This window comes from Dipodomys spectabilis, unplaced genomic scaffold (genome assembly GCF_019054845.1).
Source record: "Dipodomys spectabilis isolate Male_0828 unplaced genomic scaffold, ASM1905484v1 ptg000436l, whole genome shotgun sequence".
In the NCBI taxonomy this organism is placed as follows: Eukaryota; Metazoa; Chordata; class Mammalia; order Rodentia; family Heteromyidae; genus Dipodomys; species Dipodomys spectabilis.
In genome coordinates, this window is record NW_024871113.1 from 2,057,075 (window position 1) to 3,193,893 (window position 1,136,819).

The 1,136,819-nt window shown below is 37.3% G+C and overlaps 2 protein-coding genes, 1 non-coding gene and 2 pseudogenes across 6 annotated transcripts; 1 reads left to right on the forward strand and 4 right to left on the reverse strand.

Moving 5' to 3' along the window:
* Positions 1–79,715: 79,715 nt before the first annotated feature.
* On the reverse strand, positions 79,716–113,430 carry LOC122097809 (annotated as a pseudogene).
* Positions 86,270–86,373, reverse strand: LOC122097884. The gene has a single exon (XR_006145604.1). It is a non-coding gene; the product is annotated as a small nucleolar RNA U13 (small nucleolar RNA).
* Positions 113,431–116,184: 2,754 nt separating the features above from the next.
* Arhgap24 (Rho GTPase activating protein 24) lies at positions 116,185–586,801 on the forward strand. Of its 2 annotated transcripts, XM_042668354.1 has the most exons (10): positions 116,185–116,267; positions 199,642–199,841; positions 335,340–335,427; positions 519,846–519,968; positions 540,996–541,203; positions 561,883–562,015; positions 565,399–565,472; positions 568,101–568,222; positions 577,189–578,263; positions 584,193–586,801. In XM_042668354.1, exons 2-10 carry the CDS (start codon positions 199,662–199,664, stop codon positions 584,434–584,436), a joined length of 2,247 nt encoding a protein of 748 aa, XP_042524288.1. In that variant the 5' UTR covers positions 116,185–116,267; positions 199,642–199,661; the 3' UTR covers positions 584,437–586,801. The 2 variants fall into 2 exon arrangements, with proteins under 2 accessions (XP_042524288.1, XP_042524289.1); XM_042668355.1 differs by lacking the exons at positions 116,185–116,267; positions 199,642–199,841; positions 335,340–335,427; positions 519,846–519,968 and adding an exon at positions 526,946–528,035.
* On the reverse strand, positions 140,634–141,412 carry LOC122097810 (annotated as a pseudogene).
* Positions 586,802–603,650: 16,849 nt separating the features above from the next.
* Mapk10 (mitogen-activated protein kinase 10) lies at positions 603,651–921,516 on the reverse strand. 3 transcript variants are annotated; one of them, XM_042668407.1, is made up of 14 exons: positions 921,125–921,516; positions 915,773–915,886; positions 767,718–767,789; positions 749,167–749,336; positions 692,715–692,844; positions 688,468–688,526; positions 687,180–687,318; positions 686,142–686,307; positions 683,608–683,679; positions 664,024–664,206; positions 660,213–660,337; positions 622,557–622,620; positions 620,580–620,657; positions 603,651–604,577 (listed from the first exon to the last, which is right to left on the reverse strand). In XM_042668407.1, exons 3-14 carry the CDS (start codon positions 767,781–767,783, stop codon positions 604,435–604,437), a joined length of 1,395 nt encoding a protein of 464 aa, XP_042524341.1. In that variant the 5' UTR covers positions 767,784–767,789; positions 915,773–915,886; positions 921,125–921,516; the 3' UTR covers positions 603,651–604,434. The 3 variants fall into 3 exon arrangements, with proteins under 3 accessions (XP_042524341.1, XP_042524343.1, XP_042524342.1); XM_042668409.1 differs by having other exon boundaries at positions 603,651–604,582; XM_042668408.1 differs by lacking the exons at positions 683,608–683,679; positions 915,773–915,886; positions 921,125–921,516 and adding an exon at positions 673,846–673,917 and having other exon boundaries at positions 604,435–604,577; positions 767,718–767,783.
* Between the last annotated feature and the right edge of the window lie 215,303 nt (positions 921,517–1,136,819).

The following is a 1,136,819-nucleotide window of genomic DNA, read 5'->3' on the forward strand; positions in this document are numbered from 1 at the left end:
ATCAGGTTTATGTCATCATGGTTAATTAACTTCCTTTTTTGGGGGGCGGGGTGGTCCATCGTGGGGCTTGAACTCTGGGCCTGAGTGCTGTCCCTCTGTTCTTCAGCTCAAGGCTCACTCTTTACTATATGACTCACAGCACCACTTCTGGTTTTCTGGTGGTTAATTGGAGATAAGAGTCTCACAGTCTTTCCTGCCCTGGCTGGCTTTGAACTGTGATCCTCAGATCTCTCCTGAGTAGCTAGGATTACAGGCATGCATCATAGGCTCCCGGCCTACTTTCCTCTTTATTTCTCTTCATGCCCTAAAGATTTTTGGATCTTGGTGCACTATCATTTTCTTGAACACAATTCCTGCCATAACTATTAATGATTCCTAGCCCTCATCTTCCTTGACCTGTCAATAACCTGGAAGTTATCTTTCTACATCCTATTCAGGACACTACTGATTCCTAGTTTTCATTTTGAAGCAACTTTTCTCAAGGGTTTTGTGATTTCCCCTCATCTGACCAGCTCCTGCGTGGGGTATTTTAGGAAGCAGTCATGGGTTTGCTTTTATTCTGTCTATGATCTCTTTGTTAATAAGCTCATTTAGTCTTTTCATCTTAAATACATTTGGATGTTGCTGTCTTTCTGACTTACAAACAAAACTTGTAAACCTCATAGGAATTCCATATTTATATCTCCAATGCCTGTTTTGCATCACCATTTGGAATTCTGTCAAGTCTTTCTGATGTAATATGTCACAAAATTATCCGGCATCTCTCCAAATTTACTTTACTCATAGCTTTCCCCATCTCAGCAAGTGCCAATCTGAGTGTCCATGATTCCCAGCCAAAGCCATTGCAGCTAATCTTGATTCTCTTCTTTCTTTCCTTCTAAATATTTACCTGATCCAGCAGCAAATTCTAGTATCTCAACCTTGAACACACACACACACACATGCATATATATTTGAACAAATATTTGACTACTTAGCAACAGTTCATTGATATACCACTAAAATCCAGCCTGTTTTATGGATAGCTGCCATAGCTTCCTCCTTGCCCTTCTTTTTTTTTTTTTTTTAAATTTTATTTGAGAACATATTGTACAGAGGGGTTACAATTACTTACATGGGCAGGATAATGCATACATTTCTTACCAAGCATTGCAGCCTCCTCCTTTGTTTACCCTTCTCCTCCCTTCCCAGCCTCCCCCCTCCCCCCACCCAATCCTTCCCCCCTTCCCCCCACCACACCGACATTGTAAAGCTCGTTTTTGACATGACATTTTGTACTTCTCATTGTTGCAACAGGTCCACCTGAATCCTTAAACGACTTGTTTGTCCCCATCTCCTCCACAAGTTATATTGACATCAAATATCGTGAAAGCGGGGCTCCCTGCCCTTCTTATGTCTGAACTTGTCCCACTCCATGTATGTTCAGTAAAATCACAAAAAACATCCTCCAACTTCAGGGTAAAAGGAAAATCATCGCAATGTCTTTAGAATGACCATGACATATTAACATTTTGTCACTTTAGAGAATAAAAGATGAACTAGGAAGAATTATCCTGGATAATGAACACAAACTTAATTTTTCCTAAAAAAAAAGGATATCTACTCACCTTACCTCACCCTATCAAGAAGTCTCTATAACAAAGTGCCCTAATTTTCATCTTTTTTCTATAACCTACTTTTATTGTTTCATTTTAATAATTGGAAATAATCTATTCTCCCCTTTGTCCTTTCTGCTATATCCCATTTTAACTTATTCATCCTTTTGGTTGTTTTTGACTCTAAGTGGAATGTAAGTTCCATAAAGACAACTTTTTGTTTTATTGTTCTACTCATAGTGCCTACAACAGTGTTGAATAACTACTTGAATGCCACTCATTTCTCCTACCCATTCAATTCAACAAATATTCATTGAGTATTTTCAAAGGTACACATTCTACATCAGAATGTTTTTCTCTCCATTTTTCTATATAAAACATTTTCCAAGACCTTTAGAAATTAGAAGCAAAATCTCTTTATTTAAATGATCTTATTGCTTGTCAGGCATGGGGATGTCATAAGATATTAGAAAGTAACAAGGCACACAGAGTTGCCGTTCTTTGTTTTCATATACTTAGAGGGAAAGTGTTTGCATATCTCCACAGTGTACATACTATAGTTCTCTTGAGTGTAATATAGGGGTGTGGTACTCATTGTGCCTATACTAAAGTGGGCAGTATGTTTTCACAACCAGAGAATATTTGTTGAGTCTTTATGGAGCCAAACATTGATCTGTGTGTTTTATGTGAATTAAGTCATGAAATCTCAACAAATATTGGCACTGTTATGATTTCCATTTCATAGGACTGAGGCACAGATAAGTTAACTATGTAGAGCAAGATGATACAATGCTAAAGTGTACAGTTTGAATGTGAGTCCTGGCAGAGCTAAGCTACTTTGAAAGATTTGTATGTGGTATGGAGCTGTACTGGCTTATGGGAAGGCTTCTCTGAGACAACCCCAGTTTATACCTGTGGTCCAGACATACTTACTAGAATCTACTATTAATCTCCAAAATATTTGTTTGATTGTAAACTTATGTGGCTTCCATCATCATATATTGTATTCTGCGCAATTTACCTTTCTACCCGTGTTTTGCCTTTTTAAAAAAGGATCATATCAAGTTAACTATTTATTAAAATATTGATAATTAAGACCAAATATATAATATCTGAATAAAAATAAACTATTTGTGTTTTGTGCATGTGCTTATGGAAGAGCTCATTATGAAAGAGAGGCTGGCAAAAGAAGCAGGAAGAACATCAGACCCAACATCAGGAATGCCCCTGTGAGATCCCATTAGCTGGCAGCCCAGATGAGGGGCTCCGGATTTGTGATTGAATAACAAGTGTGAAATATTTTGAGTATGAGAGCCAAAAGTATTTTAAGTAGTAGATGTATGCTAAAACATTCACACATGGAGAAATTGATATGACTGTAATGAAGCTCAAATATAATTAACTAGTATATGCTACTTTTTATTTGAGATTTATTTCTTGATTTATTTTGCCCTACTGGGATTTGGACTTAGGGTCTTGTACTTGCTAGGCAGCCACTCTGTCACTTAAGAATTAGTACTTTTATAATAAGATCTAGAATCCCCCCCCACCCAAAGAAGGCTGGATCATGATGCTCTTATTTCATTCCTGTAGAATAGTTAGGATGATAGTTGCATGCCACCATGACCAGCTTTATTGGTTGTGATCAGGTATAGCTAGTATTTTACATGGACTGCTCTGGAACTGCAATCTTCTCAACCTTAGTCTCTCAAGTATCTGGAAGTAATAAGCATGAGATACTATGCCCAACTATTTGTGATTTATAAATGGAATCAGAAATGAGAACACTTTCAGTAATATAAAATTAGTTTAGTGTGAGTATATGATCAAATAACTTGTTAGGGTGCTTTTTTTTGTTGCTGTTGTTGTGTTTTGGTCATGGGGCCTGAACTCTGGGCCTAGGTGCTGTCCCTCAGCTCCTCAGCTCAAGGCTAGTGCTCTACCACTTGAGCCACAATGCCATGTCGGTCTTTTTCTGCTTATGTGGTACTGAGGAATCGACCTTAGGGCCTCATGCATGTAAGGCAAGCACTCTACCACTGAGCCAACTTCCCAGCCCTTCTTAGTGGTTTTAACTCTTGGATTATAGTGTTTTATTCAAAGATTTGAAAATCTGGTCCACTTTATTTTGATACTTTATTTTGAAATTTTGTTAAATTTCTGTCATATATTAAAAAGATCCCTCACAAAGACAACCTGATGCAAAGCCAGGCACCTGGTGGCTAATGCCTCAATCTTATTACTCATGTAGATAATAGAAACATTTAAAACAGGCATTAAAATATTTTATCTTCACTTCATATAATTTTTTCCAAGTCTTTCCATTTCCTAACAAATGGAGCGATGTCATTCTTTCTGAAGGAGGCATAGAATTCCATTGTGTGTGTGTGTGTGTCTGTATCACATTTTCTTGATCTATTCATCTACTGAGCTGCATCTAGGTTGGTTCCATATCTTAGCTATGGTAAATAATGATGCAATAAATAAACATAGTTGTGATGGTAGCTTTAGTGTGGTCTTGTTTGTGATCATTCGGGTAAATGCCCAAAAGTGGTATTGCTGGGTCATAGGGGAGCTCTTTGTGGAGTCTTTTGAGGAACTTCCATACTACTTTCCAAAGTGGTTGAACAAGTTTACACTCCCACCAACAATGCAGTAGGGTTCCCTTCTGTTCACATCCCCTCCAGCATCTATTGGCCACCCTTCTTTCCTCTTTAGAGAAGTTTCTCTGTAAGTCTCAGACTCAAAGAAACATAGGTCCTATGGTTTCCTTTTTGCAATAACTAGTATATGTCTGAGACAAGCAGAAACAGTCAGATGAGTGGCTGTTAGGCGAAATGATCCCCAAGATAAGGACTCATTTTTTTCTTTCTTGCTATTGTTTCTAAAATATTTAAAGATGATTTCTTTGTCACTTTGTATGTCCCTCCCCCACGGTATAACCCCTGTTTTCACTGTATTTGATATTGGTATAATTTGTGGAGGGGAAGGGAAAAAACAAATTGTTTAAATAGGGATATAGGTGGACCCATTATAACAATGAGATGTACAAGACGTTATGTCGAAAAAACGAACTTTACAACTTTGGTGTGGGGGGGGGGGGAGGGGATAGGAGGGCGGAAGATGGTAAGGAGGAGGCAACAATGCGTGATAAGAAATGTACTCAGTGCCTTGTAATTACGCATGTAATTGTAACCCCTCTGTACGGTATTTTCACAATAAAAAACATTAATAAAATAACTATTTTATCTTTAAGTAGCTATATAAAGGAGTGGCCCTTCAACAAAGTAGTGTGTGAATATAATGAATCTTACTCAATGACACACCTTTCATCATTTTTATCTTCCCCATTACCTCAAATTTTCTTGCTTTTGTATTCATTGAATTTTATGATATTTCCCCCACTTCCTGTTTTCATTGTTTACCTTTCCCCTTGATCCCACCACACTTTTCAAGTACCCAATTTCTAGTTTCTATTTTGTTGGACTGTGAAATAGTCTTTACCAAAGCCAAGGTATGGAATCAGTCCAGAAGCCCCTCAGTGAACCAATAGATAAAAAAGTGTAGTATATATACAAAATAAAATTTACTCATCCACTGTAAAGAATGATATTGAATCATTTGCAAAGAAATGGAAAAAATCAGGTAAAGTGAAGCGATTCAGGCCCAGGGGAAGAAAAGCATATGTAATATAAATATACACATTGGAGTAGTATCCAAGTGTAAACACCTATATTAACTGAAATATGGTACACAAGGGAGAACTCAAAAACAGTCATCTTGAATACTTCTCATCACTTTAAAATGTAATTTCTTTATCATGCGTTATTAGAACTTCATCTTCACATTAAGTGGAAAGAATCTTTTACCACTAAACCATTTAAAAAAGGAAGACATATTATTTGTACATGCTTATGTGTATATTTTTATGCATAAAGGATTGACAACGTGTACAATGTGTACAATGTGTGATGAACAAATTAGGTCAACAAGCTCCTTCATCTCCTCAAACATTAAACATTCTATGTGTTGTGAACTGTCATATTCTTCTTGTCCAGTTATTTTGGCGTAAGTCATAAATTATTTAAACTCATAGTTGCATGCTATAGAAAACAAGAACTGTTTTCTTCCATCTGTTTCACTGACTCTTATCTAATTGCATTTGTCCCCCCTCCGTCTGCCCTCCCAGTTTCTAGTAACCATTCATCTACTCCTCCCTATGATACTGACTTCTGAGTTTCCGCTGATGAGTGAGAATATGTGCCATCTAGCTTTTTTCATTATTATTGCCTTAATATAATATACTACTGCATGTGACAGGAATACATTCTTCTTTTTACTAGGGCTTGAACTCAGGGCCTAACCACTGTTTCTTAACATTTTTGATCAAAGCTGACCCTCTTCCGCTTGAGCCACACCTGAACTTCCTGATGTTTGTTGATTAATTGGAGATAACAGTCTTATGGACTGTCCTTCCTGGGCTGGCTTTGACTTCAATCCTCAATCTTCACAAATATCAGCTTCGTGAGTAACTAGGATTACAGGTGTGAGCTACTGGCACCCATTTAGGGCTTTATTCTTTTCATGAGTGAAAATATTCTGTTCTGTACACATAGAACATTTTTTATTACCCAACTCATCAGTTTCTGGACACCTTACTTGATTTTATATTTTGGCTTTTGTTTGTGAATAGTCCTATAATTAACATGGGATTGTAGATATAACACGAATTCAATGACTCGATTTCCTTTTGATATATAACAGGTAGTGAGATTGCTGGATCATATAGAAATTCTCTTTAGTTTTTTCAAGAATTTCCTTGGGTTGGAGGGGTGGCTAAATTAGTAGAGTGCCAGCCAATGAGTGAAAGCATCAAGAACCAAGTTTGAGTTCTGGTCTTGGACCAAAAATAATAAATAAATAAAAAGAAAAGTAATCTATATACTGTTTGCCATAAAGGCTATACTAATGTGTATTCCCAGGGACAGTGTAGAAAGAGATCTTTCTATACTCCTACATATAAACCAACAATAGATTCTAACTAGGGCCAGATGATATCTCACTGTGGTTTTGACTTGCTTTTTCATTTTTCCCACATTCCTACATTGATATCTGTGCACTTTTGATTTTTAGAGCATGGGTTCCATAGGAAAAGTATTTTTTCCCTTTAGGTAGGATGGCTTGATGGAGGTATAAATTAGGTAGGTGCTTTCCTTTGATTATGAGTGCATTTAACACTACAGCTGAGGTGAGCAGTGTCTATGAACACTTCAGTAAGTCTTGACTGTAGAAGCACATGAACATGATTGTGGGAGTTAAACCATGGATATTGACTTGCAAAAGTGCATGTCCTCAAACAATGCTACTTAGATTTTGTTGGTAGCAATACTGGATTTAATGCAGAGGGATGTAGAGACTATTCCAATGTCATGTGGTAATGATTCTAGGACATGAGTAGATGATTATGGGATATCCCTTGAGATGAACGTGGTACCATTACTGGAGCTGGAGGACACAGATGGGACCTGTTGTAGGTATTCTAGGATGACTTCTGGGATACTGAATCATGTGTTTTTTCCCCCCCTGTGATGATGTTTTCATTCTCATCTCGGAGTTTGTTTATTTGGGTGTGTTCTCTTCTTTTTCTCATAAAATTTGCTAAGGGTCTGTCAATTTTGTTAATTTTTCCAAAGAACCAACTCTTTGTTTTGTTGCTTCTTTCTGTGACTTTTTTGGATTCTAATACATTTAATTCTGATTTAATTTTAATTATTTCTTTCCATCTACTGGATTGGGGTTTAGCTTGCTGCTCTTTTCAAGGACATTCAGATGTCTCATTGAATAGTGGGTTTAAGATCTCTCCAATTTGTTGATGTAGGAACTTGCCTCTGCATACTGCCTTTACTGTGTCCTAGAGGAGCTGGTACTTTGTTCATTTTTGTTGAATATCATGAACATTTGAATTTCCTTTCTAATCTCTTCCATGACCCACTGGTGCTTCAATAGTGTGTTGTTCAGCCTCCATGTGTTACAGGTCTTTCTTTGGTGGCTTTTGGTGTTGAGTTCTAATTTTATTCCCTTGTAGTCTGAGAGAATGCAGCGCATAACTTCAATGTTTCTGAATTTGGACAAATTTGCTTTGTGACCTAAAATGTGGTCTATTTTGGAAAATGTTCCATGTGCTGCCGAGAAGAATGTGTATTCTGTTGCTGCTGGATGAAATATTCAGTAGATGTCTGTTAAATCTTTTTGATCTATGTAGTTGTTTAGATCTGTGTTATCTCTGTTGAGTTTTTGCCAGGTTGATCTATATAGTTGGGATTAGTGGTGTGTCAAAGTCCCCAACAATTAATGTCTTTGGATCGATGTGAGATTTGGGGGAAAGTAGTGTTTCTTGGATAAATTTGGGTGCTCCATTGTTTTGTGAATAGATATTTAGAATTGTAATATCCTCCTGAAGGAGAGATCCCTTAATTAGTATGTAACAATCTTCTTTATCTCTTCTCACTAATTTTAATTTGAAGTCTATTTTATCTGATATTAGGATTGCAACTCCCACCTATTTATGGGGGGCATTTGCTTGGTATATTTCATTCCAGCCTTTCAATTTTAGAATATGTTTGCTTTTATGGGCAAAGTGTGACTCTTGAAGGCAACAGGTAGAAGGATCTTACTTTTTAATCCAAGTAGACACTCTATGTCGCTTAATTGGAGAGCTAAGTCCATTAATATTGAGAGTTAGGACTGAGAGGTGTTTGGTAGTTCCTGCCATGTTATCCACCTTCTTGGGGGCTGTGACAACTGAGTTCTTCCTATGGTTCTTGGATTCTCAGTTTGGGTGTGGTTTCTTGTTGGTCTTCTATGTGTAGGACATGTTTACTTACCTTTTGTAGGGCTGGTTTGGTGGAGATATATTGCTTCAGTTTTTCTTTGCTATAGAAGGTTTCTACTTGACCTTCCATTATGAAGGAGAGTTTAGCTGGGTACATTATTCTTGGTTCATAGTTGTTTGTCTTTAGGGTGTAACATACATGATTCCATGCTCTTCTTATTTTCTTAATATATTTATTCTAAAAATGTTGTACATAGGGTTACAGTTACATAAGTAGGGCAATGAGTACATTTCATAGAGAGAATTTTTACCTTTTCCTTTTTTATCCCCTACTATCACTTCTCTCCCCACCACCCCAACTCCTCCCTGCCCCCAACATTGTGAAGTTCATTTTCAACATAGTGTCCTGTACATCTCAAAAATGTATATAAGGTGCAGAACACGGCCATCAAATCCAGTGAGACCAGGGGTTCTACTGTGGGGGGAGAACATACAAAAGAAACAAAAGAATCATATAGTGCATTATAAGTACAATAAAAACACTAACAAGAAAGAAAAAAACTTTTATCTCTGTTTGGGGTACATTTTGCTTAACATTATCTCATGTGCACATATGTACGTAGCCTTTGACCTTCTCTGCTTGTCCTAGACATGTACTAGTCTTTGGTAACAAGGGAAACCATGGGACCTATGTTTCTTTGGGCCTGACATACTACACTTAATTTAATTTTTTCAAATTCTTTCCATTTCCTAACAAATGAGGCAATGTCATTCTTTCTGATGGAGGCATAGAATTCATATATATATATATATATATATATATATATATATATATATATATGTATATATATATATCTCACATTTTCTTGATCCATTTATCTACTGAGGGGCATCTGGGCTGGTTCCATATCTTAGTTATGGTAAATAATGCTGCAATAAACACAGTTGTGTGAGTATCTTTGGTATGACCTTCTTTGTGATCATTTGGGTAAATGCCCAAAAGTAGGATTGCTGGGTCATAGGGGAACTCTATGTGGAGTCTTTTGAGGAACCTCCATACTGCTTTCCAAAGTGGTTGAATGAACAAGTTTACACTCCCATCAACAATGCAGTAGTGTTCCCTTCTAGCCAGATCCCCTCCAACATATGTTGTTATTAGATGTCTTGATTAAAGCTATTCTAACTGGGGTGAGGTGGAATCTTAATGTTGTCTTGATTTGCATATCTTTTATGGCTAGAGAAGTTGAGCATTTCTTCATGTATCCATTGGCCATTCTTATTTCCTCCTCAGAGAAGTTTCTTTTTAAGTCTTAGCCCATTTATTTATTGGGCAGTTATTTCTTTGAGGATTTGTTGTTGGGGGATTTAGTTTTTTGAGTTCTATGTATGTTTTAGATATGAGACTCTTGTCTGTTGTATGGCTAGTGAAGATCTTCTCCCAGTCCGTGGGCTTTCTATTGATCTTGCTAGCTATGTTCTTTGCCTTGCAGAAGCGCTGCCGTTTCTTGCAATCCCATTAGCGCAATTTTTCTTTGATTTGTTGTGCTTCTGGGTCTCTATTAAGAAAATTTCAGCCTGTGCCAAAAAGCCCTAGAGTTTCTCTTATTCCTTCCTGTAATGTTTTCATGGAGTCTGCTTGGACTTTGAGGTCTTTGATCCATTTGGAATTGATTCTGGTGCAGTGTGATATATACAAATTTAGCTTTAGTTTTCTACAAGTGTTTAACCAATTTTGCCAGCACTATTTACTGAAAAGGCTGCTTTTCCACCATTCTATTTCTTTAGCTCCCTTGTCAAAGATTAGGTGGCTATAGGCTTGTGGGTTCATTTCTGGGTCTTAAGTTCTATTCTCTTGGTCCTCAGGTCTGCTCTTGTGCCAGTACCAAGCTGTTTTGATTACTACAGCTTTGTAGTAGAGTTTGAAGTTTGGAACTGATGTTCCTCCAGTGCTGTTCTTTCTACTGTTTTCTTTTTTTTGTTTGTTTGTTTTTTTGCTATTTGGGGTTTTTTATTGTTCCATATGAATTTTTGGATTGCTCCTTCTATTTTATTAAAGAATGAGTTTGGGATATTGATAGGCATCACATTGAGTTTGTAGATAGTCTTTGGCAGCATTTCCATTTTCATAATGTTAATCCTCCCAATCCAGGTGCATGGGAGATTTTTCCACTTGCTTAGTTCTGGTTTAATTTCCTTTTTCAGGTTTTTAAAATTTTCTTCATGCAGGTCCTTCACCTCTTTTGTTAAGTTAACTCCTAAGTATTTTGTTTTTTGTTGGGCTATTACAAAAGGGGTTGCTTTCCTAATTTCAGCTGTGCTCTTCTCATTATTGGCATACAGGAAAGCCATTGATTTCTGAGGGTTAATTTTATACCCTGTTACTTTGCCAAAGTCTTGAATCAGCTTGCATAATTTGGTAGTGGAGTCCATGTGATTCTTTTAATACAAGATAATGTCATCTGCAAACAGGAAGAGATTTACTTCATTTTTCTCTATTTGGGAAAGATGTCTGCATCTTGTCTTACTGCTGTAGCTAGGCATTTTAATATTAAATTGAAGAGGAGTGGAAAGAATGGACATCCTTGTCTTGTTCCTGAATTTAGAGGAAATGGCTTTAACTTTTTGGCATTAAGTATAATGGTGGCTGTCAGATTGTCATATACAGCCTTTATTATATTGAGGAATATTCAATGGATTCCTAATTTTCCAGAGCTTTCATCATAAAGGTGTGTTGTATCTTGTCAAATGTTTTTCCTGCATCTATTGTGATAATCATGTGGTTCTTATCCCTTCTCTTGTTGATGTGATGAATTATATTATTTGTTTTTTTGTATATTAAACCAGCTTTGCATCCCTGAAATTAATCCGGTTTGATAGGGTGTATGCAAGAAAAATCTGAAGCAATATATCACTACCAAACCAGCTCTTCAAAAAATCCTCAAAGACATTCTACATATAGAAAACCAACAAGAACAGAATATAGGCAATGAAGCAGTCCACAAACAGAGAAATACATAATCACAACAGGAACAGCCAAGGCACAGCTCCCCGCCCCTCCCCAATATGGATAAAAATGTAGGGACAGACAAAAACTCTCACTCCTAATCCTCAATATGAAGCATCTTACTCTCCAATTAAGTGACATAGACTGTCCAGTTGGATTAAAAAACAAGATCCTTCTATTTGCTGTCTTTTTTCTTCTATTTGCTGACAAAAATAACATTCTGAAAGTAAAAAGCTGGAGTAAAATATATCAAGCAAATGGCCCCCATAAACAGTGGGCGTTGCAATCCTAATATCAGATAAAATAGACTTCATATTTAAATCAATAAGAACTGATAAAGAAGGTCACTACATACTAATTAAGGGATGTCTCTTTCAGCAGGATATTACCATTCTAAATATCTACTCACCAAATAACGGAGCATCCAAATTTATCCAAGAAACACTACTTTCCCTCAAATCTTACATAGATCCAAAGACATTAATTGTTGGGGATTTTAACACACCACTATCCCCACTAGATAGATCAACTCGGTAAAAACTCAACAGAGAAACCTTGTTCCTCAAAATCTGCATAGATCAACTAGACTTAATAGACATTTTCCTAATATTTCACCCAGCAGCATCAGATTACACCTTCTTCTCAGCAGCACATGGAACATTCTACAAAATAGACCACATTCTAGGCCACAAAACAAATCTGTCCAATTTCAAAAATATTGAAATTATGCCCTGCATTCTCTCAGACCACAAGGGAATAAACTTGCAATTCAACACCAAAAGCCACCAAAGGAAATACTGTAACACATAGAGGCTGAACAATATACTGTTGAACCACAAGTGGGTCATGGGAGAGATTAGAAAGGAAATTCAAATGTTCATGCTATTTAACAAAAATGAAAACCCAAACTATCAGCTCTTCTGGGACACAGCAAAGGCAGTACTCAGAGACAAGTTGATAGCTCTTAGCTCTTACATTAACAAATTGGAAAGATCTGAAACAAGTTAATGAGGCACCTAAGGCTTCTTGAAAATAACAACAAGCTAAACCCCAATCCAGTAGATGGAAATAAATAATTAAAATTAAATCCAAATTAAATGAATTAGTGTCCAAAAAAACTATAAAAGGAATGAACAAAACAAAGAGTTGGTTCTTAAAAAAATTAATAAAATTGACAGACCCTTAGCAAATCTTATGAGAAAAAAAGAGAACACACTCAAATAAACAAACTCACAGATGAGAATGGAAACATCACTATAGAAACAGCCAAGATTCAGAATATAATCAGGGGATACTTCTCAAACCTTTATGCTAATTAGTTTGAGAATCTGAAAGATATGGAAAAATTCCTAGCAAATATTGACATGCCCAAACTAAACCAATATGATTTGAGCCAACTTAACAGACCGATATCAAGCATCAAAATAGAAGCAATAAAAGACCTCCCACCCAAGAAAAGTCTAGGATCAGATGGATTTACAGCTGAATTCTACAAGGCCTTCAAAGCAGAACTCACACCAATACTGCTCCATCTCTTCAATGAAATTGAAGGCAAAAATTCACTGCCACAATTTTTATGAAGCCAGGATAACCCTTATCCCCAAACCAAGCAGGGACTCATCAAAGAAGGAGAACTATAGACCCATTTCTTTGATGAATATGATACATAACTTCTCAACAAAATCTTGGCCAACTGATTTCAACAACTCATCAAATATCATACACCACAATCTTCTTGCTTTAACTGGGTTATTCATTAACTATTCTGCCACCTGATTATCATGAGTTGGAGTTGAAATACCTGGTCTTGCCATTTTTCTTCTGTTTGTCCAGCTTGTTTTGCCCATTTGGTATGAAACTAACACCAATTTCATACTAGAACACTATTTTAAGGCAAGCATCAACCAGAGTCCTGTAGTTGCACAGATTGATTGACACAATGAAAATGGATGCAGATACAACCTAGTTCAACAGATGCAATCTAATTCAATATCAAACAACTATAGATTAATGGGCTAAGAATGAGAAAGGGGATTCAGCAGAGCAGAAATTAATAGGTTTAGGGAGAATTGTGGGGAAAAATAGGATTAGAGGAATGTGGAGAGGTAAAAGAAAGGGGAAATTAACCAATCCTTAATTTCAGAGAGGAAATGGATAGAACAGAATGGAAGGAGGAGAGAGATAAAGAAATAGAAAAAATGAAAAAAAATAAAAATTTAAATTTAAAAAATGAAATACTTAAAAATTATATGAGTATGAAGAAATAATACTGATATAAGAATAGGATAGAAGGACAGGAGGAGAGAGATAAAAAAGGAAATATGAAAAAATAAAAATTGAAAAATGGAACACTTATAAATTAGATAAGTATAAATAAGTAATACTACTATTAAGGTAGTTAAGCCTAAGAGGTTGTGAATTGAGTAATAAATTTCTGAATTAAGTATGCACACAATAAAGTCTAATAATCAATGATGGGTATATATCTGGGGATGAGCAGAACAGTAATTAAGTCATGCAAAAAAAAAAAAAAAAGGCCCAAATGGAAACGAGTTTAAACACACACACACACACACACACACACACACACACACCTACCTCTAAAATAAAAATTATGAAAGAAAAAAGTAGAAAACTTTTTTTTCAAACTTAAAAAAATAGGTAGAAAAAAGAGTTCTTTGATATTTTTTGGGGGTTGGGGGAAAGATCTTGTATCTTCCCTGTGTCTCTTGGTAGAATCTCTGGTTTGCTTCTGGTGTTTGGTTTTTCTGTGGCTTGACTGGTTTCTTAAGTCAGTTTGTTTGAGTAGGCAGAAAGACACTCTGCCTTACCCAGGACTTTGTGACCCTCCTCCCAGGCTAGTTCAGTGGGAGGGAGATCTGCTTTGAGTATCACAAAAGAGAGAGATGGCTATTTCCTCTAGTTTGGGTTGCTGTGATGAGGCCAGTTTCTGAGTAGTGTTGAGGCATATCAGCAATCAGTAGCTTTTCCCTGAGGGGCTACCTCCTGAGACACTCACAGAGCCCAGCCTGGAGCCATTCTCAGGATTTGTTTACTAAGTTTCAATTGTTTTTCTTTTACCCCACCTTCTGCTGGGTCTGCTGCCTAGGCTGCAGTGAGGAGTGGCAGTCTCTAGCTCTGTTTATCCAGTGAAGAAAGTCACTCCTCTGGGGGGGAGGAACTTCTCTGCTTGGGAAGGGCAACTTTCCCCTGGGTGGAGCTGAGCTTGGCAGGTCAGGTTCCTGTGACTTGTTGAATGGCTCCTATTATTTTCTTCCAAGGCCTGAGTTGGAGCTAGCTGCTCTGGCCTGGTCTTTGTCAGTATCAAACATGGAGTTCTTCTCCGGTGGTGGGGGAGGGGCTACCTTCCCACTTCTGCTCTGTGAGGAGTGAGGATGTCTTGGGGTACTCACACCAGTCTCTTGGTTTCTGGGCCATCCATGGTCTGTGGTCAGCAGGATGAAGATTTCTTTTCCTTGTCAGATCTTACTGGCGGTGAGTAGAATCCGTTCACATACCGCATCTGGTGCCTTTGGCCTGGGCTCTCTTTGTTGATATGGCGGCTGCAATAGCAGCCACTGCTGCCATCACTGCAGACACTGGCAAGTGCTCAGATTTCTCTCCTTAACCAAGCTGCCTGGATTTCTCCTCTCTGGCCAAACTCTGATGGCACTCTTGGTGATTCTCTAGCCTAGGACTGTTCATTGAAACACTAAAAGTGCTACTATAGGAGAGCTTGTTTAGTGGCCAGCTTCTCCTTGGCCATCTTCCTCTGGACCCCTACTGTGGTATTTTTCACCTGCTTTCCACTGATTCTGTGCCCTCCCCCCCACTTTTCCCCAGATGTAGCACTCACTCTTAATTCAACAGTTCTTTAATATTTGAAACTCTTGCTCACTACTTATATCATTACTGAAGTATTGTAGGTTGCATTTATAATTTAAAGACCTTTTAAAAATGAATTCTATCAAGATTTTGAGAACATTCTGTATGTTTCTAGATTTTTGTTTTATTGCAGTATTTGTAAATTATGAAATGACAGGTTTAAAAATATGGCCCTAGATGCAAAGCTGGTTCAATATACGCAAATCAATTAATATTATTCATCACATCAACAGGAGCAAGAATAAGAACCACATGGTTATCTCAATAGACGCAGAAAAAGCATTCGACAAGATCCAACACCCTTTCCTGATGAAGGTTTTGGAAAAATTAGGAATCCATGGAACATTCCTCAATACAATAAAGGTTGTATATGACAAACATACAGCCAGCATTATACTCAATGGTGAAAAACTAAAGCCATTTCCTCTTAACTCAGGAACAAGACAAGGATGCCCACTCTCTCCACTTCTCTTCAATCTAGTATTAGAATGCCTAGCTACAGCAATAAGACAAGATGCAGACATAAAGGGGATCCAAATAGGGAAAGAAGAAATAAAACTCTCCCTCTTTGCAGATGACATGATCTTGTATTTAAAGAATCCCATAGACTCCACTCCCAAATTACTCAAGCTGATTCAAAACTTTGGCAAAGTAGCAGGTTATAAAATTAACCCCCAAAAATCCATGGCTTTTCTGTATGCCAACAATGAGAAAAGTGTGGCTGAAATTAGGAAAGCAACTCCATTTGTAATAGCCCCACAAAAAATAAAATACCTAGGAATTAACTAAAGAAGTGAAGGACCTCTATGATGAAAACTTTAAAATCTTGAAAAAGGAAATCAACACAGAACTTAAAAAATGGCAAAACCTCCCATGCTCCTGGATTGGAAAGATTAACATTGTGAAAATGGCAATACTTCCCAAGGATATCTACAAATTCAACGCAATACCTATCAAAATTCCACCCTCATTCTTCAAGGAAATAGAAGAGGCAATCCAAAAATTCATATGGAACAATAAAAGACCCTGAATAGCAAAAACGCTCCTCAACGGAAAGAACACTGCTGGAGGAATATCAGTACCAAATTTCAAACTCTACTATAAAGCCATAGTAATCAAAACAGCTTGGTATTGGCATAAGAACAGACCTCAGGACCAATGGAATAGAATTGAAAACCCAGAAATGAACCTACAGACCTATAGCCATCTAATCTTCGATAAGGGAGCTAAAACAATAGAATGGAAGACAGACAGCCTCTTCAGTAAATGGTGCTGGCAAAACTGGTTAACTACATGTAGAAAACTAAAGCTAGATCCTTATATATCACCCTGCACCAGAATCAACTCCAAATGGATCAAAGATCTTGAACTCAAAGCAGACACTCTGAAAACATTACAGGATGGAATAGGAGAAACCCTGGGTCTCCTCGGCTCAGGCCGAAATTTTCTGAATAGAGACCCGGAAACACAACAAATCAAAGAAAGGTTGGACAAATGGGATTGTATAAGGTTGCAGAGCTTCTGCAGGGCAAATGACATAGCTAGAAAGATCAATAGAAAGCCCACGGATTGGGAGAAGATCTTTACTAGCCATACAACGGACAAGGGTCTCATATCTAAAATATACTTGGAACTCAAAAAATTAAACCACCCAACAACAAATCCTCAAAGAAACAACTGCCCAATAAGTAAGTGGGCGAAAGACCTAAAGAGAAGCTTCTCTGAAGAAGAAAGAAGGATGGCCAATAGACACATGAAGAAATGTTCAACATCCCTAGCCATAAAAGAAATGCAAATCAAAACAACATTGAGATATCACCTCACTCCAGTTAGAACAGCAAAAATCAAGAACTCTAACAACAACAGATGCTGGAGGGGATGTGGACAGAAAGGAACCTTACTTCATTGTTGGTGGGAATGTAAACTTGTTCAACCACTTTGGAAAGCAGTATGGAGGTTCCTCAAAAGACTCCACATAGAGCTCCCCAATGACCCAGCAATCCCACTTTTGGGCATTTACCCAAATGATCACAAACAAGGCCACACTAAAGCTACCAGCACAACAATGTTTATTGCAGCATTATTTACCATAGCTAAGACATGGAACCAACCCAGATGCCCCTCAGTAGATGAATGGATCAAGAAAATGTGGTATATATACACAATGGAATTCTATGCCTCCATCAGAAAGAATGACATTGCCCCATTTGTTAGGAAATGGAAAGGCTTGGAAAAAATTATATTAAGTGAAGTAAGCCAGGCCCAAAGAAACATAGGTCCCATGGTTTCCCTTATTTGCAATATCTAGTATAGGTATGAGTCAAGCGGAAAAAGTCAGAGAATGTGATGTTAGGAAAACGAGCCCTCAAATATGTATTTTAATGTTTTTGTTTCTTTCATGCATGTGTTTATAACGTATTTATAAGATTATTTCTTTGTTGCTTTGTATGTCCCTCCCCCACAGTGTAACCCCCGCTTTCACTATATTTGATGTCAGTATAACATGTGGAGGAGACGGGGACAAACAAGTCGTTTAAGGATTCAGGTGGACCTGTTGCAACAATGAGAAGTACAAAATGTCATGTCAAAACCAGCTTTACAATGTCGGTGGGGGGGGGGGGGAGGGGGGGTATGATTGGGTGGGGGGGAGGGGGGAGGCTGGGAAGGGAGGTGAAGGGTAAACAAAGGAGGAGGCTGCAATGCTTGGTAAGAAATGTATGCATTTTCCTGCCCATGTAATTGTAACCCCTCTGTACAGTATGTTCTCAATTAAAATAAAATAAAATTAAAAAAAAAATATGGCCCTAGATCTGTAAATTTAGGATACACCTTTAATTCCATGGTAGACAAATGTCTTTTAGAACATAATATAGTAAGTAGTTTATAGCCTCAGCAAGGCGAATGGTTCACACCTGAAATGCTAACAACTTGAGAAGCTGAGATTAATAGTATTACTTAAGTTTTCAAGCCACAATAAAAGCTGGCATAGTGTTATATACCTGTCATCTTTCATGGGGGAATTACAAATAGGAAGATCATCATTCAGGCCAATCCAAACAAAAAGCAATTGTTTCCTATTAGAAAAACAACAAAAGCTTGCCAGGTTACAGGATTATTCCTATTATCCTAGCTATTCTGGAGACTGACATCTGTGGATTGTGGTTCAAAGCCAGCCTGAGCAGGAAAGGCCACAAGATTCTTATCTACACTTAACTACCAAAAAAAAGTCAGCAGTAGAGCTGTGGCTTAAGTTATAGAGTACAAGTGTTGAGCAAACAACTACAACAATTTAAAAAATGTTCAGGGACAGTGTTCAGGTTCTGAGTTCAAGTCCCATGACCGGCACAAGGCACACACACACACACAATCATAAAAAGAAAAGAAAACAGAAAAATAACAAAAGATGAAGCCAAAAGAGTTGAGGCCATGGCTTATTGGTTGTCTAGCTGCCTCGCAACCATACAGGTGAGTTCAAACCATGTACCCCCAGGGGTTTGTTTAGTCCTTTTAGATGGATACTCTTTTAGGAAGTCTCTCCAGGTCAGATCTGTCCAAGGTGGACAATGTGAACATTTGTTTTCTTCTCCTTAAATTGCAAGCTATGACCAGGGAAATAATCTCCCTCTCTCCCTCCTCCTACCTTCTTTCTTACCTTCTCTTTCCTTTTTCTCCCCTCCTTCTTCTTCCCTCTCCCCTCCTTCTTCTTCCCTCTCCCCTCCCTCTCTCTCTCTCTTTGTCCATCTTCTCTCTCCTTCCCTCTATTTCCTCTCTCCTCTTCCCCTCTATCATCCCTTTCTCACAGACATACTCACTCTGAAGGCTGATCTAATTTCAGTATCTCACACTATGTAATCTTCTCAAAATTCAGAGATACCTTATGACTGATTGCCATAAACACCTCCTCTCTGCCTTAAGAGTAAGGGACAGCTGGGGGAGTCCATGGCTCATGCCTGTAATCCTAGCCACTCAGGAGGCTGAGATCTGAGGATCATGGTTCAAAGCCAGCTCGGGTAGGAAAAGTCTATGAGACTTTTATCTCCAATAAACCACTCAGAAAACTGGAAGTGATGCTGTGGCTCAAGTGTTAGAGCACTAGCCTTGAGTTGAAGAGCTGAGGGACAGAGCCCAGGCCCAGAGCAAGCCCCATGACTGAACAACAAAAAAAAAGTTAGGGACACTTTTTTTTTACTGGTGTGTGTGTGGAGCCTCCACACTATTCTCCAAACTGCATGTGAATCCTAGACTTCTGCAAGAAGAGAAGAGTGAACCCTAATTCTGAAGACTTGGTTTTCCCATCTCTTGGTGTATTATTAGAAATAATTTTACATCTTTTCTAGGGACCTAGATAGAGGTTTCGTTCTGCAGTGGTTCTCAGCCTTAGGAGCTGTCAAAAAAATTTAAGATGATCATGTCATCAACCAAGTAAACCAATAATTAAATTTGAATATGAAAAATATTAATGAAAATTGCAAGCATTTATTTTCATAAATCCAACTGTACAGAGTTTCCTTCTTAGAAAAAGAGATGCATTCAAAAATGCTGAGCTGGGCAGTGATATGAAGAACACTTGGATGTATGAAATCTGAAGGAAGTATATGTGGAGCTGACATTCCAGGTAGAGCTTGAACTTGAGGACTTAAACCAAAGGAGCAAAAATGCCAGTAAAGAGGCAGAGGTGACAAAATGTCCTGCAATTAGAATTGATGAGATGCTTTCAATGGACTGAATTGTCCTTCCCAAAGTCATATAGTAAAGCCTAACTCCAGTACTTCAGAATGTGGTACTCTTTGGAAATAGTGTCATTAGGTTGGAATGATTCCATTCAGGTGTGCCCCTATCCAATCTACAGTATGCTTATGAAACAAAGATAAGAGGGTACAGGAAGACCCCAGGATTGCTTGTGTTCAGAGGAAAGACCACGTGACACAGGAAAGTACATGGTACAAAGGATCAATGTGCAAGTTAAGATGAGAGGCCCCCGGAGAATTCATGCCTGTTCACACCTTGTCCTTGACTTTCAGTCTTTAGAATGGTGAGAAAATAACTTTCTGTTGAATAAGCTACCCTACCTGTGGTATTTTGTTGATGTAGTTTTAGCAAACTAATACAGATATCAAATCTGGGAGAATAGATAGGGTACAATAAAGCCTTGGCTTACCAGGGTAAGGATTCTGGTGGTGTCAGGTGTGTGATCATCTTGGAAGATCTTGCCTTCTCTTCTCCCTGTTTTTCTTCTCTTGTCTGCTATCCACTTAACAATCAAGGATTAACTAAACTAAGTCCTATGCCCAGGGAGGATGAAATCAGAGGAGGCCATTAAAATGTAATAGTTCAAATCCAGAGTATCTAAGTTACAGAAACTCATGTTGGAATCATGTGGGCATATCAACTAACTGGCAATCTTGTGAGTTGACCACTAAACAACTTGATCCCTTGTGATTTTTGTTGTTGTTATTAATGCAAATACCCCACAACATTCTAACTTAGGAAGTCTCTGGTTTGGTTCAGAAACAAAGATAAATGGAAAACTCAGAAGATCAGTTTCTGGATTGCATATCTTGATTATTCTTTCAAAATTCTGAGTAGCTCTGTCTGGTGTGTTTTCTCCATGACATACTTCTGAGGTTACTGACTACTCCAGGGAATATGGTAAAACTAAGAATTAAAGGTATATATTATCCTGCCCATGCTGAAGGGCTGTAAGATAAATGAGGGATAATTTAAAACTGCCTAGGTTCACTCAAATGGAGTAATTTCTTCAAGACTGTGTGTATAATGGAAGGATTAAGGTGAATCGTATTTGTAAAACTTTGAGCTCCATTTCTTATGGCACATAGCAGGAGCTTAATACATATCACCTGGCAGTGAAAATCATTGCCAGGTGATATGAATTAAGAGCTTAACAAAGAAAACAGCCTCAGTTTTGTTGCCAAACCACTTGTCCATCAGTAGTGAGCATGAAGGTCATTTCAATGAGATGGCCATCTAGTATATAATGCATATAATGCTGCTCTTTCCAGCTGTTTGGCCAGAGGTGCAGATGGGGACTTATTCTATTTTTAATCTTCAACTATTTTCTTAACTAAATATCTGCCAAGATTTTAGTTAGAATTCATCATTTTAAATCCAGGGCAGCTATTTCCTTCTAACATTTACAAAAAAAGTTCTTTTTTTAAAAATTAAAACAGAAAGGATAGAGGAATAGTTTTATAGATTCAGTTTCAAATGGTGGACATTGTAAGAAATTCTGTCACTTTTGCTCAGAAAAGATTTTTAAGAGAATATTTGAGATTTGATAAGGTTGTCTGGCCACTGGACCAAGTACCCTACACAAGAACATGAAATTCTGTCTTGCCCCTGAGTGCATATATGATTTAAGCTACAGTTTAAACTCTAAAGACATCTTTTTGACTTGATAAATTGACTTTTTTTCTTCCTTGTTAGCATTTACTGATGACTTTCAGGTACAACTAGTTAGTTATCTCAGAAGAAAATGCAGAATAAGTTAACTTCAGAAAATGTAGGCCTACCAGAAGATCTCAGCTATTTAAATAAATGTAAACTGAGAAAGTCAGTCAAAATAGGATCTGTTGGACTGTGTGATAGTCTTCTCTATGTTTGGAAACATTCTAAATGGACTGAGTTAAAAGCAGGAGACTGATATTATTACAACTCAATTTGTAAACAATGATTGATCTCTCTCTTTTCCAAAACTGTCATTTAAACAGGAAATTGTGTTGCTTTAACCATTACCATACCCTTCAGAAATCACAACAGCTGTTTTGCCAGCAGTGAGGATTCTTTTTCTGTAGTGCGAGTAGCATCAGTTTTTTCATTCTTTTTTTTCCCCCAGATTTCAAAAAGACCAGCTGTCCTGATGTTTGGGAAATATTCCCATATGTTCTGAAGGGAAAAATGAAATGAAGCCAAACTGACTTTTGATTTCAGGAAAGAAACAAAGTTTTTCAAAACTTTCTCAGCCAGTAAGTTTAGAATTAAGAGTATTAATTTTCTGCAGGGCATGTTTGCTTCTTTATGTAACTTAAAGGATATGTTTTTTTTTGTTTATTCTTTTCTAGGGTTTTGCTTTGTATTTGAAATTAATAGTTTGCTGATCCCAATATTTGGGTAAAGGCTAATCTCAGGGTAACTAGAAACATATTAAAACAAAAATTAAAGTTGGGTACCCATGGCTTATGCATGTAACCCTAGCTATTTAATAGGCTGATATCTGAGTATCAAAATTCAAAGCCAGTCCATGCAGGAAAGGCCATGAGACTCTGATTTCTAATTAAGCACCAATAGGCTGGCAAGTAGAGCTGTGGTTCAAATTGTAGAGTACCAGCCTTGAGTGAAAAAGCTTAGAAACAGTGTATAGGCCCTAATTTCAGGCCCCAGAAACAACACCCCACACATATGTACAAACAACAAAAAAACCCCAAATATCCATGAATTAGCCCTCAAAGTCAGAGTGTTGCTGCATATCAGAGGAATCTGTGCATCAGCTTCATTAATGAGTAATTTCATACTTTTGTGTGAGCTCATTGGCCTTGCCTTAAGGATATCTGCTTCATGAGTGCTAAGACTATCTGAGGGAGAACAAACTTCTCTCCCAACAAACCCCCATAGGAACATTAACTGGCCTACAACGTGTGAATCAATTGGAAAGGTATAGTTTACAAGTCAATCTCCAAAATTTGTCACATCTAGGATGATGGTCTTCCACAACTCTATAGGATGTTTGTGATGAAAGAGGAATTGCAACCCTTATGACCAGATATGAGAAATTTAACAAAGTAAGCTGAACCATAGATTGATATGCGGGGATAGTCAGGAGAATTTTCCAGGGGGGGTCTGGCCTGGAGGTGACCTTTCTACCCGGAAAGTATACATGACTTTGGACCCAAGAAATATGCAGGCTTTCTTCATACTTGAGTCGTTAATCTGTCAATCATTTGTGTGAAAGGAGAAAACAATACAGATAAATAGAATGCTTATAGGTCTTAATGAAGACAGTGGAATGAACAATTTCTAATTTGAAGACTTATATGTGTTCTCTGTTTGTTTTTAATCTGCTTTACACTTGCAATGTGGATAACAAATTCCTCCTTTACCTTGTGCAGACTCCCAACCTCCAAAATAATTTCTGTCATACTTTAATGCCCAACCTATTTTTAAATTAATTCAGAGGCATATTGAAGATACTTTTTGCATGCATGCTTCTTTTATCTCTCCCACATTTGTAACCACACAAGAAGAGACTTCCCTAACTGTTGCTTGCTGTTACTTTCTTCTGGCTAAAAATACACATCCAAATGTAAAGAATCTGTTTTTATAGTCAATCGTATCTTAAGCTTGATTTATTTGAGGAAATGGATAACGTACCATAAGAGGCAAGATAGTAATAACAAACAATAATGATGACATCAGCTGATATTTCCAGAATATGATGAATTAAACATCTTATGTTTCCAAATAGTGCATTGTAGTAGATATTTTCAGAAGCTTTCCTTTTCACAAAATAGTTTTATTGTTAGTATTAAGGTGTTGTATGGAAAGGCTACCATTTTCTAAGTCAGGTAATGAGTATATTACTTTGTTTGAACAATGTCAGCCCTTCCTTAATGTTTCCCCAGAACTTTCTCTTTTTTATGGATTAAGAAACTAGATCTTACAGAGATTATCTTGGTTAAGATCACACAACTAAAAAGTGGGGAGGCAAGCTGGGAAGCTTGCTTTTCTAACTCCAAAAAACAACTTAGCTTCTTTGTTTTTATAAATCACATTTTGCTGCTTTCTTGGTTAAGTAATCTTTAAGACCAGTGGGAAGGAATGCACCATGACTTCAATAACTATTAAGTCATTAACTACCTGGTTGGATTTTCTTTATTTGTACACTCACATGTATCATGTTATTAGACTATTTTTCTTCTGGGTTGGAAATATTTATAATAATTTTGTTGAAAGAAGATAGAGAATGTGCATTGTGAACAAAGTGAGCAAAGTGAACTTTGGCTAAGGTTTGGGAGGAAACAGCATCTTGCCTGAAACACTTGACTAACTCTTTTCACACAAAGTTCACTACAAGGGAACAGGCTTGTCTAGAAAGCTGAAATATGGAATCTTTTTATTATACTCACACAACCCACTATTGCAACAGCAAATTGGATACTTGCCAAATCTAGTTGTGCAAAATCCAGAAAGCCATCTTGAATAAAAATTTCTTTAGAGCTCAGAGATTGAATTTCTGTTCCAAAGGCTGCTGAAGTGATGTGAGCCAGAAAAATCACTCCAAGAATGAAATCAAATCCGAGTTTTTACACCTTATGTTTCCTCTTAGAGCGTCTCACAACGAGGGACATTTTGCTGAGAGAAATGTCACATTCACTGCTACTTTTTGGGACTACCGTTTGCTTTCTTTTCTTGCTTCTTTCTTTCTTCTCCCTCCTTCATTTCTTTCTTTATTCCTTTCTCTTTCTCTTTCTCTTTCTCTTTTATAAGGAAATAGAGATTTTTAGTAATGTATAACATGTGAAAGTTCATAAAGAAAGAAGTAAAATTGAAAGAAAATTTGATATGGAGAATTTGGACTTCAAGGGGTGTTGCCTGGTGAAGTGACTAGGAAATATATTGAGAAGGGTAAAGCTTTATTTAGGAATTAGGAATTTATTTATTGTTCATTGTTGTGCTGGGGATTAAACCCAGAGTCTTATGATAACATGCTATACAAGCTCTCACTGAATTATACCACAACCCATGTTTTACCCTCTTTTTTTATACTATCCTATACAGATTGTACAAAGGTTTATCACTGTGCTCTTTCCATATATGTAATACTGTACTTGGATTAAATCTACCCATTCTAGAGGCATTTTAATAGATTGTGTTTCCTGGACAGTTACAAAATATAATGTGCTTTTGTAGATTAGGTGTGTGTGTGTGTGTGTGTGTGTATGTGTGTGTCTTAGGATGGTCTTTCTCTAGAGCTACCAGAAATGGTACAATGGCTAAAGCTGATATGTTAGCTCAGAAATAAAATATCTTCAGATTTTACAAAAGCTTTTAAAACCCTTTAGGTATGGAGGGCTGGGAAGGTGGCTCAGTGGTAGAGTGCTTGCCTTGCATGCATGAGGCCCTGGGTTCAATTCCTCAGCACCACATACACACACACACACAAAAGCCGGAAGTGGCGCTGTGGCTCAAGTAGTAGAGCACTAACCTTGAGCTGAAGAGCTGAGGGACAGCGCCCAGGCCCAGAGTTCAGGCCCCATGACCGGACTCCCCCCCTTTCTTCCCCCCAAAAAACCCCTTTAGGTATGAGGGAGAATGATGACAGTTATAAAATTCATCAAGATGCATTATAAACTGATTTGTTAAATCATAACTACTTTGTACAACTCCTTAATACAATAAAAATCTAAAACCCTTTGGGTAAAATATTTTCTATTAACATTTTTTTTTAATTTGTCAGAGTGGCAACTGACTAAAAACTGGAAACAGCTAACAAAACTTCTCAAAAAAACTCAATGTTCCTTTTTTCATGGCTTAAACACCAGCCACTATCTATAGAAATTTATGTTATTAAACTAAGTCCAAATTCCTGCCAAGAATTATGAGTATGTGGGATTTTTACCTTATTTCTACTCTAATGAGTTAGCCTGCCCTGGCTTCATTGGTGTGTCTTGGTTCTGGCTGCTGTGCATTTCTCAGAGTTTTGAGGACTGGAAGTTCAAGGTAAAGTTTCCAATTGATCTATTTCCTAATAGGAGCCTTCTTCTCAATTGATTTACAGATGGACAAGTCCTTGCTATAATTTTTCTTTTTCTTTTCTTTTTTTTTTTGGTCAGTTATGGGGCTTGACCTCTGGGCCTGGGTGCTGTCCCTGTGTTCTTCAGCTCAAGGTGAGCGCTCTACTGCTTAAACCACAGCACCACTTCCAGTTTTCTAGTGGTTTTATTGGAGATAAGTCTCCTGGACTTTTTTGCTTTGAACTATGATCCTCAGATCTCAGCCTCCTGAGTAGCTAGGATTACAGGCATGAGCCACCGGTGTCCGGCCTTGCTATATTTTTTATATGGTAGAAAGGGAAAGAACTTGGCCTCGTTATCCCCCCATAACACATTTCATATTACTGTAACAGAATGCAACAGACTAGGTAATTCATAAAGTACAGGAACTTATCAGTGTAGGAGTTCAAATAGTAAAAGATGCAATGATACATGTGGTCAAGAAATTAGTTAGTGAAAGAATCCAGGGCTTAGAGGCTATTCCTTACTTTTTTGCTCAAAGCTGGTGCTTTATCATTTGAACCAAAGCTCCACTTTCAGCTTTTGGCAGTTTCTTGAGCATAAGTCTCACAGACTTTTCTACCGGGACTGAGATCCTTAGATCTCAGCCTCTTGAGTAGCTAAGATTACAGGCATGAGCTACCACTATAACCTTTTAGTCAATGTATCTTTTAAAGTTACATTTTTATTATCTTTAATTAGTTGTACAAGTGGATAATAATTCAGCATGTCAGTGTATGAGTACAATGCATTGTAATCAATATCATATCATTCTCCCTTGTCCCTCCCAACCCGAAACATCCTCTCAATTCTCCTGGTTTCATAGGATACACATTGAGTATTATGACTGAATTCTTTCACTACTTACTCTCTTCATTAATCTACCCTTTTCCCCTTTGACCTCAAGTACCAACTTACTGGTATTTATTTTGTTAGACTGTGCTAGTTGTTGTAAGGAGTTACACCATTGGAATTCTCCCCTGCATGTACCATACTTCAGTTAATACATTTCTGTACATGTGGATATATTTATAAATTAGTTCTATCTTCCACAAGTGAGAAAAAACATGGGACCTTTGTCTTTCTGGGCCTTACTTACTTCATTCAACATAATTTATTTTTCAGGTCTACCAATTTCTTTGCAAATAAAGTGATATTATTTATCCTAATAGATGAGCAAAACTATATTTTGTGTGTATACCACATTTTCTTGATCAATTTCTTAACAGAAAGGAAATGATAAGGTGAGAGAGAGAGACAGAGAGAGTGAGAGAGAGAGAGAGAGAGAACAAAAGATGGAATCTATAGCCTCAAAGTCCTTTAATAATCAGAATTAAATCACTCATGAGGATAAAGCATTCATTATCTAAATATCACTCATTAGATCCTACCTCCTGACAAGTTTGCATTGAAGATGAGGTTTTCATCAACTCATGACAGATACTAATACCATACATGGGATATCTCTAGTATGCCCTTATCTTAATCATCTCCCATAGGTTCCATCTAAAAATGCCATCATAAAGCAGTATGGAAGTTCCTCAAAAGACTCTACATAGAGCTCTCCTATGACCCAGAAATCCTACTTTTGGGCATTTACCCAAATGTTTACAAACAAGACCACACTAAAGCTACCAGCACAACTATGTTTATTGCAGCATTATTTACTATAGCTAAGATATGGAACTAACCTAGATGCTCCTCAGTATATGAATGGATCAAGAAAATGTGGTATATATACACAATGGAATTCTATGCCTCCGTCAGAAAGAATGAGATTGCCCCATTTGTTAGGAAATGGAAAAGCTTGGAAAAAATTATATTAAGTGAAGTAAGCCAGGCCTAAAGAAACATAGGTCCCATGGTTTCCCTTATTTGCAATATCTAGTATATGTCTGAGTCAAGCAGAAAAGGTCAGATAAGGTGATGTTAGGGAAATGAACCCTAAGATACATATTCAAATGTTTTTTTCTTTCATGCAATTATTTCTAACACATTTATAAGATTAGTTCTTTGTTGCTTTGTATGTCCCTCCCCCACAGTATAACCCCTGCTTTCACTGTATTTGATGTCGGTATAATTTGTGGAGGGGAAGGGGAAAAACAAATTGTTTAAATAGGGATACAGGTGGACCCATTGCAACAATGAGATGTACAAGTTGTTATGTCGAAAACGAACTTTACAACTTTGGTGCAGGTGGGGGGATTGGGTGGGGGGTGGGGGGAAGGATGAGAAAGGATGGAAAGGGGAAACAAAGGAGGAGGCTACAACGCTTGATAAGAAATATACTCATTATCTTGCCCATGTAATTGTAACCCCTCTGTACAGAATGTTCACAATAAAAAAAAACTGCAAAAAAATAGTAATGAGGAAAAAAAATGAACTTTACAATTTAGGTGGGGAGGCAAGGGGGAGTGTAGTTGTGGAGGTAGGAGGGAAGGGATGATAGGGGAAAAACAAAGGAGGAAGCAACAATGCTTGATAAGAAATGTATTCATTTCCTTGCTCATGTAACTATAATCCCTCTGTACAGTATTTTTACAATGAAGAACTTATTTTAAAAAGTATAGCTATCTTTGCTTTGCTTTAGACATGCAGTACTGTAAGAAACTCAGAATTATCTTTCAAAAGTTTATTTCTCTGTTTTCCATTTTCCCATTCCAGTACCCCTGCTATCTTATCATATTGCACTTATGGACCAACAGAAAGAAAATTGTCTAATTCATTACTTCAATAGGCTTAATGTTCAGTGTGGACCAGCTTTGCTATTAACCTGATCATTTATTAAGAAATTATTCATTAAAGTTGATGAAAACAACCATCCCATGAGGAATAACCTATGAAGAAGTTTGCCCTCAAAACCCAGGTATGAAAGTCGAACAGTGAAGATCAGTTTAGATAAAGCCTGTCCAGAATGGCCAGAACATGGACCTAGGCTGATTTCTGGACAGCTGAGTCCAGAAGGAAGCTGGGCATTGAAAACTATGACAGATGTAATTTAGTTCAAGGAATTGAACTGAAAGAGAATTCCACAAAGACTGTCTTTCTAGTTGTTTTCTGCAATTGAACTGGAAGAGAATTCAACAAGGACTGTCTTCAGGTTGTATCTGCTCTCAGTCTGTCCTATGAACTTCTTTGCCCATAATCCCTTGCCAGGAGGCTTCCATTGAAAGGCATCACTAAGACTTAGATCATGGTAACTGCAATGGTTCTTCCCTCTGTCAGAATAGATCTAGCTCCTATCAGACAGTCCTTTATATCTCCAATTCTCACTGGATTCTAGAATATCAAGGCTGAAGGGAAATTATTAACTGTGATTCTTAGTGTTTAGGTGCCTCTAAGTTCCTTAGTGATTTTCTTAACTCTAATAGTAATTGTAGCAGTTTTTTTTAAATCAAATCTTCTGAAACTTTTTAGTTGTTCTCTGTCTCTTGCTCTGCTGTTGCTTTAAATAATATAAAGAAAGAAGATATTGTATTTTTTTCTTTCTGGAGAAATAAAATACTATCTTAACCTCAAAGACCTAGGATAATAATGTATTCAATTATTCCTATGTAGTATTCTTAATTTTTTTATTTTTAACTTTATTTTTAGTGCCAGTAGTGCCTCATGCTCTTCCTTGACTTTTTCACTCAAGGTTGGTGCTCTAACACTTGAATCATATCTCCACTTCTGGCTTTTTTGTTGGCTAATTGGAGATAGGAGTATTACAGTTTTGTCTACCCAGGCTGTCTTTGAACCTGATCCTCAGATCTCAGACACATGAATAGTTAGAACTGCAAGCATGAGCCACCAGTGCCTACATCCTGTGTGTTATTTTAAGCCTGTCAGCAATTCTATGAGGAGGAAACAATTAGTACTCTGTTTGACAAATAAGCCAACTGTAGCAGGAACATCTAGCAGTGTGGGAAGAGAGGACTTCAAAGTCTTCACTGTTATTGCTTCTTAGGATATGTCTCTAGGATGCTCCTTTACTATACCTGCCTTTGAAAACTGAGGTTTAGCCATTGCAGTATGAGGAAGAGGAAGATATCCTTTCAGAAAGAACAAGGCAAGGGTGAATTTTCCACCATTTTTTGGGTTAGTACAAAATTAGAGGCAAACATCTGATCTCACACATTTTAGTCTAAGACTGGCTCTATTTATAGGCTTTGAAGGAATCATTTTTTTTGTTTAAAGACCGCAAAAAATGAGAATTAAATGTTTGGGACAGAGAATCATTGTTTTGTGTAGGTTTCAAGCTGAAAAATTTGTATGTCCCATGTAAATAGATGTATCCATGGACAAATAGAAATATAAACCACTGCCTGCTGAAAGTGTTTAGTGCTATTCAAAACTAATTAGAGTGTCAACATATTTTGATAGAGAGCTGCATATTAGTGAAATGAACTGAACTGAGTCAAACAGAATAAGGAAAATAAAAATAGCACATACAGCTGGGTGGTGATCTGACTTTCAGATGTCTGGCACTATTCATTTTCCAAACAAATTTGAGCATGAAAATAAGGGGAAAAAAGCCTATTAATCCAAAACAATAAAAATAGTTCATAGCATATTTGAGATCATTTCCTAGCTGAAAGGAAAAACATTGTCTCATTGTCTCAGTTCTCATTGGGTACTAAAGCCCAGAGGCCCTGGAGAAATAAGAGGGTGCAGAGTGAAAAGATCAATGACAGAATATTTTGAAATATCTGTATAGCAGTTCATTTCAGAGAGACAACTGGTTAGTGCCATGCAGCCAAAAGAATAGATGAAAGTAATGAATACATGTGCAGGATTGTGATGAGAAGTGACAGCAGTCAAAGAAATCCCCACTAGGGAGGAGGCAAGAAATATACCAATTAGCAGAATCCAGTGGCCAGCGATCATTACTGTGTTGGCAAGCACAGCTCAGCCTCTAGTGACACCTTCCCAGGTTTTATTTGAGGCATTCCAAATAAGGCATTCTGGTTGCCAGCAGCTTACTCTACTTCCTTCAAACTCTTGCAAAAAAACTCCTTCCCCTTCCCTCTTCTGAAGCCCTGTCTCCTTTCTCTCCTGATAGCTTAAGAAGCTACTTTCGAGAAGAAATAAAATTTAGGAAATGCTTCTCACATTTTTTTCTCTTGGAGATTATTGGTGACTATCTACACCTCCAAAATGTAGGATACTTAAAACTAAGAAATCCACTTAATTTTGCTTAACTCAGTTTGTGAAACTAATTTGATCCTGGAATCTTTTTATTTCTGTCTCAGGATCATCTTCCAGAGCAGACTAGGTGGAGTGATCTATATTACTTAGAGGTAGGTACTATAGAGAGATTTTATTTATTTATATATATATATTTATTGTAAAATACTGTACAGAGGGATTACAATTACATGGGTAAGATAATGAGCACATTTCTTATCAAGCATTGTGGCCTCCTGCTTTGTTTCCCCTTCCCATCCCTTTGTATCCTCCCCCTCCCCTGTCCCCCCCACCTAAGTTGTAAAGTTCGTTTTTCGACATAAAGACTTGTACATCTCATTGTTGCAATGGATCCTCCTGTATCCCTGTTTTGACAATTTGTTTTTTCCCTTCCCCTCCACATATACCAACATCATATATAGTGAAAGCAGGGGTTGTACCATGGGGGAGGGACATACAAGACAACAAAGACATAATCTTATAAATATGTTAGAAACAATCGCAGGAAAGATATCTTATAGAGAGATTTTAATAAAGGGATTATTTGCCAGGGGGATTTGACTGAGATAAAGGGACAGAAGGGAGTGAGATACCTGAGCAGTGATGCCAGAAAATCATTACTACTTCCAGGATACTAAAACTACAGAGATACAGCTGTTTGCAAAGAGGCGGCTTCTGGGAGAAAGATGCAGTCTACATAAGGCAACCAAATACGGACAGAAAGGAATAAGTGACTGGCCCCATGTCCCATGCTAAAGATCTATTCCAAGGCCTCACACACTATATCCCTAGCCCCTCTCCACTCCATTAATCTTAATGTTGCCTCCACCCCATCATTCACTTTCTTTTTGTAAATTTAATTTTATTGTAAAGATGCTGTACAGAGGGGTTACAGTTACATGAGCAAGGTAATGAGTTCATTTCTTGTCAAGCATTGTTACCTCCTTCTTTGTTTTTCTCCTACTCTCCCCTCCCTCCCCTACTTTCTCACTCCTCCCCCACCTTTCTCACTCCTCCCCCCTCCGAATTTATAAAGTTCATTTCCAACATAGTGTCTCATGAATCTCATTGTTGCAATGGGTCACTTTCAAACAGCAGATAATTCCTAGTACTATTCCCAAAGGTCATTAACTCAGGATGGGCAAGAAGAGAGTAACTCTGAGGGGTAAGAGAAAATATCCAGCACAAAAACTAAAATCTCAACTTGAAACTTCCTAACTTAAAGGCAAAGAATCTCTGAAACTTTCATTAAATCTAAAATGAGAAGCCTAGAGATATCACCTGGACCCATTTTGACACATCAGTGCAGTGATCTTTGTCAGTGATGTGTAATATAATTCAGAAAAGACTGCTCCAGGCAGAATTTGAGTCATATGAAGACTTCACCCAACTTTGTTCATGTAAACAGCCAAATCAGTCGCAAGATAGGTTTCATCTGAGTACTGCTCAACAAAAAGCTCAAAGAATATTGCTATGTATTGTTTACTGCTGTTTGAAAAGTATGCAAAAAGTTACTTGACTGGACTTGCAGAAAAATCATAGTGCTTGAAGGCAAAAACACAAGATTAAATTTAAGGCATAGGTAAAATATTTTAATAAAGAATAATTTCCTGTTCTACTTAAAGAAACAATATGTAACTGTTACTCATGTTTGGATCTGTGAAATACATATTTTGCTATTCTAGAAAAGCTGTAATTTAGAGTAAATGCAATAATCTAGAGGCCATAACACTTGGGTTAGTCCTGTCGCCTCACAAAGTAGCCCTAGTATGGGCAGTGCACTAGTCTCTGGAAGTTATGATTTCTTCATATTTTAAAGTAGGTGGTGTGACACTGGTCAAGATGCAATGTATTTATAAACTGCTTTGTTAAATGCATCTCTTTTGTACAACTACTTAAAGATAATAAAAAATGTAAAGTGGGCGGTATTTTGATTAGATCATAACCTAATGATAATAGGGGTTAAAGCTCACTGAATGCTTATATTGTATTGGTACTATGCTAAAGATTTTATGGAAATTACTTCACTAATCTTAACAATAAAGGTAGTGAAGTTGTAGTCATTATTCTAATTTTCAAGTGAAGATGCTGAGTCCCTGCCCATGCCTCACACCCACCCACAAGTTAGCCTGTGGCACATTGCTTGGTAATAAGTACTTGATAAATATTAACTGCTGGACTTACTTATTTTTGCCATTATTGTTAATTTACTTGCCAACCTCTACCCTAGAATTAGTAAACAAATAAATTGCCTCTGGAATAAAGCAAATGTGGCCATGTGGATTTCATAGATGAAATAATATTATAAGAGCCATTAAAATAAAATGTACTGGTGATTGTTCTTTTAAAAAATGTAATTGTCAATTTTTATTTATGGTAATTTTATATAGGTAGAGACAAATTATAAATACATGTATTTTTCCTAATTTTCCCTCTAGATTTCCTAGAGAAAACACTGAATCAAAGCATTGACTTTAGAGTAGCAAGATTTTAATGTTCAGGAAAACATGAAGTATCATTAATTTATTGAGTTTGCCTTGCAAATTACTAAGCTCTTGTTATGTTCCAAGTGGAACAGAGATTATTAAAAAGATTGATAATTAACCTATAATGTAGAAACTATATTTCTAGGCTGGTTCTTCTATTGAACTCTGCATAAAAAGAACCCTTTAAAATAAACACACTCACACACAACCTATTCTAGAAATTCCAGAAGTATGAAAGTGATCTATGAGGAAAGGGAAGGAAGAGAACTTCTGGTGTGATTACATGTTCTGTATGTTGATAGAGGTGTGCATTATACTAAAGACCACTACATAATTTATAGGGTTCACTAAAAAATAAAAATATGAGGCTCCTGATTTAAAAGTGATCGAGACTTTCAAAAGTATTAAAAGCAAATGCAGAGCCTTTGCAAATGCAGCTCCTATGTGCCTCATCTGCAGAAGTTACACAGCCATGAGGTGATCCTGTCATTCAACATATGCTTTTCCAAATTATTGATCGTTTCAGAGCCATATGCAAACTACATTTCAATTTAAAACTAAAAAAAATCAAAATGGAGTAAAAATGAACCACAAAAATTAATAGAGTGGGTATTAAGATCTGTGTTCTCAAGTGAACTATTAGTACAAATCATCCATTCATTGTCAGACATAGATTAAATGGCAGAAGTGTGTGTGTGTGTGTGTGTGTGTGTGTGTGTGTGTGTGTGTGTCCCACAGTCAAGATCTTCCAGTTTGTAGAGTTTTCTTCTAATCTTTCAGCCTATAACAGCCCTCATAGATGGCCTTGGTTTACTCTAGCTCATCTGACTGTGTCAAATATCTTTGCTGTTCCTTAATGTTACTTTTGTCCACAGCTCCCTGCTCAAATCTAAAAGTCATACAATATTTTTAATGTTCACATTTAAAGAAGTATCTATTATGTTAAAATTCAATGTCACATAGTAAAGATGAAATGGAGAGAAACTAGTCTCTCTCTCAGCAGCATTTTTAGCAATGGTGCTGGTATGAATGACCACTTGTCATGAATGAATTGTGTCTCAAATACTGAGTGATACTATGGCACTTCAGTGAAATCTGAGAGAATGGAGAGTGAGAGAGATCCACAGTGGCATTCTGGTTAGCAGAAGCCATACCTTTGGACACGGGATAGAAAAGGGCAATTAGGAATCAGAATTTGCTTGCATCCTTAGACTAGCATACTTGCTATCACAAGGAGATGCACTGCATAGCAACTTTGATTTTTAGATGCAATTCAAACTAGATAACCTAAAATGTTTCTGTAGTCCAAAAATTCTACTCAAACCAATTGTTTTGGAAAAGCTCAGTTTACTTATTAACTCAATAACTGGTTATGCTTTAATACCATGTTTATATTATTCACCAGTTCTCAGTGGATATAAAGACAGCAGAACCTTAAAAGGACATCAGCTTTATTTTAATAAATATTGTCCAATTTTTCATTCTTGAGTATACTGCATTTTTGATGAGGAAACTGTTCTATTTTACATGATGTGAGACCTTCAAAAAAATTGGGCACAGTATTGAACAGGAAGGACAAAAATTAGCAAACATTAATGTATTTGTCTCAAAAGGATTCATCTATCATGGCTACTACTTGGCATGTTTCATGTATATAAAATAATTTTTATGAACACTCATTTGCATTATGGTGTGTGAAATGAAGTGTTTATGATATTATAGAGATCTTCCACAGAAAGGACAAAACAAAGTTCTGATAAATTATAATTAGCTTGTCTTGTTTCATTTTAAATATAATTTGCTTTCTCAGTTGAACTAGATTCTCAAAGAATTGGTCCATGACTTTGAAGCCCACTCCCCTATTTTTATCCATACCAACATTTAGTGTTAGATTTAGAGTGCCTGGGGCAGCAAAGGACTTAGTACTCTCCCATTAAATAAAGGATTAATTCTAAAACTGATAGTTGAAGGGAACTGGTAAATTTAATTAGTCTTGAGGTTCAGTGGCAACTTTGTTAAACTTTCTGAAAGTACTCAGAAAACTGGATTGAGACAATTGATTTTTCCAACTCTCTCAAGTCCAGTTTAGACAAATTTTCAGTTCCTACTGAATTTACTCTCATCATCTTCTGTGCCGAGTAATATCAGAAGAATTTGAGTTAGGTCTGTCAGGAGATATTTAATGAGTCTCTGGTCTAGTGGGTGGATGTCTGATCTTCTTTCTGTAATGACTAGAAAATATCACCCATATGATGGGCCATTCTGTTGTTATTCTTAATTATTGTTTTTCTTGTGAAGAGGGGTGATGTTTCTTGAGAGTTATTCTGTTGGCAAAGTGCAACATGAATATTTACTCTTCTTTACAGAAATGTTTGTTATAGGATTGATTTTCGTTCAGTATTATTTACAGTGAAGTTACTACCCCTTGTCATGCAATATGAAATGTGTTGGCTATACCAGTTTGTGATAATGTTCCAATCATCTGAATAAATTTTTTTACTGGCTAATATCTTACACTATAAACCAAACATTCCACACCAGCAAAGTTCTTTCAAAACATAACTTACATTCTCCAAGGACACCTTTTGATATAATACCAAACTCATTCTCTTTTTCTATTCCTATTTCCTTTTATGTTACTGCTGTTGGAGGTCTGCTGTGGGTTGTCTCTCTACATCTAGAGACACACAACCCATTAATTTTAGATTAAAAAATTACTGCCCTTGCTTCTAGGACCAAGCCTAAGAAACTGTGGCCATTGGAATCATCTAAACAGTAGAACATACCCTTCACTCAGCAAACAAGGCAGAGCCACAATCTTCCTCTCTACTGAACAGCCCTAGCGTACCCCCAAGCCTTCCTGTAATATTTTCAGGTATCTGCTCTTATCTCAAGGTCTTTGATCCATTTGTAGTTGATTCTGGTGCAGAGTGATATATAAGATTCTAACTTAGTTTTCTACATGTGTAAAGCCAATTCTGCCAGCGCCATTTGTTGAAGAGGTTGTATTGCTTCCATCTAATGATTTTGTCTCCCTTGTCAAAGATTAGGTGGCCGTAGGTCTGTAGGATCATTTCTGGGTCTTCAATTCTATTCCATTAGTCCTCGGGCCTGCTCATTTCTACTTCCAAATAGAAGATTTTCTTTTGGAAAGGATACACCCTTTATTTTCAAAATGAGGTAGTATGTGTTTGAAAATGCAAAAGCTGTATTATGAATTTATGCTTTAGTTTTGAAATTCTGATGCATGAAAATTATCCATTCATGAGAAGGCTTCTGGTATAGGATGAAGACATGTTGAAAAAAAATTGACTTTTGCTTAGTTGTTAATTTTTGGAGATTTCAAAAGCAATATATGCATTTGTATGATACTAGATAAATTTAATCTGTTTGACAAGGATAAGTTACAAATGACTTATTTAATAGACCAACTGTGAGCGATGAAGTGCAAATTAAAATTGCTTTTCCAATAATGGCTAAACAGATTTTGGGCACACTCACTGGACCAGTACAGGATCAGATTTATAATACTAACAGAAACAATGATAATCCTTTGTTGTTGTTTTTATTGTGAGGGTATTGCTAGCCTGAAAATGCCTGCTGGGATAGTAGAAAAAGGAGACACTATTCTCCTGCAGCCCAGAGACTCAAAATGCTGCAAAATATAAATTCTCCATTCCAAGGGGTGAGCTGAATTGGAAACAGCAGCAGGGCTGAATCCACTCCCTGTGGAAGTGCCTGGAGAAAGCCAGCTCTGAAGCGTCCTCCTCAGTACCCCTGCCAATCCTGGCTGCTTCTACTAACAGTTATTTGTTTGATCTGTAGTGCGTGGCTAATAATGATACCTAATTTATAGATAAATGAAATAATCCATGTAAGACTAAGCACAGTGACTCAGAATATAAGCCTGCAGTATCTTGAACTTTCACTATTCCCCCTTTTACTTATTAAAGAGAGAAAAATATGAGAAAATGCAATGCCATGTAGTGGAAACAAATTTGGGGAATATTTTCCGCTCTCATTTTTATTTTGGAAAACCTGACCTGGCCAATAACTGAAGCAAGAAAGCAAGCAACCTAGCAACAACAGAAAGACCAATGATTTGAAACCTTCAAGGTTTGGCAGGAGATATCTATCCAGCTATGAAGTGTGTTGGGGTGGGGAGCTTTGCCTACTGCAAGATATCCTGTACTCCTGGGATGCCTGGTCTGGGCTTGTCACTGTATCTGCCTAACTCATTTTTTTCACTCTGCTTCACAACAATCTGGACAGGATTGGTCCTGGTGCCTGGAGAAAAGAATGTCAGAGCTCAGGCACAGTAATGTACAGGAGTCATGGGAAAAAGGCAGTCTCTGGGAATGAATTTTGGTGACATGGTATTATTTGGTTCTGATTTGGAGCTAGTAGAAATATCTCAGGCTCACATCATGCTGAGCAAGATCATCTGCCAACAAATAGGTTCTGTTGTTAGAATAATGGAGAAAACTATTACTTGGTTAGGAGTGGGAGACCCCCAGTCTCTCTGGATGCCAGTTTTCTTATAAAATGAGTGCCTCTGTCTAGAGGATTTCTAGGATTCCTTCACAACCCTAAAGAAAATTCAGTAAAGAAAATCAATTTATAGGCACAAAGAAAATAGAATGGAAGCCTGGTGACTCAAATCTGTAATCCCAGCTACTCAGCAGGCTGAGATCTGAGGATTGCCATTGGAAACCAGCCCAGGCAAGAATGTCCATGGGACTCTTATCTCCAATAAACTACTCAGAAAAAGCTAGCAGTGGCACTGCAGTTCAAGTGGTAGAGCACTAGCCTGGAACAAAAGAAGCATAGGGACAGAATCCAGGCCCAGTGTTCAAATTCCACAACTGGCAAAAAAAAGTAGAATGGAATGAAACAACAATAATTGTGGGAGCAAGAAAGAACTGAAAGGCAGGAGAACAATAATAAGAGTAAAGGAAATGCAAGATAATCCAGGCCAAGAGTGGGGCCCAAGGTGGTGAACAAGTCTTGCTGCTATTTTATAAGACTGTTGTTTTGAGAGGAAAACAAAACCACAAATTACCCTTCCTTCAAGATTACACAAATCTCAGACAGCCAGTCAGATATTTGCTGTTAGAGGGAAAGTAGAAAAACCTGACAATTCTGGTAGGAGAAGTGTAGATTGGTTCGGAAAGGCTGTGGGTCTATGAGTGTGTGATGCCAAATACAAAGAAGATAATCAAATCTCCCACATAGATTAGCTCACTAAAAGGCCTTGCCTTTCTGTTTCTTAGCATTCACTACCTTTCCTCTAGATAGTTCCTCTCCTGTGTATACATGATGAGAAATGTAGTGGTATGTCTGACTCTGTGAATGTGCCAAGTCTTCAGAAATTTTTTCCCAGGACTCTGGAACTCTCAGAAGTTGCTATCCTAGCACTGTATCTTTAAATTCCAACTGCAGTATGCCTAAACTGCATTCAAGTCAGAATTCTCAGGAACAATATCAAACACACATGTTTGGAATTCCCTATTTATGTTTGAATGCACATTATAAAGAAAAAAATCATTCATGAAGTGGCTTTCAATAAAGCAGGATTCTATTGTTCCATAAAGACATTTATAGACTATTCCAGTTAAATCCTCTACCTACAACAATGACAACAATCACAAAGAAATAAGAATGGAAACAAGTTTTCTGAAGGAATGTGATCAATAATAGTTGTTGATACAGGATCAGAAACTGGGTTCCTGAAAAAAATGTGTGATCCAATAACATATATGTACTTTATAATAGAATTTCATGGTTCCATTTGCATTTGTATTCCTCCTGTTAGTGAGGTTGATCACCCAAAAGTACAAACTGCAAGTACTCTACCTCTAATATCATGAGGAGTTTCTGGTATTTTTACTTTTTATTTTACTTTTTAATGTATACTCCTACATTAATTTTAATTAATCAATTGCTAAGAAGCAGCCTATTTCAAAATGAACACATTGAGTAAGCCAGGTGCTGGTGGCTCATACCTGTAATCCTACCTACTCAGGAGGCTGAGATTTGAGGAGTGAGGTTTGAAGTCAGCCTTAGAGACATATCTGTGAGACTCTTGCCACCAGTTAATCATCAAAAAGCCAGGAGGGAAGTACTAATCAAGTGGTAGAGCTGCAGTCTTGACTGAAAAAAACCTAAGGGAAGGCACCAGGCCCTGAATGCAAGCGCCAGGAAAAACCACAAAAAAGTTCAGTATGAAGACTACCAGTGAGAATGAATACTACACATGCTGCAAGGTGGCTTTCACTTGAGTTAACCAGCAGCCAAGCAACTAGCAAGGTGATCGATACTACCAGAGGACAGCCAGGCAAGTGGACAAAATGATCTGATGTTTCCCACCTTTTCACAAAGGTCTCTCCAGATACCAGCAGGTAGTGTTGCTTGCCCTGTGTTGTGGGAAACCCTCTCCTAGAAAAGCTAGGAGCCTGGCATTTATAATAGTGCCAAATCCATGCCAAGTACAAAGGGCATATTCGTACCAAGGGCTTACTGTGACCTTTTATTATTTTTAAAACAATAATAAAATAATAAAATTTTACTAAATTTAAAATTAAAATTTGATTATGTTTAGTCAAATCAAATTTTGTCACTTGCTTTTCTGAATTTAGTGTCCAGTGAGATTTAAGAATTCTCCAATCCTTGGGAGAAGATTTTCACTAGCCATACAACAGACAAAGGTCTCATATCTAAAATATACCTGGAACTCAAAAAATTAAATCCCCCAACAACAAATCTTCAAAGAAACAACTGCCCAATAAATAAGTGGGTTAAAGACTTAAAGAGAAACTTCTCTGAAGAAGAAAGAAGGATGGCCAATAGACACATGAAGAAATGCTCAACCTCTCTAGCCATAAAAGAAATGCAAATCAAAACACCACCTCACCACAGTTAGAATGGCTATAATCAAGCTCTAATAACAACAGATGCTGGAGGGGATGTGGACAGAAGGGAACCTTACTGCATTGTTAGTGGGAGTGTAAACTTATTCAACCACTTTGGAAAGCAGTATGGAGGTTCCTCAAAAGACTCCACATAGAGCTCCCCTATGACCCAGCAATCCCACTTTTGGGCATTTACCCAAATGTTTACAAACAAGACCATACTAAAGCTACCAGCACAACTATGTTTATTGCAGCATTATTTACCATAGCTAAGATCTGGAACCAACCCAGATGCCCCTCAGTAGATGAATGGATCAAGAAAAGGTGGTATATATACACAATGGAATTCTATACCTCCATCAGAAAGAATGACATTGCTCCATTTGTTAGGAAATGGACAGACTTGGAAAAAATTATATGAAGTGAAGTAAGCCACGCCCAAAGAAACATAGGTCCCATGGTTTCCCTTATTTGCAACAACTAGTGTATGTCTGAGTCAAGCAGAAAAGGTCAGATAAGGTGATGTTAGGGAAATGAACCCTAAGATATGTATTCAAATGTTTTTTTCTTTCATGCGATTGTTTCTAACATATTTATAAGATTATTTCTATGTTGCTTTGTATGTCCCTCCCCCACGGTATAACCCCTGCTTTCACTGTATATGATGTTGGTATAATTTGTGGAAGGGAAGGGAAAAAACAAATCATTAAAACAGGGATACAGGTGGACCCATTGCAGCAATGAGATGTACAAGTCGTTATGTAGAAAAACAAACTTTACAACTTTGGTGGGGGGGGGGGGGAGGATGAGAAGGATGGGAAGGGGAAACAAAGGAGGAGCCTACAATGCTTGATAAGAAATGTACTCATTATCTTGCCCATGTAATTATAACCCCTCTATACAGAATTTTCACAAAAATAAAAATCTCAAGAAAAACAAAAAAGAATTCTCCAAACCTGGGGCTGGGAAGGTGGCTCAGTGGTAGAATGCTTGTCTTACATGCATGAAACCCTGAGTTCGATTCCTTAGCAGCACATAAACAGAAAAAGCCAGAAGTGGTGCTGTGGCTGAAGTGGTAGTATGCTAACTTTGAGCTGAAGAGCTCAGGAACAGCACCCAGGCCTAGAATTCATGCCCCATGACTGACAAAACAAAACAAAAAAACCCCCCAAAAACAAACAAAAAACCCACAGAATTTTCCAATCTTTTTCATAATAGACACATCTAAATAGATAGGGTGGGTTACTTTAGCCTCATCTAGAATATGGTAATGGCCCAATACATGTTTTTTTTTGTCAATTTCTGTTATAAAGTTTATTTGGCTGGTAGGTGATATATTAATGGTCAAACCAACCTACATAATTACTTTTATTAACTTAATAAAAACTCTACTAAGAGTCAAAAGAATAATTTTATGTTTGAGTCCAATTACCCAAAAAACAAAAACTTCAAGCATATTCCCTTTGAAGAATTATAGAGCCCATTATAAACACAGAATTTCCTAAGAGGTACAAATCTGTGTTTCTAGTAGTGGTCTTTTGTCATCAATTTTTCTAGAAGACAAGGGCAGCAAGGTAGGCTATTCACTATTTATGTGCAGTAATCTTAATGATCCCTTAACTACAATTACTGACAAACTATTCAATTGGATTGTACTATTTCCAGTTTCAAACTCCTTCCATAATGGTGTTATGCATTTAGAGCCTTTGCATTCCCTCCTGGTATAATAGGTGTGATGTAAATCCCTACCCCTTTGACTTCAGTTTTGTTGATGAGACTTTTAGCTGATAAAATTCCAGCAGATGTTAAATCAACAAAACTCTCCAAAGTAATAACACTGAGAAGATCATGCTCTGAGAATCCAAGAGACATGTGGAAAAGATGTGAACCTGAACTTGACCTGAAGCCTGAAGTAGACCTATCCTGGCCAATCTACAGACTCAGAAGAAAGAACTAAATGTTTCCAGGAACCACTGGGGTTATACATTCATGCGATCATTACAGAATGGTAGTTGAACTATCACACAACATTTTGTTTTCTGAATTTACTATTCCAATGAAGTTTATAAATTATCCAACATTTAATAAGAGACATATAGAAAAGGATGTGTTGATATTAATTCTGCCTCATCTTAATAATTATTAAGGTTTTTTGAAATAAGATTTGTGTTTTAAAGAAGTATCCCTATGCTTAGCCATAGAGTAATCCCAGACAGTTTATTTGAATTTCTCTTTTTCTTTTTCCTTGCACACATTTTTTTCATGGTGTAGTACAAGGTAAAGCTTTGGAATTGGACATAAAGTTGGAGTCCTGTTGCTTAAGATAGTATCATGGATATAAAAGTATGAAATAACATTTGAAAATCCCTTGTTAGGATGTAAAAAGGACAATTTGAACACTAATGAAATTCTTCATCTAGAATCACCTTGTTGTTTCTATACCATGTTTTCATCTTTCCAGTAGACATTGTTACAATCTTATTTAGCAATAGACATTTTTGTGTCCTGGCTCTGACAAGCTCAGCTCAGTCCAGGTCCTGGATGAGCCCTGGCAGGACCAGCCCTGCAGATTAGGTCAGTCACATCTCAGTCTCCCAGCAGGTAGAGGTATAGAGCTAATCATGCCATTAAGGTCAATCCTCACTCCCTGCTTCTCATAGGCAAGTGGAAGTTCTGTGTGTGTGTGTGTGTGTGTGTGTGTGTGTGTGTGTGTGTGTGTGTGTGTGTGTGCATACATGCATTTGATTGGACCCATTATTATTCTAAGATTTTCAAATCCTAACTATTTTTTGGAGCCAGACTTTTTTGTCCGTATGTATAAGTAGATAAGCTCTACTCTATAAGTTTTGAGTCACAAGTAGAGATCTTTCTGCCTAACTCTTAGCATCATCCTATGATTGTGCCTGTGGTTCCCTTTATTTTACACTTGACCCATTCATATCTAAAGTGTGTCTGTTGGCCACACATATTCATCTTCTTTGCCAGAGTACCATGTACCCTTAATGGAAGTTAGCTGCTCACCACTCCAGCATCTCCTCTAAGTCAAGGATTCCTGTTGTTACTTTCTAACTCAAATCTCTGGAATCCTCCCAATGCATGATTCTAAGTTATAATTTTTGTTTTTGTGATCTATTTCTAATAGAAAATCCACACATGCATTCATTTGCATGGATGGAATAAGAAAATATTACAGACTGGGTAGCTTAAACAGTAGAACTTTACTTATAGTTCTGGAGGTTAGTAGTCCAAAGGTATTCTGGCAGGTCTGATGAATTCAGAAGTCTCTTTCAAAAACTCCCAATTGTTTCCTTCTTATCTTCTCATGATCATCTTATTTCCTGTTTTATCATTGTTTTAATACTTTGATCTTCTAAAGAAACCATTAAGGCACTCACTTAATCACATCCATGTTTGCCTAATTACTTCTGTAGAGGCCCAATCTCCAAATATAGTCATATTCTGGAACACTTGGGGTTAGGATATCGACACCTTCATGGAGATAAATCAAAGTACATACATCAGATTTTGTCACATTTATTTTGGTTTTTCTTTCTTTCTTCCTTTTCACATTTATTTTGAAAGGTTTATTAGAATTTCAGATAACACTCATGTAGCATATTATTTCATGTTTGTATGACAGAGTAAAAAGATTGGTGAGTAAAGGAAAACTATCTGGGTCATGCATGCAATGAACCAACTCTTTGTTTTGTTGCTTCTTTCTATGGTTGTCTGGTCTCTAATTCATTGATTTCTGGTTTAATTTTGTTTCTGTCTACTGGTTTGGGGTTTGGCTTGTTCCTCTTTTCTCAAGAAATGTAAGGTACATCATTAAAATGTTGATTTGAGATTTTTCCAATTTATTGATGTTGGCACCCAGAGCTATAAAATTTCCTCTGAGTACTGTCTTTGCTGTGTCCCAGAGGAGCTGATATTTTCTATGTTCATTTTTGTTAAATTCCATAACTGTTGGAATTTCTGTTCTGATCTCTTCAGTGATCCAATGGTCATGTAACAATCATTCATTCAATCTCTGTGTGTTAGAAAATTTTCTGTGATGGATTTTGGTGTTGAGCTCTAATTTTCTTCCATGGTGGTCTGACGAGATGCAGGGAATAATTTTAATTTTTCTGCATTTACGTAGATTTTCTTTGTGACCTAAAAGATGATCTATTTTGGAGAATGTTCTATGTGCTTCTGAGAAGAATGTATATTCTGATGCTGCTGGGTGAAATGTTCTGTAGATATCAACTTTTTTTTTTTTTTTTTTTGTCGGTTGTGGGGCTTGAACTCTGGGGCCTGGGCGCTGTCCCTGTGCTCTTCAGCTCAAGGTGAGCACTCTACCTCTTGAGCCACAGCGCCACTTGTAGATGTCAACTGTTAAGACTAATTGGTCAAGGCAATTATCTTGGTCTGAGGTTTCTCTGCTGAGTTTTTGCCGGGGTATTTTGAAAAACCATGACCAACTGTCAATGTGTTTGGATCCATTTGTATTTTTAGGTTAAGTAGTATTTGTTTGATGAAGTTGGATGCTCCAGTATTTGGAATTACAAGACAGAAGTTCTCTAAAATTTCACTGAAAACCAAACCAAACCCAACAGTTAAGTCTTAAAAGCTGAGTGTGTTCCCAGGGTGTGCTGAGAGTAGGAATGAAGGTACTCCATAACTTGATTCCAGATATGCCTCAGCTCCGCCCACACCCAAGCACTCTGCAGAGCTTAGACTACAGTTAAGAGCCATCTCCTACCTGTGAACTGAAGAGTCACGCCCTACTCCAGCATGGGCGCCTAACCTGAGTTGGGAATTGAGCTGCAGAAACACCAATCATCTGGTCACTCAAACGAACTTATTAGAGAATTCGTCTTTTTGATTTATAAGCTACAGATAGACCTTTAAAACCTAGCTGTTTCCCAGTTGTACTGAGTGGAATTCTAGGTAACAGCCACACCCCCACATGAAGAAGGCTTCAGAATTCAGTTACACCCAAGCCTCCTGTACCAAAGTCGCGTGGATCCCAACTGCCAATATCAGAGACACCTCCTATTGGTGAAATAAGAAACCCCACCCCCTGGTGCAGCCCAGATTGTGGCTACAAAGACAGATGGAGATCTCAGCAACTAAAATGGAGACTCTGCTAAGATACTGCATATTGGACATCAGGAGATACAAGGTGCCCAAACAAATTGGAGAAGTCATTTTTATTGTTTTGGTTTTTCCCCGCTGGGTTTTGGTTCTTTTTATTTTGTTTTGCCTTAGATATATAACATAGATAGATATATAGATAGCAGTATTTTTTTTTTACCAATTTCAAATTTTTTATTTTTTATTATTTTTAGGGGTTCTTTCCTTCTTTTCCTTTTTTTTAATTCTCAAATTCTTTACTTCCTTTATTTTCCCTTATTTTTCTTTCTATTTATTTTAATTTTACTTTTGTTTTCCTTTTTCTGGTCTTTCCCTTTTTTGCTTTTCTTTATTCCTTTGTTTCTTATTGTTTGTCTGTTGGTTTGCTTGCATTTGTTTCGATTTTGATTCTATCTAGTTGTCTCATCCTATTATCTTTTTGGTGTGATTTTGTCTATCCTGACACAACAGACTGGTTCACTGGCTACAAATCTATCTATCTATCTATCTATCTATCTATCTATCTATCTATCTATCTATCTATCTATCTATCTATCTACCTACCTATCTTGATTATAGCCATTCTAACTGGGGTAAGGTGGAATCTCAATGTTGTTTTGATTTGCATTTCTTTTATGGCTAGAGAAGTTGAGCGTTTCTTCATGTGTCTATTGGCTGTTCTTATTTCCTCTTCAGAGAAGTTTCTCTAAGTCTTTAGCCCATTTATTTATTGGGCAGTTGTTTCTTTGAGTATTTGTTCTTGGGGGATTTAATTTTCTGAGTTCCAAGTACATTTTAGATATGAGGCTCTTGTCCATTGTATGGCTAGTGAAAATCATTTCCCAATCCATGGGCTTTCTATGGATATTGCTAGCTATGTCCTTTGCCATGCAGAAGCTCTGCAGTTTCATGCAATCCCATTTGTCCAACCTTTCTTTGATTTGCTGTTTCTGGGTCTCTATTAAGAAAATTTCTGCCTGTGCCAAGGAGACCTAGAGTTTCTCCTATTCCTTCCTGTAATGTTTTCAGGGTGTCTGCTTTGACTTCAAGGTCTTTGGTCCATTTGTAGTTGATTCTGGTGCAGAGTGATATATAAGGATCTAATTTTAGTTTTCTACAGGTGATTAACCAATTTTGCCAGCACCATTTACTGAAGAGGCTGTCTTTCTTCCATTCTATATTTTGGCCCCCTTATCAAAGATTAGGTGGCTATAGGTCTGTGAGTTCATTTCTGGGTCTTCAGTTTTATTCCATTGTTCCTCAGGTCTGTTCTTGTGCCACTACCAAGCTGTTTGATTACAATGGCTTTGAAGTAGAGTTTGAAATTTGGTATTGATATTCATCTAGCACTGTTCTTTCTGTTAAGGATTGTTTTTGCTATTTGGGGCTTTTAATTGTTCCATATGAATTTTTGGATTGCTTCTTCTATTTCATTGAAGAATGATGTTGGAATATTGATAGGTATCGCATTGAATTTGTAGATAGTCTTTGGCAGTATTGCTATTTTTACGATGTTAATCCTCCCAATCTAGGAGAATAGGAGGTTTTTCCACTCCCTTACTCTGCTTTATTTCCCTTTTTCGGGCTTTTAAAGTTTTCATCGTAGAGGTTCTTCATTTCTTTAGTTAACTCTTAGGTATTTTATTTTGTGTGGGGCTATTAGAAAAGGAGTTGCTTTCCTGATTTCAGCTGTGCTCTTCTTGTTATTGGCATACAGGAAAGCCATTGATTTCTGAGGGTTAATTTATTCCCTGCTACTTTGCTTAAGTTTCAGATCAGCTTGAGTTATTTGGGAGTATAGTAGGTAGGGTGCTTTAAATACAAGATCATGTCATCTGAAAAGAGGGAGTGTTTTACTTCATCTTTACCTATTTGGATCCCCTTTATGTTTGCATCTGGTCTTTTTTTATTGTAAAGATACTGTACATAGGGGTTACAGTTACATGGGCAAAGAAATAAGTCCATTTCCTATCAAGTATTGTTACCCCCTCCTTTGTTTTTCCCCTACTATCCCTTCCCTCCCCACCTTACCAACTCCTCTTCCCTCCAAGTTGTAAAGTTCATTTTTAACATAGTGTCTGTACATCTCATTGTTACAATGGGTCAACCTGTATCCTTGTTTCAGCATTTTGTTATTTCCCTTCTCCTCCCCAAATTAGAAAAATGTATATACAAGATGCCGGGCACCAGAATCAAATACAGTGACAATAGGGGTTATACCATGGGGTAAGCACATACAAAAGAAACAAAAAAATCACATAGCACATTAAAAACAACAGAGACAGAGAAGAAACCTCTTGTGTCCCTAACTTGGGGCTCATTTTGCTTAGCATTAACTTATATGTTCATATGTACATAGATAGCTTTTGACCTTTTTATCCTAGGTGTAGACTAGTTATTGCAAATAAGGGAAACCATGGGACCTATGTTTCTTTGGGCCTCGCTTACTTCACTTAATATAATTTTTTCCAAGTCTTTCCATTTCCTAACAAATGGGGCAATGTCATTCTTTCTGATGGAGGCATAGAATTCCATTGTGTGTGTGTGTGTGTGTGTGTGTGTGTGTGTGTGTGTGTGTTTGTGTGTGTATCACATTTTGCCAAGAAACATTTCTTAAAAACATCCTTTACTTTTTTTTTTTTTTTGGTCGGTTGTGGGGCCTGAACTCTGGGCGCTGTCCCTCAGCTCTTCAGCTCAAGGCTATCATTCTACCACTTGAGCCACAGCACCAGTTCTGTTTTTTAATTCTTTGGTGGTCTGGGGAATCGAATCCAGGGACTCATGCATGCAGGGCAAGCACTGTACCACTGAGCCACCTTCCCAACCCCAACATCCTTTACTTTTTATGTATTTTTTTTTTGTCGGTCGTGGGACTTGAACTCTGGGCTTGAGTGCTGTCCCTCAGCTCAAGGCGAGCACTCTACCACTTGAGCTACAGCGCCACTTCCGGTTTTCTGGTGGTTTATTGGAGATAGGAGTCTCATGGTCTTACGTGCCCGGGCTGGCTTTGAACCGCGATCCTCAGATCTCAGCCTCCTGAGTAGCTAGGATTACAGGCGTGAGCCACCAGCACCCGGCCATCCTTTACTTTTTAAGACCAAGAATAATCAAGGATCTTTTTTTGGTTGCCTCCAGCTTACCTCTGACTACCAATAGCATGTTGTTCTTTCTGTGCTTTTGATATGTAAAGTGCATTTTCTGAAAGTAAAACTGGAATTCTCTTTCCTGTCTCATATTGAAATAGTAATATCTTTTTGTATGCTTAATGAAAAGTAATGACTTCCTCCACACAGCAGAGTTAACTGTCCACTACCTTCTTATCCTCACCTGAATGAGCTAGCTTGGGTTATCACACAATTTCCTCTCTTATGTTTTCCGTTCCCATGTTCTGAAAAAATCTAAGCCTATCAGATGATAAATAACCTTTGGGATGCTGCTTCTGAAAGGTGAATGGCACTTACCTGAAGCATTAGATTTTGTCAGATCATTCCATGGATCTTTACTTTAAAAAAATTATTATCTTTAAGTAGTTGTACAAAGAGGTTCCCATTCTACAAAACAGTATATGAGTACAAAGTGTCTGACATTGTCACCCATCTCTCCTAACTTATCCCTTCTCTCACTTTTTTTCTTTGATTGAATTAAGTGATTACATAAATTTCACATATTTCACAGAATAGTGATACTTAGTTAAAGTCACAAACACATTTTAACTTTTACGAGGCAAATTGTCATTATTATGGTCTATACAGTTTGTGAATTCTATGAGCTTGGAGTTATTTTTTTCCACATCAGGTGATGTTTATATTTCTTTTCTGTTCCCACTTATTCGGTTCCTCCTCCTGGCTTCCTCCTTTGAGTACATATATCTACCATATATATGGTCAAGAACATGGAGTCATTTAGCAATGATATGACAAAATGGGTGGCTGTCCTTTGTTTCTTGAGTCCTGTTACTTTGCCATATCTTCTTGTATTTTGGCTCTAGCATCCACATATCAGGGAGACCATGTGCCGTTTGTCTCTTTGTTCTTGGCTTACTTCGCTCAACATAATCTGCTCTAGTTCCATCAATTTCCCTGCAAATGTCATTATTTTGTCCTCTCTAATGGCTGCATAATATTCCATTGTATATAGGTACCTTGGCTATTTGTGAACAGTGCTGCAAAAAACATGGAAGTGTGTGTGTGCTTGTATACTGGTTCCTGTTGTTCAGGGTAGATGCCTAGGAGTGGTATGGCTGGGTCATAGGGGAGGTCTATATTCAGCTTTCTGAGGTACCACCATACGGTTTCCAAAGTGGTTGTATTAGTATACATTCCCACAAACAATGTAGTAGTGTTCCTCTTTCTCTGCATCCCTTCCAGCATTTGTAGTTGACTGACTTTAGGATGTGAGCCGTTCTGACTGGGGTAAGGTAGTATCTCAGTGTTGTTTTTATTTGCATTTCCTTTATAGCCAGGGATGATGAACATTTCCTAGTGTGTTTCTTCGTCATTTTTAGCTCTTCTTCTGTGAAGTCTCTGTTTAGTTCCCTTGCCCATTTATGATTGGTTTGTTGGACAATTTATATTTCTCTAGAAATTCATCCATTTCTGCTAGGTTTTCCTTCTTTTGTGAGTATAGGGTCTGGAAATATTTCTTAATAATTGTTTGGATGTCTTAGATGTTTATTGTAATTTTTCCTGTGGCATCTCTGATCTTATTGATTTGGGTCTCCTCTCTTCTTTTTTTAGTTAATCTTACCAGTGGTCTGTGAATTTTATTGATGTTTTCCCCAAAACTAGCCTTTTGTTTTATTAATTTTATTTATAGATTTTTGTCTCTATCTCATTAATTTCAACTCTTATTTTGGTTATCTCTCTCTGTCTAGCAACATTAGGTTCAACTTTTTCTTGTTTCTCTAGCAGTATTAGTTACATCATGAGATTGTTTATTTGGTCTGTCTGTTTTCTTGACGTGTGCACTGAGAGCAATAAATTTGCCCCTCAGGACTGCTTTTGCTGTGTCCCATAGGTTTCTTTGTGATGTGTCTTCATTTTCATTGAATTGTAGGAACTTTTTAATTTCTTTTTTAATTTCTTCTGTGACCCATGTGTTGCTCAGAAGTGTGCTGTTTAATTTCCACATGCATGGATTTTTTCTACTGTATGCCTTGTTATTGAGAACTAGTTTGATTCCACTGTGGTCAGATAGAATATAGTGGATTATGTCAATCCTCTTGCATTTGCTTAAGCTCTTTGTATGAACTAAGATATTATCTATTTTAGAAAAAGTTCCATGGGCTGCTGAGAAGAATGTGTACTGGGTTGTTGTTGGGTGGAAAACTCAGTATATGTCAGTTAAGTCTGTTTGACATAGGTCATCACTCAATTCCGAGATGTCTTTGCCAATTCTTTGGTTGGTAGACCTGTCCTTTGGTGAGAGTGGAGTATTAAAGTCTCTGAATATTATTGTATTTTGGATCCATCTTTTCCTGTAAATCTGAGTATTTGCTTAACATATTTGGGTGCACTGATGTTTGGAGCATATAGAGCGACAATGGTAATATCCTCTTCTTAGATTGTTCCCTGTATTATTATGTAGTGTCTTTCTTTGTCTTTTCGTAGTGATTTTAGTGTAAAGTTTATTTCATCATAATGGCAACTCCTGCCTTCTTGCTGGGGGCATTGCATGGTAGATCTTCCTCCATCCTTTCACTCAGAGTTTGCTTTTATCTTTGGCTGTGAGGTGGGTCTCTTGAAGATGGAAAATTGATGGATCTTGTTTTCTGATCCAATCTGCAGTTCTTTTTCTTTTGATTGGTGAATTGAATCCATTAATATTTATGGTTATTACTTTGGAAAGTAGTAAGGAGGTTCCTCAAAAGACTCCACATAGAGCTCCCTACGATTCAGCAATCCCACTTTTGGGCATTTACCCAAATGTTTACAAACAAGACCACACTAAAGCTACCAGCACAACTATGTTTATTGCAGCATTATTTACCATAGCTAAGATCTGGAACCAACCCAGATGCCCCTCAGTAGATGAATGGATCAAGAAAAGGTGGTATATATACACAATGGAATTCTATGCCTCCATCAGAAAGAATGACATTGCCCCATTTGTTAGGAAATGGAAAGACTTGGAAAAAATTTTATTAAGTGAAGTAAGCCAAGCCCAAAGAAACATAGGTCCCATGGTTTCCCTTATTTGCAATATCTAGTACATATATGAGTCAAGCAGAAAAGGTCAGATAAAGTGATGTTAGGAAAATGAACCCTAAGATATGTATTTAAATGTTTTTTTCTTTCATGCATTTGTTTCTAACTCATTTATAAGATTATTTCTATGTTGCTTTGTATGTCCCTCCCCCACAGTATAACCCCTGCTTTCACTGTATTTGATGTTGGTATAATTTGTAGAGGGGAAGGGAAAAACAAGTCGTTTAAATAAGGATACAGGTGGACCCGTTGCAGCAATGAGAAGTACAAGTTGTCATGTCGAAAATGAACTTTACAACTTTGGTGAGGGTGGGGGGATTGGGTGGGAGGGCGGAGAGAGGCTGGGAAGGGATGTGAAGGGTAAACAAAGGAGGAGGCTACAATGCTTGATAGGAAATGTACACATTATCTTGCCCATGTAATGGTAACCCCTCTGTACAGTATGTTCACAATAAAAAAAAAGAATAAAAAAACATTCACACACTAACAATCTAAAGTATGGTATAAAAATATTTATGGTTATTATAGAGAGGTGTATTATATTTCCTGTCATTTTCTACTTTCCTAAGTTTTTCTTTTTTCCTTTCCTCCTGTGTTTATTAAGTTGGTCTCCTAACAATATATATCTGGTCTAGATTCCTATTCTTGAATGCTTTCTTCAGATTGTAGTTCCACTCTTAATATTCTTTGTAATACCGGGTTATTATTTATGAAGTCATTTAATTTTTCTTTACTATTAAAAATTTTAGTTTCTCCCTTGAATGTGAATGCTAGCTTTGCTGGTCTGGCAGTTGTTGATTCTCAGGGTTCAGATGGTACTTTCCCAGGCTTTCCTGTGTCTATGTGGAGAGATCTGCAGTGATTCTAATTTTTTCCCATTGTAGTATAGCTCCTTCTTTGCTTTTTCTGTGTGCAAGATTGCCTCTTTATTGCCTAAGCCTAGCATTTTTACTATAATGTGTCTAGCAGTGCTCCTCCTGGGATCTTGCTTGTTAGGTGTTCTGTAGGCTTCTGTTATGTAGGTAAGATTTTCTCTTTTAAGACTGGGGAAATTTTCAGTGATGGTCTTATTGAGTAAGTGTTGCATTCCTTTATTCTGGTATTTCTCCTCTTCGTCCACCCTAATTGTATAAAGGTTAAATTTCTTGGCACTTTCTTCTTGTTCTTGGGTTTTCTTTGGCATGTTTTGAGTGTTTTTTTCCATATCTGTAAGTTCTTGTTCAGTGCCTCCATTTTGTTTTCAGTATCTGATATTCTATTTTCCATTCCATTTATTCTATTAACTGTAGCTTCCATTGTGGTTTGTGTGGAGGAAATTGAATCTTGTATGGAGGAGATTGAGCCATTTATGATTTCTACATCATTCCTTAGAGTATTAATCTCATCTTTTAGCGAGGTGTGTATTGCATCTATTTTTTAGTGTATTTTTTGTTTGAAGGACTGGATCTGTATTGATAACTCATTCCTTTTTGTTTAAATTTCTATTTCTCATTTTAATTCTTGAGTCATTGCCTCTATTATCTCTTGGATGTATCGTTGGTCTTTCGTTTCTTTTTCACTTCCACTGGTGTTCTCCCCTGTGTGGTTGCTGGCCTTTGAGTCTGGTTTACTATCTTGGCCGTTAATGAATTTTGTGATTTTTCACACGTGGATTCAGGGATTATTGGAGACCAATTCTAGGCTCTGATTGTTTTGGCCACTGGATGGCTACTTTTGCTTGGTTCTGGACTTGTTCCTGATTAATTGATGTAGCTTGCTCTCAGCGCTGGGCCTGTTGAGAGTATTTTACCTGGTTGAGGTGCTGTTGTGGGAGGGGCTGCTGTCCAACTGCTGGTCTGACTCAGGTAGGGCCTACTCCTGTTAGTGTGTGGTGGGCAAACACACTCCACTCTCTGTTGGGGTGTGCATTCAGATCCTGACCAGTCAAGGGCAGGTAGTTAAGATAGCTAGGGTTCTGCCTGGGACACAGGTAGGATTCCTTCAACTGCCTACTAGATATCCTAAGCAGTTCCTGCCTTTAGTCAAGGAACAGTCACCTAGACTGCTTGTGTTCCCTCCAGGGGTGCTCTTGGTCAAGCCTGGCTGGCTGGGTGTGCCCACTGGTTGCTGGTGACTTGCACAGCTCCCAGCTTTCTTAGGACCTGTAGTCTAGGTGTGTGTGTGGGACCAAGTCAAGTTCTGTGGAATTACCACCAGTGCTGGTCTCCCGTGGCAAGGGGGGGAGGTGTTAGCTGGGAGTTGTCCCCTGTGGGATACTCACTAATCCTGGTACTGGTTGGCAGCTGTCCATTGGTGCTGTGGCAGATCGCTGTTTGTGTGTGTGTAGGTTGTTGGTCAACACCGTTTTCCACATTCATTGAGATGATTGTGGGCTATGCTTAGTGGGGGTGCAGGCTGGGTCTGTGTTTCACAGCCTTTACCACTGTTGATGCTGTCCTATTTGGTGTGGCAGGTCTGCGGTTCCTCACCATTGCCGCCCTGCTCTGGGCTGGACTGCTTCCAGGGGCCAGAGCAGGGAGGCACAGGGTCGTGCTGCGAGTCTGGGGTCCTTCGATGCTGCTGCTGCCACCTCAGCTGCCGCTGCTGTGCCAGGCTTGGTTGCTTACACGGCTTGTGTAGAAGGCACCACACAGCACTGTGAGTCTGGGGTAGTTTGCTTGTCACCTCTGTAGTCACCAATACCCAGAGCTGTGTTGGGTTGCTTCTGCAGGCTGGGGGGTGGGGGGAAAGAGGTGCCAGGGGCCTAGGGTCATTTGCTGCTGCTGCTGCCACCCCTCTGTGGCTGCCTCCACCACCCTAGACTGGGTTGGGCCACTTTTGCAGGCTGGTGCAGGGAGGCGCTGTGCCCTGCAGCGAGTCTGGGGTTGTCCTGGGCTTATGAGGGCAGGTGCAGAAAGGCGCTGCACCATGCTGTGAGCTTGTGGTTGTTAGCTGCTGCCGCCGCCCTGGGCTGGGCTGGGCTGTTTCCACAGGCCAGTGCAGAGATTGGAGTCGTTCCCTGCCCAGGTCTGGGCTGGGCAATTCCCATGGACTGGTGCAGAGATTGGGCTGGACTGTTCCCGCAGGCTGATGTGTAGCGGCAGTGCATTGCCTGTCTGGGGTGGTTTGTCACTGCCACCACCCCTGCCACAGCCACCACCGCTGCCACCGCCACTGCCAGCTACCACCCTGGGCTGGGCTGGGCTATTTAAGCCAGCTTGGCAGAGGCACTGCGCTGCAGATCTTCATACGGGTTCTGTGTTCCGAGTTTTCTGTTTGTATTCTCTGGGTTGGCACCAGCTCTTGGGAGACTTCTGGGAACCTTGGGACACTCGCGGTTCTGTGGTCCCTGGTGGTCCTGAGCCAGGCCTCTTGAACAGCTTAGCATGGAGCCTCGCAGGCAGCAAGGGGTGAGGAAAGGGTCTTCCTACTTTACTATCTTTGTGTAGGTTTTGGAGTTTTTCCTTTGTCTTTTTTTTTCACTTCCTGTGTTTCTCTGGGTAATTGCCTTTTTGTTGTTGTCGGCCTTTTGAAGAAATGGAGGTTGAAACCCGAACTCTCTATTTGGTTGGAGAGAGCTGTGGTGGTTCCCTATTGTTCCGTGTCCATCTTGGCCTCTCTGCTGCATCTTGTCTTATTGCTGTAGCTAGGCATTCTAATACTAAATTGAAGAGGAGTGGAGAGAGTGGACATCTTTGTTTTGTTCCTGAGTTTAGAGGCTTTAGCTTTTTGCCATTAAGTATAATGCTGGCTATAGGTTTCATACACAGCCATTATTGTATTGAAAAATGTTCCTTGGATTCCTAGTTTTTTCCAGAGCCTTCATCATAAAGGGGTGTTGGATCTTGTCAAATGCTTTTTCTGCATCTATTGAGATAATCATGTGGTTCTTATCCTTGCTCTTGATGTGATGAATTATATTAATTGATTTGTATATAGTGAACCAGCTTTGCATCCCTGAAATGCGTCCTGTTTGATCCTGGTGTGATTTTTTTGATGGGTTATTGAGGTCAATTGGCAAAAGGTTTGTTGAGAAGTTTTGCATGGATGTTCATCAAAGAAATGGGTCTGTAGTTCTCTTTCTTTAATTAGTCCCTGACTGGTTTTGGGATGAGGGTTATGATGGCTTCATAGAAAGAGTTTGGTAGAGAACTTTCTCTTTGAAGAGTTGGAGTAGTATTGATATAAGTTCTGCTTTGAAGGCCTTGTAGAATTCTGCTGTAAATCCATCTGGTCCTGGACTTTTCTTAGATGGGAGGTCTCTTGTTGCTGTTTATATTTCAGTGCTTGATATGGCTCCATTAAGTTGGTTCAACTCATCTTGGTTTAGTTTTGGCATGTCAATATTTGCTAGGAAAAGGTCCATTTCTTCCAGATTCTCAAACTTATTACCATAAAGGTTTGAGAAGTATTCCCTTATAATGTTCTGAATCTTGGTTGTTTCTGTGGTGATGTTTCCATTCTCATCTCTGAATTTATTTGGGTGTGTTCTTTTTCTGATAAGATTTGCTAAGGGTCTGTCAATTTTGTTAATTTTGTTGAAGAACCAACCTCTTTGTTTTGTTGATTCTATGGTTTTTTTTTTACTCTAATTCATTTAATTCTGATTTAATTTTAATTGTTTCTTTCCATCTCCTGGATTGGGGTTTAGCTGTTGCTCTTTTTCATTAAATTGTTGGTATCAGATCTCTTCAATTTGTTGATGTAGGAACTCAGAGCTATAAACTGGTCTCTGAATACTGCCTTTGCTTTGTCCCAGAGGAGCTAGTTTATTTTTGTTAAATATCATGAACATTTGAATTTCCTTTCTAATCTCTTCCATGACCCACTGGTTTTTCAACAGTGTGTTGTTCAGCCTCCATGTGTTACAGGACTTTCTTAGGTGGCTTTTGGTGTTGACCATGGCAACAGCAGCGTCTGAGTTTCTTGATGTCTAAACACCAAGAAACACGTTCCTCAGTAGCCATATGCCAGCCAGGTTCCCCAGAGATCTCTTCTGAAAGCAAAATCTTTCAAAAAATTTCTATATTCCCTAGAGCCTGCTAAAGATGTAGTTTAATCAATTCTTGAGCTGACTTCATGGACTCTCTTACAGTACCCTGTGTATGTGGCTTCTTTTTAGTGACACTGATCTTTTCAGTAGCCACATTTTTCTTGGCTCCAATATTATGTGTCCTAATTACCTCTCTATATTACTATATTACCCCCAACTAGGACCAAGTCTTCAACACGTAATCCTTTTGAGGGTAATACCTCATATTCAAACCATTACATATGTATAAACATGTGTGTGTATCTCTCTCTCTATATATATCATTGATTATTTTTCATATTAATAAAAACAATTTATAGCTTTATCCAGTCAAAGAAACTGGTCTTGTTTTCTCTTTTGATATCAACTCTAGATTCTTATTATGGAAATATATATTAGAAAAATCAGAATACACATTTTAAATACAATGTAATGAAAACTCCACAGACTATCTCTAAATAATAGAAAAAAGGACAAAGATAAAAATAGCAATGGTTAGGTTTTACTATTTTAGATTTCATAACATAATTTTGCTGCTTTGTTCATTATACAATAATAAAATATTAAAAATTAAATTATCCAGACATACAGTATCTTTCTCTTTACAATTGTTTTTATCTTTAAGTAGTTGTAGAAGGGAGTTGCCATTCAATAAAGTGTTATATGAGTACAATGACTCTTGATCAATGTTACCTCTTTTATTAGACATTACAATAGTTTTTACTGCTAAAGATAAGTTTATTTGGTTTTCTCTCAACATACTAATTCATAATTTTGTGTTGCTCTTTCTTTAAAATTCTGCTGAGAATAGAAGGATAAGAAAAACTACTCAGTATCTGAGCAGGTTCCTTTCAGTGTAAATACCTTCCTGTCTTGTTGTATTTTGGTTTATGAATTTGTCATTATAGTCATTGTGGAATGAAAGACATAAGACTAACAACTTTCCTGCGTTCTCCCACCTTTCCAGATTCATTCTTCTACCCCTCTCTCCTTGACACCATCTCTCCTCCCTTGCAAGTACCCATTTCCTGGCACTTGTTTTGTCAGTCTTTGATTTAGTCTTTCTAAAGAATTATACTATTTAGAGTCTATTACTTTTCAGATAATTCATTTGCAACCACTTGCATATCACCCAGTGTGTTTACTTATAGATTTATAGGTACATTCTAGCTACCATAAATGAGGGAAAGCATGCAACTTGTGTTTCTCTGGGTCTGGCTTACTTCATTTAATATAATTCTTTTCAGGTCTTTCCATTTCCTTATTAATAGTACAATATCATTCTTTCTGATGGATGAGTAGAATTCTATTCTTGATCCATTCATCCATTGAGATAAGAATATATACCACACAAATGAGAAACATATGCTAAGGGGTAAATAAAATGGGGATGAAGATGTTGAAGGAATGACATACATCAAGATGCATTGCATACATAAATGGCAAAAAAATTAGTACATATCCTAAAAATTAAGAAAATTGAGGGAAGGAGTAGGAGAGGTGGATGAGATTGTTGAAAGGAGTAATGTTGATCAAGATGCACTATATTCATAAACTGCTTTGTTGACTATCAAGTTGTTTGTACAAAAGTATTTTTTAAATTTTATTTTCTTGTAAAGATGCTATACAGAGACATTACAGTTACATCAGTAAGGTAATGAGTACATTTCTTGTAGAGCATTGTTACTCCTCCCAAATTTTTTTTAAAGAAGACCAATAACTAAAATCATATTGCATTTCAATTCATGAGTTGATGGATTAACTTGCAATTATGGCTATAAATGTCAATAACAAAGATCATAAATATATTTTAGTTTTATATTTTGTGTTCATAGAACAAGGGTTGAAATGTTATATAATCACATGATTAGCTACTAGCTGTCAACTTATGGTTATACATTTGTTAGTGCAAGAAGCATTTATACTGTTTAAGATGAGAAATTTTTACCATCTGAGAATCTTTTCTTTTTTTTTTCTTACTTTGAACTGAACTCCCCAGGAATGGAATCAAATACCTATCTGTCCTATCAATTTTCATGACCTCTGTATATGACAACACACTTACTTCAGTATAAGAACAGAAATAGTACTCATTGAATTGGACTGAATTGGGTTTTCTGGTTAAGGCAAATAAAGGATGATTCAAAGGTCTTTCTTCTCAAGGGGCTGCAATTACTGGTAGAAAGTAAGCAATATAAATAGTGATGCTTTAACTAAGTACTATGTACCGTATGCTTTCACCAAAACAATATTTAGACCTCATAATTACCTCTGTGTGTGTGTGTGTGTGTGTGTGTGTGTGTGTGTGTGTGTATGTGTGTGTGTGTGTATTCAGGGAGTGTTACATGGAGAGAGAAGACAAATACTTGCCGAATGGTACCTAAGTAATCATTGTCATAGTTTGGATTAAAAGTCACACTCTAAGAATTTTGTGCTTAAAAGTTACTACTGGCTTATATAATAAGCTAGATTCTCCTGTTTATATATACTTTATAAAGCTGCTTCCTCTTCTTTGTATACTATCGCAAATAATGCTATTGCTTTTCAATAATTCATCTGAATCACTTCTTTTTAGGAATTCGTTAAAATATTTGCAGTGCCTAATTTGTGAGCACCAGTGATCTTTCAACATTAGGACCAATGACTCAAGATTCCTTCATTAAGTCAGGCACCAGTGGCTCACGCCTCTAATCCTAGCTACTCAGGAGGCTGAGATCTGAGAATCGCAGTTCAAAGCCAGCCCTGGCAAGAAAGTATGTGAGATTCTTAGCTCCAATTAACCATCAGAAAACTGGAAGTGGTGCTGTGGCTCAAGTGGTAGAGCACTAGCCTTAAGCTGAAGAACTGAGGCACAGCACCCAGGCCCAGAGGTCAAGCCCCATGACTTACAAAAAAAAAAAAAAGATTCCTTCATTAGCAACTTCTTCTGTGTGACACCAAATGATTCCATAGGGTCAATGGCATTGCCCTTATTAATGCACCTTTTAGACAACTGAGCCTAAATATTCTATAACTCATTCTCTACAGAATCTCTTGGAATTGAATAACCATCAGCTTCCATATTTTAGTAATCCTTATTAAGAATTATATTCTGAAAATTCAATAAAAAAGAAAAATTGCATAGGAAGACTATAATTTAGTATGCTATATATTCTCTTGTAGAAGCATGTTTATTCAGTAAAATAACAGCATTGTTAGACATGCACTTTCGCAGAGGAAGTTGTGTCTGTGACTCAGTGAGTAGGATCTCTTCCCTCTCCTTGTCCAAGAACTTCATCATTCGCTGATGTGAGCTCCAGCAGGACCCGCTGTCCTGAGTAATCACTCCTTCATTCCCTGCAATCACCACTACTCACTGCTACACCATTTAGCAGTGACAGATTTTTCTTCATAGAGAAGTGTGAAGCTAAATTTATCTCTAAACTATTGCCCCAAAGTGTATTGAGACTCAAGAGCTTCAATGAGGTAAGAGAAAAAATTGGATATCCTTCTTAAAAGTTCACTATTCTAGAAAATAGCTCTAGGCATCAATGTTTCTTAAATGCTATGGACTCAAAGCAATACTAAATAAGCTAGACAAAAGTCATGCTTCTTGAATCTATAATATGAATCTTGGTACCAAGAGATAAGGAGTTACCTGTATTCTTGGCAAATTTATTTCTTTGCATCTTAATTTTTACTTGTTTTGGTTAGGCATTTTGAAATGTGGCAGTTTCTTTTAACCTAACTAGGTATACTGTTGTTAAGTTGTAATGTGAGAACTTAACAGCTGGGATCAATGAGTCTGAAGAAAATTTCAGACTTGATGATTTAATAGCAATTAAATGGCTTAAGTATTTTCTAAGAGATAGAAGATGTGTTACAAGTTGAAGGTGTTTGTGGAACCAGAAGGAGGGGAGATGAAGTTAGAGAAATAGCACACTTACATATAGTAGAAATAAAGTGAGGCAGTTTAATAAAGAAAAATAATATCCTACTAAATACTCAATCTACTTTATAATTATGTTTTTATTATTTTATCCTTTAAAAAAACAGCAAAGTTATAAAGGGTCACAAAAGACTGAGTAGGTCTCCCAAATGCAAAAAACAGTTTCTCATTTGAAAACAGTCTTTCTTGGATGCTTACTCATAAGAAAAGAAATCTACGTTTATCAATATAAAAGTTGTAATCTACCAGAATGTAATTTTATGGATTGACACAACCACAAAGTATATAAAGCAAAAGATTAATTGGTACAGACCAAATTATTCTGGGTGATTTCAATATACCTCTCTTAGATATGACTATCACAAGTGAAAAAAGATATAATTTGAATTTATTCATAAAGATATGGGCACCCAAGAAGTCCACTTTTGATCACGTGTGTGTGTGTGTGTGTGTGTGTGTGTGTGTGTGTGTGTGTGTGTGTGTGTTTTGTATGTGTCCTGGGACTTGAACTTGATCTGGACACTGTCCCTGAACTTTTGTGCTCAAACCTAGTGCTCTACCACTTGAGCCACAGATCCACTCCTGGCTTTTTGATGATTAATTGGAGATAAGAGTTTTATGATTTTGCATGCCCCAGTTAGCTTTGTACTGTAATCCTCAGATCTTAGCCCCCTGAATAACTAGGGTTACAGGCATGAGCCACCAACACCTACATTTTGAATGATTTTTTTTATTGTGAAAATACCGCAAAGAGGGGTTACAATTACATGGGCAAGATAATGAGTACATTTCTTATCAAGCATTGTAGTTTCCCCCCCTCCACCTCCCCCCCACCCCCACCCCCACCAAAGTTGTAAAGTTCATTTTCGACATAATGTCTTGTACATCTCATTGTTGCAATGGGTCCACCTGTATCCCTATTTAAACAATTTGTTTTTCCCTCCCCCTCCACAAAGTATACCAACGGTATATATACACAATGGAATTCTATGCCTCTATTAGAAAAAATGACATTGCCCCATTTGTTAGGAAATGGAAAGACCTGTACAAAAATTATATTAAGTGAAGTAAGCCAGGCCCAAAGAAACATAAGTCCCATGGTTTCCTTTATTTGCAATAACTAGAATATGTCTGAGTCAAGCAGAAAAGGTCAGATAAGTTGATGTTACGCGAAATGAACCCCAAGATAAGGATTCAAATGTTTTTTCTTTCTTGCAATAGTTTCTAACATATTTATAAGATAATTTCTTTGTTGCTTTGTATGTCCCTCCCCCACAGTATAACCCCTGTTTTCACTGTATTTGAATGATTTTTAAAGTTACAGACATTACAAAAAATACTATATCTTAATCTTTTGCTAATGCCTTCTCTATGCTATTGGTTTTGGTCCTCTGCCTACCACCTTTTTTAAAATATATATTTTTTATTGTAAAGATATTGACCAGAGGAGTTAGTTACATTAGTAAGGTAATGAGTACTTTTCCTATCAAGCATTCTTACCCCCTCCTTTGTTTTTCCCCTACCATCCCTTCTTTCCCCACCTCCCCAACTTCTCTCCCCACCCCCACCCCACCTACTACCTTTGATATGACTTTCCCTCAGTCTCATTTGCTACCTACATACCCCTGGGACCACGGTTGAAGTATTTATAGGGCAAATTGAAATCAACTTGGTAGGTAGCCTTTTCATAGATGGCAGGATATAGACCATTTTAAAAAAGAGCTGTGAGGGGCTAGGGGTTTAGCTCAGTGGAAGAACACTTGCCTGGTAAGTGCAAGGCCCTGATTTCAGTCCGCAGCTCTGCAACACAAACAAACAAAGATAAATCAAAAAGAGCTGTGAGTGAATTGTTCAATAAATGCTTTATTCCAATGATCATTTCCATAAATAAAAATAGATCATTACCCCATGTTCTCACCAAGGCTGCATCCAAAACCAAAGATTAGGCACTACTATACAACTATCTACTTTCTTTCCTAGAAAATCTTGTTTAATGCAGCAAGTCAAAGTGTTCATCTGAATAGGGGAAAATTAAGTTTTTAATATGAAACTTCATATTATATATATTCAATATTATATTAAATTACATATATATATATCCATCATTTATTTTGTACTGAACAAAAATGAGGAAGGAAGGAAGCAGGGACAAGGCATACCTCCAATGACACACCTCCTCCAGCCAGGCCCCACCCCCCCCAAAGTTTCCACCAAGGCCAAGCAAGCATTTAACACATTAGCTTATGGAACATAAGTCATATTCAAACTAACAGTGACAGACTCTACATTGCACTTACACAATGATAAACTACACAGACACATGATAGCTCTAAAATAATAAAACAGGATCTCCAGACAATAAACCAAATATTAAAGAACTTATGGAAAACCATCCCCACAAAATTAGGAGGATTATAATGAAGAAACTTAGTGGGAGTCTAATATGTACGCTAAGAGAAAGGGATTTTTGTGTATTTTGTTCAGTGAATATATCTACAAAAACAAGAATAGGCTGTGACATCATGGGAGCTGTTCAATGAAAATTTGATGAATAAGTCTGGCAAATAACAGGAGGGATTCTTTTAGTGAGAAAGGCTCTGTATTTTTAACGAAGCTCAAGGTATCAGTTTATTTTTTGTTATTAAATAGTTGTACAAAGGGGCTATAATTTCATAAGTCAGTTTATGTGTACGACGCTTCTTGGTCAATGTCACCCCTTACTTCATTTTCCTCCAATTCCACCCCCCCTATCCTCAAGTTACATAGCCAGTATTGGTATCTTATTGCTGTTGTAATAAATTCCCATGAACTTCATGACTTCATTGAACACAAAGTTGATAACCTACAGATCTGTAGTTGAGAATTATGAAGTGGGCCTCTAGCAGCTAATAATGAGCTGTAAAGAAGGCTGCAAGCTTTCTAGAGCCTCTAGAAGAAAATCCATTTCCTCACTTTTGAGTTTCACACAAGTGTATTCCTTGTCTCCTCACCCTTTCCCTCCATCTTCAAAATATGCAATCCTTTCTATGCTGTCTCTGGATCACTTGCATAGTCATATCTTTCTCTTCCAATTTCAAAGGCTCTTGTGATTTCCTTGAACACTAGAACATTAAAGTAATCTGATTAGCAATGTAAATGATTACAATTCTCTTTGCCATTTAATCAAATATATTCACAGGTTCAGACATTAGGATGAAGAAATCTTTGGGAAACCATTATTCTGTCTCCCATAAGGTTCTCTAAGTAGTGACATTAAGAAGCAAAGCTTTAAAAATAGGAGAAGTCAGTTTTTTGGAGGGTTACGTATGTGTCTTTGTATGAGAGAGAGAGAGTGTGTGTGTGTGTGTGTGTTATATGTTGGTATTATGTGTTAGTGCTCATATGCATTCATGTGCATAGAATGTAACTGAGAGCCAATGAATGAAGTGATAGAGTCTTATATTGTAAACGAAGTGAGGGAATCTGGATTTTACTCCAGGTCTGCCTGGTAGTAGTTGGTTTTCAACAACAGAAAGGTATTATTTATACCTTAAAAGGTTATGCCTGGGAGAATTTGTAAGAAAAGGGATGGGTCAAGTCTTTCCATTTCCTAACAAATGGGCAATGTTATTCTTTCTGATGGAGGCATAGAATTCCATTGTGTATATATGCCACATTTTCTTGATCCATTCATCTAGTGAGGGGCATCTGAGTTGGTTCCATATCCTAGCTATGGTAAATAATGCTGCAATAAACATAGTTGTGCTGGTAGCTTTAGTATGGTCTTGTTTGTGATCATTTGGGTAAATGCCCAAAAGTGGGATTGCTGGGTCATAGGGGAGCTCTATGTGGAGTCTTTTGAGGATCCTCCATACTACTTTCCAAAGTGGTTGAACAAGTTTACACGCCCACCAACAATGCAGTAAGGTTCCCTTCTGTCCACATCCCCTCCAGCATCTGTTGTTATTAGAGTTCTTTATTCTAGCCATTCTAAATGGGGTGAGGTGGTATCTCAATGTCATTTTGATTTGCATTGGATTAAGTGAAGTAAGCCAGGCCCAAAGAAACATAGGTCCCATGGTTTCCCTTATTTGCAATTACTAGTATATGTCTGAGACAAGCAGAAACGATCAGATAAGTTGATGTTAGGCGAAATGAACCCCAAGATAAAGACTCAAATGTTTTTTTCTTTCTTGTGATTGTTTCTAACATATTTACAAGATGATTTCTTTGTTTGTATAACCCCTGTTTTCACTGTATTTGATGTTGGTATAATTTGTGGAGGGGAAGGGAAAAAACAAATTGTTTAAATAGGGATACAGGTGGACCCATTGCAACTGAGATGTACAAGATGTTATGTCGCAAACAAACTTTACAACTTTGGGGGGGAGGGGGTTGTGGGAAGGGATGGGAAGGGGAAACAAAGGAGGAGGCAACAATGCTTGATAAGAAATGTACTCATTATCTTGCCCATGTAATTGTAACCCCCTGTATGGTATTTTCACAATAAAAATGCACAAAAAAAAGGAGAAAAGGGATGGATCAAATGAAAAGATACATTTTTAACTGAAGAAACCTGGAAGAGTGGTGCTTAAGTTTATGTGGGAGGAGAGCTGGGGGCAGGTGTATGTTTGGGTCCTACCTCCTGGTCAGTTGCAGATCTGGCCAGGGATGGTGAACTGTTAGAGTCAGGAGGTGACAGGGTCTGAGTGTGTGTGTGTGCAGGGGGGGGGGAGTGGGGGAGGGGGACTGTTTCCCTGTGAATATTTTTTTTTTTGCAGCAAGTCTCTTCAGATCTTCAGGAAACTGATACAGAAAATAGAGCTAAGTTCCTATAATCAAATGTTTCATTTAACTTCTAGATTCCAAAGATGTGTCAGAGGAGTCCATGTGCTGGACCAGGACAGCAAAAAATTTTAGGATCTGAGACTCTGACAGAATTGTGGTCATCTAGGAGTAGCTACATTTGACAAGTGCATTAGCACTGGAATCTGCTATGCCAAAGCTGTATGGACTGGGAGCATTTCAATGGGAACACAGACCTGGAAAATTCTACCTGATTTAAGAACTGTTTTGTTGTTGCTTGTTTGTTTTTTATACTGAAAGTCCTTTATTGTAATCTCCCAGAGGCCACAAGCAAAAATGATAGTTTTATTTTATATAGTAATACCATTAGATCCTGGCCTGTGGAAATGGAAGGGAGGTTTGTGTCATCATTTCCTGTTTGTCATGACAATCCTTGTGGAATCAGAGCAATAGGCTTGGTGTGCTCTGAGGAGCTTTGAAGAGCTCCAGGCCAGTGCACCAGTGCTGGAGCTCTGGAGAACTTCTGTATTTGTTTAATAAATTTTAATCATTATAATCTTCACCCTGTAGTATTCATTAAATTGCCTGTAGGTAAAGCAGTTTATCAGTGAGGGAGTGCATTTGTGCTGTGTTGTTGTGCTGTGATTTTAAGGGACTGCTGGTAAGATTGAGGAGAAAGTAAAGCTGCCAATACTTTCTGTTATTAAGATATCTGGACTTATTTGCCATGCCAGGCATAACCTGGAATAGATAGGAGACTTGGCAGAATATCAGCAGCAAACAGATGCTCATTTGGATGCTGATTAAAATTTATAGACCATATCCCATTTTTTTTGGATTTATTCTTTGATAACTTACTTGCTAAATATCTTCCAAGTGTATCCATTCATAACAGATCAAAAGACTATAAAAAGAACTTGCTGCCTTAAGGTATTGTATTGCTTTGTGCATTTCAAAATCAAAGTCACAATAAACTGGGAGAGGTAGGACAAATCTGTAATCCCAGATACTCAGGAGGATGAGATAGGAGGATCACTTTATTCTAGGAGTTTGAGGCCAGCCTGGACAACATGGGAAGGTTTTGTTTAAAAAATTAATAAAAGAATAGAAAACAAGTATGTTAAAATGTTTTTTTGAAATGCTATGTCTAGTCCAGAATTATGAAAAATGAAATAAAATTTCCTGAAGGGGGGACATTTCAAGTATGCAGTATTGAGAGATTAAATAGGTATGTCTTTAAGGACCTAAGGTCCCACCCAGTCTCTGGAAATTTCTGTTCTCAGGTGCCACCAATAGGACTCTGCTGTGTGTGAATGAAAGAGTCATGGGATGCACTCAGCTCTTACTAGCTTCTCTCCAAACAGTGTTCTTGGAAGGTCAGCTGGGGACAGAATGTCAATACTGACTAATGCTGGCAAATTACTCACTACAGTGAGTCAGAAATGCTTCAAAAGCACATGTACAGCATGCAGTGGTACCCCAGGAAGAGGGCCATCCTGGAGGATGACTGGCTGGAGCTTCTTCACACCACACAGGTGGTGGGGTACGATGGAGGACAGGCAACTATGGAATCAAAAGGGCCTGAGAGTGGGGTGTGTATCTGAAAATGGGCTGGGAGTAGCAGTAGATTAACATGTTTTCCTTCTTTCCTTTTTACTCTCTTTGATCCATTTCTCTTTCTGTCAATATTTTTTTCTAATTATGATTTAAAAATAACCAGGGAACTATGATCTCTGTGATTCTTACAGGCATAGATGGGAAATAGACAATTCACTGTGGCAAAAAATAATTCATCTTCATTGAGATTTTCTAATGAGTAAAATAAGGGTAGTAACTGGTTAGTGATGACTGCCAAGGAAGAAAACCTTAGGAATGTTTTGGGATATTAAAAATCCTAAGATCAAGCATTAGAGATCCTGTGCTTATTGTGAATTCTAGCTTGGCAGCATATGTAGATAACTCCATCCTCCTCATTGAATTTCAGGGAGGTAGTTAACACACACCAGTGAGGAGTGACAGGCGGGAAGCCCCACATGAATGGCCTTTCTGAACCCAATATCAAATGGAAGGTGCAACTCTAAACTTCCATCTTAGGCAGTAGACTCCCCCTCCTGATCATCAGCTTGGTCCAGGGTAATGAATTATTCATAGACTCAAACTTATCAATAGAACCGAGAGTGGCCATTGTCCAACCAAAGCTCCCAGTAGAAATGAGGTGAACATCTGTAACTAGAGATCAAACCTTACAAAGCCTTCAGATTATTACACAAAAGGTGTTTGTGTGTGTGTGTGTGTGTGTGTGTGTGTGTGTGCGCGCGCGCGCGCGTGTGTGCACATGCGCTATGAAGAATGTCTGTACTGTTGCATTTTTCACTTGAGAGGTGTTTTTATTTTTAAAGCTTTGGTACAGAGTCCTTTAATAAATTGTACTTTCAGCCAAGTGCTGGTCTGTTATGTCTGTAATCCTAGCTACTCAGGAGTCTGAGATCTGAGGATCATGGTTCAAAGCCAGCCCAGGCAGGAAAGTCTGTGAGACTCATCTCTAATTAGCCACCAAAAAACCAGAAGTGGAGCTATGGCTCAAGGAGATAGAGTGCTAGACTTTTCCACAAAAGCTCAAGAACAGCACTTAGGCCCCAACTTCAAGCCTGGCGATAGAAAAAAAAAGTACTTTCAGATAATGTGATGTTAGGAAAACGAACCCTCAAATATGTATTTTAATGTTTTTGTTTCTTTCATGCATGTGTTTCTAACGCATTTATAAGATTATTTCTTTGTTGCTTTGTATGTCCCTCCCCGACAGTTTAACCCCCGCTTTCACTATATTTGATGTCAGTATAACATGTGGAGGAGATGGGGACAAACAAGTCGTTTAAGGACTCAGGTGGACCTGTTGCAACAATGAGAAGTACAAGTTGTCATGTCGAAAACGAGCTTTACAATGTCGGTGGGGGGGGGGTGGGGGGGTATGATTGGGTGGGGGGGGAGGGGGGAGGCTGGGAAGGGAGGTAAAGGGTAAACAAAGGAGGAGGCTGCAATGCTTGGTAAGAAATGTATGCATTATCCTGCCCATGTAATTGTAACCCCTCTGTACAGTATGTTCTCAAATAAAATAAAATTAAATTAAAAAAAAAGAAAAAAAAAGAACTTTTCCAGAAAAATCATTTTGTTAGCAATTTATTGACTATTAAAACAATAATAATTCATTTTAAATATGTAAGACTACATTAAAGGAACATAGAGTTGCAAGGAGATTTTTGCCTTTTAAAATGATGATATTCATATAAAACTAGTTGGAAAATGTATTATATTATGGTTGCAGTAATATTAAATTATATTCACTAATGCTGACTCACTATGCCTTCTATATGTTAGCACTGACTATGCAGTAGGTAGGTCTAATGAAAAGAATTGGCTTGTACACTCAAGAAGCTCACACACCAATTGAAGACAGATTAATTACAAGGCAATGATTGCTATGTACTATGAGAAAATGCACAATGCAGATTCTGTGTGGTCCTGAAAAAGAAAGTGTGGTCCTGACTGAAAATTTCAGGGAAGGGGTTAGGCAAGGTGGCACATGCTATAATCTCAGTTATTTGGTAGGAAAATACCAGGATGATTAAAATTCTAGGCTATTCAGAGGAAAAATTTAGTGAGATTCCATCTGAACCAGTAAAAGCATGGTGGCACATGCTTTTGATCCCAGCTATGCTGCAAGCACAAATAGGAGGATCATGTCTGAAGCTGGTTTGAGCTAAAACAAGAGACCTTATCTGAAAAATAATCTAAAAGGAAAAAAAAGGCCTGAGAGCATGGCTTAAGTGGTAAATCACCTGCTTAGCTAGCATAAGGCCTCGAGTTCAAACCCCAGTACAACCAAGAGAGGAGAAGACAGAAGAAAAGAAAGAAAGATTTGGGAAAGCTTTATAAGATAGAAAATGATAGCTCTAATACTTTAAAAATAGACAGTTGCCTATTGAATAATAGAGGGGTGATTGGAGGGGGGCCTGGATTCTGGAAAGATGTGGAAAGTTAGGAAGTGGAGGATGGTATGCTGAATGCTCTGTATTACGGGATAGTGGTGATCAAGGAGTGTGGTTAGGCACGTGGAGGCTGAGACTTATGTAACATGACAAGGTTTTGATTTAGTACTGGAGAAAACATTTAAAATGAGGCAAAAGGAAAATCCAATTTGCAAGTTAAAATGATCTTTCTGATGGCTGATTGAATGCATTGGAAAGGCTTAGGGAGTGTGAATTAGTTTCCTATTACTGTTATAATAAATGACTATACAATTTGCTGGTTAAATAAACCACAAATTTATTACCTTGCCATTTTGGAAAACAGACGTCCAAAAAATAAGTCTTCTTAGAACTGTGTTCCATCTGGAGAGACTCCATTCCTGGCCACTTCCAGCTCCCAGACTTAGGGCCCCTTCCTTTGTTTTCCCTGATAGAGTAACACTTTCAATTTTCTCTCTCCCTCCCTCTCTCCCTCCCTCCCTCCCTTCCTCTCCCTCTCCCTCTACCCCTCTCTCTTTCTCTCTCTCTCTCTCTCTCTCTCTCACAAACACACATACACACACACCACTTATAAGTGCCTTTGTGATTAATTTGGGTTCATCTGAATAACCCAAAGTCACTCCTTATGTCAAGATCTAAATTTAATCACATCTTCAAAGATGATCCCCCCCACTTTTTTGTTTTGCCATCTCCAAGTTCTGGAGATTAGGAACGTGAAACTACTTGGTAAATCTTTCTCTAATCCACATTACTAGTTGTGAAGAGTTGCTATAATTGATCTGTGAGATGTTTACTGAAGAGGTGGGCACATGTCCACCAAATCACTGAGAGCAGCTTCGTGTATCACAGACCTGAACCACAACAACAAGAAAAGGCAAGGGTCCATCAGTAGAATGGATAAACAAATTGTGCTCCTTTGTTTAAAATGGAAAAACCATTTTGTGACGTAAAGAATGAATTCTTAATATTAGCAGAAGATGACTGGACCTCAAAAATGTTGCCAAATGAAACACATCAGACACAGAGAAATAAATGCTATGTAGTTCCAATTTTTTTGAGGCAGGTAAAGCTAATTATGATTTTAAAAGTCTGAAGACTGTTGCCCCAAGAAGCCTGAACATGAAATTAGCTGGGTGGGTGGGAGAGAAGCTCGTGGTGTGATGGAAATGTTCAGTATTGTGATTGGGTCTGGAACAGGGCCTTTGATAGATGTAGTTGCATCTACCAAAACTTCCCAAATGTGCAATTAGTACCTGAACTTTTTTTTTCCCTCGTGAATGATACATCAATTTAAAAAGACTACACTGAAAAAAGGAAATAGCAGTAGTGAGGATGAAAAGAAGAAGAAGGATTTAAGTGATTTCTAGACTCTAAAACTGACATTAGCTTGTGTGGGACACTAAATGCCAAGGGAGAATAAAGAGAAAGAACGAGCAGGGAAATAAGTGTCCCAGCTATATTAAGAAAACTAATGCAACAACAATGTTTTCCAGACATATTTCAGTGTAGGATAATGATATACAAAGTAGTTTAGATAATAGGCATACAAGAATTCATTTTTTATTTTTCTTTGTGCTTTGATTCAAAAGACTAACTGGTAGTTATTAACCACATGCTCACATGGGAGCAGGGCTTGAATTTGGATCTCTGATGTGAGAATGAGGCTGATCTAATTCAAGCTTATTTGCTTAATAGAAAAAATATACATAATGAACATTGACTCTGCTATATTCCAGGAACAATCTAAGAGGCAAATAAATTAAGCAATTGGTGTATAAGTTTAGAGCACAAACAGAAGATATTTCTTGATCTTTGCAGGGCTTTTGCCTGCTGTGAATGTTAGCACGGTCATCAATGCATTCTAAATGACTTGAAGAATAGTTACATTCACTTAAACCACAAATTGTTTTGAAATGATGCTGTTACAGTCAATACTGTCATTTAAAACACCAAGTAGGTTACTTTAGAAAATCTGAATGAAATTTAAAGTTTATTTAAAATGAACAGACATCATTGAACTGTCCACCGTGATAATTTCATTGGCTGTCTAACTCCCATTTGCTTTTGTCTTTCTCCTTTTCAAGGTTCATTTCTACCCTATTGTCATTGTACATGGTCTTACTCAGTTCCACATACTACACATATTCTGATAGATCTTAGACAAGCCCAGACCCTTTTATCATTCTTCAAACTGATATGTCACATATTCAGAAATTTTAGCAATACGGTGATAAACAAGTTTGGAACCTAGAGAAGCAGCCATGTATTGGCTACTAAACCCAAGTTTGCCTGTAGATTTCGTCATGGAAATGCTTTTCACTTCTGAGGATGGAATGTTCTTTCATTTCTCCCTTTGTTTTCCTATCTTTCCCCAAACCTTTTCTTTGAGGAGGGTTGGAGTAGAAAAAGTATTTTTTAAAAAATTTTACTTTCCTTCTTAACGAATAGAGTCCTTCTTAGAAGCTTTGAGTTCTGTGTTACCGACATTTTATAATTTATTTAATGACCAGCTCTTTATTTATGACCTAGGTAGCTTACTATTTTAATTAGTGAAGTTTTATGTGTATATGTGCCCTAAGGCAACTTAAAGCAAAGGGCATACTTTCTGAGCCTTGGCAAAATAAATTCATAAACATCAAAGCTGTTTTCACCCAGACTAATAAGCAGACTGACTAATTGACCATGAACTGCAGTTCAAGCTGAATTCCTTCATATCAATCTTGCGCAGTCTCTGGGGAAAATATTTTTAACTAAAAGTCAAACAAAGTTTTATATAATTTTGTGGAACTGAATGACACATGCAAGTTTAGTTCCATTCTATAAGCAAGTTGAAACATGAAAATAGATTTAGGTGGAAAGAGTTAGAGAAATACTCTGGGCTTCTGGAGAGTTTCTTGAAATTTCTATTAAAATGATTTATATGTGAGTGTTTCAAATGAAAACAAAAACAAAAACAAAACCCCCCAAATATGCCTGGAAAGACCATGGTTTCTATGAATTTTTTTCATTATAAACCACAGAAACATCATACACATTACAAATTGGAGAAACATTGCATCCTTGGTACCCTTTAGAGCTTTGTGGAACCAAAAATGAAAATTCTTTCCTGCCATGCTTTGGAATTTTACTCTAATATCTGTTTGAAATTAATGAGACATGGGAGATTCTTTTGTTTTTCACCCCATTTTACTAAAATTGAAGTAACATTAAAATTTTAAGACAGCTAAGTTGCCTGGAAGCAAACATTTATTGTTTTTATATAGAATACTATGTACCTGATGGCCTTATTATACTGAGGAGAAATGAATGAATTACTTAGCAGCTATCTGTAAAGAATAAATTCTTCTTTGAATTTGTGGACAACTTCTGTGGTTCCACTCCAGTCATTTGCTTGCTGTGTAACTGGGCAGGTTTCTTTATCTCTCTTAGTGTTCTTGCTTGTAAAAATGGAATTAACAATGATGATAATAGTGTTTGCTTCATAAATTTGTTGGGAAGAGCAAATGAGGTAAAACTTGTAAAGGAGATGAAACCAAGTATTTAATATGATAACTGCCAAATGAATGTTAATTAGATTTATTCAACTAGATTTATGGATGCATACTTTCTCATATCCTACTTCAAAAGTAAGTTTCCTTAGGAGAGTCTACTGCTAAATGATATTAGCTTAGATATTAATATCATTATTATGTCAGGATTTTTGAAACAGCAGAATATAGAAAATATAATTTAAACTTTCTAAGGTACAAAAACAGAATTATGAGGTGGCAGCCAAAAAACAATCTAAGGATAACTTCCATTATCACTTTATTCTGAGACTCTAATAATGTTATCAAAATATGATTTTTAAACATATGTGGAAATGTAATAATGAGTTCCCTCCCCCATAACTAATATAAACCAACACAAAAATTTTTTTAATGTCAAACTCACAGAAACAAAATAAATGGTAGTTACTCTTCTCTAAGGTTTTGGGGAATTGAGGAGGAGTTGGCCGTGGTATGTAACATTGTAATTAGGAGCAATAATTTCCAACATATGTATTGTTCATCACATTGGAATATAGAGAATGACATGTATTCAAAAATTTATCAAAAACAGATTTTAAATATCTTTATCACAAAAAATAAATATGAGAGGTTAAATATGTTTAAAAGTATATTTTTTCCTAAGAATTTAACTCTGTGGTTTCAGGCTTTTATTCCTGGTCTCAAACATGGAAATATGGTAATGCTCAGCGAATGTACTTTTGCGTCTTTCTGCCCTTTCTCTCTGTAAATTATTCTCTTATACCTGTGGCTTGATCTTTCAATAAATTTCCTCTCAGCCTCTTCTGTTCTACCTATCGCATAATATTCAAACTGTCTTTTTGTTGTTGTTGTTGTTGGTCATGGGGCCAGAACTCTGGGCCTGGGCACTGTCCCTCAGCTCTTCAGCTCAAGGCTAGCACGCTACCACTTGAGTCACAGTGCCACTTCCAGCTTTTTCTACTTATGTGGTGCTGAGGAATCGAACCCAGGGCCTCATGCATGCATGGCAAGCACTCTACCACTGAGCCACCTTCCCAGCCCCCTCAGACTGTCTTTTTATTTTTAATTTTCTAACTTTCATTTTTATTGTTTTGTTGTGGTCAGAGCTTAAGTGCTAGTTTTGTGCTTTAACACTTGGGCTATGCCTCCAGCCAAACATTTTTTCTGGTTAATTGGGAATGGAATCTTGCAGACTTTGAACTGTCATCCTCCAGTCTCGGTTTCTTGAGTTCTAGATTACAGGTATAGCCACAGGTGCACAGCTCTTCTCGAACTACCCAGTGCCTCTTCCCTGACGTAAGTTTTAATTCCATATTCTTATTACGTTCTAGAAAAACCTCTTTCTTCTTCCTGGTGTCTTAGTAGCTTCTGAGACAGCAGCCATATTTTGACCTGGGGTACTCTCTTGAAGAAAAAAGGACACATTAGGAGTCAGTAGGAACTGCATATTTTTCCAGACTCAAGGCTTCATGGTACCAACTTCATGGTACCATTACCATCTTTCCTCTTCACTTTTGTTGTGTGATTCCACTGCAATCCTGACCTACTCCATCACTGTTTGGCCTCATTTTGGTCCTCTTCCCCTTAGAGTAATTTCTGCTTACTTTGTCCCTTAATACTCTCCACCTATTAAATACCATATTATTATAATTGCTGGGTTACCAAGCAGTCTCATTTTAAGATTAGGGTTATAATAATCACAAAAAAGCAACATAGTATTTCTGTGGCTCTAATCCATACCCTCTGAAGTTGTGGCATCTTGAACCCTCTCTAGATGGGCTCATAGAAATCTGGGAGATGGAAGTCCAGCATCCATGCTTTTCATTTTCCTTTGCTTCTTCTGGCTCATCATAGAGATGCCTGCTTGCCCAATGTAGCAAATGTTCCATTGCTGCTGATTGAAGGTCTATTACTCTTGCACAGCTGCCAATACCCAATGTCAAAGGAGCCAACATTTTCTTCTAGTTCCTTATGTTTGATTTTGAGGTTACGGAAGATAGTTCAACACAGCCAAAGCTATTGGCCTTCCCTCCATTGCCAATGACAGCGATGTTCAATGTCCACATGGACTCTGTCTTTTTAACTATCCCTATTTTGTGTATGTAACTCACTCCACCTAAACATGAGTGTTAAATAATCACTGGCATAGTACACATTCATATATATATATATATTAATATATATACTTGTATATGTACATTCATATATATGTTCATTTATTTCAGCCATGCTTGTAACACAGCAAAAAGCCTTAGGAATATAGCAGTTAGCAAAGTAGAGAATGTCTTCATGGAGCTTACCTTCTAATAAGTGAGGAACACAATACAGGTAATAGGTTAAAGTTTGGCATACTTTCAAGCAATACAGTATACACATAAAAATAAGGAAAGTAAGGGAATAAACAGCTATATGGATACCCTACAATTATATTGACCTTCTCTTCTTGTAAACAATAAAACAAGCTTGAGTTCATGGTATCAATTAATAAAATTTCCCCACAGTTGCAATCAGTGAAAGCATTAGGCCTGAAAAACTTTTGAGAGTGTTATTATATCTGAAAAGTTTCAAATTTGCCTCCAGTTGACATTTGCTACAATTCTGACAGACTAAAATTATGGAGAATGTGCAATCATATTCTCTATTCATGCCCATGTGCCACAGACCTAATGTATTAATATATATGTGGAGCTTTTGATCCAATCATCCTACTAACCTTTCTAAAACAATGATAGTGATTTTGGAGAAAATCGGTAAAACTCAAAGCAAAGTTGTTAATCTGGATTTGGAAGGACTTGGGTTGTAAGAAAGTACAGATTAAGTTTGGCTAAGCAGTTTAGAAAGAAAGGCACCATGCATGAATACCATGAACACAAGTCACTTGGAGGCCATCTCTGTCCCTCTGCAAGATCCCACATCAGGCTTTGTGGTCCCCATGGACTGAAATATCTATGCTCTGAACATATAAGGGAAAGAATCACTAGTAGTACAAGGTAAAGACCAGATGGCTAACAAACTTTTTTTTTATTCTCTATGCTTACATATTATGAAAGAGAAATTACACTATAGCAAGGAACATCTTGTATAATTATTAATATTTACTTTCTAAAACTGTCAGAATTCAGCATTGTCAGGCCAAGATTGCTTATTATAACAAATGGGAAATGTCACTCTTGAGTCTCAATTTGGTGACAAGAAAGAAGAATAAGGTTGAAAATTAACTATATTATAGCATAAAAAAGTGAGGTGAAATTAAATGTGTAAAGGCTCATAAATATTTAAGTTAGTTTTTGATGTCTTGAAAAATTTTACAAAGAAATCAATTTGATTCTCTAATATAAGAACTAGGAAAAAAGAATATAGTTTTTCCTCTGGTACAGAATATGTTAATTCTCTACCAGAAAGAAATATTTTAAGACGAGTTCCTTGAATTTTTTGAGGCCCTTTTGTCTTTCTTAAGAAAGACTATTTTATCTCATTATTATGAGCTTATCATGATATGTAGGTGCTTTATTGCAGGATTTGAAATCTTACTTTATGTCTTTCAATAGGAGATAAAAGATCACATTGTTTAATTTCTCTGCACTTCATTTGTTCCATCTGCACAATGGAGATAATAAGAGTAATAATAGATATTAACACTTAGCTAATGATAATAGATATTGTATCAGAACTATTTTAATCTATTTAGAAGAGTGCTAAATAAATGTTATTCCTGTGACTGTTGTATTAATCAGTTTTGTGTCACTATAATGAAATACTTGACATGAGCTACTTATAAAGATGAAAGGTCATATTTAGAATTTCAAATCCAATACTGGATATCTCTATTGGTTTGGGCCTTTGATGATGACAGATGGCAATGGTGGGTATACACCCTGGAATAAGAAGGCCCATTACTTATGACAGGAAGCAGAGAGAAACTGAGAGACCAGATCCGCTGATTATAACTGTAGTGCAAGTATAATTCAACAACAGTTACATTCAAAGAGCATAGACTTTTAGAATCAACCAGTGTCAGCTCATTACTTACTAATTCTATTTCCTTAGCAAATCAGTTACACTTTTTGATCTTTGCTTTTATGTTCTGTTAAATGAGGTAAAGACCAGCTGCATTAAAGGAACGTTAAGAGGATTAAGTGAGATGATGAATAGAAAATGCTTTGGCGTCTGATCTGATTTTACATCCCTATTGTACCACTTAAAAATTTGTACCTAAATGTAATGACACTCGGAATTTCATGAATCATACTTGCTTTACAATAACATGTGGAAAATGTGAGCCAAACTCTAGAATAAAAACACTTCCTAGATCGTGGCAGTTAGTATATTTTTATAATTTAAAACACATTACACATGTGGTCCTGTATAGTTATCAACCATGTCAACATAAGCACATACTGGATTGTGTGTATAGGTAAATCTGGCTAAAATGTGGAATGCAAACACACACATATACAAACATACACATTCACATATATAAGACCATGGTGAAATTCCTTTGAATATTAACATGACTTCTAATCATAAAAAGAGTATTAGGAAGCTGAGACCTGTCTGTGGTATAGGCATTAGTAGGAGGGAGTCAGACAAATGAGAAAGAAGGGAGGATGAGTATAATTAAAATACTTTCTCTACATGTTTAAAAGCAAAACAAGGAGACTTGAGACTGATTTTAAAAGAGGGAAAAGAAAGATCGTTAGAAAGGCGATTATAAAGCCGGTGCTGGTGGCTCACACCTGTAATCCTAGCTACTCAAGAGGCTGAGATCTGAGGATCAGGGTTCAAAGCCAGCCCAGGCAGGAAAGTCCATGAGACTCTTATTTCCAATAAACCACCAGAAAACCGGAAGGGGCACTGTGGCTCAAGTGGTAGAGCACTTGCCTTGAGCTGAAGAGCTGAGGGACAGTGCCCAGGCCCAGAGTTTAAGCCTCACAAAAAAAAAAAAAAAAAAAAAAAGAAAAGAAAAGTGATTATAATCAAGTAGCATTGCATCTATTAATGGCCTGACTGAAATGAAACTAATTGATATCAAATAAATAAACCAACAAACAAAATCAGGATGCTTCTCCCTAAACTTTGTCATAGCAGAAGAGTTTTTTCAACATCTAAACATTTAATACATTATTTGCATGCAATTCTCAGTAAACTTAAACCCAATAAATTAGAAGAGTTATGACAACTTATTGGCAGAATGAGCTACAAGACATGCTCTTGGACTTCTGATAAGGTAGGCCCTATAAACCTGTTGAAGGTGAAAATGTATTTACTACCCCTAAGGTACAAAGCATCAGAGATTTGGACCTCAGAAACTGGGGTATGGATCTTTACCATGAAATGATGTAGCTTGCCGGAAGCTATAGCTCTCTGCCACTAACCGGCACCACAAGGAGGTATTGTATTACTTATCTTTATCCTGGATGAAGATCAAAATCCAAACATTGAGAAGTTGCTACTGAATGTATACACCTTTCAAACCACTGTTAAATCAAAACGAAAAAAAAACAACAAAAATCTTTTCGTCTAACTATAATAAGCAGGGCGCCATCTATATGTCATAAATGCTACTCTGGCATCTTTCTGTAAATTGAAAACAGAATTTCTAAGCAGAAACGCAGATTCAGCGATGGTAAATGAATAGTTGCCTCCTTAAGTCTTTTTTCCTTGCTTGGATCATTAACATCTTAGCTGGATCCCAGCCAGCACATGACAATGTGTCTACCAATGAACTGTGAGCAGGAATGGAGCTCTCTTTCAGGGCAATTCTCTTGCCTTTCCCTCTGGATCCTGTGACATTCAGGACAAACATGGAAGCTATGAGTAAGGATAGCAGAATCATCTCTATTTAACTCATGGAGTTGCTTCATTCCTGGATTGGAGGGACTCATTGAAAAAAACCTAAACAACTTTCTTATTTAAGCTGTGGATTGTCTTTGTTATAGCATTTCAAACTTATTCCATTGTCAAGTCAAATTATGGGTAATAAATTTGGCATGGTTCCCAGGAGAGAAATTACAAAGTATGAGAAACTGTAATAGAAATAAGCCATTGAAGAGAAGTTTCATTTATATTAACACAGGTAAAATGGTTATTTTATTTTTTTAACTGCCTAAAATTTGTTCATGTGAATAAAGGTAATCCCCAAAGCACTATGGGCAAGAAATGATTATTATACAATCCTATGGCCTCATTATACAAAATGTTACTTTTATATTATTTAGTCTAAGGCAGATGTTAACAGCATTATTTTGGTAATTTTGACCTTACATTTCCTGAGGAAAACTTACAGGCAGTTACTAAAAAGGCAAATAATCCAAAGAGATGCTTTCTTTTTTTGGGGGGGGGAGTGTAAGAAATTTTATGTATTGTATATAGAGAGGGTTGTCTGGCCCCCTGTCCTGGACCCCATTAAGACTACACATTTTACAATGGTAGCTCCATTTCTTTTAGATATTCAAAGAGTACCAAAGAACTATGATCCTGTTTATTGAAGAGTCATAAACCCTTCAACTCCAGTTAAATCCTTGGTGTTTCAGTTGTATGGGAGCTGTGGAGGCTGGCTTCCTCGTTTGGGTGGAGGTCCTGTTGCAACAGGACCAGCAGTAGCTGGTTTAGGAGTGTAACGTTGCTGTCTCTGAAAGGCTTAGGTAGGGGTGGAAGGCAGTTCCCTTTGTATTCGATCACTGCCATCTTGGCTCGATCCTGCTTATTCCGATTTGGGATCCAAAGCATTCTTGTCTAGCCTCCATTCTGATCTCGGTACCGAGGAGCCAATACTTGAAAGAGCTTTGGTATCCAGGCCTTCTCTGTGAGCCAGAAGTCAGCCCTGTGCATGGGCCATTCATTGGGGTCTCCCAGCTTTCCATCGTTGATGAGCTTAGTGGCATAGCCCCTCTCATCCCTGCGCGCCCACGGTGTCTCAATGCATTCATGTCGCACCAGTCCCCTAAGCAAGTTACATAGCAGGTGGATTCGAGACTCTGGCCAAGGGCCAGGCGCCATACACTCGGCCATGGAAGATGGCCACAGCGACCGTGAGCTGCGTCTTTCCAGTGCCGCCCACCTCTAAGGGATGCTTTCTTAAGCGTTTTACAGATTAAACTTTTTCTTCTAGATGAATGGTGACTGTAGCAAAAAGTATTTCTCAATGAGTATTTTGATAAATAATTGAGCGAATTATTCAGAAATTATCAGCACAGTAGGTGACTGTTACTTGCTCTGTGAACACCAATTAGAGGGAAAAAAATCATAGTTTCTATCCTCAAAAAAGATATTTATTATTATATTAATAATAGGCAATATCTATTACTAGGTTAGAAAGGAAGATACAATAATATATAAATACATAATTATATATCATATAAAATATACTACATATGATTGCATATAATATAGTATTATATATATTTACTATATATAGTAATTATCATGAAAAACTTTTATTTCTTGTCATTAGTTTCCAAAATGTTCCAGGAAATCTTCTTCATGGTTTCCAAGAATAGTTGGGAAAAGTTTAGGAACAAAAATATATAATAAAAAAGAAAAATGCGCTGTTTTATATAAACCTATGAGTTCCCATAAATATCTAAACCTTGGGGGACCTCACAGTCTAAATCTACAGCCAATGTTGGTTTTTCTGCCTAAGTCACTTGAATTGTGTCTGTGATAGTGATGCAAGTCACTGAAACAATAATGTTCATATCCTAAGGGAAAGGAAACATGAAATGCTAAGTACTGTGTTAAATGGAATGCTATTTATCTAAGAGTCACCCTAGGCTTTCTCTTAAGAATCAATCACATAGCCAGCACTTATTAAAGAAATAAGCCTTTGATATGACCATTCTATTAGAATGCAAATCACAACATACCCCCCCCCCCCCATCCCATGGTGGGGACAGAATTCTCTGGTATCGTAAGGGAAATGGTACTCAAACCTGGATAGGGAATGGTAAATATTTGAGCCAGCAAGGGGTTTCTTTCTTCCTAGGAGGTAATATACAGTAGTTCACGTAATGTGTTTAGAGCATCATAACCCTAAGAAAGAATGTCTAGATTATATTATTGCCAATGCAACGGAAGCCATGGTTATATTTTATGGGGAATTCATAATAAAAGCCATGAGGTACAACTATTTTTTAATATAGTGGTTTCTTGTATAATCCTATAATCTCAGAGGATCTGAAAATATGTCCACAGGCTTAGCCACATTGCCAACATGTCTGCAGCACAAAAATATTTAAGGAACCCTGATCTTGAACCTGGGAGAATAGTAGTATTGGCTGGGGCTCAGCACTCTGTACACTCAGGGACAAGATGAATGATGGATTTACTCTAGCAGGAAACTAGCTCTGAAGGAGGCAAAAAGGATGCTAAAGTTCAAGGTTTTCACAAGCAAGGCATCCAGAGTTCAAAGAAACATCCTTTCATTCTCCATAATCAACATTCCTGGAGGGAAGGCTCCTCTCATCCTTTTAAGGAAGCATGGCAGGGACAAAGTATCAGGATGGGGGAGCAAGGGTTGAGCAGGGTGATATGCTGGAATGAGGAATAGGGGCTAAGGGTGGGAAATATTCTCTTACGTACAAATTCAACTATCATCCAAGAAACAACCAATCATCAAGTTCCATGGTAAAAGGAGACAAACAACCACAAAAAGGAAACAACAACCAATCAATAAACCCCATGATGAAACTAGACAACCAATCAGGAAAATCCAAATTTATCCCATAAAAGCCTTCCCTAACGCCCTATCCACATAACAGCAGTTCTCCTTGGATACTCAACTGCACAGTGCTCTCCTTGAGCAACATCATAACGAAACTTTTACAAACCTCTTCTACTAACTGGACTTGTCAAATTCTTTTACTAACCTTGCCTGCCTGGGAAATTCACAATATGAACATTTTTGTGGCTAAGAGACAACACTCAATCCCACATCTACTATTAAAGCGTCATTTTCTTTTTTTTTAAGGTTTTATTGTAAAGCTACTATACAGTTACATGAGTAAGGTAATGAGTACCCCCTCCATTGTTTTCCCACTACTATCCCTTCCCTCCCTACCTTCCCCCGAGGTTCTTTTTTTTTTTTTAATTGTGATTAAGTGATTACATAATTTCCCAAATTTCACAGTATTGTGGAATAATGTTGCTCATTTAAAGTCACAAGCTCATACTAACTTTCCTGGAGCAAATTGTCTAGCACGGTCTATAACATATATCGGTGTACACATATACACCATACATGTGATTAGCAGCATGGGGATATTTAGTAGTGGTTCGACCAGATGAGTGGAAGTTCTTTGTTTCTTAAGCCCTGTTAATTTTGTCATATCACCTAAAATTTTGGATTTAATATCCACTTATCAGGGAGACCATGTACCATTTGTCTCTTTGCTCTTGGCTTACCTCGCTCAACACGATTTCTTCTAGCTCCATCCATTTCCCTGCAAATGCCATTATTTTGTCATTTCTAATGGCTGCATAATATTCCATTGTGTATAGATACCACAATTTTTGGATCCATTCATCTGTGGTGGGGCATCTGGGTTGTTTCCATGTCCTAGCTATTGTGAACAGTGCTGCAATAAACATGGAGGTGCATGTGTCCTTGTATTTTGGTTCCTGTTGTTCAGGGTAGATGCCTAGAAGTGGTATGACTGGATCGTAAGGGAGGTCAATCTTTAGCTTTCTAAGGACCCTCCAGACTGCTTTTCAAAGTGGTTGTATAAGTGTACATTCCCACCAACAGTGTAATAGGGTTCCTCTTTCTCCACATCCCCTCCAGCATTTGTCGTTGGCTGATTTGTGGATGTGGGACATTCTGACTAGGGTAAGGTGGTATCTCAGGGTTGACTTTATTTGCATTTCCTTCACCACCAGGAATGATGAACATTTCCTCATGTGTTTCTTTGCCATTTTTATTTCTTCATCTGAGAAGTCCCTCTTTAGTTCCCTTGCCCATTTAGTAATTGATTTGTTAGGTTTGGGAGGGATTAGTTTCTTGAGTTCCCTGTATATACTGGATGTTAACCCCTTGTCTGATATATTGCTGGTAAATATTTTTTCCCAATTAGTTGGTTGTCTTTCTAGCTTGGTTACGATAGATTTATTAAAGCATCATTTTCACATTGAGTGTCTCATATAGGATAAAAATGATTCAGGAAAATGTCTCAGTAAACTATGTTTAATATAAACATATTAAGAAAATATTCTAGAAGAAAAAATGTCAACTATCTCTGCTGAGAATTTAATGCTATTCTTAAGGATGTGTTGCTGGGATATATGTTAGGTAATTAAATTCAAGTACTATGCAGAGAACAGCCAGACTTCGTTTTCCTTGTATTTGTTGAGCAGTTTGTCACATATAAACCCATGAATGCTTGAAAAAGAAATTTCACTATGTGTCACTAAATGGTTAACTGTTATGAAAACTCATTCAAAGCCACAGCTGCTTGAATATGTACAATTTTTCCCCGTGTCATTTGCCTTCCTGTAGAACCTGGGGCCAACTTCATATTTTCTCCCCTGGAAACCAGTTTAACTTTAGATGTTTTAGTGGAGTAGAAGCTTGGCTCAGGTGTGGCTGAGGGAATCAGCAGCTGGAGAGATTTGGTCACATTCCTTAATCTGGTGTTTCTCAACCTGGTGACACAGTTTTAAAATATGATTACCCAGGTTCTCTCCTCCCCTACGCTTGAGTTTAAGTAGGCATGGAATTTGGACTTTCACATTTTTAAAAAAACTTCCCTTGATGGTGCTAATAATGGGCGATTAAAGTGGATAGAATTTGGGAAGTTTTAGGTTCCCTACATGAAAAACATCGTTCAGGTTTTTGGTATCTTGGGAATTCTATGAAAGGCAATGGAAATAATAGACTTAACATTTAAACACTACAAATTAAAGATGATGAGAAAATATGACAGAAGACCTCAGCCATTGGTAAGCATTACCTATATTTCAGTTTTAGCATCTAAAAATTTCATATGATCCAAAGAACAAAGATTTAGTTTTGTAATAGCTTTTATTTTGTAAAAGATTTTATTAGCATCCATTTGTTGTACAATGGTTTTCATTGTGATATTGTCATGCTTGCATACAAAGTATCCCATAAAACACACATTCCCTCACTCTTCCTCATATCCCCATCCTTTCTTCAAACAATTTCAACGGGTTTCATTGTTTTGTTTACTATTCACACATATAAAGTAGGTTCATATTCACCCTCATTCATCCTATTGGCTCTCCCTTCTGATATTTCCCATCCCCAAAGCAGAGGCTGTCCTGTCATACATTTTATCATTTTTAACATATATTAATTATACAGAAGGGTTTTACTATGATATTTCACAGGTGCATATTATTATACTTTAGTCAGATTGGCCTCCTCTATTGTTGTCTCTGTATCCTACCTACACCTTAGTATTGTACAACAGCTCTCAATGAGATTCCTTCTGCCATCTACATACATAAACCTATGTTGCAAAAGTTTATTTTGATCATCATTAATGTTTTGTAACTTCATTTTTTGTTAGGTCTGGGCTTTACTATTTCTTATAAGGGATACAAATAATTTTAAAACCTCTAAAATAAGTTCTTTATAAATAAACAACTGACATTTTGATTATATAAATAATTAAAAAATAAATGTCTTGGATCAATTAAATAATATTATTTTATTCAAAGATTATTTGTTTGTTTGTTTGTTTGTTTGCTGTTTTTGTATGAACTCAGGGTGCTGTCCCTGAGCCTCTTTGTGCTCAAGGCTAATGCTCTACCACTTGAGACACAGTGCCACTTTCAGTTTTTGAGTGGTTAATTGGAGATAGGAGTCTCACAGGGACTTTTCTGCCTGGGCTGGCTTCAAACAGTGATCCTCAGATCTCAGCCTCCTGAGTAGCTAGGATTACAGGTGTGAGTCACCAGCATCTGCCTATTTTGTTTATTTTTATTAACTGGTAAGCAAGAAGAGCATACATGTCCTGCAGGCCTGTAGACTTGGGACGCATTACTTTTTGTGTCAGGTTATATGTCTTGAAGGACAAAGAGAGAAGCAGAAGTCATCTTTCAGATCAAGAAGATGAAGCTCAATAAGGCTAGAATCTCAGAGGTACTTGGCTTCAGTCTGATTCCACAGAAAATTTGCAAGTGTAAACAACACAGAATTTGTCCCTCTGAGTGAAAAGGGCTGGGCTTTTGCACCCTGGTTAACAGTCAGGTTTGAGTTGGGGCCATTCCCTGGAAAATAGAGACATCTGGGAGCCATAGCATCTAGACTTACTACAGCTGGGGAAGTGGTTCTCTGGCTGGCACAGGAGGGCTGGGAATAGTACCAATAGTTATTCATTCAGAAGCTGTTGCCTCTTGCTCAAATGATTATTCTCGCCCTTTGCCATTTCATGGTAATAATTTCATTTCTTTGGATAAGATTAAAGAATACCACTGAATGTGTCACACTTTAGGTTCATATCTTAGCTATCAAGGAGATGAAATAAATATTTAATGAGCACCTACTGGTACTCAGTAGTCACAGTGTGAGGTGATGCTATACCATTATCTTTTATCAATATCTCCTCTGGTGACTAAAGGGACACTTTAATATGAAAAAATTGTTAGGTTGAGAGAAAAATCTACCTAATATGGGTAATAGAAGAGAGGAATAATTTCAAAGAAGAAAACATTGACACTTTGAGGACATATAACAAAAGTTACTGTGCTTTGTTTCTCTGTGAAAAATGTCAGGAAATCTACATGGAATACTTGAGTAAATAAATAGCACTAGAAAATGAAATTATGACAATGAAGAACTCTCAACAGAATGGGTCTTTTCTTTCACAATTCTTCCTAAAGTCAAAGCTAAAGAAAATAGAAAAGAAAACCCAAAAGGTCAGGGATTTGATTTAGATTTCAATAAACACCAAAATCCATATTAACAAAAGATGTTGGTACTACATAAGAATAGTGTCCATCCTCTATCTCCCATGATAACCTCTATTTATTTTAACATCAGATGGGTAATATGCCCATGTGGCAACCAGGTTTGAGGGAGGCACGTGTCATCCAAGCGTGTGAGAACTCAGTCATCATGCTTATGAACTGGAAGAAGATCATCTCTATTTTGTTTTTATTGCCACAAAGTCTAATGTTATTTTGAGACATTTACCTTGAAAGATAATTGACTTAATGCAATAGCCTACAAATGGCCAATTGTGATTCAGTGAATTCCTTCTCCTTAACCCAAATTAAAACTTTGCGCATTTGACAATCACAGTGGAAAACATTTGTTTTCCTTCCAATCTTCTCAGGCAGAATGCCCATCAGATTTTCATCAGCCTTGCAACACATTCTTCTGGCATGAACATGTTTTCATTAAAGCATGCTGGAACATTCTGCCAGGGTCACAGGAAATGAACTGCAGGTGTGAGTTGGGGGTCTACACACTTCCCTTCCCTACAGATCCATGGATAGAATCCCATCAGCTGGACCTCATCAAAGTCCTTCCAAAAGTCCACCTTCTTGTTGTCATTGTCCTTTTACCAATCAAGAATGTTGGTCTGCATCTGAGAGTACTAGTATTGCTATAATTTTGTTATCCTTGAACTACAGTTCTAGAAAGATCACAAATTTACAAGAACAGAAATACCCACTTATTTCACCTCCTCCTCCCCACTGTCTTACAGCTGGCTGAAAACAATGATCCCTCCCAAGGCCCACTCAACCATTTGAGTTTTGCCATGTTTCTCATTCACAAAATTAGCACATGTACAGGTCACATGTTTTTAAATTAAAATTTAGTAAGATGCTAGTTAATACAATTTGAATCCAGAAATACAAGCTATATAAGATATGAATATTATGGCTTTCATGTAGGTACTAGTCAGAGTTCCCAAGAATTTAGAGGGCTAAAAGAATTGTTTATACATGTGTTTATCCATGGATACACCTTTCTAAATTTGACTTCAATATCATGAGACTGGATTAAAAAATTTCTGAGATCTAAACTTAATCTTAAAATCACATAGTCTGCCATCTATCACGATGAACTAATTGTAACCCTCTTCTCTCTCATGTAGGCCCAGAAAGGAGAGGTTAGGAAAAGCTACTTGGTGAATGCAGGCTCTTTGTCAGGCACTCAGTCAGGGATTTTGCATAGATTATCTCTAATCCTTTCAATAATAATCTCATTTGCTGACAGACGCCTGTTAAGTGACTTGACTAGGGCCCAACATTGAGTCAGACCGAGAAGCTATGTGGCAAAAGCTCATATTTTCAAGCACATCACACATGGTTTGACACATCAGAACTGGAGCTCAGGTTCTTCTTTTGAGCTCTAAAAAATTTGTGCATAATCCTGCACATCCAAGAAAAGCTACTGGAAATACATTAAGGTATAGTTCCATAATACAATAGTAGCAATTAAGACTGTTGAGAAGCATACTTAATGGAGGAAGGCTCTATTTTTGCTCATGATTTTGGAAGCTTCAGTCCCTGTCACTTGGCTCCTTGTTTCTGAGTATGTGCATGGTGAGGCTGAACATCTGAGTTGGGAGTGTGTAGTAGAGCAAAAAGCTCAACTTATGATGGCTAGGAGACTGAGACAGACATGGTGGAAGACTTCAGGGATAAGATATAGCCTTCAAAACTGGACTGTGGTGGCTGAGATCTGAGGATTGTGATTTAAACCGAGGATTTAATCTGAGGACACTTATCTCCAACTAAACCAAAAAATGGGAAGTGGAGCTATGGCTCAAGTGGTAGAATATGAGCCTTAAGCATACTAAGCTCAGGGACAGTAACCTGAGCCCTAAGTTCAAGCTTCAGTACCAGAACACACATACAGACACCCAGACACATAGACACACAGACACATAGACACACAGACACACACAGACACACACACACACAAACACACACACAAAGATAAACCTTTCAAATGCATGCTATCACAACTTAGTCTGTCTATCCAGGCTGTGCCTCGTAATAGACCATTCAGCTATGAGTTCCTCAATGGATTAATCAGTGGCTAAGATGAAAGCCATTGTGATCTGATCAAATCTCAAAAGCATCCAGCTAGTACCTAAGCTTTTAGCATGCACATTTAAAGAGATACTCCATATTCAAATATAATAGGCAAATAATGTAATAAGTTGAGTTTGTCATTAAAGGCTGAATTTATATATATGCATTGGTCCACAGTGGTTGAGTTTGGAAGTTAAGCTTTGGGGTGAATTCAACTCATCTTCTCTTTCAGAATTTTGACATCTTCTACAATGAACAACGACAACCTGAGGAAAGTTGCTGAGCACATCAAACCTGTTGGTTCATCTTGAATGGGACAATAGTAATAATTAATAAAAAGTCTATAATATAGTGTTATCATGAGGGCTGCATGACAAAATCTTGAAAAATATTCAACCAAGTACCTGGCCTTTGTCATGCATTACATTTGTCACTGGGAGAAAAGGGACCTCTAAGGCGATTGAACTTTCAGTTTAAATGTAATGCAAGATACATTTTCCTACAAGCTAGTTAAATTGAATTTTATGTAGTTCCTACAGGCATCATTTTAAAAGACATCAACAGTCCTTGTTGGCCAGCCCCTTTAAAACTTGGTAATCACTTGTTTCCATTGAGGTCAAGCTTTTAGGTAGCTACACACTTGATGTTACATCATTAATACACAGAAGTTTAAAAGCTCTAGCTGGAGACTGACATCAGTGTTGTCTTCTTAGGGCTGTCAGTATGGCTCAGTGTAGCGAGTGTGGTAAAGGCTGCTTCTGCTGTATCAGTTTTCCTGAGAAATAGGATTTTCTTAGAACAATATCCAGGGAAACACAGTGAAGAACTCATGTTTGAATAAAAAGAACATAACAGGTTTGCTGGAAAGGGCCTATACTGACATTATTGTACTTTGTTGAGTTAAGTAGAGTGTGCTTCTGGCCATGATTCAAGAGGAGATGAGCCAGAGATGGTGTTTGATCAGGACAGGAAGTCACATAAGGACATTAAAGAAAATCATGGACTCTCTCTGGAGTATTAGTTTTCATGAATCCCTGAGTCTATGGACCTGAGTCTGTGGCCAAAGTATTTTAGAAAACAGCTGGATGCTGAAGACTTACATCTACAATACAAACTACTCAGGATTTTGAGATTCTGAAGCTTCTTGTTGAAAGCAAATCTGGGCAGACAAATATGAGACTATTATCTCCAATTAGTCAGTAAAAAACTGGAAACAGATGTGTGGCCAAAGTAGGACACCACTGGTTTTAAGCAAAAATGCCAGGCAAAACCAGAAAGTACTGAGTTCAAGCCCCAATACTGACACAAAAACATAAAATAGAAAATTTGCTTTATTGTTAGATAAAACATAAAACCAGCCAATGTGATCTTTAGAATCAAAAAGATACTATTACAGTTCCCGAGAACCAAATTTGCAGCACCAAATTATTCTACCTCACAAATGTACCTAAAAGCTAGAGTACTGCATAAAATCCTCTGATTGTATCATTTTCCTTGTGTCTTCTCAGGAGGGACTTGGATAGTTGAATGGCTAACCTTTGGACAGTTGAGGCAGACAGTTGAGCTTGGGGGTTCTGAAAAATGAATCCGAGAACATTTTTATAACTTAATTATCTTGAGCTCTCCAACATTTCTTTATCTGTCAGCGTTACCATATTAAAATTGTATCATGCCTGAAATGTCTATTCCTGCAGTCAAAATCACTCAAGGTTGAGATTTTTTTCTCCTTCTCAGATATATTGCTATCTTGCTAGATGGTGGTTTTATTTTATCATCTATCACAGTAAAAGCTGGCTGAAATGTGTGCGATCAATGTATTAGCATTTCTTACGTTGACACCACCATTCCACTGTACAATTCAGTCTCAGCAGGCTGGGAGCTATGATGGCCACATCTAGAAAGGGGAAATAGAAAAGACTAGGATGCTCTAACAGTTTGTCAAGATGACCCTGATCATAGTAGTAGAAGTCTTTAATCCATCACATTGTCCTGGCTCATAGGCAGCCACCGCAGTCTTCCTCTTACACGTTCCTAAAAGGTCCTAGTACCTTCTACATCTGTACACCATCCCATTTCTTATCTACAAAGAGGAGATGGGTTAATAGCAGTATAGACAGAAAATTGTTTTCATAAGGAGTTGGGAATAGAGCTGTAAAACCATAATGTCTTCCAGAGCAACTTTTTGTCATGCAGCAATGATAACAAATGTTCAGGATTAGTCAGAAGGGGCTGCAGTCCCTCTTCTTGAATATCTTTGTAGAGGATAGCTGCTTTAAGGATCTTGTTATAACTGCTTTCCTACAAACAAGCCTATCTCACTAGTGTAAAAATACGATAGTTCTCTCAAGAAATTGCCTTCACTCAGATTTTCTCTTCGTTTTCTTTTCCACTTCTCCTGTTCTCATAGACACCTATCCCCACCACAACTTCTTCATGGGGAAACAATAGGCTGGGTCTCCTCAGTTGTGTAATTTTCCTTTCTCTTCTACTTTCTGGACTGTGTACATACATCAGCTTACTTAAACCTGTTGAAAATTTCCTGGCTTTTGTTTCAATTTCTCTTGCCAAGTAAATTTCTCTATGATACAAGCTCTAATTTTTTATTGACTGCCAAAACACATGCCTTCCATTCAGACTCAACTTGTGTCATTCATGTTTATAAAGTATCCTCATTTCACAAAATTAGTCATAATTTTCTCACCTTGTTGTGCTTCACTGACATTGAGAGCAATTCTTGGGCAATGTTTTCCTGACTGTTTTTAAAGTTTTTTTAAAGTATATTATTTATTTATTTTTTATATTTTTTGCAAGTCTTGGGGCCTTAACTCTGGGTCTGGGCACTATACCACCTCAGCCACAGTGTCATTTTTGGCTTTTTTCAGTAGTTTATTGGAGATCAGAGTCTCATGGACTTTCCTGCCTAGTCTGGCTTTGAACCACGATCCTTAGATCTCAGCCTCCTGAATAGTCAGGATTACAGGCATGAGCCATGAGCATCTGGCTGTTTTATTTTTAAAATATTTTTTATTATCTTTAAGTAGTTGTACAGGGAGTTACCATTCAACAAAGCAGTGTATGAATTCAGTGAGTCTCGATTAATGTCATCCCTTTCAGCATTCCTCCCAATCTTTCCTCACTTTTCTTAATTTTTGTAGGCTATACATTGAATATTGGATTGCATTCTTCCACTCTTTTTTTTTTTTAATTTAATTTTATTTTATTTGAGAACATACTGTACAGAGGGGTTACAATTACATGGGCAGAAAAATGCATACATTTCTTACCAAGCATTGCAGCCTCCTCCTTTGTTTACCCTTCACCTCCCTTCCCAGCCTCCCCCCTCCCCCCCACCCAATCATACCCCCCCTCCCCCCGCCACCGACATTGTAAAGCTGGTTTTGACATGACATTTTGTACTTCTCATTGTTGCAACAGGTCCACCTGAATCCTTAAACGACTTGTTTGTCCCCGTCTCCTCCACATGTTATACTGACATCAAATATAGTGAAAGCAGGGGTTACACTGTGGGGGAGGGACATACAAAGCAACAAAGAAATAATATTATAAATGCGTTAGAAACACATGCATGAAAGAAACAAAAACATTAAAATACATATTTGAGGTTTCGTTTTCCTAACATCACATTCTCTGACTTTTTCCGGTTGACTCATACCTATACTAGATACTTTTCTATCCCCTCCCCTTGATTATATCCCACTCTTTCAAGTACCCATTGCCTGGCGTTTATTTTGTTGGATTATTTTTTGCCTTCCTAAGGAATTACATTGCTTGAGTTTGGCCCTAAATTTACCATATTTCAATTAATAAATTTATATATACTTACATATCACCCAAGGTATTTACTTGCATTCTAGCCTTCTACGTAGCGGCAGATCCCCGTCCTTCATAATAACTGTGTCACTTTGGAGTTTAAAACTTTCTTTAACTTTGGTATTTCTGGATTTGCCACAAAACTGTATTATTGCTATGAATTAGAGAACTAACCATCCCTAGATTCTTTTTTTGGAGGGAGAAAGAGTAGTAGGGCTTGAAATCAGGACTTCACACTCTCTCCTTGTCTTTTTCACTCAAGGCTGGTACTTTACCACTTGATCCATGCCTCCACTTATGGCTTTTTGCAGAACCACACAGAGTTTACTGCTTGGGCTGGCTTTGAACCACAATCTTTACATATCAGCCTCCCAAGGAGATGATATTACAGGCATCAGCCCACAGCTATTCCTGGATTTGTTAGCAGAAAAATCCTTTGTTCCTTGCAGGAAGAGAAGGAATAGTGTCTCAGGAAACAGTTTAAAACCATGACTGTGCCACAGCATATTCATACACCTGCTGTCTTCATCTCTCTTTGGAAATAGCTTTGGCTTTCGAATCTCTCATCCTTTAATACTTTTAGCTTGTATAAAGACTATTTTTTATTTTCCTCTTTCATGGATAATGTTGCATAAGTCTTTGGGGGCTACTTGTAGACAACTATTTAGTGGCAGATAAAGAGCTTTCTGGAAATTTCAGTTGAAAGGCTTTGTCAGAATTCTTGTACAGAGATAGCGCCTTAGATCAGGATGCACAGAAACTTCAGCTGTTCAGCTCAAACTTGCAATGCATTTAGAAATAACTTTACGGTGAAATTGGATAGCAGAAATGAAATTATGCCACTGAAAAATTTTAGTACCAAAGGGCATTTGAGTAGTGTAATTCTATCATTCTAGGATGAAGGTGTCTTTTTCAGGCTTATAGAAAACAAGGTTTAACAATAGAGATTGCTCACTGGTGTTTAATGATGCTTCATTTATTCTGAATTCTTCTGTTTAGTCCATGAACCCATTTTTTTAGAGAAATTTTCTAACTTCTCAAAGGACAACACTATATTTATTTCTGATGTTTGTAATATTAAAAATACTGATTATTACTGGTATAGTACAGTAGTACTATTGCATATACATACATATACATATACATGTGTATATAGATATATGTCTATAAATACATATATAAGCATATATACATATATGTATACATGCATATATACATATGTATAAAATAATACAGATATATACATATATGTGCTTATGTTATTTTAAAAAATTTTAATATATATTTTTGTAAAGATACTATACAGAGGGGTTACAGTTACATGAATAAGGTAATGAGTGCATTTCCTATTGAGCATTGTTACCCCCTCCTTTGATTTTGCCCTTCCATCCCTTCTCTCCCTCCTCCCCAACTCCTTCCTCCCTCCCCAAGTTGTAAATTTTATTTTCAACATAATGTCTTGTACATCTCCTTGTTGCAGTGAGTCAACCTGTATCCTTGTTTCAGCATTTTGTTATTTCCCTTCCCCTCCCCAAATTAGAAAAATGTATATATAATATGCAGGGTACCAGAATCAAATACAGTAACAACAGGGGTTATGCCATGAGGGTATACAAAAGAAACAAAAAAAAATCACATAGTATATTAAAAACAACAGCAAAGATAAAACCTCTTGTGTCTCTTTCTTGGGGTTGATAGTCATAAAACATGGCCCTAAGATGTAGTTTTTCTTTTTTACCTTCTTCAAATAGGCTTTTACAAATCTTCTCTAAGTCACTTCCTCCTTCTCCTCTCTCTTTTCCCTCACACCCTTTAGTTTGCCACCTCTAATCTCCTGCTGATGAAGAAATATTCATGCAAATATTATGTGTTAAGTATATTTGTCAGGGCTCTCAATGGGTGATTAGGAACATGGTGTAAGCTCTTGTGCTGTAGTAGCCTTTTTCTGTTCTTTTGAAATCTGGCAACAATCTCAAACTTCCAAGAAAGCGTAGAGTAGAGCATTTTCCTCACCTGAGTAGATCTGGGCAGGGATAGCAGGGATCACCTGCAGCACGAGGTCTCTTGTCCATGCATTTCTAATGATTCCCCAAATACTAATATTCCAGCATATAAGATATATGTATGTGCTGGGGCAGGGGAAACCTGAAATCCTGTTCTTTAAAACATGCCTTTCTTGATCAATTTGGAATATCTCCTCTCATGTTCTATGGTTTTCCTTAATGCAGTAAATGGCTTCATTTAAAACAGATGGGCTCTACTTGTTTGAGTACTATGGTCTAAAAAGCATTCCCAGGGTCTATGCCCTTGATCACAGAGGAGAAAGAAGTACATTACCAAGGATGTAAGTGGCCTAGGCCTTCTCTTTGTAGAGAAAGTTAATAGAAATATTAGACAATGATTGATAGAGCAGAAGCATCCCTGGGTTGATGATTCTTTGTGAGCAATGGAACATGAATCTTTCTAAATGTCAAGGTTCCTTTCCACACACTGGCTTTTTACCTTAGAAAGGAGCACTTGGTTTGTTTATCTATTTGTTTTTATAGATGGTGTTTTTAAGCAAAGGAAAAGGAGGAAGATGTCAACTACAGGGATCCTATCCTTATTGATTTCCATTAGAAATTCCAAAAGTTCAAAATAGCAACCAGACACTCAGAATTTACAGAGCTATTCTGGCTCTGTGGATCCCAATCAACATGGAGAACCTACTTCAGGACACATATTTCTTTCTTTATTTGTACAAATACTCTCTTCTCTGCTTAGATATCCAGATATTAATTTCCAGGGAGAAGGGTAAATGGGATTTAATATGATTGAAGTATTCCATAGCCATGTATGAAAATAGAATAAATTTGTTTTACAAAAAGAAGCGATCAGCAAAGTAACAGGGGGGATAGATTTGATCAAAGTACATTATATGCATGCATTTCTCAATGAAACACTTTCATACAATTAATATATGCTAATAACAATAGAGAAATGGAGTGTTGCATTGTTTTTGATGTTAGTTTTTCTAAATGACAATCATCCTTTTTCATAATCTTTATTCCTCATGTAGTTACTTTCACTTGTTAACTGGTAAAATATGGCATGAGGATTATGAATTATCTAAAATTTCTCCTTCTTTAGTTTCATGTGAAATTTTTATTTGTTTAATATTTATTTTATCTTGCATATTTTCTTAGGCCTATTTTGTTATTACTATATTTTGTAACTTGGTTGTGTTTTGTTTTATTGTGTTCAATTTTGTATTTAGACAAAAGCTAGACTGAGAGCCTGTATTAGTCACTGCTCCTCACAGGGAACTGAAGACAGTATGGTCCACATCTGCTCATCAATATGATGATGGGAAGGGAGTGAATTCATGTGATATTTTCAACCCATTGGCTTATAAATAAATAATATCTTTTACTTGATTAATTAAAAATGTTATAAAACATGACTCTTCATCATTCTACTTATCGATTTGGTTTGGAGAATGACTTTACCTATATTAAATGCATGCAACATATTCAATAGTCTCCTCTCCTAATTTTACTTCCCATTGTTTTAGTTATGCATAGTCAATCTCAGGCTGAAAATATTAAGTGGAAAATTCCAGAAGCAAACTAGTAAATTTTAAATCAAGCACCTTTCAAGTAGCATGATGAACTCTCATGCCATCTGTTCTATAACCCAGGGACATAAATCATCTCTTTGTCCAGTATATCCATGCTATATGTCAGTCATCTAGTAGCCTTCTCAATGGTCAGATCAGTTGTCATGATGTTGCATTGCTTGTGTTTAGATGGCTTTCATCTTACTTAATAATGGCCCTGAGATGTAAGAGTAGTGACTCTGACAAATTTGTTACAGTATTTTGTTATTTTTTTCTATATAAAAATTAGTTATTATTTTAATCTCTGAGTGTACCTAATATGTACATTATGATTTATTGAAGGTTTATATGTCTAGGACAAAAATAATATATTTAAGGTTTGGTGCCCATCCATTGAGAAGTTTGGAATCTTCCATGGATAAGGAGCGATTACTACACCAAGGAATTATATTTAAAACATGCAGGCTATTTGAATTCCTAGTCATGGAAAAAACTAACAACAAAGCATTTCAGAATCATAACTTTAGGGAAAAATAATCTTAGGATTTATATATTTTTGACATAAAAGATGTTGGACTCACTGAAAATAATGTTGGTGGAGGAAGAACAGATATAATGAAAATAAATAACAGGAAAGTAGGGATTAGAAGATAGACAAAGAACTGTATTTGATGTAGGTATAATTTGCGGAGGGGAAGGGAAAAAACAAATTGTTTAAATAGAGCTACAGGTGGACCCATTGCAACAATGAGATGTACAAGAGGTTATGTCAAAAAACGAACTTTACAACTTTGGCAGGGGAGATGGAGACAGGAAGGGATGGGAAGGGGAAACAAAGGAGGAGACAACAATGCTTGATAAGAAATGTACTCATTACCTTGCCCATGTAATTGTAACTCCTCTGTATGGTATTTTCACAATAAAAAAAATGAAGATAGTCAAAGATTTCCTATTATTAACTGGAAAAGCTCGTAGGCAATTGTCAAAATTAACCTGAAGGTAGCCTCTGGAAAGTACTACCATCTTACAAAATAGAAAAATAACTTCTTTCCCATTTAAAAAATGTAATTCTCTACCAACTTTGTAATCAGATAAGATCTCACAAGGTTATTACCTAACTCTGCCCTGTGACATTGTTTACTCCCATTTGGCTTTTGGCTCCATTCTTGCTTCTCATTACTCAACTTCGGTACTTGGCTTCACCAAATTCCCAACGGTCTGACCTGCTTCAGTGTTACTCAGGCCTGCTGTGGCTGTTCTATCTTGTGGGATTCTGTATTGTTGGCTCACTCACCACTGGCTTTGCCATCATATAACTTCTTGGCTCAGTATTCCTGCACTTTGAGCCTTCCCCTGTTCCAAATTGTTTTTTTCCCAGGAAGAGAAGAAATTCTTAAAATTCCCTGGAAGAGAATAAACATTCATCCCTGGTCCTTTTAAAAGGTCATAAATGAAAACAATAATACTCCAAATGGCATTTCTGAGTCATTCTATTTTAGTCACTACAGCATGCATGAACTTTTTATGTTCAACAGTGTTAACAATTACACTATCTTTTAGTTACAGACTATAGTTATGTGTGACATCAATCAGCAAACAAATTAATATTAGAGAGTCAATGAAAAACATGTAAGTGTGTGTAATCATAATTATGGATTGGGATATAAATCTGAGGATTTACAAGAAAAATATTTAGTGTGGCTGGTTTGAACAAGCCTGTTATATGGCATTGTTGAAACAAAAGATAGGTTTATGTGAGTAAACTGTTCTTGCAAAAAAGTGGAGAAAGAAAAATCTCCCAAAAGAGGTTCCAATGGAAGGTATTGCAATTCATTAAGACTGACATTTTATTATCTGAGATTGTTTCTCGTATATTCCATCTGTCACTTTGTTTTGTGTTAGGTCACCATTTACCTCAGCAATTAGAAATAGACTTTCATCCTCCAAATGTGCTTTTTAATAGTAGGTAAAATAAATCATTAAGATAGCAACAATAAATTCCAACATCTTATTATATAGTTTTCTAATGATGGTGGTGACTATATGAGGAGGAGAAGTTAAAGACTTTTATAGAACAAATTCATGACAAGGCTTGTTAGTCATGAATTACTTACCATTGCTAAAGGACAATTCTTTCTTATGTTCTTCTGAGCCCTCAAAGAAAAAGCAAAAAATTCCAATTCAAACAATATTCGAAAAAGAAGAAAAGACATAATATAAGTTAAAATATCCACATCCCAGAATAATCCTTGCCACAGAAATATTAGTCTGAAATACTTTTGCAGCTGCATGTTTTAAATCTTTTCTTCTTCCCTCCTTCTTTTGGACATACACTTCATTTTAACTTTCAGCCACTCAGAACTCATCAACATAAACAATATTCTGCAAGGAAAGAGGGACAACTAATAAAATCAACTTTTTCCTGGTTTTAAGCTTTCTAAGCATGTCTAGGTACAAGTAGTAATTCACTTTAAATTTCCCTTCAGAAGGTCTTATCCACTTTCGTAACACAGTGAGAATTAAATGATACTTTACCATTTGCTGGAGTCTCAATCTTGTCTCTCCAAAAAAAAGACAAAAAAGGTAAAAATTTTTATTTGGTATAGAACTCACCACAAAAATATGCAATCGGTAGTGTTTATGACTATTGAAATTTTCTTATACAGATAGATAATCATTCAGGATTTAGGAACAGATAATCTAACTTTGATTGGCTATTTACAAGTTGAGTAGCTACTAACCCATTTTTCTTTTTTTTGTGGGGGGGAGGGAGGGTCTGGTCGTGGGGCCTGAACTCTGGGCCTAGGTGCTGTCCCTCAGCTCTTCAGCTCAAGGCTAGCACTCTACCACTTGAGCCACAGCACCACTTCCAGCTTTTTTCTTTTTTCTTATGTGGTGCTGAGGAATCAAACCCAGGGCCTCATGCATGCAAGGCAAGCGCTCTACCACTGAGCCACCTTCCCAGCCCCCTAACCCATTTTTCTATATAGACCATTTTTTCATTGCTCCTACACTAATCAGTAAATATTTTTGCTACAGTTCTTCTCTACCTTAAGGAACTCAAGTCCCAAACCACTGTTCCTAGCTTACTCAGAGTTTCAGAGCAAAGAAGAGTGTGTGTGTTTGTCAGCAATGTGACACAATGCCTAAGAAAATGAACTTACAGGAGCAAAGATTTAATTTACTATTTAAGAGATTTCAGTCCATGGTTATTTGGCTATGTTGTTTCTTGGCTTGTAGTGGGATAGAATTTAATTGTGGAGAGCATGGAGAAGAGCAAAAATGCTCACTTCATCGCAGCCAGGAAGCAGAGAGCATGCAAGAAAGAGGCTATGGCGACATATCTGCAGAGGCATGTGCGTTTGTATTCAACCAGGAATCATCTGCTCATGTTTCTACCACCTCCCATTAATGCTACCAAGTTAGGAATCCATCAGTGCATGAATCCGTTATTGAGGTCAGTAAACTCATAAGCCAATCACCTCCTTCAAAGGCTTGACTTCTAAGCACCACTTCATTGAGGATCAAGACTTTAACACATGATTTTTTTCGTGGGGGGAGGATATTTTATATTATATAACAGAGAACTGTACCTTTCCTGAGACTGTTGCTAGGCATCACTTCCATCTATTTCTCTCTTATAAAATATAACAGAGCCCTTTATGATTGACCATTTCAGAACTACCAAAAGGGCTAATTGCCAATTCTATTCATAAGATCTCATGAGTAATTATTGCTTGCTATAGACTTAAACCTTCTTGTCACTTTCTGATTTTACATATTTGCCTACCTGGGTTTGGACTCACATATGCTCACTTTTCTTGTTCATACACAAACTGCTTCTTAGTCGTAAAGTTCTAGCTCTTGATCTACTTTCTCTTAGAAGTATAGAATGCAAGTTGCTTTTCAAGTGATGATGTCACAATTGTTTGCTTGAAATGAATGTCCTTTAAAAGAATATCCTTACTAGCCTTATTCTTTTCCTGTGGCCATAGCTACTGTGCCTTTCTATTGTGGCTCATTAAATTCTCTCATGTGAACATCAGTCTTCATATGTCTACTTCACAAATAGTGAACAAAAGGTTTTTCATTTTGCTATGAAAACAAAAAGTAATTGCCATTCAAGATTTCATTACTGATTAGGTCATTACATGTAATTAGCATAGTGCTTACAGGATTTCTGTAGGCATTAGTAGCAGTGTGTAATGTAACTGGAGTCCAGACTCTAATTTGGGAAAAGGTTGTAATGTTAATGGCTGTTTGTAAATTAGATTTGGGGAAATTGTGAAGACAATATTGATCAAAAGAAAAAGCACTGTTGTAGGTGTTAGATAGATATAGGTTCTATTGCTTACCCAGTAGGAAACTTTGGACGGACATGTCACTCAACATATGTGAATTTTCTTCTTCCAAACTTCATATTGTTGACAAAATGATTAAATGAGACAGTATATAAGACTAGCATAAGGCAAAGACAAAAGTGGTTGCTTAGTAAATATCAGCAACTATGTCCTCTGTCATCCAACTTTGTATCCTATATTCTGCTGCCTCTGTTTTGCACACCAACTTCATTACTAGTCTCCTCAACAGTTCAGTATGTTAGAATAAAGGAAAAGACTCACAGAATGAGGCTAAACCTCCTTATGAGGCCATGGTATCTGACTTTTTTCCTATTAATGTACCTAAAATATGATGGATATTTCCTCCTACCTACCACACACATTTAGGTTTCTAGAACAACACACTTGCCTTGTCCTGCTACCTTTACCACCAATTTTTAAGCTTACATGTAAAAGGAAGATTTTTCTGTGAGGAAGATATCATGGTCATTCATATAACTCAGTTCTTATGGAACTCAATGTTGAACTATTGGGCAGATGTTTTGTTGGATGGGTAGAAGGCAAAGGGACTGTTGAAAGAAGGTCTCCAATCTTCTCAAAGGGAGAAACTAGAGGAAGCTCATGGAACATACAGGATCCACTGCTTATAAAGGATGCAATTGGGCCTGTGAATGCCTTATTCCCACACAATTCCTGGGCAGGAGTGTCAGGCATGCACCGCATCTGGCTCACTCACCTTAGGACAATCACAGGCCAACTTTGCCCCTCAAGTTCTTTATTTACCCTTTTTCTTTCATATTGAGAAATCCATTCTAGCCGGATACTGGTGGTTCATGCATGTAATCCTAGCTACTCAAGAGGCTGAGATCTGGAGATTACAGTTCAAAGCCAGCTCAAGCAAGAAAGATCATGAGACTCTTGAGACTCTTATCTCCTATTAACCACCAGAAAACTGTAAGTGGCACTGTGGACTGCCACTGTAGAGCACTAGCCTTGAGCCAAAAGACCTCAGGGACAGCCCCCAGGCCCTGAGTTCAAGCCCCATGACGGACAGAAAAAAAATCCATTCTAGAATTGAGTTAAAATATATAAAGATACTGTACAGAGGGGTTATAGTTACATGAATAAGGTAATAAGTACATTTGCTATTGAGCATTGTTACCCCTTCCTTAGTTTTTCCCCTACAATCCTTTCCTCCCCACTTCCCCCACTTCTCCCCTGCCCCAAGTTGTAAAGTTTGTTTTCAACAGTGTCCTATACATCTCATTGTTACAATAGGTGAACCTATATCCTTGTTTCAGCACTTTGTTATTTCCCTTCCCCTCCCCAATTTAGAAAAATGTATATACAAGATACAGGGCATCAGAATCAAATGCAGTGACAACAGGGGTTATACCATAGAGGGAAGAACATACAAAAGAAATCTAAAAATCACATAGTACATTAAAAACAATAAAAACAAAGAGAAACCTCTTGTGTCCCTATTTTGGGGTTCATTACGGGTCATATGTCCATAGCTTTTGACCTTTTCTGCTTGTCTGGTAGGATTATCCTAGTTGTATACTAGTTATTGTAAATAAGGGAAACTATGGGACCTATGTTTCTTTGAGTCTGGAATGATGTATTCCATGCCCTAAAGACAAACAACTATCAACCAAGAATACTGTACCCAGCTAAACTCTCCTTTATAATGGAGGAATAAATAAAAACCTTCCAACAGCAAAGAAAATTTGAAACAATATATCTCCACCAAACCAGCATTATTACAAAAGATACTTAAAGATGTCCTACACATAGAAAACCAAGAGCATGATAAAGGCCAAGAAACGGCCCCCAAACCGAGAATCTGAGAATCATAGGAAGAACCCAGTTGGCACAGCCCCTAAGAAGGTGGATAACGTGACAGGAACTACCAAACACCCCTCAGTCCTAACTCTCAATATTAATGGACTTGACTCTCCAATTAAGCGACATAGACTGTCTAGTTGGATTAAAAAGCAAGATCCTTTCATCTTCTGCCTTCAAGAGACACACCTTGCCCACAAAAACAAACATTCTTCTGTTTCTTTCTACTAGTCTTTCTATTACTCCAAGTCGAAGGAATTTGAACCTATTGCCTTTCTGGTTGCTTCATTGTTGGTCCTGTGCCTCTGGCACAATCCCTGTTTTGCAGCAAATGAAGTCATAGATTGGAGAAATGGAGAAGATAGGAATACCAAGACTCAGAAATTCATTGGGGGCTGGGATGTAGCTAAGTGGCAAAGCACTTGCCTAGCAAATGCAATGTGATAGGTTTGATCCCTAGTACCAAAAAAGAAAAGACAAAAGACAAAACAAAGAAATGCATTGTTTAATATTTCGATGATAATATCATGTCACATAAGTATAATTTCATCACACAGAATTATTCCAGGATCTATTTGCCATGTGATAAAATTTATATGAGGAAATGTACTCTGCATTTCAATTATGTTATCAGGACTGCATTGACTGCTGCTTTACGTTTACCACCAGGGCCATTGCTTTCATCATCCTTTTCCCATGATGACAAGAGACTGGACCACATCTCCTCGTCCTGAACTGGCAGAGGAGCAGATGGGACATCCTGGATAGTGTAAACTGCAGAGATAACTTGCCATTATGGTCTTTCCCACTGTTTCTTACTACTCTTGCGGGAGCTCCTCCTTTCCTTTGTAACCATTACAGGCTTTTCTTTTCCCTTTCAGCAAAGGTTGTATCTTCTCTGTTGACAGTGACAAATTCTCTATAGCCTTGGCCTTTATCCTCTGTCCCTGAAGTTAGTTGATAGTTTTGTTGTTGTTGTTTGAGACATGAGAAATAAGCAAGAGAAAATTACTTTTTAGATCTAATTCTGGTTATGTCATTGATTAGTCTCAGAAGAATTTGTGTTCCAGTCTTAATGAGTGACTCACCTCTAAAATTATACACGTCTGAGTTGCATCCTCTCCCGTCACTCACACTAGGATTTAGGCACATAGCATTAATAGCACTACTGAGATTTACCTCTATCTAAGAAAGAATTACCAGGCTGGGCACCGGTGGCTCACGCCTATATTCCTAGCTACTCAGGAGGCTGAGATCTGAGGATCGCAGTTCAAAGCCAGCCCAGGCAGGAAAAAGTCCGTGAGACTCTTATCTCCAATAAACCACTAGAAAACCAGAAGTGGTGCTGTGGCTCAAGTGGTAGAGCACTTGCCTTGAGCTGAAGAGCACAGGGACAGCGTCCAAGCCCAGAGTTCAAGCCCCATGACCGACCCCCCACCCTCCAAAAAAGAGAGAATTACCATCAGTTTTTATAAGAAACACATCCTGGGCATTCTGTCACAAAGTTAAAAGGGGAGTGTTCACCACAAAGACAATTGACTGAGATGCACGAGGAGTTAAGATAGGACAGGTTTGTGAGGAACAACCACCATTGCTTTCTCTAATTACGCTCAGCAATCCTGCCCTAATTCTGTGAAAATAACCCTGTGACTTTTTGGACTAGTATATAAAAAAGGATGAGTTGAAAACAAAAAATAAATAAGAAAGTAGATGAATTTCAAAGATAGGATAGAAAATTCAGTCATTTGGTTAGGCAGCAATACATTTGGAGAGTTGGGCAGCATTTTTGCTTTCTTAAGTTGCATAGAACTGACACCTAGCTGTATTTGTAGCTTTTCAAAGCACAGCCCTGAATATTGTGTTATAACTCTCTATTTTGTCACAGATGTTTGTATTGACTGCACTTATCCTGAGTATAACCAATGTCATATCTTGGGAACTCATGAAAGTCAAGTTCTTAGTAAACATTTACATAATGAATGAAATGGAGGCTTTCTATGCATTAGGATGATGGAGATTTTATGAAGGATGTCCTAGAGTTTAATGGTAGGAATTATATGGGATACCATTTAAATCTGCTCGGGCTCTGACTTTCTCAATTCACATGTTATTACAAAGTTTATCTTCAAACAATTTATTGAGGTGACACCACGATCCTAATGACTACTCTGATACAATTGTGCCATTAATGGGAGACCAAATCTCCTGTGAAGAACACTGGCTAAGAACGATAAAACAAGATGTGTCCATTATTACATTTGTAAATGATGTCTAGAATGGACTATGTGCAGAATAGAATATATATGCATAAGCATATGTGTATACAGTCATTATTCCTTAACCATGGATATACATCATGAGAAATAAGTCATTAGGTGATCTGGTTCATGACCGAGTATCACAGAGTATACTTATATAATTCTAGTTAGTATCACCTAATACACAGGCTATATGGTATATGTAGTATATATAGGTGGTTGTATATGTGGTTTGCCAAAGCATTGCAATGTTGGACATGATATGTGTGTGTACATGTATACATGTTAACAAATGAAGAATAGACAAAATGCCAAAAACAAACAAAAATGAAAGTCAAAAAACAAATTATCAAGGCTAATCCATGGATTTTAGAATTTGGGGGGGTTGTTCATCATGTTGTGAGAAATGTCAAGGAAGTCATTCTGCACTGATCACATTCTTGCAGTGTTTTATACTCACTTCTTTTTTTTTTAAAATTTAATTTAATTTTATTTGTGAACATACTGTACAGAGGAGTTACAGTTACATGGGCAGGATAGTGCGTACATTTCTTACCAAGCATTGCAGCCTCCTCCTTTGTTTACCCTTCACATCCCTTCCCAGCCTCCCCCCTCCCGCCCTAATCCCAATCCTTCTCCATCCCCCCCCCCCACACCAACGTTGTAAAGCTCGTTTTGGACATGACAACTTGTACTTCTCATTGTTGCAACAGGTCCACCTGTATCCTTAAACAACTGGTTTTTCCCCATCTCCTCCACAAGTTATACTGACATCAAATATAGTGAAAGCAGGGGTTATACTGTGGGGGAGGGACATACAAAGCAACAAAGAGATAATCTTATAAATGCATTAGAAACACATGCATGAAAGAAAAAAAACATGAAAATACACATCTAAGGGTTCATTTTCCTGACATCACATTATCTGACCTTTTCCGCTTGACTCATACATATACTAGATATTACAAATAAGGGAAACCATGGGACCTACATTTCTTTGGGCCTGGCTTACTTCACTTAATATAATTTTTTCCAAGTTTTTCCATTTCCTAACAAATGGGGCAATGTCATTCTTTCTGATGGAGGCATAGAATTCCATTGTGTATATATACCACATTTTCTTGATCCATTCATCTACTGAGGGGCATCTGGGTTGGTTCCATATCTTAGCTATGGTAAATAATGCTGCAATAAACATAGTTGTGCTGGTAGCTTTAGTGTGGTCTTGTTTGTAAACATTAGGGTAAATGCCCAAAAGTGGGATTGCTGGGTCATAGGGGAGCTCTATGTGAAGTCTTTTGAGGAACCTCCATACTGCTTTCCAAAGTGGTTGAACAAGTTTACATTCCCACCAACAATGAAGTAAGGTTCCTTTCTGTCCACATCCCCTCCAGCATCTGTTGTTGTTAGAGTTCTTGATTTTTGCTGTTCTAACTGGAGTGAGGTGATATCTCAATGTTGTTTTGATTTGCATTTCTTTTATGGCTAGGGATGTTGAACATTTCTTCATGTGTCTATTGGCCATCCTTCTTTCTTCTTCAGAGAAGTTTCTCTTTAAGTCTTTCGTCCACTTATTTATTGGGCAGTTGTTTCTTTGAGGATTTGTTGTTGGGGGGTTTAATTTTTTGAGTTCCAAGTATATTTTAGATATGAGACCCTTGTCCGTTGTATGGCTAGTAAAGATCTTCTCCCAATCCGTGGGCTTTCTATTGATCTTGCTAGCTATGTCATTTGCCCTGCAGAAGCTCTGCAACTTTATGCAATCCCATTTGTCCAACCTTTCTTTGATTTGTTGTGTTTCCGGGTCTCTATTCAGAAAATTTCGGCCTGAGCCAAGGAGACCTAGGGTTTCTCCTATTCCATCTTGTAATGTTTTCAGAGTGTCTGCTTTGAGTTCAAGGTCTTTGATCCATTTGGAGTTGATTCTGGTGCAGGGTGATATATAAGGATCTAGCTTAAGTTTTATACTCACTTCTTGCAGTGTTTTATACTCACTTCTTGGCCCTTCCCTTTACCTCAACTGTGTGACTATGTGACTATAAAGATTCTGGTATGGATAGTTTCTGGTCCTCATAATATTTATGATAATATCCTGATTGCATTGAATATTGTACAGTGATATTTGAACACTTTTGATTTAGTATCTCAAATGTTTGACATTTGTGAATACCTAATAAAACATTTGAACCTCTGTATTTATAATATGTAAAAGCCAATGTATATACAGTTCATGCCTTGGTTTGGTAGGAGGTCACTTTTAGACATGCAACTATTGAAGTATGTTTAGCCATATACTGCTTGAGTGCCAGCTAAACAGGCAAGCCAAACAAGCATGAGACCTTGAGTTCAAACTGCAATACCAGCTCTCTCTCTGTCTCTCTCTCTCTCTGTCCCTCTCTCTCTCTGCCTCTCTCTCTCTGTCTCTCCTACACATAAGTATTTCATGAAATCAGGGATTGTTGGATTTAAATACTGTAATTTAATCACTATCACCAAAACAAATTTTATAGCAGAAAATTAAAAGTTTAAATTTCTAAATTCTGTGCTGAATGATGCAAGGTTAGAAATAAGGTTTTAGCAGCATTGTTAAATAGTGACCAAATTAATTAAAATTGAATTATAGTGGAACCATATAAATAGACTCATGACAGCTATGATAATGAGTGCCATTATTGGTCGCAATGATTAAACTATTTTAAAACAAGCTCAATGTTTGTTTTTTTTTTTTTTATTAGGAATCTATTAGGTACCTGTCTCTCATGTTCTGTTGGTAAAAGCATACTATTGAGACAGTAGGCTGTAGAAATTCTGTAGATTCTGATGGCTCTCCAGGGAACTCTGTAATGACTGGTTCTGTGTACATTGTTGGAAAAGAGGAATTACAATTAGCAGATGTCATCAAGGCCACTCTCCACCTTCACAGCCCAATGGTGCCTCTAATGAAAATGTGAAGGTCTAAGACAGACAGAAGTCCACGGTCATTTTTACTATTTTTGACTTCTTTTTTAATATTGGAAATCACTCTTTAGGGGGGCCATTTTTTTTGAGACAGGATTTCCTTATGTAATTTTTATGAAATTACCATTGTTGGACTTGAATATCCACAATACTTTAAAATAATTTAGGGACATGGGTACCATTTAAATGAATGAAAGTATTAGGAGTGCTTTATATGATTTAAAGTCTAAGCTTTAGATGTCAGATTTAAGCTGAAATTCTGTAACTTGTAGGACCTATGGGAGTCCCCACCCCAGAAAGCCTCTTATCAATTCCTCCTATGGTTTTGAACTTACATCCTCTCTTTGGGAATCACTAAAATTTTGCTACCAAAGATCTTAGAGCTATTGTTCATTCACTTGCATATATATATATATATATATATATATATATATATATATATATATATATATATATATTTGCCTGGTGGCTTTGTTTTGCCCCAGAGTTGAATGTAAGAAACAAAGTTGGGCTCCATCTTGCTAGTACTGCTGATCGCTCTTATAGACACTGACACCATCATGGCTCCACCCAAGGTAGGAGACAACTTATTTTCACATTGTCTTAACATGCTCATCTTGTTCTTGTTTGTTTCTACAAGTCCTTTCCTTGATTATCTTTGGAATCATTTTCCATGAGTTTGAGGTGACTTTGATTTGAATAAAATCAACTAATGTCCCATTCAAAAGAATCTTTCCTTTTGAAAATGCCTCAAACTGACATCCTGTTGCCTCAGTTTCCATCCCTTGGGACTAACCTCCATCATTGTCCCTGAGAAGTCTTACAGATCTGTTCATGAATAGAACACACAAGAGAAAAAGTCTTCCTTGGTAGATGTTTAGGACTGGTTGTTTAGCATTTATAAAGGGTGGCATTTGCCAGTTCGATCTGAACCACAGCTGATTTTCATCATACTCGCCAGATTAACCTCTCTATTCTTGCAAAATAAGCCTTTACAAAGCTTGCTTGCTAGAATTTTTTGTTATTGTCTTTTTGTTATGATTGTCTTCATGGAATATCTTCCTAGTTTGTTTTGAAAATCTATCAAAGTTACATTATTTTCCATTGATTTCCCAGAAAGTTTGTGCTGGATAATTTTTTTTGAGAAGCTAATAATTCCCAAGTCTATTCCTTAAATAATCACTATCTGTTTTCTGAGTCTTAAAAAACAAGTTAATGATTACAATCTTTTCCATTAGGTTCACTTGCAAATGTTTGTTATAAGATTTTTGAATGTAACATTTTTTAGAGACTAATTTTCAAGCTTGTGAATTATATAAATCACTCTTCTACTTGCTGGTATTTCCACGTGCTTTTCACTTATTCATTAACACCTATAGCATATGGTAAACACAGAAATAAACCAAGGAGAACAGTTGATTTACTATTTGTGGGACTATTGAATCAAAGCCTAGGAAGAAAGACATTAAAATTAACATCTTAATGGGATTTAGAATTGGTATATATAAAGATGAAAAATGCATCCTTACAAAAGAACCTAAACATTGTTGTCAAACATTTGGACAGCATACGTGATACAGAAAATGGAAATTATATTGTCCTTTGCAGAGAGATATGATATCAGTGACACATTAATAATAAAAGATCCAAGCGTGTATTCTAATAGTTGGGGTTCAATTCTTAGTTCTAACCTTCCACTGGTAGATATAATTGTGATTAAGTTGAACATAATAATTCTCTTTATACTCTTGTAAAATGTAAATTATGCTAGAGTTTTCAGAGTTGCTGCAATCAGAAGACATTATATATGAGAAGGCATTTTAAAAAATAAGAAAGGGTTTGGAGACATGGCTCAGTTGGCAGAGTACTAAACAATGAGCAAAAGTGTCAGGTACTGAGTTTGAGTCCTGGTCTCAGACCTAAAAATAAACAAGAAGAAAGCAAAAAAAAAAAAAAAACATAAGAAAGGGCTGGAATTGTTGGTATATATGTGTAATCCTAGCACTGGAGACTGCTGACACAGAAGAACCATGTGTCAGAGGCCTTGATGAGCTACAGAGTAAGTCAATAGTAAGACCCTGTCTAATTTTTTATTTTATTTTTGTCCATCATGAGGCTTGAAATCTGGGCCTGGGCGTTGTCCCTCAGCTCTTCAGCTCAAGGCCAGAGGTCTACCACTTGAGCCACAGCGCCACTTCTAGTTTTCTGGTGGTTTATTGGAGAGAAGAGTCTCACAGATTTTCCTTGCCCAGGCTGGCTTTGAACCATGATCCTCAGATCTCAGCCTCCTGAGTAGCTAGGATTACAGGCATGAACCAACCACTGGCACTGGCTAAAATTCTTTTTTTATCTATTTGCCTACCTATCTATCTTTATACCTGTCTATCTCTAGTTCTATCCTTATATATCACATATTTTATATAAAACATATATAAGGACTGTTTCTATTATTTTATTATCATTGTTTATGTGTTTAAATGAATTACAGTTTTCATTTATATCTTCTTATTTAGTTTTTGTTGAAAATTTGTTTCCTAAATTTATGGTTATGTATGCGTTCTGTAACATTATCTATCTCCTTAACAGTTGCATTGAGTTTAGAGGACTTTAGGGCCCCAAGTTAGTTAGTACAGCAAATCAAAAAAATAGCATTTGATTCAGTTATGCATAGCATGTGGATCCATTAGCATTGATACGTACCTTCACTCTATGTTATCTACCAGTGGGCTAAGAATTCTGAAGAAGGTACAGCTTTTTTCCTTCTTTCAAGTTCTCTGACAATAAATAAAGCAGGTGATGCAGAAGGCAGAGAACAGCAATGAAGGCAAAAGAAACATCCATTATTTAAAGAACTTGCCATGTGATGGAGATAGAATGACTTCAGCATTAGCTGTGCAGGTGATAAAAATACATACATTCATATATATGTGTGTATATATATATATATATGTAAATATATATATGAACAATACACAGGTACATGGTTTAAGAATAAGAAGAACTAATTGCTAATTTACTTCCTGCCTACTTAGTTAAAGACAATAGAAAACTTTAAAAAGGCACATTACATTTAGGTAGAATATGAGTAAATAATTCTTGGGAGGAAAAAAAAAAGCTTTTGTCACCATGGAAGCATTTATTATTTATAAACCTTAATGAGAAGATTCTAATATGAGAGTAATCTTAAAATCTACAAAATTATTTATTATATTTATAGATATTCATGTGTGAGATGAATGTGTGTGGGGTTTGTGTGTGAGAGTTCTTATCCACGCATTTATTCATGGGAAGGAGAAAAAAGAGAGGATGTGCTAATCTGAAATGTGAATGATTAGGAAATAAAGGCTGTCTTGGATGACAATAGTATAAAATATTTAAAGTATATTGATAATGTCAAGGAGTTGGAGAAAGTGTGTATGGGGTGGTTAAAAAGAAGATAAGGGTCAACCTGTATCCTTCTTTTAGTGTATATTTTTTATTGCAAAGATACAGTTATATGAGTAAGGTAATGAGTACATTTCCTATTGCTCATTGTCAGCTCCTCCTTTGTTTTGCCCCTACCATCCCTTCCCTCCCCTCCTCTCCAATTCCTCCCCCCACTCCCCCACCCCCCACAAAGTTGTAAAGTTCGTTCTCAACATAGTGTCTTATACATCTCGTTGTTACAATGGATCAACCTTTATCCTTATTTCAGCATTTTGTTATTTCCCTTCCCCTCCCCAAATTAGAAAAATGCATATACAAGGTGCGGGGCACCAGAATCAAATACAGTGAAAACAGGGGTTATACCATGGTGGAAGAATATACAAAAGAAACAAAAAAATCACATAGTATATTAGAAACAACAGCAAGAAAGATAAACCTCTTGTGTCCCTAACGTGGGGTTCATTTTGCTTATCATCATCTTATATGGTCATATGAACATAGCTTTTGACCTTTTCTGCTTGTCTTAGACATATACTAGTTATTGCAGATAAGGGAAACCTATATGGGACCTATATTTCTTTGGGCCTGGCTTACTTCACTTAATATAATTTTTTCAAAGTCTTTCCATTTCCTAACAAATGGGGCAGTGTCATATATATATATATATATATATATATATGTATATATATATTTTTTCTTGATACATTCATCTACTGGGGGGCCTCTGGGTTGGTTCCATATCTTAGCTATAGTAAATAATGCTGCGATAAACGGAGTTGTGCTGGTTGCTTTAGTATGGGCTTGTTTGATGTACAAGACACTATGTTGAAAACAAACTTTACAACTTTTGCGGGGGAGAGTTACTCATGTAACTGTAACCCCTCTGTACAGTATCTTTACAATAAAAAAATATATATTTAAAAAAGAAGATAAGGGAGAGTAAATTCAATTAAAGTACTTCTAATGAACACATGGAAATAGAAACATGAAGCCAATTAAAATTATTTTTTAATGGAGAGAGTATCAGGAAGAGTAATAGAGAAGTTGAATTTGATCAAATTACATTATATGCACAATGAATGCACATTGATAAAATAATAGAAATTTGTGAATCTGAACACAGAAGTAAATTCTAGAATAACGAAGGATTTAGAAATGGCATGCAGGTATAAAGCAAAGACTTATTGTGGGACCCCCATCAAGGGAAAGGTGCTCATCTTGGAAGGCACAGGTTTGACTTTTTTTTTGTCAGTCGTGGGGCCTGAACTCTGGGCCTGGGTGCTGTCCCTCAGCTCTTCAGCGCAAGGCTAACATTCTACCACTTGAACCACAGCGCCACTTCAGGCTTTTTCTGCTTATGTGGTGCTGAGGAATTGCAACCAGGGCCTCATGCATGCAAGGCAAGCACTATACCACTGAGCCACCTTCCCAGCACAAAGATCTGATTTTGAATGGAACCCAGGAAGCTCCAAAATTTAGGTTTAGACTGCATCTAACCATTTTCACTGGAAGGGAACCATTTTAATTGGAAGCTGAACATGGAATTTGAGGTCTAAGCAAAAAGGATCTTGCTGCAGCAGACTGTATCATCTGAACTGTTATATAAGATAGGACGCACCCAGAAGTTAGAAAAAATGAAATTACTTGAAATGATGTCAACTTCAGTTATCTATAAGTAGTGAAGTCCTGGGGAACTTTTAATTCCATTTTCCAATGTTAATGGGTTGAGCTAGCTAATTTTGTAACTCCACAAAACTCAACAAACACAATTTTGTACATCAATTTAATAATGAATGTTTTGATTCCATTACTCTGTAGACCTGGGGAATAATGGAGTTTGACTTACTCTGCCACCAAGAATGTCTTAATTCAAAAAACAGTGTGATGATGGCTGATACCATGGCCTTCTCAAGATCTCTGTGGACAATATGCCTGGTATTTAAAGCTATAGTGTAAGAAGGAATCTGAGGTTATATTATGAAGCCAGAAAGGAACCATGGCCACAGGATAATTTTCTACACTCATTTTCTCCTCCTTCTCTTCTTATTGGCTCTCTTACAGGGATTCAGCTACATTAAGTTTTGACCCACCCTTGGTGACCACAGTAGAAAATCCCCTTTCTCTAATCACATGATCCAGTCTAGGAGAAGGGCAAGCACAGAACTCCCTTAATCTTTTCCCACTTTACTGAGCAAAGACAAAGCTGGACTTTGTTGCAAAGGAACTTCCAATGGGAAATAAAAAGAAAAAAACAAAAACAGACATTTAGAAACAGACATTCTTTAAACATAGCCTTCTATCTTAATCCTGAAATCAGATCTTGGCATATTGCAAGACCCACACAAATTCTGCATTGTTGGTGAAAGCCTGTAGGAAATGTTAGGACTTTGGCAATTCCTGACTATTGTGTTTTGTGTGTTTTGCCCTCTTAGGAATTTATGTTTTCTTAAAAGTAAACATAATTCAAGAGTCTCAGTATCTGGTATTAATGAACAATTGGGTGAAGTGACAATGAATACCTTTATGTTGAGGACTTCAAAGAATCTGGAAAGGAATCTACTAGAAAACTTTGCAATTTTTGAATTAGTAAACACATTGAGAGACATTCTTAATCCCTACGGGTTTAATGGTAACATTTGACCCATCTATTTGAAATATTAGACAAAGTGATTATACAATTACATGTTGGGTTTCCCTTCACTAAATTCCAAGTAAAGAACTGCCAGATTAGACACAGAATCCTGGGGACCAAGTGTTTAGAAGGTTGTCCTGTGCGACACTCAAACTTGTCAGGTGGAGTGAAACCATTATCCTCTTTCTTTCCTCCTGTTTCTGTTTCATTTCTGGATCTCTGGAGCATCTCTGGCTCTAAAGACTTGTTCATCCCCATGTGCCCTCAAATTCCACCTTCCACTTACAGCTTTATTTATTTTCTAGGCCTTTCTCTGAAAGTGTCTAGGTGTAGAATAGCTAGAAATCCCTCACCTTTGAGTTGTTACTAGATTTTATAGGGTTTGTGGGAAACATGCCTTCTACTCAGCCTTGAAATTGACTTGGAAACCTCAGTTTCAAATTGTCCCTTGGGCATGCTATCAGCAAAGCCCCTCCCTGGGAGCCGAATGACAGATGCTAGTTCCCTGATGTCTCCTCTGGTGAGAATAAAATGTGAAACTTCTGGGTCCATCTTATTCTCTGCTTTCAAGTTGCTATGATACCTATGAAAGATGTCTCCCTGTCCCAGTGAATGCACTAATTCAAGGTGATATGCTTTTGTCATTGAACTATTGCAGAGCAACTCAGTGGTCCTGCCCTTTCTGTAGAAAAATCTGTGTGTGTGTGTGTGTGTGTGTGTGTGTGTGTGTGTGTGTGTGTGTGTAGGAAATGTGCCTCACACTGATGGATGTATGTATTCTCCACTCTATCTGCTCAATCTCCATGACAACCTTCCTCTCCTGTGTATTTGCTAGCTTAAGAAAACAACCTACCTCACACTCATCTATGAAATGATGCTCAAGTGGGAAAGGTGGAAACACAGCCAGAGGTGTGGAAGGAAAAAGGCTTTGGACATAGGTTTCTTAGAGGTGTGTCTTAATTTTCTAGACCAGAGACTATTCAGGAACCACCGTGAGTTCAATTTCGTATTGCCTGAAATCAAATTGCTATGGTACTATTTGTTAGACCATGAAATAAGTTTAACCTGTCCTCTTTAAATGTCACAATCTTGAATCATTCCTATTGACACATTTTCCTGAGGCTTTCCTGGCCAGCAAGTGTGAGCAGATTTCATTCTGGCAAATTTCATTGTTTCCTTGCTTTCATCAGATTCACCTGCCAGGGTCCCCTTAGAAGATGTGAATAGATGAACACCATTTATTTCCACCAATTACAAAATAGGATATGTTGCTTCTGGCTAGGAGTTCTATGCACATTTTGAAAAAGGAAATACTAAAAGACGTTATTATTTTTAGCCCACAGAACTTAATTTGATTCATTAATGGGCTGAGAATTTTCCTGCCAGAAAATCAGTTTTCAAGTAGGGCCTCAGCCTGGCATGAGAAAGATTTCAAACCTTCCCCCGCCCCCCCAAGAAACCAGAGAAAGAGGAGAAAGAGGAAAAGCATGCTTTAGTTATTGGAACTTCTCAATCTGAACACAGATCTCCTTTCCCGTGCCTGGAAATCCTCATGGAAATGCTCTCATTTGTGTTTGGTTTGTGTCATTTTGTGATGATTTTCAAATAAACAAAAACACAGATCTTTAGAAAATGTTGGAAGCAATTTGATTTGATATGCCAAAATAACCAGAACTGTAAAATCTCAATTTGAAATACGAGTGTTTTTGTATGGTGAAGAGAAATGGGATCTGCATGAGGAAAATGTTTACTGCTCAGTTTCTTACTGTGTTAATTACTTTTAATAATAATAATATTATTATTTTGCATGTGTTTGTGTGTGTGCGCGTGCCAATACTGGGGGCTTGAACTCAGGGCCTGCGTGCTCCCCTTAGGATTTTTGCTCAAGGATGGTGCTCTACCACTTGAGCTACACCTCCACTTCCAGCTTTTTGGGTGGTTAATAGCAGATGAGTCTCACAGACTTTCCTGCCCTGCCTGGCCTGGAACTGCCTTCCTCAGTTCCTGAGGAGCTAGGATTACAGGCACCCAGCTCACTACGTGTGATTCTGAGAACCCTAAACCCACTACGGGGCAGTATTAGACTTAAAATTCCCTCCAAGAATCTAGATAGAGGACATTTACCTAAACATGCATTTCTAGGAGCAAAGGTTTTGATGCTAGAGCTCCGATTTTTTTTACCAGGACCCAGTTGGTGGAAGCAAGTACAACTGGTGTGTGCGTGGCGGGGGGGGGGGGGGGGGGGGGGGAGAGGGGGAGGGGAAAGTTGGGGAAGAAATGCAGAACTCCCTGAAGGGCAATAGGCACAGGTTGCTTTGGCCTGTGACACACACACACACACACACACACACACACAGTCTCTGATCAGTGTCCAGGACGTAGGTACGCTGCACAGGAGCTGAAATGAGGGAGTCCTGTAGGCAGAGAGACCCTGGCAGGTGCTGTGCAGCGGGTCAGGAGCGCGGTGGCCGGTGGCCAGGGTGGGAGATCACCCGGACGCTGGAGGGCGGAGCTCCCCTTAGTGCTGACCGAGTCTTCCGAAGCTGCCAGCTGCCAAGTGAAACGTGAAACCCGAGGCCACGGGAGGGCTGCCGCGCTCAGTTGTTCCAGCTTCTCCTCCTCCTCCTCCTCCTCCTCCGGTCTGTGTACACATTCACACACCATCGCTCCGTCGAACTTCTGAGACTCTTCTTTGCGCAACTGCTTGGATTTCTCAAGTGCATGTGGCAACGCAGCCCAGCTCCGGGGAGCATCGACCCGGCGAGGTTGGGTCTCGGCGGCGCTCGGAGCTGCCTGGGGCTGCCGCGGGCACCGGAGAGGACCCGGGGCACCCGCCGACCCGGGGCACCTGCCCCCCCTGCCCACCCCAACTTTCCACCCACCGCGGTCGCAGCAGCTGGTTCGGCCGCAGCCGCTTTCTTCTGAAGCCAGCGGCCGTGGGGCCGGGGAGTGAATGGGGCTCCACACTTCCCCTCTGGGTGGGAAGTGAAGGAGCAGAGCCGCCCCCTTTTCTCTCTTTCGGGGGGAGTCCTGGGCGCCCAGTCCCTCTGAGCAGTCACCGGTGATCCCGCCTCTGTCCTGCGCTCCAGAGACAGGTAGGTGACGCGGCCCCCCGGGGGGAGTGCGCAGAGGCCCGGCGGGAGGGGGCCCCCCGGGGGTCTCAGCATGTGTGTGCATTCACATGCATGGGTGCGTATGTGGGGATGGGTTGTGGGCACGCTTAGGAAAGGGCACAGGCCGGTGTGTTGTGTTTCTGGCTTACAAAAAATAGTTGGAATGAATCACGACCCTTTGTGAAATTCATCTTCCTCTTACTACTACTCACCCTCTGCCTATTCCTGGCTTTCTGTTTCCACCAGTGTCTTGCCAGTTTCCTAGACATCAGGGCATGCCCATTGGTATAAACACGAACTATTAGGAAATCTCTGGGGACCCTGGAACCCCTCAAAAAAAGCTTTGTCTAGATTTTTTAATAATAGTTTTTAAAGGAAGTATCCATTCTTACGGGTACACATGAACTATGTTCTCAGTAAAAAAAAATACTTCAGATTGCTTCTCTTTCCTAAGTGCTCAACTAGAAGGGAGGTTGTGTGACTCTGAATTCCTTAGAGATATTAGATTTTTAATATCAACTGGTGATAAGAATACCTGTGCCCTTCCTACTTTACGTCTACTTCCTTCAAATTAAATGTCATCTCCAAACAACTCCTATTTCCATTAGATTTTATGTTTATATTTTTTACCCTTCCAAGTTGTCACCATTTTCTCACTCTAAAAAGAAGAAACAAATCACACTATGTGCTTGAGACATAAAAGTGGTAAACCATTTGTTTATCTGTAAGTAACCATTTGTGTTGCTGTGTCTGCTAAATAAGAGAAATTAATTGAAATCCAGGAACAATGGAAGTAGAGTTTAATGACTTTATTCAATTACAGAAAAGACAGATAGAGTCAATACAATCTGTTCTCTAGTGCTAATTAGAACTCAAAACCAGCCCTGGAGGGCAAAAAGAGATGTTGGTATTAACTGGGTATCATAAAATATAAGACACACAGAATGAATGTTAGAAAAAGCCAGAAAGCTAGTGTGAAGCTCCCTTAGGCTTGTTAAGATCTCATTCCCCTTTTCAAATTTCAAAGTATTTCCTCTTCTCTAGGGATAGTTCAACTTCTAGACAACCCAATAAAGAAACTCCCCTTTATCTCTTCTCTGAGTGCCCAACTTTCAGGTACAAGCCAGGAAATCTGTTCTCCCTGGAGCCATTACTGAGTTCTTAGCATTTTCTCCTTTGGTATCTTAGTGGACCAAGGTGAGAAAAAATTCTAAAATAAATACCATCTGCTACCCTACAGTGGGGATGTGTTCTTGGAGGAAGGCTTTTAAGTGGGAAAAAGGGCTGAACTGAGTTTTTCGGCTCTAGGTGTATGGAAAGAGCACATAACTAACTTGATATTAGGAAGGAGAAGCTGTAACTCTTTCTGCATGTGATTCAGAATGTCCTTGACATTCAACTGTATCACTACACTTGTCTTTACTATGAATTGGAGGTGCTAGCATTTTCTTTGTAATGTTCTTTTGAATTCTACATACCTTGAGTCTGAAATACCTTGAAAATATAAATCTAATAGTAAATGTGTGTGTGTGTGGCGGGGAAAGTGAATGCAGTTAAGAAGCAATGCATCTTTCCATAGAACATAGAAACCTTGGCAGAAATCCTCGGTGAAATTTGCTCAGCTCTTGTTCTGGTTAGCAATGGCCAGAGCTCTAATAACTTCCATGACCAAGGCTGTATTTCCTATGTGGTCAAGGGCCCTCCCAGTTGGGGGTGGGGGGAGGAGCAGAGTGAGGAATGTACAGCAGGTGGTAGTGAGCAGTGGAACAGTTTGAGTCTGATTACTTTGCCTTCTTAGCAAAGCCTATGTAATATTTACCAACAGTGTCCCAAAGAATACCACCATGACCTAGAGACCCACTGAAGAGTATTTTCTTTCTGGCTCTGGTCCTGTCTGGGTTGGCTTCCCAGGGCTGAAAGCCCCTGGCACAGTTACTCTAATTTTCAGGCTAGGCATTTGTTTCCTGTTCTTGATGTGAGCAATGCTGACACCATCTTAGTTACCAGTTATTATTCCTTCTGGTATTTTTGCGTTGGTGGTGAAAAACGAATCTCCCATGAATGGAGCTTATGTTGTGCTGATTCTTTCATTCTGACATGCCTTGAGTGTTGATAAAAGGTGTACGCTTTGGAAAACTAAGTGGAGACCCAGCCTAGAGCGCAGTAGGAAGGGGCAGTCATATAATTGGTCATGCGTGGGTGTAGAGGACGGTGATGATAACCAGAACCTCAGGCCTTAATTCTACACTGATCACACTGTACTGCAGAAGAAAGCGGAAGAGATTTTTCAATGAAAAGCTGCCTGTTTATATTTAAAGCCATAGCTAAAGGATTAAGATTTTTCCCAGATGGAGAAGCGTACTTAAAAATAAAATTGTAAATAGTCGATTAGGCTATGAAGTTAATACTCTTCATGCAAAGAGCCAGAAGACACTTCTGTCATTGAATCCCCCAGTCATAACCCATCTGTCTGCTCTTTGAACTTGAACTGTACATAATTCTGCTAGTTGAGGCAGCTAAGTCAAAGCACATTTAGAAAGGGAAGGATTGTGAGGAAGAGTCAGAAAAGATTCAGCTTCTGAAGTTATTGCAAACCTGGGTCCTTTTAAGCAGCATATCTAGCTTCCTCTCTCTTCGCTTGTGGTCTCCTGTTTTTATATTTAGTTTTAATGGAGTCCCTGCTGATCCTTATTGTCCCACTTCAATTGGAACTTCCTTGGGAAAGTTTGCCAATTCCACTCAGCAAGAGTTAATGATTCTTGCCTCACTCCATGTACATTGCTCATACTTTTGAATAATGACAATCATGTATCATTTAACATTGGAGACATATTCTGAGAAATGTTTAATTTTATGATTTCATCATTATGGTAACATTTCAGGGTGAGCTTACACAAAACTAGATGATAGGAACTACTAGGCATATGGGATTATACACTTTTGCACTACTGCTGTAATATGTGTGTCGCTTATGGACAAAAATGTTTCATGGCACATGACATACTCCCAATGATTGTGAGTTCCTCAGTGGGTACATTGGTCATAAGGTAACCACATGTATTCAATTGCCCAATTCAATGTTTGAAATGTAATAGATAATATTTCTTTAATATATGACCATAAATGAAGCGCGTATTATTAGACTCCAATTTATGTCAATAGTTATATCCCAACAGTTCATTTACTCTTTTTTTTTTTTTTTTGGTCGGTCGTGGGGCTTGAACTCTGGGCCTGGGCGCTGTCCCTCAGCTCTTCAGCTCAAGGCGAGCGCTCTACCACTTGAGCTACAGCGCCATTTCCGGTTTTGTGGTGGTTTATTGGAGATAGGAGTCTCATGGTCTCTCATGCCCGGGCTGGCTTTGCACCACGATCCTCAGATCTCAGCCTCCTGAGTAGCTAGGATTACAGGCGTGAGCCACCAGCGCCCGGCTCAACAGTTCATTTAAAATATGGCTATTTGCTCTCTATATATCTATTTGCTCTATTTTCTAAATTAACAACACAAAGGAGGGAGTCTTAGGGGAGGAACACAAGGCTCAGTGCTGTGTGCCTCTGACTATATAAAATAATATTTATTAAAACAAACTCCAGGAAATGGGAATAAGAAGTTTTTTTTCCTTAGTTGTTGCTTTTCTTTTCTTTTTGTCTTGTTTGTTCTTTTATCTGTCTTTAGGAGAGTAATTACAGGGTGGGGGAACAGAAATGGAGGGACAAAGGGTGCACAAATGCAGCAGTGATATTCACTAAATGCTATGTTAAAAATGAATTATACAACTGTGCTTAGGGACAGGAAGAAAAACATGGGAGAGAATGAAGGAAGGGGTGACATTGTCCAAAAACAAATATACTCATTACTGACTTATGAAACTATAGCCCTTCTATACATCACCTTTGGAACAACAATAAATCATCATTCACCATGTTGATCAGCTCACACAAGCTTATGTGATTCCCATAATAGAGGAAATGCAGGGCTTTTGCAAAACAAACACTACTTTAGAATCATCTTTTTTCTTTTCCAAGTCACAAATTCATTTAAGTTTCAAGATAATAAACAGTTTTTTATATTGTGTATATTGTCTGTGATCTATCAAATCCCAGTGGGAGGTTCTGGATTTAGCTATGAATGCTAATAATGAAGCTAAATCTGGGTATACTGCATGGAATAGGCCATACTCATAATGGATCAAACAAAATTAAGTTACTAATTTTTGTCATAATTGCCTTGAGTGCTAGAGGGAAGTAAGATCTAATTAAGTGAGAATGTAGAGTCAGATATAAAGAGATTTAGCTAGACATCTTTCATGCTCCTGATTCTTTGTTATATTGATTTTCATTTTATTGCCTCTGAGTTCTAAGAAAATTCAGTTTCTTCCTGAAATACTTTTTCTTTGTTTAGAATTATTTCTGCTATTATATAATTTCTTAAACTACATAAAAAACAATTCATTTAGCCAATGTCTACTACATGAATATTAATTTAATTTTTCTCTGTTACATCATTATGTGAAAGCTATATAATGTTTAATTTTTCATGTATAAATTAAACTATTACAATTTCAATATTATAAATATCAATAATGGTGTATAATCAAAGATACACATACTTGGTTTAGAAAAAAAAAGCAAAAAATTTTGGAAAGGGAGCTGCATTCTACTTGATCTAAAACACAAATGGGTGAATTTCCTTCTTAAAGCAATGCTACTTTTGTCGCTTACCTATCTACTTTTTAGCATGTGGCTAATATTTCAATCAGGAATGCATAACACTTGTGTTTCAGGTACTAGTGAAGGAAGTGAAGTTCAAATTACTCCTCTGTCTCTGAGAAGCACGGGAGAACAAACATGAATATTTAAGTGTGATAGTCCACCGCTAACTTCTCTAAAATTTCCAGGCTTTCTATCTGTATGAAATTTGTCCAGACGACTCATATTACAAAGCCTTTTTGCTAAAATACCTTCATGGCACTGTATTTTAACATGAGACTGTATCTTTTTAGACTGAGTCAATATAAGAAAAATGAGATACACATAAAACATTTTAGCACTTGTATTACACAGTTTAATATTTTATACTAGGATTTAAACTTAGTACCTTGTGCTCTCTCTCAACTTACTTGCTCAGCCAACATTCTACCACTTGAGTCATGCCGCCAGCCCAGGTTTTTGCTTTATCTTATAGATGGAGTCTTACGGAATATTTTTTTTCCTGCTTCAAACTATGATCCTGCAGATCTCAGACTCTTAGCTAGCTGTGATTTATAAATGTGAGCAAAAATCATTGGGCCTTCATAATCTTTACTTAGGGACTTACCTGATGAATTCATCCTGACCTTTTCTGCAAGGCGTTTTAAAATACATATCTTCTCTGAGTAATTAATGTGTCTTTTGTTAAAAGAAAAGAGGCTACAAAATTATCTTGTTCCTTCTTTTGGTTTATTGTCCAGGAAGATGAAAAATAAATCTGATGCTCACCTGAACCCTAGTGAAGGTCTTCTAATGCACTATGGCATCAATATCATTTAACTAGGTTAACTTTCCACTACACAAATAAGTTAAATTGCATATATGTATATATATATATTTAGTTCTGAGGTATGAACTGAGGGCCTAGGTGCTGTCCATGAGCTTCTTTGTGCTCAAGGCTAGCACTCTACCAATTGAACCACAGCACCACTTCTGGCTTTTTCTGAGTAATTTATTGGAGATAAGAGTCTCACAGACTTTCCTGCTCTGCCTGACTTTGAACTGCAGTACTCAGATCCCAGCCTCCCGAGTAGCTATGACTATAGGCATGAGCCACAGGTGCCTGGCTCACTTTATTATTATTTTTAACTCTTTTATGACATCTAGATAAAGATTCATACATTTCTAATATGTGGCTTTTCATATTTTAAGGTCAGTATTTTTCTAAGTCATTTTATGTGCTTTCTTAAAACATTTTAGGTATGCTTTATAGTCTTTCAATAAAGAAAAATGCTCTACCCCCAAAGTGTTATATTTCTTAAAGATCTTAGAAGGAAAACCAGGTCTTAGGAATGTTGAAAGTAGAGAGATAAGGTTGAACATATGAGTACTTTTAATTCTATATTTAACAAATTCATACAAGAATACCCTTGAAGATGTCTCTGACAAATAGAAGAGAAATATTTTCCCTAAAAATAAAGTACATCAGCCAGAGTGGGTGGCTCACACCTGTAATCCTAGCTACTCAGGAAGCTGAGATCTGTGGATCTTGGCTTGAGGCCATTGGGCAAGACACTCTGTGAGACTATGGCTCAAGTGGTCGAGCACTTTCCTTGATCAAATAGAAGCTTAGGGAAAGAGTCCATCTTTTAGATGTCAGAATTCTTGCAATGCTGAGTTGGGACTCTGGTGTTGGATTGCCACCATTAAATTCTCTTGTGAAAAGTAGGCTTCATTCACCAGACTACTAACCGAATCTATCTGTAGTGATCAAGCTAATTAAATGCCATGTTATGATGAGACTTAAAAATCAAAATTCTGTTTTGTGGGGATTCAATGATTTAAATATGTTACTTAACTCCCACATGTGGAGACAAATGCTTCCAGAAGATCCCAAAGCACCAAAGGGATGTGAGCTAAGAGGCTGCAAGAGCCAAATGCTGTAATGCTAACTACCAGGCCCAGTTGTATGAACCTAGCATCCCTACATGGGAGGCTGAGCCTGGGAGGATCTGGTGCCAGATCTGCCTGGAGAAAAAGACTGTTTAAGACTGTCTCCACATAAGAGGAACTGGATATAATGACATGCATCTGTGATCCTACTGACACTAGGAAGCCTAAAGGTAGACAGATCATAGCTTGGGCCCACACTTGAATGGGAAGCAAGAGCCTATCCTAAAACTAACTAGTGAAAAACAGGGATGGAGGTGTGACTCAATGGTTTCATGCCAGCCTAGCAAGTGAGAAGCCCTGAGTTTAAACCCCAGTTCTGTTTGGGGGTGGGGAGGAAACAGGGGCATATAAGGAGAGGCAGAGAGAGAAAAAAATGTGAAGGAGTGAAGGAGAAGATGATGGAGAAGGAGGAGCAGGAGGAGGAGGAAATGGAGAGGAGGAGAAAAAGGAGGAAGAGGAGGGAGAGGAAGAAGAGAAAGAGAAAAGGGAAGGGGATGGGTAAGAAGAAGTGAGAAGAGACAGAGAGAGACACACACACACACATACACAGAGAAAGATGGAGAAATGTACAAGTGGTCCCCTGATGTATGACTGGAGCTGAAAAGGATGAATTCTTTTGGGATAAGAACTAAGAAAGAAAGGAAAAGGGAGTATGGAGGCAATGTAGGATGTGACAATGAAAAGTTTAGTCACTGTCTATTAATAGATAACAATTATTGAAGCCCTACTATGTTCAAGTTATGCTCAGTATTTGACCTGGTTTATCTCCTTTTTCTCCTCCAGGACTCAGATATTTTTATGTGTTTTATAGGTGAGAAGACTGAGTTTTAGTAATGTCTCACAAATCACACAGCTATCACATAGTAGCTCTGAAACTCATTCCTCATAAGCAACTTTCTTGTTGTGCTGTGGAATTAGGATACTATTCCAACTTGGCTCTCATACAAATATTAATGCCTTTTGACATTAGGCAAGTACTGTTTACTAATTTGAACTGTTGCTTTCTTCTCTGTAAATAGAGACATTTATCAATACCTATTTCATATTGTTATTATAAATCTTTAATTTATGAAGTGAGAAAAGCATGGTGAACAGCAATAAAACTCAATGCAAATTAACTGTCAATTAATTTATTATAAATTAATTGTTGATCAGAGAGAGTCTTAAGTATTTTTCCTCATTATAAGGATCAATTTACCAATAGTCATAAAATCAAATTAGTACTTCATGACCAACATTTCTTTTTGAAAGAAAAGAAATAGAATTAGATGAAATGGAAAAACATAGAAAATAATTAGGATTCATTATATGTAAATAAGAAGGAACACTATTTCATATATTTTAATTTTGGTTATAAATATGTGAGAATGAGTAGGTTCTTAGACAATAAGTAGAGAGGTAAAATGGGGACCATTTATGGGAAATCATACAAAATATAGATAAGCATATGTCTTATGCTTAAGAATGGTATAAAGTACATGTTGACATGATATTGGCTAATGACGGAAAATACAGGATGTGAATAAGTGTTTGTATGATTTTCACTTTACATGCTTTTCAATTTTTCTGTGCTTTATATTTACAGTTCTTGTGGAGAAATGCCACAGAATTGGATTAGTTTGTTTGTAGAAGATTGAGTAGGAAAGCCAGGTGCCAGTAACCCATGCCTGTATTCCTAGCTACTCAGAAGGTGGAGATCTGAAGATCGCAGTTCAAATTTAGCCTGTGTAGAAAGGCTGTGAGACATTTTTTTCTTTCTTTTGTGCTGATCCTGGGGCTTGAAATCAGAACCTGGGCACTATCTCTGGGCTTTTTTGCTCAGGGCTAGCAGTCTTTTTTAGGGGGCATTTTTTCTGGAGGGGGTGGTTGTTGGATAAAGGTGTCTTGTGACTTTCCTCCCAGAGTGACTTCAAACCACAGTTGTCAGATCTCAGCTCCCGAATAGCTAACATTACAGGCATGAGCCATGTGTCCAGCTTGAGCCTCTTTTCTCTAATAAACTAACATAAAACCAATAAGTGAGCTCTGGTTCAAATGTTAGAGTGCTAGCCTTAAACAAAAGAGCTCAGTAACAGCAACCACACCCTAAGTTTAAGCCCTAGGGCCGTTCCCCAACCCCCTAAAAATAAGTAGATTCTGTATTTTCTTCTAGAAGTACAAAATTATAATAACAATCTTTATTTTGAGCCCTGGATATAAAATTATTTTCAATTTGCAACATTTAAATAATAATAATCTAATGTCTGAAGAGCTGTAAAATTAAGAGTTGAATTAAGAACTCATAAAAATTATGCTCAGTATTTTTGAAAAGCCTATATAGACAGGATGTTAGCACTCTAGTTAATGTGATAATATGGATGATAAAATCTTTTTGGCAAAAGTGAAGTGATGTAAATTTTTATATTGAAAGATTTTCCACTCAAAGAAAGTAATGAATGTGTTTAAGCTATTTACTGAGATGTGCTTTTAGTTTAAAGAGGGCATATAACATCTGGGCCTGCTTTGTTGCCTGTTGTGGCCTTTATTGTTTTATTTGGTTTACTGTTGACAGATATGTTTAGCTTAACACTTAAAGTATCCAGTTTGAAGATATAACATCCAGATTGTCTAGAAATAACTTGAAGTTTTATTTTTTTAATTAAAATTACTTTAATTTTTTAAAAACAGAAATTAGGTATGTATTGCTACCTCTAAAAGTTAGTTCTTAGAGATGTATAAACAATTTTTAAGTATAAAGGAATCAGGAGAAACACATTTCAAGTATACACATGTCTATTTTATGGCTCATCAGCAATAAAATTTCATCTTTAATAGTCACTTCAGAGTTGTTCCATAGGTCCTCCTTATTTTGTATTTTGTGGTTGGAGAGGTGAGAAAGGCTCCAGGAAAGAGCATGAAGGATATGCATGCTAATATTCCTTATGGCATTAATTAGCATCTGTAAATTCAGACAAATCACTTGATTGTTCTGGACTTTAGTTTTCTTAGGGAAGGGAGTTGGAATAACTACTTTCTAAGGTGGTTTCACCAGTGAAAACCTCTGTTGCTCAAATGGTAATATGTTCTTGTTGAGTAATTTTGATGAGTGTAACTATGTGTATGCACTTAACAGGGTCCTGAATAAAAAATTATATTTGATTTTTATAAAGGAGTAATGATCTGCAAGTTGTATATGTGAAAGAATAAAATTGAGTGCTACCTTGTATTGACATATCTCATGTGCTCACGGACTGGTGTTCATTAGCTGTAGGATTGGAGGGCTGAATGATGCCACTCACAGGACAGAATCTGAAAAAGTTTGTGTATTTCTGTTCATCACAATGAGTGGGTAACGTCACTGGCATTTCATGCTTAGGGATAAAAAATAGCCTATGTCCTGCAATGGTGGTGTGGTGATCCTGTACTACAAAGAATTTCCCTTCCCCCCCAAACTGGTGAACTAGATTAAAAGATTGAGTTTTAACTTCATAAAACCATCTGAGAATCTGGCAACGAAGGCATATTCTTCCTGCAATTTCCATTACCAAAATGCAAACAATATCTATTCTTAGATGACAACTGGTATTCATGATTCCTGGGAGTGCTGCCTCCAGATCTCTGCACTATATGCTGAGTCTGCAATGAGAAAAGTAGTGGACAAACTTAGCCCTGTTAGTCCAGGGAGCAAGTATAATTTGAAAACATCACAAGAATAATCCCTTGTAAAAGTAACTGGTTTCTTGATGAAAGCAATATTTTTAATGAAATGGATTACAGAAATTTACATCCAATGTAACTAGACTTCCTGTGTGTGCAAATAGATGCTATGATGAAAGCATAAAATACACAGATTCTCTGCTCATCAATAAGAAATGCCATATGTGTAACAGCTCCTTGCAGAATTCTAAGTAATATGAATGCTTCCTATCCCTCCTTGGCCTCCTTCTTCTCTGTACGGCCTTGAGCAGTCTGGGTCAGGCAGGCTTAAGGATAACAACCATTCAGCAAAGAGCTTTTGTAAATCTGAAGTGGACTTTTCTTTAGAATCACTGAAATTATATATTTTTCTTCACATTCTTTTCTCTCACTGTGTGGTTCACTAGTATATGAATTCTTGGACTATTGAATCTATGGAGCTTTCTGACACTGGGAGCATAAAAGGTTTTGTTAAGATAAACCAAGGTCCAGTAAACAGAACCCCAACTGGATGTTTTCCAGGAATGAAAGGGAATCCTTGCAGCATGCATGCACATGTGTGTGCATGTATGTGCACTAGTATTAAGGTTTTATTTTGAGACCAGGAACTCTGGTTTGCTTTTGCTTTTTACTGAAGGCTGGCACTCTACCACTTAAGCCACATCTTGGCTTCTGGGATTTTGCTGGTTAATTTGGCAACAAGAGTCTCATGAATGTCTTCTCTCATATATGTAAGCTAGAACTAATGTACAAACAAACATATACAGGATTATATGCAAGTGTATACAAATGTATTAACCTACAGCTATTAATATAAGTATTCCTTAATAAAACTAATTTACAGTCAATAAAATGAATACTAGAAAAGAGGGACATAAAGGAAAGGTGAGTCAAAGGAGGGGGCTAAAAATGAAGAGAGAAAGGTGTGAGGGAAATGAAGTCATGATATTCAAGGCATATCCTGTGAATCTAAGAAAACTGAGGGATGGCATTGGTTTGGGTTAGGAGAGATGGATTGGGGAGAATAATGAAAGGGAAATGACATTAATATGCATTGTACTTATAAACTCATTTATTGAATGGCAGTTACTTTGTACTACTACTTAAATATCATAAAATTATATTTAAATAAAAAGAGTCTTCCAAAATTTCCTGCCCTGTGGTTGGATTCTAATGATGATCCTCATATCTCAGCTTCTTGAGCAGCTAGTATTACTGGTGTGAGCCACTGGCACTCATTTTTATATGCTTGTTTGGGGGGTTATCTGGGTCTGAAAACCTCTTCAGGCAAGAGAAGTGTGATGGAGATGTCTATTTTTTTCTTATACATTTGGTAAAAATTTAGATCAGATTAGGTTGAAATTATAGAATTAGAAATTGTTCATTGTCCGTCTTAAGCCTAAACAATAGCTCCATGTTAAAGTTGCATGTCATGTTTTCTATGTAGTGACTGTTTGGACTACAGAATCAAAATCTGTTCAGGAAAAAAAAGCTATGGCCATCTCACCACAATCTCAATAAGGAAGATGAGTCCCAGGCAAGGCTTCTGGCTTGTATTTTATAACTTCTCTTGCTTGGAGTCTCCTGAGACAATTAAACTAAATGTTCTCTTATAAGCACATCCTGGTGCTTATTATAAATCAGCTCCTCCAGTGGGAATCTCGAAGGGTACCAATTAATTACTATCTGTGGTAGGATTGAGAAAAGTCACTTATATGTTTTTCTGTGTTCCTTGATATTCTATAATCTACCCTTCTATCCTTAGAAGTTCAACAGAACACTTGCAAAATTGGCTTCAGCTTAACTCTGTCATCTACCCCATATGTTTGGGAATATCACCTTTTCCCTCCTTTCTCTTATTAAATTGATTCCATTTTTTTGGGGGGTCTGTTCATGGGGACTGAACTCTGGGCCTGGGTGCTGTCCCTCAGCTCTTCAGCTCAAGGCTCGCGCTCTACCACTTGAGCCACAGCACCACTTCTGGCTTTTTTTCTTTTTGCTTATGTGGTGCTGGGGAATCGAACCCAGGGCTCATGCATGCAAGGCAAGTGCTCTACCACTGAGCCACCTTCCCAGCCCCCCATTTTTTTCTTAATAAGAAATAGGATACCTGTCATTCTCTGAGGGCAAATAGCCCAATAGCAGCTAACTTTACATTGTTTCTTTGTTTTTTTTTACATTGTTTCTTTTCTTCTTCTTTTTTCTTTTTTTTTTTTATCAGTTATGTGGCCTGGACTCTGGGCCTGGGCACTGTTCCTCAGCTCATCAGCTCAAGGCCAGTGTTCTACCACTTGAGCCACAGTGCGACTTCCGACTTTTTCTGCTTATGTGGTGCTGAGGAATTGAACCCAGGGCCTCATTCATTCAAGGCAAGTACTCTACCACTGAGCTGCCTTCCCCGTCTACATTGTTTCTTTTAAAAAAATATACTGCTGTTTTTACAGTCTTTGAATCTATAGACCATTCATCCTGAGAATCATACTGAATTCAGACTTCTTTCATTTTGATTTTTCAATTAAAGCTAAGATTTTTATCACTAAATAAGGCACTGTGCATTATTTTTCTTAATAATACTCAAGGAGTATACAGGTGTCAACTTTTTATTGTTATGTCAGGACTTATTTAATCTACAAATACATTAGATTAAATCTTTGATTAAATCTTTAAGTCTTTGTGTTACTAAGTTGGTGGAATTTTATTTTTGGTGCCTTTCCTTGTGCTTGAACTCAGGGCCTGGGTGCTATCCCTGAGTTTTCATGCTCAGGGTTAGCACTCTATCACTTGAGCCACAGCTATAGTACTGGCTTTTTGTTGTTAAAGAGTCACAGACTTTTCCTGCCTGCTTGGTCTGGCTTTGAGCTATGATCCTCAGATCTTAGCCTTGTGAATAGTTAGGGTTATAGGCATAAGCCACTGACAAAAGGCAATTTTAAAATATAAATTAGACCTTAAAAATTTGTCACTTCAGCATGTATTTAAATTTGGTAGGGTGGGAAATTGTTTTCCTGCATGTAGTATTACTTTTACAAATAGTTCATGAAAATATATTATCATAAGTATAGATTTTGTACATAGGGAAGACTAAATGCCATCTTCAATTCATAAGTCACACTAATAGAAGTGATTGTTGAGTATGAAATAGTTTTCCAAACAATTTATTTTGTGGGAAGAATATATCTAATTCTAAAGAATTTATTCAAAATCTACTTACTTTATTTTATATTTCTAGAATCATTACTTTTCCAAAACTGTTTTGTTTGGGTATGCTGGTATAGGCCATGAAGTCAGGGCCTGGAAATCTGGCTTTCTTGCTTACAGCTGGTACTCTGCTATTTGAGTCATGCCTGCAGCTCAGATTTTTTCTAGTTAATTGGAGCTATTATCCCATGAACCTTTCTGCCTGAGCTGTCTTTGAACCACTGTACTCCAAGTCTCAGCACCCTGAGTAGCTAGGATTATAGGTGAGAGCCACTAGCCCTGGTCTAAAACTTATTTTTACTGTACATGAAAGAATAAATGAAAGATTATTAGACTTTGCCAGAGAACCATACAGACATCCAGGTACAGAGAACAAAGAAAGGTTTATTGCCAGGAAAGGGGGCCAGCAAGACTCCTTCTCACAGCGGCCTGGTACCGGGACTTTTCACAACTTGTCACAACTCAAAAGAAAGGTGGCACTGGGAGATGGACTGAAAGGACAGATGGTCACCATCGGAGTCTCACGTCCACTTACCCCTTGCAGATGAAGGCCGGTGAATTGGATGTAGGAGAGCGCTCAGGGGCAGAAGGAGGCTTGTGGTGGTTGGGTCCCTTTGGCAAAAGTCCAGGCCACTGGGGTCGTGATTTAGAAATGAGAGAACAACTACTTCAGAGACTGTGGAGAACGAAGCCTCTAAGGAGGGCAGCTAAGAGAGGGGAAGAGCAAGTTCAACAAGAGAGGAACTTGTTTCTGGCCAATGCACCACTGAAAGATTTAAAAAAGATTATTAGGCTTTGCCAGAGAACCACACAGACACCCAGGTACAGAGAACAAAGAAAGGTTTGCAGACATCCAGATACAGAGAACAAAGAAAGGTTTATTGCCAGGAAAGGGGGCCAGTAAGACTATTTCTCACCAGGGAGAAGCAAGAAGAAGAACTGGCTATTGTCTGAGGTGACCTAGGAGGTTTAGGAGATTTAGGAGGAACTAGAAGGGGCTAGGAGGTGGAGACCCTGGTGTGGATGTGTGGGCTAGGGGCTTCATCATGGTGGACTAGGATTTATGGCTGTTGTCCTAATGGTAAATAAGGGGCCCTGCAGCTGCCCAGACCTGAAGGTCACTCTAAGGGGCTCTTGTTGCCTTATATGGTGGTAGGTAGCTGCCCCAGAGAAGTGCCATCCCAAGGGGTTGGAGGCTGATTATTTACTGTCTTTACTACATGGGCCTAGTGTTGCCTAGGAAGGGAGCTTGCTAAGCAATGGAGAGGGGAAAGAGTGGAGTAAGCTATGGGAAGGGAGCTCATTTCGCTAACAGTACACATATAATTGTATTTATAGGATGATATATAACTTTTTATAATACTGAGGATTGAACTCAGCTCCTTGCACATGCTAGATAAGTGACCTATCACTTGATCTACACTACAGCCCCCAAAGTGTAATTTTTAACAAAGCAAGAAAATCTTTTTTTTTTATTGTGAAACTACCATACAGAGGAGTTACAATTACATGGGCAAGATAACGAGTACATTTCTTATCAAGCATTGTTGTCTCCTCTTTGTTTCCCCTTCCCATCCCTTCCCATACTCATCCTCTCTCCCCACATTTCATTGTTGCAATGGGTCCACTTGTATCCCTAGTTAAACGATTTGTTTTTTCCCTTCCCTTGCACAAATTATACCAACATTTGAATAATTATCCTGGGGTTCATTCCCCTAACATCAACTTATCTGACCTTTTCTGCTTGACTCAGACATATACTAGATATTGCAAATAAGGGAAACCATGGGACCTATGTTTCTTTGGGCCTGGCTTATTTCACTTAATATAATTTTTTCCAAGTCTTTCCATTTCTTTACTATCTTCCTATTTAACTTTTGTAAGAAAAACAAAGAAAATTTATCATGTACCTAAAGGAAAGGAAGTAGTAAACTCCATTAATATCCTTAAGTATGCTGTTAATATCAAGCTTCAACTTACATTATTTTATAGTTTGAGTTACTTTTTTAAGCTAACACCTTTGACATTGCTTGCAATAATATGAATGATATTGAATCCATTTAATCTAAATAGTCCCCAATGCACTGTAGATTGTCCTTCAATTCAGTACACAATAATTATACACTGTTCTCTCCAGCTTCTTTTTTAACTCTTCATATTCTGTAAAAATATAGAGAAGTAAGTTTGATATTAACCCTTGAGAAATTTCATGCAAAATGTAAAAGCAAAAAAAAAGAGGAAAATACTCCTTAAACACTGCTTTGATCAGCATATAATCATGAGAAGACAGAGGAGGGAAGAAGAGGATTCTGCTCATGGTGGCCACTGGGTAAATCTGAGGAACAGCGAGAGCTCTTTCTGTGCAGTGCTTTTATTATCTCTCTGTTTGCCATTTCATCCTCAGCTGTTTAATTTAGCAACATTCCAGGGAGTCTCCTTAGTTTCCCTGACATAGGCCTGCAACTGGGGCTTGAAGACTCAGGGGAACTGCTTTTTGACACAGGGCAGGACAAATAAAGTTGGCTGTGCAGCCAATGGTCCAGAGGTGTGGGGAGACAGACTTCCTCCAGAGTAAGGTAAGCCCTTTGTAAATCTGAGCCTGGTTGAGGGCTCCAGAGTTAGAGGTTGCCAAGGGCAGGGTTCCACACATCTGGGATGACAGCTTAGAAAATGTGCGGGAGGAGGTTACAGAAACTTCCTCAGACATTTGCTCATGGCTGAGGGGTGCTGCATCTGGCACCTTGCTCGTGAGGTGGATTTTCAGGTCTGAACAGGACATTGGTGGCTCCTGAGGGTTAGTACTTAAATGTTCAGCAAATAATATTCTGACTAAATCATCAGGGTGGTTTAATTCTTAGTGCTGTTTTCTACTTATTTGATGTACAAGGATTTTCTTACTCTCTTAGAAATAGATACCAGGAAAATAAAATTATATGGCACTGTTTTGTGGAAATACCAAGCAATTAGTATATGATAATATTTATGAGCTGTATTATTAATACAAAGTGTTGAAATAGTCCAGAAAGAGTAAATGACATGTAAAGGTCATAGCACTGTGTACCTGGGGGAGTGGGAGCTAGAGAGAAGGGAGAGCAAGAGAGGAATTATGCATGGGTACGTTCAGGTAGAATGTGATGAAATTATGGGTGATAGTACAAATTAGCCTGGAAGTGCTGAATTACTGTGAGTGATGCTATTTGTCAAGATTGTCAGGATGGAGATTCTGTGACTGCTTGAGAAATTCAAGATTGATTCCTGATACTAATGTTGACTCATAAAATGTAACAGGCTGTTTACAGACTTTCAGCAGATTGGGAAGGTTTCTGAGCAATTGATCCCAAAGGATCAGGTTCTAGGTTCTGATCTGAAATAACAGTCTGTTAGATGCTTTATTCGAGCTGGTGTATCTTTACCTTATTAAATTTCCAGGTCATTCTCTTTAGCATGTGGTCATGTGTGAGCAAATTTGTATTCTTTCCGAGAGATTGGATTTTATGCTATAACTGATTTCAGTATGAATCATGGAATAGAGAGAGGAAGGATGAATGAAGGGAACTGGGAAAATTAAGGGGATGGGTAGGGTTGAGAAAGACTGGGATGAATGAAAGAGTGATATTAATCAAGATATAGTATATATAATCATAAACTTGTATGTTGAATTGAATCACTCTGTACAACTCCTTGAAGACAATAATAGCAATTTAAATACCATATATTTGTATTCTAAAACAAATTATGGAACTACATGAGGCTTTTACATTTAACTGCTGTATGTCAGCAGTCCAACTATAAAATAATGTTTGGGAGCATTAGGGAAGCTGTTGTTAATCTAATAGCCTTGGCTCCATTAGAACAATAAATTTACATGTGGCATTTTTTGTTGTGGTAGATGTCCATTAAAACCGAATACCTTATTTGAAAAAAGTTTTATCTTTTCTTCTCAAAGCAAACAGACTAAAACCCCAGATATTATATTTCATGGCATCATAAAAGTCTTGATAATTTTATCAATCATCAGTGAATTTTTCTCCCTAGTGACCAACCAATACAATTTTTAAAATCTCAGATTTTTAAATCTGCATGTGTATAGACCAACTAAAGTGCTGTCTTCTGAAAGCCCCAATTTATCTTTTGTTAATAGGTGCATTTAGTTTAATACATTCTTCTTATACAAGCAAGTTTCTTCCTGTGACTTGTATTTATACAGGTTAGTAAAAACCTCAATTATTTTAGAATTGTTCTTCATCCTCTTGAAAGCTTTGACCATCAGGCATGATATTAAATGTCATATAATTTATAACATAAAATTAATGTTTTCTTAGACCAACTTTAAAGTAATACGTTTTTCATAATTAATGTCTGGTTTTAAATTATATTTTTGTTTAACTCATTGATAGAAAGCTTGGTAAATTCTTCCATTTAAAATAAGCCCTGAGAAAATAACTTTTGTTCTCTCTCATTTTCTCTGCTAATTTTTGTTTGACTTTAAATATCCATTTCAGAAAGTCTGATTACAAAAATAAGTTATGGAAAGTAGCTTCTTCTGCTATTAATTGCCACTTACTGTTCTGTTTACTCATTTTTCTTAATAAATCAGCTAGATTCTATTTCATAACAAATGTTATCTAGAAATCCAAGACTGTTAGGGGCTACTCAGACCAACATAGCCACGTAGAAATCAAGCTGAAGGGAAAGATGATGCAGAATGTGGTCCTAAGAGAGGTTCAGAGGGGGCTGGATACCTACTGGGGCCTAGAATTGATATTTTTCATCTAGACTTTGGTCCTGAATCTCAACTTGTTCCTTGGCCGAAGGAAGGTTGTCTGGCCAGTACACACTGCCAACCAGAAATCCAAGAACCTTGCCTTTTGATAAGAACCTCTACTGACTCCGGGTTTCAGTGCTGCTGTCTTAAAGTATAGCCTCAAGTTTCCCCAGAAGTTTCAGCTGCTTCATGAATTGTAATGAAGCTCAAGCTGTACTGAGTAGGTAGGTGACAGCTGTGAGCCAGGAACCACATCCACCGCTCACTCACTTCTGCTCTAATGCAAATATTAGGCCTCTTCCTATTTAAAGTTCAGTGTCTGGTTTCTAACCACTTTCTCTAACCACTTTTTTCTTTCCATTTTCCTCCCTGCATTTTACCTTCACTACTGTCTTAGTTTCTTGCTTTATTTTACTCAGAAACATTATCATATTTATTTCCTATAAGTACCAAACTTTCATATAATCTTTTTTGTCCTGTGTTCCTTCTCATTACTATTGGCCATGGTGTTCACATGGTCCCTCCTCTTATCCAGTTACACATTTCCTGGATGTACTTCAAAGACTATTCATTAGTTTTGGTCTGTTAGGATCCTCCGAAGCTGCTAAGTATTCTACTTTAATTGCTTGAACTGTTGGATATTGTTATTACCTCCTCCCTTCTTTTTCTATCCTCATAAAGCTCTTTCAAAAACTGATTTGGAAAATAAACCCATTTGTTTCTACATTTGAGAGTCACTTCTTTTCTGACATCCATTTAAATATTACCACAAATAGAGTTAAACACATTTCATAGTGCAAATGTTAATTATTGTCCCTGAGATTTATTGTTGAGGGTCATCTTTCAGGATGATAAGACATTTTAAGTTTGTATTTTACCTTTTAGCTTTTTAGTACAATAATTTGAATTATAAAAATGTTCACAATGGCATTTATGGGCTTTAAAAAATATTAGCATCTGGGGCTTGGAATGTGGCTTAGTGGTAGAGTGTTTACCTAGCATGTATGAAGCCCTGGGTTTGATTCCTAAGTACCATATAAACAAAAAATAAAGCAAAGAAGTAAAATTAAAAGAGGAAAAAAGAAACATTAAAATATTAGCACCTTAAGATTATTGCAATCAGGATGCTTTATATTTCCTTCAAATTCTGTCATTTCTCCTATCAGTGCTCTTTTCTTCTAGTCTATATGACAAACAAAAATCATAACAAGGGATTTAGTTCTTGTGTCTCTTGCTTTCTCCAGTTTGAGATAGTTCCTCTTTTTTATAAGATCTTGACACTTGTAAAGGGCGATGAGTAGTAACTTCGATGAATGTCTTTCACTGTGGGCTTTCTACTGTCTTCTGACTAAGTTCATCTTGGGCATATCTTGACAAAAGTGCCATAGAGTAATACTATACCCTTCAATGCATTTTATCAGAAAGTATGAGAGTCAAGTTGTGCCATTCCAGTGGTGTTGTCTTCAGTTCCTCAATTGCGGTCTGCCAAATTTCTATAAAATAGCTCATTTCCTTTTGGCAGTTAGTAAGCATCATGTGGAGGGTTACTTAGAGTCTGCATTTAAATGTTCAGTTTCTCATAATACTTTCAGCCACAAGTTTCTGTGCTCCATCCTCCACTCTCCATTGAAACCATTGTCACTTTGGTTTTGTCAAATGGTAAATTTTATTTTTTGTCATTCCATCTACATTTGTTAGTTCTAATTCTTCTCTAAGATATAGTTTTCTTTTCTTTTTTTTCGGTCGGTCGTGGGGCTTGAACTCTGGGCTTGGGTGCTGTCCCTGTGCTCTTCAGCTCAAGGCGAGCGCTCTACCGCTTGAGCCACAGCGCCACTTCCGGTTTTCTAGTGGTTTATTGGAGATAAGAGTCTCAAGGACTTTTTCCTGCCTGGGCTGCTTTGGACTGTGATCCTCAGATCTCAGCCTCCTGAGTAGCAAGGATTACAGGTGTGAGCCACCGGTGCCTGGTTAAAGCCTCATATTTCTAATATATTTGCCGGCTACTGTACAACTTGAGCGAGAATGTTGTGTATAATTTGAAAAATATGAATAGAAACTACATATCATTCTACTAGAAAATTTTAACTGTCCTTAAAAAGATAAATCTGCAAAAATTAGCTTAAGACCTAATATACCTAATAATCTAATTTTGTTTTTTTTTTTTTCAAGCCTCTATTTATCTCTCCTGCTCATTGTTGTTTCTAGTTTCGATTTTCCCATTCATACCCTGGTTTTATCTTTTAAAGTCTAGACTGAAGACTAAAGCAGCCTCAAATTACAAGGACAGAAATTATGTATAATTTTATATGCTCACTTTTGGTTTCTTCCTTTTGTGCCCACACCAGGGCTTGAACTCAGGATTTTGGGCTTCTTGTTCATGGTTAATGTTTTACTATTTAACCCACACATCCAACCTGGCATTTTGGTGATGGAGTATCACCAGCTGTTCTGCCCAAATTTGAACCTTGATCCTCTGGTCTCAGCCTCCTAAATAGATACATTACAGGTGTGAGTCACTGACGCTGGGGTTATGCCACAGTTCTGATGTTACTAACATAATATGATTTTTCTCAACTAATTCTGAATAGGAGATATTCCAAAACAATAAGGAACTTATTTCTATCATAGTATATTTTTCAGTATGTATGTGTGTGTGCTTCATTCATATTTGATAGAAAAAAATAAACTAGACAAACAAGCAAAACATAAGGACAAACATAAAACAAAGCAAGCCAAAAGAACCGACATTCAGGGAACCACATCAATTATTAGTCAGCCAAACCTTCATGGTTGAGGTGCCAGTAACACTTGATATTAGCAACTTCCTCCCCAAGAAGACCCTCCTCTGCCAAGGAGCCCTGGTGTTTCCCATATTCCTTCCTGCAACAATTTCAGGGTGAGGTCTTTGATCCATTTGAAATTGATTTAGGTGCAGGGTGATATAAAAGGATCTGGCTTCAGTTTTCTGCATGTGTATGGCCAGTTCTGCCAGTACCATTTTTTGAAGAGGCTATCTTTCTTCCCTCCTGCATTTTTGGCTCCTTTATCAAATATAAGTCTGAGGGTTCATTTATAGATCTTAAGTCCTATTCCATTGTTCTTCAGGTCTGTTCTTGTGCCAGAACCAAACTGTCTGGTTTTTTTATTATTATTATAGCTTTGTAATAGAGTTATAGAGTTTGAAGTTTGGTATTGATATTCCACCAGCACTGTCTATTTGCTAAGGATCATTTTTGCTATTCTGGGTCCTTTATTATTCCATATGGATTTTTTTTAAGTTCACAAAAAGCTTTACAATATCTGTTTTCCCTGTTGATCATCAAGGCTTTATGGTAAGACAATAAAAGTTTTGTCACATCAGTTGGGCATTACTCAAAAACAACAGACAATCTACAAATAAGAACACTTAGCAAAATACACTGTAGAACACATCTCAATATATCTATCCTAAAATTAGACTTTAAAAGGCATCATAAAGCAAAAACCAAATAAGCTGTTTAACACTGACAAGCCTATCAGAATGCTGCCAATGGCAAGCTATAAGCAGCTTTAAATGCTTGTGCCTGCACTGAAATATATGTTAGTAAACATTTAATAATTTCAATAAAGTGAACAACTCCTCTGCCTATGGTAGTGTCTCAAATTTTACTTTTAAAAATCTTGTAAAAAAATCTTGATTAAAGGAACTGAATTGTGGGAATAGAATAGTTAAGGGAAAGAAAAAACACTGAGAGGATAAAATAAAATCAACATCAGTACCTTCCTGATCTTTCTAAAGTGAGCAACACATCACTATTCACACTGAAGAAATAGCAGAGATAATATATGGGACTTTTATTGGGCTTATACCTTATAAATGTTGGATAAGTCAAGAAGTTAGATCTCAACCAGAAGAAAATTAAGGTGGGCTTAGAAACTTCTATGGCCTTCATGGAAACTTGTAAAATGGTTTAACATATTTTGAAGCACCCATCATAAACTCCATTAAAATTATTTATACTGCTATTTCCACGTTCAATATAATCTTTAGGTACTTTTAGATGAGGGCAACAATAAAGGGCATAGAAATAAGGCCAGAACTGAAGTGAGCATATGGTAGAAATGGAAAAAGGATGGGAGGTTAAGCAATTGGGCTGTAATAACAAACATGATTGTTAAAGTTTCCATACTAACTAATACTACAAATTTTTATTTTGGCTCAACGCACAGGGCTGCTGAAAATGGCCAGGAAATGGGTGGAATATTCTAATGGTCCCAATTAAATTCTTAACTAACTTGTGATTTGGTTGGCTCACTCATGAAGAACTGGGTACACACACAGACTGCTTGCTAGCTTACTAATTCTCCTTTGTTTTTTTAAGAACAGTTTTGACGGTTAAGAGACATTTAAAAGTCAGCAGAACAAATAGAGACTAATAAAAGAATAATTTGCAAATGGTTTAAACATGAATATGTGATCACTTTTTTTAAAGTATGGGCCTATGAAAATGTTAAACTCCAATCTCCTATATATGCTGAGCTTTTCCATAGAAAGTTATTTCAGTAATTACATCTTTAAAATACTCATCTTCCACCTCAAATTGCTTTCTTTTATTCTTACTGGATGATGTTTAAAGTTTGATCAGCTAGAGTACTCCAAACTTCCATGAATATTTTAAGAAAAAACACTAAGTTATTTGAGAAAAAAATTTTAAGGTATGTTTTAGAGGGCTTAAATATGTTTTGTTGCTGAATAAGAACTGTTTTCAAAGCAAACACACACTAAGATATCAGGGTACTTATTAGGATGGTATCCTCGACTTGCTAAAGACCTAACAGAAGAGTCTATAAAAAAAAACAAAATCCACATTTGGGCATTTACCCGAATGATCACAAACAAGACCATACTAAAGCTACCAGCACAACTATGTTTATTGCAGCATTATCTACCATAGCTAAGATATAGAAAACCAACCCAGATGCCCTCAGTAGATGAATGGATCAAGAAAATGTGGTATATATACACAATGGAATTCTATGCCTCCATCAGAAAGAATGGCATTGCCCCATTTGTTAGGAAATGGAAAGACTTGGAAAAAATTATATTAAGTGAAGTAAGCCAGGCCCAAAGAAACATAGGTCCCATGGTTTCCCTTATTTGCAATAACTAGTATATGTCTGAGTCAAGCAGAAAAGGTCAGATAAGTTGATGTTAGGTGAAATGAACCCTAAGATATGTATTCAAATGTTTTAGTTTTCATGCAATTGTTTCTAACATATTTATAAGATGATTTCTTTGTTGCTTTGTATGTCCTTCCCCCACGGTATAACCCCTGCTTTCACTGTATTTGATGTTGATATAATTTGTGGAGGGGAAGCGAAAAAACAAATCATTTAAATAGGGATACAGGTGGACCCATTGCAACAATGAGATGTACAAATCGTTATGTTGAAAAACGAACTTTACAACTTTGGCAGGGGGTGTGGAGGGGAGGGGAGGGGAGGGAATCTGGGGGAGGGCGGAGATAGGAAGGGATGGAAAGGGAAAACAAAGGAGGAGGCAACAATGCTTGATAAGAAATCTACTCGTTATCTTGCCCATGTAACTGTAACTCCTCTGTATGGTATTTTCACAATAAAAAAATAATCACAACTCAGAATGCTAACGGTTTTCACATGATGATCTCTGCTACAAGAATGCAAAAGACTATACTTATTTAAGTGGAATGATCTCTACCTATAAAAAACATTCAAATGACTAAATCACCATATGCCATGGAAGACAGTAGAATAGGAGTAAGTACAAAGAGATGCTCTCCAGGATTGTTTTTCCAAAGCTTAGCAAATTAACCATCATTTTTTTTTTTTTTTTTGCGGGGGGAGTGGCTGGGGGAGTATGGATTAAGTGACTTTATGTTTAGAAAAAATTATAATTAAAGTATCTTTCAAACACTATTTTAGACATTTACCTGAATTGGAATATGGCCAAATAAAGTATTACTCTTCATCAAAAATGTTCCGTACATTAAGGATTTACACAGTTTTAGAGGTGGAGGAGGGAAGGTGGTTATATCTAGAAACATTTTTTTATATATTTATTTTGCCTGAACACTAATTTTTCTAAAAATGCTGTCCAAAATCTTGAGCAGAATTATCATACTCTGAAATGAAAAGCTTCAATTCTTCAACACACCACTCACCTATTTCATGTAAATTCTGCCTCAGTGCAAACTGTATTGACTATTCTAATGAAGGATCTTTTTCAATCAGCATTTTTCACCACCATCCCGAAAGTTTCACAGTCTTGCCAGTAAACCTGTTCAATCTCTTTTGTTTTTTGATGCTATTGCTTTAGAGGGACTGCCTATCTGACTGTCTTCAAATAATTCTATCCCGTCCGTTGTATTCGACTCAGGTTCCTCCGGCTGGTCAATGAATAATGGTGCAGCAGGTACTGTCTCGAACTCAGAAATTTCAGGCAAATTACTCTCATCTGACTTCTCTAACTTTTCTGCAGCCCACTTGCTTGCAGCCTCAGCCAGTTCCTCTTCGGTGAACCTAGTGGGTTTGTCTAACACCTTTGATGAAGGAACTGCTGAAGAGCTTGAAGGTGAAGTGTCTCGTGATATTTTCAGAGACTGAACAGATCTCTCTTTACTTCTATGTTGAGACTGGTGGAATGAATACGTTTTGCTCCGTTCTGGAGAGTAGCCCTTGCTGCTGACACTGGAGCCAGATCTGCTGTGTGCAGAGTCCTTTCGACCTCTAGGTGACTGAAAAATAGAGGCTCCCTTTTATGGGGAGAAAGGTCCCTTGAATAATGGGAAGAGTAGAAACTTTTTCTTCGAAAACCATCTCTGCTGTCCCTCATAGCGGCTGGAGAGTAGACAGGAAAGAAACAAGAACCCATATGGATTTTTTTATTGCTTCCTCTGTATCATTGATTTTGATGGATATTGCATTGAATTTGTAGATAGCTTTGAGAAGGACTGCCATTTTCATGATGTTAATCTTTCCAGTTCAGGAGCATGAAAATATTTTCCATTTCCTTAAATGGGCTTTAATTTTTTTCCAGCTTATTAAGGCTTTTATCAAAAAGGTCCTTCACATCTTTGGTTAAGTTAATTCCTAGAGTTTTTTTAGGCTATTACAAATGGAGCTGCTTTCCTGATTTCAGTCTTGCTCTTCTCATCATTGACATACAGAAAAGCTACTGATTTTGTGGATTTATTTTACTTTATTTTATTTTTTTAAATATTTTTATTGTGAAAAAACTGTACAGAGGGGTTACAATTACATGGGCAAGATAATGAGTACATTTCTTATCAGCATTGTAGCCTCCTCCTTTGTTTCCCCTTCCCATCCTCCCCGCTCCCCTCCCCACCAAAGTTGTAAAGTTCGTTTTCGACCTAACACCTTGTACATCTCATTGTTGCAATGGGTCCACCTGTATCCCTATTTAGACGATTTGTTTTTCCCCTTCCCCTCCGCAAATTATACCGTCATCAAATACAGTGAAAGCAGGGGTTATACCGTGGGGGAGGGACCTACAAAGCAACAAAGAAATAATCTTATAAATATGTTAGAAACAATCGCATGAAAGAAAAAAAAAAGACATTTGAATACATATCTTAGGGTTCATTTCCCTAACGTCACCTTATCTGACCTTTTCTGCTTGACTCAGACATATACTAGTTATTGCAAATAAGGGAAATCATGGGACCTATGTTTCTTGGGGCCTGGCTTACTTTACTTAATATAAAATTTTTCCAAGTCTTTCCCTTTCCTAGCAAATGGGGCAATGTCATTCTTTCTGATGGAGGCATAGAATTCCATTGTGTATATATATGATTTTGTGGATTAATTTTATACCTTGCTATTTTGCCAAAGTTTCAAATCAGCTCAAGTAACTTGGGAGAGGAATCTATAGGGTTCCTTAAATGCAGGATCATATCTTCAAAGGGGGAGAATTTTACTTCTTCTTTTCCTACTTGGATCCCCTTTGTTTGTTTTTTGCCTTACTACTCTAGCTAGGAATTTCGGTACCATATTGAAGAGAAGTGGAGAGAGTGTACGTCCCAGTCTCCTTCATGATTGATTAGACATTTCATCATTAAGTATAAATGCTGGCTTTAAGTTTGTCATATACAACCTTCATTATACTGAGGGATGTTCCATGGATGCCTAGCTTCTCCAGAGCTTTTATTATAAAGGGGTGTTGGATCTTGTCAAATGTTTTTTCTGCATCTATTGAGATGATCATGTCCTTGCTTCTCCTGATGTGTTGAATTACATTAATTGACTTGTGTATATTGAACTAGCTTTGCAACCCTAGATATAGTGTATGGGTTTTTTTTTTGTCAGTTGTTGAATTTGGTTGGCCAGAATTCTATTGAGAAGTTTTGTATCGATGTTCATCAAAGAGATGGGTCTAAGTTCTTTCTTTGATGAGTACCTGTCTGGTTTGGGGATGAGGGTTATTCTGGTTCATAGAATGAGTTTGGTAGTGAACTTTCCCTTCCTAGTTCATTGATGAGTTTGAGGAGTATGGGAGTGAGTTCTCTTCTGAAGGCCTTACAGATTTTGGCTGTAAATCCATCCGGTCCTGGGCTTTTTTTTTAGATGGGAGGTTTTTATTGCTATTTCTGTTTCATAACTTGTTATGGGTCTATGTAATTGGTTTAAATCTGCTTCACTTAGTTTGGGTATATCAATATTCTCTAGGAATTCTTCCATTTCATCCAGATCCTCCAACTTTTTAGTATAAAGGTTTGCAAAGTATTCTCTTACAATTTTCTGAATCTTGATTTTTTTCTGTTGTGATGTTCCCATTTTCATTTCTACTTTTAGTTTTTCAGATGTGTTCTCTTCTTTTTTTGGTCAGGTTTGCTAAGGATCTATCTATTTTGTTAATTTTTCAAAGAACCAACTCTCTATTTTCTTAATGTAAGGCATTTTCAAGTCTTGCTTCCAGTAGAAGCTATGTGCTAAAATCTGTCAGAATATAAAGGTTGTAGATTATTTATTGGAATTTTAATATTTATCATCTATGTGACTTTTGGTCTCACTAATCTCTCTTGATCTCAGTTCCTCCTTCTGCAGATTGAGAACAAAAAAATATTTACATTATTATTGTAGAGTTTAATGAGACAGTAGATAGTGTTTATGGATCCCTGACATGGAGCGAGGACTCCTGAAATACTGTTGTTATTTGTGGTTCCTGCTTTACTTTGGATCTTATCAGGATTCCTGCATTTTCTAAATGACTAAATACACACACATATCCATGATATGGTGGGAATGTTTGTCTACTTTTCATAACTGAGATTAAAAACCTCTTTCCAAGGAAAAGTGTTTTTCTTCTCTGAATTTGAAGACTTTTATCTTTTTTTTTTTTTTTTTTTGGTTGGTCATGAGGCTTGAACTCTGGGCCTGGGTGCTGTCCCTCAGCTCTTCAGCTCAAGATGAGTGCTCTACTGCTTGAGCCACAGTGCCACTTCCAGTTTAGTGGTTTACTGGAGATAAGAATCTCATGGACTTTCTTGCCCAGACTGACTTTGAACCGTGATCCTCAGATCTCAGCCTCTTAAGTACATAGGATTAAAGGCGTGAATCACCCACACCGGCAACTTTTATCTTTTGTACGGTTTACTCATCAACCTTGACCACAAGTATGTACAATGTCATATTGGAAGAAATCTAATAAGTTATGTTAATTAAAATCAGCATGTAAAACTATACAGATTAGAGTATATTCAATCTTAAAAATAAAAAGCAGCCAGGCGCTGGTGGCTCACGCCTGAAATCTTAGCTACTCAGGAGGCTGAGATCTGAGAATCACGGTTCAAAGCCAGCCTGGGCAGGAAAATCCATGAGACTCTTATCTCCAATAAACCACCAGAAAACCAGAAGTGGTGCTGTGGCTTAAGTGGTTAGAATGCTTGCCTTGAGCTGAAGAGCACAGGGACAGCAACAAAGTTCAAGCCCTATGACCGAAAACAAAAATAATAAAATAAATAAAAAGCAAAACCTTGGGTTCTGTATGGCATTTGGTTCAAATCACATTTTCATGTGAGTTTTACAGATGTCAAGATGTGGAAACTAGCACTCATACAGCTCAAAAACCTTTCATGAAGTTAATATTACCCAAATATCTTTCTGTGAAACCTTTCTTTTTAGTGAATGTTTCCTTGTTCTCTCCCACTATAAAACATTAAGAAATGAACTTGGAATTTATGGATGGACTTTGCAAAGTTTACAAGTGAACAGGAAGAGAAGAAATCATTTCAGACAGGAATTGTTTCTTGACACAACTCACGTGTCAAGAAACAGGATTATGAGATATTTGGTAAATGGCCAGGTTATAGTATGAACTTGGACACTGCTGGTGAAGAAAGGGTGGAATGGAGTCAAGAAATGTGGTAGTTAATATGACTCAACTTAGTGACTAATTACAGAAGGATGTAGAAAGAAGACTGGAAAGACCCTAACCAACTGAGTTCATTAGTCAAGTCACAGATGTTGGTGACTAAGTCCCCTCAGGTCCTATCCATGCTGGCTAGCCCAATCAGAACATTAAATGGCACCCTCTGGTGAAGCCTAAAAGAATGGTTTCATGTCTCAATTCTGTCAGAGTCACATGTGGATTTGGCAAAATATCATCTGTAAGGTTTAAGTTCAACATGTGTATAAGAATAGTTATTTCTCAGAGACTTCTGCAAAGATTAATTGTAGGAGAGAAATCACCTTGAAATACTTTATCAATACAAAATTGTTATTTTGCTCCCTAGTGTTACAAATTATCTACATAAAGAATGTTATAAGCTCCTCTAGGCTACAATAATAAATTCAGCATCCCATCCTTAGCTTTTGTATACATCATTTTTTAATTGGCAAGGTGATATACAGAGGTAAAGAGTACGTTTATTGTCAAACTTTAGCCCTTCCCTCAATTTTCTCGTACTTTCCCTCTCCCCCACAAACAATCTTAACTGTCTTTGGGCCCACCGCTATGTTACCTGTTTTGTGTCTCTTTGAGTATCCAAGCACCTTCTCCATCATTTTAATTTCTGATCTAAAGAAATGGGAGCCATTATGATTAGATTCCTTTTTCTCTTAACTTGGATAATGAAGAGTATTGACTTCTACCCAAGTAAACCACAAGGCAGGCTAGTAATTTATTTTCTTTCTTTTGGTACAGAAACAAGGAGATTTGGGGGAGAAAATAAAGCACTTGTTTGCAAAGAATCAGTGTTAATGTGTCAAATGTCACCAACATCTTAATTCTCACCTAGACTCCTACTACAGAGGGTTGAAGGAAACCGTAAATGAATGATTATTGGTATACCTGGGTTGGCACTTAGTTCAGAATCAACATGTGGCTTGTACCCTGGTCACAATTACAACTTGCAGACATCCCATTCTCTTATTCCTTTAATTCAATAATACATAGAAAGTGGCCCGATGGCTTATGTGATTATTGTTTCTGTGACTTGCTTACTTTGATATCAATGTACTTAGTCTTTAAAAAAAATTTAAATTACTTTTAAGTAGCTGTACCATGGGACTTTAATTCAAAATATCAGTCTATGAGTACAACGAATATTAATCACCAGTTTTCAATTATACTAGTGGAAAAAGGTAGTTTCACCTAAACAATTGTACTCTAGGCCGTGATTCTGGGCTTATGTTGAATCTTTCAGAGAGTGAGAGCTCCTGTACCAGAGAGGGGAAATCCACAGTTTTGTTATACCATCTGGAACACAATACAGTGGTGAGAGTAGAAGGTGTTTTTCTTTCTTAAAGTCTAGGGAAGATTTAGAATATTTGGGAACAGGTCCCTAGAATCCACTTTCTAACACATTTACACATTTCTCAAGCGAGTCTTTTATACAGTAAAGCTCAAGAATATTTACCAAATATTTCACAACATTTCTCTAATCCTTTTATTAAAAATGAAAATAGCTCTTAGTAACTAATAAGAACTTAGTCACATCACCAAGAAAATAAAAGGTTGCTCTTGAGTAAAGGAAAAACAATCTTTAGAAGTGTGTTATTTTCAAATATTGCCATATATAGTTTTTGTATTTCACTTAATTCAGACAACTTATACTTTCACTGCATTAGCCACAATTTCCTGCTATTTGTGGGATCAGAGATGAAACCTTGCAGTTAACCCCTCATTGTGGTTTACAGCTTATTATTGATAACCAGCCTGCTGTCGTTGCCTACTTGTTCTTACCAAGATGCTGGTACTTACTTTCTAGAACTTGTTCAGAATGACTGCTAACTTACACCAGATTTATTGTTTTAGAGTAAAAACATGTGCCAATATTTGCAAGTGTGTCAGCAGCAATTTGGTTATGGCAGTACTATAACATGAATGTATACTCTTCTAAGAGTTTAGAAGGGCCATCAATGATAGGTGATAGATAAAAATTTAGCATCCAAACTGAAATGTGCTGTTAAGTATAAAATACTCCCTGTATTTTCTTTAGCAAACTATGAAAAAGAATTGTTAAATACCATCTTAAAGTGTACACACACACACACACACACACACACACACACACACACACACACACACACTCAGAAATATAAAACAACATGTATACTAAAGACTAAATTTGACAGATTCTCATTGTTCAGAAACTTAGGAAAGGTCAAGTAAACATGAACATAGATGGTAGACAAAATCTGTGTAGTAGAGTTGAGATTACAGCTTGGGTAGTTGGATTTCCATGGATTTAGGAAGGACATTCCCTAAGATCTGCACAGATTCCCCGGGCCTTCTGTTGGTCCTTTGATCACTTTTCTGTTTGCTTGTCTCTTTCCTCTCCAGAATGTGGATTCCTTGAAAGTTGTGATGCTACTTATTTCATTTTACCTAACCTGAGCATTTAGTGTCTGACTTGTAGTAGAAAAGCAGTAGCTATTGCAATCAGTGTCTGAATGAATAACTGCAACTTTGTCATTAGAAAATAGAAAATAATCAATGAAATGGTAATAAGCTTGGACTTCGAGTGATGTGACTAGCAGTAGACCTTCTATTCTGCTTTCTAATATAAACTTGAAAATTATTCACCCTTCCTTCCTTCCTTCTTTCTTTCCTTCTTTCTTTCTCTATTTCTTGTCTTCCCTTTCTCTCTCCTTATTTCCTTCCTTCCTTCCTTCTTTCTTTCCTTCTTTCTTTCTTTCTTTCTTTCTTTCTTTCTTTCTTTCTTTCTTTCTTTCTTTCTTTCTTTCTTTCTTCCTTCCTTCCTTCCTTCCTTTCTTTCTTTCTTCCTTCCTTCCTTCCTTCCTTCCTTCCTTTCTTTCCTGTTCCTTAGGTCTGAACTCTGTGTCTGAGTGCTGTCCCATTTTTTTAAATTGAAGGCTAGTGCTCTACCACTTGAACCACAGCTCCACTTTCAGCTTTTTGCTGGTTAATTGGAGATAAGAATCTCATAGACTTTTCTACCTTGGATAGCTTTGGACCACAATCCTCAGATCTCAATCTCCTGAGTATTTAGAATTACACGTGTGAGCCACCAGCACCAAGCCATGAAAATTATTCTTGATGTCTCACAGGCTTGGTGGAGGTGTTTGTATGATAAATGATGGTTGTCTGATAAATGACGGTGGATTTGAGTTTTTGCTTAGGTCTAGGTTCTCATTCATCATTGTAAATGTCGATGTATATAAACTGATATTCAGAATAAATTGTTTCATTTAGCATTCTACTCTTTATAACTTTCTATATTTTTGTTTTATTTTTGTCTTCCTGAAAATACATATAACCATTTTTACTAGAAAAGAGTCTAAAATATGATTAAATTTTGAGAATCTTGAAGCTTATGAATAAAGTTGTGTGTCTATCTGTTTATCATCTTTCCATCTGTCCATCCATTTATCTCTCATCTATCTTATTCTGAGGTAATTAGTATGATTCTGAAATTTGAAATTCAGATATAGCTTCCATATTGAATTTTCCACTGTCTTTCTAGACAGTAAAAATGAAGCATTTCAATTAAAATATACTTTCACATTCATCAGGCAAGTCCTCTAACTTGAAGCAGACCAAAAATAAAATTTAAAATTCTGATTTAAAAATACCCACAGGAAATAATTTGGATGAAAGATAGCAAGATTGCCACTAGAGAAAGCAGCACATTAAAAATGCTAACATTATAAAAGGGAAATACTGCCTTAGGTAAGAAATGTGCAGGAGGGAGTGATTTATTTTGAAGATTAGAAGAGTTCATCTTCCAGTCCTAAATCATACCTTTCATAGTGTTTCTCTATCTGCTGTCTAAACCTTTGACCTCAGCCCAAAGAGAAATGGAGTACAGATCCTAAACATAAAACTTTGGCATCCTGTTTTTAGAGATAGAGAATGTTCCTGTAATATCTTTCCTTCTATTCCTATTGCTCTCACCCTTCTCCAGTCCCTGGCCACTTCATGTATGGATTATTGTAGTTTGGGAATGAGCATAATCTTTGGCCTTTGTGCACTGATATTCCAACTGTCATCTTGGTTCTAGATCAGCCTTTTAGTTTTTTTTTTTCTTTCAAAAATTTTATTGCAAAGGTGATGAAGAGAAAGGTTACAGTTACATAAGTCAGGTCATGAATAACATTTCTTCTTTATTTTTGTCAGTCATGGGTCCTGAACTCTGGGCCTGAGCACTGTCCCTCAACTCTTCAGCTCAAGGCTAGCATTCTACCACTTCAGTCATAGCTCCACTTCTGGCCTTTTCTGCTTATGTGGTGCTGAGGAACTGAACCCAGAGCTTCATACATGCAAGGCAAACATTCTACCACTGAGCCACCTTCCCAGCCTATACATTTCTTTTTGAACAGTGTCAACCCTTCGCTTATTTTTCCCAGTTTTTCCCCTCCTGACATGTGTCCTCCTCAAGTTGTAAATTTCATTTCCAACATAGTGTCTAGTGAGTATCACTGCTGAGTTGATTCACCTTTGTCTCATTGTTTCTGTGCTTCTTCTTCCCCTCCCCAAATCAACTCAGACGACCACCGGTGGATGATTAGATCAAGAAACTGTGGTACACACACACACACACACACACACACACAATGTAATTCTATGCTTCCATCAGAAGGAATGGTATTACCCATTCATAAGGAAATGAGAAGACTTGGAAAAATTATATTAAGCAAAGTAAGCCGGACCCAAAGAAACATAGGCTGTATGGTTTCCAGCATTTGTAATAATTAAAATGTGTCTATCAATCTAAAAGTAAATCCAATGGATAGTAAAAGACAAATAAGTATACTTGGATGTAATTAATTAAACAGTACTCTAAACATTCACACAATGAGAACAAAGGAGGATATTCTTAGGAGAGAATCATAAGGACTCAATAGCTTTGTACATATAATCATATCAAATGGTTATCAAAATGAACTCCAAGAAATGGTAACAAGAGGTTTTTTATTATACTGTTTGCAATTTTTTTCTTTCCTTTGATTTATTCCCATTTGTCACTGTTTTGGATTTCTGTACCCTTTGTCTTGTATATAAACTTATCAGAATCAGTCCTAATAAAGCATTGCTTTCACTCCAAATCCTCCCTTTCCCATGAATCTAAGGTGGTATTCCTATGGCAGGCCCACTGACACATTGAACCTTAGGGGGTCTGGCCTTTCCACTTCCTCCTTCTACATCCCTGTTTCTCCAATCTCTAGGCTGCCCTGCGTGGCCATCTCTCCTCTTTCCTTGTCTGTATTTTCAGGCCTGGCTATGGTCCTAAATGTCCAGGAAGTTTTCCTTTACTTTGCTCTGCAAAAGTCATCACTCCATGTTTAGAGAACATCCTACGCTTTAAAATGGATTCACCATTTCTAAAACTCCACTTTCAAGTACAAATGTGTGTGTGTGTGTATGTGTGTGTGTGTGTGTGCCTGGGCGCCTGCATTGGGACTTGATCTCAAGGCCTGGGCACTGTCCCTTAGCTTTTTTTTCTCTCCAGTCAGTAAACATGACACCAGGTTTGATAAGATGAGTACTTTAAAACACATGAAGAACAAAAGAATTCTTCAAAAAACAACAAAAACAGAGTTCTTTAACAAAAAAAAAAAAGGTGGTTTTTAGGCATCATTCAAATTTTGAAGCCAGGACATATTAATGTAGTTAATATATTGAGCATTACTACTTGAACCCTAGCTCTACTTGCAGCTTTCTTGGAGGGTGGATTGTAGAGAAGAGTCTAGTGGACTTTCCTGCCTGCCTTGGAATTGCTATCCTCAGATCTCAGCCTCCTGACTTGCTAGGAGTACAGGTGAGAGCCACTGGCACCTGGTGTACAAGCCCTCTTTCACTTTGTGTTGAGCTCACCTCCTGACAAACCCACCATAGATTGAAAATATTGTAAGCCAAAAATACATTTAACTTACCGAACATCTCAATTTAGAGCGTGCAGGCTCAAGTGTCATTGGGCTCCCTGAGTGATCTCCTGGCTGATTGCTAGCTGTGCTCACTGCACCTGCTCAGCATCACTAAGCATGGTATCACATATCATGAGCCTAGAAAAATATGAAAACTCAATGAATTTAGTATGTGTGTTGCTTTAACACCATCATAAATCAGAAAAAAATCTTGAATTGAACCATATAAGCAGGAGACTAGTTGTATTAGTTCTTTTCCATATATCCTAACTAGAAATGTCTTAATTGAGCTTAATAAATCTGATTGTTTTATTTTGTGATTCTAAGTTGTTATATTCCTTTTTGTTAAAAGGAATATCTAGATTCTAGAAAGGAGCCCACACGCTAAGGAGATAAACATGTGATATATTACAGAAAGAAAATACTCAATATATTAACAATATTTCCTGGCTTCAAATTTTGAGTGATACCTGATAACCACTTTTACCTCTGAAGAACTTTTTTCTCCCTTGAATTTTGAAGTTCTTATATGATCTAACAATGTGTCATGTTTATTCTCAAATGGAAATCTGATTTGGGGTTTGTTCATTTAGTTCATTTAGACTTTTGTTTTGCTTTTATATGGCACCTGTTTTGGTTGTTTATGTTGAAGGAAGGTTTTACTTGTATGAATCCTGAAGCTTTTTCTGTTGCTTAATTATGTATTTACTTATCATAGTAATACATACTAGAAATTTAGATTATGGTTATATATTAGTCATTTAGAATATTACATGGACTAAGTTTGCTACAAGCTAATATAATTGTATTATTACTGGGAAGCTTTATTCCTAATAAATATGAGTTTTTGGTGGGGGAGTAGACCCCAAACCTTGCCTATTCTGGAAAACTTGACAATTTAGCTACATTTCAAGCTCATAAATTTGATATTCTAACAGCACAAGGACAGTGCCGACAAGTATTACCACCATGTTTATGGCCTTTTATCTTTACTACCCAGAAGAATTTCTCAAAGATCAGACTACAGCATACATGGCTTTGGTATTTGGGCTTTGATGGTGATCATGTATTGCATGTGGTAGTTTAGCTCATAGAAAAGACTTCAAATAAAGTGATTCGAACACACAGGATGAAAAAAAAGAACGTTCTTAAAAACTTCCTGCTTTGTGTTTTGATTTTTTTTGTCTTATTCTCTAAAGATGTTTAATTTTGTTTGGTTTCAAATAATATATTATTTGGCTGGTAAAATAAAAATACTAATAATTATTAGTATATTATTAATATTTGCATTGTGTTTAATATTTTAATTGAGCTCCATCACTGTCATATCATTTATTTCATACAATTTATTCTTTGCATTGTATTTATTGATGCAGATTAGCTGCACAAATTAATGAATTTCACTGTGAAATTTCCATATGTTTACAGTGTTTTGATTGGCTCCTTTGAAGTTCCTTTTTAAAATTAAACCTTTAAGTGGTTGTACAAAGGGATTACAATTTAATATGCTCACTCATGTGTCCAGTGCTTCTAAATCAGAGTCACTCCTGGAATCATTCTCTCCCATCCTGCATGTCCCTTTCCTCAGATTCATCCTATCTCCCTCTTCTGTTGTCATATATGTACATTGAGTATGTTGACTGCCTTTGTCTCTTTTCCCTTTTCCATTCCCCTCTTCCCAGCTTCAACTAACCTCCTTCCCCCATTCAAATCTTATTTTAGGCTTCTGATACTCATTTTTGTTGAACTGTCTGTTAATTGTTTAAAGGGTTCAATCTGTCATTTCACTCCTGCATATATTATAGAGAGTTCTTAATGATTTCTTTTACTATTAGAGATTTTCTTAATTTTTATTTTTTAATTGAAAAGCTGATGAGCTGGAGAGTTACAGTTACATAGGTAAGACAATAAGTATATTTGTTTTTAATCATCATTACCTAATCCCTCTTTATCTCCCACTTACCCCTCCCTGTCCCTCCCAGTTGAAATGTTCATATCCAACAGTGTCAAGTTAGTAGCAATGTTGCTGTGCTTCATCCATTGTTCTGCTGTTTCTGTGATTCTCTTTCCCTTTTACATATTGCATTGTCTATTATGCAAAACACGAACTACAAAAAGCTAAGAGAAATGAAGAAAGAAAAAAGCAATAGAGAAAAAAGAGCAAACGATATACAGGGTCTAATGAGAGCCTCTTATTTCTATAAGTTGGAGTTCATGTTAATATGATTCATTATATATAGTCCTTTGCAATAAGGACTTGGGTTATTGAACTCCCTGTTACAAATATCATATACATATTCTAGTTCTTCAAATGAGGGAGATCATGTGACCTGCTTTTCTTTGGGTCTGGCTTACTTCACTTAATGTAATTATTTCCAGGTCTTTCCATTTACATATGAATGAAACAATTTTATTCTTTCTGTTGGAAGCACAAAATTCCATTCCATTTTTTCTTGATCCATTCATCTACCGACGGCATTTAGATTGGTTCCATATCTTGGCTATGGTAAATAATGCTGGGATGTACATCGTCGTACTGGTGGGTTTAGTGTGTCCTTGTTGGTGATCATTTGGGTAGATTCCCAGAAGTGGGATTGCTGGGTCATAGGGGAGCTCTAAGTGTAGTCTTTTGAAGAGCCTCCATACTACTTTCCAGAGTGGTTGAACAAGTTTGCACTCCCACCAACAGTGTAGTAACATTCTCCTTTGGTCACACTTCTTCCAGCATCTGTTGTTAGATTTCTTGATTATGGACATTCTAACTGGTGTAAGGTGTAGTGTCGTTTCAATTTGCATTTCTTATTTATTTATTTATTTATGTATTATGTATTTATTGTGAAGATACCGTACAGAAAGGTTTCATGTAATATGGGCAAGGTAATGAGTGCATTTCTTTTTTTTTTTACCCACTTTTCATTTTTATTTTATTTTTTAGTAGTGTTAAAGTATTTATTTGTTTTTTTAATTATGAAAATACCGTACAGAGGGGTTACAATTACATGGGCAAGGTAATGAGTACATTTCTTATCAAGCATTGTTGCTTCCTCCTTTGTTTCCCCTTCCCTCTTCCCTTCCCTTCCCATCTTCCCCCTGTTCCCCCGCCCCCCAGCCAAAGTTGTGAAGTTCATTTTCAACATAACATTTGTACATCTCATTGTTTAATAGGGATACAGGTGGACCCATTGCAACAATGAGATGTATTTCTTTTACAGCCAGAGATATTGAGTGATTCTTTATGTCTTTCTTGGCCATTTGTATTTTTTCTTCAGAGAGGTCTCTCTTAGGGTCTTTAGCCCACATTTTAATGGGTTTGTTTGGGGGGAATTTAATTTCTTGAGCTGTTGGTATATTTTAGATATGAGACCTTTGACTGTTGTATGGGTGGTGAAGATCTTCTCCCAGTCTGTGGGGTTTTGATATATTTTGCTAGCTATGTGCTTTGCTGTGCAGAAGCTTTACAGTTTGTTTCCTCTTTCTACTCCTCTTCAATATGGTATTAGAATTCCTAGCTAGAGCAATAAGGCAAGAGGACAGAAAGGGAACACAAATAGGAAAAGAAGTAATACTCTACCTCTTTGCAGATGACATGATCCCATATCTACAGATCCCATAGGCTCCAGTCCCAAGTTACTTGAGCTGATTCAAAACTTTGGCAAAGTAGCAGGGTATAAAATCAATCCACAAACATCAGTAGCTTTTCTCTATGCTAACTATGAGAAGAGAGAGGCTGAAATTAGGAAAGTGACTCCATTTGCAATATCCTCAAAAAATACCTAGGAATCAACTTAACAAAAGAAGTAAAGGACCTCTACAATGAAAATTTCACAAATCTGAAAAAGGAAATTCAAACAGACTTCAGGAAGTGGAATAACCTTCTATGTTCCTGGATTGGGAGGATTAACACAGTAAAAATGGCAATATTAACAAAGGCTATATACAAACTCAATGCAATATCCATCAATATCCCAACTTCTTTCTTAAATGAAATAGAAGAAGCAATCCAAAAATTCATATGGAACAACAAAAGACCCCAAATAGCAAAACAATCTTTAGCAAGAAGAACAGTGCTGGAAGAATTTCAATACTGAACCTTAAACCCTATTATAAAGCCCTAGTACTCAAAACAGCTTGGTATTGGCACAAGAACAGGCCAGAGGACCAATGGAATAGATTCGAAGGTTCAGAAATGAACCTGCAGACCTGTGGCCACCTAATCTTTGACAAGGGAGCCAAAAAAATAGGATGGAAGAAAGCCTCTTCAATAAATAGTGCTGGCAGAATAGAGAAAACTAAACTTAGATCTCTATCTACAACTCTGCACCAGAATCAACTCCAAATGAATCAAAAGACCTCGAGGTGAAGGGAGTTCAGGGAAGATGGCAGAAGCAGACACCTTGAAAATATTACAAAAAGAAATAGGAGAAACACTAGGGCTCCTTGGCATAGGTCAAAACTTTCTTAATAAGGATCCAGATATTATTGGAGTTTGAACTCAGGGCCTTGTGCTTGGTAATCTGGTACTCTACCAGATGAGCCATGTCTACGGCCCTGTTTTTGCTTGTTAATTTGGAGATGGAGTCCAGTAAACTTTTCTGCTTGGGATGATAGAGCAATCTTCCCTATCTAAGCCTTTGGAATAGTTGGAATTACAGGTATGAGCCACAGGTGTACAGCTCCCTTGTTTATTACTAGAAACCTTTCATGAGAAAGTTCCACTTCACTCTGTTTAAGCTGTACTAAGACCATGAAGAATGACAGAATTTCATACCTTTACACAGACTCAGAATATGTTTTCTCTCCTTTTCCTCCCCATTTCTCTCTCTTCTTTTCTCTTTATCTTTTCCCCTCTTTCTTTTCCTCTCTTTTTCTCTCTCTGATTCTCTTACACTTTCTTCTGTCTCTATCTCTCAAGTCTATGTGTATATTCTCTTTTCCCTTCTTCCCGCTCTCCTTTGCCCTGTCTCCATATCACTTACCTTCTCCCTCTCTTCCTTTTCCATTCATTGTCTTCCTACTTCTTCACTAGCTCACCCTCTCTCCAGGTTCACTTTTCTATCACCCTTTTACTCTACCTATGGCTATTTATTTTCAAAAATGGCTTATATGACAGTATATCTTCAATATATCGTTCCTTCTCTCTTCCTACAGAGTGTTGATTCTTTTCCTTGTTTTCTTTGGAAAACATTCACATACCTGTTCTAGTAAAATGCTGGGTGTCTAGGAAGTGGGTTTTATGTATGCTTACCTTACTTGTTGTTCCTACTATTATTTTGTTTTTTTCTAAATGAGATCTTACTGTGTGACAATTTCAATATGACAGTCTCATAGTCATTCATCAATACAAAGAATCGCCTTAGAAGATAAAAAATTACTTCAAGACAAATCTGTCAGCTATTTTATGTTTAAGATAACAAAATTGTTATCACAGCTAAAGCAAAAAATAAGATTTTTTTTATTTTATTAAAAAAAAATCTATCTTGGGGCTGGGAAGGTGGCTCAGTGGTATAGTGCTTACCTTGCATGCATGAGGCCCTGGGTTCGATTCCTCAGCATCACATAAGCAAAAAGAAAAAAGCCGGAAGTGGTGTTGTGGCTCAAGTGGTAGAGCACTAGCCTTGAGCTGAAGAACTGAGGGACAGCACCCAGGCCCAGAGTTCAGGCCCCACAACCGGACCCCCCCCAAAAAAATATCTATCTTATATGGATCTCATATAATTAGAATTTAATAAAATTGAAAAGTTCTCTTTTACATGTATCAAATGTCTGTTTATTCTTTTTCTTTTCTTTTTCCTTTTTAAAATTTTACTTTATTTTTTAAATACGTTTTTATTGTAAAAATACTGTACAGAGGGGTTACAGTTACATGAACAAGGTAACGAGTACATTTTCTATCAAGAATTGTTACCTCCTCTTTTGTTTTTCCTCTACCCTTCCTTCCCTCCCACCTCCACAACTACCCTCTTCCCCTCCCTTCCCCTCCTCTCTGCCTAAATTGTAAAGTTTGTTTTTCAACATAGTGTCTTGTACATCTCATTGTTACAATGGGTCAACCTATATCCCTATTTAAGCATTTTGTTTTTTTCCCTTCCCCTCCCCAAGCTAGAGAAATGTATATACAAGATGTGGAGCTTGAACTCTGGGCCTGGTCACAGTCCCTCAGCTCTTCAGCTCAAGGCTAGCGCTCTACCACTTGAGCCACAGTGCCACTTCCAGTTTTGTGAGTGGTTTATTGGAGATAAGAGTCTCATGGACTTTCCTGCCCTGGCTGGCTCTGAACCTCGATCCTCAGATCTCAGCCTCCTGAATAGTTAGGATTACAGGCATGGATTACTGGCACCCAGCTTTCTTTTCTTTTTCTTTTTTTGGTCGTTCAGTAGTATAAGCCTCACACTAATTTTGTTTGCTAGACTGCGACTCTACCATGTAAGCCACACATCCAGTCCAGGATATGCTAGTTACTTGTAGATAGAATTTTCCAGACTTTTCTGCCTGAGCTGGCTTTGAACTGTGATCCACCAGATATGAGGTTCTTGAGTAGCTGGGATTACAGGTAAGAGCCAGAGGCTACTGGCTATCAAATTTTTCTTTACTCATCTGGGAAAGATTGAAAGCTAACTTGAGGTTAAGACTTCAAGCCTTCCATTCTGTAGGATTTTTTTTTTTGGGGGGGGGGTGGTTCAGTCCTGGGGCCTGAACTCTGGGCCTGGGCGCTGTCCCTCAGCTCATCAGCTCAAGGCTAGCACTCTATCACTTGAGCCACAGCACCACTTCCAGCTTTTCTCTTTTTGCTTATATAGTGCTGAGGAATCAAACCCAGGGCCTCATGAATGCAAGGCAAGCACTCTACCACTGAGCCACCTTCCCAGCCCCCATTCTGTAGGTTTTTGATGTCAGATTCTATATTAGTTTGCTGTAACATGAACTGGGTATCATAGAAAGCAACAGGAATTGATTTTCTCAGGTTTCAGGCTATAAGTCCAAAGTAAAAATGTGAGATAGAGGGGTCATCTTCCTCTTAACCCTGCAGGGGACCTTTCCTGGCCTTTTCCTGGCTGCTGATGGCTACTTGGCCATCTCTAATGTTCCTGGGCTTACAGCTGCATAGGCCATCTAGTACCATTTCTGCCTCTGTTGTTTTGGGGGAATTCTCTCTGGGTATCTTTGTTATCATGTTGCTTTCTTCTTACATCAGTCATACTGGATTAGAGATTATCCTTTTCCATTAGAGACTCATCTTAACTAATTAAAGACAAATGTATTTCCAAATAAGGTCACACTCTGAGGTAGCATGAGTTTAGACTTCTGTGCCTCCTCTCTGAAGGAACACATTTCAACTCATAATGGTATTCTGAATTCAAGTCCTCCATCATGCAGTCATTTGACCATTAGCAAATTACTCAGCTTCTCTGAGCCTCAGCTGAAATGTATTTCTGCCTCATCATGTTGTGAAGATTAAACAAAGTAATGCTTAGCAAAATGACTGGTGTAAAAGAAGTTACAAATACATATTAGATATTAGGTAGTTGTTACTTATATTTTATTTGTAGTGCTTCTGAAGGTAGAGACACTCAGACTTAGTATCTGTCCCATTGTAGTATTGTAGTTTTAGATATGCTAAGGAATTTTGTACTAAGTTGTATGTAAATGGCATTTAATTTGTCAGGCGTTTTGGGATTTTTTTTTGAAATTTAGTGTGGATCCCTACTAGGTTAACTTAGTGCTAAAGGGTCATGGGTAATGAGATGAATTAAAGTTTGGGGGAGCTGATCATTTAGCTCCGTGACTTGCCAGAATTCCATTGTATATATAGATATAGATATAGACATAGATAGATATAGATAGATACAGATAGATGGATGGATAGATAGATAGATAGTGCATTTAAAATCACACAAAATGCTTAAACAGAGATACAGGTTGACCCATTGTAACAATGAGATGTACAAGACACTATGTTGAAAATGAACTTTATAACTGGGGGGGGGGGAGAGGGAGGAGTTAGGAAGGTGGGAAGGGATGGTGGGGGAAAAACAAAGGAGGAGGTAACAATGCTCGACAGGAAATGTACTCATTACCTCACTCATGTAACTGTAACCCCTCTCTACACTATATTTACAATAAAAATGTATTTAAAAAAAGAAAAAAGAAAGAAGTGGATGTCAAGACTTTGAATAGGTGCAGAAATGAAAAGAAGGAATTCAGAATGCCTGGGCAACTTTTCACATTCTATCTGGTAAAAATATTTTCGGGGAGGTGATGATTTTTGCAAATTTTATACTTGTTCTATTTATTCTATTATTGTTCTTCTTCAATTTTTCATGTTGGTGATTACGTAAAAACCTACTTGGTTGGTGAGCTGAAGCTAAGAAATTGTTGCTTCAAAAATGTAATCCCCACGGAAGTGGTGCTGTAGCTCAAGTGGTAGAGCGCTCGCCTTGAGCTGAAGAGCTGAGGGACAGCACCCAGGCCCAGAGTTCAAGTCCCATGACCGACAAAAAAAATGTAATCCCCTGTTCTTTTTCACTGTCAGAAGCTTTGTACCCCCAAATGCATATGAAAAAGATTTGAATTTCCACATCCAGGGTAGGAGAATATACAAGATTTGTGTAGTTTTGAAAGGCAAAGGTGAAAAGATCAACAGGGTCTTCTAAAGAGGTTTATTACTTTGAGTGTTCAAGTGATAGAAAGATACAAATGGAGTTCTCAGGATACAACCCTATTGTTGAATTGAACATTGCAACTGCCCAATCTGAGTTAAATTTTCTCTCTCTCAATGTGGGGGGTGGATAGGCATAGGAAATAGTCCCTATTAAAACTACTGTCACACATCTATCCAAAAATCCCTCATGTAGTGCTAAGAATTCAGCAGGTATTTAGTCAATAATAAACATTTGTGAAATCGACAGCAATGAGAGAGATCTCTCCATCTCCTCATATTCTAACTTCTAGTTTGTGCTACACGTAGACTTTATCTTTCCTTTTACCTAGGATACATTAAACCTTAGCTATTATTTTTTTCAGTTAAAATGAGCATGTCTAATGCATGCTGAAGAAAATTTGAGGTTGCAGACATGATTTAGCATTTATTGGATTTTGATGGCTAAACCACAGAAAGGAAAAAAATCTTAGTAAAAATTAATGGCTTGACCAGTGACTTTAGAGAAAGTGTACGTTGTACTTTGGAAACTCTGAGAGAGATGAGCAGGGAAAGAGATTAGAGAGAGATATAAAGGCAGAGAAGCTCAGAAAAATAGTACTACATTTATAGTTTCAAACTTATTTTATTTGCAGCAAGAAGGTCACTCAACTTTTTAGACAGGTTAGTGACATAAGCACAGCTTTACTGCAACAAAGTAGTTCCTGATAAATTATGCAGATGAGTTTCCAGGAGGGAGCGTGAATGAACCTCATTATAAGTTAATGGTCTTTTTACTATGCTCTTCAACAATGACCTCAATACACCGACTCTCAGAATGACACTTAGCTTGACTCATAAGCAACAGGACTATTATTTAATTTTATGGGCTGATGATCTGCTTATCAATCTAATTCCAATTCTAACCTTTGAAATTTTCTAGTAGTGTTGACAAGAAGCATTGAAAGCTGGGTATCACATATAGGGAGGGGCCAGGTGCTGACAAATGGTCCTAGTGGCACCCACTACCATCTTCTACCTCACATCATCACATGTGCACACTACCATCCTCTACCTCATAGTGCCCATCTCCATTCCCATGGCAAGCTTCCCACCAGAAAATGTGCCCAGCTCCTCCTCATCTCCATTGCACATCCTTCCCAGACCAAATGCTCACCCTTCTTACCGTTCCAAACTGTGCATCACTGCTTTTCTCTTTCAGAATCTCTGCTAGGGTTGGTCCTAGTGGGCTGGATATTCAGTTAATTATGTCTACCATGGATATTCATTTTAAGTAGTTTTCTTCCCCCCTGTTTAGAGCATTACTTCTTGAGTCCCATAAGTATCTTCCTAACATCATCCTTATTAGAGATAGTTCTCTCCATGTCAGGCCAGTGTAGTTATTATTCACTAAAGGCAATCAAGGGCACCAATCAAGTGCTAATGAGATCAAGTTAAGGTATACTTCCCCCTCCTCTCTGCCTATATTTTTCGGTGAGCAAGGGGGGGGGGGGAGTGGGAGGGGGCTTGAACTCAGGGTCTAGGTTAGCTTTTTCATTCAAGGTTAGCGCACTCTATTACTGGAGCACACCTCGCCTTATGGCTTTTTGGTGGATAATTGGAGATAAGACTCACACAGGCCTTCCTGCCAGTGCTTGCTTGGAATTGTAGTCCTCCGATCTCAATCTCCTGAATAGCTAGGGTTACAGCCGTGAGCCACCTGCATTTTTGGCTTCATAGAGTTGGTTTTCAAATGAGCTTCCACTTAAGAAAAGAAAGTAAGAAAAGTAAGCATGATGTGAACTTTGCTGGCAAATATTCACTTGAAACTTCTCAATAGAAAAACACTAGAGCCTCCATTTCACTACCTCCTAAGTGTAGACTAAACCTGCAAAAGAAAATAAAGATGCTCAATTGAACTTTGATTTGTTCATGACCTTTCTGAAGATGTATTATATTTTCAAAAAGCACATTTATACAGATTGAAACTACCAAATATAATAGAACCTAACCACAATCCCAGAGGGTTTTTTTTTTAATTTTTTATATTGTAAAAAGAGCGGTTATAGTTACATGAGTAAGGTAATGAGTACATTTCCTATCGAGCATTGTTACCTCCTCCTATACCTTCCTTCCCACTTCCCAAACACCCCACCCTCCAAGTTGTAAAGTTAATTTTCTACATAGTGTCTTGTACATCTCATTGTTACAATGGGTCAACCTCTATCCTTGCTTCAGCATTTTGTTATTTCCCTTCCCCTCCCCAAATTAGAAAAATGTATATACAAGATGCAGGGCACCGATGTCAAATACAGTGAAAACAGGGGTTATACCATGGGAGAAGAACATACAAGGGAAACAAAAAAAAATCCCAGAGTTTTTATTTTATTTTATTTTATTTTAATTTTACTTTATTGTATTGTAAGGATGATGTACAGAGATGTTACAATTCCATAAGTAACGAGTGCATTTCTTGTCCAACAAGGTTTTCTTGTCCAACAGTGTTACCCCCCCTCATTTTCTCCCACTTTCCCTCCTCCACCACGCTACTGGCACTCTTCCCCACCCCCTGTAAGTTATAAAGTTTGTTTCCTACATTGTGTCTTGTGAGTATTGCTATTGCATTGATTCACCCTTTGTCCTTGGTCTCATCATTTTTTTATTCCCCTCCCTCCTCCAAATCAGATAAACGAATATATAAGACAAAGGGCAACAAATCAAAAATGGTGACAACAGCAGATAACCAAAGGGGGAAAAATGAAAGAAAACAGAAATAACTTCACACAACACATTAAAAAACATAAACAAAAACAATGACAAAAAACCCTCTTGTTCTCAGTTTTATTTTTATTTTCATATTTTTAACTGGGTGACAAAGTTGGCCAATGAAACAGCAAAATAACAACTATATATCTTACTATAAATGATCTTTACAACATACCATCCATATGTTGACCATGGAAATTGGTGTTGTTGGTAGTAGTTGTCTTACTGAAGGTAATTTGTTGTCATTTCTTGTGCTACTCTTCATACTCCCACTGGTTAGTAGCACCTGACCCTCAGATGCTTTTCTGAGTACAACATTAGCATTATCTCTAAGAGCTCTGTAGTCTCACAAGGTTACTAATGGTATCTCAATTTTCCAACATGGAGACATACTCAAAGATCTGATGCCTGATAGTGGAGACAGGATTCAAACTCAGATCTCTGGTTTGACAAGTGTTTCACTTTTCACTAGAGGTCTGGGTGCTGTCTCAGTTTATTCACATGTTTTAAAGTAACTGAATTATATATAATAGCATGATGGATTTCTCCCAACTCCCTTGGGGCCAACTTAGATTTGATAGATCTATAGTCTTTTACTTTGCCATATGTTGATTTGCCCCCTTTATTTAAGCAATTGATTATTTTAATGTCTTTTATGTCTGATATGTGTTTGTAAATAGCTTGCTAGTCACATGCCACATGCCGGATGGGCTGGTCATTGGCCCTGTGGTGGCTGACATACATCCAGGTGGCTCTGCCAGTCTTCCACATGGTAGAATGGTATCTGATGCATTCCGATAATGTTAGCTATTCACTCACAAGAACAAAGGTCCATACAGAAATGGAAACCACATTCTTTTCTCAGAGAGTAAAGAAGAACTCTGCTATTTAAGTAATGCTTACTACACGTCTAGCACTTTATCCTCTGTCATATCATTTCACCATAATAGTAGCAGGAAAAAAAATACATTTTAAAACTTATGCTTGCTTCCCTGGAGAACTGAAGTCCATAATTGGGAATGGTGAGTGTCTTGGATTCACTGTCTCCCAAGGTAAATTGTAGTTATAGCTTGCACCTCCGCAGGCCACAGAACACTTCCACACTGGCATCCAGTGAAAATTCTCCCAGAGTGTTAAGTCAGTTTTAGACATGACTCATTGTGTGATTCAGAGAACAGTTCTAAAAGATTAAAAAAGTAAGTATTCTTAAACAAATAAAAATGTTTATTACTTGCACTATTGCCAGCCTCATCAGCATAAATGAGATTTCTTAATAGTGTTAAGCCTCAACTATTTCTCTTCTACTCTTCACTAACAATGTACCAATTTCTCTGCAGCCATAGTATGAAGTATTAAGGGCTTCCACAGATTATAGGCTGTGTTGGAAACCAGTGATGGGTTCTTGAAGAGCCAATAGTTATATGATATGCTGGGCAGTTGGACTCAGTAAAAATCTTTGTAGGAATCACTGAACTCATACACAATGTGATATTTCTATCATTATGATACAATATAATAAAGCCAAGACAGGAACTAAAGAATGATTGTGATGTGTGTGTGTGTGTGTGTGTGTGTGTGTGTACACGCACATGTGTGCGTGCATGTGCTGGTGCTGTGAGTTGAACTAGGTCCTAATAGTTGTCCCTTAGCCTTTTCATTCAAGGTGATCTAACACTTGTACTCCAGCTCCATTTCTGACTTTTTGGTGGTTAATTGGAGATAAGAGTCTTACCGATTTGTTGCTTAGACTAGCTTTGAACTGAAATTTGTAGGTTTTCAAGCATGAGCCACCATTTCCCAGCAAGAATGACATGTTAGCTTGGTACTTAAATGCTGCTGACATAATTTGTGTTCAAAAATTGTATTCTGCTTATATTTAAGTAGTAGTTGTACAAAGGAATTACCATTTAATAAATCTGTTCATAAATACAGTGAATCTTCATCAATGTCCCCCCTTTCCTCATTACCCCCCATTTCTCCAATCTTAATCCTCACCTCAGTTTTCTTACTTTGGAGGATATGCATTGGATTTTATGACTACATTCCTCCCCTTCTTCTTTTCATTCACTTGGCCCCCTCATGATTTACTTTTTGAAGAGGTGATATTTTCAAACCAAGCTGTAATTATCACTCACTCTCCGCCTCATCTAAGATATCCTACTCTCTTTATCTTTCAAGCCGGCTGGGAACTGGCGGTTCAAGCCTGTAATCCTAGCTACTCAGGAAGCTGGGATGTATGGATTGAGGTTCAAAGACAGTCCTGACAGGAAAATCCATGAAACTCTTCCAATTATCTACCCAAAAAGCCAAAGTGGAACCAGGGCTCAAGTGGTAGGGTGCTAGCCTTGAGCACAAAAACGCTCAGGGACAGCACCTAGGCCCCGAATTCAAGTCCCAAGACCAGAACAACAGCAGAAGCAACAACAACAACAATAAAAAAGATTTCAAAGTAGTTTTAGATAAACAAAACACAATATAATTCAGGAGCCCTTTTTGCCCTCAAGTTAAAGGTAAATGGTGAAAAAAGTTATAATTATTAAAATTTTACACGTTGTCAGTCAAAGGTAATTGTGTAATTTGAAGCAAGTTAAAGGCATGAAGTTGAAAATACTATTGTTGGGTCATTAGTAGGTTTAAAGGAGCATGTTAAATTTCTAAGTGGATTTTCACCTTTAATATATAAAAGTAGTTAGCAGAAGAGCTTATAACTATATAAATGCCTTCCAGATGAATTGGCAAGAAGCAAGGTTATTTTCCCCCAATGTTGCATGGTTAAAAAAATGAGATAAAATATTAAAAGGAATGGTTCCATTAACTTCTTCAGACTAGAACTGAAATTTTATAGGAAGCAGGCCTATCTGCAAAGACATTTGTTTCCAACTTTAAACCTTGAACTTGTGTTCTTGACAATTTCACTGTAGAGTGGTGCTTACATGTGTATATCTGTCACTTTCTACAGAAGTTAGTGTGGACATTTCAAGTCTGTGTCCATGGTTAACATTTGCATATTGAGCCAGTTGTTTGGAGGTTGGATGAGTAATTACAAGCTTATTTGAAGATAGTCATATTCTCTACATAAGCAAGGTTTTGCAATGTGTGATTTACCGTATCAGAGTTACTTGAAGAATTCTACAGCATTCTTCCTTGCTTTCATACTGGAACATTGAATCTGAATTTTAACTGTCATCACATTTTCAAGGTGCTCTTAAGCATCCGATACTTAATAATCTTGTTCTATTATTTTAATACTGTTTCCATTATTAGTCTACAACTGTTAAACATTAAACATTATCTAAGCCAGGCGCTGGTGGCTCATGTCTGTACAGCTACTCAAGAGGCTGAGATCTGAGGACCATGTTTCAAAGCCAGCCTGCACACTAAAATTTGTGAGATTCTTACCTACATTAAACCACTCAGAAAACTGGAAGTGGCACTGTGGCTCAAGTGGTAGAGTGCTAGCCTTGAGCTGAAGAGCTGAGAGACAGCACCCAGGCCCAGAGTTCAAGCCCAGGACCAGCAAAAAGAAAAAAATTATCTACAATTTTTAACCATTTAGTGGATAATAATTTAAAGTTTCTGTCGCATATCTCTGAAGTTAATAATGGTAGTAATACTAATAGCATTCACATACTAAATGTAACATGATAATCTGTGGATATTCATTTTTCACAACAACACTGCTGAGTGATATTATACCTAGCATATACATATATATATATACATATATATATATATATATGGGAGAAAAAAACAGAATAGATAAGTAACTTGGAAAAAACCTCCATTTACAAAAAGAAGATAATTCATATCTCCTTAAATTTAAGGATTTAAATCTTTAAATCATCCTTAATTAGGATTTAAGAAGACTGTACTAGATCATGGTAACAGAGTAACCATTAACGAATGTATGAATCTATAGCAATACACAGGTATCTTGCTAGTCTTTATATATAGTAGAAAAGGGCTCTTCGTCTATGGGAAAGATGCAACCCATGCTGGGGCATGAACAGAGCACTGGGTAGATTTTTTCCTCTCCATTGTTTTTTCATTACATGTCTGTGTGGGCAACTTGTATTACTATAGGAATAGCCTAGATGATGCTTTAGCATATAAGTTCTAAGGCACTGTAATACAGACACAGTCCTACAAAATATAAAACATGTTCAGCAGCAAATTAAATTCCAGTAAATGAAGTAGAGATCGAGTGAGTGGAGAGTTAGGAGACAGCATCTTGATTGCTCAACTCTGCTGATTAATTTGGACTGCCTGTGGGGTTCTTTTGAGATGGAGTGGCTTTACATTCCTCTTCTATGATGAGGAGTAAGAGTGATGGAGGATGCCTAACCTTTTAGCTAGACTCTAGCATAATCTGACTTGGTTTCATCTGTATCTCTGTGGTATTCACTGTTTTATGTTTTATTAATACTCACGCTACATCTTCGATCCAAACTACATTAATGTTTATAAAATATTCAAAACATAATCAGACTTTCCCTGATAGCAACATTTTTGTTAATAGTCTCACATACATATTGGTGGGTATGTTTTTGCCTACAGCCCATATTTGTGCTTCATGTGCATCATTTTCCCACTCTGTATAGCTCATCTATATAAATCTTACTACATCGAATGCAAGCTTCTTTTCTTTTCTGCTTTCTTTCTTTTATCTATCAGGACTAATTTCATAAAACCAAAAGAATTTTAACCATTCTACTTTTTTTTTAAAGTTCAGCCTATATAATTCTGATATATTTTCTTTTAAAAAGTAAATTTGGAAAGCCATCAATTTCTCGGTCATAAAACTATAGTTAAATCTTCAGAACGTCCTGCTGCTTGAGCCAAGGATGTTTATAAACAAGCAATATCACACATCTCCTGTGTGTCAGCTCCCGTCCTCCATGTGTCTAGCTTATTCAATTTAATTAGCACAGTCAGTCTAGGAGAGTGTCTTCAAGGGCTTGGATGATGTAATACGGCTGCTGCAGAACGGAAGTGCCATCTTTGCTAGAAAAGAGAGTCTCACTAAATATTGCAATATTAAGCCATCGGCGAGGTGGTTGCCTGAAAGATGAGGCAGTTTACATTCGTGGAAAGTTGTAGTAGGTATTTGTTTCCTGGGTAGCTCTTTTCTTAGAAGGTCACCCTTTTATTTTGCTCTGTACTTTATATTAGCAAAATAGAATCAGGTTTCTGTAGGGGGCTTTGTTCTTCCCTAGGGGTGTATTCTCAGAGGTGTATGCTTTGCATCCTTTTGTTCCATTTCCTTCTGAAGTAGAGATTGTGGAGTTAATGAATTCAGTTTTTTTTTCACATGCCTGTATTGATGAACACTAACTCGACTGGACAGAGCATGAAATATGTTTTAAAGATTTTGTTTTTACATCTCAATGCAGCTTTCTAAAAATCAGATGGTAAGATAAAAAGTTGTAGCCTCGGGAACTGTAATGATTTAAGTGTGAGATACTAATGTTATGTGGTCGATCTTAGAGTCATCTGTTGAACACTATAGAGATTCTGACAGAGTCAGAGTAAAGGACAATTTATAGGATCATTTTCCCTATTTATAGAATGACAAGTAGCTGTTACTATTTATCTAATAAGCTTTTATCTCATCTCTTTCCTGAGGATAGATTTTACTAGATATTGCTTTGAATAACCACAACTATTTTGAAAGCAAATACCACTTCAATTACTGAACACCAGAATCTCAGTATTAACATTATGAATCTCTTAGGGAGAATAGGTACATAGGAAAATATCTTATCTTAAAGACAACAGTGCTTAAGTATCTATCTATCTATCTATCTATCTATCTATCTATCTATCTATCTATCTATCTATCTATCTATCTATCTATCTATCTATCTATCTATCCACCTATCTATCTATCTGCAACAATTCTAGTACATGTTATCAGTATTTTACATTTAGGATAATCACTCCAGATCTATTTGATTTTTACATACTTTATTTTGGGAAGAGTTTAGACAGTATTTTTTTCCTTGACTTGTAATGAAAGTTTACTTACTGCTTTGCTTTTGTTGAATCAGAAGTATCTTTCACAGCTGGTTCTCCCAGGGGACCATGGCAATGAATGACATATTATAATAATAATGACATTACTGTGGGGAAGGCTAAAGCTAGGAGAGTCCATGGGACAACACTGCCATTTCTGTTCAGAGTTTGTTATGACTTAGTAGCAAGTTTGTGTTTCCTGCATTCAATATAGTGCCAGTGTACTTCACAGGATCTCTTTGTAAGCTTCATTTATGATTTTTACTTGGTTATCAAATCTGTTTTAGACATGAGTGTCTAAAACTGATACTTAACACAGGTTTGCATGTGTCAAGTACAGGAAGAATCCATTGTGTTCTGATAATAGAAATAGTTCCTAGCTAGAAAAGAAAGTATGTGTATTGGCAATTTAGAGGCAAGAGTGAAAGTTGTGAGCCATTGATTTGTTATAGAAGTTCAAGAATAGCATGATCTCTTCCAATTCTTGAAGTCATGAATGTCTCCTCATTGCTTGTCCCTTTTTCTCAGAGCTGTTTCTTTTGTATATACAAAGTGTTTTATATGAGTGTTTTGGACTGTTTCATCTATCTTCTCTGCTTTTATCTTTACCTTTTTTGCTTTTCATGAAAAGGTAAGTTAATGCTCTCTTTTGTACTCTTATTCTCATTTTATTCTCCAGACATAGGAAATGCTGTCTTTTACACCTTCCAAGTATTTACTTTCCTTCTATACTTTAAATGTCTGCTGAGGGGCTGGGAAGGTGGCTCAGTGGTAGAGCACTTGCCTTGCATGCCTGAGGCCCTGGGTTCGATTCTTCAGCCCCACATAAGCAAAAAGAAAAAAAGCCGGAAGTGGCACTGTGGCTCAAGTGGTAGAGTGCTAGCCTTGAGCTGAAGAGCTGAGGGACAGCGCCCAGGCCCAGAGTTCAGGCACCACGACCTGACCCAAGAATAAATAAGTAAATAAATAAATAAAATAAAATAAATTTCATTAAAAAAATATCTGCTGAGACTTTATCTCATGCACAAAGTCTTCTGGTTTGTTCAAAGAAATAGGTCTGGATTTTCTTTCGGTTCAATTTTGACAACAAATACCCAATATCTTCAATCATTTCCTAAGACATATCATCATAAATTTGGCTTAGTTATATGCAAGGAACACAAAAATCTGGAATTTCCTGTATGTTGATAAAGGAGACAAGCATATAAACAATTGATTACAATTTGGTATAGTCAATGCTATGCTAGTGGTGTTATGTTTAAGATAGTTTGTAATGGCAACACACAGAACACCTGTCTCTGAGGCAGATAACAAGTGGAATTGTACTAGAAAGGGAAGAGACAGAAAGTCAGTCAAGACAGTAACTAGTCCATACAAAGACAAGGAAACATGGAAAAAGACATGGATTTGGGCTATATTGTGGCAGGCTCTATAGCCCATACCGTGGTAGCTGGGTATGAACAAGATAACATATATAATACATTTAATGCAGGGCTAATTTATATGTAGAAGTCAACAAAAGTCAATTATTAGTGCTAAAGTATTATTATTTTTAATCACAATCATAAAAATGAAACCATTTTTAGAAGAAATTAATTAATAGTTACTTACGGAAAAAAACTATTCTGGCATTGGTTTAGAATATGGATTGGAATATAGATGGATTTCTATATTGAAATATGGAAAGACTATGTGTGTGATGTGGATGAAAGATCAAATGACAAGTGTAAAATATTGTAGACAAGACACTGTTAGGCCCTGATGTCATGAGTATAAAAAGGATCCGTTTTGCAACTATTTCCTTATCTATATTTCCTTATCAAGGTTACAATACCACCAAACCTATCAGAGTGACAAGAGTATTAAATGTCAACATTTTTCAAAGCTGTTTTAGCAGAACCTTGCATTAGTAAACACTATGAATATGTTAAATAGACTTTAAATATGAATGTTGTTTGTCTATCTTTAGTGTTTGCTTGATTCAAAATTTCTGTAATTTGACACGATCTCAGTGTAACATACTCTGCATAGACATTAATAAAGAACTGTTCTTTTTGATTATTATTACAATACTGCTTATTTGATATTTGTCTTTCTCATAGAATGAGACTTAGTTTCTAAATCAGAAACATCATTCCTTGATTATTCTTCAGCTAATTGTTTTCTGGCAGCAAAATCCTTCCTATGCATGTCATGTCTCTATTGGACAACAGAAGTACAAATAGTTTAAAGGTTATGCACATATAAACCATAATGTTGTTGTTTTATCAAGGATTCTATTAAACCTCAAGTTTCTTTCAATGAAGAGATAATGAATTACACTGTTCTAGACAAACCAGTCATAAATCAAATCACAGCTGTTGGCAGATGGATCAAGATGCATGATTTTGTAAACTGCCACTCCTAAGTCTAGCTTAAGAAAACATCTATTTATAATTGAATTTGTTTCATTTTGGACACAAAGTTACTTGTTCTCACTAGGCCTAATCTCATGTAAAGGGAATTGTTTTGATGATAGAGAATAAAATACTGGTGAAACCTGTCAAATGATCTACTGAAGCTCAGCTGGTCTGGAATTCTTGGGCCAGTTTCCCTTGTTTTTTCATTATCATTTAGGTAGTCTGAATTAGGGTTTCTGAATCTCAGCTATATTTATATTTTTGGTGAAATAATTCTTTGTTGTGAGGGGCTGACTTGGACATTTCACGATGTTTAGTAAAATTTTTGGTCTCTATTTATTAGTTGCCAGTAAAATCTCCCTTCCCAGTGTGGCAACCCAAAATATCTCCTGATACAGCTAATGTTCCCTGGGGGAGGAAAGAGTGTCCAAATCACCCAAATTGAGAATTACTGTTCTTTATTATGTCTAATACACAGTGAAAAGATGGAATTTCCCTGAATCATACATTTAAACATCTTTTTTTTTCATGGTTCATCTCATCAATTTCAGTTCTTTCACTAGCTTCCAGGCAAGAAAGTTATGCTAAATAATTCTGTTGACTTCCTAAAGTTATAGGTGTTTCATTTTTTCCTGTGTTTTCTACTGGTACTAGGGCTTGAGCTCAGGGCTTTGGGTTTTCACTTGGCTGGTTTTCTCACAGCTGATACTCTACTGCATGAACCCTGCTTCCAATCCATACTTTTGATGGCTAACTGGAGATAAAGTCTCATTGACTATACTGACCCACATGGCTTCGAATCAAGAGCCTCGGGCCTCAGCCTACTGCGTTGCTAAGATTATAGGCATGAGCCACCAGCACCTGGCTTACATATTCCATTTGGAAGTTTTCTACAAAATAAAATTGACTGTGCCACCTGATTTTCTCTGAAGCTAATTTTACATTTCTACATTCAATCATATGAATAAATCTCTAGTCTTTTGTTGAGAGTTGGTTAGTTCAAGCCAATTCCTATTATAGTGATAATATCAAGTACCAGGGTGGCACTCAGTGACATGAAGTCACAAAAATAAATGTACCTCAGTCTCTAGCAAATCTACTGTGAAGGAAAAATGCTATTATACTTCTCCAAGCCTATTCAGCAAGTAAACATGCCAGAGTACTTTCACTCTTATCAAAATTAATGAAGGAGCATTAGATATGAAGCCTTTTGTTTTGTCGGTTGTAGGGCCTGAACTCTGAGCCTGGGTGCTCTCCCTCAGCTCTTCAGTTCAAGGCTAGTTCTCTACCACTTGAGCCACAGCCCCATTTCTGGCTTTTTCTGCTCATCTGGTGCTGAGGAATTGAACCCAGGGCCTCATGCATGCAAAACAAGCACTCTACCACTGAGCCACCTTCCCAGCCCCTAGATATGAAGTCTTTTAAGTTTACAAGTACATAATTCATTTTACAATAAAGGGCAGAATCATGACAAACTGTTAATTCACGTTATATCTGTCTAGAGAGTTTAATTGTGATATTTCACACTCATAGGACTGCTTTCTTCACCTCCTTCACTAGTTCAAATGGCTATGATTTTGGAGATCTCAAAGAACACAATATTTTGGTTGTCTCTCTTGTATTCTCTTTTTTGAAATACTAGAAACAGAGGATTTGAACTCAAGTTTTCATGCTTGCTCAGTTTCCTTGGCTATAGCTTTACACGTAAACCATGCCTTGAGTTGCTTTTGCTGGTTAGTTGGAGATGGAGTTTCATGGACTTTTCTTCTCAGAATGGCTTTGAAATACTATTTTTTGGATCTGAGACTCTTATGTAGCCAGGATTACAGTTGTTAGCTACCTACACCTGGCCTCCCCCATATACTTTTGAAATCCTTAGTTTCCAGGACAAAGATACTTTGGACAGAGATTTTCCAATAAAAACCAAAAGTACACTTCATTGAGAAAATACAATGCTGATATATTTAATCCTTGTTTTTAAATCATCTCATAGGTGGTATCTCAGATTCCTAAATAGTTTGTAGGCATTATACAGTCGGAAATTCTGCCTCACATTTTTGGATATTCCATAATTTGAGAAACAAATAAGAAAGGAGTCACTTGGAAAATCTTGTCTCTCTTTCTGGATGATTGTATTTAAGTGAGAAACCACAGAAAAATTATTGTAAAAACTGAGACAGAGTAGGCACTGATCTCATTTTGTCCAAAAATTGAGTGAATTTAAGTCTGTGTAATGTGAAGGAACTATTTTCCATAAATAAAGTCATACAAGGTAAGAATTTCTCTCATGCAGCTTGATTTTATTCAGGACCCACACAGATTTGTGGATACTCCTAGGAAAATATTTTTTTTTTTTTGGGTCCGGTCATGGGGTCTGAACTCTGGGCCTGGGCGCTGTCCCTCAGCTCTTCAGCTCAAGGTTAGCGCTCTACCACTTGAGCCACAGCACCACTTCCGGCTTTTTTTTTTTCTTTTTTGTTTATGTGGTGCTGAGGAATCGAACCCAGGGCCTCACCCATGCAAGGCAAGCACTCTACCACTGAGCCACCTTCCCAGCCCCGGAAAATATTTTTAAAAGAAAAAAAGAGAAAGAAATGATGGGAGAAAGGGGGAAAAACAACTTATTGGCAGAGGCTCCCAGCTTCCATTGAATAAAGTTTCTCTGTTTGGGTCCCCCCCACATGCCCCATTTTAGAGGTAAAATTCCATAATATTTCATTACTATTAGATTCTGTCTGCTTATACTTTGGCTAGAATCCTCACCTAACCTCTGCACAAATCCCATACCCCCTGTTGGCCTGCAGAGGATGAAATGAAGATTATGAAACAAAACAAAACAGAAATACATGTGCACCAAATTGTGGGAGAGAACATTGTTGTTGCTGAAACAAATTGACAATGGATGGATGGATTTTGTTCATACATCTTTCCTCAAAACTTACAACAGTCCATGGAGTATAGGGAACCCAAATGAGTATTTGCTTAGTGAATGAGTAGAAGATTGCCATGGAAGAATGAGAATTCTCTAAGCACAGGACTTCACCATTGTTGAGTGTGTTGGAAGGAAAATGTTTTTTTTTCTTCCTAATTATGAGACTTTTCAGAGATAATCTTCAAATCATCTTGACTTTAAGCTGATCACTGGGTGGGAAAAAGAAACATCTTAGGACCTAGTATCTTGTCATTTTTCTCATTAAATCTATAAAATCAGCATTTCAGCAGTTTGGGCATTAAAGCAGCTAATAGCAGTTATGATTGTATTTTCATAAAATTCTCGTTCCTGGTTTATTTCTATTTTAATAACAGTTCTCTAATTTGGGTTGCCATTGACAAGTGAAGAAGTAAAAGTTAAGTAAGTGGAATTGTCTGTACATATTCAAGATAACACGCACTAGTGCTGGGGCTTCATCTTCAAATTTCTTATTTCAACACATACTTATTTCCCAGGTCTATCCTCACAGTACCTAGTTCCCATGTATATCTTTTGTATTTATCATCTATCAGCTTTCCATATTTATCTTCATAATTAGCATCTATCAACTGTACAGTCCATGTGTCTGAGTCGTTTAGCCTCTATAGTAAAACTGAAGGTTAGGTGGAACTACTGAATAATAACCCTTCTGAACAACTAATGAACAGTTTAACAAAATGAGCACTAGGAAGCTGAACCGTTTTATGGCAGGGGAAAGGAGTAGATGAATAGAGAGAGGAAGGGTTGGAAAATACAATCATTATGTTCAATCTCTATATGTGAAAATGGAACCATAAACTTGAGGGAATAGATGCATTTGTGGAAGATTGGTGAGAACAATAAAAAGAGTGAAACTGATCAAGATGCATTATGCTCATAATCTGACTTGAGTTGAAACCTCTTTGTACAACTACTTTAAATAAATAGATAAATAAATATAGCATTCTATCTATCTATCTATCTATCTATCTATCTATCTATCTATCTATCTATCTCTTTCTATATCTCCAAGCACACAATGTTCTTCAAGGTGTAATAGCAATTCAGTCATGCATGATGGATATGGAAATAAAAACTGCCATTGTTTTGAGGAATTTGTGTTAAAGTCAGAATGTGAAGCAAACATTGTTCTAGTCCAGCACAGCTGCATGGCGGGACTTTTCCTTGGCTCCTCTGCTTTCTCTTTGTGAGTGACAGTATTTCACCTATAGTTCTAGAGGGAAAATAGACTTCACTCTCAATGGCTCAAATGAAGAAATATTCCGGAATGAATTATATATCAGGACAGAGAAAGACAGAGAGTTATCTTACAGAAGTGAGAGCTGTGGATATCAATTGTGTGGATATCAATTGAAGAATAATTAATACACACAAGGACTGCTGCAGATTGTGTAATTAATTTCAGAACATTATCTCTGCCCATGTCTGTAATTATATAAATTCTTTTTGGATAAGGAGAGCGACGTGATATATTAAAGCCATCATTCTTTGTCCACAATTTGGCCCTCCATAATTTAAGCTGATCGTGTAAGACAATATAACATTTCATACCAATGATAGTAAGCTTTGTGATCTCTGAAAATAGGAAATACAAAGCTGTTATCATCCCATGAACATTTGAGCATGAGTTGGCATCTGACATTTATTCCTATCACCCTAGTGTTTTCATGAGCATTCTGCCATTTCATGATCTTGCTGCATGAAAACAAACTGCTATGACCATTCTAACCCTGTCTCCTCCTCATTGTATGAAGCTATTTTTATCCTGCCTACTGCCTTCTGTCAGTGATGGAGAGCCTCTGAGTTCCTGAGCTCATTCTGTTCATTGATCAGTGACAACTCCCAATAGGCAAAGCCAATTCTGTCTACAAACTGTGCTGACTTGGGAGAGAAAATCTCACTGCGAAAATTGTGGGGTGACACATGGAACAATGTCACCTTCGAGGACATGGCTTTTCTGCTTTCAACATCTGAGAGTTGTAAGTGCCTAGAAACAATGTTTGCAGAGCTGTTCTGAAATGAAGAAAATATATGGGAGTGTTTGGGAAGAATTTAAAAAGACAAGAAGCTTACATGGTTTAACTGTGGAGGCTTGTAATGCAAATCTTTGAGGAAATTGCTCCTATTAATCTGCATTGCCATTTAAACTTTGAGAGACTGCCTTAAAGGAAGGCACAGTTTTGTCTTCTTGCTGCTATCATTAGCTTTATCCATTAGGAAATTTCCTACTCAGGCACTGGTGGCTCCTAGCTAGTCAAAAGGCTTAGACTGAAGATCATGGTTTTAAATCAACCTGGGCAGAAGTCTGAAGGACTCTTATATACAGCAAAAAGCCAGAGCTGGAGGCATGTCACAAGTGGCAAAGTACCAGCCTTGAGTGAAATAAATGAGCAAACGTGTGAGGCTGAGTTCAAGCCCAGTATCAGCAAACAAAACAAAACTAAGCTAAGCTAAACTAACGCTTCATTTTCAGTTTAGGTTAAATATATTTTGGTACCATGCATCCAATATTGTCTTCTACATTTTCTTTATAATTATGTTTACTGTGGACCTCAAATTTAGATTATTCTATCTATCAATTTGTATTGTCTTGTCTATTTTATTTAAAATGCATTCAGCAATTGAAGCATGAACAAAAATATTCCCTAAAATGAATGCCTTCATGTTCCACATGTTGAGGAATGTAGCTGTCAGTACTTCATTAATTTCACAGGCTAAAGAATTCTGCATGGGTTATACTATAGTATCAGGAGAATCCTCCTTCACAACTCAATGATTCTAGTGTACTTCTTATGCAATCTCAACTACATCTCTCAAACTCAGTCTCAGTTATCAAATACAATAACAGAGAGATGATACCAGTAACAAATTTTGTTTTATTTGGGATATGATTATAATAAATCTTATAGTATATATAAATAATCAGTACATATTTATGTGAAGTAAAGCCTACTAAACATGATAGAATACATTATATAGTCACAAATTTCAAAACTCTTACTTAATAAGAGTCTTCTAAGAGAAGAGAGGAAGATTATAGAAATATATTTTTTGGGGGTCCGGTCGTGGGGCCTGAACTCTGGGCCTGGGCACTGTCCCTCAGCAATTCAGCTCAAGGCTAGCGCTCTACCACTTGAGCCACAGCGCCACTTCCAGCTTTTTTTCTTTTTGTTTATGTGGTGCTGAGGAATCGAACCCAGGGCCTCATGCATGCAAGGCAAGCGATCTACCACTGAGCCACCTTCCCAGCCAGATTATAGAAATATTATAGACACATTTTTCCTAATACCTTGTCAAGCTTCACAACACCCATACCTTGGATTCAGTGCAGGAAATTAGAAATGTGTTGGAAATTAGAAATGTTTACATTTTGAGTGAAGAAATGATCTAATTCAGATGAAACAAACTAGGATAAAGGTTAAAGCAGAAGAGAGGTTAAAGCAGAAGATATCTATGGCTATAGATATCTATCTATATATTTATAGATAGATATAGATTTTGTATATCCATATCAAATTAGATATAGATAGCTACATGTAGATATTATAGCTATATCTGCATCTATATCTATATAGATTTGATATAGCTATAGCTATATAGATATAGATAGATATAGATTAGATAAAGTATAGATATATCTTTAGATATAGAAATTAAATGTATTGCCAGAAAATAACAATATATTTGTCTGAATAAAGAAACCAGAGGAAAAATAAAAAGCAGGATTATTATTTGCCTTGTATTCATTTGGCACTTGATGCTCTGTTTATGTAAAATGCACAATAATAGACATGGTTTTACTAACTGAAGGATATCATATAATGTCAAAAAGAGTAAGGGAAGAAGTTGGAGATGGATGTGTTGGGATAACCAAAGTTTGTCCTCTGCATACTTTATCTAGAGGAAGAAATGTGCCTGTACATAATGTAGAAGCCCATATGGTAACAGGTTTGTCTGGTTACAGTAGAGGCTGTTAGTCTGTTGGTTGGCAAAAAAAAGGCAATTGGAGAAGACTAAGTGAGGTGGAACTATGTGTGGTTGAAAGTATGATAAGGCAAAATTAGTGAAGAATTTTAGAACCAAGATCAGTTGAGGGAGGAATATGTCAGTTGGCCCCCATATTGTCCCAATTCTTTCTTGTTCTTAAGATTACTGTACAAAGTCTCAGTGTCCCAATTTCAGTTGTATATTTAGTCTCTCGTTATGCTTCTCTAGTGTAATCAAAGTACCTAGCAGTGGCCTCAGAGCATTAGTGAAAGCTACTAACGATGAAAACATGTTTCTGTTCCAGAGCCAACACCCCTGGCTAGGATCTGCTGGCTTTCTCTTGACTACATTTATAAATCAAAGAAAGTAACCCCCTAAAGGTTGTATTTGTTTAACCGTGACTAAATGTCTCCCAAGAAAAAACATTAAAGTATGTAGATCATGTACAATTCAACTCAAACCGCAAATACTTTATTTCCTTACAAATATAATTATGAAATTGCTCTATTTTAGGTGCTAATTAATTTTCCATTGCTTTTTAAAAATATTATTGTAAAGGTGGTGTACAGTGGGGTTACAGTTAGATAGATCAGGTAATGATCAGCGTCATCTCTTCCCTTGTTTTCTATGGTTTCCCTTCCCACAAGTTGTATCGTTCATTTTCAACATAGTGTCTAGTGAGTACCACTGCTGTATTTTTCACCCTTTGTCTCACCATTTCTTTTTTTTAAATTTTTATTTTTTTATTGTGAAAACACTATACAGAGGGGTTACAATTACATGAGCAAGATAATGAGTACATTTCTTATCAAGCATTGTAGCCTCCTCCTTTGTTTCCCCTTCCCATCCCTTCCCAGCCTCCCCCTGCCCCCCCACTCAATCCTCCCTGCTACTCCCCCTCCTCCCCCACCAAAGTTGTAAAGTTCATTTTTTGACATAACGACTTGTTGCAATGGGTCCACGTGTATCCCTATTTAAACGATTTGTTTTTTCCCTTCCCCTCCACAAAATTATACCGACATCAAATACAGTGAAAGCAGGGGTTATACTGTGGGAGAGGGACATACAAAGCAACAAAGAAAGAATCTTATAAATGTGTTAGAAACAATCACATGAAAGAAAAAAAACATTTGAATACATCTTAGGGTTCATTTCCCTAACATCACCTTATCTGACTTTTTCTGGTTGACTCAGACATATACTAGATATTGCAAATAAGGGAAACCATGGGACCTATGTTTCTTTGGGCCTGGCTTACTTCACTTAATATAATTTTTTCCAAGCCTTTCCATTTCCAAACAAATGGGGCAATGTCCTTCTTTCTGATGGAGGCATAGAATTCCATTGTGTATATATACCACATCTTCTTGATCCATTCATCTACTGAGGGGCATCTGGGTTGGTTCCATATCTTAGCTATGGTAAATAATGCTGCAATAAACATAGTTGTGCTGGTAACTTTAGTGTGGTCTTGTTTGTAAACATTTGGGTAAATGCCCAAAAGTGGGATTGCTGGGTCATAGGGGAGCTCTATGTGGAGTGTCTCACCATTTCTGTGCTTCCCCTTACCCCAAACAGATGAACTCATATATAAGACAAAGGGTACTGAAAACAAAAGCAGCAACAAAGGAGAAAAATAAAACAAAACAAACAAATAAAAACCCTATTGTTTTTATTTCTTGGTGTTCATATCAAATGATAAACATTGTTTTATATGATCATATTCCCATAGCTATTGAGCCTTTGTGATCCTCTTCTAACACTATCCTCCTTTGATCTCACTGTGTGAGTGCAGAGTCCTGTATAATTTACTATGTCCAAGAGTATTTTTTTGGCTTTTACCATCCAGTGTGTTTATATGTACTTTTATAGGCACATTCTAGTTACAAGAAATTTAGGAAAACAATGCAACTTATGTTTCTTCGGGTCTGGCTGACTTTGCTTATTTTATTTTTTTCCAAGTTTTTTCATACCCTTATGAATGGTACACTATTATTCTTTCTGATGGAAGTGTAGAATTCCATTGTATATACATACCACATTGCTTTTTAGAAGCACAATGATATATAGAGAGATGAGAGTTCTGTGCATTAATTTGAAAATATTTTTCAATAGATAGCACATAGATAAAGAGACTGAGGTTCCAATGTCCACTTAGGGGAGTATCTCCTAACTTTCTCTCCCTAGGCTCTATCACCTAAAGTCTCTGCTACCTCCCCATAGTGCCAACAGGCTGCTGATCAAACCTTTACTATATGATCGATTAGGGACGTGTAAAATCCAAACTATAACATATTGTAAATATTTAACAATGTTGAAATTGACCATAACTGTGCTCTTGATGGCATAAAAATTTGAGTGTAAGTTAAGAAGGTCTCAGAGGAGAAGTAGAGATAGAAATGAACCATTAGATCACTTAATTTATTAATTCTAGTTATCATTAAGTCTAAGGAACACGTAAAAACCAAAAGAAGCAAAAACTTGTCACCTCTGGAGTGCATAGCCCTTCAAACTTTACATTGCATTCCTCATAATCTCCTTGCCCTGTTATGTCCTCAAAACCAAGGTGAAAGTGGAGGCTGCAGAAAGCTTCTACAATATGGTTTTATTATGCATATGTATGTTTATGATTTAGGACTCATTTTCAAAATCCCAAATTCCTAAGTATTTTCATATGACATGCTTTCTATGGAAGAGTAGACTTGCTACTCTGTATCCACTGGCCCTGTATTTTATACTTCCCAGTCAATTCACTCTGTCAACTCTGATGCTCTTTTTGCGTTCTGTACACCTGGCATTCTTTACAGCCCTTTTCTCCTTGACCCATTACAGTCCTTCCTGCCTTTACTCTGGCTGCTCTGACAACATGTGTCCATCCCTTCCCTGCACGTTCCCACTGTTTTCCTCTTTATGCTGAAACCTGGAGGCTCTGACTTTTTACCATTGGTGACTGCCTCGATCTCATGATGTTACTTGTGATAGGTGTGTCAAGAATTAGTTTACAACCCTAGTAAATATCCTTAGTTCTCCCCTTCCACCTATGTTCCATTCATTCAACAAATTTGACAGCAGTTTTTGCTGTCTATTATGTATTAGGCTCTGTTAATGTTGATGTAACCACATCTCTTATTCCGACACTATAAAAGGGCATGGTAATTACTTTCAAAGAGCTCATGTTATACCTGAGTTGTGCATGATTGGGATTATAAGACATGATTCTTAACCTTGAGAAGTTTTTCAGCTGGTTGATAAGATAAGGCTGAGACCTAAGACAGAATGTGATTTAAAAAACCGCATCAATTATTGATTAAAGTTCTCCCTTTTTTGTGCCCAATCATTCAATCATTTACTCCAACATTCTTTCTTTCTCTTTTAGATAGTGACTCAGATCTTAGGGAAAAGTTCTTTATTTTGAGCAATAGAAATATAGGCTTTTTTATAAAATTATGTGAGATAAAAAACAATTTAACTATAAATATTCATATACAGCTGAGAATCCTGTAAGGGGAAAAAAAAACAAAACCAAAAACAACAAAAAAAAATGTCCTTTTGCCAAATTTATTTATTTATTTATTTTGCCAAAGTATTCCCACTGCCTTCTGACATCTAGAGAAAGTGTTGCTTATTTGGCTTTTTCAAATTCTGTTTTTCCCTCTTGCTCACTGTTGATATATACACTTGCAGAAAGCTCCCTTAAGGACTGTAATTAATGCTTGTCTTCAGTAAGTATGCTTTGCTAAAAACTGCAATCTTAGAAGCCAGTAATAGACAGTATGTCCCTGAGAGAAAATATTTTAATTATTAAAGGTTTTCCCCTGAAGACTGACATAGATTTTAAAAGTTGATATGATTATAGTAGTATTCAAGGAAAGCAGAGAATGGGTGTGTATCAGCCATTTCTTAGATTTATTTGTGTTTTGGTGTCATTGTTTGACCTCTACTAATTCTGATGGAAAAGCACTTCTTTAAAGGCATGAATAAATATACCATGTTTGAAATATGAGTAGATAGTTTAGAGAAGATATATACCTGGGAAATAAATAGAGTAATCATTTATTACTATGTTTTTCTCTAATTAATGCTCTCAAAGATCTTACCTGTTTTTTTTTTTTTTTTTGGTTGGCCGTGGGGCTTGAACTCTGGGCCTGGGCCCTGTCCCTCAGCTCTTCAGCTCAAGGCGAGCGCTCTACTACTTGAGCTACAGCGCCACTTAAGATCTTACCTTTCTAAGACTGAGGTATAAAGCAACTGGGGAAACCTAGGTAATTTAAGCACTCAGGTCTGATGTATTTGCTCAAGCTTTATCAGGGCTCAAGAAAAGAAGTGGAAAATTTCTATCTCTTTGGAATAAATAAACCTGTCAAAAAACTTAGAAGAAGTTGGGCACTGGAGGCTTACACCTGTAATCCTAGCTACTCAGGAGGCTGAGATCTGAGGATCATGGTTCAAAGCCAGCCCTGGCAGGAATGTCCGTAAGACTCATCTCCAATTAACCACCAGAAAATAGGAATAATGCTTGCCTTGATCTGAAGAGCTCAGAGCCAGCGCCCAGGCCCAGAGTTCAAGACCACGACTGCCAGAAAAAGAAAAAAAAGAAAAATGTACCTTAAATACAATGTAGTCTATCTTGATATCGAGATACTATTTTGAGTTTGTATTGGAATAGTGTGATTTTGATTGATTCTATATTGAGTTAAATAATATGTAATTGCTATCTTCAGCATTTGATTTTATATTAGGTGAAATCCTGTGCTATTGCCATTTTCAAGTAAAATCTATCAGATATCTGCAATTTGGTCTAGTTCAGACTAATTAGAAGGCAATTTAGAGGAGTCAATTATCCTATGGTAGATGGTGATCCCTAAAGCAGAGGATAGTAAAGCCCCATGCACGGGCCTGTCTCCTTATCTGGCAAAGTTGTGTCTTGATGTATTCAATTGATTTATAATTGAATTAGCATTGTAAAAATATTTTGAGCTAGTTTATGACTTACGGCCATTAGCAACCCTACTGAAAAAGAGTAAACCTAAATGAACTCTGCAAATTCATTTCTGTTTGTGACTTTAAGTTTGAGAATATAGCTACTATAACTTAATGAAGTATTTAGAAACACGTTCTCAGTACTGAATTATATGTACCAGTATAATTGTGAGACTACCTGGTTCCCACCAATAAAGATTTATATGAGTGTTTGATAGTTTCTTGGCTGATAATGGAAAGATAAGTTTACTGTATAGATAAAGAACCAGGATTGTACATATTAGTGATCCAGTGTGCTTTATGTTATTAAGCACTTTTGAGTCCTAATAGATTTTGGGGAGATTTTGCTTCCACTTTTCACATATCAGTTCTAGTGAATATTTAACTGTTGTAATCATTGAGTTTGTGGGCAATATGGGAAATGGAAAATATCAAAACTTTTTTATTTAAAAAATGAGAACGTGCTTGCCTTTGACTAAAGAGTTTGACACAGTAGAAAGATAAGAATTTTTTTTATCTACACAGTAAAGCAACAAGCACAAGACAAGATTTTTCTTAGGAATGAAAATTAAAATGGTTTCCTATAATTTTCATTTCATGTAAGTTGCACTAATACTTGACTCTTTGGAAATGACTGTTCATTTAATGACTCTTTTATGTTTAAATTATTGAAAGTTTAAAGCTACTCTATGAAAAGTCAATATTGTTAGAGAACTTTGTCAATGCTCTACTAATTTCACTTAATACATTTTTATAACAATGTGAAGCTCTGATAGAATAAATATTCAGCTTCCAATCTCTATTCCATTATTTCTTTCTTGTGGAGAAACCTGTGTAAGTGTAACTATGAAGCAGAGGAATTTAATAGGAAAAAAGGTAATTTTCAGGTTCCAAAGTCAAAAGAACTTTCACAGATACTAGCTAGGTTCATTAACTTGAGCGAGTCACTAGTGTCTTGGATCCTATATACAGCAGTGATGTCAGTCTTACTCTTACAAAGGTTTTGTCAGCACATATAGAATTGGTGAGAAGTCATGATGGGGATGGGGGTAGGGTCGTGAGAGTGATTATTCCTGCCACCCAGTGTCACAAACTTGGAAAAATAGAATTGACTGAAATTCTTGTTATATTTCCCTGTCTTGCTCAGGTAATTCCATTGCACCCTTGATTTTCCTCAGTCCATGAAAGTTGACTTTGGTGTTTGCACCAGTAATTTCCTAGTGTCTAGGGCACCCTACTCAGCTGGAAAGGTGACTGCTGATGTAAGCAAGGAGAGTAAGTGAGCATGTTAGTCACACTGAAATGAAAGTCTTAAGACTTGGGTCTTTGTGCTTTTCCCTCTGAATGACATAGAGCTTTAGGGTCTCTCTCTCTCTCTCTCTCTCTCTCTCTCTCTCTCTCTCTCTCTCTCTCTCTCTCTCTCTATATATATATATATATATATATATATATATATATCCCTTTCCTTCTCCCTCTCTTTCTCCTCCCTTTTTCTTTTTTCTTCTTTACCCTTCCTTCCTTCCTTCCTTCCTTCCTTCCTTCCTTCCTTCCTTCCTTCCTTCCTTCCTTCCTTCCTTCCTTCCTTCCTTCCTTCCTTCCTTCCTTCCTTCCTGCTGCCTTTTCCTCCTTCCTTCTTTTCTTTCCCTCCTTCCTTCCTTTCCCTCCTTCCTTCTTTTTCCTCCTTATTTTGAACTAAAAGTAACTTGTCTTGTTCACTACTAGTTTTCCATCCATAAAGGATAGTTAAGGGAGGCTGGGAAGGTGGCTCAGTGGTAGAGTGCTTGCCTTGCATGCATGAGGCCCTGGGTTCGATTCCTCAGCACCACATAAGCAAAAAAGAAAAAAGTTGGAAGTGGTGTTGTGACTCAAGTGTAGAGCGCTAGCCTTGAGCTGAAGAGCTGAGGGACAGCGCCCAGGCCCAGAGTTTAGGCCCCACGACCAGACCTCCCCCCCAAAAAAAATGGATAGTTAAGGAGCATCATTCTTTTGCTGATGGAATGCAGCATTGGGGGTCTTACACCATGAATGTTTTATTTGCTGGCTTCTGCAAAGGATAGGCAAAAAGCCACATATAGGTGGCTCACATCTTAGCTACTGGGGAGGCTGAGACCCAAAGGATTACAATTCAAAGCTGGACTGGGCATGGAAGTCCATGGGAGTGTATCTATAGTATTCAGTACTGGGAACAAAAAGACAACGTCCCCCCCAAAAACCCAACTCAACAGCTCTGTCACCTGACTGCTTCCATAGAGCAGTCAACGGCAGACTGTTTTACAAGGAAGAGGCTGCTAAGAGGAAATGTAATAGTAAAATATAAAAATTAAATACACATGTGTAAATATCATGACAAATACCAGCGATAGATCCAGAATATGCTGCTCTTCACACAGATATATGTATATGTAAATACAAATCAAAACCTAGGCACTAGATTTCAGTATAGAGTAAATAGTTTATAATTCAGTTTGCCTTTTCTCATGGAACTTTCGAATGTATGGAATTATTCTATACTAGAGTTTACTTTTACACATTATTTGAAAGACAATGGTAGAATATTTGTTAAGAACACAGTCTCTTTATCCTCCTCACCTAGAATCAGATGCCTGGTTTTTGTGAAACAATCGTTATTATCAGTAGGATCATAGGCACATTTCTGTACTAAACTTTCTTCATTAGTAAAATAGAAATATAAGAGCACATATTTCATAGAGTTACTATAAAAGAATGAGTACATATACAAATATGTACGCTCAAGCATACTCAGCCAACCCTTAAATCTGAGGATAGTCAAGTCCTCTATGTAAGATGGTACAATGTGTGGTGTGTGTGTGTGTGTGTGTGTGTGTGTGTGTGTGTGTGTGTAAATTTTCGTTCTATGGGTATAAATCCATTACTGTCATTTCCAGTTGTAAATTTTCTCATGACTCTTGAATATTGTTTTACTGTCTGGAACATTTTCAGGATCATTCTGTGCTTTCCTTACCCAAGCCCTGGAATCAGTTCTCTATCCAGGCATCTCTGACTCCACTTAGAACTAAATGGAATTAGAACTGAATGACATTTAGAAGTCAGTATCTGGACCCTTGTTGCACTCATGGCTAGTAGAGTCTCATATTTCTAGGTCTTCTCAGTGAAAAGCTATGTCTGTCTATTTCTCTATCTTCTAAAAATTTAGTTTATACGGATACCTTCAATTTCCTTCTCAAAAATCAAAGTTATATTTCCGCACTTGCCACTCCAGTTTCCAGCAATGAAAAAAAACTCAGTTCCCATCATATTCAATATATATGATTATTTGCTCAATGTGGAATACAGAGAAGGTATTTTCCAAATTGCTAATCAAAATCAAAGCCAAATAGCCAAGCACCAGTGGCTCTCATGTAACTCTTGCTACTCAGGAGTCTGAGATCTGAGAATCACAGTTCAAAACAACCTTATCTCCAATTAACCACCAGAAAACCAGAAATGGCTCAAAGTGGTAGAGCACTAGCCTTGAACAAAAAAGCTCAGGGACAGAACCCAGGCCCTGAGTTCAATCCCCATGACTGACAAAAAAAAAGCAAAAGAACAACTACTAATTAGAATTCCAGTTTTAAAATAGCCTCATTGAATAACATGTAATAAAATATTTAATAATAATTTGTTTAATTTTATAAAAATAATCCCACATATGTATTTCAGATCCTGTTGTGACACAGACATGTCTAACCAGCTTGGAAAGCACACCTGCTCTACTTCTATCACTGTCCCTCCCTTAAGACTCTTAATGATACACACAGATATAATAAAGCCATATACTCAGCCTCTGTAAAAATAAAATGCCAATGAACAATTTTGAAATATGTTCAAATTATGTGACAATGATACTTGACCAAAGATCAGACCCTGACGTATCAGTCTGCTATAATATGAACAATAGTGAATAAAATGGAGTAACAATAGATCCTTCTTTTCTACTTCAACATTGTCTCTCCAACCTTTTTCAAATTCTAATGAAAAAAAAAGTTGTATTATTAGCACCTCAATATAATGAGTCACTGGAAAATTAAATGTGGTTCAGTGATGAGGTCAAGATTGATATACTTAAGGAACCTAATAATTTTCTCGGGCTTATAAACCAAGCCTGGTGATGTTCATCCCACAGGATTAATTGCCAGGAAGCATTCCTATCAGAAATCATTAAGGACCTGGGAGCTTTTATGTGAAGGAGAAAGTCTGAAAGTTCACTGTAGACTAATAACTATTGGCCAAAAGTTCCTCACTTCTATGTTCTTTGAAGTGTAGTGAAATAAAAGACTGGCCCCACAGAGAGGCTTGAAATGATCATGCAATTGACAACAAGTGATTTCTCTATGTTAGACCCTCTGAAAAAGCCTGATATTAAAGTAGTGTTTCTGCAAAGCTTTTATCCAGCTTAAAATATGAGCAGCAGGGGGACAGAGCTGGGGGCACTCCATGAATGATGGGCACAAAGGTTGTTTCCCTGTTATGAGAGGACTCAGCTGAGGTGATTCTTCCCAGCTGGACCTGACAGTCTGTCTCAGATCCCCCCAGCCTCAGCTTTCCTCTCTCCACTCTTTCCACTATGTGTGAAAAAGCTCTTTGTTCTTGCCGCCCATATTTCCCTTTCTTTAGATAGCATAATTCCATTGCTTTTCAAAGTTAGGTGTTGAAATCCTCTTTTCTCTGAAATAAAAGTTTATTACAAATCAGAAAACCAAGGGGTGTAGGAAAGATTTAAATTACTATGTTTATATAACCAAATTTCTGATATTCTTGAAAGTGTCTTAGTACACAATAACAAATATCAGCTACTTTTTCCTTCTGCTTTGAATTTTTTTTTGTTTCCTTGTGATCATTGAATGTAATGATATTTCTCATCTTTGAATTTGGGTCTTTTTGCTAAAACAAGTTGACTTTCTCTTTCCTCATTTCAAGTGGCATTCCTCTCTGGGGAACATCAGAGTTTCCATTTGGTATATAAATAATTTTTCAGTTCTTCTATAGTTTTCAGATTCAAAACAACTGAGTTCTCTCTCTCTCCTATAATGGTTGGTTATGACTACCTAGAATGAATACTAACAGGACATCTGGGGCTGTGTTCATTACTGATATCTCCCATGAGCATAAAGAACAGCAGTACAATTTCCTGTGCACCTGTCCATTCATTGTGTGTATGCAGGCCACTCCTAGGCCTGGGTACTGTTCCTGTGTTTCTTTGCTCAAGGCTAGCACTACCACTTGAACCACAACTCCACTTCTATTTTGGTACTTAATTGGAGATAAAAGTCTCACTTTCTTGCTTGGGCTGGCTTTGAAATTGTGATCCTCAGATCTCACCTCCTGAGTAGCTAGGATTGCAGGCATGAGCCATTGGTGCCTGATTAGTTTTTTTTTTTTTTCCCCCCACTGGGTAAGCAGCAATGGGAATTCCTATGATTGTTTATTTTTCCATGTTGTGTTGGGCACACATCGGAGAGTGTATTAAAGTACTTCCCTTCTTTGTTGAACCACAGCCTTCTGAAAAGAAAAATGTTTGTTCAGCAAAATATGAGCTATTAAATATAAAACAAGAGCACAGTAAATACATAGGTTTTGTGTGGTTTGTTCTACTAAGTCACTTTTGCTTCTTACTAAATATTTATGGAAATGTTGATGAATAAAACATAAAATACACATTGATGTTACTGATCCACCCTAACATATTTGTAACTGTTTACTATTCTCTATTGTCTGATATTTTGGACAGTGAATCATATAATAGGATTTATAGTATTTCCCCAGGAAAAGAGTTGCATATTTGCAAGATTAATAGAGTTCCCCTGGGCATGTCCTTTGGATGTTTATTTTAAAATTTATATGCATAACTGTTGTACTTTATTCAAGTCTTACTTTCTTCCCAAAAATTACTCATGATTTTTAAAAAGAAATGCTTTATTTATTTATTTAGTTTTAGTTGGTCATGGAGCTTGAACTCTGGGCCTAAGCACTGTCCCTCAGCAATTCAGCTCAAGGCTAGTGCTCTACAATTGAACCATAGCGCCACTTCCAGTTTTCTGGTAGTTTATTGAAGATAAGAGTCTCGGGGCTTTTCCTGCCCAGGCTGGCTTTGAACTGCAATCCTCATATTTCAGCCTCCTGAGTAGCTAGGATTATAAGTGTGAGCCACTGGCACTGGACTAGAAATGCTTTATTTTAAACATATCAGTATGAAAAGAAATACCCAGTGAGACAAACAGCAGTTTTCTTTTCTTCCTTAATAGTTTCTGAAGTTCAGCTTACATGGAGCCACTGAATTTGAATTTGATTCAGTTGGGAGAATCTGATGTGATATTCATGCCTTGGGGCATAGGAAATTCTGCTTTCAGGTTTTTATGCATGTTAGGATCCTTGGAGCCTCTGGAAACAATTCTAGTAGATCATGAAGACTGACTGAAACGTTCATTCATGTATTGAATCATTTGTCATTTAATAAACAAATCTTTGCTTATTTATTGTATACTGATTAATGTATGTTGCAAGGAGTATACCTGCAAGGAATGATGCTATGGAAAATGGAAGAGCAATGAAGAAACACCCCATGTGTGATTGGAGGTCATGCCCAGAAGGGGCCACATGTAGGAGAATTTTGGAAGAAAACCTCTAAACTAGGAGCAGAAAGGGTGAAGAAGCCTTTTTGGAAGTCCTTCAGGAAAACTAGAAATTAACCATAAAGTGCAAGCCCTGTGGAGTCCACATCTGAAATCCAAGGCTCTGTCAAGTTACCAGAAGAAATGCAATTGTAATTGCAAATGCAATTGCAGATTTAGGTGCTTGGAGTTTATCTTAGGGCTAAAACAATCCCAATTGGGTCCTTCACAGTGTTCGATATATAGAGCTGATTCCCTTGTAGACACTACTGTTTACAATTTGTTTCTCATGCAAACAGGTGATGTTATAGAAAATAAGAACCAGAAAACAAGCTATTTTCTGTGTGTAGTTCCCTTTAGTTAGTAGTAATTGTTTTTCTCTTTTTCTACACATTGACTATCTAATATTTAAGTATTTTCTGATCATGTACTTTTTTGATAAATATACATATTGACAATGCCTTCTATGCATGCAAGATTTTATATCATTTTTCAGTCAGGTGAACTGTTTATGTTATTATATAGTTTTAGGCCCATGTTTCAGCATATGCTCATGCATTCAACACATAGCAGTTTATGCAATGGGTACTTTGTGCCACCTCTGCTATACATAGCACTGTGTAGCCACCAGGTGTTCATACCTGAAAGAGAGACACAGATAAACACAAAAACAAGCCACAAGATAAGAAAGAGCTTCTTGTGTTCAGGGAAAAGGGTAAAATAAGACAATATGATAGAGTAAGATGAGGAATGATGGTGGTGCTAGCAAGGACACTCAAATTGATCTTACATGATAAAGTAACATTTAAATGAAGCATAGAGTAAGGAAGAGTTAGCCATTCAAAGATATGAGGACAGAATTTTGGGATATATATATATAGAGAGAGAGAGAGCGCCTTCTATGCCAAAACAAATTAATTCTAGAGACCTTATAACATCATTTTCTAAAGCCTGATTTTCTTCCTGAAGGGAAATTCTGCTCTTATGAGATGAATGTATAATGCCATTGTGGTAAGGATGGACTTAAGGAATACCTAGGAGGCTGGGTGCCCGTCACTCACACCTTAATCCTATCTACTTGGGAGGCTGAGATCTGAGGATCGTGGTTCAAAGCCAGCTTGGACAAGAAAGTCTGTGAGACTCTTATCTCCAATTAACCATCAGAAAACCAGAAGTGGCACTGTGGCCCAAGTAGTAGAGCCCTTGCCTTGAGCTGAAGAGCTGAGGGATAGCACTCAGGCCCAGAGTTCAAACCCCATGACCAACCAAAAAACAAAATACATAGACAGCTAGTATAGTAATCAAGAAAAAAATATGATAAGCCTGGATTTGTATAGTGTCTTGTCCAGAATGTGCACTGCATAAATTCAGAGTATTGCCCTGTCTCATAATACGTATATCTACTTGAATATGTGTGTGTGTGTGAGAGAGAGAGACAGAGACAGAGATAGAGACAGAGAGAGAGTAGGAAAGAGAGAGAGAGGTGATTGTATTTGGCATTGAACTCCATAGCCACATTGTGTGTTAGTTGGTTTTCTGCTTATATAGAAAAACTCCCAAGTCTTAGTATTTAACACAGTGTTGGAGGCAGAAAGTCCAAGATCATACAGCACCATGTATTAGCTTCTGGTGAGGTTCTCATGGCAGAAGCAATACACTGGAGGGAATGTGTGTAGAGGGAATGTGTGTGACCAGGTAGCTGGAGAGATGTCTGGGCCCTGGTTCGCTTTTTAAAATAAAAGCTCTCATGAGAAGTAACTTGGATTTCTGGAGAGATACATTAATTCTTTCTGCAGGCAACACTCCCAATGACTTAACTACATGATATTAGAAACCTGTCTCTTAAAGGTTCTGACATCTCCCAGCATGCATATTGGGGACCAAGTTTTCAGCACATGAACCTCTAGGGGACACACTCATGTCATTCAGAAATTATGGCACACCTAGTTTAATTTATGACACTGCATAGAACATTTTTCACCCATTGTCTCAACCACCACCTTCTACCTTCAAATTGCTTTCCTCCCATTCATACTCAAATTCCTTTGTAGCATCTTCCTCCATACTTAAACTTTTAGTTAACCTTACATAAAGTAATAGATTCTGCTGACAAATGTATTCTCCTATTCCTGACCTCCCCGGATCTGGGAAGCTGAGCATGCAGCTGGCTTGGCTGGGAGACGGAAAGTTGTACAGACAGCTTCAAGGCAACAATGGGCTCTACCAAGGGTGGGCAGAAAGAACACTGTGAAGTTAATGTTGATCTATTGCTATCATAGGTGAGGTTGGGAAAGGAAGTAAGAATGATCAAAGCTGAGGCACCTGCAACTCTGGATCTTTGAGGGCCCAGAGTTCTTGGAAATACTGTAGCACTCTTAAAAGAAGGGAAGTGAAGGGAACATGTAGGACAGGGAAATAACACTCAGTGTGTAAATTACCTTTAACTATTCCAGTGTGGAAACTCTGTGCTTTAAAATGAGTTCTTTATAAGATATATTTCACCCCCTTTCCAGGATGGGAAACATTAGTTATTGACTAAAGATTGGAGAGAAGGGGGTGGGAAGGTGGCTCAGTGGTAGAGCGCTTGCCTTGCATGCATGAGGCCCTGGGTTCGATTCCTCAGCACCACATAAGCAGAAAAAAGAAGCCAGAAGTGGCGCTGTGGCTCAAGTGGCAGAGTGCTAGCCTTGAGCTGAAGAGCTGAGGGACAGCGCCCAGGCCCAGAGTTCAGGCCCCACAACCGGACCCAAAAAAAAAAAAAAAAGATTGGAGAGAAGTGGAAAGAGAAAGAATCTCCCAGAACCCTTCTGTTTTGTGAAGACCCTGTTCCAGGAACAGGAATAGCTGAGTGTGACAATTCATATTTAGACTCTGTGGTAGGGTTAGTAGATAGATAGATAGTAGAAAGATAGTATCTTTTTCTTCTCAAGCTACCATAACGCAATAGCATAGACTGGTTGTTTAAACAGCAAAAATTATTCTGTCTCAGTCTGGAGACATAAACTGACAAGGTAGATTCTCCCTAAAGACTCTTCCCTTAGCTGATCAGCTGCCACCCTCTTAAGATGATCACGTGAGATTTTCTTTATGCAGCACAGAAAGAGACAGAATGAACAAGTTCTCCGATGTCTCTTTTTGCAAGGGCACTCATCCCATCAGACAAGGGCCCACCCTCATGACTTCAGTGAACCCTAATTACCTGGCCCAAAAGTCTTATCCTCCAAATCACACTGGAGATTAAGATGTCAGCTTAATTAACTTCTAGCAGAAACAATCAGTCAGTCACAGCAGGTCAGAGAGTTCCATGTGGAGAACAACTTCTGCTACAAGTAGAGAGAGTTAGAAGAGATAGACTGGACTATGAGAGAGAGAGAAGGGAAAATCCAGATGGAGTGAGAGGATGGAGAAAGTATTCATGCCCAGCTGCAGTAGAAGGCTGAGCATTTTAAATTAAGTGTGATTGACTCTCAGGAAAATATGCTTATATTATTTAGCCTGAAATTATTTAATGCTTAGTGTCTTAAAAGAATGCTAAGTGCTAAATTAGATGTGTGATTAGTTATGAAGAAATGCTCTGAAAAATTATAAAAGTAAATACATAACGTCATAGATTAACTATAATCATAGCAGAGCCAGGTCCTTTAGTGAACTCAGGGTGTGAAACTCCAAGTGTTTCCCCTTAAACCTTCCTGAAATATTTTCATCTCATGGTCTTATCATCTTATCTACAGATGTATATGTATATACACGTCTTCTTGTGGCATGGCACTTAGTATTTTAAAAATTAGAAAAAAGAACAATAAATGTTTTCCCTTAAGGAAGTTTATTTTTCAGAGGAAGACATGGACAATGTGTGTATACCCCTCAACCACTATCAGCACATGTTATGCACACATTTATGAATGTGTATTCACACATTTATGGACATATATGACACATATATGCATGTACATGACACATCATTCTTTATGTGAGGTGTTTCTTTTGGTGTTTCAAAGGTTTGAACTCAGAGTCTGACACTTACTCAGCTTGGTTAAGTTGGCCTGGCACTTTACCACTTGAGCCACACCTCCAGTATGGCTTTTTGCTGGTTCATGGACTTTCTGCCTGGGATGCCTTAGAACTATTATTCTCCAGATCACAGCCTTGTGATTAGCTAGGATTAAAGTTTCAAGACACTGGTGCATAGCTTTTATGTACATTTTTAGACTGTGAACTATTTTGAATAGAAAGTTTTCACGTTAGGATTTAGACATACAGCCAGTCCTACTGCTTGATAAACTAGCATGTCATCAACAGCTACAGAACAAAGCAGGTTTTAAAATATAGAAAATAAAATCTTCCATAAGTATTAGCTATTTTAACTATTTAATGAACATTCGAAGCATATCTTACAAAGAAACTTGCTTCTAATGCCAGCATTGAAAGCATCATAAATCTTTCATAAATGGCAATATGGCCAAGTTTCCTAGCCCTGTAACAGATCACTTTGTTTGGACCACTGGAGCAATTTTTTAGTCTTGAAGATCCATAAGGTATGAATTCATAGGTGCCTAAACTCTGCGATCACATTTACACAGCAAGATATCCATCCCCCAGTGGCAAAAAAACCTAATACACACAGCAGCTGCATGTCTCACAAGCTGTGTGAGCACTCATTACATGGAGGCAGGGTGGTGGAATTTTACTCTCCTCTTTTAGGTCAGTGCTTGATTGGTTTCTGTTCACATGTTTGCTAAACACATATAATTGAATCTATATAAGCAAAGTTCAAATCTATTGCAACTCTATAGCATCCAGAATTCTATTTACTGTGTGTATTTTTTAAGATCAAGTCACTAATCTAAATACCTAAATGTGCAACGTTTGAGTTGAGAAAACTGTTATGAGTATGAATATCACTCTCATCATACTTTACAATATCATGTTGCTAGTTCTGAGTAGAATCACAAGAGGGTGAAACTGGTTCTTCAGCTGAAAAACAATTCAAAGCCCATTGAATAATGGGAACTTCCTGTGCCCTGTATTGTTACAGGATTCAGGTCACAGTGTCAGAATGTTCTTGGTCTCATCAACTGAAGATAGACACAGAAGGACTTTGTAAGAGAAGTTTTTGGTTAATGCAAAGCAAAGTGAAAATTAAATAAAAGTACATATGAGAGGAAAAAGTGGGCAGGTCAAGGAATGAGTAACTTCTTTTAGTTACTCAAACTTAATTTAAAAAATTGGTGGTTCTAAAGTTTGAACTTAGGGTGTCTTGCTTGCTAAGCAAGTAATCTACTACAGGATAGCTCATCTCTAGTTTTGCTCTGGTTATTTTTGAGATAAAGTCTTGATATTTTTTTCTCAGACTGGCTTCAGCTGAAATTCTCCTATTTATTTCCACCATAGCTAGGATGACAGATGTGTGCATGGAGCTGTGATTCATATGGGGTCTCATAAACATTTTGCTTAGACTAGCCTCAAAAACTGCAAATCAATGAGGTCTTCTTGTATATCATAAGTTGGCCATCTAAGATCAGTATGCCATGATGCATTTTTTTTTTAAATCAGCATCCCAGCTACAGTTCTTAGCTGTCAGTTTTCTTTATGTTAGCATGGCATGTTAGCCATCATAAAGGCTTTTTTCCTCAGAGTGGTAGAAAGATACAGGTTACTTTATCAATTCTGTTTTTGTTGCAATATGGAATAGTCATGCATTTACATTATTTTTATATTTTCATTGCTATTGAGGTGATAATGCTATGAATAATTTTACTTTGTAATCTCATGAACAACTCAGCTGGGACTTTCTGATGGTAGAAAATGTATTTTCCAAGTGGACAGTTAGTGAAATCATTCCCTGGGAATTTGAACTGAATGGATTACTTTTCTTGGTGTTCAACCACAATGGGTACACATAGTTACTATAAAGACTAAAAAGTAAACATTTTAAAGGTTATATTTTTCATAAAGAGCAGTTTGGGACTTATTCAGATGTGATAATTTTGTGTTTAAGAACACTTTCCATACCAAGTGAACTTTCCTACATCAGAAGTAAGGAATCCAAGGATTTTTAATTATACAATTTTCTGTAAGACATTAACTGCAATTAAAAAGAGCCCTCCAGCAGGGTGCTGGTAGCTCACACCAGTAATCCTAGTTACTCAGGTGGCTGGGACCTGAGGATCTAGATTCAAAGCCAGCTAACTCAGTTAACCACCAAAAAGTTGAAAGTGGAGCTGTGGCTTAACTGGTAGAGTACTATCCTTAAGTACTAAAGCTCAGAAGCAGTGATTAGGCCCTGAATTAAAGCCCTAGACTTGCCCTCATAGACTCCTCAACATATTATTTATAGGAATTTGATCATAGTTATTAAGTAGCTTCATTTATGGACTTAGTAGTTGCTTACTGAGCATGGAAGAGGCACCTGGAGGTTGTAAGGAGGAAGACTACATTCTTGAGCTTCATGAAGTTTAAAGTCTCTTCATAAGGTAACAGAAAACCAGAAATTAAAACAAAAAGACACAGAGAGAATGAACAATGTAAGCATGACATGGAGAAGGCAGGTTTTAGGTTGAGTCTTTGATGAAAAGGTAAAGGCTATGCAAAGAGACTGAGTCAGGGAAAAGAGATTAGCCAACATTAAAACTCCAAACATAAAGGAGCCTGGGCTTTTCAAGAGCTGAAAGGAGTCTGGTGGGGTGGGGTGAATATGTGTAGGTTGGTGGTTGGAGATGGGCAGGAGGTGGCAGGGAGGTAAGTTAGCACCAGATGATTCAGAGACTATAGGCTTTGGAAGGCTCTGGGTTTTGAAATAAGTACAATGAGTAGCCTATGAAAATTTCAGTGTAGAGTATCATTGTCTGATATGAATTTCTAAAAGTTCACTTTGGTTGCATTTTGGGGAATAAAATATGTGTTTGTACCTGTGTGTTTTCATTTGTGACTAAAAATAGAAGCTACAAACACCCGTTGGAACGCCATCAGAATTCTCTCCTTCAAAAGATGGCCAGAACCACAGGGTTTGGACTCTTTCAGACTTAATAATGGAGAGGAATCCACTTAGACAGATTTTATTACTTTGAATATGTTATCTTTTCAATTGACTGATTTAATATACTGAGTGAGAATAAATAGTAAATTATCTACAAATGAATGTATGATTGTATCATTTATTAATCAAGTTTGGAGCAGAATCAGGTTTTAGAAGTAAACCTATTCACTTGTAGACATTAGTGTGAAACCAATTGCAAAACTGAATAATTAACCAAACACTAATTGACCTTCATCATATACCAGACACTGTATGACACATGGAGGCCATCTGGTGTCCCTACCATTATAGGATTATTAATGAAGGGATTCAGAGTGTTAGAAGAAACCATAGTTCAAAATAATCTAATCCAGAATCCTTATTTTAATGACAAAACCAGCATTTGAAGCATTCCATTTTTCTAAAAATATGAAAACTGCTTAGTATAAAATCATAGTTATTTTTGTAAAACAATTTTAGGCATCTGGCAATAGTTGTGACATTATTTTCTTCAGGGATATGATAAACATACTTGAATTATGTTTTAGTAAATTGTTATAATTAGTATTATTAAAATACTTTTAGGGGCTGGTAATGTGGCTTAGTGGTAGAACGATTGCCTAGGATGCATGAAACCCTGGGTTTGATTCCTCAGTACCACATACACAGAAAAACCAGGAACTGGTGCTGTGGCTCAAGTGGCTCAAGCCTTGAGCAAAGAGAAACTCAGGAACAGTGATCAGGCCCTGAGGTCAAGCCCCAGAACTGCCAAAAAAATACTTTTGGATATGTTATGAAATCTTGAACATAAAAGTAGTTCAGGAGGAGTACAGTAGGCAATGATCTCCTTGGTTTCAGTCAGACATAAGCATAAACAAAAATTATGAACTATTTTCTAATGTTTTCACTAAGTTTTCACTAAGGTATTAATAGTAGAGAAAAGGGGGAGCTGCTCACTTGTATTTCTATATTATTGATGGTTACTAATTACTTTGAATTCCTTTAGAGAAATATTTTTAAACTTAATTAAAAACATGAGCTTGAGAAGAAAGAAAAAATGTCCACAAGAATTGTCTTTCTATAACGTATTCTAATGTGTGTGTGTGTGTGTGTGTGTGCATGCTTGTTTCATGATCCTATTTAACTTTCTAAATTACAATGCTGGTCAAAGGGTAGATAAATATGATAAAATAAATTGAACAAAGGGCTGGGAATGTGGCTTAGCGGTAGAGTGCTTGCCTAGCATGCATGAAGCCCTGGGTTCGATTCCTCAGTACCACATATACAGAAAAAGCCGGAAGTGGTGCTGTGGCTCAAGTGGAATAGTGCTAGTCTTGAGCAAAAGAAACTCAGGGACAGTTCCCAGGCCCTGAGTTCAAGCCCTAGGACTGGCAAAAAAAAAAAAAAAAATGAACAAGGTCAAAAACGGCAAAAAGAGAATATTTTGGGTGGTCTAAGTAAGCATACTTATTATTTAAATTATATTACAATATTTATTGCTTATTTAGAGTGGCTTTTATTTGGCTCTTCATATTAGGTCAAGTTCTATGAAAATAGTTGAATGTTCTTGCCCCAGGGACATAACACTTAAAATACCAGAAATGATCAAATTTGAAGTCTAAAAGTAGTTTCAAGAGAAGATAAAGACATGTCATAAAGAAATTAATATGTATTCCAGGGGAGGAAGAAACTCAGAAAAAAAAGGTTGAAATGATGAGAATACAAAGCAATAAAAACTGAAGTTTGGCTTTATCACTATACCTATAGGTGACAGGATTATATTCGAGGAACTAGACAAGGCTTACTAATGCAGGGTTAGACTTCCAATGAAGAAATGTAGATAAGGGCTCATCATAGAAACTTCAGAGAACTGGGAGCATAGAAATTGGTTAGAAACTTAGTGATGAAAACAAAATCTAGTCAGAAAGATAACTTATCTTCTGGGATTTCCTAGAAAACAATAAAATAGGAGGTTTGTGTATTAATATGTCTAGAGGAAATTTTCTGTTTCACCAGTTAATCTCTGAACCTTCATCAAAGACAGAAAGATAACTGTGCACTTTCACTTCCTCAGTGCAAATACATGTATATTGTATGCACTGAAGATCCATGCACTCTCCCTTAGCTTTTTTGCACAAGGCTGGTACTCTTATCAGTTGAGCTACAGCTTTATTTCTGGCTTTTGGATGGTTACTTGGAGATATGCATCTCACAGAATTTTCTAGACCAGGTGGCTTCAAACTATGATTTTCAGATCTTAGCCTTCTGAATAGCAAGGCTTGTAAGTGTGAGCCACCAGTGAATATCCCCTTTCGTTCTGAATGCATATCTTTAGCTCTCTCAGAAAGCCCACATCCTGTGTTCCTACTGAAACCATTGAGCTTTCCAACTATTGATGACTATTTGCTCTACAATGAACACATGTTCTTATTATGTGTACGGTATGTGGCTTGAACTCCTTCACCTATAACCTGTTCTGGGCTAGGAGCACCAGTTTTACTTAAAGTTTGATGATGGATGTCAGGAGACGGAACCTCAATTAGCCATGTAAGGCTTTTTTTTTCTTTTTGTTTCTCTTATTTTTTTTTCAGCTGTACTGATGAGCCAGAGAAACTTGCAAGGAGATACTGTGAAGGAAGGAGGTAGCTACATCTTGAGAAAATTTCACATATGCAAACCAAATGTCTTCCATTGAGCTTTTAAAAATAGTCCCTTTTAACTTTTAACATGTGTGGGGCTAGTGCTTGCTCTGGCAATCACAGATTTGCCTATGTGCAGCACATGTACATAGGATTTTGTTGGTGGTTTTACTTTCAAAATGTGCTTCTGACACAGGACCTCTGGAACTTCCCTGTTTGTTTGAATTCTATAGAGGATAAAAGGTCTTATCATCCCGTTGCTAAGCTCATTGAAGAAAGTAGGAAAACACAAGCTTTCTCCAAATTTCATCTGGGCATACTGTTGGTGGATCTGTGGTTTGCTTCTAGAAATTTAGCTAATGAGTTGATAAACATTTTCTATCCTTTCCCCTTGCCTTTTCTTTTTTTTTTTTCTTTAAGAATAGAGTTATTGGTGGCTCATGTCTGTAATCTTATCTACTCAGGAGGCTGGGATGTGAGGATCTTAGTTCAAAGCAACCTGGGAAGAAAAGTCTGTGAAACTATCTCCAGTTAGCCAGCAAAAGGCATAAGTGGAGATGTAGCTCAAGTGGTAGAGTGCCAACCTTGAGAGGAAAAAAAGAAACAGGGATGGTATTGGAGAGAAGGAACAATGACAGAGTACTTTATTCTTTCCATTTGCTTTTGTCTTGTAACTAGGAACGTCCATTTGCTTGATAATGGAGGAGAACAATGACTCCATGGAGAACCCCCAACAAGGTCAAGGGCGGCAGAATGCCATGAAGTGTGGGTGGCTGAGAAAGCAAGGAGGCTTTGTCAAGACATGGCATACCCGCTGGTTTGTGCTTAAGGGAGATCAGCTCTATTATTTCAAAGATGAAGATGAAACAAAGCCCTTGGTAAGTAGAGAAAATAAAAAGCATCTTGGGCCCATGAAATGAAAGAAGCAGAGACAGAGTTGCTGGAAACTGATGGAAACTGAGACCAGCTCTATCTCCCTCATTGCTCTCAGTACATGGGTGTTTTCATGCTTTTTCACGAGTGTTTGCTTTGATTTGGGGATGATGCACTGGCTAATTGAGGCCAAGAGACAAATTATATTTGTCTACAGTTCATTTGAATTTTTACTAAGCTGGAACAGAATGTCTGAGTCCCTCAGGCAAACTGACTTCATGAGAAAATATGAATGAGCATCTATGAAGAGAATGTAGCTCATAGACAAAACATCTTTGCCTTTCCTCCAGAATGAGTTGAAAGCATAGATTTGAAGGGAAGCTGTAAACTGAATTTTCAGTAAGTTCTGCAGCATCTTTAGTAGTAGTCTCTGAGGTTTCCCTTCTGCCTTAACCCACATTAAATATGGATATGGTGCTGATACGTTCAACCACCATGCATAATATGCTCTTCTGGGGAAAGTCTGTGATTCTTTGTGGTTCGGTAGCTGTCCTTTATTTTCTTATTTACTTACCATTTTCCTAGCCACAACTCTCAAGACTGTAATGAAAGAGAAGAGACATCTCCACCTGCATTTTCATAGCTGCCACAAGCTTTCCCAGCTGTGATCATTGTTTATTAATTGATGGAAAGATGTGAACTGAGGTGTCTCAGTTCATTTTATATCTCTGGGTTACAGAACTGAGAGAAGAAATAGATTCATTTATCTAAACATCCTGAAATAGTATGTTCCTGAGGCTGTTTATTTCCTGCTGAAGTTCAAGAACTTCATTAGGAATTTGGATTAGGACTGTCCCTTAGTATTTTAAGTTCCTGAGGCATAAAAGCTGTCATTTCTCTAAATGAATTACAACCAATAGCAATAAAAGTACATACTCTAACCTCCTGTCATTTTCGGAAATTGCTACTACTTTTGAGCATTTAACAGGGTAAGAGTGTGTATATATCATCTTATGAAATATTTAAAGTAGTCCTATGAATATAATTAATCTCATTTTTGTTTGAAGAATCTAAGGTTAGGTAGTGTGCAGATCCCCCAAAATGAAATGGATAATGGTACTGTGATTCCACTTTAAATATCTCCAAGTTCATATGTCCTCAGCCAAAAACCACATAGTAAGTTTTTAATTTCTTTAAGTATGTTTAAGTAGTTTACAAAGGGGTGTTAACACAACATGTCAGTTTATGAATACATTGCAGCTTGCTCACCCCTTCATTGTTCTCCCTCAGCTTCCACTGCCAGTAAATTGTTAAGAATATCCTGAGATATCACACTTCTGTGTTTGTTATTCTGTCACATCAAACCTTTGGAAAATATGGGAGGTTACTATACCAGATGAGCAAATTATGGTGGCTTAGAACATGAAACAATGTGACATGATAAATGTCAGAGGTAAAGTAGTGAAGTGTTTTTCTTTCTCACTTATCTTGCTTTCTTTCTTGTTACATTACTTGTTTTATATCACATAATGCTCACATTAAGGAGTCATTTCAAATATAAAATTATTTTATAAAATTCAGTGAAAGGGATCCAGTTAATGAATAGGAAGAGTTGAACATTGGCAATGTAATGTGACTTTGTTATGGAGGAATATATTGAGTATGATTAGTGAACAAGATTCAGTGTTAGAAATCATGGACAATTCCTGTGTAATACTAAGCAAAATGAGTTGGTGACCCACATTGGTATAAATTAATCAGTTTCTAGGCATGATCCAGGACCTAAGTAGGTCATTAAAGGATCAAACAGACAGTTCAGGAGAAACAGATTAAATTAATGTTGAGAGTCTTCTTTGAGCTCACAGTATTTCCAAATAATGAAGGCAAGATGTACTTCACCTACCATAAGGTCAGCATTCTTCAACTATGAGAAATTGTAAGTATTAAAGAAAATGCACTTGAAGCTCAATTTGAGAAACTATTAAGAGAGGATTTAACCGTATGATTTTTAGTACTGTGTGGAATTTTCATAAAGCTTGGAAATATAAATAAGAAAATGCAAAAGTCTTCTCATTAATTTAGTGAAATTTTGCTCCAAAGAAAAATATTCCAATTTATAATAATTCTAAGAAATATATTTTGATATTATTAGTGTTTATAAACTTAACTAAAGTTAACAAAATGAAACTCTATTGACAAAAATGTACTAATTCTTCTATGAATCAAACACACAAAAAAATGGTTTTTATCCATGGAAGTTTTCCTAATCTTAATTTACAGGTAAGTCAGTAAAAATTTTGTAATACATCACTTTGGATTACCATTTTTAATGTCTTTTATAGGAATTCAGTCTCGGGGAATTTTGATATAGTGCTTTTCAATTTCAATATTATGCACAAATATTTAGACCTGTAAAGGGAAGACCAGGTAATAACAGTAATTTCTAAATCATAGGACACTTAGTAATGTTAAAAGACCCTACCTTATCATTTGCAAGAAATGGTATAATTTCTTCTATTACATCACACCATAAGTGAAGGCAGATATCTGGTACATTTCAAGTACCCATCATTCAGTTTTCAATGGGTTAGTGAATGCTCAGTGAAAGGTTTTTCTTTGTTGTTGCTGTTTTTAATGTACTATGTGGTTTCTTGTTTCTTTGGTATGTTGTCCCCCCTCTGGTATATCCCTTGTTGTCTCCAAATTTGATTTTGGCACCTTGGTATTGTATATACGTTTATCTGAATTAGGGAAGGCAAGGGGAGCAACAGAATAGTGAGACAAAGGACAAGGGGGAACCAATGCAACAGTGATACTCACAGGACAATATGTTGGAAATGATCTGTACAACTCAGGGGTTGGAGGGAGGAAAAGTGGGAGAAAAATGAGGGAAGGGGTAACAAGTTTGACAAGACATGTACTTAATACCTTACTTATGTAACTCCTCTGTATATCACCTTGACAATAAATAATAAACAAGGAAAAGAAAAAAATCAATATGATGAAGTATAATCCATGTTGTATAAACTCAACAGTAATCTCAAGTAACTTTTACAGAAGTAACCACCTAAATGAAGAACATCATGAAAAATGGTGAAAGTGGGGGGAAAAAAATCTCCTTTTGTATATCTGTGTGTAGCAGCCAATGTGCTTTTGTTACTGAGTGATCAATGAGGAACTAGATAAGAAAGCTCCTTGCTTTGATTGCAATTAGCTTCAACTTTGCTTCCTGCTCTTCCATGAATCCTCAATTCTTTTTTAGATTTGCTTTCAGGCAGAAACATTTCTTAGTTGCTTATGTTCAATTTGATTCTTTCATCATAAGGATGTCCTTGGACTTCACATATTTTGACTAAGTCCAATTCAATATTACTAGAGGAAATATCACTAATAAGATGAAAAAATGTAATCCTTAAGCTATCCTCCCTGGGTAGAAAATTCAATAAACATATTCTGCTTTTGTTTTCTCTTAGAGGGCTTTTGTAGAATAAGAAGGTAACTCTCCCTCCCTGAAGTTTGTCCATTCTATCACAGAATGCAAGTCTCAATTCATCTTAATAAAAACAAAGAAGTAATTAGTACCAAGGAGTGAGTTATGGTCCACCTAATATTGTAGAGGAAGGTTATACAAAGCAACAGGTGGCCCTTCCCTGAGCTCTAATAAACAAACTGGAGATAAACAAATTAGAGAAAATATAAACAAATTGGAGACAAGAATTCAGAGCAGAGGTAAGACATGGAATTTTTAAATTGTCATGTATGGATAGATCACTGCACACCGTGAAGAAGGAAAAATTGCAAGAAGAGAATTGAGAGAGACAGGTAGAGGCACAGTATATGCAGAAACGAATTCTCTCCTAGACAGTGGAAAGCTATTTTCACACAACTTCCACAACTATACTAATAACTTCATTTATTTATTTAGTGCAGAATGGGGCATTTTCTTAGCCTTTCTGCTCTAGGCTGGTCCTCTACCATGTAAGCCATGTCACTTCCAGCTTTGGGGCAGTTATTTGGAGATAAGAGTCTCATCAACTTTCCTGCCAAGGCTGGCTTTGACTGTGATCCTTAAACCTCAGCCTCCTGAGTAGTGAGGATTACTGGTGAGAGTTTACCAGTTGCCAGTTTATGCTAATCTCTTAGAAAGAAATTGTAGCAGCTGTTTCCTCTTATGTGAAAAACCTAAGTTATAATGAATATATATATTTTTCCATCTTCACTTTCACATTTCATTTCTCCCAACACATGATCTACATCTGATTTAGCGTACTACATATTTAATTTCTTGGACTGGATATTATTTTTCATGTTCTTGTTCAAACTGCAGCTTGCCTTCCCATTATTCAGACACCTGTCCATGTTTGAGGACTGGAAGGCTTCACTACCTTCTCATTTGTATTTTTGTTTTGAGCAAAAGGCATAAGTGCCCCGAGTTCTTTTCTTTTTCAAGATGATACTTGTGATAATGAGTTTCCAGCTCTAACCAAGGTACCCTGATGATATATTCACAGTTATCCTCAAAATATATCTGTTTCAGATTTAAAATAAATCAAACTAAATCTTTTAGTTAACCTGTTATTTAGTTAAACTTAATCTATTAACTATTAATGTTTATACTTATATAGAGACATATTTTATTCCCAACACATTTACATACTAATGTTGACTTTGGTTGTTTCTGAAAAATACAAGTAGAATGTGTTTTTGTGTATAGTCAAATTTTGAAAATGCGTAATTTTTGTCACTCCTAAGTGACTACTGTAGACATTTTGTATAGCTGTATTTTTTTCCATTTCTTGCTTGACATTTTTAATCTTACAGTATAGCCATAACATTTAAAGAAAAGTTAAAAATCAAATTAGGAGCTGTGATCTAGTAGCTCACACTTGTAATCCTAACTACTGATATCTGAGGGTTGTGGTTTGAAGCCAGTCTATACAGGAAAGTTTGTGAGACTCTTGTCTTCAGGTGATCAGCAAAAATCAATGATAGAAGTATAGCTGTGGTTCAGGTGGTAAAGCACTAATAGCCTTGAGCAAAAGCTCAGGGACAACACCCAGGCCCAGCACTAAGATCAATACAAACACATATGAAAAAATTTATAAAATGATCTTAGTCTTTTTCAGTACCACCTATGACTTTGTGACAGCAACTTTATAACAGCTGTTAAAACAGTTTGAAATTCATGAAAATAATACTGATCTTTTATTATTGTTCTGCTGTTCATTTTCACTAATGATTGAAGCCTTACTTTTGGATATTATAGCATGAGGGAAGGCAATATGTCAGGGATAAAGAATGAATATTATAGTTATCTTAAAATAAGTAACACGTGCAGGTTTGGTTAATGAACCCAGTGATCAATTCTGCATTCTTTTTGGACCCATCTGTTTTACTTTTACCACAAAGTGTATGCTTATTTAAGAAAAAGTTACTTTTTGCCTTGGACTGTTCTGGTGAATATCTCTGACACACTCCCAACCTTGAAAGTGACATAGGACACATTGATTTTTAGAAACCAATTCAAGACACCTGATAAAATGGCTAAAATCCAAACACAAACTAATCCAATTAATCTAGTCTAGACTTTTCTACAACAGATATTGATCCAATTGTGTGGGAATGTTTTTTCTGTACATGATGACTATGGCACTCTATTAGATCAAAAATGGGTCTTTCAACTTACAAGACCAAAGAATTTTGAGCAATTATAATGCAAAGGATAGCCTCAAAATATATGAAAACCAATTGCTTGTTAAAGGGCAATGCCTAATTTTGCATACTTAATGAAACTCATGTGTTCATGAACTCTAGAAGTATCTACGTTGATTGCTGTTTTCTGTTATAAAATATGAGCCTGAAGAACCCAAAGTCCCAATTGATGTGCTTAAAACAATATTGAAAATACAGAAATTTGAATTTACCTCAAATCTAAAACAGACTTCTCTGTAGTAGCTAGGTCCTTTGATATTTAAAGAGATACATAAAATAGTATCATTTTGTGTCATCACAATTTTTTAGAAACTCTGGCTTTTCCGAGAAATGATTATGTCAAGAGAGCAAAAATATTATTAATATAAAATATTATTTTATTCCACAGTTGGTTGAATGACTTATGGCAGTTTCTCCATAATAATACAGACATACTATTTTTTCATTTGAGAATAAAGGCTTTTGAGTTAACTTGGATTGAATCTTGGCTCATCTCTATACTAATCATGATCCATTTGGCAAGTGGGCAAGCTGGTTTTAAGTTTTAATGAACTGGTCTGTATAAATACATCAAAGCAGTACAAACCCTATAACATTAGCATGATGATTAAATAGAGAACTTTTGTAGATAGTTTTAGAAAGCAATGGCACTAGTAATCATAAGACAAATATTACCTATTTTTATGTTACCAAATTTATCTTTAAGATATTGTTTATACTACTCATTTATTTGTTTACTTTTAATATTCAATACATATTTTTTAGATTTCTTTTATTTATTTATTTTTATTGTGAAAATACTGTACAGAGGGGTTACAATTACATGGGCAAGATAATGAGTACATTTCTTATCCAGCATTGTAGCCTCCTCCTTTGTTTCCCCTTCCCATACCTTCCCATCCTCCCCCAACCCTCCACCCTGTTTTTTAGATTTCTAATGGAAGTATTTGCTAGATTCTAGGAGTTATAACAGTATCTAGATTCTACCACTTTCTACTGGCCTTGACTAAGGTACTAAACTTCATACCATGTTATTCTCATATAAAAAATTAAAGTAATAATAAACTTACCTCACAGTTAATAGTAGTACATAAATTGGTGCTTACCCAATGACAGAAGACACCCAATGTAGATTAGCCATTAGCCATTCTACCATCATTGACGATAAGGATGCATTAAACTACTCAGTAGTTTGCAGGTTTGGAAATATCACATGCACCTTATTAAATGCATGATGAAGGAAATAATTGATAATCTACCCATGTGGGATTGAGGAGCTTTGCTGTTTTATCTTATTTATTGGTGATACTAACATCAAAGCAGAAGATAACTCGATTGCAGGTGTAAGTTGTGCCATCAAACATTGAAACCATATGGAAAATATCCCTGAAAAAAACAATGTTCACTCCTGCAGTGTCTTTTCCCATCGCTTAAATTACTTTTGGAGCTCTTTCCAGAAGATAAACATGGTTATAATGATGACTAAGGAGACTTAGGGGAATCTTTTTGAAAGATTAGATCACTTCAACTGTTTTTGTTTGTTTGTTTGTTTCCACTATAGCATTTATTTATCAACACTAATTTGGTAGGAAAAGTACTGGAACTGAATCTGTTGAGCTCTTCTCATTTCAATCCCTAGTGATGAAGTCTTTTGTTTGTAATGCAATTCACAGTACTGCATATTTTTACACTCTCATTAGCGGAGACTTGGGCACTTTGTATTATGCCAAGTAGTAAAGAAGAGAAACCAGGGGAAAATGAAAGTAGGTAGAAATATAATTTGAACATTTACATTTTATAGCAATTTCTTAAAGGGGTACATTTCCCTGACAATTGAAATATTTCACAGCCAGTTGTTACCCATTCTTTTTTTTAAGATTGTAATGGATTTATTTATTTTTAATGTTTTGTTATTGTAAAAATACTGTACAGAAGGGTTACAGTTACATGAGCAAGGTAATGAGTACATTTCTTATCAAGCATTGGCATTGCTGCCTCTTCCTTTGTTTTTTCCCCTACCATCCCTGACCTCCCATCTCCTGGACTACACTCTCCCCGCCCCCAAAGTTGTAAAGTTCATTTTTCGACATTGCATCTTGTACATCTCATTGTTGCAATGGGTCCTTCTGTATCCCTATTTAAACAATTTGTTTTTCCCTTCCCCTCTCCAAATTATGCCAACATCAAACACAGTGAAAACAGGAGTTATACCGTGGGAGAGGGACATACAAAGCAAGAAAAACACACGTGGTACCTTATAAATATGTTCGAAACAATAGCAAGGAAGAAAAAAAAACCACTTGTGTCCCTATCTTGGGGTTCATTTCGCTTAACATCATCTTATCTGACCTTTTCTGGTTGTCCCAGACATATACTAGATATTGCAAATAAGGGAAACCATTGGACCTATGTTTCTTTGGGCCTGGCTTACTTCACTTAATGTAATTTTTCCAAGTCTTTCCATATCCTAACAAATGGGCTAATGTCATTCTTTCTGATGGAGGCATAGAATTCCATTGTGTGTGTGTGTGTGTGTGTGTGTGTGTGTGTGTGTGTGTGTGTCTATATATAGAGACACACATACACACACACACATACCTCATTTTCTTGATCCATTCATCTACTGAGGAACATCTGGCTTGGTTCCATATCTTAGCTATGGTAAATAATGCTGCAATAAACATAGTTGTGCTGGGAGCTTTAGTATGGTCTTGTTTGTGATCATTCGGGTAAATGCCCCAAAGTGGGATTGCTGGGCATAGGGGATCTCTATGTGGAGTCTTTTGAGGAACCTCCAGACTACTTTCCAAAGTGATTGAACAAGCTTACATTTCTTTTGAGCAGTTGTCTTTAGCTTTATCCAACCTGGATCCCACTGTTCTCTCTTTCTCTAGAGATATTACCATATGTTCATTCATTCAGTGACTATTAATCATTGCAGACTACATATATTATACTTTCAGAATTTTGGCTTCTTTTCCTTAGTATGCTATTCACAAAGCTCACCAACATAGCATACCACTGTACTTCATTTCTGATTACTGACAAATAATATACCCAAAGAATACATAAATAATAATGCATTAATATATGAGATTTTGCTCATTCATTTTTCAGCTTATATAAATGTGAATTCTTCATAGTGTGACTATTATGTGTAATGCTGCTGTGAACATTCATGGACAAGTTTTTGTGTGGATATGTTTTTATTTCTCTTGAGTACATGGTAGCATATAGAATTGCTGGTTCCTATAGTAACTTGGTTTAATCCGATGAATTGTGCCAGTCAGTATTGTTATTTAATTTCAATCTAATGTTAAACTCAAACCTCATATTCAGTTTACATTTCATCTCTACCCCTTCACACCTACCCTAGCAAGACTTCAGTAGGCTACAGACACCTGTACCTATGCACACACCTTCCTTGCTCTCCAAAACTAGTAGTGTGTGTGTATGTATATGTTTGCACATGAATGCATGTGTATGTGCATATATAAGTGTGAGAGACAGACAGAAATACAGACAGACAGCAACAGATCCAGTGACAGAGAGACAGACACAGAAAGAATGAGTGAGGCAGACAGACAAAGAGAGACAGACACAGACATGACAGGAAGAAACAGAAATGGTGAAAGAAAGAGAGGGAGAAAGGAAGAGACAGAGAGTAGAGAGGGAAAGGGGAAAGGAGAGGGTATCCCAAAGTGCTGGATATGTTTTCTTCTTTTTGAAGTCCCTGCTATTGAGGGCTGTCAGGGAGGAAGTTGACAATAAGAACACTTCCATCTCTGTATAACAGCCCATGGCTATAGGTATGTTTATGTCTATACTGCTTACTCCTGCCTTTCTAGCTGACTTCTAGCCATTGATCACCATCCTGAGCGCCTTGGTTCTGATGACGGAAAGAAGGCCATATGTTGCCCTCTCTTTTTACTTTTTAGTTCTGGAAATGTATAGTACACTCCCAGGCTTCAGCTTCTAGAACCACATCAAGAAGGGGCCCATCATTCAAGTTTTACTTGAACTCATTGGAAATCCAAAGTATATATGATTGCAATGTAACATGTGGAGCTGTAGCTTTCCCACCTTGCCAGAGAACTTTCGGTCTTGCCATTCTTCTATAATTATTATCTGTGTAGGTTTTGGTAGCAGCAACTTAAGCGCATGATTAAGTTGCAAATTTTCCCAGTTGCTAGTGATGCTTTAGAGTTCCTTTTTATTTGACTTGAGGAGTTATGGCTTCTTCTCCAGATATTTGTTTTTGCCCTAGGAAGAAGATAGAACAGTTATGATGCTGATACTGTAACTGCAGTGTTGACATCTGACTGAGCTTGATTCCATTCTCCTATATCTTAGAAGAGGAAGCATTCAGCCCCATTTAATTTCTTTTTTAGACTCCAGAAACAAGTTCAGGACAAAAGGATATAATTCCTACTCAACATTATATTAGAAATTTTTCATGTAAATTTTACATATTTTACATTTTTAAAATTATGACTAAATAAAAGTCCATGAATTTTAGTCTCTTGGATAAATTCTACCCTTAACTAGCCTAGAGATTATCAAAATCTATCATGTGTCTAGTTTAGGATCATTCATTTGAGGTGGCTATCTATTCTATTTATTAGCTAAACAGCTTGCCATATGCACAAATATTATTTTAAATATTTGAAAACATTAAGTACTAAAATATACTATACAGTACATATATTATAATTTATGATAATTTTCTATCTTCTAATTTATTGTTCCTGTTTTTATTATAGTTATTTCAAGAGATCCTCAGAATCAATTCTGTTATTATAATCTTTGGTTCATTTTTAAGGACATATTTCTAATTAATCATATATATGCCTTTTATCACTAAAAAATGAATTCAGCTAGTCACCTACCTCCTACTTGGCTTGGCTTATATCCAGTCTTAGGAAATGAATGTGGATGACAAAATAAGGAATAAAATCTTTAGACATGCACTTACTCAGCTAGATATTGACTCAGCAGGCTATAGACCTGACCTTGCTTTAGGCATGCATTAGGTATTTGAATTAATCAACATAGCTGTAACTTTGGTATTTAAAATTCATAACCTTCTTCAGAGACAGCAGAAAATACCAGCAATAAGATCCTAGTACATTTTTCTGACACTTTTCCATGGCCAAATTTCTACATCTGTAGTGAAATACTTTCCTACTTACTGTTTTCTAATGCCAAGATTTAATACTCTTTAGATTTTAAAGATGTTTATATGTCTCTTGTTTGTTTGATGATTTAGTTAACTTAAAAAATACCTGTTATGCTTGAGTAGCCAAGGGGATTCCTCGGTTATGGACTTTATGCTTTGATTAGAGATATTTATAACCTTGTATTATACACTCTCCTATGCCTTCTCTGTTAATGAAACCACGACACTAGTGGCATTAGAATTTTCAATCCTGGTTTCTAGTGGTTTTGCTTAGCCCCACAGATGTTCTTGCTTTTAAAAAATGAAATTGTTGTGACTCTTTCATTGGGTAATTCCTTTAATTATCTCCCTATCACTGCCTTTACCTCTAAAATTTATACTGCAGTATCCACAGATATTTATGATTGGGACATTTACCTTTAGAGTGTTTGGGGTGGGGAATGAACAGTAATATTGTGTTCAACTCACACTGATATTAGCATACATTTTGTCTATTTTAATAAAAAATCTTTGGTGAAGGCAGTTATAGTCATTAACACAAATAGTATCAGACTTGCTGAGCTGAAACTGTTAACGTTAATGCCCCCCCCCCTTTTTTTTTTGTCAGCCATGGGGCTTGAACTCTGGGCCTGGGTGCTGTCCCTCAGCTCTTCAGCTCAAGGCGAGCGCTCTAACACTTGAGCAGCAGCGTCACTTCCGTTTTTCTGGTGGTTTATTGGAGATAAGAGTCTCATGGACTTTCCTGCCCAGGCTGGCTATGAACCAGGATCCTCATATCTCAGCCTCCTGAGTAGCTAGGATTACAGACGTGAGCCACCAGCGCCCAGTGCCTTCTTTTTAGAGTATCATCCTTTTACATGTAGTTGTGACAGAAATAGTTTTAATCTAAAATATGGCTTCCTTATTCTTTAAATTTGTTTTTGAGTATTTTAAAGGTGGAGAGAATAAGGCTACACCTCTGAACCCCTTTCCATCCAAAATTGTGTGATACTAAATACATAGCTAGAAATCTTAGATGGATTTTCTTTCTTTTTTTTTAAATTTTATTTTATTGTGAAGATGCTGTACAGAGGGGTTACAGTTACATGAGTAAGGCAATGAGTACATTGTTACTCCCTCCCTTCTTGTTCTTCCACTACCCTTTCTCTTACTCCTCTTCCCACCCTTTCCAAAGTTGTAAAGTTCATTTCCAGTATACTGCCTTGTGGGTATCATTGTTGCAACAGGTGTCCTTATTTCAGCTTTTTGTTATTCCCCTTCCCCTCCCTAAATTAGACAAATGTATATACAAGTTTCAGGGTACCAAAATCAAGTACAGTGGCCACAGAGCATTTTCAGAACATTAGAATCTTGTTTATTGCTTGAAACTCAACCAATTAATTCATTTTCAAAGAATTGGGGGTACAAAGGAAGCCCTGAAGAGGTTGTAACATTGTACCTGTCACTATTTGAACATTTTAGTATTAGTTTAAACACAGTATTAATCTTTTATCAATGTGTGAAGGGTGGGGGGTTCCTGTACCTCGTATCTCAGCCTCCTCAGTAGCAAGGAGTACAGACGTGAGCCACTGGCATCCGGCCCTTTCAGCTTTTAGTATTGGTTAGTATGATTGGGACAAAACAATCTTCAAAATATTCATAGATCTTGAGAAATTATTTTAATTTAAAAGTTTTAGTGAATTTTAGGGTCATATAGTTTGATCTCAGAAGTATTAATACGTATAATCAACATGTCTGTCATTTTTTTTTTTTTTTTTTTTTTTTTTTTTTTTTTTTTTTTTTTTTTTTTTTTTAATTTTTTATTTTTATTTTATTTTATTTTTTTATTGTAAAGCTACTATACAGAGGGTCACAGTTACATGAGTGAGGTTATGAGTACACTTCCTCTTGAACATTGTTACCCCCTCCATTGTTTTCCCCCTACCATCCCCTCCCTCCCTCCCTTCCCCGAGGTTCTTTTTTTTTTTTGATTGTGATTAAATGATTACATAATTTCAAAGTCACAAGTTCATTCTAACTTCCCTGGAGCAAATTGTCTACCACAGTCTGTAATATATAACAGTGTTCACATGTTATATACCATATTTGTGATCAGCAGCATGAGGATATTTAGTAGTGGTTCAACCAGATGAGCGGGAGTTCTTTGTTTCTTAAGTCCTGTTAGTTTTGTCGTATCACTAACCTTTTGGATTTAGCATCCACTTATGAGGGAGACCATGTACCGTTTGTCTCTTCGTTCTTGGCTTACCTCGCTCAACATGATTCCTTCTAGCTCCATCCATTTCCCTGCAAATGCCATTATTTTGTCATTTCTAATGGCTGCATAATATTCCATTGTGTATAGATACCACAATTTTTGGATCCATTCATCTGTGGTGGGGCACCTAGGTTGTTTCCATATCCTAGCTATTGCGAACAGTGCTGCAATAAACATGGAGGTGCACGTGTCCTTGTATATTGGTTCCTGTTGTTCAGGGTAGATGCCTAGAAGTGGTATGACTGGGTCGTAAGGGAGGTCAATCTTTAGCTTTCTAAGGACCCTCCAGACTGCTTTCCAAAGTGGTTGTATAAGTGTACATTCCCACCAGCAGTGTAATAGGGTTCCTCTTTCTCCACATCCCCTCCAGCATTTGTCGTTGGCTGATTTGTGGATGTGGGACATTCTGACTGGGGTAAGGTGGTATCTCAGGGTTGTCTTTATTTGCATTTCCTTCACCACCAGGGATGATGAACATTTCCTCATGTGTTTCTTTGCCATTTTTATTTCTTCATTTGAGAAGTCCCTCTTTAGTTCCCTTGCCCATTTAGTAATTGGTTTGTTAGGTTTGGGAGGGATTAGTTTCTTGAGTTCCCTGTATATACAGGATGTTAACCCCTTGTCTGATATATTGCTGGTAAATATTTTTTCCCAATTAGTTGGTTGTCTTTCTAGCTTAGTTGCGATAGATTTAGCTGTGCAGAAGCTTTTTATTTTAAGGTAGTCCCATTTGTCGAGTCTCTCTCCAACTTGTTGTGACCCTGGGACTCTGTTCAGGAAGTTCCTTCCTGTGCCTATTAGTTCAAGTGTCTCTCCTACTCTGTCCTGCAGTAGTTTCAGAGATTCAGGTTTAATGTTAAGGTCTTTAATCCATTTTGAGTTGATGTTGGTGCATGGTGATAGGCTGGGGTCCACTTTTAGTTTTCTGCATGTGGCTGCCCAGTTTTCCCAGCACCAGCGGTTGAAGAGGCTGTGTTTCTTCCATTGTATGTCTTTGGCTCCTTTGTCGAATATCAGCTGGCTGTAGGCCTGTGGATTTATATCTGGATCTTCTATTCTGTTCCATTGGTCTTCGGGTCTGTTTTTGTGCCAGTACCATGCTGTCTTTGTGATTATAGCTCTGTAGTAGAGTTTGAAGTTCGGCATGGATAGCCCTCCCATATTGTCTTTATCCCCTAGAATTGTTTTGGCTATTCTAGGTCTTTTGTTGTTCCATATAAATTTTTGGACTGTTTTCTGTATTTCAGTGATGTACGTCATTGGGATTTTAATAGGAATTGCATTGAATTTGTATATTAATTTTGGAAGTATCACCATCTTTACTATATTAAGTCGTCCTATCCAGGAGCATGGGAGGTCTTTCCATTTCCTAGTGTCTTCTGCAGTTTCTTTCTTTAACTTTTTATAGTTCTCATTAAATAGTTCTTTTACATCTTTGGTTAGGTTAATTCCTAAATATTTTATTTTTTGGGAGGTTATTGTGAATGGGGTTGCTCCCTTTATTTCCCTCTCTTCCTGTGCGTTATCAGTGTATAGGAAGGCAACTGATTTTTGTGGGTTTATTTTGTATCCTGCTATTTTGCCGAAGTGACTTATGATTTCTAAAAGTTTGGGGATGGAGTTTTTGGGATCGTGGAGGTATAGTATCATGTCGTCTGCAAAAAGGGATAGTTTCACTTCTTCTTTCCCTATGCGGATCCCTTTAATGTCTTTTTCTTGCCTTATTGCCCTGGCTAAGGGTTCTAGGACTATGTTGAAGAGGAGTGGAGACAGTGGACATCCTTGCCTTGTTCCTGTTTTTAGGAGGATTGGTTGTAGCTTTTCCCCATTAAGTATAATATTGGCTATTGGTCTGTCATAAATGGCTTTTATTGTTTTTAGAAATGTTCCTTCTATTCCTATTTTCTCCAGAGCTTTTAGCATGAATGAATGTTGAATTTTATCAAAGGCCTTTTCTGCATCTGTGGCGATAATCATGTGATTCTTGACCTTGGCTCTGTTGATATGCTGGATTACATTTATTGACTTACGTATGTTAAACCATCCCTGTGTCTCTGGGATGAAGCCTACCTGATCATAGTGTATTATTTTTTTTATGTGTTTCTGGATTCTGTTAGCTAGAATCTTGTTAAGGATCTTTGCATCTGTGTTCATCAAGGAGATTGGCCTGTAATTCTCCTTTTTGGTTGGGTCTTTGCCTGGTTTGGGGATGAGTGTGATATTGGCTTCGTAGAATGAGTTTGGGATAGCTCCCTCCTTCTCTGTTTCTCTGAAGAGCTTGAGGAGTATGGGTATTAGTTCTTCTTTAAAGGTCTTATAGAATTCTGCTGTGAATCCATCTGGTCCTGGGCTTTTTTTTGTTGGAAGACTTTTGATAGCTTCCTGTATCTCATTATAGGATATTGGCTTATTTAATTGGTTAACTTCTTCTTTGCTCAGTTTGGGTAACTTGTATTTCTCTAAAAATGCATCCATTTCCGCCAGATTTTCTTCCTTTAGAGAGTATAGCTTTTGAAAGTAGTCTGTTAGAATTGTTTGGATATCTTGGGTACGTGTTGTGATGTTTCCCGTGGCATCCCTAATCCTATTAATATGGGTTTCCTCTCTTCTTTTTTTAATTAATCTTGCCAACGGGCCATCAATTTTGTTTATTTTTTCAAAGAACCAGCTTTTTGTTTGGTTTATTTTGGTTATGGTTTTCTGATTTTCTAATTGGTTAATCTCTGCTCTCAATTTGGTTATCTGGCTTCGTCTAGTAGCTTTAGGTCCCATTTTTTCTTGTTTTTCTAGCTGTTTTAGTTGCAACATGAGATTATTTACTTGGTCTGTCTCCATTCTCTTGATGTGGGCACTGAGGGCAATAAATTTGCCCCTCAGGACTGCTTTTGCTGTGTCCCACAAGTTTCTTTGTGAGGTGTTTTCATTTTCATTGAGTTCTAGGAAATGCTTTATTTCTTCTCTGATCTCTTCTGTTACCCAGGCCTTGTTAAGGAGTGTGCTGTTCAATTTCCATGTATTAGAGAAATTTCTGCGGTATGCTTTGTTATTGAGAGCTAGCTTGATTCCACTGTGGTCAGATAGGATACAGGGGATTATGTCGATCCCTTTGTATTTGCTTAAGTTCCTTGAATGAACTATGATATGGTCTATTTTGGAGAAAGTTCCATGAGCTGCTGAGAAGAATGTGTACTGTGTTGTTTTAGGGTGAAATACTCGGTAGATGTCAGTTAATTCCGCTTGAAGTATGGCCTCACTTAATTCGGTAGCTTCTTTGCCAATCCTCTGGTTGGTAGACCTGTCCTTTGGTGAGAGTGGCGTGTTAAAGTCTCCTAGTATTATCGTATTGGGATCTATTTTATTCTGTAAGTTTGAGAGCATTTGTTTAACATATCTGGGTGCACCGATATTTGGGGCATATAAGTTGATGATGGTTATATCCTCCTCTTGGATTGTTCCCTTTATTAATATGTAATGTCCGTCCTTGTCTTTCTGTACTGATTTTAATGAGAAGTTTATTTTGTCAGATATCAGGATAGCTACACCTGCTTTCTTATTGGGGGAATTTGATTGGTAGATCCTTTTCCACCCCTTCACTCTGAGTTTGTTTGTATGTTTGGCTGAGAGGTGGGTCTCCTGAAGGCAACAGATGGATGGGTCTTGTTTTCTGATCCAGTCCTCAGTTCGTTTTCTTTTAATTGGCGAATTCAGCCCATTTATATTAAGAGAAAGTATAGAGAGATGCATTGTTGTCCCTGCCATTCCGTTTTCCTAAGTTTTTCTTCTTTCCTTTCCTCCTGTGCTTGCTCAGTTAGACTTTGAGTAATGCCTGTTTGGGGCAGGTCCCAGTTCCTGGTTGCTTTCTTCAGGTTGTGTCCCCCCTCTTAGAATTCTTTGTAATGCTGGCTTAATGTTTATGTATTCATTTAGTTTTTCTTTGCTATTAAAAGTTTTCAGTTCTCCATCGAATGTGAATGCTAGCTTTGCCGGGTATATCAGTCTGGGTTGGCAGTTATTGGCTCTCAGGGCTCGTATGGTGCTTTCCCAGGCTTTTCTTGCATTCATTGTTTGTGTGGAGAGATCTGCAGTGATTCTAATTTTTTTCCCGTTGTAGTATAGCTCCTTCTTCATTTTTGCTGCATGCAGGATTGTTTCCTTATTATTCAGATCCATCATTGTTACTATTATGTGCCTAGAAGTGTTTCTCCTGGGATCTTGCTTGTTGGGTGTTCGATAAGCTTTTGTGATGTAGTTAAGATGGTCGTTTTTGAGGTGGGGAAAATTTTCATTGACTATCTTGTTAAATAGGTGTTGCATTCCCTTGCTCTGGAATTCCTCACCTTCGTCCACTCCGATTATGCGAAGGTTAAATTTTTTAGCATTATCTGCTTGCTCTTGAATTTCCCTTTGGTTTAATTTGAGTGATTTTTCCATATCTGTCACTTTTTGGTCCAGTTGGTGTATTCTGTCTTCTGTATCTGACACTCTACCTTCCATTTCATTCACTCTGTTGACCGTGGCTTCTATTGTGGTTTGCATGGTGGAAATGGATCCCTTTATGGATTCAATGTTGGTTCTCAGAGTACTGATCTCACCTCTCAATGAGGTGATATCAGTATGCATTACCTCTAATTTGGCGTTTATCTCACTTCTTACTGAGGTTTGTGCAGCTTCTATTTTTGCATCCAATTTTTGTTTGATATCCTGTATATCTTTTGATAGTTCATCCTTGTGCTCTTTCAATTTCTGATCCATTTCTCGCTTTATTTCTTGAGTCATTGCCTCCAGCAACCCTTGGATGTAGTTTTTGTCTTCCATTCCTGCTTTGCTCCCACTGGGGCTCTCCCCTGCGTGGCTGCTGGCTTTTGAGGTGAGCTTGCTGTCCTGGGTAGTGGTAAACCTTGTGATTTTTCTCTGTGATTTTCGCATGGGGGTTCAGGAGACTGCTCTTCAATCTTGTTTTGGTGTGTCTGTCTTTGCTTGGTTGCTGATTCTCTATTGGTAGAGAGAGTCTGTGTCTGATCTGGATTCTGTTGGGAGCCTATTTCCAGCTGCTATTCACTTAGGATTCTCAGCTCTCTGCTGTAGCAATTCCCGCCTTTGGAAGGGTTGAGCAGCCTAGACTGCTTGTGTTTGCTCCTGCGGGTGCTCTTGGGAAGATCAGATGCTCTGGATGCACTCTCCCAAATACTGGAGTCTGCTATGGGCTCCTGATGTGTTTTTGTTTGTTTGTTTTGGGCTGGTTGTGGGCTTGAACTCTAGGTTTGGGTGCTGTCCCTCAGCTCTTCAGCTCAGGGCTGGCACCCTACCATTTGAGCCACAGCCCCACTTCTGACCCTTTTTGCTTTGTTCAGGCGCCGGTCCCCTGGCCTGGTTCCGGCCCCAGCCTGGAGCGCGCTCGTTAGGCCTGTGCTAATGTGTATACCACCTTGGTTATGCAGCCTGGAGGACACAGTTCAAATTTCTTCTACTGTTGGTAGTCTTGACCCAGGGGCACTGTTCCTGGCTTGAGCATTTAAGCTCCCTTCCCGGGGCGCTCTTGCTCTGGCCTGGCCAGCAGAGTGTGCTCCACCGGCTGGTGGGGCTCTCGAACAGTTCCCAGTTTTAGTGGGTCCTGTGGTCCGGGTGTTGGGGTAGGGAGTCTAGGTCAGGGTCTGGGGATTCCCTCCAGCTCTGGTCTCCCTTGATGGATTCCCTGTCCCCTGATGGGTACTCACCCTGTAGGTCGTCAGTTGTTGTTGCAGTCCGTCAGTTGTTGTTGCAGTCCGAGTTCAGTTGGGGTGGTTGCGGGCTGGGTTGGGCGGCCCCCCGCCGGGTCGTTGCGATCGCGATTGGGCGGGTGGTCTGCGGACAGGTCCCTTTGTGGCGCTGCTGGTGCCGGGCGGCTTTGGCGGGATGGAGCCTCTCCGCTCCGGTGGAGAGTGATGGGTGGGGTGGGATCCTCCTGGAGACTCCCGGCTGGTAGGTTTCTCTGTTCCTGGCGATCCGCTGTTCTGCAATCCGGTACCTGGTGATCTGCAAGCAGCCCCCTGTGTCTCTGTGGCTCCGGCAGCCCCTGCCGGGCCGGCTGGCCGGCGGCTTGGCGCACTGCCGCGCGGCCAGTAAAGGTTGGGGGAGGGGTCTTCGCTCTTCTCTGTTCTGAAATTCTTCTTTTCCTCTCTTTCTTTTTTTGTTATTTTCCACCTCTGGTTTTTCTCTGAGTGTTCGTCTTTTTGTTGTTGTCGGTCTCTTGGGGAGATTAAAGGTTGGAACTCGAACTCTCTTTTTGGTTGGAGAGAGCTGTGGCGTTTCCCTACTGCCCCGTCGCCATCTTCCCTTTCCCCCCTCTTGTCTGTCATTTTTTATTAGTAAGTTTTTTATTGCAAAAATACCGTACAGAGGGGTTACAATTACATGAGCAAGGTAATGAGTACATTTCTTATCAAGCATTGTTGCCTCCTCCTTTGTTTCCCCTTACCATTCCTGCCTTCCCCCCCCACCTCCCCGCCAAAGTTGTAAAGTTTGTTTTTCGGCATAACATCTTGTACATCTCATTGTTGCAATGGGTCCACATGTATCCCTATTTAAACAATTTGTTTTTTCCCTTCCCCTCCACAAATTATACCAACATCAAATACAATGGAAACAGGGGTTATACCGTGGGGGAGGGACATACAAAGCAACAAAAAAATCATCTTATAAATATGTTAGAAACAATAGCAAGAAAGAAAAACCATTTGAGTCCTTATCTTGGGGTTTATTTCACCTAACATCAACTTATCTGACCTTTTCTTCTTGTCTCAGACATATACTAGTTGTTGCAAATAAGGGAAAGCACGGGACCTATGTTTCTTTGGGCCTGGCTTACTTCACTTAATATAATTTTTTCCAAGTCTTTCCATTACCTAACAAATAGGGCGATGTCATTCTTTCTGATGGAGGCATAGAATTCCATTATATATATAATATATATTATACATTCATACATATATACATATACATATATAGAGATATATATACACCACATTTTCTTGATCCATTCATCTATGCTGCAACAAACATAGTTGTGCTAGGAGCTTTAGTATAGTCTTGTCATCATTTGGGTAAATTTTCTTAATAGAGACCCAGAAACACAACAAATCAAAGAAAGGTTGAACAAGTGGGATTGCATGAAATTGCAGAGCTTCTGCATGGCAAAGGACATAGCTAACAAGATCAATAGAAAACCCACAGATTGGGAGAAGATCTTCACTAGCCATACAACAGACAAGGGCCTCATATCTAAAATATACTTGGAACTCAAGAAATTAAATCCCTCAAAAACCAATCCTCAAAGAAACAACTGCCCAATAAATAAGTGGGCTAAAGATTTAAAGAGAAACTTCTCTGAAGAGGAAAGAAGGATAGCCAATAGACACATGAAGAAATGCTCAACCTCCCTAGCCATAAAAGAAATGCAAATCAAAACAACATTGAGATACCACCTCACCCCAGTTAGAATGGATAAAATCAAGAACTCTAATAACAACAGATGCTGGAGGGAATGTGGACAGAAGGGAACCATACTGCATTGCTGGTGGGAGTGTAAACTTGTTCAACCACTTTGGAAAGCAGTATGAAGGTTCCTCAAAAGACTCCACATAGAGCTCCCCTATGACCCAGCAATGTCTGTCTTTTAGAATGCTGTTTTGTTTTTTTTTTTTTTTTTGTCGGCTGTGGGGCTTGAACTCTGGATGTGGGTGCTGTCCTCGTATTCTTCAACTCAAGGCGTGCGCTCTACCACTTGAGGCACAGTGCTACTTCAACATGTCTGTCTTTTATGTTAATAACTCTATGATAAGTCACCTTAGTAGAAATTGCATTTTTGCAAGGCCCAGCTTTGCACAAACAACGAATTTTTCTTCCTGACCTGTTCTTTCCTTTCGTATTGTAGATTGAGGAATAGGAGTTGCACAGTGGTACCCCCAGGGCTTTGGTTCTGTGACATTCCACACAGCTTATTCTTTGCTAAATCTTTCTATTTTGATGTTTCTGAAATTTTCATATTTTTCTTTTGTGAAATGTATTAACAATTTTTATGAAAGAATCAGAAACTAAAATAACAGTCTTCTTATTTTGGAGTGCACTGAGACAGTTTTTCAGTTTCAAATATTTTTCTAGAATGATAATTAAAAAGAGTTCTAGCTAATAAACACAGAAAATACATTTTCAGAAGTAATCTCCCACTTTACTGTGGTTTGCAAGGAAAGTAAGAGAGAGTAAAATTTTTTATGGAACTGTAATGTTTTAGTAAAGCATTTTATTTTATTTTTGTGCCAGTCCTAGGGCTTGAACTTAGGGGCAGAACTCTGTCCTTGGGCTTCTGTTTGCTCAAAGTAACACTCTACTACTTGAGCCACACTTCCACTTCTGGCTTTTTTGGTAGTTTGTTAGAGATAAGAGTCTCACATATTTTCCTTCCTGGGATGCCTTTGAAACACAATCATCAGATCTCAGCCTCCTGAGTAGCTATAATTGCAAATGCAAGCCACCAGCCCCAGTTACCTTTTTATTTAATTAATTCTCACAATACTATGTTGTGAATGTAATTTTAATAGACGAAAACACTGAACTTTGGAAGGGATTTTTTAAACCCTATAAAGTTAAGGATAGCAATTGGCAGAATAAGAACATAAAAATACAAGAAAGTCAAGAAGGAGAACCCTAATCTTTAGAGATAGGCAGAATTCATCAGATCTCAAAATGATTCTGAATAGAATTATTCATGAGAAAATGAAGGAAAAAAGGAAACTTGATACATAATTTAATAAATAGGAATATGGTTTAGACAAAGCCCTTTTGAGCAAGCATATATTGTTAAAATAATAAACCAAATTTAGAGACATTTTTAGATTTTGGAAATTATGTGAATAACATAATTTTTGCTGAGAGTTTTCAGGAGAAGGACTATTAACTATCTGAATACTTGACCATCTGGGAAGTGCATGTACAAGATATCATACTGGTACTAATAAGACCCTTCTATTTGCCTTTATTTCTCATTTGTTTTTTTATTATTACTTTTATTTTTTGTGAACATACTGTACAGAGGGGTTACGATTACATGGGCAAGATAATGAGTACATTTCTTATCAAGCATTGCAGTCTCCTCCTTTGTTTACCCTTCACATCCCTTCCCAGACTCCCTTCGCCCCCCCACCCAATTCTTCCCCCCGAACACCCCCCCCTCACCAAAGTTGTAAAGTTCGTTTTCGACATGACAACTTGTACTTCTCATTGTTGCAACAGGTCCACCTGTATCCTTAAATGACTTGTTTTTCCCCATCTCCTCCACAAATTATACCGACATCAAATATAGTGAAAGCATGGGTTATACTGTTGGGGAGAGACATACAAAGCAACAAAGAAATAATCTTATAAATGCATTAGAAACAAATGCATGAAAGAAAAAAACATTTAAATACATATCTAAGGGTTCATTTTCCTAACATCACCTTATCTGACCTTTTCTGCTTGACTCATACATATACTAGATATTGCAAATAAGGGAAACCATGGGACCTATGTTTCTTTGGGCCTGGCTTACTTCACTTAATATAATTTTTTCCAAGCCTTTCCATTTCCTAACAAATGGAGCAATGTCATTCTTTCTGATAGAGGCATAGAATTCCATTGTGTATATATACCATGTTTTCTTGATCCATTCATCTACTGAGGGGCATCTGGGTTGGTTCCATATCTTAGCTATGGTAAATAATGCTGCAATAAACATTGTTGTGCTGGTAGCTTTAGTGTGGTCTTGTTTGTAAACATTTGGGTAAATGCCCAAAAGTGGGATTGCTGGGTCATAGGGGAGTTCTATGTGAAGTCTTTTGAGGAACCTCCATACTGCTTTCCAAAGTGGTTGAACAAGTTTACATTCCCACCAACAATGAAGTAAGGTTCTCTTCTGTCCACATCCCCTCCAGCATCTGTTGTTGTTAGAGTTCTTGATTTTTGCCGTTCTAACTGGGGTGAGGTGGTATCTCAATGTTGTTTTGATTTGCATTTCTTTTATGGCTAGGGAGGTTGAGCATTTCTTCATGTGTCTATTGGCCATCCTTCTTTCCTCTTCAGAGAAGTTTCTCTTTAAGTCTTTAGCCCACTTATTTATTGAGCAGTTGTTTCTTTGAGGATTTGTTGTTGGGGGATTTAATTTTTTGAGTTCCAGGTATATTTTAGATATGAGACCCTTGTCCGTTGTATGGCTAGTGAAGATCTTCTCCCACTCCGTGGGCTTTCTATTGATCTTGCTTGCTATGTCCAACCTTTCTTTGATTTGTTGTGTTTCCAGGTCTCTATTAAGAAAATTTCTGCCTGAGCCAAGGAGACCTAGGGTTTCTCCTATTCCATCCTGTAATGTTTTCAGAGTGTCTGCTTTGACTCCGAGGTCTTTGATCCATTTGGAGTTGATTCTGGTGCAGGATGATAGATAAGGATCTAGCTTTAGTTTTCTACAAGTAGTTAACCAATTTTGCCAACACCATTTACTGAAGAGGCTGTCTTTCCATTATTTTAGCTCCCTTATCAAAGATTAGTTGGTTATAGGTCTGTAGGTTCATTTCTGGGTTTTCAATTCTATTCCATTGGTCCTGAGGTCTGTTCTTATGCAAGTACCAAGCTGTTTTGATTACTATGGCTTTATAGTAGAGTTTGAAATTTGGTATTGATATTTTTATTTCTCATTTGTGGAAGAGCTATTCAGTGAATTCTGGTAGCTCTGTAGACATTTGCAGGTGGTTCTCACATTTAGTTGTTTTACATTACACCACTCGAATTCATCAATACCACCTCATATAAGCCCCAGGCTTGTGTTTGGTTACTTTACAGATTCATGCAATGAAGAGGATCCATGGATAAAAGCAGATGTGATACATCTGTTCCTAATGTAAGACAAAAGCAAAACAGTGGTGATGATTTTGACTAAAGTACTAGGCATGAACTGGACATGGCTAAACAGGAAGAATGTGTCACATATCTTCTTGGGCAAATGGCAGATGAGAGCCTGATTGTTAGCCATCTTCTCTACACACACACACACACACACACACATACACACACACACTTTCATACGCTTTTGTGAAATCTTGTGGAATATACTTCTGGTGTCAAATCCTAGAGAGGAACTTGAACAATTATGGTAAAGGTATTCTTTTAAACTGTTACTTCCATTTCATGTTATGACTAGAAAAGGCTATGAGACTTGAATAATTTCCTTCTAATATAATAATATTGGACAATGACGTATGGCAAGGGGTATAATTATTACACTTTTATGGAATTCAATAGATGAATATTGTATACATTTCTGTTTCCTTTGCTGATGGATTATAAATTATAATCCAATCTAAACAGGAATTTCTCCCCTGTTCCCTTTAGCTCTCCAGAGTCTACTATCATCTCCTCACTGCACAAAAAATAGTGTCAATTTGCACTCTATCTTTTGCATCTAGAATGCTCTAGTCCCAATGTATAAGACTTAGCACTTTTTCTTTACTGGAGTGAAAATTTCTGCCATAATGAATCCCTTTGTGTTTTAGGGATTATTTGGGGGGTATGGTTAGATCTTTTCTGTTTCTATACCATTTTTTATCCTAACAGTAATTGATAAGGAGAATGGCCAAATACAATTTTGAATCTCTCTGTCTTTCTATCTCTGTCTCTGTCTCAGTCTCTCTTTCTGTCTCTCTCTTTCTCTCCTTCTCTCCTTCTTTCTTTCTTTCTTTTTCTTTCTTTCTTTCTTTTTCTTTCTTTCTTTCTTTCTTTCTTTCTTTCTTTCTTTCTTTCTTTCTTTCTTTCTTTCTTTCTCTTTCTTTCTCTCTCTTTCTCTCTCTCTCTCTCTCTCTGTCTCTCTTGCTCTCTCCTGTTCTTACTCCCACTCTCTGAGATTAGTTGTAGACATGAGGAATTATACCCAAATGGAGTAGTAATTATTGAGATATGGATTTAAAAAATCTTTTTATATCATTACTATCTTTACAAACATCTATGCAGGACTTTGGGCCAAAGTCTGAATCAATAATTAAGTGTTGGAGGTTTTGTTTTACTAACTTTGTGTATAGTTTCATGGTGAAAGATGGCTATTTGAATGAGTCAGATATTTTGACAGTCAGCCAAATACTACTAGGGTACTGTCTCAGGAGCAGTTCAATTGCTATAGCTCATAGAGAAGAGCACTTAGTTATCAATACACATCTGTCATTTAGTAAAAGAATGACTGGTAATTATAGAGGACTACAAATTTATATACAGGGATTTTTATATTTAATAAAGTTGAAAATTGCTTAGGTTTTTATAATAGCTATAAGTCACTCATGTTTTTGAGCAAAGTGTCTAATTCATCTATTTTGGAAACACTGTAGCCAGAAAATATTCTATAATCCAGGAAGTTCTTGTTTCCCAGTTTGGGAAATTGATTTCATTACCTATTAGAATCTTTTGAAATGTTCTAAGCAACTTTGTAAAACTACTTTACTATAAATTATTGTAATACAATACAGGACCACTGCATATTTTCAATAGCAATATTTAATTTGCCTTTATAATGGTATTGGCCCCAAGTGGTATTCCTTAATTATCCTTGAGAAGAAAAGAGATTCATTAAATTCAGGAAATATTTCAGCCTCTTAAAGTAAAAGCCCAATGACATCTCCAGTAGTGTGTGAACAAAAGTTTCTAGTATATGGAATAAAGACAAGTGATAGACAAATTGTGGTACCAGATTCTTCTGTGCTACAGAAAAAGAAACTAATTCATACCAAATGATAATTACACCTCATGAATGTTTATGGTTTAATTTTATTAGTTTTTAGTTTGTTCAGCATAGGATCAAAAGTTAGTTTGAATTTTATGTTGGTGTAAAAGAGACTACATAAAAGTTGAGGTTTACCTTAAAGGCCAATGGGACTTTTTTTCTCTTTAGAAGGGCACGTTAGTCAAATTTGACAGTTATCTAATAAAGTGGCATTTTAATAGAAGGCACACAGATGCATCAACACTTGACAAATTCTTCCCTATCCCTTTTCCAGTTTCTTTCCTTGGTGTTTATTCATGAATGGATTTTGGCATGCTGATATTTTCCAGACATTGTGCTTGGTATAAAATAAGTCACTGTTTCTGTGCTTTTGAGAAGCTCGGTTGTAATAAGTAGACAACCTTATAACATAATAATAAAAAATATGAAGAAAATAAACAGATGATGGTGGTGGTTGTAAGGAGAAGCTATTTAGATAAAAGGAATAGAAGGTTACACTTAAACATAGACAGGAGGAAGAAGAAGACATTTTGGTCTGAGAGAATAGTATCCCCAGGGAATGCACCTGTTTGTATGTAAGCCACTATATTACCTAGGGATTTCTCACTCAGATTCCTCATTATCTGAAACACATTGTCAACTCAGCCAAAAGGCACAGTCGCTTTCTTCTATCAGCTAGTCATTTAATGCTAGGCATGCACATGCTTGAAGTCTTCACAAAGGCCTCCTATTGCTTTTGAATCCTATACTGATGATGCTTTCTGCTGGTTAAATGCCTTGTACTATCCTTTCATAGAATGGTTTTTCTTTCTTTAAAAGAAAATATAATCATGTTACATGTTTCTCTGCCCCTCCATGATACTTTCTTTCATTCTATGCCCATCCTGGAGAATGGTGGAAATGAACAGTAACCTTTTGTGAAGAATCTTATAAATGTATTTGATAGCACTTGCCACATAAGATTGCTGTTATCTTTCTTGTCTAATTATGATCTTGATTCAGGACTTCTCACATAATACAGTGTCTGGTCACATATTGTACTCATTCATAGCCATTGACTGAAGAAGTGTAATAAATTCATATAATAAACCTAGAAATAAACCATAAAATAAGTGTAGAAATTCATTTTAGTTAAGTAATCCCTGTTAAAGGTGATGCTTCTACTCAATGCAGTTTTGTTTTTGTTTTTTTGGTGCCAGACCTGGGGCTTGAACTCAGGGTCTGGTGCTGTCCTTGAGTTTCTTTTGCTCAAGGTTAATGCTCTACCACTTGAGCCACAGCACCACTTCGCGCCTTTTTGGTAGTTTAGTGGAAATAAGAGTCTCACAGACTTTCCTGCCCAGGCTGACAACTAACCTTAATTCTCAGATCTCAACCTCCTGAATAGCTAAGGTTATAGGTATGAGCTAGTGACACAGATTTTCAATATATATAGAAAAGAGTATAAATACAATGATTGCTGAAGATCTTGTGCCAATAATAAATAAATAAATAATTATTACAATATTAATATAATAATTATACTATTATATTATTTTAATTATAAACAATATTATCAATATGGTTAATCATTCAAACCAGGATCTTCAAATCTCAGCCTCCTGAGTACCTAGGATTAAAGGCATGAGCCACCATGCCCAGTTTGTACCCACAATCTTTAACTACTCCTTCTGATCTATCAAGTTCTAATATGTTGAAAATGGAGAAGTTGTCTCCTCTAAAGATCATAAGAAGATATTCTTAGAAGTAAATGAGCTACAACATGAAGGGTACAGGGAGAAAGGAGGGAGAAAACTTTATGAAAGAAATTGCAGTGGATTTCAGATACATTGGTTTATATTGAATGGAGATTCTGTAACCGTTCCACTTTTTATATGGGAGTTGGCCCTATGATTTGAACTGTGGGTCTCTCATTTGCTTGGCTGACTTGTTCAGTTGGCATTCTACTACACGAGCCATAGCTTCAATCTGTTTTGCTCGTTAATTGGAAATGAAGTATCATGGTTGTTTTCGTTTGGTTGTTTGTTTTTGTTTTTGTTTTGTTTCTCTTCTTGGACTACCTTTGAAATGCAGTTCTCTAATTCTCAGCTGCTTTGAGCAGCTAGGATTACATGAGTAAGCTACTAAATGCGACCACCTCTTTTGGGGATCATTTGTACCTCGGTGACTCTTGTTGGATGATGAATGAAATTGTGATTGAATAGAGGTCAGAATCCCAGCAGAGGCTTTCACTCCTAATTCTGTCACTTAAAACATGAGCAGGTAATGACCCTGGAGCCTCATTTGGGTGACAGCTCATTTCTTCTAGTGTAAAATTTTGCTAAGTCTTGACATACACCTTTTATTACTATTCTATGCATTCTATTTTAGCCTGTTACTCTAAAAACACAGCCAAGCCAAAACAGAAAATACCTTAGGATAAGCCATAGTGGCACTGGAAAGTTAAACTAGGGAAAGAATTGATTTTAAAAAAAAACCTTTATTATTTAAACAAGTTCTTCATTCTGTGTAATCATGGTAACAATCAGTTAGGGATTACATTTGAAACCTTACTATACAAAGAATCTGGTTTCTTTACTATATCTTGTACATCTAGCCCAAGATATACAAATCTTTAGTTTCCTTAGTTCTTCATATCAAGCTGTTTATTGATCCTCTCTTTGGAGACTAACAATTCTTTTTGGGATACAGCTAGTGAGTTAACTTTGTCTAGAGCCAAAGGCTGGCTGGTTGTGCCTTGGGAAAACCAACACCACAGGTTTTCTTTGTTAAATATATCACAAAGTAACCTTGCCTTTTTCAACACAATGTAAACGACAGAGTATGCTTTTTTTAGTATATATTTTTATTGTAAAGATACTGTACAGAGGGGTTAGAGTTACATGAATATATTTCCTATCGAGCACTATTAACTCCTCCTTTGTTTTCCCCTACCATTCTTTTCTTCCCCACCTCCCCACTTCCTCCCTCCCACCTCCCAGCAGTTGTAAAGTTTGTTGAGGTAAAATTTTGTATTGTACAGTTTTTGTGCCTTTTCTTTTGAGGGTCTTAGTTTGAGATACGTTACCTAAACACTTTGATAAACATGTACAACATATGTCTATATGTTAAAGGTATCTTCAAAGTAAGTGTAAGAGTTAAAAAATACTGTGTTATTTTATTTTCTATATGTTTTTCTTTTAATTGTTTGTGTGCAAATTAGGTGCAAAAGTTTGCAGAGGGATTACTGCCAATTTTCATACCTTACCACATTTTTTTCTTGGCCAATTGCCGTTACTACGTGCCTTTGCATGTGAATTTAATCATCTCTTCTTTTTAGAGGAGAAAGAGAAATTTTACACATTAATTGGAGTTCAATTTGATAAACATCCTTTTATATGATCATATGCTCATAGCTATTGAGTCTTTGTGATCCTCTGCTTGTGTGAATGTCTAGAGTCCTGTATAATTTATCATATCCAAGTGTATTTTTTTGTCTTTTACCACCTGATGTGCTTACTAGTAGATTTTTTAAATAAGTTTTTTATTGTGAAAATACTGTACAGAGGGGTTACAATTACATGAGCAAGGTAGCAAATACATTTCTTATCAAGCATTGTTGCCTCCTTCTTTGTTTTTCCCCTACCATCCCTTCCCTCCTACCACCTCAACTACATTCCCCTCCACCCCACCCCCTGCCCCCGCCCAGTTCGTTTTTCAACATAGCATCTTGTACATCTCATTGTTGCAATAGGTCAACCTGTATCCCTATTTAAACAATTTTTTCCCTTCCCCTCCCCAAATTATAGCAACATCAAATATTTATAGGCACATTCTAGTTATAACAAATGAGGGAAATCATACAACCTATTTTTCTTTGGGTCTGGCTTATTTTGCTTAACATAATTTTTTCAAGTCTTCCCATTTCCTTATGAATGGTACAATATCACTCTATCTGTATGTAAGTTCATCTGTTTGGGGGAAGGTAAGGGGAGCACAGAAATGGTAAGACAAAGTGTGAACTTATTCAGCAGTGATACTCACTAGACACTATGTTGAAAATGAACTATACAACTTTGGTGGGGGATTGGGAGGGAAAACCTGGGTGAAAACAAGGGAAGAGGTGACACTGTTTAAAACAAAATGTACTTATTACCTGACCTATGGAACCGTAACCTCTCTGCACTTCACCTTTACAATAACAATTTCTTGTATATAAATTTATGATTTGGGGAAGGGAATCACGGAAATGATGAGACAAAGGACAAAGGCGAAGCAGTACAACAGGGATACGCACAAGACACTATGCTAGAAATGAGTTTTACAACTTGCAGGGGGGTGTCAAGGAGAAGGAAAGAGGAGAAAGTGAGGGAGAGGATAACACTGTTTGACAAGAAATGTACTAGTTTCCTTAGGTAACTGTAACCTGTACATCATCTTTACAAAAAATAAAATTATAAGAAGATACTTAACATATAATTGCATTAGAGTGGATTGACAGTAGATAAATCATTGATATAAATGAGCTTTTAATTTTTAGCATGAGAAAACTTTTTTCTCCTTCCTTTCTTCCTTCCTTCCTTCCTTCCTTTCCTTACTTTCTCTGTTTAATCTTCCCCTTCCTTCTTCCCATTCTCCTTTCCTTTTTTCTTCTTTCTTTTTTTATTTTTAAATTAAGTATTTTATTGTGAAAATACCGCACAATTACATGAGCAAGGTAATAAGTACATTTCTTATCAAGCATTGTTGCCTTTTCCCTTGTTTTTCTCCTACCATCCCTGCCCTCCCATCTCCACCACTACACGCTCCCACCCCTGCCAAAGTTGTAAAGTTCGTTTTTCAACATAGCATTTTATATATCTCATTGTTGCAATGTGTCCACTTGTATACCTATTTAAACAGTTTGTTTTTTTCCCTTCTCTTCCTCAAATTATGCCAACATCAAATACAGTGAAAACAGGGGTTAAAGTGAGTGTGTGTCTGTCATGTTTGTCCTCTACAAAACAAGGTCAGATCTCTATAACTTTCGATTCTACATACACAGAGTCAACTGACTTCTCTCTAATCTAAAACCTTATGTAGTTGTTCATGTGTACTGCTGTTCATTTTAACTATGGTTCTATTTGGGCTGAACATGTTTCTCATAATTATTCTCTGAACAGTGAAGCATAACTATTATTACATTGTATCTCCATTGCAATTACTGGTATTATTAGTAATCTAGAAGATATTTAAAATATAAGAGAGAAAGTACATAGTTATATGGAAATAAAATGCCATTTTATGAGATTTCAGACACTAATCTCACAAGGTCCTAAGTCATGACTTCAAGCATGAGAACTTGTTTAAATTGTACTTTTCAAAAGTTTCAGTGAAAACAAAGGAGGAGGTAACAATGCTGGATAGGAAATGTACTCAATACCCTACTCATGTAACTGTAACCCCTCTGTACAGTATTTTTACAATAAAATATATATATTAAAAAAGAAAAAAACAGTTTCAGTGTGGCCAAACTTGTCTCTGTAGTACTCACTACACTCTGAAATTTTCTTCATTGGGATGAAAAGGGATAGGATTTCAGATAGAGATGTGAAAACTGGCTACAAATCAAAGTATCACCATGTTAAAGTATTCAGCATTAAATGTCTTATTACAAATAGAACAAACAGTGGTAGAGAGATAATACTCAGTAAATGTGTAGTGTGCTACCATACTACAACCACACCACTACCACTAGCAACAACAACAAACTTTTGTTATGATTAGTTTTACTACCAATTATGTGTGGTATGGCAGAAGAAAAAACAAGTATGAAAGCCACAGATCTAACATAAAATCTTACCCTTGATCTTATATTGGATTTTGCAGATGTGGTTGCTGCTTTCTTTCCCTGAGCATAATTGCTTCTTGCCTCTCAGTTCTCCTTCTCACTATCCAGGAAATGATCAATAAAATGTTTCTCACTGGGCTGGGAAGGTGACTCAGTGGTAGAGTGCTTGTCTTGCATGCATGAGGCCCTGGGTTCGATTCCTCAGCATCACATAAACAGAAAAAGCCAGAAGTGGTGCTGTGGCTCAAGAGTGGAGAACTAGCCTTGAGCTGAAAAACTGAGGTGCAGCACCCAGGCCCAGAGTTCAGGCCCCATCACCGACCAAAAAAAACCAAAAAATGTTTTCCACTATAGCATTCCAGACAGCCACAAAATCAAAAACAAAAAAGGCTGGAATTAGCAGGAAAAGTGATATTCATCATACAGTCTGTTCTTAGATTCACTAATCTTTAAGTTGGTCCTGTAGTAGTCAGTGTATAGGAAAATCTCATTTACTTTGCATCTCTTAATCCAATAATAAGAGCACCAAGAAGACATCAGAAAGCAATAATGCTTCATTTCCTCTGTGTGGTCCTAGTCTTTTGTAAGCCCATAAAAGTCACCCGTGTTCTTTTGCTAGTTCATTCATCAGTATCCTTAAGTTTAGAAACAACGAAACAAAACTAACTCAAATGATCCAGGCATCTGTAGCTCACACCTGTAAATACTAACTACTCTAGAGGTGTGAGGCCAGCAGAGACAGAAAAATCAGCGAGTCTCCACTCCAATTAGCAAAACAAAATGTTAGGCTGGAGGCATGGCTCAAGTGGTAGAGTTGGAAAGCTATAGAAGGGCAAAAGGCTCTGAATTCAAGAACAGTACCAGCACAAGAACAAATTACAACACTTTAAAAATTCCCTTAATAATACATGAGGTTTTAAAAAGGAACTAGATAGAATTCCAAATCCATGACTCGGCTTCATACAAATAAATTGGAAATTGGATTTTGGAGAGTTATTTAGAAAAGCACATTCAAATAGAAGGACACTCTCCTCTAGTCTCTTCTCTACACCACCATCTGCCATCCACATACTGCTCACCCTCCCCCCAACCCCCTTCCCTCCCAAGCTTGGAAAATACTAAAATCTTTGGAGAAGATGGAAACTTCCTCCTAATTAAATATCTCAATATTTATTGAACTAATAGTGGAAACACAAGAGAATAACCCCTTTCTTCTGGTGATGGGGCATCTGAGGCCCTGACAAACTCCTTCCTATTCAGAGATCCACAGATGAAGATTGGACTACAATGGAGCGTCTCTTGGCAGACTATGGGTGCATTCTGTTTGCTTTGTGTCCAGTTCATTTTGTACCTAGAAAGTGATCATAGAAAGCATTCAGCTGTACACAAATCTGGTGGTATTTATAGTCAGTTATCTGGTAGACATGAGGCAAAGTGACACATTTTCTTTAAAAGCTTGCCTAGCTTGGGATCCATGGCTTAATTTTCTTTCTGAATAACGTTTGCTTATAAATGTAAAATATCTCTGCTGAAATAGAGAATCCGTTCTATCTTTTTTCCTCTGTGGATTCAGGAAAGTGCCTTTAGGGAGTATAATAAAAAACTGATGTTAAATAATCAGGATGGATAGAGTAATAAAATGAATGTTTTGAATGAAGAATAAAACAAGAGGGATGGTGTTAGATGAAAACAAGCCTCACAGGTTAGTTCTAGAGAAACTGGAATAATTGGAAAGGGAACATTTCAGAGACAGAAATGTGTGAATGGTCCGAATCATAGAAACTGTATTCCCTTTCCAAGGAGTCTAATAAGTATTGCTAGACATACACATCACAGTATGACTAGCTCAGTTTCATTGGTCATACTAAAATACTTGACTTGGTAATGAAGAAAGGCTATCACAAAAGAAGTCTTTGTCTCACTTATCCTAAGAAAGAACTCTGCCTGAATCTTCAGCAAATTCCTGCAGGCCAGTCCTCACAAGCAGCTAACTACTCTCAGCAAGGAGCTGAAGGCATTGTCCTCTTAACTTAAAAGTCACTATTATTTTGCACATGGAAACTTGCCTTTAAAAGTAAAACTTATCCAATATCACTATTACTGGCCTTGCAAAGCATTTGGTCATAGATGGGGTGGAATATAATAAGTAGGAGCCAAATAATGGCCAGGGATGTGTTTGATTTTCTTTGAAGAGCACTATGTATGGTTAGTTCCATGTATGTCTGTATGTTAGTGTATGGTTAGTTCCAGGATTCTAATTCCTTCACACTCTGTAGTCTTTTGCAAATTGGGGCATAGAGCCAGGATTATGCTAACACTGAAGGTCGCCACTCAAGTGCAGTGTAGGCAGCCAGGGAGATCAGTAGTCAAGATCTGAGCTACATAATATAGCTGTTGTGTGAAAACAGCTGCTTGTGTGGACACTTCCCACATTTTGCTTTGTCTTACACAGAAAATATTTTTGTCCAATGATGTTTAGATAAATGCTGGATGAGGTAAGAGGAGAGAAAAAGAGATGAAGCCTTTTCAGGGATTCGAAAAAATTGTCCTCTGGTTTAGCTAGAAATGCCTGTGCTAAGAAGGAAGGGTGCTAAAATTTTGCATTCATTTTACATCCATAGTCTTACTTGTTCTCTCAAATTTAAAACCAACTTTTCTAAAGTAGACCCAAAGAGAACGAAATACTACATATACTTCTCACACACAAATGGAACGAAATTATTATATAAGATGGTTAAATACAGAATTAAGCATTTGGCCATAGGTATTATAAAGAATAAAAGTTTGTTATCTAGATTATTCTTTGCTACAATCAGGAATAAGGGATATAATTGTATGCTTACCATTTCTATTTTCAAAAAGATCTAAAATATTGATATTTTGTTCTATTTTTAATTTTTTTCAATTGAAGTATCTAGTAAAATACAAATATATTACTTTAAGATATATAAAGTCATCACTTGTTTTTTAAAAAATCCACATGAAGGAACAACAGTTAGGAGACTTATTTATGCCATGTAATATGTTCAGCTTGTGGCAGAAAATATTTTTTAAAGTAAAGATCTCATCTTTTGTCAGCATCTTTACTGTTAGAGCATATGTTTTCTGTGTTACTTTGAAGAATAAATTACACGTGGGAAGTCATGCTTAAGAAATCTTCCTTTACTAAACTAAAGATGCGAGGTTTATTGGTATGAACGTTTGTTCAGAAACATCAAAAATTTATAGATTTTTCTTTTGTTTTGTTTCACTTAAAAGAAATTAGAAAAACATACTTTCTATTAAATATCAACCAACAATTTCCTACTGTTCCCGAAGGTTTATAAGTATCTTCCTAGAGTACTTGAGACTAATAAGCTCTCATTAGTGTGCAAAGAAAAATATTACTGTTCCCCAATCCTGTCTATGTTTTGATTCTTAGTTTGGTTTTATCTTCATCATCCAGGTACCAGAAAGAACTACTCTAAATGGAATCTTTTTGAAAATATGTATTTTGTGCTCCTTAAGTTCATGACTTCTGTCTTTTCCCTGTGCAGGAACTGGCATATGGGGGGTAGTGAATAAATGTTTGCATAATGAGAGTGTAATACCTTTTAAGAGGTGGTAATTTTCTAATAAATAGGATAGGGAATTTTTGGTGATTTTCAGTTGGAATGGCTGCTTTAACAAGTAGGAAAATAGAGATTCTTCAGGAATAACAATGCTCGACAAAAAGAAGTACTCATTACTTTACTCACGTAATTGCAAACCCTCTGTACAGCATCCTTATAATAAAATAAAAAATTTTAAATATTCAATTAATGGAGTCTACAGGAAGTTTAATGTAACAGATGAAATAAAATGAAAAAAACTTCCCAGTTCAGATACTACTGAAGGTAGCTGATGATGCAAATGTAAACCTGAAGAGACAGATGCAAATCTGTAATCATGACAGGCATGGGAACTGACACAGCTCAGATGGTGCTTGGAAGATCAGCATCTGCATCTGTCTTTATTTTAACTTGGAGAATTATTTCTTGCTAACCTAAGGGATGAATATGTCCAATTTTAGTAGATCACAAGAATCCTTACTTATGCAACCATATTATATAGCATAAGTTAGGAAAATTTCATGACTTCTAAAAAGATTAATTTGGTTTATAATTCATCTTTTAACTTTAGAAACTAAATATTTCTTTTTTGAAAATAAGGTACAATTTTTTTATCTGTATTCTATATAATTAGTAAGTTAGTAGAAGTTCTGAAGATATTGAATGAATATAAATACATTAGGTCCAAATTGTGAAGTTTTCACATATTCTACAGTTATATCTTTTCCAATTACTTATATTTGTACATTTAAGATTTATAGCATTTTATATTTAATTATCCCTAAACTTCTCATTTGTAAAAAAGCTATAAAACTAAGAGGATGAATTTCTTGTGCAGAACTGTAGGTGTGTATGTGTATTTTTACTTCCTTGCAAAATTATAATCTTTCTCAGTAGTCATCTTTATACTAATGTATGATGATTTCTTGAGATTTCTGACACTTCAAACTATTATTTATAAAGAATAAGATGAACAGTGCTGTGAAAGCATTGATTAGTAATGCTGGGTCTCTCAGTGTATTAATGATGGCCTTTAATAATAATTTCATTTGGTTGCTTATGGGATTATAGAATTATAGGAACTTGTAGATTAAAATCTGAAAAAAATTCACAGGATTCTTTTAAAGTTTCTAAGAGCTTAATTAAAATGATTAAGTGAACAGGTGAGATGAATCTTTTGAACATTGATCTATGGGCTTTCTGATGATGGGAATACATCTGACAATATTCTTGTGGATAGGCCAATTTATGATTATTCAAATACCATACAGAGCTTGAACAAAGATGTCAAGATGTCACTGGGGAATATAACCTGAGGTACCATGATACATACAGTCTAGTCTGTCATCAACAAAAGTAGTTACATAGCACAGCTCTGAACCCAAAGTGTCCAAATTGTTTTCACTCCTATATGTAGCTAATATAAAATTAAAGGTATTTTATATTTTTCTACTATCTTCAAAATCGATGTTTATTTTACTCTTCAAAGAGTAACATATTACATTTCAAAGAGCTATGTATTAATGTATTGTTTACTGGCCACTTATGTAGAAAACACAGGACTGAATGGTCTGCAGTATCTCCATCTGTGAGGGAGAGGAGGTGATTAGGCACCTCGCTATGAGAAGCTGTGTAGCAGAAGAGGGCATACAGGTCCTTTACCTATATGAGAAGCCAACATCTCACTTTGCAAATGAGAATATTGGGTCCTACCAGTTCTGAGCAACTTGCCTAAGAACTCAGAACTATAAAAGTGGCTGAGATGAAAAAGTTCAATTCATTTTGAATTGACTCTATTTTCCACCATACTTACTGTGTATCTTCTCTGGACACAAAGAAAATAAGTAAATGATACTAAGAGAATTGTCTCGTACCTAAAAGATTCATAAAGCAAAAGGCTTCCTCCCCTGTGGGAGCATGCATAGCTATTGGAAGGAAAGTTCTATTTGTTTACTCAGCTGAACCCCCTTCATGGGTGTGTTGAGTTTAGAGCCACACTTTGGTGACACTGATCTAATAGCATGACACCTGTGATGTTATTGAAAGGAAATGTTTCCTTGTGAGACAAGTGTGAATTGTTATAAAAACTAACTGGTCAAATTTCAGTTTAATTCTACATATAGCACAATTCCTAAATATAAATTCAAGCATCACTAAAAATTACTGTGAATGTATAGTATTTTTAACATGCTCTAAATAAGCCCTGTTATTGTAGAAATAGTCAGTGGTTTGCCTATTGTGGCCTGGAAATGTAACACTGATTTTTATAAACAAGGGTCAGTTGCTAGTGGCTCACATGTGTAGTCCTAGGTACTAAGGAGCTGAAAGCCGAGGATTGTGATTTGAAGCCAGCATGGGCAGGAAAGCTCATGAGACTCTTAACTCTCATTAACTACAAAAATAAACAAACACACTCAGGGATAGCACCCAGGCTATGAGTTCAAGCCCTAGGACCAACATACGCTCACACATCCCCCCTCCCAACACACACCGCATTTTAATGTTCTTTTCAGTTGATGTATTTTTTAACGTTTAATTATTATTTGTAATACTGGAGGTACTGAGTTATACTTAACTTCTAGCTAATTTTTATTAGCTAATTTCTAGCTATTTTCCCTTACGGATTCTGGGCCTCACATTGAGGGTAAGATGTCAGGGTTTCAGAATCAGTGGATTTCTATTTTGGAATCACAGCAATAAATAACTAGAAATAATATTTGGAGTAATAAATCATATTAAGTCTTGAAAAGAGAAAAAGGAAATGCTGAAGTAGAGAACTCAGAGGATGAGGTGATGAGGGAGAGTGATCCAAGGTAGGAGGAAGGTACAGCAGGTGGAAAGGCCCTGCAGTAGAAAAGAGCATAATACCTTGCAGACATTCACAGGATGCCACTTTGGCTAAATCATATGCATTGCATTCAGAAGGGGAAGATTTAGGCAGAGATCAGGTATTACAGGCCTCAGTTAAGGTTTTTATTTGCCTAGAATTCAGGGAAAGAATAAATGTATTGAAGAACTAGAGTGATATGATCTGATTAATGTCTAAATAAGTTCACTATGGGTTCTATGTAAAGAGTGGACTCCAGGAAAGAATGAGAGGGGAAACCTTATTGAGGGGGACCATTGTGTACTGCAGGTGGAATAAAGGATCTAGTCTTTATCACTCTTAGGAAAAATAAATCTATGAGTAACAGACCATTCATATTTTGCTGTAAAATGCTGTAAAAGTGCCTTAAAGAAATCACTTATTTTAAACAATTTGTATAGGGATACAGATTGACCCATTGCAACAATGAGATGTGCAAGAAGTTATGTCGAAAAATGAACTTTACAACTTTGGTGAGGAGGGGTGTTGGGAAGGGATGGGAAGGGGAAACAAAGGAGGAGGCAACAATGCTTGATAAGAAATGTACTCATTACCTTGCCCATGTAATTATAACCCCTCTGTATGGTATTTTCACAATAAAAAAAATCACTTATCTTATCTTACAAATCTGTAAACCTTATTAAACATCATTATTTCAGCTCGTACATGGTTGTAGGTCAAGCATTTCCACGTTCATCTACCTGTTTCCATGTGCAACACTCATTTATGCTGTTTCTCTTTCATAGTGTGGTTCCCATTCAAATGCTTGTGATACATTCAAATTGATGCATGCCTTGGAAACCTATTTTAATTTTCATTCTAGTTGTCTTTTATTAAGTGAATGTAAGAAATGGATGCCCAGATCTGACTTTCTTCCTCAACAAGATCATGGCTAAGTGATGAATCAAATTTGAATGAGGACTCAGGGTAGATTTCCTAGCACAAAAGAATATTCTGTTTGTCTAAAGTGTGCAGCATTATTATGGAATATTGCTCATTTTTATTTATGTTTCAGTATCCATTTTTGATTAATTCTTCCTAACTTTTAAGAGTCTCGTTTTTTTCCTTTGTCCACTGCATTTTTTGTCAGGCTGTATTTTTAGTCCATTGGCTTGTTCCTTATTTTTTAGCTGAAATGTAACTACCGTGGAATTGAAATTATAGCTGTTCTCTGCATGGCTGTATCTCTACTTATAATAATAAATAACTTATTACAATACTTGACACACAATTGGTATTCAATAAATAGTCAAAGTGAATGAAAACTTGGAAATAAACTTTGATATTGCTTTTTTTTGTTTTTGGGTCCGGTTGTGGGGCCTGAACTCTGGGCCTGGGCACTGTCCTTCAGCTCTTCAGCTCAAGGCTAGTGCTCTACCACTTGAGCCACAGCGCCACTTCCGGCTTTTTTCTTTTTGCTTATGTGATGCTGAGGAATTGAACCCAGGGCCTCAGGCATGCTCTACCACTGAGCCACCTTCCCAGCCCAACTTTGATATTCTTAATCATATTTGAACCTACTAATAGAAAACTATCTGCTATTATAAGCAGCAATCTATTTATACTAGTTAAGTCTTCGGTTAGCTTGCTTTATTTTGACCTTAGCATGGTAGGCATTAAGGACTGGGCCAGTGCTTTTTAAATGCGACTCTATGTTATGTAGGACCCTGTGGTGAAAAGCAAACATTGCTCCAGATGCCTCCACTAAGCTATGGAATTGTGCAACTAGCAATGTTGGAAAAAGTAAGTTTTGTGACATTGAATACTGAATTTTGGCATACTTCTTTGGTAGACTTCTCTATTTAAATATTTTAATTAATGAAAATATTTTATAGTATATATAATCAAGAAAGTAAACTGTAAAATAATCTATAAAAAGTTATTTGCAACCATTTATCCATTTGGAAAAGCTACTTTACAAGTATTCTGGTTGCTAATTTGTAGAAATCAACAAAAATGCACACTTTTAATATGATTCTTCTTCCTAGTCAGTAAAATAATTAGTGTATAAATTCAATATCCCAAGATGAGAACATAAAAAGTGTCAGGCATTAGGCAAAACTATTATTTGCATGGGCAAAAGGAGAGAGGACAGTACCGTGGGTTTGTCAGTATTCAGGAAGATAGCTAGAAACATTTTGTGTGATGAAGCTTTTGGTGGAATGTTTGCATTGCTATATCCAGAGTTTTGTCTTTCTTTTGATCAAAGTAAACCGTGGTAGAGATAAAGTTTTGTGTGGAACATGAAAAAGAAAGTAACTCTTGAAAGAAAAAATATATCACATCTCACATAATTTCCCAGGAAAGATGTGATAATCAAAGCAAATGGCCATACCAACAGTTTGTAAAGAAGCTTCTGAAGTAAACAAAAAGATTTTAAGGGAAGATTTGTGTGGCTGTAGAGAGGTGGTAACTTCAAAGCTGTCAGAGTGATTAATCACTCGTGCACCAACAATTTTGCTCTACTTGGACAAGTGTGCTAATTAGGTGAATCAATAAAGCATAGTCCTATTTTAGGAGAAAGCAGTAGATATCTTGCTGGGAATTTTACACAAGAACTTTTTGCTAAATTACCTGCCTGCAACTTCTCACAGTACCAACTTTTTACTCAGGTAGTTCCCAACTCTATGTTCATATGATTTTATTAATCTGTGCCTATGTTCATATTATGATTTTATTAATCTGTGCCTATGTTCATATTATTTTATTAATCTAATCCCAAACTAAGAGATTTAATGTCAAAAGAAACAGATCACTGATGACTAGGGACCCAGAATTATGCAATGTCCTGTCTTCTTAATTCTCCGTGGATTACATTCAGTGGAGTTGAAGAATCAAACATGGCCTTTCTTCCTGTCATAGCACCCTCTGAATGGTTTTTTTCTTGGCCTTTTGTTCTAAATACTTCTGTCTTTCATGAAAGGGATTTTTATCTTAGGAATCAAACTACTAAATTTTAAAGAATATGGAAATGTGCATTTAGTGATGACATTGAGAAAAATACCTTCAGTTAATCATATGACTACACCAACCTGTTCTATGTTATTATCAAATATGTTTGGGTACAATTGTATTCTCAGTTAATAAAAGCTCATCTTTTTAGTAACATTTGTGAGTGAAGACACTGTTCTCATAAATGTACCTGCCCATTTATAAGCTGCTTAATCCTTTTAAGCAAATGAATACTTTCTGTTCTCTAATGAAACTGGGAACAGTTTGTTTTAAAAAGAGCTTTTTGGAAGATCAAAAAGCCACATAATCACTTCTAACAAAAGTTATTTATTTGAAGTGCTGAGTATGAAAAGCATGTGGAGGTAGGTGTGGTTGGCCATCTTGAAAATTATTCAGTGAGGCAACTACTGTCCTTCAGGCTCCCATCTGCTGCTAACAGTGGTGGCTTCGCTGGGACTCATTATTTATCATGCTCTATGCTTTCCCTCATGTCAACCTGATCCTTTACTAAGAGAAGAGGCCACAACATTTCTCACTGTGCTTTTCAAAGCTTCTTATAAAGATAATACAAATGATATAAGAGATAATACATATTATATAGAGATATCTATATATTCAGATTATATATATATATATAAATAGCTATGGATATCTTTATATATAGAGAGGGAGATCTATTATCTATTATCTACCTTTATCTATATATTCACATATACATATATACATATATGTGTATACATACATACATATGTGTATATACATATATATATATATATATATATGTGTATATGTTTTTGGTGTTTGGTATATATATTGGTCCTGGGGCTTGAATTCAGGACCTGAGCATTGTCCTTTAGCTATTTTGCTCAAGGATAGTACTCTATTACTTGAACCACAGCTCCACTTCTAGCTTTTTTCTTTTCAGTCTTTATTTCGAGATAAAAGTGTCATGGACTTTATTGCCTAGGCTGGTATTCAACTACTATCCTCAGATCTCGCCTTTCTGAGTAATTAGGATTATAGATGTGAGCCACCAGCAATTGTCCCTGAATATGTGTGTAATACAGATGGTGTGTATGCTTCTGGACAGAAAAAATAAACTAATAAGCTTTTGAAGAACATCTGAATGCTCTTCATTCATGATCAAATTTAAACCCAAAGGGTCATTTTTAGTGCAGACTAGGTGCTAAATGTTAGAAAGTTTGGGATAAATAAAGACAGGAGAAAATTTATTTATTCTTCGTTTTACTTAATGTTTAGACTTGAATTTCTCCATATGTCTCTGGCATGGTACCAGTGCTGTGATATAATTGTGATATTATGCTAAGGATTCATTAATATTCATATACTAACTGGGTTCATAATTTGATTTCAGACACTAAAATCAGTAAATTCGTGTAAAATTGTGACAAAGCTATGAAAGAGGATTTCCCAGATTTGAGAGAATATTTAATCTGACCTAAACTGAAATGAGAAGGATGTGAGTACTAATGAAATGTGTATGATTTCAGATCTTAATGAATATAACTTTGATGGCTATAACTTGGAGAAGATGGAGTGGCAAGGGGTTGTTGTACTCTTGGTAGTTGACTGTTGTTGAATAGAAAACAGTTCATGAGAAGACTTTATAGGAAGATTGATTGATTGATTGATTGACTGATTGATTGTATGTTTTTTATTGTAAAAATGTTGTATAGAGGGGTTACAGTTACATGAACAAGGTAATGAATACATTTCCTATTGAGCATTGTTGCCTCCTCCTTTGTTTTCCCCCTACCATCCCTTCCCTCCCACCTCCACAACTACCCGCCTCCCCCACACCTAAATTGTAAAGTTCATTTTTCAACATAGTGTCTTGTACATCTCATTGTTACAATGGGTCAACCTGTATCCTTATTTAAGCATTTTGTTTTTTCCCTTTCCTGCCCCAAATTAGAGAAGTGTATATACAAGATGCAGGGTACTGATTTCAAATAAAGTGAAAACAGGGGTTATACCATGAGGGAGGAACATACAAAGGAACAAAAAAATCACATGGTACATTATAAATACGTTAGAAACAATAGCAAGAAAGAAAAAAACCACTTGTGTCCCTATCTTGGGGTTCATTTTGCTTAACATCATCTTATATGGTCATATGTACATAGCTTTTGGCCTTTTCGGCTTGTCCTACACATGTACTAGTTATTGCAAATAAGGGAAACCATGGGACCTATGTTTCTTTGGGCCTGGCTTATTTCACTTAATATAATATTTTCCTTAATATAATATTTTCCAAGTCTTTCCATTTCCTAAAAAATGGAGGCAATGTCATTCTTTCTGATGGAGGCATAGAATTCATATATATATATATATATATATATATATATATGAAAGAGGAATAAAACAATATGGGATAAGTATAGAGGGCTACATACAAAACAAAGAACCCATATAAAAAAAGTTGCTAATTATAGTATCAATGAGAAGTTCTCATGACAAAATCAAGGGTTTGCATACTTAACAGGTCACCTTGTCTGAAGAAGGGCTTATTATGGAGGCTAAGAGAAAATAAAGATGATGTTAAGCAAAATGAATCCCCAGATAGGGACACAAGTGTTTTTTTTTTCTTTCTTACTATTGTTTCTAACGTATTTATAAGGTACCATGTGATATTTTTTTTGTTGTTGTTGCTGTGTATGTCCCCCCCCCCACGGTATAACCCCTGTTTTCACTGTATTTGATGTTGGGGGAAGAGAAAAAAATTGTTTAAATAGTGATACAGGTTGATCCATTATAACAATGAGATGTACAAGACACTGTTGAACAATGAACTTTACAATTTAGTCGGGGTAGGTGGGGAGAGAAGTTGTGGAAATGGGAGGGAAGGGATGGTAAGGGAAAAACAAGGAGGAGGCAACAATGCTTGATAAGAAATGTACTCATTACCTTGCTCAGTGTTTTCACAATAAAAAACTTATATAAAAAACAAGATCTGGGAAGATTTCAGAATCCTATAAATGTGGGAAATGAGTAAAACCAAAGTGGTGCAACGGAAATTAAAAGGAAAAGTGGTTATAGGTTGGGTGATGGTGGTGGTGATAGACAGAAAAAAAAAGAATAAAAGTCAATAGTATCTAAGGATAGTTTCAACACAGGATTACAAATGGGGATTGTTGTAATCCTTGGGGAGTTGTAATCCTTGTTTTCAGATCAAACTACTGGTGGTCCTACATTTTTAGCATTAGAGCATCGCAGAAAGACCACTTTCTCATTTGTTTATTGTTAAATGTCAGCTAATCAGTAAGGTAACTAGATAGACAAGGCTCTCTGAATCAGTGAAGTATCTATATCAGGTTTTATTGTTGCAGTCTAAGTTTTCATTGGGTCAGCAGTATAGCTTGTGGGTAATCTTGTGGGTAATAAGCTGAGCAAAATGCAGTCACTCATCTTTTCCTCTAAAGTGTAGTCTGACATGTACCATTGCACGTATTGGTTAGGGTAGTCAGTAAACATGTCTACTGGAAAGAAGGCAATCTGTAGAACAAGAGGTTGTTCTAGACTACAAAAGCTGATGATGTCAAAACTGGGCTGGAACTTGCTATTTCCTGTTTTCCAGTAACAGACTTACATGACTCATTAGGCCTGAATGAGATGCTTTGAATGAGAGTGACCACAATGATGTCCCTTTGCATGGCGAAGCACGAAGCATGTTCTTGGTCTCTTGTTTATCCTGCCTGCCACAGGCATCTCCTGCTCTCCAGTATTGGAAGTAAACTGTGTTTCTTTAAAAAAAAAAAAAGATCTAGATGAGACAGGACACTAAAAATCACTGAAGAGTTATCTGTGGTGAGTGAGTATATGAAAAAAAAATCCTTTTATTGGCATTGAATAAACTATATGTGATTGAAATTAACCTTCATATCCAGCAATAAGGGATTTGGCAAGAGATATTGTATAATGGAACACTAAGCAGCCATTAAAATGCTTTTGTGAATACATAAGATAGAGAAATATCTTTGGTATATTTAGTTCAAAGTTGTATATATACCCTGACATTAAAATTTTAATTGTGTTTTGATATAGTGTTTTGGGTACTAATACATACACACAACAACCAAGGGTTTAACAGTGCTTGTTTATGTATAGTAGAATATGGTTGGCTTCAATTTTATTCTTTTTTATGTCCACATTTTTCCATGTTTTATATAGTGAACACATATTCCTTTGATAAAAATAAAATTTTAGAAAGTAAGATGTTTTCTACCTACCTCGTTTGGAAACATATTTAATCATACTATATTAGCATATTCAGGGACATATATAGCTAAAGAGAGTTTAATCTAATTGAATTCTTCTAGATGGAATGTCTACTGTAGATGCCTCTATCCTCTCAACAGGGGAGAGTTATTCTAAGCAAATAATGACAGGTTTGTAAATATTTCTTCACATAGCATTTGCATAGTTTCATTATATATAAGGAATTATGAACAATAAAATATGTACAAGCTGGGTACAGGTGGCTCACGCCTGTAATCCTAGCTACTCATGGGGCTGAGATCTGAGGATCGAAGTTCACAGCCAGGCAGGAAAGTCCATGGGACTCTTATCTCCAATTAACCACAAGAAAACCAAAAGTGGCACTGCGGCTCAAGTGGTGGAGCGCTAACCTTGAGCTGAAAAGCTCAGGGACAGCACCCAGGTCCAGAGTTCAAGTCCCATGACTGACAGAAAACAAAACAAACAAAAACATATACAGACATGAGAAACAGCAAAAAGTTACCATGCATTCATGCAAAGGCTATGTTGTCATTCAACCTCATCTTTTAAGAATGTTCAATGAACTGGAAAGTGATTCGATGTCATTGCAAATTTTAAAAACATGTAGTGTACAGTATGCACATTAAAATGTTGACATAAAAATAACATATATGTGTATGATAGAAAGGAAAATTATACAACAGCATATATATATATATATATATATATATGTATGTATATATATATATGCATGGTTTGGGTTTTTGTTTTTGTTTTTGTTTTTGGTCCCTAGGCTTGAACTTGGGGCTCCTTGTTCTCTTGCTCAGTTTTTTCTAATGGCTAGTCCTCTACCACTTGAGACCTGCTTTCAGGCTAGCTGTTTTCTGGTTAATTAGAGATAAGAGTCCCATAGCCTTTTCTGTCTGTCTGGTTTCAAACTCCAGTCCTCCAGATCTCAGCCGCTGGGAGCCATTGGTGCCCAGCCAGAGGCATATGCAGAGTTGACATTTATTCTGCTTATTGAAATTACATATAGGAATTTAAATTTTAGTCCTGCTCCCACAGGTTTTTCTGTGCCTTTCTCTACAAAGAATACACACTGAAATCCATTAACAACCAAATGTTATTTTTGTTCTGTTTCACCCTGTAAAGGTCAGAAGGGAGGGCAGGGTTGTGGGTCTGTGCAGCGATCAAAGTCTTTATAGGGATTGCAATGGATTCTTTAAGACTCAGCCTTTATTCGCAGTAAGTGACCTTTTCTAATTCTTGGAACCTCCTCAGGAGCTGTCTGTATCTCCCTGCTCCTCTGGTGGAAAATCATAACATTTGGCGTGGTGGGTAGTATTATCCTCTACTCATTTCAGTGTGACATCTTTGGTTTCCTAGACTGCATGGAGGCATTCAAGATTACTATAAGAGGATCAGATAAAAAATTCTAAAATAAAGATTGGGGTCTACAATCATCAATTTGTTTTATTAATTGAACAAGTCATATTCTTCTGAGCCCTTAGTTACTTTATTATTTTATTAGTTACTTTTATTAGCTATTTAGTTATTTATTGGTTATTTAGTATTTATTCATTCAACTAACGCTAAATGCAAGCTGGGAACTCATTGAATGGCATCCTTGTCAGCCCTGGGCAAAACCATTAAACAAAACAGTTACTTTCCTCACTCTAGTCAAGTGAGACTGACCCATATGCATATAGTGATGTGTATTATGCTGGGGAAATTTGCGCCTGTGATGGAAACTTACAATTAATGAGAGAGCTTGCCTTCACTTGCTTCTATGGAAGTGTGTTCTCCCTTTGGAGATGGAGTAGACATTATAAATCCAGTGAGAATAATAGAGTATCCCTTGGGGCACAATGGTCAAATGATTTTGTCTGCCTAAATAGAACTCATGAAATATAGATTACAGCATTCCCTATAGAAAGTGACACATTCCACCTCAAAGGTGCTTTAAGTCCCTTCTATTTTAGCTGTAAAGATTCTCCAGAAAACAAAAAATTGGCAAGAATAAAAAAAGGAGACAGTAGTTTATAGTAAATCTGATTACAAAATGTCAGCAATTGTTTCTGAATCCCTTCCTTAATGCATTCAGTTCACTTTTATCTTTCTAGCCCATATCACAATGGGCTTCTTGATGTTCACACCTTCACAAACAACTGGCTGGAGGGTCTTTTGCTCTGTTCAGATAGAAATTGTGAATATGAATTGGTAAGAGGCAACTCCCTTATGGTCAACAGCCCTGACTTCCAGAGGGCTTCAATAATGTGGGCTTCAAATCCAGAGGCCTATAGCTCTAAGCTTTGAGAACTAGAGACTTATGGCTCCAATCTTTCAAATGTAAAGCTGATTACAATTACAATAGGTGCTGAATGCAAAAGCTTATTGCTCTGTGCTTCAGGTGCTAAAGTCTAGTGGCTATAGTTGCAACTCCTGAGTTTGGGGTTTAGGATTTAGAGATCTTCTATCCTTTATCGCTTGGCAAACTGCTTGTACACTAAGAGCCACCAGCATTTGTAGTCCACATAATCTTGGCTTCCTCCTTCAGCTTCCCCACTGCCTTTTACCTTTATAGTATTTCCATTGGCTTTTGTAGTCCTAGATTCTTGCAGATTCTGCTCATGCTCACTCTTGTGGAGCTCTTCAGTACCTCCTGATGGTAACAGTTCAGAGCTTCAGGTACCATGACTTAAGTTCATTGTGCTCTCCGGAATTCCTAGCTGTCTCTTTGTGTCACAACAATGAGTCCCTCAACGCTACATCCAGGTCCTAAAGATGGTCAGAGATTGATTTTGATTCTCACTTAGCCCCAGTGTTGATGTTACAGGTACACTGTGGTTCCTTGGGGGTTCAGTCTTTTTTCCCTCCAGTGTTGGTGGGGCTCAGAATACAGGGAGGAGGGAAAGCTGAAGTGAGCATTTTTAAAGTCTCTAAAGCTTTCTTCTATTTAAGACTGTTTGTCTTTAAAATAGATTGTTCTGTGGTATTGAAGATGAATGACCAGAAAGTATAATATTGTGATAGATGCTCAAAAATATTCGTTGGATTGGAGAAGAAAGCAAAGAAGGAAGGAGAGTGAAAGATGATAATAGAGTAGGGAGGGAAGGAGGCTGTTGTGATTTGTAACAGGTTGGGACATGAATACAACATGTTTTATATGGAATTGTTAAGAAGGCTAATTATTTGCTGCATCTTAATTTTGTCAGTAGAGATAACAGGTTGAATATTGTAATTAGCACTACTGGTCACATTTAGGTGATACCACTCATTCTTTGTGCCCCACAACGATGTCATATACACAGCCTAGCTTAGTGTGCTTATTATTTATAAATAAATGCTGTAAATTATAATGTATATCTCTCTGGCTTTAACTTTAATGTAGAGCCACTATATTGATAGTGCCTAACATGTCCCAGATAATTGTTATCTAATATAAAACAAGCATACTTGCAATTATTGGTGTTGCTGTTTGGTAAGCTGGGAAAAAATATGTAAAGTTTGACAAATCATATCATCCAGGGTATAAGTGAATTATTTGTGTTATAAAACCTTTGCCTTACAGTGAGTATGTAATCAGTTCAATGTAGAGACTTGGTTAAAAGAAAGGTATAGTGGGAGAAAAATGAAGGAGTAGGTAACAATGTTCAGCAAGAAATGTTCTAATTACCTTACTTATGTAACAGTAACCCCTCTGAACAGCAACTTTACAACAAAATAAAATATATTATAAAACAGAAAAAAAGAGAAGAAAGGCTCTGAAATAAAAGGTTGGCAAGTTGGCTGAGCACTGTTGGCTCACATGTGTAATCCTAGTGACTCAGAAGGCTGAGATCCAGAGGATCTTACTTTGAGCCAACGAGGGGAGAAAAGTCCAAAGACGACATCTCTAAATTAATCAGCAAAAAGCCAGATTGGAGTTGTGATTCAACTGATGGGAATCCTGCCTAGTAAGTAAGTTTAGCAAGCTCAAGGAGCACAACCACCACCAACAACAAAAAGTTGCACATATAAACTAACATACATGGGAATGAGTCATATTTGCATAGTGTCGGGTAAATGATAATCACTGAATGATAAGTTGTCAAAAGATAACTAAGACAAAGCTCACACTTGGGAGAGACTCTAAAGGTGATGACTGTGACTAATGCCTCCATTTAATTATGTATCATGTTTCAACACTTAATAAAGTATTAATGAAAAACAAAAAAAAAAATCGTATTTCCACCTGTAGGAAAATGATTGCCTCAAAAGTGTCACTATTTTGAATTAAAAAAAATTGTGTTTAGCTACTCCTCTTTGAAAGATTTCAGAATCACAGAAAAGTCCGTATTTATTAGTCAGTGATACAAATATTAGTAGCTCGTCCCCTGAACTATTCCTTAGCCCTGCCCATTGCCCAAACCTCAGCCTTCATCTGTGACCTGAATTCCTCACACCATCTTGCATCTTCCCAAAAGAACTTGGACACACAATCCTCTCTGAAAACAGAGTGCCATTGCAAACACAGCAGTTTTTTGAGTCAATGGCAAATATCTAATGAAAATATGCACCATTTGTTGAGACTTGATGGGATAAGCAGAAAAAATGTGAGTACAACTTGTTTATTTTCCAACATTTGCTGGGATGTATGTGGTGGACACATTTCTTTCTTCATTCAGGTATTTAATATAGTCCTCTGTTTGACCTGTACTGCCCTCCAGGTTTAGTAGTGGTGCCAGTAGGTGTGTTGAAATTAATGGTATGCACTGGCAAAGAATCCCTTACAAAATAACTGGTGCAAATAATTAAGGTTATTACATTTCTCCTTTGGTGTCCAGTCAGGCAAGTCTATGGATAAATTGGGTTCTCTTTCATTACCTTATAAGTATACACACACACACACACACACACACACACACACACACATCAGACCAACACATTACAAGATGATCTGAGTAGCAAAGTGCATAATTCACAATTTAAATGTTAACTTATTTATCTTTAATATGAATAACTATTCTAGGTTGTATACTGAGACACACATTTAAAAATGTCTTTCTGCTTAATATTTTTCTTTTAACTATGAAATGTTTAAAAACTTGAGAAAAAAATCATTTGAAGAAATGTGTCTACCACCTAATTTAACAGAGTAATATTCTATCATACTTTTTCAGAAAGCATTTTTGCAAAGAAAAATACTGCCAGATCCAGCTAAGTACCCTGTTAGATTTCCTCCTGCTTTTGTGTGAGCATTAACTGCTAACACCTCTTAAAGTATATGCATATATTTATTGTCTCTGTGAATATATAGTCTCATATTTTTACCGATATACTAGCTCTACATGATATTTCCATATACATGTTTCAACTTTTACCCCTAAGCTACAGTTTAATTTGATGATTTTTTTCCATAAAAAAATTTGTTTTCCTACTGTAGAGAACATATCCAAATCAGGAGAAATTTTATTGTGTGTGTGTCATCATACAGAAGCAAACAGAGCTATGTGGAGTATAATGGTTAACATGGCTGCCTTTTTGAAAATAAGAGATTTTCCAATGTCAAGTCTTCTTAAGTTTATGTTGGTTAATGTTGAAAGGTTTCAAGTGTGTATGTGTGTGTGTCTGTGTGTCTGTGTGTCTGTGTGTCTGTGTCTCTTGTTCTTGCTTAGCTTTTTCACTTAAGGCTGGCATTCTACTACTTAAGCTACAACTTCATTCCTGATTTTTGGTTGGTTAATTTGAGGTAAGAGTCTCATAGACTTTTCTGCCTGCCTTGGCTTTAAACCATGATCCTCAGATTTCAGGCTTCTGTTAGCTAGGATTACAGTAGAAAGCCACCTGTGCCTGGCTTTTAATTTTTTTAATAGAATTTTAAACTCCTAAAGGAAGCCATGAGGAAAACACGATTAGCCATGTTTTCTATCACTGATTAGACTGCATCTAGTTAACTAATGAACCCAGCCTAAAGATGCTGGTTCTGTGCCTGGGTGCTGTCCCTGAGCTCTTCAGTTCAAGGCTAGCGTTCTACCACTTGATCCACAGTGCCCCTTCCGGTTTTCTGGTGGTTTATTGGAGATAAGAGTCTCAGAGACTAATGGGCTTTCCTGCCTGGGCTGTCAGGAAATCCTCAGATCTCAGCCTCCTGAGTAGCTAGGATTATCGAAGATATTAGTTCTTATAAGTAATGATCAGTTTGAATTATTTCAGGATAAACACAGATTTTTAACATTTTCACTTGTTCATGAAAAATTCAGTTGTTTTTTAAAAATTAAAAACAAGGTGTTAAGTATGTAAGGGGATAATAAAATCCCTTTGATAAAAGGAATTAAAAATAAGAATTAATGTAAGCCACTATTAAAAAGAATTGATTTCTCATAAAAATTCTCAATAAATGTATGTGGTTCCAGAGAATATGATCACAAATAATGTGATCATAAAACTCATGGAGATCCCCCAACAACAAATCTTCAAAGAAACAACTTTCCAATAAATAAGTGGGCTAAAAACTTAAAGAAAAACTTCTCTGAAGAGGAAAGCAGGATGGCCAATAGACACATGAAGAAATGTTCAACCTCCCTAGCCATAAAAGAAATGCAAATCAAAACAACATTGAGATACCACCCCAGTTAAAATAGCTAAAATCAAGAACTCTAATAACAACAAATGCTGGAGGGGATGTGGACAGAAGGGAACCTTACTTCATTGTTGGTGGGAGTGTAAACTTGTTCAACCACTTTGGAAAGCAGTATGGAGGTTCCTCAAAAGACTCCACATAGAGCTCCCCTATGACCCAGCAATCCCACTTTTGGGCATTTACCCAAATGTTCACAAACAAGACCACACTAAAGCTACCAGCACGACTATGGTTATTGCAGCCTTATTTACCATAGCTAAGATATGGAACCAACCCAGATGCCCCTCAGTAGATGAATGGATCAAGAAAATGTGATATATATACACAATGGAATTCTATGCCTCCATCAGAAAGAATGACATTTCCCCATTTGTTAGGAAATGGAAAGGCTTGGAAAAAATTATATTAAGTGAAGTAAGCCAGGCCCAAAGAAACATAGGTCCCATGGTTTCCCTTATTTGCAATATCTAGTATATGTCTGAGTCAACCAGAAAAGGTCAGATAAATTGATGTTAGGGAAATGAACCCTAAGATATGCAATCAAATGTCTTTTTTTTCTTTCATGCAATTGTTTCTAACACATTTATAAGATTATTTCTTTGTTGCTTTGTATGTCCCTCCTCCATGGTATAACCCCTGCTTTCACTGTATTTGATGTTGTTATAATTTGTGGAGGGGAAGGGAAAAAACCAATCGTTTAAATAGGGATACAGGTGGACCCATTGCAACAATGAGGTGTACAAGTTGTTATGTCGAAAAAGAACTTTACAACTTTGGTGGGGGGAGAGAGGAGGAGGATTGGGGGGAGCGGGGAGGAGTATTGGGTGGGGAGGGGAGGATGGGAAAGGATGTGGAAGGGGAAACAAAGGAGGAGGCTGCAATGCTTGATAAGAAATGTACTCATTATCTTGCCCATGTAATTGTAACCCCTCTGTACAGTATTTTCACAATTAAAAAAATAAAAAAAGACTCATGGAGAAAGAAGAAAATAGAATTTTGATCTGAAAAGCAGTATTTACTCCAGGAGGAGAAAATATATAATTGTTATGATACCATTCTGTTTGTGTGTATGTGCTTGTCTTGGGGCTTGAATTCAGGGTCTAGGTACTGTCCCTGAACTTCTTTGCTCAAGGCTAACACTTTAACACTTGAAACACAGCTCCACTTTTGGAATATGTTGGCAATTAATTGGAGATACGAGTCTCAAAGACTTTTCTGCCTGGATATGCTTTGAACCACGACCCTCAGATCTCAGCCTCCTGAATATCTAGGATTTTAGGCCTGAGTATCTAGGATTTTAGGTGGTAGGCATGGTTTTCTTCTCAAATGCCCCCTCCCCAAAGCCTGTATGCTAAAAGTTCATTCACCAGTCTGGAGTGCTGTGGGAGGTGACAGAACCCTTAGTAAGTGGGGCCCTAGTGAAGGAATAAAGTAATTGTGAGTTGTAATCTTGAGGAAGATTGGGGACCTAGCCTCCTCCCCTGTCTCTCTGCATCCTACCACCATGAAGTGAGCGCCTCTTCTCTGCCATGCACTGCTTGACAAGATGTTATATGAGTGATTATTGATATAAATAATAGTCACTATGAGTCTTCCTTGATATTCATCAAGGATAAAAGTAAATTAAATCCACAGCTTACCTGAGTAGAAATGTTCAGCAGAGTACTATTTGATAATGGTTGCTTGGTCTGCAATATCATATGTCCCAGAATTTTTCCCACATGCCTCACCTGACTTGAGACATGTATCTTGGTTGTTATATATCTTTAAAATTACTATATTTTTTTCAATGCTATGGATTGACCCTATGGATTTGTATGTCAAGAAAATAACACTAAGACCCCTGCGGCGCGGGTGGTGCCTGTAATCCTAGCTACTCAGGATGCTGAGATCTGAGGATCGCGTTTCAAAGCCAGCCCGGGCAGGAAAGTCCTTGAGACTCTTTTTTTTTTTTTAATTTTATTTTATTTTATGTGTGAACATACTGTACAGAGGGGTTACAATTACATGGGCAAGATAATGCGTACATTTCTTACCAAGCATTGCAGCCTCCTCCTTTGGTTTACCCTTCACATCCCTTCCCAGCCTCCCCTCCCTGCCAATCCCAATCCTTCTCCTTCTCCCCCTTCCCCCCCCCCCCCAATAAAAACCACTAGAAAACCGGAAGTGGCGCTGTGGCTCAAATGGTAGAGCACTAGCCTTGAGCTGAAGAGGGCAGGGACAGCCCCCAAGCCCCATGAATGACAGGAAAAGAAAAAAAGAAAAAGAAAATAACACTAAGCTATCGTCCAGTACTATTGGATGTTAATTTGTACAACAAAAATATTAATTGATAATATCTACAACAATGATACAGAATTAACAATACTGTAAATGTGAACTTATATTTAACAAATATAAACTTTTAAACAGTAAGCCAGTGATTACACAGTCTCTAGTATTAATTATTAATCCTTTTCATAAGGAATTAGTGAAAGTCTTAGCTTAAGAATCCTATTTTATGTGTCAATAAGTATATTGAATGTTGGTAAACACTGAAGGCTAGGGATTGAACTTTACCAAGGTATGTGGTGATTGAGGATATTGTTTATATAATTTAGTATGGAAAAACTAATTATTGTCATGTCTGATTGAAGACAGGATCTTTTGATAATTTTAAACAGAGCCTAGCTTGTTTTTATATTTGTTCTCCTCTGATATTGGAAGGATGTATATTTTAATTCTGTGCCTCAAAGCCAGTCTGAAGTAGATTTTAATAACCATGACCTGGTAACTGTATAGCAAGAGAAACCTTTATGCCTTTTCTGTCTTGTTGATTTCTTCATCTCATTTTTTTCAGCCTGAAAACCAGACAAGTAACTATATTAATCCAGCAGCTGAGATGCTTATTTAAAATCAAGTATTAGAAATTATCTTAGCAATAGCTCCCTGAAATTTCCAAGTAATTAATAATATATTTCAAATGGCCAATAGGCAGTCATGTCAAGTTTAATGTAAAGAACTTGTCTAATTTAAATTCACTAAAATTTTTTGCAATGTCTTACCATTGAGAGAAAATATGAATCTTTAGATTTTATAGTAGTTTTTGTGACTTGTTTATTTATAATATTTTACACAATTTCTAGTTAGTCATGATTTTGCATCAATTACATGGCCCAGAAAAATAGATATTGAAGAACATATTATTTACACTTTTCTGTGTATATATTATTCTAAGTTTTGAAAATGTCTGCTTATATTGTGGCTCACTTTCCAAGTGGTGTCTTTTTTCTTCTCTTTTTTAAAAAAAAAATCTGAAGTAGTTACCATTTGAAAGGAGTTACCATCTGAAAGGAGTTACCATTTAGCAAGGCACTTTATGAATGCAATGTGTCTTGATCAATGCCACCTCATTCAACATTCTCATCCACAATACAACTCCCAACCCATTCCTTCACTTTTCTGAATTTTGTAGGATATACATTGAATTGTTACCTACATTCTCTCGCATTCTCTTCTTTTCCTAAATCTCTGATTATGAGAAAAAAAATCATTTATTTACAGAATCAATGAATTGTGAAATAAAAAGGAAAGTAATTTTTCATGTATCTTTTGCAGTTAAATAATTCCAATTATCTAGTTTTGTTTCTGTATTCTTTTGGGGTTAGATCTTTAAAATCTTTATGCATACCAATGCCATAAGGTCTATCTCCTATGCTTTCTTTCAATAGTAATTCTCTTAAAGACAAACTTTGGGTCTTTGATTTTAAAATGTCTAATCTGTCTTGAGATAATTTTTTAAAATTTATGTGCAAATATGTCATAAAAATTTTTGTGCCAATGAAATCTTTAGTAGAGATGGTCTTGAGTATGTGGATTGATTTTGGAATTAAGGAGTTTTTTAACAATATTAATTTTTCCAATTCATAAACATGATTGTATTTACTTTTTCATTTTTTTTTGGTCAGTGTTTATAGTTTTCCAGTATTCAAATCTCTCCTCTTTTTGGTAAAATAGGTTTCTAGGTAATGTTTGATGGTACTATAAATGCTATTTTCTCTTCTTGATTTGTTTATAGTTTTCTAAGTATTTATGAAACACTGCTGATTTTTTAAATGTAGTTGTATCCTGCAATTTTACAAAATTAATTTGTTGTTACATTTCTTTAGTAGAATCTTTAAAGTTTCCTATGTAATAGATTATATGATCTGCAAGTTATAATTCTCACTTGTTTCTTTCTAATTTGCATATTTCTTATATATTTTTGTTGCCTAATTTCTCTTTAGAACTTTCTGTACTATTTTGAATAGGAATGGGAACAATAGTTAACTTTGTCTTGATTTTATTTTTAAAGAAAAAGCTTTTTAGTTTTTTAATTGTCTAATATGATATTACCTGTGGGCTTCACATGTACTGCCTTTATAATGTTATGGTTCACTTTGTAAATCATTTTTTGAGTCTTTATCACACAAAGATTTTTGTCAAATGCTTTTTATATATCTATTGAGATAATCATATGATTTTTATCCTTTAAGTTAGTTTATGTATTATTTGGCATATTTTAAACTATCATTGCAACTCAGGTTAAATTATTTTAATGTGCTGCTGATTTCAGTTGAGATCTTATGGAGAGTTTTATATCTTTATTCAAGGATATGAGTCCATAGTTTTCTCTTCTAACAATGTTTTTGTCTGCCTCTGGTATCAGGGAATGCAGACCATGTAAGACTATGTATTTCCTCTTCCTCATTAACCTTTTGAAGGAATTGTGGAAGATTGGTAGTAATTCTTTCATAAAAATGTTAGTTTCTGAGATTCTATCTCAACTAACAAAAATATGGGCAGAGTGGTATATGTGTATCATTCCAGCTATGTAGAAATTGTAGATAGGAGGATCACTCTCCAGACTGGCTAAATCAGTAAGAGAGAACCTATTAAAAAATAATGACATAGTACATTAAAAACAACAACAACAAAGAAAAACCTCTTGTGTCCATATTTTGGGGTTTATTTCACTTAGCATCATCTTATATAATCATATTTACATAGCTTTTAAGTTTTTCTGCTCATCTGATAAGACTATCCTAGACAGTTACTAATTATTGCAAATAAGAGAAACCATGGGATCTATATTTCTTTGGGTCTGGCTTACTTCACTTAATATGATTTTTTCCAAGTCTCCATTTCCTAACAAATGGAGCGGTATCATTCTTTCTGATGGAAGCATAGAATTCATATACAAATACATATATATATATATATATATATATATTCACGCATACCATGTTTTCTTGATCCATTCATCTCCTGAGGGGCATCTGGGTTGGTTCCATAGTACCAAGTGATTTTTTTTGTTTCTTGTGTATGTTCTTCCCCATTGTATTTGATTTGGGTACCTTGCATCTTGTATATATACTTTTCCAATTTTGGGAGAGGAAGGGGAATAACAAAATGCTGAAACAAGGACACAAGATGACCCATTGCAGCAATGATACTCACAAGACACTGTGTTGGAAATTAACTTTATAACTTTTGGTGAGGGAGTGGGTGAGGTTGGGAGGGAAGGGATAGTAGGAGAAAAACAAAGGAGGGGTGGGCGCTGGTGGGTCATGCCTGTAATCCTAGCTACTCAGGAGGCTAAGATTTGAGGATCCCAGTTCAAAGCCAGCCCCGGCAGGAAAGTCTGTAAGACTCTTACCTCCAATAAACTACTAGAAAACCGAAAGTGGTGCTGTGGTTCAAGTGATAGAGTACTCACCTTGAGCTGAAGAGCTGAGGGACAGCACCCAAGCCCAGAGTTCAAGCCCCACGACCAACAAAAAAAAAAAAAGAGGGGGTAACAATGTTCGACAAGAAATGTAGAAATGTACTCATTATCTTACTCGTGTAACTGTAAACCCTCTGTACAGCATCTTTACAATAAAATAAAATTTAAAAATACAGCTAAAAGGGCTGGAGGAGTGGCTTAAGCTCAAGCCCTTAGCAAGCACACAGCCCTGAGTTCAAACTCCAGCACCGCCAAGTAATAATGATAATACATTATTTTTATTGTAAAATGTAGTTCAATTCATAATGAAAGAGTAAGGCGCCATTACTCAAGAAATAATTTATGGTTAAACACTTCTTGTTTTATTTCTATCATTTTGGGAACAGAGGAAGCCAAACAATTTTTCTATACATGGCCAGAAATTTTAAGCTTTGCCAACCAGATGGTCTTTATCGCTACTATTAAACTGTTGTCATAATATGAAAGCTGCCAGGTACAGTACATAAATGAATAGTCATGGTTGTGTGTTATAAAACCTAACTTACAGCAACAGGTAATAAGCCAATTGGTCAGCAAGCATAACTCTCCAACTATTGTTTCAGGCCTCAGACTTCTCCACTTGATGCTCTCTATCCAGCTAGTGGGTAATAGAAAAAGAGCCAAACTCAGTTGGCGTGATTTTATTAGACTGACTTTGATTTAGCATCCCTCACTTCTGCCTGTGTTTTTACTTGTAGAAATCAATGTTATGGCCTTATTTGTACCCAAGACAAGTAAGAAATACACATGATAATCATCTAGCTAGTTTCTATTTTACTTCTGTTTCATGTAGGAAGTATGAAATAAAAATGACTGCAAATGTATCTTCCTTCGTGTCTAATATTGATACCCCCCCAGGAAATGGTCATTTACTTTGATGATTAGTAAAGACTGAAATAATTTATTCATTGTGAATATGAAATTTTATTCCATGACAAATTTTTACTTTTATCCTTTTTTAAAATATATTTTTATTGTAAAGATACTGTGCAGTTACATGAGCAAGGTAATAAGTCCATTTCCTATCAAGCATTGTTACCCCCTCCTTTGTTTTTCCCCTACCATCCCTTTCCTCCCTAGCTCCCCAACTCATTGTTGCAATGGGTCATCCTGTATCCTTATTCAGCACTTTGTTATTTCCCTTCCCCTCCCCAAATTAGAAAAATGTATATTCAAAATGCAGGACACAGGAAATCAAATACAGTGAAAACAGGGGTTATACCATGGGAGGAAAACATAAAAAGAAACAAAAAAAATCCCAGTACATTATAAATACATTAAAAAGAACAACAAGAAGGATAAAATCTCTTGTGTCCTTATCTTGGGGTTCATTTCAGTTAACATCAGGTTATATGGTCTTATGTACATAGCTTTTTACCTCTTCTGCTTGTCCTAGACATATACTAGGTATTGCAGATAAGGGAAACCATGTGGCCTATGTTCCTTAGAGTTGGCTTACTTTACTTACTATAAATTTTCCAAGTCTTTCCATTTCCTAACAAATGGGGCGGTGTCATTCTTTCTTTAGAGGCATAGAATTCCATTGTGTGTGTGTGTATGTGTGTGTGTATAATTTTGTTGATCCATTCATCTGGGTTGGTTCCATATCTTAGCTATGCTGAAATTTTCTTAATAAAGACCCAGAAACACAACAAATCAAAGAAAGATTGGATTGCATGAAACTGCAGAGCTTCTGCAGGGGAAAGGACATAGCAGGCAAGACTAGTAGAAAGCCCAAGGATTGGGAGAAGATCTTCACTAGCCATATAATGGACAAGGGCCTCATATCTAAAATATACTTAGAACTCAAAAAATTAAATCCCCCAAAAACAAATCCTCAAAGAAACAATTGCCCAATTAGTAAGTGAGCTAAAGACTTAAAGAAAAACCTCTCTGAAGAGGAAATGGCCAATAAACACTGCAGAAATGCTCAACTTCTCTAGCCATAAAAGAAATGCAAATCAAGACAACACTGAGATTCCACCTTACCCCAGTTAGAATGGCTATAATCAAGAACTCTAATAGCAACAGATGCTGGAGGGGATGTGGCCAAAAGGGAATCCTACTGCATTGTTGGTGTGAATATAAACTTGTTCAACCACTCTGGAAAGCAGTATGGAGGTTCCGAGCTCCCCTATGACCCAGCAATCCTACTTTTAGCTATTTAGCCAAATGATCACAAACGAGGCCATACTATAGCTACCAGCACAACTATGTTTATCTCAGCATTATTCTTTTTCTTTAGTATAAAAATTTTTGTTAATGAGGCCCAAAAGCTAATGATGGTTTATGTATTTTTAGATAGTTGTAAATAACCTAGACTATATGTGACCCTTAAACACATCAAGAAGTTGCCCATTTAATTCTTAGAGGTAAAACTTGCTGAGTCTTGCTCAGTCCCACTCACATTATAATCAAGAGACCAGAAAAATCAGTGACATAAGAATTTCAAAATAATTAACATCCTGGGTTTCCTGATTCTTTGTTGTGGGAAGAATGTTTTGTGTGTTGTAGCATCTCACTGACATTGCTGGCCCCTACTCCACTGCCATTACAATAAAAAAATGTCTCCTTACAGTGACAAATTTCTCCTGTTAGCAAAGTAGCTGCTTGTGTGATCCACTTTTCTAGAAACTTGCTTGAAAAACGACTGCATGACTTCATCCTAGACCAACTGAAACAGAATCCCTGAGACTGGGAATGTGTGTTTAACAAGGTCTCTAGTTGATTGTTATTTATACTGAAGTTTGAAAATCATTGATCCACAGTAAAGAACACTGGCACATGTGTTCCCTTAAAGGTTTGGCAGAATTCCTTGGATCACCTATAAGTGCTGTTGTAGATACCATGTGACAGCATGAGAACTATTTTATGTTTTCTATGCATATTGAGTGTTTTGTGGTTTCTATCCTTTATGGTGACATACATTATCTAGATTTTCAATCTATTGTTCAAGGTATGTTCTCATAGTTGTATTAACTAATTCCTGATGAACTTTTAAATTTTGACTTTTGTTGTCTATTAGTTATTATTTCTTTTCTTTTCCCTGTTTTTTTATTGTTGTTGGTCATGGGGCCTGAATTTTGGGCCTGGGTGCTGTCCCTTAGCTCTTCAGCTCAAGTAGTGCCCTATTACTTGAGCCAAAGCGCCACTTCCAGATTTTTCTGTGTATGTGGTGCTGAGGAATTGAACCCAGGACCTTCTGCATGTGAGGCAAGCACTGTACTACTGAGCCAACATCCCAGCCCCAATTATTTCTATTTTTGATAGTAGTTCTAACAGTATATTTAATATAATTTTTTTTCTATTTTTCTGATTTAATCCAATGTGTTTTTTTCTGAATTACTCAATTTTGTTTTCCCTGGGCTTTTTGCTTGTTCTTAATTGTTCTCTAATCTTATCTCAGTTTTGCCTTCATATATGAATAATTCAAATATAAATATTCTTCTGGACCTTGTTGAGTATCTCTCATGAGTTTGTGGCTAGCATTTTCCTACTGTTTTCAATATTTTAATTTTGATTTAGTCTTCAACTCATGTTGTGCAAGTCAATTAGTTAATTAATTAACTTATTTTTGCGGATATAAGAGCTTCAGTTCAGGTCCTCCCCCTTGCCTACCGTTCATGCTCAGTCTTTCATGCTCTACCAGTTGAGACACACCTCCAGGCTATGTTTTGCTGGTCATTTTGGAGTTTGGACTCTCAGGGACTTTTCTGCTGAAGGTAGCTTTGAATCAAGATCCTCTGAATCTCAGCTAGAATTACAGAAGAGAAACACTAGAATCCTGCTTTATTTGTTTTTCATGTCTAGCTTCTTCACTTTTGTATCATGTCTTTATTAGCTTTTAGTTCTATTGCATGGTTATTGGGAAGCATTTTCTATACTAATTCTACACTTTGTTACATATTGAGAGTTTCATGTAGTTGATTTTTGGGGGTTTTAAACATCTATATTTTGGTTCAACATGTTTGTGTTTTCCAATTTTGATCTAATAACCAAGTGTATCCCATTAATAACCTGTTGATATGACTAAGGTGGTAAATCTGTCATGTTATTTTACATTACGTTTTAGGTTTGTATAGGACTTTTTTTTTTCATTTTGGATTTATGTTCCCTTTGGTGTGTTTCTTCTGATCATGAAGAATGTTTTCTTCAATGAAGATGACTCTAAACTAGAAATTTATAAAAATTTTTAGTTTCACTTTTACACATTATGTATACACTCTCTAAAAGGGACTTTGGTGATGAGAGCAGATGGCTCAATAAAGCATAAAAACCTCATTGTCAGGGGATGAGCATATACCTGGAATGTGTCTGTGTGTAGTTGTCCTGTGATAACAATGTCTTTTATACCCATGGACGAATGCTTTCTTTATATCTGGGGCACATGCTTGAACATATTGTCTATACTCACTTTTCCGGTTTCCATATCTACCATATTTTAATCTGTTTTTTCTTTTATTTACTATAAATGCACATATTTAATAATTTTGTTGAGTCTAATTTTGTCTTTATTTCTCTGCAGTTTTTCTTTTTACTCTTCTCCTTTCCTGATCAGTTCTTGACTCATATATTTTGGTTTTCTTAGCAACTGCTCTTTGATCTCTTATCGCCTTATGCACATATAAAGATTTGGCTTATATTTAGAAAAAAGGGAAAATGTATATTTTTAGACAACTAACAAGCAATGTGCCATATAACTGGGGAACTTCAAACCTGTGATACATGAAGTTGGTAAAAGAATAGAGATATGCTTGAGGCAAGAAGCATGTTCTTATTGTAGTAAGGCCTCAGAACTCCATTTTGTTGAATTTTGTATAATATCACCTAGAGTAATATATATTGCTAAAGGACATATAAAAGGAAAATCACCTTGGTACTGCCCTGTGTGTGTATTTCTAAGATTTTATTATTAAGTAGTGGTACAAAGAGATTACAATTCCATAAGTCAAGTTGTGAGTCCAGTGCATCTTGATCAATGTTATATTTTAAGACCTGTAACACACACACACACACACACACACACACACACATATTCACACAAACACTTATGGAGATTTAATTTGATTTTGGTTTATAGGTAGGTAGTTTAGCTGAAAGTCTGCATTAATTAATAGCAAATTAATGTCTAATAGTACTGTCTCATAACACTCTTGCGTCCCCAAGCTCCATTTAACTTTGCGATTGCAATTATGTTGTGCTGTGTGTTCCTTTGTGACACGAGGGTATCACTTGAATGTTTTTAACTGTTTTAGAGTATTAAGAGTCACAATTTAATTCTATTTTCCCTAGTGAAATAACAGATGTTCTTGGAGACTAATCACCCTAGGAACAATATCACTTACCTAAACTGTATAAGGCTCATTAGAACATTTTTCCTTTGGATTTGTTCCAATTGCTAATGCTTTTTTCTCTTTTAAAATTTACAGGGGAAAAATAATAATGAGCTCATGGCTTCCTACTACTTTTAGCATTTAGTGATACCATGCTATGGAAATGCTGAGCATATTAGTCCTATACTATTACTAGCAGCCCAAATGGATGTCTTGGTCCCTGTCTTGTTTCCAGTTCATCTCACTGGCCAGCTATGTTTCCTTTGCTCTTCTCAAAGTTTGCCATTTTCAGACTTCCTAACTCTCATTTCCTCTTAGTGTACAAGCTTTTCTTAGTTATCTGTCAATCAATTATGAATTACACATAGGAAAGGGGTATCCTTCATGTGGCAGTTTTATACTTTCTTGGATTATATTGGAATAGTTAGAAAGTGAACTAGCTGAAGTGATTTTTGACAAGTTAGAATGTTATCTCCTCTATTTACTGTTTTCAATAAATACAAAATAGACTACTATGTATTTAAATTGGGAGATTTCTTATAACTCTATAGGCATCTGAACACTCCTAAAGTTTAATAAAGATCACTCCTTGAACTGACCTCTCTATTTTGTTATATTTTAATTACATGATTTCCTTGTAAGAACTTCTAAGTTGTGCACTGATGGCTCACACCAGTAATCCTAGCTACTCAGGAGACTGAGATCTGAAGATTGAAGTTTAGAACTAGCCTGAGTAGACAAAGCTGAGACTCTATTTCTAATTAATCAGCAATAAGCCAGAAGTAGAAATGTGGCTAAAGTCATAGAGTCTCAGCTTTGAATGGAAAAGCTAAGTAAGAGCACAAGGCCCTGAGTTCAAGCCCCAATACTGGCATAACGATAAAAGAATTTGTAATAGAATGAGATGGGCATTTTATCTTAGTGTCTCATGTTCTTGTTCACTCATTAATTAGATTTAAGCAACCATTAGAATATAGTTTTAATTAACACTTTCAGTTTTTTATTTAGCAATTATAAATGATAACCCGAAACTTCTTTTATACTAGTGTTATTTTTGTGTGCTTTGTATTTTGGGAGTATACTTTCTGCTCTTCACAATGAAGACATGACTTTCAGATTAGTTCTACAACCAGGTACACTGGATATAGATTCCAGTGAATCAACATGCTTTTCTTTACCCATGTAAATATTTCTTCAGTTTTATCAAAGAAAGGGCCTTGTGGTAACCTGTTCCCTTCTGTAGATACTTACAGTGGCTTTTGCTATTTCTTCTAAGTCACCAGACATTGCATTGGAATATAACATACCACTGATGTTTTTCATGTAGCCATTAGGAGTACCATATAACTAAAGGATGAAAACATCTCACAAGTAGTTGGGTCTCCTTTCAATCAATTATATGTTGATAGACATACCATGGGCAGAGCCATTTAAAAGATACCTTATTTCAGTATTAACAGGTTTGTTTCAAGAATTCATTTGCTTTTTATACTAACTATTCCAAAATTCCTCATTTCAATAGGTTGGTTCCACTTCTAATTTTCATTAAGATTCCTTATGTATCACAGTTTTAGTTTCAGCCTGGAGGCCAGTTAAGATTCTGACAGTAGCAAATGTAGAATTTCTCTGGCTCAGCTTTCTCTTGACTTAAAGTATTGTCAGCATTTTCAAATACATCCAGTCGCTGTTGGCCCCTTTCAAAAGCCCTTTCGCTATCAAATATAACCTACTGATTTCTTTTTTTAACATTTACATTTATTCCTTTATCTTTACTGTATCTCCTACATTATTTCCTATGTTCATGTGCATGTGAAGATTGTTATGGTTTGTTCATGATTAAACAAAAATATTACTACTGCCATGCAGAGGTGTTGGATTTGACCTCCAAGTCTGAAATAACATGTTTTGATCCAGCTGCCAGTTCTGCTGGTTCCTTCGAGGCTCTTGAGGATGCCTACGCCATGGGCTCTGCTTGAGGGTCTGGGCTACAAGGTTCTCTAAGAGCAGTGTGAATGCCTCAGTTTTATTACTACCTTTGACTCTTGTTTCCTTAAATGGATGTTCTTTTCTTCCATAATAAGTGCTTATTTATCATTCTTTCTTTAAGTAACAGCCCATATCTTATTAATTTTGAAGGCCTATCTGGACATACCCAAATTCTCAGAAGCATTCACTTTCAGTGAGTGAGAAGAAGCCCATCTGTGCTTAGTTTACAAATACTACGTCATGGGCTGGGAAGGTGGCTCAGTGGTAGAGCACTTGCCTTGCATGCCTGAAGCCCTGGGTTCTATTCCTCAGCACCGCATAACCAAAGAGAAAAAAGCCGGAAGTGGCACTGTGGCTCAAGTGGTAGAGCACTAGCCTTGAGCTGAAGAGCTGAGGGACAGTGCCCAGGCCCAGAATTCAGGCCCCACCAGACTGCCCCCCCCCCAAAAAAAATACTATATCACATCTTCCTTGGTTTTGGCTATTTATTCCTTCCTTTCTTTCATAAAGATTTTTCTTAGAGGGTTCCTAATCTCATCTTTAACCAAAGTCCTTCTAAATGTGTACTTCTTAAATTTCTGCACTCTGGCTTTTAAAACAAATTGAGGAAAATAAGAGAACCATGAAGCTTTGTTCTGCTTAAAAATAATTAGCTGGTCCTATGTACATAAGTTTTGACCTCTTTGGTTTGTTCTAGACCATATAACCTGATACTAAGTGAAATGAACCCCAAGATAGGGACACAAGAAATTTTATCTTTCTTGTTGTTCTTTTTAATGTATTTATAATGTCCTATGGGATTTTTTTTTGTTTCTTTGTATGTTTTTCCCTCATGGTACAACCTCTATTGTAACTATATATGTGAATTTTTTCTAATTTGGGGAGGAGAAGGGAAATAACAAAATGGTGAAATAAGGATACAGGATGACCCATTGTAACAATGAGATGTACAAGACACTATGTTGCGGAGGTGGGGGGCAGTTAGAGAGGTGGGGAAGAAAGTGATGGTAGGGGAAAAACAAAGGAGGGGGTAACAATGCTCGATAGAAAATGGATTCATTACCTTGCTCATGTAACTGTAACCCCTCTGAACAGTATCTTTACAAAAAAATATGTATTTAAAAAACATAATTAGCTGGGTGCTGGTGGCTCATGCCTGTTATCCTACCTACTCAGGAGGCTGAGGTCTGAGGATCTTGATTCAAATCTAGCCTAGACAGCAAAGTCTGTGAGACTCCTCTCTCCAAATAATAGCCCCAAACTGGAGTGGCGCTGTGGCTCAAGTGGTAGATGCTTGCCTTGAGCTAAAGAGCTCAGAAATAGTGCTCAGGCCCAGAATTCAAGCCCGACATCACCAAAAACAAAAACAAAAAACAAAAAAAAGCAACAAAAAAAAGCCCAACTAATTACAAGGCACAGTGGAGGCCCAATGGCCAACGCCTATAATCCTAGCTCCTCAGGAGTCTGAGATCTGGAAGAACCTGGTTCAAAGCCAGTCTCAGAAAATCTGCAAGACTCTCTCTCTGATTAATAATCAAAAGTTGAGCTTGAAATGTGGCTCAAGTGGTAGAGCAACAGCTGTGAGAGAGCAAAGCATGCAAGAGCCTGAGTTGAAGCCTTGGTTCTGGCACCCCCTCCCACAGACTACACACACACACACACACACACACACACACACACACACACACACACACATGCACGCCCATGCACACACACAAGCATAGTGTCAAATTACAACTAAACTTTCATAGTACAGTACAGTTTACAATCATGTCATTCTTTTACAACCCTTCACAAACAACCTTTTGAAGTGTATATCCTTAAAAGAGCCTGAAGTGTCACTTCCATAGGCAAAAAATAATGGTTCTGTTTCATAGTTAGATAGATAAACGATCTAGATGGAGCCAACTAAAATAGGGGCAGTGTGAGAGCTACATTGAGAGAATGCTTGCATTGCCTGGACACCCAATGTTACCTAGAAATTCATGTGCTTTGTGTTTGGTCCTATGGGTATAACAGTAAGAGATGAGTACTAACTAGGTGCCTGACATTTTCTGATTCTCTGCATCATCTTTCTGGAGAGCACGGAGACAGCTTAGATCATATTTCAGAGTCACTAACAAAGAAGCTGATCTGAGCCAAAGATTTTTTTGTACATCACCTTTTTGGTTTCTACAACCCTCCCTTTTGTTATTTGTTTCTTAAGAACAGATTGCAACTGTGGATACATATTGTGATTAACGATACATTATAATTAGTAGCCATACATGGAGTACTGAACACATGAAATGTGAGTAATCTGCATTCAGATAGGTTATGCGTGTAGAATATAATTGGTTTAAAAAATTTTAAAGTCTACTTGGTTTGTATGAAAAAATAACATTGAAATATTGAAGCAAAAATTTCAATATACACGTATTTGTTTAAATGAAAATATAAGGGCTGGGTTATGACTCAAGCACAAGGTCCAGAATTCAAACACCAGTACCATTAAAATAAAAAGAAAGTTAAGAAATGCAAATGTCTTAAAGAAACATGAATTTTAAGATTCATATCACATTTTTATTCTTCATGCGGCTAGTGGACAATGTTAAATTACCGAGCTGGCTCCTATCTATTTTCTTTTGAATAGAACTATTCTAGACCAAAGGGATATTCAAAGTTTTCTTTTAGAAAGAGTGGTACACTCATGTAAGAGATAATGGCTACAAACTAGAACTGTGGTTTTCATTGTTCACCCCAGGTCTCTCTCCTCTGCTTCATCTGCTTTGCAGAGGCTTCTTATAGAGCACACCCCATGTCATCACATCTCCATTCCATTGTCACTTCTGTCATTGAAAGTCATCTCTGACTGAAAGTCATTTTCCTGACAGGCCAAGAATGTGGCATACCTTTGTATATCATCTTTTGTTGCTTCCCGCCTCCCCCCATCATACTGGTCTGTATGTTCATGACTGGCTTATGCTTGATTTAAGGAGAATTTCTATGAAGACTTAGGTAAATAATTTTTACTAGTCTGTTGTTGCTTTATTTTTGAACCAAATTCCACATTTAATGATGGGTATTGGATTGGTACCTGTTATATGATACATCATCTTCTGAATTAGAATCTGCCTGACTTAGTGGTTTTAGTTCAGCTGTTCCAGTGAATTTAGAGAAGAGCCTGCTGCTACTTAGCATTCTTCTTTCTTAACACCTCTTGGCACCACTTGAAAAGCTAAAGGAATGCCTTCTTCAACTGATTGGCCTTCTTCAAACCCTTTAATGGTTATGTGAAAAGAAATTCTATAAACGATAGCAGTTCTATTTTAATCCAGAATGACTCCATGACAGTCAACTGAATAATACTAACGTATCTTATTGCTGTTTTCTGTAGTGTCAACAGCATTGATTCCATGTGTAAGGGTTTGTATGAGTGTGTATGTGTGTACATGTGTGTACAGCCCACAGTGTATGAAGTGTTCTGAACAAGGAGTCATCTGAAGCATTAAACAGTAACAGGTACAACAGCAATGACAAAAACTTAAATTTAATCAGTAGAGTATACTATTGTGGGAAGATATGGGTTATCTTGTGCTCACTTACTAGTTAGTAATGATAATCATATTCTTTAAATAAAATGTCAAAGATAAATATGTAAGTCCCTTAAGGAGAGACTGACCCAAAACTCTGAAAGTCTGAGGCAAGAACTTAATGCTGCTGGTTCGGGAGACATTGACTTCTGTCACTGTCATTATGCCACAGTTTTATTACCAGTGCCTACTCAGCCACCCATGGTTCTGCCTGGACCTGGAGCTGAAGAATAGAGGTAAAAATCTTTCATAATAGTTACTTCTAAAGTATGTTTAATGACAGGGACATCTATTTTGAGACTCAGTCCATGGAGTTTCTATTTCATTTATCATTTCACAGATGCTCCTAGAGTCACCCTGAAAAGAGGAATGTAGCGTGTAGCATTGAGAATCAGCTATCTATCACCATGCCTATTATCCTGTAGACATATCCCATAAAAATAAGATACAACCTATTTCTCACTCAGCAGCATTAGTGGAGACTGACTATTGCTAACTCAGCAATGTTAAGTATTTCCTTAGATTCTAGAATCTTGTCCATGGAGCTAGTATTCCTCTTAGTATCATTTTTTTTTAAATAAATCATCCAGGATCTTTAGAAACAAAGGCACCTAACCTGAATCTCAGAAAAACACAGGAAGAAAAGTCTGATGTACCTTTCCTACCTTGTCCAGTACTCAGGAAACCTAAACAGAAAGAAAATTCTCCAAGTTGACTTCATGTGCCCTCAGAAAAATAACCTTACAATGCCTTTGAGTCAACACCATAAGGATACCTCTAAAAAGACTTCTTATGTTTTTGTATTAATTTTCTATTTTTGCACAAAGCAGTTCTTCATCTAAAAACAAGCCATATTAATTACATGCATCCATTTATTGGAATAAATAATTTCTGGAAAAGGAAAAGCTGGCTGTTGCTTTCATAAAGCAGTTCTCAAATGATAATCCTTGCTAAGATTCCTGCAGGTTGTAGTGCAGATTTGTATCAATGTCAATGGCAGAGATGACCAGAGAGACTGAGTCAGAAATATTATTCAGCTGATTTGCTAGTAGGAAAACTGACTAAATACTAGAAAATGAAATAATTTCTAGGCTTTAACCAAGTCCTTTATTTTCTGAATTTCAATGCTTTGCCTTTTGGTATTAGACAGTTACTAAAGACAAAAAAAAAAATAGATTTACCCAGAAGCAGACTGTTGAATTAAATGCCAACAAACCTACCATAGTCCACATCTTCATCTATCTTCTTCAAGTGCTGATACTCCCAAGCCATCAGGCACCAATTGTATCATCCCTGAGCCATCTACTTATACCCCCAAACCCCCAAACCCACAGAAATTATCCATTCAGCTGTTTCTGTAACTGCTTACACTATCTATTTCTTTCATTTCTATAGAAGTCACAAAAAGAGTTCTTGTCCTCATTTCTACCTATCTCTCTGTCCTACCTATAGCCTCTGCCTGCTGAACAGTGCTGGGACTTCCTTCCTTGTGTGGCCCTTGTGGCATAGTATATCTCTTTCGGGATTTGTAATTATATCACTCTTTGTAATATCATTTATCTCTTGATCACTGGTTCTTTTCAATAATGAGAATAAATACGTTTTAAAACACCCAGTCTTGAGATTGTAATGCTCACTATGAGAATTTTCATGACATACTTTGATGCCTAATACTTACTGAGACTCTACTAGATCTGTACTACTGTTTTCAGATCAATATGTGTAATGGTCCTTCCTGCAGAGAACTGATAATGTCATTAATGACTAATAATGTCTTCAAGTATAATTGCTTAATATTATTACATCCAGAAATTAATTATTACACCCTTTTATAGTCATTGTTTCATAAATGCATTTTTATTTGCATAGTCAGAGTATGATTGCTTGGCACAAAGTGTAGCTGAATGCAGTGGGTTCACACCTTACCCGGTGCTAAATCAAAACAAGCAACTCAAAGATACAAAACAGTGGAGAAAGATGTCTTGCCTGCAACAGGTAGAGATGACACTGTAGCTACTACCAAAGCCATGCCCTCCTCAAACAAAGGAGGCTTAGGGATATTATTTGGGAGACTATATATATTCATAAGAAAGCACTTTAGCAGTGGGCATATTCCTGCTCATGCTTAGTGTAAGGTCATAGTTTATAAAGATGACAGGTCATGCTTAGCACAAGATCATGGAAAATCTGTTGGAAACTGGTAAAATGTTGGGCAGTAATACCTGTGGACATGCATGGCTTGCATTTTAAAGTTTTAGCTGAAAATACAGGACAGAACAATTGGAAGTTTCGTTAAGAGGAGTATGTCCCTACAGGTGCCTGCCTTACTTAGTGACTAACAACAGTGCTGTTGATTGGCTGATATCAAATTCAAAAGTATTTATAATTATTTAAGTTATGAAAACATCCTGCTCCTGTTGTTGAATGTAAAACAAATCAACAATGGACAACTTAAGCAGAGAGAAAAGTCACTTGATAAATCAAAACAGAAAAAAGTTAAACAACTCCCCACATTTCTTGTGTGTTTGGGGAACACTGTATTTGGTACTGCATTCTTCTGCAGAGGCATGCAGTAGATGACATTTGTTTGGTAAGAATTCCATAACGAATTGCCATTGAGTAGGAGAGGTAAAGAACAGAAAATTAATTTTCTCACAGTTCTGGAGTGGGAAAGGCAATGTCAGGCTTGTTCCCTAACTTGCTTCTCCTGATTCTTCATATCATCTTTCTTAGGTGCACCTAAGGGTATGTGGGTGTTTTTCCTGACTGCATCTCTTACTTCTGTCTTCCTTAAACACTGTCTAGCCCAGGACCAAACTCCCAGTCATTTTCAGACCTCATGGCCTAATAGTAGCTCCTTTTTCCCCTTCAAGTGCCTTTCCCCCAAATAACATCACAGCTAACTTTTATTCAGAAGGAAATGTCGTTCCTTACTCAAATGTCACTTTTTCTTCGTTCATTATTCAAATGTCTCTTTTTAAGTAGAGTGACATTTATCTGAATTTCTCTCCTTAACACTGCCAACTGACTGCTACTACACACTTCAAATGCTCCTTAATCAGGTTCTACTTTTCCTTTCTTTTTTTCTTTGCAATGCTTACTACCTTCTATTATACCACAAATTTACTTTTATTGTTTATTCTTCAATGGCTGTCTCAAGTGTTGGAGAGCAGACATCTTAGTCTGATGTACCAGATGGATGCCTGCCTGATAGCAGCTTCTTAGTAGATATCAGTTGAAGTGATCATTAAGTGAGTGACTTAATTAGTACGACCACACAGAATCCCTCTTAAGTACAAAGACTGTCATTAACACTGTGGTTTTGCCTCTCCCAAATTATTCTAGCAAATATTAGCTGGAAGTCCAGAAATAAGTATTTAGAAATCATATTTGGGAGTCATTAGTGTATATACAGAATTAAAACTGTAAGACTTCTTTACCTTAAATATGTTGTATTCATGTGTGTATCTTGTGAAAGTTGGAGGAGAAAGAACTTGGGGGAGAAAGAGTGGAAAACTGCAGCAGAGGAACTCATTGACCATGATGAAATGGAACTATACAACTCCTTGGTAGAGATGGGAGGGAGGGACTGGGATATAATGAGAGAACAGAAGATATTGTACAGAAGGAAATGTACTCATATAATTGTAATCTCTCTATATATCACCCCTGTGATAACAATAAAGTAAATTAATCAAAAAACCTGTGATTCTTTCATATGGAAGCATAGAATTCTATTGTGTATATATACCACATTTTTTGATCCATTCATCTCCTGAAGGGCATCTGGGTTGTTTCCATATCTTAGCTATAGTAAATAATGCTGCAATGAACATAGTTGTGCTGGTAGCTTGAATGTGGCCTTGTTTGTGATCATTTGGGTAAATAAATTCCCAGAACTGGGATTGTTGAATTAGGGAGCTCTATGTGGAGTCTTTTAAGGAATCTCCATACTGCTTTCCCGAGTGGTTGAACAAGTTTACATTCCAACCAACAGTGTAGTAGTGTTCCTTTTTTTGCCAAATCCCTGCCAGCATCTGTTATGTTTTGTTTTCTTGATAATGGCCATTCTGAATAGGATCCTGTGGAATCTCAACATTGCTTTGACTTGCATTTCTTTTTTTTTCTTTTTTTTTTTTTTTACATTTTTTAATTTTTTATTTTATTGTGAAAATACTGTACAGAGGGGTTACAATTACATGGGCAAGATAATGAGTACATTTCTTATCAAGCATTGTAGCCTCCTCCTTTGTTTCCCCTTCCCATCCCATTGATTTGCATTTATTTATAGCCAAAGATACTGAACATTTCTTCATGTGTCTATTGGCCATTCTTATTTCCTTTTCAGAGAAGTCTCTTTTTAATACTTTAGCCCACCTATTAATAGGGTGGTTGGTTTTTGGAGGATTTTGGGGAGGGGGTTAATGTTTTGAGCTTCAGGTATACTTTTGAGATGAGGCTCCGGTCTGTTGAAAAGAAAAATCTTCTCCAGTCTCTGGGCTTTCTATATATCTTGCTAGCTATGTCCTTTGCCATTCAGAAGCTCTGCAATCCCAGTTATCCAGCCTTTCTTCGATTTGTTGTGTTTCTGGATCTTTATTTAGGAAGTTTTGACCTGTGCCAAGGAGCCCTAGTGTTTCCCCTATCCCTTCCTGTAATATTTTCAGGATATCTGCTCTAACCTCAAGGTCTTTGATCCATTGGAAAGAATTACAAAACTCCATTAGTAAGCAAATAGAAAGAGTTGGAAAAAATCATATTAAGTAAGCCAGACCTAAAAATATAGGCTCCATGGTGTCCCTCATTTGTAATAATTAGTATATGCCTACGATAGTCCTAGCAGAGGTTCACAATAGCTCAATAACCATGCATATATTACCATTAAGATGATGCTAACTGAAATGATCACACGCTATGGAAACAAGAGGTTTTGTGTGTATGTGTGTGTGTGTGTATATGTGTTTTGTTGTGTTTTTTCTTTCTTTTTCTTTCGTGTACTGTTTCGGATTTTGGTACCCTTTGTCTTATATATAAGTTTATCTCACTTGGGGAAGGAAAGGGGAAATCACAGAAATGATGGGACAAAGGGTGAACCAAGGCAACCGTGATACTCACTAGACAATATATTGAAAATGAACTTTATAACTTGGGAAGGAGTGGAGTGGTGGGGGGGTAAAGGAAAGCAGGAGAAAATGAGGGAGGGGGTAATACTATACTCATTACCTTACTTATGTAACTGTAACCCCTCTGTACCTCACCTTTACAATAAAATAAACTTTAAAATAGCAAAGCAAAAACTGTGAGACCAAATCACAGAGAATGAAGGGAATAGGTAGAAGTTAGTTTTAAGTTAATGACAATGTCCGTGACCTCACCTTTGGTAAACTTTCTCTTATGGCATGAGGAGAATGGAGAACAGTGTTGGTTTATAAAGCAAAGCTTTCACTGTATTTGATGTGGGTATAATTTGTGGAGGGGAAGGGGAAAAACAAGTCGTTTAAATAAGGATACGAGTGGACCCGTTGCAACAATGAGAAGTACAAGTTGTCACGTCGAAAACGAACTTTACAACTTTGGTGGTGGGGGGGGAGGATAGGGTGGGGGGGGGGCGGGGGGAGGATGGGAAGGGATGGGAAAGGTAAACAAAGGAGGAGGCTACAATGCTTGATAAGAAATGTACTCACTATCTTGTCCATGTAATTGTAACCCCTCTGTACAGTATTTTCACAATAAAAAATAAATAAAAAAAAGAAACAAACAAACAAAAAAAAAAGAATAGTTTAGAACAAATTCTCTGAAGCCCTGGTCCCAGGAACAAAATAACTCCGTGTCTTACACTAGTAAAGTATTAGATCGGTGAAGGTCATGTAATCTAAACTTTGGTGTGTTTGTTTCCTCATCTATAAAATGTCAAAACTGAGAGCACTTACCTGGCATGTTATTGTGAAGAGGTAGTGAGTGAGAGCTTGCCACATAGGAACAGCTTGATAATAAGGAGATATCAGTATGATTAGTACCTTGAGTATTAAGTTTAAACCTCCTGTGAGGTTTAAGACTTAGATGCAAATGTGGCTTCATTGCTAATGAGTTGCTTGGGATTAAGCAAGTTATTTAATGACTCAGCTTATATTTGAGAACAAAAATGTAATACCAAACTACATCTAAGACTTCTTTTCACTCTAAAGCCTGTAATTCCCTGATAATGATGATCATGACATGGTTCCTTAAAGGCCATTTATTAAATGTGTAAGTTCTCTGCAGGAAATATTTTTTGTTTCATTTATACTCTAGATACATTGGAGATGACTACACTGACAGCACTCATACTTACATTAATCCTTATTTGATATTAAAATAATTGTGTGATTACAAGGATAAAGTGGAGCTTGAAAGAATGCTAATTAATGATGATGACATATGTGTATGGCCTCTCGTAAATGACCAATTTAAACTTTTAAATAACAGACAAAAATTCTTGCCTTTTCTGAGTTAACTTTTCTTTGAAGATATACTTCAGGCTTATTTATTCATTTTTAGTTATATGACAATTACATTTGGATGGTGGAAGATCCAATCAAATCTTATTAAATTGTCATAGTTCCAATGGTATATAGGTTAAACTACGGACAAAGCAAGAGGGTAAACAACTCACTTCCTACATATTTTTAAAAGATCAGTTCTCATGAGCATGCTTTGTTACTTTAAAAGAATTGACATCAGAAGTGAAGCACTGTTTGGTTAATAAAATAACATTCAGATAATTTTCTCTTGGCTGCATTGTAGTTATGATTGGAGGATATCTGTTTATTTTTATACTCAGGGTTTATTTTCTTTTGGTTTGAGCTAAAGATAAAAATTCCAAGAAACATAATACTAGAGAGTTAAGGTCATCATTAAAATAAATGTCTGACCAAAGTTTCCAAATAACCTATTATTTAATGCTCTTGTTATCAGCACATTTAATTTAGTTATTTTAATTTAATTGTTAAAATTTCCAGAATAAATGTATCAGGGTAGTTTTGGAAATGGAATTTAATCCTAAATCATTTTTCCCTTCCCTTCCTTATGAACTTATTCATAGCTAAATAGCCATTTGGGCAAAATTACCTACCATTCCTCTCCCCTTTCTTTTGGTGTCCTTCCTTCCACTTTGACACAGAATATGTTCATATCCTGTGGGGACTCACGCTCATTATCATCATGCTATATTAGTTAACCTGAAACTTTGGGAGCCCAGTGACCTGGCCTTAACTTATAACTCTGCCTGTCAGTCAGTGATATTGAAGAAATTATTTAAATTCTTGCATTTCATTGTGTTTACACATAAAACCACAGGAAATTATCCTCATTTCAAAGAACAGAATTCAATAATGGCTGTATCATTGAATTTTCACCCCAATAAGTTTACATAACCTCACAATGAAGACGTTATCTATCATGGCAGGTATACCAGTGATGCACTGAACAACACCCTTGTGAAAAGTGTCAGCCAATATTGCTCAAATGCTGGCTTTACAAGGAATTTTATCAGACCAACTTTTAAAACATTGTAACCCTCTTACTGCAGACATACTCCTTGTCCACAGAAGTTGTCACCATCTATTAAGCTAGACATGTGACTTACTGTGTCTGTAAGAATGTAAGCTTTATGAAGGAAGTTTTTTCTACTTAATTCATTACATGATATCATCAATTCTTAGAAAAGTGAGTGTCATTGACTGAATATTTGTGATTAAAAGAGTACATAAATACTTCTAGGTAAGTTATTTTATGTAGTGAGCTAAATATCCTTAGTCCTGAGTTATTCATAGCTTTTATAGGCAACAGGTGTTCGTTTACAGCTTACTGCCAGAAGCAAAAATCTTACCACAGTTACTAAAAAGGCAGAAATGCATAATCCATGCATGCTGAAAGAGAGCTAGATATTTTCATCTAGTGTGTCTTACAAAAGTCCAAAGAGTTATGAGATGAGATACCTTTGCCTCTTTGCTATTCTGACATCTTACTGAGTGGTGTATACCATTCTTCAGAATTCAGTAATACCTATAAAATTATTTAATGTATTTTGCACTGACTTTAAGAAACAAAGGAATATTAGTTAATTTAAAATCATTTCAGGAAAGGAAGTGGCGCTGTGGCTCAAGTGGTAGAGCGCTCGCCTTGAGCTGAAGAGCTGAGGGACAGCGCCCAGGCTCAGAGTTCAAGCCCCACAACCAAAAAAAAAAAAAATCAGTTCAGGAAAAAGTGAAAAGATTCATGGAGAGAAAAATAATCATGATGTATATTTTTTGATAACACAGATGACTGGGATATTTAGACATGTGTTATACTTTGGGATTTTTTTTTACCAATAAACAGGTCATTCTAAAGTTAAAGATGCAACTTTTCCATTTCTTCTCATAAATAAAACAAAATATACTATATTAGGGAAAACGGTTATTTCGAGTTTCTAAAAGGAAGATTTTTCTGTGTCAAGAGATAACTTATGATTTATGTAGAAGAAAACAGAAAAATATGTCTTAGGTTGTGAAATTTGTACTGCTCTATTATTATTAATTGCTTCAAAATATTTCTTTTATTATTTTTTTTCTGGAAATGTGGTCACCCTTGTCTCTTGGAACATAATTACTATGTCCTTGGGGGAGCTTCCTGATGCCTGCTGTTCAATTATCCATGTAAACAGCAGTGCTCCCAGATAAAAGTCCTAAATTAGAATGCATTATTTTTCTTCTTTTTAAAAACTGCCTATGAGAAGTTAACCTTCCTAAAGAAGTTTAGATCCACTTGTGCTTTAGAACACTGGGCTAAACCTTGTGTGTGTGTTTTGTGTGTGTGTGTGTGTGTGTGTGTGCATGTGTAGGGCCTCTCACTTTCACTGAGCGTGTTTCCTCTTACAAGCACTCAACCTCTTGAGCTATACCTCCAGTTCCTCATTTTATAGGACTTAATTGTATTAACTAGCCATGGTGATTTTACTACACCATCATATTTCATGTTTCTCTTAGTCCTGTGTAGACTGTATATTCAATGCTATTATATCCAGTAGCACCAAGGAAACAATGTCAGGGATGTTCAGTATAAAGGCCAAATTCTCAGCAAATAGCAAAATTGGAACTCCAAGACAGGAATTCTTATTCCATAGCCCTCTACTATAATGACAACAGTATTCTTCCTGAGATTTAACAAGACTGCTTCAATTCACCACTCAGAACCTATTGGCTTAGTCAATATTTTGTCAGTGTCTGACCCAGAGTTGGTTGTTGACATTTATTTAAAAAAAAAATTTTTTTTTGACAGTCGTGGAGCTTGAACTCTGGACCTAGGACTGTCCCTGAGCTTTTATGCTCCTGGCTAGTACATTACCACTTTAGCCATAGCTGCACATCTGGCTTTTTGTGGTTAATTGGAGATAAGCATCTCAGATTTTCTTGCCCAGGCTGGCTTTGAATGGTATCTTCAGATTGCAGCCTTTTGAGTAGCTAGGATTACAAATATAGGCCTCCAGCACCTGGCTCAAAGTTATCTTTTAATTGTGAAACTTTCCTTGTTTGATGATAGTAGCCAAAATTTTATGATGGGCTTTGCTCATTTAATATGGTTATTACTAATGTAATGGAAGTTCTTTCCTAGTAATGATAACATTTGGGTAGCTGTCTTCATTTTTCATTTTTTAAGATATTTATTTTGTTATTGTAAAGGTGATACACAGAGGGGTTACAGTTACATAATTCAGGTAATGAGTACATTTCTTTTTGAACAGTTTCATCTCTTCCCTCACTTTCTCCCAGTTTCTCCCTCATTCTCCCCAACTACAAGTTGTATGGTTCATTTTAAACATAGTGTTTAGTAAGTATCACTGCTGCATTTGTTTACCCTTTTCCCACCATTTCTGTGCTCTCCCTTGCCCTCTCCAGATAAACTTACAAATAGGAAAAAAAGGTACAGAAAACAAGGATAACAACAAGGGGAAAAACAAACTCTTGTTTCCATTTCTTTGAGTTTATTTTGATAATTATCATTGTATATGATACTATGCACATAGATATTCAGCCTTTGTGGTCCTCTCCTCTGACAGTGTTTATGTGTAGAGACCTGTATAATTTATCATGTCCAAGTGTAATTTTTGTCTTTTACTATCCAGTGTGTTTTCTTGTAGATTTAGTCTTTTAATTTATTTTTATTATAAAAGTGATATACAGAAAGGTTACAGTTCCATAAGTCAGATAATGAGTACATTTCTTTTGGAATAGTGTCACCTCTTCCCTCGTTTTTCTCCCATTTTTCCCTCTTGAACCCCCTCCTTTCAAGCTGTATAGTTCACTTTCACCATAGAGTCTAATGAGTATCACTGCTGAATTAGTTTACCCTTTGTTTGATCATTTCTGTGCTTCACCTTACTCTCTTCCAAACATAAACTTACATATAAGACAAAAAGTACAGAACTCAACAAAGATAAAACCTCTTCTGTCCTCTCTTGGAATTCATTTCACATAACATCAGATTATATGGTCATATGTACATAGCTTTTGACCTCTTCTGCTTGTCCTAGACATATACTAGTTATTACAGATAAGGGAAACCATAGGACTTATGTTTCTTTGAGTCTGGCTTACTTCACTTAAAATAATTTTTTCCAAGTCTTTTCCATTTCCTAAGAAATGGGGCGGTGTCATTCTTTCTAATGGAGGCATAGAATTCCATTATATATATATATATATGTATATATATTTCACATTTTCTTGATCCATTCATCTACTGAAGGGCATCTGGAAGCATCTGGCAGCTATGATAAATAATGCTGCGATAACCATAGCTGTTCAGGTAGTTTAGTATGTCCTTGTTTGTGATCGTTCGGGTAAATGCCCAAAGGTGGGATTGCTAGGTCATAGGGAAATTCTGTTTAGTCTTTTGAAGAATCTCTATGCTGCTTTCCAGAGTGGTTGAACAAGTTTATATTCCCACCAAGAGTGTAGTAGAATTCCCTTTTGACCATATCCCTGCTAGCATCTGTTATTGTTAGTTTTCTTGATAATACCCATTCTAATTGTGGTTGGGTGGAATCTCAATGTTGTTTTGAGTTGCATTTATTTCATGTTGGGTATTTTTTCATGTATCTTGGGGAGCTGTTTTCAGACCTGCGTGAGCACCTACACATTCTCTGCTGCGGCACAGAATCCAAACAGAGTTACAGTCACATCTCATAGCTATTGCATTGATCAGGAGCACAGGATAATAAATGCCTTCACAATTCAGTAATTATTTCCCAGGTTTCTGATGTATATTTCCCTGGATGCATTATGCAATCATGTCATATTAATATTGTTATCAAAGAACTTATTACTTACTACAGGAAAGTTTTCATAGAAAATGGCGCGAATAAGAAAGTTTAACTCATTCATTTTAATAACTTATTTGGTTTAGTGGCTGCCAAGCATAATTATCAATCATATATATCAGACTTCAGATGGAGGTTTACTTAACTTGTACCTTTAGAAAGTAAGTGTGTTGTACATTTGAATAAAATGCTTGAAGTTTCTTATCAAACCAAATAGAGTAGTTTTGTCCAGCAGCTGATAAGTTACCCTTCCAAGAGTAAGAATCTTTCTTTTGTAAAAAGCCATCACACAGATTGTTCAAAATGATCACTATAGGCAGACAGGGGTGTGGTAGCCAATAAGAAGCTCTGTTGTATACCAAATGATTTTCGTATTCTTATATAGCCCACCCACCCCTGCATTTATTGTTTCTCCAAACAATATATGCAATACTTCTTTTACTGCCAGATAAATTCATGTTGCACATTTCAGTTGTAAAATTTTGGCTCCAGCTCTAACAAACCTGCATGGCTCACTTTTAATTTTATTTTCTTCTGTGAATTACTTGCTTTAGATGATAACTGTTAACGCTTCACTTCTTAGCACTTATTAGAGGCAATTCTGCAGTAGTTATAAGATAACAGCAAAAGGCAATTTGTGTAGTCCCCATATTTCAAATTGTTTGATAATTTAAATGGCTTCAAGAAACAGAAATTTCTACTTTTTGCCTGAATTATTTTAACTCAAAACTACTTTAACATACAAAGAACAGAGAAATTAAAGTATCTTATGAGTGATTTGGTAAGGCTTTTTTAAACTCAAGGCTAGAGCTTTACCTCTTGATCCATTAATCAATTTTTGGCTTTTTGATGATTATTTGTAGATAAAAATAACTCACAGACTTTCCTGCCAAGGCTGGCTTTGAACTGTGATCCTTAGATTTCAGCCCCCCCCTGAGTAGTTAAGAGTTCAGCTGTTAGCCACAGATACTTGGCTAGTTTGGCTTATTGTTAAGTAATTAGCTTTTTGTAGGGATGATAACATCACTGTCATATGATTTCACACAGTAGTGGCTTTGCTAATGGTACTGGTGTTTAAGACAGCTTGCTCCTATCACTATTCACCAAAAATTTGCCTGAAGTGCTCATTGGTTAAAAATGCAAAACAACATTTGAAAACTTATGTAGAAGATGGCAAATAGAGTGCAAATATCAATAATGTAAGTGCCACATTGCAATAACTTTTCAGAAGAATTTTCTATTGAATATAAGAAGGCAAGATGTTTTTCTTTTATTTTCTATAAGTATATGTACCGAGACGTTTGAATTCAATATTCTTGTTTTTGCTGTATTCTCAGTATTGTTAGACATGAGACTGTTTGAACTTTGCTTTTTTGTTATCCTTTAATCTATCTTTTTCTGGTCTTTGGATAAATATCTCTATTTGCAAAGACTCAACTTACATGGCTATATAACTTGATGAAGAATTTCTTGCCACTAATTCAGTTGTTTCTCAATAAGATGTTGTTGGCACACTAAAAGCTTTGACTGCAAGGTGATGCATTCTGCTCTGTTCTTCCTTTTTAGTTTTGTAAGGTTTGAGAAGGATAATTTTTTTGTCAAGTAAAGGTTAAAAACTTTTACTTTCTTACTCCTTCTCAGAATTTGTGTGCTAAAATTAATAGAAGATCTTAAATATCTACTTGGCAATGAAACTTTTATTGTACTTCTAAAGGAATAATGTAGAGGGAAAATGGTCAATACAGAACAATTTTTTGTTCTTAATGTCAACCTGTTCTCCCAGGAGGGGATACAGCAAATTAATGACTTTATCCTTTAAGCACTTCCACAAGGAATAATATTCTCATTTGGTTTCTAATATACAAATACTTCAGAGGTAGATGATAACTGCAAAATAAAAATTTGTGAAATGCTACAGCTCCAATTATTCTTCATGTACAAGTATTGGACAGTTTGCCAAGAGGTCTCTTTTTTTTCTGTCAAAAGAAGAAAAGCTCTTCTCTCAACTACTCTATGTAAAGTGGGTATAAAATATATTTTCAATAATTAAAAGAACTGAATCACTGTTGGGACTCTGGGACCCACCTCTTCCCTTTTCTTTTTCTCAGAAAGCAAAATGAAGTCATTAGATATAAAGGAACAGGAAGTTGATCTTTCTTTGAAATTCATCAACTGAAGGCTTGAGATAAACCTTTGCGCTCAAAGTGTTCTGGCCAGAGAAACCAAATTAAACAGCTTTTCAGCAACTTGTTTCCAACCCAGTCAAAACCCTGTTGGGATGATTGCTCTGATCAACTTGTTATATGAGGTATACAAACTGCATGGAAAATGTTACTTTAACTGTAAATTCTTCTCGTTCGATTCTTCTCAGGCTACCCAACCAAGTAGACCACATACTCACCAAAAGGACTTGCTTTGCTTTGATCATCTGAGATTAAAAATACCTTATTATATGAGACTGAATGAATCTAGCAACTGTAACATTCACACTAATATTCCCAGGACTGTCTTCAAAGTATTAGCATGTTCTCACACAGTACAGTCATTATGATGTACCATGGTAAATCATTGGAACCATTTTTTCTCCATGGTTGGCCAAGTCTCAGAGCTCCTTTAACAGTCTGTATGGGTGTGATGTTGGCAAGTTTGTATGGGAAAGACAGCTTTAACCTCCCAATGAGGTAAGCAGAGACATTCAAGCCCTGCATCCTCTTAGATTGAACACTTTGCAAAAAGAAAGAAAGAAAGAAATGGACAGCAGAATTAATTAAAAATGTATTCTCTCACAAATAAGCTAAAGGAAAAATAACTGTACTCAAGTGCTTTTGATAGTTAAGTAATGAAAAAAATGTTTTCTTGGTGGTAATTTTGAGTTAAAAAAATAACTATAACCACAGGGGTACAAAGACTTCTAAACATATAAGTTCTAATAGTTGAAGTTATCAAAAAATATGGTGGGTAGAGGAGTTTCTTAGGAAAAAAATAGGATTTTCTCACATTATGATCGATTATTTGAACCAAGCACAACTTTCTGCATATAGTTGGTTTAAAAAGTGATTTAAGCCCGGTGTCCCTGGCTGACACCTGTAATCATAGCTACTTAGGAGCTGAGATCTGAGGTTTGCAATTTGAAGTAGAGGCAGGAAAGTCCTTGAGACTCTTATCTCCAATTAACTACAAAATAAAAAAATCCCCACAGAAATGGAGCTATGGCTTAAAGTGATGGAACACTTGCCTTAAGTACAAAAACTCAAGGACAATTCCAAGTCCCTGAGTTCAAGCCCCAGAACTGGCACTAATTGAAACAAAGTAGGAAATGTTACTTTAAATACAGTTGTTGGAGATGACCTAAGAGGGTGATAGGTGACCCCAGACCCAAGGGAATGACCCCAGACCTAAGGGAATGAGCTTTATGTCTGTTGCTTGGAAGGCTCATTCCCTTAAAGTTTACTCATCTTAAGGAAATGAGAAATAATTCCCTTGGAAATTAACTTCAGACTACCAGCAAGAACTGACAAGGAGCAGAAATCTTCATCCTGCGGATCCCTGATCAAGGACGGCCCAGAAACCAAGAAGTTGGAGAGATTACACCCCCAAGACATCCTCATCCCTGATCAAGGACGGCCCAGAAACCAAGAAGCTGGAGAGATTACACCCCCAAGACATCCTCACTCCTCAAGGAGCAGTGATGGAAAGGTAACCCTTCCCCCATCACCAGAGAAGAACTCCATTTCTGATACTGACAAAGCCCCAGCTGGGCAACTAACTCCAATTCAGGCCTTGGAAGAAAACAATAGGAGCCAGCAGGTCACAGAAACCTGAACTGACCTGGCAGGCTCAGCTCCACTCAGGGGAAAGTCGCCCATCCAAGGTAGAGAACTTCTGCCTCTGGAGGAGTGACTTTCTTCACTAGGTAAACAGAGCCAGAAATTGCCCCTCCCCACTCCAGCCTAGGCAACAGGCCCAGCAGCAGGTGGGGTAAAAGACAAACAATTGAAACTCAATAAACATAAATCCTGAGAATGGCTCCAGGGTGGGCTCTGTGACTCAGGAGCTAACCCCTCAGGGAAAAGCTACTGATTGCTGATAAGCCTCAACCCTACCCAGAACCTGGCCTCATCACAGCAACTCCAAGCTTGAGGAAACAGCCATCTCCCTCCCACTGCACTAAGAGGATCACAAAGTCCTGGGTAAGGCAGAGCATTTTTCTGCCCACTCAAAAAACTGATTTAAGAAAACCAATCAAGCCACAGGAAAACCAAACACCAAAAGCAAACCAGAGACTCCACCAAGAGACTGGTTACTGACACACGGGAGATACAAGATCTCCCCACACACACCAAAAAAAAAAATCAAATAATTCATTTTTCTACTTAATTTTAAAAAAATTCTTTAAAAAATGTTTTCTATTTTTTTTCCACAATTTTTACTTGAGGTGTGTGTGTGTGTGTGTGTGTGTGTGTGTGTGTGTGTGTGTGCTGGGTTTTAAAAAAATCTCTTTTAACCTTTTTGTCCTTTGTGTGTGTGGGAGAGAGACTTAATTGCTGTTCTGTTCATACCCAGATATATACACATTGTCATTTATTAGACCTTATCCTTCATTGTGTACATACTTAATTCAGAAATTGATTACTCAATGCACAACCTCTTAGGCATAACTTTTTTAATTGATTACTCAATGCACAACCTCTTAGGCATAACTTTTTTAATAGTACTATTATTTCTTTATGTCTATATAATTTTTAAGTATTCTATTTTTAAATTTTTTATTTTTTATTTTTTTCACTTTTCCTTTTTATCTCTCTCCTCCTCTCATCCTATGCTTTTCTTCTATCAGTATGATTTCTTTATACTTATATAATTTTTAAGTGCTTCATTTTTTATTTTTGTTTTGGGGTCCGGTCGTGGGGCCTGAACTCTGGGCCTGGGCACTGTCCCTGAGCTCTTCAGCTCAAGGCTAGCACTCTACCACTTGAACCACAGCACCACTTCCGGCTTTTTTCTTTTTTGTTTATGTGGTGCTGAGGAATCGAACCCAGGGCCTCAGGCATGCAAGGCAAGCGCTCTACCACTGAGCCAACTTCCCAGCCCCAGTGCTTCATTTTTTAAATTTAAATTTTTGTTTTTTCATTTTTTTCTGGTTTCTTTATCATTCTCCTTTCATTCAGTTCTATCCATTTCCTCTCTGAGATTAGGACTTGGTTAAATTTACTCTTTCCTTTTACCTCTCCACATCCCTCTAATCCTATTTTTCCCTACAATTCTCCCTAAACCTATTAATTTCTGGTCTGCTGAATGCTTCTTTGATGTTCTTAGCACATTAATCCATAGTTGCTTGATATTGAATAGATTGTATCTGTTGAATTAGATTTTATCTCTAGCCATTTTGACTGTGCAACTTCAGGACTCTGATTGATGCTTGCCTTAAAATAGTGTTCTAGCACAAAATTAATGTTATTTTCATACCAATTGGCAGAACAAAATGGGAAACCCAAGAAAGATGACAAGTCCAGGTATCTCAACTCCCACTCATGATAATCAGGTGACAGAACAGTTAATGAATAATCTAGAGAGTTCCCAAAAAGTTCTACAAACACTGGTAAGTATGGTGAGTGAAAAGATTGAAAACCTGAAAAGAACTCAGCGTGAGTGTGATAGGGAACGAGACAAGGCAAACCAAACTGAAACCAGCTATACTCTCTTTCATAACAGAAGACCAAATAAAAATCTTCTATAGCAAAGATAAACTGAAACAATATATCTCCACCAAACCAGCCTTACAAAAGATACTTAAAGATAGCCTACACATAGAAAACCAACAAGAGCACAATAAAGGCCAAGAAACCTAACCCAAACTGAGAATCCAAAAACCATAGGAAGAACCCAGTTGTTACAGCCCCCAAGAAAGTGGATAACATGGTAGGAACTACCAAAGACCTCTCAGTCATAACTCTCAACATAAACAGAGTTAACTCTCCAGTTAAGCTACATAGACTGTCTAGTTGGATTAAAAAGGAAGATCCTTCTCTCTGCTGCCTTCAAGAGCCACACCTTGCCCATAAAAACAAACATATTCTGAAAGTGAAAGGCTGGAATAAAAATCTACCAAGCAAAAGGCCCCAATAAATAGGTGGGAGTTGCAATCCTAATATCAGATAAAATAGACTTCAAATTAAAATTGGCGAGAAGAGATAAAGAAGGTCACTACATATTAATTAAGGGATCTCTCCTTCACGAGAATATTACAATTCTACATAACTATTTGCCAAACAACGGAGCACCCAAATTTATCCAAGAAACACTACTTTCCCTCACATCTCACATAGATCCAATGACACTAATTGTTGGGGACTTTGACACACCACCAATCCCAACTATATAGATCAACTCCGCAAAAACTAAACAGAGATAACACAGATCTAACAACTACATAGATCAACAAGATTTAACAGACATCTACCTAATATTTCACCCAACAACATCAGAATACACGTTCTTCTCAGCAGCACATGGATAATTTTCCAAAATAGACCACATTTTAGGTCACAAAGCAAATTTGTCTTAGAAAATTCCATCCTCTTATTTTGATAAATGCATTGTATAGCAAGAGGAAAACAAGGATCATCCTTTTTTAAATATACTCCGTCTGAGTTTTATGAAGAGGATCATTTTCATGCTAGAAAAAGAACAGAGTCATTTGATAAAGGAGAAATTATTTTAGAGTCTTCCCCCATTTGAGATTCAGGACTAGTACTTTGTACTATTCCAAACAGTAGTTTTGTTAGCTTAGAATATTCTCATGAAGCCATCCCTGAAAACAACAGCTTTATTTTCAACTATGTGCTTTTTGAAATAACTTTATTTAATTCTGGGATGCTTGCAACTGGACTTACTTCTTCAAGGACTTACTGCTTTTCAACCAAGCTGGTGAATTACGTGAGAAAATGCAGAGCATTTAACCTAAGATTTTTAAGTCTTTTTAATTTTACAGTTTTGAGCCATTCATTGAATTTCTTAATGAAGTTAAGTTGTGACTGTCCCTCTCATTGCCTTCCTGCATGCATTTCCATCTCTAGAGGAAGAAGTGAGCCAGTCCATAATTTAGTCTTTCTCTGTAGCCATGAGGGACTTGATTGAATTGCTTTTTACACGTTTACTAAGTTTGTTCAGTATTTATGATTTCCAAACTTTCACTTGTAAATATAGCTTTGAAGTGCATCTTCTATGTAAATATAACAAAATAGTTGAAGTAATTGATTCACAGCTTCTAGTTTCTATAACCCAGATTTTCAGGGCTGTTGTCAAAAGGGAGACACAAGAAAGGAAGGGAACTTGGATGAATTACTTACAAGAAAATGCACAGATGAGGATTCTTGTGTGTGCGTGCATGTGCGTGCGTGCGTGCGTATGTGTGTGTGCGTATGTGTGTGTGTGTGTGTGTGTGTGTGTGTGTGTGTGTGTGCCTGCTGGTATTGGGGCTTGGATTCAGGGATAAGGCTTTGTTTCTTAACTTTTCCTTTCAAGGCTGGGACTTTACCACTTGAGGCATAGCTCCACTTCCAGCTCTTTGTGGTTAATCAGAGTTAGGAGGTCTCACAAACTCTCCTGCCTGGGCTGGCTTCAAACTACAATCTTCATTCAGAGCAATCTTCTGAGTAACTAAGATTATAGGAGTGAGCCACCAATGCCTATCTTAGATGAAGATTCTTTAAAAAGCTGTTGGCAAACATAAGTTTTTGTTATTTTTATAATTTACATTTCTAGTCCATTTGACATTTTGAGAATTTTCATTCATGTTCTCTTATAACTTTCATACATAGAAAGCCATATTCAAATTATACAATGTCTATGGCCTTTGTTTTCTTATTTCTCAGAAGGAAGCTTAAATTCTGTCATTTGATCATAAATACCATAAATATAATTAGTATACATTAAAACCCTAGAGAATCATTAAGAACACAGTCAGATTATGCTTTAAACTTGATTTATAATAAACTTCATAGGTGAGTACCTTCTTTTGCAATTGGATTTAGTGACAGAAAACTGCCTGAAGTACCAAATATAGAGTGACTTGTTAACAACTAGCAGCACACAGAGAAGATTGCAGAGTTGAGTAAATAGAAAATCAATCTGTCTAAACATCCATGGATGGAGCAGAGCAGCCCAATTTTCAATAATATTGTGGTTTATCTTTTCCCTTGGGTGATGAGAAGGAAATAGATTATAGAAGCCAATCCATCACAGTGTATTTATATTGTTAACTCATCATATGGTTTGACATCATTTTGTTTTTCTACACTTGCAAATTTTCAAAAGCATCAAGGTACATGAAAGTTTGGCTTCATTTACCAAATATATTTATAGATTATATTTAACTTTGTCGTTTCTTCTCTATCTTTTCTGTAATACCTATAAATAATTTCACAGAATTTTATCAGTAAGCTAAAACAATATTTTGTTCTTCTGTATCTAGTATCAAAAAAATCAAAGTTGATCATGAAAGTCAAATAAAACTCCTTTACACCAGAAAGGAATTTCTTAAATACCTATTGGCTTGTCAATTACTTAGTTGTTATTTTTCTTAACTTTAAGAAACAAAGAGAAAACACACTTAGCTTGAGGTTAAGGAGTCTGCTACCACCAAAAAATTACCTACAACAAGGATAAATAAACAAACATAGGTTTTCGTCAGTGACTGAATAATGTAAATCCAAAGACCTTTTATAGATGGAAAAGTTATACATCTCAAAGTTTACTTAAAATCTGTCTAGAATTATCTCTTGAAAATGGCAGAACCTTCATTTTGCATTCTGATAGCCTGAATGCAAAAATAAACACAAGTCAAACTAATACATTTCCTAAACTGTGTTTCTGTCCCTTCCTCTCAATGCACAAGTTGATTTATCCAAATGTTGAATATGTCGACATTCCTATTATTGCTTGTCATTTTCTCTGACATCATATTAGAAGAAAAGACTATGAAAACATATCAGAAAACAATGAGTAAGCTTATTCCAATGTATTCACCAACTAGAATTTGAGAATTTTCCATGAGTAGGTACTGAGATCATGATCACGACAGGAGCTAACTGGAAATTAGAAACTGGAGGGCCTGATAGGAAACATGAACAGGAAGAGGAAGTTGACACACAATTACAGCACATTTTCAAAAGGCTATCAATAAATACATACAAATACAGGTTATTGTAGTAGCACATAGGAGGTGCTAGTGACAACTTCACTGAAGAAATAGCCTCTAATCTGAGATCAGAAGATGAGAGGGAGTTAGCCAGAGTGATGAGGTACAGGCCCTGCAAAGAGTAAGATTTTCAGTATTTTCCTGAGTCTGAGTTTGAGAGAAAAGCTCAGGAGACAAGTTGATAGGTATAAGATTGATGAACCTTGTGATCCAGTACATCTCAAACAACCGGAACTTGGTCTAGGGCAATGGGCAGATCATGGGAAAGTTTTAAACTATAAAGTGTTGGATAATTACTTCAGAGGATTACTATGGCTCCATATTTAGAGACCAAAACAAAAAGGCAAGCTCAAAGTAAAGATCAGCTGTGAGTCAGAACCATGATAAATGCAGAAGCTGGGGAGCTCTGGATTCTAGGCCAAGGTGGCAGAATTTCTGTCATCTCTATTTTATTCCCTTCTTGCAATTTGAATTACTAAGAGACAAGAATTGTTGCAGGATGCTTGGAGGTAAACTGTGGGACAGTTGCTAGTTCAGTAACCATGCTTACTGTTCATGCTTCAGGGGACAGAATTCAGGAATGCTCAACTTTCAGAATGTACCTGCTACATTGGTGTCCAGGGAGAAAGCTGAATCAAAATTAATCTTAGCCTTTGAGGCAAAAGACAACATATCTAGAGAGACCATGTGATTTTATTTAATTGTAAAGATCTAGCACAAATCTGACTTTGCACTACCTTATGTGTCAGGTTAGATTTCAGAGTCACATTTCTAAGATTGTGGCAACACTCTCTAGTTAGAAATTTATAGCATAAATTATATGGAGGGTGGCCATGACAGCAGGTAAATAGACCCATTCCAACCTCTCTGGGCAGATAGTCATAGGTTCCACTTTACTAGACATAGTAAAAGGAAGAGGAAGAGAAAGAAGAATTTAAGAGAAGTTAGGATTAGTTTGACAACTGGAAGTATTTTTTTTAAAGTACTTTTTCTTTTTAGATAGTCAGGAGGCTGAGATCTAAGAATCAAAGTTCAAAAACAACCTGCCAAGACTTTTATCTCCCATTATTCAGAGAAATGTTGAAATTGAAGGCATGGCTCAAGTGGTAAAGCTCCAGTCATGAGTAGAAAAAGGCAAGTAAAAGCACAGAGCCTTGAGTTCATGCCCCAGTAGTAGTACACAAATGAGTAACAAAAAGAGGAGAAGGAGAAGAAGATGGAGGGGGAAGAGGAGGAAGAGGAAGAGAAGGAAGCTAACAATTTAAAAATTATATACAAAGGTAAAAAGGTAGAGTGCATGAGCCCTGGACTTCAAATATATATACAGGCTTTAGTATGAAGCATGAGAAGTTCCTATTAGTAGACTAATCTATCCTCAGGAGATGGTTATATAAAAACAACTTATGCACTTTTATGCATAAGAATGTTACAAAGAAAAATCACAGTACAACTGCAGTATTTACTGAACTTTAGGAAAACAAAAGTATTGTGATGGTGAGCCAAACTCTCCACTAGGAAAATGTGGAGAGGATATGCAGAAAACATGTTAGCACACCAGCTTGGAGTTTTTGGTACAAGTTTCCAGAGTTCTTCCCTGTAGAAGAAGGCCAGGAAAAATGAAGGAGAGAAGTGTGAGCTTTGGAAAGGAATTCATGTGAGGGTTGGGATGAGATGGCTTCATCTTTGAAGCTCTTCCAAGAACAACTTTTCCTCTTGAGTACATTATTATGTAAGCAGCCATTTTTCTATCCATAAACAGCCAAATTTGTTGGGGCTTCATTGCAAAGTTGAACGTGGACCGCAGAGCCTGGCAAGGCCATCAGAGAAGGAAGAAGGTGGGGAAATTCTCTAAGATTGCCTGCTTTGAATCCTCTCAGGGAAGATGAAATTATTCCATTTGCCATTTCCTTCACATACATTGTTAGAATTTGCCCATGATATTTAGAAATGTAAAAGTACTGTATTAGCCAAATCAAATAAAACCACTCCCATATTACCAATGCTACAAAAGAGAAAGCTTTGGGGCATATTAAATGAATACCAGCTCAATCTCCTACAAAATTTATATTCAGAACCTAACCAAGTAAACTGATGAGGACATGAACTCACTTGGTATTCCCAAACCAGAAAAGAAGGCAGGGATCTAGTTTTAAGCCACCAATACTTTGTGAACTATTTGCCATTGTTTCTCAGAATCTCAGTCCCTGTTCTATCCCATACAGTGCCACCAGACTTTGTCTCATCTTGCCTGAAAGTTTGCCACTAATTCTCCTTCCTTCCTTCCTTCCTTCCTTCCTTCCTTCCTTCCTTCCTTCCTTCCTTCCTTCCTTCCTTTCTTCCTTCCTTCCTTCCTTCCTTCCTTCCTTCCTTCCTTCCTTCCTTCCTTCCTTCCTTCCTGTATTTCTTTATTTCTGTTGTGAGGCTTGAACACTGGGCTTGGGAGCCGTCCCTGAGCTCTTTTGCTCAAGGCTAGCTCTCTACAACTTTGAGCCACAGTGTCACTTATGGTTTCTGGTGGTTAATTGCAGATAAGAGTCTCAAAGGCTTACCTGTCCAGGCTGGCTTAGAACCAGGATCCTCAGAGCTCAGGATTACAAGCATGAGCTACCAGCATCTTTCTTTCCACGGAACCAACATTCCTATTTCCATTGTCATAGTCCAAAAATTTCATTCAAAGTAGACAGTGAGATAAGTAATCTTGGAATGGATATATCCATAAAGAATGTGTGAATGAATAGAAGTGATTCATCTAAGCTTTTGGGTAAGAAATCTAGGAACTATATCCAAAAGAGGCTTTGCTGAGCCTTTGTGTTTGAGCTGTGAGAACTATTAATAATTCACATCTTTTTTCCTTTTCAGACTCCAAAAACATTTTATATGCATATTTATGTGGTTGAGAGTAGAGTTTTCTATAGAACTTTTCGTATGTTGAAATTTGAGGTTAGGAAATTATCGTTGAAAGCTGGGGAGTGTGTGTTAAAAGGATAACTATTAATACCTGCACTAAAAGAGAAGTATATCACAAACAGACCACTTAAAAATGCAGATGAGTGTTTAATAACAGGCCCTGAGAAACCTCAAAGGATCCAGGGTCTGAAGTAGGTTGGTGGTTTCCCCTTACCTGAGTAGCTGAATTAACCTTCAATGTGTTCTCTTCTTTTCAGAGAAATTTATGGTCTATAGAGAAGCAGAGCATTTCTGCATGGGCAGGAAATATTAGATGTTGTTGTTGATCAGGATGAGGTTGTGTGGATTAGGGAGAAACACAATCTATTGTTCCATACATATATATAAAGATATATATATCACTATATATATATATACATATATACAGAAAAAGAAAAGTCACTTGGAAAGAGAGAGTGGAAAACTACTGATTCTCATATTTCAAAGACTACCTGTACTTCTTGTACTTAAATATCTTTCCTGCTGACTCCTTTCTTCCTTCATGGTGATTCATTCTGTGTTCTGTAACTCTAATGGCATGATAGCACACTATGCTTGATAATACTCTAACTTATGGCATCCCTTCTCTGACGCTGATGGAATTTTGTGTAGACCTTTGAATTCATCATCCTTTCTGGATTTGGGGAAATGTGACTTCACATTCACAAGCTTGTCCATCATTAGATGTGACACGATTTTTATAGGTCATGATGGAGAAAAATCTATTTTTAACTTATTTTTTAACAGAATAAGCATGATCTTCATGAAGATATTCTGTCAGTCTTTATGGTATCCTCTTCTTCCTGTCATTCAAACTATGCCATCCTATGGTCTGGGCTACAGACTGCCCCATGCAGCTCTGCACCTGTACTGTCTTTATTAGGATAACTCATCTCCATTCATAATGGTACCCAAAGTCCTTGAGACATCTCATCACCTACATGAATACTTTTTTTTAAAGATGAAGACAGGCCAGGTATTTGTGGCATATGACTCTAATCATGGCTAATCAGGAGGCTGATATCTAAGGATCATGGTTCAAAGCCAGGTTGGGTAGAAAAGTCCATGAGAATCTTGTCTCCAATTAACCATCAGAAAGCTGGAAATAGAGATGTGATTGAAGTTGTAGAGTACCAGCCTTAGATATTGAAATTGATCCAGGCCCTGAGTTCAACCCCCAGTACCAGCACACACACACACACACACACACACACACACACACACACACACACACACACGTGCACACACACACACCACACAACACATACATACACACACAAAAGATGGATAAAGGCTATCATATAATTATAATTCTTTGTGGTTGATACTAGTACAGACTCATTTCACAGGTAATTTTGAGTTACTTTTCTGATTTTATTTCCAGTCCTTCATGGTAGAAAATATAACTTCTCTGTGTACTTATTTTCTTCCTCTATTCCTCCATCAGTCCTCTCTGCTTTTTCTATTATGTCTCCTATTCTGTGAATGGGATTTGCAAGAAGAGAATGAGTGAGAGAGAATAATAAAGGAGCCGACTCAGTTCCTGAGAGGAGGAACAGAGATTAGATCCATTCTAGAACAAATGTGTTATCCTATCACGACGTGACACCTAAGCACATAACATCTAAGCACTGGGCTGGAACTCCTGGAGTTCTCTACTGCATTTGTCATTTGAAGCCAGAAGTTTTACCTCTAATCATAGGGTCCATATATACATTTTAAGGCACCTTTTAATCTTTCTTTCCCTTCCTTTCTTTCTTCCTCCCTTTTTTCCCTCCCTCCTTCCTTCCTTCCCTCCGTTTCCCTTCCTTCCTTCCTTCCTTCCTCTCTCTCTCTCTCTCTCTCTCTCTCTCTTTCTTCCTTTCTCTCTCTCCTTCTTTTATTCCTTCCTTCCTTCTTTTCTTGTGCTTGTACTGGTGCTTGAAACAACTCTGTGCTTCATGCCCTCCCTTAGCTTTTTTGCACAAGGCTGGTATGCTACCATTTCAGGCACATCTCCACGGCAGGAATTTTGCCAGTTAATTAGATCTAAGAATCTCATATTCTTTTCTGCCAAGACTGGCATTGAACCTGAATCTTCAGCTCTCAATCTGCTGTGTAGCTAAAAGTATAGGCACATTTTCTGAAACACAAGAATTTATGTTTATGAATAAAGACTACCCAAGTTTACAAACTTATATTCTGTTGCATAGCTCATATTTAATATAAACAATAAGTACACCAAAAACCTGTACTGATGAAGAATCTGTGAAAATGGGTTGTTCAGAAGGCGCAGAATCTCATGATTTTATCCCAGCAGGGCCTCTAGGCTAGTCAACAAGGTACTGAGCTCTGTCTGTGGATCAAACAGTACTTCCCAATCTTGAGCACCTCTCAAAACCACCCGCAGGTGTGAATCCATGATACGTATTCCTAACAACTATTCTAGATTCTTTTGGAATAGCCACACACAACTGAACACGCTTGTAAAAACAATTGGCACAGTGCTTATTTATCTTCCTGTATGCTTAATTCAAAGGAACTGAACAGGCACAGTTGACCTCTCTTAACAGCCTGTCTTACTAATAAATTCAAACTATTCAATCTTCCACTGATTTTAAGGAGATTACATACATTGTGCCATTTTATCATCCATCCCAGAATATGATAACAACAATAATAGCAATATGATAGCAACAATAATAGCAAATTATGCTTTTTACACTTCACTAAATAAGTCATTTGTATGCTCTAATTTGAATATGGCTTGAATGCACCAACATTCTTTCTAGGCCTGTTCTTCAGTACAGAATGCTGAGAGCTGTTGGAGCCTTTCAGAGGTTATTAAGTTATGGAGACACAACTCTCAGATGGGATTAATGCCCTAACCTGGAACTGAATTAGATCTCACAGAAGGGAATTACTTGCTTAGCAATTGAGTCTAGCCCCTCCCCTTGTTCTCACTCCCATGTGATGCCATCTCCCAGAAGGCCTTGCTAGAAGGTAAGCTGGTACCATACTCTTAGATTTTATGGAATTATGGGGAAATTAACCTCTTTTTTATATAAATTTACTCTCTGGGGTATTTGGTTATAGCAACAGAAATGAACAAAGACATATATCTTACCTGAATCAAGCAGTCTTTAGAATTGTCACAGTGTATGTTAATTTATGTTATTTTATACTTTTTTTTTTGGCAAAGACAGTAAACCACTTCTAAGATTACAGGTGGCATGCAATCACACAGCTTGTCAGCAGAGAAACATCAAGAACCAGAACTCAATCTTCCTAGTTGAGCATAGTGACACATGCATATAATTCCAGTGCTTAGGAGGCTGAAGTAGGAGGATCACAACTTCAAAGCAGTCTGGACTACAAGTGAGACCTATCTCGAACAAAAACAAAACAAAACAGGAAAAAAAAAAAACAACTGATCTCTTTGACTCTGTGTTCTTTGGATATAGGATTACCAGCTTCATTATAGTTTCATTGCCTTGTACAGATGGCCCCCTCTACATGATATTGCTAGTTAGGTTGTGTCAGTATTAACCTTTTCAACCTTGAATTAAATATTCACGTTCCATGATACTTCTTCCTATCTTGAATTGACCTGAAGTAGAATTTTTGTTCCTTTTTGAGAATTTCTCAGAAAAAAAACCAGGACAAACACAAAGCGCAAAATAGTCACACCATTGAAGTTGTCCCTGTAAGCGTTATGCCCACCTTTGGTCCTCAGCTCCTCCCTGCCCTGGAGTTCCCATCATGCAGCTGGCCCCTCCCTCTCTCCGCCCAGGCCCACCTGAACTCCCATCCACCTCACTTCCTACCCCCAGACCCTGCTGCTACCTAGGTAGTGGAGGTTGCCAGGTACTCGCTGTCCAGGGAAAATATGGGTCTTCTAATGAACCTTGTAATAATTTTTCTCCTGTGCCTGCCTGCCTCTGCGTGGTCCCCTGGGATGGAGATGATGGATCCTTTCAGTTCCGATCTGTCCATAGTTATTGAGAGGGTAGCTTCATGGAGTTTATTCTTGAACAGTATTTTGGAGAAAAATAAGCGATGTGGTTAACAACACAAGAGGAAAGAGAACATAAGAGGATAACAAGGAAGTAAGACTGGCAAGCCTCCTCCTTAACCGGAGTGAGAAGCAAATGGCTGCAAGGAACTATGACAACAGCGTGGTGTAAGTGAGAATCAAGATACACAAAAACCAGGTGCCTGTATCCCTGGGGTGTTTAGCTAAGACAGTAGTGGATGTAATCAGGGTTTCCCTAGTGGAAATCAGATAAGACTCCAAAATAAGAAACACAAGATGTATCATCTGCCCTTTGTAGTCCTTCCTGTGTGTTTTCTCTAGACAAGTATAAAGATTGTGCATATGTCCTGAACTGTGGGAAGTGGTATTAGCCCTGAATCGGCATGAAAGCAGCTGGCAGAATATTGCACTGCTCAAGGGGTGTTAAACCTCAGGTTCTGCAAAGAAATTAAAATTTAAAAAAATACAGAAAAGTTCTGCAAGAAGCTGGATTATTGGGATAATCCTTACTGGATAGCCTTCTGTAAACTTTTGATGAATCTAAATCAGAAAAAAAAAGCATATTAAATCTTTAATTTCCTTGTCAGAAATTTGGGGCAGCTAGGTTGTGTCTGGCAAGAGAAGAATTCAGGCAAAATGTAAACATGAGTAAAGGTGATTTAAAAAAAGTTTATTTAAAAAGAAATATGGCAAAAAAAAGAGAGCAGATGGTATAGACATGTCACAGGAAGATGGCACATTTCCTCATCTCAGCTGTCTTCTCTGTTATAGAGATTGACTGTGGATTAAAGTTACAATTGAAGTCCTTGAAAATGACTTTCTGATTGGTGGGTCTCCTAGGGTGCCAAAGATTCAGTGCCTGTTCTTATTTTCTCATTCTTTTGTCCTTCTAACTTCCTCATTTTGTGTAGCTTCTGCTGCCATTGGTCATTGTCTGGCAAATTTTGTTTTTCAGCTTATCCTATTATGTGCAAGCTCCGTAAGCTATGATTCCTGCCCTGAATATTTTCCTACTACTTCATAACGCTTCTAGTGAAAGACTTCCCGTCATAGTTTATTAACAGTCATGATATGATAAGACCCACCACTAGAAGATCAGTTGTAGCTCCTACATAGGTGATGACTAGAGTCAATAGCCTTTGCAACTGTGGAAGGACTCAGTGAGTACTGTGCTACTCTTGACATTGTACTGAGCTTCTCTGAGCTTTTAGCTCATCTCAGGAGACAAAGCAGAGCTTTCTCAATATTTGAAACACCTTTACATGTTCACACACTCATCTCTACTGGAAGCCATCCTGAAGCCTGAGGAGAGGAAATGCTATTCACTGCTAATTGTGCTGGCCTTGGTAAGCACATCTGTCTCCTACTCTGAGCCTTCAAAACTGCTATGACATCCTGCCACAGTTCCCATTTTGTTCCACTGTCTTCCAAAGTAACGTCAAAGATGCCTGGAAAACTCCAAGATTAAAATGAAGAAGTAATGAAGAGTTTCCTAAGTTATAAATAATTGATGATGATTGTTGAATTGATGGTAAGTTTTCATTACCTAATTTGATTGATATGGCAGTTATCATAGCAGCCCTGAACAGAATGCTCTTGTGAACAAGATAATTTATCTCACTGAGTCTGTTTCTGCATAAATATTTTAAAATGAGAGGCATAATAAATCTGTCCATAGCCTATACACAATGGGCTGCCAAACCTGCCACCTGTTTAAGGCTTTAATGAACCATTCTGCATTCAACAGAAAGCCACATCAAATTAATGCTGACATTTTGCTTTGCTGTTACCATTTGTGTTGTAGAAACTTTGAGAGATCATTTTGCACAGTCCTCTAAGCAGAAAAGCTCTGATTTTCTCATTAGAACTCTGCAGCAACTTTGCTCCCCCACAGTGCACATTTTTATCTGCAGCTCCATTGGGAGCTTTGGTATGAACAAGAGTTGGGAGTCAGGTGACAGTGGCTTGCTTGTGTTTGTAATCCTAGCTACTTAAAAGGTTGAGATCTGAGCATCACAGTCAGAAGTCATCTGAAGCAGGGAAGTCCATGAGACTCTTACCTCTAATTAACCACCAAAAAGACAGAAGTAGTTGAGTGCCAGCCCTTAAGTGAGAAAGCTCAGGGCCGGTGGTGAGGCCTTGAGTTCAAGCCTCAATAATGGCAAAGAAATTAAAAAGAGACTTAAGAAAGTGAAGCAGAGTAGTGGCAATGGACATGGGGGTCCAGAAACATAAGTGTTTGTCTTGTTTGGTGATCTGGTGGCCCTTTGGTCACCTGAGGATTTGTTGTTGGAATGCACAATGTACACCTAGAAGCTGGAGTCAGGGAGACCGAGGACAGCTATTTGAAGATCAGTGCAGATCCAGAGGGGACCAGGACATGCCTTTTCATCTGAAAAGCCTTACCCAGACAAAGAAACAGTGCATCTCCTAAATGTATTGACCTTTACGTCCATCAAAGGCAGTTGTTTTAAAGTACAGCAATAGCACGTTAAAGCAAGGATTGCTATATTTCCTATTTCAGTGTCATTAAAAGACACAAGTGCCAACAGGACTTGAAAAGTGGTGGCACACAAAAGATTCATAAGGAGCTGCTGCAGGGGAAAGCAGCATTTGTGTGTGTGTGTGTGTTTTCTCTTTTTTCTATCTATAACAAGCAGCCTTACTCTTCAACAGCAAAGGCAGCCCTGACCATGAATTGGAAGATCTGATTAAATAAAGGTCATTAGCAGCAGACACAGGTGCAAGGCAGTGCTTTTCCTTCTGCTCTGGTCTTCTCTTTTTATCCTCCTCTCAACATCTTAATGAGCTTTTAATCCTCCATTCATGTGTTAGCATGTTTGTATACTGAGATTTATCTTGTAGCCATGGGTGACCTTGGCAGATTGTTCACATTTGATATGCACATTCTAAAGGTGGGAAGGATTCAGGTTTACCTTCCATCCCAGTTAGACACACACAGCCTGGCCCTTCTACAGCCCTTCAGAGTGACAGCAAGGGAACAGTGGGCTTAATGAGCCTATTTCGCATGCAGAACACATTTTCAGACAGCCTTTGGACCTGGTGGTCACTTAGTATGCACTCTTCCCTGCTGCTGCTGCTGCTGTTCATAGGGAAGTTGTTTTTAAGCCATAGCTATTAGGAATTCTCTGATAATATTTCAGTGGTAAAATCCCTTTGCTATTTCTGTTTCTTGTAATAGTGATCCCATAAGAGATATAAAGTCCAGCTCTTCTGTCCCAAAGCAAATGATGCCATGGCAGTTTGTTTTCTGATTAAGTCGGGAATGTAGCTAACATTATATGCCAAAAAAATAAACCTGAACTGAGGGTATGTTGGTATTCTGAATTAACTTTCAATTTTGTAGATTTTGCTTTGTTAAACTATTTTCAAGGAGTTATTTCCATGTACAAAGCAATTATCAGCAAGAGTTCTGTGTGTAGTGCCCAAATTCATTTTTATTTATCATACTTTCAAAAGCATATAAAATGAAAGACACATAGAACCCAACAATGAAACAAGGGACAGTAAAGACAGTTGGAGAACAACAATTAATACCAAGAAGCTTGTCAGACTGTCATTCTGGACAGTTAAGATTGAAAGAGAAATAAAGCCAGAATCCATTGCTCAGACTATAAATGCCGTGTGAAGCTAAGTGAAACTGTATTTTATGTTGATCTGAATTTCAAATTCCTGTTCTGACTGACAACTGAAATGTGAGTCAAAGCTGTCCCAGCCATCTCAGTCCATTGGATCTTCTCGTTCTCTCAGTCCCTAGATTGGAGTTACCTTAGGCAGTGCAAGGAACCACAGCATCTGCACAAGTATCCTGTCCATGTGAGCATCCAGTACAGCATCATTCATTCATTCCTTATTCATCTTGGCAGACCTGTACTAGTTGCAATAATGTCCCTGTAGTTATTATCTATAGCCCTCAGTCTATTAATTCTATATCAAACTATCAAACTATCTCTGGGCTTACTCTAGAGATTCTGTTGCACTAGATAAAAGTGTAACTGCTCCTTCTATGTTTCCTAGAATCTCACACTCTCCGAGTTCTGCACCATGCTGAGAAAGGGTGGGACCCTCTACTGCACGGTTTCCTGACAGACTAGCCTGAGGGGGTTGAACAGAGTCTCTAAGAGCCTCAGAAATGTCTAGTTCTTTTGCTTCTCCTCAATTATCCTTCCTCATCACAGTTCAAAGTATATGTTGTTTTCAATCTGATTAGAAGTGGAAATAGGGAATAGATACAAGGAAGTATGTTGGTTCTATTCATTTGGACTGTCATATTCTTGGTCTGAAGCTCTGGGACTTTTGCACAACTGTGAAGTTTGATACCCTGAAGGAGATGAAAGTGATCTTCTAGGGCCGGAATGTGGCATGGTTGTAAAACAATGAAGCAGCTCAGGAAAAGCAGATCAACACCCTTAATACCCACTAACAATTCTCTCCAATGCTGTGTTCCTCGATCTGTTTCAACAGTCCCATCACAAGGTACTACTGAAATCCAGAGCTTTGCCTTTCTGTCTTGAGCAGCTCTCATTTTAAGATGAAAACTCATCTGATTATGAAGCTGAAATGCAAAAGCAGAAAAAAATAGTGTACAAAAATCCCTGACTTCCACCCACATAATCAACCTTTCTCTGAATGTCACAGGGCCAATAGAAACCATAGATCTGGAATTACATTCCATTGAAACCAATTAATAGAGTCGAGAATGTACCGAAGATGTGTCATATATATGCTGTCATTCAAACTTGGTTGATACTTAGCTGTGAACTCATAAGCAGTGGAGCTGTGGCTTCCATATGTAGTTTGCCTTCCTTCTGTTATACTCATAAACTCATCCAAAACCTGTAAGAAAATATTGTGTTCATGTTTCAGAGTAAAATTGAAACTCAGATGGGTTAAGTGATTGTCCAGGGCCGCCTGGGTAATCACATGACAGTGGTGAGCTGAAAACTGAAATGTCCCGAAGACAGTTCATGATTTCTTTGCATGGTTCCTCATTTAACATACCCAGTACCACATGAATCACAAATAAAGGCAGATATTTTGAATTTCACGTGCTTCCCATAGCCCAACAGTTCCCTTAAGGAGAATAACACATGTCAGTAATCAGCCTTGATCTTTATATTTTCCTGACAATTTTCTCAAGATAAAGAAACAAATACTTCTGGGTGCCAGCCTGAGCAGGAAAGTCTGTGAGACTCTTTTCTTCGGCAAACTACTCAGAAAAAGCTGGATGTGGTGCTGTGGCTCAAGTGATAGAGCGCTAGCCTGAAGCACAAAGAGGCTTAGGGATAGCACCCAGGCCCTAAGTTCAAGCCCTAGGACTGGAGAGAGAGAGACAGAGACACAGAGAGAGACAGAGACAGAGGGAGAGAGGGGGGAAGGAGGGAGGGAGGGGAGACAGAGACAGAGACAGAGAGAGAATTTCTGTTAGAGAGGAATGCTTAGAACAAGTCCTGTTTCAAAGATGAGATTGGCATCCTGGAGTATGTCTTTTATGAAGACACAAAGGATTTCATAAAATTACTCAACAGACAGCTTTCAAATATGAAGAAAAAGCCCTAGTATAATCTTAAATCTTGAAACTAAAATAATGTTTTAATTCTTACCAAATCTTGCTTTCTGAGATTGTCTTTCCCCATGATTTTTTTTTCTAATGAAACAGTAAGATTCAATGTGCATATTATGCTCTAAGAGGCCAACCAGCCGAGCTGACTCCAAAATGAGCAATTTAGCAATCCTCTGACTCAAGTCTAATTTGAGGTCCCAGATGAACAGAAATTTCTGGTTTTGTTTCAGATGCCAGTAATTTTTCTCCTTGTTCCTTCCTCTAAGAAGCACCACAAACCTAACCACATAATGAACAGCACTGGATACAATTAAACATGATGTAAGTTCAAGAAAGTCTTTGCTAACTCATGTGACATTCCACTGTGCACTTCCCCCCATGTGAGGTTGAAACCAGGTCTGGCTAGTCAGAAGGGGATAATAGCTGCACTGAACTCTGAATATATCTAGAGAGTTACCAGTCATACTAGACCAGTGTCCAGTTTTTTAAGGAAGTAGGCCAAATAGTCTGAGTGTATGAAAATTGGATTTGTTTTTTTTTTAATTTTAATTTTTTGTGAACATACTGTACAGAGGGGTTACAATTACATGGGCAAGATAATGAGTACATTTCTTATTGCAGCCTCCTCCTTTGTTTACCGTTCACATCCCTTCCCAGCTTCCCCCCCACCCCAGCACCAAAGTTGTAAAGTTCGTTTTCAACATGACAACTTGTACTTCTCATTGTTGCAACAGGTCCACCTGTATTCTTAAACGACTTGTTTTTCCCCATCTCCTCCACAAGTTATACTGACATCAAATATAGTGAAAGCAGGGGTTATACTGTGGGGGGGAGGGACATACAAAGCAACAAAGAGATAATCTTATAAATGCGTTAGAAACAAGTGCATGAAAGAAAAAATATTAAAATACATATCTAAGGGTTCATTTTCCTAACATCACATTATCTGACCTTTTCTGCTTGATTCATACATATACTAGATATTGCAAATAAGGGAAACCATGGGACCTATGTTTCTTTGGGCTTGGCTTACTTCACTTAATATAATTTTTTCCAAGTCTTTCCATTTCCTAACAAATGGGGCAATGGCATTCTTTCTGATGGAGGCATAGAATTCCATTGTGTATATATATCACATTTTCTTGATCCTTTCATCTACTGAGGGGCATCTGGGTTGGTTCCATATCTTAGCTATGGTAAATAATGCTGCAATAAACATAGTTGTGCTGGTAGCTTTAGTGTGGTCTTGTTTGTAAACATTTGGGTAAATGCCCAAAAGTGGGTTGCTGGGTCGTAGGGGAAATCTATGTGAAGTCTTTAGAGGAACCTCCTTACTGCTTTCCAAAGTGGTTGAACAAGTTTACACTCCCACCAACAGTGAAGTAAGGTTCCCTTCTGTCCACATCCCCTCCAGCAACTGTTGTTGTTAGAGTTCTTGATTTTTGCCATTCTAACTGGAGTGAGGTGGTATCTCAATGAAAACTAAAGCTAGATCCTTATATATCACCCTGCACCAGAATCAACTCCAAATGGATCAAAGACCTCGGAGTCAAAGCAGACACTCTGAAAACATTACAGGATGGAATAGGAGAAACCCTAGGTCTCCTTGGCGCAGGCCGAAATTTTCTTAATAGAGACTCAGAAACACAACAAATCAAAGAAAGGTTGGACAAATGGGATTGCATGAAGTTTCAGAGCTTCTGCATGGCAAAGGACATAGCTAGCAAGATCAATAGAAAGTCCACGGATTGGGAGAAGATCTTCACTAGCCATACAACAGACAGGGGTCGCATATCTAAAATATACTTGGAACTCAAAAAATTAAATCCCTCAACAACAAATCCTCAAAGAAACAACTGTCCAATAAATAAGTGGGCTAAAGACTTAAAGAGAAACTTCTCTGAAGAAGAAAGAAGGATGGCCAATAGACACATGAAGAAATGCTCAACCTCCCTAGCCATAAAAGAAATGGAAGTTGGATTTCTGAGGTTCATATGCATACAGATTTTTCTATGCATACAGATTTTATAAGCATAACACCAGCAGGTAATATTCATCAGGATATTGTCCAAGTTGAAGAGCTATAAACCAGCTCTGTGCCTCTAAATCAACTATTCATGCCTTGTATTTCCAACTGCACGATTAACATTTTTAAATTCTTTTTCAAAGGGTGAGATAAAGTATCACAGCTAAGATTTATTGAGTACTAACTGTGTTGGGTGCTCTTTAGGATAATTTATGTCCAATGTATATCTTTTAATCCTTAAAATACTTCTAGAAAATAGGTACTGCCATTAACCTCATTTTTATTCTTGGAGAAACCTTTGCACAGTTCAATGTGTGCCCAAGGTCAGGAATTAATATTAAAATTGGTCAGACCCAAGCCTGAGCTTTTAAACACAGTGTGGTCTAATGCCCTAACAGGGCATGTACTCATAAGACAGTGGTGGTGGATCCCACTTGGACTTGCCCTTTAAGCGCTAGTACCAGGAGTCTAGATATAGCAGCCATATTAAACACAAAAAGTTAGAGAAATCAAAATAGGTCAAGCTAGATAAGCATTACTGATTATTTATATTGTGTGTTCATATAATTATCCCAACAGAGAGCTCTAATTTGAAAATAGCATGCTCGTTTTTATACTGCCAGAAAAAGGCTCTAACTTATATGAAAATGGACCATGTTTTTTCCTGGGACTGTCTCAGATTATGTACTTGAATTAAACAGAGGCAGTAGGGCTTTGTCAAGCAGAACGTAGAATTACCTGTCAGAAATTAAAAGCAGCCATCCTGACTCTTCCAGTTCTGGTGCCCTTCCTCCTATGGCCACAATATAGACCAAACAATAACTGGTAGGTAGCAAGAAGAGAGATGGTATAGACATGTAGAATAACCAGTGTGGCCTCAAAGGCTACCTGAGAGAAAATTCAGAGTTGCAGGAAAAGAGGTGATTCCTTTAACCTTGTTTGCAGGGCATATTTACTTCCTTATAGCAGCATTATTTTTCTTTATTTTGTGTTTTCTGCCTTGATTTTATTCAATTATTTGTTCGTTAGTCTTAGGATTGGAGTTTAGGGTCTTCTACTTCCTACGTAGGCACTATACCACTGAACCATGCCTCTAGCCCAGAATGGGACTTTTGTAAAGCAGATCCCATAGAGAGAACTTCTATGAAATCATTCCTGTCTTTCACCAAGACAGCCCGTATACTTCACACTTATCCAATGTATTGTACACTTCCCAAAACAGGCAAAATATATCTGCTCATGACTCCCATTGCCAAAAATGGTCATTCTCTCTACTTAGCCCAAAACATTCCAGAAATAAGAGGGAATTATAGGTGTTCATATCTGTTGATCCTTAAATTGGGCTTCTTACTTGAACTGAGTCAATTACTTTCCTCTCTACTTGCCTCAGTTTTTACTTCCCTTAATTGTGTGTGTGAAAGAGGGAGAGACACAGAGAGAAACAGAGAATTAGGCCCGGAGAAGATGACTGCTCCTGTGTGGCTCATTGCATGACAATGATACTTAATCTTGATGATGAAATAAAAGAGGCAGTTTTTATAGAAGTGTCTCTGTATTTGAGGAGCATAGCAAGAAAGAGAATGTATTATTTGATTAGAACTTTTCCCAACTGTCAGCATACTTCAAATTCTGTAGAAGGAAATTTTCTTTCTGTGCATGAAGATAAACACAGCTATTGAAAGATGCTTTCAAGATCCCACTTTATAGATATCTAAGAAGACCATGATTTTAATTACTTCATTATTTATTTATGCTAATTCACCTACTTGTTTATAAAGGTATTTAAACCCCTTTGTGATAATATGCCTTCTGTTACAAAAGTCTTTGGATGTTTTCAAAGTATTTATATATAATGAAATTTGAAGTTGTTACCTATTTTATTCAAAACCATACATTATTTGTCTAATTTGATTAAACAACACAAAATCTACCCTCTGAAAAAATTGTTAAAAGCACGCTATATTATTAACTATATGCATGTAGTTGTACATCTGATCTTTAAACATTTCTAACCATGTATACCAATCTGTATACCTCATCTATACCCACTGAACAGCAACTCCTGATTCCTTACACATACCCCACCTATCCCCTATGCCTTATCTTTCTACTGTTTGCTTCCTTGACTACCTTAGGTATCAGAATGTTTATCTCTGGGTCTGGCTCAATTTACTAAGCCACTTCTAAGTCTGTTCATGTTGTATTTATAACAGGATTGCCTTCCAAGGTTAAAAATGTTCCATTATATGTATCTATTACATTTTTTCTATTCACTAAGCTATGGTGGACATTTTGACTTTTGTGGATAGTGCTGCAATAAATAAAGCAATCTCATTTCTATCCATGACTCTGACTTCAGTTGGTAGATAGATAGATAGAGGTATAGATAGATAGATACATACATACATACATATAAACATATATATATATAGAGAGAGAGAGAGAAAGTTCTAAGTATGGTATTTGCCCTGAGACAATGTCTCTCTCTCTCTCTATATATATATATACACACACACACACATATATATGTATATATACACATATATATGTATGTGTGTGTGTGTGTGTGTGTGTGTGTGTGTGTGTGTAGAGAGAGAGAGAGAGAGATGTCTTCTGAATTAGGAACACTGGATCATATGCTAGTTTAGTTGTTTTGTTTGTTTGTTTGTTTTTGTTGGTCGTGGGGCATGAACCTGGGCCCGGGTGCTGTCCCTTCACTCTTCAGCTTAAGGCTAGCCCTCTACCGCTTGAGCCACAGCACCACTTCCAATTTTCTAGTGGTTTATTGGAGATAAAGAGTCTCATGGACTTTCCTGCCCCGATTGGCTTTGAACCAAGATCCTCAGATCTCAGCCTCCTGAGTATCTAGGATTACAGGCGTGAGCCACCAGTGCCCTGTGATAGTTCAGTTTTTAGTTTTATGAGGAACTTCCAGACTCTTTCTGTAGAATCTTCTCCATATTACATTACCATAAACAGTGCACAAGGCTCTAATTCTTTTCTTACCAACACTGTTGCTTGTATTGGGAGCCATTTTCTCTATGTATGTTAAGTTGTGAGGTGATATCCTATTGTGTTTTTGATATACATTTCTTTCCTAATTGAAGCAAACTTCATATTGTTTTACACTATCTTAAATGTTATGCAAAGAACAAATTCCATATGGCCTAGTATCTTCTTACTGCTGGTGAATCATTCACTCTGAAATGAGAAATGGCTGCGCTATCAAACAGCCAGGCCTCTTGTAAGGTAGAGAGTTAAGAATTTCAGATCTCATTGCATTCTGTATCATCACTCTATCTTTCTGATTTAATTTTCCTTAAAACTTAGCGAGTCTTCAGTGTATAATATTACAATGTACTCCCTTAAAAGAATCCCTGTCCACATTTCTCTCTGAGAAATGAGTACCTTTGAAAGCCAGGGTGTTATGGAACAATATCTTTAAGCTACTTGTCTGGTCTAGCTGATTGAATCTACAAAGGAACTCCTGTAGATTTCCTCTCCTAACTGGAAGATAAGCTTCAAGTCATGCATTTAGGATTTTTAGAAACCCTAATAGACATAGTATAAAATCTTTTTGAGGTTTCAGCAACATGTCTTGCAGCCACACTTAGGCAATATTTACTACTTGACATACAAAGTTCTAGGTATGCTAATTGCCCTGAGACAATTTCTTCATATATATGTGTGTGTATATATATATATATATATATATATATATATATACATGTGTTTATGTGTTTATATATATGTATATACATGTATATGTATATATAAACACATGGTAAAAATGTTGTACAGAGGGGTTACAGTTGCATGAGTGGGGTAACGAGTACATTTCGTAGTGAGCGATGTCACCTCCTCCTTTGTTTTCCCCCCACCATTACTTCCCTCTCCATGTCCCCAACTCCTCCAGCCAACCCCCCCCCCACCCCGACATTGTAAAATTCATTTTCAACATAGTGTCCTGTGCATCTTGTCGTCACAAGGGGTCAGCCTACATCCCATTTAAGCATTCCCCAATATCCCTTCCCCTACCCAAATTACAAAAATGTATATAAGGTGCAGAACACCGCCATCAAATCCAGTGAAAACAGGGGTTATACTGTGGGGGAAGAACATACAAAAGAAACAAAAGAATCACATAGTGCATTATAAGTACATTAAAAACATTAGCAAGAAAGAAAAAAAAACACTTGTGCCCCTGTCTTGGAGTACATTTTGCTTAACATTATCTCATGTGGTCATATGTACAAAGCCTTTAACCTTCTCTGCTTGTCTTAGATATGTACTAGTCATTGCAAAAAAGGGAAACCATGGGACTTATGTTTGGTTGGGCCTGGCTTACTTCAGTTAATATATTTTTTTCCAAGTTTTTCCATTTCTTAACAAATGGGGCAATGTCATTCTTTCTGATGGAAGCATAGAATTCATAGATAGATAGATAGATAGATAGATAGATAGATAGATAGATAGATAGATATGGATATAGATATATATCACATTTTCTTGATCCATTCATCTACTGAGGAGCATCTGGCTTGGTTCCATATCTTAGCTATGGTAAATAATGCTGCAGTAAACATAGTTGTGCTGGTAGCTTTAGTATGGTCTTGTTTGTGATCATTCGAGTAAATGCCCAAAAGTGGGATTGCTGGGTCATAGGGGAGCTCTATGTGGAGTCTTTTGAGGAACCTCCATACTACTTTCCAAAGTGGTTGGACAAGTTTACACTCCAACCAACAATGCAGTAGGGTTCCCTTCTGTCCACATCCCCTTCAGCATCTGTTGTTATTAGAGTTCTTGATTATAACCATTCTAACTGGGGTGAGGTGGAATCTCAATGTTGTTTTGATTTGCATTTCTTTTATGGGTAGAGAGGTTGAGCATTTCTTCATGTGTCTATTGGCCACTCTTATTTTGTCTTCAAAGAAGTCTATCTTTAAGTCTTTAGCCCATTTATTTATCGGGCAGTTGTTTCTTTGAGGATTTGTTTTGGGGGGATTTAATTTTTTGAGTTCCAAGTGTATTTTAGATATGAGATCCTTGTCTGTTGTATGGCTAGTGAAGATCTTCTCCCAGTCCGTGTGCTTTCTGTTATCTTGTTAGCTATGTCCTTTGCCATGCAGAAGCTCTGCAATTTCATGCAATCCCATTTGTCCAACCTTTCTTAGATTTGTTGTACTTCTGGGCCTGAGACAATTTCTTACTCTGTGATCCCTTGTTGTCTGGGGGAAAATGGGAGTAAGACAAGAGTTTCTATTAGACTCATCAAGTTTTGCCTCCATTACATTTTCTCTAAGTCTTTCTTTTTTTTAATCAATTCCTTTTTAGCTTCTTTCTTTCTACAAATACATTATCATATGCAGATAAAAATGTCTCATAAAAATAAAAGATAAAAGTGGCTTATGCCTCTACTGTTTGCTACTCAGGAAACTGAGCTCAGAGGATTGTGGTTCAAAGCCAACCCAGGTAGAGAAGTCTGTGAGATTCCTATTTCCAGTTAACCACCAAAAAAGCCAGATGTGAAGATGTGGCTCAAGCAAGAGAGCACTAGCCTTGAGTAGAAAAGCTCAAGGACAGCACCTAGGTCACAAATGAATAAGTGAATAATAAGTGAATGAATAAATTAATGTGTGACCCATTACCACTTTCTGTTGTTCTGAGAGTCTTAGCCAAATCCACCTGTCCATTTGGAGTATTTTCCTGTCTTATCAATGCTGCACACACTCTTCCACTTCATAACTGGAGTTACATTACCTCCAGCCATTCATAGAGCTTTCTGTGATGGTCTCCTTGAGGCCCTTGTGATTTCTGTCTTCCTTTGGTACTTATATTTTTTGCAGACTAAGGAAATCATGATTAAGAGGGATTTATCAGGGAAATTGAGTCCTTGGTGAGTGACTTCTTATTTTAGTGTGACTTCTAATGAAATCTTCCAACCTAAATTCTTGTCAGTACAATACTGAATGGTTATTCAGAGTACTTGTAACAACTCTATGTGATAGAGTTGCATGAAACATCTCTCTCACTTCTCTTCGAGAAGAATGACTATCTACCTACATTAAACAAACTCTTAAGCTTGTTGCTTATTGAACAAGGGCAGAAATTGTGAAATTCAAATATACTTATGAACTGTTATTCACTAACATCAAAAATTTTAAAGGCTTTACTAAAGAAAAAAGTACCTTAAAACTAACATATAAGATTTATGAACACAAGTATTGTACCATATTAGTCAATTTGTCTTCTCTGCTATAACATTTGCCGAACAGATATGGTCACTGGAGTTACTTTCTTGAAAGATTCTTCTACAAAGTAGACGAAAGAGCCTTTCCCTGAGCAAAAATCTTTCCATTAACTTTTTCATTATTTCCTTCATTATATTGTTGTTACTACTCCAAGTGGATCAATGTTAGAACAATTCTGAAACTGTAATAGGATGATAGTTAGACACATAAAAACACATTTAAATACATTTACATTTTGCTTAAAGAAATCAGTAGGAAGTGTTGACATTTTGTAGAAGATATTTAATTTGGACAGATTAGTAGTACTTGATTTATTTTTGTTTATGCATAGCTTTTGGTTTTCTTTGAGCTGGGAGTAACTCTATATTCATTTCTTCCTACCTCAAGATGAGCTTTTCTTAAACATGAGACATTCAAGTTAATATCTTAAATAATAAGACAAATATATTTTTGCTATCAAAGTAAGGAAAAAGTAGATGTATGCTAGAAAAATATGTAGTCATGCTGGGTGCTGGTAGCTCATGCCTGTGATCCTCCTTATTCAAGAGACTTAGATTTGAAGGACGGTAGTTTGAGGCATGCTGCAGAAAAAAAAATCAACATGTAACCAGCAAAAAGCATAGTTGGAGGTATGAGTTAAATGGTAGCATACCAACCAAGCAAGTAAACTACGTGAATATAAATCCCTGAGTTTAAACACCAATATTGTCCAAAAGGCAAACAAATAGAAATGTGCAACCCTATTCGAATCAGTAAATGGATGCCTTGTTTTGTGAATGTATTTCCACTTCCAGTTTTGTATTATTTGGAGTGTTTTTTTTTTCTGATCCTGGGGCTTGAACTCTGGGCTTGTATGTTATTCCTGACATTCTTTTTGTTCAAGGCAAGCACTCTGCCAATTGAGCCACAGTAGCACTTCCAGCTTTTGTTGAGTAGTTTATTGGGGATAAGATTCTGATGGAGTTTCCTTCCCAGGCTGCTTCAACCCACAATCCTTGGCCTCTTGAGTGCTAGGATTACAAGCATGAGCCACCGGTACCTGGCTGGAGTATTGTTTTATATAGCTTCAGGTTGTACATTTAACAGCAACTTAATTTCTTGGTTCAACTGCATCATATATGCAAGCACTTTATTTCTCAAGCAAGTTCATTCAAATTAACTCACAACTCTATCATTTCCATTGTGAATACAAGTGTCCATCAAATCATCTTTGGTATTACCAAAGACCCTGTTGACTTTTAAAATAAGAAGACATGCCAAAAGGATGAGATACGTGATGTATTCTTCATCAGGGAGTTGAAGGTGACCCTGTGCTGCACATAGAGAAAGAGGCATTGAAAGAGATGGGTAATGACTGCAGTCTTTTCAGTACTAAGCACTTGGAGTAGTATGGGCTATACCTAAGGATAATATTAGAAGACAGTGAGTGTGCTGCAAATGAAAATAGAAGCAAAATTCCCCTTCAGTTGTAAGGAATCCTTGGATCAGGAGTCCGAAAGTGAATAAAAGGTCTCAGATTTATGTCACTCTCCAGTTAATGGTATCAGTTGTCATGCTTTTATACTGCCAGCATTTTCCTACACTATTATAGACTGTACTTCCTTCTAAAGAAATTATAGACAATCCTATAATCTGGTTTTTATACTCAAGGAACTCATGTACTTGGGTACAGAACACATGCAAATGTGCAACCAGAGGACACTACCTTGAATAACGACACACCACCATGGCAATAAGTTCAGTTGTATTGATAGATGGTGAAAGAATAATAATAATATGCAAATATGTTCTATTAAAGCATTAGAATAAAAGAAAAAGAAAATGAAAATTAACTAGCTCAATTTCTGAGGAAGGGAATAGTGAAAAAGACAGAGACTGAGCTTTATGAATGTTTGAAGCATAAAATAGTATAGCATGCATTCAGGTGAGGGAAGGGTAGAGGCAAGAACAAAAGGTGAACAGGAAGGGGACACACACAGTGTGCCTTGCCCAGAGGATGTGGGAAGTGTTAGAAAAATAACTAAAATGAACTGAGCCATAGTAGTTCATACTTATAATCCTAGCTACTCAGTAAATTGGAGGATTGTGGTTGGAAACCAGCCTGAAGAGAAGAGTCAATGAGATTCTTCTCTCCAATTAACCAGTAAAAAGCCAGAAGTGGAGCTGTGGCTCAAGTAGTCAAGAACCATTGTTGAGCAAAAAATTAAAAATAAAAAGGCCAAGTGATATTTTGAGTTCAAGGCTTAGTACATATACAGCAGCAACAACAACAATAGAAGTGACAATTGGGGTCATTTTGGGGGGGTGGGATTTTTTTTTTAAGACACAAAAACTTGGTAAAAATGATGAGTTCATTTTTCATGGTTAAATTTTCACCTTTATGTATTTTCTTTTGTATCTGATTTGACTTCTACAACAAGAGGTATATGTTATAGAAGAGTGTTGTGGGACGGGCAAGTGGGCAGCAATAACTACATTTTCAGTTACGCAACAAAGCTGTAACAATGTGAGAGCAAGCTGGATTACTTCAAGTAATTGATATCAGTGTGGAGCTTAGACTCTTGTCAGAGAAATTCATTTTCAGTCATTTGAGCTGATGGGCCATAGAAGATTGTTCAGGTTTCTGAAACTAGCTGACCAAGGAAACAAGGGAAGCAGCTACACAACTAACAACGAGGATATTACAGCAGTATATCTATAAAATCTGGCATATAAAAGTTTAAAAGAACACTAGATCAATTCTGGAACTTTTTCAGAGTGTAGATGAAAAAGATAGAGTGAGATTCATTCAATATTACTATCTTAACATTGGTAAGGCACTATAAATTGTAGTTGAACCTGACACTTCTCCATGGAATAGTTTCCTGGATACACAGCTCATATTTTTAATATTTCAATACTGAAGACTCTAGTGATCTCTGAGTTTACTTCTAAAGTTTTTACAAAATGCCTTACGCTAACGGGCTTAATCAACAAAAATTTATTTCTCAGAGTTTGGACAGCCGAGATCAAGAAGCCAGCCTGGTTAGATTCTGGTGAGAACTCTTATCTTGGCTAGGAGAGGCTTTTTTCCCTACCTTTCCTTTCAAACTACTTTATTTATTTATTTTATTGTAAAGATGATGTTCAGAGGGGTTACAGTTACATGGGCAAGGTAATGAGTTCATTGCTTATTGAACAGTGTTATTCCCCTTCCCTCTTTTTCTCCTACTTTCCTTCCCCCTGACTCCTGTACTCCCTAGTTGTAAAGTTTATTTCCAACAGTGTCTTGTGCATATCCCTATTGCATTGGTTCTCACCATTTTTTAATCCCCCTTCCTTCCCCCAAACCAGATAAACATATATATAAAACAGAGGATACCAGAATAAAAAACAGTGATAACAGGGAGGGAATAAGCCAAAAGAAAGAAAATGAAAGAAAAAAGAAACATCTTCACACAGTACATTTCAAAAACAAAAAAGAAACTTCTTGTTTCTATATCTTGGAGTTGATTTCAGTTACCATTATTTTATATGGTACATAGCTATTGAGCTATTGTGACCCTCTGCTATTACTATCTGAGGCATATACTAATTATTACTAATGAGGGAAACCATGGAGCCTATGTTCTTTGGGTCTGGCTTACTGGACTTAATAGGATTTTTCCAAGTCTTTCCACTAGCTATACAACAGACAAGGGCCTCATATAAAAAAAAAATCTAGAGGGGCTGGGAAGGTGGCTCAGTGGTAGAGCACTTGCCTTGCATGCATAAGGCCCTGAGTTCGACTCCTCAGCACCACATAAGCAAAAAGAAAAAAGCCGGAAGTGGCACTGTGGCTCAAGTGGTAGAGCGCTAGCCTTGAGTTGAAGAGCTCAGGGACAGCGCCCAGGCCCAGAGTTCAGGCCCCACGACTGGACCCCCCCCCAAAAAAATCTAGAGCTCGAAGAATTAAACCTCCCAATATCAAATACTCAAAGCAACAACCACCCCATTAATAAGTGAACTAAAGGATTCAAAAGAGACTTCTCTGGAGAGGAAATAATAATAGCCAATAGACACATGAAGTCAATAGACACTTCTTCAACCACTCTGGAAAGCAGTATGGAAGTTCCTCAGAAAACTAAAAATAGAGCTCCCCTGTGCTCCAGCTATCCCACTCCTGGGCATTCACCCAAATGATCACAAATAAGGCCCCACCAAAGCTATCAGCACAATTATGTTCATTGCAGCACCATTTACCATAGCTAAGATATGGAACCAACCTAGATGCCCTTCAGTAGATGAATAGGAGAGGCTTTTCTTATGCTCCAAAAACTACCACAGCAGTTGCTAGAACTTTAATGTACATATTTGGTAGAAACACACATATTCACTCCATAGCAAGTGAATATGTCTTGGTTGCCTCCTCATCCTACTCATTCCTTGTTTCCTTTCCAACAAGATTCTTTGCGGGGTAGGAGAAAGACTTGAAGCAGAGATGATAGCAAGATATATAATTTCATTCTAGGAAGTACCTTGTTAATCATTTTGCTAGCTGTGCAGAAGAGAATCAAACCAGCAAGTATCTTTTAAACATCTTTTAAAGAGCCACATCTTGACCACCCTATTTAATACTGTTACCTGATATTTTTCACTCCTTTATAATTCCTGTTCTTGCTTACTTATGTTCTCTTTTAGTCCTGATAACCACTACCGTCTTCTAAGATACTACATAACATACTTTGCTTATGTGTGTGTGTGTGTAAGTGTGTGTGTGTGTGTGTGTGTGTGTGTGTGTGTGTGTGGTTTGAATTGAATTTCAGGCCTCCTACTTGAGGAGGTATGCAACAGTCCTTGTTTTGTTGGCTATATTTCATCAAATATGTAAAGTTCATTAGAATGGAGGTTTTCATTTTGTTCAGTGATATATTCCAATTATCTCAATCATTGCCCACATTTAGTATATATTATTCAATAATCAATACACAACAATTAAGTGAGCTTGACAAAAATTATACATTTATCCATGACATTTGATAACTTTAAGTAAATTCCCCACAGTGTACAACAGAAGTAAAAAAAAAAAAATTAAACCTTGGGGAAACTGAAGAAAAGCAAAAAAAGAAATATACTCATTATCTGACTTATGAAATGGTAACCCCTCTCTACAGCATCTTAATAACAACAATAAAATTATATATATTTATTTATTTAAAAACCTGCACCTGAAAAATAAGTTAAACTTCAGACCTAGCAATAACTTGTATTTTCCTCAAGACTTGACATAATAGGAAATAATAAGCATTAGTTAATTGTAGATTTATTTTGAACATGAAGTGATGAACTTGATTATGCACTGAATGCATGAATGATAAAAAAGGGAAGTCAAGGTTAACATCAAGCCTTTTGGATGAATTTTATAAAGGAAAAAGAAATGTCATCTACTGAGATAGAACTACAGGGAGAAGAGAAAATAGTAGTGGAAGGATTGTGTAGAGATCAAATAAGGAGCCTCAGCTCTGCTCATTTTCAGTTAGTCTTGTTTATTAGATGATTTTCAGATGAAATAAGTATATGCGAATGACAACTTAAGGACAGAAATCTGAGCTGAAAATGGGATTTGAATATTGGTTCTATTAACTTCCATTATTATGGATTTGAGATGAATGTACCAGGTTTAAGACACTCCTGATTGTTTTGAGAAGAGCCTGGTATGTATTTTTTTTTCTTTTTATAGCTTTCTCCTAGGAAGAAAAAGATAAATAAAATACTCATATACTATTAAAAACTTTTATGTGTTCAATACAGACATAATTCACATCTATTCTTTGAGTATTTTCCCCTGGAAAATAATCAATTTAATCTGGAAGAGGAATATTTCGTTGCAAGAAATGAATAAAGTGAATTACTTTGGGGTATCTTACTGGTCCATCATTATAAGCACAGAATTTTAAATAAAGCTTTTATAGAAGAAGCTAAAACAGTTATCATCTCCTGTTATCTCTGCCTCTCTCAGGTACTTCTATACATCCTTGCCCCAGCTACACTAGATTGCATACAATCAGTTCTTAGTAGTCATTGTCTAATACACACTACCCACTTTCTGTTGCTTTGGTTGTGTCTTTCCAAAAACATTTATCCTTTGCCTGGTTACATCCTATTATGAAATCAATAACACTAGTAAGTCAAGAATTTGGAACAGCTGTCATAAAAGTAACTTTAGCCTTTCATTTCATAGCTTGTTGGTCAGATTTCTGTTGATTGCAGTTTGCTTTTATAAGATTAAGAACTGTTTGGGTGGTCCTAACAGATGTTTAGGAACTTAGTAAACCCTTAGCATCCAGATACATACATAGACATGTGTGTACTATAGGTATGTATATAATGAAATGAAGTCTTCAGCTGGATAAAAACATATGGTAAATGCATTTAATAAAAAGTCTTGTTTGAACACTGAGCATACAAACCATCTGTTAGGTGTTTGGAACACATTTCCTTTATGTCTTGTCTGAGAAAACAAAATCACCAGAGATTTAGGTACAGTTTTTCAGCCTAAATAAAATCACCCAGAAAGTGCATCAATCCCATGGTACATATTTCTCCTAAAATGTTATTTCATCTCTGCTCCATTCCAGTCAGGCTCTATCTGTGTATGTTAAGCTTTTGTTCTCTTTCTTTGTTTATAACACATCTGTAGACAAATCAATGCATTTAAGTAATAAACTTTCTCTATGACACTGTTGTGTATAAGTGTACAGTTAAAAGGAAGGGAAAGAAACTTAAAGGGGAAGTACCTTCTGATATGTTTTCGTGAAAAAAGCAGAAATGCAGAAGTGAAACAAGTTTTTTTCCTCAACCTTTTTTTCAACTAAAAGAAACAGATGTCTGCTTTATTTGCACAGATACAACTTAAAATTAAAATACTGTACACCTCAAAATAAGGGTTTCAACTTTCTTCTCATCATCATAGCAAACAGATGTCTCTCTCTTACTAATGAATCAGTACTTATTTTTATGAAATATATTTCTTAAATATATTTTAACCAAATTCTTTCAATGTCATTTAAAATAATATCACTGTTTTATAGGCTTTCACTTATAAAAAAAAAAAGCAATAAAAATCAGTCTTTTTTCAATTTGTTTTTTTAATTCAATTTGTCTATGAGTCATTCAATGCAATGTAAAATAATAGAAGTGTTTTGCTTGGGTTTGTGTTGGTTTGGTTTGGTCGCCTGAGGGGATTAAGAGTTTGATTCACTGTAATTAGGATGTTTGCACAGTATATGACTAGACTGAAGACTGAATGTGTGTTTAATTCATAACATCATCTGTGTTTAATTTATGTACCATTTTAACATGGAACCTAGCTTTTTATTGTGAAAATGTAGACAGCTGTTTATTTTTATGTGACTATGGTTTTTATATTTGTATATCAGATCTCTCCTTTTCACAGTTCCATACACTTCCAGCACATTACTGTGAAAGGGTAATGGTAAAAATGTTACCTATTGTGAGTAAAACTTTAGCCCCTTTTAGATCTAAAACATGGCCCATAGACTCCCAACAGGGGTAGAGATTCTTGTTGCTTCTCCAGCAGAATGGCTGTATATTGACAAGTGAACAGAGATGGAGGCCCATTTGAAAGGAAAGGCTGCATGCAGGAAAGAATAGAGAAGAGAAGCTGGCAAGAGGGAAGGCAGAGAAGAAAAATGGGATAAACATCAAACTAAATCCTGTGTCTGAGACAGTGGGCCACTGTTGATAAAAATTGAACTGGGAAATTTTATCTTTCATTTAGATTAAAAACAGTGTCTATCAACGTAGAAGGGATAGGGCAATTAAAATAAAAGCTGCCTGGTCACCAAGAACTGTAGTTGTACAAGAAATTCATTCATATATCTTGAAATTCATTTATTAGGTGCACAATATTCTTGATTTCCTATCATGCAAAAGATCCAAATCTTCCATCTTAATCGATGCTTACAAAAAAATACATAGTAGCTGTAACTCACACAGATGAGAATATCACATAGATGAGAATAAAGGGTAAAACAGGAACTGAGTATTTCAGTTAAGAACAATACATGAAGTAAATATTCAGGTAAAATAGACCAATCCAACTGGTGGGCTGTGGACAGAAGAAAAAAACCATGTGTCCAGATAAAGGGAGTAAGAGAGCAGATGGACTGAACGCCCAAGTTGGAACAAAATGCTATTTCAGGTTGGCTGAGCTGACAGCTGTGGGCAACCCCACTATGATTCCATGAATGTTTGTCCTCCCAACAATCTTGATATCTTAACTCCTAAATAATGATATTAAGAAGGGGAGCTGTTGGGAAATGATTCTGATTATAACTGTAGAACATAGATAAATAGTATGATGACCTTGTAAAAGACCCCCAGAGAGACAGATACCTGGCCCTTCTCACCATGGGAAGTGGGAGAGAAAACTACCACCTAGAAAACTACCATGATCAGATAAAAAAAAAATCTGTAGGAAACTTGTTGTTAGATTCCCAAACTCAAGAACTGTGAAAAAATAATGATCTGTTGTTTATAAGTTTATAGTAGCCTGAATGCACAAAGATACCTTCCTGTGCCCTGAACAGTAACAATACTGCATTTTCAAGAGGTGTAATTTACTATAGTTATAAAATTCCCATCATAACCAAGGAACATAGAAATTACATCACCTAGCTTCCAAATATCCCTGTTCCCTTCTCTGACTTCCAACCTCTGAAACAATAGACATGTTCTCTATTCCTGTACTTCTGCCTATTCCAAGATATCATATGTATGTACACAGATCCTGAATCTTTCATTGAATATCTGAAATGCATACATGTTGCTGCAATATGCTTTCAGGGAGGCCTTCCTATGTATTTAATTGTATAGACATATCACATCACATTCACCTGCTGAGGACCAACTGGATTATCAGTAATTATAAGTAAATCCACAGTGTACTTTTGTATACTAGAACACCTCTTTTCTCCTCTCCCCTCTCCTCCTCTCCTCTCCTCTCCTCTTTTGTGCCATTAATGGTCTTGAACTCAGGACCAGGGTACTGTCCTCAGCTTTTTCACTCAAGACTGGAGTTTTACCATTTGATTTTTTTTGTCAGGCATGGGTCACTCAAGGTCTGGGTGCTGTCCCTGAGCGCTTCAGCTCAAGGCTACCACTTGAGCCACAGCGTCACTCTAGAATTTTACCATTTGAGACACAGCTCTCCTTTTGGTTTCCCTCCCTTTGCCCCAGTTAATTGGAGATGAATCATATGGGCTGAATACAGTCATAATATTTAATATATGTACATGAAAATGGAACTAGGTAAAATGATGAGATGCGTAGGGTTGGGAGAGATGGAAGAGAATGATGAAAAGGATGACACTGATCAAGATGCATTGTTCTTATGGACTTGTTGAATTGAATCCACTTTGTACAACTACTTCAAAATAAGAGAAAAAAAGGAAATGGCACTTTGGCTCAAGTTGTAGAGCACTAGCCTTGAGCACAAAAAGGCTCAGGGACAATGCACAGGCCCTGAGTTCAAGCCCTATAACTGGAAAATAAATAAACAAAAGAATCTCATGGAATTTCCTGCCAAGGCTGTCTTTAAACCATTATCTTTTGATTTCAGCCTTCTGAGTACCTAAGGATTATAGGCAAGAGCCACCAGTGCCTGACTTCATGTAATGTACATATACATATCTATCTATCTATATATATATGTATATATAAGAGTTTGAGTTTCAAAAGTACCTATAAAAATAGGTTGATTTGTTAGTATTAAATCCCTTCTAAGTTAAAATCCATTAATGACCATGATACAATTATTTTTTTAAAGAATCTTTGGAATAGATGCCCTAAGGGAAAATGCTGAGAGAATAAGACAGTCATAGGGAAGCTGGACAATATTAAAAACGTAACTTTTGCCCAATGGAACATCATAAGGTAAGGAGGGTAGTGTCCACTCATTTATAAGGCTGAGAGCTATGACCACTGGAGGAGTTAAAAACTGATATTCAGTTCTTAATCTTCAATTTTTCTTTTTTTTATGGTCATGGGGCTTAAACTCAGAGCCTGGGCACTGTACCTGTGCTTTTCTGCTCAAGGCTAATGCTCTACCACTTTGAGCCACAGCTCCATTTCTGGTTTTCTGGTGGTCAACTGAACTTTCCTGCTGGGGGCGACTTGGAACTGTAATCATCTGATCTCAGCCTCTCAAGTAGCTAGGATTATAGGCATGAGCCACCAGTGTCCAGAAGTCTTTACTTCTTTTAATTAGTACATGAAATTATTTGACATATGTTTGTATATTGCCTAATTTCAGAGAAAACTCTATGGACAAGATCTGTTTTTAGCTTTTGTATCTTTGTGTTTTGTTTTTCATTCTGAAGAACTATACATTCAGATTATAAAATAAATAATGAGTTTGATACCAAATTTAAACAAGTTAGAGTTAGCAATCCTTCATAAATTATAAATATTTTGAAGACATAACATATACTATACTTCACCCTAAAATGGTTATCGTGACTAAAAGAAAAATTTTTTTTTAAATGTCTGTGAGCCAGGTACAAGTGATTCACTCAAAAACTTTGTAGTTACTCACGAAGTTGAGGTCAGAAAATCAAGGTCTTAGCTATGACAGAAAAACCACTTGACATTCTATCTCTAAAATGGTTAGCAAAAATTGGCAGGAAGTGTGGCTCAAGTGGCAGAGTGCCAAACAAGCAAGTAATCCAGGTAAGCAGGAGGCCAAGTTCAAACCCCACTACCTCAAACAAAAAAAGCCAAAATGTACATATACGATAAAAGGGCAATGTAACATATTTATTATTTTATAATTAATCTTTGTAATTAATTTGTAAGTAATTAATTATAAAACCATATGAATATATGTAGATATTCTTGTAAAAAGTGATCACATACTCTCGGTGAGTAAAAACAACATAATCAGCATACTCATTGTGTTTTTCTTGAATTGTGTTATCTAAATACAAAAGATTATAACTCAATTATTGCACAAGTCAGGCTGTTTTTCTTTGTGTCAAGACCTGGATAAGGCATTGTGTTCAGCTATCAGCAGTCCTGTGAGTCTATTTGCAAGCCTTATCTCTTCTTTATAAGGGAAGAGACAGTTGGAAGACTGGAAGCTTGTTCAAAATCATACTCATGAAAGGACAGAACAGAAAAGAGTTTGAGTTCAAAACTTGTAATTTTACCCTCTATACTGTGCATCTCATATGGCTAATTGGATATATTTTACTGACAACAAGATTTATGAAAGTTTCTTATCAAGACCTCTCACCTGAAGTTTCATCTTACATGCTAAAATTCACCTATAGTAGTAAAGAGCCTTAATAGAAATTTAAACTTTTATTTTATCTAATTTTTGCTTGTCCTGAGGCTTGAATTCAGGACTTGGGTACTGTCCCTAGCTTATTTTTGCTTAAGCCTATTGCTCTACCACTTGAGCCACACCCTCACTTCCAGCTTTTTGTGGTTAATTGTAGATAAGCATCTCATGGACTTCCCTGCCTGAACTGGCTTCAAACTGCAATCCTCAGAGCTCAGCCTCTTGAGTAGCTAGGATTACAACATGAGCCACCAGCGTTCAGCTAGTTTTGAACTATTAAAGAAAAATTTCATGGCTAAGAATCACAAATAAGTTTTAAAATATAGTTAGAATAAATTTACACTATATCTAAACTGCATGTTTCAATGAAATACATGCTTTTTAAATGATGTATTTCTGAGATATAGTACATGAATATTTTATTTTTATGCTATTTTAATTCATTTCTTTCTTTATATCACTGCAGGAAAAAAAATTGACCATTGTTTATGGGTAAAGAGAATGTAAAAGACATATGATCAGTTTGTGTCTCTTTTATTTTCTTTATCAGAGGAAAATAGAAATTTTCCACAAGCTTCATAGATTAGCATTTTGGCAATCTAAAATAATAGCTGTTATGTTTAGGTTTCATTTTTCCCACATATGGGGAAAAATCAGTAAAAGTATTTATATACTTTAATAATCATAACTTTCAACTAGATATTAAAGGCAGATTTTTTTGGTCTTTACAAAGTCCTGAATAAACACAATTAATAATGATACTGGTCCACTATAAATATGCTTTTTATTTTTCATTAGACATAGAAATCATCCCTTTATATCCTTTGGACAATCATGAAAGACACAAGCTATTTTCCTTGAAAAAAAAGAAAAAAGAAAGAAACTCTAATGAAGATGATTAAAGTAGGATAATTTTATTATCCCATCCAAAATTGAGGCCTTTGACAATTCTGGCACAAGAATAAAAGTTGATTATCATATCCTGGAATAAACAAATTAGCGTGACTTATACATCCTGAGTTCTGAGTACTCACAAAGCCTGATTTCTTTCATAAATTGTTTGGTAGTGTTATATTTCTTTTGTCAAAGGGAAATGGAGTAATTGACTTCTTTCTTCTTTTTCTCCACCTGCCTGTGGTTAGTGGGTGGCATAATGAGCAGTGTGGGCTGAGAAGACTGCTGTTCTGAACTCAGTCTAGGTCAGAGACATGCTGGTTTTCAATTCCTAATTTTCTAAGGGAAAAGTCCTTGCAAGATGACTGAAAACACAGTCACATCAAACACATCATGCTTGGGCTCATTTATTCTTCAGCATAGGTTACTGTGAGTAATGTTAATTATCTGTATTTGGGATCACTTTCCACTTGGATGGAAATATTAGACTATAAGCAGAAATAATGACAATAATAATGATATATTTGTTTATGGAGAATTAAAAAGTGTGATTTATACTGAATGAATTACCAAACTAGATTTAGAAGAAAACAGTTGTCAATAATTATTGCTACTTACTAATCCCTAATCGTGTCTCAGATGTTTCACCAAATTATTTCATAAATATTATTTTATTTAGATCTAGAGAGCTGGATATATTGCCCACACCTACAAATCTCAGTTACTTGGGTAGCAGAGGTCAGGCGGATTGAGGGTCTAGATCAGCCCATGCAAAAATTATGAAAACCTATCTGAAAAATAACCCAAATTTATGAAATAGGGCTGAGAATCTGACTCAAGCGGTAAAGCAGTTGCCTAGCAAGCATAAGGCCCTTAGTTCATTCTTCTAGGCCTCCCCCCAAAACCATCCTCAAAATAAACCTCTACAGAAGGCTCTTTTTGTTTTGTGATTGAAGAATCTCTCTTACTAATGAGGAATTTGTGGTACGGTATCTATAAACACTTTCCAAAGTCATAGCTAAGAGGTAGAAGTTAGGATTTAAAACCAGTTCATCAGAATTTCCAGCTTATGATCTTGTTCCCTTTACTGTCTCTGCCTACTAAACATACTACTTATATATGCTATTTTACTGACTTTTTTGCTGTTTTGCATCAATTTGCCTTTAAAGTAGAAAGGAAGCTAAAGATAAGGAAGTAAAAGGATATATTGTTGGAATTTCCTTCCTAACAACTTTTCCAAGTGGCTTTCTAGGTATATTTGAACTTATCTTGTAAGCGAGAACTCAATTCATCTAAGAGATCCAACATAAGCTTTCAGTACTATATTGAATAAAGTAATTTTTCTTCAGAGGTTGGAAAATAAAATAAAATAATTTTTCTATCATGTTTTACAGTTTTTGAATCCTGTATCCCTCATTAAATTTCAATATCTAAGTCATCTTTTGTGTCAGTTCAAGTATGCACTGTTTTATAATTACTTCTGTTTTGCAAAAGTAATGAAACTAATGAAACTAATTAGATTAGGTGAATTCATTGATACCATTCCATTACCTTCCATATTTCAGTCACCTTCAAACAATTAAGCATAGACACTTAATTGATTGTTTTTGTGTATAAGGACTATGTATATACAAATATGTATGTATGTATGCATGTATGCATATAGTATGTATTTTATACTCCAAAATATTCCTCCTACATATGCTTGGAAAACATCATAACTTTATGAGAGCCTTAAAATTTTCAGAAAACTACAATATCATGAGTAGGAATTGCGATAGTCCGTGAAGATCCCAAGAATAATAAATATAGTGCCATACTGGTGCCAGAATAGACAAGTAGACCAATAGAACTTAGGAATTAATCTGGCATCATAAAAAGTAAGATAATAGCAAGGCTGATATGGAAAGATCTACTGGAAAAGAATAGACTATTCAGTGAATAATTTGGGGACTATTGTTTCTCTTTTATACTAAATCATTCTCAGCAGCAACAAATATACTCTTTTCCATCATTTCCTACTCAAATTTTGTGATAAATACCTACAGTCACTGTCTCCAATTTTCCCATCCAAGACTGTCTGCTTCAGTCTCCTAGATTGGCTTGGCTTTCAATCGCTGCACTGAAACCATTCTTGCCAAGTTCCCCTATTGCTTCCTTTTGGCCAAACCTGTTTGTGAACTCTCTGGCTTTGCTCTCATTTGACCAAGCAGCATTGACCCAGGTAACCACTTCTTTTAAAGCTGCTATTAATTGGAGCCTTTAGGGTACTGTGCCTACCTGTCCTAATTCTCCTATCCTCACCTTCTTCCTGGATCCCTCTCTGCTATAGTTCCTTTAAAATGTAAGCATGGCCTAGAGATTGTGCTTGGGTCTCTTATTCCTCTGAGACTGTCTCAATCAATTTAATGCCTTTAAACAATTCTTCATTCCCCCCAAATCTTGTTTCTTCCCCTCTGTTTTGTTCATGATGGAATGTGAGAATAGCAGTTGCTTCAGGGCTCAGACACAATTGTAGACTTTGTTCTTGCTTCCTCACACCCAATACTTGTCCAATTCCTGGCTCCTTCAAAACAAGTTCCATATAATTCTGCTTTTCTCCCCCATCTTAAAGGCTACAGATCTTGTTTTTGCTGAATTAGTCTGAGCTCCTGCTTTCTTTCCCATATCTCTTATAAATTATATCCATTTTCTTTTCTTTTTTCTTTTTTCTTTTTTGCTTATGTGGTGCTGAGGAATTGAACCCAGGGCCTCAGGCATGCAAGGCAAGCGCTCTACCACTGAGCCACCTTCCCAGCCCCATTATATCCATTTTCTATTCAACAGTCAGTGTGTTCTTTTAAAATACAAACCATATGATACTGTGAGCAGAATCTGCCATGGCTTCTCAGTACACATAGAAAAAATTCTGAATACTTAACCTTCTCCTACACTTGAAGCTGAAGCCCCAGACTTTCTCTCAGACATTGTTATCATCTTCACCCATTTTTACCTCTGTCCTCCATCTTCATGGACTTATCTCAGCATTTTGGTTTTAGTTAAACTGATACCTGCTCAGAGAGAACTTGCTTGAATAGTAGAAGTAGGATATAATCAATTTGATTGCCTTCTTTGAATTAATTGCATGCTACTTTTCATTATTCAGTTTTTTCCTTCAGTTATGTTTCATTTATGAAGGTTTACATTTCTTCCCTAATTAAAAGGAAGCAGCATGAGGACAGGAACACCTTGTTAACTCTCTCTGCTGCTGCATCACCAACACTTAGCACACTACCTGACTTGGAGAAGGAATGAAATTCATGCGGCCTAATGAGTGTAACATTAGTATAGGAGATCAATGCCTGTGAAAACAGCCATCACAACACAGACAAGAAAGATTTTCTACTCAGCGTATTTGGGAAGTGAGTGGACTATAATATTTATTGTAATAACAGCTAAATTGAAGTAGGCTTTAATTACATTGTCACATTATCTCTGACTGACCTTCATCAGGACGTAGAAGAATTGAATACTTGGAAGTGAAACACTGCTTCTTCATCACCGCAACCAGTACCGTATGTTCAAAATAGAAAGAGAAATCAATAGTATTTGAGTAGCTTGGGGCTGGTGCCAGATACAAACGTATCTGATGATATTGTGTGAGAACAACGCTAAAAATCAATGGTTTTTCTGAGATGAAAGATATTAAAGTACTGCATCGAAAGCTTTCGTTACTGGTATTTTCCCTTAGCATAAAATTTCTCAGCCAAAAGAGTAGTTTTTTCCAAAAGTAAATGAAAAAAATCTCAATAGTCTCAAAAATATATGCATGATTCCCAAGGAAACTTGGATTTGAAATAATTGGATATGAATTAAGCCAAAACTGCTTTTTACAAGGCTACTTTTGTCTTTTTTTTAAAGCAATATTCTTGCTAAGTAGGAATTCTGAAGCAAAGAGTTAAAGAGCATTGAAATAATCCTTTTGGCTATGTAGCCAAAAGTATGAACATTTTATGAATTTTTTTCAGCTGTATTGATGAGTAGATAAGATATAAATATGGTTTCATGGTGAAAATTGTTTTGCAGTCTTGGGGCTTGAACTCTGGGTCTGCATACTCTCCTTGAATTTTTGTGCTTCAGAGTAGTACTCTACTACTTGAGCCATAGCTCCACTTTAGGCTTTTGTGGTTAGTTGAAGATAAGAGTCTCATGGACTTTTCCTATTCCTGCCTGGGCTGGCTTCAAACCACAATCCTCATCTCTCAGCCTCATGAGTAACTAGGCTTACAACCTTGAGCCGCCAGCACTCAGCTCAAGGTGAAAATTTTGCATTGAATTTTTTTTAAGAAGTGTGTGTCAGAAGTAGTTGTGTGATCAAGTCCATTTCTTCCTGCTGAGGAGGTTTTCCCTCCTACTTAAATTTTCCAATTTTAAGATTCAAACATCTGGGAAGTTATTAATCTGACTATGACCTAATTTTACTTAGTTATTTAAAAGCATGCAAGATTACTGAATTGAACATCTTCAGTTATATTGGTCCTCTAGATGTAGCTATTAGTTTCTTCCGAAGTTAATTCTAGAACATTTCTGTTTAATCTAAAAACATACACACACACAGATAGAAAAGGTTTAATTAAAATCAGGGCTGAAATGGGGGCTATTTTATCATAAATTTTCTGGTCCATTGATAATGACCTATTGGATTCTTCACTTTAGGGCCTTAAATTTTCCTCCAGTAATCATTTCACAGCAATGGCTATTTTTGCTCTTTATATTTTGTTTCAGGAGACACATCCTCCAAAACCCTTTTTTTTTCTCCTACTATTATAGACTTTGTTTCAAACTTCTACTACTTATCACACACTGAACACCAACCCTTTCTTTTCTTAGTTGAGAAACAGTAAAAGTTTTTAAATTGCATGGATGGTTGGACATTAAATAAAAGGTCGAGTAATAAGTAGAAAGGTGTTCACAATGGATCCCAGACTTCTTCAGATCTTACCTTATTAAATATTTTCTTCTCTAGGTTCCTAGGATATAAATGTGAAACTGATTAGGCATGTCCTCCTTGTGAGAATAGAGGGTTGCATGAGGATAAGAAGGAAATGGATAAAAAGCAAATGCTTTTTGCACTGTGGATTCTTCTCCAAAATGGTGGACTAATTTAATTAAAATTTTGAACCTCAATTCTTTCTAGGCTTCCACCTTGGGGGTCATTGAAAGGTTCATTTCTAAGACTATGCAGGCTCTATTAGCTTCTCTTGGTTAGTATAACAAATTACAAACTTGATAACTCAAACTAAAGTGAAGGAGTCTGCAATCAAGGTAGGAAGGGCCAGACTCTTCAAAGACCCTAGACTTCTAATTTCTGATGGTTGTCACCTATTTTTGGCTTTGGGGCTATGCTATTCCCATGCCTGTCTCTGTATGCCTATAGCCTTCTCCTCTGTGGATGCAGGTCTCCCTTTCCCTCTATTTGAAGAGCACTTATAATAACATTTAGGGCTCATCCAGATAATCTGGGATAATCTATTAGCCTTTTTAATGTACTCCCATTTTCCCTGATAAAGCAACATTTCCTGGTTCCAGGGGTTTGGGACAGCTATCTTAGTATGACCACGAAACAAAGTATCCCTGTTCTATATAGATATTGCCCATAGTGTTTTCTACAAGGAGGTAAAGCTTCTAAAATTTTCCCTTCTAACTCCTATCTTCTCTCCTGTCACTTTTTAAGAAAATGCATTTCTAAAAAAATAAGAAACATGTATTTGTATATTTTAGCATACTATTAATACATGTTCCCGATTTTTAAAATCTTAAATGAAAAAATTAACAAAATGAAACCATCTATAACCTTTCTATCCAAGTTTAACCAACTATGTCCAAATATATATCCCATTTTCAATTGTTGTAAACATTTTGACATCCTCAGCATATCATAACAGACCAGATACATGTTTGGTAAATACATAAATAAATGAATGAACCAATCATTCACTGAGTAACTGTCTATAGTCTAATTAAGGAAGTGGATCTCAGATTCCTTTGGTCAAATTGTATCTGTGTAGATTACCAGTGGAGCCTTACTCTACTTGGTTTCATCTGAACCAGATAGGGCTGGCACACAACAATCTGTTGATGCTATGAATCACTGAGGAACACAGACTATACTCCAATGGAAACAACTTGAAATTCAAATTATTAAGGAACAGATTTTTGTTTTACCATCAGGGTATTTCCTCTCCCAATTATAATCTTTGAAAAATAACCTGAGAAACTAAGAAAGGTAGTGAAGTGTTTTGGACAAATTCTGTGGAGCTGCAGAAAGATTCACATATTAAGTAAATATTAAGAAAGGGTCTCAGCAGGGAAGCATCTCCTTGCCATGAGGCTGAGATCTAATCTGAAGGTCACAGTTTGAAGCCAGCCTGGGTAGAAAAGCCTGTGAGATTCTTAGCTTCAATTAACTAGCCAAAACTAGAAGTAGAGGTGTAGCTCAAGTGGTAGAGTTCCAACCATGCATAAAAATGGCAAGTGAGAATACAAAGCCCTAAGTTCTAGCCCCAGTACCAGCACACACACACACACACACACACACACACACACACACACACACACACACACACACACACACACACACACACACACACACACACACACAGCAGAATCTCTACTGATTTTGCGTATGTGATTATGAAGTTTTGGGTTTAAAATCATGCTTACTTCCTTTTCCTTCATTTCTTATCTTCTTACCTCTACCTTCATGATCAGGGACTTTCTTCTTTTTCCAGTGAATCCAAACACATTGACAAACAAGTGACTCCCATGTGGCTATGTAAAGATGGTATGTAACCTCTCTAGAAATTTCTCACACAGGATTCCAAGGGGGAAGAAGTTCAAGATTGCCTATTCTGTCCAGAGAGGAGTTTATTTGGGATAAAGGATCCTTATATCTCAAAAGATATAATTAAAAGCTTTTAAATAGTGTCAAAATACTTCATGAGTTTTTCTCCATCACAGAGCTATTGTGTTAGCTTCCTAGGATGTGAGTAGTGGTAATAAGATTATGTAAATACTGTTTTAAAATTAAAATGAACCTAGAATGACAATACTTCTCAAGGGCTAGATCTACAATTCATAATATAAAACAGCAAGCTGAGACAGCTGAATATTAAGAATGTATTTTATGTGTACATGTGAAAGAGTCTCATACTATCAAGCTTGTCATTGTTAAATAATGGGTCTGAAATAGTGTAAATCTTGCTTTGTGTGTTTTATTATTTGAGGACACATTGTATACTCTACAGTATGTAAAGTGTTACTAATATTATGCTGTTCTTTTTCTATAAGGTGATTTGTAACAAAGACTAGATCAGCCAGTGTTCTCCAGAATTTTCACAACAGAATTCTTTGGGTAGAGTCCTGAATGGAACCCATTTATAAGTATTTCCCCTGCTCTTTACTCTTCCGAGTAGCTTCCAGGAATCTACAAAATTGTTTACGAAACATCTTCAAACTGCTTTGATAGCAATTGTTGATTAAAAATAGAAATAAACCCAAATACTAGTAAATCTTTAAAAATCTTGCATTCACTGGGTGCTACTGACTCATGCCTGTAATCCTAGCTACTCAGGAGGCTGAAATCTAAGGATCATGCTTCAAAGCCAGCTTGCATCTGTATGATATTAATCTACAATAAATGACTCAAAAAAATCCAGAAGTGGTGCTGTGGCTCAAGTGGTAGAGCACTTACCTTGAGCGAAAGAAGCTCAGGGGGGCTAGAAGGTGGCTTAGTGATAGAGTGCTTGTCTTGCATGCATGAGGCCCTGGGTTTGATAACTCAGCACCACATAAGCAGAAAAATCCGGCAGTGGCACTGTGGCTCAAGTGATAGAGTGCTAGCCTTGAGCTGAAGAGCTGAAGGACTGCGCTCAGCCCAGAGTTCAGGCTCCATGACTGACAAAAAATAAAGTTCAGGTACAAAGCCCAGACCCAGAGTTCAAGCCTCAGAACTGGCAACAACAACAACAACAACAAAAACCACTTGCATTCATCTTTTCAGCTTTTTTCTTTGTTTTTGTTTAAAAAAATATATACAGATGGCTTTATGAGCCAGTCTTCCTGGTATTTCTGGAATTTTATTTTCTCCTTCTATATAATGAAAAATAGCTGCATCAATATCATAAGGTATATGGATGATATAAATAATACACTGTGTTTAGTGAAGTCATATCAAGATAGGTTAGCAATCATTGTTAACATTAAATGCCATGCTTTTGTTATTATTTTTACTAATTAAAGGTCTACTTGTCTTGATTAGTCTATTCTTGAAAGCATACTAAAATCTTTCAATTTTTCAGTAACCATATCTGCTTATTTAACCAGGAACGAACACTAAGAGATATGGCCTTTACTATAAATTGAACCTTTAAATTAATTATTTGATTATTTGAGGATTCGCAAAAGATGGGTCCAAAATAGATGTTTTTAGAAAAATAAAAGTATATCCTATTAAAAATTCTATGTACCAATTGTTTTACAATCTTCTCACATGATTAGCTCACAGGGTTGTTATGAAATAGGTCCGAAGGACAAAAAATCTAAGGAACAGGAGGGACATGGTTTATTTGTGGCAGAGTGAGATTCAGCCTAGGCAGTCAGGCTCCAGAATAAATTTACTAAACCACAAAGCTCCTTGTTATGAACACATTATTATGCAGCCAGAGCACTTGTAGATAGACGTTCAAATCTTTCATATACTAGTTTTCAACTTTCACTAGAATGCAAAGACCTTTCTGGCTTTTATCATTACATTCTCTGTGTCTAAAATGTGTCCTACTATGCACTAAGTATACTTACTGGATAGATTAATGAAATTAATTGCTCTAAAGAGAAAAATAGATCCAACTTATACTACTCTAATAAAAACTGTCAAATAATATATATTTCACCTTGATTACATTTTACATTTTCAAACCTCTAGTTTCATCAGAAATACAAACATATTCTCTATTCTCAAGAAACAGCTTATTTCCTTGTAATACTCATAATCATTGCTCATGCTGGTACAAATTCCAATCCAAACTCCAAAATAAGATCCCTGTGTGTATTTTCAACAGCATCTAACCTTACCCAAAGCTCCTGTGGCTTTGGCTGAGTGATTTAATAGTAACTAGAGATGAGACTTGTCTTTAATAAAAATTTCAGCTGGAAGCCCGTTACCAGTATAGTTATTAACCATGTTACTTTGGTCAACTCTGAACTGTCATAATATAAAATGTTTTATTTATCATATTATCCCACTTTGACATTTTAAATAGTCCTTACTAGGGATAAAACATAAGTGCACTTCCAATCTGAACCTGTGATGAACTGGTGTCATGCGATTGCTGCCATTGGTGCTGAGCTATAGAGCTACAAAAAAAAATGATCACACCCTTTTTTAAAAATTTGAGCCTCTTCTTTCTGGTCACCAGAATTTATAGCGATGACAGCATCATGGGAAAATGTGCCCTTACTTATGAAACCCATGGAATTTTACTCTGGTTATTTTGTAATTCAAGATCCTAGTAGAAAACTGGTAACTTCATTCCAAAGGGCATAATGAAAAATGAGTGATAACTTAACAATTTCTAAAGTATTGTAAGCTTTCATGAAAACAAATGAACACTGGAACTGGAGGTGTGGTTTAAGTCGTAGACTGTCAGCACTGAGCAAAAAGCTATGCTAAAGCAAGAGGCTATGAGTTTAAGTCTCAATACTGGCACATAAGCAAAACAAAACAATGAATATTGAAAACAACTGAAGGCTAATAACAGAATACTGAAAACTCACTACTACACTTAGCACTACTGGAGACCGAAGAAACCTGTGACTTTGGGAGTAGAGGGCTAAAATGTAGCCCAATGTAGGGAAAAACTTCTGCCTAGCATAGAGGGAGACAGACAAAGGGTTATCTCTACCTGTCTCGTAGTTTTCCTATCTTTAGATGTGATCTCTCAAATCCAACCACAAGCCACAAGTCGTGAAAGCCTGATTGAACTGTGTCAGTCATCTTTTCTCTACGTCAACAAGTACTTGAGATAAGCAACTTACAAAGAGAAAGGGATAATATTGGTACAAAGTTATAGAGGTTAGTAATTTTTAAAAATATTATTTTTAAATGCCTGTGAATAAAATGAGGCCAGAGGAAACTAAATATAATGAGAGATAGTAAAATTACTCCTAGAGGCAAAAAGATAAAGAAGGGGAATTCCTCATCTACGCTTTAGGTTGTAGTTAGAGAGCACTATGCTTTATCATCCTGAACTTGGAAAAAGGGTAATTATCAATGACTATAATTTCTCTGTGCCAAACTAGGATGAGAATGAGTGAAATACTACTTGAGCTAAATATTGTTTCAAGCTGAGAAAAACTTAGTGAATAAGAGCATAAGCTTTTGAGTCCAACACCCTTAGTTTGGAATAATGGTTTATTACACTAACATATCCATTCAACAAAAATATACTAAGCAAAGTGCTAGGCACTGGTGGTAAACTGGGAGTCAATGCAGATATGTTTTAGACTTAGTTAACTTGAATCATGACTCAAATAATCAGAGAAACAATGCTACTTTAACATGGATGGGCATATGATACTATTTATAGAAAGCAATTGCTTGCATGCTAGGAAGCCAGAGAATACAGTAAAAGTTTAACTGCAGGAAAACTAGCTTGATTCAAGACCATGTAGGGACTTTTTTCCTAGAACAGATCAAAGTTTTATTGAAGACTTTTAAGCAGGAAAGTTGCCAGATCAAACTTTTATATGGAGATAGTTTTCCCTGCATTAAAAAACATATAGTTTGAAAAATGTTAGAAGTTTGTGTCAAATCCAATTAAAAGAATATAGGAAACGTTCTATATAAGAGACAATGCTCACAGAAACAAGAGAATGCTGGTAGGAAAGTCAAAGAGACTACAAATTCTACATTGCCAGCTTTGGCAATAAAGACAATGGCATTCACTATGCCAGAGAATACATCATGAGGACATAGCTTTACTTACGTTTTAATTTAACTATCTTAGGTTTAAAATGTCTTCGAGATATATAAGTAGAAATGTCAAATACACTTCTGAATACTAAGGCCAAAACTTTAGAGAGTTCTAGATTAGACACAATAATCCGGTATTCTGTTGACTTTTAACTGGTTATTGGAGTCTGATAACTTGGAGGAATAATAGAAGAGAAAGGACCATTGGATAAATCTTTGTAAAACTCTAATATTTTTAGGCCAGTTACAGTCAGCAAAAGAAACTATACCAACAGAAAGGTAAGAAAAACATCTAGAGAAAAATCAACAAACCAAAAATGAAAAAAAGAAAATGCTCAAAGTAATAGCAGCCAGTATCTATCTGCTTTTAGGGAATTAATGTAGATGGAGGGATGGACACTGTGAAGATTATAGCTTGTGAGGGTCATGTACATGGAATTTTGGACTCACAAGCCAGACAGCATCAGATACGTTTGAAGAAATAGATTCAATGTAGGTAAGTGTTCAAGGGGATATGATAGGATGCTAGGTGGAGGGGTGGAGTCAAAGTAATTTTTTAATAGACTAGAGAAATTTGTGCATCTTTCTCAGCATTAAGGGGAATGATCCACTGAAAAGAAAGAAATAAGACAGAAAAGAGAAGTAATAACCAAAATATCTTAGTCCATTTGGGGATAGTATAACAAGAGGCTGAGGCTGGATAATTCACAAGAACAGAAATTTATTGTCTTATAGACATTGGGAAGTTCAAGTTCTAAGAAACAGCATCTAGCAAGAACCTCCTTACTATGCAATTCCATTATAGAAGGGCGAAGAGAGAGGGACAGAGAAAGCAAGAGACTCTAATTTTTATAGTGGCTATTATTTCACCCTAACCATAATACTTCCCATTGGGTCCCCCTCCCAACACAGTGACATTAAGACTGACTCACCAGCTTGAGAGGAGGGCACAAATAAGCAATCATAGCCCAGGAAAACACTAATTACTCCTTTGTCTAAGATATTTAATGTCTCCTTCTTGGCTTCAAAACTGAAAAATAGGGGAAAAACATAGACCTCATGAAATTAATCCAACAACTAAACTCTAATAAAAATAGACATTGTTAGAATATGAGTAAAATTTCTGGCACATTTAATAAAATAGTACTTCAAATGAACAAAATGTCCTATACAAAATAGTCACCAACACTTACCCTGTATTGAATGCTTTTTTTTATTGTCAAGGTGATGTTCACAGAGGGGTTACAGTTACATAAGTAAGGTAATAAGTTCATTTCTTGTCAAACTTGTTACCCCGTTCCTCATTTTTCTCCTTATTCCTCCCCTGCACTCTTCAAGTTGTACAGATCATTTCCAACATATTGTCTTGTGAATATCACTGTTGCATTGGTTCCCTTCTTGTCCTTTGTCTCACCATTCTGTTGTTCCCCTTCCCCGCTTTAATTCAGATAAAGGTATATACAACACCAGGGTACCAAAATCAAATATAGTGACAACAGGGGATATGTCAGAGGGGGAAGAACATACAGAGCAAACAAAAAAATCACATAGTACATTAAAAACAACAACAAAGAAAAACCTCTTGTGTCCATGTCTTAGAGTTCATTTCACTTAGTGTCATCTTATATAATCATAGCTGTTGAACTATTCTGTTCATCCGCTAGGATTATCCTAGATGCATACTAATTATTGCAAATAATGGAAGCTATGGGACCTGTTTCTTTGGGTCTGGCGTACTTCACTTAATATGATTTTTTCCAAGTCTTAGCATTTCCTTTCAAATGGGGCAGTGTCATTATTTCTGATAGAGGCATAGAATTCCATTACATATGCATATATATGTAGATATACATTATGTAACTAATGCAATAAACATAGTTGTGCTGGTAGCTTTTGTGTGGCCTTCTTTGTGGTCATTTGGGTAAATGCCCAGAAGTGGGATTGCTGGGTCATAGGGGAACTCTATGTGTAGTCTTTTGAGGAACCACCATACTACTTTCCAGGGTACATGAATAAGTTTACACTCCCACCAACTGTGCAGAAGTGCTCTCTTTTGGCCACATCCCCTCCAGCATCTGTTATTAGATTTCTTGATTATATCCATGAAGGAATAAGATTTAATTATTAGGACTATAAAGGAGTCTGACCATCCACCATGTCCTGTGTTGTAGATACACCTTAGATCCCCTGATGCTGAGGATATGCAATGCTTGCTATCATGTTGATGTTTGTTCATTTGTGTTTGCAGGGTACTATTTTTCTACCTGGAAATAAAGTCCTTGAGCATCCTTGCAATGAGGAGAACCCAGGAAAATTCCTTTTTGAAGTAGTTCCAGGTAAGGTATTTTTCTGGTTTGGTAAAATTATTGTGATTCTGTCAGAAAAAGTGATGTTATGTCAGACAGGTTTCAGTCATCTTGAATTGTGACTGACCAAATTAATTTGAGAACGCAAATATCAAAATTTGTTTCTATTTGCACAGTGGTACAAATGAATGTGCATAGACCTACAGACCAATGGCCATGTGACAATTCAACTGCTTCTGTTCACCAGACTCCAGAGTGGATAGACAGGAAATGATGATGTGGCACTTATAAAGGAGTGTTGGAAATAATTCTAAGTTTTACAGTGTTCTTATGATAGAAATTTGACAATGTGTTATGGGTAAATATGATTCCTGTCTGATTCACTGACATGTTTCTTTACTAAATTGCATCTTAAGTGATTCTTTGCTATACAAATAAGAAACAAATCAAGAAAACTTCTCTCGGTGACTGACCAAGTATTACCTCTCCATCTCAACTTTGTTCGCAACCAACCATTTCCACATGTTTGGCTTGGAGAATTGAGGACATCTCTGCCAAGTCATCATATTTTGCTATTAAATTTCTGTAACATCTGTTCATTTTCCCTACTCATCTGCACCCATCCCTCAGAATGTACTTGATCCACACTTAAATCTGTGAATAATACAGCAAAACTTCCTCAAAAGACACAAATGTCTTTAGTCAGTGCTTCAGCCTTTCCTTGATGAAAGAAAAAAGAAGTTGACAGTGTGTCCTGGTTCTGGCTGATCCAGTTTGCCTACTATTGATATTGATCTAATCACAGGTGTATGTAAATTTATTTGGGTGAATAATATCTAACTCCTAGAAATGTTGCTGCAATATAAATGCTAGCAATCTAAAATGGGAAAGAGTATTTCCCTCTCAATGACAACAGCTGTAATACTGAGTTCATCTGGCTCTCAGTGGAATCCATGACTAAATGTTAATTAATGCAGCTGAAGTGTAGAAAGGTTAGTCAGATGCATTGTGTTATTTGTTTTCCTCCAGGGAGAACATATTGTAAGAAACCTGAATCTTGTTTGCCCTATTAAAATCCTTTTATTCTTACTTCTTAGTAGAATACCGTACGGAACCACATTCCAGATGTTGCATAGTCTTTGAAGTATCATTAGAGGAAACTTCTCTCCCACTTTATCCTCAAACATTAGTTCCTGTTGGCTTTTAAATAAGCATAGTATTTAAGTTGATGGCTCTGACATTTTCTCTCCAGTAATACTAGACATCTCCTTCCCCATTTCATCTGCTCTCTGGTCAGAGATTTCATTTTTTAGTGAAAAAGTTCTGTTGTAATAATATGTAGATGGACATTCTCAAATCATTTTAGAGAGACTTTTGTCTTCAAACCCAGGAAACAGGTATATCTTTCTCTCCAACGTTGCTATAATAGGCTGCATGTTCCCCATGCAGTGTATAGGACATAAGGGCTTTTGTGAATCAGGTTTAAGGAGTTTAATACTAGGTAATGTGAATCTGAGAGTTGTCCTTTCATAAACACTTCTGGATAAAATTCAGACTAGATGCTGTAATTACAGAGGCAATATAGCTCATTGGGAAATATGCTTTTTTAATTAATACCATATGTAGTAGTTTCTAACTTGGGTTTTTTGAATTCTGAATCACATTACAGAGTGTGAAGAGGATTGTGCCAAATGCTTCTTAGAAGAAAAGTGTCTGTGTTATTAATCTGTCACTGGAACTTTATTGGTGTGACCTTGACATCAAGTTGTTAATTCCAGGCAAGACCTGGAAAGTACTTGTTTAAGAATATGTGGATCTGTTTTGTGTGCCTTTTACCAGATTTTACAAATAGCAAGATTATTTAGGACTAGCAAGACAGTTGGTTCATTTTTGCAAATGAGAATGGCAGGGTAATATTTTCAAAGTTTTCTAATTGTGTGATGTGTGATGGTTTAATGTGGAAATCTCAGAACTTACAACAGAGTATTTTTGATTCACCAGCACTTATAGAAGGCAGGAAGGATTACACAAATGTGGTTATTTAAAAAAAAAACCCTCTGTGGGTCTATCTATCTAATAGATCCTTATTCAGTATTGACTTTCTCTGTAGAATCTTCTCAATTGACACTTCTAAAATTCTGTTGTAACACTCATGCTTATAGACTCAGCTTGTCTTCTCTTTTTGGACAAATGTATTCAAAGTGTATGAATTAATAGGGAAGGATTAAATCCTTTCATTTCATTATCCATAACAATTTCCAACAAAACTAAAGCATTCAGAAAACTCATTGTTGTTTATTCTAGTGTTGTATGCGTTCATATGCATTTATGTTTAAATGTACTGTTTAATACAAGTGTACTATTTCTAAATAATTTGCCCATAGATGTAGGCATTTTTTGTTTTGATTTGTTTCTTTTTAGTCTAAAACATCCAAAAATTACCATGGATAATTAAGAAAAAAATCAAGTATTTTCAATGAAATTGGGAATTTTGTGTCTTATTTAGTTTTATCTACAAAGGTTTTAGTTGCTTGTAAAAAAAACCTATCTGGAAAAACAATCCATAACAATGCAGAGTTATTTTCTGATAGATTTATTATCCCCTGAAATAATGAATTATCTCTCGGAATAATGCCATGATTTATAGCATTTCACTGCAATATTTTTCTAATTTCCCTCCTTGTCGTTCAAAAAGATGTCAGCCAATTTGGCAAACTTGAAGACTTTGTTGTTAGACATGCCAAAGTTTAGATAAGTGAACTTTTGTGGCCAAATACTAAGCTTTTGGGAAATGCGGTTGAGAAAGGAATGTTGGCATGTATATATATATATATATATATATATATATATATATATTTCCTTGAAAGAAAATGCAGTTGGTCTCTCTTTCATAAAATGCTCTTGGTTGAGTTTTCCTTGTGAAATTTTAATTTTTTTACATATAAAATTAACAATTCAATGATGATGCTTTAAACTTCTTCAGAGAATAATCTCTCAGCCAGAGATAATGAAAATGAACCAGAGATATAGACAAGCATAAAGACAAAGGGATGTATGTACCTCCATCTAGTTAACATGACAGATTTGCTTATTACTGCATCCTTAATATCCAGTACCACATAACATGTGTGGAACAAATACTTAGTGAGGTAAATATAGTTGCTTTGTTTATAGAGAAAATTGCATTTTATAAAACAAAAACTTGAATTTCTTTTCCTACTGTGTAGGATCTTTCCTTCTCTGATGTCCCCAAGTAATCTTTGTGGCTCTCATAGCTGAAGAATTGGGGAGCTCCTCATAGCCTTTGATCTTCTATTTGTCATCCTCTGTGATGAGACTTAAGAGAAGGATGAAGGAAAGTATTGATCTTCCCACACAGTTGTGGCAGTACTTAACACCAACTGGTCCCTAAATTGTCCAGCTACTGCTGACATTTTCATGGAGAATATTTGTAAGTTTCTCTACATCCCTAGGATTGGCAATCTACACCTTGGATATGATCCTGTTAGGTGGAATACAACAGATGGCTTTGAAGCCAGCTGCTTTCTTTGTGCTTATTCAGCTAAGAGAACATTCATGTTCCCTGGCCTGCCACATTTGGGAAACACAAGGTGTCTCCATGGTGTTGCATCCTCCATATTGTCGTTTTTTCTATGGGTCATTAACTACAGTGCTTAGCATGGTCAGAGGCTTGCCAAGATTCAGAGGCTACTAAAAGTCTCTAATTTAAAGAAAGTTGATGGATGCTGTTGCACAACTCATGATCAGTGTGCTTGTGCTCCCCTGACTGTTTTTGGTGGATGGAAGAAATCCTTACCAACCTCTCAAAGGACAGAGCTTATTATAAAGACAGATTTCTCCAAGTAGTATGTCCTGTTTCTTGGTCGTCACCTTAAAATTCTCAGGGCAAGTTCCTACTCTGACATTCTTTCTTTCATTAAGCCAGCAGACAGGTGGCTCAACACAAGTTCCATTTGTCTTTTTTTTTTTTGCCAGTTGTGGGGCCTGAACTCTGGGCCTGGGCACTGTCCCTCAGCTCTTCAGCTCAAGGTTAGCGATCTACCACTTGAGCTACAGCACCACTTCCGGCTTTTTCTGCTTATGTGGTGCTGAGGAATCGAACCCAGGGCCTCATGCATGCAAGGCAAGCACTCTACCACTGAGCCACCTTCCCAGCCCTGGTCCAACTTAGATTGTAGTACTTTTTCCTTTAGGTTTGGGTCTTGCTAACAATTCCAATATCATTCAGAAGAAGCCTTTTATTTATTTCCTACATATAATTTTTATTCTGGGTTCCCAGGAAACTTATTTTGATGGAGTTATGTTAGGACACTTACTAGAGACCATGCTCTGGAGGCAGGCCATATGAATGGAAATGTGGAAAGCAGTTTAGGCAGATGAGGCTGGTTTACCACATTATTAGGGATCTCTGAGGCTAGAATGCCCCATAGTGTTTCTCCAGTCAATAGGGCCTGGTCTGTCCTTCCTGGTATCAGGTGTCCTTGACTGGGAGAAAAGAGAGCTGACAGGCTCAGGCAAAGCAATTCCCTGCTGCAGTGGAGAACAAGTTGCTTAAGAGCCACTTGCCTTTAACAGCTAATATACTAGTGTCTTGCCATCCAGACAAAGCACCTGTGTGTTGAAGTATCTATAGTTGTGTCTGTACCTGGATTTCTGCTCCTCAAGATATGATGTGCTGCTTCATTTAATCCTCACTCTACCTTGAGATATGTTACTTCTCCATTCCACAGAAAAAGAAACATATGAACGAAGTTACTTGATCAAAAGCTTATATTCACAATACTGGTTAGTGAATTTGTAGCTATATAATTATCTATGTGGGCATTTATATACTTTCATGTGTGTTGGTGTGTCTTTTGTGTGTTTATGTGTGTGTGTTTGTTTGTGTGTGCATGTGCATGTATGTAGAGTTAAAGTTTTGGAGCTCAAAATAGACATATACATGTATCATTTTAAGCACTTAAAATGAGTTAACAATATATTACCAACTGGAGCCTATTTTCTGAACTATGAATATGTGAAGTTAGTGTTTTGAACTGAAGTGGATATACTGATATCTCTTCTTAGCTCATCCATTAAGAATGAGAGCTGTGGCACTTGAGGTAAGAATAAGAATTAACTTACTTGTAACTATTTAAGCCCATAACAAAAGCAAATCACTGCACAAAGATTCCCACCTAGAGTTCTTTTGAAAGCATGTTCGGAAGTCACAACTAGTAGGGTGAACAGACACTTGCCAGAAGTATGTTTACATGTTAAAATAAAAAAAAAACCTGCAACAAAGGATACGTGCACGCCTAATGCTTTTCCCACAGAAAATTCTTGAATCTGAAGTCTTCCGCTTGTTATAGAAAAAAATTCATTGCTGAAATTAGAACTTGTTCACAAACTACCTTTATACACTGGCCAAGCCAGTGTAGCCACCAAATGCACCTTGCAGTAATCATATGCTTGGAATAGTCTACCAGCCAAGGAAAGGCCATTACGGGTTTTATGGAATTACCAATATTTCTAATCCTCAAAGCTCCCTCTTGACCCAGTGGCCCAGATCAATATTGACTAGATCTAGGAAGATTTTTGATCATTTTTCCATATCCCAGGAAAGAAAGCAATTATTGAATGAAGAAAACATAGAACGTGGGCTCCTGAAGTAGCTATGGAAGCAAGAATAAAGGAACTGTAAAGGGGTAACCTAAAGTGATTATCAACTTGCTTGGAAACAAAGCTGAACTCTTCAAAGACAAGGGTTATTTTCCAACCTTTCCTCATTGATATGCTGGACAATTACATGTTACTTCTATATATTTTAGTGAAGATATTTGTGTTTTATTTTACAGAAATATTTCCTAAAGTTTAGTGAAATTCCAGAAGACATGGGTGACTCAAGTGTCTGATAAATGTATCATAAGTCCTTTTAATAAAAAAATATAAAATCATACACACTTTTGAGTGCTTTGGATACTTCTTTAAACCTAATTGTAAATAAAGTTGAAAATAAATTTGAATCTGTGGCCAGGTACTTAATTAATCTTTATCTCACATTCTATTTCTATATTTGGACATTTTTATTTAATTTCCTGTGCATGTATTTATTTCACCTATATACATGTACAGAAAAACATGACATGATTTCTCTGTGATTTGTATTTGTCTAGCATACCAATCAGTATTAGCATTGTATCTCTCTGATTCAACTGTTCTTCTAGTTTTATGACTATGTATTATATGACTATATATTGCTTTTAAAAAATTATTTTAATTTTATTGTCCAGGTGATGTATAGATGTAGTGAGTTCATTTCTTGTCAAACTTGTTACCCCTCCCTCATTTTTCTACCACTTTCCCTACCCCTCCTCCTCCCCCTCAATTTGTACAGATCATTTCCAATATATTGTCTTGTGAGTATTGCTGTTTCATTGGTTCTCTCTTTGTCCTTTGTTTCACCATTTTATTGTTCAGATATATTTCTTGTATTTATAAAAGAATGTTCCTTGGATAGAATGATTCATGTGTCTGAAGGCTATAAAAGTTTTAAAGTGCCAAAACATGAACATACTTAGATGGTCAGTACAGCTGTATTATGTAATAAGCCAGCAGCGAAATAAGTAGTTATGACAGATAATCATGGGTGTCTGTGGGAAAGAAAACTTCTTGGCAATTTTCGAGTTTTTGAAATAATTATGCACCATCAGAGAAAAAATTTTGCCATGTATATCTGTAATTATAACTCCCTGGTTCCACAAAGAAGGTCCTTAAATACATTAACTTGTCATGTAAAAATGTAAGTTAGCATTTGGCATCTATTTTATATGAAAATGTAGGGATATTTTTAATAGTGGTTTAGCAAAAAATTGGTCATTTTTCTTTTCACTAGTAAATTATGCTGCTAAGGTATCGATTTTACAATAGTCCCTTTATTTTAAGAATTTCACCCCTACCCCTTTATGTTACTACTGTAAGTTAAAATCCATGCAATTACATTTGTCATCCAAAAGCAACTGTGACAATCTCTTTATTTTCTGCCTAGAACTGTAGGCAGCCCTGGGTTTTTGTGTTATTTTGTTTTGTCTTTGTTTAGTGTTGATGTATGCTGATATTTTGGAGAATGTGAGTAGGAGTTCTTCATGGGATGCAAACATAGTCTATGTCCACAAGTAGTTCTAATCATGAGCTAAATACAGTGGTGGAGATCAGTATGTTTTAAACTATTGTGTATTCCTTTATTTAAAAAATGTTTTGTAGATTTCAATTCCAAGTTGCCTTTCTACTTAAAATACCTTAAAGGATACATTTGAAAGAGGCTATTACCATGGTACAATGAGTATTTTAAAATGTTGTAAACCTTTTGAAATTCTGGGTGTCATTTCAACCAATAAGCATGTAAACAAGGCTTTTATAAATTGGTTGAATGTGTCATCACATGGTTATTTATGATAAATCTGTGTGGTGTGTTCTCTTGTGTGTTAGATAAGGGATCAATGAGCGTTTTCTAGAGAGGACCAGAGAGTAAATATTATAGGCTTTTTTGGTTGTACTGGCTCCATGATAATTACTCAGCTTTGTTCTGGTGACATAAAAAAATAGGTATGGTTGTGTTCCAATAACATTTCATTTGTTAACATTAAAATGTGAGATTTTTATATCAAAATATCAAGAACTATCATTTATCTCTTGATTTTTTTCAGTCTCTTAAAAATGAAGAACATATAGACAGTGGGCCAAGTTTGACTCACTGATTGCTGACCTCTGTTTGAGATTTAAAAAAAAACAACAAATCTATGAAAAGCATCCTGAAGATACTAATAAAAGTCACTAATCCCTACTGGTGCCACCAGTACCAGAATTAGATCTCTGACACAGCCTTGTCTCCCTCGTCCAGGGCGTCACACTGTCTCAAAATCAGGATGCAAAACCTATTTGCCATTTTTGTTTAGAAGAAATATCTCTAAATAATATCTTCTTCTTTTTTTAAACTTTAAAGAAACACAAAATGAATCTAAAATGTAGACTGATGAAACTGAGAGTCTAAGTCTCATCTTACCTTCTTCATGAAGAAGACTAGATTCTGAAAAGAGTTGAAATCTTCTATGTGACTTTTAAATGATGTGTACCATTAATAGAAGACTGAGTGTGCTTACATGAAAAGCATTTTCCATACTTTATTCAGTCCCCATGAGTTCAAGGAGCTATTTGTGGGCATTCTGCGCTGGAAGCATCCCTTGGATAATTAAACAAACTTGAAATATCTTCTAAACTATCATTTCATTTTTACTTACAATGCTAAATATCTTAGAGAAAATGGAAACACTTTGTAGGTAAAGCAAACAGAATTAACAATCTTCTCAGTGAGACAGTTAATTTTTCTACCACTCATTTATTCACATGCCCCCACAAACTCATCAGTTTTCCTTTGGTATTGGTATGATAAACACCTCCTTAATATAATACCTAATGTCTCTTGAGGCATTAATATATGCATATAGGCCTTGTATACACCAGACTTTATATGAAAGAGTTTTCACATGACTAGTGGTAGATACAATTCCACCACAATCAGTGGTATCCATTCATATTCCTAATAAAAGCTAAAACTAGGCTTTGCACACACCTAAGCCCACAAAACATAACACAACTCCCTTACAGTGGTAAGATTACAGATAAGTGTGTCATGGAAATCCCACATAGGCCACATATCGAAGAGATAATAGAAATAAGTATGACCAAAACAACTGAAAGAGGCTACAGGGGCAAAGGTCAGTATATATTGTCTTTCCTTCTGTCCATGATGCTCACATTTCTCATATGGTTTGTATTCTATTTCTTCCTCTTTCTTGGACAATCTTAAAAATAGAAATGACATTTTCTATCCCTAATGCCTAGTCAAGCACCGTCCTATAGTATATGCTTATTGCTAGTTGTTGAATTTATAGTTAATCAAGAATTCTATTTTTTCTCTATGGGGTGGTGGACAACATTGGATAAGTCAAAATTAGAAGAACTTCTGGCTCTGAACTATTTAACTAAATCATCTTTTAACCCAGTGCCTTAAGAGACTGGAGACTGGAGTAGTTCATTAACTTCGTGTGCTATTTCTTCAAAATGGTACCTTCAATCCCTCAACTTTCGATCCTTCATTAATACTAAAACCAGCCCTGTGTTTTACTAACTCAGTGACAGAGGCTATTTATTAACAAGTTATTCGCTGTAACAATTGTGTTTCTACCCTCACTCTTCTTTGTGGCATGGTTTTAATTATGCATTCTCAGGCTGTTCATGTTTACCTGCTCTTTCACCCAATAATTGAAAAAGGCTTTGCAATCAAATCAGGCTAAGGAAATAAGCCAGTAAAATACTAAACAAATGTCAGCTTCTGTAATTGTAAATTGAGTTTATCCAGACGGTTCGTTTTCTGCAGAAGGGGTTCTTGGGGCTATGGCTTAGTGAAAAAAAGTGTGTTTAGGTTGATGGTCAGTGGAGAGCATATCTAATACGTCAGAAATGATGTGGGTATGGAAAAGGAACATTGTAGTGAGGGAGAAGGAAAAGACCAGGCAGATAATGAGAGACAGTGGCCGGCAAAGGCAATACCTCTTCCAATGCCTAAAGACCTTGGACAACCTAGATATGGCTCCAATGAAGCAAAGCTGCTGATGACTCTGGAGCAGACAGGCACAGAGTACAGGTGTTCCTCCTCCTGGGATGAGATGGACAGTGAAACAACCAGCTGCCCAACCAGCTGATATTTGCACAAAGGGATATAAAAAGGAGACCACACAAGCCAACATCAAGCTATCGATTTCTGGGTCCCCTTCTCACTCTCCCATTGCAAGAAGTTTATTCTCATCTTCCTCTTCCTTACTTATCTAGGAAGAAAGTAAACAAGATCTTATATATTATATAAGGTGGTCCTCCCAGCTGGGAGTTTTGGCTGGGGATTTGACAGGGTAAACAGCTTTCCTCAGTATCCCTGGCACTTACTCTCACTTTCCAGTTAAACTATCTCTGCTTCCACATTTCTTGCCTCACAATTCTTTATTTGGAAAGGACCCAAGACCCCTAGGTGGTACCAATACCACCACAGGAAAAGGAATCTATCAAGAAGAAAGAAAATGTATGCACAGTAGAACAGCCATTGATAAGTAAGTGTGAGAAATTAACTTGCATCAAGGATAAACCTGGCACATCCCTCATCTGTGCCAACTCAGAGAACCAAAAGATACTGACTGCTACTATTTCTCTCTCACTTTCTCTCTCTGAAAACTTACATGATGTACTCCTGAATGCTTAAAAGTAAAATTACAAACACTATATACAGCCCTAAAATGAATTCTCAAGCTGGTCAGATTTCCGGGCTTTAAAAAGAATGTTATCCTCATTGGCCAATTAATCTAGGGGTTCCTCTGGTTCTGCCCATGATTCAAATGCTGCTTTCTTGAAAAACGTCATCTTCATAGGTCCATTACCTCTGTCTTGTTAGAACCATATATCTGAAAATTCAAAGGATCAACTATTTCAGTTCATGATTTTAGAAGCTTCAGTACACGATCGGTCAGTTCCATTGCTTTGGGTCTGCAAGAGTTAGACCATCATAGAGGTGAAGCAATGAGGAGGGGAAAGAGAGAGAGTCAGAAATAAAGGTAGAAAGAGACATGGAGAGACAAAGACAGACAGACAAGAGACAGGGGAAAATAGGGAGAATGAACACAGAGAAAAAAGAAAAAAGAAGGAAGAAAGAAGGAAGGAAGGAAAGAAGGGAGGGAGGGAAAGAGGGAGGGAGGAAGGGAGGGAGGGAGAAAGGAAGGGAGGGGGAGAGGGAGGAAGGAAGGATGGAAAAAGAGTCAACCAAAAGAACCCATTCAATAAAAGCCCCAAGGATTCCATCCTACTTTGATTCCTTTTACTACAATCCCTGCACCTAAATAAGAAAACTGGCCAATGAAGGTAAAACCACCTTAAAAAGATGAAATATATTTCAGATACTTGGATAAATATAAAACTGTTTACACTAGTTAAATGGAAGTGGAGAAAGAGCAGAGACTGGGTTGATCTTGGAGGAGTTACCCAGGGAAGACAGCTAGGACTTGGTGGTAAAGGACCATTCAGATATTTATATAATTTCAGGCTATACAAAATTATCAATACAGGTAAACAGCTTCAGGCAACCACTGAGAACTATTATGTGTCTGTCTCTAATTTCTAGGACCCCAGTCCTGGAATGCCTTCCAGGCACCCACAGGGCAGTGTAGGAACAGCAAAGAGGTCTGAGCTTTGTATATTAGGTATAGGATGAAATCCCAGTTCTGCCTCTGGAGTTAGTTGTTTGCAACTGTTTTCTCTTGGTAAATATAAAGTAAAAATGCTTCCCTCAAAAGATTGAACTGAACAGGGAGAAGGTAAGAATTTGTGGAACATCAAGCATTCTACTTAGCTGACTGAAAAGTAACATTTTGAAGCAATTGTCTATGATATGCCTTATATAAATAACTGCTGGCTTGGAGACTGAGTGGTCTTATATGGGATTCTAAATGCAGCAGAAATTTAGGGGAAAGAAAAAAGGTCACTGTGGGCTGGAGCAATCAGAAAGTGTTCCCAGAGGCAGGGAGTATGTATGCATCTGGAATTTAAAGAACTACAGGAGTTGGATTAGATAGCTAAGCTGTTTAGAATTGCAGGCTGAGAAAATATTAGAAAAGGCATATTGTAAGCCCAAATGTGGTACACATGGCCCTTGTCATTGAAAGGGAAGCTACAACAGAAGGGGTGGCACCAAGGACACATGCGTGTGTCCTGAGCTTCAGGAGAAGTGTCTGTTTGGCATTCTTCTTGCAGGGCGAACTTGAGGGGGGAAGGGGCGGATTCCTGATTGTTAGGTAACTTTGCAAACAGTAGGCATCGCTCAGGTAATTTTGTGCAAATGCACAGCTAAATGCTAACAAACAGCTTGTATTTTAGGGACAATAATGTGCAATTCAAATATCTTTCATACACATAAATTGCATCAACCACTTACCAATTCAGTACGCCTCACCAATATTACAGGACAGTCCTCAATCACTAATGGCTTAAGGACCCACAGACCCCAACCAGGTTTCCTTGTGAGTTCCCACTTGGTCAGCACTATTTAAAAATAACATTTTATGTCTATGACAAAAAACAAGTAGTGTGTAGAATGTCTAGAGTGCTGATTATGTTTCTAAAGCTGTCATGATGAAGTACCACAAACTGACACTGAGGACATTTATTTTCTTAGAACTTAGGGGCTGGATGTACACAATCAAGATTTGACACCATTTTCTTTTTTTTTTAAATAAGCTTTTATTGTGAAAATACTGTACAGAGCAAGGTAATGAGTACATTTCTTATCAAGAATTTTCTTTTGAGACCTTCTCTCGAGTCCTGATTTCTTCTTCTTTCTCTAGTGTCTTCACAGTCCCTTTCTCTTGTCCTAATTTCTTCTTCTGAGTACACTAATTATATTGTGTTAGAGCTCACACTAGAAATTTTATTTTAATCTAATAGCTGCTTTATAGACTATATCTCCACAATTAAGAATTCAGAATTACTAAATTCAGCGGTCCTAAGAGGCTCAAACTTCAACATACATATTTTGGAGAGACACAAATCAACCAGTGTCAGAATAGTAAAGGAGGTTAAGGCCTAACTTCTAGAAGCTTTTCATTTGTAAGGGTAAAAGCATCAGACTTGTTATTGGTGCCTTGAGTCCCATCAGAAATTCAGATCTAAGTTTGAAAAGACCAAATAATTCAGCAGAGAAATAGCATGTGAAATAGGAACAGCGCTTCTAGAAGACCACATATTTATGTCTAGTTGGTCCTTCTGCATACTGACTTTAGATTTAAAATTCCCCTTAAATCTATTCATGGGGTTTTATTTAGTTGGTGTTGTTTTTTTTTTAACATTTAGCCTAAAGGAAGTAGACTAGACATCTAGCTTTGACCTATTTTTTTTCTTCAAATTTCTTTCTTTGAAGTCAAGGCTAATTTTATCTGGGAACAAACTCCTTTTTAAAGTGGTACACAGATGCATTAACTACTACTGGTGATCAGTCTAGTCATGAACAAAACAACAAAGAGGAGTCTTGATATGTCTTATCTAGTGTTCCAAGCCTTCTGTGGTAAATTACCAACTTGTCATTCAGGGCATTTATGAGCAAGAAGTATCAAGGCACGCAATTAAAGCTTCTGGAAAATGATTAGTACAGGGGCATGGCATGAGGTAGGGTTCATTTCTTTAGCACCAATCACATTGTCTTTCTCATGACTCATTATTCCTGATGTGTCACTTGTTGGCAGGAGTCATAGCAGAGATAATGACTAAATCGTGCTTGGGACTTATTGACTCTAATCTATGGGCTGTGATTTGTCATAATGGGTTCTTTGATCGAAAGATAAATAACTCATTTCACCATGGATATAACCAACACCAATCAATTATTATTTGACTATTTGTTTTGCATTTTATTTTGGATTATACTTTACTCTGCAGATAACCTTACTGTCAGCTTAATTTTAAAGGTATTTCTCCAATTTCCTGATGGAAAATGTAAAAAATTCATTATATCTTTCAGTGACCTTCTTTCCCACTATTATAGGAGAGGAACTATCATTTTATTTCTTTTAATATATATTTAAATAAGTTTTTATTGTGAAAATACTGTACAGAGGGGTAACAGTTACATGAGTAAGGTAATGAGTACATTTCTTATCAAGCATTGTTGCCTCCTCCTTTGTTTTTCCTCTACCATCCCTTCCCTCCCACCTCCACAACTACACTCCCCCCCTAAATTGTAAAGTTCATTTTTCAACATAGTGTCTTGTACATCTCATTGTTACAATGGGTCAACCTGTATCCCTATTTAAACATTTTGTTTTTTCCCCTTCCCCTCCCCCAATTATACTGACATCAAATACAGTGAAAACGGGTTATACCATGGGGGAGGAACATACAAAGCAACAAAAAAAAAATCACATGGTACCTTATAAATACGTTAGAAGCAATAGCAAAAAAGAAAAAACCACTTGTGTCCCTATCTTGGGGTTCTTTTCGCTTAACATCATCTTATCTGGTCATATGTACTTAGCTTTTGACCTTTTCTACTTGTCCTAGATACATACTAGTTATTGCAAATAAGAGAAACCATGGGACCTATGTTTCTTTGAGCCTGGCTTAATTCACTTATATGCTATTGTTACTATAGAGCTAATGTACAGAGGGATTACAGTTACAGAAGTCACATAGTCAGTACATTTCTTTTTGAACCATGTTGCATCTTCCCTCACTCTCTTCCAGTTTTTCCATGTCCCCTCCTGCAAATTATATAGTTCATTTTCCCCATAGTGGCTAGTGAGTACCATGGCTGCCAATTATTCACCTTTTGTCCCACTTTTTCTGTACCCTTCCTTACCCTCCCAAACACAAATAAACTAACAAACAAAAGGAAAAGACAACAAAAACAGCAACAAAACAATAAAATATCTTGTTTTCATTTTTAGGAGTTCATTTTGACAAATATTATTTTATATGATCATGTGCACATAGCTATTGAGCCTTTGTGATCCACTCCTATGAACATCCTCCTTTGGTTCATTTTCTTCCTTAAATTCAGTCTTGCTGAAGTAAAACCCATAGACTCCACTTCCAGGTTACTTGAGCTGATCCTAAATTTTGGCAAAGTAGCAGGGTATAAAATTAACCCTCAGAAACAATGGCTTAAGGCTCAAAGAAACATCAGGTTTCCCTTATTTGCAATAACTAGTATATGTCTAGGACAAACAGAAAAGCTCAAAAGCTGTGTACATATGACCATATAAGCGAAATGAACCCCATGATAGGGACACAAGTGTGTTGTTCTTTCTTGCTATTGTTTTTAATGTATTTATAATGTATTATGTGATTTTTTTGTTTATTTTGTATGTTCTTCCCCCATGGTATATCCCCTGTTTTCACTGTATTTGATGTCGGTGCACTGCATTTTGTATATACATTTTTTTTCTAATGTGGGGTGGGGAAGGGGAAATAACAAAATGCTGAAATAAGGATACAGGTTGACCCATTGTATCAATGAGATGTACAAGACACTATGTTGAAAATGAACTTTACAACTTTGGGGGAGAGGAAGGAAAGAGTTCGGGAGGTGGGGAGGGAAGGGATGGTAGGGCCAAAACAAAGAAGGGGTAACAATGATCAACATGAAATGTACTCATCCCCTTACTCATGTAACTGTAACCCCTCTGTTCAGTATTTTTACAATAAAAATATACATACAAAAAATTTGAAGCCGGGCGCTGGTGGCTCACGCCTGTAATCCTAGCTACTCAGGAGGCTGAGATCTGAGGATCGTGGTTCAAAGCCAGCCCGGGCAGGAGAGACCGTGAGACTCCTATCTCCAATAAACCACCACAAAACCGGAAGTGGCGCTGTAGCTCAAGTGGTAGAGCGCTCGCCTTGAGCTGAAGAGCTGAAGGACAGCGCCCAGGCCCAGAGTTCAAGCCCCACGACTGACCAAAAAAAAAAAATTGAAACAAAAAAATCAATGGCTTTTCTGTATGCTAAGCATGAGAAGAACACAGCTGAAATCAGGAAAGCAACTCTTTCTGTAATAGCCCCACAAAAAATAAAATACCTAGGAGTTAACTTAACCAAAGAAGTGAAGGATCTCTATGATGAAAACTTTAAAAACCTGAGGAAGGTAATTAAAGGAGAACTAAGGAAGTGGAAAAACCTCCCATGCTCCTGAATTGGGAAGGTTAACATCCTGAAAATGGCAATACTGCCAAAATCTATCTACAAATTCCATGCAATATCCATCAATATCCCAGCCTCGTTCTTTAATGAAATAGAGTAAGCAATCCAAAAATTCATATGGAATAATAAAATACACCAAATAGCAAAAGCAATCCTTAGCAGAAAGAGCAGTGCTGGCGGAATATCAATACCAAACTTCAAACTCTACTACAAAGCCAATCAAAACAGCTTGCTGCTGGCACAAGAACAGACATGAAGACCAATGGAATAGAACTGAAGATCCAGAAATGAAGCCACAGACCTATGTCCATCTAATCTGTGATAATGGAGCAAAAAAATAGGGTAGAAGAAAGATAGCCTCTTCAGTCAATAGTGCTGGCAAAATTGGTTAAACACTTGTGGAAAAATTAATTTAGAGCCTTATATATCACCCTGCACCAGAATCAACTCCAAATGGGTCAAAGACCTTGAGGTAAAACATGGAAACATTAGAGGAAGAAATAGGAGAAACTCTAGGGCTCCTTGGCACATGATCAAATTTTCTTAATAAAGACCCAGAAACACAACAAATCAAAGAAAGGTTGAACAAATGGGATTGCATGAAATTGCAGAGCTTCTGCAAAGGAAATAGCTACCACAATCAGTAGAAAGCCCACAGACTGGGAGATCTTCACTAGCCATACAACAGACAAGGGTCTCATATCTAAAACATACTTAGAACTCAAAAAACTAAATCCCCCAACAACAAATCCTCAAAGATTAATAAGTCAGCTACAGACTTAAAGAGAGACTTCTCTGAAGAGCAAATAAGAATGGCCAATAGGCACATGCAGAAATGCTCAACTTCTCTGGTCATAAAAGAAATGGAAATCAAGACAACACTGAGATTCCACCTCACCACAGTTAGAATGGCTATAATCAAGAAATCTAATAACAACAGATGCTGGAGGGGATGTGGCCAAAAGGGAACCCTACTGCATTGTTGGTGGGAATGTAAACTTGTTGATCCACTCTGGAAAGAAGTATGGAGGTTCCTCAGAAGACCACATAGAGCTCTCCTATGACCCAGCAGTCCCACTTGTGTGCATTTACCCAAATGACCACAAACAAGACCATAGTAAAGCTACCAGCACAACCATGTTTATTACAGCATTATTTACCATAGCTAAGATATGGAACCAACTCAGATGCCCCTCGGTAGATGAATGGATCAAGAAAATGTTGTGTAAATATTCAATGGAATTCTATCCTGCCATCAGAAAGAATGATACCACTCCATTTGTAAGGAAATGGAAGGACTTGGGAAAAATCATATCAAGTGAAATAAACCAGACCCAAAGAAACACAGGTTTCCCCTATTTGTAATAATTAGCATATATCTAGGATAATCTCAACAGATGAGCAGAATAGCTCAATAGCTATGTATGTATGACCATATAAGATGATGCTAAGTGAAATGAACTCCAAGACATGGACACAAGAGATTTTTCTTCATTGTTGTTGTTCTCAATGTACTTACATGGTTTCTTTTTTCTTTTTTCCTCCTTTGGCTTATCCCCTGTTGTCACTGCATTCATTTTTGGTACCCTGGGTATTATATATACACATTTATCTGAATTAGGGAAGGGAAGGGGAACAGCAAAATGGTGAGACAAAGGGGAAACCAATGCAACAGTGCTACGCACAAGACAATACTTTGGAAATGATCTGTAGAATCATGGTGGGGGGGAATGGGAGAGGGAAGGGAAAGAGGGAGAAAAATGAGGGAAGGGGTAGCAAGTTAGACAAGAAATGAAATCATTACCTTACTTATGTAATTGTAACTACCTCTGTATATCACCCTGGTGATAAAATTTAAAAAATATTTCAGTGTTGCTTCTGGTTTTTTGAACTCCATTCACTTCTATTTCCAGGATCTATAATCTCTGGTTTATTCTGTTTTATCTTGATATGTAGCTTTCACGTCCATACTGTTCTGTTCTCATAAGCTTACAGGTGTAGCACAAGAACTGAAATTTTATTGAAAGAGCAAATTTATCTCCTGCATTGTAGCATTCAATCATACTCTTATGTGTAGGCTGAAATGATTAAACAAATGTTCTCTTCTCTTGATCACACTTCTCTTACTGTCCAACACCTCATGTTTTTGTTTTTTATGGTTTTGTTGTTGTTGCTGTTTTCTTTTGGAAATTAAGCTCTTTCAAACTGTTCTTTACTCTTTTTTTTTGGTCCTGGGGCTTGAACTCTGGTCCTGGGCACTGTCTCTCAGTTCTTCAGTTCAAGGCTAGCACTCCACCACTTGAGCTACAGCGCCAATTCCGGTTTTCTGAGTGGTTTATTGGAGATAAGAGTCTCTTGGACTTTCCTGTCCTGGCTGGCTTTGAACCTCAATTCTCATATTTCAGCCTCCTGAGTAGCTAGGATTACAGGTGTGAGCCACCAATGCCCAGCTCTTTACTCTTTTTGATCCATGTCTTTGACAAGGTCTATTATAAAGCCACCATTATTTTTTATTAATATCATCAATGAGAGCTGATCTTTCTGTATCAGTGAGTAAGTTACCATAATAATGGCTCAATTGATCACTCCGTCTTCTTTGGTACACATGCTTTTTGCTGTCCAGGGTGCCATACCTGCTCTTCTTTCTCCTGATCCTCATTGCTCATGTATCTCAGTCAGCACTGCTTATTTCTCTTCTTTCTCCTGACCTCTTCATAGTGTTCCTAATTGTCCTGGAAAACTGCAATATTCTAGTTTGTCTTAACAGTATACTGTTCTCACTTTGTTCTGAGTTACTCATTGGAGCCAGAAGGAAAACCTATTTCTCTGTTTCTGAGACAGAGTATCACTGTGCAGCCAAGGCTAACCTTAAACTCATAATCTCCCTGCATCGACATCCCTAGTACTGATATCATAGGCATGAGCTGCTACATCAGAGAGGGTAACATTAAATGACTTCAACTTGTACAGTAGCTTTAGGTCACAGAACATTCCCATATACACAGTAATATTTTTGATTTTCAGATTTAATCAAGTTGCTTCCTATTTTTTAAAAAAATACCACAGACTGAAGATGTGGTGTGTTTCTTCTCCATAGCTTTCAGAATTCTAACCACACTAAGCCTTTCAGTTTCTCAGAAGTAAAGTGCTCTACTCTAACCACACACCTTTTCATATGCTGTTTCCTTATTTTAGGGTGGCTTTTCCCCATCGTTCTCCATTTCAGAAAATAACTGCAGCCAGTCTCTTATAGAATACCTCACTAGTTACTCCTTTAGGCAGTGCATTTAGGGTCCTTCTTTCCAGTATGTGTCAGTTCACTTTGAAGACCAATGACCTATGGTTCTTACTTTTTTTTCATACAGAAATAATGTAAGTTCTATGACAGCTAAAATGATTGTTTTCCGTATTCTCTTTTTTATCTTGTACAGCAAACTACCTCTCATGTGATGGTTATTTAATACATATTTATCAATAGAAGAAAAGGAGAGAGGGGTAAGGGAAGAAAGAAAGAGAAAAAGGGAGAATAATAAATATGGGATGTCATTATAATATGGAAATTGATAGGTTCTAGAATTGATAAGCAGGAGTCTTGAGTTCTATAGTAATTCAATTCAAAACTCAAAGTTTGACGTAAATCGAACATTTAAGAATTTTCTATGAGTTGAACATTAGGTACCAAATACTTGTCCCTGAGGAGATATTGTTCAACATCCCAATGGACATCACTTAGAAGAAGAATTCCACTGACCATTCTGGGAAATACTAATTAAGTCCATTTTGAAGCAGTCAGGTGACTTACAGGACAAGCAAAAAGAAGCAAGAGGAGTCTTGCTCCTGTTGCATCAATTAGACAAATTAACTCTTGGGCATCTATTTATCAGACATCATCACACACTGAGAAGATCAGATGAAACAGCACATGTAGATATTGGTAAGCTAGTGTCACCAAAATGAGAATGATGATCTGGAAAAATTAATTAATAAGTTACACCAGTCCACCAGCATATATGTGTGGAACTTGTCCTCAACTCACCTCTCTTCTTTAAAGGTCCCCTCATTATCTCTAAGGAGTTGAATTCTAATACAGTTGAATATCCTTCCCCATCATTTCTCCCTGGTTAAGATATGAAAATTAATCCATGGGAAAGCACTCAGTGAAAGAGGAATGAGATGATCTATATGTTGGTGTTTTTAAAAGTGGACATCTCAGCTGGTGTTAGTGGCTCATGTCTATAATCCTAGCTACTCAGGAGACTGAAATTTGAGGATCATGGTTCGAAGCCAGCCTAGGCAGCAAAGTCCATGACACTGTTATCTTCAATTAACAACCAAAAAGCTGAAGTTGAACTGTGGCTTGAGTGGTAGAGTGCTAGTCTTGAGCAAAAAAAAAAAAAAGAAGTCTCTCAGGGACAGGGCATAGGCCCCCAAGATAAGCCCCAAGACAGGCACAAAAAAATAGTTTCTCTAGTGACTGTTTACTCCTTCTATAAATACTGACAATAGAGCCATGAGGCCTAAATAACCGTGGTCACTGTTGTCAGTCAGTATGGACTGACCTCCAGCATTAAATCACCTGTCTTTTTCAGCCCACTGCTAATCAGTGGATCCCAGTGGACTAGCTTGCTGCCTCTTTTGAGATATATGGTTCTTTCTGCACTTTATGGCAGCAGTCAGCAGTGCCATTTCCTTAGTTGTCTGGACCACAAAGCCTCAAGGGTATTTCTGGTACTTCTGAGGAAACTACTACTGATGGAACTAATTATGCCTGGGAAACCATACGCAGCAAACTGATTGTATACTCAATCTAATGGCCAGTGAGTTAATTACACACAAAGAGCCAGGCACAGTATGTTCATTATGGCTGAAAATACTACCCCCCTGGAAATAATTAGGAGCAGCAAGCAGATTATAATATGCATCTTTTCAGAGATTTTACAGGTTCTCACTTTCATAGCATGTGCAGATTCATACATACATTTCTAGGTTACTTACTGAAAATACGGAAGAGCTAAGAATCTTGGCACCCACTGACAATATAACAAAATTGCCCCAAAAGGGTCACTGGAAAGGTTTCCACAGTGAAAGGAAGAAGGATGGCTTACACTCAACAGCTTGGCTCCCATTATGTAAGACTGATCCCTTGTGGATAACCTGTCTGCCAAGCTGGGCTGGAGCTCCAGCAGCCCCAATATATCTCTGAAGCAATTAACTAGGAGAGTCAGACTGCTTGGCAAAGTGAAACTCTAGGATTTCTTGGCTAAATAAATAACAAAAAATACTTTTAAATGGGATTCTAAGATTTACCTAATATAAGTCAGAGTTTATCTTTAACTGAAAACAATTAATTTATCATTTATTAGAAAATAAGTTTTATTTTCAATATAAACAATTTTTTCACTTTTGACAGAGTTCAAAATATGTACCAAATTAGAATTGATTCTTTTTTTAAAAAAAGAAGAAATCTTATAGTATTTACTGACTCTTGTCACATATATTATCTAGAATCAAACATATAGCAGATATGGTAAATATCAACTGCTCAGCAGCTTACTAATGGGGAAATATATGTATTTTTAGATACGGCTAAAACTGTGAGTGGGGGAGATGGGAAGGGATGGGAAGGGGAAACAAAGGAGGAGGCAACAATGCTTGATAAGAAATGTACTCATTACCTTGCTCATGTAATTGTAACCCCTCTGTACTGTATTTTCACAATAAAAAAAACTGATTGGGGGACTTGCATATTGTTTTTATTTTAGAGAAATCTGGAGTCTAGATCAGATAAAATTAGGCAAGCCTTCTTTTCAAGGCTTTACAAGGTTTGTCCATGAAAAGTCTAGACTGTATTGAACTGATTTTTTTTCTTATAACCAAGAGAGAGATAGTTTTCCTCTTTTATTTTGACTAGTTTACAGAATAAAATCTATTAAAAGATTATATTCACTAAAGTTTGTGTTATTTGCTAATGTTGTCTCTACCACTCTATACCAAAAGTGATCTTTCAGGATATCAGTCCGAATATAATATTAAATTAAAATATAGAGACATTATAAACCAAAAATTAATAGGTCCCTCCTTCTTATGATGGGATATTTTAAGATAATTTTGGAAGAATGTGGATAAAAGAAAGATTGCATGATCAACATATAAATTCCCAAACTCTGAATCTAGCAGTATTCCATGCTTTCTTTGATTTTTTATTATCACATTTTCTGGATTTTTCTGGTTGTAGTGCAAGACTACCATTATCATAGTCTACTTGATTTTGGTAGTGTGGTAATAATTGTGTGTTAATGTGTATGTGTGTGTGTGAGAGAGAGACAGACAGACAGGCAGACAGATAGACAGCTACAGAGAGACAGAGAGACAGAAGACAGAGAGAGAGTACTGGAAAGAAGGATGGTTTACACATAACAGGTTGGCTTCCATTATGTAAGAGACTGATCCCTTGTGATCAGAGCTTTGTCTCTGGTCTTTAGCTTTTTCACTCAAGGCTGGTGCTCTACTACTTTAGCCATAGCTCTACTTCTGGCCTTTTGGTAGTTAATTGGAGGTAAAAGTCTCATAGACTTTTTCAGTCTGGGCTGGCTTTGAACCATGATGCTCAGATCTGTCTCCTGTGTAGCTAGGATGATAGATATGAGCCACTGCTTAGTGATAACAATTTAATAATTATAACATATACAACTTCTGTGTTTTATGTAATAAATACAATATTAGGACCTTTATTTGCATCATTTGTTTAATCTTCAGAACTCTTATGAGTTCAAGTTTTCTACATGATGAAGTTAAGTTCAAAGGTTTAAAGACTATTCTAAGATCATGCAGAAAGTAAGTATGTGCATGGAGCTCAGACCCAAGTATCTTTCCTTAGTTAGGAATGAAGTTTTGGATGAGAATTAGAAAATGATCAGAGAAATTAAAGTTTTCTTTTATAGCAAAGATATTGGTGAGATCTTATTATACCTCTAGAACATGCTATCTGTAGTTAACTGTTGATATAATTTAACCATGAACTTTCCTGTTGTTTTTACATATTGTATAATAAGAATCTGTTTTCATATTTGACATAAGAAATGTCTTCTTGATAAATGAATGTTCAATGTTTGGGTCCCAACTTGCAATAGTTCCACTTTACAACTTCACCATGATGCAAAATCCATATGAGTTTAGTAGACGCTGTACATATAATTTTGAGTTTCTGTCAATGTATGCTGTTTAAACAAGTTTTGAACAGAAACAAAAACAGTAGTAATTCAGTTGACTTGTGTATTGTTCTTTTCCTCAACTCATGTGCTGTGGTATATTTGGACCTTGTACTTACACACCTGTTGACTGAGTCATACTGCAGTGATGGTTGCTGTGTCCAAAGGCAGGTAGAAGTTTAGGAAGTTTTTCCTCCCTTATCTATGCTATAAATTCCATAGTGTGATTCATTGTCAATGTGTAGGCAGAATTCATAGTTATAGTCAAAAGATTATGGTATTCCAAGTAGCTTGTTAAGATTACATAAATAAATATAATAATAAGACAGTAAATAACATAATGAAAAACTACTAGAAACGAATAAAAAGAAGTTAAAAATCTCTCATGGAAAGAGGGAAGAAGAGGAGATCATACTTATCCAACAGCATGATGTTGGGTCAACTTCTAACACCAACAATTTACTGTTGGGGAAATATGGTGGAGTTTGATGTTTCTTCAATACTTACATTTAAGATGGGGATACTATGTATAAGGGACAGAGTACACAATTTAAGAGGCAGCACATTATTTTCTATAAACTATTGTCGGGGAAAACATGCCCCAAATTAACTTCTCTTCCCCAGTTGTATCAGAGAATTTTTTTTATTGTGAAAATACTGTACAGAGGGGTTGCAATTACATGGGCAAGATAATGAGTACATTTCTTATCAAGCATTGTATCCTCCCCCCGCCCCCAGCCAATCCTCCCCCCCCCCCCCCCCGCACCAAAGTTGTAAAGTTCGTTTTCATTCAACATAACGACTTGTACATCTCATTGTTGCAATGAGTCCACCTGTATCCCTATTTAAACGATTTGTTTTCCCCCTTCCCCTCCACAAATTATACCGACATTAAATACAGTGAAAGCAGGGGTTATACTGTGGGAGAGGGACATAACAAAGCAACAAAGAAATAATCTTATAAATGTGTTAGAAACAATCACATGAAAGAAAAAAAACATTTGAATACATCTCTTAGGGTTCATTTCTCTAACATCACCTGATCTGACCTTTTCTGCTTGACTCAGACATATACTAGATATTGCAAATAAGGGATACCATGGACCTATGTTTCTTTGGGACTGGCTTACTTCACTTAATGGAAAGGCTTGGAAATTTTGTTTTTATGTTTAACAACTTCATTGATGTTTATGATGTAATATACATTTGATCAATTTGCACTATGGAATTCAGCTTTGTATTGAGAGAGTTATTCAACCATTATCACCATGCTTTTTTCTAAAAGCTTTATGTTTTTGGTCTAACATTTAAGTCTAGGATATATTTTGAATTGTATAGTGTGTGTGTGTGTGTGTGTGTGTGTGTGTGTGAATGTGTTAAAAGGAAGGGGAGTTATTCCTTTCCATGTGATTAGTTATTCCCGCATCCTATGCATTGCAGCAGCATGTCTGCTCCCCTTTGATTCTCTTGTCGCTGTCTTCTTCATTTTGTAAGTTGTGAGGGTGTCCTCCCTCTGGTTAAGTCAGATGCAGATAGCACAAGACAAGGCATGTCTCTCAGAAAGCCACATTCTTTAAGTTTCAACAATTCTCTTGTCTGCCTTTGCTGTCTACATTAGCCCCAGGGAAGACACCCAAGCTATGCTAGGAACACCATGGATTGCCTTTTGATGTTATTAAATAAAAAGAGCATTTGGAGACCATCCCGTACCAACTTGCTTGGTTGATTGATTTACTTAATGTGGCTCCTGCCCTGCATCTTTTGGGCTCGAAGGCCTGTGTGGACCCCACTGATGTTTTCTCTCCTCTTGCCTCTTCTCTCCTCTTTACCTTCCTCTGCCTCTTTATAATTCTCAGCCTAGATAAACTGAGCAATTGAAGTCCTCTTCTAAGTTACTTTCTTTCTGGGTGGTCAATGTGCTTTAATTGACTAAAAAGCTCAGGACTTGTCAGAACACATGCTTTCTCTTCCCCATACTTGACATCCAATCCATCAACAGTGGTGCTGATTCCTCTTTGAAAACATGCCTACTCTCTATCCTCTCTCCATCATGTTTCTCCATTCTCACTGGGGCCACACACCTCTTTCCTGGATTTCTTCACTTGCTCTCTTACAATTCATTTTCCACTAACACTCCAGAATCATCATTCTAAAAATAAGCTAAGTCCCTGGCTGTGTTTAGCCAATTACCTCCCTTCATAACTAGCATGCCCTCCAAGCTCATTGTTGCTATTCTACTCTTTCATAGAGTAGAATAGCACTTGGTTTGTCCCAGAGATCATGAATGCCCCAGTGATGTCAGATGCCTGGAAGGTCTTTGCTCATCTTGAGCCTCCTCCTTCCAATGCTCTCGACCTTCCCTTCTCTACCCATAGCCTTTTCCTATATCCTACTGAAAAAAATATACCTCCAATCTGTTGTTATTTAATAATCATCCTATTCATATCTATCACAGAACTTTGTATCCTAAATTTAACAGCTTGTTTACTTACTTTTAACATTTCATTTACCAATATGTTTCATGTGCTAGTGTATAGTCAATATTCAAGAAAAATGAATAAAAAATGGAAAGTACTTTCTGATATCATCCTTTGTTCTCTCCTAACACCCATCATGTAGGTGAAAGAGAATGCCCTTAGTTGCATATCATTCTAACCTGTGCTTTCACTTAGCCTGATAAAGGGCCTCAGTTCTCCCATCATAATCCTCAATTCATAGAACATTTTAAAATTAAATGCTCCCATATAGATGCCTCTCAGAGGTCCTACACAATCCCATGCACAAACCCTGCATAACTTCTCCAAGTACAAATGAGTAATGTTAACAGCAAATATATGAACATTTATTCTGTCCATTATGCTTCAATTCATTCTGTTAATAATACTATGAGATAGGAGATGCTATTATATTCATTTAAAAATCCCTGATGTTTCCGTAGATGACAACTTGGCCTAATTTACCGCCTAGTCAAATTGGCAAGGGCTGAGTGCCTTTCACAGAGTCATTTGGCTGTTTTTTAGAATGAGCTGAAGAGAATGCCGTCAGGATATTTTCCAGCTTTCAGCATCAGAAAGTTAGATATTAGTGTCTCAATATGCACAAAAGAAAATTTTCAAAAAGGCCACAGAAACCGGTAAGGGGATCATGCTGAAGATGGTACTGCAGCAGCCTTTGTTGTTAGGAAAATGATGCTGTATCTTGGAGAACATCTATGCTGAGTCTTATTGAATGATTCAAAAGTAAAGAGAAAAGCTTTTTATAAAAAAATAAATAAATAAGTAGGATGTTATGATGATGGTGATGATGTGGATGGGGTTGGAATCCAGGGCCTGGTGGACAGAACTCTGTCTCTACTCAGACTTCTGCTTTCATTTTCAGAGAGAACTGGATGCAATTAATTTGAGAGTGATGCCATTAGATGCGTAAACTGTCTTGCTCTCTGGCAGCAGTGACTTTATTCTTTTATTATGTACATTTGGTTCAGTTCAGTGTGCATGTGCCAAGCAAAGATGAGCAAGGCTGTCACGTAGCACGTGCACAGCTGGGAATGGGACAGGGAGACAGCGTGCCTGGTTACCCAGATGTGGCCCTTTTTCTTTGTTTGGAATTAGACAGGGCAACCATGTCAAACCTGGCTTCAAGGTGAGAGGGAAATCGAATGTGTTTCAGTGTCTAGTGATGTGATCGTAGATAATTTTTTTTTACCAAATCACAGCTCAGCGGGTATGGAGAGGAGAAAAGATTCCTGAGGAAATGATTTCTGTGGCAGGCACAAGTTTCCTGTCATGTTTGATATGGTCTGTGCAGTTGCATGGGCAGCTGTACCACCCCATAGACCCCATAGAGTCCGATTCTGCAGCTCAGAGACCAAAACAAATGAATGATCGAGCCTTTAAAAACTATTTTTCCCGATGACACAATCCCGGAAAAAGTGACAATGATTAAAAGTCTATGTTCTGTTTTCCAAACTGGGGGAGGGAATGGAAAGATCTGGTGGGCTGGCATGGACGGGCTCTGAGGAGCCCAGAACATTCACTCATGATAGTCATGTGACTCATGGAGGTCTTTGGGGGAGACACCATCTGTCACCACTTGGCAGGACTTTGTCACTAGGGCACTGAGTGGGCAATTGTCCTCAACCTTGGATGCCGATTCGGACAGCTGACTCAAAACTCGGCTTTCTCCTCAAAGAGATAGCTAACCACTGAGCTGAGATATTGATAATCTCTCTCTGTCTTTCTCTGTCTCTCTCTCTCTCTTTTTCTCTCACTCTCTCATGATGTAACTTGGAAATAGAAAGGAAACAAGAGAGGATAGAAAATTATAGAAGCAGGAGAAAAATAATGAAAAGGAATACTGATCAATTTAGCCTGTTTTTTTTTTTTAGCTAAGCCCATTGAATGAATGAGCTAACTTCTCAACCTGATCTCTGAATTGAATAAGTAGAATAAGCCACTTGACAATTACTGTAAACACACAGAGAATGGAAAGTGTATTTGTGTATACATGCAAATATGTAGATACTGATAAAGTAATATATATACATATTTCATTAACTTGTTGAATATCCACAAGAGGAAAAGAAGTGTTAAATTTTCACAATAATGCTTTGGGGGTACATTTTTTTTTTATCAAATCCAATTTACAGATGTAGAAACTGATATTATGGCCAGACTCAGTCCTTGAATTGTATGACATCAAATGAGGTCATGAGCTATTATTATCTGGTCTTTCTATGGTCTTTTTTTTTTTTTTTAATGTTTTTTATATTCACTAGCTAGCTTGTACATTTCTTAGGTGCAAAACCAATATTTTAATTTTTGCTATATCTCATGGCCATTTTGCACATCATTTATAAACCACAAATAATCACTTTTGTGACCTATGTCATGTTGCTTAAACTTACTAAAATATAACCTTTTGTGGTAAAATGCACTTGATGTTTCTCATGGGATACCTATATTACTTAAGATGTTGTAAATGTCACCATGTACTTGAAAACTAGGGAATCAAAATCTTAAAAATGATTACTCCTCTTATAAATTTCTGTGCATCATCAGGGACCCTGGCCAAGTTCACATGAGATATTCTGAATCTCTATGCAATTATGAATGATCTTGAAATTTGGATTCATTGACAAGCAATTGGAAACAAAAAAAAAAGATGAGATGCATTCTGTCACTTAAAGGACTGCTGGAACCATTACTGTCATTAAGAAGAAAGACTAAGAGTCTTCAATTTAAGTGTTTGAAAAGGTGAAAGAAGACAAAGGAGATGAGAAGCGTTACTGATGCCCTGAAGGGACTCTGCTCCACCTTTTCCCACTTGCCACCAAAGGCACACAGGCCAGCTGGGACTAGCTACAAGTGAGCACAAGAGTAGTGTCTCCCATTTCTCTTCCTGGTCCTCACTCATGGAAATACCCCCAAAACCTGAATAAAGCTAACTTTAAATCAAATTTCATTACAAACAAACAAATGTCTTAGATATGTCATTCGTTTAATTTTTATTAATTAGCAACCACTAAATTGTAACACAGCTAGAAACAGCACTGTACATCATAGTTTGAAAGCTACTTGATTATTTAAATTCTAGGTGCTTTTCCAGCTTTCAGATCTCAAGATTTACTGGTCATTTGTCTTAAGAACTATTAATTTGTGGTTTTGTAGGCAATTTTCATCCACAATGATAAAAAAAAATTCCTCACAACCTATAAGGAATGAATTAATTTGTAGATACATCTTTTTCAATGGCTCTGTTATGGTTTATTACCATATGTGAATTCAGCATTATGCAAATATCCATAGAAAATAAAAGTCACATTTTTCTTGAAAAATGCTTTGTATTTTGTAAGACCCCAGAGTCCTTCACTTGTAACACCACAACTCAAATATATTTGGCAGTAAGCGTCAATTTTAGAGAGTCTTATGTTCCTCAGTATGGTTATTTGTGTTCCGTTGAATCCCTTAGCCCTCAATCTATGAATTCTTACAATCTCATTTTTAATCTCAGTAACATCCTTCTCTATATGTGCAAGAAAAGAGAGAACTGAAAGCTGACAAAATGATGAAGGTGGTAGGTCTAATCAAAGTACATGATACGCATCAGTAGACATATCAAAATGCAATCCCCATATAGAACTAATTGGTGCTAATCACAATATATAAAGGTATAAATGCCAAATCACAAAATATATCACTAGAATTTTCTAAATGAGACAAAAAGTAATACTCTCAGAGCAAAATTCAATGAGAGTATTTCATTACCATAGTGATTGCCATTCTAATATTGAGACCACTTGTAGGTGTGTGTGTGAGAGAGAGAGAAAGAGAGAGCTTGAGGCTGAGAAGCAAACTAGTTGAAACTTCCCATAAGCCTTCCACCCTTCATATATAGTTAAAGTTGCTTACAGCTTTGACACACCTAACTGAAATGACCTTGAAACAACTTGTAAAGCATAGGAGCATACATGAGCTATTGTATTTCAGATTGGTTTGAAAATATTTTCCACCATCATACTGTTGGTTTATGTTTCTTGGATCTTCGTAAAATATATCTTTCCTTAGCTGTGCCATTGTAAGAATTCTTAATAGGTTGTCTAACCATGAGAAGGAATGAGGTAAAGAATACCATATGAATAGTTCCCTTGCACCAGTAGACAAGTTAAAATATGCCTTCCATTTTCAAAAGCCCCTGGTACTTAATCTCTTCTCAACACTCTCCACTAAATGCATTAAAATGTGGATGTGAATTTAAACCAAGATGCTTTTATCTAGTATGTTTACCCTTGTCGGCTGTGGATAGATCATGCCCAGAAAAGAGGAAAAGGGAGGAAATTTTAAAATTCAAGAACTTCTATATACGTACCTGCATACGAGTCATGACTGGGTTCTGATGGCGTGTACCTATAATCCTGTATACTCTAGTGGTTAAAATATGAGAATCACATGTCAAAGCCAGCCCAGTAAGACAAATCGGTCAGACTCTTATCTTCAATTAGACAGGAACATTTTTTAAAAGCAGAAGACATGTGGCTGAAGTAGTAGAGCACCCACCTTGAGCAGAAAAAAAAAAAAAAAAAAAAAAAAAACAGCAAGAGAGCAAACCCAGAAATGGCATGGGGGGGGAGGGGAGGGGAGAGAGAGAGAAAGGAAACTTGGGAGAATGTTCTCCATGCAAAATGAGAAGCCCCTCGGTGAAAGAGTTGCCATTAGTTATACTGGAATATGTATGCTTTCATTTTCCACCAAATACTCTAATGCCTGGCCAGATCCAAGCTATGATGCTGGGTGCCTAAATTCAGTGGTCTCCTTTGGATCTGACTTTCTAAAAGACCAAGAAAGTGCGCATGTCAGAATGGACATGATCTATGTATTAAAGGGACTTTGATGTAAAAGTCAATCAAGTGTTGTTTCCTTACCTATGTTTGTTGTTGTTGTTTCCCTGTAATTATGGATGTGAAGGAGGAGTCAATGAGAGCTATCTCAGGTAACGATTGTTAGTAAGGGTACCTGACCATTTTCTCTGTTTTTCTCAAGTAAAAAACAGAGAATAAGCTAGGGAATTTGGCAGTAAAAACCCTTCCCTTAAGCACTTCCCATTTTCTAGGACTGAAAAGGCTGAGCTGAATGAAAATCTATTACTTTTTTATGAATTGCCAATTTTGTGATCTATGTATTAAATTCACACTCTACAGCCCCCTGGTGGTAAATGATGGGCTTTTAGGGAATTGTTGCACTCCTCATTTTCTACTTCTCCATAGCTTACCTATCCTTTATGCCCAGTTTTCATCTCCTGAACCACCAATTTCAAGAGATGCATTTTCCACCTTGGGATAGCACTTTCATTTGATTATTCTTCATATGTAGAATTTCAATTATTTTTTACTTTCATTATACTCTAACCTCCTAAGTAGATTATGAATTCCTTGGAAACAGGACTATATTTTGTCTTTGTATACCCCAGAATGAGTATTCTAGATGGGGGGGGGGGGAATTGGTTGATTGGCTTGTTTTAATGAGATATCAAGAATATAGGACTTTAAGGTCCTTATTTGTGTGTGACCCAATTAAGGCTACATCTCATCACTGGTTAATACAAATGCATATGAGAGCAGTCACATGTTTCCTTTAGTTAACAGTCTTAAAAATATTTTCTATATTTTCAGAAGTGCCTAGAGCAACATGAGAAGATCTCTTTTCAATATGGTCTCTTATATATTTTTTTGCATTTATTATCTCTTACCATCAATTCAGGTTCAATTATGTTTTAACATGTGAAATATTTAAATGGTCCCATAATGAAAGGATCTAATACAATTTGTAAAAATAATACATATACATATATAGTGAATGAGAGTCAATATTAGCAGATGTGTGTGTGTGTGTGTGTGTGTGTGTGTGTGTGTGTGTGTGTGTGGTTGTATTGAGCAAAAAGAAGTACCAAATGCAAAACAAAAGAAGCAAAAAACTAAACCAATTACAACATAACATTAAAATGGAGAAACTTAAAATCTCTAACTTAATTTTGATGTCTAAAATAGAATAATTTTTAATTTATGAAATGTTTAGGATAAAGTAGTCCATAAGAATATGCTGTGAATAACCAAAGAGAATTATTGAGAGAGGGGGAGAGGATCATGTAAAACTTGTGAGTGACTGTAAATGAAGAGAAACAAACCAAGTATCCTTCAAAAGAACAGCAGCAGCAGTAAAACAATTAGACTTCACTTAGAAGACCTATTTTCTTCTTTTCATGCCTGGGTTGCTTGACTGTGTAGAAAGTTACCTAGTTCCTATGTACAAAATGCACAGCAATACTGCCCTCTACAGGCTCCCTGGGAGGCAGTCGCTTGTCTTCAAGTTGTCAATGGCTATTTTTTGCATGGACATTGAGATGAGATGGAAGACATTGTTTTTAGCTTCGAAATCTGCAATACTATAGGCAACCTGTGCCACCCTGACCTCTATGCATGATGACTTCTGTATATTGCAAAGGAGTTTCACATCCTCTTTGTTCTGTGAATGCATGAGGCTGAGTTCTTAAAAATTTTTTATCCTGTGGTCCAATAAACACACAGCTCCTTTTCTTATGCATGCTAATGCTAGGATTAAGATATCATCTTGATATTCCAGAGAGGTAGTTGGATATATAAAATTCTGATGAATTGTTTACAATTGAAACAAGAGATGTGGCTTTAAAAATCATGCCTTTCTATGTGTCATAAAGAAAAGATAGTAAACTCAGTTACATCCGGTCATAAAAACCAAAAAGTAGATCCTGACTAGAATAATGGACAAATACTTGTGTGTTTACATAAAATGTGTATGTTTTTAAAATTGTGAGTGCATTTGAGAGACAGTAGGAAGCTAATAGTCATATGATATAATGTATATAAATATTGCAAAAATATTTTCATGAAAATAAAAATATTTAGGGGAAAATGTCTATCTTCCAAATATGATGCAGCAAAGTAGCAGTTCTTGTTGCATTGAGCAGAGTCAGAATGAATTCAATGCCTTGTGTATGTGTGTTGACATATAGTAACAATCTGTGTGTCTTCATTGTGAAAACTAAATAGAAACAATATAAATGTCACATAAGCATTTTCTGTTATTATATTACAATTTTAGGAGAGAGGTACTAGTGTAAATTTACCTATGTGCTCATGAAGGTTGTAAGACTATGGTGAGCTCAACTATTAGGGTTATTAGTTACATGTAACAGAATTGCCAGGCTCAATGGCTCATGCCTGTAATCTGAGCCACATTGGAAGCTAACATATAAAGGATTGCAGTTTGATTGCCCAGCCTAGGTAGAAAAAACTCATCTCTCAAATAACCAGTTAAAAGCAGAGCAGGAGGTATGGGCCAAATGGTAGAGTACTGTCAGGATTAAGTGTGAGGGCCTGAGTTCAAGCCCTGGTATCAGAAAAACATGCAATTCTAATACGCATAAATATAAAACAGGAATGATAGTTTTAAGAATTCAAGGGTGATTTCCCAGACTTCAAGGGAAACCTATTATTATTAAGTTTGGGGATAAGCAAGGATTTCACAGTCTCACTAGGTCTTGTCCTTAATTATCTGAGCACAATGCATCATTGCTCTCTCTTGGCAGGCTTTCTATCTGCCCTTCAATGTGTCTAGATATGGCCACAGACATCATTACACCCCCAGTCACACAGAGAAACTGAAGGGATTTTTCTTAGCTTCTAGCTGAAGTTTCTAGAACAGGAATTAATAAACAAATAAAACTCACTAGACTAGGAGATTGCGTGTGGAGCACCCTTTCTCTGGGCAGTGAGATCAGCGTCTCCCAAATACTTCCATAGCTATGGTTCCATAGCCTGGATAAGGATGTCTTTAGGAAGCACAAGGGATCCAGGAGACTTTTGAGGATCAAGATAACATGTCACCTTGCCCTGGGAGACACCTCCCCCTGTGGTTCTTGCTAGTCCTTTTTCTGGAGCCCAGAGCAGATATTGGCCTCATTTTACTCCTTCCTGCCTTTAGTCCACCACACTCACTGATGGAGGGGACATTCACAGTCCTGTTCTCCATCTCCTGAGTTTTGCAAAAGTGTACATTCTTGGGCTGGGAAGGTGGCTCAGTGGTAGAGCGCTTGCCTTGCATGCATGAGGCCCTGGGTTCGATTCCTCAGCACCACATAAGCAGAAAAAAAAAAGCTGGAAGTGGCACTGTGGCTCAAGTGGTAGAGCACTAGCTTTGAGCTGAAGAGCTGAGGGACAGCGCCCAGGCCCAGAGTTCAGGCCCCAGGACCAGACCAAAAAACAAACAAACAAGCAAACAAAAAAAGTGTGCATTCTTGTAAAAGTATTTTGACACACTATCTCAAATATTATATGTGAATGCATGAGTAGTGTTTATACATTAGGATGCCCATATGCAATTCTTGGGTTCATCATCTAAAACAGGACAGTTATGGCTAGTTCTTAACACATAGTCAAATTCCTCTCCAAGCCTCTCAGCCTAATTTTGTTTGTTTTCACATTCTAACAACTGTTGGAATAGACAGGAAATATCATGGATGCTAAGCTTTGTGGAATAAAATGAGAAGACTGTGGAGATGTTTATCACTGAATAATTAAATAGATTCATACTTCCAATTAGGAATGTTCCCAGGAAGTTTCCCTCCCTCCCCGCCCTGCTCCTCCAACACCAACTTATCACAGTAACAATGACATTGGTAAACAGAAAGGAAGAGAAAATAGAGACCCTAACCACGGATTAGCTCTAGAATGATGTGTAGTTAAACTACTAACCTCTTTGGCTTCATTAAAATAATGAGGGCAAATATAGCTGCCTTCAACATAATGAAATCCATTAAGCACTATTTGAGAGGGAGGAGAGAGGGATAAGAGAATTTAATAAAGGGGATGAACTTGTTCAAAGCATGCCTTATACATCTATAGAACTATCTCTTACCATATTAATGTATGCTAATAAAGATAGTCTAAAATGAGATCATCTCTCTGGCCCTGACTGACATAGTATTTGGCACTCCATTCTTGCATGAGTAAGTCAAAGCATTCTTCCTTCCTGCTTTTACTTCCCTCCCTTCTCTTCTCTGTGTCTCTAAACTCTAGAAATATGGCAAGGATGAACATATTATCTGGGCCCAATAGCCTTGTAAGCATCAACTTGCATTTGGAGACCATTTTTCCCCTACAGATAAGCACTGAACTGCCGCTATTATCCAATAGCTACTTACAACCCTGATTCAGGCCCAATTAGTGTATACCATTATTATTGGCCCCATGAGTAATTACAACCTGTCCCAATGCTACTCTATACCATCCACTTACCATTCTCTGCCCATAAGGATCAATCTTCCCTTACAATATCACCATCAGCACATATTACCATAAAGAAGCTTCAACTTTATGAAGTCCTGATTGAGTCAGTGTCATTTGTATATGTTGAAATACTTTGACAGTCATTACTTTGTTAAATTAACACATTCAAATAATCTGTCAGATGCTGACTGAACTCACATTAAATGTTAATCCATTGTCATTAAATAATAAAGTCCAGGGGGAGGAAAGGGATGGTGGGAAAACAACAAGAGAAGGGTATCAATGCTCAACAAGAAATGTCCTCATTGTCTTACTCATGTAAATGTAACCCCTCTTTACAATAAAATAAAATTTAAAAAGAGAATACAAGAAAGAAAGAAATAAAACACACTTCTAGAGATGGGAACAGAGACACATTGTGCTTACATGATTTGGAGTAGTGGAGGGGACACCATGGAAATTGGAAGGACGTGGGCTGAGTGTAGAACCTGATGCTGACACTTAGCCCCTTCATTGCTTCACTCCAGTGGGATTTATTTCCCTCTTTTGTAAGCCAAAGTTGACCCCACTCCTTCAAATTGTTGAGCTGTAAAGCACAGGTGGCTTATGCCTCTAATCCAAGATACCCTCTAATCCAAGCTACCCAAACCACTGAGATTGGAAGGATCATGACTCAAAGCCAGCCCAAGCACAAAGGTCTATGAAATTTCATCTCCAATTAAGTAGCAAAAAGCCTCACTGGAGGAATTCCAGTGGCATAGTGCCATTCTAGCAAGCAAGAGGCCCTAGATCCAAACTCTAGGACTAGGGGGAAAATGCTATGTTGTGTTTCTTGTGTGCTGTAAGAAAATAAGTCTGGAGTATGCTCAGTTGTTTAACTAGCACCAAGGAGGCCCTAGATAAATCCATGCATTGAGTTATCATCTTCGTTTTGATTTGGCACTTCAGATACCAGAATTTCAGGGTGAAAAAACATTTATAAAGCAGTATAAATGTGCCTGTTCTTTTCCAGCATAGGATCTGAACATTTTACACTTCTGTGATTGGTGTTCAATGTAGGAAAAGGTTTTAACTGGATGTAAGAGGATGAGAAGTGAGGATATAAGATATCTTCCTTATTACTCGTGTAGAAGGGGGAAAGAGTATTTATTTATTTATTAATTATTAAGTATTTTATTCTTATTATAAAGGTGATACACAGAAGGGTTTCATAAGTCAGTGATGAATAGTCAGTGATGAATAGGTTAGGTTTTTTTTTTTAACAATGTCAACTCTTTCTTTCCATTCTTCCCATGAGTTGTGTAGTTCATTTTCAATAGTGTCTACTGAGGAAAAATGTGTCTTTTTGAAGCTGTAATAATAATTCCATTTGGAAATCCTGTTACAAAATCCAAACCTTGCTGATTTAAGTTGTACAGAGATGCCCCCATTGTAGAAACTTGTTCTGATAATTGTAGCTTTTCATTTTCTACTTTTCATCTCAAGTCATTAGCACTGTCCCTGCTTTGCATAGGATGTAAACCTAGGAAGGCTTATATATGGACAGTTCTTAGATAGTAAGCTAGTCAAATTAATAAGGCCTGCCTGTGATTCTGTTTCGAACAAATACTTCTTCTATTTCTGGCCTATCATCCTATTCCTTGAATAGACACCTGTTTCAGAATAATGGTTGGAAGCCAACATTTCAATCGAGCAATTTATGAGCCTCACATAGAAGCCTTTTTGCACTGGCTGATGGCTCCTCAAATATTTGTCTGTTAAATTGATCATGAAGAGAGATATGTTCCTCCTCCTGGCTTAGTTTTAGATTAAAAGTCATTCTTCAGTTATAAGCAGTGATTTTTTTCTAGAAATGTTTATTCAACAGTATCATTCTTATTAAGTACTTCTTTTTTATTATTTTCATGATTTTTTTCTTTTAAGTATTTTCATTGTCAAGGTGATGTACAGAGGGGTTTCAGTTACATAAGGAAGGTAATGAGTACATTTCTTATCAATCTTGTTAGCCCTTCCCTCAATTGTCTCCTACTTTCTCTTCCCCCTGCTACCCCCAAGTTGTACAGTTCATTTCCAACATATTGTCTTGTGTTTATCACTGTTGCCTTTATCTCACCATTCTGCTGTTCTCCTTCCCTTCCCTAAAGAAACATAAGTCCCATGGTTTCCCTTAATTGCAATAATTAATGTATATCTAGGATAATCTTAGTAGATGAGCAGAATAGCTCAATAGCTATGTACATATGACTATATAAAATGATGCTAAAGGAAATGAACTCCAAGACATGGACACAAGAGGTTTTTCTTTGTTGTTGTTTTAAATTTACTATGTAATTTTTTGTTTCTTTTATATGTTCTTCCCCCTAGGTTATATCCTCTGTTGTTACTGTTTTCTATTTTGGTACCCTAGTATTGTATATACAGTTATTTAAGTACTTCTTTATTTTTAACTTTTTCAAATTATAACTTTCCTTCACAGTACCCAACAGATTTTCACTTGAATTTTCTTGGTTAAAAAAACTTAAGTTATTTTAGCTCTCAGCATGGTTCCCTCAAAGGTACAGGCTGAAATAGTCCTGATAGGAAAGAAAAAAATATATGGCAGGCAACATAATTTTAAAATTATGTGAGGGCTGAGGTTGTGGCTCAAGTGATAGAATGCCTACGTAGCAAGCAGAAGGCCCTGAGTTCATATCTTAGTACTTAAAAAAAAGGATGAGAACAGTGTGAATTCTCACTGCAAATTATGTGGCTTCATTAAGAAGTCAATAGTTCATGGGTAGAAATGGAATTGTTCATAGGTAGGAATGAGTAAGTGATGTCTAGTTGGACTCTGGATGATTTACAAGTAGAAAGGAAACTAGTAGAAAGATTTACCATGTTCTACAAGCAAATAGCCGCAGACATAGTAAAAGCAAGAATTAGGTTAGAAGAAATGAATTTAGTCGTGGCGGAATGTTGGTTTCATGAGCAAGTCACTGAATGTTTTGCTTCCTGTGTTTACAAGTCTATGAAACTGGGTTGATTGCTTAAGAATTAGAGAGGATAGTGCCTAGTGCAGCCACAAGGTGCTATTCAGGTGTAAGGCCTTGATGTAACCATCCCTCTTTTAAGTTCTATTAGCCTTTGAGGGCAACAGTTGTGTCTTTGAGTCACAAACAGCATCTAGATACTAAACAAGTAAATGAACAGACATGTTGCCTAAATTTGGGCAGTAAAACACAGGGAAGGCAATTATGCTTCTGCAGTTTTCTGTGACATTGCTTCCTTGACGTCTTTCAAAGGGTCATAAAATATGGTTCCTTTAAAAAATAATTTGCCCTCCCAACATATTCATGAGGGAAGTGTTCTCTTTATATGAACTAATTTGACTATCGATTATGAGCTTTCAAACTTAGTCCATGGGGTTGGGGACATGACTCAAATGGTAGAATTCCAGCCAAGCAAGCAAAGCTGAGCATGTGCAAGGCCTCAAATCCCAGTGCTGCCAAAATGAAAATAAAACAGAACATAACAGTGGAGGTCAATGTAGAGGAGACATCCATGCTTCGTCTCAGTGTCTGTGATGACAGACATGGTGATATAGCATCATGTTAACAACCATAGAGAAGCATTACTTCTACAACCTTGAACTCTGCAGCAATCGAGCAGTATCTTCTCTTGCTTCCTTTACAAGTCACCAGCATTTCAGCTGCGGACTTGTATTCCAGAAGTACAAGAGTGTTTGCGATTATATTAGCCAATGGGTGATATCACGTATCCACACCTGTTACACTGTCTTCCAGTAGCTAACAAATATTTGATTGAACTGCAACCCCAAACACATGCAAAGGAACCAGTAGTGTGCAAGCCATTCTGTACAGTTTGTTAAGAAAGACACACTTTTTGCAACTAAATGTCATGATTTATACCTAAATCACGGTGTAAATAATTAGCCCTTTAACAAAATTTCCCATCTTTTTTAGGAAATGAACATTCTCATTTATTGAGAAAAGAACTTTCAGGATCCTGTTCCTCATTTCATGGAATTATAAGATTCTGATTCATTATAAAAACTGAGAGGATTTGAACAACTATACCTTGGTGCTCCTTTTCTTAGGATCTTTTCTTGATGACCTGACAGTGTTCAATGACTTCAGTTTTTGAGTTCACAAGGGCGTCTAAAGTTGGGAAACCTTTACGTCTGGCCATTTAGGCTTTTGTAGTCTTATTCATGGACCATACAAAATTTTTATTACAGGAAGTTGGCCTCAGGCAACTGACATGAAACATATGAGAATTATACGAACCTGTCTTGTCATGTACTAAATGATTCTGTGGGTTTTCTAGGGCCTAAGGGCCAGATGTTCTCATAAATGACACATAAAACATTGCCAACACTTTTGTAACACTGTGTTTGTTCCTTTGCTTGCTCTAACAAGTGAATTTACCTCCAGTCTTGGGTGCAGTTATCTGACCACTTGAGCCCAGGAGCAGTTTTCTAAACAATAATATAATTCCAAAGCCTGCTGTTGACCAAGTGGGTATGGATTATGAGTAAGACAAAGGGAAGTCCTCAGGTGCTAAACTGGTTATAATTCCACACTCATGGTCAAAGAATAAATTAAGAATGATGCTGGGCTCCAAAATAATCTTCACTATATTATAAAGTAACTTTTTATGTCAACTGCTTTTTATTGAACATAAAAGGAGATATAGTGTGGTAATTCAATACCTGTCATGTAATATATAATGATCAAATCAGGATACTTTTCATTTCCATCTCCTTCAATGTCATTTCTTTCTGTTGGTAATCTCCAACTTCTCTGTTATAGTTGTTTTAAATATATAAGAAAGACTTATGAATTACAATTAGCCTTCTGTGCTGTGAGACAATGAAAATCATTCACTCAACCTGAGTGCATTCTGGAACCATTATCCAATTTCCCTGTACCTGCCTCTCCCTTTCCCAGCTTCTAGTGACACACATTCTACATCACTGCAATGAGATTCACCATTTTAGCTTGTACAAATGAGGGACAACTGATGGTATTTGTTGTTCAAAGTTGTGTTTTGTGTTTTGTTTTTATCTGACCAGTGTAGCTTATATGAATCTTCCACTGCTAATTCTTCCAACAGCCTTAAGACTTTCTCCCCAGCTCACTTCATACTGCTTGGAGCCCTAGGGGATATACCAGATGCTCACTAGGGGGCAGCAAGAAGATAGAAGAACAACTTCTGATACTGGACTATACAATACGTGCCTGGACAAGAAAAATTAACAGTTTAAAAGAAGAATATTCACTGTTCCTTCTGTTTAAAATAGTATGACTTCAGTAATCTATGAATGTGTACAATTTAAAAATTCAGTTGGACATCAAGATCAACTTACTACTGAAATGAAGGAAGTTTGTTAATATCAAAGAATCCATGCCTTATACTTCCTACTGATAATTGTGTAATTAAGAAAGGTCAGAGTATCTAAATGGGCTCTCATCAGGTGTACTCTGCTTGAAAGCTCAAGCCTTCTCTGAGTAAATTTTAGGGGAGAAAAGTGAAGGGGGCAGGGAAAGGGCTAAAGAATTAAGACCAAGTCTGTCTGATGACCAGGTGTCGAAAAAGGTGTATGTTGTTGGATGAGAGAGTAACTCACACTGACTTCTAACATGATCTCCTAAGGAAATCTGGGCAAGGTTATACAAGCTTCTTGCTTGCCACTTGATGCTGTGAACATGGATTCCAGCACCTGACTGTCCATAAGAGAAAGTGAGCCAGCCCACAAGAGAGGGATTTTCTGAGACATCTCGATGAGGAATCACTTCATGAACAGTGATGAGAACAAACTGGAACAAAAGAAAAATTGTCACATGCTACATAACACAGTGAGCAACAGAGGCCTAGAAGCCAGAAGAGAAGAAGAAAGAGGAGAGCTGTTTTTGAAGAGCCCTGAATGCTCCTCTAGTAGAGTCTTAGAAGACAGGAGTTACTATTGCTTTGCTGGTGAGACTTGAACATGAAGATTATTTTATTAACTTTTTCCTTATCAGCATACCTCCTTGGATATAAAACATAGGACAGAATAAACTGTGCAACGAAGTAACGAAAAAAATGTAACTTAATCTCCAAATTTCAACATCAGATACTCAAGGAGGATAAATGTGATGTACTTTTGTAGGAATTTTGCTCTTAACACAAATGCTGCTGGGCAAAACATTAATCTTGATCTCAGACTTTGTCTTCAGGTCATCTGATAACCTCTTTTTAGAATCACACAGGGTAAAATTACATACTAATAAGTTTAGAAAGAAAAAGTGAACAAAGATTATAGGAGAATGATAAGGAAATGCTAGGAGATAATTAAGAATGGGTAAATTTATTTTCGGACAGAAGAGTCAGGAAAGATTTAATGGAGAAAATGGAATATAGACTGATTTTCAAACCATAAATAAGATTTTTGCAAGGAAATTTATGGGTATAACATTTCAGAGAAAGGGAACAGAACATTAATCAATAACTCACTCATGTGAAGAAAGACAGATGGCTATACTGTTTGCAAAGAGATTGTTATTATTCCTGGGATAGGGAACCTTTATATTTCCCAGTGCTATTTTAATTATCTTATTATGAGCCACAGTAAATTATCAGTATGGGTAAGGGTGGAGGGCACCTGACGAGAAGCATACATTTCTGTTCCATTAAGTAGCAAATGATTTTGTGGACCTTATGTGGCTACAGGATTGGAAGTTGCTAAAAGTTCATTGTTAAAGGCTCGGTGGCCGGTCCATGGTGAGATTAGAAGGTGTTGCACCGTGGTGTGGAGCTAATGGGAGGTCTTAGGTTATTGTAAAAAGCCCGCAAGGAGAAGATAGGAATCCATTCCCTTCCTAACCTGAATCCTGGCTACCATGAGGTGAGCAGCTTTCCTCCATGTTCTTCTTGCTGTCTCACCACAGACTCCAAAGCAATAGAGCCAATTAAAATCTCCAAAACCGTGAGCCAAAATGAAACTTTTTTCTCTGTAAGTTGATCTTTTCAGGAATTTTGTAACCGTAATTGGAAGCTAACACAGAGGTAGGACCCAGGCTTTCAGAGTCTATGCAAAATGTGAAGGAGTTGAAATGTATTCTGTTGTTAATTTGGCAAGCATCTGAATAGTGCTCTATGATCAGAATTGCACTTAATGACTGAAAGTTGCTCAAAGTTCTCCATCAGTGGGGCTGGGGCTCAGCCTTAAAACAAGCCATGTTAGGAAGCAGGTGAAATTTCCCAGGTCTGAGGAACCATATATTTAAACTCTTCAAGTATATATCATCAAATCTTAGAATGAGGGGAAAGTATTATTTTCAAAATCATTGATTGTATGATTCTAAATCCCTTCGGATGTGGTCAGGCACAATCCATTTATATTTTCAAGGTTCACTTTTGACTCAGAGATAGTTATAATTTAACAAGAATGTGTCTTGCAAGCTGAGAGTCTTAATAGGTTATAGATATAGCTTTGGGGTTTGGGCTTCAAGTAGTAAAATTAAAATAAACCTTTCCTTAAAATAACTATTTGTCCTGAAAAATTTGGATTCACTGAATTACATATTGACATATTTAAGTAAATTTAGTTTTAAATTAAATGTCGCAGTGGTATGCCAGTGAAAAGACATCTGATCTTAATCCCAAATAATAGAAAACAAAACTTAAAATATAAACTGACACGAAGTCAAGTTTTACTGGTTCTAGTTTATAGTATTTTAAAATTATTTTAAAATCTTATTCAAATCTCACTGTATGCTAATGTGTCATGAGATCTCTGTGATGTTACTGTTGTTTAAAAATATATAAAGTTGATAAAATTATGAGTTTTTGCTTTCATATCCCTTGTTGGTAAAACTTTCAACCATCTGAAATACCTTGTTTTTTTTTTTTTCTTTCTGTTTTTAACTGCAATGGAACTTTACATTCCAGGTTTTAAGAATGTTAACTTCTACATGCGTTTTTTTCTTTAGCTGTGGCATTGAAATTTCCACATGCCAACAAAAATGATATTTTATTTCTGCTATTTGAGTAATCTGCTTCTAACAAGAAAGGTAGAGAATGAGACCAAAAAGTCTGTGGTACTTACCTTTGGAGCAAGACTTGAAGCTAATTAAATCATGGCCATATGATAATGTTTGGATTGCTGTCATAATGAGAGGCAGACAGAAGACCCCAGAGCTAAGCAAGACAGAGATTGAAAAGATCAAGTCCCATTCCATTAACCATTCTTACATATTGATTTCACAAGAGATCTGACTTGCCCCATGGAGTTCCCAAACTGAACAGCCCAACTGGGTGTCATGTACTTTGTCTGCTTTCTAATTCTGACAGATGTATATAATTATATTCTAATTGCTCTCTGGAAAAAAATAATTCTTAGCTACCTGTCTGTGTTCAGTCATGGACCAGTCCTCCTAGAGCTTATCAATAATTTAAAATGAAAATATGGAAAGCAACAGTAATGAGACCTCTGCAGGCATTACAATGCCAACAAGAAAAATGAAGACTTGGTAATGAGGAAAACATTCCTCTGGTTGTTATGGGAAGGACAAGTTCTCCTTCTTCTTTGGTGGTAGTGGATAAGCTACAGTTATTTCCCCAAATGATGTTAGGGATCACAAATAGCTTGGAGAAACTGGAGTTCTTCCTAATTTAATTATCTCTTGTTATTGCATGTGATTCAAAATTAAAGAGCTATGAATTCAAATTTTAGCAGCAACAGCCAAGATATTCCTAGAGATATTTTCCTTAAGTCTAGTAATGACTCCTTTTCAGCCCATATATGCGTTGACACCTCTGAGTACCCCCAAATAGTCTCTTCTCCCAATTTCTTATCTCATTTTCCTAAATGAGTCCCACTCTTTTGTTTGTTTGTTTTTGTGTTGATCTTAGTACTTGAACTTTAGGGTCTGACAGTGTCTCTAACATTGTCTTTGCTCAAAGCTGGGTGGGGTTCTACCACTTAAGACCCAGCTCTACTTTTGATTGTTAATTGGAGATAAGAGTCTCAAGGACTTTCCTGTCAGCCTGGCTGCCAATTGTAATCCTCAAATCTCAGCCTCCTGAGTAGCTAGTATTACAGGGCGTGAGCCACCAGTGCTGGGAGCATGTGGTCTTTTTACACCAGTGAGCACTTCTCTTGTTCCTCCAAGCTGGAAGCTGCAATCCAGAGAAGAGGGAAGATAAAACTGAGACACAGGGATTGAAGAGAAAGCAATGGAAAACACACTTAAAAATATAAATAGACCGTTTTGGGGGGATTTTTTGCTTTGCATTATTTTTGGCAAAAAAAATGATTGTCCTTATCCATCATGCTATAGCATGATGTTTTGATACATGTCGAGGTAGTATAATAATCAAGTCTAGATTATTTGTATATGGATCATCCTGAACATTTCTTGTTTCCTTGTTGTAAGAGTATGCAAAATCCTCTTACGGTTATTTTAAAATATCCAATACACTATTGTTAATTATAATCACCCTGAACATTAAAAAGGGACTTTTTTAATATCAGATTGCTGAAGTTTTGACTTTCTGGAACTAGCTATTCTTTTCCTGGAGAGCACATAGTTTTGTTATTCCAAAAGTTGGTTTTAAGGTGTTTGCAGAGAGAAGGAAGACAGAGTGCATAGTTACGCCTGTATTATGATCAACAAGTACTATTTTGTTTCTTCCCCAAAGTTCCTGTTTATGTCTCACAGCCTTTATATTGTCTTTTCAAGAACAGAGCCAGTTGGCTAGTGGCCACAGTACAATTGCACAGCCAGTAAGTATAAACATGTCCTGCCAGTGGACACATCTTTTGGTATTCTGCTTAATCTCAGCTTTCCTTTTGAAGTGTCATATGCTTATGTGTGAATAGAGAACACTTTAACAAAAGTCAAATGCTATAAATAGGGTCCAAATGTTTGGCTATAATACAGAATGATTATTGAAATCATTAAGAAATTCATTGCACTTTTATAAAAACATTATAGTAGTCTCATTGTTTAACAGTGTTTGAGTATTTATTTCATATTCAAAAAACATACAGTATTTTTGCTGTGATAATACAAAAGAAGATCAAAAGAAGTGTCTAAATGAGAAGAAATGTATAAGCAACTTCCAACTTTTTAAATTTCTCAGTTTCCTCCATTTGAAAACTAATTAACACAAATTAGCAAATATTATTAATAGAACTATGACAATGATAAAGATATATTATACTGACATGCTAAATTGAAATCCCTTTGTACAACTACTTAAAGATAATACTTTTAAAAAGAAACTATATCTTCTTAAAAGGAGGGAAACAATTTTCTATTACAACTATGTAAGGCTTCTTTATGGGTCTAAAACCAAGAGAAGCAACCAGTACTATTCATTCAACTGGTACAATTGTGAAAAGAAACAAATTCACAAAGGCTTTTTTTCCCCTTTATGGTGGCACTGGGTTTGAACACAGAGCCTGGAACTTACTAAGCTGCTGCAATACCACAGAGCCTTACCTCTGACATTGATTTCACTGGTTATTTTTAGGATAGGGTGTGTCCTCCTGCCTGAGTACACACATGAGCCAGGATCCACCTACTTTAGATTTCCTGTCATTGCTGGGATTACAGGCATATGCCACCACATCTAGCTTCCTCTAGTAAAGATGAGATCTTGAAGATTTTTCTTCCTCAAACTGGCATAATACTATGATCTTCCCATTGTCCCAGGTAGATAGGGATGACAGGCATGTACCACAAGACCAAAGTATGGATTGAAAAGGGTCGTTTAAACTTTTGGTCTCAAAGCATGATTCTCTCATGTTGACCTCCTAAGTAGGAAAAAAAACTTGAGTCATTGGTATCTGGAACAAACTATCCAAGATGACTGGTTACAAAACTTCAAGTATCTTTATTTCCTTTTTTGAATTATGGTTAAAATTTAAGGTCCAAAGCTATATACATATTGTTAGGTTTTTAAAAAGAGGTAGCCGAGTAAGAACAGCAGCACACACGTGGTATTCAAGTAAGGGGTAGGTTTATTCATCATTCGGGCTGGCACCAGGCCATCTTGGTCCTCCACGCGGTGGGGAAAGGCCTGGGAAAGAGAGCTGGGAGAGCTGGGAAAGAGAGAGAGAGCTGGGAAAGAGAGAGAAAAGAGCTAGAAAAGAGAGAAAAGAGCTAGAAAAGAGAGCATCTGGGAAAGAGGTGGGAAAGAGAGAGCTAGGAAAGAGAAGAGAGCTGGGAAAGAGAAGAGAAGGAAAGAGCTGAGAAAGAGCTAGAAAAGAGCAGAGAGAGAGAGCATCTGGGCCTGGGCTAGGCCTTATCTAGCGTATGGGCCGAGAAAGGTGTGGCCACATCAAATTCAGATGTGACCTCAGCAGATGCAGATGTGACCTCTTCCAGGTGTCCCAGTTGCCTAGGTAATGCAGGTACTGGGTGGAGATTTTGCTGCCAGGAGGGTGGAGTCTGCTAGCCATCTAGGAGCGAACCTTACACATATGACCAGATAAGATGAAGTTAAGTGAAATGAACTCCAAGATAGGGACACAAGTGTTTTTTTTTTTCTTTCTTGCTATTGTTTCTAACATATTTATAAGGTACCATGTGATCTTTTTTTTGCTTTGTATGTCCCTCCCCCATGGTATAACCCCTGTTTTCACTGTATTTGATGTTGGTATAATTTGGGGAGGGGAAGGGAAAAAACAAATTGTTTAAATAGGAATACAGGTGGAGCCATTGCAAAAATGAGATGTATAAGAAGTTATGTCAAAAAACGAACTTTACAACTTTGGTGGGGGGTGGAGTGTAGTTGAGGAGATGTGAGGGAAGGGATGGTAGGAGGAAAACAAAAGAGGAAGCAACAATGCTTGATAAGAAATGTACTATTACCTTGCTCATGTAACTGTAACCCCTCTGTGCAGTATTTGCACAATAAAAAACTTATTAAAATTAATAGCCTAGGTTTTCTTTTGGACCACTGACTTGCCTATGAATACCGCAAAACATTTTTAAAGTACCAGTTTTGCATCTTCCAAATATGGTATCAATATTTTCAATGCATACTCACTGCCAAATTCTTGTGTTTTATAGATGCAGGACATTAATGTTTCAAGTGGAATGAGGGACTCATTATTGAACTGAAAAAAAAAAAACACGCAGAGTAGCATGCATCTGTGATAAATCACTGCTATTTGCTAGTATCCAAACCATATTGTCTTATATTAGGCAAAGAATTGAAGGCAGCAAACCAGCATTTTATCCCACTTAATATTATTTGCAAGAATGATTAACTAGAGAGCCTGGGGCTCATACAAAAACAGCTGTTTTATGCATTTTCCAGGTGATAAAACCTGTTAGTTTGGCAACTCACAGAGAAGACATTAGATCCACTCCATTGCCACTAGGGTAGCTGTGGTCCCTTGAGCAGGGAGCTCCTCCCACCCACACAGACATCCACACAGACATCTACAGGACAGGTAGTTAAGAGACAGGAGAGAGTGTGGAGGTCCAAGAAAAGGCTTGGTGGAGAAACTCATCCTGTAAGCACCTTCTCTTTATTTTTGAAGAGAGAGTATGTTTTACATACCTCTTTTTCATCTCCCTGATATACTGCTAGTGTCGGAGAGACCATTTTTAAATTTTTCCATAAATCTGTGATGTATTTAATAAAGTACTGTCTGAGCAGTCACAAATTTAAGCTTTCTTACCAAGCATTAGAGAACTATAGTCTGCCACATTAAACATCTTTACAAGATGCAAATGAAGCAATGAATAAGATTAATATTTGCATGAAATTCCAAAGTCATATTACACTTGATTTTTTTTAACATTAAATTTCTGTCTTCTCTTATCATATTTAACTCTAGGAGGAAACATTTTAAGTTAGCTGATTCGCTAACCGAAAGAACTTTAAAAATTCAGCATCCAGCCATTATAAATTCCAAGGAATTTATTAACATTGTTGAGGATTCCTTAAAGAATTTATCATTTCTTACCATCAAGATGAAATCCATTTCTTCATTTTTTCCTTTAATTTTAGATTTAATTTTAATTTTAGATTTATTTTTTCTTTCAATTTTTCTTTAATTTTTAGAAAAAAAAATTGTTTCTTAATTTTCCCTTTAATCCTCATCTCATTATTTTGAGGTCATTATCAGAAGATGTAAAATCTACTTCTCTAAATACCATGGAGCAGTGTTTCTGGGTGGCAATATTTCCTTGCCAGTCTTCCATGATCCTTAATGCACTGAAAGGAGGACAGTCTACCAGGAAAATTGTGGCCATCAATGAACACATTTACAAGTGATAATAATGTGGTGGAGTCACTAACATTTGATTAGTTAGTGACCTTGACATTCTTTGTAGCAATAATCTTTATTCGTGTCATTGAGAAGCAAAGTCTGAGATATGTTATTGTTGAACTGTTTATAGAAATAGGGGGCATGTTCCTCTCATTTCCTCGATTTACAGTTTTCTTTTTTTACCTTGTCTGGCTTCCTTCCTTCCTTCCTTCCTTCCTTCCTTCCTTCCTTCCTTCCTTCCTCTTTCCCTCCTTCCTTCCCTCCCTTCCTCTTTCAATTCCTTCCTCCCTTCCTTCCCTTATCCTCCAACTGTCTTTCTCTCCACTCTACTCCCTCCTCTCCCTCTCCTTTCCTTCTTCTCTCTTCTCTTACTCTTCTCCCTTTTCTTTTCTCTTTCTATTTTAACAATCAATGAACTCAGAGGAGAAAGCAAGAAAGGATTTTTGATTTGTCTCAGAGATAGAGGCATTTTTTATTAGCAATTTTGGTGTGGCTTAAGTACATCTCTTTTTCTGTTGTAGTTGTCAAAGATCTCTCATTATACAACTCATTATTAATGTCTTCCAAATCAGAAAGCTTGTAATATATCTGTGTATACTTATATTTAAACAAGCCAGTACACTTATCTGTTGCCCTGAGAAAGGATTATATTATCAAAAAGAAGACCCAAAATTTTTCTCTGTTGGCCCAAATATCTTATCACTTTTTAGATGGTTTATCTCTGTCTGCTGACATACAATAGAAACCAAACATTCATTTAACTTTTAAAATAAATTACATGACATGAGAATTGTCCTGGATAGGAAATTAAAATTTAATTTTTGAAAGGTAATGTTTAAATGAAAGTTAATTTTCAAGTTGAATATATGTTATATTCTAGAAAAACAAGAGTTAGTGAAAGGTTTAATACTGTGCTTTTTATCTTAACTTGGTGAACCTGACGAGAATAATTCAGTTTGAGTATATGATATGTGATCCAGATGGAGAATGAAGAGAATTATGGTCTTTGTTTCGATTGATTTGTACAGTAAGTTTAGAGAATATAAGTACTTTTTATGGATTCTGAATAAATAATTAATGTTTAGCAAATAAGCACCAAAACATGAGTGGAAAGATTTAGTAAGGTATAAAGTGATTTCTAGGGGCAGATAAAAGAGGCTTTAAGCATAAAAAAATTTACATATTACCTTATGTCTCCAAGCAGAATGGCAGTTTAAATAAAGATCTCTGGGTGTATGGTGTCCTTTGTTAATAAGCTTTTCTGATATATTAAAGAATAGAATGAAACAAAACAAATGAGTATTTATTTGCAGTTTCAGGGGAACAAAGGAAACAAAAGAACTAAGAAGAGCAGTAGGAACAGATATCAAGTATAAATGGAGAGGGCTTGGCATGAAACTGAAAATAAAATTACAATTAATTCTAGGCCTCAAAGACAGAGGTCAGCTTCTCAGATGCAAAGTCTATTTTCCCTAAGTTAGTGATAGCCATTTCAAGCATGAAATCTCGAATGCAGAATAGTTCTTTGGTAATGAAAACTTGAATGCAGTAAAGAATGAGACTTACGTTCAGTCATAAATTTGTGGGAGGCTTTGGTCTGCATGAATTTATTTTATTTCCATTCTTCTGAATCACAATGTGCCAACGCTGAAAATGTGTACCCACTGCCCTTTTCCTTGAGTCTGATTCTTGTACCTCACTATCTGCTTTCAGCCTAAAGTTACATCAACAAGATAAGAAAAAATAAAGCCCTGGAAAGGACAGTCATCAAAATAATGTCCTCATGTTCTCATACTGAGTATTACAATTTGACTATAATTGTATGTGTTAAAGAAATATGTGGATATTTTCATAATAAAAAAAGAAATATGTGGAGAAAACAATAACACTGTTTGAAAAAACTTTTGGATTGTTCTGTCTAACACACACAAAGAATTCCTTGTGTTTTACCCACCACAACACTTCAAGGTCCTTAAAATTAAACTTTTGTCTTAAAATTCATTGTCATTGAAATTATAGCCCTTTGAGCAGCAATATAACATGGAAAGTTCAGATTCTCAACTCTCCTCTCCACCCTGGGTTATGATCAAAATCTGCATTTTGAAGTAAATTTGCAATTGTATATTTATGCTAAATGGTAATGGGCCTCATTATCTTTGGCAGAAGGCATACTTGTTCCTTGGAGACAAAAGACGGTGAGCAATGCAACATAGCATGCACAAGAATAGAAAAAAAAATCTTCTGGAAGGAAAGTTAAATAAGAGGAAATATAGAATTGCCCATGGACAAAGTGCTTTCCCACTAGTGGCAAAAATTCATTAGCTCTAACTTGAGAACAAAGCAAAGTACAGGGTCCAGCTGCTTTTCTCTGCTTCCCAAACAAGAACTTGCTCACCGTTTTAACATTTAACAAACAGCTGTTAATGTGTACTTTTCTTCATTTATTCAAGTCTTCAGGTAACAATATTTAATGTTCTGGTATTAACTATTTCTCAAATTGTGTTCTTTCTAACTGGCCATTGGTGTCTGTATATGTCCATTTTAGGGATGGGGCAGAAATTGAGCAAGGCAGCTCTCTATCCCAGGATGGCTTCTAAAATTGTCAGTCCTTTATTCTTAGCCTCCTAAATGGTGACATTTGGGAGGCTAAGAGAAATGTACCACCACACCAGAATTTTATATCCACACTTTTTAAAGTATCTGCTGTGTACTCAAACACACACACACATACACACTTCTCACACATTATTTGCCTGGGAATGCTTAATTTTCATCACATACCTAAAATCCGCATTACTAAAATCCATGATATATTGAATTTCTATAGAAAGGGGAAAAGTTTTGCCTGTTGGTAGCTACAAAACCACTGCACACTTAAGCAAAGAGTCTAGTTCCAACAAAACCAATGATCACAACAAAATTAATCTGAGTACCTGGGAGAAAGGAAGATGAAAATTTATCTACCTGTTCTTTGTCACATAGATTAGCAAGGTTAGCAAACCTTTTCTGATTGATATTAGCAAGTGAAGTATCCTGTTGAAGACAGGAAGAGACTCTTATCACTATGTAAATCTGTTACCTTGTTTTCATCTGACAAATGATCTTCAGATGTGTAGGCTGGAAAATACAGTGTACATATTGCCAATAGAAGACTACAATGTTTGCAATATTAATCTTGTTTATAACTTGGCTCTTGGGGAAGTGGTTGTTGAGGGGAACAATGCATAAACTCATGAATAATCTTTTGCTGAAATGACAAATCATGTTCTCTCAAGTGGGACAAATGTCAAGAGATTTTCCCTATGGTCACAGGGAAAATGAATGTCTCAGGTATGGATACTGTGGTAACCATCAGCAAAGTGAGATGAACTGGCATGACAACTTGCAAATGTAATATAGCAAAATAACTCCAATAACAATAGCATAATTTAAAGACAAGAAAGAAAGCTGTGATCAAAGAAGAATGGCTTGAGAAATAGAGATTGAACAAAAACTAAGAGTGGGTAAAAACTGTATAAATCTAAAAATCTTTCTGAGTACTCAATGCTATTCCTTATGTAAGAAGTGAAGGAACATGAATTTCAGTAGTCATGAGCTCCAAGTCAGTGATAAAAATCACAGCAGGAAAGAAGGCAACTGAGTTGATAAGACTGATTGGAAGCTGTAAAAAAAAAAAACTTTGTGAGTCTAACAAATAAATGCAAATAAATAAAGATAGACATAACCAAGGTTGAGCTCAAAGGTGTAGGAGAGACAGAAAATTCTCTTCTTTCAATATCTTGCTGATCCTAAGAACTAAAGTTAACAATAAACAGATTATTATCCCTTAATCTCAGCTACTGTAAATTCAGCAAAGATTGGGATTTACAAATCCGCAATGCCTTGATTAACATGGTCACTACAGAGCCCAATTTATTTATGATGAAGGAAGAAAGTATGTATAAGTCAATTTTTTTATTACTTAGTATTCATCTGATGGTGATAAAAATACGCTAGGTGTGAAGCAGACAAATCAATAAGTCACACTCAAAGACTCAATTCTTGAGCACTTGATTTTAAAAAAAGTGAAATGAATGTGTGGGAAATAGCTCACATGTATATATTTCCCAGTTGCTTCTCCCATTTGATAAAATGAGGGCCATTCATGAGATTCACTCATTGATTCAAGTTGTGAAATATTCACCACATACTCACTTTGCTGAGCATCTTGAGTCCTAGTCAAATATCATTACATTAATTTCTTTTAGCCACCTAATAAATTCTACAGATAAGTTCAGTGAGTTAAGGATGAGGGAAAGAAAGTTCATGGTAGGAAAGAAAGACACACTTACTGATTTGCTGCTTATCTATTGTTATAATTCTACAAATTCAATAATTATGTCAGAAAAAATGGAAAAAAAGAACATGTCCTTCTTTTACTAAAACATTTCTGTTTATACATACTAGGTATGTGTGTTAAGTATATGCAAATTGGGTAGGTAGGTAGATAGATAATGGAGAGAGATATTTCAATGTACAATCATCTGCTGTGCGTTCTTAGTGCTTATGAACTTCGTGAAGTTCGAGGGAAGAATTTTAAATTCTTAACTTAGATGCTTATTTACTTCTGTGTATTAGTTCTGTACTACAAAGTAATGAAATTATCTGAAGTTATCTGCAAGTCTAGTTTCCTTTTACTTGGTTCTTTTGAGTCCTAGGATTGGTTCAATAACTCAGTGCTGGCCAATAGGTTTGCATTTTTTTTCCTGAACAATGTTTGTCAAACATTACAGACAAACATGTCAAAAATTACTGCTCAGGGAGATTGCTCCTGTCCTCCTTTCCAATATTTCTATCTTATAAATGTAGATTCAGCTTTTCATTGTGAAAAAATATGACAGTATAGGGAAGCAACATCACACTTCTGGGAGAAACCTTTCTTCTATCTGAACTCAGGAGCTCTTGATCCTTAGTGTGTTTGGGGAGCTACATAAGCTTAAGAATTAAGGATTATTAAGCACAATCTGGTTTTACATTTTAAGTCTGATGCTTTTTCCCTTAAGAGAGTGCTGATAGTCCTATTTTACAACTAAACAATAGAAAGGAAGACTTCTCTCCCTACCCTCTATGTTTGTATTCTTGGGAGCCTTAAAAATCATTATTGTTGTTACAATTAGGGTTGTTTTGTCAATAACTGGATGTTTTAATTTTTATCATACAATAAATATCCTCTCATTCTTCAAAGATAAGTAAGGCCTAAGTAAATGTAAAACATATGGGAGATAATTATTTCAGAGAATAGTCTAAATTCTCATCTGAGAGAAACTTCAGAGTAATCTTACTAAATCCTTTGCTTTATATAAGAGAAAACTGAGTCTCAACAAAGTACAATGTTTTGTCCACAGACACATAGCTAGTTTCTGAATGAGCCAAGGCTAAAAAGCTAATTAATTTTGACGGATATCCCATCTGTACCAGGGGATGTTTGCTTTCTGTACTTGCCCATCTTCTTCCTTTCTGGCCTGGGAAGGAAGAATAGGCACACTTCAGAAAGCAATTCTCGAGTGGGGTAAGAGAAATAAAGTTTGATTCATGTTAGTATTTGTTCATGCTGACTCATTGATGATCAATATTTTGACAAAATAAAGCCTGTATTGATTTTTAAATACTAAAACTAGCTTTAGAGCATCCATTGGCTCTATTATGTTCGTATCATAGAGCTAAAATGTTTATACAGATACATTATCTAGGCAAGCAAATCTGTGTATTAGTCAGGGTTCTGCAGGAAAGGGAAACAATATGAGATGCGTAGACCCACAGCATGAGACCTATAACAGGAGACTGGTTTACATGATTGTGGAAGCTGAGAGTCCTGTGATCTGCTGTCTACAAGTTGGAGGCCCAGAAAGAGCAGTGGTATAGTTCTGGTCTGAGCCCAAAGGCCTGAGAACCCAGGAGCCAAGAGTATTAGTTCCAGTCAGGGGCCAATGGTTTGAAAACCCAGGAAACAAATATCTGAAAACAGGAGAGGATGGATGTCACAGCTCAAACAGAGCAAATGTGATGCATGCATGTCCTACTGGTTGAATGGGATTCCTTCACCTTTCTGCTGACGCATAGCTAATCTGTTCTGAAATCATTGTCATAGATTCACCCAGAAACAGTTCTTCTAGTATCTAAATATTTCCTTAGCCCAGTCAGGTTGATACGTAAAATCAGCCATCACAGCCTGTTATTTGTGACTTATTTATGATGAGGGGGAATACCATTTTTCAAGTAAAATCAGCTATGAGACTAATGTTAACTTATGGAATACCACAAATAGTTCAGTTGTTGTGGCCTTGGTGACTGAGTTGTGAGGCACTCTGTTCAAATTGTGTAACAATCCTTGAGTTTTGTTGTTTTACTTCACTTTAGGAGCTCATTACTCTAAGGCCTCATTCCTGATACTAACATTATCTAAAAGCCAACAATAATGCCTGCCTCCTGAATGGTATGATGTATGTCTTAATTTGCCTATAAGTAGTTGCACAAAGTGGTTTCAGTTATGTCAATTTACGAGTAAAATGCATCTTGATCAGTGTCACTCCTTCCATTCTTCTCTCTGCATCAATCATAGCCACACCCATCCCCTTAAGTTGTCTGATTCTGCTATTTTTTTTATTATTTATTTATTTTGTCTATCATGGGCTTGGACTGTGGGCCTGGCGCTGTCCCATAGCTCTTTAGCTCAAGGTGAGTGCTCTACCACTTGAGCCACAGTGCCACTTCTAGTTTTCTGGTGGCTTATTGGAGATAAGAGTCTCACAGACTCTCATGCCCAAGCTAGCTTTGAATTGCAATCCTCAGATCTCAGCCTCCTAGGTAGCTAAGTTTTCAGGCTTGAGCGAAGGGTGGATGGCTGATTCCATTACATTTATGACTGTATTCACACCATTCCTCTCTCCATCCTTGTTTTTATCTGAAGAAGTCCCATTAGAATTAAAAAAGAGTATCTTCATTTCCTCTCAGAGTCAACAATCGAACAGTATATTATAATCCTGTGCATAAGGAGAACAAAATATGCTGGAGAAGGAATTTTCCTACTCCAAGTTTAGGATATATCACAGCATTTTGTCCCAACTGAGTGATGTTTGTGCTTTCTCTTTTCTATGTCTTGGAGTTTTACCTCTTGCCTTCCTAGATTCACTGAAATAGAATTACACTTCAAACACTATGTAAATCAAAACTCAACATTTGACTTGATGGAACTAGGCTACCTGCCAAGTTTACTTTCATTCTGGTTTCTACTAGCTGTCCTAATATAGCACATGAATAAGTCTTCTAGGCTTAAAAATAATTAGATTACCAAGAGGAATTTGATGAAGGATTTGTGCTTTGCAGGCAAACTAAACACAAGTTCCATAGAAACTAGGAAAATATAGTTGTTTTGTGAGCTGAACTCAAATCTGAACATGGCGATGCCTAGGCAACCTGGTCCTTCTGTTTATGGATAGAACCTCTTAAAAGTCTGCTATATTGAACTGAAATGCCTTTGTACAATAGCCTATTAGTAAATGCAGAAACTGGATTTTTATCCTGAAGAGAACAGTAGCACTTAGGGGATTTTTAAACAGAAGATATTTTTCTTATGTTACCCCTCCTGCATTTTATCTTTAGTTTTCATCTTTCATTCTATGCTCTACATCTGTAGACCTGCTTAAAGTGGCCCAGGTGTGACTAAGTCCTTGCCTGGAATGTTAGCCATTTCTTCTCCCAGTGTTCCTAAGAGGAGAGCTATGTATTATGCTGCAGATACAAAGTCATGCTCCTCCTAAGGAAGGCTTCTCTGCATTGCCATAGTACAGCCACTTTGCTGATGTGCCTGGGTCTGGAATGGGCTAATTCTGTCATGTCTCCCAGGGTGTCTGGGCCCCAAAACCTAGCAATTAGGAAGCAGTAGGACATAGTACAGGAGAGCAAATCTAATTTTCAGCTCCTTGGTGAGTTCTAAGTCAATGAGGAGCCAAGCTGAGATAAGAAATTAAATGATGTTGTGAGCTCGCCTCTTCAAAATTGCTGGTATCTCCCTTTTTTATTTAGAAAATATATGTTAAAATACAAATAGTTAGATTTTGCTCTTGAAATGTTGGTAGGTGAGGAAGGCATCCTGACACCACCCGGGCAGGATAGAATTGTTCCAAGGTACCTTGTGTTTCAATTCTTTTTAATGTATCTTGAGTTCAAGAAATGGAGGAAATATCCAGAAATTCCAAATACCTTCTAGAAAATATAATCATGTATATTGAGTCAGGTGCACACTGCATATCTGTAGAAGATTTTCTGACAAATCAAGAATATTATTTAGTGACACTACGGCTCAAGTGGTAGAGTGCTCACCTTGAGCTGAAGAGCTCAGGGACAGCACCTACGCCCAGAGTTCAAGCCCCATGACCAACAAAAAATAAGAGAGAAAGAGAATATTATCTTACTCTTATGTTAATAAAATTCAAGTGCTTGGATGTGATAGCTTATGTAGCTACAACTACCCAAAGACTAGCTGGAGCTCTTTCCTTATTTCCTGTGACTCCAAGATGCTGACTACAGGAGAATCTGGAGTAAGGGAATTGCAGAACTAGATTACTCTTTGCTTACAGCCTTAAGTGAGAAATTTATTCACTGGAGAATAGCAAACAATTCAGAAAATATAGCTGACCATTAAAATCCTATTTATCAAATATCCACTTCATGCCACATTTTGTTATCAATGGGAGTAATAATATGATTTTAGAAACCTAAATTTTGGGGCTGGTAAGGTGGCTCAGTGGTAGAGTGCTTGCCTTGCATGCCTGAGGCCCTGGGTTCGATTCCTCAGCACCACATAAGCAAAAAGAAAAAAGCCGGAAGTGGTGCTGTGGCTCAAGTGGTAGAGCTCTAGCCTTGAGCTGAAGAGCTGAGGGACAGCTCCCAGGCCCAGCGTTCAGGCCCCACTACCAGACCCCCCCCCCCAAAAAAAAGAAACCTAAATTTCATGTTTCTGTTCTTTTTTTCTTCTGATATAATTCTGAATAATAAGCATATTTAAACTGGGATATGTAAGTTAAAAAAAAACCACAAAATATATTTTAGAGTGAGTAATTTGGAGGAAAATTAAGATGAGAAAAATGAGATTGAGAATGTGAGTAGAAGGAAAAATCAGCTACAGTGGTCAGGAAATCTCTTTCTCTCTCTTCTGATGAATTAGCATTTGAAATGATTAGTGAGTAATGAAAAGAGTTAATCCTGTGACAATAAGAACAAGGACCATGTCAGACATACACAGAGCAAGTTGGGAAGTTCAGTAGGAACTTAGGGTAAGCAGGCACTAAAAGTCACAGGGTCCTCAGAGTATATGGTTAGGCATTTCAATTTATATTGGGGGCAATGGGGTACCATAACAGAGGTGGAGCAGAAAAATGATGGGCTATCATTGCAAAGCATGGACATGACAATAATAGAAAACTATTGGGAAGAATGAGAGTAATGATGGGAAAATGCATAGAAAATCATTGGAGGGCGTGGAGAAAATGATTGCTCTGGTTTGGGTGAGGATAACAGATTGTGAGAGGTGGTAGTTGGTCAAGTGTGTAAGTGCATTGATTTAAGACGACCAATGCATGAGATTGTGTGTGCATCAGTTGGAAGCACTCAAAGCTTCCATGTATGAAATCTTGTCCCAAGCATAGGAGATTGTCATTTTGTGATCTAGTTGCTGTTTGTGCAGTCACTGTTTTTCTCTGCTGACACCAAAGAGTTCTCAGGGATTCCACAGCCCAAGCTTTCTTCTAGTGTTACTGTAAACCTGAAAGCTGAGAGGAGGAGATCAAGAGTTGCAGAATTCTGATTGCTCTCCTCTATTAATATAGCGTGCCCTGGAGTTCACCCCTGCTGTGAGTTCTTCATGCATCGGTGAAAGTTAACACCACATGTCCATCTTTGAAGCACAGGAACTATTCCCTTCCAGACTACTCTTGGATTTTGAAATCTAGAGCTTTTCTGAAGTAGGGCAAGTTGGAGAATACCTATGGGAGCTCAAAATTAGAAGGACACAGAATTTAAAAAAAATCATTGTGAAACGCTGAGCTATATGAGATTGTATAGAACTCACATATTGACAGCACATGTTTCTCTTCCAGTGGTGGAGATGAAGCATGCCACCAATTACAAAGTGGCTTTGAGAGCCAATTTCCTGCTGCTAGCCCTGTCACCAAAATTGCTAGTTGGCTGTATCACTTAACTTATTTTAAGAGATGCTGGTTCTTGAATTCTACTGAGACCCTGCCTGTTTTTGTCCCCCACCCCCATCCCTTGCCCCTTATACGTGATTCTCTTTATCTCTAACTTCCTGAGGCCACCCTGAGTCACCCTGAGTCACCTTGACTCACTTGATCTCCTCAAAAACTACTTTTCTTTCAAGATTTTATTCATATTTCCTTCCTGCTCCTTCTGTCAGACACAAGGTTAAACAGCCACCAACAAAAGTAAAGCTTAAGGAATGAAAAGAAAATGAGAAAGTTTTTGTTATTAAGTCCCAGCAATATGTAGTAATGTGTAAAAGGCTTTTTTTTTTAAGTTTGAGCTATAAAGTTATGTCAATGTCTTTGAGATTTCTATTTGCATGGAGCATCATTACTGGAGAATGGAGAAAAGAATCTTACCCTATGTCAAAAAGCATGTTACGTTTTCCCAGGATTTCTCTCACAATGTCAATTTATTTAAAAATGTCAGTTGTTTTTGTATTGAGGTTGGAGAATTGGTATCCCATACCTAAGGAAAACTGTCCTAAGAAATTAAATCACATCGTATTATGCTTTTTATAATTATTTGCCCATAAGTGCATTACTTTCTGCCTAAGACCAATAAAAGCAGATTCCTCCAAGTTAAATGAGAAATATTAAAGCTAAAATGAATTTCTGAGATCAAGTCTGATTAACAGTTTGAAAATGAGTGATCTGTGTATTTGCTCATTATGTGTTTGAATTACAGAGGTCAAATGAATGTTGTTTAATCTTTAAGGAGCCAGGTCAAATAGAAAGATTAATATGACCAAAGTGATTTCAATCTAGTCCACTTTATATTTTGGCTGCTCTGATTTGGGCAGAGGATGTTGACATTAGGGCACTGAGAAGATGGTTTGCAAAAAACTTGAGGCATACGTTTCAAGTGTGGAATGAATACAAAAATAGTTACATAGATAATTGGCTTTACTTGTCATCAAAGCCCTTTGATTTTGTTGGAAAATTACTCATTTTTTTCTAAAACACGATTGTTCATTAGTTACTCTAATATGGGAAATGTAAGACACATTTTGCCAATATTCAACAAATATTTATAAAATTAGTGAATTTATTTTAGAAAACATTTCACAAATTAAAAAATCTTATGTAATTAAGCTAGGGATATCACTCTTTCAGTTAAAGTAATTTCTTCATAAAAGTAGGAAATATTCTATGAAAAACACTAAGTAAGATTATTCTGTTTCTTCTCTACTTAGCAAAGTATTTAAAAATACTTATAAAGTTAGGGGCTGGGTTGGATCCCTAGCATCACAAAAAATAGTAGGAATTATAACCATAAGTAAGCTGTGTATATGGTTAAAAAAGAAAATATTTTAACAAATTGGGATGTGTTCCTAGTTCCAGAGCCATATCCCTATCTATTCTGGCTACTAGGTAGAAATACCAGCCTCCTCAACACCTGACGTAGCAGTGCCCTCACCCAAGTAGTCTTCTCTAAGGGCTAATAGAGATTAACATCCCCTGAAAAAATGGTAACTCCTGAATTGTATGAATATTCTGCAAGAAGGAAGACCTTATATCCTAAGTATGCAGAGACATTTGGGCATTCTAAGAAAATTTTCCGTATTAAGGTTTTTTTTTAAAGCCAAGGGCGATGTTTGCTTTGAGACAGATGGTTCTCACACCCTAATCATTTTACTGCTGTCTGCCAGATCCTTTGAGTACTATACAAGAATACAGAGGAAACCGATACATCATTTCCCCTCAGGTACCATAGCATAGCAGACAGAGCAGGGGATCGTGAAACCAGCTGTCTTTTAACTGAGGCACTAACAAGGAATGTGAGTGAACTTCTATAAATCCTACTTTCTCTGGGCTTCAGTTTCCTTATCTGTAGATGAAGACTATTGGACTTCTGTATTTAAGCTCTTGCTGAGCTTTGTGATATCTTTGTATTTTTTTCTGACTTTTTTTTTTCTAAATGCTCACATACTACATTATTTAAGGTATATTTCCTGGTAGGCTTTTCCTCCCCGTCTCTGTCTGTTTCAATATATGGGATAGGAGGATACTGACTAAGTCCGAGGGGAAGGAGGAGGAAGAAAATTAGCTACAGGAAGAGTTTATATCCCTGTCTACAAGAAAACTTAAATATAGATACCACTGCTTTCAAAGGAATGGTTTATGTCCAAACAGTATTTTCCAGACAAGCTCTGGACTTTTTTGCCAACAGAATTAACTTTAAACTGAAGTCTGTAGACAGTTAAGCAAGAATCACCACTGGGACAGCTGGGAGTAGACAAGGCGAGTTACTTATAAGGTACTGTTTTTTACCAATTGAAATCCTCAGGGTTGCTTTGTTTGGGGGTAGACAGGTCTTCTGTGGTCTTTTGGCTATCTTTTTCTCTCAGCCTACTGTGACTCTGAGAGGAACTCTTTAAAATATTTTAGCTTTGTAGCTGTGTGGTTTGGGGGGCTGACAATCCAAGCAATTTGTTTTGTTTTGTTATCAGGAACTAGATGATTGTTTTTTTTTTTTCATTTTATTTTAAAGCTCTACTGTTCAGATTTTTATGCCTTTGTTACATCTTGTCCCACCCTCCCCTCCGTGGTTTGTGTGTTCTATTGTTTGTGTTGGATAAACAGAGATATGCTTAAACATTACAGGGTTCTCAACTGAGGGGGAGGGAACTAATGCATCTTTGACTGGAAGTATAGAATCAATATAGAGCCAATCAGATAAGGCGAGGACCAGGAGAGGACAAGCCCAGGCACTTTCACTGATTCACTCTTGGCTCAGTAACCATTTTGTGGCTGGGTAGTTTTAGATGACCTTAATTTTTTTTTCTAATTTAGATGGTGACCTGGAAATATTTTTTTTTTTTTGAATTAAGGTTTTACCCTGGTGGTGTTTGCAACTATGTTTAACTATTAGATTTTTAACCCTTTCTTTGCTTCTGAAGCAGAGAAAATAAGTGTTATTTAGGTTACACTCATGCACTTTAGAGTGGTAGCATTGCTAAAATAAAAGGGTAACATTTGTAATTAGATTTCAAGTCATGGAGCTATGGAAGGGCTACCAGAGCAGAAGATGGGAGATCGTCTGAAATAGACTTGTTGAGGTCAGAAAAGACCCTGTGGGCCCCTTCTTAAGGTATCACTCTTTTCCCAGGGGCCTGGCTCACAAATATAATATTTGATATTGAGTCTATTAACAAGCAATGGAGACAAGAGTTTCTGCCTATGTGAACTTCCTGGGAAACGAAGTTTACAACTTTACCAATGAAAATCCCAAAGGACTTTGGAAGAATTTAATAAGTTTTGGATAATCATCTTTCCGAATGCCACTGCATATTTAGATTCCTCTCTGGAAGGGACAATATATGATTTGATGTTTTATGAATGGTTGAATATGCTCATCGATACAGATTATATATAATATTTTGTCTATAATGAGACAATGCTCTGGGGTCCATCTTGTAGTGTGGGAGACAATTAGCTCTTACTTAACAGGTCACATGACCACTGTAGTTTTTAAATTCTTATTTCATAGGACTTTTTTTTTTCTTTTCTGCATTCCCACTCCTAACAGAAATGAGTAAGTACTTACCCTTGGATAGTTTGTATTCCTCTAATGACTCCCAGACACTCATGTAAAACTATTATTCATTTTGTGTTATAAGCATAAAACCTGGGGAGGAAACCTCAACTTATAAAGAAGTAAAGATGGAGTCAGAGGCACTGACTTTATCTGAGGCTCAACAGAATCTCCTATGAGAAAAGGGCATAGACACAGCAACATCTATTTTGGGCGCTCAGGAGACTTTTGGCTTGTGCCCAAGCCCTTAGTTGTGCTCTGTGGTAGAGGTTGCCATGGAAGTGGCTGAGGAATATGTAACACGTGTCTGCAGCAGATACAGAAAGTGCTGTTTGTTCCCTTTTTAATGAAGTTCCTGGAGGTGTATGTCCAGGAATCAGTACTATCTGAGTTCTCAGGGGCAGATATAGCATTAATCAAGCACTAGGGATTTATTTTAGTCCCTTTCATATATATGCTGCTCACATGTGTGTAAAGTTGGGAAGTAGCATAATAGGTATTGTAGAAAAGAAAGAAAAGGTAAGACACATTCTTAATTTTTGAAGTTCTTCTATATGAAGATCCTACTTTAATGAACTAAATTGAATAAATCAAGGCTAGTTTTCTCAATGATCTTCAGAACAGTATTCAAACTTACTTGCAAATTATTTGAAAAATACTTACAAAGCAGTTTTCTCAACTATGTATTTTAACTTGTGTAGCACAATGTATGATAATATGATTTTTTTTATCTTACAATATTTTTACATTGAGCTTTTCAGAAGGAAAACAGCCCACTGGTTTCTCAATAGTCTTGATAATTATGGGAATGGCTTTTATTAATTTAACTTGATGCAAGAAAGAAAAATGGATATATTAGATTGAGATATGAAGCTACAAACTGAGTCTGGGACAATTTTAACTAGAATCGGGTGTTGATGAGAACCCTTTGCTAATCATACACCTTCATTGAGAAGAGTAACTTAGAAACCCTTCAAAAAATTTGTTTTGCTTATGCTGAAGTTTGAACTTGTTTGCTCACTGCTGCTGGTGATCTAACTCTTGAGGCATGCCTCCAGCCCAGCTCTTTGCTGATTATTTTTGGAAATGGAATCTAGAAGACTTTTCGGCCTGCCTTATCTTGAACCTTATTCCTGAGTAGTGAAGATTATAGATGTGAGCCAGTGGTATCTTCTCTTCCCCCCAATGTTTGAGAAAAGTTTTACATATTCACTGTAGAAACTTTTCTTGAGTGTTAAGGCATCTTGTGGTATGTATGACACACTGCTCTGTTGAAACAATGAATTAAACACAGTCACAATTTTGTCTGCAGCTATGAGCCAAACCCTGAAGACTAGATATATTTGGAAGCTTTTTCTATAAAGCTGTCTAGAAACTTTGTGGGCTTTGGCTCCCTACTTTGTTCAGTTGCATGGAATAACTTGTTTTAAATAAAATGTTATTTTGATGGAAGCACACATCCCTTAAATACCAAATATACAGTTTTAAGTCAGCATTAAAAAGCTTTTTTTGAGTGAATTTCCTATATTCATTAATATTTCATTTTCACATTTACAGTTAAATAAGAAATTTGAGGATGCATGCTTAGTACCAAACACCCAAACTTTGATTTCTTGAAAATTCAAAACCTTTATGAGTACATACTTAGAAAGACTTCAACTTAAAAAGATACTTTCAAAAAACGGAAAAGGATGTAACCAGTTAAATAAATGAAAGCATGTTGACACCCACTGATATTACCTTGCAAGTCTTCTTGTCATCTCTGGGATTAGAACTGTTAATGCAGCTGGAGCTCAGATCTCAGCCCCTTGTAGAAGCCAGTGAGCCAGATGTTCATACAGCTGCCCAGGTTACTTACCAGTGGAGAACACAGCCGGAGCAGAGGCACTTTTGAAATTTCTGAGGTTGCAATGTTATTTTCCCATAAAAGTCCACATTTAGTTGACATTCAACTATAATCTCTCAGAAAAGAAAAGGTGCTTAATTTTGACCTGTGTATGTCCAAATGTATTTCTCTTGGCAAAGGTACTAATTTAGAGCTTCCAGGTAAATTTAAGTGGTGATGTAGTCAAAACCAAGATTCATTTTCTAGAACCTAGTTTGTTGAATGACTCTAAGTGTCAAAACTTAAGGAAATTAGTAAATAACATGGTGCCCAAGCTACTATGTTTTATATTATACTATGTGAGTTTACTTAGTTTAGTATGAGGACATGCTAAAGCACTTCTATTTAATGAATTATAAAATTGGTATTAGCAAATAGTGATCTGAAATTCTGAATCTCTATGAAATGAAGAGATCAGAAATCTATAGCCATAATTGAAAAAGTACAGTTGGAGGATAGGAAAGTATATATTGTTTTCCTGTACACTTTTTTCCCCTATTTTGTTGGAAGCATCACAGTAACCATTTTCTGTTCCACTGGCAGCACCCCAAAGAACAGAACAGCATAGAACTGTGTATTATTTCATTCTGTGCCTGTCCTGTGCATACTGGAACATGTCTGCCATTGCTGGGATCTCCGTTGTTTCAGTGTTTGGGTTTTTCTTTTGTGAATAAAACTAGGATAAGTATTCTACACATGATTTTTTTTCCTTTTCTTTTATTTCAAAGCTGTTGGGATGGAAATGAAAAACCCTTGGACTGTTTTGGGTTTTTTTTTTGAGAAGTAAGTCAAAATATTAGCCATTTAGAAACTAGACTTCGAAGCTTTCTGTGTAATTTCTATATTCTACCCAAAGAAGCAATGGCTGGTTGAGAAAATCATTCTGGGCAGGAAGTGAAAGCATAGTTTCCTGTGTCTGAGTAAGAGGTCAGCCATGTCCCCTGCTCCCTGAAAATCCCCAGGGAACTGAAGTGTTCTCATACTAGACAGAGAAGGCAAGATTCCATGCCAGAAGCCTTTCCTACCCAAGGAGTGATAAACATATAATAGCTATGAGAACATTTTTAAATAGCTGTCATGTTGTTAACGAATATTTGCTAAAGCATTTCCTGAGCCACTGGTGTTTATGGAACTTTTAAACAAAATGTTTATAGAGATAGATCCTGGATTTGCTTCAGGAATGATGTCCTTTTTACTTGTACCTTTGTTTTTCTTTATGGCACAACTGATGTTTGGGCCTCTGCTACACCAAACAAACAAGACAACGTTCAACTTTCTCTACCACATTGCTGTCTTCCTAGTGCCAAAAAGTGTTCGGTGTTCTGTTTCTGCCTCTTCATCTCCCGCTGACTCCATAATTGTGTGCAGTTTGAAGTCAATTTTTTTTCAACAGTACTGATAATGTCACAAGAAGATTGCTATTGATGGCTGAATCAACAAATCAGCATTTGATGCTTATCCTCATCATCTGTTTTTAGCTGTTTTGGCAAGCTCTTCTCCAGAGAAACTAACCACACCCCATGATTCCTCTCTGCTCTAGGTACAGCTTCCTTCCCTATAGTTTGTGCTGATACTGAGGCTAGAAGTCAAGGCCTGGGCACTGTCCTTTAGCTCCTTCCCTCAAAGCTGGCACTCTACCACGTGAGCCACAATTATACATTCAGCTTTTTACTGATTAATTGGAATCTCATGGACTTTTCTTGGCTGGGCAGTTCTAAATCATGATCTTCAGATCTCAGTCTCCTTTTGAGGCACAGCTTTATCTCATCTCAGTCTTACCAGCCAAGCAGGGAACTGGGCTGGATGTCAGCCCCACAAGGCCTGCATAACCTCAGGCAATTGCCTCACAAGCCAGCATATCTGTGCAAAGATGACCCAAGTGCTAGTGTGTCTACCTTGTCTTTCCCTCTGGCAAACCAGCCCTTCAACTTTCTTGTTGTTGCACACTAGGTACCAAACCAAGAAGGTTAGTGACTATATTCTTGACATATTTTTTCCTCTTCATTCACATGGCCAGCATCTTGCTCAGTATTTAGTTACTTCTCAGCCTCTTAATCTTTATTCCCTACTTTTCCATTTCACTCATCTTCCACAGGTTTAGCTATTTAAAGATCAGATGATAGACAGATAACCAATGAATTCTTAGTAGATAGATGAGAAGAAATGATTTGAGGCACATCTGTGATATGTTTACACACACTGCCCTATATGAGTTAGTGAATCTTTCTGAGCCTGTTTTCTAAGATAAAATAATACTGGCTTACATGTATGCAGCCCTCCTATGTATCCACCTCTTGAATACTTTTCATGAATTTGCTCCTTCCACAATCAAAAGAGCTTATATTATTTTCAGACAAAGGCATCTCTCTTCTTCCTACATACACATAGTTTTTTATAAGAAAGAAAAGCAAGAAAAGGAAAATGGAGTCTTTCTTCTTTTTAACTACTACAAACTACAAGATACAAATTCATATTTATGTAGTATGTGTTTATTCTCTCTGCTCTGGAAGTGCTGGGGTTTGAACCTAGATCCTCACACTTGCTTGGCTTGCTTCCTCATTTGGAACTCTTCAACTTGACCTATGTGTCCAGCCTAGCTTTTTGCTGGAGGAAGAGTCTGACCAGCTGGCCAGACACCAGATCAGAGACCCTTGAGTCTCCTCCTCCTGAGTGTCTAGCATTACATGTATGAACCACTGCTGCCTAGCTGCCTGCTGTCCCGACCTGCAGGACTTCAACCAGGGCAGTGAACCTAAGCGAGAAGGAATGAAGGGACAAGAGACACGAAGAAGGACAGCAAGACAAGGATTCTGATCAAGCTGCCAATTTTTATTTTTCACACAAGGGTATTTATATGCTTGGACTTAGGGCGTGGTGCAAAGGTGGTCGTTAAGTAGATTTAGGGCGGGGTGAAAAGGTGGTCTTTAGTAGCTGCAGGGTGTTTACTTTAAGGCGTGGTGAAAAGGTGGGATTCTGTAAACTCAGGCTCAGGTTGTTCCAGTGATATAGTTAAGCCTATCAAGTTTGAGAGACTTAACTTTTGGCTCCCAACATCTCCCCCTTTCTTGTTTAGAAAATTGACCATCAATTGTTGGCTGCTCTTTTTAAGGGGGTGACAGAGGCTCTGTTCCTCTAAGGGCCCAGGGTTTTTCTCCGCTCCGAGCGAGCATCCTCACTCGGGGAGGGGAATTTTACAGACCTTGGCATGTTTTTTGAGGAGACGGCTTGTGGGTATGCATGCCAACCGTCATGCACCAGAGCTTGCCACTCAGGGGTCTTGGGTTTTGGGATCTCGCGGATCCATCCCCCTGCAGTCTTACCTGCACCCTTGATTAGAGCATTTTTTCTTCCTCCCATAGGTGCATCCTCCCCCAAGCGGAGGGGCCTATAGGAGGAGGGGCGAACCTATCCCTTATGGCAATAGGTCTTGCCCGTTGAATGGTCAGGAGTTATGAATAAGGAGGGTTTTCTAAATAAAAAAAAAAAAAAGGGAGGGCTGTTTCCCACTGGAACAAGCTCATGGCAAAACACTAATTAAAAGCCTGGGGTCAATCCTAGATCTCAATGCTGCGGTCTGCCATATCAAGGCGATGGTGATGAACCTGTATGGGCTTAGAAACCAAGAGATTAATCTGTTATTTAATAAATTTAAACAGAATGGTCCATGTCTGGAGTTCTAGCTGCATCTGCAAGAGAAAAGGCATCATCCTCGGGGGGAAGGCTTCCCCTGGGTTGTGGTAAGCCATTCACCTGTTTTATCAAGCGTTCAGGCAGCCACCTTGGGGCCGCTTGTTCTTGATCTAAAATACAGGCTGAACCTCGCCCCCAGATAAGAACAGGATCTGGGCCCTTCCATTTGCCTGTAAGGGGGTCTCGCCACATGACAGACGGGCGGGCAGAACTGGAAGATGGGTGCCAATGCCTGTCAGCTGCCGAGTGGCCTTCATTGTCCAGAGTTAGAAAATTAAGGGCGAACAATGTATGACTAAGGCGATCCCTAGGAGTGGAAAATGAAAAGGCAGAGGCTTTGAGGCGAGTAAGCCAGGTTTTTAGGGTGTGGTGGGCTCGTTCTACAATGCCCTGACCTTGGGGGTTATAGGGAATCCCAGTAGTATGACAAATTTGAAAAATAGCACAAAACTGTTTAAACTTGGCACTGGTATAGGCTGGGCCATTGTCTGTCTTTATGTGGGCTGGTTTTCCCATTACAGAAAAGGCTAGAACAAGGTGAGAGAGAATATCTTTGGCAGTTTCTCCTGAGTGTGGTGAAGCAAAAACAAACCCGCTAAATGTGTCTATGGAGACATGTATATATCTTGTTTTTCCAAATTCAGGAAAATGGGTAACATCCATTTGCCAGATTTGATTGGGTAGCAGTCCACGGGGGTTAACACCCAGATGTTGTACAGGAAGGGAGACAACACAGGCAGGGCATGCCTTTACTATCTCCCGTGCTTGCTGTCTAGTAATTTTACAAAGCAACCGAAGGCTCTGGGAGTTTAGATGGTGGAGATTATGTAATTCTGTAGCCTTTTGGACAGACCCAACAAAAACCGGAAAAATGGAACGAGTGGCCGCATCAGCTTGAGCGTTACCCTGTGTAAGAGGGCCAGGGAGATCAGAATGTGCCCTAATGTGTCCCAGAAAAAACGGATGTCTCCTGGCCTGAATTAGCTGTTGAAGCTGAGTAAATAAAAATGCCGCATTGGAAGAAGTTTTAATAGCGGGTGAAATTTCTAGCAAGGGAACAGAATGAGCAATGTAAGCACTATCTGTATAAATATTAATAGGCTTATCAAAAAACGTCATAAAAACCTGTGTTATAGCAAATAACTCCACAAGCTGGGCTGATTGGTAAGGGGCATCAAAGGTGGTGGTATGGTTGTTAACAACAAAGGCTGCACGGCCATTGCTTGAGCCATCTGTAAAGACAGTGAGGGCTTGAGGAATGGGAGCCTTTTGAGTAACCTTGGGAAAAACAAATGGATGTAGCTGGGCGAAGTGTAAAAGGGGATCATTGGGGAGATGATTATCAATTAGTCCTAAAAATCCTGACAGGGCGATGCCCCATTCATCCCCAGTCTGAAGTAAAAATTGAGTCTGGTCTTTGGTGTATGGAATTAAAATGGTATCAAGGTCCTTGCCGAAATATTGTCGAGAAAGCAAGCGACCTTTGATAATGATAGAGGCTACCTGGGCAGGGTAAACAGCAATAACCTTGGGGGATGTGGTGGGTAAATGGACCCAAAGCAGGGGGCTGCCCTTATTATTGGAGTGGGGAATCTGTTGCCAAAACAATCCTGTGGGTGTATGAGGGGTATGAAAAATAATTAAGACCAGAGGAAGATTATAGGAAATCTGTGTAACAAACTGCTGGGCAATGGCCTCAGTAACTTGGGTTAAAGCATTTCGTGCATTGGGAGTAAGCTTGCGAGGAGAGGAGGGGTCAGAATCTCCTTTTAAAATCTCATTAAGAGGCAAAAGCACGCTGGTGGGCAACCTTAGGTATGGCCTAAGCCATTGAATATCTCCAAGCAGCTTTTGAAAATCATTAAGGGTGTGAAGATGGTCTAAACGAAGTTGAATTTGAGGAACCCGAATTTGATTATTTTGGAGTTCTAGACCCAAATAAGTATAGGGATCCTGTGTTTGAACTTTATCAGGGGCAACCTGTAGTCCCAGGGCAGTAAGGGCTTTATAAAGGTCTAAATAGCAGTTTCTAAGTTCGTGGGTGTCAGGTGCAGCAAGCAACAAGTCATCCATATAATGTAATATATAGACGCGCTGCCATCGTTTTCTCACAGGGTCCACTGCCTGGGCAACATATTTTTGACAAAGGCTAGGGCTATTAGCCATACCTTGGGGGAGTACCTTCCATTGAAATCTTTGCATGGAGCCTTGAAAGTTAATGCGAGGAAGGCTAAAGGCAAAATAGGGTCTGTCCTCAGGATGTAGGGGAATGGTAAAAAAACAATCTTTTAAATCAATAACCATTATGTAATAGTCCCTGGGAATAGCCACCGGTGTGGGAATGCCTGGCTGTAGTGCTCCCATTGGGCGCATAGCTTTATTAACAGCACCTAGATCTTGTAAAAGGCGCCATTTGCCTGATTTTTTCTTTATAACAAAAAATAGGAGTATTCCATGGTGAAGTAGATGGCTCTATATGGCCTGCCACCAGCTGTTCCTGTACTAACATGGAGGCAGCCTCCAATTTTTCTTGGGTAAGGGGCCACTGATCCACCCACACAGGGGTTTGGGATTCCCAAATGATTTTATCTGCATGGGGCACAGGAGGGTCAGGGGCCGATACTAAAAATCCGAATACCCAAGCCCATGTCTATCTGTTTTTTGGGTAGCTTGGATGGGCTCAACAATTCCTTCTCCTGATTTCCCAAGACCCGTACCAGGGACAAAATCCATACGGAGCATTTGATGTGTAACCACAGAATTGGGACTAGCAAGGATAACCTTCATCTGGGTCAAGATATCCCGGCCCCATAGGTTAACAGGGAGGTCAGGAACAACAAAAGGAGTAACAGTTCCCTTATTGCCCTCTTTGTCAGTCCAATTAAGAACCCTGGAGCTTACCAAAGGGTTTTTTGACTGCCCTATGCCTTTAAGGTCAGTTAGGGACGGGGTAAGAGGCCAACTTGGTGGCCAATATTTTTGGGAAATAATTGTGGCATCTGCACCAGTATCCAAAATTCCCTGAAACTCCTTTCCTTCAATTCGCAGGGTGAGGGTGGGTCTTTTTTGAGTGATAGGCTGAACCCAATACGCATCAGAAGACCCCAAAGAAGCAGTTCCTCGCGGTGTGGTCTGAGCAGTGGAAGAACCCCCTGAATTTAATGGGAGCAGTATCAATTGTGCAAGCCTAGTTCCAGCTGGAATAGCTGCAATCCCATTAATGGCCGTGGCCAAAATTTTTATTTCTCCTGTATAATCATTATCAATAATACCAGGAAAAACTTGGACACCTTGTAAGGTAGCAGAGGCTCTTCCAAGAATAAGGGCACACATATGAGACGGAGGGGGTCCCAGGGTCCCAGTGGGTATTATTTGAGGTCCTTGTACAGAGTCTAGTACTGTGTCGGTGGCGGCACAGAGGTCCAGTCCTGCACTGCCTGGGGTTGCCCGCTGGAGGGAGGCAATTGTGGAGAGAGGTGGGGGGCTTGTGTAGGACTGGGAGTTTGGGAGGGGACAAACCCTATTGCCCCTGGGCTTGTCTTGGGGATGGTCGGGGCCAGGGGCTGGCCCCGAGGGAAGTTTCCCGAAAACCGAGAGAGAATGGGCTGTCCAAGGGCATTTGTTTTGGATCTACATTCATTGGCCCAATGACGGCCCTTACCACATTTGGGACAAAGAGTGGCAGGGAGTGGTCTACCTGTAGCTTGGGAGGGCATTGCCCCTTGGCTTTGTTTGCCGAAGGGACATTCACGTGCAAAGTGACCAGGTTGTTTACAATTAAAGCAAGTATGCGAGCTGGGGACTGAACCTTGAAATGCCTTGGTAAAGGCAGCACCTATGGCGAGCCCCATGGTGTGAGCGGTTCCTACTCCAGCACAAAGCCTGACGAACTCAGAGAGGTCACCCTTGTTTTTATGTGGTCGGAGGACATCTTGACATGCAGGGTTAGCATTTTTAAAGGCAAGATGTTTAACAAAGGCACTTTCACTTTCACTTGGCCCAAGAAGCCTTTCTGCAGTCAAGTTAAGCCACGAGACAAAGTCACTGTAGGGTTCCTCTGGCCCCTGTCTAACCTTTGCCAGGGAAGTAGTAGCCGATCCCTTTTGAGGGAGACGCTTCCAAGCATAAAGGCCAGCGTTTTGAATTTGTGCCAAAAGTCCAGTAGGAAAGCGTGCCTGTTTAGCATTGGTATCAAAGGGCGCAATACCCAAAAGTTTAGTATAGGTCCAGGTTTTTGAAGATGTTTGAGCCAAATTTTTTTGCGCGGTCTCTCTACATTGTTCCTTAAAGTCCGCATTCCATAAAACAAAATCACCCCCACTAAGGGTGGCACGGGCCAGGAACTTCCAATCATTAGGGGTGAGCCAGCGCACACTTTGGTTTTCTAACAAGGCTAACGTATAAGGGGCAGTCGGGCCATATTGGGCACATGCATTTTTAAGCTTTTCAACAAACCGGAGGCTAAGCCTCTTATACTCTTGTTGGCCTTTTCCCTGGGTGGGTTGTTCCTCTTCATCCCCAGTATCCTGCTCTTCATCCTCCTTTTCCTCCTCTTCTGATTCGTCCTCCTCACCCTCTGAGGTCCTATCTGTCTGGCTCCGAGTTACTGGAAAGGCGAGAACTGATTGATGGCCTGATCTAACCTTAATTTTATCAGGCGTTTTTGGCGTATCGGCCAAGGCCAGTATGCGGAGTTCATAATCAAGGGACCGCAGTTCTTTTAAAAGTTGAAGGTGTTCTCGCCTATGTTGAAGAGTCTCGCGTAAAGGTGCCAGGTTAGGTAAAAGGGGGGGAGAAAAAACATCTGGAGGGGCAGTGGGCCCTTGAAAGGCCGGGTTACAAAAGGAAGGGATTTTCAGTAAATTGACCAGCAGTTATATCTAATACAACTGATGGGCAAGCCGCGGGGGGGGGGGGGGGGGGGCGGGGGGGGGGGGCGAGAGGCATTTTGGAGAACCTCCTCTCCTGTTTTTACAAGTTTTAAAATTCCACTATCAAATAGAGAACATTTTAAAATGTCATTAATCAAATTCCAATAGGAAAAGGCCGTAGCAGGAACCTTTTCTGAACCAAAGGTTTCATAATAATCTTTTAAACAATCTCCTACTCTTTGCCAGCTTTTTGCATCTATGATTCCTTCAAAGGAGAACCAAGGACACAAGTCCTCTATGAATGAGAAAAATAATTCTAAATCCTTTTTCTTAACCCGCGTTCCTCGTGTCTTGAAGGCCTCCCTGAGGTCTGACAGAAATAGATCATGTGATGATATTGCTTGTCCCATAGTGGGTCACTCACCATGCGCCGTCCCCACTCTCCTCCTGGATCTGTCTCTCGGCGGGGTCTGTCGAGGCGATCTCGCGATCTCGGACTGTACTTGGCCAAGTTTTCCCGGAGGACGGCGTTCCTTCCTCAGTCAGAGGCTCGTGCCCCACGTTGGGCGCCAGTTGTCTTAACTTTTGACTTAACTTTTGACTTAACTTTTGGCTCCCAACAGCCTGCAATTTTCTTTTTTGATTCTTTATGACTCGATCTTAGACAAGACAAAGAAGTAGAACAGCAGTAACCTGTCCTAGGCTTTTAGATACCAGACTACTGCATGGATTTATAAATTCAAAGAAGGACACAAGGACTGTGTCCTTCTATTTCTTTGAATTTATAAATCCATGAAGCATGGTCAGATTTAAGTTGAAAGTCAATTCAAAGTAATAAACAAAGGTTTTCAGATGCATACCAGAAACGTTGCTGTATTATCCTGGAGTCGTAAGTTAATTGAACTTTTCTGAAGTGACACCTATCTTTCAAAAGGGATACACTGACAATTTGTTCTGGTACACATATGGGTTTTTGAAGGCTATTGTTATTGTCTGTCTAGTACTTTTTCTCAGAGACTACTGCGATTATTTCTGTTCAAAGATTTGGGCTCTTTCATTGAAAGAAAAAAAGGAATGGAGAGAGAGAATGAGAGAGAGAGTCTTGTGTCTTTTTCCATTTCCTTAATCGGCTCATTAATTACTCACAATGCAATTTGTATAATCATAGGACAGGGGAGATAAATGGAGCATTAAGACCACTTATTTCAACTAACCAAAGCTGTCCCAACTAACTGAAGTAACTTACCAGCCACCATTCAGCAAGTTGCCAACATGTGTCTTCTTTTAGAACCTAGTATTCATGATGTTAGATGAAGTGAACTCCAAGAAAAGGATTCAAATGTTTTTTTCTTTCTTGCTATTGTTTCTAACATATTTATAAGATGATTTTTTTTGTTGCTTTGTATGTCCCTCCCCCATAGTATAACCCCTGCTTTCACTGTATTTGATGTTGGTATAATTTGTGGAGGGGAAGGGAAAAAACAAATGGTTTAAATAGGGATACAGGTGGAGCCATTGCAAAAATGAGATGTATAAGACGCTATGTCGAAAAACGAACTTTACAACTTTGGCAGGGAGGTGGGGGCGTGGGAGATGGGAAGGGATGGGAAGGGGAAACAAAGGAGGAGGCAACAATGCTTGATAAGAAGTGTACTCATTACTTTGCCCATGTAATTGTAACCCCTCTGTATGGTATTTTCACACACACACACACACACACACACACACACACACACACACAGAACCTAGTATTCATACTGAAAACTTCTTGGAATTATAATCACATAGTCCTAAATTCACAACAGTGATAAAAGTAAGCTTTTTCTTTCCTTTTCCATTCATCTTTTAGTGAGGGTCAGTAAGAATAGTTAAAATTTAGTATCTTAGCAATCCACCTTTGGGCTGGGAAAATGGCTTAGTGGTAGAGTACTGGCCTAGTACGCATGAAGCCCTGGTTTCAAACCCTTAGTACCACATAAAAAATAAATAAAAGAAGTCAAATTAAAAGGGAAATACATTTAAAAAAAAGAAAAGAAATCCATCTTCTTTTTCACTCATAAGAAATGTTCTTTCATGGAAAACCTTATTTAAATTTGCCATTTTACCTTCTTTTTTTGACTATTTTAACTATATAAAATAATGAGGTATATTGTGACATCATACACATAGATAATGTGCTTTAATCATATCATATCCCTATCCCACACACAAACACATTACTCTCTTGGGTCCCTATGTGCCTTCTGTTGATCTCTTTCCTAATTTAAATTTTTCCTCTTGGAAATGGTTATGTCTCTGAGATACTCACCATGACCAGTTCCTATCATTGGCTCTCATAGGGCATTCACTGTGACTGTCATTCCTTTGCTTTAATTACTGACTGGCTGATCTGTTTTCATAGCTCAGTTCTTTTAGGATAAAAACTTTATATATCTGTGTGTGGAAAATCTTAGCCCATGTGCCAGCACATGAATCCCAAATGTTGAGGTCCAATATTCCTCTTGTCTTGCTAAAGACTAAATGAGCTTAAATCAAATGTGAGATGGTTTTCCCCAGAGATATGAATCAGGATGCAACAGTTGTCACATTGTCTTGATTAGTCATTTGAAAATTAGTTAGGTGAAAGTTACAGGCAAAAGTGTATAAGCTTGCTTCTTTTTCTTAGATTAAATATCTCAAAGTTTTGTCCTACGTGTTTTATTTCTTATCATAAAGTATGTGACCTGTAAGTATTTTTGTCCTAGTTTTTTAATATGTTGCCTATCTCAGCCAGCTGCCGGTGGCTCATGCCTATAATCCTAGATGTGCTAAGTAGGAGTGGAATAGTTCTGTTTAAAAGCTCATCCCTTTCTATATTCTCTCCCGCTGTGACATTCATGGGATCCAAAGCTGAAAACCAATCTAAGAGCAAAGGGACCTGTGAATTACTTTGGGTTTAGAGGACAGGAAGGCTACAAAAACCAAGTTACTTTTCTTTATAGTCCTGAATGCTAGAAGGTTATTAGCAATGGAAACTAAGCAGACACATTCAGAACTGCCATGTGGCCCCAGAGGGAAGCAGAAGGGACAGGGAGAAAGCCAGACCTAGGGAAGCCCAGGTGTTAGGATTGGGAGTCCTCCAAACCCCAGGATCTGTAGACATAAGCCAGTATTAGACAAAGATGAGGAAGTCACCATTTCAGAAATGCCCCTGTGTTTCCAGGATGAGGACTGTGATCTAAATCCCCTCTTTCAGAACATGGATCCCTGAATGTTTCTGACATCAGATGCTGCCTACGAAATTGGGGACCGTAGATAAAGTTTCAGTTAGCTGACAGTGAAAATGAATAAGGAACTCAAATTGAATATACTTAGTTTTGTAGATGAACAGCTATTCTTTTAATATAATATCATTTTTAAGTATAAACAATTTTAAGTATAAACAATATAATATCATTTTTAAGTATAAACAATTTCATTTAGCAGCCTATTTTACTATAAAATTGTGATATCAAAATAATAGGCTATAATAATTTTTCTTTTTTATGTAGCTAGGATTTGAACTCAGGACCTATACTTGTGAGGCAGGTGCTTCTACTGCTGAACCATGCATCCAGCCTTGATTTTTGCGAGATTGGGTCTCAAGTCCTTCACAAGAGTGTACTTGGGTGTCTACGTTACATGTTCCTTTGTAATTACCATAACAGATGAACATCATCAGCTCTTGTTGAAGGGATCTAGCAAATTTTTCTTTCAAGCTGGCCTCAAACCTCAATCTACTCAACTTTAGCCTCCCAAGTAGCTTTAAAAAGAAAAGAAAGCTAACTTTCTAGAAGAATCTTTACTTTAGATAGCTTAATATTGCTTCAAATTTTAATTAAATTTAAAAAATTAATTATTTAATTTTAATTCAATTTTTTATTTTTATTTCCTCCAAAATCTGGTCTTTCAGAACCATAAACATCTATTATCTTTCTCGTTCCCTGACATTTTAAGTGCTGTAGGAAAACACTAAAATTGTTTTGCTTGACTAGAAATGCCCTGTACAGTGAGACTATACTGATGATAAATGATTTCAATCCAATTTTTTTTTTGTCAGTCATGGGGCTTGAACTCTGGGCCTGAGTGCTGTCCCTCCGTTCTTCAGCTCAAGGCGAGCATTCTACCGCTTGAGATACAGCACCACTTCCTTCAATCCAATTTCTTAAAGCCCAGTTAAACTGCCTATAATGCAACATCTGCCTCAAGAGCAGAAAGGAAAAACAATTCACATCTGGTCCTATGGCATAATGTATTTGGGTTCTGCTCATGGTTCTCAGCATACAGCTTAAAACTCTGGAAATCTCTGGAATAAGAGTAATTTTTGTATGCTAATAAGATGGCTGTTAAATAGGAGCCCCTAAGTAGCTTTAGAATAGGGCTGCTCTCCAGAAAAATCAACACATGATAAGAGAGTTCGAACATTCAGCATTCAGCATCTTCCCCATGAACACAGGGTCAGGAGAAGAACTGAGGCTGAGTTTATCGCTAATGGCCCCTGAGGAGATCAATCATTCCTATATGATAGAATATTCATCTCAACCTCAAACAAATGGGGTTAGAATTCTCAGTCGGTGGACACTTCTAGGTGCTGCAAGATACATCACCAGAGCTGGCTTAGAACCTCTGCAAAGATTCCAAGAAAGGTTTTTACTTAGCGAGTTGAGTCTTGTGGGTAATCAGTCAGCAAACTGGCATAAGTGCAAGAATAGGATTCTTAAAAGCATGGTGGTAAGCCAGAAATACACTGGACATTGACTACTAGATAGGAATGAAGACAGTAAAAACAAAAACGCAGCTTACAATAGGAGGACCAAAAAGGTTGAGCATAGATAAGAAGCTGAATTAGCACTGAAAACTAATAGAGAAAAGCAGATAATAGGTACTGGAGATCAGAGAGCATCAGGTGTTCTGCTGGGTTATTTCTGTTAGGGACTTGTGTAACCCATGGTAGACTTGTAGAAGCCTTTGAAGAATAGAGGAGTTGGTTTCAGCTACTTAAGTGTTTTCCTGTCCAAATTGCTGCTAGAGATTATCATTGCCCTCTCCCTGAGGAGCAATGTTAAGAACACATTAAAATTCCCCTGAGAACGCTAATTTGGCCATCAAAATGGCATATTCTCTTGCATGACTTCTGTATTATTGCATCTTCTTGCTGTAAGATCTAGGTAAATGTTTTATTTTTCATTGTTTAAGCTTCTGGTCTGTTTTGCAGACCTGTCCTCTCTCAAAAAATCTGTATGAATGACAGGTTCCTGTGCCTTGTACGTATAATCCTAGCTACACAAGAGTCTGAGATCTGAGAATCACATTTCAACACTAGCCCAGGCAGGGAAGTCCTTGACACTCTTAGTTTCAATTAACCATTAAAAAGCCAGAAGTGGAGTGTTGCTCAAGTGGTACAGCACTAACCATGAGCAAAAAAAAAATATTCAGGCACAGTACACATACACACACACACACCTGTAAATAATTATATATAACCTGATGTGCTCCACACTTTGAGATGCATTACTTGAAGACATATAAATACCTTGAGAAATTTGACAATTCGCTATCTTATTTACAGAGGACCTCTTATACCTCATGTAATGACACAAACCATTCTTTCCCATACCATTTATCTTGATTTGGGGCCATAAAAATGGTTCCCATAACTATCCTAGGTCAAAACATTGAGACTTTTAAGATGCAATTGAAAATCCAAAATTGATTATGTTTGGCTATCTTTCATTTTATTGTAATTACAATTTTAAGGACAATTTATTTTTGTTGAAATTTAGATCCCATCTGAGATATAAAAATAGTTTAAATATATACCTGAAAGGCAAGATTTTTATCTTTTGCATTCTTTCCCAAAGTGAAATTTTGTTCCTTCTAGTTTATGAGAGAATTGTTCTTTCAACTGTGAGCATCCAAGACAGCTGCAGATTCTGGATAGAAGTTACAAAGCAGCATTTGGGCTATTTACGGTGTCTCTTTTAGAACTAGGATCTGAGCTGAGAGCAGACATCATCACATATGGGATAGATTTACATTGCCTGAGTAGGCTTGAGTTTGATGTAGTGGAAATGGTATTTTCAAGCACTCCCGTTCTCCAGATTTTCCATGGCTACAGTATACACTCTTGTCTCTACTGAGAAAAATGTTAGCCTGGGGAATAGTGAATAAGCATTCTTCCAGGCACTGTAGCTGAGCCTTTTGTTTCCAGCCAAGTGTAATGTGACTATTTCACATATGATTTTGCTCTTCCTGAACCACATTGGAAAAAATGAAAACCTGGCCTGAAATAAATATAGCAGGTTTTTAATCGTTAACCAGTACACATTCGTTATTATTGTGGTTGGGAAGAACTACATAGCAAGTTTATGCAGTATATCTAGAATCCAGTGCTGGTCAAAATTCTGGTGTGTGTAACCCATCAAAAGAATGATTGATTAGAGAAAAGAAGAAAGTCTGTGGAGTAATACAGAAGGGCAATTGTCTGGAAAGGTAGGTAAGCTTACTACTAAATGTCCATATTTGGGAAATCTGTAGAGGTATCTTAATTTTCTTTTTCATCACGGTCTGATTTATCATCAGTGTGTTCACTGTTGGAAATTGTGCTGCTCTAACATGCTCAGGTAAGAGCAAGAAGACACATTTAAGGGTAAGGATGGAGCCTCTAAGATAAAATGTTGTTCTCTGCTAAATGATTAGGATTTGAGAAATGATCACAGAAAAGAAATCATATGTGTTAATTACTGTGGTAATCATGAATGATCTTCATTAAGTATGTCCAGTGTTCTGCTCTCCCAGCGCATTTTCTTGTGCCTTTAAAGTTACTCATGGTCACATTACTTGCTGTAGAAATGAAAAATGAACAGACGTGGCACGTCTGACTCCTAGGTAGAAGTTTCAGGTGTTTTCGTTCAAGGCATCATCTGTCTCTCCCTCCTTTCTGGGTTTCTGATCTCCATGAATGACTGTGATAAGATGGGCTTCTTCTAGACCCCCAATATATGGACACGAGATATAAGTCAGAAATAATTTTACAGAAATGCGAGTATAGCATCATATCCCTCATCATGATGAGTACAAATACAGGCATGAGGACAAAATCATTTCAACTTGTCTATTAAGTAGGCATTTCCCAAGTAAACGTGGAGATTATCAGTAATGTACAATTGTGCATTATATATCACTTAATAGAACTCAAAAATCAGTCCAATGAAAATCATTGCAAATGTTAGTTTCACTGTGAAATCAGATTTGGGTAACTAGGAACTACAAAAGGAGACTGAAAAGGTGTGTGTTCATTTATATATAAAATGTAAAAATTATTTACATAGTACACATCTGAAAATTGATCATGAGAGTGAATGAGATGGCTCTTCTTCCCCTTTTAATGCTTTTTATAATGAACTTAAAATAGTTTTATAAATAAGAACAAACCTGCAAAACAGCAGCATTCTCCAACTTAAAGATATCTACAATTTGACAGCTTTCAAAGCTGTTATCTTGATAAAAAGACAATTATCAGTATTAAGAGAATTCAGTATATGCTAGTCTAGAAGGAGCATACTAAAATGGAGGACATGGAAAAATTGCATATTATTTCACACGTTATCTGTGTAAAACGCAGGCAGCACTTGATCTACTCACATCCCAGACTATCTTAAGGAAAAAAAGGTCCAGGAACTTTAATTATTCTTAATAATCCAATTATCTGTTTTGAAGACTGTTAAAGTATCTTCTAATTCTTAGTTTATTGGGAGTATTGCTCATAGGTCTTCCATTTCTTATCTTAAATTTGAGTTCCTTTCTCTTACATTTCTGCTCATTCATTTCTCTCTCTCTCCCTCTCCCTCCCTCTCTCCCTCTCCCTTCCTCTCTCTCTCTCTCTCTCTCTCTTCTCTCTCTCCTCTTCTCTCTCTCTCTCTCTCTCTCTCTCTCTCTCTCTCTGTGCTGGTCGTGGGGCCTGCACTCTGGGCCTTGGGGGCTGTCCCTCAGCTCTTCAGCTCAATGCTAGCATTCTACCACTTGAGCCACAGTGTCACTTCCAGTTTTTTTCCACTTATGTGGTGCTAAGGAATTGAACCCAGGGCCTCCTGCATGCAAGGCAAGCACTCTACCACTGAGCCACCTTCCCAGCCTCTCATTCATTTCTTTAAAAGTTTATGTTATATATTTCACCATGGTATTTCACACATACACATATGGTAGTTTAATCAGATTGACCCTCTTGCTTACTTTAATTTTTCTATTCCTTTACTCCCTAATATTCAATAGCTTTTGATATAGTCCAAAACTAGAAGCCTTTGTTGCAAAAGTACTATATAAAAGCTTAAATAAAATAATTTTGTTATTCCCTTGTGATGAGGATATTGAGAACAAATTAAAGTATTAGCCATATGCCTTGACATAGCCTCCATGGACCACGCACCTCAATGGTACCTTGTGACTCTCATAACCATTTCTGGGTAATTTCTAGAATGTTACTTATATGAAGTATTTCTGGGGATTGGGAAGGTGGCTCAGTGGTAGAGCGCTTGCCTTGCATGCCAGAGACCCTGGGTTCGATTCCTCAGCACCACATAAGCAAAAAGAAAAAAAAGCCGTAAGTGGTGCTGTGGCTCAAGTGTTAGAGCGCTAGCCTTGAGCTTAAGAGCTGAAGGACAGTGCCCAGCCCAGAGTTCAGGCCCCACGACCGGACCCCCCCCCCAAAAAAAAGTATTTCTGTCTTTCCTCTACAGATTATTTTTATTAAGTTTTTTTTATTGTGAAATACTGTACTGAAGGGTTACAAAGGTAATGAGTACATTTCTTATCAAGCATTGTTTTTTGCCTCCTCCTTTGTTTTCCCATTAGGCAAAATGAACCCCAAGATAAGGACACAAATGGTTTTTTTCTTTCATACTATTGTTTCTAACGTATTTTTAAGGTGATTTTTTTTTTGTCGTTTTGTATGTTCCTCCCCCATGGTATAACCCATTTTAGCTGTATTTGATGTTGGTATAATTTGGGGAGGGGAAGGGAAAAAAACAAATTGTTTAAATAGGGATACAGGTGGACCAATTGCAACAATGAGATGTCGAAAAACGAACGTTATAACTTTGGTGGGGGCGGGGGGGTGAGTGTAGTTGTATAGATTATTTTTATATAAAATGTCATATTCCAAAGAGCTGGTATGGTTCCTGTTTTAAAAAAAGCGATGGTCTGGGGGCTGGGAAGGTGGCTTAGTGGTAGAGTGCTTGCCTTGCATGCATGAGGCCCTGGGTTTGATTCCTCAGCACCACATAAGCAGAAAAACCCGGAGAGTAGTGCTGTGGCTCAACTGGTAGAGTGCTAGCCTTGAGCTGAAGAGCTGAGGGACAGCGCCCAGACCCAGAATTCAGGCCCCATGACCGGACCCCCCCGTCCCCCGAAAAAAAAAGCGATGGTCTGGTCTCATCCAGTTCATCTTGAATGACACACTTGAAGCTATCTGACCTCGTTGTCACGCACCACTGAAGTACATCAACAAATTGGATCTATCAAATAAAGTTGGATTTGTTTAAACTCCCTGCCATTATTTAATTCAGCTCAAAAACTATCTTGGGATGCACGACACCCATTATTTGTTTTTTGCATTGAAATAATTCTTGTTGAAACAGAAGAATGTTTTTCTTAGATCATAAATTAAAGGCAGGAAGACAGAGAGTTGACAGATATAAAAGAAGCACAATTAGCTCCCAGTTACACACCACCAATAAATTTTTAAGGAATGAAATCATGTTAGCAGGATGTCTTAAATGTTGCAACATTCACTGTCCACTACCCTCCACGTGTAGGAACATGAAGTGGTACAGAATTTATTTGCTTTAAATTTGCCTAAATAGTAAACTTAAGGTATATATTTAAGCCTAAAATATCCTTAAAATGTGTTTTTCAAAAGAACTTGCAGTGCCAAGCACTATAATCTAACTATTAAGGAGGTTGAGATCTGGGATTAGAGGTTCAAAGGCAAACTGGGGCAGAATTCAGGGAGAGCCTAGTTCCAATTCACCAACAAGAAGCCAGAACTGGATACATGGCTCAAGTGATAGAGTGCAAGCTGTGAATGTGAGTTTAAGCCCCAACGCCAAAACAAAAAGAAAAAGAAATTTGCAGCAGTAATTCAAATTGCTCGTTTATGGTAACTTTCTGTGATAAGGAACCCTTAGGCAAACAGCATCATGTATATACCTTATCTCTAGATGCTAAAATTATTTTTCTTAGAAATGAATGTTTTGATTTCTAGTTGTGGTAAAATATTAGGACTAAAAGGTTACTAAGACCTCAAAATATAGCCCAGAAAAACATAAAAATAAGGTTAGTGGATATTTTAAGCCTTTATTTCCAACAGAAAATTCATGGGATGAGAATCCCTCCACTTTTAGTTATATTTATAAAGTCTGGAAAATTCTTCTAACATTTAAATTTTTAAAATCCTTAAAGGTTTTAATATCGTTATCCTTCATCGTATATCCTACTTTTATCTCACATAAAATATAGGAGGAATTTGTTTAGGATTATACCTGTCACAAAAGTAGAATGCTTATGTATATATTGAAAAGAAATACAAATAGTTCCTAAGTGTGTTTTCTCTGACAGTAATCTACTGTTCACTGGAACAGAAATGATGCCCAGAACATACACATCAATTCTTTATGAAAATTTATGATTCATCCTAAGCATGTATACTGTAAGAATAAGGAATTGTGAAATGATAGGGGATAAATAAGATGATTTCAAGGAGAATTTATCAAGGCTTCATCTGAGAAGAAAATTTCATGATTTGTTGTATAGTGTGATGCAGTCACTACGTTTTTGTTAGAGAAGAATATTTTTCATGCCCCTGATGAAAATCATGCCCAATTGCTTAATCTCTCTTGATGTATATCAGCAGGGAGAGGAGAGCAATAAAAATCATATATTCTGGAACTTTAAGGGAAGCAATCCTATCTGATTTTGTTTTCAACATTATCTACTCTTCTTAGGAGTTGTTTGAATTCAGTGGCTTAAGCCTGTAATCTTAGCTTTTGGGGAGGCACAGATCAAGGGATCTAGATTCAAAATGAGCCCAAAATTCAAGAAACTCCATCCTGCAAAAGTAGCAGGATGACAGTCGTGGCTTTTCTGGTCTTAAAGTGAGACCCTGCCTAAAAAATAACCCACACAAAAAGGACTCTGAAGGTGAGATCCAAGTGGTAGAATCCCTGCTTTACAACTTAAAACCCTAAGTTTGACCACCAGTAGTGCCGAAAATAAAGAGCTATTTGAGATTACTGAAGATAGCTATTTAAATTCTTTATAATATGATTTATATCTGTCAAGAAGATATCTGAATTCCATTGAATAAGTGATAAAATAATATCATATGCAAGATAGCAGTAAGGATCATGCTGGTGATGCTTTTAGTACTTTTTTTTTGCAACATTATAAAGCTAGTGGTACAATCGATAAAATTTAAAGGAAGAAAAAAATAATAATCCCAACTATGATTATAATACATGATACTTAAAATTTGCTGCATCTTCAAAATATCAGTACAGGTTCTTCAGAAATTTAAATTATGTAGTCTTTCAGATAAGTAACACTGAGCTTGTATCACCATGGCCATCTATTTCACCTCAGTTGCTTAGGATGATGTTTGTGCAAAGGATAAAAATAAAAGTCTTGGTTTAACTCCTTCAAACAGCAGCCTAAGGTGTACCATGAAATAAGAAAGGAACAATGCTTAATCAATCAAAGGTTATTTTCAGGTGGAAGATAACACAAGGATGTGTACTAGATACACAGAAGGATGTGCATTACCACATTTCTACCAGACACATTCTTGAATATTTTCAAAATTAGTGTCTACCTCAGAATTGATGTCTTCAGTGTTTGTGAACATGGGACTGTTTGAGGGAATTGGTGGAGAGGAGGATACAAGAATAGTAGAGGGTGAACAATATAGAAATACAAGCCAAGCACTGATAGCTCATGCCTATAATCCTAGCTATTTAGGAGGTTGGAATCCAAGGACTAAGATTCAAAGCCAGTCTGGGCAGATAAAATAAGGGTTCTTTTCTATAATTCACCAGCAAAAAGCTGGAAGTGGAGATGTGACTCAAGTGGTAGAGCACTAACCTTGAGCTACAGGGAAATACCCACTGAGTTGAAGCTCTGGTCCCAGCACACACACACACACACACACACACACACACACACACACACACACACACACATGATTACAAAATGAAACTCACTGAAAGCTGCTGAATAATAGGGGATAGTAAAGATGAGTGAGTCAAGTTGATTAAAATACTATATATGCCTATGTAGAACACCATAATAAACTATTAGTATACACTTAAAAAATGAATGAGAGAAATGCAGGACAGGTTCTGGGGATACTGGTGGAAGGGAAAATACAGTTAAATCCTTTTTATAGATGTATGGAAGTGAAATAATGCGGGAAGTTGACATTGGTTTGGGAAGGAGAAAGGAGAGGAGGGAGACTAATGGAGGGAGTCTTCTCAAAGTACATTGTGTTCATACATGTGCAATATGTCAGACTGAAACTCTGTACAAAAGTACATAAGAAAAATTAATAAAACTATGGAAATTAAATAATGTATTTATTGAAATTATAAAAGATCATATAAAAGAGTTAATGTTACCCCAGACGCAAGAAAATATAGTAATAAATTAATGAATTTTTTTCATCCTTCTTTCTGTCTTTCTTCCCTTTCTTTTCTATTGAAAGGTCATGTGGCTCATTGGAAAGACAATGGGTTGTAGACTCCAGAAAACTAATATTTGAGCTAGATTCCTAATTGTGGAATATTTTAGCCCATAGTTATTTTTATTTTTTGTTTCTTCCAAATATTTAGGAAAGGCAACAACATTAATGATAGAAGTCTTTTAAATCACTTCTTAAAATGAACACTTAGTGAGGAAAGTCATCAAATGTCTGTCATACTCCAATCCCCTACATTATTGCCCCAAATTTCAATGGCAAGGCCTTTAATCCACTATTTAGAATTCTGTGGACTATTTGAAAGAGATGGCAGGTGGGAAAAGGAAGTGGAGAGTTACTAACTTGTCCATTGCCTTCTTCCATTTCTGGCAATTATAGAAACTCAACCCTTTAGACCTTAGTGACATCTCTATGCATGTGTCAACAGCAAAAAGTAGACTTGCAAATGGGTCTCCTTTTTCTGTCTCTGAAGAGAAAATTGAATTATTCTAAAGACCATAGTGGTAGATTCTAGAAAGTTAGTGTCATTATTACTAAATTGAATTTTAGTCAACAGCTTTTATTCCCTATATTTCTGCTTGTAGTCATCTTAGTTGGAAATATATAGTCAAGAAAACATTATAAATACATATATATACATATATATATATATCCAAATTAATGTGGTCTTTGCTTTTTTTTTGGTTTCTTACTTAAAAATGCAGACTTTCCAGATTTCATTATTTTTCATTTCCAATTTACACAATTTATCTGTATTCCTAAATGAGAAGAGGTATTTTTAGTCAGTAGAAAAAAAAGACAGCTGAGAACCAACTTCTTGGCACTCATAAAATAATAAAAGCCTATAATCCAAACTAAAAATAGCTGTTATTTCTTTGCTAAAAAGCATTTTACATTAAATGTACCTTCACTTATTCACATAAGCTCACTTTTGATAGTCTTTGGATCAATGTAGGTGCATTAATGGTTTGATGCTAACTTGATTATATTGATTCATCATCAGAAAGTGATCAGTGCCAATTTTATGGGAGAAAGTCTTTTCCTACATGTGGTGAGGTGTATGTCATGAAACTGAGCTTATGATATAGTCTTGAATCAGTGTTTTCAAATTTACCCGCAGCTGCTTTGTGTGTGTGTGCGTGTGTGTGTGTGTGTGTGTGTGTGTGAGAGAGAGAGAGAGAGAGAGAGAAAGAGGGAGAGAGAGAGCGAGAGAATGTGTGTGTGTGTGTGTGTGTGTGTGTGTGTGTGTGTGTGTGTGTGTGTGGCATTTTCTGTTATCATTATAATTCTAGTCCTCTACAGCTGAGAAAAAGTTTGTGAGGGTTCAATTTTGTGTTTAGTAGAGTTTGAACCTCAAGTCTATTTTTTTTGTCAGTTGTGGGGCTTGAACTCTGAGCCTGGGTGCTGTCCCTCAGCTCTTCAGCTTAAGGCTAACACTCTTACACTTGAGCCTCAGTGCCACTTCTGGCTCTTTCTGCTTGTGTGGTACTGAGGAATCAAACCCAGAGCCTCATGCATGCAAGGCAAGCACTCTACCATTGAGCCATCTTCCCAGCCTTCAAGTCTATTTTTAAAAGTATGTTTATAGGGCAAAGAACGTTTTTCTATACAGTAACCCCCAATTAATTTTATAGATGTTAGTTTTATCAAAACATTTATCAAAACATTTCCAGTTCCAGTTCCAGAAACCTAACTTTAGCCAATATCAGCAAAAATTGGAATTTATGAGGTTATAAAAGATAGAAATCCAAGGGAAGCTCAGCCCTCAGGCATGGTGTATCAATCGAGGTCCAATCAAGAGAAATGAAACCACAGAGTAATTTGGGCAGGGTGAGTTAATATCAAGAATTGTTAACTCTAACAAGGAATTAGAGTATCAAGGGGTTGGCTAATGAGAAGTGGAAAGAATACAGAAATAACTAAGAGGAGAAGCCATGGCTCACTCTATGGCAGAGACAGAGAACACCCAAGGGAGGACCTATCCCCATGTCAAAGATCCAGGCCTCAATGGAGACGGCTTCACCTTGAATTACTGGATAGCTCAAAATCTGTACTCTGTCCACAGAACTTGCTTGAAATCCTCTAACAACTTGCCTAAAATGAGGCCCCTAGGAAGCCAGGAGGTACATAGAGGTACAGGGGTCTGAGCAGGAGGGCGTTGCTGTTCCTGTGATATTCTAGCCCTCTGCACTTGCAGATGTTTATTTAGTGCTGGGGCTGCTGTGAGTATTGCAGGAATCCAGCTGTGTGCCTATGCAGAAGAGGCCTGATCCTGGAGAAGCTGCGTGTAGTACAGAAGCCAGCAGACAGCACACACCACAAGGCAGAAAGGCCCCATTTTCTTTACCCTCTATTGAGGAGTTGAGCATGGAGTCAGGTGGCAAAAGAGGACATTTTAAAGGGACCACACCCATTTTCACAGAGCAGACAAAAAAGCATCTAGAGCAAAGGTGATCAGGTCTAAAGACTGAATTGTTGTAGTAAAAGTTGCTTTTCTTCTCCATATTGTTTTCTTCTCAAGTGGCCTCTTTCTAGGCTGGTTGTCTCCATGTTTTGTTTCATTGAGTTCAGTAGCAGAAGAGAATTTCTCTTCGTAACAAAGAGATCTGAGAATCCAGTCTTATTGATTCTCATTATCCTGGCTTGTGTCACCTGCCATTCCCAAAAGTATCGTTTGGCTGAGGTAAGACTTTACTTTTACCTCATGTGGTATAATACACCCCTATCTTGCCCTTCACCAGTGTGCTCTTAACATAGTAAGTGCGATTGTTGCTAGGCCAAAGTTATGTTGAGTTAGCAATACTAAAGAATGTATTATGGCCTGGCGCCATTGGCTCATCCCTGTAATCCTAGCTACTCGGGAGGCTGAGATTTGAGGATCACGATTCAAAGCCAGCCAGGTCAAGAAAGTCCAAGAGACTCTTATCTTCAATTAACCACCAGAAAACCAGAAGTGGCACTGTGGCTCAAGTGGTAGAGCACTAGCCTTGAGCTGAAGAGCTGAGGGACAGGGCTCAGGCCCAGAGTTCAAGCCTCACAATGGACCAAAAAAATTTTAAAAAGAATGTGTTATGTGTCCTACAATTGTGCCTTGCATCTATATGAGTTTTAATTTTAAAATCATTGTCACAGGACCGTAGTCCTTGAGGTAAAATTAAAGATGAGCTTAGTCAAATGCTTTAACTTCTAAAAAAAGAGGCTGACAGTGCTATGTATCTCTCAGTCCAAGCTACATGGAAGACTGAGATTGGGTGGACTGCTGTAGCAGACCAGACCAGATAGAAAAATTGACAAAAGTTCCCTTCTGTCCACATCCCCTCCAGCATCTGTTGTTGTTAGAGTTCTTGATTCTAGCCATTCTAACTGGGGTGAGGTGGTATCTCAGTGTTGTGATTGGTAGGAGTGAAAACTTGTTCAAACACTTTGGAAAGCAGTATGGAGGTTCCTCAAAAGACTCCACATAGAGTTCCCCATTGACCCAGCAATCCCACTTGTAGGCGTTTACCCAATTGATCACAAACAATACCATACTAAAGCTACCAACACAACTATGTTTATTGCAGCATTATTTACCATAGCTAAGATATGGAACCAACCCAGATGCCCCTCAGTAGATGAATAAGGTACATATATATATATATATATATATATATATATATATATATACACACATACAATGGAATTCTATGCCTCCATCAGAAAGAATGGTATTGCCCCATTTGTTAGGAAATGGAAATACTTGGAAAAAAATATATTAAGTGAAGTAAGCCAGGCCCAAAGAAACATAGGTCCCATGGTTTCCCTTATTTGCAATAACTATTATATGTCTGAGACAAGCAGAAACGGTCAGATAATTTGATGTTAGGCAAAATGAATCCCAAGATAAGGACTCAAATGGTTTTTCATTCTTGCTATTGTTTCTAACATATTTATAAGGTGATTTTTTTTGTTGCTATGTATGTCCCTCCCCCACGGTATAACCCCTGTTTCACCGTATTTGATGTTGGTATAATTTGTGGAGGGGAGGGGAAAAAACAAATTGTTTAAATAGGGATACAGGTGGAGCCATTGCAAAAATGAGATGTACAAGACGCTATGTCAAAAAACGAACTTTACAACATTGGTGGGGGGTGGAGTGTAGTTGAGGAGATGGGAGGGAAGGGATGGTAGGGGGAAAACAAAGGAGGAGGCAACAATGCTTGATAAGAAATGTACTTATTACCTTGCTCATGTAATTGTAACCCCTCTGTATGGTATTTTCACAATTTAAAAAAATCTTATTATAAAAACAAGAAAAATTGACAAGATTTTCTTCATGGAAGGGAAGCTGGACATGATGGCATGTACCTTGAATCCCAGCCATGATGGAAGATCTAAAATAAGGTGATCATGCCTCCAGCACAGGTGGGTAGAAAACAGGACCCTATTCCAAAAATTAGCCAGTGAAAAACAGACCTGGATGCATGGCTCAGGAGTATTATACTGTCTTAGCAAATGTGAAGCCTTGACTTCAAATCCCCAGTACTACCAAACATGGAGTTGGGGAGGGAAAGAGGAGAGAAAGAGACTGAGTAGGAGCCTGGGGGAGGGGGGTTGGGAGTCAGGAAACAGAGACAAACAGAGTCAGAGGAACAGAGAGACTTGTTTTTATGAATTTGTTTTGAACCAGAATTTCTATTAAGAGAGTTATAAATATAATATTGTTAATGGTGAGAAGCCCTATTTGCATAAATAATAACCATTTTTCTCTTACCAATAATGGCCCTATGTTATCTAGTACAACTCAGCCATATGAAGGAATAAGCTATGGGGATACAAATTTGAGTGGAGGTCAAAGGCATTATGATGAATGACTAGCATACCTCAAGTTGCAGGATTTTTATCTGTGTCACACCATTGAAATAAAGCAATGGAAAACTTTGCTGGGTTGTTAAGAGGCTATAACCATAAAGAGGTAGGCTGAAATGGTCTATGTAGGGGCAATTTGATATTTCTATATCCTGATTATTGTGTTGGTTACACAAATCAATACAATAAAATAAAATTTCATAGCACTGTACATTTATCCTCATTGAAATAATAAATGAGTATATATAAATACTGGCAAAACCCCCAATAGCCATGCAGGTTTTGGTATTGTGAAAATATTAATTTCCTAGTTTTTATTACTTTTACTGTGAGTTTCAAACATGTTATCTTTATAGAGGGCTGAGTAAAGGGTAAATAGGAAATACCTATACTGCTTTTGTACCTTTTATTCAAGGATACAGTTACTTCAAACCAAAGTTGGCAAAAATAATAGTCTAAGGAAAAAAAATTGAGAAGGATTTATGACAGAGGAATAGGAAACTAAAAGCCAGTTCTTTTTAGTTCTTTTATTTTCTCATTGTGAATAAAAGTAATTATTAATAATTAGATATTATCAATTATCGATAATTAGACAAAAATAATTTTCAAGCTGGGCACCAATGGTTCACATCTGTAATTCTAGCTACTTAGGAGACTGAGATTTGAGGATCACCATTCAAATCCAGCCCGGGAAGGAAAGTCTGTGAGACTCTTATCCCAATAAACCACCAGAAAACTGGATGTAGTGCTGTGGCTCAAGTGGTAGAGTGCTCTCCTTGAACTGAAGAGCTAAGGGACAGTGTCTAGGCCCACAGTGGAAGTCCCACGACTATCAAAATAAATAAATAAAATTCAATAATTAGCATAGATATAAACAAAAGTCAAATTAATACTTATGCTATTCTAAACATAGTACAAATATAAATATTGTATTACTTTTTTAATATATTTTTATTGTAAAGATACTGTACAGAGGGGTTACAGTTACATGAGCAAAGTAATGAGTCCTAAATATTGAATTTCTAAAAATTGTTTTTTAATGTTGTATTTCCAGAGAGGTAAGTTGAAAAATATTATAGCTCAAAAATATTGTAATAACAGAATAAAAAGTATAACAAAAGTAATTATAAAAAACACATACAATTTAGGTACCAGTGGCTCTTACTAGCTACTCAGGAGAGATCTGAGAATCATAGTTCAAGGCCAGCCTGAGCAGACAAATCTGAGAGATTGTTATTTCCAATTAACCTGCAAAAATCCAGAACTGGAGGGTTGGCTCAAGTGACAGAGTACCCGCAGTGAATGGGGATTCGGGGGAAACAAGAAAGTGAGGCCTTGAGTTTAAGCTGGCACAGCATTTTAAAAAAAATACATGCCAATAAGGAAAAAAGAAAATTAGAAAGAAACTTGTGATAGTGAATAAAAGTGGAGACATTAATATTTTAATTTAAATACTATTTTAAGGATTATGCTAAAAAACTATGCCTTTGTGTATATATACAAGAGTGAATATGCATACAAATGTTTCCTAAGTAAACTCACTGAGAAGGACAACAAAGTATAAGGCCCCAATGGCAGTGAGCATTAGTAATGTTCAGATTTTGGTTTTCAAGCATAACGAGGGGCTCATTGAAGAGCTCATTGACTCTAGTGTAGGAGCAGAACATCTGGAAGATCTTGTGTGCCAAACCGTAAGAATATGCTTTAAGGCAATTGAACAAACAATTTATTGACACACAGACCAACCTGAAAGAGCTCTCAATTAGCAAACAGAATAACCTGACCAACAAAATAAATATATATTGCATTGGATCATAAAATTGGTTAATCACCTGTAGAAAACTAAAGGTAGATCCTTATATATCACCCTGCACCAAAATCAACTCCAAATGGATCAAAGACCTCGGAGTCAAAGCAGACACCCTGAACACATTAGAGGATGGAATAGGAGAAACCCTAGGTCTCCTTGGCACAGGCTGAAATTTTCTTAATAGAGACCCAGAAACACAACAAATCAAAGAAAGGTTGGACAAATGGGATTTCATGAAGCTGCAGAGCTTCTGCATGGCAAAGGACATAGCTAGCAAAATCAATAGAAATCTCCCATGGATTGGGAGATCTTCATTAGCCATACAATGGACAAGAGTCTCATCTCTAAATTTTACTTGGAACTCAAAAAGTTAAATCCCCCAACAACAAATCCTCAAAAGAAATAACTGCCCAATAAATAAGTGGGCTAAAGACTTACAGAGAAACTTCTCTGAAGAGGAAAGAAGGATGGCAAATAGACACATGAAGAAATGTTCAACCTCCCTAGCCATAAAAGAAATGCAAATCAAAACAACATTGAGATACCACCTCACCCCAGTTAGAATGGCTATAATCAAGAAGTCTAGCCAGGCGCTGGTGGCTCACGCCTGTAATCCTAGCTACTCAGGAGGCTGAGATCTGAGGATCGAGGTTCAAAGCCAGCCCGGGCAGGAGAGACCATGAGACTCCTATCTCCAATAAACCACCAGAAAACCGGAAGTGGTGCTGTAGCTCAAGTGGTAGAGCGCTTGCCTTGAGCTGAAGCGCTGAGGGACAGCACCCAGGCCCAGAGTTCAAGCCCCACGACCGACCAAAAAAAAAAGTCTAATAACAACAGATGCTGGAGGGGATGTGACCAGAGGGGAACCTTACTGCATTGTTGGTGGGAGTGTAAACTTGTTCAACCACTTTGGAAAGTAGTGTGGAGGTTCCTCAAAAGACTCCACATAGAGCTCCCCTGTGACCCAACCATCCCACTTTTGGGCATTTACCCAAATGATCACAAACAAGACCATAGTAAAGCTACCAGCACAACTATGTTTGTTGTAGCATTATTTACCATAGCTAAGATATGGAACCAACCCTGATTCCCCTGAGACTCTTATCTCCAAGTAATCCCAAAAAAGCCAAAAGTGGAGCTGTGTCAAAAAGGAGAGCATTTGCCTTGAGCAGCGAATTTAAACTCCAAGACCAGCACATGCACACGCACACACACACACGCACGCGCACACACACACACATACACACACACACACACACACACAATCTTGATAGTTCTGCATTTGAAATTGTTAATGCAATGTCTTCCTTACTGCATGTTCCTTTCCAAGAAGATGACTTTGAACAAGAATTCGCTGTTTCCTCTTCCCCTTTCCTCCCACAGCCACCTCTCTCTCTCTCTTTCTTTCTTTCTTTCTTTCTTTCTTTCTTTCTTTCTTTCTTTCTTTCTTTCTTTCTTTCTTTCTTTCTTTCTTTCTCTCTCTCTCTCTTTCCTTCCTTCCTTTCTTTCCTTCCTTCCTTCCTTCCTTCCTTTCTTTCTTTCTTTCTATCTTTCTTTCTTTCTGTTAAAAGCAGTAAAGGCAAACGAGGTATTCGGGTTCTGTGTGGTCTGTGGGGACGGGGAAGGGAATAGCCCTTCCGAGAACAGTCAGAATGATTATCCAGTTGCTTTGAGAAATTTACCGACATCTGTTCCAGTGTCGTTTTTACTGCACAAATCTGCCATTAACAATCAGCAAGGACTTTAATTAACTGAACATACCAAGTAGCGAAACTTTGATAAAATGGCACCATCTGGAATAGGAAGCTATAAATTTTGCTCCTCATCTGTGTTGATTAAGGTTTTTGTTAAAATTTGTCTTGATCAGAAATAATTCCCCTGCTGTTGTAGTATACTTTATTAGAATCAAATGCTTTATGATTTGAAATACTTTGCTCAAGTGTGCCACCGCAATAAAATGTGAATTTCCTGAGGTTTGGATTTTTCTTTTGGCCTTTTGTTAATGTCCCATTAGCACTCATTTACTTTTCATGCTCAACAAAGAATTATGTTGATCAGTTTTGAGCTTCAAGAAGAAGAGGTCAGCTAGAAGCTAGAAGGCTCCAGACCCTTGACAATTATTCTTAATGAACAGATCTGAAAACTTAATGCAAAGTCAGGATTGTCTTACTGAAAAAAAATCTACTTGTACACTTAGACACAAAATGATTTCATTTTGACCATGCTTCCTTGCTTCTCAAGGCTGTTCATGATAAGGCCTGGGTCATAGATTAAGTATCTCTACTTCAGAAATATTCTTTTTTGTCCTTTGTATATGCAGCATTACATCATTTTTATTTTACCAAATTAACTCATTCAAATGATTTATTTAATCAACATTCTCAATTTTAGACATGAACTTGGGAGTTCAAGTTGAACCTTGCTCCAATTTAGTTAATGGTTCTAGTTAAGTGTTTATACTCTACACCTAGAGGAATAATAAATTTGATCAGGTGCATGTCTTGACTTCCTCTAATGTAACTGATTTTTAAGTATAAGGAGCTTGAGATGGATTCTGGGAGAAGCTACACATTGAGCTAGCACATGCTTCTTTGCAAGCAAGCCATGCTTTCTGTCAATGAAGTTGAAGTATATCACAGAATAGTATGCATAACAAGCCATCTTTGAAAATAAATTGTTTGGCAATAGTGTTTGGCAATCACAAATTACATGGACAAAGGTTCTACAGTCTACTTCCCAGGGCATTTGAGAGACTGAGAGAGGATTTTTACAGAACAGGTCTACAGGTAACAGCAGTTCCCACTGACATGGGCTTTTTTGTTTTTGAATTTTGATTAGGGGCGATTTTGGAAATACCAAATGGAAATTAAGAGATTAAGAGTTAAAAGAAATATTTTTCAAAAGATTTCTTGTAACATTATTACATTTACAAATTCACTTGAGAAATGTTTAGTTAAACTTCTACTTGCAAAATGAGAATACAAATATAAATTCATATTTTAGTGAATTAAAGCTTATAAATGTTCCCAAATATGCAGGGTTTTTTTTTCCCACATATGGCATCTTCCCAGTCTTAATCATAGTTACATCAATCTGAGTAAAGCCTGCCATCTTTCAAGTAGTAGAAAAAACATATGGGATACTTAAAAAAGAACTCTTAAAAGAAAACTTATATTGTGTTGTTCTAAAATTGTGTTGTTTAATCAAACCAAAGCCACAGTGTCAAAAAGATGTTTTCAATTAGTGTTAGCACCTTGTGGACAGCTTTTGAGTATTTCTAAAATTGTTCATTTATAACAATTTTTTACTCAATGACTGATCCAGTGCTAAACAGTCCTATTACTGAAAGTAATTTCTGAAATTCAAATACCAGAATGCTGAATATGCACCAAGATAAAATGAATGATGCCTGAGCCACACAACATTCTTATGAATGTCCTGATACTCTCTTGCTCCCCTGCCTAGATCACTAGAGTCTTTGGACCCTTGCCCCAGTCATAGGGCCCAGTCCTTTGAATATAGACATGGGTATTTTCAGACCTTGCCACTCTAACTCAGTATCTGGGCAGCTGTCAACTTGCAAATCCCAACAGCACTGTTGGGACTTACAACTGTTCCAACCACTCTTTGGAGTTCTTTTGGTCAATTACATCTTTTCCTCTCCAATGCTGTAGGCTCAGGGCTAGCTTCAGAAATGTATATGACCTGATTCTCTTCATAGTCCTGTAATTTCTCTTGGGTACTTGAAGTGCCACTGTTCTAGGCTTCCATGATTTCCCAGTCATGGAGAATGTATTTTCTCAAGAGAGAAAATTTCTCAAAGAGAGTTCAACTCCATTGCTCTTGACCTCTCTAAATATTTCTCTTTATCTCTGTTCTTGCCCTCCACCCCTGTAACCCCATGTGTTTATAAAGCTAAATGCAATGTTGACCTATCTTTTCTGAGAAAGAATGATTTTTTCCTTACCAATGAACACTAACAAGGACTTTTATGTTCTTGTTCTGACAGTTTTACGTTATTGTTGTTGCTTCTTGTAGTGATGAAAGAGACCAGATGTTCCAACATTCCCTTTGTTTTTCTCCCAATTCCAAAATATACTTTTATTTTATTGTGATCCTTTTGAGAAAATGGTGTTAAAGGCATCAGCGTAAAGACAGCCAAGTCCTCAAGGATAGATCTTAGAGTATAAATGGGTATTTTCAGTCCTTGTTTTTCTAAGTTAGAATCTGGACAGGTGCTAACTTTTCAAATTCCAGTAGCACAGCTTTGAAAACTATCTTACTTTCACTTAAATCCTCCATTTCTTTAGTCCTTTGTGGTTCAAGTTGAATCATTCAATCTTATTCTTCTTTTAGCTGTCTCAGGAAGAAATACTTTGGTTGAGCTTCTTCTGGTAAGAAAGAATAGTTCTGTCTACTGTTCCTTCACCTCTCTGGGGAAAGGATGCTTTAAGAACTGGATTTCCAGACATTGTGAAGAAAACACCCCATCTTCCTCCAATCCTTCTTCATCCTATTCATAATATTTCATAATTAAAAGCCATCCAACAAAATAAAGATTGAGAGTGGGGCACCAGTGGCTCATACCTGTAATCCTAGCCACTCAGGATGATGAGATCTGAGGATCGCGGTTCAAAACCAGTCCAGGCAGGAAAGACTGTGAGACTCTTTTTTAAAAAAAAACAAAAACATTTTTTATTGTAAAAATACTGTACAGAAGGTTTACTGTTACATGAGCAAGATAATGAGTACATTTCCTATCAAGCATTGTTTCTTTTTTTTTATTGTGAAAACACTGTACAGAAGGGTTACAATTACATGAGCAAGGTAATAAATACATTTCTTATCAAACATTGTTGCCTCCTCCTTTGTTTCCCCTTACCATCCCTTCCCATCTCCCCCCCCCCCCGCCCCTCCCCCCATCCTCCCACCAAAGTTGTAAAGTTCGTTTATCGACATAACGTCTTGTACATCTCATTGTTGCAATGGGTCCACCTGTATCCCTATTTAAACAATTGGTTTTTTCCCTTCCCCTCCACAAATTATACCAACATCAAATACAGTGAAAACCGGGATTATACCATGGGGGAGGGACATACAAAGCAACAAAGAAATCATCTTATAAATATGCTAGAAACAATTGCAAGAATGAAAAACCATTTGAGTCCTTATCTTGGGGTTCATTTTGCCTAACATCAACTTATCTGACCTTTTCTGCTTGTCTCAGACATATACTAGCTATTTCACTCAGAGAATCAGAAGTGGCGCAGTGGCTCAAGTAGTAGAGCACTGGCCTTGAGCTGAAGAGCTGAAGGACAGCAGCATTTGGGCCCAGAGTTCAAACCCCATGACAAACCAAAAAATATAAATAAAGATTGAGAGAAGTCATGTAGAGGGAAAGTGAACTAGGAGTCCAGGATCAAAGAAAGTTCTCACTTCTCCTTTTCCTTTCTTTCTTTTCTCTTTCTTTCTTTCTTTCTTTCTTTCTTTCTTTCTTTCTTTCTTTCTTTCTTTCTTTCTTTCTTTCTTTCTTTCTTTCTTTCTTTCTTTCTTTCTCCCTTCCTTCCTTCCTTCCTTCCTTTCCTCCCTTCCTTCCTTCCTTCCTCCCTCCCTCCCTTCCTTCCTTCCTTCCTCCCTCCCTTCCTTCTTTCCTTCCTTCCTTCCTTTTTTCTTTCTCTCTCCTCTCCCCTTCTAATATTTTGAAAGACAGTTTTACTCATGTTTTGCAGCCAAAATGTGTATAAAATAGCAATTTCCTGATTTACTAAAGGAAAACATCCCATAGGAATAACAACTAATAAAACAAATACAAAAACAATTGGTGAGAACTGATAGATGATTTAGATGACTAATTCATGAGCTGAGATAAGTATCTGCTGCTTATGAATTGGACTCTGTCTTCTAGAAGTCACAGAATGTGTCACTACAGAAGCCTCCAATGTATTCCTTCTATCATTCATTAGAAATTAGGTAAATAGCTCCCATAAATCTTGGGTCAAAAGTCATTAGCCACAACCTACTAAAAGTTTTGGTAAAGCTAGACACTGGTGGCTCACTCCTATAAGCCTAGCTACTCAGGAGGCTGAGATCTGAGAATCATAGTTCAAATCCAGCTGGGGCAAGAAAGACTGTGTGATTTTTATCTACAGTTAACCACCAACAAGGCAAGAAGTGGAACTGTAGCTCAAGTGGTAAAGGGGTAGTTTTGAGTAAAAATGCTGAGGGGTAGTACCCCCGGGAGTTCAAGCCTTAGGACTGTTACACAAAATGTTTTGGGAAAACTTAACAGAGATATCAGCCTCAGAACCCACAGGTTTAGGACAGAAAGACATACTATTCATACAGCACAAACAAAACATAGGCTCAGATTGGCTTCTCAGAAGTATATTTGAAAGCACTTGGTCTTTAGAAGCAAATCCTTGTTTATACCTGCCTTTTGAGAGATAATATAAAAATTTGAGATCAATTTTCTTAGCTGTAACATTTTATTTTATAATCATAAAATCAGGAATGTTGGGAAGATAATGAAAATTTATTACAAGTTCTTGGAATGTAACATAATACGTCACAGATTTTATTAAGGCTTCTTTCAAAAATTTTTCAACTTTATCCTTTAGATGCATGAGTTACTTTTTTTTCCTCTTTATTTTGCAGTGTTGACAATTAAACCTAGGGTCTTGTCTATACTAGCCAAGTGCTTTGCCACTAACCTAAATCCTCCACCTAAATTACTAGCCTCCTTAGATTGTATTTTCTCTTTTTTTTAATTGTGAAAATACCATACAGAGGGGTTACAATTACACAAGCAAGGTAATGAGTATATTTCTTATCAAGCATTGTTGCCTCCTCCTTTGTTTCCCCTTCCCATCCTTTCCCCGCCACTCTATCCCCAACCCTCGCGCACCAACGTTGTAAAGTTCATTTTTCGACAAAGTCTTGTACATCTCATTGTTGCAATGGGTCCACCTGTATCCCTATTTAAACAATTGGTTTTTTTTCCTTTCCCCCCCCACAAATTATACCAACATCAAATACAGTGAAAACAGAGGTTATACCGTGGGGGAAGGACATACATAGCAACAAAGAAATATCTTATAAATACGTTAGAAACAATAGCAAGCAAGAAAAAAAAACATTTGAGTCCTTATCTTGGGGTTCACTTATCTGACCTTTTCTGCTGTCTCAGACATACACTAGTTATTGCAAATAAGGGAAACCATGGGACCTATGTTTCTTTAGGCCTGGCTTACGTCACTTAATATAATTTTTTCCAAGTCTTTCCATTTCCTAACAAATGGGGCAATGTCATTCTTTCTGATGGAGGCATAGAATTCCATTGTGTATATATACCATATTTTCTTGATCCATTCATCTACTGAGGGGCATCTGGGTTGGTTCCATATCTTAGCTATAGGGTACCTGTTTTGACTCCAAGGTCTTTGATCTATTTGGAGTCGATTCTGGTGCAGGGTAATATATAAGGTTCTAGCTTTAGTTTTCTACAGTGATTTACCGATTTTGCCAGCATCATTTACCGAAGAGGCTGTCTTTCTTCTATTCTATTTTCTTTTAGGTCCCTTATCGAAAATTAGGTAGCTATAGGTCTGTGGATTCGTTTCTGGGTTTTTAATTCTATTCCATTGGTCCTGAGGTCTCTTCTTGTGCTAATACCAAGCTGTTGACCTCCTATCTAAGAAAAGCCCAGGACCGGATAGATTTACAGCAGAATTCTACAAGGTCTTCAAAGCAGAACTCACTCTAATACTCCTCCAACTCTTCAATAAAATTGAAAGAGAAAGTTCACTACTAAACTCTTTCTATGAAACCGTGATAACTCTCATCCCAAAACCAAGCAGGGACTCATCAAAGAAAGAGAACTATAGACCCATTTCTTTGGTGAACATCAATGCAAAACTTCTCAACAAAATTTTGGCCAATCGACTTCAACAATTCATCCAAAGAATCATACACCAAGATCAAACAGGATTCATTTCAGGGATGCAAAGCTGATTCAAGATACACAAATCAATTAATATAATTCATCACATCAACAAAAGCAAGGATAAGGACCACATGGTTATCTCAATAGATGCAGCATTTGACAAGATCCAACACCTCTTTATGATGAAGGCTCTGGAAAAACAAGAATCCATGGAATATTCCTCAATACAATAAAGGCTGTATATGACAAACCTACAGCCATCATTATACTTAATGGCCAAAAACTAAAGCCATTTTGTCTAAACTCAGAAACTAGACAAGGATGTCCACTTTCTCCACTTCTCTTCAATTTAGTATTAGAAAGCCTAGCTACAGCAATAAGACAAGATGCAAACATAAAGGGGATCCAAATAGGGAAAGAGGAAGTAAAACTCTCCCTCTTTGCAGATGACATGATCTTGTATTTAAAGAATCTCACAGAGTCCACTCCCAAATTACTCGAGCTGAGTAAAGTAGCAAAGTAACAGGGTATAAAATTAACCCTCAAAAATCAATGGCTTTTCTGTATGCCAACCTAGAGAAAAGTGTGGCTGAAATCAGGAAAGCAACTCCATTCGTAATAGCCCCACAAAAAATAAAATACCTAAGAATTAACTTAACTAAAGAAGTGAAGGACCTCTGCAATGAAAACTTTAAAAACCTGAAAAAGGAAATAAAAACAAAACTTAGGAAATGGCAAAAACTCTCATGCTCCTAGATTGGAAAGATTAACATCGTGAAAATGGCAATACTTCCCAAAGCTATCTACAAATTCAATGCCATACCTATCAATATTCCAACCTCATTCTTCAAGAAAATAGAAGAGGCAATCCAAAAATTCATACAGAACAATAAAAGACCCTAAATAGCAAAAACAATCCTTAACAGATAGAACAGTGCTGCAAAGCAAATAGTAAGTCCTCAGCTCACCTCAAGCCCCTGGCATTCATGTAGGAGGAGGTATGCAACAGGGAGGCCGTTCCTTCTTCTCAGAAATGAGATTTTTGGATTATACCATAATTCCATTTTTAGCTTTTTGAAAAAAGTACATATTATTTTCTGTATTGGTTTTACCAGTTTGCATTTTATCAAGAGTTTACAAGAGTTTCCCTTTATTGCTCAAATTTCTACTATACTTGCCTCTCAATCCTTTCTCGGTATATACCTTGAAAATATTTTTTCACAGTATGTAGATTTTGTCTGTACTAAGTTAAGAATTTCTTTCTGGAGCCAAATCAATTCATTGGTCTATTTTGCATTTGTTTTCTATTTTGGGGTCACATTAAAAAATCATTTCCAGGCCGGGTGCCAGTGGCTTATGCCTATAATCTTAACTTCTCTTAACTACTCAGGAGGCTGAGATCTGAGGGTCGTGGTTCAAAGCCAGCCCAGGCAGGAAAGTCCATGAGACTCTTGTCTCCAATAAACCACCAGAAAACTGGAAGTGGCGCTGTAGCTCAACTGGTAGAGCATTAGCCTTGAGCTGAAGAGCTGAGGGACAGCTCTCAGACCCAGAGTTCAAACCCCATGACGGACAAAAAAAAAAAAAAATCATTTCCAAGACTGATGTCTAGAAGATTTTCCCTGTGCTTTTCTACGTTTTATAATTTCAGATATTACTTTTTTAGTCTTTATTTTTAATTAATTTTTGTATGTGGTGTGAGGAAAGAGAATGATTTCATGTCTCTTCATGTGGTTTTCCAGTGCATTCTGCATACTAGTATCCTTCAATGAGAAATAAGTTCTATAATAAAAGAAGACAGCATAATGATTATAAAACCTTATTGAATTACGTATTAGGTAAGTGACAATTGAAAATGGTAGTTTTCCGTAGAATTCATTTTATCAGGATTAGTAGTTGATATATGATAAGATCATTAAAACCAAATATAAAGAGTACAGTAATTCTTTCATTATGAAGAGTGTTTCTCAGGGGTTACGAAATGTAGGCCCCTTATCCAAAAGCCTGCAATCTGTGTAAGGATCTGCTTCAGATAGATAATGTTTTGTTGAACTTTTTACACTTAGCCTGATCTTTATCTGGTGTTCCTCCCAATTCTAGTTTTCAAAATCCAGGTTCCTGTTCCCCTTTAGTTTTGATTAAAGAGGATGTTATAACATTAAAGACTTACTAGAATACTTATATTGTACAGAGTGACATTGAATTTCCTTCAGTCATACTTCTTTTTTTTATTGTGAGAATACCATACAGAGGGGTTAATCATTGGTAATTATTTTCCTATGGAAAAGTGATGAAGAGTCAGACAGACCATAAACTTCTGTTATCACATACATTTTTTCCATCTTTTCTTGTCTATATTAGCCTAATTTGGGACTATGTAAATCAAGAAAGAAATATTCAGGACCACAGTAGGGAGTGATTGGTTTTATCATCAAAATGACTTCAGTTGCTTGTCAGCTGATACTTGTTGTTTTTGTTTGTTTTATTTTCTTTTTTCAAAAGGTTCCACATATTTATTACTTAGTTCATTCTTAAAGGTAACGAAAGAAACTTCCATTTAAAACACCCACCTGTCTGTGGGCCATGTTGACATTTCCAGCTTAATTGGTTCATCATAGAGCATAAACATGTGGGTGTTTGGTATAACTCCTTATGGACTCAGTCTGGTTCTCTTTGTGTGTCCTCTTGGAGTCGTACCTTATTATATTACCAGTTTCCATCCAAATCTGCAGAATAGGACAATTTTGCTTTTGTTTCTTGCCCAGGAAACATTTTGATTCTGAAAGTCATGTGAAAAGACATGGTAAAAACCTGGGACGTGATGACCACCAGGGTGGACAAAAGCTGGAGAGCTGATTTTATTTCATTCATTCATTATTATCATTATCATTATCATTATTATTTACTAGTCCTGAGGCTTGAACTCAGGGCCTGGGTACCATCTCTGAGCCTCTTTGTGCTCAAGGATAGTACTCTATCACTTGCACCAGAGCACCACTTCCAGCTTTTTCTGAGTAGTTAAGAGATAAGAGTCTCACAGACTTTCTTGCCTGTGCTGGCTTCGAACTATGATCTTAGATCTCAGCCTACTGAATAGCTAGGATAACAGGTGTGAGCCACTGGCTCCCGGCCGATTTTATTTTATTTTTTAAGGCAGGGTCTTCCTATGAACCTCAGGCTGACCCCCAATTCAAAATCCTCCTGCCTCAGCCTTTGAAGTAGCTGCTAATACACATGTGCCACTTTGCTAGACTCAGCTTTGAATCTTCCTTTACATCTTCCAGGTACTATTTTACCAACCAAAATATTCAGAAATTTCCTAAGAAAGTGGCAACTAGCTTGTAAGTAATTAAGCAGAAATAGAGCTGAACTTTTAGTTCTTCTTTTACACTTGGGTCCTTTCCCCCCAGAAACCTTTTGTCTGTATGACTTCTTCTCTGCAGTGTTTTAATTACATTGATTGATTGTTGTGGGAAGAGTTGTGTGTCACTTGCAGTGTTGCCTGTGTCCGCGATCTTAACCTCTCTTCTTTCACAAGAGTGCACACCAACTCTCTTCACAGTATGTTGTTTGGCATTATGTAGATTGGGAGTTGGGTGCTGAGAATGGAACTTAGGACCTCACTCATGCTAGGCAGACACTCTACCACCAACCCTCCTTCTTTTAAACATAGGTAATAGGGTGCTGGTGGAGATGTTAAAATTTGAGAAAATTTGAAAAGTTACACAGCTGCAAAGGCTGTATAAAAATGCTCCTAAGTTCAGTTGCATGGCTCCTTCTATCCTTTGCTTTACAAATGAATGTTGGTATGAGCTACTTGTCATATAGCTTCATAAGATGCCTTTAGACTTGTCTGGTAGTACAAGTTGTGAAGTTCATGATAAAATCAATGCAGTGCCCAACTGATAAAAGTTACTGCAGACTATATATATAAAGACTCCCTATCTTCTCAGTGTTGATGCTATTTCTATGTCCAATATATGGCTAGGTCTCATTTCATTGTTGAGGAGGTGGAGACAGAGAGGGAAATGAGCACTCAGTGGGATGTGGAAGGGTCTTCTTGGCTTCCATTTTGGCTCTTTACCTGCTACTGGGCCTTGGTGGTACATAGATTTTCCTTATTTCTTTAATACTTATCAAATTTTGAAATTGTACTGGGAAAAATCAAGCATAACAATGTTTTAGTGCAAATTTATACTGTATTAATAAAAGGTCTGCATCTGTAGATTTTATATCCTAAATTAGAACTTTTAATTTTACATTATATGTTTTCCTATTGACATGTGCCTTGATCTGATGTACGTTGGCATAGTTGATGTAGGAATTTAAGAATTTAGCTTATGTTTGGGACCTGTGGCTCATACCTGTAATCCAAGATTCTTGGGAGGCAGAGAACAGGCAGTTCAAAGCCAGCTTGTGCAAACAGCTTGAAAGACCCCATGCAAACCTATAGAGTGATCATCATCTCAGTGTGCACAAATAGGAAGATAATGGGCTCAGCTTGCCTATGGACAGTTGGGAAGAAGACTCTATCTCAAAAATAACAAGTACAAAAGGAGCTGGATATATGACTTAAGTGAGTTCAAATCCCAGTACTGGAGAAGAAAAAAAGAATTCATCACACAAAGAGCTGAGGATTTAGTTGAAAGATACAGGGCAAAGGCCACAAGTTCAATCCTGAGTGCTGCTAAATAACAATAAACATCTTGTTTGACATAGATGACACTCATATCTGACATGCGGCTCTGAGGCTTCGTAGAGAGAACTGGTCTCAAAAAGAAAAAAAGAAATTCAGCTGACACCCACAAGACTACCCACATGTTTTCTCCGTTGCAATATACTCAGAGTATTTTCTAGTCTAAATAATGTGGCTATTGTATACATGTATTGAGCAACATGATTACAATAACATTTGAAAAATACCTGTTAAAATGCACATACATGCCTTTACAGTGAATGAGTTATAAATCACAATATGGAAACTGATGTTTCTGTGTTTTTACCCTCATAATTCCTCCTGGATGGAAAACATAGGCACCTATGTCCCCAGTGTTCCTGGCTTTATGAAAGACCATGAACTCCAGAGACCCTGTAGTGAGCAGTGACTGTCTCTGAGCACACACTGCTAGTGCTTCTGAGAGGAGAAGACAGCCACTTGGTATCTAGGCTTCTGCATTGTGGGATAGGTGGGACACCGTTTTAATATTAAGACTGTATTTTCCTGATGCTTTCTTGTATGTCCAATGATTCTAGTTGTATGTTTTCTACTATTTTTGAGTGCCCAGGAATTCCCTCCTCATGATCTTGAGCCTTACTGATGGATTTATTTATACTCCTAAGTGTTTCTTTTTCTAAAGCCATTTAAATGTATTTATAACAACCAGGGCAGTGATTTTCCACTTCTCAGAATAAAAAGAAATCATGGAGAAATGTATTTATTAGGTTCCAGTGGCTCACATCTGTAATCCTAGCTGCTTGGTAAGCAAAGAACAGGAGAATTGTACTTGGTTCAAGGTACAAAAAGTGCAAGAGACTCCTCCCCCACTGCTCAACATACGTCTGGGTGCAGTGGCACAAGCCTGTCATCCCAAGCTATGTGAGTAGCTGATATTGGAATATTGTTGTTCCAGGCCAGCCTGGGCTCAAAAGTCTACAAGACTCTAGCTACATGAAAAAAAAGCTAGCTACTGGAGCTTGAGCCTGTGTGATCCCAGAGATGATGAGAAGCCAAAAAGTAGAAGGATCACAACTTAGGGATCTACCTAGGTGGGTAGGGAATCCTATTCTAAAAATAACCAGTGAAGAACAGGGCTAGGGGTTTGTTTTGGTGGTATGACACCAGCCTATTAATTAGCCCAGTACCACTGAGAGAGAGATAGAGATTCATTGTTCCTATTAAAAATATCTATTTTTTAATATAATGTTCTCCTGAAAATAGCCATAGAAGCCTCCAGTGTAGGAGAGCTTTCATTTGTGTAATCGTCAAGGTATTTACTGACATGTTCCCTAATGTTTATGTTGCTTATAGAACACAGCAAAGTCTTCTATTCTTATATTCTAAGATAATAATAATAATAATATCTAGTAAAAAGAAGCATGCTTAAAAATGCCAGAAAAAAAATGACTGCTTAGGAAGCATTCCATCTCAATGGCTTTAAATCTGGATGGTTCTCATCTTCTGATGGCTTTACTTGTGAGAGTTTTAACTTTATCAGAGTGAGAAGACAATGTGCATTCAGCAGAAACCATAGTTTAAATTTGGAACTTAGATCTTTTTCCAGGCTTATGATATGTTGTCATGATTCTCACTCACACTGCTGAACAACAAACAGCGTGTAACAGCCCCCAGTCCTCATGTCAGTCCATTTATTGTTGAAATTGCATATTGTTGTTTTCAAGTGATTATAGTTGTATTGGGGCATAAGCCCAATCTAATGCAAGAGTGTCTGTGTTTCTGCATTTCTTAAAGTGCAAAGATTCAAAGATTGCCTTTAAACATCCATATAGCAAGGTATAAAAATCTGCAGGCGGGCTGGGAAGTTGGCTCAGTGGTAGAGCGCTTGCCTTGCATGCCTGAGGCCCTGGGTTTGATTCTTCAGCACCACATAAGCAAAAAGGTAAAAACCCGGAAGTGGCGCTGTGACTCAAGTGGTAGAGCGCTAGCCTTGAGATGAAGAGCTGAGGGACAGTGCCCAGGCCCAGAGTTCAGGCCCCATGACCGGACCTCCCCCCCCAAAAATCTGCAGGCTTAGACATTTCAGCTTACTCTCAATTTTTGTTCAAATGGCTTTCAATATTTCTATGGTGATTTTTCATGGCTAGTAGATATTATCATGTGAAGTTGTTTCTGAGGCTTGAAAAAAAAAGCAAGCCAAATTGGAAGGAGTGTCTGGACAAAAAAAAAAAAGTGTTAGGTAAATACTTTTTTTCTTTAATTTCCTCACCAGCAACAACTCTATCCTGCTTACACATGATGTACCCTAGGTGGGAAGGTTCTAAGGATTTCAATCAGTGAGTATCTGTGTGAAGCTAGACATTACCACATGAGACTCAGGAAGGAGTCTTCACTGGGTGGGCAGCAAGACCCAACCAGGAAACCAAAACATCTTGTTCTCCTCAATGACCTGCACTGCTCATGCCTTTAAATGCTTTTTTTCTTCAGTGTGTGTGTGTGTGTGTGTGTGTGTGTGTGTGTGTGTGTGTGTGTGTGTGTGTGTGTGTGCATGTGTGTGTGTGTGTGCGCGCGCGCGCGGCAAACCGGTGCCAATCCTGGGGCTTGAACTCAGGGCCTGGTTGTTGTTCCTGAGCTTTTGTGCTCAAGGCTAGCAATCTAACACTTGAACCCACTTCCTGAACTTGGGTAGTTAATTGGAGAGAAGGGTTTCTTGGGGGACTTTCCTGCCTGTGCCAGTTTGAATCATGATCCTCAGATCTCAATCTCCTGAGTAGCTAGGAAATATAGGTGTAAACTTCCAGCTTCTTCATACTTTTACCCATCAGTGCAAATTCTTTTTTGAATTCTGATTCTGAAATCAGTATCGCAAGATTCAAGAGAGACAAATGAAGGTTCTAGGATAAAGGAAAGAAGCAATTTTCCATTGTTTCTTATTGTGCCTAAGACACTTAGCCAATTACTAGCTGTAGTGTATAACAAACAAAATACCTTAGTGGGCCAGTGTAATAATTTGAAGAAGGTGCTTAAAAATCTGTTTCCAGTTTATTATGTTGTGAATTGAGAAATAATTTAAAGTTTTGCCTGTATTTTTTCTTTTGCTGAAAGACCCTTGCAGTAGTTTTTATTTTATTATTGTTGCTAATTTTCATTCTTGCCTTCCTCATCCCCACTATATATACAACAAATGTGATTTTCTTTCTCTCTCTCTGAAAAAGTTATAAGTAACTAATTTACTCAGAATATGAAACCCAAGGCATGTAGGCCTTGATTATAATTCCAGCCATCACTCACTAGTTAACAGTGTGTGGGCTAATTATCCTCAATTCTAAAATAAGAATAATAACAGCTACCTCATAGGATTACTATGAGAATTAACTGAGATAATATTCCTGAAGACTTCAGCCCTGGATGTCTCATAAAAACACACAAACATAGTCACACTGCTAGATCCTCTCCTGGTCTCCACCTGTCTCCCTACTTCACTCTCCCACAACCTCACCACTAAATAATGCATCAGTAATTGTAGGAACATTAGCATGAATGCCCAGATGCATTTGTTACTGAATTAACTCAACAGTGAACTTGGCATTCCATCTCCAACCTTTCCCCTTCATTAATCTTCTTCTCCAACCCCCACCAACATAAGGCTCCACCAGGACACCAGGCTGTGAACTCAGTCACAGCACATGAGCACTTTTCTCAGCTTCCACTGGTTTGGTTCTGCCTCAAAGACTAGACTAATTTGTGTTGCTTACAATTAACTAACTCAGGCCGTGTGATGATGTGCCACAAAGAAGACAGCAGTTCAGAAAAATCGTCAACTCTATTTATAGCTCGCTTGAAACAAGCAATCTCTTGTGGAGCCCAAGGAGTCCTCCTAAAAAATACAGACAGTAATTCATTGGCCCCAGAAATAACTAGGGCAATTGGAGGGAGAAAAAAAATGCAACAAGGACTTTTCCTCCAGCGCTCTACAATATTTACAGAGCATTTTGTTCTGCTCATTGTTTCTCTTCATGCTCACATAGCCCATCCCAAGAAAACAGGCAAAGCAGACTGGCTTGTCTATTTGGTAAAATTGATGCCTAGGAGGTGAAATAAATTGCTGGTAAACAGTGGTGTTTGATGTATAGGAAAGGAAACTAGCTAAGAAGTGAGAATTACTTCTCATTCAGATAATCATACTTTTCTGTAAATAATTACCTTTAGTAAAAATATGTAACTAAGAAAATAATATTTCACAAGTATTTGCAAGCTTTAACTGTTGCTTCTTCACTTGTGGGTAGAATATAAAAATCTAAGAGATAAAAAACTTAAAGACTCATTCTAAAGGGAAAACATTTATAAATGTATATGTACCTCAAGATATATAGAAAGATTGCATTTTGTGCAAGAAGTTCCCTTTTGAAAACCTATAAAGTAAACTGTATAAATAAGTTAAAGAAACTTAAAAAGGATGGTGAGATTTTTATGAAAGATTTCAATCCATCTTGTCAGCTCTGAAATGATGACATCATTGCTGTTTTCTTAATATGGAAGTTGTTTGTATAATTCTAACATATACACAAAAACATAAGATTTAATACGAGTTAAAAAGATTTTATAGGAGGTTATGAAGCAGAAATTGTTTTTCACTTAGAATTATCTGGATTTGAGAAAATAATGATAATAATATTTTATGATTTTTTTTTAAAGCTTGTTACCTGGAAACTCTAAGCAAAACCTTTTCAAATTGAGAATGATGGCTAGTCAATTAGTATAGCTACACTAACATGTGTCATTGTGTGTGCATGTGTGTGTGTGCACGCGCATGTGTGTGCATGTGCATTTGTATATGTGTGTGTGCGCACAGTAAAGAGAGAATGTATTGCTTAAAGAATGTCCCTAGGTCAAATGCTTGGCTCTGTGCCATTTGAGATGATTGGATTTACTGTTCTCTGATCTCCCATTGTCCCAGCTCTGATTTGTGGTGCTCAGAATGTCTTGAAAGACAAGGTGTCTCTGTTTGTAGTTTAAGGTCTTCCCCCGACAGCTGCTCCTCTTCCCCATACACGCTTTTTGCTTGCATTCACCTTGTGGTGACCTTGCAGGGCTCAGCATTTTCACCTGAGCTCAGCGATGGGAAGCCCACTAGCACAGGGAGAGCACCGTGGTTTCCATTCCTGGGTGATGGAGTCATGGGAGGAACTCAGGCAGCACAGAGAGTAGGACCTGAGCCTGGCTCCACTGTGCGTTAAGCCGCTCAGGACAGAGCAGCTGCTGTCTCCCAGCCTGCATTTGTCACTGACCACTGAAGTGTATGTTTGTGCAAGGTGAGAGCCGGGAGCTTTTTCCTTTATTTGAAGACAAATTGCCAGGTATGGCTGTTGATTGTGTTTGTTAATTTGGGGCTATGACTAACTACGTATTCAGGATCTAGACCTTGTGTGGTAGTATTTATGCCTTGTTCTGTCATGATCCCATTCGGCTCTCCACGGAGTGAAAACTGTGGCAACAACAGATTCTTCTGCACTGAAATTTGATCTTGTTAGTGCCATTTTCTTGGATTTTGTCTTTAATTGATGCTGCCAAATGGTGTAGCTATTCATATACAGAATTCCAGTGCTAATTAGAAGGCATATGAAAACTGATTGAGCTATAAATCTGGATTGCTTCTTTTCTTTCTTTCTGACTTCTTTTTTGAGTATTTGCTATACTCTAGTCTGTGCTCTGCCCACATGTTAATAGTTGAAAGTTTCAAGAGAATACAGTGGCTTGGAGTCTTGTCTGACAATAACAGTTATACTGTGTGATTGTTTGTCAAGAGAAAAGTTTCCACATGGCCATTCATGCTTGTGTGTGAGTGTGCGAGTATGTGAGTGTGTGTGTGTATGTGATTTTTTTAAAACAACTGTTGGAGACAATTTTAAATAATATTAAATCTAAATAATATTTGCTGTGTTATCATGTACTTATAATTACTTTAACTAACCCATAGAGCTTTTGCTATCAGTATTTTTGAATTGTGCACAATACAGACAATACAGCTACTACGTGAGCTCATTAAAATCCATGAGAAAATACAGTATGATCACTTCATAAGTTTATACAATAAGAATGGAAAGTATGCTCAGATATGGACCTTACTGGAACCAATTTTATAAGCCATCCAAGCAAATGTAGAGAGAAGATGCATTGGTTTGGAGTTACTAAATAAATACAGAATAGAAATATATTCTAGAAAACTGAAAAGTTTAAGAATTTGTTATTTTATAAATAGCACAAAAATTAGAAAAGCTATTAAAATTAAAATGAACAAAATGTATATTAAATTAAAAATAATTATAAGGAGGTACTAAAAATTATCCAACTCCTCAAATTTTTATGTGTAATGAAAGAACAATAACATACTTAAAGAAAAGCAGAGTCAGCAGAAATGAAGCCAAGAACAAAAATTCTTAATAAAACATGCTGTCAGTGTGGGGAATGTACTTGTCTGTCTTAATTAAGTTGAATTCTTTTACCAGGATTAATAAAATTATAACAGTGCATTTAATTTTTTTTATTTAAGCTAGGGGGCTGATGGTCCATGCCTATAATCCTGGCTATTTAGGAGACTGAAACTTGGAGGAATGGGCAGTTCAAAACCAGCAGGGCAGAAAAATCTAAGAGATTCCATCATCAGTCAAGCAGCAAAAAGCCAGACTAGAGAAGAATGCTTCAAGTGGTAGAGCACCAGAAACATGCAAAAAAGCTGAATGCTTGAAACCTTGATTTATCAGCACACACGCATGCACATGCACAAATACATATAGATAAATAAATACATAGATAGGTAGATAGATAGATAGATATAGATATCCATTTAAATAGAATTCATAGACTTTGAAAACTAATAAGTAAATTTTATGAAAATGTGTATTAAATGTTAAACAATAAACAACATACAATACCAAAAATCATTAATTCTACTTTTAAATTGTGTCAGTTTAGAAAGGATGCTCCAATACTTTAGAATGCTACCTATTTCTACATTCGTGCAGACTGAAATTTGGGGGGGCACTCACTTCATGACCTCTTGCTTTCAGACTCTGCAAGAATAGTGTAGACTGATTAACAGAAAACATCGGACTCCAATAGTGGTTTCTGCTAGAGTTTAGAACCGTATTGTTTCATTTCACAGATATGTAACTTGAAATAAACAAAGAATTGATGGTGTTCTTTCATGTTGAAACTTGTATTGCACTGACTTGTGCTTCGATAAACTAAAAGTTGACTGTTTCTTTTAACAAATATTTAATATGGCTCCAAAGATATGTGGGAAGCCCTCTTATCACTGTCCTGTAACCATGAGGGTACCATGTGAATGTTGGTCATCTCCCATTCTAAGAGAATAGTCATCAATTGCATGAACATACAGTAAACAGCCAAGAGAATCCTTGGATAGTGCCTGTGTTTATTCTTTAGATAACTAGCTTACTTCCACAGGCAAAGAGGTTTAGAAGGGTTAGAGATTATAAATGCTGACCTCAAAGCACATACCAGTCTGTTCAAATAGATTTGCTTCTATGCAATTAAGCTCCCTCATTAAGGGAAAAGATTAACCCTCACTTATATAGTTGAGACACACTTCTAAAGTTATAAATTGTTTAAACATCTTAACATATAGGGGACTTTCACCCTCTCTTCCAAATCCATAATTTTATTTTAGACTTCAAACTTACCAAGTACTTAATCTTCTGTATGTTCTTTCTTTCCACCTATGCTCAATCTCTTTAGGCAACTTATACTCTGAGCAAGAAAGCAGTCATTCATTATCCCCTGAGACTTAAGAAAGATCTACCACCCCTGACACCCAGTGATCACTGCCTATTGCTTGAGAAAGGTGGGGTGACTCATGGGAAAGATTGGCTGCTGCACAGGCCATGACTTGCAGATACTGCGCTAGCCTTTCTGCTATTCTTGCTTCTATATCCATCTAGTCTAACTTAAGCTTAGAAACCTACAGTAATTGCTTTCACATGCCAACATAGTTGTACTTTCACAGACTTTGGGTAACCTGAGATGAAATGCAATTTGTAGTCTTTGAGGGTCGATTAAAGTACTCTCAGTACTTTTTATCTTTTAGCATCTAAATTTTACTCTGCCCACTAACTCCTTCCAAAGAAATATAGATTGAGATCACAGAATGAGGACTCACAACTTTTAGTGGTTACTTGTAGCTTCTTTTAGTAGGCCCAGGTTGTTTGTAGAGAAGAAACATGGACGGCAGGGTGTAGGATATAATATCTGATATATTATCAGATAGGTATTGGCTATAGCTTGAATATGAAATGTTCACCTTAAGCTCATGTGTTGAAGATGGTTGTGCTATGTGGGACTTTGATGGAGACATAGATGGTATGGCCTGAGAGGAAGTGAAGCTACTGGAGGTGTGCCTTTGAAGAGTATCATGCCCTATCATTTCTCTCTTTCGGCTTCCTGGTGATCGTAAGACCAGTAACCTCCACCCACTCTCCTGCTACTCTCATTTTCTACCTTGCTCCAAGGCCCCAAGTAATAGATCCAGCTGACCTCACACTGAAACAACCGAAAATGTAAACCAAAATGAATCTTTCCTCCTTTTAAATGGTTTCTCTGATGTATAAAAAAGCTAGCCATGCCCCTCTGAAGCTTCAGTGTCCTGACATTATAGGCTTTCTTAGTAGAACTCTGGGCTATAAGGATTAGAGCTGAGTAGAAGCATATGGTGGCAGGTGATTGGTTCTCTATCAGAGACAGATTCTAAGCATTTTCTTCCAGTCTACTCAAGAGTTCTGCCTCATTTCTCTTCAATCTAAAATATTTTCTAGGAAAACAGAAGATGTACCTTAAGGGTGACCTGTTTTCCTTGGCCACTACAGATGTACCCAAAGAAGTAATTATTTCAGCAATATATTAGACATCATGTATCCAAAAGGTTTTAGATTTCAGATTCTTTTTGTTTGGGAATATTTATATAAATATAGTGAGCTATCCTTGGAATGCAACCCAGACCAAAAGCCAAATTGATTTGTTTCATGTGTACTTTATACATATCTCCTGAAGATAATTTCACGTAATCTGTATCTGTTTTTGACTGTGCTCTATCACTTGAGGTCAGGGATAACATTTTCATTGTGGTATCATGTCAGGACTCAGAAAATGTTATAGTGGAGTTTGTGCATGTGGAGTTTGAATTTGGGGAGTATGGATACTCATCCTGCATTATGATCAATACAATTCCTGTTTTTTAAAAATATATAATCAGTAAATTTCCTATTTTTTATGAAATATCAGTATTATTTCCACCAGGGCAGGCTTCAAAAATATTCACCTCTCACCATAAGCAATTTTGTTTAAAGATACTGATAACCTATGTATTCTTATTCTCTTGTGGAAAGGGGTCATTTGACATAATTCACTGGACCATGCCAATAGATTGATTTTTTTCATAGTGTCACATTTTCTTTAGAAAGAAATTCATTCCAGAACTGGTTTCAAATATAAGTTATATTGTTATACAAGTATGGTGAAACTTAGAGTAGTAGCCGGCAGTTCTTCTGGGTTTGAGAAGGAGCCCAAAAGGGTCAGTCAGGAGGCAGGAGCCAGGGACAAATATTATAGGCAAACTGAAGTAAAAGCCTTTTCTAACACCTAAAATAACAAAGCTAGCAGGGTACATACCTCTACAGCTCTCCATGGTCTCTACAGCTAGGGACTGTCCCCAGTTTTGTGGTGTTTCTCGGCCTAGACTGATTCTCATTCAGGTAGTTGAATTCAGGTAGTGGGCTGTTGAATATGAGCCTTACGATTGGAGCATGTGTTATGAGCTGATCAGTTTGAATTTGAAAGGAAAGCTCCCAGGTGGGTTTATGACTTCAAGATAACAACTAGCCCTGGGAACAGGTTTTCTAGGGTCACAAGACCTTGTCAAAGCATCCGAAATAAAGATAATGAAAAGGTATGACTGATACAGACTGACACACAGAAACAAGAGGAAACTAGTACTTTGATTTTTAAATTCAATACTATAGACTCACAAAAAGATTAAAAAGAATTGAGTTCTCTTTAGTAAATGAATTTTTCCATTTATTGCCCTATATTGCAATTTGTTATTTAGAGTCCAACAATAAATGCTTCCAAATTAGTATTCTCATGGTCTAACACATTAGGCTGGAATTATTGAAGGAGAATGTCTTTGGAGAGTCCCCATTCACTTTTGACTTGAATTATCTTTTGGCAAATTATTAATAAATAACTGTTACATGAACAAGTAAATGAATAATCAGACCACACTTATTGGCAGATTTTTCTACAGATTCCCTGAGAAGATTTTATGCTACTTTCAATGTGCTTTGCATAATAAAAAACTCTAAAGAGTGAAATTAAATGAGTTATATTCTTCTAATAAAAGATGACTCTCCTATCACTTAGAAGCATTTAGGACCAGTCATGCTCTTTCTAGCAATCATAGAATATGTCAAAGGACATATATAGATTGAGTAGTGATTCAATTTTCAGCAGAACTGGTAAAATTCTCATTTTTCAACTAATGAAAAATGAACACAGGTGTTAAGGATGCATGCGTGTGTGTGTGTGTGTGTGTGTGTGTGTGTGTGTGTGTGTGTGTGTGTGTGTGTGTGTGTGTGTTTACAGCACGAAGGCTTGAACTCAGGGCTTTACACTTTTGCTTGGCTTTTCATTCTTGCTTGGCTTTTCACTCATAGCTGGCACTCTATCACTTAAGCCATACCTCAAATTCAGCATTTTGCTGATTGATTAGAGTTGCAGATTTTTCTACCTGGACTGGCTAAGAACCATGATCCTCTTGGCCTCAGCCTCCTGAATAGCTAAGATTATAGGCATGAGACACCAGTGCCCTGCTTGGAAATGTAATTTTTATTCTATTCAGTTTTCCCATTCCAGCTATTGGAATTTCCCTCAGGGCCTTAATATGTAAAAATGTGGAACTTCAAAACCATGGGAGGAGAGAAAATGAGTTAATAAAATTATTGAGGTTTGGTACAATTAAAAAAAATAAAATATTCCTTATACCAAAATAAATTTTAGAGAGTTGAAGTTATAAAATATGAAATTGAGAATATGGCTAAAGAAGGCTTTCAGGTGCTTACTTATACTTAGTACATATTATAGAGCCAGTACCTGCTATATACCCAGTACATGCCATATATGTAGTACATGCTATATACTCCATACATACTGTATACCTGGGACATGCCATATATGTGATACATGCTATATCCCTAGTATATGCCATATATCTAGTACATGGTATATACCTCATATATGCTATATACCCAATACATGATATACCTATCTCAGCAGCAGCCTTGGATTAGGAAGGCAGCTTGGTGGACTTGGTAACAGTCATGGCAGTTACCATGGAAGAAGGAAGGGGTAAAAGGTGGGCCTTTCCCTGTACAATTCACTCCGTATGATTTCCAGGCTCCCAAGGTCCAAAGAAAGTTAGAATATTTGTAAGTTACAGGTTTACTTTCTTTTAGTCTTTGTGTGTGTGTGTGTGTGTGTGTGTGCCTGTACTGGTGCTTGAACTCAGGGCCCTGTGCTCTTACTTATTTTCCTCAAGACAGGCACTCTACCGCTTGAACCATACTTCCATTTCCAGGGTTTTTTTTCTAGTTAATTGGAAATAAGCATCTGACAGACTTTGTGCCTCAGGATAGCTTCAAACGTCAACCCTCAGCATTGTCTTCTGACTAGCTAGAATTACAGGCATGAACTACCAGCTTGGGGTTTCAGATTTCCTTTCTTAATGTCAAGCCTATGTCTATGTTTTATGCTAAGACCAGATGTATGTTGGAAGGAAAAACTGGTGGATTGATTTCTTGTTCTTAACTTTCCTCATTCCTAAAACTGACATCTGGGTGAAATTTCATAGTGTGTCTGGTATCTGCAGTTTTTGATCAGTGATGTCCACTGGTGTGACGATGGATAAAAAGCTGCCAGCTGGGCAATGGGACCTTCAGTCATCAGACTAGACTGAACCTGTTCTGAATGCAGGGTTGTGTGCGTCGTGGGGAACAAAACAGCTTCAGTTGGAAAGAGCTTTGTTTTGCATTTTTATTATTAGTATCTGCATATCCTTGCTTCTTTTTCACTTCCAATTTCCTCCCATGACCTCCCATACCATCTCACACCATCCTCTGACCTGAATAAAAGCAACACTTATGTCATTCACGCCAGGTTTCTCCGGCTGGCAGGCTGTTTGGAACAATGTGCAATGTTCCTAGCAACAGATTAAGGCAAATCCACAGTACTTCAAAAGCCTGCAGGCACTGGAAAACCACAGAGGGCTACCTAGTTATATTAGTAATTACTGCCTTGTAGATTGCCTTGTAGTTACAAAACCCAGAAATGTTTAACATTTTAAGATTTATTTTTAATAGAAACTTGGAGGCTATACCAGTTTTCTGAAACAGTTGTGATGAATTCAGGCAAAGTTCTATTCAAGAAGTCCAAACCTGTGTTTGTAAAGGAAAGTATTTCTAAAGTTCATGAGAAGTCACAAGAGGATGATTTTAGCTATCAGAAGTATTTTATATTCTTGAAGAACAGAGGCACTAGAGACAGCCCTGTTGTGAAATCCTTGAATGAAAAAGTTATTCAGTTTTTCTATGATTGAGTTCAAATCTGCATTATTAGCACCAATTGTGTTGGAAATGAGAATACATATAATACCTGTTTATAATAGAAAAATTAATGAAAAAGCTAATTTGTGAATGGAACTATTTTATCAAGCTGACTCACAATAATTTTTCTAGATCAGGTAGAAAGATAAAGTTGAGGAAAAGTTATTATATATTAAGGGAAAAAGTTAGTGGCAGATAAAACAGTAGGAATCCAATTGTCAAAAAATAGATATCTTAATACTACTCTGTGTGACCTCTTTCTATGGGCCTTAACATAAGAGCTTACTGAATAAAAGTAATTGTTTAACCAGGTGGTGGTGGCTCACACCTGTAATCCTAGCTATTCAGGGGGCTAAGATCTGAGCATCATGGTTCAAAGCCAACCTAGGCAGAAAATTCTGTGGGATTCTTATTTCCAATTAACCACCAAAAAACTAGAAATGGATCTGTGGATAGGTAAGGGAAAGAAAGAGATAGTAACAATTATAGAAAGAATGAGATAGTAACCATTATGGTAAAATAATTTGTTGCTTTGTATTTCTCTCCCCCACGGTATAATCCCTGTTTTTACTGTATTTGATGTTGGTATAATTTGGGGAGTGGAAGGGAAAATACAAATTGTTTAAATAGAGATACAGGTGAGGTGGACCCATTGCAACAATGGGAGGGGGGAGTGTAGTCGTGGAGATGGGAGGGAAGGGATGGTAGGAGAAAAACAAAGGAGGAGCCAACAATGCTTGAAAATAAATGAACTGATGACCTTGCTCATGTAACTGTAACCCCTCTGTACAGTATTTTCACAATAAAAAACTTATTTAAAAAAATAAAAAAAATTAAAGTCAGATATAAGGGAAAACGAAAAAAGAAGACAGAAGATTACATGAGGTAATTTTTTATAAAAGACTGTCAATTTTCAGTTCAAATTGCTTTGAAGAATATTTTGTTTCTATGGCCCTTACTTTATTAAGTCCTAATAACTCTTCCATTTATATGAAAACTAAAACCTTCTTTATACTTTCAAGATACCCCTAAGAAGTATCCCAATCTCCAGGTGGGAACTACTGAGATAATAAAAAATGTGTGAACTATATTGTGAAATCCAATGGCCAAATATCAGAGATAATAACTTCACACTTTGACTTTCATGAGTTTTATAAGTGTGTTTTTATCCTTTTAAAAGTAGAAGCAAAGGTCTGTAACACTTGTAAGTAATTTGTCTTTTTTATGAGTGTGCTAGAATCACACTTGCTGTAAGTCTGATTTGAAGAGACTTATCATTTAGCTCTGAGATTATTTTACCTCATACTTGCCAATATCCTAATAAGCAAATCTCTAGGGATTTGTCTTTTCTACTTATATTTATTACAAACAATACATTCACAATATGATCTTCAAAATGTAAGCCCTTTTTTGTAGAAAATGGTTCTGAAAAGAAAAGCAATTGGTAAGGCTACTAAGAGTGTGCAGAACTACAAAGATATGGACAGACGTAAGTGGAGGTTTGTTAAACAAATAATTAAGGAATTTAAATTTGACTAATACTAACAATGGGAAAAATGTCATTATTGGCAGAGTAATGAATGGACCAATCAATAGTTTATCCTAAGTGTGACCTAAGTAGAACCAACTTTAGTCTTGGGCTGATAAACATGATTTACAAGTCTGTGTTGTTATCTTACATGAGTGTGGGATGTTGTCTTCACATTCTTTGCATTGCACTAAATTTAGCATTATACCAAAAATGTCTGTGTGTGTCAAAGGCATGAAAAAAGGTGTCAGAGAAAAGCCATTAGGACCACAGTCTAGTTTTTTCCCAAGACTGTTGTTACAAAGTTCTGCAAATTGTGTGGTTTCATGTAGAAATTTGCTGCCTCATAATTATAAAAGTCCACAATCAAGCACTCTCTCTCTCTCTCTCTCTCTCTCTCTCTCTCTCTCTCTCTCTCTCTCTCTCTCTCTCTCTCCACTAGCAAAGTGTCTGCTCTAGGTTTCTTTTAGCATCAGGAAAAGTTGGGAATTTCTTAGCTTTCTGATTGCTTTCTTCTCTCTGCCTTATTTATCATGTTCCCTCTGTACATGTCTGTCTCTGTGTCCATGATTTCCCCTTTTATAAGGAAACCTGTTGTATTAGCTCAGATGCTATCTTTTGGCTTCATTTTTATCTGAACTACTTCTGTAAAAGCCAGATTTTCATATAATAAAGTTAGAACTTTATTTTTTCCTGTCATTCTCTGGGGCTTGAACTTCAGGGCCTGGGTGCTGTACTGGAGCATTTATCCTCAAAGCTAGTACTCTACCACTAGAGACACAGCTCTATCTCTGGCTTTTTGATGGTTAAATGGAAATAAGAATCTCAGAGGCCTTCCTGCTTGGAGCTGGGTTTGCACCACAGTCCTAATATCTCAGCCTCCTGAGCAGTGTCATGACATCAGAGGTGGGTAGAAATGGAGAGGCTCAAGTTCCATACTAGACCTGTGGACTCAGAATATTCTGCATGACTACCTGTATCCACAAGTGTTTCCTTTATACATGGAAATTTAAGAGGAGCAGTTGTCATTGAGGAAAAGTCTCTGCCCTCTAAAACACCAGGAAGAACAAAAGAGAACTTTATTTATGAACCAAGGACCCATCAATATGCACCCACAGCAAATTTGGGCCATTATTTAACAAAACTATTACATGTATCTTTATAAAAGCAATGTAGATCTCTGGAGGTATTTTTAAGAATTAAAGTTTATTGGCGATTTATTCCCTTTCTGTGCATCATTTTTGGGCAGGGAATCCAGAAAACCATCATCTGCAGAGGTAGCTTAAATTCTTTTTTTCTGAACTTAATTTACTTGTATATGCTATTTTGTCAATCCAACTGGCTGAGTCATACAATTAAACCCTGAAATAGGGAAAAATATTACCCAGCAGTGGGATTGAAAACACGTGGTGAATTCTTGCTTCACTTCTGGCTCTCCTGTCCTGTGATCTTAAGCTCCTCTAAAAATATAATTCAACTGGAAGTTATGGTCGTAAAGTCAATGTTAAAAGGAATGACAAGAGTTTAAAATAAAAAAAAGACTGGGTTAAAGTTTGTCCTGGAGTCATCTTAGGCAAGTGCTTATAATAGCAGGACAGATGCAGCTTCCCAAGAGGAAGTCTAAGGTCATAGTTCTCAGGGGAGGAGAAACTCGAAGGACACATGATTAACCACAAAAATTATGGCACTAAATTATGTTCAGGAGTCTGTTCCCTTAAAATCCAGAAAATCAGTGAAGTATACAACATAGCCATATTCTAAAATCCCAGTAACACTGCCTTGGGAGATTTCTTTATATGGAATAGAAGCTTGATGAGTTTTATCTTTCTCATAACCTTTCTTGGGTGCAAATAACAGAAATAGAAAAGGAGAACATTTGTTCTTACAATGTGCCAGTTATTCACCTATATTTTACATAGTTGGACAATCTTAATCCATATAACACAGCTATAAATGAGAGATGAGAAAATTAGAGCCGACAAAGTTGAGACAGAGAATTAAATGCATTCCAATATCAATTCTTGGCAGCATCAGAACCCAGATTTGATTCCAAAGCCTACATGCACCATCGTTATGGATACTGGCCCCTCAGGAGACATGCAGTCATTCTGAAGAGGCCTTTAAGAGTCCCAAATAACCACTTTAAAATGTGTGCTCAAAAATCTCTGTTATTACACAAATATTCTTGAAGATATTATTTCAGCCCATTTTTTTCCCTGGAACTGTATTTTTTCTTGAGGTATATTTTCTTTCATATATAAACCAAGTCAACTATTCCCAAGTGACCTGCTAATAAGATCACTACCACCACTGCTAGTCTGGCCAAGTACCTGCTCTCCTCCTGATTCTTCTGCAGGACCCCTGGGAGGTTTTCTGTTCTTCTCCTAGGTTTTAGCTTCTGCTATGCTGAGTACCAAATAACAATACTTATTTCTTGTTATACTGGTCTATAAAGATTGAATGTCATTTGCCAACACCTACATATTGTCCACAAAAAATGTTCTTTACTAATTAATTACCTTAAATGAAATCCCATAAGTGCTTGGCACCTGGTTAATTCCAGAGGAGAGGTGACTCATAAAACACAATGAGCTAAAAGCAGTAGCTACTCCAATTGCTTTTGAAAGCTGTAATGAAACAAGGACTCAATATAAAGTAATTACAAAAATTACCTTAAACACTAAGCACTATAATTTAAACTATCTAGTGCTTAATATAGTCCTTGCTTCAAAAGACCTTTCTCAGAGGCAAATACATACTTTGATTTGAAGTTGGCTATCAAAGGATTCAAAATGTTCTAGTGTTACATGTTTTTAACCTTTTATCACTACTTATCTAAAATGGAATCTCTAATTATAGTATATTTGTTCACACAGAACTCCTTCAACAGTGAAGATAAAGCATTAAACTTGCATAGGTCTTCCCAGAGTTCTATGACTTTTGAGATTAAAACAATCTCACTCCATAGATGGAACTGGTGCCATAGGAGTGTTTTAAACTGGAGCTAACTTAAAAGTTCCAGATGTGCAAGTTATGCAATTAGACAACACTTGTCAATTTAGCAAGTTTCTACTTGTGTAGAAACTCAGTGACCTGTGCTTGTTTGGAGAGACTAGAACAACAATAAATTTACATGATAGAATAAATCTAAGTAAACTCTAATAAAAAATGACTTTAAAAACTGGTGCTGACTTCATAATTCACCAAATGGCAAAATGAATTACTTCTCCTGAGTTTGTAATTCACCTAGTGACAAAACGGATTACTTTGCCTGAGTTGTATTTCAAATCTTACCTTCAAGTACAGGACTCGTGTAAATAAAAGCCATAGAGAAGAGCTGTGCTTGGGAGAGGTCATGGTTCAGAAGCTGGAGAGGTCTGATAAGCTATGTCACCCTGTGCACAACATTGCTGGGTTTTTAAAATCTCATATGGTTTGTTTCTCAGTCACCACTACTGTGAATCCACAAGGTTTAGAATATTTAATAAGATTAAATTTCATAGTTTGGGCTCTGTGTTAAAAAGAAGCTCATGACATCTTCGAAGAAGCAGAAATCATAAATCCTTGAGCTAAAAACTTTACCTGTGATGAACTAACATCATTGAAATATAGGTCTCATAACTTAAAATTCAATTAATTGTATTTGGTATTGTCATACAGCTTATTGATCATGGCTTTTAAGTTGTCATAAAGCCATCAATCTTATCTCTGTCAGCAGATCAGCCACTTTCCAAAATTTTGGGGCAGAGGGAGATAAAGGGTTCAAACAGGTGGAGAGATGGACCAATTATGCAATTAGAAAGCTTTTGTCAATTTAGCAACCTGAAAACTGCTGATCATTTCAGGTATCTCACTTACTCTCTTCATGTTGACTTAGTTTCCTAGAGTATTAAAAAGATCATATAGATGGAAACATTAAAGTAGCAACGGAACTAGGAGGTAGAGAAACCAAACAAGATACTTCATTTACTTTTGTTCAACTTCAGACTTGCCAGCTATTGTTTGATAAATCAATTCCAGAATAATCATTCAGCAGACTATTGTTTTTCAGTAGAATCTATTTCTGTGAGTTTGGTAAAGTATATCTATGAAAACTTAGGGTGTACCCGTCTTTAGGAAACTGTAATTATAGAAGGAAGAATAGAAGTGCAAACAGGAATGGTATTATTTGTTCATCTAAAGGCCTTTGTATTTTTAATACTTTTCAGCAGATAAGCTATGATTAAAGACCCTATGGAAAGGGAGCCTTTTATTTGAGGTCACTGGTTTCTAAAAGACCAAACACACACACACACACACACACACACACACACACACACACACACACACACACACACACAAAACCAAACACATTATAGTCCCTTACAACTTAGTCCTTACTTTTGGAATCAGGCTAAGACTCTCTTTAACCCAGCTTTGAAGACAATGGGTTGATCCCTGGACAGTGTTTTGTTTGTTTGTTTGTTTTGTAAGTATGGGAAAGCTCAGTGGATTAAAGTAGGATCAAGGCACAATGTAGAAAGGCTCCTTTTGTCTGTCAGATGTAGTTATAATTTTTCTGAGTCCTTAGTATATTTAAATTTTATTTACTTATATAATCATTAAAGCATATGACTTTTGGGTCATATTGTTAGGTAAGAATATATGAAATCATAATGTGTTTCAATATTAAGGAGCATGATGGAAAAATACATTTTACATTGTAAGAAGAACTGTGTTTTTACTATGTAGAACCTATATAACATCATGCCTCAAAGCCCAGCAGCGCTGTTGCTAGTTCTAGCTCTGCCATTTACTGGCTTTCCGGATAAGTCACTTAAGCTTCCCATCTATAAAATTGTAACGAAAATCAAACTTACCATGTGGGATAAAAGTGAGAATTACTTAGAATAGCTCCTGGCTTATATAGCCCCTATTCATGTATTAGACTTTATTGTATCAGTAGTGTGTTTTGTTGATTTTCATTTATTTTTAGTAGAAACTTTTCTTCAAAGAAATTGGACAGAGATCCAATATACTTAAAGCAGATAAAGCTGAATTCTACCTGGTTGGAGGAATGTTGAGAATTCTTCCTTTTGCCACATTTAATTTTATCTGCATTCAAAACATATTCAGGAAACATGCTTCATTCAGCAGTACTGACAGGCTTCAGTATCATCAGGATGCTTGTTGTCGGGCTATGCAACTGGCAACACAAATAGTTTTGTAGATTAAAACAATATCAATAATAACAGTGCTTCCACTGAATGAGTCACTATTCTGATCAATCTCAGCCTGTTAGTCTGTTCCCCTTAGGTAAAAGAGACCAAGCTGAGCAAGATATGATTCTCAAATGCTTGAATACTATATTTATTTATAATCTTAATATTTTTATTTTGGTGCCAGTACTGGGGTTAGAACTCAGGGTCTTATTCCTTTGCCTGGATTTTTCACTCAAGGCTGGTTTACTATCATTGAGCCACACCTCTGCTTGAGGTTTGGTTTATTGAAGAGGAGTCTTTTGGAGTTAGCTACCTTGGGCTGGTTTTGAACTGAAATCCTCAGATCTCAGCCTCCTTATTAGCTAGAATTATGGACATGAGCCACTAGTACCCAGCAACAATGTTTTAAATGTAACAAAAAGATATTGCATGCTGGACTGATATCCTCATATGTCTTGAACATAATTAACAGAAAGGGATGCATATGTACCCCTACATGGGGAAATTTCTAAATATGCTAAATATTTGGTAGTCCTCTCCCCCATACACACCCTGACCCCTCAGTAGAGTATAGGGTAAATGAGAGTGTAAAGCCTGAATTCACTTTGCACGCAAATCCAGCTCTCTGTCTCTGTCTCTGTCTCTCTGTGTGTATCCCTGCCTCTCTCTCTCTCTTTCTCTCTTTCTCTCTCTCTATCTCTGTGAGGTTGGAGTATAGGCTCTGGACTTGAATTCAGATCCTGATTCTGCTACATTCTACCTAGGTGATGCGGTACAAGCAGACAACTTAGCCTGTGTTTCTCAGTGATTTCATCTACAGATTGAATGGAGAGGTATTTTATGTTATACTTCCGTGGCAAGGACTGAACCCTGCAAAACATTTTTTATTATTGTTATTATAGGACAGCGAGGAAGTCCTCCTAGTCTAAGAAATGCACAAGGCATTATAAAACTGCCACTTAACCTCAGTCTGGTCTCATAAAACCAGGGTAATAAAGAAAACAACCCTAAGAGTCCATCATGGTGAATTCAGCCTGGTAGGGCACATTTAAAGATGTCAGCTGTGGCAAAAATTAGTCAACATTGTTTGTCCAGTGCCTGTGATGTCTAGGTCACCAGCTGTCTGGAAAAAGCACACAGCTTCCTTTTATTGTATGATGAGGTCTGCCAGCCAGCTGGCACTGGAGCAAGAGGAAGGGAGCTCATGTTGACAAACGTTACTCTGTGCCAAGCATGTCAGGAAAGTTTTCTCATTTGATCCTTCCCACTTGATAGCTGTTGCTATCAGACCCTTGATGAACATAACCCTAAGGAGGCTCAGGGAGATCAAGTAACCAGACTAGAACCCACAAGGAAGAGATGGCTTCTGTCTCCAAGGTCAGCCAGCTATACCATTGACGCCTCTACTGATAATGTTCCAGATACCTCTGACCAGCTGGAGTGAGCTTTCTAAAACAAAAAGTTCACCTTAAGACACAATCCATTTCACAAAAAGATGTTTAAAACTTCTATAATCAACATATCCTAGTGATAAGTGGCCTCTAGCTTTTTCCCCTTTTTCTGTCTTTCATTTCTATTTTTGCCTTGTCCCTTGAAAGGTTTCTCTATATCTTCCTTATTACTAAGGTAATGATAAAGAGGAAAACTGCAGCAAGGAAGAATATTATGTGGCTAAATAAAAAGTTTAAATGTATGGAAAAATTAAAATTCATTGCATTAGAAGTATACAAATTTGTTTCTTCGTATCTGTAAGAACTGAACTTATGGAAAGTGATAAATGTCACAATATGTAGATTATTTGTAGACTCTGCAACTTGCCATTTGAATTTTAATGGTTGCTTTACGCCTTTAAGCTTATATTGATGGTGCAGTAATATTTTCTATTTAGGTTAATGCTGCCATTAAAATGCTACATCATTAGTCAGTTCTTTTATTATCTATGTCTAATAACATAAATAGATTAACAGAATTAAAAATGAGATCAGAGTTGAGAGATAAGCATTCCAGTTCCAAGTTCTTTCATTCACTGTGATTTAAAAGGTAATGAAGGGCTAATACCCAAGCTCAAGATGCAAATAAGATGAGAGGCAAAGGGAATCCATGATAAGAAAAATTTGATAAGCAAAATCATAATTTTATACTTTAAATCTTTAGACCCATTTACTGAACATTGGAAGGCAGATTGTTTTTTTAATAATGTGAATTTTCCTATCAAAAATATCTGAAAGTGGGCTGGGAAGATGGCTCAGTGGTAGAGCACTTGCCTTCCATGCATGAGGCCCTGGGTTTGATTCCTCAGCACCACAAAAGCAGAAAAAGCCAGAAGTGGCACTGTAGCTCAAGTGGTAGAGCATTAGCTTTGAGCTGAAGAGCTGAGGGACAGCACCCAGCCCCAGAGTTCAGGCCCCATGACTGACACTATATATATATATATATATATATATATATATATATATATATATATATATATATACATATACATATATATATATGGAAGTATTTATTAGCATACAAGGTTGTGATGATGGAAATTAAGTTACAACTCTAGTCTTACTCCAAACAATAGACATACCAATGTATTATTAATTTAATACATTAGCATGTATCTAATAGGTATTTGGAATTTAAATGCCATATGCAACTTTTCTTCTTGAGTATTTTTCACTGTCTTTTATATTCTCTTTATAGTACTGGTATTGAAGTAAGGGCCTTTCCTTGTGCTTGTAATGCTGGTACTATATCACTTGAGGTATGCCTCCTATCCTACTTTTTGCTGGTTACTTTGGAGATCTTAAATTGATCTTAAATTGGATCATCCAGATCTCATACTCCTAAGTAGCTGGGATTGCAGGTGTGATCCTAGCTTCCTTACTCATTCAATATATTCTGCTTACTGTCCAGTCCCTTAAAGCTGTATTTGTAATGAGTGCCTCCCCTACCCAGAAAGAACTACCACAACAGTGCAAGTTAAAATAATGGATTCTGTTAAACTTAAAACACTGTAACTAAAAGAGTAAAAGCTACTACTGGTGGATATTTACAAGACTACTTAGGACTCATTCTTCCATAAATAGCAAACTTCTGAAGTCGATACCATAACAAGAGAAATCTGGGCATCAGTGGTGCAGGCCTGTGATTCTAGATATTCAGGAGACTGAGATCTGAGGATAGCAGTTTGAGGCCAGCCTGGCAGGAGAGCCCATGAGACTCTTATCTCCAATTAGCTACCAAAAAGCCCAAAGTGGAGGTATGTCACAACTGGTAGAATTCTAGCCTTGAGCAAAAGGTCCAGGGATAGCAATCAAGCCCTGAGTTAAAGCCCCAGGAGCAGCACAAAAGAGAAAGAGACACAGAGAGAGAAAGAAAAAAAGAAAAATGAGATAAATACGACTTAAATAAAAATTACTAGTAATTACACTCTTTAAAGAAGACTGCCTAATTTTAATGTCTAGTACGGGGCATTATTTATTGATATAGCTAGAAGATAAAATGAAAGGGAAGCAAAGCCTCCCTTCTCATAGATATCTTGCTTCATATACTTTGTTTATAGTGAGGTAAGAAGTGGAGAAATTTATTATGTCAACTTCCTAAGTCAGGATTTTTGATTAATGATGCTTTGTGTTGAGAGGTACTACTTTAATATCTTACCTATTTCTAGTGCTGTAAAATAAATCAAATAGTGCAATATAAATCACATTATATCAATCAATAGGGTTAGAGAAGTGTTTTTCTATGTCAACAGTTTAACTTTCTTATTGGAATAACTATAAAATCAATTAACTTTCATCTAATAATTCTGGGGTAATTCTCAGATATTGTATCATAGTTATTAACCAATTTTCATTCTACCCTGTCCATCTTTGATAATTTGTCAGGATTCTAATACTGTTTCCATCACCATTCCAAAGCTATCTGAAGAAAATTGATTTTTTTTTTCAGCATTTTAATTAGGAAATGCAACAGGAAATGGATTTGCACGTTTGGTTTTCCAAAATACAGTTAAATAGTATATTACTCTTATGATATAGGATCACAGTTAAGATCAGAGCAAGACTTAGAGCAATTTTATTGCCAGCATTTGATTCAACTCATATACCAGTTAGAATAGCATTCATTCTATTCTATTCATTCATCTAATTCTTTCTATTAGAGAATTCATTCATGCAATCTGGATTTATGCATTCTGAGAGATTTGGGTGCCAGCCATTTCCAAAGGCAAAAGAGAGGAAATTATGGGCTGTATTAGGACACTCTGGACATCAAGTTTCTCCTAACAATTCCTGGAATATGCAAAAAGTTCAAGTTTTCCATTTCTTCAATATCTAGGTTTTACCATTTATAAGAGTACATTATGAATTTTTCACAAGACAATCTGAAGTGTCACTGGTTTTAACCCATAGAAAATATACTTGATTGTTTTTATGTTCATTTAATAATTCCATTAGCTCACATTACAAGATAAGAATGTTTGAAGGCTAAGAGGAAGGTAAGGTGAACTGGTAAGTCCTTGTCCTTGACAGCCCTACATGCCAGAAAGAGAATGTTTAATAGCAATGTGGTATATGTATGAATGATGTAAAATAAAGTAAATGCAAAGAACAATATGCCAAGTAGTAGGGGACTCTGAAGATGGATAGCGAAATAAAGAGGGACTGGAGCAAGGGACCATTCTATGTAAGATGGCTGAAATCTTAAGGAAGCCACTGTGGAATAAACTTTACAGGAAAAGGAAGCTTCAGATGTAAAGGTTCAGATGTGAGAATACGCCCAATTTCTGAATACAAGTAACAGGATCAATTTAGCTGGGATTCAGCCAAGGTAGAGCAGAGAGCAGATCAGGTCAAAAATTAAGGTACACATATAGTCCTCATTGGTCAAATGCATGGTAAAGTATCCTCAGAATTGGAGATCTATGGGTAGGGGATGGTGGGGTTGGGAAGGTGTCAGGGCCATGGACACCAAGCCCCCATCTACTATGTCTAGCAAGTTTGTCTAATGTGCCCCAGTGCCAAAGAATAGCATTCATTTTGCACAGGAAGGAATTTACACTAAGAGAGTCCGGGCACATGTTTTGCAGAACTACACAGTGAGTGAATTGGACTGTTATTTAATCCTAGATCTGTCACCTTCTCTCTATGTCATCATTCTCATCTCTGCAGTGAGACAATGCTGTTTTCTACTTCCATATGCAAAGTCATTAAACAGGGGACTCACAATGTCTCCCATTTGTCAGAGTGTTCATATGCAATAGACAATAGCCAAGCCATGTATTTACATATATGTTTTTCAATTATCTGAAAACACAGTTAATCTGAAAAGATGCCTATACAGGAATCCCATCAGTATGAGCAGAAATCAGCTTTTAAATATTCTTGACAAACAACATTTTAAATTTAAAAATTAGAAAATGAATTTTCTTCAGTTGACAACATCCAGGCTCCAGGAACTTTTGAGACAATGGTGCTAGTGTGTTGTTAGCAACTGTAAGTTTACAGAAAGAAAATGTTAAAGAACAACAAATTGTCAGCTTACTTTGTGAATATTTTATTTCTTCTCTTTTTCCTGTCCTCCCTTTCATAATCTTTCTTTTCATATAGGTGCATATATATTATATATATAATTATATATGTATATATAATGTATGTATATATGATTATATATGTATATATAATTGTTATTAGTGTGTAAATATGATGCAAAGAAGGGTTACAGTTACATAAGTCAGGTAAAGAGTGCATTTGCATGCCGGGTGCCAGTGGCTGTTGCCAGTAATCCTAGCTACTCAGGAGGCTGAGCTCGGAGGACCACGGTACAAAGCCATCCCCGGCAGGAAAAGTCCATGAGACCCTTATCTCCAATAAACCAACAGAAAACCGGAAATGATGCTGTGGTTTAAGTGGCAGAGCACTAACCTTGAGCTGAAGAGCTGAGAGACAGTGTCGATGCCCAGAGTTCAAGCCCCACTACTGACAAAAAAAAAAGAGTGCATTTCCATTTGGACAATGTCACCTCTTCCCTTGCTCTCTCTCAACTTTCCCCCTCTCATCCTCAGCTACAAGTTGTATAGTTCATTTTCAGCACATTGTCAAGTGAGTACTACTGCTACATTTGTTTACCCTTTCTTTTTCTACCATGTTACTAAACATCATCTCTAAATTTTAAAGCTCCTTTTGGATAGTTCTACAATTTCATAAATCCATGCTATTTTTATACCTTTCTTTTTTTTTTCCTTTGGCACAGAAATCCCGCAAACCTCCTAGCTTGGTGGATGTTTTCCACACATTAAGCCAGATCTAAAGTAGAGCTGGCCCTCCATTTGAGCCAGTGAATGAGCTCAGCCATCTTGTGTACTCTTAATCCCTGGAGTACTGCCACTTGTAATGGTATTTTCAGGGATGACTTCACAATATAGGAAATAGATACTCAACCAGGCTTGTTATAACACCTTACAGACAGTATTTCCAAGGGAAATTAATAACACTTGGTAAGTAATATTCTGAAGTTGTCCTAAACTGATGGGCTATTTATGGGGTCCTGGTTCTATGTGAACTTTGTTTTGTTCTTAGGAAAGTAATACCAGGGGGGCTGGGAAGGTGGCTCAGTGGTAGAGTGCTTGCCTTGCATGCCTGAGGCCCTGGGTTTGATTCCTCAGCACCACATAAGCAAAAAGAAAAATGTCAGTAGTGGCGCTGTGGCTCAAGTGGTAGAGCGCTAGCCTTGAGCTGAAGAGCTGAGGGACAGCGCCCAGGCCCAGAGTTCAAGCCCCACAACCAGACCCCCCCCCCAAAAAAAAAAAGAAAAGAAAGTAATACCAGCAGGCACTGGTGGCCCACACATTTCATCCTACCCACTCAGAAGGCTGAGCTCTGAGGATTGTAGTTCAAAGCCAACCCTGGCAGGAAGGCCCATGAGACTTTTATCTCCAATAGCCAGCCTCCAAACCAAAGGTAATGTTGTGACTCAAAGTGGCATGGTGCTAGCCTTGAGCAAAATACCTCAGAGACAGTGCCCAGGCCCTTAGTTTAAGGAAAGAAAAAAGGAAAGAAAAAAGGAAAGAAAGAAAGAAAGAAAGAAAGAAAGGAAGGAAGGAAGGAAGGAAGGAAGGAAGGAAGGAAGGAAGGAAGGAAGGAAGGAAGGAAGGAAGGAAGGAAAGAAGGAAGGCTGGGAAGGTGGCTCAGTGGTAGAGCGCTTGCCTTGCATGCATGAGGCCCTGGGTTCGATTCCTCAGCACCACATAAACAAAAAGGAAAACACCGGAAGTGGCAGTGTGGCTCAAGTGGTAGAGTGCTAACCTTGAGCTGAAGAGCTGAGGGATAACACCCAGGCCCAGAGTTCAGGCCCCACCACCGGATCAAAACAGAAAGAAAGAGAGAGAGTGAGAGAGAGAGAGAGAGAGAGAGAGAAAGAAAGAAAGAAAGAAAGAAAGAAAGAAAGAAAGAAAGAAAGAAAGAAAGAAAGAAAGAAAGAAAGAAAGAAAGAAAGAAAGAGAAAGAAAGAAAGAAAGAAAGAAAGAAAGAAAGAAAGAAAGAAAAGCAAGCAAGCAAACAAACAAGCAAGCAGGAAGGAAGACAGGAAGAGGGGGGGGAAGGCAGGAAGGCAGGAAGGCAGGACGGCAGGAAGGGAAAACAAAAGAAAAGAAAAGAGAAATATTACTTACTATGTGATCTACAGTCAAGTCTACCCACCCCTATCACTCCTGAAGAGTGGAGGTAATACGTAATATACAACTCTTTACTTTGAAAATATAGTTTTAGGTACATTATTTGATTTAATGCCAATGATTAAACTATGAATTGTTTCGTGTTCAAACACCAGCCCAATGTGCTTAGGCATGATAGTTATTGAGGATTCAGGAGTCTTCAGAGTCAAGTTACTGTTCTTTAGGAATTTATGATGACAGGGTGGTAAAGTGAACTTCAATTACTTACAAAATTCCTTGATGTTTCAAGACTGAGAAAAGTAGAACACAAGAGCTCTATTTCTTTTAAGAGCTAGCCCTCTATTGAGGTAGATTTTAGCATCCAAAAGAGAGACAAGACCCAAACTTTGTGTTTGAGCTCCCCTGGTCTTCTTTGAGCCTCCCATGTTGTATCATTCTTCATTATCATTTTAAAGTGACAACCCCAAGTTTTAGAAATGATAATCTTTTAAGTCAAGTATTCTCCCAGGAGGAAAGAGATCATTCTCCCTGAGATTAAACAGGCAAAGCTTTCTGGTAAAGATTGTACCCTCAACAGCCCTTAATATTTAATACCAGTATCATAGAGGTATTGACCTGAGAATGAACAATAAATTATAAAAACACCCAGAAGCTCATGTCCAATGAATCAGAGCAATTGATTTTCTTTTTAAACATGAGCTTGCCACGGGAAGTGTTTTCATGTGGCAGAAACAGGGCCAAGAAGCTTAAATTTGGAATGAATTGGACATGTAAGACAAATTACAGGGCAAGGTTCTATTTATGGAGACTATAAAAAGCAAGTATATAGAGAGGTGGGGGACAGAGGGTGACTTATTGAAATACAGTGACACATGAGGGCACATTGATATATATATATGTATGTATGTATGTATGTATATATATATATATATATATATATATATCATACACAAAAGTGCCACAAAGGAACCACAATTTATACAGTCTCTCCAAAGTCTAGCTATTAAATATCTATGATATTTTGTGACATCTCTTCATTATGGTTTAATATGAAACCTGTCAGCCCTCTCCATCGGAGACAATCCTTCAGTGGATTATTATGGGATTCAGTAGTGTTAAACCACTATCCTAGCAGCCTGCAAGGAATAGAAGCATTTATTGCATACATCTCTATGGAACCCCATGCTGACTTAAAGACACAGCGTTCACTTTGAATAAAGCATCAATTACTGAAAGAAAGTAGGCACCAAAAATAGACTAGGTATCTGAAGGCAGGGCAACCTTAAAGTGATGAATGATTAGGAGTAGATTTAATATGGTACCCTTGGTTGCAACATAAAATAATTTGTCAGCCACTAGTAATATAAAGGTATGGAGAGCAATTGCTCATATCCATCTATCTTTTTATTAGTTACTAAAATGAATTATGACCCTTTTCTTGTTCATCATATTTTGTGAGAAGAATGTTTATTCATAGTGTTATGTCTTTTTTTACTGATATTTTGAATAAAATGCATTAGGAGGGATGCATTATATTCAATATTGGTTTCCTCTGATCCTTTTATTTTTTGAGGCAATTCACACTATATAACTATGTAGCCCAGGCTGGTCTGGAACACATTTAGTTCTCAAACTTATAATTATCCTCTTAATTTGTGCTATGTGTCTTTCTCTTTGATCCATTTTTATCAACATTTAATATCTATGCCACATTTAGAATATGAATTATTATTCTGGGCACACACATGCATGTGCATACGCATTCATACACACTATTCTTCTACCTTACTGGATTGCATGATTTCATTTTATGGATTTTAAAACCAGGACACAAATGAGAAAGGATTTCCTAAGGCCAGACATAATTTTAATAACAGGACAAGAGCAAAAGATGTACAAATTAAATATAAAACGTCTCCTAATCTGCTTTCTTCTTCAGCTAGCTCTCGCCAGTGATTATACTTTTCCCGTGTCTTCTGTATTTATTGTGCTTTTCTACTTACAGATTAGTGATTATCCTTTTCTCTTATGAAAGAACACCTAACATGAGATAGAACCCCAAAAAGATTAAGTGCTGTGTAATACACTATGCAAATTTCCTTGGTCAAAGCACCAGAGACTGAAAATATTCATCTTATTCTTCAGCATTCCTTATTTCTATGCTGGAACTTCTTGGCCTGGGAATCACTAGTCTTCTTCCTCTGATGGCTATTGTTACTGCTTTGTAGATTACTGTCTGCCATTCCAGAGGAAATAAAGCACGAAGCAAGACATACATGGTGATCATGGCTTAGTTACATTGCCTGTGTATATAGTTAAGAAAGCAAAGCGGTATGAATATTATTTCCCTTCACTTTCCCCCTTTTCAAATCTAGTCCCAGATATTTTTCATGCTCTTTTATACTATTACTACGTTCTTCTTTTCCATTTTTCCCCTGTGACTAGCATTGTAACCTGTTTGTTTCCTTCATGCCACAAGTCCTGAAAGATTCCCTTATCACTTAAAATTTCCCTTACCTGCAACTGGATTTGTACATTCATGGTACACAATACATCTCTACTGTAATGCAACATTTCCCAGCTCACATCTCTACTTAGTTATTATTGATGATTTCCTAAATTTGAACTCACCCTAAAAGCATAAGCTAAAATTTAAAGGGTCTCTCAAGTTAGACCTAACTTTTTTCTTCCAATATTGCTCCTTAATAGTCCCTACAATAAATCTCTATTATAAATAGGATAGACATTGGTTATTCCACAATGAGGTCAACTTCTAATGCTAATTACCTCGCAACCTTCCTCCTCCACTCTAGTTCTCTCTGTTGTAATCTTCCTTGAAGATTAGAGTTTGCATTTCTTTCTGAACTCACCTCCTCTTCTGAATTCCTGCCCAGTCTCTGCCTTGATATGTAGACTCAGATATGCAATTCTTGTTTAATGTCCATCCCAAAATTAGCCAGCTAAAGTTCCACCATCTATGCACTCTTTTGTTCTGATTTATCTGTTTAGCTTCCTGTCCTGTCTCGAGAAGTAATACCATACATATAATATTTGAAGGGTCTCATACATGATTAATTCTCAAGAAGTAATACCATACATATAATATTTGAAGGGTCCCATACATGATTAATTCACAGGTCATATTGCTCCACAGATCTTTTCATTTCTCCTGTTTATTGCTTAATAGTGTTTGCAAAACTCACTATCACTTAGACAATTACAGTCGTTTCTTAAATGTCTTTCCTTAGTGAACAGGTTTTTCACTACAAAACCAATAAAGGAAGAAAGTTTTAATCAGACCCTGTCCCATGTCTGCTTGGAGCTGTCCACCCTTAAGTCTGTGACATAAAAGATATAGCATGAAATATCTCACCCAATCTTGGGTCACTTTCCCCATGACACATAAGCTCCAACCATGTTGGCCAAGAGGTCTTTATTAATGGCTGAATAAAACAGGTTTCATTTGTTTTCTTCATGGCATTTACTACAATGTCTAATCACTACTATGTCTAAATACTACAATGTCTAATCCTTCTCTTGCTTGATATCTTTACAGAAAGGGAAACCATGTGTTACTAGCCTAGAACCTAAGCCAAAGACATCATGCATGGTTGCAGTTTAAGACCAGCCTGGGAAAAAGTTAGCATCTCAAGCAATAAAAAAGTGCATGTCGTGCATGTCTTTTATCCAGGCTGTACAGGGAGAATAAGTAGGACTGTGATGTATCCCTGGACAAAAATATGAGAGATAATTCAAACAATAACTAATTCAAAGTGGACTAAGAAGGTTTCTGCCTAGTAAGTGTGACATTTGAGTCCAAATTCCAGTATTAACAACAAGAAGATAGCCTTGCCTTGTCAAATTGGGAATATACAATGAGTTGAGAGAAAGAGGAAACCTCTGTTGGGAAACAGCTTATTCCTCCTGGAATAAAATCTGGATGATGGTTGGGAATTCTGACTATGACTTCAGTAAAGACTTGCCAAAGAGAACAATACAGCTATGTAAGATGATTGAGCTTACCATGTAAACGTTGGTAAAAATGTATGTGGAATTTAGTGTATTTTAAGAAAGCCAGAACTTCTCTCCTCTAGCTTCTGTGCAAAGATCTCGAGGCCAAACCTTGAAGACCTGACCTTGATCTTGATGGTCAGGAAGTTGTCTGACCCTGAAGGAAAATGAGATGTTTCTGATGACCCAATACAGAAGATATCTTTGGAGAGGAGCCATGAGAAGAACATAAATGATAGTAAGAAGAAGAGACTGTCTTTCAGAGATGTCTCCATGAGTAAGAGAAGCAAAAAAGATCCAGAAACACACACCAGTTAAGGAGAGGGTGCCTAAGTTTCTTCCTTGTTTGATTTTTCCTTTTCATATGTTAGGAAGAGAAGAGCTCCCGCTGAGTGGTTCCACTAAAATGTGTCTTAAAAATAAATAGTTTATAGTCACAGTTTGAGAATATGAATACACTGGAGATGAGAAATCTGTCACTGTGAGAGAATATGTTCCATATGTCAGGTCCATTCCTCTCCATATGTGAAGTGGTGTCCTCTGAGTAAACAGCTCTAGTTAACCCTGCAGTATTCAATTAACCACCCACTACTCATAGCAGACCATCCACTACTTACTAGAAGGCTTTGTCCATGTTGAAAGACTTGATGGAGTTTGCTATTTCTCCTGACCTTCTCTTGAGGTATGTTTCATAAGAATGCTTACATATTGAATCTGTTTGTAGTACCATTCTACCTCTTTTTATGAATGAAAAGCATCTTTAGCTAATCCTAGATTTTCTAAGTTAATGGTTAAGTCTTAAGATCTCAAGAGTTGACAGCTGAGGTGAAATCAATTTTTCACTTTCCATAAATCACTTTTCATAAATTATGATTCTACTTTCATGACATCTTACTTGTGGTTTTTGGAAATAATTATGTAATTTAATTACGAGTAAGCCCAGAGAACTGAATCAAAGTATATAAAGTAAGAGAGATTATTCATTTGAAGACTATTAATATTGGAAATAATTTCCAATTGTATTCTTTTTAATTTTTTTACGTTCACTTTCTTAATTTAATTTTGTTGTCAAGTTGATGTACAGAGGAGTTACAGTTACATAAATAAGGTAGTGAGTACATTTCTTGTCAAACATTGTTACTCCCTCCCTCATTTTTCTCCCACTTCCCCTCCCTCCCAATGCTCCACCCCCTGGAAGTTGTAAAGTCCATTTCCAACATGTTGTCTTGTTAACCCTGTTGACATTGGTTCACCCTTTGTCCTTTGTCTCACCACTTTGTTGTTCCCCTTCTATTCCCTAATTCAGGCAAACCTATATACAATATACAGGGTACCAAAATCAAATATAGTGACAACAAGGGATAAACCATAGGGAGAAAAAAAACTGCAAGAAAAAAAAAGAAATAACTTCACATAGTACATTAAAAACAACAACAAAGATAAACCTCTTGCTTCCATATCTTGGAGTTCATTTCAATTAACATCATCTTGTATGATCATATGCACATACATAGCTATTGAACTTTTGTGATCCTCTTCTAGGACTATCCTAGACATATACACTTGAGGGAAACCATGGAGCCTATGTTTCTTTGAATCTAGTTTACTCCATTTAATATGATTTTTTTCAAGTCTTATCATTTCCTTACAAGTTGGGTGATGGCATTCTTTCTGATAGAAACATAGAATTCCATTGTGTAAATATACCACATTTTTTTGATCCATTCATCTACTGAGGCACATCTGGGTTGGTTGCATAGCTTAGCTATGGTAAATAATGCTGTGCTAGGGGGCTGGGAAGGTAGCTCAGTGGTAGAGTGCTTGCCTTGCATGCATGAGGCCCTAGGTTCGATTCTTCAGCACCACATAAGCAGAACAAGCCTGAAGTGGCACTGTGGCTCAAATGATAGAGTGCTTACCTTGAGCTCAAGAGCTGAGGGACAGCACCCAAGCTCAGAGTTCAGGCCCCACGACTGACAAAAAAAAAAAAGGAAAGAAAAATGCTGTAATAAACATAGTTGTGCTGTAGCTTATATGCTGGTAGTATGGCCTTATCTGTAGGATCATTTGGATAAATGCCCAGAAGTGGGATTGCTGGGTCATAGGGGAGCTCTATGTGGAGTCTTTTGAGGAATCTCCATACTACTTTCCAAGGTGGCTGAACAAGTTTACACTCCCACCAACAGTGTAGTACAGTTCCCTTTTGGCCACATCCCCACCAGCATCTGTGGTTATTAGATTTCTTGATAATGGCCATTCTAACTAGGGTGAGGTGGAATCTCAATGTTGTTTTGATTTGCATTTTTTAGTTTAAAATTATTGGGAAGGTGATATACAGAGGGGTTAAAATTACATATGTAAAACAGTGAGTACATTTCTTGTCAAACTTGTTACCCCCTCCTTCATTCTTCTCCCACTTTTCCTCTACCCCAACCATTCCCCAAGTTGTAAAGTTCATTTCCAACGTTTTTTCTTATAAGTATTGCTGTTGCACTGGTTCCGCCTTTGTCCTTTGTCTCACCATTTTGTTGTTCCCCTGCCCTTCCCTAATTCAGATAGATGTATATACAATACCCAAGGTACCAAAATCAAGTCAGTGACCACAAGGGATAAACCATAGGAAAAAAACCTACTAAACTAAAAAGAAATCACATCATACATTAAAAACAACAGCAAAGAGAAATCTCTTGTTTCTATATCTTGGGGTTCATTTTGCTTAGCATCAACTTATATGATCATATGTACATAGCTATTGAGCTATTCTGCTCATCTGCTTATGGCCAGAGATGTTGAGCATTGATTCATGTGTCTATTGGCCATTCTTATTTCCTATTCAGAGAAGTCTCTCTTTAAGTCTTTAGCACACTTATTAATTAGGCGGTTGTTTCTTTGAGAATTTGTTGTTGGGGGATTTAATTTTTTGATCTAAGTATATTTTAGATACCAAATCCTTGTCTGTTGTATGGCTAGTGAAGAACTTCTCCCAATCTGTGGGCTTTCTATTGATTTTGCTAGCTATGTCCTTTGCCATGCAGAAGCTCTGCAATTTCATTTAATTCCATTTGTCCAAACTTTCTTTGAATTGTGTGTCTCTGGGTTTTTATTAGGAAAGGTTCAACATGTGCCAAGGAGCTCTAGAGTTTCTCCTATTCCTTCCTGTAATGTTTTCAGGGTGTCTGCTTTTTCCTCCAGGTCTTTGATCCATTTGGAATTGATTCTTGTGCAGGGTGATATATAATGATCTAACTTTAGTTTTCTATAGGTGTTTAACCAATTTTGCCAGCACCATTTGTTGAAGATGCTGTCTTCCATCCTATTTTTTTACTCCCTTATTGAAGACTAAGTGGCCAAAGGTCTGCAGGTTCATTTCTGGGTCTTCAGTTCTATTCCATTGGTCCTCAGGCCTGTTCTTGTGTGTGTCAGCACCAAGCTGTTTTTATTACTATAGCTTTGTAATAGAGTTTGAAATTTGATATTTATATTTCTCAAGCACTGTTCTTTCTGGCAAGGAATTTTTTTTGCTATTTGGAGTCTTTTATTGTTACCTGTGAATTTTTTGATTGCTTCCTCTATTTCATTAAGAATGATGTTGAGATATTGATAGGTATTGCATTGAATTTGTACATTGCCTTTAGCAGTATTGCCATTTTTCACGATGTTAATAGGATCTCTAATACACCTAAATGACTGAATACTTAAGCTTAAATATTTATATACCTATTAATCCATGAATTATTGTGTACACATTTCTAAAGATGTTAGACATGATATTTTGGACCATAAACTGGTCAAAAGAAAAACAATGAAAGTTCGTTATAATGGATTATTTGTTGCAAAGAGATATTTTGCAAAGTGTGCTGTGTATGTTTCTTCATTCATTGTGTCTGTGGTCATCAATGTGAACCCTTCCTTGCCTTACTTACTGGTTCATTAGGCATTAATTACATTTAATATCAAGTAAATAAATGCATACATAACATTAAGTATATGGCTTTTGTGGATGAGTCAGAAAAAACAAGTGTGGCACAAAGCAGTTAAATCATTTGTATAAACATATCCATCTCCTCAGCTCAGAGCTATAACTGAGTCTTCAGAAATCTGAAATAGTGTCTTTTGCGCCAAAAGTATTTCATCATTTGAGACTTCTAACTTGATAATGTACACATGTGCGCACACACACACACACACACACACACACACACACACACACCCTTTAAGTGCTACAAGCATTGCTTTGGGTTACTCTGTCAGCAAGCAAGAGCTCTACCTGAGTTTGTCAGTTTTGTACATGATGTTATTTTCCACATGAACAAACTCATCTTTGATTCTTCCACATCTAGAAAGATGCAGTTCAGAGACCTTTTGCTTCTGGTTTTCCAGACTATTTCCAAGAGAATAGATGATTAGCAATTTGCATATTGTTTCTATGCTCAAATGAGTTGGAGACCTTCAGCATGGGCTGTGGTATTCTGTTTGCTGTATTGCTGTTTCCTGTATTGCTTACCAGTGCTGTTCTGCTCTCTGCTCTGAGAGGGCAGATGTATGAGAACCACTCTCATGCCTTCTCTACTCCTACTCATGCCTTCTTATATAGTTTGACATAATAACCTAACCAAGGCAAAAGGGCTCCTCACTGTATAGGGAGGGCGAATCACCACAGCTGGCTGCATTATGAGGGTTATGAACCTATACCCCTTATGTTTGCCTCACTGCCAGCCCATGTCTTTATGAATACTCTCATAAGCCTTCCATGAAGGATCATAGTAATTTCCATTATCCCATTCCTAATGGGATCATAATGTATACAACATATTAATGCTACTGTGTCTTGGAGGTATTTCAGTAGAATAAAATAATCTTTAAGTCTGGACTTTGTTCATATTACTCATAATCATTTGAACAGATCACTTAGCTGTATTTTTCAAAAGAAATCTAAAATGCTAGATCCAGGAAGATTGAATGGAGTCATTGATGTTTATATAAAGTACCTGACACTTAGGAATTATTTTTCCTATAAAAATACTAATGCTGATTGAAGAGCACCATTTTCCTAATCAAATGTCAAATGCCACGCAACTTAAATGCTTCTTCCTTAACATGTCCACATGTGACCCAACCTCCGTGTCACAGATTCTCTTACATTTGTCCTTGATGACAAATTTAAGACATTATCAGAATTGCATTTATTAGCTAAATCACCAATGTTGCAAATACTTGGATTTCTAGCCATCCAGGAGGAGGAGATGATGACAGAACTGCAGTGAGCGTGGAAATAAGCAATAGTAAATTTAGGATTTTCCTTTTTATTTTTTACTGGGACATCCTTTTTCCTCAAAATAGCAGAGATCATTTAGCTTGCTCAATAAATTAGTCAGTGCTATTTTGGGGAGAAAAACAGAAATAGAAACTTGCCTAGAAGTTTCATCTCCCATTCATTTTTAGAATTCTATTTTTATATGCAACACTTAATTCACATTGGTATTCATGGGCAATAATGATTGAAATGATTTTTTTCAGATGTTGAGAAGAAATTCCAATCTAGATGATTTAAAAACCCTATATTTAGATGTCTTTACACACACACACACACACACACACACACACACACACACACACGCATGCATGCATACATGCACACAGAGACAGAGCCTGACAGAGACAGGAAGAAACAGAGAGAGTGGTAGTGAGCAGCCTCTCTATACCAGAGGTCATATTTGATGTGGATGCATGCAGGTTTGCATGGACATACAGATAGAGATGAAGTTGTGTTTTTCTGTTGTGATTTTTAAAAATCTTAATGTCCTTGCCATTGGAAAACTTGAGCCATTGGTGCACCTACTCTTCCTTTGTTAACTATGGGAAGTAAATAAAGCATTGAACATTTGATGATGAGATAAAACTAGAATATTAAAGAAGGGAAAAAGGAGTAAGTTATAGCAGAAGAATGTGAAGTATGCAAAGTTGAAATGGTACATACACTTAAAAGAAAGGTTAAAAAAACTAGATTCTTTTAAAGTCAACCACAACTAGGACACACATCTTTGATTCTTGTAGCATTCCTCCAGTGAAATAACCAGGGCTTCTAGGAAAATGGCAGATTCAAGGGTTGGGACAGAAAACTCACTGAGATAACCTGGAGTGCATTATAGTGTTGGTACATTGTAGAACATTAGGCAATACTATTTAAAAAAAAGAACAGTGAAGACTGAGGATTGTAATCCTGGTCACTTAGGACACAGAGAGATCAGGAGGTCATGGTTTAAGAAAACCATGTTAGTGAGACCCCATCTCAACCAATAAGCTAGCTTGAGTCATCAATGTGAGAAACATAGTTTAAAAGACTGCAGTCTGAGAGTGGCTCTGAATAAAAAGTCCAGACCCTATCTGAAAAATAACTAAACAGGGCTAGGGTATGACTAAAGTGACAAAGTGCCAGCCAAGAAAGCATGAGGGCCTGAGTTGAAATCCTAGTAGCACCAAAAAAAAAAAGATCAAAGATCCAGCTGAACGAGCTCCTAATAGATAAAATTGTAATAATCTGAACAACAAAAAGTGGTATTTCATTCTCTCAATTATAAACCAATATCAATAAATGATAACTGTTAGAAATAAGTGATTATATAAACAAGAATCCCTAATGACTAGTGTAGAAACAGTGCTTGCAAGTGACAGTAATGTGGCTATGAGTAATAATCTTCATCCCAGAAGTTCAAATAACTCCAGAAGGAAGAAACTCAGCTCACTAAGGGGATCAAAGTTAATATCTCTAGACAGGTCCCTTTGGTAGAGACTCAATATGACCTGACAAGAAGAGCATTTCCTTCTCCCCCATCTGCAATTCCAGTCAAAAGATGAAATAAGTATTAGACAACTCTTCCCTGGAAGACATTCTACAAAATACCTGGCTAAGCATACCTCAAAACTGTCATCAGTAACAAGAAAGTCTGAGAAACTGTCACAGGCTGAGGGGTCAAAGGAGATATCAGGACTCCGTGTCACACAGTGCCTCACCAGGATCCAAAAAGAGAACTCAGTAAACATTAAAGAAATCTGGATAAAGTAGGGACTTTAATATTTATGGCATTATTTACAACAGTGTGCCATCTTACTGCAGGGCTCATAAGAGAGAGAGGAGTTGTATGTGGAGAACTAAATACTAATTTCACATTTTTTCTACAAATCTGGATCTATTCTAAAGTATTTTAAAATATGATCCTATCACTTTAATTAGATGCCAACTTCTTATTTCAATTCATCTTCTAAGCATTGCCCTTTTCTAAATAAAGATACGATGATTAATGTCCTCATTTTGATACCAACCAGTACCTATGGCCTTTGGGTGATGATTCACCTAGACAATTGGCCCTACCCATGTGTTTCCCCCAATATATCAGTACTGCATTTTCCCACAAATAATAGATCACTTGACCACCCTGCTCATAAAGTCCCTGTTATATTATTTCTGACCTGACAAGTTGCCCACCCAGAAATATATAAATTGAAGGTGCCTTAGCCCGTGATAGTCAGGCTGAGCATCTTGAAGACACTTCTAATCCCCCAACCTAAAAAATAAATAAAGTACAATGGAGTTGCTACAGCTTTGAAGAGGACAAAGAGCAGCAACAACCATATGTTCCACTTTATATTTCCCTGCCTTCCCACATATAGCTGTTGGCCTGTTTCTGGCTTCCCCAAGTTGGCATCAGAGACTATTCTTCCAATCTGTGGAAAAACTTATCATGGAAATGGGGCTGGAGCCAGTTAATGACATAACCAACCCTCAGTGTCTGTCACTGAGTATGGCATTGTGCTACCAGGATTGCTTTAGGTCAGGCATTATTACAGTAAGATGTATCCATCAGCATTTTAATACTGAGTTTTATGCTTATCAAATACTTTACTATAGTCCTGTACTGGAGTAAAGAGGTTGAAAGAACCATCGACTCCAAATGGATCAAAGACCTTGAAGTCAAACCAGACACTCTGAAAACATTACAGGATGGAATAGGAGAAACCCTAGGTCTCCTTGGCTCAGGCCGAAATTTTCTGAATAGAGACCCGGAAACACAACAAATCAAAGAAAGGTTGGACAAATGGGATTGCATAAAGTTGCAGAGCTTCTGCATGGCAAAGGACATAGCTAGCAAGATCAATAGAAAGCCCACGGATTGTGAGAAGATCTTTACTAGCCATACAACGGACAAGGGTCTCATATCTAAAATATACTTGGAACTCAAAAAATTAAATCCCCCAACAACAAATCCTCAAAGAAACAACTGCCCAATAAACAAGTGGGCTAAAGACTTACAGAGAAACTTCTCTGAAGAAGAAAGAAGGATGGCCAATAGACACATGAAGAAATGCTCAACCTCCCTAGCCATAAAAGAAATGCAAATCAAAACAACATTGAGATACCACCTCACTCCAGTTAGAATGGCAAAAACCAAGAACTCTAACAACAACAGATGCTGGAGGGGATGTGGACAAAAGGGAACCTTACTTCATTGTTGGTGGGAATGTAAACTTGTTCAACCACTTTGGAAAGCAGTATGGAGGTTCCTCAAAAGACTCCACATAGAACTCCCCTATGGCCCAGCAATCCCACTTTTGGGCATTTACCCAAATGTTTACAAACAAGACCACACTAAAGCTACCAGCACAACAATGTTTATTGCAGCATTATTTACCATAGCTAAGATATGGAACCAACCCAGATGCCCCTCAGTAGATGAATGGATCAAGAAAATGTGGTATATATACAAATGGAATTCTATGCCTCCATCAGAAAGAATGACATTTCCCCATTTGTTAGGAAATGGAAAGACTTGGAAAAAATTTTATTAAGCGAAGTAAGCCAGGCCCAAAGAAACATAAGCCCCATGGTTTCCCTTATTTGCAATATCTAGTATATGTATGAGTCAAGCGGAAAAGGTCAGATAATGTGATCTTAGGAAAATGAACCCTTAGATATGTATTTTAATGTTTTTTTCTTTCATGCATATGTTTCTAACGCATTTATAAGATTATTTCTTTGTTGCTTTGTATGTCCCTCCCCCACAGTATAACCCCTGCTTTCACTGTATTTGATGTCAGTATAACTTGTGGGAAAAACAAGTCGTTTAAGAATACAGGTGGACCTGTTGCAACAATGAGAAGTACAAGTTGTCATGTCCATAACGAGCTTTACAATGTCAGTGCGGGGGGGGGGGGGGGGGGGGGTTGAAGGATTGGGACTGGGGGGGGGAACTGGGGGGGGGAGGGGGGGGAAGGATTGGGACTGGGGGGGAGGGGGGGAACTGGGGGGGAGGGGGGGTGGCTGGGAAGGGATGTGAAGGGTAAACAAAGGAGGAGGCTGCAATGCTTGGTAAGAAATGTATGCATTATCCTGCCCATGTAATTGTAACCCCTCTGTACAGTATGTTCACAAATATAATAAAATAAATTTAAAAAAAAAAGAAGCTCACTTATCTGATACCTACCTAAGTATCAGAATAAGGCATTTTCACACCAACTTGGAGAAAAAAACACTTTTATTTTTCATGAATTTACATTTACTGTTTAGCTTAATAGAGGCATCTCATTAAAGGCACCAATTACACTAGACTTATGAAACTTTCTGAAGTTGAAGCATAAATTAAAGAGATAAGAAAATTCTATTAAGGATTCAGAATAAACTACTTGTTAGTGTTCTTCAGGATATGCATAGAGGTCAGCTCATTACATACAGCTTACATATGAAGAGCTGGGCTTTACATACATTTTTCTGGCCTGGGATCTTTGTTCTGCCAGTTCTGTGCCTTTATGCCTTGGACTAATGTTTCTACATTTCTTTTGTTGTTGTTGTTGTTGTTGGTCGTGGGGCTTGAACTTGGCTTGGGCACCATCCCTCAGCTCGTCAGCTTAAGGCCAGTGCTCTACCTCTTGAGTCACAGTGCCACTTCCGTTTTTCTAGTGGTTTATTGGAGATAACAGTCTCACGGACTTTCCTGCCCAGGCTAGCTTTGAACCATAATCCTCAGATCTCAGCTTCCTGAGTAGCAGGGAATACAGGCATGAGCCACGACGCCCACCTGTTTCTACATTTCTGTGCCTTAATTTCATCATCTGTAAAACTGCAGATAAAAATGCTAGCTCCCTTAGGTATAGTATGGCTCAAACCAGTGTGTGTACAACTCCTATGAGAATGCTGACACACATTAAATATCTAGTAAACATCAGCTGTTGGTATCACTAAGTTAGTAGTACAGGAGAGCAGTGCATGTGAATTAAGCCAGTGTGCACTATCATTGACTATACTACAAATACTTTATCTTTTTGTTCTGTCTCCAATCTTAAATGCTGTCATCCAATTGTCTAGAAATAGTAGACCACTTCCTGCCTATGTAGTTAATGTTTTCTTTCTGTGTTCCATCTGTATTTTCTTTCACAGATGAAATGCAAGTCGTAGAACTCATCTATTAGGTATGGCTATAAAGTAGACTGACCTAAATTATGCATTTTACTTCCTAGGTAGAAATGTAAACTCAGCAAACTTTGCTAGCCTCTTCATCACATGTTCATGAAGATTCTGATTTGAGTACCTAGCTGTGTATGGCAGTTTTTATATTGTCTCAAAAATTATGAGTCTACCACTCCAGTATTAAACTTTGCTAATTAATAGTCTTTTCTATTAACACACCTGTTTGCTGATTACATGAACATATAAGATTGAGGGTGTTTCATTTGTGAGGACAGATATCTATAGGTAGTGTTCTGAGAACATTAAAAAATCCACTTTTGCTGGATGCTGGTGGCACATGCCTAAAGTCCTAGCTACTCAAGAGGCTGAGCTCTTGGGCTGGGAAGTTGGTTCAGTGGTTGAGTGCTTGCCTTGCATGCATGAGGGCCTGGGTTCGAAAGCAGAAAAAGCCGGAAGTGGCGCTGTGGCTCTAGTGGTAGAGCGCTAGTCTTGAGCTGAAGAGCTGAGGGACAGTGCCCAGGCCCAGAGTTCAGGCTCCACAACCGACCAAAAAAAAAAACAAACAAAACAAAAACTGATTGCTTAAAAAAAAAAAAAGAGAGAGTCTGAGATCTGAAGATCACAGTTCAAAGCCAGCTCAGGCATGAAAATCTGTGAAATTCATCGCTAATTAACCACCAAAAAAGCAAGAAGTGGAGCTGTGCCTCAAATGGTAGAGCATAAGCCTTGAGCAAAAAAGCCAATGGAAAGTACCCAGGCCCTTATTTCAAACCCCAGTACTGGCATGAGCACGTGCACACATACACACACACACACACACACACACACAAACACACAGATCCACTTAATCACTACATAATTAATTCAAACTTAATAGTTAATTATTTTTAATGTGGGTTTTGTGTTCTTTCCATTGATATTAGGTAAGTACATAGGCAATATTTTTCAGACATATCAGGAAAGGGACTTGGAGTAGGCAAAGAGTAAACAATAAGTCCTTTGTTGCAAAGGTGGCAATGTTCTCTGCTTTATTTATTTTTTCACAAGTTTACCTTACATTTCCTTGTACTGAATAGTTTTTGTTAAATGGTACAATTGTATTTCTATCTCCTACCCAGGTTAATGTTGAAATAAGAGGAAGAATTATCAAGTAAATATGAGATTAGTCCTGTTATTTCCATGTGTTCTATATTTTGAATAAAGACTTACTGGGCAATTCCTACCTGGGCATAGGGGTGTTAATATTCTCATCACTTCCAAAGAATGCACCCAAATCCTTCACAGAACTGAGGTTTTAACTTCTATAAATGCCTCATGTTATGTTCCACAAGGAAGAGATTTCTAATGGGCCTTTAGGTTATATAGACTCTTATAATAAGACTCTTGAGAGTCTCATTAAGGAGAAAGCATAAAATTATGAATATGAGCCAGCTAAAAATTCAAAAGAATTCTATAACAAATTTTAAATTTATGAATGCTGGAAAATATCCACCATGACAAAACATCCAGAGAATGCAAATGATTGTTATCTACAAAATACCATGCATAGTTTTTCTTTCCTTAATGGGTTGTATTCTCTTTGGTTGTGTCTTTTTTGACAATTGTTTTGTGAGAGCACTTTCTACAAAAAGAATACAAAAACAATCCAATCTTTCCTTAAGCCACATACATATCCACTAAGTCTAAGCTAAATGGGTTTACCACACAATTTCCTCTTTACCTGGAGAGCAAAATGTCAATCCCCAATTCACTTACCTGTGCCAAAGGAAAAGTATAATGATGAGTGAATTGGAAGGTGAAAGAGACAGTTAATAGACTGTGGCTTTAATATGTGAGCATGTGGGTGTGTTGATGGAGCTCCTTCAGGACCTTGGAAAAGGCACATGTAATTGAAAGACCTTGAAGCTTAAGTGTTACTGACTTTCTGAGGGTGGAAGCAATGACTCTCATTGGCCCTTCCTCATACCAAAAGCTACACATGTTATCCAGGGTTTCCTCCCTCAATAACTCTTCACAGGGGTGACTTTACTAAGCTAAGGGCAAGATGAAATTACTGTTATCACACACAAAAAGGACTGGAGCCAATATTTGTAATGTTTCCAATGTTTATCTTTACACTAGCTATTTAACCTAAGTCTGGTGTGTACTACATATTCGGTTCAAGTACTAGTGTATCCATGGGAAAATTGTGAAAATATTTATGAATTATTTATTCTCATGCGTCAGACAGGTTGAATCTATCTAACCTGCTATGTTCTGATTAGAAACTAGTGACCTCGAACTTGACAAAACTTTTCATCTCTAGCAAGTGCAATTGAATTTCATGTCTCGTATTTTATATGAGACAGAATCATTCAACACATTAATACAGAAATTACTCTAAGCCTTAAAATATTTTAACCCAAAGGAACCCATTAGATTAAACTATAAGAAAAGGAATAAATAATTGATGTTTGACTTTTCTTTCATGATTAGAAAGCTGCTGATTTTCTGGACCTCAAAATATCTCATGACTAACACTACTGTTGTGCACAAAAAGGTCCATGATTGTAGTTTCCCGCAGCACACATCCTACTACTGACTAGTAGATTATTGGGTTTGTAATATAAACTACCAGTGAGAACACATTCCAAATTCTGATTTGACTGTTTGTAGTGGTGTCAATTTTAACTCAAATTCTAAATTCCATAAGAATAATTAAGACTAAAAAAAGATATCTAACACAGCTGACACATTATGAATACCTGAAAAAAATTTTGTCTCTTCTATGCTTTCCTTCCTATTTCCTTTCCAATGGAGCACATATCTTCAGTCATAAATTACTTCCTTCATATGACAAATACTTGGAATCATCTACTATGTATCAGGACAGTGGCCAAGTAAGAAAGATTGACAGACTGACAAGACCACAGTGCTCTATCCCCAAATCTCCATCCCTGCAGCTTGTACAGGAGCATAGGCCAGAAAAAAATAAGCAAGAGTGTAGCAATCCAGGGAGTGTTCAGAATGTTCAGAATGAGCTGAACCATCCATTCTTGTCTGTTACATGACTGAAGTCTGTTTTGCATTCGATCTTCAAGAGTCCCTTTTCAGGAGAAAACACTTCACCCATTTCTATTTCACTATATTCATCTACTGGTGCTATTACCTGAGCTGTTGTGAGTTCTACCACTTGCATTTTCCATAATGGGGAGGCATTGGTGTCTTTCTGTGCCCTCCTGTACATCATCTGACATGCAGGAGCATCAGATCAGTGACTTCACAACATTTTCAATTGGGCTTCCACTTGATGAAAAATAAATGAGTTAGTTAACCAATCAACCTAATGTAAATATAATTAGTTGTGTATATGTTTTTATTAATTTTGTTAATGTGTGGTATATTACTATGAAGAATAAAATTTTAAGAGCAATTGATTCAACTAGATAATTCTACCATTATATATAGCTTCCAAAAAACTGTATTTTATAGAATTGCTTAATAAAAATACAAAAGCTTAAATGTTCACAATTGAAATCACCCCCCAAAAATAGAACAATTTGAAAAGATGGCACAATAGGAAAGATAACAATCTATACAAATATTAGTAGTTAAATGTCAAGGGTGTTGACAGCATTTGGAACCTCACCAAAGGTAATGGGGGACATGTGGCTACAGCACAGTAACTTGACCACCAGCCTTCAGGTAGGGCCTTCTGGTTAGTGCCCTACTTGATATGTCATAAGAAGCCTGAGATATGACATACTTCTGGTTCTACTTAAGAGCTATCCAGATTCCTGAGTTCAAGCTCTGGAATTTACATACACACACACACACACACACACACACACACACACACACACACACACACACACACATTTGGATTTATAATTGTGAAAACAAGATAACATACAGAATATGCAATCCCAGAAATGGATAACTACATTATCAAAAGTCAACTTAGTTGATGCTTCAGCGTTTTATACCCACACTTTAATATCCAAATGTTTTAAGAAATAACTCTTTTTTAAGTTAAATTAGAAGAGGTAATGCTTTCATAATGAAAGGAAAGCATCTATATCTTCATAATGTCAACCAGAATTATCCTTATGCCTAATGTCTATTATTTCAAGTGATGATTGTACTCAAAGATGATTATTTTATTCCCTTTAATTTTCAGTTGTAAATATTTATAGACAGATGTGAATGTGTAGTTCTGATACTTTGAATAGACAAAATTGAACCATTTTGTGTTAAGGGTCGAGTACAGTGTGTGAGTAGAATTTCAATAAACACTTCAGGAACACTATATAGGTAATATTTAATTATAATCACAATAGTTGTACATCACATATTTTACATGCTATAAGGCAGAGTTAGCCAATTTTTCAAAGTTCCAATTAACATCAACAGCTATTAGTTCCATTCTCTTGAAAATGAAGAAAACTGCCAGGCTCCACATCTCATGCCTATAATCCCAGCTACTCAGAATATAGAGGTCAAGAGAATCATGGTTTGGTTTAAGGCCAGCCCAGTTAGTGAGACCCCATTTCAATAAATAAACTTGTTGAGATGGTGCACTGAGCTACATGGAAGATGAAAAAAAAAGAGGATTGCAACCTAAGGCCAACTATAGGCAAAAATACACAGCCCTATTTTAAAATTAAGTAATGCAAAGAGGACTGAGGACCTGGACACGTGGTAGAACTCTTGCCTATCAAGAGCAATGACCTATATTCAAATCCAGTGCACTGATGAAGAAAAAAGAAAGAAGAAAAATCCTTTGAAAGGAGGGGAATTAAGGAAGGGGTCACAATGTTCATACGAGAATGTGCACATCGCCCTACTTATGTAACTGTAACCTCTCTGCACATCACCTTTAAAATAAAATTTAAAACAACAAAAAGATCTAATAGTAATTAATGTTTATTAATAAGTGAAAGTTCACTCAAACCCAGATAATGTTTTCAGCCAATCCTCAAGTGGCATTAAAATTACACATAAAAATCATCCAACAGCCTCTTCGTAGCATCTGACTGTGAAAATAGCATGTGGTTTTGTTGTTTCTGATATTGCATAGCCCATTTTTTTAATTGGAAAAGTCCAAAGTACTTAACCCTCCTCCTTTTATCCCTCAAGAAGTTAATACAAACAGTGCTTTTCAACTGCTTTCCTCTCTGTTCATTTCTTTCACATTGGGTCTATTTTCTCTGCAACCTTGCAATTTTTCTCCTTTGGCCAAGCTGTATGATTGAAGGTGTCACAACTGCAAAGGCATTGAAGGGGCTAGGTGAAAATGTGGGATAAAAAAACTGATAGGGCAATCAGTCTCCACCAAGCATGAGCCACATGAGATTGTAGAAATGCACAAAGATAAAGGAGCTGGACCTTTCCTACTTGGTTCATATAGATGAAATTCCAATATTGTGACCTTATTCAATACATTTTTTCAGGACAGTATAATCAGTAATGTCATGTTCTATGAACATACCAGTTTTAATATGTGAATTGGGATTTATTTCCATTAAATTAAATGAGATACAATTTCTTTCTTACAACATATTGTCTACTATGACATGCCCTAGAGATTTATAACAACTATAAAGATTTATAACAACTATATGGCTATGAGATTTATAACAACTATATGGCTATGACCAGCTGTTGTTTACACAAATGCAGGTGACATCAACCTAGCAAAATGTTACATTATAGACCAAATTAAGGACATTAACAAGTAGTTCTTACATTGTGATAAAATATGAATTTCTAGTGCAACCATTATTTCTATCTTCTTAATAATACCAGGTCATTCTGTAAATGAAATTAGGCTTCCCATCTTGTGACCTATGAATTGGGAAAATAAAATGAATATTTTAAAATATAAATGTTATTTCTGTAGAAGCTATTTTAAAATGACATTAAATAGTATTTATGCAGAAATTCATCAAAATCAGAAAGAACATGAATAACTAAATGGCTTGTTGGGACAGTGGCTTTTGAGTAGTTTTCATTCATTAATAAAAATAACTATCATGCTTTTCATCACTAAAAGAAAAATAAATGAAATCATAGTAGAGGAAGAATAAATTGTTATGGTAGTTTTTACATGATTTACGTTAATCTCTAGGAAATTTTTTTCTCAAATTTACATTATTGTTAAGGCAGATGATAATTTCCAAGAACTATCCTTTAGGCCAGGTACAACTGGCTCATGCTTATAATCCAAGCTAAAGTGGCTGAGATGTAAGGATATCAGTTCAAAGCCAGCCCAGGCAGGGAAGTCCATGAGACTCTTATCTCCAATTAACCAACAAAATGCCAAAAGTAGAGTTATGGCTCAAGTGTTAGAGCATCAACCTTGAACAAACAAACCAAGCAAGAATATGAGGCCTGAGTTCAAGCCTAATATTAGTGAGTACATGCACGCATTCCCACACATATACACACGTACGCACATACACATACACACACACACAATTCCTTTCAAGTCCTTGTCTGTTTTGTACCACTAGGCTTGTATTTGCTACCTGAGAAAAAAGCTCATAGACTTTGATATGTTAAGTATCTTGGGTTGTTTGAAGCTCTGATGTACATTTTCCACTGGAAGCTGTAGCATGTGGTTTGAGATGCAGATGGTACAAACAGAAACCCACACTAGGCTGCTCTAGTGGATTTTACATGCTGATGACAGAAACAGAAAATCAATTAGTTAATGCTTAAAACAAATTAGTGACAGTGCTATGTATAAAAGAAAATGTGTGCTATTCCTGAGGAATGATAACCAAAGTCAGAGTTCATCTGGTAAGGCTATGTGTGTTGTATGTTTGTTGGGCTTTTATATTCCTGAGTTATATTCATACCTTAGTAAAGGGAAATTCCCTAAGGAATATTTTAATTTTTAGAAATGTTATGTGGAATTAAAAATCGAAAGAAACTGCTCCAGGAATTGTATCCATAATTCGGATTTAACTGGAGAATTCTTATTACTAGATTTTCTTTCATTGGGCTAGCAATGGAAAAGCGCCAGCTGTGCAGCTAGACAGATCTGGGTTGCAAATCTGTGTCTACTTGGTAGGTAGTAGATATGTTTTTCTGTTGATTCCCAGGTTCCTCTTTTTATAATGTGTATATATTGTCAGTCACGTGTGGTTCTTGTGATAATCAGATGACATAATGCTTAATCAATAGTAGATACTTTCCAGAACCACTGGCTTATGCCTGTAATCCCAGATACTCAGGAGATAGATACCTGAAAGATCACATTGCCAGGTAGCTAGGGGAAAATTTTTTTTAAAAATGCTGGGAAGGTGGCTCAGTGGTAGAGTGCTACACAAGGCCCTGGGTTTGATTCCTCAGCACCACATAAGCAGAAAAAGCTGGAAGTGGCACTGTGGCTCAAGTGGTAGAGTGTTAGCCTTGAGCTGAAGAGCTGAGGGACAGTGCCCAGGTCCAGAGTTCAGGCCCCACAATGGACAAAAAAAAATAAAGACCCCATCTCAAACAAGCATAACTTATTCTAGCCTTGAAAGAGGCCATCAGTAGGAGGACCATGGTCTGAGACTGGCTTCAGGCAAAAACCTGAAACCATACCTGGAAATTCAACTAAGCAAAAGGGGCTTGAGGAGAACCTAGCAAGTATGAAACTGAATTCAAATTCTACTACTGCCCAAGCAAAAATAGTGGCTTGGTTGTCTTCCTTCCTTCTTTCTTGTTTCTTTCCTTCCTTCTTTGTTTCCTTCCTTCCTGATTTCTTCCTTCCTTCCTTCCATCCTTCCTTCCTTCCTTCCTTTCTTCCTTCCTTCCTTCTTTCCTTCCTTCTTCCTTCCTTTCTTCCTTTCCTCCTTCCTTCCTTCCTCCTGTTCTCTCTCCTTTCCTCCTCTCTCCCTCTCTCTCTCTCTCTCTTTCTCTCTCTCTCTCACACACACACACACACAAAGACATACACACATTCTACAGCTCTGTCAACACTGTGATTATCATTCAACCCTCCTGATAATTAAGTTAGGAGATCTAATTTCCATCTCTACTGCTGACCTGCTACTACTACAGGACCTTGGCAAGTTCATTAAGTGTTCTTGTTTTCTGGATGTGGTTTGTGATAGGAGGAGCATATACACAATCACCTTTGGGGTTCTCCTCTATCCTACTTTTATTTTGAAATGTGATTAAAGAAAAACAGTGAGGGTTCCCAAAAAGTTAAGGAAAGAATCCTTAAATAGGGAAGGTTTAATTCAAACAATATAAGCAGTGTGCTTAACTCTGCATTAGAGAGTTTGTGATATGTTTCAGAAAAGCCAAATACATTAGGATTGAAGCTTGATGCCTGGCACTTCCAGCAGCTAAAATACATCAGGGAGGTAAGGACAGAGAGCAGGCATAATTGCTGGCACGGCTAGGACCAGGGGGCAGACCTAGCATAACAGCCCACCAGCATAATGAGACTATGAAGGTACAGAGCGCATATGGCCAAGAAAATCCAGGGAACATTAAAGAATTGTTCATGCATATCTAGAATGTGACAAAAGGGAATACAAAACCCTGGCATCCATGTGGGACTAGCCAACGAACAGTCAATTGTAGCAAAATGATTATCTACCACGAACTAAGCAGAACATAAATCAGGGTTTTCTCACAGCTGAGTAAAAACCTAAGTGTTGGGCAAAACACAACTCGGGGACCAGCAAGTGCATGTTCCCTGCTGTGGGCATCACTGCATCTGAAGGGAAGAACTTGCAGGTCTGTCTCTGACTAGTGAGGAAAGACATTGAGGTTATTCAAATGTCTCTGCTCCGTCTTTGCATACTTAGGACAAGGATGGGCAGAGATAGTTCTGAGGAAGAAAGGTAGTAAAGATAGGACAGTGGAAGGAGCTACAAATGTACCATTAGAATTAAAGAGGAGTGCTAAAAGTTGGCATATAAGGAAGAATTTGGTAAGGTTCATTATAAATTTACGAGGTACTTCCAAAGATAGAAAGTCCCTATCTGATAGAAAGGATTTATAAGAGATTTGAGGAGAGAATTTCCACAGTGTGTTGTAGATTTGAATTCTGGTTGACTATTAGCATCAATTGAATTGCCTGGGTTACTTGTGAAATATGTGTGGTTTTCTTTGCTTGCTTGAGGATTAAACTGGAAAGGTCCTGTTGATGGTACAAACTAGTACCAATACCAAGAGGCAAGAATGATGGTCAAAAAGAAACTTACTCAGGAGAAAGAGGAGCAGCAGGTTTTGCTGGTGCCAGTTCTGGAGTATGATTGGAATATTGCACCCAGGGAGAGGGAACATACCACAGCAATACACAAAAAGTGCCAATGGTACATCCTTAACAGAGCAGCTAGCCTGGAAGATGTGGAGGAGCAAATTCAGTATAAAACCTCCCAACCATCAGTGGTGAAAAGTTCTAGAGAAATGGTACTGCCACAGGGTAACACATTCACATAGAGTTAGCCAACTGTAAACTGAGAAGCCATACGATCTGTATTTCTTATATTTTGATTTTGTTTGATCAATAATTAGCTTTTTGGAATATTGAGCTAACATTTTTCCAAGCATGGTTGCTGAAAAATACTCCATGTCACATTTTTTTTCATTCATAAAGTAGAAATTTAAATTTAAAAGGCTTCTCACCAGTAAAACTCCTTTGGTATTTCCAAGACAAGTAAGTGAAAATTATTTGTAACATCTCTTCTTGCACACGCACCAAAAATAGCAACACTTGTATTTTGTTTAAGAACACATAAATTGTAATTGATAAGTAACATAAAACTTAATAATATTATTTCATTAATTATTTCACAACCTGCACCAATCATTGGTTCGTCAAGTGGCAAATTGGAATCTATTTGATATAACCTATTTTTTTCAAAGAAATTTTGCCCAAATTCTTTCTAGATTCCATCTAATCTTAGAAGATTCCAATCCATTTAAACAAAAAGATGCTGAAAGGTTAATGAGGGGAAGAAAGGAAGAAAAAAAAAAACTTGTTGCCTGCTTTGAGTTGAAAGACCACTGGGACAGTAAACCACTTCAAAGCTTGTCTTTTAATCTTCTCATTGTTTGAGCCCTTTGTTGTGAGGGGACAAGGGGGTGTGATTTTTATCCTGGTAATCAGTTTCTGTCAAGACTAGCTTTCTAAACATTTGTTAAGGGTTAGTTAGAGAAGTATTATGTGTGGTCACTGGTTTCACACCCTCTGATAAAAGGGGAGATGATGTCCCAAGTTGGGAAATGGGTGAGATCCCTGTAGAGGTCCATAAGCTGACGTCCAGCCAGGCCTCCTCCACTTTCCACAACCACCTATTGTAAAAGAAGATTGCACGTGGCATGCTCAAGTGGTGGATGCTTTGACTTCCTTCTAGAATATATGAAAGGTAAAGCCATTCTGATTTTCCTCTTGTTTGTAGAAATGTTGGGACAGGTTTGATAAAAAAAGATATATTGAAATGAGAGAGGTTTTGAGTGTACAAAGATATGGTTGCATGAACCAAATGTGTTGTTTTAGTGTCTTGTTGGAATTTTTCCTCTGTGACATCCACACATGGTGGTCATAAATATGATCTAAAGCATTTTCTACTTTCTACACAGTTATGGCAACAATGGGTTTGTTTTTTTCTTTTTTACAGTTTTGGTTTTATGTGTCTGTTATGAATCAGAAAGAAGCTCAAAAAAAAGTGATTATGTAGAAAGAAAAAGGGACTCCAGAGTTCTTTTAATTTTATGCAAATACTTTTCTTCAATATTCAGATTTATTTGTTCTGAGCTAACACATTTTAGGAAGATATTTTAGGATTTGATTTCTTTATAAGATTTGATTTCACCAAGATTCCTTTTTGGATAGTTTAATAATTGTGTATGTGGTCTTGATTAAGCAATTTAAAGCTAAGCATTACACAGCTCCCTTAGCTTTTTAGTTCTGTGATCTGCATAGATAACGTAGCTTAATTTTCTTTTGCTTCTAGACTCTTAATATTCAACTGTAGATTGTTGAAGTACATGCTTTAATGTACTCTTTTTTTTAATTGTGCTTTACAAATAGGAACCTTTTCCTTTTTATAAATCTAAATGAGAATACATTTTCTATAGTCTAAATACACAATTAAGAGGTTTTTATTAGTTGTCTCAGAGAATGTACTAATCTACGTCAATGTCTCCAGAGTTCTATCTTTGAAAAATTATTCATTGTCTGAAATTTTAGACTTTGAACAATTATTCATTGTCTGAAATTTTAGAATTTGAGTATAACAAAAGCATTATTGAATGTTACATGCTACATGGATGCGATTGTAAAATAATTAACAATATTTTAATTTCAACTGTTTATTTGTATCTTTCTAGGTATCTTTAGTAAGTGGTGTTCTAAATTCTTCCAAATATCTGGTGATGTCTCTTGTGTGAAAACATATGGAAATCTAAATTTATTATAGCTATCGGGGGACATTTCCCTTAATATGTGAATTTTATGTTGTAATTATCTAAAGCTAGAGTTGGAGTGAGTAGATTATCCTTTTGACTCAGAAACAAAACTGAAGATTAATTATGTGATACTTGAAATGTAAGGTGTTAATTTCATTATTTTACTTGTCCAGAAATTAAAGATAAACAGTAAACAAACTCACATCACGACTTGAGTACTGGAGAGAATGTTAAATCACATCAAACAATTTCCAAACATTTTTAGAGGCTCTGTTTATCTTTAATTTAGCAGTAGCTGAACTCAGAATTAACTCACTTTCGTAGGGCCCAAGATGACTTTTAGCCAACCATGTTTTGTCAATACCCATTATCTGACAGCATAATTGATTTACTATACTGTAAATAAATTTTCAGTGATGTGATATACTGCACAGTGTAATCATATAGCATTTTTATCAAGTGAAATAGAAATGGCAAGTTAGATGGCTTAACTGATCCCTGTACATGAAACTTCACCATAGGGAGAGTTTACATTTTCATTTTTCATTCTGAATCCAGAGGATCATTCCAATGGGTGAAAGTTTGTTGATGAGCAATTGAGTACCTGTCATGTAGATAAGATTCTAGGTTGCTGCTGGAATCATTGTTAAAATAGTCTGGAGTTTATGCAACCTAAACGGGTTGATATTTATTTCCTAAATGGCACTCTAAAATTCAACCATACTCTTGGTGCGTTGATGTTATTGGTGAAAAAGGTTTTGCTATTGAATAAGTGAGTCCATTATACATCAAAATTATCTCATAAAAGAGCCAAAGTGGTGAGGTTAACCCACCTCCATTCCCCACCAAAGATTTATAAATAAGGCAACCGGCATCTGTTCTTAGTTCACATAGGCATGATGACGAGAGCCTGAGTATGTTTATATGTAAGAGAACCAACATAAACCATACAGTGAGGATATTTATGTTTTGTGTATAGTTTACTAATGGTCATTTCAGAAACCATAATAGCTTTTAACATATTACAAGCTGTTGCTTTAATTTCACCATATAATTATGTAATTGACTTGCTTTGGTATTATTGTTAATGATAGATTAATCTAAATAACTTTATATGATATGATAAGGATGCTTTTTGAAGTAACTAGAGAAAACTCTGAGGATCCTGGTTCAAAGCCAGCCTGAGTAGAAGAATCTATAAGACTCCCTTCTCCAGTTGTTCAGCTAAAAGCCAGAAGTGGAAGTGTGGCTCAAGTGGTAGAATACCAGCCTCCTTGAGCAAAGAATCTAAGGCTCTGAACTGAATGAAGCCCCAGTACCAACACACACACACACACACACACACACACACACACACACACGTGAGATTAGAAAGGGATACCACTAGTACCTTACTATTGATCACAGCAATATAACCTATGCTAAGATTATAGGTATAAAAATTCAACAATATTTTCACAACCCTGAGGATAAAGATATTAAATGTCAGCAACATAAAACATTTTTCAATAAACATATCCTCTTTTCCTCTGTGAAGTGTTAAGTCTAGTTTCTAAAGCTGATACTTATCTGAACTTTGAGTAAAATATTACAAAAGATCTGAAGATGAGCTGTTCTTTCAGAAATGAAGTTATTTGTGATGTAGAATATGAATGTTTTTTGTAATTGCCATTATATTTTTTTCTAACTGGCAACATTTTGCCAAAAGAAAAGAGGTAGAGAATCTCCAAGCTGTTGTTTTGTAATGAGAGAATATCTCATTGCCACATGCATATCAGATGTAAATCACTATTTTACATGGACTGAAGCATTTGAATAGTACTTTATTTATAGATGTATTTTCATTTTTTTGCAGTCTTATGATATTCAATTATATCCTGGACCTAGAGGAAAGCACCATCATCACTTTGTCCCTGAAGATTTTTCTCATGCAAACCAACTATTGTTCCTCTATTACTTCCTCTATTACTTCCTATTTCCCCTTTATCTTTTACCTCTTCTTTTATGTAGGCACAAGGTCAGCTAAAATTGCATCTATGTTTGATAAGTCATTCATCCAATGCACAATTTAAAATCTGATATATGGGATGTTTGTTTTTAAATTATTCTCTCTAAATATACTAAAATTAAGTTTACATTTTGTGGTCTTTTACTTCTGAGGTCTTCATTTGAATTTCTAGGTTGTGTTTTAGTGATTTCTGACTTAAGGTCTATCTGTACAACAGTAAAGTTTATACCTTCCAATGTACTTTTATTGCATGAAGTAAATTGCTCTGGGTAGCAATTAATATTAGTCAAACACAGAAATCTGTCTTTTAAACGTACTGAGTCATATTTTTCTTTCTTTTTTTTTGTATTATCAAGGTGATGTACAGAGGGGTTAGTTACATAAGTAAGGTAGTGATTACATTTCTTGTCTAACTTGTTACCCCCTCCCTGAGTAGTATTTTTCAAAAGGACAACTATTCTATATTTTTACTCAGAAAAATATTGGATGAATATACAGAATTTATGCAGATGCTGCATAAATTCTGTATATTCATCCAATAATACTCTAATAGGCTCTTGACTTTCCATTTCCACTGCGAAAGTATTTGGTGGTAATGTGCAAGATGGAGAAAAAGGCAGAACTTATTGTTTACTGTTACCTGCTCATTCAGTGCAGAAAATGATATTTAAACCTCCATAATTAGTGAAAGTGCAATTAACATCGATATGTATACATAAGTAATATACTTTGAGAAAAGTGTCAATAAGCATAAAGTGCCTTTATTTGTTTTTTCATACAAGGCACCATTAATTAAAATAAAATGCTTTTCATTCTCCAATCATGAGATGTAGCAAAATATAGTAGTATGTCAGCCACTTGTGTTCTTTCTGTGACTGTCAGCCACTTGTCTGCTAGTCTATACAAAGAAAAATGGATGTGAGGTGCAGAGAAAACTCCAAGTATCTCATTGGTCAAATCCCTGCACATGAATTTTCCTGAAGTTTACACAGCAATTGAAATGGCCTTTTCTATAAATAATGTCATCCTTCCCGGTTCTTCCATCCATTATAGCAGATCGGCTGCAAGAACAGCTACAGCACAATATTTTTTGACTCTCGCCCTAACTGCCTTATCTATCATAAATCATGTGTGCCCTGGTAAAATCTTGTCTTGACCCTTCAAGACTTTTATTGCCATTTTGTTCTGTTTTTTATTGCCTCTTCTTTCTTCTTTTTTATTTCTAAATCTATGAGCTTCAAAGGAGGGTTACGATTTTCATTTTCTAGGGAATGATGTATGTATAGTTTCTTCTCCATCATGTTGTCAAGGCTGTAGGAAATAGAAGACTCCCTATTAGGAAAAGCCAACCTAAGCAAATAAATCACCAGACTGATGCAAGCTCTGTTAGGGACAGTCAGTGTCTTTTCTCTTAGCTGTCAGTAAACAATGACACCTAATCCTTAGCATTTACTGAGTGTAGAATAAAGATCATTAACTATTTTATGACCAGCACTTTCATCCCTCAAAACTTCCCAGCTGCTATGTGTTTTTTTTCTTGTTTCCCTCCTTGCTATTGTTGTTGTTGTTGTTTAATTTTGTTTTTTCCTCGGTCATTACACAGATTTTTTGGAATCTTATTGTGGCAGGTTTGTGAGGGGCTCAGCACAGAAAGAAGATGACTTCATTTTTCCTGCATGTAAGGAGCTCATAGCTAGCTAAGGGAGAAAAAGATGTAAGTAAAGAATTGTAATATTCTCTGAGTATGTGAAAAGGTAGGGCCATGAACAAACAGCCATACAGGAAGAATCAACGAAGTCAGTCTAGGATAGCAAAGAAAAACTTCACAGGCAGGTACCCATGGCCCATGCCTATAATCCTAGCCAAGCAGAAGGCTAAGAGCTGAGGATCATGGAGCAAAGCCAAGCCAGGCAGGAAGGACCATGAGGCATGAGACTGTTGTCTCCAATTAACTACCTCCAAAAGCTAAAAGTGGAGCTGTAGATCAAGTTGTTGAGTATTAGCTTTGAGCAGAAAAGCTCAGTAAGACTGCCCAGGCCCTGAATTCAAACCCCAGGACTAGCACAAAAAGAAAAAGGAGAGGAAGAGGAGGAAAGGGGGAAGGAAGAGGAGGAGGATGAGGGGGAGGGAGAAGAGAAGGAGGAAGAGGCAGAAGTAGAGGAGAAGGAATAAGAGATAAACTTCAGAAAAGGTGAAAATTTCAAGTTAAATTTTAGAGTTTCAATAAAAGTTTTGCAAAGAAATTTTGCAAAGATACTGAAGAGAACATAAAAAAAATTGTTTGGGTAGTTGGAGCTGGAATCACCTAGACGGAAGTCAAGATTCTTTGCTTCTAGAACTGGAGATATTTTCCTCCAGTGATAAATTGTAATCGCATTTTTAAACAGAGAGGTTATGAAACTTAATCAATGCCAATATTTTAAAAAATATATTTTAAAAAATCACCAAGATAGAGACTTTGTTTCATTGATTTCTAATAAAGCATAGTGGGCATCAATAAGTCATTACATAAGCAGTGAGTATGTTACATATTACATGGGTCAGTGTAGCAATGGTGGATTTAAGGAATGAAGGCAGTTAATTAACATTCATTTGCTGAGAGGTATAAAGTAGACACAGATTTTGGATATAGTACTGACAGGGCAAAGTGACTTATTAGTTCTAAAGGGGAAAATTGAAGATTGCTACACTAGTATAATGACTAGCCATGAAAATTCCTCCCAAGTATTCTGAGCAGCAGGATTTTCATCCTTGTGTTTATTGTTATTATTATAAATACAATATTATTTTTTTGCCAGTCTTGGGGCTTGAACTCAGGGCCTGACCTCTGTCCCTGAGCTTCTTTGTGCCCAAGGCTGGTGCTCAACCACTTGAACCACAGTGTCACTTCCGCTCTTTTGGATTATGTGGTACTGAGGAATTTTACCTAGGGCTTCATGCACGCTAGGCAAGCACTCTACCACTAAGCTACATTCCCAACCACATAATATTATTATTTAATAACAGAAGTAACTGACATTCTAGCACAAGTCAGGCAATTATAAGTACTGGAATATTTAAAGAAATGGAGATGGGCTAGAGATATAGCTCAGTGTAGATCACTTCCCTTAACCTATGAGTTTCTTTGCCAACTCTACAAGGAAAAAGAGAGGAAAGTGGGAAGAGAGTAAAGAGAGAACACAGAAAGAATTCAGAGAATTAAAAAGCTAGTTAACTCATCCTAACACTGGAGTCAGCAGCTCTCAACTTTTCCCTCTTTGTAGATATTACCCTACTGCATTCATCACCATTTTACTTCTTATTCTCCACCCCATTTTTATATTTGTTCATCTTTCTTTATGATGTTTTCCATTGCATAATGCTTCTTTCTTTGCTTTTCTGACTTTTTTCATTTTTTCAATGTGTTGTAAATAATCGAACTGAGAAATAGAATCTGTTATGGAAGGAAAAGAGTATTCAAGACAGAAAGAGAAAGTTGTGTAGTGTATGGTTTATACTGTGTGTTGCAGATTGTGTACTATAGGTTATGTGTGGTGTGTGTTGTCTGGAGTGTAGTATATTGTGTGTGCTTTGTTATGTTACATGGAGCCTGGAGTATGCTGTTGTGTATATACCCATACCTATTGTGAAATGAGTCAATCCATTTAAAGAGAGAGCAAGGACATGATCCATTTCTTACATTTATCTTTTTAGGTTAGCTACTTTAAAATAAATTATGGAAGACCTCTTAATGACCAGTGTCCAAAATTAAATTACTTCTATCTCCCTTGTAAGATCTTATTACTATTGTTATTGCTATTAAAAAGGCAATCTTTTCACTCCTGTTTAAGGAATAACCAGAGGAAATACAAGACATATCCCCAACTGGCCTGGGGAAAGTGGTCCGAATCTCGCCTAGGCAGGCTCTAAGCAGTTTCAGCAACTTCTATGTGGTCTGAGACTGCTAGAAACAAGACTATCTGATGACACTTTGGCTTATTTTGCTTCACTTGACCACAGTATTTTCTTCCTCTGCCTTTCGCTCATAAATGTGGCCACATGGCCACACACTTCCTTGATTAAAGACTATGATGACTGCCTTAGGCTGGAACTGATGAGATGCCCATTCTGAATAGAGCTGGTCTAGCATACACTTCTTTTAAAGTACAAGAGAAAAATGCCTTCAGTAAATCACTTAAATAAAAAAGTGTCAAGCTATGAATGTGAAAAACAATTTAACCAGGGTAGCTGAACATCTGGCAAAGCTAGAATATTGTTAGTACACTTCCTCTAAGAAAATTCAAACATCGAATATATTAGCCATTCCATAGATGTATCTGTGTAAATGTGTTGATTTCTACATTTAAAAATATTTAACCAAATATACTTTCTTCTAACATCCATTGTCTTTACTTGTACATTTATAGGAACATTCTAATTATTACAAATGCAGGAATCCATGCAACCTGTGTTTCTTTGGATCTAGTTTACTTTGCTTAGTATACTTTTTTCCAAGTCTTTCCATTTCCTTACAAATGGTGCAATATCATTCTTTCTGAGGGAAGCATAGAACTCCATTATGTATATATACCACATTTTTTGATACATTCTTCCACAGAGAGGCATCTGGGTTGATTCCATGTCTTGGCTATGGTAAACAATACTGCAATGAACATGATTGTGCTGGTGTAGCTTTAGTGTGCCCTTGTCTGATCTATTGGACAAATGCCCGGGAAGGAATTACTAAGTTATATGGAAGCTTTATGTTTAGTCTTTTTGAGGAACTTCAATCCTGCTTTCTAGAGTGGTTGAACAAGTTTACATTTCCACCAACAGTGTAGTAGCATTCCTTTTTGGCCACATCCCTGCCAGCATCTATTATTGTTAGTTTTCTTTATTATAGCCATTCTAACTGGTGTTGAGGTGGAATCTCAGTGTTGTTTTTATTTCCATTTCTTTTATGGCCAGAGATGTGGAACATTCCTTCATGTGTCTATTGCCCATTCTTACTTCTTCTTCTGAGAGGTCACTCTTTAAGTGTTTAGCCCATTTATTAATTGGGCTGTTTCTTTCAGGGATTGTTTTATGGAGGTTTAATTTTTTTGAGCTCTAAATGGATGTTAGATATGAGGCCCTTGTCTGATGCTATAGCTAATAAAATTCTTCTTCCATTCTGTGAACTTTCTATTTATCTTGTTAGCTATGTCCTTTGCCATGCAGAAACTCTTCCATTTGATGCAGTCCCATGTATCCATCCTTTCTTTGATTTGTTTTGATTCTGGATCTTTACTTAGCAAGTTTTGATGCATGCCTAGGAGCCCTAATGTTTCCCTTATCCCTTCCTGTAATATTTTCATAGTTTATGGCCTTACCTTGAGGTCTTTGATCCATTTGGAATTGATTCTGTTACAGGGTGACATATAAGGACCTAACTTCAGTTTTCTGCATATGTATGGCCAAACAGGACTCAAAACATTCACACAGTGATACCAAAGGAGGATATTCTTAAGAAAAGAACATAAAGGTTCAACATAGCTATGTGCATATGGCCATATAAAATGATGTTTATTGAAATGAACTCCAAGAAACAAAAACAAAGGGGATTTTCTGTTATTTTACACTTTTCTTTTATTTTCATTTTTTTCTTTTTCTCCTTTGTCACTGTTTGTGATTTCTGGACTTTCTGTCATGCATGTAAGTTTATCTGTTTTGAAGAGGGCAAGGTAGAGCACAGAAATGATGTGACAAAGGGTGAACTAATTCATCAATAATATTCATTAGATGCCATGTTGAAAATGAACTATACAACTTGTGGGGGAGGAGGGTTGGGAGGGGAAAACTGGGAGAAAACGAGGGAGGGGGTGATACTGTTCAAAAAAAATATACTCATTACCTGATTTATGTAACTGTAACCCCTCAAAAATTCTTTTTGAAAGAAAAGAAAAATGAGAATAAATAATTGACCAATTAGCTCTTCTGAGGAGTTTAAAGCATAAGTTTATTGGTAAGGTTTGTGAAGCCCAACTTCTCTTTACTTGTCTTTTGAAAACACTTACTTTGTAAAGGAAAAATATTAGGGGTAATAATCTACAGTACAGAGATGGTTTGAAATGTATTTATAAACTTCAAAGAGGAAAAAAACCACACTGAAAAGCAGCATAGAAAGTTACCTGCCTTGTATTTGGGACAAGGTCAGTTAATGAGTAAGGGACTTTGGCCAGGCTATAATGTTCAGAAGTTTCCTACAGGTTCCAGAATTTGCCTCCTGCACACACTTGCAGGGATGACGATTTCTTTTCTTTGTTTTGATATTAATGTTTTCATTATGCAGAAACAGGATCTCCCAAGGAAATAGAAGAGAGAGACATTATTTTTAATAGGCAGAGTCTTAAGATAGTATCCAGTGACATAGAAATAAGACTATATTATGTAGTAAAATAATAAGCTCTAGAGACAAAATATACTTTGAGATATTATCTGGTCAACTTCCTAGTAAAATTAAATGTAAACCAATCGATACAAAAGTTCAGTTTCTTGACAGTGCTCTTTGAAATCCCAAAACATACTCGAACTTTAATATTTCCACATGTAATATATGATACTACTTAGAAATAATCCATATTCATTGAGATAATATAAAATCTAATCAATTTCATATATTAAAGACAGTCAAAAATGATTAAGAGCATAGAGATATGATGCTTATATAACTTCAGTGACCCAGTGGAAATGATATTCAACAGCATATTTAGGCCTATAAATGTTCCATTGATTGGTCCACTTAATTAGTTAAATTTGGGGAACTATGAAATGATCCATTTAAAACATGCAATTGTATATGTATTGGTCCTTTTGATGTGAGAACAAACTGTTTTCTTTGAGTATAAGTCAAATAATTGGTTTTTCTCTTTGTCCTTTTTTCATAAGTTTCTCTAATAATTTGTTACTAGTAATTTCTTAAATTTATTTTCTTTACATAAACATAGGTATTTTAGAAAGTAATGTGATATCAGAATCTTATTTTGCTATGACTTATTTTGATGTCAAGTTAATTGAAGTATGTTAAGTTCATTAAAGTATGTTGCTTTACCCATACCTTAAATAGTAATTTCATTTTATGCCCAACTGAGGTGGTAAAGTATTAAATTAACTTTTGTGGGAATATCTCTCCTTTATTTTACACCTACATTTGAACTTTTCATATACTACAAAATATTAGAATTTGTAGAAATAAGTTCCTCAGGTCAACTGTCTGTATTTCTGTATTAAGGGTGGGGTGAGGGGGCAAACAGGCATAAAAATGCTGGGATAGTGGTTGGGGTTTTGGCTTAGTAAAAGAGCACTGAGCAAGAGGAATGACAAAATTCCCCAACTGGTAACTGGTTACACTTATGTGATTGAGAACAAAAGAAGGAAAGAAACAAGAGCTGGAATGGAAAACTTCATGGTACTCAGCGTGATGAACTGGAGAAGCCAAAATAAAATTGGTTCAGAACAAAATTAAGTTGATGCAACCTTTATTGAAATGCATTATTAATTACTCTTATTGTGAAGGACCTCAAAACCAAAAGTTTCACCCTTCACTTTCCAATTTCCTATCACACAGTAGTCTAGTAAAACTTTTGGTAAATGACAAGATTTTTACATGGTATTTTGGATATTGAATCTAAAATTAATATTACTAAAAACTTGAGTAACTCCATGCACAGGTAACTCATGCCTGAAAATCTTAGCTACTCAGAAGGCTGAGATCTGAGGATCATGGTTCCAAGTCAGCCCAGGCAGGAAAGTCTATGGGATACTTATCTCCAAATAACTACAAAAAAAAAAGAACAAAAAACACAGAAGTGTAGCTGTGGTTCAAGTGGCAAAGTGCAAGTCTTGAATAGAGAAAGAAGCTCAATGACAATATCCAAGCCCAGAGTTCAAGTCCCAGGACCAGGGGGGAAAAAACTTGAATAGGATCAATATATTATAGACTATGGTTTGCTTTCGAAAAGGTGTTATTTCATTACTGAACAAGAAGTTTGAGATCACATGAGAAAGTTAAATGCATTTTCAATTACTTAAAACACCTTAAGTGTTTATTATAACTGTTCTTCCTGCAATGTTGAACTTGCACCCAAGAAGCAAGTTATCTGCCAAAAAGAAAGTAAGCATACAGAGGCCGAAGGAGGCTAAGCATAGGAGTAGTAGGTAAAGGCTCAATAGCTATGGACAGATGATCGTATAAAATAATATTCTATGAAATGAACTCCAAAAAAAAGGAAATGAAACACCCTTTAGTTGCCATTGTTGCTGTTTTTGTTCTCTTTTTCTTTTGTCTTGTTTGTTACTTTTTTGTATTTGGGAGGGTAGCAAGGATGAACAGGTACAACAGTGATACTCACAGACACTACCTAGAAAATGAACTGGATATCTTATAGGTGGGGAGAGGAGAGAAAGATTGGGGGAGAGTGATAGAAGAGGAAAAATAGTTCAAAAACAGCTGTACTGATTGTACCTGATTCATGTAACTGTAACCCCTCTGTATATCAACTACTCAAAAACAATTTAAAAAAGAAAGTTGATATTCACTGTAGCTTCAATAATCAGAAGATATTTTTAATTCTGTGGATAATCTGTCCACCAAACCATAGTATGTGACACTTCCATTGTGGCAGAGACCCCTTACGGAAATCTAAAAATCTCTGTAATGCCCAGAAAGTACATGCAGAGTATTAATTAATGTAGCCCACTAGTCTGTCTCATTTATGATGTTTTCTTTCTCAGGAAGTTTTGTTCCCTAATGGTCACATTGAATTGACCTAAGTCCTTCATCTGTTCACATTTCATTATAGGTTGACACAACACCATAGTTCCCATAACTTTCCTGCGTCTAAAAATCATATTATAAATGCTCAACTGATGCCTTTGATAATAGGCCCAAACCTAAAATTATGACCAGCAGACAGAAGACTTTACAAAATTAGTGCCTTGATTTTTTTATTTAATTTAATAGATTCAAGGTGGTTTGTATTACAGCTAATTGGCATTTTTCTTTCATTAGGAAAATTATTAGCTCTTGGGATGATGGCTGAGAGGCCTTTAATTCTTAAGAAAACAGTTTCATGACTTTGCAAAGTATTATCAAGGTAGGAAGGCATGATCCTCTCCTGAAAGAGGGAAAAGGGTAGATTGATTTGAATGTCTTTGTGTCAGATAGGGAAGTTGGGAGCATAGGTACATAGTATAAATAATCATAAATAGGAGAGAATTTCTTCAGCTCCTCATATACACACAAAAAATATTATTTGTTGGAATTATTTTTAAAAGTTATATAATAGGTTAGAGATCGCATAAGAGAAATAAAGATAAAATACAGTTAAGGATTACATGGTAGAATAATATGTAAAAGTTAATCCACATGTTTGTTCCCCCATCTTTCATGTGTCTGCCCTTCCCTCTCTTGTTCTTATTCTTTTCCTCTTAGAAAAATAACACTGTGCAGTTCACTCAGTATCTGGTTGAAAATGGAAATGAAGAGCCATAGTTTCATGGGTCAGTGTACAAAATGGATTCCTTAGGTTTACATTAACCGTCAGTCTGCTCCCTCAAAAACTCGAGTGCACATTAGTTGATGGTTGCACTTCACTGCTAAATGCAAACGAAGTGCATTGTTTCTTTTTTTTCTTTTTTTTTGTCAGTGGTGGGGCTTGAACTCTGGGCTTGTGCGCTGTCCCTGCAAGATGAGCACTCTACCACTTGAGCCACAGTGCCACTCCCAGTTTTCTAGTAGTTTATTGGCGGTAAGAGTCTCACGGACTATTGGGCCCAGGCTCGCTTTGAACTGTGATCCTCAGATCTCAGCCTCCTGAGTAGCTCGCTTTGAACTGTGATCCTCAGATCTCAGCCTCCTGAGTAGCTAGGATTACAGGTGTGAGCCACCGGCGCCTGGCTGCATTGTTTCTTTAAAAATAATAAATAATGGTATCAATATGGTCAGACTCAGTCAGCTCCTCCCTGCATTTACTAAAGCAATACAAATGAAAACTTCACATGTCTGATTTAGGGTAGATGATCTGAAATGGTCACTTTGATTCACCTTGGTTGGTTTCATGTTGTCTTATCTGAGTGCCAACTAGGACCTTGGAAATCTGCCAAGAAGGCCCTGAAGTAAGGTTGCCAGCTCATTTCACTCTGGCATCAACACCACTGCTAAGCTGTGTTTAACCTGGTGCTAGAGGCCAAAAACGTTACAGAGTTGAGGATCAGCTATGTTATATGCATAAAACTTATAATGAGAAGAAATTACACGGGCTTCCATCTTTATTTCATTCTCCTTGCAGAAGATAGTGAAATCCTCTTACAAATATTTTAGAATCATGGCAACTACTATAGCATACAAATGACTCATTATAGATTTTTCTTCCCCCCAAGCATAATAGAATCCATCACTCATGTAAGAAGGCTGCTTATAGTACTCTCTGTGGTTTCTTACAGTCAGATAAATGGTGACAGCCATGTCATCTGGCAGGAGATGGTAGCTCATTTGTCAGAAATTGAGTTGAGGAAGAAAGTACTCATGGGTGGATAACATTCAGGCTAACAGGTCCTTAATAGTGATGGGGAAAATCAGTACCAGTGATTCTATCTTTAACTTGCTATTTTATTCATTATAGATTTTCTATGTTAAATATTTAAATTGTATCATTAAAATTTTGTTAGTTTTCTGATTAAGTGTTTTGATGCTTCTAAGATTTAGTACCATCCACACTAGCCACAATTCTACAAATTGACATATGATGAAAATCCAAAAGATCTACAAAAATCACAATGAAATTATAATCGTCATACTAACCATCATTAGTTAATGTGTCTGTGTTAGTGTGCTTGTGTGCATGTGGTCAGAGCTCAATCTTCCTGATGGTTAATTGGAGAGATTAATTGGAGATCAAAGTGTCCCCAGCTTCCCTGACCTAGCTGACTTTGAACTATGATCCTCAGATCCAAGCAACTTCAACTGCAAAGAAAGAATGTAACTTACAATTATTACAATTCATTGAATTATACACTTATGTATCTTTTATTTACTTTAAGGATTGCCTGATTCTTTCTATGCACTAGGCCATTACCTGAGCTGTGGCTCAGGTGGTAGAGCATCAGCCTTGAGCAAAAAGCCAAGGCATAGTGTCCAGACCTTGAGTTCAAGCTTCAGTACTAGGAACAAGAAGAAAAAGCAAAAATATACTGAGCCAGCCACAGACTACACAGGGAAGAGCTAGAGAGCTAAAGAATGAGGAGGATTTGACTAATAAAAGCTCTGTGAGTAACAACAATTAAAAACTAAGAATAAACAAACCTGAAAATACAAATTGGCTTTAATGTTCAATATACTGTCAACCATTGAGAAGTCTTCCCCATGTGTGATTCAGTGTATTTTATGTCTAACTTGGCAACACACTGCAGAGCAATTTAAAAGAAAATGACTTTTAACAACAGGGCCCCAGAATTCTCCAATTCTCTGTTTATTCAAGAAATATCTTAAATAAATATCAACATATGCACTTGTGCACCTACATCTTGTTTTTAAGTTAAATTTTTATAAGATACTTCTTCAGATTTTTTTTTGGGGGGGGGGGGGTTGGTCATGGGGATTGAACTCTGGGCTTGGGCGCTATCCCTCAGCGCTTCAGCTCAAGACAAGCACTCTACCACTTGAGCCACAGTGCCACCTCCAGTTTTCTGGTGGTTTATTGGAGATGAGAGTCTCACAGACTTTCCTGTTGGGCTGAACCAGGATCCTCAGTTCCCAGCCTCCTGAGTAGCTAGGATTATAGGTATGAGCCTCTGGTGCCTGGCTAGATTTTCTTAACGTGTTCCATTTTTTTCTGTTATTTATATTACTGTTTTCTAACTTCAAGGTGTTTATAGAAATTGCTGAAGAGAAATTCAATAACAGTTCAATAACTTTGATTTTGTCAAGCCACAAATAACCAGCATTATGACTTTTCTTTTTCTATTTTGAGCTATGTGGATGTATATGGGTATATTTGCCTATCCCCTCCTCCAGAAAGATCAGGAAAGCTAACACATATCTGTTGCTTCTTTGGGGGCTTTCTTCTATTGTATTTAGGAAGATATTCTAATACTTGAGTATTTTTAAGGACTCATCTTTAATTTGACAATATGCCTTCTCTATTCCAAATGTAACCAGATTTAAGTTGATAATTACCCATAAATCCAGTGAGCCACCCCAAACTGTAACTGGTTTACAACTTTCAGTTCTACTGCACACATCCATTGGTGTCTATCAAATGTTAATTAAAAATTATATGCTGGAATGCATTTTGTGTAAATTTGGATGGCTACTCTTCACTTAAAAATTAAGAGATTCACAGCATTAATCTGTCATCAGGAAGCATCACATTCTAATTTATTGCAGGTGTGTAAAAGATGGTAGAGCTTTAGGAATTCAGAGAAGAATTTATTTGTACTAGGAAAGAAAGATAACCCATAGCAAGTAAAAATTCAGTGTGAAATTCCAGGACCATTACCTAGGAGCTTTTGTCTTGCCTTTGTTTCTCTTTCACGTTTGGAAGTTTTTCTTTGGATTCAGATAGCCAGTGTTAAAATAAGAACTGGATGCAATTTTTGATTGCCATTAAGTAGTTGTACAAAGGAATTGTCATCCAACAAAGCAGCTTATGAATACAATGCATTTTGATCAATGTCACCTCTTTCAACATTCTCATCCATCCCTCCCCTACCCACCTCTTCGCTCACTCTTCTTAAGTTTTTAAAGATGTACATTACTTTCTTAACTACATTCTCTCTCTCTTCTCTTCATCTGTCTACCACTTTCCTCTTGATCCCACCCACCCCAGATGACTTTTTAAAGATTTTTGTACCAGGTGCTGGTGGCTCACACCTATAATATTAGCTACTCAAGAAGGCTGAGATCTGAGGATCATGGTGCAAAGCCATCCCAGGGAAGGAAAGTCCATGACATTTTTATCTGCAATTAATGACCAAAAAATTCTGCTCAAGTGGTAGCTACCAAAAAGTGGCTCAAGTGGTAGCGCACACTAGTCTTGAGCACAAAAGTTCAAGGGACATCACCCAGAACCTGAGCCCAAGTACAAGAAAGAAGGAAAGAAAGAAGGAAAGAAAGAAAGAAAGAAAGAAAGAAAGAAAGAAAGAAAGAAAGAAAGAAAGAAAGAAAGAAAGAAAGAAAGAAAGAAAGAAAGAAAGAAAGAGAGAAAGAAGAAAGAGAGAAAGAGAGAGAGAAGGAAGGAAGGAAGGAAGGAAGGAAGGAAGGAAGGAAGGAAGGAAGGAAGGAAGGAAGGAAGGTAGGAAGGAAGGAAGGAAGGGAAGGGAAGGGAAGGCTTTTTCCATACTTGTTAATAGGTGGATAATAATGTGAACCTTAATGTTAGTAAACTCTCTGGTTTTGGAATTAGTTGAGACTAGTTAGATGTGCTAAATAGTTGCTAAAACATTTTAAGATTGTTTTCACTTTATGAGGGTGGCTTTCTTTAAATAATTTTCATTTGTTAGAAACTATGATCATGTCTCTCACTGCCTGCAAATAGTTATTGTATGTGGGTATTCTCAGTTCTAAAGAATATCAGATTTCCATCCATTTTCTTATTTAATGATATTGAAGAAGCCTTCATAAGCTTCCAGACTCAGGAGATACAATATTCTTTATTTCTTTCATCTGTGTCTACAATCAATCTAGGAACAAGTGACTTTACAGCTCCCTCTTCTTTTGAAGGATTTTGGTATCATTTGTAATTTAAATGGAATAATTGGGTGAAACTCTTGACAGACAAATGTTGAACATTTGAAAGACTGAACTTCTCAACTTTTCTTAGGGAAGGAATAGCTTACATTTCATGAATCCACAGTTAATCTTAGAGTCTGTTTATGTCAAGCAAGTTCTTTGAAAATACCCCTAAATGTCTTTACTAGCAGAAATGAGAGTCCTAAACCCCACTGTTCTTGTCCAATGTAGATCCAAATATCGTATGCTCTATCAAGTGACATACTTTTACTTAAATGGCTCAATCAAAATCCGACACGCAATGTAAATTTTACATCTTGCTCTCAAATAGGTGGATGGATAGATATATAGATAGATATCACAATATCTAGAAAAGGTATGCGTAAACTACTGGGAGAGACAATGTATAGTGGAGAGCAAAACTATTCTGTAGCTAAGCTAATTTTAGCTGCATAGGAGAACAAAACTCAAGCTGAAATCAAAGGTTTTTTCTAATTGTAGGTTATTAAAATCAGTACAAATTGTCATTCATTGAGAGGAGTCAGTAGGGCACTGGTAGCTCACGCCTGTAATCCTAACTCTTGGAAGGCCCAGTTTGAAGCTAGCCCAGGTAGGCAAGTCCGTAAAACCGGAAGTAAAGCTGTGGATTAAGTGGTAGAGTGCAATAGGAGCTAAGGGATAGTGCCCAGGCCCAGAGTTCAAGCCCCAGGACTGGCAAAAACAAAAACAACAAGAAACATTGAGAGTCATTAACTTTTTTAAAAAGAAGAATTTAATTCATTGTTATTGCAGCAATAATGGACCTAGAAATGTGTTCTTATGGTGTAAGAATCATTAAATTTTTTTTTGTGACACTTACCATATATTTTGTTTTAAAATGTCAGCTACTTCACATATGCCCAGACATACTCTGCAAAACTGCTATGTTAAATTGGATAATTAATATCTGTGGCAATTAAAATTAATGTTATAGTAGTGCATATTAAAAATTGTTTTAATTAAACCAAATTGCCAAATATCAAAAAATGTGTTTAAAAGAATTATAAAATTTAAGAATGACTTATAAGTCTTATCTCTTTCCTTTTTTGTTTTGTTCATAGAGCCACAAGGAAACAGCTGTGTAATGCTGTTTTTTATTTCTTTCAGTGATTTTGTTGTTGGTGGTGGTGGCCATGGGGCTTGAATTCTGGGCCTGAACCTTGTCCCTCAGCTCTTCAGCTCAAGGGTACCGCTCTACTACTTGAGGGACTGTGCCACTTTCAGTGTTCTGAGTGGTTGACTGGAGATAAGAATCTCACGGACTTTCCTGCACAGGCTGGCTTTGAACCTGGATCCTCAGATCTCAGCCTCCTCAGTAGCTAGGATTACAGGTGTGAGCCACCGGCACCCAGCTCTTCTAGATGTTTTCTAGAATTTAACTTAAAAATCTTTTGGAGGGGCTGGGAAGGTGGCTCAGTGGTAGAGCGCTTGCCTTGCATGCCTGAGGCCCTGGGTTTGATTCCTCAGCACCACATAAGCAAAAGAGAAAAAAGCTGGAAGTGGCGCTGTGGCTCAAGTGGTAGAGTGCTAGCCTTGAGCTGAAGAGCTGAGGGACAGCGCCCAGGCCCAGAGTTCAGGCCCCACGACCGGACCCAAAAAAAAAAAATCTTTTGGAAAAAATAGATTCTATTGATTGTCAATCTTTATTAAAGATTCTAAGGAGATAAAATCTTTTTGAGCATTATATCTTTAAATAAATATGTGTAAATCTTAACTTTTCTTCTAGTGTATATTATCAATTTCTTCTTTTTATGTTTGTATAAGCATTCTCTAATATTTATTGTATTACAATTCTGTAACTAACCTATTCCCAACCCCACTGTCCTCTTTTTCTGCTCTATTATAACATTGAAATGCCTAGAAGAGTTGTTTTTACTGACTCTTGTTGTTTTCACCCATCAATATTTTGGGAAACATGGTTCTATAAACAGTAGCAATTTATTTGTGCTGGACTGGTACACAGAAGTAAATCTTTTAAGGCTGTCAATAATCTCTATAATGTCTACCTATATGACCTTCTTATTGACTTACCCATTGATTCTTAGTTCCTTACTTTGATGGTCTATATTAAGTCCTTGTGTAGCATCTGACTCCCTTGATCACTTTTCTGTGCTCAGCCTTCTCTATATCTCTCAGTATGTGATGAAACTTTCTCCATTCTAGCTATGGTCTTCCCTGGAGTCCTCATCCAGTTAAATATCACCGAATCAGTTACTTCCAAACAGTATCTTTGTAGTTCAGACCACGCTACTGAGATCCAGGTTTTGGTTCACTGGGCTGGCCTCAGAAGCTAGAATGTTGGCTGAAACAATAATTCCATAAATCAAATGTATTCAGTAGATGAATGAATGTTTGCCTCTCCTCCCAAAGAAGGCAAAACAGAAAAAACAAGCAGATCTTGAAATATCTAGGGAACTTGCAAATTGTAAATCACCCTGTGCTTGCCAGCTGATTTTCTTTCTAGATTTTCATATTCATAATATTAAAGAACAACAAAAGAAGTAGGATATGAGGGAGTTTTAAAAAGGGATTTTAGTATATTTTAATTCACCATTCTTACTATTCAAACACCAGGCAATGAAGAATAATGAAGAATAATGAATGCATTAAGAAATACCGTTCAGTTTGTTCTCATTTTTTTTTAAAAAATGTATCTTTAATGCATGGAAGCTTACAAATTTGCCATTTACTAAATTTACTAATATTAACTTGGACAGCATGTCCTTGAGAAACTAGTTACAGTGTTAATCATTTACAACACAAATAAGCAATTAGATAAGTTACATGATCTGTTGATTTCAAGCTGAGGACTCTGACTACTGAAAATGGCTGTCACTGAAAGAATAAGACATGGTCACAGGTTAACAGGCCATACGTAGTTAAAATACATAAATTCAAAAATATATAGCTTCCACCTTCTAGCAAATTCTCTCACAAGAGCAGTGATCCTCAAACTTTATGATCCACCAGAATTACCTGGCAGACATCCTAGAAATTTCTGGGTACTGATTTATTTGATCTGAAGTATGGGGCCCAGGAATTCTGATTTTTAACTAGAACCTGGGTACTACTAGATCTGTTTCTTAATCTCCTGATATGTATGCTACAGTTTTCATCAAGCTGAGAAATCCTGCTCTAGAGAGTTTATCCTCATGTGAATAGGGAGTATACTGTTCACTGTACACAGTTCACCGTAATACCCAAAGTATTTCTCTTCCAACATGAGAGATGTTTTGTTCCTACATCAAATTCTTTGTGCTTTCCTTTAAACTTCTTGCCCCCTTAAAATTCTTCTACTCCTCATCACTTTACCTCATATTTATCCTTTGTATCTCAAGGGACTTGCAGATAGAAAAAGGATTTTGTTGTTAGGCTCATATAACATGCCAAGTGCCTGCCTTGCTTCTATGCCTGTGAGTGGTATTCCATTTGCTGCAGGCTCAGACTACTGCACCTGTACTAACTTTGCTGGAGACTCTGTTTCTTAATAGTTGAAGCCACACTGATCTGAATGTAAATGCCATCTATTCTATTCTGTTCCTCCTGTACCCAACAGGTATTTTGAATTCATTGGACTTCCAATTTTAGCTAAGCTAAATCTGTAATTTCTACATACTTTAGCTCTGCCAAGGAAATGATCTGCCTTTATTTCTCAGACGTATCACTCAGAAGAATTTAACTAGATGCTGAAAAGGAAGAGACTAGATGATGAATCAGTGATAAAAGTGAAAATCAAATATATATTGTGCTTAACTACAAATCTTCTGGCCCCTTGATACAGTCTAGGAAACAAATATTCAATACATGATAAGTACAACATCCTTCTCAATAATGTGCTTAGCAGAGATATTATGCTTTTTATTAATTTTAAGGAGTTGTAAAAAGTGTTTACAATTTCATAAGTAAAATGTTCCTTGTTCATTTTTGCCTATTTCTTCATTTCCCCCTTTTATCCCTACCCACAAGTTACATAGTTCATTTTTAAAATTATCCTGAAATAGTTGTACAAAGGAGTGCCAGTTAACAAAGCAGCTTTGAACACAATACATTTTGATCAATGTTACCCAGTCCACATTCTCACCCCTCCCACCCCCTCCTAACGCCTCCCCTCACTCTTTTTAATTTGTAAGATATACACCGAAGCCTTGACTGCATTCTTTTCCTTTCTCCTCCTCATTGGTCTACCCTTTTCCCTTTGACCCTACCCTACCCCATTGAGATGACTATGTTTTTTGAAGAGTGGTTCTTAAATATAAGTCTAGCTTATTTAAAATTTTAACTTTCATTATTTACAAGTAAATGTATTGACCTGTGATTCTAGTGTTGGTGAAGCTAAAGTAGGAGAATCACAAGTTCAAGGCCAGCTTGGCCTACAGAGACACTCTAAAAACGTAATTGTATCACAATTATATTTTGAAAAATCTGACCAAGATGAAAAATCAATTCATTTGATAAGTAAATGATTACTTGATTCAGTATTTAAATATTTTCCTTTATATTTAAAATTATATTTCTCCAAAAGTAAACTACCTTCCTGCATTTTTAAATGATTCAATTAAGTAAATATTTAGCTCACTGGAAAATTCATCATAAAATGTAATGGAGAAGGCAATAATAAAAATAGCAGGTAACTTAGTTCCTAAGCAGTATTCAAAGGATTTTATAGTATTCATTTGATATGTCCACCATAACAATAAGAGCAAGGTGCTACCATTACCCTCAGCTGAAAACCACAGCTGGTGCCTGACCATGCTGAAGGTAGATGTCTGCCCTTCTTGCCACCTTTAATAGCTTCCCAGTCCTTCTTTCTCAACATGCATTTGTACTTAACAGTTTGACTGAGGCAATACTTTTGCTTTCATGTTCACATTTTAGGACATTGTTATAGTAAAGCTTGAGGAAAGTTGTGTTGGAAGCAGCTTGGACGTGTAGAATCCTTTATATAATGTCAAGCAGACTCCTAGAAACTGGCTTATGACCGTTCATTTTTATAACTATTTGTAGCTTTAACATGAGCTGGCTATGGACCATGGAATGATTCTTTCTTATAAAAATATTATGAACTAGTACAGGTATAGGGATATGTAAAACAATATTACAAAGTACTCACCAAATTAAAATTTAACACTAATTGTGTTATAATATGAAATAACATTTAATAACTTAATTGTTGTGTGCAAAGACAATGAAAGCTATTGTCACCAGACCTTTAATTAGTTCTCATTTCCTGGTTTAGAGAGTTGTAAACTATTGAATAATCTTAATATAGAGTTGGGCAATTTTTTTATTAGCAAAATGTACTGAAATTTTGCCTTTTGCTCTTTTGTAAATTAACATGCAAGAAAGAAATACTTGGAAAAACTTGATTAGCAGCTTAATTTTCTGGTGACAAAAATCTCTGTAATCCTTATGATTTAATACAAACATAAATATTGAAAGGAGATCCAGTCTATCCTCTTGTCTTCTTATTTTTTGAGCTCTGGATTGTTTTTATTATATTTGCTGTTGTTATTTATTTTGAAGTGACACTCTCCATATAAGTTGGGAACTTGTTGCTTTAACTATGGTTATTTTTGAAGTATCCTTCTTCATAAAAGGGAAGAAATGTGTCTCCATCTCTGTAATTTTCCCCTGATTTACTTCAGAAATACATTAAACCTTGCAATTTATCATTAGAGTAACAATATGAATAAAAACCCAAACTAGGTTTTGAGGAAAATAGTGAATACAAAATAATAGCAGTTGTATGAGTGAAAATTAATAACTACTTTGAACATTGAAATGCTTTTCTGTAAGATATAATAAAATGGATAGTTTAATAGCCTAGTTTAGTTTTGCCCTAATTTGCGATTAGGAATGAGGAAACACTTCACCCTTGGTTTTATTTACAATACTGAAAGTGTTTACTAAAATGTCCTAAGGTCTGTGCTATCATCTTGTCTTGGAAACAAAGTCAAATGTCTGTAGCTCTAGTTTGCTTTGGGTAGCAAGTTTTAAAATTTAAATACAAACAATGAATTCACTGAAAATCTTTGAGTTTTTTTTTTAGTAGAGAAGTCATGCATCTAAGTACATTATTTCAGAGAAACTGCTTTGCTTTTTAACTCATAGTATTATTGAGCACAGTTGTTATTCTCTAAAGAAAAATGACCAAAGACTACTTTCCTGTGTTAGTCAGTTTTCTGTTGGGGTGACAAAAATACCTGAAATGGAGAGGTTATAAGGAGAAAAGGATTTAATTTTGGCTCATGATGTCAGAGGTTTCAGTTCATGTTCACTTTGCTCCCTCCCTTTGGACTGTAGTAAGGTAGACATCATGGTGGAGAGTGTTTGGCTGAAGAAACTGCTCACCTTAGGGGCCCTGAGAAGTGACAGCTAGAGACAAGAAGGTGCAGTGAACAGTTTCCCTTTCAGTGACCTGACTCCAATGGCCTAACTTCCTCCCTTAATGCACAACCTCCTCGAAATTCCATCACCTCCCAGTAGTGCCACAGGCTGGAACTCAAGCATTAAGCACTTGGCCTTTGAGGAACATTTAAGATGGAAACCACTACAGTGACTGTTTGGGGAATTTCCCACAGGGTGAGAACAATAAAACTGTTTCTTCGAAGTGTAATTTCTAGGAAAGTTGTGTTTGTCACTGACAAAGTTCTAGTTACATGATATTGTCTGGTCTTTGAGCAATGCTGTTTACTGTTCCAAATCTCCCACTAAGGATGCATTCAGCTTAATATCTGAGGAAAGGGAACAGTTAAAGAGCACTCACATTGAAAAATCTTAAACCACACTACTTAGTGATCTTCTAGCTCACCTTGGCTTTTTATTATTTCCTGCTATATAACTTTACAAGTCCTATCATCTGTTCATCTCAATGATTTTTTTTGTTGTTGTTATTTGTCATGGGGCTTAAACTCTGGGCCTGGGTGCTGTCCCTCAACTTTTCAGCTCAAGGCTAGTGCTCTACCACTTGAGCTACAATGCTACTTCCAGCTTATTCTGCTTATGTGGTGCTGAGGAATGGAACCGAGGGCCTCATGCATGCAAGGCAAGCACTCTACCAATGAGCTATCTTCCCAGCCCGATTCTTTTATTTTTTTTTCTGATCACAAAGGATACCTGGTAGAACTGTAACTGAATTCAATCAGTTTAGATCTTGGTGGATGCAAAGCCCATATGCACAACTAGAAGATAAAAGTGAGAAGAAAGGCCAGTTATTTGCAACAAGTAAAGAGAGCGCTAAGGCTAATTCTCTGAGATTCTCTCTGAGGAAAGCAGACAAGAGGCTTTTATTGGAGAAACTTCTACATACAGATTGCAACGAAGACTGCTTCATCAGTGCATGTAGGGGCAGGTACATTCCTGACCAGGTTCCATATCCTCTATCGTATATTCAAAAATTGGAAGAGGTCAGGAATGTGTCTAAGAACTATAAGGAGCAGAATTACTCTTGGTTATCTAAAAGGAGCAGGCCAGAATGACACAGTGATTTGGTATGGTTACAGCTGAGCTGGGAAAAGTCTTATTTGACACAAAATCAACTTGGAAGGCCCTTAACAATTAGCAATCATTTAAGTGAGAATCAGGTACCACTGCCCAGGCATAGATGATTATTTCAGAAGAACACAGCTAGCAGCTAAAATAATATATGAGATAATACATGTATTGTTAAACAAAACATGATTAAACATCAAAGTGCACAGGGAGTCAAACATAATCTCAAAGCTAATATTTAGAGCTAGTCATTTTAAAATTTATTATGTATTTCAATGCAGTTTCTCACTTTTCATTTTATCTATATGAAAACTAAAGTGTCATATAAAATTAGCATATTTACTTGTATGTAATAAAATTCATTTATAAATTTCAAAATCCTGTTTTAATTCTGTATCCAAAGGCATATCTTCCACCCTCCTATCCAGCAGTCCCATTTTATCCCCAGTGAATGCAATGTTCTACAACATATCCCTAGTGGATACTTCAAACTCTCTATATATACCATATTTATCATCTATGTATAAAATTACATATTATATATATATATATATATATATATATATGTTATAAATTTTTTAAGCCAGGAGCCGGTGGTTCACGATTGCAATCCTAGCTACACAAGAGGCTGAGATCTGAGTATTGCAGTTCAAAGCCAGCCTGGGCAGGGAAGTCCATGACTCTTAACTCCAATTAACTACCAGAAAACTGGAAGTGGAAGTGGCGCTGTGGCTCAAGTGGTAGAGCACTCGCCTTGAGCTAAAGAGCTCAAGGACAATGCTCAGGCCCATAGTTCAAGCCCCACAACTGACCAAAAAAAATAATAACAGGCACAGAAGAGATTCACAATATCAACATGAACTTTTGTAATGATATACTTTAGGAACAATTTTATTTATGAATTGTTCTTTTCTGTAGTTACCCTGTAATACTTCATACCTCGGTTGGCCATAAATAATTAAAACCTGAGGGAAACCACGGACAAAAAGGGGTAGTACTGTTCAAATCTATATAATTGTTTTAATTGCCTTCTTACTAATGAGCCCATATTTCCATCCACTCATAGAGAACATTTTCCTAAATCTTTTTCTTGCTAATACACTGAGGAATCAAGATCTATCCCTGGGTGAAGTTCACAGATGGGATTTCATAACTGTGATTGGCAGTTCAAATGAGATTCTGGGTCAGACACACAGCACCCTTGGCAAAGATAAAAAACGAAATGAGCAGTCAGGGGATAATGGTCAGTTGTGCTTATCAACCTCTTCCTCGGCTTTCAGCAGAAGCATCTCTAGCGGCTGTCACTCATGCTCATTACCATGGCTGTTTCTGCTGGGCTGGGAGTGACACAGAAGGATATTACTGTCTGAATTGCTAAGCATCCTTCAGGCAAAGACAATAATTAAAATACTCTGATTTAAAAATGGTAATTTTTGTTGGCTCAGTACTATGGCATGTGGGGATCAGAATACAGAATGCAATCTTAGCACTAAACTGACTGACTGTACTCAAGCATGTATTAGATGGAGTATCACTGAGTTAAGTTTATATAACATGTCCTTTTACGTTGATAAATTAGGGGCAGATAAGTAATATGTAATCTGTGCTTATAGAATTTCAATTTTAGTCTAATACAATGCTAGTGTTTTGTACACTGAATTTCATTCACTGCTCATGATAAGTGACTTTAATCATACACAAAAAGTACGGTTAGCCAGGTGCCAGTGGCCAGTTACTCAGGAGGCTGATATCTGAGGATCATGGTTCAAACCCAGCCCAGGCAGGAAAGTCTATGAGGCTAGTTTCTCCAAAAAAATTATTCCCAAATAGCCAGAAGTAGAGTTGTGGCACTAACCTTAAGCAAAAAGAGGTTCAAGGGCAGCACCCAGACCCTAAGTTTAAGCCCAGGGTATAAAGAAGAAGGAGAAGAAGAAGGAGAAGGAGAAGGAAAAGGAGAAAGAAAAGAAGAAGGAAAAGGAGAGGCGGAGGAGGAGGAAAGAAGGAAGGAAGGAAGGAAGAGAAGAAGGAAGAGGAAAAGGAGAAGGAGGAGAAGGAGAAGGAGGAGAAGGAGAAGGAGACAGAGAAGAAGAATTAGAAGGAGGAGGAGGAAGGAGGAGGAGGAGGAGGGGAGGAGGAGGAGGAGGAGGAAGAGAGAAAGAAAGAAAGCTTAAAGACATCGAAATGTTTTCCCAATAAGTCAAACACATAGTTTGTGATGGGGTTATTGATACTGGATTTTCTCCTACTGCTGATTCAAGGCGTTTAAAGTAATGTTTGATTATGGGTATAAAATAATCATTGTGCTGTATTCTCTATAATGTGGGAAGGTTGGTCTTGTTTTCTCAAGAATTTAGCCAACATTTGAAGACCTGTTTTGGCATCTCCTCCATCCCATTCAGTTATATTAAAATGGAAAGCACCAATTCAAGCTGCTTAACTGGCTGACTTCAATTTGTTGCACTCCCTTGACCTTTTGGGTATTTTACAAATTTACATCAGCTTCCTTTTCAACCTAGGGACATTGTTGAGAAGACCTTATGAAATCTCATTCTCAAAATCAAGTCTTTACCTTTCAGAAGCATGTGCTGGGAATAAGGAAGTTGAGAGCAGATGGTGTCTATGAAGCTCATATAGACACCATAAAGGCTCATAAACCTCATAAAAGTATTCAGTATCATGTACAATGTCTTAACCAAACAAAACACTTGGGTGTAAATTATTTGAACCCAACACTGCAAGGTTATTACCCTTAGTGAAAATTAAACGTTGATAGACATTTGAGTACTTGGAAATAAAGAATAATATTAGCACATTGTCAGAATTCACTAAATACTTAATATTACATTTCTGTCATTGAACAACATTTTTGGACTCTGTAAAGCAGTGCAGTCATTGGTAACCTATCTCAGAAATACTCCCTTAAACACAAAGGGAGGGTAAGAACCAGCATGATGCCTCCAGATCTGTTTCAAAGTCAAATCTGGTTGTCCTTTTTCTCTTTTTTCTTCTTTTTTTTTCTTTTCTTTTTTTTTTTGCTTTGGGTAAATGGGAAAATTAAGTCATCAGGAAAACTGAAGAGCACTATATTTCCATAAAATTAAATTACCTGCTTTAGAAGTCTAGCGTTTTAAAGTCGTATTATGGACCGTGAAGATTTTTACATGCTTGGTTTGGGAGACAAGTAGTGTAAAAGAAACCATGAACCTTTCAAAGGGACACATTGCGAGGGCTTCTGACAACTTGGCCTTAGGTTTCAGCACCACCAACATCCTCCTTTGCCCTTTTATCCACTGTTTACCTCCTAAAACTATGATCTGGAAAGATGGGAGTCCCTCATCCGGGATACATGTGGCAATCTTCCCTTACTTGAATATACATACACATGCTTGACTATGACTGCCTAGTGTCTGGCTGTGTGGCCACTAAGCAGTGTTCAGCACTTGCTTCCAATGCAAAACTACACTGCATGGACCACTATTCCATCTTCTTCCTCTTTTATTTAGTCTCTGCTGTTTCTCCCTACTCAGCAACTCTGTATGAATAGGCTGGATTATGAGTTAATTCACTTCTTTGGGTTGTTGCTAGGAAGGAAAAAAAAAAAACAGGCTTTGTTTGTGGAATGCTATTTGCTTTCCAACTTTCTCCTTTCATTCTGAAGCCATTGCCCCTCACCCCATTGGAAAACTATGGTAATATTACCAATTCATTGGATACAAATTAGTACTGAATGTGTTAGGCCCAAATTGGACTTCCTAGATTCCCTAGGGGACCGGTGATGAGGAATCTCTGGATGAATCTTCAGCTGACTGTGCTAATGTGTTCTTACAGGAGGAGATCGAGATCGGATGACAGCAAATCATGAGAGCTACCTCCTCATGGCGAGCACCCAGAATGACATGGAAGACTGGGTGAAGGCCATCCGCCGAGTCATATGGGGACCTTTTGGAGGAGGTGAGCAGATTTTTTAAATCATAGAAAAGCAGAAAGGAAGACTGTTACACATCCCCTTCTTTAAGCTGATGTTACTACTGGCTTCTATGTTCAGAGGACTGAATGTTAAAATAGTAAATAATATCTATTTTTTTTGCCAGTTCTGGGGCTTGAACTCAGGGCCTGAGCACTATCCTTGAGCTTCTTTTTTGCTTAAGGCTAGCTCTCTACCACTTGAGACACAGCACCACTTCCAGCTTTTTCTGTTTATGTGGTGCTCAGAAATCCAACTCAGGGCTTCATGAATGCTAGGCAAGCACTCTACTGCTAAGCCACATTCCTAGCCCCAATAATATCTTGATCTAGATACTAATTTATAAAATCTACTCGTGGATTTGGCATTCCAAATCCCAGATGCTTACTGTCATAAGAGAACACTAAAATTCTCAATGAGAATCTAGTATTCATTGGAATTTACAAAACTTGAGCTGTGTATGCATAGATTGGATGGTAAGTTTAACTCCAATAGTCTTACCAATAATATCAAGAATGCATTATTCAGGGCTGGGAAGGTGGCTCAGTGGTAGAGCGCTTGCCTTGCATGCATGAGGCCTTGGGTTTGATTCCTCAGCACCACATAAGCAAAAAAGAAAAAGCCGGAAGTGGTGCTGTGGCTCAAGTGGTTGAGCACTAGCCTTGAGCTGAAGAACTGAGGGACAGCGCCCAGGCCCAGAGTTCAGGCCCCATGACCGGACCCCAAAAAAAAAAAAAGAATGCATTATTCGAAGACTCAGCTAAACAGTGCTCTAGAACTAAAACTAGTAGTAAAATAAAATATATGATTTTTATCTAATAAAATGTGTAAAATTGAAAAACAGAAACAGAAGCATTAGTTTAAAAATTCAATAAATGGAACCTCAAAATTAAGGACAAAAAAAATTATCTACACTCAACATATATTTCCAAGAATATAAAGTCTAACTGTACTGTATCAAAATAAATTGTATTATACTATAAATTTTATTGGGCTCATATTTAATAAATCAGTTAGATTTCTCATGTTTATATTCTTTTTTGTGCACTGTTTATACTTTGAACTCATATAGTGAATTTTTTGCTCTTAAACATATCAGAGTCTCAGGTTAACTGACCATTTAAAATTTTAGAATCATTAGAATGGAGGGACAAAAGGTGAACAAGTACAACAGTGGTACTCACTAGACACTATGTTAAAAATGAATTATACAATTTATGGGTGGAGATGGGAGGGAAAAACTGGGAGGAGTGAGGGACATTGATGTTGTCCAAAAAGAAAGCTATTTATGTAATATTGTAACATATATTATAAACATATATAAAATTTGTGTACCTGTAATCCCTCTGTACATCACCTTTACAATAGCAATAAAAATAAAAATATTAGAATCATTTTGAACACTTAGATTAAAAATTACAAGTTCATATTGTTAAAACAATAATTATTGGGACGGGGTGCTAGGGCCTCAAGTCTGTAATCGTAGCTACTCAGGATGCTGAGATCTGAGAATCTGAGTTGTACTTTCCTGGCTTGTGTTTCCAAACTACCAAGCTAGAAGTGAGGTTCAAGTAGCAGAGCATTAGTCTTGAACACAAAAGTTCAGGGGCAATTTCCAGGCCCTTAGTTTAAGCCCCAGGACCAGCACATGTGCATGCACGCCCTCCCCCACACAAACAAATTAATTAATTAATTAACTAAATACTGGGCTGGTGATGTACCTCAGGTGAACACATGCTTAACATGTGTAAGTATTGGATTCCCCAGCACCTCCAAAAAAAAAACATTTAAAAAAAAAAAAAAACAAGGGTAAACCAGGTTCCAGTGGTTCACATTTGTAGTCCTGATTACTCAGGAGCTAGTTCCGGCAGGAACGTCCATGAGACTCTTATCTCCAATTAACCACCAAAATGTAGAAGTGGAGTTGTGACTCGGTGGTAGAACACTAGCCACTAGCCTTGAGCAAAAATGCTCAAAGACAGCATGCAGGCCCTGCACAAGTACCAGTACCAGCACAAAAATTCTAAGAAAGTAATAATTAAAAAAAAAAAGCTTCAGTATTTTCACAATAAAAAAATAAATAAATAAATAAATAAGCTTAGACAAATCTACTAAAGTAGTAAATGGTCACTGAAGACATTTTGCTATTTTAATAGACTAACAAATTGTCTTGTTTTGAGCACTGTCTTCTATTAGGGAAAGGAGAGGTTCCTAACCAGGTGACCATCTATCCCAGCTTGCTGAGTAACAATCTGGTTTGTAATATTTTGCCAGGCTAATTACTGATATAGTAAGTGATATTGTCACTGCATTTTAATTTGCATGCCCATGTATTTTGCTACCCTATTCAAAGCATACAATGATAAATGACTACGTGAAACATTTGAAAAGCGTAACGAGCTGAAGGCCCACTTCAGTGCCTTACCATGAGATTGCTCTGGCATAAATGAACACCATGCACTTGTCCAGCTTGAGTTTGCCACCTTCAGTGCCAAGGATATGAGAATGTGACTTTTCAAAGTTCCTGTAAAAACAGCTTCATTTTTCTCCCCCCTTGTCATCAAATTCCTGGGCCTCTTGAATTCAGGAGGTGCCTTACTATCTGCTGATCCAAGTGTTTTTGTCAAGGAATTATTTCCATCAAGTGTGTTATTTCTTCTCCCCTTCCTACCTCTTCTGTTCTTTAATCAAGAAAAAAAATGAACAAAATCCAACCCATGTCTCCAAATATCAGGGGCTATGGGTAGCCCAGAATTTTCAGTGGAATTCTAGTGAGATTAGGAAGAGCTATATATGAATCTGTCAATCTAGAACTGAATAGGAATTCCTATTAGTAGGTTACAGTGACTTGTTTATATCCTTTATCCTGGACAATATACTTGGCGTTTTTACAAATACATACTTCAGATTTATTTTCCAGGAAATATATTTTAGCACTGTTAATAGAAAAAAATGCTTCAAAGACTAAAACTTCTCTTTCTGTCCTTGAATTGGAGAGGTTTAGCAGATTACCAGAAAGCTTTTAAAGCACTTATATAATTTTCAAGAACTCTTTTGTGATTCCACGGAGTAAAAGAATGACTTTGTCAGGGTCAGCTTTCAGGTTGGTACTACATTCTGTCATGCATAATCTAGGGCTGCCAATGTTTATTTCATATTCATCAATTCTATGCTCATGGATTGAATTTTATAGAAATGTTTCAATAAGTTTTGAACAATAAATTTATGTAGCTGAAAAACTGCTTGATATTATAAATTAAGATTCCACTTAATATTCCTTTACGCAGTAGTTTTCCACTGATTTGGAATAATTTTAAGCTACGGTTATAGTTGTGTTCCATATTCTGTGTGATAGCTCACTTAGACCCAGGTTAGATGAATAACTTGCCGTGTCACACCATGAGCACAGAACCAGGAAGAAAACCTTTGAACTTTTCCTGTTTTACAGCATAATAGTCTAATCGATTATTCCTGGCGTGGCAATAAAATCCAAAATAGGATGTTCTTAGGAGAACATCACAAAGGCTCAATATGTCCATAAAATCATATAAAATGATTTTTATCAAAATGAACTCCAAGAAAAAAAATGAGTTTTTTGTGGTTATTTTACTTTTTGTGTTTTTCCCTCAGGTGACTGTTTTTGATTTCTGTACTTTTTGTCTTCTATGTAAGTCTGTCTGTTTGGGGAAGGGTAAAGTGAAGCATAGAAATGAAAGGGACAAAGGGTGAACAAATGCATCAGTGATACTCACTAGATATTATGTTGGAAAGGACTATATAGGGGAGGGGAGTTGGGAAGGAAAAGAAACCTGGGAGAAAATAAAGAAAGAGGTGACACTGTTCAAAAAGAAATGTACTCCTGACCTAACTTATGTAACTGCAACCTCTCTGTTCCTCACCTTTAAAATAAAAATAAATACAAATAAAAATAAAAAGTCCTCAGTTACAAGTTCACACCTTATCAATAGCATAGACTTTAGCATATTAATGCAAAATTTTCAGTTATTCAAAAATAGATGAGTTGACAGCTCAAAAAGATCCCCCCCAAAAAAAAGTAAAAACAAACCAAATTTCTATCTCCATGGATGAACTATGCATAGCATAGTCATGTGCCATATAATAAAATTTTGGTCAATGACAACTGCATCCCATGAGTGGTTCTATAAGATATGTTCACCTAGGGACATCAGAGCCATCTTACTTTGTGAATACTCTGTAAATTGCCTAGCAACTTGTTTCTTAGAACCTTTCTCCATTATTATGTGATAAATGTCTGAACATCCATAGAGTGAATTTTTGCTCGCCGTAAGAAAAAAAGCACTAACACATGCTGCGTCATGTATGAGTCTTAAGAACATTATATTAAGTAAAAGAAGCCAGTCACAAAATTCCATACATTATGTGATTCCATCCATAGGAAAGTATAGAACACAGGTATCTATAGAGTCTGAGAATAGATGAGTGATCGTGTAGGGTTACCACAGAGAGTTGGAGTACAGGAGAAAGATAACCAAAATATATACAATTGCCTTTTGAGATGATGGAAATGTTCTAGAACTGGTTCCACATATACTAAGTGAATATTCTTTTTAAAAAACTGAATGATACACTTTAAATGAGTGGAGTCTGAGGCATATGAATTATAAATCAACAAAACTGTTAAAGTACACAGGTTGACACCAGAGCCTTCCATATGAGAACATACTTCCCTTCCTGTCTTAGTTATGAACCCCAGAACATATCATTCCTATACAAAGATGTCTTCCTTTCCATCTTCCATCCTACTACTCACAGACAGCCGAGGTTACTGCTTAAATACCTTCTGTTAAGGTGTTTGGAGGAGATGCTGACCTATCTGTCTAAACTTTAGAGTATACCACATTTGGATACATTAAAAATATATCTATTACAGAGCTGGAAAATTCTGTGGATGTGGCATAATTTGTGTTTTTATAAACTTAAATTTGTAGGCATTTAATCTTATTTTTGTTTAGGTTGCATATGCCTGCTAAATTTCTTCCTCTTGGACATTATAATAGCCTAGCATTTCACTTGCCTAAAATTAACAACTGTGTAATGAAAACAAAATCATAAAACATAAAACTTTTCATTAAAATAACAAATATTTATAACAAATGTTCAAATGGGAGAAAATAATCAATGGAAGTGCAAAATTTATGCTTGAAAACAAACCTTGATATTGACGCTATATACCTCAACCTTGTAATCAGTATAAAAACATCCATAATCAGGTATTTCCCTGTGAACAAGGCTTAAAGGCACACTGTCTCTTTAAAAATGAAATGTGAAACTGAGTGCTTGTCAAGCTTGTAATCCTAGCTATGCAGGAAGCTGAGATCTGAGGGTCCTGGTTCAAAGCCAGCCTGGGCAGGAAAGTCTGTGAAACCCTTATCTCCAATTTAACACCAAAAAGCCAGACACCAAGCTGTGGCTCAAGTGGTAGAATATTAGCCTTGAGCAAAAGTAGCTCAGGGCCAGTGCCTTCAAGGCCCAGGACTGGCACCAACTAACTAACTAAAGAAATAAATAAAATGTGAAATTGGATTGTCACAACATTTTTTTTTAGTTTTGCTGGAGATTAGTTTCATTTTTTTCTTCCTTGTGTTCACTGGTTTGTTTTCACTGGCTTTCTTTCCAATTATTTTTTGAGGAAATTTTCATGGAGGTGCCCAGACTAGGATGAGTAGAGTAGGAATCTATTGTTTTTCGTTGGGTGTGTGTGTGTGTGTGTGTGAGTGTGTGTGTGTGTGTGTGTGTGTGTGTGTGTGTGTGTGTGTGTGTAGTTCCTTTCTTCATGAAAAGAATCCAGTCAGAGATCCAGCAAAACAATAGCAACAATGAATAACTATTGGCCTAACAAGCCAGGTTTGATCCATGGTACAGAATCGATGTGATTTAGCCTCAGTTTGAGGCCAGATATGTGATCTTGCATAGACGACTCACCTTCTCTCACATTTAGTTTTCTTACTTATAAAATAAGAAAATTGGACATGTTTTCTTTAACTTCCCACTTCTAAAGTCTGGTGATGAGCCATCTCCCTCCAGATCAGTATACAGGTCAGTAAATTTCCAGTTGGCTCAGGGACTTCTTTCTGAGCATCTCCTCTATCTTGGAAGTGCTGGCTTAGACTGGGTGACTTGCTCTTCCTAACAGCAAGCTGTGAGACACAGGTAAAGGCAAAATCTGCACCTTGGAACAGAAACAACTCACCAGGGTCTGTTCGGTGACAGGATTACCTGACCAGCCTGCTGGTCAGATGATGGGAATGGAAGGACCTTTTTAACACTTGTCACAGTTTTGTGCAGGACCTTCTGAAGGGCTGAAAAGGAGAGAGAGGCCATGAAGGTCAGTTCGGGTTAAAACACTAGCATTCCAAATCTACTGTGGAACAGCCGGGTAGATGAATGATTAACCCAGTGAGTAAATTATTTAGTGAGGAAGACTGAAAGGGTTGGAGGACATGGAGGGGGGGGGGGGGTCCTGGAGTAGAGAAGCTTCATGCAGGAATATGGGGGAAATGTTCAATGTCAAATTATTAGACAATAGCCAGTGAAATAAATATGTATGTACAGCAATACATACATGCATAAATTGATTTCTTGCAGTGATACCTGTAGACCCTGCTATTGTGTTTGCTTTTTTAAAATTTTATAGACACATATATACCTATGAAAGATATGTGTTTTTAAGGATAGGTACATTGACATGGCATGTACTGATGGACTGAATCGTTTGCACAATATTTGGAAAATAATAAATCTAGTGTAGGAAGAGAGAAAGTATGGGGGTGGAGGGGCTGAAAAGTCTCCCGCCCCCACAAGTAGTTTGGTGCTGTGTAATTTCAGGGAGGGAATGGGGGAGGGGAGGAGAGTTGAGCTAGCCAGCTGTAAAGGTGCTACACCGGACTAGAGATCCAAGGTCAATGCAAAGTCAAAACAAGAGGGAAGGGACTCACAGTGCAGCATGGCTTTCCCTCCTCCCCTCATGTTGTGACTGCACCTGCTGCCTGTGACCAGTAGGCACTGAAGGCAGCCGCAGCAGCAGCAACAACCACAGCTGTGAGGCTAGCCACAGCCCTGCCAGCTCCCGCCCAGCTCTCATTGAGAAAAGGGGCGCAGAAGCAGACAGGAGGAGGAGGAGGAGGAGGAGAAGCTCCTGCAAAACCCAGAGCCTCCTCCCAGCGCAGCCTCCGGGAGTAGGCGTTGGACTATTCTGACGAGGTGATTCCTTGGGGGAGTTGGAAGCCGGAAGGAAAAAGCCCGCAGAGACCATCAAAGGCTGAGGGGCGCTGTAAAAGGAGCAGGAGAGTTCTTTTGCAAGGAATCTATCATGCATTGAAACATTGCAGCTTTCTGGAGAAGGTGCCATGGTTTTACTGCCCTTTTGCTCAGATAAAAGGAGCCATCAAGGATTGTCCTGAAGTGTTCCAGAGGGGATTTTGCTCATTGTTCCTCTCCCCCCCTATTTGCTGACTTCCCCAAAGGAATTTCAGTCCAGCTGAGAAGATAGTTCTTAATAAAACAAAACCAAACTAAACAATTCCTGCTGATCAAATAAGAGGTGAAGCTTGCTTGCTGCAGTACTTTTCTGTGACATTTTGAAATGTCTCCAAATTCTTAAAAAAAAAAAAAAGAAAAGAAAGGAAAAAAAAAGAGAAAAAAGAACACCTAAAAAACTCCTTGGATTAAAGAAAACTAAAGGAAGGAGATTTCTTTTACCCCAGAAATGACTCAGTGAGAATTGGTAACTTACCCTTGAGCCAAGACCTGGATCATTAAAACCTTGGAGTTCTAGTAATCAGCACTTCAATCCTCACAAATAAACAAACATGCAAAGGAGTGTCTGTGGAGTTCTGCACAGAGGCAGGTTTTAAAGAAGCCTGAACAGGACTGACTGGGGTGAGAACTTGGGGCCTGTATGATGCCTGAAGATCGAAATTCTGGGGGACGCCCTTCAGGGGCCTTAGCATCAACTCCTTTCATTCCTAAAACAACATACCGAAGAATCAAAAGGTGTTTTAGTTTTCGGAAAGGTAGGTAGATGATATGCCAATGTCCTTTTTATAAACACATATATATATGTGTGTGTGTGTGTGTGTGTATACAGACATACATTTGATGCCTTTAAAAATGGGTTTCTGCTTGGATTAAATGGGAGTTTAGAAAGGAAGAGGTGGAAGCTATTCACCAGTGTATTGGGTATGTCTCTGTGCATACTGAATTTTCATGGTGTTTATTGACCTGTTCATTATTGTCTGACAATAATGAAGGTGGGTTTCGGGGAATGGTGGTGCTGTTGGACCACCAGGATACTGGAGGACCATGTGAGACTCACAGGGAGGTGGGCAAACTGGGCAGACCACCCAGTAAGGAGGGGCCAAGTTCTCTTGGGGCCTTTCCAGACCCACATTGAGTATCTCTGTTCTGATTCCTTGACAACGGTCCCTCACAAATACATGTTCTGTGTCCTACCCACTTTGTATTTGGGTCTAGCTCTTAGTGCCTCACTTCCCTTACTAAGAAAATTTTTGATAATCAGATTATCTATGGTGACTCCTCAGGAGTATTTCAGCTATCCTTATTAACATTGGCTAAGAATTGCAATCATCTTGATTTTGCAAATAAATCAGAGCATGGCTTTGAGAAAGTGCAAAGAACAGGGAGTAGAAAGGCATATAACAAGTTATGTTCAATCAAAGAAACTAAAGACATTTCTGAATTTGACTTCTTTGGGGGAAGCTAAAGGTTGCATCCTAAGGAAAATGAAATGTTTTCAGAAAAGTTTATGTACAAGAATACTTTTAAATACTTTTTTGCACAAAAGTACTTTAAATTTAGGATAAGTAAGTGGAATGGCTGTTTAAGTACAAACTAAATCATAATCTTAGCATCGTGTATAGTGAGGCAATAATTTAGTTCAGAGCTGGATTGAATGGTACCTAGTATTATACCTGTCTCTATTTTACTTGATCTGCCGTGTTTCTGTTAGCATCTCTTATTTTGGAACTAACAAATAATGAAAAGAAAACAAAATAAGAAAAATCAAGTGCACAAATATGTGAGAATAATAAATCCTTCTTTTTAAATTGTGGGTTGAGTCACTAAAATGTAATCTAAGACTGTTGTGATATATTAGCAGCACAGGTATTATCTTATATTCTGTCTCAACCACAAAGAAAATTAAGTGTGAGGTGCATAAATTTATCTCATAATTTATAGATCTATGGTGATATCATGGATACTGTCAGATTACATCATTGATAGAGAAAAGAACAGCAACAGAAATTGAAAGAAGCTCAAGGACTAACTGCTTAAAAGACATTTCCCTTGCTTTTTTCTTCTTCCCCTACCTCTTAGCAATATTATGAGGTATTTTAGGGAGTTGTTAATATTTCTTTGAAAGTCAGAGCAAGGGCATTTTTTTAACCTTTCAAACTTTTCCTCCTCCAAAAGGAAATGTACATAGCCATGCAGAATGTCCAGAAATAGGCTGCTTTTCTGATCTCATCTTTTCCTCTTAAATATCAAGAGGGGAAGGCAGTACCCCAGAAGAAAAACACCACAAGCAGGCAGGTGCAAAGCATGCATAGGAAAGAGCTTCTACCCAGCATCTTTTAGGGGCTGTGGAAGTGTTCTCTTCTGTTGCAAACTCTTATAGTTGGGAGACTGCTCAGTGTTTGAGTCAAGGAAAAATAAGAAATGTTTCCTTTACAAAGCTACATTATGCTTGCTTTCCAAACAAGAAAAGGGACGAGAGGTAGGAAGCATGCAGCTTCTTGTCTGTCTGGTCTCTTAACTCTGTGGCCACCGTTGTGCAGTCTGGGGCTTGGGGATGAAGGTGCCCAGCTGTTGTGGCAGCGGCTGCCAGCTCTTCTGTGCTGCTGTCATTGTCATGGCGGCAGCAGCAGGCAGCGAGAAGAACAGGCTCTGTGCATTTTGTTGAAAGTTTGAAGTGAAAAGAATGAACTTCCTTCACAATCCTCTTTCCAAAGCATATCACCTTGGGAAAACTCTCTCTCTCTCTCTCTCTCTCTCTCTCTCTCTCTCTCTCTCTCTCTCTCTCTCTCTCTCTTTCTCACTCTCTCTCTCTTCTTTTCTAAATCTCCTTAAGCTCAAGTGTTTCCAATGCTTTCTGAGAAACTCCTACGTCAACTTAAGTCATTAAGAAAAGCATCCAAAAGGGAAAAATACAGACATAGCTGTTTTTCTTGACCCACTGTGCATACGCGTGTGCACGCACACACACACACACACACACACATGCTGCACGCTCACACACACATGCTGCACACTCACACACATATGTATATATGCACTGCTCTCAGGGGTAGATCAACAAAAGAAGAGACTAAACATGCTTCTAGTAGTTTTAGAAATGCTTATCAAATGAAGGGTGGCATTGAGAAGTTTCCGGAAGCTGAAGCAGAGTAGGACTTACATGCTGTGTTGTACATGCTGAGACCCACTTCTCAGAGGGCCTTTCTTCCAGAATCTTCTGTCCTTTTTCTGCCCTTTTCCTCTCCCTTCCTTTGTACGCTACTAATTAAGGTCCTTGAAAATGTTTGCCAAGTGCTTTACAAAACCTACGTACGGAGAAACATTTATTAAGCAGGTGGTTAGGGGGCAAGTGTTATGGTTATCTTAGATTTATGTTCTAGTGAGAAAGATTATAGTATATATTTATTGTAAGACTAATATTCCTTGATTCCAGGAAACTACAGTTTTAAACTCTGGCTTTATCTGATGTTCCCCTTGAGTTAGATAAGTGATCATCCATTCCTCAGCAGCTTCTTCATATAGTCTCTACTTGTTGGTCACCCCCACTGCCTTGTTCTTTCTTACCTATTTAGAGCCTATTTCTTTTCCATCTCTATAGACTTAATTGCTTGTTTCCTACAACTTACATTAACCTAAGTAACAGCTACTCAATATGACAATCATCCTCACTTCTGTTCACCACCAACATTGTTCACAAACTCCTACAACACACAGTTCATTTGTTAAGCCATTGCTTAAGCTGTATTCCCGAAATATACTGCCAAGCAACATTCCTCAGCTCAAAATATGTATGTGAGTCCTTATTGCTTATAAGAGTATGCCCTACTTTGCTGTAATTATCAGTGCCTTGAGACCAACTCCAACTATGACGAGAGTAAAAATCCACAGTTCCCCTGACTCATTCTTGCCCTAAGTACACCTAAGGAGCTGTCCTATGCTACCTGGATTCCCTGGACTGTGAAGCTTTCTTCTGAATTGTCGTTGTTCAAGTCATTGTGGACCCCCATTTTTTTTTCCACCAAGCTTTCTCTGCTCACTGATAGTGCTGTTTACTTAGTAGACTTCATGTTGAATGTATATTGTGTCTTGGCCACTGTATCTTTACAATATCCATTAAATAAGATACCACACAGATACACACACACACACACACACACACACGTTTCTTCCCAAAGTGAAGTATATAGAGAGGTCTGTTTAATCATTGATTCAAGAGTGGTTGAGTCTAGTGAATTATGGTATTGCTCTTTATCTTTTACTGTTAACCCTTAGGCAATGAAAAATTCAAATAGAATGGTTTAATAGTGGTAGTAGGTAAAGTCAATATTTTCTTTAATATTGATTGGATGTTGTTTATGTTATAATTATATTTATGATAATAAATTTAATCAACACAATACTACTGCCGTTTATATTTCATATACTTTTGATAGTATTATAAAAAGCTCATTAGTTCATAAACCAATATTGTATGGGACCTCTTTCAACTTAGATAAGAAGGTAAACAAAACAGGTTGCCACAATGTATGAATCCACAAACTACTTGGGAATAACGACACATTAGTAAATAATAACTTGTAGCAAAATTTTTATGGAGCCCTAGGTGCCCTTGAATGAAAGGTTTCTGACAAGTTGATCTGGAAGGCACTAATTTGCCTGAATTCTGTGAGATCAGATTTTCTCCTAGATGGTCCTAAGCAACCATCTACGAAAAATGTCTAAATCAAGTTAACATAACTTGGTGGAAAAAGGAAGAAACTTAGCATCAGAAATACCTGTATCTGTAAATCACTTCTACTGTTTTGTAGACTTGTGGCCTTTTAATGGTCACCCAGTATCTTTAAGTCTGGTATTCTGTTTGAAGAAGAGAAAAGAAAGATTCTCTTAAAGTCTGTAAATGTCAAATAAGGAACGCATGTATGTAAACTTCGTGGTATGACACCTTTATGTAAGTTATTCCACAAATGCTCAGCTGGTCTAAGACATAAGCCACTTGGCTTGCTTCCTCCATTTTCCCAAGCTTCTGTTTCCCCACTTCATTTCCCCACTTCATCCCCATTTGAACTATGAAAGAATCAATGTCCTACTCACCCTTCCCTGATTATTATGACTCATTAACTTCTTAGAGGAAAGATTTTCTATTTGTATAAGGTGCGTTTCTGTTTTTGTTGTTGTTTTGCTTTCAACACTTAGAAAGCTGGTGATGGGGGGACTGGGAAGGTAGCTCAGTGGTAGCGTGCTTGCTTTGCATGCATGAGGCCCTAAGTTCGATTCCTCAGCACCACATAAGCAGAAAAAGCCGGAAGTGGTACTGTGGCTCAAGTGGTAGAGCGCCAGCCTTGAGCTAAAGAGCTGAGGGACAGCGTCTAGGCCCAGAGTTCAGGCCCCACTACCACCAACAGAAAAAAAGAAGAGGAAAAGAAAGAAAGGACGGAAGGAAGGAAGAACGAAAGAAAGAACGAAAGAAAGAACGAAAGAAAGAAAGAAAGAAAGAAAAGAAAAGAAAAGCCAGCAGGTGATAGACTGAAGTAGGCTTTGACTGGCCTTGTTTGAAGTAGGGAGAGCTGGCCAGCACCACATTGGCCACATGGTGAATAGTACGGTCTAGTATCTAGTCTTCATGCTGGGGGAAGGTGACTCCCCTGCCTCCCAGGTGATGGGTGTGCCCAGAACCCTGGAAACTGGGGCAGGCACTTGACTGATAGGCTACTGGACCTGTCAATCCAGTTCCTGGGAGTGTCCTGTGACCCTTCCCAGCTCCCCTGACCCTATTTAGGCCTGGAGGAACATAGGCTCCATTATGCCACGCCACGGGTCTCTGTGTTCCTGTCCTGTGTCCTGTCTTCCTGTCCTGTGTCCTGTCTTCTGGCTCATCTCATTTCACCATGGTGTCCCGATTCAGCTCTTCATTGGAGCTGAATTGGCTTGTTGGTATTGGTTTTGTTCTTTCTTTCCTCTGTGGCCTGTTTCCTAGCTGTGTTAAGTGTATTTGTGGGCTGCAGGCCTTTGTAACAACTGGCTGCCTGCAGACTGCTAACTGTGTAATAAAGACTCCAAGATTTGATCTATGGCTTCTCTGATAATTTACCTTATAACAGTTTCTTAGTTCTATACTAAAATAGATGTCTCTAATTTTGACTTGTCAATTTACTAAGAGTGAATGTTCATTGAAGATATTTATAGTCTTAGTGGCTCTGGGATTTATCCTGCTAGCAGACAGAGCTTCCTCAGCAAAGGAAAAGTAAAGGAAGTCATCTCCCCCCCCCTCCAATGCTGAGCATGTGATTTATAAAGGGACAGAATCCTCAGTAATACCAATAGCAAAGAATTAGAACAACAACCAGGAGTGCTTTTTTTTTTATATTAACAACTTAAAGATGTTTCAGTGTTTATGTTTCTTATTGATTTAATGGCACCACCTAAGGACTACTAAAGAGGTGAATTTTGTAGTGCAATTATTCATTTCTTTTCTCTAATTGGGGAGGTGAAATATTTTGCTTCTATACATGCTTTTATCCCACAAATGTTTATAGAACACTTCGGTCTTGCTCACTTTTTCTGCATTCCTGGAATATAAGCTGTACAATTTCCCTCCAGTGGAACAGAGCACAGATTAAGCACTACTAATCTGAACATCCAAAACTTGACATGATGCCATAAAGTAGAAAATTCTTGCCCTTGAACCTTTGTTTCATGCACATTATGAAAATTATTGTAAAAAATTACCTGCAGCCTATGTGTACAATATGAATTCCACTTTTAGACTTGAGATCCACCATTAAGATATCTCATTACATCTGAATATATCAAAAGATGAAAAACTTCAAAAATCAGAAACCCCTCAGCCTGCCAGATAAGGGATACTCAATATCTGTGAGCCTCAGAGTCTTTTTAGACTTGGGACAAATTCCTGTTCGGTGTTTGTGTCTGTGGCACCTCAGGGAGAATTTTACTGCAACCTCTCTGAAACTCATACATAAACATACAGAATATTGTTGACACCTATTTTATAGCAATCATGATAAACGTAATTCTTAGTACAAAAATGGGAAAGTGCAATCCTTTTTCAGTGACTAATGGACGATTCCAGCAGAGACCAGCATCTACATGAACAATTATAAAGCAAAGTGGAAAGGAAAAACATATAAACCATCAGGATTGGGTTGGGGTTGAGTCAGCCAGGACTTATTCTAGATCTGAGTTGAACCTTGCAAGATAAGATTCCTCCTCCAGTGAACACAGCACATATCAATTATAAGGAAGCACGAAGACCTGATAAGCCAGGCTCTGTTTAACAAACAACCTGCTGTTAGTACAGTTTAAAACCATGTTATTTGTTTTTATTTTATTTTATTTTTTTATTGTGAAAATACTGTACAGAGGGGTTACAATTACATGGACAAGATAATGAGTACATTTCTTATCAAGCATTGTAGCCTCCTCCTTTGTTTCCCCTTCCCATCCCTTCCCATCCTCTCCCTGTCCCCGACCCAATTCCTCCTCTCCCCCCCCCCCCCCCCCGCACCAAAGTTGTAAAGTTCGTTTTCGACATAACGACTTGTACATCTCATTGTTGCAATGGGTCTACCTGTATCCCTATTTAAACGATTTAAAGCTATGTTATTTGTGAGGAAGCAGCAGCATTGAGAGTAAATCTGGTATGTTGCTACCAATATATTTGTTTCATTGAATTGTTAAAGAGGTAGTGATCAGATTGATCACTATACAGACCCCTCTGTATAGAATGGACTTTGATTGCAAACTTAAGTTGGAGGCCACCATTGTGAGATATGAAGCTGAAGAGTGATGTGAGCAATTGAAAATACTGCAAAGAATGCTATGGCAGTGTGTACCCACATTGAAAACTCTGTTGTTCAAAAAATTCTTCAAGAAACCTCAATTATGTCATCTCATGCAGTGAGCAGGAATGTGAAGGTGATCGAAGTGGTGGCTAAGTGGAGCATTGGAGGAGGGAGAATCTAGTCTAATGCTCAGATGTCACATCAATGATAAGGTGGGACAGCTACTAAAATGAAGATTTCAAGAAGGGGTTTTGAGAAAAAAAAAAGATTTATCTTGTTTTATTTATACTGAGCTCCTGTGACTTGTGCCCATACTCTAGCTTCTTAAGAGGTAAGATTGGGAGGCAAACCTGTTGGGGGATGTGGGATTGCAAAACCCTATTTCACAGAAAAAGATAGGTAAGGTAGCATGTGTCTGCCATCTCAGCTCCGGTAGAAACATAAATACGACAATTGCCTGGGCACAAAGCAAAACCCTCTCTGAAAAAAATAACCAGAACAAAAGAGCTAAAGACATAGTAGAAGCAGGAAGTTGAAGTTCAAACCCCAGTAGTGTCAAAACTAAATAAGCATATTAAGTAAATTAAAATTTAAAAATTAGAGTTTTAAGAATGTTTTGAGATAATCCTCTTTGAACTCTAATGGGCACTGGGATAGTAACAATAGCCCAAACTGAGATGCAAATCCAGCCATAATTGACATGCTGTGAGATTAGATGGAGTCCAACAGAGAAAATATATCAAGTTAAGTGAAAATAGAGCTGAGGAAAGAGTAGGACTAAAGACAACCATTAAACTAGGAAAATGGTAGGCTTAGTAGGTCACCTAGGCAAGAATCATGTAAGTGGCTGAAGTCAGAAAGAAGCTTTGAGACTCATGTTTTGTGGTTGTTATTGTCGTTGTGGAGACTTCAAAGGAATGAAGCACAACAAAATACACAAAAGCAAATATGGCTCTCAACAATTTGGCAACTACGAGGAAGCTGTTAGTGAGCGTAGGAAAATATCATTTCAGTGGGATACAAGGTCAGTGGTTTGCAAGTGGATACATCCTGGTGGAATAGAGCATAAAGGGTAAGGAGGTACTGGGCAGAGAAAGTTCTAGAAGGCATGGCTTTGTACTTGTGTTGATTTTTTTTTAGCAAGGATGCAATTTGAATACCTTCCTCTGATCACATTCCCAGACTTGACAGGCTGCCTCTAGCTATGGGATGTATCACAAGCAAAGCAGGCCCTCAGAAGGTAGGGCCAAGAAAGCTCATCCCTCACTCCAGCTGAAATAGTCTCTGCAGGGGTGATCAATGCACCTTTTGCTTTCTCAGCCTAAGGCAAAGTCACCTCCTGAGATGCTCCCCACCACTGCTCTTCCAGGACTTGTAAGCAGGATGCATCCTGATACCCAAAAAGGCTGGAGATCTTATCAGGTCGTATGGAAATTCACTGGGCTTGTCTGGGTGATTAGCTCTACTAACTAACCTGTTCTTGCCTCAGGCTGCTAGGTAGGAGTCAACCAACAGTTGCAGGTACATTTTTGTTACTTTTAAAATTTAAAATTTTACTGGTACCTCCAAGAAAAATGTTTTAAAAGTATTTGTTAAACTACTTCCCCTGCCTCCCATCCCCGGCTATTGGTAACTTCCCACCAAAAAAAAAAAAAAAAAAATTCTTATGCAGAGAGCTAACATCATTAAAAGGAAGAGATGTCTGGTAGAGTCTATTTCCACAGAATAGGAGTATACACAAATTGTGACAGTTTGGGGGTTTTGTTATTTTTTTTTTACTAATTCTTAGCAAGACCAATTCTATAGTAGAAAAACATAATTACTCCACAGGAGTTTCTAACATATATTCATATAAATATATATACATATATCTGTATGTATATATAGTTTATATGCTTAATACTTGTGTGTGTGTGTGTGTGTGTGTGTGTGTGTGTGCACGCACACACGCGCTGGGGCTTGAACTTGGCCTGAGAACTGTCCCTGAGCTTAATTGTGTGAAGCCAGCACTCAAACACTTGAGCAATAGCCTTTTTTGGGGGGTGGGGTGGGGTGGTATTTAATTGGAGATAAAAGGCTCCCAGGCTGTCCAGACAGGACTGGCTTCGAATCTTGATCATCAGCACTCAGTCTCCTAAGTAGGTAGGATTATGGGCATGAAGCCCAGGAGCCCCGGTGCTTCATGTTTCTTCTGTTTTTATTATATTGCTAACTCAGCATTGTGCTTCCATAAAGAAAATTGCTTCTTTGGGCAACATGTTCACTTAAATGCCAGAGTTGTTTCCTCCTCTTTTTGTTCTTTCTCTCCAACATACTTGTCCTCATCGTAGCCCTGCCCACCTCCATGCAATGAGAGCTGAGAGAAACTGAGGTCAAGAACCAGCAGGTGGCAAGTTCCTAATTTAGCCATTGTGCCTCTTTATGCCAAGGTGCCAAGTACACAGTACAATGAGGGAGACACAGAATGTGAAATAGCACAACCAAGCACACACCTTAGCTCTGCCATTTAGTTTAACATGTGCTTTGAGAGTCACTTTCACAAAGTCCAAATCCAGATGTTGTGATCTTTAAATGAGAACCATGCAGATGAACTGCCCCTAACATGGCATACGTAAGGGTGGCTTGGCTATTATAATTTTTTAAAGCATATAAGTTATATGAACTTTTAGAATTTACTAATATTTTAGATTGCTGTGGTGAAAACTATGACTCGTAACAATTGTGATCATTAAAAAGAAAGAAGACAAATATTCAGGAATGTGAAAAGGTTTAAAACAGTAAGACTGGACAAGGGCTTCCTTTCTGTCTCTTGCTGTTGTGCAACAATTAATCTTGAACACATCATTCAACCTCACTGAGTCCCAGTTTGCAAGAGGGAGAATTTTCTACTTATACAAGGTTTTGGGTGTTTTTTGTTTTTGCTTTTGTTATTTTTTTTGACACTTGACTAGTGACACACTCATGTAGGCTGTCATGGGCTTTGTTTATCAGTTCTATACTGCAATGGATGTCTTTAATTTTGGCTTGTCTATTTACTAGGAGTGCATGTTCATTGAAAATACTTACAATTTTAGTGGCACCAGGATTTATCCTGCTAGCAAAGCTTCCATCAGCAGAGCAAAAGTAAAGCATATTCTCTCTATGCTGAGCATGTATTTATTGACAAGAACACTGATAGCAGATTTGAGCAGCAACCAAGAATATCTTCTTTTTATTTTTCTTGGACTTTCATTAGCAAACTAGCAATGCTTTAATGTTTAGGGCTTTAGATTAAAATCAGTGGTCAAACTAAGAACTAAGTGCCTCGTGGCTGATTAATAAATAGAGAAAATGTGGTACATATATAAAAAATGGAATACTATTCAGCCATAAAAAGAAAGAAATTGTGTCCTCTGCCACATATAGATGGCCCTGGAGATCATGTTAATTAAAATAAATACAAATACCCATGATCTTGTCCATTTTGTAAATTTAAAAAATTAAAATTTAATTTCATAGAAGAGTCCAAAGGTAGATTGCAGACACTGAAGAAGGAAAGAGAAAGAGAGTGATAGAAGGAAATTGATTAGTACATTCTCAGCTATAGTTTGATGGGACCAGGAAGTTCTGATATGCCCCTGGGTAATAATGTACTGTGTATTCCAAAAATCTAAATGAAGGGATTTTTCATAAAGAAATAATAATCAATGAAATCAATATATTTAATTTTATGTAAATTTTACATATACATGTGCACATATCTTAAAAACATTACTTGGGACCACATACATATGTGCAATTTTTACATCTTTATCAACTGAATTTAATTTACAAACAAACATTTCAGTGATGATTCTGGCCTTGGAAAAGCAAAAAGATCCAATTCCTGCACTGCTAAAAGTCATTATTGGGACCACATGCTCTCATAAGACAGCTATTACTGATGATCTGGGGTAGATTTCAATTGTGACTGCCACCACAGTCTTTCTTTTGACAATTATAGCTTGATTTCTCCCTATGTGGCCATGATTTTTTCTACTTTAATTTATTTTTAATTTATTTTTATTTATTGCCAAATCCAGCTACCTTTCCTTTTACAAAAGCCAAAAGAAATCAACCAAAAAAAAAAAAAAAAAACCTCATAAGGCTTCTTGGTCAGCATTTTGCCCTTTGGCCACCTGGATCCGGGAGAAAGGGAGAAGTGTTTAATTTTCTAGCTTCTAAAGTAAAGATAGCAAGAGTGAAATGGCTGTAGATATCATGAATAAATGTTTGCCACTTCATTAACAACTCACTGCTTACTTGAAAATCTACAAACTAAGCTAACCATACCGGTTACTGCTACCGGTATCCTGCTCTAAGAAAATGCTATTTTCTACTTGTATCTTGTTTGTACTTGAATATTGATTTTGGGTGACTAGACTAATTTCCTAAAGGCAATATATGAATTCCATTAATGCTAGATTTGATGCCAAGTATAGAATTATTTGTTTGTGGTTATTGTTTACCTTAGCTAAAGATACTCTCTTTGGTAGAAAATTTGTTTGTTTGCTTATTTTTTTTTCTTTCAGTTGAGTACTGGTCTTAAACTCAAGGCATGGGTATTGTCCTTTAGCTTTTACATGCCAGGCTAGTTCACCACCACAGAGCCATAGCTCCATTTCCAGCTTTTGGGTGATTAATTAGAGATAAGAATCTCACAGACTTTCTTGCCTGAGCTGGCTTTGAACTGCAGTCTTCAGATCACAGCCTCCTGAATAGCGAGGCTATAGGTATGATGCCCAGAGAGTAGAAAGTTTTTACGTGGAATGTTATGGTTTTGAATTACCAAATCCAAACATAAGTTACTTTACAAGTAGGGAAGCAAAAGCATCTGTCATTTCTATCAAATCCTTAACCAATGGCTGCTAAACAAGTCCCCAGACATCTTAGAGTCTTCCTAAATTTTAGCATATAATATTTTTCTTTGCCTTTTTATAAAACTCATTACATCATTAAAACCATTTATTGATATTCATTTCACCTAAGAACACTGGAGTTACATGTACGTTGGGTGCTCCTTTTCACTTTTCTCAAAAGTCAATCATTTTTTTTCCAAGCTGCTGCCCAATATTGACACAATGATTTTCTTTCCTCAATGATTTTCATGAGTAGAGTGATGGCAGTGCTCAGTTCAAGGTGTATATACCATGGAGTGCATAGTTTGTGAGTACTTTAAAGTCAGTAGTACAAATGGGCTCACAGTTGGCTTTCTGTGTGCTGAAATTTTAGACAGTAAATGTTAAAATGGCCTTTCTATTAGGGAAAACCACCATGACATCCCACCCTTCCCCCTTTTTGTAATGTTCACATTTTTCACTTCAAAGTTAGAAGTTCAAGGTTTTGAAGAGCAAACAGTCAGGAACATGTTATATGGAAGAAAATTCAAGAACTCTTGGTTTTACTTGCTGACTACAATCATGTCATCATAACATGATTGAAAACATTTCAGAGAAATGAGAAGAATTTGAACAAAATGCAAATGGGCCATACATATGATAAAACTGTAACAGAAGTAAAGTTTGACCATTGTCTTCAGGATATGTCTGCATTTCGTTTTTGAATTAGTTTCTTTTCTAAAAGAAAAAGAAGCAAAGTCAAAATTCAAATTACATGTACAATAGTGATGTTTACTTCAAAGTAGATATCTCAAATTCAGTGTCACTATTTGGTTTTGAGGAAAATGTAGAATATAAGAGCAACCCTCATCACAAAGTAGATGCTTCCTATTGAAGAATTACACAAACTGAATTGGATTGTGTAATAATGTGAAATAAGAAACGTCAAAGGCTTCCTAGCATTCCAGTTTTGGTTTCCTTTACATTGAGTTTCAAAAGAAACAAAATATGAAGAGATGAATTTCTCACATCTATTGTGATCCCCCATTTTTTCCAGGCATATTTGGGCAGAAACTAGAAGACACTGTCCGTTACGAGAAGAGATATGGGAACCGCCTGGCCCCCATGTTGGTGGAGCAGTGCGTGGATTTCATCCGGCAGAGAGGGCTAAAGGAAGAAGGTCTCTTTCGACTTCCAGGCCAGGCTAATCTTGTCAAGGAGCTCCAGGACGCCTTTGACTGTGGAGAGAAGCCATCATTTGACAGGTATATGGCAGGGTTTTACTGACCATCCTTTATACAGAAACTCAGGCTAGGCTGAAGGAAAGCAGTGATCTGGTAGCTGTTTAGAAGATGAATTATTTGACCACACGTTGGAATTATTTTTATAAATAACTGGGTAGTATTCATAGTCATTGGTGATTGGTAAGTTACTATTAAGTTAAGGTTAAAAAATGTTGCATTTTAGATGTTCTTTCCTTCCATGCTTTTTTCTCCACCTTAAATCATTATTATTTGTTCTTTTTCTTTCATCATAAATGTCAATGTTTTAAAGCATAAATTGTTTTTCTACATTCCACATTGCTCTAGTTGTTAGTCTTGCTCATTGCTTCATAACTGCTGGGTAAGCTCTTACCTTGCTCTACCTCTAATGGCAAGTTCTCAGGAATCTTACAGCCCTCACTAATAGTTTCTGCAGTCTGCCCGGGCTGCCTGCTTCTCATGTCAATACCTTCTATTTTAGCTATTTGTTGCCAAGAAACCAATTTCTGGGACTAATGACTGTTCCAGGAATCTACAGCAAACACTGTGAACATTCTGAGGTGAAACAACAACTTTTTCAGATTTTGCTTTTAGGCAATATTCAGCAGGTATGTGCTGTTTCTAAACCACTTGGTTTTGTTTGCTGTGATTTAGAGCAGCTCTGGTGTGTACAAGAGCTTCCAGCAGTGTCTAAGATGAACTAGCCAGAATAGCTAATGTCTGGCTGAGCTGCTCACTCTCTCTTTGCAGATCTGCACCTGTGCTTTTCAGACAATTGTTAGAATTATTTTTGTGATAGCTGAGGACTCTGTATTTCCAAGTCTCTCTAAATGGACTATATTTGTATGCTATTGATAGGAAAAGATCTCTGGATTACTAAATTTTGAAATGCTCAGTTTTATTTCTTTTATTCTTCTATGTTTCAAATTTTATACAGAATATTGTAAGATAAATATAATTTTAGTAATATATAAATTGAATTTTAACTACATTTATACTATTAAATATTGATACATAAAGGGAGGATGATGGAAAGGTTGACTCTGACCAAGATGCATTGTGTACATAAATACACGCTAACTTAAACCCCTTTGTACAATTATTTGAAGATAATATCATTAAAAAATATATGGACAGCAGTGGCTCACACATATAATCCTACTTACTCAGGAAGCTGAGACGTTGAGACTGTTCAAAGCCAGCTGTGACTAAAGTTAGACTTCATCTCCAATTAGCTAACAAAAAGTGAGACTCAAGTTGTGCCTCAACTGATAGAGCACCAGCAGTCAACAAGTAGGCCATGCAACTGTGAGCCATTGAGTTCAAGCCCTAGTACTAGAAAGGAAAAATAAATTGATACATTATAACTTTTATTAGAAAAAGTTCATCCAGAATGGAAGCTGCAAAAATCAATGAAGGACCAGGCTCAGATTGGCACAGTGCCACGTCCACTGAATATTACTGGGAAAAGCAAGCCACAGGCTAGCTCAGATTATAGTGGGCAGAAAAATGACTTTACTTCTTTACTCCTTGATAGAAATTAAGGCATGAATCTATAGAAATGGACAGCTTATCCACAGTCATTCCTGGAGATAATCTTCTTTTCCATGTATTCACATGTAACTCTGTGTGTGTGTGTGTGTGTGTGTGTGTGTGTGTGTGTATACTAGACACTGTTCTAGGAGAGAGAGAGAGATGAGATCTATCCTCTTCTGGGGTTGTATTAGTAATGACAAGCAGATAAGAAGTGGTAAATATATAAATAATTATGAAGAGTATTATGACACTAATTTACAAATGTGCACTTTTCTTTTTGATGCTGATTCTTTTAAAGGGGATGGAGGATATACCTAAATCCATGAGCAGTGAAGTAAAAAGGAGAAAGTAAATATTTGGGGTAATATACTGTGAGCTACACTGTTGGAAAAGAAAAATTGCTCAAGGGATGATGAGGTTATTTTGAGAACCTTTTCCAAGTAGTGTTCTGTCCAATCCTCCTTTTCAGTTAATTGCCTGAGTTTGATATTTTATATGGTAAAACCATAATGGAATTTTAGTTTCCATATGTGAGTACAACTGCCTTGGACATTGATAAGTTCAAATTAGTTTCACCAATATGCGTTTCACAAATGCTAGTGTGTGTTTGTGTTAATGTTTAAAATATTTGTGTAGGCGCTGGGAAGGTGGCTCAGTGGTAGAGCGCTTACCTTGCATGCCAGAGGCCCTGGGTTCGATTCCTCAGCACCACATAAGCAAAACGAAAAAAGCCGGAAGTGGCGCTGTGGCTCAAGTGGTAGAGCGCTAGCCTTGAGTTGAAGAGCTGAGGGACAGCCCCCAGACCCAGAGTTCAGGCTCCACAACCGGACCCAAAAAAAAAAAAAAAATTTGTGTAATACTTTCAATAGACAGACTATAAGGAAGACTACAAACATTTTCACTTGTATGCACTTAAAGAATAATCTAAGAGATAAACAAATATACATATGTATATACCATATATATGTATATATAATGTATAGAACATATTGTTAATCATGGCACTATTTGAGGGTATTAAAGGGAGATGGAAGAGGAAAAGAATATGTTAAGAGGGTAAAGTATACTAAAATGCGTTACATCTGTAAATGAAGGTGACAGAATGAAGCTCACAGAAAGCTATTGACTAATAGGAGTAGGTGGGATGGAGAAAAGGAGAATAAGCAAAATGGTCAGTATGAAGTACAGATTGAAGTTCAGCATAAACATTGTGTGAACTGTCGTGGTTAAACCCCGTTGAACAATTAACACGTACACTTAAAGAAAATGAATGACAGGAATGTAAAACAAGCCCTGCCCAGGGTATAGGTAGGGGGAGGGGGAATGGAAAGGGTGAATGGGTGGAACAATAAAGCTTGTAGAGATTGATTTGGGGAGGATGAAAGGGGCTGAGGGAGACTGGTGAAAGGCTGAGCCTGATCAAGGTATATTGTATGCATTCATGAATGAATCAGAAGAACACCCATTGTTAAAGTTAATTGTTACTACTATGAGAGTCAATCAACACGTTTTATTCTAATAAGGTTTGCTTTTCATGGAATTAATAGAATTGAGTTTTCATTTTTATTAGCTAAAATATATTTATTGAAATGTAGAAAGAAGCTCCCAATTGTTCTTCAAAGATAATCACTGGTCATTTGCTCTGACATTAAGTATTTTAAAGTGAAATTTTTCTAATAACAATTAACATGTATACATTTTTCAGTAATAACTAGTGTGTATCTGGTGAAAAATTTCACCACATTTAAATATCATTAAGATTACATTTCAGCCTTTAACACTTTGTATAACATTTAGAATATGGAAGAAAAAGAGAGGGAGAGATTAACATTTTACAATCAGTAACTAGAGATCTCTTGCTATAACTAGTATGTAAGTATAGTAGATGTGAAGAGACTTGGAAATACAGAATATTAGAATATGGATATGTATACATTTTTTAAATACTGGCATCATATCACTTTTGCATATTGGCATTGTTCCATAGTGTCACATTATAAACTCTCTCTCCTGTCAGTAAGTAGTAGTTTTCACAAGTCTACTCTCATCATATCAGTACATTGGGTTGTTAGGCTACTAACTTTGTTCTCACTTTCTTACATCCATCACTCCTCAGTTCAAGAGCATCCATATTCATAAATCTGCCTGTGCTTTTTGAAGCTATAGATCCATTTAGGGTTTAGAAGATAATATTTCACATTTGAGTAAAAAGAAGTATTTTGTTCTACAGGAAGCAAAAAAGAAAATATGGTTATAAAAAAAAAAATTTTGAAGGGGCTGGGAATGTGGCTTAGTGGTAGAGGGCTTGCCTAAGATGCATGAAGCCCTGGGTTCGATTCCTCAGTACCACATAAACAGAAAAAGCCAGAAGTGGTGCTTGTGCTCAAGTGGTAGAGAACTAGCCTTGAGCAAAAGAAACTCAGGGACAGTGCCCATGCCCTGAGTTCATGCTCCAGGACTGGCAAAAAGCAAAACAAAAGCAAAAACAACATTTTGAATTTATGATTGCAGGTACATACATCAATTTTCATCAAACCATGTACTTTTACTCTTTGTTAATGATATCAGATGGTATTTTCCCAGTTTGAAGCTATAGTTTGAGACTTTGAGGTATGCATGGCTTTTATTTCTACAGCTTTGGCATTCCATAGACTCATTGACTGAAGTAAATCCCCTGAGAAAGGATGCTTTCATTCACCTGAAAGAACTGATATTGTATCCATTCTGTCAACTATTAAAAACAAAACAAACAAAATTTTTAACAAGTTTATTATACTTCCCACCTATTCTTGCCTTCATTCATTATGCTTAGGACTGGAAATAAAATATCTCATTGTCTGTTAAACACCATGTTTTTTGAAGCAACAAAAAGAAGGAGGTGTAAAGTCAAGTTGGAAACTGAATGCTGTTTCTTCTCCAATGTTTTGCAGATGGTGTTAGCTGATAAAGACACATTTAGAAGCATTGGGGATGTGGGGTCAAGATTGGCTGTGTGGGTGTCACCATCATGATTAACGGCTTAGCAAAAGAACAGCAATGCATTTCCAGCACAGCTTAAGTGCAAGAGCAGAGACCTCATGCAGCCCAGAATTTTACATCTTCTGCCCAGGAATCCCTTAAAGGGAAGCTGTCCGAGGTACCCCCAAAACCCAACACATACTGTGTGTATAATTCCCTAGTCTTCCTTCTTTCTTCCCTTTCATTTATGTCTTTTAAGTGACACACACACACACACACATCCCCCCAAAACCCACCAAAACAAAACAAAAAACCACCAATCAACAGATAAAACATCAAAACATATAACATTTTAGAAGACTGAAAAACCAGATGCATTTTAATTGAATCTCTTGGGAAGCAGTATAATCTGGGCTTAATGGACATGAGTTATCAAAAGCAACCTTGAATAGGAAAAACTATCAAATATTATTTTCTATAAAACTGATTTAGAAAAGTATCTTTGGATATTCCAGTTGTCCAAAGTCCATTCACTTTCTCCTAACTAAAAAGTTGGAGTTGCCTAGAAATCTGCATTTTAAACAATTCTAGGATTATTCTCACATGTATGATCCTAAAACCCTAACCTAAAAAATACTGGTAGGATTTTATGCTACAAGAGTCTATTAGGCCTGCTGCACCTTAGAAAATAACCTTTTAGCTCTTTTGCCTGCAATATCAACTAGGGTAAGCAGTCTTACATGACTGTGAAAGAGCCTGCTATCTGCTAAAGCTTTGGGAGTGCTTGTGAGGTACATCTAGGTTCTTTAATCCATATGAAAACTCAAGTGCTGGAGAGTACATAAGTAAACTATAGAGTGAGAGGGACTGTGTAACTCCAATAGGAGATAAAAGAAGAGAGTAAGGGGTACCTTGAAGGCATGCAGATAAATGATAAAGTTACATCCAAAAAGGTGGGAAAAGCCAAGGAAGCCCTGTGCCCTAAAGGCCTGGATGATGTACTGGATGTTTATTTTTTTATAAGAAATGGTGTGACAAGATTTGAAAACCAGTGCTCTTCAGTAATTTTCAGACTTCTGCCATTCAAATACTAATATCCTGGATTTGGCCATGTTCATTAAGTTTACTGCTACTTTTCTTTAAAAGTGTTACTGTATTAATGTGTTACTGTGTTAAGTAGAACTTTACCTTATTATTTTGCTTATAAACTAGTACCAATGGAAATATGCAAAGCCAATATAGCAAAAAAAAATTAAAATGTAATAATATCAAAAAATGATACTGCTACTTCAGAAGGAGAGCGATGAAGATCAAGGTTTGAGGCTAGCCCAGGCAAAAAATTATTGATACATTATCTCAAAGAACAAATCTGGTGAGGCAGACCACCTGTAATGCCATCTATGTGAGAAACCAAGAGGAAGATGGAGGTCTGTGGGCCCCAAGCTAAAAATGTGAGACCCTGTCTGAAAATTAACTGAAGTACAAAGGTCTAGGGTAGATCTAGACTCAAGTGATAGTGCATCTTCCTTCTGTCTAACATTCAGGTCCGGTTTTAAAAATAAAAAACAAAACATCTAGTTACTACATGTCCTTGAATACCACTGATCTCAGGACTCTTTCCCTAAGTTTATTTGATGAAAATGGAGACTGGCAAGTGCTGATATTACCTTACTATGGCTGTCCTAAATGACTGGTACTTCCTCAGGAGGAGGCAGAGAATTCTGTACGTGATTTGAATGTCTCATTTATATGACACATTACTACTGGGAGTAGCTCACATTTGGAAAATACAGTCAGATTATTGTTCAGTAGGACTGGCAAACATCATATCCTCCAACTCTTGGCTTCTTATCAAATTGGAATAGTGGTTGTCTCAGAAGGAGAGTGACTACCTTTTACATGTAAAATACCCACATCAGTGGTTATTTACTAAATATTTTATGTGGCATAGGTTTGTAAATGAGAAATTCCTCATGTTTCATTGGAATTTTCTCTCATGTGTCTAAAAACTTGCTCATCTGATTTTGGGAACAAGACCTTCATTTTCCTTTTGGTTCACTTCTTCAGAATTTGGGCTCATGTCCATTAGCATCCAACAAGGTTATGAATTAAATTGGTTACTCAAGAAGTCTCTCAAGTATTTGGCATATACACCAGTGGGAGTTGGTCTGCTTTTCCACAAGGACACAATGTGGCAGTAAAGAGGTCAGGCTTTGATGACAGACTGGTATGGTACTAAACCCTCTGCCCATTACATACCACCCACGTTAATGACTTGACACCAGCTACTTCCCATAGTCTTTTTACCCTGTATAATCCTGCAGGATTATGCATCTATTCACTTATAAACAAAATCAAGTGCGAGCATGAGGGCATACACTGTTATCTCAACGACAGGATCCAATTCAAGGACAGCTTTGGCAAGTGTGCATCTCAAAACCAAAGAACACACAAAAGGGGTGGGGCATATCCTGAGTGGTAGAGTTCTTGCCCAGAACCTTCACACACACCAAGAGAAAAGAAAAGCACTAGGAGTTAGTCAATGATGCCATGTGAGTAGACTGGTTAGAACAGGCTCTGGCCTGGAGAACGTACTTTTTCTTGGCATTATGATTGGGGACCTGTTTATTCCCACTGTAAGAATAATCATGCTGATGATAATGATAACTAAAATAGACATTTTATGTGATAAGGAAAAGTCATAAGAACAAAATCTATGTGAGACAGAGACTAATGCTTAGCCATAAACTCTCCAGTGTTTTAAAATTCAGGAAGCCTTCATTTCTGTTTTGAAATCTCCATAGCAATTTCTACTGAAAGAAATAAGGTACCTATAAAGTTTTATGCCCAGGAAGTATGTGTTTTTGTGTTTTATAATTCAGATTGTAAATTTTTGTTTTACAAAAGTGACTTCCTTGAAGTTATATGTTCTTGAAATAAATTTTTAAGTCATATTCTTGTTCATATGATTCATCTCTATTTCAGGGGTACAATGAGCAACGATGCTTGCTTTAAAAAGTTTACACCGTCATACATCAGTTTCAGTTTTATTACCCCTAAAAGATCTCTATGCCAATTTATTATTACCCCTTATCTTTCCTCCCAAGTGACATAGTTCAGCAACTTTTCTGTGCAGATTTTTCCTTTTCTGTGCATTTCATGTAGCTGTAATTATTCAATTTTCACTCCCATCAAGCTTCTTAGACACAATAATGCTTTAGAATTGTGTCTATGTCATAGAAATATTTTTTCTTTTTTATTGATGAAGAGAATTGTATTTAATAAATATTTTGTTAATCCATGCATCCGTTAGTAGGTTATTTATGTTTTTTTCTGTTTGGGAAATGTTATGAAAGCTGTCTCTGTGAACATCTAGTTGCCAGTGTGCATGGACTTGTTTTCATTCATTTCTGGTTCAAAACTAAATGTGGAACTGCAAGATCATATCTGTTTACTATTTGAGAAATGGATATGCCATTTCCCAAAATGGATGTACGACTTTCTATCTCCATCAGCTCCGTTGGAATGTCTCACTTTTTTAGTTTGGCATTTTTAGTGCTTGTGAAATGATATTTCACTGGTGTTGAGTACCTTTTCACATGGTGTCGGAGCTATTCATAGATCCTTTGTAGAAGGCATAGGTTTTGAAATGTTTGATTATACTTTTGGATTGCTTTGAGCATTCTCAGTAAAGAAATGGTTTTAAAAATCTTTAAAGAATTAATAATATTCGAATGATACCTTTATACAGGTGAGATAAATACCAATAACTTATGGGAATGCGTCTCCATGCTTATGAGGACATCACAATGAATCTCCACTTAAAACTGTGCTCCCTGGGAGCCATTGTCTTATACTGGTAATCCCAGCCACTCCTATGTGGCTGGCTGAGCTCTGAAGACTAACATCAAAAGATGGTCCTAGAAGTAAATTCCAAGAGCCTCTATCTCCTACTAATTAGCAAAATGAGGGAAGTAGAGGTGTGACTCAAGTGGTAAAGTGTCAGTCTAAAGTGAAAAAGCCAAATGAGAGTGCAAGGTTGTGAGTTCAAGCCCCAATACCCTCTCTCTCTCTCTCTCTATTTTTCTCTCTCTCTCTATATATATATATACATTTATATTTAAGATAGATTATAACACTATATATTATAATATAGTATATAATTATTCATAATTATTTAATTGTGATTATATATTATATATTACATATTGTATATATAATAAAACCTACATGTAAGTTAGAATAGGAACCCAGAGGAGATAGAGAATTTTGTGACTCCTAGTCACTTTTCATTAGTATCACTTAAAGTAATCCCTGACACAATGCAAGTATCCAGTAAATCTTTTTCTGAATACATACAGGAAATATATTGTAAGTGTATTTGTTGAATGAAAGAATGTCAATGTTTTTGCTATCTCAAAAAGCAGAAAATTTTTGTATTCAATCTGATAGATTTTGAATTTAGGAAATTTGAAAATTATATTTCAAAGTAACTTCTAAAATTTTATTAGAATATCACTTCGTTAACAAAAGCAAAACTCCTGCCTGAGCCAGTATACAAAGTCATAACCTTATGAATGGATTTCTTATTTTTAGAAAGTCACTGGTCTAATTTAGGTCTAGTATCTTTGTTTGGTTTCTACTCCTGAAAGCTGTCATGACTACCAAAGTTAACTAGATTTTGATTTATAACCAAACAACACAGCAATTAAAAACCAAACCAAGGTAAAACAACACACAAAAAGACCTTACATATTCTCAATCAATTCTACCTTATTGCCCTTTCTTCTACTCTGACCTTTCTTTAAAAATGGCCTGTTTAAATTAATCTTGTGTGTTGGGTGTTCAGATAGTTGGAACTTGGGCTGTCAGAGGGATGAAGTCAAGGGAATCAGGATAAGTAAATGAAATGAGGAAGGGTGGGAAAATGCACTCATAATATTCAATGTACATTGAAAATGAATCTAGAAAAATTGTGGGAAAGAGAAATGGGAGAGAATGGTAGAAGTATGACACTGATCAAGATGAATTATACTCATAAACTGACATATTGAATTGAAATTCCTTTATACGACTATGTAAAGATAATTTAAAATGTCCTAAGTAGTAAATACAAGTATTAAAAAAACGCACACATCTCTATGGCTGGTGACAAAGCATCACATCTAACAAGAAAGTGAGAGAATATCAAGTAAGATTTTTTTATAGCTCTTCACTTCCTTTTTTCCCAATTTATATAGTCAATTACTAAACTAGATGTTATCATTTAGGTCCTATAATGAAAATATTCTAACAAATATCTGTTGAACTATTTAGAGACGGGACAAGTTTTGTAGGGACTTGCAGGTTCTGGTGTCAACTTGTTGACTCACAGATAGAGGAGAAAATCTTATTTTAGCTTCTTCTGACACTATGAGTTAGAGATTTGACAATAAAAAACAAGTTCTCTATTTTTACACCTCCTGTGGCAAGGCACACAGATTTCTTTCTCTCCTTGTTGATTTTACTGGATAAAAATTAGTTTTCTGAAAAATGTTTTGCATCCTTTCTTGTTGTCCCAAAATCAGATTGTTAAAATTGACCAGGCCTGTGAGGATTTTGGAAGATAATGAGCCATAGGGAATTAGTTGGTGTTGTAGATACATTGATAAGAGAAATACGCAAATATAGGGGCTAGGAAGGTGGCTCAGTGGTAGAGTGCTTGCCTTGCATGCATGAGGCCCTGGGTTCTATTCCTCAGCACCATTTAAGCAGAAAAAGCTGGAAGTGGCAATGTGACTCCAATGGTAAAGTACTAGCCTTGAGCTGAAGAGCTGAGGGACAGCACCCAAGCCCCAGAGTTCAGGCTCCATGACTGGCCAAAAAAAAAAAAAAGAAAGAAAAGAAAGAAAAATTTGCAAATATATAGATGTTTATATACATGATAAGAAAAATATGCAAATATATAGATGTTTATATACATGTCTATTTATGTAGTCTTGTTATCTAGAAAATTTGTTAGTGATATTCATCCACGTTTTTAATTTTAAAATAGGAATTTTAAATTATGTACATAGGTTTTAAACATCTAGGAAATTTTAAAATATTTTCTCAAGTATAAATACACCATAGTGTAAGAAAATTAATATTTCTCTGGGAAATTCTTGGTTCTATAATCTGAAGTCTCTCAGAGAAAAATAGACTAATATCTTTTTGTTTGTTTTGGTACTCATCTTGGGGCTCGAACTTGGGTCCTGGGTGCTGTCCCTAAGCTTTTTTTCTTCAAGGCTACTGCTCTACCACTTGAGCAGTAGCTCTACTTCTGGCTTTCATTGGTAGTAAATTGGAGATAAGAGTCTCACAGATTTTGCTGCCCATGCTGGCTTCAAACCATGGTCCTCACATGTTAGCCTCCAGATTAGCTAGGATTCCAGGCATGAGCCTCTTGCACTCAGGTGCTGATTATCTTATGTAGTTGAATTTCCTTTGTCTCTTGAAGCTTCTTATGCAGAGCTCACTGAAGGCAAAAACAATGTTAGGCCAAGCTCTGGTGTCTCACACCTGTAATCCTAGCTACTCAGGAGGCTGAGAGCTGAGGATCGTTGTTCAAAGCCAGCCTGTGCTGGAAAGTCCATGAAACTCTTATCTCCAATAAACCACCAGAAAACTGGATGTGGTGCTGTGGTTCAAGTGGTAGAGCACTCACCTTGAGTTGAAGAGCTCAGGGACAGCGCCCAGGCCCAGAGTTCAAGACCCATGACCAACAACCAACAACAACAACAACAAACAATGTTAGCAAGCTAAACAAACTTGTAACTAACTAAGGATAGTACTCTCTTTTTTGATTAAACCAAATTTATTTTTATTTTTTTTTGTTTTGAACACCGTGTAAAATTGAAATCACAACCTCAAATCCTGGGTACAATTAAAGTGTGAGGGCTACATTGAGGAGCTCCAGCACTTACCTTTATCAGGGTGAAGACCCGAAGACAGAGTCAAGTGAACTGTATGTAAGAATGCTTTCGTTGTACACTGGGAGTCAGATGCAAGGAAGAAATGAGTGCTCATGCTTCACAGAATCTAGCTAATTATGCAATTACATTGTTCTCATAGGTTATATATCGTTTCTCACAATTCCTTTGCTTCTAAGACATGCCTGGGGAAAATGTGCAGCAAAGCATGAACTAGAATTTTTTCACCTCTCTCAAACTACAGTTCTATAATCCATTAAAAATTAAGCACTATGCGCAAAGTATGACCTTAACATTTCTATAAATGAGTTTCTATTGTATCTCGCTTTGAGTAGTTTCTTTATATTACTTGAAAACAGGTGATCTAAATTGATCACAATGCACCAATATTCTAAATCATTTTTTCATTCCTTGGCATATGTGTTAAAATTTGTGAATGCAGCCAGGTGCTGGTAGCTCATGCCTGTAATCCTAGCTACTCAGGAGGCTGAGATCTGTGGATTGCAGCCTGGACAGGAAAGTCTGTGAGACTCTTATCTCCAGTTAACCACTAGAAAACTGGAAGTGGTGCTGTGGCTCAAGTGGTAGAGCTCTCACCTTGAGCTGAAAGGCTGAGGGACAGCGCCCAGGCCCAGAGTTCAAGCCCCATGACTGACAAAAAAAAAAATTGTGAATGAAGAAAGCTGTGTTCAGAGACCTGTTGAAGACATTGCTGCTGCATGGACGTTATTCCAGTGTGGCTCCCAGCTTAGGCCTAGGAGATGCTTACTGTCACTGTGGGACTTCAAAGGTTTCCATTTTCTCCTGGGACAATTATGAATACACATAAGGCAGAATCTCCAGTCCTGAGAAAGGAAAGAAGTCCCATGTACAAACCAGAGAGACTTTAAATACAGAAACCTTGCTGATTTTTTTCCAGTGCTAAATCTGACTGGATACATTTAAAACAATTCTACAAAGATCAAAGTACATATGTATGCATGTCTGTATGCAGGCATATGTATGTAGAGAAGGTTCATATGTGTGAATGCAGTATGTACACACACAATAGAATGTCTGCTTTGCTAACATCTGCTTTGTTATCATCTCTGCCTTCATTGGCTTTCAAATAATTCCTTATATCAATACTTAGCTACAATGAATACCTTGCATTGTGTTCATAAACTGCTCTGTTGAATGGCAACTCCTTTGTACCATTGCATAAAAATAATAAAAGTATTTTTTAGTATGAAAGACCAAACTAAATCAAAGTGATTACCTATATGATTGACACAAATAGGATCTTAGTTTACTAGGATATATTTCATGGCTTCATTGACTTCAGATTTTAATTTGGATGAGGAAATGTATAATATTTTAAAAATAATTTATTTCTTGATAGTTTTGACAATATTGTTACCTATAGTACTAAATGCAGCATGTGTATTTAAATGGTACTTCTAAATAAATGTGGACAAGACACTGAACTATTAATCTAAATCTACTAGGCATGAAAGATACTCTCAATAGCTGTGATGATGGGCTTGATAACTGAAAACTTTAACATTTTCATTAAAATTATTTTATTTTGATTAACATATATTAAGTGTACATATTAATGGGATTGAGTGTGATGTTCGTATGATATTCAACACATAAACACAACACACACTGATCACAGACCTTCTCTACCTGCCTCGTGACCATCTCAACCCCTTTCCAACATCGAACATTTCTAACATTCTATATTGGGGTTGACTTTTCTCAATTTCCTCATGGAAAAAGGCACATGTGACAACTGTCCTTCTGTGTCTGGATTATTTTACTAACATAATTCCCTCTAGTTCCATCCAATTTGCTCTAGGGACAGAATTACACGCTTTATGGCTGAATAACATAACATTTCAGTATATCTAATGCTGGTGTCTATCTACCCATCAGTGGAAGACACCCGGGATGAGTCCACAGTTGTTATGAACTGTGCTATAGTACACCTGTACATGCAGATAGCTCTGGAATGGTGACTTTGTGCCTTTTGGATATCTGCCTGCCATAGGCTAGTAGGAGCATTTGGTAGCACTACCACTTCAAGTTTTTAAGGATCCTCCTGTTGTTTTCCATGATGGGGGTACTAATTTATATTCCTGCTAAGCAGCCTAAGAATTCCTTTGCCTCCACATCCTCACAGGTGTATTGTTTATTTTTCTTATAATTAGCATTCTAACTGAAGTGAAATATCTCATTGTAGTTTTAACAAGCATACCCATGGAAGTGATAGCAAGATTTTTTCATATATTTGATAACTGTTTAAGAAATATTGTTCAGATTATTTGCTCACTTTAAGTGGGTTGATTAGTTCCTATTCTCTTATTTCCCTATATATTCCGAATACCAGTCACAAGTTTGATGTACAGTATTTTCTCCCGTTTCTGTAGGTTGTTTCCCATTTGTCAAATCTTACTCTTGTTTTCTGTGCTTTTAAGAGTTCTATTCTGAAAATCTTTGCCTACACTAATGTCTTGAAGTGTTTACCCTATGATTTCTTCTGTTTCAGAATTTCAGGTCTTATATTTGAAGTACTTAAAGTTCCAATTATGTTTTGTTATAGTTTTAATTGAATTTATAGGTATGCACGGGGTAGTCTGTTTGAAATTGATTTTTCCTTTAAGGAAACTTTTCTATATCTTCTGTGCCAAGCTTTATAATTGCCTTAATCTTCTTAGCCTTTCCTCTTTCATCAAAGCACCTTGGTGCTATCATAGAAAGGAAATCAGAGTCCAATTTTATTTCTTAGTTAAACCTTTTGCCTTGTTTAGACAAATTGGAAAACGTCTAAAGTGAGTCAATGCCTCATGCATAGTAGTAGGACTGAATGACCACTTTAATAACTAGTCAATGAAGTAACTGTGCATGTTCTTCTGTGTAATATATATTGATTTATATACATTAAAAATAATAGTTATATGTAGTGCATGAAAGCTATGTGCCAAGACATTTTATTATTTGTATTTGTATTTGCAGTTTAGAGAACAAACTTGTAGCATGAAGACTTTGCTGCATTTTTAATAGAAGTGAGTAATCTAAAATTGAACCTCAGCAATGTTAGTGAGATTGATTAAAGGGTTTATAGATTAGTAAAGAAATATGTCAGAATGTATATTCTATAACCATTGGGGGTTTTTTTAACTTCCGAAGTGATGGCAACATAGATTTTAGTCTGAGAATCACTAGTCACAATTTGAAGAAGCCTCTCAGGAATGACAAGATTTAGGCTGTATTTAGTGTATTGACTGTTTATGAGAAGGGTGATGCCATTCATCATGGAATAATGCTACAGGAGGAACACTTCCTTATTGCAAAGGGAGAAGTTCTTCTTGTTCTCTGTCAGCTTTGTGTACATGAAGTTCAAATGCATACAGAGCATTTCAATGCCATGAGAAGGTATAGTGTAGAAGTATATATACTTAGTAGTCTTTGTAGAAAAGTGAGATTTAAACTCCTAGACATATACTGGGATGTTCAAGGAGTTCAGGAGAAGAGCACCTAAAGGCCAGCCAAGGAAGAGAGGCTTGGAGATACCAGTGCAAAATAGGACCCAGAAAAGGAAAAGACAAGGAAGCACAAGAGAACAAGGAAAGAGACATCAAGCTGATCTTGTACCGGGGCATCACCTTCATGATCTCTTCTAACCTTAATGCCCTCCCAGTGGTCCTGTCTGTAAATATTGTCACATTAGGGAGTTAGGGCTTTCATATATGGGTCAGGGGATGTGTGTGTGTGTGGGGGGGGGGACTATAGTTCAGTCTATAACAAAGGTCCTGATGAAGTGCTCTGCCATCAGAACGTTTCAACCAGGAGAGCTGAAGTGGACTGAGTATTTCAGTCTAATTCAGCACTTTGGAGATGAAAGTCTTTTGATTGTGTATAAATTCAGAAGTGACACATAACTGTACAATAAGCGGAGCCATTTTAAGCAGATTCAAACTTTACTGCCAAAGAGTAAGACTGTTTAGACAAATGAAAAAATCAGAACAAGAGCAGACATAAAAAATATAAATGTTTAGCTTAGTGTAGAGCTGCTTGTACCTTTAGATTGGCTTTTCTATGTCTTGGTGAATGAACTGTCAGACAGAGTTGCTGCTGAAGGAAGGCAGTTCAGGGAAATTTGATTTTTGTGCTGTCTTAGAATGTGTTCAGTCTTATTAAGATCCCCCTGGAGTCTTGCGGATATATTATTATTATTTTCTTAATTCAAATGAGATTTTATCTCCTCATATCATTGACTGCAGAGACAGTCACAATATATTTAATAACTTCCTGTATGCATGCATTGGGAAGTCATTCTATTCTGTTAAAGTAAGGGATTGATTTTATTGCATTCTGTGCTTAACAGCCTAAGTGAAAAATTCCCATGTCTAATTTTAAGGCTTAAACATTGCAAGGGTTTTGTCTGTGTCATATTATACTTGTAATTATGGTGGCATTTGGATGTATCAGTGTGTGTAGCCATGTTTATTAGGGAAGGAAGAGTGGGGTTAGAGAATAGACAAGAGTGGATTCTTTATCCCTATTTAGATTACTAAGAGGCTTATATGGCCCATGGATTAGAAATAGTGCAGATAATTTCCAGAAAGGACAGAGAATGTTCTTAAAAATGATACCACATACTAGCAAGCACTTAGCAATTAGAATGTGTAGAAATAAAGGAAAAATGAGATCTGATATAAAAAACTATTAATAACAAGTCAGCTATGAGAAGCCCAAGGGAGACAAAAGTCTATGTTATTAATTACTGTCCTACTTAGCAAATAGTGTGAAGCGTGTACAGCATACATGCTCAGGACATATTCTGTGAGTGAGCAAAATAGCCATCCAAAATGACCAAAAGTGAACTAGGAGAATAGACCATCAGGTCAATAATAGAAAGGATCTGGTAATTTTCTACTGTTTGACAAAAAAAATGAATGGTCTGAATACAAGGAAACAGATTCTAAAGTGAAGTTCAAGTCCAAAAAACATAAAAATGAAGTGCATATTCTGATCAGTTATGGGGTATTTGCACTCCTGATCCAATAGCTTTTTACCCAAGGCCTGTGAGCCTATCTCTATCTGCATTTTGGCTACCCTGGCACATAATGTGCATGCTTATAATCTTAATTTCGGAACAAAGAAACTTGAGACTGCATAAACGATATGTTAGCAACTGCTACCAAGAAAGATGAAAAAGTACCTCATTATCTCAAGGATCAGTGCCATGACCTGCTCAAGGACATCACCTTTAGGGGTTCATAACCAAGCTGACTCATTTGACTGCAGTAAGAGTCTAGGGTGTGTAGACATGTTGTTTCTATGAGCCATGTGAAGGACTTTTATGTTCTATTGTGCACTGATCTTTGTCACAATAAGTTATTACAATTTGGTAAGGACTGATATGTTCCTCTGAGTCAAAAATATAAAAGATCCATTCTTTGGTGAACATTGAACATTCAAGTCATATTGGTATCTAATTAATTGCTTTCACATATTAAATGAACGTCAATTAGGCAAAATAGTAGATTTTTTAATATCAGAGAGAGCTAGATTTGGAGTGCTGCTATTTTGTAGAGAAAGAGATATTTCAGAGAAGCACCCAGCTTCTCTGTGCTGGAGGTAGCCTATAAGCAAAAGGGGAAGATTGACCATGAGCCTTTTGAGGTGAATCAGCACAGAGAGAAAACATGCTGCAGTTTGTCCGGAAGTGATTGATTGCTTCCCCTCAAAGGGAAAGGTCAAGAACAAAAAGGAAAATACCCTAAACATGCAGAAGTCTCTGTCCTACCAAGTGGCCTATGTATAATGAATCCTAAAATCGAAAGCTGTAAAATTTTAAATTCAGCCTTTAAGAAAAAGTTGAATAACCTTTGTTGATTGAAAAAGAAGATACATATTTGGTTATTCTTTTTGTTTATCATTTGGATATAATTAACTGTGTGCTTATATATGATCATGCTATGCTAGAAAGCGAACATATCTCTTCAGGAAAGGAATAAAATAGCAATCCCACTCGACCTCTCTTACCTTGATTCATAGCTCTAATATTTCTATTCTTGGAACATCACGGCAGCTTTGGTGCTAAGAAAATTGCTGGTAGGGGAAGAATGAGTTTTCAGCCTTTCATCCTTCACAACCTTCACACCAATTCCTAAATCTAATTTTGCAATTGCGCCATCTAGTGTTCAAATATTTTCAATACTGCAGCTCACAAAATGCTTCACCAGAAAGCTAGCTGATGAACAATGTGTTTGGGAACACCTCCTTTAAGGAATAGATCTTCAATGAAATTCTAAAACAGATTTCTCATCAAATATAAGTTTCTACCATATCACCACTGTCCCTTCGATTACCCATAAATACTTGATAGCTTTTATTGAGGTACTCAGACATATTCTATATATATATATGTAAATATACAGATTTTGTTGTCATATTTTGTTTTCATTTGTGTACATTTTGCTTTCATATTGTTCTCTGGACCATTGACAATATTGTCATTGCCTCAGAAGGCAAAACTGACTCAGACTAATTATGATGGTAGTTTGGTTTCAAATGGAATCAAGGAGTAGAAATTGTTCATAAGAAAATTTGTGTACACTGCATATCACCTCCTCCCCCAAGTTGTGGTTTTGTTACCATTGATGACTTCATTTTCAGTGGTAGAGCTTTACTACCTGAGAGGAACATAGAGTGTGTAGATATTGGTGAGATGCTGCTTTGAATATAGAGTGTGTAGATATTGGTGAGATGCTGCTTTGCCAGTAATAACAACAGATTTAGTTGTCTTATTGAAAATCAAATTAATACAGCAGTGATATTCACTAGACACTACGTTTGAAATAAACTACACTGCATGGGGTGAGGTGGTTGGGAAGGGATAAAAGTGAGAGAAAATGAGGGAGAGGGTGAAATGTTCAAAAGGAAATGTCCTCATTCCCTGATGTAACTGTAGCCCCCCTGTATATCACCTTTACAATAACAACAAACAAACAAACAGATGCTGTGGCTCACATCTGTAATCCTGGCTGCTCCAAAGCTGATATCCAAGAATCAAAGTTTGCAGCTAGCCTGCTTAGAAAACTCCATAAGACTCTTATCTCCTTATCTCCAATTAACCACCCAAAAGCCAGATGTGAAGCTATAGCTCAAGTGGTAGAGAGCCAACCTTAAGTGAAAAAGCCCAGTGAGAATGAGAGACCCTGAGGTCAAGCCTGAGTACTGGAAAACACAATAAAATTGGAGCTCATTTGGGGGAACTAATGAGCATGGTTTCAATTTTCAATATATTCTAAACATGTTATGTTCTTCATCTTTAAAATGACATCTCTCATACTTCCCATCAGTTTAGAATTTCAAAAAGAAAAATATAATTAGTTATGAAAAAGTAAGAATCCAACAAGCCCCATGAGATCAAAGTCATCATCTTAATATCATTTTTAAAAGTAAGTTAAGGGCTGGGAATGTGGCTTAATGGTAGAGTGCTTGCCTAGCATGCATGAAGCCCTGGACTCGATTCCTCGGGACCACATAACCAACCAAACAAACAAACAATAAAACAGAAATGGCACTGTGGCTCAAGTGTTAGAGCACTAGCCTGGAGCAAAAGAAGCTCAGGGACAGTGCCCAGGCCCTGAGTTCAAGCCCCAGGACTGGCAGAAAAGGGGGGAGTAATTTAAAATATGCCTGTCCTGAGGCCCCTGCAATAGTGAAGATCTGTGGTCTACAAAGAAGCTTCCTGCTGCTCCAACCTCCCCCAGACCCATTCTGGTCCCTGAGCATCCCAGCCTTTTCCCATTTCTCAAACGATTGCCTCCCTCTTTAGGTTCCATTTCTCTCTTCTGCTTTAAACAAGAATCATCTCCCTGTCCTGCTCTCAGTTCATCTAGTCTCACTCTCCAGATCTGGGCCCAAACTTCTATAACCACCTTCTATAACTCCATACCTATATTGTTATTAGTTTGTTGGTTATTGATTTAATGTTTATTTATTATGTTATTGGTTATTGTACTAGTGCTTCCGCTGGGTTGCAAGGAAGAACCAATATAAACTAGGTGTGTAGTTAATAACTGACAAAATCAACTTGGAGTCCAAAATGTAGAACTGAAAGGCATATGATGCTATATCATATAATTCTGTGAAGACTACCCCCACCATTGGGATAAGAAAATCTTCCTTGGCAGGGCATCTCCGTGCCTGCATTCCAACTTCTCAGGGCAACGTTCTGGGGAAAGTTCTGCTCCTGCAGTCCAGCCCAGGAGTGAGCTGCAAGTTCTCATTGCTCACCAGCTCCCTACATGTGTGCATTCCACTGCTCCTGGCTCCTAGGAATTAATTTCAAACTACATACAGAAACCCTCCAGCCCCTGCTCCAAAACAAAAAAAAAATCACTGTTTTGTCTTTACTGCTACCTATCTTTGTGGTAGCAGGGTACAGGCTATATAAAGAACAAAAGATAAATTTATGTTTTGGTAAATTACCCTGTCACTCTGGTATTCAGTAGAGAGTAAAAATAAATTATGCACATATGTAAAGGTCATGTTAAATCTTCGTTGTATATTTTCGTAGCATTACCCTTCACTTTCTAGCAGACTCTTAAAATTTTTCCACTATTTTTGAATATTAACCAAGCAATCATGCTGAGAGTCAATTATTTTCAAAATAAGCTATGCTTAAAGTTATAATGTGTCATGCTATGCTTCAAGTATCTATAACCAGTCTCCAAAGTATACTTGAAAATGAGTTTAATGTTTTGAGATGAAGTGAGGTTCCAGAAGTAGTTAATTCTGAAATTGAATATACACAGAGACACAGATTCTATTTTTTTTTGTATATGGTATTTTTTTTGTCGGTCGTGGGGCTTGAACTCAGCCTGGGCGCTATCCCAGTGCTCATCAGCTCAAGGCGAGCACTCTACCTCTTGAGCCTCAGCGGCACTTCCTGTATATGGTATTTTTAAGATCTGATATATTATTGATGTTTCCCACTCTTTCTTACAGTCAACTATACACCTGAGAAGAGTGTTTGACCATTCACGTAATTAATCCCACCTGCAGTGACATTTAGTAAGCATTATAGAAATGTGTGATCCCTGAAGATTCAATTGATTGACTCAGTTACCTTGATATGAATAGAGATTCTAACTCTTAGACATATCCTAGATGAAAAATAAGAATGAAACAGTATAAAGTTGACTCCAAAGAATATCTTCACTTTCTGTCGCTGCAGCAACACTGACGTACACACTGTGGCGTCTCTTCTTAAACTCTATCTCCGAGAACTACCAGAGCCAGTTATTCCTTATGCCAAGTATGAAGACTTTCTGTCATGTGCCAAACTGCTCAGCAAAGAAGAAGAATTGGTAAGTGAATACATTTATTTCCAAACAAGTTCTTGTTTGGGGGTATTTGTCAGTGTTTTCAGTCTTACTTTGCAAATTTTCTTAGCCCTATTTTTGGACAGTTTCCCACTATTCTCTGCCTTAATATCACATACATTAGGACCTCCTGTGCATGAGATTTATCTTCTTGGGCTGGGAAGGTTCTGTTGTGATAAAGTGCTTGCCTGGCATGCATGAATCCCTGGGTTTGATTCCTCAGTACCACATAAACAGAAAGGGACAGAAGTTGTGCTGTGGCTCAAGTGATAGAGTGTTAGCCTTGAGTAAAAGAAGCTCAGGGGCAGTGTTCAGGCTGTAAGTGCAAGCTCCTGGACTGGCAAAAGAAAAGAAAAGAAAAGAAAGATTTATTTTCTATTCACAAAGAAAAATATGGCTGAACAAGAGAAATCTGCCCTTCTCGACTCTTTACTCCCTTAAATAGTTGTTTGTAGCTATGTTGGGCCACATGTTCCGTGGAAAAAGTTAGTGTCTTGCTTCATCATCATTTTTCCTATGTGCCTCCAAATTACCTGAAATAATAACCTGTGAACCATCTCTTACCTGTTGCCTATTTTGTTCAGAGAAGCTTTGGTTAGGTATTATTTATATGCTATACAGTTACCAATTGAAAGCATATAGCATTTAGTATAACTACAGAATTGTGTAGCAATCACCAGAATTTACTTTATAAAAATTAACTGCATTTTTAATTACCAAAAACAATCTCTAGATCTTCTCCAATGCTCTGCCTAGTCTGGGCAATTCATGTAAGCAAAATTGTTCATGCTGTTATTTTTATGACTACTATCAAGGTCCATTTGTGTTCTATCACATATCAGTATTTCCTTCCTTTCATTTACAAATTATATTCCATTTTCGTCCCTTCATCAGTAAGATATTTGCTTTCTTTCCATTATTAAGTAACTAGGACTAATACAGCTATGACCATCTATGTTCTAAATTATGCATGGACATAGCCTTTTCTTTCTCTGAATTGCTGAGCTGTGTAGAATTCTTTTCTGAAGATCACTGTGATTTCACATTTCTACCTGCAATATGTATAGGTTTCAAGTTGACCACATCTGTGTCATCATTAATTAGTCTTATCATTTATTGTAGACATGTAGATGTGTGTGATGTGTCATATCACTGATGTTTGAGTAGCATTTTCTGATTGGATACATTTTCATATGTTTATTTGCTATTTGTGTATTATCTTTGGATACCTGGGCAATTTTTATCTGGATTAAATTATTTCAGTACCTTGGGGATTGGTTCCAAAACTCCCTGAAAATGCCTAAATTTTTAAATGCCCACATCCCTTATGAAAATGGTGTAGTATTAGCACCAGATGTACATATATGTTCATATCTTCCTATATGTTTTAAATAATCTCTATATTATGTCCTCTACCTAAAACAATACAAATGCTATGTATACCTAAAACAATACAAATATTGTGCTGTATTATTTTTGGAATAATGACAAGGAAAACAGTATTTCCATGTTCAGAATAGTGGCAGTGTTTTTCTAAGATCTTCAACTTGTAGTTGATTAAATCTGTTAATGTGAAAGGATGACTGCATTTTACTATTATTGTTATAAGAGTTTACATAACTTAGATTCAAGTCAAATATATGATTTGCAAATATCTTCTTCCATTTATGGATTATTTACTTATTTTCCTGATGATATCCTTTGCCAAAAACCTTTTAGCAAAACTATTTTATTTGAAACTTTTGTTGTTATTGATGTTGATTGTGGGACTTGAACTCAGGGTCTGGATGTTGTCCTTGAGTTCTTTTTGCCATAGTGCCTTTTCCAGTTTTCGAGTGATTAAATGGAGATTAAAGGTCTTGGGGGATTTTTCTGCCTGGGCTGGCTTCAAACCACAATCCTCAGATCTCAGCCTCCTGAATAGCTAGGATTATGAGCACAAACCACCGTGCCTCACTATTTGAAACATTTTAACAAAAGGTTTTCACTTGATAAAATTTAATTTATCTATTTGTAATTGCTTATACATTTGGTATCATACTAAGAGCACTTTAATTCAAGACCTAAAAGTTCATAAATATAAAACTCAAATACTTAATAGTGTTAGCTGTCACATGAGCCATGATCCTTTTTTTTTGGTCTGTCTTGGGGCCTGAACTCTGGGCCTGGGCGCTGTCCCTCAACTCTTCAGCTCAAGCTGAAGCTCTACCACTTGAGCCACAGCGCCACTTCTGGCTTTTTCTACTTATATGGTGCTGAGGAATCAAACCTAGGGCCTCATGCATGCAAGGCAAGCACTTTACCACTGAACCACCTTCCCAGCCCCTCCATGATCCTTTTCTGATTCATTCTTGTTTACAGCATGAGGAAAGAGCCAACTTCATTTTTCTACATGTGGATATCCAGTTGTCTCAACATCATTTGTTGAAAATATTATCCTTTCTCCTGCTGTAGTTCTTTGGCATTCAGATAAAAAACTGCTACATATTTTACAAGTGCATTTTTTTCTGCTGTTATATAATATTGTCAGTGGCTTGTTGAATAGCTGAATAATTGTGACAGACACCATATGTCCTGAAAAGCCTAAAATATTTACTTTAAAGCAAGAAGAAAAAAATCAGATTACATTATCCATTAACTTTTCTGTGACCATTTACATGTTAGAGATTTATAATGAGAAGAGCCAAAGAAATCAATCCCTTGTGAAATTTCAAAGGAGATCAGCTTTCTAACTGTCTTCCAACCCCAAATGGTATATATCATGGACATGACCAGTCCATAGGGACTTGCCGATGCCATCTGTCTATTTGGGCCATGCTGAAAATTGGAAAGATTCTCACTACAGTGAAGGCTAACATTTTTATCCAAATGATATTACTTCAAATGAAGTTATGTTCTATTTCAGTCAACTGAGAAAACAACGTTAAAATGGTAAAAAGAGTTTTACTTAAATCTAGTACAACAGCACTAGTACAGCACAGCTCTATACCAGAGGGCATATGCTCTGTGAAGTGAAGGCAGAAATGCTAGACAGTTTCATCTTTGTACTGAGATAACAAGGTATACTATACAAACTAGGATAGCTTCACCAATAAATAATAGAATCTGTAACCAATGCAAATGCAGTCTAGCGGTTACAGAACATCATTGTGCAACATGTCACTATGCTTAGTTAAAATACTTGTACATCTTTGAAAAGTATTGCCAAAACGCACACTGTGACAATGGAACATTGGCAGGACAGAATCTTTCACTGCTGACAAACTGAAAAATGAAAGAATGAAACCCACATGGCTATTTTCCATTTTCTTATTTCCAAGGCTAACGCATAGAATGGTAAGAATTATTCTCTCCTTCTTCATACTCAGGGTGTGATGGAATTAGCCAAGCAAGTGAAGAGTTTGCCAGTGGTTAATTACAACCTCCTCAAGTATATTTGCAGGTAAGAACTTTCTTAAAGACAAGATTCAGCAAGACATGGCTGTATTTTGTTGAATAACAATTTATGCTGAACAATGAATAAACTCGTTGAACCACTCTGAGTTTGTGCAATCTCTGCTACACAGAGGTTTATGTAGTAGAGGTTTGACAGAGTGATCTCAAAGATGTCTTTGAGCACTAAAATTGCTTGATTTTGTTATTTGATCTTCCTTGCCTCCACATATTAAAGATATATTGCTTTGAATTCCCATCAAAGTCGTTTGCACCTTGTCAGCTGTGTTTATTGTTAAGAAAAGGAACACGTTTGTGTTGGCGTGAGAAACATATGTATAGGGTGTATCTATTACCAACTGCCCTGTGTCTCTAGGCAATGTCCTTACCCTTTCTGAATTTCAGGGTCCTAATAGACAAGATACTAGTGAAAACATCGTTCACAAAGCTGAGAAACAGACACTGTGGATTTTATTGTTAATGTCATTGTATAGGAATTCTAAAACTTTCCACGGTAACTTTTTCTTTTTTTCTTTTTTTCTTTTTTGGGTCTGGTTGTGGAGCCTGAACTCTGGGCCTGGGTGCTGCCCCTCAGCTCTTCAGCTCAAGGCTAGCTCTCTACCACTTGAGCCATAGCGCCACTTCTGGCTTTTTTCTTTTTTGCTTATGTGGTGCTAGGGAATTGAACCCACTGAGCAACCTTCCCAGCCCAACATGGTAACTTTTTCTAATGACTATTATGTTTAAAAGAAAATAAACTCTTAGGAATAGTTTCACTGGTGCAAATACTTGTGTAAGATTTCCATTCTAAGATTTTGGAATCAATTCAAGTTATGGTAGTGAGGACAGAAAGGTTACTGTCTCTTAAGAGAAGTAAAAAAGAAAAAAATTTGCTTAAGAACATTATTGAAGGATTTTAATCTGCCACAGAAGAAATACTTCTCTTGAAATATTGAAGCTGACTTTCTTTGTTAAAGTACTTCAAATAAGAAGTGATGGTTTGAATTTGTGCCTTTAGGTTTTGCATTAGGCTAACCATATGAAAATAGGCACCTTTATAAAGTCACAATTCTATAGATAAAAGTACAGACTCTAGAGTCACACTACCTGGGTTCAAATCTCAGCTCTGCCATCTAATCTACACCTTTGGCAAACCTGACACCGTATGGCTTTCCTTGATGAAATGGAGATAATAGTGGTATCAATGTCATACACCTATTTTGAGAATTCAATCAGCCTAGCACCATGATTGAATTATATGAGTGCAATGTAAACATGTTATTTTATTTTTTATTATTTGCTACTTTATCTCATTAATATATCAGTAAACCATGAAATAATAGGAATTTTTGTAGAAATGAAGAGCAGATGGGAAAATGCAAAAAGGCTGAAAGATTGCAACAGTATTTCCTTCTGTCTGGGGAAAGAGTAATTTCATGTCTTTTACTCTTTAGCACCTAATGAAATGAAATAATTGGAGCTCACAAATTTTCATATCAGTAGGGCTGATGTTTTTATTTCTACAATACTTGATCTATGTTTTAATAGACCATAAATTTGAATCTCATAAATCCCTCCACAAAGAGGGTGAGTCTTGCTTTTTATAATAAGATTTTAGAGCCAGATACCTTGGTTCATGCCTTTAATCCCAGTTACTTAACTGAGATTGGGAGGAGAATGGGTTGAAACTAGATAAGGCAAAAAGATCACAAGATGCCATCACTACATAGAAAGCTGTGTGTGCTCTTGTGTTCCTGTAATCCCAACTAATGCAGAAGTGTAATTAGGACTGTAGTCTAATCCAGCCTGAGTAGCAAATGTGTAACTCAAAAATAGACACAACAGAAAGGAATGGAGGCATAGCCCAAGCGTTTAACACATGGGAGGCCCCTAGTACCACCAAAAATTAAATACATTTTTAAAAACCATATTTCACCAGATAGTCTTTTATATGGTTCACTAAAATAATGGTAATATAATTGTAATACTTTGTTAAGGGATTGGAAACTATGTTAATCAGCTTTCTATTACTGTAACAAAATACTTGTAAAAATCAACATGAAGAGGGGAAAGGTACATTTTGGATGAGTTTCTGTGTCTGTTTCATAATTGAATGGCCCTGTCACGTTGAGTCTATGGTGAGGCCATGTATCACCTGGGTAAATGATTCACATCATTGGCTGTCATGAAAGATCCCAACCCAGAGCCTTCAAGAACACATCCTCATTGAATGAGTAAATAAATTCTCCCACAAGTCTCCACTTACTAAAGGTTCTATCACATTCTAATAGTTACACCAAACTTAACATATAAATCTTGGATGCACATGTATCTTAAGATATAGCCAAGTGAATGTACAATGTGACTCTCTAGTGCACTTTAGCATTATACAAACAGACATGTTCTTTTAATGACAGAGGAAGCCAGACCAAACCAGAATAGATATCTGATTTAGTCCTTAAAATTTGAATCTTCATAATTTAAAACATAATTTCTCTGCATTTAAAACAGAGCCATTGCAGTTCCCAAATGGTTTTACATGCAATGCTATTCAGTTTGTAGATTTCCCAATGATCTGTTTTCTTCCACTGAGAAGTTGAATCTCACTGTGTTCCACTCATATCGTTACAACCAATAGGTTCTTGGATGAAGTACAATCCTATTCAGGCATTAACAAAATGAGTGCACAGAACTTGGCAACTGTCTTCGGTCCTAATATCTTACGCCCCAAGGTGGAAGATCCACTGACCATCATGGAGGGTAAGTGAATGATGACCTTTCACCCTCATTGACCAAGGAAACAACTGTCTCTTAACTGGCTAGATTCTATTCTCATCTAAGCAAACATATGAATCCAGGGTTTTTCTCCATTTGTTGATCTTGCTTATTCTCTAAATCTTACCCTTTGAGAGTTAGTCATATTCTTTCAAGTAAACATAATATCATAAACTGATTCCCTAATCTCCACAGATGAACAAATGGAACACCTCTGCATGCTTTTGGTTGTTTTTATTTTTATTTTTTGTCAGTTGTGGGGCTTGAACTCTGGGCGTAGATGCTGTCCTGAGCTTTTAAGCTCAAGGCTAGCGCTCTACCGCAGTAACACTTCTGGTTTTCTGGTAGTTAATTGGAGCTAAGACTCTCATGGACTTTCCTACCCTGGCTAGCTTTGAACCGTGATCCTCAGATCTTAGCTTCCTGACTAGCTAGGATTACAGGGCTGAGCCACTGGTACCTGACTTCTGAATGTTTTTAATAATTATATTTTATGCTTTGAAGCTATTCATTTTTTTCTAATTAACACATCAGAAATTTCCTAGATTCTATAATTGGTGGTGGTAGCAGAATTTAATCTTAAACATAGCTTTTAAAATATTGCTTCATTCAATAAATATTCATTAAGCACCTTGTTCTACCATGAGCCTGGAAATGCTAAACATTAAATAAAGTTTTTCCTTTAGAGTTGGGAGAGTGGGAGAGACTGATCAAAGAGGGATGTTGCTCAAGATGCATTACACTCATATATTGTCATGTTGAGTTGAAGTCCCTTTGTACCACTTCTTAAAGAAAAATTTAAAAATAAATAAATGAAATTTAAAAATAATTAAATAAGACCAAGGTAGACTAAAAATAAACTTGTAGTCTAGTTGGAATCTTTAACATGTAAACATTTCATTATAGTATTATGTACATAATGTGTCAAAGGCTGTGGCAGTAAAAAGAAAAGTATGGTGGTCTTTCTCCTAGATGTCACGGAAAGCTTCACAAATGAAAATATGTTGAAATAATCACTCTACCAGGGCACGGATAAGAAGCATGTGTTCGCATATTTAGGCCACTCTTACAGAACATCAAAGACTGGTTGTCTTATAAATAACAGCAAGTTATTTCTCAGACTTCACCAGGCTGGAGGGACCAATGTCAAGACAGTTTGGGTGTCTTCTGAGGATCCAGTCTTTGTTTCAATGGCAGCTGTTTTCTCACTGTGTCCTCACATTATGGAAGTGAGGGAGCTCACAGAAGCACCCTTCAGAAAGGCATTAATCTAATAGGGCGCATTCCATCCTCATGATCTATTCTTCTCCCTACTTCTAAATAGCATTTGCATTCAGGGAAATATTATGTACATATAGTCTTTTTTTTGGGGGGGGGGTCCGGTCATGGGGCCTGAACTCTGGGCCTAGTGGCTGTCCCTCGGCTCTTCAGCTCAAGGCTAGCACTCTACCAATTGAGCCACAGCACCACTTCCGGCTTTTTTCTTTTTGCTTATGTGGTGCTGAGGAATCAAACCCAGGGCCTCATGCATGCAAGACAAGCGCTCTACCACTGAGCCACCTTCCTAGCCCATACATGTAGTCTTTAACAATAAGAGCAACCACAGTGTATCTGAATAAGACATTTGGCCAATTGTATCAGAGCATATGAAGAAGGTAAGTAAGAAAATATCAAAAGACCTCATATTATTCTTAAAGTCTTATTCACCATTCTGCAAGCAGGAATATTTGATCAGTATTAACTCAAAAGCGTTATAACAGTTTTTCTTTTAGAAATATAGAACTAGCAAATCTGGGGAGTAGCTGTGGGAAACCAAGTAGTAATCAATTTAACAGTAGACATTAGCTCTCTTATTTTGAGTTCCAAGATTAGATTTGTATTTATCTTCACACTGCTTAATCATTTAGCCCCATCTGATGTATAATGCTTTTTAATGCAAGTAAATTATTCTGAGGGCTAAAATAACTTGCCACACAATGATAATATGGTACACTATACTAGTTTGATTAAGAGTAAATTTAATCTACATAAAGCTTAGTATGCTAGCATGTGTTTTTGTTGTAATTTTAACAACCTTAAGTAAAAACTGCATGATAAATAAGACTTAAGTATTTATGAATTCATAGTATTTTTTTCTCATTTTGGTAGATGTTTAAAATGAATTGACTCCTCATTCTTGGTTTTTCTCTACTGTTTACAGTCAACTGCTATGAATTCTACTGCAAAAACATGGAAATTTTGCTTTAGTAATTATTTAAATATCTTATTTTTAAAATTTGCACTTTATAAAGGTCAAATCATTTCAAAAAGGTTTGATAATTTTGACTTCATTAAGTTGACTTTTTTTTTCAAAATATTCTTGCAATCAAAAGAAGAATGAGCCAGAAGTATGGAGAATGTATGTCTAAGGTGCATGTTTAACTAAATAAGTTTTTTCAAGTATATATAACATAAGGTCATCAGACCAATGAATAAATGGATAAGGTTTTTGAAGGAGACAAGCATTCAAGACAGCCAATTGCAAATGACACAGGGAATGTTGCTCAGAATTTATACTGAAAACACCAAGTTTACCTGATAGAAAAGAAAATGTTAGAGCCATTTAAAAACTGGACAAATTTTATGAAATATAGGCTGATGATCATTTCCAGCAGAACACCATTTAAATATTTACCCGAGAGGAAGAAAACATATGTTCACTCAGGATTTATAATCAAATGTTCACACCAAACTGGGGACAGTGGCTCATGCCTGTAGTATTACACAAAAGCAAAGATTGGGAGGATTGAGGTTAAAGGCCAGCCTAAGGGAGGGAAAAATTTGTTAAGCTCCATTTCAACCAATAAAAACCTGTGCAATAGTGGGCATGCATCATCCCAGCTACTGGGGTAATATAAATAGAAGAATCGTGGTCCAGGCAAAAAGCAAAATCTCATTCAAATAACAGTGAAAATAAAACATTCTAGAGACATGGCTTTAAGCTAATGCATAAATAAAAATTGGGGGCACATCTATACTGTGTAAAACAATGAAAACGATTAAACTACTGATAGATACAATAATATGGATAAAAACAAAAAAAATTAGGGTAAGGGAAAAATGCATAAGCACAAAAAATTACACACCTCACCACATAATTACATTTATATGAACTTCTAGAAAAGGCCAACTATAGTCAAAGAAATTACATTAATGGTTTCCATGCAGAGGGAGTAAAGATAAGAAGTTACCTACAAAGGGATGCTGACGTCTTCACTGGATGGCTTTCTAGACTATATATACTTACTAAAACTTATTAGATGTCTTCATTTTATATTCATAAGATGCTGTCCATTTATTATTAGATATAATGCATAGAATATTGCCACTACATAATAGCACACAGTTATCTTTAAAAGTAAATAAAATTGGTAGCCAATGCTCATAAAGAACAGTGCCTATGGTATTTTAATTCAACCTGTGCAAAAGGATATGAGCCAGGAGGGGATTTCGGGATTATGTAGCCCACAAGGGCCCCAGAATCTGCTCAGCCCCTGCATAATGGGCTAATGATTATAGCCTTGCTGACCTCGTTATTTGGGTTTAATGGTCTTCATTAACAGTTCAAGAGAGAAAATGACAGAGAGAAAGGAAGAAAAAGGGATAGTGCACATTTTGGTACACACACCTCATTATTCGTACCAACCTAGTCTGTCCTTAATGGCCATGAAATCCCTCTGCAGAGAACTGTTGCCATTTGTCACCCTAGAGACTGGATGAAAGCGAAGTTTCCTAACACAAGAGAGTTCTAAATCTTTTGGGCCTTGGCACCCACTCCATAATTGTGGCAGAAACACTTTGTCAGACTGTTCACAAACTCATCAAGAAGACTTTGGGAATGTCACTGTTCCATTACTTAAATGTCTCACCAAGTTAATAGCGGTGATGGAAAGCAGCTATGCTTAAATGTTAATTTTCCAGGATGGATGGGAAGAAGGATAATTTTTCCTAAATACTGGACAGAGTCATATATAATGGAAGCTTCAGGTCCTTAGAAGTGTCTGTTACATGAGCAAAGACTGCCTTTCATTGAGAACGGTGTGGATGACCATTTTAAGAGCTCTAAAATCTTTTCCTCAGATTCACTGTATTGAAAATATGATGAAAAATTAAGAGATTGCTAAAAGATAGATCTATAATGTAACTCATTTCATTCAGTCTTTTTTCCCCTCTAACTATGATAAGTGGAGATTGGAAGATGGTTGCTTTATTATTTAGTTCCTATTTAGAATAGCCTTGAGTCCACTTACTGGTGGGTATAGTTGAAAATGCTAACAGCTAGAGTATAGAAGGAAAATGCATCATTTGTAATAAAAATGCTGAGTATTAAACTTTACCTTGGTTACTTATCCATTTATGACCATGAGCAAACAGTTTAACCTTTCTGAACTTCAATTTTCTCATCTAAAAAAATGTTATGCACTATCTCAGAAACATTTAAGAAACTTAATTTGCAACTATACAAGTGAAATACTCCAGACTACCACAGCATCTTTCAAACTAACACACAGGCATTATCTGGAGATTTTGTGGAATTGCAAATTCTGACCTAAAGGTCTGAAGGCAGGTACTGAAATTGTGATGCTCCCAGAAGATGCCAGAGTTTCTGTATTATTACTGACATAACCAATATCGAAGCTTGGCAGAAACATAAACATCTCACGTCCCACTTGCATTGGAATTTTCCTTTTAATAAGCTCTCAGGTAATTTGTGTTATCATTCAAATTTGCACAACATTGGTTTAAGAGCAGCTCTGACACACTGAAGATACTCAACACAGAAAGCTCATGTGAGATATGGATGACTTCATATTTTTTCCTCTTTACTATTTGAATTTGAACTTCCTGCTGGAGTATGACTGTATGCTAAAACTTTACTCTAGGTCAGGCAGCAGATCTGACAGCCCCAGCAGCTGGGTACCCGCACTGTCAAGAATCCCTTTACCATGTTCTTCACCCAACCTGATATTTCAGGTGTGTTATACACAGACCATACACAGACAAGAAATTTCCTTGTGTTTATGTATCAGAGACTACCCTTAAGAGTTCTTGTCAACATGATATGAACACACAGCAAACTGATTCAGTTCAAGGTAAAGCAACACGAGGTGTGTGCAGTTCACCACTCTGTTTTACTGTGGATGCATGACTGAATCAATGCTAAGAGGCTCAGAGGTTTGGGAACACCCAACTTTGGAAACTAGTCTAGAACATGAATTGTCCCAGGTAGGTTTAGAAGACAGCAGCCCAGGTTCTACATGAAAGAGAAACCTCAGCTGCTTTTTTTTTTTTATTTATTTTATTTTATTTGTGAACATACTGTAAGGAGGGGTTACAATTACATGGGCAGGATAATGCGTACATTTCTTACCAAGCATTGCAGCCTCCTCCTTTGTTTACCCTTCACATCCCTTCCCAGATTCCCCCCTCCCTCGGCAGTCCCAATCCTTCTCCCCCCGCCCCCCACTGACATTGTAAAGCTCATTATGGACATGACAACTTGTACTTCTCATTGTTGCAACAGGTCCACCTGTATCCTTAAACGATTTGTTTTCCCCATCTCCTCCACAAGTTATACTGACATCAAATATAGTGAAAGCAGGGGTTATGCTGTGGGGGAGGGACATACAAAGCAACAAAGAAATAATCTTATAAATGCATTAGAAACACATGCATGAAAGAAAAAAACATTAAAATACATATCTAAGGGTTCATTTTCCTAACATCACATTATCTGACCTTTTCCGCTTGACTCATACATATACTAGATATTGCAAATAAGGGAAACCATGGGGCCTATGTTTCTTTGGGCCTGGCTTACTTCGCTTAATATAATTTTTCCCAAGTCTTTCCATTTCCTAACAAATGGGGCAATGTCATTCTTTCTGATGGAGGCATAGAATTCCATTGTGTATATATACCACATTTTCTTGATCCATTCATCTACTGAGGGGCATCTGGGTTGGTTCTAGATCTTAGCTATGGTAAATAATGCTCAGCTGATTTTTTTAATGACTCTTTTGAGGGTTTTTGTTTGTTAGTTTGTTAGTTGTGGGGCTTGGAGGCTATTCCTCAGCTATTCGGCTCAAAAGTAGTGTTCTACCACTTGAGCCACAGGGCCACTTCAGGTTTTCTGGTGGCTTATTGGAGATCAGAGTCTCACAGACTTTCCTGCCCGAGCTGGCTTTGAACTGTGATCCTCAGATCCTCAGGTCTGAGAAGGTAGGATTACAGGCGTGAGCCACCATTGCCCGGCTAAATGATTGTTCTAAATAAAAGATTAACTTTTTCTAAATTATTTTTATTGTCTCCAATTAAGACATCACTTTTTAAATCATGACTTTATAATGAGAAGTAAAAATATGAGGATCAACTAGAACCATAGCAGGTAGTATCTTCTGTTTAAGAGAATTCTTTTTTTTTCCTTAAAGGGCTTCTTTTTCATTACAATTTTCTGAACCTTTTATAGTGCTTATAGACCAGGCTTGGCAGTGACAAATCCTCTTGTGTATGGATGTGTGTACCTGAGAATTGCCTTCATTTCTCCTTTCTATTTGAAATTTTGAAACTTCCTTTGCATTGCTTTCTAGTTTCAGTGGCTTCCAATGAGCTATCAGCTGCTCATGTTAATGAGGGTCTCTTATATAGGAATTATTTCTCTTGATTCTGTCAAGTTTCTGTTTTGCTCATAAAACAATTTAACTACTATGTGTGAGATGTGGATCTTCAAGTGTACTGTGCCTGGAATTTGTTGAATTTTCTGGATATGTTTGTGTATGTTTAGGGGAAAAGAGTTGGGGAGAAGTTTTCAGTCATTGTTTCTTGAATTTTTTTTTCTATTCACTGCTCTTTCTGTTCTCCTTTGGGAACACCATACACACACACACACACACACACACACACACACACACACACACGCACGCACACACACACGCACACGTACGCACACACATCTTGGTTTTATACCTATGTTTCACAGGTTTCTGAAGTGCCATTCATTTTTCTTTATTCTTTTTGTTTGTTTTCAGACTCGAGAGTATCAATGTCATATCTGAAGTATCCTGATTCTATCTTCTGCCTATTTAAATATCCTCATGGGTGCCCTGTACTCTTTCATCTCCGTTTTTGTACTTTCAACTCTAGACCATATATTTGATTTTTATTTATGTTTTGTATTTTTTTCATTATATTTCCTATTTTGAAAGGCATTATTCTCACTTTCTTTTGTTTCCCCTCGATTGGTTTCCTTTAGTTATACGGGCACATTAAATAGCTGATTAGAAGCCTTTATCCATTCAATACCATGTCTGTAGTCCCTTAGAGCTAGTTCTTTTTTCCTCTTTCCTATGTGTGAGCCATCCTTTGTATGTCTCCTAATTTTTTGTTGAAAATTGTGCTTTATAATAATATGTGAGATCCCTGGATATCAAGTTCTCCTATCATTGGGGTTCACTATTGTTTTTATGTGTTGGTGTTTCATGTCTAATTCTGTAAAGTCTATCTTTTCGATTATGTATGACCATTTACATCTCTGCTTAGTTTGCTGATGATAGCTGATGATAAAATGGAAATTTTGTTAAATTCTTAGGGTCAATAAGTTTCTCTGAATCTACCAGAGGGTTCTATGTGCATGTTGAGCCAAGTCAAGATTCAGCCAGGCAGTTTGTAACTTATTATCAACCTTTAAGGTCAGTCCGAATTGAAAATGTAGGGACTACAGTATTTTCACAATAAAAAAAAAGAAAAGAAAATGTAGGGACTTTTCAGTTCTTTCCTGAACATACATATTTTCCAAGTGGACCTGAAGCCTTCTGGATATCATTTAAATCCCCCTGTGGAAATCCTGTTCTCCAGATTTTCTTTTTAAGCTTTTTGTTCACTTGGTTGTCTCAATTATGATCAATTGGCCAAGCAGCTGAGACATTCAAGAAAATATCTTTTGCTCTTGCCCCTAGAAAAATGGTTATTCAGTCATGGTAAGTTCCTCATCAGACCAAATAAAGACTAGCCTGTAAGTAAAGATTTCCAAGGAACTACAAGAGTGGTGAAATAATGACCGTTCTCTAGAATAGGACTTTGAAAGGGTCCCAGTGCTGATCTGCCTATTGCAGTAGCTGTCAACCTGCTAGTTTCAGTGCGTCTGTGGGCTGTTGCTTTTCAAGCTATAAAGATTGAGAGGGAAAGTTGGGTATACAGCAATTTTAAATACCACACTCTGTATGGTTCTTATTGAGAATCAGCCTATTTGCTTGGATAAATATTCTCCAGATTGCCTCAATCATTTCATGTCCAGAATTCTTCAAAGTTTTTATTTTGATATGAGATCTTTATTTGATACTATTTCAGTCCATGACACTTACAAAGTCCCAAGGCTCTAGAATGGCAAACAAAAGTTTATCATGCTTACCTAGAAAGACATGCCATGTAGCCACTATGATTATGTAGGGTCCTATTTGAAGATACAACTGTAGTAATAGTGATGCTTTGAGGCAGTTTGTTGGATAAAAGATCAAGAAAGTGTTCCCATAATCAAATGTCACACTTACAAGAAAGGTTGTGTAGTGATTAAAAGCCCAATCTATAAAACTAGATTAGTCTGACTTTAAGTCCAAAATCTGATCTTTAGTAACTTGATGGTTATAGCCAAGTTACATAGCCAGTAAAATATGGTGATAATAGCAGCATTTATTCATGTATTCCTTTTAAAACTCCAACTAAAACTACACAAATAAAATTCTTGGAACAATTCATGGCATAGAGCCAATGCTCAAGAAAATTTAGATATTACCATTAGAATTATTAGGAATAGAGATTAGCACTCTTCATAGTAATGGTGAATTTCTCCTAAATTCAAAAACAGAAATAATGAAAACCATCTCATTCACACTACTTTATTTCCTTTGTAATTCCAGGTACTGTGGTGGTGCAGCAATTGATGTCAGTGATGATTAGTAAACATGATTGCCTTTTTCCTAAGGATTCAGAGCTTCAAAGCAAGCCCCAGGATGGAATAAGTAACAATAATGAAATTCAAAAGAAAGCCACCATGAATCAGATGCAGAACAAGGAGAACAACAACACTAAGGATAGCCCAGGCAGGCAGTGCTCTTGGGACAAGTCTGAGTCTCCCCAGAGAGGCAGTGTGGATGAAGGATCCCCCACAGCTTTGTCAGGCAGCAAAACCAACAGCCCAAGGAGCAGCGTCCACAAGCTAGATGTCTCCAGGAGCCCCCCTCTCATGGTGAAAAAGAACCCAGCCTTCAATAAGGGTAGCGGAATCGTCACTAACGGGTCTTTCAGCAGCAGTAATGCAGAAGGTCTTGAGAAAGCACAAACCACTCCGAATGGGAGCTTACAGGCCAGAAGGAGCTCTTCGCTGAAAGGATCTGGTACCAAAATGGGCACCCACAGTGTCCAGAATGGGACAGTGCGCATGGGTATTTTGAACACTGACACGCTTGGAAACCCCGTGAATGGTCGTACCATGAGCTGGCTACCCAATGGCTATGTCACCTTGCGGGAGACTAAGCAGAAAGAGCAAGGTGGGGAGTCGGGCCAGCACCATAGGCTGTCCACGTACGATAACGTCCACCAGCAATTCTCCATGGTGAACCTGGATGACAAACAGAGTGTGGACAGCGCCACCTGGTCCACCTCCTCCTGTGAAATCTCCCTCCCTGAGAATTCCAACTCCTGTCGCTCCTCCACCACCACCTGCCCTGAGCAAGACTTTTATGGGGGGAATTTCGAGGATCCTGTGTTAGATGGGCCTCCCCAGGACGACCTTTCTCACCCCGGGGACTATGAAAACAAAAGTGACCATAGGAGTGTTGGAGGTCGAAGTAGTCGTGCCACCAGCAGCAGTGACAACAGTGAGACATTTGTGGCTAACAACACGAGCAATCACAGTGCATTGCACAGTTTAGTTTCCAGCCTGAAACAAGAAATGACCAAACAGAAGATAGAGTATGAGTCCAGGATAAAGAGGTGAGGAAAATCTTGGGCTCTTGGGCTCCTAACAGGCAGCAGCCTCCTACGGTGGGACAGAATCTCACAAAGGGTTACACATGCTTAGTCCAAGGTCAGAGAGACCTGAGTTGAAGTCCTCAGTTTACTGTTTGTGAGCTATGAGACTGGGCTTTTTAAAAATAGCATAATGTCTGTGAGCCTTGCTTCTTCCTAAGGGGATTTTTTTTTAAATTTAATACAAGATGTGTGTACCTTAAAAGTATATAAAATGTCATTGGATCTTGGCCTTGCCACAGGATAGGTACTCAAGATTATTGTCACATAGTACAGGTGGCTTACACCTGTAATCCTAGCTAATCTGGAGACTGAGATCTGAGGATCCTGGTTTGAAGCTAGTTTAGACAGAAAAGTCCATGAGACTCATATCTCCAATTAACCATCAAAAAGCCAGATGTGGATCTGTAACTCAAGGGATAGACTATAAACTTGAGAGAAAAAGATAAGTAAGGACACAAGGCCCTGAGTTCAAACTCCAGTACTGGCGTGCACACACACACACACACACACACACACACACACACACATTAATGTTATCATCAATTACTTTTCAATATGTGGGTCTTTACTAGAGAGCTGAAAGGAGAGGAGCTGTGAGATGAATGGAAAATAAGGAGTCTGCTCATTTTCAACAGCAAAGAAAGGACAAAGAGTAAAAAAAATTAAGGCCCTAAACATTCATTTAAGTTCACAGAGGAGACAGGTTTAAGGTGACATCAGGCCTTGTGGGGTCTTTTCTAGTTGTTGTTGTTTAAAAAAATAACTTTATTGTTGTTTTAGAGGTGATATACGGGAGGGGTGGTGTTAGCTTTATGTACAACAGGTGTTTAGTACATTTCCTTTCACATAGTGTTATCTGTTCCCTCATTCTTTCCCATTCCCTGCCTCCCCTTCCACCCATGAGTTGCATAGTTCACTGTCATCAGTGACCAATGCAGCCAGTGCGCTCCACTGCTGAGCTTTTTCTCCATTTTCCCTCTGATTCTGTATTCCCCCCACCCTCCCATAAATGTGCTCATGAATATTGTATATAAGGTAAAGAATATAGAATCATCAAAAAAGAAAAAAAAAAACAAATGGAGACAAAAGTCCTTTGTTTCCACTTTGTTTCAGAATGTGTAGTATTTTGCATACATATGAAGAGGTGCTTGAGTATTGCACCTTTGTGATGCTCTCCTAAGACTATTCTCTTTTGGTCTCACTGTATGTAGGTATATAGAATTCTATGTAATTTGTCCTATCTCACTAATTTGTCATATCCATCCACATATCATGAAGTTCCTTCCTGTACCTGTAAGTTCTCTCTCTCCTACTCTCTCTTACACTAGTTGCAGAGTTTTGGATCTGATGTTGAGATCTTTGATCCACTTTAATGTTGGTGCATGGTGTTAAGCAAAGATCCACTTTTAGTTTTCTGCATGTGGTTGCCCAGTTTTCCCAACACCAATTGTTGAAGATGCTATGATTTTTCCACTGCATGTCTTTGGCTCCTTTGTCAAATATTAGATGACTGTACACATGTGGTTTTATTTCTGGGTCTTCTAATCTGTTCCATTGATTTTCAGGTCTATTTTTGTGCCAATACCAAGCTGTTTTGTTATTATGGTTCTGCAGTAGAATTTGAAGTCTGTGTTGTGATACTACCTGCATTGCTTTTTTTTTGCCTCAGATTGCTTTGGCTATTTTAGGTCTTTTGTTGCTCCATATGAATTTTTGGATTTTTTCCCCTATATTAGTAAATAATGTCATTGAGATTTTGATGGGGCTTTCACTGAATTTGTATATCATTTTTGTCAGTGGCCATTTTCACAATATTGATTCTACCTATCCATGAACATGGAAGGTTTTGTTTTTTTATTTCCTGGTGTCCCCTTTGGTTTCTTTATATTTTAATAGTTTTCACTATAAAAGATCTTTTTTGTTATCTTTGGTTAGGTTAATTCCTAGGTATTTTATTTTTATAAAGCTATTGCAAATGAGGTTGTTTTCATGATTTGCCTTTCTATTTGTGCATTGTTGGCACACAGAAAAGCTACTGATTTTTGTGGGTTAATTTTGTATCCTGCTACTCTACCAAAGTGGTTGATCAGCTCTAGGAGTTTGGGGATGGAGTTTTTGGGGTCCATTAGTTTTAAGATTATGTCATCTTAGAACAGGGATAGTTAATTTCTTCCTTTCCTTTTATAATGTCCTTTTCTTGCCTTATCCTTCTGGCTGAGAATTCCAGAATTATATTGAGGAAGACTGGAGATAGTGGGCATCCTTGCCTTGTTCCTGATTTTAGTGGAAATAGTTTTAGTTTTTCCCCATTTAGTATGATGTTGGCTGTTGGTCTATCATACATAGTCTTTATTGTTTTAAGGAATGTTCCTTCTATTCCTAGTTTCTCCAAAGCTCTGTGTGTGTGTGTGTGTGTGTGTGTGTGTGTGTGTGTGTGTGTGTGTGTGTGTGTGTGTGTTTTAGGTCATGGGACTTAAACTCTAGGCTTATGTGTTGTCCCTAAACTCTTTAGCTCAAGGTGAACATTCCACCCCTTGAGCCACAGTGCCACTTCGGGTTTTTCTAGTGGTTTAGTGGAGATAAGAGTCTCATGGACTTTCCTGCCTAGTCTGGCTTTGAACTGTGATCCTCAGATCTCAACCTCGTGAGTAGCTAGGATTACAGTGTAAGCCACCGGCACCTGACTTCTCCAAAGCTTTTAAGTTGAGTGGATGTTGTATTTTGTTGAAGGCTTTTTCTGTATCTGTTGAGATGATCATGTGGTTCTTGTTCTTGGCTCTATTGATGTGGTGAACTACATTTGTTGATTTGCGTATGTTAAACCAGCCTTGCATCTGTGGGATGAACCCTATTTGCTCAGAATATATGATATTTTGTTGTTTCTGGATTCTGTTGGCTATTATTTTATGAAGAAACTTTGCATCTGTGTACATCAGAGAAATTGGTATGTAGTTCTCTTTTTTTGTTGGATCCTTATCTGATTTTTTGGATGAATGGGATATTGGCTTCATAATATGAGTTTGGAATTGTTCCTTCTGCCTCTATTTCAAAATTCAGTGGTGAATCTATCTAGGCCTGGACTCTTCCTTGTTGAAAGACTTCTTATCACTTCTTCTATCTCATTGCATATTATTTTTTGTTGTTCTTTTGGTTTATATCTTCTTGGTTTAGTTTAGGCAGTTTGTATGTTTTTTAAAATTCATCTGTTTCTAGGTTTTCCTTTTTTACTGAGGATAGGTTTTGAAAATAATACTTTATAACCATTTGGATTTCTTGGATTTGCTGTTTCCTGTGGCATCTCTGATCTTTTTTATTTTTCAGTTCAATGGCATTTATTCAGTACATTCCCAATATTTTTTATAAGTTTTTTATTGTGAAAATACTGTACAGAGGGGTTACAGTTACATGAGCTAGGTCATGAGTACATTTCTTATCAAGCATTGTTGCCTCCTCCTTTGTTTTTCCCCTACCATCCCTTACCTCCTACCTCCACAACTACATTCTCCCCCCCCCCAAAATTGTAAAATTCATTGTTATTTTCTTATTTGAATTTCCTCTCTTCTTTTTTTTCATTTATCTCCCAAGTGGTCTATCAATTTTATTAATTTTTTAATCAAAAAACAGCTTTTTGTTTCATTGATTTTATATATGGCTTTTGTGTTTCTTTTTCATTTATTTCTGCCCTAATCTTTGTTATTTTTGTCTAGTAGTTTTAGATTTGATTTTTTCTTGTTTTTCTAGAAATTCTAATTGTATTATGTTGTTAACTGTTTTCTTTATATATGCTCTTAGGCCTATGATTTTCCCCTCAACACTGCTTTTGCTGTATCCCAGAGGTTCTGTTGTGATGTTTTCATTTTCACTGAATTGTAAGAACTTTCTAGTTTTTTCCTTAATTTCTTCTTTTACCCAGGTGTTACTCAGTAGTGTGTTGCTCATTCTCCATGTATTTGACTGATTTCTGCAGGATGTTTGGTTGTTGAGGACTAGTTTGATTCCACTGTGGTCAGATAGGATGCAAGGGATTATGCCTCTTGCTTTTGCTTAGATTCTTTGTGTGAACTATGATATGATCTATTTTGGAGAATGTTCCATGGGCTGCTGAGAAGAATGTGAATTGGGTGGTTGTTGAGTGGAATTCTCTGTAGGTGACTAGTCCATTTGGGTTATGGTGTCATTTAGTTTAGAGGCTTCTTTGCTTATCTTTTGTTTGGTTGACCAGTCCTTTGGTGAGAGCCAGATACTGAAATCTCCCCCTCTCATTGTGTTTCCATCTATCATGTTCTTTAAGTCCTTAAGTTTAAAGTATTTAGGTGTGCCATTGTTTGGTGCATATTGACCACTGTGATTTCCTCTTCATGGGTCATTCCCTTTATTACTATGTAATGACCTTCCCTGTCTCTTCATACTGATTTTAATGAAAAGTCTATTTTATCAAATATCAATGTGGCTATTCCTGCCTTATTGCAGGGTGCATTTGAGTGGACAATCTTTTTCCATCCCTTCACCTGGAGTTAGTTTTCATCTTGGACTATGAGATGCGTCTCTTGCATATTACTTCTGTTTACATCCCCAGCTTTTAGATTCCCAGAGTTTGAGGCAAATAGCAAGTACATACAGTTGTGTTAATGCATTGATGTGTTATATTTTTGAATATTTAACTTTTGGCTCCTTCCATCACTTTTTGTTCCAAATGGCTTTAGAGAGTGAAGAGTTTAATAACTCTGGGCAGCAATCAGAGGAGTATCAGGTTTTTATATGGCGCTGTGACCAGGTGGTTAAAATAATCGTCTCAGCGCTTAAAGAATAAGAAGTCATTGCTTGTTTTCATTGTAGTTGGTTACAAAGAAGGGTAGAAAAAGAATAATTTTTTCTAAAATGGAAAAATAATTGAGATTTTGATTTTTTCAAATTGTCAGGAAAGTAGTTACATTTCAGATAGCTACACCTACATTAGCCTTTCAAATGCCAATAGTTGAATAAACTTGAATGAGCCCAGATTCAAAGGAGGAGAAACTGGAAAAGTCAGCCCTTACCAAATTTTATATCTTACAATAGACATTATAAAGATAATACTCTTTGTACTACATGTATATGTATGTGCGTATGTGAGTGTGTGCGTGTGTTTATAAGTCTTTGATCTTACTAGTTATGAAGAAAACTACATTCTTTTTTTAAAAAGTTTTCTTAAATTCTACAGTTACCCAAAAGAATTCAGCTATCAAATTATAAAGTTATAAAATCTTGACATCCTAACAAGATACTAACAGTTTGGAAAGCAGTGAGAATTGGTGTTGGCAGGGATGATCCCATGTTTATAAATGCTTAAATGCAGTGCTTTTTAATACTTGTAATACTTTTATTTCTATTGCTGATGTAAGCCAGCTACTGTTGGTACTTTTAGATAAGGTGAAACTCCAAGAAAGTCCATTCTTAGAAATGGACTAAACCTAGCAATGGCATTGTTGCTGTCAGTGTTTTTCCTTTGATACTTCAAACTTTATCAGATTTTCTCAGTTGTAATTTCATTAAACTAAGTTTACATTTAACATCCTGGAAGCTTTCCAAGGCTGGGAAGTTTCTGCCCTGTCTGTGCTGCATGACTGGAGTCTCTGTATCTCTCTGCTAAACTTCTTCCATTCTCTATTAACAACTAAACACAAGAAGTATCTGAGAGCCTTTTACCTAAAAATGCCTGTAAGTTGTGTTCACACAAAGTAACTTCACACTACAAAAGAAAACCTTTTCAGTTATTAGACTCTGCTTCAATATTTTGAAATGGTTCATTCTAGATTCTTAAGCATTGCAAACATTAGGAAAATATTAGTGTCCTCAAGGTTTTCAAGTAACATAAATCATTTTATCTCTTACCCACTCCCATCTTTTACAGCTTAGAACAGCGCAATTTGACTTTGGAAACAGAAATGATGAGCCTGCATGATGAACTGGATCAAGAAAGGAAAAAGTTCACGATGATAGAAATCAAAATGCGAAATGCTGAGCGAGCAAAAGAAGATGCTGAGAAAAGGAATGACATGCTCCAGAAGGAAATGGAGCAGTTTTTTTCCACATTTGGAGAGCTGACAGTGGAACCTAGGAGAACCGAGAGAGGAAACACGATATGGATCCAGTGAGCCTGCTTTCTCTGCCGTCCCTGACAGCTCTAAGAAGGCCTCTAGGGATTTTGATGGGCACCCACTTGGGACCAGGTGGCTGGTCACCTGGCTGTACAGAGTGCTAATTGGTCAAGGAGTATCATTTATAGACATTATCCATACCTGCAGTGTGTACCAAAGTTATTTCATCCCCCCCATAATGCTACTGTCAAGTGTTACAACTGGATATGTGTATATAGAGTAGTTTTGAAAAAGTAAACTAAAAGTAAGAAGCATATCTCAAGAATTATTTTATTGCAAGTCTTGTATTTAAATGTTAAATCGATATGTTGTTGCAATTCAGCTTGCTTTCAAGCTTCACCCTTGAACTTAACATAAGCTATTTTTGGCATTGTGTTATCATCCGCTTATTTTATAGATCAATATTTTTTATTTCCCCTTTTTGCTGAGGAAATGAAGAGAAGAAAAAAATATAAAGATATATATATATAAAGATATATATAAATGAGCTATTAAAATCAAAAGAATACTCTGTGGCTGTGCTGTTTGTGCCAATAGACCTTACGATGACCAAAAAGAGAAATGTAAATGTTTTATAAAATAGAGCAGAATCACCAGTATCTGTGTTAACTTACTAGTCTTTAAGTTCTTCCTTGGCCACTTCTCAGTTTTGCTTTGTGAGAGGATTTGATATAGGAATGTTGAGTCTGTGTAAGAAAGTTTTCTTCTCAAGCCTATGTCTACCTTGCCAAATCTCCAGATGGGTTGTCTCCCCAGCAGGATGCATCATATATGGGTGAAAGTGATAAAGGGGATTGAACCAGCTATGCCTTGAATTTCTCTGTCCTTGTGAATGACTCTCTGTGTTGACTGTTACTGGTGGTATTCTTTCCACTGTGTGTAAGTTGGCAAAGAATACTTGCTAAATGGCCACCTCTTTGCTCATTGAGACCGCTCATTGAGACCACCCCAACAATGGGACTTTAAATGTCAGCAGTGCAATGGTACATTGTGCCCCTCTAGTGAATCCCATATACTATGTCACATAATGTGGCAGCTGTAATCTTGGATTTTCTCTGCACCACAGCTAGCAAAGTTAAATTGCAGCCAGATGATGGAAAGGGACCAAGAAGAATAGGAGCAAAGCTTGGAATAAGCAACCCATTTTACTTCTAATTTTGATATCATCATGTTCTGTGTTGCAAACATACTCAGAAGAATTTCAGACATGAATGTGTGAAGATATTTGACAAATATGTGAACGTTAATAACATTAGCTTACTAGAAAGTCTAGGTTCTCTAGAGCTATTGTTTCAGGGAAGCTACTTTTTACATGTTAATAAGGCAGTAATTTTGAGGAGCCAGGCCAGAAATTCTCACACTAGAACAAAGTCACAAGAGACAGAATCAGAAATTGACTACTTGTGTTTATGGGATCTGTGCTTTTGAAGATGGTATGTTTGTGCTTGTTTACTTATTTTCAAGGCTAGTCTTTATGGCACTCACTGATCACTGTCATGTTTTTGATTTTTTCTCCCTGAAGAGCAATCTTATGTGATCTCTTGCTTTCAACTAGTAGCAATAACTTGTTTATTTACAGTTCCTTTTTATCTTTCTTTTCAGTTACATAACCAGATACTTGTAGCTGAATATTCTAAAGAAAACTTAAACTTAAAATGGGTTGAGTCAATCTTAATAACTCTTCCTCTTTATTTTTATATCTTTTTCCTATTTTGACCTTAGCTAATAATTTTTTAAAAACCTTCTAACTCATCTAATAAGCTATATGATGAATAACTCAGTTCAGATACCTGTGCTCACATTCTCTATAGTTTGCCAGCTATTATTGAACCTTCCACACACATTATTTCCCTATGTGAACTTGTAATAATAAAAATTTTACACACAGTCTTTCTCATGAGATGGCTAGGATTCGGCTGGGCCTAGCTAGTATACAGGAAGGACTCTAAAAATGTCAACGTGTTCTTACTTTTCTGTTTTCTCACTCAGTAGGTTGATCTATTCCATCCATCTTCACATTTTTAATCTGCTTTTTTTCATCAGTTTTTTTCCTAATTAAAAAATTCTACTGAGAAACTTCTGTGCTGGTATCTTCTCTCCGTTTTTCACTGTCTATTGGCTTCTTTTCCTAAATCACGCATCTGGCTATGTGTTGTCCCAGGACAGTCTTGCACTTTGCGTAAAAGGCTCCGACCTCTGCTTTCACTCTTATCTCCTGCCACTTCCTATGATACCTGCTTGGCTTCTTTTCTGCTTAGTTCTATCTGGAATGTTCTATCTCTTTTATTTAAAAAGATTTTATTAAATTTTTTTATTTAAAAAATAAAAAATGTTTTATCTTTGTTAGTTTATATTCATTGTACAAATGAGTTTCTTTGTGGTATTTCCATACATGAAGGTGCTTTTGATCAAATTCACTGCCTCTTTTCTGTTTTGCTGTTGTTGGGGGTTTTTTGTTGTTGTTGTTCTGGTACTTGGGTTTGAACTCAGGGCTTAGAACTGTTCCTGAGTTTTGTGGCTCAAGGCTAGTGTACTTGAGCTACAGCTGCACTTTGGGCAATTTTTCAATGCTTAATTGGAGATAAGAATCTCATGAATTTTCCTACCTGTGCTGACTTTGAACTATAATCCTCAGATTCAGCCTCCTGAGTAGCTAGGATTACAGATGTGTGTCACCAGTACCCAAGAATCCCCATTATTACTCTTTCTTATGCCAGTCCCCACTTAGGAGACAGTAAAGGGGACAGAAAATATAACCCAAGTGCTTTATATACAGATTCATGAAACCTGGCGCAGTACTATTAGTGCTTCATGAAGTTTCTATCTCAAAGCCAAGGAAGTTGCTTTTGGTGTATGTGCCAGTACTGGGCCTGGGTACTGTCACTTAGCTTTTACACTCAAGGGTGATATACTACCACTGGAGCCACAGCTCCACTTCTAGCTTTTCTAACTAGAGATAAGAGTCTCATGGAGTTGCTCGAGCTGGCTTCAAACTGGGATCATCAGATTTCAGCCTCCTGTGTAACTCTGATTACAGGCATGAGCCACTGGTGCCCAGCCAAATTGACTTTTGCATTCCCAATCTGCATGCACCTCTTTCCTACATCTTCTTATTTCCTTACCAAATAAGAAACAGTTGGGAAGGAAGCATGGTAGAATGAAAATAGCAGGAAAACTAAGAGCCAGGCTGACCTGACTTAAACAAGGACAAGTCACAACCCTGAACCTGTTTTCTCACATGGGAAAACTTGAAATAACTCCTAAAATGCAGAGATGCTGTTCTCCTTAACCAAAGAATGTACTAACCATCTCATGCCTGCCACTTAGCTCTATCGATAGCTCTTTTGACAACTGGAGTTTCATAAGGAACAAGAATTGTATCTTCTTGACCTTAAATCCTTCCCTCATCCACATTTTACAACAAATACAGAGTTAATCATCTTCCTGCTATTCAAAGACTGATTTAGGAGGGATACTGCTAATTTCAGTTATTGATGTCAAAAACAATGACCTCTAGCTAATTGATTCCATATATATTATTAGTTCAACTAACAGCTCAGAAATGATCAACCATAATTTGACATTGGAAATGAGCAAGAATACATAGTAGGAACTTTTAAAAATCCATTTGTTACAACTTGTTTGCACTTTTTAGAAGATATGTAGGTAATTAAAGTGACTCTCAATCACAAGTTTAAGAGCTTATAATTGGATTTGCTTCCATAAACTGGTTTTAATTAGCTTCTGTTGTCCAACTATATGGTTAGCCTTGCTTTGGAGACCATTCAAAACAGAATTGTCTATGACATCAGGGCAATGGGAACACAGATTTTTGTATATGTATTATGAAATTCCTAAAAACTTCAACTAGAATTTAAAATAAACTCACTTGTTTACCCACTATATTGGGCCTCATTCAAAAAAGTAGAGCATTCACAGGAAAGTGTGTATTACAGATACATTTATGTGTTTTTGGAATTTAGGAGTATCACCTGCTCCAATGCTCAGTGCTCCCTATTGAGCTGAGTTGCATCTTGACTCAAGCAGCTCCACACATGTGAGTTCTAACCCCAGCTCTGCACTTCATAGCAGTCTGAAAATTAGGAAAGCTAGGTACTTTTTGTAAGTGAAATGGCTGCACATCCTTAGTGCCTTAGAAATACTAGCCACCATCCCTCAGAGCATCCCTCATATAAAAGATGTTCCAGCTTTATGCCTGGGTTCTGGCCTCAGAAGTGGAGCTTTCAGCGAGCGTATCGAGCTTACCAGCAGAGGGCGTAATGGTATTCTGCCCCCAGGACTAATTTTACCTGTGCCCAAATAATATCTGTTGTGGGATGATTACATCCCATAATCTGAGGATGATATGGAAGGAATTTACAGTTGTCACTGGGTATTAAAGGTACCAGTGGGCCAGATGTGCTTGGATAGCTAGCCTGTTATAAGTACATTTGATGATGTGTTATGACAGTAAGTACACGATCCCAAATGTGGAACATGGAAAGACATTGCTGTGGATCCTGAAAGATAAATGGAAAGACATAGGACAGAGGGCTATAAGGACTTTCCTATCCTAAGGAACAGCGGGTAAAAAGGTATCTTCATATACATGTTGTCAAGGAGCCTTCCAACGAAATAAAAATGACCTTTCAACTCTGTGATCAACATGACACTGTACATAACACCTGATCAGCACACCACAAGATCCATAAAGTCTTTTTGTTTGTTTGTTTTGTGCAGATCCTCAGGGCCTCGGCCCTGTCCCTTAGCTGCTGGACTCAAGGATAGCTCTCTACCACTTGAGCCATTTCCAACTTTTCTGGTATTTAATTAGAGATGAGTCTCTAATTTAAAAAGTCTCTCAGACTTTCCTGCTCAGGCTGGCTTTGAACCACAATCCTCAGATCTCAGCCTCCTGAGTTCAGTTGACAGGTTCCAGGAACAATGGCCTTGTTGCTGTTATTCAAAGAAAGCCCAGCTGAGCTGGAAACATTTTGCCTTGTTTGCATTCACAAAGTACAATAAAGCAGGTTGGAAGTGCAGCACTCAAAGGTCTGTTTCATTACTCTCTTTATGTTCCCCTTAATTTCACAAGAGAGGAATGAGCTGAAAGTTAAAATTTCCCAGTTTAAGAACTTCTTGTGGTGAAGTGACTTGGAAAACATGTGGTTCCCAATGCAGCCCAAACCTGCAGGACTGACTGTATATTTTGACATAGGAAATGACAGTAAATGGAAGGGGATGTTTTTGTAAAGAACCATTTGTGTTTCAGGTTCAAAACTGAATTTTTTTTTTCAGTCATGGAGCTTGAACTCTGGGCCTGAGACTGTCCCTGAGCTCTTTTGCTCAAGGCTAGTGCTCTACCATTTTGAGCTACAGCTCCACTTCCAGTTTTTAAATAGTTAACTGGAGGTAAGAGTCCCACGGAAACTTTTCTGCCTGGGCTGGCTTTGAACTACAATCCTCAAATATCAGCCTTTCAAGTCGCTAGGATTACAGGTGTGAACCACCAGCACCCTGGGGTACTCCTATTTTTAAAATGATGTATAGTTGCTACCTGTAAGGTCCCTCAAGGGCTAAGCCCAGATAATACCAGCCCATGCATCAAAGGTCACCTTTATTAAGCGTAATGTCTGGATAATACTGAATTGTTTGAATGGGGAGGCAAATGAACACCACTGTCATTGAGTGAAATAGCATCTTAACTGGTGGGAAAGACCTGAGCATCCACCACCATTTTTAAAGAAAATCATCAATTGGAGATAAGACTCTCATGGACTTCTGCTTGCAAAAACATCGTGTACATCCCAAGCCTCTTTTCCCTGGCTCCTTGAGATTCAATTGATGACTTTTGTATCACATCAAAATAATCTCTACAGGTGTCATGATTTGAATAGGATTTATCCTAGTTCTACCTCTCCTCAAAGAAAAAGCATTTGATTGGCATTGGCAGTGTTGAAAGGTGGGACCTTAAATAACCTTTACCTTTACAAATTACTCCGTTTGAGGTATTCTGGTACAGCAACAAAAAGGGACATGAGTTCATGTTCTCCTTCCTGATGTCCTGCTGCCAATGTAGTCCAAGCTCCCGAGTCATTTTTCTTCTTCATGCTTACTTCTGTATTGCCCATGGTAGTCTCTCATTTGCTCCGGATGTTGCTTCCCTCTTAATTCTTCCAAGCTTTCCACTATTCCTCTACATCTCACAACATCTGTTGCTTTCCCTGACCATGGTGCCACCTGAAGACACCCTTCTGCACCTGTGGGGTGCAGGCTCCAGGACAGGAAGTGCCCAAGCAGAAGGCACTTCCAGACAGAGTAGTCACTGAGTGTTTTTAGGACATAACTAACTGGTTTCCACCACCATTTTTTTTTTAAATTTAATTTAATTTTATTTGTGAACATACTGTACAGAGGAGTTACAGTTACATGGGCAGGATAATGCGTACATTTCTTACCAAGCATTGCAGCCTCCTCCTTTGTTTACCCTTCACATCCCTTCCCAGCCTCCCCCCTCCCCCCCAATCCCAATCCTTCTCCTTCCCCCCCTTCCCCCCCCCCACCAACGTTGTGAAGTTCGTTTTGGACCTGACAACTTGTACTTCTCATTGTTGCTACAGGTCCACCTGTATCCTTAAACAACTGGTTTTTCCCCATCTCCTCCACAAGTTATACTGACATCAAATATAGTGAAAGCAGGGGTTATACTGTGGGGGAGGGACATACAAAGCAACAAAGAGATAATTTTATAAATGTGTTAGAAACACATGCATGAAAGAAAAAAAACATTAAAATACACATCTAAGGGTTCATTTTCCGGACATCACATTATCTGACCTTTTCCGCTTGACTCATACATATACTAGATATTACAAATAAGGGAAACCATGGGACCTACGATTCTTTGGGCCTGGCTTACTTCACTTAATATAATTTTTTCCAAGTTTTTCCATTTCCTAACAAATGGGGCAATGTCATTCTTTCTGATGGAGGCATAGAATTCCATTGTGTATATATACCACATTTTCTTGATCCATTCATCTACTGAGGGGCATCTGGGTTGGTTCCATATCTTAGCTATGGTAAATAATGCTGCAATAAACATAGTTGTGCTGGTAGCTTTAGTGTGGTCTTGTTTGTAAACATTAGGGTAAATGCCCAAAAGTGGGATTGCTGGGTCATAGGGGAGCTCTATGTGAAGTCTTTTGAGGAACCTCCATACTGCTTTCCAAAGTGGTTGAACAAGTTTACATTCCTACCAACAATGAAGTAAGGTTCCTTTCTGTCCACATCCCCTCCAGCATCTGTTGTTGTTAGAGTTCTTGATTTTTGCCGTTCTAACTGGAGTGAGGTGATATCTCAATGTTGTTTTGATTTGCATTTCTTTTATGGCTAGGGATGTTGAACATTTCTTCATGTGTCTATTGGCCATCCTTCTTTCTTCTTCAGAGAAGTTTCTCTTTAAGTCTTTCTCCCACTTATTTATTGGGCAGTTGTTTCTTTGAGGATTTGTTGTTGGGTGGTTTAATTTTTTGAGTTCCAAGTATATTTTAGATATGAGACCCTTGTCCGTTGTATGGCTAGTAAAGATCTTCTCCCAATCCGTGGGCTTTCTATTGATCTTGCTAGCTATGTCATTTGCCCTGCAGAAGCTCTGCAACTTTATGCAATCCCATTTGTCCAACCTTTCTTTGATTTGTTGTGTTTCCGGGTCTCTATTCAGAAAATTTCGGCCTGAGCCAAGGAGACCTAGGGTTTCTCCTATTCCATCCTGTAATATTTTCAGAGTGTCTGCTTTGAGTTCAAGGTCTTTGATCCATTTGGAGTTGATTCTGGTGCAGGGTGATATATAAGGATCTAGCTTAAGTTTTCTACATGTAGTTAACCAATTTTGCCAGCACCATTTACTGAAGAGGTTGTCTTTCTTCCATTCTATTGTTTTAGCTCCCTTATTGAAGATTAGATGGCTATAGGTCTGTAGGTTCATTTCTGGGTTTTCAATTCTATTCCATTGGTCCTGAGGTCTGTTCTTATGCCAATACCAAGCTGTTTTGATTACTATGGCTTTATAGTAGAGTTTGAAGTTTGGTATTGATATTCCTCCAGCAGTGTTCTTTCCATTCAGGAGCGTTTTTGCTATTCGGGGTCTTTTATTGTTCCATATGAATTTTTGGATTGCCTCTTCTATTTCCTTGAAGAATGAGGTTGGAATTTTGATAGGTATTGCGTTGAATTTGTAGATAGCCTTGGGAAGTATTGCCATTTTCACGATGTTAATCTTTCCAATCCAGGAGCATGGGAGGTTTTGCCATTTTTTAAGTTCTGTGTTGATTTCCTTTTTCAAGATTTTAAAGTTTTCATCATAGAGGTCCTTCACTTCTTTAGTTAAGTTAATTCCTAGGTATTTTATTTTTTGTGGGGCTATTACAAATGGAGTTGCTTTCCTAATTTCAGCCACACTTTTCTCATTGTTGGCATACAGAAAAGCCATTGATTTTTGGGGGTTAATTTTATAACCTGCTACTTTGCCAAAGTTTTGAATCAGCTTGAGTAATTTGGGAGTGGAGTCTATGGGATTCTTTAAATACAAGATCATGTCATCTGCAAAGAGGGAGAGTTTTATTTCTTCTTTCCCTATTTGGATCCCCTTTATGTCTGCATCTTGTCTTATTGCTGTAGCTAGGCATTCTAATACTAGATTGAAGAGAAGTGGAGAGAGTGGGCATCCTTGTCTTGTTCCTGAGTTAAGAGGAAATGGCTTTAGTTTTTCACCATTGAGTATAATGCTGGCTGTAGGTTTGTCATATACAGCCTTTATTGTATTGAGGAATGTTCCATGGATTCCTAATTTTTCCAAAACCTTCATCAGGAAGGGGTGTTGGATCTTGTCGAATGCTTTTTCTGCGTCTATTGAGATAACCATGTGGTTCTTATTCTTGCTCCTGTTGATGTGATGAATAATATTAATTGATTTGCGTATATTGAACCAGCTTTGCATCCCTGAAATGAATCCTGTTTGATCGTGGTGTATGATTTTTTGGATGAGTTGTTGAAGTCGATTGGCCAAAATTTTGTTGAGAAGTTTTGCATCAATGTTCATCAAAGAAATGGGTCTATAGTTCTCTTTCTTTGATGAGTCCCTGCCTAGTTTTGGGATGAGGGTTATGATGGCTTCATAGAATGTGTTCGGTAGTGAGCTTTCTCTTTCAATTTCATTGAAGAGTTGGAGGAGAATTGGTGTGAGCTCTGCTTTGAAGGCCTTGTAAAATTCCGCTGTAAAACCGTCTGGTCCTGGACTTTTCTTAGCTGGGAGGTCTCTTATTGCTGTTTCTATTTCAATGCTTGATATGGGCCTGTTAAGCTGGTTTAACTCATCTTGGTTTAGTTTTGGCATGTCAATATTTGCTAGGAAAAGGTCCATTTCTGTCAAGTTCTCAAACTTATTAGCATAAAGTTTTGAGAAGTATTCCCTTATAATGTTCTGAATCTTGCTTGTTTCCGTGGTGATGTTTCCATTCTCATCTCTGAGTTTATTAATTTGGGTGTGTTCTCTTCTTTTTCTGATAAGATTTGCTAAGGGTCTGTCAATTTTGTTAAGTTTTTCGAAGAACCAACTCTTTGTTTTGTTGATTCTTTCTATAGTTTTTTTGGATTCTAATTCATTTAATTCTGATTTAATTTTGATTATTTCTTTCCGTCTACTGGATTGGGGTTTATCTTGCTGCTCTTTTTCAAGGAGGTTTAGATGTGTCATTAAATTGCTAGTTTCAGATCTCTCCAATTTGTTGATGTAGGAGCTCAGAGCTATAAACTTGCCTCTGAGTACTGCCTTTGCTGTGTCCCAGAGGAGCTGGTAATTTGTGTGTTCATTTTTGTTGAATAGCATGAACATTTGAATTTCCTTTCTAATCTCTTCCATGACCCACTCTTGATTCAGCAGTGTGTTGTTCAGCCTCCATGTGATACCGGACTTTCTTTGGTGGCTTTTGGTGTTGAGTTCTAATTTTATTCCCTTGTGGTCAGAGAGAATGCAAGGTATAACTTCAATGTTTCTGAATTTAGACAAGTTTGCTTTGTGGCCTAAAATGTGGTCTATTTTAGAAAACGTTCCATGTGCTGCTGAGAAAAACGTGTATTCTGATGCTGCTGGGTGAAATGTTCGGTAAATGTCTGTTAAGTCTAGTTGATCTATGCAGCTGTTTAGATCTGCGGTTTCTCTGTTGAGTTTTTGCCGAGTTGATCTATCTAGTGGGGAGAGTGGTGTGTTAAAATCCCCAACAATTAATCCACCACCATTTTTAAAGAAAATCATTAATTGGAGATAAGAGTCTCATGGACTTTTCCTGTCTGAACTGGCTTTGAATCACAATTCTCAGATCTCAGCCTCCCAAGAAGCTAAGATTATAGGTATGAGTCACCTGCACCTGGCCACCACCACTTTTTCTTCTACATCTAGAACTTGCCTACTCCTAAAAATCTTGCTCTCCCCTATGGAGATACTCACATTCATCGTTATATCATATACTGTGTCACCACCAATAACTGCTTTCACCCAAAAATTGCTGTCTTGAACATCCCATCCTGATCATCTCTTCCTTCACAACATTACTTCAACTTTGGGCATTCCCCCAGATTATCTCCAAGCCTTTGACCTTGATAAGTACATGTTGCTAGTTTTTCAAGTCATTGCTTCCCTCCTTAATGACCCTAGCTACTGGGAATCCTTCTTGTGCTTATTCTGTTGTTTCCCTCTCGACTCCCTTTCACTTCTCTCCCAACACTGAAAAAAACCAAGTCAACTCTGGTTAAGTAAAATTCCTCCTTACATAAAAGAAACTAAATAAACAGCACTATGATGTTGTAGCTCCATTTATATTCATGTAAACATAACTCTCGCACTTCTTATCACTGGCCAGTAACCGGCGCTCACACTTCACAAGGTCAACTCCATGTGGATCTTCTCCAAATTTCCATAAGCCCTTCCCTTTCATTAACTGATAATCTTCTGCCTTCACTGAGAGAAAAAAATATCTGAGGAGTACACACCATCTGTCCTGTGCACACATCCTTCTATTCACATTCTAGAGCCTAGCCTTCAAGTACTTCAAATATGTTTTTCCAACCTACTCTTTTTGTGTGTGGGGGGGGGGGTTGTGGGGGCTGAACTCTGGGCCTGGGCGCTGTCCCTCAGCTCTTCAGCTCAAGACTAGCACTCTACCACTAGAGCCACTTCTGGCTTTTTCTCCTTATGTGGTGCTGAGGAATTGAACCCAGGCCCTCATGCAAGCAAGGCAAGCACTCCACCACTGAGCCACCTTCCCAGCCCCTCAACCTCCTCTTTTGCATGATCAATTTTGTTCATTTACTGTTGAAAATCCTCTTTGAAGTCCACCTTTATTTCTACCTTCAACGTTTTTCTGCTTCACTGTTTCTTCACTTCCAATGTGCTCTTGAACACATTTGAGATACTCTTTCTTGCTCACTTCTGCACAGAATCTTGTATCATGAAATTTATCCATGACCTTCTCAAAATCAAGATCAGAACAGCTGCTTATCTTCAGGCCCTATCTTAGCCTCTCTGCCTCATTGAGCTGATTGCTCATTACCTCAGTTTTGAAACATCATCTTTGCTTTGTTTATAGGAAATTTAACTGGTCTAGCAGCCTAGATAACCCTAAGAACCACATTGCTTCTCAACAACCAAGTTAAGCTGTCAATTTCCGTACTCTGTATTACTCAGCCTTTTTGCATCATTAAGCTAGGTTTCCTCTCTTGCCATGCTGGACAGTCTTAGGATTACCACATTGCTTTCCAATGTTTGTGTGTTGGAATAAGAGGCATCTATACCTCAGTCTCCTCTTCTTCAGCTGCATAGTTTCTCAGTGGTTTCACACAGACTCGTGGTTTTTAATACACTGTTTAAGGAAATTACACTCAGATTCACATTTCAAACTGATTTCTTCCTTTAGCTCCAGGGTGGTACAAAATCCTGCTATTCCAGCTGAATAGGTAATAAACTCCTCCAGCTGACACCCTCAAAACAAACATCATTTTCTTCTCAAATAAGTTTCTGACTGGTCACTACCACCACATCAATCATATGTACTACCATTTATCTTTTGGCTTACATTTTGAAGAATCTGGATGGGTCTGATCTCTTTTATATATAAATCACAGTATCAGTTTATCAGCAAACATTGCCAGCTCTGTCTCACAGTCTATCTTATCCAAAGTATTTTCAGACCCTCCACTTTCTCATTCAAGCCCCATTGTATCTTTCTGTATTTGTGTTATATCTTATAATGAATGGATTGTTTTGTTATCTTTCGTCCCCAAAATATAATGTCTACTCAGGAGCTAAAAGGATCTTTTCCAAAAGATAATTTAGATTGTATCATTTCCTTGCTCAAATCTAGACACCATCTTCTTATATTTAGAATAGAATCTCAAGGTCTTTCTTTGTTCTGACTTTTGCCTACTATTCTAGTTTTGTTTTCTGTAGCACATTATCTTGTCTTTTCCACTTAAGTCCACAAGACACTTTGCCATTCTTTGCATATGCTGAATAGCAAGCTTTTCCTTTGGGGCTTTTCCCCTTCAGTCTTCAGTATCCTCCCTCAGAGATGATTTATTCCCTGACTGTATCAAGGCCTCTGCACAGGTATCAGCTCCACTAAGAGGCTTGCCCTGGCCACCTCATCTCTCATTGCATCCCTTTTAATACCTCATCCTTGCAAACTAGATAGTGCTTTTAGTTCTTAACACCACTAGAATATGTAGACTATATGAGGCAGGAAGTGTGTGGACTCATTACAGTCACATGTCCTTGGAACAGTCCTCAAAGGACTGAAGTGCTCATGTATCAAGGAATGAAGGAATGGTGTGTATGTGTGTGTGTGTGTGTGTGTGTGTGTGTGTGTGTGTGTGTGTGTGTGTGTGTGCGTGCACTTGCGTGTGTGTGATGCTCAATGGCAAATTTCCAGTTCAGCTGTGTATTCTGAGTTGATTCTTTGAATAGAAAATAACAAATGGTTAAATTCCAACAGTCACCTGTAGACTGGGCACATTTCAAAGATTTGGCTTCATATTAAATGTCACTGTAGAGAGATCCCCTACTGTTATGAATTCATTTGCTGATGTGGAGATTGTGGTGCAGAAATAGGAGCCTCCAGCTCAGTATCCAAGCCCAATAGCTATCAAAGGAAGCACCGATCAAAGCAAACTTTCCACAATGCTGGTTTTTTTCTAGCTGGTAAAAATGATTTCGTCTCCCATAATATAATGGCAAATAACCAAATTTCTTTTATGCTAATTTCATTCACTGCACCTATACACCAGTGAAACAAGAACATTGAAAGTAGCAGATTTTTTTCATTGTTTTAAACAAATAATAAATATGGATTCATTTATGTCACAGCACTAATTTAAGTACATTGTTACTTTTAAAGAGTAAACTAAAGGAATAAAGATACTTTGTTTTAACCACTTACAGATTTATGAAGTTTGAATTTTTAAGGATAAAGACTACTATATTTGTTTCCCACTTGTAGTTGTTCTATACATGGTTAGGGGATAAATTGGTAGACTGATTTTAAATGCAGCTATGAAATTAAATTGCAGATATTCAGAGTAACTTTAGCACTTAATGTGTGTCAATATAAGTTTGCAATACATTAACATTAAAGAAGAGGAAATATGCCTTTTCAACATCTTTCTTCTATAAAAGAAATCCTTTCACATTACTGGTTCTTTTGGCCTGTGTAAACTATAATTTGCATTATAAAATTTTCTTTTTGTAAGATTGTTTGTATACAATATTTTTACACATATGGGTGTAATGTTGTTAGAAGGCAGTGTATCTGTGGCACAGTCTGCTAAGCAGAGAGTACAAGATGTATATGATGAAAATATTGTGTACTTACTTTTGTGTTGTAAACAATGTGGGCTACTAAGTAAACAGTAAGATTCCAAAGTCAAGTGAAGGGCAACACCACAAGCTCAGTAATCATGAAACGAAGTCTTCACTTTGTGGAGTTAAACTTGAATCCTCTAAGTTGTTGGACTTACTTACTCGTCTATGTTTTGAACTTTTTTTTTTTTTGCTGGATTTGATACCAGCAAAGCATATTTTTTTTTATAGAAAGGAACACAGTCTTTCACATAACAAGGTTCTGACATTTCAGAAGTGTGTTGGGCTCATTTCTACACATTTCATTACATTTCCTGTTTCTCAGAAGTCTAAATTTTATGGCAAATATTCAATGACTTAAACTGAGCACACTTTCTAAATGGTTAAGCAGGTAGAATTCAGTTTGGAACAGAGACAGATTTACATGACATACTGACTGCCAACATAGAGCCTTTAGTGTGTCCCATTTCTTGCATGTGTCTTCCAGAAATGCTCTGCAAGGCTCTGGAAAAAAGGCAAGTTGTAACCCATAGCTGGTTGCTTACTCCTATTGTCCTAGCTAGTCAAGAGGCTGAGATCTGAGGATTGTAGTTAGAAGCTAGTCTGGCTAGGAAGGTCCATGAGATTCATATATCCAATTAACTAGTAAATAGCCAGAAACTGAGGTACAGTTCAACTGGTAGAGCATGAGCCTTGAGTGAAAAAGAGTCAAGTAAGAGCGTAAGGCCCTGAGTTCAAGCCCAAGTATCAGAAAAGAAGAAAAAGAGAGGAGAGGGGAGAGGAGGAGAGAAAAGGGAATGAGAGAGATGGGGAGGGGAAAAGCTCAGAAGAACTTTGAGGCCAGTCCAGCTCAACAGGAAAAACCATAAATGGTAGCACACACCTGTTATCCAAGTATAAAATAGGAAGATCCCAGTTCTGGCTGAATTGGGCAAAAAGTGATTCCATATGTTAAAAAAGAAAAAGAAAAAAACAAACCATGAGGTCTAGTTCCAGCAAGCATGGAGTCCTGAGTTCAAACCAAAGTACTACAAAAGTTAGTAAATATCTTGTGGGATTAGGAGATCTGATCATTTCTTAGAACATTAAAACTCTATTTTACTTACCTGATGCTTCCAGAAACTTTCTTTGTGTCTTTTTGTTGATTTTTTACTTTAAAGCAAAATCAACAATTATAAATGTGTAGCTAGTGTTCAGCGACAGAACAGTGATGATGTTTGGAAAATGTCATTCTGAAATGAAAACACAGCGTTCTACACTCTGAGAAAGTAGACCATCCCTTATTTCGCATTTATTCCCCACCATGATCTAACCAAACTACAAGCTCCTTTTACCAGGGTCAAATAAAATCACAAGAGATCATTGTCAACAGGCAAAGTCCAACAAACTCTGGGTTTTGATTTGGATTTATGTGAAGGGAAGTGGAATTCCTCCAATTTTAATAATTCATGAGAAACATAAATCACAATATATTAAGTCAGTATCCACCCACAAAGAGTCAAAAGAAGCCAAAGTTCTCCTCCAATTTGTCCTGTGTTCCACAAACATTTTAAACACAGAGAAAAGAGTTAGAAATGAAAGAATGTGAGAAAGAGCACAGAAATGATTGGAATGATTTCTAATCCGTATTAACCATCACTGACTGAGATTGTATTTTATCCATCAAGCAGGCTTATTTTCACCTCGAAGACCTTGCAAAGAAACTGGACGTACATGGTTTTGGCTTCCAGGACTGATATTGAATAGTAAAGGTGAATGTGAACATGTATGTGCATGTGTGTGTGTGTATGTGTGTGTGCTACAAGTATATTTTATAAACACTGACACAGGAAAATTCTCATCATTGGTAATTGTCTTTGGAGTCCGATCATGCAGGATATAACAGGCAGGTGGTAGTTATGTCTGTTGCAAGATGGACATGGCAGGATGATGCTAGACAAGAGTTGGGGGATTTGTATCTGTGAGGATATACTGGCCAGTGGTCCCACGTAATCAAAAATTAGGAGTAGAGGAGTCCATATATAAGACTCTTTCCACTTCAGTTTGACTTGCCAAAGTGAGTCAAACTGAACAGATAGCTACCTAAGGGAATGATGAAATCTGATGTTTTAATCACAAGGAACATAACCAATGTAATTATTTACATTATAATTTTTCATTATTTTTATAGAAAGGAATTCTTCTGCTGGATTTAATGACATGTATGGAAAATGTTGGACTCTGTATGTAGAGGAGGGGTAAGAGAGGAAAAGAGATTCTGCTTCTGACTCCCAGACACTGGCATAAAACCTTCCAGAAGCAAGATCATTCCTCTCTCTGAGCTGTAGTAGGCATTCTTTTGAACAAAGCTAGACTACAACATTCTTTGAAGAACATATTGCTCTTAAGATATAGATTGCCCTATGTTAAGAGAATGAAAGAGAATCTGATTTGCTATCACTTAAGTTCTGCAATGGATATGTAAAAATAAACAAAACAAAATTTGTTTCATTATTTTATCCCCTGATATGTCATATAAGGATTTTCCTATTCCTATCTATTCTACTTGTTCCATTTGCCAAGGTCAATCTTCTCTCTTACAGTCAGCTGTTATTGCCATTTTTAGGTAATATTTGTCCTATAATGATTTTGAAAACTGAGAAAAACTCTCCAGATCCCCAGCCATCAGTGGAATAGTTTCCTCCAGTTAGTGGGACTTGGCTGGGGGCTGGCCTGGTTGGAAATTACCTTCCTACAGTGCACAAATACTAGATTTTTAAAGGTAAAAATTTTGCATTTTTATTCCCCCAAAAAGGGCTGTGTTGTAAGGTCAATGTATCCTTTTGTAGAAATGAACACACCGACCCACAAAACACAAAAAATAGCAAAGAGAAAGCTAAAGTGATGACAGGTTTGCCTTGTTCTCACTTCTCATTCTTCTGCACAGGGGTACGAGCTCATTTCTACAAAAGAATTCTGCAAAACATGTGATTAAGGGTCACTGTGAAACCATTTATCTATAAAAAGGTGAAAGGCCAAGTTCCTCAAGCACCAAGTTCATGCTCCAGGACTGATCCTGACCATAGAAAGGACCTTCACTTCGTAGCTTGACACTTCCTTTCACCCAAAGTAACAAGTACATTGGAAGTGTTGAGTATCTTTTCTTCTTCTTCTTTTTGTTTTGTCATCATGAGGCTTGAATGTATCTTTTCTTTTTAAAAAAGGAAAACAGTGTAAAATATATTTTGTAAATTTTATCATAATACAATCACATTGCAAAGATAAACAGGACCCAAGACTGAAAGCTTTCAGTCTTTCTTTCTTTCAGTCTTCCTTTCTTTCAAAGGAAGATACCCTATAAAAGGGAATCATCATTTATCTTGCTTTGAACACCTAAGAAGATCCTATAAGATGTTGGAAGGCCAAATCCTTGTCTCTATTTATAAGGTCTATCTTAAATCTTGGAGATGTATTTGATTGTTTTCTTGTTCACAAAGGGTCTTTGGCACCCTGCAGCATACAACGGGAAATAGTACAAGGTTATAATAGGAGGGGAGGGGAGTGGAACTCTTTCATTCTTGCCTGATCTAGTTTTAGTAGAAAAAATGACCACTTCTGCTGAATGAGAGATAGCCTAACTGCCAGGCACTGTTAAGATGCAACTGGAGAATTTCTTCCTGACTTTTGTTGTCATCTTGTGACTGATGAAACTCCCCTGGAGACTTGTTTCTTTCAAGAAGCTGCCTGCTCTCTGTTCTTAATCCCTGTGGATTAAAGCAGGAGGCACTAGAGTGGCCAGAGTGTCAAGAGTAAGAAAGAAGCAAAAAAAGAAACAAACTAGGAGAATACTCATGAATGAGCAGGCATTTTTAAAAATCAGGTTGTCTGCAATATTAAGCAAAATGAATAGTAGTGAGAGAGGCACTGGGATTTTTTTTATTCCAGGGGACACACTGCACAATCTAACATTGATCTCTCCATTTTGAACAAATTATGTCTTGCAATGAATCCTCCTGTGCAAAGCAATTCCATGTCTAATAGGACTGCTGGCATGGTAGTGGTAAGAATGGTTGCAGCTCCCTACTGGCTCTATTTGCTTGGAAAAAGAGCTTTCCTGGTATGGTAGTTAAGGCAGTTTTCAGAGGGAGAGCTATTCTTCTTTGCTCTATTTTTGAGAGCCTTCTATTTGCCAGTCATATCATACCTTCCTTGTGATTCACTTCTACAAGTGGAATACCCCCACCTTGGTGAGCACCAAAATGGCCAAAGTGCAAATAACCTTGTTGGCTACTTCACCTAAGAAAGGAACAAGGGAAGCCTAAGCCAAGTCCCTAGTATTGCTAGGAAGTCTTGCCTTGTTTATTATGGTATTGCCTAGTACATTATGAAGATGTTTCATAACACCTCCTTCAGTACCCAGGAAAAAAACCTTCCAGCTGATTCAAGTCAGGTTCTGGTGATTTTTGCTAAATACTGACATGAATGCTTCATGGCTTTTGAACAAACTCATATTGCTAATGCTATTTAGTAGCAGTAACTTTGGGGGGGCAGTTATTGCTTTTATATCCAACTGCAATTCAATCCAACAAAACTCAGATGATCAGCCCTTCTTGGATTGTTTAAATTTGTGGGGGAAAAAAATCAATCAACATGAAATGTCAGTTATATGAAGGAGTCGGTAGACCTCCTGAGAAACAATAATACCTGTAGAGATGTTTTCAAATGCTAACCTGGGGATCATCTGTACTTTGGGGATTCTATTTTAGTAAATTTATATTATTTTAGTCCAGAAGAGAAAAACGAAAGGTTTCTTCTTAAACCAAAACCTTGGCAGGATGTAATGCTAAGAAGCAGCCTGAGTATGCCAAGCACAGCCCATAGTGTGTACATCCTGGACGAGGCTGGTTACTGTTGAAGAAATCAGTCATAGGGAAGAAATTCTTCTGTATGCAGGAGAAGATTCCTATCATCCAATGTGTACACAGTGATCCTCTCTCACCACACACCCTTGTCTCCAGGAGCCTCCTTTTGTGATTTGTGCTTCTGAAATGACAAATGGGCTCTAATCTTGAAAATATGGATGTCAGTGTCTCCTAGTATGAGGGTATTTCTTTTCTTTCCATATTAGTCCACACTACAACACTATTTTCTATTCCCTGCTACCTTTCCACTGTCAGAGAAAAAAATACACAACAACCTTCAGTTTTTATCTATACATCCTTTCTAAAGGCCAGAACAGTTAGAACCTGGAAACTGTGACTTAGCTCCCTCCCCCACCCCACCAACACCCTGTACATAAGCATCACATATGTTTTTCTACAAATTGGTATACAGGTGCCATTTAATCGATTCAAATTTAGAAGCTACATCTTCAATGTTCCAAGTGCTCACTCCCTCCATTTCCCCCCTCCCCCTTTACATGTTTTCTTATAAGACATACAGCTTAATCAATTAGCAAACTAAACAGTGTATATATTGGCAATATAGTACAGATGGGTTTATGTCAGAGTAATAGATCACACGAAATGGACCATGGGTACCCCAGTGCATGGTATCTTGGAAGAGCCCTGAGGACACTGGCAGTAGCATCTCTAAGTAGTGCTGTATGAATACAGACACATGCGGATCTGTATCTACATCCATCTGACTAGGCCAAAAGGAGCAGGTAGATGCGAGATAGAGACACACATGCTGGATGGGACCACTGCACACCTTGTCATGCCATTTGAAAGGGCAGTTACAGGTTGCTGGTTTTGCAGCCATTTAAATGACACTTTACGGGAAAGGCTTCTCTAATCGTGTTCAATTTGCTGTTCTGTAGTAAGCATCATTGGAAGGAGACCAAAGCAAGAGCAACTAGAAGTTAAATATACACTTGAGCTTTGCTGCAATACAGAACTTTGGAGAAGGAAGAAGCAGGCTAAAAGATTGGTTTTAAATTTAGATTTGGATTCTCTCCCTTGCTATGTTCTTGACATTGCATGTCTGCATGTGTGTGTGTGTGCATGTGTGTTTTCATGTGTGTGTGTGTGTGTGTTGTGTCTGTGTGTGTGTGTTCTATCGTATCATCTCCTGAAGAATGCTGGGTTTCGCAGGCAGGCGGCTAGTCACCTGCAGCAACCCAGGGGTCCCGCCGAGGCTTCCAGGCTGCTGTCAGTGTCGGATGCCAGGGTCTGGTCGGTGGACATGGAGGAGATGTCATTGACGGACGAGGATGGAGGGAGACTCTCACTGCTGTTCACTGCTGCACCTGTGCTAAGAAAATGAAGACCAACATGACTAAATCTGGAACCAGGCCCAGGTGGATATCATTATGGATGCAGGAACGAATGGGCAAATGCAAGAGAGATGTCTAGTGTCCATCATTCACTCAGCAAACCTCTACAGAATGGATACAGGAGTCTGTAGTGGATGGTGAAAAGCAAAACACAACAATGCAGAGTTGGCCAGTCACAAGTGATTGGTTTCCAGGCTTGTGAAGTGGCTATCAGATTCCATTCTTATACTAGAAATTACTTGTGATATTTAAAAAAAAATCTGATATATATAGAGATAGATCGATAGATAGATAACAATTCCAGCCACCCGATATATCTCACAACCTCAGTCCTTCCAATATTGTAATATAATGGACCTTGGGTGAGGTAGATGCATTAATGTTCTTAAATAGCTCCCCAGATACTGGATGGTCAGCTTAAGATTGAAAATTGCTGGTTAATGAAGAAGATGAATAATCAAAATCCTTTCATGTAACAACCTGATTCTTACTGCTTTTAATAAAGGAAGCGTTTATATATGTATATATATAATTTTCTTTCTATGAATTTTATTTATTGTAAAGGTGATTTGCAGAGGGATTACAGTTACATAAGTCAGGTCATGAGTACATTTCTTTTTGAACAGTGTCACGCCTCTCTCATTTTCTTCCAGTTTTTTCCCTCCTGACCTCTCTTCCCTCAAGTTGTACAGTTCATTTCCAATGACGTGTCTGGTGAGTATCACTGCTGAATTAGTTCGCCCCTTATCCCACCATTTCTATGCTTCCTAAAGGGAACTTTTAAAATGCAAACATGCAAGAGTCCTGTCTCAAAAATATAGACTGAGGAAAAGTGTAAAAATCTGAGTTATGTGGAGACCACATTTCTAGAAAAAGGTAGATATATAAAATAAATGTTATGGCATAGTCGTTAATATGACACCAACTTAAAGTCCACACAGAGGAGTCAGGTTAGAGGCTATGTGTGTATTTGTGTGCATGTGTGCATTCACGCATGTGTGTGTGTGTGTGTGTGTGTGTGTGCGCGCGCGTGCATGTGTACTGGAGCTTAAACTCGGGGTCTAGTTACTGGCCCTAAGCTTTTTTGCTAAAGGTTAGCCCTCTTCCACTGAGCCACAGCTCTATTTCCAGGTTCTTGCTGGTTATTTGGAGATAAAAGTCTCATGTACTTTCCAATCCAGGCTTGGCTTCGAACTACAGTCCTGAGCTCTCAATCTCCGGGGTGACTTGGACTACACATGTGAGCCACTGGTGCGTGGTCCAAGCCAGGCTTTTGATGTGAGTTGAGAAACAAATAAAGAATATATTTATTCTGTTTTAACTTTCTAACAGACTTGCTTACTTGTAATCTACAAATAACTGAATTATTAGCTTAGATTAATTTGAAATTTTTCATTTTATCTGCTAGTTGAGAACAAACATTCCTGCCTTTCATAAAATCTACAAAGATATGGACTCCCTGAAGAAACTTATTTAGGGCTGGGAAGGTGGCTCAGTGGTAGAGTGCTTGCCTTGCATGCATGAGGCCCTAGGTTCGATTCCTCAGCACCACATAAGCAAAAAGAAAAAAGCTGGAAGTGGCACTGTGGCTCAAGTGGTAGAGCACTAGCCTTGAGCTGAATCACTGAGGGACAGCGCCAGGCCCAGAGTTCAGGCCCCACGACCGGATCAAAAAAAAAAGAAAGAAAAAGAAAATGAAGAAACTTATTTAGTTCAGACTTGCAATGGCTTTAAGGATAATAAAGGAAAAATGGGCTAAAGTCATTGTGAAATATAATTAAACCACAATGGCTTGGAGACAGCACATTTCTTTTTTTTTCTTTCTATATTATTTATGTCTAAGCAAGATGAGTAGTAAAATTCATGCTTTAATATTTCTCTATTAAAATATCTCTAGTGTTATCACCTAATAAAATAGAAGGCAAGGAATTCTTACGAGAGTTGTAGCTTATCTAATAATATATAGTATTTGGTAAAAGTTAGTAAATCCAAAAGTACAGTTAAAATGGGACTGGATCTAGGGAAGAATCAAACACCTAAACTAAGACATACTATATACATCTGATTTGTATTTTAAACTTTGATTTGCTGATTAGAAAAATATTGATATAATCTATGAGAATGTAAGAAAATATAGGGAAACAATGACAGGAAGCACTGATCCTCAAGTTAATAGTAAAGAATTTTGGTAAATTCCATTCTAGTCTTCTTGCTGGAAAATTTCCCTAATAATCATTCTATAGCTAGCTTTGAAGACAATATTTTCATATACAGAAAATATTAGGTCCTTTTTCATGTTCTTTAAGCTAAAAACATTATTACCTCTAATATTAAAATGTCTCCAGTAGAGATTTTTTAACATCTTGTTAACAATTTCTGGTAATTACTCTTATTATCAAAATTATGTGTCAGGTAAAAATTTGTCTGGCTTCAATGTATTCCAACTTTACTTAATTATATCCCTCCTAGAATAGTGCAAAAATACTTTATTTTCTCTCCTGATTATTAGCAGACAAGCCTTCATCCCCTTAAACAGTGCAAATACACAGCTCTGTTTCCCCTCTACCTGATCTGTATTCAATTACACCAGCATCCTTCATGTTGTTTTATAAGCTCTAGTCCCTCACAACTTAATATATCACTATAGACTTCTCAAAACCCTTTCAACTTTCTCCTATAATTTTTACAAGGTAGAAATTAAAGACCCTAATCAATGTCCAATCAATTGTGAGATTGTTTTTCTTTTATTGTCCATTTGCACTTGGATGATATATTTTTATATTGTGGATGATTTTCCAATCACAATAATATACTTTAGACAGTTTTGATGAGATAATTCCTATCTCATGTCAAAACAAAGTATGCACATATCATTTTTGTAACCATTTAAATAAAGTTTTATTTAAAGGCATGCCAAACTATTTTCTGAAGCAGGTGTCAAACTATTTTCCTACCAGCAGTTCTAAAGAATCACTATTTCTTCACACTCTCATTAATACTCTTTACCATTTGCATTTTTAAATAGAAGCATCCTATTGTATGTGAAATGAAATCTCATTGTGGTGAGAACTGTAACTGCATAATGACTGATGGTGTTGAATATCTTACTGGTCATTTGTATATCTTCTTTGGAGATTAGTCTACTCATATCCTTTGGCCCATTGTAACTTATGTCTTCTTCTTATTGGTTCATAAAAGCTCTTTACATAGTGTGGATAAAAGTTTGTTAAACATTGCAAATAATTTTCTTCTATTTCATTCTCTCAAAAATGTCTTTTGAGCACAAATGTTTATTATTTTGATGCAATTCACTGTATTTAATTTCGTGCTGGTGCCCGTGTGTGTTTTCAATATCCGTACTAAGTAGCCATTCCCAAACACATATTGTGGAAACTTTAATTCCTGTATTTTTAATCTAAGAATTTTATAACTTCAGCTATTTTATAACTTTGGCTCTTTTATACTTGTGACTACAACCCATACTGAGTTGATGTTTGTGTATGTTATGAAATAGGGCTTCATTGTTACTTCTTTGAATCTGGACATGCATTCATTCCCATACTATTTATTAGCCCATCAAAATTTTGACATCCTTGTCAAACAATAATCAATCATGAATGTGAGGAATACAACTTAGTTCTATCCCACTGATCTAAAGGTAAGTCTTCATGTGGTGTTAATAGGGCCTTAGTAATTAGGTTGTAGTTTTAAAAATTGTTTTTCTGCTTTAATTCCCTATAGGAAATACTATACTAAGGGCAATAAAGGCCATCCTCAAAAGTTGTGGCTTCTGTTGCCAGGTTAAAAGACTGTCTCCCAGTGCGAGTAACCACCAGGGCTCATAGTTAAAACTACATATGCTTATTTCCTGGCTTTTTCCCCCAACCTTTTCTGTAAATTGTAACAGTTCTATAGGAAAGACAGAACGGACCAAGAATAAATTCATTTTCCAAGTTCTATGTATATCTGTATTTTCTTTTAATGTAAATATTGGAGCACAGAGCCAGGTCTAATGGCCTGGACAAAAGAGATGAATAGAGATAATCTTTGCAGCTGTAAAAGCTAGGTTAGTCCTGGATTCCTTTAATAACGTCTAAGCCATTACAGGAGATTAATTTATTTGCTCATTTTTTTAATGCCAGTATTGGAGCACAGCTTTTTAGTGGTTAATTAGTGATAAGTGTCTCTAGTAGCCCAGGTTGGGCTCAAATTGCAATCTTCAGACCTCAGCTTCTTGAGTAGTTATACACCCAGCTACAGGAAGTTTATAAAAGATAAATCTTAGGAAAGAAGATTGATATCCAACTAAATTGCATGCAACAAAAAGGGTTATTTTATATGGTCTTCTAAAGCAACATTTAATGTGTAACTATAAAACTGGGATCTAGAACAACAGCATTTTTTAAAAAAAATGATCTACTTTTCAGGAAATTTACAAAAGAACTAATTTTAGACAGTAAAATTTTTTGTGAATCAAGATCATTGTTTTCTGTTGTTTTATGTATTAATTGCTTAGAGAAAGTATATCTTAAGGAAACTAAAGTTGAAGCATTGGTTTGTTTTAACATCTTTAAAATAAAGTTTGATTTGTAACTGATTAAATGATTCACTATTGTTTTATAATAAAAGACATGTTTTATTGATTTATATTTTCTAACATTTCAAATGCCTAAAGAAAAACATTTAAAGCCTAATGGTGGGACTGGAGACATGGCTCAAGGTATTGACTACCTAGCCAGGTGCCAGTGGCTCACGCCGGTAATCCTAGCTACTCAGGAGATGAGATCTGAGGATCACAGTTCAAAGCCAGCCCAGGCAGGAAAGTCTGTGAAACTCTTATCTCTAATAAACCACTAGAAAAACTGGAAGTGGCACTGTGGCTCAAGTGGTAGAACACTCGCCTTGAGCTGAAGAGTGCAGGGACAGCACCCAAGCCCAGAGTTCAAGCCCCACGACTGACAAAAAAAAAAAAGTACCAACTACCTACCTAAGCAAGAACAATGCCCTGAATTCAGTGAATGCAGTGCTGGGAGGAAAAAAAAGCCTAAAGATCTTAATATAATAGTCCTATTGTGATTAGTGCCTTTACATGCTATACAAAGAACTAAAATTTGGTTTCTGCATTATTATATTATTATTAAACAGTTAACATTTATTTAACTTTATTAAATGTCATGTTTTACAAAACATTGTTACATAAAAAATAAGGCAGGTTGAGAACTTTAATCTCCCATGTTTTGATGAAAACTTTAAATAAATTTACATATATATAATTTCAACTATATAGTTATTTGCAATATAAAAATAAATCATATATGTTATATAACTTATATTTTATTATGTAAAATATGTAAAGTAAGTTTATATATAAAAAATTTTTCTCTATCTTTTCTTTTTTTGGGTGGGGGACCGGTCGTGGGGCTTGAACTCTGGGCCTAGGCACTGTCCCTCAGCTCTTCAGCTCAAGGCTAGTGCTCTACCACTTGAGCCACAGTGCCACTTCCGGCTTTTTTCTTTTTGCTTATGTGGTACTGAGGAATGGACCCCAAGGCCTCATGCATGCAAGCGCTCTACCACTAAGCCACCTTCCCAGCCCTTCTCTATCTTTTCTATTATACTAATTTTAGAACATCTGAGGCATGACTATAGATCAGTAGAGGCCAATCTTTCTTTATTAATCTCCATTTAAAAATGAAAAGAAGGGGCTGGGAAGGTGGCTCAGTGGTAGTGCTTGCCTTGCATGCATGAGGCCCTGGGTTTGATAAGCAGAAAAAGCCATAAGTGGCACTGTGGCTCAACTAGTAAAGTGGTAGCCTTGAGCTGAAGTGCTGATGGACAGTACCCAGGCCCAGAGTTTAGGCCTCCTGACTGGCAAAAGGAGGAGGAGGAGGGGGAGGGGGAGGGGGAGGGGGAGGGGAGGGGAGGGGAGGGGAGGGGAGGGGAGGGGAGGGGAGGAGGAGGAGGAGGAGGAGGAAAAGAAAACAGGATTTTAATGTAAGATATGAGTAAGATTGGTATTTTAAAGAGATTTTCTCAATTGTGAACACCTGGAAAGTAAATCATATTTCAAAGTATATTGAAGAGCTGGGAGTTTATATGTGTGTGTTTTTAACTGACTAAGAAAAACTATATACATATATATTATATATATATATATATATTGTTCTTGTTATACAGATCAGGCTAGACTTGAAATAATGGTAGGCCAGGCCACACTACATAACCCAGGTGCCCTCCAACTCACATTCCCTCTTCCTCTGCCTTCTGAGGGCTGGCATTACAGACATGTGCCGCCATACCTACCTTGTAAATAAGCAGTGTAATTTCTATAATCTCTATTCAAAGTCTTTGCAGGTTTATGACATATGCCTAAGTCATTCTAAAGATGGCACTCTAAAGAGCCATTCAATTCTTCAAGTTCAATTACCTAATTCTCATGTGATTGAAATCTCAGAGAAACTGAATTGCAGGAGAGAATTTACTTACAATTTTTGCAATGATCCTAAACTACTTTTCTACTTGTTTTTAATTATTTGACAAACAATGTATTTTTCTCTCTGAATGAGAATTTCTCTTGGTTTCTGGCAGAATTATGCTCTTTCATGGGCAAGCTGGTTTTAACTTTGTAAGCCTGGCCTGGCAAATTCTGTTTGAGTAGAACACCTAAGATGCTAGCTTTCATTTTAATATTGAAGCTCAGAAATACTCAGCATAGGGGACACTCTTCCAAAACCTCTTATATTGCACAAATTGGCTAAGAAGGACTTTTCCTTTATACTGCTTTTCTCAACTACAAAAAATCAGACTGACAACAGAATATGCCCATCACATCTGAAGGAACCAAAGCCCAGAATAATCGGTCAGTAATGCCCTGATAGAAAAAGGTTCATTCAGAGATAGGAGGAAAATCAAGATAGAAATGTCCCTCCCCTAAAAACAGTAACTAAAGTGCATAGGGTCAGAGGGTTCTTCTGCATGCTAACTGTCCTTCCACTAGGTGGCGCAACTGGGCCTTTATGTTTGTGTTCTGTTTGTATGTTCTACTCACGGTGTTGCAGGCACATGTATGTGGCCCATTTTTTCAAACTTACTCCTTCAGGTGCCTTTGGTGGAATCCACGTGTCAATACAGGAATAGACAGCCAACCAGAGAGCACAGCATCCCAATATCTCAAGATTGAGGAAAGACCAAGTGCTGATAGGTCACTCCTGAAATCTAGCTATTCAAGAGGCTGAGACCTGGAGGATTGAATGAGACCTGGAGGATTGAAGCCAGACTGGGCAAAAAACTGTCCAAGGTTCTAAGTAACCAGCATAATGCCAGATTGGAGGTAGCCTGAGAGAGCACCAGCTGTTAGCAAGGAAACCAAGCAAAAGCATGAAGCCCTGAGTTTAAGTCCTAGTGTGCTCACACACATGCGTACACACACACACACAAAGATTGAGGAATGGACAAGAAAGAGGGAGACATGTAATAATAATAAGGCTCACTTAATAAAATTACATTAAGTGAAGTAAGCCAGGCCCAAAGAAACATAGGTCCCATGGTTTCCCTTATTTGCAATAACTAGTATATGTCTGAGTCAAGCAGAAAAGGTCAGATAAGTTGATGTTAGGGAAATGAACCCTAAGATATGTATTCAAATGTTTTTTTTTTCTTTCATGTGATTGTTTCTAACATATTTATAAGATTATTTCTTTGTTGCTTTGTATGTCCCTCCCCCACGGAATAACCCCTGCTTTCACTGTATTTGATGTTGGTATAATTTGTGGAGGGGAAGGGAAAAAATAAATTGTTTAAATAGTGATACAGGTGGACCCATTGCAACAATGAGATGTACAAGTCGTTATGTCGAAAAATGAACTTTACAACTTTGGCTCGGGAGAATAGGGGGCGGAGGGATGGGAAGGGATGGGAAAGGGAAACAAAGGAGGAGGCAACAATGCTTAATAGGAAATGTACTCATTACCTTGCCCATGTAATTGTAACCCCTCTCTACGGTATTTTCACAATAATAATAATAATAATAAGGCTCTGAAGAATTAGGATGCTGTCTCAAAAATTATTTTTCATCTCCAGCTCCCTATAGAAAATATCATGCTGGGAGATGAATGACTTACTCAAAGCCTTGGTTCCTGGTACTAGGAGGAACTTATATTCCAGTTCCAGGAAAGGGCCCGCAGCTAAATTTTTTTTTCAGTTGTAACACTGTTATGTAAAAAGTAAGACAGGTTGAGAATTTTTGCCTCTCCTGTTTTGATGAAAATTTTAAATAACTTTACTTATATAAAAATTATTATATATACTTATGCAATTATTTGTAATATACAAATAAATCATATAATATGCCATTCATAGTTATATAATTAGTTATATAAAATATGTAAAGTTTATATATAAAGCAAATTATATTTCTATATATATCTCATTTTCTTTGTGTGGTTGTATTGAATACCAGAGCCAGTCATCTTCACTTGATGTGACTATGTTCCATACCAGAATCAGACCTTATGGGCCACAGGCTCTAGTAAAGTAGCACAATCGTTAATATTTTTGCTGTGTTGCAAGATTTGAAATCAGTAAATGTGAATCCTCCAGTTATCTTCTTTCAGTATTGCTTTGGCTTCTCTGTGTTCTTTAAACTCCAGATTTCTGCCATAAGTGACAATTCTGATTTTTGCATTGTGGTTAATCTGTAAAAACCAATTTGGGGAGTAATGTCACCTAACCACCCAGGACCACCACAATGGCTGTCCATTTCTTTTAGTCATCTTTAGTTGTTTTTTTTTTTTAAACACTATTGTCATTTTCAGAACACAAAGTTTGTTACTATTCCTAATATTTTTTTTCCTTTTTTGATGGCATTTTAAACAGAATTGTTTTCTGTTCATTGCTAATATACAGCAGCATATTTGTTTACATAAGAAGTTTTGGTGGCAATGGATTGAAATCTAAACAGAACAAGTGGTTATATTTACATCATGTATGTTATATTTCCAGTGCCCTCCCTAGCAATAAACTCTCCATAAGTAAGGAATCTTTATTTTTTAGGGTAGTGCTTATAAGACACAGCACTGTTATTGTACTTACTTTTGTTATTTTTTATTGTCAAGGTGATGATGCACTTATTTTAATAGGCAGCATCTTTTTAACACACAGTAGAATTGTCTAAATGTTGCACATACAAGTCAGTCCGATGGGGTTGTAGAGTAACCCTAAGGAGCCACTACGTATGGTAAGATTATTATAGCTTTTCATCTATTATTAGGCATGTTTGTGTTTCTCTTGCTTCTTTTTTACTCTCATTATCTTGTAGTTCTCTTGTTTTTCACAGTGTATTGCTGAGCACAGAGTAACTACTCAGTTTAATAAAATAAGAGTCAAGGTTGTCTATGTACTAGTATGGCTAGGTTCAGTGAAGAAAACTAAATTTCTCAATGCTCTGAAACTGGTGAAACTATTAAGACTATTGGGCCAAGGAGAACCATCTTGCATTAGTCATCTTTCTAACGGCCCTACCCTTTATACTGTCAATACTGAGTATAAATTACCATTAGTATTTAACTACTCAACATTTCAGAATCTACCAAAGTCTTTACCAATTATACTTCTAGGGTTCCATTGCCTACCTAATATACTTGATTTCTTACAGAATAAATTCATTAAAAGGCTTTCCTTTCCAATGCTTCCTATTTAACACTCTAATTGATATTATATTGATATTGTATTGGTTTTCTTTTTCTTTTTCTTTCTTTCTTTTTTTTTTTTTTTTTGTTGGTTGTTGGGCTTGAACTCTGGGCCTGGGCTCTGTCCCTCAGTTCTTCAGCTCAAGGCAAGTGCTCTACCATTTGAGCCACAGGGCCACTTCTGGTTTTCTGAGTGGTTTATTGGAGATAAGAGTTTCATGGACTATCCTGCACGGGCTGGCTTTGAACTATGATCCTCATATCTCAGCCCCCTGAGTAGCTAGGATTACAGGCATGAGCTACCAGCACCTGGTGTTATATTGGTTTTCTTGAAATTTGTTACTTTGAGAATATTTATGCCACAAAAATTAGCTGTGATTGTTAATTATGAATGAACCCACCCATGTTAGAGGAGTCCTTTGCCTTGGCTGGACCTCCTCTACTTAACTACAATAAATATCTCCGGATGGCAACAACTGCTGGCTTGAAGCTGACCCTATCAAATCTATTTTTATATAGATAAGAACTGAGTTTTATAAACCATAAAACCAAACACAAATAGAAGAGACAAGACATGAACCTTGGCTTCAAGTTAATTTACTGCTAAGTACTTGTGAGAACCTCTTAAAACAGAATTGAACTGAACCGAATCATTTTATAATGTCCACTTGGCCAGGACATTCCAGCAGTGATAAATTTCCCTTATTTTTGTAATATTCAGCTGAAACCAGTTAGAGATACATGTAAAAAAATCGTTTGCCAGCCAGGTGCTGGTGGCTCACGCCTGTAACCCTAGCTACTAAGGAGGCTGAGATCTGAGGATCACAGTTCAAAGCCAGCTAGGGAAGGAAACTCTGTGAGACTCTTATCTCCAATAAACCACTCAGAAAGCCGGAAGTTGCGCTGTGGCTCAAGTGGTAGAACGCTAGCCTTGAGCTGAAGAGCTGAGGAACAGCACCCAGGCCCAGAGTTCAAGCCCCACAACCCCCCCCCCCCAAAAAAAAATCATTTGCCAGACAGACACTTTATGGCTCATGCCTGTAATGCTAGCTTCTCAGGAGGCTGAGACCTGTAGGATTGTGGCTCAAAATCAGCCCGAGCAGAAAAATCTAAAAAACTCTATCCTCCATCTCTAATTAACCATTAAGATGCTGGAATTGTGTTCATTTCGATAAGCATCATTTTATATAATCATGTGCGCATAGCAAACTCCAAGAAATGGAAACAAGAAGTTCTGTTGTCCTGTTAGTGTTTCTTTTTTTTAAAAAAAAAAAAAAAGATTTCCTTTTTCTTTGGTTTTATTCCCTTTTGTCGCTTTTTGACTTCTGTACACTTTGTCTTGTATCTAAGTTTATCTGATTTGGGGAGGGAGAGGGGAAGCACGGAAACGGTGAGACAAAGGGTGAACCAATTCAGCACTGATACTCAGTAGACACTATGCTGGAAATGAACGATACAACTTGGGAAGAGCGGAGTTGGGAAGGGAACAGCTGGGAGAGAATGAGAGAGGAGGTGATATATGGTTAAAGGGAACTGTACTCATTACCTGACCTATGTGACTATGACCCTTCAGTACATCACTTTTACAATAAAATTGTAAATAATGCTAATGGTAGAGTGCCAGCCATAAATGAAAAAGCCAAGAGCTTGAGGCCCTGAGTTCAAGCCTCAGTACTGGCACAAAACAAAACAAAACAGTTCATTGACCATCAAGGAAGCATCCTAAATTATGAATGAAAACAGCATTAAAAGGAATTGAAAATACTAACAGCATATTAATGAGGAATATTACTTTACTTACATTTTACTTTTAAAATTAGCTTTTATGGAATTAAGTAATTTATGCTTATGGGGATTTCTCAGCTAGAAGTTATATAAACAAAAAATAGTCATTGTTTTGGGGAAGAAGTGTGATCTGCTTTTTCAGAGGAAATTATTTTCCTGTCCACACTCTTCCAAAGAAGAAACAAAAGGGCAGATACAATGAATGAGAAGAAAAACTAGAAGGGAAAAAAAATGTCTGAGTTATACTTCTTTCTCTGTCTTCATGGTCTTGAACCTTAACTTGTTTGAGTCTGACGTATTTCAAATATAAATGAAGACGCTTATTTGACTATACCATGACTGTAGCATGGAGGGGCACACTCCAATGGAAGGAAATTCTCTGCTGAAGAAAAAGGGTTGTACATAAAAATACATAGGGAGCCCTTTGTTTGATGTAGAGACTGAAAACTCTCTAAATGGGTCTTATGGGTGCTTCATTTCTCAGGGAGAAGAGAGGTGGGAATAGAGAGCTGCTAGATGCTATGAGCTCCTGTTTATTCTAACCTAACCTTTCGTATCAAGTGCTTTTAGAGGAAAATTAATTTCTATTCATGGGCTGCTGTTCCCCCAGCAATCTTTACAAATCAATTCAGGAAGCAACTAGCTGTGCTATTCTGAAAAATAAATCACTGGGCAAGGGAAGTCAGATCGCAGAAGAGAGCACATTTATTTAGGAATGCACCTAAAGTCCAGATGTGGTTCCTATTGATAGGCAACAATTCCATCAATAAATTTCAGACCTATAATTTACCCAGCAAATTGTGTTTGGCTTTCCATTGACATCTTTAAAGCATCACTAAAGCATAGGTTTGGCTATTGGAAGCATTCTGTCCCAGGGAATTTCATTCACTTATTCTCCAGCTATTGGATTCTGTTTCTTTACATGAGTATTAAGAGAATCTATACTGTAAAACTGCTTTATCTGAGTCATGTAAAAAATAAAATATTCCATGAAAATATTCATGGAAAAGGGGCAAATAAAATGTAAAAAAGGTATCTTTTTAAAAGTTTTGTTTTTAAGGAATGAGTTTTTTTTTTCTTTACAGCCGTTTACTGCATATACACCCCTGCACAATCAGAGAGTGATATACCAATAAACTCACCAGAGGTCAAAATAATAAAAATAATAAAAAATAACCTCTGTCCACTTGGATGTTGTAAATCTTCCCTGCCTGGTTTCAGCTCCCCACACGAATGACATCAATAAATTCCCTTGGGGGAAGACATGTCCAGTTGTTCTTATGGACTAGAAGGGTTGGCTGGAACACAGGGTTATCCTATAATCCCTCCATGCCACAAACAAATGCACCACAGATAAATATGTCATAGGAAAATGGTGCACACATCATTTAACAAAATTAAGTCAAATATTTTCCCTTCAAAAACATCTAGTGAAAGATTGAATGTCTGTGGCAGAGGGCTTAAAAGATGTTCTTGCTGGGTCCGTGAATTAATTAAAAAAAAAAAAAAAAGCAGGATAAAAGCTGGACACCCAGATCCCTAGACTGTACCTGTGCCCTTTGATCTGAGCCATCCTGTCCTTCAGACACTTTGCAATCGCTTCCTGGAAGGTCAGGATTAACCACTGGAAAGCATCTGTGACAAAAGGCAAACTGGCCCTAAGATAAATAACGCCTTCTTATTATTTTGTGACAAGAGTTCAAACTACTCCAAAGGAAGCAAACAGCCATCTTGAAGGCCACGAAGGCCAGGTTTCAATGATTCCCACAGGACTCTGTCTGACCAACACTGAGAAACTAAACTGTAGGACCATCTCTCTGTCACCAATTACAAGGAACCCACTTGTGATTTGAGATGATCTACATAACCTTCTTACTCTTACCCCAGGTCCCTGTCTACTTAAAACTAAGGCAAATGTCAATATTCCTGAAAATGCTTGAAAGATGTACTGAAATGCTGTCCTCTGATTGGCTTCCATGTAAGGAATCTTTTTTCCCCTGTCCTTCACAATGTCTCTCCAGTTGGCATATAGAAGTGAGTGGCCAGGACTGACATATGGGACTTCTGGAGTTCAGGCCCAAGGCCTAAAAACAGTTACAATGATTGTTCCATGGACAGTCATTTTAACTATATTGGTGAAATTTAGGCATGTGTTTAAGTACCTAGTGGTTTCTTATTTATTAAAGGTAGTTGGAATATGTTGCTTAGTTTTCACAATTAGGAGGAACAAGGTGAGTGACTTATTTTAGAATTAGCCATTAATCATTCAACTACACAGGCCTCCAAAAAAATTTCATGCTGGTGCAAGGGAGGAGGGTGAAGTAGGATGAATATAGTAAAAATACTTATTGGACATGTGTGAAAATGGGACAATCAAGCTTGCTGAGACTGGTTTGAAAAGGGGAAGAGGAATGAGGGAGAGAGATGAAGAGGGGAATTCTAATCAAGGTATGTTGTATGCACAAGAACATGTCAAAATAAATCTTGAAAAATTAACTAATGCTAATAAAAATGTTAAAAATAACCACAAAAAGAAGAATCAAATTTCCACTTGAAAGCAGCAAACATTTGATGAACAAATGTCAGCAACATACACTTGCTGCTTGACACACTTATCTTAATAGAGATTAACAGAGTGATTAAATGTGTATATTCATAATATGAAACATACTAATTTTCACGTTGCAATAAAGCTATGATCCTATTAAATTCTTTCTTTGGAATAACACCTAGAAACATGCTGAGAAAGGAAATGAGTGGTGATTTACAAAGTGACATGTATTTATTGAGCTACTATTATTGAGAGAGACTACTAAGACATTGAATGGTACATCAAGATGATTGCATCCTTTGTTCTCAACAAATGTATAACCAATAGGTAATAAGGCATGAGCTTCAATATTTAAAACACAAGGAAAGACCCTATTCTTTGAGAAGATAGGAAAAGTCTTTTGCAACAAGGTGGAATGGAAAACAATAATGGTAACTTGAAATGTAAGTGAATAGCATAGATTCTCATGCAGTTCATTCAGCCCTGGTCTGAGATACTGGAATATCTTTTTGGGTGGAAACTGACATCTTAGCTTCTTAATGACTGGATAAAATATGATCTGGTCCAGGGATAAATTTTTCAGAATTAGTCATACTGCCATGACTAGTGACATCTTAAGATGGTTGGATTCTGTCTATGAGCTCATATAGCTGCAGTGGGTAGAGCACACAGATAAGTTAGAAACAGCTTCTACAGATTTTATCAATCTAGATGCTAGAATGAATGAGTAGTGGAGACAGGTGGAGGGAAATCCGATTGCCTTTACCCTCCCTGAGGAGACTTAGGATAAACTGGACAGAGCCTCAAGTGCAATAGTGAGAAAAGCATGCAATAACTGAACTGTCCATTTGGGTGTGACAGTAGCTATGAATGCAAATCAGGTATTCAAGAAGAAGATCAGTAGGAGTAATTCTCTCAGTCTACACCCTTTTCTCCGAAAACATATGTCTATATTATAGACTGAAAGTAGGTCATCCAAATCAGTTTTCTTCTACTCCAGTGATTTGCAGATGTTATTCCATACAGCATGAGGCTGCATGTAGTTCAAAGCTAAAAATAAACAACCACATTTTCTAAAACTCAAAGCACTAGTAAGCGTAAGAGGATTCTTTTGATCTTATGAAACATTCCTACCTATAGAAATGTATAAATAAATGATAGAAATTTATAAGAACAAACCTGTGTTGGATTAAAGGTTATCCAAGCTGATTTTAAGTAGAGCCTAATTTAGTAAATGCCTCAACTATTGTTTCTTTAACGTTGAGAATGAAGGAGAAAGTTGAGGCTCGATGAATGTATTTCACTTGACTAAATGAAAGACCTCATAACCCAAGAGGCATTATGGCAGTTTCAATGAGAAGTAGTTACTTTAAAGCTAGTTCAAGATCTTCAGGACTTACTGCTTTCTTAAAGTAAGTAAAAAAGAGAAAGAGAAAGGAAAGAGAAAAGAGAAAAAGGGAGAGAAAGAAAAGAAAGAAAAAGGAAAGGAAAAGAGAGAAAGAAAAAAGAGGAAGAATTATTTTGTTAGGTCATCAGTCACAATAATCTGAATGAATGCCTCAATAAAGATCAAAACAAAATTGAAATCTTAGGAAAATAGTCATATGAAATTTGTCCAAATGGCCAGGCACCAGTGGCTCACGCCTGTAATCCTAGCTACTCAAGAGGCTGAGATCTAAGGATCACAGTTCAAAGCCAACCGGGGCAGAAGAGTCCTTGAGACTCTTATCTCCAATTAACCATTAGAAAACCGGAAGTGGCACTGTGGCTCAAGCGGTACAGCACTCGTCTTGAGCTGAAGAGCACAGGGATAGCGCTCAAGCCCAGAGGTCAAGCCCCACGACCGACCAAAAAAAAATTTTTTTTCCAAATGCTATGTTATTCTTTGCAACCCCTGATAAAAGGCCTGTAAAATACACAAGTGTTTACTGGTTATTCACTGAGAGTGAGTACCTGAAGGAGAAGGTTGTCCTTTTACTACGCCATTTTTAGTCTTTTCTTCTGAATTCATGACTTCCTTGTAGATAAGTTCTGTAAGAAATAGTTATCCATGATATTAAAATTTTATCCTTAATCCATAAAGATTAAAATTTGTTAATGACAACATTTTAATGGGGTTGATAAATATATATATATATATATGAATGCATGCATATATAAATACACACATCTATGTACATATATATGCATGCATATATACTCAAATAAACATTTTACTATTTTACGAATATTTTGTGGTGGCAATTCCTGAAGTGTTATAGTGTTATCAGTTAAAGACTTCATTGTTTCTAGTTTGGAGACCAACCGTTATTTCGTAATCACAGTTTAAGAGGTACCTATCCTCATAATTTTAAATTATTACCTATTCTACAACTTGCATCCTTCATTTTTCGTTCAGATTATATCTTGGATTTGTAAATCTAAATACATTTTAAAATACATTTTGTTCATTCTCAAACTCTTAACCATCTGTGGCTTTCTCATTATTAGAGTGAAACTTGAAAGTCTTCTGTTCTATTTATTTTTTCCTTCTTTAACCGAAAATTATTTGGCACTACTCATACTTGTTTTGTAATAATATATAATATAAAGGTATTTTATTCTCCAATTTACTCTATGTTCTCCTCCAGTGATGTCCATATCCTACCACATACCTCATCCCTACGAATACTTTCCTGCTCTCACTTAAACCAAACCAAGTCTTTTCCATCTACTATCTTGACATCTAGCTATTTCTTCACCTTCTTTTGCATATGCTCATTCATGCACAAGATTCACCAACATGTACCTTTAGACAGTGGAATCTCTTTACTCCCTTTATAACCATTTTGCTGACTCCTACCGCTGGCTTTACATTTATCATTTATATATCCTTACATATTTGTGATTTTTCCCCCACCATGTATTCACTAATTTTTAAGGTAGGTCAAAGCTTCCTTTCTTCAGATCATTTCTTCATATTCCTCCCTATTTTCTTCTGATCAACTGACAACACCTGCATTTGATTTTCTTACATTTACTCTTCTCTGTAGTTACTTAAGAGTAGCTTAACAACTTTTTACAAGTTCAACCTGTTTTTCTGCTTTGTTTCAACCTAAGTGTAATTTTGAAGATGGAGTATAAGGCTGGAGAAGTTCTGAAAAAAACAGATAAATATATTTATTGATAAGTTTTTAATGTAAAGCCTGATAGTTACACATATGTTTTATTAAAACCTCCAAATCATATAAACCTAGTGAAGTAATTCATGTAGTAACTTATTTAGCTTATAAAGTTAGCACAAATGTTATTTTACATTTCACATGATAATTTTATGTTCAAACACATTGTTTAATGTTTATATTTTCAATGAAGTCAGCCTTTCACCATGGAAACATTTTGACAAACAGTATTAGTTTGAGGTGTATATGTGTGTGTCGCTACTGGGGCTTGAATTCAGGGCCTCATGTTCTTGCTCAGAGCTGTCACTCTACCACTTGAACCACATCTCCACTTCCAGCTTTTTGCTGGTTAGTTGGAAATAAGGGTTTCACAGACCTTTCTGCCCAGACTAGCTTTGAGCCACAATCCTCAGATTTTAGCATATAAGACATTGCCACCTGACTTAGTACTGCATTCAAAATATCAATCATTAATTCCTATTCATTGTTGTACAATGTACTATTCTATTAATATATCTTATTTGAAGTTTTACAAGCTTTGAAACAATCTTTTCAAATCTTGCCCTTGTGGCGTTATACTCGCTAAACTGCACTGAGGTATAGCTCCAGCACAAGAAATTTAAAAACATCTTTTAGTAAATTATTTTACAGAACAAAGTCATGGGGATGCTTTCCACATCCTAAGTATAGGATGTAGAGAGGATTGGATAACTTTGCATTCTGAATTTCAGTACAGCAAAAAGTAGATGTTTTAAAATAGTAAAGTCACCTTTCCACTCATCAATGGTATGTTCTCTTTCATCCAGCTGTTTGTCATATATCTGAGGTGGAGGCTGCGGAAGAAGAACAAATAATACATTTTGAATTATAACCAAAACGTAATGAAACTTTCACAAAGCACATGAATACATTTCTAGTTAGTGACTTGAGGTATAATCACAACAATATGTAAATTATGGGGTAAGTACAAAGAGTTCATGAGTTAAAGTTCCCTCACAGACTTGTGGGAGATCTACTTATATTGCAATGCTTTTCACTGACCATGTAAGACAGCAGAACCCAAATTCCAAAAGCTTGCTTTCCAGAACCTTCTGCTTTAGAATCCACGGTGGCTGGCTCACTACTTGTTAGCAAGGGCCTAGAGTTTCCATTCCTGCTGTTCACTGGCCAGCAAAGAGAGCAACATTAAAACCTTCCTAGGCGGGCAAGATCATGTCCCATTTTTAAATCTTTTCAGAAAAAAAAAGTCTACTATGTTTCTTCATAGACCATAGTGCTAATCCCCAAGATAAAGAAATATCTAGATTAGTCTTTCTTCTTGACGCATCATAAAATGCATATGTGTAGCTCTGTGTTCTATATTTAAGTGATTTGAATATCCCTCCCAGTAGTCCAGGCAAAAGAAGCTATTAGTTGACAATGGAGCAGGGCTATCTTGTACTCTGAGGGGTCCCTGGGATCGTCCTTGCCGGGGAAATGATGTGGCAGAGTCCTCAGTTGTACTCAGGCAGACAGCATTGCTCTTCTTTCAAGAAGCTCAGATTTTTTTTTCATGCATCTACTTGCCTTCCAGGAAAGAAGTTCTCCAATTAACTCCCTAGCCTCTTGCTCCTTGTATTTTGACTCAGAATATCTATCATAGGTGGGATATATGTCACTTAATATAAGCCAAGTGACATAGAAAAATTAATAAGCCATATTACCATGGAAAGATAAGACAAAGGAGCTACACCTACTGTTACTGGACCAAGTGCATAGAGGAGCTACAAAATGTCTAGGGACACAGCACAGGGGAGCCTAGACTTCATCCTTGTCTAGCACTCCACCAGCAAGGGACAAATGAAAAAAATTCATCCACAAGAGTGAGTCAGACATATTAAGATGTGGTTCCTTCAAAAACAGCTCTTTGTCCAGTAACCAAAGGATTATGCCTATAATCCTAGCTCCTCAGGAGGCTGATATCTGAGGAATGCCCTTCAAAGCCAGCCTGGGTAGGAAAGTCTGTGAAACTCTTACCTCCAATTAAGCACCAAAAATAGCTGGAAGTCAGCTATGGATCAAGTGGTAGAGCACTAGTTTTGAGCACAAATGCTCAAACACAGTGCATGGGCTGTGAGTTCAAGCCCCAGGACTGGCCTACACAAAAAAGGCTCTTTGTAAGACAGGCTTGGGACACACACACACACACACACACACACACACACACACACACACACACACACACCCCTTGTGTTGTCTCTGAGAGGTTCTTTGGCTCACACTCAGCCACAGAGGCCCTTTCTTAAGATTCAAAATCTCAAGTAGCCTGCATGTAACAGACAATCATATGCACCCCCATAGCATGCTGGGATAGCTCACATCCACATCCTGTAGAAGCATCTGGAAATGAAAACAAAAGAATTTGTCCAGATGTGATGTGGTAAGACACATTAGCATGATTAGTGTCAGAGAACTATTCCTGGGCCAAACATTTCCTCAGCACCTATTATGGCTAAAGGAGTAAAAGGCTTCCAGTAAAGCTATTGCTATTCCAATGTCATTCAATGCAACAGTGGTCAGCAACGAAACGAAAGAAGATCTCTGTCCCTTATTGTCCCCAACAGTAGTAAGAGCACACAAACAATGACCAAGGTGAGATACCTGGGAGATCAAGCCCTGACCATGAATCCTGACTGGGATAGAAGCTTCTATCTGAAATCATAAAGGATTACCCAAGTGATAGGAAAACTGATTTAATGAGTGAGTTAATAAAATGAAGTCTTTTTTTTTTTTAAGTTTCTGAGGCTGCTATCTGAGAAAGAAAATGCAAAGACATTCTCTGGTGTGCAGTTCCTAGGTGCCATTTTGCTCTGCTGCTGCTTCCTGGCAATGAGTAACTGCGGTTAGGTGGCTGGCCACGTGGCTGTGTCCAGGACGCCTGTAGTGTGAGTGCGCATGCTTGCAGAGCCTGGAGCTCTGTGTTTAGTTGGCACCTCTTTCTCTAACAATAGGATCCTCGGAGACTGGCTTCCTCCCACAGTGAATTTTTCCATTCAACTTTCAAAGTTAAACATGGCTCAAGAGTAAAGTTTCTGCCAAAGTTCATAAATGCCATTTTCAGCTCGTAACAAAGCTATTTTGAGATTTTCTTTGGAACTTCAGCATACAGCTGTTGCTGATGTATAAAGCACAAAGCACATAAATTCTAACCACATACTACAAAGAGGGAATGCAATGTGCTGAGTACGAGTGTTTGCCTTCCAACAAATCATTTTAAACTCACTTGTGATCGTAGTAATCATTGCAATGAGCTACATATTCAGGTTTGGATTTTGCTTTCTTTTCTGAAAAGAGCAAATAAAAGGTCACCTACAATGGCAGGATCCATTTACATATATCTTCTGTATGACAATATACAAGAGTAATAGACCAGAAATGCAATGAGATAAATGGCATCACATATTTTCACACACACACACACACACACACACACACACACACACACACACACAAACACACACACACACACAAACACATACACACTTTAGCTACTTGGGTAGTTATCATTAGGATATGTGATGAACCATAAAGTTTTCTGCCTCCATCTGCTAAACAAGGGTTGGTGTTTGAATGTTCTTTCCTCTACTGACAAATGGGAAAGCTACTTTATTTTGTGAAGGAACCACCCTAAAGAGAGAGAAAGAGAGAGATGTGCTATTGGCTAACTTCTATATTCCTAGCTTCTCAAGAGGCTAAGATCTGAGGATCACAGTTCAAAGCCAGCCCAGGGAGGTAAGTCTGTGAGATTCTTATCTCCAATTACCCACCAGAAACCAGAAGTGGAGCTGTGGCTCAAAGTGATAGCCTTGTGCAAAAGAGCTCAGGGACAGCACCCAGGCCCCAAGTTCAAGGCCCGCAACCAACAAAAATAAAAAAAAAAGAACAAAGATAAAAAGAAATAGATGATATGTGTAGAGTTCTTAGAGTTTCTGACTTTTATTTCTTCAGATTTGTCAAGATATTGATGATTAATATTATCTTATCTCTAGAGATTTGAATTTTACTTCTATGGCTGTACCTTTTGAAGAAATTGAGCCATATAGATGGCATAAATAGTGGAATAACCTAATGGAATAACCTAATACATAGTATATTTATATCAATGACACCATATGTATGTTAAAAATTGTTTCAATTATATACATGTATGAATAAGCACCTGATCACTATAAGTTAATAAATATTCAAATTCCTTTCTTTGTCTATTAAATTCATTTAATAAAGGTCTGTCTACCCTCATGTGCCAGACTATATGAGAAATTGATATTTCAAAATTGGTTAATTTGATGAACTCAAGGAACTCATAACTTTCTGAAGTAACATTGTTACAAAACAGTGATATATGTACAATATTTATTGCACATGTACCAAAATGACAAAAGTTGTGTCTAGAAAAGCAAATGAGTCAGGCTAGACTTAGGTACTCTGACATGGAAAAAAAGACTTTGGAAATGTAGATGATAGTGCTGATAAATGGAAGACAATGGGAAAACAGGATGGTCCAATCTACAATTGAATTGAAGAAAGATTAGCACAAAGGTGAGCTGAGGAACTAGTGTATGATGTAGAAAACTATTGAGGTTATTCCTTAGTAAGGAAAGTAAGGATAAACAAAAAATATACAGCCAAGAATAATTATACATTTTAGTAAGTAAAATCGATAGAAATTGGTCTTTTACTGGACACATGCAATGAAAGAAGAATGACACACTGATTTTTTTTTTCTTATGTACTAGTCCTAGGGTTTGAACTCAAGCCCTGGTGCTGTCCCCAATCATTTTTCTCAAGGCTAGCATTCTATCACTTGAACTACAACTCCTCTCCCAGATTTTTTCTGGCTAATTGAAGATAAAAATCTCATGGACTTTCCTGTTATGGCTGGCCTTGAACATGTCAGCCTCCTGAATAGTGAGGATTACAAGCAAGATCTACCAGCACCCAGCAACAGCCTGATTTTTAGTGAGTACCTGCGCAGAAGATGTTGTTTGCAGAACCACTTTAAAAAGTAAAGAATGCGGTAAGCAAAGTAGGATAGGTGAACCTATGCTCCATGTGAGCAGAGATGTTGATTTGAAAATTAACTGTGAGCTGAAGTTGTAAAAATGCTTGTTGACTGGAGATTTCTGTACATATGAACACCAACAAGAACAGTTGGCTGAAAGCATGAAAGTCATGGAGATAGACAGATAAAAGGACCAAAGTAGACCCTTGTCAAACGACAAGGCTTAAACAAATGACAAGAGAAAACAACTCTATCTTAACATAGAATGAGGAGGAGGAGAAAATGGGGAGGAGAAACAATGCAGGAGAAAGAGGAAGAAGGGAAATATTTGAAGAAATACAGGAGTGGAAAATATTGCACTTTTATAGAAGTGAAATGACCTGTTTTTTTAAAAGAGAGAGTAACTTATAAGTGAAACAGTAAGGCCAGCCTGGACAAAGTATGAATGAGACTCATCCTAACACACAAGCTGGGTATGGTGGTATGCCTCTATAATTCCAATTACACAGGAGGTCGTAGTCTGGAGGATCATGTTCCAAGGTCATTCCAGGGGGTGAGGGATGGGTGAGAAATTATGAGACCCTATTTGAAAGCTAACTAAAGCTAAAAAGAACTGGAGGTGTGGCTCAAGTGGTAAAGTGCCTGCCTAGTAAGCACAAGGTCCTGAGTCCACACCCAAATATAGCCAAAAGCAAGAAAGCAAGATAGCAAGGAAGGAAGGAAAGAAGGAAAGAAGGAAGAAAAAGAAAGAGAGAAAGATGTGTAATAAAAATAATCTTTTTTTCATCTGCCTCATTTAAGTAGTGTCATCCTTTTCCAATTTGCAAATGAGATTATAGAAACTCAGAGAGCAAAAGTGATTTTTCCATGATCATAGAGTTAATTAGTGACAAATTTAGGCATAACATTTATAGTATCTTACAGGAAACAATAGAATGAAGGAATTCGTCTGAGTTGCAGAAATATTAAGTTAGATAATTCAATGTGTGTGAAACATTTTCATTAAAGACAACTCTGAGCCTCTGACTCTGATTTCCATTCCAATTTTCTGTCATTGCACACGTGAGACTCTATCTGGCAACTGTCATACAAGCAGCCAAGGCTTAGACTCTTAAATGCTTTCTGTCAAAATATCTTAGTCATCAGCAGTCTGTACACACAAATCTCAAAGGAGATGAGAGCCAGATATGAGAATCTTCCAGGCACAGTTGTTACTTTTATCCATCTTTGAACCTTGAATTGACATTTTTTTCTATACCAGTCATGTTCTGAACCATATGACAGCCATCAAGTTGTTGGGTTTCTTCTGCTCCTTTTGTCCCAATTAAGCATCTCTCTGTTCTTTTGCCTTGTTAAAGATGCCAATAAAAGCTTTAAATAACCCTGTCTTTCAGTGTGTACATTCACTATTAATTCAGCGATTGGATCAAAGTAAATGATATAGCATGTTTGTCATGTCATGCTGAATAACACTTTGTTTTTTCTTCTTGAGCCATTACATTGGTAGATGATTATTGCCAAAAAATGCAGTGTGAATTGAAAGGCTTTAACCAATAAAGTCATGTTTAGTCAAAAAATTAATTAAATCGGGTTGGGAAGGTGGCTCAGTGATAGAGCACTTGCCTTGCATGCATGAGGCCCTGGGTTCGATTCCTCAGCACCACATGAGCAGAAAAAAAAAGCTGGAAGTGGTGCTGTGGCTCAGGTGGTAGAGCCCTAGCCTTGAGCTGAAGAGCTGAGGGACAGGGCCCAGGCCCAGAGTTCAGGCCCCACGACTGGACCCCAAAAAAAGAAAATTAATTAAATCAGCAAATCCACATAAGAAAATATGCAATTTAGGGGCTAGGAAGGTGGCTCAGTGGTAGAGCGCTTGCCTTGCATGCATGAGGCCCTGGGTTCGATTCCTCAACACCACATGAGCAGAAAAAAAAAAAGCCGGAAGTGGCGCTGTGGCTCAAGTGGTAGAGCGCTAGCCTTGAGCTGAAGAGCTGAGGGACAGCGCCCAGGCCCAGAGTTCAGGCCCCACGACCAGACACCCCCCCCAAAAAAAAGAAAATATGCAATTTAAAAATCTAACATTTCTTTGAATCTATGCCTAATGAATACTCTTTCCAATGAGTTACAATTTCCAATGAGTTAATGAATAGAAATTCTTAAGGTTTTTACTTCCTGATTAGGAAAATAAGTATTTAGATAGAATAGCTCTCACATAGCACTAAATAATATGTACTTCTATATTTTTCTTTATTTCTCTTTCTAATGTGTTCTTATTTCCTCAAATGGGTCTTTCTTTTCTCCAAATACTATATCAAGTCTTTAATATTTCAAGTACAAAGACTGTAACATAAGGCAAAAAAAACCCTAATTCAACAGTGATACTACATAGGTCCCATGGTTTCCCTTATTTGCAATAACTAGTATATGTGTGAGACAAGCAGAAAAGGTCAGATAATATGATAAGTGAAATGAACCCCAAGATAAGGACTCAAATGGTTTTTCTTTCTTGCTATTGTTTCTAACATATTTGTCAGGTGATTGTTTTGTTGCTTTGTATGTCCCTCCCCCACAGTATAACCCCTGTTTTCACTGTATTTGATGTTAGTATAATTTGGGGAGGGGAAGGGAAAAAACAAATTGTTTAAAGGGATACAGGTGGACCCATTGCAACAATGAGATGCACAAAATGCTATGTTGAAAAATGAACTTTACAACTTTGGCAGGGGGAGGAGGGGGAGTGTAGTCGTGGAGATGGGAGGGCAGGGACGGTAGGGGAAAAACAAAGGAGGAGGCAATAATGCTTGATAGGAAATGTACTCGTTACCTTGCTCATGTAATTGTAACCTCTCTGTACTGTATTTTCACAATAAAAAACTTAATAAGAAAAAACAGTGATACTCACTAGACACTGTTGTGGGGAATGGGAAGAAATGGGATAAAATGAGGGAAGGGTTAATTCTCTTAAAAGAGAAATGTACTCATTACCTTAGTTATGTAATTTTTTTCTTTTTTTATTGTGAAAATACTGTACAGAGTGGTTACAATTACATGGGCAAGATAATGAGTACATTTCTTATCAAGCATTGTAGCCTCCTCCTTTGTTTCCCCTTCCCATCCCTTCCCAGCCTCCCACCACCTCTTCCCCCCCCCCCCCCCCCCCCCCCCCCCGCACCAAAGTTGTAAAGTTCGTTTTCGACATAACATCTTGTATATCTCATTGTTGCACTGGGTCCACCTGTATCCCTATTTAAATGATTTCGTTTTCCCCTTCCCCTCCACAAATTATACCAACATCAAATACAGTGAAAGCAGAGGTTATACTGTGGGAGAGGGACATACAAAGCAACAAAGAAATAAACTTATAAATGTGTTAGAAACAATTGCATGAAATAAACTTAGCTATGAAATTGAAACCCCTCTATATATTACCTAAGTAATAAAATTTAAGTTAAAAAAAGAAGAATGAAAAAAAAGATGCAGAGCATTGTCAAAGAAACAGTAACTTACTGGCTGACTCTCCAAAAAATGAATACCTATAAATATTTTTTTAAAAATAGAATAATCATTTTAACAAAGCTCAGTCAATGTAAAGAAAACACAAAGACATAACATAAAGGTACCATGACAACAACAAAGAACATAAGAAATCAAACAAAGAGATAAAAGCTATTTGTTCAAAACTCCAGAACTCCTACAGATGAAATACAACCAATGAAGAAAAAATGTGGTAGAACGTATCCATGCAGGACTGATAAAACAGCAAAACTTCTGGACTCAAATACAAGTTACTTGAAAAAAAAACTTGTAAGGGAAAAAGAAAAGAAATTTTTTTTGGGGGGGTGTCATGTAGCTGGAACTCTGGACCTAGACGCTGTCCCTCAGCTCTTCAGCTCAAGGCTAGTGCTCTACCACTTGAGCCACAGCGCCACTTCCAGCTTTTTTTGCTTATGTGGTACTGAGGAATAAAACTCAGGGCCTCACACATGGGAGGCAAGCACTCTACCACTGAGCTACCTTCCCAGCCCCAAACAATTTTTAAAAGGAAGAAATTTTATAGGCGCTTGGCACCTGTGGCTTACACCTATAATCCTAGTGATTCAGGAGGCTGAGATCTGAGAATTGCAGCTTGAAGCTAATGTGGCCAAACAAATCTGAAAGATTCTTTAGAAAATGGTTTAAAAAATTATTTTCAAGTAATTGTACAGAGGGGTTTTAATTCTACAAGTCAATTTATGAGTACAATGCATTTTGATCAGTGTCACCCCTTCCATCATTCTTCCCATCTTTCCCAACTTGATTCATTCCCTCCAGTTACTTGTAAAACTAAAAGTGAAGGCCATGTCACAATGTACACTTATTTATTTTTTTTGTTGGTCACGGGGCTTGAACTCTGGGCCTGGGCCTGGGCGCTATCCCTCAGCTCTTCCATGCGCTACCACCTGAGCCACAGAGCCACTTCCATACAACGTATTTATAATAATCAATTTTATATTTATTATTTGATCATGGTATTAAGTAAATATATGGTTTTATTTGTGTGGGGCTTTTTGTTAAGTCTGATGAGTTGAAAGTACTCTATTTAGTTAAAAAAAACTGATATTTAAAAAAATAAACTGATATTTTAACTTTTGTTCCTACTGAAGTTTCAACTCAGGATTCAAGTGAGAACTCTCACTCTTACTTGTCTTTCTTGCTCACGACTAGCACTCTACCACTTGAGCCGCATGTTTTATCTTGTTAATTTTTGTCTTGCATTGAGTTTCTAGAAGTGAGGCCTTTGAAAGGACTGGAATGCAAATGATGATCTTCATTCTGGAAGTACGGGAAAGGAGAGCTAGGGAAGCTCAGATGGCACCTATAACAAAAGGCTTTCTTGCTGACCTAAGTCTGAGCTGTGTTAAAGAATGAGTGTGAGAGCTGGATGTTAGTAGCTCACATTTGTAATTAATCTCAGCTCTGCAAGATGCTAAGATCCAGAGGTGTAGGCTAGAGAGCGCTACTTACAGTTTTCTGAGTGGCTTATTGGCGATAAGAGTCCCACGGACTTTCCTGCCCCTGGCTTTGAACCCCAATCCTTAGATCTCACCTGGCTTGTGTGTGTGTGTGTGTTAAATAACCCCAGTGCAGATGGGGAAACAGGATATAGACAGGAAAAGAAGAGACTCACTCAGGAAAGACTGCATGAAGAATTAGTGTCATAGAATTTTAAAGACATGTGCAATTGATGATATTGCATGATTGTTTTTTCTCATCATCTTCATAATCCTAGTATCACTTTTACAAAGCTAAACTTTCACAATTATCTCATTTTTCCCTGGTAACAACAATTGTCTCCTAAATTAGCAATTGAAGCACAGTTCATGTAAGTAGAGGTGGCAATATGTAAACCCAGATCTATCTGAATACAAAAAATTCCGTGGAAGAATTTTTTTGCTTTTATGTTACCCAACTATGGCTTAGATATAGTTCCTCCTAAGTTAACTTATTGAAATAAATATGTTTATTAGACAAATATATCAACATAGAATGGCAGATAAAGAAGCTAATGCTATTTCCAGCTAGAGAGACCTTCAAATGCTATTAACTAGTATCATGAATTAGATTTCCATGTTTATCTCCCGTAGTGTGAGGTGTCTGCTGCATTGTGATGCTGCCACCGTGTGGTTGGAGAAAACAGGACACCTATGAGTTCATTTGAATGAATGTAATTCATCAAATTGCTCTAACACGGGAGTCCTTACCCATGTCTGAACACTAAATTTATCCGGAATCTTCAACAGCACCAACGTTTGCTGCATATCAACCCAGAGATCCTGATTTAATTGTTTTGAGATGTGGCCTGGGCATTGGAATAGATAAAAATTCACCAGGTGATTATAATATACAGTCAGGATGAAGACCAGTGCTCTAACCAATTAGGCAATAATAAAAGGAAGTTTTTTGTCATTTACTTAAGCATATTTTATTGGTATAGATACATGAGAACTCATTGGAGAGAAACTGATTTTCTCCTAGTCTTTAATTATTATATATATGTATATATATATATATATATTGTATTTCTGGACATTTTAAAGAATAGAATAGACTCTGGTGGCTCATGTTTAAGTAAAGGCTTGACTCAAGTGGTAGAGCACCAACTGTGAGCAAAAAAGTTCAATTCAGAATGTAAGGTCCTGAGTTAAAACTCAAGTACCACCAAACAAAACAAACAAAAACAGAACAAAATATTTGTGAATCTCATTAAAGTAAACATGAAATTTGTATCTCATAAGCAAGGCAGGCTACAGGCAAGGTGAACAAGGATTTTCTGATGGGAAACAATGGAAAGAACACAGGATTCAGAGCCCTGTGGATTCTAACCTTCAGTTCATTTAAGAGAAAAGTAATTTTAAATTTTCTATCACACCATACCAGGTAATTTAAAAGTCTTTTGGAAAACTTTCAAGGTAAGAAGCTTTGTATCACAAAAGGTTATACATAGAAAATATAGATGCGATTGGAGATATCAGAGCACTAAGGGACCAGAAGAAAGTTAAAAGCTGGTGATGCATATATTAATTATAATGTAAACTGAGGGTAAGTAGAGAGATTAATTAAATAATGCTCCCATGGTTTCACTAGGGAGTTAAATTCAGACCTTCACATTTTCATTCTGTTCTGTAATTTTCTCTAAGGTTGGTCCAAAAATGTATTAGCTTACTGTAAGGTCCATTCCTGGATGGTAAACAGACCTCGCCCAGTACCTGCGTTACCTAGGCAACTGGGACACCTGGAAGAGGTCACATCCGCATCCGCTGAGGTCACATCTTAACCTGATGTGGCCACACCTTTTTCCCACCTGATCCCACTTCCCTTTACCTGGACACACCCTTCCCCACCCCCTACCCTATATAAGGCCTAAACCGCGGCCAGACCGCCCTTTTCTTTTGCCAGCCGCGTGGAGTGCCAACCTTGCCTGGTCCCAGCAGGTCTACTGAATAAACCTACCCCTTACCTGAATACCACGTGTGTGGTGCAGTTCTTACTCGGCAACCTCTTTTTAAAAACCTAACACTTACATCATCAGAAAGTTTAGTCAAGGCTTGTAAATAGATATTCTCTTCACTGTTCCATGGAAACTACTTTTTCAGTGGTTCTATCATTTAAAAGGCCCAGTACTTGGACCAGCAATAACATGGTACCCAAGTATAGGTATTCTTTTATTCATCCTTTATTTTATACTACTATACATTATTAGTACCCAAGTATAGGTATTCTTTTATTCATCCTTTATTTTATACTACTATACATTATTAGTCATCCTTGAATTTCACTTACCTTAACCCTCAGATCTAACTACTTATATCTGTATAGGTTGTTACCTTCTAAATATCTCTATCCTCTCTAGGTACTCTCAGACCACCATCAATTCTAATCTATGTTACTACAGATATACCCCCTTGCCTGCTCTCTGTCTTCACACTGCAGTCAGAGTAACCTTTTGAAAGTTCAGATTAGATAATGTTGTTACTCAGAATGATTTCTCTCACCCTGGGATAGAGTAACAAGTCCATAACAATGCTTAGGAAACCCTTGTTTAACAAGTCCCCTGTTTACCAGCTCCAAATAATCCCTCACCTTTCTGCACTGTTACCCCCTAAAGACTTACAATGTTCATAACCTTTGCTTGACCTTGAAATTTAATTATATACTCTTTCTCTGCCTAGCTTTTTTCCCATTTAAATAATTCCTGCTTTATCATTCATGCTTCCATTTAGCTATCAGTGCCTCCAAGGAGCCTCATCTATCCTACATTGCTGAACTGTGATTCCATTACCTCATAAGTTTTAAATTGGAGTACTTACTTGTCTGACTTCTCACTATACTGTGGGGGATATAATCAACAACAAAGATTGTGCCTTTGCTCATCAGTGTCCACCACTGCATGTAATATACAGAAATTCAATTAATGCAAACGTGAATGAGTAACAATTACTGTGCTTTAAATTCATACCCTATGAACAGGAATCAAGGTGACATTAATATCCCAATTTCTATCATGAGATAGAGCATCTAGACAAAAAAAAAAGCCAGTAAGGAAACATCAGAATTAAATGACATTCTTTGGTCAGGTTGGGGGGCAGGGAATGGAGGCAGTGGGAAGGGAAGGGATAGTAGGAAAAAACCAAAGGAGGGTGTAACAATGCTTGACAAGAAAGGTATCCATTACCTTACTGATGTAATTGTAACCCTTCTGTATAGAATCTTTACAAGAAAATAAAATTTAAAATATAAATGTCATTATAAATCAAAGGACCTAATAGACTTCTATAGAATATTCTACCCAACAACCACAGAATACACATTCTTCTCAGCAGCACGTAGACCTTTTCTCAAAACAGATCAGATTTTAGGGCATAAAACAAATTTAACAAATATAAGAAAGCTGACATCACTTCTTGTGTTTTATCAGACTATAACAGAATAAAAATTAAGATCAACAGTTAAAGAAACTAGGGAAAATATTCAAACACACAGAAACTGAACAATATACTGTTGAATGACCAATAAGTCATTGAAGAAATAACAGGGCAAGTAAAAATTTTTAAAATCTTGGAATCAGATGAAAAATAAAAGTACAGCTTATACCTTTAAGACCTAATAAATGAGTTGGAAGAAGAATGTTTATTACTATAGAACTTTATAGCTATGGAGATGGGGGAAAGAAGAGGAAGATGGAGGAACAAATATGATTAAAGTATATTGTATGTATGTTTATAAACAATATAATGAAACTCACTACAGCTTGTAAAAATAGGAGATATAAAATTATATTTAAGGAGGCTAATTTGATCAAAGTGCATTATAGACATATATGGGGATATTGTCCTTCTATTTGACTAATAAAATATACTAATAAAAAGGTAGAAAGAAGATGAAAAATACTATTTTGTTTGACATTATTTAAATAATGTTTAAAACAGGCAAAAAGATTCCCTCTTTGGATGCACAAATATTAGCCATACAATTTTGTCTAACTTGTAACATTCATTAGCACCTATAAACATTAGTGTGCTCAGTTGTAAATATGGAGTTATTCTTTCAACGAATATTGGTTAATGATTATTAAGAACCAAACAACGTTTTAAGAACTTGGAATAAAATAGTTCCTCAAAGAACCAATGTCTGTTTGTGTAGAACTTTTAATTCTAGTGGGTGAAATTAACAATAAAAGAGAATATATAAAGCCAAAAAGTAAAATTTTAGACAAAAATAAGACTAAGAAGCTAAATACAGTGTAAGAGTGTTATTCTAGAAAGGATAGTTGTGGAAGAATTCCTTAAGAAAGTAGCATTTCATGGCTCTTAGCCGTGTGGACATACACAATGAAGAATGTCTCAGGCAGAACTGTAAGACAGTGTATCAATAGAGAAGCTTGCTTGGAATGGTCAGAGAAACACAAGAAGGCCAGTACACTGGAGAAGAGTGGAAAAGGGGAATCTGAGAATTTATAGCCAGGAAAGTAGACCAAAATCAAATCAAGGAGAGAAACCTTTTCTCAAATACAATCATGAAAACAAATTGGTTCATTAATACTAACATTTATTAGTACAATAAAAAAAACGCAACCATAGTTGCACAGGAGGTTGAGAGATGGAGGCCTGTGGTTCAAAGCTAGCCTGCATGGAAAATTTCCCCAAAAGTCCATCTCCAAAATAACCAACAAAAGCAGGGCAGGCTCAAGTCAGAGTGCCAGCTGAGCAAGGAAGCTAAGCAAGTGGGAGAGCATGAGTTCGAAGCCTGTTATGGGAAAATAAATAAATAAATAAATTTAAAAACACCAGCAGGGCACCAGTGGCTCATGCCTGTAATCCTACCTATTCAGACTACTGAAATCAAAGGATCATGGTTGGAAAAGTCTCTGAGACTCTCATTTCCAATTAACTACTATAAATCTGGAAGTGGAAAAATGTGGCTCAAGTGGTAGATCATTAATCTTGAACATAAAAGCTCACATACATCCCTCCCAATTACAAATCCCCAGAGAAACAGCCACCCCATTAGTAAGTGGGCTAAAGAATTAAAAGAGTTTTCTCTGGAGAGGAAATAAGAATGGCCAATAGACACATGAAGAAATGCTCAGTGCAGCTGGCCATAAAAGAAACGCAAATCAAAACCACATTGAGATTCCATGTCACCCCAGTTAGAATGGCCATTTTCAAGAAAACAAATAATAACAGATGCTGGCGAGGATGTGGCCAAAAGGGAGCACTACTACACCGTTGGTGGGAATGCAAGCTGGTTCAACCACTTTGGAAGGCAGTATGGAGGATCCTCAAAAGACTAAACATAGATCTCCCCTATACTCCACCAATCTCACTCCTGGGCATTTATCCAAATGATCACAAACAAGGCCACACTAAAGCTACCAGCACAACTATGTTCATTGCAGCATTATTACCATAGCTAAGATAGGGAACCAACCCAGAAGCCCCTCAAGAGATGAATGAATGGATCAAGAAAATATGGTATATATACACAATGGAATTTTATGCTTCCATCAGAAAGAATGACATTGCCCCTTTTGTAAGGAAATGGAAAGATGAGGAAAAAATCATATTAAGTGAAGTAAACCAGACACAAAGAAACATAGGCTCTATGATTTCCCTCATTTGTAATAATTAGTATGTGCCTAGGATAGTCTTGACAGAGAATCATAATATCTCAAGAGCTATGAACATATGACCATACAAAATGATGCTAATTGAAATGAACTCCAAGACATGGAAACAACAGGTCCTTTTTTTTTCTTAGTTGTCAACCTTGATGTCACCAAGGTACTATATCTAGTTCTTTCTTCTTATTTCAGTTTTCTTTTTCCATTGATTTATCCCAGCAAACTCTGTCTTTGATTCTGGTACCCTCCACTTGTATATGCATTTATCTGATTGGAGGAAGGGAAGGGAAATAAAATGCTGAAAGAATTATAAAAGATGACCCATTGCAACAATGATACTCACAGGAAACTATGTCAGAAATTAACGTTACAACTTCGTGGTTGGGAGGAGTAGGGGGAGGGCAGGGATAGTGGGAGAACAACAATGGAGCGAGTAACAATGTTCAACAAGAAATGTACCTTACTCATGTAAATGTAACCCCTCTGTACAGCATCTTTACAATAAAATAAAATTTTAAAAAAGAAAAATGCTCATGTACTGGGCTGGGAAGGTGGCTCAGTGGTAGAGCGCTTGCTTTGTATGCATGAGGCCCTGGGTTCGATTCCTCAGCACCACATAAGCAAAAAGAAAAAAGCTGGAAGTGGCACTGTGGCTCAAGTGGCAGAGCGCTAGCCTTGAGCTGAAGAGCTGAGGGACAGCACCCAGGCCCAGAGTTCAGGCCCCACGACCGGACCCCCCAAAAAAATGCTCACATACAGTGCTCAGGCTCTAAATTCAAGCCTTGGAACTGGTAAAAAATAAACAAATAAAAGTAAAAAGAGAGTTCATCATGACAAGTGAAATAAGTCAGTCCAACAAAGCCAGGTACTACATTTTCCCATATGTTGGGAAAATGGAGGAAGGGTTTTTCTCTTATGTGTGAAATATAGTTGGGGAGATAACATGAAGTTAAAAGTGACCACCAGGAGTATGGAAGAGGAGGGGTAGGGTAAGGATAATAAAGAGTAAAAGATGATATTACAGTACATGTATGCATGTATGGAAGTATCACAACAAAAGCTCTTAGTATGTACAATTAATATACACTTGTAAAAGTAAAATATTCCACATAATGAAAAAGTAGAATGTAATAAAAATAGAGCATGAAGATATTGCTTTGTAGTGTGTGTGTGTGTGTGTGTGTGTGAGTGAGTATGTTTGTGTGTTTATGCACACCTATGTGCATGTTGGGTTGTAATATAAACCTCCTTTCTAACTGTAAAGATGGTATTTGGAGCAACTTATTGTAAATATGATGACAAGTCATTGAGAAATCATGTGATCTATATCACATTTTATATCACATTTTAAAAGAAATCTCTTGGCATACTAGAGCACAGACCACGGTAGACAAGAATGGAGCTGGAGGAGAGTTAGACACTAGGAGTTACAGGGTCAAGGTAATGCTTGCTTGGCCAAAGGGATAAGAGGTTTAAGAGACCATCCCAAAAACAGCTGTTGAGGATAAGCATCATTTTCTGAAGTTTATTATAACTAGCAAATCAGAGTGAGTATGAAAAAGGGTTTTATATGAGAGGTACTTAGCACAGCACTAGGTAAGTACAGTGACATTTATTGATGATACATTTTGTGTCCACTGCTGTTCTATCTCAGTCAAAAAAGCTAAATTTCTGCTTCAAAGCAAGTGTAGATTCAGGAGTGTTAGACACAAAAACTAATCATTTCATGTAAAACATGCTTATGTACATATATGATAATCACACATAGAAGCTTCTTTAGTAAAAGTTAAATTCTGAGAAGCAATAGGTTTTGCTGTAAAACCTTCTTTCCAAAGGCTAAAGAACACATCAGTTTCTTTGAGCTGCTATAAGGAAAACTGAGCTATAAAAGGGCTAGAAAGATAGTCTTTTTTTTTTTTTTTTTGTTGGTCGGGAGGCTTGAACTCTGGGCCTGGGCGCTGTCCCTCAGCTCTTCAGCTCAAGGCAAGCACTCTACCACTTGAGCTACAGCGCCACTTCTTAAAAGGGCTAGAAAGAAGCAGCTGATTCAGCTATGAAATCCATCTGCCATTTGTACCGAATGCCCTCCAGCCTCAAGTCAGGAGCCAGATGAGCAAGAGAAAAGATGTCTTTGGCAATCCTACATCAATACGTAAGTTATAACTAGTCACTCTGCAGACTTTAGCCATAGAAAATAACTCTCCTCCCTTAACAACACTGAGTAGCCCCAGAGTATAAACCCACAGAAAATATAGAAATCAAGCCACAGATCAGAAACTTTATTAAGGAAAACCGGTCTCAATATTTTTTTTTTTTACCTTTAGAGGAATGCTACCATATTTTAGCTCAAACTTAAATGAGTTTCAATTCTAAGAAAGCTTCTAAGATATCTGTTAATTTATACTGATTATATCATTTTAAATATTAATTTTTCTCATTCTACCATTGATCTCTCTGGAAATGTTTACAACTGGACAGGTTCTGGATTAATGAAATACTTTACTCAATAATAAAGACTTCAGTTGATCGGTTAATAAAAGAAACGTCCCTCATTGCTCTGCAGATTCAATACATTTAGCACCTTAAACAAGAAAGCACTCATCTTCTGCATTTACACAGAAGATGATTATCAGGAAAACATGACAGAAGTTATTATTGTAAATCACTTCTTTTAAATTTTGTTGGTATATAAGTTATTTAAAATACTTATTGATGAAGAAAAATAGGCTTTTAAATGATGCAATAAAAATGAGCACTGGCTTAGAACCTTGGCTTTAAGCTATGTGTCTTTGCAAAATAATTTTAATATCCTATAAAATGGAAGGCAGATACCTAGAGATAGTCATGGGGTTCGTTTAGATGGGGTAATACAGAACAAAAAAAACAAGGAAAAGATTAAATAAAAGAAAAGAATACTTCAATATTCAATATGACTACAATTCAAAAGTATTATTAACTCTAATATATCTGAGACTCTACTTTATTCAAGGACCATATAATGGCTCAGATGATAAGGGATTATTTTCAATCAGTAATGTGACCAGAAATATCCTACACATCCCATAAAGACTCTTCACTTTAATAAGCATAGAAAAGCCAATGATGACAATGAGTTAATGGTTGCCCCTCAAGTGTACTGGGGAAGAAAAGAAGTTTGGGAATCAGACACAATCACAGCAAAGTATAGACTAAAATAAATGTAATATAAATATAAATGTAATGAATTTATATACTAGAAATGTAATATAAGTTTATACCATATAAATATATAAGTAACTATATTTATATACTACATATGTAATACAAATATAAATGCAATGAATTATCTTTCCTCCTCGTTTTACTGTTTGCAAATCTGTTCCATTCTAATGGATTTTCCTAAGGCAAAGCATTCATTTAGAAAGAAAATAACTCTAATTGAGCTTTTCCATTCATGACAGAAAGAAAGAAATGACAATGCCATTTCTCTTATATATAACACAGTTCAACACAGCTAGATGTAAAATATTTCATTTCTGCCCCAAAAGCACACAAATGTTTTGAGCACTTTCATGTTTTTCATCTTAATGCATCATTAGATAGGACATTTCTGGGTCCAAGTGTAGCTTATTCAACTATGCCACAAAGTATCCATGATCCTGCCTACTGCAGCTAAAGTCTCTTTTACCTTTGCTCTATCTCAGCCACCTCACCTTTCTGCATGCTCTTTTGCTAAATTCACCAACATACCAAACAGAAAACAAAAAGATTTGTCTGAAACACAAATCCTATTATGTTACTCCCTGATTAAAACCTGTACCGTTGATTCCCCAACCAGTATCACAGGGTTGACTTAAAGATGTGTTCTGCTGTGGTGTCTGCCACCTCCATCCACATCTGTTGTCATTTCCTCCTCTGGTCACATGCAATCAACCTACAGTTACCTAGATTCATTCACATCTCTCTCCTCTCCCAGCCTTTGCCTATCTACTAAAGTATAGGTTTTGCATTATTTTCTTCTTCTGGTAGTACGTGCTATTCCTTTTCCATAGAATTGTCTACAGTGATTATGACTTCTTATTTATATAACTACCAACTGTATGGTATTATAGGCTTTTAAATAGCAAGAACTACATCCCTGTTTCATTAGAAATAATCAGCCCTTAGTGGGGATACTTAGTTGAAGAGTGATACAAATGTAGGTAAAAAAAAAAATCAAGTGGATCTGTCCATGTCAGCAAACATCTTTAAGTCCAGCCAGGCACCTGTGCTCATGCCTGTAATCTTAGCTACTTGAGGATTGCAGTTTGAAGCCAGCCAAGGCATGAAAAATTGTGAGATTCTTACCTCCAGTTAATCACTAAAAAAAGCCACATGTGGAATAGTGGCTCAAGTTGCAGAACGCTAGCCTTTAGCCCTGAGTTCAAGTTCTAGGAACGTCACATAGTTCTCATCGCTGATTCTATGTCATTATTTGTCCTTTTTGATTGTTTAAAACCTCTTGGTTTCTCTATGATAGAATATATGCAATTATATTTTAAATTCAATTGTGGAGGAGTGACTCATTACTTAAGGATGTCTATGTATGGATATGTTAGAATTCTGGCTATGGATGAGCCTTTTTGTGATTAATCAGGAATCATAAGACAATAGAGCAAGGAACATGAGCAAGCTGTTTCAGAACAAGAAGTGGTGACAGATTGCTATACAATGAAAACAGCATTCTTGCACATATGTCTTGAAATAAAGCTACAAATTTGTTTTCTGCTGAACTAAGTAAAAAAACAACTCATATTTAAGAAATTTTCAAAAAAAAAGAGTATCATATCTGTTGTATCCCTCACTTCTTTCAGAGGAACCTAGAAAGTTCCATTTTCACGCTTACACACAACAATGGAAATCAGATTCTCCCTAGAGTTAGAAACTGGGGTGAAGGGTCCTTTGGTGATCCTTTAAAAATATTTTTCATGAACAACAAATGGTACTCTCTTTCACAAGATGCTGTGGGCCACTAATCCACAATAGACCCTGTGAGTCTCATCTTAAACCTGATGCAAGTTATGGAACAGATTTTTACCATTCTTAGAACCCTCTTGCCATTAGAAAGGCACATAATAATTTTATTAGAGCGCATACTCTGCACAAGACCATAAACTTTGAATAGACTTGTAAAAAGAAGTATAACCTTTTCAGTATTCAGTCTCATCCTTGGATGGCTCCATTCAATCTTCCCCTCATATATAACTGGGGCCGAAGGATCCAAGTAATGGTTCTACCCCCAGGGAAGACTGCTCAGATCCGGCCTCCTCCCTGCCTCCGAAGGTTACTATGATTTAAAGCTCATGGGTACTTTCTCTCTATCCATACATCAAACTTCCCTGACACACAAGTCACTACAGTTCTTTTTATTATTATTTTCCTGAAGTAGTTGTTCAAAAGGGTTTCAAGTCACCATGTCAGTTTGTGAGTACAGTTCTGATGCCACACTCACTTCATCTCTATGTTTTGCTTCTGTGCTAAAGATAAGTCAACAGAAACATCCTACAGTGTGTAAGAGCGATCATTTTTTATTTTCATGTGATCACAAATAATCATTTTCAGCATCATTAAGGTTTATGCTTTCAAATTATTTTCCCTTCTCTCCTAGAGTGGAAAATTTCTTATTTTTGCTCCCAGCCTTGATACCATAACCAACCATAAGGATGATTTCTGAACATAATGGCTGATGAATTTAATCCTGTGATTTCTTCCTAGAGAAAAAAATTAGAACCCTTTAATGGATTTTTCTTGTTGTTCATTGGTTGCAGTGCTGAACATAATCATTTTCTTAGGAAACAGGAAAATCCTCAGAGACAAACATGGCAGAGAAAAATGAATATTGCAAAGGGAGTAAGTCATCAATTAGGAAAAAACAAACTGGAAGCCAGATATCAGGAAAGCTGATTTGTCATTCTCAAGAAACCGATGTTGTTCATTGTAGAATAATCTTATCACTCTAAAACAGTTGCAAACCCTTGATAGCTTCACAGCTCAGGAAAAAAGCTAGCTACCTGAACATTAGGCAATGTCTGTTGATTTCTATTTCTTAGGGAAATGTCATTTTAAAGTTATCTAGATCTAGGTGCTAGTGACTCATATCTTTTATCCTAGCTACTAAGCACATGGAGATCTAAGGACCACAGTTTGAAGATAGCTCAGGCAAAAAAAAAAAATCTGTGAGATACTCATCTCCAGTTAACCAGAATTGTCAGAAGTGATAGTATGGCTCAAATGAGAAAAAAGCTGAAGTGAGAATGCAGACACCTTAGTTCAAGCCTCAACATGGAAGCACACACACACACACACACACAATAATAGTAATAATAATAAAGAAAGATGTCTAGAACCATAACAAACGAATTGCATATCAATTTTTAAAAATCACAATAATAAAAATTGAAAACATTTTTAATTTATCAGCTACTCTCTTCTCCATTCCCATAGTAAAAACAGTAGGAAATATTGAAGATAAAGAAGCATCTCTCAATATAGATAATTACCTTGAGAATATACTATACTTTTCTAAAAAGGCTTTAAAAGTCTTAAGTTATGTCAACAATCACTACTGTACTCTAATAGTAAATTGTCAGTAGTATTTGCAGCTCTAATTGGTTTTTTTGTTTTTTTTGCTGGTCCTGGGGCTTGATCTCAGGTTCTGAGCTCTGTCCCCGAGCTTTTTTGTTCAAGGCAATACTCTTCCACTTGAGCCATACTTCCACTTGCAGTTTTTTGGGTAGTTAACTGGGGAAGATAAGACTCTTTTTTAAATTTTTTTATTGTGAAAATACTGTACAGAGGGGTTACTATTACATGGGCAAGATAATGAGTACATTTCTTATCAAGCATTGTAGCCTCCTCCTTTGTTTCCCTTTCCCATCCCTTCTATCCTCCCCGCCCTCCCCCGCCCCACCAAAGTTGTAAAGTTCGTTTTCGACATATCAACTTGTACATCTCATTGTTGCAATGGGTCCACCTGTATCCCTAGTTAAACAATTTGTTTTTCCTCTTCCCCTCCACAAATTATACCAGCATCAAATACAGTGAAAGCAGGGGTTATACTGTGGGGGAGGGACAAACAAAGCAACAAGGAAATAATCTTATAAATGTGTTAGAAACAATCAAATGAAAGAAAAAAAGTATTTGAATACATATCTATCTTAGGGTTCATTTCCCTAACATCACCTTATCTGCTTGACTCAGACATATACTAGATATTGCAAATAAGGGAAACCATGGGACCTATGTCTCTTTGGGCCTGGCTTACTTCACTTAATATAATTTTTTCCAAGTCTTTCCATTTCCTAACAAATGGGGTAATGTCATTCTTTCTGATGAAGGCATAGAATTCCATTTTGTATATATACCACATTTTCTTGATCCATTCATCTACTGAGGGGCATCTGGGTTGGTTCCATATCTTAGCTATGGTAAATAATGCTGCAATAAACATACTTGTGCTGGTAGCTTTAGTATGGTCTTGTTTGTAAACATTTGGGTAAATGCCCAAAAGTGGGATTGCTGGGTCATAGGGGAGCTCTATGTGGAGTCTTTTCAGGAACCTCCATCCTGCTTTTCAAAGTGGTTGAAGAAATTTACACTCCCACCAGCAATGCAGTAAGGTTCCCTTCTGTCCACATCCACAGGACAGAAGGTAAGACTCTTATGGACTTTCCTGCCTGGGTTGGCTTCAAACCTCAATCCTCAGCTCTCAGCCTTCTGAGTAGCTAGAATTAAAGGTGTTTATCACCAGTGCCCATCCAGAACCTTTTTATTTGATAGATTCTGAAACTGAATCGAAATCAAGATGATTCTGTGCAGTAGAAAAATCTGCTAAAATTAGGAACTCAGCCCTTCCTATGAGTGAAAAGTGCATATTCCTGTGATAAGACATGAGGGAAAGCGCCCCCCGCCCAGTCCCACAAAAGCAGGTGGCTAAATCTATCTGCAACAAACATTTTGACATGTTCCCACCAACATAGTACATGACATCAAAACAATCCAAACATGATTCAAAAGATATCTTCACTTTAACACATGAGGCACTGGGCTGCAAAATGTAATGAAGTTATATTTTCTCTTGAAGCAATTAGTAAATTGCTCACATTTTGCCACTGAAGGAACACACCAGCCTGAACAGATGGAAATTTTAGAATTCTGCAAATGGCAGATATTAGGAATTACAGACATTGATTTAACTTTTGCCAACCAAATGAGAACTACAAAATATGAACTGCTCTCCCTAATTATGAACACATAATTAGACTACATCAAATTCATATCCATTGTAGCTCATTTCTCTCTCTACTTATTTCTAAATTTATATACATTCTGAGTTGAACAAGCTTAGAGTTCAGCTCCCTACTAAAAGGGCCTTCTGTGACAGATAGATGGCACTGAACTATTTCTCAAATTAAGCCTGCCAGGGTGACACATTAGCTTTTGCATAGCATGATGCATGCTGCAATAAGAAGAAATCATAAGACTCAGAGAGGTAGTCTAGTGTCAGGACAGATGGAAAGAACAGCTGAGAGAAGGATTCAGCCAGATTATTAACTCCATGTGAGCAAAACAAATCACATTTAAGAGAACTCCTAGGAACATTCAGTCTGCAAAACAGAATCTAAGTGGAGGAGATTGGAGAGAAGAGAATATGATGTTTCACATTACAGCATCTCTCAGCACTCAGTGACTGCCTCCTCTTTCTATTGCAAAGCAGAAGGTCATCCATGACATGCGCACACATTACAGACAAAACAAGTGATGAGCACTTTGGAAATAATAAAAATGAGGTCTAAGTTTGAAACATGCAACAAATAGTGTAACACACAACGGTAATCAAAACCATTAATATGTGAAATACTTGATGTAATTATTCTTTTCCTTAATCTAAAATGAAGTAGATTGTCCTCTTTCTGAAAATACTGAAGGTAAGTTAGATTTCATTTGTATTTGAGGTTTTAAAATCCCAGAAGCAATCTGAGAAATCTTGTTGAAAATAAGTCACTTTACAAAAGCTCCAGCTGGGACTTCCCTGAAAAATCCCAATGATGTGATTTATCAAATATAATGATATGTCTAGTCACAAATATAAAGGAAAGAACTCTTTATGAGTTTTCTAAATTGAAATCCAAGGTACTAAGCATGATTCGGAGGATCTAAAGAAATTTAAAGGAATTTTTAATACTTCCTAAAAGTGGTACACATTATTTCAAGAAGCAAAAAAACCTCCAGTGGATCACCCCTATAATCCTCTCTACTCAGGAGGCTGAGCTCTGAGAATCGCGGTTTGAAGCCAGCCTGGGTATGGAAAGTCTGTGAGACTCTTATCTCAAATTAGGCACTAAAAGTCAGAAGTGGAGCTGTGGGGTTCAAATGGTAGAGTGCTAAGCTTGGCAGAGTGCTCAGCGACAGTGTCCAGGCCCTGGGTCTAAGCCCCAGAAGTAGCATAAAAAGAAAGAAAGAAGGAATAAAAGAAAAAAAATAATTAAAGAAAGATTGGGCACTGAATAGTCCTTTCCTTTACTGGAAAGACTAAAGAGGCTCATTCTACTCATTAATGGTTAAAGAGAAACAAGTTTTCATTTTCATTTTGATGACATAGGAATTTTCTTTAATACAATTTAAAATTTTATACAAAATAAAATTCCTTAAATAATTCAAGTTTTATAGTTTCTATTTTAAAATATTTGCTTAAATGATTTGCTCAAATAGTCAATACATGTTATTTACTACTAATCGTTACTTCCTGTACAAACTGATATTTTTCTCAAACACCTGAATGGCAAAAATAAATAATTCTGCTCAATGTCTTAAGTATGTGTGTTTGCATTCTGTGGGAGAAATCAGAAAATAAAAAGAAGACTTTTATAGTTTCAGAGGGATGAATTATTCAGAAGCTGTCTGTAGGACATGTCTTAACCTTTTTATATTACTCATCAAAGGAAAATACTAATTATAAAGACTATAATCCCTTCCTCCCTATGGAAGAGTCTGTACAGAGAGCTGTTTTTATTTATAACTCATTTAAATCGTCTCTTCCAGATAGTTCCTGTTTACACACAACGCTATACTCAGACCCACTTTTTGGTAACAGCCTTCTACAATATTTGAATGAAGTATATGTATATTTCACTCAGTAGCTGGTCTTAAATAAGGAGACGCTTCTGATGAACTGTTTACATGCTAGATGGTTTAAGTTCATAGTCATTTAACTCCTATTTTCCTTATCATTCATAAGTTCATACACATTGAGTCCATCAAAATGTGTTGCATACATGTATAACTATATACATTTACAACTCTATTCTTTGTCATTGTTTAAGAATTTCTTATGAGACAAGAAGATAACCAGCCACAGTAAAGATAGAAACAATTAAAATTTAACTCATTCGTGAAGTAGATTTAATAGTGCAAGAAACATATTTATAAACAAAAGATGTTGGCTTTTACTATGAAAATATATTCAAGAGAATTAAAAGCAAGTAGCAATAATGAAAGAGAATAATTCCTATCACTACCCTCAACCATTTGAATTTGTATTTCAAAGATTCAGGTAGTCAATATGTCTATAGATGAATCTGTAAGCTGTAAATTTCATCATTTCAATACTTAGCAACTTTATGATTCTTTGATTATTAATAATATTCCATGCATTTCAGTTAGCTAAGTCTGGTCAGATCAGTGTTTGGTTTTCAGAGGTAAATAGTTAAGAACTGCAGTTAGAGGAGCTTGGAAGGTGGCTCAGTGTTAGAATGCTTGCTTAGCATGCATGAGGCCCTGGGTTCGATTTCTCAACACCACATAGGCAGAAAAAGCCGGAAGTGACACTGTGGCTCAAGTGGTAGAGCACTAGCCATGAGCTGAAGAGCTGAGAGACAGTGCCCAGGCCCAGAGTTCAGGCTCCACAGCTGACCAAAGAAAGAAAGAAAAGAACTGTAGCTAGAGATAGAGGACCATCATTTGTTATAATTCAAAACAGGTGATGCACATCTGCTTGAAGATTGGAGAATTCACACTGCAATTTAGTTCTAGTTGAATCACATTGAAAGAGGAAAAAGAATTCAGGATCCTTCCATTCAGGAAATCATACATTAAGCAAGTTAAATAATCAAATAATACAGGCAATCCACATTTGGAAGAGTTTCTTCAGGAGATAATAAGTGACCAAAGTTTGAATTCTGTAAAAATTTCCACTGGCTATTAACTGAATAGAAACCTACCAAGAGCAGAAACTTGGTTTTTGTTCTTTGCTTTTAAATTCACTGCTGAATCATCATCAGCTACAGAACAATGTTTGGTTTTTGTTAATATTTATAAACCCAGTGAGCAAATACTAAATTGCTAACAAATTCTCAAAGCTTTCATAAGTGGCTGTGTAGGAGTTGGATTTAAAAAAAAAAAAAGAGGAAAGACAAAGAAGTGAAGGAAAGACAAAGAAGAAGAAAAAACAGGTGACTAAGAAGAAAGAATGAATCTAGGCAGCAGTGGCTCATAACTGTAATCCTAACTATTCAGGAGGCTGAGATCTGAGATCTGCAGTTCAAAGCCAGCCTGGGCAGTAAAGTCCATTAGACTCTTATCTACAATTGACCACCAGAAAACTGAAAGTGGCACTGTGGCTCAAGTGGTAGAGCACTCACCTTGAGCTGAAGAGCTGAGGGACAGCACCCAGGCCCAGAGTTCAAGCCCCATGAGAGACAAGAAAAGAAGAAGGAAGGAAGGAAGGAAGAAAGAAAAAAAGAAAGAAAGAAAGAAAGAAAGAAAGAAAGAAAGAAAGAAAGAAAGAAAGAAAGAAAGAAAGAAAGAAAGAAAGAAAGAAAGGAAGGAAGGAAGGAAGGAAGGAAGGAAGGAAGGAAGGAAAGAGAGAAAGAGAGGAAGGGAGGGAAGGAAAGGAAGGAAGGAAGGAAGGAAGGAAGGAAGCGAGAGGGACATAAAGAGAAAGAAAGAAAAGAGAAAGAAAGATAAAGAGAGAAAGAAAGAAGGAAAGAAAACTCTTTGCTAGTGCATTTTAACTACTTGGAAGACTAAGAGTGAAAGATTAAAAATTGACCATTACTATTACTAACTTGCTAACTGCTGATTCTGCTTCTGTAAACTTGCTTACACTAGCATTGACCCTTCCCTTCCCAGAAATGAGTTAAGAAGTTTCAGGGACCAGATGCCGGCCCCAGGACAAGGTCAGTGGTCGTAGATAAAAAACAGACAGTACGTGTTCCTCATTTGCCATTTAGAAATTCCCCAGACAGGACCTTGAGATAACGACCACCTGGCAAGACCACAAGCTAAGCCAAATGTCAACCAATCATAGGCCTGTAACCATGTAAACCCCCCCTTAGACCAACCATGGGCCAGTCATTTTACAAAGAGTGTTACATAATTTCCCATGTGGCAAAGTGATTGTTGGTGTATATGGTGACCTTTAAATGGACCAATCATGGGATGCTTTGTGTTATGCGTTAATCTTGTGGTTTTTGCCTTAAAAAGGCTTGTAACCGCTGCTCCGGGCTCCCTGTCTGCTCGGGACAGAGAGTCTGTTTGCGCAAACGTCAAATAAACTCCTCTTGCTTACTGCATCTCCCGGCCTGGAGTCTGAGTTTTCTGGGGCGCCCTCTCATTGATGAAAGTATCCTAGGGGACTAGGGTCTTTCAAGAGTAGAATTAAAGTAACCTAAAGGCAAACAGCTGATCCTTTTACTTTCCCAAACACACCTGTTGTACAACATTGGTCAACAATTTTATAGGCTCCTCTTGAGCTCTACAACAAGCTGAAAGACAGGCATCAGCAAGTGAAAAGAAGAAAGTACACACAGTCAATGGAATCCCCTATGACAAATGCTCTTGTGCAGAGGCTATCAAGTTAATATTTTGTGGTAAGAAATCATAAAGCTCATGAAAAAAAGTAGTTACTACTGGTAATTTTTTTTTAGGACTGAATGAGATCCCTGCTCATCTCTCTTGACTTCCTGAGTCTTCTCTCCAGGGTACATATGCTCAGTTCTTTGGGTATGTTTCTTTTACATAGGGATCTCAAAGTTGTAAATAGGAAAATATGACTAAGCTGGTGCCAGCCCAATCCCCAGGGGGCATTCTCCTCATTCACCCTTCCTTCTCCTCTGGTCTACATCTCAGGGCACTGACTCCTTCAGGTTGCATTTCCCAGGCACCTGTGTTCTCAGCCAACAGCAGGCAGGTAGTACTAGAAGATGGGAGGAAAATCTAGGTCTTTTCCCCCACCCCTTTCTCCATAAATTGGTGAATTATCCTTATGTCTTTGACTACAACTCTCATTGCAAGACTATCACTTCCCAATCCTGGACCCCAGTTCACAACCTCATTTTTTTACTTGGTCATAGCTACCTATTTTTGCTAATCTTGACTGGTCCAAGTATATCTATTTTTGATTGGCACTGCATTCTGGGAATATTCTTCTCTTCACTGTTTAAATGATCATTACGCTTGCATCTGCTCCAACTGCTCTGATCTGAGGTGAATGTCTCTTCTGACAGCTCACATGGTCTTAACTGGCTTATTTGTCTTATTTGTCCACATACCTGCATTACCTCTGACTCTAGATGACTCTAATCAAATTCTGGAACCTGGTGTACTTTGACCATAGGATTCTGATTCTCTTTTCTAGTTTCACTGATCCTATGCCCATCTGTATTACTTTTTACCTTACCATGGTTTGTTTGACATTGTGACTATGTAGCAAATCACAATTGTAGAGTTGATATTTTGATTATGAACCTTTGCTGAGTTACAGCATGAAACTATTTTCTGCTGCTCTCTTAGCTCTCATCTAAGATTTACTTTGAACAGAGTTGTGGACATATGTAATATTAACATTTACATGTTCATGGCATGAGATTGAAAGTACTGCATATTCCCTGCATGGCTAGTCATCTCTTCCTTGATCTCTCTTTGATAATATCCAGTTAGATTGAATAGCAGACAAGAGATAGTGAAAATAATGTCAGAATAACTCTGCTTAAAGGGCATGAAAGTTTATGGTGAATGTGTAATAAAATAGCTTTATGTAGTCAGTATAACTTGTTCTTAAATTTTTTTACTATAGGAAACACTAACAGTGCTAAAGTGATAAAATTGTAAGGAATAACATCAATAAAGCACTTAAGACTACACTAATTACTTAGGTTATAAACAAAACAGTAAATGTACAACATTGATGACCTTCTAGGCTTACACTTGCTGAGTGTTTATTTTAATGGAACTTCAGCATTAATACATGTCAGTATTACTGCTTCCCAGGTTATGTTCTTACTGGAAATCCAAAGGTCAGATTGTTTAACTGAAAATAGGTAGTATAGGTAAATTAAATTTTCCCTAGCTAACCCAATTCCCAAAATAATCTTGAATAAGATAAGAAAAAATAAGCAGGTTCAGCCCTGGTTTTGTTCCCCTATTAACCCTCACTCAATTCGGTTGCATTACTCCATTTCCCTTAGTCTAGTCTAGGGTATCTCTCTTCAGTCTACATTACAGCCCATTTCCAGCTTCTATTCTAGCTTTCTTTTCTGAAAGTCTCAGCTGATGAACAGAAGTTCCTATTTGGCCTTCTCCCCCTCTTCTGGGTTCTAAAGTACCTGCATTTACCCACTAGAAAGCAGAATTCTCAAGAACAGAGTCCATACCTGCCCAACCTGCCTCTCTGTACAGATTCACAGTGTTGCATTTCAGTCATTATGAATTATACCTGAGCCTTGCTGAGACAGAGGCTTTGACACATTGATCTATCTCATTGATCATTGCTGCATGAAGATTATCACCTAGTACACATCAAACTCTTGGAGTTCCAATGTGAGATCTTGATCCTTTCTTTTTTTAACCAAAATTGAGAAATCAATGGCTGGATGTGGTGGAACTTGTCCATCGTCCTAGCCACTTGCAAGGTGGAGATAGGAGGATTAGAGCTCAAAATCGATCCAGGAAAAGCATTTAGTGAGGTCTCCCCTTAATGGCACAAACCTGTAATTGCAGTTATTAAAATGAAATACAGAGGTAGGAGGATTGTGGCGCAAGATACAAGACAAAAGTTCAACACCTATCTAACCTATCTAAAAACATAGCAAAAGTGCTAGGAGCATCTGAAGTATTAGAGAGCTTGCCTAGCAAATGCTAGGCCCCGAATACAAACCATATCATTTCCAAAAATAAAGAATCAAGATATATGCTCTGGCTTTACATTTTAGTTGGCTGCTCCCTTATAATGATTACTTTGAGCCTCTTATTTATCATATGTAAATTTATTATAAACCTGTCAAATGATTCCTATATTTATGAATTTTCTTATGGTATTCCAAAGTTTTAACAGGAATGAAATTGTGCTCTACAAATATTTGATTTTATTTTATATTCCCCTTAAGTTCCTTCCTGTGTGCCCTAAAATGTACCGAGTCACCACATTCTTAGTATGGGGTTCACTCATCCCTTTTATCTCATATCTTCAGGGATGCAAAACAAAAGCTTTTCCTCAATGCATTGCTTCTATACTGCTCTCCAACAGGCACCCAAGGAGTCGTGAATATCCCAAGCTTCCTAAAAGTAAAAAGAGCTACAATGAAGAGTCATGAAGTGTTTGTTTTCTTTAAGTTTTAACTACTATAGATGGACTGTCCTATACTTGACAACATTATATGTGGGTATACATCAAATAACAGCAAAACAAAATCAACATGATAAGATTTTAAGAAACAATATCATTTTCAACAATTAACTCAAAAATCTTAGACGATTTCTTCTCCAGCCGATCTTTTCTCACCAGTGCCAATATATCTAGTATATGTATGAGTCAAGCAGAAAAGGTCAGATAATGTGATGTTAGGAAAATGAACCCTTAGATATGTATTTAAATGTTCTTCTTTCATGTATTTGTTTCTAACGCATTTATAAGATTATTTCTTCATTGCTTTGTATGTCCGTCCCCCACAGTATAACCCCTGCTTTCACTGTATTTGATGTCGGTATAATTTGTGGAGGAGATGGGGAAAAACAAGTCGTTTAAGGATACAGGTGGACCTGTTGCAACAATGAGAAGTACAAATTGTCATGTCGAAAACGAACTTTACAACTTTGGTGGGAGGGGGGGTGGGGGGGGGGGACGGGGGGGGGGGGAGGCTGGGAAGGGATGTGAAGGGTAAACAAAGGAGGAGGCTGCAATGCTTGATAAGAAATGTACTCATTATCTTGCCCATGTAATTGTAACCCCTCTGTACAGTGTATTCACAAAAATTAAAATTAAAATTAAATAAATAAATAAATAAAAAATATTAACAGTAACATTTTGCATGTGAAGCTCAACACAGTAAGGACAATTAAGAAAGTACATAATAACAATATGTCTGATCTCTCTGATTGCCAACAAGGGTGCTGGGCACTTCATGAACATGAATGCTTTAAATTCATAGAATACAATTTCTTTTTTTTATTGTGAAAATACCATACAGAGGGGTTACAATTACACCAGCAAGGTAATGAGTACATTTCTTATCACGCATTGTTGCCTCCTCCTTTGTTTCCCCTTCCCATCCTTTCTCATCTCTCCCCTCTACCCCCGCAACCCCCTCCCCAGGCCAAAGTTGTAAAGTTTGTTTTTGGACATAACGACTTGTACATCTCATTGTTGCAATGGGTCCACCTGTATCCCTATTTAAACAATTTGCTCTTTCTCTTCCCCTCCACAAATTATGCCAACATCAAATACAGTGAAAGCAGGGGTTATACTGTGGTGGAGGGACATACAAAACAACAAATAAATCATCTTATCACAAGAAAGAAAAACCATTTGAATCCTTATCTTGGGGTTCATTTCGCCTAACATCAACTTATCTGACCTTTTCTGCTTGTCTCAGACATATACTAGTTATGGCAAATAAGGGAAACCATGGGACCTATGTTTCTTTGGACTTGGCTTACTTCACTTAATATAATTTTTTCCAAGTCTTTCCATTTCCTAACAAATGAGGTGGTGTCATTCTTTCTGATGGAGGCATAGCATTCTATTGTGTATATATACCACATTTTCTTGATCCATTCATCTACTGAGGGGCATCTGCGTTGGTTCCATATCTTAGCTATGGTAAATAATACTGCAGTAAACATAGTTGTGCTGGGAGCTTTAGTATGGTCTTGTTTGTGATCATTTGGGTAAATGCCCAAAAGTGGGATTGCTGGGTCATAAGGGAGCTTTATGTGGAGTCTTTTGAGGAACCTCCATACTACTTTCCAAAGTGGTTGAACAAGTTTACACTCCCACCAACAATGCAGTAAGGTTCCCTTTCTGGCCACATCCCCTCCAGCATCTGTTGTTATTAGAGTTCTTGATTATAGCCATTCTAACTGGGGTGAGGTGGTATCACAATGTTGCTTTGATTTGCATTTCTTTTATGGCTAGAGAGGTTGAGCATTTCTTCATGTGTCTATTGGCCATCCTTCTTTCCTCTTCAGAGAAGTTTAAGTCTTTAGCCTATTTATTTATTGAGCAGTAGTTTCTTTGAGGATTTGTTGTTGGGGGATTTAATTTTTTGAGTTCCAGGTATATTTTAGATATGAGACCCTTTTCCGTCGTATGGCTAGTGAAGATCTTCTCCCAGTCCATGGGCTTTCTATTGATCTTGCTATCTATGTTCTTTGCCATGCAGAAGCTCTGCAGCTTCATTCAATCCCATTTATCCAACCTTTCTTTGATTTGTTGTGTTTCTGGGTCTCTATTAAGAAAATTTCAGCCTGTGCCAAGGAGACCTAGGGTTTCTCCTATTCCATCCTGTAATGTTTTCAGGGCGTCCACTTTGACTCCAAGGTCTTTGATCCATTTGGAGTTGATTCTGTTGCAGGGTGATATATAAGGATCTAGCTTTAGTTTTCTACAAGTAGTTAACCAATTTTGCCAGCACCATTTACTGAAGAGGCTGTCTTTCTTCCATTCTTTTCTTTTTTTGCTCCCTTAGCGAAGATTAGATGACTATACATCTGTAGGATCATTTCTCGGTTTTTCAATTCTATTCCATTGGTCCTGAGGTTTGTTCTTGTGTCAGTACCAAGCTGTTTTAATTACATACTCTACTCATGGAATACAATTTCTAAAGACAAAAGCTTGGTAGCTAAGGAAATTGAGTTGCAGAAGGTGAATAAACTTCACTAAATGCAAGGCAGCTGTAAGCATACCGAAATATAAAGCAAACCATAAACAGCTCATACAAATTGAAGTTGTCTGTGATATGAACCACATTAGAACACCTTGGAAATTAATGTAACCTTTGGGCTCTCTTTTAGACATGCACTTGTGTCATTCTGAGCACTATTTGGAGACCTGGTGAATAATTTGAATAGTTACAACTTCATTTTTATCTTTTTGAAAAATTTCAATATATTGATCTCAATTATCAATAAGTTAAATAAACAAAAATTCATTAACATATAAAATCTTTGAGCTATTTATTTATTTTTAATTAATTTTTGCCAGTCCTGGGGCTTGAACTTGGGGCCTGTGCTCTGACCCTGAGCCTCTCTGTGCTTAAGTCTAGTGCTCTACCTTTGAGTCACAGCCTTGCTTCTGGCTTTTTCTTTTTTGTGTAGTATTGAGGAATCAATCCCAGGGCTTCATTCATGCTAGGCAGACACTCTATCACTGAGTCACATTCCCAGCCCGAGCAATGCAATTTAAAGCTTGATATACAACAGTATATAAAATGAAGTAGCTAAAGCCAAGTGTTGGCAGCTCATGTCTGCAATCCTACCTACTCAGGCTGAGATCTGAGGATCTTTATAACTTCCAAATTTTATGCACTGCTTTGTTACACAGATAGGTCAATTAACAATCTTGACACCCAAATTTTAAATTTTTAAATTTTATGTGAACATGATTGATTTTCCTGCATAAAATTATGAAAATTTTCATAGGGTCCTCTCTTTTGATTTTGGCATTTTAGTAGTTTTGGAAATGAATAGATTAGTACATATGACATTTCCTACTATTTGCTACTTCTGAGACACCAGGTTGACATGCAATTTCCCCTTTATTCCCTGTCCATTTACCTCTGTCACCCTCCAATGAAACTTACTCTTCTTTTCTCTCATTTTCAATTTTCTTCCCTCCCTAACATCAGTGTGTTACTTAAAAGTTGTTTGAGAGCTGGACATCAGAGGTTTATACCCATAATCCTAGCTATTCAAGAGACTGAGATCTGGAATATAACAGTCTGAGACCAGCCTGAGAAGAAAAGTTCACTGGATTCCATCTCCAAAATGACCAGCAAAACCCAGGGATGGAAGTGTGGCTCAAATGGTAGCATGCTAGCCTACCAAGCATGAGGCCTTGAGTTCAAATCCCAGTACCATAAACAAAAAAGCTCTTTGAGGTTGGATCTCCTTACTAACATCTAATCAGAGAAGTTCTAATTGTTTGACAGTTTTATTTATTGGATTATGAAGAATTTTGCAATGCTGGGCACTGGTGGCTCATCCCTGTAATCCTAGTTACTCAGGAGGCTGAGATCTGAGGATCGAGGTTTAAAACCAGCCCGGGCAGGAAAGTCCCTGAGACTCTTATTTCCAATTAATCACCAGAAAACTGGAAGTAGCACTTTGACTCAAGTGGTAGAGCACTGTCCTTGAGCTAAAGAGCTCAGGGACAGCACCCAGGCCCAGAGTTCAAGATCACTCCACAGAGTGATGTGTAGCCTTGCCATAAGTCTGTAAAGAAAGGTCATTTTATTTTAAATGCATTTTCACATGCAATAACTGATATTAATTGTAAATTGTAGGAAGCACAGTTGACTGCTACTTCTAGCACTTTCAATATTTGTTTCTAGTGTGGCCTCTATAATGCATTTCAGACAATAATAAACTATTCTTGCTCTTGGATCAAGATTCACTAAAACATTTATCAATGGAAGACAATTTTACACTTGTACAATCAATGAGCTCATTCTTGAATCTAAATCCATGTTTATTCTTCCGTGATCCCTTTTCCTAGATCTTTAGCTGTATTAGAACCTTCCCTTGAATTCCTGTGTCCCTTCTTATTGCAATTCAAAAGAAATGGTTTAGAAATACTGAAGTTGTTCAGAAAATATTGAAGTTGTTGAGAAAATTCTAAATTATATTTTTTCATTATTCAAAGGAGTTATTCATAAATGCTAAAATAACTTTTAAAACCTATTGATATTATTATAATATGCTGTTGCAGACTCTAGGCAACTATTTTTTATAGGCAACATAGTTGCAAGTAAATTACAAATGCAGACTTTATGACTCCAATTAAACTCTCTTCCACAATCCATTAAAAACAGATTATACACATTAAATTAAATGTGAAGAAAAATAAATATACCACATGATTTTGGCTATCAAAATAAATGAGGAGTCACAATTTCAAATAACTTATGTGTATCTAATTTTCCAATACAACCCAATTTTTTGACTGTCATAAGAGAAAATACTCTTGTCCTGAACATTTTTAGATACATGTTTATCCTTCTCTCTTTTCTTCATACTTCATTCTTTTATTCTACGTAAGAAAGTCTCTGAAAGTATTTTCCAAGCATGAAAGACTGGATAAAAGAGGTTCTATAGTTGAGCCATAAGAAAATATATTCATTGTAAGAACATTGCAAACTCAGAAATACGTGGTTGTAGTAATGTGATTTTGTAAGAATCAAATCAAGTGACTAAAAAGATAACCTGAAACAAATTGAAATGTCAACATCAGTGTAAACTGCTTATGTGAGCACATCTTAAGAAAACTTTTGCTAATGCTTCCCACCGTTTGATGATCGGACTCTTTCCCGACCATGAGCTTGCTGCATAACGTGTCTGTAAAGCTCAATGCTATCTGGTCCTCACCTTCATTCTTCAGCTCTCACTTCTCCAGTGAGGAATGAAGTTATGGCAATTATAAGTTTGAATCTAGCACTTCTGACATGGACAAGTACCCAATGAAACAGAGAAAGACACACTGAAGCAAACAAACTATCGTTAAACAAAAATAACTGGGGGGCTGGGAATGTGGCTCAGTGGTAGAGCGCTTGCCTTGCATGTATGAGGCCCTGGGTTCGATTCCTCAACACCACATAAGCAAAAAGAAAAAAAGCTGGAAGTGGCGCTGTGGCTCAAGTGGTAGAGTGCTAGGCTTGAGCTGAAGAGCTGAGGGACAGCACCCAGGCCCAGAGTTCAGGCCCCACGACCGGGCCCCCCCCTCAAAAAAAATAACTGGGTTATAGGGAAGAAAATAGCAAACAGTATTTAAAATAGTGAATTAAGAACAAATTCAAATGTGAATATGGAAGTATGATATTAAATCAAATAAAAAATTTAGCATAGGTGTTTAAGAATTTGAGTTCTTATTTTTATAAATGAAAGTAGCATTGCTGCTGGCAACATTTACAGAAACATATTTCTCATCAGGAAGCTTACAAAATATGCATGCACAGGTCTATACACACATGTACAGGACCAATGCCCTAAGCCTGTCTCCACACAGAGAAAGAAGGAGGACATGAACCCTAAGATATGTATTCAAATGTTCTTTTTTCTTTCATGCGATTGTTTCTAACACATTTATAAGATTATTTCTTTGTTGCTTTGTATGTTCCCCCCCCACACACAATATACCCCTGCTCTCACTATATTTGATGTCGGTATAATTTGTAGAGGGGAAGGAGAAAAACAAATCGTTTAAATAGGGATACAAGTGGACCCATTGCAACAATGAGATGTATAAGATGTTATGTCGAAAACGAACTTTACAACTTTGGTGCAGGGCTGGGGGAGGAGGAATTCAGTGGGGGGACAGGGAGAGGATGGGAAGGGGAAACAAAGGAGGAGGCTACAATGCTTGATTAGAAATGTATTCATTATCTTGCCCATGTAATAGTAACCCCTCTGTACAGTATTTTCGCAATAAAAAGAAAAAGAAGTAAAAGGTTGAGAAATATTTTGAAAATAAAAATAGGCTTCTGAGAAGATTCTTTTTTCTTTCTTTCTTTTTGTCGGTCATTGGGCTTGAACTCTGGGCCTGGGCACTGTCCCTCAGCATTTCAGCTCAAGGCGAGCGCTTTACCACATAAGCCACAGCGCTACTTCTGGTTTTCTGGTAGTTTATTGGAGATAAGAGTCTCATAGACTTTCCTGCCTGGGCAGCCTTTGAACCGCGATCCTCAGATCTCTGCCTCCTGAGTAACTAGGATTACAGGCGTGAGCCACCGGCACTCGGCCCTAAGAAGATTCTTAAATCATGTCTGGATTTAACACAAAGACAGATACCAAGGATATTCAACAGTCGCCTGAAAAATAATGTCCTCTTTGAAATACCCACTTTTTCAAGTCTAGTTCCTGCAATTTCACAAAGTCACCAATTGTCTGATAAAAGCTCTCTACCTGAAATATTCTTAAGAATCACATGGTGCTAGTAGCAAGTGTCTTAGCAAGGAAATCAAAGCAAAGTAGCAAGGAAATAAAATCAAAGTTTTAAAGAGAAATGCATTGGAGGAGACATAATTGTTAACAGAAACGCATAGCAGTACATCATGACATCTAAAGTTTACACTAAATTGCCCCTTTCACAGGAAGTTCTGAAAAAGAAATGCTTTTAAAATGTAGGTTGAGAAAAGGTCAATAATAGCCTTTCAAGTTTTCTGAGCCTAGATTTGTTCGGTTTGTTCATGAACCGAAAGTAAAATGAACCTGAACCTTACCGCTTCCACCTCAGCAGGGTCGTACCACACATTGATGTACGGATGCTGTAAGGCATCATCCACGGATATCCTTTTGGCTGGGTCAATCACTAGCATCTTTGACAACAAGTCCCTGGCTTGGCTGGCTGAAACAATAGATGAGAAAAACAATGAGTGAGATTTGTATTTGGACAAGGAAATTTGTTAAATGGAGAGGAAACTAAGAAAACAAAGAACGGACTATTAACTTCTTTCAAAGCACAGTAAATTTTTTAATGTTCTGCAAAAGAAATCATTTGGGACTTGTTAAGGGTTCTAGGTATGAGTATGTGAGATGAATTATTCACTAGAATTTAAAGTCACATTTATCAAGGCAGAAAGTTTGTACACTAATTTGCTTGGGTAATATGTAAGGGTACAGGATTGATAAGATACGCAGGATGGGAACTGAAATTGCTTTCTGCAAAAGCAGGGATGGCTGTTTGCAGTCAACCAATGTTGAAGCTAGGGGCACAGTACGAGGGGTAGATAATCTACCTACTAAACATGAGATCCAGACTTTAATCCCCAGTACCACCAAAACAAAAAGTAAGAAAGTCAATCAGAATTTAACAAGAGGCTATGTAGTCCAAATTTCATAATATATAAAAATATATGTATATGTGTTTATATTAATATAATGTGTTTATATATAAAATAATGTGTTATATGTGATATAAACACATATATTATATATGTATGTATGCGTGTATATGATATTATTATATATTATAACATAAGTACACATATGTTACATGTGTTTACATATATGCTTATACATATAAAAATAATCTGAAGAGTAAGTATGATGTCATTTAACACTCTGTGATTATCAGGCCTTTTAAATCAATGGCCATGAATGGATGAAATGGAGTGATTCATGGCTGAAAGTAGTCCAATGCTACCCTGATAATAATGACAAAGCCTTCACCATGCACATGTGTTCATGGCTAACATTATGGCTGCAGCACTAGGCACACAGTGTGCAGTGATAATTAGTAAGCAGACTTACCTGATAGCATTTACATAAAATAGAGTTTTAGCAGGAATAAGACATACCCTAAATGGATGTTGTCACTCAACTAATCTAAAAGTTCAGTCAGTGGTAAAAAATAATTCAATTTATTCTGAGTATATGTTAAAACTTCAAATTAAAGAGAAAAAATCTCAATACATTTACAAAAATTCAATATGCTTTAATTTATGGACACCTATTAAATTTATGTAAATCATTTTTTCAGATTAAGGCCACTGGATTAGTTGCGCAAACTTGAAAATGGCATAAAATATTCAAATTAAGAAATATCAGCCAGAGACAACCTCTGTGATTGTTAACATAATTTTCCTAGTTCTGTTTATTTATTCACAGAATTTAACTATTTATTGTTCAATTCCTTTTCACATAATTTTGACAGTACCGTAGTTAAAATTAATAAACTACTTTTGCACTTACCATATAAGTACTGTCTTATTTTTTCACATTTTAATATAGTGCCCAATGTTTTATACTACTGTTAAAAAAATCACTTATAAAATTGGACCTTAGGACTTTCTATTTCTAGTACCATTTTCTGGTAAACTCAATCACACCAAATGATTACTATTATTCTCAAGTAAAATTTTAAAGCTCACCAAAATAGTAAAAATACAGAATTAATTAAATATTGAATCAAAATTTAATCATTCTCATTAACAGTATCTCCCTAGTGGCCTATCACAGCTGTGTTTGTTTTACTGATTGAAAGATATCTCTGATTTGTAACTGTTTTTTATTGTAAAAGTGATGTACAGAGGGATTGCAGTTACAGGTCATGAGTGCATTTTTTTTTAACAGTGTCACCCCCTCTCTTATTTTCTCCCAAGTTGTAGAGTTCATTTCCAACACAGTGTCTAGTGAGAACCACTGCTGAATTGGTTCATCCTTTGTCACAGTTTCTGTGCTTCTGTTTCTGAAATTGGCTCCTCATTGGTAGGGGCAGGAACTATGCTAATACCAAACCATCTTATTATGAAATAATCATCAATACCATATGGGGGGAAACAAAGCAAATAAAATAATTCAGTGCCTTATCTTTCATTTGCAGGCAATGCTATTAGGTTCTTTTCCAAATAGGGTAGAATATGAGTTTCCTTTAAATTTTATTTATATAGTGATTCTTTATGAAGTGCTGGTTCTGCATTAAAAATGTTAATTAGGTAAGTGTAAATATGTTAGCTATTTAATGACTTACAAAATAATACAACTGTAGAGGTCTCACTGTAAAAGAATCCTCAAGAAAGTTAGAATTCCTTTATGAAGTATGGTACTCCATACTTTTTCTGTCATTACTATTCAATAATTTCATGACAGCTTTGTTATCTCCTTCCTGTTACACTATGTGTCTTCATAAGCAGGGGATTCGTTTTTGTCTATAATCATGAATGCGTAAATTCTGAAATATCTCTAGATGGAGTTATAGACCTTTTCAAATTTGCATGTAGGTAGTATTGATATATTTGGCAATAATTGAGTCCATGCCACTAAGAAGATAAGCCAGAGGGAGCTGAGGAGAGCATCTAACTGCGTGATGTAATACTTAGGAGCCCAGAAACTACATTGGATATTGAAAAGCCTCTCAGTGAAATTTAAAGCTATCTAGGAAATGCGAAATCCTAGAAAACAGTAGCACAACAATTTAGTGTCTCTGTCTCAAGACTACCTTACCTTTTTGAATTAAGTTAATTTCAGATACTTGTGCCCTGAATGTTAAAGGGTTCATTTTCAAGAGTACATGTCCTAACTTTTTCTGATTAACAGGCAAGTATTTTTAATATGACTTTTTTACTATATTTAAGTAATTCAGCATTTGTTATAAATCAGGCCCTGTTTTAAGTACTTGGCAAGAAATTAAGTCAATGATTCTTTCCAACAACTCTCCACAGTTATTCGTTAAAATAAATAAAGACTGGGAAATTTGTCCAGGGACACAGAGATTTTAAGGCACAGAATCAGAATTTGAACCTTAAATGAGAAGGATCTAATTTGTTTCAAAAATAGATTCTTAGGAGTATCCTAAATTATAACAAGGAATAGAATGTTATTATTGATTTTACACTTAATAAACTGCTGAGTTTGCCCCAAGTGTTGAAATATAACTGTCTTCAATTTTGTAGGTGAAGATATTGATTGAGATTTTTTTTAACTGCAGTAACAATCAACCACAGGTACAGTAATAGAATCCACTTATTAGTGGAAATACATTTATTGAATTTTTATTGAATTTCCTACTCTAAAATAAAAAAAATTGTGGTATATTTCCATAAAGTACCAATGAAAGAAACTCAAATACTTCAATCCCAATGTGTTAAAACTGAAAATGCATATTGGAATTTTTCTAAGTAATAGCAAAGTTTCAATGATTTCTAGTCAGATTATCTTATTATTTTACATGCACACTTCAAAAACCAATTTTAGTATTCATGTATGTGTTGAGATTACAGTACTAGGCTTTGGACTCAGAGCCTCACATTTGTTAGGCTATTCAGCCACAACCCCAGCTCTAGATTCTAAATAAGTTCCCTTAAAACAGTTCATCTGTATTACTCTCCTTGGTTAAGATGATGAAAAAGGTAATATAAATCGTGATGCATTGTACTGATAAATGAATATATTGTAACTACTTAAAGATAATAAAAAACATAATTTACAATAACTTTCCTTAAATTGGGGGAATTCAAGTTAAAGGTCTCTATCTCACTTAATTTTTTTATGCTATCACATGCCGTGGGTCTCAGGTTGTCCCTGAGGGCCTACCTTTAAGTTTATTGTGCTCAGAATCCGCTGGGAAGAGGGAATCTGGAAAGAGCTTGGGGAAGGTGAGTCCAGCATACTTGGGCCGATTCTCTACATAGTTTCTTACAGTGGGCTGCAGCTTCTTCATGAATTCTGGACATGGTGTTCCTAGTTGCTCAATTACCTTATTCCACTGGTCAATATCTGAGAATTGAACAGTTAAGGAAAAAAGATGCACAGACCACTAATTCTTGCCTTTGAACAATCTGGAGGCTATGCCTGTCAGAATCCCAAACAATCAACAATCCAGAAGTAGTTTAAAAGAGCAACATAAGACAAACATATAAAATTTAAATTGTCAGACTATGAATCCTCCTGGAATTTTAGAACCACTTTTGGAGAATCAGCACAATTTTTAAAAAGCAAGATTATAAAACTGTCTGATTTATAAAAATACAGGTTACTCAAATAACAAGAATAATCTTATGTTGAGCTAAACTTCTATTATAATTATATAATCAAGAGTTAAATATATGTATGTATGTGACAATGTACTATAGGTTTGTAAAGATAAGAAGTTATTTAAATAATGCAAAAAGAACATATCTTAGTGAGGAAAAACTTATATGGCCATGATACTTAGGATTTTTAAAAAATCTTACTTCCTAGTAACATTTTTATCCTGAAGATATCCCATCACTTATATTTTTAAATAGTGAATACATAAATATCTTAAAGAGTACTGACTTATTTTCTAGATTTCCTGTGATATTTTTCTTCCTTTTCTAAAACTTAAGTATTAACATTGTCTAGTTTTACGTATTGCATGTGGGAACAATGTAATTGTTTTGTTTTGTTGTTAATATTTGATACAAATATTAACATGGGCCATATTTATGAAATATAGTATGAAGTTTTGATATGTGTGTTCCTTTGTGTGATATTCAAATCGTGGTAAACATTTCCATCCTTCAAACCCTTACTGGTTATCTGTGAATAATCCTTTCTTCTAGATTCTTAAAATTATGCAATACATGGTAAAGTCCTATAGGCAAAAAACAAGAACTGACTTCTCCTGTAAATCATTCTTTTTATTCCCCAACACCAGATAACTAATTGGGACTCTTGCATCTCATTAATATTCTATAATCAGAACCTCAAGTAGATGAATGTTACAGATGAAATCTCTAGAGAAGCAGCAAGAAGCAGATGATTTCAAATATATTCCCTTGTCATGTGTCAGTGAGGCCTTGTATATTTGTCTTAAATCCAACATCACAAGCAGTGCTCTCTCCTAAAATGTTTGTTCTTCAATTCTGTAATCTATTGTTAATTCATTCCTACTGAAGTAACAATATCAGAGCCCCTTATCATAATATTAATTGATGTCTATAAAAATATTAGTTCTTGTTATTAAGAGAGTTGAACCAAAAATGTTTGGCAGGCTGAATAAAGACAGAATGAACAATATTTATCATGAATAAAATTAAACTGAAAACAGTTCAAAGGAGGTAGAACAAAGGTAAAATCAATTTGCACATCTTCAATTATTGTAAAAAAATATGATGGACTATCAAGAAATTAAATACAGATAGAAAATAACAAAACAAGGTCACACCTTAGTGAAAGTTCATTGAAATTATTTGCATGAGAATATAGTAGTAAGTCATACACATTAAAAATAAAGGAATTAAAAACATAGCAGGGCACTAGTGCCTCATGACTATAATACTAGCTACTTAGAAGGACCACAGTTCAAAATCAGCCAAGGTAGACAAATCTGAGAGACTCTTATCTCCAGTTAGCCAGCAAAAAGCTGGAAGTGTGGCTCATGTGGTAGAGCACCTGCCTTCAGAAAAAATTTTAAAAAACTAAGAACCAAGACCCTTATTTCAAGTTCGAGTTCCATCCTCCTCCTCTTCAAAAAGAAGGAAATTAAAACATCATTGGGAAATGGTGGTTTATGCTTGTAATTCTTGCTACTCATGTGACAGATTGAGAATATGATACTTCTAGAACAACCTGGGTGAAAAAATTTATAAGACCTCCATCTCAACAGAACTGTTGGATCTGGTGGTATGCATCTCTTATCCTAGTTATGGTGGAAAGCTTAAGTAGGTGGTTTGCGTCTGACAAGAGAAAATGATTTCCGTTTTTCTCTGTTTAGTGTGATGTTGTTACACATAACCTCTATTATGTTGAGATATATTCTTTCTGTTCATCCTAGTTTCAAAACTTTTTAATTATTGTTTTTCTAGTTTTGAAGACCATTGTAAGATCAGAAAAAGATATTCTATCTTCCTCTCTCTCTCTCTTTCTATCCCTGTCTTTGTCTCTCTGTGTGTATGTCTCTCTCTCTCTCTCTCACATACACACACCCCACAAATATATTGCATGCATGAAAGTTATATATATGACAGAGTTCCAAACCTATACTCTCAAGGTTATGTTTTGAATTGTTTTGTTTTTATACAACATCTTTAGCATGGAGCTGGGAGTGACTTGGTGAAAAAGTGGTTGACTGACATGTGTTGAGGCCCTGTATTAGTATCTTAGTATTACCAAAAGAAAAATAATTAGTTCTTTTATTCAATTGGGAATGTTCTTTTCCTCTCAAAAGCCCCCTTCAGCTTCTGGTAGCATAGATCCTGTAAGGGCCATTTAACGCACAATAATATCTATATGCATGGGAAATGAGCACAGGAAGAAGATAGTATAAACCAGAACAACTCAGGAAAACCTGGAAGGAGTTAATGTCAGTTGGATCTACCCAGCAGGGTTGGCCAAAGACTGATTGACATGTAACTTATACAGTTCTTATTATGATCTATTTTGTCTTATAAATTCTATTTACTATTGTAATTCATCTTTATTTACAAATCCAAAAATAGACATTACATTTTCTAATATATATTACTGTACGTGGTGGAGGCAAATTTTTCATTGAGCTATTGAAGTTTAATCTTTAAGGCCTCCAAGGACCAGCCTTATGAGACTGATTTATTTTGTATTTATACCATTCATTCTTGTTGTAAACAGAACTCTCCTCGAATTGTATGCTATTGTGACATTGCAAATGCTGGATCTGATTCTATCTGAATGTGATAGCATTTTAAACTGGGATATTTATAACTTGATAACTTAAAATGTAATTTGGAGATATAATTTGATACCTATATTTTAGAGATCTTTTCAAATTACCAACTAATACCACCATAAACAAAGGAGCTAATTCAAACAACCTGCACTAGCAAATAATCTACTTAAGAGCAGTTATAAGGGCACTGTGTTGTGTCCTGGGAGACCACTCTGGTAAGTCACATTCATTCTAGGTATAGCCTCATAACAATGGAAGTGGAGAAAAGATGACCCAACTTCTACATGAGCAAGAAAGCATGCCAATCAAATGTAATTAACAAAGCTGGACATTTAAATCTCAGACTTGTAATCATGGTACAAGGACGCTGAGAACAGAAGGCGTATATTTGAGGTCAGCCTAGGCAGAAAGTGTGAGACCACTTCCTTGACCAATAAAAGCTAGGCATGGTGGCACACATCTGTTATCCTGGTGAGGCAGTAAGCCAAATGGACATAAATGAGAGTAAAACTGGCTGGTTGCATGGCTCAAGTGGTGGTGCACTTGCCTAGCAAGTACAAATTCCTGAGTTTAAACTCTACTAATGCTACATACTCACAAACTCTCTCTCCCTCTCCCTTCCTCCCTCCCTCCTCCTCTCTCTCTCCCTCTCTCTCTCTGACACACACACACACACACACACACACACACACACACACACACACACACACACACACACACCAAAAAGAAAGAAGAAATGGAAGCAATTTCTGCCTTGATTCTAGTATTTTAGTCTCTTCTGATAATAAATAACAGGATGAAGTGGTAGAGCACTAGCCTTGAGTCAAAGAGCTGAGGGACAGTGCCCAGGCCCACAGTTCAAGCCCCATGACCAACAAAAAAAAATTACATAAAAATAATTAACAGGATATATTTATTTATTGTAAATTTCATAATGATTACTGATAGGTGTTTAGGAACCAAAAAGTACATGGTACACAGTAGGGACTACAAAAATGCACTTAATACTTGACTGCCTAATTAGTGTTTGAACAGTTTTGTTTACAGTAAAAAAGGAGTTAAAATATTCAAAGATATTCCAAGAATTGAAGAAGGTTGGAAGCTAGCTAATGAAAAATCCCAAGGGAGATAAATAAAAGAAACCCACACCTAGAAACCTTGCTGACAAACAGCAGATAAGCAAAGATCAAGGAAAATGGTATGAGCTGGACACTGTTATAATCCTAGCTACTCTGGAGGCTGAGATCTGAGGACTGCAGTTCATAGCCAGCCTGGGCAGGAAAGTCCATAAGACTCATCTCCTAATTTGGTAGTTAATTACTACCAAAAAACCAGAAGTGGAGTTGAGTCTAAGTGGCAAAACACTAACCTTGAACACAAAAGCTCTGGGAGAAGACCCAAGCCTTGAGTTCAAGCCCTAGGATGCACAGCAAAAAAAGTAAAATGGTAAATGGAGAAACAATAGTTTTTGTCCTATGATGATATTAACAGCCAATGGTCATTTAATAATATTTAAGCAAAGGGCACACAGAGTTTTATCTTCAAAATTCTGGGGGAAAAATGGTCTGTGTAAAACTCTTTATCTAACTAAATTAACTTTCAAGTAAGGGAATCCCAGTGAAAATACAGTTCTATTCTCACAATCTCTACTAAATAAGTTTCTAAAAGATATGTTTAGAGAAGGAAAAAAACTATAAAAGGAGAGGGGGCAATTACAAAAAAATTAGAAGTCAAGAAAATGGTAATCATACAGGTAAAAATCTGAATAAACTTATTTTTTCAGTGAAATTATAATCTTGTTCATTTAAGAACCAAGGGAGAATCAAAATACTGAACATCATCAATAGCATATTAAAATAGTATCGGATTTCAATTTATGCATGGTGAAATGCTTTCAGGTAAAAGATTGATCTTAACTAAAACTCCATATTTTGGCAAATTGAAATTTAGTCTTTATATAATTCCAATATAAATATCAGTAGAGATCTTGTCGGAAAAGTTAGTGAGCTGGTTTTAAGAGGTTTATGGTAGAGTGATAAGGCATTAACAGTCAATTCAACTGAAGAAGATGGCAAAGGGGAATTGACCATCCCTGATGTAAATAAATGTTACATATTTTTATTCATTAAAAGAGGAAGTAAGTGATGCAAAATCAGATAACAGATCCAGGGAATGGGATATAGAGCTCAGAACCTAATACTACTACTTCCGCTGTTATGTGGGAACTTATGACAGAGACAGTATTATTTGTTAGTGAAGAAAGAATAATCTAAATAAAAATAGATTGAACTCCTCCTCCACACATACACACAAACACATGATCTAGAGACTTAACTGTGATTGACTAAACTTTAAAACATTCACAGTTAAATTACAAAAGAATATAAAAAAAATCAAGAATTTTGAAGTCATAAATACCTAGGAACCATAGATAAATTGCCTAGATAAATAGGATAAGTCTCACTAAATAGATAAGTCACTATTAAGTAAAAATAGAAGAACAATCCAAATAGAGAGTAGATATTTGAAACACCTAAGACTTATAAAAATTAGATGCTATTTTGTCTAGAAAATTCTGATGAGTAATAGAAACATAAAATATTATAACAAAAAAATTAAAAACAAACCAAAAGGACATTCTACCAAGAGTAACACATTAATAGTCAACAAATGTGGGAGAAATGGTTAGCTGCCCTCGTAGTTAATGAAATGTAACCTCAAGTTCCAGTGAAAGAGTACTTTTAAACCTTTGAGATTGGTAACAAATAGAAAATAAATAAAAAAGCAAACATTGGGGATATGAAGAAAATAGACAAGTATAGACTGTTACTTAGTAGATACATTTCAGATTTCATTGTAAATTTAAAAACCTGCCCTCTATGCCTTTAGGCACATATACTTAAGAAAACCTGGTACATGTCCCCCCGGAAACACATATTGACAAAATCAGTTTATAAATGCAAAACACTCTGAAAATACCTGTTTTCCTACATGAAAATGGATTTCTTGTAGGCATACAATATAGCAGTGAAAATGTTTTTCCCCAATCTATTGGAATGGATAAATATAAAAATTATGTTTTATAAAAAGCAGGTCAAAAGTATGATAAAACAATATGTACAATACACAAGAGCATCTATTGTTTGAGGATTCATATGCCTGTGACAAGTCAAGAAAAATCAAGGAGGCAATACAGACAACTATTTAAAACTTTAGAAAGAAAAAGGGTGTGGCTGAAGTATACTGATCAAACAGAACAAATATTTTTAAAAGAAATATTTAGAACTTTGCAAAGAAGAGAGGTAGTAGGTATTGTACACAAAGGGATTAAAAAGAATTGACACAGGTTCATTTATTTAATTTTCTTCTCGAACTTTACATTTAATAACTCACATATAATGTAAAATATTTTTATAATTTTGAATAAAAATGTCATTTGATCAAATTTATTGAATCTCCCTAAAGAAATTATCTCAACAGTTGAATTCTAATTCTTCTATAGACAGTTAAAAACGTATTTGGTTGAATGAAAGTTAGTTAATATATGTTTTAAAATCTAATAAAGTATATATAATTTTAAGACCCATATGGCTACTTAATATCCTACTAGACTAATGATTAAAATCTTTACATATTTTAAGTTTCATGTTCAGATATGTGTTAAAGCACATTTGAGAATTTCTTGGAAATGAGGTTTCCTGCACTAAATATAGTGTACTATATAGGTGTATATTATGTGAATTATCTCTATGTCTATTTTGACCTAATAGATTTAGAGATAATTTTTGTGTCTTCACCAAGTCTCTTTAACAACAATTTTTATCTGTGTGCCAGTACTGGGGTTTGAATTCAAGGCCTCAGTCTACAAATCTGGTTTCTTTTTCTTTCTTTTTTTTTTTTTTTGGTCGGTAGTGGGGCCTGAACTCTGGGCCTGGGCACTGTCCCTCAGCCATTCAGCTCAAGGCTAGCATTCTACTACTTGAGCCACAGTGCCACTTCCTGCTTTTTCTGCTTATGTGGTGCTGAAGAATCAAACCCAGGGCCTCATGCATGCCAAGCAAACATTCTACCACTGAGCCACCTTCCCAGCCCCTAAATCCGGTTTCTTGTGCAAGGCCAGTGTATTACCACTTGACTCACATCTCTAGCCCATCATATTGCTGATTAATTAAAGATGGAATTTCACAGGCTCTTCTGCCCAGATTGAGTTCAAACCTTGATCCCCCAGATCTCACACTTCTGAGTAGCTAAGATTATTGATTTAAGAGCCTCTGGTACCATTTTGTTGGTGGTGGTGGTGGTTGTGGGGTTTGAACTCATGGCCTGGAAGCTGTCCCTGAGTCTCTTCATGCTCAAGGATAGTGCTCTACTACTTAAGCCACTCTACCACTTCTGGTTTTTGAGTGGTTAATTGGAGGCTTTTCTGCCCAGGCTGGCTTCTACCCATAATCCTCAAATCTCAGCCTCCTGAGTAGCTAGGATTATGGGCGTGAGCCACCAGCACCTGGCTGCACCAGGCTTTTAATAATAAATATTTTTTAATAAGTAAGCTGTCTTCCATTTTAGAGGTTAACATTGTATTTAGTGTCCATAATGTGCTTTTGAAAGATTGATTTAAAGGTTTAACCAGCATGTTTAAAATCATTAAGAGAACATTGCCTATCTGTCTTGCAAGAAATGTGTAAACTGTCCCCATGTGAGACCTCCAGAGAAAATCAATATCAAAGGATTTAAGGGCATGTAATATGACTTATAAACATTATTCATAAGTGATTTTGACATTCAAGTTAACCAGTAATACCCAAGCAACTTCTTCCATGAAATTATTCTAATAATGCTGAGCTAGCTGTGTTAAATAACTGAATTGTGGAAATCTATTTCATTATCTTTTGTGCCTTTCCTGGGCTTGAACTCAGGGCCTGGGCACTGTTTGAGCTTCTTTTGCTCACAGTTTTAACTCTACCACTTGAGCCATAGCACCACTTCCATCTTTTGCTAAGTATTTTGTAGGCAATGAGTCTTATGGACTTTCCTGCCAACTCTGGCTTGAATGGTAATCCTCAAATCTCAGCTTCCTGAGTACCTAGGATTACAGGTGTGAACCACCAGTGCCTGGTTTATTTCAATTTTCCTTAAACATCAATGTAAAGTAAGTAATAAAATCAAGAATTTTAATTTGCAGGTGGCAAATTATCATTTCAATCAATTATCAATTATCAGTACATTTGGGGGAAAATAAGGATTACACAAACTGAATCTGTTTTCACAAAATTCTCTAAAATTAGACAAAACTTAGAAGCATTTCAAATTTATTCACAGATGTCAAATACAAGTTTATAATTAATTGGGAATAAAAGAAATCCTGGTCTCTAGAAATATGCAGACATTTATCAAGCCAACATACCTTCAACATAGCATCAACTCTAATATGACTATGATGCTTTAATGAAAGTTATGTCATATAGAAAAAGAAAAAAGAGAAATCTAATAAGATTTTATAAGTACATGCTATATAAGATTGAAAAAAACTCTACCAAGCAAGAATAGTCAGAAGTCAGCATAAATGATGCATTTCTTTTAACCGAGTAAATAAATTCCAACTAACTGCTTTATTCAGTTATTTTCTAAGCTGATTTTTAATATAAGGCAAATACATGCATATATGTGGGGGTTGACTTATAAATGAAATATATGTGTATTCAAATTTTCACATTGTCTTATAGATATTTGATAAAAAATGGTAATACAGATGTTAGAAACAAAAAACTACTAACGACATTTGTAAGTAATTAACATTACATATTAGTTTCAATTGCTCTCTTTAAACATTAAGACTCCACAACTATAGGCTCACTATTGATTTTGAATAAGACCATTTGAGCAGAGGTTTATCTTTAGCATGATGATAACATTTTCATAAATAAAGGGATATTCAGCTAACTCAAGGGAGTAAGTTGTTTCTAAACACATTACAGATCCACATATTAGTCTCACGCTACTCATATCTATAAACTCTCAGTTCTGGAATGTCTACTTGTTCATTATTTCCTGCTTGTGGGAGGTTTACTTTCACTTACTCAAATGGTTTAGACAATTTCACAAGATGGTTAATTTAACCATTTTTTAAATTAATAAGGTTTTAACTATTACAGTTAATAATATGGGGAAACAGAGTAGAATTGAAGATTTTATTTTTATAAATTAAGTGAATGAGAAAAAAGTTTAGAAGCATTGTATCAATTTGGATACATATACATATATATGTGTGTGTGTGTGTTATATGTAGTCTCTAAGTACATTTTATAAACTATATTTGTGGGCAAAGCAAATCTGATTTTAGATTTCTATACCAAATGACTATTTCTCATGACTATTTCTTATGACATATCTTCTATTGTATGACAAAATCTTGTTTTAATACTGTTTGTCATTTATTATCTCTGCATGGATGTAGCTTACTTATGAAATATCTACAATAAAATTATATCTCTCCTACTCATTTGGCAGGACTGAATTAAAGGAGACCTTTTAACATCTTTCATATTTGGTGCTCTATTGTCCACAGGATACCTTGCTAGGAGACAAGGTTGCTCTGTCAGGATCTGAGCTTGTAAAGACTAGACATTTGAGCCTCCAGAAGCCCTCCAAGGGCAGTGAGTGTGGATCATCCACAGTGCTGCATTTAAAATAAAAGGGAATGTTCTGAGCTTGTCACCCGTGGGAACCATTGGCTGCTAGAAGGATACGATCAGTGCCAGGGAACAGCACTGCACCTTTTATCATTTCTCCCATGATGCACCCTACTGACCACATGTCAACTGAAAACAAAAATGAAATGAAGATGAACAAGAACACAGGAACAGAACAGCAAACAAATGAAAACACTGGACCACCTGTGCTACAGAGACTAACTCCTGGTCACTAGTGTTTGAAAATAGTTTAAAAACATGAACACACGATGTCAAGGACTTTTGTGTTCCATAACTGGGCTAGCCATGTTCCCCAGTGTTACCTAAAGTATGATCATATTACTTTGATTTCTTTTAGTTTCTGATTTCAAAGGTCTCATTTGCAGTCATCCACTGACATCCTACTATTGTGTATTGTAAATTGTTCTACATTGTGTTAATATGGGAAACATACCAATCATTTTTTTATTCTTCTGTATACCATATTTGGTAAAAGAAAAAAAAAGAAGAATTACACTGACAGCCACCTTAAAAGAAAGATTTCTTTTCTTAAATATATTCTTATTTATAAATATGAATCTATTGCCAGAAGAAAGTGAATGCTCAGGAATGAATGTTTTAGAATTTGCTGGTTCAGCTTCATGCAGTCCCCAAAAAGGAGCATGCTTCGAAATAGGAAGCCTTGTAGTTGTCTTACAAATATGGTTATTTTAGAATAGTTGAGGAGCACTGGCTTTCAACATGGGATAGTTCACGATGAAATTAATAAGAGTAAGGAGTGGATACTTTTGAGACTGAAGATCAAAAGAAAGTTGGAATTTAAGGTTCAATTACAATTTTCTATCTTCTACTTCCAGTTATCATCCAGAATTTACAACCAGGAAGCCAGGGTAGAAGGCACACAGGAAGGGCAAAATGCAGAAGGGTGAAGCAAGGGAATAAAACCACTGTCTTGGTTATTTGAGTGTTCTTCTTAGGAAAGCCAGAAAGGTCAATAGGTCATTCTTGTGAGAGAAAACACTGGTGTGTTGAGGGGAGAAAACAGGAGAAGGCATTAAGACAGTGCTCAATAAAATTCTGCTTCACTTACATTTCAAATTACATTGCAGAATTTGGCAGTGACCTTAAAGAATACTTGATGGGATTCTTCGCACTGTGAAACTCTCACTGAAAGCAAACCCCATTATGTGATTACATACCTAAACAGTAGTCACTGCAAAGAAATGGTTGGGGCTTGGAAGGGGATAAGCAGACCCAGAGAAGCAAATTTGTTTTGCTTCCATTTCAGGATAGCAGGTGACATGCAGAAATATCAGGGAAAGATAGAGCAAATAGTTGCACATTCCTTGTTAGACACACATTTAAACTTCAGGGAATGCCTGTCTCACTAGCGTTTGTTGAGGAAAAAAATCTTTGATTGAAGAAAACAGGAAAAAGCACTAATAATGTATTTACTTTTATGTAAATATTCTTGTCATATTGTCCAAAGTGACCAGTTTGACTAAATCACTACAGCATATCTACTTTTGGTGGTAAGTGTAGAAGATATTTTTTTTAAAAGCAATAGTGAGAGAGAGATAGAGAGAGAGCCAGAGAGAGAGCTCACTAAGCAGTGATTTTCTTGCCTGTCTCCATTCAAATGTCTCCAAAAGGACTTTTTGCTATGGACTAAAACATGTGAAACATCTATTTCTTTTTCTTACTTAATAAAATAAAATGTTTTCTCCACTCTCTCTTCAAATACTCATTTTTTTTCTGCTGTGGAAGTAGCGTCACTATTTTCTACCTGAATAACCTTGACCAAAGTATTTTACTCCTCTATACCTCGATTTATCATCTAAAATCCTCAATGATGGAGTAACAAAGTATTTATAAAGTTTTTAAAGATTTATAAAGATTATGTATGGTAAAGCCCCTCCCACATTGTGTGATACACGAACTAGTATTATTTATCACCATATAACATTAATACTGCATAAGACTACTATATATATATATATGAAAGGTTTATTTTCTGTTTATGTAATGATATTATGTTATAGGTTTGCATGCAAAATAAAAGCAGATATTCCAAATAGTAAGAAGATCTTTCCAATAAGGGAAACTCTCCACTACTAAGCAAGCCATTTTGTTGTTGAAGCCATTGGAAAGGAATTGCACATCCTCAACACACCATTTGGAACCTTGCCCACAATTTAAACAAGAGTGAGCCTATTTCCTTCTCTAAGTAGTGACCTTAAAATGTGTGGAAGTGACCTGTAATGCTAGCCACTTTTTTCCCTCAACTAACCACCTTATTTGTCAGACTGTAACAACAGATGTTCTAATGGAATCTGTATGCCTATATTTCTTTATCTCAATTGGTTCTAGACAGGTATTCATTTAATAACTAGTCTCCATAGCTGTAAGATTCTCAGTTCTCTTTGTGATGTTTCTATAGAACAACAACATTCCGAAGGAAAGGCATAATGTTTTTCAGAATTTATCTTCATGGCCAGATCTGAAAATACCCTTAATAGATCACAAAGCATATGTGTAAAACTGATAAAAACAAATGTCAACTCCAGATTTGAACTTCTGACATTGAATCCTGTTGTTCTCCATCATGATATGTCTTCCTGCGTGATGGCAATGCCCAGAAACTTTCCCAATTCCCATGTTAGTGTTATACACCTTTCATTTCTCAGAGTGACTACCTATGTTTATGCCACTCAAGGGTTGCACCTTGTTATTGGAGATGATACTGTTATTGTAATTTAAAAGTAGGATATATGCATGTGATTTTATATGGATTTTATCCACTTACAACAGGGATATTGCTCAAGAACTTGTACCAAGTTCTATGAAATCAGTCATATTACCTAAAAAGAAATAGGTAATTAAAGAATTTGAGTCAGACATTGTGGCTGAGATTAGTGGGACCACAGTTCAAAATCAACCCAAGCAGAAAACTGATGCAATCTCATCTCAACCAAGAAGAGGCTGGGCATATTGATGTATATCTGTTATCCCAGCTACACAGGACACATACACAGGACATCACAGTCCAGATTGGTTTGGGCAAAAAGGGAGAGCAGCTTGTCATGCTTTCTGAGACAACTTGACAAGAGTATTGGGGTCTCTGAGAGTTGTTTTTAGGAACACTGCCTGTGTGGAATTCTGGCTACTTTAATGTTCTGATTCACTGCCTTGTTTTTCCATCTTCGGTGTTCCTATGGGCAAAGAGCAATTTATACACACTCTAGCACTCAGATACTGTGTCCTTTGCCTTAGGGAAAAAAAAGTTATGTCCATTTGGATGTTATTAAAAAATACAGTTACTAATTTTCAGAGAGTGTCTGAAAATCTGTCATGTTATCTGTCAGGATTAATTTATTCTAAATGATCTCTTGTTATTTTTTAACCAAGAGATCGAAATGATATAATGTAGGTTCTTGCAATTAAGTTTAAACAAATAAAGCCTAGACAGCTTCTTGTACACTGTCCAGCAGTATGGATCATCATCCATGATTATGTAATTTTTGGATTTTATGAGTTTTGGAATTGGATCCTAAATTTTACCCAGAGACCCATATGCTAAAAGTTCAGTCAACAGGCTATAATACTGTGGGAAGTAGTGGAACCTTTAAGAGGTAGAGCCTAGTAGAAGGAAGTTAGGTCACTGGACATATGCTCTTGGAGGCAATATTGGACCATAACTCCATCTTTCTCTCTCTCAATGCCTCCTGGCCATCATGAGGTAAGTGTCTTTGCTCTGTTATACACTACCTGCTTTGATATTTCTGCCTTACCATAGGCCTAAAAACAATGTAGCTAACGAACCTTAAGATGAAACCACTGAAGCTGTGAGCCAAAATATATCTTTTCTCCTAGTAAATTGCTTAGCTCCACCCCCCTCCCTAGAACTCCACCCCTCCATTCCACCAGGCCCCTGGCCCTGGGCTGTTGACATAATGCAAGCTAACAAAAGAGATTCTAGCCAACAAAGAGAAAATGTCTCTCCTACTTAGGAAAGGTGTGGCTATCTCAAGCCACACTACCTTCCCTCTTTTGTCCCTACCATCATTGTATTTTCACTTAGCACAAGATTCAGGTAATGGGCTGTCATAACTGTTGTGTCAGTGAATGTTCCTAAATCCAACAGCAAAAAAGTTGCAATTGTTCTTTCAAAATCAGAACCTTTCTTTGGAAATTTCATGCTTCAAAACCCACACTTTTAATTAACAACAACACATTATCTTAAGTCTCTGTTCAAAGGTAGAATTATAAAGGTCTGTCAGTATCCCTAAAAAAACTGGTAACATACATCATGTGCACATGAAAATCTAATGAAGAGAGGAAGAAGAAATAGAATGGGGAAAAAATAAGGTTGAGAGAATGTATGTAAAAAAATAAAGGTTTTAAAGGAGTATGTGAAAATAGGGCCTGGGAAGGTGGCTCAGTGGTAGAGTGCTTGCCTTGTATGCATGAGGCCCTGGGTTCGATTTCTCAGCACCACATAAGCAGAAAAAAGCTAGAAGTGGTGATGGCTCAAGTGGTAGAGTGCTAGCCTTGAGCTGAAGAGCTCAGGGACAGCACCCAGGCCCAGAGCAGACCCCACCACCAACAAAAACAATAACAACAACAAAAAATGAGTATGTGAAAATAAACAGCAACTACAGGAGTCTGATAATCAAACGTTAATTATCACTCAAATGTGCTTTGGGGTGAGCAGAGGAAGGAAAATGCTTTACTCGTTAACTATTGGAATGAAAAAGTTCTGGGTGGAGGACACTCAGTCAAGAGAATAATGGACTTAATGTATTTATTATCCTCTACTTGACATACTTCACTGGTTGAAGAACTTTTAGGAAGACTACATATATAATATGCTATGACAACAAAGACACCAGGAAATATGTATTATCATAAAGCTATTGTGATAATTTAACATGTAAGAGTATGTGCATTATTTTAAAACTCTTTATTCAATAAAAATAAATAAAAGCATTATTTTGAATATTAAAATCATTAGCAAACTAATGGATGAAAATGAAATATTTAAAATTTCTTGCCAGACAACAGTGGTTCATGTCTATAATCTTAATCAGGAGGACAAGATCTGAAGGTTGCAAAATGAAGCCAGCCTGGGCAGGAAAATCTGTGAGACTCTTTTTTTTTTTCTAGAAATTTCCATTTAATAATTTTTGATTTCAGCTGATCATAAGTAACTGAAACCAAAGAAAGAGAAACTATAAATGGTGGTAAGTACCATGTCATATTATTTACATTGCCCTATGTTTAGCTTTTATTCGAAAATCTGTGAGACTCTTATCTCCAGTTAACCACCAAAAAGTCAGAAGTGGAGCTGTGGCTCAAATGGTAGAATGCTAGCTTTGAGAAAATAAAAAATCTCAGGTACAGTACTTAAGCCCTGAGTTCAAGCCACAAGACCAGCACACAAAAAAGAATTTATTTAGTAAACACTTTGACTTACTAATCAATAAATCACTCAATGCTGTCATCTGGATCATCAATCACCAGGAAATTCCCACCATGCTTCTCAGAATTGAGTGTTAAGTAAAAGCTTCATTCATCAAAGACAATCTCATACTATTTCTTGTTTTGTAAAGATAGTGTAGTATTTTTACTTAGGGTTCAAATTGTAAAGTGGACTGAGGAGTAATGATTATAATGACAAAATATTATCACAATATTTTGTAGTCTCAGAATAATTTATTATTACTGTCAATGTTAAATAATTATTAACTAACTCAATAATGCAAAATGCAAATAAAAATCTTGTGCTTCTAACAAATCTGTTGAATATTTGATGTAATCTAGGCATCAGTTAACATATAAAACTTTGGTTTTACTCCTAGTAAATGAGAATAGAATATGCTAAAATATTAGCATGTGTCTTCTCCCTATTAATAACACTTCTTGTGTTTGAGTGCTATAGGTTATGAAGTAAGCTCAATTGTCTGATCTCTCTACTGTTGATAGCAAGCTCTACTCATGAAATGATAATAATTTTATTTAAAGATTAATGAAACAATTCTGCTCAAAATCCACAAAGCACATCCCTTTATTAATAAGGATTTCAATGGCTTTATTTTTCAAATGTCATCATGACTTAAAATCTACATTATAATTCTAATTACAGAAAATATGCACTAAGAACCTGAATCCAAAGGGAAATATTCTAAGACAGAATTTTCTGTAACTCATTTCATTGGAAATTATTTTCCCATATGCAAACAAAACTTAAATGAGCTACAAAAGTTTTCCACTGACAATGTCTTTTTGTAATCTCCCTTTCACTTGTAGGTCCTCTGGCTTGTTAACAGATGTTGCTCTCAGCATGAAAGACTATCATTCTGTATAACTATCTCCTGAAACAACAGAATTCAAAATGCAAAATTTCACACTTTGTTTTTCTTGTTATATTGGAGATTGATTCTAGGAGCACATCTACCAATGATAAAAAATTTATAGATTGATCTTTGCATGTTTTCATTTCAGTTCCAAATACTTTCTAAAGCAAACTACAATAAAAGGAAAGAAAAAAAAACCTGAAAAAAAATTTGGAAGAGCGAAGTATTCTCGATGATAAAATAAAATGTTTTAGTTTTTCGCTAATTTTAGTTTTTTAAAAAAATTGGCTATCAGAATAAAAAACAGCCCTAATAAATGCCTAGACAACTAAATGAACTATCAGAGATCATCATTGTTGTGTGGACACAAGATGACCATTAGCAGCAGCCACCCTCTCCCCTTAGCAAGCAGACTGCAGACATGCGGTTGTGCCTCATGACAATGGGTACTGATTGGCTGGCCTCCTTTGTTTGTTTGAAATGCATGACTCCAAAGGCAAAAGCACAGAGAAAATAATTCCTGCTTTTGAATGAGTTCAGTTCATTTAAATCTGAGTGTGAGTTATAATATCATTCAAATCAACCCTACCAGTAATTCATCTCTGCATTATGAATGGCTCACTTAAAAGGTATTTTCCCAAGTTAACACATGAAATTTGATAGTGAAAATGATACTTCAACTATAGATAAGTATCATGAAGTGAATGATGATTTCAGACTTGAAGACTGATGATGGATGAAAGACTGGCTGTTCTAGACCAGCACTATCCAAAGAAAAACTTGAAGCCATAAAAACTAGCTGTGTTTTTTTAACTAAATTTTGGCTTTGCCTTCCTAAGGAATTATATTATTTAACTGGTGGGGTGGGGTCAAGGGAAAAGGGTGGATAAATGAAGAGAAGAGAAGAATGCAAAACTCCAATGTATATCCTGCAAAATTAAGAAGAGTGAGGGAAGGTTTGGGTAGGGGTGAACTGGGTGAACTGGTGAATGCTGAGAGGGGTGGCACTGATCAAGATCTATTCATAAACTTCTTTGTTAAATGGTAACTCCTTTTTTTTTTTCAGGACTGAGGACTGAACCCAGGGCCTTGTGCACACCGGGCTGGGCTAAATCCCCAGCCCCTAAATGGTAACTCCTTTGTACAACCACTTAAAGATAGTAACCCTTCCCTCCACCCCCAACACAAGCTGATTTGAAAAGTTAACTTGACTAATATTCATATTCAAGAAATAGGTAAAACTGACTTTAGTAGTATATGTTTTTAGTCCAAGGTCTTTTAAAAATATTATTTTAACAGGCAATTAGTATAAAATTCATAATAACGTTTACAATGTGTTTTTATGTCTTCAAAAATCAGAATGCACTTTGATACATTAAACGTCCAACAATTCATTCTCAAATTTAAGTGTCGAACATGTGACTAGTGTTCCTTTATTGGACAGTGAAGAGCTGAAGGTTACTATTATAAATACCAATGGAATTTAGAGAATATCTCAATGTCCACCAGAATAAAAAAAATGCCTATTTAAATTCATTTTTTCTTTTTTTCTTTCCCTGCTTTCTTTCTGCCTTCCTTCTTCTCTTCTTTCTCTTTCTCTCTCTCCCTTCCTTCTTTCCTTTCTTCCTTCCCCCTCTCTCTCTCACTTTCTTTCTTTTTTCTTTATTTCTTTCCTTTTTTGTCTTTCTTTCTCTTTTATTATTTCTTTCTTTCTTTCTTTTTTCTTTCTTTCCTTTTTGTCTTTCTTTCTCTTTTATTATTTCTTTCTTTCTTTTTCTGTTTTCTTTCTTTCTTTTTCTGTTTTCTTTCTTTCTTTCCTTTTTTTGTTATGGTCCTGAGGCTCCAACTAGGGGCCTGGCACTGTTTCTAAGCTTTTGTGCTCAAGGCTACCTCTACCACTTGAGCCAAGGCTCCCCTTATAGCTTTAGGCTATAAGAAATAGAAATAAGAGACTGACAGTTTTTTCCTGCCAGGGAAGGTTTCAAATACAATCCTTAGATCTCAGCCTCCTGAGTAACTAAGATTACAGGTGTGAGCTACCAGTGCCTGTATTAAACGCAATTTCATATTCACATCAACTTCTTAAGTCGTGTTTTTATCTACTAAAATGATAGTCATAATATTCCTTGCACAATAAAAAGGCTGCTTAGTGACCTTTAGCTACTCAGGTGAAATTGGGAAGATTGTGGTTCAGTTCAGACAATACAGTCAGGAAGAATCCACAAGTGGGACATGCTGGTATGTGTCAGTAACCCAGCTATGCAGGAAGAATGAGCAGAGGGATCACAGTCCTAGGCCAACCACAGGCAAGAAGCGTAAGATCCTCTCTGAAAAATAACAAAAGCAGACAAAAAGGGGCAGAAGTGAGGGAGGAGGCTCAAGTGGAAGAGAGCCTGCCTAATAAATGTGAGGCCCTGAGTACCACCAAAAATATAAATGAACAACATAAATAAAAAGTTGCCTTATAGAATTTCCATATTCAAATGAAAGGGCTAATAGAGTTGTGAAACAATTTCTTATTGCCAATTTCAAAACCAATTCATATGTAGTTGTAATATTGAATTTATCCTGCACTATTATTGTTCAAATTGTTATTAGATTTGTGTGCATGTTCACTAGTTTGAGTTTTCCTGTATTTATAGAAGTTCAATCTTCTGTTCATATGTAAACTCTATTATCTATATAGTATAAACCCAAAAGTATACTTTATTAGACAAGGCATTTTTCACCATTTCCAAAATATAGCTACTTAGTTTGTAATTCCAACTCATACATACCATTAAGATATTTCTAATGGGATCTACCGAAAGGTAGAACTCAAGTTTACACTGTTTTGTAAAATTCTAACCTTGGCTGGGAAAGCAATTACTACTTACCTATCACATCTTGAAGTCAAATGAGCAAAGCCTATTTTAAACTCACCTGACCTGTGGCAATTTGAATAATAATTATGATTTTTTTATAGTGTGGAGATTCATGTTTTAGGAAGATATGCTGCCTCGACCTAGTTAAGGCTAAGTGTCAAGAGTAATTCAAATCAATGAAGCCATAGACAGAAGTTTAGTTGCCAGCAAGGAGAAAATCCACACAGTCTACATGCTTGGAAGCATTGAATAGTCTTAGACTGGAGTTGACAAATGACTTGCGAATAGTGACTTATTTTGCTAATTACAAAGCTATATTTTATTCATCGGGTCAGAGGGGTCTCTGGTATTGCTGTTTTGACTTACAGGCAAGAAAGTAATTAAGGAAGAAAAACCCTATTGAAATTTTAATTAAGAGCAATCATGGTGGTAGGTAGTCTGCAGTACTGGCAATATTACAGGAATTATAGGGGTTTTTATTACCATTACAGCACTTACCAACTTTTTGCTTCTATCTTTCATCTCCTGGCAAAATCATTACATGTTTTAAGGGCACAGAAACAAAATAGGTAAAGCTGCAGGCAAAGGTATAAGGATACAGTCCCTTCCTGGAAAGAGGATTTTGTGGCGAACCATTTCTCCCATAATGCATCCCACAGACCATATATCCACTAGAACAGGAGAGACAGAAAATGGAGGAAAGAAGGAGAGCAAAGTTAACTAAAAGGACTGACTTCTGAAGGAGGAGGAAAAATATCAGCTTGATTAGTAGGTACAACTTTCAACTCCCAGAAAACATTGGCCAAAAAGTGAATTAAAACCAGCACTATACTCTTAACACTTTGTCTAGTATGGGAATTCAAATGAATATTTTTTTTTAAAAAGCATTACTTTATAGATGCCTAAGGCTGCCTCTTTACACACTGTTGACATAGCTGAGATGGAAAAGCAGTCATTAAGCCACCATAGGCAATGGCCAAAAGCCACAAAAAAGGGTTTGATACTGTTTGTTGAACACAGGGGAAAAAAATCTGAATCAACCTGCAGAAGTGGTTGCTCTATTTTCTGTTCCATCCAGCTATGGAGAATAGAAAAGAAGGCAATAGCATCTTTTTGTTATTCAAAATAAGTAAATATTTGACCCCCCCCCCAAAAAAAAACTTGAAATGGTTAATGCCATACTTTCTTTGCAGGAAAAAGAACTAGAATCCCTAGAAATTGAGACCTCATTTTCCTTCAGAAATTTCCCTTCAAAATAAACATCAGTCTTTATATCCATTTGAAATAATTTTGGGAGAAATAATAAATGATGATTTTAGTACATGATTTTTAGAAGTAATTGACAGATAGTGAAAAAAGATATTATAAATTTTAAAACATATTAACTATGTATGTCTTTGCCAGTTGTCATGCTTGTTAACCAAACATGATTCACCTTATCTTAACGGTACTGACCATCTTCCATCTCTCCTTTTATTAAAGACAAAAGAATATTGGGGCACAAACATGAGGCTGAGTTACTTCGTGGGAAGGAATGCAGGATGAGGTGCACAGGGAAGGCGGGCATGCCTGATGCAGGAGCAAGCAGGTTCTTCTGCATGATAACCTTCCTCTGCTCAGAGGGAGGACAGCCAGGGGTACTGGGCTCCCCTTCTCCATGCACCTAGAGAAGCCAATGACCTACTTGCTACCCTTCCTAGTCAAGCAAGGTAAGGGAGGTTGAATACCTACTGTCTCTGAGGCAAAGATCTGAAAAGCCAGAATAGGTAAATTCAGATCCCTACCCTCTTGTATATCCTTTTCTTCTGTTGATACATAGTCCTTGGATTCATTCATAGGGTACATTAAATACATGTGTGCATAAAATAATGATCAAATTAGGGCAATTAGTTTATTCATCACCTTGACAGGGAACATTCAAAATTCTCTATTCTCTACATTATGAAATAAATTGTTGATAATAGCACCCCTTGCTCCATGGCTTTTCTCTCATGGATTCTCCTTTTCTTCTTATAAGATAACTTGTATATAACATATGCAAGAGTTTCTTTCAAGTCAAAAGGTGCTAGAATTATGACACTTGCCCCAAGGTGAGCTGACCTTCCTGTCCTCTATGAACTGCATACAAATATTGGTGTCTACTCTGAAAGTAGACACATAATTTTTTTAACTTCAGTGAGAAAGGAATTTTCATAAAATTACCTTGTAGCACGTATACATAAATAGATAATGAAAAATATTCTATAGGAATTTAGAAAAAATCCTATAAAATTCTATATGCTACAAACTAAATAGAATAGAAAAACTGGTATGAAAGGCACGTTAAGTATAGATATACAACTCTAACAAAACTATCTTTAAGCTCTAAGATGCATTTTTATTATGATACATTACTTACAAAAGATTTTCTGGATAAAATAATATATTTCGGTGCTTCCTAACAGATATTTTATAAATCCTCTGTTTGGAGTAACTAAAGTCAAGTTTGAACATTTTGAAGATTCTTTCTATTCCATTAAAGTGTTCCTGTCTACTAGATTTTTTTTTATGAAACTGGCAATGTAAGATCTAATACTTTTTCCTTTCTATAATTTCTGGATTAAAAATTATTTGCTACCACAGATATTATTTATAAAACACCTTAGGAAATTCTTATCCTGCTTAAGCAATTAAATAATTTGGAAGGTTCTTCTGTATTCCATTAGTGCTCATGGAGAACTTTACTTCAAAAGTATGTGATCTTCCTGCTAGTCTTTTTTAATAGCTCTAGCCATCCTTCTAAGATATTATGAAAACACCAAATGGTTAAAATGGAATTTTTCTTATTTTCAAACTCACTGAGCTGAACTGCAACTCCAATCAATTATTCTCAATCTCTATAGCGTGTATGCTTATCAGTATGCACTTGGATGTTTACCCACATGCCATTTATAACATTTTAGCTAGCAAGGCTTACTTCTTAGAAGCAACTTTCACATTTTTAATGAGTGATTCTTCTAAGCAGTAATTTTAAAAGCCAAACTGAAAGCTGGCAGCTCTATTTTTGACAAGTCTGTATGTACGAAAGGTAGCATTACTCCTGGCTATGGAAAGCATGCATCCATCTGCGTCGGAAACTCAGAAGCATCCCTACCGTTCTCCTTGTAGCCCATTCCCAGAATGACCTCAGGGGCTCTGTAATAACGCGTCACCACATACGGAGTCATCATGAAGCTGGTGCCCGCGGTCCTGGCCAGCCCAAAGTCGAGGATTTTCAATGTGCAATCAGACTTGACTACAATGTTACTTGGCTTTAAATCCTGACAACAGCAACAAAGGAAAAAATTCAAAGCCAGTCTCCAATGGCACTCATAGGCTTCCTCTACTCAATCAACAGGACAGTTTTGAAGATAATAACTGCTACAAAAAAATTAAAATTAGTTTCAGGTTAAAAATATCTTCAGCTGGGCACTAGTGGTGCATGCATGCAATCCTAGTTACTCAGGAGGCTGAGATGGGAGGATTGAGGTTCAAAGCCAGCCCACAGAGTAAAAGCCTGTAAGACTCTTATCTCCAATTAATCAACAGAAAACCAGAAGTGGGGCTATGGCTCAAAGAGGTAGAGTGTTAGCCTTCAGCATTAGGAACAGCATCCCGGGCTTGAGTTGAAGCTCCATGACCACCACCAACAACAATAACAACCACAAAAAATCTTCAGTAAAGTCTTTAAATCCAAAGGAAAACAGCATTATCATTGTTACAATTTAGACTCATCTCACCAAAAATAATTTAGACAAAAAGGACATATCACTTATTGTCATTTCCTGGGTTTCTCCTTAGAGAATAAAATCTTTTATATCTATTTCCTTTCTAGACCTAACAAAGAATCAGGTCATGCTGTCAGAAATCAACAGTGGGTATGAACTATCTTATTCCAGCAGAGCTGCTGCCCATCAAGTTGCTAGAAAACATGGGCTTCTTAGAAGCTGACTCTCAAGGGGCTGAAACATAATGCCACACATAGTCAATCACAGAATAGCTAGGGCATATTAGTCAAATGGGTGCTAATTCTATTGTCAAAGGAATGAGGAATTATGTTGTGCTTGACCATGTCTTCATGCATAAAAGAAATGATCTAAAGTTCTTCAATTTCTTCTCCCACAGAGTTTGACTTGTAATTCAGTGTTCTTACCCTATGAATAATTCCAGCAGAGTGGAGATGCTTGATGCCACACAGCATTTGGTATAGTAGATAAGACATTCGCTCATGGTCTAATTCCATCTGAATCACTTGACACAAGTTGGCATCCATCAGTTCCATTACTAGGTAACTAGAAGGTAAATCCACAACATTAGTTCCAGTGCACAAAATCTACGAAATCTTTTGATCAAGAAAGAACACCTTTCTATATAGATGTACGCTTTCTACACTTCCTAGTTCTGCCTTTGATGGAATCAAGAGTAGAAAAAACTTCCAAGCATGGTATATGTGCTACCTTGTAGCAACTCTACCACTAGAGTTTTCCTGTAGGCACCATTTATTAGTGTGTAGTTCATATCCATATACTTTCCACCATCATCTTGGGTTGTATTTTCCCTGTCTTCTCTTACCTCCTTCCTGAGTATTAAGATTATAAAAAGATAAGCCTTCAGGACAGCTACTTCCACAAAATGAAACAGTGTGTTCAAACAGGCACTATGCTGGGAAATCACTTCCTCTCCTCTTCTTATTGTCTTTATGTTTTGTTTTGTTTTGTTTTAATTGTAAAAATACCGTACAGAGGAGTTACAATTACATGGGCAAGATAACGAGTACATTTCTTATCAAGCATTGTTGCTTCCTCTTTGTTTCCCCTTCCCATCCCTTCCATACTCCCTCCACCTCCCCCCACCCGATCCTCCTACCCCCACCAAAGTTGTAAAGTTAATTTTTCGACATAACATCTTGTACATCTCCTTGTTGCAATGGGTCCACCTGTATCCCTATTTAAACAATTTGTTTTTTTTCCCTTCCCCTCCACAAATTATACCAACATCAAATACAGTGAAAGCAGGGGTTATACCGTGGGGGAGGGACATACAAAGAAACATAGAAATCTAGGCAGATTCTTTTTGTACAAAATCAAAAGCACCACAAAAAAAATGGGCATGAAGAATAAAGATGTTTATCATATCCCTTTAATATTCCGCCAAGTGAACAGACTCCCCTTAGAAAGCTCACCAAGTCAATTAATAATAAATAAGTAACAAGCATTCCCTGATTGAGCCAAGAGCATAGAACAATGAAGTACACTGCATCATAAGGCCAGGAGGAGGCAGGAAGTGATCCCACCACAGAACTTGCTTTCCTGTCACTGATCTGGCACTAGCTCTACCTCTTTCTTCCCTGGATCTCCACAAGGGATTTTTCTTTTTGTTGTTTCCCTTTGAGCTATTCCAGTGAGACCTTCCAACATGAATTTTGTTTTGTTGTTACTTACACATCTTGGAACTCCTCCAGTGTTTTCTGGGGTGTGAAGACATTTAATAAGCTAATAATCTGGAAGAAATAGCATGGAAAAGACAAAGGAAAGAGAAAAGAGAGTTATTTTTAAAGTACAAATGCATTTATTCTAACTGACAGGTGCTTGCTAGAGCAATGGTGGAAAACAGAAATGCTAAGACGTTTTCTAGAATGCCTCACTGAACCTAAAACCGAGTGTTCAGAAAGTACACAGATCTGTCTTCAGGTTACAAAACAAACCCCTCAAACTCTTAGGTAGAAGGAAATCAGAGACATAATTGTTATTCTGTTTTAGTGTGGGTCTGTATAGAAAGACACAGAACTGGGCCTGGCATGGGAGGAAAAATTAAACATTGGATCAGATTTAGCAAAATGGTATTTCTCCAAATGCAAGGTTATTGTTATTATTGATACTGCTACTATAGTTTCCTTCACTTGTATCTGACATTCAAATATTGCTTACATTAATACTCCAGTGGTATGTAGGGGAGGAGGGAGGTGAATTGTGAATAATATCAATAATGGATTTAATGGAAAATGTATTTTAAAGATACCTAAATTTAGTTCTAACCTTTATGTTTCCTGCTTTATTTATTATGTGTATTTGGTAATAAAGAAGTTTGTCTTTGAGAATACATTTTAAAAAAAGCCTTTATCACAGTTCCACATAAATTGTATACATAAATAACTCAAACTGTTCTTCCATTTAAATATTATATATTGATGAGCCAGTAGACAATGAAAATAAAAAGACATAAAGCCAGTAGCCTGTGGATGGCTGTAATCCTAGCTACTCAGGAGGTAATATGTTGTTTGATATTGTTTGGTGTTGTGTGAGATTCTTATCTCCAACTAACCACAAAAGAATGGAAGTAGAGGTGTAACTCCACCCTTAAGCAAAACAAACAAAAAAAAAATCTAAGGGACAACACCGAGACCTGAGTTCAAGCCCCAGAATTGACATTAAAAGCAATCTACTTATAACATGTCTATAGAAACCTAGTTTGCAAAAGTTGGCAAAGTACAAGTTAAAAATCTAAACAGCTTCATTGTGTGAAGCAGTGAATCTTAGTAGAGTTCATAAGTGACACTTGAACACCTGAAGTGACTAAAAGCAGAGTGACTGCTTTCGGGGGAAAGATGATTTTACATTTGTTCAGAAATTACTGAGAAATATGTGTAATACTACTCAATAGTTTCTAGTATACCTAAAACATTTCATCTTTTAAATCAATTTTCCAATTTGGACTTTATCAACAGAAGGAAAAAAAGCAATAGTCCTTTGCTACTTAATTACTTTGTAATTGAAGTGCCTGTGGGTCTGTACATTTAGCTGAGATGAGTATTCAATACTATGTGGTGTATCTTCTATTTCAGGATTCACAGTGGATCTGGTTCTGCATCACCGGATCAATCTCATGAAGTTAATTCAATTTACACAATTTTCATATTTGTTTAGATTAAAAATGGGCTATAAAACCAGGACTGGTGGCTCATGCCTGAAATCCTTGCTACTCAGGAGGCTAAGATTTGAGGCTCATGGTTTGAAGCCAGCTCAGACAGGAAAGCCTGTGAGACTCTTATCTCCAAGAAACTACTCAGGAAAAGCCAGAAGTGGCACTCTGGCTCAAGTGGTAGACCACTAGCCTTGAACAAATGGACCTCAGTGAAAGTGCCCAGATTCTGAGTTCAAGCCTCAAGACTAGTGAATAAAAAAAAAGCACAAGGCACATATACTATCACCTGGTAGATAATCTAGGTAACTTAAATCTGTCAAGCATTATAATTCCAAATAAATCAAGCTTTATGCTTTAAAAGACAATATACCAAAATCTATTCCTGATTTCAAATATTTACCTTTTTTTATTCCCTTTTAAGATTATCTACTCTGTTCCTTCTTTGCTCCCTTATAGATTTTAATTCCTACTAATATCCAATTTAAAGGCTTGTCTTTGGATATTATCTCTATTTTATCATTAAGTTCAGTAGTTTCCAGCAGGAATTCCTTCACAAACTGATATGATTCAATGTTAATCACCCCCCACCCTCATACCCATTACTACTTCCTGGAATTTTCCGTGTCTAAAAGGATTTTCTTATCTATTATTACATACTTAATGGGACTGCTTTATTGTTTTTTTCTTAACTTTGAACTTCAGTAACAAAGATTGGCATTCTAACAGTCCTTTCCTTAGTTTTACAAGTATTTATATAGAATTTGTATTTGACTAGAAGTAAACTTACTCTGTTAACATTTTTATTTTTGTGTATTTCCATTTCCACTTCATTTTGATAAATATTTTTTGTATGATCAGATGCACATAGGCAGTGTGCCTTTGTAGGCTTAGCACTATCTACTCAGGAGGCGAGATCTAGAGGATCTCAGTTGGAAGCCAATCCAAGTGAAATCCATGAGACTCTAGCATCCTTTATCCAGCAAAAGCCCAGGCTGGAGGTACAACATAAATGGTTGAGCTTCAGCCTAGTAAGCAAAGCCAAGCAAGTTCAAACCTTAAGTTCAAACCTTGATATTAGAAAAATAAAATTATGTGTACATACACACACACATACACACACACACACACAGAGAGAGAAGGTAGAAGGTGGTATTCTATTATAAAAATTATTACTTCCATTAGGAATTATTTGGAAAGGGGTATCATTTATTATTCTCATTATTTCAGTAAAGAAAATGGAATGTGTTTTTTTCTGCTCTAGTCCTGTAGCCAATCTGGTTTCTGCTTTTATTTAACATACTAAGAGAATAGGTTGATACAGTGACTCCTCTTAAGAACTGTGTATCTCTATCCTTTCTACAACCTTTCCTAGGAGTCCTTCATGACCATATCAGGATTGAGTACAGATTTGATAAAGTTCCCTTTGTAGTGAGGGTTTTCTAGGTCCATCTATTGAAAAGAATAGCCACATCTCACCCCCATATCGACTGGTAGTTTTCAAAAAGTTTATCTTTGCTTATCAGCCTTTCACATTCTACACATTTGACTATTATTTTATTGCCTTTCTGGCCAGGAAAAGTAGAGCTCTGAATAGGGGCAGAATGGGGGAGGATACAGGATGTTTCCATGCCTTTTCTTAGTTTTCTTCCTGCTATGACCCTAGCAGCAAAAGCATCTTGACTTGTACAGGGCATATTTCATTCATTCAACAAACATACATTGAAAGGCTGAATTGGAGTAGAAAAATAGAGGAAAAGAGACTCTGAGCCTGAATCTGTGGTTTTGTATTTTGTGTATTTTTCAGCTGATCTCTCATACCTTTTATTTGCTTCTTTCTTGGTGCCACTGGAAACATTCATTTGTCTGAGAGGATCTCTTGTTTATGAAACTATACCATTTCACATATTTGGTATTTCATATTTCAATTTCAGCTTAAAGGAGTTTGTAGGGAGTTACAAAAACTGAATTGTACTTATAATACTTTATAATTTTTATTATACATTTGTGTGACAAAATGCTCAATAAACTTGTTACAATTTAGTTATGAAAAGTATTACAAGGGAATTATCTCCCATATCTCTTTCCTAAGAAAAAATGAAGCACAAGGAGAGTTCTAGAGAATTTGCATGAGATTAAAGAATACAAAGACCTGTCATCTAGCCATGAGTGCCCTGGGGAACATGCTCCCAGTGGTCCCATTCTGAAGTGTTTTATAAACATATATTTGCCTCATTCCCAACCCTGGAACCACAAAGATGTCTGACATACAGTGTGGACCTTAAACAGTTAGAAGCCAAGCCGCTGGCATACGATAGCCCACACACAAAAGGTGATAACATGACAAAGAAAACAACTTCATCTACTAATTATTCATTTTCAAATAACATCTTCATCTACTAATTATTCATTTTCAAATAAACAGTATATCATTCTATAGGACTTTAGTTTTTTTTTCAGTTTTTGCTTTTGTTTGTGGTTTGATAAAACAATGTGGCTTTGTTTGTGGGTTAATGTGAGCAAGACAATCAAATAAGATTAATTTGATAATAGGGACATATCTATCAAATTCATCTCCATGCCACATGGCTTTTAAAGGATTTCTAAGCAGGAAGCTACCATGAGGACAATAAAATCAAATAGAGCATATGGGCAAGATAAGCAAGAAGCAGAAATTGCAAAGAAAAACAGTACAAGTTGGCACTATTTTTCTTCTCCCAGTCTCACAACCTCCCACTGCCAACGGTTTAAAAATAATATGGAAGCTCACGTTTTTGTGGTTCACACACGTCATGAGGACCAGCTCCCGGTAAGCTCTCTTGGCATGAGTTTGGTTCTGAAAAGGTCTGCTGAGCTTCTTAATGGCCACATTTCTGTCAAGGACAGCATCATACGCAGCACTGCAGAGATTCAAGAACAACCCAGAATTAAGAACGAACGAGACTTGGAACCTGATCAGCCTAGCTAAGAGTACTGATTGGAAAAAAATAATAATATTTTGGAATCCTCTTCAAGTATCATCTTTTCAGATCACATGTCAACCAGGCGGCAAATTATCAGTGAAAAGAAGGAGGGAAAGGAAGAAGCCGAGGGGGAGGAAGAAGAGGAAAAGAGAAAGAAAGGAAGAGAAAGAGAAAGAAAGGAAGCAACAATACAAAACAAACTAAAGGTGGAAAGTGAGGAAGAAGAGGACAAGGATGATGGAGGAGTGAAACATCATGCTACAGCAGATGAGTTCTGTCACTGAGTATAGGTAAGAAGAAAAGAAAGAGCTCAAATTCCCCATGGGCCATTCAACTATGGCAAGTCATTTCATCTCTCTGGGCTGGAATTTCTTATTGATTAACATATAATATTGAAGATTTCTCAAGATATAACATGTCCTAGCTTCTTTAGTTATTTTAAATGAGTATTATACTTTCCTCAGTCATAGAAACTACTTTTTAAAATAATTTGTATTGTAAAGGTGATGTACAGTGGAGTTACAGTTACATAAATCAGGTACTGAATACATTTCTTTTTGAACAGTGTCACCTCTTCCCTCATTTTCTCCGTTTTTTCCCTCCTGACCTCACTTCCCCACAAGTTGTATAGTTCTAGTGAGTATCTAGTGAGTATCACTGCTGAATTAGTTAACCCTTTGTCCTACCATTTCTACGCTTCCCTGTCCCCTCTCCAAATCATACAAGCTTAAAATGTACAGAAGTCATAAACAATGACAAAAGGAGAAAAACACCCACAAAAAGTAAAATAAAAAAAACCTCTGGTTTCCATTTCTTGGAGTTGATTTCAACAAGTATCACTTAGAAACTGGCTTTTAAGGTGTTAATTGCCATGAAACACAGGCTGAGCCAGGTACAATGGTACATGCCTGCAATCCCCACCTACTCAGGATGTAGAAGAAAGAGATCATGAGTATGAAGCCAGGAAAGTTAGCTAGACAGAATTTCATAAATTATTAAACAATAATTAATAATAAATAAATAAAATGATTTGATGTAGCTCAGTGGTAGAATACTTGCCTGGCATACAAGGAAGCCTTGGGTTCAATCCCAAGTACATTTTTAAAAAATGAAAAGAACATGCTGGCTAATGAGCTAAGCATGCTCATTACTAGTAACAAGTCTCAAAATAAGGATCAGAAGAGATTTCAGAACCATCAATCAGACTGCATTTAATACCAACATTTGAAGTTTTCCAGCCATCTGAGAATAAAAACTTACCATGAAATCTAAATATATGCTACTGTTTTTAGTCATATGTAATATATGGGTCTAAAAGAAAAAATGAAAGAGGCTCTTCGTGCTATTCCAATGAATAATGCACTCATTAAATGTTAACTTCCCTCCCTGCAAATTTGGTTGGCAGAAAGGATATAAAACCAGAGCCCCCTGCAACTGATCTATTGAGTTTACAGTGGCATGAATCTTGGTATTGAACTAAAGACAGTTTAAGTTGGATAAAGTTTTAGAATTCCATGCTCCCATTCATTCTTTACTTCTCTCCAAAATATCTCCACCAAATGTGTGGCCTGTTTCTGCTGTGTGCTTCCATGGCCATAGAATTAATGAGTACTGAGGCAGTGCATTGTGTTACTGGACAGCTTTGAGAGCAGAGATGTCTGTCACTTGAACAAGCAATGTTGTCTCCCCATGCTTTCCACTGATTACTCCTAATCCTAGCCCTCCAGGGCACCTCAAAATGAAGCATTTCCTGCTCATTACAACAGACCATAATATTTTAAATCCATTAAAAAGTTCCTGCTCTTGGGTTAACACTAAATTCCTCTAAGCTTTACTTTTCCCCCAAGTCTCTCCTTTCTTAATCTAAATATCACCCATTACCATTTGTCAAGTCCCATTCCCATCTGCTTAGTTTCCTCTGAACAGTCACCAATCTGTCAATGTCTCTGCAAATGCGGACCCTGCCCTAAATAAAACATTGAGGCTTATAGCAGGACTATCAACTCCTTCAGCCTTTCATCTGCTCATGCACTCAACCATCCTACCTGACATTGTTAATGCAACTAAATCTGTCCTGCTCTCTCTTATGATGACATCACATGCTAGCACCCCACAGTGAGCTGTTAGTTATAAATGCTGTCTTCTGAAACCTTTGTGCTTAGGAATATGTCTAGGACAAGCAGAAAAGCTGAAAAGCTATGTACATATGATCACATAAGATGATGCTAAGCTAAATGAACACCAAGATAGAGACACAAGTGGTTTTTATCTTTCTTGCTGTGGTTTTTAATGTATTTATAATGTACCATGTGATTTTTCTGTTTCTTTTGTATGTTCTTTCCCCCATGGAATAATCCCTGTTTTCACTGTATTTGATTCTGGTGCCCGGAATCTTGTATATACATTTTTCTAATTTGGGGAGGGAAAGGGAAATAACAAAATGCTGAAATAAGGATACAGGTTAACCCATAGTAACACTGAGACTCTATTGAAAGACACTATATTGGAGACAGTAAGTTGGAGAAGTGGGGAGGGAAGGGATGGTAGGGGAAAAACGAAGGAGGAGGTAACAAGGCTCGATAGGAAATGTACTAATTACCTTACTCATGTAACTGTACCCCCTCTGTACTGTATTTTTACAATAAAAATACATACAATAAAATTCCAATAGAATACCTCAGTTCTTGTATTTGTTCTTACTATCCTACCAATGGCAGGTAAAGGAAAGAGCCAAGTGTATTTTATAGGCAATGCACAAAGTGAACTTGGAAATACAGGAATTAAACATATTCCTCAAATTAAGTAATTATGTTAGCAAAAAATGAATCAGCCAGTCTCCTTAAAGAGAAAGACTAAATCTTAAGCAAAAAAGACTTAGCTAAAATTACTAATATACATACATTAAAAAAAATGGCAGTCCACCATAAAAGCAAATAGAGTCAGAGGAACAAATTATGGCAGTGCTGGCCAAATAGAAAGCGTCCTCCAGGCTGGTGCAGGGATCCAGTGAGCCAAACATCCTAGCAGCAGCTGCAGCCATTTAACAGCACTCTGTCCAGGTCTGGGAGCTGAGTGTTACCTCTGCAGTCAACCCTGCAGTGCATCAGGCTGTCTTGAGAACATGGCATGGAAAAGTCCTCCTATAATGGTTAGCCGCTACACTGTTCATCGTTTAACAAATTCCCATCTGGTTTGTACTTGAGACATTAGTGACACTGATCCAATCTGGTTTAAAAGTATGACCACTGACATGGTGAGTGCTGCAAGACAACTGATCTAGCCCTGAGCTTATGGGGAATAACTGAGAAAATGCCATCATTTGGGGTTTCTTGATAGACAGCACATGGGGTATCTTCTCCCTGAAAAGGTGTGATATTTTTCCTTCCTTGGGCAGTTTTAGGTAGGAGTCTCAGCTCTGCTGCCTATTAGATGTGTAGCTACAGGCAACACATCTACACTTTGTGGCATCTCTTCCCTCATATTTAAAATGGAGATAATAGCAACTGGACAAGATTGCTGTAAAGAGTTAGTGATGTATCCATACAGCCTCAGCTAGAGTGAATGCTCAATAAATAATGGCTAATGCGATTCTCAAAGTCCTTTCCTTGTTTATTATGTAATGCAAGACAAGATAAAGTATAAATTCTTACAGTTTATGCAACAGCTACACACATATCAACTAATTAGTGGTTTCTAGAAGTTTCCACTAATTACAGTTTTTCTACTAATCATTTGTCTTTTGTTTCCCCCTGCTCCTGGAGCTTGAACTCAGGGACTGGGCTCTGTCCCTGAACCTCTTTGTGCTTAAGACTAGCACTTGAAACACTTGAAATAGCACAGCTTTTTCTAAGTAGTTTATTGGAAATAAAGAGTCTCACAGACTTTCTTGCCTGGGCTAGCTTTAAACTGTGATCCTCAGATCTCAGCCTCCTAAGTAGCTAGAATTACAGGCACCAGCTCCATGCTGGATCCACTATCTTGATCCCATTTCCAAAGTTTATCTCATTGAATCAAAAGAGATTTAGGGGAGGGAACTTTGTCCAAACCTACTTTACCATACATTTCTCTAATCTACTTTAAAAAGCAGGGTTTTTTTTTATCCTTTGTTTTAATGCAAACTTATTTCCAGTGATTACTGAAGAAGCTTCTAAGCAGTTCACAGGGTATCTATTCTAACTAATGTTAAATCTAATACATGGATCAAAAAATCTTTCTTTCCTCTAAAAAAATGAGAACTGTGCACGTAAATAACTGAATGGATTGTAGCAGGTTAGTTCTTTGAACATTTGACACCTTGAATGGAACCAGAAGTTGTATTAAAAAGAACTCAAGAGTTAAAGGGGAATCACTGATACTATTTGGGGGGGGGGGGGGGGAGGGATCCTGTCCTGGGGCCTGAATTCTGGGCCTGGGCGCTGTCCCTCAGCACTTCAGCTCAAGGCTAGCACTCTACCACTTGAGCCACAGCGCCACTTCCGGCTTTTTTCTTTTTGCTTATGTGGTGCTGAGGAATTGAACCCAGGGTCTCAGGCATGCAAGGCAAGCGCTCTACCACTGAGCCACCTTCCCAACCCTCCCTGATACTTTTGCAGCTGGCATTCTGGATTCCAATACAAGCTTACAGATGCCCCATGAGAAGTTGGGAAGGCAGAGGTACAGGTAGTGGCCACCTTCTGATATATTGTGGATGGCAAGATGAGTCTAGTGGAGACATGAGATTTCCTTCTGAAGCAGTAGTTTCTGTCATTATCCAGATTCCAGGCTAAGGGAGGAGCTGAACCAGAGGCATCAGTGGACTCCAGGCTCCAGTCCACAGAACAGACTCCGGTGTCAGGGAATGACAACAGCAGTGGCTACAGGTGCACAGTTTCTCTAACATCAGCTCTGATCGTGTTCTGGCAACCCAGAGGTCCCAAGCACACGTTCAGAGAAGGAAACAGCCCTGGTGATTCAACCTGCCAGTGTCTGGGTTCTTTCCAGGAAGCCTAAGCTAAAGCCATTTCCTACATTTCCGATGATCTCATAGACACGGATTCACTATATTAAAGCTCTGCCTGTTGACCAGGTTTCTGTTTCCAGCCATCTTTTGTAATTCCTCAGTAATTATTGGCAAGAGTCTGGCAATATATCTGCAAAGTGGCAATACTGGTGCTGTCCAGACATGGGTGGATGCCTGAAAATTTTCTTAACTCTATAACCATGCTTACTTTTAAATCTTAGTCCACAGATTTTTGTTTATTTCCTTCAGTAGTTTTCTTCCTTCTATTGTCATGTAGATTAAAATAGAAACCATTCTTTTAAGCTTGCCAGAAAATTTGCTGGATACTTGCCATCAATTTGGTGACTTAGAATACAAGTCACTTCCTCTACCGCCATGGTCATTCTTCAAAGAAAGATATGGCATCTGTCCTTCTGTTCCAGTCATTTTTCTAGCTGTGGCATGCTATAAAGCTATGTTTATGTCCTATATCCACTCATATAAACACGTGTACATATACTTCCTGCTAGCAAGTCTTATTCTTTAATTTTTCAGGGTCTCCTCGGAACCTTAGAGCAACCACAGACAACCTCTTACACAAGCATTTATGTGATCATGTGCTTTTTCCCCCTCCCTTTCCTATTTAAAATAGTTTTAATCATACATACTATAGTTTAAAAAATTCCTATGCATCATGAGAAGAACGTTATCACTTGAGCAATAATAATAATAACATGGTGGCTTATACCTGTGTAATCTCAGCTATGTGGGAAATGAATATCATGAAGATTGTGCTTTGAGACTAACCTGAGCAAAATGTTAGCAAGATCCTGTCTCAATCAACAGGACACAAGTTGTGATTAATGCCTGTGATCCCAGTTGTGCAGAGGGTATAGAGAGGCAGGAAGATTAGGTCTGAATTCAGCCCAGGGAAAAAATTTAAAACTCTAACTGAAAAACTAACTAAAAAAACAAAGAAAGCCGGGAAGTCGGGAATATAACTCAAATGTTAGCACATCTGCCTAGAAAGTGCAAGGTCCTTGATCACACACACACACACACACACACACACACAATGTTTGTGTACTTCTTATTTGGCAAGCCAAGTTCTCTCTCTCTCTCTCTCTCTGTTTTTTGGGGTTTGTGTGTGTGTGTGTTTCTTACCAGTCCTGGGGCTCAAACTCAGGGCCTGGGCACTGTCCCTGAGCTTCATTTGCTCAAGGCTAGCACTCTACCACTTAAGCCACAGTGCCACTTCCAGCTTTTTCTGTTTATGTGGTACTGAGGAATGGAACCCAGGGCTTCATGCATGCTTGGCAAGCACTCTACCACTAGGCCCCCAAATTCTCTCTTGAAAGTACCCATCACGTTTCTAGTCCACAGACGAAGATTCATATAATAGCTATTACCTCAAAGTTTCAAAGCTATAGTTAAAACAAAATTTGTAATTAGAAACCCATATTTGACTAAATTAAATTGATTAAATGATGACTTCTCAAAGAGAGGACAGGTTTAAATTTTAACTTAATAAATAGGTTTTAAAAGATTTTAATAGGCTAAACCTTTGAAAAAATTCTCAGTTTGGGGATGCATTCATGTTATGTTCTGTACAAGTTTGATAGAGTTCCTATCTTCAGGGTATTTTTACTCTGTACAGGTCTGGAACATAATTAAAAAGATTGATCATTTCCCAGCATTTCAACTCAGCATATGATTCAGAGCAGCCTACTTATTTGACAAGTTCTGTCCTATAAAATTACTTCTTAAAGAAATTGTGAATAGAAGAAAAACATCAGTATCACAAGAAAGACTGAATTGCTTTTATGTTGAAATACAAAAATAAGGTTAAGGATATTTTCAGTGTAATAGAATTTGTTCTTTCCAGGTACTTAAACCCTTGTAGAGAGTATTTTTCAAACAAAATGCCTTGACATATACTGCATGTATCAATTATTTCAATTTACTAGATATCACATATAAATTTGATGATCCAAAAAATTCACAAAAACATCAAAGATAATAAAAGCACATTGAAAAACAATGACTGTGAAACCACATTCAAGCAGAGAAAGCTAATAATGTTCAGTTCATTAAAACATGTGAGATTATAACAAGAACAACTTATTATTCTCATGCCATTTTTAATATCTAGGTAATCAATATAAATAAATGAACATTTTGTTTCTACTTTTATTTCATATTTTTGTCTCACATTTTAATAAGTCTATTTTATTTATTTAATTTTATTTTATTGGCTGTGGGGACTGAACTCTGGGCCTGGGCGCTGTCCCTCAGCTCTTCAGCTCAAGGCTAGCGTTCTACCACGTGAGCCACAGTGCCACTTCCAGCTTTTTCTGCTTATGTGGTGCTGAGGAATCGAACCCAGGGTCTCATGCATGCAAGGCAAGCACTCTACCACTGAGCCACCTTCCCAGCCCAGTAAGTCTATTTTAAATACATTTCAATAGCACCATTTTTCATCCATAATAGAAATTATTTTTCTCTTTTACCGTGGAAATTTTCCAAGCAGGAATAAATAATGCTCAAAGCCACTGCTCATGGTCACCATGCTTTAACTGAAGAAGTTTTCACACTGTCCAAGGGGCAAACCAAGGAATTACCTTCCAGTGTGATTGTCTCATTACCACCTTCAACCATTTTTTAGTAATAGAGTTCAAATGATTTATGTTTGTTTTATGTTAACAAGCTTCCTCACTGGAATAGCAGCCCAAGTGGGCATCAGTGCCTGGATGATGTCAGAATCATTTGAGGAGACAAGCTTATTGAGTGCATTCATTATTTGTGTTGGTCTTAACGGTAAGACTAACTCTCAAAGGAAGTTGAAGGGAGAAAGTGCTGTGTCCAAAATTAAGCATATTTTGTGATAATTACTATACATCTAGGATAATCTTGTCAGATGAGGAGAAAAGCTCAAAAGCTATGTACGTATGACCATATAAGATATGAATACAAGAGGTTTTTGTCATCATTGTTGTTTTTAATTTAGTATGTGATTTTTTTGTTTCTTTTGTATGTTCCTCCCCCTAAGGTATATTCCCTGTTTGTCATTGTATTTGATTTTGATACCCTGCATCTTGTATATACATATATCTAATTGGGGGAGAGAAGGGGAATAACAAAATGCTGAAACAAGGACACAGGATGACCCACTGCAGCAATGATACTCACAAAACACTATGTTGGAAATGAACTTTACAACTTCTGGGGAGGGAGACGGTGGAGGAGGTAGGGGAGGGAAGGGTCTGGGGAGGGGGGCCGTGGAGGAGGTAGGGGAGGGAAGGGATAGTAGTAGAAAAACAAAGGAGGGGATAAAAATGTTCGACAAGAAATGTACTCATTACCTTATATAACTGTAACCCCTCTGTACAGCATCTTTACAATGAAATAAAATTTAAAGAAATAAATAATATTAAACAATTAACAACCTTAGGATGTTTCATTGGCTCACATGCTGGTACTGTTTCTTGATACCTATAACACTGGTTTGATGCATTCAGTGAGCCACAAGAATCACAAATGGAGTGTGATTATGATAAAAACAATCTGTATCACACAGCCCCAGGGCCTGCTTTCTCATCCTCTAAGCTTCCTTCATTGTTTCTGGCCTTACAGTTTGCCTCTTTCATACGATCACTAATACTGCTAACTAGCACTGACTCCCAGCATCTCTTGCCTCTAAACCCATGTGCTAGTTATTGTTCATGTAGTAAACTCTTTGTTACTGCTTTTCCTTTGTCCCTTTTTCTCTAAGTTTATCTTTTAGTCCAACACTTATAAAATTAATATTTGTGAAATGTTTATTTGTATCTCAATTATGCTGCATTTAGCATATACTGCCTTTTATTATGTCTTTTTCTATTCTTAAAGTTGTGCTAATGTGTGTGTACGTGGTGTGTGTATGTGTGTGTGTGTGTGTGTGTGTGTGTGTGTGTGTGCCAGTACTGGGGGCTTAAGCTAAGGACCTGAGAGCTGTCCCTTAGATTTTTTGCTCAAGGCTACTTAGTGCTCTTACCACTTGATCCACAGCTCCACTTTCATCTTTTTAATGGTTATTTGAAGATAAGAGTCTCCTATTTTTTCTTTCGAAGCTGGTTTCAAATGGAAACTCTCAGACCTCATCCTCCTGAGGAGCTAGGATTACAGATGTGAATTACTGGTACCCAGTTGATGTGCTTATCACTAACGACTCCAGTCCTGAAGGACTTAGCTCTGGATCTCCAAGGGTTTATTGCATGGAATTACATTTGCCAGTACTGAATGTTTACTTTCACAGTTTTAAGTGTATTAAGTAGAGGGCATTGTAAAAGATCAAGAATAAAATTTTGAAACTTGTTCAACCACTTTGGAAAGCAGTATGGAGGTTCCTCAAAAAACTTCACATAGAACTCCCCTATGACCCAGCAATCCCACTTTTGGGCATTTACCCAAATGTTTACAAACAAGACCACACTAAAGCTACCAGCACAACTATGCTTATTGCAGCATTATTTACCATAGCTAAGATATGGAACCAACCCAGATGCCCCTCAGTAGATGAATGGATCAAGAAAATGTGGTATATATACACAATGGAATTCTATGCCTCCATCAGAAAGCATGACATTTCCCCATTTGTTAGGAAATGGAAAAACTTGGAAAAAATTATATTAAGTGAAGTAAGCCAGGCCCAAAGAAACATAGGTCCCATGGTTTCCCTTATTTGCAATATCTAGTATATGTATGAGTCAAGCGGAAAAGGTCAGATAATGTGATGTTAGGAAAACGAACCCTTAAATATGTACTTTAATGTTTTTTTTCTTTCATGCATGTGTTTCTAATGCATTTATAAGATTATTTCTTTGTTGCTTTGTATGTCCCTCCCCCACAGTGTAACCCCGCTTTCACTATATTTGATGTCAGTATAACTTGTGGAGGAGATGGGGACAAACAAGCCGTTTAAGGATTCAGGTGGACCTGTTGCAACAATGAGAAGTACAAAATGTCATGTCAAAAACAAGCTTTACAATGTCGGTGGGGGGGGGGGAAGGATTGGGTGGGGGGGAGGGGGGAGGCTGGGAAGGGAGGTGAAGGGTAAACAAAGGAGGAGGCTGCAATGCTTGGTAAGAAATGTATGCATTATCCTGCCCATGTAATTGTAACCCCTCTGTACAGTATGTTCACAAATAAAATAAAATTAAATTAAAAAAAGAATAAAATTTTGAATAATGTAAGCACATATTAACACTATGCTATTCAAGATACTAAGACTTATCTCTAGATCTCTTTCTCAAAAGTCCTAGTTGACATAGATAACTATCTATGACAACTCACTGGATGTCTTAGAAATATCTTCTTATTAATATGCCTCACACTGCACCAGCCTGATTTTATATCTCATGTACATTTTCAAATTGACCTATATTCTTCTAACTCCATTTCAATGGCAGTGTGTCACTAAAGCTACTGGCCCTTCCACATCTTCTCACATTAACTCTTCCTCCCTCCTCTCCACACCTCTCATCCTCAGAGTCTCATTCTACCCAAATTAGGCCAGCTCTGACACATTAGCTTCTGTCTGAGAATCCTGCTAGTTTTATTTATAGAATGCATTAAGAACATTTCTTGATTAGCAAAGTGTGAATAAAATAACTAATAGAATGTACCTCATAATGTTTTTTACAAGAGTTAAATTAGCTTAATTTTGAGAACTCATGTCCTTGTACTACTTGACTGTTAATTTTCCTGAAGGCAGGGCCATGTGTGTTTTGCATGGTGAACATAAAAAAAAATGTCTGCATAAGTAATTGTTAAGTGGTTAAACTAATGATTAATGTACTCTTAATGGTAAAGAAGCATAATTTATATTTTTCAAAACTTTATGATACAAATAGAGTTTATTTTCAATATTGGGGTTTGAGCTCAGTGACTTAACACTTGCTAGACAGTCTACAACTTGAGCTGTACTCTCCTCGTTCTTTTTACTTTTGTTACCTTTCAAATAGGCCTTTTTTTCTTTTTCTTTTTTCCTTTTTTTTGCCTAAGGTTACCTGGACTCAATTCTTCTACTTATGTTTCTTGGATGCCTGAGATGACAGAGGCATAGCACTGCACCCAGCTGTTTATTGGCTGAGATGGAGTCTCATCAATTTTGTTTTTTGGTTGCTCTCAAACCACAATCCTCCTTTGCTCACCATTCCGAGTAGTGATATTACAGGTGTGAGCTATCATGTTCAGCTTTATATAGCATTTAAATATTGTTCAAGTTATAGATACTTTATTTGTAAAATTTATGCAAAATTTATACTTTAATCCCATTTACATCCATGTTTGTTTAATACAAACATGTCATATCCTTATTAAAACTTCATAGTCTCATGAAATTCATGTTTCAAGAAGATATGGCTTGTTTGCTAGTTGGCTTTAAGGGTTCCTGTAGCCACCTACCTGTATCCTTGTGTGAGACAGAAACACAATTTGAAATATGGAAGATTAAGAAATAAGCTTTTTTTCTTCTAAAACTGATCTGTATACCTATACACTATTAGAAAACTGTATTTTCTTTTGCTTTTCCTTTTTTGTTTTGTTTTCGGGTCTGTATTAGAGTTTGAACTCAGGGCCTCTCACTCTCACTCTGTGTATTTGCTCACGGCTGGTATTCTACTACTTGAGGTACACCTCTACCTCTGAATTCTTGCTGGTTAGTTGGAGATAAGAATCTCACAGAGTTTTCTGCCTAGGCTTTCTTTGAACCTCAATCCTCAGGTCCTAGCCTCCTGAGTAGCTAGAAGTACAGGCATGCGCCACCAGTGGATAGATCTGAACTTTCCCCAATAATTTTTTCAAACATCAAATAATTCACTATATTCATTTTAGCAAATCTCAACTAAATTCATTTTCACTTTGCTAGCTATTGGTACAAAGCTAAGGTAATTCTAAAATATGAAAACTTGTTGATTCTTTTCAACAGAAATAATCAAACTGTGTGTGAGAATTTTTTATGTTATTGTAATGTTACTCAACTCAGGCTACTTTAGAAGTTGAGACTGGTTTATAGGAAAGTTATCATCTATAAATCAAATAAACCATGGCTTACCCAATGATCTTAAATTGGGCAAAGCATGGTTTTCTAAGTTTTATATGTGTAATAATCCTATAAAAATAAGCACTCTAATTGTTTAAGTTAATTGCTTATTTTGACTTAATAATTACCCATATTTATTAGTTCTAATAACTTTCTCTCCCAACTCATTGTTTCTAAAGATATTTACTTTACCTACAATGATTCATCTGATTCTCATACAAATCACGTATTTTTTATAATCTTGTCTTTTTACTATTATTGCAAGTTTATATACAACTGAAATTATTTTAAAACTGAAGATTAAATATTTTATGATAAATATAAAGGACTGCAGCTTATATTGGAAAAGTCTGGGTGCAACCATATCCCATGATTTTGATGCTGTAAGATTTCCTAACTTCCCTTCACTTTTCCTAAAACTTAACTCATTTTTTTACATATTCTTTACTACCTCTGCTAATAAGCAAAAACTATAGGTAGTTACAAGTCATTCTGTAACAGCTGCTTAAAAGTTGCTTTTGCTGAAAAGCGCTGACTCCCTTCTTGGACCCACAAATAAATCTGGAGAAAAGCGAGACATTCTTGCCCCCAATTTCTTCTATCTGTCTTCATGTAAGCTATTCACCTTACAGACACTTGGGAATCCAGGAAAAACAGGACTTATTGATAACAACATCAGAGCCTCCCCAAGACCAATGATAACAATTTCTCTGCAACTCCTCCCGAAACAAGGATTGAGTCAACTGTGTCTATGACTGTTAAGGAATACTTTTCCCTGTCTCCTTGTTTTGTCTAAATCTAAATCCCAAAGATGGCTGAAGATGAACTGAAGTGCTGTGTTGTCTCTGGCTTCCAGTGCCCTATTTGACACAGAAGAATGAGAGGCAGGACCAAACATGGGGAATGCCAGGAGTCTGGATCTGAGGTCCAAAGCTCCGGTTTCAATTCCAAGACGGAAACTGCATTCTCATTACAACGAATGCTGCAATTTGTAAAGAAGAAAATTCCTTCCTGTCTTTCTGATCTTAATTTTTCAATCACTTTACTCTTTTAATTATTAAGCATTTGGCCAACAAAAGCTGAATGAATAATACTGATAATTGAAAATAGAAAAAAATCATAGAAAAACAGATAATAGCTAGAATTTATATTTCTTCCTCGACTATTATTAGCTTTAATTTGATATGTTTATACAGAAATTTGGCACGTAGTAGCGATAAGTTGAGCCATACAAGGTTGACTAATGTGTTTGTAAAACAATAAATGAATGGATAGGATTTTCTTCAAATGAAGCTTTTTACTGGTATAAAAAGATTTTAGAATTGAGGTTCCAGAAAACAATTTTTTAAAAAGAAACAAGATTCCAGAAAATACTAAAAACCAAAAGTATAGAAAAATCACAAACCATTTTTGATAAGACCAATGTAATAGAACCAGATAAACGGCCAATAAAATCTGCAAGTGTTGGTTTTTGCTCCTTTTGGACAAATGTGAAGTATACTCAGCAACTTTGGCCCACATAGCATTCTTCTCACTTTGGCATTTTGAGCCTGTGCATTGCGATCTATTTGTATAACCATCTAAAAATTCCTACACCAATCAAGGAGGAGCATTGATTCTACACTTAATGCATACGCTCTACTTTTGCTTTCCACCTCTTCCTGTTGATTAGTGCATTAATAAACTTACTGACCCTAAATCCATTTTTCTAACCAGCTGGTTTTAACAGCTCTACCCCTGTATCCTGCTTTGGTGGTTTAATGTGTGCTCAGTTTTAGGAACACAAGATAGCAAAAGCTACTAAGAACTAAAATAGCACAATTTATTTATGCAGTTTGTCACGCAACCAGAGTTTAAAAAGAAGTTACAAGGCTTAATATTCATCTTAAGAAAATTTCTTTCCTCACCAAAGTTCTTTCTGCATCATTGGTAAAAGTGAAAAGATTGTGCATATATGTGTTTTTATTAACCATCTTTTTCTGGATATTACATACTTAAGTGCAAACATTAGAATATCTGTATTCTATTTCCTATAGAATTATTTCAAATGGCATTAGAGAGAATAGAATTTTTCTGGTAGCATGTTTTGGGGAGTTGATAGGGTTGATGTGGAGATAAGGGTGAACCTCCTACAAGCTTGAGCACATAGTAAGAGCTACAAGTCAGCTCTACCTTGAGTCTCCATCAGAAAGAATGACATTGCCTCATTTGTTAGGAAATGGAAAGACTTGGAAAAAGTATCTTGAGTCTCCCTGGCAGCATATCTGCTTATTTGTTTCTTTGGTTGGTGGCTTGCTTGCTTGGTGGCTTGGTTTCAGGCCTTATATTTAGTAGCCAAGCCTTCTACTACTGAGCCGTACCTCCAACCCTTTTAGTTCTGGTTTATGCTTAGGCATATTCTCTCCTGAGACTACGTGCAATCTTGAAACACAATCCTCCTACTGCTACCTCCAGAATATCTAGGACCACAGACATGAAAAAAAAAGACATCTGGCTGGGGGTGGGGGGCGGTTTTGGTATTAACTCATACTTAACTCCTGAAAAGTCAAACTCATTTAAATTTAATTTTATATCCATTGAACAAAAAGTCACTTATATTCTGTTGCATCTTTCTTGTTTGTCTTTGTGCTGTCCTAGGGCTTGAACTCAGGGCTTAGGAACTGTCCCTGAACTTTTTTTGATCAAAGCTAACTAACACTTTATTACTTGAACCACAGCTCTACTTCCTACTTTTTGGCGGGCACAGACTTTCCTGTCTATGCTGAGTTTGAACCACTCTCCTCAGACCTCAACCTCTAAACAGGATTACAGGTGTGAGTCACCAGTGCCCAGATTCTCATTTTATTCTTGTTTTTCTGACATTATTTTACTGAAATGAAAGAAAAGATTTCATAGAAAATTATATTGTCATTAAATAATATCATAGGTAATGGAATCAGACAAAAACTTAGTAATGTTTACCAAAAAAACACAATCTAATTCTTTACACTGTAAGAACTATAACAGTTGAAGAATACAAGACAGATAAGATGTTGATGGAAAGGCCTAGCTTTAAGAATATATGAGAGGTTGCAAAGAAATGCTGTAATTCCTGGAAAAATCTCCTTATGATGATGAAAGTAAGTGGAATCTTCTCAAGTACAAGATAGCTTCTATTGAATAAGACATTGTATATCATAAATAGGGAAGGGAGAATAATAGGCTCAAAAGACAAACAAAATGGAGAGAGACACTTGTGGATGTCTATTTCCAGTGAGGAAGTTAGTTTTGCAATAAAATTGAAAGCAAAATCATCCTGCAAGAGAGAGTATAGGTGGGGGATATCAAGTTTTGAGGGAAGAGGTAAAAGGATGCTCATAGATAGTACAATGCCAGAACAATGCTAAAATTGTGCTTAGTCTTGGTAATCTTGAATTTTTAAGACACATAAGTCAGCATGAATCTTTTATTTACCTGCTTTAGTTATCCCTCTACTAAGAATTTGGTGTTTTATAATATACATATACAAGGTGTCATTCTATGCCCAAACTTCTAACTCCTAACTTCTTCTAATCCTCCATACATGGCCTCTAGGAGCACACCATCCTACCTGGATAGAGGAATTAGATTTGAGCTTCGCCAGGAAGGCAGCAGAAAAGACAGTGAAAGTTTGCTTGTGGGATAGATTACAGCACAAGGTGCAACAGTTAAGCTAACTGAGAAAGTAAATGTAACAAGAGAATTGCCAGGAACAGAGAAAATATAGCAAATTAGAGGCTAAGTCCTGGTGAATTTGAAGAATTATTGGGAATAAAGTCCCAATCTTAAACCAAATGCATTAATCGTTTAGAAACAAATTCAAGCTATTGAAATAATTACCTTCATTTGGGTAGTAAAATGTTATATATGAGCAAGAACTAGTGGATGGTTTTTGCTTATATTATGTTTATTATCTAACATGCATACAGAAAGTTTAATAATCACAAAGAAGGATAGAGAATAGCAAACAGGAAGACATATTCACTGGTGAGCATAATTATATGTGAAAACTTAATAGAGCACAAACTGCATCTCAATGTAAACATATCAGGTTAAAAAAGGAGTTAGGTTAAAGCCTATTTAGAAAGGGATTTATCTTAGCATCTGCACCAGTTGCTGTATTTTGTAAGAGGAATTATAATTCTCCCTCCATTTCCATCATAAACTGCAGCTTTATTGCAATTTCAAGGTATGAAAAAAAGAGGCTCCACAAGTTTATGGTCAAATTACAGACAGTATGTTGTGCCAAAAATGCAATTAGTCAACTCTTGCAGCATAAATCCTGTTTATAGGTCAGTAAGTAATGTGAAATGTTAATGACAGAAAGTGTTCTACGAGATACTAAACATTTTTAAATCATGTTATTTATGAAACAATGCAAATAACATTTTACATGAATGCTGACATGGACTATAAAAATACCACATTTGAATTATAAAGTATGACTTTGAACTATTAGCTTAGAAAACACAGCCACTAAGATGCGATAAGATGACTTCCAGGCCCCTCGCTGACATATGGAGAGATTTTTCACAGGAAGTATCAGCAAGGTCATTAATGAGTTCTGTCAACCATTATGTAGTTTCAGAGTTTTAGAGTCACATTATTTTTATTGAGGTTGTTGGCCCATTATGTGTAAGCTTTTTTTTTTTTCAGGTATGGATACGAGTAGAGTTTTATCCTGTTGCAAATATTTAAATCCACATGTTTAAATAAAGACCACCTTTTCCAAATTATCGTATGATAAGAGCATTGAAATGTATAAAACCTAAAAGAAGCCGGGCGCTGGTGGCTCACGCCTGTAATCCTAGCTACTCAGGAGGCTGAGATCTGAGGCTCGCGGTTCAAAGCCAGCCGGGGCAGGAGAGACCGTGAGACTCCTATCTCCAATAAACCACCAGAAAACCAGAAGTGGCGCTGTAGCTCAAGTGGTAGAGCGCTCGCCTTGAGCTGAAGAGCTGAGGGACAGCGCCCAGGCCCAGAGTTCAAGCCCCACGACCGACAAAAAAAAAAAAAAAACCTAAAAGAAATTATCAAAAATAAATTGAAGGGAAGTGGTGCTGTGGCTCAAGTGGTAGAACGCTGAAGAGCTGAAGAGCTCAGGGATAGCACCCAGGCCCAGAGTTCAAGACCCATGACTGACCAATAAATAAATAAACAAATAAGTTGAAGGGAATAACTTACCTGGTATTTAACTCCCTAGTCAGTACAAGAGATACTGCCCTCATCCATAAAGGTATCCAGTGAATTTTCAATTAATTTACATAATCCATATATGTATATATATGAATCATCATATATATAAATATATGTACCTAGCATATATGTTTTCTATAATTTAAGACCTATTTACATTAACTTAAAATGGAATAATGTAGTAGCTACTCATCAAATGATTTTGTTTATTGACTGTTGAGAAGAAATCACAAACAGAAAACATTGTTTCTGTTGGAAAATGTACAGAAGCAAAGATATTTACCTTCTTGAGAAATTACAGCTAATGTGACTTTTGAAGCTTTAAATTATGATATTTGAAACTTTAAATTATCTATGACCATAACAAAATCGCATTTTCAATAATATGTAAGTCAAACATTAATTTTGTTATGAAACAAAAAGCACCTGTATTATTTTCAAATATTACTCCCAACTCTAATTCTTTTAATTTATAAATAACAAGGGATGCATGAGCAACCCATAAACTGTTTGCACTTAAATTATCAAGCATTCTCTCTAACTTCCTTTCTTTTTTTCCATCTTAACCTTGAATCAGGTAAAACCTGAGGGCCTCACTCATAAATGTTCTGAGAGCTAACTGCAAAAATTAAGTTGCAAATACATAAACATATATTCAGTGGGTTGCTGATATGCTGAACAGTCACTAATATATCACGTAACTTTTCCTAACATAGTTACAGTTTCTAAAGAACTGGAACCCTACTAGAGTTGCTACCCTTACCTGATTCCTCATCTTAGTACTAGCTCATGTCTGTGATCCCAGCTACCTGGGAGAAACAGATAGGTCACTATTCTACACTAGTCCAGGAAAAGTAAGCATAAGACTCTATTTGAAAAACAAACTAAAAAGCAAAAAGGCTCAGCTATGGCTCAAGTGACAGAGTACTTCCTAAGTTCAATCCTCAGTTAAGTAAAAACAAACAAATGACAAAAGTATGAATCCAGGAATTAATCTATGGACAGTTTTTTCAAATATTACAACCAATATGATTTTATAACATAGAATGTATGATGTCAGAATAAAGGAATTACCAAATATAAACTAGGTGAAATAAACTAGATTTTTTTCCCTGAATTTTATGAAAATTCTGAAGGTGTATCATTTCCTCAATAATGAAAAATTATTTTGTAAACTATAAATAATGAAAGGTAAGCTTTCACCAACCATGGTAAAAGAGATTGAGTTCTCTGTTTACTGTATAGTGATATTACAAAATCATTTCCATATGAAAGCATATATGCAACCAAAAATATAATACAAGGGTATTATTAATAAATATCTTATTTTCTAATACCAGCTTTTTATCACTATGTTACAATATATTCTTAATTTTTCACTTTATTCATGTTTTTAAGGGGAGAGACAGTGTTGGGTTTGAATTTAGGGACTTTCTTTGAATATGCTCTATCATTTAAGCCATGCCCCCATGTGATTTTTCTTAAACAAGGCCATATTTTATAAGTTTAAGACCCACCCATAATATTAATTCTCCTGTTCATCCAATATTTACATAATAAAATTAACACAGTCTAGTACACAACCAGTAGTCAGAATTACCTGAACTTTCTCAAAGAAATGTGCTGATGAGACAGACTGATGTTTTGGGAAGAGTTTAAATTCATTTTGTAGGCATTACCATGTACAAACCCAGAATACCTACACAGAATTTTGCTTTCAGTACCCTGCTTACAACGTCTGAGATTCAATCTTCCCTAACAATATGGTAGTCAGTAAAGGAGGCATCCATTACAAATATAAACCTCATACTACCTGAGACCTAGCAGTAAAATCTCTGTGTAAATAATGACTTAGTGCTAATAGAAAACTACATCATCAGAATAAGAGGAAAATCACTCAATAATCTAACACTCTACTAAATGAAGAAACACTGGCTGGACATTGGTAGCTCATCCCTTTAATCATAGCTACTCAGGAGGCAAAGATGGGTCTGGGGATTACAATTCAAGACCACCTAGGCAAAATGTTCATTGGACTTCATCTCAACAAATATCTGGGTGCGATGATTGAAGTTTATTATTCCATCTACATGAGAGGCTGAGATTAAGAGCATCATGGTTCCAGACAAGCCCAAACAAAAATAATTTGTGAAACCCTATAACAACCAGAACAGGAAAAAAAAAAAATCCAGGTGTGAAGAAGAGCCTGTCATCCTAGCTATAGTGGGAAATTAGGCTGGCCTAGACAAAAATCAGGACCTGATTACAAAAATCAATCAGATCAAAAGGGTCTGGAGGTACTCTACCACTCAAGAGTACCGGTCTTGCAATTACGAAACAGTGTGTTCAAACATAAATACTAGTGAAATAGAGAGGCAGAGACAAACAGATATAGATAGAAAAGAAAAAGTTAAAAAATTATCTGTAAAACAAAACAACCCTAAGAAACTTTTATCTACCTAGGTTCTGCTGTGTTCCATCAGTAAGTAGCTGTAAACATTTTCATTATGCAGACAGCACACTGATGAACAGCTATGATGGATAAGGATCTTTCTTACATTGAATCAAATTTCAGCTCCTATTAATTCTATGTGTTTTCTCTCTAGTCAAACTGTTTGCTCATTTATTGACACTGGTGACTTCAAATATTTGAGGCTTTCTTCCATCTCCCTTTAGTGTCAACCTCTCTCCAAATTAAGTATCTCCACCTCTCCTTTCATTAACCATTTCCTTTCTGTGTATACTTTCAAGAACAAGAAAGTGTTACAGTTAAATTACTAATTCATATATCACAAATCTCACCTGCCAGCCATATGTATTCAAGACAGTCAATGGAAAGATAGTTCATCTGATAAAATTTGAATTTGAGATTGAAAATGTTTAACTCAAACCTTGAAAATAACAATAGTTAAATCCTGTAAAACTGCACTACTCTCTATATTTCTCCCTCACACATCACAGATATTTGTTTGATTTGTCAACCAATAATATTCATAATGTCTCAGATTTCCAAAGTAACAGAAATCAAGAAAATGGAAAAACATTACCTTTGGGGGATAGTGGTGTGGCTCAAGTAGTAAAGTAACCATCTAGTGAGTGCAAGGCTCTGAGTTTGAATCCTAGTACCACCACTATATATATTTTAGTGGCAATAATTCTATGTCCTCTACTCAATTATAGGAAATATATGCACACCTTTTCTAAATGGCTACAGTTCACATAGAGGAAGAGAGAGAGAGAGAGAGAGAGAGAGAGAGAGAGGAACATACACACATACAAACAAACATACACACAGAGACTTTGGCTCCTGACTTCTAAGCTCTGCTTTCTACCAGATGCAAAATCAACACTTCACAAAATGCTACAAGTTCTGGGCTAATGAATAGCAATTTTCAAAAAAAGAAGAAAAATTATATTGCACATTTCTGTAAATAGAAAATGGTCTCTACATCAAGACTAAAGCTTTAGTTAGAAAGACATTTAATCTTTGAGTTAATAGTTTCATTTTATTTGTATCTGAGAAAAGTTGGTCCAAAGGAAAACAATTAACTTATCTAAAGTCACCCAACATTTTTTATACATTTTTATTGTAAAAATACTGTACAGAGGAGTTACAGTTACATGAGTAATGAGTACATTTCCTATTGAGCATTGTTGCCTCCTCCCTTGTTTTTCCCCTACCATCCCTTCCCTCCCCATCTCCCCAACTACTCTCCCCCGCCTACCCCCCCCCACCTCCACTGAAGTTGTAAAGTTTGTTTTCAACATAGCATCTTGTACATCTCATTGTTACTATGGGTCAATCTGTATCCCTATTTAAACATTTTGTTTTTTCCTTTCCCCTCCCCAAATTAGAAAAAAATGTATATATAAGATACAGGGCACCAAAATCAAATACTGTGAAAACAGAGGTTATACCATGGGGGAGGAACATACCAAAGAAACAAAAAAATCATATAGTACATTAGAAATATATTAAAAACAATAGCAAGAAGGAAAAAAACTATTTATGTTCCTATCTTGGGGTTCATTTTGCTTAACATCTTATATGATCATATGTACATAGCTTTTGACCTTTTTGGTTTGTCCTAAACTTAGACTAGTTATAGAAAATAAGGAACCTATGTTTCTTTGGCTTGGCTTACTTCACTTAATATAATTTTTTCCAAGTCTTTCCATTTCCTAACAAATGGGGCGATGTCATTCTTTCTGATGGAGGCATAGATAGAATTCCATTATATATATATATATATATGTGTATACATGTATATGTATATGTATATAACACATTTTCTTGATCCATTCATCTACTGAGGGGCATCTGGTTTGGTTCCATATCTTAGCTATGGTAAATAATGCTGCAATAAACATAGTTGTGCTGGTAGCTTTAGTATGGTCTTGTTTGTAGCCCTTTGTCACCCAACATTTTTGTGACTAGATTCTATACAGCTTTATCCCACGATCTGAAGAAGTCAGACATGTGAAAACATACAAGTCATGTGAAGTTAATCTTCATCATTCACTTGAAGGAATTATGAAATCATCTTATAAAAAATTTATCATTTACCAAAGCAATGCACAAATGTATCATTATCGTTATTATCATTATCATTATTACTATCTTTATCAAAAGATGATCTGATAAAATTCATGAATCTATTAGTGCCATGGAGAACATAATTGGCCACAAGATCTAGCAGATGACCCACCCCAGAAAAATCCCCTGAGTAACCATAGCTGCAGAAATGTCCACATCTGTACCCACGGACGGTAAGGTTGTGTCTTTGGCTTCCCCATCATCTCAGCTACTCTTCCTGGGAAAAAAGTACCAGCGATGTTAGGACACAGAGAGAAGAAGGAAAAGAAGCCAAAACAAAGGAGTTAGACGCAGATAGTCTGTAGAATTAATAAAGCTGTACAGATTTTACTGTTAGAGTTATACTTCTTACAATGTATATTGAACAATCCTTTAAGTTAAATCAAAAAGAAAAAAATCATTCTATGTAATACTAATTAGAAAAAAAAATGGATAAGCAGAATTCACATTTACAAAGAGAAAGGAAATGTCCAGGTTAGACCAGAACAGATAATAATCTTTGGTTCCTCTCTCCATGTCTCCCCCTGTCCTCTGTCCCTTTCTTTCTTTCTCAGAAGTAGAAAGGAGAGAACAGAATTCATTGAACATCTAATATGTCACACACTGTACTTTGCATGTTGCTTATAAAATTCCTTCTCCCGTAAGTCATAACCTCATACCTCACATAGCCTACAAGGTCAGCAGCATTAGCCTCATGTCAGAGATAAGGACAGAAACTCTGAGGGCCTCAGATCACACCTCTTAGAAGGAGCTGAGGTTAATTTGAAGTCTGCATGTCTTGCAAACTAGAGTCCATGATCATTTATTTGATGATGAGAAATATTTTTAAACAAAAGCCATACTATGTAATTTTATGGTTGCCTTTATGAATTATAGAGTACTTTTTTATTTTTTGAAGGCATGGATTCATCATTCATTTATAATCTACAGAAAGCCCCACATTGAGCCATCTGGATAATATTACATTAAAATACCTTCACTGAGCAAACCTCCTTAATTTTAGAAAAAGGAGAAGCCCTTTTGGAGAACTGTCTGAACAAAGCTCACTCTAGGCTCAGAATGCTCTATGTTAAAAAGCAAGCTCCCCAATCTATGTGGTATATATTTAAGTAAAGTAAACATTGAATTTCTCACTTGAAGCAAAAGTTGATGATGCATACATAATTCTACGACTAAAACTTTAATGACACAGTAGTCAGTAGAGATAAGTTGGTCTTAAATCCCTCAGATGTAGAAAAATAGGTGTGTCTGACACATTTTCCTAGACGTTGTCCTTGTAAAAATCGCACTCACTCACAATGAAAACCTGAACCTTGATAAAGGTCAATTAGATAATCATGCATCCATTTTCAATGTCATGTAACAGGTTACCACAATCTTAATGGCTTAAAGAGAAAATAATATTATATGCAAACTATGAAACTAATAAATTTAATCATTCACTATCCAGGTAATCCATGAAGATTCACTGGATTTTAATTTAAAAAAATAAATAGCTGGACCCAAATACAAAGGCAACTTTCCACATTTGGTGAAAATCCAGTGGCATCTAGAGTCAACATGAGACCCCATCCTTTCAGAGCCCAAGGATAGATCAGTTCTAAAATACTTCTCCCACAGGCTTAGTTGGTCCTTCTATCCCATATAAGTTTCCAATAACAGCAAAAATGAACTACTGTGATACATGACATACAGTCAGTAGTTTTTGTAAGCTATTCCATAAGATAGCACTATCTCCTCAAAACTGATTTTGCATTTTTAGTTTCTGGAAGGAACGAAAAGAAAATAATTGCTAGTTTTGGATAAAATCCCTGTTTTTTTTTTGTTGTTGTTGTTTTTTAATAATTTTTGCCACAATTAAAGAGAGCAAAGTAGTACCAGCACTACCCATATACTAGATGCTTAAGTCATATTCCAGTCACTTTTTATGCTCCTTTTGTTGATATTATACATTCCATTTTAAATTAACTTGAGGACACTCAGCTATTATTTATGATAATGCCATTGTACTAACCTATATTTTTTCATCTTTAATTTATCTTTAAAAAATAGTTGTACAATAAAGGCTGTATATGACAAACCTACAGCCAGCATTATACTTAATGGTGAAAAACTAAAGCCATTTCCTCTTAACTCAGGAACAAGACAAGGATGTCCACTCTCTCCACTTCTCTTCAATCTAGTATTAGAATGCCTAGCTACAGCAATAAGACAAGATGCAGACATAAAGGGGATCCAAATAGGGAAAGAAGAAATAAAACTCTCCCTCTTTGCAGATGACATGATCTTGTATTTAAAGAATCCCATAGACGCCACTCCCAAATTACTTAAGCTGATTCAAAACTTTGGCAAAGTAGCAGGTTATAAAATTAACCCCCAAAAATCAATGGCTTTTCTGTATGCCAACAATGAGAAAAGTGTGGCTGAAATTAGGAAAGCAACTCCATTTGTAATAGCCCCACAAAAAATAAAATACCTCGGAATTAACTTAACTAAAGAAGTGAAGGACCTCTATGATGAAAACTTTAAAATCTTGAAAAAGGAAATCAACACAGAACTTAAAAAATGGCAAAACCTCCCATGCTCCTGGATTGGAAAGATTAACATCGTGAAAATGGCAATACTTCCCAAGGCTATCTACAAATTCAACGCAATACCTATCAAAATTCCACCCTCATTCTTCAAGGAAATAGAAGAGGCAATCCAAAAATTCATATGGAACAATAAAAGACCCCGAATAGCAAAAACGCTCCTCAACGGAAAGAACACTGCTGGAGGAATATCAATACCAAATTTCAAACTCTACTATAAAGCCATAGTAATCAAAACAGCTTGGTATTGGCATAAGAACAGACCTCAGGACCAATGGAATAGAATTGAAAACCCAGAAATGAACCTACAGACCTATAGCCATCTAATCTTCGATAAGGGAGCTAAAACAATAGAATGGAAGACAGACAGCCTCTTCAGTAAATGGTGCTGGCAAAACTGGTTAACTACATGTAGAAAACTAAACCTAGATCCTTATATATCACCCTGCACCAGAATCAACTCCAAATGGATCAAAGACCTTGAACTCAAAGCAGACACTCTGAAAACATTACAGGATGGAATAGGAGAAACCCTGGGTCTCCTTGGCTCAGGCCGAAATTTTCTGAATAGAGACCAGGAAACACAACAAATCAAAGAAAGGTTGGACAAATGGGATTGTATAAGGTTGCAGAGCTTCTGCAGGGCAAATGACATAGCTAGCAAGATCAATAGAAAGCCCACGGACTGGGAGAAGATCTTTACTAGCCATACAACGGACAAGGGTCTCATATCTAAAATATACTTGGAACTCAAAAAATTAAACCCCCCAACAACAAATCCTCAAAGAAACAACTGCCCAATAAGTAAGTGGGCGAAAGACTTAAAGAGAAGCTTCTCTGAAGAAGAAAGAAGGATGGCCAATAGACACATGAAGAAATGTTCAACATCCCTAGCCATAAAAGAAATGCAAATCAAAACAACATTGAGATATCACCTCACTCCAGTTAGAACGGCAAAAATCAAGAACTCTAACAACAACAGATGCTGGAGGGGATGTGGACAGAAAGGAACCTTACTTCATTGTTGGTGGGAATGTAAACTTGTTCAACCACTTTGGAAAGCAGTATGGAGGTTCCTCAAAAGACTTCACATAGAGCTCCCCTATGACCCAGCAATCCCACTTTTGGGCATTTACCCTAATGTTTACAAACAAGACCACACTAAAGCTACCAGCACAACTATGTTTATTGCAGCATTATTTACCATAGCTAAGATATGGAACCAACCCAGATGCCCCTCAGTAGATGAATGGATCAAGAAAATGTGGTATATATACACAATGGAATTCTATGCCTCCATCAGAAAGAATGACATTGCCCCATTTGTTAGGAAATGGAAAAACTTGGAAAAAATTATATTAAGTGAAGTAAGCCAGGCCCAAAGAAACGTAGGTCCCATGGTTTCCCTTATTTGTAATATCTAGTATATGTATGAGTCAAGCGGAAAAGGTCAGATAATGTGATGTCAGGAAAATGAACCCTTAGATGTGTATTTTAATGTTTTTTTTCTTTCATGCATGTGTTTCTAACACATTTATAAGATTATCTCTTTGTTGCTTTGTATGTCCCTCCCCCACAGTATAACCCCTGCTTTCACTATATTTGATGTCAGTATAACTTGTGGAGGAGATGGGGAAAAACCAGTTGTTTAAGGATACAGGTGGACCTGTTTGCAACAATGAGAAGTACAAGTTGTCATGTCCAAAACGAGCTTTACAACGTTGGTGCGGGGGGAGGGGGGGTGGGGGGGGGGGAGGAGAAGGATTGGGATTAGGGGGGGAGGGGGGAGGCTGGGAAGGGATGTGAAGGATAAACAAAGGAGGAGGCTGCAATGCTTGGTAAGAAATGTACGCATTATCCTGCCCATGTAACTGTAACTCCTCTGTACAGTATGTTCACAAATAAAATTAAATTAAATTAAAAAAAAAAATAGTTGTACAGAGTTGCCATTTAACAATGCAGTTAATGAGTATAATGTGGCCAGTGTCACCCTTTTAAACATTCTCACCCCTTTCTACCTACCCCTTGACTTGCTTCTCTTAATTAGGTACTATTATGTACAATGATTTTTTTTTTTTGCAGTCGTGGGGCTTGAACTCTGGGCCTGGGCACTGTCTCTGAGCTCTTCAGCTTCTTCAGCTCTTCATCTCTTTACTCTTCCATCTGAGCCACTGCACCACTTCTGGTTTTCTTGTGGTTAATTGGGGATAAGAGTCTCACAGACTTTCCTGCCTATGCTAGCTTTGAACCACAATCCTCAGATCTCAGCCTCCCGAGTAGATAGGATTACAGGCGTGAGCCAATGATGCCTGGCTACAATGAATTTTTGACTGCCTTCTTCACCACCCACTTTTTTTCATCTGTCTATCCCACTCCCCTTAGCCCCAAACCTCTCTCTTGCAAGTACCTCTTACCTGGTGCTTATTTTGTTGGGCTTTGACTTTGTCCTTCTAAGGAATTATACTAATTGAATTCTTTCTAGAGTCTACCATATTTCAGATAATACACTTGTAACCACATGTATACTATACAACATGTCTACTTACAGCTTTATAGGTTAATTCTAGCTACCACAAATGAGGGAAATTCTGTAACCTAGATTTTAAAGCCAGATTTTGATTTATGGTGATAAAGAAATGAATGAACTTGAAGGGATAGATTTTTTTTTAAGTTTGTCACTAAAAGTTTATAGAAATCATAAAGATAGACATAAAAGGAAAAACAAATGAAAGGGTGTATTTGTGGTCATGAACATATCCAGCTCACATATATCTGTATTGAAAATAATTGAATTTGGCTGAGCACCAGTGGCTCAAAGCCTGCAATCCTAACTACTCAAGAGGTTGAGATCTAAGGATCACATTTTGAAGATAGTCCAGGTAGGACAGTCTGTGAGACTCATCTCCACTATACTACAAAAGAGCTGAAAATTGAGCTGTAGCTCAAGTGGTAGAGCCCTAGCAAGCCTTGAGTAAAAGAAGCTCAAGAGCAACACTCTAAGTTCAAACCTCAGGACAGGCACCAAAAAGAAAGTATTGAATCTGTTACAAAATGTCATGTTATGAAATTTCACACACACATTTATACATATATATGGTAAGTATATATGCATTAAACATATATACATGATATACACATATTCTTTCTCTAGAAAAAGTCTGAAATATCTGATAGGACAACATCCAGTGTTTCTTCTTAGTAATATTCATAACTATCTATTTTATGCAAATTAAGAGACAATGTTTATTCAAGACTCACACTCTGCAGAGGCAAAATCTATCATTTGAGAGTAAACATGGTTTTAACCTTACATGACCCACATTCAGATATCCTTCTGCACTAAAAGGTGTTCAACAGTATTGCCTCTGAGGTAGACAAATATGAAAGAACTTGTGCCCAGCTTTAGTCAAATCCTAATCATGATCATCTTTCTATCTTCTGTATTTAATCCTAAACTAAAATATAGTTGCATTTTAGGGTAATTTGTCTTCGATTTTTGCTTTCTACTTTAGGATCAGGTTAAAGTCCTATTAGTCCCGTGGGTGGGTGTTATATTCCCCCCTTGCTGGTTTTTACTTCTTACCTATGTATCAAAAGATGATATTATCTTTTAGGTTCAAAAGTCAACACAAAACTCACTTAAAATAAAATTCACAACCTAGATGATGTTCCTTAAAACATAAACTCTTCATTTTTTTTAAGTTGTCAGTGTGGTCCGTTTTCCATGAAACAAGTTAGCTTTCTTATTGGATTTACTTTTAGGTCTAAAAATTATAGTTTTTGTTTTAATAACTATAAGGAACAGCTCAAAGAATGACTTTTTTGTATTAGCAAAGCTTATTACTTGAAAAAAAAAGGTGGTTGAGAATGGGAAAGTGGTGAGCGCAGTTTTCAGGAGATCACATGTACATTAGTGTAAGACAAAATGAGCTAAAAATAAAATCCTTTCCAATATTACATTACATGAGCTTACTCAGATGTGGAGTAAGGATTGGGGATGTATTTATAAAATACATATAATAACTATGTGTTCAGACTACTATAACATCAATGAGGTATATACAGTATCTAGGACATAAAGTATATGAAAGGATCCCTCGCATCTGTCCCAGGGAACCACGCGGAGACAGGCAGGCAGGCACAGGAGAAAGATTATTACAAGGTTTATTAGAGGAGCCATATTTGCCCCAGAGAGAGTGCACGTGGCAGCCTCTACTATCTAGGTAGCAGCAGGGCCTGGGGGCTAGGAAGTGAGGTAGATGGGAGTTCAGGTGGGTCTGGGAGAGAGGGAGAAGCCAGCTATATGGCTGGAACTCCAGGGCAAGGAGGAGCTCAGGTCTGGGTGGAACCGAGGACCAAAGGTGGGCATAATGCATACAGTATATAGCACAGAGAATAGCACACTGTAAGCACCAATAATTGGTAGCTCTGGTTATGGTATAGTTTGGTTTGGTTATGGTAACAATGAATTGTCGGAGGCACTGGCTAGGGTGACCCCATATGAGGCCTTGTGTGCCATGAGGGTACATATGCCTGCATGCTTTCCTTAGGGAAAGGGGAACTCTTCTGAGTCTGGACAAAAGTCTGGATGCCCAGCCATTAGCCTCAGATGAAGGTATGCAGAAAGTGCCCTTCCTGCTCCTCCTATTAATCCCATAGAACAATGCCTCGAGACTCCCTTTGTGTGTCTAAGAAAGCCCACATGTACTTTGCTTGCACTTTGTAACCTTTGATCACTAGAGCTACCACACATTTGTTGACAAGGATTAATTGTTCCTGCTCACTATCTAAAGGTTAATTAACTCTCATCATCTGTATTCCCGTAAAACTGTTTAAGATTAACTTTCTTCCCCCTGACTGAAGATTTCCTTTTTATGCCCGTATGCTGTATATAAGCAAGTGATGTTTCAATAAACTTTGTCTAAAGCCACATGGTGTAGTCCGCTTTCTGCCTAACAGACACTGTGTTCCCAAGTGTGAGAACAGCAACAATGAATAGCTTTATTAAATAAGCTGGAACCAAAATGCCTGAGAGAACAACTAAAATAGGAAGAGATTTTAATGCATGATTTTATAGATTTGTTTGTGTGTGTGTGTGTGTGTGTGTGTGTGTGTATGCTGATCCTGGGGCTTAAATCAGGACCTGGGTTCTGTCCCTGAGTTTCATTGCTCAAGGCTAGTGCTCTACCACTTGAACAACTGCTCCCCTTCTGGCTTTTTTCTGGTTAATTGGACATGAGAATCTCATTGACTTTGCTGCTTAGTCTGGCTTTGAACTATGATCCTCAGGTCTCAGCTTCCTGAGTAGCTAGGATTACAAATGTGAGCCACCAGTGCCTAGCTTTCTTATCTTTTAAATAGTCTGTTCGATGTATTTTTGTTATCATAAGACAGAAGATAAAAAAAATGCAAATATTAACACCCTGGAAACATTCAGAGTTGGATGCAAAGTCCTATTTCTGATTCTTTTTCTTGTCTCCCAAAAGTATGATGTATATAGTTAAACAAAAACAAAATAAGCAATATAGAAATAATTTTTAAAAAGCAGTTACACTGTAAATAAAGGAATGTTACTTATAAGGCTGGAAATTTACATTATATAAATAATCATTCCTTGTTCATATAAGTATCTTAGTGTTTCTATATTGCTGAAGTTCTTTCAACAAAGAAAATTAAGGCCTTTGTAAGTCAAAGAGTAAATAGGGAGAGAATCACAGAAATAAACATGTTTATGTTCCAAAGCAGGCAAAACCCAAAGTTATCCTTGTCCCTTCCAAAGGATTTATTCATCATTTATTCATTCAAATAAATGACTTTATTTTTAGTATCTTCAGCCCCTGTGATAGGTCTTGGGAAACCTGGATGACAGATAAAGAGATAACATCAGTCTAAGACACTAACCTCTCCATAGCTGACCTTTCAGAGCATCCTTCATAAGAATCCATTGGCCTTGATCCATGTAAATAGATGGCAAGGACAAAACTTAGAAGGACCAAGAACTAAAAACCACAGTAACTAAAAGCAAGTTCTACAGCCAAAGTCAAGGTCAATACAAAAAGATATATTGGGTATCAAGTAGATCCAGAAACTGAACTTATATTTCAGAGACTAATGGTCTACCAGCATCTACCTCTTTCTCTCCTGTCATTATATGAAACTTCCTAGTTTTGGATAGACATAAAATAATTAGTAGATTTTATATATATATCTCAGATCTCTGTAGGTAGATTAAGTTTAGGTTCAGAACACTAGGAGAGGACAGAAAGGAAATATTAAAACTTCCCTTTACATCGTTACAAAAAGACCATTTGTTCTTTACTCATTTTTTCTTTCATCTCATAAATTGAAATGTGACACTCTGGATTTGGCAATCTGTATAAAAATAATCTATGAAGATTCCTGTGTATATAGGAACCAGAGACATAGGAACCTTCCCCCATTCCTAGCATCTATGCAGCAGTTCAAATTTGAATGGAAGGGAGAAGTGTTTAAACACTTCATCTCACATCTGAGAATATTTCCTGTCTGATACTATATCCATAACTGGATCTATGAGTTCAACATTTTGTGAGATGGTCGGAGATTTTGCTCATGATTACAGCCACAGTATCCAGCACAGCATCTGGAACATATTAGGTTCTAAATAAAGATTGTTATCAAACTGAATGGAACAGAACAAAATAAACATGGTCCCTGACTTTGAGGAGAAAAAGCAATGAAAAGAAACAAAAATAAAACAAAAATAAACAACAGCTTTCTTTTTCAGTATCTTATGTATATACTTTCAGTTTTCCAGAGATGTAAGTTAATTGTTATATTTCAAATGAAAAAAATACATTGAAAAAAATTAAAGTTCTCTTAACAAGCTTATAGATAACCAAAAAAATATTAATTAAATATTAAGCTAGTTAGAGAATATAGATGAAAATATCACATGATTCCAGTTATATTCCAGTTATATTCTTTATGCTATATTGTATTCTAAAACATATTATGAATAAATATAATTGCAGCTAGCTGTATTTCTGAGAAGAGATATCAAATTAATGATCTCTTTTCTGATGTGTTTAAGGGAATTAATTTTATTTGATCACAAAGAACAAAATAAATACATATATATGCACAGCAAGTAAACATATAAATAGCTTTAATTAAAACACTAGGAGATCTTATGTTCCAGTCAAAAACAAGCAAGCCACAATGGTTATTTCTAAATCATTTTAAAAGCAATTTGAGAAGGTATTCAAGTATAGAAATGTATAACTTTTTAAGGAAAGAATGTTAACATTATGAATATAATTAACAGCACTATTACTTACATAAAATGATAGGTATTTTAGTGTTTTTGTATTTTTAGGGATTTCTGAACAAGAAAACTAGAACCTGCTTGTTCTGATTTGGATAAATGTTCTGCAAATGTTTATGTGTAAAAGCTGTTTTATCCCAGCCTGAGACAATATTGGGAATGGTGGAACCCTGAACAGGTAAAACCTAGTAGGAGGTCTTTATGTCATTGACAGTGTACCCTCAAAGGGGATAATGAGACTCTGGTCTACTTATCTTCCTCTCTTTCACTTCCTGACCATGAGGTAGAAGATTTTCTATTGTTATGTGTTCCTAATAGGACCAACCCATCACAGATTAGAACCTTTACTGTGAACCAAGACGAACCTTGTAACATTATCTAAGATATTTGCTGAAGTTGACTAAGACACAAATTGAAGAACAATTCTTAAGAGTTAAGGAATAACTACAGAGAATCCACCAAAGAAAAATGTGATGATATTTCAAAGCTACTGAAACCCAGAGCCAGCTATTTATATCACAAAGAACTGTTTAAAAGAAAAACACATTTCTTTCTCCTCCTACACGGTATTTTTTATTCAAATTTGCCCAGATTTCAGATGGATCAAGTCTCAATAAACCCTTTATAAATTTGAAAAACAGTAAGTCAAATATACAATGCTTGATAGGAAATGTATTCATTACCCTACTCATGTAACTGTAACACCCCTCTGTACAGTATTTTTACAATAAAAAATATATATGGGAAAAATACATTCAATGCATCCTACTACCAAACATCTTAGCTTAGTAACATAGTCTATTGTAGCCTGTGGTTTATTGTCCTTAATATGGATTATTGTTCCTCTCTTTCTTATTATTTGCATATCTTTCTGTTTCTGTCTCTCTGTACTTGCCCTCTTCTCTAGCTTCACATATCCAGAATTTTCTCTCAAATAAGGCAATCAGACCTCCTGTCATTACAAAGTACAAACTTAGACAGTGATTTATATCTGTAATCCTAGCTATTCTGGAGTCTGAGATCTGAGGATTATGGTTGAAGTCGGCCTGGGAAGGAAAGCTCAAGCTACTCTTACCTTCAATTAACTACCAAAAAAGCTGAAGTGGAGTTGTGGCTCAAATAGTTGAGCACTATCCTTGAGGCCAAAAACTCAGGTACAGTACCCAGGGCTTGAGTTCAAGTCCCAGGGCTGTGCTATTTTGTCTTACTAGATCAAAAAAAATGTACAGACCTTCATTACCTTTAAGTTTGTAAGCATTTAAGACTCAAGAGCTTTCCTGGACAATACCAACTTTACAGAAAAGGAACACATTTAAGAATTGTGAAAATAAAGCTGAAAAGTGCAGAGGTAAGCCTTGACAAGGAGATATTAACAAGAAGAAGTGATAAGTGGCATTGTGCCAAACCAAATTAGAGAGAACTAGTTAATTTGACTTTTAGTTTGATAGTTACTTAGCAAGAGCGATTTAGAGTGTGTGTAGAGAAATGGACTTTAGTTGGGCTAAGAGTGAATAGGAGACAAAGAAGAGACAGCTCGATGGCAGTAGTTGGTAAATGCTGGCTTGTACCATGAATTGTGCTAAGCATTAGAAATACAATTGGAAAAAAATAGAAATACAATTGGAAGGAAGGCTGACAGTCTTAAAGAGTTAACGTCTAAAAGGAAATGAGGCAATGAAAAGAGACAATATAAAAATAATAATTGATGACAAAAATAACAGGTTAAATAGTAGCTGTCAGAAGGATTTAGGGAGATGACAGATACTTTAAAGCAAAGATTGAAAAATCCTAGTTCTCTTCTCTTTCTTGGGCATACAGTATTGACATTTCCAGAGTTCTGTAAATCAGAGAGCAAATAAAGAAGAAATCCAGAAGTATGTTTAGATTATTAGATTATAGGCATGCAACTGTGTTCTGGCCAGTAGAATACAAGCAGAAAGGAAAGACACCTCTTCCAGACTTGGTCCATAGAACTTCCCCAATGCTTTTACTCCCTTCTGGCTATTTGGAGACTTAAGAAGTTAATATTCCAGAGCTTTTTTATTTTTTATCAGATGGGTCATTGAATAGGATAGTAATTCCTCCCCCCACCCCTTATCTCCTTCTCCATTTATCTCCTTCTCCACTGGATAAGTCAACTTCCATTTCGTTTGAGCTTCTATAATTTTCATTTGGTTAATTTGTTACAGCAGCTGGAATCACTCTGACTTATGTATTAAAACTGAAATATGTGAAGAATGTAGTCAAAGAGAAGCAACAGCATGCATGTTTATATACCCACCTCTGAACCACTCAGCAGGACTTCTGACCTGCTGAATAGTCAAGAGATAAGTATATATAAAATTAAATATTGTATATTCAGCTTTATGACATATTACAACTAACATGAATCAATAACTCAAATAGGCATTTAATGAAAATGAATTTATGAGCTACCACAGGGATGAGCTCACTTTTTTGTAATTTTTTATTACAGGTTCACAAACAATGGATACAGATAAGTGTCACAATGGATACAGATAAGTGCCATTATTTGCATTTTGTTCATTTGTGAAGCCTAGTTATTCTCTTCAAAGTCCAATAATATTCCACCATGCAAAGCAGTAATAGACATACTCCAATAGTGACTGGCTTTGTAGTGGTCATTCACATCTGATTTCTAACTTTCTGATGTAGCTCTAGTATATACAATACTGTGATGATGCCATATTAATTCATAATAATTATATTTTCTCTCTTATATGACACAAAATTATGGGGGAAATTTTTAATTACTGTGAAGTCTTTGAAATATTCTTTTTAATGATTTTTTAGAATTTGCCATCTGTGCTATTTAGTCTTATCAGATCAAATTTAAATTGAGATAGCTTTTAATAAATGACTTGAAAAAATCAATTTTTGTATGACTAGCTCTTCTTTAGGTTGACCAAAGGCAAAATTAGTAAATTATTCTAATTGTTGTATTAACACTTCTATAAAATCATATTCATTTCATAAATCTATTTCATAGAGCTGATTCCAGATTTTAAATTCATTTTACTTGCTACATTACTCCTGAAATTAGGATGTCATGCATTCATTTAATATTCAGCATACACATATGCAAATTGGTAATTATGTTGGGAGAATTGATAGAAAATCTGTATCCATTATGCATGAGACACTTTTGAAATCCTGTGACCATAAAGATATATCATGATCTTTGTCCTCAGTACACCATCATCTAGCACCAGGCATATATTTAAATAATATAATAAATAAATAAAATATAAAACATGTTCAAAGAGATACGATGTCAATACAGGAGAGAGCAATGATTTTTGCTGAGGAGTAAGCAGGAAGGTGAGGTAAGGATAATAGAAATACTGAAATTGCATCTGATGCTAGAAAAAGAGGAAGAAAAAGAGGGAGAAGAAGAGTAGGAAGAAAAGAAGGAAGATGAAGAAAAAGAGGAGGAGGAGAAGGAGGAGGAGGAGGAGGGAAAAGGAGGAGGAGGAGGGGGAAGAGGAGGAAGAGGAGGAGGAGGAGGGAAAAGGAGGAGGAGGAGGGGGAGAAGGAAGAGGAGGAGGGGGAAGAGGAGGAGGAGGAAATATTCATCATTTTTGTTCAGGTTTTTTTATTTGTTTGTTTTGTCAGTCATGGGGCTTGAAATCAAGGCCTGGTCTCTGTCCCCAAGCTTGATGGTTCAAAGCTAGCTCTCTATCACTTTGAGCCACAGCATCACTTCTTGTTTTCTGGTGATTAATTGGAGATAAGAATCTCCTGGTCTTTCCTCCCCAGGCAGACTTCAAACTACAATCCTCAGATCTCATCCCTGAGTAGGATTAAAAGCATAAATCACTGGCACCTAGCTTGGTTCCACATTTCAGACTCTGTTGTTGTTTGTTTGTTTTGACTGGCTTTCTGAATATTAAACATAAAAGTCAGTACTTTATTTAGTCAAACTATTAGTATCGGGGCCATGACCCAGTTCCAAGAGTAACCAATTTAGAACTTGAACAACTCAATAAAACTGTTTCTTCTTGTTCCTTCTGAGGTAACTGAATTTATACACAAACAAGCTTCGCACACTCAGTCTCTCAGTATGATGGACTGTCCATCCAACTCCAAATTATCAGCTTAAAACTAAAAGGAAGGTGAATGTCAAGAAGTGAATGGTTAGCACTTCTAAACACTTCAGAAAAATGGGAAACAGTGCCGCAAAGGAGCCAGTAACTTGGTCATGAAGGGGATCAGGGACATGACAGCCCATTTCAACCATTCTAATAATGATTGGCTGAGACTCTAGGGGGCATTTTGTTGTTGGTTTTATTTTTCTTTTTTTAACTGAGAAGCTATAGGGAGGCCTACTTAGGATTGGGAGAAAAAGAGTTAGCAGAAAGAGTTAGCAGACTGAATACAGAGAAAAACTGATATGCCTCCAGGAAAGGAGAAAGAATCAGAAGGACTGGTATGTAGTCAGCCTGTGGAAAACTGCAGATGACATAGAGGAGGAGGAAAGGGAAGTTGACAGTTCATTTGCTTGAGGCCATCTGTTTTCTCCGAATACTAGGAGAGAAGACCTGCAGAAGATGGAAGTGAAAGCTAGCACAAAGAAAAAAAAAGTTGTAAAAGGTTGTAACAGCCCCCATGAGGAATGAGATAGGAAGCTGAGGAGGCATCTAAGTAATAGGGTTACTAAGCAGAATCCAGAGCCCAGCTGAGGAGGAAGCTCATAAGCCTAAAGTGGAGAAAATCAGCGTGATTATATGATTTCTCCAGCTGCAATCAGCCTTCCCGTGGGAGTAGAAAAGGCAGCCAATCGGGCCGATTTGGATAAAGGTTTGGAAAGCAGAGCTGCAGAAGACAAGAAGAGAAAATAGAGAAAGCAGCTTCCTGCATGTGTTCATGATTGCTTGTGGTCCCAAGGTTAGATCAGAAGGAATGCAATAGAAGCAATAGTCTCAAACAGAGGGCAGAGCATGGAAAACTAATGTGTATAAGATGTAGGGAGAGGTGGGGGAAGGGGGAAAGCTTCCTTAAAGAAAAGGGATGATGTTGATGTGGTAACAGTTTGACTTCTAATTTTTGTCTGTTCCTTGATTCTTTCCATGCTCATCATTGTCTTAAATCCTCATGGCAGTGAGTTATTTAACATACTAGGTCCAATAGGACTTCTCTAAACTAGTTTGTTTTTTTTTTTTAATGTTTTTTTGTTGTTGCTAGCCAAACTGAGTTTCTTCATTGGCTACTCAAAGCTTGTGGTTCATTCAGTATCAGCTACTAACCCATTGGGCATGTGTCTGAATTAGAAAAGACAGCTACTCTGGGTCAAAGTAGCCACATACTAGGGACCATTGCTGAAAGGGGGAAGGGGACACAACAAGCTAGAGTTCAATCTCCTCAACCTCTTTTTTTGTTATCCAAACTCTCACAAAAGGAACACAGTCCTTACATAGAGTCTGCTGTTCTTGGTGAACCAAAAACAAAAAAAAGTGTTAAAATATATTTGGTGTTGCATGTCTTTGGATTGAGAGTAGAAACTTGATTTTTTAATGCACATATTAAAATTTTGTGGAGGGCTGGGAAGGTGGCTCAGTGGTAGTGTGCTTGTCTTGCATGCATGAGACTCTCGGTTCAATTCCTCAGCACCACATAAACAGAAAAAGCTGGAAGTGGCTCAAATGGTGAGCCTTGAGCTGAAGAACAGAGGGAACAGTGCATAGACCCAGAGTACAGGCCCTAACACCGATAAAAAATAATTGTGGAAAACATACTGAATTAGACAAAGGAAGAAAATGAAGGGAGAGCATCACAAAGAGAACCCTGAGATACATGCTACTAACCGAAAGAAACCCCGTGTCAAATGAAGTAGGTAAGCGTGCTTACAGACGGTGATTTAATCTTCCCATGGTACAAAGAAGCTTAAAATGAATGATTCAATGCCGGATTCATCATTTGTGACAGGTAAAGTGAAAATCACTTGACAGGGTCAAATAGTTTAAATAAATGTAAATCCCATTGCAGGAGAGAATATGAATCTGGAAGTAGAGAGCAGACAAAAGGAATGATAGGGCTGTCACTCTGTCTTCCAAAGAAAAGGATGTCTTTCTTTGTCCTCAGCTCCCATATTCAAATTCATGATTAGTAAGACAGCTCTGGCTCTATGTACAGAATGGAGTGCTAGGATAGGTCAGAGGTATGGCTTCTTAGGTGGGGAAAGGGGGCAGAGTCCTCATTTTGTGAGCTGTACAAAAAGCTCCTCTACCTGTTGATATCTTCCATTATAATTATTTATCACACATGCATGTTCCCTTCTTTAAAAAAAACACCATCTCACTATCTGCAGATAGAACAGACAGGTCCCTGAGAGCAGAAGCGGAGAGACTCCAGAAGTCTCAGGAATCACAATTACCATCTGTTATTAGCATAATTTAATTCAGCTGATGAAAGTACCTCTGTTGGTGAAAGAATTTTAGCTTTTCCAAACTTCACTGAATTAAGATTTTTAGATATATCTATTTGGGTTTATGTTTTTTTTTATCATAGCCATGAATAGATATTCATTGAACAATAAGCCAGATTATGTACCAGACAAAATACTACAGGAAGGTTTCACTGATTTTATTTTGGAAATAAAAAATATTTTTGATATCCTAGAAGACAGAACCTACACGAAATAAGAATCAGCATCACCTATTTCGTCCTTACGACTGAAATAAAAACTAAAAATTAAACAAGGTGCTTATTAATTATCCCTTCTGATGGAGAAATTAGGATTTTCAGCAAGAAATTAGTTACTAAGCTAATTATCTGTAGCTAAATAATTATTTATGGAAATATAAGTGATCATTTTTCACCTCTACCAAAATTTGCTGTTAGGCTGTGAATTCTTGCTGTTGGTTTTTATACCACGGATATAAATTAACTTATATTAGCAGGATTTAAAATAGATGTTCAAAATATACCCCAGAGCAAAATATAAAATTTAAGGTATCTTATGAACCCCAAAATGATGATTTATCACACTTACAATTATATATTCACATATCAATTCATGTACTTTATGGTTAGCACACAGAAATCAGGATATTCAAGGTTTACATATTTTTTCTTTACAAACTTATTGCCCTCAAACTACAACCCATTATTTCCCCAAGTGCCTCATTTTCTCTATAAAGGCAAAAAAATGACAATTACACATCATATTCATCAATCAAGAGATATGATAAGTATTTGAAGTCTGGCTGTGCTACTACACCTCTCCCACTTCAAACCTCTTTTGTAGGAAGACAATATTTAAAGTTCAGTATCTTCCTTCAAGTACCATTTGCAATTAATGATCATAAAGTGAATAGGAAACAACAGGAATGCAGAGTGTGCTGATATTCCAGATGCTGATGAGAGGGTAATCAGTACCTCTGGTCAAGGGCTAAATGGAAATGTGTGATTGAAGCTGTATCATTTAGGTTAATGACTCATTACAAACTTTAAGGAGAGAAATGTGCCACAGCAGCTTGAGTAATCTTTACAGAAAAAGAAATAAAAAAATCATTTGGGACCCACAGATCAAGTCTCTTTTGTGTCATTTAGGAAGTCTATTGTTTGGAAATCTCTCTTGATGATTTTACCCATCTCAGTTTTTATCTACCAGCACTGCAACCACATCATACTAGCTTCCAAAGTCTGCTTAAAGATGACTGACTGCAGCTGTGCTGCAAATTTTTAAACTAACATATAAAACACATATTGTAAAAGACATTGGTTAATGGAAACCCAAGTTTAAACATGGGGGAAGGGCTCAATTCTTTAATACCAATCTCAATGATAGAGTATTAGTAAAATAATTTTATGACAATCTCGTATTCATAATCTAATGATTATATGAAGCATGACCAAGGCTTCATACACTGACCTCATAATATTCCATTTTTAGAAAAGCATAACATATGTCTATCATCCTTGAATCTACTAAAAGTCATGAATTTCAGATTTATTGGGCAATTTTATACTCTAGATTTCTTTTCACTTTCTGGGCATTGTGCAGAGGAGTAGACTAAGGTTTAGAAACACTAAAAGTTGATTGTGATTGTTGGTAATGCAGAATAGGAAATCATACATTTTTTGGTGTAAGCGTATTTGCAATTATAATGACTGAAGATAATTATAAAAGATATTATAAAGTATCAGCAGTTGAATAGATAGATAGACAGACAGACAGACAGACAGATAGACAGACAGACAGGTAGATAGATAGATAGATAGATAGATAGATAGATAGATAGATAGATAGATAGATAGATAGATAGATAGATAGATAGATAGATAGATAGATGATAGATATGGTGTGTGTGTGTGTGTGTGTGTGTGTGTGTGTGTGTGTGTGTGTGTGTGTGTGTGTGTGTGTGTAAGTTAAGTACTGGGAGTTGAATTCAGGGCTTCGTGGTCTCTCTTGGCTTTTTTGCTCAAGGATGGTGCTCTACCACTTGAGCCACAACTCCACTTCTAGCTTTTCAGTAGTAAATTTGAGATAAGAATCTCAAGGACTTTTCTGCTCAGACTGGCTTTGAATCAGGATCCTCAGACCTCATTCTCCTGAATAGCTAAGATTACAGTTGTGTTTCATGACCACCTGGCTGAGTCTGTAATTTTCAAATGAGAAAATAATTTACAGAAGTCTGTGAACTAGTTAATTTTCTTTGTCTTCAACAGTAAGAAACTTTGATTATCTTTCTATACTGTACTCTAATGTGATTTAGCTGCAATTCCCTTTGTTCTGTTATAAACTGACAGATGTTTACTAAGCTTATTTAGCTGTTTCATAAATGTATATTTTTCAAGGCTGGTGTAGGCTATTATTGCTTTAAGAGATAATTATTGCATTATTAACATAATATGACTTGGATTAGTAATATTGTTGAGTATTTGGATACATTCAGAAATTTCTTTTTGTTGTTTTGGTTGGTTTGGGTTAGTTTGAATTTGAATAAGTTTTCTACTCTACCTATAAAAATTCTACCTACATGCTCTCAATGAGAGTGAGGGCAAAGGTACATAAAAACATAAACTAAAAAAAAAAATCTTCAAAACACCTTTCCTCCATTCAAGTCTTAGCAGAAGAGTAACTTAAGGAGCAGTTTTTATTTCAACACTGCGCTATCTTTTGAGACTTTCTGCTGAAAAACATAATAACCATCTCTCCTCAGAGACTGATAGACACATAGTAAATCACCTCTATTTTTTTCATCATTTAAAATCCTACATGGGAGTCAATAAGGTTTAAACAAATATATCTTTGTACCTATGTACTAAGATAATATAGACAGGACTAGCTATTGATTCAATGAGGGAGTCACCAAATAAAATGCTGTAAAAAGAAAAATGCTGATGTGCACTAGTGGCTAATAATGACTAATGGTAATTGATTGAGAAGCTGAGATTGGATATTGTGGCTCTAGGGCAACTTAGACAAAAAAGTTTATGAGACCTCTTTTCAATGAAGAGTTAGATATGGTGACATATGCCTGTGATCTGAGAAGTATGTATACATGAGAGTCTGTGTGTATACACATTATTTATATATAGGTTATATATTCATTTTATATACATGTATTTAATTTTACGCTAATTAATTCCCTGGATTATTCAAGAGAATACTTCCAGGAGCATTTTTTGGTCGTGGGACTTGAACTCTGGGCCTGAGTGCTGTTCCTCAGCTCTTCAGCTCAAGGCTAGCACTCTACCACTTGAGCTACAGCGCCACTTCTGGTTTTCTGGTGGTTTGTTGGAGAAAAGAGTTTCACGGACTTTCCTGCCCGGGCTGGCTTTGAACCACAATCCTCAGATCTCAGCCTCCTGAGTAGCTAGAATTACAGGCGTGAGTCACTGGCACCGGGCTCAGGAGCATTTTTTAATAGTAGTTATTTCAACTTTGATTAAATGTCATTCTCTAATTAGGAAGAAAGATTTAGTTAATATAAAAGGTATCATCCTATTCCTGAGTATTTAATTTTCAAGGCACCAAATTTTTATAACAAGCCACCCTAATTATGTGCTTTTATCTGTATTAAGCTCACATCTTTGCTATAAATATCCCTGTTATGCATCATCTTGCAAGAATGTATTATGTGCAATACCACCAATAAAAAAAAAGATACGACTTTACTTCCTAAAGCTATAGTATCTGCTCTTTTCAGTTACAGAGCAGACCATCCTTAGCAAGTCTTCTCAGCTAAACGACTTTTATCATTGCTTTTGCTGTCAGTCTTAATCATATCTAGATAAAGAAATAAGAAAGTAGAATATGGTCCATGGCTTCACAAGAAGGAGCAGGATGGGATGAAAAAAAAAGACCATGAAGTTGCTACTTCATGGTTCTTCCTGTGTTCATTTGGTTCTGGAATTGGTAGCAAAAAAAAAAAATCAATAAAGAGACCCTCTCCTCAACTGAAAAACAATATTCTGAAATGGATCCTTAACCATTAAAACTTACCTTACACTTTCCCATTCTCCACCCACAAAGCTATTTTGGACTTCTTAGTTCACATAGTGAAGCAGAATAATTCTTGTTTCTGCTTCAACAGATAATCTTTTGTTTTCTCCCTCAGAAGTAGATTTTTTCATTTATTCAAAAAGATTTCATATTAGCTTCTACTTAATGGCTCCCAATAATAACACTTTTGTTCTGTCATCCATGATAAATTTCATAAAAAATAGTAGTAATTAATTGCTTTAAAAGACATTTTAGTATTCCTTCTTGTATTAAATAATCAGTAAAACAGTTGAAAGAGGGAAAAGAAATTGTAAGAACCCACTTAACTTAACATAACTTCTCTCAAGCAAGAGAAGAGAGAAGTCTGGTGATTGTGTCACAGATGTACTAGTATGTCAACAATTTCACCTGAAAAGCACAAACACAAATACAAAAAAAACTTTTATATTCAAATCAAATACATTTTATCTTTTAATATTGGTTTCTCTGATTTCTATTTCTGCTCTTAAAAAATACTAAGCAAAAAAATGTGTAATCTGTTTTAGTTTAGTTTATCCTTACACATGCTAGATGGTTCCATTTTCTACTTCCAACAAGTCACTATATTCAAGATTGTGTCCACTATTTAAGAAAAAAATAGGAGTCTGGAGGAAGATGGTGGAGGAGAAGCTGGAGGCTAAACAAGCTCTCGCATAGAAAACAGTTTTAGTGTTCTGGTGAACAGTCCTAGGCTAGAGAATCACACCAAGTGTGCCATCACAATACAGAGTTTGGCCAGAGAGGGAAAATCCAGGCAGCTTGGTCAAGGAGACAGATCTGAGAACACTTGCTGGTAGCTGCAGGAGCAGCAGCAGTGGTGATGGCAGTGGTAGTGGCTGCCAGGGCCACCATATCAACAGAGAGAGTCTGGGACAAAGGTGCCAGATGCAGGGTGTGAGTGGATTCTACTCACCACCAGCAAGAACTGACAAGGAGCAGAAATCATCTTGCAGATTGCAGATAAGGGACAGCCCAGGAACCAAGAGGCCTGCGTGAGTAACCTCAAGACATCCTCACCCCTTCTCACAGAGCAGCAGTGTGAAGGTAGCCCCTCCCCTACCACTGGAGAAGATCTCCATCTTTGATACTGACAAAGGCCCAGAGCAGCTAGCTCCAGCTCAGGCCTTGAAAGAAAACAATAGGAGCCATTCAGCAGTTCACAGAAACCTGACCTGATTGCCAGGCTCAGCTCCACTCAAGAGAAAGTTACCCCGCCCAGGCAGAGAGAGCTCTGCCCCTGGAGAAGTGACTTTCTTCACTGAGTAAGCAGCCTAGACAGCAGGAGGGGTAAAAGACAAACAACTGAAACTCATTAAACATAAACCATGAGAATGGCTCCAGGCTGGGCTCTGTGAGTGTCTCAGGAGCTAGCCCCTCTGGGAAAAGTTACTGATTACTGATAGGTCTCAACATTACCCAGAACCTAGCCTCATCACAGCAACTCCAAGCTAGAGGAAACAATCATCTCCCTCTTTTATGATACTCAAAGCAAATCTCCCTCCCACTGAACTAGCATGGGAGGAAGATCACAAAGTCCTGAGTAAGGCAGAGCTTCTTTCTGCTTACTCAAACAAACTGACTTAAGAAACCATAAGCAGACCAGAGACTCCACCAAGAGAATGGTTATGGACACGGGGTAGATACAAGATCTCCCCCTCCCCCCCCCCCCCCGCAAAAATAAAAAGAAATCAAAGAACTCTTTTTTTCTACCTAACTTAAAAATTTAAATTTTTTTAAAAAAATTGTTTTCTATTTTTTTCTTTCATATTTTTTATTTTAGGTGTGTGTGTGTGTGTGTGTGTGTGAAATCTCTTTTAACCTTTCGGTCCTTTTTGTGTGACTGAATTGCTGTTCTGCTCATCCCCAGCCATCTACCAGTCATCGATTATTAGGCCTTATCCCTCATTGTGTACATACATAATTCAGAAATTTACTAGTCAATTCACAACCTCTTAGGCTTAACTCCTATAATAGCAGTATTAATTCTTTATACCTATATAATTTTAAGTATTCCATTAAAATTTTTTTATTTTTTCATTTTTCCTTTTTATTGCTCTCCTCCTCTCATCCTATCCTTTTCTTCTCTCAATATCATTTTTATACTTACATAATTATTATATGTTTCACTTTTTAAATTTAAATTTTTGTTTTTTCTTTTTTTTTCTTGTTTTTTTAATCTCTTATTTCATTCTGTCCTATCCGTTTCTTCTCTGAGATTAGGACTTGGTTAAATTCACTCTTTCCTTTTACCTCTCCATACCCATCTAATCCTATTTTACCCCACAATTCTCCCTAAACCTATTAATTTCTGGTCTTCTGAATCCCTCTTTGATGTTCTTAGCCCTTTAAACCATAGTTGTTTGACGTTGAATAGATTGTATCTGTTGAACTAGATTGTATTTGTAGCCATTTTGACTGTGCAACTACAGGACTCCGGTTGATGCTTGTCTTAAAATAGTGTTCTAGCACAAAATTGTTATTACTGTTGTACCAAATGGGCAGAACAAGCCAGAAAAACACAAGAAAAATGGCAAGTCTGGGTATCTCAACTCACACTCATGATAATCAGGTGACAGAACAGTTAATGAACTGAGAGGAGAGTTCACAAAAAGCTCTACAAACACTACTGGTAAACATGGTGAATGAAAAGATTGAAAAAGACTCAGTGTGAGAGTGATTGGAAGAGAGATGAGGCTAACCAAACATTAATACAGGAACCTTGCAAGCATGATGAGGCTAACCAAACATTAATACAGGAATCTCATGAACTTGAGGGAGCTAATCAAAGATTAATACAGGAATTACATGAGCAAGCTGAAAACAGTCAAAGAGAAATACAGGAAATATGTGAGCAGGCTGAGAACAGTCAAAGACAAATACAGGAATTGCATGAGCACGAGGAAACAAATCAGAGTAATATAGGAATTGTATGAGTGGGATGAAAATAGACAAAGATCAATAGAGGCATTCATGGAATCCATAAACAGACAGCTGAAATAATCCAGGGAGACCACAAAGGGAATGCTGAATGGAGCCCATCAGAAGGAATGGGAGACCAAGGAAACCATAACCAATCAACTAAGTGATTTGAGAATAAACACTGAAGACCAAATTAAGAAAGTAAAGAAGTTCATACAAGATCTAAAAGAAAGCTCCAACAAAGAATTTGAAGTCATCAAAGCTGACCAATTAGAAGGAAAGGAAATAAAAAACAAAGTAGAAAGTCTTGATAGTAGGTTAGACCATGCAGAAGATCAAATCTCTGGGATTGAAGACAGCCTAGAAATTACAGAGAAAGAACATACAACTACCCAAGACAAACCCAAGAAATATGATATATCTATTCAACATTTGGAAGACATCATTAGAAGGCCTAATCTGAGGATAATGGGTATAGAGGAGCAACTAGAGACAGAAGTTAATGGTCTAGGAAATTTATTTAACAGGATCCTAATAGAGAACTTCCCAAACATGCAAAAAGATAGGCCTGTTCAGATACAAAAAGCTTTTATTTATTTATTTATTTTTTGGTCTGGTCGTGGGGCCTGAACTCTGGGCCTGGGCGCTGTCCCTCAACTCTTCAGCTCAAGGCTAGTGCTCTACCACTTGAGCCACAGCGCCACTCCCGGCTTTTTTCTTTTTGCTTATGGGTTGCTGAGGAATCGAACCCAGGGCCTCATGCATGCAAGGCAGGTGTTCTACCACTGAGCCACCTTCCCAGCCCCAAGATACAAAAAGCTTTTAGCACACTAAAAGACCAGACCAGAGCAGGACATCCCACCATCACATTGTAATTCACACAGGAACAATTCAGACCAAGGAAAGAATCCTTGATGCTGTCAAGGAGAAAAGAATAATCACCTATAAAGGCAAACCAACTAGAATAACCTCAGAGTTCTCAGCAGAGACAATTAAAGCAAGAAGAGTCTGGAATGATGTATGCCATGCCCTAAAAACAAACAATTACCAACCAAGAATATTGTACTCAGCTAAACTCTCATTCAAAATGGAAGGTCAAATAAAAACCTTCCATAGCAAAGAAAAACTGACACAATATATCTCCACCAAACCAGCTCTTAAAAACCAGATGCTTAAAGATGTCCTACAAATAGAAAACACAATAAAAGCCAAGAAACCACAACAAAACTGAAAATCCAAGAACCATAAGAACAAATCAGTTGTCACATGGCAGGCAGATTAACATGGCAGGAACTACCAAACACCTCTCAGTCCAAACTCTCAACATTAATGGACTTAACTTTCCAATTAAGCAAAATAGATTATCTAGTTGTATTAAAAAGCAAGATCCTCTATCTGCTGCCTTCAAGAATCACACCTTGCCCATAAAAACAAACATATTCTGAAAGTGAAAGGCTGGAATAAAATCTACCAAGCAAAAGGCCCCCATAAACAAGCAGGAATTACAATCCTATATCGGATAAAGTAGACATCAAATTGAAATTAGTGAGAAGAAATTTAAAAAAAGGTCACTACATACTAATTAAGGGATCTCTCCAAGAGGATATTACAATTCTAAATATCTGTTCACTAAATAACAGAGCACCCAAATTTATCCAAGAAACACTACTTTCCCTCAAATCTCACATAGATCCAAAAACATTAATTGTTGGGGACTTTAACACATCACTATGCCCACTAGATAGAACAACTCAGCAAAAACAACAGAGAAACTGCAGATCTAAACAAGATCAACTAGATTTAACAGACATCTACCGAATATTTCACCCAGCAGCTTCAGAATACACATTTTTCTCAGCAGCACATGGAACATTTTCCAAAATAGACCAGATTTTAGGTCACAAAGCAAACTTGTCCAAATTCAGAAACATTGACGTTACACCTTGCATTCTCTCAGACCACAAGAGAATAAAATTAGAACTCAATACCAAAAGCCACCAAAGAAAGTCCTGTGATACATGGAGGCTAAACAACACACTATTGAATGACCAGTGGGTCATGGAAGAGATTAAAAATGAAATTCAAATATTCATGATATTCAACAAAAATGAACACACAAATTACCAGCTCTGGGACACAGCAAAGGCAGTACTCAGAGGAAAGTTTATAGCTCTGAGTTCCTACATCAACAGATTAGATCTATCTGAAACCCACAATTTAATGAGACATCCAAACCTACTTGAAAAACAGCAGCAAGCTAAATCCCAATCCAGTAGATTGAAAGAAATAATTAAAATTAAATCAGATTTGGGGGCTGGGAAGGTGGCTCAGTGGTAGAGCGCTTGCCTTGCATGCTTGAGGCTCTGGGTTCGATTCCTCAGCATCACATAAGCAGGAAAAAAAGCCAGAAATGGCGCTGTGGCTCAAGTGGTAGAGCGCTAACCTTGAGCTGAAGAGCTGAGGGACAGTGCCCAGGCCCAGAGTTCAGGCTCCACAACCAGACCCCCCCCCCAAAAAAAATTGAATTAGATTAAATCAGAATTAAATAGAATCCACAAAAAATCATAGAAAGAATCAACAAAATGAAGAGTTGGTTCTTCGAAAAAGTTAACAAAATTAACAGACTCTTAGCAAATCTTATCAGAAAAAGAAGAGAACACACCCAAATAAACAAACTCAGAAATGAGAATGGAAACATCACCACAGAAACAACCAAGTTTCAGAACATTATGAGGGAATACTTCTCAAACCTTTATGCTAATAAATTTGAGAATCTGGAAGAAATGGACGATTTCCTAGCAAATATCAACATGCCAAAACTAAACCAAGATGAGTTAAACCAACTTAACAGACCCATATCAAGCATTGAAATAGAAACAGCCATAAGCGACCTCCCATCTAAGAAAAGCCCAGGACCAGATGGATTTAACGCAGAATTCTACAAGGCCATCAAAGCAGAACTCACATCAATACTCCTCCAACTCTTCAATGAAACTGAAAGAGAAAGTTCACTACCAAACTCTTTCTATAAAGCCATCATAATCCTCATCCTAAAACCAGGCAGGGACTCATCAAAGAAAGAGAACTAATTATATTAAGTGAAGTAAGCCAGGCCCAAAGAAACATAGGTCCCATGGTTTCCCTTATTTGCAATATCTAGTATATGTATGAGTCAAACGGAAAAGGTCAGATAATGTGATGTCAGGAAAATGAACCCTTAGATATGTATTTTAATGTTTTTTTTTCTTTCATGCATGTGTTTCTAACGCTTTTATAAGATTATCTCTTTGTTGCTTTGTATGTCCCTCCCCCACAGTATAACCCCTGCTTTCACTATATTTGATGTCAGTATAACTTGTGGAGGAGATGGGGAAAAACCAGTTGTTTAAGGATACAGGTGGACCTGTTGCAACAATGAGAAGAACAAGTTGTCATGTCCAAAACGAGCTTTACAACATCGGTGCGGGGGGGGGGGGGGGGGGGGGGGGAGGGGAAGGGGGGGAAGGAGAAGGATTGGGATTGGGGGGGAGGGGGGAGGCTGGGAAGGGATGTGAAGGGTAAACCAAAGGAGGAGGCTGCAATGCTTGGTAAGAAATGTACGCATTATCCTGCCCATGTAATTGTAACCCCTCTGTACAGTATGTTCACAAATAAAATTAAATTAAATTAAAAAAAAAAAAGAAAGAGAACTATAGACCCATTTCTTTGATGAACATCAATGCAAAACTTCTCAACAAATTTTGGCCAATCGACTTCAACAATTCATCCAAAAATTATCCTACACCACGATCAAACAGGATTCATTACAGGGATGTAAAGCTGGTTCAATATACGCAAATCAATTAATATAATTCATCACATCAACAAGAGCAAGGATAAGAACCACATGGTTATCTCAATAGATACAGAAAACATATTTGACAAGATCCAACATTGCTTTATGATGAAAAATTAGGAATCCATGGAACATTCCTCAATACAATAAAGACTGTATATGACAAACCTACAGCCAGCATTATACTTAATGGTGAAAAACTAAAGCCATTTCCTCTTAACTCAGAAACAAGACAAGGATGTCCACTCTCTCCATTTCTCTTCAATTTAGTATTAGAATGCCTAGCTACAGCAGTAAGACAAGATGCAAACATAAAAGGGATCCAAATAGGGAAAAATGAAGTGAAACTCTCCCTCTTTGCAGATGACATCATCTAGTATTTAAAGAATCCCACAGACTCCACTCCCAAATTACTCAAGCTGATTCAAAACTTTGGCAAAGTAGTAGGGTATAAAATTAACCCTCAAAAAATCCATGGCTTTTCTGTATGCCAACAATGAGAAGAGTGCGGCTGAAATCAGGAAAGCAACTCCCTTTGTAATAGCCCCACAAAAAATAAAATACCTAGGAATTAACTAAAGAAGTGAAGGACCACTACAATGGAAACTTAAAAGCCTGAAAAAGGAAATCAAAGCAGAACTTAGGAAGTGGAAAAACCTCCCGTGTTCCTGGATCGGAAGGATCAACATCGTGAAAATGGCAATACTTCCAAAGGCTATCTACAAATTCAATGTAATATCTCATTCTTCGATGAAATAAAAGAAGCAATCCAAATATTCATATGGAACAATAAAAGACCCTGAATAGCAAAAATGATCCTTAACAGAAAGAATAGTGCTGGAAGAATATCAATACCAAATTCAAACTCTACTACAAAGCCATAGTAATCAAAATAGCTTGGTATTGGCACAAGAACAGACCTGAGGACCAATGGAATAGAATTGAAAAGCCAGAAATGAACCCACAGACATATAGCTACCTAATCTTTTGATAAGGGAGCTAAAAAACTAGAATGGAAGACAGCTTCTTCAGGAAATGGTTCTGGCAAAATTGGTTAAATACCTGTAGAAAACTAAAGTTAGACCTTTATATATCACCCTGCACCAGAATAAAATCAAAATGGATAAAAAATATCCTTGAAGTCAAAGCAGATACCCTGAAAACATTACAGGAAGGAATAGGAGAAACCCTAGGTCTCCTAGGCACAGGCTGAAATTTTCTCATTAATTGACCCAGAATCACAACAAATAAAAGAAAGGTTGGACAAATGGGATTGCATGAAATGAAGACATGACAAAGGACATAGCTAGCAAGATCAATAGAAAGCCTACAGATTGGGAGAAGATCTTCACTAGCCATACAACGGACAAGGGTCTCATATCTAAAATATACTTGGAACTCAAAAAATTAAATCCCCCAACAACAAATCCTCAAAAACACAACTGCCCAATAAATAAGTGGACTAAAGACTTAAAGAGAGACTTCTCTGAAGAAGAAATAAGAATGGCCAATAGACCCGTGAAGAAATGCTCAACCTCTCTAGCCATAAAAGAAATGCAAATCAAAACAACATTGAGATACCACCTTACCCCAGTTAGAATGGTTATAATCAAGAACTCTAATAACAACAGATGCTGGAGGGGATGTGGCCAAAAGGGAACCCTACTGCATTGCTGGTGAGAGTATAAACTTGCTCAACCACTTTGGAAAGCAGTATGGAGGTTCCTCAAAAGACTCCACATAGAGCTCCACTATGACCCAGCAATCCCACTTTTGGGGATTCATCCAAATGATCACAGACGAGACCATACTAAAGCTACCAGCACAACTATGTTTATTGCAGCATTATTTACCACAGCTAAGAACCAACCCAGATGCCCCTCAGTAGATGAATGGATTAAGAAAATGAGGAATATATATATTTACAATGGAATTCTGTGCCTCCATCAGAAAGAATAACATTGCCCCATTTGTTAGGAAATGGAAAGATTTGGAAAAAATTATATGAAGTGAAGTAAGCCAGGCCCAAAGAAACATAGGTCCCATGGTTTCCCTTATTTGCAATAACTAGTATGTGTCTGGGACAAGTAGAAAAGGTCAAAAGCTATGCATATGACCAGATAAGATGATGTTAAGCGAAATGAACCCCAAGACAGGGACACAAGTGTTTTTTTTCCTTTTTTGCTATTGTTTCTAACGTATTTATAAGGTACCATGTGATTTTTTTTGTTGTTGCTTTGTATGTCCCTTCCCCATGGTATAACCCCTGTTTTCACAGTATTTGATGCTGGTATAATTTGGGAAGGGGAAGGGAAAAAACAAAATGTTTAAATAGGGATACAGGTTGACCCATTTTTAACAATGAGATGTAGAAGACACTATGTTGCAAAACGAACTTTACAATTTGGGCAAGGGGAGGAGGGGGGGAAGTTGGGGTACCTATACTTGTGGAGGTGGGAGGGACGGGATGGTAGGGGAAAACAAAGGAGGAGGCAACTCATTACCTTGCTCATGTAACTGTAACCCCTCTGTACAGTATTTTTACAATAAAAAACTTATTAAAGAAAAGAAAAAATATTACTAACACCCTCTACTCAACTGGAAAAATACTCTAAAATGATTTGTTCACCTGTCTCCTGTCCTACTGTTGAAACTGGTCTCAGACTTTCCCATTACACATTCATGAAACTCTTCTAGTCTGAGCAATATCATGGACATAGGAAAGGTCTGTGAATTTTAGGATCATGTCACGTGGACATATGTTTGGCATGAAAGGGGTAAATAAACTCACTGTTGACAAAAGAAAATAGAAAGCAAATTAAGTGCAGGATAGTAGAAAAGACAAGTCAATGCAAGAACAGATCTACATGAGAAGTAGTACATTTTAGATTCAAGTTATAAGTTAAGGGACACTAAATTTATATTCAGGTTTATGCTCTAATTACCACATCTGTATAGAAAGTCTAATGCTAACTGTAAAGGCCTCAATCTGCTTCCATCATTTTCTCATTTGTTAGCTTAAATATGACTATGTTCTTTGAGTGGAAGCAAAAGGATGAATAAATCAAACTCCAAGGCTAACATTTTGGAATTTGGTTGGGTTTTTATTTCCTTTCTGACAAATTTGTTGATACATTTGTATTAAATGGGCTTAAAAATCTTACTTAGGGATCTTTTAATTTTTAACCTCTATTTCAGTTAGTATGTTTAAGACCAAGGATTCTTTCCATAAAAAGGTCAAAGATGCCTATAAAATAAAGCACAACATTCTATGTAAAAATTGTCAAATCTTTCTGAGGCAATCTATTAATGCCTTCAGTGAAATGTTACTTTGGATCTTTTTTATTTTCTGGTCATGGGGCTTGAACTCAGCCTACACATTGTACCTGAGTATTTTTTGTCAAAGTTAGCACTCTACCACTTGAGCCACATCTCCATTTTCAGATTTTTTGGTAGTTTATTGAAGATAAGAGTCTCCTAGACTTTTATGGCAAGGCTAACTATGAACCATGATCCTCATATCTCAGCTTCCAGAGGAGCTAGGATTATAGGCATGAGCCACCAGTGCCTGTCTGGATCTATTTTTGAGTCATCAAAAGATACATAAGGTTTTTTTTTTTCACTTGAAGTCCTTATTTTAAGTGGTGATGGCTTTATTACAAGTACAGTGAAACCCTACTACCAACCCTCCTATAATTATCTTATTAAATTATAGGGGGCGCAGGGAAGGGGGGAGATGGGAAGGGATGGGAAGGGGAAACAAAGGAGGCAACAATGCTTGATAAGAAATTACTCATTATCCTGCCCATGTAATTGTAACCCCTCTGCATGGTATTTTCACAATTTAAAAAAATGGCTTAGTTAATGTTAAAGTACAAATCTGATGACACTTACGTTCTGCAGAAGATTATCTTTGTATTACATTTTTAATATAGTTTATGAATAACCAATAAAGCAACTTTTTTCACTTAAAAATTATATTCCATAATTTCCCATCAAAAAAAAGGAGCTAATAATTTGTTTTCTCCCTTTCTTTTTAAATTTGGTTTACAGTGAAGTAAGGAGGCTGAGTGTAAGTAATTTCTTAAAGCCATCTTGTTGCCTCTTGCTGGGCGCAGGGAATTCTCCAGGCAGTGCTGAAAAGCCTAGATGCTTCACAGAGGCCATATTGAATGTAGATGTCTAGCTCAAGGTGACCTAGGAGGGCTCTGCTTCAGAGAAATGCAGATATCACAGCCTTAGAAAAGCTATGCATATAGAGAATGTTCTGGTTCTGCATTGATTAATCCCCTAAATCTCTTGACTCACCAGCCTCTGAGTAGCCTCTAAGCATACCTTATATGGAAAGTTGAGGCCTATCTTTCCTAGATGGAAAAGTTCTGCTGGACCGGAGTATGTCCATTTAAGGTCTAGCATCTTGTCTTCATGGTGGGGGATGGTGAAGCCCACCTCCCTCAGGTGATGGGCATATCTGGATCCCTATAGACAGGGGCAGTCACTTGGCTGATAGGTTACTGAACCTGTTAGTCCAGTGCCTGGGAAGGGAGTTTCCTGTGACCCTGACCCCTGGCCTGACCCTATTTAGAAACAGAACAGTACAGATGTCATCAGGCCATGCCCTGTGTCTCCTCTTTCCTGCTCTGTCTCCTGTCTCCTGGCTGTCCACTGGCCACCATAATATCCCACTTCAGCTCTCCATTGGAACTGAATTGGTTTGTTGATATTATTTTTGTTCTTTCCTCTCTGGCCTATTTCCTAACAGTATTAAGTGTGTTGCCTGCAGGCCTTTGTAACAATTGACTGCCTGCAGACTGCTAGTGCTCTAATAAAGACTCCAAAATTCAACTTCTCAAAATGTGGCTTCTCTGAATTCTCACCTTACAACAACAACAGCTATCTTATGTTACAATCTTTAGTACACCATGTTTATTACCATAACAAATCATCACAACACCTGCTTAAACAACACAAATATGGACTCTTACATTTCTGTAGATCAGAAGCCCTCCATTGTTTTCACTGGGCTAAAATCAAGATATTATGGAAGTGCTAAAGGAGAATGCTTTCTTTCACTCATGTTGTTAGCAAATTGCAATTCCTCTACTTCCTTGGTGACCATCAGTTCACAGTTACTTATGGTTCCAATAAGTCAGCCACATTCCTTGTTTCATGTCCCTATGCTTCTGTTGCCCAAGGCAGCAGCAAGGTGAATCTCTCATATTTCAACCCCTTTTCTTTTCTGTAGTCCACCTTCTAGCATTCTTTCCCAATCTTCAGGATTTATGTCATTGGTCCCACCTGGGTATTCCAGGAGACTCTATTATAAGGACCTTAGTCTCATTTTTCTCTTAATTATTTTTGTTGTTGTTGTTCCTGGAGTTTGAATTCAGGGCCTTGAATTTACTAGGCTGGCATTCCACCACTGGAGGGAGAGTCCTCCCCTGATTTTTTAATGGTTAATTGGTAATGGGGTCTTGCAGACTTTTCTGATCAGGCTAGCTTCAAACTGTGGTTCTTCAGATCTAACTCCAGCTTCTCTAATAGCTAAGATTATAGATGTGAGTCACTGGGGCCTATATGTGCCATGATATTAATCATATTTATAAAGTTCCTTTTTCAATATTAAAAAACATTCAAATATACTGAAGAATAGGGATTTGAGCATCTTTTGTGATGTTTCTTCTTACCATTCCAGGAAAATATTTTGAGCATGCTTGAGCTATCAAAATAAATAAGTAGCTAGATATTAAATATATAAATAAATATTGAAAAAATTCCTTTCTTGCTTATCTATTTCAGTATCATTTTAATAAAAGATTTGGTCCATTGTTAAAATCATTAAAATATTTCATCTTCCACATTGAATAACTACTATTTGACAACAGGAAGATAAATATTTGCTAGGTGAATTCCAACAAAAGCCTTGTTATATTTGGTAAACAAGATTACACAATCATAATTTCAAACGTACATTGGCAGTACTTGCCTTCATTCATGTCAGCCAAACATTAACACTGAACTTAAGCCAGTTGACAAAATTAAACCAAACTTTCAAATAGTTTTGCAAAGCACAAAATGAAGATATTAGAAAAAAATGGAACTATTCATTGCCACCATAAAATAACACTTCATTGGGTTGGGAGGGATGGAGGAGAATGATGAAAGGGATGACATCAATCAAGACGCATAAATCAAGATGCATTGCACTTTCATAACGTGACACGTTGATTGCTTACCCCTTTGTACAATTAAAGATAATAAAAATAAAGTTTAAAATACTGAATAGTTTTAAATGAGTAGAAAAAGGAGTTTCAAAAATTTTACATGTTTTTTTGTCTTCATCTCACTCTGTAAAAAGTTTCATGTTTTTAATAGACCGTCGAATTAGTGTAGCAACTATGTTATCAAATACATTGCATTAATAAATATCCATTACAAATAAATATATATCTATCTAAATTTAAATACATTATATATTTAAGGATGTAGAAACAGTATATGATCTAAAACTTTACTTATCACTGTAAGCCATCAAAAAGATTAAAAATCATTAAGCAGCAAGTTCATATTAAATGCATTCAGTTACACATGTTACACATGCCAATTAGTATTATGCTATTACTTTGCAATAGTTTTGCAGTGTCTGAATCAGATCTAGATTTGTCATTATTTCAATTAGCCCTCAAAAATATGATAAAAGATTATTAATAGGGAATCTAGAATTTTTCCATTTGGAAACTTTAGACAAACATTTTTAAACACTACTTGCAATTGCATAAGTTAATTTTAACAACTGAACTCTAAAAGTTACAAGGTTATCTGACATTTGGCTTTTCCCTCTGGACAGTGTGGGGGCATTTATTTGTTGCTATTTTAAACATCTCTTTCTTGCTTGCTGTAAAACATACAAATAAAAACTTCTAAATATATTAACAACTGACAACTTCTAGTTATTTTGATTTTTTTATGGTTGGACTTTTATTTCTTGTAACTAAAAACAAGGACTCTGAACTCTGTCAGGAGCCAAATTGTACATATTGTTATGAAATAAGAAAGGGATAACAAATAATGCTCCTAATGTTATTTCTATTAGTGCAATACACTTTCCTTGTTATTTGTTTTATTTGGGTTTCTTGATTTAAGATTCTCTTTTTGCTTGTGGATTTGTGTCTAGCAGATACACTTGGCATATTTTCTTTAAATGTATAACTGAGCCCCCTTCACTTACCAAACTATTCCCTGAGCCCCAGAGCCGATTGGCTTCAGGTTCTGGTAACGCTTGAGAACTGTGAAGGTTGAGTCTCCAACTTCCACACTGTAGAACTGGTTGTCCACTTTGCTTTTGCTCATGTTGTAATGTTTGGCAATATATGACACATCCACTTGTTTATGGAATCCCTGTTTAAAAGAACAATAAAACATGAGACAGGTAAACTACAGAAGTGATAAAAGATGCAGAGAAGTCTGTTGTCTTAACTATTATTTTTTAATGTTGAACCATCTATCATCTAGGTCAGAATGACTTATGCAAGTTTACCTGGAGAAAAGAAAAAGCTTAAAATGCGAAGAATTTTTTTCCAGTATTAAAATTACTTAAAATTATACTTGATATACACCATCTTTTCTGAAGTGTCTCATTAAAGCCATTTGTATGTGAAACAAACACATATTCCACATATACTGGTTTCAAGGACTATACTTGACCTTGAAGGATTCAAGTAAATAAGAAGGTAGTCACCAATCATATGAAGAAGAACAAAAGATTGTATCTAGAGCCTTTCTCAGAAACCAGAGAACACAAACTAACATGTAGCTTCAATTAGTTTAATCCTCATAATTTGAACTTAACAGTATTGACTTCATTTTTTTTCTCATTTGTACCAAAAAATGTCATTATCTTTCAGTAAGCTTTGGAACTTTTAGTTCAAATTCCTGTTCTTCTAAAATACCACATGACACTTTTTCTTTTAAATATCTCACTGGTTGCATTTTCTGTTAATCTTTAAGAAAAGTTCATCTATCATTGACATTATCCATGACTATTTTTTTTATCCAAGTATGCTCTTCTATTTTATTTTATTACACAAATAAAAATAGAACAATGGAACAATGGTGGTAAAATATGAAAATCCACTACAAGAGCCTTGAGATTCTCTCAAAAGTGAGGTTGATTTGAGAGTAGAATGTACATGACAAGTGCCAGCCTACGATGTGGTTAGGTATGGTGTCAGCTTCAGTACAAACACAAACAAGCCTCAAACAATCAAGCAAACAATAAATTAAGGATCTCTGTTGTCCAAACAACAAAGTAGAAAATTCAGCTAGTTTGCAAATGGAATTAGAAAAGACCTAAAATCTGGAAGGCAGTCTATGGGACATAAAACAGGAAATTAAGCAAGTCAGTTAAAAAAAAAAAAAAGAGCATTGCATTGCTATTTAAGCAGAAAATAACAGAGTTTAGAATTTAGAACAAGACGGATTGTATTTAAACAGTCATTGATTTCAACCTCAATACCAGGAATTGCTCTCCACACTTTGTTCCATTTCTACTCTAGAACTGTTGTCATGAGTAGGCCAGCATGCTTAAAGTCTTGCTTTTTTGCTTCCTGTAAAAGCTTAAAATAAGAAAATAGAAAGAGTCAGGAATTGGTGGCTCACATCCTATAATCCAAGTTACTCAAGGATCTAAGTTCTGAGAATCATGGTTCGAAACCAACCCAAACAGGAAAGTTCAGACATGAGGCTCTTATTTCCAAAAAAAAAAAAAAAAAAAAGAAGTGGAGCTGTGGCTCAAGTGGTAAGGTGACAGCCTTGAGTAAAAGCTCAGGGACAGCTCCAGGACCCTGAGTTCAAGCCCCAAGACCACTACTAAATAAATAAATGTAAAGAAAATAGAGGGAAAAAAAAGAAAAAGAAACTTGGTGGCTGGGGGAGGGGGGAAGGGAGGGAGGATCAAGTGGGGGGAGGAGGGGGATGTATGGGAAGGGATGGGAAGGGGAAACAAAGAGGAGGCAACAATGCTTGATAAGAAATCTACTTGCTATCTTGCCCATGTAATTGTAACTCCTCTGTACGGTATTCTCACAATAAAAAAAAAGAAACTTGGAGTTATAGTATCAAATGGTTTAATCTGCCAAAAATGAAATGGTAGAGTTATTTCAAAGTTGCAATGACAGGGGTTAGGTTCTGACCTTTGTTTATTTACTTTAAAATTCAGACCACCTAATGTCCTTAGTACACATTAGCCTCATCCAACATAGAAACCTTTCCCTTTCTCCACTTTGTCCTCTTCGCTGTTGAGGAGTAGCTTTCCCAAATGTACCGTATATATGTGCTAATGGCATGCAATGAGCCTTATGTTCCAAATAAACTGATTTAAAAATGTATCTTAGCACCACCATCCCCTTTTGGATGTGACTGTAATGTTCTAGTTACCCTCAGTCTACATCACACTTGAACCAACCTGCTGGTGTTCCTTTTCGAACACTTCAATACATATTCAAAGGAACCAAGAAAGTTTAAAGATTCGTGCCACTTCCTTTTCAGAATCTAAGAGACACTCTAACATTTACAACTGTTTAATCCAGCAAACATTGAAATTATGTATGTGTATGTATATACATGTGTGTACATATATGTGTGTGTGAATTATGTATGTGTATATATGTGTGTGTGTACATGTGTGTGTGTGTGTATGTGTATGGTTTGATGCTGTAGATACAACAAAAACAAGCTAGAGTCCCTGTCTAGACTGAAGACAGTAAAATAAGCAAATAGTTAAAGGACAGATGATATATTTTAAAGAACAGGTGCTAGTCAGACACCATTGGCTCAAACCTGTAACCCTATCTACTCAGGAGGCTGAAATCTGAGGATTATGCCTCAAAACCATCCCAGATAAGAAAGTCTGTGAGACTCTTATCTCCAATGAATCACCAAAAAGCTGGAAGTAGAATTATGGCTCAAATGGAAGAGTGCCAGCCTTGAGCAACAAAACTAAGTTATAGTGTCCAGGCACTGAGTTCAAGCCCCAATAGCAGTACAAAAAAAACCCCTAAAAATAAAAAGCAAAAGTAAATAAAGAGAAAAAGAATAGAAAAGGTATTGGAGATAAACTGGAAGTAGCATATATTGCCTGCATTTATTATCACTGATTCATTAAAGTACATCCTATGTACAAAGCAACTGACACATGCCAAGTCACTGGTAGAAAAGTGATCATATTTAAGGGAAGATTTGATTTGTGTTTTGTCCAACTAAGAATATTTCGAGACTTTCTTTCTCACTGATTCTCAGATGTGAGTGTACATATGAACTGTCTGACAAGCTAAACAAAATGACAGATCCTGGGCACAACACTTGAAGATTCAGATTCAAGCATCATCATAGATCCTGGGGACCCAAAGATCATAGTCCAAGAGTGATTCTGATTAGAGGATCAGACTCTGAGAAAAGACTATATAGAATAACCATTCTCAAAGAGCGTGCCCTGGAACACCAGTTTGCATCTTGGAAACTTGTTAGATGTGCAGATACTCAGCCCTGTCTCACATCTACCAAGTTAGGAACTCTGGGAGTGGTACCCACAATCTGGTTTATTAGCCCTTTGAGTATTCAAATACACACTGAGAGCAACACACTGAAGTGGAAGGGAAAGCCTAAAGACTAATCACCTAATGGTGGTTCAGGCTTGCCTGAGATATTGAAGAATGAAATATTGACTATGCAGCAGCAGTAATGTTTTTCACCTGCTTCAATGCATTCCCAGTGGCTCTATGAACTGCTAAATTCCAGGATGTCATATGAATCACAAACAAGGTATAGTAAGGAGGAGCCCACACATCAGCATGCACGTGCAAACCAGAGTCCAGAGAACAATTAGTTCAACCATACACCTCAGATTCAAGTTTTTCAACTGCCCCAGATTCAAGAAACAACAAAGGTTTTGTGTTTCGACAGATCAACAGTTAGCTGTGAATGATGAATGATAAAGTAAATCATTTCATTTCAGCAATTGTTCACATTCCCAAGAAGTATCTAGTAGTTTTTTACTTTTTCTGATATATTCCTAAAACTAAATTTTCCATATAATAGAGATGATATATATTTATATATATGTATGCACTTGGTGATAGCTTGGTATCTCAATTAAAATAAGTGCAGTTCAATAATGAACACGTGGGTTCAATCCCAGAACTATAGGAATTATAGAGCATATCCACCAATTAAGAAAACTTTCATTCAAAAACAAACAAAAGACAAGTGCCAGTGACCCACACCTGTAATCCTAGGTATTCAGTAGGCTGAAATCTGAGGATAGCAGTTTGAAGCCAGCCTGAGCAAAAAACTCCCTATAAGACTCTTATCTCCAATTAACCACACGAAAACTCAAAGTGGAGCTAAGGCTCAAATGATAATAGAGTAACTAGCCTTGAACAAAAGAGCTCAAGAACAGCACCCAGGCCCTCAGTTAAAGCCTTACGACGGACAAAATTTTTTAAAAGAACCAATAAAAAGCCACATAAATAACATTTCCTGACAAATATTCACAAATTTATTTACTTGATGATCACTTATTGCTATTCCAGAGCATATAACTTTTCACAATGAGAATAAAAACATCATTACACAGTTTGTGACTCCACATGTAAATCCATAGACATGGACACACAGAGTCACACCTACACATACACACAAGCGCAAGTACTTTCTTTATACATAAATTTGCACTAAACTTTGCATAAAATCTAGAAATTAGAAAGTACATTCTTGACCGTATCTCACATCATTGGTGGTTTATTTTAGCTATTTAAGCAATAAGGCATGGAGGTAGTAGGGTTGGAAATGTTCTTGGATTCATAGCATAACCAAGAACTTGATGGCAAGTGTGATATGTTCAAGAACTTCCTCCACATCCCATCTGTGCCCCAAGCTCACAAACCTAAATTTGAGCTTTGAAAAGTTGAGAACAGACTTAATATAGAATATTTTATTACTTGGCTTCCATGCAATCTTCCTTGTCATGACTATAAAGTTCAAATATAAACTTTTTTTTTCTGTGAAAATTGCCAAAGAAAATATCCCCTTAAGCACAATAGAGAATAAAACTGCCAATGCTAAAAATAATTTCTCTCAAATTATACGTTGGTATTTCTTGAGTACAGGTCATAGGCAAAATAACGGGGGTGACTTGAACCCAAGAAGAAAATAACAAAAACAAAGCTGTGCTGGGAAGCATAAAGGCCAGCAGTTGGGATAAGACACATGGTTTCTGAATGTGTTTTTATCTTTTTATTTGGTTTTGGGTTTGGTTTGGTTTTGTGACAGTACAGGGGCTTAAATTCAGGATCTTATGCGCCCACTTAGCTTGTTCACTCAAGGCTGGCTCTCTATAACTTGAGCCTTACCTTCACTTCTGGCTTTTTGCTGTTTAATTGGAAATAAGAGTCTCTTGGATTTGTCTTCCAACCATTATCCTCTAATCTCAGCCTGCTAGGATGATAGGTGTGAGCTACTTGATGCTTTGGCTTGAGATTCTCAAGTTTTAACATAGATTAACACTACCTGGGGACTTTCACCACTGAGCCTTCATGCAAAGTTTCTGATCAGTTTGGCATCTAGGACCAAAAATTTGTATCCCTGACAAGTGCTTCATTTTGAGAATCATCTTTTCAGAGAATGTTGGATAGGAGTTGTCACCAGTCAGAGAGTACTAATGAAAGAAGCAAAACCTAGAAGCAGTTCACAAAGGTTGTGGAAGTAAAAAGCAATGCGTGGCTTTCATCAGTGTTCCCACTTCCTTAGCAAGCTCAGCTGCTACAGTCCCCAGATATGCTTTCCTATTTACAGATGCAATTCACCTGACCAGTTTTCTCAGTTCATGAAAAGAAGCATTCCATTACTTATTTATGTTGAATTTACACTAAACCCTTGGGACGAATATATGAAATTCACAGATACTTAAAAATGGAAACAATGCCTCTAGAAAAAATTAGGATATACTAATTAAGAGTTAGCTACTTGAAAGGTATATTCTATTTTAAAAATTATAAACTATCATAGTGGTAACTTCTGGAAATTATGTGGGTTGAAATGATTATAGGTTTGGAATAGTTTATATGATTAATTTAAATTATTTTTAAATTAATTCTTCCATTTAATATAAGGGATATTTAAATGACTTCATTATTTCTAGCTACATAATCCAATTTTCTTTGCAACAATTCAAAGCAAACACATTTTCTCCATTTCTCTGCCTGACCAAACAGAAAAAAAAAACAAAAACAACCTTAAAGCTAAATTCCAGTAAGACTTTACTACTATTGGCATTCGTAGTCAGAAAGGTTATCTGAATGTAATCTTTTCCTTGAAAAAGGCTACATTTTGTACAGATGTGAAAGAAAAGGCATATAGCAATAACTACTCATCAGCACCATCATCAATTCATCTGCTCACCTACTGCTGAGTGAACTTACATAGAAAAGTGCCACGTTACTAATCTTATCATGCAATATCAAAACTCTTGATTGTATTTTTCAGACATAATAACCTATGATCCTCCTCATATTCATTTGGGGGTGACTGTCCTATGATATTGCTAGTCAGCTTCTGAGCAAGAAACTAAGATTAAAGAACTTCCAGAGGTTAAACATTCTTAGTTGCTTGTGAATGAGATAGCCAAAAATTATAACCAAGCCTAGATCAGTTCTTCCCTTAATAGCTATAAAACCTTGAGCAAGCCATCTTGTAATCTCATTCATTTATTATTTACATCCTGTATGGTACCATAAAGGATTTGTACAGCTCATTGTAAAAGATATAAGAATCATAAAACCATTAAATCCAGTTTTAAGAAAGAATGTTAAATAAAAAAGATTGAAAGATGACAGTTTTACCACAAGACAAGTTACAAACATCTACTGCCTTGAACACAAAACTTAATATGTTCTAGGACGTCAAAGGGAAAAAATAATGGCAAACACAATAGTCTGTGGCAAATTTTAACTCATTCATTTCATAAATTATAAAAATTCATAGGATAGAAGATAATTCTGTAGCTCTTACCTTTGGAGAAATACATTTAAAAAAAGCTTAAAATATATGCTTATAAATAAATATATGTAATATGTATATATGTATGTAATATATAATAATAAATATATGTAATATGTATATATATACACACACACATATATAATCTTCAAGTAGTTGTACAAAGAGGTTCAACAAATCAGTTTATAAGAACAATGAATCCTTGTCAATATCACCCTTCGGTGCTAGTACTAGAACTGAACACAGGAAATGGAAATTGTCCTACTTTTTGGTGGTTAATTGGAGATAAGACTTTTTGCTTTTCTGTCTAAGCTGGTCTTGAACTATGATCCTTAGATCTTGTCTTCCTATTAGCTAGTATTACAGTCATGAGCCACTGGTGTCTGGCAGTACAATATTTTTTTTAATAGAAGACCCAGAAGTATGTTTCATATGATTTAATCTGGTATTTACTCTTTGTGAGAAGAGGAAGAAGCAAAGTTGGGCCAGTATTAGTGCTTACCTACTATAAGTGCACTCTGTGCTCTACTAAGCACTTGAAGTTTACACTTAGAACTGATAAGATTTATATTGTTATCCATGAATTCACTGTGAGTTTTCCAATTACAAATTTGTATTACCAATTAATACAAATTAAATTTTGCTCAATTCTAAATTATGATTTGTTTTTTTACTAACCTATGTACTAGTTCATCTAAAATAATTTATTGGTTTTCCAATTATGAAATAAACTACCACAGTAGAGCTTAGAAAACCAAGAGAAATGAATAAATCTAGCCAGGCTTCTCTGTCAGTTGTCTTAGCTTAGAGTTTCTTTGGAAAAGCACATTAAGCAGCTGCAGGTAGAAGTAGACAATCTTACATAAGTAATGGGAAGGAAATTTAAAATGCCTGATTCCCTTCATTAGTAGGATACTTATAGAGTGTTTACTGCATGATACCCATAATTAAGGGTCTTTTGAATAGAGAATTGATCTGTCTCAATAGAAAATCTAAAATGGATTAGGTCCAAAACATACCTCCACAGGATTAGTCAGTAAGTCTGCTGCTGTATTCTTTTGGTATTTCCAAAGCCATGGTTCTAACCATTGACACAAATGATGTTCAACTATATATGCTACAATTCATATCCAACAAATTGACTTGCTTCATGATGCACTCCAAGTTTGTTATGTGAGGCCAACATCAACAACACACCATTCTATATGTTGTGGCAAAACACCACGGGCTCAATCCATTTTAAATCTGAGTCAAATACATGTGAGTTTTAAAAGGAGAGATTGGAGATAATTCTTTTTTTTTTTTTTTGTGGTGGTGGTCATGGGGCTTGAACTCTGGGCCTAGGCACTGTCCCTCAGCGATTCAGCTCAAGGCTAGCACTCTACCACTGGAGCCACAGCACCATTTCCCATTTTCTGAGTGGTTTATTGGAGATAAGAGTCTTTCAGTCTTTTTTTTTTTTTTTTGCCAGTCATGGACCTCAACTCTGGGCCTGGGCGCTGTCCCTCAGCTCTTCAGCTCAAGGCGAGCGCTCTACCGCTTGAGCCACAGCACCACTTCTGGCTTTTTCTGTTTATGTGGTGCTGAGGAATCGAACCCAGGGCCTCAGGCATGCAAAGCAAGCACTCTACCACTGAGCCACCTTTCCAGCCCTGGAGATAATTTCTTAATATTTAGGATTTGATTTTCTTTTACCAAGAGCACATTTCCCCACTCTGTATATCCTCCTCCCTTCTCTTTTTCTCTTTCATGTTCTGTTGTTTGTTTGTTTTGCTTCTTTTTGTTTTGTTTACTGACTTTTTCAAGCCAGTAATAGGGCTTGAATTCAGAACATCAAAATCTGGCTGGATTTTTTTCATGTTTGTTTTTTTTTTTTTCCTTTCTGTTTCCATTTGCTTCAAAGACAGTGCTCCATGAATCTGCACATAATCCACATAATATTTTCCAGGCTCTTTTTCACTTAGACTAGGGTCATGGGACCAGTTCTGACCCATGACCTCCATGCAGAAAAGCCAGGTTCCAGCTAACTGCTGGCAGTTTCACATTCTGGTGTCTTACTGAGCATGTCCGAAGATTGCAAGAGCTGAAATCCTCAAGTCACAGATGGTAGAAATCTGATTTCCTAAGTCACCAGAGAGGTAACCTATCTTGTTAACCTGAACAGAAATTTACATGATAGTAAATAAATTTTCCTTTTGTTTCAGGCTGTTTTCATTAAACCAACATTTAGTTTGGTCTTATAATACAGCAAGGTCAATGCACCAAGCTCTGTTCTAGACACTAAAAACACACTCTTGAACCCATGGCATTTAACATTAAAGTTTCTCTTCAAGGGTTTAATACCACAATGATGAAACCTACTAAACAAGCACATTGAATTCCACACTTTTCAGTCTATATATTTCCAACTTGTCTAAGGGTAAAAGAACTATAAGATAGGAAATTCTAGCTGACTTCACATCATTAAGATAGAGAAAAATGCCCAGGATAGTAAATAGCAATTAATTTTTTTAAAAATTTTCCTTAGGATAGAGTACAAGATTAGGAGAATAAAAAATCATTTATGGACAACAACTGACTTAGCTCTAAAATATTTCATTGTGTTATTAAAACAGGAAATTAGACTTTGTCAAATGCTGCATTTAAGAATTTGGAACTTGAGATTCAGGTGGACCTGTTGCAACAATGAGAAGTACAAAATGTCATGTCAAAACCAGCTTTACAATGTCGGTGGGGGGGGGGGAAGGGGGGAATGATTGGGTGGGGGGGGGAGGGGGAAGGCTGGGAAGGGAGGTGAAGGGTAAACAAAGGAGGAGGCTGCAATGCTTGGTAAGAAATGTATGCATTATCCTGCCCATGTAATTGTAACCCCTCTGTACAGTATGTTCTCAAATAAAATAAAATAAAATTAAAAAAAAAAAAAAAGAATTTGGAACTTGAAGGCTCTGTCTTTATATGCACAATAAGGAACATTATGTTTAAAACTTCATTTTCCATTTATTATTTGTTTCCTCATCTGTAAAATTATAAATGAATTAATTGGTGACAAGCTTAATAGTTTTACAGCTTAAAGATCTTGGTTTTCATCTATTTAAAGATGAATTTCTAAGCAGTGGGTTTCACTTAGTGGAAAACCACTTGCCTTGTAAGCTCAAGTACCCAAATTCAATCCCCAACATGGTAGCACAATTTGATGGGACACAACACAATAAAATAAAGTGAATTAAATAAGTTGCATTCTATAGCTAGTTTGGTCTTTCTTGTAATGTTTTAGTGATATATAACAAACTTAGAATTCCATTTTAAGGAAAATGAGCTAATGAAAAGTTTAATGGCACCTTCCATGTTGGAACTGGTTTGAACCCCAAAGAAAAGTGGACCTGCTAAAAATGGTAACTTCTGCTCATCATACTTTCAGCCTTAGGTAATCCTTGTTCAGAAAACAAAGCAGTAACATTTAAGAAATTGCTTACTTAACATAATGAGCTAAAATAGAACCAATAAGGTAATGTTCCTCCTGTAAAGCATGACTGAAGGTCACTATGTAATGAAATCACAGGTCCTTTTACATCAGAACTACTTAGAAAATGGTAACTAATAACCTTATTTAATCTGGTTAATGTTCGGATTATATTTAAAATTAATTATCCAGCTATTTACATTCAAGTTAAGCCAATTCATCATAAAGTAAAAAGTCTATTTTGCACCTCAAGCAAACCAGAACTTAGAATGACTCTATACAGAAACATCATCACAGAGCTGAACTTTTAAGACTTTCCAATATTCTCTTACTTAATCTGAGCAGCACAAAAGCAAAATCTATGCATTAATTGAAATAGCTCTTTAATAAATTGTTTTTAAGATCCTCAGTTAATGAATGGCCAGAAAATCTCCAGCTTATAAATAGACCTATAGCACTAAATTTATTATTTCTAAATTTATATTAGCTGTATTTTCTTGTAGGTCTAAGATAAAAATACAAGCAACACATAACAAGTCAATATAGCACAGAAATCTCAGTGATTTATTTCATCCTACAAAGTATGCCATTCATCCTGGGTTTTTGTCATCCTTAACAGTCATGCAAATGAAAGCATAAAGACTATAATCTTAAAAAGTGACTACAAAATCAAACACTATGTAACTTCTATATCAAAGCCGATACAGAAAAAAGCATAGAAAAGAGAGCCACTAAAAGGAAAAGCTATCTATGTTTCTGTCTTACATGAAAGCTAAGTTTTGAAAGAGATTATAGGTTTGCATCTCTGAAATCACCATCATTAGCTTAGAAAACACCAATGTCTTTAAATACATCCATATTCAGCTTCCTGGTACCTTTAAGCCATATTTTTATCCAGTCAGGTACTAAGTTGAATTTTTAGAGGGTTGCAGGCATCTTTCCCAAACTCTAAACTACACAAAGCATGCCATGTATTTCACAAGCCATAAAAAATGGTACGTAGTTTACCTGTTAGATTATACAGGTTTTCTTTTGTCCTGCTCTGCCAAAACACCTTTTCCTCCAATAAGTTATTCCCTGTGTTGGTTTCAAAGTCTTTATTCCACCGAGGGTGGCCATCCAATCAAGCATAAAAATTTTAATTGGATATTTTCTAAGTCTTTGAACTAGAAACATCACAGGCTCATCAAGTGAAGTAAGTTGCTCAAATCAAGTTACTTTAAATTCAAAATGCTTTAACAAAAAAAGGACTTTTTTTAAACCATGTAATTCTGAAATAAGGTTTAGTGGTGTTTTTGAATTGCCCTGGATACTAGTAATTGAACATATCTCTTTAAGTGAAGCAGTTCTGCAAACATGCCAGACATCTCTTGCTCTCTCTCTCTCTTTTTTTTTTTTATGAATTCCCTGGTTTTCAGTTTCTTGGTTTATAAAAGTCTCTAAAAGCGAATGCATCTCATAAAACATTTACAAATTGTCTTGAAATTTCCAGAGTGAAGAGGAAAATAGTACCAAAACTTAGCTATAAATTAGTTGCAGTAATTTGGCTTAAAAAGCCAAGTTTACATTGATCTGGCATAACCATATATACACTGTGCTTTTGTTCTCTGGACATTAGAGTATAAAAGAAAATTTATTGACAATCAAATCATCTAGCCATATTTTATATCGTTTAAGAGAAATATTGCTTTACCTGGAAAATTCAGCATGCTGAATCTAGGCCATCATATGTAGAAGGTGCCATTCCTTCTACACTCCACCCCCCCCCCCCCCCCCCGGAAAAGGTTTTTTTTTTGTCTGTTGTAGGGCTTGAACTCTGGGCCTGGGCACTGTCCCTCAGCTCTTCAGCTCAAGACTAGCACTCTACCACTTAAGCTACAGTGCCCTTCTGGTTTTCTGAGTGGTTTATTGGAGATAAGAGTCTCACAGACTTTTCCTGCTCGGGCTGGCTTTGAACCATAATCCTCAGATCTCAGCCTCCTGAGTAGCTAGGATTACAGGCATGAACCACTGACACCTGGCTCAAAAGTAATTTTTTTTTAGTTAAAGAATAACCTTGGTTATAACTCCAACTGAGAATTCCATTGTTTTTGGAATATATCTTTTTTTTTTTCTTTTGGTCAGTCATGGGCTTGAACTGTGGGCTTGGGCGCTAATCCCTCAGCTCTTCAGTTCAAGGCGAGCACTCTGCCGCTTGAGCCACAGCAACACTTCCGGAATATATCTTTCTTATATTACTGATATCCTACAGCATTCTAGGACTCTTTTCACTCATAATTGTTTTATAGATGTTTTGAGTTTTTTAATTATCCTTATTTTAGTATCCTTAAATATTCTGAATTAAATTCAGTTGCTACTCCAGTCAAAATACAGCATGTCAACAGAAGATATGGAAAAGATGCCAACAGATGTTTCACCATAAAGAAATGATGAATGGGGGTGGGGGGAGGATGGGAAGGGATGGGAAGGGGAAACAAAGGAGAAGGCTACAATGCTTGATAAGAAATGTACTCATTATCTTGCCCATGTAATTGTAACCCCTCTGTACAGTATTTTCACAATAAAAAAAGACATGATGAATGTTCCAAGCAATAACTATGCTAATTACACAGATTTGATCATATATACATATATACTATTTTATATATACACACACACACACACACACACACACATATATATATATACTGAAGCATCATGTTATATCTTTAAATTAATACAATTACTATGTTATTTCAAAATAAAAATAAAATGAGATGAGATTTGTTTAATGGCTAAGATCTCAAATTCCAAAATAAAATAGAATTGGATTTTACCATAATACATTTACTGTGAAGATTAAATGAAGTAAAACCTTAATGATTTATTCTTTCATTTCCTTTTACATTGTAGACTGACAAATTATAATTATGTGTGCTTATTTGGCATAAAATGATGTTATATGTATACAAGGTAGAATGATTAAGTCAAGCTAGTTAACATATCCACAACACACCACACACACATATGTATGTATTGAGTAAATGAACAGTGAAATCAATAATCAGCCATTTACAAGGAACTTCTTAGCATTAAAAATCATAAGGATCTATACAAAGTTTCTGTGCCATAGCCAAGAGGAAGACAAATCTTAGCTCAGATCTTTTATTCCTAACTCTGCTTAAACACTGTTAGATAATTAATTTGAACCTTTTGTGTCTCAGGCTTTGTCAAAATCAGGAAATCATTTGAACGTATTCATAACTCAAGTATAAGTAAACACTTAGAGAGATCAATAAGTCACTATTAGATACTTGCTACAATAATAATAATAATTTATGAGTAGCAAAATAATCAGAACATAATTGAACTTAAATACAGTTCTGAGATGAAAAGATATTGAAAAGTCGCTTTGATTTAGAAAAGCAAACAATATATTTAAATGTATGCAAATATACATAAATGTATTAACCAAAATATAGTATTTGCGGGGGGGGGGGGGGGAGGCATTCAAATGGCATAATTCCCTAGAAAAATTAACAGTCCAACAAAATGAATATGAGGAAACTGATACATCAAAGGTGAATGAGAGGGGCAGCATTCAGGGGATGGAAATTGAGAACAGGGATGAGGAAAACGATGAAAGGAATGACACAGGTCAAGATACATTGGATTCATAAGCCGATTTGTTGAATGGCAACTACTTTGTACAACTACTTAAAAATAATAAAATATAATTTAAAAATATAATAATGATGTACTTTTTTAAAGGATAAAAACAGTTTTTTTAATTGACAAGGTGATGTACAAAGGGGTTACAGTTACATAACTAAGGTAGTGATTACATTTCTTGTCTAACTTGTTACCCCTTCCCAAATTTTTCTCCTTCTTTCTCCCTCCCTAACCACATCCCCAAGTTCTACAAATCATTTCCAACATATTGTCTTGTGAGTATCACAGTGACAACAGGGATACACAAAACACAAAAGAAAAAAGAAATCACGTAATACATTGAGAACCACAACAAAGTAAAACCTCCTTTGTCTAGTTCTTGGAATTCATTTCGCTTAGCATCATCTTCTATGGTCATATGTACATAGCTTTTGACCTATATCATCTGCTAAGTTTATTAAAGGATAAAAAGTTTTAAACATTAAAAAAATTAAATTTCTACTTGGGAAATAGGATTTTTCTGCTATTTTAATTTTCATTCTTTCATTAAAAGAGTATTTATTGAATATTTACTGGATGATGACCAACTTTGGAGCTTAGAGTCAAGGTTAAGATTGCCTCTCACTAGCCCTGGCCTTGGCCCATAGGCAGCACCACTGGGAGACACAGACACAACCATGAACCCAGACAGCAGTAGTGCACGCAGGATGTAACACACACATCGGTGGGTGTGTGGATTTCCAACACATATTATCTCTCTGTCAAGATATTCCTGATAAAGATTCTGACACATCTCTCAGTGCAACAGAATTCTAAACATAACTTTTTCACAGATTTTATTGTTTTATTCATTGAAATGCAACATAGCAGCTTCTTATGTCTGGTCTCGCCAGCTTACTTATTTTTCAGGAGGACCAAGACACTTTAAGAAGCCTGTATGATTTTTGTTATGCAAATTAGGCAAGGGACTATTGCAAGTTCAGAAGTGTCTCTGAACATGAGATTACCTAAGTCCATGCTTGACACCCACGTATGGGGAAAGATTCATGGCCCAAAGGGTAAGCCCATAAGTAGCACCTCCATGAAAAGTTTGCATGGTCCAATTTGGTCACCTGAATTCTCAGAAATGAAATCACTACCTCCAACTCTGATCCTCCAGGCCCAGTGTCTTACATTTCACCTGTCTTTGAATAAAACCCTGAACTACAGAGCTTACTCTAAGACTGAAAAAAACAGGTGTATATGAAGCCTGATGTCTCAGACAGGAATTAACCAAGATTGAATTATAGAAGAAACTGCACAGAAATGTGCAAAAATTAGATTCATTTACAGTTCCTTTCTTTAAAAAAATACACACATTTTGCACTTTAGATTTCCTGTAAGTTTCTCTTTTGGGTAAAGGATTCAAAAAATATCATTCCAGAATATAACAAGAGATGGTTTGCCTTGAAAACCTGCTTGGCAATTCTATTTAAGCCACAACAAACCCAGGCATGATAGTTCTAATTGATAATCTCAATACTGACAAGGCTAAGACAAGCAGATTGTTGAGTTAGGAGCCAGGCTAGTCTGAGCTGCACAGTGAAATCTCCCATATGAGATGAGTAGTGTGGGCTAACAGTATGGCTCAACTGGTGGACCGCCTGCCTGCATAGCAAGAGCAAAGTGCTGAGTTCAAGCTCTGGTACCATTCAAAAAATTAAATAACAATCAATGAATCTCATATTCTTCAAGCAATTCAACTAGAACTAAGGCTAAAATTAATGTACAAAAGGTATATAGGCCGGGCACCTGGGCTCAGGCCTGTAATCCTAGCTACTCAGGAGGATGAGATCTGAGGATCACGGTTCAAAGCCAGCCCAGGCAGGAAAAGCTGTGAAACTCTTATCTCCAGAAAACCAGAAGTGGTGCTGTGACTCAAGTGGTAGAGTGCTAGCCTTGAGCTGAAGAGCTCAGGGACAGCGCTCAAGCCCAGAGTTCAAGCCTCATGACCGACACCCCCCCCCAAAAAAAAAAAAAGAAAAGAAAAGGTATATAACTTCAATTGTATACAAACTCAGTAATTTTATTTTCTATCTTTTAGTGGTTATTTAGATAACACTTGAAAGTAAGATATAATAGAAAAAGGAAGAAACCTATATTCCAAACCCATCTGATCAACTGGTACTAGGCTCGCATGCATGTTTTCTATGTACCAAAAGCTCATAGTAAGCAAGAAAATCAGCCATTAAGAATGTTCATGCCAACCAGGCGCTGGTGGCTCACACCTGTAATAATAGCTATTCAGGAGGCTGAGATCTGAGGATTGCAGTTCAAAGCCAGCCAAAGAAGGAAAGTCTGTGATCTACAATTAACCACCCCAAAACTAGAAGTGGAGCTGTGACTCAAAATAGTAGAGGGCTAGCCTCAAGCACAAAGGCTCAGGGACAGTGTCCAAGCCCTCAGTTCAAGCCCCATAATTCACACACAAAAAAATGCTCATACCACAGTTCTTGTTTCTCTACTTCAAAAGAACTCTTACTGGAAACAGATCTTAGAAGTTCATCATCCATACCCAAATGTTGGAGGCTGATTTGAAAAATAAATTCAGCATACACAAAACAATATCTACATTTTTTGGCTGAAATTTCTAGATACTATATTGATAATTTTTCAGCTTTAGGACATAAGATAAAAGATACATTTAAGCCAGGTGCCAATGGCTCACGCCTGGAATCCTAGCTACTCAGGAGGATGAGATCTAAGAATCATGGTTCAAAGCCAGCCCTGGCAGGAAAGTCCTTGAGACTCTTATCTCCAAGTAACCACCAGAAAACCAGAAGTGGCGCTGTGGCTCAAGTGATAGAGCTCTCACCTTGAGCTGAAGAGCTCAGGGACAGCTCCCAAGCCCAGAGTTCAAGATCCATGACCAACAAATAAAAGGAAGAAAATGATACATTTAGTTATTTTGGTTGGTTGATTTGTTCATTGTTAATGCCTCTCCCAAATGGTCCAAGAGATGCATGCTAAATCAATAAACTCACAGTCAGACAGCTTATAAGTGGCAACACCCATCTATTTACCCCAGAAGTCAGACCTGAGCTTTTCTACCAGAGCAGAATCACAATGGCAATTGTTTACATAAGCAAAACATACAATATGCATTCTTTCTTCAAGCTAATATTCAATGAGATCTAATGCTATCAGATCTTCCAGAGCAGATACTATTAGATGAGTATAGTGTCATGCAGAATGATAGGTATCACTGCCAGTACTGTTACCCAGCCCTGAATAAGAGATCAGTTTTCAGTGATGTACTAGTACATGCTAACAGCAGGCTGAGAAAGGACAAATGAAGAAGGACAACTATTTGCTTTTTCTCTTTGCCATCTTCCTGCCACAACCATTTGTAAACTAGCAACCTGACATCAGGGAAAATGTGGAGTTGGGAAGAAACATCCGTTATGAGCCTGTGTATGTGCTAGCTTCAACAAGACACCAAAAAATATACTTGTACAAGTGCAAAAATGAACGAGGAGTAGCGGGAGAGAAAGCAAGGTACACATGTCTTACACACTTGCTCTATCAGATACAGATGGGATTGATAAGGGACCAAAAAAAAAGAAAAAAATAACAGGTCAGGGAGGTGGTGGATAGGCAATGTGGAGCAGGAAGAGACAAGGACATTTTTTTAATTGTGTGTTATTATCTTGAAGGAGTCTTACAAAGGAATTGCAATGTAACAAAGGCATTTATAATAAAATGCATTTTGATCAATGTTACCCCTTTCAACACTCTCACTTATCTCTGCCAACCAACCTTTTCCCTGGCTTTTCTCAATAAATTCAATGCTTGACTGCATTCTCCCCCTACCTTCTCCTCTTTGTCTTCCCTCTCTATTTGACCCAACTCCACCTCCTTCAAGTATTTTCTTCATAGTGTTTATTTTGTTGAATTTTCACTTTGCCTTTGTAAGGAATTACACTTGAATCTATCATATTTCAGTAGATAGATAGATAGATAGATAGATAGATAGATAGATAGATAGATAGATAGATAGATAGATCTCCCACCCAGTGTATTTACTTGCATGTTTATAAGCTAGTTCTCGCTTCCACATATAAGGAAAAACATTCAATCTTTGTCCTTCTGGGCCTGACTTACTTCACTTAACATAATTTTTAGGAGACTATAAGAGGAAGGTTACAGAAGGGGCCAGTTGTGTAACATAAGAAGAACATAGCAGGGAACAGCTCACTGGGGGCTATAATAATGGCTTAGGACTCAGTTCTAAGGATTTGTGGGCCAGAGGTGTGGCTCAAAAGGAAGAACACCTATCTGCCTAAGCAAACATGACTTCCTGAGTTCAAACACCAGTACTTAAAGAAAAAAAAAAAGGAAAGAAGGATTTGTGAGATGGGAAAATACTAAAGGATGTTTCTGTTTTGTTTCTCATTAAGGAGTGCATAACAAATGAACTGGAAAAGGAAAAGAGATCTAAGTATTTTCTTGTACTTCCTAAGCTGCTTTAAATATGACACAGACTCTAATTTTGGTGGAAAATATATAAAACTGAATGAAAAATGGAAATACAAGGGAATATACTGTACCTTGTTTTACCTGTAAGGAACACACACCTGACAAAAGGCAATTTTCACATCCAAGGTTGGTTCACTGCAGTAGTATAAGAAATGGAGGCTCATAAATACCTACAAGGGAAAAAAATAGGTCATTAATTTCTAAGCCACTAATTTTTCATGAATTATAATATGAGCTGTAAAGTGATTAGAATTATACATGGGTATCATGTGCAGCATATCTTCACTGTAATCTTTATTCAGACAAGTACTAGGTACTTTCCATAATTTATAAATATTGAATGATAAGATATAAAATATTCTATTTTTATAATGATCAGTATCATTACGATCATAAATATTGTATCTTGAAGGCTGACTGTAGTGGTTTACACCTGTAATCTCTGTTACTCAGGAAATATAGGTAGGTCCCAAGCAAAAAGGAAGACTCTACCTAAAAACATAACAAAAGCAAAAGGGCTAAGGGCATGGTTCTAATGGTAGAGTACTTATACAGCATGAGGAGCTGAGTTCAACCCCAGTTCTAAAGGAAAAAACAAAAACCTGGATATAGCAAGTAAGTTAAAGTCCTATTATATAGAACTCTATATAATATATGCTCTATTATATAGACAACTCAAATGAAGATGAATTGTTTAAACAAGTGCAAGTATTTATGATTTACATATAAAATGTTCCCAACAGTCTTGTGTGTTGAAAGCTGGGCCCACAATGCAGCAATGTTCTGAGGAGATTGGATCATGGAAGCTCCGATTTCATCAATAGAGTCATTCATTGATAGATTCATAGGGGTAGGGCTTAGTTAGAGGAATTAGGTCATTGGAGGATTTCCCTGTCCTTCTCCATGATCTGCTGCCTCATCAAAGGCCAAGCAGTGCAGCCCAGTGATGATAGACCAAACTTCTGAAACTTCCTACTGCGATAGGAAGCTAACACAATTCTACTCAATAAAAAGCAATTTGTAATGTCACCCTTTCAATTGCTCCGCCCATCTCTCCCAACCCCACCCATCTCCTCAAGTTCCCTGGTTCCATTCCTTTTAGTTTTTATTTTGCCTCTGAGATGGAGCTCATTAATGTTTGCCCAAGCTTGCCTCAAACTCAGAATCTTCTTGCCTATGTCTCCCAAGTAGCTGAGATTACAGACATGTGTCACCACACCTAGCCAGCATTTCCATTTTTATGTTATTGTAAATGACAATTCTGTTTTATTTCTATTTTCATAATATTCATTTCCAGCACTGAAAATATACTGCTCCACTGTTTCTCCATTGTCTAAAAGCATGCATGAAATGAGGACAGTTTCTTTCAATTTTTTCCCAGTGTCTCAATGCACTTGATCATACTTCCATTACAGCTATTACATAATATTACAAGCAGATCACATGTCTGGGCCACAGTTCTTCATGATTTTCTCAAGAAAAATGAGTGTTTCACAGCCCCAAACATAGCCCTATGCTTAGTATACAGCTGATGTCAAGTAAATGTTTGCTGAATGAAAGGAGATCTACATGAGAGAACACTTCTTTTTGTGGCTAACACAAATCTAAGTATTTTCCTTACCTCTTGCACATTGAAAACTGTGAATGGGAAATAAATTCAATGCTAGCAAATTAGGAATGACCAGTTTACAGTAGTAAAAGTATGAAAGAGACCAATCATGGATGACCTCAGACATGCTACCTAGTAAGGAGGTTTTAGTGCTATACTCCAGAAATGAACATGTGGGAAATAATAATATCTAGCCCACCTACCTGAAATAAACGTTTTAATTTTTAATGAATGAGCAATCTTGCCATGCAAAGGAAGCATCCTGACCTCTCATAGTTTGCATGACAATGCCTCCCAATGTAGCAGCATGACTGAATAAATCACAGCTGGATCTGCTTGTCAGACAAGAAAAAGGCTTGCTGAGAGATGCCAGTGAGTTTCGAAAAGGTGGTTGTTCCTTCTATTTCTTGAAGGTATGGCAGAGAGCATTTGCCACCATTGCATAGAAACAACTGAAATGCCCAGGTCATGATCTGGCAATGTTCTTTAATAGATTTAGTAACAATATATATTTAGTACAGCATAAGACCATAAGTGAGTAGCTTGAAAGGGAAGAGAGGGTAATTTGGGGGCACTTAACAATCTCCACAACTAGTGTTATTATGAGCAAAGTCCTCCACATATCCCTTGCTGTTAATATACTTAGTTTTCCCTCATTGTGTGCCTATCAAGCATCTGTCTAACAAGCTTGAGGCCCTGAGTTCAAACACCACTACCACTGCCCCCCGCCCAAAAAAAATGAAAGAAAAAAATACACCTTGAAACTAGTTATTATGTTTCAAAGATGGATAGGAAATTTGTGACAAGGATTGTATGACACATAAATTTATTTACTATCAAGCCCATTACAGAAAAAGTTTGTCCATATATGATTTAAAGAATTATAAGTAAAAAAAATATTGAAAACCTCAATATTAACCTCAATGTAAAGGCCAAAATAATGAATTGTATCTCAGGACATAGTATATAAACATACAAAGTACTTTTTTTGGGGGGAGGACCTCCGGTCGTGGGGCCTGAACTTTGGGCCTGGGCGCTGTCCCTCAGCTCTTCAGCTCAAGGCTAGCGTTCTACCTCTTGAGCCACAACACCACTTCCGGCTTTTTTCTTTTTGCTTATGTGGTGCTGAGGAATCGAACCCAGGGCCTCATGCATGCAAGGCAAGCGCTCTACCACTGAGCCACCTTCCCAGCCCCACAAAGTACTTTCTAATAGGTAATACCTCTTTAAGAGTTTCACATCTAATTGGATGGTATGTTAGTACAACACAATATTCCCAGTACTGGAATGCCTCAACAATAGAAGGAGAACAAACCCAAACAACACAAATAGGAGATGAAAGGTATAGAAATCAGAAGAGAGCGCAAAAAAAGGTTTGTTTGTAAATCTAGGCACCTTCTTACATGTGCCTAGATAAATTGTTCTTTTCACAACATTGATGAGGTTACCGTTGCGAAGACATAACATTGAAGTGTCTTTTTTTTATTAAACCATAGACATTATGTATCCCTTAAAATGTGGCCTATACAAAGTGTTGTCTGTGTGAATTGATCTGGAATTACAATCCTTTCAGCTTTATTTTTTCTGTCTTTGACACACCTGTGGAAGATCAGGACTGCTGTAGTGAAATCAGTAAGAAATCAACACAAACTGTAATAATAAAAAAAACAAAAGACAGTGAAAGGATAAGCATATCTATCAAAAAATGTCATGCCAATCACTACTTTTAAAAAATTAAAAGGAGGGTAAGATATAGGAACCCTATAGTAGAATCGTTTCCAACTCCATTCCCCATTCCCCATAGAAATCTAACTAACAACTAACAGGTAAGATTAGCTTTACAAATATCCCAGGGCTGAGGATGGAAGGACTGACATTTTTGAAATCTTCACTTTCTCCTTTTTTTGTCGTGTTCTTACTCAATTTTTGTATCAGGGTAATAGTGACTCATAGAATGTGTTTGGAAGCATTCCTTCCTTCCCTTTCTTTTTTATGGAATAATTCAAGGAACAATGGTATTATTTAGTTCTTTAAAAGTCTAGAAACAGCATCCAGAGTTCAAGCCCCAAGACAGGCAAAAAAAAAAAAAAAAAAGTCTAGTAAAATTAAATAGAGAATTTATTGAGTTTGGGTTGTCTTTTCTTGGAAAGCATCTGATTATTGTTTCAATTTTATTGTTTATTATCTCTGTGTGTGTGTGTGTGTGTGTGTGTGTGTGTGTGTGTGTGTGTGTGTGTGTGTGTACATGTTTGCCAGTCCTGTGGCTTGAACTCAGGGCCTGAGTGCTGTCCCTGAGTTTTTTGTTCAAGGCTTGTGGTTCACCATTTGAGTCTCAGCTCCACTTCTCATTTTAATTGGAGATAAGGAGTCTCAAGTACTTTCCAGCTGTGTCTGACTTGGAACTGAGATCCTCAGTTTTCAGCATCCTGATTATAGGTGTGAGCCACTTATACCTGGCCTTGTTATTTACATGTTAGGTCTTTTATATTCTCTTAGTTCAATTTTTGTAGGTCACTCTTTCACCTAGTTTTTTCAATTGTTTGAAATACAATTGTCAAAACATTCCTCAATTACTTCCTGGGGATTTCAGTGGCATCTACTTTTTCATTCTTTAAATCTTCATTTTACTACTTCCATTTATGATTTTATTAATTCTGACTTTCTATTAACTTTTAGTTTAGCTTGTTTTTATTTTTTCTAAGACTTCAGGGTACAACTTGGGGTTGTATACTTCGCATCTCTCTGATATTTTAATGTAGGGAGTCATAAATATAAACTTCCTTTACATTGCCTTGGTTGTATCCCACAGACTTTGGTAAGTTGTGTTTCTATTTCCACTTGATGTAGAAATCTTTGAATTTCTGCCTATTTCTTTAATTGTCCACAGATGTCTCAAAAGTGTATTGTTCATTCTATGTTCATATTTTCTAGTTTCTTCACAATTTCTTTCCAGTATTATACAATTATGATCTAATAAAATAACTAGAAAATATTCTGGTTCTTAATACTTAAGACCTACCTAAAATATAAAATATAGGTCAGTACTTTGGTTTTTACAGAAGTGCCAAGAACACACATTGAGCAAATGATAATCTCTTCAATAAACAGTGTCAGAAAACTGGATAGTCACATGCAGAAAAAAGTGAAATTGGTTTATAAGATTATTTCTTTGTTGCTTTGTATGTCCCTCCCCCAGTATAACCCCTGCTTTCACTGTATTTGATGTCGGGATAATTTGTGGAGGGGAAGGAGAAAAACAAATCGTTTAAATAGGGATACAGGTGGACCCATTGCAACAACGAGATGTACAAGTCGTTATGTGGAAAACGAACTTTACAACTTTCGTGCTGGGGGAGGGGAGGGTCGGGGGGCGAGGGAGAGGAGGACGGGAAGGGATGGGAAGGGGAAATAAAGGAGGAGGCGACAATGCTTGATATGAAATGTACTCATTATCTTGCCCATGTAATTGTGACTCCTCTGTACAGTATTTTCACAAAAAAATAAAATAAAATTAATTCAACAACAACAAAAAAAAGTGAAATTGGGCCCTTGTCTCACATCATATTAAAAAATGAAGTCAAACACATTTGAGAATTAGATTTAAACCTTAAAAGTTAAAACTATTCAAAAAGAAACCAAAACATAATTATATGTCTCAACCACGCTGCTCTGGGTAATAGATTTTTTGGATATGACCCCTAAAGCAGAACCTACAAAACTAAAAACAAAATACATTAAATTAAACCAAAAAGGTTCCTCACAGACTAAAAGAGGTTAACAAAATTCAGGTACAACCCATAGAGTGTGAGAAAAATATTTTTAAATTATGCATACTGTAAGGTTAAATATTTTATATTTATATATATCCTGAATTTATACAAGTCAATACTCCAATTAAAAACTGGCAAAGGCCAGGTGCTAGTGGCTTATACCTTGTTAATCCTAGCTCACTTCTGAATATTAGCTACTCAAGAAGCTAAGATCTGAGGAACATAGTTTGAAGCCAGTTCGGGCAGGAAATTCTGTGAGACTCTTATTTCCAATTAACCACCTGAAAGTGGAGCTGTGGCTCAAGTGGTAGAGTGCTAGCCTTGAGCAAAAAAGGTCAGGGACAGATCCAGGCCCTAAGTTTAAGCCCCAGGACTGGCATACACAGACACACACACACACACACACACACACACACACACACACACACACACACACACACACACACACACACACACACACACCAGCAGCGTATCTAGTTCTAAATAGACAATTGTCAAAAGAAGATTACACAAGGCCAATAAATTCATGAAAACATGCTCAATATCAATAATCATTAGGGACATGCAAATTAAAACTACAATGATATTTTTAGCTCTTACATCCTACATGGCTTTTATCAAAAGACAAAAGGCAACAAATGTTGACAATTATGTGGAGAAAAGGACACTCTTGTACAATGCTAAGGGATTGTTTAGTACAGCTATTTTGGAAAGTGATTTGTAGAGTCTAATAGAACTAATAGAACTACCACATGATCCAGTAATCCCACTTCTGTATATATTCAAAAGGAACTAAACTCAGTATATCAAAGGCATGTCTGAATTCCTATGTTCATCACAGCATTTGTTACAGTAACCACCATCTGGAACCAACCTAAGTGTCCATCTGTGAATGAGTGGATTAAGACAAGTATGATTCATGTACATACAGAAAACTAGTCAGCCTTAAAAGGAGTGAGGGGACTCCTGTCATTGGCGACTACATGGATGAATCCAGAGGCCATAATGTAAAATAGAAAAACTCAAGCAGAGAAATACAAATAGTGTATGATCTCATATTCAGAATATAATACAGCTTACTGCACAGTAGATTGTATAGGATTGTTACCAAACAAAGGTAGTTGGGAGTAGAAAAGAGAAAGTAAAAAGTTGTTACGCAAAGAGTATACGGTGCTGGACAGATAAGCGGAGGAGAGAGTGAAATCTATTATATAAAATGGTGACTACAACAATTATAATATACTGTAGATTTTAAATAACTAAAAGTGCTGCGTGCCAGCAGCTCATACCTGTAAAACTCACTACAAATGAGTATTACAGGAGTCTAAAAGGCTGGCCTGGAAAAATTCACAAGAAGCTATCAGAGGGCTCAGAGGTTTAGCTCAGTAAAAAAGCGCTTACCTTGTAAGTATATGGCCCTGAGTTTGGTGCACAGCACCAAAAAAAAAAAAAAAAAAAAAGACAAAGACAAACAGAGTTGCAAGTATGGCTTAAGTGGTAGAGCACACACCTAGAAAGCACAACTTCTAAGTTTGAAACCTTTCACTGTTTTTTGTTGTTGGTGGTGGTGGTTGTGGGGCCTGAACTTGGGGCCTGGGTACTGTCCCTCAGCTCTTCAGCTCAAGGATGGCACTCTACCACTTGAGCCACAATGCCACTTCCAGCTTTTTCGGCTTATGTGGTGCCGAGGAATCAAACCCAGGGCCTCATGCATGCAAAGCAAGCACTCTACCACTGACCCACCTTCCCAGCCTCCTCTTCACTGTTAATAAATTAACAAATCTAAGAAAGTAAATTTTACTGAAAATTATAATTATTCAAAATTATATTTCAGTGAGGTGATGGTATTTACCATTATTAGTGTGTATATATCAAAACATCACATTGTAAATCAAGAATAGTGTTCATGCCTGTAATCTCAGGATAGGAGTCAGGAGGATTATATGCTCAAAGCTATACCAAGCTACATGGCAAGACCCTGTCTAAAAGAAAGGAAAAAAAGAAAGAAGAAAAACTATCACATTTTTCCTCATTTTGATTTTCAATCAAAAATAATATTAATAATTATAATGAAAATAATAAGTATTAGTATTAATAATGATATTATACTTCAATCATCCTATTTATATTTCATATGAGAGTAGGGATTACAAATGTGTCCCACCACACCTAGCTTTTTCTGTTGTGATGGGGGATCTTGGGAACATTCTTGCCTAATTTGGATTGGAACTATGGTCCTCCTAATATTACTCTTCTATGTAGCTGGGATGATGATGTGTGTAATGCCCTGTTCAACAATCTATAGAATGGAAGTCAATGAACTTTTTGCTCTGTCTGGCCTCAAACCATAATCTTCCCACTCTCAACCTCCCAAGTAGCTAGAATTACAAGTATGAATCATGGTGCTGACTCAAATTTGAAGAAGATAGATATCTACTATCAGTATTTTTACTCAATACTGTCCAATAAAATGAAATAAATTGTTTTTTTATGGCATGAAAATTAGAAAGGAAGAAAACTGTTCTCCATTAAAGTCAATGTAATAGTACATTCGCAATCACAAATTATTTCAACAAATAAAATTATTAAGCAAGTTGCCTGGATACAAGTCAATACATTATAAAAGGAAAGTCATTAAAATTCCCATCACATCAACTAGCAAACAACCAGTAAACATATATTCACAATATTTACAGCAACCATGTGAGGATATAAGAATTCTGATACCCTTATTAACATTCTTAGGCTTTTTAAACAATTTCTTGGGTTGGTAGCAATTGGTTTAATAGATATTACCAGTTCAAATTACAACAAAAAAAATCACAAAAGCCACTAATCCTGATGAACTGAAAAAAAAAAAGCTTGCCTGCTTATTTTTGTCTTCCTTTCCCAACACATTTTGTCATTATGCCTAGCAAAAGGTATCAGTCCAGCTTCTAACTCACTGCCCTAAACTATATACTAACACACAGCCATCATCTTTCACACAGAGTAAATCCTCAGCATGCAAAAGCTTGATACTCTACACATCTGTATTCCTCCCCAGACTTGTGTTTGCATATATGTGAATATTTTTCTTTGAATATTTATTAAAATTGAAAGATTATATTTTCTTCTTTACTAGTTCCTTTTTAAAAATGCTGCACTTGGCACCAGTGACTCACACCTATAATTCTAGCTACTCAGAAGGCTGAGATCTAATGATCAGAGTTTGAAGCCAGTCTGGGCAGGAGAGTCCATGAGACTCTTATCCCCAATTAACCACCAAGCAGCTGGAAGTCACATCTGTAAAGACTACAGAGGCTTGTACATACTAACTGCTATTTAATTTTACAACCTGATAGGTAAGTAAATAACAGTCCACATATTATTTACATGTGAAATGCATTTGTTCACAATATACATTAACAATAATGATGTAAATAAATTTTGAATATAATTCTTCACACTAAAAATGCAATGTAGTGATAGCAATGAAATGGTGTCCAAATTTTAATATACATTAAAAATAATGATGTTTAATATATTTGAATATAATTCTTTTTTTGGGGGGGAGTCTGGTCGTGGGGCCCTGAACTCTGGGCCTGGGCACTATCCCTCAGCTCTTCAGCTCAAGGCTAGCGCTCTACCACTTGAGCCACAGAGCCACTTCCGGCTTTTTTCTTTTTGCCTATGTGGTGCTGAGGAATTGAACCCAGGGCCTCAGGCATGCAAGGCAAGCACTCTACCACTGAGCCACCTTCTTAGCCCTTGAATATAATTCTTCACACTGAAAGTTGCAATGGAATGATAGCAATGAAATGGTGTTCATGCAATTACTTTTATTTTTATTTAACATCATTTAGAATAAGTGTAGTCATACATTATAAAAGGAAAGTCATTAAAATTCCCACCACATCAACTAGCAAACAACCAGTAAACATATATTCTTTCTCTATACATTTATCAGTATCCATTCAGTGTCAGATACTATATGGGAAATTCATCAATAAATATCAATAACTGAAAGATAAGTCAAAATTAAGGCATTTAAGTGATTCCCATTAGGTGAAAATATTGTACAGATATAATGTTTTGTTTTTAAATCCTAAAAGTTAGAATTTTTTTAGTAAATAACTTTTTAACTTTGTCCAAGAATGGATTTCAAACATATTATCTTATACAATATTCTCCTTAAGCAAGAAAAAGGAATAAAACTTTGTAATTAATTGAAAAAGCAAAATGAAATCTTAATTCTACTGAACAAGTAGTATTATTGCTTTAATTATACATCCTCAGAATAAGGAGGCCAAAGGGGGCTATTAATTAGGTGAAATGTCAACTTGTATCCTAGAGAGATGTTGAACTCATATGAACACATCCATCCCTTAAATGATGTGGAAAATCTAACACTATAATGAGAAGAATATATTCAAAGGTCACCCTATCTTCCAGTCCCTTAGCAACTGCATTAGAATGAAGAGGGCAAGAGGAAAATGATTTGTAAAAGTAATTAACCATAAACTCTGAGGAATAGATAAGAGACAAGAAGGCTGGAAATGGAAGTAGCTTTACCCAGTATTTCAAGTCAAGTCAATTATTTTCTCCCTCCTCCCCCTCCTCCCCCTCCTCCCCCTCCTCCCCTCCTCCTCCTCCTCTTCCTCCTCCCCCCTCCTCCTCCTCCTCCTCCCCCTCCTCCCCGTCCCCCTCCCCTCCTCCTCCCCCTCCTCCTTTTTTGTCAGTCCTAGGGCTTGGACTCTGGCCTAGGTGCTAGCACTCTAACACTTTGAGCCACAGTGCCACTTACGGATTTTTCTGAGTAGTCTATTGGAGATTAAGATTCCTATGGACTTTTCCTGCCCAGGCTGGCTTTGAATCTCCGTCTTCAGATCTCTGCCTCCCGAGTAACTAGAATTACAGGTGTGAGCCACTGGCGCCTGACACTAAAATCAACTCTTATGAGGAGGAATGAATCACTGCACAAAAACCCAGCTGCTAGGAAGGAGACTTACCTCTCTTCCTTTTTGTCATACATTTCTTGGTCCTCGCCACCTTCCTCTTTCTACTGACAAACTTCACAAGTACACGTGCTATCTAATGATCTATCTAATGATCTATTTAATGATCTCTGTAATCCTCTGTACCTTTTCGTTTGAGCACAGATTTTCTGGGCAGCCCCTTTCTTAGGTACAATTAGCTCACATCCTCTCTCGCACAACTGAAACTTGTAAGCTCTCAAGTGAAGCATTACAAACTTGAATCATAAAGGCAAGCTGACATACACTTCACTTAACAGAATAAAGGGTTTTATTTGAAATTATTATTAGCTGATACTACAAAGAACAAAGGGGAAAAAGGAGGACATTTGGGATATTGCTAATTCAACTAGTAACACAGTCCATTGCTGTAAACAGAGTAACTCCTAAATTCTATGGAGGGGCTGGGAAGGTGGCTCAGTGGTAGAGTGTTTGCCTTGCATGCATGAGGCCCTGGGTTCGATTCCTCGGCACCACATAAGCAGAAAAAGCCGGAAGTGGCACTGTGGCTCAAGTGGTAGAGCACTAGCCTTGAGCTGAAGAGCTGAGGGACAGTACCCAGGCCCAGAGTTCAGGCCCCACAACCGATAAAAAAAAAATCTGTGGAGGTCAATGTTTTCTAAGTGTTTTCTCTTAATAGTCTTAGAGTTGACATTTTTTAAAGAATACTTCTTAGAATAGTGCTTATTATTTTAGTAAATATGTCAGTATTTCTGTTATTATTTTAAAATAATTAAAAACACTGAAGTAAGTTGAATCAAGAAACTCAGTCTTTTACAAAAAAGTCATTGATTCAATGATAACATAAATTAACATATACGTTATAAATTAACTTTGCATATTTTGGGTAAAGTATTTTATTGGAAAAATAGTCTTTTGATAATCTTTAGACAATCAAAATTCTTATGTGAAAATGGCTTTTATTATGTGCTAGAATAAGTCAAAAAATTATAAATTTGGGCTGGATAAGGAAAAGGGAGCAGCCATCTATTAAAAACCTTCTACAGATGAAACTCTGAGAATTGCTTTGAATAGCAAATTAACATTTTTCTTTCCAAAAATTTGTGTGCAAATCACAGTACATTTTCTGAGATTACAAAATAAATTGTACATACTTTTGCAATACTTACATTTAGGAATTTTATCTGTAACAAATATATTCTAATATATTGAGCTGAATTTAAAATCGTATCTTGAAATGTGCCCAATATAACTGCTACTTATAAAACTGCTTGTAAAACCTATGTAAACAAATAAATGGCATTTGAATATAGCCCAAGACAAAAATAAAATGTTATGCTACATAAACTCAGTTTAGTTGACTTTCATATGCGACATTTCATGATTAGTTGAAATGTCAGGACAACAAAAATAAAGTTCAAATAAAGCTTTACGGCACTGGCTTATATTTAGTAATCACATAAAAGAGTTACTTATACCAAATATTCATCCACAATCTTATTTTGTTGTTGTTGTTGTAGGTCAAGAGACCAGAACTCTGGGCCTGGGCGCTATCCCTCAGCTCTTCAGCTCAAGGCTAACACTACCACTTGAGCCACAGCACCACTTCCAGCCTTTTCTGCTTACATGGTGCTGAAGAATTGAATCCAGGGCCTCGCATGCAAGACAAGCATTCTACCACTGAGCCACTTGCCCAGCCCCATAATCTATTTTTAAAAGGCTTATAATAGGCCAACATCTTAACCTCTGCATTTAGTACACTGAATAATCAGTAATGTAGAAAATATAAAATTATTATGGAGTAATGCAATGAAAATAATATAAGAATCCTACATTAGGTCCATGTCTTCTTTGAAATAACGTCTTTACATTTTTTTAAGTAGATTACATAGAGGAAGAAAAGAAGAGCAAGCTTGTGATGAGCAGCAAGTTCTTAAGTTTCTTCCCTCCCTTACATAGACACATCATATAATTAACTAGTTAGTACTTAGAAGGAAATACATACCCTTCAATATTGTTTAGAGTTAGAAAAGCAAGTTAAAAATTTTACTAATACCACATTTTAAAGCGGTATTAGTAATGACTTATCCAATCTAATTTAATTCTTATGACATTTCTCCCTGATGTTTTAGCATTTAAATCAAGGTAATCATCTCTTTTTTTATTTTATCTTATTCCTATCTGTCCCAATCTTTAGGCTGCTTGTAACCTTAAAACATGTTCAATAGAGTCAAGTTTTAATTGTCTTTTTTTTCCAATTTTTTTATTGTGAAAATACTGTACAGAGGGGTTACAATTACATGGGCAAGATAATGAGCACATTTCTTATCAAGCATTGTAGCCTCCTCCTTTGTTTCCCCTTACCATCTCTTCCCATCCTCCCCTCACCCCGCCCAACTTTTAATTGTCTTATAAGGCCCTTTAGAAAAAATGATTAGCCAAAGCATAATCAACAGTCATTTTGCCCTCAAGTGGACATAGTTGAGAGTTCTCCCTATCCACATATTGAAAGGTGACTGGGCCCAGTCCACTGAGATTTCTTCTACCAGGTAGAAGAAGGTTGGGAAATGCCAATCAACTAGATGCTCAAGATCCCACTGTCCAAGGGAAAAAGTTGAGAAATGTATTCTGAAAGTGAGCAAGGCAAAATAAAGAACATATAACCAAGGAGAGATCAAACTAAACCAAAAAAGACAGAGTACAACATCCCTATGAGGTAGGCTCACCTACATTTTTAACAAGCCATTATAGGGCTGAAGTAACAAAGAAAACACCCACAAGCCATGCTTTGACCAAACAAAAGACATACCTTTGCCTAGGACAAGTTCAAAATGAACAGACTGTATTTGTAGTCTTTTCGGATCAGAAAGAAAAATTCACTTGTGTAAAGAATCCCAAAACAGCCAGGAAGCAGGATCCAGCCTCTTCTAGTGGAGTAAATGAAATTATTTCTGCTCCCTACCTCTTGTGAAGTAAAAGATGATCAATGAGGTAAGCAACAACCTGTTTGGTGTGACACAACAATTTCTTCATCTGAAGGAAATAACTCACAGGAATTGGACATCTGGAGATTATTGCAATGGCAGCAGTAGGCAACGGGCCTGTGGAGTCACAGTGTGGTCCAGAGACAGCAGAGAGGCAGGATGTTTCTTGTCTTCGAGCTCTTTCCTATTCCTTGTCCATTTTCATTCTTGTCTGGCCCTCTAGCTACAAAAAAGCCATGTACCACCTAACGTCTTTTAATAAGTTCTTTCTGTTCAATCTAAAAGAACAAGGAAGGAACCTTTGTAGAGTAAAAATTATATAAAGAAGAAAAAAATCACTTGGGACCCAACAAAGAACCAATTAAAATCAACCTAGAGTCTTTCCTCTGTCAATAGTCATTCTTTAATGGAGAATTATTACCAAAACCTATTACTCTTTTATTACTCAGTTTTATGTTGATCTTTATAGGAAAATTTGTTTGGTGTTCTCAGAAAATTTGGCCAACATCTTCATAATACCATCACGGTATTAAAGTAACCATGTAACTTATAAACTTTTTTCACATAAGCGATCTAGACAGTGCATCTAAATCAATGTTATGGTATTCAAATGGATAAAACTAGGAAACTCCAATACAGAAAAGTCTTTTTCTGCTATGGGGACATTTAAATTCAAAACACTTAAGGTAGACAGAGACTATAGAGTATTAGACTAAAGCTTTTAACAGCCACAACTGCAAACCAGTAAAGGTATCCTAAGAAATTCGTTTTACCACTGATTGCTAAAGAACCAAGTTTTCTCGGGCTCCTCAATGCAAGTCACAATTAATCTCTTATTTACTTTTGCTTTTGATCATAATCTATATGTAAATTAGTTGTTTTGTAAAATAATACATTTCTGAGTGTTTCAAACAATAGTTCCTCTGTACATCGCCTCTATAATAACAAAAAATAAAAAAACAAAATTCAAGTATCTATTCAGTAATTTTAGTAACCTAATATTACTTCAATTTTGAAATTCCTTATAAAAATCAAAATGGTTGAATATTTCAAATATAGAAAAAATATATACAAGCAAACAATTTTTATTAGATCAATGGTATAAATAGGTTTTTATGTCATTGACCCATAAAATAATTTAACTGTTATTACATATAACTTGATTGTGGGTCCAGACAATTGTATAAAAATAAGAAGTGAATATACCTGTAAGTTTGTAGATGTGTATACTCACATATGTGATGTTAATAAACTAGAGGTTGAGCTTTGAACCCACATTCCCCACTGTCTACACAGCCTTAATTTCTATTATTTGAGCTATTCCTCACCCCATCACAGCTGAGTGCACTATGATAACCCCAAACCAGGCAGCTATAATTTTTGTTATCTAGCTAAGTTAACCCCATTCCTTTCTTAGAAATAGGATATTGGAAAATTAATAATTAACATTATTATCACTATTAAAATCAATGGATCATTAATAAACTAAATGAAATTTTAAAAAGAAATTTTAGAAGCTGTGGGAGTGCAAGAAAAAAAGCCACGATGAGCCACGTGTACAGTAATAAGTCATCATTAGCGTAACCAGATCCTTACTCTGTAAGCCCAAAACTATGATCAATACTTACATTATTTTACATAATTATCATGATACGACCATGAAATAGGCACTCTGATTAGCCATGTTTTATTTATGAGGCAAGTGAGTCAGAGATACGTACTTTGTCAAAAGTTATTTATTGGTGTAAAATACAGGATGTAATTCCCAGTTATCTGTATCTACAGTTCTTATTCTTATACTCCTAAGCCAGGAGTAGAGAACATCAGGCCTGCCAGCCATATCAGGCCCTTGAAATCATTTGGTCTGTCCCTGCTAAGGTAGGTGCAGGCAAAATTAAAATTCAATCAATCTAGTAGTTTTTCTCAAGATCAGGCATAGAATATTCACCATGAGATAGACAGGATGTATAAGAGTATATGACAGGACAGACAAAAATGCTTCTTGTGGGCTTCCCACGGCCCATCTGCGATTGCTATTGCAGTGATAGAGGGGACAGTGAGTTCCAGGCAAGCTGAGAGTATACATGTTGTGAAAGTGTTAAAAAAAAAACACTGTGGCAAAACTGTAGCCATCCGGTGATGATGAGACGAGGTGATTCTTCAGAACATTGACGACCTTGCTTCTGATGACTGATGACAAAGTTGCTGACTTCTTCCTCAACACAGAGGATCACTACAAGCCAAGCTCTATCCACATATCCATGGTGAAGAGTCCTTGCAAAAACTGAATTTCAGATCAACACAAAGGAAATGACAGTACACAGAAAAGACCTCAAGAGTTGGTGATACAAGCATTGGATATGTTCCAAATCCAAGATGGAGGATGAGAACCATGATCAAAGTGAAATGATCGTGCTGCTAGTAGTACACATACTGAATAATTATTAAAATTGCAGTGGTGTGACATCCTAAAAATGACACCTTACAAAGAAAAGAAAAGTGGATTCAGAGTATTGATCCTTCAAAGAGAAATAACAAATAATGATCTTTATGTTGAAGTCAAAGGCAAACCTGTGTGCCTAATTTGTGGCAGTGCATTTGCAGTCATGAAAAAGTCAATTTGGAGAACTATTACCACTCGAAACACGATAAACTCAATGAACTGGAGGCCAAATGCATCTGGACAAAATCGATGCTCTTTGTTGAGCTTGTAATCACAACAAGCCAGTTCCAGTAGACCTTGCTGTGACAGAGATAAGTTAGGTAGTTAGCAAGTGAATCATAAAGATGCCAAGTCCTCATGTAGACGGCAAGTTTATGAAAGAGTGCATGGTAGCTACTGTGGAGTTGTCAGCAACGAAATAGAATCGTTGCAGTGTTAGTATATCTTGAAGAGTTGTCTTAGACTGAATAACTGATTTAGCATAGATATTGAAAAAACATTGAGGGATTCTGATTTCCAATTTTTCTCTCTGGCTTGTGACCTGACATTGTTATAACCAATACTGCCCAAATGGCCATTTAAGTTCATAGGATAACTACAGCATTTGACACATCAGAGAAGCTACTATCACTGGAAGCCATATATGACACTACAAGATGTAAGTATGTTACATACAAGAATTGTATGCAATAAAAAACAAAAAGGGATCTAATATTTAAAAAGTTAAGTGGCCTTAAGTCCAGATGGAGCACCAGCCAGGGTTGGCTTACAAATAGGGTTAACTATATTTGTCAAGAAAGAACTGAATCCTCTTAGTCTTGGTACAAGTGATTTATTTATATTCTTTTGCGGCATCCACCAAGAAAGTCTCTGCTGCAGCTCAAAAATGTGAGTCAACAGTAGTGTCATGCATAGATTTTTGTCTATGGCAGATGGCTTAACAGCTGCCAGTTTAAGGAGTTATACTGAATGATCTTCACTCTCAGTGTCTTGTTTATCATTGTGAAGTATGGTGGCTGCTCATGAGGTCTTAGCAACTGTGGGATGAAGTCAGGAGTTCACAGAGATGAAGAGAAATCCTGTCAGGAAACTCAGCGATAGCAAGCGGCTGTGTTGTTCACATGTTCATGGTGGATATTACTAGGTAACTCTCAAATCTGATGTTAAATTTCAGGGCCCAACCAGCTTCTCAGCATTCTGATTTCAAACATGAAATCATTGGAAGCTAAATTAAGGCTCTGAAAATTGCAACACAAAAGGAATGACACTATGCATTTCCCAACTCTGGACAGACAAAAGCCCTCCATGATACTTGAATACGCTTGGTAAATGTTCGCAATTGAGGCAGATTTAATGAAATATTCAGGAATGTGAAAAGAAATGAAATTGAAGATCTTTGCTTCACTGTTCAATGTAGAACCAGCTGATGGGGCTGATAACCTACTGCACAAAAGCATTCCGTTGCAAAGCTATGATGAGTTGAAAGCTAAGTACAACCACTTCCCAGTGCTTGAGTTATAAAAATGTTACATAAGCAGTGATGAATTTCCCGGTTTGAGGACACACACATTGAAATATGCATCTGTGTCCTGAACAACTTGCTGCTGTGAGCAGTTCTTTTCAAAATTTGCTATCACAAAGAGTTGATTGTGCTCTAGACTGACCTACTGAAACCTGGAAAAGCAGTCTCCAGTAGCTAATTATCAAAAACAGCTAACATTATACGTCTCACCAAAGAGAAGTAGTTCCAGCCATCATATTAGTGGTGGCTAATTTTACTTTATTTTTTATTTATTTATTTATTTATTGTTGGTTGTGGGGTTTGAACTCTGGGCCTGAACACTGTCCCTCAGCTCTTCAGCTCAAGGCTAGCACTCTACCACTTGAGCTACAGCACCACTTCCAGTTTTCTGGTGGTTTGTTGGAGATAAGAGTTTCACAGACTTTCCTGCCCAGGTTGGCTTTGAACTACGATCCTCAATCTCAGCTTCCTGAGTAGCTAGGATTACAGGCATGAGCCACCATTGCCAGCAAGTGGTGGCTAATTTCTAAGTCAATAATTTTATAAATGATGTTATAAATATCCAAATGACCTTGAGCAGAAAAATGTTCCCCATCTTTTATTTAGAGAAATCATGTTCTAAACATAATTCCCTATCACAATAAAAATTAACTCTCATCTTTTTTTGCTATCATCTAAAACCCACTGACATCAGTTATTTCACTGTTTTAGAGAAATCTTGCCAGGCATGATGGCTCAATTCTATAATCCTAGCTATTTAGAAGGCAGAGATCAAGGTATCATAGTTCAAGGCCAGCCTAGGGAAAGACAACACTTGTGAGAATCCACTCAACAAATGGCTGTGTAGTGGATTAAACTCAAGGCCAAGAGTACCTGTCACTGTAGATAATGAGGAAGCACAATGGCTGGGCACAATGTTCAGCCTGGTATCACCAAAATTGCAGGAAAGTACAGTAGGCGAATCTTAGCCCAAGCTGGCTCCTAAAAAAAGTGGGAACCTACCTTAAAACACCCAACATATAAAGGGACTAAAAGAGTGCTCAAGTGATTCAGGGCCTACCCAGCAAGTTCAAGGCCCTGAATTCAATCCTTAGTACTAAAAGAAAAAAAACAAAACCTAGATTCTCCATACAGTATGTAAATTCAACTGCTACAATACATTAGTATCATAGAGGAAAAAAACCCTCAATAATGAAAAGAATCTAAACAATTTGATATATTTGCTTTCTTTTGTTATTTTTTTTTTTTTATTTGGGTCCAGTTGTGGGGCCTGAACTCTGGGCCTGGACACTGTCCTTCAACTCTTCAGCTCAAGGCTAGCGCTCTACCTCTTGAGCCACAGTGCCACTTCCAGCTGTTTTCTTATGTGGTGCTGAGGAATCGAACCCAGGGCCTCATGCATGCAAGGCAAGCACTCTACCACTGAGCCACCTTCCCAGCCCTGATATATTTGCTTTCCATGAGAAAAGAGTTGATAGACTTCTTGATATTGCTATGCCTTGAATGATTTGTCTGTGAGTTGGGCCATTGGCCAGAGCACAGGAACTTGGTTTTAGAGAGGTGTCCTACTAATATCATAACTGATAAGAGTAGCAAAATGCTTGTATAAACCATGTAGTTTATGTTTACTGACTGTTCAACTCTTGAAATTTGTAATATGCCTAGCACAGTCCCCTCATAAATACCTTGAGCCAATGAGTCTCTAATGACTTTCTTTAGCAGACAATCCATCACAAACCACAGAGATTAGGCAAGTCCTGTGTGACTGCATGGAGAGGTTCTCAGAAGTTTGTGTGGATGCCATTGGGTTTCATGGGCTTTTTCCTTTTGCTAATTTGCTTTGTAATCTTTCACTATTATGTACTTCATCTGTGAGGATTACTGCATTTTGAGTCCTACTGGACTTGGTGGTGGTCTTGGGGACTGCTAACATATTTTCCATATTTTATAAATAAATGGAGAGTAAATATATCACTTAATTGTCGGGGGGAACCTTTCTTCGGGCTTGAACTCACGGCCTGGGCTCAGTCCCTGAGCTTCTCTTTGCTCAAGGCTAGCATTCTACTACTTGAGCCACAGTGCCACTTCTGGCCTTTTCTGAGTAGTATTAGAGATGGGTCTGGACAGACTTTTCTGCCCAGGCTGGCTTTGAAGTGTGATCCTCAGAGATTAACCTCCTGATTAGCTAGTATTACATAGGAATGGGTCACCAGTGCTCAGCTGGAGAGGGGTAGGGATGTGTGTTTGTGTGTGTGTGTGTGTGTGTGTGTGTGTGTGCGCGCGCGCGCCAATACCATGGCTGAAACTCAGAGCTAAGAATGTTCATTTGGCTTACTTGTTCATAGCTGGCTGGCTGCCACTTCAGTTACACCTCTAATCCAGTATTCTGATGGTTAGAGAAGGTTTGCAGACATTTCTGCCAAGGCTGGCTTCAAATCACCCTCCTCTACATCTCAGTTCATGGGTCTTGAAAGCTGTCCCTGAGCTTTTTTGCTGCAGGCTATTGCTTTACCATTTTGAGCTACAGTTCCATTTCTGGTATTTAGGTGGTTTAATTGCCCTTGCCTTCCCAGTTGACTTTGAACCTCAAACCTCAGATCTTAGCCTGCCAAATAGCTAAGATTACAGGTGTAAGCCACCAGTGCCCAGCTCCAGTTTTGAAAAATTATTATATTTGAGGTTGGGGATTTAACTCAGTAGAGGAATAGTTTCCTTTTGAAAGTGTAAAGTCTTAAGTTCAGTACTCAGCTCTGAAAAAAATTATTATATTGATAGCTTGTTCTTTAAGCTCAGCACTACTCACTTGACGTCCGTCATACTATATGGCAAACTAATGGTTTTGTTAGGGAGAGGATGGCAGTATTAGAGCTTGAACTCAGGGCTACACATTTTTCTAGACAGTCTATCTACCATTTGGGCCAAACTTTCAGCTCCTTTATTCCAGTTTTTAAATTTTATATACTTAATACTTACTAATAAAATATTGACACATTCTTTACATTGTCATAATTAAAAGTAATATAGGGAAATTGGAGTTTGTAAAAAACAAAATTAACCAGGAGAATTTCCAGAAGGCAATGTATTCTTACCACTCATTGATGCAATCTTAATGTTTTAAGTATCCACAAGTATATACGTTTCCTACAGATACATCATCATAAATATGAATATAGATATAAACCTAAACATACATAGGAGCAGAGATAGAAATGCTTAGTAGAATTTTCTGAAAATGAATTATTAAATACCTTTTGCTTATGACAACATATAGGGTAATGCAAGTAGTTCTTCCATTATACTAATTACATAATTTCATGCTTTAATTTTTATTACATTTGGCTTTTTGCATGTGCTTTCATGCTTGACCTTCATTGAAATGAGCCTGTCAGGCATGATTGGATAGCAAAGAAATCTGAATCTTTGGGTGTTCACAGGACAACTGAAAGACAAACTTCTGACCTGTCGCTGGAGTCTCTAAATATCCTTTTTTTAAAATAAATTTTTAATTGTGAAAATACCATACAGAGGGGTTACAGTTACATGAGCAAGGTAATGAGTACATTTCTTATCAAGCATTGTTGCCTCCTCCTTTGTTTTTCCCCTACCATCCCTGCCCTCCCATCTCCACCACTACACTGCCCGCTCCCTACCAAAGTTATAAAGTTCGTTTTTCAACATAGCATTTTGTACATCTCATTGATGCAACGGGTCCACCAGCATCCCTATTTAAACAATTTGCTTTTTTCCCTTCCCCTCCCCAAATTATACCAACATCAAATACAGTGAAGAAGACAGGGGTTATACTGTGAGGGAGGCATTATTTACCATAGCTAAGATATGGAACCAACCCAGATGCCTCTCAGTATATGAATGGATCAAGAAAATGTGCTATATATACACAATGGAATTCTATACCTCCATCAGAAAGGATGACATTGCCCCATTTGTTAGGAAATGGAAAGACTTGGAAAAAATTATATTAAGTGAAGTAAGCCAGGCCCAAAGAAACATAGGTCCCATGGTTTCCCTTATTTGCAATATCTAGTATATATATGAGTCAAGCAGAAAAAGTCAGATAAGATGATGTTAAGTGAAATGAACCCCAAGATAAGGACACAAGTGGTTTTTTTCTTTCTTGCTATTGTTTCTAAATATCCTTTTTATTCTCCCTATGAGGCCAGGCCTTCAGTGGAAAGTGGAATTTCAAAATTTTAGTTCATTTTTAAAACCCTTAAATGCCAAGTACAATGGGGCATTAAAATTACAGAAGAGGGCGGGGAAGGTGGCTCAGAAGTAGAGTGCTTGCCTTTCATTCATGAAGCCCCAGGTTCCATTCCTCAGCACCACATAAGCAGAAAAGGCTGGAAGTGATGCTGTGGCTCAAGTGGTAGAGCGCTAGCCTGGAGCTGAAGAGCTAGATGTGCCTATAATGGTTTTTCTTCTGTTATTTTTTTTAAAAATTTAATTTTTAATTTTTTATTATTATTTTTGTTGTTGGTCATGGGGCCTGAACTCTGGGTCTGGGTACTGTATCTGAGCTCTTCAGCTCAGGGCTAGCACCCTACCACTTGAGCCACAGTGCCACTTCTGGCTTTTTCTGCTTATGTAGTGCTGAGGAATCAAACCCAGGTCCTCATGCATGAAAGGCAAGCACTCTACCAACTGAGCCACCTTCCCAGACCCTCAATATTTCTTTTTAGTGACGTATATCTAGCTCATCTATATAATAATATATTATTGATGACAGATTAAATTCAGAAGTCAACATCACAATCTATATGTCAGCTTTAGGTATTTTGAATATCCTTTGTAAGACACAACTGGCATGGTAAAGAGCATCAAACCTCAAATATATTTTCCCTCTAAAGGATTTTAATTCAACAGTTTGAATTGCATATTATTTCAATCCATTTCTGAATGAGTTACTTAATAACATTGCAGAAGGGAGTCATCACTTTAATTTCTCTTCAGGAATTTCAAAAAGTGTTCTCAAAAATAAGAAACGACAGAGTTGTCAGCAATTTAATTTCTATTCTACATTATAATATATTAAAGAGCAGAAGAGTTCTGTGATTTATATAACAAGTAAGTGTGAAGGCTATTTCCATAGTGAGAATGAATTCCTCAAGAGTTGGATACAATTGTCTCTGAACATTTACCAATATCATTTTACATGATTATAGACTCTGCATGTGAAAAATGTACACTCCCAAGGCACTACAAATCTAATGTATCTGGCTTCACTTAGTAGCATATTTTCACTGGGTTTGATGTATTGTTTTTCCTGACTTTTATAAAAGCAAAATTCTATTTCTAATAATAAAGCCTCAAGAAGGTCACGGTTTTTCTTGCCTCTCATAATATACAGCCCTCCATGAACCAGAAATAAGAAAGTGCTCTCTCATACTACTCCCTACATAGTTGTTTTCCTGGTGGTGACAAAAGTGAATCTTTTTCAAAAAACATAGATGGTACTACCTATACCCAGATCTTTAGGCATATCTATCCATCTGTCAGAAGCATTATGGTAAAATAAGGGCTATCCTAAAATACACTTAGATTAACCTTGATGGTCTGCTATAGCCAAACTAAAAGTCTTCAGAGTTATTCAAGAGTGGCACTACCTACCCAGGGACATAAACAAAACAGAAAACAATGGTGATGTGAGTCTGCTCACTTTTCTTAAGATCAAGTTCTCTGTTGTACATATGACATAGCTGTCATAGAATTCTTCACAGTTGACAAAACTCAAAATAACCAGTTGTGGTTTGAATATATATATAGATAGATAGATAGATATCTATCTATCTATCTATCTATATATGCTTATTGCTCTACCACTTGAGCTACAGTGCCACTTCCTGTTTTCTGGTGGTTTATGGGAGATAATAGTCTCACAGACTTTCCTGCCTGCTGGGCTGGCTTTGAACCACGATCCTCAGAGCTAGGATTACAGGTGTGAGCCACCAGCACCTGGCAGCATTCATTTTTAAAGGAGAGATTAAGCATGAGAACCTTCAGTAAGCAATAAGTTACTGTAAGAATGTGTAGCAATAAAGAGAATAGTATTTGATGCATAAAGAGAAACTTGGCATATCTCTCCCTAAAGGAATGCTGAAAAGAATGTGAGGTGTCCCTATATATCCTGATAACCTGCTGTTTGCAATGACTTTTTCCAATTTTTAAATCAAAATTTTCTGACTAGTCAGCTTTCAAGCAAGTTATTGGAAAAATTAGTCTATATCACTCATCTATTTACATAAATATATCAAAATTAATACTTGAAAATACAGACTCAATTTATTTTCCTAGTATATCAGTAATGTGTGAATTACTTCTTTAAAATTGCTCTTGAATTACTCATCTTTCCTTTTATGTAATTTGAGTTCAGAAAAATATTAATATTTCAATTCTTATGATCCACAAATATCACATAACATCTAGTTAACATTTTTTTCCAATCCTGAGGCTTGAACTCAGGTCCTGCACACTGTCCCTGAGTTTCTTTTGCTCAAAGCTAACACTGTATCATTTGAGCCACAGTGCCACTTCTGGTTTTTTTCTGTTTATGTGGTACTGAGGAATTGAACCCAGGACTTCATGCATGTTAGGCAAGCACTCTACCACTAAGCCACATTCATAGTCCTAGTTAACATTTTTATCATGTAGCTTCATTGGCAATTATAAAGTCTCTACATTTGTAAATACTTGGTCCATGTGCTTTTTTATTTTATTTATAATCTTTTTATCTGCTCAGATAAGAACAACAATTTAACAGATCTGGGAAAAGTAATCTAAATATTTAGACGTGGGATACCTAGGAGAAACATTCACAATCTTATTTCCTTTTGGACTTCCATCACAAAATTTAAACAGTTACCCTTTAAATTTTTCAACTTTAATGAAAATTAATAAAATTGAGAGAAGGGATGGGATTGAGGGAGTAGGATAAGAATGTTGAAAGGGATGACAGTGATCTAGAGGCACTGAATTCAAAGCTGCTTTGTTGAATGGCAACTCCTTTGCTCAACTACTTAAAGATAACAAAAGATTTTTTTAAATTATATTAAGTGAAGTAAGCCAGGCCCAAAGAAACGTAAGTCCCATGGTTTCCCTTATTTGCAATAACTAGTGTATGTCTGAGACAAGCAGAAATGGTCAGATAAGTTGATGTTAGGCGAAATGAAGCCCGAGATAAGGACTCAAATGTTTTTTCTTGCTTGCTATTGTTTCTAACATATTTATAAGATGATTTATTTGTTGCTTTGTATGTCCCTCCCCCACGGTATAGCCCCTGTTTTCACTGTATTTGATGTTGGTATAATTTGGAGAGCGGAAGGAAAAAAACAAATTGTTTAAATAGGGATACAGGTGAACCCATTGCAACAATGAGATGTAGAAAAACGAACTTTACAACTCTGGCGTAGAGGGGGGGAGGGGGGAGGGGGATGGGAAGGAATGGGAATGGGAAAAAAGGAGGAGGCAATGATGCTTGATAAGAAATGCACTCATTACCTTGCTCATGTAATTGTAACCCCTCTGTATGGTATTTTCACAATTAAAAAAAAACCATTTTCAACAAATACCATGCCTACAAGAATATAAAAATTTTAGGTAGGGGGGAATTTTAAGGGTATGAATATCAAGAGTGAGTTCCCCTAGTTATTAACATGATTTCTATGGCATATAAGAGTTATGAGTCTATTGTTACTTAAGACACAAATGTTACTATATTACTAGTTATATAAAAGTACAACTACAAAGAAGTTACATATTTGGGACATATTTGTACTAAAATTCATTTTCCATGTAGAGTGAAGAGGAGACTATTCTCATTTAGAAGCTCAAAGACTTTCTTGGTTTTCAAGTAAATCAAGCCCTCTACTAGCAAAGTGGTGAACAACTGCAATTATGTTTTTTAAGGATGAAGAAATAGAAAAGCTAAATGCGTTTTGTAGGATTATATTACAGAAAGGCCAGGCATATGTTCTAATCTTCTGAGCTCTCCATAACACGGTAAGTACAGCTATGGCCCCTGCCTTTGCTTATTGTCAAACATGGACAAAGAACTAAACACAAGACCTATAGAAGTCTACACTTACCTAGTTTGTATAACATGAAAATCTATACACATTATTTAATCAATGAAGAAGGACTAAATGATGGTTACATAAGGCCTAATTATAAGAATAATTAAAAGCTACAAGCAAGATGAAAGAGAATGAATGCAATCAAAATAGATTATTGGGCAACTATGAAAATAAAGCAATGAAATTGCTTTAGGAAGAAGAGAAAGGGACAGGAGAATGATAGAGGGAGTACTATTGATCTGAATACATTGCAAACATAGGTGGAAAGGTAATAATAAAATGCTACCCCCTGAATAACTAATGTAAGTTAATAATACTTGTATATTATAGATACAAATATATAACATATGGTACATTGTTATATATTATATACAATACATTAATATATTATATATATTACACGCACACACACACGCACACACTCACAATAGTCCTCATTATCTATGATCTTTGCTTTTCTTGGATTTGGACTAAAATGAAAATGGAAAATTCCAAGAACAACTTATAAGTTTCAGTTTACTGGTCTTTCTGAACTCTCACACCATCCCACTCTATCCTGCTTTGGGAGTGAATCGTCTCTTAATCTAGCATATCCATGCTGTTTATATACCCTGAGTGACTACACCTCATTGACAGACTTGGTTATCAGATCCACTGCCACACTCACAATGCTTCATCAGATGACTCTTGCTTTATCAAGTGGCCCCAAGATACAAGAGTAGTGATGCTATTAGACAGTATGTGGTCACACACAATCTATCATATTAGTAACTACTCCTGTGACTCTCTTGTTATGCCTGATTTATACATTCAATTTTTATCATAAGGGTGTGTGTTTAGAAAACACAGAGATCCCTACTCTGCAGTTTCAAACTCCCTGAGGAGACTATAGTAGCATAATAAAATGTTGCTCTAAAACAAAGTCAAGGGAGAAGTGAGAAGTGGATGCTCCTTTAGAAGGGAAGAGGCACAAGAACATCTTGCTTCGAGTGCCTATGATATTCTGTTTCCTCAACTAGGTGCTAGCTGCACAGCTGAGCTCACTCCATGAAATCATCAAGTTGAATTTTTATGCTGTGTACAACTTCTATTATTAATTTATACTTCTTCGGTTTCCTCTCTCTCACTCACTCTCACTCTCTTACTCTATCTCCTATTTTGGTTATCATATGTCCTTCTTCTGATTCTAAATTTCATGTAATCTCATGCCTCATCCTTATAAGGATGCTGTGATTACAGAAAATGATAATCCAGTATAATAGTTCAAGAGTCCAATATACTAGCCCAAACTCCAAATCCTTAATACAGTCATATCTGCAAGGTCTCTAGCCATATAAATTGACATACTTATAGGCTCTGGGAATTCAGATGTATACACACTGGGATATATCCTGCTTCCATTTATTATTAAGATGTTATTTAAGAATAGAAACCGGGGTCTGGGAAGGTAGCTCAGTGGTAGAGTGCTTGCCTTGCATGCCTGAGGCCCTGGGTTCGATTCCTCAGCACCACATAAGCAAAAAGAAAAAAGCCAGAAGTGGCACTGTGGCTCAAGTGGTAGAGCACTAGCCTTGAGCTGAAGAGCTGAGGGACAGCGCCCAGGCTGAGTTCAGGCCCTACAACCGGACCCAAAAAAAAAAAAAAGAATGGAAGCCAGTTCAGACTTTGAATTTGGCACTTTGATAAGACTAGCTAGAAATGTAGGTCAGATTAAAGTTGTTAATAACAATCAGGCTAACAAGTTCATATCCCCAAAGAACCACAGAACCATTTCATGCAGAAAGATGTTATGCACATATTTTTAAACTTTTATTCTGGAAACAGTACTTAAACTAGAATTAGAAAGATTCAGAGGAAGACTTAAGATCTGAACTAAACAAACACAGCCACATGTCACTTAACAATGGTGATTCTTTCTAAGAAATGCATTGCTAGTTGCTTTTGTCTTTGTGCAAACCTCACTGAGATTTGCACAAATATAAAAGGTATAGTCAATCGCTCAACTTGACCTTTATGTAATCAAGAGGCTGATGCCAGTATAACACAGTATATTACTTATAGTAACTTTTAAAAATAAGTAACAAGAGCATAATCTAGGACCTGGGAAGGTGGCTCAGTGGTAGAGTGTTTGCCTTGCATGTATGAGGCCCTGGGTTCAATTCCTCAGCACCACATAAACAGAAAAAGCTGAAGTGGCGCTGTAGCTCAAGTGGTAAAGAACGCTAGCCTGAGCTAAAGAGCTGAGGGACAGTGCCCAGGCCCAGAGTTTAGGCCCCATGACCACCAACAACAACACCAAAAGAACACAATCTAAAATAATGATAAAATACAACAAAAACATATACCAGTAACGTAGTTGTTTGGTGTTATCAAGTATTAGATTCTGTGCCAGTTCAGTCCAGCAGACACTGTGACAGTGGAAAAATATTACTTAAGACGTATGTTCATATTTCCAAGAGTGGTAAGGTAGAGTTTATGGATAGACACCAAAGCTCCAGAATTTCCTCCATCTTCTACTTTTAATGGATCAGAGTGTGTTAGCTTGTTAACAGGTGAAAGGGGACGTTTCAAGATATAGGTAACTGGATGTCAGGAAGAAGTAAATATCAGATACATATAGACACTCATCCTGTCTTTGGACAGGATCACTGTGCGATGTCAAACACTCAGAATCCTGTGTCTTTAAGCAAACACAAGGTAACACACACACATACACACACACCAGCAGTTTTCTGCTGGCCTCAGGCTTTCTCTGCAAACAACCAATCATATTTCCAGCACCTTATCATAGCTCCCCATGAGATTCTAGGATCTCCACAATACTGTGTATTGGCCCCAAACAGAAATGACTCCAATCCCATTAAGAGTAGAATCTAAATCCTCACAATGTCCTACAATATTATATATAGCTCTGAGTTCTACCTATCTAGACATGTTCTTTAGCTTGCCTCATTAATCCTACACCAGCCATACTGGCTCAGTAAATTCTTAAATGTTTTGGGCACATGCTCATCTCAAGGCCTTGGACATGCTCTAAAACTTGGTCTAAAATTTGTTTTAAAATTTATTTTCCAAATAACCACATATCTCCTCTAGTTCACTTCAGGTCTTTAAAGAGAACATTATGTTCTCAATGAGATTTTTCTGTTCTAATCAATTTAAAATTCCTTCCCTTTGCCTATTCTGATTTTTTTCCTGTTTTCTTTTCTTTAATTCTTTTTTTTTTGTCCACAGGCTGATCTCTGTAAACTTATATTTTACTTTGTTCCTTTCCTTGTTCATTTCCTGTGCTCCCCTGCCTTCCCTACCCAATAAGTAGCATGGAAAACTTACAGCAGTGGAGCTACTGGCTTTTGATTGGTGCTGAGTGTGGAACACAGAACCCTATCTGGCATTCAATAAATATTAGTGTCATGAGAAATGATGGCATACAGGGAAAATATCTCTTTTTAAAAGTCAACTTTGAAATGTGGAAAGTTGCGTATCATTCCCTCATCCTTCAACTTAATATATTTTTAATGTGGTACTTTGAAATAACTAATAGTTAGGAATTTTCCTAGATACGTGCATTTGATGAGCATTTTTCCTACTCTTGATAAACATGAACCCAGCTGCCTCTAGGAATCTAATTGATGTTCTGTCATTTCGTACTTCCTAAAATTTGAGCTAATATTTGTGATCAAGTTCCTAAGAAATATAGCTTAAGTTATATTCAATATTTTGTCTCTCTTATTCCTACATATATGCCATTATACAAACCATAGCCCTCTTATATATAAGAATTATATATATTGAATTGCTCTGAAATATTGACTTGTTCAATATAACCACATACATAGTTCTAAATCTATGCACTACTAGCACAAATACTAATTTTACTAGGCAGAATGCATTTCTTCCTTTTTCATTTAGCTACTCTAATATTCAAGAGATAATATATGGATCAGTAAAGTCATATGAATCAAGTTTAAAACAATTGCCCCTAAAACCAGTTCTGCCTCCAACTATATAAATTTGAACAGGTTCACCTAATTATTGATGGTGTAAATTTTCTTATTTACAAAATGAAATGTTAAACTAGATCATGTTAAAGAATCTAGAACTGATATGTGCCTCAACCCTTAGAGTGTTTCCCTAGCAAGTATGAGGCCCTGAGTTCAATCCTTAGTACCACTAAACAAACATAAAAACATCTTAAAATTGTATTAGTTTAAATTATTTTCTAGGTATTTTGCCTATAATTGGTTTGCATAACTACTGAGTTAGAATCAAAAGACACATATTTGTCTTCCTCTGCAAATATGATTAACAGAAAATGAAATGGCTGGGCACCAGTGGCTCACACCCATAATTCTAGCTACGCAGGAAGCTGAAGTTTGAGAATTACAGTTTGAAGCCAGCCTGGGTAGGAAAGTCCATGAAAGTATTAGCTCTAATTAACCACCAAAATGCTGGAAGTATTGTTGTGGCTCAAGCAGTAGAATGTTAGACTTGAACAAAAAAAATTTCAGAGACAGCACCCAGGCCCTGAGTTCAAGCTTCAGAACTAGCACCAAAAAAAAAAAAAAAAGGGAACAAGAAATGTACTCATTACCTTACTCATGTAACTGTAACCTCCCTATACAGCATCTTTACAATAAAATAATTTTGGGGGAGGGGGTCCCTCGTGGGGCCTGAACTCTGGGCCTAGGCGCTGTCCCTCAGCTCTTCAGCTCAAGGCTAGCGCTCTACCACTTGAGCCACAATGCCACTTCTGGCTTTTTTCTTTTGGCTTATGTGGTGCTGAGGAATCGAACCCAGGGCCTCATGCATGCAAGGCAAGTTCTCTACCACTGAGCCACCTTCCCAGTCCCTAAAATAATTAAAAATAAACAATAACATGCTTATCCCTCCATTTGAAATTTAGAATACAACATCATACAGTGATAAACATCCAAGAATAAAGTGAATGATTCTAAAAGCCAAGTGGTTAAAGAAAATTAAAAGCTTATGAAATTAACAATTTATATTTCCCATTTTGCCTTTTGCATACTACCCCAGTTTTTATTAAATAATCCAACTGTGTGTGGGTGTGGGTGTGTGTGTGTGAGAGAGAGAGAGAGAGAGAGAGAGAGAGAGAGAGAGAGAGAGCAGTGCTTGCTTAATTAGCAGTTGTCATAGCTTGGATCTGGCATGTCTTTTTCACACCCATGTACTAAAGTCTTGTTTCTAGTGTAGTGCATTTGCAAGGGAAGGAAAATTTTTTTTTTTAATTTAATTTTATTTTATTTGAGAACATACTGTACAGAGGGGTTACAATTACATGGGCAGGATAATGCATACATTTCTTACCAAGCATTGCAGCCTCCTCCTTTGTTTACCCTTCACCTCCCTTCCCAGCCTCCCCCCTCCCTCCCACCCAATCATACCCCCCCTCCCCCCCCCAACATTGTAAAGCTGGTTTTGACATGACATTTTGTACTTCTCATTGTTGCAACAGGTCCACCTGAATCCTTAAACGACTTGTTTGTCCCCATCTCCTCCACATGTTATACTGACATCAAATATAGTGAAAGCGGGGGTTACACTGTGGGCGAGGGACATACAAAGCAACAAAGAGATAATATTATAAATGCGTTAGAAACACATGCATGAAAGAAACAAAAACATTAAAATACATATTTGAGGTTTCGTTTTCCTAACATCACATTATTTGACTTTTTCCGCTTGACTCATACCTATACTAGATATTGCAAATAAGGGAAACCATGGGACCTATGTTTCTTTGGGCCTGGCTTACTTCACTTAATATAATTTTTTAAGGGAAGGAAAATTTAAGCAATGGGGTTTAATGAGAGATCTTAGATTACTGAGGTTTTTCTCAAGCAGGATAGTGGGACCTCACCAATCCCCCATTTCTTTTTTCCTGACTACCAGGAGGAAAGCAGCTAGCGCCACCATACCCTCCCTATGCAGATAAGTACTACCTTGACACTAACCAACCTAAACGAAAACCTCCAAAAATAAGCCCAAAAAACCCTGACCTTCTTTTTATTTTTTATTAAATATATATGTTTTATTGTAAAGATACTGTACAGAGGGTTACCATTACCTGAGCAAGATAATGAGTCCATTTCCTATCAAGCATTGTTACCTGCTCCTTTGTTTATCCCCTACTATCCCTTTCTTCCCCAACTCCCCCCCAACAAAGTTATAAAATTTGTTTTCAACATAGTGTGTTGTACATTTTGTGCATCTCATTGTTACAATGGGTCATCCTGTATCCTTATTTCAGCATTTTGTTATTTCCCTTCCCCTCCCCAAATTATAAAAAATGTATATAAAAGATGCAGGACACTGGAATCAAATACAGTGACAACAGGGGGAAGAACATACAAAGAAAAAAAATCATCACATCAACAAGAACAAGGATAAGAACCACGATTATCTCAACAGACGCAGAAAAAGCATTTGACAAGATCCAACACCTCTTTATGATGAAAGCTCTGGAAAAACTAGGAATTCATGGAACATTCCTCAACATAATAAAGGCTGTGTATGACAAATCGACAGCAGCATTATACTTAATGGTGAAAAACTAAAGCCATCATTTAAATTCAGGATTGAGACAAGGATGGCCACTCTCTCCACTTCTCTTCAATTTAGTATTAGAACAGCTAGCTACAGCAATAAGAAAAGATGCAAACATAAAGGGGATCCAAATAAGGAAAGAAGAAGTAAAACTCTACCTCTTTGTAGATGGCATGCTCTTGTATTTAAAGAACCCCATGGACTCCATTCTCTTCCCTTCTTAAAAGTTGGTTATTTTAGATATTTTGTTACAATAGTAGAAAGCTGGCTAACGGTAATGTATACGGACTAATTGAAAGTAAGGTGAAGTTTATACTTATTTATGAAATAGATATTATTACAATCTCCACTACAAATGGTGAAATAGAAAGTAACCTCTAAATTTGAACAGGTAAAGGCAAGTGTTTTTCAAATCAGCCAGCAGAGTATTAGAGTCTTTAACACTATCATCATTCCCACACACAGCCTGTTCAGAAGTTAATTCCTTACATCTTTTAGAGCCTCTCCTGATTAGTAAACCAGTCATGGTCATCCACATTACTGAATGGGAGTCCTCCACAACCAATGTTTGTTGTTTACCCCTTGGAAAAAGGGACATTTATTTCTGTTTCAACTGGACGGACAGGGTGTATACGAGAGCCAACTCCACTGGTAAACTTCTGCCAGTTATGAAGGAAACTAGCTTGAGGTCAGAGCCCACTTAAGGACAGAAGAGTCAGTGTCTCCTAAGAATTGTACTTCCCATCTTATTTTACTTTCACATTGCTTTCTCTCTATCCTTTTTCCCTCCCTTCCTCCTTTCCTCTCTTTCTCTCTCCTTCCTTTATTCCTTTTTACTTTTTTGTGTTACTGAGGATTGAACCCAGTGCCTGCATTTGTTAGGCAAACTCCCTATCCCTAGATTTTTTTTTTAACTTTTACTTTGTCTCAGATAGAGATTCATACTAACTTTGCCTGAGTGGGCCTTGGACCAATGTCTTCTTGTCACTACTTCCTGAGTATCTGATTTTACAACTCTGACCACCATACCCAGTCCTTCTATACTTTGTTCTGTGTGAGATAACAAAATCCTTAATTACTTAAGCTGAGTTCAATGGGGCTGTCTCTTATGCCCAATGGCATCTTGAGAAACATTGGTATAATTAAGTGCTATGTTTACAAATCCTAAATCATTGCCAATAATTGCTTAATTGAACCCGTGTGTTCTTTCTGCCCTGCCCCAAAGGCCTGCTTTAATACAGCATATATACTAAATTCTATTGGCTTTTACTGCTGAACCTTAACCCTTCTAGGAGCCTCATTTGTTAGCTAAAGATTTATTGAGTGCTTCTTCTTTCTCTGGCATCTATGAGCCACGGTTTAGTGAAACAAATGAGACATGGTCCTCAGCCTCATTTTATATGATGGTGCCATAATACATACGTGCTGTATGCATGTTGTGTAGCTGTGTTGTATGTTGTATAGGTTGTGTCTCCCTAAGATGTTTTACTGGAGAGGTCACAGTATATTACATTTTATTTGGGCCTTGAAGGATAATCAGGAGTTTTCTATAAGAAGAAAAACATTCTGGTCAGTCAGAAAAACATGACACCATCACAGAACTAACTGTGAATGTGCTAGGAATGTTCCAGAATGGCTGAGTTCCAAGTAATGACATGCTTCAAAACATGAATGACACCAGACAAGCCTCAAAGGTTCTTCTATGTCTTATTCTCCTATATCAAGAACCTTAACACCTTTTCCCTCTCAGTCATCCTTATCTTCCATTAACAGAGCTAAATAAAGATCCAAAGCTATTTTAGGGGCTTGGTTTTCAGTGCTTTGTTGTTTTTCATTTGTTTGGTTTGGGTTAGGTTGGATTTTTCTTTTCTGTTTTTACCTCCAAGACTGGAGGCAAAATGCTTAAGAAAGGTACCAAAGGTTACTTTCTTTACAATCATATAATGTTTCAGTGCTCCCTCAGCACTTCATTAATTTCCCTAAGCTTATCTTTCACATTAGATTTTGAAGTGTATTTTAAAGTTACTTGTTATTTAAATTTAAATATTGAGCATCTTCTTGCAAAGTCATCTCCAATCTTGTATTCTCCAAGCTGTAGTCTTATTGAGATAGGCCAAACAACTTGACAAAAGAACACAATAAAGGCTTATAAAAATCTCATTTCACCATTCAATATTTAGGCAGTATGCCTGTAATGATCAACTGCATGTACATTATCAACTCTGGGGATTATATGAGAATATAGCCTAAGTTGAGTGGACATGATTAAATAACAAAATCTCAAATGACTATAGCCATCAAAGTGTTTATATCACCATACAGAATATTTCATAGAACTGATAAATATTAAAATCTTTCCTATGTCAAATTCTACCAAATAATTCAAATTGCACACCACACTAGGACACATTAGGACACAGGATCTTCTACTATAGCTCAGGATTGTGTAGTTACTTGGAAACAGAACAGAGACCCCCCCCCCATTATTTCTAGAATAAAGAGTAGCTGAATCATGATTTTATTAAGCATTTCAAAAGAAAAAAAAACATAACATAAATTTCAGCTTTCTCACAGTGACAATTTGGAAATGCTATTAATAAAGACACGATTGGAAATCAAACTCAGAAAATCCTAAAAGTCTCTGAAATAGTTTCAAAAAGTAGAATGTAGCATTGAAGAATGTGAGACTAGCTTTTGATTTTTGTTTGCTGAAACCAAGAACAAGGGAAATGAAATCCAGCTAGACCTAAGAAAATTCCCTAGCCACTTCAACTTCTACTTCCTAGTGAGGAGAAAATGAAAGTAATGGTTGAAAGCTAAAAGTACTTATATATAATGTGCCCCATATGTTTAACATTAGTTAAAATAAATAGGACTTTATTTTTATCATTTCAGAAGACATCTGGAAGTGGGTGGATGGCGGCATTGATTTAGTAACTCCGTTATATAAGGCCAGTGTCTCGTGATTTTCCTGGGCAGGTTCCTTCATCATCACAAGATAATTGCTGTACCTCTAGCCATGCCATCCTCCAGAGCTCCTAAAACAAGAAGAGGAAGACCAGTGCTCAGCAAATTGGTCTCTGTTAATTTTGACAGTGAAAAATTCCCCGCTGACTCAGCAGGGGAAATTTGGACAATGCCACATCTCCCCTTCACACAAAAGAGGCACAAAAAAGATTTTGAAAACATTTCCCTACCTCTATAGTAGAAGGAAAAAAGGAGACAAGGGTTTTGAAATGACTTGGAATCAGTCCCAAAAGGACCTGTCTGGGCATGCAAGCTTATATAACTCATCAGTGTGTTGGCATATAGGTGATGTGGCCACTGCCAACAGATGGTGAACAAATTTCTCTTGTACTGATTGCCATCGGAAAGGGCATTTTGATTTTTTTTTTCCAAATATTTCGAAGACAGATGGCCAGGTGGATACCTTAATGGTTTCTACAATCTAAATGGTTTTATCAGACAGAGAAAGCCAGAAAAAAAATCACCCCAAACCTGTATGCTTAAACAAATCACATTCTTGACTGAGTAACCCACATTTCATAGGACCGCAATGAAAATATTAAATAAAAATATTAAGTGATTGAACTATAAAAGGACCATCACATGAAATAAGGATGGACATAAGTTCTTGAAAATAAGGCATTTAGAAATAACATCTGATATCTGTGCCTCAAATTTTTGCTTTTGTTCAAAAGCAAGAAAAACACTAAATTCTTTTTAGGGTCTTTCTCAGAATAAAGAGTTCAGCTAGAAATGCTAGGGTGCTTACCCATCAAAAGAGCTGTGATCTCTGATTAGAGCAATCTTCCCTTAACAAAAAAGGATTGTGAAAGACTAGTTCTCTTCAATAATTGCAGAACTGATGTCTGATTTCACAGTGATCCTTATACTGTATTTATATACTGTATATAAATATGGTATCCCTCCATAGGTCTTAAAACATCCCACATAGATAAGCTCTACTTTATTTTTTTTTAATCCACAGAGAAGTTGCTTCTATATCCTTGAAATAAGTAATGATACAAAGAGTTCTTATTCTCCCTAAACTACTCTTCTACTAATCTTGACTGCTTATTCTAGAGAATTTGGCAGTAAAAATAAAATTTGGAAAAAGGTAACACCCAGCTTTGATATAAGGAATGAATTTATCTCTGAAAATTGAATTGAAGTATATATATATCTGAATTTCCAGGGGACTCATCTGTCTTTGAATATTTTTATTATGAAATAGAAAAATAAAACAAAGAAAATACTAAATCTACCGACTTTGGAAACTAGTCATAGCTGTAAATAAGCTGTGGATAGTGCTTCCTGAGGCCATCACAATGTACTCATGTCAAGGAAACATGCTAACAGTGAACCACACTGATTAATTTTACCAGTAGTCAGGAACCACAACACAGCCAGAAGACATGACAGATTGGCTTTTGGAGGAAACTATTATTTTTCCTCTGTGACCAATGTTGCAGCTGTTAAAATCATAGCTGGGAAGAAATAAGCTGCATCTTGCACAGGAAGTATTGTTTTAAACCAATTGGTCAATCATTTTCTTTCTGAAATAAAACTTTAGGTAGCAAACCTAAAGTGATAGAATCACAAAAGGTAGTTTATTCCACATTAGGAGTTTAAAAAATAAAGATGCTGATCATTGAGACCGAACTGTCTTTTTGAAAGTTTGAATCAGTCTACTCTTGTAAATATTCTCAAAAATTACAGAAATACATACTATAATCACATTTTTTTTGTATGTGTACAAGCACTCGGACTTAATCTCAAGGCCTAAGCATTGTCCCTGAGCTTTTATGCTCAAGGCTGGTATTCTGCCAATTGAGCCACAATTGAGCCATATCTCTACTTACTGCTTTTTGTTGATTTATTGGAGATAAGAGTCTCAGATTTTTATTCCCAAGATGGCTCTGACCTGTGATCTTCAGATTGCAGTCTCCTGAACAGCTAAGATAACTGGTGTGAGCCACAGATGCCAGGCAACACATTTATCTTTCAATAGAAGATTAATATTTATTATAATTCCTTTGCAAAGATGTGATAAGTTAGAGGTTAGGGAAAGTTTGAGGAAATAGAAAGGCATTTCTGTCTCAGTACTGCCTAAATTATTGCTATTCTCCTGGTTTATTGACAATAGTTTATTTTTAAAATGTATTTAGAAATGTGGTGTATTTAGAAATTGAATGTATTTAGGAATTTAGTTTCTGATGTCAGTGAACACAGTGCATGAATGGTCTCAATTCAGTTTATCTGTGCCATATCTCATTCTTTTATTTTGTTTTAATTTTTTCTGGTCCTGGGGCTTCAACTCAGGCCCAGGGTGCTGTCCCTGAGCCTCTTTTGCTTAGGGCTAGCTCTCTACCACCTGAGCCACAGCACCATTTCCAGCTTTTTTGAGTAGTTTATTGGAGATAAGAGTTTCACAAACTTTCCTGCCCAGGCTGGCTTCCAATCACAATCCTCAGATCTCAGCTTCCTGAGGGACTAGGTATGTGCCTATCTTTCATTCTTTTTAGTATGCTTTTCAATGTACTATGACCATTTATGTCAAAATAAGATATTACCACATGGAAAAGCTTCATTCCTCTCTTAAGGCATTGATTATTCTGTTTGCTCTTATACAGAGCCGGGACTTGTGAAAGTGGACTGTGTACCTAATTCAAACTGCAATCTTACTTTGAATGTGAAATTTTATCTCTGCCCTGAAATGTTTTGATTCAACTCAATCTAATTTTTATTATAAATGTCTAAAAACTTTTACCAAAACTGAATTTTCTTTATTTCTTGTGCAAGGGGCCACTTAGATCTATGAGTATTTCCCTAATTCTGCTAGATCCCCAAATATAAGCTAAAATCATCTTCTCGGATAATCAACACTGCCTTGAGGTTTAGAAATTGTTCTTGCCAGATCCTTATATATCACCCTGCACCAGAATCAACTCCAAATGGATCAAAGACCTCACAGTCAAAGCAGACACTCTGAAAACATTACAGAAAGGAATAGGAGAAACCCTAGATCACCTTGGCATAGGCCGAAATTTTCTTAATAGAGACCAAGAAACACAACAATCAAAGAAAGGCTGGACAAATGGGATTGAATAAAGCTGCAGAGCTTCTGCATGGCAAAGGACATAGCTAGCAAGATCAATAGAAAGCCCATGGACTGGGAGAAGATCTTCACTAGCCATACAACGGAAAAGGGTCTCATATCTAAAATATACCTGGAACTCAAAAACTTAAATACCCCAATAACAAATCCTCAAAGAAACAACTGCCCAATAAATATGTGGGCTAAACACTTACAGAGAAACTTCTCTGAAGAGGAAAGAAGAATGACCAATAGACACATGAAGAAATGTTCAACCTCCCTAGCCATAAAAGAAATGCAAATCAAAATAACATTGAAATACCATCTCACTCCAGTTAGAATGGCTAAAATCAAGAACTCTAATAACAACAGATGCTGGAGGGGATGTGGCCAGAAGGGAACCTTACTGCATTGTTGGTGGGAATGTAAATTTGTTCAACCACTTTGGAAAGCAGCATGGAGGTTCCTCAAAAGACTTCACATAGAGCTCCCCTATCACCCAACAATCCCACTTTTGGGCATTTACCCAAATGATCACAAACAAGACCATACTAAAGCTACCAGCACAAGTATGTTTATTGCAGCATTATTTACCATAGCTAAGATATGGAACAAACCCAGATGCCCCTCAGTAGATGAATGGATCAAGAAAATGTGGTATTTATACACAATGGAATTCTATGCCTCCATCAGAAAGAATGACATTTCCCCATTTGTTAGGAAATGGAAAGGTTTGGAAAAAATTATATTAAGTGAAGTAAGCCAGGCCCAAAGAAACATAGGTCCCATGGTTTCCCTTATTTGCAATATCTAGTATATGTATTAGTCAAGCAGAAAAAGTCAGATAATGTGATGTTAGGAAAACAAACCCTCAAATATGTATTTTAATGTTTTTGTTTCTTTCATGCATGTGTTTCTAACGCATTTATAAGATTATTTCTTTGTTGCTTTGTATGTCCCTCCCCCACAGTGTAACCCCTGCTTTCACTATATTTGATGTCAGTATAACATGTGGAGGAGACGGGGACAAACAAGTCGTTTAAGGATTCAGGTGGACCTGTTGCAACAATGAGAAGTACAAAATGTCATGTCAAAACCAGCTTTACAATGTCGGTGTGGTGGGGGGGAGGGAGGGGAGAGGCTGGGAAGGGAGGTGAAGGGTAAACAAAGGAGGAGGCTGCAATGCTTGGTAAGAAATGTATGCATTATCCTGCCCATGTAATTGTAACCCCTCTGTACAATATGTTCTCAAATAAAATAAAATAAAAATACAGAAGTGGTACAGTGGCTCAAGTGGTAGAGAGCTAGCTTTGAGCATATGAGGCTCAGGGACAGTGTCTAGGCCCTGAGTTCAATCCCCATAACTGACAAAAAAAATAAATAAACTAATTGATTAATTAAAAAAAAAAAAAGAAAATGTGGTATATATACACAATGGAATTCTATGCCTCCATCAGAAAGAATGACATTGCCCCATTTGTTAGGTAATGGAAAGACTTGGAAAAAATTATATTAAGTGAAGTAAGCCAGGCCCCAAGAAACATAGGTCCCATGGTTTCCCTTATTTGCAATAACTAGTATATGTATGAGTCAAGCAGAAAAGGTCAGATAAGTTGATGTTAGGGAAATGAACCCTAAGATATGTATTCAAATGTTTTTTCTTTCTTGGGATTGTTTCTAACATATTTATAAGATGATTTCTTTGTTGCTTTGTATGTCCCTCCCCCATGGTATAACCCCTGCTTTCACTGTATTTGATGTTGTTATAATTTGTGGAGGGGAAGGGGAAAAACAAATTGTTTAAATAGAGATACAGGTGGAGCCACTGCAACAATGAGATGTGCAAGACTTTATGTCGAAAAACGAACTTTACAACTTTAGCGTGGAGGGGGGAGGGTGGGTGGGGGAGACAAGAAGGTATGGGAAGGAGAAACAAAGAAGGAGACAACAATGCTTGATAAGAAATGTACTCATTACCTTGCTCATGTAATGGTAACCCCTCTGTACAGTATTTTCACAATAAAAAAATTAAAAAAAGAAATTTTTCTTGCCCTCTCTCAAGTATCCCTTTGCCTCATTTTTTTTCTAATAGAATGTAGAAAGTACATTTTACTAATGTATATAGTATCCAATAGTCCCTGTATACATATGTAGACACTTCTTATATATATATATATATATATATATATATATATATATATATATATATATTTAGATAACTTTTGATACTATGAATATATACATTTATATGCATATAGATACATACTTATTCATAGAGTTGTTTATACTATGAATAAATACCACTTAATATATAATATATAACACAATGTATAATTGAAAAAATGTTCAAGAATATGGAACACAGGGAACAAAGAAGAAAAATTGAAAAAAAAGTCAAGTATTAAGCATGTACAGTATTATTGAGTGAAGCAGTCATTAGCAGCAGACAAAAGTTTCCGCATAGGAACTTCATTAATAGCAAAAACACTACAGCCAGGACATCTTTTCCCTTCTCTCCTACAAATAGTTTTTGCTACCTTTTCTATTCAGAACTGCCATGGTACATCACCTTTACAATAAAATTTAAATAAAAAAAGAACAGCCATGATTTTTGTCTGTATAACCAAACCTGACTGAACTACTGCCTTCCTCAAATATTCTTTCCATATAAAAGTAGAAATAAGGGGCTGGGAAGGTGGCTCAGTAGTAGAGTGCTTGCCTTGCATGAATGAGGCCCCAGGTTCGATTCCTCAGCACCACATAAGCAGAAAAAGCCAGAAGTGGTGCTATGGCTCAAGTGGTAGAGCACTAGCCTTGAGCTGAAGAGCTGAGGGACAGCACCCAAGCCCAGAGTTCAACCCCAAGACCAACAAAAAATAAAAAGCAGAAATACACCTTAATTAAAATTGGTTTATTTAATTGCCCATGGTGAAAACCCACAGGAGTATAGCTATAAAGCAAAAATTATAGCCATAAAGTTGTTTCATAGCTTTTCACTTCCTTAGCTTCTATTTTGAAATTGGCCAAAATTACGTTATGTTTCTGTTTCTTGCCGAGATCTGTGAATTCCATTCAAATTCAAAACAAGTATGCTCTTCAAGATTTTCATAAAATAAAATGTATGTTTCAAAAGAACAAGTATTTTCTTTTTTTGTAATACCTAGATGTTTTTCTCTAAGTAAACAACCAAATCATAGATAAATTACAAGCACTTCTTTTCAACTCTGTTGTGCCACCAAGTATCCGAAATTACTTCAGATCCCAGTTTCAATGGTTATGCTATGTCTTTTATAGCAAATGACTGACCAGGACATCTATCTCAACTCTCTCCCTTTATGTCAAAGTTAACTCTCATTCTCACTGGGTAGTCTTAGAGCAGAAAATGCAATAGGATACTAAAATGAATGTCATCAAAACCAAATGGCTACTCATTTGGCATTTTCCCTAATTTTCTCTAATACGAATTCCTTTATTATTATTTACTATCTTCCAGAAAATGTTTTTAAAAGAAGCAAAATTCTGATTAACGAAAGGACTAGTTCATATTAAGCAGAGTTCTAATAAATTGACCAACATGATAAACTGTCTATTCATTTTTCCATTAAAAAGAACAAATACAAAATCTACCACATCCACTGAGACTGAACTTGCTATGCAGTCTCCTTGAGTCTAACAGACTGACTTACACAGTATGAAATCTTCTTCTGGAATTTATATGATCCGTTTAGTTTCTTCATTTTTCTTTTTCATTCCTTTCTTTCACTGACCCATACCTTGCTCACAATCTCCCTCTTACTCCCTGCCACCAGCTCAATGAATTCAGTTCCCATGTAATCAACAAGTCCAATACTCTTGCCTTTCAGGTCTTTATCTTTCTCTGTTCCATTCCCTACTCACTCCACTCCATTCTAGGCATCTTCATCTGGATTCCACATCATCTAGGACTTCCTCATTTTTGAAATCTTAAACCCAAGCTTCAAAATTTATTGACCCATGCCCTTTATATCTACTAGTCCTTATACTCACTCCTTCTCTTCTCTTTAATACCTCCGTTCAGTCCCAGTCATCAGCTTATTTTAGTCACTCATTTTTATAACTAATCTTAGAATCACTTTGAATCTACTCTCCAAACCCCTTACTTTCTATTTTTCCTGTTAATTCAATACTAGACAAACTATCCAGTTTGGATCAATCCAGCTGTCTAATCATTCTTCTATGCCTACACTGATAGGGTCTCTTAGAGGAAAGATACAATATGCAATCATGAACATGAATGGTATGAAAAATTCATGAAAAGGAATTACAGTTTCTGAAATAGGGAAAGACAAAAAGGCTCTGCCCTTACTATTGCTCTATCATTTTTAAACAAATAGCCTTTATTCCCGCTTCATAGATTAAAAACTCATCATTTGCTCCTCAATGCCACTGATGAACAAGTCAATCTTTCCTTATTCATTTTTTGGCTCAGTGGAAGAGTTCTTTTCCATGTTCTTTCTCCAATTTCCTATAGTCTCAAGTGTCCTTTCATAGGAGTTAACATCCTGGCACTTCTTTAATTTTTAAATTAATTTTTTTATTATCTTTAAATAGTTGTACAAAGAAGTCCCCATTCTACAAAGCAATATATGCATACAAAGTGTCTGACAACAGTGTCACCCATCTCTCAGCATTTCTCTTTTGTATGCTGGTATTTTCCTTCTCTGTCTATAATTATGTCCAAGTCTATTCAATCTAAAAAGTAACATAGAATAAAATTACTCTCAAGTTATGTGCCCCTCCAAATACCATACTGGTTTCCTTTCAAATCAGTTATACTGGTAGAAAGAGAAGTCTGTGTTTACTCTCCCCATTCCTAACTTTACATTTATTCCCCAATCCAACTGCAGTTTACCTTTTGTCTCAACTCTCTGCCACCAAGTCTGCTTGCTTTTGTCTAGATCAGCATTATCTGTACATATACATATGTCCCCAACAATTCCTTTTTTTTTAAATTGTGAAAATACCATACAGAGGGGTTAGACTAAAATGCAATACTTCTAGTAAGACTTACTACCCACATAACCTGTTTTAAAACCACAATACTGACCTCTACACTTTCTGATACTTTATTATACTTACCTAATGCCATTGAACAAAATACACAATTTACTCATTACATTTTTTACTGTCTGCTGCAAGTAGCATACAAGCTGATCTGTTGTTTTTACTGATGTGTACCAACATCTTGAGTATAGAAATGCCTTTTTTAAAAGACATGAATCTTTTGGTTTCCAAGACAACAGTCCCACTTGGCTTTTCTTATTTCCTGAATTTTTCTTTCTCCATATTCTTTTTTGATTCCTCCTCACATGTTCCTTAATTTTTAGAATTCCTAAATTTCCCTCAACAGAATCATCATATTCTCTTTAAGAGTTCTCAGCTGCTATTACAATCTAAAGTATCTTTTATGTTAGCTACAGACATCCCTGCATTTCCATTCTAAATCTTTCTATAAGTCTAACTTCTTCTTAAACCTCTATATTTGGAGGCCCTGCGAAGAACACAAATACAGCGTACCCAAACTCTCTTCCAGTGATCTTGTCCTTCAACCTACCACAGACGTTCACTCACACGATTACAACCTAGATCCATATTTATGTCTTTCGCAAAATGCTGTTTCTAAGTGACATACAACATTTGTGAAAATGATACTGTGAATATGAAAATGAACCTATGTTTTATGTAATCAAGAAGTATTCAAGCTACATAGAGAAATTTATAGTTCCAATAGTGTGAAAGTGAGATTTTGGTGGGTAGGTGAGGGAAGACTTTGCTTTCAGCCCTCAGTGATCCTTTTTCTATAACTTTAATCAGTAGACAATCAATGACTTGATATAATGAATTTTTTGTAATAGATACATAGAAATAGAATTTTTAAAATTTATCATCTGAACCAGTCACTTATCAAATAAAAACCATCAACTAGTTTTTGCTTAATAAATGTATCCAAGATAGTTATCACATTTCACAGAAAAAATCACTTATAAGTATTTCATATTATCTTCAAATGCCATAGAAAGAGTCACATGGGAGAAAGCTTTTCTATTCTAAGTAAATTTTAAATAAACACCACATATACAATATAGCATGGTAGATAGAACACCAAATTCGAAAACCAACAACCAGAGTTTAAAATTTTATTTCTTCTACTTACTAATTACTGAATTTCAGGCAGTTGATAAGGGCAAACATACATTGAGCTCTTACTGCCTAGGCTTCTTTTTTTGTCCTATTTTTTTTTCACTCAAGACCTGCACACGAACACTTGAGCCACAGCTCCAATTCTGGCTTTTGGGTGATAAGATGGAGATAAGAGTCTCACAGACTTTCCTTCCCAGGTTGGCTTTGAACCTCCAGCCTCAGACCCCAGCCTCCTGATTAGCTAGAATTAACAGGTGCAAGCCACCAGTGCCCAGCTTATATCATTTGCTCTTTCAAAAGCTTTCAATTTGGCAATTCTCACTACAGCATTATAAAACAAGCACTGTCTATTGTGTTTCCTGGTTTCCAAGAGAAAACAAGATGTAGAGATATAAAGTCATTGGGCTGGGATCAGTTTGTTGCGGGCACAGTCATGTTCTCAACCTCAGGCTGACTGCAAAGTCCATGAGTTAAATATCACATTATGTCTTGAAGCTGTACCATTTATAAAGTAAGGATTCCAACTCTAAAGCAAATGTTTAGTTAAAATAGTACATAGAAATAGTATAGAAATATTAAATTGTTATCAAATATAAGACCTAGTAGAATCATTAGTCTAGAAAATTGATGAACTCCAAAAAAGTGATTTCTGTCTTTATTTAAGATTTGAACTACATCACTCTCTAAATTAATTTGAGAAGATATTCCTCATTGTAGCGAATTATTTGAATTACATTTTATCTTTAAGTCTTAAGAACTTCTTTAGCATTTATTTAACAATGAAAGCCCGTGATATTTAGGAGATAACTCTCACACATACTAGGAAATGTTTTCCATAGTAGTTCACTGAAGTAAAATGCAGTACAATTCAAAAATGTCTTCATTTTTAAATTAATAGGTCAACCCTAATGTATTATCCTTAAAGAAAAGCATGTGATTGGCATTCTGTATATATATAAATAATACTCAACCGATACTCAATTGAGGACTGGAGTCTCATGGCTTATGTCTATAATCTTAACTACTCAGGAGGCTGAGATCTGAGCAGACAAATCTGAAGGACTTCTATCCTCCAATTAACCAGCAAATATCCAGAAACAGAGATTTGAATCAAGTAGTAGAATATTAGCTTTGAACAAAAAGGTCAAGCAAGAGTATGAGGCCCTGAGTTCAAGTTCCAGTGTCAGCACAAAAAAACTATTTTCAAGAAAAAAATGTTCAGGTTTTTAATACCACTTAGCAGACAATAATTTCCATCTTTTTATTACTTAGTTTATTTATAAACTGTATTAGGTAGTTATTTGCAGCATACATATACCACAGATATATTGAGACATATATGATTATTATCCTCAGAGGAGATAATGGGGAGAGAGTTTGGCAAAAAAAAATAAAATAAAATATAAGAAAAATATTGTATTCTATTGGAGAACTTGGAAGAGGCAATTCACCTCTGAGATGTGTCTCCAGTAACATATTCAAATGGTCATGCTAATAGTTTTACTTCTTTTATTGTAAAAGTGATGTACAGAGGGGTTACATAAGTCAAGTAATGAGTGCATTTCTTTTGAACAATGTCACCCTACCCTCATTTTCTCCCAGTCTTTTCCTTCCAGACCCCCATCCCCAAGTTTTATAGTTCATTTCCAACATATGTCTAGAGGCTCATGCTACCGAAAACACACTATTTTTAAATGTTTCTATGACTTGCAAACTAGATTTAAGGTATGAGCTAATTCCTAGGGTGGCTTAAACACAGAATTAAATGTACCTCCTTGTCCTTCAGTATAGTAATTTTATGACAGTTCATTTTATCATAATAAATAGCTCTTTGAATGATTCTATCAGGTTATTCTATTTAAAATTATTTGCTGGCACAAAACAGTATATGGACTCCTATTTAGAAAATAAATTGAATTTATCTTTAACTTTATCAAATCCTAGCTCAAGCGTTATCTCCTGTCCTTTGATGTCTTTTCCACATTATACTGTATAAAACAAATACTAATTAGAAGCATAGTATGGGTAAGTAAATAGTTAATGAAATATTTCCCCTCTCTTCTAGAATTTGACTTTCAATTCACTTTACAGGTCTATCCTCTAGGTAACCTGATAAAGGAGGTATGTTAACTATATTACAATAAGCACTGCTTATGACACAAATAACCTCTAAACGGTTAGTGGCATTGGTAGTGACAGAAATTTTCAAGTTATAAATACTGGTAAGGATATCATGCTTTATACAAACTATAGAGCTTTCCTTTTGTAGAGTCTATAGGAGTCAGTGAAAATGGAAATGTTAAAAGTGTTATTTTTTTCCTACAGGATATGAGGATTTTACTCCTAAACAAATCTTACATTGAGTGTGATGTACAGTAATCTTGTGAGTCTTGTTATTTAAAAAAATCTGAAAAGAATCTCCTGGCCCTGCCCTCATGATTTAGAGTAACAGTACATAAATAACATGCCAGCCTGTTATTTACTAACAAACATAACAACATGCTCTTTGTTATGAGATGACTGGGCTCATATGCCTGGCTTATAATAGAAACTGAAGAATGTTTTGTTGAATGAGTTAATTAATGAGTGAACGTATGAATAAGTGTCACCATTCTGATGAGAGAAGGAAGCTTAGGCCTCAGCCCTCAAATCTCATTTGATCCTAGCCAGCTTTTCCATTGGCCTCTCTTTCTGCTTCTGAGTTTGAATCCAGTTCTTGATCTTCTTCCTCACATATTATGCTGACTTCCACCAGCATCTCAGATCCCCTCTTCAGTTTTCTCTGATCTGTTCTGTGTCCAGAAGTCCCATGTAACTCATCAACAGACTTTGTGGCTCTCCAAATACAAGTGGAGCCAGTAAGGAGCACTATCGGAGCCTGGAGGAAGGTGAGGCAGAGGGCTAGAATATCTATTTCTCCAACTTCCTTCCTGTGCTAGGCATCAACACAGTTGCAAGATCACAGCTATTATAGTATGGCCCTCTGCACACTGTTCATGATCTCCAGGTTTCCAGGTCCACTCTCTTCTCTCCTGAGACTAATGAATAATAACAGCTTCCTTTAGAAATTTTCCACACAAATCCCGGTATGCCACACAAATCACACAAAGTCCTGTTAATTGTGCCATATCCTATACACATGGTTTTTAGTCAGTATCTTTATTAAATATTCTTCAGATTTCCCTGTGTTAGCGTACTTTTCCTTGAAGAGCTCCGACTGAAACACCTTTGCTTCTACACTTTTTCAAGTATTTTATAATATATGATTTATAATATATATGAGTCAGCTACTAGCCATAAATGACTCCCGGTGCACTGGTTTTCCTATGCTTAGTCTAATTGATCTAGAATCACCTTTAGCCCTGGATGTTACACTGGAACATATAGTCAGGTCTCTTGGGATTGTAGGGCAAGTATAGATGTCACATATATGGCAGGAAAAAGAGCAAGGTGTAAATTTTTTGTTTCTAAAACATAGCCAATCACAGTTAAAAGAGTAAAGGTTTGGGGTCTGGTTAAATGATAGTTTAAACTGTTTTGTTTTTGCTTAGGAAGAAGATCTTGTTAGGCCAGCTAGGCTGGCCTCAAAATAACCATTCCTCTGCCTCAACATTTACCACCATTTCTAGCTCAATTTTAATTCTAGCAAGCTTCTGGTGCCTGAGCGAGTCAATCAAATGATCTGAGCTTTTGCTTCTCCTGCAAATAAGGAATAATAAAACTTATCCTAAGAATTTAATAAACATTAAAGGTGATGTATATTGTTTAACCCATTATATGGGGTGAAAATAGAGGTAGGGTGCATCATTATTTAAATACAGTTGTAACCCAAGAGCTATGACAAAACACATTCTCATAAACAAATCATTTCCTAAGGCCCACTCAGCATTATAGAAATAAAAATCCTGTTTAGCTGAAGAAATCCTCCCTTCTTATTTCTCATATATGAACTCACTGTATCAAATATTACAGTTATTGATTGCAATTTTTGCTCAAGGAGAAAAGCAAATCGTTTATTATTTCTCCTTATTGCTGACATAAACAATAGACAAGTTATACATTCAGGACTTGTATTTCTTACTTGGAATAAAATGTGTTTTAGTTTTGAACTATTAAGTTCACAAAAACAATGCCATATTAGGGAGAATGCTAAAAGGGATAACATTGATCAAGATAAATTGAATGTATAAACTTCTTTGTTGAATGGCAACTCCTTTGTATAACCACTTACAGATAATAAAAATATATTTTAAAATAAAATAAAGAAACTGAAGTTCAAAAATGTAGTAGAGTGCTTGCCTAGCATGCATAATTCCTTGGGCTCAATTCCTGACTACCACATAAGCAGAAAAAGCCAGAAGTGGCACTGTGGCTCTACAAGTAGTAGAGCACAAAGAGGCTCAGGGACAGAGCGCAAGCACTGAGTTCAAGGGTTAGGACCAGAAAAAAAAATCCTTTTCCATTCTGTCCTCTATCAGTGTAGCATATTTATGACAGAATTTTCAGTGTATAATTTTCCTTTAACATGAAAGCTATTTTTGAAAGATTGCAGAATATTTGTAACATTTACCAGTCCAGATTAAGAATATGTTCTTAAGTGAAAACGTTCACTAAGTAAAAAAAAAAAATCTTCACACTAAAGAGAACAAGAAGAGACATGGCACTTTTGTTTAGCTTTGCAGTGTGCATTTTTAAAATCTTTAAATAACCCTACCAACTGATTCAGACTCCTAGTTAGATTAGCGGGTATGCTCTGGGTTATGACTTTAAGGCTGCCAAAAGGGATGATCTAAATCCTCTTCCTTTGTTGCTAATCTCCCTCCATGATATCTGAAACTCCTCCGATACTAAAGAAGCATCTCCGGACTACAAATAAGCTTAAAAGGCATAAAGCTATTAAACATAAATTTGCAGTTTGATTTTCTTTCTCTTCCACCCTCCTTTTTTTAAAAAATAAAGGATTATGCATGGAAGAAGTCAAATAGTTGAAAAGGAGGAGACTGGAAGGCCTAAATACAAATATCATCTAATTCACTTTTGTGCCAAAGGCTGTAGCCTTGTCCCCATTACTTCAAGATTTAAATACACTTCATTTGTGTGCTCTTCATACAATTATGGGTCTCATCCCAGTTTTTGATGTATTTGAATTTTATACAAAGATTATAAGCCTGTTCAGCTGCATTCCTTTACCCAATAGGCTTTAGAAAATGCTGTTGTAAAATAGATAGCTCCAGTGTCATTGAGATGGCTACTAAGGTATAGAATAGGTACATAACTTGAAATCATTGGTTTTGTGGTCAGAGAAAAGGGGGGAAAATTCATTTCCTTTTCATTTCCCTTTATTTTGTATCTGGTACATAGGCACTAAAAAAAATCAAATGATCAACAACAACAACACACACACACACACACACACACACACACACACACACACACGGTAAAGGCATAAGGTCCCACTCAACCCTCGGGACATGTGGAGAACTGCACTGAGAAATGCACTAGGAACAGAAACTGCAGTTAACTGTTTTTAGGGGCTGCTTTTGAAATATGGTTCACAAGCAGTGCTACTTCAGTGTGAAGCAGCTTCTTTGCCATCCAGATTAGAACACGGTTCATTACGCCTTCTGCATGAATCCTGGGTCTGCTCTGAACTGGAGGACTAATGAATTTTTGAAAAGCACCTTCAACACAGACATTTTTTGTCTAATAAAAAGGCTGCTTCCTGAGCAGAGATATAGATAAAGGAGAGGAGAAACAAAAAAAGACGGGCAGAAATGCCTGTCAAATGGATTTGGCAGATAAATTCAAGAGACCCTACAAGAAATTTTTTTTGAATGCCCGTGAAACACTTAGTAGATTTTAAAAGAAATCACACAGAGACCAAAGGGAGGCTGTCTGGTAAGTGGAAGATAAGATCAAGTTTCAGTAGGCAAATTGCAGAGAGCTTCGATGATATCCGAAACACCACTGCCAATAGCATCTGAGTTCTGAAATCCAAGTCCCTGTTTCAAATGCTAGGTGATCATTTAACTGTATTCCCCAGTCCTGCAGCAAGTTATTATCTATCAATCCTCCAGTTTCCTCATCTGTAGAATGGGATCATGATAGTCCCTACCTCACTGCACAGCTGTGAGGTTTTAAGATTTAGTACGTAGAAATGGATGAGTGTGAGCTAGCAACAATGACAGATATCTGAATGTTACATTTGGCCTAATTTACGCAAACAATCCAGTGGCTGACACCAGAGACATCGGGAAACAGGTTAAGTAGCACCTTCTAGGTCAGCAGGTATTTCCTGCTTTTTCTATCATTTCAAGCCAATTAGAGTCACAACTGATACACATAAAACATATATCCACCTGGGGGGCCTGTGGCTCAGGCCTGCAATCTTAGCTACTCAAGAGGCTCAGGATCATGGTTCAAAGCCAGCCCAGGCAGGAAAGTCCATAAGACTCTTATCTCCAATAAACTACTCAGAAAGAGCCAGAAGTGGCTCTGTTTCTCAAGAGGTAGAGAGCTAGCCTTGAGCATAAAAAAGCTCCTGGAAAGCACTCAGGCTCTGAGTTCAAGCCCCAGGACCGGCAAGACTATATAATATATATATATATATATATATATAATATGTATATATATATTTTCTATTATTTGAATGTATATATAATACACATATATACATTCAAATAATAGAAAAATAAATAGCACAATAAATTTATTTGAAACACTTGATCTCTAATTGACAAATGTATATTAGTACTTAAGCAAATCATGAACAAATTAGAATTCTTAGAAACTTCATTTGGTTTCCAAACTGGAGCTTGAATGTACAGATTCAAGTCTGCTATTCAGACTAGAAAATTGAGGGAATGGGTAGGGATGAAAGGGATGAGGGAGAATGACAAAAGGGATGATAGTGATCAAGATGCACTGTACTCATAAATCAGAATGTTGAATGGACACCCCTTTGTACAACTACTTAAAGATAATAAAAATATGATAACAATGCTTGCAAGTCAGATATCTCCTGCTCCTCTTGAGTTTTAAAGTAATTAATGAATTTACATCTATCCAGCCAGATCTGGATGGCATCAAACATTAAAAATGAAACAGTGTATATAGTACAGTATGTTCCCCCATAATTACAAGTCTTTTCATTTCAGCTCCAATCAAATCCATCCTTGATGGTATGTGTATGTATTTATGTATTACCTTTAAAATCAGATTTCAGATGTGTTTAAGAAGCCAGGCTATTTCAACCCATTTGGTCCAATCTAAACTTCTTTGCTGATGAATTAAAAAACTAATTAACAGGCATATAATTCAAATGTAAATTACCTGTCATCATTTGGAATGAATTAATAATAATACTGTACAATAATAAAATACATAGAATGCAAACATATACATTTTAGTATATATTAACCACAAAGTTTCAACATACTGCTAGAAAAATAAAATTGCTACCTTCAATTTTTAGATAGCTAAAAGAAAATCCAACAAGGCTACTGAGTTAAAAGCTATATAAATGCAGCTAGTCTCTTCTTATCATTTTCTCTATCCTGTATCTCTAGCTGTCCCAAACCTCTCATTCTGTGCATACTCCTATGAACTACTTCTTCCATCAAGAAATAGATCACTTGGATATCTTAAAATCTTACATGCTTTGAGAGTTGCAGGAGCAGCACAGCATGCCAGTACCTTTGCATCCCTCTCAGTCACTACCAGATGTCCTCACCTCTCAAGTTGTCTATTTAGTCTGTGCCCTCAAATGGCAGGGCTTCTTGCTTTGGTACTTTGTAAATCTCATATCCCATGTACTATACCCTCCTAATTCTTTTTCTTCAATACTATTTCCAAGTAAATTCTCTTCCTTTATCTTTCTAAAATCCTAAGTCATTTGAACCCTGTTTAATTAGACTTCAACATTCTTTCTTTTCCGATTGTCATGAATCTACTTCTCAGCGACCCCTTCTATTCATTTATTGATAACTTTAGCACCCAATTCATCTTTCTTCTATTGTTCTATTAGAGCTCTTTCTTCAAAAGGTAACCATCATTCATAACTGATACACTTCCAACATCTTAATTTTCAAATTTCTCTTTTGCATGCAAATTACTTATCTAGCAATCCATACCAGTACTTTTCCGTCTTCCCTAAAGATCTCCAATCTGCACATTGCTTTGTACTATGAAAACCTCACTTCCAACCTCATGACTGCTTTCTTCTTTATTCAGCATCTTGTGCATGGCCTAGAACTGTAAGCACTCTCTGAAAGGATTTGCTGACAGACACAAAGAGAGGAAAGCCAAAGGAGCTACAGTTGCTGTTTGCTGAAGTGGGAATGATTTTAGTTTTTTTTATCATATATTCTAGGAGAAACCCTGATCCTTGTTACACAGAGTTATCAAACTACTTGTACCAGAAGCAGAAATGCACACAACTTGAGAAAATATCCCTCTACTGATTAGGCTCACTTCAAATAAAAGTCTACACTTCTCAGTGAGGCCTGGAGTCTTTCCTCAAAAATTTACTTTTTCATTCTCCTTGAAGACAAGCTTAAAGTATACATCTGTTGTCTTCAGATCTCTTCCCCCCTTTTTTTTCTTGAATCCAGCTAAGATATTTTTAAATAAGTTTTTTATTGTGAAAATACCATACAGAGGGGTTACAATTACATGAGCAAAGTAATGAGTACATTTCTTATCAAGTATTGTTGCCTCCTCCTTTGTTTTTCCCCTACCATCCCTGCCCTCCCATCTCCATGTGCACTCCCTGACCCCCAAAGATGTAAAGTTCCATTTTCGACATAGTGTCTTATACATCTCATGCTGTTACAATCCCCACCAAAGCAATCATTGTCAACTTTTTGTAATTTCCATGATGTCAAATCCAGTGGCAAATTGTTACTCCCCAAACATACTTGACATAACATGTGCTATCCTTACCAATCATTCCATCCTTCCTGAAAGAATTTCCTCCCTTGGCTCCTCATTCCTATGACTAAAGTGCCCATCCCCCTCAAATTTCCTCATGAACTGCCCTCAGGTTGCCATGGGTGGGGGCTCCGTTGCTCTACTCCTTCCTCTACTCCCTAGCTATTTACCTTACTCACTTTGCTCTGCCTCTTAGCTACAAATATGATCTAGAACTACTTCAAAATCTGTATGCACAGTATATTGTCTATTACATAATTAATGAAGTATACTTAATTCTTACATTTCCATTCCACATTTATTGTGTCACAAAATTTAAATGCTCAAAACTTTATGATTGTTTCCAAATAAAATCTATCTATCCTGAGGTCATTTCCATTTTAAGCATAGCAACTCTCTTTCCAAAACTTTTTAAAAATATTGATTCTCCTGTCTTTCTCTACCTCTCTCTGTTTCTCTCTCTCATGCCTCAGATCCAGAGCTGTCAGCAAATTCTTTCAGTTCTCTTTCATTATAAAGCCAGATTCCAGCTACTTTGTACCACCCAGACGACTAACTTGATCAGAAATACCACTTTAATGCTAAATTATCAATTAAGCTCTAACTTGTTTTACTTTGTTTTACTTGCCTCCCTAGAAGACAATATCTGAAAAGAAATTTATTTTTAAATTAAGTCAAATAAAGGAGGGCACAATTGGGGAAAGAAAGATATGTACTCATTACCTGACTTACAAAATGATAACTCCTCTGTAAAATATCTCAATAACAACACAATCATATTTTTGAAGAGTTAAATCAAATAAAATATTTCTCTGAAGAATAATATTTCTTGCTTAAAATTCTCCATTGGCTGCTGGACATCAGTGGCTCATGCCTGTAATCTTAGATCTTTGGGAGACTATTAGATCTGAGGATCATGGTTTGAAGTCAGTAGAAGAAGAAACCCAAATCTCTATCTCCAAATAAGCAGGAGGGGAAAAAAGGCTGGAATAGAGATGTGACTCAAGCAGTAAAGTTCCAGCCATGAGTGAAAAACCCAAGCAAGAACACAATGATCTGGCTGTAAGCCCCAGCACCAGCACATACATACACACAAAATTGTCTACTCACCCAGACTAAAGCAAAGTTCCTTACGATAGTCTACATTGTTCTAATTCATGTGGGCCCCTGTCTCTCCTGGCTGAATCTTCCACCATTCTCTCCATGCCCAGTTCATTCCACAGTGGCCTTCTTGTCATTCCTCCCACAAGTCCAACATTTACCTGCTTCCTGGGCCTTTGCATTTGCTTTTCTCTGTGTCTGGTACTCTTTATTTTTAAGTATTCATATCGATAGTGTGCCACATTCTTCAAGTCTCTGGTCAAGTATTATGTTGTAATAAGTACTTAAACTGCTTTCTCTGAAAAGCACAGACCCTTCACTTGGACCCACAAGTTAACCAAAAGAAAGAAAAAAAAACTAGGCATTTTGGCCTCCAGTTTGCAGTTGTGTCCTTTGCTCTAAGCCATTCTCTCTGGCTGGCTGTCACTTGGGAGCCATCTTGGAATCTGGGAAGGATGATTAGTGATATATCCTATGACAAGAGACAAAGCTACCTGCTGCCAGGCAGCAATGACTGTTACAACAAGATGCCTCGTGACCAGTGCTAAAAGATGAGCAACCAGACCACCTTTAAGTATCAAAAATACTAATAACTGAAACTTTTCACTAATTATGCATACTTCTCTTCTACCCCAATTCCTCCTACATAAACCTAAACCAAGTGACTGTACAGCAAAGATGGGTTGATATGCTACTATTCTTCTTCTTATGTTCCCAGTTAATGCAGCTTTCCTTTCTCTGATGTCTGCCATTTTTCATATCTTCATTTGGTGCTGGGTTGAGAGCCTGGACTTGACATATGACCTTGGTGTCCTAGGTTCCCAGGAGGTTGAGCCTAGCACCTAAAATTCCAGTAACACTCTTACTGAAATAGCCTCTCCTGACCATACCAGAAACACTAGCAAACCAATCCCTACCTCAGCCCGGTCCATCCCCCTTCTTTGTATTTATCCAGAGGTATTATCAACATTGGACAAAGATTTCATATTTATTCTCTCTCTTTTTCTCTCACACACATACACAAACCACTGTGCTCAGTTTTTTTTAATTGAAGTTAATTTACTGAAGTAATTAAACATAGCCAAAATGGAACTACTGCCATGTGTGTGTGTGTGTGTGTGTGTGTGTGTGTGTGTGCGCACACACACGCGTGCACATACATATGTTTCTGCTGGATGTTGTAAGCCACTCTACTACCAAACAAATCTGAAATCCTTCCACATTCATCAGCAGGGCTCTATTCTAATCTTTATCATGTTTTTTTACCTGAGCCCCTTGCAAAAGCCTGCTAATTGCATTCTGTCTCATTCTTAATGTCTGCATAGCAATTAAAATAACATTTCTGCAGCATAAATCAAAGCTTCTCTTGACTCCATTACAACTGAAATAAATATCTGAAGCTCTTTCCCCAGCCCACAGACTCTGCATTAATGGTTCCTCAATGTCTCTCAAGCTTCCAGTCCTATTCCCTCTGACTGTGGTCACACTGTTCTTTCTTTGCAAAATTCATCTCCATCTCTTTTGCTTGCATGTGATAATACTCTATTTGACCTATTCTTGCCATATATTCAGATGGTAACCTCTTCACCACTCTAGTCTCAGCTGAAGTCTAACTAGAGTCACAGGCCAGACCTAACTTTCTAACATTACATCCCACTGAAAATGCTTCATAGCATACATCAGTATGTGAAGGGATGAATGAGCAAGTGAATGAATACGTTATGTATAATCATTTCTTCTCCACTTTCTCATTAGCAGTAAAAATGTAAACTTTTTCAGGAAAGTGATTACTTCTGTGCTGTTTAAGTATTGAGAAGAGCACCCACTATATCATATTATAAATATCATAATGCTTTGTTGGCTGATTTCATCACATCTATTAACATTTTTGAAGGACTAAACTACACCTTTCAATGATGATAAAAAGTAATAAATACCTCTACCATGAGATAAAAAGATAAGTAAATAAATGATTGCATGCAATGTAATATTCTCTGTGTTCCCCTCTATACTTACTAAACTGACTACATAAATTATAAGAATCCTCAAGGCTATTAGAGTGAGCTATTAGGCTATATAGTGGGTACATTGCCCTGTCAGTATGACATATGTCTAAACCGTTAATGTTTTTAGCCCTTGTCATTTTGACTAATTCAAATTTCTCTTCAGCAAGCTTACGGCTTCAAATCTCTTCTTCCAGTTAATTCAAATTGCATCTGTTAAAATCTTCCCTTTGTATTACCATGACTACCTCACCACACTTCTTAAGTTCTTCTTTTGGTTTCCTAAGTCATAATAATTCAATTCAGAACATACTTGAGTGCCCCCATAGAATCCAGACATCTTGTCTCAGCTCTAGGGGCCTGCACCCTTACCCTTTCTTATCTCTATTCATCCACACACCCCCAAACACACACACACACACACACACACACACACACACACACACACACACACATCAATCCCTGCTCTTTACCTCATTTGGTCTATGCTCTTTTGGAAAATACTTCTGCTCCAAATAGTGCATTGCTATGCTCCTGGCCATCCAATGATGGTTGAACAGATGCTTTACCACTTAAGCCATACTTCCAGCTCAGTTTTTGCTGGTTATTTAAAGATGGAATCTTGTAGATTTTTCTTCTGGCTTTGGTCTTTAAGATCCTCAAGGTCTCAGCCTCCTGATTAGCTAGGATTACAGGTAGAACCACTGATAATTGACTTAATTTGTTCTTTTTTGTTAATGCATAGGATAGTTCTGAATGAATATACAAGTTTCTTTATCCATTCACCTACTGGCATTTTGAGTTGTTCCTTATATGCAGCCTAAGGCTGCTGTGAATATGTACAAATCTTTAGGTGGAAATATGTCTTTGTGTCTCTTGGGTAGTATCTAGTAATGGAGTTAATGAGGCAGGTAATGTTGACAGCTACCTGCCAACCTGATTTCCAAGGTAGTTGTACCACATGCTCCTCCTATCAGCGATGTATGATAGCCGTACTAGTTCACATCCTCATCAACATTTGATGTGTTTCAGATCTTTTTATTAATCGACATTTTAATGAGTAAGTGTCCAGGGGTTTCCAGGCACTCTTTAAAGCACTGCTATTAAATTTTGATGACAATTCATCTAGCACATGTTCTATTTTTTATCATTTGTTCCTAACTTTATGCCTATCTCAAGATAAAAAAGATATTTCTTTTATTTTTCAAAAGTTTTATGGCTTAGTCCAGGAGCCAGTGACTCAGGCCTATACTATTAACTACTCAGTAGGCTAAAATCTGAGGATTCAAAGCCAGCCTGGGCAGGAAAGTTCATGAGACTCTTATCGAAAATTAACCACCAAAAAGCTAAATGTGGATGTGTGGTTCAAATGGTACATACAGCTCCAGCCTTAAGTGAAAAAGCACCCAAACCCTCAATTCAATCCCCAGTACTTGCACAAATAAAATTATGGCCTTAAGATACATATTTAGGTTGTTAAAATACCTCAAATTACCTGGATTGCAGGTGGCTGACACCTATAACCATAACTATTCAGGAGGCTGAGATCTAAGAATCTTCATTCAAAGCCAGCCCAGGCAGGAAAGTCAGTGTGAGACTCTCTTATCACCAGTTAATTACAGAAAAAGTGACACTATGGCTCAAGTGCTAGTGTTAACTTTGAGCAAAAGGAGCTCAAGGACAACATCCAGACCCAGAAGTTAATCCCTAGAACTAGGGGGGAGCTCAAATTAGTTATGTAGGTTATAAAGTAGAACTTAGGCTTATATGTTTCATCCATTGATGCTAATTTTTTAAGTTAAAATTTGCTGAGAAACATGGAATTACACTTAAACATTTTCTTTTTATAATTTGTGCCTTTTTATGGTGGTTGTGGTTTCTACTTAGCATGTCTCTTGTCTAAAAACAAATAGTCCAGATAGAAGTGAACTAAAATAATTACTAAGTCTAGGAAGAACAAACTTTCCTGACATTTGCCTCAAATTAAATTTTACCTTCTCTTAGGGTATTTTCTGGGTAAGCCAAGCAATAAGAAGTCTCACACACCCTGAAGTTTAGTATGCTTGAAGAGTGAATTATATCATCCACTGCCTTTATAAAATGTATTAGGCTTGGAAAAGCATTTCATTTTCCACCAAGACATTGATTTTAACAACCATCTGCAAAATGCTCAGCTGTCCATGCCAGATAACAAGGTTATGATACCCACACTAACCTTCTTCTTAGCAAACATACCTCATGCAGTTTTGCAGGGCTTTTCTGAAAAGCACAAAATAATTTTTTAAAGAATACATTGGCATATTTAATTATGTAGCCTTATTATTCCAGATTCTGCAATTTATTTTGAATGTAGAAGACACACTTGATTCCTGCTTTAGGGAAAATCACAATCTCTCATGCATAAAAAAGGAAATAAAAGCTGAGTGAATGGAAAAAAGAATTGTATCTTGCCTAAGACATAACAAAAGAAAGGCAATTGTTCTGAACAGTTAACAAAGCCAAGAAAAAACTCATACCTAGTGGCAAAATCTAAAAATTTAAAGCCACAGTTTACATATCATCCTTCTCCAAACCACTATAAGCAGAAGCAACTAGGGGAAAAAATAGTACACAGAAAGTTACATTTTTACTTTTTTTTTTGTCAGTTGTGGGGCTTGAACTCTGACCTGGGCTCTGTCTCTGAGCTTTTCAGCTCAAGGCTAGCGCTCTACCACTTTGAGCCACAGTGCCACTTCTGGTTTTCTGGTGGCTAATTAGAGATAAGAGTCTACAGACTTTTCTGTCTAGGCTGGCTTTGAACCAAGATCCTCAAATCTCAGCCTCCTGAGTAGCTAGGATTACAGGTGTGAGCCATTGGCACCCAGACTCATTTTTACTTTTATAACATAAACATGAACTGCCCTCATAAAATATTTTAGAAAACACAAAATTTCATAATGACACTATCCCCATAGAATTTACTTGTGTAATTTACCACAATAAATAAAAATTGTCTGATGGCATCTGGTTGTCTATTCAGTTTCAGCTTCTTGAATAATCAAAGAGCCTTATTGGTTGAATTCAATCCTATGTAGGCACACTGACTCTGCCATTGTTTTTTACTCATATCCTCTTCTTCATTCTCCCTTCCATCAAATTAACTTGGGTAAAGTCTTGCTTTTCTAGATAGATAGAGAGAGAGAGAGAGAGAGAGAAAGAAAGAAAGAAAGAAAGAGATTTCTATAGATATATTCTATTAGATATAGATATATTTCTATATATAGATATATCCTACTATTTATATTTCAGACACTATATTTGATATTTTGAAGAAAGGAATGCTAGAAAGTTTTGATATCTAAAGATACTAAGTCTCGAAGTTTCAATTCGAAGGTGTATAGAAAGTATAGTATAGTGTATAGAAAGCTACTAGTTCAACTGATTCTTATCAAAAATATACTCCAATTTTTAATCAATGCACTATACATGTTTCATTTGAAAATGATTTTCTTTTTTGGGGGGGTCCGGTCGTGGGGCCTGAACTCTGGGCCTGAGCGCTGTCCCTCAGCTCTTCAGCTCAAGGCTAGTGCTCTACCACTTGAGCCACAGCACCACTTCTGGCTTTTTTCTTTTTGCTTATGTGGTGCTAAGGAATTGAACCCAGGGCCTCATGCATGCAAGGCAAGCGCTCTACCACTGAGCCACCTTTCCAGCCTGAAAATGATTTTCTTAAGGCATTGTCATTGATTAAAGGGTAAGATATATTTCACAAGAATTACAAGTCAGAAAGAAAACAATAATATTCATAAAGTTTGCCGGGCACTGGTGGCTCACGCCTATAATCCTAGCTTCTCAGGAGGCTGAGATCTGAGGACTTTGGTTCAAAGCCAGCCCTGGGCAGGAAAGTCCATGAAACTCTTATCTCCAATAAACCACCAGAAAACTGGAAGTGGCACTGTAGCTCAAGTGGTAGAGCACTGGCCTTGAGCTGAAGAGCGTTCAGGCCCAGAGTTCAAGCCTCATGACTGACAAAAAATATATATATATATTATATATATATATACACATATATATTCATAAAGTTTAATTTATTATACATTAAAAATATTTAAATTATAATAATATAAAATTTAAATAATGATGTTCAAATTAGTAACTCCCAAGACTTTCATGAAAATTTAGGATGCAGATGAAACAATAAATGAAAAAATCACTGTATTTGATTCTAACATACCAATCTAAAATTTCAGAATAGGGAGCTACTTTATATAGTTTTTGTCATTTTTTCCATAAAATCCAAATACATGGTGCAAAGTGGGATAGTCAAAGAATCAAAATCCTGCAACTAGAACTAATAAATGTCTAGTCCACTTGGTTTTTGTTTGTTTGTTTTGGGTTTTTTTTTGTCTGTTGTGGGGCTTGAAATAACAGCCTGGGTGCTGTTGCTGGCATTTTTGGCTCAAGGCTAGCACTCTACTAGGGGTTAATTAGAGATAAGGATCTTTTTTCTAGGGGTTAAGTGGAGATAAGAGTCTCAAGAACTTTCCTGCTCAGGCTGGCTTTGAACCACAATCTTCGAATCCAGCCTTCAGAGTGAGCCACCAACACCTGGCTCTAGTCCACATCTTTAAAATACTCTGTAAACACCATTACCTTCTCCCTCATTTTCTCCCGTTTATCCTTCCCTATTCCCTCCCCCATCAAGTTGTATAGTTCAGTGTTTAAAAAGAAAGTACTCACTACCTTAATTAAGTAACTATAAGCATTCCCCCCCCATCACCTTTGCAATAAAGACATACATTTTTTAAAGAAAAATAAATATAATATTCTGTTATTCCTTAGTGGCCAATTTATCTCATTCATCCAGCTTCTATCCATTGGGAAAATGGAGGAGAATGGAAAAAGGAATGGGCTCGATTAGATCAACAAGTGAAGACTGTTTATTGAGAAACAGAGGGGGGCACAGACCTTCCCAGGTGTTTGGAGGTTGTGCCAAGAGTTGGGACAGGAGCTGGATTTTTATACAAGGTCTGAGCAAGGAAGCAGAGGTTAATGAAAAAGCCACTAGGTCAAGGGGGTTGGGGGCTTTTCAGTTGGGCGCACAATGGGATGTTTACAGCTGGGTTTAGGTGGATTGCCCTGCCAGCACATCAAACAAGTTCTCACATACTTGGGATTTTGCCTGGATCTGTATGGGCCTGGGACAATAGGGTGGGGGTCAATCCTTCATATTCCATCTTTAAATACATGAAATGACTGGGCGAAAAGGAGAGAGGCAAGTCCTCCAAACAGCATCTTTGGATACACACAAAGAATTGGGCAGAGAAAGGAGTAATATGGAGTAATATGAGAACAAAGCAGATTCCCATCACTATCTCTTTCCCTTAACATTCCCAACTGTGCTGTCTCTCTATGGGATTTTTCCTTCCCTTCTCCTCACTCCTGTTAATCCCCTGCTATTCCCTTTTTCTCTCAGAGAAGACAACACCTTCATGCAAGTACCCACCTTTGTTTCTATTATTCAGCCTCTAAAGATTATGACTATCTGTATAGTAAACTAGACAGAAGAGCAGAGGGAAGTGTCCCTGCACACATATTAGCCATTTCTTTCTCTGTTGTATACACATCACCTCTCTTTAGGAAATTGCAACACATTTTAAAGGTTCTCAGCATTCTAACACTTCAGGTAGTAATTATTTGTCAATCATATTTGACAGGATGGCTGAGGTTAAGCAACTGTCCCAATTAAGTTGAGGATAATAAGAAATTTGGCTTAAGGTTCTGTCTACCAGATTAAAACACTTTTCTCAATAACTACAAAACCCATCTATTTTTTTCATGTACTAGTGCGCATTATTTGTCTTCAATGCTTTCACTGGCATTAATAAACTTCTCTCACTTTACCAAAGCAAAAGACCTTGGTTAAAACAGAAAATCAAACCTTGAGAATAATTTTTTGGTAGTTACTGGAGAGCATGTACTAGATTTTTTTCCACAGGATAAATCTGCTGTTTTGATCATGATAGATTCTTAAAGAATCACTTCTGGTTATATTACCAGATAAATATACACAACTTTGGTATCTACTTAGAAAATTATATTGTTCTGATTTTGTATAAAATATAGGATCACTGGGTATTTTCTTGTTAGAACATAAAGAAGGTCACAACTTGAAATAATCTATATAATATTTCAGATGTAATAAAAGTGGAAATTGTGTAGCTGACTTCTTTGAATGACCCATGTCAAGAAAAATGTCACACAGGGAAGGGATGTGAAGGGTAAACCAAAGGAGGAGGCTGCAATGCTTGGTAAGAAATGTACGCATTATCCTGCCCATGTAATTGTAACCCCTCTGTACAGTATGTTCACAAATAAAATAAAATTAAATTAAAAAAAAAACATTGCCAAGAATATCCTAAGCAACATGAAAAATATATAAATAAATAAATGATCTTGTAAAACAAGAAAAAAAAAAGAAAAATGTCACACAAAAAAGCATATTTTCTCAGTGTGGAAGAACTGAAGGGCAACAAATGAGAGAAAGTTTTAACACTCTAGGAAAGACTATTCCAATCTGTATCTGTGTATGCCTTAAATATCTGAAGCTCAAATATAATTCACAACCACTATAAACGATCTATTAAAGAACATTTACATGGTAGGTGCTCTAGTTTTCAAGGTGGAAGGATTTGTAAATTTTTATTCTTGATTTTAAAAATAAAGTCGTTTACTTCAAAGAAGTCTTCCATGGTAATTTTAAGTATTGTTCCATCTTATTCAATCCCAATGTTTCTGTAAGAAATTTAAACCCAGCTTTTGCTGGGTCTCATGAATTAAATATGCCTGCCTACTTTGAATCTGTGACCTTTGATCTGAGTTCTTTACTGCTGCAGTCAATTTTGCAATCACTTATGGGCTCCAAGAAAGACAGAATTCACAAATAAGCAATCATGTGTGGAAGGCAATCTTCCCCTCAAACAAACAATGTCTTCTTTTTATTACCTTAAAGCAAGCAGCTCAATATTTAGGAGACCAAGAAGTGATAACTTCTCTGAAATTCCTCCAAGAACAAAGACTGGGACAATGTCAACCAGGCTTTACCTGTGCTTTGGGACTGTTCTACTGTGCATACCTCTCTGACTCCCAGCCCTCCAATTCTTATTTTCCACCTGAAGCCAATGTCTGCAACTCTGAACATAGCTGAAGCGGGACTGAGCACTTCTGCTCAGGGCAACCATGAAACAAATCTCCTTTCTCAGCCCTCCACTGTATCTCTCCATTCTGACATGCATGTCAAATATATTTGTCAAATATGCCCTAACTTGGCACACCTGGACATATGTCCTGAGGTCTAAAAACCTCTTTACTTCCAAGCGTCTTATTCACTTTTTCTTTGGTGATTAAGTATCATTGTCACTCGGTGCTTGTTTGACTTTTTCAAGGCAGAGCAGCTATATCTGATTAAACATTGTGCATTCGTCTAGTGTCACCCACAACAGTTGTTCAGTAAGAATTTTAACACTGAAAATAGACTTTTGAGCTTCAGTATCATGAATATTCTTTGCCTAAGTACTAAAAGGGAATGTTTCTGGTAGAAATTTTGTAACCTATATTAAAACTGTTAGACTTCCCTCTGCCATTGAGTTCAGTTAAAAACATTTGTAGTGTTTTTTCCCATTAATCAAAGAACTAGTTCCTCAAAATTATCACACATGTTCTTCTCTTTCCTAGAACCTATATTTACTATCCTGCCCCTACCCACTAGCTAGTTCATTCCTTTTAAACCTTATAATCCCTCCCACAAACCTAAATTCTCTGCAAGTCATTCCACCTCACTATTCACAGGGAAAATATAGTCAGGGTATAGTCTAACATGCTATAAGGAAAAACCCCTAAAACTCAGTGTTTTCAATAAAAGATGCACATGCATTTGCTTCTGACAGAAAAGTGCAAGAAAAGACAGGCAGTCCATCATGGGAGAGACTATGAGGCTTACCTGTTGTAGAGTATAGAAAACCATAAGCTGACCATAATTCCTCTTTCTCATCCCTTGCCCATCTACCTTTATTTTGCTCAAGAAAGCATTTTAGGAGCCAAAGACATAGCTTAGTAGTAGAGTACCTGCCTAGCAAGTGAAAGGTCTTGAGTTTGAACCTCAATATCCACCCTCCAACATAGCATTTATTTTGTTCTATACACTAAAGTGCTTTGTGTGTATTGATTCCTTTGTTCTTCTTAACAATTCCATCTGTTGCAATCATTATCACCAATTTTTAAATGACAGCTTGAACCCCAGAGAAATTAAAAGCACAGGCTAGCAGCACAAGGTAAGCAATAACACTAAGACTGTGACTCAAAGTGGGGCTCTCAATCTGTAATCTTAACTCTTACCTACTGTTACAAATTGCTCTTTTATTCCTTCACTATCTCTTCAGATTGTTCAGATCCTACCACATTTTAGATCACACTGTTTCTTCCTTAGTTTCCCTCGTCTTGGAGCCTCCACTCTGTCCTCTTCAACCTGAGACGTGCTGAGACTTGCTCTATATCATCTCACTAGATACATCTAAATCCATCTTTATAATCAGTGACATCATCAGAGTAGCTTTAAATCAGCATGATGGAAATAGTTAAACTGCTGAAATGGGCAAACACTAAAAAGTCAATGCTGGTTTTTACTTTCCCTGAAGAACCAATTTGCAAACATTTCTGAGCACACTGCTCTCCAACCAATTTTTCACGTCAGTTCATGACTTTTTTTTACTCTGAAAGGTTAATATTATGATCATGTGGTCAGCTTCTCAAACCTTATAACTCCTGACTAGCTGTGTCTTATGTAATGACATACCGAAGACCCTTATTCTTCATTTGATAATATTGTATTTCATACATTGCTTCATTTTACTTCTATATGTATGAGGATGGGATTGCTTTCATTGTATCCTTCTTACCTAAAAGAATGCTGACACATAATACTATTTAACCAATATTTTTATCAAATAAATGTAATAACAATCTTCACATCACTCTTTATAAGCAACATCCTCATTTGCCTTTATGCCTCAATACATAAACCACACATTTCAACTTTATGAGTTATAAACAATAAGACTGTCTAGATCATACTTTTAAAAAAGTCAGCAATAAACTTAAAGAAGCGCCTAAATATTAAAAATAATCACTTTCATTCAAGTTACTGAAAATGCTCTTTTGTATTTTATTTGCTCATATTGTGCAAGGTTTGGCTTGGAATGGAACTGCAGCCTCAGCTTCTACCTCAAAAATGTCTTCTGGGAAAGAAAGAAAGGTTTTGACAGCTAGTTTCTGTAGCTGGAACAATGCCACAAAAAAAAAAAAAAAAAAAAAAAAAGAATCTGAATATGCTGCTGTTTCTTAAAATAAACCCTTCTTCTCATTCATGTAATTAATGTCGCTTTAGAAGCATTATTCCCACAGTCGAGTACAGCATAATTAAGGCAACATACAAATCCTTTCTCTAACCAAACTTTTGACATAATCTATTCCCAAATTCTATGCCCAAGAAATATACTAAAAGTTCAATGTCTATTGCTCTAATTTCCACAAAAACGCCCTGTGTTTTCCTTCAGGACAGCTGATCTCGGCATCTCAGAGCCTCTTTTGCTCCAATGGTAGGATTTGACTAATTTTATCTCATCTTCAAATATTTATCTTTTAGCTGCTATTTGAACTTGGATGACCTTCACTAGGATAGTCTGTTCATTAGATCACTAATCTAGTCAATTGTCAGGTCATTCTTTTTTTTTTTTTTTTTTTTTGGGGGGGGGAGGGTGTGTCCGGTCGTGAGGCCTGAACTCTGGAACTGGGCCCTGTCCCTCAGCTCTTCAGCTCAAGGTTAGCGCTCTACCACTTGAGCCATAGCGCCACTTCCGGGGTTTTTCTTTTTGCTTATGTGATGCTGAGGAATCGAACCCAGGGCTTCATGCATGCAAGGCAAGTGCTCTACCACTGAGCCACCTTCCCAGCCCTGTTAGGTCATTCTTAAAACAAAAATGTGCCAGTCCTTCACTGTATGCCTGGCCCTGATTTAACATCAAAAATGAAGCAATGAGAGATCATAAAAGATTCTTCTACACGAAGATCTTGCGTTCTAATGATGTAAAAAGATGGTAAATATACAAATAAAGTAACAGTAAAGACAAAGTGATGGATGCCATGGTTTGCTAAGTCAGGGAGTGACAAGGACAAGATGGGCTACTTTTAATAGGATAACCAGACAAAGTTAACCCAAAGAGATAACATATATATTCTGCTGGGGAAAGGCATAGTAAAATGCTTATGAGAGGGGAAAAATTATTAGGCAGAGGAAATAACAAATTCAAATATCCTGAGACAGCAATTTTGTCTGACCAAAAAAAAAAAAGCTATTAGTGAAAGGAGGAAATGATTTAAAATCACATGGTCTCCTAATAATTTCAATTTCATATACTTTAAAGAAAGACATAATCAGAATTTTAATTACAAACTGATCAAACTACCAAAGTGAACACCCTGGGTATAGACATGAAAGAGATATATAATTGCACATATATGCAGTATTTCTATGATACAAAAACAGCAGATGTGAAGAACTTCAAAAGATAAAATAAGAACAGCAAAATATTATGAATAAAATTGGGAAGTGATGAGTATGTGTGTTTATCCTTGTTTTCAATATTTATTTAATCATCAATGTTTATAATTTAATAATTACAGTACCTAATAACTGGATGACAAAATGTAGAATTTTAACTATTGCTTCTTGCAAGGAAGTATAAGCCAGCCCCAGCACACCAGTACTGAATGCTTTCTCTGAATGAAACCAAAACCCTCTATAAATACTTGTACTTTTGCATCCTGCTACCCACTGCCATGTGAATTCTCCCACTTCCTCATTACTCACCTAACCAAAAATGGAAGGGAAGCAGGAATAAAGGGGGAAATAAAGGAAACAAAAAGAGATGGAAGAAGGAAGAAAGGGAAGGAGGGATGAAGGAAGGAAAAAACAAGAAAATGGAATTAATATGCTTCTGTGATACATCATCTGTGATATGTCCTAGGATATAAAGTGAATTAATTTTTAATCCTTGTGATTTATTGAATGTTATTATTTAGATTAAAGGCCAAGTGTCCAAATTTCAATATTATCATTGATAATGAATACTAAAGTTGCTTAAAACAATAATACACCAAACTTAAATTTAATATTAGGATTTATAAAATGTTTTAAAGCACCTAAGAATTAAAATTAGAAAAATTAATAATTATGTGAGTTTAACAGAGGGTAACTGAAAATACTAAGTTCTTGTTGAAAAGTGTAATGAAAAGGATATGCTTACTGACTAGTCATTACAAATTATTAAATGTTTCCAACACTGAAGCCTACTAAACAATGGCTTATTGTGGACATATATATATATATATATATATATATATAATTTATTATGCCCTGCTTTTAGCCACACCTCTACAGTCATCCATCTAAATCAAACTTTGTTGAAAAATGATTTTCCAAACATTAACAATTCTCATTCTGTGAAGGCTTAGAGAAGATGTTACCATTCATTTTGATAAGGAGATATATAACCACAAACATGCACTATCATTCCTAAGGATGAAAAGAACTTAGAAGAATTTATAGATACATGTCATTAAAGTATAAAATTATAATATTAAATATATACTTCAGTTACAAGAAGAACATACAAACTACAAAAAAAGTTATGAGCTTACACAGGAACAATTGCTGAATGGTTTTTAACTATAATAGCATGTTTATCTCACCACTTTGGCACATATTTTACTCCTACCAAAAGATAGATGTACAATTTTACACAGGGAGGAGTATGTTAAATGAGCAAGATTCTTCAACCTAGGCTAATAGCCAAACTGGCCTGAAGGCCTTACTAACAAATGTAGCTTCTAAAACAACAAAATAAATAGCCTGGATAACCATTAAGTAGACAGAATTGAGGATAATTCACTAACTCCCTAGTGTGGTAGCAACATACCAGAATAAAGATTGCTTTTGGCTGCAAAGTCTACACCAATATATGAACATAATGGACTGTTCATCTTTCACTTAGATAATTCCATGTCAGTTGGAGCATTCAAATGAACCCAAAGACAGGGACACAAGTGGTTTTTTTCTTTCTTGTTATTGTTTCTAATGTATTTATAATGCATCATGTGAGTTATTTTTGTTTCTTTGTATGTTCCTCCCCCATGGTATAACCTCTGTTTTCACTGTAGTTGATGTCAGTGCCCTGCATCTTATATATACACTTCTCTAATTTAGGGAGGGGAAGGGAAAAAATAAAATACTTAAATAGGGATACAGGTTGACCCATTGTAACAATGAGATGCACAAGACATTATGTTGAAAAACAAACTTTACAGTTTAGGGGAGGGGAGTGTAGTTATGGAGGTGGGAGGGAAGGGATGGTAGGGGAAAAACAAAGGAGGAGGTAGCAATGCTTGATAGGAAATGTACTCATTACCTTGCTCATATAACTATAACCCTTCTGTACAGTATTTTTACAACAGAAAACATATTTAAAAAATAAAATAAAAAAAGAACAGTATTCTGCTCTAAATCACATCGACAGTGCTGAAAGGCAAGATGCGTTACACTTTCTACATGAATCCATACTAGTCCCAATTTGTAATATAGTAAGGCCTGCTGGCAAAAAATGAATAAAATTTACTCTATGAAAATGTTAATCCAACTAAAGTTTCAAATAAACTGCTATCTTGGCATTCTTTTAAAACTGAGGAAAATAAGATTAAGATTAAACACCTTAATGGAGTGATCAATGTCAACATCACCTTTTATGTGACATAGCAATATTATCTACCCCATGAAAGAATGCACTAAAGATGATATTCTTCCCTTAAATTAATAGCCTGTATCTAATCGTGAGAAAACACCAGACAAGTTCAAATTGAAGGATGATTTATAAAACACCTGACCATTACTCTTCCAAAGTATCAAAGTCACAGGGGACAAAGAAGACAAAGGAGCTGTCAAGGTGTGGAGGTGATTAAGGGCATGATAAGTAGATACACTGGGGAGTCCTAGAGTGAGTCTTGGATTCTGTTCTTGTTTCTGGACACTGAGATTTGGAAAAACCCGGGAGATGTTGGTTAAGGTCCATGGCATGTTAGAGGTCCTATATCAATGTTGAACCTTCTGGCTCTTTGTACCCTGGTGATGAGAAGGGACAGCTGTGTGACAATGGGGAAACTATGTCATTTTTGTAACTTTTCTAGAAATCTACCATAATATCAAAATTGTGCTTTTAAAAATAGATATAGTAGCCGGGTGCTGGCGGCTCACGCCTGTAATCCTAGCTACTCAGGAGGCTGAGATCTGAGGTTCGCAGTTCAAAGCCAGCCTGGGCAGGAAAATCCATTAGACTCTTATCTCCAATAAACCACTAGAAAACTGGAAGTGGCGCTGTGGTTCAAGAGGTAGAGCGCTCGCCTTGAGCTAAAGAGCACAGGGTCAGTGCCCAAGCCCAGAGTTCAAGCCCACGACCAACAACAACAACAAAAAATAGATATAGCATATAGAAAAGATGTAGACTATTCATATCTTATCATTACTTAAGTATTTGTTATGGATTTATTTGTGAATATGTTGCTTTGTTCTGACTTTTTCCTTGCCTTTTTTTCTCTAAGGCTTTGAACACTTCTCTTTGTCAATAGAGAAGGAAAGCATCTGCCTTCTGCAGCCTGAGCACCCATAGTATAGTCTATTTCTAATACTCACTGTGTGACGTGGCACAATTAAATTCACTTTCTGGCTGGGGTTATGGATTGGTGGTAGAGTTTACCTAGAAAGTTTGATCCCTAGTAGGGAATGAGAGGAATAATTACTTCCTGTGCCCAGTTTCATGATAACAAAACGGGAAAGTGATACCTACCACATGGTGCTGCCATTAGAAGAAATGCATGTTCTGAATGAGCACTCTATGACAGAAATACCACAACACACGCCTGCCAAATGATGGCTCCCACCACAAAAACAAACTGGGACCACTATTTCTCTCCTTTCACTGCGATGAAGCTGACCTGACTAGAGGGTGACTAGATGAAACGTTCTTCTAACTGAAATTTTAATTCCAGAAAGAATGATGTGTGAAGGGTCGGCATTAGCATCAGAGCAACAGAAAGTGCCCAGCTGCAGGATTCCAGATAAACTCCCTGAGCGGTATAGGCTGTGCCGGGAGTGGGAGTGGGAGTGGGAGGACCGGGGCGGGGGAGGAGGGGGGGGAGGGAGGGGGGCCGGGGCGTACGCACGGGGCCCTACCATTTTGTTTTTAGCCCATCTTTCAAGCTTGGATCTCCAGTAATCCTATAGATCTGTGGACGACTATAGGTTCTGCCAACAAATCTCTTTACCATTCAAGTGAATAGATATTGGTATCGGTTACTTGCAGTCAACCCCAAACGTGTTACATTTGCTCTTATGCTATGATCTGAGGCCCTGATTTTGAATATTTCATATTTTAATTAGTATAATTAATAGTGCAAGAAGCTTTGTTGTGACAAATCCATTGATGCACTTAGAAATGAGCAAGTTTACCACTCCATTGCATATATATAATACATGTGCACATATATATATTGTATATATTTATATATACACACAATGGATATTATTCAGCCATAAAGAAGAAATGAATGGTGTTATTTACAGGAAAATAAGTGGAAAGGAACATCATTATGTTAAGTCAAATAAACCAGGCATGTTTTCTCTCATACACAAAGACTAGACCTAGAAAAATAAAATAAAAAAAAATAAAGAATAACACAAATGTAAATAAAGGTGTGCTGTTGGGAGGGAGAAACTTGTAGAAAGAATGTGAATGGAGGACTGTATTTCATATTCTTTATGAAAATGAAGCAACGAAACCCATTAAAATATGTTGATTTTGCTAACTGCTGCATTAGTTATTCAGAAGGTCATACCCCTAAGTATACCATCATTTAATGTTTATTTGTGTCTATAGTCATTAAACCCTGTATGTTATCATGTATGCACATACTTTACATCTAGTTTCCACAAATGAAAGAAAACATGACACATTTGTCTCCCTGAGTATGTTATTTCATTTGACATAATGAATATAATACAGGAAGTGGTAGAGGAGAATGAGCACAGGAATGGAAGGAGGAAGGTGAGCAAATGCAGTCATTATATTCAATATATTATGTAAAAATTAAATTATGTGACTTGAAGGTAGGGATGGGAAGGGACTATGGGGGAGAATGATGGAAGGGGTAACATTGATCAAGATGCATTATACCCATAACCTGACTTAAAGAACTTGCAACTTCTTTGTTCAACTGCTTAATAATAATAAAAGTTTTAAAAGGGTATAGAGGAATAAGAAAAATTAATAGAGGAGATGGATTTGCTCAAAACACATTTTATGCATTCATGGAAATATCACAATGAAACCCCTTTGTACAATTAATGTGCACCAACATTTTTAAAGAGAGGGAAAAACCCTACTTAATTTAAAACTTTTTCCTGGTGCTAAAGAGAGATGAATACTATCTCCACCCTCCAGCATTTCCCATAGGAAACTTCGTATTTTAAATGCTTTCTCGGTCTCTTTGAGAGGTATATAAATCTTTTTTAAAAGCTTAATAAGCTTCTTTCCACTTCTGCATCCCAAGAATGTATTTTTTTTTTAATTTAATTTAATTTTATTTGTGAACATACTGTACAGAGGAGTTACAGTTACATGGGCAGGATAATGTGTACATTTCTTACCAAGCATTGCAGCCTCCTCCTTTGTTTATCCTTCACATCCCTTCCCAGCCTCCCCCCTCCCCCCCTAATCCCAATCCTTCTCCTTCCTCCCTCCCCCCAGCCCCCCCCCCCCCCACCAACATTGTAAAGTTCGTTTTGGACATGACAACTTGTACTTCTCATTGTTGCAACAGGTCCACCTGTATCCTTAAACAACTGGTTTTTCCCCATCTCTTCCACAAGTTATACTGACATCAAATATAGTATTTTTTGAAGGCCTTGGAGCCATTTCTTTGAAAAGTGAGTATCTATAAAGATGGGAGTCGCCTTGTCTCTGTCTCTGGAGAGTTTAAGCCTAGGCTCTCAGCTCCATGTTGTAATTCCTAGCTTATCAGGAATATAAAGAAAATTTTCTCTTCTTTTTCTCTTTTGATGAAGACAATTACCATGTTTGAAATGTACTCATGACTATATAGAAGGTAAGATTTCTTTCTCCCTTGCCCATCTCCTCACCAGATTTCCTGTGATACATATACAGTACAATTTCATACTTATTCATCAATAAAACTATTTGTTCTTTTCTTCACCTTTCATGGAGCAGATTCACTGGTCTGGCAGAAGATTTTATTTCCAATTATATTTCCTCAACCCGGCTTAGTAGTCATGGTTTCCAATGAATGTACAATGGGGTAACATTGGTATAGAAGCTGGTTAATGCCTCTCTGAATACTCTCATTACTGGTTGTAAACTGTTTGTCCACAAACACAAGAAATGTTAAATAAAATAAAGCTGATCAACAGAATATATCAGCAGTACCAGGGAGGAAACTCAAACTCTTAAACTGTGTCCTTTGATTCAAGATTATTCCAATACCAAGTTTGTACCTCTAGGGAAATGTAATTCTGACCTACATGAATGTAGGGTCTTCATGACATGCTAAGAGACAACCAACACAGCAGAGGATTTACTACTTCTAAAACCCTGGAGATAGGCCAATTTTAAGTCATTTTTTTCAGAACTATGGAAACGTTCTGAGAAACTTTTCACTGCTAAAATGATGGCATTGAAAATAGTGAATTCTGAAAAATTGAGCACTTAGGTATTTGGTTTTCTACAATGGAAAAAGAAAACTATATTCTTCATGCCTTGTAAAGCTAAATAAGTTCTCCTCATTCTTTACACTTGCTTTTAAGACCATTTCACATCAGGTTATTTATTCTTGAAAAAAAATGAACCTTTCCTAGATTGCAATCTGTAGAACACCCATGATCCATGAGTCATTATTTTGTATTCCATGAGGATTCTGTGGTCAAATGAAGCTGAGAAATTCTCTCTTAAAGTTTACAATATAGAGCCTGGCGCCAGTGGCTCATGCCTGTAATCCTAGCTACTCAGGAGGCTGAGATCTGGGGATCACGGTTCAAAGCCAGCCGGAGCAGGAAAAGTCCGTGAGACTCTGGTCTCCAATAAACCACCAGAAAACCGGAAGTGGTGCAGTGGCTCAAGTGGTAGAGCGCTAGCCTTGAGCTGAAGAGCTGAGGGACAGCGCCCAGGCCCAGAGTTCAAGTCCCATGACAGACCAAAAAAAAAAAATTTTAAATATAGGTAAGCATTGCAACTGCTAAGAGAAGGCCCATAATAAATAAGCCCAATCAAGCAAAATCTTCCAGCTTACAAAAGCATGAAACTTCTTTTTTTTCTTTTCACTCATTCAATAACAACAATGGTAATCATAGTAATAACTGTCACACATATGTCATGTGTCAGTTTATACATGTGTGTACATGTGATACTTAATCCTCCCCAAAACATAAAAGAACTGATCATCGTCTTTATTTTTATTCTATTTGTTTGTTTGTTAAGTGTTTTCTGGTCCTGGGGCTTGAACTCTGGGCCTGGACACAGTTCATGAGCTTTTTTGCTCAAGGCTAGTGTTCTACGACTTAATCCACAGCTTTTTGGTGATTAATTGGAAATAAATTTCTCACAGACTTTCCTGCCCAGGTTGGCTTAGAACCTTGATCCTCACAACCGTGGCATTGTAAAAAGTAGAAAGTTCTTTTGTCAGCAAAAAGAAACAGGCAGTCCTTGCTCCTGTTGTGATTTTTCTTTTTTCTTTTTTCTCTTTTTTTTCTGACATTTGAGTTAGAATGTAAAACAAGTACATTTGAGTAAGCTGGTAAGATGCTATTTTAAAGCACAATCTTGAAATCTTGCTTTTAAAGATTATTTTTTTGACAAAATTTGCACCTTTTGAAAAGATATCGAGGATTTCTTTCTGGTTCTTTTGAAAATGTAGGGAGATTTACTTATTTGAAAGAGCAATTATGTGATCCTATTCTCCTTCCACCATGGATTTTTTTTTAAGAAGCCTGACATTTGTATAGTTACTGTATCTGTCATGGCACTGTAAAGAAACAGAAGCAGTAGGATATAGATGTTGATGTGGGTAGGGAAATAACTGTAGATACCTGAGAAGATTCATTTATAGGAATTGATACACATGATGTAGAGACTAAAATGTCTCAAAAGTCTCCATCTGGAAGCTGGAGAAGTAGGAAAGCCAGTAATGCAATTTAATCAGAGCCCATTGCTGTGAGCAGCAGGGAAACCAACGACTGAATGTGTGATTCAAGTCTAAAGACCAGAACACCAGAGTACTCATGACGAAGGGCAGAAGATAAATGTCCCAGCTCAAATAAGTGAATTCACACTGCTTGTCTCATGGATTGGATGACATCCATGCACATTAATGATGTGATCATCTTTATTCTGATTATTATCACACATACAAATTTGTGTCAGAAACATTCTTATACACAGCACAAAGAAATGAAGCTTTACCAACTATGTGGGCATACCTTTGCCCAGTGTAACTGAAACTAAGGCCAGGCAAAGAAGAACCTGTAATCCCAACCCTTGGGAAACTGATTCAGGAGAATCAAGAGTCTGAGATCAACCTGGGCTACATAGTAAAACCCTGTCTAAACTAAAACAAACAAAAACCCACAAGGTGACATAAAATTAGCCATCATAGTTACATCAGCTTGTAAAGAATTTTGTAGACCAGGGCTAGGGAGGTGGCTCAGTGGTAGAGTGCTTGCCTTGCATGCGTGAGGCCCTGGGTTCGATTCTTCAGCACCACATAAGCAGAAAAAAAAAGCCGGAAGTGGTGCTGTGGCTCAAGTGGTATAGTTCAGGCCCACGACCGGACCTCTCCCCCCCTAAAAAAAAAGAATTTTGTAGACCAACAAATCACATTATCAGCTTGGCACTGTCCATCTATGCAGCAGATATTACCACTGGATTTTTTGCCACTCTTTGGATCTGAAATTGATTTGTTTAATGCCTAGAGTAGCATTGGATTTCTAGATTAGAACAGTTTTCTTGAACAAAGGCTTCAAGGTGGAAATCTTATGGAACCACCCCCTTATATTCCAAACCAGTATTACTGAACAATAATGATACTGATAATTATAATGAACACTCCTGGCACTTGTTCTGTGTCAGGTACTGTTCTAAGTACTTTCTACTAACTCATCTGATGGATTCCTCATAGCAAGATAGGCTAGACAGATACAGGCAAAAAAGAGGCAAACTGCGTTGTAGCTAGAGGCTGACACAGGCAAAAGCTGTATTGCCACAGGACTGCCTGTGATAATGAGATACATATCACCCCAAGCCCCAGAACCACCATAGCCAATCCAAATGCCCACTAATTGTCCTTTGTTTCATTCCAATATTGTCTCCATAATATTGGCCTTGCAGAAATGACGGCTGCCATCCTACATCTGATGCTTTGACTCATCTAAAAATGCCATATAAGGACAGCATAGGAGGGAAAAACTTATTTCAGAAAGATAGCAAAGAGAGAGAGAGAGAGAGAGAGAGAGAGAGAGAGAGAGAGCATGCTAAAGAACAGTAAAAATAAATAAATAAATCTGAATTTTTTAAAAAAGAAAGATACCAACCCATTTCTGGAATTCCTCACCTCAACTCATAAGTAATTCTCCCCTTCTATTAGAGTTTGCCCATAAGCTATCCAAGATCTTGGAGATTTGACCTACTTTGAGAAGCCCAAGTTTCTCAAGTATATATTTTCATCTTCACTTCATAATACATGTTCTATCTCTTTCTCCATCTCTTTCTCCCTCCCCCCCTCAAATTCCTAATACCGGCATGCTTCTGAATTCCTTCAGTGACAATGACAAAAAACTGAAAAAACTGGATAGAGACCTCAATTCCCTATTCCTGGGATATCCCAGCAACAATGGCACCATATGGGATAATTTTGTTTGTTTGTTCGCTTTATTCTCATTTTATAGAAGAACTAACAAGTGGCAGAGCTAGAACCTTACAACCTGACTGTGATGTTATTGTTGTTAATCACAAAGCTATGCCAAAGGAGGGCAATGTGCATGTGTCAGGTCCACTGAAAGGGGGGAGATGAGGAAGGTCGCCATCATCTCCAGAGCCTGCACACATCCAGTTCACACCTCAGAGAAGATTTAGGCAAAGAAACCAATTGGTTTGTTGATGATGATGCTTAATATGTATGCCTTAACAGAGAAATAAAGGCTACACCAAGAGAATTTGGTAACTGATGGGAAGACAGCATGTAGACCCTGGTTGGGAGAATGCTAGAATTGTTAACAAGAACAGAGAATCCTATCTCTGACTTCAGGGACTTTAAGTTGCATTCAGGAGGAAAAATGTAAACACACTATTTCATTTCAATAAAGAAAATAGTATATTTGTTCCAGGTGCTATAAGAAAGCAGAAGAGGAAAGTTTGATCAGCTGAGAGAAGAGTGAGTATTCATGTAAGGCCTAAAATAAGAAATCTGTTTTTGTAACATCGTAGACCAATAAAGCCAAGCATTTTGATTTTATAATCAATCAGAAGTGTTGTCCCTGCAGGTCATGGTTAAGTAGAAAGTACAAGCACTTTCTGTTGTATGTGATTCTAATTTTCAATTTTCCCTGTACCTTTTAACTGTTTCTATCAAATTATGTAGTCACAAAGTTTCTGTTCTTTTATTTGGCTCAGTTTGGTTTGGTTTTACAGATATAAATATTTTCTTGGTCTTTTTTGTATGGTAACTTTAGGAAAATTCTTCCATAAAAATGGAAAAGAGTTGTAATTCTTTTGAGAAGGAAGGAGTCATGAGTAGTGTCTCATACTGCATTCTGAAGCACCAAGTATACTACAAACTTGAATGTCATTTTGTCTCTACCTCTTACAGGTATAATGCAATTTCCATTGTTAGAAGGCTTACCTTATTTCACAGTAATCCATAAATCATATACTGCTACATAAATCCACCTAGGTCACTACTAGAAAATTTCATCACTGACTGAAATAATTCATGTGAGAATAAACTTTAATAACATTGTTAATATTTGTAGTCAAGATACAGCTTTAAAATTGTCTCAAAATGTGTTCTATCATATCTGTTTTGTTCATATCCTTGTGATAAAAGTGTGACTTACTGAAGTGGCTCATTGAAGTTTCTAAATATGTAGAAAAGAAAATCTAATATGAGAAAACAAAATTAAATGAACAGGTTGGATATAAGTGGTCTGTGAGTAAGCCCCTTGGAAAGGTAAAGTCTAAAATTGGAGAAAATTCTATAATGGGTAGAAGACTGACACTGTGTGAACAGAACTGAGCTACAATCCAGATGTCCCGTCTCCAGTTCTGGCTTTTCTATGGTCGAGGAAGGCAGCATTGCCTGTCTAGTGCTTTCCTTCCCTAATGCATTAGACAAGATAGTCACTAATGCTGAGCTCTTTGTAGTCCAAGATGCTTTAAAATGTTGTCTTAAATACTTTGCAAATGTTGCCTGTGCAAAGTTCATGCTTTGTAGCTATAAAAATCATAGTCTAAAATTACATACTCAGTTCCTGAGTATTATTCAATTAATTTCTAAACCAGAAATGAGCTATATTATACCCAATTGATCATGACAATGCTCAGTATCTCATCTAATGAATGCTTTGGGCAAACACCAGAGACCCTGTACTACTTCTACAGGGAACGATAAGACCAAGTAAACATGAATTAATTAAGTGCACTTTTTTGAAGCACCCTGAGGAACTCTTTTCTGAGCACTGGAAAATCAGAGATAAATATTATGGTCTTTTCTCTCCAGGGATCATCATGTAATGAGTGAGAAAAAAATAATTCTCAGCTATAATTCAGTATTTTAAGTGCTGTGATAGGACTAATAAAGGGCTATGGAATCTTGAGAAGGAAATCTTGAGTCACCAATTCGACAAATGTTTATCAAGCATCTGCTATGTGCCAAGCACCATTCTAAGAAGCACTGTAAATACAGCAGTGAAAATAAAGTCAAACTTAAAAAGCCATCCTTGGCTAAATGAGCAGCAGAAAAATACTAAGAATAAAACAAATGCCCATGAATGTTTTAGGTAGTGATGGAGCTGCTTTGACATATAAAGTAGGACAAGGGAATATATAAAGTAGGACAAGGGTTCTATTCTAGATAGAAGGGTATGGACAGTCTGTGTGTTGGTATAACATGTGGGCACAGACATGAATAAAATGAAGGAACACCAAGGATACGCAAGGAAAAAGTGTCTCGGGGAGATAGAACTCCTGCAGCAGAGAGCTAAACAGTGACCTGCCTAAATTCTGGGCATATTCAATTTGAGATGAGTATTGGATGTTAAAAATGAAATATTGCACACACAACTGGATTTACAAGAGGAGATCCACAACTAAATAGGGAATGAAGAGAGAAGAAAATTAGTTTAGTGATTAAATGCAAAAGGTGAAACTCAAAGGAAAAAGAAGAGCAAAGGAGCAATCAGCCACATGCGTAGAAGCACAGAAGAGTGGGAATCAGGAAGCACAGTGACCAACTAGAAGGAGAGCTGTCAAGAAGAAAATCTAACAAGTGCCCATTGAATTTTACATGTTCTTTGTCTTCCTGGAATGTATTCCAGAGGTTTACACAGATAGTATCCTCTCTTTCATCGTCTTTGCCCATGACCATACTTATCAGAATGTCAATCCACTCTCTCCCTTCCTTGCAACATTCATCTATATCATCAATTCACTATATGTTTTACTTATTTCTCTTATACATTATCTATTCCCTCATTAGAATCTAAATATTCACAAAGACAGGTATTTAGGTCTGTTTTCTTTACTTCAGCTTTAACCCATATCATGATGCCTAACACCTATTCAGCACTTGGCATTCAATGAGTGAATGAATCAAACTATCCATGTATTAGATGTTGAAAGTTTACATAGTTAACCGTATTTCGTTTTTTTCCCTAATCAAAAGTTACCCTTGAACATAAGCTTGTCTTTCTCTAGTGAAAAGCTAATGGGCAAAAGGAATTGGCTATTGGGATATGTCTTGGAAATGTTGAAAGACTACCTTGCTAAGGATCTACTAGACATTATGTAAACCATTATGTTAGATTTTGGAACAAGGACATGTAAGTCAGGCTTGCCACTCTCAAGAAACACTTAGTCTAGTAAAGAATTAATGCTTGTAAATAGGAAAACTCTAGTACACTGTAATGTAAGTACAATATAGATACCACTAGAGGCCTAATCAAAGTGACTGGGATTTCAAACAGATAGAGAATGGGGTCAGCTGGGAAGTTGGCTCAGTGGTAGAGTGCTTGCCTTGCATTCCTGAGGCCCTGGGTTCGATTCCTCAGCACCACATAAGCAAAAAGAAAAAAGCTGGAAGTGGCGTTGTGGCTCAAGTGGTAGAGCGCTACCCGTGAGCTGAAGAGCTGAGGGACAGACATCACTCAGGCCCAGAGTTCAGACCCCATGACCAGACCCAAAAAAAAAAAAAAGAAGAAGAGAATGGGGTCAGACTTTACCTGTGTTGCATGATCAAGTAAACAACATCAGAAAACATCTAGACCTCAACTAAGTTGTTTATTCACTGAATATCTATTGATTTAATAAGCTAAAGAAACCCAAACTTTATCCTAGCAAATTTACTCTATGAAACAACTGTGTGATATTAGACAAAGAGCAGCTGTTGAAATGATTTTCAGTTCCTGAGTTAGCCAATTCTAGATCGCTGTGGCACCTGCACTCCCTTTATGCTGCTATGTGACATTTTGATGAATGGGTCTTAGAAAAAAGATCCAAGCACACCCCATCCTTAGCCCGGTGACTACAGAAAACTACAGAGTTTAATTGAGCAAGGCAGTCAACTAGGATACACAGACTTTGTTAGAAGAAACACATTTCATTTTGGCATCTCAAACTGAACCATGGCACTGGTTGGCTAGATGAAGCTTCTGAAAAAAAATTGGAAGTCATAACATTTTCACATGCATTTTGAGCCTTTTAGATAACTCACTTCTAAGTACTGTCTATATTTCACGTGATTATGCATTGCAATGGCATTTGCCAACTTCCACATTGAGAGGATTCCAAGGAATTAAATGAATGCCTTGAGAAGAGAACAAGATAAGACAAAAGTGGATTCCTTTTGCATGGGCTAATGCTACAAAATCCTATTAAACATTTGAGTCAAGTGTAAACAAATAAAATAGTAGTCATATAAGTTTTCTGAGTAGTTTTATAAATGTTTGCAATTATAGCAGAAGACAATTCCAGGAAATCGTAACGCTTCCCTCAAGGAAAAACAAAAAAGACTTTACACTGGACCTTTTCTCACATTGTCCTGAGCTTTTCTCTAATGAGCCCATGGAGAGACATATTTACTTGTAAATCTTACAGTGTTGTTAATTCTGAAGTGTTCACAAGGCAGCAGACCAATTCAACAGAAGACCTTGAAAGGTTTTCAATATTTGTCTAATTAGTCAAAAATCTTTTGTGTATACGAGTTGGGGGGGAGGGGCAGTGTTGGTGTTGATCCTGGGGCTTGAACTCAGGGCCTAGGCACTATCCCCAGGCTTTTGTTTCTCAAAGCCAGCACTCTACCACTTAGATCACAACTCCACTTACAGTTTTTTGGTGGTTAAATGGAAATCAGAATCTCACAGACATTCTGGCTCAGGCTGGCTTTGAACCATGATCTCAGCCCTCATGAGAGGCATGAGCCACCAGCACCCATCTAAAATTCCTTTCAAAAGTAATTCCTGGCATTCTATTTCTAATAAAAAGTTAAGAGGAACACAAAGAAGTGTGCCCAAGTGATGTGCAGAAGAATGCAATGATATTCACTGCAGTTCTTATTGCAGCTCTTATCAAGGATACGTAATTCTCTTCCCTCCACGCCTCTAACACAAAATTTTAACAAGTTGAGAATTCTTTTTTTTTTAATTTTTTGAGAATTCTTAAAAAAAACATTATCTTCATTTCATTTTTTTCTATAGCATGTCAGAGGAGACAGCATATGAATGAGTGAATGAGGAGACTCCAGGAATCAACCTCACTTCTTGTGTAGAAATAACAAGTGCTCTAAACCGTCCACGTGGAGACAAATTCAGGGAGATGATTTTGGCTGTGGAAAGGACAATGGAACCATGGCAGAGCCACCTGTGGGAATCTCATGATCGTTTCCACAAAACTGCCTTTTTTCTTTTTCTTTTATTTTATTTTATTTGAGAACATACTGTACAGAGGGGTTACAATTACATGGGCAGGATAATGCATACATTTCTTACCAAGCATTGCAGCCTCCTCCTTTGTTTACCCTTCACCTCCCTTCCCAGCCTCCCCCCTCCCCGCACCCAACCCTTCCCCCCTCCCCCCCCACACCGACATTGTAAAGCTCGTTTTTGACATGACATTTTTACTTCTCATTGTTAAAACGAACCCTTAAATATGTATTTTAATTTTTTTCTTTCATGCATGTGTTTCTAACGCATTTATAAGATTATTTCTTTGTATGTCCCTCCCCCACAGTGTAACCCCCGCTTTCACTATATTTGATGTCAGTATAACTTGTGGAGGAGATGGGGACAAACAAGTCGTTTAAGGATTCAGGTGGACCTGTTGCAACAAAACTGCCTTTTTTCTATGCCCAGAATGTGGTACTAGATCCCTTTTCTTAGGAGAAAGGTTTAAATGAAGAAAACTAAGTAAGCAGGTGTTCTCAAGAAAACTCCTAGCAAAGTACCCACGACCCTAAATGCCTTGTCTTCTACATCTATGAACACAACGATGTCTAGAGTACTAGTAGACCATATTCAATAAAAATTAACTGTTTTCAACAAACTCTTCATATTCTCTTCTGAACATAGCAAAATATGTGAGCATATTTCTGTAAAAAATATGTTTTTATAGGCATATACACAACAGTATGTGTCTATAACTTCAGCTCCTTGAGAGAATAAGGCAGGAAGATCACAAGTTCAAGGCCAATCTCAGCAACAAAGCAAGACCATCTCTTAAAATAAATAAAAAGAAATATGTCACAAGGTCATTACCTAAATGGTCAAACTTTCAGATCCACAGAAGTATAAAATGTACACTCCATTACTTGTGAGTTCCACGCAAGTGTTCACTGTATACCTAAAATTAAAGAATGCCTTATGCTAAGATTGACATAATCCTGTATCTATTTGTTCAGGTCTGCCTGTTAGTTTGAGATCAGAGCACATAGCATTGCTTTAGAATTCGTTTGACCTGAATTGTAAGTCTGGTATAGGGACACTACTCTCCACCACCTCCTTAGGTCCCTTCCTTTGACTCTATATTCTGAAGGTTGCCACTGAGGGTCTTTGCTTGATAATCAGCAATGGGTACAATCAGCCTGCAGGACAAGCCAAAGGTGCAAAGTTAAGACATATAGAAGCAGCTATTAATAAGTGCTAGAAAAGGCATCTGTGGACACACATCAGTCTTCTTTCTCCTCCATTGTGATAGCTCTGAGCTGTGTTCCATAGAAACTCATACAGATCCTGGTCAGGACTGGGACCCTGAAGTATCTCCAGTGAGTGAACTGGCCCTACCCCCGTTTAGTGTTTTATTCCTCTTCTCCACACTTCCACAAGTGTTTCCCCAGAGCCTGATCCAATGAACTGCTCAGCAGGTTCACACCTCCAGGCATACTTTGATCTGATCCAGTCCAAAACAGGTGGGAAGGATTTCTGCCTTCTTCTATATTTTCAGTGTGGGCCAGAGTTAATGTATAAATATTCACAGGTTAGGTTTGATCTAGGTTTATGTTTTATTGATAAAAAGCTTTATTAAGGGCTTCACTGGTGATCAAAAGGTATCCTACCTAACTTTAAATTCAATATATCCATGAAATAAGAATATCTAGACTTAAAATACCATTCATCCATATTGCATCCAGTGGTATTGTCATTGATGTTAATAATACTTGTCATTTATAGGGGAAAATGTTATCCTGGGACTTTTGTTTCTATCCAGGAGGAATAAAATCTAATGTCTAACTAAAATTTCATGTCTATTTCACATTCTCTGCTCTAAAAATAAATGAAAGGTACTGGGTATGTAGCTCAGTGGTGGGCTATTTGAGTCACATACACAAGATGATACTGGGTTAAATCATAGCACCACAAAACAAAAGAAGAAAATAAGTATTTTCTGACATTGAACAATAGCCAACTCATGATTGTGACCTTTGAAAGGATGAGCGCCAATGAATTTATCAAATTGTTTCCATTCTAAGGCCTATCAAATGAGGAACCTAAGAAAATCCAGTGGCCACATGGCCTCACGGGAGTGAATAGATGAGAGTCCAAGGGTGAGAATCAAAGAAGGCTGTAGCAGCTGGCATTTCTAAGGATGAGTTCTAGGAGAAGGTGACAGAGGAAGCACTCTGAATCAGGAGGGAAATCAGCTGAAGCTTGAATAGAGCCTTCAGAAGAGGATTTCCTGTGTAATGCAGCTAAGTTAGCTAAATATTAAAATCTATTCTAGACCCAACAAAACAAAGCCCAAAAGTAAGATTCCAAAAGGTCAGAGATGCTGTTGTGTGCTAGAACAAAACTCCAATCTAATTCCCTTGACTTTTTTTTTTTGGGGGGGGGGGGGCGGGGGTCCGGTCGTGGGGTCTGAACTCTGGACCTTTGCGCTGTCCCTCAGCTCTTCAGCTCAAGGCTAGCGCTCTACCACTTGAACCACAGCACCACTTCCGGCCTTTTTCTTTTTGCTTATGTGGTGCTGAGGAATCGAACCCAGGGCCTCATGCATGCAAGGCAAGCGCTCTACCACTGAACCACCTTCCCAGCCCTCCCTTGACTTTTGCATCTACATTGTGAAGCAATGTTCAAAATATCTGGTACCCAATTGAAAATCAGTAGGTATACAGAGAAGCAGAATAATAGGACTTTAAGAAAGGGGAAGAGGGAAATAAATCAATAAGAACAGGCCCAGGGAACAAGCATAGTGGAAGAAACCTGTAGTTCTAACTACTCAGAAGGTAAAGAGAGAAAGGTCATGGTTAGAGGCCAGCTCTGGAAAAAATGCAAATCTTGAATTCAAACCCTAAAAAATAAAATAAGCTAGACACTGGTGGCTTATACCTATAATCTTAGCAACTCAGGAGGCTGAGATCTGAGGATCACAGTTTGAAGCCACCCTGGATAGGAAAAATCCATAAGACTCTTATCTCTAATAAACCACTAAAAAGCCAAAAGTGGGGTTGTGGATCAAATGGTAGAGTGCCAAAAGGTTCAAGGACAGGACCCAGGACCTGAATTCAAGCCTCAGGACCAGCCCAAAAAATAAAAAATAAATAAAAATAAAATAAAGCCTTTAACTGACTCATATATTTGATGGTATGTTACCTACTACCTTCTCCCTCATATCTCAGGTCTTAGGAGTTGATCTGGGCTGCTCCCTCCAACTGGACCACAGTTCCCCCAGATATATTAAATCTGGGTCTCTGATATACTCAGGTTTGTAAGAATATATTCCCTACATATTTCTCACCCTTCATGCTTCATTCCCACCCTGGCTTAACATGCTTAACCAAAACAAAGACTCAAAGAATTAGAAGAAATGCTAAATGAAAACATTTCCCATCAATGCAAAGTGATCCAAAGCATAGTATTTAACTTTGAAGGTATATATTTGCTAGCTTCCGTCTTCCACTTTCTCTCTTTTTTTTTTAATTATTTTTTTGGGTCCGGTCGTGGGGCCTGAACTCTGGGCCTGGGCGCTGTCCCTCAGCTCTGATTCAGCTCAAGGCTAGCGCTCTACCACTTGAGCCACAGCACCACTTCCGGCTTTTTCCTTTTAGCTTATGTGGTGCTGAGGAATTGAACCCAGGGCCTCAGGCATGCAAGGCAAGCGCTCTACCACTGAGCCACCTTCCCAGCCCTACTTCCTCTCTTTTATACAACCTAGATTCCCAAACCCAGGCATCGGGCAGAGTCTCACTGTATTTGTACAGTGTATAAGCCAGTCTTGCTTCAAACTAAAGCACACATGTAACTCTAATCCATACTGAGTTTTGAATATACAATGTGTCCTTTGTACCTCCTTTCCTCCTTCCCTTTTACTGATAAGATGTAAAGAAAATGGTTTGGAATTCAAATTTTCTTAATCCTGGAGAGAAAATACAACTGGAGGTTAGGATCTACCACTAAGTATTTTTTTCCAAATGTTTCTCCCTATTGAGGGTAATAGATACTATATCAATAATGAACTAAGGATTTTAGCAGTGATAAGGTGTTATGAAAATACTGTGTGGTTAGAAGAGACATTAATAAAAATGGGATTAGCACTCAACTTTGATTTAAAATCATAAAAATATTAGAATATTATTATTTTAAATTCCAAAGCAAATAAGAAGGGCAAACTTAATTTATAAATTATTTATTCAAGTCAACAAAAGACTAAAATGACATCATTGTTTCAAGTGTGAGGTAGCTAGCCAAGTTTCAGAATAATTTAAAACCATGAAAACCAATTCTGAAGTTATCAGGTCACATATAGGCAGGAACACTGAGCAGAAAAGAACCTGGGCTGGGTTATCAGTATGTTGGGGCTCATGTTCCCCATCGATATTTTATTTTCATCTATCAATTATCAATAAGTTTTCAGTAGACTATGCAGTAAAGAATGGTGTTTTAAATGATATTAATAAATAGTAAAATATTAGAACATTTTTAGTATTTTAGCTTTGCATTTTGTGGTGCATTATCATATTGTTTGGATGTCAATGTAAGAGATTTGGGTCAGTGGTGTGGGGCAGGTAGTAGAGTACGTACCTGCCAAGATCAAGGCCATGAGCTCAAATCCCACTACGGCCAAAAGAAAAACATGAAGTAATAAGTCATTTACAATTAATTTCTTCTTTAAAAAGCAAAAGGAAATAAGCAGGTGTAAAGGTGGCACCAATAATAGTATATCTGTAAGGTAAAGTAAATAGGTAGGTTTAATTAGGTAGCTGATGAAGAGCACATCACATGGTATTCAGGCAAGAAGAGAAGTTTTATTATTACCTTACTGCTGCCCCAACAAGCATGGTGGAGAGCAGAAGGGGAGAACTAAAGTCCTGCCTGGGTTTATGTAGGGAAGGGGCAGGGAGAAGGTGCAGCCAGGTGGTTTGGCCAAGGGATGACAAATGTGACCTCAGGGCCTAGGACCCTCCCTCCCTCTGATGGGAGGCATGACTGGGATGACCTAAGATGTGACCTGGAGAGGGAGATGACTTCCTCCAGGCATGCCAGTTGCCTAGGTGATACAGGTACTGGATGGAGACTTAGTCAAGGGGTGGGAGGCCAGGGCTGCCTAGTGCTTGCAGACCTTATAATATCTACTTTGGCAAGTGAAGCATAAAAGAAAAACTAAAAATACCTTTGACCTTAGAGCTTAACATCAAGGATGCATTCTCCGCAAAGTCATCTGAATTTAATGTAGTTAACTTTAACTTTATTATTTTTACATTTGGCTAGTAATTAATGTAAATATGCTGGTTTTATAGCTCCATAAAAGCTATAATCACAAGTATGGTTATATAGTGCTATATTTATACATAATAATAATTCTATTATAAAAAATTACTACCAATAAAAATTTGATTTCCTATATCTGGCCCTCAATACATTATTCAATGTTAGTATCAAACTCACCACTGTTTCTATCTCCAGTCTTGCCTCTACTCTTATCCTTCTCCTATAGTGTAGCCAGAGTGATAAGCATAAAATACAAATTTTGTCCTTTCCCTTCCCTTGGTTTGTTTGTTTGGATAAATCCTAAATTCCACAAAATCAAATGAGGATCTTGCACTCTCAAGATTGGAGCTATCTTACTTCTGACCTTCTGTCCAATGGTCATTTGGATTACTTGTGATTCTCTGTTTTCTCATGAATATCAAAGGCTTTCTCTGTGCTCTTCCATCTGCCTGAAATGCCATCACTTACCTCACACAGCGCCTGCTTCATTCTACATCTCTTCCTCAGGTTCAGCTTGGATGTTCCAGATTATATTCTTCCTGAACCCCTGCCAGCAGTCCAGAGTATTCATCACCATGTTAAGCACACTCCATTATGGTCTCTGTGTTCTTGCCTGTGTTACTCAACCATGAGCATAAATTTCTCTACCATGGGTTGCAACAGTATTCATTACAGAATACTTCACCAAATCCTAGCAAACAAAGGCCACGAAACAATTGGTTTTTGTTTTTTTTTTCAAATAAAAAGTGATACTCCTTGATAGAGTAAATGGTTCCAATTTTTTTGTAATTTTTAAATAAGACAAACTGGAATTAATGACACCTGTGACCTTCCTCCAGCCCTCAGGAAGCTGGAGTTGCAGCTCAGTGTTGAGCTGCAAGAAAGGGCTGAGGCACATCCCTAATGCTACAGACAAGATCCCCTTACAAACAAGGCCATATCACCAAACTAAGAATGGCTCCATAGGCCTCCTGCCTTGGAAGCTTCATAAAGGCAAATGCTGCATTTTCCCACATCCCAGTGTCAGATTCACAATAAAGGCTTCATAAATACTAGTTGTCTGTTGCAACCTAGCTACTGCTACAGACTATCTTGCCCTTAGTGTATGATCAGATTTAACTACTCCACATTCTACTTTTACCATTTCATCATCTTCCCCTTTTAGTTTTATTCTCCTTGCTTGAACTCAGCTTGAACTCAAACACTTAAAGCAAGTGATGGATACACTGGTTCTTATTCAGTTCTCTATGGAGAACAAGATAGAAAAAAATGTGAAATAGGTGTGGAAAAATGACAATAGAAACCCTAGAGAGTCTTTTTTTCCCACATGAAGCCAACTATAACAATTGATTCTAGTGTGTCCTGTTGCAGCACATAGCTAGAAGGATCCTTCAAAAGGACTTCCTTAGCAAGATGCATTATATACATAAATTGAATTAAACCCTTTCTACAACTATTTAAAGATAGTAGAAGTAGAGTGGTGATGGCTCATGTTTGTAATCCTACTCAGGAGAGACCTGAGGATTGAGAGAAACTTATCTCCAATTAACCAGCAAACAAAACTCCAACAAAATATAGTTGAAGTGGTAGAGCAACAGCCTTGAGAGAAAAAGCCAAGCAAGAGCTCCAGGCCTGAGTTCAAGCCCAAGTACTTCATAAAGATAAATTTTTAAATTTTTTAAGTTAAAAGGAAAACCAGATTTATAGACTTAGAAGTTGGTAACATGTGCTTTATACCTCTCAAAACATCATACTTGAGTCTGATCATTCATGTCTTCCCAAACTGTACAGTGAAATCCTAGCCCCCAGAGGAAGTAGGAACTGTGGAAGGTAGTTAGGTCAAAAAAGCAGAGGTCTCGTAAGTGGGATTAGTGTTCCCATAAAGGAGGCTGGGGAGAGGTCCCTCACTTCTATATCATGTGAACTTATAGCAAAAGGACAGCTGTTTCAGGAGCAGGCCTTCAGCAGACATCAAATTATCTAGTACCTAATCTTGAGCATTCAGCTTCCAAATCTGTAAGAAATACCTGCCCACTACCCAGTTTCTGGTAGTTTGGCATACTACCCAAAAGAATAAGATACCTTGGCAATTTATTGTCCAGATGTCTTTTCTCTTAAACTATCAAGAGTAGTTTTTCTATATTAGGTTTGCTCCTCAGTGAGAGAGAGAGAGAGAGAGAGAGAGAGAAAGACTAGTCACTTAAAGACAAAAACTAGAAATTACTAGATCATGCTATTTACAGAGAAGACTCCTGGAAAGGGGATTTAATTATAGTATTTGAGAGGAGAAACACTACCCTTAATCATTGTGCATGAATTTGCTAAACTGGAATATTATATGGTAAACAGTATCCTTCAAGAGAGATAATAATACATTTCTTATTATGAGTTTATGAGAAGTAATTAGCTAAAATTTCTAGAGTTTTAAATGTAGAATGCTTCTCACTCTTCATGTCAGAGATCCTTAAAAGGGACAATATTACCTTCTTAATGCCATGGGAAGGTCTATGAAATGTTATACAATTAACTTTTTTATGTGAGATTGAAAATTAAAGAGCTAGTGGTATAGCTTAAGTGGTGGAATGCCTGTTTAACAAATGAAAGACTCTAAATCCAAACCCAAGTACCAACAAAATTTGGGTCTTGTATCCTTTCTTCAAAATGCTAAGTTTTTATTTAGAATAACAGTACTGTTGTTCAGATCAATAGAAGACTCAATTAAAAAAATGCTTGTCTTAGAAATGATATTAAGATTGTTGAGCTATACTTGCTTTCCAAAATTTGATACATACCCCAATACTCAACTTTAAATTCCTGTACAAACTAGGTATAGTGCAGCATATCTATAATTCCAGTACTTGGGAAGCTGAGGCAAGAGGTTACAAATTCAAGGTCAACCTGAGCAACAAAGTGAGACCTTGTCTCAAAAAAAACCCTAGATAGTTTGGAATATTCATAATTTACAGAGAACCTTCCACACTTAACATAATACATAAGTGTGAGTGTATGTAAGTGTGTGTAGAACTTATGTATATATCTTCCTTAAAAGCTATGGAATATTCTAGAAAGATTATTCCAGGAACTTGATTTGTATATTTGCCTTTCTATCCTTGCAATTTGGAGATGTTGGCCCAACAACTATGTATGTGTGAGCTAGGCACTGGTGGCAAATAGTGGACCTCTCTGCTTCCATGACAACAACTTGACATCCTGAAAAGTTTAAAGTATTAGAAAAGAAGCTAAGCTTGGCAGGAAGAAGTTCCAAAAGGAGATGAGATGGGTTTTGAACAAATTCTGTAAAAGAGCTTAGAGGGTCAGAGCAGTATTTCTCAGCCTTATGCATTTACTTTGCACCCCCAAAAGCCTTTGTTGTGTGCAGTCACATGCTTTCATCTATATGTAACAACACTTGATGCTAATAGCCCTCCATCAACCCTCTAATAACTCCCAAAACTCCAGATATCCTAAAAAGCAGGCTCAGAAGCAGACAACATACAGTAGGCCCTTGCTCTCCTCCATTGAGAAAACAAGACACAATCTCAGGATGAATGAGATCTAGTACTGTACTCCGGATGCTTGATTAAGTTTCCCATCAGACTGCCCAACTTCTTTTTAAAGATACGCCATCTTTCAACAACAACAACAAAAAATGTGTTCACTTTATCCCTTTAATTAAGCATATCCACACTCATTTTGCTTTGGGGACACCGTTGGCTTTGGGGGTGGCAGATTTTTTTACAAAATCAAGGGCAGAAATACTCAATACATCACATCTGATTTATATATAACTGACAATAAAATACTGAGAGCTTCTCAGATCAATTGAGCTGCATAATGCACATGTAGGAATCTAACTTTTTTTGTTCTTTTTAAATTCCTTTTGACTTAAAAAGCTATTGCTTTTTTATTACCACATTTCATCAAAACCTTTTTTGGAAAGAAAGTTGACTTATTCTATTTCCCAGCTGATGACTAGAAGCATGACTTGGCACAGAAACAGGAAAACTACTGGGTGCCAGTGGCCCATACCTGAAATCCTAGATACTCAAGAAATTGAGATCTGAGCATCCTGGTTCTAAGCCAACCAGGCAAGAAAGTCTGTGACACTATATCCTGAACTGTGGCTCAAGCAAAAGAATGCCAGCCTTGACCAAAAAGCTAAGGGGGACCTGAATTCAAGCTCCAGTACAGGCACACATGAAAGGAAAGAAGAAAGAAAGAGAAAGAGAGAGAAAATGAAAGAAAGAAAGAAAGAAAGAAAGAAAGAAAGAAAGAAAGAAAGAAAGAAAGAAAGAAAGAAAGAAAGAAAGAAAGAAAGAAAGAAAGAAAGAAAGGAAGGAAGGAAGGAAGGAAGGAAGGAAGGAAGGAAGGAAGAGAAGAAGAGAGAGAAAGAGAAAGGAAGAAAGAAAGAAAAAGAAAGAAGAAGAGAGAAAGAAAGAGAAAGGAAGGAAGAGAAAGAAAGAGAAAGGAAGGAAGGAAGAGAGAAAGAAAGAGGAAAGAAGGAAGAAAGGAAGGAAGGAAGGAAGAAGAAAGAGAAAGAGAAGACTGACACAACCACTAGGAGTGTTCACAGTAAGAAGGTGGAGGAATGACAAATTCAAGAACTAAAAATGGCAGTGTACAATATCAAAACTAAGATCCACTAGCTGGAGAAAAATGCAAATATGTCAGGAAACTGAAACCTGAGCAACAAGAGTGAGAAGCTGCAGGTGAGCTCCGCATCATACTCTTAGCAGTGAAAGTGATCCTTTTCAATGGACAGGAATAAGACATTTTGTTCTTCAGCAAAGGGTTGTGTCCAAGAAATGTGATGGAGTTTGTCCTCAAGGAACTTACACTCTAGAGCGAAATGTAATGGCAAGTCACATTGCTTCTGTAGGGCGGGAGCCAAGCAAAGAGGGGCACAGTCACTCACATTGGTAAATACTGTACAAATACAATTTTAATATCATAGTTCTCTTCCTTGTACAAAACCAAAAGCTACTTAGCTTTTTGCCCCCTTTGATGCAATGCTTTTTTTTCTCTCATTTTAAATTTCTCAGTCATTTTGCTGGCAGTTCAGAAAGCTGCTTCTCCTCCATGTCATTTTAAACAGAAAAAAAAAAAAAGCATTTCAATTGCAATTTTATTTTCTTGCTGGCATGCAAGTGCATAATCATTTGGATTTACACCATGGTGCTAACCAGCAAGCCTTTCTGAAAACGCAGTTGACTCAATAATGACCAATGTGCTGCCATTTCTCATTTAGCTCCCTGCTGCCTAATAATAGCAAGGTAATATTATTAATAAGATACTGGCATAACTAGTTAGGCAATGCACAATACAATTACATGTATTTTAAAATTCACTACAGGCAAAACGTTCCCTACTTTTCTGCACATGATACACAGTCCTGTTTTCAGTAACACTGAACTGCAGCCTTTGTAACATAGTCATTAGTATTCAGAATAAGGAACAATTGTTTGGAACAGGAAGCACAGAAGCCAGACATTTGGCAACATCACACAGAGTTCACTGCTGAAGTCAGCCGGCAAAGCCATCCTGGACTGACAGTAACTGGCCCCTGTTGCCATGGAAATGGCACTGAATTGTGTTAGTAAATACGTTGAGTTGTCTCACCTGCCAGGATATAAATTTAGCATTTACGGTTGATTTTTAAGTCCACTATTTGAAAGTAAGTTATTTATGGAGTAAATACTAGAAATTATTCTTCACTTCAGTGGGAAAAAGTCCAACCACTAGTAAAATATTGAATCTCTAGGCATGCAAAAACAATTAAACTAATTGTCCAGAATACTTAACAAAAGCCAGTCTCTCTCTCTTCATTCTATAGTTGCTGATTTTGTCCAACACTAGTTCCAAGAAATACATAAATAAAATAACAGTAAAAATGATAAGGATGTGTGAATAATTTTAATGGCCAAGAAAAAGACTCTGAAGTTCATGGTTATGATTCAAGCTCCTTCTTAATTTTATTTCAGGTCATATTTAATTTAAATTTCTCTCACCCTCGTTGATAGACAAATGAGCCAATACAGCTTCCTCTTGCCCACTTTAGTCTCAAACATTGCATTGTGGGAATTTCCTCTACCTTAGCAGTTACAATAGTACTATTCTCAATTTTTAAATCAGAAAAAGGTCTTGACTGTATACTTCAGGGGAAGTAAGTTGTAGTTGAGCCTTAAGTCTTTGGTCCGTTAACTTATATTTCCAATAAGTCATTCTAACTTCATTTTAGTAACCTTCTTTTCAATTCTTTCTAATCTCAAGTTAACTGATATTTTCCATAAAATTAACAAGTGAAAAAGTTTGTTTTCTGCTCTAAATAGCCAATTAACTGCCCATTATGAACAATGATTGACATTTTCTCATCACTCCTTCTATGATTTCAACTGTCGTTCATCAATAAACACATGCCAAGCAAATAACTATATCATGTGTTGTAGTGAAGCCATGACAAATGGGGAAGTGATACAAACATGGAGAAAATATGCTTTTGCTTTTTGAAATGCTAGCCTAAAAGGACAAAAAGGAAAATAGGTGTATATTCCAAAATTGCTATATTAAAAGTACAATGGGAGAATTATGAAATATAAAGCTAGTTTTGCTTAGGAAAATAGAAAATGTCACACCCTGAATAGGTGGCATTTCATTATATTTTAAGGTTTAATAGAAGTTTTATATATAGTAGTTGGGAAAGGAAGGCACTGAAATATATTTTTTCAAAAATTCAAAACATTACTCATTCATACATAAAATGGACATGTGTCAAGTATTTTATTTGGCTTACAGATGTTTATAATCATCAAACTCATTTACATTTCTATGAAAAGAAATCATTTGTATTGTTATGCAAAAGAATCATTTGTAATGCTCTGCTTTTAAAATTTATCTTCAATCACTATAAATTAGAATAATGGTCTAGTCACTAGAAAGCCAATCAACTCTGCACAAATCTATAGAGTCAGTAATGCTCAGAGGGAATTCTACAAAATACTCAATCTTTTGTTCATTTTCAAGTCCTCAACAATTTTACCTGACTGTTAGGGGAAGTGTACATTTTTAAAAAGTAACATGAGCTGGGCACCGTTGGCTCACACCTGTAATTCTAGCTGCTATTCAGGAGGCTAAGATCTGAGGATCATGGTTCAAAGCCAGCCTGCTCAGGAAACTTCATGAGACTCTTATCTCCAATTAAACACCAGAAAACTGGAAGTGGCACTGTGGTTCAAGTAAGTGGTAGAGCACTTACCTTGAGCTGAAGAGCTGAGGGACAGCACCCAGGCCCAGGGTTCAAGCCCCACGACCAACAAAAAAAAAAAAAAAAGTAATGTGAAAAATCAGGTAATTAGATGTACCTAAAATTTGAGACAATGAGAGAAGAGAGCTATCAATGACATTAAGATTTTTTCTAGTAGGAAGTTGAGGTAAAACTGTGAACAATCCCATATGCCATGCAAAAGGGCTTAGGCTTTGTTCAAAATCAATGGAAATGGGAAGACTCTGAAGAATTTTAAACCTTAATGTGTGATGTTACAAAATGCTTTCTAGGTAGAAGCAAAAATATATTAGTTCAGAAGGAGAAAGCAGAATAGTAATCAATAGAAGTGAAGAAAGGGGTTGTGGGGTAACTGGAACCTCAAATGTTACATAACCAAAATCCATGCTGGTTTCTACAGTACAGTAAAGAAATTACAGTTGATAATTAACTGTTACATATTTTGTCAAGAACTAGAAGAGAGAAACTCAAAGCCTCCTAACACAAAGAAATGGTCAATATTTAAAGCTAATTTCCTGATTTGATATTACATGCTGTATATATGTGTGTGTGTGTGTGTGTGTGTAATTATCATACTATACCCCATACATAAAATTATTATGTATAAATTTAAAAATACTAAACAATATGCTTTCTGTTTCCAAAACTCTAATGCTTAATCTAGTCAAATCTATACTTTCTATATACTTATAGATTTAGGGTGAGTATTTCTTAACTCAATATTACTGTATGGTATCTCTAGTTCTGATATTTGTACCTTTGTGTATTCAAAGCTCTTGACTCCTGGCTATCCCTCCCTCACTTTTATACATTACAGTATTTCTATTTTTATTTTCTTTTTTTTTTATTTTTTTTTGGGTCCGGTCATGGGCCCTGAACTCTGGGCCTGGGCGCTGTCCCTCAGCTCTTCAGCTCAAGGCTAGCGCTCTACCACTTGAGCCACAGCACCACTTCTGGCTTTTTTCTTTTTGCTTATGTGGTGCTGAGGAATCGAACCCAGGGCCTCGAGCATGCAAGGCAATCGCTCTACCACTGAGCCACCTTCCCAGCCCCTATTTTTATTTTCAAGAGTGAGTTATATCCTTTGATCATAGAAACTAATGGCCCTAGTTTTCCTTCAAGGGCAATCTGAGAAATGGCTTATTTTTCAGTGACAGAGTTATTTACATTTTAAAAGTGGTACCTTGTAGTTATGTAGTATTATTGTATCAAGCATTGATATTTATTTGCTGGACAATTTTTTTATTATGAAAATACCATATAGAGGGGTTACAATTACATGGGCAAGATAATGAGTACATTTCTTATCAAGCATTGTTGCCTCCTCCTTCAAAAATGTAACCTATTGCTAATTCCTATTTTATTTATACTAATCTGATATATAATATTTCTATATATATTTCTGTATATAATATTTCTATTATCACCCTGTTTGCTTCATATCAAGAAATGACTTACATAAATGGTAATCAGGGAAAGAGTAATATTAGAAGACTTTTGGAAATTCAAATAATTATCACTGTACTATTTTAAAATTAGTCCCTTAGAACGTTATGTTTCTATTATATAAGAATAATACTGTCTAGATGAATGGATTAAGAAAACATGATGTGTATACACATACACACACACACACACATACACAATGGAATTCTAAGCCTGCATCTGAAAGAATAATAAGGCCCCATTTATTAGGAAATGGAGAGTACTGGAAAAAACTATACTAAGTGAAGTAAGCCAGGCCCAAAGAAACATAGGTCCTATGGTTTCCCCTATTTGCAATAACTAGTATTTGTGTAAGATAAGCAGAAAAGGTCAAAAGCTATGGACATATGGCCATATGAAATGATGTTAAGCGAAATGAACCACAAGATAAGGACACAAGTGGTTTTTTTCTTCCTTGCTATTGTTTTTTTTAATGTACTTATAATGTACTATGTGATTTCTTTTGTTTCTTTGATATGTTCCTCCCCCACGGAATAACGTCCATTTTCACTGCATTTGATTCTGGTGCCCTGCATCTTGTATATATATTTTTCTAATTTGGAGAGTTGAGGGGAATAAACAAAATGCTTCAAAGGGTTACAGGTTGACCCATTGTAACAATGAGATGTACAAGACACTATGTTGAAAAATTTTACAACTTCAACTTCGGGGAGGGGGGGGGTTAAGGAGAAGAGTTGGGGAGGTGGGGAAGGAAGGGACAGTAGGGGGAAAACAAAGGAATGGGTAATAATGCTTGATAGGAAATATACTCATTTCCTTTCTCATGGAACTGTAACTCCATGGTACTGTATCTTTACAATAAAAATAAATATATATATAAAAGAATAATACTGTCATTTTCATTTAGTAGCTAAGCAATAGTCATATACTTGAATGAAAATTATTAAAAGTTTAAGTAATTCTGAAATATGACAGTAAAGTTTAACAGATTTTGTCTATTTCCATTTTAATAAAAATAAAACTCAAACAGCTATTTTCTTGTAAGATAAGAATAAAGCTAGTCTAAATGTGTGATTTTTTAAGTTAGAGAAATGAAATCAACTGTCATGCCTAATATTATTACAATATAAAATGGTTGCCATGAGTCAAGATAAATAGATGAGATACCAGAAAAATTAAAAATATTAAATATTAAAAGCCAGACACAGAAATTAAAACAAAGCCAGTTCCTTTCCTATCCCCTTAAGTTACAAGAATAGATGAATAGATGGAGGGGGGCTATAGTCATAAAAAATGTATATCCTAAAAATTTAAGAAAATTGAGGGGAGGGTTAGGGCCGGGAGGGATGGGAAGAATGATGAACATAAATCGAAGAAGCGTTGTATGTATAAATTGATGTGTCGAATGGCAGTTCCTTTGTACACTACTTAAAGATAATAAGAAATAAATAATTTTTTAAAATAAGAAGGGTTGTGCACCACTCTAGTTAGCTGGAAAATGACCTGGCAAAGATTAAAATCTCTAAAACAGTCCTAGAAGAAAAGTCCATGAGACTCCAACTCCTATTTACCAGCAAAAAGCCAAGCTGGAGGTGTGGTTTATATAATAGACTACCTGCAAATTCATAAAAGGGCTTTCTGCATCTGCCTTCTTTTTTGAGATGTTATGAAGCTGTAAACTCTCCAAGTAATGGGTAGATAGACAAAATCAGAAGGTATTTCTGGTAAAGGTAAGCTCTAAAACATTTTACCTCTAAAACATCCCTGTTTGGACTAGGACTAGATCACATATTTTAGCCCAATAACAAGACCCATCTTGGCCTTGTTTTGGTTAATAGATCCAACAGGAGCCATTGTCTTTAATAATTAGAGGTTGCTAGATGATGTGAACGTATGTACTCATTCAGTTCAGAAACTATAATAAACCCCAGGAAAGAACCATGCTTTTAGTCTTCTTTCCCATTTCCTTCAAAGGAACGAGAAAAAGTTTCTTTCTTTTACCTATTCCTCTTATTTATCCTTGCTAAAATTTTCATTTTCCTTTTTGTAAGACTTCTTGAAATACTTTTCATGTGAATCACAAGATTATCATTTGCATGGAAAGTGGAAGTTGAGTGACCCCTTTCTCCTTCCCTCCTCCGGTAATAGTCATCTGAGAAAAACAATGATAGCATTGGGGTTTTAATTGGAAGACCCCAGAGAGTGCCTGTTTTGTGATCATTTTGTTTGTCAAGCATTTTTTAATACATAATAAACTCATAAGAGTCAAGAAAATTAGTATATTTGTATTTTTTTTTTTTTTGTCGGTCGTGGGGCTTGAACTCTGGGCCTGGGCCCTGTCCCTCAGCTCTTCAGCTCAAGGCTAGTGCTCTACCACTTGAGCTACAGCACCACTTCCAGTTTTCTGGTGGTTTATTGGAGATAGGAGTCTCACGGTCTTTCCTGCCCAGGCTGGCTTTGAACCGCAATCCTCAGATCTCAGCCTCCTGAGTAGCTAGGATTACAGGCGTGAACCACCAGCACCCGGCTTATATTTGTATTTTTTAAAACTGTACTTTCAAAATACTGAGTGAGAATAATGGCACTGCTTTCTGTTTGCAAATCTATTTTGCATATAGCTTAGCAGGACAAGATGATCCTTGTATTTGTTTCTGCATTCAATTTGTTGTACTAGCGGATACCAGGACTTCTCTGGAAATTTTTCTTGCATATTCTTGAAAGGCTAAGCATGAAATGATAAGTCATATCTTTTTATTATCTGAACAATAGTAAGGCTCTCAGGGCTCCTCTGGAGTCCCCAAACACTCTGACAACAATTGCACTAATATATTATTCACTCAAAACTGAGTTCTAATGGAGCCATAAACAAATTAGTTGAATTAACCCAAGAATTCCCAAAATATTTTTATACTGGTCTTAAAAATTGTAAATCTGAAGTATGTTGACAAAAAAATCACCATTGAAAACAATATATGCATTGTCATATAACAGAAATGTCTCCAACAACACTATTTTATTTGTATTGTCTTTAAGTAATTGTACAAAGGGGTTTCAATGAAATGTGTCTATTTATTATGAGTTCAATACATCTTGATTAATGTTATGGCTTCCATCATTCTTTCCACTGTCCATCTCATCCTCACCCACGCCCATGTCAAAAAAAAAAATCTTAAAAGTAAATTCAAAATTGCAGCAAGAACTTGTAGTTTACTCCTGGAAACACTTCAGCTGCTAGAAAACAATTTAGCACTAACATTTTCTAATAGCCTTTCTTACCAATACTGGAAAAATAATTTTCCATAAGGGCTCTATGCAGTAGCATCAAAATAATATGATTCTTTTTCCACACTTACATGTGACTTTACTGAACGTGGAGAGTTAAAAAGATTCTGAATTGTAGATATTTCAAAGTGACTGAGTTTAGAGTCTGTATTTCTTTTTTCTTTTTTTTTGGGGGGGGGGGATCTGGTCGTGGGGCCTCAACTCGGCCTGGGCGCTGTCCCTCAGCTCTTCAGCTCAAGGCTAGCGCCCTACCACTTGAGCCACAGCGCCACTTCCGGCTTTTTTCTTTTTGCTTATGTGGTGCTGAGGAATCGAACCCAGGGCCTCATGCACTGAGCCACCTTTCCAGCCCTAGAGTCTGTATTTCAACAAAGGTCTAGTGACCTTCTGAGTCTGTGCAGTCATACAAATTATAAACAAGTTGGGTCAGAAGAGAGAATGATATCCAACTAATGTGAAACTAATGCTGAAAGAAAATAGTCAGAAATCTTCCACTGACTTAAAATAGTATTAATTGACATTGCAGTTCTCTGACATATATTTTCACAAAGGGACTTTTTACACACTAGAAAATGGCTTTGTCTTTAACTAATCTACCTTATAATAGAAGTCCATAGGTTTACTTTGTACAAAATTTGAGATGCATTTTTAATGAATGAAAGGCAGATATATGAACATACATATATTGTATTATAATAATATATGATATACAAATATATAATTAAATATATAATTATATATTATTATAAAGTATATTATATAATATATAGCCTATACAATGTAAGTATAAATTAGATGCATACTTATAATATTTAATTATATATAATATTATATATGTGATTATATATGTATATATTCTCTAGAGAGAAAAAGCTCAATTCCATTCATTTATCCTAATGCTTTTAACAAATAACTCAAATAGGTATGCATAAGTGTGGTATGGTGGAAGTTGGATGAGTGTCTTAAACTATAATGTTAATTATACCACAAGAAACTTCCTGGGAAGTGCAAAGGGCTGCAGAGCTTCATGGAGAGAAGGGACTGCTTTGTGTTCAGATAAACTGGAGTTGATAGTGGCAGACCGGTATACATGGGCCAATAGGACTTCAGAAAACAGAGCTGAAACCAAAATGATCTCAGGGCTAAGAAATACTTTTTTTTAAATAATTTATTGTTATTATGATGAAGTACAGACAGTTTACAGTTACATAAGTCAGGTAAAGAGTACATTTGTTTCTAAACATCCTCACCCCTCCCTTGCTCTCTCCCAGTTTTTCCCTCCCATCCTCCACCCAAAACCTAACTTGGTTTTTTTTTAATTTTGTATTGTAAAGATACTATACAGAGGGTTACAGTTACATGAGCAAGGTAATGAGTACACTTCCTATTGAGCATTGTTACCCCCTCCATTGTTTTCCCCCTACCATCCCTTCCCTCCCTACTTTCCCCGAGGTTCTTTTTTTTTTTTTAATTGTGACTAAGTGATTACATAATTTCCCAAATTTCACAGTATTGTGGAATAATGATGCTCATTTTTTTCAATTTCATAATTTTTTTTCTTTTTTTTCTTTTTTTTATTGTAAAGATACTATACAGAGGGTTACAGTTACATGAGTAAGGTAATGAGTACACTTCCTATTGAGCATTGTTACCCCCTCCATTGTTTTCCCCCTACCATCCTTTCCCTCCCTACTTCCCCCAGGTTCTTTTTTGTGTGTGTGTGTGATTAAGTGATTACATAATTTCCCGAATTGTGGAATAATGATGCTCATTTAAAGTCACAAGTTCATTCTAACTTTCCTGGAGCAAATTGTCTATCACAGTCTATAACATATAATGGTGTACACATGTTATACACCATACATGTGATCAGCAGCATGGGGATATTTAGTAGTGGTTCCACCAGATGAGTGGGAGTTCTTTGTTTCTTAAGTCCTGTTAGTTTTGTCATATCACCTAACATTTTGGATTTAGCATCCACTTATCAGGGAGACCATGTACCATTTGTCTCTGCTCTTGGCTTACCTCACTCAACATGATTCCTTCTAGCTCCATCCATTTCCCTGCAAATGCCATTATTTTGTCATTTCTAATGGCTGCATAATATTCCAGTGTGTATAGATACCACAATTTTTGGATCCATTCATCTGTGGTGGGGCATCTGGGTTGTTTCCATATCCTAGCTATTGCGAACAGTGCTGCAATAAACATGGAGGTGCACGTGTCCTTGTATATTGGTTCCTGTTGTTCAGGGTAGATGCCTAGAAGTGGTATGACTGGGTCATAAGGGAGGTAAATCTTTAGCTTTCTAAGGACCCTCCAGACTGCTTTCCAAAGTGGTTGTACATTCCCACTAGCAGTGTAATAGGGTTCCTCTTTCTCCACATCCCCTCCAGCATTTGTCGTTGGCTGATCTGTGGATGTGGGACATTCTGACTGGGGTAAGGTGGTATCTCAGGGTTGTCTTTATTTGCATTTCCTTCACCACCAGGGATGATGAATATTTCCTCATGTGTTTCTTTGCCATTTTTATTTCTTCATCTGAGAAGTCCCTCTTTAGTTCCCTTGCCCATTTAGTAATTGGTTTGTTAGGTTTGGGAGGGGTTAGTTTCTTGAGTTCCCTGTATATACAGGATGTTAACCCCTTGTCTGATATATTGCTGGTAAATATTTTTTCCCAATTAGTTGGTTGTCTTTCTAGCTTGGTTGCGATACATTTAGCTGTGCAGAAGCTTTTTATTTTAAGGTAGTCCCATTTGTTGAGTCTCTCTCCAATTTGTTGTGACCCTGGGACTCTGTTCAGGAAGTTCCTTCCTGTGCCTATTAGTTCAAGTGTCTCTCCTACTCTGTCCTGCAGTAGTTTCAGAGACTCAGGTTTAATGTTAAGGTCTTTAATCCATTTTGAGTTGATGTTGGTGCATGGTGATAGGCTGGGGTCCACTTTTAGTTTTCTGCATGTGGCTGCCCAGTTTTCCCAGCACCAGTGGTTGAAGAGGCTATGTTTCTTCCATTGTATGTCTTTGGCTCCTTTGTCGAATATCAGCTGGCTGTAGGCCTGTGGATTTATTTCTGGATCTTCTATTCTGTTCCATTGGTCTTCGGGTCTGTTTTTGTGCCAGCACCATGCTCTTTGTTATTAAAGCTCTGTAGTAGAGTTTGAAGTTCGACATGGATATCCCTCCCATGTTGTCTTTATTCCCTAGAATTGTTTTGGCTATTCTAGGTCTTTTGTTGTTCCATATGAATTTTTGGACTGTTTTCTGTATTTCAGTTATGTACGTCATTGGGATTGTAATAGGAATTGCACTGAATTTGTATATTATTTTGGAAGTATTACCATCTTTACTATATTAAGTTGGCCTATCCAAGAGCATGGGAGGTCTTTCCATTTCCTAGTGTCTTCTGCAATTTAAGAAATACTTTTAAAAGAACCTGGGTGCTCCATGAATTCCTAGCACCCAGCTTCTTACAGTCAAAAATATATATTAAGGAAAAAAATTTAAATTAAAAAAAAGAAGAAGCTGGGTAATGGTGGCTCACGTCTGCAATCCTAGCTACTCAGGAGGCTAAGATGTGAAGACTGCAGTTCAAAGCCAGCCATGGCAGAAAAGTCTGTGAGACTCTTATCTCCAATTAACCATCAAAAAACTGAAAGTGGAGCTGTGGCTCAAGTAGTAAAAAGCTAGCTTGAAAATAAAAAAAAAAAGCTCAGGGACAGTGCCTAGGCCCTCAGTTCAAGTCCTAATACTGGCACAAAAGAAGAAGAAGAAAGAAAGAAATACCTTTAAAGAATCTAATCATTAATCCATGATGCAAGATCCACGAGTGAGTTAATCCTGAGCTGAGGCTCCAGCTGTGTAGTTACAGAAACAAGATACATTCCAGGTAGAAGTTAGAAAATGTAAATTTAATAATTAAGAAAGAAAACTATTCAAAAAACTGACTTCGTTCTCATAATAGACCATTAGGAAAATGATACTATTAACATTAATTTAAAAAGTACAATAAAATAAATCTTTGATTTTGGAGAAAGATAACAGTTGTAGAATGTGTTAAATTTCAGATTGGAAGTTAAGTAGGCATTTGAAAATAAGGTATAAGGTCCAGTGCTCATGTTAGCTATAATTTTTAGGTAGTTCCTTGATACCTTAAACCTCCAGTATGAGAGAGGAGATACAAATGAATTCCTTATATAATTCAAAAGGTAGACTAATTTTATCACTGTATTTTCTTCTGAAATATAAAACATCTGACATGAGCCTTTACTTCTAAAGAGTTTACAATGGGTAAAGTCTTCCACAAAATCTGTTACTGATGTTTTCTGAATTTCTGACTATTTGAAGATTGCAAAGAGAAAAGAGGAAGGGGAAATAAGGTGATTATCTAAAACCTCTATGTCTCTCTTTTTTTTATGTGAATTCTTATAAGCCATCCTCACTCTGCCAATGAGGATGTGTCTCAAAATGTGATTCAGTTAAATTATAAATGGTCTGTTTAGGGGCATCTATCCAACAATAGTAGCTACGAGCTACCTCTCCATGTACTGAGAGGCTTTTAGCCTAGCTTAGAACATAGACAAGGGGGGTACTGAATCTGCTCTGTTGATCAAGAAAACATGAAATTTTCAAAGCTATCTGGAATTGGAAAGCAAGTGAGATCAAATGAAAAAGGAAAATCTACCTTTTCTGTTTATCAAAACAATATGAACTTTCAATTGAACTAATTATTAAAGCAAATATTTTAATTATTCTTATTGAACTTCATTCATAACACTAAAAGCACAATATAGTGAACAACAGTAAAATACTTTAAAAAGTGCTGGCACATAGATGTTAATGGGGTCATTATCATCATCACATTCGTGGAAAACTGAACACTGTAGATAATGAAATCGCAATAAGGATACTGGGTCTAATTAATATCACCTTGTTCTCACAGCAATCCTAGTACCTTGCTGGGTGGAGAGGGCTTTCTATCCAGCTCCAAAAAGCCTAGACATCCTCTGAATTGCAGATACCATTCTGTTTAGCCCCAGGAAAGCTTTGCCACAGAGAATACTCACCCTTGATTATTTTCCCCCAAATGGTTTGATTTGTTCAATCCTGTTTCCCTATATGGAATGTTTTGCTTGCTTCTGAGTATTCCTCTATGTGGTCTGCTTTTGTTGGGATTAGGTCTCCACCAACATGTGGTTTTTGTCTTTGAAAGCTTTGTGCAGGCTACATTTTGGGCTGCAGGTCTTTGAGACAGGAGTCCACCTGCAGTCAATGGCTTTCTAATAAAGATTCCCAATTTGACCTCTGCAGATCTGCTTCTCCGTTTTTCATGACCAAATTCCCAAATAACAAAATACCTTCCATTCATGAAACTGAAGAAAATACATATATCTTCCAATCCTTGAATTAGTGTTTTGTACTAGTACTAGGGCTTGAACTTAGTGCCTGAGCACTGTCCCTTAGATTTCTCAAGGAAGACTGGTACTGTTCACCTTAAGCCACACTTCTGGCTACTACTTCTGGCTTTTTGCTGATTAATTGGAGATAACAGTCCATGAGTTTTTCTGTTGAGGCTAGCTTTGAACCAGTCCTCAGATCTCGACCTCCTGAGATTATAGCTATGAGCCACCAGCTCTCAGTTGGTTCAGTCTTATAGGAGAGTGTTCTCTGTTAACACTTGAATTTAGCCTTTATCTTAGTCTTATTTTACTTGTCTAATAACAACATTTTATTTTAAAACTCTACTGCATATGCTATAACTGCAATGAAAAAGAACTGAAGTTTAAATACATTCCCACATTCTCCACAGAAGCTGTTGGTCAAGGGCATCTCTGGTGCTCCACAACTGCCACAGCAAACCATGGTCAGGCCCACAGGAGCAGATGAACTCTGGCATGCACAACTTTTTTTTTAAATTTTTAATTTTTTTTGTTGTAGGTCGTGGGACCTGAACTCTGGGCCTGGGTGCTGTCCCTCAGCTCTTAAGCTCAATGCTAGTGCTCTACTACTTGAGCCACAGCGCCACTTCTGGCTTTTTCTGCTTATGTGCTGCTGAGGAATCAAGCCCAGGGCCTGTCTCATGCATTGAAAGGCAAGCACTCTACCACTGAGCTACCTTCCCAGCCCCCATGTATACTTTCTTGACTACTCTGTGCATAGTATTGCTTCAGTGTAACAATGAGGAGGCCAATGGTCAGGAAGTAAAGACCAAGGGCCATACTGCCTTCAGCCACCCACCTGAATTCTATTCTATTCTATTCTATTCTATTCTATTCTAGTTCATGGTCATTGTACAGTGAAGTGCTTGCAGTAATATTGATGTATGCAACGAGTTAGACTCTTCCAACCCTGGGTATAACTTAGAAATCACTTGTAAATGTTAAAAGTTTGCCTCTGGAGCCAGTTGGTCTCAATTTGATGTCAGCCCAGCTAGCTTTCCAGGTGTGTGATCTTGGCCAAATTACTAACCTCTCAGTGACAATATCATAAAATGCTAGTTAATGATAGAGCATTTTTTCCTGAACCAATAAGAACAACCAATGATGAGACATAAACTTCCATTTCCAACAAGATGAGCAGGAAATGTTTCTCTTTTCCACTTCTCCCTACTTTAACCCTGTTATACTAAGAGAGATTCTTTCTGAAACTTAAAAAACAGAAAACAGGGAAGGAAGGAAGGAAGGAAGGAAGGAAGGAAGGAAGGAAGGAAGGAAGGAAGGAAGGAAGGAAGGAAGGAAGGAAGGAAGGAAGGAAGGAAGGAAGGAAGGAAGGAAGGAAAGAAGAAGGGAGGGAGGGAGGGAGGGAGGGAGGGAGGAAAGGAAGGAAAGATTATCAATGAAATAAGAAAGACTAATAATTTAAGACATCAAAGAAGTTTAAAGCAGTATGCAATATACAGTAAGCACTTAACAAACACAATAAGATATTACAATCATGCATTCCAGGTCACAGACTAAAAACGCTGCACCATTTTCCTTTGAATTGTTATAGTCATATTTAAGTCACAGTCTTAGCAAATGTGTAGTAGTGCCCTGCATTTTGGATTTTACTCAAAATTAGAGAGAATGTATTTCTTAAATGGGCCTTCCATTTATATTTCAATTGAAATATGACTGCATGACTTGGAGTGTGAAGGTTTCTGATCAATGTGTATGGTATACTGGCTTCACCATTTGTAATTTCCTTCCAAGCAACATAAATATGATACTAATATTGTAAAAGAATATCAATGTATAATGTCAAGAGAGAAGTCGATTTTTAAATTGGTGGCAGCCTGAAATATCCATTGAAATATTTTTACTTTCCTAAACCCAAGTGTCGTTTTTCAAATATCTTTCACTGCCTGGAGGCACTATTTATGACAGCTTGCTCTCCATCTTTATTTTTCCCTTAATTTCTTACTGTGTGATTTAGTGGTTTTTCTTCTCAAGGAAAAATTTTATTTCCTTTTTCTGCTATGAAGTACTTTCTATGAAAGCGACTTTATTTGCTTCACATCTCCTACTGGCATGGGTCAGAGCTTCACTTTTAAAATGGGCTGTTACAGCACATCAAAGAAAGGCTGGACAAATGGGATTGCATAAAACTGCTGAGCTTCTGCATGGCAAAGGACATAGCTAGCAAGATCAATAGAAAGCCCATGGATTGGGAGATCTTCACTAGCCATACAATGGACAAGGGTCTCATATCTAAAATATACTTAGAACTCAAAAAAATTAAATCCCCCAACAAAAAATCCTCAAAGAAACAACTGCCTGATTGATAAGTGCGCTAAAGACTAAGAGAAACTTCTCTGAAGAGGAAAAAAGAATGGCCAGTAGACACATGAAGAAATACTCAACTTCTCTAGCCATAAAAGAAATGCAAATCAAAACAACATTGAGATTCCACTTCACCCCAGAATGGCTATAATCAAGACATCTATTAACAACAGATGCTGGAGGGGATGTGGACAGAAGAGAACCTTACTGCATTGTTGGTGGGAGTATAAACTTCTTCAACCACTTTGGAAAGCAATATGGAGGTTCCTCAAAAGACGACACATAAAGCTCCCCTATGACCCAACAATTCCACTTTTGAGCATTTATCCAAATGATCACAAAAGCGACCAGCACAACTATGTTTATCACAGCATTATTTACCATAGCTAAGATATGGAACCAACCCCGATGCCCCTCAGTAAATGAATGAATCAAGAAAATGTGATGTGTGTGTGTGTGTGTGTGTGTGTGTGTGTGGGTGGGTGAGTGAATGATTTGTTAGGAAATGGAAAGACTTGGAAAAAATTATCTTAAGTTAAATAAGCCAGGTCCAAAGAAACATAGGTCCCATGGTTTCCCTTATTTGCAATAACTAGTATAAGTCTAGGACAAGCGAAAAGGTCAAAAGCTATGTACACATGACCATATAAGATGATGGTTAAGTGAAATGAACCCCAAGATAGGGACACAAGAGGTTTTTTTTCTTTCTTACTATTGTTTTTAATGTACTATGTGATTTTTTTTGTTCCTTTTGTATGTTCTTCCCCCATGGTATAACTCCTGTTTTCACTGTATTTGATTCTGGTGCCCTGCATCTTGTGTATACATTTTTTCTAATTTGGGGAGTGGGAGGGGAAATGACAAAATGCTTAAATAAGGATACAGGTTAATCCATTGTAACAATCAGATGTACAAGACACTATGTTGGAAACCAACTTTACAACTTTGGAGGTGGGGTAGGGAAGAGTTGGGGAGGTAGAGAGGGAAGGGATGGTAGGGGAAAAACAAAGGAGGAGGTAACAAGGCTCGATAGGCAATGTAGTCATTACCTTACTCATGTAACTATAACTCCTCTGTACAGTATTTTTACACTAAAAACATATAAAAATAATAATTTAGAACTACATTGAACGTTCAATTAATAAGGAGTTTGTAGTAGGAAGGACAGGTTGAGGACTAGCCATCACTGATCTTTGTTTTAATCTTGTTTGTTCTTTTGATATATGCAATTTGTAACAGACAATTTATATATAAAATAAAACATAGGTGTCCTTCTTTTGGGAGAGATAGTGGCACGTCAATAATCTATCAACCTAAATCTGAAGTTTCACAATAAGAACAAAACTAAACTTTTACAGATTTCATCCATTTACAGTGGCACTAGTCTACAACAGATTTAGTATGAGACATTGTTTTCCTGAAACATCTATTGGTATTTTGCTTATTTGAAAATTATCAGACATATGTTTTGAGAAACAGTTATGAAAGGAGATTCAGTTTCCTGTAAATAAAATAACTAGAAAAATAAAAATAAAGTAAAATAAAATGGGCTGTTCAAGATTTCCTGTGAAAGCCCAAGGTCAGAGACGAAGACAGAGACACAATATGAAGAAGCCACATTCCAAGTACTGCATGAGGTTACACAAGTGTGCACAAACACATGCACATACACGTACACAGTCATGAGTATATATTTGTTCTCAAAAACATATCATATGCTCACAACTGATTGAATAGTATAAATGTGTTGAGATCAGCATAAATAACTCAACATTAATAAATAATCCTTGTTAAAATATTAAGGAGAAAGTTATATATCAGAAATTGTAGAATTTTTTCATGTTACTTATTAGCATTACAAATGACCTAAGGTGAATCATATACTTATTCAGTGACTCTCAGTTTTTTTCTACCATGAATACATAAATTTTTTAAATAACACCAATCTTACATTATAAGACACCTTCATGATCACTCCTGCTGGGAAATTTGAGGACCTCTATGTTTAATAGAGTCATTAAGGAAAACAACTTCTTTAATCTTGTAAAAAGAAAATGAGATTTTCAGAGTATCACTACATGCCATTAGCAAGTCATACCAGCTTTGTGCAGAAATATGTTACCTATTCAATAGTTTCTATTATAGCTGGAATGATGAGAGTCTTTCATTCACAGGTGGCTGACTCCATATAAATTTTGGCTGTATACTAAGGAAAGCCCTTTGTCAATATCTCCCAATAAATATAGTCACACTACCTTTGAATACAAAGCCATAGAAACTATTGAAGAATCTCACAGTCAAGAAAAAGGTAGGAACAATGCAGAAACTATGTAAAATACATCAATGCATTTTACCAAAAAAAAAAAAACGACAAGAAAGATCAGTCTCTGATCAGACTATATCTTTTGCTCTTCAACAAACTATATTTCACTATGTTCCAGAAAAATATCAAAATCCAAGCTAGCCAATATAGGAGAAGTAACTATAAATACAGTGTACACACACAATAATTTTACTTAGATCCTTCTTGTATCTAAGCATCATTTATTCCAAAACTTCAAGGATAGAACTAATGAACTCATGGACCATACTATATTACATTATGTACTAAGAATTATATATGGTCTCTTGGAATTAAAAGCAAGTTTGAGACCATTGTTCAATTCAGTTAAGTTCTTCCATAGCTAAGATATGGAACCAACCCAGATACCCCTCAGTAGATGAATGGATCAAGAAAATGTGGTATATATACACAATGGAATTCTATGCCTCCATCAGAAAGAATGGCATTGCCCCATTTGTTAGGAAATAGAAAGACTTGGGAAAATAATATTAAGTGAAGTAAGCCAGGCCCAAAGAAACATAGGTGCCAGGGCTGGGAAGGTGGCTCAGTGGCAGAGCACTTGCCTTGCATGCATGAGGCCCTGGGTTCGATTCCTCAGCACCACATAAGCAAAAAGAAAAAAGCTGGAAGTGGTGCTGTGGCTCAAGTGGTAGAGCGCTAGCCTTGAGCTAAAGAGCTGAGGGACAGCGCCCAGGCCCAGAGTTCAGGCCCCACGACCGGACCCAAAAAAAAAAAAAAAAAAAAGAAACATAGGTGCCATGGTTTCCCTTATTTACAATAACTAGTATATATTTGAGACAAGCAGAAAAGGTCAGATATACCTTGCTCATGTAATTGTAACCCCTCTGTATGGTATTTTCACAATAAAAAAGTTATTTTAAAAAAAAGATGATGTTAAGCAAAATGAACCCCAAGATAAGAACACAAGTGGTTTTTTTTCTTTCTTGCTATTGTTTCTAATGTATTTATAAGGTACCATGTGATTTCTTTGTTGCTTTGTATGTCCCTCCCCCACGGTATAACCCCTGTTTTCACTGTATTTGATGTTGGTATAATTTGAGGAGCAGAAGGGAAAAAACAAATTGTTTAAATAGGGATACAAGTTGTCCCATTGCAACAGTGAAATGTACAAAATGCTATTTAGAAAAACAAACCTTACAATTTAGGTGGGGGGTGTGGGGGAATGTAGTTGTGGAGGTGGGAGGGAAGGGATGGGAGGGGAAAACCAAAGGAGGAGGCTACAATGCTTGATAAGAAATGTACTCATTATCTTGCCCATGTAATAGTAACCCCTCTGTACAGCATTTCACAATAAAAAATAAATAAAAATTTTTTAAAAAAGAAATATACTCATTACCTTGCCCATGTGATTGTAACCCCTCTGTACAGTATTTTCACAATAAAAAACTTATTTAAAATAAATAAATAAAACGCATTTAGCTCTAAAAAAAAAAAAAAAAAGAAGTTCTTTTAATGCTACATAACACTGGCTATCAGTTTAAACACTTTTAGCAAAAGGTAATTTATGATCACCACATGAAATAATTTCTTCTCCTTTCAAACAGAACTAACCAGTTTTTTGAAATATTTTTGTTATCTTTAAGTAGTTGTACAAAGGAGTTGCCACTCACCAAAGTAGTACATGAATACAGTGCATCTTGATCAATGTCACCCCTTTCAACATTCTCACTCAGCCCCTCTCAACCCACACCTTCCCTCACTTTTCTTAATTTTTAGGTTACACATTGAAACTTTTGCCAGCTAACAAAGAATCTTGATATGCAATATCCCTTCAAATCTTCGCTCCCCCCCCCCCCCCCCGCTTCCACCTACTCCTTCCCTTATATTTCTTAATTCTATGGAATATACAATGAGTACTTGCCTGCATTCTCCTCACTTCCTCCCTTCATTCTTCTACCTTTCTCCCTTCATTCTTCTACCTTTCTCCACTTGGTCCCACCCTCTAGTCTTACAACTACCCATTTCCTGGTAGTTATTTTATTGGGCTTTTACTTAGTTTTTTTAAAAGAATTATATTGAGTTTTCTATAGGACCTATTATACTTGTTAATTCATTTGTAACCACTTGCATATTACCCAGTATGTTCACATATAGATTTATAAGCACATTCTAGCATTATTTTTAACTTCTGCTCTCTTCATACAGAACTAAGGTAGATGCCACTATTCATTCTATCCAATGATAATAGTTATAACCTTTAGAACTACACAGATCATACTCTACTTTTCAGAATACATAACTAGTGTGCATTTATAAAAATACCCATAATGGGCTGGGAAGGTGGTTCAGTGGTAGAGCGCTTGCCTTGCATGCATGAGGCCCTTGGTTCGATTCCTCAGCACCACACAAGAAAAAAGAAAAAAGCCGGAAGTGGCGCTGTGGCTCAAGTGGTAGAGTGCTAACCTTGAGCTGAAGAGCTGAGGGACAGTGCCCAGGCCCAGAGTTCAGGCCCCACGACCGGACCCCCCCCCCAAAAAAAAAATACCCATAATGTCCTTTCAAGGCTTCTTGTTCGCCATGTATACAAGGAATCTTTCTAGAACTATTTTTGAAATTTGTGCTTTAATGAATAAATGTATTCTATTGTATCTGAAATAATATTCTAAAATTAAAATTAGTAAGAAACTTTCACAATAAAGTTACAGTCTTTTATATCATCTAATTCATTACAGTTCTTTTTTTAACTCTTCTTTTTTTCATTGTCAAGGTGATATACAGAGTAGTTACAGTTACATAAGTAAGGTAATAATTACATTTCTTGTCAAAACTGTAACCCCTTCCCTCATTTTTCTCCCACTTTCTCTTCCCCCTTATCCCCCCACAGGTTTACAGATTATTTCCAAGGTTTTCCCCCTTGTCCTTTGCCTCACCACTTTGTTATTTCCTTTCCTTTCCCTAATTCAGATAACGTATATAAAATACCAGGTACCAAAATCAAATGCAGTTGTAATACTCAGTGATGTAGGTAAAACAATGTAATATAGTGTTTTCTAAGGGAGCTCATTTCCCAAATCCCTATTATATTGACTCATGATTTACTGTACTAGGAAGTACACTAAAAGTGTTTTATAATCACAAAATAGGGCTTCCAGACAGCCAACTAGAGAGGAAAATTGATTTGTCTTTCTTACACTGGAATACGTAAACAGTATTGCTTATTTCAAGTTCATGGCAACTTCTTAATCACAATGGCGCCTTAAATCTTCATAAAACTTTTAAATAATAACTATGTTAGCTGATGATCTAACTTCATGTTTAAGCATGCTTTTTATTTTTAAATGTACATTTGAGGTATATATGTATATGCAAACCTATGTACATGTGTACACTCAGACATGCACACACATATATTTGTGCAATAATTTATGACAAAGATAATGCTGCTGTAATACTGAATGGGAAATAATGGCTCTGGGTCAATTAAATATCCATTTGCAAAACCAACTAAAAGGAATTTTAATAACTAACAGACACCAAACATAAAAGATCACCAATCTGTGCTCGCTTCGGCAGCACATATACTAAAATTGGAAAGATCACCAATCTAAACATAAATGGTTTTAAAGTATATCTAGAAAATAAGGATAATAGAATTAGCAAATACTTCCCAAAGAAATTACAAAAGGAAATAACTATAAAATTTAAAGATAATATAATGAAGTTCCTCAAAATTAAAAATCTTTTGCTAATCAAAACAAAAAAAAAAAGAGTAAAAAGCCAGACAAAGGTCACAAAAATATACTACAATCTATTCAACAGATGCCTCATAAAGAATTCCTACAAAATCATGGGAAAATCACAACCTTCTATTTTTAAATTAGTAAGATACTTGAATAAGCAAAAGAAGGTACTCACATGTCACAAAGGCAGATCAAAATATATTCAACATCATCAGTCATCGGGGAATATCTGCCTAACACTACAGCGTGGTCTCTATGCAACAAGAAAAATGACTACAAATTTTAAAACAACCCATAATATCAATAAACAACTTCAGCAACTAAACTCAGAAATATTCTTAGTGGGAATGTAAGCTTAGAACACTTCATTTGTCTCTACTAAGGTTAAGCATGCACAGCTTCAGTGAGCCAGCACTGCACTCTAGTTGTTTTTGGATGCACAACAAAACAAATAAGCATATTCAACAAAGGTCAAAAACAATAACATTCAAAGAGGCTCAAAAGTAGAAACAACATCTAAGCTTATAAATATAGCTGCATATATTCATACACGGAATAGTAAAAACAAGAGAAAATATTGGATTCTAGTCACAAATAACAACATCACAAAACATTACAAGTGTAATACTAAAAAAATCAGAAATAAAGGGTGGGAAGGTGGCTCAGTGGTAGAGCGCTGGCCTTGCATGCATGAGGCCCTGCATTCAGTTCCTCAGCACCACATAAGCAAAAAAAGCTGGAAGTGGCGCTGTGGCTCAAATGGAAGAGCCCTGCCTTGTGCTGAAGAGCTGAGGGACAGCTCCCAGGCCCAGAGTTCAGGCCCTACAACCGACAACAACAACAACAACAAAATCAGAAATAAAAGTAATAACATGTTCAATGCATTGAATTATTTATATCTAATTCAGAAAGGCAAACTGAGTTATACTAATAGAAGTCAGAGAAGTTGTTACCTTTGTCAGGTATTGAGTGGAAAGGAGGACTGAAGCAATCTTTTGGAATTCTAGAAATGTTCTAGATCTTGGTCTATGTGATGATTACATAGGTGTATACATGCACAAAAATCCTTCAAGCTGCACATTTCACAACTATGCACTTACTACAGGTAACTCAGTATAAGTAGAATATGGCATTGGTATTTTTAATTACAAATGAAATATCTGAATATATTAAAATCGAAGAAATAAACCATAATTTTATCTACAGTACTATAAGAGAGATAAGATATATATGCACAAATATATCCTAAAATCTCCTACATATAGAGATGTAGATATAGAGATATATACACAATTATGTATCTATGTACATAGATACATTATAATGTATATAGATATATACATTTTATAGATATATCATATAAATGTTTATAGATATATCATATAAATCTATTATAGATATATAAGATATATAATATAAATCTATAGACATAGACACATACATATATTTATATATGGACATGTAATATATAGATGTGTATATATACATATATAATATAATGAATGGATAAATGTATACATAAATAAATATAGATAGATGGATATAAGAAATTTAGGATATTACATGGTGTTTCATTTTTACTCTTAAAATTAAATCTGTATCATTAAATCTTCTACATAAATATGCTTTAAAAAGTATTTCAAAATATACTCTTATTTGTAACCTATCTCCTATTCAGGTTGTTAAATGCTTGAAATTTTAGTATTATAAATTATATTTGATGCATATCATTATATAGTATTTGATGATATATATATAAACTCATTCTAAAACTATAATCACTTAACTCAACAAGGTAAGCATTTGTACATGTTATATACCATAGTTTTAAAAGTGTCTTCCAAGAATATTATTTAAGAATAATTCTCCATTGTATATGTGTGTGTGTGTGTGTGTGCATAATATATACACCACATTTTCTTGATCTGTTTTTCCACTGAGGGGCATCTGGGCTGATTTCATATCTTGGCTATGTTGAATAATTTACAGTTTCCTGGGTTGTAGTCTTTTAGATAAATGCCTGGAAATGGAATTTCTGGGACATAAGGAAGCTCATGTTTAGTTTTTTTTGAGGAACCTCCGTAATGCTTTCCCAAGCAGTTAAACAGGTTTACATTCCCACCAACAGTGTAGTAGTATATATATACACAATACTCACATACTCCGCCATTAGAAAAATGATATTGTATTATTGATAAAGAAATGGAAGGACCTAGAAAAAAATCATCTAAGTAAGCCAGGCAGGCTCAGAGGGAAAAGGTTTCATGTTTTCTCTAATATGTGGAAATTACATTTAGCTTATAAATATTTAAGAAAATACATTGGGTGCTATGTAAGTATATACAAATGTATTAACTGGAATATGGTAGATTCAAGGAAGAACTCAAATACAGTGTAAGTCCTTGGAGAAGAAAAGTCAATTTCCAACAAAATAAACACTAAGAAACAGGTACTTCAAGGAGGTGAGGTGAGTTAAGGGGACAAGGGAAGATGAATGAAGTGGAGAAGGTTTGGAAATAATGCAGTCAAGAATTCAATATATGTGGAATGTGGTGGCTCATGCCTGTGATCCTAGCTATTCAGGAGGCTGAGATCTGAGGATCACGGTTCAAAGCCTGCCTGGGCAGGAAAGGTTGTGAGACTTCTATCTCCAATAAACCACTCAGAAAACCAAAAGTAGCACTGTGGCTCAAGTAATAGAGTGCTAGCCTTGAGCTGAAGAGCTGAGGGACAGCACCCAGGTCCAGAGTTCAAAAGACAAAACCAAACAAAAAAAACCAATTCAATGTATATCCTACAAAATTAACAAAAGCAAGGGAAAGAATTGGCTGGTGGGATGGGTACAAATGTTGAAAGTGGTGATATTCATGATAATGTGTTGTATTGATAAACTGTTTTGTTAAATGGCAACTCCTTTGTGCCAACTGCTTAAAGATAATAAAGTAATTTTTAAAAGAATAATTTTCCCGGCTGATATGTTTGTGTGTGCATAAATGATTTGTTTCTGTCAAATAACACAAATTAATAACTTTGGTAGTGTTATCCATATTCTGAGGCAGAGACAGACCTATCGAGCAAGAAAATTAGGTGTACAAAAGTAATTCCATTTCAAATACAGACCTATATTAACTTGTTTAAAAACCTAGGTTGATTGGCTGATTATTGATCAATTGATTTTGTTTATATGTGGTTATCCTGGGGCTTGAACTCAGGGCCTGCGTGTTATCCTTTAAGTTTTTCACTCAAGGCTAGTGCTCTACCACTGGAGACACACCTTCACTTCTAACTTTTTTCTGGTGGTTATCTATGATTAAAAAAAAAAAATCTCATGGAATTTCCTTTTTAAGCTAGCTTCGATCCACAATCCTTAGATCTCAACCTCCTCAGTTTCTAGGATTACAAGCATGACCCACCAGCACCTAAGAAACACCTGGATTTATTTGTTAAAAAGATTTTAACACTTCTGAAATACATAGAAATACAAAGTATGAGTTTCTTCCCCAAAGCAGTGAAAAGTTGATTATTTCAGACTACTTCATTCTGTGCAAGTAATTCTCTGTCTGTTCTTAAGTGAGATTTGTCTATACATTTTCATCCAAAGACCTGCACTGCTCCAGTGACATCTTCTTAGGAAATGTTTCTTTAATCAAACACAGATGCCACCCCTGTCCAACACTGACCTTACATTGAGGTTTTCACTCATAATCAATGTAGCACATACCACACCACGCAGCAACAGAAAGAAAAAAAAAGCATATGGGCATACCTTATTGTTAGCAACATACATTGTTCATAAACACATAATTTAATGCATACCCTTAGAATACCATGTGAATTTTTTTTGCTGTGAGATGGAAATGGCCATTTAAATATTTTTTCTCTCTTTTGAAGTAAAATTGAATGAACAATCTAAAACCAAATCTATCCTTTTATAAGGAAAGAGAAAATATCCTTTTATAAGGAATGAGAAAATACTGAATAAATATATGTATACATTGGCCATATGACCAATAATAAATCTCCATAAAAATTATCTTTTTTAATAATTTCAGTAAACTCACTATTTGATACAATACAACATTTGTCTAAATCTCTTTTTGTCTCTACCACATGTATTCAAACAGAAATGCAATACAATTTTAAAATGCATATGAATTTGCAATTGTTCTGCCTTGGTCAAAAAGAAGTTAGAGCTGGACACCAGTTGCTCCTACCTGTAATCCTAGCTGCACAGGAGGCTGAAATCTGAGAATCATGGAGGATCATGGTTTAGGGCCAGCCTGAGCAGATAAAGTGAAAGATTTTTCTCTCCAATGAATCAACAAAAAGCCAGAAGTAGAGAGATGTGGCTTAAGTGGTAGAGCACCAGCCTTGGTGAAGAGCACAGGCCCTAAATTCAGGCCTCAGTACAGCACACACACACACACACACAAAAAAAATCTATAAAAGCAAAGTATTTTACTCTCTTTTATAATGAACAACATTACTTAAGGTAATGTGATCTTCATCCCAGTTAACATGATGATCATTGATTCAGAAGGCAATAGCAAGGGAGAGATGGATGGATCCAGAGCCACCAGCTCAAGCGTCCACGAACCTATACAAGTATCATAGATTTAGTGAGAAGCTAAATCTGGCCATTTAGGTGACATACAGACCATCTAAATGGCATTAGCTACAACCAATTCCTGTCATGGTAAAATAAATAAATAAATAAATAAAATGTTCACCTGATGACAGAGTAGTACTAGTGACATAGAGTTTGGGACAATAAAGAACATATATGAAAGCCAGGCACTAGTACCTCACACCTGTAATTCTAGCTATTCAGGAGCCTCAAACCTGGAGGATCACAGTTCAAAACCATCCCAGAGAGGAAAATCTGACAGACTCAAGATTAGCGAGCTAATTAGCCAGCAAAACAATGGACCAAGTGTGTGGCTCAAGTGTACAGCATCAGCCCAACAAGCTGAATGAGACTGTGAGGTGCTGAATGCAGACATTGAAGAAAAAATACAGAAAATAATATATGGTGATTTTCTAAACATTCTGAATGAGTTGCAAACCTGTAACTCTAAGACCGGGATATATCGGTCATACGTCAGTTCCATTTGTTACACATTACTTACTTTTAAAATGGAGCTCTGTAAACAATAAATTAAGGTTAAATGCCACTACAAATCAAATGTTCATAATTCCATAAAATCACCTGTCTTCATAATAACTAAAATGTTATCTCAAATTATTAACTGCATGTTTAAATCACTCATGTTTGAGATCATAAAAAGCTACGTAAAAGGAACTGCTTTTCAGTGTGGATGTTCCTCAAAAAAACTATACATAGAGCTCCCCTATGACCCAGCAATCCCACTTCTGGGAATCTACCCAAATGACCACAAACAAGGCCACACCAAAGCCACCAGTATGATGATGTTCATTGCAGCATTATTTACCATAGCCAAGATATGGAACCAACCCAAATGCTCCTCAATAGATGAATGGATCAAGAAAATGTGGTATATATACACAATGGAATTCTGTGTTTCCATCAGAAAGAATAACATTGTTGCATTCATCAGGAAATGGAAAGACTTGAGAAAAGTTATTTAAATGAAGTAAGCCAGACCCAAAGAAAAGCAGGTCACATGATCTCCCTCATTTGTAAGAACTAGAATATGTATATGATATTCTTAACAGGGGATCTCAATAACCCAAGTGCTTAGTGCAAAGAATTACATGAAATGAAGCATATTAACATGAACTCCAACTTATGGAAACAAGAGGTTCTCGTTAGACCCTGTATATAGTTCATTCTATTTTCTGTATTATTGTTTTTCTTCTTTCTATGTGTCTCTTAGTTTTTTGTACTTCACGTTTTGCATAATAGACAATGTAATATGTGAAAGGGAAAGGGAATCACAGAAATAGCAGAACAAGAGATGAACCACAGCAACATTGATATTCACTTGACACTATGTTGGATATGAACATTACAACTCGGGGTGGGGGGGGGGGGAGGGAATAGAGCTGGGTAAGTGGGAGATATAGAGGGATGGGGTAACAATGATTAAAAACAAATGTACTTATTGCCTTACCTATGTAACTGTACCCCCTAGCTCATCACCTTTCAATTAAAAAATTAAAATTAAAAAGGGACTGCTTTTTAAAATATTTACGGTTCAAAAATGCACCAAAAAATATGCACTTGTTTATACTTGGCATCTGACTCTGCATCAAGTTCTTGCTCAGGAGACTACATCCCTTATATGTGAAATATTTCAGAACATAACCTAGTCAGCTAGCTCAACTTCTACAGTCTTTTTATAGAACTTAAAGGGTAACTGCACACAAAAGAAGAGACTTTGGGTTATGGATGTCTAACATCAATTAATCATCAGGGAGGAGTAGCCATCCTGGCTGCTGCCTACATAGAAATCCAAGTCTTCTACTCAACTCTGAACTCGCTATAGAACTTAAAAAGGAAGAAGAGACTGTAACTGGGCAGCAATCCTCAATCCTGTGGCTGAATTCTATTTCAATTCCATAGTTGTTTAGAAGACTAAAGAACCTGTCTTAAGGCCTCAGAAGCAATTGAAGTGATGTGTTGTTCGTTCTGGAAGGTTTATATCGGGTAAGGATTATGGCCTCGACTAATATGGCACTGGATTACAGCCTGCCCTAAGGACCATGGAAACCCATCCTTTTTCCTGAGAAATTCAAGGCCAAATATTGTGGCCTATAGGTTCACCAAAATCAATCTAAATTTGAAATATTCAGATCAAGATCAGCAAAAAAAAAAAAAAAAAAACATTACTTTTCAGATCTCAGAGAAGAACAGAGTTGGTTCTCCAAAGTGTCAGTTTTCATGGCGGGACAGAAAATAGAGCAGTATTTCCCATGCTAGAACAGGTAATAGAAAAGTCAACTTTCCTGGGATCATTACTTTACAGCACATCAGAACAAGAACTGCAAAATCTCTTGTCTCTAAATGTAGTCTCATATTTCACATCCATTCAAAATGCAAAGCAGGAAAGGCACAAAATCTGAAAAAAAAAACTGGAAATGGTGAGTCTGTGCCAAACACTGAGCTAAGTGTTTCACATGTGTGTTTTTAAATAAACCTCACCAAATCATGTTGGGTGTCTTGAAAAACTAGTCTGTGCAAGATACAACAAGCAGAGATTAGAATCAACCCTTAACTAAGATCTATGAGATTTTAAAATCATAATCTCTTCTCTAGCAGGCTAAGTAATAACTGAACATTCTGGAGATTATATTATTCTAGTTCATTCAAAAATATATTTTTGATTTTATACAGAATTCATCAATTGATAAGAGAAGAACTACTAAGGAAAATATATTGAGCCAATCTGTATAAAAATAATACCAATATGTATCTAAAAAGAAAACTATCCACCTTTAAGAAATTCAAACAAAATGAACTCCAGGAAATGGAAACAAGAAGTATTTTCTTCATTGTTGATTTTGTTCTCTTTTCTTTTTGTCTTGTTTGTTCGTTTATCTGTCTTTGAAAGGGTAAGGAGGCACAGAAATGGAGGAACAAAGGATAAAAAAAATATATAGCAAAGTACTCACTAGACACTATGTTGAAACTGAACTATACAACTTGTGAGTGGGGATGGGAGGGAAAAACTGGAAGAGAGGCAATGGGTGACATTGTCCAAAAAGAAATGTACTCGTTACCTGACTTATGTAACTGTAACCCCTCTATACGTCACCTTTATAATAACAATAAATTTTAATAGAAAAAACATTAAAAAGAAAACAAAGTAATTCAAGCAAATCATGTTGGCTGTCGTGAAAAACTAGTCTATACAAGATACAACAAGCACAGATCAGAATCAACCCTTAACTCCAGAAGTCTGTGCCCTAGTAGAAAGTTAGATCATTGAAGATGTGCCCTTTGAAAAGGAAATCAGCTCTCGAGCTCTCACTCTTTCTCTGTGTCTCTCTGTCTCACTCTCCTCCTCCTCCTCCTGCTCCTCCTCCTCCTCTTCTACCTCTTCCTCTTCCTTTCCTCCCTTCTTTGTGTATTGCCAGGAGGTGAGAGACTTCGCTCTACTACACACTCTTCACACTATAATATTCTGTCTTGCTAAAGTCACAAAAGCCAACCATGAACCAAAATAAATCTCGCTTTTTTAACTGATTGCGTCAGGTATTTTGTTACAGATTAGAAAGCTGACTAACACAGATAGGAAGGGGTTGAGCCATGGCTGCAGCTGCACAGAGAAGATTAAATGGAAAACAGCCTGCTGTGGCTTCTCCCTTCCTCTTACAGTTCCTCCTAAATGTCAGAAAAGAAGAGTGTCTTACAGAGTAGTAGGTGATAGCTCAAGTTCTCTTTAAGGTAATAGGCCCCTGGAGTCATCTATAGTTGGGTTACACTAAATTTGTAAGATGAAATAGCTGTAAATCACAAGTCAGTATCTCTTCACTATTGGAAAACAAATTAAGCAATAACAAATACCAAAACTAAAAGTCTACCACATTTAGAAGGGAGATAAAATTGCTTAAGAAAAATGGAGGGAACTGCTTATGCTAACAATTGTATAAATATTCATGCCCACTAGTACAGAATATATATATACACCTACTTGATTCTAAATCTATACTGTGTAAGTATTTAACTGCCTTACTTCTTCCTATACTACTTTCAGCATTATTAAATCAACTTTAAGCACCTTTATATATCTATGTAACAGGAGTGCATATAATGTAAAAGCACTCAAAAACTTTTCATCTCATACAGCATCTGATTTAAAGTTAAATTCTTCATTATATTTTAGAAACCTTGGTAAACTTGAATATTCAAAGGGAAGTTTGCTAAATATGTAATTCTGTGAGTTTGTTTTTGGCATAAGTTATCTCACCCTAAGGTTTAAAAATATTTTACCTTTTCTCAGTTGGAGACCACATGCTATGCACAGTAAAACTTCATAGAATTCTATCTTTACTGTCTGACATTATCTTCTAAGTGAAAGCTCTACTTTCTTTTGCATATATTTAAGTTTATACTTTCATTGAATAAGGTTCTTTGAAGGACAGGATGATTCAACATCCCGCGTAACATTTAACTGATTTGGTAGAATACTACTATACATTTTAAAATATGGCTTAAACATGACTTCTAAAATCTTGCCGTAGTTTGTATACATCTGTGCAGATGTTAGATATGGGCAAAATGTCAGTGTTAGGGGAGTGATTAGGTCATAAAGACTTCTTATAAATCCTTCTGCCATGCAAGGACTCAAGAATAAATTCCTCCCTCCCTCCTTGGACAGAAAATGTTGACTCCTGGGTCTTAGATTTCTCATCTTCTAGAACTGTGAGAAAATACATTTCTGTTCCTGAGGATACTTGCTGGCACTGGTTTGGGAAGGAGAGAGGGAAAGGGGTTAGAAATGACAGGGGAAGAAACTGATTAAAATGTATTCTATACCTAACTGGACATGTTAAGATAGGACTCCCTTTAAAATTAATTTCTATCCCTTATGTATCTAGTCTGTCATATTATGCTACAGCAGCCAAAAGTGGATTAATACAAGTCTCAAAATTTATTTGAAGTGGCTGGGAAGGTGGCTCAATGGTAGAGCACTTGCCTTGCATGCATGAGGCCCTGGGTTTGACTCCTCAGCACCACATAAGCAGGAAAAAAAAGCCTGAAGTGGCACTGTGGCTCAAGTGGTAGAGCGCTAGCCTTGAACTGAAGAACTGAGGGACAGTGCCCAGGCCCAGAGTTCAGGCCCACGACCGGAACCTAAAAATTTATTTGAAGTTTCTGAAGTTATACATTCTATTTGTAGTAAGATACTCTCTACAAACAAAAAGTATATTTAGAAGTATCTCACTCAGCCAGTTGATTCATTTTTAGATCATAGATCTCTTAGTGCTGCTACTTTCATACTTTTAAGGGGATGAAAAACCACAATTAATCTATAAATTAAATTTTGTTGATATATGATAATGTCATTTAGCAGGCAACATCATTACATTATAAAAAAAGGAAGATGCTAGCCCAGTGCCAATGACTCACATTTGTATTCCTAGTTATTCAGGAGATTGAGATCTGAGGATCACTATTTGAAGCCAGCCTGAGCAGACAAGTTTGTAGGACTTTCACCTCCAAATAACTACCAAAAAGTGGAGTTGTGGCTCAAATGATAGAGCTTTAGCCTTGAGCATTAGAGCTCAGGGTCAGCGCCCAAGCCCTGAGAACTGACCAAAACAGAAGAAAAGAAAAGGAAGCTATTGTCAGTAGCCCTAGCAAGCTCAACCTCCCTAGCTTTTTCTAGACTAGCAACAATGAGTAATCCTACTCTGGTGCTTGTGATGTATGACTTGTCTCTGTATGTTCTAATCACCTTGTTCTTCACTGTGCCATTCACCAGCCCCCATGCAGTGATCCAAAGTCACAGATTTGCTTCATCTCCCATAGTTTTTCTAATAACCACACCCTCCAAATTTTACAAGTTATCTCACTTCTCCAAATGCAATCAGCCAGTAAGACTGATAAGATTATAATTTTTTTCAATTTTTTTCAAATGCATTTGTACTCAGTTATAAATATCACAATGAAATAAAACCTACAGGGATAAAGATGAACAAAGACATCTACTTCTAGACTTTTAATACAAGAAAGTTCAGTTTGGTGAGCCATCAAGGTCAGTACACGGGAACATACATGCATGTGATTGTAAGTAAGTGTGAATACATGTGTCCTTGTTCCTTAAAACAAGCATCTCAGTGTATGAAGTTACATAATATGTCTTGTATTTTGTTTGTTCTAAATAGTCAGTGCCTTTCTCTTGGAAATCTGACAATAATCACATGATGTGTATTTTCAGTTTCTCTGTGTCCAGATAAAATTTTGTAAGTAAGAACTTGCCCATTTTATGGAATTTCTCTTCCTGGGTTTTACCAAGCCAAACAAAAACAGACAGAAGCCACAGCCTTTTCCAGGAAAATGCCATCCTTTTCATTGCTTTTCCTCCCTGCTCTCCCATTCAAAGAAATCTCTGCTACAAAGTAAGTAAACTACATACCACTGTGTAGGAGTTTGTTTTCCTTTCTAGGGGTTAGCTCAACAGAGTTTGAATTTATTTTGGAAATCTTAAGCTAATCATAATACATTCAATATAAATATTGGTGTTCTCTTTTAGGCACCAAAATTTCTACAGAGAAATGGTATCCTATTCATCTTCTTAGAATCATATCAGAATGCCTAGCAAGTGATAGATATTCAATGTGTTTGTTGAATGAATAATTGCATGGAATATATTTACCAAGGAGAATATTAATAATTCCAAGCAAATTATTAGTGTTGTAAATGGCATATAATAAATCTATAATCTGATTGCAGTTCATGATACATCCTTTATATTCCTATGATTGCTCCTCATCTTTCTGGGAATACAGCAAGAGAGGAATGAGCACAGTACTTAGAATGACTTCCTCTCCCAAGTTTGTCTTAAACCACCAAAAATGTCTTGATAATCAAAGCCTTTCTGTATGAGCAAGAAAAATCAACTATTTCCAAGAGAATAGAAATTTCTATACAAAAAAAACAAGTCTACATTGAAAAGGAACACATGCTCTCTCTCAGTAGCACATAGGCAAGACACTCAAGACAGGGCAGGTTGTTTTCTTAAAATACAAGAAATATCTCCAACATGATATGTGACCATGTCAAAGTGTTAGTGTAGAGTATATGTACGGTGTGTTGAGGTATGTGTATGTGTGTGTGTGTATGCCACTACTGGGGCTTGAACTCAGAGCCTGGGTAATGCTGGCACTCTACCACTTGAGTGACCACTCTACCTCTGGCTCTGACTTTTTGGTGGTTAATTGGAGATGAAAGTCTCACAGACAGCCCAGGCTGGCTTCGAATTGCAATCTTCAGATCTCAGCCTCCTGAGTAGCTAGGATTAGAGCCATGAGCCACCAGTGCCCAGCTACTTGCGCTCTTTAATTAGCTTGTAAAGTCAAGGGTCTCATCAGAATAGACCCCTACCTGGAAAAGCACATTTTTGTTCTCTCTCTCTCTCTCTCTCTCTCTCCATCTCTCCATGGATGGCGAGCTTCAGACGTAAGGGGTGTTATACAAGGGCACAAGTTACTCCTTCACCCTCACAATCAACCACTGATCAGAAAAGAAAATGTTCCTATTGGCTTCACTACTTTGTTTAATATTCAACAAAGAATACAGACACTACATTTGTTCAAGCAAATGGCCAAGGTATTTCTAGTAACAGGGAAGGCTCTAGCACCTTTTATTAACAGCTACAAATCAATCAAGAAATGAACCTCATAAAATACCTTTCATAGCTAATGTGAAAAAATGTACAGCATAACAAATGATTAAGCAAGTATAATTATTTACAAGGCCTATTTAGAAAGGAAAAAGCTGTAACTAAGCAATTCTTTCACTTATTTTTCTTATCCTTTTTGCTAGGCTTATAACTAAAATTCACTTAATCATTAACTATATCTTTCTCTCATTAATTTTGTTTCTATTCTCTTTTCCTGAGATAATGACTAAATGAGGTTTTTCTTTTAGTTAACAAACTAATAATCTTCTACTTTTTCCTTAAAAATGTATATTTAGGAAATATTCCAAAGCTCTACTTCAAGTACATATGATTTTTTTTTTGTCGGTCGTGGGGTTTGAACTCTGGGCCAGGGTGCTGTCCCTCAGCTCTTCAGCTCAAGGCAAGCAACCACTTGGGCCACAGCTCCACTTCCAGCTTTCTAGTGGTTTATTATAGATAAGAGTCTGATGGACTTTCCTGCCCGGGCTGGCTTTGAACTGTGATCCTCAGATCTCAGCCTCCTGAGTAGCTAGGATTATAGGTGTGAGCCACCAGCACCCGGCTTATATGATTTTATTCTTTAAATAAATGCAAAACATAAACTAAGAACAAGTTAAGCTTTTAAAATCAGACCATTATATTAAGTGCATTTTATAAATGTTTTTCTCTATAAATTTAATAGAATTTTAAATAAACTATCCAAAATAGTTTACACTGAATGTCATTTTATATTAAAATATATCATTTTATAAATTATTCTCCCCACTGGATAGATTTTTTAAATAGTTTCTCATGCTCATCAAAGTCATGCTAGAGCTTTAAACCTGAGAAGGATAAGTTTCATGGAACACATCTTTCAAAATCAGTAAAAAGAAGTATTCTCAGTAATTTCTGCTCTCTATAATAGAATAGGGAAAGAACACCACCCTTCAAATTACGCAGAAATTCAGAGGGCACATTTCAGTTGCCTTCTGAAGGTACAGCTTGTAGTTTGACATAGTCTGGCTCCAACAAGAGACACTGTGACCTTTTTTCTGTGTCCTACCTTCTCATAGAGAAATAGGCCACTTTGTGCTGTAACTTTCCACAAAATCTTTCCAAAGAGCTTCCTAATGATTTGGAGGTTACCGCAAGGAAGATGAGCCAACTGACCTAGACAAAAGTCCAGAGTCAAAACCCTGATTTGAAGTTACAAAGAAAAGTAATTCTTAAAAAGACTTACTTAGGGCCATCTTTGCTATCAGCAATTTTAAAGTAATAAATTGAAGGATGTAAGAAAATGGAGTGAAATGTACTAAAAGATGATTGTTATTTGTCCTGAGTGAAAGCACTCTATTTGTGTCTGGTTACATTTTATAATGTATTCCCTCTCAAGCGTCTCAAGAGAGAAGTCACAAATCAGTATTTTTCTAACCATAGATTTTTCCATCCAAATGGAATTCTGCTGACTGATGAGTAATGGCCATCACTAAACAGAAGGCTGCTGAGATTTTGAGAAAGCAACAATTTCTATCATTCACGATCAAGTATTATTTTATGATTTCATGAAACTCTTCTGATTTGGAGATTGATTACAAAGAGTCTTTGACCAAGTGCAGTCAAAAGTGATAGATTAATAAAAATCTCAAAAAAGTATAATTCCTGCATGGGTATTTCTTAGCTCAGTAAATCTTGATCTTGTCAGCTGTATTTAAATCATTGTGTAATCTGCTGAGTTATTCCCTCCCATTAATTCTGAAAAAAAACTACCTCCCAAAAAGTAAATGGTACTCCAAAAACAATGTAAATATGAATAATCTTAATTTAAGTGATAAAGAAATTTTGAAATTTCTTGAAAAGCAATGTGTTTAGTAGAAGTTGATTGGCATTAAGGGGAAAAATAAATCAAGCATCCACAGTACCACATGTAACTCTACACATCCTGAACTTTCATAGTTTCTCCTCCATTATATGGAGATGCTAAAGGGCAACTGTATTTTACAACATACCTAACATTCTTCTAGGGGAAAAAATGTTTCCCATATTTATTCCCCTCCATTTTTTACCCACACAGAAAACTTTCAGCCTGACTCTCCCTTGCAAGCAGTGACACTGCTAATGAAAACCTTTCAGAGGGGCTAGGAAGGTAGGTCGGTTGTAGAGTGCTTGCCTTGCATGCATGGGCCCTGAGTTCGATTCCTCAGCACCACATAAGCAGAAAAAGCCAGAAGTGGCACTGTAGCTCAAGTGGTAGAGTGCTAGCCTTGAGCTGAAGAGCTGAGGGACAGCGCCCAGGCCCAGAGTTCAGGCCCCATGACTGAACCAAAACAAAAAACAAAAACAAAAAAACTCCCAAAGTTTCTGGACCCAGTATGCTTTTTTTTTAATTGTAAAGATGCCATTCAGAAGAGTTACAGTTACATGAGTACGGTAATGGGTACATTTCTTGTTGAGCATTGTTACCCCCCTCCTTTGTTCTTCTCCCACTATGACCAGGTATTCTTATGGCTCTCACTAGAGAGTAGAAAATGAATGTGCAGACTCAGAAAGCAGAACTCAGATTTCAAGAAACTCTGCCATGTTCTGCTTGTATAACAGTCTAGATATTGCTTGCCTTTCTGGGGCTCACATATTTTTCATCTGTTAAATCAGAAGTGGCAGCAGTATCCACCTCTCAAGAGGATTAAATTTATCTTGCATATGTAAACATATAAAACAGCAGCAAGCACTTAGTAAGTCTATATGCTTTTACTCTTATCATCACTATTATTACTTTTCTACTGTTTCTTTGGTGATTCCTTCCTGGTTGGTCAGGGTTTATTCCTCAACTGTCTATTCCCCAAACTTTTCCCTCCAAATATACTTCCACTTAGGAAGGAGTCCTAAACATCATCTCTAGTCTGTGTGTGTGTGTGTGTGTGTGTGTGTGTGTGTGTGTGTGTGTGTGTGTGTGTGTGTGTGTGTGTGTGTGTGCTGGTTCTGGAGCTTGAGCTAAGGGCCTGCACACTGTCCCTGAGCTTTTATTTTGCTCAAGGCTAGTGCTCTACCACTTGAGCAACAACTCCCCTTCTGGCTTTTTTTTTTCTTTTCAGAGCGGTTATTAGAGATAAGTCTGGTATACAAACACTATGTGAGCCAGTGGTTCATGCCTGTAATCCTAGCTATTCAAGAGGCTGAGATCTGAGGATTGCGGTTCAATTCCAGCCCAGGCAGGAATGTCCTTGAGACTCTTATCTCCAGTTAACCAGAGAACCAGAAGTAGTGCTGTGGCTCAAAGTGGTAGAGCACTAGCCTTGAGCAAAAAAGCTCAGGGACAGCATGTAGAGCCTGAGTTCAAGCCCCACAATCAAAAAAAAAAAAAAAGATTTTTAAAATTTAAATTCTATTCACAGTGATCTTGCCTTAGCATGTCAGGTAATCACAAACAACCAAATAATGCTGCTAAAGATAGAAATAAACAGAATAAAACATGGGCTTATTATGATTATTATTATTATCATCATCATTATCATTATCTTATGCTTTTTAATCTTGTTCTCTCACCTCTTTGATCTTTCTCTATTTCTTACTCTTCTTTTCCTTACCCTCACCACCACCAATAGACCATATTCTCTATTACCCATATGATGTTCAAAATACACCCCTGAACTGAAAATTAGCCAATGGAAATAAAACTTAAAAAAAATCTCATCTGGAGTGAAAAGTATAATTTGTATTAAAATCAGTATGAGCTCAAATAAATGGATGAACAAACAAATGCCATAGAATAGCCTTTAGAACACAACTGTAACATACAACTGCTTCTATAAATTAATGTCAGATAATTTATAAGTAAGGGAAGAATTAATTTTATGGAACAGAAATAATTTCAAAAGTTTAATTTTTTAACTCAGCAGTGTATATGTGTTTACTGGTAAAAATTAAATCATAAGACTAACCAGAATTGTTCTTGGCTCTTTGAAACCTAATCTTTTGCAGAATTAACATTTTACTTTAGCATTCACATTTCTACTTTCTCCAGCACGTAACACTTGAGAATTTGCCTGGAGACTTGTTTGGACATCAGGTAATTAGGTCTACTCCCAGAACTTTGAATAGAAGGTAAATTTACCCAAGAAGTTTTACCATTTTTATTAAGTATATAGATTTAAAAGAAACAGACTGAATTGCCCAGAAAAGAGCAACAGAAGATAATGAAACCATAACAAATAAGGCTTTTGCTCAGTGACAGCCCAGAGAGCCTGTCCCTAGTCACATTATCTAAAATTGTAATCTTTCACTCAAGTATTCTATTCCATTTTACTGACTTTGTATTTTTATTGACCATTTCTACCACTCAACATACAACACATTTTATCATTGTGATGATCCAAGAAGTACTAACTGTTGGGAAAATGGAGGAGAATGGAAAAGGGATAGGCAGGACTCCATCCTCAACAGGGGAGGATTGTTTATTGAGGAACAGCCAGGGGCACAGACCTCCCTGTGGGTTTGGAGGTTGTGCCCGAGAGTTGGGACAGGAGCTGGGTAAGGAGGCAGGGGAAGTCAAGGGCTTTTCAGTTGGGCATACAATGGGATGTTTACAGGTGGGCTTAGGTAGATTGCCCTGCCTGCACATCAGACAAGTTCACACATACCTGGGATTTTTGCCAGTCCTCTCTATGGGCCTGAGACAATAGGGTGGGAGGTCAAGCCTTCATATTCCATCTTTAGATACATAAAATGATCAGGCCAAGAGGAGAGAGGCAAGTCCTTCACTAACCCATCTGAATCTTTTCACAAATTGCCTAAGGTTTCCTCTACATTTACATGAGTAAGTGTTCAGATCAAATGTGTAAAACCATTTGGGTTTGTGAGTCATAAAGAAATAACATACTGAGGAGGCTGAGATCTGAAGATCATGGTTCAAATCACGGGTAGGAAAGTCCATGAGATCTTATCTCAAATTAACTAACTTAAGGCTGGACAAGAAGCTTGGTTCTTGAGCAAAAAGCTCAGCACCTAGGCCCCAAGTTAATGGCCCAGGACTAACACCATAATAAACAAACAAATAGAATGGAGAATAGAAAGCAGTTCGAATTCTGTTCCTAAAGGTGACCCCATCATGACCATCAAGACTAAATTTGCAATGTAAGAGGGAAAACACTGGCAAATAGTTATTGTATTAATGCCTATATGAAGACATAGGGAAAAGTACCCCATTAATCTTTTCTTGATATACCATCCACCAATCAAAAAAAAAAAAAAATGTTGTTCTCCATTTTCTGGGAGTTCCAAATACTGATGCTGGGAATGGAAGCTGGCTAAATATCAACTACTCTCCTCTACCTGGCAATCAAGATTCCACTGATTTGTCTGAATAGATATCCAATATTACAGTAGTATCAGCCTGGTCATTTTACCCTTATCATATATGTTTTTCCAATATCTTTTATTCTTTTTAGAGGCTCTGAGTTTTGAACTGAGGGCTTCAAATTTTCTAGACTGGCACTCAACCACTTAAGCCACTCTGTCCGACCCTTTTCACTGATCAGGGTTTTTTGTTTGTTTGTTTTTTGGTTTTTTGGTTTTTTGTCTGTCATGGGGCCTGAACTCTGGGCTTAGGCACTGTCCCTCAGCTCTTCAGCTCAAGGCGAGCGCTCGTAATGCCACTCCCAGCTTTTTCTGTTGATGTGGTGCTGAGGAATCGACCCCAGGGCCTCATGCATGGAAGGCAAGCACTCTACCACTGAGCCACCTTCCCAGCCCCTGATGAGTTGTTTTTTTTCTTGCCTAGACTGTGATCTTCCTATTTATGTTTGCCTACAGACATGGGGAATGTAGGCATACACCACCAGATATTGGTTAAGAGAGAAACTTTTTTAAATGAACTAACCTCAAATCATGGCTTTATAATCTCAATTCCCAAGTAGCTTAGATTACAAACTTGAGCCACCATGCCCAGCTTTTATCTTCCTATTCTTATTAGCTTTCCACTTGCTCAATTTCTAATTTCCTGTGATCAAATCCAGATATTTTCCTTAGAATATAATGGAAGATTTTTCTCTTCTCCCTGCCCTTTTCAATGAAACTGACACTGTACTGCTGTTCTTTTCAGTTTTCCTATAAAACTTATGAAAATAACATCTAAGATTTGCAGAAAAGCACAAATTGCATGTATATTCCATATATATTACCTCATGCATATAAAGAAACAGCAGGTTATACTTTATATGCCCATTTAAAATACTTCACATCCCTGTACTCTTTCTACAGCTTGCTTTCCCCAACCCTAGTTGAACTCACCCAAGAATTCATATGCTAATGAGGATGAAATGAAATTAGTTTACTTTACTATATTGAAAAGTACCCCAGAGCATTTGCCATGATAACAGCTGAGTTTCTTTTGTTATTTCTTTTTTTTTTCTTTTGTTATTTCAATAATGAAACTGCTTGGGAATGATCCAAAACAAACCAAACTTTTTCAAAGTTTTAGATTTTTAAGAGTATAACAAAATTCACTTCCCTGCTTCAACAAGATACTATACAGGAATGTTTTATTTTCAAGTATTTTTTTAAATCATGAGGCATATTCTACATGCCCATTTTACAGAGAAACTAAATCTTGTAAGTGTTGACTGATTTTTTTCTCCCAATCAAAGCCAAATTTGGTATTTTGTTTGGTTGTTTTATTGATCATGGGGCTTGAACTCTGGGCCTGGGCGCTGTCCCTTCATTCTTCAGCTCAAGGCAAGCACTCTACCACTTGAGCCACAGAGCCACTTCCGGTTTTCTGGTGGTTTATTGGAGATAAGAGTCTCATAGCCTTTCTGCCTGGGCTGGCTATGAACCTCGAACCTCAGATCTCAGCTTCCTGAGTAGCTAGGATTACAGGTGTGAGCCACCAGTGCCCAGCTCCCAAATCTGTTTTATATGGAGTAGGACAGCAGGACTATGGTACGCCATGAAATAATCTAAAATTACGATGAGGACACAGAGGGTATACAGCAAATGTGCACAAGTGCCCAGCTCTTGGGCAGAGTCCTGTAGCAACAGGGAACCTGAGGTACAAGGGAGAAGGGGTTAGAAGCTAAGACCAATGACTAACAAACACATGAAGAAATGCTCAACAGCTCTGCCATAAGGGAAATGAAAATGGAAACATTGAAATTTCATCTCAACCCAGTTAGAATGGACATTGTAAGGAAAAAAAAAACAATACAGATGCAGGAAGGTTCCTCAAAAAAAAAATCATAAAACTACTCTGTGACCCAACAATCCTACTCGGGTATTTATCCAAAAGATGACAAACCAGGATACAGTAAAGTCACCACAACAACTATGTTGATTGCAGCACTATTCATTATAGCCAAGATATAGAATCAGCCCAGATGCTCCTCACCCCCATAGACAAATAGACCAAGAGAAAGTGGTGTGAATATACACAATGGAATTTTACTCATATATTAGAAAGAATGAGATTGCATCATTTGCAAAGAAATGGAAGGACCTGGAAAAAATTATGTTAAGTGAAGTCAGTGAGGCCCAGGGAATCAAAGGTTCCATGTTTTCTCTCATATGTGGAAGCTAGTATTAATTTACGAATATATAATTAAAGATTTGGATGGTATGCAATCGTATATAAATGTACTAACAGAAATACAATTGGTTCAGGGGAGAATTTAGTGAAATTCCTTAGAAAGGCTAAATCAAAAAGTCAACAAAATAAACATCAGGAAGCAGGTACTTGAAAGGGGTGGAGTAAAGTCAAAGGAAGAGAGGTAGGCAAATAAAGAAAAGAAGGAGGGTAGCTTGCAGTCAAAGATTCAATGCATACCCTACAAAGTTAAGAAAAGAGATAGAAAGGTGAATTGGGAGGAATGGGTGAAAACATTGAAAGGGATGACATTGATCAAGATGTATTGTTCATAAACTGCTTGGTTGAAGTGTGACAACTCCTTTGTACAACTACTTAAAGACAATAATTTAAAAAAAAAAAAAAAAAGGTAACTGAGACCACAGGATCCCACCTGATCCCACCTCAGCCATGAGTGTTCTTTTTGTCATGGGAGACTTCACTTGTGCATAAAGCACTGAGGCTCCAGGTGTTTGTTTTAAGACATCATCTCACCTTATTTTCTTCCCCAGTGCTCCCCACCAATCTTCATTTTCACATGTCTGTCTCAACATATCAATGGTGTTTGGTGCTGGCAGTGAGCAGGATTCAGTGAGAGCCCCTGCCATTCACTGGCAGTCACAGTTAATTCTCCAAATAGTATATACAATTTTTTTTTCTCTACAGCTGTATAGCATAGGTCCACATGGTGGACATGTTACTCAGCCTCTCTGTGCTTTAAGTTGCTCATGTGTAAAACAGAGATACCAATCACAGCTTCCTCATTAGGAGGGATTGTGAGAAATACATGAGATATAGTATATAGTATAATATATAGATGGTATATAGTATATAGATATAGCATAACATGTATAACATACATACATATAAAATACATAGAAGCCCAAGGTGACTTCTAAGTATTTGTTGTTACAACTATTATAGGATAGATTAGAAAAACTGATGGTTAATAATTTGATGGGAAATTATGCTAAGTGATTGACATACTAAGCGCTGTTTAGTAGATAGTATGACTGTCCCAGTTTTATGTGAAACAAAGGCCCAGAGCAGTCACAAGAGTCCACATTATCCAGGCAGTAAGTGACAGAGACAGGACTAGAACCAGAATTTTAATCATCATGTACTACAAGTGTATAATACTACTTAATAACAGGCATTACAGCTTTCCTCTGTGCCTGGTGTTTTATCTCTAAATTTGCATCTTTCTTAATTTTCACAACCACCTTATAAAGCTGATGTATTTAATGTTCCCATTTTACGAATAAAAAAATTAAGAATCAGACATTATGGTGACATTGTTCAGGAGGCATTCATAAAATGCTTTATTAAATAGCAATTTCCTTGTAAAACTACTTAAAGATAATGTTTAAGTAGAGAAAAAAAGAACCATACATTAAATAACTTTGCTAAGATCACACATTTTTCTAGTATGTGGCCAAGGTATGTGAAGATCATAACAACAGGCAAATAAAGCAAAGATGCTAAAGTTCAACCTCTGTGACCTGATACCAAACAAAGGATCACAATTTCCAAACCTAAACAGAATTTCTCAACATGGGAATCATAAAAGAAGGAACTCATTAAATGCTAATGTAATCTGATTTGCCTTGCTACTCAATCATTTTGCCACTTCTACCAGCAGCTATTTGAATAGACATACTCAATCTGTGCCACACCACTGGAATAAACTCTCATTCACTATTAACAAATATGGATCAACCTTTCATAGAAAGCATGTCCATTAAGATCAAGATTTCTTTTAGGAGGAGGAATATTATTTTTATAAGTACAAAGTCACACTTAAATACATCATTTTCAGCTAATTTAAATTTCAATTCATTCAGCTTACCCAAAAATGTAATTACAATAGAAATTAAGGGCAACTCACCTGCTCACTCTAACAGCGCCACACTGAGTCTTTGAGGTGGGCCCACCTCCACTCATGTGGCACATGGAAAACAAAACAGTACTGTATTTTAAGTCAGGATGGAAGAAACTAGATCCATAAAGTATTTAGGTTATATAAAAAGCCACCTGTCCAATCTCAAACCATATACCTCTACAGATTTCGGAGCACTAAGTCTCACTTGCTTAATGACATGGTTCCCCTCATTTGTAATAATTAGGATAGCACTAGAAGAGGATCACAATAGCTCAATAGTTATGTACATATGATGCTATACGATGATGTTAAGAGAAATGAACTCCAAGCTATGGAAATAGAAGCTTATCTTTGTTGCCGTTGAATTTAATGTACTATGTGAAGTTATTTCTTTTTTCTTGCATTTATCCCTTGTTGTCACTGCATTTAATTTTGGTACCCTGTGCGTTGTATATACATTTATCTGAATTGGAGAAGGGAAGCAAAACAACAAAATGGTGAGACAAAGGACAAAGGGCAATTCAACAGGGTTACAAGAACAGGTTGGATTGAGCTCTACTACATGAGGGGAGGGAACTGAGGGGAGGGAAAGAGAGAGAAAAATGAGGGAGGAGTGACAGTGCTTGACAAGAAATGTACTCATTACCTTATGTGTATAACTGTAACCCCTCTGTACATTACCTTGACAAGAAAATTAAATTTAAAAAAAAGAAAACATGCCCATTGCCTTCATTTGGTTCCAGATCCAAAGAACTTCTGGACAGTTATTATAGATAAAGATAGTGCCTAAAGATAAAGATACGTTAATATGTAATAGTATTACTAAGAAGAGAATCTCTCAATGATATATTAAGCCAAAACTCAAGGGGAGCTGTAAGTATCACTTACAAATATAATAGATACCAACTAGTAAAGTGCTCAACAGAACTAATACACTCTTGAAGTCTGTGCAAATTAGAACATAAGCCTTGATTTGCTGATCAGAAAACAAGGTTGGTTGTAGCCCTCAACGTCCCCTTGAGCCTCAGTAATTCATACAAGGATTTAATGTGTACTCCAAGCAGATCTTGATTGGATCTGAGATAATATGAGAAGGTATTTTCATAATTCTAGAGAGAGTTGAACTATGGCAAGAAACATACTCTTACAGACCTTGAGAAAACATTAAGAACAGATCAGAAAGGAAGATGAAAAAGAAAACAAGCTTCCTTTCAGGACAATTATAAAAGAAGATAACAGTGTATCCTGGAAAGCAAAATGCATTGATATCTAGGATAAAGTTATTAAATGCCCACATTCAAGCAGAATTAAGTACTTGATTTGTTGGGAAAAAGAAACCCCAATAAGAACATAAAAAGATGTGATGAATACATTTTAAGATTTTTATGGATCCTTCAGAATATCATTCTGGGTAAGGAAAAAGTAGATGATCATTCATGACTTCACGAATTATTTACAGATTAACAAGGGATCAAAATGAAAAGGTATTGCATACACAAATAAAAAAATGTAATGAAACACATTAAGAAGATTATATGACCTAGTACAGTGTCTTCAGCTTCCAATCCCAGCTATGTGGGAAGCAGAAATCAAGAAAGTCATGGTTTGAATCCAGCTCAGGCAAAAATATAGTAAAAAAGTTAATGAGAGCTCCATCTCAATCAATAAGCAAGATGTGTTTAAGTAACCAACAACAACAACAACAAAACCTTCCTCTCAGCTCCTTGGGAATCAGTAAGTAGGAGGATAGGAGGACTGCGGTCTGTAGCTAGCCCTGGGCCAAAATACGATATCCTACCTGAAAAATAACTTGAAGCAAAAAAAGACTGCAGGAGTGGCAGAGTGGTAGAGTACTTGCCTAGCAAGTTTAAGGCCTGAGTTCAAACACCAGTCCCAGAGCATATTAATTAATTAATGTGAGAAACTTTTTAAAGGAGTATGGAAGGGAAATAAAAGATTGATGAAATAAATATACTCAAAGTACATTATATGAAACCCTTCATTTTATACAATTAATATGTGCTAATAAAAATATTCTTTTAAAAAGGAAGATTTAAAACAGACTGATTAGCCAAGTGTGGTGGCTCCCACCTGTAATCCTAGCTACTCAGGAGGCTGAAATCTGAGGATCAAGTTTCAAAGCCAGCAAGGGGAGGTGACAGGAAAGGTCGTGGACTTTTCTCCAATAAACCACTCAGAAAACCAGAAGTGGTGCTGTGGCTCAAGTGGTAGAGCGCTAGCTTTGTGCTGAAGCTCAAAAAGAAGAGCTTTGGGACAGCTCCCAGGCCCAGAGTTCAAGCCCCATGACCAACAAACAAACAAACAAAAAATAAACACACTGAGTAGGAAAGAAGAAAGGGATGGTATGATACTGGCAATAAAAATGGGCACTCCCCTTCCACCCAAAATAAAGCAAAACAAAACAAGAAACAAAAGCCTGAGAATCACTGATGTCGTATGCTTAACAACCTTAACATTGGCAACGTTATCAGGACCATGTTTACAGTCAAGGAAACTGAAGGGTGACAGAACTTGAATTTAAACCTAAGCAGTCTAACTCCAGGATTTATGTACGTGGCCACCATAGTATACAGCTGTGAATGAAATTAGTGAAGCTAGTCAAAAGAGATGAGAACACAGATGCAGGTCCTATATAGCAAAGGTTGTCCCACCTCTATTGTCTAGGGGAAATATCAGGACAGTAATATCTCAATGATGATAGAATACCAGACTGGAATATAATAATAGAAATGATTAGTCACAAGGAAATTCAAATACTTTTTAAATGACTGCTCTACTAACCAGGAAAAATAGCTGACAACAGAGAAGATTCATAATCAACAAAACAGCAAGAACTGCCCTGCCTAGCTTTCTCTTCCTTTTTTGGAATTGACTAAGAATACATTTGCTGTGTGGGCATTTTGTGGTAATGACTTTACTATTATTAACAATGACAATAGTTCCAGGCAGTATTTCATATTTACACAGTGGCCTTCCACACAGAAGCAAAAGCACCTGGCAAACTTTCTCATTTTTATTATTGATGGCTTAGATTAATAAAGCACCTTTCTGTCAAAGAGCTCATTAATCCTTACAGATGCCTGTGATATCAAGAGGCAAGCAATCCATTTCTACATTCTACCTATGGAAGAACCCAAGCCCAAGGACTTATCCATAATTGCTTAGCAAGATTGTGTCTGGGCCTAGTATGAAATCATAAAGAAGGCAGCATTTCCCTCCCCTTGAGTGAAATCCTATCTCCTTAACAGCTTCATACTAAGAAATATTTATAACAAGGAGGCCTTCTCTATGTACTATTGAATCTCTCTTTGCAGAATTTTACTGCTTTTTCTTCAAGTTTCATCCTCCCTCTTTCTAACTGCTCCCTCTCTCTTTATTATTCTATTTCCCTAAACCACTGGACAACATTGCCATATTCATTTTCTTAAACCTCTTCAGAAAACTACAAAGGCTCACTGTTGTCTATAGATACAGATCCAAATTGAAGGCTGCCTCAAGTCCGGCCACCATTGATTTTCCCAGCCATGTCTCTGTCTGCCCTCTCTTCTATGCTAAGTGACTGCAGCCTACACTCTGAACTCCACACTCACTCTGCCTCCCTGCTCTTTCTCTTCCTCTTTCAGAAATTATTATTCCAATCTCACCTCTTGACTACCAAAATATTGTGCAGTCAATTTGCCAATACTAGAGATAATAAGCATAAATCAAAAAGCGTTGTTTTGGTTCAGAGTTTCATAGGCTTCACGCACGATGGGCTAGCCTCGTTTGGGCCTGTGGTAACATATCATGAGGGGGTATGTAGTAGAGCAAAACCACTGACTTCAGGGCAAGAAGTGAGGCAGGGGTCGGAGTCCCACTATGCCTGGAAGGACACACACTCATTTACCAGAAGACCTTCCACCAAGGCCTACCATGTGAAGGTTCCCCCACCTTCCAATAGCACCTTGCTTGTACCAAGCCTTTACCACATAGACTTTTGGGGACAATCCAGCTTGAAATGCTAGCACCACTGCAGTGCTGGCTCCAGTGACTTCTCCTGACAGCTCAGCAGTTCTCACACCTGCCACGTGGTTAACCTTTGTTTACTGCAAGGTGAAAGGGATTATGAAAGTCAATAGTCTTTTTAGATGTTCAAGCACTGAGATTAACAGTCAGGACAAACAGGCCCTGTATCCAGCAACAGGTAGTAGATGATACTGAGGCCTATATGAGCCTTTATGGGCTAAAAGTCTGGTAATCCCTTATGTAATTGGCAAAACACTGTGGTTTTTTTTCCTTTTTCCCAGTGTAAAACATAATAAACCTATTTGAAATATATAAAGTAGACATTAATTTACTACATATCATCGGGTGTTTGTAGCAGTGGTTCTCAAAGTATAATACACAGGTTCCAGAAGATCCTGAGATGCTTTGAAAGGTACTCAGGTTAGTCAAAACTAACTCCAAGTAATATGAAGTATGGCTCACCACTCCTACCCTCTTTCTTTCACACGTGTACAGGGGTCTTCTAAAGGTAAAATGATGTGTGATAGAACAGATTAGAAAAAAATGTAAAGTGATGCTTCTTTTTTCACTAAATTATTATTTTACCAAATGTGGTTTTCATGAATATAATAGTACTGGTGTTAGCAATGTGATGGCTTTAATATGGTTACACAAACACTTTACAATTTCTATTTTAATTTCTAATATAGTAAATATCAATGAACCATAACAAAAAGTTCTTTATGCTTCTCCATAATTCTCAAGACTATGAAGGTAGCATGCGATGAGAATGTTTCAAAGTTTGTCCAGATTGGGAACATCCAGTCTAGGGGCAAGCCCAAAACAAATAATGTGCTCTGCTGCTAGAAGAAACCTCAGGCAGGATTTCATTGACTCCAATTCCAATAAATCTAAGAGCTTTTTTTCATAGCAACGTAAACATCAATACCAGATAACTTTGCATGCCAAATGGCCCTTGGCAGTAAGAAAGGTTCCCCATCTTCTAGGTTAGAGCAATGGGCTTGTGACTCTCAAAAGCCCATTTGAGAATGCCTGCAGTAGGAGTTGAGTCACTCGTCATGGTACTCCCTGTTCCTTGAACTTCCATTAAAGGAACAACCATATGCATGAGATTCCATTATTTACAACTTTTCCCCCTCCTTCCTCACCCCAGTTTGACAGTGAGCTGCCTAGGAGCAAAGATGAAGTGGAATTTATCTTTGTTTCTGCAGCACTTTGCACTGAGTGTGAAGCCAGTAAGTAGTTGTGGGAAAGAAGGAAAGGGAGGGAGGCAGAGGGAAGGATGGAAGAATTGTCTTATGAATTAGTCTAAGATTTTTTTTACCATGGTAATCTGCTCTTTGAACATGTCTGCTAACCCTTATGTAAATGTTTTATACTGATATCCTATCTACAGCATCTAAGATGTCAATAGTTTCACCTGGGATGTTGATAAATCCCAGAACATAGAAATGTTTTCTGAAGGCAAATGTTAAAGATCGATCTCATAACAAATATTTGTGCACACTAGTCTTTTAGAGGAGCATAGTTTTAAAATTAAGAAAGATACCAACTTAGAAAATGGATGCAGTCAGTTTGAGTGGCTACACATAAATTATTTTCTTTGTGGATAATAAATTCTCAGTAATTTGAAGTGACTTTTTCTAAAACACCTTATATCATGGTTTAGAGTAAATGTGAATGACAAGAATTACAGTAAATATAACAGAAGAGGCAGAATTAAGGAAATAAATTATACATTGTCTCGTTCATCTTTAAGACCCTTCTAAGCTACCTGCCCTTGTCTTCCCATGCAGCTGTCTGTTAAGCTACTTGTTACCCCTATAGGATTCCTTCACCAGCCAACGTACACTACTTGAGCCCTGAACTTCTAGTCAACGACTCTCATTTTGATCCAATCTTTACAAGCTAATCTATATATGTTTTTAAATTACAAAGATATTTAGACATCATCTTTTATAACCCTCTCATATGTAATTGAAGCATGTGAAGACTAATTCATGATGGAGCTGGAGATAGAATCTATCATAAAGCTCTCTTCTTTGTCCAGAGACCGGATGATTGAATTTTAAAGATAATTTGCAAAGCCTATACAAAACACTCTGTTCCAGACCAGGATAGATATACTTCTCATACAAATTAAATCTTTCAATGCATTTAATTCTTTCAGTGTCCAGCTATTTTCATGCATTATAATTATTCATTCATTCCGGTGTGGATATTATCTATGATTTTAATCTATCATCACTTAACACTTTAACTCAAGCTAATTCATCATGTGAGCAAACCAATCAATTTGCTTCAGATCAGGTCTGTTTTCATAGAAAATACTGAAGTCTTCAAGCAAGGATTAAGTGGGAATTTGACATGTTTTATCAGGTTTAGAAGCAATGACAGTTGAAAATCACAATGAATTTGGGTTCCTAAAGTTATAACACAGAGTCAGATGCCTATAAACTAGAAGACTGTATTACTTACTTCTCCTGTCAGTATGACAAAATACCTTACATAAACAACTTAAGGGAGGGAAGATTTATTTTGGTTCATGGTTTCAGAGGTGCCAATACATCATGACACGGAGGGAGAAGCAGAAGAGAAACGGGAATTAGCCAGAACAAGACATAGGCCCCAACAACACACCCCTGTGTCTTACTTCCTCCAATCAAGCCCCACCTGTTACCTTTCACCACCTCACCATAATTCCATCAAATTATGAATCCATTTAAACATTAAACCATTCATAACATCAGACTGCTCATAATGTAATCATTTCTGAAAAATCGTGAGTGTTCAGGATGTACAGAGTTCTAAATAATATTTCAAATGTTTGAGTCATTTTTCCCATAATACCAGTCAACTTCCACCAAAGACATGGACTTTTCAAAGAAAGATTTTAAAATGGGGTTGGATCAAACTTAAAAGTTTCTGCACAGCTAAGAACATAGAATGTCCTTTTCTCCCACGGAATGGGAGCAATATATCAGACGAGGGCTTAATACCCAAAATATACGTAAGGCTCAAAAACATTAAACCCTCTAAAAAAATAAACCCTTAAAGAAACAACATCCCAATTAATAAATGGGCTAATAACTTAAAGAGAGACTTCTCAGAAGAAGCAGCAAAACGGCCAATAGACACATGAAGAAATATTCAACATCTCTGCCATAAAAGAAATACAAACCAAAACAACAACTGGATTCCACCTTAACCCAGTTAGAATGGCCAATATAAAGGAAACTAACAATAACAAATGCTGGTGAGGATGCGGCCAAAAGGTGGGAATGTAAGCTTCTTCAATCACTCTGGAAAGCAGTACAGAAGTACCTCAAAAAACTAAACATAGAACTATCCTATGACCTAGCTGTTTCACTCCTAGGCATTTGCCCAAAAGATCACAAACCAAGTTAAAGTAGAGCCACCAGCACAACCATGTTCATTACAACACTATTAACCATAGCCAAGGTATGGAATCAGCCCAGATGCCCCTTTGTATACCTTAACTATCAAACATCAGACTTTAGTCTATCCCACCTTAAATGCTCTTAGAATGCTTCCATTAGCCTATAATTGGGCAAATCATCAAACACAGAGCCTATTTTATAATGAAGTATTTCCTATCTCATGTGGCTGTCTGGAAGCTATGGCTTGCTAATTCTAATTTGGCAAGAGAGTATCTGATGGTTTGTTGCTAGCATAGAAAAGGATCAGAATTCAAAATCAGTAGTATTGTTCTTCCTGAATGCATATCACCTTCATATCACTATGTGATTTAAAAAAAAAAAAAAAACCTTATAAGTCAAGGCATTGAAATTTGGAGACCTTCTGTGAGGGACAAGCGGAGTGGATGCAGGCAAAACAGACACTATGAAATAAATCACAAAAGTAACAAACACCTGAACCTTGGTAACCAAGCTAAAGCACTATGAAGCTCCCAAGCAATTCGAGAAGTCTGGAGTACTCACAATGTGGATGGACAAAACTGTGGTACATTTTAATGAGAAGAAAAATTACCAAATGGGTGGTAGAATATATAAAGAACTTTAGAGAAGGGTAGATATATGGTAATAATTATAGCAATGATAACAGGTTAGGACGAAAGATGACTGGCCTGAGAAATATTTAGGAAATAAAATACATTGTATTTTGGTGTATTAATTACAAATTCAAGTGGTTAGTATTTTTTGCATTCTTTTTTTTTAATCTTGATGTTTATTCTTAGCCTGACACTTAGTGGCATATGATGCTGAGTAGTCTACTAGGCTCTTTTAGCAACTGGCACATCTCTAAAACAGAGTTGACCTAAATAACAGTGTGGTCTCTTTAAAGGCTAAAATTTATGAATATACAAATGAAATTATCTCTTATTGAATTATAGAATCATAAAACGTGTTCTAAGAAGCCACCACCATAGCAAGACAATAATATACACTATGTATGATTAATACTAAACAGTCAAGATGGAAAAAGAAACAATCAAGATGGAAACGAGCTATTTTAAATCTTTCATCTTCTTCCATCAGATTCCTTACTAATCCTACTCACTGAGAGCATATCTCCTACTAAAAATTCTTTGGTTTCTGCCCTGATCATTCAACTGAATTGCTCCAATACCATCTTTTTTTTGGGGGCGGGGAGGAGGGGGGTTGGTCATGGGGCCTGAATGTTGGGCCTGGGCGCTGTTCCTCAGCTTTTCAGATCAAGGCTAGTGCTCTACCACTTGAGCCATAGCACCACTTCTGCTTTTTTTGCTTATGTGGTGCTGAGGAATCAAACCCAGGGTCTCATTCATGCTAGGCAAACACTCTACCACTGAGCCACCTTCCAGCCCAGCATCTTTTTTTTTAATGTTCAGACACAATCATGAATTTTTTTTCCAAATATTTCCAAGTCACAGTTCATCAAATCTGTGGATATAAAACCTGTCGATACAGAGAAGTGATTGTATAATTGTAGACTGAGATATATCTGGGTTTTGTTTTTTTTGTTTTTTGTTTTTTTGTGTCCAGTCGTGGGGCCTGAACTCTGGGCCTGGGTGCTGTCCCTCTGCTCTTCAGCTCAAGGCTAGCGCTCTACCGCTTGAGCCACAGCGCCACTTCCGGCTTTTTTTCTTTTTGCTTATGTGGTGCTGAGGAATCCAACCCAGGGCCTCATGCATGCAAGGCAAGCGCTCTACCACTGAGCCACCTTCCCAGCCCTATATCTGGGTTGTATGTAAAAAATATCTAACAATACGCAAATTCTTCCTTAAGTTAAAACTTGCATGAACTAATTTGTTGTTCCCTATTCTTTACTTTTTCTACAATTTTTGGATCATATTCACTCAGTTTCAGTAAGAGATGGAAAATTCCTTTTGCTTTGTATTTGCATACTATTTGCATGTGTAAATTTGCGTACTAAAGGAGATTTTATTTGTTTGTTTGTAACTAGCTCTCCATTCAGATTTTCAGTTCTTTCTTTATGATTATGAGTTTTTGGGTTCCCACTCAGAATGCATCAGAAACTGATACCGAATGAATGTGTGGATGGGGCAGCAAAGTAGAGCATCCTGCAACAGCATCTTTAATGTTCTCTATGGCTTCAATATAACTCAAAGATTTTGAGAAACTGAAGAAATCTGAGATCAGAACTATTTAACTAAGACTTAATGCTAAGTTCCCTCTGTAACTGTCAGCGAGTTCTTTAATGTCTCAAAACCTCAGCTTCCTCGTCTGTTAATCACAGAGATGTTTCAGATTAAAGTGTTTAGTACCCGGGCTGGGAAGGTGGCTCAGTGGTAGAGCGCTTGCCTCCCATGCCTGAGGCCCTGGGTTCGATTCCTCAGCACCATATAAGAAAAAAGAAAAAAAGCCAGAAGTGGCGCTGTGGCTCAAGTGGTAGAGTGCTAGCCTTGAGCTGAAGAGCTGAAGGACAGCGCCCAGTACCAGAGTTCAGGCCCCATGACCAGACCCAAAAAAAAAAAAAAGTGTTTAGTACCACACCTATTATTCAGTAAGAACTTGGAAATGTCACTTCTTACTTTGAAAGCCAAATCACAAAACAAAAGATCTGAGCAGGTATCTCACACAAAAAAAGAAGGTCAAACAGCCAAGAGGAAAAAAAGTAAAATGTTCTCCATTAGTAATCAGAAAAAAATGCAAATTAATACTTCTCTGAGTTCAATTATGTATCTACCTGATTAGAAAAACTTAAGAACTTTTAAAGGAAGAATTGGGGAAGATGTAGAATTTCTCCTATACCATGGTGCAAATTAGTACACCAATTGGGGTGAACCATTAAAGGTGCATATATCCCAAATTTAGCAATTCTTCCAATTGCATATGTGTTATAAGGTCTATGAGCAATAATAAACATTTTACATTCATATAAGTGATGTAAATACAGTCAGGATTATTGGTCATCAGCAATAGAATGGGAATTGGTATATCCCTGCTGTTGAATATTAAACAACAGTTCACCTAAATAAACTACATGTATGACTATGGAAGAACCTCACAGTGTTTAATTTAGCAAAATAGTTAAATAATTAACTATATGTGTGTTCTGCTTATAAATATATGGAGTTGAATCATAGACAAAAATATAATGTTGAGACACATCAGGCCTGAGGAAAAGTGGTATGCCAAAAGTACACAGGTAATTACTGGGACCACATCCACAATGGGAAGAGTTTGTGCTATGTTATTTATAATTATCTGCAACTTATATTTGTTTCATCTACCCTTCCATATGTACATCTCACAACTTAAAAATAAACTGATCGCATCATTTCTCTTCCTTAAACTCTTTCAATAGCTGTTCGCTTTAGGATGAAATCCATGCTCTTAGCTTTGTCAATGTGATTTCTCATGGCATGTCTCTTGTACCCCTCTGCAGCAGCATCTCTACCATATCTTTCATGTGTGTTCCAATATAGCAAATTCATTGCCATGTTGTGATGTAGTTTTGTTTTCATCATTGCAGGCAATCAGGATCCCTCAACGTTGTGAACTGTTGGAAATTGTTCACACTGTGTCCTCATGGTGAAGTTTCTCTAGCTAACTTTTTACTGTACTTAATACTCCACTAAAATACCTTGACTAACTCCCACACATGTGGTAGATTCTTCCCCACTCCACTTCTTTTGTGCCCTGTGTTTACTTTCCAATACAGTCTCTTTAGAATATACAAACCTTATTAAATACACATTAATATTTATACACTTTTAGACTGAAACTCTCCTTTGAAGCAGGGATTGCCATCTATCCCCACACCCAAGCACAATATTGACAATAATGATTCTCAATAAGTGTTTGCTTAATGAGGACAATATATGCTTTTTTACATCACTGGTAGTAAAATATAACTCGATGTATGAGGTTCAATCATATAAAATCATCCCTACTTTATGTCAAAAATACTAATTACTGACAATTATATGATTCCTTCTTCATAGGAATTCTCCTTGAGTGTGTTTTGGTGAAACATTTGGTTTGGTTTTCAATGTATTTGTATGCAGAATTGAGAAAGTCATGCTGTATATCAGTTACTTGGAAGGCAGCTACTGAGAGATTTCCATTCAAAACAAGCCTGGGCAAAAGTCAGCAAGACCTTTCTCTATCAATAATGCATACTAATAGCACGTGTGATTCCAGCTATGTGGGAGGCCATAGTAAGAGAATCCTAGTCCAAGGTTGTCTGAGACTCTATCTGAAAAAATAACTACTGCAAAAATGGTTGGAGGCATGACTCAAGCAGTAGAGCTCCTTCCTGGAAAGCTCAAGGTCTTGAATTCGAACTTGAATCCAAAACCCAAATACTACCCCCACCATGCAAAAAAAAAAAAAAAAAGCCACAACAGCAAAAAGAAAATATATTATGTGCAATTACATGGGATTATTTCACCATAAGATCTTCATTTATTGCTGGGCATCAGTGTCCACACCTGTATTCTTAGCTACTCAGGTGGCTGAGATATGAAGATCATGGTTTCAAAGCCAGCCTGGGCAGGAAAGTCCACAAGCCTCTTACCTCCAATTAATGACCAAAAACCTGGATGTGAAGTTGTTGCTCAAAGTAGCAGAGTGCTAGCCTTGTATAAAAAAGCTCAGAGACAGCATCAAGGCCCTGAGTTCAAGCCCCACACCAAATTTTTTTTAAAAATCTGCATTTATTCACAAGTCAGCCTACCCAAGTAAAATTGCATAAGCCACTAGGCAAATGAAAGAAATGTTCAAAATAGCTTCTTTAGGAGCCTTACAAGCACAACTGTCATCTTCTATTTCTCAAAGATGCTATTTGACATATTACAAATCATTCATCTCTGCTGGAGTCCATTGATTATTGACTCTGGTGACTAGGAAACATCAACTAGTCAATTAAAAAAGATATTCTGCCTGTGTGTGCTGATACTTTCATAAAATAAGCTTTTAAGTTATTCCAATGAGGCAGAGGAACTATATCTATTTTTAATATTGTTCTTATTAAACAAAAATATTTGTAGGCTAAAATATCGATAAATTGAGTTTTATGAAATTGCAATATGAGTTCTTTCCTTTTGCCTAACGATCTTACTATTGTCTGTATAAAAGACGCTGTGTGCAGGGGGCGGTGACTCACACCTGTAATCTTAGCTACTCAGGAGGCTGAGATCTGAGGATCAAGGTTCAAAGCCAGCCCAGGCAAGAAAATCCATGAAACTCTTATCTCCAATTAACCTCCAGAAAACCACAAGTGCCACTGTAACTCAAGTTGTAGAGTGTTCATCTTGAGCTGAAGAGCTCAGGGACAGCAGCCAGGCCCAGAGTTCAAGCCCCATGACCGATTAAAAAAACAAAAACAAAAAACTCTGTGTGTGTGTGTGTGTGTGTGTGTGTGTGTGTGTGTGTGTTTCTGTTTCTGAAAGAAACTGAGCATTATAATTTATCTCAGCATCAATTTTTTTCCTTTTATGGGGAAGAGTTAGACAGTACTAGGTTTGAACTCGGCCTCACACTTGCTAGACAGGCACTCTACCACTTGTGCCAGTTAACCATTTCCCTTTATGTACTGATTGTGCTTGAGATAGAGTGAAACTTCATGTCCAGGCTATTCTAGATTGGGATCTTCCTATTTGTACTTCCCCTGAGCTTCTGGTATAACAAGCATACACCACTGTTCCTGGCCAATGTCCTTCCCCATAGCTTGGAGAACAAGTGTGCACCATTATGCCAAACCATTAGTAAAGCCATGGTTTCATGAATGCCCTTCCATGGTCAGGGGTAGGCACTTGCCTGGGACCACAACCACCTGATCTCTTTTAGGCTTGAACCATGGTGTCCATCCTCTCAATCCACTTTTCTCTTTAATGAGTTTAATCAATAAAATGCAGTATTGTGTTGCAAATAAGAAATGCCACTTTAAAATAGTGTGTTTCCCAACTGTTATTCTACCATTTGAAAGTGTTAATTACAGCCATCCTATGCCAACAGACATGATTGTAGTGAATCACTGTAGTATATCATCAAGTAGACATTCCATCCTATGGGTTTTCACCTAAATGGACAGTATTTAGATCCATATGTAATACATAAACCATAAACTGGGTATACAAAGGATACATAGATTTACTGCTAATGAGTACTTTAAATTTGCAACTCACCACTGCGTATATGGTTTCTCATCTACAGAAATGTGTCTAATTCAACAGCTTCTTGCATGAGTTGCCATAACCAAAATTTGAGGTGGTCCTGCTGGAGGTGTTTCTCATGCTAGCCTAAAATCAAAAGAAAGGAGAGGTGAGCTGTTTTATAATTTCAAAGTAGGCTGAGTATAAAGTGAAAGAGTGCTTCCCTAACATGCATAGGACCCATAGTTTGATTTCCTATGTTACAAAAAAAATTAAAAGGAAATTTCACCTCCACTTTGAAAACTAAAATACTGGCATCAAGAACTTTAAGACATTTGTTTTCAAATGTAGCAGGTGCAGGGAAAAGGAAATAAAATATCTCAAGGTAGTCAGGTCTGTTTAGAATTTACTGCAAGCATAACACCTTGTATGTTATCAACATCAAAACATAAGCCCAATTACTAATTATTATTTGGGTTGATTTATAATTAATGGTATCAATTTAGTCTCAACTGTGATGGAGACATGGCTATATATGTTTACATGTTCTTGTTTTCACAAAAGATTTCATTAGAACAAAGGGTCACATCTTTCCCAGTAAAATGAAGAAGAAAGGTTAAAATCCCACAAAAGATATGAAATAAAGTACAAATAATCTGCAATTGATCTGATTTTGAAAGATACCTGCTCTTACCTGTTTGCATCATCAGTTACGAACCTACATTTTTTATCTTACTGCTGACCATTTCCTAGCATTTTATTAGAGCAGATACTCCAGAAGTGTGCCAGTTTCCAGTTTTCTACATATTGCCGTAGGTTTTGGCTTTGAAAGTATGGTCACCACACCTTTCTCCTCCACATAGAAGTCTCTTCCTGCTCAGACATTTACCACTAATTTAGGACTATGTGTCCCATTACCACCCTTCTCCAGAACCCACTGTGGCACCCATTATTAACTACCTCCATTTTGCAAATAAATTTCTTTCTCCTCTGAATTCTGCTTATTGTCACAGAATAACATCGGTCCTTAGCCATGTTCCATCTCTATTGTTACTTAATCTTACCCCCACAAATGAGATTATAAGCTCCAAATACCAGGCATTTTACATTGCACTTTTCCAATTTCTTCCACCCATAGCTGGAGGCTTTATACATGGGAGAGTTGCTGTTCCTTCAATAAATGTTTTGTTCCTACTGTGTGTCAAGCAAACAAAGGCAGGCCCTGATAGGAACTATAACTGCATGTAAAACAGGAATAGACAAGTGCTGTGCTGAGTGACACATGAGGAGCCTCATCCCACAGACAGAATCAGCACTGGCACCTAACCAAGCCTAACAGTTTTCCTCACTAGTGGTGGTTTCAGATCCTGTAATTGCATTGAGAGTTCCACTTGGAGGAAACACACAAAGCACCCAGGTTGGTGAGCCTCCGCAAGTCAGGATCGGACACCAAAATATATCTCTAGTGCTTCTAAGTCTCTGCTGGGTTTTGTTTTGTTTTGTTCCTATGGGCAAAAAGAAAAAGAAAATGGAGGAAGTGAGGAGGGAGACTAGAAAGAATGAAGGTCTTGGTTCTACTATGCAGGCTACTCTGCAAAGACCTGACTACTCTGCCTAAGAGCTCCTTCTCATTCACTCTGCATGCTATCTACACAGAGATTTTCAGCAGCTGGGGTTAGGGGTGCCTCTAAAGGATCTTTCTATCATTTCTTTTCCCACTAAAAGCTTGGATTTCCATCCCTATAAACATGATTTCCATATGCTTATGGATTTTATATCTTATAGTCATCAAGAGTAAGAATCATGAGAAAGGTTATAATGGTTTGTGATGGATCCCAAATGTCAATTCAATGAGAAAATTCTTCACCCAAAGTAAGTGTGCAGGAGATCTGTTTTCAAAATTGACTGGTTTCTTTCTACTTAGGGAATTTCAGTATCAGTTGATGTCTTCAAAGTTTCTAAATTCATAATCAGAAAGGAAACTTCTCTTCATTAAATACAGGAAAAGGATAGTCCCCCCCAAATATGGGTATGTTTTCATCTCTCCTTTTCCTCCCTTTGCTCATAAAGATAAAGAGTACTCAAGCTGAAAATTCCCTAGTCAAAGCCTTAAGATTTCCCTAAGAAAATATGTACAAATAGGGACTTTTCTGAAAATACAGGCTCCAATTGTAAATTACATTTTCTCTTTCAAACAATCAATACAAGTGTGATTTTTTTATCTGAATCAGCAGCAGTGTCTCATCACAGGCTTATGTAATGCAATATATAGACTCAATATGCCAAAGAAACAAATGCATTCTGTTCATCTTTGCCAATAAGCATCATGCCTATTAGTCTCTAGACGCAACTTTTTCCACAAGTCTTTGGTGCTCAGAAAAGGCTTAGAGTTGAAGCTGATTTGAATAGGGAGAAAGTAGAGATGAGGAGGTTGACTAAGGAGGTAAGTCTGATCAAGGCTCATTAGTATGTATATATGGACATGTCAAAATAAAATCCCTGTATAATGTTAATAAAAATTGATGTTCATAAAAATGTGGAGCAGAAAAGAATATCCACATACCGGTCTTTTAAAAATGAATGAATAAATAGTTGCAGTAATAGATGCAAGTAGGTAGAAAGAAGGTATTCAGCAAGCCTGCAGCAAACCGAGCATTGTGTCCATTTTTGTCTTTACAGGACACTTCTGTCCCTCTTTATGCATGATTGTTGCAATGACCAACCAAAAGCTTTAAAGAGATTGCAAATGAAATACAAGGACAATGAAAACAAAATTTTGAAATGTCAATTGGTTGGCTTCTTATTCAAATCAAATAAGTCTCCTTTGCTTTGAATCTATTTTTCTGATAAGCAACCAAGAAATCATATGATTTAAACATACCAGTTCTACTACATGTCTTTTAATTACAAATGTGACCCGAGGTCAGAACTAGAGCAAAGAGAGAGAAAAATCTGTCATGTTTAACAAACAAGAAAACTCCGTTTGTCTTTTTATTTTATGATTAGCATAGGAAGATATTGTAATTAGTCTTACATTTAATGAAACACTCATTTATTCAAAGACATAATGTGTCTATAAAGTTATATATGAATATCTATCAAACAGATATGTAATGAGAGGCTAGGAAAATTCCTTTTGCATGTAATATTCCTATAAGAATAACAATGAATGAATATTCCTGTAAATTTCAAACTATAAATTTAAAATTCTTACATTCTATATGCCACCTATGGTCAACTCTCAGTTCATCTTAACCTTGAAAAATCTTGACCATATACTATAAAGCCATTAAATACTCCTAGCTGCAAACATACCAGACAATGACAGCAAAACACACTGAGTCCCTCTGGGATCTGTTCATAAACATCCCCTTCCAGCATGGCAAACACACTCCTCCCCACAGCAGATGCTGTTCCGGAACCAATGAGCAGGAAAGTGGGAGCAGCTGATTTTTTTTCCACCCTACATATAATTTCTTACTGCCTCATCACCAGGAATCGTTTTACTGAAATTTCAAGTATTTCATGTAAGAATAGGAACCCTTTGCAACTGCGGGAAGAAATGATATGGAAATAAGGAAACATGAAGTCTTTAATGTTTAAGGTCATTCCACCTGATTGTCATCTGATTTCTCTAGTCCATTGTGGGTAAGGGGGGAAAAAAGCCACTTTACTGCACATTACAAAGTAAACTAATCTAGTACTTTATGCCCATTTTAAGGCTGAGATCAAGGTACAGAAGGGAATATATACCAGAGGCAGTAAAATTACCACATCGAAACTATCCAGCCCCTAAAATCCAATAGTTCTACAGCAGAAGTAGGAAGCTTGTAAGCTCATTCATGATCTTGGCTATCTGTATTTACAGAACATATATATTCACTGAGATGGAACACTGACAGAAGCTTCTCTGAGAGAAATGGTCGTTAATACAAACCATATTAAATATGTTGATGAGCATGCTCATTGAGATAGTCCAGAGTCTGACAAGTAGCAGTTTAGAGACAGAGGGAAATATAGAGAGCTAGGGCAAATGATGGATGGAGCACTTGCACCCATTTTACCTCCCTCTCAACTGTGGCCTATCTCATATGACTTGGCCAGCTTCTTTCCTGTGTGTTTGTGAAAGTTATTGTCAACACGGCCAAAGCAAGCAGGGTTGCTGTACAGACTGTCAGTTCTGCAGCAAAAACAGCCCATGTAAACAACCTTGTGATGGTTGTAGAGCTTACTGCCAGGGGATAGGCCATTCTTTTTTGTGGCCAGATTGCAGTACCCTTGGTTGTCATCTGTGTAATGGAGTAAAAGCAGTGATTTGTTCTCGAGATTTAATCGAAGGAGAAATATATGTGTATATGTATATATATATATATATATATATATATACATATATAATTCTCTTTAGATAAATATCTATAACCTGATATACTTGAAGATTTTTCAAGAAGTCATATTTTGCTGAAGGCACAAACACATGCATTCTGATAAATATATTACCATGATCCTTTCTGATGAGCTCCCTCTCTCTCTCTCTCTCTCTCTCTCTCTCTCTCTCTCTCTCTCCCTCTCTCCCTCTCATTTTTTCCCTAAAACAGCTCTGACATTTCTAGGGGACACAATATCCCAGCACAGAATACCTGGGAACCTTGCCATTTAAAAAAAAAAAAAAAAAAAAAAAAAAGCTTCTTGCTATGAGTAGGAGATCACTTTCTTAAAGGAACCCTTACCTAGTAGACTGCAGTGCTAATGTTTATTCTTATCTCTAACCTGACCCCTGTTGTGTGTTCCTCTGTCCAGCTCAAATTTACCCCCAAAGTCTCTCTGCAAGAGGAATGTCACTAATTCACATCTAATGTATATGTAAATACCATACTATCTTTTATTTAAAAATATGTCCCAAAATAAAGTTTTACCTGTCAGGGCAGGAAGCATAAATGCATACTAAATGACATTCCTAAATGTTTTATGGAATCCACAGCATCTCTCAGATGGAGAACTGAGGTCAGCATTTCCAGCAAACACAGCTGGCTTTTTCCCCCTCTCTTATTCTCTTCCTCACCCTCATGTGTGTCTCTTTCCTTCTATAACTCTGCATTGGTCCAGAAACCCCTGGTCACAATAATAATGGTCCCTCCCACCCTCTACCACCCTTCACTGCAAACAGAAAGGTTTCAACATGCCTAAGTCTGAGAAGAGATGCTTTACCCAGAGAGAAAAGCTGGTAGCTTCTTGCCTCAGAGAGAGTTTGCTTGAATAACTGCCATTCCACCCCATCTCTCCTCAGTCTCCCATGCTTCTTCTACCACCCCACCGGGAGCATCGACTAGCCATCACCCCACCTTCCAAAACCAGGTTAAAACCCAGAATGAGTAAAGAGTCACTTACCATTCCGTGTCTGAAAACTACGATCCTGATCCGGCAGTATTGGCCCCAGAATCCCCTCTACTTGGTTTTAGTTGCCCACATTCCAAATAATCATAAGGAAGAGATTGTTTGGAGGTGGGGAAACGGTTTAAAACGAATGATTGACAGTTGATCTCCAAGAGGATCCAGTCTTAAACTCACTCAAGCCCCTAGGAATTGAGCGATGAGGAAGATGAAAAGAAATTTGTAAAAATGGAAAAAGAAAAGAAAAAAGGCAAGCGTACAAGAAGCACCACCCACCCCCATAAAAATAAAAGGAGAAGGGGAGGTGTTGAAAAAGAAGAGTGCCCTGCTGAATCACTCCCTTTCACTGCCTGGAAACCATTGTGCAGCGTGATGCTGCCTGTACCATTGTGGAACCGACCAGAGGAGACCGACTAAGGGCTTGGGGAATGGGGTTGCTATGGCAACCCAAAGGAGCACACATGACGTCAAAGCCCAGAGAGGTATAGGGAGGGGTATGGAGGGGAAGAGAAAGAGGAAAAAGTCTGTGCCGCTACAGCGTCTGTGTTTTCTGGCGAAAGGAGAAGCAGGCAAAATGAAAAGGACTAGGAATGTAGGCAGCCAGATATTGGCAAATACGACCACAGGGAGCCCGTCTGCACAAGGAGAAACAATCCACGCGATGCAGCGCTAGCCCTTTACCGAGCAGCACGAAGCAACAAGCAAGCAAATTTAAAATAAAATAAAAAAAGGAAAATGCAGTCAACCTCTGCTTTTCAACCACCTCAGTGTTTTGCAGTGAACAGGTAAAGAGACATGTAATATCTCTTCATGTCCAAACGAACAAGCACAGTCATCATCTCTGAGAAAAAGGGAGCATTTGAGTTCTGCCTGGACCAGGGAGGTCATCTGCACGGACCTTTGTCACTTCTCTGGTCTCTGTTAATATTTTCATTAAAACTCTGAATAAACGCCTGCTACACCAAATTCAGCAGGCTAATGCTTACATTGTCGTTTCTGTAGAAATAAAATATGAATACAAATTAATAAAGCAGGATCTTTATTTTCTGGAAAACTGGCATAAACTACATTATTTTCTATGAGACAAATGTCTCCATTTTATTTAAGTATTTTTTTCCCACCTTTGACTGTAATAAAGGTACTTTTTAGTGTTCGTATTATGTTAGTACCTACAAGTCAAATTCTCAGAGAATGAGAGCAATTGGCTACTCCACTATTTACAGAAAATGTTTACCAATTTTAAACCTTTCATAAATATGAGGATACTTTTTAAATACTTATTTCTAAAGCCTTATCAGCCTTTGGACTTCTTCCTCTACAAAATCAAATTGTATTCCTCTCTCCTTTAATACCTTTGATGGGTTTCTATCTGCTAAATGAACAAGTGCTGAAATTCTTATGATCCTACACTGTTTATACCTACATGAACAAGGAGCTTATACCATATGTTAACAGGAGAGATCTATAAGCCCAGCAGTGACTATAGATACTGAAATACCTCAGAAAGTTGTAAGATGTCACATATGGTCATGTTGTTTTTAATTTTGTTGCTGTGATTGGTTTTATTCAGAAAGAAAATTAGCAAAAGACAGAATAGGTGACTTTTCTATCATCCTTTTGCTCTAATTTCAGGTTTAACAAGAAGCAGTTGACTACATTTAGTCTCCACAGAGGTTCTGCATAAACGTGGTGATTGTCTCATCCAAATACTTTATAACAGAAATAACTTCGTAGCAGAAAGGAATTGACATCCTTCCATTAATACAGTCTAAGTTTTTTTCTTCCTTTCTTTTATCCTTCTTCGGTGCAATACTAGGGATTCAATTGAGAGCCTTGTACATGCTAGGCAAGCACTACACAACTGAGCTGTATTTCCAGCCTATATTCTGTCTAAATAGAAAAAGTTCAGTCCTCAATAGCTCAATCAATGGGGTAAAAATTAGCTTCAACTCTTCTCTTTCATCGTAAACACTAATGTCAATTCAAGATAAAATACACACTTGAACACAAAAGTTAACATTTCTAAAGCTATCAAATGCTTTCTTTTAAGAGAAAGAATACCATTGTGATCTAGGAGTACGGTAGTATTTCTCAAGATAAAGAAAACATTCACCACAGGGGAAAAAAAGAAAGGAAGAAAGAAAAAGGAAGGAAGGAAGGAAGGAAGGAAGGAGGGAGGGAGGGAGGGAGGGAGGGAGGGAGGGAAGGAAAGAAGGAAAGAAGGAAGGAAGAAAAAGACAAAGAGGCAAGAGAGGGAGGGAAGGAAGGAATAAAAGACAGAGGAAGATTTTACCACACTTACAAGCTTTCACTTATCCAAAGTCACCATTAAGAAAATGAATAGATAAGCCACAGACTAGAAGAAAATGCTTTTTAAATACATGTGAAAATACTCTGTATACACACAAATTCTAGATTATATGAAAATTCATAACTCCATAATAAAAACAAGAAATTTGGTTTAATGGGTAAAAGACTTGACCAGGCAGTTGACAGAAGAAGGTTTATAAATGGCCCATAAGCCCATGAATAACTGTTCAATGTGATTGGTCATGAGAAAAATATAAATAAAAACCATGATGGAATACCATTCCATACCCCCAAACATAGCTAAAATTAAAAAGAGTGACATTCCCTGCTATTAGCAAGGTTGTGTAGAAATAGAATTCTCCCACATTTCTGGTACAAAATTATAAAACATTTTGGGAAATAGTTTGACATTTCTTATAAAGATAAACAGACTCCTACAGTATGACTCAACAATTCATTCATAAGTATTCACCCAAGAAAGTTAAAACATTTGTCCGCAATTAACGTGCACATAAATTTTATGTCATATTTACCTATAATGGGAGAAATTGGAAACAACACAAGAGTAAATGGAAAAAGAGGTAAGAAAATTACTGTGTAACCGTCTAATGAAATAAGACTGGATTTAAGAAAAAAAGAACAGAGTCCATGATAAGATTAAAATCGTTTCATCCACTAGGTAAAACTCTTCATAGCATTATTTACAAAGAGTGTTCGGTATCAACTTTGCTCAAAATTTGGTTCCCTGGGGCTGGGAAGATGGCTCAGTGGTAGAGCGCTTGCCTTGTATGCATGAGGTCCTGGGTTCAATTCCTCAGTACCACATAAGCAAAAAGAAAAAAGCAGGACGTAGCCCTGTGGCTCAAGTGGGAGAGCACTAGCCTTGAGCTGAAGAGCTGAGGGACAGCACCCAGGCCCAGAGTTCAGGCCCCACGACCGGACCTAAAAAAAAAAAAAAAAAAAAATTTGGTTCCCTAATTCTCAACATACTCATCCAATAATGTCTTACAATATATAATCTATGCACTTTAGAAAACTATTTTCCTAAAACCTGATTATGTTCATTAGAAAGCAAAGTTTTCTAAGTTGGTTAGAAAATAAATTGACATATTACTTATTGGATAAAACCAAAACAACTTAAAATTTTCAATAAAATGATCCTAATGAATTGCTTTATTGCCAATTCTCAGTCCAACAAAATACATTACAAAATCTACTAACCACCAAATACAGTAGTAAAAAGTTCAAGCTGGGCGCCAGTGGCTCACTCCTGTAATCCTAGCTACTCAGGAGGCTGAGATCTGAGGATCACAGTTCAAAGCCAGCCGGGGCAGGAAAGTTCATAAGACTCTTGTCTCCAATAAACAGCAAGAAAGCCGGAAGTGGCGCTGTGGCTCAAGCGGTAGAGCGCTCGCCTTGAGCTAAAGAGCACAAGGACAGCGCCCAAGCCCAGATTTCAAGCCCCACGACCAACAAAAAAAAGTTCAAAGAAAACAGAGAAAGAAAGGATAAATACATAAGGAGATCTTCTGTGACTCTGAATATATGCTATCCTATCTTATAACTTAATCCTTTTTGTTTCTCATTCTTCCTTAATAGTACCCTTTTCCAAAAGTTAAACCTATCATCTTATACATGATGATCACCAAATATTTTTGATTCAAGACAATATCTATGGTTTATCATTTTAACCAGCTATTAAGATTTTTATCTTAAATATTATTAGGAAATGTTGTTTGAGATATCTAATACTAAACAGGTGATCTTTGTTATGATTTTTATTATTTTAATTATTTGTTGAGGGATGAAAACACCTTAGCCAATTCACTCTTTTCTACATACTTCTCCCACCACACCCTACACTCCAGTCCTGGGGGCTTGAACTCAGGGGCCTGGCCACTGCCCCTGAGCTTCTTTTGCTCAAGGCCAGCACTCTACTACTTGAGCCACAGTGCTACTTCTAGGCTTCTTCAGTTTATGTGGTACTGGGGGATCAAACCCAGCACTTCATGCATGCTAGGCAACCGCTCTACCACTAAGACACATTCCCTTCCCAATGAGTCCTGTTAACAGCACTACCAATTATAGAAATTTAAAAAACAAAAGAATTGTAAATAAATGTGAGTTCTTATTTAATAAATACCTGGATCTCTAATTAATATCTTTAGTATACAAGTCTATGTATTCAATGGCCTGTGTATAGGAGGACTAAATATTTGGGAATATCTCTTGTTCTCAAAACAAGGAGATCTTCTTTCCTTATATATACAAACTTTGAAATCATACATTTTCAAAGTAAATTACTAAAAATGTAACTGTATAGATGAATATCAAAACACAATATTGAGTGAAAAAACTAAGACAAAAAGAATATGTATTATATTCATCCATTTATATAATGTTCCAGCACAGACAAAACTCATCTATAATGACAGAGCTCCAAGCTGTAATATTATACAAGAAACACTGTTGAGGACTATGTTGATTGCAAGAGGGAAATTTATGTAGTGATGAAACTGTACTATATCTTGATTGAGATGTGAGTTGTTACATGGGTATATTGATTTGTCAAAATTCCTTGAAGTGTAACTCTTAAGAGCTATGCATTTCATGCAATGTAAATTAAATTTTCTGTTAAGAAAAAATTTCTAGTCAATTTCCCAGAGGAAATTGCTAAGTGAGCCAATAAATTGAAGTTCTGAATCCTAAGAATCGAATCCCTTATCCTCAATCTTGATTTTGCAGACCCAGCAATAGGTAAAGGCAGGTTCTGGCTCACTAGGAACTTAAAGCGAGCCATCAGAGATGATGAAAACGATGAAAAAGTTTAGATTTAAAAATAAAAAGACAAGGGCTAAAAATGTAAGTAGTATTGTCAGAAAAGCCTGACAAAGTTAACTCCTATTAGGGATATATATATCTTTAAGTAGTTGTTCAAAGAAGGTGCCATTTAACAAAGCAGTTTATGAATACAACGCATTTTCTCACTCCTCTTCAGTCCACACTTTCCCTTACTTTTCTTAATTTTGTAGTATATATAATGAATTCTTGACTGCAGCCTGCCCCCATTCCCTCTTTCATTTTTCTACACTTCTCCCCTTGACCCCACTCTCATCTTGCTTGTACCCCTTTCCCATTCGGGGCTCTGTGTAAAGACTTAGACACTGAAGGAAATGAAGGTACTGAAGAACTGGCTTTCCAAACAGCCAATGACCTGGGGTTCAGGAACAGGAGAACACAAAGAAATCAAGTCAGCGAAAATGGACGGGCAATTTCACTGGAATTTAGTTTCTGAATACAAGTCTCAAGTTCATTGATGGGACTAGCAGTAAAAACAACTAATGCCCCAAAATCTTCTGCAAAAACTCTCTGAAAATCAAGGGACTCTACATTTCCCAGGTACATTTCAAGTTTTAGACTGCATGTCCTACATCACAGGAAGTCCTTCAATGCCAGTGAAGGTCAAGAATTTCAAAAGAAATATTACAAGTTCTTTAAGATGGTGATCTTAACATCTTAGCAATTAGGGTGCTACGAATTAGCATGGTTTGAGAAAAATGAGTAAAAGATTTGAGAAAACTGGGTCAAGTTATGAACTCTATGTAAATGGCACTTGGTAGATGATTGGATGTATAGAGATTGTAGAGAACCAATGAGATGATAGAGGACCAAAATTAAGTAAGAGAACCTTCCTTCAGAGAACTAGCCCATTAATTTTCATGATACTACTAGAACATGAGATTGTCAAGTAAGAGGTGTGCTTTATGGGGCTGGGAAGGTGGCTCAGTGGTAGAGTGCTTGCCTTGCATGCATGAAGCCCTGGGTTCGATTCCTCAGCACCATATAAGCAGAAAAAGCCGGAAGTGGTGCTGAGGCTCAAGTGGTAGAGCGCTAGCTTTGAGCTGAAGAGTTGAGGGACAGCGCCCCAGACCCAGAGTTCAGGCCCCACAACTGACAAAAAAAAAAAAGAGGTGTGCTTTACTTAGGAAACATGTATCCTTTGCATAGTTTAAAATGTTTAGCCATGCTGCACACAATATCTCCCTTTTAGAAAACCATACTGCACCTTAGAAAGGTTCTAGGAAGCCCTGAAGTAAAGAAAACTACTTTACATTTCTAAAAAGCATGTCTCAAATACAGCTCTTAATTAGTATCTTTTTATCAGTCTGTCGATGTAAGAAACAAACACGGGGGAAATAGCTCGCTATAAATTTAAAATATTAAAGGTTCCCAATATGAGTAAACTATATGACCCTTTAATATAGATATAGATAGATAGATAGATAGATAGATAGATAGATAGATAGATAGATAGATAGATAGATAGATAGATAGATAGATGAGAAGGAATTGATTCAATTCTGATTTTTTTTCTTTTTAATTAATAGACTTTAGTTTTTAAAGTAGTTTTAGATTTAGAAGTGAGGTAGAGAGAATTTCTATGGATCATGCTTCCTTCTCTGCAGATTCTCCGATTATTGTTCCCTTTTTTACATTAGTCTGGGCTTCTTATAGTTGATGAACCAATATGGATATTTTTTAAATATTTTTCCTGGTCTGTGGCTTGAATTCTGGGCCTGGGCACTGTCCCTGAGCTCATTTTGCTCAAGGGTAGCACTCTACCACATGAGCCACACCATCACTTCTGGCTTTTTCTGTGTTTAACTGGAGATAAGAGTCTCTCAGACTTTCTTGCCAGGCTGGCTTCAAACTGTGATCCTCAGATTTCAGCCTCCTGAGTAGCAAGGATTACAGGTATAAGCCACCAGCACCCAGCCAATACTGATGTATTATTATTAACTCAAGTCTATAGTTTACATTAGGGTTTACTCTTTGTGTGATGCAATATGAAGAGCTTGTGAAAATGTTTTAATACAACACTATACTCATTTTTAATTTTCTTTTTGCTTAATACTTCTCAGAAATTCATGCTTACATCAAAAAGAAAGTAGATACAATTGGTCTCCTGAAAGGTTTTTTATTTTCTTGGAAAAGGGGTGCTTATTGTTAGAATTCAGTGGCTGAAAGAGTACTTTAAAACAATTTTTATTAAGTTTATAAAAGCATAGATATAAAAAAAAAAACAGGACCCCTGTGTCCAGCAAAATTATGTCCTTGTGTGGTTAAACAGACTTTAGTTCTAAATGCAGTTCTAAATATCCGACTCAATGAAAATAGTTATATCGTTTTCAACATCCTGGTCACTTTTTTTTTTGAAAGTCTGAATTTAGTTCAAAATAATTCTTTAAAATAATATTAAAATATTTTAAATAATATTAAATAATTAATATTATTAAAAATAATGTTAAAGGGCTGGGAAAGTGGCTCAGTGGTAGAGCGCTTGCCTTGCATTCATGAGGCCCTGGGTTCGATTCCTCAGCACCACATAAGCAGAAAAAAAAAGCCGGAAGTGGCACTGTGGCTCAAGTGGTAGAGCACTAGCCTTGAGCCAAAGAGCTGAGGGACAGTGCCCAGGCCCAGAGTTCAGGCCTACAACCGGACCCAAAAAATAATAATAATAATAATAATAATGTTAAAGAAGCTTAAGTTCCTCAGGTAGCAACAGCTAAAAAAAAATCTAGAGTATTTGTCTCTTGCACAACAAATGCTAGTAAGAAATTGCCTTTCTTAGATCCCAGCAGAGGCTAGTTTATAAGCTAAAGAAGCAGACATTCTTTCCAGATATCCTCAGGTTTATCCACACCTCTATCCCTACAGGTCTGGAGCAATTCCAATCTTTTTATACTTGCCTTACTGCAGAACCCTATACGCATAAAATACCATACTGGAGTAATCTTACTCACTTCTTACTGCTCTGCAGCATCTCCTGGCTCCATTGAAAGCCTAGTCTGAGCTCTGACAAATCATGTCATCACAGGACTAAAAGGGATACAGTCACTAAGGCAGGTTAAGAGGCAACAATAGAAGCTCAAAATTGCACAATCAAATGTAAAATAGGTTTGGTAATGCTCTTTTTAGGAATATAGATTCATCATTATCACTAAATGAAACTTTACAACAATAGAGGCCTATTTTTAATGATTTATGTGAGAATATGTAATCATCTAATTAGTGAATTCTGACTATACCCAATAGAAAAATAGCATCAGTTATAATAGTTATAGTAGTACCTGGTGATAATATCCAAACTCTCAAAGGAGTAATAGTTAACCTTAATAATATAATGCAGGATTTTGTAAATTTAGTCCTATATTGTAAGACAAATATTTATCAGCACAAATTCATATGTATAGCTTATATATGGTGTGGAATATTGGCTAAACCACTAACAAAAAAATCCTTTCAGCATACCAGATATGGCATGTAACTGCTATTGCAATATTATATCCAAGAGGGACATAAGGAAATAGGAATGGAATTTGAAATATACATATATATAATAACAATTATATAATAATATACATCTTACATGTACCTAGGATATTCTAAAAGATTTCCAATAATATATAAAACATTGAAAGCTTACTGGAAATATGTATAGGTAATGGAAAGATAGATTTGTCCACAAATTTTGTTTAAATCATAACTGTTGTTTCCTGTCTAGGTCACCCAAGTAAGTCACATGGCCTCTCCATTTCCCAAATTAGACATTGACATAATGAGGACAACAATATTTACTTCACAGACTTTTCTGAGAAACAAATTAGATAATGTATGAAACTGTACCTAGCATAGGTAGTCACTCAATAGATATTGAACATTCAACTGAATCTGTTTATAAAAAGAGATATACTACATGGCAATGCTGAAGGAGTACTCTAAAACAGAACTTCAAGAGATTTCAGCCTCCCTGCCAGTCTGCACTTGAGATACTATAAGTCCAGACATATTATCATCAGAAATTTTGCAGAGAAAATTCAGCTATTTGGTAAGTGATATTCAAAGAATATAAGAAATGCATAAGAAATGGAGAGCCAAGTTTAAAGAGAAAATAGGACTAAGCAAAACAAAAAAAAAGCACATCCATCACCATTATGTAATATTCTTTTGTAATTTACTTTTATTATCTTTGAATACTTATACAGAGATATAAATTCAACATATCAGTTATGAATATAATGCACCTTGATAAATATCACCCCTTTCATTATTCTGTCCCATCTCTCTCAACACCCCCAGCCTAAAGATTTACAAGCCAGACATAGTAGGGGAGACTTGTGATCTTATTACAAGACCAATCCTTTTGGGAAAATATCTCTAAAGCAATGAAGTTTTTAGTTCAGACTTGAAAGATACCAACATGTCCAGATATGATGAAAGTATCATTCTCAAAGCCTATATTCTTTGGGGAAACAGCACAATCAAATAAAAATGGAAATGTAAGTCTCTGTCCCATTAAGACTAATTACCTGGGAGATGCTGGACAGGCAGCAACCATCCAGAATTCAGTTTCTGCATCTGCAGTGTATCAGGTCTAGAAGCCATGATAATTGTGTTCTGTAACAAAATGGAAGAGAGTCTTTAAATGATTCTTAAGCAAAGAACAGAATTTTGACAGTTGGAGATTTAATAAGAGTAGACTTAGAAGTGACAGAAAATATTCTGTCTGGATGAACGTAAAGAGATAACACTTCTCCAGTTGAAGTAAGTAAGGAAGTTGTGGTAGAGATGGAAATGGAAATTCTTGCAACAGATTGTCTTCTAGGCAAAATATGCAAACCAAACATTTACATTGTAAATGAAGTTGCAAGTAAGAGTAGGACGGACTGCTGAAATAAGATCTATGGTTTTGTGAGCCACTTAATACATATTAACCTGAGTTTAAGAAAGTCACTGTTGCTAGCATTTCTACAAGATTACCACTAATATCATCATAACTCTCATCATCATCATCATCATCATCATCATCATCATGATTACTGTTATAGCTATTGTCTATTGAGACCATATTCCATACATACACTAGGTTAGATTTACAAGCATTATCACACATTTCTCTGTTGTTATCTCATTAACATCTATTGGTTATCTCCCAGGTGCCAGGCCCATGTTCCTTGGCTACAATCTTTACTATTATATCACAAGACAGATAAAATCATCATCCTTCCATGACATGCAAGGAAATGAAGACTTGAAGAGTGTTTGAGTCACTTGTTTAGAATCACTAATGACCACTGGAAAGAATCAAGATTTAAATCTATACATATCTGACTCAAGTTCCTACTTTTAAATGTGTTAAGAAAAAAAAGTGTTAACAAACAAGTTGTAAAACTCATATCCCCCAAATGAACACCTTTGGGGACACTCAGAATGGAATCACTGAATCATGATCCCATTATTACTGTTTTCTTCTAAGGTACAAATGGCAGAAAATTACAAGTTAGAGAAACTAGAATATTGTTAAATGAAAGCAGAGAAACACCGGGTAGGGGAAAGCAGAAGCCCTTCCAGGACATGGTGTAACACAACTTTTTTAAATGCTACAGAGCTGTGAAATGCTGAGAAACACCAGCAGCTAATAGAACACCTGGTGTTCTACCATGATAGATGTGACTTTTTTGAGCAAAAGGTTTTAGGCCAACTTTGAATTTAAGAGAAAAAGTTTCATTCTCTTCAAATAGCTCCAGCTCTGAGCTAAAAATTCACTACATATATACCATGTAGAAAAGATACTGGGAGCAGTCTTTTCAAACATAGCTGTCCAATTTGATTGAATACATCATCTTTGTTTCCAAAGATGCAATACTATTACAGATGCATGTTTGTGCACACACAGACAAGCACACAATCTTGTGATCTAGTCAATAAATCTTATTGATTATCTATTGTATGTAATAAAGACAAAAACTTGTCTAGATATTTCTTCTACCTTAGATATGTTTAAATGATAATAAAACAAGGTTTTTAAAATTACCAAGTCATTAAAATGTCAGAAATAAAGCAATTAAATTTCATTTTTTAAGTCATTTCTAATTGGGGTGATCAGGGAAATCTTTCTTCCTCTCCCCCTCCTCCTCTTTCTTCCCTCCTCTTCTTTTTGCTTCTCTACCTCCCTCTCCTCTCTCTCCTCCCCTCTGCTCTCTCTCTCCCCCTCCCTCCTTCATTTCCTCACTCCCCGCCTCTTTCTTCCTCTCCTTCCTCTTCCCCCTATCCAGCAATGTTTTTGGTTACAAACCCCCAGAAATGTAGAGAAGGAAGCACTACAAAAGGGCAGGGAGGGGTGAGGTAAGGCACTGATTTTGTTAAGAATCTGGAACTTGCTAAGTGTAAGTGCCTATCACATCTTTAATCCTAATTACTCAGGAGGCTGATATCCAGAGGATCACAATTCAAAGCCAACCTAAACAGAAAAGTCTGAGAAACTCCATCTCCAAAATAACCAGTAAAATATGTTGGGGGAGTTGAGGGGAAGGGAAAGTGGGCGAAAAATGAGGGAGGGAGTAACTAGTTTGACAAGAAATGTACTCACTACCTGACTTATGTAACTGTAACCCCTCTGTACATCACTTTGACAATAAAATTAAAATTTAAAAAAAAAAAGTTGGAGCCAGGCGCCAGTGGCTCACGCCTGTAATACTAGCTACTCAGGAGGCTGAGATCTGAAGATAGCGGTTGAAAGCCAGCCCAGGCAGGAAAGTCGGTGAAACTCTTATCTCCAATAAACCACAAGAAAACCAGAAGGGGCACTGTAGCTCATGGTAGGGCACTTGCTTTGGGCTGAAGAGCTGAGGGACAGCGCTCAGGCCCAGAGTTCAAGCCCCACGACCGACAAAAAAAAAAAAAAAAGTTAGGCTGGAGGTATGGTTCCCATGGTGGAAGGCCCAAGTTCAAACCCTGGTACCAGCAAAACAACAACACCACACACACACACACACACACACACACACACACACACACACACACACACACAGAATCTGGAACTTTATCCTGAATCCCAAAGAATACTAAATATACAACTACATGCATCACAATTATAGCATTACTGTAACAATCATCTTGTTTATCATTCCTAAAAGGGGACACTTAAACATGAAAACAAATCGATTTGAGGATTGCAGATTTGGGGTGACTTTGGCTATTAGATTTCTTTTCTTTTTCCCTTAAAATGTGATTTGTCCCACATCTGTAGCATACTAAACTATGTCTCCTGATGTTCATCACCACCCTTTGGGTAGGTCTGATTCCCCTGATATCAGCACTACTCTGAAGCCAAATGTCATAGTGTGTTTCAACTTTTCTTGGATTCATTCTGTCTGTACACCAGCCTGAATAAAGAAAACAGGCCAATAATATACATGGGATGCCTTTCTGGACCATGTTAGTCCTAAGCACCATGCTTTCTGATGATCAGTTTTCCACTCAAAAAACCTTAATGCATTCATCTAGTCTCTTTGTTTTCTGTTTTTTATAAAGAAAGTTCTTTTTCTTTTTCACAACAAAATCTCCCACAGAGCCAAAAGTACATAATCTGTAAAGTAATGTTTTATTAATGGTAAATGCATTATGCATGTTTAAGTTTACGCCATTTGTTTCTAGTGATCAATGAGCGCGATGCGGCTGTTCGGGAGAGTCATGTATTAGTCTTCACTTATGGATGACAGTAGCTCTGTCATTCTCAGCATGAAATTTGTTTCTGTACTTTTTACTACATAGCATTTTTCAATGGATCCCATTCAAAGATGCTGAGTTTAAGGGGGGGGCGGGTGGAGATGAAAGCAGAACTAGAAATGTCTAATCTATGGCTCATTTACAAGTCTAAGTAGGTTGGAGGTTGCAAACTCATCGTCGTAGATTTCAGAGTAGAGAGCCAAATCCTGTTTCTATACAAGCATAATTCTTAATTGGTTGTCATGTGTTAGAAACTGAGGTTTCTTATTGTTAAAAACTTAGATTTCTGTCTTCTGTTGCAATCTCTGAGGTTCTAGTAATGCTGGGGCCATGGTCTAACCCGGAAAACAGTGAAGCTGGTCTGCTCTTCCTTAATCCCTCACATACACATACCATTTATTGACCACTCTCTGACTCCAAGCATCTACCTTGTTCCTCAAACCATGTGTCTGGAGGGGGAAGGGGTGGGGGAAAGAGCAATGAAAGCTTTTTTTCTTTTTATTCTGTCACTAATCCAAACCACCATCAGTGATGCTTTTTATGGACCACTTTAGCAGTGTCCTACATATTTTTATTCCAGGGCCTCTCTGTGCAAGACCTGGTTGTATTTACCCTTTGGTCTATTCCTGATGCCTGCAGCCTTCACTTCCCAGACATTCATGATAGCTATTTTTCAACAGGGGTTCAGCCAATTGGAAGCAAGGGACAATATTGAAGGTAGAAAAAGGATCAATGCAAGGCACTCCTTTCTGATGTAGGTATTCCTCTAATGTCAGGGTCTCTGACAGTAACAGCTTCCTTCCCATGACTTGAACTGCCTCTTCTGCTAGAATATACTTACATCAGGGTCCTTATGGGAAAAAGATGAAACACATTAAAAGAATAACTCAAAACAGAGTTATTTAAAACAAGACTAGATACAAACATGTTTACAGAGGAACCACAGGGAACAGGGCTTCAATTCCCAGACCACACAACAAGGAGAGTCAATATATAGGTATTCATTTTGAGCCCCAAGACATCCAGGCAGTTTCAGGATTCGTAAGGACAGGAAAGAAATCTGGGAAATAAAACCCTCAGCACAACTTGCCACCTTCCACAGCAAATTGTTTCTTCTGCAACTATTGATATTTGGGTCCAGTAATTCTTTGTGGTGGGAATGAGCTGTTGTGTGTACTGTACAAAGTTTAGCAGTACTGCTGGCCTAACTGCCTCCTTGCTATGACAATTCAGAATGCCCCTCACATTGATTCTGTCAACTATCCCCCATTAATGAAGGATGATGACCCTTCAACACCACTCACTCCACATCTATTGAGTGCCTCCTGTGTCCTGATGCCATCTCAGGAATGAAAAAACAGCAAAAATAAGTCACTGATATATTAAGTTTCCACTAGAAATATAGAGACAAATGCACAAGCATATAGGCAAAAAAAAAAGTCTGTGTAGTCAAGGCAGAGAGATGAGCTTCATGGATTACAAAAGAAAGAAAAAAACAAACAAACAAACAAACAAACGTGAGGAAACCTGTTAGAATAAGCAGTAAGAGAAGAGGCCTAAGGGTAGCCAAAAAGTATGCTGAGGACTCTGAATTTTACTCTGGTTAATGGAAGTCCAAGCCTCATATATACAACCAGACAAATCTGGAATCAGAAGTGTGTAAACACTTGAGACTAAATGTAATGTACAGAAGCGAGTTGAATCAGAGCATTGACTGAGGCAAGAAATGGCAGATGAGGACAACAGTGGCAAATAAAAGAGATGTGGTTATAAGTGGGAAAAGTATAAGACAACCAATGCACTTGCTCTATAGATTGATATTTAATAGCAGCTAGTTTGAACCAGTAATTATATTAACCCTGAGAAGAAAATAAAGGTAATTCAGGATAAGGATTAAGAGTGTACTTCTTGGGCTGGGAAGGTGGCTCAATGGTAGAATGCTTGCCTTGCATGCATAAGGCCCTGGGTTCGATTCCTCAGCACCACATAAACAGGAAAAAAAAAACTGGAAGTGGTGCTGTAACTCAAGTGGTAGAGTGCTATCCTTGAGCTGAAGAGCTGAGGGACAGCGCCCAGGCCCAGAGTTCAGCCCTCCCCCCCCAAAAAAGAAGACTGTACCTCTGTTTTGCCACTACTTGTGTAACCATCCTTTTATCTCTTCATCTTTAAAATAACAATAATAATATTAACGCATACACTTAAGCATGAATTGTATGCTAATTTAATAAAGTATATTTATATATCATTAAATAACTATTTTTAAAAAAGAAAGAAGTAGTTGGCTCTGAAATATATGGTCCGCCTTCCAATTCACTGGTTCCACATTACAAATTCAACCAACTAGGACTTATAACGGACTTAAAAATATTTCAAAAAATTGTATCTGTACAGAACATACACAGACTTTTTTCTTTGTCATGATTTCCTAACTTATAAAATATTATAGTTAGTAGCATTTGTATTTTATTAGGTAATCTAGAGTTTTTTTAATTGTAAAGGTGATATATAAGTTACATGATGAGTACATTTCTTTTTGAACAGTGTCACCTCTCACCTCCCTTTGTTTTCTCCCAGTTTTTCCCTCCAACCCCTCTCTTTCACAAGCTGTACATTTCATTTTCAAAATAATGTCTAATGAGTATCACTGCTACATTTGTTCATGCTTTGTCCCATCATTTCTCTGTTCCCTTTTACCCTCCCCAAAACAGATAAACATACACCTAAGACAAGAGATATAGAAATCAGAAAAAGCAACAAAGGAGAAAAAAGAAAGAAAGAAAAGTAACCAAAAAAACCTTTATTTTCAATTCTTGGACTTCATTTCAATAAATATCATTTTATATGTCATATGCACATAGCTATGGAGCATTTGTGATCCTCTCCTAAGAATATCCTCCTTTTATCTAACTATATGAATGTTTAGAGTCCTGTTTAATTCATTATGTCCACATATAATTCTTTGTCTTTTACCATCCAGTGTGTTTACTCTTAGATTTATAGGCACATTCTATGTTTCTTTGGATCTAGCTTACTTTGCTTAATATAACTTTTTCCAAGGCTCTCCATTTCCTTATGAATTGTACACTATCATTTTTTATGGAAGTATAGAATTCTATTGTGTATATATACCACATTTTTTATCTATTTGTCCACTGATCTGGGTTGATTCCATATCTTGACTATGGCAAATAATGCGGCAATTAACATAGTTGTGCTGGTAGCATTAGTGTGGCCTTGATTGTGGTCTATTGAATAAATGTCCAAGAGTAGGATTGCTGGGTCATAGGGAAGCTCTATGTTTAGTCTTTTGAGGAACTTCCATACTGTTTCCAGAGTGGTTGAACAAGTTTACATTCCCACCAACAGTGTACTCACATTCTTGCCAGCATCTGTTATTGTTACTTTTCTTATTGCTACTTTTCTTCATTCCATATATAACTGGGATGAGGTAGAATCTTAATGTTTTGATTTACATTTCTTTTATGGCCATTTCTTTATGTGTCTATTGGTCATTCTTACTTCTTCTGAGAAGTCTCTCTTCAAGTCTTTTAACTTATTTATTCATTAGATTGTTGTTTCTTTGAGGGATTTTTTTGGGGGGTTGGGTGTTAATTTGTTGATCTCTAAGTATATTTTAGATATGAGGCCCTTGTCTGATACATAGCTAATAAAAATCTTCTCCCATTCTGTGGGCTTTCTATTTATCTCTAGCTAAGTCCTTTGCCATGCAGAAACTCTTCAGTTTAGTGCAACCTATTTATCCATTTATCTTTCTGTGTTTTGTTGTGATTCTGGACCTTTATTTAGGAAGTTTTTTCCCATGTCTAGGAACCTTAGTGGTTCCTCTACTCCTTCCTGTAATATTTTCATGGTATCTGGCCTTGCATTGAGGTCTTTGATCCATTTGGAATTTATTCTGGTGCAGGGTGACATAGAAGGATCTAGCTTCAGTTTTCTGCACAAGTATAACAAATTCTTCCAGGACCATTGGTTGAAGAAGCTGTCTTTCTTCCATCCTATGTTTTTGGCTCCCTTATCAAATATTTGGTGGCTATTTGTCTGTGGATTCATTTCTGTATCTTCTATTCCATTGGTCCTCAGGAGCAGGTCTATTCTCGTTCCAGTACCAATCTGTTTTTATTACTATGGCTTTGTAATAGAGTCTGAAATTTGGTATTGACATTTCTCCAGCACTATTCTTCATGCTAAGAATTGTTTTTGCTATTCATGGTTTTTTTATTATAACATATGAATTTTTGGATTGCTTTCTGTCTATCTCATGGACTTTCCTGCCCAGGCTGGCTTCAAACTCTCAGCCTCCTGAGTGGCTAGGATTACATATGTGAGCTCCTGGCACCTTGTTCAATTTTTTAATCTTTTATGTGATTAAAAATAAAGCAGAAACTAACAATAAAGGTAATGAAATACTAAAAAAAATAAAAATATTGCTGGGATTTTTATGAGTAGTGCATTGAATTTGCAGATCGCTTTGGGTAGCATTGCCATTTTTCACAACATTAATTCTTTCAATCCAGGAGAATGGAAGGTTTTTTTCCATTTCGTTGAATCTGCTTTAATTTTTTTTCAATTTTTTTAATTTTTCATAATAAACATCTTTCACATCTTTGAATAATGCCCAGGTTTGTTTGTTTTTTATTTGTTTCTTTAGGATTTTTTGAGGCTATTACAAAAGGAGTTGCTTTCCTGATTTCAGTCGTGGTCTTCTCATTGTTGGCATACAGAAAAGCTACTGATTTTTTTTATTATTTCAGAAAAGGAGGGTCTTCCATCCAAGTCCTCAGGGAGTTTTTAACCTCATTTTAAATTATATTCAAAGACTATAAAGAAATATCCGATGACAAAGTGGGTTGTCATATGTTTTGCCAACCTACAATGTCTTTAAGGTAATTTTCTATTTCCCAACTTTATCACCACAGCTGATTTAGGATTCAATTCATCTTTGTACTGTTTTGTAAAGTTTCTTGGGCAGACATTGTGTGATAGAATCCAGCCTAATGCCCTCTCAACAGAGATCCCACTGCTTTGTGAGTTAATGAGTCTTACTTTTCTTCAGACTCCTATTACATAGCTGTAGTAGGGTTTTTTAATTTTAAAGCATTAAAGATCTTTTCTCTCCAAACTAAAAAAAAAAAAACTACCTTTTATTAACCCTTAAAAATAACCCAAATACATTTAAAACTTTGGACTAAATCAATTTTAAAAAAAAAAACAGAGAGAAAGAGAGAGAGAGAAAGAGCGAGAGAGAGAGAGAGAGAATTCTGGAGTTCTTTAAGCCTTAAAAAACATAACCAGACTTGAAAAGTTTATATACAGTCAAGGTGGTAACTTTTTAAATTGTTTGAATTACAGGAAATTTATTCTGGCACAAGGATTCCCAAATGATCATGTGTGGAACCCAACAGATAATAGCAAATAAATGATTCCTAAATGCTGGACACTTTTGGGGGAAGGGGAGAGGATATCTTTCACTAAACTGTGAGAACTTATTTTCAAAGGACATACAGGTCAGGGTCAGAGGTGTCACTTGGTGCAAGTCACCCCAGGGCCCCACCAGATCATGCAGCCACACCAGGTCCGGCATTCACCCCGATGCCAGCATCAGCGCCACCCAGCCACCACCGCAGCCAGGCCACCGACCCCGTTCGCAGATTGGTGTCAAAATATCTGCATGAGTGACCCTGGCAAAGTTTTACACAGCAGGAATTTTCCCATTGCTTACACAAAGTCCAGCAGGCCCTCCCGCACTGAGGGGAGTGGAGGGTGGGGAGAGGAATCAAAACGTCAGTTTCCCTTTCTCACTTGGGTACCACCTGCCTCTGCTCCCCATACTGGTTCACCTGGCTGCCACACGTGGATCCCACCCCACATCTTCCAGCTACTGCCAGAGGCCAGACTAAGACCACGCCAAAGCCACAGGAGGAAGGCGCACTGAAGCTACTGATTTTTATGGGTGAATTTTATACCCTGCTATTTTGCCAACGTAACTTGAGCAAGGAATCTATACGGTTCTTTAAATACAGGATCATGTCATCTGCAAAGAGGAAGAGTTTTTGCTTCTTCTTTCCCTATTTGAATCCCTTTATGTTTTGCTCTTATTGCTCTTGCTAGGAATTCCAATACTATATTGAAAGGAGTGAAGAGAGTGGACGTTGTTCTTTTTTCCAATTTTAGAAGATATGGTTTTAACTTTTCACCATTAACTATAATGCTGGCTGTAGGTTTGTCATATACAATCTTTACTATATTAAGGAATGCTCCATGGATTCCTAGTTCTCCAGAGCTTTTATCATAAAGAGTGTTCAATCTCATCATATGCTTTATCTGAATGAGATGATCCTGTGGTTCTTGTCCTTGCTCCTATTGATGTGTTGAATTACATTAATTAACTTTCAGTATGTTCACACAGTTTTGCATTCCTGAAATGAATACTGTTTGATCATAGTATATGTGTTTTGTTTTTGGTTTTGGTTAGCTTTTTAATTCAGTTGGCTAGAATTTTATTGAGAACTTTTGCATCCATGTTCATCAATGGAATGTGTCTATAGTTCTCTTTCTTTGATGAGTCTTATCTGGTTTGGGGATCAGGGTTATGCTGGCTTCATAGAATGAGTTTGGTAATGATCTTTCACTTTCGTGTTCACTGAAGAGTTTGAAAAGTATTGGAGTAGGTACTGGAGTATTGGAGTAGGCCTTATTAAAGAATCTAGCTGTGAATCCATCCAGTCCACAGCTTTTCTCGGATGAGGAGGCTATTTTTTGTTTTTGTTTTTTTGCCAGTCATAGGGCCTGAACTCTGGGCCTGAGCTCTGTCCCTCAGCTCTTCAGCTCAAGGCTAGTGCTCTACCACTTTAGCCATTGCACCACTTCTGGCTTTTTCTGCTTATGTGGTGCTGAGGAATCTAACCCAGGCCCTCATACATTCAAGACAAGCACTCTACCACTGAGCCACCTTCCCAGCCCAAGGATGGGAGGTCTTTTATTGCCATTTTTATTTTATTACTTGCTATGGGTCTAGTTAGTTGGTTTAAAACTTCTTGGTTTAGTTTGGGTATATCAATATTCTCTAGAAATTTTTCCATTTCTTCCAGATTCTCCAATTTGTTAGCATAAAGGTTTGCAAAATGTTCACTTATAAGGTTTCTCTCATGATGTTCCCATTTTCTTAGAGATATTTTAAAATAGACTGGAGCATATACACAAGTTACATGCAAATACCAGATCATTTTATATAAGAGATTTGAGATACACAAAGTTTGGTATCTAAAGATAGTCCTAGAACCAATTAAGGTTTTATTTTAATAGAGAAATTATAGATTGCATATACAAGATGACAAGACATGCTTGTTATTTTGTTAATAAATGTTTCATTGAAATTATGGCTACTCATTTTGCAAAGTTTTAGTAAAGAAATTAATATACATATATTATGCTATATATAGTCAATATATTATCTATATATAGATAATATATATTATATATAATATAATAAATGCAGAATATATAGTATATATTCTATATACTATAAATGTAGTATATAGAAACTATATATAGCCTATATAGAGAGTCTATATATAGTACATCCTTTATGTATATATACATATATACACATATAGGGTTTTTTTATATAATGAAAGAAAAATAAGGTTTCAACAGCCTCCACCTAAAGTAGAGGAAAGACAAAACAGATTTCATTCAAATTGTTTTCTAATATTTGCAATGCTCTTGAAAATAGTAGGGTATATTTAGGCTTTTTAAAGTAAAGAAAAGAGATTGGAGGCATGGTTCCATTGGTAGAGTACTAGCAAATGAGCAAAAGTATCAATCAGGTACCAAGTTCAAGTCCCAGTCTCAGACCCAAAAATTAAAGTACAGAAAATTCATTGATCTTTACTATTTATCTTTCTCAATTTTAGAGGAAAAAATTATTTAACATAAAAAAAATTCCTATAATTAACAAATGGAAGTATCACCAAGTTACTGATTAGCTACTGGGAAAATTATTGTCAAATTACTAGTTATTATTTAACCATTTTAATCTGTCAATTCCTATTGGTTACTCTCACAATTATCATTAACATTATTATTTTAATGTTAAACTATCATTTTAAAGTTTAGTAAAGTTCAGCATCAGAAATGGCATGACACAAACTTACCAAAGCATATCTTCACATCTAGTACAATTTCAGAAACATCTTGTAATTGGCATTTCGATGTTGTTTCTAACACCTCACCAATTTACCCACATTTCCTATACTCCTTTCCTTTTCATCAAATATTAATTGGTTAATCATTGTCCTTTGAAATTAACCCTACGTCTTTAATAAGAATTGATAGAGAAGCCATGCACCAGTAGCTCATCCCTATAATCCTAGCTACTCTGGAGGCTGAGCTATGAGGATCACAGTTCAAGGTCAGGCTGGGCAGGAAAATCCATAAGATTCTTATCTCCAGTAAATCACAGAAAAAGCTGGGAGTGGTACTTTGGCTCAACTAGCAGAGTTCTAGCCTTGAGCAAAAGGAGCTCAGGGGCAACTCCCAGAGTTCAAGCCTCAGGACCAGCAAAACAAAGAAAGGAAGGAAGGAAGGAAGGAAGGAAGGAAACAACTCATAGAGAATTGTTATTTCTGAATATTATTAATTACTGTTAGCAATTTTTTATTATCTTTAAGTAGTTGTGCCAAGAAGTTCTCATTCTACAAAATAGTATATGAATACAAGGTATCTGACAACATTGTCACCCATTGCTCCTAACCCATCCCTTCTCTCACTTTTTTTAAAAAATTGAGATTAGATGATTCCATAAAGTTCACATATTTTACAGTATTGTGGAATAGTGATACTTAGTTAAAGTCACAAACACATTTTAACTTTCACAAAGCAAATTGTTGTTCTCGTGGTCTATACAGTTTGTGAATTCTATGACCTTTGGCAATACAAATTATTTTTTCCATGTCAGGTGCTGTTTACATTTCTTTCCTTTCGCTTAGTGTAGACTATTCCTTCTTTCCCTCTCATTCCTGCCTTCCCGCTGCTGTCTTTGGGTTGCTTAGTTCTTTTCCTTCTATGTCCAGTGCAGCTGATGGCTGCCCAGCAATTTTAAAACAAGGAAAACAAATCTGAGATTTAAAGTGGCAAAATCTCATAACAAGGAATGTGATTCATTCTGGAGGTATAAATTAAGATTGTAAATACAAAACTAGAACATGGAGTTCCAAAACTCTATCCTTACATGAAATCTCAATGAAACTCATAGATGTGTACATTCTAGGGACTATTTGTTGATCTACTGTACAAATTTAAGTTTCCTGTCAACAGAAAGCATTAGTGTGCTACAGGTTATATCTCTCCTATCCACTTCCCACCCACTTCTTAGATAACAGAATTGTCTGGGGCTCTGAAATAGAGATTGGGCTGGAATATCCTTGGAGACTGGATTTAATATGAAGCATTCCATGTCTTCAACAAGGCGTTGAGTAGAATGTCTAAAAAGGCAATTTAATTAGAACTGAACATACAGAAAGAGAAAATCTGGGCATAAAGCCAATAGGACAAGAACTAAGGATAGGGAAGAAACTTAGAACAAAACCATGAAAAAAATTCTGAAGAAGTACACCAATCTGAAGATAGTTTCAGTGTATTTTATTGTAATTCAATGATGGGGAATGAGGGAAAGGGGAAGAAGATGATTAGGTTGTGGTTGATTGGTTGGTGGTTGGCTGGTTGGTTGGTTAAGTTGGCTTTTCTTGATAGTTTAGAGCAGGGAATATGTAATTCAATTTTTTTTCCTTTTTTATGGTTATTGTAATGGTGATGTACAGATGGGTTACAGTTACATAAGTCAGATAAAGACTACATTTCTTTTTTTAACAACATCACCCCTTCCCATGCTCCCTCCTAGTTTTTCCCTCCTGTCTCCACCCACAAAATATATAGTTCATTTTCAACATAGTGTCTAATGAGTATCATTACTGCACTTGGTCACCCTTTGTCCCATCATTTCTATATTCTCCCCCCCACCCCCCGCCCCGCCCTTTACCCTCCCAAAGACAGATAAACTAACAAATAATACAAAAAGGAAAAAAAAACAACAAAGAAAAAAAAACTTGTTTCCATTTCTTGGGGTTCATTTCAATAAACATTATTTTATATGATCAGATGTGCATAGCTATTTAGGCTTTGTGATCCTCTCCTAAGAGTAAATTCAATCTTAAGAGGATAACTGAATCACATTTGACTTAACTAAGAAGTGATCATAGGGCTAAGTGTGTGACTCAATGGTAGGATGCTAAGCTAGCATTTGTGAGAACCTGGTTCTCAAAAAAAAATGGAGACAGAGGGAGAACAAGAAAAAGGTGAAAGAAGGGGAAAAGGAGGAGGAAGATGAGGAGGAGGAAAAGGAATGGAGAGAGAGAGAGAGAGAGAGAGAGAGAGAGGAAAAAAGAAGGGAAGGGATGAAAGTAAAATTATCATTAACCTGCCTGCTTCAATTTAGTTTTGTCAATGATTTTCCATTTCTGTATATTATTATCAAAACATACTCATTAAAATAGCAAGATATGTTTTTGCTAAGAATGTTTTTGCTAAGAAGCATCAACTCCTTATTTAGGGACACAAATTAAGGAAAAGGCTTGGGTTTACATCTATATTTCTTGCAGTCACTTTGGAATCCAGGAAGAGCAGAAATTATTGAGAATATCTTTACACAGAAAGATGAAGAAAACTGCCCTCATGAACACCAGTCTCCAGGATAAACCAGCAGCCAGGCAACATTGACTTGCTTAATGTGAGGAGATTGCTCCTGTCCTTAGTGATGATAGTATCTCCAGAACCTCAGGATAATAGTCCACCAGACCATGCTTATGAGTCGGGCTTTCTATAGTTATGCATCCTTTTTCCTTCTGTCCCTATTTAAACCTAAAGCTCATGTTTATTCCCCAAAGATGGACTAACGTGCTTACTTTGCCTCTTCCCCACAGTGTGTTTGTCCTTCATAATAACCCTGCTTTCTCTGCTCTTCACCTCACTGGTCTCTTAGTGCATTGGGGTGAATGGCTAGGTCAGACATTTAGAACATATAGAACTTCTTTCTTTAAAAGGGAACTAGATACAAAGCTGTATGTACCAGGTCATATTTAATTTTACCAATTCCCCGAGAATCCTGAATTTAAAAAACGTTTTCTGATGTTTCTGCTCAGTGTTCAGGCATTAGGCTAGACTCTTGAACTGACCATTTATCTGTTAATAGCTGACACTGCCTAAGCCACAGGTGTCTATTCAATCTCTGTACACTATTAAGAATAAGCAAACAAAGTGGTCACTTCTTTTGAAGCCTTTATTTTCATTTTCTTTATGTGACAAAAGAAAAGAAAACTGCCCTGCAGGACATGTTGACATAGTGAACTAAACAGACTTCATGCTTCAATTAGTGAGTGCTTTTCTAAATTACTTTTTAGACACTTTCCAATTATAAAGTGGTAATGTTTCCAAATGGACCTGATTCTTATAACAGTAACTTTTTACATATAAGTTTAAAATTCATAACTGACAAATGTTAAGTAAATATGACAAATATAAGAGTAAATCTAGAACTCAGCAAATAAACTCAGAAACAACTTAGTTGGATGCATAATGACATGGAACCTGAGTTTAAAAAGCAAGAAACATAACATCTGTAATTTGTTGCTCCTGGAAATCCTGATTACAGGCTTGATGCTACAAACTTTGCCTTTCTCTTTTTTACTCCAATGATAACCCAAGCCAATCCAAGGACGGCAATTATATCCAAGTAGAAAAGACAGTATCCAAATCATTTTTCATTATATGGCTATAATACAAGTATAAGCACAAGTAGATATTCAATAATAATAAATAATGGAAATTATAATTTCGATATTTCTATTTCAAAAGAAAATATTGATGTACAAAATGTACTGAACATAACTCATCATTTTATTTCCAACTCCAAAAATATTTCCAGGCACATGACAGATGCTTGTTACGTGAATTAATGAAATGATAGAGGCAGAAAAGAGTGATACTTTTGCTTACTTATCCACGAAGATCACATTTTAACAAGAAAAAAAAGCATAGCAAATTTATTTCAAGTGTTACATATGAGTCTTCAGAAATAAAGATTCAAAGACCCTGGGAAAACTGTCGATTTTTATGCTTAGCTTTGATGAAGCCAGGACAGAAGAGAAAGATGTGTAGAGATGTGATTGGACAAAAGGGTATCATCTATGATAATAGGCCAAGGGAGAAGACCCAGTCGGCCCTTTTGTACAGACAGCCTGTCTGTGTAGCATTCCCCTTTGCCCTAGGTATGAACAATTAAAGTTTTCAAGGAAAAGAGAGATAGCAACTTTTCTCTATTTTATGACTCTCATTGGAGGAGGGGGTTTCTATGACCGTCTTTAGGGAAAAGAAATTCTGATTTCTATGACTTGTTTCACAGGAGAACAATGGCGGAATAGGAAGGAGATAAGAGGACAAGAGAAGGTCAGAAAGATCTTGTTTCTTTCATTTCAGAGCACTCAGCATGTCAAGGTTTCATACTTAGGGGTATCATGTTCTAAGTCCTAACACCATGTAATGTTCAAAGGGCAAAACCTAGCATATGGCCTCCTTATGCTAACTTGACCATTCATGAATGATACCTAATTATTGCTAATATGTATTATATTATATAAGCATTTATTCTGCATGAATGTGATTTGAGAACAAGCAACTCTTTAAGAAATGATAATATTTTCAATACTGACAAAATGTAAATGCATGGATGACTATACGCACACATATATATAAATTAATGTACATGTACACAAAGACAGAGACAGAAAAAGGCAAGGAAACCCATGTTCTAGTTTAAGATATTAATGTTGAAAAATGATAACTAAGCTTTGAATTATAAGGAATAATAAACCTCTTTACCTCCTTTTGTATTTAAACTTATGCTAGATAGTTATAAGAGCAGAAATATTAAAAGATACTAATAGGTACTTATTAAAAACACTTTATAGCTTTTTATCTAAGTTTTATATAACTTTAAATGATGAATATATTTAACTTAGCCCAGTGAAATAGATGCTATTAATTCTCTTGATTTTATAAATGAAAAAAAATGCAAAATGAGACAAGACCCAGATTCATAGTCACTATACCAGGTCAATAACAGATGAGATTCGGATGATGTGATGGTCAAGCTCTGAAATATAGCACAGAGCTCAACTTATTACTTATGTAAGGGAAAGCTATGTGGCTAGTGTGCAAATCCCTAAGCAGAACAGCCTCCTGATGTAACATCAGACCCTGTGTATTATGAGTTTCCAGGACTATCAGATTCACTGCAGCAAAGGAGTGTGGACAGTAGATGCCCAAGTATGGCTGCTTGTATTATATTGTTAGTGAGTTTGGTCTTTCAGAAGGATGATCATTAGAGTGAGTCTTTCAGAAGGAAAGGCTGCTGCTGGTTCACTTGTAGAATTATTTTCACTGAGGTGAGTGTTTGCTTTCCTCATTAAGCAGGTTGAAGACTTACTATGGTGACTATTTGTTCCCATAACTTTAGAAATTATTTTTATTTTGGTACCAGTCCTGGAGCTTAAATTCAGAGTGTTGTCCCTGAGCTTTTTTACTCAAGGCTCACACTAAACCACTTGAGCCATAGCTCCACTTCAGGATTTTTGGTGGTTAACCAGAGACAAGAGACTCATGAACTTTCCTGTCCCAGTTGGCTTTGAACCATGATCCCCAGATCTCAGCTTCCTGAATAGCTAGGATTATAGGTATGAGCCACCAGCACCAGGCTTAGAAATGACATTATTAAGCTGATTTAAAAACAGTCCCAGTGATTGTTTCCATGGATTAAAAAAATCCATCATTTACTAGGAGTGTGGAAACTTATTCTCAAACATCCCTATGGTCCTCTCTCATGGAAAGCTGCAGAAGTTCCAAATGTTCTCAATATAATATATATAGAGATCATGGTTTTCAGTCTGAAGGTGAATGCATTAGCCAATTTCTCATCACTTTTATGCAAACTACTTCTAAAGAAAAAGAGGTTTATTTATCTATCGTTTCAGAAGTTCAAAAACATGATACCTGTGTCAGTTTACCTATGGTGTAGATATCTTGGCAAATAGCAGATGATTGGGCCCATCCAATGTGAGCAAATGATGACATTTCAAACCAGAAGACGTGAGAAGATGGGAGGGCATGACTCACAGCCTGATTAGTTGGTTGGCTGGTTGATTGGCTGGTTGGTTGGTAGATTGGTTTTGCAGTGCTAGAGATCAAACCCAGGACTTCATGCATACAAAGTGCAGACTCCACTACTAAACTATATCCCCAGACCACTCACTGCATTTTTAAACAACTCCTTGCAAGAAAACAAGGTGTTACATAATTAATATCTGCTGTGAGCATACCTTTAGTGACCCAACAACCTTCTACAAGGCTCCAACCCCCAAAGGTTCTACCACTTCCCTGTAGCATCACTCTGCAGTCCAAGACTTTAACACTTGAGACTTTAGGGGAACACAATTAGACCATATCCAAACCTCAGCAGTGAATCAAGGTTACTTCTCTTTATGTTTGTAACATCTATCAGGACAATAGATGCACTGAAACATTCAATATCCTCTAAGAGATTTGGAATATCAGGAATAAAGGAAAAGGAAGAATTATATGGGAAGACTAAAAGGTATTCTGGAAAGGAGTAACTCTAGATTTTTCAGGACTAAGCAAGAAAATGAGTTCTGATTACTTAAATCTTAAACTTGACTTAATTTTGGTTTAGATATTGTTATAGGCTAGACTATATCCCCTTAATAGTTACAACTGGGGTTTAGGATTTCAACATAATAATTTTAAGAGGTAAAGTTAAAGTTAAATCCGTACAATGGCCCTAAATGCAATAAAATTGGTATCTTTATATTTAAAAAAAAGGAGATTAAGACACAGGCATAGGCAGAAGTGTAACCACATAAAGACATAGGAGGTAGAGAGAACCATCTATAAGCCAAGGAAACTGGCCTCAAAAGACATCAATCCTCACAACTTGCTGGCTGTATTATTATAGACTATAGAGTTTAGACAAACAGCTGGGCAGTTCTAAACATAGCTACCCAAGAAGATACGATCTGAAGATGGTAGTTTGAAGCCAGTCCAGAGAAAACAAACCTGAGAGATCTGGATATGCAAGTAACCAGTGGCTCAAATGATAGAATACCAGCTGTTAACAAAAAGGCCTAGTGAGAGTAGAAGGCCCTGAGTTCAAGTCCACTTTAAAAAAAATGTGACAAAAAAGTTCTATTGTTACCAAGTGCCAATGGCTCATGTCTATAATCTTACCTACTCAGAGGGCTGAAATCTAAGGATCAAGGTTCAAAGCCAGCCCAGGCAGAAAACTCCAACAGTATCGTATCTCCAATTATCACTAAAAAGTCATAAGTCAAGTTGCAGCTCAAGAGGTAGAATGACAGCCTTAAGCAAAATTAAAGTTCAGGGACAGCACCCGGCCTCTGAGTTCAAGCCACCAGAACCAGCACCAAAAACAAAAAAACAAAAAACAAAAAAAACCACAGGTCTATTGTTAAGTTACCCAGTGTGTAGTCCTTTATGATGATATCCCTAAAAACCTAATACAGATATGGATGTTTTCAACCACTGTAACAGGAAATATTAACAATAGTTCGTGGCTTGAGGTGATTGTCCAAACAATAATTCAAGATTCTTGAATTTTCCATAAAAATTAAATATTTTTCTGTTGTGAAAGCATAGGTTCTATTTACCATTTCAGCCTACGTAAACAACAAAATTTTATTGACCACCTCAAGTTATCCAATATCTAATGATTATATCATTGTCAGTAAAAATGACTTTTTCTGATTATTTATTTCACCAAGAATAGAGAAAGAAGAAGAGAGGGAAGGAGAGAAGGAAGTTGAACCCAGGACACTATCCATGCTAAATATACGTTCTATTTTCCTAGCCACTTTACATACTCAAAACTTCAACTTTTAGGTCAGTTATAAACCTAAGTCTATAAAATCCTCTTTCTCTTCACTCTGAGCTGTACTTTCTTGACTCTTGCGTACCTTATAATATTTTTATTATCTTCCAGATATGGAAGAGCAGATTAGTGAAGAGTACTTATGAATGGATATGAACCTGTTTTCTCAGATAGCCATTTCCAACTGTGAGACATCTGGTATTCTAAAAGGCACATTAATTAATTCCTTAAAATTCAGCACAAAATAACAGTTAATTTAATCATTTTATGTTAGAGTATTGTTTTTAATTTTAGAGGAAGATGCTAAGGTCAAATACCAGAGAAGGAAACCTATAAGAATGGGCACCAAATGATAAGAAACATTAATACAATGTATCATCATTTCCAATTGCCAAATTTAAATGAGCCTTCTTCATTTTATAGTTTAGAATCCAATGACCAAGATAACAAGTGACTTCTTATAAAATGTATGAAATTCCTAACAGTAAGTCTGTCACAATATAGGCACTCAAAGTTCTGTCAACAACAAAGCTAAGGAATCAACTAACAGATGCTTACACATTACTCAGAGAGGTCATAAACTAGAAAACTGGTCCCTCCAGTGTTGCCTTTCCCTCTAAGTATACTTAGCTTTCACATTTGGAGCTACTACTATGCATCCCTACCTCTCAACACTCTTCCAACCTATTTCCCTAAGTCTATACTTAGATTTAAGTAGGAAGGCTAATTGGGGTTAGGAGAGCAGTGTGTATAATTATTCGATCATCATAATCACATGTGTTTTGGTGGATGAAAGTGACAGCCACAAGTAGTGTGGCAGCTCAGTGTCTCAGCGCCAGGATTGCTGCAGCCTTGTTACAGTAAGAATCATTGATGAGTGGCAGATGGCCTTGGTCTCCTTTCCTGACCCTCCTGGATTCCAAGATGGCTGCAAATTCAGTGCAGGAGAGTGTTGTTCAGAGCAAAGGTCATAGATACAAAGAATAGCCCTAGATGCCTGGCTTTTCTCTTACTTTCCACTCATTCATGGCCCCAAGTAAGGAATCCATGCCTTTTCCATAAAAGGAGCCTTTTAAGTTCTTGTTACACTTTCAAAGTCTTATGAAGTTCCTAGTGTAGGTTTAAAATTGAAATACTCAAAAAAAAAAAAAAAAATTGAAATACTCTGCCCAACTCCCCTGAGGTTTGGAACCTGAGCTAATTCCCATTAAATAAAGGAAGACATAAAATCTTTAAAAAATTAATTCCCTAGCAGGCCATAATGGTATGGTGGTGCTCACCTATAATCTCAGGACTTTGAGGGTAAATTCAAGCCATCCTGTGCTAAGTTCAAATCCCAGTCCAGCCAAAAAGAAAGAAAATACTTTCTCTCCTCACATTCTGACTTCTTTTAAATTCTTAAAGTGTTAAAAGGAAATTTCCTTTCCTTTCACTCCCTCCCTCACTCTCCCCATCTTTCTTCTTCCCTTTCTCTTCCTCCCTCTCCTTTCTGTCTCTTCAACTCTCTTTTATCTCTCTAGCTCTGTCTGTCTCTGTCTCTATCTGTCTGTCTCCCTGTCTCCCCATCTCATCCCACTCCCCCACCACCACCCTACCACTGCAGCTGCTAAAAATCTTGCATTGTGGACCAGATACTGAGGCTCATGCCTATAATTCCAGCTACCCAGGAGAATGAGCTCCATAGGAGCATAGTTCAGGACAGCCTAAATGGCTAAGACTCAAGACTCTATCTGAAAACTAAACAAGCCAAAAATGACCAGAGGCACAGCACAAGTGGTAGAGCGCCTACTTTGCAAGTATTAAAAAAAAAAAAACAGTACCTTCCCACAAAAAATAAATAAATAAAAATTTTAAAAAGGAAAATCCTGAATTTTTGTTTTGGCATTTCATTTGATCAGCAGGATTTACTGTAGTAGTTTTCAATCATATTCAACCTAAAACACTCTTTTAAAATGCATAACCTATGATACTGATATATATGTATATTTATAGATCTAAGGTCTCCACTAGAAAAGGAAGAAGTTATATGCTTGCCCTTTAAGAACAAACAATAATTAAATATCATCACAAACAATAATTAAATATCATCAATATCTTCATATTTCTCATTTTAAAATCAGAAATAAATATGAGAGATAGGAAGAGACTATAATAATACAGAATCATCCCATTGGAAAGAGAAATAACTCAAATTCCACAAATGTTAATGGTGTTAGTAATGTATTCTGAACTTTCTGACCAGTTCCTAGTAACTCTTCACACAATATATCCTCCACTTACACAGTAAGGAGCAAATGCAATATACCTGAAAAACTATGACAAAACAAAAACAAAGGTCTGTCCCTTGTTGGATATGTGAAGGTGGCAGAGAACTCAGGACACTTTCTTGTGGGGCTGTCCCACACATTGTTATTACTATCCTTCATACCAGCTTGTTAATGGCCAGTTGAACCCCCAATCATCCAAAGACCAAAACAAAGACAAATCCTTCCAAATATTCCTTTGGGGAGTGTCCCCAACTCTTTCCCATTAAGAATCACTAATGTGTTGTCTTACAATGCATAAGACATACTTGAATTCATCTGTTACATCCTAATGAAAGACGGAGGAAAAGCATAAAAGGTTTTGAAAAGAACCTAAAGTAGCCAAAAATGTTTAAAAAAAAATCTATAGAGAGTGTCTACTGCCTTTCAGATATTAAATGTTTCTCTTTTCAGATTTCCAAGTATAAGTTTTCAGCATCAAACAACCAGACAGGTGCTTAAAGCTGATGGGATCTTTATGGTGATACCCACAGACACACACCTTTTGTGTCCCTGCTGTATACAATTGCTTTCTATTTGGGAAAGTGAAGTACAAGTCTTGGTGAATGGTTTAACAGAGAGCCTACAAACAAAAATGTACTAAACCACATTTTTAGCAACATAATAGATGAAAAGTACCTATATATCCTTGAAAAGGGTTATTCTTTGTAGCAATCAGCTTCTGTGAACTATACAAACATAACCCCTCTGTCTTTACTTCAATCTCCTCCAGTATGAAGATGGAGATGGAAACTCTCTTCATGTAGTTACACTTAAGCCCTTTTTAATTCTACCTTCAACTTCAGTGAAATCCTAGAGAAATCATCTCCTCACATAGTTTTTATCTGGAATTAGTTTCCAACAGCTCTTTATTTCTCGAGTACTAAACAACCTGGTATACATGAACATCCAATGTTATTTGTATGTATGTTAGATTCTTCTAGAAAGCTCTTTCCAAGAAATCCAACATTTAGCACCTCTTGAAACACTCAGAGCCAGAAAAATCAAGCCATCAGTGTTTTGTCTACATGGAGATCATCTCTTCTGTCTACCCTGTTTGATTCTTCAAAAGCTGGTAACAGAAAGGTCTCATTATTTTATCTATTTTCATTTTTAGTGTAACCTTTCTGAAGTAATACAATATTATTTGGGGCAGATCTTTTTATTTTCTCCGCATGAGCTCGTTTTCTGATGTGGAATCACAAAGCAACTATGAATTTGAGGAAAACTAGAGATTCGTGACTTACATTAAATCCTTTTCCTGTATTTAGCTTTTGTACTTACGTACATGTTTAGTGCATAAAATCTCATTTGAATTTCTCAAATTTACATATACCAGAATGCAAGCCTCTATAAATATTCTCACAGATCACTATTCTCACATAGTAAAAAAAACTTCTACTTGAAATACTATTCTTTAAAATAAGAGCAAACAGAAACAAAATCCATGAACACTTTGTCTTTCTTTTGAATACTGTTCATTTAAGTCACAATATTTCAATCTTTAGTCATACCTTGTGCATTTCTACAAAATATTATCTTTTTAAGTATACTACGATTACAGAATGGTAAAATTATCTACTCTAAGGTTAGCAGTATTAGAAAAGAATAAAAATTTGATAATGCCTAAAAATGGCATTTATTTTGAAAATTCCTATTATGCATGTGAAATTATCCACTTTCTACCAAAAATTTCCTTAGAAGAAATACAAATTAGCATGGGAAAGCTGCAGGATTCAACTAAAAACATTCTGTTGTGGATATATTGCACATACATACATATATATATATATATATATATTTTAATGATGCTCACAAATACATTTTCCATATCTTACCATCATGTCATTTCCAAAGTTACTACTAAATTATCATTATTTGCCATCATGTTGAATCTTTCAATAATATGCCTTCGGGTCAGACAGGCTTCTGACAAAGCTCATTTCTCTGAAATTATTCACTCACTTTTTCCTCTTACTTGATGAGTGTCATTTATATTGCTCTACCATTAATGCATTTTCCCTACACCCTGAAAATATTAATGTAGAAAACAAACAAGAGATAGTAATCATTTTTCTTCTCTCTCTTACTCTTTCATTCACATACACACACGCACACAGATACACACACACACACACACACACACATACCTTTACATTTCTTGACAAGTAATAATGGAATTTTCACTTCCTAGGAATAATTTACCAATAAAACATAACAAAACAATAAATATGGTCTGTTCTAAAGCCCTTATTGGCTTACTGACTCCATGATATTGTTAACTATCAGTTTACTTGTTTTTTATAATAGACAGGCTGGAATCAATTTATATTTTTCACAAAACTAAAACAGCACAGTAACTATAATTGTATAAGATGTTACTCAACATGTAGCAAATGTTGAATTGTGGGATTTGCTCTGAAAACCTGCAAGGTTTTTAGAAGTCATTTACTTCTCATTCAGTGATACCTTCACATTGAATGCTCAGAGACTTAACTACAAAATTTACTCATAAAAATATAATGCTTCGGGCTGGGAAGGTGGCTCAGTGATAGAGAGCTTGCCTTGCATGCCTGAGGCCCTGGGTTCGATTCCTCAGCACCACATAAGCAAAAAGAAAAAAGCTGGAAGTGGTGCTGTGGCTCAAGTGGTAGAGTGCTAGCCTTGAGCTGAAGAGCTGAGGGACAGCGTCCAGGCCCAGAGTTCAGGCCCCACAACAGGATCCAAAAAAAAAAATATATATATATATATACATATATATATATATTGCTTCAATAAGTTAGATTATGTCATTATTTCATTCTTCCTTTCTTAAGAATTCTATCAGACCCAGAAAAATAACAAAATTCTATGTTTACAGAAACCTGTAAAACTAGATGGACACAACCAAATGTGTGTTACTAGGTCAATTTTCTCATAGTAAAATTAATCATAGTTTTATGAAATTACCAAATAATGGGTTGAAGCTGGTGCTAGTGGTTCATGCCTGTAATCATAGCTACTTTGGAGGCTGAAGTGTGAAAGACCACAGTTCAAAACTGAGTTGGAAAAGTCTACCAGACTCCTCTCCAAAAATAACCTGCAAAAGAAAGGGTAGGAAGCAAGGCTCAAGTGGCAGAGGGAAAAGGCAAGGCTGAAGGCATGGCTCCAGATAGTAAGTATGATGTTATGGCTCCAGGTCTACCCAAGCTTGTAATGTTCAGTACTAATCTATTGGGAACTCCCCAAATCAGAGTTCATGAAAGCTTTCTTTTATGTCTCTTGAATTCCTTGTCAAGATTTAGGACTCAAACTCCAGAGCATGAGCATTTTTTTTTGTTCTAGTGAAACATTCTTCACACAGTGGGTTCTAATAACTACATGCATCTCAAAAGAGATCAGTATAGCATTTATGACAAGAAGGTAAGGAAAGTGTAGCAGCAAGTGCTTTCAAATCTCCTCTTGCAATTAACTGTTTCTGGTGACAATTACTCCCTAAGGCTGAAAGCACCAATTCTAAGAACTCCCCCACTTACAGAATTACTGAAGCATTGACTCTCCTTATGCTGATACACCCTCCAATCCTTACTAGTTCATGCTGGTTGTAGCTCAGCAATCAGATGTGAGGCTTTCTTTGTTGTATGTACTCTGGAGAAAACAAGTTATTATTGTTCAAAAACCTTATTATGGTCTCTTTAAATTCATTTTTTAAGTTGAGTTCTAAAATTTTGGTCCTCACATCCAATTTAGTCCATTTTCAAAAAAAAAAAAGCAAAGGAGCAGATATTGTGGGGAAAAAATAATCTGAAAGCAAAGGGAAAATCCATAGAAATTTTGTCTCAGAGCATTTGAAGGTATCTTGATACAGGGCAACAATAAGCCGTAGATGTCACAAGTCTTGAGGTCAAATTCCATCACAATAGCCAAACAGCAAGAGCTACACACAATGGTTAAGAGCTCCTGACTTGGTGATAGGAGCTTGCTAACCTTGAATAAAAAAATAGGAAGTGATTTTATGTGGATCCAGTAAGACTCCCAGAAAAATTATCATGATACCTGACACAAAATGAGCACTCTAAAAGTACTAGTAGTCATTTGAATAACTACTTAAAGATGATAATAAAGGGTAAAATAATTTAAAAAAAAATACTGAAGTTGAACATCATCAAAAAAAGTGCCGCCAAGTAGTATCCTTTACACTCAATTGCTTACTACCTGCTACCATACTTTCCAGTGGTAGCAGAACTCTGTGTCTCTCCTCTAGGTCTTTCCAATTTTATAATATATATCTAATTTTTATTTTTTTACTGTAAAGGTGATGTACAGAGGGGTTACAGTTACATAAGTTAAGTAATGAGTACATTTCTTTTCAAACAGTTACCCCTTCCTCATTTTCTCCCACTTTCCCTCCCCCCCCCAATTCTCTATATAATTTTTATATAGCCATAAACTATAGTATTAATATTAAAGTAATCAGGCTAGAAATGCAGATCAGTGTTAGAGCATTGTCTTCACATGTATAAGGCCCTGGGTTTGATCTATAACACTAAAAACAAATTAAAAGAGTTCAGTGAGCCAGGTGCCAGTGGCTCACACCTGTAACCCTAGCTACTCAGGAGGCTGAGATCTGAGGATCATGGTTCAAAGCCAGCCCAGGCAGGAAAGTCCATGAAACTCTTATCACCAATAAAACCACCAGAAAATCAGAAGCGGTGTTGTGGTTCAAATGCTAGAGTGCTCGCCTTGAGCCGAAGAGCTGAAGGACAGTGCTCAGGCCCAGAGTTCAAGCCCCATTACCGACTGAAAAAAGAAAAAAAGACTTCAGTGTTGGATATGATACAAAGTTATATGTAACAATTGTTTACTCATCCTAACTAATAGTCTAACATGGCAAAGTTGACTGTGTTCTGCTGAACAATGAGTTTATTTTGTTCTTCTTTAATTCAAAAAGACACCAACATTAAACTTCCAGACTCCTTAGCAGCCATAAAGGAAGCAAATATTGGCCTGATAGAAGACAAACATCATTACTGGTAAATATTGGGTCTAATGGGAAGCCTTCATGCAATTATTTAGGAAACTAAGTAATTTTCAACATCAATAATATATGTATACATATATACATACATGCATACATACATACACACATACACACACACACACACACACACACACACACACACACACACACACACGTGGCATCTTATTTTTCAGATTCAATCACTCTTTTTGACTTATTCTTAGTTACAAAGTCCTTAGTTTATAGAGCTTATTATCAGTTCTGTGACATAGGGTAAGGGTTAATTTCCTTCTATATTATATGCAAATAATAAACTGTCTATTAATAAATGTAAGAATTGAGTGAATTGATGTTATTAAGGTCTAAAAGGAAAAGTATCTCTCTACTACCATCTTCTGCCAAACAGTACAATAATGCATATCCATAATGGAGTACTTCATAGATTTCAAGGTTTTTAATTGACTAGATAGAAGAAATGGTAGGGTAGAAAAGCAAATCAGAAGTCACCTAAGCACTGCCTTGTATGATTACACAAAGATGAAAAAAAGATTAATATAAGAGTAGCCTCAAATTAGGCATGGTGGTACACATCTGTAATCCCAGCACTTGAGAGGAATAAAGAGAAGAGTGGCAGGTTCAAGACTAGCATGAGACACTGTCTGTAAACAAAAAACATTGCTAAAAACAAGTAAAAGAGCTAGGCACCAGTAGCTCACCCCCGTACTCCTACTTAAAGAGCTGAAATCTGAAGAACATGGTTCTAACCCAGCCTGGGCAGAAAAGTCTGTGAGACTCTTCTCTCCAATATACTACTCAAAAAAGCAGGAAGTAGTACTGAGGCTAAAGTGGTAGAATGCTAACCCTGAGCAAAAAGAAGTTCAGGGAAGCCAGGAGCCCAGTGTCTTATGCCTGTAATCCTAGCTACTCAGGAGGCTGGGGATCTCGGTTCAAAGCCAGCCCGGGGAAGAAAAGTCCATGAGGCTCTTATCTCCAATAAACCACCAGAAAACCGGAGGTGACACTGTGGGTCAAGTGGTAGAGCGCTAGACTTAAGCTGAAGAGCTGAGGGACAGTGCCAAATTCCAGAGTTCAAGCCCCAGAACAAGAGAGAGAGAGAGAGGTGAAGGAGAGGGAGAGAGAGGGGGAAGGGAGATTGAGGGGGAGGAAGGATGGGGAGAGGGAGAGGGAGAGAGAGAAGAAGGGAGAGAGAGGAGAATGGAGAGAGAAGAAATTAATTAACTCTGTATAGTAGAGACTCTTATCTGCAATTAACTTAAAAGGGGGGGGGGGCTAGAAGTGAAGTTGTGGCTTAAGTGGTAGAGTGCTATAGCCTTAAGCAAAAGATTCAGGCCCTGAGTTCAAGCTCTGGGACCAACACACACACACACACACACACACACACACACACACACACACACACACACACACACACACACACACACACACACACACATACACAGCTGAAGGAAAAGATGGCAAATGCTGTGCACAGTAGTGCATTACCAGGAAGACACTTGACTATGCTGTAGGGTCCTTAAAATGACCCAATCCACTGTGGGAGATGAGTCAGATGATTCATCAGGTATGAATGAGTAGGAGTCAAAAAAATAGAAGAGGAATAATAAAGGTCTGAATTAGATTCCTACTCTCTCGGAAATGAACACAGCTTACCATAGAGTTAACATTTTTCAAAATGCTATTAGATAGGACTTGTATTAAACCTTTTATACAAATTATTGCATGTAATATTTACACCATCCTTGTTAGAAAAGTACTATTATTCTCCCAAGTTTGCTAGAAAGAAACTGAGGTTTAGAAAGTAAATGAACTTGACAAAAGGAATGAAAGAATTACAATCAAGGGAACAGATGGAAGGTTTGGCTCTAATGGAAAGAAGCACTTCCTGTGCTTACAGGAAAGAAATAATCAGACTGAGAAGGGACATAGATTTTTTTTTCTACCTATGTCAGCCACTGAACAAAAGTCAGCAGTAGGATTGAAATCTAGTCATCCATCCACAGAGTTCACAATGGAAATCAGTCAATTGGAATGATAATTGAACTTTGCATATTGAATTACAATTGCTCACTCATATGCCTGTCTTTCCCTTTGAATGGGGAAGCCCTTTAATCTCCAGATTCTCCAAATAATAAATATTCAATTGTTTGCCTGGGCTGGCTTCAAACTTTGATCTTCAAATCTTTGCTTCCTGAGTAAGATTTACCGGCATGAGCCAGGCATGTGGCTATGGTGCAATTCTTAATAGGCCCCAGTTACAACATCTTCTCACTTCCAGTAATTACAACTGATAGTCTATGAACTATTAAGGCATGTTAATTTTTGCCTTAGCCCTTCTGTGAACTCTAGCAAAACAATATTATACAAAAAAAATTCATTACTGTTATGGTTTCAATGCATTTCCCAGAAAGTATGTGTCTGAAGTTTAATCCTCTGTGCAACACTGTTAGGAGATTGAGTCTGATAGAAGGCATTAAGGTCATCTGGGCTTCTGCCTCAACACAGATTAGCAACAACCATGAAAGGCTTGAAGGCACAAGTTTGATCTTTGCTTCCTGCCTTCCACCATGATATGACAGAACATAAAGCACATTCCAGGCATGGACATCCCAACTTCAAAAACTATAAGAAATAAGTCACTGCTTTTTAAAACTCAGTCTCAGGTATATAGCTCAGGTACATATTAGCACAAAACAGACTTAGATAATTACTATACCTCTAATTTTTTTTTCTTTTCTTTTTTTTTTTTTTTTTTGTCAGTCATGGGGCCTGAACACTGGGCCTGGGCACTTGAGCCACAGTGCCACTTCCAACTTTTCCTGCTTATGTGGTGCTGAGGAATCGAACCCAGGGCCTCATGCATGCAAGGCAAATGCTCTACCACTGAGCCACCTTCTCACCCCCTACACCCCTAATCTTTTACAACCCAACAAGGGTCACTCTTTTTTGTCCAGTTCCCATCCAGCCTTCCGCCTTTGTTAACAATGGAATCTCTATCTAATTCCACATGCATAATGTTCTCCCTGCCATGTTTTTCTGCACTTATCACAACTATACATTTCCAACAAACTTATGATTTAGATTTCTACCCTAGCCAGTTCCTATGTTCCACTATTAAAAAACAGATATTGCTAGTTCTGACATCACCCTAACCATTGATAAAGTCTATTAGCAATGATCACTCAGACTCTCAAATTTTTCAAAGAAAGATCTCAAAATGATTCTTACAGGACCAAAGACAGCTTTGGCACTTCTTGGAACTTCCCACTTCAGATAAACTACAAATATAAAATATAAGTAGCAAATAGCCCAGGAACTAGAAACAGCAATACAGCTTCTACTATCCAAGAAGTAATTCCATAGTTCTTCTTGATAGAATCATCCATTATGAGCCATATAAATTCTATGCATAAAAATTAAAAATGCTTCTATATAATTTTGCATTTTAAAAATCTTATCCAATGTTCCTAGTGTACATATTTTGTCTCCTCCAACAAAAGTATGAGTAGGTAGGAGATAAAATATTATCTTCTGTGTTTTTTCAGTGGTACTTATCAAATTAAAGTTAGAATTAAATTAGGAGGAAGAAGTAAGCAGCACTTCCCTGGTTCAGATATGTGTGAAAAGATCTTCAATTTGTGAAGACATAACAATAATATGCTTCTTATAATGGAATTCCTAAGCCGTTTTTCTGGTTGCATAGTCACCAACATTCATTATCTCAAGCATGTAGTGACATGGCACTCTCTGTGTCATAGAAGGGCATTACGAGACATAAAGAAGAGTGGGAGATTATGACCCAGTCATACCACTTCTAGGCATCTATCCTGAACAACAGGAACCAATATACAAGGACACGTGCACCTCCATGTTCATTGCAGCACTGTTCACAATAGCCAGGATATGGAAAAAACCCACATTCCCATCACAGATGAATGGATCCAAAAATTGTGGTATCTATACACAATGGAATATTATACAGCCATTAGAAAGGTCAAAATAATGGCATTTGCAGGGAAATGGATGAAGCTAGAAGAAATCATGTTGAGCAAGGTAAGCCAAGAGCAAAGAGACAAACAGTACATGGTCTCCCTGATAAGTGGATGTTAAATCCAAAATGTTAGGTGATACGACAAAATTATCAGGACTTAAGAAACAAAAGACTTCCACTCATCTGGTCAAATCACTACTAAATAACCCCATGCTGCTGATCACATGTACGGTATATATGTGTACACCAGAGGGGAATCAGGAAGACGACACAGAACTAGAGGGAATCAGGGAAAAACATATAACAGAGGGACCCATCAGCTGCATTGGACATTGACCAAAATGAACTAAGCAACTCAATGGCAGCGATGGGAAGGAGGGAACGAGTGGGGAAGAGGGAACAGCTGATGCTATGCAAAACAAAAGAAATGTACATATCACCCAATGTGGAAGAAATAACTGTATCGCAAAGCTCATAGAACTCATAAATGTTATAGACCGTGATAGACAATTTGCCCAGGAAAATTAGAATGTGTTTGTGACTTTAACTGAGCATCACTATCCCACAATACTGTGAAATTTGGGAAATTATATAATCACTTAATCACAATAAAAAAAATTGAAAAAAATAAAAAAGAATGGGAGGGGAAGACATAATTTTCTTATGATGTGAGTATTCCTTGACCCACACAATTGCTGGTCTTCTTTCATGGGTTTTTCAGTGCAACAAGACTCTACTTGAAAATCAGCAGTAGGTCACCTGTGGCTCAGACCTGTAATCCTAGCTTTTCAGGAGGATAAGATCTGAGGATCATGGTTTGAAACCAGGCTGGGTAGTAAAGTCCATGAGACTCTTATCTCCAATTAACTACTTTTTAAAATCCCAAAGTAGAGCTGTGGATCAATTGGTAGAGCACTAACTTTTTTTTTGCAAAAGAAGCATATTAGGGACAGTGTCTATGCTGAGTTTAAGACCCAGGACAGGCACAAAAAAAGAAGAGGAAGGAAGGAATGAGAGAAAAAAAAGGGAGAGAGAGGGAGAGGAAGAGAGAGGGGGGAGGGAGGGAGGGAAGAAAGAAGGAAGGAAGGAAGGAAGGAAGGAATGAAGGAAGGAAGGAAGGAACGAACGAACGAATGAACGAAGGAAGGAAGGAACGAACAAACGAACGAAGGAACAAAGGAAGGAAGGAAGAAAGGAAGGAAAGGAGGGAGGGAGGAGAGAGGGAAAGATGAAGATAAAGAAGCCAAAGGGAAAGATGAAGATAAAGAAGCCGATGAAGAAAAGCACAAGAACAATGGCTTCCATTTGTATTGATTTTTCTTGTGATATAGTTTTAACATTGAGATCTAACACTACAGCATTTATATCTGGAAATACCTGGTATACTTATCACACGATGCATATGGCAGTTAACAGGAGCCCCTTGTCTATGTTCTTGTCAGTTCTGAAGTGAAAAGTCTGTTACCAACAGCCCATGGCTGATGGATCCATATTGGTAATGACATAAGGAAATCAAACTACACACAGAAAAGTCAGCTTAACTTTCAGTGTCTTTTTGCTGTGTAACTCCACAATTATAATCCTTTTGAGAGAAAATTGATTTCTCCTATTAAAAAATTACAAAGCAGAGTTATTACACAGCAGAGCCTTTGATAACTGGAAGGGAAAATGAATATTGTGAATCTGTAATGCTTTGTTCTCTTCAATAAAGAACTATTACAGTCACTAGGAAATAGGTAGCAAGCAAGCATTTTTTGTAGGGGAAATAGACTTTCCATGGTCTATAAATTTGATATCATTACAGAGATAGCTATTTCTTCACATGCAACGTACGGATGGTGTTAACGAGGTTGCTAGCACAAATGGCTCAAAATGATTTAGTACTTACTATGTAATTGTTCTCATTGTTTCACAAAATAAAAGCATTCAGGAGACAGAGAAGTAATAACAATCCAAATTAATCTTCAAAATTAAACCACAATGACCAGCATGACCAGAATTTCAGTGGAACTTACAATAGTTATAGAGTAGTGCATAGTTGGACAAAGAAATATCTACTCAATTTGTATCTCATGGTAGAAAAAGTCTAAAATATCTACCCCTCGTCAAAGTTGGATTTAAATTTCATGTTCACTTAGATGGATCCACCTATCTTCAGGAAGTGGGTATACTAAATGTACACTGGCATAGAAAGAATTATGTTTCCTTAAAACACATGTTGCAGTTTTAATCCCCAAAGTATCTGAATTTAAATATGGAGCCTTTAAAGAGAAAATCATTAAAGGAGGTCATAAATGTGGGGCCTTATTTCAACAAGACTAGTGTCATTATAAGAATACAAGACAACAGGGATGCAAATGCATGAAGAAAAAGCATGTTATGCTGGATATATAGATTAAGTAGTAGAGCAAGCTCAAGGCCTTGAGTACTACAAGAGTATTACAAGAAAAAGGTTACATGTGGATACAACAAGAAATATCCATCTGCAACCAAGAACAGAAGCCTTACCAGAAAACAGCTTGGAAGTACACTGACTTTGGATTTCCAGCCTCCAAAACCAAGAGAATAAAATTGTGCTGTTTAAGTCACTCAGTCTTTCATACAATTACGACTGCCTCAGGTGACTAATGTGACAACCCTGAGGGCTGTTCTGAAGGTGAATAGATTAATGAGGAGTATGAGACCTTGAACAAGGTAAACAGTGAAAGTTTGTTCCTGCTATTGTTCTTAGTTCATGAACAGAAAGCATGAAAAACAAAGATGGAAAGATGCCTCTGCATCTTTCATCATCTGTCTCAAAAGTCCTTTGTTGGAATTAGTCATGCTCTTGCTATTGATGACAAAGACTGGGTGCAGGTATCTCTTAACAATAGTAAGAATGACACCATGAAGCTGCTTAGTGCACATCTCCCTTCTTCAGGTGACATTGTGATTCAAGTTGCATGCTTGGTTTTTCTCCATACATGAAACAGGCATGAGAAGGACCCAGAAGCAGCTAAATCTTGGTCTAGCGGGAGTCTGCTATATAAAGCCACCATCAGCCAGCCACGTTTCTTCTCAAAGAATGAATTCCTGACTGCAAGGATCTATCTGAACCTGGAACAAAAGCAAAGTCACAAGGATGAGAGGGACAAGAGTAGAATCATGTATCCACTTGCCTCACTATCTTAACTGTCTCTGAGTCTCGTGTGTGTAATCTAGGCTATTTAGGAGGCCAAGATCTGAGGATAGCAGTTCGAACCAGTCTGGGCAGGAAAGTTTATGAGACTCATCTCCAATTAGCTACAAAAAAAAAAAAAAATCGAGAAGTGGGGCTGTGGCTTAAGTGGTAGAGTGCTAGCCTTGAGCAAAAACAAAAGTCAGGGACAGCAGGCAGAGCCTGGGCCATGAGTACAAACCCCAGGACCAGCACCAAAAACCAAAAACCAAAACTGGTGAACATGTTCCAGGAGGAGTAACTGTTATTCTATTCTCTAAGAGAAAACTCATCTATCTGACTATCTGCACACTTAGATCCAACATAGATATATCAAAATGCTACTAGGATTCCCTGGTTTCTTTCTTCTTAGATTTAAATTTCATGTTCACTTAGATGGGTCCATTTCTCTTCATGAAGTGGGAATACTAACATTACCACTGGCATAAAGAGAATTATGTTTCCTTAAAACACATGTTGCCTTCTAATCCCCAAAGTATCTGAATTTAGATGTGGAGCCTTTAAAGAGAAAATCATTAAAGGATGTCGTAAGTGTGGGGCCTTAATTCAAGAGGACTAGAGTCATTATAAGAATATGAGGGCTGGGAAGGTGGCTCAGCAGTAAAGTGCTTGCCTCGCATGCACGAGGCCCTGGGTTCGATTCCTCAGCACCACATAAGCAGAAAAAGTCGGAAGTGGCACTGTGGCTCAAATGGTAGAGCGCTAGCCTTGAGCTGAAGAGTTGAGGGACAGTGCCCAGGTCCAGAATTCAAGCCCTACGACTGGTTAAAAAAAAAAAAAGAGGGCTGGGAAGGTGGCTCAGTGGTAGAGTGCTTGCCTTGCATGCCTGAGGCCCTGGGTTCGATTCCTCAGCACCACATAAGCAAAAAGAAAAAAGCCAGAAGTGGCGCTGTGGCTCAAGTGGTAGAGCGCTAGCCTTGAGCCGAAGAGCTGAGGGACAGCGCCCAGGCCCAGAGTTCAGGCCCCACAACCGGACCAAAAAAAAAAAAAAGAATATGAGACAAAAGGGATGTAAATGCATGAAGAAAAAGGCATGTGATACTGGATATATGGATTAAGTAATAAAGCAAGCTCTACTACTTTTCCTTTTTTTGGTACATTACATCCCTCAATTTTGTACAATGAAATTGTGCTACCTACATGTTGTACAATGAAATTGTGCTACCTACATGTTTTTTTAATTTATCTTAAAAGTGTTAAGTTCTAGAGGGTTTTATGGAAATGTGTATCTCCCTACGAAAAATAAAGCCCCGCTACATCAGTCACTTGAATAATGTCTTTGAATAAATAGGGTTGCATTTATATTGATAGTATTAATTTGCATCTAACTTTTTTTGAAATTGTTTGATTTGACATGGTTATTTGGGCTTGTAGGTGCAATGGTAAAAACTTAAGATTTTTTTTAATTCTCATTTTTCAGGCTTCAAAAGGTTGTACAAGAGGATTACAATTCAACCCCTCCATCTAAATGTACAATGCTTCTTGATCAGAGTCATACCTAGACTATTTCCCAAATGTTTTTCTTTTTCAAATTTTCTGCTCGTAAGTCAAATTCTTCTGCTATAATTCAAAATAACCTTCATACATCTTGAAAGCTGTAGCCTGAGGTCTGGTTAAATTCAGCACAAGTTGCTTAAACTCAGAAATTGCATTCCAATGGATTTGAACAAGAGTATTTGAGGTATTATGTTGGATATCCACTTTCTGATTACTTCCAGAATTATTTAAATAAATTCAGAGAGCCTCCTTGTGAATCTACTTTCATGTGTGAGATTCCCACTGGATTTCCCACAAATTCAAGGCAGTACTGCTACTACACCCAGGTGGCTTCTTCATACTGCCCTCATCAAATCCCTCATCTGCCCTGCAAGACTTGTCTCATTTGAAAGTCTTGCCCTGTAAAATTCTTACTTTCCTAAGAAAATGACAAAATCATTCCTACTACAGGATGTGAATTATCCTAATAATAGACAAGGAATAAATGCACTAAAAGTGTGGATGCAATGCTTATTAATCTTTTCACCCACAGAATACTTTGCTGATATATTTATGGCACATAGTAGAGATAAAGTGAAATTTTTTACAAAACAATACAACTTTTATGAAATTTTGCCTGAAACGCAGAAGTTTTCTTCTGTTCCAAAGCTTCCTTTGCTTCAGATGACCTTGTTACAACCTGAACTAACATATATACATATATATGTACACATATATATACATATACATATATGCATACCTATATGCATAGAGAGAGATTATAGACAATGCCAGTACACCATCAAGCCCCCAAATTACACAGCAGGCCTACCTATACCAAAAATAAACAAATTATTAGTCATTTCAAATCTCTAATTCCCTCTAGGACAGTAATCACAAACAGGACACATTCAATACTTTTACTGGAGATTATGATTAATAGAACAAACATTAAAGATACACAGTAGTCAGTAAACACTTGTTAAACATCTTGATTTCATGGTAAATTGAGAATGTATGCCTTAGGAAAAACAAGTGAGGGTTATTTTTTAACCCAAAGAATTATCTCTCCTGTATGTGTGTGTTTGCTTTTAAGTTATCATAAAATACTGTTTTTTCTTTAAATGCTATGTTTATTTCTTATTAACTTTTATTGTCAGAAAGTCTTCTGGATAGGTACTGGTGGCTCATACCTATGATACTCAAGAGACTGAGATCTAATGATCACAGTTTAAAGCCAGTCCTGTCAGGAACAGGACGGTTATCTGCAACAGACTACTCAAAAATCCAGAAGTGGAGCTATAGCTCAAGTGGGAAAGCACTAGCCTTGAGCAAAGAAACTCAGGAACAGCACCTAGGTGCTAAGTACAAGCCCTAGGACTAGCACAAAAAAAAGAAAGGAAGGAAGGAAGGAAGGAAGGAAGGAAGGAAGGGAAAAGAAAGAAAGAAAGAAAGAAAGAAAGAAAGAAAGAAAGAAAGAAAGAAAGAAAGAAAGAAAGAAAGAAAGAAAGAAAGAAAGAAAGAAAGAAAGAAAGAAAGAAAGAAAGAAAGGAAAGAAAAAAAGGAAAGTCTTCTGTTTGCACATATTAATCAGAGAATAAATATGTTTATGAAAGACAACACCATGTGTTAAGAAATATAACAAAGCAACGACTTGAGACTCACAAGGAAGACCTAGTCAATTATAAACTCAATTAGCAACTGAAAACTACTGAAGACATTTTGCTTTCAGATTCTTGTTTGGATGATGATGATTATTATTATTATTATTATTTTATTACTATTGCAGAGTTTCCTAAAGGTTGATTAAGCCTATTTGTCAAAAAATAGTAACGGCATAATATTTTTAAGGATCTACTCAAAAAGACAAATGTGTCTCTTTCATTAGCTTTAAAGAAGACCTGAGTCAGTCTCCATGACACCAGGGACAAATGTATGTTTACTTGGGGCGGATGAAGGGTTTACCTGTGCAAAGATTGCATATACATCCTCAATATCAAAGACACTGCCTGTCACATACCAGGTGCTGAGGAAGCACCAATAGATCAACAGAGTGTTTACCTTGGCCTTGAACATAATGTTCTGGCCCTGCTCAGAACATTATTAGCTTTACCGCTGAGTAAGTTATTTCACTTCTGTTTCTCCTTCCACATCCAGGAATGGAAACCATTCTACTATCTGTCCTTCAAAGTAACCCTGAGGTCAAGAAAATGTGGTATCTATACACAATGGAATTCTATGCTTCCATCAGAAAGAATGACAGAAATGAAGAGACTTGGAGAAATTATATTAAGCAAAGTAAGCCAGACCAAAATAAACATAGGTGGTTTGGTTTCTGAACGGTTGACCCTATTATCCCAGGTGCATACAGATGTCAGGCAAAACCCCAGGTATGTGACATGCAGGCAGAGCAATCTGACCTAAGTCTGGCTGTAAATGATCTGTTGTGGGCCTAACCAGAAGTCCCCAACTCCCCCAGCTCTTATAGCCTTTTCAATAACCTCTGTCTCCAGACCCTATAAAAGCCTAACTCCAGCCCCACCTCCTGTACAACATCCAGTCCAGCAGGAAGTTTGCCTGCCCTTGCTGTTCCTCGATTTCTCCATTTTCCTAACAGTTTCCCTCATTTATAATAATTAGAATGTGCCTATAAACCTATAATTAACACACTGAATGGTAAAAGACAAAAAAATTACACTTGGACGTGATAAATTAAGCAGGACCCAAGGACGATGTTCTTAGGAGAGAATCACAAAGATTCAATAGCTCTGTGCATATGAGTATATAAAATGACGCTTCTCGAAATGAACTCCAAGAAATGGAAACAATAGTTTTCTGTTATTTTGCTTTTTGTTTCTGTTTTGGGTGTTTTTTCCCCTTCTTTGTTGCTATTTTTGATTTCTGTACCTTTTGTCCTGTATGTAAGTTTATCTGTTTAAGGGAGGGTCAGGGCACAGAAATGGTGACACAAAGAGTGAACTAATGCAGCAGTGATACTAGGCACTATGTTGAAATTGAAGTATACAACTTGTAGGGGAAGCAGTTCGGGAGGCAAAAATCTTGGAGAAAATGAGGGAGGGTATGACACTGTTCAAAAAGAAATGTACTCTGGGCTGGGAAGGTGGCTCCGTAGTAGAGCGTTTGCCTTGCAAGCCTGAGACCCTGGGTTCGATTCCTCAGCACCACATAAGCAAAAAGAAAAAAGCTGGAAGTGGCGCTGTGGCTCAAGTGGTAGAGTGCTAGCCTTGAGCTGAAGAGCTGAGGGACAGCACCCAGGCCCAGAGTTCAGGCCCCACAACCGGACCCCCCCCCCCAAAAAAAGGAAATGTACTCAATCCTGACTTATGTAACTGTAACCCCTCTGCACATCAACTTTACAATAAAAAGGAAGGAAGGATAAAAGAAGGAAGGAAGGAAGGAAAGGGAGGGAGGGAGGGAGGGAGGGAGGGAAAAAGTTATCCTGAGCACTAAATAAGGCACTATACATGAAAAATATTTCATGTTAACAGGAATCTAGTGTCACTCTAAATTGTTTTGCCTGTAAATTTTTCATCTAGTCTTTATAGTTTATAAAAATTATAACTCCACTCTTATGAAAACCACACCAAATATATAAGTTCTTTTCTATGGACCTCACATCCCTTGTCCAAGTACATGGAAGATAATTTTTTTAAAGACTCCTCATGGGACTGGGACTGGCTGGTAGGTCAGGAGTATAGTTTTGGAGGGTATGCTGTGGGCTGGCCAGAGGCTTCACAAGTTGGATCAGGATGTGTCCTCCATTCCGCTCATCTTTCTTTACCCTTCAGTGAAAAGTGATAGACTTTGGTCTATCTCATGAAGAAAAATACCACCCTACTAATGTTAACAGGTTATAAGTATTTTTCAAATGAAACAGATGAAAGCAAATGATTTCACTGTTTGGTACTATAAAGCTGGGTTTCAGAACAGGAGCAAGCTCTTCAGTTGTTTGGAGCTAAGATTTGTAGATACCTGTAACATTGTTACTACAAATTTGACAAAGACTCAAATTCATTTTGGTTTATTCTATGCATAGAAAACAAGCAGGAAAGAGGAGGAAGAAGAACCCTGATTGTATGAAAATAATATTTTTAAATGGAAAACTATTTTGACATATCTTTATGTGTTTTTAACAACTTTGTTGGCCGTGAGGGTGGCTGGATAATTAAAACAACAACTTTGTAAATTAAATATATGAAAAATATTAGTATGCGTACATATCTAACAATTTATCTGTACAGCATATGCGTATACATTTCCACATGCTGAACACTATAATGTGTATAACATCTTATCATACAGCATTATCTTTTTTTTTGGGGGGGGGGGACCAGTCATGGGGCCTGAACTCTGGGCCTGGGCCCTGTCCCTCTGCTCTTTAGCTCAAGGCTAGCGCTCTACCACTTGAGCCACAGCACCACTTCTGGTTTTTTTTTTCTGCTTATGTGGTGCTGAGGAATTGGACCCAGGGCCTCATGCATGCAAGGCAAGCGCTCTACCACTGTGCCACCTTCCCAGCCCCATACAGCATTATCTTAACTACAATATTGGACTCAAATAACTTATACCATCAAATTTGGGGAGGGGCATTTTAAATCACCTCATTTCCATAATTCAATGTACTCATAACTAGCAACACTAAAGTGGCTTTGATAATCCCTTGACGTTTAAGTTTGTATACATGAAACATGAATTTTGAGTTCATTATCATTAACAAATAACTTTTTAATGAAAATAAAATAATGTTTCATAGAAAAATCTCATTGAAGTGGAGGAAAAAAAATCATCTGTCAATGTCCCATTTTCTAATTTATTTTCTCTTGTACTCCTTCCTAAGCATCAACTAATATCTATGCTAATAAATTAGAATATACTCCAGGATGCTTCTGAATTTTTAGAGTCTGTAATAGTACACTCTTGCATACTCACTAGTGTCTTAAAGGAGGGAAAATTTGAGCTTCTGTCTTTAAAAGGAAGTAGGAGTTTGCGGGCTAGAGACTGGATGGTTCAGGAAGAAAGGAAGCTGCGGGAGGCCGAAGGAATACAGAATACAAATGGAAAGAGGGAATACAACACAGTCAAGAAGACCTGGATGTTGCATATGTGAAATGCTGTGGGCAGATCTGAGCCCACTATTCACTTCAGTAGAAGCAAATCCTCTCTGCTATAGCCAGGGTGCACCGTTAAAAACATAAATGAGATTGTGCCATTTCTTTTTGTGTATGTGTGTCTGAATTTGGCTTATTGTTTATTGTCTTTGAAGAGTTGTACGAGCGCAATGCCATATAACAAAAGAGTTTATGAATACAATGCATCTTGATCAGTGTCAGCCCCTTCAACCTGGTGAAATCTCATCCGGGACCTCCCATTGCTCATGGAATAAAGCCTGAATCCTTATCGCTGTTTCCAAGATCCTAACAGATCAGTTCTGCCTAACTCTATCAAGCATCACAGCCTCTACCCTGTCCCTGACAATACACACTGTAGTCCAGCCTCTCTCTGTCCTTCATGTCCAATATCAGCTTTGTTCACATGACTTCCAGTTCTTCCTTTAAATTCCAGTTCCTTAGACAGACCACAATTCCTCCCTGCTGCTAGTCCTTCGGCATTACCTCACAATATCCCGTTTTTCCCCATTTAGTTTCATCTCATTAGTTCATTATGTTTTATACCATTTGACATTGGAATACCAGCCTTTAAGGGTGAGAGCCTCATCTATCAGCTTCACAGCTATTGTATTCCTACCTACAAAGAAGTCTACAACATACAGTTGTATTATGAATTTTAACTAAATATATCGATGACTAAAGTTTTACAGACCACATGGAATGCACTTGAGCAGTTAATAGTACTTGCATTTACAAAGAACATAAAACACTCAAGAATGACTTTCAACATTAAATTAGCAAGTAGATATAAAGAAAGAGGGATATGCTGTTGGCAGGTGGTTTCTTTCTTAAAATTTCAGCCCATTGACACCAAACAATGAGCTGGATGTTAATTTTTCTGTGTGTGCCAGTTTTGGAGCTTAAACTCAGGGCCCTGTACACTGTCCCTCATAGTTGGCACCCTACCACTTGAACCAAGACTCTACTTTCAGATTCTGGGATAGGGGAGGGTGGTTTATTGGAGATAAGAGTTATAGACTTTCCTGACTGGGCTGTCTTCAAATCACAATCCTCAGATCTCAGCCTCCTGATTAGAATTACATATATGAGCCATCAGTTCCCTCCTGATAATAATGTTTTTAAAGATTATATATCTAGTTCCTGGTGTGCATACAAGAATATTGTGGAAACCCAGAATAGTTTATTTTTCTTTGTTAGTTAAATAGTGCACAATTTTTTGGGGGGTCCAGTCGTGGGGCCTGAACTCTGGGCCTGGGTGCTGTCCCTCAGCTCTTCAGTTCAAGGTTAGCCAAGGCTAGCTCTCTACCACTTGAGCCACAGCACCACTTCCAGCTTTTTACTTTTTGCTTATGTGGTGCTGAGGAATTGAACCCAGGGCCTCCTGCATGCAAGGCAAGTGCTCTACCACTGAGCCACCTTCCCAGCCCCAATAGTGCACAATCTTAAATCTTATATATATTAAGCCCATTGGCATTCTCAATAAGCCATAAGGTCAAAGTTATCTTTAAGGTACTATAAGATATCTTAAGCATTAAATTTCTAAACAGACTAGCAGGAATACTAACAAAAGAGGTGAAATGTTTAAAGGGTATATGATACACAAGAGGATATATGAAATTCAACATGGACTCTTATCAAAATAACATCTTGTTACGATAATGAAAATTAGAAAGTCCTAATGAACAGAAATTATAGTAGAAAGCAAAACATATTAAGAGGAACATAAGATATTTGCAATGGATTTAAATTCTCAAACCTTTGTTGTTGTTTGCTATTGTACTTTATAATGATTGAAAACTGAAGTGTATTTTCTCATTAACTTTATTCTTTTCTCCTGGCAGACATCAAATCTCACCTTTCCTGAACTCTTCAGAAATACATAGAACTGAGATAATATGATAGTTAAATTCTCATTAGGTACTTACATAAACAGCATCAGTATAAATTTTAAATAACTTAGAGATATATATTATCTATAGAAACTATTGTAAAAAAATACATTCTGAGATGGTGGCATTCAAAGAATTTTCTTTATTATTGTCATACAAATGTTTCTAAAAATAAAATCAAGTAAAACAAAAGAACTTAGATATGTAACCCACAGTGACCTTCCTACTAGAGCACCAACACAAACAGCAATAAAAATGAATTCGAATGTGCTCTGCACAGGACCCTATATCTAGGCTCTAAGGATACAATGAATTTACTGATTATCAATGGTTAAATAAGAAAGTAAACCAAATAATGTGACACTACATAATATTAAATAAAACTCAGCATATCCTAAAAGATATTAGTTAGAGGGTCAGTAGCAAAGGAGAGTGTTTGTATTCAAAGGATAGCTTTGAACATGATCTGGAAACACTAGAGACCTTAAATTTACAAAGAAAATTCAGAATATTCTTTTTCTGATAGAGCAGAATATGACAGCGTGAGAATGGAATGAGGAGGCTTTGCCTACTATGAGTACTACTATGAGTACTAGATAGCCATCTTTTTCTAGAATACAAACTCCATAAAAATAATTAGTGGATTTAGGAGGCCTCACTGACAAAAAGCTTTATTTCATTGGGAGAGTTAGTATAACATGAGTAGAGAAAAAGAATGGATAAAGGAAATGTTTTAAGGGGGGTGGGAGGAGGATGGGAAGGGATGGGAAGCGGAAACAAAGGAAGAGACTACAATGCTTGATAAGAAATGTACTCATTATCTTGCCCATGTAATTGTAACTCCTTTGTACAGTATTTTCACAATAAAAAAAAATAATAAAAAAGAAAATGTTTTAAGGAAAATAAGCTAAAAGCAATATACAACATATACTAGAAAAATAAAGCTTTAATAGTTCTACCACCAATTTAAAAACAATTTAATAGTCACATAAGCAGGAGCACCTCAAAGGGCTCTTCCTCCTTATTAGGCTAAGCACATTATAAACAAACCTATAGTGGTGTCTAATGGGTCATAGAACTTCACCAGACTTCACTTCCATTCCAGACTTTACTATTTCACTCTGCTTTCCAGCCATTTCTTTAAGCCTTATATTCCCTGTTCACATCACTGCCTCTCTGCGGATTCTCACATTCTGCCTGATCCCTTTTTGAAGAAGTTGTCATCACGCTGTCTTCCTGCTCTAAGTTTGGGCCTCATGCATCATGCTTGGCCTAACTGACCAGATCTGCCCTTTCTCATGTGCAGGAAATTAACCTAACTCCAGAGTTTTGGATTATTCTGAAAGATGAAGCACAAAAGAGGAATTATAACTAATTTAATAGGAAAACAAAGGAGAGAAGAATGTGAAAGGTGACTAACATTTTTCAGCCACAAATGACTATGATAAATAGGTACAGCTGGGGACATGGAGAAATGTAAGTCTATGGGAAAATGTTACGGTCAGAGTCAGAGCTTTGAGGAGCATCACAATGGAGCTGTTAAGGAAACACTCTTGTGAAGAAGCGGCTACATCAAAGTGAAGGGTCAAGAGAAAGAAGTACAACCAGCAAATACATAGAGGAGTGATAGAGAAGGAAGACATCATAATTGACATAGAAATAATCAACACTCAGAGGCACTCTCCACAATACAGAAGTCAACAAAAGTAAAAACTAACAAAAATCTATTTTTCTAATAGTTTGATCTCATAAAACATTCCTTAATAAAAATATGACATACTAGTAGTCTTAAATAGAATATAAATAAAATTATACATATCAATTATTTCTAAGCTTGATGTGTCTTGACTAGGAGATATATATATATCAATTTCACTCATTGTATAATACCTGAAAACATAATACAGGGCTGGGAAGGTGGCTCAGTGGTAGAGTGCTTGCCTCGCATGCAGGAGGCCCTGGGTTCGATTCCTCAGCACCACGTAAACAGAAAAAGCCAGAAGTGGCACTGTGGCTCAAGTGGTAGAACACTAGCCTTGAGCTGAAGTGCTGAGGAACAGTGCCCAGACTCAGAGTTCAAGCAAAAAAAAAAAAGAAAAAAAGAAAAAGAAAAAAGTATAATACATACAGTATATGTATACGGTATATAACTGTATATTATATTTATAAGAAGTATTTACGCATATTATACCTAAAAATGACTAGCTATTTTTCTCTTTTTTCATATGAAAAGAAATTTGCTTTTTTAATTTTTCTTATATTTAGGCAGTTGTACAAAGGAGTTGCCATTTAACAAAGAGTTTATGAATACAATATACCTTGTTCAGTGTCATCCATTTCAGCATTTTTCAATATTTTCATTCAGCTACTACAAACATATCTGCTTTATGTTTTGGAGATATGTTTTTCCCACAACATTCTTCAACCTGACCAGATTTTTATGCACACCTTTCCCTGAAAAATCACCCAAACTTTGAAAAGTAATTGTAATGTATGTATGTTTGAATCAATGGATGTTAACATACCAAATGAAATTGATATTTAATGTAAAAGCACCAACTATTAACAGATTTACTTAAGTAATTGCTTCTAATTGAGTTCTATTAAAAATGGTAGTTCATTAGGCTTGCAAAGGTGTCATTTAAATATTTGAACTAGCCCAACAAATTGTTTCTTCTTTAAAATCAAAATTCTGTTCTATAGTCAGTTTGAATCAATATTTTCATTATATTTGCTGTAATTTGTCCTCTCTGTAATATGATTGCAAAGTCATGCCCAGAGTATTGTAACCTGTGTGATGTTCTGCTCAGTGCTGGCACTTTGACAATATTTAATAATGAAACAACCTCAACTCCAGAATACACAGAGTATTTACCATTCAAACTACAATAGTTTCCCCAAAAAGTGTTCAACTGAATATGAATGCATGCAAGTTGTTCACGGGTAAAAGGCTAAAACAAGGGAATAAGGATGGGATAAATTATTGGCTTCAACTAAAGATCAAATAAGTAGAAAATCAGACACTCATTAGACACTATGTTAAAAGTGAACTATACAACTTGTGGATGGGGATGGGATGAAAAAACTGGTAAACAACAAAGGTGTCACGCTGTCCAAAAACAATTGTATTCATTACTTTACTTATGAGACTGTAACCCCTTTGCATATCACCTTTATAATAACAATTTAAAATTTTTTTTAATGCAATATTCAAAGAAAATATCCAGGGGCTGGGAAGGTGGCTCAGTGGTAGAGTGCTTGCCTTGCGTACATGAGGCCCTGGGTTCGATTCCTCAGCACCACATAAGCAAAAAGAAAAAAGCTGGAAGTGGCCCTGTGGCTCAAGTGGTAGAGTGCTAGCCTTGAGCTGAAGAGCTGAGGGACAGCGCCCAAGCCCAGAGTACAGGCCCCACAACCGGACTCCCCCCCCCAAAAAAAAGAGAAAAAGAAAATATCCAGAGCCCAATTATATTACTTTAGAACATATTTGTACACATGGAAAAAAAATTGTATTTCATCAGTTCCAAAATTTAGGTCTTTAACATTCAACATCTCTAAATTCAAGGTGTCATACACTTGATAACATACATAAAATAACTAGCACATTTTCAATAGATGTCATGGCAGATAGCATCCAAGATGGCTCCCAATAATGTGAAACTTACTATATTCTCAGCCTTCTATAGTCAGACCCACATCACTGTTTTCAGTGTCTTTCAGTTTCTTACTTATGTTCTCTCTCACACTGTTTTCTCTCTCTCTTCACTCTCCCTTGATCCCTTCATCCCTCCCTCCTTCCTTCTTCTCTTCCTCCCTCCCTCCTTTAAGGTAGTCATCTGAGTTAGTATGATTGACCCTATGAGTTACTCACAGACAAGGGAACAGAAGTCTTATATTAACTGCCAGAGAGACATTGAAGTCTTTTACCAGTTCTAGAAGCAGAACTTCCGGTGGTCATCAATATATCATGAGACTGGGAGAGAATAAGGGAGGGGAAAACACTATTCAAAAGGAAATGCAACTTATTACCTGACTCACATAACTGTCCTCCCTCTGTACATTACCTTTACAATGATTCTTTTAGAAAAACAATCATGAGAGCTTCTGAACCCAAAGCACTCTACACTGTAAGATTCCTGAACCTCAAAAACTGTTGGGTAGGAAGGCCCTGTTTGTTTTAAGCTGCTAAATTGGGTATAATTTGTTAGACATCAGTCGATTTCTCACATAGATGACCCCTTAGATTCAATGGAAATATAGTAAGAGGACATGTGAGAAGAACTTACTTACAGAGACTCTCAGAGTGCTATGAGTCCATGCATCATGACTAAAGAGGGCTGTACCTTGCCTCATAGCCTGGAAAAGGCTTTACTTAATGCAATCAGGGAGGACATGCTACCATTGTACCTGAGCATGTAACTGATTAGTTCCTAAGACAGGGGAAAAAGTAGAGGCTTCATTGTCTTAGTCTCAAGACCCTTGAGCTCGTCAAGCCAAAGGATATGGGATGTATACCAAGAGTAGAAGTGGGCTGCCTGAAAATAAAGTGGTCTGGACACCCTTGAACTGGACATGAAGACCACCTAGAAGAAGAAGAATGAGGTTTAACAGAGGAAATCTTGATGCCCATTTCACTGCCAATGGCACTCAAGAAAGACCCAGAATGTGACAACTGCCAAATTCAAAACATAAAAGCAAGCTACGAGGAAGATATAATTTGCTGTTCCATTTTCTCCCATCCTTCTGTTCCTATGAGGAAGATCTTGTGATGCTGTGAGAGCATCTAGCTAGACCAGAAGGTAGTATAGCAGCCCACCTCACCTGGGGAAAGAAAGACGATCAATTGCCCAGTTAGGCAGAACACAGATTTTATTACCAAGGACCAGAAAATCTGGCTTTGTCAAAATTTCTCTCGGGGGCTAAAGAAGTACACCTCTGCTAAAAAGATAGTAGAGGAAAGATAAGATACAAAAATAAATTTACATTTGGATTGCAGCCCAGAAGCAGTGCTAGTTAAGCATGCTAGTTCTATAAGTTTAGGAAATGGTACATACTGCAGCCCCTTTTTAGCAAATATGCAGCCCCTTTTTAGCAAATATGAAGTATTTAAAAAAACACACACACATCAGGAAAGTCTTATGTACTACTTTTTTAAATCCTGTATATCCTAACTTATCTGAGCATTGATTCCTTTCTGGTCCTGTACTCTTGAATCAGTTAGTTCTTGTGCTTTATCCAATTCAGCTGAGTTCTCCCATTGTTAAAGTAGAGGTAATGTTAGTATCTACTTCTTACGTCATTTGATAGGATGAAATAGCTTAATGAGTATAAAGTACTTAGCACATAGCTTTCTACAAATGCTAGAGAAGAAAAAATTGATGTCCAGTTTTTCCTCAATCACTTTTTTCAAAGAAAATGTTAAAATTGCACTAAGTGATCAAGTATGATTTCCAAGTGGCTGGTAACTGTCTACATAACTCTCTGGGAAAGAAATTCACTATTTTGGTTGGTTGTTCAGTGTCTACTGCACTCAAAATTTCTGGCTACCCAGATTTCTCAAGTGAAATTCAACTCATAGACTCATTTATCAAAATGATCCCTTCTTTGTTTACATCAGAATCGTCTTCCTTCAGAGCTTATAGAGAAAAGATGGCTCCGAACTGCTAACAGGGACTTTATATCCTTTCTCTTGAATCTAGAACACCAGTCTTAGTCCTACTTCATATTAAGTGGAGAAAATAAGAGAGGAAAAATATGGAAGAAGAGGAAGAGTTTTCTTGAGACATTTTGGAAAGTTACCCAAAGTTCTCTATTGTATACTGACAGTTTAAAAATGTTGATCTATGCAAGAGTTCAATAGCTATATGCATAAGAGCATATAAAATGATGCTTATGGAATTAACTCCAATAAATAGAAGAGGCTTTTTTTTTTCGGTTGTGGGGCCTGATCTCTGGGCCTGGGCACTGTCCCTCAGCTCTTCAGCTCAAGGCTAACATCTACCACTTGAGCCACAGCGCCACTTCTGGCTTTTACTGCTTAAGTAGTACTGAGGAACTGAACCTGGAGCTTCATGCATGCAAGGCAAGCACTCTACCTCTGAGCCACCATCCCAGCTCCAGAAGAGGCTTTTTATTATACTGTTTGTGGTTCTTTTTTTTTTTTTCTTATTTTATTCTTTCCTTTTTTTCTTTGGTTAATTCTTTCTGTCACTTTTTTTTTTCTGTACCTTTTCTCTTGAATATAAGTTTATTTGATTTGGGGAGAGGAAAGGGAAGCACAGAAATAGTGGGACAAAGGGTGAAACCCACTAGAGACTATGTTGGAAATGAGCTATACAACTTTGGGTGAGGAAAGTCAGAAGGAGAAAAACTGGAAGAGAACGGTGGGGGGGGTGACACTGTTAAAAGGAAAAATACTGCCGGGTGCCGGTGGCTCACACCTATAATCCTAGCTACTCAGGAGGCTGAGATCTGAGGATCGAGGTTCAAAGCCAGCCGGGGCAAGAAAGTCTATGAGACTCTTATCTCCAATAAACCACCAGAAAACCAGAAGTGGCGCTGTAGCTCAAGTGGTAGAGCGCTTGCCTTGAGCGGAAGAGCTGAGGGACAGCGCCCAGACCCAGAGTTCAAGCCCCATGACCAGCAAAAAAAAAAAAAAAGGAAAAATACTTATTACCTGACTCGTAACTGTAACTCCTCCATACACTACATTTTTATATTTTTAAGTAAGATTTTGAAATAAATAAATAAAAATAAAAATGTTGATGCAATTTATTTAAATAAATCATTTCATACTTCTCCTTCAAGTGTGTTGAAAATTTTATGTTGTTTCTAATCTTTTAACAAATGCCCTAAAATATAAAATACATAGTCTTTTTTTCATTTTTTATTATCTTTAAGTGGCTGTACAAAGAAGTCCCCATTCTACAACAGTACATGAATACAAAGTGTCTAACAATATTGTCACCCATCGCTTCTCTCACTTTTCTTTTCTTCTTTTTTTTCTTAAACTGAGATTAGGTATTATATAAATTTCACATATTTCACAGTATTGTGGAATAGTGATACTTAAAGTCGCAAACACATTTTAACCTTCAAAAGGCAAATTGTCATTATCGTGGTCTATAAAATTTGTGAATTCTATGAGCTTTGACAGTACAATTATTTCTTCCACATCAGGTGATATTTACATTTTTTTCCATTTGCTTAGTGTAAGCTTCATGTAAGTGTCCTTCATGAGGAGATAAAATTATTCTCTTTTCAATTATTAAAAGAACTTTGAAGACTAATTGGACCACACCTTCTCATCTTGATAGCTACTATTTTACAGCTATTTGTTCATCTGTTTATCCCTATCAAAAGACAAAATTACAACCACAAGACTTAATTGGCTTTATTTTTTTTTAATTCTAAAAAATGAGTGTTCCAGTGAGCTAATCAGAAGAGCTGGTTATATAGACAGTAAAGAAGAAAGTCAAAACAAGGAACAAAAAGCAGGCTTACTTTTCTTATGTGGATATAATAGGAACATTTTCTACTAACTTGATTTCACTTTTCAGTCTGGTCTGCTGAAGCCTCATGCAGGAGGCTAGTCCAAAACAATGATTTCCCATAAATTCTGTTTACTATCCCACAAATTAAATTTTGTTACTGACATTCAGCATGTTCTATACTTGTTTTTAGATTTACCCACATATTTACCATGTTAATTTTTAACCTTTCCTTCTTCTTATACCTTCCAAGATTATTTTGCTTTATTTTGAAGTAAATCTAACAAATTCCCCTAAGAAGCATCTATTGAGCAATTGCTCTTGAAAAAGCAGAGAGTGACATAAAATTCTATATTAACAATCTTTTATCTTCTCATGCATTTAAAATCTTTATTTCAATATCTATTAGCCCTTCTGTTGCTATGTAGAAATTCACTGTAAGTAATTATTCTGTAGTTTTTAAGATCCTCTCTTGTCTTTGGGCTTTACTGTCTCACTAGGATGTATTTAATAGATATTAATATTTAAAGATTATTCTAGAGATTTTGAGATCTCTAGAATTTGTTCTATAATCATCATCTTTAGATAACTACATTATCTCTTATAAATATTGTCTTTCTTCATACTAGTCCCTTCTGAAACTTCATGTGCCCATACTCTATCTTACCTGTCATGTACCTGTCTTCTATATATTCCAATGTATGCCTCCTTGCTTGAAGGTATGTTATAGCTCACTAATTCTTCCTTAATCTGGTGAATCTGCTAAATAAACAGCCCTTTAGCTTTCTCACAAATCATTACACATTTTAAGTTCCAGAGACCTTTCTTGTACTTTGTGAAAACCTAGCTGGTTATTTCTGGTAGAGAATTATCCTTTTAGGATAATAAGGCACTTTAACAGTACCTTGAATCTCCTTTAAAAGGTTAACTATTTTACTTACATTTGGCATGTGGTAAATCCCAATATCCACAGTCTTTACTGATCCGATTCTTCAGTATGGTGTTTTTTATTGATCTTGCTCATGAGTCTTCATATGTCTTGCAAATTTTTTTTATTGTACAGTATTCTCATAGAGATTCTATCTCATATACATAGAATTATACCTGTGTATTTCTTTGAGGCCTGAGTTTATAGTAAATTACACCAGACAGAGAGAGAGACAGAGACAGAGACAGACAGACAGAGAGAGATACTTTTGACTTTGCTAGTGATCTAGGACTACTAGAATTCTAAGAGCACCTCAATTTTCAGCTAACGTGTGTTCAATCCATAATAAAATTAGAATGAGGTAGGTTTTCTCCTAAAACATCTATGATAGTGGACTTTATGCATACTTCTCAAGAAACACTAATTTTTAATTCTGCTTTACGTGGTGCCAAAGCAGAGACAGACAAGAATCCCTCATTCCAGAAAAAAGAGATTTCTAGCCTACCCACAAGAGCTATAGAGAGTCCAGCCATTTGGCCCAATCTTCTGCTTTGGAAAAAAAAAGTCTTTTATAGGTCTTTCCCAGCTCATTAAACTGTCTGTTTTCAAATATGGTATCTGTGCACAATGGAATTTTACACAGCTACAAGAAAGAATAAAATAACATTATTTGCAGGGAAATGAATAGAACTAGAACAAATCATGTTAAAGAGATAAAACAAGCTCAGAGAGACAAACCACACATGCTCTCTCTGATATGTGGAAGTTAGATCTAAAATGCACTGGAATATGACAAATTGTATAGGATTCCAGTTACTCCTAGACAATGAGACCAAAAGAGATTTTAGTACTCTTAGGAGAGTAACACCAAAGTGTAATGCCTAAGTGACTGTTCATATTTATACAAAATAATATACATACTGAAGTGAACTCCAACATATGGAAACAAGAGACTTCTCTTTTTGTTGTTTTGTTTTGAGTTTTTGATGATTCTGTCTTCTTAACCTTATATATGGTGTATTCATATGTATATCTTTGGAAGGATGGAGGGAGGGCACAGAACTCGAGGGAAAAGGGTGAAAAAGTGTAGCTCACCAGACAGGAATGAAAGTGAACTAGACAATTCATGAATAGAGACAGGAGGGAGGGACTGGGAGAGAATAAGGGAACAGAAGACAAAAGAGAATGTACTCATTACCTGATTCATGTAATTGTAATCTTTCTGTGCATCACCTCTATAATAATAATAATAAATTAAATTAAATTAATAAATAATGGGTCTGTTTCCTGACTTTTTATCCCAGGCTTTCTCATCATTTCTAGTTATTTTTCCAACTCTGGCCTTCCAGTCATTCCCTTTCTCTCTAGTATCTCTTTAAGCATTTTATAACAATATTTCTAGATGCTTTTGCAAGAAAGTTTACTTCAGACATCTGTTCAGAAGTACAAGTCTTATGCTCCCTAGTGATATTTCTGGTACTCATACACAACATCAAGCAGGGATTTTGTTGTTGTTGTTGTTGCTGTTTTTATTGTTGTTGTTGCTGCTGCTGCTGCTACTGTTATTGTTTTGTTGGTCATGGGGCTTAAACTCAGGAGTCTGGGCGCTGTTCCTGAACTCTTTTGCTTAAGGCTAGTGCTCTACCACTTTGAGCCACAGCACCACTTCCAGTTTTTTTGAGTAGTTTGTTGGAGATAAGAGTCTCACAGAGTTTCCTACCCCAGCTGGCTTAGCATTCTCAGATCTCAGCCTCCTCAGTAGCTAGAATTATAGGCATGAATCATTGGTGCCCAGCTATGCCAGGCAGTCTTTAAGAAGATATTCTAACAACTATCTCATCAGACCATACCTTCTGTTCACACATGGAGATGGCCTTCCTTGAGAAAGAGTGAAACATGGTGCATAGTGGGAAGATGATAATAATGAAGACAGATACATGATAAATAGATGATAGATAAAAGATAAATATATTAACTTTCCTCAATTTTCACTACCAGTTATGACTTCTCCTTCTGTCAGGAAAAAGAAAAATACATGTTTTCCTCCCAAAATAGAAATGGCATATTGATGTGTCCTTCCATAATGTAAGGCTAAAGAATTATATTCTTATTAATGTTTCACAATTTTCTCTTTTTTAACACCATCATCCTCACATGAATTTTGTTCACACAGACAGTGTATTAGTAGATGAATGCAACCCAGTAATAGAATTCATCTGCTAAATGATGAAGAAATAGCTTTATATCAGTTTTCTTCCATGTGGCTTCCTTTTCATTTCTCAAGATGCAAATTTCATCATTCCACTGGATTTATTCTGTGATTAATCAGCATTTACCAAGGTGTTGTGAGACTTTTGGTTTTTGTTCTTAATATAGAAGAACTTCTAAAGAGAGAATCACTACATATGAATAATATTATCAGTCAACAAGGATTAAAAGAACAGCTTTCCTCTTTTTGTGTATTATCAGTATTTTTTCTTTTTTCTTTTTTTTAAAGATTATCTAGGCCTGCCACTTGCTCCTTAGCACAATTGAACACATAATTATTATGTAAATTTGGGGTTCCACATGCCTGCTGAGGAACATAAACCGTTTGGTTCTGGAGATTTTTGAAGTATTAATCATTTGAAATATGATTTGACTTAATCTGTAAAATGAAGATAATTCTTATCAGTCTTGTGAGGTTTAACATGAAGATTAATTACTTAATTTTGGTTAATTTGAACATAAGAGGCATTACATAAATGAAGGTAAGGCCTAATATTATTAATACAGAAATTTACTGGACTATTCCGCAAAGAAGCAGAGATTTGTTTATTATTTTATTATTGTCATATTTATTAATTTATGATCTAGTAATTTCTGGATTAAAATAGAAACAAAAACTAGACTTTCATTTCAATACCTGATACATTTGTGTTTTCCTTCTCAACAAAATTAGCATTGAGTATAGCATTGCATTAAAATATGTAATTCTCTAATATTGTGTATTGTGAAATGGCTCAGAAAACACTGAAATTATTTTGGTTTAGGACAGAATTGAAAGAAACAGCAAGTCTATTTATTTATGCAAGAATTATCTGCTCAAAATAAAAGCCAGAAATCTTTTTTTTTAAGCCAGAAATCTTTAGATAGAGATTTACTTTTAAAATCTAGCTTCAAGACCAGTAAATAGAAGATTCCTTCTATTTCAATTAAGAATTATAATGTCCTAGCCAGGCACCAGTAATCCTAGCTAATCAGGAGGCTGAGATCCAGAGAACTGCAGTTTGAAACTAGCCCAGGCAGAAAACTCTACAAGATTCCAATGGAGGTATGGCTCATGTGGTAGAGCACCAACTTAGCAAGTCAATCAAGTGCTTGAATGAATGAGGGGCTAGGAGTTCATATGGTGATAGTTTCAAGAAAAGAAAAAGGAAGGAAAGGAAAGGGAAGGGGAAGGAAAGAGGGAAGGGAAGGGAACAGAAGGGAAGGGAAGGGAAGAGAAGGGAAGAGAAGGAGGGAGGGAGGGAGGGAAAGAGGAAGAAATGAAGAAAGAAAGAAAAGAATTAAAGATGATCTGCTAGTACTCATGTATATTTCTGATTACATGAAAGAATATTCAAAAAGTAATTATTAGCTAGGTGCCAGCAGTTCATGCCTGTAATCTTAGCTACTTACAGACCTGAAATATAAGGATCATGGTTCAAAGCCAGCATAAGTAAGAAAGTCTATGAGACTCTTATTTCCAGTTAACCACCACAAAGCCAGAAGAGAAGGTAGAGTACTAGCCTTAAACACAAAAGCTCAGAGAGTGTCCAGCCCTGAGTTCAAGCCCTAGAACCAGCACACACACACACACACACACACACACACACACACACACACACGAATTATTATGATCATTACTGATTGAAAATCCAACATTCTGTAAGAAGGGGACAAATAAAACAAAGTAAAATTGGCTTTTTTTTTTTAATAAGTTGTGGGGCTTGAATTCAGGGTCTGGGTGCTGTCCCAAAGCTCTTTTTGCTCAAGGCTAGAACTCTACCATTTTGAGACACAGCATCATTTCTGCTTTTCTGGTAGTTAATTGGAGATAAGAGTCTCATGGACTTTTCTGCCCAGGCTCACTTCAAATTATGGTCCTCAGATCTCAGCCTCCTGAGTAGCTAGGATTACAGATGTGAGCCACCAGCAACCAGCTTGGCCTTTACTTTTTGTTTGTGCAAAATAATGGATTTCATTATGACATGTTCATGTATATAATAATGTACTTTGATCATATTGACCCTCCCTTTTTAATAAATGTTTCATTGACTTTTCATTGTCTATAGCATAAAGTATAAGCTCATCAAAATAGTGTTGCAGTCTTTATCTGTTTATTGCCAGCTCCAAACCTCAATCATTCTTTCCTTCAGTGGCTTTTAAGCTGCAATATTTTGTGTATCTAATATGTAATAGACCTTTATTAACTGCTAGATATGCAGAAAGAGGGAGGATAGAAGGAGAGAGGTGAGCGAGAAAGAAAAAAGAAAAGGGAAGAGAGAATGTTCATGAGAGCTCAGTTTAGAGTCTAGCAAAAAATACAGATATCTAAACAAATAGGTAACTTTATGTGTTACATAGTTGGAACAGAGGGTACAAAGGTTATTCCAGGATGCAACAAGAGCAGAAAAGCAGAACCTAATTTGAGGTTAGAAAAGTAGTCTCTAATGAAATGTTACATAAGCTTAAAAGCAAAAAAAAATGTGAAGAGGAAATAAGAAGGACAGATGACAGTGTATGTATAAGATTCTGAGAGGCAGGAATCTGACACCCTAGAAGTAAAGAAAAAGAGATTCATGGTACAAGAATTGGCTAGAAGCAAAGCACTAGAAGTATACAGTCAGAAAGCCTTATAAATCATTTTAGGAACTTTCCTTTCAAGTAATGAAAAACCTTTAAAGTTTTGGAGTAATAGTGTGAAATAACCACATCTGTGCCTTTTAAATAATCATTTTTATGGAGGAAAAACTGATAGGAACAGAAATTAAAGCCTTGTTATTGTAGAGACCCCTTTAAATGACTTAGGCTAAAAAGGATGGCAAGAAAAGAGAGAGCAAGCCAGGCACTAGTTACACAGTATGCTGAGATATGAAACTAAGGTTCAGAGCCAATTGGGCAGACAAATCAGAAAAACTCATATCTCCCATTAGCCAGCAAAAAGCTGAAAGTAAAGGCATGGCTCCAGCGGTAGAAGACCTGCAAGAGTTCCAGGCCCTTATTTCAAATACCGCAGTAGAGAAAAAATAAAAACAAAAATTAGGAGGCAAGAGAGGAAAGGAGGAAGAGGACAAAACAGAAAAAGAAACAAAACCCATAACCACCAAGTGCTGGTGGCTCACACCTATAATCCTAGCTACACAGAAGCCTGAGATTCTGAGGTTCACACATCAAAGTAAACTCAGATAAGAGAGCTTATGAGACTTTTATCTCCAATTAATCATCAGAAAATAAAGTGGAGCTGTGGCGTAAGTGGTAGAGTTGTTCCTTGAGCATAAATGCTCAGGGACAGCACCCAGGCCCTGGGTTCAAACCCCATGACCACGAAAGAAAGAAAGAAAGAAAGAAAGAAAGAAAGAAAGAAAGAAAGAGAAAGAAAGAAAGAAAGAAAGAAAGAAAGAAAGAAAGAAAGAAAGAAAGAAAGAAAGAAAGAAAGAAAGAAAGAAAGAAAGAAAGAAAGAAAGAAAGAAAGAAAGAAAGTAGAGAGAGAGAGGGAGAGAGGGAGAGGGATAGAGGAAGGGAGGGAGGGAGGGAAAGAGAGTGGGAGGGAGGGAGGACGGAAGGAAGGGAGGAAGGAAGGAAGGAAGGAAGGAGGAAGGAAGGAAGGAAGGAAAGAAGGAAGGAAGGAAGGAAGGAAGGAAGGAAGGAAGGAAGGAACACCCATAAGCAATTTCAAAAGTCAAGTGACAAGGAAAGGTATTTTCTGGCCAGGCATAGGTGGCTCAGGCCTTTAATCCTAGCTACTCAGGAGGCTGAGAGCTGAGGATCATAGTTCAAAACCTGCAGGGGAGGAAGTCCGTGAGATTCTTATCTCCAATTGACCACTAGAAAACTGGAAGTGGCACTGTGGCTCAAGTGCTAGAGTGTTTGCCTTGAGCTGAAAAGATCAGGGACAGAGCCCAGACCCAGAGTTCAAGCCCTACAACTAACCAAAAAGAACAAAAAGATCTTTTCTACTCCTAACAGGTAGAGCATCCATAAAATGCAATGAATTTTACAAATTAATGAGAAAAGACAAATACTTTACATGTATTCTATACATGCATTTATAATAGCACAAGATAAAGACTTTTTTATTCCATTTCACAAAGATGTTCCAAATAAAGTTTTTGTTTTTGTTCTCTTTTTTGTTTTGAATCATGAATATGCCAATCAAATTGACCATTTTCAAAATAAGACTTTGAAAGTAGAAAATAAACTAATAAACAGAGCTTTGTGAATAAAGATGCTAACTCTCTTTCTGCATTATCTCATTTTCTCTTCTGTAGTTCAGGGTCAAATATTCTCACTGTCTGGGCATTCTGTTATCAAGATGAATGGCTGATGGAATTGAGGTATTTATAACTGCTAGACCATGACGGGGCTGAGCTGGGCTCAGTGCCAACCCTCTAATTCAAGGGGGCATCAAAGGAAGAAGGTAGATAGATCTTAAGAGCTCTCTAAATCAGTGGTTTTCAACTGAAGTTCATGACACTTTCATGAGAAATTAAACCAATTCAGAGATCCACTACTTAAGCTTCTTCAAAGAAATGCAATGAATTACAGTAAAATTAAAACTGCCCATGCATATAACATAAAGTAGACGATAAACATTTTCCTCAAAAACTCTCTCAATATATTCAGGTCCTGAATCATGATGTAAAATTATTTTCAACAATTCATTGTGCTCAATAAACAAATTTCGAAGACACCAATCTAAATGAAAAGGGTGTGATGCCAACATCTTTAGGTTACAAATGTAGCTCAAATATTTATACTGTATTTCCACTAGTTCCTGTCAGCCTGACTAGCCTTTCACTTGTCCCTTTTCTGGCTTAGTTATATAGACTCAATGCTCATTGAATTGCAACTTTGTAAAATCCAAATCTTGGAGTGGTGAAAATAGTGTTTTAGACCCCGGGGCCCAAAACTTTTGGGATTCCACATCAGGTCTGACCACTGGCACCTATACGCCAAATAAAGAGATGATAATAGTGAAGGGCAGAGAAAGGTCATTTATTACACTGCCCTGACAGCCCTGGGATGAGGTAAACTAAGCACTTCATCCCATCTTCAAGCATCTTCAGGATACAGACATGAGTTATAGGTTGTATAGACAAAGAAGTATGGGCAAGAGGTATGCATAATCACTAAACAGTTGTTGACAATTATTTCAATCCTTGTTCTAGGAGAGGTTCTAAAGAATTTATCATTGTCATCACTGCTCAGAATAAACAAGTCATTGCTACTCAGAGGTGGTCTGTCCTGAGGAGGCTCTATTGCTCCTTAGAGATACTTTAGGACAATATTCCCTTGCCATAAAGATGCCATCCATCAGTCCTGTTCTTTTTGGATAAGACTGGATTATAAAGTTACTGTAGAGAGAATGACATAGAGCAAAGACACATACATAATGGAAGCAGGGATGCCTAGCTGTTCTCCTGCTTTTAGTTTATTTGTGGTCCTCACAAAAGCAGCTTTAAAGCATCTCTTGGAGTAGCATCCTGAAAATTTTTGGTTTAGTTAATCATTTTATTTGCCGGCAATCATACTAAACTGAGCCAGATTCAGCCAATGGTCGAAACAAAACCAGAAAGACTATTCCATGCAGTAGTGGCTAAGAATTGTTATGTGTTCTAACTAATATCAGTTGATATCTAACCTTAAACTTAAAGATTAATTTATATGGAAAAAATCATATTAAGTGAAGTAATCCAGACCCAAAGAAACATAGGTCCCATGGTTTCCCTTATTTGCAATAATTAGTATATGTCTAAGATAATCTTAGCAGATGATCAGAATAGCTCAATAGCTATGCACATATGGCCATATAAGATGATGCTAAGTGAAATCAACTCCAAGACATGGACATAAGAGGTTTTTCTTTGTTGTTGTTTCTTTTTTTGGTCTGTTGTGGGGCCTGAACTCTGGGTCTGGGCGCTGTCCCCCAGCTCTTTAGCTGTAGACCAGGGCTCTACCACTTGAGCCTTGCTTCTGGATTTTCTGCTTATGTGGTGCTGAAGAATCGAACCCAGGGCCTCATGCATGCAAGGCAAGTGCTCTACCACTGAGCCACCTTCCCAGCGCATGTTGTTGTTTTTAATGTATGTGATTTCTTATTTATTTTGTGTGTTCTTCCCTCTACCATATATCCCCTGTTGTCACTGTATTTGCTTTTGTACCCTGGTATTGTAGATACGTTTATTTGAATTAGGGAAGGGAAGGGGAACAACAGAATGGTGAGAAAGGACAAGGGGGGAACCAAAGCAACAGCAATATGCACAAGACAATATGTTTGAAATGATCTCTACAACTGGGGAGGGGGAGGGAAGGTAGGAGAAAATGTGAGGAGTAACAAGTTTGACAAGAAATGTACTTATTACCTTACTTATGTAACTGTAACCCCTCTGTACATCACCTTGACAATTTAAAAAAAAAAGGAAAAAAAAGAAAAGTCATCACATTCTTGCTTAATTTTGCATACTTTATCATTAAGAAGGTATTATCATTTGGAAGTATTTGTAAAATAATGTCTTTATACAACCTTCTTTTTTTAAGTGAAACAATTATATGGGAATTTTAAAACATATAAAGATTGTTATTTAAAGTATATTTAGGAAAACACTAGAATAATTTCATTTTTCTAACAATAAAAATATAAGCTTGAAAATCACAAAAAAATATTAATTTGTATCAAATGTTTGGTATAAATTTATACCAATAAAAGTAATTATAGCTGAGGTTTGTTGGCTCACACCTGTAATCTTAGCTATTCAGTAGATTAAGACCTGAAGTAGTTCTGTTTGAAGCCAGACCAAGCAGACAAATTCAAGAGACTCTCATCTCCAGTTAGCCAGCAAAAAATTTCAACTGGAGGTGTGACTCAAGAAGAGCACTATATAACCATGAGTGAATATAAAGGCTTGGATTTCAAGTCCTAGTAATGGAGTGCACATATGTGCACATATGCATGTGTGTGCGCACACACATAAGTATAATCAGGATATTTTACTTTAAATACCTTTACTTTAAAAAGGAAGGAAGGAAGGAAGGAAGGAAGGAAGGAAGGAAGGAAGGAAGGAAGGAAGGAAGGAAGGAAGGGAGGGAGGAAGGAAGGAGAGAGAGAGGGAGGGAAGGAGGGAGGGAGGGAGGGACTAATGAACAAGCCAGGCACCAGTGCTCATGCGTATAATCCTAGCTACTAAAAAGGCTGAGGTAAGTTCAAAGCCAGCCTGCGCAGGAAAGTGTATGAGACTCTTACCCTCAATTAAGCATCAAAAAATCTAGAAGTGGAGCTGTGGCTCAAGTGGTAAAATGTAGGGCACACTGGCAGCAAAGGGCGCTGAGAAGGAGTTGAGTGGACAGAGCCCGATTTGTTTACATTCAGTGTGTGAACAGCTTGTGGAAGCTTAGGCTCATGATAGGGTGTGACCTGCACAGTGATTGGTTGGTTTCTTTTCCTCCCCTGCCATGCCACGCAGTCTTTTGCTTTAAAAAGTGCTTGCTGTGTGGTAATAAACGAATTCCTGCTTGACTTGACTCCTTGTTGCATCTGATTGTGTCCAGGCTGGGGAATGGGCAAGCTGCACACTTACCTTTCCTAGGACCCCGTCCATCGTCTGGCACCCAACGTGGGGCTCAAAAGGAAAAGATACCAGCCGAGGCTAAGCGGTCTCTCAGGGTAAGTGATGGGTAATGCTATCTCACAGAAGAAGGAGGAGGAGGCAACATTAGGCCTAGAGGTAGTAAAGGAGGACTTGGGAAGTGAGAAGGAAAAGGAATGGGTCAAATTCGACTGAGAATGCACTGATCAGACAGAAGCATGCACAGTGGAAGTCAAAATGAGAGTGAAGGATACCCCCTCTGACTCAGGTGCCCCTGACAGTCCTATTCCCCCAATTGGGGGGGAGGTATGGCACCCTACATGACCCTACAGAGGGACCTGTGAAACCCAGACCCCTACCGACCTTCCACAGAGGGGCCGAGGGCTGGGGAAGTAACCTATGTGAAGTCCTACCCTGTAAAGGAAGGGCCACCTGGGAGCCCAGACCCTGGGCCACAGGATTCGCTTCCCCAAGCATATCTGGTCAATCTGGCACCAGGAGCTAACAGACCCTTGGAATGGTATCCATGAGAAGCTAAGGATCTTAAAGAGCTCCGCAAGGCAGTGGCGGAGGATGGCCCAAACTCTCCTTGGGCCCAGACCCTATTACAGGACATTGCTTATCACCCGTGTGTCCCTAAGGACCGGCTGGATGTGGCCAAAGCCATCCTCACCAGTTCTCAGTTTATTAAATGGTGTGCCTTCTTTAAGGAGGAATGCAGACTGCTGGTGGAGAATAACTGGCAGGCTCAACCCGCAATACCTATTACTTATGCCATGTTAGCAGGCACAGGGGAAGGATACTCCACTGGCGTCCAACAGGCCACAATACCTGGCCGGCACCGTGACCAGGTGAGTCAGGCAGGACTTGCCACGTGGTACAAACTGGATGATGGGCCCACTGAGTCCCCCATAGCAGGAGTGAGACAAAAACCAGGTGAGCCTCTACCTGATTTTATAGACCAAGTCCAACAGAGCATTCTCCGCAAGCTGCCAGCAGGGAACCTCCGAGATCAATTTGTAAAGCTACTGGTTTGGGAAGGGATGAATGCAGACCACTGCAAGGCCTGCGCGGGATTGAGAGTTCCCTGAGCAGATGGGTGGTGGCCTCGCAGGATGTGGGAATGCAACAGAACCAGTCCCAATCACTAGCTTTAGCTTTGCAGGCTCAGACATCTGCAATGACTGAGGCTATTACCCAGGCACCTGCAGTCCAGGGCCAAGGAACCCCAAGACCATCGGGGAGAGGGACTTGTTTTAAATGCGGGCAGGAGGGGCACTTTAAGAGGGACTGTTTACAACAATCCCCCTGCCAACAGACCTGGGGGGGGTCCAAAGTGCCCCCTACACCCTGCCCCAGGTGCAGGAAGAGATACCATTGGAAAAAGGATTGTCGGTCCAAATTTGATTTAGATGGGAAGCCTTTAAACTAGGGGAGGGGCATCCTCCAGCCCTGTTAACTCAAGGAGGAACCCTCTCTGCTGTTGTAAAGCCGAATTCAGAAATACTTACCCAAAAGACCACCAGAGACGGTCACCAATGTAAAAGCAAAGGAGTCTTTATTGCAAGCTCAAGCTTGGTCCCCCACATACATGGCAGCAGCCCATGATGCTGAGAGGCCCCGAGCCCAGGGTTACAGCACTTTTTTACATTTTTAGGGAAGGCAGGGGCTTTGCATACATCATAACTTCTTGTAACAAATGACTACAAACTGCAGGAAAATCATAAAACAACTCTATAGTATGATTGGCGCACTACAAAGCGGGAAAGGACCAGAAACAAGTTGTTGGTTAGATCAAGGGGGCTGACATACTTTAAACTAGTTGGCTTGCACCACAGGGGAGTCTCAAGAGGACACGTGCTGAACTGCAGGGTGTCTGGTTTAGATAATGGTCACCAGACCCCAGGAGGGGCAGTTCTGGAATTTCAGATACCTTGACATACTGTCTTGAGAAAAAAACATCTGTGGTTCCGAGAATTGTTTGTGCAAGGCTTGCTGTCCTAATTCTTAGTATTGGGGCTGAAGTGGGTCAAGGGCTAAGTTGCAGAACTGAGATGGGGGGGTCTTAAGTGAAATGGAGTTGCTTAGGTTCCTCACTGCCCAGGCAGCCCATGGCAGGGTGACCCAGGCTCATTGGACCGTCCCCCTTGTGGAAGGACTCCGCCCTAAATGAGTATTCTCATAGGTGGAAAGAGGTTTCACCGCCTAATTGACACGGGAAGGGGAGAGGGGGGGTGCAGATCGAACCATACTCAGGGAGGAGGAAGTGCCCTCGGACTGGAAGCTTACATCTCAGCCCCTGATATTGGGGGTAGGGGGCAACTCCCAGTCCAAAGAGATGGTTGCCCTTATGAAATGGACTAGCCCAGATGGAGAAAAGGGAAAGATACACCCTTTAGTGGCAAAAAAAAAAAAAACCCTCACTGCCAATTTACTAGGGCAAGACATGCTAAGACAAATGGATGCCGTGGTCACTATGGATCATGGAGCATTCTATGATGATATCCTGGATGGAGAAGCAGCACAAAGGCTTAAATGGGATCTAGAAGGAGTTAAGGAAAAGGACTTTTTTAACTTTCATAATTACAGAGAAGAACATAAGGGACCTACTCGGGTGCACCCCCAATCCTAAAGGCCACTGCCCCCCCGAGTACCTCCCATTAGGTGGAAACCAGGAAGCCCTTTTTGGGTGGAGCAGTGGCCATTGACCAAACCTAAACTTGTAGCCCTCCACCTTTTGGTGGAGGAACAGATAAACCTTGGGCACATACACCCTTCTATGAGTCCTTGGAACACACCTGTATTTGTTATTCAAAAAACATCCGGGGCCTGACGTATGCTCCAAGATCTAAGTAAGGTAAATAAAAGGATGGAGCTAGTAGGAATGCCCCTATGAGGTATGCCCTGGACTCCCTCTGTACCTTCAGAATATACTTCGGTTGTGATTAATATTAAAGATCTTTGTTTTTCTATCCCCCTGAATCAGGATGACTGTGAGAAGTCTGCCTTCTCCATCCCTTCTCTTAATTTCTCCCAGCCTGATCAGAGGTTTGAATGGGCGGTGCTGCCACAGGGAATGGCCAATAGTCCGGCCTTTTGCCAACAATACTTGGCCACACTTCTAGGGCCTGTGCTGGATTCAGATACTTCCCTTGCCTATGCCTACATGGATGATATAATCCTGGGGCACCAAGACCCAGGCCGCCTGAAGGGCCTTCTGGCCCAGGTGCTCACCATATTAAAAAGGGGGGTTACCATAACCCTCAATAAAATTCAAAAGGTACCTCCTTTTAAGGTGCTCGGATCCCAACTTACCTTGACTCAGGCCAGCTCCCTTAAGCCTTTGCTGTATATCCCAGGGGGATTTGGATACAGTTTTTCCCATAGGGGAGACAGCCCCATTTGGATCCCAGCTAGGAACCTTAAGTTTTTACCCATTTCCTCTATAAAGGAGGATGCCCAAGGATAAACTAACCAACAAAGAAAGAAAAACAGCTATGGTGGCTGAGGCTTGTGTTTAAAAGAGGGAAAGCTAAAAAGATAACCACTAACCATCCCCCAGGGCAACCAGCCCTTGAGACGCTCTTGTGTTCTCTAACAATTGCAGATGGTGATACTCCAGCTGATCACAGTCCTAACCCTACCAGTCCCGGCAATGGCCCTACAGAATCTGCATCAACCTCAATGGGTGACCTGCATCAACCTCAATGGGCAGTGATCAGCGCTGGCAATGGAGAAATCATCAATAGCACCACAACAGAAGCTGTCCCTTGGACCTGGTGGCCTGACCTTCATTTTGACCTCTGTGACCTAGCTAGAGGATCCTGGGAAGTGGGAGATTGGACCCCCCTTCACCAAGGACAGCCTGAGTGGGGCACCCACTAGGATGCACTGTGACTCACGTGTGGGACCCTAATACCCAGGCTGCTCCCATGTTCTGAAGAGGACAACCTTATGAGATACTGACTTTTATACATGTCCCAGAAACTGCTTCGGACATTTCTAACTGTGGTGGGGCTGACGTTTATTAACCTTTACAGAGGAGGGAAAAAGGATAACTGGAAGGTAGGCAGGATATGGGGGTTGCGGTTATATCAAAAAGGATAGAGCCCAAGAGATCCAATGGGTCTCTGTGTCCATTATAAGCTCAGTACCAAAGATTACCCCCTACCTTAGGCGAACGTCAGAAAGATGAGGTGCCAATTGGGTGAACTTCGTAAGAGGTGCCCTGACCCAAACTTCAGCAGAGGTGGGTTTGCCATTAAAACAAAAAGGGGGAATCTGTAGGGCACATGGGCAGCAAAGATGGCGCTGAGAGGGAGTTGAGTGGGCAAAGCCCGATTTGTTTACATTCAGCTCGTGGAAGCTTAGGTGCATGATAGTGTGACCTTCACAGTGATTGGTTGGTTCCTTTTCCTCCCCTCCCATGCCACACAGTCTTTTGCTTTAAAAAGTGCTTGCTGTGTGGTAATAAACAAGTTCCTGCTTGACTTGACTTCCTGCTGCATCTGATTGTCTTCAGGTCTGAGGGAGGCTGAGGAATGGGCCAGCTGCGCACTTACTTTTCCTCGGACCCCGTCCATCTTCTGAGGGATGGACGAAGATGTGACAGTAGAGTGCTTGCATTGAGCAAAAAATACTCCTGGATAGCACCCAGGCCCTGAGTTCCCTCAGGTTGGAACAGCAACAATAAAATAATAATAACAATAATAATAATAATCACAATAATTTACTTTAAACACTTTTAAATACAGAAACTAAACCAATTTTCCTTTTTCTTTACTTTTTAAGACAAAAATAATCTCTTAGACAAGTATAAGGAATATGCAATAGAGAACTTGGAAAGCCTGTCACTCTCCAGACACCTGAAGAACTGTATATGTAGAGTAATAACACACCCTTTCCTGGAGGTGGTACTTCTGGAAATGTCAGTAATTTTATGTTTCAATGTAAGTATACATATAAAGGGTTCTGAATACCTTCCAGGTGCCCCCCCCAAAAAAAATACGAATAAAAATGTAGGCACTTAAAATCCTTTCCATTTCATTAAGATAATTTTATTTGCTTTATGATTTGGTTGCTTTTCCAATGGTAGTACATTTGAGAAAAAAATTACTGAAAGGAGTTGCAGTTCGAGATAAGCAAATGTAAGCAGTACACATGGTAACTATTAACCCAGGAGTTAGGAAAGAGAAAACCTATCAAAATTTTGGCAAGACACCAAACACATCGCAGCTTATGATAATTTAGTATAAGCACCAATGTAGCCTTTTCTGATGACATTTTAATTGCGCTAATTTCTTTGTTTATTTATTTAGGCAAGGTTTGACTCTAGCCCAAGCTGGCCTAAAACTCATCATCTGCCAGCAATCCCTGTGCTGGGATTACAAATATGTGCCACCACGTCCAGCTCTCAATTGTGCTTTTAAAAAATTATATTCTGATAGTTTTGTTGCTAGGTTATATAAATAACGTTTATTTTATGTATTGACTTCATAATTCAACACCTTAAAATCACTTACTAATCCTAAAATTTAGTTGTAGTCTTTCAGTTTCATATGTATCCAATCATAGTCTATGCATTGTGACTGTCTTATCTTCTTTAACATACTTTGGTCATATTTTTTTCTTGTTTTTTTTTCCTTCTTTTTATTTAAAGAAATTAAATGGAAATGTGACAGTGGATATCTCTTTCTTCACATCAGGCTCTCAATATTTCACCATACAAATGACATTTGCCAATGACTTTTTTGTATATATTTTTATTATCTTTAAGTAGTTATTCAAAGAGTTGCCTCTCACCAAAGCAGTTTATTAACATAGTGCATCTTGATCAACATGCTCACCCATCTCTCTCAGCCTACCTTTTCCCTCACTTTTATTTTTTCCTATTTGTGGGGCTTGAACTCAGGGACCGGGTTCTGTCCCTGAGCTCTTTTGCTCAAGACTAACACTCTACCACTTTAAGCCACAGCACCACTTCTGGTTTTTGAGTGGTTAATAGGAGATAAGAATCTCACAGAGACTTTTCTACCCAGGCTGGTTTTGAACTTCAATCCTCATATCTCAGCCTCCTGAATATCTAATGTACAAGCATGAGCCACCAGAGCCTGGCTTCTCACTTTTCGATAATTTTTAGGTTATGTGTTCAATGTTTTGCCACTTAACAAAGCAGTTTATGAATAAAATGTAATCTGATCGGTGTCATCACTTCAACATCTTCAACCTCTTTGACCTATCCCTTCTTTCATATTTCTCAATTCTGTGACATATACAATGAATTCTTGCTTGCATTCTCCCACACACACTCCTTCCTTATTCTTCTACCTTCTCCTCTTTGCCCCTCCCTCTTCTCTTGCAAGTGCCCATTTCCTGGTATACATTTTGTTGAGCTTTGACTTAGCCTTTTTAAAGAATTATACCACCTGAGCTCTCCATTATACTTCAGTTAATTTATTTGTATCCACTTGTTTACCACTAAGTGTGTTTACTTACAGATTTTTAGACACATTCTAGCTACCACAAATGAAGGAGAAATCATGCAATCTGTGTTTCTCTGGGTCTGGCTTACTTTGCATAATATAATTTTCTCCAAGTCTTTCCATTTCTTTGTGAATAGTATAATATCATTCTTTCTGAGGGAGGAGTAGAATTCCATTGTGTATATATGCCACATTTTCTTGATCCATCCATCCATTGAGGAGCATCTGGGCTAATTCCATATCTTGACTATGGTAAATAAAGGTGCAATGAACATTGCTGTGGTGGTAGTTTAGTGCGGACTTGTTTGTACTCAAGAGTGACTTTTTCTAATTATTCTTTATTAAAGTAAGGAAGTTCCCTTTTTGTTTGCTCACTGTGTGTGTGTGTGTGTGTGTGTGTGTGTGTGTGTGTGTGTGTGTGTTCTACTATGGTCTGGTTTGTGTTAAGTCTTATCAATACCTTCTACTTTCCATTTAGATAAGTAGATTTTTTTTCTATTCTATATATGGAAAATTACATCCATATATGCTAGCCCCACCTTGTAGTCTAAAAATGAATAAAACTGGGTTGTGATAAATGTATACCCTCAGTATGTTTTTCCTCATGTGTTTCATATCCTTAATAAGTTGTTTGGGTTTTTTTGTTTGTTTGTTTGTTTTTGGTCTATTATGGGGCTTGAACTCTGGGCCTGAGCACTGTCCCTCAGCTCTTCAGCTCAAAGCTAGCACTCTCCACTGAGCCACAGCACCACTTCCGGTTTTCTGGTGATTTACTAGAGATAAGACTTTCCTGACCTTTCCTGCCTGGGCTGGCTTTGAACCATGATCCTTAGATCTCAGCCTCTTGAGGAGCTAGGATTACAGGCATGAACCACTGGCACCCAGCATTAGTAAGTATTTTTATGATGATAATCAGGTAAAAATAATGAAAGTGTATGTTAGCTTGATCATTGAATATAAAATTAAAAGTGTGTTGATTCAGATAATTCTTGAGGCAGGTGCCAACACAAGATTAAAACATGAAAGGGGAAAAAAAAAAGCCTCCATATTAAAAGTTGAGATGAGGGTAAATTGGGCTGAGAACCATCAGACCAGCATGCATACATGTAGGAGGAAAGGGAAGTTGAGTGGAAGCCCTCTCCATAAAGATGCAGTCTGATAGAAGTATCCTACATAATGGTGAAATCTAAGAAAGATTTCACAGGCCAAGAGGAATGTAAAAGACTCCCTGAAATGAGCTTGCTTTTGTCTCCCTGTCCTGGCCACTTACTGGCACACACAGCAGAGAATTCCAGCCAGTGGTGGGCCTACCATCAGCCTCTGCTTCCTGCAGAGGGCAGGAAGTCTGAACAGGGAATTCTTAGAGCTGCCAGAATGTTTCAGTGCTATACTTTCTTTTTCCTGTTAAAAGAGAGTTTTTGACATTTAACTTTTTATTCACTTTATAAATATTTTGGGGAGTTTACAGTCTTATGAGTTTTAGCAAATGCATATATTCATATAGGTACAACTATCATGAAGGCAGTTATCCATTTCCTCTTCCTAAACATTTCTTCACAGTTCACCTTTAAATCAAGCTCTGACTTCCTACCCTGGCAACAATTGGTACTTTTCTCCCCTATCACTTTCCTTTTCCAGAATGCAAATCAAATCATAATGTAGTTACATACATAATACACTTAGTACTTGCTGAATATCAATGCATTTGGCATTAATTCATAGTCTCATTTTGTCTCAAAAGATCATTTCTTCTCTATTACTGAACAATATTCCATTGTATGGATGGACCATTATTTTTTTATCCATTTGTTAGATAATAACATTTGGGTTGTTTCTAGTTTGAGGAAATTATGGAAAAGCTACTATAAATAATTGGGTGGACTTCTTTTGTGCAAACCAAAATTTTCCCTTCTCTGCCAGATAGCATCTCATTTAATTTTTTTTTTTTTTTGGCAGTACTGAGGACTGAACCCAGGTCATTACGCATACTAGCCAAATGCTCTACCACTTTGAGCCACACTTCTAGCTATAACACATCGCTTTAGATCATTTCTTCATCCTCATTTTATGGACATGTATTTGAATTCAACAATTGCATATTATTGCACAGTTAGATTCTTTTTACTTTTTTTGTCGGGGTTTTTTGTTTGTTTGTCTGTTTTTTGGTCAGTCGTGGGGCTTGAACTCTGGGCCTGGGCGCTGTCCCTCAGCTCTTCAGCACAAGGCTACCGCTCTACCACTTGAGCTACAGCGCCACTTCCGGTTTTCTAGTGGTTTATTGAAGATAAGAGTCTCACAGACTTTCCTGCCCCAGCTGGCTTTGAACCTTGATCCTCAGATCTCAGCCTCCTAAGTAGCTAGGATTACAGGTCTGAGCCATCAACACCCAGTTTATTTTTACATTTTTGTATCACAAACAACACTGTGTTGAATGTAAACATTTGTTTTGCATATATATGTATAATAATATGTATATCTTTTGTCAATTAGCTTCTTATAATAGCATAGCATAGTTTATAGTTCTCCAACTACACATTTGTGAGGATTTTCCTATGTTCTGTTAGCCAGGACTAACATACAGCTAATGTGTCCTGGAGACCTGGTGTCAGGTGGCAAAAATGTAAGCCCAGAACTTGTAAGCCTGAGCTAGGGAAATCATGAGTTCAAGGCCAGCCTGCACCAGACAGGAAGTTCAAACTTAGCCTGGGCTTCATGGTGAAACCTGTTTCCAAAAAATGTTTCAGGTATGAATCTACTAACATTAATTAAAAGTATTTGTGAGAAATCACTAAGAGAAAAGTGCATATCACATAAGGGTATAACATGCTCATATTTAATGTTCCTGTTTAAGAATGTATGTGCATTAAAATTGCAGAGCTTCTGCATGGCAAAGGACATAGCTAGCAAGATCAATAGAAAACCCAGATTGGGAGATCTTCACTAGCCATACAACGGAAAAGGGTCTCATATCTAAAATATACCTGGAAATCAAAAAATTGAATACCCCAACAACAAATCTTCAAAGAAACAACTGCCCAATAAATAAGTGGGCTAAAGACTTAAAGAGAAACTTCTCTGAAGAGGAAAGAAGGATGGCCAATAGACACATGAATAAATGCTCAATCTCTCTAGCCATAAAGAAATGCAAATCAAAACAACATTGACATACCACCTCATCCCATTTAGAATGGCTATAATCAAGAACTCTAATAACAACAGATGCTGGAGGAGATGTGGACAAAAGGGAACCTTACTGCATTGTTGGTGGGAGTGTAAACTTGTTCAACCACTTTGGAAAGCAGTATGGAGGTTCCTCAAAAGACTCCACATAGAGCTCCCCTATCACCCAGCAATCCCACTTTTAGGCATTTACCCAAATGATCACACACAAGACCATACTAAAGCTACCAGCACAACTATATTATTTGCAGTATTATTTATCATAGCTAAGATATGGAACCAACCCAGATGCCCCTCAGTAGATGAATGGATCAAGAAAATGTGGTATATATACACAATGGAATTCTCTGCCTCCATGAGAAAGAATGACATTGTCCCATTTATTAGGAAATAGAAAGACTTGGAAAAAATTATAGTAAGTGAAGTAAGCCAGGCCCAAAGAAACATAAGTCCCATGGTTTCCCTTATTTGCAATAACTAATATATGGCTGAGTCAAGCAGAAAAGGTCAGATAAGTTGATGTTAGGTGAAATGAACCCCAAGATAAATATTCAAATGTTTTTTTTTCTTTCATTCGATTGTTTCTAACATATTTATAAGATTATTTCTTTGTTACTTTGTATGTCCCTCCCCCATGGTATAACCCCTGCTTTCACTGTATTTGATATTGGTATAATTTGTGGAGGGGAAGGGAAAAAACAAATCGTTTAAATAAGGATACAGGTGGACCCACTGCAACAATGAGATGTACAAGTCATTATGTCAAAAAATGAACTTTACAACTTTGGTGGGGGGATCGAGGAGGGGAGTTGAGGGGGGGAAGATCGAGTAAGGGGGACAAGGGGGGGTGTTAGCATTATGGGAAGGGATGGTAAGGGGAAACAAAGGAGTCAACAATGCTTGATAAGAAATGTACTCATTATCTTGCCCGTGTAATTGTTGTAAGGTCCGCTCCTGGATGGTGAGCAGACTCCACCCTCCTCGCAGCAAAGTCTCCACCCAGTACCTGCGTTACCTAGGCAACTGGGACACCTGGAAGAGGTCACATCTGCATCCGCTGAGGTCACATCTGAATTTGATGTGGCCACACCTTTCTCCGCCCATACCCTACATAAGGCCTAGCCCAGGCCCAGACTCTCTCTCTTTTTCTCTCTGTTCGTTTCTAGCTCTCTTGCTCTTGCTCTTCTTTTCTAGCTCTCTTGCTCTTGCTCTTCTTTTCTAGCTCTCTCTGCTCTCTCTCTGCTCTAGCTCTTCCCTCTCTCTTTCCCAGCCACGTGGAGTGCCAACCTTGCCTGGTCCCAGCAGGTCTACTGAATAAACCTACCCCTTACCCGAATACCACGTGAGTGCTACTGTTCTTACCCCTCTCTCTGCTCTTTTCTAGCTCTTTCCTCTCTTTCCCAGCTCTCTCTCATTCCCAGGCCTTTCTCAGCCACGTGGAGTGCCAACCTTGCCTGGTCCCAGCAGGTTTACTGAATAAACCTACCCCTTACCTGAATACCACGTGCGTGCTGGTGCAGTTCTTACTCGGCCACCTCTTTTTAAAAACCTAACATAAATGGTGCCGTGACTCGGATAAAGGCTTATAGTCAGGAAAGCTGGGATTTCTGTTTTTTTCCTCTTTTTCTTTTTTTTGTTCTTCCCTTTTTGCTCTGAGGAATACCCACAGTTCTGACGGCCTTTTGCGAACCAGTCTGTCTGCGGCGGAATCAGCGCATCGATACCATTGCTGCCTTCACATCCACGTCCACACCACTTCTCTACTCTGGTGAGTGAAACTACTCTACGGCTCTCTGTTACTCAGTCTCTGTCCAGACGTGGCGCCACGCCAGAGAGCTCCTACGGCCTTTAGCTGAAAGGCCGGTCACCTCTGAAGCCGAGGACGCTTGGTTTTGGGGGCTTGGCCATTTCTCTCTAGAGGGCTCTGGGGGAAGTCGGGACGCCGCTTCTGCCTGGTCAGCTCTCCTTCACTCACCAGACTGACTCTACTCATTTAATGGGGTGCTACGAATCACGCCTGAGCCGTGAAACCCCTTTGAAATGTCTCCTGCGCTCCCTGGAAAGCCAGAGAGCCTCATTTTTATGCCATTCTCAGAAGTACAGTTTTTGCTACTGCAATGGTAAATGATCAGAAGTCTGTTTACTTTCGGGCTCTCTTTGCTCTCTGCCATTCATGGGCAAGTTTCTACCCTTTTTTTTCTACAACTTTTTGGCTTGTGCCTTGAAGAGTGCGACGCAGGCTGGGTCCCAGGGACCACCCTCTAGGTTCCCTCTCAAAGGCTAGCCAATGTAGGCTTAATCTATTCAGGCTTTCTTTGCATTTTTTCAGAAATTCGCCATCTTGAATTCGCCATCTTGGCCACGTGGTGGGTTAAGGGTTTGGCCCCATCTGGCCCTTAACCTTCCACTAAGTTTACTACTCCATCTATTCTAAGGTGCCTTGCTAACAAGTTGCTCTTTTCACAGGCCCTGGTAACAGAGGCCCAACCAGCTGAAATGCTTTGTTAGCAAAGATGTCTAAACGTTGTCGAAATTTTAGGTTTTAAGTTTTGCCTTTTTTGTTTTGTGTTGTGTATTCTACTACTGACTATGTGGTTCTAAAATACTGGGTATATCTGTGCTAAAATTCTCATCGCATCTAATGAGTTTCATCATTTCAGAATATTTGTTGGCAATTCTTGATAAGAACCAGGTAAGCTCTACTTATTCTACTTGATCTCCTTGTTGCCTTAATTGGAAATAATAAAGGGCTTTTGTGGCAAAGATTTCAGTTCAAAGCCAGCTCGGGCTAAAAAATCCCTAAGACTCCATCTCCCAACTAACCTGCGAAGAGCCAGGCTGGAAGCATGGCTCAAGACTCTTATCTCTAACCAGCCAAATACTGGAAGTGCTATTGTAACTCAATGTGGTAGAGCACTAGCCTTGAGCAGAAGTGCTCAGGGACAGTGCCCAGGCCTTGAGTTCAAACCTCCTTGAATATTAGTGGTACTGTAACTCAAAGTGGTTCAGTGCTAGCCTTGAGCAGAAGTGCTCAGGGACAGTACCCAGGCCTTGAGTTCAAATCTTGAATACCAACTGGGACAAGCCATCCCAGCAACGAGCACCTAGACTCAGCCAGTCTGGGGAACAAGGGAACATGGAGAAGAGTAAGAGGAGATAATGTCACATCAGCTACTTTGTGCCTGCCCTTTCAAAATTAACCTGAGCCGGGAGGTCAGTAGAAGTAAGAAGCCTACCCAGCCAATGTCTAAGGTCAGTAGAAGTAAGAAGCCTGCCCATCTAATGTCTATACCTGTGTACCTATTAACTGAACAGGAATTTATATTCTTGCCTTTGTCACCTGACTTCTCTACCTAGTAGCCAGATGTCAGAAGTAGCTAGGGACATTTCTACCAACATTTTCAGCCCCAAGTCCTTCCTCTTGCCATTTATTTGCTGTTTAGTATTTTTTTTTCCAGCCCCTCAATGCTCATGAGACTTCTCCAGACTTCACCTAAGGACTCACGCCACCAAGGGACAGCTGCTGCTCACTGCCTTCTCTGGGAGGGGACCAAATTCCAGCCTTTTACCCCCATTGTCGACGCCCCTTGTCAGCAGGAAGTAGCCAGAGAGAATCCGCGCCCTATTTCATGATTATTAAAAGGCTGGAATGTAAGGTCCGCTCCTGGATGGTGAGCAGACTCCACCCTCCTCGCAGCAAAGTCTCCACCCAGTACCTGCGTTACCTAGGCAACTGGGACACCTGGAAGAGGTCACATCTGCATCCGCTGAGGTCACATCTGAATTTGATGTGGCCACACCTTTCTCCGCCCATACCCTACATAAGGCCTAGCCCAGGCCCAGACTCTCTCTCTTTTTCTCTCTGTTCGTTTCTAGCTCTCTTGCTCTTGCTCTTCTTTTCTAGCTCTCTTGCTCTTGCTCTTCTTTTCTAGCTCTCTCTGCTCTCTCTCTGCTCTAGCTCTTCCCTCTCTCTTTCCCAGCCACGTGGAGTGCCAACCTTGCCTGGTCCCAGCAGGTCTACTGAATAAACCTACCCCTTACCCGAATACCACGTGAGTGCTACTGTTCTTACCCCTCTCTCTGCTCTTTTCTAGCTCTTTCCTCTCTTTCCCAGCTCTCTCTCATTCCCAGGCCTTTCTCAGCCACGTGGAGTGCCAACCTTGCCTGGTCCCAGCAGGTTTACTGAATAAACCTACCCCTTACCTGAATACCACGTGCGTGCTGGTGCAGTTCTTACTCGGCCACCTCTTTTTAAAAACCTAACAATTGTAACCCCTCTGTATGGTATTTTCATAATTAAAAAAATTATTCTGACCGAAGGAAAAAAAAAAGAATGTATGTGCATGTGTCCATGAGTGTTTAGAAATAATTACACAAATAGTAGTAAGTGTAATAATTCTTGTTTTCCTTTCTGTGTTTACTAAATTCCTGGAATTACTTTAGTAGCAGGGAAGGGACAGAACAAAAGGAAAGCAGTACAAAGAAATAAAAATAACATAATAAAATCCAGGCACTGTGGCTCATGCCTGTATGTACTCCTAGCTTTCAGGAAGCTGAGATCTGAGGATCATGGTTCAAAGCCAACCTGGGCAGGAAAACCTGTTAGACTCTTAACTCCAATTAAGTACCAAAAGAAGCCAGAAGTTGAGCTGTGGAACAAGTAGTTGAGCTCTAACCTTGAGCAAAAGAAGCTTAGGGACAATGCCCAGACCCTGAGTTCAAGCCCTTAGGTCTGGGAGAAAAATAATGAATTATTAATAGAGACAGATGAGTCAAGAAAACCTGAAAATGTCAGCCACACTTATGAAGACCAGATTCAGATAAAATCTTCAACTATAACATTAAGTTTCACTTGCATAGAAAAATTCTCATTGCTCAGCAATGCCAGCTAGTGATAGATGTATTGAGTGTGTGTGTGTGTGTGTGTGTGTGTGTGTGTGTGTGTGTGTGTGTGTGTGTGTGTGTATTTGTGTGTGTGTGTGTAGGGGGGGGTGTATCTTTTCCTCCAAGTGACCTTAAGACTGCCTAACTTGTTGGCTTATAGAGAATTTTTAATCTGTACACCAGTGTACGGACTCATCCCAAAGCCTGAACTAGAGCTGCTACAATCTCCTTATTCTTACTTTGTTAACAGAGTTGAGTTCACAGAGTTTAACTCTAGTTCAACAGTTTCCCTACATTTCTCTTCAAAGAGACCTACTTTTGCATGAAATAGATATCTAAGCCAGAAGCTTCTTTTAGTATATATCACAGGGATGTGCTATTTCACAATTGAAATTTCAAGCTTCAAGCAGAGACTTTTGCAGCTCATATATTTCATAGGGTTTTTTTGTTTGTTTTGGGGTTGTTTTTTGTTTTGTTTTGTTTTTATAGCTGTGTGGATTTCCTTTCACTTAAAGTGAGAAAGGTGATGCCCAAAGGACTTTATTTTTGCTTAACGGTCTCAGTCTTTACTGACAACCAGAACACAGAACAACATCATTTTCCTAAACATAAAGTGTTGCAAAGTAAATCATATACAAATCAGTCAGAAGAAAACAGAGAAGCCACATTTTGAGAGGTCGAATTGGGAGTCTTTATTGGAAGCCAGTAACTGTAGATGAACTTGTTTCAAAGATCTGCAGTCCTGAAAGAGCTTGTACCAAGCTTTTAAAGACAAAACTCACATGCTTGGGGTGGAGACCAAGCCTTAATAAAAGCAGACCATAGTTGGACATACTCGGGCAGAAGCTCTGATACCAGCAGAACATTTCCATATAGGGGAAATCATAAAGGCTACTCAGAGGTGGGTGACTCAAGTCCTTTAGAGAGGTAATCAAGGCAGAATCAGAGCATTTTCAGTGCAAAGCTTTCCTAAGGCTATGAAATCTACATTTCTCTGAAGCCCCTGATTCACAGCTACCACCCCCCCCCCCCCAGCTCACCTCGAGCTAGGCATGTGCATTCAATGAATGGCCTCTCTCACCTCTAGGCTTTCAGCACTGAGTGGAGAGCTCCCTCCACCCAGCAAGAGGTATCACAATGGCTGTAAGAAGTTGCTTACATTCTGCCTCCTCACTTCAAAGGTATTTTTCATATCACTCAAAAGCATTGTACCTTTCAAACCAATCCCAAGCAAGGTCACAGCAAGCTAATTTACCAGGAAGACTCTTGTGATTTAGCAAACATGGGCTAAGGTGTCAATCAGATCTGAATCTCCAGCCACAGTAGGAGACTGAGAAGCAGCTAGATGGGCAAGAAGCATTCTGGTCGCCTCTATTGTCCTTTTGAAGGACTCCTGCTGTTTCCTGGTGTCTCATTAGTGAATTGAAAGGGCAGTAATATGCACTAGGAATTTGGAAAAAAAAAATTTAATCTCCAAGCACAAAAGGGAAGTCTGTAACATTAAAGTAAGAAATGCTGATGGAAACCTAAAAGCTAATGCTTTGTTTTCCTATTTTATCTTTGGTCACTTGATCACAAAAAGTTGAAATCTTCCAAATAAAATGACCAACAGGGTAAGGAATGCTGATAGAGAGATATGGTCTACTTGAGTTGAATATAGTAGGGTTGTTACACTAATAATCCACAAAATGTGATTTTCCAAGCTCATTCAAAGTCTTCAAATATTTCACAGTAATTCCTATTTACATATTTATTATGAAATCTTGTGTATATAGATATATGCATATTTGTGTGTGTATGTATGTTTAACCTTTACAACAGCTACTCCATAATACTACTATCCTGTGTCAAACAAAACTAAAGCATAGAGATTAATTACCTTTTCTAAGAACACACATTTTAACAGATATTAATAGTTTGTTGTATTTGCTTTACATTTTTGACTCTTTTATTCTTTTGGGGGGGGGGGAAGATCCGGTCGTGGGGCCTGAACTCTAGGCCTGGGCGCTGTCCCTCAGCTCTTCAGCTCAAGCCTAGCGCTCTACCACTTGAGCCACAGTGCCACTTCTGGCTTTTCTCTTTTTGTTTATGTGGTGCTGAGGAATCGAACCCAGGGCCTCAGGCATGCAAGGCAAGCTCTCTACCACTGAGCCACCTTCCCAGCCCCATTTTTGACTCTTTTTAGAAATAAAATATCATGTCTGCAGTTGATTCTATGTTATTCTTCACTGATTTAATTTCTTCCTAAATTAGGCATTATACTAAGGTCAGCATATACCTCCTGTTATACTTTGATGTCTAACATACATAGGTAGCTAGAAACAAGAGTAGCTTTGTTTGCATGGATTGCACTGGGACTGCTTTGTTTTTACTGTTTTATTGTGATACCACTGCATTAAGTTATACAAATTCAATATATTCATGCAACTGCTTGATAATATTCCATTCAATAAACATGTCATGATTTAAGTATGCAAAGTATGCATTATTTATTTTTTTTGTCTGTCATGGGGCCTGAGCTCTGGGCCTGGGCACTGTCCCTCAGCTCTTTAGCTCAAGGCTAGAGCTCTACCACTTGAGCCAAGCACCACTTCCAGCTTTTCCTGCTTATCCGGTGCTGAGGAATAGAACCCAAGGCCTCATGCATGCAAGGCAAGCACTCTACTACTGAGTCACCTTCCCAGCCCCCTACATTATCTTAATGGCAGGTATTTGGGATATTTTTAGTTTTTTTTTTCAGTATTAAAAAAATGTGACTGAGCAGCTTCTGGTAAAGCATGAAGGATCTTAGAAGATGCTACTCCATGCCAGAAAGTCAAAACCTGAACAAAATAAAAATCACCAGCTTTTCTCATCTGTCAGAATAAAGGGGTCACATGGGGCAATGATACAGGTATAAGAGGGAAGAATCAGGAACATTTGCTTATTGTAAGGCACTCGAAGTATTTCTGATGCAATATTGTGTACCAGTGGCTCACACCTGTAATCCTAGCGACTCAGGAAGCTGAGCTCTGAGGACTGTGGTGAAGCCAGCCAGGAAAGTCTCTGAGACTCTTACCTCCAATAAATTACAGAAAATAAAATTTAAAAAAGCCAGAAGTAGAACTGTGGCTCAAGTGATAGCACTCTAGCCTTGAGCAAAGAAGAAGTTTAGGAACAGCATCCAGGCCCTGAGTTAAGCCCTATGACCAGCACCAACAAAAAAAAAAAAAAAGAAAGAAAAAAGAACTTGGATTAACTGTAAATGTCTATCGCAAACTCCAAGGCAACTACTAAAAAGGGAAAACAAAAGCAGGGTGGCAATGTCAGGTTCAAAGATATTGCAGATACATATTTGAGAATTTCACTATCTATCACATCCAATAAGCACCGTTTCACTTGTCTGAGTCCAACAATGCCATTTCTGAGTCAAGAAGGCATGAGAGGCATCCTCCAGTCTGCTAGCTATTACCCCAAAGTGGTCCTACCACAGGTGGTTCACATAACATTTGCCCTTTTTCTCTATTTTCAGATTTTAATTTCTGCCAAACTTTTTTTTAATTTTTTGAATTTTTTTATTGTAAAAATACTGTGCAGAGGGGTTACAGTTACATGAGTAAGGAAATGAGTACATTTCCTATCGAGCATTGTTATCTTCCTCCTTTGTTTTTTCCCCTACTAGCCCTTCCCTCCCCATCTCTCCCCAGCAAGTTGTAAAGTTCATTTTCAACATAGTACATCTCATTTTTACAATGGGTCCACCTCTATCCTTGTTTCAGCATTTTGTTATTACCCTTTCCCTCCCCAAATTAGAAAAATGTATATGCAAGTTTCAGGGCACTGGAATCAAATACAGTGACAAACAGGGGTTATACCATGGGGGAAGAACATAACAAAAGAAACAAAAAAAAAATCATGTAGTACATTAAAAACAACAGCAACAAAGAAAAAACTCTTGTATCCCGATCTTCCACCAAACTTTTAAGTTTGAGATTATGAAACCACATATCTCATGTTAATTTACTACTACCTAATTATTAATGCAGTTAATTAGTCTAAACTTCTATGAATTACCTGGTCATATCCTTGCGTACTTTTTCTGCTTTCATATCTTTGTTTATCTTTATTATTGGTTTGTTTGTCTTTTTCATACTAAGATTTAGGAGTCTTTTATATATCCTAGGTGATAATTCTTTGATAGTTCTATGCATTATAAATATGTTCTCTGACTTTTTAAAACTCATCTTTTCATTTATTTATGATGCACATTAAATTTTTATAACTTAAGCCGTCTTTATTAAGTGGAAGCAGGTTATTTGTAAAAGTGTGCTGCACAAACCAGGCCCTTGAGCTATTTTTCCTTGTGTATGTTTTTTTGGTCAGTCATGTGGCTTGAACTCAGGGCCTGAGCACTGAGTGCTAGCCTTTCTGCTCAAGGCTAGCACTCTACCACATGAGCCACAGCTCCACTTTCAGTTTTCTGGTGGTTAATTGGAGATAAGAGTTTCATGGACTTTACTGCCCGTCTGGCTTCAAATCATGATCTCAGATCTCAGCCTCCTGAATAGTTAGGACTACAGGCATGAGCCCCCAGCGGCCAACATATATTGCTTTTGACATTGTTGAATTCTTTTCTTTAATAGGTGATATAGGTGCACATAATAAAACTCAAAATGAACAATATGCTTAATGTAAATAGAAAATCCTACCTAATTTACCTCAAAACACTCAGTTCCTCTGCCAATACACATACTATATGTTTATATTTTTGAAGGTAAAATATTATTAACATATTTACATACAATTATCAATATATATTTTTCCACAAAATATGCAACACTATGCAGTTCTTTATAATTTTCCCATATAGTATCTTTTTAAAAGAGTATGTGTATATTTCTAGCTCATCTACATTACCAGTATAGTATATACAGAGTACTTTATTTAACTTTTTTACATCTGCCTAAAAATCCCACCTGCACAGTAGCCTAGAAAATAAGATCACATCAACTCTGGACCATAAGGAAGTATGAATCCCAGTTTCTCTCTTTATTAGAAGCAAGTTAGTTGTCATTCAGTGTCTCAATTTCTCTTTTTTTAAATAGCAATAATAAGGAGAAGATGGGGGTGGAATGAGATCTAAACATTTCATACACATGTATTAGAATAATGAAATCCATTAAAAATTGTCTTAGAAAGAGGTGATCTCAGCTTTGGTGGCTCATCCCTGTAATCCTAACTATTCAGGAGGCTGAAATAGGAAGGGTCCCACATTGGGGCCAGCCTAGGCAGAAAGTTCTGCAGACTCCATCTCTAAAATAATCAGCCAAAGTGATTTTTTTAAAAATACCAACCTTGGGGCTAGGAAGGTGGCTCAGTGGTAGAGCGCTTGCCCTGCATACCTGAGGCCCTGGGTTTGATTCCTCAGCACCACATAAGCAAAAAGAAAAAAGCCGGAAGTGGCACTGTGGCTCAAGTGGTAGAGCGCTAGCCTTGAGCTGAAGAGCTGAGGGACAGCGCCCAGGCCCAGAGTTCAGGCCCCATGACCGGACCTCCCCTCCCAAAAAAAATACCAACCTGGCAAGTGTGAGGCTATGGAGCTCAAATCCTAGGGGTTTTGGGGTTTTGGTTTTTTTTTTTTTCTTTTGTTTTCTAAAGAGAGAAGAGGGAGGAAGAAAAAGAGGGAGGACTAAAATTTAAGAATCAGGCTAGTCAGACTCAGTGTGAAATACAGCTGAAGAAATTGGGCCAATTAAATATGAAAAAGAAAAGAACTGGAGGCAGAGAAATTGCCTTCAAACATAGTGTTGTTTTGTAGGAAATAGGGTAGGAAGTATCCATAGACTATCAGAATTATGATTCATAAATGGAGGCTTTAGGAACAGAGAACCAAATTGCCCAAAAGTGGAAGAGGCTACCTTAGAAGTTATAAACTGATAATCCACGCTTGTGTCCAGATATGATCTGCCCTTAGAACAAAGAGTACTGGACAGATTGCTGGACCAAGTAATCCAGCAAATTCTGGGTCCTATAGTTCTCACCACTGAATAATGTAAGGGATAACCATCTTCCACTGTCAAGATCTTCCTATTACTAATTATTCCAATGAGATTGAACATAAGTAGCAGAAAGAGTATAATGAATATGACCCATTTGGAAATATATATATATATATATATATATATATATATATATATATATATATATATACACATATATGTGCTTTAATCATTTCTTAAGAAAGGAAATAGAAAAATCAAAATTGTCAATAAGAGAAGGAAGCCATTATTCTGCCAGATTGGGCACAGAGGAAAGAACAGAGAGAACTCTTAACTCCCAAACACCAGATGTAGCTTATGCTACTGCCTTTGATGCTACTGCATCTTTTAGAGCACTTAGAAGACTAAGAAGCAAAGAAAATTGTAAGAAATGGAAATTCTCCACCAAAGAAGTCTTTGATGGCTGAGTTGGGGAATGGGAGGGCAATTTTCTAAAAGCCAGAGTAGGAAACTCAATGGATATACCAATCAGTCCAACATAATTCAGACAACACAAGGTTCTGGAATAACAAAAGAAAGTAATAGCTGACTTAAGATTTTAGCAAGATTTATACAAAAAAAGTGCAGATTTATTTGTTAGCTACTTTTATGTTCCAACCTGCATGCCTATGAAAGTCACACAAGGAGGTATAACTATATTTCACAGAAGCTATTTTTGTTTTAAGTCTGTCCTTAATATAAGGGCAGAACCAACAGAGGAAATTCTATTTAATAAGGTATTTGGCTTCTAAATGAAGATACATCATATTTTTATTCTAAAATAATTTTAATTTAGTTTGTTATTGTAACATGAAGTTCATGTCATTTAGAGTTTCCTGTCCCAGAAAATTATGCTTAGAGAGAAAATAAAAATATTAAAATATATAAAATAAAAAATTTTAAATATATTAAAATATTTTCACGGTACTAGATTATGTTTTTATCTAAAACATGACAAGTCTGAACATAAATATCTTCTAAGAGTTTAACTTATTTTATATATAAAAATATGTTTGATTTAACTAAAATGAGTAAGATGCTTTCTTTATTCTATATTCTTTAATTTAGTATTTATCTCTTTCCTTCTTTTTAATTCATTCATTTTCTCCAATGTTAACCTTTTCACATATACCTCCTGTTAAGTGAAATTTCTTTACCTTATTGCCATTTCATCTCCCCTATTGTTCCTTTTTCCCTTTTATCTCATCCAGTATCTTCATACAACCAGAGAGAAAGGGAAAGTTCTAGATGTTAGGTTGAAGTAGTTACTTTGCATAAATGAAGAATATATTTTAGAAAGAAGTTTCCATTTAAGAATTTCATCATATACGAAGCATAAAAGGTGATGTAAACAAAAGAAAGAAAAATACCAGAACAATCTAAAACAAAAGTCATTCTCCAAGCCAGGTGCCGGTGGCTCACACCTGTAATCCTAGCTACTCAGGAGGCTGAGATCTGAGGACCAGCCCTGGCAGGAAAGTCCTTGAGACTCTTATCTCCAATAAACCACTCAGAAAACCTAAACTGGCACAGTGGCTCAAGTGGTAGAGCACTAACCTTGAGCTGAAGAGCTGAAGGACAGCATTCAGGCTCAGAGTTCAAGTCCCATGACTGATGAAAAGAAAAAAAGTCAGTCTCCACAGAGCTGGGAATATAATATGGCTCAGTAGTAGAGCAAAATCAGTTCTGGGCTTTATCCTCAGCACCACAAAAAAGAAAAGCAAGGCAGAGAACCTCAAAATCTACAACATAAAGATCACGATCATTTCATGATCAATTTACCATTTGTAAAAAGTTTACTAACATTTTATTGTGATTTAGGAATTAAAATATTTAGCACAAAAATGGCAATGAAAATGTGATAGTATAGAAAGCTATCATTAAAAGAAAAATTTATAAGCAGTCAATCTACTCTTAAACAACAAGAGCATGAAAACTGAATCTAGCGAAAACTTAAAATCAAGGCTATCTTTTCTCCAAATGAATGGCCTGTCATGCCTTCTTCAAATATAATGACTCCTGAGTTTAGGTTTCAAAGGTAGAAATATATTTTCAATACAATATAGGTTATATGGAAAAACTTATTTTCTCAAAATATAAAACATTTCACCCTGTTCTTCATGCTATCATTCATACTATAATATAGATTTTGTAAAATAAACTGGAGGACTATTTGCTAGCGTGCTGAAATGCAGCTGGCTTAATGAAAATGCCTGAAAGATGGGTTGCCTGCAGCAGAAATTGTTTTGTAATTACTATAATGCATCTGCTACATTTTGCTTTTGTTTTTTAACAGATGAAGACAGGTGATTTCTGGGTATCTCTCTAATGTGAAATCAAGAAGGGTAATTGTAGAAAAACTAAAAGTGTAAACAAAATATGTAAAACTCAGAAGTAGTTCAAGAATTTGCCTTTGGATAAAAATATAGTCATTTGCTTTTTAAGGATTTAGAGGATTTGCTGTGGGTTACTAAGAATATTTCATAACACCATTCATCAGAAATAAACCAATTGTCAAATAAACTTATTGTATGTACCAAATTGAGTTAGAGTACAAGAGACTGAGTGCATTATATATCAAAATCTAATATTATTTCAGCTGGTTTAGTCTTTGAATGATCAAACATTCCAAGTTAAAGAGATTTCCTTTTTTTAACAGTAGAATTCCAAGAAATAAACAGACTTATCTTCATGATAGTTCATTTTAGTTGATTTTAAACATGTTTTGTCAATAGACTAGTATTATATCTTCCATAACTATTTTTCTGTTTCTTAAGCTAATGAAAGCAACACTGTGGTATTTATGGTTCTTGTTAACAGTGTTTTCAATACAGACAGTGTTTGATTATTAGTACTTTATACAGCCATTTGTGAACACCTAAGATAATTGGTTTGGTATTTTATCCACACAATGAGTTCTTTTTAATTCAAACTATGGGGGGGGGGGGGGGGGCGTGGGATAAAGCTGCAGACTGAAATCCCAAGGCAAGATGAAGAAATAAGTAAAGGCATTTACAATTTATAAGAACTGGCATTTTCATTTCTGATTCACTTACATTTGGCAATAAAAATGCTGCTTCTTTAGAAAACTCAGTAAATGGGGGCTGGGAAGGTGGCTCAGTGGTAGAGCGCTTGCCTTGCATGCTCGAGGCCCTGGGTTCAATTCCTCAGCACCACATAAGAAAAAAGCCGGAAGTGGTGCTGTGGCTCAAGTGGTAGAGTGCTAGCCTTGAGCTGAAGAGCTGAGGGACAGCGCCCAGGCCCAGAGTTCAGGCCCCATGACCGGACCCAAAAAAAAAAAAAAAAAAGAAAACTCAGTAAATGTTTTCAAACTGCAACTGAGGCTGGGAAGGTGGCTTAGTGGTAGAGTGCTTACCTGGCATGCATGAAGCCCTAAGTTTGCTCCCTCCATACCACATATACAGAAAAAGCCAGAAGTGTCAGTATGGCTCAAATGCTACAGTGCTAGTGTTGAGTAAAAGAAGCTCAGGGACAGTATCCAGACCCTGAGTTTCAAGCTCTAGGATTGGAAAAAAGAAACAAAACCCTGCAACTGCAACTGATTAGCACTCTAGGTACCACCTATTGCCTCTGAGCAGCCTGCTTAAAATGATTCAACACAAGAATTACAAGCACTAGCACTGTACCAAGAATCTAGACTTAATATTTTTTAACCTTAAACAAAACATCCAATTGCAAAATAGCATATGTATCAAATCATATTGTTTCTTTACTCTTACACTCCTTGTGGTCTAACTTGTGGGGATTAACATTTCAGACAGGAGGAAGGGAACACAAATCAGGACAATGTAAAGGTCTGAGCTTCAGTAGATCCGAAGTGTCTTGCCTTTCACCCCAAATCAGCGTCTGCCAGCGTATATGGACTGCCATACCTCCTGTTGTTTTTCCTGTAAATTTCTACACATACTGATTAAAAACCTGGTTACTCTGAGCACACTAGCTTTTGCAGGCTGGGTCTGTAAGCATTATGCCCACCTTTGGTCTTCAGCTCCAACCAGACCTGAGCTCCTCCCAGCCCGGGAGTTCCCACCATACAGCTGGCCCCTCCCTCTCTCCACCCAGACCCACCTGAGTTCCCACCTACCTCAGTTCCTACCCTCAATCCCTCTTGCTGCCTGGTTAGGGATGGGTCCCTGGTACTCCCTCTCCAGGGGAAATATGGCTCCTCTAATAAACCTTATAATAATCTTTCTCCTGTGCCTGCCTGACCTGCGATGGTCCCCTAGGATGGATGGTCCCCTGGGATGGATGTGATGGATCCTATCATTGGTGGCCCATATGGGGATAAGGTCCCGGTGGATTTGCTCCGCCCTCCACTCCAGATGGGGCTCCAACCAGCTGCCTCGGGGACCTATCCTGATGTTCTACCAAGCACCAAACAACTGTCTCCTGACCAAGCACTCTACCTGCTGCCCATCCAACACTGGCTAATTAAGTCCTACCTTCGGTGAGTGATCAGTTCTGGGTCCAATTTCTGTATTTCCATAGTAAGGCCACCTGGGCCTTCGTGGGATAACTGGACCCCACTCCCACCGTCAAACCAAAATCTTGGCCAGGTGCCTGGATCTCACCCGCAAGACCTTGCATGGCCAGGGACCACCGTGGAGAGGGGTGATGATCCTTCCCACTGGTAGATCTTTGTTAGAGCTACATTGTACTGCGAGGATGCTCTGCAACAAGCTTTTGGCTCCAGCCACTTACCAAGGAAAGGACACAACATTAAGGTGAGGAACCTAAGCAACTCCATTTCACTTAAGACCCCCATCTCAGTTCTGCAACTTAATCCTTGACCCACTTCAGCCCCAATGCTAGGAATTACCATATCTGAAATTCCAGAACAGCCCCTCTTAGTGTCTGGTGACCATTATCTAAACCAGACACCCTGCAGTTTAGCACCTATCCTCTTGAGACTCCCCTGTGGTACAAGCCAACCAGTTTAAAGTATGTCAGCCCCCTTGATCTAACCAACAACTTGTTTCTGGTCCTTTCCCGCTTTGTAGTGTGCCAATCATACTATAGAGTTGTTTTATGATTTGCCCGCGGTTTGTGGTGATTTGTTACAAGAAGTTATGATGTATGCAAAGCCCCTGCCTTCCCTAAAAAAGTGTATAAAAAGTGCTGTAACCCTGGGCTTGGGGTCTCTCAGCGTCATTGGTTGCTGCAATGTATGTCTGAGGGGACCAAGCTTGAGCTTGCAATAAAGACTCCTTTGCTTTTACATTGGTGACGGTCTCTGGTGGTCTTTTGGGTAAGGATTTCTGAATTCGGCTTTACAAAGGCCACCTGGGCCTTGAGGGGCTGCTAAGTCTCCATCAAAGTAAAATTTGGCCCCAAATTTAAAATTCCACTTCTGTGAGTGCTCAGGCAGGTTAAAGTCTCTCTTTCCCTCCCCCCTTAAGTTCTGCTGCTTGCTGTTAAGGGCTAAAATTAGCTTTTGGTAACCTCTCTCTTCTTCCAACTGAAGGTATTCAAAAGGTCAGTTGATAGGTAAAGTGCTCTAGAGAATTCTAGAGTTGAGTACTGGGCTGGTCAAATTTGGGCCCCAAGGAAACCCCACCCAACACTCTTCAATACAAGTATTTGATATGCTAAATGCCTTAGTAATCCCTGGTAGACTAGCCTAGCAATAATTTGTTTATTCCAGTTGAGATAAAAGAATGGATGAATTTAAGTTTAAACTCCTTAAAAGGTCAACAAGTTTGGATATTACCAAAAGTGTAAAGAATTAATACATTGTTTTAAAGAAAAAACTTTAGCTAAAAGGTTTTCAGTTCTTGTTAAGCATGGAGATTATTAAATTCTGTTAAATCTTCTCTCTAGCACTGAGCATGGGGTGGATGCGCCATCTTGACTTCATGGTAGTTCAGATGCCGTTTCCCACCAAGTCGACTTGATTCTGTGACCCCTCCCACGCCAACCTGACCAGCTCAGCCGCCATTATGCCATGCTACATGTCTGTTCCTGTCTTGTCTCCTGTTCATTAAAAGTTTCTTTTTGTTGGTAAAGTTTTGTATTTTAAATTGACCACGTGGTTCCATTATAATTAGGCAAAGTAATACCACTGAAATTCCAAAAAACTTTAAACAGCCAATTTTAAAATCTAAGCATGCTTTATATTCTGTGCACAAACGTGTTTTTGTCTATATGTAAACAATAATGGGTTCAAGGTTACCAAATATTCTGCTTACTGAAAAATCTCTGTCAATGGAAGCTGTGATTTAATTTAAATTGCTTTCAAACTTTGTGACCTAACTATTAGCCAAAGTAAAGGAAAGGCATTAGATAAGATGGTTTCCTTTACAAGTGAATAAAATTGGTAATTAAGTTGGCTGTGATTTATGTCATTCCTATGCCCATCAATGCTAGGAGTTAAATATTGTATCTCTGACCATAGCTAGTAAACTAAGGCTAAAGTTTTAATTCTCCATTTTCTCCCTTGTGCATCAATCAACTCTCTTTAAGATCAAGGGACCAGAGTGACTCAAGATGCAGTGTGCTTCTGTGAATGGGACATGTCCAGGAAACAAAACAAAGTTGTCACAGCTGCCTAAACCAGTGTGGCACCAGCCTGCAAAAGCCAGTGTGAACCAGGTCTTTTAACCAGTATATATAGAATTTTGCAGGTAATCAGTGGGAGGTGCAACGGCCTATACACACTGGGAGATGCCTTGCCCAGACTCCAGCCTTGTTCCATCATACCAAAAGCCTGCTAATTTGGGGTAAAAAAAGAAAAAAAATAAACACACACAAGCCATTTCAGATATTTGTTTCTGTGATGTTAATCCCCACAAGTTAGACCATAAAGGGTGTATGAGCAAAGGATGTAAGTTGACTTCTATGTTATTTTGCAATTGGATGTATTTCTAAAGGAAAAAAAATGCTAAATCTAGATTCTTAGTACAGTGCTAGTACATTAAGAAAAACTGCTAATTTCCTAAAGGTAACTCAGACTGCAGAAAAAGTGGCCAGTTTAAACCTTCAGCCAAGACATAATGGTGTTGCCCAGTTTCAATGCGGCATTTAAATGCAAATTAAAGTGATTAACGGGACTTTTAAAAAAGGGATTAAAAATGGCCTCCCCTTTGTGAAAAATTTGGGAAGCTGTAAGGAGTGGCTAGCCTCCCAGACAAAGAAAAGTTGACAAAAAAAAAAAAAAAAGGTAAAATTGTCCTAAAGGTTTATTTCAAAGTAGAAAAGATGAATTAAGATTACCAAAATGATTTTTTTTTGTCGGTCATGGGACTTGAACTCTGGGCCTCGGCACTGTCCCTCAGCGCTCAAGGCGAGCACTCTACCACTTGAGCTACAGCATCACTTCTGTTTTTCTAGTGGTTTATTGGAGATAGGAGTCTCATGGTCTTTCCTGCCCAGGCTAGCTTTGAACAGTTATCCTCAGATCTCAGCCTCCCAAGTAGCTAGGATTACAGGCGTGAGCCACTGGCGCCCGGCCTAAATGATTATTTGTTCCAGTTTGCCAGTATAGGGTTTTTGTAACAGTTTCCAACAGGTCCACAGCAAAGGTCAGAGGACAAGTTTGTCGCATGTAATTTTGGCCATTAATAAGTTCCTGGTAAGATCATGCTTATAAAACTACTTCCAATGACCATCTTTGTTGCTTTTAATTGGAGTAAAAATGGCTGTTTGTAAAGACTCATCTTATCTGAGAACTGCAGGTCGAAACCAGCCCGGGCAGAGAAAAGAGAAAGGTCCCTGTGAGATTGTCATCTCTAATCTGTCAACAGACTGCTCAAAAGCAGAGTTGCTTTGAAGTTCAAAGTGGCTGAGATGAGAGAGTACCCCTGAGCTGGAGGGACAGCACTCAAACCCTGAGTTCAAGTCCAGTGACTGACCAAGGAGAATGCCAAAGGTGCATTTATCCCAGCATGGAAAAAGTCACTCCAGGGACCCCAGCAATGTTGCAACTGTAAGGTATATTAAATAGGTAGGTTTCATTAGATAGCCAATGAAGAGAACATCACGCGCTATTCAGGCAGGAAAAGAAGTTTATTTACAGAACTGCTGTCCTCACCATGCAAGGTGGAGAACCATGACTGAAAAGGAAAGGGGGGGGGGACCCATCTCTGGGCCAGGACTTATCTAGGCCAGAGACAGGAAGAGGTGTGACCAGGTGGGGGAAAGGTGTGGCCACAGTGGAGCTGGATGTGACCTCAGGGTCTGGGACCCTCCTAAGGTCAGATGGGAGACTTGTGACCACAGATTGCCCTGGATGTGACCTAGCAGGAGGGGAAGGTGACTGCTTCCAGATGTGCCAGTTACCTAGGTAACATACTGGGTGGAGACTAAGCCAAGAGAGAGGGAGGTGTCCTTGTTCAGACTTTACAGGAACATCCACAGGCAATTACAAGCAACTGCTTGGATGGCAAAAAATGGTGTCAGATCCTGAGTCACTTGAGCTTTGCTCTTCAAAAATTGATCGGAGCCAGGAGGTCATGGGAAGATAGTTTGTATTCCTAATGCCCATGTCAGTCTAACTGGGCAGAAACCTGCCAGTCATCTGTGATAGTGGGTAGTAAAAGCTAAGGTTGTAAAAATGAGAGGGGTAATTTAAATCCCAACCCCCTGTATCTGCTTAAAATCCTAATTGGCAGTGAATTTTGAGCTGGCACCAACCACATAAGTGAATCTGTTAAGGAAAAAGCTTGTAGACCTGAGATTATGTCCCTATTGAGATCTGACTAAAGGCCTACATAGGCATTGTTGGGCCCACTGGACATCAGGTTCCTTAGCCAGCCAGAAAAATGCTTTTATAAACCAGAGTGTTAAATAGATTATGCTGTTGTAGCCCAAGAAAAGGCAGGTACATTTGTTAAAAGTTAAATGTTGTATATAAGCCACTTTAAACAGGCTGTCCAGAAGCAATGGGCGGTACTTAGAGTGCCAATCAGTTACAATTTAAAAAGATCTACTAGGTTTTGTCATTACAGAACTCTGGCACATAATTGTTAGTCAATTGTTAACAAGTTATAGGTAACCTCTATCTCATTGATCTCCTTGTTGCTTTAATTGGAAATAAGAAGGGTTTTTGTGACAAAGACTCCTTTTGCCACAGTTCAAAGCCAGCCCAGGCAGAAAAGAATCCCTCTAAAACTCCACCTCCTAACTAACCAGCAAAGATCCAGGCTGGAGGCATGGCTCAAGAGACTCTTACCTCTAAGAATGAGCCGAAGGCTGAAAGTGGCATTGTGACTCTAAGTGGTAGAGCACTCGCTTTGAGCAGAAGTGCTCAGGGGATAGTGTCCAGGCCTTGAGTCCAAACCCTGTAAATGCCAACTAGGACAAGTTATCCCAGCAATGAACACTGACACCCCCCAGGACAAGGTCAGTCATGACAACAGGAAACCATGGAGAGGAGTAAGAGGAAATAACATTCTAAATGGAGTCACTTTACACTCACCCTTTCAAAATTAATCAGAGCCAGGAGATCAAGAGAAATAGCTGCTTGCCCACCTAATGTCCATAGCTGTCTTCCTTCTAACTGGACAGAAAGTTACAGTCTTGCCTTTGTTACCTGCTATTTGTACTTATAGTAGCCTCTGACTGGTACTCCCAACCAGTCCATTGTGCTCTCCCCTACCCAGTTGCCCAAAAGACCCTAGACACACCCTTTCTGCCTTTCTCCTCCAGCCCAGTTATTCTTCCTTCCCTGTAATGGGTCACAACTGGGTTTATGGTCCAAATGGAACTTTTCTAGCCCATGGCCAGTGTGTGTTATGTTATGTTCACTGACCTTGTCACCTTGTCAGCCTTTTGCTGACCTTTCCAAAGTTTACTTTTAACAGGATACCATCCCCTGCCCAGGACATCACCTGGGAACAAGTCAAGGCCATCTGTTTCTTCAGACAATCAGAGACATCACTTATACTGCCCTGCCTTGCCCAGCACAGATCTAGACCCTAAAGACCCTAGCTCCAGGGATTCCTTGATGCTCCCAGGCCAGCAGTATGTAACCAAAAGAACCCATGACACCTGTTGGCTCTGGTACCTTTAAATATCTCTGCTACCTCCTCCTCAGATTACTGTGAACCTAAAGTGAGAAAAGTCTTACTCCAGGATACAGGGAGTCAGATACCATCCAATGTCTCCAATCTGAGACAGAAAAGGCAACTTCAGGTCTTTGATAGCCCCTTCTGGGAATCACTTCTTCCCTGGTTTATTCCTCTCTTAGGCTGCTAACAGCAATCTTTGCCTTAAAAACAATTTTGCCTTTTATTAATTGTGTCTTACATTTTAGATAACTACTGTCATGGAAAAAAGAGGATCTTTACCAACCAAACTGTCAAGCAGATGTTTTCTTAGTACCCGGCCAAGCAACAAAGCAGGAACCCCTGACTACTTCTCCCCTTTATTTTTATTTTATTTTTATTTTTTGGGTCCGGTCATGGGGCCTGAACTCTGGGCCTGGGCGCTGTCCCTCAGCTCTTCAGCTCAAGGCTAGCACTCTACCACTTGAGCCACAGCACCACTTCCAGCTTTTTTTTTTTTTTGCTAATGTGGTGCTGAGGAATCGAACCCAGGGCCTCATGCATGCAAGGCAAGCGCTCTACCACTAAGCCACCTTCCCAGCCCCTACTTCTCCCCTTTGTAACAGGAAGTAGCTCCAGAAAAATTGACCTCTGTCCATACCCCAGCCTGGTACCCCTATTTTTATTAAACAACAAAGGGGGGAATGTAAGCATTATGTCCACCTTATAATAATCTTTTTCCTGTGCCTGCCTGCCTCTGTGTGGATGGATGTGAAAGATGCTTTCAGTTTGTGCACAAATCATAGGGCACACTTAGATTTTAATATCAGCCATTTAAGTTTTGGAATTTTAGTGGCAAAATGATATTGTTTTGTCTAATTATGATGGAACCACATGGTCAGTTAAGAAACAAAACTTTGCCAACAACAAAACTTTTCAGTAGTCAGGTGACAGGACACGAACAGAAAGACATAATGGCACCTGGGCCATCAGGTAGGTTGGTTAGGTCAAGAAGAAGGGTCACAGGATTATGGGTCAAGTTGGCCAAACTCAAGGTGGCACAAAACAGCAGCTGAGCTAAGCAGCTCCAGAGTTTGGGGGCAGAGTCACCTGGAGCTTGAGATTTCATATCCCTGCCCTGGCCTCTAAGAACCCAGACACACCCATTACCTGAGAGATGGGTGTGACTACACCTCCAGGAACTTTTTGGAGATTTACCACAATGCCAAGATGGCTCCTGTTAAACTTCTCTATTATCTGCTCCATGGTCAATGCTACAGAGAACTCAAGATTTACTGAATTTAACAGAATCTCCAAGCTTAACAAGAACAGAAAAGCTTTTAGCTAAGGTTCTTCTTTAAAATAATGCAACAGCCGGGCGCTGGTGGCTCACGCCTGTAATCCTAGCTACTCAGGAGGCTGAGATCTGAGGATCACGGTTCAAAGCCAGCCCGGGCAGGAGAGACCGTGAGACTCCTATCTCCAATAAACCACCAGAAAACCGGAAGTGGCGCTGTAGCTCAAGTGGTAGAGCGCTCGTCTTGAGCTGAAGAGCTGAGGGACAGCGCCCAGGCCCAGAGTTCAAGCCCCACGACCGACAAAAAATAAATAAATAAATAAAATAAAATAATGCAACAATACTCTTGAGACTTTTGGTAATGTCCAAACCAACATTTTTTTTTTCCATCACGGTAACAGTTTATGTCTTAAGAAAGATTTTAAATTGAGCAAAATGAATACCAGCCATACATTTCCTGAATTTTTAGTGGCAAGAGATCCTTTTTGTCAATCTTACTCTCTCAGATGACCAAGATTTTAAGACAAACTTTTAAACAAATCACTTTAGCATTTTCCAGGGTTTGCTGGTTAGCAGGCATATTAGCAGATCAAATCCTTTTGTGGAAGAATTCGGGAGTTAAATTCATCTCACCCAATACTTGACACTAGTCTTTGGGTCAGTTCTGTCTGATGAGCGCATATTACATATCAAGTGATCTTTTGAATACCTTTAGTTGAAAGAAAGGAAAAGGGGAGAGAGTTTACCTGAAACTAATCTCAGCCTACCTGGCAGCCTGTGTTTTTGCCGGTTTTGGAAGGCAGAGAGTAAGAGAGAGTTTTACTTGCCCAAGCACTCACAGAGTGGAGTTTCAAATTTGGGGCCAAATTTGAATGCATTAAACTTAAGATTGGACTCAAACTTCAGCAGGTTTTTTTTTGGTTTGAGTTTTTGGTTTCTTGGTTTTGGGGGTTTTTTGTCAGTCAGTCATAGGGCTTGAACTCTGAGCCTGGGCACTGTCCCTCAGCTCTTCATCTCAAGGCTAATATTCTACCACTTGAGCCACAACATCACTTGTGGTTTTCTGGTGGTTTATTAGAAATAAGAGTGTCATGGACTTTCCTGCCCAGGCTAGCTTTGAACCATGATCATCAGATTTCAGCCTCCTGAGTAGCTAGGATTATAGGCATGAGCCATCAGTGCCCAGCTTAAGCGGTCTTTTGAAGAGTTTTAGTTGTGTCCTATCCATGGTAGGTGACCTTGGGAACTAAAGAGTTTTTAGGGTTTTTTTAAGCCTGAGGAATATTAGATTACATCCCCCCCCCCCATAGTAAGTGACTTTGGGAACCAAAGAGCTTAATGCCAAGCATCCTTGGCAATGCATTTTGCTCCGTACAAAGGGAACACAACAAAGACTGGATTCATCACCCCAATCACTGGATCCCCCTCAGCCATGGGAGGCCCTTGAAGTGAGATTCAGAACTTGGCACCAAGTTTTTGTTCTGGGGGCTCTGTAGCTCCCACTAAGGCCCTGTAGCCTATACAGAAATTGGAAATATGGATTTCCAGACTGGTCACTTAATTGGGAGTAGGAACAAATTAGCTGCTGTTGGATTGGTAGGAGGCAGAGCGCTCAATCAGGAGAAAGTTACTTAGTGGTCCTGTGGCTATGGCAATGTAGGACTGTGGCTAGGTTCTGGGGCAGAGCTGGTCAGACCCCCCTGACCGTGAAGTGGAGGAGGGAACAAATCCACCAAGGACCCTATCCTGGGTTTCTCACCAAATGTAATAATCCTTCACGACCATCCCAAGGGACCATGTAGAGGCAGGCACACACAAGAGAAAGATTACTATAAGGTTTATTATTAAAGGGGTCAGATTTAGAGTGAGAAACCTAAGCAACTCCATTTTACTTAAGACCCCATCTCAATTCTGCAACTTAACTTGTGGCCCACTTTAGCCCCAATGCTAGGAATTTATGACCGAAAGCTATGCACAAACCATTCTTGGAGCCATAGATGGCGTCTGCTTAAGGCAGGTGTTTGCCCCTGAGTGACTTTGCCCCTGAGTGCAAAAAGTTTGCCCCTGAGAGCTAAGAGTTTCAGTTAAAACCATATAATGTTCCGACCAACCAGTTCTTCAGAGCCCCAGGCAGAACATGCCATGCATACTGTTGGTCCAGGTGCGACTCATAACTGTTTGTGGTCAAGCTATGGACCAAGGATATTTTTCTGTAAAGGTCAACCAATCGTATTTGCCCAGTTTAGCTTGCTTTAAATGTTAACCAATCATGTAATTTCTTATGTAAAAGTTCCTTAAAGTTGTTTATTCAATACTATAAAAACTGTGCTGATTCTACACTTGTGGCCTCTTAGTGTCACCAGATATCGAATGTGCGGAGGACCAAGCTCGAGCTTTCAATAAATGACTCTTTGCTGTTTGCATTGATTGTGGTCTCTGGTGGTCTGGGAGGGGGCATCCAAAAATGGGGTACTTCAAGAGGAAGCACATCATGTCTGCCATCATCCAGGTAGCAGGTAGATTTGGGGCCAGTAGTGAGGTAGGTGCATGCACACGTAGGTTTGAGCAGAGAGGGAGTAGTCAGCTATATGGGGGGGAACTCTAGAGCAAGAAGGAGCTTAGCTCTGGGTGTGAAAGACCTGACCAATAATTTACCTGGGACCTCATTTTATTCTGGAATTTCGCTTCTGACCTAATGCAATCCTAAAGCCAGAAAATTCCACAGAAAGCTAAGTGCAAACAGTCCTTGGAAAACTGCAAATGATGCCTACCTAAGATAAGCCAAAGGTTGAATTGTCTGAGATTCCAGACAGCCCCTCACCTAGGAGTGGTGACCAATATCTAACCAGAAAGTCCTGCAGTTCTGCAGGTACTCCCTTGCACCACCCTTGTGACTTGAACCAATCATTTTAAAGTGTATCAATCCCTTGATCTGACCAATACCCTTTCTAGATTCCTTCCCGCCATTGGACACGCAAATCATGTTTTAGAGATGTTTTATGGTTTTCCCACGGTGTGTGTTGATTTGTCAAGGAATGGTATGATGAGTGTAAAGCCCCAGCCTTTGCCCAAAACATATAAAACTGCTGCAAACCTGAGGCTCGGGACCTTTCAGAGTCACCAGTTGTTTGCTGTGTGCACAGAGGGCCAAGCTAGCTCACAATAAATACCTCACTGCTGATTACATCAATCTTGGTCTCTAGTGGTCTTTTTGGGGTCTCAAACTCGAGCGTTTTAGGTGGAGCTGAGGACAAGAGGTGGGGATAAAACTAACAGTACTTAACACACAGTATGTTGAAAATGAACTATACAACTTCTGTGAGGATAAGAGGCAAAAACAGAGAGAGAGCAAGGGAAGGGGGGACATTGTCCAAAAAGAAATGTACTCTTTCATGACTTATGCAACTGTAACCCCTCTGTATATCACCTTTATAATAACAAATTTAAATGAAGAAGAAAAAGGAAGAGGAGGAGGAGGAGGAGAAAGAGGAAGAGGAGGAGAAAGAGGAGGAGGAGGAGGAGGGTGTTGGGAGCTGTTGGGATCTGACAGTAAAGCTCAAAGGTCATCTTGACCCCTGTGCTCGCTTGAAGGCACATACAAGGAACTGGCTCACTTAAAAGACACCAGGTGCCCAGTAGTGCTTTGCTATGTCTGCAGAATTTGTTTTAAATTTTCCTTGTTTTTCTGGACTATAGTAGAATGGCCTGAGTGTGGGGTCCCACGAGGATGCACCATGCCGCATGTGTGGAATTCCCAATACCCAGGCTGCTCCCATGTTCTGAAGAGGACGACCTTATAAGATACTGACTTTTATATATGCCCAGGAATTAATCGAACTGCTTCGGACATTTCTAACTGTAGCAGGGCTGATGTTTATTACTGTGCTATGTGGGGATGTGAGGTCACTGGGACGGGCTCTTGGATCATGCACAAGGGCCCTCCCTATCCTTGTCTGGTGATCTCACCCCCCAGACTTGCCTCAAACCACCTGCATGGCCAATGCTATCCTTACCAATGTAATCCTGTTAAAATAACCTTTACAGAGGAGGGAAAAGGATAACTAACTGGGAGGTGGATCTGCCATTAAAACCAAAAGGGGGAATCTGTGGGGAACACAGGCAGCAAAGATGGCCCTGAGAGGAAGTTGAGTGGGCAGAGCCTGATTTGTTTACGTTCAGTGCATAACCAACTCACGGAAGCTTACGTGCGATAAGGTGTGACCTTTACAGTGATTGGTTGGTTCCATTTCCTTCCCTCCCACTCAGTCTTTTGCTTTAAAAAGGGCTTGCTGTGGTTAAAAAATGAGTTCCTGCTTGACTTGACTCCCTGCTGCATCTGATTGTCTCCTGGGCTAAGGGAGGCTGTGGAACTGGCCAGCGGCCGCACTTACCTTTCCTCAGATCCTGTCTGTCTTTCATGGAGGAGGAGGAGGAGGAGGAGGAAGGCAAGAAGGGGAAGGGGGAGGGGGAGGAGGAGGAGGGGGAGGAGGGGAAGGAGGGGGAGGAGGGGGAGGAGGGGGAGGAGGAGGAGGAGGAGGAGGAGGTGGTGGTGGTGGTGGTGTACAGCAAGAACAGAGAAGCCATATTTTGAGAGGTTGAATCTGGAGGGGTTTTTTGTTTGTTTATTTGTTTTTGTCAGTCTTAGAGCTTGACCTCTGGGCCTGGGAGCTGTACCTCAGGTCTTCAGCTCAAGACTAGTGCTCTACCACTTGAGATACAGTGCCACTTTGGGTTTTCTGGTGGTTTATTGCATATAAGAGTCTCACGAATTTTCCTGACCAAGCTGCCTTTGAACTGTAATCCTCAGATCTAGGATTACAGGCATGAGCCATCAGCATCCAACTAGAGTCTTTACACTATCAGAACACTGAGCCATGAGAGCTGGAGAGGAAGGAAAAAGCAAAGAAACAATACCAACAAACCAAAACTCATCTCTTTTTCTTCCTCCATCCTCTGCTTCATTTTCGCTTATCCTTACAGAGTCCCCTAATAAGGCCTCCACATCTCCCAGCTACAGCAATCTAATCAATCCATTTGCATTTCCTGTCCCAATTCCAGATCTCTATTAGAGCAGATCAATTCAGGCAATTTGTTGACTGTCCCCAGTGAATGCCCACTACTGTGGCCACAGAAACCAGGGTCATGCAACTATGCCTGCAGGAATCTATCCTCCTCTGAAAAACATTCCCAGAGAAGTGATGTGATCTGGATAGCCCCAATGCTCTTCCAACATAAGAATGATTAACAGCTGGGCACTAGTGGCTCATGCCTGTAATCCTACATCCTCAGAAGGCTGGGATCTAAGGACCTAGGTTCAAAGCCTTCCAGAGCAGGAAAGTCAATGAGACTCCTATTTCCAGTTAACTACCAGAAAGCTGGAAGTGGAGCTGTGGCTCAAGTGGTAGTGCACTAGCCTTGAGCAAAGATGCTAAGGGTCAGTACCTGCACTCTGAGATCAAATCCCAGTCCCTTCCCCACAAAACACACACACTCACACAAAATGATTAACAACTAGATACATGTTGTGAATGAAGTAAGGAGGCTGAGTCTAACTAATTTCTTGGAGCCATCCTGGTGCCTCTTGCTGGGGGAAGGGAATTCTCTACCCAGTACTGAAAAGCCTAGAGGTGAGAGAGACCATTCATTGAATGCAGATGCCTAGCTTAAGGTGAGCTAGGAGGGCTCTGCTTCAGAGAAATGCAGATGTCATAGCCTTAGGAAAGCTTTGCTTATAGAGAGAATGCTCTGATTCTGCATTGATTAACTCCCTACATGGCTTGAATCACCAGCCTTTAAGCACACCCTATATGGAAGGTTAAGGCCTATCTTCCCTGGATGGAAAAGTTCTCCTGCTACCTGAGTATGTCCATTTAAGGTCTGGTATTTTGTCTTTCTGGTAGGAAAAGGTAAAGCCCACCTCCCTCAGGTGATGGGCATACCTGGATCCCTGAAGATAGGGGCTGTCATTTGGCTGCTAACACTGACCCTATCAGTCCAGTGTCTGAGACTAGGAGTGTCCTGTGACCCTACCCCCTGGCTTGACCCTATTTAGGCCTGGACCAACTCTGGGGTGAGTATACTATGCCATGTGTCTCCATCACATCCTATGTCCTGTCTCCTGGATCTCCTTCGGTCACAGTGGCATCCCTATTCAGCTTTCCATTGGAGCTAAATTGGTTTGTTGGTATTTTGTTCTTCTTTCCTTTGGCTCAGTGTTCTGATAGTGGCCTGTTTCCTGTTTGAGTGCATTTGTGGGCTGCTGGCCTTTGTAACAATCAGCTGCCTACAGACTGCTAGCACCAAAATTTGACCTCTCAAAATGTGGCTTCTCTGAATTCTCAGCTTACAACAGTTGGACCAAGCATTCATATTCACTGTTATTTAGAAATGGGATAATGCACATTGCGTGGCATTAAGAAACATGCTTTTGTCTTTTAACTTTGAGAGATTAAGATATTGTAAAGCTAAGTCTACAATGGTGGCATTAGTATACTGCTTTTAGAAACAAACTATTTTACCTATAATTGAGTAATGACATGACATCCAAATTACCTATTTGAATGGGAGTTATTACTAATGGAAACTCAGTTGTCTTCCAAAAGCAAAGACATACCTTAATGACACTTATTAATTTCCATTACTTATGTTCTCAAGCAAAGAATATTTGAGAATATTTTCATGAATCACACCTTTGACTAGTTTCTGAAAATAAAACTTTCTTCCTTTCATGATCACTTTGACCACCTTGCTCATCACACTGTTTAATTCACAAAGCTAGAAATTATCTTGAACACAAAAGATTGACTACCATCAAACCTAACACAAGGAGCACTCCAAAGTGTGAACACATAAAGAAATAAATCAATGAATGAGTGCATTTTGACAGTGTTTTCAAAAACCTTTGTACATATTCTCCTCTATCCAGGAAGTAGGAAGGAAAAGAACCATTTCAAAATAAAAATAATGAAGTTTGTAGCTATGGGATTCAAAATTTATTCTCATAACCACTGAAGGAATTTGGTTTGTCAGAACAGTTTTGAGGACAAAGCTTTATTTTTTACCATGAAATTGGAAAGAAAAAAAGCCTTTCAGTAATTGCTTTTAAAACTATTGCTTCTGAAATAAGGATACTAGATCTACATAACTACCTAGTCCTCACAGCCAACCAGGCACCTGGCCAGGAGAGGCTTTTCACTGAGCTGCAAAAGACTAGAGATGAAATAAGTCATTCTTTACATTGCAGATGCTTAGCTCCAGGAGAGCCAGGAAATCTATGCATCAGAGAATATGCAGATGTCATGGTGTTTAGCCCCAGGGAAGTTTTGCTTGTCTCTGAGTTTTCCCCTATATGGTCTGCCTTGGTTGGGATGGGTCTCTACCCCAATGTGGTTTTTGTCTTTTAAACCTTTGTGCAAATTACATTCCTGGCTGCAGGTCTTTGAGACAGGAGTCTACCTGCAGTCGCAGACTTTCCAATAAAGACTCCCAATTCAACCTCTCAAGATGTGGCCTCTCTGTTTCTCACAACTGAATTCCCATATACCAATCCTACCTTCTAAAATTCTATTTCTACAGCATGTAGCCATGTAACATCTCTTAGCTTATCTCCTAATTCCTTTCTATTAAACATAGTTGCTGTTGTTCCAGATCATTATTTGAGTGCTGACCCTAGCTATGACACTTAATGAACCTTTCCAGAAGTCTTTCTGCAGTGGAGCGTTAAGTACTTGTTCTTAAAGCTATGCAACAACTTAGCCCATGACAATGAACAGAAAGATTTAAAAGTACTGCTAGAAACAGATGCCTAAGAGTGTGGTTGTCTTACAATTTTAAGAAGACAAGAAATTCAAATTAACTCCATACAGCCATCTGTTAGAAACTGCCAATCAGAAAAGCAAGGCAATAAAGTACTTTCTGTTCAGCTCTGGGTTGCTTGATTTCCTAAAGTTGCTAGCACTTTCAGCTATTTCTCTTTACAATTTAAAGTCAAGTGGAAATAACTCATGGAGGTTTAGTAATTCTAAAAGAAAAGCTGTAAGAAACAATAGCCATAATGCAAGAAAAGGTGGAAACATTTCAGTTTCATCAAAAAAACAACTCAGGAAATTTCCTTCACAATACAATTAAGTAAGATATTTCAAGAAGAACTATTATTTTATATTTCAAAAAGGAAGTTTATATTTTAAAAAGTTTATTTTAAATAATTTAATGGAGTTTTTGCCCCCAAAATTTAATTCTAACATGGACATTTTATTTGCTAAAAAACAAACTCCTATCTCATTCCTTTGTGGAGAAAAAAACTTTCTAATATTATATAATTCTAAATGCCTTGTCGTACCATAGTCAGATACAAATCCATTTGTGATATGTGATTATGAACGGTTAATTGAACATTTTTAATGCCACCAAAGCTAGTGCCACTGGATTTCATTTCATCAGTACAACATACATCCTGTCTGTAGAATAACATTCTGTATTTTCAGTGTCCCAAGCACTACACTCATCTTCCTTAACTCCCCTACATCCTTCTAATTATGGCATATTTTGAGGGTAGGGCTCCCAGGAGTGAAGTACAGAAGGAAGAAGCCCCTGTCCTCCTGAAGGAACATACCTTGTTCTAACAATATGGAGTTAATTGTTGATTAGCTTGCCGGTTCTGATAGCCAGGTTTAAAAAAAAGGGGGGGGGGGGGACTTGAAACATTTAAAATTCAAAGTAACTTTGGCAAACTTTCAAACAAAACTGTATCATAATCATATCCTTCACCATTAACTTGCTCATCTCACCAGAATGGATTGAAATTTTACACAGGGAGCTAAGAAAATGAGACAAGGGGCTATGAAGCATTCTAGGTTCTGCCTGATGAAAAACAAAAGCAAGAATCTTAAGATTTTTAAAAAATCACTGCTACCTAATGAAGAGTTCAGTATATACAATTCCTTGCTCACTACTTTTTACACTCTTTTTCTTTTTCTCTGTGTGTGTGTGTGTGTGTGTCTGTCTGTCTGTCTGTGTGATGTACAAGCTTTCCAAAGAGCTGATTCTTAGGTTTAGACAGTATAAGATTGTGGCAGGGGTTAAAATGTGCAAATGCTTGCAGCAGTTCATTCTTTGCCTAGCTGTCAAAACATTTAAATTATGTCCCTGTCATTCCCTCCTTCCCCTTCCACCCCACCCCAGCAGTGCTCCCAGCACTGATTCTTTGTCAAAAGAGAAGACATTGTCAGATTAGCAAACTGTACCTTTCTAAAAGGATTTCCAACTTTCTTTGTGCTGATTGTCATGTTTGTTTCTTTATGTCTGTTTTTCAGAATCCTGGCTGGTTTTTTTGAGTTTGATTGAATGAAAATGGCTTGTCTTTTAGGTCAGTTCACAATTTAACATTGGTTTTGACTATGTTCTTAACAAATGCAAATAACTAGACAATGAAGCAGGTTACAGATAAGCAAGAATACAGAGTAAATAGTAGCTAAGAAGCTTCACTGAGCATACTACTGAAATTCTAAATGTATACAATGGAACAAAGGTGTACAATAAACACCACACCATAGACATCACCTTAATGTTAGAAGTAACTAGTAAAGAATTAATATGTATTATTAAAATAGAATATATTTTACAATAAATAATATTCTTATACAAACATTAATGTGTTTGAAAGTATGTATTGAACATCAAGCAGCAAGAACCAGACTCTGTGACTCAAATGTATTGTATCTTTACCCAGTAAGAGTTCACTGCCTGCTGCCACTGTAGCATTGTAGGATAGCAGAATAAAAACACAGTGTGACCCTCCGACAGCTCACTTCCCAGTGTGCTAAAGAAAGCCCAGTAAACACTTGTGAAATGAGATTAGACGCACCAGTACATGCTTACAAAGGAATCTGAGAAAGCATATCCAATTATAATAGGGGGAGTTTGGGGTGTTAACCAAACAGGGTTTTGGAAAAACAAGGACCAAAACAGAATTGAACAAGAAGTTAGCCATAAGACAAAAGGTCCAGATGGGAAGAAGAGAAAGAGAGGCTGTTTTCCAGGCCAAGAAAGCAACTTTACAATCCACCATGGGGCAGCTGCCAGTGACTTTGTCATTAAAACTCAGGTGAGTCCAAAAAGTTGAAAGTGGAGTTGAAAGTGGCTCAAGTGGACACCACGAGCATTGCACAAAAAGCTCAGGGACAGTGCTCAGGCCCAGAGTTCAAGCCCCAGAATTAACACCTCCATCTCCTCCACCAAAAAGAAAAAAAGCCCTTAGGGAAAGTCAGGAGGCAAGGAAGGCTTGGGAAGCCACACTCAAGAAAGAAGGTAGCTGAGGAAATATAATGACATATTGAAATAGAGTAGCTAAGGGATTACCTTTTTAATCTAAAAACAAAACTAATCCTATGCATATCGTATGGTGCTTTTATGTACCTTTTTATATAATTCATTAACTCTTATGACATAGACTCTTATCTCCAATTAATCTCAAAAAAAGCCAGAAGTGGTGCTCTAGTTCAAGTAGTAGAGCTGTAGCCTTGAGGCAAAGGAGCCCAAAGACAGCACTCAGGCCCAGAATTCAAAGTCCAAAACCATGTCAAAAAATGTTTTAATAAAAGAGAAAGAGAGAGAGAAAGAGAGAAAAAGGAAGGAAGGAAGGAAGAGAAAGAAAGAAAGAACGTGAGAAAGGAAGGAAGGAAAGAGAAAAGGAAGGAAGGAGAAAAGGAAGGAAGGAAGGAGAAAAGGAAGGAAAAAGAAAGAAAAGGAAAGGAAGGAAGGAAAGAAAAAGAGAGAAAGAAAGAGGGAAAGTAAGAAAGAAAAAGAAGGAAAGAAAGAAAGAAGGAAAGGTGGGGCTGGGAAAGTGGCTCAGTGGTAGAGTGCTTGCCTTGCATGAATGAGGCACTGGGTTCGATTCTTCAGCACCACATAAGAAAAAAAAAAAAAAAAAAAGCCAGAAGTGGCACTGTGGCTCAAGTGGTAGAGCACTAGCCTTGAGCTGAAGAACTGAGGGACAGTACCCAGGCCCAGAGTTCAGGCCCCATAACCGGACCCAAAAAAAGAAGAAGAAGAAGAAGAAGGAAAGGAAGGAAAGAAAGAAAGAAAGCATTTTCTCAAAGTGGAAGCCTCAAAAGAAAAGGTGGGGTTTTTTGTTTTGTTTTCTTTTTTTTATTTGGGGAGATTTTTTTAAAGATCTTCTGCTCTCCTGTCTCTTACTACTTCTTTTCCTGGGAGATAAACCATAGAAACCAGAATTCTTTCTCCTCAAGTTATAGAAACCAGAATCCTTCTTTCTCCCAAAGATAGCCATAAAAACCCAAAAATATTACTGTAACTTCCTCTGTCTTTGTGTATAAAAACTGGCTCCAAAGAAATTGAGAATTTTGTTCCAGAGAGAGTCCTGTTCCACACATAGACGCAGGAAGGGCTACAACTGAAGGCCCAAGACAAACCTGTGACTTCACTCTACGCCTTGCTAGGTTTCCCCACTGAAGACATCAGTCACAGCCTCATTGTCTAACCCCAGTTCTACACGGCTCCCCGCACTTTATCAAACCCAAGCAGTAAAATGGTCACAGGGATCATCCATCTAAACTTCTGTGTCACATTACACTATGATCAAAGATATTTGTTCTGCCTTTCTCTTGTTAACCTAAGAATAATACTGTTAGGTTTTTTTAAAAAGAGGTAGCCGAGTAAGAACAGCACCAGCACTCACGTGGTATTCAGGTAAGGGGTAGGTTTATTCAGTAGACCTGCTGGGACCAGGCAAGGTTGGCACTCCACGTGGCTGGGAAAGAGAGAGAGCTGGGAAAGAGAGAAAAGAGCTAGAAAAGAGAGAGAGAGCAAGAAAAGAACAGAGAGAGAGCGTCTAGGCCTGCACTAGGCCTTATGTAGGGTATGGGCGGAGAAAGGTGTGGCCACATCAAATTCAGATGTGACCTCTTCCAGGTGTCCCAGTTGCCTAGGTAATGCAGGTACTGGGTGGAGATTTTAATGCGAGGAGGGTGGAGTCTGCTAGCCATCCAGGAGCTGACCTTACATTCCAGTCTTTTAATAATCATGAAATAGGGCAAGGATTCTCTCTGGCTACTTCCTGCTGACAAGGGGCGTCGACAATAGGAGTAAAAGGCTGGAATTTGGTCCCCTCCCAGAGAAGGCAGCAAGCAGCAGCTGTCCCTTGGTGGCGTTGAATCCTTAGATGAAGTCAGAAGTCTCATGAGCATTGAGGGGCTGGGAAAAAAAATACTAGAGAGCAAATAAATGGCAAGAGGAAGGACTTGGGCTGAAAATGTTGGTAGAAATGTCCCTAGCTACTTCTGACATCTGGCGACTAGGTAGAGAAGTCAGGTGACAAAGGCAAGAATATAAATTCCTGTTGAGTTAATAGGTAGACAGGTATAGACATTGGATGGGCAGGCTTCTTACTTCTACTGACCTCCCAGCTCTGGTTAATTTTCAAAGGGCAAACACAAAGTGGCTGATGTGACATCTTCTCTTACTCCTCTCCATGTTCCCTTGTTCCCCAGACTGACTGAGTCTAGGTGCTCATTGCTGGGATGGCTTGTTCCAGTTGGTATTCAAGGAGGTTTGAACTCAAGGCCTGGGCACGGTCCCTGAGCACTTCTGCTCAAGGCTAGTGCTCTACCACTTTGAGTTACAATAGCACTTGCAGTGTTTGGCTAGTTAGAGATAAGAGTCTTGAGCCATGCTTCCAGCCTGGCTCTTTGCAGGCTAGTTGGGAGATGGAGTCTTAGGGATTTTTCAGCCTGGGCTGGCTTTGAACCAAAATCTTTGCCACAAAAGCCCTTTATTATTTCCAATTAAAGCAACAAGGAGATCTAAGTAGAGTTTACCTGGTTCTTATCAAGAATTGACAAACAAATATTCTGAAATTACAAAACTCATTAGATGTGATGAGAATTTTACCACAGATATGCCCAGTATTTTAGAACCATATAGTCAGTAGAATACACAACACAAAACAAAAAATGCAAAACTCAAAACCTAAAATTTCGACAACATTTAGACATCTTTGCTAACAAAGCACATCAGATGGTTGGGCCTCGCTTACCAGGGCCTGTGAAAAGAGCAACTTGTTAGCAAGGCACCTTAGAATAAATGGATAGAGGGCTGGGAAGGTGGCTCAGTGGTAGAGTAGGCATACCTTGCATGCCTGAGGCCCTGGGTTCGATTCCTCAGCACCACATAAGAAAAAAAGCCAGGAGTGGCGCTGTGGCTCAAGTGGTAGAGCCCTAGCCTTGAGCTGAAGAGCTGAGGGACAGTGCCCAAGCCCAGAGTTCAGGCCCCACAACCGGACCCCAAAAAAAAAAAAGAAAAAAAAAAAAGAATAAATGGATAGATTAGTAAACTTAGTGGAAGGTTAAGGGTCAGATGGGGCCAAACCCTTAACCCACCACGTGGCCAAGATGGCAAATTCAAGATGGCGAATTTCTGAAAGAATGCAAAGAAACCCTGAACAAATAGATCAAGCCTACATTGGCTAGCCTTTGAGAGGGAACCTAGAGGGGGTCCCTGGGACCAGGCCTGCATTGCACTCTTCAGGGCACAAGCCAAAATGTAGAATAGAGAAAGGGAGAGATAGGGAAAGTTGGACATGAATGGCAGAGAGAGAGAAAAGAGAGCCCGAAAGTAAACAGACCTCTGACCATTTACCATTGCAGTGGCAAAAACTGTCTACATCTGAGAATGGCATAAAAATGAGGCACTCTGGCTTTCCAGGGAGTGCAGGAGACATTTCAAAGGGGTTTCACGGCTCAGGCGTGATTTGCAGCACCCCATTAAATGAGTAGGAGAGTCAGTCTGGTGAGTGAAGGAGAGCTGACCAGGCAGAAGCGGCGTCCCGACTGCCCCCAGAGCCCTCTAGAGAGAGCAACAGAGAACCGTAGAGAGTAGCTTCACTCACCAGAGTAGAGAAGTGGTGTGGACGTGGATGTGAAGGCAGCAATGGTATAGATGCGCCGTTTCCGCCACACAGACTAGTTCGCAAAAGGCCGTCAGAACTGTGGGTATTCCTCAGAGCAAAAAGGGAAGAACAAACAAAAAAAAGAAAAAAGAGGGGGAAAAAAACAGAGAAATCCCAGCTATCCTGACTTTAAGCCCTTTATCCGAGTCACGGCACCATTTATGTTAGGTTTTTAAAAAGAGGTAGCCGAGTAAGAACAGCAGCAGCACGCACGTGATATTCAGTAGACCTGCTGGGACCAGGCAAGGTTGGCACTCCACGTGGCTGGGAAAGAGAGAAAAGAGCTAGAAAAGAGCAGAGAGAGCAGAGAGAGCAAGAAAAGAACAGAGAGAGAGCGTCTAGGCCTGCACTAGGCCTTATGTAGGGTATGGGCGGAGAAAGGTGTGGCCACATCAAATTCAGATGTGACCTCTTCCAGGTGTCCCAGTTGCCTAGGTAATGCAGGTACTGGGTGGAGGGTGGACTCTGCTAACCATCCAGGAGTGGACCTTACAAATACCTTTCTTGTTTTCTTGTTATAAGAGGTGCTGGCCATGAGCTTTTTTTTTAATGTAGCTATCCCAGGCTGCACTCAAACTTACAATCCTCTTTCCTCACCCTCCCAAGTGCTAGACACGTGCCATCATGTTCGGCTATACCCATTACTCTTTGTGATGGGCTGGAATAAGGTCATCCTCCTCCCTTTCTGTTCCTACAAAGGCCACTTGGGAAGTGGAGGTGTGATTCAAGTGCAGACCATCAACCTCTAATGAAAAAGCCATACCAGGATAATTAACTAAATAAATTATTTAATTAACAAACAAACAATACAAAGCAAAATAACTGAAGACCAGGAATATGAGACCAAAACATGATCAATGGGGCCTGGAATTGGGAATAGTTTCAAAAGAATGATGAGAGAAACATCTGGCCAACGTCACTTGCCAGAACACGTGGCCAACTTGCTTTCATCATGAGGCATCAGGAAACCTGATGTGAGCAGAGGCTTGATTTTACACCGGGCACTCATGGCTCACACCTGTAATCTAGCTACTCAGGGGACTGAGTAGCTGACTGCACAGACTGAGTCTGACTGCACAGTAAAGTCCATGAGACTTCATCTCTAAAATAGCCAGCAAAAAGTCAGACTAGAGGTGTGACTCAATTTTTAAAATGCTAGCTGAGCAAATATACCAAGAACGTGCAAGACACTGAGTTTCTTTTTTGAGGGGGGTGGTCAGTCATGGGGCCTGAACGCTGGGCCTGGGCGCTGTCCCTCAGCTCTTCAGCTCAAGGCTAGCACTCTACCACTTAAACCACAGCGCCACTTCTGGCTTTTTTCTTTTTGCTTATGTATTGCTGAGGAATCGAACCCAGGGCCTCATGCATGCAAGGCAAGCGCTCTACCACTAAGCCACCTTCCCAGCCCTAAATATTTGTCCTCTTTTTTTTTTTTTGGTTGGTCGTGGGCCTTGAACTCTGGGCCTGAGGGCTGTCCCTCAGCTCTTCAGCTCAAGGCTAGCACTCTACCCCTTGAGCTACAGTGCCACTTCGAAGACCCTGAGTTTCAACCCCAGTCCTGGAACAGAAAAAGTAATTCATGTTTTAACCTTCACCTTTGGATGCTTCCCTCCATAATAATGACATTGAGAAGCAAATGAAAGTCACTTTTGTGGAATCAAATGATTTGCCCCAAATAAGGAAAACTTAGACCTACCAGCCTAGAGACAATGCAAGAGCTGATCTCCAACACTTGAGCAAGCTCAGCCAAAATCAACCAAGCCCAACCACTGAGATCCTCATAAAGAAGGATTAATAATTGTCACATGAAGCCACTAAATTTTGCGGTAGTTTATTTCATGAAGCTAACTCTGGTAAACATATAATACATATACATAGTATATAATATAAATTATATAATTAAAAGTGATATAATTAAAATATTAGATAAATGATGCAAAAGTAAGCCATAAACAAAACAAAACCATTGCAAAATGATATTCATTTTACAGAAATCTAATGCTAGCCCTCCAGTTGGAGGGTTAAAGGAAGAAAAGAGAAAGGAATGATAGTGAGGAAATTATGATTTCCAGCATCAAGTAAAGAAAACACTTTTTTAGACTAGCATTTTAATAATCTGTTCCAATGCCATCAGTTTTTCTGACAAATATTTTGTGCTTTCTCCAACAGGATATTCCTTCAGCCACCTGTCCGTACCACACTATTGTTATACGTCACAGCTCTATATGAATCAGATGTGTCCAAATCACATACTAAATTCAGTTCCACCTCAGAATCATCACTGCATCTATGGTCCAAGGAGATCTAGAAACTTCTCAGTTTGAAGGCAGACCTTGGCATTATCCCATGTGGTGCTGGTTTTGCAGACAAGCAATAATTTCAAGGTTTTGGAAGCTTCTACTCAGATTTCAAAAGAAAGCCTGGGAAGCCAATCAATATGTGACAGGAATGGAGTATCTGCAGGCAGCTCCAGAGAGGATGATGCCTGGAGCTGTGAGGGAGAAGCTGCAACTGAGACCTCAGGATATTGGAGATGCTAGAACATCAGTCAAAGAAAGCCACAAGCAGAGAACAGAGCCAGCCCAAGAAAGAGTCTATGTGTGCTGAAAATGGTCCAGGGGCAGGGCTCTCCAAACCCTTCAGAGTTCAGTTCACAACAATACACACCTTCTGATGCCAGATCTATAGGATTTGAAGTTTGTCAGGCTAGATTTGGTCTCGCTTTGGTCTCATCGTGCTTTCTGTACTCCTATTCTTCCCTTTTGGAAGGGGAACAGTTACTCTGTGCATGCTTCTTCATGGAAATATGTGATTTGTTTTTTATATTTTATAGGGGCTTAAATTTAAGAGTTTGCCTTCTCCATAAAAGAAATGGAAGCCAAAACAACATTGAGATTCCACCTTACCCCAGTTAGAATGGCCATTATCAAGAAATCTAAGAACAAGAATGTGGCCAAAAGGGAACACTATTACACTCTTGGTGGGAGCTCCCCTATGTCCCAGCAATCCCACTCCTGGGCATTTACCCAAATGACTACAAACAAGGTCACACTAAAGCTACCAGCACAACTATGTTCATTGCAGTATTATTTACCATAGCTAAGATATGGAACCAACCCAGATGCCCCAGACTCTGAGTTCAAGCCCTAGGCTCAGCAATAAAATAAAATAAAATAAAAATAATGTAATGAAAGATTTAAAAAAAAAAAAAAGCTGATTGGGAGCAAGTGAAAGAAGGGATGACAATGTCCAAAAGAAATGCACTCTTTACCTGACTATGTAACTGCAACCCCTTTGTACATCACCTTTATAATAACAATTTAAAAAATTAAGTGAGAAGAAAAAGAAAAGTTGAAAACATCTTCCAGATTTGAAGACGTAAGGTAACAAATTTCAATATAGAGTTCTGACCATATTAGAAGAGTAATATTACAGAAGCAGATATTACTAGGATAAACAACAAGTATTATTTCTATGTTAAAATTTCTGAATTTGGCAATTTCACTATCACATCTATTTGTATTGAAATAAAGAGACTGGATGAGTAACATCAGCTTGTCTTCACAGCCAGACTGGTGCCTAGCTGGGTGCACCCAGCTTCAAAGGCCTACAAGTGAGACAAGCCATTCTTTGACTTGCTGATGCTTAGCTCCAGGAGAGCTAGGAGAACTCCACTTCAGAAAAAACCTCATGCTGCTTAGCCTTAGGGAAGTTTTGCTTGTCCCTGAGTGTTCCCTATAAGGTTTTCTTCTGTTGAAATTGGGTCCCCACCCCAAACATGGTTTTTTCTTTAAAAGCTTTACACAAGTTACAGTCTGGGCTGCAGGAGATAGGAGTTCACTTAAAGTCTCCAGCTCTCCAATAGACTCCCAATTCAACCTCTCAAGATGTGGCTTCTCTGTTTCTCACTGAATGAATTTCCATACAACAGTATGTGATATATCTCATAAGGAAATTGAAGGTTAGAGAGAATAATATAGCAAGCTACTCTCAAATAGTTCATAAAGTAAGAAAAAAAGTGTATGAATGTGGATGTATATGTAAAGAGAGAGAGGAAATATGTATCAGTGTTAAAATTTGTTAAATCTAGATAAAGAATACATATGTATCCTCTATTAGTCTTTCAACCTTTCTAAAAAAGTGGATAATAGTTCAAAATAAAACTTTTTCAAAAAAACAAACATTCAGAAGCTGGTAGCTCATGCCTATAATCCTAGCTACTGAGGAGGCTGAGATCTGAGGATCACAATTCAAAGACAGCTTGACCAGAAAAGTTCATGAGACTCTTATCTCAAATTAACCACCAAAAAGCCAGAAGTGAAGCTATGGTGTAAGTGGTAGAACATTAGTCTTTAGCAGGAAAGCTCAAAGATAGTACCCAGTCTCTGAATTCAAGCCCCAGTACTGGGGCTAGTGAAAATTTTAGAGAGTGAGAGTTCTTTGTAATACAAACCAAAACCTTGATTTTAAGATAGAATACAGATATTGTCCTCAGGTTACTAAGGGGAAACTGGGATTCAGAGGCCTCATGAGCTGAGACAACATGAAGAAGAGAATACAAAGATCCAAGAGAATGGGGCAAGGTTTTCCCTTGGCTCCACTTGTCTTCTTAATTCAGTCCCTGTAGAGATGAGCTCACTGAAGTACAAGAAGCACTCTCACACCATCCCCTCTCCCCATATCTGAAATGACACTCAGCTCAGATCATTAACTGGCTCATTAACCATCCAGCCTGCACAATTCAGTAATAAATGTAATAAAAAAGCCACAGACATGTCCTTGTATTCTCTTGATACAACTGATGAAAAAAGAACTTATTGTCACATGTCTACTCTTGTCCTGGTTTTCCACATTAACAAGGGAAATGGTTACTTTTATGTTGGTGAACAATTTCAGCATAATAAGCATGGTTCCTGTCAGGAACCATGTTTATTATGTTATTATGTTTTTGTTTTTGTTTTTATTGGGTGTAGAGCTTAAACTCTCAGGGCTTGGAAACTATCCTAGAGCTCTTTTGCTCAAGGCTAGTGCCCTACCATTTTGAGCCACATTCTACTTCCAGTTTTCTTGAGGCTAATTGGAGATAAAGAATCTCACAGGCCCAGGTCAGCTTTGAAACTCAATCTTCACATCTCAGACTCCTGAGTAGCTAAGAATGCAGGTGTGAGCCACCAGCGCCTGGCTCCCAGGTTTTGGGTTGGTAGGGTTTTTTTTTTCCCCCCTAAGCTTTTTGCTCATAATTTTATGAGCTGGGTGATATCCCCTTACCTAGCATTTCCATCCAGATAATAGGGAGCTTACTAGGTCAAGAAATTACTGGGTCAACTGGAAAGGAGTAGACAAATGAGGAGAAGAATAAGGAACTGACATGAATCCAATGTATATCCTACAAAATTGGGAAGAGCAAGGGGAAAAGTGGGGAGGGGAGGGATGGGTGAGAATGTTGAAAGGAGTGACATTGTATTTATAAACTCCTTTGCTACATAAAACTCCTTTGTACAACTACTTAAAGATAATAATTTCGATAAAATAATAAGTTAGATAATAATTATATTACAAATTTTAACAGAGATTACTGGGCTGAGCTACAATAATAACTGATGGTATGTTACGTGATTTTTCAAGTCTTATACAGCTTTCAATCACCCATGTTACTTCTTCTATTCGCTTTTCATTTCCCAGTAATTTCTGGCACTAACTTTGGTTTCTGAATCTGCCTAAGCAATTTAACAGTCACCCTGAGGTCAAGTTAGAGTTAGCCCCAGGAAAAGCTGTGAAGCATGATTATCATGGTTTCCCACCTTTCTCCTCTGCCCCCATCTCCCCCAGTTCTCCTCCAACCTGCAGTTGTCACCTCAGTCTAGAATTCAACAGTGGATGGGAAAAACTGCTTCCAATTCTTCCTCTCCCATTAGTTCTCATCAAGAGATTGCACCTCTCTACCCTATGAATCTGAGTTTGGCCTCATGCCCTGGCAAATGACATATTAGCAAACAGAGAACTGGAAAAGTGTCTGTGTACTGGGACTTGCCCTCTTATTGCAGCTGGAAAGCTGAGGCCAGCACTTTAGAGAGCAGCACTAACCTGCTGGAGGCCACTGTAAGACAACAAAGAAACTCCATGCAAGAACCAGCCAACTGTCAGACATGTGAGGGAAGCCAATGGGATGTCAATCCCCATCAACCCATCCCAGAAGTCCGCCACTGTAGACTCATAAGACAAACCTGCCTACACTCGCAGAAAAACCATACCTCAACCATGAACTAAATAAGGATAGCAATTTTAAGGCACACTCAGTCTTAAGAAATTCTTTTTTTTACTGCTATTATTATTGTTATTATTAGTTACTGCTATTATTTATTGCATTTCTAAAATTAATGCTTAAGTAGTCTCTAAATAATAGGCAGAAGAGCATCATCCAATTGAATTCCACTGGTGCAAGATATGCTGGATAATTACAGATTGTCACCTGTACTGCTCTCTCCTATGGTATATTGCTTTTCTCACTTTATTTTTTTTTCTATAAAGTTTGCAAGGGTTGTATAAGTTGGACCCATGTCTGTTTTTTTTTAAGAGTGGAAGGCTAGAATATTCTTGTGGCCTCTGCTATAGAAAAGTTTCCTATAAGGAATAAAGTGGAGAGGATGTCCACCCTCTCCACTTCTCTTCAATCTAATATTAAAATGCCTAGCTACAGCAATAAGACAAGATGCAAACATAAAGGGGATCCAAATAGGGAAAGAAGTAAAACTCTCCCTCTTTGCAGATGACATGATCTTGTATTTAAAGAATCCCATAGACTCCACTCCCAAATTACTCAAGCTGATTCAAAACTTTGACAAAGTAGCAGGGTATAAAATTAACCCTCAAAAATCAATGGCTTTTCTGTATGTCAACAATGAGAGAGAAAAGTGTGGCTGAAATTAGGAAAGCAACTCCATTTGTAATAGCCCCACAAAAACTAAAATACCTAGGAATTAACTTAACCAAAGAAGTGAAGGACTTCTATGATGAAAACTTTAAAAACTTGAAAAAGGAAATCAAAACAGAACTTAGAAAGTGGCAAAAACTCCCACGCTCCTGGATTGGAAAGATCAACATCGTGAAAATGGCAATGTTTCCCAAGGCTATATACAAATTCAATGTGTAGATCAATAGAAAGCCCACGGATTGGGAGAAGATCTTCACTAGCCATACAACAGACAAGGGTCTCATATCTAAAATATATTTGGAACACAAAAAACTAAATCCCCCAACAACAAATCCTCAAAGAAACAACTGCCCAATAAATAAGTGGGCTAAAGACTTAGAAACTTCTCTGAAGAAGAAAGAAAGATGGCCAATAGACACATGAATAAATGCTCAGCATCCCTAGCCATAAAAGAAATGCAAATCAAAACAACATTGAGATACCACCTCACTCCAGTTAGAATGGCAAATATCAAGAACTCTAACAACAACAGATGCTGGAGGGGATGTGGACAGAAGGGAACCTTACTTCATTGTTGGTGGGAATGTAAACTTGTTCAACCACTTTGCAAAGCAGTATGGAGGTTCCTCAAAAGACTCCACATAGAGCTCCCCTATGACCCAGCAATCCCACTTTTGGGCATTTACCCAAATGTTTACAAACAAGACCACACTAAAGCTACCAGCACAACTATGTTTATTGCAGCATTATTTACCATAGCTAAGATATGGAACCAGCCCAGATGCACCTCAGTAGATGAATGGATCAAGAAAATGTGGTATACATACACAATGGAATTCTATGCCTCCATCAGAAAGAATGACATTGCCCCATTTGTTAGGAAATGGAAAAACTTGGAAAAAATTATATTTAGTGAAGTAAGCCAGGCCCAAAGAAACATAGGTCCCATGGCTTCCCTTATTTGCAATATCTAGTATATGTATGAGTCAAGCGGAAAAGGTCAGATAATGTGATGCTAGGAAAATGAACCCTTAGATATGTATTTTAATGTTTTTTTTCTTTCATGCATTTGTTTCTAACGCATTTATAAGATTATCTCTTTGTTGCTTTGTATGTCCCTCCCCCACAGTATAACCCCTGCTTTCACTATATTTGATGTCAGTATAACTTGTAGAGGAGATGGGGAAAAACAAGTCATTTAAGGATACAGGTGGACCTGTTGCAACAATGAGAAGTACAAGTTGTCATGTTGAAAACGAGCTTTACAACGTTGGTGTGGGGGGGGGAAGGGGGGAAGGCTGGGAAGGGATGTGAAGGGTAAACAAAGGAGGAGGCTGCAATGCTTGATAAGAAATGTGTGCATTATCCTGCCCATGTAATTGTAACCCCTCTGTACAGTGTGTCCACAAAAAAAATTAAAAATAAATAAATAAAAACAAATAAAAAAAAAAACAAATTCAATGCAATACCTATCAAAATTCCAACCTCATTCTTCAAGGAAATAGAAGAGGCAATCCAAAAATTCATATGGAACAATAAAAGATCCCGAATAGCAAAAACAATCCTCAACAGAAAGAACACTGCTGGAGGAATCTCAATACCAAATTTCAAACTCTACTATAAAGCCATAGTAATCAAAACAGCTTGGTACTGGCAAAACAACAGACCTCAGGACCAATGGAATAGAATTGAAAACCCAGAAATGAGCCTACAGACCTATAGCCATCTAATCTTCGATAAGGGAGCTAAAAAAAAATAGAATGGAAGAAAGACAGCCTCTTCAGTAAATGGTGCTGGCAAAATTGGTTAACTACTTGTAGAAAATTAAAGCTAGATCCTTATATATCACCCTGCACCAGAATCAACTCCAAATGGATCAAAGACCTCAGAGTCAAAGCAGACACTCTGAAAACTTTACAGGATGGAATAGGAGAAACCCTAGGTCTCCTTGGCACAGGCCAAAATTTTCTTTTTTTTTCTTTTTTCTTTTTTTTAATTTAATTTAATTTTATTTGTGAACATACTGTACAGAGGGGTTACAATTACATGGGCAGGATAATGCATACATTTCTTACCAAGCATTGCAGCCTCCTCCTTTGTTTACCCTTCACATCCCTTCCCAGCCTCCCCCCTCCCCAAAATTTTCTTAATAGAGACCCAGAAACACAACAAATCAAAGAAAGGTTGGACAAATGAGATTGCATGAAATTGCAGAGCTTCTGCATGGCAAAGGACATAGCTAGCAAAATCAATAGAAAGTCCACGGATTGGGAGATCTTCAATAGCCATACAACGGACCAGGGTCGCATATCTAAAATATACTTGGAACTCAAAAAATTAAATCCCCTAACAACAAATCCTCAAAGAAACAACTGCCCAATAAATAAGTGGGCTAAAGATTTAAAGAGAAACTTCTCTGAAGAGGAAAGAAGAATGACCAATAGACACATGAAGAAATGTTCAACCTCCCTAGCCATAAAAGAAATGCAAATCAAAACAACATTGAGATACCACCTCACTCCAGTTAGAATGGCTAAAATCAAGAACTCTAATAACAACAGATGCTGGAGGGGATGTGGCCAGAAGGGAACCCTACTGCATTGTTGGTGGGAATGTAAACTTGTTCAACCACTTTGGAAAGCAGTATGTAGGTTCCTCAAAAGACTCTACATAGAGCTCCTCTATGACCCAGCAATCCCACTTTTGGGCATTTACCCAAATGTTTACAAACAAGACCACACTAAAGCTACCAGCACAACTATGTTTATTGCAGCATCATTTACTATAGCTAAGAAATGGAACCAACCCAGATGCCTCTCAGTAGATGAATGGATCAAGAAAATGTGATATATATGTACACACACACAATGGAATTTTATGCCTCCATCAGAAAGAATGACATTGCCTCATTTGTTAGGAAATGGCAAGACTTGGAAAAAAATTATATTTAGTGAAGTAAGCCAGGCCCAAAGAAACATAGGTCCCATGGCTTCCCTTATTTGCAATATCTAGTATATGTCTGAGTCAAGCAGAAAAGGTCAGATAAGGTGATGTTAGGAAAATGAACCCTAAGATATGTATTCAAATGTTTTTTTTCTTTCATGCGATTATTTCTAACACATTTATAAGATGATTTCTTTGTTGCTTTGTATGTCCCTCCCCCACAGTATAACCCCTGCTTTCACTGTATTTCATGTCGGTATAATTTGTGGAGGGGAAGGGGAAAAACAAATCGTTTAAATAGGGATACAGGTGGACCCATTGCAACAATGAGATATACAAGTCATTATGTGGAAAGCGAACTTTACAACTTTGGTGTGGGGGCGGGTGGAGCAGGGAGGATTGGGGGGGAGGATGGGAAGGGATGGGAAAGGGTAACAAAGGAGGAGGCTACAATGCTTGATAAGAAATGTACTCATTATCTTGCCCATGTAATTGTAACCCCTCTGTACAGTATTTTCACAATAAAAAAAAAAGAAAACTTTCCTGCATCCAGCACTTACGTTGATGTGTAATTAAGTAATTAAATAATTAAGTAATTCTTAATGTAGCAACAGATAACTGTTGCTTACCATAAAGTAAGTACTGATCTCATCCTCCCTCCTGGCCATCTATGTTTATCCCAAATGGCTGATCTTCTTCCCCACCCTTAAAACTCATTCTCTGAGTAGGATGTGGTAGTATATACCTATAGTCCCAGCACCTGAGAGGCTAAAAAGCAGGTGAGTCTTCCATTAGCATACATCACAGAGGGAGGAAACTTGAGCAGAATCTCAGCCAACCCAGGTCATGCAGGCAGAGAAATAAACCTTTGTTGTTTTAATTCATTATTATTTACAGTTGCTTATTATACCGTTAACCCAGTTTTTGTTTTCTTTCCTTTTCTTTTTGGTCAGTACTGGGGCTTGAACTCAGGGCCTTACTCTCCTTAGCTTTTTTGCTCAAGGTTGGTACTCTACCCCTTTAGCCACACCTCCACTTCTGGCTTTCTGTTAGCTAACTGGAGATGAATTTTTTTTTTTTTTTTTTTTTTTGCTGGTCATGGGGCCTGAACTCTGGGTCTGGGCACTGTCCCTCAGCTCTTTAGCTCAAGGCTAGCACTCTGCCACTGGAGCCATAGCACCACTTCCGGCTTTTTCTGTTTATGTGGTGCTGAGGAATCGAACCCAGGGCCTCATGCTTGCAAGGCATGCACTCTACCACTGAGCTACCTTCCCAGCCCCTGGAGATGAAGTTTTTGTCAATGAAAAGTGATTCTCAGATCCCAGCCTCCTGGGGAGCTAGGATTTTAAGTGAGCCATCATTGCCCAACTAACTTAGCTTGCTTTAACACAGTGGTTAATAATGGTTTCCAGACCTAAGTGGTAACCGTGCCATCAAATTTGTATGGTGCCAGAGCTTGCGGGTGGCAACAAAGCCATTACTGTCTCCTGTAAGACTAACCTAAAGAAGACAGACTATTTCCAGCTGTGTTGGGGCATCCCATTAAAACCAGAGGCTTGTGACCTATACTGAAAACTTGTAGCAGCAAGGAATCTACTCCAGGCTCCTCCATGAAAACAAGCACTCATAGCAAAGGTTTTGCCACTTCAGTCACACCCAAGACTATCTCTCTGATGGTCTGCATTTGCCTTGCACACTATGGTGTGTTCTGTGATCGCAGGAACACAGGAAAATTTCTCTCCCTTCCAGAAGCTAAAGCACTGGTCATCTTCTCATTTTCACTCTTTAAAGAATCAACCAGTAGTAATTAAGCAGGAGTTTGGGCAATCTAATCTTAAGCTCTCATTTGTTGAAAAGTCTTCTTTCCATCCCTAACAAATAGAAATCCAGCCTGTTTTTCCAAAGGTAACTTTATAAAGTGACATCTATCATTGTAGATAATGGGAAAATGTTAGAAAGATCTTTCTTATAATAGGTTAAATATAACTCCATAGTCTTTCTTCCTAACTCTAAAGCTTTAGAACATCTACCTGTCTTGAAGTTGCTTTTTCTAACTTTCACAGGAAGTGGTCCCATGCTTCATTATTACGCTAAGCATTGAACATGTTTTAGGCAATAATGATGACTGTATGGTCTCTAACTTATCCTCGCATTCATCCTGATTTAATTTCAAGTAATTAGGAAGCCTCTACTTATTTTATTCTATCTTGAAAGCTGTAGCTTCAGTCTAAGATTTTTTTTTTTTTTTTTTTTTTGGCCAGTCCTGAGGCTTGAACTCAGGGCCTGGGTGCTGTCCCTGCTTATTTGTGCTCAAGGCTACCACTTGGGCCACAGCTTCACTTTCGGTATTTTTGGTTGTTAATTGGAGATAAGAGTCTTGTGGACATTCCTACCTGGGTTAGCTTTGAATCACCATCTTCAGATCTGAGCTTCCTAAATTGCAAGGATTCTTTTTTCCTTTTTTTCCCTAAGATTAGAATTAAGCTACAGAAAAGAAACTAATTGAATTTCTTAGAATTGAAAAACAATAAGGTCTCATGTTGGACCAAGCCAGACTTCTCAGGGCTATTCAACAAGTTTAAGATTTACTTCTGATACAAAACGAAGCCTATAGGCAGCATGGCTTGGGTTGAAGATGGCCAAGAGAATTGTCAACTAGTCCATAACAATGGTGTTTAATGAATGATAAAATGGGCTATGTGGGCTGGGAAGGTGGCTCAGTGGTAGAGTGCTTGCCTTGCATGCATGAGGCCCTGGGTTTGATTCTTCAGCATCACATAAGCAGAAAAAGCTGGAAGTGGCACTGTGGCTCAAGTGGTAGAGTGCTTGCCTGAAGCTGAAGAGCTGAGGGACAGCACCCAAGCCCAGGGTTCAGGCCCCATGACTGACAAAATTAATTAATTAGTTAATTAAATAAAATGGGCTATATTTTTATTAAAGGTATTATGCTTTATTGATATTTTAATGTTTTACAATGAAGAATTTTGAACATATTTAGAAGTAGATCCTATGATAGAATAAATCCCCAGGTATTTATCTTGTATTGACAACCTTAAACCCATACCAGTTCTTTCCTATCCACACCTCTACTCACCCCATCATACTGAAACTATTTGGAAGCAAATGTAAGATAACACATGGTTTCACATATAAACATTTCAGAGTAAATCTTCAACGAAGACTTGTCTTTAAACCTAATACAATATCATTGTCACACCTAAAAGTAATTCCATAATAATAGAGACTTAAGGACTAGGGAAGTAACTCATTGGTAGAGGGCTTACCCAGGGTGCACAAGGTCCCGGGTTTAATCCCAAGCCATGCCAAAATAAACAAAAACTCCTAAAGTCAACTCTTTCAATATCTCACAATTAGGTGTTTTCCACAGGGCTTAACTTAATCAGGGTGCAAATAAAGGCAGATGTGATGTCTCTGTTATAATTTAAGTCTCTTCATATTCCACTTTGACCTCTTTTTTTGCTTTCTATAGATTAAAGAAATGTGCTTTCATGTCCTATAGAATTTCTGAGGTTAAGGTTGTAGTTCCGTGGCACAATTCTTACACAGAATCCAAAAACAGCACTAACTCTTTGCAAATTTTTTATCAAAATCAAAGTGATCTCTGTTACTTCCAACTGTTTATAAATATGTTTTTTCTATAATTCATTCAAGAACATACCGGGTAAAATATTAAAAATTTGACATTATAAACTAAATATAGAGCTGTATTTTTAGGCAAAGAACACACATATGCACAAATACATACACATACATACACATACCACCATCATCATCATCACCATCACCGTCACCAAAAATAAATGCAAGAAAGTTCTAGTAACAAAAGAAAACAAAAAAAATACAAAATGACCTGAGTATTTTCATTTGAGATTTAGTGTATATTTTTCATCCATTATAATTAAGGCTTGGTGTTTAAAAACCTACTTTTTATTCAAAGAAATGAAGGAAAGAAGAAAGGAAAGAAAGAGAAAAAAATAAACAAGCTAGTTTCACGGCTTAGGTTTTGGTTCCATTTATATCTTCTACCACTAGTGGGCGACCAAGGTACATTAGAAAAATTTTACACTTAGACCTCAAACCTGAAATATTTAAATTTTAACTATTTTTGTGTGATTAATATCATAGTTGTCACTCAATATTAAAATTTATTTATATTTACCTTATGAGGAACACCATACTGAAGTAAATATGTCTGGGATTAGCCAGGCACCTGTGGCTTACATCTATAATCCAAGCTACACAAGAGGCGACCCTGGCAGGAAAGTTCATGAGACTCTTATCCCCAATAAAATACTCAAAAAAGAAAAAAAAAAAGCCAGAAGTGGCACTGTGGTTCAAAGGGTAGAGCTCTGGTCTTTAGTAAAAGAGGCTCACAGACAGCACCCAGGCCCAGAGTTCAAGCCCCAGGTCTGACCAAAAGAAAAATAAAAAATAAAAAAAAATTCTGGGATCTGCCTGCAATGTAGAGGGGGATATCCTGCAGCCCATGTGCCTGGTGTAGAAAGTTTGAGAAACAAAACGAGCTATGGCTGCTTCTGCAGCCAGGACTTCTTGAAACATTATAAATTGCAAGTAGAAATTATTTCATGGCAACTTAGAGACTCTAAGCTCTTTTTGAGAATTTAAGGAGAGAAATGAATGTGATATTCCTTCTTCCTTCAATAATGTTAAAACATTGAACTGTAAAATAGGCATAAAAACCTCTCTGGAAAAAAATTTTTTTCCCCAAAAGTTATTAATTTATTCTGGAAGGGTATCTGCTTACTTTTCCTTCCCTCTTCCTCCAAAATAAATCAGTGCTCCTGCAAACACAAGTTAAGCAGTGTTCATTCCACTTTGTGGATAATCCAGTTCTGCAGCTTTTCTCAAACATCCTTAACTTCAGTGCCAGAACCGCTAACTCTCCTCCTCTGCCCCAACATTTGCCCTGCCAAAAGGAAGGTGGCTTTTTTAGATTTGTAGTTCATTTTTATATGCTATTGCATTGTATCTTACAACTTTTGGTTTTGCTCTACTTATGGGAAATTATTACTCCATTGTTAAAGAAACCAACATTCCAGACAGCAACGATTTTTCTTTTCCCTCAAAATCCCACAGTTATATTCCACGCAAGTGGGACTGGAATCTAAAGCTTCTATGTTGTTGTTGTTCTGTTTTATTTTGTTGAACCATTACTAGGGGTTGAACTCAGAGCCTGGGTGCAGTCCCTAAGTTTTTCATTCAAGGCTAACCATAACTCTACGTCTAGCTTTTTGGTTAATTGGAGATAAGAACCTGATGGACTTTCTTGAGGCACAATCTTCAGATCCTGAGTAGCTAGGAGTATAGGCCACCAGTGCCCGGTTCAAAGCTCCTAGCTTATAAAACAAATGTTTTGTGACTCTACTGGCAATGCTCCCGTCCCGTTTCCCTTGCCCTAAGAATAACCCTGCTTCTCACTGCCAATTTCCCAGAAAAGTGAAAATGCATCAGAAATACACTTGGGCTTTCCATCCTAGCCAGGGACCCAGGCAGGAGTGCACTGGCACCAAACGTAGTGCCCACAGCATGGAAAACACATCCTCCAGCCCCCTTGTTCCCTGGAAGACTCCAATCCCAGTCGGCACCTGAGCTGTGTAGGTCCTGGAGAACAGGGCCAATAGGGTGCATCCCTGTGATGCACGGTACGCGGTGCCCATGGTTCATGGGCCTGTGATCACTCAACAGAACATCTTCACGAGAAGACCGGGAAGAATGAAAAGGAAAATCTTACAAACCTTGGGAAATAAAATCCTAGGCAAGGGCTAGGTGGCCTGCTGTGGATGTTAACCACCTCCATGGCAGAAGGGGAAAAGAAGGCCTTGATTCCTACTTTGCCAAATGTCTCACTGTTCCTACTTTTACCGTGGCCCATTTCAATCTACCAAGCATCATTATCATTGCACAAAGAGTGGAAGCAAGTCCGCCCCAACGCTCACACATCACCCCTGAGGCCTGTTCCTGAGCAGCCACTGCGGGCCTCCTCCCACAGCGACACCTAGAGTTTCTTGGCCCGTGTTCCACTGCTGGCTCCCCAGGGGAGAAGAAATGACTTCGCTGATTGGTTCAATGAAGATAAAGAAAGTCGATGTGCTAAACTAAGCTCTCTCCTCTCCTCTCTCTGGGGGATCTGTCTCTCTGAAGAGGAAGTGCTCTCTGCTCTGCCTCTATCATCAGATAAAGGTCCATGACCTTTTGGCACAGTTTACCCAGGACAGTCCTTCCATTTCATTTTACTAACTCTGCCTTTAACTCTTAACAAGATCTTGGTTTTGACCACAAGTTGTATGTTACTGTAGGTTAAAAAGAACAAGGCCTGCAGGCAACAATGACAAAGGCTATTTCCAGGTAGAATCCTGGGAGAACACAGTGAGCACACAACTGAGCAGCGTTCTTCAATATCACTGTTAATTGTATTAAAACTGACATTTTTGCTCACTCTAGTGGCTCACACCTGTAATCCTAGCTACTGAGGAGGCTGAGATCTGAGGACTGAAGTATGAAGTCAGATGGGACAGGAAAATCGGTGACTCATCTCCAATTAATCACAGAAAAAGCCAGAAGTGGCACTGTAGCTCAAGTGGTAGCATACTAGCCTTGAGCAGAAGGAGCTCAGGAACAGTGCCTAGGTTCAGAGTTCAAACCCCAGGACCATTACACACACACACACACACACACACACACACACACACACACACAAATGCCTTTCATTTTTGTCTTTCATCTAATTTGAATTACATTCTGAAACTAGGGAGTAACATAGAGGTAGTATTTTATTTATTATTTCATTTATTTTGTTATCTTATTATTTTATTTTTGTGCTGGGACTTGACCTCAGGGACTAGGTGCTATCCTTTAACATTTCCATCAAGGCTGGTGCTCTATCACTTGAGCTACAGTTCTGTTTCCAGCTTTGTATGTGTGTCTGAGACAGGGGACTCAAACTTAGTATCTGATGTTTTTGCTCACTGGCTGATGCTCGACCACCTGAGCCATGTCTCCAACCTTGATTCCAGCTTTTTGCTGGTTAATAGTAGATACAAGTTTGGAGGACTTTTCTGCCTGGGCAAATATCAAACCATAATCCTCAGATCACTTCTGCTTCACTAGGATTACAGGCATGATCCACTAGTTCCAGGATAGAAGCATTGTTTTAGTGAGCCTTAAAACTTCTTCAAAGAGAACATCACTGACTGTAGCCTGTATGCAGGGAGAAAGTAGAAGTGTCTGTGCATAAGTACTGAGAAGACAAGATTTACTCCGTGACCCATAGCTTATGTAAACTTATTCTTGGGTTGGGGAGGGGGTTAGGTGGTGAGGCTTGAACTCAGGGCCTGGACCCTCTCCCTCAGCACTTTTGCTGAAGGCTAGCGCTCTACCACTTTGAGCCACAGCACCATTTCCTCAAGACTACATTAATAAAACAAAAAAAAGTTTAATAGAAACTGACCCATGAATAACCCTGTGATACTAAAAGTTTAGCATTAAATTGGAGTGGCATTTTAAATTGAAATTTGTTATCCACAAATGATCCAGTTTTACATGCATTTATACTGGCTACCAGTAGAGGGACCCTGTGATCTGTCAAACATAATTCTTCCGTGACTTCAACTTTTCAGCCCCAGGAATAAACTCCAAATTGTCTCACAGTCCCTTTCTTGCTTGCTTGCTTGCTTGCTTGCTTGCTTGCTTGCATGCTTGCTTGCTTGCTTTCATCAGTTGTGGGGCCTGAACTCTGGACCTGGGCGCTGTCACTCAGCTCTTCAGCTCAAGAGCTAGCACTCTACCACTTTAGCCACAGTACCACTTCCAGCTTTTACTGCTTATGTGGCTGAGGATCAAACCCAGGGCCTTATGCATGTAAGGCAAACACTGTACCACTGAGCCACCTTCCCAACCCCTCCTAGTCCCTTTCTTGTGTATATAGATGAAGGTATGGAACATCCAGGTGGCACCCAGAATGAAATGATCAAACACTTACTATTTGTGAAGTATTGAAACATGCATTCTTTTACAATGTGTCCCAAACCACAAGTCAAAGCCTACTCCATTATGTTTAATTCACATGTAGAATTGAGCATGTAAATTTTAAATCACGTTCTTTTAGTAAGAATTACAAGCAGATATCAAATGAAATATTCCTTTCTAGGAACGTCAACATCCCACTTTCCTTGATAGATAGATTATTCAAATTTTAAAAAAAAAAGCAGTTTTAATCAACAAAGAAACATCAGAGTTAAACTTTATCATAACTAGCTAGATCTGTTATTTAGCATTCTAGATGCTTCAACACAATACACAGAAAAATGCCAAGGACATTCTGCACAGAATTTGAAAAAAAGAATTATAATATTCATAGTAGGGGCTGGGAAGGTAGCTCAGTGGTAGAGCGCTTGTCTTGTATGCATGAGGCCCTGGATTCGATTCCTCAGCACCACATAAGCAAAAAGAAAAAAGCCAGAAGTGGTGCTGTGGCTCAAATGGTAGAGTGCTAGCCTTGATCTGAAGAGCTGAGGGACAGCGCCCAGGCCCAGAGTTCAGGCCCCACGACCAGACCCCCCCCAAAAAGAAATTCATAGTGAAGCACCAAATCCCAAAATGCTTAAGACTATTCTGAGAGAGCAGGAAACACAGCTAGAAACACTGCAATGCCTGATTTCAAAACTACTACAAAACCATATTAATCAAAAGAGCAATGGAGAGAAAGAGGGGGGAGGGGAAGGGAGAAGGAGTGGGAGAGGGAGAGAGAGAGAGAGACAGAGAGAGAGAGAGAGAGAGAGAGAGACCAGCAGAACAGAATAGAAAATTCAAAAATCAATCACAAGCAATGTATACCCAGCTAACTTTCAACTTGGGCACCCAAGACAAAAGGGTAAAAGGAAGGATAATCTCTTCAACAACTTGTGCTAGGGAAACTACATATACTATGTAGCTGTCTACTTCTTACCACATTAGAAATACACACACACACACACACACACACACACACACACACACACACACTCAACTCCAAATGAACTAAGGACTTAAATGTATGAGCCAAAACTACAAAACGAGCAGACATTGAGATAGGTAAATATTTTTTGGCCAGGTCCCCAAAACAGAGCTTTATAAGAGTGTCATAAACAAACTAAAATTTCTCTGTACAATAAAGGGAACAATGCAGTTAGAACCAAAGTGAATACTTGCAAACTATCAGATAAAGACCTACTATACAGAAAGAACTCAAATCCTATTCAAAATGGGTATATTATTTGAATAGAGACTTCTCAAAATATGTATACATCATCCAGCATCACTAATCATTGGGGAACTGCAAATGAAAGCCACAATGAAATATTATCTCACCCCAGTAAGGTTGAACTTTATGGAACAGAAAGAAAAAATAATAACAAATGCTATGGAGGATGGAGAAATGGGAACTTTCGTACCATGTTAGTAGAAAATCAAGTTACTAAAGTCATGATGGAAAATGTAGAGGGGTTCCGCAAAACAATGGAAACGAATTATCAGATGATCCAGAAATCCTACCACTGTTTATCTATCCAAAGGAAATGAAATCAAATCCCAGCTGTGCCTTCATGCCCATAGCCAAATATCCAATGTTGGATGAATAAAGAAAACAATGTAGTATATGTAAATAAGACAAAATTATTCAGTACCCATAAAATAAGGATAAAATCCTGTTATTTGTGGCAATACAGATGGAACTGAAGGACATTAATTTAACTGAAATTAGCCAGGCATGGAAAGAAAAATATTGCATGTTTTTACTTACTTGTGAAAGCTAAAAAAGCTACTCACAGACAAGTAGAGAGTAAAATCAAAGTTCTAAATTCTGACACCAATGTCTAGGGAAATAAGGAGTAAACACACGATAGGGCAACACACACACACACACACACACACACACACACACACACCCCAGAAAATTCTGCTGATGTACTTGTTGGTTGGGTTATATGCTTGCCAGGGCTAGAGCACACACCCAAAGGTAGAACCTCAGATCATAGAACACAGTGGAAATGGGTTAGTTGTTCAGTCAGTATCAGCAAGACAGAAAGCCAAGCCATATAAATCATTTTCCAAGAAGGACTTTATTTGTACTTTTCATGAGTTGTTGATTTGGGCTTATTGTTGTAAAACTAACACCCACCATATTCTCTTCTCTTTTGCATTTCTCTTGTTTTCTTTCTTTCTTTCTTTCTTTCTTTCTTTCTTCCTTCCTTTCTTTCTTTCCTTCTTTCTTTCTTTTTTCTTCCTTTCTTTCTTTCTTTTCAGCAATAATTGAGAGATCCTCAAAATTATTGCTAAGCTGTTGCTTTTTCTGTGAAGACACACCACCAACTATGCTTTCTGTTGAACACGTTCCCTACACTTGAGCCATACACCCAGTCCTCAGTCCTGCTTTTTAGAGTTCTGGTTATTTTGGAGATGGAGTCTAGCAAACTTTTCTTTTGAAGCTGGCTTTGAGGCATGACCCTCTAAATCTCAGCCTCCTGAGTAGGGAGGATTATAAGCCTGAGCCAAGTTCATTGTCTTCTTTTTCCTGAATAGTAAAACTTTGGTTTTATTCCAAACTGATGCATACAGTTAAACAATCACATTACTAAGTTCTTCTATACCTAGGAGTGGTGATACACAAAAAGTGGGTCTTTAAAGAAAGTTTCTTAAAAGAGCTGAAATAAGGCTCTGTGTTCTTCCTGCTTCTTGTTGGAACATGGATGTAACATCTGGAACTCTAATAACTATCTTGGACTAGAAGACAATGTGAAATGAAAACCATATACTGTGAATGGGGGCGGGGGGAATTTGAGAAAGAGCTTGGTCTTTTGAAGCCCTATTAGAGCTCCCAGACTGTCCTATCTATCATGTCTCTTCAATTTTCCTTTATGAAACAAAAATAAAATATACCACCTTGACAAATTCTGATCTGAAATTTATACCATTGATTTATATTTGAAATTATCCAAATTGCCTGGCCTATTGCTCAATGCTCACTTCATTTGAGGATATGGAAACAAAGCTTTAAAATTAGTCAGAGCAGTTATGGTGATTTGGTTCACAAAACCAAAAAATGAGGTCATGATAATAAGATCAATTTGAATCCATTTATGGGAGGAGCAGAACAGCTTGTCTGAAATCAGGGTTGTGCCAGAACACCAAGATCGTATGATTCCATTTGAGTTGTTAATGTTCCAGTGATTCTGACCTGATTTTCTACTTCATCAGAAAAAAAAAAAAAAAAAAACAAAGATAAATCCTGGTACGGAATATACATATTCTCCTAACAGGAACTACAGTTCAGTGCCTAAATCCCCTAGACTGATTTCACCAAAGTTTCTCCTTTTCCTCAAGCTCATTTCTCTATAAATGTAGAGATTCTGAAGCAATTGTATGCATGTGTTTCCCTCCTTATTTGGGGACAAGCATTATTGCCACTTCTATCCTATGGAACTCACTCTCTATATTTAATATCTACCTCATTTAATATCTACTTCACCTAAGCCCTCTCTATCTGCTTCCCCATAAAAAGATAATAACACTAACCTTTCCTCCCAAGCTGTGTTGTGATGAGAGGCTTAATTAATGTTTACAAAGTCTTTAGAAGCTGCAGATGAAAGACTCCAAAGGAGCATAAGGCAATGTCTTTAGTCTGACTCATGACTTACCCATGTTAGTTATGCAAAATGAAAGCCATGTTGCTACAGCTACAGAGCTGTGGACACACATTGGGTCAAATGTAAATTGCAGAACAACTTCAATATACATCTATTGCTTTTACAAGTCAATTTCCTGCAGCTCCTTCTTAAAACAGTATGCTTTTTAAATAAGTGTTTAAAATCTGTTAACGTTTTAAAATATAAACTGATTAGGGTAATGATAAAAACATGATACCTTAGGTAAACATGAAGGGTTTTTTTTTTTACACTTTAATATGTCAATGAAGATTCAATCTGCAATGACCTGAAACTATATAGCTGCAGAAAGAAGTTTGATTCTTTTACAATTGAAACTATCATACTGACTATCATGTTTCTAGGAAATTCAAACAGTAAGTGGGTAACTTAGTGAAAGGTTGGCAGTGTAGCTTGGGGTTAGAGCCACATGCTTAGCATGCATTAGGCTCAGGATTTAATCTCAGGCTTCCTCATCCCACATCTCCCTCCACATCCTCCCCTCCAAAAGTGTTTAGTTCAGCTGATGTTTCCTGAGTTTCTGTGAGTCCTGTGTTGAAGAACATGCTACTTTGACTTTCAAGGAAGTGGCCAGGCTCCAGTGGTTCACATCTGTAATTCTAGTTACTAGGAGGCTGAGATCTGAGGATCGTGCTTCGAAGTCTGGTCAGTAAAGTCTGGGAGACTCGTATCTCCAATAAACTATCAAAAAACAAACAAACAAAAAAAGCCAGAAGTAGAGCTGTGACTCAAGTGATAGAGCTTTAGCCTTAAACAAAAGAAACTCAGGGACAGTGCTCAGGCCCTGAGTTCAAGCCCCAGGACCAGCACTAATTATTAAAAAAAAAAAAAAAACAGGACAATAACTAAAATGAAAGTTCATTTTTACCATAAAAAGAACTAAAATATCACTTTATAGTAACATGGTGTTCTTTTTTTTAAGCTTGAATAGCTCTATATCCTAATGCCCACTTCCCAGGAGCAGAAACTGATAAATAAGAAGAGCAATTCTGATTAGAAAGGTCCTCTCTCCTACAGGTAATTGGGGCAAACCCATACTCTCCACCTATAATTCACCCTTTTTGAACAATTTTTAAAAAAGACTAATAGTCAAACCATGCTCAAGTGTGTGTGTGTGTGTGTGTGTGTGTGTGTGTGTGTGTGTGTGTGTGTGTGTGCGCACTATCAGGCTATCAAAGAACAGGTTCTGTGGCAGTTCTGAAAGATATGCCATGCACCGGACTCATTGCTACTTTATGTCAGAGATGAAACTGTAATAGGTACTTAGAAACTGCTTTTACTAAAAAGCACTCACTCCTTACTTTAGGCCTGCATTGCGGGAAGGTTATGAAGAGGAGGAGTAAATCTGGGCATCTTTTGCCTCACTTGGCATCTGTCTTTGGCCAAAGCCATTCTCTGTGCAGTCATCTTACAGCCAATCCAGGAAGGACTGGACTGGTTAATAACATGTTAGGACAGTGTGGAAACTGTCCCAGACAACATGCTTTCTTTTCCTGGCCAGGGGCCACCTGATCATCCTGAAGTGACCCGAGGATGATCTGGACCACACCTGTTTAATAATCATGCATGCCTCTCCCCCCTCCCCCACATCCTTCCACTATTAAAGCTGAAAGCTCATCTCTATGCGCTGAAGATGGGCATGCCTGCGCCACATACCAACTCTCCTTTCTGTGCCCTTCATAATGGGGCAAGTGGCAGGGTCTGACACAAGGATCCCCTGGAGCTGGATCTTGAATCCAGCAATGCAGGAGACCCAGAAGGCAGAGGTCAGGGGATTGTTGTTCCAGGCCCGCACAGGCCAAAAGTGTAAGACCCTATGTGAAAAAGTAACTTAAGTAGAACAGATTGGAGGTATGGCTCAAATAGCCCTAAGTCTAACCTCAGTCCCATCCAAAAAAGAAAGTAAGAGGAAGTATCTGATATTTTCTTCCATCGGCCACACAATTTGATCGATTTGGGAATTCATTATCAACTGTGGTTTACATGGAAGGAAAAAAAGACACACACTTTTGATCACAATGGAAGTTTCAAAAGTACAAAGTGAATTTTCTCAAGTAGAAAGTAAACTGTTAGGGCTGGGAAGGTGGCACAGTGGTAGAGCTCTTGCCTTGCATGCCTGATGCCCTGGGTTCGATTCCTCAGCACCACGTAAGCAAAAAGAAAAAAGCCGGAAGTGGTATTGTGGCTCAAGTGGTAGAGCGCTAGCCTTGAGCTGAAGAGCTGAGGGACAGCGCCCAGGTCCAGAGTTCAAGCCCCATGACTGACCAAAAAAAAAAAAAAAAAGAAAGTAGACTGTTATTGAAGTTAGTCTCTTATAATAACCAACAGGCAGGGCATCCCATTCCAGGAGAGACTTGTGTTTGTGTTTTGAAAGCCTCACTAAGCTTGCTCCACCAGAGATGCTTCTGTCTCTGCCTCCTAAATGCTAGGGTTCCAGGCCTGTACCAACATTCAGGGTAACAGGGGTGAGGGAGAGTGTACTTTTAACGGTCATTGGGTCTGATGCCCCTTAAGCACTCCTGATACGAAGTTATCCAAGTGTGGGAATTAATCTCAAACCATTTTCTCCTGTATCTTGGTTAATTACCATCTCTACCCTTCCCCCCACATTTCTCTTTATTTCTTCTCCCAGATATTTGTGATCATAAGATTACAACCTGAATATCCCCCCCAAAATATGCAACTCCTTTTCTATTGCTTTTCTTTTGACAGTACTCAGGACTTTGCCCTTGAACCACACCTCCAACTCATTTCGCTTTCATTAATTTTTTTTAATATGGCCTCGAATATATGCCTGCACTGACCCGAACTACACTCCTCTGCATCTGTGGTATAACAGATGTGTACCATCACATCAGCTATTTATTGGTTGAGATGAGGATTGGTTGTTCCCCCCCGCCCCCGCTGCCCCCCACTAGGCAGGCCTCAAGCTATATTCCTTCCAATATCCACCTCCTGAGTAACTAAGATTACAGAGTTGAGCCAATGTACCCAGATTCCATTGTAACATTTTTTTATATTATATGTATTAAACTTGGAAGAACTACCTCTAATACACAATGGAAAGCCACCAGGTCCCACCCTGCCCTCAATATATCTTTTCAGACTCTACAGAGACTTATATTACACTTTGGTCTCTTCTATCTCTTCTGCTGAATTCTCCAGTGTCATCTCTGTTACCTGAGCTTATATCACCATGATTCAACATGGGATACGTTCCTTCTCCTCATCTGATCCCAAAACACTGGTATCTATAGGCAATCACTCTGTAACTGTGCTTCTGTATGCTTCCTGAAGTTTCAGTGGCAACATGAAGTAAGAGGGCATGCTGTGTTACAATACATCAAAAAAAAATTAGAAATAAGCTGGGAGCCGATGGCTCATGCCTGTAATCCTAGCTAGTCAGGAGGCTGAGATCTGAGGATTATGGTTTGAAGTCAGCCCTGGCAGAAAATTCCATGAGACTCTTATCTCCAATTAATCACCAGAAAATTGGAAGTGGAGATGTAACTCAAAGTGGTAGAGCACCAGCCTGAGTAAAAAGGCTCAGGAACAGTGCTCAGACCCTGAGTTCAAGCCCCAGAACCAACAAAATAAAAATAAATAAAAAATTTAGAATCAAATTTAGTATTTTTGCTATTCCAAAATGTATTTCCCCCATTTTGATGTACTTAGAAGTTTATATATCTTACCATTAACCTATACATTTAATATATTCTGACCTTTTTCCTAAAAAGCTCTTACTAAATGACAGAGTATGATATTGTCCATGCTACTAGAATGGAAGGTATTGGCTACAAAACTCACTGCCAGAAACCATCTTCTTTGGTCACCCTAGGTTCTCATCCACTTCCAAGCCTCCTTCCCATCTACCCCATCCCATGTTTTCTGACCCCTACTTTCTCCCAGGTCCTGGGCTCCAGACTGCTCCTCCTAAACTCAAGAAATGTCTTGTTTGTTTCTCTTTGCATCACTCTTTAGACTGTTCACAATATGCTCCAATACTATTCCTACTGACCACATCATGCTCAGTCAATGAAAAAAATTCTTTGGGTTATTTTTTGAGCAATGCTTTCATACCTTTAAAGGAAGTATACATCATTTTGATCTATATATTTTTTTCTTTTGATTGTACTGAGATTTAATCTTAGGGCCTCACAGTTGCTATGTAGACACTCTGTCGGGTCTTTGTCCCTCTCACGAAAGACGACGGGGTCCGAGGTAAGTGCAGCCCCTCGCCCATTCCCCAGCCTCCCCTAGCCCAGGAGACAATCAGACCCAGCGGGAGTCAAGTCAAGCAGGAACTCATTTATTAACACACAGCAAGCACTTTTTAAAGCAAAAGAGACAGGGTGGCATGGGAGGGGAGGAGAAGGAACCAATCACTGTCAAGGTCACACCCTATCATGCACCTAAGCTTCCCCGGTCTGGTTATGCACTGAATGTAAAGCAAATACGGCTCTGCCCACTCAACTCCTTCTCAGCGCCATCTTTGCTGCCCATGTGCTCCACACACTTCACCATCTGAGTCACTTTGCCAACCCTATTGGTGTTAGCTATCTTTTGAAATAAGGTTCTGCTTTATGCCCAAGGCACCTTGGATTGTGATGCTCCTATTTATGCTTTCCAGTGTTTCTGGAATAACAGGAGTGTACAACTATGCACAACCATTGGTTGAGAAAGAGTCTCAAGAAATTTTTGCCCAAACTGGCTTTGAGCCTTGATCCCCCAAACCTCTGCCTCCTAGGCTGATATGACCTGCTTGAGCTATACCACCCAGCTTCCCCCTGTTTTTTAAAATTGTACTTACATTCTTTTCCAAGACTTCTTACCCAGTTTGACAGCACAATGCTCACATTTCAACCTTCAAATTTATCTTTCTTATCTCCTCCATGTACATTTCCATTCTGAAAGAATTTTTTTTTTTGCTGGGGCATCTCGAAATCAGCACTTAAGAGAAATAAGGACTTTTGTGGAGTTCGTGTTGTGTACAGATCATAAGTACAGACTTCAGTAAAATGAATAAGGTTTATTCTAGAAAGAAGAGTGAGACTCAAGTGCAAGCAGCCCCTAGCTGTGATTTCCACAGGTCATGGTTTGGCAAATGACTTTGGAGTCAGTCTCAAAAGAGAAGCAACTGAGTGACATCAAAGAACAATAATTTAAAAGAGAGCTTTGAGATCAGCATAACTGTCTAGAACTCAAAGTCCAAAGTTAAAAGTATCACCTTCCCCAAAAAAGCTCTATCTGCTTCTGACTGCTTCACCTCTGTTAATAGAACCACGGTTTTCCTAGTCACACAATTTCCAAAAGTTAGTTTTAACTCTGGCCTCTCTTATTTCCTTTCAATTGTCCAGTTCTTCTCATTCAGATTCTTAAAAGTTCTTTCCATTCCCACCTTTGCTTCCCTGATTACAAGCACTATTGTTTTTCTAATCAAATTGTTACAATAGACACTGTCTATATTGGGGCTTTTTTTCCCATTTAACCTAATTCTTCCCATCCACTTCTACCAATACACAGTTTTCATAAAGTATCACAATGATGATGTCACTCCCTTATAAAATCTTCAAAGCCTCTTTTATTACCTCCTTAGTAACTCTCTATTGCAAAAACCAAAAGTGAGTTCACAGTTCTCATGGTATGCAACCAATCAGCAGCGTTTAACAGTGTCTGTCCTTGATTTCTACAATTGGTCTCCTGCTTCAACCCTTACCTAATTATTTCACAAACAGCTATGGTGATCATGTTCAAATGCAAATCAGACAACATCACTATCCTGACTAAAACCTTCTAATAGCTTCTTCCCCTCTCACTTAAGTGCTTACACTGGTTTGTTAGATCCTAAATAGTAGGACTCCATACTACATATCTGTTTTTTTGGGGTTTTTTTGCCAGTCCTGGGGCTTGAACTCAGGGCCTGGGCACTGTCCCTGAGCTTCTTTTGCTCAAGGCTAGCACTCTACCACTTGAGCCACAGTGCCACTTCCAGCTTTTTCTATTTATTTGGTACTGAGGGATCAAACCCAGGGTTTTAAGGATGCTAGGTAAGCACTCTACCACTAAGCCACATTCCCAGCCCTACATATCTGATTTTATCATCTACTACAATCCTTTTCTCTCCAACACTTCTCCTGCCAATCTACTTGCTGTTAACTAAGGAACACAAACTAAGCTCCTTGCTCTCTGGCCTGATAATATACCAAAAATTCTTGTTGATAAAAATCTTCAGGGCTCTCCTTCACGCATTCAAGGGTCTAGTCAAATATCATTGTATAGCCCTAGGCTTATACGTATGCCCATGATCTTAGATCTTTAGGAGGCTAAGATCAGGAGGATAGTGGTTTAAGGATAGTTCAGGCAAAAAGTCAATGAGGCCTCCATCGGATCAATACAGCTAGTCAAAGTGGCATGTACCTGTCATCTCATCTACATGAGAGGTGTAAATAATAGGATCAGGGACCAGATCGGGCAAGGCAAAAACACAAGACCCTACTTAAAAAGCAACTAGAGCAAAAAGGACTGGAGGCATGATTCAAGTAGTTGAATACCTGTCTGGCAAATATGAGGTCCTGAGTTCAAACTCCACTACTACATGTGTGTATGTTTATGTATAACCATATAGAAAGTTGTCTCCCTGCTCTGCTTGAGTAACATCCCCCCCCCCTGCCATCACTCAGGCAATCCCTATACATACAATATTTATAATATTTAATACAATTTAAAGTATCATCGTTATTGGTGTTATCTTTTATTATTGTTTCTTCACTGGTAGATAAGCACCCAAACAGGATAGTAGGGTTTTTTGTTTGTTTCTTTCACGGCTATTTTCTCAGAGCCTAAAAAGGCACATTGAACTTAGTAGATGTACAATAAATATTCATTAAATGAATAAATAGGACACCCAATGAATAAATAAATAAATAGGACACCCAAAATGAACCTCATATGCTAGCCCAAAGGGAACTCAACCAACAGGCCAAAGATTCAGGAAGGCTTGCAGTGATGTAAAATGACCTATATCTTTCCAATTAATATCTGTAAACTAAATAAATTTCTACCTTACATACTATAACTCTTAAAACATGGTTAATTTTAAGTACAACTTATCATCGTGTAATGTTTTCAATTAAGAGATTAAAGTGTACTCTCTGTTATGCAGAGTCCCAGTAATCTTATTAACAAGGGGTTCTCACACTCAAAAGCATTAGCTCTCCTGTCCCAGCCATATGAAACTACAATCTTTTCATCAAGTTATCCATAAATATTCACACCTATACACTTACTAACCGTGTATCTTAAATATCAAACCTTTTCCATCCACCTCTTCCCATGTCACCCTTCAAATAGCCAAGCCTTTGCAAATGTAAAATCATCATCTCCTACACCTGAGTGAGCCACCTCTTAGCGTTGGCAGTGAGATACAGGATGACTGCTTGGGTGAGGGTGAGGAATAGGAAGAAAGTGCCAAAGGAGTGCTGAAGCATTCAGCTGGTGGAGCTCCCAAATCCAACTCTATCTGCCTCCCACCAATTTGCTTAAAGTTTCTCCTTAGGGTTTAAGGTAACAGGGTCTCAATGTCCCCAACAAAGCAAGCCTGCAAAAATCATCTACTCTTTAACCCCCTCAAAGACAATGTGCTTTCTTAGGGAGACAGGATCTTGCTTTGTAGCCCAGAATGACCTCAAACTCATGATCTTCCAAGTGCTGGGATTATAGGGGAAGCCACCACACCCAGCCCAAGATCCTAATTTTTTATTTTATTATTATTATTTTATTGCATTTATTTATTTATTTATTGCCAGTCTTAAGGCTTGATTGTAGGGCCTGAGTGCTGTCCCTGAGGGTTGTTGTTGTTTGTGGGGTTTGGGGTTTTTTTTGCTCAAGGCTAGCACTGTCATTTGAGAGACAACCATCCTTCTAGGTTTTCAGTAGTTTATTGGAGATAGGAATCTCACAGAGTTTCCTGCCAAGGCTGGCTTCAAATCTTGATCTCAGCTCTCAGCCTTCTGAGTAGCTAGAATTATAGGCATGAGCCACTGGCACCCTGCAATATCCTAATTCTTAACCACACCACTCCTTTTTTCATACTGCTGCCAAAGGACTCTGCCTACTGTTCTCCAAATAGCAACCATTACATTTTCATTTCAAGTAAAGTTGAATTCAAACTGAAATTTTCTCTGGCTAACCAACACCATATTCTTTTTTTCTCTGTTTCTCTGTTTCTTAATAAACAGTATTTCCAACAACTGTTCTACCCTTTGAAAACTTGTTTGTTTGTTTTAATTTTCTTTTTCTAATATTCTCCTAAATGTGAATTCCTACCTAAGGTATAAGAATTTTAGACATTTCTATTTTTTTATGTTGCTTCCCAATATGGCACAGTGCTTAGTACTAGACTAGGTACACAGGAGATACTGCAAAATACCCTGTTAACCTCTGGATTTGCCTGTTCCTGGATTCACAGATGCAGGTATCTGCCCAAATTATACTGTTTTTCAAAGTTCTTTAAGTGTTGAGACAGCCAGCTTGTGTGTGCGTGTGTGTGCATATATATATATATCAGTTATTTCTCCCAGTTCATTGTTCTACCATTCCTGAAGCATTTACACTCCTAAAGTTAAACTCAATAAACTCTCAGTAAATTCTTCCTTAATGTAAGGCTTGAGATAGACCTTACCCTCAATGAATTTGTAATCCTTCCTTCAACAAATATATAAGAGATATGAGTGAGCTCAATGGTAGAGTGCTTGCTTCACATGAACAAGGCTCTGGATTCAATCTCAGTATTTGAGGGGCTTTAGAGGCTCAAAGTATTCTTTGTAGCACAGAAAACAATACATGCCCACAATAAACAAAACACATTCTACAAGAAAGACATTATACTACATAGGGACTTGGCTCTGAACTATACTGAATTAAAAGGGAGAAATTTCATGAAAAATGAACCATGGGGCTGGGAAGGTGGCTCAGTGGTAGAGCGCTTGCCTTGCATGCCTGAGGCCCTGGGTTCGATTCCTCAGCACCACATAAAGAAAAAAGCCCGGAAATGGCACTGTGGCTCAAGTGGTAGAGGGTTGGCCTTGAGCTGAAGAGCTGAGGGACAGCACACAGGCCCAGAGTTCAGGCCCCACAACCGGAACCCCTCCCCCCCAAAAAAGAAAGAAAAATGAACCATGGTCATTGCTTCTCAATAAAATAGTCAAAACTATGGGTTCTGACCCAGGCACTGAGGGCCCACAGCTTTCATCCCAGCTATTCAGGAGACCTGAGAATCTGCACTCAAAGCCAGCTCTGACAGACAAATCTGTGACGTGCCATTGGTATCTCCAACTTGCAAAAAGCTGGAAGTGGGGGCTGTGGCCCACATGGTAGGATACCACCCAGGAGGGGCAAAGTAGAGTGAGAGTATGAGGTCCTGAGTACTGGCAGAGAGAGAAAGAGAGAGAGAAGGAGAGAGAGAGAGGCAGAGAGACAGAGAGAGAGAGAATGTTAAAAAGCATGAGTTCTAAATGCCAGTGGGCCTTGGTTCAAATTACATATATCACCCATTTGCTGAGATCCCCAAGTACTTCCATCTAATTTAAACCTTGGTTTCTTCCTTTACAAAGTGGTGAAAAGTAATGGCACATTGCTACAATGGTCTCTTGGCACAGCCTCTAAGCCACTACTTAGTAGAGTAGGTGCTCATTGAGAGCTTGTAGTTTGAGGTTCCCCCAAGGAAACTTCTGAATCAAAGATTCAAGCAGAACAACTAGCTTTGTAACCACATGCAGCAGAGTCACATGACGGTGAGCATGAAGCACAGTCAGGAAATAAAGGAGTTGCTCTCTGCAACTGAGAGCACTGAGGTCATTCCCAAAGTAATAGTTCTCAGCTGGGCACCAGTGGCTCACACCTGTAATCCTAGCTACTCAAGAGGCTGAGATATGAGGATCATGGTTCAAAGCCAGCCTGGGCAAGAAAGTCTGTGCGACTCTTATCTCCAACTAACTTCCCAAAAGCCAGACTGGAGATGTGGCTCAAGTGGTTGAGTGCCAGCCATGAGCAAAAAGCTCAGAGACAATGTCCACTCCTTGAGTACTAAATAAATTAAGTAAGTAAGTGATATTCTCCCCCAAGGAAAGGAAATGTGAGGGGTTTATTAGGGGAGACTATATTCCTATGGGAAAGCACATTAGGAGTAGGCACATTCCTGAGCAGCTCAATCTAAGGTGTACATTTCTGAGCATACTCTGTTTAAGGTCATAATTCAAGAGGGAGACATAAGGGATCAATTTCTCGGCAGAGTCAGCTAAATATGGCTATGTGTCTAGTTTACAGTAAATTGCCTAAAAAGAATAGTGAGAGTAACTGTGACTGATTCTTCCCAAGCTTCTCCAAAGAGTCTTAACTGAAATAAAAGGAAAGAATATAACTCTGAATGCAAGTGGTTACCCCCAAAGTTTCCTGCTTTGCTAATTGTCTAACAATTTGAAAGGGGACCACAGGAACCACTGGCAAGCAAGTGAGGGAGTCAGGGAAGGAAAGTCAACACAAGGGGCATGTTATTAAGCAAATTACCATGGCAAAATTTGGAGCTTAATCCAGCTAGAAAAAATGAGGAGAACTGTGCCCAGCTAAAGACAAAGAGACACAGGAATTAAACACCAATCATAAAAATCAAGGTTTGAACTGTTTCCAGGGTGATGAATGGAGATGAATTATTCTACAGGACAGAAATTCTCAGGCAAAAGCATATGGATGCTGACAAACGCAATGAACAGGGCTGGCGCTGTGCGGTGAACTTGCCCTGTGTGGAGACCTGGACTGGATCCCCAGCATCAATCAATCCCCGATCTATTGATCAATCAATCAATCAATCAAATCAGGGGAACTAAGTGGTGAGGCTTAAGGGTATCTGTGAGTCTGTAGCCACACTGATAGAATATAAATAAGATTTTAAGAAGATATATGTGTGAAAATATAAAGAATATATACTAAGAGTTTATCTAATTGATAAATTAGACAAAATTTAAATATATGTGATAAACAAGAGTCTGTGCAGTTTTCTTTTTAGTATATCTTTGTGGTACAAGGTGGGGGAGGTTATTGTGAGATTTTCATACATGCATACAATATACTCCATCAAATTCATTTCTATTTCTCTCCCTCATCCCCTCTGCACCCCCTTTTTTAGGGGAGGGAGATCGGTTATAGGGCTGGAACTCAGGCCAGGGCATTGTCCCTTGAGCTCTTCAACTCAAAGCTAGTGCTCTACCACTTTGAGCCACAGCACCACTTCTGGTTTTCTAGTGGTTAATTGGAGATAAGAGTCTCACAGATGGTGATCCTCAGCCAGTGGAGTAGCTAGAATTACAACGTGAGCCATTGGCGGCACCTGGCTGACAAAGTCGTTTGTTCCTTCATTTGTTTGTTTTTGTTTGTTTTTTAAAGAAACAACAACAATATAGAAAAATTATGCACAGACAATTTTTTTTCTTTCTTGAATAGACAGACAAAGAATTCCTACAGATAAAGCATAAACACACGGGCACTGGTGGCTCATGCCTATAATCCTAGCTACTTAGGAGGCTGAGATCTGAGGATCATGGTTCAAAGCCAGCCTGGGCAGCAAAGTCCATGAGACTCTTAGCTCAAATTAACCACCAGAAAACCAGAAGTGGTGCTGTGGCTTAAGTGGTAGAGCACTAGCCTTGAGCTGAAGAGCACAGGGACAGCACCCAAGCTCAGAGTTCAAGCCTCATAAGCAAAAGAAGAAAAACATAAATAATAAGAACCCCTCAGAATATGAGCACATAAAGAATAAGAAACAAACACCAAAAGAATAGAGGACGTGGTCTATGATCCTGCAAGAGTAAACAACTTCGGAGGTAAAAGTTAAAACTATAATAAAAGACCAGTTCATGGCTAAAGTTTGATTTTATCAGATGTCAGTGGAGCTTTGAACAAGAAGGCTAGAGAAAACACCTCCTCAGTGCAGCTGTCATTTCAGAGGATGACAATCAGTGTCTGCTAAAACCAAAACCATACATGCTCCCAGCAACCATGCCATGTGCATGGTTCTCTTCTCAAGAAATACTCTTGTACCTGGCAAAGTCTATTCAGAAACCTATTGTTTGTATTTATGCAAGTAAACTTAAAAGGGAGGTAGGCTAAATAGTGTGGAATACTATATCATCATTTAAAAGAACAAACCCTTTTATATCTAATACAGTGGCTAAGTTCCTAAGATGTCATGCTAAGTGTAAAAAGCATCCCATGGGGCTGGGAAGGTGGCTCAGTGGCAGAGTGCTTGCCTTGCATGCATGAGGCCCTGGGTTTGATTCCTCAGCACCACATAAGCAGAAAAAGCTGGAAGTGGCGCTGTGGCTCAAGTGGTAGAGCGCTAGCCTTGAGCTAAAGAGCTGAGGGACAGTGCCCAGGCCCCACAGTTCAGGTCCCATGTCCCACAAAAAAAAAAAAGCAATCCCATGTAGTATTATATCATTGGTGTAAAATAGACTACTACATATTGTAATCACACTCAAGTTTACTAGAAATACCAAACCATTTCTTTCTTTCTTTCTTTTTGTAGTGGGGCTTGAGCTCTGGGCCTGAGCGCTTTCCCTCAGCTCTTCAGCTCAAGGCGGGCACTCTACCACTTGAGCTACAGCGCCACTTCCGGTTTTCTGGTGGTTTATTGGCGATAAGAGTTTCACAGACTTTCTTGCCCTGGATGGCTTGGAACTGTGATCCTCAGATCTCAGCCTCCTGAGTAGCTAGGATTACAGGCGTGAGCCACCAGCGCCCGGCTGCCAAATCATTTCTATATACATGTTTGCATGTGCTATAGTATCCAGAAGCATCCATAAATACACAACTGTGGTTACTGCTAGAAAGAAGAAAGCATTGCAGCTGGGGTACTAGTCAAAGGAAACTTGGACTAGTTCTTATCAAGTTTCAATTTGGGATAAATAAATGTATTATTGGTATAGTTCATACAAAATGTAAAATAATTGTCTTAGAGGGGTTTGTACTTCCTTCAGAGCCCAATCGCATTGTTGTGAACAATGAACAAAGATGAAACAAGAGGATGGAGCCAAATTGTGGAGAGTTTTAATTTCCAACTTTAAGAGTTTACATTTATTGGGCATGGTAGTACAAGTCTGTAATCCCAGCATTTAGGAGGCCCGGGCAGAAGGATTGGGAGTTCAAGGCCAGCCTGGGCTGTATAACCAGACTTTGTCTCAAACATCAACAAAAATTTGTGGTTTCTTTGGCAGGACATGTCAATTTAATGGGGCTTATTCATTTTAGCTTTTATAAACATCACAGCCAGAAGATGGAGCTCCAAACATTTAAACTCTTCTCTTTCCCCCTTTTTCTCTTGTTTTGTTGGAGCTTTGGTAGTTGTGGTTTATTTCTTTAGTTAGGGGTCTCTCTGTTCCCCACATAAACCTCTCTGTTCTCAGATTGTCAAATTCAGTTGCTGACAACAGAATGGAAGAGTGAGCTAAAGGAGAAGGCATGTGTGGTGTTCATTTTTCCATCTTGGGGCCATCTGGTTTCATGGCCTAGTTCATAATAGTTTTTATCCAATTCTCACCATGATGCTTCTCCCTCTTTTCAATGGGAAAGTCCACTGAAAGAAGAAAGAATGAGAAATTTCCTCTGTGAGGCTTACCCTTTTATGTAGTTTGAAGTTCTGTAGCATTTACACATATAATTGTTTTAAAATCCTTTAATCAAAAACTTTAGAGGCTGGGCACTGGTGACACATGTCTACAATTCTAGCTACTCAGGAGGCTGAGATTTGAGGATTGAAGTTCCATGCCAGCCTAGACAGAAAAAGCACATGAGATTCTTATCTCCAGTTAACCAGCAAAAAAGCCAAAAATGGAGCTGCAGTTCATATAGTAGCATACCAACCCAGAGCAAAAAAAAAAAATGCTAAGGAACACTGACCAGGTCCTGAGTTCAAGCCCTAGTACTGGCACACACAAAAAAAGTGTAGAGCTGGGAGTGTGGCTCAAGTAGTAGCATGTAGCCTAGCAAGCACAAGACCCTGTGTTCAATCCCAGTACCACCGGCAAAAAGTAAATTTAAAAAAATAAAAAAAATATTAAAGAGCCTCGGTTTATTATGGACATTAACGGGTTAAATGTTCCAAGAAGTACCCACAAACAAGCACCACTGCACTACTGACATCCCATGTGTTTCGTGGGAGAAAAAATTCACGGTCTGTCACTAGGTTGGGACATTACCTTGAGCCCCCGAGGGAAGAGGATGTGGACGCTGGGGACGTGTATTTAGGGCTGGTCTTCAGTGTGGAAGTTTTCTCAACATAGGCTGGGAATGAATCCTGATACACAAAATTTCTCCTTGAGACTTCTGAAGATTCATGGAACTAATGGTTTTTCTGTATTGTACTTAGATCCAGCCTATTGACTTCATGTTAATATATTAATATGTCTGTATCTCTACTTATTGCGTTTATTCTCTTGTTTTTCATGCAACATTGTTGAGTGCTGAACATTACAGGAGTAGAACACACACATTCTCCTTCTCTCTCTCTCTCTCTCTCTCTCTCTCTCTCTCTCTCATAGGTTCCAAAAATACACAAAGTCAGCCAGGGGAACTGAAAAAAGCAATAATGCATGCTAAGATTTCTCCCTTGTCCCTATTCCCTATACCAAGGACAAAGCAGACAGCGAGTCTAAGAAGGCTATGAAAGAGTTAAGGGAAAATTTTTCTTGCTTTACCAGTTCTCTGGTTTGTTTGCTTGCTTGCTTGCTTGGGGTTTTAGGCTGGCTCTTAAAAAAATTAAATTTCAGGTTGCAAGTTGGCTCAGTAGTAGCATGCTCACCTTGTATGCATAAAGCCCTGGGTTTGATTCCTCGGTACCACATACACAGAAAAAAGCCAGAAATGGCGCTGTGGCTCAAGTGGTAGAGTGCTAGCCTTGAGCAAAAGAAGCTCAAGGACAGTGCCTAAGCCCTGAGTTTGAGCCCCAGGACTGGTGCAAAAACTAAATTCTTTTTCAACCAATACATAAAAGTCCAAGTATTGTAGCTATGAGCACAGTGCATTGTTCAGACACATGGATATATTGTGTAATGTTTAAAGCAGATTAAACACACCTATGCTCAGTGTTTGAAAATCTCTAGGAGAGGTTGAGGTTATAGCTTGGTGACAAATCACTTGCCTACCATGCAATAGAGCTTAGTATGCACAAGGCCCAGTTTTTTGATCTCCAGCATCAAAAACAAAGCAAAACAAAAAGGTTAGTTGTCTCTTCATAGTGAAAACACTTAATCCACTGTCTGCTAGCTCTTTGAAATGCACAGTACTTTTTGTAGCCACCCAATTAGGCAATAGCACACTAGAAATTCTTGCTCATATCTAAATGACTTAGAATCCATACGCATTCAAGCTTGCATCACTATTTTGCAAAACAAAAATCTTATTCTAAATATATATATATATACATATAAATACATAATGTTTAAAGGAACTTTTATGTACATTTGGCTTGTCTGTTTTTTTTTAATCTAAATTCAGAATCAGGAAATACATAATTTTCCCCTGAGTCAGCTACCAGATAGTCTAGCAAAATTGTTCTAATCTTTGTTTCTCAGACCCCTTAAGGCTCATATGTCTGTGTCTACCAAACCTCTCCCAGGCTTTTATCTAAATATCTACTGGATATTTCCAGTAGTAAATCCAGCTGTATAATCATTTTACCTAGATTTTTAACTTGGCCTGAGGCCAGTGGAAACGTTTTTAATTCACCCACACCCTAGTCTCAAAACTAGTCACTAAAGCAAAGTCAGCTTCTCCACCTCCACCTAAGTTTCCTAGCTGGGAAAAGATAGCTCAGAGCTCAGGGCTCTGAGCTCTCCAGACTCCTAAAGAACTGGAGCAACCAGGAAAAGATCCCAGCACTCATTATAGTGTTCTCAAGATGAAAGCTCATCTCAGAACAGACACCTAAAACCTTTAACAAATTTATTTGAAAAAGCAAAATACAAGGCATAGTCTTGGAACTGTTCTTCCAAAGAATCAAAAGCAAAACTTCAGGATTTTCTGAACATCTGCTTCCGGAGAATCACAGATCTAATTTCTTTCTTTCTTCTTATTATTTATTTTTCTGAGAATCATGCCCAAGTCTTATGACAGGCAAATGATCTGTCACTGAGCTATAACCTCACCTCCTCTAGACATGTCAAACATTGAGTTTCATGAGGTGACAGAATTAACAAGGATTAGGTTCTATCTCTGGCCACAACTTTTCAAAGATAACAAAAGAACATGGAAATAGATTTGATTAATTTTTTTCTTATATAGTGTTTGTCAGTGTTGTAGAATAGATCCAGAAGTGTATGACTGGTCTTAAAGCTTTCATATAACACAATTCTGTGATATTTCCTGGAAAACAAAATGAGGGTTAAAGGAAAGAAAACTTATTTTACACTTTTATATCTTCTGAATCCTATAATACACAAGTAATTATTTATGAATCTTTTTTTTTGGGGGGGGGGGGTCCGGTCGTGTGGCCTGAACTCTGGGCTTGGGCGCTGTCCCTCAGCTCTTCAGCTCAAGGCTAGCACTCTACCACTTGAGCCACAGCCCACTTCCGGCTTTTTTCTTTTCTTTTCTTTTCTTTTGCTTATGTGGGGTTGAGGAATCGAGCCCAGGGCCTCAGACATGCAAGGCAAGCGCTCTACCACTGAGCCAACTTCCCAGCCCCCTATTTATGAATCCTTTAATCAAAAAATTTAAGTCAGAACTAGACATAGTTGCACAGACTTGTAATTCCAGCACTTGGAAAATGGAGACAGTCTAAGCCAGTCTAGGCTACACAGTGAATTCAAGGCCAGCCTGAGCTACACAGTGAGAATCTACCTCAAAAAACTAAGAACTCAGAATGAAGCTCAGTGGTAGAACTGCTTGCCTAGCATGTTCAAGACCCTGTGTTTGATAAGTACCATGAGGGAATAATATTTAAGTCCAACGGTGGTATAGCTTAGTGGTAGAGCACTTGTGCAAGGCCTTGGGTTCAATTGTCAGCACCACAACATAACAACAAAAAAATTAAATTCATTAAGGAATCTCCACTCATTATATAACTATATACTAGTTTCATTTTCCCATTAAATGCTCCAAGCATACAATTTTCCTGCTGAATAACAACTCCCTAAATACATCTTACTTAATTCTGTGCTTTTTAGCCAAATAGAGTTATTAGAACAATCTTGTTCACATAGTTCAAATTCAGTCTTGTTCATCGAAATACGTCCTTTTATCATTAATCAAAATTTACTCCGCCTATGACCCGGAAGATGTTAGTTCTTTCATTTTAGACCAAGCTCTAGAAGTCTGGCAGGGGAGAGGGAGAGAATGGGGTGGGGAGAGTGAGTTCTGGCTCTCTATTGTTTCTGTACCCTCCTCTGCATCAGGATCAATCAAGGGGCCATCTTCTCTGCGGCTGACACTGGTAGCTCTACAGGGAACTGGGTACCTTCTTTGGTAGGTGCTGATATGGTGGTATTCTCCATATAGCCCACCTTTCCTCTCCACATTTGCAGCAATTACTAACTGCAGTCATCAATCATGAGTCCTAATCTCATGTTATAGGTGCCAAGCCTCAGGCCTACAGGCAGGTGAGGACTCCTTCATCATCTCTACTTGGAAGGAGGACCCCAACCTCTCTGGTCCCCTCTCTACTTAGACTTTGCTTCCCTCATTCCATCTCTATACCTTTCTCTTTGTCTCCATCATAGTAGCATGAGACACACATCCACAGATCTGCTACTTCAGAAGGCATATAGCCTAGATCAAATGTCTGTTTCCTTTTCTTTTCAAGTGACTTGAGTGCTCCTCGCCCACGTATTTGGCTTCAGAAAAGGAACAGAACTGCACGCCCACTCCCCAAGAGGCTGGTTTCCTCTCCCAACCTCCCTTGGGAGGACATCGATGTGTGGTTGGCCACTTCCCTGACTAGGGTCCTGTGAGCAAGTCCTGTAGGAGGATGGGTGACCTCAACTTCATTGGTGACTATAAATTTAGGATATGGAACATATTGTGCCATTTGGCCTCAGTTTGATCTTAGCAGTAGTTACATGATAAAAAGAACAGGTTCTATTTGTTATCCCCTAATGTTTGTCTGTTTGGTTCCCATCATCTACATCAGACACCCACACAATTTCAGTTTTATTGGATGAGAATGTTTTAGGGAATTGTAGTTTGCATTAAACTACCCAGGAAGTTAGCTGGCCTATCTGCCTGTCTGCCTGCCTCCCTCTCTCCTTCCCTCCCTCCCTATCTCCCTCCCTCCCTTCCTTCCTTCCTTCCTTCCTTCTTCCCTTCCTGCCCTTCCCTTCCTTTCTTCTTTTCTTTCTTCCTTCCTTTCTTTCTTTCTTTCTTTCTTTCTTTCTTTCTTTCTTTCTTTCTTTCTTTCTTTCTATATTTTTCAACTATGGAGTTCCTAGTGCCTCCCCAGATTAACTTGATTAGACTCTCCAGGGTTAAGCCCAGGGAATTTGCAATTGATGTAAATATAAGCAGCCTGAGATGGGGGTATAGCTCAGTGGTAGAGCTCTTGCCAGATACATGCAATGCTCTGTGTTCAATTCCCAGCACTAGGGGAAAGATACAGTCCATTTGGCATTTAGGAATCTCTGAGTAAGAATTCAAGGCTGAAGGAGGAAGGAAAGGAAAGAGAGAATGAAGGCAGGAAGGAAGGACAGATATTCAAATAAAAGGTCAGAAAACTAGTTGAATTAACATATAAATCCAATGGATAGAATCTACACTTATGTGATTCCTTTGTGTCGCTCCAACATTTAAACCAGTGCCCAGCACATATCTTTTCCATACATACTTATTGCAGAATGAATGCTTGCGTAAAAACTTTCCATTATTCATTTTCACATCACTAACTAGCTACAGAATACTGGGAAAACAAGAATGTACTGTATCAGTCTTAGTCTATTGAGATGTTATAACAGTATACCATAGACTGGGTAGCTTATAAACAACAAAAGCTTATTTTCACAGTTGTGGAGTTTTGGAAGATCAACATTAAGGTGTCTGCTGGCAGACTTGATGTGTGACTCAAGCCTAAAAAGAAGCAAAGCAACATCTACCAAAAGTCATGTCAACATAATCAAGTGTTTTCTTAACTTGTATATACCTAAACTACATAAGAAGAAAACAGTACTTGGAGAGGCTCATTTGACACCTGCAAGGTAGAGAGCTGTCTCTCTACCATGCAGGATCTGGAACTGACCACGAGAAAAGAAATTGTAAGCCAGATGCTGGTGGCTCACACCTGTAATCCTAACTACTCAGAAGCAAGAGATCTGGGTCAACAGTTCCAGGACAGTCTGAGCTGCAAAACCTGGGAGACTCATATCTACAATAAACTTCTCAGAAAAAGCCAGAAATAACACTGTGGCTGAAGTAGTAGAGCACTAGCCTTGAGCACAAAGAGGCTCAGGGACAGTGCCTAGGTCTTAAGTTCAAACCCCAGGACTGCTTCCCCCTCCCACACACACACATAAAAGGAATTGTAACAAAGGTGAGACTAGATGATCACTCATGTGAACACACCATTTAGAGTGTGGAATGCTGCAGAAATTCCTTAAAAATTCTAATTCTCTGTCTCCAGATTCCAATTTATTAAACCCTTGGGTTAGTTAGGCCCAGCAAGGCATAAAATAATTGATTTTAGGTAAGGCTATTCTAGTACAGTCACATTGAAAACTCCATAGGAGAATTCACTCAGATCACCTTGATTAGCATATATTATGTACAATCAGATAAATGTGTGAAAAATGTCATGCTCGGCTGGGAAGGTGGCTCAGTGGTAGAGCGCTTGCCTTGCATGCCTGAGGCCCTGGGTTTGATTCCCCAGCACCACATAAGCAAAAAGAAAAAAGCCGGAAGTGGCGCTGTGGCTCAAGTGGTAGAGTGCTAGCCTTGAGCTGAAGAGCTGAGGGACAGCACCCAGGCCCAGAGTTCAGGCCCCACGACCGGACCCACCCTCCCCCCAAAAAAATGTCATATTCATAGAGTCACCAATGAAGAATACAAACTGTTCCACATCCCACATGTAGGAAAAGAAAAGAATTGGCTCTGTGTGTGTGCATGCACTCACACGCACATGCTTGCACTGGGACTGGAACTCTCTTGCTTACATTTTTCACTCAAGGATGGTTCTCTACTACTTGAGTCACAGCTCCACTTCTGGGTTTGGGTAATTCACTGGAGATGAGTCTCATGGACTTTTCTGTCTTGGCTAGCTTCACACACTCTTCAAATGTCAGCCTCCCAGGTAGCTAGGATTCCAGGCCTGAGCCACCAGCAAGCCTCAGCAGCTTCGCCTTTAAAGAATGAGCTTCCTGTTTCTCACCAAGAAGGAAGTAGTTAATCTAAACCTTTATCAGAGAAGACATAGATGAGTGACTGATAGTGTAATTGTCACCTGAGGTAGAAAGGAAACATTTCCAGTGTAGAATAGAGACTGATTTTGAAATGATCCCAGATGATACACTGTAGACTCATAAATCCTGACAGAGCATCCAGGTTTAGAAGAAGGTAAATGGAGCTGCACTGCCTGACTAAGAAGCTGGGCCTTGGCCAGAGACCCTCAGTAGGATGTCCCATTGGCCAATGGTAAATAATGAGAGGACCCACTTGTCTTCAGCCAGATCCCATCTGCTTAGATAAGAACTACTCCTGAGCAAGTCACTGAAGATGTGCTCTGAGGAAGGAGAAGCCCTCAATGATTCCCATTTGGTATCTCAAGGCCAGCTCCCTCATGAGGGTCAAGGCTCCTGCTTGGGTTTCAGAGGACTATGAAAATGAAGCATTATAATATTTCTTGTGCCAAAGCCTTGAGCAGTAATTTCACTACAAGTTTGTCCTATCTCTTCAGACCCAGACTTGGAGACAATCTCTTAGGTTCTACTGTGAAGTTACTGTGTAGAAATGGATTTTATAGACAATTCTCAGCAGCAAATCATATTTCTATGTACCTAGTACCATTTTCCTGTGTTTCCGTGTGCCAACCACAATCTTATCAAACATATCATTTTTTTTATTTTTGAAATACATTTTTATTATAAAAATACTGTACAGAAGGGTTACAGTTATATAAGGTAATGAGTACATTTCCTATCAAGCATTGTTACCTCCTCCTTTGTTTTTCCCCTACCCTCCCTTCTCTCCCCACCTTCAAACATGTCTTTTTTTTTTTTTGGTCCGGTCAGGGGGCCTGAACTCTGGGCCTGGGCGCTGTCCCTCAGCTCTTCAGATCAAGGCTAGCACTCTACCACTTGAGCCACAGTGCCACTTCTTATGTGATGCTGAGGAATCGAACCCAGGGCCTCATGCATGCAAGGCAAGTGCTCTACCACTGAGCCACCTTCCCAGCCCCAAACATGTCATTTTTTAATGCTCACAGACAGTATTAAATATATTTACAGGTAATCCACAAGGCTACCAATTAGTCAAACAAACCCCCAAAGAAAGTGAGAATAGGCAGATTAATTTTAATTTCTGACTAATATAGACAGTATCTGCTGGCGCAGAAGCCAGGCCTGCAATTTCAGAAGGAAACAAATCACATGTGTTGACTGTAGGTTAGGTAACTTGCTCTGGATTGCACAGGGGAAAATATGCAGGAGGAGAAAATGATTCATTCCTGAGCATGTGCACGCTCTCTCTCTCTGGCTCTCTGGCTCCCTGGCGCTCTCTCTCTCTCTCTCTCTCTTCTCTCTCTGCTTTCCGCCTAACCTTTGCTTTCAGCTGACAGTGAAATACTACTGGTATGTAAAAACTGAGTAATCTGTTATCAGATTTCTCTTCAAACCTTTCCCTTCCTGCTGCAGCCCAGTAGGCCACACCACTTGACTGCTGAAATGCCTTCCCCTCAGGATTCTGCCTCCATTTTTCCCACAGTTTCTCATCAGATTAACCTTTCTAAATTATAACCTTGACCATTTTACCCCATGCTCCTATCAGAGTCTCTAGATCTAATCACCATTTAATCCAAAAAAAAGGGGAACACAAAGAGTTCAAAACCTTGAGCTTCTCGCAGAAAGGAATACTAACTGAAAAAGACAACTCTGCCTTCAGGCAATTTGCACTCTCCTCCGAGCTACAGACATTTCCTACTGTTCTCTAAGGCAAAAAAATGATAATTGTTCTAATTAAAATCAAGATTAAGGTTACTTAATCTTATCTACTACTTACCCAACCTACTCCTATCTCCTGTGTTCCAGAAAAAAAATTCCTTAGGCCCCAGCCAATTGGCCTCCAAAAGTGTCTTCCTGTTTCGATCTCTCCTAAGACCAACTCTTCTGAGTAAATCATTACTGTAATTCGCTCTGCCAGTCCAAATGCCTATCATTTATCCACCATCTTTTCCTTGAAAACTTCCCTAGATCAAACAGCTTCTTGATCATACCTTCCTCCCCGCAGCATCTGAATCCTTGGTCTCACCCTCCTCAGAGTATGAGTCACTCACTGGAGTCTTTCCCACCACTCCTCTGAATCTATAAGAACCTCCATAAGCAATCCTATTCTAGAGCTAACTGAATTACCAGACACTCCCTGTCTCCTATTTCTACCTACCCTCATCCAGCATCCCATCCTCCAATGCTTGGCCTCAACCTGTGACTTGCTCCTCATTGCCTGCATCTCTGTTGCTGTTAGAGAACCTCCATTCCCTACTCTGCCTCTGTAGCTAAAGGGTTAATGCCTCTGCTGTGGACATCTCAGCATCCTGTCCCTACTACAGATGCTGTACAATTTTCCCCTCCTCGTTGTGTTTTGTGTGCCCTACTCCTCAACTCAGACTATGCAACTGTCTCAGGAACAAAACAAAAATCCACTGTGATTTCACTTTGGCTACTTTGGGGATATAAGTAAAACACCACCACATGAATGAATGTGGAACATGTTTTGCTAAGGGATAGATGCTGTATACAAAAGGAAGGCTGGTTATTCCACTTAAACAAGGCTCTTGGAGTAGCCAGAAATATGGTGACAGACAGAACCGCAGTTACCATGGACCAATCAGGGGAGGGAAATAGGAAGACCTTTCCTGGGTACAAAGTGTCAATGTGGGATGAAGAAAACATTCTGGAGAAGGCTAGTAATGATGATGATATGATAATGTGTGTACTTAATGCCATTAAACTGTTTTACATATATTTTATTTTAACAATATATAAATATAAAATTTAGGGTTGGGAAGGTGGCTCGGTGGTAGAGTGCTTGCCTAACATGCATAAGGCCCTGGGTTCAATTCCTCAGCACCACATAAACCGAAAAGGCTGGAACTGGTGCTATGTCTCAAGTGGCAGAACACAAGCCTTGAGCTGAAGAGCTCAGGGTCAGCACCCAGACCCAGAGTTTAAGCCCCACAACCGACCAAAGAAAAGAATTAAAAAGTCATTCAAGAAATACAGCCATAAGCCAGGAGCTGGTGGCTCACGCCTGTAATCCTAGCTACTCAGGAGGCTGACATCTGAGGATTGTGGTTCAAAGGCAGAAGAAGAAGAAGAAGAAGAAGAAGAGGAGGAGGAGGAGGAGGAGGAGGAGGAGGAGGAGGAGGAGGAGGAGGAGGAGGAGGAGGAGGAGGAGGAGGAGGAGGAGGAGGAGGAGGAGGAGGAGGAGGAGGAGGAGGAGGAGGAGGAGGAAGAAGAAGAAAATGTACAGCCCTTTTTGGCATGTATAAAAACAGCAATGGAACTTACTGAAATTGTATTAGGAAGGGGGTGAGGGATAAAAAAGGGGGATGGAACTGAGGAGGTTGGAATATATCATATACATTCATGAAAATGTCACAATGAAATTCCCTTGTATATGCTTACAAATATATATGCTTACAAAAAAAAAATTACAGCTCTGAAAGTTGAGTTATCCCCAGGCATTCATTCATCTTGAGATTCTTCACTAGCTGGCTTAAACATCTCCCCCACAGTGATTTCCTAAGTCTGAACATTTGCTCTGCATGTCCTTTTGTTCTTTCTAGCTCTTGGCTCCAGTTTTTCTTTTCCTATGTCACTTTCTGACCTATGAATGATGTTTCTTTAAAGTCAAGTCTATAAGCAATTCAGAGACAAGAGTTACTGAACAAATATATTTCACCAAACTATTGCTTCCTACTCATAGACCTACTGTTTGATTTTCCCACCTTTATTGGTTTTATGTCTCATGGATTGAACTTTGATTGCTCTCTGACTAGTGAGGATGTTCCTCTCTGGAGGACCCGGTTTCCTCCAGTGTCCCCTGTCCTCGCCTTTTACCCACAGAAGTAACCCACAGAAGCTTAAAATCATAGGTCATTTCTTCAAAGATACAGTCCTCTAATGCCTCTCCAGAGATCCTGTTACTATGGCCACTGAATTTATTTATCATACAGCTCCCAAGGCCCTTCATCGATGACTGTCTTTCCTATTTCCTTTTTTTTTTTTATTTAGACTCAGGCTGATGTGTCTTTATTCTCTTTGAAGGGATTTTGACCATGAGTACCACATTGTTTTGAGATATATTTATGTATAACTGAAATATTTTCAGCAATCCTATCATAATTACTAATCTATCAAAAAGTCTTAAAATTCTTTAAGTATGACTCTATTATTTTTATGCTTTCGTCTTGTTTACCTAAGTTCCAAGAAGTTTTATGCAAACTGCTCTCGAGTCCAGAGTTCCACTGCAGCACCTCTGAGGTATGAGTCAGAAATTTCATGTGCTATCAGTTTGATAGATCCCATTCATCCTAGTGAAATTTTCCAGGATGATGTCATTTGAGTATCTTTAATCCTATAATTTACTTAAATGCTTCTGTTGGAAATTCATAAACTTCTTTTGTAGGGTAGTTTCCTGTAAAATTCCCAGACTTTGGATTGAACTATTGATCACTATTGTGAAAATTTTCTGAGTTCTACCTGCCTAAGCCTATATAATAAGCTGTAATCCATTATTAAGGAAAAAAAGAAAGAAAGAAAGAAAAAAAAGGCTGGGAATGTGGCTTAGTGGCTGTGGTAAAGTGCTTGTCTAGCATGTGCATGAAGCCCTCAGTACTCTATAAACAGAAAAAGCTGAAAGTGGCGCTGTAGCTCATGTGGTAGAGTGCTAGCCTTGAGCAAAAGAAGTTCAGGGACAGAGTTCAGGCCCTGAGTTCAAGGCCCAGGATTGGAAAAAAAAACAAAAACAAAAAAAGCCGGGCACTGGTGGCTCATACCTGAAATCCTAGCTACTCAGGTGGCTGAGATCTGAGGACCGAGATTCCAAGCCAGCCCAGGCAGGAAACTCCATGAAACTCTTTATCTCCAACAAACTACTCAAATAAGCTGGAAATGAAACTGCGGCTCAAATGGTAGAACACTCACTTGAGCAAAAGATGCTCAGGAACAGCACCCAAGCACAGAGTTCAAACCAGGACCAGCACAAAAAATAAAATAAAATCTTCTGGGTGTCAGTGGCTCATACTTATAAACCTAGCTACTCTGAATACTGAGATCTGAGGATTACAATTGGACGTTAGCCTGGGAAGGAAAGTCCATGAGACTATTATCTCGAACTAACAAGCAAAACATTGGAAGTAGAGGTATGGCTCAAATAGTAGAGCTCTAGCCTTCAGTGAAAAAGCCACGCGAGAATGCAAGGCCTTGAGTTCAAGCCCCAGTTCTGGCACACACACACAGGAAAAGCTTCCGACAGCATTCTCCAGTAAAAGGATCCAACATATCACTGAACAATGCTGATTCTAGAAATGGTTCAGGACAAATAGGTGAATCCCATGTTTTTATGGGAGTAAAAAGTTCAAAACACAATAGGATGGTGGCACACTGTGGTACATAGAAGCCAACCTGAAAATGTTTCCAATGGACAAAGCTAGACAAATTAAGGAACTAACATAATAATATAGTATTGGGATAGAACTCAACATGTAAAATACCTCCTCATGCATGCATACTGATACAAATGAATGAATGAATGAATGAATGAATGAGCAAGAATATGAATTTCAATAATGCATGTAAACATTTTTTTCTTCCCAGAGGTAGATTAATTCTCTACATGCCTCCTCCCACTAGAGTTAGCACCTGGGCTCTATCCTTTATTTAGCTTTTTCTCTCAAGGCTGGAGCTCTGCCATTTGAGCCACTGCTCTGTTTCTGGCTTTTTGGTAGTTAGCTGGAAATACAAATCTCATGGACTTGCCTGCCCAGGCTGACTTTGAACCAAGATCCACAGATCTCAGCCTCCTGAGTATCTAGAATTACAGTCATAAGCCACCAGTACCTCGCTTTCCAAATATTCTTTAATTCACTTTGGTAATAAAACAACTCACTTGGGGGAAAATACAAAACAAACTAAGTTAAAAGAACTTTATCTACCAAATTCTCAGTGTGGAAGTTCTTAGCTGGCTATGATGGTAAAGTACAAGATGATTCAAAACACTTTTAGATGAGGAAAGATGGAGGAGGAGGATAGATGGGTGATATTGAGAAAGATGCATTGTACTCATAACCTAACATGGAATTAGAACCAGTTTGTACAATTATTTAATAATAAATAACTATACTTAAATACAACAGAAATAATCCCAGAAGATTTCTATCAGACGATGGCCATTGTGCTCTCAGGGAATAAAGTAGACCCAAGAGCATCATGAGGTGCATCCAGAAATAGGCCTTGGTGAGTCCAAAATAATGCAATAAGGAAGAAACATTTGGAACCTCTTATTTCTTCATGTACCCGGCAACGGCCAATTGTTAAGTTCTCTAGTTCACTGAAAACTGATGTGGAAAAAATGAGGTAAAAGTCTGGTCAAGGCAATACTGAGGAAGTAACATTGTCTATGAATTAATTTAATGATGTACAGAAAAGCATAGTCTACTTGAAAAAAAATCCTCTTAAAAACTCAACAGGCAGTATTCTTACATAATACTTGTAATAGTAAATGTGCTCACATAAATCCATGCTTTCTTTGGACAGTCTTTGGTTTTCAGTGTTTAATTTTACTTGACATAATTCAAAGAAGTGGAGCCAAGGGTAAGAAAGGGCCTTTCTGTTTATTTTTCTAGACAGAAACAGATGTGTATTCGAGAACAATCTTCCATGTGAAGCTAGTGTGTTGTAGCCACAGAGCCCAGACATGATTACATTTATTCATCCTGAGGTTTCACATTTTACCAAATAGCATTCCCTATTTAATTTCATATACTATCTTTTTAAAAGAAGAAATTTGGCTTTTTAAAATGAAGTTTATTTTTCTTTAGTTCTATGTGAAAATTTAAATTAATTTTCTTACTCCTAGGGTGGTCTTTCTACTTTGTAGTTCACAAATAAAAATAATCATTTATTTCAACATTATATATTATGATAAAGAGTATCGCTGGGTGCCAGTAGCTCACCCCTGTAATCCTAGCTATTCAAGAGGTTGAGATATGGAATATCTTGATTACAAGCTAATTTGGGCAGAAAAGTCTGAGACTCCATCTTCAATTAACCATATGAATACCTGACTGGAGGTATACCTCAAGTGGTAAAGTGCCAGCTGTATACAAACAAGCTGAATGAGAGTGCAAATCTTTGAGTTCAAGTCCTAGTATCAGCACAAAAAAGAAAAGAAAATCACATGGGAATATAAAGAACTATTTAGTAAATGGTGGTTTGATATAACGTTATAGACAGTTTTATTTTATTTCCCAGTGCTTGGGAACAAATCCAAGGCTTCACACATGCTAGGCAATCACTCTTCTACTGAGCTGCATTCCCCAACCCAATGAAATGATCTTAAAAATACAGTTATGATCAGGATATCAGCAGCTCACACCTGTAATCCTAGCTACTCAGAAGGCTGAGATCTGTGGTTCAGAACCAGCGTAGGCAGGAAAGTACATGAGACTCTAATCTCCAATTAACCACTAAAAAGCTGGAAGTGAAGCTATGGCTCAACTAGTAGAGCAGCAGCCTTAAGCAAAATGCTAAATTCCAGCCTGAGTACTGGCCCACACCACACACACACACACACACACACACACACACACACACACACTACAAATCATATTATGCTCTCATACATTAAAGAGATAATTAGAAAGTGGATCCATGAAGCTCTAGAATGGCCTTCTTCTTTTATTCTTTATATTCCCATATTTCCCTTCTTTCCACAAAGTCATTAAGTAAGACTGGTAGGATAAGCAATTCTGACAGGACACATAAATCGATGGTGACTCAAAGGGAAGTGAGATAAGCATCTGAACGAGAGGAAGGCAAGGCAAGAGTGAGCAGGATAAAGGGATAGCCAGGCAAGAAAGATAGTCTGGCTCAGGATGTTGCACCCTAAGAAAGACAAGGAGGGAATTCACATACTAGCTTCCAACAATGGCAGTGCTGCAAGGAATGCTTGAATCCAAGTGTGTGTAAGGAACTGGGTCAAGGAAGTAAATGTATAAGAACCATGAAATCTTGGGAGAAAGTAGGATTGAACTTTGTAGTGATAGATCAGGAATGAAGATGTCAGTATGACTATAATAATTTTCAGTAATCTTGATATATGAAAATAAACAGAGGGGGGAAAAAAGAAAATAAACAGAGGTGTGTGTGTGTCTAAAAATTCCCTAGTCTCTGTCCATAGAAAGGGAACAAGAATAAGAATATCCCAATAGTAAGAGTTTTACTTAGTATATAGGTCTTATTCTCTAAATATCATCATCCCCTTAAAAAAAAAAAGTCAGGAATTCTTTGTGAACAGGCTGGGGCATAGAAAGTGTGAAGAATATCTGTGACCATAAATAAGAAAATGTTCAAATGATGGATGGATGGTATGTCAAAAGGACAGAGAAGCTATCTAATTCTCAAGATTGAAAGTATTCTCCTAAAGAAATATTTAGAATTCCTTTCTTTTCCCTATTTTTCTAGCACTATGGGAGAGCATATTGCCTTTCTAGGCTTTTATTTTTATTTTATGTTCCAGTCCTGGGCCTGAATTCAGAGGCTTGAACACTGTCCCTGAGCTTCTTTTGCTCAAGGCTAGTACTCTACCACTTTGAGCCACAGCACCACTTCTAGTTTCCTGATGACTAATTGGAGATAAGGGTCTCAGGGACTTTCCTGCCTAGGCTGGCTTCAAACCACCATCCTCAGATCTCAGCCTTTTGAGTAGCTAGGATTACAGGTAGGGGCCACCAGCGCCTGGCTTCACATTGTCATGTTGACTAAAACTTTACAAAAAAAAAAAAAAATCTCAAATATCTGAAAGGTAAGAAGGACTTTACATTTGGTCCTATTCTTTATCATCTTTAGAGGAAATTTGTGAGTTTTTGTATCTTTTTTAGATTTTTGTTGGAATTGCATTACATCTGTAAGCTAATTTGGTAGTAAAATTGTCTTTAAAACACTCATGGTTCTTTTTCATGAACATAGTGCTTCATAAAATCAGTAAGTTTTCTTATGTTTTTTTAATTGTAAAAATAAAATTGTTAAGTTTTTAACATATAATAACAACAAAAAGAAAAAGGAAATACGTTGAACTACTTCTAACTAATACGACAACTTAAAGGATTATATAGCAGGGCACTGGTGGCTCACACCTATAATCCTAGCTACTCAGTTGGTTAAAGATTGCAGTTTGAAACCAGCCTGCAGGAAAGTTCCCCTGAGGCTCTTATCTCCAATTAACTACTCAAAAAAAAAAAAAAATGGAAGTGGTGTTGTGGCTCAAAGGGATAGAGCACTAGCCTTGAGCAAAAGAACTCAGTGATAGAGCCCAAGCACAGAGTTCAAGCCCCACTATCAACAAATAAATAAATAAATGATTATATAGCTAACGTTTATAAATTGCCTATTAAAGCATCATAAGATAATAAGAAAGGATTTGAACAGATACTACCTATGAAAAAAAACAAAAATTAGAAAGATAAATACAGAAAAATGTCTACTCTCATTAGTAGTTAAAAAATACAAATTTAAATATCCCAAAACTGTTATATATTTTTTAAATCTACCAAATTTAAAGCCTTTTTGTTGTTGGTGGTCGTGGGGCGTGAACTCTGGGCCTGAGCGCTGTCCCTGCGCTCTTCAGCTTAAGGCAAGCGCTCTAACGCTTGATCCACAGCACCACTTCTGGTTTTTGAGTGGTTTATTGGAGATAAGAGACTCATGGACTTTCTTGCCCAGGTTGACTTTGAACCTGGATCCTCAGATCTCAGCCTCCTGAGTAGCTAGGATTACAGGCATGAGCCACCCAGCGCCCAGCTAGCCTTTTTGTTCTTGGTGTTGGGGATTGAACCTGGAGCCTTGTGGGTGCTAAGTATGCACACTGCCAGCCACAGATTATTTTTGAAATGCTGAAAAGTCATATTAGCTACAGCCAGATGAAAACCAACCCTCTTCAGTGTCAGAGTTCCAAGGTGGGCTAGCAAAATTCCTATTTGTATGCAAACTGCAGAGCATCTTGGAAAAGAACATGTTGTAAAGAAGTTAGGAATAATGACTGCAGCCCAGTAAAATAGCAATTTTTGCTGGTACAGCATGGTCTGCCTTTTATATTTGTTACCCCAGTTTGAACTCCTACAGAGGAAAGAAGAAGGGCACATAGAATAACTTTAAAAAAAATTAAGCACCTAGAAAGACAATTTGTCAACATTTTTATAGCACTGGGAGGCACCAACATGGCTTCTGGCCTGTGAGGGAAAGTTCTGAGAGAAGCATGGTCCCACACCACACACAGAACATTCTGCTGCTCCAGACTGCTGCTGCTGGCCTAGCAAAGCCGTCAGAAGAAAGCTATCAGTAAGCACAAGAGTGACATTCCTCAAATTCTTACAAACACCCGGTCATTGGAAGAATTTCCAAAATGATGAGAAACTTCAGAGTCCTCACATCAGTTAGCAAGGGGGAAAAGGCAATGGTGAAGTTAGTTGTTTTTAGTACAGTTCCTTTCTGTCACCATCAGTTTGTGATGTCTGGGAGGAGCTAAGGTTAAATCATTACTCAATGATGAGATCTCACCATGTCACTCATAGACCAAACCGTTCTCCTATTTCAGCTTCCCTAGTTCCTAGGACTTGCAGGTACATGCCAATGTGTACACTTCAAACTCCTAACTTTCTCTCCTGTTTCTCTTATGCTAGCAATCAAAGTTTGGACTTGGTATACTTTACCCAAGTGTTTTTATCAATTAGCAATAACCAGCATTAAATTTTAACATTTTAATCCAATTACTGCTCCACTAAAAATCTCAGTCAATAAGTTCAAAGACGTAAAAGAAATATGTGTCCAAAGCTGGGCATGGAATTGGGGATGTAGCTCAAGTGGCAGAGTATAAGCAGGAGTTCTGGGTTCAAATGCCAGTGTTGCCAAAGATAAGGGAGGGAAAAGAAATGTGTATCCAAGAATATTTGTTGTGGTATTACACTAACCAAAAATCTCAAAATGAGCTGAATGTTTAAACCCAATAAAATAAACATCAAAGAGAAAAGAGAGGTTTAATGAGCTATGGGTTAACTAAACAAATAGTAGATGGCTAAATATGATGCAGCCCAAAATAGAGTCTCTTAATAGTGGAAAACATAAGTTATCAAATTGAATCTAGAAACAGAAGGTTATAGTCAGAAAATTTTAACTGGAAGATTTTTTTCTCTTGTCTCGAGTTGTTTCTATTGTGCTGTAGCTCTCCACCTTCTTGATCACAACCTTTAGGGAAGAAAAAATTCATTTTATGTCTGAGTCCAAAGCACTTAACTCGTAGAAGGCTATTGCCCCCACCCCAAAAGAAAGCATCTTTGATACATAAGACATTATCCAAAAAGAAATATATTCATCACCTGACTTATGTAACAGTAACCTCTCTGTGTATCACCTTTATAATAAGGGGGGGGGGGGGGGGGAGAGGGAGAACTCATCTCAGAAAAAAAAAGTAGCCCTCTGAGATTGCATTTTGACTTACTAAGAGCATGCTTGGAAAATTGAGGCAGAATCTAGAAGACTAGAGATGACAAAAGTTAATCAGGATAAAAAAAAGAATGTAGTATTTAACCGAAGGCCAATTTCCTGCCTGCAAGAAGGAGAAATTTTTTTCTTCTTCTTGGGCTTCAGGGAAGATCCTGGAGAAAAAAGGAAAGAAGAAAAATCAGATGTAGGAAAAGTCCCTGAGAAAATGATCCTCCATCACCACTCCCTTCTTGCTGGGCTGAAAGGCTGTGCTGCCTTCCAAATAGAGTTCATGATATGAAAAAAGGGGGCATTTTTTCTTAGACTTCCTTCACAAAAGCAGGGAGGAACTACTTTCAAAGTGCCTGGGTAACACAGGACTGCTGCTGAAGATTATGAACGACAGTGAGTTGGGGCTGGAGAAGGGGCCAGAGAAGCCACCAGGCAGAATTCCCGTGGTTCATTGAAAGAGGTATGGAAGGAAGCTAGGAACAAGGAGACGGAAGAGACAGTAGGGAAAGGAGTTAGCAGAGGGTGAGAGAACCCCTACCAAAGCCTGGGGCAAATGACTCTCCTGAGCAGCTCAGTACCCACTGGCAAAATCCACAAAAGGCAAGACTTCTCGACCAGGAAGGCCACGGCATTACACAGACAAGATAACCCTCCTTTGCTAGCAGGGAGTCAGGATGAGCTCCCTCAGTTCGCAGAAACACTGGGAATTTCCAGGAGGAAGGTAGAGGGAAAAAAAGATGCTGAGGGAGTCGAAACTTTTAGTGTAGTGATAACCTAGAAGAGACAAGAGTTCTGCTGAACTAGCAACAAACTGACTTCAGTGGCAGAGAAATGCAAAGTTCTTTACGCATCCAAAATATGATGGTAAATTTCTAAACAAGAACATCTGTGTGCAATGCTATTTTGGGCCTATATAGTGTTTACTCTGGTCTACAAAAAAAAAAAACAGCTCTGAGTTTCTTCTTCAGAGCTCCCTGAGGCTTCCTGGGTCCTTTTTTTTTTTTTTTAAGATCTAAGTATTTTTTTTATTCTGTGAGCTGCCAAGGAATTCCATTTCTCCTCTAGGTTTGAAACTGGGTTGATTTCTATTATTTACACAAGATAAACCCAACTAATACAAAATGTAGATTACCAATTTTGTAACAGCACTTAAGTACATAAAGAAAGGAAGGAAGTGAGGGAGGGAGCAAGGGAGGGAGGGAAGGAGAGAAAGAGGGAGGGAGGGAAGGAAATTTAAAAAATAAAATATTAATGGTGATCATATATGGACAATAAGATGATAAAATATGAAATTTACTTATTGTGTTTTTAAATTCACTTCTCTTCTCCTCCCTGATCCCTTCTTATCTTCTACTGTGCTGGTGATCAAACCAGGATTTTATACATACTAGGAAAGTGCTATACCAATGACCTGTGTTCCAGCCTATATGTTTCTAAGTATTCTATTAATATACTATGCTATACATATAGTGTACATATATACTGAGCTATATCCCAGACCCTTTAATTGTTTAATAATAAAATAATGGTATTATATGAACAAAAATGTTGTTATTTAGGAAACAGAAAAACATTACTGGGCAATCAAACATCAGTTTTGAAATTGTTATTATTGGTTTACTTGCTTTTGCAATCCAAACTTTCACATAACTAAATCTAGTTATTTCTAGTTCATATATATATATAGAATATGTCTGTGTGTGTGTGTGTGTGTGTGTGTGTGTGTGTGTGTGTGTGTGTGGTACGTGTGTGTATATCCGTGTGTGGGCATACTATGCTGGTACTGGGGCTTGAACTCAGGGTCTGTGTCCCTGAGCTTTTTTGTTCAAGGATAGCACTTTACTACTTGAGCCACAGCTCCACTTCCAGCTTTTTAGGTGCTTAATTGGACATAAGTGTCTCATGGACTTTCCTGCCCAGGCTGGCTTCTAACTGTGATCCTAAGATACCAGCCTCCTGAGTAGCTAGGATTCATAATGCCAGGCTTACATTATATTTTTATTCAAAAAATAACATTTTATTCAGAAAAAAATAACATTAGAAAGCCCATTTCTATTATGATGAGCTTTGACTTTTGACACTCCGAGGCAGCCAGAAGATGGAAATACAAGCAATGTAAGACAGTGTGTAGTAGAGAGAATAGTAGATGGTGAATTTTAACTCTAACTCTTCACTGACAAATCATGCGACTTCCAATAAGTCTTTCAATCTCTTTAAAAATCAAGTTTATTCATCTGTAAAACAAAGAGTTAAACTTCCTTTTATATCATCCAAGTTGCTGACCTGTAACCACTCACTCAGGTTCCAACAATTCTCAGATATATTCATAATGGGACAAAAGGTCCCAATTATGTCATCAAAACTCTTAACTTTCAGAAAACTCTCAAGGAAACATTTAAAGGCATTGCTTGTTTTGCTTGAGTGCTATGTAACAATAGCACATTGACTGTTTCCATCTTGTTTTCTTGTCATCTCTATAAGAAGAAACACTTTCCAACAATGTTGCCTGTCACTAGAGGAGAGCTAGTACTGAGCCTTGACACCAGAAACCTAAGAATACAAACACAGTTGCAGTCTAGCCATCAGAGCCTAGGGCAGGGAAGGGTTTATGGCAAACAGTGAAAGGAGATTTGTTACTGAAGTTTCAATCCCAAAGCCAAGGAGGGCCAAGGGGATGTGATACAATGTTTCATAGCATATACTCAGTCCATTCAGGTAGGAAGACCTAGCTGGAGTCTTGAAGAAGTAGATGCCCACAGAAGGAGACAGCAGGAGTGAAGCTACCAGAATCCTGAAGTCTCAACTAGCAACTTTTACATCTGTTTAAAACTATCCATTATCTCACCAAATGAATTTCTCAGATCTGTTTTGTTTTCTATTCTTGTATCCATGCCTTGCAACTTCCTGTGGGAATTGTCCCCTCCCTGTAATATATAATGTCAAGAAGTTTGCCTTGTCTTGATGAAGACATTAGAAGGGCTGCATGCCTAAAGAAACAGCAAACTCACAAGGTTGTAAGGAAAGAATAAACTCTAAACCTTTTAAGATTGTGTTGTAAAAAAAAAAAATCTGCTGCCCTTTAATCTGTTCATTTATTTCTAACCCAAAGGGTTTGGGGGGGGGGAAATGGAAGGAAATGGACTGGACAGTTTACTCCAAGAAAGTTTGATCATTTTAAATGCTAAAAAGAGAAGAACTAAATTTGAAGGAGAAAAAATACAATTAAGCACATTTGTAACCTTGGCAAGTACATTAAGGGGAGTGTAAAGGGAATTAGATGCGTGGGAGTCAAGTTCAGTCCAAAGAAAACAAGAATGGGAATGTTTCAAGATGGGATCTAAATAGATGGAATGAGTCATTAAATGAAGAAGGGAGAGGAGAACAGAAAACACTGAAGAAAAAGTCAAGCCACAAGAAAGAAGGAAAGAGAGAAAGGAAGGAAGGAAAAGGAAGGAAGGAAAGAAGGAGGGAGAGAAGGAAGGAAAAGGAAAGGAAGAGAGAGAAGAGGAGAGGAGAGAAGAGAGGAGAGGAGAGGAGAGAAGAGAAGAGAAGAGAAGGCCACCTAACTAGTAGTAAGGAAGAAGAAAATAAAACTTGTTCACAATGGTGTACTATAGATCCCTTTCATAGAAATTCCATTTGAACTAAGACTGAAAAGAAATGGGGATTTGTCTAAAGCTCTATTACTACTTTGAAAAATCAGTGAAGCTGATGGGGACAGAGGTGTAGGAGGGACTGAAAAATTCTAATAAAAAGATTATTACCTTCAAAGAATGCCAAAGAAGGATTTTTTTTTCCACAAGAGATTAAGTCATTCTTGATACTAATCTGTGTGTATGAGTTTGTGTATGTGCACATGCACACACATACACACACACACAGAGTTGTGCTGTACTGGGGCTTGAACTCGGGGTCACATGCTCTCACTTGCTTTCTTGCTCACAGATGGTCTTCTCCCTCTTGAGCCACCCCTTTAGTCAAAAATCATTATTCTTAATCCAAGACATAGTGCATTATTGTTTTACTGCTTATTTTTATTCTTGAGCAGAAAATAATTTTTCTAACGTGAAGTAGAGACTGGGAGATAATACAAAAAGGATAACAATCTCTTATTTAAAGCACGGAACACTAGATGAAGTGGCTTATTAAAAAAAAAAAAACACCTTTTTGGAGTAGAAAATGCTGACTTGAAGACAAGGCTGCCATCACCAACTATATTATAGTACTTGCCTACCAATTATTCTTATCAGCATAGGAAGTATACATAGGCAGTATAAGAAGCTACAGATGTGTAAATAGTTCTATCTCCCCGCCCCCCGAACTTCGGATCATAAATGTAGTTTGAGTTCAGTGATTCCAAAGCATCCCTTACTCATTGAAATCTTTCACTATTATTAGGGGAGAGCACAAGCTAATTTACTAAACAGAAAACATACATAAAACTAAATGGAGCTACTTTGAGAGGAGCTTAGTGATTATATAGAAAGAATGTTCCTATTCAGTAGCCAGTGGGGATTTCTGCTAGTGCATCTATGTATCTGATAAGCTGCAGAGACAATCACACTATTGAAGTACTGAGAGGAAGTTGTTTGTGACCAGATTACTTCCTGTGGTGAACAAAGGCCTTTTTGCTGACAGAGCAACTTTGTGGTTACAGATACAAGCCAGCTATAACAGAAAGAAGAGAAGAGTTTCTTTGGGTTTCTTTGGGGGTGAAGGATAGGTGTTCCCCCTACCATTTCCCTATCTCAAGAGGAAACAACAAAAAAAAAATCTCTAGACTTGAACAAAATATATGGGAAAAGGGGAGAAAGAACAAGAAGGAAAAGGGAAACATGTAATCAATAACATGGTCACGTACATATAGGGACATATATATATATATATGCACATATATAGCGCACACACACACACACACACAGAGTAGATCTTTGATGAGAGAATGAACAGGAACAGGTCATTTTTTTTTAGTAGTGGTACAGGAAGTGTGTTAGGTGTGCTTTCTGTTGAGCACTTTCTCTAAACTACCTATCTTGGCTTTGTGCTTAATCCCTAGCAGGAGATCTCAGAGGAATTACTAAATCATCGTAGGCTGCACAGTGCATGACTCCATGGCAGAGAAAGAGGCAACAAGAATGTCTTGATTAAGAATATCTCCAAGTGAAAGCCACACATGCTTGCTGCCTTCTCTACAGTGGGACCTCTGGGGTTAGGACTGGAAGAAGTATGGAGAGTTTCATGGACAGGAAGGCAAAGGAAGGTAACAATGGAGACAAGGAATACATTTCAGGACTGAAAATATATGTTTGCCTCCACATTTTGCCATAGTGCCTAACTACATCTAAAAAGAATAAGTGGCAAATTCATTTTTTAAAAAAATCACTTGTGAGTCGGGCACTGGTGGCTTACGCCTGTAATCCTAGCTACTCAAGAGGCTGAGATCTGAGGATTGCGGTTCAAAGTCAGCCCAGGCAGGAAAGTCCATGAAACTCTTATCTCCAATAAACCACCAGAAAACCAGAAGTGGCTCTGTAGCTCAAGTGGTAGAGTGCTCGCCTTGAGCTGAAGAGCTGAGGGACAGCATCCAAACTCAGAGTTCAAGCCCCACGACTGACCAAAAAAAAAAAAATCACTTGTGTAGTAGATGTGCATTCGAGGGCAATCTCTGTCATTTTTCCTTTGAGCAGGGAACCAAATCACTGCAACAGAACTGGCTACATAATTTGCAGGGTTCATTGCCTAATGAAAATGCAAGGTCTTTGCTCAAAATCATTGAGAAATTCAAGTTGGTGGCCATAGAGCATTAAACCAAGCAAGGAGCTATTTTGACTACAGGTCCTGTGATCATGTAAAATGGCAATCATACAATTCATAACCAAATGTCAGACTGAATAGATTATTCCATTAGATTATGGAACTTAGAGACATCATAGCTTAGTTCATATATAAATGTCCTATAAAGTCCACACAATAATACTGAGCACACATACCCCAGACCCTTCAATTTTTTTAATAATAAAATCATAGTATATGAACAAAATGTTATTTAGGAAAGAGAAAAAATTAGTGGGCAACCAAACATCAGTTTTACAGTCATTATTATGGATTCCCTTTCTTTTGCAATCCAAATCTTCACATAAATGCACAGAAGTTAATTTCATTTTGAGATTTCAAAGATGTGCTTGAGAAAAGTACAGGTATTCTGTAGCATAAAAACTTGAGTTTACCTCTGTACAGTATGTTCACAAATAAAATTAAATTAAAAAAAAAACTTGAGTTTAGAATAATCAATAATGAACTCTCAGATTGATAAGCAATTAATAAATATTTCCATTTTAAGGCAAAGTACGACAAAAGGCATAACACAAACAACTCCATTAATTTTTTTGAGGTAACCATGGGAATGGAATTTCACTCACAGTAAACACAGACAGGATGATGGGTCTCTGATACAGTAAAGGGCAAAGCCAGTCTTGTACTAAATTTTTGAAGACATTTACAAAAGAAGAATCAAAACTATTTTTAAGTCACAATTATTTGGGACCTTCTGCCACTCAAATATATCACAGTCAAATCTAATAGTAATAGAAAACCGTGTTAAAAGTGTATATTTCACATGCTTGTTTTTTGATGTACTAGTGTTTAAGCTCAGTGCTCTACCACCTAAACCATTCCTCTAGCAAGGTACACTATTCCAGACACAGAAATCTGAAATATGTACAATAAAACTAGTTGGACTATTTTCCTGAGGGCTGGAAAGGTAATAACACTCTTACATCTTAATAAAACTTTTAATGAAACAGTTACCTATGATAACTTGGAAGGCAACCACACTATCAAGAATGGAACACTTGGGAAATGGTTAGAAATTAGAATGTTGTCACTTACTGGTTGCATTACATTCCTACACATTTGAGTTAGAACTAGCCAGACTTAAAGCAAAAATGGGAAAACTTCAGAAGTGCTGACAGACGTCTGCCTTGGCTATAGCTTACAATCAGAGACACTTAAAACAAGAAAAAATAAGTCTCCAACAGAAATAGCAGTAAGCAGTATTTTAGAAACTACAGAATATATGCCTCCCAACCTTACCAAGGCTGCTTAAAGAAATTGATTTAAGATGTTGCATTCTTCCACCAGCCCTTTTCTTCAGTTCTTTTCATAGCTACCATTAAGCTGAGCACAAATTAGAGATTATCAATGAATGCCAAAGTCTAAAATTTTTACTTGATGAGTCTTTTTATTTGCAGTTAAAATGATCAGTAACAAATGGACTATAATACAACTATCTCCCTCTCCTTCTTCCCCCTCCCCCTCTCAGTAGGGGGTAAGGAATTTACAATTGCTAAGCAAGCACTTTACCCCTCCCAGCCTTTTAATTTTTCCAGTAGGACCTCAGACTAAGAGCCTTTTCCATACATCTCCTGTGTAGTTGGACAAGCAGGCAAGCACCACCACTCTGGCCTTGTTTGTTGGGCTGATGGTTTTGCTAATGTTTGCCTGTGCTAGTTTTGAAGCATGATTCCCTGAATGTTTGCCTACTAACTAGCTGGAATGATGGGTATGAGCCAGAATTTTTGACAAAAAGTTACTGGCAAAGAATTCCCACTATTCTAATCTGCACAAAACTATGATTATTTAACTCCTGAACATTCTTCAAGCATCTAAATGTAAGCAAGGAGAAAGTAATAAATATAGAATATGGGGAGGGCTACTTTCTAATGCCTACCTCACTTAAAATTATGAACAATAGTGGACAAGTAAGACTCTTCCAGAGGGCATAGAAAGGGACTATGGGGTTTTAAATGAGGGACTTCCTCCAAGGAACCAGTACCTCCACTAGGGAACAGGGAGGTAACCCAGAAGCTTATTAAACCCCTGTTTGTGCATATTCATATCATGTTACCCATCCTCCCTTCTCCAAAGGGGATTTCTATTTGAGTTTTCCTGTTCCTGTATCACTAGAGTATGGGGGAAAGAAGCAAACTGTTTTGTTAATACCATCAAAGCTTAATTCTCGCTCACAGAAAGCCCCCTTAAGCTCATATCCCCCCTGGGTGATGATCCACTTTTAAGGAATCTATGGGATTATGGCACTTGATCAGCACAGGTTCCCACAAGTACTCCAGCAAGAGAAGAATGGACAGGGCAGCTAAACACTGGTTATGAATGCCTCCTTGTGAAGTTGAGAGGTATCATTACGCACATATTTCATTGACCAACTATGGACTAACTTCAAGAAGGCAGATAAGTAAAATCTCTGTCTCAAATAGAGAACTAATGCACATAGTAACACTACCAATAATACATTACACTTAAAAATCTAGATAGATAGCAATTTGTGTAAACTCACTCTTCTGATTTTTGTGGTAAAAGTGATGGACAGTTAACCTCACTACAAATATAGGTATAGATGTGTGTGTGAACCTATCAAATCAAACCATTTCATTGTTATTCTTTATTATTATTTACAGTACTGTGTATTAAATCTATGCATTCTTGATTATTATTTACAGTATTGTGTATTAGACCTATGTCTCTGCATATACAGAGCCTACACTACCTCTGAGCTACATCCCCAGCTGCAGAATTCCTGTTATTTATAAAAATTTGTTTCTCACTATTTAATGATCACATGATATATGCTGAATACAGTAATGTCAAGTTCTTAATTTTGTTCTTCTTTTTGCCTATGAATTATCTAACTAGAAAAAACTAAAACAAAACTTCTGTTCTATTAGGAATTGCCTTTATTCAATGCATAATTTTAGCAAAGCTTGCTTCCTAACTAATGAATCAAATTTTGCCAAAAAAAGATTATCCTGATTTTAAGTAGAGGAACTGACTTTTTCTCAGGATCATGTTTTCCAGGATATTTGTATTTAGAACAACCTCCAAAGAAAAGAGTATCTCTCATTAGAATAGCCGAACATTGGTTTGCTCTTCAGTCTAAAGATAATGTTTCTCAAAACAAATGTCATGAAAAGCAAGGATTGCCTGCTGTACTGGAATAAGTACATCCTTTTTCTTTGACCCAGGACTGTCATATCTTCTGCCAGCTTCCATAAAATTGTAGCAAACAAATGTGACAGCTTTGAGCAGCAAGAATGAGATGCAGATATTCAAGGCTTTCTGGAAGAGAAAGGACAGGGCACCCTAAACCAGAGTAAGAGATTTTGATAAGTCTTCTCAGGGCCTGGCAGTAAGGGTAGGTAAATTCAGATAGGAAGAGTAAGGATCTTCTGTTCATGAATTTTTAGTATGAATGGCAAGAGATAAGACTGAAAATGCCCGCTAGATGGTTTTTTAGTTGTTGTTTATGTCCACTGGAAGAATGGGAAAGGGTCAAGGAGACCCTAAAGCTGGCAAGGACTTGAATGGTCTAAAACACTGAAACTTAGGTTTAGTTGAACCATGAACAGCTACTAGATCACCAAGGATGCCAAACAAATGTATTTAACCTACTACCATGGAGACATCGTCTCCTTGTACACCCTAGATTCCTCTCACACCACCTCAGCTTCCAGTAAGAGAAAGGTAATTAGAGGTAAGAGGTAATTCCATTAATAATCCCATTACTAACAAGTAATAAGAGGTAATTCCATCCCTTGTACTACCTCATCTTCCTTGTAAAAGAAAGGTGTAAGGTCAAAACTTTCCTGTTCACAAGGAGGAATAAAAGCTAAATACACATTTGCAAATATGTTAAAATATTAAAGAGAGGTGAAACACTCAAACTTCTATGCTTGGTTAGATACAAACACCCAAGCCACCCATTCTACCTGGTGTTCTGGGAGTAGGCCGTACCCAGATTCAGTTCATAAAATTGGATCAGTGTTTGCAGTATGACCACAGTGCAAATGTGTGCCAGTCTTCTAGCATGTTATCCACTCCTAGTTTTCCTTGAACTTAACTACCTCTCTATTTTATCCGATCATCCCTTCTCTTCCTACTACTTCTTATTCTTAAGGGAAATGGAGAATGCAGAAGGAAAAGTAGTTGTGAATCATTTAGAGGAAATACCTGAACTGCTATCATTAGAAGTAGGCTGAAATGTTCTATATTTTCAAAAAGAGACTAGTTGAATATGAATGAAGGACTCCTAAGTGCTGATATTTTTCAGGGTCTTATCCTTTATAGCCTGTTTCTTTTACATTTTAAGGTATATTTCATTCTCATTCTAGAAGCTATTTGTATATTATGTTCCCAAGTCTGTCTTCAGGTCCCAATTCTCCAGCTTCAAATTCCACAACTTTTTCAAATGTTTCTGCATTCTGCTCTACCACAGGCACTCTAACCAATTTTTTTTTTTGAGGGGGAGGAGAGGTACAAATGCTTGAACTCAAAGTCTCTTGCTTGTTTGGCTTGCTTTCTATCATTTGAGCCCTGCAGGTGAGCCTTTTGCTGGTTATTTTGGTGATGGAGCCTCTCAGATTTGTCTGCCCAGATTGGCTTCAAATTGGAGCTCAGCCTCCTCTGTATCTAGGATTACAGTTATGAGCCACCAGCACTTGGCCCAAACGCACTTTTGTGTGTGTGTGTTTGTCGGTCATGGGGCTTGAATTCTGGGCCTGAGCACTGTCCCTCAGCTATTCAACTCAAGGTGAGCGCTCTATCATATGAGCCACAGCTCCATTTCCAGTTTTCTGGGTGGTTAATTGGAGATATGAGTCTCATGGACTTTCCTAGCCTGGGCTAGCTTTGAACCACGATCCTCAGATCTCAGCTTCCTTAGTAGGCATGAGCCACTGGCGCCCGGTTCTAAATACACTTTTTAAAAACTTAAATGGTCATTATCTTCCAAAATATTTCCATCTTCCTAATCACAGTTAAAGCAATCAACCTTCTCAAAACTCCCCTAGTCAGAAAAAATTCTTTCTGGTCATATGGCTATAATCCCTGCACTTGAGAATCAAATCTCTAGTTTGAAGCCCAGCATGGACTACATAATAAGACTGCCAAGAAAGGAAAGAAAGTAAAGGAAGATAAGACGAAAGAAAGAAAGAAAGGAAGGAAGGAAGGAAGAAAGAAAGAGAGAAAGAGAGAGAGAAAGAGAGAGAGAAAGAGAGAGAGAAAGAGAGAGAGAAAGAGAGAGAGAAAGAGAGAGAGAAAGAGAGAAAGAAAGAAAGAAAGAAAGAAAGAAAGAAAGAAAGAAAGAAAGAAAGAAAGAAAGAAAGAAAGAAAGAAAGGAAAGAAAGAAAGGAAGGAAGGAAGGAAGAAAGAAGGAAAGAAAGGAGGGAGGGAGGGAGAGAGGGAGGGAGGGAAGGAAGGAAGGAAGGAGAAGGAAGCAAGGAAAGAGAAGGAAGGAAAAGGAAGGAAGGAAAGAAGGAAGGAAGGAAAATGAAACATTTTGGATTCCCTCATGTTTTTAACTATCCACAATTAAATCCTGTCAATTTTATTTCAGACATAAATCCACAAACTGATCATTTTCCATTTCTACAGCCACTAATTCAATTCTGGATCTTATCATTTCTGTCCTATTTCTATCCTATTATTTCTGCCATGTTGTCATATCTGATCTATTCTCATCAGTATTTCCTGAAACTCTTCTTTTTACATTTCTGTCTCATTATTTTCTTACCAAACAAATACAATTATACCCTTCCATTTGTTGATGTTTCCCTTTGATTTCCCACTAGCCACCCTATAAAGTTGAGCTCTTTTCCTGGGTACAGTCTCCTTCATGATGTAACCCCAATACACTGCTCCAATTTCATTTCCTTCCACTTCCCACAACAACCTTAGGCTCCAAACCACAATGAACGTCTCACGTATCTTTACAAAACTGCACGCCTCTGCACATTTTGTTCTCTTTGCCTGAAATGCCCTTTCTTCCTCTCCTGGATGCAGCAAATTCCTACTCTGTCTTCAGGACTATCCAAAGCTCACCCTCTGTCAAATCATTCTGGATTTTCCTGCTGTTTACCATGACACTTATTTCTGTGTTCTCCTCTTACACTTGACTGAATTCTTTAAGAGTGCATACAGATTGTATATCTTTCATTTTTGTATTCTGGGTGCCTAAGTAAAATGTCTTGAATATAGATTAATGTGTTGATTGATATGATAATGAATGTCCTAGACTGAAACCAATTGTTGGGCAACTAAAAGCTGGTGTTTTATATATTTTGCAGCACTCTTATTAGCTTTAATTTTTAATCTTTTCTTGATTCTCTTTATTTTGGTTTACACACAATAAGCTATCAGCTAGGAAAGAAAGTAAGTTTAAATTTTTGTACCTTATTACTAAAATTTAGTTAAGGGCTCAGAATGTGGCTTAGTGGTAGAGTGCTTGCCTAGCATACATGAAGCCTGGGTTCGATTCCTCAGTACCATATAAGCAGAAAAAGCCAAAAGTAGCACTGTAGCTCAAATGGTAGAGGGCTAGCCTTGAGCAGTACCCAGGCCCTGACACCAAAAAAAAAAGGAAGAAAGAAAGAAAAGAAAAAAGAGACCAATCTAAAAGAAGGAGAAAGAGAAATATAATATGGATATTTTTGTTACTATTGTTTTTGCTTTTAACTTTTTTGGAGAATTATTCTAACTAATACACTAAAAGTATACATATATGGGGTACCATATGGTCTTCATAAATATATGTATATATGCAATATATTATCTATATTATAAATAATAGATAATATATTACACATAATATATTACATATATATGATATATGTGATATATCTATATTTAATATAGATACTGCTCAAATGAATATGAAATATTACCTCAAATATTTATCAATTCTTTATGGTGAAAAGGTTCAAACTCATTTTCTTCTTGCTTTTTTGAACTGTACAATGATTGCTGTTATTTATAGGCGACATACTGCACAATAGCACACCAAAGCTTCTTATTTTACCAAATGATAACTGTTTCTCAACATTCCTCCCTATTTTTCCTGCACTCTCCCCAGGCTTTCCTAACTAGCATTTCTCTCAATTTCACAGAAGTGAGATTATGCAGTACTTCTCTTTGGGATCTGACTTCTTTCATTTGGTCTCCTGTTCCATCCATGTCATCATAAATAACAAGCGAACATGTATTCTTATACTTAATGTAATGTTATATATCTTCAAGTTGACAACATTTGAGGAAATCTGAATTATCTATATTAGCTATTCTAGTAAGTTACAATTTCTCGACCAGAGAGCTTTTATCTGTCTTTTTCTCCAGTGAAAGTATTTTGCAATTATCTTTCTCATTATATTAAATAAGAGGCTTTTTCACTTTACAATATTCTTGATGTGATTCTAATAAAATTTACTCACCCACTTATCTAATATAATAAAACATAAAGTATGTGTGCCTAAAAAAATAAAAATGTTTACTCTTACTCCTATGTAATATTTAACAAAAGTAAATAGAAAGGTTTTCCAGACAATTCTGGGGCAGAGGAACCTGCAAATAATTGTTGATTTAGTCATTGGGGATGAATTCAGTTTACTTCTGAAAACTAAAAGCAATAATACATGAAACAGATATGAGAGAAAGGAGACATTTTTCTTTCACAGAACACAGAGCTGTGACTGCAAAAGAAAAAAAGTAGATGCTGAGCAAAGCAAAAAAAAAATGTTTATTTATTCATGGAATTCTTTCAAGTCTCAGATTTAAAAAAAAAAAAAAAAAAAAAGACTAACTGAACCAAAAGATAGCTTGAAAAAGATTTCTTAGACTCTTAAAGTCTTTAAAATTTTAAATGTAGCAATGTGAAAAATGAAAAACACTGTCAAGAAAATAAAGTTACAAGATATCTTTAAATTTTCATGGTTAGCTTGAACTCTGCTGTAACCTCCCTGACTTATTTTTCTGAGTAGGCTGGGCAGTGAAACTCATAAGATTTGCCCTCAGGGACAGAGCCATTTTAAATACAGTCTTCTTCCTACTCATCAGACACAAGAAAGCAGTGAATCAGTCATCTTCTAACCAAAATTGCATCACTATCAACCTTGACAGTTAATGTTTACATTCAAAATTTTGGATAAAGAGTAAATGAGTTATTAACAAGAGAAATATGAAGTGAATCATTTGTAAAAGTGTAACTAAAGTGAAACCAAATATTTTCTTTCTTTTTTAATGGTAATAGTAAATGTTTTAAAGATGTACTACTGCTTGTTTGCCAGTCAGTCTTTTTCTTGACCACAACCAGTATAGGATATAATAATTCTAAAATAACAACCTCTCAAGCTCTGTTATTGTAGACTAGTTTTACAACCCAACCCATACAAAAATAAACATCAGTAATGAATTGTTCCCATGAACTGACATAAGGAAAGCTTCTAGTCTGCCACTAAAACCTAGCATTTTTACAAAGCAGAGTGGTACTCTGAGATATGAGTCTTGCTGCAAATTTGTATTATCTAAGACTGTCCAACTTCCTTAAGAAATAAAATCTCAAGAACATTACTGACTTTAGCTGCAATCATTCATTGATGAATTTAATGATATTACAAAGGGTGAAATTATTCATTTACTTAGCTGTTGTGATTAATGAAACTAAAATATTCTTCAGTTGCAGCCAAAAGTAGGAGACTAAATTTTATTTTATTTATTTATTTTTGTCGGTTGTGGGGCCTGAACTCTGAGCCTGGGCGCTGTCCTTCAGCTCTTCAGCTCAAGGTTAGCATTCTACCACTTGAGCCACAGTGCCACTTCCAGCTTTTTTCTGCTTATGTGGTGCTGAGGAATTGAACCCAGGGCCTCATGCATGCAAGGCAAGCACTCTACCACTGAGCCATCTTCCCAGCCTCTTAAAATTTTTTTCTAATAATAGAACATACATAGAGGTGACTAGAATATAGAAGTGACTGATTCATCAAAATATTTGTTTTATTTTTTGTAATAGCTGGTATCCAATAAACTCAATATGTCATGGGAGTAGGGCGTAGTAGAATATTTCTAAAATTAAAATAGCTAAAAAAATTAAATTAAATTAAATTAGCTGTTTTTGCATTCATTTTATTGACTCCTAAATTCAAATAATTTAAAGAAAAATATTTTCCTTGACTCAGTAGAGATTAGTAATACTGTATTCTAAGATGAAGTAATTCTAAGATGATAAATTATTACAAAAAATTGCGTATCCCTAAGAAGCTCTTCTAGACTCAGTTATTCTTTTGTGGCACTTAATTATTTCATTGATACAACTAGAGGAGAGATAATATTTAGACAGAATATATATTTAGGTAGACTATATTTAAATACATTTATAAGTATGTTATATATTTTATATTATATTATTTATATTTATACTATATATTTATATAGAATACCATTAGCTACACTTTTCCTATATATATATATACTTTTAATGTATATTTATTTAGAATGTATATTTGTATATATTTATAAATATATGTTCTATATTTATATGGAACACTCTACCACCAGCTACACTCCTCCCAGTCTTAAGTGGCCATAATTTTGATTTACGATTTTGTTCTATTACTCTAGCTTGAAAATTTTTAAATATAAAACACATTTATAAGCCAATTCATTATTTAGGTAACACAAACCTAAGAAAATATGTTCTTATTTGATGTTTCCGAATTTTTCCACCAATGAATAAGTTCTCATATTCCATCAGCTTCTGTGCTGATGAGGCTTTGTACTTAATATGACATCTTTCATCTTGGGCCTTTGAAACTCTTCATGGGCTTTAATTAGTTCTCACCACACCCCTCAGAGACAAGTTGGTATTATTTCCTCTTTATAGTTGAAGAAATGGAGACAAAAAGAGATTAGGACATAGTGACATAGAATAAATCAGAGAGGAATTCAGTGTGGGCTACAGATAAAGGTTCTTTGGCCTCTGTTTCTCTTTTCTCTCAGTACCAATGTTTTAACATCCTCAATAGAGAAGGATATTCTCTTAGCAACATAGGTTAGTCAAATCACTTTTTCACTCTGAAAAACTTACATTTCATCTTTGAAAAAAAGAATGTTTTGTTTTCTCTTTGCAATAAACTGGATTTTTGTATGATTTGAGCATTTGCAGCTAAATATATCTGCTGGTATCCTGTGGAAATTAGAATATGCATTATTTATGATTAGATAGAAAACTTTCAGATAATGTATAGCATGCAATCTCCGATTATAGAGACAGTTTAGGGGCTACCAAGGCACTAGAAATCTTTGTGGTAATATTATGATATATCCTCCTTAAGCAACTGACGTTGGCTTGTTCAGACATGTGCTCTTTGTGAACTGAAGATTTGCTGTAAACCCAGTTATAACTAGTTTCTCTACTTTTGCATTATGCCTCACACTGACTGGTAAAATAAATCTGCATGCTTTTTTTTTTTTTTTCTATCAGAGATCAGTGGTGACTATCTGCTACAGAAACTCCAAATGTCCAAAAGGCACTTTTTTTTTTTTTTTTTTGGTGGTGGTGCTATAGACACAACCCAGGGCTTCATGAATTCTGAACATGTGGTATATCACTGACCTATACTTTCAGCCTCAAGATATATTTCTCTTGGGGGCTGGGAAGGTGGCTCAGTGGTAGAGCACTTGCCTTGCATGCCTGAGGCCCTGGGTTCGATTCCTCAGCACCACATAAGCAAAAAGAAAAAAGCCAGAAGTGGTGCTATGGCTCAAATGGTAGAGCGCTAGCCTTGAGCTGAAGAGCTGAGGGACAGTGCCCAGGCCCAGAGTACAGGCCCCACGACCGGACCCAAAAAAAAAAAAAAAGATATATTTCTCTTGTTATTTCTTTTGTATCTTGTTAAAATACTCCAGTTTATTTTATTTTATTTTGGTCAGTTATGGGGCTTGAACTCAGTGACTGGACACTGTCCCTGAGCTTTTCTGCTCAAGGATAGTGCTCTACCACTTTGAACCACAGCTCCACTTCCAGCTAATTGTGGTTAATTCAAGATAAGAGTCTCGTCAACTTTCCTGCCTACGCTGGCTTTGAGCCACAATCTTCAGATCTCAGCCTCCTGAGCAGCTAGGATTACAGATATGAGTGGCCAGAGCTTGGACTCCAGTTTATTCTTAAACATAACCATATCCAATGGCTTTGCTGTTTACCCTGCACACCATCAGCAATGATTTCTATTATTCTATTAGCATTTTTATTAACATGTTTACTGTACAAGAGGATTTCATTCATTATGGCATTTCCATACATGCATACAATGTATGCCCTTAAACTCACCCTCCTCACTTTTCTCCCTCATTCCCTTCTCCCCATTTAGATTATATTTACCCTCAATCATCATCTCCATTGGCCCTTTTCTCTCCTGCCTCTCCTCTCTGCCAATTTTATTTTCTATCATTTTTCTGGTAACGATGAATTATACAAAGTGGTTTCATAAGGGTATTTCACATGTACATCTAGCCGGGCGCTGGTGGCTCATGCCTGTAATCCTAGCTACTCAGGAGGCTGAGATCTGAGGATCATGGTTCAAAGTCAGCCCGGGCAGGAGAGACTGTGAGACTCCTATCTCCAATAAACCACCAGAAAACCGGAAGTGGCGCTGTAGCTCAAGTGGTAGAGTGCTCGCCTTGAGCTGAAGAGCTGAAGGACAGCGCCCAGGCCCAGAGTTCAAGCCCCACGACTGACAAAAAAAAAAAATGTACATCTATTATAATTTAGCCTATGACTATGAGCATAAAACAGCAATCTTTCTTTTTGGTGGTGAATTGGAGATAAGGGTTTCAAGGACTCTTCTGCCCAGACCTCAGCCTCCTGAATTAGCTATACTGGTGTGAGCCATCAGAATCTGGCAAAATCAGTAATTTTTTTTTTTTTTTATGGTTGTGGGTCTTGCTTGAACTCAGGGCCTGGAAACTGTCCCTGAGCTCTTAACTTAAGGCTAGTGTTCTACCACTTTCAGCCACAACTCTACTTCTGGTTTTCTGGTGGTTAATTGGAGATAAGAGTCTCATGGACTTTCCTGGCTGGGCTGGCTTTGAATCATGACTCGCAGATCTCAGCCTCCTGAGTAGCTAGGATTACAGGTGTGAGCCTCCAGCACCTAGCCAGCAACTCTTTTAAGAGAAACTAATACCACCTTTCCAAAGAAATAATAAATCATAGAATTTAAGACGTAACTAAGGGGCTGGGAATAAAGCACAACAGTAGAATATATGCTTATTCTACTGGGTTTAATCTCCAACAACAATAAAGAAACAAATTTTACTCTTTCATTTGCCTTCTCTAAATGATGATGCTCTTTGGTATTCTCAGAATGTCATACTCCACCAAATTATATCCAGTCATGATATTAGTCCCTCTCTCTCCTTCCCTCCCTCAGTCCCCCTCTCTCCCTTCTCTCTTTTTCTCTCTCCAAATAAAGTCTCTGTTTTCATCTTTACTTTGAATAAGTTATGTAAATGCAATGTAAAGTTTATCTCAGAGGTAAAGGTAAAGGTAAGTAGGGGAAAAATACCATTTTAGTTTTGAAATTTTATCACTGAAATATTTTAACATTCATTTTGTACATATTCAGCTTTCTTACACAAAACCAGCAAATCGCATGTTTTTTAGAATGCAATTGAGTCATATGACTTCAGTAAGAATCACTTTGCTTTAAAGTCCTGTTGCATTAAATCATGGTGAGTATAAAGTCTTTGTATACAATCATATAGAGAGAGCCTAAGGGAAATAAGACTTTTTACTGTAAATGAATAATTTACTCAGAGTTTCAAGGACAATCAGATTGAGACCTGTTGTTAGCAAATATCAGTTTGTAGAAACATTACATAGTCGCCAAATGCCTCCTGTGTGGGCTTATGAAGTATAAATAATCTTTTCCTTTTGAACTGGGAATAAGTTCTATTTTCCTCAAAAGAAGGAGCCATCTTCTTTCAATATTTATTACAACTTACAATGGAAGTCTTGTTCAAAGGTTTGTATACAATCAGTTATATTCATTTGCTATGTACTCCCAAACATTTATTTTAGGGAGTAGCTGATAAACCTGATGGTTCTATCTGGAAGTTTGAAACTAGGTTAATTTCAGCATTTGGGACTAAGCACCATTCATCACCCTTATCTGTCTAACAACTACTCTGGAGTAGTTGACTAGTAATATGTTGGCATTTCCCTTCGTAACTGATGCAGTAAGCGATAAACAGCATTCCAAAACAGAGGGAAAATTGCCATAATCTTTCTTGACTTTTGGGGTAGACATGTTGGGAAATTATTCTTTGTTCAAAATAAGAGATTTAAAATTATTTTTGTGTACTTAGTAGATTCTTCCCTATGCAGTCTTAGACTAGAATATATTATATTTAATAAGCGGTACAATAAATGAAGCTTTTTTACTGCTAGTGAGACCAAGTCAGAAATAGTACCTGAAATTCTGCTCACATCATACATGGCTCTGTTCAGCTGCAAGTAACTCTGTCAGTTGCTGGGTATCATGAGTTTTTATGATATACTGTGAAGAATAGAGTGCTTGTTAGTGGTAGTGGTAGCATTTCTAATATTCATTCTATCGTGCCTTAATAGTTCAGACTCTTATGTGCTCCAGGCATATTGGAACTCAGTTTCAAAAGCTCTTTCATTTTTTACTGAGAGTAATTCACCAAAACTGCCTCCCTCTTATTCACAATCAACTCTTCATTGTTGCTTTTCTTGTTATTTTACAGTGAATGAAACACTGCTTTGATATTACTGAGGTCTGCTTTTTTTTTTTTTTTTTATGGAAAACTAGCTGTGCTGGCTATCCAAAGAGAAGGCATAATTTTTTTTTTAAATAAACTGAAGCATCTTGATTGTATTTGTCTTGTTAGACAGATACAAAGCACAATTACTCAAAATCAGACCACATAAAAAATGGATGAAATACATAATTTTTTTTCATTATAAAACACTATGCCAACCAATGTGGTATTAGGAAGACAAAGAACCATAGCCCTTGGTTTCACAAAGTTAACATCTAATTAGAAGAAATAAAAACTAATTTGAGCATTTACCACTTTATCATGGTAATTCATGACCCCAAAGATAAATTCCAGTCTGATAAATTCTTCCACTGGATCCTTCCTGGATTGACTCTTCTGACTTCTACATTCTTTGTTTGCGTAGCTATTCTGTACAAAAGGCTGAAGTGTTGTCCTTGAAATAAAGTTTAAATTGTGTGTGTGTGTGTGTGTGTGTGTGTGTGTGTGTGTGTGTGTGTGTGTGCGCTCATACTGGAATTTGAATTTAAGACCTGGGCACTGGTTCTTAGCTTTTTCACTCAGGGATGGCATTCTGCCACTTGAGCCAGAGCTCCACTTCTGCCTTTTTTGGTATGTAATTGGAGATAAGAGTCTTATAGACTCTTCCGGCTTTGGTCCACAATCTTTAGATCTCAGCTTCCTACGAAGCCGGGATTTAAAGCCAGCCACCAGTGTCTCTCTTTAAAGTTTTAGCTTTTTCATCCAGCTTCAGCCTCACTGCATCTAAAGTCAGATGCCATTTTACCCATCGACTCTCTGGCTGCACCATCTCCATGTACACTACATGTAACTTCATTGCAAATCATTCCCTGTATATGAGACACACTTTCTCTATTTCTCCCTTGGACTACAATGCTACCTATGCTCAGAATTGCCAGTGTTGAAATCCTACTCTAGGTGGGCACTGATGGCTCATGTCTGTAATCGTAACTACTCAGGGGGCTAACATCTGAGGATCACAGTTCAAAGCCACGGATAGCAAAGCTCCAAAAAAACGATTCAGAAAAGGCCATAAGTGGTACTGTGGCTCAAGTGGTAGAGTGCTAGCCTTAAGCTAAAGGAGCTCAGAGACAGCACCAGGCACTGGGTTGAAGCCCCAGGACTGGCACAAAAAAATCATAACCCATGTAAGGTCAAGCTCATATACCACTGCTTTCATAAAGCCTATTCAGAATTCCTTCCGATGAAACTACCTAAATGCTTGAAATTCATTCTTGCGTCACCTCCAGGTGCCAGTCAAATACTACCTTGTATTGTAATGCTCACTGCATTCTTTATTATGAGCCTATAAAAACCTCACATAGCCCCTGGCATTTGTCTTAAGTATATTGGGTCCTCAGTAAATATTTGTGAGGTGTTGAGTGAATACAGGGGAACAAGCAAGTTTAGAGAACAGAAGAACAAATGTATAGGTAGAAATATATGTCTTGGGAACCTTTTTAAAATGAAAAAAAAAAAAGGACTGAAGTTTCATGTTGAAGAAAGGAATTTTATTCATATCTTGGCCTATAATTTCCTTACAAGAAACCTTCCATTTCTCACATCAACAGTTAATTCATTTATAAATTGAGGAGGTGCAAAAAAAAAAAAAAAGTGTTGAGATCAGTGGGTAAAACCACCATGGAAATTTCAGGAGATAAATAAAATCATAATACCTAATAAAGAAACTTGTTTGACAATTTTTATGCATCTGTTTTTAAAATAAAATATTTTAAATGGTGCAGTGTTCTTTGTATCTAGACAATTAAGTGACCATAGTTATGTACTGAAATACCTATTCATCTGTCCTCTTCTGTTGCTTTTTTGTTTTGTTTTGTTTTATGACAGCTAGGCCCATTTTAGGACATTTCTGATTACCTGATAAGTCAAACCTGGGTATTTTGGTTGCATAGCTTTGAGGTGAACAGTCTCCTGGTAACTGAAAAGTGTCGGGATGTGTGGTGTTTTGAAAAAGAAAAAGAAACATAAGGCAAGAAGAGAGAAAGGCTAAAACTTAGAGCAACAGTAGCTGCTTCCCTTTAAGTAACGATTTAGAGCCTCTTCTTCCACATTGCAGTCTTTTCCCCTCTCCTCCCCCACTTAATATATAGTACAAGGCTGAAAAGGAATGCAAGTCAACCACAGAACAAGATAAGGAACAATTGTGTAAAGCATTTGTTTGCCGGTGGATGAAGCAATGCTAACACCCCCCTCCCCCCAGAGGGACCCTATTCTCCCAACCCCCGCTGCAGCAGATGGAAGTCTGAGCAGATTCCCTGGAAGTAGGGGATGTTGGAGTGAGACCATTCTCGTCTTCCGGCACCGTTTTAAGCAAAGTCTTTGGGATTTGTTTTAAGCCTCAAAGCCCAGGAAAGGGTGCCTTTCCGGTAGGGCAAGATAGTCATGGGAAGGAATTCGTCAAGCGTACATGGTCAAACTCCTCTGAGAGAAACACAATGAAGTCTTTGCCTAGGCTTGCGGAACAATCTGAATTCGCGCACCCCAGAGATGATGAGGGAGGTTTCAGGGCCTCCCACACTGGAAACTACTTGAAGATTTGGCATCCTGAAAACGTATCCAGACTAGCGGGACGAAGTCTAGTTCTACCAACGTGCTTCTGTGAGAATCCTCCATACGTACGTACTCCCTTTCTCTTGATAGTACTGTTGGATGCACACGTGGCAGCCAGATTGCCCTGATGCTCACTCAGACAGGACAGAGGAAGGGTCAGCCTCCTACTGGACACTGACAGCACATTAGTCAAATCAATTTTATCTACACAGGGTTCACTTTCAATAGCTCAGGGCAATTCATTTTACTGTATATTTTCAAGTACATACCTCCATCTCTCACTTTGCTCCGAAAATTAAATCATGTTAAATGAATTACTAGTTCTAAATTCTATCCGTTTTACTGCTCTGCAGTGATGGGTTTTGTTTTGTTTTTATGTCTCAGACTGGATTCAGCAGCTCAGCTGAGATTACAGGCAGGTATCACAATGCCTGCCTGTAATCACTTTAAAAGGGTAGATTTGGGACAAATCTTAAATGTATAAGCTGTTAAGTAAAAATCCTAACAATGCAATGGGCTAAAAACAAGTACTTCAGTTCATCCAAATGTAATAACTGAATTTTGAGAATGAGAGGAATGATACACAGTAGAGACACATGAAAAGCTTCAAGATCCTTCACAAAGGTTAGCAATAAAGTTGTATGCAAGTTTTTGGAAACCAATTCTAATGGAAATAAAGCACAGTGAGAAAGTAGCTCAAGTGGTAGAGCACTAGCCTTGAGCTGAAGAACTGAGGGTCAGAGTTCAGACCCAGAGTTCAAACCCCATGACTGACCAAAAAAATAGATATATATATTCATATACATATGCATATACATATACATATACATAAAATAATTGACAGTATTCAAAACATCAGCCTAGGAATAAAAAAGATTTAGTTTGCCTAGAATACTTGCAGCCTTTTCCATCCTTATTTTCCTGTCTAAATTTCTTTGACTATTCATCATTTCCTGCAGTCAAATTTCAGTCTCCTTTTCTTGGCCTTCCTCATCACATTCCTCTCACCATTGTAAATGGATCACCAACTACTTCCTTACGTAAAATTTCTGCTCAAGGCAAAATGGTAAATTCATTGTTACTGGACAGATATAGTCTACCTTCATGGGTTTGCTCAAGCAACTCTCAAGTGTTCATTATTTCTTTTTTGTTTAGGTTGTACTTTACCTTGACTATGTAGATTAACTTGTATTTCTTTCAGGATCTTTTCTCAATGATCTCTCTATCAAAAGATCTGCACAGTTTTGCATGCTTCCTTCTGTTTTTTAGACAAATATTCTCTGTACCATCGTTTAGCATTGTTCTTCAGTTTATTTATTGCTATCATGTATGAATTTACTGTACTACCTCTTCCTCGTGTCTCATATTTTTTTTATCACTGGAAACTAGAATTGAAAAGAGCACAATAAACACTGCTGTTGGTAAGTAGTATCCATGTGGTGCTAAAAATGGAAAACAGACTAGGCTGGAATACCTTAGGAAATTACTGGTCAACAAATGTAGATAAAACAACAACAAAAACCAAGTTGACTTCAGTGAAGTCATTCTTGTACCTGTCATTCATTCACCAGATAGAAATTTATAAACTGATGACTTCATGTCTTCATATAAGCATAATAATAATTGCATTGCTTTATATCTTTCAAGATTGCATAGTCAAATTATGTAAATTTTACATTGCACAAAAAATAATAAAAAATAACATTTTGAGGGGGAGAGAGCAAGGAAGGGTGACATTGTCCAAAAAGAAATGTACTTATATAAGGTACCACATGATTTTTTTGATGCTTTCTATGTCCCTCCCCCACAGTATAACCCTTTTTTTCACTGTATTTGATGTTGGTATAATTTGTGGAGGGGAAGGGAAAAAACAAATTGTTTAAACAGAGATACAGGTTGACCCATTGCAACAATGAGATGTACAAGACGTTATGTCGAAAAACAAACTTTACAATTTAGCAGTGGATGTGGGGAATGTAGTTGTGGAGATGGGAAGGAAGGGATGGTAGGGGAAAAACAAAGGAGGAGACAAGAAATGTATTCATTACCTTGTTCATGTAACTGTAACCCTTCCTTTGTACAATAAAAACTTATTAAATAAAAAGAAATATACTTATTACCCAACTTATAAAACATAACTTCTCTATGCATCATCTTTATAGTAAGAATTTTAAAAATACATGGCATTTTATACTTAAAAACTCAGAACAAAACATTATTTCTAATGCTTTTATTTAAGTAAGATTTATAGGGTTTTTCTCCCCCAAATGCTCTAGCACATGCTGTTTACTTAAGCCTCTGACAAATTCTGTTTACTTTTCTTCTTTTTTTAAAAATACTTTTTATTGTAAATATACTACACAGAGCAGTTACAGTTACATGAGCAAGGTAATGAGTACATTTCCTATCAAGCATTGTTACCTCCTCCTTTGTTTTTCCCCTACCATCCTTTCCCTCCCACTTCCACAACTACACTCCCCTCCCTCTACCTAAATTGTAAAGTTCGTTTTTCAACATAGTGGCTTGTGCATCTCATTGTTACAATGGGTCAACCTGTATCCCTGTTTAAGCATTTTGTTTTTTTCCCTTCCCCTCCCCAAATTAGAAAAGTGTATATACAAGATGCAGGGCACCGACATCAAATACATTGAAAACAGGGGTTATACCATGGGGGAGGAATATACAAAGAAATAAAAAAAACACATGGTACATTATAAATATGTTAGAAACAATAGCAAGAAAGGAAAAAAAAAAAAAAACCACTTGTGTCCCTATCTTGGAGTTCATTTCACTTAACTTCATCTTATCTGGTCATATGTACATAGCTTTTGACCTTTTCTACTTGTCCCAGACATATACTAGTTATTGCAAATAAGGGAAACCAGGGAACCTATGTTTCTTTGGGCCTGGCTTACTTCACTTAATACAACAACAAGCCGGGCACTGGTCGCTCACGCCTGTAATCCTAGCCACTTAGGAGGCTGAGATCTGAGGATCATGGTTCAAAGTGAGCCCGGGCAGGAAAGTCCATGAGACTCTTATCTCCAATAAACCATTAGAAAACTGGAAGTGACACTGTGATTCAAGCGGTAGAGCGCTGGCCTTGAGTTGAAGAGTGCAGGGACAGCGCCCAAGCCAGAGTTCAAGCCCCACGACTGACCAAAAAAAAATAATTATATATATATATATAATATATATATATATGTAACAACAACAGATGCTGGAGGGGATGTGGCCAAAAGGGAACCCTACTGCATTGTTTGTGGGAGTGTAAAGTTGTTCAACCACTTTGGAAAGCAGTATGGAGGTTCCTCAAAAGACTCCACATAGGGTAGAGTGCTTGCCTAGCATGCTTGAAGCCCTGGGTTTGACTCCTCAGTACCACATACACAGAAAAAGCCAGAAGTAGCAATGTGGCTCAAGTGGTAGAATGCTAGTCTTGAGCAAAAAACGCACAGGGACAGTGCCCAGGCTCTGAGTTCCAGCCCCAGGACTGACATTAAAAAAGAAAAGAAAGAAAGAAAGAAAGAAAGAAAGAAAGAAAGAAAGAAAGAAAGAAAGAAAGAAAGAAAGAAAGAAAGAAAGAAAGAAAGAAAGAAAGAAAGAAAGAAGGGAAAGAAGGAAGGAAGGAAGGAAGGAAGGAAGGAAGGAAGGAAGGAAGGAAGGAAGGAAGGAAGGAAGGAAGGAAGGAAGGAAAAGAAAAGGAAAAAAAAAAAAAGACTCCACATAGAGCTCCCCTATGACCCAGCAATCCCACTTTTGGGCCATTCACCCAAATGATCACAAACAAGGCCACACTAAAGCTACAAGCACAACTATGTTCATTGTAATATTAGTCACCATAGCTAAGATATGGAACCAACCCAGATGCCCCTCAGTAGATGAAAGGATCAAGAAAATGTGGAATTCTATGCCTGCATCAGAAAGAATGACGTTGCCCCGTTTGTTAGGAAATGTAAAGAGTTGAAAAAATTATATTAAGTGAAGTCAGGCCCAAAGAAACATACTTTTCTTCTTTTTTTTAAGTCGGTCTTAGGGCTTGAAGTTAGGGCTTGGGCTCTGTACCTGAGTTTACTTTGCTCAAGGCTTGCTCTCTACCACTTTGAGACAGCTCCACTTCCTGTTTTCTGGTTGGTTAATTGCAGGTAAGAGCCTCTTGGACTTTCCTGCCATGATCCTCAGATCTCAGCCTCATGAGTAGCTAGGTTTCCATGCATGAGCCACCAGCACCCGGCTAAGAACACTTTTTTTATTTTTATTTTTTTGCTTGTCAGTCGTGGGGCTTGAACTCTGGACCTAAGTGAGCGCTGTCCCTACGCTCTTCAGCTCAAGGCTAGCACTCTACCACTTGAGCCACAGCGCCACTTCCGGTTTTCTGATGGTTTATTGGAGATAAGAGTCTCACGGACTTTCCTGCCTGGGCTGGTGAACCTCGATCTTCAGATCTCAGCCTCCTAAATAGCTAGGATTACAAGCGTGAGCCACCAGTAAGAACACTTTTATTACCATATATTAGTTATGCAAAGTTTTCCTTGTGATACATGCATACATGCATTCAGTGTGTCCAGGCCAAATTCACTTTCTCTATCAGTTCCCTTCATCCCCTTACCTAACTTCTAAAAACAACATCAATAGGTTTCATTATTCCATTTTAATACATGTTATATTTTTAGTTAATTAAGGAAACTCCATACTGCTTTCTCTCATTGCTACACTAATTTACATTTCTATGAACAATGTATAAAAGGGTCTCTTTTCCTTCCTGCCTGCTCACCATCATTTGTTTTCTTGATGACAGCCATTCTGATTATCATCAAGGAAACTAAGTGTTAGAAACTAAGTGTCAGTGATACTATGACTAACCTCTGAGTTTTCTAATAATTCTTAAAATTTAAAATGTGCATATTCTTTTTCCTATTGCATATTAAATAGCAGAAATAAAATAAATCTGAAACTTCTAGGAAAGGTAATAAGTACATAAAGTCAAGGTAATATCCAGATGAATGAACATCTGAGGCAATCAAATTTCTTTATAGCTTAAAAAAATGATTTTTGGGGCTGGGAAGGGGGCTCAGTGGTAGAGGGCTTGCCTTGCATGCCTGAGGCCCTGGGTTCGATTCCTCAGCACCACAGAAGCAAAAAGCAAAAAGCCGGAAGTGGCTTTTTGTGGTAGAGCTCTAACCTTGTGCTAGCTCAAGTGGTAGAGCACAAGCCTTGAGCTGAAGAGCTGAGGGACAGCGCCCAGGCCCAGAGTTCAGGCCCCACAACCGGACCCAAAAAAAAAAAATGATTTTTGGAAGTGGGGCTGTGGCTCAAGTGGTAAAGCACTAGCTTTGAGCACAGACAGGCTCAGGGACAGAGCCCAAGAGTTCAAGTCCCAGGACTGGGAAAAAAAAAAAAAAAAAGATTTTTAAGTTGTAAGTACCTATAATGTGTTGCCTTGGAATACAAAGATGAGTAAGATTCAGACAAGTCCAAAAATCTCAAAGTGTAGTAGGAACACAAAGTTAAGCAAACAGATCAAGGGTCAGCAGATGATACTGAGTATCTTTCTAAAACTTGTGAGCTAAAAAATGTTTCTTATAGACTAAAAATTTGAAATTTACTTGAGCACCAACTAAGAAAAATGTTACCTTTCACCTAAAGAATCCTATTCCACTAACATACTGCTATTGCCAAAAGAATAAATCTACTCAACTGTTACAAATATTCGATTTTTTACTTAAATAAAAATGACTTTTCTTTAAATTTACAGAACTAGAGTGCTTCCACCATCATCTCATGTTCTTTACCATTGTCCTTTCTTCCCTTTGACACTTATCCAACTTATTTTGATGTGCTTGCCTCTAAAATGAAGGGGTATTTTTTTAGTATTATATTTTATTTATTTATTTATTTTTATTTTTGGCAGTCATGGGGCTTGATCTTAGAGCCTGAGCTCTGTCCCTGAGCTCTTTTGCTCAAGGCTATGCTCTACCACTTTGAGCCACAGCTGACTACCAGTTTTCTGGTGGTTAATTGGAATTAAGAGTCTTAAGGGCTTTCCTGTCTGGGTTAGCTTTGAATCCTGATCCTCAGATCTCAGCCTCTTGAGTAGCCAGGATTATAAGAATGAGCTACCATGCAGGGCATGAAGAACTTCAAAAAAAATCTTTCATAATGCTCACTGCTTTTTTCTTATTATTCCAATATCCAGATCAATCTAAATTTTCTGTTTTTCTTTTACATGTGAAATGGATATTAATAATAGAGGTTTCACCAGCACATTTTCAAGATTAAAATTTAAGACTAAGAAGGCATTTCAAAGAAATGGCATGCTATTACATTTTTTGGGGGGGGGGGGTCCGGTCATGGGGACTGAACTCTGGGCCTGGGCGCTGTCCCTCAGCTCTTCAGCTCAAGGCTAGTGCTCTACCACTTGAGCCACAACACCACTTCTGGCTTTTTTCTTTTTTGCTCATGTGGTGCTGAGGAATCGACCCCAGGGCCTCAGGCATGCAAAGCAAGTGCTCTACCACTGAGCCACTTTCCCAGCCCCTACATTTTTGAGAATTTAAATATCACTGTTGGTACTAAAAATTAATATTCAGTTTCAGAGGCATATTCTTTCATTGGACACTATTTGTAATAAATAATCTAGTTCATTACCACTGTACTGATTTCAGATATATAGTGTGACGCAAAGTATACAACTCTGTACATATTAGAAACATCCATCCACATATTAGAAACATGCCACCAAGACAAGTGTTGCTCTAAGCAAGTCTTAGAGTTCACAGCCATATTAACCACACATCTTTTCCATGACCTGCCACCTTAGGAGAATTCTGACCAGAGGTCAGAACGAAGCAATATGCTTTGTTCCCAATAAAACAAATACTAGAAAAGCACTATGATTAATGTCTGAAATTTGAATTGAGCCAAATCTTTCAAAAAATATGTGTAATCTTAAAAAATTTCTTTCCTTCATGAATCAGCAATGCTTCATCTTCAAATAAATCACAATCAGGTCTTAGTTCACCTCATTCAACGTATGTTCTCATTCAGCATTTTCTTGAGAGCATCACAAAGATTTTGTAAGTGAAGTTTAAATTTTCCAAAGGATAGATAGGTAGATAGATAGATAGATAGGTAGATAGATAGATAGATAGATAGAGATAGAGATATATTATTTTGCCAATAAAAACTGTGGGAGGTGCTGGGAAGGTGGCTCAGTGGTAGAGTGCTTTCCTTGCATGCATGAGGCCCTGGGTTCGATTCCTCAGCACCACATAAGCAAAAAGAAAAAAGCCGGAAGTGGTGCTATGGCTCAAGTGGTAGATCGCTAGCTTTGAGCTGAAGAGCTGAGGGACAGTGCCCAGGCCCAGAGTCCAGGCCCCACGACCGGACCAAAAAAAAAAAAAAAACTGTGGGAATTTTTTTTATTGTAAATACCTAGTTTCTTGGCCTGCAAATTCTAAAGTATTTACTCACTGTAACTGAATTTGAGAAGTTTTCTCAAGCTGGACATTGGTGGTTCACACATATAACCCTAGCTACTTAGGAGGCTGAGATCTGAGGATCATGGTACAAAGTCAGCCCAGACAGGAAAGTCCATGAGACTCTTACCTCCAACCAGCCTCCAGAAAACCAGATGTGGAACTAAGGCGCTCAGGGACAGCACGCAAGCTCTGAGTTCAAGCCCCATGATAGACCCCCCCACCCCCAAAAAAGTTTTCTCACCCTAACAATAAACAATTCACTATAATATATTGTAGTAAATACAGTGATAGGAAATGTACCCTGAGAACTCAAGTCATTGTAAAAGATAGGGAAGAAACACTTCAGTCAGATTGGTATGATGGTTTCAAGGAAGTCTTCCTGGGGTAGGCAGTATTGAGCTGTGTTTGCAAAGCTAAATAGGTCTACAAATGAGCAAAGGAGTCACTAGCATGATTAGTGGAAGAACTTCCATCACCATGGGAAGTGTGGATCCTCAAAGAAGCAGTTATCAGGATAAAATTTAGTAGTCTCAGTCTTGATAGATTTGCAACTGTATCATAGACCTGTTCCCAATTATAATCAGTTATAACATTCTTAACCACTTGTGGAAGAACTCTGTCCATACCATCACATGGGTTTAATATATAGATACATATGTGGCTATGTCTATACTCCCTTGATCTCTATATCCTTTAGTACTCCTGTGTTATAATGGCCTTCCTATTGTAGCTTCATAAGTTTTGAAATCAAGTAGTGTAAGTTCTTGTGTTTCAAAGTCATTTTGCTTATTATACTAGGTTCTTCACATTTCCAAATAAAATTTAGAATATGCTGTTAATTTCTGACCCAAAATCTGGTCAGGTTTTGAGTGTAATTGTATAGATTCTCAAAAAAAGCAATTCTTAGCTGGGTGCCAGTAAGTTATACCTGTAATACTAGCTACTCAGGAAGCTAAGAGCTGAAAATTGCAGTTCAAAGCCAGCATGGGCAGGAATGTGAGACTTATTTCCAATAAACTACCAAAAAAAAAAAAAAGCCAGAAATGGAGCTGTGGCTAAACTAGGTTGAGTAGCCTTGAGTAAGAACTAGTGCCAAGGCCCTGAGGTTAAGCCCCAGGACAGCACACAAAAAAAGTCTTTCAGTTCCGAAATTATATATCTCCATTTATTCTTTCTTTTTGCTTACCAGTCTTATAGTTTTCACTATAGAAATTTACATTTACCAATTTATCCCTTGATATTTATGCTTTATAAAAATGATATTTGTAGAAAATATAGAGATATAATTGGTTGTATATTTCAATCTAATCAATCAATATTTATGTTAGAATATTTTGTGATTTTTTTTTTGGAAAACAATCATACCATGTGAAAATTCTGATAATCTTGTATCTTCTTTTACAATCTGAATACTTTTTACATCTTTGTCTTGCTATGACCAAGGCATTTAGTACAGTATTTGTCTTGATTTCTCTGGCTGTAGCAGAATAGCTGAGACTGAGTTATTTATAAAGGAAAGGAGTTTACTTTTGCTTACAGTTTGGGAGATTGCAAAGTCCAAGGGCATGGTGCTGGCATCTGCTTGGCTTCTAATTGAGGGCCTCACTGTGAATGGGCAAGTAAGTGTGTGCAAAAGAGATAAAATAAGAAAGGGGGACTTGATTATAACAATCATTTTTCTTTTATTTTGGCGGCCATGGGGCTTGAACTCTGGGCCTGGGCGCTGTCCCTCAGCTCTTCAGCTCAAGGGGAGCGTTCTATCACTTGAGCTACAGCGCCACTTCCGGTTTTCTGGTGGTTTTTATTGGAGATAGGAGTCTCACAGTCTCTCCTGCCCGGGTTGGCTTTGAACCGCGATCCTCAGATCTCAGCCTCTTGAGTAGCTAGGATTACAGGCGTGAGCCACCAGCGCCCGGCTATAACAATCATTTTTCATGGCAATGAATCGAGTGCTCTGTGATGAAGAACTTGGGCATGGGAGAATGGGAGAATGTATTAATCTATTTATAGAAGTTTTCTATGTGACCCATAAACCTACCACTAGGCCCCACCTCCTAGCACTGCCACAATGAGGAGTTTAGGGTCAGAACACTTTCCAAGTAACCTGAGGACCTCCTACAAGGTCCCACTCTTCAAAACATCACCAACTTCTAACGTGGACCCTTGGAGGCACACTCAAACTCACATGCCCAAATGATGTCAATGTCTTTATTAGATTGTAAAATGCTTTTTTAAATTTTAGAAATGAATATTATCATTATTATTATTGTCTACTGATATTGATTGGATTTTCAAATAACAAACCACCTTTGCATTCTTGGGATATCGTTCTCAAACATGGAAAGATAGAAAAGGGTAACAAAAGATTTGAAGGAAACCTCTGACATAAAAGAAAAGATCAAAATAAACTGTAAAAAATAGAAAACATTGAAAAACATCATTATTAGAGAGATAAAAAGATACTGTGTGCTAAGAAAGAAAGAACTATGTGCTTTTTCCCCAAAGATGTCTTTATGGAAATTAAGTAAGTAAATAAATTTCACAGTACTGTGGCATAGTTATGCTCAGCTAAAGTTACAAACACATTTTGACATTCATAATGATAGGCATCATCATTCTCATCTACAAAGTTTATGAATAAAGAAAAATACAGAAATCTCATTTTACATAAGAAAAAAAGTTTAACTATATGAAATTAACAGTAAAATTATTTCTTCCTGATCAGGTGATACGTGCATTTCTTTTTCTTTCTTTCCTTTTTTTTTTGCTTAGGATCAGATGTTCCTTCTTTCTCTCTCATTCTTCTTCTCATCACTGCCTTTGAGTTACTTAGTTCTCTTTTATCAATATCCAGTGCAGTTGATGGGCCCCTGTGTTGTACTTTTTCACCTGCTTTCCAGTAATCCTGTGCCCTCCTCTCACCTTCCCTCAGATAGAACTATCATTCAGAGAGAGAGAGAAAGAGAGAGAGAGAGAGAGAGAGAATTGCTGTAAATTTAAAATCTAAGGCATATATGTCTAACTGGGTCTATTGGAACACATCTGTAATGCTAGCAATTGGAAGATGGAAATCCTAAGTTTGAGACCAGCCTGGGCTGCTCAGAGAGGCTGTTAAACAAACAAACAAAAACAGACATAATGGGCTGGGAAGGTGGCTCAGTGGTAGAGCGCTTGCCTTGCAAGCATGAGGCCCTGGGTTCGATTCCTCAGCACCACATAAGCAGGGGGGGAAAAAGCCGGAAGTGGTGCTGAGGCTCAAGTGGTAGAGTGCTAGCCTTGAGCTGAAGAGCTGAGGGACAGCGCCCAGGCCCAGAGTTCAGGCCCTCCATTGGACAAAAAAAAAAAAAAAAAAAAAAAAGACATAAACATTTAGTTAGAAAAAAACATACCATTTATAAAAACTTCCCAGTTGAGGTGACACTAATTGAGATGCATTGCTCTCATGAACTGGTATGTTGAATTGTATCCTCTGTACAACTATTTAAGGATAGCAAAGAAACAAAAATGTACTTTTTATAAAAGGACAAAATAACATCCCAGAATGATGTGGGGTAGGGGAACAGGAAGTTATCAAGAAAAAGCAGAATAAAATTAGAGTTTCAGCATTTGATTAATAGCTACACAAAGAATATGCAAAAATATTGATGTGGATGTAGGAAACACAGGTAGGTGAGTTAATGGGATTACAAGAGCATTTCCCAGACTGAAAGACTAGTTTCCAATGCATAACATAATGATTAGAAAGATCTATGTAAGCCTCAGAATTGTGAAATTTCTGAGCATTATTAACAAAGATGCTGAACCTTCCAATGAGAAAAAATATTACAAAAATGCAGGAACTGGAATGGCAGACCTTTCAACTCTAATTTTAAAAGTCAAAAGACAATTCCTTTGCTATCTGGATGGAAAATTATTTTAAATATTATATATAGAATAAATATATATTTTAGAAATTCCGTGATTCTATTGGAAGTTGTATTTCACTGGACCAAAGTAGGAAACTGAAAAGAAAAAAAGCATAATATCCAGGAATAGGGAACAAATCCACAATAAGGAGAATCCCAGGACAATGGTTCAAAGGAATTCCAGGATATCTATGCTGCAAGACTGGAGAAGCCCTTATTGAGGCAAAGTAGGTCTCTGGGGGGGGGGAAACTGTCAAATGTGTACAATCTTTTTTTTGGGGGGGGGGGGGAGGAGGGTGGTCCAGTCATGGGGCCTGAACTCTGGGCCTGCACGCTGTCCCTCAGCTCTTCAGCTCAAGGCTAGCGCTCTACCACTTGAGCCACAGTGCCACTTCTGGCTTTTTTTCTTTTTGCTTATGTGGTGCTGAGGAATCGAACCCAGGGCCTCAGGCATGCAAGGCAAGCGCTCTACCACTGAGCCACCTTCCCAGCCCAAATGTGCACAATCTTATTGAGAAAGATTTAACAATAATATTACCAATTTCTATAAGTATAAATATAAAATCAAGCAAACAAAAGTGTAAATTATTTATGCTGCAAAAAAAGAAAATACCAAAAGGAAATTAATAATCCTAAATGTACCATGTGACTCAGGTTTGACCCTTTGTGTGTGTGTGTGTGTGTGTGTGTGTGTGTGTGTGTGTGTGTGTAACTGGAGACTGAACTCGAGTGTTCTACTACTTGAGATAAAGTCCAGACCTGTGACTCATTTTTGAGAAATTACCCTGGTATAATCATTTTAAGGGTGAATATTGATGTAAACAGAAGTCATGACAATTGCTTTGGAAAACTGTTGAGGAGGGGGAGAATTAATGTCTCATAGATAAAACATAGAAGGAAAGAAGGTTAACGATCATTTTATTGAGAAAAGATTTAAAGACTACTCCATTCTAGGAAGTGTTTTGCAAATATTGTCCATTTACTCTGACAAAAACCCTGAAGTAGGTATTATTATTAATTCCAGTTTGCTGATAAGGGCACAAAGATATATGGAAAGCAATCAGCTTCTCCAAGATGAGTAGTTTTTAACTGGCGGTGATTGTATCAACTCCCCAGGGATCATTTGGCAATATCTAGAAGATATTTATAGCTGTTGTAGCTGAAGTAGGGGTTCTTCTGGATTAGTGAACAGAGGCCAAGAACTCTGCCAAACATCCTACAGTGATAAGACGGCTTTCTAAACAGGGCTACCTGGCACAAAATGTCACATGGGGAAATACAATAATCATGTGGCACAATTGTGCCTTAGTTCAAAAGCTACATCTATTCTTAGACATCATGGCACTGCAAATGAAAATTTCACTGAGATTGGCTATCATTAAAAAATTTTTTAAGTTAAAAAAAATGAAAAAGTAGGCTGGATTGGAGAATAAAAGCCAGTAACATCACTGGGTTTTTTTTTTGAGGGGGAGCTTTTTTCAGTTGTTTTCTTAAAAACTTAAGGAAGAACTATTTATAGTGTTTATAATTATATGCTCTTTTAATGTGCAGATTCAAATAAGACTAATTATCATTTTCCGTATTTGAGTGTTTATTAAAATGCATTTTTTAAGAATTATCTCAGTAAGTCTTTGTAATGAATACAAATAAAAAAGTTCAGATGGGCACCGGGCACCAGTGGCTCACACCTGTAATCCTAGCTACTCAGGAGGCTGAGATCTGAGGACTGTGGTTCAAAGCCAACATGCTCAATGAAAGTCTGCGAGACTCTTATCTCCAATAAACCACTCAGAAAACCAGAAGTAGCACTGTGGCTCAAGTGGTAGAGCACTAACCTTGAACAGAAGAGCTGAAGACAGCATTCAGGCCCAGAGTTCAAGCCCCATGACTGACAAAAAAAAAAAAAAGTTCATAGAAGAAAAATATATAAAAAGAATAATTTTCTCTTGACTGACATCTTGCACATTGAGGTCCAACTTGTAACATAAAGAAACATTTCAGAATGAAAATCCTAAAAATCCAGATTTGTTACAGAAAGCTATGTAGACCTTAGAAACAAACAAAAAATTATTACATGTATAGAAACATTAACATCAGAGAAACAATGAAGTTAAAAAACACTGAAAAGCAACTAAAATAATGATGGCATGAATTCATAATTGTTTCTAAACTCATAAATATAATCTTTAAAAATCCATATCCCTTGTATTTCTTACCAGCAACAATGTATCTTTAATGTAACAGGGTACTCCTTGAAGAATTGGAAAAAAAAAACAAATTTATGTCATTACCCACTAATTTACTGTATCATCAGATCCTCTCACTCTTTAGCCTCAGAGATAGCAAAATCTATCTGCAGGAATCCTGTCCATCTCCATTTCTTTTTCTTTTTTCTTTTTTTTTTGGTCTGGTCATGGAGTCTGAACTCTGGGCCTGGGTGCTGTCCCTCAGCTCTTCAGCTCAAGGCTAGCGCTCTACCACTTGAGCCACAGCGCCACTTCCGGCTTTTTTTTTTTTCTGCTTATGTGGAGCTGAGGAATCAAACCCAGGGCCTCATGCATGCCAAGGCAAGCACTCTACCACTGAGCCACCTTCCCAGCCCTCCAGTTCCTTTTCCATATCCCTCTTTCCTGCAGTGTCTTTTTCTGTTTAAGGCTCACCATGTGTGCTCTTTTTTTCTGATTAGGTAATTTTACATGTTTCAAAAATCTAAAAGATATCAAGAGATACATAATGGAAAGTCTTGAACCTGGTACTGTTCATATCTGCCACATTCTTCTCAGTCCCTTATAGCTAACCTTTAGTTGTTATTGCTGTGCTGGGGCTCAGATCTAAGCCTCATGAATGCTGGACAAGCACTATGTACTAAACAACAGCTACAGCCCTCAGATAAACATTTTTAATAATGTTTGTTTATGTACATATAAGAAACCACAGATGTGTATACCACATCTTTAATGTTTTGCTTTGATTCAAATCATGTTTTGGAATAATATTTAATATGTTAATTGTAGTCTGGCTTCTTAAAAATCCTTAATATTTAAGTTCAGAGTTATTAATCTATTAAAAATGTTGACTATCATAATAATTATTTAACAAATTTTAAAGTATTTTCAGTTCTCAGAAAACTATTTTCTTAAATTAAATATGATTCTGGGTTTTTTTTAGGGCTTTCAAAAGTGACTAAAGCCAGTTTCTGGTAGCTCACACCTCTAATCCTAGCTACTGAGGAAGCTGAGATCTGAGGATTGCAGTTCAAAGCCAGCCCAGGCAGAAAAGTCTGTAAGACTCTTATCTCGCCGGGCGCTGGTGGCTCACGCCTGTAATCCTAGCTACTCAGGAGGCTGAGATCTGAGGATCGCAGTTCAAAGCCAGCCCGGGCAGGAGAGACCGTGAGACTCCTATCTCCAATAAACCACCAGAAAACCGGAAGTGGCGCTGTAGCTCAAGTGGTAGAGCGCTCGCCTTGAGCTGAAGAGCTGAGGGACAGCGCCCAGGCCCAGAGTTCAAGCCCCACGACCGACAAAAAAAAAAAAGACTCTTATCTCCAATTAACCACCAAAAAGCCAGAAGTAGAGGCTCCAATGTTAGTGTACTAGCCTTGTGCAAAAGAGCTTAGAGACAGCATCCAAGACCCTGAGTTTAAGGTATCAAAAGAAAAAAAAGTTGCTAGATAGTGTTTTTACAAGTAGTGTATTTGGAATCAAATTCATGATGGAACCTCAAAATACCCTTTGTATAAAAGTGTATCAGTTACTTTAATTTGACTCAATTTTGTACTACTTTCTGTACTTCTAAGTAGTAATTACTAAATATAAAATACTATTCAGCTTTATTAAAATGAATATGTCTCTTGTATACTCAAAATCACAATGTAAATGTTAAAATCACATTGAAATTAATTAATTGGAGCAAAGTTATAATGGGAAGCAATGTATGGTAGCACATGTCTGTCATCTTAGCATTTAGGAGCTAGCAGTAGGAAGATCTGGAGCTCAAGGCCAGGTTGGGCTACACATCATATTTCAAGAAACTAAAACAAATAAAAACTTCAGGCAATAAATAATCAGACCTCACTCAGCCCTGTGCAACCCAGGCAGCTCAATTGGAAAACTGAGATTAAAATGAGTACTGGTTATGGAACAGATTGAAAAAACAGCACATGACAACTACACATCAAGTTAAACTATGAATATCCCTCTTCTAAAGCTTATCAGCTGTGCTGATTTGTCCTAGAAATGTGAACTAAAAGGCAGCTTGGAGTTTTCTGTGTGGTTCTGCCAAGATTCTTCCAGGGAGTGAACCCTATTCAAGTCATAGGAAAGTCAATGGGGATTTTTGTTTTTATTTTTGTTTTTGTTTTTCAGTACTGAAGGCTTGAACCCAAGCTCTTGAGCTTGGGAGGCCAAGGGCTCTAGCACTTGATCCTCCATGTCCCAGCTGTTTTCACTTTAGTTCTTTTTCAAACAATCTACTGTTTATGCCCAGGCCAGCCTAACACTCCTATTAGTATCTCTTCTCTGTGCCTTTCTCTTCTTTCCCCAACAAACTAATGAAGTTTAACATTTGCTGAACATTTATACAAAGTATTATGCTAAACACTGTATGCAGATTTTGCAAAATAAAAAAGCTCTACTAAATGACCTCCATTCAATCAAACCATTAGATTAACTAGGGTTCTCCAGTCCCACTACAAAACATACAGACTAATGTTTATGGCAACTGAATGTTTATAAATAGTCTACAACATAGGATATTTAGGATTCATTACTATGAGCTCCTCATTTATCTCATTAGTGATCTCTAAGTGCCTATTTTGTGACCTACACTATCCTAGGAGCTCTACCACTGAGGTGCAGCCCAAGCACAAAGCTATTGTTTGGAGCTGCAACTCAGTGGCAGAGTGCTTGCCTAATAAACAAAGTTTTAGCTTCAATCTACAGTACAGCAGGGGAAAACTCTTATTTTCCATTTGTGTGTGTGTGTGGAGTGGGGGGTACGCCAGCTTTTGCTAGCCATGTGCTCTGTTCTCTGTTGCCTGAGCACTCAGCCCATAGGGGACCATATTTTTTTTTTTAATCCAGGCTTTCCTCAGTCCAAACTCATCCTCCCTGTGCCTCCCAATTAGCTGAGTTATTACAATGTCCAATTATTTGAGATGGGAGTCTTGCTACCTTTTTGCCTGGGTTGTCCTTGAACCAGGATCCTCTCAATCTCTGCCTCAACTGAACAGTTAAGATTACAGTTGTGAGCCATTGGGCCCAGTCCTCCCTAAATACTTCAGGAGTAATTCTGCTAATGTAAAAAATGATTTAATGTTTATATGTTCAATTAAAAGTAAGTGAAATGATGTTTTCCTGTTACCCATGAGATCACACTAAAAATGGCTGGAGTAGAAACTTTGATGTTATGTATATTTTATCATACTTAAAACAGCTGGGAGCCCGTGGCTCATGCCTGTAATCTTAGCAGATCACAGTTCAAAGCCAGCCTGGGCACAAAGTCTGTGAGACTTTTATCTCCAACAAACCACTAGAAAACTGCAAGTGGTGCTGTGGCTCAAGTGATAGAGCACTAGCCTTAAGCTGAAGAGTTGAGGGACAGAGCCCAGACATAGAGTTTAAGCCCACCACCACAAAAAAAAAAGCAAAAAGAAAAAAAAACTTCAATTGCTGTTATCAATTACCACGGGCAAGAAGACTGGAATATACTATACATATAGAGATAAAGGCATCCAAAACTTTTACTGTCCCACTGGTGTCCCTTAAATTCTACATTCTTTAACAAATGAACAGAAAAAAGTAGATTTTGCTTTATGGGAGGTGTTTATATTAAAAAAAAAAAAAGACAATAGAGAATTTTCAACAGTAGATCCATGGTCAAAAATCCTTATCCCAGCATTAAAAGATCATCTAATGAATGTGATAAGAGGCTTTTAGTGAAAGGAAAGCGTATAAGCTATGTATGTATAATGTTTACAAGTTCTCCATTTTTGTTTTGTTTTGTTTTGGGTCCGGTTGTGGGGCCTGAACTCTGGGCCTGGGCGCTGTCCCTCAGCTCTTCAGCTCAAGGCTAATGCTCTACCACTTGAGCCACAGCGCCACTTCTGGCTTTTTTCTTTTTGCTTATGTAGTGCTGAGGAATCGAACCCAGGGCCTCATACATGCAAGGCAAGCACTCTACCGTTGAGCCACCTTCCCAGCCCAAGTTCTCCATTTTTGTTTTTACCAAAGAACTACTCAACCATTTCAGCTCCCTAAATTTCCATCTTTTATATTGTTTTCAAATACCAAAGTTTAGCATTTCTCTTTGATTTCCTTTTATATGAATACTATGTCTGGATTTGGCCCTACAATGATAATCAGTCTCTATGTAAGATCATTTTCTTTCTAAGTTTTTCTTTAGATACTATAGACAGAGGAAATGTAAAAATCTGGACAGTCAACTTCAAACATCCTTTTATTAAAAAATAAAAAAGCAAGTGATACCTTGTTTTATGAAACACTACCTACCAACACCCTTAATGACCAGCTTTCTTACACAGCATGTCACTCCTATCCAGTAGTGATCCCTTCCAAATAAACAGAAAGCAGAAAGCTTACGTTCTGTTGTGGTCTCCATTTTGGAGAACACTTTCAAAAAATTAAGATTAGCAGCCATGAAATTTAAACCATCTTCCTACAGGCCAGGTTTAGATAACAATATATTCCTATGAATTACTTAGTATATATTTAATCATGGCTGTTTCAAAAAATAGTAGGGTTATGCTTATTTACCACACTTCCTTCAACCGAATTGAACAGGCAGTTATATAACTTGCCAGGGCAAGCAGTAGAAATGAGTCAGAGACAGGACCAACCCTAGTAAAAATTGTGAATTAGGCAGTTTGACTTAAGTGCCACACCCCTTTAGTACTATATAGACTTCCCTGAACTCCTCCCTTGGTATTACCAGCCCTAAGGGTCACTCATACCACATCCACATCCCTTCCCCCCCACCAAAGTTTCCTCCCCCCTGCCCCCTTCTTTCTCAGCATTGAAACTGGTTTCTCCTCTTTTCCTTTCATTAATCAAAACGTCAGGATTTAAAGTGGCAGCTACCTAAATTGATAACCCAATAGACACTACTGTAATGTGTACAGAGAGAACGGTAGAAGGGGAAATGAATTTTTAACTATGACGTTCTAAAGATAACTTTGCAGCTTAACTCATCAGTGGCAAAGTGAGAATTTCTAGTCAAGGAATATGGGTAAGGAAAAGATTCTGGTTTAGACTGAGCCTTCAAATACCTGGAAAATCAGATAGAAATAGATGATCACATTTAGCCTAATCCTGGTAAGTAATCAGTCCGGGTCAGTGTAGGATAGGGAGGGACACTGGAAGATAGCAAAATAAAGTTGGTTGGCAAAGAAAATGAAAATCACAGGATTACTACACTTAAATATTTCTGTCTTAATCTTTCTTGAGGTTAGCTAGTTCTAATACTTAATATATTTCCCCAAGTTTTTCTTTAGAGGGAAAGTGATAATTTTTATTTTATTATTTTTTTAAAATTTTTATTCTCTAGGAGTAGGTAGGACATTTTATTTAATGGCCAAAAATGGAGTAGAGAATCTCATAAAGTGTCTTCTTCAAAAAAGTTACTAGCATAAATTAAAGAGATTATTTAAAAAATATATCTCACCCCCCCAAATTCACTAGTTCCAAAATATGTTCGGCTTTTTGGGTTTGTTTGACTTTATAAACCAGTTCTTTAAGCCAGGTGCCAGTGGTTCATGCCTGTAATCCCAGCTACTCAGAAGACTGAGATCTTAGGATCAAGGTTGAAAGCCAGCCCAGGCAGGATTTTAGGATTAAGGTTGAACGCCAGACCCTTATCTTCAATTAAACACACACACACACACACACACACACACACACACACACACACACACATGCCAGGTGTGGAGCTGTGGCTCCAGTGGGTAGAGCACTACCACTTGAGCACAAAAGCTCAGAAATGGCGCCCAGGCCCAGAGTTCAAGCCTCAGGATAGGCACAACACAACACAACAACAACAAGAAGTTAAAGTTTGCAATCAGTTCTCTTACAGCTATTTATTTCACTTGTACCTGCTGGCTATTTCCACTCTACCATGGGTGAAACATATTAACTATTCTTATTTTGTTCACTTTGTAAATGTGGGAAATGAGGGTCAGAAAAGTTTGGTGGCTTGCCAAGATTTGTACCTAGGTCTTTTGAGTGTAATACTGTACTCTTTTCAATGCATGGGACTACCAGGCTGCCTCCCTACATTTGGTTATCTATGCCATTGCTGTCATGTAACTCTACATCCTAGGGGAATTCTCAGATTTTAAAGAGGATTCAGCTACCACCAAAAGAAAATAACCTGTGTATTCAGTGGAGTTGAGGGTAACTGTAGTTCTATCGCTTTCCATCTGTATTTTTTTCCCCTGGTTAATTCTTGCTTCACTTGGAAGTGTGAGGACTGCCTCACAAAGTCTTCCTTGAGCACTGTCAGAATTTGCGCTCCAATTACCTACTCATGTTTTGGTGAATTACTTATCTTGCTTCTGCTTCTCACCTGGGCAAAGTTCCCAGCACAGTCCTTACTCTGTAAGCAAGAAAGGGTAATAAGTTTCTGGGCATGAAAAGGAAGAAAACACTAACATAGCTGGTCCAAGCCATAATACAAATATTTCACATTGAGATGAACACAAGAAGCCAGCTGGGAAAACATTAATGTTTACAGATCAGGATTAGCCCAGAATTAATTTCAGACTTTGAGGTAAATGGTGGTGTTTTAAAATCATTGACATTTAAAGCACACAATCTTAAAATTTGAGAGAGAGAGAGAGAGAGAGAGAGAGAGAGAGAGAGAGAGAATGGGGGATGAGAGAGATCCCTTTGTAAATTTGTCCAAACATATTATGAGTGTTTTCCTTAAGAAAAAAAGATAAGACTTGTGCACAAAGTAGTGTGTGGTTCTCAGGAAGTCAATGACTTGTAGGCCATCTTTTGACACACTTACTCAAGAGTGTTTTGTGTATAACGTATAGATTATCCCATAAGAGACTCCCCCCAACTATGTGTATTTGTGTTTATAAACCCTTTACCATGTGACATACATTGAAATTGCATTTTGAAAGACAGCAAATCCATCTATAATCCTACGAATCATCATATTTCTTTTATATATTTTCACCAACAACAATTACATTTTTAAAATATTTCCAATGTGATAGCTATAAATGATATCTTGTTTCTGTTCTAGTTTGTCTGTCTTTATTAAAGGTAATTTTAATTTCAAATACTCAGTGCTATTCTGTATTTGTTGTGTGTGTGTGTGTGTGTGTGTGTGTGTGTGTCTGTGTGTCTGTCTGTCTGTCTATCTGTCTGTGGTCCTGGGGCTTGAACTTGGGGCCTGGGCACTGCCTCTGTGCTTTTTTGCTCCACTAGTGCTCTTCCACTTGAGGCACAGCTCCACTTCCAGCTTTTTGGAGGTGCTTATTTGGTGCTTATAGTGTCACAGACTTTCCTGCTCAGCTGGCTTTGAACCTTGATCCTCAGATCTCAGTCTCCTGTAGCTAGGACAAGCCTGAGTCACCAGTATTCAGCAGTTTTGTCCTTTTGTAAATTTCTTGTTCATATCTTTTTCTCCACCACATACAGTTCCAAATCATTCTTACATTTCATATTGATTTTTTGGGGGGTGTGGGGGGGTGTTATAGGGCTTGAACTCTGGGCCCTGCTCCTCAGCTAGTCAGCTCAAGGCAAGCACTCTACCACTACAGCCATAGTGCCACTTCCGGTTTTCTGGTAGTTTATTGGAGATAAAAGTCTCACGGCTTTTCCTGCCCTGGCTGGCTTTGAACAGAGTTCCTCAGATCTCAGCCACCTGAGTAGCTAGGATTATAGGCATGAGCCACCGGTGCTCAGCTTTTTCATATTGATTTGTAAAGTCTTTATTACACTGAGGATTTAGCCTGTCCTCAGTAATAACTACCAAAAGGGCATTTTGAAAACTCTAAGGCTGGGGCTGGGAAGGTGGCTCAGTGGTAGAGCGCTTGCTTTGCATGCATGAGACCCTGGGTTCGATTCCTCAACACCACATAAGCAGAAAGAAAAAAAAAGCCGGAAGTGGTGCTATGGCTCAAGTGGTAGCGTGCTAGCCTTGAGCTGAAGAGCTGAGGGACAGCATCCAGGCCCAGAGTTCAGGCCCCACGACCGGACCCCCCCCCCCCCCTCCGCCAAAAAAAAGAGAAAATTCTAAGGCTTTTTATGTACTATTTTCCATTACCCTACAGAAACATTACTTATTATACAGCAAATTGATAAATTCTTTCCTTTAAAACCTCTGTTTAAAACCCTGTTTGGGGAAGACCATATTTACTCTAACAAACTCACTGTTACCTCATATATTCTACATTAAGATCTAAATATCACTGGATTGAATAGGATCAGAAGTAGACTTGAAACAGAAATTTGTATGTGATATAGAGAACATTTTGTAACTCTGGGCGGGGGGAGGGAGAAGCTGAATGATGTGGTAAGGATATGATAGCCAGATGGCAGATGCTGTCCCCAAAGTAAATTACATTTGGATCAAAATATAAAATATGGGACTGGCAAGGTGGCTCAGTGGTAGAGTGCTTGCCTTGCATGCATGAGACCTTGGGTTCGATTCCTCAGCACCACATAAGCAGAAAAAGCTGGAAATGGCACTGTGGCTCAAGTGGTAGAGTGCTAGTCTTGAGCTGAAGAGCTGGGGGACAGCACCCAGGCCCAGAGTTCAAGACCCACCAATGACAAAAATAAGTAAATAAATAAAAATATAAAATATGATAAAGCCCTACAAGTTAAAAAAAACAACAGAAATGGATTTTTTGAACATAGAAAAGGAAATGACTTGGAAACATCTAACAGTTGCTCACCAGAGAACTAAACATTATATTTGTAATGAGTAATTATTATATTACAATGGTCAGTAAAGTTTGATAATGCTATATTTGTTGAACACAGTGAGCTATACAATTTTTCATATTTGTTAGGATGACTATAACTCTTATTCTAGTATTCTGGCAGGTAGATTTTGTCTATCAAAATATTAAATATGTCTATTTTTTAAACAACCAACTATACTCCAGAAGCTAAATCATATGTAAGCCAGGGCTAAGTAAGAAGAAATGCATTGCAACTTGTAAGGCATGGCAAAATTTTGGATATAATCTGTGTGTACATTAAAAAGAGAAGAGTTAAATTATGCTAAAAAAAATACTGGACAGGGGCTGGAAAGGTGACTTAGTGGTAGAGTGCTTGTCTTGCATGCATGAAGCCCTGGGTTCCATTCCTCAGCACCACATAAGCAGAAAAAGCCGGAAGTGGCGCTGTGGCTCAAGTGGTAGAGCGCTACCCTTGAGCTGAAGAGCTGAGGGACAGCGCCCAGGCCCAGAGTTCAGGCCCCATGACCAAAAAAAAAAAAAAAAAAAAAAAAGGACAAAAAATTACTGTATATCCTCTGGAAAGAACTAAAGGTTCTGGTGCAAACCATCAAAAAGTATTAGAAAGTGAAAAAAAAATCAAGGTATTAGATGTTTGATAGCCTTTGAAAAGGTGAATAAGATAGATGTTTGTCTAAACAAGAAATTGGTTTCTCAACATAGTATGTTACATATCCTCCTTTACAGTAGTCTGCTGATAGCATTGTCATTCATAATTTATTTCAGCATTTTCATGTAATTATTTATACTTTTCTTCTTTTTGAATATTTTTTATTCTCTTCTACTTGTTTTTAAACTTTTCTGTCAAATTCCTTAAAGTATTGTATTATTTAATTGGCTATTCTTCATATGTAAATTACTGTTTAAAGATTTATAATTATACAATGTTGGCATCTTTGTATTTTTTTTAAATTTTGTTACTATAATGTCATGTACAGAGTTGTATTTATTTTTAAATAAAAATAAAGTTCTAAAATTCTTCTGTGTCAGGTGTTATATTGTTATATACATTTATTTTATCTCTACATTTTTGTGATTATTATAATGTATTTTCTAGTTATTTATGGTTTATATATAGAAAGTCTCTGGGGTTTTATATGTTAATTTAGTAACTTGTTACCTTAACTCATCTTTTATTCCTTCTAAATAAAAAATTTAGCTGATTATTTGCTATTTGTAAACAAGTGACAATCCTGACTATTCACAGCACATTTAACTTATTTCTATTTCATATGTAATTTGTTGGCTATCAATTCCATTGTTACATGGTTCAGTGGCAGTATTCATGACTTCAAAAGAAGTAAACACTTTATCACAAAACTAGTGGCTGGATTTCGTATAATTCAAGGTATCTCTTTCCAAATTAAAAAAAATATATTAGTAACAATGCTGGATTTTACAAAATCTTTGCAGCATCAATTGAAATATACTATTTTTCTCCTTGGACCTAAAAATATAGTCAAATATGTAAAAACAACCCTAC

Bases quoted from the DNA above. Each gene is read 5' to 3' on its own strand.
- Arhgap24 (XM_042668354.1), top strand. From the start codon at position 199,662: ATGGAGGAGAACAATGACTCCATGGAGAACCCCCAACAAGGTCAAGGG. The intron at 335,428-519,845 runs GTAAGGTATTTT...GTGTTCTTACAG, and splicing joins CCTTTTTGAAGTAGTTCCAG to GAGGAGATCGAGATCGGATG. The intron at 565,473-568,100 runs GTAAGAACTTTC...TACAACCAATAG, and splicing joins CTCCTCAAGTATATTTGCAG to GTTCTTGGATGAAGTACAAT.
- Mapk10 (XM_042668407.1), bottom strand. From the start codon at position 767,783: ATGAGCCTCCATTTCTTATACTACTGCAGTGAACCAACCTTGGATGTG. The intron at 692,845-749,166 runs GTAAGTGAAGGG...GAATCTCTGCAG, and splicing joins GGGGCTCAGGGAATAGTTTG to TGCTGCGTATGATGCTGTCC. The intron at 687,319-688,467 runs GTAAGTAACAAC...TTTACCTTCTAG, and splicing joins CTGGAGGAGTTCCAAGATGT to TTACCTAGTAATGGAACTGA.